This window comes from Anopheles maculipalpis, chromosome 3RL (assembly GCF_943734695.1).
Source record: "Anopheles maculipalpis chromosome 3RL, idAnoMacuDA_375_x, whole genome shotgun sequence".
Classification (NCBI taxonomy): domain Eukaryota; kingdom Metazoa; phylum Arthropoda; class Insecta; order Diptera; family Culicidae; genus Anopheles; species Anopheles maculipalpis.
In genome coordinates, this window is record NC_064872.1 from 76937026 (window position 1) to 78066638 (window position 1129613).

At 42.4% G+C, this 1129613-nt stretch overlaps 45 protein-coding genes across 61 annotated transcripts; 19 read left to right on the forward strand and 26 right to left on the reverse strand.

Moving 5' to 3' along the window:
- Positions 1-6481: 6481 nt before the first annotated feature.
- LOC126561868 (uncharacterized) lies at positions 6482-13740 on the forward strand. Its single transcript, XM_050218219.1, has 6 exons — positions 6482-6588; positions 10847-10949; positions 11656-11886; positions 12060-12910; positions 13085-13309; positions 13403-13740. Exons 1-6 carry the CDS (start codon positions 6483-6485, stop codon positions 13735-13737), a joined length of 1851 nt encoding a protein of 616 aa, XP_050074176.1. The 5' UTR covers position 6482; the 3' UTR covers positions 13738-13740.
- A 900-nt stretch (positions 13741-14640) lies between these two features.
- Positions 14641-27751, reverse strand: LOC126563587 (uncharacterized). Its single transcript, XM_050220233.1, has 8 exons — positions 27688-27751; positions 19931-20050; positions 18000-18160; positions 17673-17863; positions 16427-16465; positions 15183-16353; positions 14875-15114; positions 14641-14807 (listed from the first exon to the last, which is right to left on the reverse strand). The coding sequence occupies exons 2-8, from the start codon at positions 20040-20042 to the stop codon at positions 14673-14675; spliced, it is 2049 nt and encodes a 682-aa protein (XP_050076190.1). The 5' UTR covers positions 20043-20050; positions 27688-27751; the 3' UTR covers positions 14641-14672.
- An 11229-nt stretch (positions 27752-38980) lies between these two features.
- On the forward strand, positions 38981-374472 carry LOC126562107 (slit homolog 1 protein). Of its 4 annotated transcripts, none has more exons than XM_050218527.1 (9): positions 38981-39054; positions 43484-43925; positions 44875-45097; positions 45186-45322; positions 45437-45589; positions 45672-45852; positions 46198-46337; positions 49269-49580; positions 374458-374472. In XM_050218527.1, exons 2-8 carry the CDS (start codon positions 43553-43555, stop codon positions 49559-49561), a joined length of 1500 nt encoding a protein of 499 aa, XP_050074484.1. In that variant the 5' UTR covers positions 38981-39054; positions 43484-43552; the 3' UTR covers positions 49562-49580; positions 374458-374472. The 4 variants fall into 4 exon arrangements, with proteins under 4 accessions (XP_050074484.1, XP_050074485.1, XP_050074487.1 ...); XM_050218528.1 differs by lacking the exon at positions 374458-374472 and adding an exon at positions 315667-315677; XM_050218530.1 differs by lacking the exon at positions 374458-374472 and adding an exon at positions 163331-163340 and having other exon boundaries at positions 49269-49586.
- Positions 55698-56373, reverse strand: LOC126561013 (troponin C, isoallergen Bla g 6.0101-like). The gene is made up of 4 exons (XM_050216962.1): positions 56337-56373; positions 56005-56271; positions 55803-55934; positions 55698-55726 (listed from the first exon to the last, which is right to left on the reverse strand). Exons 1-4 carry the CDS (start codon positions 56371-56373, stop codon positions 55698-55700), a joined length of 465 nt encoding a protein of 154 aa, XP_050072919.1.
- LOC126563205 (troponin C, isoallergen Bla g 6.0101-like) lies at positions 57275-58005 on the reverse strand. Its single transcript, XM_050219832.1, has 4 exons — positions 57969-58005; positions 57615-57881; positions 57395-57526; positions 57275-57318 (listed from the first exon to the last, which is right to left on the reverse strand). The coding sequence occupies exons 1-4, from the start codon at positions 58003-58005 to the stop codon at positions 57290-57292; spliced, it is 465 nt and encodes a 154-aa protein (XP_050075789.1). The 3' UTR covers positions 57275-57289.
- Positions 59312-62625, forward strand: LOC126563562 (uncharacterized). The gene is made up of 6 exons (XM_050220208.1): positions 59312-59371; positions 59455-59589; positions 59650-59815; positions 59879-61796; positions 61885-61978; positions 62228-62625. The coding sequence occupies exons 1-6, from the start codon at positions 59313-59315 to the stop codon at positions 62589-62591; spliced, it is 2736 nt and encodes a 911-aa protein (XP_050076165.1). The 5' UTR covers position 59312; the 3' UTR covers positions 62592-62625.
- Positions 66301-75283, forward strand: LOC126563109 (troponin C, isoallergen Bla g 6.0101-like). Of its 3 annotated transcripts, none has more exons than XM_050219728.1 (4): positions 66301-66427; positions 68789-68816; positions 74722-75117; positions 75190-75283. In XM_050219728.1, exons 1-4 carry the CDS (start codon positions 66416-66418, stop codon positions 75222-75224), a joined length of 471 nt encoding a protein of 156 aa, XP_050075685.1. In that variant the 5' UTR covers positions 66301-66415; the 3' UTR covers positions 75225-75283. The 3 variants fall into 3 exon arrangements, with proteins under 3 accessions (XP_050075685.1, XP_050075686.1, XP_050075684.1); XM_050219729.1 differs by lacking the exon at positions 66301-66427 and adding an exon at positions 67052-67113; XM_050219727.1 differs by lacking the exon at positions 66301-66427 and adding an exon at positions 67488-67583.
- LOC126561014 (troponin C, isoallergen Bla g 6.0101-like) lies at positions 82997-85984 on the forward strand. Its single transcript, XM_050216963.1, has 6 exons — positions 82997-83038; positions 83391-83418; positions 83678-83944; positions 85258-85389; positions 85518-85538; positions 85968-85984. Exons 1-6 carry the CDS (start codon positions 82997-82999, stop codon positions 85982-85984), a joined length of 507 nt encoding a protein of 168 aa, XP_050072920.1.
- Positions 113004-113728, forward strand: LOC126563151 (uncharacterized). The gene is made up of 3 exons (XM_050219776.1): positions 113004-113210; positions 113299-113529; positions 113606-113728. Exons 1-3 carry the CDS (start codon positions 113039-113041, stop codon positions 113716-113718), a joined length of 516 nt encoding a protein of 171 aa, XP_050075733.1. The 5' UTR covers positions 113004-113038; the 3' UTR covers positions 113719-113728.
- LOC126561700 (uncharacterized) lies at positions 135073-214885 on the forward strand. 3 transcript variants are annotated; one of them, XM_050218006.1, is made up of 10 exons: positions 135076-135187; positions 198931-199342; positions 199419-199703; positions 199776-200251; positions 202245-202429; positions 205057-205252; positions 205345-205538; positions 214304-214322; positions 214393-214623; positions 214692-214885. In XM_050218006.1, the coding sequence occupies exons 3-10, from the start codon at positions 199522-199524 to the stop codon at positions 214838-214840; spliced, it is 1632 nt and encodes a 543-aa protein (XP_050073963.1). In that variant the 5' UTR covers positions 135076-135187; positions 198931-199342; positions 199419-199521; the 3' UTR covers positions 214841-214885. The 3 variants fall into 3 exon arrangements, with proteins under 3 accessions (XP_050073961.1, XP_050073962.1, XP_050073963.1); XM_050218004.1 differs by lacking the exons at positions 205057-205252; positions 205345-205538 and adding an exon at positions 210012-210207 and having other exon boundaries at positions 135073-135187; positions 214110-214322; XM_050218005.1 differs by lacking the exons at positions 214304-214322; positions 214393-214623; positions 214692-214885 and adding exons at positions 205626-205856; positions 205962-206136 and having other exon boundaries at positions 135073-135187; positions 205345-205557.
- Positions 217373-218433, forward strand: LOC126562585 (INO80 complex subunit B). Its single transcript, XM_050219133.1, has 2 exons — positions 217373-217409; positions 217472-218433. The coding sequence occupies exons 1-2, from the start codon at positions 217373-217375 to the stop codon at positions 218425-218427; spliced, it is 993 nt and encodes a 330-aa protein (XP_050075090.1). The 3' UTR covers positions 218428-218433.
- Positions 218474-219317, reverse strand: LOC126561016 (dynein regulatory complex protein 8-like). The gene is given in 5 exon segments (XM_050216964.1): positions 218474-218485; positions 218647-218857; positions 218927-219050; positions 219111-219282; positions 219285-219317. Coding segments are annotated over 5 exon segments (552 nt in total).
- LOC126562722 (BTB/POZ domain-containing adapter for CUL3-mediated RhoA degradation protein 3) lies at positions 219843-220968 on the forward strand. The gene is made up of 2 exons (XM_050219290.1): positions 219843-220114; positions 220189-220968. Exons 1-2 carry the CDS (start codon positions 219949-219951, stop codon positions 220902-220904), a joined length of 882 nt encoding a protein of 293 aa, XP_050075247.1. The 5' UTR covers positions 219843-219948; the 3' UTR covers positions 220905-220968.
- Positions 221497-222050, reverse strand: LOC126563290 (intraflagellar transport protein 20 homolog). Its single transcript, XM_050219920.1, has 3 exons — positions 221926-222050; positions 221697-221851; positions 221497-221633 (listed from the first exon to the last, which is right to left on the reverse strand). The coding sequence occupies exons 1-3, from the start codon at positions 222047-222049 to the stop codon at positions 221517-221519; spliced, it is 396 nt and encodes a 131-aa protein (XP_050075877.1). The 5' UTR covers position 222050; the 3' UTR covers positions 221497-221516.
- LOC126561678 (probable protein phosphatase CG10417) lies at positions 223733-226605 on the reverse strand. Its single transcript, XM_050217972.1, has 6 exons — positions 226495-226605; positions 225016-226307; positions 224769-224950; positions 224447-224628; positions 224180-224377; positions 223733-224110 (listed from the first exon to the last, which is right to left on the reverse strand). Exons 1-6 carry the CDS (start codon positions 226603-226605, stop codon positions 223733-223735), a joined length of 2343 nt encoding a protein of 780 aa, XP_050073929.1.
- LOC126562986 (cilia- and flagella-associated protein 299-like) lies at positions 231651-232679 on the reverse strand. Its single transcript, XM_050219593.1, has 3 exons — positions 232540-232679; positions 232329-232482; positions 231651-232043 (listed from the first exon to the last, which is right to left on the reverse strand). The coding sequence occupies exons 1-3, from the start codon at positions 232677-232679 to the stop codon at positions 231651-231653; spliced, it is 687 nt and encodes a 228-aa protein (XP_050075550.1).
- LOC126562430 (heparan sulfate glucosamine 3-O-sulfotransferase 5) lies at positions 249191-266675 on the forward strand. Its single transcript, XM_050218942.1, has 7 exons — positions 249191-249379; positions 257473-257647; positions 257736-257867; positions 257950-258165; positions 260801-260964; positions 262661-262854; positions 266452-266675. Exons 1-7 carry the CDS (start codon positions 249315-249317, stop codon positions 266673-266675), a joined length of 1170 nt encoding a protein of 389 aa, XP_050074899.1. The 5' UTR covers positions 249191-249314.
- On the reverse strand, positions 289409-359510 carry LOC126561718 (BMP-binding endothelial regulator protein). The gene is made up of 7 exons (XM_050218025.1): positions 359470-359510; positions 330343-330572; positions 325451-325527; positions 310177-310276; positions 309912-310088; positions 291060-291496; positions 289409-290704 (listed from the first exon to the last, which is right to left on the reverse strand). Exons 2-7 carry the CDS (start codon positions 330443-330445, stop codon positions 289409-289411), a joined length of 2190 nt encoding a protein of 729 aa, XP_050073982.1. The 5' UTR covers positions 330446-330572; positions 359470-359510.
- Positions 373561-375463, forward strand: LOC126561017 (odorant receptor 4-like; the record flags this gene model as incomplete). The annotated part of the gene is made up of 7 exons (XM_050216965.1): positions 373561-373944; positions 374039-374317; positions 374376-374545; positions 374604-374700; positions 375001-375102; positions 375182-375337; positions 375404-375463. Coding segments are annotated over 7 exons (1248 nt in total), but the record flags the coding sequence as incomplete, so codon positions are not given.
- Positions 375464-378311: 2848 nt separating this feature from the next.
- Positions 378312-381444, forward strand: LOC126561570 (protein PTHB1). The gene is made up of 6 exons (XM_050217801.1): positions 378312-378660; positions 378721-379194; positions 379265-379398; positions 379468-380594; positions 380655-380830; positions 380898-381444. Exons 1-6 carry the CDS (start codon positions 378320-378322, stop codon positions 381442-381444), a joined length of 2799 nt encoding a protein of 932 aa, XP_050073758.1. The 5' UTR covers positions 378312-378319.
- A 2008-nt stretch (positions 381445-383452) lies between these two features.
- On the reverse strand, positions 383453-406870 carry LOC126563478 (helicase domino). The gene is made up of 16 exons (XM_050220123.1): positions 406666-406870; positions 405522-405631; positions 404437-405437; positions 403941-404112; positions 403614-403848; positions 400847-402231; positions 399744-400732; positions 399282-399468; positions 398587-398723; positions 398331-398517; positions 396399-397949; positions 394818-395753; positions 394040-394264; positions 387792-387827; positions 384279-387539; positions 383453-384214 (listed from the first exon to the last, which is right to left on the reverse strand). Exons 2-16 carry the CDS (start codon positions 405618-405620, stop codon positions 383453-383455), a joined length of 11163 nt encoding a protein of 3720 aa, XP_050076080.1. The 5' UTR covers positions 405621-405631; positions 406666-406870.
- A 909-nt stretch (positions 406871-407779) lies between these two features.
- On the forward strand, positions 407780-408811 carry LOC126562571 (DNA repair protein RAD51 homolog 4). The gene has a single exon (XM_050219120.1). It carries the CDS (start codon positions 407780-407782, stop codon positions 408779-408781), a length of 1002 nt encoding a protein of 333 aa, XP_050075077.1. The 3' UTR covers positions 408782-408811.
- A 164-nt stretch (positions 408812-408975) lies between these two features.
- LOC126563692 (zinc finger CCCH domain-containing protein 6) lies at positions 408976-409655 on the reverse strand. The gene is made up of 2 exons (XM_050220335.1): positions 409509-409655; positions 408976-409444 (listed from the first exon to the last, which is right to left on the reverse strand). Exons 1-2 carry the CDS (start codon positions 409640-409642, stop codon positions 408976-408978), a joined length of 603 nt encoding a protein of 200 aa, XP_050076292.1. The 5' UTR covers positions 409643-409655.
- Positions 409656-410729: 1074 nt separating this feature from the next.
- On the forward strand, positions 410730-411905 carry LOC126561018 (deoxyribonuclease TATDN1). The gene is made up of 4 exons (XM_050216966.1): positions 410730-410778; positions 410837-411016; positions 411099-411696; positions 411797-411905. Exons 1-4 carry the CDS (start codon positions 410730-410732, stop codon positions 411903-411905), a joined length of 936 nt encoding a protein of 311 aa, XP_050072923.1.
- Positions 411906-412094: 189 nt separating this feature from the next.
- LOC126563114 (protein SGT1 homolog) lies at positions 412095-412731 on the reverse strand. The gene is made up of 2 exons (XM_050219735.1): positions 412366-412731; positions 412095-412287 (listed from the first exon to the last, which is right to left on the reverse strand). Exons 1-2 carry the CDS (start codon positions 412720-412722, stop codon positions 412099-412101), a joined length of 546 nt encoding a protein of 181 aa, XP_050075692.1. The 5' UTR covers positions 412723-412731; the 3' UTR covers positions 412095-412098.
- Positions 412732-413865: 1134 nt separating this feature from the next.
- LOC126562700 (deubiquitinase OTUD6B) lies at positions 413866-414768 on the reverse strand. Its single transcript, XM_050219267.1, has one exon. It carries the CDS (start codon positions 414766-414768, stop codon positions 413866-413868), a length of 903 nt encoding a protein of 300 aa, XP_050075224.1.
- A 1388-nt stretch (positions 414769-416156) lies between these two features.
- Positions 416157-418538, forward strand: LOC126562893 (ras-related protein RabJ). The gene is made up of 5 exons (XM_050219492.1): positions 416157-416199; positions 417550-417677; positions 417759-418046; positions 418132-418255; positions 418327-418538. The coding sequence occupies exons 1-5, from the start codon at positions 416157-416159 to the stop codon at positions 418470-418472; spliced, it is 729 nt and encodes a 242-aa protein (XP_050075449.1). The 3' UTR covers positions 418473-418538.
- On the reverse strand, positions 417170-677241 carry LOC126561019 (chymotrypsin-2-like). The gene is made up of 4 exons (XM_050216968.1): positions 677190-677241; positions 676558-677120; positions 676305-676479; positions 417170-417183 (listed from the first exon to the last, which is right to left on the reverse strand). Exons 1-3 carry the CDS (start codon positions 677239-677241, stop codon positions 676330-676332), a joined length of 765 nt encoding a protein of 254 aa, XP_050072925.1. The 3' UTR covers positions 417170-417183; positions 676305-676329.
- LOC126563536 (uncharacterized) lies at positions 420117-427254 on the forward strand. Its single transcript, XM_050220182.1, has 9 exons — positions 420117-420193; positions 420263-420382; positions 420456-420604; positions 420925-422099; positions 422563-423784; positions 426114-426316; positions 426542-426754; positions 426924-427094; positions 427159-427254. Exons 1-9 carry the CDS (start codon positions 420117-420119, stop codon positions 427243-427245), a joined length of 3417 nt encoding a protein of 1138 aa, XP_050076139.1. The 3' UTR covers positions 427246-427254.
- Positions 514796-561628, reverse strand: LOC126561322 (uncharacterized). Its single transcript, XM_050217397.1, has 13 exons — positions 560135-561628; positions 553311-553618; positions 542773-542944; positions 536119-536254; positions 534823-534966; positions 534516-534716; positions 531292-531360; positions 529051-529160; positions 528397-528611; positions 525157-525295; positions 520598-520703; positions 518826-518985; positions 514796-516814 (listed from the first exon to the last, which is right to left on the reverse strand). The coding sequence occupies exons 1-13, from the start codon at positions 561607-561609 to the stop codon at positions 514809-514811; spliced, it is 5241 nt and encodes a 1746-aa protein (XP_050073354.1). The 5' UTR covers positions 561610-561628; the 3' UTR covers positions 514796-514808.
- LOC126563348 (uncharacterized) lies at positions 639367-639953 on the reverse strand. The gene is made up of 3 exons (XM_050219984.1): positions 639844-639953; positions 639678-639752; positions 639367-639568 (listed from the first exon to the last, which is right to left on the reverse strand). Exons 1-3 carry the CDS (start codon positions 639910-639912, stop codon positions 639377-639379), a joined length of 336 nt encoding a protein of 111 aa, XP_050075941.1. The 5' UTR covers positions 639913-639953; the 3' UTR covers positions 639367-639376.
- On the reverse strand, positions 662065-662592 carry LOC126563210 (uncharacterized). Its single transcript, XM_050219837.1, has 2 exons — positions 662320-662592; positions 662065-662253 (listed from the first exon to the last, which is right to left on the reverse strand). Exons 1-2 carry the CDS (start codon positions 662590-662592, stop codon positions 662065-662067), a joined length of 462 nt encoding a protein of 153 aa, XP_050075794.1.
- LOC126563173 (UPF0389 protein CG9231) lies at positions 663218-664055 on the forward strand. The gene is made up of 3 exons (XM_050219797.1): positions 663218-663222; positions 663483-663755; positions 663823-664055. The coding sequence occupies exons 2-3, from the start codon at positions 663484-663486 to the stop codon at positions 664046-664048; spliced, it is 498 nt and encodes a 165-aa protein (XP_050075754.1). The 5' UTR covers positions 663218-663222; position 663483; the 3' UTR covers positions 664049-664055.
- Positions 664238-666533, reverse strand: LOC126561737 (uncharacterized). Its single transcript, XM_050218046.1, has 3 exons — positions 666394-666533; positions 665750-666320; positions 664238-665685 (listed from the first exon to the last, which is right to left on the reverse strand). The coding sequence occupies exons 1-3, from the start codon at positions 666523-666525 to the stop codon at positions 664238-664240; spliced, it is 2151 nt and encodes a 716-aa protein (XP_050074003.1). The 5' UTR covers positions 666526-666533.
- LOC126563499 (E3 ubiquitin-protein ligase listerin) lies at positions 667071-676188 on the forward strand. The gene is made up of 13 exons (XM_050220144.1): positions 667071-667107; positions 667258-667856; positions 667925-669275; positions 670421-671545; positions 671620-671892; positions 672263-672489; positions 672559-672742; positions 672820-673000; positions 673071-673153; positions 673216-673692; positions 673757-673871; positions 675454-675857; positions 675923-676188. The coding sequence occupies exons 1-13, from the start codon at positions 667075-667077 to the stop codon at positions 676148-676150; spliced, it is 5280 nt and encodes a 1759-aa protein (XP_050076101.1). The 5' UTR covers positions 667071-667074; the 3' UTR covers positions 676151-676188.
- A 474-nt stretch (positions 677242-677715) lies between the features above and the next one.
- Positions 677716-678499, reverse strand: LOC126562926 (chymotrypsin-2-like). The gene is made up of 2 exons (XM_050219527.1): positions 677939-678499; positions 677716-677865 (listed from the first exon to the last, which is right to left on the reverse strand). The coding sequence occupies exons 1-2, from the start codon at positions 678494-678496 to the stop codon at positions 677716-677718; spliced, it is 708 nt and encodes a 235-aa protein (XP_050075484.1). The 5' UTR covers positions 678497-678499.
- A 919-nt stretch (positions 678500-679418) lies between these two features.
- Positions 679419-681218, reverse strand: LOC126561977 (apyrase-like). Its single transcript, XM_050218373.1, has 3 exons — positions 680862-681218; positions 679938-680787; positions 679419-679870 (listed from the first exon to the last, which is right to left on the reverse strand). Exons 1-3 carry the CDS (start codon positions 681216-681218, stop codon positions 679419-679421), a joined length of 1659 nt encoding a protein of 552 aa, XP_050074330.1.
- Positions 681219-682038: 820 nt separating this feature from the next.
- On the reverse strand, positions 682039-683851 carry LOC126561020 (apyrase-like). Its single transcript, XM_050216969.1, has 3 exons — positions 683492-683851; positions 682572-683421; positions 682039-682501 (listed from the first exon to the last, which is right to left on the reverse strand). The coding sequence occupies exons 1-3, from the start codon at positions 683849-683851 to the stop codon at positions 682047-682049; spliced, it is 1665 nt and encodes a 554-aa protein (XP_050072926.1). The 3' UTR covers positions 682039-682046.
- Positions 683852-684286: 435 nt separating this feature from the next.
- LOC126562371 (dnaJ homolog subfamily C member 22) lies at positions 684287-685759 on the reverse strand. The gene is made up of 3 exons (XM_050218847.1): positions 685196-685759; positions 684846-685050; positions 684287-684770 (listed from the first exon to the last, which is right to left on the reverse strand). Exons 1-3 carry the CDS (start codon positions 685746-685748, stop codon positions 684293-684295), a joined length of 1236 nt encoding a protein of 411 aa, XP_050074804.1. The 5' UTR covers positions 685749-685759; the 3' UTR covers positions 684287-684292.
- A 5424-nt stretch (positions 685760-691183) lies between these two features.
- Positions 691184-740394, reverse strand: LOC126561501 (kazrin). 4 transcript variants are annotated; one of them, XM_050217682.1, is made up of 14 exons: positions 740350-740394; positions 731423-731587; positions 728293-728791; positions 727972-728190; positions 727406-727894; positions 727171-727311; positions 727004-727091; positions 726381-726938; positions 726126-726289; positions 725889-726050; positions 725559-725703; positions 706258-706372; positions 692330-692353; positions 691184-691624 (listed from the first exon to the last, which is right to left on the reverse strand). In XM_050217682.1, exons 1-14 carry the CDS (start codon positions 740380-740382, stop codon positions 691184-691186), a joined length of 3243 nt encoding a protein of 1080 aa, XP_050073639.1. In that variant the 5' UTR covers positions 740383-740394. The 4 variants fall into 4 exon arrangements, with proteins under 4 accessions (XP_050073639.1, XP_050073640.1, XP_050073642.1 ...); XM_050217683.1 differs by lacking the exons at positions 691184-691624; positions 692330-692353 and adding an exon at positions 703991-704127; XM_050217685.1 differs by lacking the exons at positions 691184-691624; positions 692330-692353; positions 706258-706372 and adding an exon at positions 724783-724875 and having other exon boundaries at positions 727171-727299.
- Positions 740395-790202: 49808 nt separating this feature from the next.
- On the reverse strand, positions 790203-799175 carry LOC126561882 (5-hydroxytryptamine receptor-like). Its single transcript, XM_050218243.1, has 8 exons — positions 798936-799175; positions 797037-797276; positions 795936-796069; positions 794556-794665; positions 794291-794480; positions 794087-794224; positions 793678-793875; positions 790203-790946 (listed from the first exon to the last, which is right to left on the reverse strand). The coding sequence occupies exons 1-8, from the start codon at positions 799000-799002 to the stop codon at positions 790203-790205; spliced, it is 1821 nt and encodes a 606-aa protein (XP_050074200.1). The 5' UTR covers positions 799003-799175.
- An 82252-nt stretch (positions 799176-881427) lies between these two features.
- Positions 881428-911284, forward strand: LOC126561387 (RING finger protein nhl-1). 2 transcript variants are annotated; one of them, XM_050217497.1, is made up of 10 exons: positions 881428-881572; positions 883575-883710; positions 883819-885275; positions 886954-887708; positions 887798-888037; positions 888492-889208; positions 889283-889442; positions 890828-890968; positions 891699-891775; positions 911071-911284. In XM_050217497.1, the coding sequence occupies exons 1-10, from the start codon at positions 881438-881440 to the stop codon at positions 911282-911284; spliced, it is 4032 nt and encodes a 1343-aa protein (XP_050073454.1). In that variant the 5' UTR covers positions 881428-881437. The 2 variants fall into 2 exon arrangements, with proteins under 2 accessions (XP_050073454.1, XP_050073455.1); XM_050217498.1 differs by lacking the exon at positions 886954-887708 and having other exon boundaries at positions 887778-888037.
- Positions 911285-916123: 4839 nt separating this feature from the next.
- On the reverse strand, positions 916124-927697 carry LOC126562341 (elongation of very long chain fatty acids protein 7-like). The gene is made up of 6 exons (XM_050218813.1): positions 927555-927697; positions 918620-918810; positions 918460-918540; positions 918227-918389; positions 917486-917613; positions 916124-916684 (listed from the first exon to the last, which is right to left on the reverse strand). The coding sequence occupies exons 1-6, from the start codon at positions 927694-927696 to the stop codon at positions 916124-916126; spliced, it is 1266 nt and encodes a 421-aa protein (XP_050074770.1). The 5' UTR covers position 927697.
- Positions 927698-950267: 22570 nt separating this feature from the next.
- Positions 950268-1075634, reverse strand: LOC126561272 (uncharacterized). 6 transcript variants are annotated; one of them, XM_050217244.1, is made up of 19 exons: positions 1075495-1075634; positions 1052174-1053262; positions 980747-980838; positions 963023-963090; positions 958474-958826; positions 958116-958399; positions 956983-958002; positions 955754-956914; positions 955419-955688; positions 954443-955353; positions 954031-954371; positions 952924-953073; positions 951926-951993; positions 951694-951866; positions 951415-951623; positions 950910-951339; positions 950768-950842; positions 950633-950660; positions 950268-950505 (listed from the first exon to the last, which is right to left on the reverse strand). In XM_050217244.1, exons 1-19 carry the CDS (start codon positions 1075532-1075534, stop codon positions 950383-950385), a joined length of 6885 nt encoding a protein of 2294 aa, XP_050073201.1. In that variant the 5' UTR covers positions 1075535-1075634; the 3' UTR covers positions 950268-950382. The 6 variants fall into 6 exon arrangements, with proteins under 6 accessions (XP_050073201.1, XP_050073200.1, XP_050073205.1 ...); XM_050217243.1 differs by having other exon boundaries at positions 958116-958411; XM_050217248.1 differs by lacking the exon at positions 950633-950660.
- A 48326-nt stretch (positions 1075635-1123960) lies between these two features.
- On the reverse strand, positions 1123961-1125617 carry LOC126562284 (AP-2 complex subunit mu). The gene is made up of 5 exons (XM_050218744.1): positions 1125428-1125617; positions 1125182-1125344; positions 1124383-1125112; positions 1124165-1124303; positions 1123961-1124087 (listed from the first exon to the last, which is right to left on the reverse strand). The coding sequence occupies exons 1-5, from the start codon at positions 1125602-1125604 to the stop codon at positions 1123980-1123982; spliced, it is 1317 nt and encodes a 438-aa protein (XP_050074701.1). The 5' UTR covers positions 1125605-1125617; the 3' UTR covers positions 1123961-1123979.
- Between the last annotated feature and the right edge of the window lie 3996 nt (positions 1125618-1129613).

Genomic DNA, 1129613 nt, shown 5'->3' on the forward strand with positions numbered 1-1129613 from the left:
GCATTAGCAACTTCAATCGAGCAGTTCGAAATATTGACTTGATTTAAGCCTCTAAGGATTCTTGCCTACAACATACGCTCCATTTTGATAGTCAGCAGGAATAGCTCATTTTTGCAAGCGGACAACTTGAACTTGCATTCACTAACCGAATGATCAATTTTGTCTGAAGTTTACACACACACACAAAAAACGATGACCTCTCTTTAAGCTTCGATCAGCAGTTCCTGCCATCCTTTAAAAACTCTGCTCTAACGCCTCCGCCAAACGCCAAACGTCCTTCACATCGTAAAGCCGACACATTCTTGGAAATTATGTAAAACGACCATCACCACACTTTCCCGCCAATGGAAAAAATACAGCAGCATGCCCCTGCGGTCGGGCGTTGGTAGCAACAGCAGCATCATCCGTTCCACGCTAGAGCGTTGGCGTATACGTGTGTGAGCCACGGTTGCTTCCGTTGGTGTTGCGTTTTTGCGTGGTCACCCACCGGGTTCAAGATCACTTTGGAAGTAGTCTTTCACAAGCGTGCCGGCCGCATGACGCTACGACGCGCGTCCAATGACTCCTTGCGCCGGTTTCGTGGACGGCGTTTTTTTTTTTTTTTGTTGTGTATGTAAACGGGTGACTTCATGCGACGACTTCGCTCACGCCATTGGAACGCGGCACGGCCGCGTTGACGATTTGCGTCGGAAAATCTTCTTCCATTTGTTTGGTATTTGCCATCCCTAAATCCTTCGCATAGAAAACAAGCGATTGTCCATGGTCCGGTGTCATGGTTGGTGAGTGTTGCCTCGCCTTATTTCATTTAATTCTGTTTTTGTTCGCACCAAACCGTGCTCGGCTGCCCGGTCTAAACCGTCGATGATTGATACATCAAGCTCCATGGATGACCGTTTTGTGGGAACTATTTTTAGTGCTTTTCGGTAATTGTCTGTCACTTGGGCGGTGTTCAGGGTATCATTAGTTGGTCGAGTAGTTGGCGGGTTTTACTTTTCCCGCGAGTAGGAAGTTGTGATTTCATTTCGGCTTTTCGCAATTGAATCGTTTTAGCGGCTGGTTGCCTCACGAGAGTAGGTAATATATTAAGTAAAGCACCCATGCGAGATGGGGAATGCACAGCAAAAACGCTGCAGCGGAATAAAAACGGAAGAAGGATATTAATTTTGTACCGGGTCAGGAATTGGCAAATAATCGAAGAGGGGAAAGAAACGACAGAAAACCCATGGGAAAGGTGTTAGAAAATGTGGATAGCAAATATTTGCAAGCTCAAGAACATTTTCCTTCGCACATTTACACACATACACACGAGCAGAGCTGATGTGGGAGTAGTATAGCCATAAAAATAGGCATCATTTTATTTTCGGCCATCTACATTCGCATGTGTTCTTTGGCCAGGTCTGCATTAGGATGGGTCGGGTGGACTCTCGTTTGCTGTTTCCTTGAGCGGGTGGTAGTGTATTCAGCAATCCATATCCTCGCCCATTACGCGGCAAACGTGGTGTGAAGGTAGATTTCCCCTTTGACAATGAACTTGAGCCGTTTCGGAGGGTGTCAAACGCACTAGGCACAACGGCACGTAACGCGATCGTGGTGAAGATGAAGATGCGTTGGACAGGCGTTGATGATGATGATGAACCCCCAACCCCTCAACCCGTCAGATTGCTTTGCACCTACCCCACAGAAGACTTGTTAAAAAATCTTAAATGAAAGACACATGGTAAGATGGTTCTGGTTTGAATTAAAGTAGCTCGATGCGCAGAAACATTATTGGACGCTAAAATGATCATTAGAGTGTGTTCGTTCGAAGATTCGTCCGGCTCGAATAGAGTTTATGTGGTGTGTAAAATGTGCTGGCTGTTGAGTCGCAGTCGAAGATAACTAATTGGTTTGAGACATAAAATGATCTTAAAATATATTTAAAAAAAAGTATAAAAGAGGAAAACCATCGATTAGAGAACACGAGATATAACGAGCATTATTAAGTCAAATAAGGTAAACATCATGAGGGTTTAGAAAATGAAGAAAAACTATAAGGTATCTTCAGAAAGAAACTTGGTTTCATCTAAAACAGAAATAAAAAAGAAAGATACAAAAAGAACAGTTTCAAATAATAAAAATTTAAACAAGAAATGATACCATCTAAAACGATATCGATAAATTTGATATCTACTACAAAATTATTTTTTTGAATTTTCAAAAAGCTAATGGTTCGTAATAAAAAAGAACAATATACAGAGGTACGAGGAAAGAAAAATAATAACAAAAAGTAAAAAAAGATGGAACATTTACACTGAAAATAAAGCAATTGGAACCAGTACATGATTACTATTTTCATTAATTAGTTTTAACAAACTGCAGTCAGTGTGAGCTGAAAGCCGGTATATTCTCGTTAGATAACTAATAAAATAAAATTAAAATCTTTTATATTACATAACACCTATCAAGGCCCTTTTATTCAGAGAAAAGACATAATTATTGGTTCATACAATTATTCATCACCATTCCAGTCATTAAACCCGCCTCAATGATTTGCCCACAATGTGGCAGAATGCTGCTAATTTTATTATTTATTTGTAAGGTGTTCAAAATGGTTCTTGTGCCGACATTTATAAATGACATTCGCATACCTTAACGAACTTGTTCACAACTCGGTGCTGTCAGGATAAATAATCAAATGCAGCCGCAAATAACTGACAGCATCGGTAACCACACCGCGACCGCTTTGATGCCCGCGATTTCGTCATGTGTTGAAAAATGTGTGTCCCGTTTTGATCGGGACAAATTAATGCGGGACGAAGAATAGATTTTCCAACGGAAATTTCACCAACAACGCGGTGCGTATTGTACAAAGGGTTGGGCACTCTTGGCTACATAGTAGTGGGGCCGACTCCGATCAGTTGCTAACCCGAATGAACGAAACAGCTCGTAAAAATATAACAGTTCTTGAAAACCGATAAGCGCCGGCAGAGGGTAAACATTTGGATGGACGAGCTTTGTGCGATTGGATTTGTGTGTACAGCGGCGAATAAAATGCTGATATTCAAGCGTGCTTCAATCCGATCGGTTGTATTGTTGTGCATTTTGGGGCTATTTTTAATATATTTCTGCTTAGTATGATTTTAAGCGTTCGCTTGAAACAGCTGAGCAGTTCTCGAAGAAAGGAATGTTTTATGCTGCATGTGAGCCTGTTGTATTCACCATCAGCTGTATATTGTTGCTGTCTTGTTAAAAGAAAGCTTTTCTGTGAACCTACCGTTAGAATTGTGCTACTTTAAGGTTCACTTGCGTTCAACGGACGAGGAGAAGGATTTGAAGAAGTGTAGAAGTGCCTACATATTGTGTATTAGTATCAATCAAAAGACGTTCGTCCAGTGAACGACGTTCCCGGGAAAATAAGGCTAATTACTTGCGAGTTTATCATACTCCTAACACGCAGCAATAGACATTACCATCAACACTTTAAGATGAAAGACAGGTCAGAAAAATGGAAAGTGGGCATGATGTGTGCTATTAATAAAACATATTAATAAGGCACAGATGCAGCCAGGTACCAGCGACAACCTTCTAAGCGACCCCGTGCTTCGCAGGATGATCTCAAGCCCGCGAGGTACTACAAGTCCGTTTGCCACCGAACACGCACCGGCAAAGGTTTCCCTTGTGGCAAATATTTTTAGTATCGGTGGCCTCGCGCTAACAAGAACAATGTAAAATGTCGCTTTAATAATAGCGCAGCGTAAGAATTAAAACTTGTGCCGACGGGTTGCGGGTCGCCAAAATCGTGCAAAAACGTGCTGCCCCGCAGAGAGCGGACAGATCGAGGCATTGCGGAAATTGGCCTTACGGGGTTGTTGATGGCGTCTTCGCAACAGGCCGAGCGTAGCGGTTATATAATTGCAACGGGCAGCAGCGAGCCGAGCCAGTAAATTTATCGGTCAAAGGCTTTGACGCACTCAACCAGATAGGTCACTTTTCCGTCCTTAGCGTTTTTTGAGAAAGATGGTTGATCGTTTAGTAATCTTTTTTATTTATCGTCTAGATTTGTTTGACTTTGAAGCATTGTAAACATTGTGAAATAAATTAGGTTTTCACAGCACGAATTGTCAATCTAGAACTTGAACTTTCAATGAAATTATTAGCATGTACTAGTCTAAACGTTCAGTTTAAACACACAATAACCAACCTTACTTTCGCGATAAAATACTTACAATCATCCAATGTTAGATTGGTTGTAGTAATCACAATTTAAGTTAAAATAATAGAAAGATAACTATACAAGAACAAGGACAATGAATCATTGAATAAAATTACAACAGCAAAAATCAAATTTGTTATTATATATCATACGGCCTCGAGCGATTATGTTCAGTTGAAAATAAACAAATAATGATTCATTTTATTTTGTAATTTTTACTTCTTGAATGTAAATGGATAAGTTTACTTACTACAACAAAATAAATAGAGGATATATTCCTTCTGAACTCTTCAAATTGTTGTACATTTCGTAATAAGCTTCTTTGGGGTGGTGCGGTGATAAAATTTGTAGTACGCTGGTATTTCCTACGAGGGACCCGTATATCGAAACCCATCTGGAACGGTTCTACTGGATGCACAGATAAGCAGACCGTATATAGTTATAGAAGACCCTTTTAAGAAGGATCACTCAATGAATAATATCATATAACCAAATTTTATTTTTTACAAGCACAATATAAACCCAATCCCTTAATATAAAGTACTCTAAACAACACCCAAAGAAAACAAAAACATCGTAAGCCCATTAATTACGAACCCGCTCGTTCGTCTGGTAGCTTTTTCAACGTATTTTTTTGGCAACTTTCTGCAACTTATATAACACCGGTAGCACCACGAACGAGGATGCACCCATCGCAACGCTTGTCGCTTTCTCCCGCCGCGTGGCACATTGTCATTGGGAATAACGTTGATATTTCATACACATTGTACCATGCTGCATCTCAGCGGACGTTAAACGTTAAAGGGCACCCGGTAAACCTGTTGCACAGAAACGATTATCGGGAAGGTTCGAAATTGCAATGCAGTGTGGTGGTAGCGTATGCAGAACCATACCGTAAACCACGAAGGAATGCAACCGCGCAACTGGGCCTACCCCATTTTCCACTTCCTGGGTGGTGTGGTGAACCATTACCGGACAGCTGTTTTGATTTTATTTTGCTTAACGCAGCAACAGAAAAATATAATGAAACGAAAAAACAGCGCCCAATACGTGTGACGAAGGCAAGGGCAATCCAGTTAAAGTAAACGTCGAATAGTAAACCATAACTTCGAGTTTTTTATTTGTAAGGAAGAAAAGAAGAGTGAAAATAGGCTGCAATAAATCATGCCACAATGTGCTGACAAAATATTGACGCATCCACAGGCACAGCCTTATGTTTGTGGACTTTTGTACGTACCCCGGCAGCACCTTAAATCAAACAATAGCTTTAGTCAACACATCAAACATGTACACCAGCTGGAAATCATTTTAAATTGGCGTGCAAAATGTGCACCACCAATGAGAAAACAGCAGTGCACAATTAACAGTATGGTGTTCGAATTTGATCTAAGACCACCATTGATCGGTGGAGATATATAAACAACACTACAGAGAGGGTAAACAAAACAGATATGCAACCACACGACATTGCATTACGCAATGGAACATTGCTGCACATTGGTTCGATCATTACAGTCATCAGCATTATGTGGCCGTACCACGTGCGTTTGTAAGTGTGTAAGGTGTGTAGTCCTTAGGTTGAAGGGTCGTTCGGCTTTAATGAAGCAACCATCATTCCCACCATCGAATTTTGTATGGATCGTGGTTGTGAGATGTGCAAAAAAAAAAACCAACACTCAAGCAACGCTGGAGAAATTACACCGGCATCGAGATGCATGCGAGATGCAACACACCGCCTGCACACTGCATTCGACTGGTTTTGATTGTTGTCTTTCATTTCTGGTTTCTGTTGCCTTTTGTCCACATCTCGCTGGTGTCGGCGTCTTGCTTGTGTGGTGAGCTGTACACAACGGTGGAAGATTTCGTTGGCCAGACGGTTATGTTCCATGCATTCGCTGTCGACGGGTGACTTGCGGTACGGTCGATCGGTCAGTGGGTTTTCAGTCGCGTTTGGAACACCTCCAGCGTATGGTGTTGGTGTCGGAACGGTGTGACTCAGTAGGGAAAAGGAAAATGCAAACAGCAGTAGGCGCAAAAGTGGCAAAAAGAATAGATACAGTTTGGATGTGTATCCAAGAAACAAAATAACAATAACAGCATTTTGTTGTTTCGAGCAACAATTCGTGCGTGTGAAGTTTTTTGTGATTGTTTATTTTGTTCGTTTTTTTTTTTGTGGTTTAAAATTTTACGAACTTCCTCATCGCAACACGATCGTGATCTGTTCGCTGTGCCTTGGTGTATGAGAGTAGGTGTGTACGGGGTGTAGATTCTAGTAGAGGCACGGTAAACGATGAAAACATTGCAGCTGATTGTTTTGATTGTGCAGCGAGTTTTGATTACGGCCGGCGTGTTTTTGACCGCCGTCGTTGTGATCCACTTTACCGCTATCGATCCAAGTGAGTATGAGAGATGTGCGGTGCTGACAGTGTGAGGACGCGTGGTGAAAATGAAGGGAGTAATATGAGCGCTTTGCGATGTTTTTTCTATGATAGGGAATTGTGAACAGTGCTTAAGTTCCTCGCATGAATATTACTTGTTTAGATAGCTTTACCTTTTTTAAATTAAAGAGATTAAAATACGAATGGTTGTGAACAGTTGCCTAAGGTTATGTGGTATGGCATGTGATGCCTCATATACTAAAGAGTCAGATTGAATACCTTCTTTACTATGGGAATAAGAGAAAGGGGGTTTTCATTCAAGATACTCTAATATGAGATGAGATAATCAGAACGTATGAAATAAACGGTGTTTGAGAGTCCACAATTACTTGCCAGAATCCCAATGTCATGTTCCACACTGTTAGTACTGTTAAAATTTGCTTCTTCAGGCTTTAATAACTTTAATCTCTCTGGCCATCTGACCAAGATCGTTTCACCTTCACCCCTAATGTTAGAGAGATCCCATCTGATATCCCTAGCGAGAGAGCTCTAGTACAAGGCTATTCGTTATTCACCTGACTCATGCCCAGACACGTTATCCGGATAATCAACCCTTACATATCTAGTCTTTTAAATATATAAAGCATCAAACGACACTCTGACACGAACTTATTAGCGGACCTCCAATTGTGTCCGCATTTCCATTGTTATTTTTAGCGCTACTTATTCATATTCATCTCAACTCTTCTTAATCAAACATTAAACTGATGCTTGATGAAATTACATCACATTTCAGTTAGCGAATGACCACCGGTTCCCATAAGACAAGGAACAAATATCCGTGTTTGTTTGTACGTTTTTGTTAATGCTTTGTCTGATGCAGCAGCGTCCCTTGCTCGGCTTAAAAATAATTTCCAATAAAAACTTTTAATTGCTAAGAATTTTTGGCTAATTCCCGCATGGGAATCGTCAAGTACCGTGCCGGCCAAATTTCTCGCCAGTGCACATCCAAAACGACCTAGCCATAAATATTATAACTCAACCAGATTTGACACCTTGTCTGCTTGCTAGACGCTCAGCTAATATGCATCGTGTGGCGGGAAAATTGTGCGGTTCAAAGCTTATGGGTTTAAAAGCAAAATGGACTTGTGTCTACCCTAGCCGTGCTCAAATGCGTGTAACAAAAGTGTACGTAAGGAAGAAAACCAATAAAACAAACATACTTATGGTAGAGATTATGACAATATCCTTTGAGAGCAGTTGATAATGTCCACATCGGGGTAGGGTCATAAAAATTCGACTAGAATTTGCTACGGACCGCGTACAAAGCAAAAAAGTCTTTGTTTTGTTGTTTTTTTTCCTTTCCTCCGGTTGGCTTTCTGAAGCAGCTGGTTGGCAACGATATAGCAGTAAGGAAATGTGCAACACGGTAGACAGAATTTTACAACCAAAAAAGAAACACATCCCCTACGGCGCATTAGAAAGTGAAACAAGCGACAACTCTTATTTTTCAATTGAGTAATTTACGATGTGGAAGAAATCGTTACCTTCGCTCGTTATGGTTACCAGTTTCTGTGCAAAAAGCGGCGAATAAATATGGGCAAGATACCAAAATCCTTTCAAGAGCACTACGTCCAACAGTGCAGATCGTATCAAAAGTTTTAAATCCGCAGATGAAATGAAGGCCGTTAGCCAAAATTCAGTTTCGTCACGATTTATTCTTTGCACGTATCCTCGTATCCCGTACACTTCTTGAATTATGTTTTCTTCGAATGCTTAAAAATATCATTAAATGTGGTGAAAATTCGATTCCCCCGTTCGGTGACCCTGCGCTTCCGTTCGTTCCCCCGCACCACACCACAAGCATGGAAAACCATTACGCTTTGTCAGCTTTTTAAGCTGTGAACGATGGGTACGATGGATGTTGGATGCGATGCTGAGGACGGATCATCCTCACACAACATCGTCTTCCACCTACGAAACCCAAACCAGGGGCAGAAAACACAATACATACAGCCGTGCGATCGTGGTCTGTGCGACGGATAAAGTCAACCCCGAAAAATCCTCACCAGGTCGCGAGTCTTGGTACGATATCGTGACAGCGTTCACAACTACGGCTCGGTGTGTCCAAGCCGGGGAGGACATCTATTTTTGGGGTGTCTACCCCCAAGTTCCAACCGATCAAAACGCCTTCGTGGTCGACGTCGTCGTCGGTAGGTTAAAAATCGTTTGCTTGACCGGTGGAAAATCAGCGTGCGAGACGCGCACGGTGCAAATGGTAATAAGTGTCAGGAAAATTTATTTAGCCCGGCTTCTACCCTGACATGCCATCGGGAACGGGAAGCACACAAACGATCTTGCAGTGGGTCGGGTCCGGTACAAGCAACATGCCTATTCTTTCTGCTAATGACGACGGATCAGCCCGGTCGGATGGGAAGCAAACAAGCAAAAGAAAAAATACCAAAGAACGCGCACCCTGGGAGGGCTACCCAGCTGCTCGAGATCCGGACATAACCGCTGTACGGCACTAAGTCGCTGGCTCGGGGAATCTTTTTGTCTACCTTTTTCTTCTTTCGCTTCACAACCAAATGCTCACACGCACTCACCGGAAGCGTTAGAAGTAGAGACCATTTGTCCGGCGACCTTTATTGCTACAGGGAGAAGATGGGAGTACGGGGGTGCTTTAGATAGGGGATTAATTGTTTAGTAAGACGCGGTTTACTTTTAGAGTGTTTCAAGTTTTTCACGTAGTGGTGTCACTAATCGAAATGAGCAGTCAGAGTTTTTCTATCCTCGTCAGATCTCAAATAATTCGAAAGAGTTTGAGCTTGAGTAGCACGATTATAAAGTGCGCTGTCGACGGCATGTTCAGTGTGTTATATTTCACATTGAACATGCTTTTTGAATCACAGACAATCAGCAGAAGAATATTTTATGATTTGACTTCGCAATGCCATATCTATTAATGTTCAGTTCTAGAACTAAAATTCCCTGGTTCTGCTATTAATAATACAGATTATTACTGTAAATTTTTTATTTTAAATCCTTTTCAATTAGGTATTCATAGTAGCAATGCGGAAAATAAGTTGCCTATATTAAACTGAATCTGATTTTTTGCCGCTCATCGTGTTTGTTTAACACGGCATGGAGAGGAATAACTTGTCCATGTATGAAACACTAAACGTTAAACGTTTAGTACTCATAGGAAAACTATGACTGTTTGTTTTACTTTGTTTGAGCAGGGAAACAAACAAGTACAGCGTGTACGAAAGGACATTTGAAATAAAAACAATCTCGTCGTAGTATAATAATTGTAACAAACGTCACTCGGATCCTTGCACGTGACCTGCACGCTTTCGCCATACTCTCGCCAAATGCGTCATTCGATTTAAAGTTCACCCTTTTTTTGAAATATGTGTTACTTTTATTCAAACGACGCTTTAAGCTACCTTGAAAACGTTTAAAGACGTTTTCATTTTTTCCCCCGAGCAACATCCTGTGAAACAACAATCAATTAGCGTTAGCTAACCGTGGCGGTACAAAGTGTAAAGTTAAATTGCATTTGGTACGCGACAATTCATCGTACCATAAAGGTTAGGGTTTATGGCGCTGTCCTTCGCGGTGACAGCGCAGACAGCGGGTGGACCGGATTTACGCCAGCAATGTCTAATTAGCTCGAAATTATGTCCACCTGTAGGACAAGGGGTTTTTTTTTACCAGTCGGGGCTACCAGGAGGAAACATTTACCGGCCCTTTGCGTCGAAGCTGATTATGCTAGTGGTAAAGGGGATTGTTTTATTTAATTATAAATGGTGATAATGATCGTGTGAACATTTTTGTGGTGGTTTTAAAGGTGAAACTCATCATAAAACTTATTATTTTCTTTCAAATAATTGAAAATTCTTCCCTTTGTTACATCGGATTGGAGAAAAAATATGGTCTTTAGAACACACACTAAAAGGAACAAACTTGAATGGATCAGATATCCGTGTTTGAAAACCGAACCCAAACGAAAGACATGCTCAGATCGAAACTGCTGAGATGCAGCTAGAGTGGAGTGAAAAGAGACACAGTATTTTTACAACAAGTCAATTTCGAGTCGACACGTTCGTTCATCGTTGACAAAAGAAAACAAAAACCCAGACAACTACGTTAAAGGGTCACACACAACGGGTTTCGAGGAATATGTTAATTTCAAGATTAACTTTGAGCTTTAAATGTGACCCAAGAAAATTGTGCATCTTCTTCTATTGCTCGTTGCTGTTTCACATTTCAGAGGAACGTGCTATTTCGTGCGATCGAGTTTGCAATCGAGCCGACTGGCCACGGATCTGTCGGTTCGAGCTGGTGGTGGAAAAACGCACCTTTCGCCCTGGCAGGTACGTTATGAAATGTTTCCCCGAGAGGAATTAATCAGCATCATCTTTGGCTCATAAATCTATATTTACTTGGGCCGGACTGCTGCGTAAGCTAGGGATGAATGGTAGAATTTGAGAAAAAAACATTTCAAAAATAGTATTTGGTACTTCATTGAATAAAGAAAAATTCACATAGAAAATGTTTTGATTCTTAGTTTCTTTCTTTATAAAATAGTAATATTAATACACATTTCTATAATCAATACACATTTTCTATTTTTAATTGTATAACATTGTTAGTCCCATTGCTGTTAAGCTTCAAATTTATTTAATATTGCTAAGAAAACAATCACGTAACAAAATTGATTACAACGGGTTACAATCCATCACCTTGCGCCTGAAAATAGTACACCGAAAGCAATTTAAATTACTACACCCGTTTATTTTGAAATATTGACAAATATATCTCACGCGGGCGGCTTTAAAAGACTTGCGTTCATCACATTCACGTCGAGGCGCACATAAATCGTCCCACTTGTCATCAGAAGGTTTAGCGAACGATTCCTATTTTTTCTTCGTACCGACACCACCGAACTATCCGTTCCTAAATTCTCGCTTTAATGAACCCTTTTTTATACACCTTTAGAAGTTCAACTTATCTAGCACCCTTGGGGATGGGTTCTGACTAAGCAAGTCTAGCTTGTGTACTCCAATACTTTTTTCGCAGCGCTTCAGTCACGGGCAACGTGTCGTTAGCCGCTGGTTGGAAGTCCTCCGAGTCGCCCATCATCGCCCACTACTACACCGTCAACGGACGGTACGTAGGTCCCACGCTGACCGTGTGCGAAAATGACTTCCTGGTGGTGGATGTCGAGAATCGGATCCCTGGCGAGAGCGTCTCGCTGCACTGGACGGGTCAGAGTCAGCGCCGCACGCTCTTCATGGATGGAGTACCGATGTGAGTGGGGAAAAGATAAATCACGCATTCCCAAGGTCTCGATCGATAGGGTAACGTGGTTGCAGAGAATACTTCAATATGTTGATTAATTCGCTGCAAGCAGCGCAATCTCACATGAAGGGAAGGTTAGAAATAATTTATAATTTATAAGCAATTAATCACATTCATTCCAGGATAACGCAATGTCCCATTGCCAGCTTCACACGGTTCCAGTATCGATTCCAGGCAGATCAAGCGGGCACCCATCTTTATCATGGCTACACCGGAACGGAACGTACCCAAGGACTTCTTGGAGCGTTTGTAGTTCGTTCCGTACAAGAGCAAAAGCTTTCGCCCGTTCTTAGACTCCTTACAGAAGAGACGGTTTGGCTAGTTACCGAACTAAACGGAATGCTTGCAGTCAATGGACAACGAAGCTGGCGACAGGCTTATTCCCCAAACGGAACAGAAAGCGATTCAAACCTCCGCATAAGGCTCGTCTATGCGGTAGGTCACTGTCAGCATTGGCTCGAGCTGGAAGACCACGACCTGCAGGTTCTGACACTCGACGGCAATGGTTTGGAACATGATTCAATGTCTCCTGTTGATCGTATCCTGCTGCACGATGGTGTCCGGATGGACTTAACGTTCATCCGGCGAGTCCCGGTGGAGGTTCACAATATTAAGCGAGATTATGAAATTCGGTTTGCCCCGCTAGAGACCTACCGGGATGGCTGTGAGCGTGCGATATTTCACCTTCAGTACGACTCCCTGCTGCACGGTCATTGGGAACATCGGTCACACATCCCGAGCGTGAGTGCGGACGACGCTGAAAGTATTAAATATAATTTAATCGCATCCCCTGTACTGCGTCCACCGAGCAAAGCATTAGACCTGGTTGGAAATGTCTGCGGAGGGATGGTTCTGTGCCCGCAGGATTTGCCCGGCGCTCGGGAACACTTTCCAAAGGATCTTGCGTCGTACGACAGGCGGCTCGAGCTTACGATCAACAAACGGGTGCTAGACGGAGTAGGACCCTTCGGAGGTACTGTATACACTGCGAACCGAAGCGCATCCAAACTGCGATGCGCTCAGATGAGATAATAATAATTATTCGAAACCGGCCCGGTACGCGTTTTACGTTTTCTTCTTCTCAAATGTCGTTTTTGTTGTTTTACGCTTGGCTTTCTCTCTGTTTCTTCTCCTCCCTATCCTACAGATCCGACCCACGAGACGGTGCACTCTGTGAACGGGTTCACCTTTGCCTTTCCGTCCGTGCTGATGCTACGCGAGCCAGCCAACGATGAGCTGCGGGCACACACTTGCGGAGGCCACCGCCGGACGCTGCCAAGAAGCTGTCACCCGCTGACGGCCCGATGCGAGTGTGTGCACGTCGAGCACATCGAAGCAGGTCATCGAGTGGAAATGGTCCTAATTAATGCCGGTAAGTCCGCCCCGGTTCTCAGCGCGTGGATCCTCACCCAGGCTGAGCGGCTCGTAAAACCCTTTTTCACCTCCGTTTCCCGTTCGTGCCCAGATGCTGCGGACGATTACGTGTATCACCTTCACGGACAGAGTGTGTTCATTGTGGGGATGGCCACCGGACATCGGACCGAGCCGGAGAGGGTAGTGCGAAACCTGACGACACCTCCTCAGCGAGACACAATCATTGTGCGGCGAGACTCGATCGTTGTGGTGCGGTTTGTTGCCAAAAATGCTGGACTGTGGTTGCTGCGAGATATTGGGTCACCGTCGTGGTCCCGTGGGTTGGATGTGGTGTTGAATGTCGGGTCGCACCAGCCAAATTTTGACATTCCGAGCAATTTTCCTTCCTGTAGACATTTTGTAGGTCCTAGGTACTTTTTAGTGTGAAGGTTATGTGTGATACTAAGAAAAAAATGGTACAATAAAATGATGAACACAGTTTACATCACAAAAGAAAAGAAGAGGTAGAATTGTTTTTAATTGGAGGGATCAAAATTCTCGCTTGAATACTTAAAAATGGAAAGAACGAATTTTGAAACTTACAAGCTTCATGAGCGTCTTGCTGTTTGCCTAACTTTGGGCGCATTCGTATGTTTTGATCGTTGGTGAGGAAAATATCTCACCATAGTGATTAAACTAACTGTGAATCAATTATAAAATTGCTTTAAAATCACTAACAGGGATTAATTATTGGATCAGATTATCCTAAGTTGGTAGAAATAGATTTAAATTTGATTATTACAGGAGCTTTATATGGAATGCAACTTTTTTCAATAAAGATACAGCTCAGAGTGAGTTAAGACCGTTTCCTCTCAATCATCTCCTCCGTGATTAACAAGTCACTCACTATGAGTAAGCAAATTAATTTACTAAAGTTGATTAAAAAACGAATTAAAGTAATTGCGCTTGTCAGTTTTAAAGCTGCTTCAGAGGATTGAAATCAATACACAATTTTATAATATTGAATCCACTCGTTCATTTTGCTACAAAATACAATCATAGCGATCAAAGTTTGCCAACATTTTCTCTGCCTGTAAGCTCTTTAGATTAATGCCTCCGTCAGTTCGGGTTTGTATATTGGTTTTCGCTTTATTAGTTCACTAGAATTAAAACAGTAAGGGGGTGTATAAACGGTGTAGTAATAGTCATTGCTGCGTCGTAGCATAACAGGCATATATAATATCGTTAGATTGGCACATTACTCTTGGCACATTACGTGCGCGTTGTCTCTTGATCCGGTCGCACGCACTGATGACAATTGTTATTATTCCATATTTAAGGTTAAAACATTAAGAAACACATTGCTGCCAGTTCCTTCCAGACTACATGATGGAGCATGGCATCGCACAACACAGCGGAAGACAGACGGGCACAACAGCAGCACCGGATTTGCTGGAACTCTTCGATTTACTTTCCGCCTCGTATTTATACATTCCGCTAGCCTTTGCATATTCGCCCTGAGAATAAAAAATTTGAATTGTGTTAGAAGGACACTTCTAGACTGTCCATTAGTCGGTCAAATACCTGTGATCTCCATCCACTAGCTTCCATCTCCTTCTTCGCAAACATCTCATGCCCTGGAGGGTAGTAAACCGGTGGACCTGCAATATTCTTCGATGCCAGCTGATTCGAGGTCAACTTTTGATCCACTGTGTCATCAATCGGTTTCGGGCCATTTCCATTCTTTTCAGGCGATGATCTTCTTGGGCCTGTACCACTGTCGGTTTGTGATGAAACCTTCGACTGGTAAATGATTTGACCATCCTGCAATAGTAAGGAGAAAATCGGTTGGAGGATCGGTTTTGTAAGGATTACTAAAATATATAGCATACCTCTCCAAATGTGGCCATTAGATCATCCAGCCGCCGGGGAGGATTTCCATCGATGTCATTTCGATCGATCCCGTCCGTTGGGAAAGGTTGCAACAGTGGTTCCCGTTCGGCCGGTGGAGGATACAGATTGCGGGTCGCATTAGTCATGGTAGAGCTATACTTGTACGTCACCGTTGTTGGTGGCGGAACTCCTCCCGGACCTCCGGGCTGTGGATACAGATTGTCCGACACAGGAACAGGCGATCCATACCGATTGTTTGTGTTGGTGCGCTCCTCACGGTAAACGTAAGTAGTGTTATTGCCTGGTGGATATCCCGGTTCCTGCACTGTGTACTTCACGGGCTGACCGTCAGGACCTCCGGTCGGTGGAGGAGCTTCGATCGCACGGAAATTACCCGGATAACCTGGTTCGACCGGTTGATCTGGATAGTAGTTCGTGGTCGAATGCTTCGTATCCTTCTTGTAGTAGATGGTTTTGGCCGTGTTCGGTGGCAACGGATGGTTGAGAATCGTGGACACCGGGTACTCCTGCACGTTGTTGCTTGTGTTGAAGGTTTCGTTCTTCACTAGCACCGTCTTGGTACCGGGGTTCACATGCTGCGACGGATGCTCCGGATAACCCGGAGCTGGCAGAGTGTTTGTGGTCTGATTAACTGCTTGATTGGTGTACGAGATGGTCTGATTCAGTGTACCACCGGGTGCGCTGTCCGGTGGCAGCTCGTACGTGTACGTACGCACCGTTGTGGTGACTTTCGTGTTTGGACGGGGCAAGATGTCGTCAGACAGGGGAATACTGTGTAGCACGTTGGCAGCGTCATCAACACGGACGGTCTCATTGTAACGTACGTTCCGTGGGGCCAAATCCGAACTCGGCGAGATGGTACGTGTTTCGGTGTAATACTCCTCCGAGCGTGCCGGTGTCATGGAGCGTTGCGGTGTGGCCGACCGGTTAATGCCACCGTAGATGCCGGAGCTGTCGGAACCGTACGAAACATTCTTCACCGTCGTGGACGTATGGTTCTCGTACGGTGGGCTACGGTGACGTGATCGTGATTGACGCACTTCGTAGCTGTTTGGTGAATCGAACACCAGCTCTCGGTTTACGGGCTGCTGCTTGCCACCGGCACTGCTGTACGTGGTGGTGGTTTTGATGATCTTCGTACCGGGTTCGCTGTAATCGATAGCACAGTTTGAAGTTGTTCGCAATTGATTAAGAAGAAATTGTAGCATCTATGAATACTTACTGTAATCCAGAATCAATACCATCACGATTCAATGTTCTGCTACCTGGAAATATGCAATGATAAATACAGGTTCATTAAATTTAATGAGTGAAAGTGAATCATTGTGTGAAATTCGCAAAACAGTCAGAGCTACATTGTGCTCCAGTTTTTGTGTAAGTTTTTCCTTTCTTTTATCGTATTGGTTAGAAACTGTTTAACGAATACAATACGTATATTCAGCGAAACTCTCTTTCTACAAATAATTCACCATATAATTGATGTTTAATTTATAATTTTTTCCTGAACTTTAAATTCATTAAAACAACCCACAATTCCAATTTCAATTCCTTTTATGGTTCCCTTTTTTACGTTCCATTTCAAATGCCAGTTCTCCGTGATGCGCGAGACACTAGCGTTTCTAATAAAAAAGGGAAAATCATTGTGGCAGGCATCAATTTGTATGGCAATTGTAAATGTCCCATATATTTCGGTAAAGAATTAAGAAATGGTCGCCGGTTTTCACTTCTTCGCGTTCCAATCATATGAACGTCAACAACCAGGCTTCTCCATTGGTTTAAGTAAAAACATTAAAAAAATAATATTTTCCACCAAATGGCAGCTGTCAACTGATTGAATCTGACACACATGTGTAATATTGTTTACTTTCCTTCACAAAATAATCGTGTAAAACAAAACAAGCCCAATTAAATTGTATAAAATCATTTCGACCCATCATCGTCGTGTTGGTGTCGTCCCTTACAAAAAGGACCGATGACCCAGTTTGGACACCCAGAATCAGAACGCGAGCGTGGCAAAGGTTTCTGTATCGTATATTGTGCTAATTTTAACTTAATTTTCAGCTGACATTGTGCTACTTTCCGTGCACCGGCATTGTCGATACGGTAGAACACACGGCTAGTCAATACCACCAGCCACAGTCAATACTTGGTGCTCCACTACACGCTCTATTTCTATCTCTTTCACTCCGTCTGCTCCTCCACCAACGCAGTAAGATGATTTTAGTTTTACGGAGAAACTTCCCCCCCGCCTCCCCCCTATCTCCTTCCTCCCCCTTGCACCCAAAAGGCCGCCCACTGTCTTGAGCGCGAAACGTCATTATGATTAATCACGCCGTGAACGTCTCTGCACAAAAGGTGTGCTGGCTGGTGTAGCTTTTTATTTTTAGCTTTTAGCCGCCATCGCCAGTTTGTTTGTTTGGCGACGGTTTTTCGATGGCGCATCTCGCAAAACAGTAACGCCTTGCTACTTACTTCGATCGAGCGATGAGTCGCGCTCACGTTCAAGATCATTCAGAAGCGTGTCGAGCTGATTAATGTTGCGCTGGTACACCTCGCTAACAGACTGATCCGTCCGTCCGCCGGATCCTGCCGGTGCAAGTGTGCTGCCACCGCTCGATTTGTACTCGTACTTGGCCGTCTTGTACACCTTCCGTTCGTTCTAGATGTGAGTCATCCGCATGTTGAGTGAGCAGAAAGAAACCGAAAAAGCGAAAAACAATTAAATTTCTCAAATAAACAACCGGTTGAGAAGTGAGATTCGTGTATCCTGCATCGGAAGGACACCAGCCACGTACCGTTGTGATGGAGGGGCTGACAGATCTTTCGCGGGCAACCGTTGTGACATTGGCCGGCTGCAAATACTGCACCTCGCGCGTCGACGAGTAATTGGTGATGGGTTGACCTAGTGAGCTTCCCGGGCGGGAAACGCTTGCCTGGAGGTCCTCCAGGAGATTATCTGCCCTCGTGGTAGTCAGTGGATGGAGAGCAAAAAAAAGGAAAAGGAAAAGAAAAGCGAGAATCGGATGAAACGATGATAAATAAATATTTAAGCAAGAGCTTAACCGGATAAGAAATGGCGATTTGTTCATGAAAGCATGGGGTGGGAATGAGCACGGCACGTTTTGCGGGAATCGTTTGAAGATTTAATAAATGAAAAAAGTTTGTTCGCCTGCTCGTTAGCTGAAGTAGTAAGAAAAATACAAAAAAAAGGAACGTGGTGCAGCTAAGAAGGATTGCTCGAGAAGCAACGGAGACCTAACCAGATTTAAGACACTGATTATTAATTCTAATTAGTGATTTCTCGGCGCTGCTGAGGTGCATAATGAGAAAGGCGTGCTTTTATCCGCTCTATTTCTTGGGGTAAAATTTCAATAAATTAATTGAAATCATTAATACAGAAGTTGTTTTAGTGCAATATTATACTACGCGCTTAATTATGAGCTTGCGCTTTAAGTAGAAAGAAATTAAAGCGGCTTTTTTAAATTAAAAACGATGTCTTCACTACGAGTTTTTTATATATCCGTCATTTGACCTCTACTTGCTCTTAAACAAACAAAGGCGTGCTTTTCGGACCAGAAGAACAGCTGGAAAACAATGTGATACTTCACGTCAACTGGAGCATCTACAATCCTTTTCTTCATGCCAACTGGAGTAATTTCCAACAGCTGGCTCATGGTGTTATTTTTACTTCCAATCTGTTGAATGGAAATTCAAGTTTTTCATTTGCTTTCGCATCCTTTTACTCTAATGTTCATTTCAATATTCCTAAGAGGTTTTAATGCGCTTTTGTAAAACATAAAATATTTTTGAATATTCGTGTCGATTGGGAATATTAATTATTCATCGTTCTTGCATACCAAATATGTTCAATTTTCACTCCTTTTTTGAAATTCATTCAGCAATGAGCAACGGAAATGGCATTCGGTTGGTTCTTGTGCCCGAAGAAATCGAAATAATTATTACGTGATGAATTTTCTAATATCATGCATGAAAGAAGATGATTGCTTTTCAAACTGTGCAGCCATGTAAAGGGAGCTTTCTTTCCCATTATGGATTAATGCCGGTAGTAACCGGCTACAATTGAGAATCCGGAAATGGTCAGTTGCCAGGATAGATTTGTGGGAAAGACGAATATTTTGTACAGACTCTAAGCCAGTGTTTGGTAGCTTGGTTCATTTGAAAATATTTTATTTTATTTAATTTTTAAAGATTTGTCGGAAATTAACAGGCTTGTAGTGATGTTTTGCTTTAATTCATCCCAACGAACGAGTTGCATTTTTTGTTAAATTATTGTTACAGGCCAAATGAACAGTATTATTAACATAAAGCAGATATTTAAACAAGCATCCTTAGATCCTTCCTCAGATTGCCAATCCCTGCTTTGAACAATGGCACAAACGGTGGAGGATTGCAGCTTAACAGCTCACCGTCATATGCATGCAATTGCAAATGCATCATACCTTCTTCTATTGTCCATGGAGTTAGAAGGTATTGTGCAGAGAGAAAATTGCTTGCAGCTGTTGAAGTGCATGCATGACCGTACACGGTAGTGATTAGAGTTTTGCAAAATGATAACTGTTTACAGAAGCTCCTTGCGCTAGTAAAATTGTAATTTCATCCTAGGTGAAATGAGGATTAATAAAGAAAGATAACGATATGGAAGTGTAAAATACCGTGCGCATCATCATAAAACGTTTCAGTGGAAACATAAACGTCACTAACTTACCCAATCTATTATCGAACTGATGGCCGTGCGTTGTGGGTGTAAGTGACCGGGACGGTGACATGACGCGTACCGAGGACGAATACTCTTCCCGTCGTTGCTCCCTGGTCGTCATGGTAAGCGCTGAAGAACGAAATGGACGAGAAATGCTTCGTTATAAAATTATTTATACTTGCGAATGCGAAGCAAAGTGCGGATCAAATCAAACGAAATGAGACGGAACGAACAGTTCCGTTTAATATTGGAAATTCCCAACCGTTCGGTGATTGCATTCTGTTCGTTTCACGCATTGTCCTTGCTTGGTGCAGGATTCAGACGATGATGCTGAATGTACGTTGTGCAATACGGTGCCGTGATTTGCCATAGTCATAAATCGCCTGAGCCATAAGGTACTAACCGATGCTGTCAGGTCGCATCTGCTAATGAGATCACCGTCGTTGCAAGGCTCGGTGGATCAGAAATCGACCACAGTCAACCGCATCGCACAGTTTACAAGTGCCGAAGAAGGAATGAAAAACAAAAACCTGTTACCATCATGGCTCGACCCTGGGATTTGCTACGCGAGTGAGCCCGTTAACGGTGCACTCCTTTTACAGCAGCGAAAATGAAATCGTCGTTCCAAGGAAACCCGGAACTAGCCACACAGTGTCCAGTCGTTCAAATCAATGAGACAGCCGGATGGACGGGCTGCATTCATCCAGCAAGCGTGGCGGAAATAGACAACTCGGTGCTCTGTCACGCGAGTTTGATAGCGCATGAAAGGTGGGACAGCAGAGGAAAAAAAAAACGCGCCGAATCGAAGTCGGGCACGGTTATTGCCTTCAGCATCGTGAAAAGCCATGAGCGGTCCATAAATGGGTACCGACGATGGTCATGAAATGTATCTCTCGTCGAGAAGCAACGAGAGCGCGAAAGAGAGACAGATAAGAAACAAAACAAAACGTGGGGATAGCTTTAGCAGCAAAGTTGAAGGTTAGGGCAGGTTTTCGAGTGCTGCTTGGGTTTCTTCTTTAAGTCACTCGGCCAACAATATGTGCGTGTGTGGGTTTTCGCAATTCCGTTCTGTACCCCAGTTCCGGATGTTTGATGGAATTTCTTCACTTCTACAGCATCCGGTGCTTTGGTTCGGTGCCTACGAGTTGAACTTAACAGAATTTGGGGCTTGATAAACAAAATTCCACTTTTGGAAGTGTGAAAATGATGTTTGGTGATCGGAAAGGCGTGTAAATAGAATAGCTCCATTTCTTCGAAACGACAATATTCTTGGTGGCAGTGTGTGCTGAAACGTCTACAAGAGCAATTCCACCTACACACTTCCGCCGGAATTGAGCCGCTGGAGGAGTCGTCAGTTCGTCATAAACAATCGTGCTGCTGATGTCATAGATAGTGTGTTACGTCAGCCAGATTTCCAGCTAAGGGTATTTGTCGTTAAATTTAAAAACATAGAATTCACGATTCATTTAGGTGGAGGAGTAGAATATCGACGACATCGGTTGTGCTTTGAACAATATTTATTTTATAGTCTGTTTAAATGTTCTATGGATTAACAACCAATAGTTAAATCAAACATGATATTCAGTGCGTTTCTGGTATTCTATTGTTCTGGAATAGTTATTCGATGATTTTAAAATAACATCCTTAAAAACGAATTAAAGACTGCCTGCCATATTATTTTTTATTTATTTCCAATATGACAGCTCTTTGCCGTACTGACCGTACTGACCGTGTCTGCCTTAATATAAAATGAAAAGTAAACTTTTCAGAAATAATTAGTGCTTTCATTCAAAACAATATCTTAACAAAAATATAATAAATTTCATTTCAATGTTAAAAAATGTAGCAGCTGCTTGGAAAATCTAAAGGATTAAAAATCTAACCAAACCAAACCATAGCCCTGATTCACGATCTACGATTTCGAACGCTGGAGAAAACTTCCTCACAGGATAATGCAATATAAAATATAATGGTAATAATATTATTCAAATCAAAATCATTTACGATTTTTCCTTCAGCCCCAGGTAACTCGATTTTGTTCCAAGAACATCGGAGCTAACAAGTTTTCATGGAAAATAAGTTTTTTTGCACTTCATCTCGTTCAACGATATTGAAGGGCTCTTTGAAGTATAAAAGGTGCTGTTATTCCAATACAAATAAAAGCACATTTTATACCTCAAACAGCTCGCATCGAGTGCTCGCTTTAAGGAACACGTACCAACCATGACCACAAGATCCTTTCTCGCGTTATTAATTTGAATAATCGGTCGGTTTGGTTTGGTGAATGCAATGGGGTAATATTTCAACTAGCCACCAGCTATTTTACCAGTTAGTGGTTAGTATCTGTTGGCATCAGTTCGGCGAGGTTAGCACATCGAAACGATCTCGTGAACCCATAGCCGTGCCGTACTACTCACCAACCCATATCGGCCTACAGCAACAAGTGACCTTCCGGCGCCGATGGCCATCGCGCGGTGACATCATCAAGTGTCAATTGGCACCCCCGCAAATATAAAAACCGAAAGCGTTACACTACACACTCTCGCGAGCAATAAGTCTGAGCTATCTATCGTCTCATCCCACATGCATTAAAAAAAAAGCAACATGCGAAACAGACGCCATATCTTCTCGATCGATCACGATGGAGAAGGTTTTTTTCTGGGGCAAAATTTAAAGGGCGTATGTTTTCGCATTCGCTAACACACTGCTTCTCTGCTGTCCACGATCTTAAACGATGTGGCTAAGAAGGGTTTGCATTTATTGCGCACTGCAGCCCCAGTGCGTTGGCGATGGCATCGTACGTGGTAGGAAAACTTGTTCTGGTCGCCTTATAAAATTGGACACGAGACAACGGATCCAACCTGCTTTGCGTATGTTACTGCCTCGCCAGTACTTTTTCCTTCTCGTGTAGTAACGTCCGGTCTTGCTCGGTTCGCTAGGAAAGGTTCGTTAACGCGTGGAACACATGTTTATTTGCTTTGAAACACGGGAAGCATCTTCGCGTTTGCCTTGCACGTTAGCAAACGCCGGTCCAAAACGCATACGATATTTGTCGAACGCGTTGTTTGGGTCGTGATCTAACGAAACACGCACACGGCAGGGCGAAGCTGAAGAGAAGAGGCTGCTGGGCTGTTTGGTATGCAGCACCATGGTAAGAAGACGAGAGAATTGATTTTGTGCAGTGTGGTTTAACCCTTGCGTGAATAGGGGAATCATCATAAAATAAGAAAAAAACTGAAAGGGCATAATTTGGACGAAAAATAAAATCATACAAAAAAGCCAACATAAAAAGATTAAAGAAAATTACAGGCAATTCAAAATCAATACAAAATATCATTGAATTGAATAAAGCATTCAAAATTAAGGAGAAGGTAATATTTGTAAAATAAAATGTATTAAAACAATTACATATTTTTTGTTATTTCCGTTTACTATATAAAAAGTAGAATAAAACTCCAAAACAAAATAAAACAATCGTTGAAACAAATAAAAGTAGAGACACAATTCATCAAACGAAATCATAGATTTTATTATCTCGAAAAAAAATTGAATAAATTAAATTAATCAAATGAAAACATTATTGTAAAATAATTAACACACATTAGAAGTGCCTCAATTTATAAAACTCATAAACATAAACTCCATAAACATTATGAAACGTAAGCAAATTCATCAATCCTGCTAGTTGTTTGCTCTATTACCCGACACTGGCTCAAATTTCACAGTACGTGCCATAACAAGCATGGTACCTGTTAATGAAATTATTATTGCTCCAAAGCCAACTCACCCAGCCACGGTTACCGACTACTCATACACCATCAGGAACCGCATACACACATACACCCCTCATGGATCATATGGCCCTGAGACCGGCCGGGGTTTGGTGTTTTGTTTGTGTGCAGTGGGTTGCCCATGGCTCACGCCTGACGTTCTCTGCCGCGCTTCGATCGGGAGAATCGGACGGTATTTTTGGACTACCGAGACACGGCGGACGCGCTCATATGGTCGGAAATTCCTTAAAATCTCGTAAACAATCCATCCGACCGGGGTTGGACCGGTGCACGATGGAAGCTGAACTGGGAAAAAGTCAAATTTTCATCGCTAAAATTAGAAACTCGCCCAAACACGGTCGGAAAATTCGATCACCAGCAACACAAAACACAGCCACTCGATCGAAAAATGGGGTAACCCGTGGAGCAGGGTTTTGCTGTCCGAATGCAAATAAGTGCCGAGCGGAAGGTGAGTAAATGACCTTTTTTTCCTCGCCTCGCAAGAATGAAGCTGTTAGCTACCAGTTGCGGGACGGTTGACTAAAATTGGCAAACAGCAACAACAACAGTAGTCGTTCAAAAGTCACCGGAAGTTGTGCCGGATGGTATGAGCAAGCTTTTTGACGGAGAAGATGCTTTTAACTCCTCGTCCTCGTCAGCCAGTTCAAAGACACCATTGCGTCTATCAACGTGCCCGAGGCTCGAAAGGCAAACGATTGTACGGTTGCGTACGAGGTTGATTATTGACTTAACCGCAGGGAAAGGCCAGCACAGGGCACGGGGATGGGGGAGATATTCAGCGACGCAAAGCCGGCTGGCGCCTTTGAGAGTTCCTTCGCTTTGATTGTTGGTTGCAACCTTGTCTCCAGTGCAGTGTGGATTGTAGGGCCACACATACTGTTCGTGGTGTAGTAAGGCGTTCTTATGCAACGTTTAATCGATGCACAAGCTAATCCCACGCATTTTGTGGGCTGGAGTACTATGGAGCGAGAAAGATAGAGAGGCAGTCAAAACGAACTGCGGCCAAGTTGTTTGAGATTTATTGAGGATTGATTTCGACCCCAAATGCAATAAGGGTTTTAAGTGGTTTTTGATTGGTTTTTTGAGGGATACTTAAGAGAGAAACCGGGTTGGTTTGAACTCTTGTGCCTGAACATACTTTTTTTATGACAGTTAAATTGCTTAAGCAACTGTTTATTCGAAATAATAATTTAAGGATCCCTCTTTGAATTTTGTTTTAAAGAAGCAGTGTAAAATGTTGAATTGTAAATCAAACCTCTTTAAGCGTTAATCCTAACAAAATATAAAATAACAATCTAGGCGACCAACCGTGAATCTACAAACAAAAAAACAGCCCAGCCCGGATAATGACCACAAACCGGTAATCTAGTGAAATCGAACTCTACCCACGCATCGCCACATCACAGCACACACGGCGCTACATTCCGTTGCTGCTTACGCCGGTTACTTTGTACCTTCCGAAAATGTCGGTCAACCCCGAGAGTACCAAAGGTTGGAGCACTGCGTGGAAGTGGAGCAAGCGCACAAAACGTCAAAGAACTAATACCCACAACCGCAAACTAATCCATCGAACCCAACGGTTGCAGTCGCTTGTCTGGTGCAGTAAAATTGCACCGAACGTATGCACCGAATCTCCGCGCGAACTAGCAGCAGCCGCTTCTCGCACCCATACAGAGAAAAAACGAGCGACAAGCGAGCTCACCAAAGTCTACATTGTGATCGTATTCATTCTTGCTCCCTTCGCAACCTTTGCGTCATCTCGCTCAACTTCCCTTGACTGTGAACAACATAAACATTTAATTAAACACAAGTGCACTTTGTGCAACAGTGTACCAGTGTGTGCGAGAATATGTCTTGAAGACCGTTCGGAGCGTTCAAATCCGCAAAAGCTTACTAGAAATGGTTTTTACTCCTACAGTTTCTCTCACGTTGTTTGGATCCACTATTCAACCCGATTTACTATGGACGGATCGAAGCTCGTATAATAAAATCGTTGACAGGAGCGCCATATTGTTGTGGATCGCGTGGGACCCTCGACGCACCAAAGTGTGGTCATCCTCTCGGCAGTGTGGAAAGATTATTCACGTGCATAAAAATAACGACCAAAGGTGTTATGAAATCATCCGGCTAATTTGAAGTTTCTTACACGCATTTATCTGCTTGTGTGTTTGGGTGTAAGGGAAGAGATGTCATCCCAGACAAAGAGATAAAGGACAGACGAGACATACTTTTGTTTGTAACAACTGTCGCTTGAGTATCGTATCATGTTTCAACGCGGTAAGGAGAAAATAGAGATTCAGTCTGCTAAGCATCCGCAGTCGTTTTGTTTTTTTTTTGTGTAAATACGTATAATTGTCGTGGGTTTAACTGGGAAGCCTGAGGTGATGCAGGAGACGGATTTATGACCGGAAACTGTATCCTACGGTGAGTTCGCTAAATGACACCCATGAGACCCACGGTACTGGGACAGTACTGTTGTGGTTTATTGTTCATAAATAGTTGCGATAGAGTTTGTGATTTCTGTTACACAGTCCGTTTTGCCTGGTGGTTGAAAATTTAATGCTCAACGTTCACGATTTTATCTCACCAGTTTAAATAGCTCATTTCGTACTTTCGAGATAGTTAAACTTGTAACGGGGGTTTTATGCGAAAATTGACAGATAAGGCAAAATCCTCAACACGTATGGTATCGATGGTTGAACCTGGTCCTGTCTGACAGATAGAACGGTTTCCATATCGTCAGTTTATTTTCACGAAGCATACGGCACAATATTCTAGAACAATCAAAAAAATTGTCGCATCAACTGAAATTCTCAGTATTATGCTGCCACACCGAAACTTTAAGTCTGTCTCCTGAACCCAGTCTCAGAACGATTTCGACAATGGTACATCGTCTCTTGCATATTATTCTTTCATTTTAACTTGTCCACAGACATCACCGTGGTGACGATTTCTGCGAACCGGTTTTTGGCTTCAATTTGAATACTAATGTTTGCCCAACCACAACAAGAATGTGGCTCTTTGGTCAACAATTTTTGGCATTTGGTCGCATATGGTACATCGCCAAAGGTGGTTTTGTCACCCAAGATCCCACACTTAGCACGACTACATATGCAAATATGCATTATTCTGATGGACTTTAACATTGTGTTGACAATTCACGATCAATTTGGAGCTACTGTGAGTGTCTGTTTCACTTAAAGTGATGTTGTGCTGTTTGTAATTGTAATTTAATAACTTTCGTCGAACAGCTTGCTATTATCTGTTGAGAATGGGATTTTTCAGGGTCATTCCCTGAGTATGGAGTGTAAGAGCCAAGTGGCACTAATCACTCTTGGTGCTCTTGCCCAGTTCAGTACAGTAAGTCGTCTCTGACGATCGACAGCCGTGTCAGCGATAATTGATAACCAATTCTGGAAGAATTGAGTGGAAAGACGGAGACGAGAGCATAAGAGAGATAGAGGGATGCGATCATCGGTTTTACGAAGATCTTTGAAAGAACCGTACTGTAAATAGGGAATGTTTGTGACGATCACGTTGAGATGAGGTGTAAACCAAATCTAACCAAAAAGGTGGACACATTCGATGAATAACTTATGGCGTTTAAATGTTCTACGATGACATCAAGTGAATTTTTGTTAGAGCTTTACTCTTAAATATTGCTTCGTTTCCTCATACAGGTAGCAAGAAACTTTGATGGCGAAATTCTTTTCAAAATCCATTTCTAACAATTCACGCAGCGCAATTCAACGATCCCCAACGTTTGTCACGTTTTGTTCCAAACAAGGCCGACTGTAGAAGCAGATTAAACTTTTGGCACACATTAAACATTCAGTCCACCATTTCGTCCACCGCAGCGTTGAGCGTTTCCTTTCCTTGTGTGCACACGCAGTCCCACGGCCCGCACATACTGGTTCTTCACACTGGTTTCCTACGCACTGGTTTCCACTACACTTGTTCACCTTTCGGAATTACCTTTTTCGGGATATGCGGAACGGAAAACAACTCAAGACGGAACCGCAAAAAAAAAAACAACAACTGCAACGAAACGCGATTATGAACCAAATAGATGCGCGACGACGCACGTCCACAAAGTCAGGACCGCTTGAATGTACGCACCGACTCAAACTGACGGGCAGCGATCGCGTCGGTGCGTCGGTTGCCGTCGTGCTGAGCATGTGCGCGCCCGTATTCCCCCCACATACACAGGAACAGGTCGCAGCATCGGCCGCCGGCGTTGCTTGTGCCGGTGGTGTGCGTGAATCCGTCGCGGATTGCTTTGCATTCAGGGGTTTGTACGGCTCTTTCGCTTCGCGTACGGATCGACTGTAGATCAGGCGCGGAAACGCGCGTGGTTGATCGGATGATGGTGCGTAGAGGAGCAAGGGGAATGAATTTCTCGCACTTACACTAACACCTAGCTATGTTGGTATGGTATGTTTTGAAACGGATTGAAGATCGCTTAGCTGGCTTGGGGGTGAGTTTGTAACTTGTATGCAATGTTGCGTTGTACGCTGGGTGGACTTGGGTAAAAGAAAATATGGGGTGAATGATGGGGTGTCTTTGCTGGTGAGAACTATCCATTAGGATGATTTGAAATAATATTTTCTGTACATTAATTTCAAATAAAATGCTATTCTTTGACATCTCTTTCTGCTTTGAAAACTTTTATTCAAGATGCCAATATGATTTTTGGGCAATGGCAAATTTAGGCTTATTCTTTTAATAAATCGTCTTAATAGGTTTATATGAGTGAAACTAAATCAATACCAGCTAAGAAAAGTTGTCTTAGCTACAGCAAAGAGGGTTTTAATATTATTTTTAACAATGCAATAAGTTGCATTTATTGTCAAATGTTTGTTTGAATTAATTTTACATTTTTTGTGTGCACGGAATAAAGGAAGGAAGATGGAATAAATACCTTATCATGATTGTCCGTTAATGAAGTCATCTCAAACGGCGCTGACAAGACGGCATTAAGCCGTCATATTTAAAAACTTTTTTTTTTCAAAAACAAATAGGCATTTATAATAAGAAAAAATACTGTACTTTTTTGTGTATTGATAAGAGACCTATTACCTTAGCACATAGCATAATATTGAAAAAAAAAAACTTAACTACTTCAACATTAAAGAAGCTAGCTTTCTGGTACGTATTAACTGGAATGTAGCTGAAAATTTTTGTTGGTTGCAAAAATTACCAACGCAATGGATACCGGCATCTCGGTGCATCCATCTCAAGCTTTCACTACATCTCCATCATTATCACACATACGTCCTGCTGATACGGTATGAAGCAAATCGCAAATATCAACATGTCATGCTGAGCAGAGGAAAAAATCACACACAAACACCTACACGAACGCTCCGATGTGTTTGCGATGTTAGAGCATAATGAAGTTGCATCGTAAAATGGGGTCATACGATACTGACGACATTCGCAGCAGGAGAAATGGGCTTGAAAATTGCCAAAGATTTTTGAGCAGATTCATGCTCAAAGACACAGGTGGTATAGGTGTTGGTGTCAGAGTAGAAAAAAAAAATAAAAAGGCACACCCATCGTTTTCCATTCATGCCCATCGTTACTCATCGTCAGAACAGAACCGAAGGCAGTGGTCCGGAAAATGGGTTCCACGCTGCAAAGGTTGTATCAAGTGGGATGGTGTGTGGGGTACGACGTCCCATGTATCACCCCGATTTGCTAACCCATGTGTTACCTGTGTGTTGTTTGAGTGTGTGAGGAATAATATCGTTTGTATTTTGGCCTGACCGTGAGACCGTGGGGATTTAAATCAAGGCAAAAGGATACTTGGATTCATTTCCACCTGGTGGGTGTGTGCGTATTTTTCCTTTTATCTTCTTTATTGCATTAAATATTAAACCAAAGTGAGTGCAGTTTACCCAACCGAGAAGAGTGACGAGACGCTCGAGTTTTTCCGTCCCGATTCATGATAATAATTTTCGCATCCTTGGAAAACCCTTTGCGTGTGTTGCGGCACGTTCATTCACGCCATCGAAAAGGTTTGAAGAAGCCGTAACGCCCGGAAGCAATGCAAAGCTGAGTAACGCACCGGAGCGTCCGTTCGCTTCGAGACGTGCCGTGCTGTGTCTGCTTGGTGGAAAATCGGTTTCCCTAACCTTGCGTTCCACCCTCCTCAACTCTCCCAGATAAAAATAGGATAACCATAACGACAGGACTGCTCTCACACACACCTGCTGTCAGCAAGTCTGTATTTGTGTGCCATGTGGTGAGAGCAGGATGCCTGTTAAAGGACGCTCCTCCATGCGAGGGCGCTGAGTCACCCTGTGTCGGCACCATTGTGCGCACGAATGACACTCACCTTTAAAAAAAAAGCGGTACTCAGGGTTCGTCAACAAGTTGAGCACCACTTGTTGGTGTCCTTTTTACGATACCCAACACCAACACACCGTCAAAAGAGCGAAACCCCCCCCCCCCCCCCCATTCACAGTTACCAGACAGGCGTGGTAGCTCACCGTTACAGCACAAAGAATCCGAATGACCAATTCATGGGGAGGAAAAGCTATTACGCTCTACGCATAAGCTGTTGTGCGTCGTCTCGTCGCTGTCACCGTTCGTTCGCTCGTTTCGCAACTGGTGGAACTCACCGGCCACGGCTTATCGGGCGCTGAACGCACGTTTTGTGGCTGACTCTCGCGGCTCAGTCGAGTGAGTACAGTGCTACCGTGTGGACGTTTACTACCCTCGGAGCACTTTCGGGTGAGCGTTGGGGCGGTTTTTTTTTTTTGTTGTTGGTGGATTTAAAACCAAGAAAAGAGTCACTAGAGGCGGGCAAAGTATTTGTGAACGCCGGGCGTGAATAGGTGAAAAGGGCAAGCAGCGTTTGGTAGAACTGTGAAAATTCATTCACTCGCTGGCACAGGGACACGGCTTTAGAGGTTACAATTTGCGAGTGATATATTGCAACGTTAGCGTCCTGTGTTAGCGGTGATACTGTGCGTGTTTATGATTGTGTGTGTGTGTGTGTGTGGGGAGTGGGGCTTGTGTTTTTGTGCCTGTTTTGCATAATTTGTGCCGTACCGACGACTACGGGCCAAGCATTAATTGAATTGGTTTTGAAGTTGGCTGTGGAAATGGAAAATGGAGGAATATAAAAGCGCGACTGTTTGTGTTGGTGAAGATGACTCAAACCAGTGAATGGAAGTCAAAACGATATCAATAAAATCCCTCATTATGAGGGGAGAAGTGAAATAAAGTTACACTGGTAAATTAACAACAAGGACACAGCGAGTGTCTAGCGAATTCTCGTAATATTGGAACGTTTTCCTTATTTCTGGAGAGCCCTGTGTGCTAATTAAATTCTATTCTTCTCGCGAGTAGAACGGTTGAAGCTGGTTGCGAAAGGTTGCTGATTAATTATACCAACTCTGGCAAATATTGTATAGAGAAGCTAAAGGAAGTGGTGTGTAAAAATTCAATATTTATTATAGCCCTAAGCAACAAATATGCATTGTTTTGTACGAGTTCTTTACCCCTCAAAACCCCTGTGCAAAAACGTGTATAGAATGCGTTATTAAGAAAAATGGAAGCGTCAGCCCTGAGGGAAGATACTATGTATAGTATAAGTGAATTTTCTATAAGCCAGTTTCCCAGTGAAAGGATACGCTTCACGCTTTTGAGTGTGTTTGTGTGCGATTTTTTTGTGTAATGGTGGTGATGTGATATGTGCAAAAAATAAAACCCGCTTACCTTGTTTGCTATCCCACCCAACACCTTCCTGACGGGTTGTGTTCTACGGTATCTGTGTTCGTTTGTGTGCGTGCGTTTCTGTGTGTATATGGTTTTCTGAATACAATTACGACCCATCCCCAAGGGTCAGTCATCGAAGCTGAGCACAGTGCTTATAGTAGGAAACCATGCTGGAAAAGGATGGGCATGGATTCAGGGTGACTCTTTCCCCATTATCGCACCTACCCCCCCCCCCCCCCCTAGCAGTTCCTCACCCAGCAAATTGAAAGTGAAGCACCACACAGACGATAGTGATGATGATGGTGGACGGCCCGGCTCAGTAGGGCTGGAAGTGAATGATGAACTGTAATGAGGAATAATTCGGATGAATTGATGTTTCGTTATTTTTCTATTACCTTCTCGTTTTCGCGAACCACACACACACACACTTGAGCCGGTCACGGCTTCGGTCGCGTACTGATAGGAGCAGAATATCAATTTTGACGAGCTGCAGCATATTGCGATATTGTTGGGTTGAAAGGCAAAAAATGGCACGGTTACGTTAGCGATAATAGCATCAGTTCGCGTTGGTGCTGGGCATTATGCATGTGGCTTTGTGTTGAGGGAATGATGTGCAAAAATAGAAGCGCAAAATAGAAATATAGTATTGTGATTTTGCTATTCAATTAATTAGCAAACAATAGCAGTAAACAGTAAGGTAGAGCTTGCCACGTTTGTTTGTGAAAACATTTATTTTCTATGCAATAAAATCGAGCTGTTTTGTACTATTAGCCTGCTTTAGAATCGTTGCTGTGCTTTCTGAATGATGTTTTGGTTTTCCTGATAATGAGTATTGATACGAGGATAGCTTCATTTTAAAGCTTGAAATACAATTACAATCAGCTTGGTTTTTGACTAAAATTATACCATATTTAGCAGTGCCGCCCATCGCGATATCAATTGAGTGGGAGGAATAATGTGCAAATTGGCAGAAATTATTAGATGACCTGAGATGGTTATTTATTAATATAATAATGCAAAATTTGTCTTATAACATTCGCTTCAATCTAATTCACAGTACATTTGATGAGTAAACCCAAAGATGGTATGAGTAATATCCGTATGCGTTATCAAACACCATGCGCCTCCATTTACGATGAGGATACTAATTACTCTGCTGAAAGCAACTTTATAAAGACATTTTTTGCGATAAAAATTACCGTGAAACAAACAAAAACTATAACGCAAACAAAAGCAAAAGAAAACTTACTTTTACGTGGAAACACGACGCTAAATGAAGCCCTTATTTTACTCCCATTAGAAGCATAAGATGGAGTCGATTCATACCGAACAAACTCATCAGAAATTAAGTGAAAGTCTGTATCTATTTGGCCTATTCATCGTCACATACATTATCTTAAATCTATTTCACTTCATCACACTGCAGCAAGAAACGTGCTACATGGGCTACTTTTTGATTACTTTTTATAGGGGCCAAAGGTCTGAGAGCGCCTTGAACCCTGCCGGAACACGAAGCTTGCACCACACGTGTTCCATAACACTCATTACCGGAAGCATCAACGTTCAAACTGTTGATTGAGTTAGTGAAAGAGACAGGCAAAACAAAAACGACCGAAAACTTTCAGTACATTTGCGCTCCTTAAGCTCCGTGCACAATGTCTTCCGTTTCCTGGGGGTAAACAAATTGTTCTGGCCTGCCGACAAAAGTTGTACCAGTCGTTTAGCTATACTATTTCGTGGAAACAAATTTCCACCCTCATTGACACGTTCGGCGTAAGGGAAAAAGTTTTCGGCCGTTTTGTCTAGGTGGTCCAGTCCAGTGGTGGTTGTGAGTTTATCGATTACGACAATTCTTGGACGGTGCTTGCCACTGCGTTGCTTTATCGTCCCAACTTGCCGTCTGAAGCCTACTTCCGTTTTATGATGTACCGGAACATAATAAAGTACAAGCCTCGGACATCCAAGTCCTGTCACGCGGCTCGTAGCGTACAACCATTACCAGCCAGTACCGGACAAGGGCAACACGCATAAACAATTTACCCACCCACGTTTCCCGCCCCTGCAAAATATCCTCCAGTCGAATGGATGGAGAAGATACCGCCCGTGTTGCGTACCAGTTGAAAAGCGTAAAACATACGACAAGAAAAAGCAAATGGATCCGATTACTTCCGGTGAGGTTTTTCCCGGCATGGTCCGGTGAAGGTCATTTTCTTTGGAGGGATGGTTTGGTGGCGAATGAAAGAAATCACCACCACCGGTCAATGACAGAAAAGCGCCGAAAAAAAAGGAAAACTTCACCTTTACCAACCTGAACACATCTTCTAGAGAATTTGACTTTCCTTCCTTTTTTTTGCAGAACGCAGAGGCGTGTTATGACTCTCGGGCACATGGCACAACCTCACCAATGTGGCAATGAAAATCTAAACAACGAATAAAAAAAAGACACCCTCGTTCGTTTGTGTTTTGCCGGTTTTGTCCCTCTTTTTTTCTCTTTTCATGATGTTTTTGTTTCGAACGTGTGCGACTGAGAACCACTCTTGTCTGTCACTGGGACCGTTTCGTTCACCACTCTCGGCTGTGCGAGAGACACTTTGAAGCCCAGACAGACGGGCCAGCGCTGGACCGTAACAATGACGGTGGCATAGCATTATAGGGGCGGCATATTTGAGGATGTGTTTAGCTACCGCCATGACGAAATTACGGGTACGGTGGGAGATTTGAAGGGTGAACAATAAGAAGTGATTTGCTGTGAGTGGCAACGGGTCAAAATGGTTTCATGAACAGGGCTTTTTTTCTTTTTGTCTGTTGTTTGCGAAATGACGACTTGTCCTGTTAAGGGAGTTGCGAGAAAAGATAAAAAATGCAAAAGCGAGCTGTATTATTCATGGAAAAAGTGCTCTACGGTGGAAAGTTAGACTGAACCTCGTAAATTACATATGCAAGCGAAAAGTGATACCACAAGACACACTTGGGAAAAGGTCCTTTGTGTCTGCAATGAGTAAAGAGGAGAAAAAATGCAGCAAGAGATTATGCGAAACGAGAAAATATACTCAAAAATGGATTATGGGGCTTGAAGATTTATATTTTTTATTATTTAAATAATGGAAGATAGATTGCCAAAAATGTGTTCATTTAACGGAATAAACAGATTCTGAGTCAAGTTTTTTGGGCATTTACTACTCAAAAACACACTCTTCTACAGAAAATGGTCGTCTTTTATTATCACTGACAACGAAGGATTGGATAAGTTACTGAGTTTCTAGGAAGTTGAAACGAATAAGAATGAAGGCTGTGGACTTTTGAGCAGTAGATAAAAGCATTGAAAGCGACAGCATTGCGTGGATAGATGGATATATGGATGTAGATTCAAAAGACGCTATCATATTTCATCTGGTCAAACAAATTATTCAGATGAAACTCAAGTTTCCTTAGAAATTTTCATTTCGGTAATAAATCATTAATTTTCAAAAAGAAGAGTGTAACTTCCCATACACGTGACGTTTAATTATGTTCATAAATTTTGTTACGAACTGTGTTAGGCATGATAATTCAAATTATTGTTCCTTCTACAACAGTGTTTTAGCTATTTATGGCACGGTACCGTAAGAATCTTCCTTTTCTTCTTGACTTAACGACCTTCTAGGTCATCTCGGTCATCAAATGGCTTACTAGGTTCATTGAAAATACGTATTTGCATGGTCAGTCCTCACTACGGGGGAACAAACAGGGTGAGATTCAAACTGCGTCCTACCGTGCGAAGACCGGTACGTCATATAAAACGAGTCGAATGACGATTACAATAATTATAACCTATGGTACACATTATTAACTTATGAAAACTTTTATTCTTCCGTTACATGATCAATCAGCAAAATTCTGCTAACTGTTTGGTTAGGCCTTACAACCATACAAATGAACATGACACTTAATCACACCATTTACACTGTCATCAACTTTCTTCGATGCACACATACGCTCGAATGCTCGAATTACTGACTTACACATGTTGCATGATTACGGAGCAAGCTAATTGGATGCTCCTTCACAAAATACAACGCATCATGCCACTTTGCTGCACTATCGTACAGTCACATCGTTGGATAGAATTTCAATTTCTAGCAAATGTCGGAAACATCCTTCCCTGCGATGGACCGAGAGCGTTCGATCCGCCCTGCTACCTTCCAGGAGCTCCTATTTTTCCACTCTTGCTTCTTTCGTATTCTTCCTCTTTACTGTGGATACTCTCTCCACCACCTTTGATGACTGTTTTATCGATCGTGTGTTCGTACCTCAGATAGTCTGGGTGTGGTTTTGCCAGATGTCTTCCAGTGTGACAAAATCGGCTTTCAAACGCTAACGTTTGGAGCGATTCCGTATTAAAATCGCTCCCAGCTCAAGCACCAAAGTGTGTGTTCCCGCATTCGTAGCACTAACAGTGGCAATTATGGTAGGCAGCCGACGGTTCAAACAAGCCCGGGGAGATCTGTTTGCATGTGGTTGAGTTGCGGTCTTCATTGTTAAACAAATTCATCTGCTCGCAACTCAAATTGAATTTGTCGCCAACGATAATGATACCGGCAGGTTGCGCGTGCTGCTAGGGGTGCGGTGAGATGAGACACTGGGAGCAAAAACCGTTGATACGCGCCCCGCTTGAGAAAAGCCAAACCGGTAGAGTATATTCTTAGTTCGGGTTCAAGAATTTTGTTCCACTCCAGCTCGTGGTGGTGGGCTGTAGCCAAATAGACGACTTCTGAGACTTCTCCGACGTTCAAACGATGGGAGAATACACCATCATGCACGAGCGTTGATTTGATACTTCCTGCTTAGCGATTGAGCGCTAGCTTGGGATTCGGTCTGTAGGGGACTGGAATAAGGGAGAGGGAAGGGAGGATAGTGCACGGGTGTTTGCGTGGTCCGTTGATTAATTCGATCGTCACCAAAGCAGCAGTATTGACGGTGATGGCGTCGTGGCAAAAAAGCGATTCCTTGCCGAGCTGCTCCGGTCTGCTCCCGGTAGACTCCGTTTTGTTAATTGCGCTGAGAACGCAACCGCGATGAGCTGTACTCGTTGTAGACTTCCGTGTTTTGGTGCTTTTGTTTAGCCGATGGTGACAGTTTGAGTGTAAAATTTGCCAGGGTCACCTTGACTGGCGCACTTATTGTTTAGGTTGCAGACGCATCCCAATAGGGCTGAAATGGAGCATTTTAATCAAAACTGAGCATTGACGAACGAGCGGGGCACAAATGGCACTTTACACCAAGCGGAGAAAAGAAATTCAATCAATTTCCGGTAGAAGAGCATTTCCATCGGTTTGATCCAAGCGACTCGACGTGGTAGTAAAGTTTCCTCGTTTATCTTCTCCTTTGTGCACATGCAGTCGGTGTACGATAAAAGCCATCTACAAGTGAACAGGTCACACACTTCCGCTGTATCAGAACGTCAATCGAATTCCATCCGACAGCATAGTTTCCATCCACAACGACATAAAGTGCGCAGGATGAGGAAAATTATTGTGGCAAACCTTTCTCCGGGACCGAATGCCACCAAACAAAGCGAAAACCGGTAACGTGAGCTGAGCGTTGAGTGCTAGGATGGGGAGTCACCCTTAGCCTGTCACGACGGCACCAATCGATGGTGATAGTATTTGTTCGAATCTACATTGTCGTTTCATCGGTTCCGTTCTGGCAGCGCAGGTGACGAGTTTGGGTTGTTCGTGCTGTAAAATGTTGGAACGCTTCGTTGCTATCGATGTTGCCCTTCCAGGAAGACACGGTAAGATAACTTGGTTGGTTTTTCTTTTCATGCCACCCTCAGGGTGACATTTTGTTTCATTCGATTGCCGTTCGCTCAGCTGTGGTCTGGGCTGTTTGTGCCTATGGAATGTATTGCCTTTGATTGATAGGGGAAACCGGTGGCTTTAATGTTATGGTTAAAGTAATAGAATATTTGCTCTGATAAACTGGCACGCGTTTCTAACTTTAATAATAAAAATGATGCTTCAGAAAGTTGGGTTTAGATAAAGGGAGTTGGTAATATCACTTAGCAAAACAAATATATTTCCCAGCAGCTTTCTTGTGGATTTTATGAAGGATAGGTCTCTTGAAATATGAATTTTAATACTAACTGACATTGGAAGTAGATGCTACCAGTGAAACCACTCTGACAATTTTTCGACGAATGCTGTGCAAAACATTTTATTTAAAATTAATTCGTCTCAAGTTTACGAAACATGAATGATTACGCGATGAGTATGGTTTCACTGGTAAGGTTCTACTTCACGGTGTATTTTTGTGAATGATTTTCTTATCACATTCTATGATAAGTTTTATTAAATACAGCCCAAAAGTTTGCATTTTATTTTTCATTTGTAAATCGTTGCATCTGTTCAAAAGGATGATGATTATTTTAAAAATCAATACATAAATACCATCTGAATTCATGGTGCGTCAAATTGACATTAAGTTTTTTAACTCTAAACTTACGTAACCTAATCCAATCTGTCATTGCTACAATTATCAACGTCATTCTAATAAACTACTTTTGTTTGCTAACTCATACAAAAAAAAAACTACAAAGCTTTAATTTTTATTTCGCAATCGTATTAACCTTTCGAGCCATCCAGTAAACAGAGACATCCAGTAAGAGAGACATCGAATCAAACTTCAATCAATCAATCCGACAGTCGGAAGTATATTTGCTGCAAATTGATATCCTCGTCGTGGGTTCACATTTCGCACATTGCACAAATAGTGAGCTGCCGCGAAAGCTCCCCTTCGTAGCTAGGTTGCACACAAAAATTGGATTAATGAAATCATGCTCCACGTGTACCTACCATCCTTCAGGCCACGAAACCTAATCCATTGTTGGTTTCTTAATTTCTTTCCTGTCTCGTACCGCAACACCGCAACAACTGCGAAAGTGATACCTTCGTCTACAGGTCTGGTCCTTTAGGGTAGTCGATGGAACAGTGCAAGGTAGAACATTTTCACATCGATAAATCCATAAACTGTGCATACAAATCGAACTGTAAGGAAAATACTGCGCACACCCTGATAGTTGACATCGTTCGTGTTCCGTAAGCTTTAAGCCCCTAGCCCGAATCTGCTTGAGGACTGCTTTAGGCTAAGCTAATGAGATTCTATTGCTGATAATGGTGTGCGTTTTGGGCTGTGCTTCTCCGTGTGTTGGGTGGACATTTCACTATTTTGGTACCTTTTTCCACAAACAGGCAGCCGTGTGTGCGTGTGTGAGTGTGTGTGAGTGTGGTGTGTGAAGTGGCAAGCGGTTGGATAAGCGTACGGTGGCACTAAGTTCGGCCCACTGAGCCGGTGTCGTGTTGAGCAAGTGTTTGTGGTGTTGGCAGTGTGATTTCTTGCAATTATCCGCCAAATCCGCACAAAATATTTAGAAATTAGAAAACAAGTGATATTATTCGTATGTGATTTGTGTGCAATTTGCTGGTAAGAAGTGGTTTATATGCGCGGCCAGTGATTGTGTGATTGTTGACGGTAGTGAACCAACCGCGAGGCAATACCCACAGCTCCTTACCGGCATGATATAGGGGCTATGGGACGGGCAGCAATAAGTGCGAATATTTCACCAAAAAATTATTGGTAAGTGCTCCCAGCTGCGGTGACCTTTTTTTCTTTTAAAATTTGATTTTCTTAAATGTTTCTCCACTTATCGCAATAACCTGCCTACCAACCTGAGCCTGCATGATGTTGGTCGTGGTGGTGATTTCCTTCGAAGCGTCATGGGCTCCTTTTACAGCTGAGCGAGTAATAATTCATGCATAAGAATCGTTCGCCACCATCTTTTCTGCACGATTGAGCACGAAAAGCGAGCTACGGTGAGCTACAGCCTGCTTGCTACAACAGTCTGCTAAACGATCGATATTCTTGCTTCTTGCTTTTGTCGCAATCGAACGTTTATTTTGCTTTCGAAGTAATTGGAATCGAGCCCATGGGAATGTGTTTTCATGCTTGCTCGCTTTCACTCGGCAAGCTCCCAAAAGCGTTCGGAAATTTAGCAAAGCTTCATCTCTTTAACCACGCAGCAATGTTAATGTACATGGGTCGAATATTTATAGAGTCATAAAAAAGCCCCCAACCTAAATACCAAATCGATACGGTAAGACTTCAAGTCAATCGCAAACAATGTTATCCGTACATTCTCTTTTTTATTGACAGGAGAAGGTCGGATTGGCACTGTCAGCTTGACTTCAGGCCGGAACGAGCCTGAACGACCGATTTCGGGAATCGGTCGGGAGCGTTTGTCACCCTGCGTTCGTGTTTTGTTGACGCATACGTCTCATTACTGGTGACGTTTAATCAGACTAATGCGTTTTTAGAGCTAAATAAATTGTGTTATGCTCATGTTGGTTTTTTCTTGTTGTGCTTGTAGCAGCTTTAAATTTAAACAAATCCAACGTACAACTGTTTATCTCCTAGACAAGAGCTTATGGAATGTTTAGATGAATGATGAAAATTTTGAGAATTCACTTCCACCGAAGCTTGTTGTTGATTCTGCAATGTAAATAAAAGTTAATCGAGTGATATCGACGTGATCTAGAGTAGGATTGAATGAATTACAAGATATAAAATGTAAGAAACATAATCCAATCAAGGTCAGTATCGAACCGCACGTATTACACTCAGAAGACGTCAGGAAAATATCCTAATGTGTATCACGTGTGACTGAACTCGCTAGGAGCTTCCATCAGGATTTATACTTCTTTCCATATCATGCTTCAGACAATCTGACACCTGTCATAACCACATACGGCTGCAGATATTGGCTCATGAATAATGCATTCATAGATTTTCTGTGAGCTTTATAGTCTGTCAAAGAGTTAGATTCGAGCTAAGCGTAGTGGTCGTCTGAGCAAAGAAGTATTGTTTTACAAATCAAAAGAAAGGGAGATGGCAATGTAAAGCCTGTTTGGGTTTGTAAAATTAATGCTGTAAAGGCCATTCTTGATTTACAAACGCACAACGCACAACAAAACGGATCATCCACAGACAGTGGAAAAAGCCTACTACAAAATAAGGCAAAGATAATGGCAAAGACCTGTGTTAGTATCGACCTTAATCGGGTCGTCCCCGGAACATCAAGCGCTTTGACCATCAAGAGCAGGAGCAGCAGCAGTAGGGTGGCCATGCCTTCCCGCTCGGAATGGACAAAAATCGATAAAATCTTTTGCCGGTTCGGGGTCTAATTTTAGCTCCACAGGATTCCGGATACACGGCTCGCATAGGTCTGGCACATTTACATACGAACCCGAAGCGAAGCAAACGCTGGTAAGAGATCGCCGTTACACCATTACATCACACCCCACTCGCCCCATTCCGTTAGCCGGTGTCATCAACTCGCATCAGCATGATGCCTGGCTTCTTGAGCATGTAAGGTGGAGAATCGGGAGAGGCTAAGATAAATAACAAAATGCTGCGTATGAATAATGCATGACCCTTGAGGCCCACTATCGGTTCACCATGTGCGATGCTTTGTGTGGCAATGCAGCGCCATTTTGCACCCTCGCTCGTTCGTTCGTTTCTGGGTTTCAATCATTGAGCTGCTAGAAGAACTTGCGCAGGTATTTATGCCGTGTAATTCATACTTCCCAACCCCGTAAATCATTTATTTTGATTTGAACAGGAACCTGGCGAGGCGGGGGAACGAAGGTTGACATCGGGGGCGGTGAAAATGTGTAGTAAATATCCCACTCAATTAAAAGCTGTTTCTGTTGCACGAATGTAGGTGGGGCACGGTATGCTTATCGGTCATCATCTAGCTTACTGAAGCGCTTTTGAACAGATCATTATCGTTTTGATCATGTAATGTATATTTGTTTCAACGTTTAGTTGAATCCACTTTCGAGGTTAAAGACCTCGACGGCTTTCAATTGCTTAGGACATAACAATCTCCTATTTTAGGTACAGGTGAGGAAAACATAAACAGTATAAAAGTAACGTAAACTGGAAAACTAAGGCGGTATGGGTGTCAAAGCGAACCTAAATGAGATTTGATACGGTACAATTCTTTTCAATGGTGTTTCTGAAGGTTTTTTTCCTAAAAAATCAATCCCAAACCGACCTTAGCTATCCCAAGGAATACAAGAAAATAAAATAATTCCCAAAATTGTTCCACCAGAACGTGATGATCCATAATATGTTGAGGGATGAGCAGGTTTTTGCAAAACATTGGCTTCTTTAAACGAGTGAGTAAACTGCTTTATTGGAAAATAAGGATGCTACAAAATAGAGCAGCATTGTATCACATTTTTTCGACGTTAAGAGCTCCAGTTTTCCATCCTGCATTACATGTGGTAATTGCCAAGCACGGCAAATTTAGGTCAACCTTTAATTAGCGTAGCGTAATTGAATTTTAAATGAACTGTTCCGTTGTGTTGTAAAAAAGCAATTTGTTTCGATATCTTACGTTGTGAGCGATAGGGAAGAGTGGATTGATTATCTTACAAGGATTACACAGGTTTTTCTTCATTTCTTTATAAAGCCTTCGAGCATTGCACAGGGAAAGAAGTACTGGGCGTCTCCATTGGTCGAAATTTGTGACCGATTGGGCATTCCGATTTATTTTTCACGAATAATTTATGTTCATTCACAATTTAGTGTATTCCATTGATTTTAAATGTTTCAAACAATTCAAAACCCCAATTCAATATGCAAATTTATAATTAAAAAACCTTTGCTTAAGGACTATTGTCATTCCCACTACTAGCGCATTCACTGCACATTATCGCATTGAGTTAATTTATAACCTGTAATTTTGAGTAAAGTCATTAATTTCAATGACTATAAAAGAAGGTACATTTCAATGTGCCACACACAAACCCGTACGCTACATAAATTACGCCATAAAATTACGTTCGCGTGCTAACACCGTCCCCTTATGGAGTTTGGTCTTTGACGGACTTTAGCAGTTATTCTACGGATAACAAATTACTTTATTGTAAAGCACGCAACGCACATTATCATACCGGTACGCTACAGAGATATGCGGTCAAGCTTCATGGACGAGTGAGTGAATACGAAAGGAAAGGATAATCAGATAACTGCGTCATAATCATGCATTATCTTCCATTGTTTTGATCTTTAGCCTGATATGCAGCGGGATCAAGCTGCAGCGGATAAATGGTTTTTTGAATTGAAATGGAATGAAACACAAAGGAGTGGTAAATAAATGGGTGCCAGGTAGCAGTGTTTCATGCGCTTCATAAGATGCTTATCAATTGTGAGTGAGTTATTGAGCTCATAAAGAAACTTATCACACAGTGTTCATCTTAGTTTCTTTTACTGCAAACGAAATTTTAACTAGAATTTATATTATAGAACATAACACTCGATGAACTTTGAACATATGTTCCTTTTCATTAAACGTATTTTAGTAAAAACTCTGGTTCAACTATTTGAGACTGTTACTAGTTCAAGGGATTTAAAAATAAGTTGTCGTCGAAGTCGAAGTCATACTGAAGCCAATTTCATATTCACCGGTAGCTTAAAATACACAAAATACAGTCAAATGGCGAAAATCACCACGAAGCCACGAAAGGAAAATACCAATTTCCAGCAGGAAACCACCGCGGGGCTTGCCAATAATCGTATGCAAAGAAATATGAAATATTCATATGTAATATATGCACGATTCTGGCCCCAAATGTGCTGATGCTACAGGTGTACCATACATTCGGAAGGAGCTTCGCTTTATCACCAAGGATTAGGGCACACTGTAGCATCTGACATGGTATCTCGAGTGTCAGTTAGAGGGAAAAAAACGATTTCAGGGGGCAAATGGGAGTTGAAAATTGAGATTGACGATATGATCAGATTTGATGCGATTCCAGCCATCATTGTAATGATGATTGGCTTCCGTTGTCACGCATAAATAATTTGCATTTCCCTTACATTTGTGCCAACAAAAAAAAATGAACCTTATACAATTAAGCCCAATAAATACAGATTCCCATGCTTGTGATTTGATTTTCATACCAATGTGTTGCTGTTTTCTCTCTCATTCCCTCACCAGATGCAGTCATAGTCAACGTGTTGAGACGAAGGAAGAAAAAAGTGTAGTGACAGAGACGGCGGCGGGAAGATGCCGTCACGGAATGCCCTATGGATGTGGATAAAGCTCCTCGGGCTGGCACTGGCGGTGCTGGACCACGCGTCAGTGACGGCACAATCGAACTCACCGCAAACATGCCCACCGGGTAGCGACATTAGCCCGTGCGTCTGCCAGGTAAAGAAGAACGGGCTGGACATCCTGTGCGAGGCAACGGACGTACAGCACATCACAAAGGCGATGAGTGCGCTGAAGGGTAAGAGCCCGATCATCTTCTACCTGAAGCTGCGTCACAACAATCTACCGAAGCTGCAGGGTTTCGTGTTTCTGGCGCTTGACATTCGGCACCTTACCATTCACAACAGCAGTCTCGCCACCATCGAGGAAACGTCGCTCAGCTCGCTAGGTAAGTGTGTGTGTGCGTGAGATCCTCCTGGGGGCGACCTAGGGAATATCTCGTACTGGACGTGTTGTCATGTCTGAAAGCTATGAAAACGCGATTCGAGTTCGAATGGCATCCTTGTCAAACGAGGCAAGCAATAGCGAAGTTCAACTTCACCAATAAAAGGAAATGGGATGAGAAATCACGACGTTGCAGCGCACGTAACGCAATGGAAGGCTTTTAACATTTTACGACAGGGTCTTTTGCTATTCCTGGAATAATATTTTCATCCATCGTTCCCCAAATTAAGAGGCAAATTGTGGAAGTGTGGCGATGGCGGTTCGCAACTTGCGAAATGAAGAAAATGAAATTATTCATCCTTGTAATGCAACGGTATCGTTTGCGTGTCTTTCGACAGCAAAGAAATGGTCGCAGTCTGGGAATGGCTATAAAAACATTACGATTGTTTTCGACGAAGAAGCTTTTACGGCTCCAAGACAAACCCGCACGGGAAATGTTTATGGCGCACATTGTGGAAGATTTTTGGCTGCTTAAATATAGAACATTAACGAAAGATTACTCGCTATAAAATCTCCTTCTTATTAGGATAATATTTAAATACCATCAGGTATTGGAAAATACAGGAATTGTACACCAATTATAACAATTACTTGTTATAATTTTTTTGCAGCAGTGCTTCTAAAATTTGACATGACTGTTTGTAAAAATAATACACCTCTGTATTAGTTCAGGCTCTTCACAGACCGTAATTATAAATTTAAATAGTTATTAAGTTACCATCAATCAACCAATCCCTTCCTTCCGGATAAAAAATATTCTACACCACCACACTATGTATCATTATTTTCTTCGTATGAAAGCTCCATTATAAATTGAGGTTTGATTAAAATTCCCTAACGCAACATTCGTCGTAATTTATATGTTAATTAAAACACGCCTCTCTTCCTTACAGGACGTGGACTTACCCAGCTCGATGTGTCCCAAAATCAACTGATGAGCGTACCGTCGAGTGCGCTCAAGAATCTTCACTATCTGCTGATTCTGAACCTGAACCACAACCGCATCTCCCAGATCCACAACCGAGCATTTGAAGGACTGGATACGCTCGAGATTCTTACCATCTACGAGAATAAGCTTACATTCATCGAACCGGACGCGTTCCGTGGATTAGACAAGTGAGAACTGGACGAAATTCTCAACTGCGATTCGTTAGATTGTTATTGTGTAACGCTTGTATTCCTTCCCGGATAACACTATTTCTAGGAAGCTGAAACGGTTAAATCTGGGTGGAAATGATCTTACCTCCGTACCTCAAAAAGCTCTCTCGATGTTGGATAATCTACGGAAGCTCGAACTTCAGGAGAACCGCATCAAAACAATCAAGGAGGGAGACTTTGAAGGTAAGGAAGACGCTTGCTATCGTCGAAAGTAAATCTTTGCTCCTGGGCGATTAAGAGACCCGGACGTATTTTGGTATAACTAATCAAAACGACTCCTCTCGCGCTACGCACCAGGTCTGGAGAATCTGGATTCCTTGATTTTGGCCCACAATCAGCTTACGGAAGTTCCGGCCAGGGTGTTCTTTCATCTTACGCTACTGAACTCACTCGAGCTGGAGGGTAACTCTATCTCGTACATCGCGAAGGAAGCGTTCGAAGGATTGGAAGGTAAGCGGACTGGCCGGGCGGTGGTAATCAGCAAACTTACGACCAGCGTTTTCGTATCCTAACGGTATGATTTCATCGTCAGAAAACCTACAATATCTTCGCCTTGGGGACAATAATATCCACATCATCCCGAGTGAAGCGTTGCGCCCTCTGCACCGTCTACGGCACCTAGACCTACGCTCTAACAACATCTCCGTTATCAGTGAGGACGCATTCGTGGGTTTTGGCGATTCGATAACCTTTTTAAATCTTCAGAAAAACGAGTAAGTATTGCCACTGGGTGTATTGGTAAAGGAAGCAGACCAGACAAGCCTCCCTTTTATCTACCAGATAGTACAAACACGCCCACAGTGAAAAGTTAGCTCAGAAAAACGCTACGAGATAACGAAATCCCCATACTGTAAGATGTTCGCTCGGCAACCTACGTACAAAAGTCCTTGGAAACACTTCGACACTAATTAATGGACCCACCGATGGTTGTGGCTTTGTTTTGTGACTGAACCAAGAGGAGCGTTTTCTACGAAACTCTACCCTCACTATGTTTGTTTACGTCCTTACGTTATGCTCTTGCCTTTTCATTTTTGTATCGTACGCTCTCGTTATCCTAGCATCAAGGTTCTGCCGGCGCTCGTGTTCGAAAATCTCAACTCCCTCGAGACGCTCAGCATTCAGAACAACAAGCTAACGCGCATACCGGAGGAGGTGATGGAGCCGATCATGGACTCGCTGCGTGTCGTTGACATAATGGGTAAGTGAACGGTACATGAGGTCAATTTTCCTATTTTCTCGTAAGCGAAGGATGGGTTTACGGTAACTTACAACTGGAGGCTATCGGTACATCACAACGGTAGGGTCGATATTCGCACTTCGTCTAGGATGAAATGACTTTCACAATTACTCTCCACTGTCAGGTGGGCAGAAAACCATTTTATTCCGTAAACGGAGAGAGGAATCTTTAATTTATGTTCCCTTTCAGTGTTACGAGACGGTCAACCTTGAGCCGTGGTGAGCGTGGGAGTGCATTGGGTCGGGGAATAAAATGTGAAAGCATGATGATTAGAATCTAAACGAGGGTTATTAAAGCCCTTTTATTTGTCCCTACATTCTTTGAATAGGACTCCATTAGTCGTAACGAATTTATTGAAGCTGCAAATAAGTATTTTAACTGCTGTGTGAATTTATATACTTACATTTTCAAGAGCACTTTGAAACGCATAACTTAACATAATTTACTACCCTCGGTAAGTGTTTACTGTATTTGACTGTATAAAAAATGTCAGACATTGAAGTGATTACTTTAAAACTGAATATTGCTTTATTTGCGTTGGCAATTAGATGATTGAGATGATGAAAAAATAGAGTTTTTCGGATCCTGTTTATTTAAATCAACCACGTTTTTGATAACGATTTTTTTAACACTGTGTTGTGTAGAATTGAATCAATCCTAGTTAAGACAAAAACAAATTTGGACTTTGTAAACATTAATGATTTAATAAGAGATGATAGTGCTCTAAATACTCTCTGTTGCTTTCACTACATTGGAAAACAACAAACTGGCAGAAATTGTAGAAAAAAATACAAACAATAGCATACTTTTAGGCGTGTCGATGATATGGGATTACTGAAAAAAGAACATGGAATCAAATGATGTTTGGATCTGAGCGGGCCGATGGTAAGTCAAAAACGGCATCGGTCTCGACACGATAGGGCCAGGGTTCAATTCTCATCCGGGCCGTTCCTCCGTACTGATGGCTGACTATGCAACCTGATCTAGTGGTATCAGCAAGTCTATTAAGCCATTAGATGGCCGGCGTGACCCATAAGGTCGTTAAGCCAAGAAGGTTCATCCTGAAGAAAATTGAATCAATAAAAATAATTAGGAAGGAAAATTCAAAAGCAAGCAAAACTTTGATATATTTTACAACTTTAAAACTAAAAAAAAAAAACCAATCCTTTATCTGTTCATCATGAAAAAAAAAAAACGACCAGAACAACGGACAAAAACACAAAGAAACTCTGTGCAAAAAACTATCTGCCGGTGTTGGTAACTGACACTCGATTCGTGTGAAAAGTTTTCCATCGGTTCCGGCACGAACGAGGTCACCCGTTCGCATGGTCGTTAAGGAAGCAGCCTGATATCGTTTCGCTTCCGGTGACAACTCGATCAACTTCACCGAGTGTGTGTGGTGTGAAGAAAAGAGAATGAAATATGTGGTCTTTTGTCTCTTTCTGATCTGCCAACCAACCAACCGTTTGGTTAGCTCGAGCATCAAGAGCTGAACGTAGGGCAAACTTTTGTCCACAACCGGCGCATCCAACACGCAGAACGTAATGGCTTCCAAGACGACCGGATGCTGAAAACGACCATTTTCATGCGCGTTGCAAATTGCGTGCTCTCCGGTATCGGAGATGGAAGCGTTCCACCATCTTCCACCGTACCTGTCCATTGGTTTGAATAAATGAAGATCAATCGGAGGACATTTTATTTTCCTCCAAGGAGATGCCACCAGCTAGGCCCAGGCCTGTTGCTTCATATGGGTCTCTCGTAGCTCTTAATTTATCTCTCGGGTGGATTTCATTTTGGAAACCATAAAAAAGCCTTCTCACAGTAAGGATGAAGCCTTGCAGGAGGAAAAACTGAAGATGGGCATGCAGTTACGGTAATGAAAAAATATCGTGATGCGTGATGGAAGAAAATAATCCAACCATCCTGTTGTTTGATTTGATGGTTGATATCCGATTTTATATCCATCCAATTTTTGGACCAACGGCATGAAAAATCCTGCCGCAAGGGAATCGGAACGTAACGTCCCGGTGTGTCGATCGATACGAATTATCGACAGCCACTTAGCACACCATCAACGAATGAGGAAACAAAATTGGTTTCCAACCATTTGCCGGAGGGAAAAGTTTGATTCCGGCGTGGCATTCTACGACATCAACAGAATAGAAATGAGTTGAGCTGGTAATGCTCGAGCTCGAACTTTAAGCACGCAAAACAAAGTAAAGAAATAAGAACCAGCCAACCAGAGCAAAGTAAATGAGGAAAAAATAAATAAATCTTAACAGTTCTTCGGAAGCTCGGTTCGGCGAGTGTGGACATGTGTGTTCATGCTTGCTCCCAGGTGTTTATGATTCATTGATTATTCCCTTGCTTGCAATAAAACCTTCCAGGAAGGGGATAAAGTCTCGGAAAGGATATAAAACAATGCTTTGTTCCATATACATTTGTTTGGTTGAGGACGATCCTCTGTGTGGATCTAGGAAGAGCTAGGAGAAGGGCGAATAGAAAGAAAACTATTAATTACAAGAGAAAAAGCTTTGTTTTTTATGAAATCAAAACATTAGGAATATTTTCCGCCGTATTTTTGCGGTGCATATTTTTCTTGATAAATAACGCATGATTTTTATTTCAATTACGCAAATAAAAATCTACTTGATCGATTTACCGTTCGGAAAAAAAACTCCTTAAGTACGGCATTTAACTTAATTCTCACATTCAATTGCGCCGATCCCGTTTCCAATCAGCCTTGATAGGATGCAATATTGGAAAGCTTAAATTACAATCCTACCACCAACAAGCATCGATTATCCTTAACGTTTTTTTTTTTTGTTGCTTTTCCTTCTACTCGGCTTGTGGCTTTCGCTTCTTTCCCTTTATTTTTCCTATTTTATTCAGATAATCCACTGATCTGCTCGTGCGAGCTCGTCTGGTTCCCGAACCTGCTGCGGGAGCTGAAAAACCGGGACGACGAGATGACTCAAAAGAAGCGCCCGATGTGCACGATGCAGAACGAACACCGGGAGTACTACGTCCAGAACATGCCGCTGGAACGGATGAACTGTGTCGGCAAGAAGTACCACACGTCGTCACTCAGCGGCAACGGTGCGCCGGGCAAGGATACGCTGCTGCCCACGCTCGTTGCACTCGTGACCGGAAGCGCACTGATTGCTTACGGCAGGCTGCTCTAGATGGTGTGTGAGTGTGTGTGTCTGAGTGGGTGAGTAGGTAGGGGATGCTACTATATTGGGGTGGAAAAAGGGGTTGGGAAATTTTGTGAAGCAAAAGAGCACATTTCTTTCAGTACATTCGAGGAGGAACAAAAAAACGGAAGAAAATTCAAATCGTGTAGCGTAGGATAAGAAAAATAAGCTTGGAGAAGAAACATGAAAAAGAGGGGAATGAATGGTTGAACGGTACTGGCAAACAATACTGGTGGAAACAATGGAAACAAATACAAATGTCACTTTGATTTTCTACACTTGCTTTTTGCTGATTTGCGATCGGAAACAAACACATCGCATAACTTTTCTTGTATGGCCCCGGTAACAAAAAGGGAATCCCAATGCGGGACTTGGTTCTACCGGAAAAAAGCGGGAGTGTATCCAACGGTGAAAGCAAAAAAAAAACATACAAACAAACAAAAACAAACAAGAAATCACATTACCAAAGAGTCTTTCAATGAAGTAAACTATGCATACGTTTCCGGAAAGCGCTCCTTTTTCCTGTCGATCTGATCGCTCGAGTTAAGGAAATGCTTCCGGGAAGGGAAAAAAATGGTGTTTAGCTTCCAGGGCAGAAAAAGAGCATATTAAAAAAACCGGTACGTAGCATGTGTGCGTTTGTGTTTGCATACCAAAATCACGCATTCACAGAAAAAAAAAACAAATCATCCTGCTTCAAAGGTTTGAGTTTTTCTGTTATATAGTTTTGAATCAAAAAATAGAGAATGACAATGTTTGTGAAAATTTCTTTCCTTGGCATAGGGCTATTGCATGTAGAATTTAAGAGTAACTTTAAGTGCTGCACCATTCATCTTATTCATCGTGTGCCACCTTTTTATAGAATTTAGGGGGAAAAATCGCCGACATGCAAATCAGGTTAGGCAGCCGGAGCGTAGAAGATAGAGATTGGTCACTTTAAGGCACGTTCGACACACGCTCGAGTACACCGTCCAAGTGTTCACCGAACGAACCGTGGACCGTTGCCTAGTGTCAGGTGCAACGGTCCTCGTTTCGTGCACTGGACGGCTATTGAAATTTCCTTTACGTTTTTCTTATTGCATCCTTTCATTAAGCGATAGGATAGCATCCATACACCACGCAAACAAACAAATACATTCGTTTTCGATCAACCAAACATATCTGCAGCGCAAAAGATAAGTGTAGTTAAACCTATTTACATGTTAAATGGTGTATTTTACACCTTCAAACGGCTTCTATGTGTGTTTAGGGAAGCACCATACAGATCTATTTACAAAAGCACGACTGCTTCATTGACAGAAAGCACCTAATGGCAATGAAGCAGAGAAAGAAATTACCGACAAACATATCAATGTATGAATTTAAGCACTTACACTTAAGAACGTTTGCATTTTACCTATATACACGTATACGCATATAATTGCAGCCTCCCAAGAAGTATAATATACACCTACATTTAAAAGTAAAAAATCATATATATATATTGCACCACTTAAATGTGAAGCTACTAAATGCGATAAGACAACAAAAAGCAAACAAAAAAAAAAACACCTAACCTTAAAAAATGAAACATATCAGATGAAGAATTTAATTATTTGCATCTGCAAAAAAAAAAAACATACTCGTTGCAAACTAAATGTCTATATTTAATAACAATTATTGAAGCAAATGAAAAGATAAACACAAGTTGGATTATAATATTATAAACAAAACAAAACATATCAAAAAACCAGTATTCCAAAACATAAGAGCATTAAAAGACGCATAAGATACCGGTTAGATAAGGGGGAAGAAAAATGGAGGAAAATGAAGCGATACAATCATGTTGTTACATTTTGATACATTTTTGTCTATACATCTACGTCAGTGAAATGATAGCACGATCCCAGCTTTACACAAGAAAACAAAACAGAAAATCCTTACACGGTTTCTTCCTGCTGATGCTCCCGCTATCCAGAAACATATCAGAAACAGAGGCGACGCTAGAGTAAGTCCATACGTAAGACCCACACCCTTGGAGGAAAATGGAAAAGGGCCCGTAAATATTTATACGCCCACTTTTGGTCCCGTACTGTCAAAGCGATAAGCGTTAAAAGAAAACGTATTACATGATACATAAAGTGCATATCAATCTTTTTGTTTCTCTAAACGTCCCATATTCTCATACAAGAACTTTTCCCAATATTCCTCCGGTAAAGGTGTTGATACAATCAACTGTGGCCGGTTGTTGTGTGACATTTTATTTTCTACCATCCTTCAAGACGATTGGGAAAATAGCACTTAGTAAAATGATCACATACACAAACATATCCAAACATATCATTAGATGGTAAGCACATTCATCACGTCCTTCATGTCCTGTTTTCTCTCCATCTTCCCTGCAAGTTGTTCTTTCCCACGTTTCTCTTAGCGTGGGGAGAGTGGGACAATGGTGGGACGGTAAACGATAAGAATTTAATTGTAAGTGTAAATCAAAATGCTACGCTATGCCCAGCAGAACACGAAAGTCCACATGTACCCTACGCTCTATCTTGTGCTAGTTGTATGTAAAAGTGTATGTAAAAGTCCCACAATGGGTAACTTTTTTCTTTCCGATCGATGTCAATTAATGCTACAGATTAAATTGCAATCAAACAAGGGCCAACAAAATGGCAACGCATTGCACACCCGACACACATCAACAGGCACGTCAAAGACACGTTCCGGTGCACAGTCGATGTCTGTCTCCCAGCAATCATTAGCAAAACACACTTTAACAAAAGCAGCGGAAAAGGCTTCTTCCTCACAATTTCGCACAATCATTAACGCACGCGTTTCGGTGTATTTTGCCTGCTCGGAAAACTGTTGCTACAAATAGACATGTACGAGAGAAGAGTACAGAAAAGGGTCAGGAAAACAATCTAGCTATTTTTTCTCCCGAATGTTACACTAAAGCATCAAGGTGTGGTTTAATGGTTAGGATATGTAATCCGTTCTTTTCCTTCTTGCAAGTGTTATGATGCTTCAACGAAGCAGAGCTGTTAGGTGATCAGCAAGAAACGATTTGCATTATTTAATACATTCTTATAAATATGCATAAACACACACACACAAAGCAAAACTAACTAAGTCCGTCAACTAAGAAGGATGCTCCAAGCATCCTTTCTTTTTCTTCCAACTTTACGCTTTGGAAGCTAGGTAAGATTGGCTCTCGAATAAGGATTACTTCTTCGTTATGAGGAAGAATCAGGAAACTTGCTTGTTTCATTGCATTTTGAAGCAGCTTCCATCTAGAATTCAATAGTAAACGATGATGCTAGCTTTTCTGGATATAGTTTTTTTTAAATATTGTAAAGAGGCTAAAAGTCTCATGTTCACTGGTTTAATTGCATGTTCTCATCTGGATATTAAACACTTACACATTAAACAGAAAAGCAAAACACTCAACAGAACGAGCCCAGTGATATGAATGTTTCACTCAAATTCCAACGACATTCGATGTTTCTTGTTGTGAGTATGTGTGTAAGTTATTGCATTTTTGTGCGTGTGTGTTTGAATGTTTGAACCCTTCATTTTCCCGTCCCACGTGCTAGTGGAAGAAAAAAAAAATCTTGCAAAACACATGCAAAATGGGATCGTACTTTACGCAAACGAAGCGTTCTGATCTGATCTTACGTGTCATTTCAATCACTCTCTGTATCGGTGTTCTTGTTGCTCGCAACGCGGAGGCAGCTAACGTGGAAGGAAGATAGGAGGAGAAGAAGAAGATAAAGAAGTTACATTTTTGCACATACACAGATATTTTTTTATCAGTATGATCGCAAGCACCATAATTGTTAATCACGCATAGGCAACAGTCAAATCGATCATCTCAATCATGACTCTCACAGCTGTGTCAATATGTGAAACAATTAAAACCGAAGGAAGAATTTCTACTTCTTGCAATGAACAACAAAAACTCATACTCAAACTTCAATTCAAACCCGCAGATGCATTAACGTGGTACTGCGGAGGAAGACAATTTACTGTTACTCTAATTGTTCGTTTATTGAAGATATGAAATGCTTGTTGTTACTGAATCAAATTTTCTCAAGTTCTCGTGAAAATATAAGATTAAAAGATTGAAACCAGATTTTCAGAAGAAAAGAAACCCCAAGAATCTCGCTAAAATAAGTACACAAACCAATCAAAACAGAACAAGCACCCGATAGTCTCATGGGAATGCAATGAAGCAGTAAAGGACACACCCGAAAACAGTAGTACGAAACGGTCAAACCACCTGTAATGTACGCATAAATACTAGAGAGAAAAATTAAAAACAGGCAAACAAAAACCAAATCAACCCTCGGCAAACCATCTTTGAGCTAGTAGAGTAGACAACTGAAACCACTCCAGCAAATAGTGAGCATCAATAGCAAAACCAGTAGAGAATATGTAGATTCTGCAGCCTAGGAGCAACCCGTGCCGGCTTGGAAACCCGTTCCGTGGTATACAAGGGCGGGCAGGTTGTCGAAAATGGAGTTATATTTGTATTTGCAGGAATGAAGTGCTGGCAGACCTACCATCGTACATCAACGGCACGTTCAAAGATACAGCAGTCTAGAGTATGGCAGGAAGTGCATGTAGAGGTTAGCTAATATCGATGCAAATGAATGCATACTGTATTATGCATCCGATGGAAGTGAGATTGTGCGACTAGCCTTCAGAAGGAAGGAAGAGAAAGTGAGAGACAGACAGACAGACAGATAGACAGAGAAAGAAAGAGGGGAACGATATTGAAAAGAATGTTGATGAAAGGATAGAAGAACGAGTAAGAGATCGAAGAAAGATGAGCCGTAAATGCGATGCTAATAAAGAAATTTTCCCCGATTTGATTCGGAAAGCCAAAATATGTTGTTTGTTTATTTGATGATGCTTCTGATGACGCTTTTTGCAAACAAAGGTAAGTAAATAGAACGATGTTACATAAAGTACGAATGGTTTAAAACTGTTGAAGTAATAGATTTCAATGTTCCCTGTTTAAGAAGTGCGCCTAAATATATGCAAATATATTTTCCTCTTTGGTGCCACAACGTGGAGTGGTCTTGGTCTATCGTTGCATTACATTGCGCTGAATATGTAAAGCTTTTCTTTCAGTTAACAAACAACTCACGTTGTGTTAATGTAAATTTATTTTTCACTTTGTCTTTTATCTCGGAATGATTACTTTTACAAGGCTATTTAATATTTGATCGAAGAAGTACGAAGTATCATAAACCATGTTCTTGCCACACACAATAGTCTTATGTGTATGTAGTGATTTGACTCAAACTTTTGAGTTGATATCTGTGTGTGAATCAAGATCATATCATTGAAAAGAAAATAGTTCTCAGGTTCTTAGTACACCATTTCGCCGGTTTTTGTTTTCAATTACAGCCTTCCAGTCCGAAACCGATGTGTTGTTTTCCGCTTATTCATTGGGACCTGTGAAAAGAATTCATACAATACAGATAAAAAAGGTGTTTCAATTCCACTCCCACTCAAGCGACAGGCGAACCCTATTCCCGACTCGGAACTAGGCACCATCCGTTTTATTCGTGTTGTGCGGATTGGCTGCGTTGATGTTGACCCCGACGATGCATCTGCCAGCTTCGTGTGTCATTTCCGCGTTTGTTGCTTCTGCTTGCTGTCCGTCGTGCATTTTGCTGTGATACCATTTTGAAAAGAAAGTGCAAAAGAAAGCTTACTGAACTAAGCGCTCGAGATGCATCGAGAGTGAACAATATAGAGTCCGTACTAGCTGTGAGACAAAAGCTACAGGAAGGAAACAAACACAGCACACGAGACGGCAACAGGTCACAGCAACAGGGGACAAAACATAGCTGACACGTTTGGACACGTCTACACGAGAACATTTGCAACATGGAAATGACACTTCCGCTCCGTAGCAGGGCGTGGGAGCAAGGAAAAGTACAGTGGAATAATCAAAGCGATACACCAACTCATGGCAACGATAGGTGCACACGTACAGTACATACAATCACCCATACAGTTCGCATTTGCATCGGATTTTGTACTATAATTACCCCAGTGTCCTTTTCCTTACCTTGCACCACGGTTATGCACCGCTCGGTCTTTCCGTACGACCACAACCAATACCATTCTCTTATTCACCTGTCATAACCTCCATGAATTCTGCAAACGAGATGAAAAATGGGTTGTTAGTTAGAGGGTGCTCTTCACCGTTGCATCATTAGCTACCGTCCATTACCTTCAAAGTCAACCGTGCCCGACCCATCCGCATCAATCTCGTCCACGATGTCATCCAGTTCGTTTTCCGGCACTGCACCGTCCAGCTCGCGGAGGATCTGCTTGAAGGAGTTTACCGGAATGAAACCCGTACCTAGCGTAGCGGAACAAACGAAACGAGGTTAATTAGCTAGTCGTCCGAGTCGTTCCCCTTGGACTCTTACCGTCCTTATCGTACAGCATGAAGACTTCACGCAGTTCGGCCCTCAGCACATCGTAGTCCTCCTCCGGCTCGACGTAATTCGAAGCCAGCTCGATAAACTCTTCGAACTCGATCTGACCCGACTCGTCCTCGTCGTAGTCTTCCATGACCTCCTTCAGCTCCTCCTCGGACAGCGCGTACCCTAGCAGTTCCATGATCGTACCGATCACTTCCAGCGAGATGCTGCCCTTCTTCTCAATGTCAAACGCATCGAAGGCATCCTTCAGGACTAAGGCAATAAACTCACAAGCACATCACAAAGCTATCCTTTTAATCCATTACTAAGCTACTTACTTTTCATTTGATCCTTGCTCAATTCAGTCTTTTCCATTTTGTTTGTTTTTTTTTTTTAGAAGAACTTTTACCAACGAGCAGAAAGGGAACAGAGACGCTAAGTTTCTTTGATCACACTCACAACACTGACCGTGACCGTGGTGTGATGGTTGTCCTTTTTAAAAACGAATTTCACCAGTACCCCCGAAAACTATTACAACCGTTTGCGGGCTAAAAGCTGTGATAGGTTGCGATTTGATTGATCTATTTCGATGGCTGCAGCCAGCAATAAACCGATCAGACAGTAAACAGTATTGATCGTTTCGATGACACGCGCTGTAGCGTAATATGACGTCACTATCGGCAGTCGATTAAGTAGACCACATGAGTACACGATAAACACAAGGAAGTGGCGAACGACAAGCGGTGAATGTACTGTGCTGTGGAATGCGGTTTGCATACTTTCACTCGAACTCGGGGCAAAGGGCGAATGATCGCATATGGCGATCGTGATTCAATCACACACCGATGCTCTTCTTTCACATGGAAGGTTGCCAAAAGGTGGTTTGAACATTTTTTATGTAAAGGGTTTTACATCTCTCATAAGCAAAATGTAAAGACTAGTACTAATGCTATAAATCGGTTTAAGCATAGGAATTTAGTAATTCAAACGAAAAATTATTTAATCACACATTTTTATTGTGTTCCTTGCAACTTTGATAGAACAAACATAAATACATTTTCCGATAAGAGTTCCCTGAATATAAGTGTGTTTGCGATAAGATAAATAAATATCACATGCCCGATGAGGCTCAGTGTAGTTATCGAGAGAAATGTTTTATGTGATTATATTCTCGACAACGAATACATTTCCTTATACATTTGTGGTGGTGTACAGTGCGGGCGTAAGCTCCAGGCCATAAGTTCCAACATTTGATACGAGAGTACATGAGTCGTTGAACATTTAATTTTCTTTATTCACCAGTCATGACCTCCATGAATTCTGCGAAGAAAAAGAGAGAATTAAATGAAAATGTTATCAAATATCACATCACATCCACAGTTTAGTGATTGCCTACCTTCGAAGTCAACCGTTCCGGAACCATCGGCATCAATTTCATCGATAATATCATCCAACTCATTCTCCGGCACAGCACCATCCAACTCTTGCAGAATCTTTTTGAACACATCGACTGGAATAAAGCCCGTACCTGAAAAAAAAAGAAATAAAGATACGACCAAACGTTCCATTTTCATACGATTCTCATATTCTCCTGCAGACACAAACATTCCACTTACCATTCTTGTCGTACATCATAAACACTTCCCGAAGCTCGGCCCGTAACGCATCGTAGTCCTCTTCCGGTTCCACAAAGTTTGACGCCAGTTCTAAAAACTCATCGAACTCAATCTGACCCGACTCGTCCACATCGTACTCTTCCATTACCTCCGTCAACTCTTCCTCGGTGAGCGTGTGGCCGAGCAGTTCCAGAATCGTACCAACCACCTCCACCGAGATGCTACCCTTCTTCTCGATGTCGAAAGCCTCAAAGGCTTCCTTCAGGACTGCGAAGCGGAAATGTTTTGGTAAATAAAATCGTTCATAATTCTTCGTTGAAAAGGTTGTGATGCAATTTTCAGACGAAAACTTACTTTTCATTTGATCTTTGCTCAATTCGGACTTATTCATCTTGATGTGACTGTGGACGAACGATCACTTTAAAAAAAAACTTAACAACAATTTTAACAATAACGTCCCGTTGGAATGGTCTCCGTGGAAAGACTAACCGTGACCGACACTAGGACTGGCCCTTTTTGTAAATGGCAGCCGCATCTAAAGGGTTGAACTGGTTACAATCGTTTGCGAAACTACAGCTTGTGGGTTGCGGGTTGGCTTCTCTATTTTGAGGCAATTTTGTCGATGATCCCACAATGTATACACAATGTGATCAATTCAGTTCGACGGTGTAGTGTACAGTGTGTCTATTATGTGGCCGACTGCCTTTAATTAAGATTGCAAGCTATTGATGAAATGCATGTTTTGCACCATCATTGGTACTTGATTCTTGTCTACTTGAACTCATCAACAGATACAATTAAAGTATAAAATATAAACATTTTTTTAAAATAAATTCCCCTGAAAAGTCTCCTAAAAGATTAAGTCCCATGAAGCCCTTATCGTAATAATTTCTTATATTCAACAAAATTTTATTTAAACATTCAAATGCAACGCAACCAGAAGCACTATCATCGATGTCGGTTAAGGTATCTGATTTGAAAATTGTTAAGCGCCTGACATTATGCAACGTAATGTTCAAACTCAAATTTCGTTCGTTACAGGGTTTTTCGAAGTAATCCTGCTAACATAACAGCGAAGCGATAAGCTCTAGTGCTGATTGAATGAGTTACAGCCCTTTACGCACTATCTATTCATACGGTGTTGATATATCTAATTAAACAAATTTCACCTCTCGAAACCATTTCATCTGCCCTCACCGAGCCACACGTTTATCTAACGTTGCACATGTCAACACCCCAGAGCGTTTTATCCACAAGGAAATCATCATATCCGTGTCGATATCAAGCGCAATTGTGTGTCAAATGCGTTGCAAACAAACGTCCACATTTTCGTTTTCCTCCCTTTCAATGTCACACGTGGAGGGAGACAAATAGGAACCGGAACACGGGACGCTCGTTGAAAAGCTATTTGCTTGCCTGATTGCAATGCATGCTCCTCAATTTGATTAGATGATTATATCCTCACACACGCTTTTCCCTCGCCGAGTTCGCATTGGTCCAATCCAATTCCGTTTCAACAACGGGCCAAATGGTGTGTCACCGATAACGGAGCACTAATGAGTGTCGATGAGCTTTTGCACAGACATGGGCAGTGTCAGTGACAATTTGGCACCCGGAAGTGCTGCTTCTGGAAAAACAGGAGACAGAGTTCAGCGTACAGTGAAAGTCATTTAGTACATTTAAGTGCAGTAGTGCAGTATGAAGGGTAGAGTGAAAATTACCAGCTCGAATCGGCCTCACATTCGGCCAAGCAAAAGGTTAGCAGCAATGGAGTTTAATTTCAATCGCAAATTGTGACGATTAGTATGATTGGTTGTGTTCTTGTTTTGTGCTTCTTTAGCAGCTGCCATCCAACGCTCGATTGGAACCGGAATCGAAATGGTTGTCTGGCCGTGTTGTTTTGTGTCGTATGCTTTTCCATACTGATGTGTCTCGGGTTGGCAGACATTTTTACCAAGGTGGATGAAAATAAAGTGTAAGTTTGGTATAACTTGCTTATTGAACTGTGTTTTCAAGTTATTGAGTCCTTCTACAGCAACTCGACAATAGTCACTACACCACGGCCAGGAAAAGTGTTTCCCCTGTTAGTTGTGGATGCTTACGAAGATGCTGTGAAGTGCAAAATGATTTCGCAATGTTTTTTCGAATGCTCTGATGTGCATGTGATAAATATATCAGTGGAAGTGCAAGAGTTGGCCAAGGTGAGCCCTTAAATTGTACAGAATTTCACCAACGATTTTATTTGATATAATACTCCCATACAGGCCTACTCTTGCTCTTCCTTCGGTCTCAACGTGCTAGCCCTGAAGACATCCGACGACGTCCTGAGAAGAAATTGGTTACAGCTGGATGTTGATCTGGAAGTTGCTTCACTACTGTTGATTAACTCCAACATTGCCACGATCGAACCGGAATCGTTCGATGTTGGTTCAATGTTTGGTATGACCGTACTCACCCTACAATCGCTCCAGCTTGATCATCTTCCAACGGGAATTTTCCTGGGTCTCCAGAGCTTGAAGGAGCTGAACCTACTCAATCTACCTCTACGCCGCATAGACCCGTACGTACTGAGCCCGATGAAGTACTCGCTGACGCGACTAATCATCGAAAGCAGCCTGGATTCGATCGGGCCACAAAATCTGACCGGATCGGCAACGCTCCCACGGCTGGAAATACTTTCACTGGAGTACAACCATTTCGACGACACGATTCGGCAGGGCACTTTCGCTAATCTGCCATCACTGACGAGCTTGTACCTGCGCAGTTCACACATTACGTGGTTCGATGTGGGAGTTTTCCATAACATATGCAGCACGGTGAAGCAGATACATCTGATTGGCAATAAGCTGACCGTTATCGAGCCAGGCACGTTCGACTGTTTGCGAGGCACGGAGGCAAAGATATATCTGAAAGATAATCCATGGTTGTGTGACTGTTCGCAGCAGTACCTGCAAGAGCTGCTGCTAAACACTAACCTCGTGCTGGATCAACCTGTGTGCGAGAGTCCGATCGAGCTGAAGGGGATGCTTGTACGAAATGTGGAGCTTTGCCCATCACCAACAGTGTCTATTATACCTTCTGGCGAGATAACGACAACTATGGAGCCTGCTACGACCGATGCTCCAAGTGAAGTTCAAACAACACCGGAGGATACGTCAACGAGTGCCATAACAACGACTACAGAGTCTACGACTATGGAGGAAACGACGGAGATGGACACCAGCAGTACTGACGATGAAAATTCTTCGCTAGATGAAACTACTACAACTTTTTTTACCTCTGATACTTCAGCTGATACCACGATCGATACTACTACAGAATATATCACCGTTTCTACAACAGATTATACCACCCCTATGGAGACAACTTCCACTCCTTTCGATACGGATACTACACCAATAGTAACAGAACCAACTCAACCTACTACTACTACTACTGCTGAACCTTCTACCGAAACTACCACAGAATTGACAACCCTAAGTACTACTACTGAAAGTACTACAACGGATAGTACTACTTTGAGCAGTACACTCTCCTTTACCAATGAGCAAAGTACATCATCCGACAGTACCACGATATCGGACACTAGCAGTACACCAACATCGACCCTCCCAATGTCAACAGCTCCTCCCAACTCTGTACAGCTCCAGTGTGAAAGTACTGCCAATCCGATAGCTGCCGAAGTGATAGCGGAAAAGACAAAGCATCGGTTGGTGAGATCCACCGATTCCAGTACGATTGGTCTAAATGTAGCACCTCGCACCAAACTGTTTACCATCTCCGAAGCGCAGGAAGGTGTCGTGGAGCTTCTCTTCGATAAAACAACGTACGGTGCGGTGCTCTGGTTCCACGATACCTCCACACTAGCGTCCGTGTTTTCCACCAACGTTGAGAGTGCCGCTCACTGCCAAACGCTCAGCAGTCAGAAGCTTCGTATCGTCAACTTGATACCGGACAAGAACTACATATTCTGCGCGTTTAGTCTGCACGAGATGATGGTGTCACCGTTCAACTGTTTACCTTACAGGTTGCTGCCAGTGTACGGACAGCGTGCCTGGATGGTGGAGGATCAGAAAATCATGATGATAAGCATCATCATCTCGTCGATACTGGTGGCACTGCTGACGGGAGTGTTGGTCACATACTGTTTCTTCAAAAGCATGTCCCTGTACCAGTCGAACCGTGAGTATGCGTGGGGAGGTGTCTGGTGGAATGGAGTTGTAATGGTGCAGGAATGTTGCCACTTTTGAAGGGTTCTCTTTTGTTGTAGATTCCAAAACCTCGGTACTGCCGGTTGAGAACAATACCGTGAAAAATACGTACATGTCACCGATGCCACCAAAGAAGCCTTTGACACCGGAACGGTAAGTTTATATTTTCCAGGAAATCTTGGATTTTTTCAGGACTAAGAATTCAACATACTTACAAAATAATTTGACCCCTTGCAACAAGTTAAGTTTCACAAGTTTCCCAACCAAGCGAAACAGGGAAAATAACTCACAAATGAAGCTTCTGGTAGACGATCCAATTAGGCAAAATTTAATTTTGGACTTCCATGATACTCTGACCAAACTTTCCGTTAAGTTCTTACTATTACTATCCCCTTCACGCAGGCCAAACATCAAGCGAAGCGTGTCAGACACGAGCATCGAAAGTGGTCGCAGCTACGTGTCCGCCGTTGTGCCCACGACCCAGTTCCAGTACATATCCTGGAAGATGGAGAACCGTTCCCGACCTTCGCTGGAGTTCTATCCGAACGAGCCGCCACCGCCACCCCTGCCCCCTCATCCGAGTAAACGTTTGAAGAAACAAAAGTCTGAGATCAAAATAAACTTTCCCTCCCAGCAGCAGCAGCATCAGCAGGGAATCTACGACGAACCGGCCGGGACGAGCTATATGGGACGTAGCGCTGGTACGCTACATCAGTCACTCCGTAGCAATCGACACCGGGCGTCCTATGGTGGTGCGATCCACTGAGCGTTTCCCCGTGACCACTTACCAAAAATTGCCTGCACAAGTGCATGTGCATGTATGTATTTATGTATGTGTGTATGTGTTTCTGTGCACCATGAATAAATGATTTGAATAAGGCAGACAGGTAGTCTGAGCTGGTATCTGGGGTGGTGGTAAAATGGTTCGAATGCATTTATTCCCCAAGGAGTAAGAGAGCCGAAAACTTTACCCAAACTGCATTAGTTAAGTTAAGCGAGATGGCCGTTTGGTTGGTTGGTCGAAGAAGTTACGAGTCGGTAACGAAATATTGAACGGATGACGTTACCCTTTCCAATCGAATGACCCATCTCGAATGCTTACTGTATGAGCGACTCTTTAAAGTACACCATCCACAGCTTTATAGTGGCTTATGAGACTACCGTCCCCCTTCCGATCGGCATCGTCTTCTTCACACTGTCATCATGCAGCATATGGACTGTCCGTACAACGAAGCGTGGCAACAGACAGTAACAGTTTTCCCGCCTACCATCGGTCCTTGGGCATCACGTTTGTTAACCGGTTATAAATGCTTTTTGCAGCTTACAATACCGCCGACAGGTCAGAACAAAAGGTTTCGCTTGTGCCGGCTGCGTTCGGTATGCTCGGTGTTGGTTTCACATATTTTTAGACCTAGCTGGCAGGCCGCAACTTTCGGCTAGCTACCTAGCATGGAATGTATATCTGTGTCTCTCGGCCGAGACAGCCGAGCGCAAGTGATGACAGATAGACGCGTTGGCGTTAGTCAAGGCTTGACCCTAGGGAAGCGTTTAGACGAGAAAAAAAAAACAAATATTCTGTACTTGAAAATCGTTTTCCATCTCACATAGCTGTTCACCGATAGTTTTTCCGGAAGGATGTGGACCGATTCGTTGAGCTTGTTTTGTTTTCGTTTCATTGTTTTAAGTAAGGCAAAAATAATTTACGTTCATTGGGCTGATAATGCTTAAGAATAAGGAATTTTATTGAAATATTTTTAGAGGCCAATATTATTTTTCATTTTCAACAGTACAAAACTGTAAAGTTTAATTATAAACAAATAAATAAAATTAACTTCCTGAAAATGAAATAAGAAAATTTAAATTCACAAATTGATACAGTACATATATTTTTAATCTACTTTATACTCAGTTTCGAATTTTCCGCAAACAATGAACTACGAAACAGCAAATCAAATCAATGCTTCCCTTTGGGAACTCCTTTCCTGCTCTGCGTCCCCACCACCAATATGCAACAAGTGATGCATTTTAATTGGCCAGATATCAACTGGAATTTGGTGTATGCAATCCCCTCCACTCTGCCACACACTTCCTTCATCCATACACCAACAGAGAAATCAATTAAGCGAGCACATATGCACTTCACCTTTGTTCGTGGGCACGAACGCACGGAATTCAAATTATGATAACGTACCGAGCATAATGGTGGGAGAGCCATAATTTCATCAAACATCAACAATTAATCGATTGAAAGGGTAGTGTTTTTGCGCAAGCATTGAATTGGATTGTAGTTTTAATGCACGATTAAAATTTTTACCGTCAATTAATAATGAAGAGAGCACAACGGAATCAATTCTATGTATGCAGTATGTGCAGTTGATGCATACAGTGGCCACGTCGTAAGCTCGATGATAAATGAGTCTATTTATGATATTTGGAAAGAAGGATGTGAAATAAAATTGTTTATTTTTACTTCACTTCATAAATCCATTGATTCCGTTTCATGAGGACACATTTATAATCCTTTATAATTGTTATATGTTTTGAATGGTCAGATAAAGTAGAAAATAGATCAAACGATACACCATTTTCGTGTTGTGAAACATGAAAAATAGATCAACCTTTGGCAACAGATTTATGATCGTGTCGAATATCCTCACACAGCAACAAACAAACACAATGTAAAGCGTGCTGCCAGATCATCAAAATAGACACAATGCTAAACAGCGAGGACCCAAGATTGGAAAACAGCTCTATTATTGCGGCCAAACTCGTGGGAAGCGACAAGCAGCGCTATGAGTATGAACAGGCAAAGAGAACAGCGGAATGCCAAACAGATGATCTTTGCGTGGATTGTACGAGAAAGCAGTAGCAGCAGCAGCAGCAGTAATAGTACCGCGTACATTCTTCGAAATAACCGATAAAACCATATCTTCTTGCATACGAGCTAACAAGCAGAGTGTGAAGAATGTTACAGCGTTTCAGAAAATCAGAAAACGGTAGGAAAATGATTCTAAATGGATTCATCTCGCTACCCCTTCGGGTGAAGATCACCAACACAAACACTTTCGAATGTGGTGGGGCGAAAATATGGGGGGAAATTTCGGGCGATTAAGAAGATTGCCGATGGAAATTTCCTATCTGGTGAGAAAACTCATTCACAGTTTCAGCGATACGGTATGCGGCTCTTGATTGCTGCTGTGTGGGTTCAAATCAATCCTCCTAAGCGTTTAGAAGTTAAACTGCATTTTTTTTGTAAAATTTTGTTTTTCATCACACAAATAATATAAATAAATTAAACAAAAATTTATTCAAAATTCGTTAAAACAACATAGATATCCTTTCTTTCGTATTTTTCCCTCGATTTATTTTTTCTCTGTTATTCCTAGTTGGTCAGTATGCACAAAATGGGCTGTTGAGGGCGCTACACCTGTGCTCAAATTTTCTATGAAACAAATGTTAAAACAGCAAATATTATTATCGACAAATACACAGGAATAGCTATAGGAAATGCCATGCAACTAAGTTGAACTTATCTTTGTACCATGTTCAATGATTGACATTAAAACAAGACAGCATAATAATAAAATAATAATGTGTAATACAAATGATTTTTCTAGTCAAACTTTTATTTTATACTTTTCTTTCAAGTCACACTTTTTGTTGAATTTACAAAGGTATTTTATTGTTAAAAAATTATTTGAATATTTTAACTCAAACATGAATTTTATACTCGAAATTAAAAATACTGTCGATACTTTTTTCATACCTTGGTACGTTATAATTTATCTAAATATTGAAAATAATAGTTTTCAAATTTATAACTAGGTTTAAACCTCTTAGATGAGATTCGATATATGGGACAGCCGAGTAAATTAAATCAAATTCATGCTTATCAATTCACTGACTGTTCAAATGCAATACCGTTCTGCTGATTTAATCCAAAAGTATCATCTTCCCGCACTACCAATAGTGAGAACGTCCAATGAGGAACGAAACATTGTAGCAGCTCCCAAAGAAAGCCGCCCCGACAAAAACCACAGCCGTTTACTAATTGCTTGCGAGGGTGTTCTCCGGCGAAGAGACGCACATAAACACGCATAGTAAACGCACACACGTTTCCTCATCACAATGTTGTTGTTTCCGAAAAAAGGGGAAGTAAAGTATGTCTTATCCACAACCACACACCAACACATAGCCGCATACCGTCCCTTTCGACCAAGCGATTGTAAGCGATTGGATTTGGGGATTATTATCAGCATCGGACGGGTGCGAAAGTAGAATAAAAATAAACGTTTTTCACGCTTTTCATAGAAGAAGGAGTGAATTTACTGTAAAATTTGACGACTACTCCTCCTCTATCTTTACTTCGTCCAGCGTGCGCTACTCGCACACATTGCCACATGTGTGAACCATTATAACGATACAGCATCGATACGGGTCGGTTAGCAGTCAGCACCAACTCCGCTGGGGTCACATTTCATTCTACCGAGATCCGCAGAATCGGGCAACCACTTCCGGGCAGCACGCACTAGTTGCCTCTAGCTTTCACTCGTACCACCACCACGTGTAACTACCACCAACCGCTCCAACATGTCGGTCGTTGTAAGTATTTTGCGTCTGGATCGGTTCCAACAAAGTTGAACTCTGGCAACTGTTGTGTAAAACTGGGGGCAAAAAAAAAATCAACCTGGGGGAAAATTCGCACCTCCTGGTTAGTGATGTGATGCTCATCTTTAGCCCGCTTGGGCAACGTTCCAAGTTAAAGCCTCCCTTCGTTTGCTGCGCTTTACCTGATTCAAGACAAGAGTTTCTGGTGACGGCTGACGCTCGGAAGCAACTATAAAATATAGTGCAGTTGTACATATTAATAAAGCAAAACTGCGTCTAGCCATGGTTCGCAGCCGGCGCTCCGTGTCTAGACCATCTCCTCATGCATTGCAGTGGTTGTTAATGCACCATCGCACCAACAAGTGAAGGCAAGGCCATACAGAAAGGGTTAGAAATATTATAGTACCTTGTACTGCACGTTTCCCAAGCATTTCGCACATCGCCATTGTGCATCGTTTTTGCCCCGACGTTGTCTCCTATTGCTCTGGACCTCTTCTTTAAAACCGGGTTCCCCAAAAAAGCGTTCGGTTGGTCAATAGCTGCACCCGTGATAGTTGCAGTTTTCTGCATGCATCGCAGTTGCATCCTATAACGGTTGGTCGCCAGTTACAGATCGACTCACGGCAGTCTTACGGTGAAGAACGCGCAGTGAACAACGGCAAGTGTAGTGCACCGAGATGGTTAGTAAAGGTGTTGCGAAACTGCAAAAGAACCCCATTGCATGACACGGCTTGACAATCGTTCTGAGAGGTTCTGTGAGTAGCATTTTGCCAAAAAAGATGTTTGCAACATTCTTTTGACCATGGCACACCATGAATGATTGCAATCAAGCAAGCACCAGCGAAGGGTGGAGAAGGAAGAGGAGCATCCCGTTTTCATCCTCCCTCATCGGGTGGGAAAAACGGAACCTGGGAGCGTGTTTCGGGTTTGTTTGCACGTAATGTTAGGCCGAAAGTTAAAGCGGAAGGCTCGCGGGGTGGAAAAGAACAAAGTGTCCCGATCGGGTGAAAAAAAAAAGCAAAACTACTACAGTGTTCTCCGGTTTGGACCTGGACAGACGATGGTGCTACGAACCGTCAGTGTGGTGTTGTTATTGTGCCAGTGGTGCCTTTTGCCGTGTGATGCTCAATCGTTTTTTCGACGCTCAGCGGTTCGTTTTTATTGGCAAGCGTATCGCGAAGGGACCATCGGTGAAATTCGAAGCTCAATTATTGTCAGACAGCGGGGGGGGGGGGGGGGGGGGCTTATGGAATTCTAAGTAGCGTGCTCCAAACCAACAGGAAACGGGAAATATGCCTCCGAATGCGTTTTCAAATTGAAAACGTTCAAATTGGGCCAGAAATTTGTTTTCATTCACATCCAGCAGTTGAAGTTGGGCATGGTTGTAAGAGAACGATGAGTTCAGCTTATAATTTTTGGAGCATGTCTTGTGTGCAGTATTTTCGCGCCTTCTCATGTTTACTGTTTTGTTTTGGAGTGACATAACAAAAAAAAATTATTTTTGAGGTCGCACCAAACCGAAAGAATTTTTAAACAATTGTCTTGCCTTGATGCAACCGTCTATGAGGCGTTTAATTTACCTAATGGATTTAAAGTGCCTTTTCGCTCATTTTGGCAGCTGTTTCGTTTCAATCGCAAAGCCAAACAACCCGTTTTTACCAGCTGTATCGTATCACTTAGCCATTTCCTAACCATCGCCCAACGACCACCATCAATATGCTAGATTTAACGGAAATTCAAACTCCCTAAGCTCCGTCAATTCATCCACTTTACGAGTGACCTGTCATATTTGTATCGTCAGCAGCAACCATTCCACCCTGCAGCAAGCGCTGCACGCTGAAAATGTTGGCCACACTAACCAAACGTGCTGGGTTTTCCTCAGAACAGAAGAAATAAACGTAGAAATGACGGAAAACTACCAACTGCCCGTAAGGAATACGAATGAGAAGTTTCAGCACACAGGGTAGCAGCGTGTACCGCAATGTACAGCTAGCAATTCACCGGATCAAAGGCCCAGAACACGTCCGTCTATTTATAAAATTCTCTGTACAGTAACAGTACGCTGCTGGTTGCTGGGCTGGTTCGGACAAATCCTATCAAGTGTCTTGAATATTGAAGGAGGCGCACAAGATTTCCCCTTTCATCTTCTGCTACAACTTTTCCTTGCAACATTACTTCCTCGGGGAAGTTGATGTAGCCTTAAAGTCTTTGGGGTGAATCGATAGAGAATTGTATCAAGAAAAGATACTTCAATAGGAAAGACAATATTTAGCCTAACTTCCAGAAAACGTTAGTTAACCTTCTCGAATGATTTTCTAATGCATTTCTTTCCCGTTTCTTTGCTCTCTTTTGCAGGATGATCTTGACAAAGCTCAGCTGGAACGTAAGTATTACAAAGCGATTTAAAATGGTTTGAAAATCGCCAAGTGCATCACGTGCAGTGCTGTCTCTTTTGCTCTCTCTATAAACTTATTTCAATCAAAAATCGTTTGAAAGATTTCCAATTAGCCAATGATAAGCTACAGTATTTAGAGTACGAGAAGATTTGATTGCAAATAATCCGTACGAAAGAGAATATTTAAGAAGTTGTTCATATTACATCGGAACAGATACCCCATGTTTGTCAGTATGGTCAAGGCTAATACAACTAAGATCCTTACAAAATTTGAAAGGGTTATCACAGGGCTGCTATGTTATCAATACGGCATACGTTAATAAATGAAGGAGCAATTTGAAGACTACTGCGCACAAGCTCTTTCAGTAAAATAGAATAATGAGGTCTCACAATTGGCTTCACTTTAAAATCTTCTTCCTCATTCAGGCTGAGTGAAAAATCACCCCACAATAACAAACCCTTAAAATGATCTGGGGGTAATGGAAAATTGCCCTTTTTTGAAAATGGTGCACAAATTACAAAACTTGGCTTTCCTTATGCAAAAGCATTGCACTGACCGATGCATATAATTATTGCAACCAGCATCAAAGCAATTTGCTAATGATTGAACAATAATTACAGCCTACCATACATTTCCCCTCTGTCCACCTCAACCGTCCCCCCTTCCCTTACCCGCCAACTTCTTCAACAATCGAAAGTTGTTTGCCAAATTCCAATTTCGGTCACTTTCACGACAACCCGAAAACCCGATAATGCGACGATCACACACGTATGTCTGCACTCACATTTTTCCCTTTCGTTCGCGCTTTTCGGACGGTCTTTTGGTCTGAATGTCGCTTTAATTGTCGGTTGTTCATCGATTCGCAAAGTTGTGTCTTCCGCTGTTGTTTGTTTTTTTTGCAGTTCAGTCTTTGTTTCTGTTGCTTGTCTCCTGTATGTTTTTGTTTTATATTGTCTGTTTGTTTGATTTGTTGTGCGCGGCCGTTGCGCACATTAATTGCCACCGCACCATTAATCCCTATCATCGGTCGGCTTCCTTTCGATTGTTTGATCCATTTTGATTCCGTTTTTTTTTCATTTTGTACGTTGATGTTATGTAAAGTGTTGCCAGGGGTGCGTGGAACAGGTGCTACTTTATCACGACAATAAGCGACGAAGGATGGGATGGTGGAGGAACCGAAGCTGGAAAGGTCCTTTCACCAACTGAAGGTTTGGTAGTCAATTTTGCGGCAGTTAAAACAAAGCACTGAAAGGTGGTATGACAAGCGACAGGAACGACATGACCTAGGACTATAGGGGTTGTCACTAAGCTCGCCGGCTAAACAGTTGGGCTTGGTCTGTTTGGCTGTGTATGTGTAAAGCGGTGGGAAACGAAGCTGAAATTAAAACTAGACAACTTATTCCGTTACACACCCACTGTAAGAGCACGCATGTCCCCTCAGGGGGTGGAGCGCGAGATCGAGAGTGAAAGAGAGACGGAAAAGGTTGTAATCATTCCCAAAAAAAAAAAATCCCCCGGCTCATTCCGGCACACTCGGCTACCGATTTGCCGTTCCGATTGGCGTCTAAGACGTTATGGTACGTATTGCTGTCACACGGCAGAAAAAGATCCTTGAACATTTTGAGGTTGGCCGAGTGGCGAATGCCCGGTAGAGACCTACTGGGCTTACAGTTTCTAACCGGAGGATTATGCCAATTTTGTGCCTGGAGAGATAGACCTAAAAGGCTTTCACTTTCACCAGAAAAGAGGTATGATGAATTGATCCTATTTCCGAGCTGGGTGACGTCAGTCGCCAGATACGATTACGAACTACCTGTATATGGAATTTGCGAGTGAAATGAGATCATATTCACAGTGCCAGTCGTCGCAGGAATTAAAACGACTGTCAATTTCCATACGTCACGACCACCAAGCAGTAGGTGATGACAGATGCGATTTTAATTGCCACCGTGAAGCAAATTATCACTTACCAGAGTAGCATTCCTTGGAGATGACTTTAGAAGAATTCTAGCTTCTACAGGTGTTAACAGCGATCTAATTAATCTTTCCATTAGCGTCCATCACAACGCCAATGTCATCAACCAATCACACCAATAATGCCTTTTAACGATACGAAATATCTCACCCTGCCAGGCAGCCAGGCACGGTTGACGTTACAGAAGCCAGAAAAGAGAGGCAGACCCATTTCTAATCTGCTTAATAGATTTGTTTTACAAGCTTATACGGAACTTACGGGCAGGAGAAGCAGCAGGCCGTGAGACGTTGTTTAGCTTCGGGGCAGGCTCGTTACAGTTTGTGGTGAGGCTTTGCCAAGGTCACTCACAACCGTTCCTAGTGCCTAGCTCTGTCGGTGAAGATTATTACAATTCTAGCACAAATCAATAAAATCAATTATTCACAATTTTACGATCCAATTATTATCCATTCTTGCAAATGAGGTATCGTTACCGAGTACCGGTGGGAATATTGGCGTTTGAAAAATGTATAAAAAGTTGCAATTTCTTGCAAAAACTGCGAGAAATGTCCCCCAAAAGGTATCATGCTGGTACTCAAGGGCACGATATCGTGCAATGGGTAGAACATTTATTTGCACCCACCTTCCTGCTGGGTTTTATGTTCTTGTTATATTAATTTTGTTCTGTTTTTGCATGTTTTTTTCGCGCTCATTTCGCAGTGTGAAACTTAGCACGCTACTTAGAATTTTGAATACTTTCAGCCGCCTAGCCGCCTAACTCTCACACCGGAGGAAAAAGAGCATTCAAGCTTCTTGTCAAAATCATCATTTGGATGGAAAGAAACAGTCACACACGCGCGCAAACCAGTTGAACAACTTCACCCCACAGTAATTGAGAGCAATCGGTTTTTGGTCGGTACGTCGGCATTAGCACACATGACTTAAAAAATCGCCCATTGAAATGGTTATAAACGTCCACCTTGCAGCGATCAGCAGAAAGCTGCAAGTGCGTCTGCATAGATTATGATCTCGTTAATAATCCTCCCGTTAGCATCGCGAAGTGGTAGTCGGATCTGGAGCAATTCGTGTTTGCGTCATCCACTCCAAACGTCCACCAGGCCAAGATCGTCCCCATTTGACTGGTACGATCGGTGGGCATCGTTGCTTTCGTAGACCGCAGTTTGTGTGTCGTATTTATAGTCGAAGCGTACGTAGCCAATTAGGTTAACTTCATTCTGCGGTGAAGAGTGCATTCGATCCAAACACTGAGCGATCGCTTCGATCATCGTGATAGAGCAATACAGACAGGAAACGGAGCATTCTAAGCTAGACGGGGTGGAGTAATTATTGCTACCATTGGGCCTTAAAAATAGACGACCCTAGACAGCTGGTTGGGAAAATAAATCACGCTAGGTCGCGGTCGAACAGGATCGCTCAAAGTAAAAAAAACGAAGGAAAAACGTGAAAAGAAAACAAGAGTTCTTTGAAAAAAAAAAAGCAACTCTACTTGCTCATGGGTTGGGAAAACGAAGGGAAGCAAGACGGTGGATTGAGTCGTTGATGGGTTTGTTTTTAAAATATATTTCTTCTATTGCTCGCCTTGTTTTTTTTTTTACTTTTTAATGCTGACGAATAATTTAAACGTCGCTGCCAATCAATTAGCGGCTCATTAGGTGGGGTTTGTTTTTATTTTCGCTCCAAATTTGCAAAAAAAACCGAACCGTGCGAGTGACGGGCTCGTGGATGAATGTGTTGATGGACTCGTTGTTAAATCAATTACAGCATGGATCACATACATCACGATCAGCAAAAAAACTGGCTTAAAATCGTTCATCAAATGTTGCTTTTAGATCAAACTTATCTGTAACGAATCTAGTCGATTCTAGCATGCGTTTGATAAACTAAATTTTATTTTAATTTTCTTTATTTATTTGTGTAAAGCAATAAATCTTACCTTCTTGCATTAGTGCTACTGGTGGGGAATCGAAATTCCATTTCCAGTAAGCTACAAAAATGCGCACAACCACATACATCACCACCTCGGCACGCCCTGAGTGTTGGCAAGCAATCGCGATAACCGTGAACTTGAATTATGGGGTTGCTGTAAAAAAATTAAAGCAGCTTTACCTCACGCCCCGATCCTTTCGCTACCCTTTATAGACTGTAGAGGTGTAATGGGACAACAACTTCACCGATATAAAACCCCCAAAACTGAAATCATCTCTCTGGAACGTGTTTCCGTTTTTGTGAACCATAATAATCTGATAAGCGCCTACCCCCAAAAAACACACGCACTCGAAATTGCATCGCAAATGCATCTACTGGCGTACTTTCAGATACGTGCCAGGGTGCAGTGTGTCCCAACCTGCTGCCACAAATGTCAATGAATGCTCCCAATGTGCGCGTGTGTGTGTGTGTGTGTGTGTGGATACAGGTGGGATGAATTTATGAGGCTCGGTCGCCTAGGCGACTTGATGGATATGTGCACCTGAACTTCACGTTTCGCACAAGGCGCGTAGTCGTTACGGGGTAGTGCCGTTTGTGCAGTATGCTGCATGATAATCAATGAAACGTGCGCTTGGCGCGAATTGTACATGACGAAGGTGCATCATGGTTCGAATATTGTGAATGCAGCTGGTTCAGGGAGAAAGGTTGCCACGGATTTAGCAATTAATGCTAAATTGAAACAGTATTTTACTGCCTGTTTTTTGCTACTGTTTTGTTGCCTATTTCCTTTCCGTATTCAACAATGTTTCATTAATTCATGAGAAACGTCAGGAACCTAGCAGTGATGTGCTGAATTTTATTTATTATGATAATGTTTTGTTGAGTCTAAGCAATGAATTGAATATTTTTGCTACATTACTTAACAAAAAAGCTTACTGTTAAAATATGTTTTAGTTAACTGATTCTCAAAACCAAAAAACCATTTTCCCGAAAACCGTTTAAAAGTAACGTTCCACTTATCACGCATCGCATAGAAACACCGCTCCCCAAATAATGAGTCCCATGGGCAATGTTACGGTTTTTGTGTTTCTCAACGAGAAAAGACACACATAAACGAGACGACGCCACCCTAAGCACGTAATAGAATAATTTCATTTTAATTCACGTATGTTCGCTTCCAGCCTACAAGCTCCTGACTACATAAAATCTCAGCCTGTGCGCTTTGGTCGTTTTGTATGCGAAAATTTAGCTTCCGTCAAAGGCGTAATTGTGCCCCGTTTAAACAGTAAAACGTATGCACGCACATACACCTACAAACAAAAAAGATGGGCTGCATGTTTGGATGATGATGAGGGAAATAAATTTCACAATTTCAACACATTACGGTTTTCATCTAAAATAAGCAGCACGGTGCACCAAGAGCGCTGCAGTTAGGCAAATGGCAGCTTCGTACATGTAGGTGGTTGGTATGGATGTACTGCCGTTTGTTGCATTACAGTAGTGCCGTAGTAAATGGGGATGATGCGACTGAGTTTTACGAGTCTAGCCGATGTTCATTCATTAATAAACATACCGTAGTGCCGAAACGAACTGTGAAACGATCGTGCAGACGGATGCTCGTGAAAAAAAAAACACGTGCCAAGGAAATTCTCTCAACAAGGCTTGAGGGAGACAGCGGATGCAAGCACTTGCATTTGCGTTAGGCCAAGAGATGCACCGGTTTGTCTACGATGAGAAGCGGCTACAATGCTGCAGCTGCATTGAAGAGAGTTGATGATGTACTAAAAATACGTCCGTTAGCGTTAGCGTCCGTTAGCAGCGTTGTTTAGTGGTGAAATTCATCGTCTCACTGCAACGTATGCACTCACTAATAGACGGATTGAGCATGAGAGACCCGTGACTGCGCGTGCGTTTTGACGATTCGTTAAGTTTGTTACGCTTCCAGCCAGACGATTGCAGCTTTTAATCGAATGTCTTCTTCCCGCTTCCAGTGCTCCGCAATGCATTCAACGCATTCGATCAGGAGAAGAAGGGATGCATCGGCACGCAGATGGTCGGTACGATCCTCAGCATGTTGGGCCACCAGCTCGACGATAAGATGCTGAAGGAAATTATCGATGAGGTCGACGCTGACGGTTCCGGCGAGCTGGAGTTCGAGGAGTTCGTCACCCTCGCCGCCCGGTTCATGGTTGAGGAGGATGCCGAAGCCATGCAGCAGGAGCTGAAGGAAGCCTTCCGTCTGTACGACAAGGAGGGTAACGGCTACATCACCACCCAGGTGCTGCGCGAGATCCTGAAGGAGCTGGACGACAACCTGACCAATGAGGATCTGGACATGATGATCGAGGAAATCGATTCTGACGGTTCCGGCACCGTGGACTTCGATGGTAAGTGGCTTAGCAATTGCTCCATCAGTATTCGGGTATTTGCTAATCGTTTCGATGTCTTTCTTTCCACAGAATTCATGGAAGTCATGACTGGTGGTGATGATTAAGATGCATCCATAAAATTTAAAGTAATACCAAAAACAGAAAAGCGTTAAAAAAAACTCCTTCAACACCATTTCTTCGTTAAGTTTCCTCTTCTTCATACGTACGTGTCATCGATGTCATCGGCACACACGCGCACACACACTCCTCTGCGTGACTCTACGCTAACGCTCGGGGCGCTACTCTTCCACACCGTTGTATCTTCTACCATCTGATTTGCGATCTGCTTGAAGGAGGAGAACAGGAACCGGACCGGTAGCGGACTGGAAACTTCAGGGAAAATAAGGAACCGTACCATCGCCGCTTCCTTATCGTTGCTACAAAATAGTTGTTCAAAGTGTTACATTCTATCCGTTCCGTATATTCCGTGTGTGGTTGCCAATGGGCGGCGGCTGCCTTTTTCCTGTGGTGTTCCTTCCGTTACCAACGGTTCTTGTGTGCGTTGGTGGTCTTAGAAAGCTTAGATGTATTACCAAAACACCAACACCGTGTGTTGCGGTACGGTTGAGGATGTTGCTGTTGATCTTTATATTGTAAGCAAGAGCGCTAAATAAACAACAATTGTGGAACCCTTCTGAAGGGTTGCCGCAGATAAACAACCGATTATGGGGATTTTACGCTTTTGCCTTCGATGACGTTTTTGAGCTTCATGACGATGTTTTGAGCTTCAGGAATCGGGGATAAGAGTTAAATGATGAAATGGTAAATGATTAAAGAGCATAAACATGGAAGAGGTACGAAATCAGTAACTTTCTACAGAACAAAGATGAAAGAAAACACGACGACTTATGACGTGCTTAATCTCATTGCGTTATTCACATAAAACAGGTGTAATTTCATTGATTTATAAGTGAATTTTATAATTTTTTTTTAAGACGGTCCAGTGCCGTATTAAATTTTATAAGTATTTATAAGTTATCGCCGAATTTTCCACGTCAATGCTGTTGTTTCCCGCAATAACTTGACGGGGGGTGAAGGGATCGGGTTGGGGCGTTCGGCAAAAATGTGGACGGCCTCAAGACGCATCCAACGGTATGCTGTACGCCAGGATCAGACCAAGAGTGACCGAGTTATCGTCGATTTTCCACGGGAATTCTGTTGCTTTCCGCAATAACTTGGCGGGGAGTGGAGGGATCGGGTTGGAGCGTTCGGCAAAAATGTGGACGGCCTCAAGACGCATCCAACGGTATGCTGGACGCCAGGATCGGACCAAGAGTGACCGAATTATCGTCGATTTTCCATGGAAATGCTGTTGTTTTCCGCAATAACTTAGCGGAGAGTGGAGGGATCGGACTGGGGTGTTGGGCAAAAATGTGGGCGGCCTCAAGACGCATTCAACGGTGTGCCGGACGCCAGGATCGGACCATGAATGAGCGAGTTATCAACGATTTTCCACGGGAATGATACTGGCAAATTCCCACCTCCTCCGCCCTACCACCAATGGTTTTGAAAATCCCACTTCCTTTAATATTCAAAACCACTTTTTGGAGGTCTTTTTAAAAGATATTTCAAGAAAGAAAGAAAAATGAGAGGAAATAATTAAAAATTGAAGACCACTCTTAAAACGGGACGGAAAAATATTTGTCATGACGGAAAGAAATTATTTTCCGACCACTTTTTAAATTTCCATTTGCTACCTCCTCGCCTGGTATGCTCTCCTGTTACGCCTGGTCGGATTTTGCCGCATCGAAATCCATAAAAATCTGACACGAAAATCCGACCAGGCGATTGGTTATAACAGGAGAGCATGAATTCGAGGAGGTAATTTGGGCCGGTCCGAAAATACCAAATTTAGTTTTAATTTTCGAAATCCAAGTTAAAGTTGAGTTGGAAATTTTAAGTTTGGAATTCCACTTTTAATTTTGCCTTGGGATTTTAAAACTGATTGTGGATTTTAAGTTTGGACTCGGAAATTTTCGGCCGACACGAGCTACCAGTCGCTCCTGGTCGGATTTTTGTGCCAAATTTTTGCGGATTTCGATGCGGCGAAATCCGACCAGGAATAACAGGAGAGCATACCAGACGAGGAGGTAGGAAATGGAAATTTAAAAAGTGGTCAGAAAATTAATTTCTTTCCGTCATGACAAATAATTATTCTGGTCAGTTTAAGAGCATTTTCCCAATCTTATGGTATTCATTCTTATTTATGTTTCTTTATTTAAATATGTTTTTTAAAAACCTGCACAACGTGTTTTTAAATATCACAGGGAACTAAGGGAGATTTTCCATAAACTCCCGGAAAATTCCGCCACCAGCATTCCCGTGGATCGACGATAACACGAGAACTCGGTCGGGAGCGGTTTCATCGACAAACTGAACCGAGCCCCCTGACTTCATAGACTAGATTCGTACTGCTCTGGCGGGGATGGAAGTTTGGTGTGATTTACCTACATATCTAAGACGAAAGGGGTTCTTTAGCCGGCCAGGTCTCCCTGGCGACCGTCAACTCCACCCATAGGTTAACCCGCCACTTGGTGTACCAAATCAAACGGCCAATACGTGCGTAAATTGCGTACGCCAGAAAAAAAAAACTCTTCGGAAGAAAATGCTTTGATATGCAGGTTGCATACTTTTAGGCCTTATTGGTAAAATTAAATAAAAAAAACTATGCTCGACTGAGAAAGCTAAGGCGGTTATCAAATCTTCTCATTTTACGTGGAAATAAATCGATCGAAGCAAACAACATGGTAAATATATTGATAAAAACCAAAACTAATCCACCAAAACTCCCCACGGTCATACCCAATGCATTCTCAAGATACATTCTTCTATCCAAATACATTTCAGGACACTGCAACCGACAAATCATTCTAAATATTCCTTCCACTACAATGTTTATCATATTGCATTTTGACAGCCTCCCAACCCAACCCCAAACCCAAACCCCTTTGGTACTATTCTGACGTGAGATATAAATAATTCAAACATCTTAATTAATGTTGCCCCAGTCCGGTAAGGTCGCACAGCCATAACGTGAGCAAACAGTAGCATTAATCAGTACGGTCTAGCAAGAAAAACTAGATTGTACCATTTCGCGTGCACTCGGTGACCTTTCGAGTTATTTCACACATTACTCACCGAGACATCGAAACTGCATGCCAAACCGGTGTTCCACATTTTCATCACACTCACACACACACAACCACCCGAAACGTTGTCGCATGCAAAAGCAGTACATTTTAAACTATGCCAAAAAGAGGAAATTGAAAAATGCCTCAAGGATATGTATGCTTTCTAGGTAAGATTCGCTTTTTGGTTTAGAACAGTTTAAAGACTAGAGTCAAACTAACTAGGAAAAGTTAAAGTTTTTCCTAAGCAAGCTAGAACAGTGTGTGCCTCACTCTTGGTTGAATCTCCCCCGAAAGATTTAGGTCAATTGGAAGTCTAGTTGTTGAGCGCAGAAGACACATCAAGCTTAGCAGGGAGAAAAGAAGTTTATCTTCTCCACTTGTTGTGCTGCTTGAGGCATGTTTCAGTCATGAGCTTTCGCTTGCTTCATTTGCTGAGCGCTTTAGCATAGAGGACAAGTTGGAGCAGATGCGTACGTTGTAGGAGCTACAGTACTTGAAAAAGAAAGGAACCAAAAGCCATGATATTGGGCTTTCCCAATTGACGTAACTTCGTTTGTTCCTCTCTAGCTTGCCAGGAGCTCACCTACAACCGAGAACGCTTTTATAAAATAATAAAGTTCATTACCATTCGAAACACATAGCACTGTCTGTATGTGTGGGTGCGTTTTCCGCGTGTTCCGTTAACTTTCCCAAAAGGAACCTCAATTTGCACCCTGCATCGTGAACACACACTGCTGGCAACAGGAATATTTATTTTTGCCCGTTTCCCTTTAAAAATGCGATCATATTAGCAGCGTAAACTGTATGGGAAAAATGTATTTTCTCCGTTACAAAACATACTTTCCCATGCACGTAACGGTCCTCGCGGGAGGAAAAAAAAAAATACACAAACAAAATCACCCGGAAAAAAAGGCATCAGGCTGTGAGCAGAACAACGAGCTTTTACCGTAAGGCTAGCAGAAGGATACACGCAGAATGTGATGGTTGGTAGAAAGTTGTTTTTTGTGTTCTCGGTGTTTTTTCGTTGTCTTCCTGCTGTTCTTTTAAAATAGTGCCAGGAGCTTTATACGCGCGGAAAAGAAAAAAAAAAACATTTTTGTCGACTCGGATGGGAGAAAATGTGGCGAGTAAAACATGGACTCTTTGTTCTGCGTGCGCTTTCGCTTTACCAGTTGCCTGTCTGGGGTTTTGCTTGAAACGTGAGTAGAATTTTGAAGCGCTAGTGGAATGTTTTTTTAGTATTTGAATTGATGAAATCCTTGCAAATACGGTGAAAGCGTCAAAACCATCGATAACACATGAAATAAGTTTAGTAAATAATTACTTTTGATGTATTTTAATGCTTGAGGACGCAAGGACGTATTGTTATTTTCATTTTGGACAAGCAATTTTTTTTTCAAAATGTCTGGGAAATCATCTCAATTATTAAAGCTAGCTTATTGTGAAGAATAATTGTAAACAAATTTGTTATGCACAACAACTTTCACAAAGTTCACAATTAAAGATCAAAAGCAACCCTCCGCAGTGTATGTAAAACTTCTGAAAATGTCTAGAATTAAAACACCGATTAATCTCTTGGCGAAAAACTTATCCAGTGTCCAGTGTATGGAGTACAATGCATTGCTTGGGCAGACATGCAGTTAGTGTACGTTGGGACACCGGTAAGCCTTTTCGGAAGCTACCCCAAATTCCGTGTAGCACTGCTCCATTACCTTTATCCTTTTTCATAGCGGCTAAAGTTGGTTGTGTTTGGTTTAATCTCTGTTTTAACAACTTTTACGTTTGCTTTTTTCCCCAGTGCTCGCCAAAGTGTCTGTAACAGGTATTTAAGTTAAAGCTTTATGTAGTTATCTTTTTTCCATGGATGCTTTTAATATTCCTTTTCAACTTCCTTTCATCATGATTAACTGTGCTATGCTATCGATCGTAGCATTAAAAATTCCTTCAAATACCTTCACCATTATTACGTTTCACGTCTCTGGGAAAATATATTTATTCAAGCAGCTGAATCTTCCATAGCCAAGTCACAACCGGTGCTACTACTGTTACTGTTTCCCGTTGAAACATTGATGTACCCCAGGGGCCTTCCTGCTATTAGTAACCCAATCAGAGCACCGAACGCAAGCAGAAACTTTTGCGGATCGATTTGATTTATGTGCAGACGTTACTAGCCGCACGGACCACACCCGGGGTTAAAGGAACGAGAATTAGGAACGTTTTCCTCAAGCTCAAAGTCTATTGAGCACGAACCCTAATCCGGAGTAGGATTACGTGGGGAAAAAAGAAAATCGCGTAAGGTAAGCCAACTGTCCGCAAACGGAGACGGTGTTATGGACAGATGAATGGATGTTTATGCTCACGCGCTAAGCTGATTGGAATTATGGGTAAGAACGGATGGTGATTTGAGCGTTATGATATGATATCACTATTCTCGTGGGGCTTAAGAACACTGAGACATTGAAAAATAGAGCAAAAATAACATAACTTCGTAAACCTATTGCATACAAAATACAAATGTTTATTAAATTAAACTTATGCGGGTTTCGTGTTCTTTCTACGAAGTTGCTCACCAGGTACTATAACCGTTGGGCAGTAACGACAGGCAGCCGATGGGCCATTCTCATGACATGAGAGGCCCATCGGAGCCTGGCGAGTCTAATGGTGCAACATTAGCATTTTCTTCTCTAATGCAGCAAAGAAGGTTTCATCAACCACGCGAAAATTCTATTACTAAGAGCGTTTATGAGTACCAGGACGATTAAGTTTTTATTTTTCAATTCCTTTGCTCTTTGTATAGAGTATTTGTTCTAAAGTTTTACCAAATTTCATCGGTCTACCTCCCAAAGCACACACATTTATTTCCGTACCTGTTTCCTGAGGTCAATCCTATCCTTTTCTTCCCAATCTTCCCTGGTTTCATCGAAACTAGTTTGCGACACAATTTATTTTATTTCGTTCTGTATCGTAGGAAAATATCTCGGCTATTTGCACCAGATTTTACGAGTTTTGTATCGGCTGGGGTCAGGTGTGGTTTGCGATGAGGCAAACAAGATAGGCAGTTCATTACGGACGTAATGATCACGCGGGCCAAAATCATTGGCGATAAACCCCTTCCATCATTCCACCATCTGGCGCTGGGCAAACCTGCATAGCTGGCACGGTCGTTAGACAGCCGTCCCGTGCCGTCCCGACCGGTGACCGGGAAAGGAATGCGAAAATTCTATTTATTATATTTAAATTTAATGATTAATGCTGAAGACGTGTGCGGTGCACGTTTCGGTAGCGCAGAGATTCATGATTCCGTCGTCTTTTGGGACGGAACGGGAACGAAGCATCGTGTGGACAAAATTTAGTGCAAGAAAATTATATCTTTTTAAAGGCAGGAAGTGTTTGAACAATAAAATAAAAAATAAACAAAAAGAAAGGCTGGACAAGAGAACCAAACTTTTCAAATAATAAAGAATTAAATTAAATAAATTTACACAATGAATAACGATGACAATACGGCAACACAACTCCAAACTTCATAATTAATAATTTATAAAGAATACATTCAAAATAAATGTAACAGTTTTACCAACAAATACCATGGTTCACTGACATAATGTTATCGGCAAAGTTGGCAACTAAAATGCGTCACCAAAATATATAGTCAAAAAAAAAGGCATCATGCTCCGGTTAAACCAATCAGCAAAAGCCAACACACCGATCGTTACGCCATCCACGAAAACGAGCAGCGAAGACTTCCCGTGCAAGAATTTTCCTCATTCGATAGATTGAATCCATCGTCCCATCGTCGGGCATGTTCTTTGCGCCGAACTGCACGCGCTCTTCCCAATCATTTTGGGCCAACTCGAAACCGGGTGTTGATTGCAAGCGTCGCGAATCGCCAGGTGTGAGCTGTGTCGATCGATCAAGGTGCTGTGTTTTTTGAGGGAGAGCGAAAGGAAGCAAAGAAAATCGTACATCAACCAGTATGGTGCACTAATTACACTAAGGCACGGGTTTGTGTTTTGTAAAATAATTGACAGGATATACGCTTAAAACGTGATCGTGGTGGCTCGCTTTTTTCTCTCTCTTTCATGGTGTGATGTGCTTCATTACAACACAATAAATCGAATCCGTGCGTCACTTTCACCGTCCGGATCGTGGCGTTACCGGTGCGTGAGGTCGTTGATTGTGCGTGAGGTTCGACCTTGTGAGAAAAACACTAGCCGGCACTCTCCTGTTTCGTGGCGAAAAAGTGGTGGCAAATGGGGATGGATGGTGTGCACAATGCCATCCGCTGGTGATCGGTTCTAGCCGATTGCAATTCATCTCACGTCACGTACTGCTGCTGGGGTTGCAGTGGTGAAAAACTGAACCACCGAAGCTGACAGGTGAAAGTGCGTATCACGCATCAGCGACTGCATTCGATTGTAATCGATCGTACAGTGGCACATAGTGGGTTTTCGACCGGCACTTCCCGCTACGATTGCGCCACCCTTAAGATGCACCGGTGAGGACGCATTGGGAAGCAGTTCGTATCTCGGTTTCTCTAAGGTTGCATTAGACGATTCGGCGTGCACCATTTAATTTCGGTAATTTGCGTTTCATTTGCGTTCGCGTGCTCGTGTGCTTCGGGTGTGATTTGTTGTTTTTCGTTTGTCAGTTGGAGTTGGTAGTGTTTTTTTCCAACCCGCCCAGCTAAAATAATGTCGGACACAATGTCGGATGCGGGCGAAAGTACGGGATCGGGCACCGGAAAGGTAGGTTGAGGTGCCGATTGTTAATGGGTGATTTACCAGTCTGGACGGGACGGGCTTTGGGTTTTTCTCGCTCTGTGTGCGCCAGTGCAAAATTTTTACCCTTGGTCGATTCGCAAATTTTCCGCACTCCAGACGGTTGCATTTCTTCATCACTTTCTTTGTCTCTCTTTCTCTTTTTCTCGTTTCATTTGCTCTTTCTCATTCTGCGTGGTTAATTACTTAATGGCGATTGTTTTGCCCCGGGGGGTTGGATGCCTAATTTTCACACTTCCCATTCCGGCGGTGGACATTATCGTGGTGCGGTGAATTTGGGCTTTTAATTCGATATGATACACTCTCACCCGGCGTACAGCAGGAGCTGAGCAAAGACCAGTTGAAAGGTGAGGCGGGGAAAACTGCCTGAGGGGGGCCGTTTTGGGGTGAAAAAACCAACAAAATTAATTCCAATCTTCAATTGACTGGGTAAATTGGAAAGTGGGCCTGGTTCGGTGATTGAATGTGTTTCTTTCTATTTTTATTACGCACCTTACGGTGTGGCGTTTTGTGCAAATAAATCTCACATCGAATAATCGAACCCGATATGGCACGATGGGTTTTCGGTCTGGTTTTTTCATGCCGGATTTTGCCGCAAATTTGCAGTGTTGCGCGATGCGTTCAATGCGTTTGATAAGGAGAAAACGGGCAGCATCTCGACGGACGTAGTCGGTACCATCCTGGAGCTGCTCGGCCACAAACTGTCCGAGGAGGAGCTAGAGGATGTGATCGAAGAGTACGACGAGGATGAGTCGGGTCAGCTGGAGTTTGATGAGTTTGTGGCGCTCGCTTCGAACTACGTCGAGCCTGAGGAGGATTACGATGCACTGCGAAAGGAGCTGCGCGAGGTGTTCATGATGTACGACAAGGACGGTAAGTTTGTTGCGTGCAGTTTGTGATTGATTCTTAAGAAATGTTTTGCAAAGCTTGAAGTTGCTAACAAGACCAGGTGCACTTCAGTGTATCCTGGGTGAAAAAAGAGTTGTTTTATGTTACGTTCGTTCGTTCTTCGAATCCTACGTTGGTTCTCTCTTAGTTCGTAACGAGCTGTACTGCGTTGCATATTTTGAGTGCAAACTCCACATAGCACCGTTGACGGTTGTGCGACGAAGGATTGCAATCGATGTCAGCTTATTTTTAGCTTATCGCCAAGAGCCAACAGATTGGATGAGGTGTTTTTGCAGTTCACAGACAGCGATTGGGAAGATGTTTTCGATAGCAAAGAAAACATCTCTTTACTTGTAGCAATCTTTTTTTTTTTTCAATTCTAACAGTGTTCGTTAATTTGATTTTTCTGAAAGTGAAACGGCTCGCAAAAAAATGTACAATAAATGAGTGCCAAGATGCTGCCCAGATTGTTCTGTCATGTTTGTGTCATGCGAACAGCTGAGGAGTAAATTGATAATAGATTGGATTGAACAAATAATAGAAAGTTGCTTGTTGGCTACAGATTGAGCCATACTTTGATATAATTTTGACAGTAAATTCATAATCTATTATAAGAAATTGATTGTAAAATTCAATAATACAGATATTGACCATGGATTCATGGTCAGTTTTACAAACTAACATCCTTTATGTGTACACAAGACTTTAAAGCATTGAACAAGTATTTTATTTACCTCAAAGTACAGACAAATATCAAACGATTTGTGTGTTTGCAATGAGGCCAGTTCAACATTTTTATGTAGAAGCTCAGCTTGACCAAATAACACCCAAAAATGATTGCTAAAAAGTAGATTGATTCATTTTTTCATAGTCCCAATCGAATGCCTTTGATTATTTTATTCGAAACATGAAAGCACTAATTATTACAAAGGCGACAAGTGCATTTTTATAACATAAAATAATTACAATTCATTTGAAATTTAAACTCTGATTTTTTTATATTTTATTTAAAGATTTTTTGATGTTGTTATGCAGTGTTTAGTTTAATTCTTTTTTACTTAAAACATTTGATTACTTGCTCAACTGTCAATAGATTTGCCATAAATACATTTATTGAAAAAGGCTTATGATTGTCTTTGCTAAGAAAATATTATCTTTACGATGTTTTGTATGCTGTTGAAAACTCGTTTTACTTATATTTGCGTAGTTTCAATGATTCAATTATGGATTTGTCTCAAATCGTTCAATAATTTAATTTAATTTTCTTTTCGAAAATCATTCTAAATATCCCACGAAAGCCAAGGGATACCTGCCGGTTGAAGAATTCAAAGCCATCCTCCGAGAACTGGATGGTGCAGTGCCAGAGGAAGAACTTGACGACATTGTGGACGAAATCGATGCCGACGGTTCTGGTACAGTAGACTTTGAAGGTAAGACTTTATTTTTCACGCTTTTTTTTTTCAATTTTTTTAAATGCATTCCAAATTTAATATTTATTCAAACTATTTATGCTCACCGTCAAACAACGAATGCAATCCTTCAACCCAAAAAAACACAGAGTTTATGGAAGTCATGACAGGTAAGACCACAGTAGCACCAGTACAAAGCAAATGTTACACAAATTGTAGTGTTAGATGCACTTGTTGTACCGCAACCATATGCTACAGCATGTTACTAATTACCGAGTGCAACTTGGAAGAAGTGAGCAAAGCCATATTGCTGCAGCTATCCATACAATTCCATTCCATGCGACCTGCACTACTAACTCGTGCTCTTGCAAGAAGTGTGCCCTCTTTCTTGTGGGTTCTTACTGCGAGTTCGCATAATTAACTTCGTCCTTTGTGCCGTGTGCAATTCCCTAGCAAATGTGATCCTTCCCAACACATTCTTAGCTCTTCTGTGTCTGTGTGTGTATTTTTGCTGTGTTTTTGTAGCGGATTTGCTTTCATAGAATATATGCGCTAATATGCTTTCCTGGTAAACCTTCGCTCTTCCCCGTGCCTTTTAGCTGACTACTACGCGTAAAAACATACCCGCACCAGGGTAGCTTGCTTATGTGGGATCTGACGTGGATGTACTAATCCAGCAAAACGGAGTACTGATGACGCACACTCCCATTCACGTGCCAGGCAGCTGGGAGGGAGATTCTGCACCGCTTGAGTACTTTTGCAAACAATCATCCACCATTTAGATGACTGCAGTTTTGCTTGAAGACGCTTGCAGTCAGATAGAAGGAACAGTACTAGCACAGATGATAGCAGCAAAAGACTAGATAATTAGAAAAACAAACCCAGAATGAGAGAGAAATAGACTTTGGAGTGGTCTCGCTTATGCCCGATGCTACCATTCAACCTGAATCATCATTTGGCACCGGATAGACGAGTACTCAGCCACTATTGCTTCATATTCACTCACCTTAAGCCCTTCCCATACACCTGCTTCACGATTTCATCCTGCTTGCATATGATGATAGTTAGGATGGCTACTATAACAGAACTGAAAATAAATATTTCATGTTTTTAGGATAAGTGTAAGCTGGTTTTGTCTCGACACGAAGTTGGAAGGAAAACGATGAAAGGGATGCCTGTCTGCCCGGCATCAGAATATCATGCGTAATTTGTTTTCACAGCTAAAAACAAACCTACATCAACTTGCGGCTACTTTTCTGATGGCACTACTCTTCAACAAGGACAAGAATTCACACACACCTGCACCCATATACCCGCACCTGCCCTTGTGTACACTCACATACATTCAGACAATGGGAAATTCTACGTACCGAAATGTTCCGCCATTTGCCATTCGGTAAATGGGCGCCGGAAACTGTTGAGAGCTTCCGTGGAACGGGTGGAAGCAGAAAACTTAGCAACAGAACCATAATATATTCAGCCGTAGTTGGATTAATGGAGTGCAGTTTCTTTTCTGTTTGGCGTTACATTCGAACTGGTTGTGAGAAACTGTAAGAAGCAAGGAACAAATCGTACCACCGGTTTGCCCCCCCGGTTTTGGAGATGGTTTTGAGAGAACGGTTCCGAAGTGCCGTGTGGTGGAATTGCTTTTCTTTTGTGTGTTTGTAATTTATTCTTCAATCCACCAAATGCTCGCAGAACGCACGAAGACAGGCGCCAGGTAAGTTGATTTAAGGGCCGATTTGTTTGAGCACGGGATAAGATCGTTAGTGTTTAGCGTGTCTTTGTGTAACCTCTTTACGGGCAAGTATTTTGAGAAGTGAAATGAATTATTTAATCTTGGAAAATATTTTTAGACGATACTGATGGTATCCTTTATTAAATAAATAAATTTAAAAACCTGATGACCTACAAGTTTGTTAAACTACAAACGAGAATGCAGAAATAACTTTCAAAATCATCAAAGAATCATCAAACTTTGACTAAATAATCAATAACTTCTCCGTAATATTAGGACGATCACATTTCCCATCGTCAATCAAATAAATAATCCACCGTAAATTGTCACACTATACTGTCAAATCAACTAGCTCGTCTATTCATAAGACGAATCTTCTTCTGCGCCAATTAAATGCCCATGACACAGCGCGGCTTGTGCTGGTTTAATCCCAAACGCTTTCGGAGAAACATTTGAAACCTCCCCAAGTCAACATGTCATATGATTTGGAGCAAACCCATCTACCACCGAACGAGCGATACGTTCGTGCAAGCCCACAGGGCTGCTGTAACGTGGACTTCAACATCTTTTGGCACATCGTTTTTTTTTCGCTACATCATCGTGCCGATCGTGCGCTACCAACTTGCAGCTGACCCCATTGTCAGTTCGAGGAAAGCTTACCGCTTTCCTCACCTATGAAACCACGCCGTCTTGCCGGCTCCAGCACTGGTGCCCTTATTTTAGCACACGAGCATATATGCAACCGCCTGCGTTGCTTCTGCGTGTCTCAGCTGGATGATGCGTGAAATGGGTTTCGAATTCGTCTGAGCCGAGGGTGTGGACCTTGCGCTCCCAGGACGTTACATTCGACGGTGCGCTCATAATGAAGCGATGAGGAATGCACACATGCTCACCGGTATTGAGCAATAAAGCTTGCAATTCTCTCGTTCGGAGCTTTGTGCCGCCTGGTAATGTAATTTTCGCTCGAAGACGTCTGCCTAAACACGTCGGTGTCGACGGAATGGGAAATTGATTAGCGAATATTTTACAAGGTAACCTAGGACGATCAAAAATCGATGACGGTTCGGTGAGCGCTCGTGTGCGATTAGGATGCAAATAGTGACAACCCGTTACCAGCCCGCGCTGCTTTGGGTTGAGCACGCGAAAGTAAGTGGGAGAAAAAGGGGTGGAAAGACGGAACGAGTGTGTGACAGGGCTGTTGAAAATTTGCAATTGACAGCAAATAAACAGCATAACGGTGTAATTAATGTTGCCAGCATCGCGTTGCGCTATGAGTTTTCTTGTCACGCGGTCACGGTTCGGGGGAGTACGATGAGCTTTGCAGACAGGTGTAAAGCACTTGGTGGCTCAGGTAACCCACACCGTGTCACCGAAAGCCGTCCCTAATCCGTCGTCTATCGGTTGTGCGTGCGAGTGGCTAGTCGCTGCGTTCAAGGACCATCGGTGCCGGCATCGATCGAATTTCCATATTTCCATGCGTGCGCTTAGGGTTGAATCTGTAGCCAATTAATCAAATAAATTCGAGCCATTTGGGTGCACCACGGATGGGGCTTGGCCTCATGGGTACGTACGGTCGTCCATATCCGCTTTCCCAGCGATGGACGGTAGCTATAATCTTACCCTCGTTATGCATACGATCTAGATTTTGTAGAACCGAAATTTACATACTGTTTTAGGGGAGCAGTTTTAACCGAGGACGGTATTACTGCCCACGCACATACAGACACGGTCACGGGGCCCTTTAACAAAGAAAAATATATATTTTGGATTCATGTTGCGATATTATGTGCGTACATTTCAGACAAATGTTGCTCTTTTTGAAAAAGGGGTAATTTAAAAGTCAAGCAGAAAACTTAAAAAATAGCAGAAAATAATTTAACACATCGAAAAAAATGCAATTTAAACTACTTAAAAGAGTAAGGGATTCATTAAAATTAGGGATGATTAGAAATATCTAAAAAAATGACTTAAACCAATTTAAATGACTTAAAATGGTAAGGGATTATCTTATTAAAAACTAAAAATATAATATCCCTTCGAAATTGCATCGGAATCTCCTCATCCGGCATCAACAAACACCGATGTCACATTGCACACACCCGCACACCTGTTTCCAATGCAATTGCAATTATTAAACAAAAGATTCTTCAGCTGCATTGAGATACATTGTGCCCGATTCCCATCGGCGATGCACATTTTCCCCTAAACAATAACAACAGCTTGAGAAAAAAAACGGGGTTTCCTATTATTTTAACCCAATGTTGCAGTGCACGATGCATTGCAGAGCAATGGCGTATGGCAGCACCATCCAAACGAATGCAATCGAACAAAACAAACACGAACGAAGCGAATGTGCAACACATTTATTGTTTACCAATGATGAAGATGCAAATGAAAAGATATCTTTTGGCGTGTAGCTGTTGTTTGCTTTAAAGTAAAATGAAGCAAAACCTGCATTTTCTCATCAAAACTGTCATCAGTGGATTGTTTGTGTTTTGCTTTACCCTTGATAGGGGAGCAACGCATCGTTCACGCGGAATAATGATACGTTTGTATGACAGCTCGGCGAGATTTTGCAGCATCGCAGCACAATGGTCCCGTATTAAAATTGACTGCAAAATTGTATGTTCGTGAATGCGGGGGAAAACGTGAAGGCTTTTGTGGTTATGGCAAATGAGCGTGAAGTTGCCAAAAATGATCCAATTTCCGTAACTATCGAATCGTAGCAAAGGACAGATTGCATCAACTTTCAGCTGGTAAGAAATCAATGCTGCCATATTGGCAAATCAATATTAAACCGCTTAAAGTGGCATGTATTTGAATTTCTATAGCTCGAAGGTATCCTTTACTCACTCAAATATAATAAAAAAATAACATTCAAAAAAGCAAACCAACAATAAATTTTCCAAATCATCTCTTCCTCGAACACATCCTCGGGTCATATATTATACTTCCCTCTAACAGGCTCGCCCTCTCTGCTTAACAACATTTACTAATCATTCCAAACATTGTCTGGTGCTTCCACCTGGAAACAAGCAAAAAAAACGATAAAATACATTCTAATCTCCCCGTTGGTTTGCTTCCAACAAAAAAACCGTTTTGGATCCGTTCTACGCTACACTCGTTCTCCCATGAGATGCCGTTCCAATAAAACTCCGGTCCCGGAAGTGGTCCACACGAACACGGAATTCAACTTTCGGCTAATGTAACCAAGCGCAGACCGGATTCCGGCGTGGAAGGGGTTGATGTGTAAATTTCGATCCCGGCTTGTACCGCCTGCCTACCCCTTGCTGTGAGGCGAGCGTTACGGCAATTAAGCTATCACTGGCAGTTCTCTCGGCGATGGTGGTCTGCACGTATTTACCACATTTTAGTGTTGTTTTCTTTTACCGGGCAGGTTTAGTGTTGGGTTTACTTTCCACCCCGAAAAACACACACAAGTCCGCGCACAGGTGAGTGCTCAAGCGTGTGCACAGCGTCGTCAATAAATCATCATTGTCCAATCGTAAGATTAAGCGTCTCAACATGGCCCTCAAAAATATACTCCAGAGGCGGGAGACTGGCTGCTCCAAATCAACATCATATGATCATGGACATCACGGTAGCTGAAACTACGAATGAGTAAATGGTTGTCGTCCAGACACATTGATTAGACGTAGTTCGTCGATGTTACCGACTAGAGACGCTGGAACCAGGACTCGAAGATTACAGCTGCTTGAAGTCATAGACTATTTGGAAGGGTAACACACACTTCACCGGTATTGCATAAGAAATTGTGTGGGCGTTGTTTTTTTTCTCTCTCTTCTTTCTCTTTACTTTACCACAGCGGCACACCATGAATGAAAGCTGTGGAGTTGAATGACAGCTAACTAAGTGCCGCTACCGATCTCCCAGCTTCTGATGGACTACCCCAAAGGACACGATTGCGACCCTTTTTGGGGTTGAAGTACGGTGAAAAATGAAGTCATTCGCCGATTCGGAAGAGAGAGGGCTGGACATGGTCAATGTTGTCGAGCATCAGAAAGAAAGACATGAAAGCGAAAGTGTTGGTTTCGTTGTTTTGTACCGTGCGATCGATCCCGTTTGCAATCAATTGTGTCGCGATCAATGGGCTTGGGAAATTAATTTCCAATTATATGTGCGTGTTGTGTTGTGTAGAATTCATTTTTGCATTCGACAGTTTGATTAATTTTTCGTTTACGACTATTTTGTCGCATGCCTGAAAAAATAAAGATTGATTTATTCCGGAAAGTTTTGGACGTTGGGATAACAAAGTGTTCCCAACTGTTTGCATGCGACAGCGAAATTCGATTAATTTGTTTTCTTTAGTATTTTTGTGTCATTTTTTCACTTTTGCTTTTCGCATTCCTTTTCCTCAATTTCTTTAAAGTTTGGCATTTTGATTTATGTTTCAAACCATTATCTTTATTTTACTGATGGATGAGCTTAGTCATTTCAGAATCTTTATTTTTTTTCCCACACTTTATGTCTTAAGAATATTTTTCAGGAGTACCAGTCTGTTCACTGCACGATCGGGTATCGAATCCCGTCCAGGACGTTTCTCTGTAAGCAGGATCGACTAGCCAACTACTGGTGTAATCAAGGAAAAGAAATTAAAAAATATCGCAAACCTAGACCTCGTGGAGTTTTGGTATTACAAAAGGCTAAGAAAAGAAGAAAGAGAACATAAAGAATAATAAGAAAGTGAAAAACAGCTTAAAAAGACTTAAATGGTCGTCATTGCTATGATAACCATTTATACACCAAAAACGTGTATAAAAATTTGAAAATTTGGTCAAAATTTAAATTATTATGAGAAAATTTCCTTTGAGACTTAACATCGTTTTGGCTTCCTTTAACTCACGCCGGTTTATGAATGGGTTATTCAAGTTTTAGATACTACATAAATGAACGTCCTTTCGTATAAAAACAGTCTCTGTCGCTCTAACACAGGACCATCCCGACGTAGCTGATTAACTGAAAAAGTTAATAAAATTATCATTAAAACCTTTGATTTTATAGTCGATTGATAGTTAGTTATAAGTATTAAACATAAAAACCTTTCAAAAACAAAAAAAACTTCTATAACTATAAATTACCTCAACTCTAGGCGACCTTTAGATTCTAGTCGACGATCTTATTTATGGATACTGAAAACCCCCCAACAAACAATCGCACAAAACATCTGACGAGTCACTTGCTAACCAATCGTAACAATATTTTAACAACAATCTCTAATCTCTGCCGTTGCACAATAGTAAACATCAATAAAAACAACCCTCCCATTTTGCTCCATTTTGCTCCGTTTACTACAGACATCATTTTATATCGTTTCGTAGTTTTCGCAATGAACAACACCACCCAAAAATTGACACATAACTTAAAGTAACACTAAAACGTTTCCCATTTAAACCTCCAACCGTTTGACCGTTTCATTCCACCATTTTGGGACGCATCCCGTACGACCGGCAAACAAATTTGTGACCCGACCAGTCGTCACCTCCGGTGTCAACCATTAATACTGAACTTACTTTGTCTCATTAAAACATTGTCCTATCAAACGAGCGAAAGCAAAAATTCGTCTGCGAGTGCCATACCATTCGTTGGCCAGGTTTAGTATGCTGAACCTGCTCGTTTATTTTGAAATTTAATACCCTCATAGTTTTATTCCAATGTTGAGCTCCGGCCATCTCGGTTCACTGTTTCGGACGAGAGAAGTAAACCAAAAAAGAAACAAAAAAACATTTCACCTTATTGCTCGATTTCTTCACTTTATGAACACGCGTCTATGGTACCTGATACAGTGAGATGTGTGTGAGTGCGTATGTGTGTGTGAGCCATTGGTCAAACAAATCTATCCAAGCGCAGCTTATAATTTTCCCGTCGTGCTGTATGTCGCGCGCGCGCGCGCTCGCAAAATCTCCAAACGCCTCCGTCACGGAGTCAAAAACTGGAGGCGAGCTAGGAAAAATCACCCGACAGGCGTTAAGACCTGTCCACTCCAACGGCACTCGTTTCCGGCCCCGTGCAGATATACGTCCCTCCCAAACGCACCACCACCCGTCCTGCCCCACCAAAACGGGACGTGAGTGTCATGTGCAGCACGGTACAGCATCGAAACGAGACAAACAAGACCATCAAACCGTCAACCAGAAGGTTGTCGTGCCGTGGCATGGGGAGAAACTGTCCATTGCTGATTTTCTCCATTGCAAATAGGGTGGACATTGGCGAAGCGGAAGGGACAGATGAGGAGGGACAGCAAAGAGGAGCTTAAAAAACAAACCCATCTCATTCAATGTACACCACAACCATCGCTTACACCAGTTTGACCGTACTGACAGGTTACGAGCAGCGAAATGGACGTTATGGAAGCGAACAAGCGAACCACAACAAGTGCACGAAGTGAGCTGAGAAAGGTGAAAAATTATGAGCCAATAAAAGTGGAATGAAAATTTAAAATCAAATAAACAGAGAAAGCATTGTTGAATTGATTTCATTAAAAACGACGAACCGAACTAGAAACGGCCCGAGCGTACAAAGTAGACCTTGTCTGCCACCGTCCGTCTAACAACTGAACAAATGGCCAAAGAAAGCCTCTCTCAAAATCCCCCGAAGATCGATGGCCGTTGATGGCGAGCTGTCGTCAGGGGCAAACCCGGCAGGCCGACGTTTAGCCGGAAGTTTTCACTCAAAGCTATGGCCGAGTGGTTGGAAATTTTGTGCACATTTGTCGCATCGGTAATTGCGGGCGAGCGGCCGACCGATCGTGTTACCCTCACGGTTCACCGATCAGCCAGGCGTTTGGGAAAAGTGTGCAGTACGCTCGATAAAAAAAAAAGTGCACATAAAACGGTGCACCTCGAGGGTCTCGAGCCGATGTCAGGCTGAAGGCCTATGTTTCGTCAATGGCAGGACGGACGACGATCGTACAGCAGCGCTGTGTCAGTGTGAGCTGAGTGCACTGATTCGATTAAAACAACCCGATAAGATTATTTTGCGGGGAAAGCACGACGCGTTTCGAGGGAGGAAAGGAGGTCGGAGTAATATTCAGCGCAGCGGGCAAATGATTTGCGACCAGCACTTGCCGCTGACAGTTAGTGCCGATCGATGTCAGGCGCTGATTTCGATGCACCCGCGAAGAGATGATGGATCGTACTTGGTTTGATGGCGAAGTAAAAGGAGGGTTTTTGAAACGTGAGGTTTCGTGTGGGTTATTTGTGAAGGGATTGGTGCTGAAAAATTTATAAAGAAGGTTTTTATAATTTGTGATGGCTGAAGGTAATCTGGGACCTTTGTTTATAATTTTAAAAAAATGTGTAGAAAGACGCTGTCCGGAGTTGCAACGCATCTTGTTCATTTGAGATTAGTTAGTGGATGTTATATTGTTTTATTTTAAAATTCATTATGGTTGCCGATTCTCACATACTTTTCCCCTGTAGTCTTTAATTTTTTCGCGTCAATAATCCATCTTTAATGACAATTATTTGGTGTGAATTAGTAGATTTTTTTCACGGTAGTAAGATGAACGAGGCAAAGACCAAACTAATGGTGGCAGCATCAGCGGCCCTACTAAAAAATCTGGAAGTACGTGATCTGGAAGGGTGATGTACGGATAGGTGACCGCAAATTTGAATTCGTCCACAACTTCATCTATCACGGGTCAAAAGTCAGCACCGAAAATAGCATAGCATTACCTCAAAAAATCTGTCGCGACGGTCGAAACTGGGACTGTATCGTACCTTTATGGTCGCAGTACTCACATACGCATGGACCCTGTCCAAAACAGACGAAGCCCGCTTAGCAGCGTTCGAGAGGAAGATGCTCAGAAGGATCGTTGGCCCCGTATGCGTGGAAGGACGATAGCCGCTACAACGACGAGCTGTATGAACTGTATGATGACCTCACCGTCATGTAGCGAATTAGGCTCGCCAGGCTCCGATGGGCTGGCCATGTTATACGCATGGCACCGGACCACCCAGCTCAGATAGTCTTTTTAGGCCGTCCACACGGACAGAGGAGGCGTGGTAGGGCCAGATTGAGGTTGGAGGATGGCGTGGAATCATCCATCATCAAGGCCGGAATAACGGATTGGCGGAAGGCGGCGCGGGACCGTGAACGGTTCCGGATTCGGCTGTGGTAGGCCAAGACCGCAAAGCGGTTGTAGCGCCGAATAAATAAGTAAATAAGTAAGATGAACATTGGATTGAAATGTAAAATGTGGTATTCGATTATTCATATTTTCTTTATTTATTTATTTTATATATTATTACGGTCCAGTGCCGTATTGTCAAACATATTTTCTTTAATTAATTGTAAAAAAATGTCTGAGGATCGTTGATTTTGTTGTCTTACACTGTATCCAACTTGATTAATCGTCATATTCATATCAAATAAATTGCAAATTGCATTCAAAATCATCGTCGTTTGTGTCATTGGTTCATTAGCAAAATGTGAGATAGATCTAAATTTAGTCCTTAAAGGGTAGCTTATACTTCATTATCTACCTGAAGCTAAAAAGTTTACTTAATTAATGGTGCGTAAATAGTTTCAAAAATAGTCTTATTAACCGATTCCAAAAGATAATTGAATGATTTTTGCCCACTTTTAATTTCAAAGCGAACTTGGAAATTGTAAACTTTTATAAAGCTCTTGCGAATAATTACGAACAATGCAATAATATTCGCCTATTGAAAACTGATTTGGATTTGGATCAATATGGAATGTTCACCGTTTAAATACCTCACGCCCAATTGACCAGTTGTTCTACAGTCGAACGTGTCAAATTAACAGCATACCATGCAAAACCAAACAACAACATTTTTGGCATTTAACATCCAACTTTTCGAGGACAACATGCACCATCGCGAAGAGAAGCTGTGAAACCAAGTGAAACCCCATATCCCATAAAAGCTAACCAGTTAAATTCCAACTGAAATGCTGTTGTTAGCTCACTTCCGATAAAGCCGAGACCAGGACACCATCGAGATAAATTTGACAGATCTCTTCACGCTTGGTCATAAAAAAGCACAGATTAACACACAGGCGATAGCAATAGTTTCCGGGTTTGATGATGGGTCGATTGTCTCCTCCGTATTTGTGATTGCTTTTTGCACGTTGTACACATAAAATGAAGCTATAAAACTCGTGTCCTAACCATGTGCATGAATATCTGGTTGAATCGTGTTTGTTGTGAGAGATAGAATCAACAGACTTTCAAACGACTTTCTGTTTAAAATTCTACTTTTATGACTATCACTACGCTTAATGTCAAAGTTTAAGGTTGCATTTTTTGAGAGCATATTTTTCCTTCCCTAGAATTCTAGAATAAAAAACAAAGGAATGAATTTGAATGGCGAAAAAATCTTTATTTCATATTGGTTCCCACCCAACTCAGGGACTAGTTGATTCGATTGAGCAAAATTGCAATCACCTGTCGCCGGAAATGAATGCAAATAAAAACAGGCGTCCGTAAACCAAATAAAGAGCAAACATTCCACCACTGAAAACAAAACAAACATTCGCTCACACAGACAAACCTGACGATGCAGTTAGGTTCTGCGTCGAACGAAACGCAATCACCAAACAAATTGCCGACGCGACGCTACGAGCTACGAGCTGTGAAGCCCCATTAGCTGGACACAACCCGTCAATACATGCAAACACAAGCCGCGATACACCATTTCAAAAAATGCTTCAATTTATGGGTCCACCCGTGCTTGTGCAGACCGTAACATCGGAGGGGAGTGTGGTTGATTAACTTCGCTCTAGCTTGCCCTCATCCTGCCGCGACGGAAAGCGTCACGTAGGTAACGCCGGTCAAGATTTTAATCTAAATCTCTAGAATCAATTCCCGCCTAGCCGGGTTAGATTCAGGCCGCCTCCAAACGAACCACCTTCGTGCAGTGGTTTAAATTTCATCCCTCCAAACCCAGTGGCCACTGTCTAGAAGGGAAGGTGGAGGAGAAGGAAGGGTTGGAAAAAGTGGTCTCTTTTGCGACGTATGCGAAGCCGATTTCGCCATCACCAATCCAGTGCAAACCATTTGCGGCCATTTGTTCGGTCTGGCTATTAATTGAATAACTGGAAGCCACCACCGTACGTCCTCCACAGTGCTATTCTGCAGAAGCACTTCCACCGATGTGTGTCGTCAGTCACCACCGGGCCCAACCTCGCTAGCCCTCCATCCCATCCCTGCCCGTGTACAGCGGACACCCCGTAATCATCGGCACCACAAACGCCGCTAATCGTTTGCGTTGTTAAGTCTTAACGAAACGAAGCTTTCAAGCTTTGCGAGAAAATGAATCGAGCGAAAATAATGAACCATACCGACCGGCCGGGTACGCTTTCGAAAGGGACGAACGACCAAGACACGCCGACCAACAACCGTGTGGCAAATATTTCTTTACATATGGCTGACTTTAACCTACTTCCGAAACAACGGGCTTCGACAAAAAGGGGACGTGAACTTACAAGAAGTCTGATGATCGCCTCCTAGGGGCCACTAGGGTACTGGGACATGGGACATTGCGTAATCAGTGTGTCGCCGGGTCTAAGGGAACGGTCGTAGAATCGGTACCAGACCGCATTTGGCGCATAAAAAATTGCCAAAAACACCATTTGACGGGAATCAATTAAAATAAAAATCCCCAAAAAGACCTCCCCAGTCCCAATGTGGCCCATAATGGGTTCAAATTGGTTGGCACATTATTTTCTGTGCAGTTTCAAATTTCTCTCCCAACTCTCCGGACACCCAACACGGCGCACAAAAGTCACAAATCATCCGAGAATTTGGCAAGCAATCGAATGCTGTCGATACCAGTCGTGCTGCAGCGTTCAAACTGGGTCAGATTAATGTATTACTGTTTTTATTTTTTCAACCTCCATCCACAGCTGGTGCTCCCAGTACGCTGTAGAACGCCGGCGACAAACGTTTGGGTGTCGAAACGGGCCAGACCACCTGATGCCCTCCCGAATCGTGATACGTCTCTCACATAAAGATAGGAGGAACCGTCTGTGCAGAGGGAAAAAGAAACAAAAAGAATGTGTCATAAATTTTGCCCAAAAACTCACAAGTTCATGTCGATTTCATGGTCAGCTCGCACGATTAACCTGATCGGTTCGAATCCAAGTGGAAGGAATCGTGCACCGTGCAGCCTGTGGCTACGGCTGAGCGCACATTCCCAACATGAGCAGTTACAACTCCTACAACAAACGGCCGCGACCCGATCTTGATGCCCGTCGAGGCAGTCGAAACGATCCTAACGCATTAAAGATTGTGCAATGCTTCGACTAAGCGTTCGAGCGTTCGTTGGGGGTCTTTTTTGACAGGAGAAAAGAAATTGGCTATTTTTAAAGTAAGCTTGTTTAAGCTGAACAATAGTGTGTTTAAATACTTCTTTAAGATGTCATTGGACAATACTTGGATTCGAACGCATCGAGAGCTTCGAGAGTTTTATAAGTTAATTTTACAGGAAAATACATTGTACTATTAGTTACTAAGTTAATTATTCAGTCTTGAAGACGCAAGTCTGAAGTCCTTTCCTTTTACGGACCAAAAATTTGGCCCACAAGACCTCTAATGGGAAGTTCCTGGTACTAGGCGATTAATACTGTGCCTCATTTACGAGTTCCCTTATATGGAATGAAGCCATCGTAACCATAGTTGGCAGCCTAATACACCCTCCATTAATTCCGCTACTGGATCAATAGGAAAAATTATTACCAAAGCTGTGTGTTGTTGTCTCCAAATCTAGAACCAGCAAGAAAACAACCCGGCAATGATCACAATTTTTGTTAACCTGTTCTTTTTTCCAGCAAATTACAAATGATCCCAGAACTACCGAGACCGAGCATATCACTAATTACCTTTGGCAGCCCAAGCAGCAACAAACACGAAAGGAAGCCGAGACAAGATACAACATCAAATGCTTGCATCCCCTGCAGCAAGCCAACACATGTAACATGGTTTAAAAATGTACTATAAACTGCCTCAAAGCTTTTTTTATCGTTCATGCCCTTCTAAAGCGATTTCGTTTCAACTTAAAGCATCATTAGAGTGTCCTTGTGATAAGATTCGTTTTAAAGCGATTTTTGCTCACCGTTAATCAGTAAACGATTTTCGTGTTTTTGTTGCCGATTGTTCCCCAAAAATTGCTTTAGGCGGTCCGTGTTAAAATGCACTGTTTTTGTTCGTTTCAGGATAGCGTTACTTCATCCAACTTGGCAAGGTCAAACGCAGCCAAACCCATGCCATTGCTTGCTTCCAACTGAGCATCACCTGGGCTATAGGGGAACGATGGTGTACCTACGGGGGAGATTTTTGAATTCACCGGAATGTTATGATTTATGAGAACGTGATAAATGAAGCCGCATCGTACGTCCACGCCTGGTCAAGAACTTCACGAAGGACACTTGCGCTGTCTGCCCGCTTTGGGAGCGGTCCGTCATTTCAATTTGCCTATCAAAACACAATCCATTTGACGATATTTTTTTCCCTCTGACGCTTAAGAATGGCTTCAAACAAGGCTGGGCAATGTGAAACGATATCAAGATCTCTAGAAAAAAAGAACAGTCTCCAACGGTTAACACTTTTGTCGAAAGGGAGTCTTATTGATGAGAACGAAAAAAAAAAAACACAAACTCTTTATTCAAAGCGTTCACTTTCGATCCATAATGTACACTGATGTTGCAGGTGTACAACAGCGCTCCTACTTAATGAGATTAGAGCTCTTAAGGTTCCAGCTGCTGCAAGTAAGCAAGGGGGAGGGGGGGGGGCGAGGTTTTGCATGAAATTAAATTCAACCCACCTTCGCAGTGCTGGAACTGGAATGGGAAGATTCTTAAGATTAATGGCTAATTGCGATGAATGGTTTCGTTTGACACTGACCGTTGGCTGCTCCCTGCTTCGAACGAGCATAAAGTTACGAGCAAGTGCCTGATGACCATTCCTAGACCGACGACGATAACCATCAATCGGGCGGCAGCGTTTTGGATTCGTTTTATGATCGGACACTCACTCACGAAACACTAAGGGTGGCCCTCCAAATAAAGCCGAAAGGGTCAATTTAGTTCGCTGCAAAATATTGACGCCACGCCGTGTGCTTGAAACAAACAAAACAAAATCATGAAAAAAAAGACAACCAATTTTCAAGGCTCCATTTGCTGACCTTCATCCTCTCCCCGGATCAGTCTCTAGCGCGTTTCCACACCCAGTTCGTGACGCGATCCGCGTAAGAGGAACCGCCTGAAGCGCTCTTGGTTCGGAGTTTCACACGATACTCACATTTGCGAGGGCGTTCAGTTTCTAGTTCGAAAGCTTACCGACCGACTCCGATGGATGGATGGTTGGCTGCAGTGACAAAATTAATAACATCCGTCACTTTAGCCTCGTCTCGTTTGATGGCCAGTGGCCATCGATTGAGCCTTTTGTTTTATGTTGTTTTTTTTGTGTGTGGCTTGTTTTCTTTTCGGGCCTGTCGAAACGAGCCAATTCAAGTGTTTGAAATAATCCTTTCTAAATCCAATCGTTTCCACCCATTTGTTCTGAAACGCAAATGATTTGATTTGCTGTTGCCTGCGTTCGTTTTGCTCAGGTTTGTTTGGGAGATTGATATTGTACGTAATGCGATGCTACTCTTAATCGTCTTATCGTGAAATAGAAATCACCAAGTGCTAGGTGATTGATGGTACGCAGCAGGTGTTGTACGGGCTGTAGATAGCAATCTTTATACTAAATGGTGTGAAAATTGGCAATAGAAATATAACCATAATGAATAATTATTGCTTAAAGCAGGAAGTTTATTGCAAAAACACGTTTAAAAAAGCGTATGCGTTTCTCTCAAGCTTGAACAATATTTAATTTGTTGCTGAATGATATTGTTTTACAGGATTATTTAAGTGTTAATCACTTCTATCAACGGATTATTTTATTTTAAGCTTCAACTAAAGAAGATTTTGTTTTTTCACGATTTGCCTTAAATTTTGCATTTTTATTTTATAATTAAGTTTTCTTCTTCTTCTTCACCTTCTTCTTCTTTTTGACTTCACGGCATACTGCACTCATCAATACCACGTAAGTTGGATAGTAAATTCTCTAGAAGAGGAAACAGTTCGAATGGAATTGAATTCCGGTTCTGTCGTGTGGAGATTTTCGCTGCTGTCGCTTCACTAGCTGATTAACCATAATGTAAATTACAAGCAACGTATTTTTAAATCAATTCAAATAGTCTCAATACAGAAACTGAATAAAAAACCGGGCTAATGCATAGAATAAGGAGGAAATGCCTTATCAATATGTGAAAAGCTATTCAACACAAGCGGTGTTGACAATACGGCACTGAACCGTAATAATCAATTGTAAATAAAATAAATAAATAAATAAATATTATTCGTAATTTATTTTGAATCCTGTGCAACAGCCAGGCCGTATTGCTCACTATTGTTAATATGATTACAATGAAAATGTTAATGTTCTATATTATTGAGTTTTGCATTTTTCTTTAAAAACACGTGTTCGTACAAGCCTACTAAAATAATTTCGGGGCTGTATGTGCCTGCAATTATTTTATATTTAATTTTTAAGCTACTTCACTTCACATTGAAACTTATATCATGTGCAGACAGCTCATTCTCTCACTATTCAAGTGGTTCTTACGCCGAGGGTGCGAAATGTATAAATAAGTCACGAAAAATTGTTATTACAATAAAAAAAACTCTTTTCTTCACTCGTTACGTATCATAACATCTTCACGAGCCTCATGAGAAGTTAACTGTTTTTATTTTATTTCTTCGTTTATTTTTTTTTTTTTCCACATGATTACTTCCATCAAATCTTCCTAATAAAAAAAAGCACACAACCCCACACACAATTTTTTCACAACCCCACACACAATTTCTATTGCACACAGACGGTTCATAAATCAATAAAAGCACTGTGAAACGAAGAGAAAAAATTGAACACCTGCATCAGAGAGATTATGCCACCGGTTGGCCACCGTGCTGCACAAACCTTTGCTACTCCCCACAGACAATGGAGCCACTGTGTCTGCTCTCCTTCAGGCGGTAAGATCGACGGCGCGAACCTCGCTACGACCGGGAACTTCTTGCGCTTCGGTCACGCAAGATTACGCAGCAAACGGCATGTGCGCTTGCACGGATTCCGTCACTCGCTCATGTTTGCTCTCTTTCTCGCACTCCTATTTGCTCTCTTTCTCTCTCGTTGATGCACTTTCGATCTTGTCCCGGGCTCGTGGCTGGCTAAAGAGGTTATGGAATTCCGATTATGCTTTAGAATGCAGCTTCGCAAGTGCACAATGTACACACAAAACACGCTGCAGATTTGCACTGCATTGTAACTGCGTTTTTCTACCCCCCCCCCCCCCCCCCCCCCCTTGCTAGCTCCAGCATCTAGCGTTGGCAGGCGGAGTACTAGTGAAAAGATTAATTATTCAAATTTACCAATTAAAAGGCAAAAGTAAATTAAAAGTCGTTCCATTTTGCCCATTTCATCTCGTTACCATCTCGTGCAGCACTTGGTTTGCTAGCGCGCGCCAGTTTGTTAGTTCAACTTCATTAAGGGTGGAAGATTGATGAACGGTTTGTGTCTCGGCTAAAAGGTGGAGCTGTTTGTGCGGTTAGGTTTTGGCCGTTTCATCATTAGCTGCAGCACGGGCACGTTTCCTCTTGCAACAACGCGAACCGCCACGGTGTTTGTGCGTGCGTTGGCCACTTGATTGGCTGCCGCACTAGATCATGCATTGTCGACTACTGTCAGTGGTGCTGTCAAGAAAGTCAGCGCTCCGTCCGAACATCGAGCAGCGCGTCGTACACGGCACCATCAATCACGATTCGGCGATGCAACGATGCATTTCTATCGATAAACCTATCGTTGACGTTGAAAGACCACCAACCAATATGTCCGAAGTTGGAGCTCCTTAGGATGGAGCGCCCGGAGCGCATGATCAGCTGTACCGAATCGCGTTCGTTCTCCATTTCTCCCCCACAAGCCCATTAAAGAGTTAGGCTCAATCAACGACTCATTAAAAGATTGAGTGTAAATTTACAAGTCAAAAAAAAAAAACTGTTGTATGGTTGCTGAATCCTTACACACAAAGCACACATTCCGTTCTTTGGCGGGAAGTGTTTCAAACGATGCATGCTGTCATGCTTCGTCTCTGTTGTCACATCACCACAGCAGCTCGTCGTTTATGTGGTGGCATGCTCGCATGCATTATGTAAGTTAAATTGTTCAAAACTCAACCCTCCCGCGTCGTGTCCTACTCTTCCTCCCCGACGCGTTCAGACAATCAGTGTGGCAGCTAATAGGTTTCGCCACACGGTGAAATGTGAAGCTTTTTGATACATCTGCAGGCACCGCTGCAGAGGGTGGAGAGTATATCGTTTTCTTCGCTTTCGTTTCAACCGTACAATTGGAACAGCTTGCGGGCCCGAAGTTTGACGGCTCTCGTTAGTGGCGGCCTTTTTCGAGATAATTTTAGAGGACGTTTGCGTCCTGGCGGCTACCGTCAGAGCGCCCTGGATGTTATCTGATATGGTATGTTCCTTGCGTTGTGTGTATGTGTCTGTCTTTGTTCGTGTGTACGGTAGCAAAGTGCAGCAGAAAAGACAATGTTTCAATGACTAATGGCTGTTAAAATTGTTCGCCCGGATCGTGATATGAACCAATTTCTCTAAAGAACAGCAAACTGACTTGAAATGTCTTCAAATTTGTACTCAGAAGTTAGAATTGAAGATTGTGTATTGAATTTTTTTTTTTTTTTTGCTTCAAAGCTACGATTTATTTTAAAAGGTCAATTCTCTAACAGATTGGTCACTCTCTTTAATAAAATTTTAAAGGGTTTTCATAAATCGTTACGCTAATCTTACAAATAAAATTTAATATTAAAGGACCTCCAGAACCGCGTCGATAGTAGCGCAAGTCTTTAAAATGCAGGACCGAATTTCATACCCATCCGGATCGTTCCCTCGTAGTGACTGACTGCTTTCAATTGCGTGGTATCAGTAAGTTTAAAATGTCAGTATATGACCAGAATAACCCTAAAGGTCCTTCAACTAAAATGAATATCGTATAAGTAAAAAATCATTCATTAATCTCGTTTAATTATTGACTGACTTGTTATACAGCTCGGGCTGGCCCGATGGGTTCTTCACAAGAACAGGGATTAAAATGCCATCCAGACCGTTCCTCCCAAATTAGGACTGGCTTTTCAGCTACGTGCTAACAATAAGTTTAAAAAGCCTTTCGATGTCCGGTGTGACCGTGCAGGACGTTTAGCCAGAAAGAAGAAGACTATCTTACTCCGGATGTAATCATGTCCAGGGCCAGAGTAAGTCAGTATATAAGCCAGGCAAACACTTCTTAAGCAATTCGAATTTCTATATCGAGCAATATTGGCATATATTCTGATAGCATATTAAAGAACCATAATATTTGTTGTTGAAATGGATAGGGTGGATAGAGGTGTTAAACAAAAAAAAAAAAACAGCCACGAATCAATATTATGTAAAACAAATATTTGCAAAACAATCGAACACGACAAACTTATTGTAAAGTACTACACCTTCCAAGCATGCTCCTTTTTTGATCGTTTTACCAACTCTAAGCTGATCGCTTATCTCTCCGTCACACATTCCGTAAGCGAACCATCCTTAAGCAACGTGCCTAACTCCCTGCGTAATCCTTCGAACGGCACACGGTACATAGCCAACGACAGTAAGTCAATGATCACGTCAAATATGTTTGTGCAAAAATGTTCACATGACAATGCTTTCTCCTCTCGCGTCGTGTATCTCGCGTGATCAAGATTATGCCGTGCGATAGGGCGTGCATGAACCGAAAAGAAAAGGCAAACAGCAAACCCTTGTCGCTGGTCACAACAGACAGCTCTAATTCATTTCATTCGATTTTTTCACTACAAAATTATGCCACGTGGCGGCAAAATTTCACCTCGTCCCATTACAAACACGCACGCGGTTTTTGCGGTTCGATCCTGACTTACACTTCTAGCTCGCAGCGTGTAAGATTGCATCGCCCGGTAAGTGTCCCATTTCGAGGGCTGGAATATTCGTACCACGAGCGCGTGTTAGACTTCATCTTAGCAGCGATTGTCCGCCATTCAGTGAGCCAAATTGGAGTCGAATGAAAAAAAAAAAAGACTGCACACAAACATAATCACACAGGCGCATGAAGCTGACATTCGATTATACAACCTGGCACAATTGAAACGCACATAATTATAAGCCACCAGTGTGGCGCACACCGGTTGCTCGGTTTTTTATTGGAAGTTGAACAAAGTTGTGCACATTAATTCGTATGACATGTGTTACCCCTTGTATGTCACGGGTTATCCCTTCCCTTGGTAAACTTCTTCCAATCCCAGCCCTAGACGCAGATGCACTCAGTCCACACATAATGGTGGCACAGTTTTCGCATAACTCTGCATTCCGCGACCATCCCGCGATCATGTTGGACATCTAGGGTGAAGCTGAGGGACTGAGTGCTTCTACACAGATGCTTGCACACACACACACACACACACACACACACACACACACACACACACACACACACACACACACATATACCGTCAGAGCAACGAATTTAACCTACGGCGACATGGTGACCAGGCGGCTAGAAACGATGTCACTTCATTTTTGCCTCACGACACTGTCGCATCGAGGCCCCACGAACACGAACTCCGTGCGGTAAAAGTCCATGCCGTTCGGTTTTGTCTTCGCTAGCTGTGGCCAAAGAGTAGCTTTGCTCTAAAATAATGGGTCAGACATCGTTCAGATAAATGGAACTCGCTTCGCAGGGCTCGAGAAACGTTTGACGCCGGCGGTACCTTCGTAGCGGGCCTACTTATCATACACCCCATGTTCATCACAGGGCTAGCAAACGGGCCGACTTTATTAGCCTGCAAACCGAATTTCTGTCCGATGACAGATCAATTACCCAATGTGAGGCTTGGTGAACGTGGAAAGTCGCCCGGACACGCAAAGTACGCGTGGTGGGGTGGTTCAGTTTTTCCTGGCCCCGGTCGGCGTACGAGACTAGAAATCTTATCGACTTCTAGCGACCGTGGTTGTTTGTACTGTGGACGGAACCGAACTGTATAACCTTTTTCCTGCCTGCCACCACCAGATGAAGGGGCGTTACACGAGTTCCACAAGTTCAGCTATGACACACGATGACAGCGGTGACGGTGGCACAATTCGATTCCTGGCATCGAAGAAAACGGGGTGCCTACGTGTAGTGGTGGAGAAATTAGTGGAAGACCTTTCGAAAAAACAAACAGACCTTACGCACGATGATATTCGATACTGTTCTATTAACGGCGCTGTTGGCGCAGATTGGTAGGGCTTGAGGAGGGTCGTTTACCACACACCATATGAAGGAGACCCTTTTCGATGTTGGCAGCGTGTCACTGTGGTTGATGTCGTCATAGATGCATGACACGAAACATAAGATTTTCTCTTTTAATTGCTTATTAGCAGTTGTCACTGCTGAAACATTATTGTTGGTTCAATAAATCATCATGCTATATTTTAGAAAATTGGAAATAAGTTTTTCTGTTCTTACTCTACACAAATTATATCGCGAACTAGAGGCAGAACAATCCTTATTGCTTCTGCCGACTTCATTACGTGATGAAGAGATATTTATGGCGAATGAGAACAGTGTAAATGAGTGAAGGTATACAAAGAAATCACACAGAGCACATCGGGAGGGTCAGTGCAGATCAAGAGAAAGACTGAAATACAAGCTTCATTGAGCAATTGTGTGACGAGTTTTCAACGTTTCTAGGCCCTAGGTGCAACATCTGAATTAAGGGAAATGATCACGGAGGTATTTACGAAACACGAGCCTGGGCAAGGATCTGCTCAACACGATCAATGTGAATTCTTCCTGTAGGAAAACAAACATCTGAACATTATTCCAGTCTCGACCAAGAGAGGTTGTTTTTTAAGCCCTTCAAGGCGCGTTATAACGGCGGAATCGACATGAGAGCGAAAGGTGAGTACACAGTCATGCCAGACTTCGATGTTCTTGAAAACTAAACCTCGAGATACTTATGAATGAGTGAGACACTTGGGAAATATTATGGGTTACGGACATAAAATAAGGAAATTACAGTCACACCAGGAAGAGAAACGATATAACATTAGTTGTAGAGATTCAAGCTGAAGAGGATAAGAGAACTGTTGAGACCCAAATCAGATAGTTTTAGAATCAACCGAGCAGTATCAACTTTTGATGAATCGTCCAAAACAATACTCTGCGTACAACTTCATTCTAAAACAAGTAGAAAAACAAAAAACATAACGCGTCATTTATTTTTCTTCTGTAATGTTTTACTTCCATTTGTCCACAGTTTTTACCCCCGCGAAAGCCCAAAGAACGGTACTTGCGATTGAACTTAGCCGGAGCCGAAATTGCTTTACCATGTAAACGCGTGTTGCTCGAGCAATCGGATATATCGTGCAACACGTCGCGTTATTGCTTTTGGCATCCACCGAGCATGTAAGCTCGTTTGGTGCGGATGGATGGATGGATGGAACGGATGGGCGCACGTGGTGTAAATGTGTGTACCGACAAGTATGTGGTGCTGCTACACATCAAATGAAATTGGTTTCCTCGAAGCAGAGCTGTAAACATTGCTCTAATCTAAATCCAATCGTTTCCCCGGTTCAGGATTTTAATTAAGATAAATAATAACACTTTTTACAGCACACAAATAGAATGTGCTATTCGCTTCCGTCAGAATTCTAGTACTTACCGTCGATCATTGAACAGGAGCAGCTAAATAAAGTTTACTTTTAACGTGGTCATGAAGCATATTAAGAGATTCTTTAGTTGGCAATTAAATCGTGCCCAAGTGCTTTTTGTTGGATAGCTTTGGGTTGGGTAAGTACCTTCTTTTCCAATGCGCCAAAAGATTAGCATTTTATCGAAAACTTGTTATGATCTCTTCTAAAAGAACGTGTACGCCCAATCATAGCACAGGATGATTAAGAACTATTGGAAATCAACCAGTCACGCTTTGTCTCCTTACAAATTCGATTCGTATTAGCCAGCAAGTTTCATAAAATTGAATCTTTGAATGTCAAAATCTGTTTGATTCACGTCGTACAGCCGCACACATTTCGTCACAATTACCTTCGCTTGACAGTCGAAGTTCCCTGCCGACTTCATTAACTGTCACGATTCTCATATTCACACCATAAAAAAGGGCGGAAGGAGATAGGCACCGTGAACGTTCTCACCGTCTATCACGCGCCCAAATTACAAGCTGATTATTGGCGGGCCCTAAAAAAAAATCATCACCATCGATCGACGGTTCGGCTACAAATCGATGGACCACCGCCATCGACGGGCGGAGGCGCGTGCGCCCTCGCAGGGTCATTGCCTTAATTAAGCCGATCCGTCGCCGTATATCACGTACGCTAATGGAACTTTTATTGGCACGTCGTCGAAAGGGTGTGCTGTGCCGGGTGGGGCCGCCTATCCGTCCGTCAATCCCGAGGTAGATTGCACCCAAGCAACAACTGCAGCACGATCGTCGGGTGCTGACCACAAGTATGCGCCACAGTATAGCTACGCCCGTGTACTACCCCGCAGCCTGTGTGGATGTTTGCATTCGAATTCTCGACGAACCGTAACAGTACCACCGTAAGATAGCTTAGTGGGCTGTGTCGGTACCATACTTTGTACCGAAAAGGGTGATCGTTTCCCGCCCCGCCCAACACGGTAGCCACACGGACACTTCCTACCTAATCGGTGCGCTTGTTGACTTAAAGTTATTTGTTGGCCTTTTTGTATGGTTTTCGAAATTTGCTCGCAAGAATTTTTGACCAATGCGGCAACGCATTCGAGAAACACCATACGGGGCACGGACCCCGGACATGGGACACCGGGTAGAATGTGGCCCGTAGAAGTGTGTGGCACACGCGCGTTTAATCCACATCCGCAGTGTGGTGTGGCACGCGTACCGAGCATTTGTTGTTCGTGGTTATGTGCGTATGAAGGGAAATTATGATCAATGGACTGAAAAATGGAGTGTAGAACGGGCTTGTGGCGATTCTTGCCGTCGTCGTTCGTGCAATCGAAAATCAATTTTATGACAAGGTTGAGGTAGAATTAGAAAGTGTGATTTGATTAGATCGTGCAATGTGTTGCACTGAGTGGCAACTGTTTCCGCTGCCACACAGGGTGGTGTGTAACGGATACGTTTATTTCGTTTTTTGTGTGGCATAATGGATAAACGTTAACAAGATTGACCCAATCTTATTAGCAAATGATAACGTAACAGAAAGTAAGTTTAAGCAACAAGAAAAATTATAAACTATGCTGCTTGTCTTCAGTGATCAAAAGACTCTCGTTAAGATTAAAATAATTCAGAAAGATTTTAGTAGAAATTCTAGCAGAGAATTGAATAAAAAATATTTCTACTGTTAGTTTGGTTTGAGTAAAAAGCTCAAATCTATCTTATCGCAGGTCATGGCTTAATCAGGTATAATGGTACTGCGCCAATTCTTCCTTGGACAGTTATCTTGTAAGGCATGATAGATTAAATTAATAAACAATAACAAAATAAATAAGAAAAATTATCCGAACAATCTAATCAAATCACAATATTTGTATCTTTGATTTCTTGGTCGTATTATAAAATTGTAATAAAGTAATGCTTTTAAATAGAAAATCCCAATGTGTAGTTACACATTGGGATTTTCAAATCCCAGTGGATATCCCATTTTTCAAATCCCAATGTGTTCTTCGAGAGAATAGATAGAATCTTGTCGAATAATCTGAAGAAAACCTTTAAAAAAATTATGTAATGTTATTATAAGTGAAAACTGGCTATCAACAGCGTGGTACCAAAAAGTAAAGTAAGTCATTCGATGGACCGGGGTGACTTAGTAGATCATACAATTATCAAGCAGTTCTTCAAGGGTGCTGTTGGAAAAAACAAGCAGTTTTTAAAACAAAATATAAAGAGTTAAATTTTAAAATTAATCAAACGGAACGTTATCTTCATAATATGTTTCGTGTTATTTTTAGCATAACCACCCTTCTTTTGCTAGTTGTAAACACCAGAAAGAGAAGGAAAGAAATCCACCCTTTAAAAGAAATTTCTACAAAACTAAACCTTCAGAATCAATAAATATCTTTCACGCGTGACCTAGTCCACTAATGCGGTACCGTGCTGCATCAGATACCAGCACATATTATACGCACACACACACAAACGCATCAAAAGGAACCGTTTTCAGCCACCCTTTTTCATCGCTTTTTATAAAGTTTTCAAGTGCACCCTGCAGTGCGTTCCGGTCTCGATATCGATATCATCCGATCGAACGCTAACTGTCTTGCGTCCTTACAGGCGGCACTCCGCTGGTCTCCAACAGAAAACGGTAGACGGCCCAAGTGACCTTAACATACCGAGCGCCACATCCCACCCTTTCCTTCGCCAGTCCACCCACCACCCCATTCGACCCACTTGCCATGCATCATTGACCATTCGGCGAAGATCCGGAACAGACGTGCGACCACTGCAGGTACATCACCAACTGCTTTGACGACTGGCCCTACTGGCAGGCCCAGACTGCCGTGCTACTAATATGTCTCGCATGGTTGATAGCTTACGTGCTTCTGCTTTTCTTTTACCCGGTTTGATGTTTTTCCTCCCTTCGTTGGCGCTGGTTGGAGCAGTTTTCCGAACGGTTATTCTTCTTCAAACCGATTACCGATCAACCCGATCGAACCGGCAAGCACCCGGTGAATGATCGTTGCAAAATCGAACATTGTCTCTATCATTGGCGGCGGCCGACGTGTAACGGAGTATGTAATCAGTGCTTTATTATGTCACGAATTTGCTTACTCTTCGTTTTGCGTGCTACACATTGGATAAGAGAGACAGTTTGTGTGTGTTCCAATTTCTCTCCAGCTCGAGGAAAGAATGTAGGAAAAATTTTGATTAATCTAAAACACCCCTAAATGGAGGACGAGGACAGTCAGTGGTTCCATTTTGGGCAGCGTTGAGCATCGCAGCGACTGTGTGTGTGTGTGTGCGTGCGTAAGCGAAAGTCATAACGATTTGCAAATCAGCTCGCCCAACCGATCGATCGTCAGCGGGCAGTTTTTATGGGTATAACCGTGGCGTGGAATGTGCCACCGATCGTTACATTGTGAATTGAACCAGGAACAGCTCGGCCAAAAAAAAAACACGCTCTGATCACTTGAGCAATATAAGGCTGCGAAACGATAGAGATACCTTCACTTGTGGTTCACATTTTCAGCAGCAACCCTAATGTCTCTATATCGAAGACAATAGTCATTAGTATGAAGCAATAAATCACATAAAAGTGTAGATTTTTAATATAATATATAGAGAGAGCAAAAAAAACTCCCCCTAGACGTCAAACCTCCAGAACAAACAACGTAAAAATATGAAACCGACAATGTGTGACTAATCACTTTAATAACATCTATGAATGGTTTCGAAAAAAATGACAACTCCTCTCAGGGAGACCCCCAAACTTCATTATAACATCAACAATTAGAGCGGGCTAGTGGGCCAGCCAGCCCTGCCTGGAGGTAGTCATGAGTGACTCGTACTTGACCGGCCGAGATCGTAAATCAATCGCGCCAAGGAGCGGCCATTCATGTGTCAACCTTCCAAAAAAAAAAAATACATCCAAAGGTTTGAATATGGGGCGAATTCTTTCTCGTTTCTTCCCTTTTATTATTTTTGGGGTGTGCATCCATGTGGCCGTACGTTCTTGGGTGGTGCGTCGTAAATCATACATCGATAGGTGTACTGGCTCGATTGACTGCTAAATTGAAGCCATGAATTCATCCCAACAGCATTGAACCTGTCACGGAGCCTGTCCGCTAGTTGGTTTTAAGGTGTGCGATATGAGGTGGCTGCATCTTTTTCTTCGTTTTCTCTGTCGCAGTAGTCGCAGTCCAATTAAACTACTTCATTATCAATCACTATGTGCCAAAGTTTGATCGCATCTTTTGATTACGACCCTTAAAGGCTGGTGTGAGATAATCTTGGAGAGAGAGAAAGAGAAAAAAAACACACACACACACACATACTGCAAAACACCCAAACGTAGCGATCTCTTATGCCAAACTTAATGGTTTGTTTCGGTGGCCAAGTGTCGTAAAATGTTGGATAGATTCCGTTTTGTCGTTTTATGGCTGCATTAGGAGCGTGGTCACACTCTTACCGCGTGTGCTAAACTAGTTTAAGTGATTGTCCTCCTATTCCGGTAGATCCAGTTGAATGTTGAAGTCGTAAAAACTAATTTCTCGCAACGGGATTGTGGCGTGATTTTACGACCAGACCAACTGTACGATGCATCATTGCGCAATTGCGCCCGAAATTTGTCATTCGCAGTATGATGCCAAATTTAGATGCACTTTCTATTAACATTTACTTTCTCGATTTAGATTTGCATACACAAAATGCAAATTGGTTGCAGTTTTCAGTGAAAGCCCGAAAAGAAATTTATTGAAATTTCTGCTCAGTGATTTTTGATGACAGTTTTGTTTGAAGTTTGTAACATCGGGTTTGTAACAACTATTGTAACATCGGGAATTCCCTTTATTTTTTCCAAAACAATAACATTTCTTGATTTGATTTGATTTGTTTTCGCTCTCGCTCAGAGTGACGTAAAATCAATGTAATTTTGCACAAATCTCTCTCGCGTACACTAGCAATGTGTTTAGTCTGACTCAACACCCAGTGTTCCGTCAACAAACCACAGCTTCAAATTGATAAGCTCGCTCGCTCGGACCGTATGATAACCTCACAATCAAACTCCGCTTGGCACGTTTTACCGCGATGCTGGTCATCGTAATAATAAAAAAATACTGCAAAACCCCAATCAGTCCCCATCAGAATGCGGCCCTTGCAAGTTCCGACCTGGGTGCACATTTCGTACGAGGAGAAAAAGCTAATCGCGTACCTGGCCGGTGCCGGTACGACGGTTTGCAGCCTGTACCTGCTCACTATGGCCGGCCGTTCGTTAAGCTTTTCCGATCAAAGCAGTCCCTGCTTTTCCGAGAACAGTGGTGAGCGTGAAGTAAAATAAATTGAGCTTTTTTTCTGCCTTAACTGCACGAAGAAAACTAAAAATTTTATTAACTTTTCATTTTGCAGCGTACAACCTGGAAATTACTCTCGTTGTGATACTGTCGATCATTTATCTCGTCATCGGTGGAGCCTTTTTCTGGGGCATTTGGCGCGAAAAGGCAAAATATTTGCTACCGTTTCTGTGCTTTCTGGTAGCAGCGACGGGCTTTCTTGGCCATGCACACATCGATTGGATGCTGTTCGAGGCGGGCACGGGCGAGAGACAGTTTGGCATCTTTGCCTTCATCTTTGCCACGCGTGAGTGTAGATTGGCCAGCGGTGTACCATACAGCTGTTTATGAATTCTTTCGTTTCGTTTTTGTTTACATTTCAGTGGTTCTCACATTTGCTAGCACAATCATTCTGCTGCTGTACCGTGAAATGAACTCCGGCAAACATACGAAAAAGGGTAGCTTTGAAGTGTTTTATAATGATGAAAAATATTAATTTCAAACGTTAAAGTGATGATGGTGCTTTTTGAAAAATTCAATTGTTTAAAAAGCAAAACAAAAGTCAAAAGTGCATGAAAGTGAAACTTGTATCGTATTAGTATTAAAACTGTGTTTTTATAGTATAAGTGTTTAGTGAAAATGAAGTATAAAAAAGTGTTACGAGCCTTATTAGTGACTGTTTTTGTTTGGATCCAACTAGGTGGTTCAAGAACTTAGTGAGAGTTTTAGCTATGATGGAGAGCTAAAGCTTTGGAATCTTCTAGTACAATAACCTTCAATTGACTTCCTCCATCATCACAATCAAATGGAGTAGCTGCAAAGAGTCATCGGAATCCTGATGATAAAATCTACTCAGCTTAGTACAGTCCGAACTACCTTTACTAAAAAATCGGATAAACATAGCTCTTGGGAAGAAACGTCTGCTAGATGCTCCAGACCTACAAACTAGAAAACTTCAGCATCATATCACACACATTATGGGCTTTGCTTTCGGAGCGGAGCGAAGGAAGAAGGTTACTATGGTTGGGGAGTGTGCTGAGCTCCACCAGGCAGCAAGACCTCTTAAAGCAACCCGTTCTGCTTAAAGCGTACCGAAGTATGCTGGCAGGATCAAGCCGGTCTTGCCAGAGATCAGTTGCTGCCGTGGGTGGAGGAATTCCACCCCTGGATCGCCATTCTCGGTAACGGTGACCTAGTCATGTCCAAAACAGTGAGCCAAAAAAAGGCCAAAAAGAAAACAACGTTTAAAAACTGCATTAAGTTCGCTACAGTCAGATGTATGAATCAGGATTTATCTCATAAAAGCTTAATTTTAAAGCGATCACACTTCGACAACCGCTCGAGCTCCTGTAATAAAGTACCTCAATCACTCGTCTACAAGTTTTTTACTCAGAAAAGCATGATCTAATTAAATTTCAAACCCCGTCCAAATGTGTCTATAAATTTACTATGTTTGCTGTTTGTACCAAATCCCTTCATAAAGGTAATAACAGTAAACAGTTAATTTTCTTACGCTTCAAACTATTCCTTTCGTTCCTTTCTCTACATGCATAACAACATACAAACATACTGTACATACTGAGTGAGCTACTTGTACGCCTAAGATACCTTACCACCTACCTAACGGAACGCTCTCACTCTTGAGGCGATCGAGCAAAACGTGCGTTTCCATTCTGCCAACACTAATTAAAGCTTTAGCATTTTTTTTCCACTTTTCGTTCGACAAACGCACGACTTCACCCAGCGAGACACCTTCGGGGCGCACTTTCGGGACATTCCCACCCACCCAGCTGCAAACGTAGTAAAAATTTGTGTGAGCAAGGCAGTGAAGTCTTTCTGTTTCTAATTGCCAATAAACGATCTCGCTCGAAAAGCTTTATCCGCTGTGTTGGTGGTGCTAATAACCGTTCTCACCGATTTGCTTCTAGCGTGCATGTTTACAATCACACCGCCAGCACCGGGCGGACAGGATGCCGATACGCCGAGCGCGAGGTTCGGTCCGTAATTAGCCACAGGTTTCGGCAAACGGCAGATCATATTAATGACAGTTTTTTTTTTTTTTTTTTTTTGTAGCCGCTGCTGCTTTTTCCAAGATGCAAACACGCACGTTACACTGCACATATGGCAGGTGCAAAATCTATACTAAAAAGCAATAAAAACACCATTACTTCACAAATCGTGCACTCAGCGAAAAAGCTCATTTATGTACGGCTTTTATGTAGTCCGTAAAGGTTCCTTTTGCTAATTTCTGCAATGATCGTAACCACCTGATAATGGCCTCTCAACCATCTACGACACCTTCATTTACACTGTGCATAAAGAGATTCAATCACCTATTGCAGCATATCTTCAATTCTCGATCGCTCGCAGACGCTAGTCGTGAGGGCGAAATTTTCCAACGCATGATCGATTGAACTCCAATATTCTGTATCGAACCGGTGCACAGTTCGATCGCGCTTTGTGCTTGCTTTGCCAACCTCCCGTCAATGCTTGCGCTTTGATTAAACTCACGATTTTGAGCAGCGAACAAAAACCTGGGTAGGAAAAATGGTGCGTCGCGCGGCCGATTTCCAAATCGGTTCACCACGGCACGAATGAATTATTTTCAGATCGAAATGCAGACACTGGACGGAACGTTCGGTTCGAGTGATGCGGAAAATAAAAATAAAAATCTAACCACCTACCTCTGGGCAGGTGGTCAAAGACGTTAATTTTCGCCTTAAAGGCAATCGTTGTTTGTCGTTAAACAAATCGGCAACTGCGGAGCCAACACTGCGGCCCACTCAAATGCCACACTTGTCGTTCTGCGGCAGTGTGCAACACACACAAAAAAGTTGAACCAGAAACAAGACACCAACCCTCCAAAACTGCCAAGAAGTCAGCGGAACTGAACCGACCTTGCATTCCGCACAACCAAACCGGACCAGGCCGAAGTGAAGGTATTGGTCCGGACCGTGCTAGACTCGATGCAACACGCACCCTCGCGCTCCGTCGCCGAGCAATTCCGTGTGTTAGGCTGCAAGGGGGACACCCTGGCCATTTTCCAGCCGTCCACCTTCCCTTCGCTCTCCTCAGGGACATCCCCTTGATATGAGTCTTTTTTTTTCGTAACGGAGCACGGTCAAACATTGAATGGATGCGTGCTTTTCCTTCAACGGATTTCGTTTTCTTCACCGTTTTCTGTTTTCCTCACTGATGAAGCACCGCTTTATGTTTCACGGCTGGTTTCGGGTGAAATTCCCTTGCTTGAGGTTTTGATCTGATGGAAATGATTATGTTTCTGTCTCAACAGCTTAATTTCCAGCTCAAAATTCCAAATTTAATTTAACATATTTTATAACATCCGCCTTCCGATGCACTGGGCCTCGGTTTTGCTTAAGTGGGTTGAGTTGCTTCAGCCGCGATTGTGCGCGCGTGTGTGTGGTAATATTCTGCACGCATATTATGTAGGAACATTCCCGTCCCGCCTTCCGAAAGCATAACACGCCGGCCAGACAACTGAAGGGGGTATCGTTTTTCTTTTACGTAAACTATGCGGTGCGGAAAAGAGGAAAATCACATTTAAAGGGTTAGTGTTCGTGCGTTTGATAGGTAGTGATATGGGGAGGTTTATTCATTTATATCGTGTCTATTGAATTAAGAATGTTACGAAAAATGTACCATACTGAGCAGCAATATGTGGTAATAAATTAATATGAACCGAATGAAGGAAAAGTTCCATTTTACTGTGAGCATTTTCAACGAGTATGGTAATAAATTTATGTTTTTGGTGTAAAAGAATTGAACGCCATGTCCGGCCAGGCAAACTATTGAAATAGATGTTGTTTTTTATCATCATGACGCACAGGCTGTATTTCTTAAATAGCAACATCTATTTTAGTCAGAAATTCAAAGGTAATTACTCGGTTAGAAGCATTAAAGTACAATAATATCTATGGACGGTTGGTGGTCCAGTGGCGTAAGCATGAGCGGCGCCGATCTTCAAACGGCAGGACCGGGGCTCAAGTCCCATCCGGACCGTAGTGGGGACTGACTATCCAAGTATGTGCTAACCGTAAGTCTAGCAAGCCATTCAATATACCGGTTTGTTTCGTTAAGGCAAGAAGATAATTGGATATAAAACAACAATTATAGGATGAGATCTCAAGCATCATACAAGTTTTACAATTTTGTTGTTGAAAATATTAACAAATCATCAATCTTAAAAAGAGAGGCGAAAACCTCTAATAATCGAAAAGAGACTCCTCTATAAATAAACTCAAGAAATAATCGATCTCAAAAACTAAACTACATTTCAAGTTTTCATACTTTTGCAGAACTACTCACAGAACAAAACACGTGGATCGTTGCAAATGGAACTCGTTTCATCAATTGGGTTAATTTCAAACGACACCATTTATCACCAGCTACCCCAATGAAAAGCAATGCTTCGACTAAAGCCTTTGTGTTCGTGGCGAAACAGCTCATCAGCGATAGTAGAACAATTCTGCACTGATACACCCAATTCTGGAACGGACCGAATGGTATTTCGCCTACTGTTTCGCCTTTAATTTAGACGAGCTTATCGTGTGCCGTGCAGCTGTTCCACATTCGACCTGCAAACACCCGGCCACTGGCGGCACGCCATCAATGCACAACTCAAACAATACGTACGAAATGGCGACATGTTCCATAGACGAGCAAATGTTGCAAATCTACAGCTACACTTCTCACGCCACATCGCTCCATTCATTCTAAACGACCTCTTCCCACCCCTTTAAAGAAACACCCAGCCAAACAATGCATCTGTGGTGGTGGAGCTGGGGGGTAGGGTTCACCCAATAGTGCCCGAGCACGAGCACTAGATCTTATATGACGAGTATGAACATATGTTTTCCATCTGAGAACGGAGTAGAAAAAAAAACGTGTCGCTGATTAGATTAATCTCAGCTCACGACATCACCTTAATTAGAGTAATCATGGGCTACCGGTACTATGGGCGCCATTTTTGTTGTCTTTCGTTTCCTTTGGCCCTACAAAGACGCCTGTTCGCCTGCTAACAAGAGCGCTAACACCGTACACCTGCAGCTCGATGCACTCGCAAGCGGATAGCAGCTGTGTTGTCAGTTTTTTGCACTATCAGTGACAACGGTGCTACGAGCTACGGGTAGGCTCTGTGTAGCACACGAACGATGATAGTCAGGGTCATCGTAGACCGCAAGAAATTTCATTCAAAGCAAAACACACCACAGCCGTTACACATTTGAAGATATCGCTCCCTTTCACTCGATAAGTAGCAAAAGCCGCAGTAGCAAAAGAAGCGAGACACGCAAATGGCTTTACAATCGACGTATGATCGCTGCTCGCTTTTCTTATGAAACGTCGTTAAAAACGCGTCGTACACAAATTACTTTCGCCGGCAGCCCCTTATTGTGCGGGCTTTATTGTGATATCCGATCCGTCATCCGGTGGCCGTCGTCACGGCACTGACCAATTGCATAAGATTACCACCGTCCGGATGTAGGCCTCCGGTTTCTCACGAAGTTTTAAGCGTTTTCCCGCATACGTACAACACACACACACACAGCAGGGACAACATTGTTTCGCTGGTCGGCTGCGGGGTTGGTCCATTTGCTGCTTAGTACATGCGTCCGGGAGCGAGATGATTGTTGTCAGGCACAGGCTCGTTTTTGGAAGTTGCTAATCTGTTTGCCAATTATGACCGTGACATGATGCAGCCGATCAAAAGAAATCCGTATTGAACGTGTGATGTGAAAGAGGGCCGTGAAAATCTGGGCACATTTTTTTTTTTTTGCAATATGAACATATGATTGTTGTCTATAGGGCTGAGACGATTGATTGGCTTCCGTCATGATGGATACAAATCGTCCAAAATGGATTACAGAAAATTTCCATCAATATGATGCATGTTCAATGTGGTGCTTTGTTATAATTACTGTGGTATTAAAACTTCTAGATCGCAACAGAAAATGCTCCAGCAGCACGATAGAATACTTCTACCGACTGGTAGCCATGAAGGTCACAAATGATTAGAACACCTGAACCCGAACACCCAACGACCGGGGTTGAACTTCCTTTCTCTACCGTAATCGATTAAAATCCAGCCAACACCATTAATTTAAGCAGCCATGATTAAATTGACTACCTCTTGGTCCAGCAGGCAGGTGGTATTCAAATGATATCCGCTCAAACAAACAGACGCCCAAAAGCAAAAGGACACAACAACTTCGATCGGATGGCGATAAAGATCTTTAGTGAAATAGCGACACCCCATGATCATTTATGGTTTGTAAGAAATCATCCGAATTCAAACACTGAGTACTCCTTTATTTCCACTAGGTTGACTCAATCTTGCTCCAAACCTTTTACAGCCCTTTCACACCAGAAACCCTTTGCAAACGATCGGGCGCGATCCATCAGTTCGTCACTAATTGATTTGTCACGCATCGCGATCAAGTGATATCGATTAAACTTAGTAGACAAACGAACATCGTCAGGGCTACGGTTAGTAATATAAGGCTCACTTTGAGATGGTGCTTTTGATGTTCATCTGTCAAACAGACAGACAGCACCATCAGCACACACATACAAACTTCACAAAACGATTTGTGTACGACGCGAGTGAAGCAATGAAGACATCTCGCTCGATCGAATTTGGTATGCTGCAAGCGATAAAATCTCCCTGTATTAGGTATGCTTGCTACACATTTTGTGTGTTTTGGTGAGCATTTTTTTATGGGCAATTAAAAATTGATACGCTAAAATCGTTTGGAGAAGACTGTCGAAAGTGGTTTTGTTTACATTGGCTTCGAACATTTGTTTTTCCATTTATGAGATTGATTATCGCTGGTTTTTTTTTTTGATCTCAGCTTTGTCACAGGAAAACGACGGGCACAAAAGGCATCATTTTCTATGTTTGCTACATAACTAATTGGATACTATCAAAAGAAGTATTTCGTTAATCAATTAAGTTTGCCCTTTTTAATTATCCAAAATAAAATATCTTCAAATGACTTGCCAAGATGATGAGCCCACACAAACGAAAACCCTTTAATCCCGTTTATAAACTCAACAAAGTGGCACACCATAAAACCGGAAACGTGGGTTTAATGAGCAAACATTGGTTATGACATTTCTTCTCTGTGCACCTATACTTCCCCAGACGTGCCCATGATGACTTCCACGTCCTATAATTGGACATTTCGAACTGTCTAGTCAGCACAATCACCGTGTCCTGGATCGTCCACTGGAAGGGGTTCCATTCGCCCTATGACAAGGAAAGCAACCATTTGCCGGAAGGAACAGCTGTCAGACCCTCGTCTCATTATGCCAAACCGTACGTAAATTTTCGCATACAAAAGGAGCTATCTAACGTTTGATTTTTGCTACAGGGGTGACCTTACGGGAATAGTAAAAACTTCCCGGAAAGATGTATGACATCGTTTTTTTGGGAAGGAAAATATTGCGTTGCTTGTCTTTAGACAACACCGTCTCGTTCCGAACGAATCTGTCAAAATGCTGTACACCCAGACGCTGTTGACGTTAAGATAAACGATTTAGAAGGCTTTACTAACGGTACCCAGAAGACTTCTATCAACTTTGCACGCCCTTCCGGGAGTTGCTTTGTACGCAATTATAACAAGAAAAAAAACCTCCTCACACACAACTTCTCAGCTTCAACAACTGTACCGCGACTGAGCGTATTAATCATAATTGAAGTCTCACGTCTCATCGGAGACGCTTAAAGCTCACCCGAGCCTAGCGATGAAGAGCTAACCTACACGGGCGTTCTTTGTCCTCGGCCGAGGTCGAGGTGTGGTCCACGGCAAACACGACAGTGATCATAATCGCGTGAGATTCTACCGCCGCCACACCAATATAGCCGACCGGATCGAAATGTCAAGAGATCGGAACGTTCCCGGTCTCTATTACGTACGCCCCTTTCAATTTTCTGCCAATTCAACGAGCAACTGAGGCGGAAGTCGTCGGGAGCTACTCAGGTGGCACGAAACAATCGGAGCACCTGCTTTTAACAATGAAAAGCACCAATCAAAAAAGAGAACAGCATTATATCTAGAAGCACTTTTCGGCACGCTGATGGATGTTGGCAACCTGGTGAGTGAGGGTTGCTCTGTGGTTTCGCCAAATTAATTCTGAATTCTTGCTTTGATTGCTGTGCTGAGCACAATCTACTGTTTGGATACGGAATTCGGTAGTTTTATTTTTTAAACGCAATAAAAAACCTGGGTCCTATCTACCTATCTACATGCATGCTCATAAACATACTCAGGGACAATGCCAAGAGATTGCGAAAGTCAATGTCAGAATGTGTCGGTACCTCGGATATTTTCCAGTCGTCAAGCAACTGTAGTGTGGCGAGGGAAGTTTGTGGAATTAATTTTACGCTCGTTCTCTATCAGCTCTCGAGACTCCTTTTCGAACATTGTTCGAGATCTCGTGAATGTGTTTCTGTTTTCTCACAACCCCACTAGGATCAGGAGTGACTCATGAGAAATTGTTGTGCAAGAAATACTTGCTGCCTGCATCTTGGGTTTTGCTGGTCAGAGATAAACAACCACTCGACATCCTAATCTCGATAGTGTTAGACATAAACACTTGTGAAAGAAATGTAGATTCTGAGAATCAGTTTCAGATAAAAATGCCTGCTGAAGGCCTGGCGAGTTGTGTCCCCACGCCAAACAATTTCATCATTCGTCATAATCCCTCAAAACATGGCACTAGCTACGGTGCAGTTCTCACAACACGAACACCATAGCCACACATCGCGGTTGGCGCAACCCTACCAAAACCCCAGCACCTTAGTCGGCCTTCAACAGTTTGGAGGCAATTATGGTGCTCTGGTGTGACAACTTTTACCGAAAAAAACCACACCATCATCATTCCCCAAAAACAAAACAAGCCCACTCGAGAGCACAATAGAGAGATAAGTGCAGAGAGAGAGAGAGAGAGAGAGAGAGAGAGAGAGAGAAGGATCTGTTGGCGATCCGATAAAAGGAAGTGTATCGCGTTGATGTTGCGGGATCTCGAAATCATGGTCTCTGCATTTGTCGTACAGTCGTAAATAAGATCGTCAGGACAGGACCCCAACACCCGGGGAACTCGTTTCCATGACTGATAATCATGCCACCGACAAGGCCACCTCGTGCGCTGTGACAGGTGTTGCAGGATGCAAAAGTCGAAACACCCCGGATAAGTGCTCGAAGTTGCTGTAACACCACCAAGCGTGGCTGGGAGGAGGTTTCAACTTTCAAAATCAACCAAACACCCAAAAACGCCTCGAACCCCCCCTCCATTTCGGTAGCTGGACGATTGAGGGTCCTCCACGGGAGAGCAAAAAAAACCCTGGTGCGTATTCCGGTGCACCAGCGATCAACCACCGTGAGGGCTCGGTTTTACGGGCACGAGGGCTTAAGAGTACGGGCCAGCAATGTCAACAAGTCGTTGCAGTGGGCCGGTCAACATTACCACCGCCCTATTAGGACCACTGCTAGATATCCTGCGACTGTGCCGTACGCAACCGAAGACCTGTCCGAACGGTACTTGCCCGGATTTACCGCCGATCGTCGTCGTCGAACGGCAAAACGGCATTCTTGACCGCTTGACTGACTGTTTACTGGCACGCAATGAACATTAAGGTTCGTTTTAGAGCATTTTAATAACCTGAAATCGGAGCCAATCTTGTGCTTGACGACACACCGACCTTGTCCGTGATAGGCAGAGATTGGAGATTGAGAAGAAACAGTAAAGAAGAAAAAAAAAGACATACGTTTTCAAAGCGCTGGGTTAATTTGATGTAATCGATGATTAAAGTTGAATATGGATGCATGGGATGAAATGTTCGCCACCAATCAATCTCAAACTTGACAGCAAGCGGTGAATGTGTTTTCGTCGAAGAATGTTAAGCGATACTTCCTTATCGCAGCTGTTTTTGTTGGGTTTTTTTTTTCTTGTATTCCCGTTCTAAAACAATTTGTTGGGCTTAGGTTGGGCAACCCTCGATAGGTGGATAGATTGAAAATTATGACTAGAAGTATATTAGACGCAGTGTCGCGAAGCAACTTCCCTGCCATAGTTGCCTGTAATTGCAGAGGTTTAATGAAAATTATTAGTATTAATTACACGAAATGTAATTGTTTCAAGAGATGTTGTGAGATAACAAGAAACTGTCAGCGTTGACGGCACGTAAAGGATTGACAGAAGTAAAAGAATCTAGCACATTAGGTTGGGCCTTCTATATCGATCGACGAACACAGTTGTCAAGTTCTCTGCTATTTTTACATCTTCATGTCATATTACAGAACCTAGGATCAAATCCTATCCGTATTCGTTTCTCCTTAATGAGCACTGACTCCTCATTATGCCATAAGATGGCCGGTGTGACCTAACCGAAGTCGTTTAGTGGAGAAAACAATGTTTTATTGTTTTCAAGGATATTTTGAAGAATCTGGAACCATGGACGACTGTACCAATGGATTCAAGGACAGATAGATACGTCAAATATGTCTACGAAATTTCTATGAAGGGTTGTTATCAAGCCTCCAAATATTTTAAACCATTAATTATTTAAAAACACAGCAAATTTTCATACTGTTTTTATGTTCTGCCGTGTTTTATCAATGCGAGCCTTTACCTAAAAATTTAACTGATATTTAACCGAAATTGTTACCCTACCTTATGTATTTATTGTAATGAGGAAGACAAATTTGCTCCTCACCATAAATAACTCTGCTTTTTTTTTAGACTAAGCGATGGGAAAATATGACAAATTTCTGCTTCACCTCACAAAAACAGACAAACGTATAATTGGTTTGAGTATGCTTGTACTTCCTCTATCTTTTCCCAAACATCCAATAAATTCTATACCATTCCTTCTCGCGCCGTACGAGCTGTGCCCGTCTTTACTACGCAGTTTCATTTCATAATTCATGCACCTTTTACAGACCCGAGAACAAGCGCACAATTAGCAGCAATTTCCACGCAATGCACAAACCGGAGCGGGAGATAATTTATTATTTACACGTAGCAAAACATCAACCAGTCGCAAAAGTATCGTAGCGGGCGCGAGCGCTCGCGTATTCCGCGTTTCAGCGGCAATGCCGAAAAACCAAATGCATCTACCTTTCTCGTAACTGCATAACTCTTAAACACAGCACTCATAAACCCAAGCTCTACCTCCACCACTTCTTCTGGACGTGACTGAGGGGGCGAAAACGGGCGTAAAAATTCCGAGGGCACTCCATAAAGTTAATTATGCCACCCAAACCCCTGACGCACCCACCCTCCCCGGGGGCCTGATCCTTGTACGCACCAAAGTGAGAGTAATTATTTATTCAGAACGTTTCTGTGTCTTGTACACGGATGGCAAAAAAAAGGAGCCCGGCGTACAATACGAGACGCCCGCAGTATTTAGCCAAACCTCAGCCGTGGCTCGATAATTACGAGCGGTGATTTTAAACTCCAACTAAGAGGGAATGGTTCAGCACACGATAATACCTTCAGCAAATACGAAACACAAAGAAGCAAAAAGTATGTAGTCCTGGTTGCCTGCTCTATATCGATCAGTGCAAGCAATCGAACTCGCGATTCAATCGGAACCCGTACGTATTGTCCGAATACAAAACGGATATTGTAGTTCGAAACAGACAAGCCAACGAAATGGACAACAATGTCTGTCTGTTTGCTTTCGCACGGTAAGCAAAGGATCAATTGTGATTAATTGCTTCACTGATCGAAACGTGTCCTTAAGCGAGCGTAATGAGGGTGGCGTAGTATTCACGAAATACCCCCGGGGTCGGAGCTGGGTGCGCGAAAAAACGTTCACCGATTGACGCATAATACGAGCTGGAAATGAGTCATTTTTTTAAAACTTCAATTACTGTAGTACGGAGACAAGGCAAAGAGGAATAGCGCGGCAAAATGGAGGGCTGGAAAAGGTGGAAGACTATTAGCAAATTCATGTCCCAATCAAAAGGTCATTTGAAAAACATAATTAAACGTTAGCTATTTTGCCTCAAAATTCTAGCTGGAATGGGTAATCGAAATTAACTTCACGCCGTCCTGTATGAACGAATCGTTTACTCACACTGGAATGTTAAGGTCCTTGCTCATTGCCAATACTTCAAAATACACGCTCGCATATGATTTGCATTCGCTCGCCCACCGGACAAAACCAAGCCAATCAGAACTGTGACCACCCATCGTGAATCATGCCGTGATACAGTTATCGCGCCAAAACACTGCGCCCACTGTCGATCAGATCTGACCGGTACAAATCGCTCTAAAATCGAATGCGCCAATTCCTTTGCCAGCTACCCCATGAGCGTACATTGTTCTAGGTGCTAGACAGGTAGACCTTTAACCATGCGGTCGCCACCCCGATGACGTAGTCGTCGACCCCTTAGGCTGCCCGAAAGCAACAATGTAATGGTTTGCTCGTACCGTGAGTTTCCTGTGTGTGAACAACAACACTCCAACACACAGACTCTGTTTCCTCGAAGGTTAACAGCCCTCGACGGTTGTTGGAAGGTCAGCTTAATAATCGATGCTTTACTCCCGCATTCGAAGAATTGCAAACTACCACCCCGTTAGGAGGGGCGCAAGAGACTTTTGTTCACGTCTTAGGTCGGGAATGCTAATCAGTAGCCAGTTATCAGCCGCCAAACCATCGACCAATCGACACATTCAACAGAAAGAGGTGTGTGTGTGTGTTAGATATTAATAAAATCACAACTGGGGCATACGTTCAATCGATGGTAACGTGCAAAAAGAATTCCATTCACAAATCATACCAACGCGGAGCGAACACTAGCCGACCAAGCCCGGCGAGAATGCACGCAAATCTAAATTGTACTTAAATCGTAATATTAATTTTCGATCGATCGATCGATCCGGCATGATCCGTCCGCCCATACTCCTCATGCTGCCTTTAAACGAAGGTGTGCTACGGGTATGTACGTTGCTTTGCGAACCACATCCGATCTGCAAGGGAATTGATTGAAGACTACGTGCAAGGGTGCACCAAACTGTTTGCCCGGCCAAAGAAAAGAGCAATAACAACAAAACAGAACACAAAATGCCCACAGTGTTCAACATTAATGCTCATAGCTGAGGTCACCGATCCACTTATCATCGTACGCAGAGGTTGGTTTGTGCGAGTGATCGTTGAGTGACGGTAGTTTAATCTACTGTCGAAGGATAAGCAATTAAGGCGTCTGAACACTGAACGAACGAACGGTGAGCATAGTATTCTGACGGCAGAGTGCGTGGTCCGGGCTGAATTCACTTGCATGTCTTGCAACGGACAGCATGTGCGTTTTATAATATATTCTAAAAGACATTCGATAAAAATTCATGTGATAGAATAAAGTGTCAACTTTTAAACCCTTCGATCAAAAATATTCGAACAATCGCTAAGATAATGATCGTAGAGTAACGATTAAAGACACTGAAGCTGTGCAGTTAGTAAAGTTTGAAATAAAAATATTTAGAGAGATTTTCCAAAAGTATAATAATGCCAAAGTGTAACAGAAAATGACAAATGACATGAATTAACATGAAAGTATATAATTATCAAAACTATGACAAGCAAGAATTAAGACAACAAATAAGCGCTCAAGATAATTTGAAGAGATCAACAAAATTACTGAAATATCAAAATAGTTACACATAAGCAACCACACACATTTGTAAACGAAAAGAAAGAGATTTAAATAAGAGCAAAGCTCTAATCGTCACGAAAACCGAAAAGGTTGCAACAAAAAAAAGTAAAATAAAAATTAATAAACTTATGAAAACTGAATAAATGTAACTACAACAGTAAACAAAAGAGTAAACAGTAAATAAAAAGGTGTAAAATAAATACCTACAAAAGCTTTTTCATCGTAGTATTTCCCACTAAGGGTTGATTTCACCTAGAAAACAAGTTCATTACGTACCGCATTTTTCGCCTGCCATAACTTCTAGACAATTGCGTCAAGCTTCTCTGGGTCAACTGGCGCTAGCTTGACCCAGGTGTCACCCTAACATCACCAAGGCGATAAGAGTGGTTACGCAGATTGAAAGTGGCTATAACCTCCTAGAAACACTCTCCATCCAACAACCGTTCCCAGCATCAGATCAGCAAGATGAGGTTACGGCAGTCACGATCAACGCAAACGCATTTACAAGCCCCAAAACGCACCGTGCATCTTAACCCCATACGCCATCATTTGGAGTGTGCGTGTGTGTGTGTCCATTTCTAGGGCACCCAACCCAGCAGTGCGCACCACTCGGTAAGTAGTGATCGTAACGTACATTTTATGTTGCAAATAGTTTCCTTTTTTCCCTCCTGCTACCACACTCTACACGCTACCCAGTGTAAGTGTTTACAGGAGAAAGAGGAGCAAAATAACAGCAAACACACATAACAAGGCCACAAGGCCACACCGTCGAGCATCAAGGTCGAGCAGTTATCTAAAAAAAATGCGGGAGGTGTGACAAGAAAAGTGTCGATCGCGTATTTATGCGATCTTATGCGCAAACTCCGGTGGATTGGATAGGCTTTGGAAGGTCGGCCTGGTAGGAGACATAGATGAAATGCTAATTCACCCGATATGACAGACGGCCGCACTATATTCGATCGGGCCAATCACGCACTCGACTGGCGGATTAACCGTTTCCTTTTGTAGTGCCGCACACCACAAAAGTCACTGCCACTGACAAAATTCCATTTCTGTGGGAGCGTGTTGCGATTGGCGATCGGGGGCAATACTGTTCGATAATAAATGATTATCCGTATTAATGCGGACGACTGATCACATTTGGTCACACTGGTAATAGTTAAAGTGTGGAATGGAAGCGAGTGATAAATGTGTCTGATTATAGGACGTATCATATGTCAAACGATTTCGTACGTCAAAAGATTAGAGCAAGTAACAAGTGGTGCAACTGTGGGTTGTTAAAGATTCTTATTTGTGGATTTGTGGCTTCGATAGTCGATAGATTTTCAAAGACAGTAGGAGAAAATAATCATCAACTTTCATAACAATCATTTTGGAAGTATGTATTTTTTTCAAAGAAATTGATGACTAAAATATTAATATTAAAAACATAATAAGACTATGTTGAAACTACTACTTTGTTAAAATATTATCTCTCAGCACAGCAACAAATTCATGTTGTAAGTATGTGCGAAATTCTTAAAATTATCCCAAACAAATACGATCCTCTCAGAAAATTGGTTCGCGTATTGAAATTCCTCAAATCACTAACATCCTGCTCAGTTTCGCTGTTGATCCATAAAGAAATAAACCTCTTACTACCAGCGCCCAGCCTGACGGCCCTCCGTATGCTAATGGCAAATTTTAATTACACCCAAGGTATGCTACCATGCTAAGCTACCCAGCCCGATTACAAGCTTCCCTTGCCGGCTGTACCAGCATTGCCCCCAGACACAATTTCCTTATTGGGGCGTTATTAATTATTGACTTTTATTCCTCGCCTTCCTTGTACCTTTATCCTCGTCATCCAGCTCGTCAAGTGGCGCGATAAACCCAAACTACATAAAAGATGTCAGATATCGAAATGATTGATTTCGTCGTACAGGTGGCGCGTTTGTGGGTCGCCCGGGGAGCGATTTAAGAAGCCGGATAACGATCTATATCGGGTCCGGTTAGCTGATAATCCTTGTTGAAACGGATCTCATCGGTAACGGTTCTAGGCTGCTTCTAATAATAGCTCCACCGAAATGCTCACATTCGGACAACGCAAAATCTCCACATTCCATCCATCAGTCAATTGACATCTGAAGTGAGAACAAAAAGCCTCTACCCAAATGAGCCCCGTACGGTGGACGCTTTTCAAAGGTTTTTTTTTTCCTTTTGTTCATTCCCCACCGGCATCGTCGTCGGGGTGCGCCCATCAGTGGCCAGTGACATGCGCTCCAAATACGTCATTCCGGGGCCACGCCACGCTGCAGGCGGATACGCAGTTCGTCCACCCGGGTGTTCCCTTCACCGGTCGCTAGCAACCAGGACCAGCATAATTAGTGCCGTACCGGCGCAAAAAGGCATCATAAAAGAATCACAGCCATGCTGAGCTTAAGCGGTGACCGAGGAAGAAGAATAGGAAGGAGACAAATGAAAAGAAACCTACGAATCCATTTTATTCGCACTCAGCACACGTCCTTCCCCCATTCCCGGGACGCTACACCGCCATGCTTCCTCCGAGATCTGGAGTAGTGTTCTGATATTCGCACGCCCGGTGACCGCGATCGAGAGTAGCCTTGAGAGTGGCCGAAAACCGAAAACTGGACAAAAAAAAAAAAAAAACCATCGTCGAAAGCGAAAGCCACAGCGTTGCGACGTACAGATGGCAAAAATTGGGAAGCAAAAAAATCCACCGATCCGCCTATCCTGCTATGCCATGTGCGCACCATGCCAAAGCATTCAAGTGGTTGACCAATGGCGTGCGCAAGGTTGGTGTACTATTCGCGACAAGGTGTGTGACTTACTACGGCTTAAGTCGGTACCGGTCGGTCTGAGGTCAACGTTGCGACGGCCCGTTGAGGTTAAAAATAATGAATTAAACTATCGGAACGATACTGCTGTCATGGGGGCGAACGGGAGGAACGATTTTTTTTACTAATGGGAACTTTGTAACGAATTAGATTTCTAAATAATTTTTACTCTCCATAAGGAAATAGATGCTTAATTGAGGGGAAAAATGATTCCATTTTCGATAAAAGCATGGCGTGATTAGGTTTCAAATGTGAGCGATAACTCATTTCATGCAATAACATAATAATTTAATATAATACAAATGCTTACTTATTTTAAACTAAAGAAGATTTTAAACTAAAATTTTTATGTGAAGAGATCTAAAAATTATATAATTTTCATTCGTTAATCTTGTATCTTTTGAAAAATCTGTAGCATTTTCCTGTATCTAGTCTAAACCTATAAAAAATTAACTAAACAATTCGTCAAAATCGCCCAAGTCAATGAACGGGATGTAATAGAAAACAATCAAACTGAACAAAAAACCGAAACAAAAAACCGAAAATTCAACGAATTCGTTTCTCAAATCACGAAACTATAACTACGCCGGCGGGAAATGATTTGCGCAAGTCTCTAAAAAGCTCTCCTAAAACCAGAAAGCAAAGTGGAACGCTCCGCTCAGTCGATCATGATTTATTAGAATTTAATTAAGCTCCATGTTCATGGGTGGGGTCTGCGTCCTAGTATTAAATTAAACTCATTTTTTAATGTTCCGTGAGTGTGCTTATGTGTGTACTTTTTCTTCATTTCTTCTTGCTCCGATTCGCTTCTTGTTCCGCACAATTGATCGAATAGCTTGAATCAAACTTCTCAATAAAAGTAAATCTAATGCCGAACGAAACGGAACTGCAATATCGACTTTATTGGGGGCGGCGCTTCAGGGTTCTTTTTGTTACCAGCTTAAGAAGTAGAACGAAAGCGTCCGTTACAAGATTGCTCTCATTTTATTTATATTTAAAAAATCCCTTTTGCGAGGGTGTACATTATTCCGACCAAGCTGTCTATCTGGGAAGCCATAAAATTGTTCGTTTCATTCCAGGATATGACTAATTAAGGTCACCTCCAGAGTACATTCGCCAGCAAGTCCGTACAAACCGGATTTCGAGTGCTTGATTCCTTCTGGACAAGGGAGCTCCAGCCGATGGCGAAGGTCTCCCCCAAACAAAGGGCTGAGAATCGAGCTGCCTGCCACGATGCCTTTATATTCGTCACGATCGGTCGATTCCGGTCACATACCGTGGACTCTCTCGTTCGACGCAAGATTATGTAAATAGGAGCTGACCGCCTGCATTCTTGTCCACCGCCGTCTGTATCGATGCTATCCTTTCCACGGCAAGATTACGCGTCATGCAAAACAGAGCCACCATGTCATATTTTATCGCTTAAGGTTCACAATTAAATATACAATTCAATTCGCTAAATTTCACGTTCAAAATTGCAGCTTACCCGGACCAACGGGACCGGGTTCAGATTTTGACCAGATAAGACGCATGTCCGTTTGACACTTTCCAAATACGCCCGCCACAGCTTTATCATTGCGAACCGATCGGTACACGGGTCAGCCGTACGCTGTACATATGTTTCGGTGCTGGAAACACAATACTTCAACCGTCCAAACAATCTACCGAATCGGACAGGCGCCACAATTTTCGACCAACGTGCGCGGTATGGACGCTGATCGTAGGATGTAATAAAAAATCGCAGCACTGCTGACTTCGCAGCAATGACGGGCAATCCATCGCGCCCAAATGGACCATTTCCGTCTGAACTGGAGCCAACCCGGACGGTGTCACCGAACACGGGTGGAAGTTTTAATTTCGGGTGTGTATTTGTGTATACGCTATGATGATTTATGCACTTATTGAGGTTGCATGAGAAAATGGTTCGATGGTAAGATGCAACGAAATGGGTTCCGAATGGTGCTGGTGGACTATAATTAACGCTGTCGCCGAGGTTTGGGCTATTGAGCAATTTGAAGGCAGCTTAATTTCCCGGGGCGAGCTGTTTGAAAACTTGGCTATTTTTGCAAGTTTTTGATTAATGTAAGAAAATTTGTTATTGGGATTGGTGAGTTTAATTAAAGGCGTTTTTATTTGGTTGAAAATTTTGTTAAGAATACTACAGATAAGTTGACTGCAAACCCTCAAAAGGGATTAATACGATCGTCTTAAGAAAAAAACAAACAAACAATAAAACATTCGTAATGCATTTGAAAAAACAGGCTGAACATTTCAGGTTCCAAATGCACCATTTATCATCTCGTATTCTGACTACGATATAGACCATTTTTTGACAAAACTCATGGCCAAAAACAAATATCGCTTAGGTAATCATCACTCGTAAATTTTTCAGCTTCATAGCAAGAAGGAATTGATTAATATAAATTATGTTTTATTTGCCAAAATTATAGGATTGGTAAGGCGAACCTTGTTTGACTGATGTCTTAAGCTAACGAACAAATGCACTAAACGGAAGGGACAAAATGTTTCAATTCTTCATGCGATTACGCTATCCACTCCCTGGAGGACGGTTTACCGATCAGTGGTCAACGTTTACTCGTTAACTACATAATGTCACAGCTTGAGAGCTTCATCAGTTTATTTACAGTAGCTGGCACGCAAAAATTGAAAGAACTTAGTACTATAGTTGGTCCGCATCGTCTGCTCAATCCTCGTCTTTTAAAAAATGGAGATATTGTCAAACTTCGACTCGATATGATCGGGAAAATGTCTATAAGATACTGGAACATCTGGAGATGGGAAAGTCTATAGATAGGAAGCATCGATCTGAACGTTCAACTGTTTTAAGCGACCAGAGCATTCAACAGAAATTGTCACGTCTTCTTTTTTTTCGAGCTGGCGGCTCAGTAGTCGATCGTTGATTTAAAGTATTAGGAGCCTCATAAAAGTTGCCACCTCTAAAACGTACCCCAAGCAAAACGAAGTATTAACACCGTTCAGTCGAGCGATCCCAGGAAAAATGTTATGCACATGGGTCTTGAAAAATTATATATTTTTTAGAGAAATTTCTTCCTTTTTCGTTTCACAATGCATTTAAAAATGTCAATGTTTACGCTAGTGAACATGGTAAATTGACAAAAAATCTGCTTAATCATTGAGAGTCGTCAACAACATTCTGCTTCATTTAGCCAACATGGTAAAATAATCATTACGCACCTTGTTTATGTATATGCAATCTGCTGGTTTGTACTATTTTATTCATTTCTTAGCGTGTGTTTAAAAAGCATGCAGTTCATTTCATTTATCGCAATACACCCATTCAATAACGGTTGGCAATGCTTGATTTAAAAGCATTTACTTGCAAACCACATCCGATAACAACCAAAAAAAAAAACCCGCACCAAGCAACAAGTTTACTTAAAATTGCATCATCACATAATCAACCCACCAAATATCTGTCAATGCTGCAAGAGTTCTGAGCAGTTTCGGGTGGACAATTTCATCATTCTGCCGACTCGTTTTGGGACGTACCACACCGCAACATTTACACAAGCGCCGCCGACAGCCGGACCACAAAGCCATATCGCGTTTGCCATGTGCACCTGAGAGATCGCGAGAGTCAAGCGCGAACCAAACCTTCTAGACCTGGTACGCGACTCCAGGGCAAGCAGCAGACGCAAAAAAGGGCTCGAACGCTCGTACGGGATTCGTACACAGCGCAAACACGTGAACAGCGCAGTTGGCAAGAACGAGCACACGAACGCGTTACGGTGAGAAAGAAACAACAAGCGCACAGGGGGAAAAAATCACTTTCAATCTCGTTCACCGTACCGTATACGCATGGGGGCAGCCCATACTCACACAAACACACCGAAGGAAAACCGGCTGGCGGGTAGAAAGCTCGATCAGCTGCCACGGTGGTGGGGTCAGCGATCGTGGGCTCGAGTTTGAGCGATCCCTTCTCTCACGGGACACTGGGAGTGAATTCTGTGGGTTGTAACGATGCTGTGGGCTCTTGAAAAGCCGAAAGCTTTATTGGAAGCTCTCTCACTCTCACGATACTGCCAACGCTAAGTTACTTCCTAACGGCATCCCTTCCAGATGAATGAGCTTGTGAACCGAACAAAAGACTTCAACGCACGAGAGCGTACGAAGCGACGAACCCCTGTGTTTTCCGCAAGGCACTCAGCACTTTTATGATGATCGTGATCTCTCGGAGCGAAAAAAGCTCTACGTGAGTTACTTTTATGCTGGAATAGTACGAAGTTTCCTTTAATGCATTTTAATATTTTAATTCGTTTAATCATATTTTAATTTGTAGTAAGAGATGACGCGTGATGCAAAATATTATCATTTAATTTAAAACCTCAATCAAGCGATAGATCTTCTCAAATCTTCTCAAACTATTGCCACCAATTTAAATTTACATACATACACCAATTTTTACAAACGATTACTATTTGTTTTAAAGCATGAAACAAAAATCATACACCACGATTGACTTACTTTTCCGGTTCACCCATTGGCAGCTTTTTTTCTTGTTCCGCTTCGGGTTTTGTTTCTTTGTACCACCCTTCCCGCGGGGTCTAGAGGTCTAGACCGTCACTCCCTCCCACTCCCCCGTAGCCGGCCCGGACAGTTTCGGAGTGGGTGAAAGAAATTGAAAGATTACCGTTCCTTCAATATGCGCCAACCGGCTCAGTTAGCTTTCATTGCCTAGCGGACCGTCGGTGTGTGCGCACACGCATCGCATTAAATAAAAAAAATCAAGACCAATACACACGCACACCTCCGTTACCCCTACTTCCAGCGAAACTTCAGCACCGAAAAGCGAAAGCCCCATACGCGACTATCCGCGCGATCGTGCGATCGTGGCGTGTACGGGCTCGTGCGAAAGGTGACTAGCGAGCGTTCGCGAATTATTTTGCGCAGTTCCACTCGATCCGTTCGCCCGAGCAGTGGTGTGGTGTCCTTCTGACGTGTCCCCGAAAACCCACCCGTTACCGGTACGGAAGTGGTGTATACACGCGCGCGCAGGAGTTATTGCACAGTTTGCCGAGTGTGGTTTCAAGTTTGGGAGTTTTGGGAGTAAGTTTTCCTAAGTGGTTCAATTTTTTCACCGTGAGTGCGTTGTGAATGTCGTTGGCGTGCAGTGCGTAAAGTGCTCGAAGGCGTAGCCTACGGGAGCAGTGACAACAACAACAACAAAAAAGTTCGCATTCTGGTGTGCATAGGAAAGCAGGAATTTCCTCGATTTAAGTGAACGAATCTGAATTTTCTCTTCCGTGTTCGGGAAAAGCGGTTAGTGCAAGTTTTGTGCAGCAATCGGTAAAAATGGCCATAGACTGGCGAAATCGTGTGAACATATTATCCCTCGGGATACTGCTGGTGGTTGCTCTGGCGGCGGAAGGCGTACGTGTACAGCAACACACATCCAGAAGATTCAAAGGTGAGCCATCGAAGCTGTTGCTGGTATCTACTGCCCCGGTAAAAAACACCCTACGACAACTACAACAGTGTTGCTAGTACAGTGTTTTTTTGTGTGTGCCATGAGCCTGAAAACTACACAAATAAGTAATACGAAACAATACATTCTCGCTCGGCGGTGTATGCAATGATACGATAAAATGTGACACCTTCAACTTCTCCTCGCCCAAAGGTCACCAAACCGCGGGGTGTCGCGAGAACTTTAAGTAAAGTCGCCGGAAAGTTCACCAACTTCAGTTCAAAACCACGAGCGTGAACCTCTAACCCAGTGCACGGCTTTGCATGGTGCCAGCTCGTGCAAGTCGTGGGCTGGGCCAGCTTGGCTGTTGAGTTCTACCACGAAACCGTACACAAGGGTCTGCAGCTCGGTATGGCGCTTATGCAATTTTCCAGCCATACCAGAAGCAGCTCCCAACTCTCCCACCACCTGCAGAACGGTCGGGAGCATAAAAATGTGGGTTATGTGTGTCCCATTAGCGCCCCAACGGTGCGACGGATGTGTTGTTTTATTTTTCGCTCTCTTTCTACCTTCCTTTTCCTGTACGCTTTATCTCGCGACCCAATAAAATCGGCCTCCGTGCAAGAGTGGCGTACACCGAGCGGATCCACGATCGTAGCGATTCTGTGCGCAATTAAAGGGGTGCCACTACACAGTACGTCCTGTGTTTGTTCCTTGCAGCGATTCCTATGCTCGGTACACCTTTTTCGCATCTGGGAAGTAAGGTGGCAGCTCGCCACCTTCCATCGGGGCACCATTCGGGGTGTATGCGGTGCTAAACATAACCGAAAGCTATGGAACCATAAGGTCGCACCATATCTGGACAGTGTTCAGGAGCTTTGTTTTTTAGTTGTTGTAGTCTTCTGTCTGCTGTGGTTCTCCTTTGCATTGATTCAAGGTGTAGCCACCGGAACTGATGCACCGAGGAGCGAAAAAACGGGGACAGAAGTTAGGGTAGGGGTGTACCCTGTAGACGACCGAAGCATTTTTTTGTTTCGAAAGGAAACACTGAATAGAACGAACTAAATTGCTGACATTAAATTTTCTGGACAACTTTATCGAGCTAAACGAACCCCGTAGGGGTCGGAATGGGCTTGGGTGCTTGGGTGATAAAAAATGGTGTATTTTTTCCATGCAAGAAAATGGTTGGGCGTTGGGAAATGATTACTTTTGCAGTTTTGCACCATCGAAACTAAGTTTAAAGTCAGCTATAATTGTATTTTTCGAATTTCGTTTTGAAATACAAACGAAATAATTGTTTGGGTTCAATCAGACTATTGTCCTAATTTTATTTATTGCTTGATTTTCCCTTTCCAATGGGGTAAATCTAGCTCAGTCGGAATTTAAACTTGAGTAAGCCATTTTTGTGGGTTTCAGTTGTTTCCAATGAAATTTATTACTGTATGACAGGAAGTCTTTTCTATTGCGGCAGTTTGAAATAAAGCAAATCAACATGAGAAAATGGTTCTTAACCCTGGCATTATTCAGCAGCATTATTGAACGGTAATTTTTTCTTTAAGTTATAAAATCTTCTTTGCGTCATACTGAAAACAAATAAATAAATATTAAAATCTGCTTGCTTTTCTCAAAATCATACTACATTCGGTTTTTAGTGATGTTCTGCCAGTCACTAGTTATGAATTGAAGTAGCGTAATATTGAAAAACTAAAAGTTTAGTTCTAAAAATCATTCGCAACGGATAGACTATCGTGGGACCTACGATTTTAGGAAGGATTTTTAGATGTGTAGCTTCATCATCAAACTATTTCTAAACATTCTAGCCCATCCTTTAGAAATTGTTTCAAAAAGCTCTTGTTACAACTTTCAAATACATTTTCACAGAAATCTGGCGTCCTCCGCAACCATGTTCAGCTGTTCACTTCCATCTCAGTCCATCAACGATCGCAGAGCTTCAATCGAAAATCTCCCAACACTCGTGCTCTTGTTTACCATCCACTACAGCAGCGTATGCCGTAGAGGGTGTGTGAGTGTGTAAATGAATTTTTCGAAAACAACATCAACTTTGTGCGTCTAGGGATCCATTTTTGGAAAATTCCCTGCCATACAAACTGCCATCAGCTCACGTTTCAATTTTATTTGCGCACAGAAACGATTTTCAAAGCAAGCGAGCATTCCCGGCAAAAACAACTTCATAATTTTCCGTGAAAATGTGCCCTTTTTAGCACTGTGTTTGTTGAGTGTGTGTGTGCGATGATGTTAGTGTCTTCCTTGTGCCAAGATGATAAAAATTACTTCAAATCGTAAAAAAGTAAAGTCAATAACAGTGAGACAATTTGAGCGAAATGTTTGTCTCCCGTTTTGCTAGATCAATATTTTCACACAATTACATCGACATCCCGACGATTGACGGCTACGTAAACATCTGCTCGATGTCGTAATGTGGTGTAAAACCAGCTTCTCCATTTCCCCAAACATAGGTGGTTTCCCTGTCCGGTTCAATATCTGTTTTTCTGTGATGGTGCTGAAATTATTTCACTCGTTTGCGGAAACGAAGGAGACACACACACACATGTCTCATAACAATTGACATCTATCCCATTTCACTTTCATTTTTCTCTGTTTTCCGGCCGATTCGGTACAGGTGATTTTCAAAAAGCCGACCGATCAACAATTATAGATGTTGGAACAAATTGTTTGCGCGTTGTTGACTAGGGGTAGCCCTGTCATTTTCTGTCCATTGATGGTGGTGATGCAGTAAACAATACAGCGACTGAACGGGGATGATTGGTGGGGGGGGGGGGTGTTTTTCTTGCTTTCTTTCGCTTTTTTTTGCTACATATTTACACCATCGTTCGTTCGATTCATGTGCTCCGCATTCGGCACACACATTAGCATTCCGGTCCCAGCGTCCACTTAAACGCCCGCCGTACAACGTACGTGTGACAGATGTTTTTTGCTCTTTCATTTTGCTTGGGAGGTTTTTGAACTTCCGCGGAACCTAACGAAAAATTCCCGCGAAATGTGCAATGTTGATTTTACCGCCAAATGCGTTTGCACACATATTTTACGTATTTTGGACAGCTAGCAAACGTGTAGCGAATCGGCAATCGGTTTCGTTTGATTTGAACGGAATCGAACCGGCCCTTTTGTCGATAGCTTTGTGTGTGGCTTCCTCGGTTTAGGCTGTGGCTACCACCAGCAGCGCTTTAGCCCATAACTCTGTACCGGCTGTACAGATTTATCGATCAACAAGCGCTTTTCCAAACGGCAAACAGTGCAAAAAGCATCGGAATCAATGAATGGCGTATGGCGAAGGAAAACTCTGCTGTTCATTTCTTTCCTCTTTCACTGTTAAGAGGGAGAAAAAGGGCTACCACAATACAGCGAACTTTCTGCACGGAAGCCAGACAGCTGGCTTGTACAGCCAGAGTAACAAAGCATGCAAGAAAGGAACGCGAATCCAACCGGGCATGGCAGTGCAAGAAAAATGACAAACTTTATTAATCCATTTGTTTCCATCCCGGTGGTGGCCGGGTGGTCCTGTTCGTATCGGTCCTTGCCAGACGGACAATTCACTTACTCGAGCACAGCTTCTTGTACTTGCGATGCTGTGTGTGTTGGTTTGGCTAACAAATGAAGACATTATGGGAGTATTTTACTGCACTCCAAGTTTGCTCCTTTTGTGCGCCTTTCCGTGAGCAATTACGGTGACAGTTCACGTTGGTTTTTTTAAGTTAGCAAGCAAGAAGTGGCTTTTTCTAACGCTTTTTTTCACGCAAAAAACAAGAAACAATTTCAAATTGAACTCTCCATTTTATTTAGCCACTAAAAACACACACAAGTGCAAGCTTTAAGCTACAACGTAAGGCGAACGCGGGTCAGCCAATAGTGACCACAAAATGTGTCCAGCGAAGCGATTAGAACTTCGCTTAAAGTGTTTCTTCATGGCACACTGGTGGGCCACTACTGCTGCGGTGCAAGCCATAATTTTACGACCATTGCTAACGTTTGGCCAACCTTGCCGTGCTTCCTTCTTAAAGCCGTTGAAGTTTATTGCCGAGCGAACGGTCTTCAGCGAAGCGGGAGCTAAAAACAAACGGCTAACACCGTAAATGCAACGACTCGCACGCTGGCTGCCTGAGAAGGTAGTGGGTTTGAGCAGAATAAAAGAAAAAATAGCTGAAACAACAAACCCTATCGAACAATCGAAAGGCGTCCACGATTGAGCTTTAAGCTTAAATAGGCAGCAACGGCGGCAGCTGGTGCTACGCCACAATTATACGCCATATAATAAAATAATAAAATGTCGTGACATAGAACGCCTTCGAGTGTCCCTCCCGTTCTTCTACTACCTACACCCTTTCTCGTGATGGCCAAAACGGTACCGGTCGATGGTTACGGTTTTATTTTTTATTGATCCGTTTTCTGCCACCAGCTTGGCTGGCTGCTGTGTGGTGATGGTGCTTGACTGCTCACGATCAATACCACTCCGAGTACGATCTGACATCCCTGGCAAAAACCGAAGCGCGAGGTTTTTCGCACTGTTGTGATCCGGTAGTCGTCACCGATCGACCGACCACCGTATGACCTCACGTTTGCTTGCTTGTAGCTCATTTGTTGTGGATCTATCGGATTGGTTAAGCCATAAGATTCCCTGCAATGCTGGACGCAGCATGAAAGGAGGAATTCGCGCCTGTCAACAGGTACCACCAGCCACCAGCTAGCACCGTCAGCTTTAGGGCCCAGGGTGCAATCAACGGCACAGTTAGTGGATTAGTGTGCAACATTACATAGCTAAAACGCTTCGACCCTTTTTTTTGCAACCACAGAGCATGTCCCCGGCGGTACCATATCGGTATGTCCGCCCCTAACCCACACTGGGACCGTGGGAGAACCGACCAAGAACACCTGGTGTTGTAGCAGCCCTTACATTAGCCCACTAGAATGGAGGCAAAATCGCACCGTGATTACAAGCTCCAGAGTAACTGGATCGGAATCTGGGCCACTGGGCTCCAGTAAAAGGAAATGGATCACCAGAACAACAGCTAGACATCTGTCAAATGAGGTCCGATCGGTCAAGTTCTGCAGGCCGTGTAGCAGCGTGATTGTAATTTAATTATTAAGAAAATAATAATGCAGCTCGGTAGTCCCTCGCCCTCTTAATCCTTTTCCGTGTTGTCCAGAACTAACTAACAGCTAAGCGATTTATTGTGCATATGCTTAGTCGCTACGATACAGATGCCGGAGTCAATTTATATGTCGTTAGGGGATATTACCGTTTCGGGGTGGGGATTCCCGTTTGCCCTGCCGGGTGGTCAATTTGCGAAAAGGGTCATAATAATTTGCATGATATGAGCCCATTGTGAACGGTTTTGCAGAGACGGACTGGTGGTTTTATGCTAAATTAACGAGGGGCGAGCGTACTGAAGGAAATTGATCCACTTAAGAAAGGGACTTTATTGGAGGTTGTTTAGTGCCATCAAAAACAAGGAAAAATGGCCTTTTTTAGTGGGAATTATTAGTCTGTAGTTAATCCTTACGTACGGTTTTTTTATTGCGTGTACTATTTTATAATTAATAACAAAGACTAGCGCATATTAATCTTTTACTGTTGTTTTCTTTCATTCCAGGTAATTTAAAGCACAACTCTAAAGATGCTAGAAAAGCAAGACTACTTCGAAATAAGTTGTGATACTTTTCCTTTCATCATGCGAAGCTTCAAATCCAGCTATTTTTCGCTCGACGTACCACGAAAACTCGTAAGATTTTTCACGGAACCTACGACATAATCTCATTAAACATTCCAATGCGATAAACGTGAGCTCGCTTAAACCATTTTCAAACCATTCCATCCATTCTTTACCCCTGAGGTAATACCCAGCCTCTCAAATACACACACATCAACACACAGTGTGCAACAGGCAAGGGAAACAGTTTTCCAAACCATCCCCTCGGGGAAATCTCGATGCAGGCAAAAGCTCTTTCACCAAACGAACCGTTTCGTTTACGGACATTCCGGAAGGCTGAAATTCCATCCGCTAGCTTCCATAATTGGAAGTCCGGAAGATCCCTATGTGCATCGACCAACCATCGTCAGCTGTTTCGCATCGCACGGACCCATGTTTCTACAGATAAACGGCACCGTTTCGCAACCCTCTCTTACTACACCGCCTGCCTGACTAATCACCGTTGATATGACGATGGTTCTGAACGGTATTCGAGACGTTTGTGCGGAATTTATCCTCAACCATCACGGTTGCGCACGGTGGTGCAATGCAACCCGGCAAAGATGCGTTAAATATGACAGACGGTACGGTTATAATTCTTGCGGGTGAAAAGTGAAAAGCGATGGAAAATTGTTGCAACATACCGTCCCGCTGCGAAAACCGTACGTATGCTTATGGTGGGCCCGAATAGCGCAAAAGCGCTGGGAGCCGTAGACATTTCTTACGGTGAGAGTTATTGTTACGATGTCGTCTCGTACGGAGAATAAGTTATTACGATGCAAAGTATGCATCGTTATCGATTATTTCATGGTAGTTAATGTTGAGATTGTTTCTTGAAGACCGTTTATCATAGATGATCATACGAACATACTTTCAAAAATAAGAAAAAAGAAAAAGTTTGCTTCAGATTAAAAATGCGATTCAAAAAAAGTGCGTAAGAATCATTGAGCTTCAGCATTAAATTCCGCATGCACTCACCATTGACGCGAAAGACCCAATTTCAAATTGACAGCATACATGCTCCACCCCACTACAGTATGAATGATTAGATTCGACTACAATCATTTATCAACAAACACACAGCTTGCTGTTGATTTTTACCTATTAGTCACGCCATAATTTGTTGATCTCTCGCAAACATCTTCTTTCTGTTTGCAAAACTCTTTCTCCGCGATCTGGCTGCTGCTTCTGCGTTCGTTCGAAATCATCTCATGAATATGCATATTGGATGACACCGCATACACAACACCACCGCGGCAAAACGGAACGAAGCATTGTTTGCCTATTTTTCAAGTCGGCCTGTGCGTGAGTGAGGCTTTCATTCGGTTGTATTTTTCCGCACCCGCTCGTCCACACACCTAACTGCACATGACGAACAAGCTGGTGTGCTTTTCCCTTTTTACGCATCGATCGACACTAATGAGGATAAAATCAATAGCGATTTAATGAGCGTGTCTACATTGATAAATAGATGGGTCAGAGAAAAGAGCGAGGGAAAAAGTCCAAGAACTTGGAACAGAAAGTACACTCACAGTCATCCAGGAATGTAAGCGGCTAAAAAGTTAAAATTATTAACACTCTACTCTTCATGCTAGGTGCGTCCGGTCATTAATAAAATACGGTTTTCTTCCTCCACCTTTTGCAAGCTTGAAGACATCAGATCAATTCGCTCTCAATCTCTTACTTTCGTACGAGTTTCTCCAGTTTCGAAGTTTTCTGTTACTTTTCCCAGTAAAAATCCCAAATCAATAACGGTGCTTCCGCACCGAGAAACCTGTCCATTCCTTGCTCTTAAAGCAGCACAACTGTACCCAGCACACACAACAAAAAATCCATGTTTCTTCAATAAAAATTAAACAGACATTCACACTGCGATAGGAGATTGCAGATCGTTCACGATGAATAAGTTCATCAACTCACCACCATCATCGATTGATCCTCCGTTACTCGGGAGGCATGTTCTGGGCACTAGCGGCACCCGAATACAAACTGGTTTTCCAGATGGCGAGCGGAAAAACGTCAAAATATGGAACAGACACCGACGGAACTGTCGGACCAGTCAAAACGTTAATTGTGTCAGTGGGACTTCTCGCCCGGTTCTGCGTGTCGGTCGGCTCATGTTGACGACACATTGCCTGCTTTTGGAGCTCGTACGCTGGACGATGATGCCATTGCCTGTTGCTATAGCTAACATTCGACTCGTACACGGCTACAGCAGGCGCGAGGAATTTATTTCATTTGGACATTCTGGTTCGTGAAACCGGCATTATTGAGTTAGGTCAGGTCTAGCATTCTCCGGTCTTCAACGTTTGATTTTCCTAGTGGAACGTTCTAAAGCGTGATCGTGGTGGCTGACGTTCACAACGCAACTCAGAACCACCAAATCAGAACCCTAACCAACCTATCGTGTCTATCATTTTTACGCGTCAAATGCACACTCTTCATTTCGGAAATGGAATCACGCCAGATTGGAGCTTGAAAATCGTGACAGATTGTACGGAGGTGGACATTGGCTTTTTTCCCTTTTTCTCTGTGGCATCTGACAGGTGTCAAATTCTTGCGGCACGCAGCCAGGAACATTTCACGCTGTGTAAGCTGGATCCGTTTGTCTTGTTTTCGATCGCTACGGGTCGCCAGAAAAACCGGAACACAACGGCACATGGCCCAGTTTGACTCAGGGTACGGAAAAACGTTGTGCACGTTGAACTTGACCGGTTTTGCCGCTACAGTTGCAAACATGCAAAACCGTACAATTTCAACATACCCTTGCACGTAGTACAGTACAACGGCAATCAAGAATCGGGACATCTGAATTAACTAGTTTCACTAGGTTTGCACTGCTTCCCGCACAGGGACTCTTACATTGTGCTACAAAGTAGTAGCATTGTCTACTAACGTTAGATCAGTAGTAAACAAAGGCGTGTTCCTAGAATGATATAGGATGTGGAAGTTGACATTGGAATGTGAACTTTGTGGAGTTGCATTTGATTTACTGCCAACTGGTCCAGTCTTTCATGTTAACACTCAATTAGCCTTCGGCAGCAGCATGACTCTTAGCTCCCAGGCCTTCTGCCCTCCAATAAAAAATGGAGCGTATTGAAGAACTGATTGCTTAACGCTTACTGCAGTGCCGGCTGATTAAGTCATCTTTTCCAATTGTTTCGAGCCAACAATCACACCGCACCATAAATCAGTAGACTCGGCCCAAAATTGCGCTTCGTCTTCTGCTTTCTTTCTGCTCGCTATCTCTTACCTTACGATTTTTGCTAGTCACCGAGACGAAACTGTGTGCCCTGACGTGCGCACACGTATGGCGAATTGTGAACATAAAACTCCGTTTGCAACCGATTTTTCTAGGCCAACCGATTTATGAAGCTTTCCCTCACATACTATCCACAATCATAACCGACTGTCCGAAGGCTGCGCCGTGCAATGTAGCGACCGCGACAGACGAGGCAACATATCACCCCCCAAAACCCGGGCACACGCAAAACAAATTGGCAGTGTTGTTTTCCTTGTGGTAAACCAGTTCTCCTGCCCATTGAACGGTCATTAAAAAGGTAGCTCCAGTTTTATCATTCCGATAGGTTAGTTTCGCGGCTGATTATCTCCTTTTTTATCTGGTACCGAATATTTTAAGCTTCCATTTTTTTGGGAAGGAACTTATGAATAGGCATAACGCGGTCTGAAGGTTGTCTAAATAGAAAATAAATTGTCTAGAGGGATTTTACTTAGGTATAATGTAATCTTTACTATCGGTGAGAGCGCCAAACGAATGTCAGGTCGCTTAATTGCTACCCTCTGGGCGTTAGTGCGCACGGGTGGAAAGAAAACAAACAACCCTCACCGAACAGTTTTTCGACCATTTATTAGATTACGCGCGTTGTAAAACATGCTTTCGGAACTGAAAAAGAAGCAAAAAGGCAAAAAGAAGAAACAAATGGCTAGCGGTAAGTGAAACTAGGCACTCCGGTTCCGCATCGATTCCTGATTTCTGTCCATACGACAACGCCTTTCCAAACGCGTTCCAAAACTAGATCTCCGAGTCTCGAGTAGCTGTTGCAGTGGCAATATCCGGCTGGACAGACTGGAACTATGCTTCATGGTTGACCACCAACAGTGCTCCAAGCTCGGCACTTGGCAAATGCTATCGTTAGCCACAATCGGTAATTGACCACATCCGACGCATATTTGCCTAGGTCGGTGTGTTGGTCTGGATCCCTCTCTCTATCTCTCTCCCTTGAGAGCAATTTAATCAATACTAGCGTACAACTAACCGCTTGTATGATGTTTGCGATAGTAGTGCGCAAAAAGGTCATTTGATATGGGTCGAGAGAAGAAAAACAGAATTTAATACAAAGAATGGGAATTTATTCTACGAGATGTCTTACAACTAGGCTGAAGTGATCAGAAGGATTCATAAAATGTTATGGCATGAGATCATTATTCTATTTATAGTAAATTCTTCCTTGTAACCGGGGTTACCGCGCTCAAATCTCCTCTGGATCATTCCCCATAGTGTGGACTGATCAGGGACTGGTATCAACGAGTCTAGCAAGCCACTCGATGGCTGACGGTGGGACCTAGTAGTCTTCCTCGCCTGTTCCTCGAAAAATTTCCTCGAAAAAAACTCTCTAAGCGTATTATTTTGAGATTCTTGGTATGCTAGTCAGTTATCCTGTATTACTTGAATATTTTGCGAATCATTAAACAATTTTAACAACATCCAGTACACCTCCTGTAACAATATCGTGCATTCGTATAAAAAAAAGAATTGAAGAATGAAAATTTTCAACAAAAATTAACAACTCTTCTTTGTAAGTTGAGCTGCAACTTATATTTTTCTAAAACATCAGTGTTGAAAAATCGCATCGCGAATTAAACACAACAACCTGCTAAATACTGTCATTACAGACGAAAAGACAAGCATTACGCGTCCTAATTGCTAATAGGTTACAGTCCATAGCTTTTGGTCAAATAAAGGTGAAACATCGGTGTGCCAACAGTTCAGTGTGACTTTTGTTTTCAATTTCAGTTTCCGCCGCACACTGTTATTAAATGATCTAGACATATTAAACATGCTTTTACCAGCTTTTAAATTGCTTAATTTGCTCGTTTCAATTGAGCCCGGACAACCTTCGGCTGCCATTAGGGTGTTGCAAAATTTCGCCTTACACACATTACTTCAAATCAACACCAAAGACACATTAAGAACGCTGCGAGTGAAAAGCAAAAACAAAAATCCATACAGCAAGCTAAATTCGTACGGTCGAAAAAGTGTCTTCACCTGCTTGCAGTCACCTGGACACGTAACATAGCAGCATGAAAAGAAAAAAAGATCAGAATGTGAAGAAAACAAAAAATACTACGACGTCTGATTAGCCAATAAAAATCTCTCGTGTAATAAATTTCTCTTCGTCGGTAACTTTTAATTGCTCTTAACACCTCCGTGCCCCATTAGCAGGCACCCACACGGGTGCCCGGTACAAATCGGTCTCTCTAGTTGCGGCAGTTGCAATCAGCCACTGCCCAAAAACTACCATCATAATCAGTCCGACCCGTAGGAGTCGTTATAAAATGTTTTTTCCCCCCGAAAAAAAGCTCCAAAAAGCGTTCAGTTTTGCATAACTCACGAATGGATGCATTTCCCGTGGTAACTCCCATTAGCCGCGAGACACGAAGCATTTGAGCATAAATCGATTAAACTTCATTACTTCTTCATGGGCAAAGAGAAATAGAGAGAGAGAGAGAGAGAGAGAGAGAGAGAGAGAGAACGAGAGAGAGAAGCGTACTGTAACACGCTGCCCGAAATGGGCCAAATTAACGTGAGTTTATTGGTTTTTATGGTGTGAAATTTACGAACCATTTCACAGCGGCAGGTCCTAACACCTAACGCATTCAATGTGTGTTCAAGTGAAATTTCGTATGATTAGATTTTGGTTTTTATTCGTTCCCGTGCCTCGCAAAACATGCAAAGCAGCTTAATAGCTTTTCTTAACCCTAGGAAGAGGAACAAAAGTGTGTTATGAAATATTTCACCTAACTTTATGCAAGCCCATAAAAGGACGCCTTTACCCACTCGAGCACGGCTAAATGCTTACAGTTTACGATTAAATCAAATCTAATGTGTTCCGAAGGGGTTTGCGTGCTAGCAGCAGCCACGTTTTTAAATGCTAACACGAAGCCAAGTTTTACTGTCCGTAGCTTTGTGACCAACAGCCCAAAAGGGTCTACACCCTTTGAAGCTGTTTCGGTGTAGCTGTGCTATTGATATGTCTCGCCGTATCTGTTCGATTACGGCATCGTGCTCTCGTGGTAAGATTAACAGGATACAGCACACTCACCGCACGGAGAAGGGTCGCATAGGGACAACTTTCACGCTCCAGCTGCTGCCACGCTTTGTTTACCGCATATTGAGGGCAACCTTGAACCAGATACGCGTCGGAACCTGACTGACCATTTTTGCTTCGAATGGTTTTGCTTTACTGTGCGCGGACTTGTAATCAACTACCAGCTCTGGTTCAGCACCTTCGGGTGCGAATCGAAAGTGAACCAAAAGCCATTCCTTAACATGCAGTGATTGCGCCACACCAGGACACAGCGGTCGCTAGAATTGCATCCTAGATCTCTAGAGAACGAACACACAGCACAGGTTGTTTGGTTGACATCGGTAAAAACAAGGAAATTGCTTGCTGATGCTGAGCCGTGAGCAAACTAAACACGGATCTGTCGATCTATTTTTGCGATCGAAACAAGCGATCTACACTACACATCTCCCTATACACACATACACGTTAGCAATAAAGTGGAGGTTGCAGGGGTTAGCATAGAACGCCAGGTTTCTGCACGACTTCTCGTGTGTCCTCCAAAGGCCACGCTGGGAATTCCATCCAGCGACCTGAATGGTTGGAATCTGTGCAAAAGGGAACTAACATGCCTGCAGGGATTCGGTTTCCTTAACGGTTTGCAGTCCGTGTCGCACCATTTTGCAACCGGTTGCACAATCTAATTTAAATTCAATAACTATTTCGCAATGGCTGCGAAACAAACTCGCAACGCCGCGGTACCTTACCACCTGCAGCACCGTGCGTCAGCTGTTTGTCTGTTCGGCAACATCAGGAGGTTCACCTTTTGGGGTTTGAACAAGCGATTTTTGCAAAAACGAAAATGACACCGCAATAAAAAAAGGCACTCAAACATTGCAAACGATCCTTTGGTAGCGATTGAATTACCTTTAGAGGGCGAAATAGACATAAAAACGACCTATAATAAAGCGCCACCAAAGTGCTGATGCTTGTTTGACATCGTTTATGTGCTTTTTTGTGATCGTTGTCAACGCAAGCATATTTGCTTATGAATTAATACATGCGTTACAACCAGGATCAAAAAAAAACTTTGTTGTTTTACTTATTTACATACTTTAAAATTTAAATAAACGTTTGTAAAGCAACGACGTTTAATGAACTTCTGTAATGCATAAGAATGTCCTCGCACACCCGTATCTGTTATAAAGCTTCGCATAATTCGGAAAAATAAATCACGAGCCACACTCACGAGATGCTTACCTTCAAGGACTTTGCGTGGCTACGACTTACTGCCTTAATGCAATTTTCCGCTAATCGTAAAATCGTTTTCACACAGGAATCTGTCTCATTGCTTTGCTAAAAGCAGTTCCGTAGTTCAAGGTAGCTTTGATAAAGCTTTCCGTTGTTCTACATTGGAGTGGCTCGAGATTCTAGCAAACCTTACCATGCCTGGTTTGAACTGCGCCACTAGCAGTATTTTATCGCTAGTGTAAAAATTGCAAAACAGAAGCATAAAACCATTAAACAGACAGTTTTGTTAATCCTACACGAACGTCTAACAGCATCATCAACCACATCGGGCTACTTCTCGCCTTCCGATTCGTACGCTCATTTCACTCACATTGAGTTTATTTAAATGATGATTATTACGATTATTACGAGGCAAGCTTCGGAACAGCTGGCAGCAGTTCTCTAGGGGGCGTTCGAGACCGTCGCTTACCGTGAGCACGCGAAAAGCCAAAGCTCACACTGTCCATGCTGGCACTGACAGCAGTAGCAGCAGTGGAAGATTAAACGCTGCTTGTCCATGTCTGCCCTCTCAGTTTAGCTGCATAATCGACATTATGGTAGAATTTGCACGTCCAATATGCCAACCCAGCCCACGGTACGGCCCAGTGAATGCTGACCATGAGTGTGAGGTGTTTGGAAGAGCTAGGGGAAGGATGGTGGAGGAAAAGAACGAGAGAGCATAAATATTTATTAATGCAACTACCCGCAATCGTGCGTCGGGTTACCGCTTAGCACAACAAGCACACACACACACAGAAACTCCCATTCTAATAGGCCGTCTAACTGCCGGCTTGGCCTAGGTTAGGGAATCGGAAGGTTAATTGCCGGGTTTTAAGCTCAACCCCAACGCCGTCGTACCACGTGTATGTCGGTACGGTCCAGCATCACGAGAAACTGGCTGGGATTTCGTGGCCTCCAGACATGAAAACGAACGGTTCCTGCTAATGGTCGCCCAACTGCACAGCTTTCGATCGAGTTTTGGGGTTTGTGGTTAAATAATTTCACCAATGGCCTCCCGGCGTTAACGTTTCGGTTTATGGATCGTTTGTCCAACCGGACATCCAGGTCACTGAGTCACAATTCCGACTTTACCCACGGTTCCCCCGCCCGTGGTCGAGTTTGATGACGAGTTGTTGATGGCAAATGTCGGCGGTGATAGGCATCTAAGCACACTTTGGAAGTACTTTGGAAGCTATCACGCCATCAATCTGTAGACAACCGTCCCCAACTAGCCTCCCGGTTGGACTAGGAAAAGGGAGACACCCACGTTAGGGCTTTAACAATCGGGTCATACCAATGCCCCAAAACCCGACGCTTTGGGATGTACCAAAAGCCGAGGGTACTCGTGTCATTGATCCGTGGGATGTGTGGCGGGTATACGCGCAGGTGACGCGCGGTAATGTCGAAAAGGCTTACCAAGTCTGCTTTCGCTCTCCCTGACAACTAAACTAAACCACCACGCACTTGAGGATGGCGGCTTCGGTGTAGTGGTCGCAAACGACAAACGACAACCCAAATGCAAGCTGGGGTGCATTGCCGTAGAAGGGCCTTTCCCGCAATGCTTGCTATCGGGTGGGCGTACCAAATTTATTGCACACGATTGCAAGCGAGCGTGAGTGAATTTCGAGTCGAGTTCTGGATTATAGTGTTAGCGGTAAAAAATGGACCAGATGGAAGTGACAGATTTAAGGTTCCTTGAACTCGGTAAACGCTGTGATTGGACATAGAATGTATAGCTTAATATTCTACTGTAAATTGCTGGAAATGTCATCAATAATGAATTCTAGCAACTTTGCCCTCCAAAAGGCCCTATTCAATCGCCAACTGTTCAGGTTAAGAGGTTCCGAAACGTCACGAACGCTTCCGAACACTCAGTGCAACAATAAACAGTTGTCAACGGTGTGACATAACACAGCGCACGGTTCATTGAGCTTGAAGTTTGTCCCGAAAAGAATACTTTCGCTTTCTGTGCGTCACTCAGTGGACACCCACCCCAAAAACGAGCCCGGTACAGTCATCGTGCTGTGCTGCGCTTGTTAGGAACTCATCGAGCGGAACTGACCGAATTTTAGAGCTACAATCCGGGTGTGGGACGTGTCTTTATTGATTCGTTGACTACTTTTACGTTCTTCTACATCTTGATGCTCATTCCCAGAGCCATACGCTTTTTATATATTTTTCTATATATCTTTGAGGTTTGCTTTCGCCCTGTCGTACGACTCAATTCGACACACAGTTTTTAATATTTCTTTTCTGTTTTCTTCCCATTTCAGGTATGATATCCGGCCGGCACTTTTAACTTAAATTACACGCAGCGTACATAAGTTCCGTCCCACGCACGTGGTTTTGTGTAAGCAAAAGAAAACCACTCTCTACGCACCGCATAAAAACGGAGGAAGTGGAAGTAAACTTCCAACAAATTGTTTCCACAAAAGTTTAAAATAACTTCGGGCACTTTTGCGCTTGTTTTTCGCGGGACAGGATTTTTTCTGTTTGCTTGAAGTTTGAAATGACTCAAAATTTCAATCAAAACTTTTTTTTACCTTTGTTTTCAGGCACAGCTCTTTGAGTAGGCCTATACGTCCCATTTTTTGTTTTCAAAGAGGATAAATTTACCCGCACACAACCCATCACAGAGGTTAATGTATTTTTGGGTATATTTTACTAGCGTATGAGGTTTTGATTCATTTTAATGCAAACAGCTATGATGTGCAATTTGCCCTCATATGGCAAAACATCACGTACTATGTGATTCAAACCAACCAACCATGAGCGGCTCCATTTTCGGGCCGGTAATAAAGATTCAAGTTTCCGTTAAGTAAATAATACCTGTTCAACTCCTTCAACTGGAGCAACAGTAAGTGGGCACGAATTCCTTCGATTTCTGTACCAGACCCTTGATAAAAAACTGGCCTCACAATCACACAAGGTTTCCCCTTCTTACAACAGTAGGAGCTAATGCTTTCCACCGTTGCCAAGTTATCATACCTTGCATTCGAAAGTAAGCCTTTTTTCGGCTATCAACCAGCAAGACATACCCGACAGACCGTTGTCGATCGGTGCAAGGACACCCGCCAAAGAAAGACCCACTGGTACGAGTGAGTGAGTGAGAGCCAAGTGAGCTCATTTTACTCCTGCCGAATCAACCGAAAGTGTAACATTCGAAGGGAATGCTCTAGGTCCAGAACAAACCACACCGATCCGCTGTGTTTCGTGCATGGCAAGAGGTCAACGGAATCGAGACCGGGGTGTTTCGTGTTTGCGTAACAATTGCGCAACTAAATGAGTGCAAATTTTTACACCATAATATCTGGCTCGAGACGAGGGTTTTCAGTTTAACCGTTTGTCCGCCACGTGGTCACGTTTCGGTCAGGTCGGCCACGCTTTTTGATGTGTGCGGGCGAGGTGAAGAACAGTTGGTAATGGTGGCGAAGGCAACAGGCAACACGATATTGAATGTAGGCCGTCCAGCAGTGCAGCTTCAACTTCATTAGCGAACTTCAATACCTTTTTCGGCCAATCGGGGAACGCGTGCTGGAGGGATCCTTCTTCTTGGGTTCTTTAGGCGAGACTTCCAACATTACTGTGTAGCTCTCGTTCTACTGGTACGGACGCGATGTTTATGCCCGATCCGTTTCAAATGTCAAATGATCGTACAAGGAAGCTACCAATTCTTCCGGTCATTATTGGCAGCAGCAGCAGCAGCAGCAGCAGCAGAACCTGCCGAAGCAATAAGAAAACTTGAGCTAATGAGCAGCCTTTTAATGTCACGGAGATGACGCGGAACCACGGCACGGGGGAACTTTCACTTTTCTTCTCACAAAATTTCGTGTGCAAAGCGTGTTTAAAATACCGTCCGATTACATCATTCGCTCTGCACCGAAAAATGCTATGCCAAAGCAACATAAGCATCTCGCTATAAACTGGCGCGAGCATAAACTATACTCCCCGTACAGATGCGTTTGCTACGTTCCGGACTGTTGCTATTAAAAGAAAAAAAAGCTGTCCGCTTCCTCACCAACTTCTGGGAAAACTTTTTTTCCTTCCCAACGCACCGAAAGGAAGGAAATTTGGTCGGATCCTTCCAAATCGGCATCATAATCAACCATCGCAGCTTGCATCGGGTATGATCACACAAGATCGGAATCGGAGGAATGTTTTGGAGCATGGTAGCGCAGCAGAAGGCTGCAAATCTCCCCTGAAACACTTATACTCAAGTCAATAAAGCTTTCTTCTCAGCTAGCAATGCAACCCGGTCCAGCCCCACCTACACAACCCACCGGACCGTGAAATCGCTTCGTTAGTGAATTTATTTAAAACAATGTTCAACCGCTGCTCCGGTTTTTCTCGGGACACACATCACCGAACACCGAAATGCAGATCGCAAGAGGATGTGTCGGATGGTTTCCTGCAGAAAACCTGCTCGGTGCCAGTGGTGAAACGACGGAAGAAGAATGTGGAGAAGAATTTCGAGTGAAATTCGATTAAGTTTTCTCCGTGTTTTTCCCCACCCTTCAGTGTGGGTCGGTGGTAGGTGGTAACCTCTTCCAAAAGAGAGAACTTAATTAACCCACCAACGAACCGCAAAACGACCCGCTGTGCTTGCTGACAGGAAACCGAGCGCTTTGCAACGCGGAACGTTACCGAACGATGTATTTATTATGCCGGTTTGAAATTCTGTGAGGTGAATGTATTTCGGGAAAGGGCGCACTTAAAAATCGCTTCCTTCTCGCACCCGTAATGTATGCTGCATAATTCATGGATCAACACTACTGTTATGCCTTTTGCTAATGATGAAGACAGCATGATGAAGTTGCATCATATAACTTTACCCTTTGAAACCGTTATCTAAAAGGTGATTTGGTGGTATATTTTGGGAGGTGGACTTAATTGAGCCGAACTCAACACCCCTTATTAACTAATCTGTCACATTGATCAGCACATCGATCTGTTGCATATAAGGCACTGCAATTTACGCAGTGAGTCTCGCTTATAAGCAGTCATATTAAGTTTTCGGCAATAGTACATAGAGCTGCGATATTTAAATTCCATTCTAGGTCTAGAAACAGTTGTTCGGAATCATTGAACTAAGTTAAGAAGAGTTTGTTTTTTTAATCTCCAAAGATCTACGAGATTCCCCAAGATTGAGTTAGTAGAGTTGTTCAGTAGACTTCTGCTTATGTCTTTAAAAAATCTTGATTCTTGACACTTCTTTACACCATTCCAAAAGCAATTTTAAATTTAAAGCAATTTATGCTTATAGCACAAGCTTTAAAGCACAAGCTTTTAAAGCTCAAGCCATCTTTCATACCAGCGGAAAACTCAACACCTTCACAGCTCCCACAAGCTGGACAAAATAAATTATATCTTAGCGTGTTCATGTGCGCGCGGTGCGAGAGTAAAACGGCTGCTAAATAGCTTTTTAATCGCTGTCAACTGCATAATGGTGACATTCGATTTATGGCCAGCAAGCGAAGCTGTAGCTACTCGTGGTGGGTAAGGTTAACTTATTGAAGTTTCTCTTAAACGTTTTAACTAGTCATTCGGCAGGCTACGGTGGCAAAAGCCTCATAGAACGGTAGCTCGATTCGATTAATGATCCATTCAAGAACGAATGCAACTGGATAGCTTCTTGGCAACGTTGGATAAAGTCTCCAAGTCTGTTGGCTTTTATGGGTCAACCGATTCTCAGATTGGTTCCCGTGTATTGCTCTCGTGTGCTGTTGTTTTTTTTTTTTTTTTACCGCCGGAAATGCGCCCGCAAACTCTCACGCCGTTTCGAGCACGCGAATTTAAGATCAAGCCTTCAGTGTCCAAACAAGTACGACACGTAATGGAGAAGATAATTACTTCATTTCAACACCATGGACAAAGCTTTCAGTAACGGTGGTGAGATTGTTCTTCGCGTTCTTTTCAGTTTTCAGGGCGATCGGAGCCACTCAATGGCATCCGAAGACCTCTACAGATGCAGAATTGTATTTGGTCTAAATGCATAGCAACAGATGCGAGACGCTCGATAAGAATTCCGAATGGTTCCGCCGAAAAGATTCCAGTGTTCTTTTTTTTCACAGCATCCACAGACAGACATCTGTTTCGCGATGGTAAGGCCTGGAATTGGGGTGTGTGTGTGTGTGTGTTTGTGGCATTGAAAATAACGGATCTGTTCGAGGCAACCGAAACACTTGAGACGGAAAAGAAAAATGAAAGTACTTGATTTGTATGTTTCCCGCGATTCGTATGTTGATGGTCAATGGCTCCAGCACATACACACAACACACCAGAAGGCAAAAACCGACCCCATCAACGTACAAATGTGTGCTCAGATTGCACAGCCACAGCACCTGAAGGCTAGTGACCGCAGCCAAAGCACACCAAGCCTGCATAGAACTGCGCTCGAGCGACATGCGCAGCTTGGGATTGCGATTTGCGGGTCCATTAACGTCCAAACCAAATGGTGCTGTAAGGCGACAGGGGAACCGGTTTTTATGGCTGAAGTTCAGCGCCATATTCGTAGAATTAGTTCAGCACGATTCGGTACCACCAGGCACCACCAGGACCAATGTAACGTGCGGAACGGGTAGATTGACTGTGGGCTTTTAATTGGTACGTAATGTCCGCTACGAATGGTGACGACGATGGTGATGATGATGATGATGATGACGAGGATGATGATGTCCCCATACACCAATTGTCCAATTCGATCGAGCCTGCTCTAACAACCAACGTTCAATGCGGCCCATTCGATTCTACGTTTATCAATTAATTGGATATAACGAATCGCGAATGCCCAACGGCACATTGACCACGGGACACGTGAACCAACAGGGTGGAACAATAGTGCAGCCAGCGCTGCCAGCGGATGCTATAAATTATTGAACCTTCTTTGTTGGCATGCAGTAGCGAATGGGAGAGGAAGAAATAAAAACAAACACCCATAAACCCCAGCAGGAGACAATTTCTAAATCCGGCATCGGATGGCATTCAAACGGTTCATTTGACAAGAACAATCACTGCCGCGCCGCGTGTCCGCCGTCATTCACTCGTAACGCTGTGCAGAATTGCGTTTCCTCGCGCGGAATTGTTTATACAGCGTGGACGTGTGTACAGAGAGGCTAGATAATTATAGCAAGTTCCGCAACACCTACTGCAGTTTAAGCTTTTATCTTATAACACGATCACGATGTTTTAAAAACGCTCACAGGTGGCCCACCGTATTGGGAAGGTCTTTTGGGTGACTTCCTTTCCTAGGTGTTTTGCACTCATATTTGCCACCATAACCTTCAGCTTGCCGGGCTTGTGCGAATTCAGGAACTGGGTGGACATTCGCCGTCGCCATCACCTTGAATGTCTAGCTTGGAGTTCACCGCACAGGTGTGGTTTTGATTGGTCCCATGCAAAAACATCACTCAACCGAAACGGTTCAACCGTTCATTGCTAAAACAAGAATTCGATCTGGTTTTAATTCAACCATTCACTCGGATAGGCATTTGCCATTTCCGCCTGCTTGCGATTGTAGCTAGTAAAAAACACAAATTCTTCCACCATGCTTTGAAAATAATAAAATGCTTAAAACCCTTAATCCAACTGAATCGAAAGGCACCTCAAGCGCGATTAAATAACTCTTCTTGGCGCTACCTTCGTACCGATCTTCTCGAGACGCTTGGAGCACCGATACCTGTCATGAACCCTAATCAGCCAAACCAAAACCCCACTTACATTCCATCCTGTTGCTGAGATAAACATACGGGGCAGTGTATCTCTCTTTTCGCTTTCAGACACACAAAAATCCCCGAAAATCTTGCATATACCTTTGCCGAAACCTATCAGAAGTGCCAATCCCACCGAAAATATGCCTTCCGGGCTGACGAGGTTAAACCGACCGGCGAAAGGCCCTCTTTCTCCGCAAGCCTTTTTATGTTTTATTTATGAGCCGTAATTGGGTAACGATGTGCAGTCAAATCAATCGCTCGCCTCTTGTTTGTGGCTCATTGGCATAATGGAACAGAAGAAGAAAAAGAAAAATCGATCCTCTGTGTTGAAATTGTTGCAAAGCAACCAGAATTCGGCCCAGAAAAGGACGTTGAAGTTGACCAAAGCTTCCGCGCGTCGATCGTCAGTTTGATTTATTGCGCAATCCTAAAGTCTGTATGTCTTTCTAATGTAAGAAAAAGGTGAAAAAGCAAGATGGAACTAACAGAAAACTGTATCATCCAGGTATTTCGAAGCCGAGGCCTTCCCCATACACATGGAAGCTAATATTATGCTGTCGATCAGTCGTCGATCAACTGTATTCGAGTGCGGCCGCGTAATGAGCAGGAGGTAACCTGCCAATCTTGATGTGAGTTTGGAGTCGACAATGCCTCCAACACTCTGGGACGCGGGGATCCCACGATGCGGGGGAGGGTTAGGTTTTTTGTTGTGGTAGCATCTGATGTGTGAGGGTACAAACCCGTAGGGTCTTTATTTAGGTCAGGCGGCACGATATATGGTGTTTGGTGGCAAGTGTACGGTTGTGGCGCATTTGATGGCGCAATAGTGGATTCTTCTCACATGATCCTTCTGCCTCGCTCGAATGTAATGGTCCACTTGTAACAATCTGCTCGATCACTATTTCTCATTCCTCTATCGAGGAAACGCGCGACCTGATGGAATCATTCCAAGTTTACGCTCTGCTGGAAACACAGCGTCACCTCCACACTCGGTAGGAATTAATTTTATGGCCAAAGTCAGTGCTGCAGTGCCCTCGTGCGGCATTGACATCGCTCGAGGGCTTCCACGAAAAGGTGGACCGTTCGCTGAACGTGACATGCGGTTGTGTCTTACAGTTGGCAGGTTGCAGAGCATATAGTGAGACACCCATCTAAAAGCGGGTTTTGCAAATAATTGGCAACAAAACTGGGACTAAAGAAAAAAAAAAGATCAAACCCTTGCCCTCAGAGCGCAAGTCGACTGCACGATGAGAATTGATTGATTTTTATCGGTTTGCCCCGGGTCGCGACCTGACCGCACCGAACGAATAATCATGCGCCAGGCACCTGTCGGACACACAACCCTTCCGACCCTTCACACTCACACACACACATCCCCACTAGAGCTGTGGTGTGATTTTGCGAAATCGATTTTTACTTATTATTTTAACACCCTTCAGGCAACCAATAGGGTGGCAATCTGCGCAGGCTTTCGGTTTAGCAGATCATTTCAAATGATCGTGCCAAAATTGGGCTTGACGTACGTCAAACTTCCATTCCCGTTGGTGCATGGCCTACACACACACACGCACGCGATACATTATGAGTTGCAATTCGATGAATGAATCCAGCATCCATCCAGTGTCTGACAGCGTTCGGCATACCGTAAAGGTGCGCCACGAAGGTGCGTGTTGTGCATCCCCAAATGCGGAATCGATCTGGAGGGTTTTGTGCACACTTTTGGCATACCACCTTACATAACGCGTCTGGGCTGGTTGGGCGCTCCGTAGGGACAGGGCAACACTTTCACCGGATCGGATCTGTTCACCAATCGGTCATCATCTTTCGCACGGTGCAAGAAGTAGAGCAAAGCACAGGATCCGTGTTTTTGGTGTTTATTTGGGCAACAGAAGAAGAAAGCCCTCAGCAAAACAATTCCGTTTGCTTTTGCTGGGTTTTTTTCTCTCTCAATTTAACCTTACCGAACCCATTAATTGAGGTACGCATGCAGGAGGGCTATTGTTTTAACAATATTCATGTCAATCTGTTCCTTTTTTTCTCATTCCGGTTTCGTTTCTTGTACAGTTTGCACCACCGCGGTTTTACAGGTTTCATAGTTTGGCGAAAGGTTTTTCGCATTTAAAAATTAAAAGTTTCTTCATTTCTTACTTTCACGTCATCAAATATGTAGTGAAAATTATTCACTCAAGCGTTTCCCCCATTTTTCAGAGCTCCTTTTTTTCCATTTCTTTTATTCATTGGTGTTATGTAAATATAAATAAAAAGGTGGATCCACATTTTACTCTAAACTCTACTAAGAAAGCACCTTTCATTTCATTACTCGCGCCCGCATCCGTTTGCTACAGTCACAAAAAGGGCGCACACTTCAAATGTGCGGCCGGACCTGACATAAATATTGATGATAATAATTTGGAAGCAAAAGGAATACATTTTCATTCACTTTTCCACGTGGAGTGAGGGAGGTGGAATGTTTAATTTTTTTATTATTTGATCAATATTCCATCTGCCAAACTGGGCACACGTGCGTGACTCCCGAAGCCGAAGCGAATTAATCATCATCATGCTTTCGGTACGTCAGTGTAGAGTTACCCTTCAAAATGATAGGTTACGACCGTATACCTCCCATCCAGTGTGTATCATCTTTCACTAGGTCGAAAGGAAAATCATATTTGAGGCAGATGAAGGTTTATCGACACCTTTTCCTTTGAGGGAACTACTTATTTTCGAATTATCATGTCAACCTTTCAAAGTCGCGCAGGTCAGAGTAATGCTCACAGGGCAGTAATTTGCCAGGGCAAAAAGGATATGGTTAGAATTGTTTCCTCAGAAGAAATAATTTTTAAAAGTCTTTTCCCCTGTGATATCATAAAATTCAAGCGAAAATCTTTAAAGAGTCAGAGCCCAGCAATTTTAGCCCGAAAGCAGATGAATATTGATCTATAAAATTTCTAAAACACTCCAATCGACCATAATACAAGAGTGTCGAACAATAACGATCGTTAACGTTTGATGTTCCGTTTGCAGCGAGGCAAACGCAAGAAAAAAGGTCACTCAAAATGGATCATCAAGCATCCAGAGAAATGGCCATCAAAGGAACATTACAATAAGGGCATTCCCCAATGGAAAACAGTCAGCATCGGAGTAACTGCACGTTATGCCGGTACGAAACGATTTCAAATTCCATCCCGAGCCATTTTTACCACTCGAGATGATCTTAATACGTTCTAAACGATGGGCGAACGTGGGTGAACGAAGCTCCACGTTTTTTTTTCTCGTCCAGCAAGCGCCATTTTCTTGCCAGCAAAGCCCCGCAACACAGCAAAAGGGTCAGCGATAGCCTGCGGGAAGCCACACGGCTCGTCGTCGCGTTAATGGACGACAACAACGGCTTGCGGTACAAAAACCGCACTCTCAAAACCATTGCACCATTGTTTTCATCGCCCAGATGAAAGACGGGGGCAACATTTTAGTGCCCGCTTTGGTAGGTGGGTGGACCGAACAGGACCGCAATGGCTGAAGCAATAGGCAAACGATTTATTACGGTTTTTATTTCGTTTTAATCGTACCAACAATCGAAAGTGGTATGGTTTCTGGCTGGATCAGGTGCTCGTAGTGCGGCTTACCAGAAAGGCTGACACACACACACACCCGTTGTTGGCGTAAATGACCGAACATAAACATTGTGCCCGTGTACTTACTTTCCTCTCTTGGTGGGCAGATTATTGTGCGGGAGGGCCAAGACACACGAGACGCGCACAGTTTCGATTGAATGACCGGGGCCGGCGGTCGAGTATGTCACCCTTCCTAACGGGGAGGGTTCGATTGTGTGTTTGAATCGTGCTCGAAAACCAGCCTTTAAGCTGCTAGTGCTTCAAACGTACCGAAGAAAGGTAATAGTTGTTGGCGTGTGGTACAGAACTTGTTGTTGTGGTTCCATTGTCACCACCCTTGCTGAGGAGGAGGGAGGGGGGGAGGTGGGGGGCCCTCATGAGTTACGTAATGCCGGGCTCAGCACACTGCACAGGACAATTTGAACCTTGTTTGAAGCTGATTTCATGTCGCAGCTTTTCTCTTTGCAGCTAAGCCGGTTGGAACAATGTGCGACAGAAAACAAAACTAGGCCAACGCTAAATTCCACATGTCACCGAGTTTATGATTGTAAATGATTTAATGGTATCAACCTTCCTCGTGACCGCACGGGTTTTTTTTTTTTGCTGCATCGCGATAGATAATGCAATAGCAGGGTGCAATCTTATCTTAAGTGAGATGTGCTACAATTGTTACGTGAATTGGTTTTATATTTAATTGATGAATATATATGGAGGAAGCTACAATGAATGGCATTGGGACTTCATATCTAGAACTACCTCATTCGTAAGCTAGAAGCTTTTCGTAACTCCTTATTCTTTATGGCAATTTATAAACCATATCAATGTAAATTATGGTGTGTCGTTTCGGTGATTTGATCAAAGTTTTTCATTCCAAAATTTTAATTTTATTTTTGCCGCTAATCAATAGTATTGTGTGATGTGCAAAAAATTATGAAATGTGAGCAGTATTTTCGTAAATAAAATATTTTTTATTTATTTTTAAATCAAACATAATTTGTCAATGAGTGTGTTTAACCAAATTATCATCGCAAGGATAATAAACGCTCAATTAAAATTAAAACTTTTTAATTTACCCGCGATCGAGTATTATGCTTTAATACAGGGACTTTACTTATTCCAATAAAGAATGAAGCCCTGAAAGTTGTGTCGTACTTTAAATAGCCTTTCCCAACATTTCCTCTTCATAACTATGATGTATGCCGGTTTATTGTTGCGGACCATCTCAACTTGGGGCGTATTTTTCGTTAGATAAAAATCATAATTCACCCCTAAAAGCTTCACAGCTAATTGGGCCATAATCGGGTGCAATTGGTTTCAGATAGATTTTTCTCACAAACAACAAACAATAAACCACCTGCGTTAGTTGTTTTTTCACCACGACACACCGTCAAAAGCCCAATTATGAACTTTACGTCCGTCTCCCATACACACTCGCTTCTCCATGGCCCATTCTGCTCTGGTTAGTGGGAAAAAAGATACGAAAACTATTATACAATTACATACGATACGCAACCAAAATGTAACCTCTGTGTGTGTGCGTGTGATTTGCACGGGATTAGATTAGGCAGGAAAATCAAATCACAGCTCATCATGCTCACGCGAACGCCACCCTCATTCATAATCAAGCGGAGCTTGGCTTTTCCGTCAACGAAATTCAACAAGAAAGAAAGCCTAAATAAAGCAAAACAACAACACACCTGAAGGGATTTTCTACTAAAAGTACACATTTTGTCCCAGCGCTCCAGTTTTTTTTCTTTTCAATAATGAGACAGCACGCGACACGTGACGTTGGGTAGTTTTCAAATGTCATGTCACCGAGTCATTGTGCGATTTCACATATCAGTACGGACGTCCTTCACCGAAGCATAGGTTGTAAGTAAAGCAATAAAAAAAACAGCTAAGCAAGACTGGGTATATGTTACGTTTTGTAGACCATCATTCAAAAGGCTTGGGACTTGGGATGCAAACGGCCCGAAGAGAACGACTCTTTGGACACACAAGTTCACAGAAAACCAAACAGAGATGCGTTTTGATGGAGTGGTTTAGCCTAAAGTCAATATTAGCATACGATTTCACCGATTGTTAAACACATTTGCACAGGAAAACCAGAATCGCAGGTGCGAAAACTAGGACGGTAGGCGTTTTTAAGCTAGAAAAACTAGCACTAGTTTGCAGTAATAAAAACTTATACTCGTCCACTAGATTACGATCGCGTGCCAAAGCATCTTGCAGTCACCTGCTAAAACACGCTACTAAGTAAACATATTTCATTTCTAACGATCCGAGCGTTAAGAGAGCGCTTTAAACTACCTTATCTTAATCGATTTCCTGCCATTAAGGAGGACCTATTTTACTTTCACTAGCCACCAGCAACATATCCTTCCAATCGCGATAAGAGGATCAACGGGGAGGGGAAAAAAAACAAATCAATTTAATTACATCACCTTCATGCCTCCTGGCGCTAACATTTGTCTTGCTTCTCGGCTAATTAATGGCTACCTCCCGCAAGTTTGGCAGATTAAAGTGTAGGCCTGCTGCTTAGAAAGTGGTCTTTATTTTACCCAAAAAATAAAAAATCAAAAAACCGGGACCACCCAGTCCGGGGTGCTACAGATACATAAATTATACACCGTGCGAGGGAAAAGAATAGGGTAGCAAACTGAGTCCATTAATGAACTCCCGAATTTTTCAGTTTGAGTTGTAACATCCGCACAAACAAAGTTAATACACTCCCCTCACCGCAAAGGGAGGAACTCAAAACAGATTACCCTAAGCGGGAAAGAAGGCATCCTTTTAGGTTTCGTTTAAACAAATAATTGATTCACCGACCCGATTGTAGTTCTTCAAAAGCTTATTTTAATGCTCTATTCCTTAATCCTAGAGGTGGTTTATTGCTGCAATTCCACCAGAAAAATAAGCTCTCTGTGCGTTACTCGCTAGAGCTTGGTGTGTTCATCTCTGTGTTTGTGCATGATTGTGATGATGGATTATGCTTGAATTTTAATTAAAGTTAACTCCCTCGACAAACGATTTTTCAATCCACAAAAACAACCCGAACTGGCACAGAGTAAAACGCCGAAAAAGAAATAAATTCTCCAGTGACCTTCTGTTTTACGTTTCATGCGGGAACGCGGGGAATCCTGGAAACAAAAACACGGGAGAAAGGATTTCTGGACCGTATATCCTGAGTTGTGGCGATGAAATTACCACCGTGCAGTCAAAATTTTGAAACAGCAACCAACCAAAAAGAAGAAAAGCGAAAGTATGACCCAGCGCTGGGGACTTTTTTACATAACTTGTTGAACCAGTTATTTTTCGTTCGTGGTTTTAATGCACGTTCGTCGGTGCTGCCGGTAGGTCTTTGTAGCATACCCTTTCCAGCGTGGTTCTTATCCACGTCGTGTGTCCCTTCTGATATTTTTAACAGTGTAAGTGCGCCCAGGCTTTGCAAGTGACCAGTGAGTGGCTTTTTTCATGCGATGTGCACAAGAACCATACACAACAGAAGAAGAAGGAAAAAAAGTGCAACTGAATTTATAGTGTTGTAAAAGCTAACTATAAATAAATGGAGAAGGAGACGCAAAAACATGACTCCATTTATGCAAGGTACTAGCCCGAAAGTCTCAAGCCCTCGGTTCCACCATTCACCAAATCTCTTGAAAGTTATGCTAGGCATCAGGGACAGAACCAGAGTATGTGCTTGCAGGAAAGCAGGCAAAACCTTTGAACCTCGGATAGAATAGTGGCTTGATGGTCGACTGATAGCTGGACGGTCCTTTTCTGCTGCCTTACAAAGTCACACACAGTCACAGTTATGAGGTAGATTTTTTGTGGTTTTCACAGATTTAAAGCTAAGTACTGTGATCGAAATTACTTTTCATCAAGTAAAAGTATGGTGTGGTCTTACGTGCATGTTCCATACGAGATGCTTTCCGCCTGTTAATGGAGATTTTGTGGAGTGTAAAATTAAAACAAAAATAATTGTATTTTTCAACCACACATCAAAGCAAGACATTTTTTTTCCTTTTTTATCACTTATTCCCCGCAATTGATTTATTGTAAAAAGATAAGCGAAAAAGGAAAAATTAATATTTACACGAATAAATTCCCTTCACACCGTAAGATGGTTATCGTGATGGACATTCGCATTATTTAAGCTAAAATTGCTTCTTCAAACTGTAAGCGATGTAACAATCGGTTACACGAAACTGTGGTGAAAGTACCGTTGAATAATTTTACAAAAAAAACCTCGTAAAACAGTCGACCAACTGAAACCCCGTTGGATGTGGGATTACGTTCACGCGGTATAGTTTGGCTTCAGAAACCGCGAACTTGTGATATTGCATAAGTATTACCATGCCTTTCGCCGGAACAGTTTTGGAACACATCTTGTCAAGACCAATCAGCATCAACAGTCTGATTTACGCTAATCCACGAGACTTTATTTGACTTGTGGAGGAGCACACGTTATTGAAAAATAACGATAACAGTATCGGGATCGTTACAGCCATATGACTCTTTTTCGGTCGCATTTCAAGTTTTTGCGAAAGCTAATGGATTCCTTAAAGCTTGCAGAAATCAATTCAGACTATTTTGTCACACTGTCAATCCCCCTAAGCCATCATTAGCATTGAATCGGCACCGGGCGATTTTGCAAAGCGCAGTGTTTTACTTGTTTGCCTATAAACTAAGCCAAAGCCAAGCCTCGGGCTATCCAGTTAGAGCCAGCTTTCCAGCTTTATTTACATCGTTACGCAAAGTTCGATAACAAAAGGTTAACTATATAGCTAACAAGCACAAAAAACCACACACAAAATCTGGTCACTGTAAATATCATTTGACGAACGGAAACACCACTATTCCGCCCTTTTACACGCTATCATGATTAATTGGTACAATTTAACACTCAATACGGAAAGTTTTCACTCGTTAGCAGGCGCGGACCACGTTGCATCACAGCCATGTTAACGATTGTTCGATTGAAGTTGACGCGTATCCCGCCGTCAGTTAGCCGTCTCTGGTTCCGGCGGGTCATTAGTTAAAGAAAGGGTTTTGTGACCCTGGTTTAAGGTTTGGTGCTGGAGGAAAGCGGAAATAAAGTCCGCCAAAGCAACCGAATAAAACCTCCGCTCTTTTTTGGATACCAAGCATCGGGACCAGGAAACCCTAGCGGTTCCGATTGAATAAAACTACAAATTATTCAGCGACCGATCGCGACATCGGTCACCTATTGTTTGTTCCAACATTTCCGATACACTTTAGCGTCCACGGAGCAGTGATTATCGGCCGAGAGTTGCTGGATTTTTCTTACTGAAAACATCTTCTCATACTCTCATAAATCTTTCATTCAGAAAGATAGATCGTGTTATTTGTACTACTGCTTTTCCTTACTCGCCTTAGGTAGATACGACCCCTGAGGTAGCTCACGACAGAGGCTACAGACATGGATGGTATCACTTTATTTCATCCGGATGTATTTCCGGATTAAACGATCTGCCACGGTTCTCCGCATTTTCTAGTTTTCCCAGCGGCACTCCGCTGCATGGTATTTACTTTTTGTTCAGGGATTTTGAATTATATTGTTTGGAGCATAATTGAAAATAGATTAAATTTCTCCACCATCCGCCGGATGGACGGACGGATGCCGTGTTGTGGAATTGGACGTGTGACAAGCGTGGGACGTTTATTGTTGTCATTAGCTTGATAATTGAATCGGTAACACTAACGGACAGAAATGGCTTTCAGTTGGAAGTGATAAAAGGAATGAAACTCTTTCAATGGAACGAAGGCATTATAATTAATCCAGTAGTAATTTATGTTAAGCAAAAGCTGATTTTTTTTCTTTTTTTAAACCAGTTTTTACATGTTTTTCAATTTGCAATTTTTTATTATAAATAATATCAATAATTTACACACCTTTTACATGCTCAACTTTTAATAATTTTTTTTATTCTTTATTTTACATTACAGGTAAGCAACAAAGACCACAACTGCTCTTAGGCCATTGAGAGCTTTCTAGAAACAATCCCGTTCATAGTCACCCAATAGTCCGTAAGTTTTCAAAAAATTTCTCTTCTGCAATGCATGCGTTTCTGCACCAGCCGAAAATGATCTTGAAAACTCGCAAAGCCACATTAACATGCCATTCTGAAGCGAGGTGTCTTTGACTTCTTACATCACCCGTTTGCACCGCAAGTCATACGCAAATAGTTTTCACAATTCGTTACTACTTTTTTTGGCAAGAGAAAGTCGCATAAACCATTGCCAACGCCCCTGCGGACGAGGCGAGCTTGTGGAAAGTAAGATCTCGGATAGCTGGTGCTCAAGAAGGAAAGTGAAAAACTTTTGCAATTTTCATACCATTCACCATTCCGAAATTCCCACCGGATACACTGACCGTCCACTGAGACTGACTGCTGGCGTCTCTTCAGTGAAGGACACAGGCCACATTTCCATAATAATTTCCTACGCGAATAACCGTGACGAAAAGGCTGAAGACGGCACCAGGGTTGTGGCAAAGAACGTGGAACTAGTACGTCTAGCAACAAGTTACGCCGGGCAAGTGTTGGCTCCATTTGTGAACCATTCCTCCTTTTCTTAACTCAACGTTGAATAGACGGGACTGGGAAGTTTAGTTCACTTACGTTTTTACTTCTACAGAACCCGTTAAAGAAAGAAATTCTAACAGCTGCTTCGTACCTTCAGTGACCTAGTTTTTCAAACTTACGCTCATAATACACACACCTACACCCACACAAAATCACACTAATTCAATTGCATCGTAATTAATACGCAACCATCGCTCGGGAAACTGGTGTTCGGTATGAAAAACCACCATGCAAGAAACCCTTTCAAGCCTTTGCTGTAGCCGCGAGGAATGAAAAAAACCTGAGAATGGTTTACACACGTTAATGGGCTCGTGTTTTCAATAAACCCTACAGTCTTTCCACCACAGATTGGCCAGTTTTAGCATGCCGAGCGCGAAGCCCATTCAATGCAGTTACTTCACCGAAAGAAGGTACCATTCTCGTTAGCATAGCGTCGGGATATTGTTTACTTGCGGTTGTACGGTAGTTTGCCACCATCGTTCTCGAGACGGCGAGGCACTTTTCACCGCAAGCCTAGAGGCTTGTTTAGTGCCAGGTGCAATTGCGATACGCAAACACACATAGACGCGCCTCCAGGCTAAATACGATAAGGTGGTGTTATAATGAAGTTAGCTCTCTTTTTCACGAATGTTTTCACACTTGCTGCCCGGAAGGCGTCAGATTTGTGGTTTTTATGTTGTAGGCAACAGGCGAACACGTGAAACGAAACCGCTATCCAAGACTGTTTTGCTCATTCCACTCATTTGCCTCAAACGCGGTGCATGCGGATGATTGTTGCTACGCACAGCTTCTTTCTACCAACGATGAAAACAACATTCGCACGGCTAGGTTGAATCTTTGGCAGCCGCCCAAACCACGCTCAAGCCAGCTGGACTTTCTGGGCCACTTTTCTGACCACTCGCCCGCAAGTTGAAGTTGAAGTTCCAAGCTTATTGCCCATAATTACATTAAACTGATACGAGCAATCCGTAACGGCGATGTGCATAATTAAGATAACCAGATTGGGGCATGGTTTCCTCCGCCCAAATCTTGTACCACCGATTGATACAAAATTCGATGACCTCCGGATTTGGCGAGCTCCGGTTTGGGAGTGGTAATCATTTGAAAACATGATTTAGCAATGGGAAAGTTTTCCCACATCATCCCGTGGACGACGTCACCTACTTCACACATTCACAGCTTGATCGAAATGAATCATACATCCTCCAAACGGGCGGTATGTGTGACTCATGTCCAGCCGAAACCCTGACAGCATTAAGAGAATGTCACACCACGGTTTTGTGACGAGCGCCCGGAGAGAAACCTGAGATTCCTTCAAGTGCATCCGTGCTCTGAATATCTGTTAATTATTGATTAGTCTCCCCGCTCTCAGCATTATGCAAAGCATCGCCCAAACGGCCAGCGGAACAGGACCGTTCCGTAATTACCACCGTGCACACTGCGAGGATCGCCCAAGGCAACTGGGAGGCGAAAACACTTTCTTTCTGCAACTAATGAGATGAGAAAGTTTTATAATTTTCAAAGTCTCGCAACCGGTCGTCGCTCCTCAGTGCAAAAACGAAACGGCTCTGTTGATGGTTTGCTGCATAATTTTCCATTTCCCAACACAACCACACTCCTGCTCCTCAGCGAGCTGTGTTGACCCTGTAGATGCCAACAGCACTCCGGAAAATAGTACCACCAGTGCAGCAGCGGAGACGATGATGTCACATGCATTGCCACTTAAACCGTCATTCGGAACTGTGTCCGGCCTGGCGGTGTGATGATCGCACCAAACAGGTAGGGGAAAGAGACTTGCACAGATTTTCAGACCGATTGACTGGTGCATGTTGACTTAGCCAACGAGGTAAAAGTAGAAACGATGGTCACCACCAATGGGGAAAACTCGCCAAACTTGATCTTCAGCTTAAGCGATGCTGTGTTTGCTGGTTCGCGATGCGGGCACGTGGAGGGAAATGCCTGCATCCGCAACGACATGTACTATGGTGGTCAGCGATTATGGCACTTCCAATTCCTAACCAACACCTGCCATAGGATGGTTGTAAAAAGTAAATTATCACGATGCTTAACACGCGGAGGAGAAACTCTCTGCCCGTCTGTTGTCTCTGCAGATTACTACTCTAGGCATTGCCCGTTAGGAAAACGCACCCAGCGCCCAATTACGACTAAGTCTTGGGGCGGCTTTTTTTTCTGCTTACGTAAACTATCTTGATACGTATTTTATCGGCACGACCCGTAGGTACCGGTGTAAGGGACGGAAATTACTTCGAGCAAATTGTGATTTGTGCTCCCCGGAGACCCGACCCATGAGATGACCTTCGTCGGTTTTGCAAAGCAACCTCTCACCCTGGGCAGCAACAAAAAACAGTTCAACCTCAACAACAGCATTCAAGGTTAAGTTCACACCTCGCAACTGGGTAGAGTGAACCATTTTGCAGTAAATAAGCTCAAACACTGCATTACATTCTCAATTACCCGAATTTGAGAGTTTCCTTCCAAGAGTTACAAACGGATTCACGAACACAAACTACTGCTATTGTTGCCATTGACTTTGAGCTTCATTTGAGTCAGGGCAAATGGCATCAGCGTTTGGTTTCACCATTTTGTTTTTTTTTTTACTATTTTTAGCAATGCTTTTTCCATGCCACAAGTTTCATGAACTTCAATTGCAGCCGTTCCATTTACGCGCTGAAATGCGCGAACATAAGGACAAAGCAGAAGAGAGGCTTGAAATAAAAGCATTTTCTGCCAGCTTCAACTACTTCACCGCTGCTGCCTGGCAGTTATCGGTGCGGTCAATCGATAGACGCCAAATCGATAGTATTACCGTGTGCATCAAGACGCGGACACCATTCGTATATCGGAAAAGAGGCCAATTTTCTAGCCACTCGCCGAAACGACTAATCAACAAAAGTGCAATCCCGATCACCCCAACGATTGTTGCGCCGTCTGTCTAGCACACCGTGCTGACCTTAACAGCGGTGCCCGAAGAGAACGGGTGTGCGAGTTCTCGGTGTACCGGTGCCCATGGTCAACTGTATTGGAAGCACCTTCACCCTGGCTATCTGGCGGCTAAAACGCTTGTCAACCGTGCGCTGGACACGTTTTAAAACCCATCAAAAGCGATCAACCAAACGTTACAGCTGTCAGATCTGCAAAGGGGGCTGACATATCTCTGGCTCTGGCGTGCAACCGCCACCGAAAGTCAAAGTTAATGAGGTGCGAGACACCAATCGGGTGGCTTAACGCGCGGCTAAGAGATCTACATTCCATCAGGTGATGCCGTGTAGTACAGTGATTGAACACTGTCCGGCCTTAAGGTCGCTAATTGGTACGGATTTGAATTGGGAGATTGGCTTGCGATGATAGTGTTCGAATCCGAAAAAAAAACGCTAAACTCTGTTTCTGTGGAGTTCATTTTGGCAAAGTAATTGACATCACGCAAGCGGACGCAAGCTGTCCGATGAATGATTAGATGTATAAGGGGTCCGCAATTGGTACAACGATCTATCGCATCTATCGGACAGAAATCTTAAATGCCTTAAATGGTTGGGATTATTACCAAGCCTCAGCTTCGACGATTTTTATCTCGGTCTTTACCTTCGGGACGTTGATCAATAGGGTATGTCATTTTGCTGGAACTCTGTCTATCCATGGTCTGCACATGGGTTAAACCTATTTTCCACAATGCTTTACAAACAAATAATAATCCCTTGCATTTGCCTACAAGCAACCATTATTATTGCTTCCAGGTGTTAACATTGCTACTTTCTTCCGTAGATTTTATGTGACGACTTCTTGTTCGGTAGCTTTATTAGACGTACCGTTACCATCGTTCGTACCGTGGCTCAAGTACAACCGGGGGAACCTGGGGTGAGCGTCAGAAAACCGAACCCTCCAAAGGTGCATAAACATCACTCAGCCTGTAATTTATCTTCCACTCGACGGAACCTCATCCGGATCGCAAGATTAGACGGCCAACGAAACAACCAATGTGAGGTGCAGTTTACGGACCCATCAAAACCCCATCATCAATGGCGATAAAGTTGAAGTGCTTACAGCTAAGCGAGTAAAAAAAAACACTGTACAGACACACGCGCGAAATGCCCAACAAGGGATCGATACTGGGTCCGCTGTACACCGAAGTCAGCTTTAAGCAAGACGCCCGGCACCAAGATCCAAGATATCGGGCGGTTTGGACGGTTCACCTCCATCGTGATATCGATCGGGAGAAATTTCGCTACCGTTGTTGGTACCGGACGTAACCGGTTCCACCACAGCCAACGGACAACACCATTAAACTAACATGCTAATCTTATCAATTTTCCACTCCCGATCTTCGCCCATAGTGAGGCGATTTGCTGCTCTTGAGTTTGCTCTTGCTACCCCTTCTGGAAGGCTTTTTTGTGCACACTGACACTACTGTGCAATGCATACGAACAATCCCACACAAATGGATGAGGTGAATAAGAACCGTATGGACAGTATGCTATCAGCGAAAAGTACGCACCTTCACCGAGGGCTCGTGGTGGGTGGATACACTAGTCACCCTCGCCAGCTACAGGAGGACAGGAGGACTGTAGCGACTAGCGAGACTCGAGGGTTTTGAATAACTTCATTAGACGGGAGTGGTGTGCTGGTATGCAAATTGTACAGAAAATGTATCTGACCAACGCAGACAACCCTTTTGGCAAACAGGAGAAGGGTTCCGAAGCCCTCGGACGTAGGTAGAAACATGACCGAAAACACAATTGGTCATAATGAACCTTAGACTTATTCCAATTATGGATAGCATGCGGGGAGTTGTCAACGATGCTGTTTTCCGATCGATCGAAAAATCTCTCTGTGGTTTGTTCTCTCTTCGGTGAAGATTGTTTTGCAACAAATTTCCATATCGATCGTTAGGGGACAGCTTTATGCAATATTGACTGTAAGAGAAAATCAAAGCCACATTAACTGAATGCATAAATAGATCTATGCTTATTCAAAAAAACCCCCCCGCATGCCTAAGTGCAACGCTCTACGCAACATAGTAAACAAACATTCGGTTGACGTTTGACACGCGTTTGACAGTTTACTAACAAAACGTCACATTCATTACAGTTAGCACTACAAAATGTTTCACTATAACCTGTTTCTCACCGCCAACTTGACCCAATATGCCTTTTCGGACGAGAAACACGCCAAAAAAGAAAGCAAAACATTGGCTGATAAGATCTGCTACAGATATTACTTTTCCTTCATCAAACGAAGCGAACTCAATTAAGTCACCGTCACACTACCTCGCTAGCTAACACGTGGCCCAGAAGTGTTCTTTTGCCTCCCTTCTGAGAGCTTTTTTTTCACCCTGTTTCGCTTCCTGAAACCGTGCAACTGTTGTTGCTACCTTTCTTTTACCCTCGCAACGAAATCAATCTTCATCAACACGGTCATCCCGGCACCGATGGGTATGAAAGCTTCTCCATGTTCCGAAGCGACGGTCGTATGTATTTCTTCGCTTGGCACTTTTTTTCACGCGTTCCATGGCATGGCGCGCTCGCAACCTTCGCAAACGGTGACTCGGCTGATCCAGCCAACAGGCCGGGCAAGCAGCAGGGGACGCATTACAGCATGGCCCTGCTGCTAGAGTTGTTAGCAGCTGCTGCTGCTGCTGGTGCTGCTGCTGAGGACCATGATGTGGCTTTGGGTTGACGTTTTGGGTCGGACAAAATGATACAACTGTTGATATTATTTCGATAGCAAAACATCCCGACCAGCAAGCCAACCGATGGGTAAGCAACAGGGCACGAAGATCAATGGGAAAGATTGATGGCCTGGTGTTTGTGTGTGTGAGATTCAGGAGCGAACGCCACACGCAACAGTGTACCCATTTCCTCGGGACAAAATACAAAAATTCATTTCCCAGCACGGGGGAGCTTTTTGGCCTTTTGTTTACATTCTTCATCGTTTCCCAACGGGTTGGTATGGATTGGGAATTTTTGTTTGTGCGGTACAGCCGCAACTGTAGCGATTGCTTTCTTTTTTATTTCAAATCGATGCGTTTGATCGACGTGGTTTCGCTTTCGCTCGCCCGAAAGCAGATGTTTTGTTTCGAGCATTTTTAGTTTTACATGCCGTCCCCGTACAATCGAACCATTGGAGCATTTTTCCCGCTGGAAAATGCATCGAACGGTTTTGTTGTGCTAAATGCAACTCAAAACCACGTTCGGTCTGGACATGCTTTCGCTCTCATTGGAACAAATTTATGCACGCTTCTGCTGCATCGGGCCTTCGGACAGCTCATGGTAATTAACACGCGAGCGGGAAGGTTGTGTGAGCGGAAGGTCGGCTGCTATACACCTCCGGCACGGCAAAGGGCTAATGGAGAAGGTGTTAGGGATGCCGCATTTGCTGCGATGCGGTGATTGCTGTGGATGGAAAAATAGGTGTCAAACGATTGAGAGGTGATTATGTATCGTTGGGTTTCTTCTCCTTTTTTCCTCTCACCTTTTGTCAAGTGTACTCAATCATTGGAAATGAACAGCCTGAAGCATATTGTTGATCGCTCGGCCAATCACCTGTTGAGGTATGATTCATAGGCCTTTTTTTGCGATAATTTATGGCAAAGTGTAACCCGATGTAATTGGAGCTGCATTTGGATTTAATCTTTTCGGGCACGCTAGCTATCTATTTTAAAGTTCACAAAGTGTTTTATGAAATGGTTTTTAATATATTAGCTAGCCAAGAATTGAATGCCAACAAGCTACAGTAAATTGCGTACAGAAATAGGAAATGTGTTTTTCTTTCATTTGCTCAGGAATACAGCTAAAGCAGTATAAATATATTAATTTGAAATTTATTTTTAAATAATATTTTTTGCAGTTTAACAACAGGTAGTTTGAAACGTTTAAAATATAGTAAGAATTTATTGATAAAAAAAAACTATTGCTTATATCAATTATCAGGGTTTTAAATACCAAAATAACAGGTTGATAAAAACATTAAGGAACCTTCCATAAACTGCTCGAATGTCTCTCCATTAAAAGGAAACGATCGTTAGAAAACGAACCTAGGGAAATTCAAAGGATTAACACACGGAAAACAATTAACAGTGATGGCAATTTTATGCCCTGTATCCTATCAATTCAATATGATTTATTACTGTGTAAAGAAATATTTCTCTCCATACGACTCCACGGCTTCCAAAACGCACCACTTTCTTCACAAACTTTCTTTCGCATCGTTTCACGTCACGGGAAAATTGGAACCGCAAAACCAAATTGACCAATTGTCTCCGTTTCAAGCAATAACACTAAATGACCCGAACGAAAAAATAAATAACCCACACTCCAGCCAGCGTACAAACTCGCACGCCGTTAAATATATCAGTTAAACTTTAATGCCACAATTGTGCTCGAGAAAGTTACTTACACCCGTGTGGTTTTTCGCCTTTCCAGCATTGGGCGACGAAACGACTTTAGCCCGAGTAAAGGCTCCATTCAAACACATGGCTTTTCTGCCGTTCGGTGGAACGAAACGAGTGCCAAAAAATGGCCTGGTGCGTACCATGGACGCGGAATTGAGTTACTTTACCACGAAAAGTAATTTTTCATGATGACGCACACACTTAGTTACTAAATAACACACACAAAAAAGCAAAACAAGAGCATATTGAAACGATGGTTAAGCCGGAGGTTCTGCATTTTCCCATATTGAATATCCCATTTTTCTAGCGGAGTGAAAACCTTTCCACCATAGATACTCATCATCCACTTTTCATGGTCGGGAACAGGGTTATTACATTCTCTTTCCGATGTTATCGCTAGTTGAATTTTCTTTCTCTCTCCCTTGCTCCGCTTTATTGTTCTTGTGGGAGTACAACATGGCTTTTCGCCGAATGACAGGATAATGTCGAGAGGCCGCATTTTTTCCGCCTCGCCACCGTACGCAATTCACTTTACCACTTAATCTGTCACGCTTGTAAAGACGGGTACGCACATCTCCTCATAAACCCGTTCGCATTTTCTAAAAGAAAATTTCGAAATTGCAACACTGAAACCACGTTTAGCTGACACTCGTAGGAGGTCTTAGATAACTACCTTCACCGGGGACGATAACTTCTTCTTCAGCTGATATTTCTTTTTTCCATTTGCACCTGCTGGAAATTATGAATCAAACGAAACCCCCGTTGGAACTGGGTCAACGGGGGTCGATTGGGCAAAACGTTCCTTCCATCGACATCGACCGGGGGACCCACTAATCAGTCAACCAATGTTAGTGTCTATCGCATGTACATGTTGACAAGTGGGGCTCTCTAGAGACCTGTCCGTGCCGGGCTTGCGTCCTCGAAAGGAAAGTGAAGGTGAAGAAAACGCACCTCGCTGAAACCATTAGCCAGACGTTCATAGAAAACTCACACTTGTACGCATACACACCTCTATTTTTCGTGGTGGTATGATTTACATTTTGATCGAAGTCGATTAGTGCCACCGGAGCCACCGGGTTCGACCGTTTCGCGCAATTAAAACTTTTACCCGCCGAGTTGGCCCCTTGGTTTGCATGTGTGCGTGTGTGTGTGTATGCGAGGCTTGTCTTTCCAACGAGGCTGTAATTGAAAGCATAAACACCACCACCTGTGTGGCATTTGTGTGACATTCCACAAGTGCCGATGGGTGAAGGGTAAAATACAAGAAACTGTTTTTGTGAATGAGTTTGCCGCTTGATGAAGCTTTAGCGATTCCAGCTCCTGGGGTTGATCCTTGTACTACAAATCGCTTTACTTTCATTTCTTAAGACAATTATAATTTAAAGAATTTAATATACTACAGTGAGAATTATACTACAGTAAGAGGGAATTATTTTTAGCATGAACTCAAGAAATAAAACTGAACAAGAGCAGAGGTTTTGAAAAACCGTACGTTAAAAAGTAACATATAAAATAAGAAAACTCAAAACACAAATACAAAACAACTCAATCGATCCAATAATATACATAAGAAACCAACATAAAATCAAAACTAAAAATAATGTTTTCAAAAGAATCCTAAATAAAAATGATAAGTCAGATAAGATAACAAAATTGTGCACAACATCGAACAATGAAACACAGTATTAAAGGAAAATCGAGATAGATATAAATAAAGAGGGAGAGGGAGAGACTCTGAGATATGTTATTTATTTCAATGGCTTGTCAAACATTTCATACAAACAATAACCACGCGTACTGGAAAGAGCGTTCCATTTTTCCACCCCGTTCGTTTTCTGCGCGATCGCATTCTTGAGCCAAGCCTCCGTGCGTGCGTGCCTAGCGTGCATGAATGAATCAGATGATGCAAGCCTCCATTTTGTCTTGTACAAATCAATGAACACTTACCTCGATTGTGGTGCAATCGTTTGCGGTGGTGCACCAGCCTTTTTGCCCACTTGTTTATTTGTTCTTCAAGCGAGCAGCTAAACAAACTACCAACCGATCCAGTTCAACATTAAAACAAAACCAGCAACATATAAAAACATTTTGTGCAACTTGTGAGCAGCGCTGTTTGGTTTTAGTGTTTGTCCTCCTTCTCGCGGCACGTGGAATTTATCTGACCGCATGTATGGGGCCCCGGGTGGTAAAAGTTTTCGCACAGACACACGCTTTACAGACGTAGCAAAGCGTAGCCATCTCTTCGTGACTGTACGATTTATTTCAATCACGTTTCGATTCACGTCAATTGATCGATGCGCGAACCGATGGACATCGGTGAATGGGCTGGGGAAAAGAAAAACTGCATTCACTGCGTCTGCGTTTGACCCGGCTAGCTTTGGGTTCGGGTTCGGTAGATGAATGCAGCCGAGCAAAAGGGTAAAATGAGAGTAAAAAACCTTTCGTTTTAAAGCTTCAAAAATCAGTAATTGCGTTAATGTTGTTGGAAAAATAAAACATAAGGGTTTTTCTTTAGCTTACCCTACTTTATTTCTATTTTAAAGATCGCAGCAGTTTTTCGTGAGAAAATAAGTTACCTGAAATCGTACGTATTTTCCATTACATCAAACGCCGCTTTTCACAATCACTCAAAAAAAAACAAAATACCTTTCTTTCTGAAGCACAACAAGAATTACATCAGTGAAATGGATCCCCAGCATTTGCTCAACCATCACAGGGCACAGAGCATTGTCGAGCTAATTGCAGCACAGCCGGTTTTGTCACGATTCATCAAGCCCTCATCGATTGGAAGTCGTGGCTTTTGCGGGCCGATTACTTCGAGGGCTTGCTCATTTTGGGCCCATTTTTTTGTTTGCTCATTTTGGGTTAAAACGGGGAAAAAGGGCTTGTTGGGAAATCTTCCTTCTCCGATTTTAACTTCCAACCCGAAAGACAAGAAAAACAAAAGACCAATCCGATTGCACAAACCAGAGCCTCGTGCTTTCCTCGTTAGCCAGCGTATATCCTCCGGAGAAAATGCTAACTTCGAGGATTACCGAATGCAACGTGATCGGAAAGTCTGAAGCAAGATTTCTCGCTTCGAGCGCCCTCTCTTTCTCTCTCTCTTTCTCTCTCTCTGTCTCTCTCTCTCTCTCACTCCATGTGTTTTCCTTTTTTACTTCCCACAAGAGAAAAAGGGGCTTTCGCTGTGTGTTGTTTTAAGCGCAGGAAAAGCTCAACGCGGGAAAACCGCCCTTTCACCGGTCACGGTCACGAAGCGAGCTGAGCCGGAATCGTATTAAAATGCAGATTTTTCCTCCCGGTTCGTTCCGTGTGAACGCCACCAGCTGGGGCACGTTTTCATTAGATTTACTATGTGGACAGAGTTTTAATGGGATCCTTCGCGCTGGGAATCGCTGGGCGGGAGTGTATAGAATGCTTACGACATTTTCACGGACAGCAGTAAATGAAAAAAAAAAATGGAAAGTGAAATAGACTTCCATTTCACAAAGAAATTAGGGCAAAGATGAGGCAGGTTACGTGTGAAGTTTTGCTTGTTTTGTTCTTCTTTTGTTGTCCGATTGAAGGATTGTACTTAATTATTTCATTTGGACTGTAAATCATTTGCGTGTGGTTTTGATAACAGATGTTGCTCTTGGTTTTTGACTAAAAGATTTTTGCGTTGGAGCTGAGATTGAATTCATGTAGTATCTTCTTACTATCAAGAATTTTGTTTTTTTTTAGACATGCCCTATCAAAACTAAAAACTTTTAAGACTTAAGCTTCTTAGTCTTATATGTTGGCTAGATGAACATCGCTTACTATTGAAAGAGACATTCGAAAGATCGCCTTGAGACACTCGTGCGGCTTTTTCTTAACTCTGCAAGGCTATTTCATATTTGGATTGGAGTTCATGTTTTTTTTTAAATCCCAACTAAGATCTTAGTGTTTCCACCAAAATTTGCTCTTAATGATAAGAAACCTCACGTATATTTTGATATACAAAGCATATCTCCAAAAAATAAAGGATGGATTCGAACCCCTCAAATTAATTTCCTTCAATTTTCAAAAACCCCCAGAAATTCTCGATATTAATTACCCTTGTTTAAACAGGCGTAAAACGATTCAACACGCATTACATGATAAACACACATTATGGACACACTATTTTTGACGATGATAAATGATATCCAATCGCAACCATCTGCAAACAGCGTATCGATTATGAAATGGCGTCAAACAAAAGTTCCTCCATCGCTTGTCAGCTTCCCCGGCAGGTTCCACACAAACAAGCACGCTCTAATCAACCTTCCATCAGCCTCCCGATAAAAACCTTAACCCTATCCACCCCACCCAAGCCGGCTCTGGTTGGACGAAGCTTAACGAGAAACTTTCCCTTTCGTTCGGATTCCCGCTGGAATCGTGTTCAACCTTACCTCATTCGACACACGAGTGACACCCGGCGCAATTGGTGGAAGCAAAACAAAACACTCTCCAGCCCAGACCGTCATCATTTTCCACCAGATTATGGTGGAATTAAAATCGCTTTCACGACAAATTACTGCCGGACGTTTGTGTCCTTGAGCTGGTGTTGTATAAATACCAGCTTTCCTGCTTCCGATCCGGTTCCGGCAATCCGGAGAATTGCTGGAGGAAATTGCCCTTACAACCATTTCGCTCTATTTAACTTTGAAAAATTGTCGAAAAAAAGAAATAAATCTGTATCGCAATGGTCTCAAAAGGGCTGAATCGTGTAGCTGGTGCACCGTACATTCAAAGCTCACACCGCTAATCGGCGGTCTTTCCGAATGCTCCGGGCGTTTGATTAATCAGATCACTTCCTGTCACGAGGGAATGCCACCTAACCGGGCAACAAACCAAACATGCACACACGGATTATTATTACGGGGTGCAACAAAGCCTGTGCCATAGGTGATTAGTTCACGCTTTTCACTGCTAGGCCCTGTCATTCCTGTGAGACCTCCTGCCAAGCACCTGCCTAATGATTTCACCGGAATTCATGTCCACCCCGAATTCGTGCCCGGATTCGAACACGAGCGCGTGGCTACTCCCGGCCCCGTTTAGCGTCCGACACCCACCGTCGTGACCAGCGTCATGACCAGCGTCATGACCCCTCGGGGAATGATTACGGCTGCCCTCCCGTGGAAGTGATTTATAATTACGTTATTGTTTGGTAAACAAACAGCAGAACAAAGAAGCGAAAAAGGCCCGCCGTGCAAGGCGTGGTCAAGCAATGGTGGGAAATGTACGTGTGCTCGTCTACCACTAAACCATTTCCTGGTACCGAAACAACACGAAGCGTTACTTTAAATGTAGCTTTTTTTTTTTTTTGTTTGGAGAAGGAATGCAGAAGTGAGACAAAACTTACAACCGACATCACTCCGCATACCGGATGCCTTGCTTCTTGAGCCATAAGGTACATCTTCGCTGACTGGCGCAATGCGAAAAGTGAAAAAGAAACTGTCCTGTTTCTGCGAGCTGTCCACTTTTTGTTGATTGATTTATGTGCCAATGCGGTGCCAGCATATCCTGGCTCGAACCACGGTCAGCGAGCGAATGAGATCGTGTAATAGCATTACGATGCTTTTCTTCTACAATCTTGCCCTTGACCATAGCAAGATAAATTCGTTTTTTTTTTCGCATCTAATTTTGTTCTCCTTGTTTCTGTTTTTCTACTTCCAGGTAAGATAAATAAATCTTCAGATCAAGTTTGGAAACTCATTGAAACTGCGCGGGCAAGTACGGAACGACCTATCTGTCTCTCTTGACCTGATTCTTTCCCGATGGTCTTCCGGGTAACGAAATTAATGAATAAATTAGATCTGCTTTTTATATATTTCATTTAAAGCCGACTTAAGCGTATGTTATGCTAACAAATCTTGCTGGATTGTTGGCTAAAAATTTTTTTTCTTCAAGGTATCTCGAGGTATTGCATATCAGTAAAAAAAACATTTTTTTCGAAATTATCCCACTGAAGTTGTGAAATTTTCAGCAGTTTTAGAAATTTATCAGAGCAGTGATATCATTTATTTGAAGTTGTAAGATGTAAGCACGCCAACTGAGCCATTCCTCATGATGAAATGTTTAGGTCAAATGTCTGTTGAGAGATCTTTGCGAAAAGGTACTTCATAAAAGCAGATTTCAGTAAATCGTTCGCAATTTATCACCCTGTCTATGCTAATCTAAAATTTGAAATCCTTAGTCAGTAATTAAAAATTCTCATATCACGTTAAGTGACACATCATAATTTATTACATCCTATTGAATGGCCTATCTCCAAGTCCCTGAAAGTAGTTACGCTAAAGCCTCAGCGCATGCTAAAACCAAAGGCCTTTAATTATATCTCGTGTCAATGACACATTCTTAAACATGGTCATAATTCTTCTAAACCTCATTTTCGTGTCCATTTCTTGCGAACCTCGGTCCCCACGCAAGATCAATATCGGTGCAATAAACATGACACATGCATCACTGCCTCAAAATCAACAACCGTTCAACACTTTGCGACACATTCCTTTGCCGCCACGGTGAAATGTTCATTGCCTTTCTTCAGCTTATATCACTAAAAAGTAGGGATAACCGACAGTGCAAAAACAAACATTGCTCCAGCTCGAACCTTGTCTAGAGCTTTCGAACCGAAATGCAATGACATGCTGCAACAACCCTTGCAGCCTGTTGACAGGTGATAATCAACATGTTACGTTCGATTAAAATAGGCACCATTTTCCGTGGGAGTGAGTCGAAATTTATGGACCTAGCGACCAGTGGGTCCCAACGAGCCGGCTTACTCACACAATTCAATAATTTCGGAATGATACCTGGGGAAAAGAATTTTCCCTTTCACTACCGTGACGTGAACCCACTGGCACTGATGCTAACGGTTGGTTAATAAAGTTTAATTGATAGATAAATTTCTGCCCGTTTTCGGTACAGGTTTATCATTTCCCAATCACTCACACACACATCACAACACATACAACACTCACATCAATTGAGTCGACCCATTTGGCGGTGACGTTGGTCGGTGGAAAGGTGGACGTGGACGATTTCTCGTCACCTTAAGTGTTGCTCTAGTTACGATTTCGTGTGCACCACACTTTTCGAAACACGGACAGCTACTGCACACGATCGTGGCATCTTGTAACACCTCAATTACACCTTCGTCCGGCTGTGCGAGAAGTCGTTTGGAAACAGAGACGCCCCAGCAACCACCAGAGCCCCCAAAGTCTTCTATTTCGGTGAGCTGACACGAAAATGTCACCAGACTGGAATGCGCATATGTGCACCGCGTGTGTGTATGACTTTTTGTTCATATGTCATGCGGTTGTGTTTGATTAATTAAAATGTCTGCATCTAATGAGAATTGGCTCAATTAGTGCGACGTGACTCCTTTTCGCGCGGTTGGCATGTTGTGAAAGCGTCTGCGCCGAACGCATTTGCCTTTAAGCTACGTCGGCTTCTGCTAACTAGAACAACATGCAGGCGGCAGCCATTATGAAGTTTGCCAAAGTGGTTTGACAAAATGGCATTCTCTGCTAATCATTCGATGCAGTTTCCTGATGACGGACGCGTTTAAAGCTCACAACGGAACGGTTTTGAAATGATCGTTTCCATAACTTTTTTTTCCAAAATGGAAGCATTTTTGGAAAAAAAACGACCGAATGAATGAGACTTGCTTGCACGCTAGCCACTAAAACGCCATAATTTGCTGACCAGTTTTGCGCTACGTGCGTGCAACACAACGGTTAAAAAGTGACGCCAAAAAGGTAAAGGAAAATAAACAACACCAAAGCTACAATTTATCTTAACCTTGCCCAAATCAATCGAAACAACAAGCGTTCACGCCATACAATATGCGCCGGTGCGAAAGTTTCCGCTCTGCACACGGTTCCAAACGAGCAACTTAATTGGTTTCCAATTGCAGTCGTCCGATTGCTTTATTTGTCCGCACTTTATTATTAAAACCAAACGACAAACACGCACTCACATTCCTACACAAACTGCACATTTACGCCCTTAGCTAAGGTCATTTTGACTTTCGAGAGTTTGCTCAGGCTGGTGTTTAATAAATGTACAAAGAACCATTTAACTTTTATGCCTTCATTAGCTTACACCACGGAGTAAACCGTCCGTAGAATACTTCAGTAAACACAAAATTACATGCTTAGTACGGTATGTCTTCATGGCATGGCAGGAGAATAGAATGCTATTTGCACGCAAAAATTGACCAGGAAAAATGGTCTATCTTGTGCACGTTTTTGTGTGCGTTTGTGGGAATAAGTATTGCCAAGCACGAAAGCACGACGCTTGACGCTTGGGCGATGGGCAATTTTCCCCCGAACGATTATTGAGCTCTAAATTGACCCACTTCGATGGTTCATAGCTGGCAATATACATTGTACTAATCGATCAGTAATTAGAATACGGGTCTCCCTACCTCTGGTCCTCTTGCTGCTCCTTTCATCTTCATTCCTCAAATGAAAGGGAAAAACAAGAGTGCGACCCATTTGCACACTGATAGAGTGTTTAAAGTGCTCGTGATCGTGAGGGAGAGTTAATTTTCAACATATTAAGACCACCCCATTCTCCACATACCGGTTCCCGCACCAACGGTAACCATTACCGGTTTGATGTACGTCCTTTTATTTTTGTTACGTCATAATATTGACTGAATGGTGGAGTTGTTTAGGAATTGTAACGCCTAGAATCAATTATTGCGTTATGCGTTTTTAAGAGCTATGATCATGAGTCAGCTCGTGATGCGAGAATGGGAAAATAGGGCGACTCTGGGAACCACCCCGGGGAAACGGAACCGGTCCTGTTACGCCCTTGCGATTTGCATGTACGATTCCCTTTCATTTCGGTAAGGTCTTAGCAACCAACCAAGGGCGGACCTAACGCTTCAAGGTCGTCCTCCCGACGAATGGAAAGCATTCAACGCATTCCTTAATTGATACCGTGGTTCTATGTTTATTCTTGTTGTTTGTGCACCACAACGTTTCATTATAATTATTCTGCCTTCCGGCCTATGGGGGTGTCACAGGCGATCGATGTGTCAACTGTGCGTTCCATCGCGCGGAGACTTCCAACTTCATAAAACTTGCCGACAAACCCGGTTGGTCATTTAAGATTCAGATTTCGTCAGAGGTGCCAAGCAGAGGAAACGCAACATTGCTGCAATGCGGTCTAGAATAGTGTCCTACCAGACAGTAGGACCACGTCACGTTGTCACGAACGACCAAACAATCTCCTGAATGTCAGTGTCGTGAAATCCCACCATTAGTGTGCGCCTAGCAAACCACTCTCCGTTTAGCACACGAAAAAGAATGTTGATAGGACGCCTATTCTGTGTTTATGTGTCCACCTGAAAGCGGATAAGCTGGTCCCCGCATGGAGTGGAGACTCTAACACATTCCTCACATATCAAGCTGTCGGAACTTCGGCTCGATTAGTTCGAGAAAAATTGCCACAACATTGCTTGCCGTTAATGAGACTTTTCATCCGCTGTTAGCTGTATTAATTTCCTCCTAAATACACTTACTACCTCACCCTAACCGTCTCTATCCGTTACGATCCATACGGCGTTACATTATTTCGCGTTACATTAATAAGCTCAATTTTTTCCATCGACTTTCTTACGGACGCTTGCATCACGCCGGTGCATAATGTAACCATGGTGTAATTGTCCCATAATGTCTAGCCAGACAAAAACTTCTGCACAACATCGCATCCCGGGCACATCTGGCACATCTGGCTCATCTGGTCGACCACCTATTGGGAACGTAACTTCGCGATGGAACTAAAACATCCTTCCTACATCATCGTTTCGTACGATCGATTCGATCAACTATACTAGCAAAAACTAAATTGGACGAAACAAAAAAAAAACAACAACCACACATACATATACCATCAACGTCAATCATGGTCTTCGGCTAGTGTGATTGGTTTCATGTTCCAAACCCTTGTCGTTGCTTGTCTCGGAACCGGCCATCCGGTTGACGATTGCATTCGTCACTACAAAACGGAACGGTTTGTGTGTGCCTGAGTGTGTGTGTCGGTGAGGGTTTTTTTCCCGCTACTTCAACTGCATGCTGTACCGGGATGTAATTAGTAAAGACCAAAATTGTAAAGGACATTTTGAGAGTCATTTTTTCCGACTCCAGTTGCTGAACGATTGCACATTTGGACGGTGGTTGCTGGTGATTCGAAAGATACGAGACAAGGACTTGTAGCTACACCATGTTCGGGGGATTCATGCCGGCTTTTTATGCCATGTTTGGGACATTTTATTTTCAAGTTTGCTTTTACCGTTAATTAACCGTTGCCGAGGGAAGTACAAGCAATTCCAGCTGGCATAATAGGATGTTCACATTGATTCCAAAACGAAATGGTAAAATGTTGAAAAAATGGTTTGCCTATTGCTGATTAATAATGGAGAAGAGAGAAGTTATGATTAGTGCATTCATGCTGTAGTAATTGTGTAGTAAGCTAAAAGGCCAATTAGAATCTCCAACTAGTTTAAAGAATAGTTTTTAGTAGCTCAATGCAGTTTACTGAGGCGATTAATGCAAAAAAAAACCTCCCCAAATGAAAACAAGAGTTCAAAATATAATTGCACTAAGCTCATGTGAAGCTTTGCTATAATAATTGTATTCTACGACATACACAACGAAAAAATCGATATGAACTGCACAGTCTTAAAAACAGCAAAATAAAATTGTTAAATAGTTGCTTTATAAATGTTCATAAATAATTCAGAAGGAACAGCCGAGCATAATTTCGGTAAATTGTAGCCATAATGACTGTAATCATTGATATAAACGGACTATAAACTCTAATGTAATCACAGGAAAATATGTTTCAAATTTGAAAATTGCGTTCCGTTTAAAAGTGCAATTTAAAGAAAACCGTGTTTGCCTCACTTTAAATAAATCAGCTTTTAAAAGGTCATTCCCGGTAGCTAGGACACAAACTCACACGCTCACATACACTTTCCTGTCCTTAAAAAATGAAACTGAAAATTGCTTCTTTCTTTAATTCTCGGAACACCCTCCATAATCCGATCCGGTGCATAAAAGTGTTACCCAGTGCACACATTCGCACGATCGATCACACCTAGGAAAAAGTCGTGCAATTATTTAGTGCCACCAGTGTGTCTCCCTACCTCCTTTTTCTGCAACTCTAAACAGCCTTCGTGGGCGAAAGCAGGCAGGAAAATGAAAGTCCCATCCCGCCCAATGAAAATCTATGCAAAAAATCAACCCAAAACGCTGCAAACCACCATAGGCACGCACAAATCGCGTGCTTAGTAGGAAGAAAATTCACCGAATGGGTGTGTTGGGGAAGCGGTGTGAGCGGTGTGCATAAAAATAAGGCCACCCATTATGGGTGGCTTCACGAAGGTGATTGAGAGGTGGGTGGCGGGGTCGGTGGGCACCGGTCGGCTGCAAATGAGCTGCATAGAAAGCATTAAACGAGTTGCATGCGTGTGCTGCTGAGTGCGCAACCTTATGAAAATTTTGTTTGTTTTTTTCTTTCGCCCTCTCTGTCTCTCTGTATCCCTCTCTCTCTCTTGCACTCTTGCTGTACGTGCGCAAATTTTTACGTACAACGAGGAAGATCATGTGAAGCAACGCCACAGCATGAGCACACCGCTTCACACCAACCTAGAGAGCTATATGTACATCTACACCCCGAAACAACATTGAAAACGAATTTTGCATTGAAATCGTTAATTCAAGGTGTAGGTCAGTGAAACAACATCGCCCGGCCGAAGAGAGCCTTAAAAGCCGTGAAGGTAACGCGCACCCCACGCGCCCATTTGCGGATACGCAATGTTCGATACGCTTTTTCCCTGGCTTATTTTTCCTCCACTGTTCGGGCGTGCTACGGATTTTCGCTTCATGTGCATCGTTTACTACTTAGAGTGCAAAAACTTAGGGACGATCATACGGAATGAAGCAGAAGAAAAGCACAAACTCACTGCCACAAACTGTGATTCGATTGCTTTCGCTGTCGAAAAGGGCGATAGGTTTCTACCAAGCCAATAGATAGTGCGGAACATAAGCGGCAAAAGCGAAAACGTATATCGAAATCGAAACGTGCAAATGAACTGTTTAACGCAAAAAAACAAAACACCAGCAACAGGCAAATATCACACGGTTCATGGTTAAGGCTGAAATGGATCGCTTTTGATGGTGGACGATTACCGACTGCTCGGCGTTGGCTGGCTGGGTTTACGTTTGCCAGTCAGCTGGCTAATTGATGATGGTGCCACCCGCTATGGTACACCGAGCCTGGCCGTGGAGGAGGATGCGAAATCTCGATGCTTTCTTTTCGCGACCAGCACGCCTTAATCTGATCATTTAGCCGATAATTGAATGAGTTATGTTAGATCCTCTGGCAAACTTTTTCTACTGTCATAGTTTGTTGACTTGGTTTTTGTTGATCCAGTTTAAGTGGCGAATATTTAACTTGAACAACTGAATTTAACTTGAAATAAACTGAAAACTACATAAATATCATGTGTGAAGAACTTCTTTCACGTTTCAGCACGATAATACAATTGGAAACTATTAAAATAAACCAAAAGTAATCATGATGAAAAAGATCAAAAATATGAGCAATTTAACCATAGGTTAATACTGAAATAAGAAAAAAAGAAAAAGACGAAAGAAAAATTTAACAACTCTCCAAAACAAAAGAGGAACGCCATTTATCTTACCTCAAAAAAGAAAGAATGAGCTGCGCAAAAAAACATAAGAAAGAAAGACGAAAAAATAAGAAAAAAACATGGGAAACGCGAAGAGTCATGGGAAATACTATTGAATTTCAAACGACGGTAAAAGTTTGCTTTATCGGAAGAGACATAAAAGCTCTAAATATATAAATTTAGCAACAAACTAGAGTAACATGGGGTAATCTGGAATGGGCTTGAATTTGAATAAAAGATAAGATAATATTATTAACCTAAACCTAAAAAATTATCTAAAAATAAAATGCAAAAGTCAGCATTCGACTTGAAATTGAGACTCAAAAAATGAAAGCTACATTGTAGTGATTACAAAAACGAACATCAGATTCATCCTTCTCACCCCGCACAAGCGGTCAAAGTTTAAAGCCTTTTAATTTTCGTTTGACCCTCCAATCATTCCGCTTCACTTACTTTCATCAAATCAGCAAAATAAATTATTTCCATTTTTATCTTCCTTTTTTGCGCATTTTTTCTAATTTATCCATCCTCAAACCACATCTATTTAAGCTGCAAAAATAATTGATTTTCCCACCGTTGGTAATGGGTTTACTAAAGCTTCCGCACAGACAAAAAAGAACACAAACGGCACCAACAACTGACCGTTCCGTAACACACATAAACACTGTCAATCAATCGGGTTCGAAACAAATGTGCTGCAATTAGTCAGCGACGCCTCTCATCCGGACAAGCAGATGAGTGATTGAAAATTTCCGCATTTTCACCCTCCGGTAGAGAATGATACGGCTTCCCGCATCTTCCCGCTTCTTCAGTCCATACCAAAGGGTTTCAACTTCATAACAAATCATCACCATTCCCACATAGACCTCGCGGTCCGTTTTGTAGCGAGTCCGCTTCCATACGGTACGAGAGCACCCGTACTATTCTCGCTGTCACTCATCACCGATCGGATACGGTTTTGTCAAGAAGGGATGGATGCGGTTCCAGCTGACGGTGATGATTCGCCTTCGTTACAGACGCGAGCGAAAGGGAAACCACTTATCGTGTCCATCATTCCACTATTACTCATCTTAAGTACCTCCGTATCGCTTCACTCGGTCAACCCCGGACCGGAGTCTCGGGCAATAACACAGCCACTACAGGGCAGTTGTGATTTATCAATTATACTCCGATTTACAGTCGGTCGAGAATGTCATTCGCCAGCCGGTGCAGGAAATAGTGTGCAAGCCCAGTGCGTACATATAATGCATATCAATCGTGTGTGCCACCACACGATTAGTCGAGTCACAGCCGCTACAATTCAATTAACAGACCGACCGGTTTGACCGTGGTAGACAGCGCGTAGCTCGGTCCCTTTGAAACGTGGGAGATACCGTCAAACGTGTAACGAATTCCTGATGTGCGTGTTTATTGCAGTTCAATGATTGCATTGATTGATTGTGCTGTAGAACGATCGGTTTGACGATCTTGATCTCTCAAAAATGTCAAACACTTACTCAGAACTAGCAGATCTTTCGAGATCGAGGTACGTTAGAACAGTCCTATTACAGAGGATAAAAATCGCATTCAAACATCACCGTCTTGCAGAAAATAAAAAGAAATTTTATTATTTTTCTATCCAAAACCCATACAATATCCTCTTCGTTTTTTTTAATACAATAGAAGCTATAATTATGGCACGAGTTGAAAAGTTACGCTCCTTTTTGCACTAATTAGTGACTCCCACTGTACGAACGTATTATGCTGAGCCCATGTAGTGGCCTCATTTTCACAACACAGACGAATGGAGTCAACACCTTTGTTTTGAAGCTGTCCCAAATGTTCCGTCGGGTGTCCACCGATGATTTGCACCCTTACAAACAACACATAAGTAGCTTAAGCGTAAAGCGTGCGGTAATTGTGTGCATTTTGCATTTATGGGTAGCAGCAAATGCAATGCTCAGTCAAATGTTTTGGGTCGACAGAAATCATAGCAAGAGGTGAAACAACAATAATCGGCGCCACCGTTGTTGCGTTGGTAACAGGCATGGGTTAATAATGGCTCCCCAAAAGACACACTTTGCGCCAATATGACGAAACACAACCTTTTTTTTCTGCACGGTTATATTTTGACGGTCGACAAAGGTTTGTGATTTTTTACTATGGATGCAAAAACGCTTTGTCTGGATTGTGTTTTTCGATGGAGTGAAGGTTCATGACCACATTTGTGAACAATTTTTTTTATTCAAAGATGCCTACAAATAATTAATACAAAAGCATTCAATTACAACAAAAATAACAAACGTTTTTACTATACAATTAATTTCAAAATCTAACTTCAGCTTCCTTCCCATAATCGTTAGAAACATGTCAAACAACCGTTGATAGATACATTAATTCCTCACAACGGAAACAACAGACTCAATATATTATACAAACACATAAAATTCGACGCCTTTTTTTCACGCAACCAACTAGCAACTATGAAAATCTAATTTTACACCCATTTTTCTATTTCTTCTTCCAGGTGAGAAAAACACGTTCGATCGGTTCCGGTACCGGCAACAAAGCGACCCACCACCAAAGAAGCCGCCAAAGAAATACGCATAAATTATTCTACCTTGCCAACCCTGGCCCGGTAAACGATAAATCATCATTAAGCTTCGTGTAATGTGGTTTAAAGATTGCATAAACATGTCCACAGGGAGGAAAATATTCTTCCCATAAAAAAAATGATATGTGTGAGAAACGATTCGGTTCGGAGTGATTAAAATCTGTAATGAGTTGCAGTAGCAGTTTTATGACCGTGAATCTTTATCATGTTTGCTGAAGGTGATGAAAATTCTACTCTCAACACGTGTCTGCGGCATTTGTTTTGATTATTCTTGCTTGCTTTGGTAGATGCTATGAAAATAATTCTGATTTTATAGGAAGTTTTGGAAGAACGTGTCCTTCAATGTTAAATAAATTCGGTAAGAATTAACGGTAATGCAGTATGTATGAGCACAAGATTTTGTGAAAACCCATCCGGTATGTGTTGTTCAGCTGCTACTGCTACAGTGATTAACATTTACACACATCAGGCTGTACATGTAACACATACGTAATGTAAAGCCGCTGCTTAGTGCATCATTACTTCCTCATCAAGGTTTCTTTCTTGCCTCGAGGAAAAACCTCTACGCTTCCATTTTATTAGCAAGAGGCTTATGATAATCATACATGAAATACGAAAACTCCCATTAGGCTCAGCTCGTTTGATGTATACAATCTTCAACTACAGTGTGAAAAAAAACAAACAGATAGTGGATAAAAATCACAGTGATTCAAAAACGTTTTTAGTAATATTTTTTATCATAATTTACAATCTATATATTTGCATTAAAAGCGAATTTCCGATAAACATTAATTACCCTTATTAAATGACACTAAAACTAGCAACACCCTTAGCATGCCCCACAGTGTTACACCAATTCGTGGCGCGCACATGCACACAAACACACACACACACACACACGTTCGCTAGTATATCAGTCGTGCCAACCTATCTGGGTAAATGGAGCCAATGGAAAAAGAAAGGGGCAAAAACCAACCTCCGATTTCAAAATTCCACGCTAAGTAGGTAATTATGCACACTCGTTAAACTGGCGCAACATATTCACATACACACACACACACACACACACACTGTTTGCTCCAGTTCTGTATGATTTTTTACACACATAAAAACACGAAAGCACATTAGCATTATGTGCAGTGGGCAAAAGGTTGCATTTACGACGCAACCGTCGCCGGGAATAGTTGTTTGGGAAGAAAGAAATACATTCACACACAGCCGCACCGCAAAAAATGATTTTTTCTTCCCCTGTTAGAGCAACAAGCTACGATATGAGTAAATAAAATGTTAACAAGTCTACAGGCCCCAAAAAAGTATGCATTTGTTTATATGTTTTCATCTAAAATCATACAAAAACCGGCTTAAAGACAGTGCACCAAGCGCTACTAATTGACAGCTACTAACACATCTGGCGAAAAAAAAACGATCAACTACTCCCTTGGGAACGGAATGTCAACAGACACAATGAATTTTATTTGATTTTTTGTTGTCTTTATCCATATACAAACCTTGGAATGTTTTTGCATATGCGAATTCACCTTTTGTAGGCCGCACACTATTGTACACTGCAGGAGGTAGGGCCACTATGAACACGCAATTTAATTACATCAATCATCGCCATCGGATTTTATCCCTTGTTAGGTCTCTGTTGATAGAAAGATCAGTAGAATAGAATACTGTTCGCCCGCACCCACGAAGACTGTATATCGATAGCAAGCAATTTAATAAAAAGCAATGCAACAATACCCCAAAGAGTAGCTGATCGAGTGCACAAATGAACATATGTTTAATGATGATTTGATTACCCTCTAGTGGGAATCATATCGTGTGGGACTTTTAGGTTTCAGTTTATCGTTAGTTTGATTGAGTGAAAGAATTAAAAAAAAAAGGTATTTCAGGTTCTTTTGTATGCATTTTAGTGTAAATAATATTAGAAATGAAATTTCTCTTGACGTCTCTTGAGTTTGACGAAAAGGATGAATATTGAGAGATTCATAGCCGTAAGCTTGCACTAATAAATGTTGAGAAAAATCTTGGGACGCCGGTCTTCACACGGCAGGACCGATGTTCCATCCAGATCGATTCCTCTTAGTGAGGACTGACTATCCAACTACGTGGTATTGGCAAGTTTAGTAAACCATTCGATTGCCGGCTTGACCTTAGATATCATTAAGCCAAGTAGAAGAAGAAGAAGTGACGAATATTTCCATACTGGAATATAATTTGAATTAAAATTGAAGATACAATTCTTTTTTAAGGGTGTTGTGCTGAATGATATGAATATTTTAAAATTAACAAAAGCATATACTTATTATAGGACAGAATAAATAATTTTGACCAGGTTCTTCTAGAAAAATTTGTTTTTATTTCAAATAGCTGATTTCATTTGATCATCTGATTTATTCAGCTTTATTATTGTCGAACAGCATTTAATAATATTTTAGATGCATCTTCATTACAGGCCCTAATATTATACTGCCACTGTTATTCAACACAACCTAATGATCCTAATATCAGCTCGATCTAAAAAATTATAGCAAGATTAACTAGCTAAAAACTGCCCCAAACACACCCAATAACAATAAATCTCAATTCATATCAATCAATGCCGTAAACCGTCAACGTTTCATATTACAATACCTGGTCATGGCATACATTACCACGGGAATATTGTTAAATTCTTCACTCCACATTTAATGATGCAATTTCGACATTGATCGAAAATGATCACATACACGGTTTGCAATCGAAAACACCATTCCCCGTCAGGCATCGCATCACAAATAAATTTAATTTTCCAACCGAGGATTTTCCAATTTTCACAAACAACAAAACACACTGCACCCGCGAAACGATACGTACCAATTTTACTCGCTGCGCATCTGTCTCGTACCCCCTTTTTTTGGATGAGCATGAGAAGGTGGAACGCATTCGGTTCGTGTGCTATGTATGTATGTGTGGAAATTCGTGGAAAATCACTACCCCACCTCTAGAGATCCTTTGTGAAGGACTTGATTTTGCATGGTATCGACCGGCCAGAAATACCAATTACATTCAGCATTTCGGTTGGCAGGGAGCGGCGTATTGTGGCAATATTTTTGATGGCACGCCGAGGGTCACCCGACACATCTCATAACTCTCCACCGGCAGTTTGCTGCTCATCACGGTTGAGTCCTAGTTTCGGTGTTGCCGTTTTTTTTTTTTGCTGTCTTTTCTCTTGATTCATTTATTTGCGGTCGGCGTTTGGGGTTATGATTGAATGGTGCTATTTCTGCGAATCGCTCAATTCGATACGTACGCTGATCCATTTTCCATCCATTGCCACCCTCAATTTTAGCTCGGAATGGAATGTGAGCGAAAAAGAAGACCACAGCATCCAGCATCAAATAACGAACAGTTTTTTGGCAAATCTTCGCTCATCGATGGATGAAGCGTAAGTCACTGTTATTCAACATTCGATCGGGTGTTTACCTTACGCTTGAAATGCGTTCAGCTTCAGCGTCTCTGGCCGCTGCCTGCCGGCTCTAAGCATCAAATGTAGATCGAAATTTAATTACGTTTCAATCGAAATTTCATTAATTATTACAAGTACCTGAGCTGTGGCGCGTTTGGTTGCAAAAAAAAACCAATATTGTAATGGCCACACCGAACTTCAAATCTCATTAATTAAGCACAAGCACTCAGCACAGGTACGGGGCGTGGTGAGTAATTTTGCAAATGCAAAAGCAATTGGATTTCAATTTTACAACCCAACGAGGAAGGTCATTATTTTATTCGTTTTAAGTGTACTCTTACACTTAATCCGCTCTAACACAGGCTCGCTCTCGAAACCCTTTTTCTACTCCGGTCGGTAACAATGTGTGCAAATTGTTGTGATCGGTTTCTGTTAACTACTTCCCGGTTACAATTTACATAACACATAACGATCGACTCTCAAAGGTTCTTTCTCTCGCTCTCACTCAGTGTGGTGCGATCTATAGAAAACGATCCACTTTTTCTGTTATTGCAACGGTGAGAAGAAAAGCGAAATTCTTCCTCAAACACGATCCCGACTACTCAATCACTCTCAATTAAGAGCCCACTTGCACCCGGTCGACCTCATGACCCTGTAGCACCAGCCAGCGAAACCGGGAAGCGGTCTAAGACTCGTGCGCCCGCCCTCTTCCCACTAGATGTATCGATACATCCCATCGAGCTCTAATTAGACGACACCTTCCCCCGAAGACTTCGTTTTCCGGTGCAGCTGATCGCGCAAAAGTGATCGAGTGCACTTCGGACACCTTCATTCGGCGAATGTATGTATGGCGAACGGCAAAGTCGCTCGGCTCAGTTCGAACCCCTCAATCAAACCCGTACTACAAACGTGTCATGGAATTGATTTACGTTTGACAGGCCTACACTACTTCCTACAGTTGGCGCCCTTGCCGATAGTGAAACTGATGGGAATGCAAAAAAAAGCGGTTATAAATGAATACGCGATACGAGAAGGAAGTTTTGCTGGTGGTGCGAGTTGACGACAACGGAGGGATATTCCACAATCGTCCGGTCTCTGTCATAAAGCAGGGCACGAAGGGGTGATTGTACCCTCCACTATGGACATGTAAACACACACACACACAGAAAAAGATATATTTCATTTTCAATTCGCGGTGCTTTTTTTTCATGTATTCTATTCACCTCTCGGCGTGCGCATAATTTAAAGTGCTAACGCCTGCGCCAGTAGGCTGCCCACCCTATTGGGCGCCTTCCTTTACATAAAGAGCTTCCACTGCAATTTGCCTTTTGCAGCTGACGGAATTCAATTTATGACCTCAAATTGGATCATTTCCAATTGCGAACGGTATCAATTACGATACTGCCTGCTGTTATTTGACTTCCCATTCCGAACCACTTCGTTTGGAAGAAGCAAATCGGGCCCGAAGAAAGAACAAATAATAATGACAAAAGTGCTGCAAATTGCATTAAAGCTCTCTTTAACATGAGAAAAACACACATCCGGAAATGACCCAATGAAAAGTAAAAAAAAGAAGCAGCAAACATTTGAAGTTCCGAACCTCCGTTTTGGTCAATTTGGTGTTGGGATGGGAAAATTCGAAGAATAAAAGGAAACAAGCGCATCACATAATCAGCTGACCCTTTCCAGTGTGCTTGTGCGTTTGTGTGTGTGTGTTTGTTGCGATGACGAAGCAATGCACTTGGCAGTTGCACTTCGCGGTACACCGGCTGGCCAATTAAATCAATTTCCTGTAATTACCCGTCCGATTACTTCACCTCATCGAACTGGTTGATCCGCGCGGACACGGTACGGTACAGCCCGGTGTGGAATGTGATATTTCTGTTGATGCCGGCCACCCGATCTCACCCTTTCACACTCGCACCCTCCCGTTACTACCGTCCATACCCGTCCGTTTGCAGTAATGCTGTGTTACCTGTGGTGTAGAAATTGTGCTAACCGGATCGGTTTTTGTTCGCCTCGGTAAGCATTTGGTGACGATCGCCAAACATGCCGCATGCGTTGCAACTTTTCGCATGCATCGGTGCATCCTGCTGACGGTTCGTTAGTGAGAGTGGATCGATTTCACTTAAAAGACTTCACCACCCTCTTAACGGTTGAGGCGTTTAATTTTCAACTGCTGGTTTTACTGTTTTGTCCATTTAACTAGCTAAACATGAAGCTTTTTTTCTGTGCTCGATGTGCGTGTTGTGTTAGTGTTGGTGTAATTATACAGATAATTCTTGCATGTAAACACACAATATCTTTGGCGTTATACACATCACAGTTAAAAGTCATTTGCTCATATTAACTGTAGGCTAATATTTTCGAAATACAAAGCGAAAACACTTGTCAAACAATTTTAAAATTTAAAGAACAATACTCCTAAACGAAACACATCAAATATTCATCGATAATCTTCTTCTAAGGCTAAGGCTTCTGTTTTATTTCTTGGGAGAGTTAGAGGATTTTCTCAAAACCATCTGAACTATTTAATTCCTCTTTTTTCCTTAACATAACGACCTACTAGGTCGCGCTGGTCATCGGATAGCTTAATTAAATTAAGCAACATTTTGTACCGTGATTAGTCCACGGTTTTTAAAGCTTTTTCCGGAGGTTTACGGTGTTACAAGCAAGGCTTCTAAACCATTATACTAACATACTGTCGCATTGTTAAATCAGAGCAAAATATAAGTCAATTTGGGAAATTTTGAAGAAATTCTGACAAGTTGTACCTGTTCTGGAGGATCTCATTCAGTTTAAATTCTGTAAAAAGCTTTAAAAGCAATGTGGACCTTTCTGAAAAATAGTAGAGTAAGTTGATAGTTTTGTGGGTTTCACTGATTCGAAGAATCGTCACAATAATATTTCTATGATAAAATAAAAATTATTCATGAATTATCGATCAGGAAAATAAATGAGAGGTTCTACTAACTTGAATTCTCTAGAATTCCCAACAATTATATGCCACCATTTTTTATTCAAAAAACATTTATTCACATTTTGTAAAACCTATTCGGAATCGATGCATAAACACCCGCCAGTCCTCACCAAAGTCATCCTTACCGCTCCAAACATCATCACGCTACACAGCCATTCGCAAGTTGGCACATTTGTGGCCGTCACGCACACGGGGCATTTAACGAGCCATTGGGGGTTGCATTTATGTTAAACAAACTTCCTTCCGTGCCGATGCAAAATGTCGTAAATCAACAATACCACCAAACGCCAGTCCCCGACCCGATAGTCTCTTGCAGCTAGCTAAATGGGTAGTCGAAATGAACGAAAACTTTGGATCATTGACGGAAAATATTGCAAGCGTTGAAATACGTTTTATATCATAAGTTTACGGAAGAGGTTACAGAGCTGTACAAACTTTTGATGTAATTCAGGAAACTAAAGCTCGGTAATAACTATTTCGTTTCGAAGTTTTCCCAAAACCCCGTCAATTTATCTTCCGCTCAGGATTATGTCTCAAAAATCAATCTCAGCCCAACTTTTGCACAGTCCCTATTTGTGGCGGTGGTCCATTGTATCGGGTTCCTGTCCGCTTTTTACCCTGCTGTACCGGTACGGAATGGCACGGAAGAGTTATAAAGTTGAAGGGACCGGTTTGATGAAATATCTGCCCAAAAGTTGCATCTGTTGCACTGCCGGAAACCTGACGTCAATTGCAGTGCTGCAGGTGAAATATTGATCCGGGATCCTGGGACGGATGGAAAATAACCGACCAACTATGTACGTGCCTTGGTGATGTTGTTAGCGTGCAAAGGCCATCGTTCGGAACACTAGGTGAAGAATTGCTCTATATCTGGCGAAGTACATTTCGTGAGTACAGTGAGCACAATATATGCAAATGGATGAACTTCTCTAACGATTGGTCGTATCTGTGAGTTATGCTCCTTTCCCACTTCTTCCGGCCACAGTTGTGCATAACAGAGAGTTGCTAGCAGATGGGTTTTCCCTTTTTTTTTTCTCTGTAGTTCTTCAGCCCTTCAACTCTGTAGTCCCGAAAACTGCAAAACGGATCGTTAGCATAAATTATATCGTCCAGCTGTGAATATGACTTGGCAAACTGCACAAAAAAAAATGGATAACCCAAACAACCGCTCACGAATCGACGCGAAGGTGTCAACATCCAACAAGTAGCATACACTCACACAGCAGGGACAACCAAGTCCTAGCCGTAAGTCGTCACACATTGTGCAATTTATTTTGCGGCAATGACACAACCACAACCGCACCAAAACGCCTACGTTGCGTGATGAAGGTCAGGCTAGTAGTCGATGAAAACATTCGCTCAGCAATCGGGTGGTTGCCCTTATTCCGTCACAGAACGTTTTGAAATTTCATCAATTCCAAACCCCGACCAGTGGACCAATCTAACATTCTCTAACTGCTCGCCGACCCAAAATGGCACGCCCCAGAGCCAGCTTCGAGAGGAAGCTATTTCAATGGCAAACATTGACATTTTCCAACGTGCAGGTAACGGCACCCGTTGGTTGGTCTCGATTTCCTCAATCGCATCGCAGGGGGAGATATTCAAGCGTACCTCGATACGCGTACGCCAACACCTAAACCATTTTAGTACGTTCCGGGCGTAGCCGGGTTGGTGGGTTTCGGTGAGTACAAAGTATAATTTATCGTCCTTTACCCGGCTCCCTGAAACCCGGCTGTGCCCGTAATCGAATCGAGATACGCGCGCAACTTTTACGGTTACTGCCAGATTTGTTCTGTTTGTGTGTGTGTGTGTGTGTGTGGCTGATTTTGTTGTTATTTTTTTCCCTATGCTTCTAACCGTTGGACGATGTCGGGTGGGAAAATTCGCTCAAACGATGTCCATTGATTGGATGAAAAATGAATCCATCCAGCACCAAATCCGTACCGATCGTTACTGCTGACCTTTCGATCTCGGCAGTTCCGTTGCCGTTTTTTTTCGGGGGCTTTGCCATTGGATGTTCTCACACAGGGAATGAATTACTTTAATAGGAGTTCAGGTTTTCGTATGGTCAGCACGATTGTTCGTGACTGTTCTGCCTTAAATGCCTGATAATGCCTTAAATATCAGATCTAGACAGAGATGTGTTCGGGATAAAATATTTGTAATTGTTTGCTTATTTGACTTTATCGTTGAAGACCATTGGAATAATGCTAATTGATAATTAAGGATTGATATAAATAATGAAAATAATTGTAAGGCAGTAAAAGCTAAAAATATTTAAATTAATCGTAAATCAGTGCAAGCAATAACGACAAGTCGACTGAATAAACCTATAACGAATATCTCTACACTCTAAGCATTTGATGAATTGCGTAAAACTCCATTGTATGTATAAAATAAAACAATGACTTCGACTACAAACTCCTTTTTCTGCAACAAGCAATCAAAGAATATTGCTTAATCCATCTACCAGGAAGTTGCGTGCTGCAATTCATGCATTCAATTCTGGTTTGCCTAAGAAAATACATAGAAAAACAACACCGAACACAGGAGGATTTCGCAATGTCAAGGCCTTATGGCACCTTCTCACCACTCAGCAGCTCGTGATGAATGGCCCAGACGAAGCGAATGGCACTCCCAGACAAAATGTCAATTTCAATCGCTGCTGCCCCATCTTCCCGTGCATGGGAAGACACACGGGCTACACACGCTGCAAGCAAACAAACAAACAAAACGATGAACGAAAAAAAAAGCACCACCATCAAATAAATAAGAGGTGCTGTTGTAGGTAATTTCTACAACATATGGCGAATGTTGCATTCCCGCTGCATATGCAGCTCGTTGTTATGCAGATAGTCTAAATGGGCTGGATTTGTTTCCAATTCAGCAGTGTATTAGGGTGGGAATTCGCTGCCACTAGCAGTAGTAGCAGCACACTGTGCTACTTCATCCGACTGCAAACGACCAGGTTATGCATACGGATTGCAGTGACGAGTGTGCTTTTAGGATGCTAAGACACGTGGGAACACACACACGTCTCACAGCATGCCAAACAAAACCAACAGCGCGGGTGCACATGTATATCGTGGGATGCACTTTCAATGCGGGCATACAACATATTGATCAATAAATTCACATGCACGACTCGGCACGACTCATGGTGTGAAAGGCAAATCGGGGTGGCTTTGTGTTGTGAACAAGAGGGTCTTTTAGAGCCGCGTTCGCACTGCTGCACACCGTGTGCCGCAATAGAGCGAGAGTAAGAAAAAAAAAACATGTGACATCGCGGAAATCGGTCTTGAACAGAGGACAGCTAACTTATGCATTCATATTCCCATTTCCATTTCCAGATGAATCCTTCGGACATGATCAAACGCCAGCTTCCTCGTGGTGGAGCTCACACCTTACCGAACCACCGAGCAAGAACTTCTACCAGGCGACACACGGACTGCTGCAGACACACCCATCCGTACCGAGCCTGAAGCCGGTAGCCAGTCCAGCAGCACTGCCGCTAAGCTCCGGAACCCGCAAAGCACCGACGGTATCTTCGGCCGCCCTTAACAGTGGCTTTCCGTCCATTGCCAACCCGAACCCACGGTCGCCGTTTCGTCATCTGGACTTTAGCACCAGTGCGACGGCCGAACTTCGGCGCAATCCCAGTCTCTCGGCCCCGGACGAGTGTGCGCGTGCCTGTCGCGAGGGAGAACCACCAAGGATTTGCTACTACCACTTCACCGTTGAGTACTACACCGTACTTGGAGCGTAAGTAGCTAAACACCGCCCGACAGCGAATCAATCCAACATGACCGAAACAATATTTTTGCTTTTTTTTCTGCAGAGCCTGCCAGGTTTGCACACCGAACGCTACCAACACCGTCTGGAGCCACTGTCAGTGCGTTCTGGCCGATGGTGTCGAGCGTGGTATCCTCACCGTGAACCGTATGATCCCCGGACCGTCCATTCAGGTGTGCGAGAACGATCGCGTTGTGATCGACGTCGAGAACCACATGGAGGGTATGGAGTTGACCATTCACTGGCACGGTATCTGGCAGCGTGGCACACAGTACTACGATGGTGTACCATTCGTCACACAGTGTCCGATTCAGCAGGGCAACACCTTCCGGTAAGCAACGCAGCGAAGGTCTCTCAATACGCAAATCCATAACCAATCCAATTCCTTCTCTTCACCAACCAGTTACCAATGGACAGGAAACGCGGGAACACACTTCTGGCACGCACATACCGGTCTGCAGAAACTGGACGGTCTATACGGCAGCATCGTCGTCCGCCAGCCACCGTCGCGCGATCCCAACTCACACCTGTACGATTTCGATCTAACCACGCACATTATGCTGGTGAGCGACTGGCTGCACGAAGACGCCGCTGAGCGTTATCCGGGCCGTTTGGCTGTTAACACCGGTCAGGATCCCGAGTCGCTGCTGATCAACGGTAAGGGACAGTTCCGGGATCCAAACACCGGCTTCATGACCAACACGCCGCTGGAAATCTTTACCATCACGCCGGGACGTCGGTATCGTTTCCGCATGATCAACGCCTTCGCCTCGGTCTGTCCGGCTCAGGTTACTATTGAGGGACACGCACTCACGGTCATCGCTACCGATGGTGAGCCGGTACATCCGGTGCAGGTCAACACCATCATCTCGTTCTCAGGTAAGTAATTCGTTGTGGTTGAAGAATTCTATCGATTCAGTGGATTAGTACGGCTTGAATATTTGAAGGAATTAATTGATTGTTCTGTGTACTTAAAAACATATAGTAGTACAACCGCTCAACAGATGGCGCTAGTAATCAGGATAGTAAATCGTTGTATTCCTACTCTCAATAGATAACGCATAGAATGTAGCTAGTATGAAAAGTTTACTTGTCATTTGCATTTTGAAGCAAGCTTTGCTCTTTGCTGACCCAAACACTGCCCCAACCAATTTAATCTAATGACTCGTGCGTAAAAACAATATCCTCTAAAGTTTCACGGGCATGTTTTTCTTGACTAATTGAGTTTTGCCATCCTCGACGTGTCGCGTTCACATTAAAATTCACGCCAATACTACGAACAATGACTGGCGGCTTCACTGGTCATTTTGTTTGTAATCAATTACCGTGCCGCACCCATGTTTGTGCGAATTTCCCTTCCCTAGTGACCGACCAGCTCCAAAACCATCTCCGTATCTCCCAAAGGCAAAGGGCAGTAGGTCATGGGGCGTTTCATTAGTAGCCACTTCCGCGTTATACGTTCGACCAAGCTTGGGCACTTTTCTTTTCACTACAACGAGGCACAATGTTTCGGAACCCCGCTTTGTGCACGGCAAGATGGTTTGGCGAGTGCGTGCTTTGGGTAATCAATACTCACTTCAACGAGCTTGAAGATGGAAGGGTCTTGAAAATGTACTATGGAAAAAAAACATCAGCTCACTGTCAAGGTTGATAGGCAATGCTGGGAACTAGATGTGACCTTTACCGACCATACCAAATTACGGCGTGCCAAAGTGGGTGCGTTAAGATTGGTCATACGGAACGCTATGATACTTGATATTTGGTCGTTACCTTTTTTTTTTTTTTGTTCTTCCTAATGTCTATATAGCGAGTCACGAATTTTAGACAAATTGCCCGACCGTAGAAATCAATTCGTACCGAATAAATGAACCCATGCCGCTGTGTGTCTTGAATGCGAATCAATCTTATGCATTCATTCATCCATTCCACGCAACAGCACAATACGAAGCGTTTAGATGCACTTTGGTGCATTAGAAACTTTACCCCATGAACACACACGCATAGGTGGAGAAAAGAAGGGAAACTTACGAAGCGGTCACAAGTCTTTTCACTCCAATGTACTGAGCACCCGCACTGGAAAAACTAAACCACCGATGCAAGGTCTCATTGGCATGCACAGCGAGGTGCTCGTAACCGGACCAAGGATGCCAGGGCGTCCGGTGTGAAGGAGTGTGTCTTCTTGCCAGCTTTGGCCAACCATGTCCGGTTCGTTTGATGTATCGTGTGGTGCCGGCAGCGTGCCAAGTAGTTCCAGCAGCTAGTGTTATCTTATTGCAGACGGAAGAGAAATTATTTCTATTACGAGTGCAACAAACCGGCGCACGCCTCCATCGTCTTCCATCCTGCACACCTCCGGCCCAAACCGGACCTGTAAGCGGTTGTCTGGGAAAGTTTTTGATCTCGGATTGTTTTACCGAGAGCGTCTGCAATCACAAACAAGTATCCTTGTTGAAATTTTATTGGATTACGAGACGAAAGTCTTGGAAAGGTCGATGAGTAAGAGCAGTGCGACCAGCAATCTACTGTGACGCAATGTAATCCAAAGGCAATACATAGCTTTACCAACGATAGCTAGAGGTATAGATGAGTGCCCAGGAATTCTAGGTTAGTTTTTTGTGACGTATTTACGTATTTTACTACTAATCAGCAATGCTCACCGGTAGTAAGCATTTCAATCTTAATGATTTTTAATGACTTCCCGAAATCTCAATAAGAGTAAGTTAATTATCGTATTTTATTGGTCCTAGAAATGTGGTATAAGCTATCTAAAATTTCCCACAAAAATCTAAAATCATCAGACAGACCTCAGCAAGCAACTCCATTACTCCAACGAGTCCATTACTAATTGTTTACGGTCGATTGTGCTTCACAGGAGAACGTTACGATTTCGTCATCACCGCTGACCAGCCGGTCGGTGCGTACTGGATCCAGCTGCGAGGACTCGGCGAATGCGGTATCAAGCGTGCCCAACAGCTGGCCATCCTTCGGTATGCTCGTGGACCGTACCAACCAGCCTCGCCACCACCAACGTACGATGTCGGTCTTCCTCAGGGCGTTGTAAGTAGCCACCAACTCACCCACCACATCATCATCAATCACCATAAAACCCGCCATCTCCGATTCGGGTCTCAACATCATATCTCCACTATCCGTGGTCCTACTGGGACATATCACACCAAACTATCAGGAAGATATCATCCCATCATCCATTTCACTTCGCTTTCTCACTTTCTCCATACACGTGTGTCGCATTTGTGTGTGTGCGTGCGTTTTTATGGTTTTATTGTACTCCTTTTCACTTCCATCTTAACGCTTCCTTCAAATACAGCAACAAGATATTGCTCCTTCGGACGCCATTTCAAATAGGGAAAAAGCCTCACGGAAAGGCTTGACCTTTTGTGTCTTTTTTCTTCTGTAAATATTTCACTGTTTGTACAGTGCTGAGCATGAGTTTGCTTAGCATACCACACCCATTTACCCATCCTGCCGCCCAGTGCCACTGGCGTACTTTGTATATGTGTTCCACACACACACACACACACATACGCGCGCGAACTCTTGCTTGTCCTTCCACTTGACTTTGATATTCGCAGTCGTCCATCCATTTTCCATCTTCCGGTTCACATTCCCGTGCGTTTGTGTTTTGTAAATGTTTTATCACACGACCCGCTTTATTTTCCTTTATTTTCCCCATGTTTATACTGTCTGCTCTATACTTGTCCTTCTTTTATTTATCCTTTTGGGGGATCCTTTTCTCTATTTGCGCGAGTTCCTGCACAGTCTTCTGCGTACAAAAAAAAACAAGAGGCTTTCATCCCGCCAGGCGGACTTTTATTGCAATGATCAATCGTAGGCTCATCTAAAGTGGTTGTAAATAATCCTTTACCACTTAAAATGTCCCTTTTGGGGAATATCCGTGGATGTCTGACGCTCTGAAGAGCTACGGTTTGTTGTTGTTGTGTATATGATATTTAGAAAATCTTTCCCAATGTATAGATATATCTCATTCCTTTCTTACAAGATCCACAAGAGCACAATTTTGTACAAAAGTATCACTATGTTTTATATTACTTGTTTAATAGATTTTTTTCTCTGTGCGATATTGTAATATATTGTCTTATAAATATTCTTTCTTGTACAAAGATTTAATATTTTTCTTTATGGGTAAACATTATACTCATTCTTTACCATTATTAGCAGCAGATTAACAGCAAAGCATATTGGATACATCAAGCAAACTGCTTGAAAAATACTTTATCCTCTTTTGACATAAAACACGACAGGGTTTCAGAAAAGTTCGTGCAGGAAACCTATTAAATTCGACCGAAAGTGTCCGATTTTTGAAGCTATGTCTACGGACAAAACATCCCACGATAGTCAATGAGCGTACGCACGCTAAACGTAGTGGTAAGTGATTGTGAATTAATTATTAACTGTTGTCGACCACACTCGATGTTTGGTGTCGAATTTTATCAAAAGTTCCCCAGAGGTCTCGCGATTAATTTGCTTTTATCCCGTGCCCAGGATCAAACGATAGCTATCGGCACGGTAAGGTTGTGCGCTGGTGCAAAAAAAAAACGAAATGAAACCCATCCTACAGATATGCACTCGACCAGGCGGAAAGTCAAACAACTTGACCCTGTTCAGTACCCTGTAGCAATCTTTGTATGGTAGTTCTCAGAAGTAAATAATGAAACCGACCAGCTGTAATGGATGAGGCCTAGCCAAAGAACAATGCAGAAACGGGTGTTCTAAGTGGTGTCCGGTCGACAGCTAATTAATCGGAGCTGTTGTTCAAGCGGTCGCGAACGAAACTTATCGGGTGAGGTTCCTTTTGGCAAGGACCTCGCTCACACGACTGGTCGTTCATTGTTCTATGCATGTGAAACGAACCCCGCTCGTAGATAAATGGCCATTCTTCCGCTTATTAAAGGTGATAGACCTGAAAAAAGGGACGGAACGTTTGTGGTGCTGTGTCCTTATTGCACAGTAAAATGACAGAGACCCAGACGGTTATATCCTTTAATCCAGAACACCCAAACAGATCCTTCCCGGAAGCGATAGTGGTGTGGAAATTTCCGACCATATTTATTATAGACTTTGTGTGGTTCGTTTCTTTTGGATTATACAAACTTTACGCGCTTAAGCGAGACCATTATCCTTGTGAAGTCCATTGTGGGGTTTGGATTAGAGTTTCGCTTGACATGCACACAGAAAGAAACTTTCTGTTGTTCTATATGATTTTTTGCTTCACTCTTTGGGTGACGTCCCCTATAAGGACTCATATGTGAGTTGTGATTTCCGTACTAAACTGAAAAAGGAATAAGAACTTCGGACGCACCATATCCGGAGCTATGTCTACAGTACTTCAATATTTATTGGCGTTCCCATTTATCTTTGCTTGATCGATTTTTCTTGTCATTTATCGTCGTTGTCGTCGTCGTCGCCTTCTTCCACAAAACATTGACCCTTGTCACTCATGAAAAACCCCCGTTTCAATCCCCGATCCATATCTTAATCGATTGGCTTTTCTCTTCCTCATCTATGTTCAAACAAAACAAAAAATCTCAAATCAAATCTGACACAAATCTCAACCACAATCTTGCAACACACTCGCAAAATGAAACAAAAAAAAACTCCGTACGCAATCCCCAAACCATCAACCTGTCAACGATGTCGGGCAGGTCATGAATCCGCTCGACGCTCAGTGCAACGTCCAGCGGGACGATGCCATCTGTGTCAGCCAGCTGAAGAACGCGAAGGAGATCGACCGTGCGCTGCTGCAGGAAAAACCGGACGTCAAGATTTTCCTCCCATTCCGCTTCTATCTTTACCGCCCGGAGGAACTCTTCCAGCCGAACACATACAACCGTTTCTTGGGTGAGGCACTGTTTCGAAGGATTGTTTTCTGCAAACCGGAGCTATTTCCTAATGTCTTTTTTTGTTGCTTCTCCTCTACTTTCGTTGCACAGTCGCCCCTACCGGAGATCATGTCATTTCGCTGATTGACGAGATTTCGTATCTGTCCGCACCGGCCCCACTGCTGTCACAGTTCGACGACATCAATCCGGAGCAGTTCTGTAACGGTGATAACCGACCGGCTGACTGTGGTGCAAACTGCATGTGCACGCACAAGGTCGACATTCCGCTGAATGCCATCGTGGAGGTCGTTCTTGTCGATGAAGGTATGGTAGCTTGGTACAAAGTAGATGTGGTTCAGTTTTTATTAATCCAAAATCTTTCTCCCATGCAGTCCAACAACCGAATCTGAGCCATCCGTTCCATCTGCACGGTTACGCGTACAACGTGATCGGTATCGGCCGCTCACCGGACTCGAACGTCAAGAAGATCAACTTGAAGCACGCGCTCGACCTCGATCGGCGCGGTCTGCTCCACAGGCAGTACAATCTGCCACCGCTCAAGGACACCATTGCCGTACCGAACAACGGCTACGTCGTGCTGCGATTCCGTGCCGACAATCCAGGTAAGGAGCTCGATGATTAATTTTCCCACAAAATTCTCCTGACCATGCTCTAACTCGATTTTTCGTTTTATCTTCCGCGGGGGGAAAAAAACTACAAACAAACAGGATTCTGGCTGTTCCACTGTCACTTCCTGTTCCACATCGTGATAGGAATGAACCTGATCCTGCAGGTCGGCACGCTTGCCGATCTTCCACCGGTGCCACCGAACTTCCCCACGTGCGGTGATCATTTACCACCGATCAACTGAGGCGTCGATCACCCATTTCTGTCCGCTGCAGTGGATGGCTCACAGCACTCCCCTTGCTAAGCAGGACATGAAAGGCAAACCATACAACACCACACCACAGGGAAACATCATATCAAGTTATCGAACGAGAGAGAAAAAATGTTTTTAATTCGCTTTTACGAGAAGCGTGCGATGAAGGTTGGCGAGCAACAGCACTGTTTCGTCAACCATTTCGCATACGATCGCTACATTTACTGCCCTTTTTAATCGTTTTATATCGTTTATCGTCTACTTGCTTTCGGTTACGTTCTCTACGCAACGACGCGTCAGACACGGTGGCCAATCATTTCCTCTCCTTTTGGTTTGTTTTGTCTCCAAAAAAAAGGCATCATCTATTCTTGAGCTTAAAACACACACACCCGGGAAGTGGACATTTCCTACCCAACTTCCAATGAGAATACTCTACTGCTGCTGAGCGTAATTTAAACGAACCCCACTCAGCGACAGTTTTACCGTTTAATTATTATATCCTTCTTATTTTTCTGAAGTACTTTCGATGTATAACCGTTGTGTACCGAAGCGTAATATTGCCGCGACGGTTGCGACACTTCACGTACGAGTTTTATTTTTCATGTTGTAATTTATAGCGCAAAGCTTCCAGTGTTTAAGTAAATTAATTGTAGATAGGGACTAGGGAGAGAAGATGAGCGAGTTAGAAGCGAGGGCGCTCGTTAACTTCCACTCCAATCGGGAACAATCGGGCGGGATGAACAAACGACGGTGGGAGTACACGGTGCGAAACGAGAGGGGAAAATGGGCCGCCGTAGAGGGTTAATGCTGTTTTGGAATTTGTTTTTGAATTGATTGCATTTTGGAAAATATTGAGTGATCGATTCAGTACATTGATTCGGAATCGATTAAAAAATGTCACACAAGCACAAATATTCAAACAGTCCACGAGGATACAGGGGAAAAGCACAAAGTGAAACAAAAACGGTTTGATTTACCAATTCTCTTTTCCTACCACATTTCTTTGCTTGTTTAGTTTTCATATTCTATGTGTTTATGTATTTTTATTTTATTGCTACTTATTTTAGTTTCTCTTTTTCCTTTCTGTTTTTATTTGTGTTTGCTTCTTTCTTACTTTTGCTATATTTTCTTCTATGATTTTCCTTCTTGGTTTAGTAAATGAAACTTTGTTTCTCTTTGTGTTTTATACCTCCTCATCATAACTACACGTATCAAAACAATACGCATCAATAACATCAGTCAATTACGGCTAGAAGAAAAAAAAAGAGCAACATACTCCTCATCATCAGCCCTTCTCGTACGCGAAGAATAGTTTGTAAATATTTGATAACAAAATACTCAGCGGTTCGGGGACGCGATACATTGTGGCGATTTTTCTTGGTCGGACCACAACCAACAAACCAACCAACCCGAGATGGGCATCGTTCCGTCATCTATCAAAACTATCACAACTACCCTTTATCATCTCCACCACCTCCCTAACCGAGTGGCGGGAGAGAATGTTTAACAACATTACATTGTAAATACTCATAGCTCACAGCTGCCAGAGGACACGATATATCACTACCCTTTCTCACACATATATACATCACTCACGCGAAAAAACAAAGTCTATACCTCTCTATCCAGTTTACCAGTGTAATATAAATCATCATTTTCGTGCGTTGTACAGTCCCCCGCAACGCAATCATTTGCTCCGTTGTGTTTGCAAATTTTTGTTTTTTCTTGATTCATTTTGTTCGCCTTCCCTATCGCATTTCGCAGCACAAAACACTCGAACCACAGATTAATGAGATTTACCAGTGCAGCCGGAAGTGTATGATTTAAATGACGACCTTACCTAATAATGCAAAAGTTCAAACACAATCCCGCCAAACGACCCGATTGTGCAAAACGTAAATGAGCGCGAGCGTAAACCAGCTAAGCATAGCATCTGCCACTATTAAAGAAAAGTTTAATTTTTGTAAAAAATAGTTGTACATATTTTGTGTTGTGTTTGTTTTTTTTACTTCCTTTTAGTGTTTAAGTTTAAGTTTTTTTGTATATTTTTCCCCCTTTTCTAGTGTTTAAGTGTACATTTATCTTTTATTTTTTGTGCTTTTCCTTTTTTCCTTTAAGCTTTCTTACAAGTCTTTCGACTTTTTTGCAGTACTCTTTATTTTCACCTATTTTTCCTACCGCTAATCGTACAAGTTTTCCGTACATTTTTTAAAGAAACTGTAACACAAACGAAGGATGAAAGCTCGCAATAGTTAGTTTCACTTTCAGTTTTATAAAATTTTAAATTTCCCCCAACGACGACCCATCCTCAATTTTCTTCTCTTCTTACCTGTTTAACAACAAAACAACGATAAGAAAAGTAGCAAACGAACCACAAGGCTTCAAACTTTTGCTCCAAACTGTCCCGTGCCTTGCACACAGCTTCAAGCAGGCACCAACAACAACAACAAAAAATGCCTGAGAGTAAAACTCACCGGTTTAGGTTGTCGTGTTTAAAGTTTTGTTTTGGTTTCGCTCCGTCTTTTCTTTTTTCGGATGCATCCGCTTTTCGCACTCACGGTGGCGCACACTTTAGCACTTTACAGCACCAATGAACAGCGGCAGGTAAGTGGTAGAGCGAAAATAAAATGATAACACGGCACGGCAAGCAGCAAAGTGAGAAGAAAATCAATAATTAAAGCTCAACAAGGGAAAAACGAAAATGGGGGAATTTTAATTAAATATACACGAAATGCTAAAACCGGTGCAGCTCGATGTTGAAAAAGAAGGAAAAAAAGCACACCGCTCCCAGAGTTCCCACCAATCCGGCTCATTATCGTACCGTTAAGCTTTAGAATGGAGCGGATGGGAATCCATTAAGGTACTACTTTTTTATCTGTGCTTTGTGCGGGTGAGTGGCCACTTCCGAAAAAAGGTGAAACATCATACTACGGATACGACCAAGTTCCCGAGGGCGTGCCTATAAAGAGTTAAATTTAGTACACCTTTACTCCCTCGAGGAGATACCAAGTTCAAAATATAAAAATAAAGTGTTGCAAGGTGTGAGAGAACTTTTTTTTGCTGCTGCTGCTGCACAAGAAGAGCAACAATTAAGAATTTCACCTTTAACGATAACGACCGACTTTCGTGTGCATGCCACGGCACAATGGCAAAACATTTTGCGTGTTTCGATATTTACGACAGACAAACAAATTAAAACTGTAATCACAGACAACAGACAGACTTCGAAATACAGTTCTCAAATACTGACGGGGTGAACGGCGAAAACAAAAACACAGACTGTGCTGTCTTGGCACTTTTTAAGCAAAACGACCAACACACAACAATGCTGAAAGTTTTACTTGGAGACATATGTCTCGGAAAGTGAAGCTCACGCCACCAACAGAACCAAAGAGCCAACGAAGTAAAAGCTTGGAGTTTTTCCTTTCTGTTGTATGTATCATTTTAAAACAACTTAAACAAGTTAAATGAATTTTTTCCATCCTTTTTCTTTGTAAATTTTCTTTGTAGTTTAATGTAAAATATGTGTATTTTATTGTTAGATTATGTTTACTTTTTCTTTCCACTATTTACATTGTATATATTTTGTTTTATATAACTGAGTTAGTTAGCTCAATCTCTAAAATCTCTAAAAATTACCCATCCAATGCACTGTACCGATACTTTCACAATTTATTCACGCGGCCCTCATTCTAGCACTACAATAATTAGCCGGTTAAGTTCCTTCCAAACAACTCCCTTTTATTTTCTACTATCATCAGCCCCTTTTTGGTAACTTTTCCGCACACTGAGCACCTGGCCCTCGGTACCAGCGTTCGGGGTCATCAAATCACGAGCCAACAACCGGCAACACGCCGACCGTACGCCATCAAACATTGACTTAATTTCCCATTCACAGGTTCTTAATCCGCTCGATGCGGTCTGCAACGTGCCCCGGCCGGATGCGGTTTGTGTGAGCAATCTGCGAAACGCAAAGAAAGCGGACAAGGCAGTACTATCCGAGCGGCCCGATGTTAAGATTTTCCTACCGTTCCGGTTTTACTTTTACCGCGTCGAGGAACTGTTCACACCGAACACGTACAACAAATTTTTGGGTAAGTTTCATGCCGGCATTGCTGGTGCTTGCTACTTGTGGGACCATCCGGCGAAAGGTATCGCTTGAAAATTGGTTAAAAAGAAAAACAAACATTTGAGAGCTTTTTTTTATAAGGGATTTTTGTATGATCGGTTCCTCTAACCACTCCAACAAATGCAGGTCCCGGGCTTTTTTTTTGTATTCACTCACATTGAACTTTGCGCTTATCAGCAAGACGGCAAGGGCAAGTAGAAGTAAAAAGCGAGAGCTTTTTGACGCTACATGAAACTCCCTTCCGAAAGCCATTTATGTAAAGGCTTCCTGTCCTGAGAGTGACAGAGTAAAAGAATAACATATGCATGTCAGTGCATTAAACCAAAATTCCCATTTTAAAATGGAACCAACGAAAAAGAAACCGACATAAAGTGCAGCGTACATACGTAGATATGAACTATTTTCACTTCCAAATGAATGAGTAATGCTCGTACAACTCTATTCAGGTGGTTTACTACACACACACGTGTCCTGGTGGTGTCCTTGCGATAAGAAAGTCAGAGTTATTCTGGGATTCAAATGCTTCGGAAGCGTTCACAATCAATTGTCAACCGTGTTCATTTTTGTGTCAAAAAATATTCGCATTTTTAAACTAATATACTCAGAATCGGTTATTTTTATTCTTTGGTTTTTGTATCAATAATAGGGTAATGTAAACAAAGTTCTTTAGCTTTCAACTGTTACAAAATTACTCAGTTTCATTGTTACTGGCTTATCCTTGCTGATCAAAAATGACTTAGAATAACTGCTTATTCTTGGCTTAACGACGTCTAAGGCCACGCCGGTCATCAAAATGGCTTACTAAACTTTATTTGTAGATTTAAAGTATAAATTATGACGTCTTTCGCTCATATTTCTGACTTACCGAATGCCTCAACCGGTTAGCAGGTTTGAGCTACTGCAGGCCATTAAAGTCATCTCAATTAAGGGCAGATTCGCTGCTGATGAGTAAGGTTATTATAGTACAGAAAGCTTTAGTAGCTCTTCCATTATCTTTCTACACTTACAACAGCTCAAATACAGCGCTAGTTGTGCTCCTGCTTGTATCTTAATGCCTAGAGGGTAAATTTAGCGTGTAATGTTCAAAATATCTCAATAATCTACAATATTATCGGTATCGATTTTCGAACCCAAAGAGGTAAAATTATGGACGATTTTAAAGATACAATTACTTCTCTGTATATTAGTCGTTTATGAATCGTTTATGAATGAAAAATGAAATTGAGGTATTAATCCTCAAATATGCAGTTTCTTCGATATTCACCTTCAATAACAAACGTTTTGTTAGTAACATTCATGCTCAATCGAGTCTACTGAAGTGTGCATATCTAGTGTTTTAACGATCGACAGCGAGAACTAACCCTTCCAAAACGATCGAAACCAACCATAACTCTACATTGTAATTGCAAAACAACTAAAAATCCTTCACCGTACCCGTGCAGGCCAAAGTGCTAAAAATATCCCCGGTTCAATGTTTCGTATTACGATGTGCATCAGCCGGTTGTACCATGTAAGGACCTCTTCCATTTTCACAGGATAATGCCATTTTCTCCTTGCCTTGGCAGGCATGCATCCTTCCTAGTTTGTGTGTGTGTATGCCTACCTTGCTTTTGCCAGCCTTTTTTTTCTCGCAAATACAAAAGTAAAAACCTATGTAGCCTGACCACTGAAAGCCTTTCGCTGCCTTTGGCCGGGCGAAAGAAACCGGGAGCAAAAATAGACATCAACCGGCATCCGTCCCGTGTTGCACTTCCCGATCCGTGATAGAGCAAAAAGGTTGCAGCACAATTGTTGCCCTGGTGGGAACGATATGAGCTGTGGACGTGAGACGGCTGAACGTAAACGAAAAGCAAACTTACCGCCCGTCTGTTCATGCAGCAGGTTGACAGGTGCAAACTACCAACGTCGGCGTGGTACATTGCTGTGTATCATTCCCGGTTCCCGGTGAGAGTCAAGCCGATGGTACGGGAAATGAAGGAAAATATCACCTTCCTTTCTTTCACGTACCTAAATACGATACCGTACGATGGAAATACGAATGCACATCCGTTTCAGCCATCTGCACATCCTCCACGCTGCACAGGTTGTTCAGTTTTATGATCGCAACTAGCACTAACGTACAGCAACAGGAATATTACCAATCCAGCGGTTAGATGTGAGTGTGTTCCTATATATATGTACGTGGAAGTATTCCGAGACTCTGTTCTATTTTCAAACGTACATTTATGAGGAAACGTTAGGGAGTTTGCTTTAGTCTTTGGTCCCTTTTTCCCTTGCAGAGGGTTGTCAGCATATTCCCAGGAGTAGATGAGACAATGAAAAATCAAAGATAAAACTTTACTTAATGAACAGCTTCTATCTGGTGCTGACGAGCAGGATAATTTAGTATGATTTCCTTCACGGCTTGTGAAAGCTTTTCCACGTCGATGTGTCCAAAAGTTTTCATTGTATGTTGTTTGCATTAGACTGCGACTGTTACCAACCTAGTATATATAATTCACATAAGCTAACTCCTTCATAACTCCTTTATCGACCTGTGAAAGTGGTCTTGTCACTCTAGCTCTGTTATGACCACTCTTTCTGGCGTATGTCAAATCTGCAATTTTTATCGCTGACCTTCGTTGACAAAGCTAGGCATACATGTAGGCTTGTGCTGTTCATGGTTTTCACAAATTCTAGTACTCCGCAATTTAAAATAGTAATTTGAAGGACTAGCAATACGGTCATCCCGTAAAATATGAAGGACTAACCATTATCAGTTCATACACAAATTTTAGTCAACTTATCGTTACACAAACACCATGCTTGGGGTAATAATACTGTCGACGCCATATCCTAAGGGCGATCCCTAAGGAAGAAGCAAACATAGTAGGAATAGTACAGCACTGAGGGAAAAGGGTGAGGAGGTGTTGGTTAAGACGAGTTGAGTATTATACGACGTAATGGAACATATAGCGAACATAATGGAACATATAGTGGTTTCAAAGAAAGAAGAGAAGGAACAAATAACTCCGAGGACAGCATGCAGGCAATGAAGCGGGACTGCGTGTGCCAATGGCTAGATCTGATTTCACTCGAACAGAGCATACGACAGCGGGGCGTACACATAACAGGGCACAGGAGCAGTGTAGCAGAGCATGTACAAATCTACCCACAGCCAGACGAGTAAACCCCGTCTAAACCCTCTCCATTCTCAGCATAGCGGCAGCTCCGCATGGTCTAAGATAAGTGCACGAAACAGTACAAAGGCTTCGAATAAAGAAGGACTCGGATTTCAAAGGCCATTATGGTAATGAAACTCAGTGATCTATTTGAGGTATTAACGACAAAGTCAGGTCACATGTTTGTTGGACGACAATTAATCGTCTAACCAAACGCCTAAATCTTTCACGAAGGCCATTCTGTTTATTTCACACTACATACAGGGAGTAGTTCCACACCAACTAACCATTTGACTATCGAAAAGGGAAACCATTTTGAAGGGCATAACAACAATCCATTACACACTCAACAAACAGAGAATTTTTCAAGACGATTTTGCACAGTCTTTAATTCGGAAGAGAATCGGAATAAATATTGTTATGCCTTCAGCAAATCAACAATGTACATCAATGGGGAGGACATTGAAACAGTCATTCACGAATAAAATAGATAAAATGGGGCTTAACACACTCCCATGTGGTACGACAGACAAGCCCATGAATGGTGACGAGAGTGTTAGAAGATTCTTGTTAATGCTGAAATAGAAATTTAGATTAACGTTTAGTGAGGATTGAAATTAAGATTGGCTCCATCGTCGCTACTGAAAACTACTACTCTTCTGAAAACCAGCAGTTCACGAAACTCTAACTCATTCTCTTTCCATAGTTGCACCCGGTGGAGATCATTTAATTTCACTCATCGATGAAATCTCGTACGTATCGCCACCGTCCCCAATGCTGTCGCAGATCCAAGACATCCCACCGGAGCAGTTCTGTAACGGTGATAACCGCCCGCCAGACTGTGGTCCGAACTGCATGTGCACGCACAAGGTCGACATCCCGCTCAATGCCATCGTGGAGGTAGTGCTCGTAGATGAAGGTATGGCTTTTCCTGCGGAATTAAAATTCCCTTCTGACAAAAAAAGCTAACGACCTCACCTCTCTCACAGTACAACAAGAAAACCTGAGCCATCCGTTCCATCTGCACGGTCACGCATTCCACGTGATCGGTATGGGCCGCTCGCCCGACAGTACCGTGAAGAAGATTAACTTGCGCCACACGCTCGACCTGGATCGACGAGGTTTGCTGAACCGACAGTTTAACCTGCCACCGCTCAAGGACACGATCGCCGTCCCGAACAATGGTTACGTGGTACTACGATTCCGGGCAGATAATCCCGGTAAGACATCCTCCTCCTTCTGTCGTCTTCCTTTGCTTACTAAAGTCATACTTTCCATCTTTCTACAGGATATTGGCTGTTCCATTGCCACTTCCAGTTCCACATAGTGATCGGTATGAATCTGGTAGTGCACATCGGTACGCACGCTGATCTTCCCCCAGTGCCACCGAACTTCCCGCGATGTGGCAACCATATACCTCCTATAAAGTTTAACTAGTAGCCAATAGATAGTACACACACCATCCTGTGAAGACTCGTGTCCCTAATTACTATGAACGTTCCAACCTTTCCTACGTTCCCACCACCATCACCACCACCAACACGTACCATACCGACTGCCTCCTCCTCGTCCTTAACGCAAATTCTGCCTAGGAGCTTGCAAGTCATCTTTACCGTAGATTGCTCCTCATCGTACCGATTAAGGACTGTTCATTAAGATAAGGACAACGAAACGAACCGTTCGCAGTGTATGTGCGTGTATGTGTATGAGAGCGTGTGTGTGTGTGTGTGTGCGTGTGCGTGCCCATGTGTCTGCGTTTTGTGCTCAGAGAGATCGGATCAGTGTTCCAGCCTGGTGGCCACGGTGGTAGAGCCATTCCTTGCCACACAGTGCGATTAATTAGGATAAATGTACTCTATTGTTAGTATCCCTTTTGCCGGAATGGTCTAGTGTAGATGCCTTTGCTCATATCCGTCAAACAAAGCAATGCGAAAAGAAAAAAATCGTGTAGCGATCTAGTTAGGGGGTTCGGGGGTTCCGGGAGCATATTTGATGCAACCGTCATCCCCACGCCACCATCTTGTTCTGCTCCCTTTACTTTGCTTCAGTTGAATGGAATCGAACTCGCTAGGTAATGCTCACCTGTTGACTAGCTATTAGCACCGTGAAACGAATCAGTTTTTGTGATTTTATTCATTTCTATCGCCAGCATTTCCTATCCTTTCAAGCGGTTCACTGCGCCACTTCCAACCAACATTCACCACCAAAGAAACCGCACGTTAACGTTCCCCATTTTCCGCAGTAAGAAACCTTTTTGCTTCACCTCGCGCCTCAGTGGTGCTAAATTCACGTGCTCAATTTAAGCTGGATAAAATATACCACCCCGGGCCATATTTCACGTTTTGGTTTAGCAAGCGTCTAACGGCGCCTGAGCCTTTACATTTCACACCCCTAACCAACAAAGGGATCAGATTTTACCGACTCAACTTTCGGTCGGAGGACACTTTTGCTGCGGAAGATGTGCTGAAGATGTGTCCCAAACCTTCCACCAACTTTGCGCAGTACTAATATCTGGGTTGTATATTTATGCTTTTGACTTTTCCCCTTGGTTGCGCGAGGGATGTACTTGTGCGGTTTGTGTAGTTTCGCAGATATTGTGTTTTTTTTTTTTGTTGTTGCCTTTATTTCCTCCTCTTCGGTATTGCTTATTCGGTTACCGCGTGAAACCAGATCGACGACAAGCGGACTAACATAACGTAAATATATAACATCCGATGCAAAAATACTGTACCCGCACTATCGTAGCATAAGAATTGTGAGACGGAAATGCAAGAGAAAAACAGAGAGACAGACTCGAAAGAAAAAAGTAAACCAAGTTCAGCCAATAAATAACAATAATAAAACAGTGAGATAAGAATAATACCGGTGTTTTCGTTACTGTTTCCAAATGGGGGAGGAAATTGTATGGGGATCATCCGGCTAACTGTTTTTTTTTTTATTTGAAATTGTTTTTTATGGTTTCTTTTAACTTCGAAAAGTATTTATTCCCATTTTGGCTTTGCAACGTGCCCTACAATGCGTGGCATCCACAGCTTTATTGTACGACGTAAGCATTAAAAAGCGCCTTGCATGATAAAATTAAACTATAAAATATACTATGACCAATCAAATTGCATTGTTTTCTTAAATTAATTATAAAATTAAGGACAAAACCCCATTCTTTACCTCGCCATCTTGCAGGACCTTCGTCAACACTTCAGCCATAAATGTCAAACAATAGTTTTTTTTACCTTTTCTCTGTTAAAAGGTCACCTGTTCAATCAATCCTTCTCTGACTTTGACCATGCAATTATTTGATGGATTTTTTTTTCCTGTTAAAATTGACCTAGAAAATTATGATCGAACGGTACTGGGGGCACACTTAAGTTAGCTACTTGGGATCACCCCAGAATCGCTCAAAAGCTCCTTTTTTCCAGCGCTCGCTTCGAGTAGATGATAATACCACTTTGCGATCTTTGTGATACTTTCAAATGCATATGGCAACTATTGAGAAGCTTGTAAACGCATTGGTCAACGGCTTTCCTGGAGAAAATGAAACGGAATGGGACGTTCTTTTCATTGATTTGAACCTCAACTCTATAAACTTCCCTTCTCTGGAAATGCATGAAAAATCAGGACATTTTTGTCGCTTTTTCAAAGCATACATTATAACACTCTGAAATTTACAAACGTACGAGTTATTTCGCTCCCATGTCCTCTCAAACTGTTCTAGTACCAGGCGTCTCCATTTGATTGAAAAATATAATATATTTTTACATTTCCCTGTAGCATTCCATAATTTGCTCTTCTTGCGTTATAGCATCTTGCATTATTTTATAGCAACTGCTGAGCTGAAGCGTTTTTTGTGTTGAATCTTTTTCACCGGGCCAGAGACTGACATCTTGACAGTTTACCTTCATCCGTAAACAACACTTGTGTATAAATAAACAAATTATTCCTCTGCCACGGCGAGCAGCTTCACTAAATAAAATGGGTAAAAGAAGAGATAATAATGCTGATAAAGATGGTAAGTAGTGCTATTAAATGGCTCCTAAACCTCAACCCTAAATTTAACTTTCCGAATTCAAGGCGGCGCTGCACCAGAACCGTCCCACAAGAAACACAAAAAGCACAAGAAACACAAAAAGGCTCGCACAGAACCGGAACCAACGTACGAGCTAGTAGAAGAGCAGCAAACCCTCGACGAGACCATAGAAGTGGTTGAAGAAATCGAGTACATGGAGGCAGACCCAGAACCGGAAATAGTTTCAGAAGTTGAGACAGAGCTGCAAACAACCTTCGACGCTAGCGTTTCCCAGATCGACCTGCTGAACGAATCGCAACTGGCCCAGCAGCAAAAGGCACTTTCGCCCGGCAAATCACTTGCCGCTATGAACAAAGCACAGAAAAAGAGCCGCAAAAGAGGGCGAGACAGTGGAACATCCAGCGAGGAGGAACGTTGGCTTGACGCCATTGAGTCCGGCAAGCTGGAAGAAGTGGATGATGAGCTGAAGAAGATTAAGCCAAAAGATCCCAAACTCATGACCGCCCGGCAGCGTGCAATGTACGAGCGTGGTTCGGACAAAGAGCCGGCACCGGGATCAGAGCTCTTGATGTCGCTACCGACCGGTTACAAGGAAAAAGTAATGACTGAAGAAGCAATACAAAAGGCTCAGCTAAAATCGCAAAAGCGCAAACAAATGGCTGACGAAAAGCGAGAAAAGGACAAGAAGAAAACGATGGAGCGATTGCTGAAAAAGCAAGACTCGAAATCGGTGAAAGCGATCAAGAACCGTCCAATTAAAGAGAAAGTACCGATGATAACGTACGTTAATGGTGTTGATGGGGCAACGATATCTTTACCGCCGGAAGTCGATTTTCCCTTGGCAAAACAAGCTCCCCGAGATCCACCGAAACCTACGCTGTGTGCTATCCCGAACTGCAACAACATAAAGCGGTACAACTGTTCGAGAACGAACATACCGTTGTGTAGTTTCGAATGCTACAAGGCGAATAAGGAATCAATAAAGAAAATCCTCTTCTGAAGAAAAGGTGAAGGCCATCTAAATTTGCAAATTTATTTTGCTTCCGCTAGAAATCAACCTGTGGCAAGAAAGGAAAGGGATAAAAGGTTCATCAGCGATTGTTTCGATTACGCAGCGTATCGGCAAGTGCATAGATAGAATCGGGAGGTTCGTGCTAGGATTTAAAGGATGAGCAGGTAATTGATTGGAATAATGTTTGGACATTAAGTGAGTTCTTACCAGCAGTTGGTTTAGGTACAGTTCGTATGCAATTTTATCCGTTGCCATATCAACTGCAACTGCCATCATTTCTTCTAGCTCCTCCACCGTAAACGGTTCGCCTTCCTCTGTGATTAGTTTGGTCATGTACTCCTTGTCGACGAATCCCTTTCCTTCCTGATCGAGCACACGGAACGCTTTGAGTAGCTTTTCCGGTGGCGCTGGTTCCATTCTTGAGGAATCAATGCATGAAAATGCGATTTAGGAACTATTCACACATACAGCAATCGATAATGCTTACTTATGCTCGGCTATTAACTGGCTAACGTACGGTAGAAATTTGGACAGATGCACAGTACCGTTGGAATCCTCAAATTCTGTGGCTGATATCACTTCGTTTACGTCTGCTTCCGTTGGGACACATCCTGGAGAAATTAGATACGCCGTTTCATTTACTGATTGAATGTAATATTGTCACAAAATACCTAGAAAGCGCAAGATGGTTCCAATCTCACGCACGTCCACCGTTTTATTCCCATGATGATCGAAAATCAGGAACGCATCGGCAATTCTTTTCTCCAGTTCATTTGCAGGATTGATATCTAAGGGATGAAATGCAAATAGGGATAAATTAGACACTAGAAAATGGCAATTTTGTGCAGATACTTGCCTGAATAATCAAAATCAGTCATGTTATTTCCTCAGCGACAAAAACAATATTGAACAAACAGTTTATGAGCGCTGCTTCCACGTTGCTATAGCAACATGGAAAGTTTGAATTATAAAATTGAAGGTGCTACCAAAACTTATTTTATCATTTGTAAAAAGGGAGAAGCACTTTCTGTAAAGGCACTGTAAAGGTATCGTTTTATTCATATCACAAATTAATTTAAAGCAGCGAATAAAATCCATTTTCCGTTTTTGAAAAGCAAACCATACCGTGAAACGCTTCATGAAGTATTTTATGTCACGAAACGTTTCCAAAGCGTTTACCTGTCAAAGGCACAATTTGACATGTTGTATTCTGTAAACTCAATCAAAATACACATTTGCCCCTCGGTTATTTACAATTAATCAACCAAATTATCTGTCTGTTGTGCCGTTTCTCATAAATCTGTGTGTGTTGTGCTCGGTTCCCCTACAGCAGCTAGTTGGGTTGGCCTTGTGGACCGCCCAAGTCGAACGGAAACGTACACCAAAAAGCTACACTACGTAGTCCGTTCCGTCGGAGGTCGGCAGTACCGTGAAGTGGGTTTCCCTGGTGCGTACAGTACGTACGCAAAGCATCCGGACAAGATTGAGCCCGACGGAGCAGCGTCCAGGATGTCGGGTGATCAGAAAACCCTCATCAAGGGCAATCCATCCCAGTACGTTAAGTTGAACGTAGGCGGCTGCCTGCACTACACCACAATCGGAACACTCTGCAAGCAGGACACGATGCTACGAGCCATGTTCAGCGGACGGCTGGAAGTGCTCACAGATTCGGAAGGTACTGTGTACCGTACCGGGAATTACTTTCATTATCACACACACCCACTTACGCACATCCCTTTCTTCCTTCAGGTTGGATTTTGATCGATCGCTGTGGCACACACTTTGGTACGATACTAAACTTTCTTCGTGACGGAAGCGTAGCATTACCGGAAACGACCAAAGCGATCGCCGAACTGCTGGCCGAATCTAAGTACTACTGCATCCAGGAGCTGGTCGAGGCGTGTGAGAAAGTGCTCGCTAAGAAGGAACGCGAATCGGAACCGATCTGTCGCGTGCCGTTGATAACCTCGCAAAAGGAGGAGCAATACCTGATCAGCACAGCGACGAAACCAGTGGTAAAGCTGCTGATCAATCGGCACAACAACAAATACTCGTATACGAACACGTCCGATGATAATCTGCTCAAAAACATTGAGCTGTTCGATAAGCTGTCCCTACGCTTCAGTGGGCGTGTGTTCTTCATTAAGGATGTGATCGGTTCGAGCGAAATCTGCTGCTGGTCGTTTTACGGCAATGGCAAGAAGGTGGCAGAAGTGTGCTGCACCTCGATCGTGTACGCTACCGACAAGAAGCACACCAAGGTTGAGTTTCCGGAGGCGCGGATTTTCGAAGAAACGCTAAACATACTGCTGTACGAGAACAAAAACGCGCCGGATCAGGAGTTGATGCAGGCGACCTCGTTGCGTGGAGCCGTTGGAGGGATCAGCTCATACACGAGCGACGAGGAGGAGGAGCGGACCGGTTTGGCTAGGTTACGCTCAAACAAACAGAACAATCCTACATGATTCACACATCAGCTAGTGCTGAAGAGGAAGCTGTTGCCAAAGAGGAACTAGCACCGCCCACTAGTAGACAGTGGCCGTAACTCACAGCGGGTTGTGGGTCGTTTGTTCTGGCCTTTTCGGCGGTCACATTCGATCGTGTAACCAACCAACGGTTTGATTGATTCCAGTGTGAGTGAAGAGTCCACGTACGGTGTGTTTGTGCGATGTTGTGTGTATGTGTGTGAACAATGGAACAAATGGAATAGCTATGGGATGTAATTTACGATAATCTAGTACCAATTAAGACGTTTCGTGTAATCGCGTTTTGTCCACCAAGAGTCGGTAACTTCAACCCTAGACAGTGTATCTTAGCTTATCTTCCCTTCAGTCTGAAAGCAATCCAACACCAAAGGAAGATAGAGAAAGCGATAGGAGTGATAGCAATCAAAGACGGCTCCCAATAATCACCCATAAACTGTGTTTAACTGAACGGGAAACAATACATAAATTAAATATTCGTATCAAACTAGAACTTAACTAAACTACATAGTAAAACAGGAAAAGATAATAAATAATTTTACATTCTACACACATTAGCCTTCTTTGTCTTTCTTCTTCTGCTTCTGGTTCTGCTTATTGATTCTGATAGAAATTATCGATCATTTCCTGTTGTTCCGACTCGATGCGCTGTAGATATTGGTACTCTATCTTTAATTTGTCCAGCTCAACCATTTTTTCGATTATTTCACTCTGCAACGAAAATCAGAACCAATGGAGTAGCTTATAAAGGAGGCAAAGTGACCTAACAAATACCTGAATCTGCTGCTGTTCCGATTCACGTTGCTTGGAGAAAGTTTTCAGCATGTTCTGTACACCGACCGCACGCATCTTTTCCTGGTCCACTTCGGCCGCAAACACCTCGACAATGTTCGCAAACTGGTCAATGATTCGACGAAAATCAGTCAGTTCTGGAAAGGAAGATTTTCGCAGAAAGACTCAATTTCGCAGCTTTGTACTGGATCTGCCGCCATCGAGGACTTACTCTCGGCAAACCGTTCACACTCATCCTTCAGTTCGTTCGTTTCGTTGGCAACTTCCGGATCGATCACACGCAACGTGTACAGATCGTCGATGTACAAACCGGACTTTCCAAATTCTTCACTCATTTTGAACGCGATAAAAAAAAGAATTTGTTTTCGAAAGAAAAATTCCACCTAGCTGACCGTATATAGGCAAATGTTTGTTTGCACTGTTGCCATGGAAACCAGAGCCGTCAGTGAAATGCACCAGTGGAAGCGTGTTTGTACTGAGCATATTGCCGGCATTACCATATCTTGGAGAGTTGCTTTTGATAAACAAATTGTGGGATTAAGTCTCTTCTACGATATCTGTTGTTTACGGTCTAAATTATATGTGTAGGAATGGATTCTGTCTTTGTCCGACTTCCGTTCCCAACTATATTACTTCCTGGTTTTGTCCACCGTCAGGATATTCATGAAGATTAGGATATCTTAAGAAGGTAGGATTCCCAATCGATCTTCACTGGATCTTTCACTGTCAAGCTAACAGTTAGTTTGCCTTTGTCCTCAATCGTAGGCTGGTCATATCATGAGAATGACACCTGACGACCCAGATTCTCTGCAAACGCTTGATCGGCTATATTTCTTAAAAAATATCCAATACGATGTCATAATTACATTGAATGGTTCATTTATTTCAACAACGGCATATGTTGCATGTACTCCTCGTGTCGTTTCCCCATCTAATTTTTCGCTCTGCCGACGTGCTTCCCACGAATAGAGTGCCGTCTACAAATTTCAACCCAAAATGAAGTTGGGTCGGCGGGGGAGGTGTTGTTTCACGTTTCACATCGATTGATCGCTAAAAAAACACATCCTCTAGGTTACACATGGTTTAATGTTTGCACCAGAATGTATGGAGTTATGGGTCCTTACTAGCTTTTCTAGCTTGTTTTAGTGTTCAGTTACGCCTTACAGTGTTACTCTACCTTCTCTCTTTCTTCATCAATTTACAATCAACCACAAATATAGACGACGAGAAAACAGCATTAATCATTTAGTTCGGTTTTTGCGGGATTGGAATTTTGCATGCTCTGGCAATGGAAACGAAATCACCGAGCCGCTCGCCATTCAAGTAAAGATGAACCTATTTCTTATTGTTGTGAATTGCTGCTTCAATAACGACTGTATTGATTCTGAGCGAAGCTTTTTTGTTACCTTGCCTCGTTTAGCTAACCGCTCCCTGGCGCTTGTGTAACAGGTGTTTGTGTGTTTTGATAAATTAAAAGAAAGTTAGCGAAACTACAAACTAACACACACCCTGATTTTCCCTTTTTTGTATTCAGCCCATGCTGGTGGCTGTTCTCCTGTTTGCTTCTTCGGCAGGAAATACTGACACAACTGACATCAGGTTCGAAAATGTAAAGAAACAAGTAATGCCTAAGCTGGAAGATTTTTTCCTTCTGTGGCCTCTACTATTTCGCGAAAGACGAACGAGTTTCAGCTGGGCTTTGTTTTTCGTTTGATTTTTTTTCCTTCTTCTTTATATGTTTATATGGACCAATTTGGTTGTTATCCTAACGACGCAACCGTTCGTCGTTTAGGGCTTCTTCTGCGTTCTCTTCTTCTATTTTACTTCTTTAAAAAAAGGAGATGATGGGTGTATGTAAATGAATTGCGAAATTTCTATATACTAAACAGACCATTCATTACGCCCAACAAAAATCCCCCAGGAAAATGTGGAGACTGTTTTCTGTTCGGTTTTGTTTTTTTCTTTCTTTACTCGACCATAAATCCAACGTCCAAACTTTGAGTTGGTTCCTAAAGCGTTCACGTCGAGGATGAAGCAGCTTCCGAGCTGGCAGCAGCCTCGTCCGCAATCGAAGCGACTGCTGCGGCCGCCTCGGTTTCTTCGGTGGTCGCATCTGCTTCCTTACCAGCGGACACTATCCCATTACTGCTGTCGGTCGGTTCCGTGGTGGAAGAAGCGTCATCAGCACTCGCCGCATCAGTTTTAGCTTTTTTCGTTGCGGACGATACTGCGTCCACGTCGCTATCATCGACAGTGCCGGCTGCCGAGTTCGATGCGGTACGCTTCCGTGAAGCTGCACCGGTAAAGTTCGGCTTAAATTGAACGATTATGGCCGTCATGTTGTCGCAGCCGGTACCGTCGCCTCGCGTGTGTGGTGCTAGACAAACGTCGAATAACTAACATGGAAGGAGGGGAAATTTCAATTTCTATTTCACATCCGCCAAGGGGAAAGGTTTTGAAATTACCTCTTCGCAAATTTTTGACAACTTCATGCCCGGTTTGTGGATTCGTTCCTGTACGAACTGGACAACCTGCTCACTGGTCATAAAGTTCCAGATACCGTCACAAGCCAGCACCATAAAATCGTCTTCCGGGCCAATCGTGATCTTCTCAACGTCTGGAAGGGCCGATATCATCTGTGCCTCAGGTGGGAGCGATTTGTTCTGTAAGCGAAAGCAATTATTGTTTAGTAGTCGAAGCAGCACCTAGGCGTGCAGTGATAGATATTGTACCATTTTGTAACCATGGTCTCCGATAGCTCGTGAAAGATTCAATCCTCCATTGACACGACCGTCCAGCGTTACACGTCCGCCAGCTTTCTCAATCCGTTCATATTCGATCGTATCTTCCGGTTTGTGATCGAAGCTCATATCTTTCGCCTTTCCATTTCGGCATACGACACACCGAGAATCACCTATAAGAAAAAGAAGGTATAGTCCGTTTTAGTTGCAGATATCTAGTATGCAAAGGCAAAGTAAACGATAGCAATTTCGCACAGATGAATTGCGATTTGACAGTTAACATTGAGTCACAGTCGTAGTATTCCATACTTACCAGCATTAGCTACGTAGAGTTCTTTACCGTGCAGCAATGCAACCACCGCCGTACATCCACTATCCTTTCCTGGTTCGTCGGTAATGGCTTTCATAAACTCGGCGTCCTCCTCGTTTATATAATCGCCCAAATCAGCATACTCGTCAGGCTCTTCCTCCTCCTCTTCAGCACTACCTTCCTCACTGTGTAAATCAAAACGGTTAGTATACCCTTCAACTTCAATTTCCTGCAATTATTCGACACTTACCCATACGCATCCTCTTCACCCTCGTCTGTGGTGGAAGTATCATCGGTCGGTTCCTCAGCGTGAGGGAATTCTTCATCCGAGTCACTATCATCGTCATCGTCCGTATCATCCATAGACATCGAAACATCTGCCGCTGATGGACCATTTTTCGGGACTGGCCTTGGCGAGGTAGTTGAGCTGCTATGTACCTTGGCCGTGGCAGGGGACACACTTTTGGATCCTCCAACACTACCACCACTATCGCAGCTGCCCGACCCAGCAACACCATTCTCCTGACCCACCGAACTAGATGACGACGACGAGGATACGGCACCGGACGAGCCCACCTTACCAACGTCACCGTTCAGCTTGCTTCCCTGCTGTTTGTTACTGTCCGACGAAGAGCTGTCCGGCGCACAATTGTCCTTGCCGGTAGCTCGCGCACCGCCCGGTGCTGCTGCCGCATCATCACCCGCGTCTTCCGCCTTGACTGCGACATTACCGGCAGTATCGCTGATCTCATCGCTTTGATCTGCTGTCTTCTTTGCACTGCTTGCCGGTGCATCCGACTCACTCTTGCCGGGTGAAGCTTTTACGGTGGACGAAGAAGATGACGATGGTTCCGGCTGTGGTGTGGCTTCCTTCACACGTTCCACCGTTTTGTTGCTTGAACTGCTGCTGACTGTCGAATCAGCCGCATCCGGTACTCCAGCTTCATCCTTCGCTACAACCGGTTTTCTGTCCTCGTCAACCTCAGCAGCTGGATCCGCTTCCGCATCGGAATCAGTATCACCACCTTCAGCCGTATCGGGTTTTTTCGTGCTAGTTCCTGGCCCGGACGCATCAGCGGCGGCAGCTCGCCGTTTACCTTTCAAATACGGTGATATCGGTTTGGAGCAATTGCCCTCTTTAATGGCCTGCACGCGCTGAATCGTCCCATCGACCGATTTGCCATCTTTCCGATATTTCTGTAACACCTCGTTCAGCGGCATTACCGCTTCCTTGCACAGGTCCTCCACATTATCATCCTCCTCCTCTTCCTCCTCTTCGTCCGCTTCGTCCTCATCGTTCGTTTTGTTGGAAAGCAACTTTAGCTCCTCGATAACCTTCTCCTTTAGCAGCGTCGCGTCCAGCCCGAGGAACGCATCCTTCAATGCTTTTTCAAAGTTTTGTTGTGTGTACGCTTCGACTGTTTTGAGAAAGGCGGGCAGATGCAGGCTGCAGTATCGGGCCACCTCGGCACCACCATGCCCATCGTACACGGCGAAGAACGAGCTTTTGTAATCGAAACTCAGGATGCAGTTATGCGCATCCTGCGGACAAGAAAAAGAATGAACAAATTTTAGTTGCGTCTCTGGGACGAAGAGTAAACCGACACCTCCATCATCCGCTGGATGATGAATCCCACGCGTGCCGCGTCGCGTCAGCACATTTTTGCTTCGTGTAACGTGAACAAACGTGACCGACGGAACGCAGCCCTTGCAAAACAACGGTACGTACCTCCTGGCTGATGCGCCAGCCCTGCATGGAACTGGACCCCACAGCCATGAATTCGTTGGATTCATCACTCGAATCCTTCACCGTCAGTGGTTCGGAAAGGTAGGCGCCCATTGTGTAGCTGCTCACCGCCTACTGTTGTTGCCACCGTAAGAAAAAAAACACCCCTCGACAGATGCGTGCGAGTATCTGTGTGTGGTATGTATGCGTAGACTGCAACTTATCAAAAAAACACTCGAGAGCGCGCCCCTCTGGTATGTGTTTGCGTACGGCGTTTGCAAACCACAAGCCGGTTTTGATTGTTATTTTTCGCCAGCACGCGCCACAAAAAGATTGCTGTCACACAGACACGACAAACACATTGAAGAAGAAAAAATAAGCGCAACAACGGCTCGCTACCCCGCACCCCTACTGCTGCCGACGGATGCACACAAGCACACACACACTTCCACCCCTATCACCTCACAAACGCGGGTGTCGTAGTTTCCGATATGCTACGAACGCACAATCTACCGGAACGCCGGCAATTCTTAAGAGATTTCCGTCAGAACGAAGAAAAGTGTGCTGGGTCGAATTATACACAACGCTAGCTCGCTGCAGCGAAAACCCGTACACTACAAACACACATACATACACCCGCCCGGTCGAGGCGTTGGTACGGCTGCTTTTACCGATCGGTGTCCGGAATAAACAAGAATCGAAACGATATTTTGCCTTCCCTTCGCAGGCGTGCGATGCGTCGCCCCGTTACGCGGCTTCCGATGCAAGACGGATCACTTTAGAGCAAGGTGTGCCCGACAACATTCGCGATTCTGTTCAGCCAAAACGCGGACCACACTTCCCGGCAATTTTTGCAGCTTGCTTTTCACACACTCGCGCACCGACGCATGTCATCGGGCAAAAAACACTCGCAGTTTGACGCATCGGCCAGAAAACGGACGAAGGGACGTTGGCTGTAGCTGAAGCCAGGCTTACCTTGCGGCACAGATATCGATCAATGGACAATGCAACTGGTAGTTTGGGGAAACATGAACGCTACGAAATTGTTGCAAGAATAAATTAACAATTATTAGCAAGCAAAACGCGTTAAAATTGGCTTGTTTGTTATATGTGCGGGAGGTTAGCTCACACAGTGCGGCGTTTGACAGCTGTGGGTTTGACGTTTACAGCTCAAACGCTGTGACGCCCTTCGAACCCTTCGGTGCAGAAAGCATTACATGACGTAGTAATAAGGCTATCTCGAGTCATTTACCAAAAAAAAAATTGTTTGGTAAACCATGCAAAAAAATTCGTACGATGGATCAGCGCCACTAGCGTGAAGTTCCGATTTTTCTATGTTTCGGTCATAATTTGCCATGGGATTTGACAGATACCCTAAGCGCCGGTCTCCATACTGCTGAACCGGAGTTCAAATCCTATTTAAATCGTTCACCCGTAGTGAGGATTTGGCTATCCAACTACGTGGTATCAGCAAGTCTAGTAGGCCATTAGATGGCTGGCGTGACTTAGAAGGGTCGTTAAGTAAAAAAAAAAAAACGGTTACGTTTTTATTGCTTTTTAACCTTTTCTTTAATTAAAAGAGATTTCAATACCGGCATCTATATAATTTTGACCACCAGACCGCCCTTGAGTAGTAACGCGTGTAATTTTGTATCGATTGCTATAACATTCATCGACGAATCACACACAAAAAAAACTAAGAAAATTCCTAAGAAACCTGAGATTTAAGAAGAATAACATTCCCAAACTCGTTATCAATATTCCTCTTGTTGTTAATGTTGTATGGAACCATAAGTTTATTTTTATCGCTCTCAGAGCGGCATCATTTAACCAAGAGTAGCTTCATAAAGATTGCTTATCAACGACAATGCTGTTTCAATCCGGAACAAAGTTGGAATAGAGCATGGTAAAAATAGGCTGTCCATGGATCTGTTAGAATTGATGCAAGACACAAGCGTGTGTTACTCGACACCAATAATGTGAAAGACACCAGCATGTGACTTACTTTCTAGGACTGTGTCATACAGGCAACACACGCTGATGTCTTCCATTGATTCTAACAGGTTATGGGCCCAGTACCCAGCAAGTGAAGTGTGTGAAATAGTGAAAATGGCAAAATCAAAGCATAATTCTTTGGTGCCGGTGCTCGATGGCACAAATTACGCTGCGTGGAATATTCGTGTGTTGGCGACCCTGGAAGAGCAAGATCTCGCGACGAGTGCATCACGGAAGAATCTCCTAACGAAGAAAAACACAGTCATGAAGATTCGGTGGTAAAATCTCGTGATAAAATAAAAGTGGCAAAAGTGAAGAAAGACAAAAAGTGCTAAACGTTATTGCTGACTGGCGAACAAATTATACATACGCAATTTTGCAAATCGGTCCACGCTTGCTTCGGTGTACTACAGAAAATGTGTAGCAAAACGATTGCATGTGGCTGGAGAGTTGAACGTTTTGAAGCATGAAAATGAAACATATGCTTTTTGTTACTAGATACGCTACTATTAGAACACTCATTATAGGAATACGGCCTAGCCGACATTACGAAATAAAAAAAAATAACACTCACGACAATAGCAGAGCGTTAAGCCACACAAGAAACATACGCTGGTGTCTTCCATTAATTCTAACGGTAACTACTGCCCTATCCACCCACTAATACTCACTAATCTCATCCCACTTATCTAAGCTTTATTAATTCCGCCTGATATCCCACCAAAGTGCAATGAATCTGGCCAATATCTCCTATGGAATGACTTGGCTTACCTCTTTTCTTCTTATTTATGTACACTTATGTACGACCAGAGCGCTGGCCAGAGTTTCATGATCGCACGCTTCCCATGCCATGTGGCGAAACAGTTAATCTAATTTTTTGGCCAATTTATTTCATCGTTACACAACCGTATCTTGCAGCTCCCGCTCACACACACACATATTGTTATCGGTTGTTGGTGGTGCTTGGCAATGCTTTTCCGCGGTTTTACCTTCCGAAATGGGTGGCTCTATCTCACTGTGGAGTATTTTTGGTTTTGCCTATTTTGTTACCTCTATCTTCAGTTCCATTTCTCAAACGATACGAAAAACGAAACTTAGTACCTCTACCAAACGTATTGTAAATAAGCGAGCGACACACTTATCCTTTCCGTGCATGCAAACCAACCAAAAATCTCTCCCCAAGCTCATAAACCAACGGGACGAAGGAAATCCCGAAGCATTCATCGAATAAAATTTTTCACCTTCCTCGATCGCGATGGTGACCTTCTTTCCATCGTAAAAGTAAAAATACTAAACAATGTGTGAACGCACCAGTAAAACTGTTTGCGAAATGATTTAGCAACTGGTTTCGAGAAAAGCTTCTCGATTCTCACCGCACTTTGGTTTATGAATCCCTAGAGTTTGGGTGAGGGAAAAAGGAGATTGTGCAACACAATAAACGATACTATCGTGTCCTTTCCGGATAAACCAATATCAGGTTAAGCTGTAAATTACAGTATGGCACGACACGATTGGGCTGATGAAAGCTCTCCCACCAAGAACGAAACATCCTCCCAACAAGAACAAAAACCCGTAACGAAATGGCATAATGGCGTTGTGACGTCATAAACGTTTCTGTGAAACGCGTGGAGACTGAGTAAATTCACGATTACGATGCTGGGTTACGCTGCTTGCGGATGCGTGGGCATGGCTGGAAGCTTTTATGAATGCCACCAACGCATCCCACAAAAAAAACCCAAAGCTAGGGAACCTTTTTGTTGGAGAATTTGCTTATCACAGCGTAGATGGCAGGATAATGGCAGATGGGGTGGGAACGGAGACGCGAATGAATGAACGTGAACGGTTCTGCACGTCTAGGTGTATTTTGTGCGCCCACACAATGAGGTTCTCCTGCCGACAGCCCCATTTCCGACTGCCCGGCAGCTTATGTCTCAAAATAGCCAGCATCCTATCGTGCCGCGTAGAGGAATCGTTGAAGCAGAGCGACGATTTCGTCGAGGATTTGCACTGATTAGCCTGCTCAAGATTAGTCCGCACATCAGAGAAACCCCCAAAACACACATCAAACAGAGAAACCATGGTTCGTTTGTGGTAAATTTTAATTAGCAGTACGATTGCAAAGATGCTTTTTTCGCTGAAAAGACATGACCTTGCACACGTCGCCACGAACGCACCTGTTTCCTGTCCTCCATGTTGTAGATCCTGTTGCTTTATTCCCGCATAGTATAAAGGCGCTCTTCCTCATACTACAACACTATTATCACGCACACAGGCACACGACACAACCACGCTAGGGGAGTGCATCGCGTGTGCATATAACGACAAAACAAGGCCAAACGTTTCCCAGGGTCGCAGCGCTTAGAACGTCATTGGTTTTCGGCCCTTGTTTGTAGTTCGTATCGCTAGCAAAACGAAACGGAGGGTTCGTGGGGGTTGAAGTGGTTGGCCGTGTTGGTTTGAAACAAGTGTGCCCCTTACGATGCTAAATGTGAGCCCCGGGTTGATGACGTTCGGGATAGTAATCGTAAATTTACGCTTCAACTCAACGCAAACTACGAACGACAACGACCGGTAGCTCGGTCGGTGGGATCGCTTGCACAGGATAAAGCGAGTACAACCGTTGTATATGCCACTCCATTCCAGACACACACACACACAGAGAAGCATCGAGTGTGCGAAAAATGGCACCAGAAATGCATTCTCTTCCCGCGCACGGAAACCAACGGATACCACAATATCGTACCTGCTTTATTCCCCTAAGCTCACAAAAGTTCGTAACGAGAGGGAGATCCCTAGCATCCAGTTCAGTGTGTTTTATTCCGCGCTTTTTGGTGCATTTTCCAGCTTTAGGGATACTTTATAATGTTGGTGAAGTAAGCGTGTGGTCGTAAGCGAACGATGAGAGAACGATGTTGGAGAAAAACGCGTTCGTTAGCAAAGGCGCAAGCGTTGGAAAGACATTTATCGCCGTCTCGTATGGCGCGATGGAAAGTGATTCATTTTTGATTCATTCAGCAACAACAAAAAATACAACAAATAGTATACATACACAAGTGAAAGCGTCACGGCGCCGTACAACCAGGACGCCCTTGACAAGCGAAGAATCCTTGACGGTACCCAGAAATCGTATTGATTCGCGTACCCTGTTTCGGCGGTTTTGGCGATTAGTAGTTCTTCCGCACAACATGATCGTACAGTACGACCTGTTCGTATAGGTCACTAGCAATCTGAATTCGGCTCGTATTGGTGCCGTAAAAGTTTGCCATCGGATCCGGCAGGATATCCTTGCGATCGTACATATTGCGGAAGATGATGCCCCGGAGCGGATCGCAAAGGATCTGATAGTTGCGCGAGTTGTTCTTTCTGCTGCGACCAGTTTTTGCGTTGTAGTACAGCAGATCTACCGGTGTTGGGTAGAGAATGTTTTCGCCTGAAAAGATAGCTTTCCAGTTGATTGAGTACTGCTGGTCCTGATGCACACGGCGCAGCGCTTCCTCGTAGTCGATGTAGCCGGAGATTTCCGTATTTTTCTTCATGAAGCGCATATAAATTATGGTCTAGGGAGATGGAAGATTCAGAATTAAATATGTATGTACATGAAGGGCTACATTAGGTGCGGCTCGGTGGTATTGATGAAAGCGGTGCTGGTCTACAAACGACAGGACCGGGGTTCAAATCCCATTAGGACCGTCCCCCCGTAGTGAGGACTGACTAACCAACTACGTGGTATCGGCAAGTCTAGTAACCCATTTCGATGGCCGGCTCTACCTTAGAGGTCGTTAAGTCAAGAATAAGAAGAAGAATGTACATGAACAAATTATGATATTGTTGAGAGCAATTACCGACATGAGCCCCAACCGATTGGGACGTTCGCGTTTGGCAAGCTCTTGCAGAAATGGATCCTCCGGTGTAATGTTTCGGCTGAAGAGTGTGTTCGGATCTTTCGTCACTTCAAGAAACGTTCTTTGTGCTTCAAAAACTTCCTTAGTAAGTGCCCTAGAGATAGGGGGGAAATGTTAATCGTTCAAATTGGAAAATTCTACCCATGCGTACCTGTAGCCCGTACGGTAGAGACTGATTAAATTTTCTCGATCACCGAAATATTGGAGACTCTTGCCATCGACAAGTGAGTTGAGATAGTCCTCGTAGGTGCTGAACTCCAAAAGGCGGAGATCCTGCTCCGTTAGCTTCATGCTTCGGCCGGTGTTGCAAGACAAATAATTTGTTGTCTACCTGTGTGTGCTTTGATTTAGGTGGATTGTTTGTTGAGTGTTGAGTTGTTTGTTTGAACAAATGTGGTCATGTATGTATTTTTAAGCACAAACATGTACAAATTTGACAACGTATGGTTCGATCTAAAAAATAATGTTTTAGAAGTACAAAATGAAATGCAGTGATTTACGTATGCCGACTGCAATTGCATGCTTTTACAACAGTAGGTACAAATGATGAGGCGGCTCCATTGAGTCAAATATAAAACTTTTATCATAATGTCACACGCATTTGAGGGACTGTGACTAATAATGAGGAATCTTAATCTATTCTTCTTAACCCTTTTCAACAAAGCTTATTTCACTTAGCTTCTTGTTTGCCATAATTGTGTTCTTTACCTCAGCCTTGCTTAGCGGGTTGCAGTTAGAATAGGGTTTGATAATGGTTTTGTCGCGTGAAAGTTCGACGCAAAAGTGACTGCAGAAATTTTAAACTTATTGATGTATTTTTTAAAACTTATTCAAAAGCATTCAAATGATATTTTTACACCGTCGAATGCAATTGAAAATTGGTGTCTTTCAATCTGTAGTTACAAATGATCAGGCGTCTCCATTATGTTTGTTTTGTATAAGAAACTTTTCCATTCCCCAAAATGTTATTTTAAAGATATTTTTTATAGATCAAATAGTTAACTAACAGTTTGAAATAAATCCAAATGTGCTAAACAATTACCCACACAGCTCACCATAAATGATAAGCTAACAAACGAAACCGAATATGGATGGGAAAGTTCAACAAATGAATCATGAATCATGACAGCAAAACCCATATGTATCCGGCACTCGAAACGCCTTAACCTTCGCTTTCTCACCCCACTCGCACGTCATCATCCTGGTGTGGTAAGGTTTCATTGTCACCAATACAGAGCCACCCAAAAACGGCCTACCGAAAAAAGAAAACATGGCATTATCACATTACACGCGCACAGGCACAACCCTAAACAGAAGCAAAACAACACAGCGCAGAGTATCAAACGCCCGCCAAAATCAATCCCTTTCCTGGAAGCGTGCTTTGCGCATTTTTTGGTGGTACCGCTCAAGAGCGCGGGTTCATCTCACCCAATAATGTTTTCCAGCCCAGTCAGTTCATTGCGGGTTGTGTGGTGAGCAAACCATTGTTCTGGACTAGCGTGTCCCCGATCATCAATTACGGTGGTGTGAGAGAGACAGTGTGAGCAAAGAGAAAAGGAAAGTGTGTAGTGGTATTGGAACGTTGATCTGCAGAGCGAAGAAAAGTAACCAGAGCTTATTCCCTAGCTTAGGTGTGTATGTTGTTAGAGAGGAAAAGCTTTTCCCGAGAGGGAGAGAGTAAAAGAGAAAGAGATCAAAGAGAGTAGAAAACCTGGCACCTATGTATTGGAGGGCTGGTTTGCTGGGAAGCTCCAGCGTGTATATTAAACACCTTCCAGTTGGTGGCGTCGCTCAGAATCGGATGAACACTGGCACTGGCAGGACGACGGCGCGTGTGTCCGGTGCCCTAACGTGCGTGGTGGTCGTGAAACGTAGCTCACGGGAGAAGAAAGGTATCAAGAAAATTAAAAAAAAAAGGAGAAAAGCAGACAAACAAAGGCAAACGGAAAAACAAAACAACAACACACGCTCTCGCTCTTCCTGTATTGCAAGGAACGCAAACACACTGGTAATGGATCCGGGGTAAGACAGTGGGGCGGGCGACGACTCGTTGTGGTTGGCATTTGGTGAAGCAGTCCAGTGGTGGTAGTGATATTGTTACATAAAAAAGTAACTCAAAGCAATAACAGCAATGCTCCCAACGCCCGTCGGGTCGTGGTCGAGGCCAGACACAGAGCTCAGCGCCAAAAGTGTTGTCCAAGTGTGTAGGGAATGAGTGGATTGGAGGAGGTGATGTTTTTTCCCCAGGATTTTACGCGCTGCATCCACGGCTTGTCTTGGCACGAAATATAAATGTCCAAAATCATCCGTGACCCAGCTCGAAGTGAAGAAAATCTGCGAACAGGAAGTTGCTGCGGTCGAGAAGCGGAGTAGGCCATGATTGTTCGTTGTGATTGCGCTGCTGCTGCTTCTAGGATGACGTTTTCGAAGGTGTTCCTTCCTGTGCTGCTCCATGCAGTAGGATTGCTCTGAAACAGGCGGCAGTGATTGTTGGTAGGATTGCGAAGGATCGAGGAAAAAAATGGTCCCGTGTGAGCGAAAAAAAAATGGTCCAAATTGTATGTGTGTTATCCCGAGATGATTCTGTTTTTGTGCAATAAAAAGCGCCCACAGCGCTTTTCTTAAAGCACAGTACACGGAGGGAAAAATCGACCGAGCGAGTGAGTGGAACACGCCGACCAAGAGAGCGAGCGAACCATAGATCGGGTGAGCACTGTTGTGAGCCAGATCCTTGCTAGGTATACTACAAAGGTCCCTCGTCTGCTTTTGCCCACCTACCCACCGCCCCGTGTGTGTAATCCTTCCCTTGACGTGGGCAACCCGTGGCACATCTTGGTGGACGCGGGTCTCCGATTTGTCGAATCTTCCCGGTGGAGGTCGCACAAAAGTCGTCCTCAACGTCGTTCTCATCGTTGTGGCGTCGACGTGTTGAATTGAGAGTGTGCGTACGACCAAGCACGCGCGCGCGTGTATGTGTTTCCGTGTTTCATGACAAGTGTTTTTGGGAGCACTGTTTCTTGTGCATTCGTTCGCCTTTAAGGTGAAACCATTCATGTGGAACCACACAGAGCTAACGATACAGCACGGAGCGGTGCAGGATGTACCGGAAGCAGGTATAACGTTGACCGTGAACCACGCGGAACCGTGGGTTGATGAGAAGTGATCCAAAAAGTGACAATTCGTTAGTGAAGGCAAGCTGTCATCGGGAGGAAACTGATTCGATGTGAACAGGTCAATCAGGTGTATGTGACGTAGAAGCGAAACGGGGAGAAACAAATATAAAGCTTTTATTGTGTGCGTGTGCTAGAAGGGCAGCAGTGTACAGCTTGGAGTGGGTGAGATGAATCCACTCACTAAAGGGGAGAGCTGGAAAAGCCACGAAACAAATCTGATAAAAAAGTGTTAAAAGTGCTTACAGAAGTGATTAAGGGTTAACCCTAAAAAAGTGTTAAATAATGATGCTTTGTTATAAGGATCGAAACAAAACAAAAAGACGTGGCGGATGCCTCTATTTTCACCTTATCTATCTCACTGTACGCTAACTCTTCCGTGGTCTCTATAAAGTGGTATCAGCAGGGTGTTAATTACTATCAGTTATTATAGTGTAAGATAAACGTAAGAGAAAGATGTATTTAAATCGAATTGAGTCGAAGGCGCCTTTTTAGACAAACCTGTCGAAAATGGGTGACCAGCTGTCAAGCCGTGGCGTAATCAAAAGTCCCAAAAGAATGACGGACTAGTTTATCGAAGGTAATTGATGCTTGCTATTATATTTCTAATTTATTCTACGTACGAAAATTACGAAAATAAAGCTGTAAAAAGACTGCCTTCTACCAAAAGGAAATGAACAACAACGAAAATGGAAAAGCTTTTCCGTTTCCTTTTGATTCGCTTCGGCTTTTTGTGTGTGTGTGTGTGTGCCAGAATAGAAATGTCAAAAAGGGACCGACTGCAGGAAACACTGATAACGAATGGGCTTCTGTTTTCTACCGTTTTTCTGTGTGCAGCATGACCCGGCGAAAGAAGTAGTGTCAGCAATAGTTAACAGGGCAACGGTGAAGCCTTTTCCGATCCGGTCTAGTTGCGTGCCTAAATCAGGTTGTCCTCCCCCCCCCCCCCTCCCTCCCTCCCTAAACACAACCGAATGGGTTGTGGATTAACAGACGCCTGCATGGTCGCGTGCGTCCTTTATTTCTCACTAGTCTCAGGCGTACCGTTTCGTGTTACGTGCTTATGTGTGCGAAGTGCGCTTGTAGGGATGAGAAGAATCGAACTCACACACACGTACACGGTGGCTCTTGATTCATTTTATGGTACAAATGGCACCAAGCTTATTCATTTCCACTTTGGCATGGGTCGGATCGGTTCCTTGAAGATGCGATCCCACGGAGAATGAGCAGTGTTTGTGTCCATGTACTTGGGTAGTAGCGTTCGAGTAGTATTTGAACCGTTTGCCCACAAAAAAATGCATCGCGCTTAGAAAAGGAAATCAAACAAGCGATTAACGATAAACAGTTTAAAGGAAAAGGTGACTTATGGTGAAGCAATAAAAATGTCTAAAAGTGTCTCCATTTAATTTATTTATTGAATATTTTTAGAAATATTGCTTGAAGTTTACAGCTTTCAGCTAGTTGTAAAATTTGATTGTATGCATTTTTGATTGCTTTATTTCTTAATCTTTTTTTCGTACTGTGGACATTATGTTCGAGTTTATCTTGCTTACCTATCTTATCTATGTTTATCTCCCAATAATCTGTTTGCCATCAACACCTATTTTCATATATTGTTTCTGTTCCATTTTATTTAAAATTACAATCACTTTTAATATAGATGCTTTTTAATGTACCAAAATTTTTATGTTTCATGGATATCGGGCAGCCTGGGTGAACTTTTTAAACCATCAATTAAAATAAGTGTACAATGCATTGTGTTTGAATGACCTAGCCAAATTTAAATTATTATTGAGGAATTAAATAATCTAGAAGGCAACCTTTGACACAATAAAATTAAATAAAAACACAGGAAAAAGACGAAGTCAGTCCTAAACCTACCATAATTTAAAAAAAATCAGGTTAATTAATTAAAAAGCAGATAATATTTTATCGATTCATACATCCAATTACGCAGAAAGGCTACGTGTTCTACTTCTAAACATGTATTAAAATGTTCATTTACAGTTTCTGGAAAAATTTAACCAATTTGTATACAGGATACTGGTTTCTATCGATTGTTCAATAATAAAGATCTTAACAATTATGTTTTGGCTGGCTGAACACATTTGCTAAAGCCGTGCACTCAATATCCTGTTAGCTTTGCAAATTTTGAAATGCAAAAATGGTGAGTTTTGCATAAGAGTATTTATCTTCATTAGATTAAATTGAATGCTTTGAATGTAAACTCTTTTGATTACTTGTAAAAATATACGTCGCTTGGAAAATTTCGAAGGCAGTAGGTCAAAGCATGTGTGAAGTCAGTAAAAACTAAATCGCCATACTTTGTAAAATAATTTATAAGTGTTATTATTTGCTCAAGCTTGTCTGATTATAGTACAATCAACATGATACTTATGGTACAACCAACGAAGTTTGACATCAGAAAATCTAGTAGAAAAAATAATATTAACTTAAAGTAATATTAATTACAAACCTCATTTTTCTATGAATTATTTTAACTGAACAAATTGAAGGACAAAACATACTCAAGACAAAACTCAAGACAAAACATACTTTGCTCAAGAAAATTATTTTTCTCCTATTTGTTTAATAATTATTTCACCTCCAGTGCTTCCTGGGCACATCTTAAGTACCAAGCTTTAGTTTAGCCTAAAACATATCCACAAAACTGATGCTCCGACGAGCTTTCTCCCATTGTGCTTGCGCGCTGATTCCTTCAACTTCACTAACCGAACAACCGCAGATTGCTTGTGTGTGTGTGCGCGCGAGGCGTATTGTGCAGATAGGCGGACATGCGAGCATGCAGGAGAGTGTGAGAGAGTTCGCACATACAAGCGGGGTGTGAGTGGGTGGTTGGTTTTTCATACCATCCTCCCTTCACTCGAGAAGTTCTCACGCTTCCTTCCTACGCTCTGTGGAACGGCGACGGTGGACAAATTTATGTATGTGTGTGTGTTGTTTCCGCTGGCGCTGCGTTGTTTTACTCTTCATTCCCACGGTAGAGCAGAACGCATTTCGACTTCTTGCTTCGGCCCTTTTTCCCACTCCTCTCACCCACCAAGGGTCTCGCCCAACCCCTCCACCTTTGTTGTTGTTTCCCGCATCCGTACGGTCGTCGGCCGGTCGATGCTCGACAGTGTTGGAGTGTGAAGTTCGCTCGTCGTTTGTCCTTGCCAGGCATCCCCGGCGATGCTAGTAATCGGTTCGGCATCCGGCACGTTAAGCTTCCGTTCGAGCGCGAGCTCGTACGCGGTTTCGGACCAGCGGGCCGGGTAGGATAGGGAGGAAATATTCGATCGCACCGAGACAAGAAGTACGTTCGGGTAAACTGATTGCACCGGGTGTGGGTGTGCGCGTGTTTGTGTGTGACAGGCGTGAATCCTTTGTTTGTTTGCTGCACGATAGCGCAACGGAAATAGCGGGTGGGACTGGGAAAAGGGGAATAGAAATAGCACGAATCGTTACGGATTGGAACAATCCATTTTGTCGGGTTTGTAGAAGGTGTGAAAAAATAATAATCAGCAGTTAGGTGATGGAAAAAAACAAGACGAATAAAAAAAAATCCAAGGCAATCACACAAAAAGGACATTATCCATGAATGGTGCAGAAGATGAAAATGTGTGTGAGTGTGTGAGTTCCCGGCATCCGTGTTTTCTCGATCTATTTGGGAAAAGATCAGGCAAAAAAAAAAACGATGAAAATATATTTTGCGTTCCGCGTGCGGGAAGATACGGTACAATTTTTAGCTTTCGATAACATTACCTTGTGCCGACGCTCTAGGGAGTGCTTGCCGATGTGCTTCTGTTACCGTGTAAGTGTAAGAAGTAACCTTCACGCTTAAGCGATTACAGTCGGATTGGGATTAGCGGGAAAGCTTGGGTAGGGTTAGCGCTGGATGGTCGGGTGGGTGAGTCGGTTTAAGCTGACAAGATGAAGCTGCTGCCAGTGGGGAGCGTAAAACCATGCTCACACTTGTAGCATACGTGGTTTATCGTTAGCTAGCACGATGATGAATGTACACACGTCTTTTCCTTGAGGTTTGACCCAGTTTCACGCACCGCTTTCAGCGGCAAAAGCAGCAAAAGGGCTAGTAACTAGTTTGTTTGGTTTATAGTTAAAGGGACGGGAGGCAATAAAATACTCCACACATACACAGCTGTACTGTTTAATTAGACACATACACAGACACATGCACAGTACAAGCAATCAAGATAATTGTCTAATGTTGGGTTTGGGAGGAAAAGAATTTCTTTTATTTTTTTTCCCGCTGACGGCTGTAGTGATTGATGTCTCATAAAGTAGTCATCATTCAATTTCAGTCTTGTGCTTGTTTCTGAGATTAAAAAACACAGTTTTAAATGAGATCCTTCCAATTGAACGTATTGAAAAGGTGAAAGGAAAATGGTTCACTTACAGCAATTCTAAGCACAATACTAGCGTTTAAAGCATAAACGCGGCTCGAAGCAGCACAATCCGGGACAAGCCCAAGGCTGAGAACTGTTAGGGTTTTGCTGTGAATTTGGCTAGACAAGGCCGGAACGTTCTTATCGAATAAAAAATAGAATTTCTAATTTTTCAAGGCGAGAATTTGTAGTCCACTAGCCAGAAATTATAAGAGCTTCTGAAGGAAATTTCAATACAAATGGTGGACTTTGGTTTTACTTCTTCAAGGATTGCTATGATGGATTTTGAATGAATTTTAAAATTATTACCATTGTACATACTCGTAGAAAATTTGATAAGTTCTTATTGTTTGGCATCAACCACTCTCGAGGCGATAAAGACCAGCGTTTTTATTAGACCATTCTACCATCCCGTGGAAGTTTCCTTAAAAATAGCCATCTTGAGAAGAATATAATGGGACTATGGCGGTTCGATGTCGGAGGCAGCAGGATTGCCAGTCTTCAAACGGCAGGTCCTGGGTTCAAATTCCATCCGAACCGTTCTCCCCAAGGAAAGATTATAAAAATCCTAGAGATCCGAGAACCTAGAGATTAAACCCAGTTTAAGGATTCTTTGAACACTTTTAAATCCATCCAAATAAACGCAAAGATAATAATGATAAAAAACTTCTGAAATTTTACATTATTCATAATAATTCAGACTACAACTCATAATTCATTTTATGTAAACCATTTTCTCGTCCAAAGCTACCAAGATGCAACAGGAAAGTAGAAAATTTGCTCCACACAAAATGATTCCCATTCGTTCCATTATGTTGCCGCCGTTAATAAGCATATGTTTCGTGAACGTTCAACGGGTGAGATGAATTGATAGCTGTCATAAATAAATTGTTGCATTTTATCGTCCATTTGACGCTCTGCTCGTGTTGCATGCACCCGTCACTCACACACGCCCCTCCCCATATTGGTTCATATTGTTGCGAAAGCGTTGCTGCGCCCGATAACAAAGAAATGCAATGCAATTGTGCCCATTTTTCACAAGGTGGCATCAACTGCCGAGCAGAAAGGCGAACGATGGTGCGGGCGATTGGGCTGTGTGGTTGTTTTGCCGTTGCACCAGCACTAACTATGCAACTGCTGCTGAGGTACAGCTGGGGTTCCGATGGGGAGTGTGCGATTTGTTGAGTATCGGCTCCGTGAAGCGAATGTGAAATTGATCGTTATTTGTTTTCAGTATGATAAATAGCATCCTTTTGTATACCGAACACAACCGTACATTAATTATTCATGCGAAGTTTTATACATATTTGTGATACGCTGTTTAAATATGTTCGCTGTAAAAAAAGGTCGATCTCGAGTCTCATTGCTTCGTTTTGTTTTTGTTTGTAGCGATACAAAATCAATACCACATCGTTTGGAGATTGTTTTGTTTTTCCTGCACTCACCAGTCACCAGTTCCAGTCACCAGTCACCGGCAGCAACTGGGCGTAAAAAATCATAACGACATGATTGCATCGATTATTTGCCATTCGCACTTTGATTTGGTTTCGGTCCCCGTAGAAAATCATCAGCTTTTTTATGCCTACCCTTTAAACATGCGTCCTCTTGGCGCCCTTCAAAGGAACATTCTGCTGCTTTCAAAGCTTATAAGCGTGCCTTAGGCATAAACAAGAAGCAGAGTTAAATAAAAAAAAAGAACTTATCCATCAGACCTGCTGGCAGAGAATGGAACAAAAAAGCAAGGGATAAATACACATGGTTTACAATTGAAATATAAAAGAAGCTTTGTAATGATAACTCTTTTTATTTCGAGCGTGTGCTTTTCTTTACCAATCTTGAGCATCGGAGTCGACTATGTCCATCGTTTGACTTCCGTAAATGATTGTTAAATGGTACGTAAGTAAGAGAGAGAGAGAGACAGAAACTAATACCAACCAACTGCACAAACGTTTGTTTGCTAACCTAACTCATCCAATGACGGAAAACTCGAACCTTTACTGATTTTTGTTCCACAATCGAGTAATGGAGCAACTTTAACCTTCACACGGTAATGTTCCATTGTCCGACCGCTCGGAACATCATGGTCCAATAAAATAGCTTCACGTTTTATGGTCGTTTCTTATCTCAAAACTCAACTCGAGTGCCTGACCGGCAATGTCACCTATCTACTTGTTTGACACTTCACAATAGCTGTGTGCATTCGTAGCTCGATGCAAAAGGGAAGTCAAGCAAAAAAAAAAAAAAAAGAACCATTTCCCGCCTTCCTTTGCCCTCAAAAGCAGCTCCACACGAAAGGAAGTGTATTTGAAATGGTTCAAAATGGACACTGAGTATGTCCTCCTATCTTTCCCTACGTTGAATAGAAGCGGTTAAGCGAATTGTTCGTCATATTGGTGTGTTCACGTTCGCAGTGGACGGACGGGAAAATTGAGACCGAGTACCGTCTCGACGATGGAGGCGCATGGTGGCGCAGCGCAAGCAAAGCAGTTGACAGTTCACCTCTTTAGAAGCGAGCGTTTGAATGGGTTTCCAAGCGATAAAATGACCATACTATCCTTGCTGGATAGAGGGATGGGCATACTGGATATAGGAATGGAAAAAACAAACGACGCGATAGATGCTTTTGTATCATGTCCATTAAATTCACGTTGGACATGATAACGTTCGAGAAAATGGATAAAATTCTTTGTACAAAAAATCACGTTTTTACCCTTACATGAAATGCAATTGCAATAACTGTGCAGTTTCTTATTGTATTTCGCTATTAAATATTGTCAAAAGAACGCAAACTTTTTTGCATGCCTTTTTGATATAATCTTTTAGCTGAATAATCGTGCATTATGTTTGCACAGTTAATTTAGCAATCAATAAACGTTTGACACGAAGGTTAACTTTCAAGCTGGGGAAAAAATATACCAAAAATGCAATTTCTTACGCACACAACATTTTGATTGACTCTCTAGCCACGAGTCGTTCTTTTTTTTTTGCCGGTTGCCTTCAGCAACGTCAATCTCCACTCATCAGTTCGCTTTTCATGTTCCAAACGTTCCAATGTCAATATCAACTGGCGCACTGCAGATGATACCAAATGCCATTTCGCGTGCCCTTTTCCGGATGTGCATCGCAAACGGCACAGATGCACATCGTGCAGCGAGAGGTTGCCGATGATGATGGTACAGCTGCTGGTAATAATTAATAAACCTGACCAACCACACATGCAAGCCTTGTGATATTCGTTTTGCCTGTCTGGTTGATCGGTTAGAACCGTGCCAGCACATCAAACAAATCCGGAACGAAGTTCAATGTTGACATCAATTTTCGAGCAGTTAGGGTAAGGGATTCGAAAAGACGATTCCAGGCGAGTTCTAAAGAATATTTGATCATATGGCGTGCATGAGTATGCATTCTAACGCTCTATTAAGAACGGAGTAAACGCTTACAGGTGAGCTAGATATATGGCGAACATTAGGATCAATTTAATTTCACGTGTAAGTGGTCTAACTCTATCTTTTCGCAGGAAGCCTTTCGGAAATCTTCGAAGTTAATATTTCCTTAAAATTCTAAGAAATTTATTGATTCACCTCAGACCAAAAATGAGTAGAAACAGGAGGGGTCATGGAGGGGTTGAGAGGAGCAGGTGCAAGATTTGTCTGATGCTATTTGTGGAAATTGGTTTCCCTTCACTCATTTGATACGGTCGATTGCATGGCAACAGGATGAGGCACTAACAAATCCTTTGAGCCACCGATATGATCCTTACTAATTTATGTTAAGACCACCGGGAATCGCTCTACCGGATTGAATACTCACGCTCACGTTCCAAACAGCCAGCCCGTTTGGACCCGTACAAATGGCTTAGGTCAACTTTTACTCGATTTATATTCGATGCCAGCACGCTTTCGATTCGATCACATCCTCATCCACTCTCGCTCCACACTCTGCATTAGCAGAAAACGTACGCACACACGGAAGCAGATCCCTCATTTTGTCCCTCCTCCAACCCGCACTCATTTTCTACTCCAGTTGGTATGTTCTTAGAGTTACCTTAAGCCGTCGGTGTTTTTTTTTTGCTGAGTTTCTTGCTTTTCTGTTGTCAGTCTCGGGCCGTCTCCGCACACGATAACAAGTCGGTCGACCGGAAGGGCAAAAGCTTAATTTAATTAATTAGGTTTTTCTGTTCCAGGCTGGAGTTTGGGTGCCGGCCCTGCTTTGTTACCATCCTGCTGCACGCTCGAAAGACGGATGAATGCTCTCGATCTCGGGGTAAAGGGATGATTGCTAAAAGCTCGTCGCTTAAAGTGGGATATTCATCAGAGGGAGTCTCTGTTTTTTTGTGGGAGAGAGTTGGAGTTGAGTTCTTTTGTTGTCAAGATGAGCAAGAAATGTTCATGGTGCAAAGTGCAAAAGTCTATCCTTTTCTTGTGTGTGAATGTATGGTGGAGATTTTCATTTTATAAACCATCGATACTTGAGGAACCGATACTTGGCAAACTGGGGCTGAATCGCTAGCACCACAAAAAAAAAAACTTGCGGAAACTCCGATACCGACCTTTAACATGCTTAACGTTTAATGGCTACGTGAATCGAGTTCCCAATGAGCAGAGTCGTGCAAAACTTGTGCAAAACGTCTCCTTAGCATTAGCCTATGTGTGTGGGTGGGTGGAGGGATACATGTGATTTAAGATTGGCAGAACGAGAAAGAGCGAACGAACCAAGAAACATCAATTGATTTTGGTTTATTTCGTGCTCTGCCTTTACCAGCAGCGCGTTTATTGATTAACTGATCGCAGGACTTGGATCGTGGATAAATGAACGAGGTATTGCGAGGAAAAAAAAATATCCAACGGAGGTACTAAACTTTTCCTCCTACTCTGCGAGCTTCTTTCGTTAACCTTTTCTTCTCCATTCGTACGAGACGATTGGTTTCCGCCGGACCGAAAATCCCACGTACTGCAAGCTGGTACCAGCGTTTTGGGCATTCTTCTCCTTTACGTTTTACGACTTCAACGTGTTCCAACTAATTAGTGCGCTTTTTCACTAGCCATGTGGCTTTCCGTGGGCTAACTATGCTTCCGCACGTACACACACCACACGTGAGTTTGTGTGCGTGTATCCTTTATGGAATATTCGTGTGCCAACCCGGTTGTTCTGTTTCGTGTTTTTTTTTTGCTGCGCCTTAAAGGTGTCTTGTTGCGGGTGACGAACAAGAAAATGTCGTTTCCCACACAACGCTCGTGGCGCCACACTGCGACTGTGAGCATAAAAGGGGAGGAAGGATATTTTTCTATTTTGGCAAAATGGGCAACAACATCGAAAAGTCACATGGATCGCTTGCTCCATCGGCACAGTGGTACATCGCATCGTACAAGAGAAATGTTGTACTACTGCAGTCTACGTTGGAAGTGACGCAAAAATTGCCAAACATTTTGTTCAGCACATAAATAATTTGTACGGAGGAATGAGCAAATAAATTTAAGTAAAAGAATTTTTTTTTTGCTGTAAAGGTATAAGATTTTGAAATCGAATTATTATTTTAGTTGTTACAGAAAACATAATAAACATCCGCTTAAAGATAAAATAAGTTGCATGAAACTGTAACTACATCATGACGTTTCCTTCCGCATGCAACCTACATCAGAAAGCATTAAACGATTCTTTAAACTTATTTAAACTGGCTAAATTCCCGAACACCTACACCGAACCTTTGTGAAACATTTTCACCCACAGGCGACAAATTACATATGGCGAAGGTACACAAAACTACTGGAACATTGCGAACAAACCCGTGTGTTCGTTTCGACACAGAACGTGCTTTCGCTGCCCAGTTAAAAGCCCTCCAGGCGCAAAAGCTTCTCTTTGATAGTGGGTGAACAATTTTTGAGCTATTTCTCGCAATGGGGGAAAATCCTGAAAAGCTGGGAGTCAAGGAAACGAACCCGCAGTATTTGGCCACGATCCAGTCATGTCTTTTATGTCATGTTTTTTTTTTTTTTACTTCCTTTCCAACATCTCAACCGATTCGCACGCGGTGTTGAACAGTAAAAAGCCAGATTGGCCAGCACTAGTGGGTGGTAGCAAGATAAAAAGCAGACAGCAAAAGCCCTACACATTCCAGCACCATCAGTGGGAGATCACTTCCCGGTGTGGCGATAAAATCGTCATCCCTTTCGTTTCTTTTTTTTTAATCCAAAGCATGATTCTGTTCCGAAAGCTGCACCAAACACTCAGACGCTGGGACACGCTGGGCTGTGATGCTATTTTTGTGCCACAAACCCACGTACCACCATCTCTGTCGGGACGGAATATGCGTTTGTGGCTTTATTGGCTGTTTTTTTTTTTTCTATCCCTGTTATCCGAAACGTGAATTCTTAGCACCAGGCGTCGATCACAGTCAATCGAGCAGCGACCGTAAATCAAATCATATCTTAATTGAATATTTCACCTCAAACATTTTTCAGCTTTCGATCGCACCGGGCAATGTGGTGCTAGAAACGGGGTGTTTGAAAGCATTCTTTTGCAGATATTGGAAACCGTATGGGGTAGAGGTGAAGAAATTGCGTGGGAATCGAATATGTGGGATTATTTTATAAGATGAAGTGTTGATACATCATTTAAAGTACATAGCTTTGGTTAAGCTGTTTGATTATTGAAATTTTTAAAGGAAATATTTGAGAGTCAACGCTATCTTGGTTTTGGCTCATTGATTAAAGTAGATAAGCCATTTTAACAATAATTATTACATACTTAAAGGCTTTTGTACTTAGGGTACTTGTATGCTGCTTAACGGTGCATCTGGCCTAAATCATAATCATCCAGATGCATCGTAATTCTTAGATTTGTTACTGTAGGATGAAGATTTATTTCTTTTGGCCAACAATGTACAACTGTTTGCCTAAAATAAGTGTTTTTCTATTCCGACTGTAGTTAATGTTTAATCCATGTTTTTGCTCCAATAAATTTTTGCTGTAATTCTTAACTTCAAGCCAGACAACAGTACTTGCATAAGAAGTGCCAAGTCTATCGCTTTCGACACATAAAATCAATTGATTACAAACTTAGCACTCAATAATTGCAACAAAAAATCTTCCTGGTTACAATTTCCTGTAAAATGTGTCCCAAAGTAACACAAAACTTCTATTCACTTTGCAATGGTTCATTCGATTAAGCCTACGATTAAAACAAAGTGTACACAAAGAAAACAAAGCGCAAGAAAAAACAGGTCATTGTATTAAAAAGTAGAGCAACAGCAACAACCAAAAAAAAAAAAAAAACGACTCATCCGACGTGACCGCCCATTTCGGGAACCGGTTGAAACAAAATGGATATTAATTGTCTCAAATTAGGCAAAAAGTGTAATTTACATTATCATAATTGTACAGGGTGAAGTGGCCCGTGCATTTTCCCGATAAGTCTCGGTTGATCTCGCCTGTCCGCTCCCATTGCCAAAGCGCGGAAAGCTTGATAGCTTGATGTATACTGACCTTCCCCTCCTCCCCCCCCCCCCCCCCCTACATCATACTATTAAACCCACTTCTCTACCCCCAACGATTTCCAAGGCCATCGCGTCATGATGCGCGGCAATTCGTACCGTATTTATTTTTCCTCCCTTTCACCTTTTTTTCCCCCCAACGCAACGCGGGTCACTCTTCAAAGGCGTGGTTCGGTTGACACGCTCAGTTACTGCAGGCCTGCCTTGGCAGTAGCAGAGCACAAGGACCTTCTGCATTTGCATTTTCCTTTGGCGTAGCGGGGTGTCAGAAGAAAGAAATAAATGTCATTTACCGTTAATTACACTCCACGTTTTTCCTGCTGCTGCTTCGCCAGCTTGTTTGTCCTGGTGCCGGGACGTGTTTGCCATCGGGTGTCGTGTAAAGTGCTGGTAGCTTTTGTATTATTTACCAGACGCTTGCCTAGCGTTAACATTCACCCGGCGTAATTTGGTTGGAAATTTCGGTTTTCCTTACGGGGTAAATAGTACATTTGTACGATTTCGTTTGTCCCTTGCGTACCGGTGAGCCATCCGCAACTTTTGGGGTAGGTCTTGCTGCTGCTGCTGCTGCAACATTGGAATCCATAACACTGTCGATTGTGCATTGTACTGAAATAGAGCGACAATAGAGAGGTAGTTTTGGAGAAGTAAACCTTGGAGAAGCGTGTTCCGGGTATTTTTTTGGTGGTGGGTTGTAACGTCCGATTTTAATTCTATACTATCGTACCCATACTTACTGACAAACTCATTTACTGGACGATGAATAGGAAAGAGTTGCAGTGAAGGTTGAGGGAACCGAGAAGGGTGACACGATGCCCTTAATGACACCGCATTTAAATGAGCTTCCGTTGAAAATGTTATCAAATAGAGATGGTCAACGAGGCGAGTCGCACCAGTACGATACGTACCACTAGGTCCAGGTGCGGTTTGCAGTAAATTTGCTTCACTACTTATTTCCGACCGTGGAGTGGTTTAACGCTGCCGTACTTTGTACTTCATTTCCAAAGCAAGATAGAAAAGATGAACTCGTTCTGGTTTATCTCTCTGTAAATTACGGTTTTTGTTTGTTTTTCACTAGAGTTCACTGGGATAGTGAATTTAAATATTTTATGTTCTCCCGTTTTGTAACATTCTCTCTGCCTCTGCTAAACAGTAACACATTTTTTCCTCTCTTTTCCTTTCAGATGGTGATATCTTCAACGATACATATCATGTAGAGAAGTCTGAATGAAGTGAACGGAGTCTTTAAACCCTGCAACATCATCGTAACAATGCATATCAGCAATTGCCTCGTGTAGTGTACCAGTGCTGCACAATTATTTATCAGTAGTGAGCAATGGTTTTTAGTTTTTGATAAGAAGAAGTGTACCGACAGCTTTACAAATACTAGTATAAGTGGCTCAACATTCGACAAAGCGTAAAGCTGCATTGTTTCAAATGTGCCCATCACATACATATCAATTAGCGAACGAAACGTGCCAGTGTGAGAAATTATTTTTACGTGCAACCGATTGTGTGTGTGTGTGTGTAGTTTCTTGTGACTGTATGTAACCAACGTGACGTGGAAAGGTGTGAATGTCCATTTTATCGATACGTGCTTAAGAGCAAACCGAAACGATATAGCAGTGAAGCATCAACCACCAAAACACCAAACACCGGGAGAAGAACAATTTTGGAAGGGTTTTCCGGTTTTTGCACCCATCCCGCGAGGCTGCCCCTGCCAGACCCGCACTGCACCGAATGCACAACTGCAGCAGATGGCACTATTGGAAACGGAAATAATAGAAGATCGATTTTGCTGTCACCGGTTGCCCGGCTGCTCGGTGCCGTCACCGTTCGCGCACCGTTCGCACCATCACCGATGCCCACGAAACGACGCGGTGATCAATTGAGGGATTGTTCCGTTACATTACCATTGGATATTCTGTAAGTGTGCGCTCCGCTACACCCTGTACGGATGTAGCTTTATAACTCAATATTCGATTCATTAGTTTGATACATCCCGGGCACTGGTGGTGAGCCGGTGCAGCAGCACGGATACGGTTTATTGAACATACACATACAGACACACACACACCGGAGATGAATGTTGACCGTGGGTGGCTCATATCGAGCTGATCGAAATATCCGGCTAGAATAATAGATCAATTTGGCTAGCGTACTTGGCAACATAGCTCAACACGTGTATCGATTACGTGATGGTGATGAGTAACGATTGTGGCGCTGAATAGTGCCTTGATTTTTATTCTGCAATTTTAAATGGAAAAATAAGATGACGATACGAATAATTTAGCGTTTGACAGTAGACAGTTGTTTATCGCTCAATTGTAGAATAAATCTGTTTTTGTATTTTTTTTTCGAACGTTTTTTTTTTTCAATAGACATGATAACACGCTTTTTCAAAAATAGTTTTTTTTAGTAGATAGTATTTAATTACTTCGTGTAGAACCATCATTCAAATAGACAGAAAAAAGGAAACTCCCTCATCTTTCTTTTTTTTTGGCATTTGATCTTGATCTAAGGTTGGTCTGTCCTATTCAGCTTCGCTTGAATAAATTTGACACCTAACTGCATTGTAAGTTTTGCGTTCTTGGAGAAGGTTCGGATGGGGTTTGATACCCGTTTCTACACTTTCAAAATCTCTTGTCGCATGCAAATTGTATTGAAACATGCGTTGCATTTTTTCGGGAGTCTATAGACAAGAAAAATAAAATTTCCATTGAAAATAAAAAAATTGTGTCGTGCAGATTGGACCAACTTTTAAGTTGTTTATGGATGAAGAGTGTTCCATAAAGCATCTATGCATTAACTTCTTTCCGTCGGGAATATACCTCTTGTACAACTATCGTCCAAATGCATTCCAAATATGGTGGATGGTGAAGACTTAAACCTAGTTTGGGTGTTGGGGGAGCGTAATCCAGCACAGTTATGATTTTCTTGGGTAAACACACTGTCACAAGTTTAGATTTGTGTTGGCGGTCATTGATGTGCATGAATACCCAATAGAGTGTAAGATATTACGTGCCAGAATTGAGCGGTGCATTTTATTCATATTAATAATCTATTTTTCTAGAGCAGTACCTTCAGCAAAGTATGAAGGCGGTCCGGTGGTAGTTGCGATACACATCTTCACAAGCCAAGGCCGAGGTTCAAATCGTATCCGGACCGGTTTCCCTGTTGTGATGACTGGCAAGTTTAGCAAACAAATCCACAAAACTATCAGAATTTGGCACCACAGAGTACGTGGAATGTACATATGTGGAATTACTTAACACATTTCTATCTACCATTTTACTCTGAAAAACTGGAAACTTTAAAAGCATTCGCCTTTGTATGATAACCCGATAACTTCACGCTAACTGCTCCACAAGTCATGCACATCGGCTGAGTGCAATTGATGACGCCACCGGCTGATAATGCATACGAAAAGAAGATAGCAATCAATACGCCCATCACATGACTCGGCTAGTAGTAGCACTCCGATGACTGTATTGTACCGTAGCACACCGTAGCAGTGGCAAGGGCATCGAACGAAAGCATCGCTTAATATTCACACCCACCGGCACACTGGTGCGACGCTGGTGTGATGATTCGAACGAACCTGTCCATACCTGTGCACCTCCCAATTCGTCCCTTTCTGCTTCACCATTCACCGGGAGGTTTGTTTGGGAGATTGTTCTTTGAAGCATCTTCACTCTTCCGTAACTCACACATGCAGCTTTCGTGTCAGGAAATTGAAATCACGAAATGATAATGGAATTAGGATGCCGAATAATTTACAATGGGCTGATGGAGATCGAGCAAAATCGGAAAATCAATACCTCTCAACATGGGGGGTGGATTGGGGAAAAACCCGGCGTTAGGGTGACAAGGAAAGAGACAGCTTGGCCGTACGATGAAGGTGTTTGTGTAGCTGTGTTTAAATGCAGCTGTATGTGTACGTGTGTACATACATAAGGATTGTCAGAATGTCGACAAACCAGAGACATGACATGATATCGAGTGCTGCCGGTGAGGAGAGTGCTTTTCATGAGAAGATTGATGTTTTCCGACGAACGAAGCTCTCAATTTAATTAGTTGCTGTGTGGCGGCTGCATTCCACGAATGCCCACATCTCTTGCGGCCTGTTTTCGTGGGGTTTCCGTTTGCAGGAAGATACAGTTTGTTTTTGACGCTGGTGACACGGTAGCAATTGTGCTGCGGTAGTAATATTGTGTGGATTGTGTTTCACCTTGCAATGGTTTTGAAAAATGTATTTGTCTCCGTGTTTAACGAATGGTAAATTTGAATCGAGCTCATGTAGGATAAGTCAACCTATGATGGTTCGGTCCAAAAAATGTCTGTTAAGGAATGAGAAAGAAGTTGTAGTGGCCTATTTATCCAATAATTCTAAGCCCTTTAAGTTGAGCGTCAGAAAAAAAACTATTCAAATACTTATTTTTCCTGTGTTTTCCTTACTATTCCTATGAATCGTCTTGATTTGTCTTTTCTTTTTAAATCACTTAAAACCACTCGATCTCACCCATTCCTCTCCATCAACAACAATGGTATCCGTGCGGTTACCGACCCACTTCCTAACAGGCCCGTTAATCAACAGCTGTCAGAACAAATTCACCATTTAAAAGTTTCCTGCCAATTGTAGCTGTTCGGTGTGGCGAAGAGTGTTGGGAAGCCGTACGTTAAAGTTTAAACCTTGACTGAATGCAACAATTTCATACTCGTTGCGTTCTGGTTCCCCATAAATACATGCACATACACATCGAAAGGATTTTCCTCCCGTTCGAAAAACCATCGAGGGTTGAGAGGTGCAAAAAAAAGGGGCAGGAAATGAATATCGAAAAGCAAATCTTTACAGGTGCAGCAACATGTGGATTGACCTCGTTTTTCTTTCCCAATGCTAAAATGCTTACCTTTTAACTATTTTATAGCGGAAGAGTTGTTGTAGTGTTTATGCTGTGCAAGGGGTTGGTTTTGAATATTTTGGCCGAGGGTTGAACCAAATGCACGCACACACAAGGAGTTTCGAAGCAGTTGGTGGTTACAAGTATGGTTTAGCCTAATGGGGCAAGTGTACGGTGCACTTGCATCCGGAAGTTGTCATGTTTGTATTCATGCACTCATGCACCTTCGGTTTACTGGCGTGAGATACCCTTTTTCCACGCAAAAGGAGTGCAATAGGGAGTGCCGGGGGTGAGTTTCTGGTTTGCATTGATTTCGTACTTAGAACACGTGCCGGAGAGTTCCCGGAACTAGGAAGCTTTTCTTGAAAGTCCTTTCAATGTTTTCTACGCAGGAGGTTTCTTTTTGTCTTTGCTTCCTTTTTTGTGTTACACGACAAACAGGCTTGTCTTTGGAGTAATTGGCCCATAGCAAAATTCGTCACTGCATACAACAATGTTTTTCTTGTTGTAGTGGACCCATTAAACGGCTATAGTAATTAAATTCCCACCTCACCATCATCCCTCTTTGCTGGATGGCGCTGAATGTGGTTAAAAGTCAAGCTAGCTGGAGGGTGTCCTCATAGTTTTACCACATGATTTTTTCTTCAGCCAACACAAATGCATACCTGTAAACAAGGCACTGGAACACTGTCTGTGTGGAAGGACTATGCATTATTTGCATATGAATGTAGTAATAATCAGTAGCATGTGATTGCAGGGTCGTGCCATGGGAAGGATATTCGAACTGACCGACCTGAACCTTGACGATGCAACACTAAGAGAACCTTTTCTACCATATTCGTTTACGCTTACGGCACTATACCAGGGACACCCACTTCCGTTAATTTAGCCATATTAGCAGCTACTTTCTTGGCAGCTTCAAAATCCCACCTTAGCAGCAGCTTTCAGCTTTTTCTCCTCGGCGAAAGCGGACCGAGCTATTCTATTGAGGCTGTAAACTGACTTCCGGGCGTAACGAGTTTACGAGCGATGTAAAACGCCCATTAAGTAACCAGCAGCTCGACTTTACGGTACAGTGCACCGGTGACCAGCGGCACCGCCATAAATCGTAGCAGCTGAAGTTACTGTTGTAACGATACCGGTTCGATACGTTCGGTGTGGTTTAATGCGGTGTGCTCTGCTCCACGGTGGATAAATAGACTGTTTTTAGTGTGAAAGCAAAAAAAAAACAAGTAGAAACAGGTCAATGAAGAACACATTACCACATTACCTTGCCGCCAGAAATCGAATCCGTATCATTTGATTGACCTTCATTAAATACGTTCCACGTGTGTGTTTGCGTAAGCTTTGACACTATGGGACAGTTGGGAACACATTCAGTTCTGATGATTGCATCATTTTTTAACTTGCGCAAACACTATACGATTTTTTTTAGTGCGTTGTGTAGTGTATGTAACCATTTTGTTAATTTTTTTTTTATATTCAGCATTAACTGTCGTGTACTATGAAGCATATTATATTTTTGTATTATTTTACAAAGAAAATATCACTCATATTAGTAGGAAGATACTTTCTTTTCAGAGCCGAGTGTGGACACGTTTTTAAGTACGTGCTTAGCTGAAGTACTGGGCGCCTCCATCCTTAAATAATGTTTGCTAAAAATGTCCAACGCTCCCAGGCCTGAATTACGCTGAATAAGGGTTCACTAGAAGTAAACTGTTTGTTACAAGAATATTAGGAACGAAAAATTTTAATATGATCCACTAAGTCTGGTTTCAGCTTTCAACGAATGCATAGAAAAACACTGATGAAATGAAATAAATTATGCATTAACTTCTATGAGTCTTGTTTATGGCTCTTGTCAATCGCCCAAACTCATCATGATGTTGTAATCCTGTATGTACAGCCAATGTTTTTCATTTAAGCAATAAAACCATGCCGTCCCTTAAAAGATAAAAAGCATTTTTGACCACCAGCACGCCAGTGTTCAATGGTTCGATACATTCGCTTCAATCAAACTCTCCACCTCTGAGCTGATAATTAAATTATAGATGATCGTAACGTTCTGCACGATGCGTAGTTTTGTTTTTGTTACTGTTTGCTTCGTTACATTGAACCACCACTTTCTTCGATTCGGAGATTAGCTCCATAAAATCCTATTGCCATTGTTACATTGCACGTTTCGGGTATGGTGGAAAACCACCACTCTTGCCCTTTCTCGTGTAAAAGGGTGGCCAGTAAGAGAGGGTAGAAGAGAATCCCCTAAACCATCGATGGCTTCAACCATCGTAGCTCGTCGCAAGAGTAGAGGCTAGAATTTCGTAAATACGTAATGAATTAGTTATTGATCGATATTGTTTTGATATTTTTCCCAAGCCGGAAACCGTCAAAAGGTCTTCCAGCACAACGAGGCTCGACAAATGGCATTGAAACAAGCAATCCCTATCAAACCCGTTTCGGTCCTTCGACCCTGGAGAAACAATAGAAATACATTCGCACACAAAAGAGACACACATACACTCTTCACCCGATAATGAGGGTGTTTTGTGCGATGGTTCTCTTATCGATGAGGAGCATATCCATTTGTTTTTGGGAAGTGTGCTATAAAATTAAACCACAGGGACAGGGACACAGATAAGGAATGGGAAAATCATTGTCCCTTTTGGTTGCCTTCTAAAAGCTAAAGCAAGTCAAAGAATTATGAATTGATTTAGGACACATGCGTGACAATCAATTACTGATGTGTTTCCCGTTCAGGTAGTAGCATAGAAGATGAAAAGTGATTCTCTAGATTTACGATTTCTAGGAATTGGATACCTTTTTATCTGTCATTTTATAGACCTCCAGAGGATTTGTTGAGTGCAAAAAAGATGAACTTTGCCTAAAGGAATCTATAGAAAATGTTACCGGTGCTAGTATTTCCTATAGAAATAGAAATGCTGGAAAACCTAAAGCGACTTTTGAGGGTTTAAATTTTATCAAACACGACATCGTTTTATGGAAATCTGACTTGCATCACGTCACTTACAGCACAAGATAAAAATTTAGTATTTCTCTGGCGTGTCGTATGTTTCTATTGTTCACATGCAAAATTAAGTGAAGCATATGTTTAAAGCTTGAAGAGAGACCTGCTTTAATATATATTCCTCAAGCGCCACTGATGCCTGTCGCGTATTCCTTCTGATCTCCTAAAATCACATTTTTCTTGCTATGCTCGCCCGTCTGTCAATGCTTTCAAAACGAACAGGCACACACGTTACTGTCAACAGGTGATTGCTTGGGCAACAAAAAATGGCCACCAGAAATGCAAAAAAAAAAAAAAACATCCGTATACAAAATGACCACATAAAATGGAGACGGTCGTGCAGACCCATTTGGTTTCTCGTAAATCAAATTAAGGGTTTGTTTTTCTCCGAATTGATCGATATTGCATGTTATGATTTGTGACGAATGGAAAGAATGGTTTTGATTTGTACAAGAAAACGAAACGAACCTTGTGTGGAAATGTTGGATGTTTTCTCCCCCCCATCTCGAAGCGTTGTTCTGTTATGACTCTATGGTGATACTATTTTTAAAGGTATCGCCCTAGCTTACTCTTAGGTACGATAAATCGCTCTCGTGAACAAAGCTGCTCGTTCAAGCGTGCGCTTGACGGCATATTGGGGACCAGCCGCTTGACTTCTTGACGATTTCCTAATGGATCTTATTGCTTCCCAGAAACATATATATGAGCTACGACTAACTTGGAAATCGGAGTATTTTTACCGTCCTTAGAAAAAGAAAACTAAGCTCACACGAACGCGAACTGGTCAGTGATAGAACCATTGATGAAATCGTTGCGATAATGAGTGTGATTATATTCGGAAACTAAACAAATGTCTTATTTATTAAAGACATGCTTAATCCATCACTCAAAATCGACTCGACGAAAAATAAACGGAGGATTATAATTATATCTTTCATTTTCGCTGTAAATAATTGTTTTATCTCCGCACGCCAAATTTATACCCAGGCAAAATGAGAGAAGAACTTTTGTGTGTTCACCTTTCAATGACAAGCATATCCTGTGCATATCTTCTAAAGGAAAATGCGCATAAAAAAAACCCCTCCCGTGGCAGCGTATACACGTTCGCTAATAAACGCTAATGGCGGCTCGAACGATTCCGTCAGGCGAAGGATTTTATGGTCGCTTCCGGTCACGGAATTGTTGCACCGGGCGCGATTCCTGAGACGATGGGGCTGGGTTCTCGAGTGTGCCGGAAAAGGGGGGGTGGGGGGGGGGGGGGCCACCAATTAAAGACAATGTTCTGGCCAGATAAATTTTACTCTCTCAGTACGCTCATTTGCTTTTGGAAGAGGAATGGGGGTTAGAACATTTCGGAGCTTTTCTTTTCTACCGCTGTCGTTAAGCGAAATCTTTTGCACTTGAAACTCGACGGGCATGGTTGGGGTGAACGATAAGCGAATCGTTATTCATATTCCTGGAACCGGAAAGGGTGGACTGTTGCAAGCGGGTCAGAAAAGGTTTTGAAGGCACGGAAAATATAATTGCCTGTAAATTCGAAGAAAAAAACGGGCTTAAAAGGAAAGTACACCCAGGAAATGCTTTTCTTTGAATTTTGCCGTTAAGGTTAGTACAATTATTTGCAAGAAAAGGATTTTTTGCATAGCAATATTTTTCCCAGAATTCTAATGAGAAATTTATACTCCTTAGTTGAACTGTAAAATGAAGCAGAACTGTTGAATGATTCTGTATCATAATTTAAATGAATTTGTGAAAAATATTTTCCTTGAAACTTTTATTACAATTAACTTTAAATGTTTCCCAAAGTTTTCCAGCGAAGCTGGGCTGGTTCAAAGTTGTCACTTGTGGCAAATATTATTTTCCAGCAGAGTGACAAAATTCGTAGAACAACCTTTGTGTTTTTCAATCGCAAGAAATTCATCAACACGAAATATCGAATCGAAATATCGTTGCGGCTTTTTACCGGAACTGTTTAGTTACATTGAAATTGATTCTATTCGCAGTGTGATACTTATCAATAACCATTGCTGAACCATGTACCATTACTTCAATTGTTTCTAATCGTTCTCTCTCTTTTTTTCTCACCCTTACAGATGGTTACCCAAAGCGGCTATGAGGCCCTTCGGGCCAGATCCTTCACACTCCGATTGCGTCCTCGTTGTAGGCGTATCGAGGCCTAAACTGGCAGCGCTCTTTCTTTCGGTGATGCTGCTATCGCTCTTTCTAACGTTTCACATCCTGTACGATAGTGCGGTGTACAGCATACAGGTATGTTCACTAAACAAACGGGACCCTTTAAATAGATTTTACCGACACCAGACAACCGACATCCGAATCCATTCCTTTCTTCTTTCAGGCGGCCACTGCTATTTCGGAGAATAAAATAGCCATACTGACAAATCACATACCCAATCCACCGGTTATCAATCAGCCTGTCGTGTTTCCGAACCGAATACACTTTCCCAAAACTAGCCGTAGGTTACCACAAGTAAGTGCAGTGAGCGTTTAATTATGTGTTTTGCTGGGCAAATTAATTTTCTCCCCCGTTTTCCCATCCGTTCATCGTGCAGTGTTTAATAATAGGAGTGAGAAAATGTGGCACACGCGCCCTGCTCGAGATGCTGTACTTGCATCCAAGGATACAGAAGGCCGCCGGCGAGGTGCATTTTTTCGATCGCGACGAAAACTACCTGAGGGGGCTCGAATGGTACCGGAAGAAGATGCCACACTCCTTCCGTGGCCAGATAACGATCGAGAAGAGCCCCAGCTATTTCGTGACACCAGAGGTAAAAGCACATTTCACTTTTGCAACCAGCTCCATGTGTTTCACACTGCATATGTTCAGCCAACAGCGTCATGAATGCGATGAGGAGAAAGAGCGTAAGAATAATTATATCATCATCGTCCTGAGTGCACGAGCCGTGCGCGCTCGTCACACAAAAGCAAACTGTCGTAAAATTAATGAAGCATCTGTTTATATTTGCATTTTTATTCACCGACCGGTTGGTGGCTTTGGTGACGAGGCCGTGAAATGATGATTGGTCGCAAGGCGATGCGTTCTCGTATGGAGACTTGATTGCCCTTGGAGAAATAGTGTGGAAAAAATGCGTTATCAACACTATTTACTTTGCTTTTTCTAGGAAAACAATTTAATCATCGCATCTTTTTCCAGTGGTTCAGGCACAAGCCTAGTAGCATGATAAGCCAATCTAATTATTTGATACAGAAATAGAATTTTCGTTGCTCAAGCTTTCAGAAAATTTCTTAACAATTTTTCAATTTAATATTCTTTTACACGAAACTACACCACTTTTTGAAATTAACTTCAATACCAATCCAGTAGATAAAATCAAGCAAAGTACATCATCAAAGTTTTTCGGTATGTAGGGCGCTTTGTTAGACAGTTCGTAAAGCGTGCCAAATAAATGTATCCACTTATTTATTGAAAGCAACAAATGTCCTTCGCCCTTCGTACCAGACACCCGTACACGTCCAAATGATATTACTACTACTATTGCTACTACTGCTACTACTGCTACTGGAGTGACAAGGTCAATTGTGCTTATATTTATTTGTTGGCCGGAGGTTGTAGTAAACCGTCCCAAGGCTGCTCCAATTGCTTCGTCCCATTAACTGTTCCCACGTACTACTATCTCCTTGGTAGAAAAGAAAATAATTTATTTTACCAAAAGCTTGCGTCTTGCCTTTTCCACTACTCCTCAATAACCCTTATCAATCGTGAGCTCTTGCACATTTTTGGTAACTGTATTTGAAGCACCACAAGCGTGTTTGAAGCAACAGCAACAAAAATCCAAGACAAAAAACCTATCCGAACATCACGAGCTGTCGAAAATTTGCAGTAAACAACATAAATAACATTATTTCGCAGCTGTGTGCCGCTAAATGAGCCACGACAGGGGCACGAAATCCTGGGGCTAAGAGCACTGCCTCGTGTAGACCAAACTGTGTCAGCTGAAAAGGTGGTGTGACAGCTAACGAACGACACAGACACAGCCACATTCTAGAATGAGCACGAGCGTACGATAGTTACACTCTTACAACAAGCAGAATGGCAAAAACTTTGCTAAAAAAGGGGACCAGCGAGGTGGCCAACGCTGATTCGGTTGCTACTTTGTCCCAAACTTGAAGCTGTCTTTTTCTTCTTCTTCTTTTACTACCAACTCCATTTCCAGAATCCCGAACCGGGGCACACGATTGCCGAACTTGCATTGACGTGCAACGGTAAACCACAAACACGCTCGTACACATACAATGTGGTACGAAATGCTATTGCAAAAGTGAAAACTTTCATCCACCCCGAAAAGACCCCGAATCTTTTCGAAGGGTTCGGTTTAGGGCAAGGCCAAGGGATGTCATCGAAGGAAAGAAGAAAAAAATTGTGTGCACTTGTACCGTACCGCAACACTGAATAATGGTTTTGCCCAGTCCAGCTCTGGTGGACTGTAGCAGTAAATGAATCAATTTCAAGTGACAAGGTTTAGCGTGAGAAAGTGAGATTACAATCACACACACATACACACACAGCCTCACACCCCAGAAAACCCACAGTTACTCTATTCGACGGTTCGATGGTGCAGGAACTTCGCAAAGGACATTCGTTTGACCTAGGTCGTTGAAGTTGAAGCGAAACGATCGATCGTCCGCCCGGTTTGTTCTTTCTCTTCTTGGTGGAAGTGACAAGCTGAAAGTGGTCTGTGGACAGTGCTTAAGCGCTTTCGCTGGTGGGTCAGAATTCCTTCGGACGAGTGTACGCTATCTCCGGGAATGGGTGCAAATTGCAATAGAGCGGAGTTGGTCTTTTAATGCTATTTTTGTCCGTGCTCTGAAGATACAAATTATGGAAATGATAAAGAAAAACACATTCAGTCATGCCAATGAACCACACTTTTTGGTAGTGTTACATTTCGTTGCTCTCTATCATGTAACATAAACAGTGCTACCTTTAAATTCCGCTACAACTTGGGGTGAAAATAGGAGCAAAAGTGAAGGATTTTTTGAGCTACAAAACTTTTTTGATTAAAAATTTAAGCCCTCCAATCGCTAAGCTAGCATTTAGATAAGTGCTTATATGATTTGAAAAGTGGATAATTGTTTTTAACTAAAAAGCAAACGGAATGGAAAGATTTGCTTTTAGCAAAATATGGAAGGATGTTTCAATTTTGAATTCTCCAATAAACATTTGATTGCCTACTTTGAGGCGCTCATTTATTTGACATGTTTTATGATTCTCTGACGCAGTTTACTATCTATTTTCGAAATTTTTGTTTTAATTTCGTTTGTTCTTCGTTTGTTTGAAAACGTACATTTACTACACATTTTATATCTATTGATCCTTCCTGGTTTTCACGTTTCTTATTATCCGATGCTTAATCATCTGTTGCTCCTGTCCATATCCTGTAGGTTCCGGAACGAGTCCGAGCGATGAATGCGTCCATCAAGCTGCTTCTAATTGTAAGGGAACCCGTAACGAGAGCAATATCCGATTACACACAGCTTCGAAGTCACGCGGCGACGGCAACACTACCCCAGCAACAGAGTCTATCGTCAACTTCTCCTCTGTCGAGGTATGTAATATTGATTTAAGAAAATTATACAGCACAGATAATTCCGGAGGGTGCACGATCCTTCTGTGTACCTGAGAATAACGTTACAATATATGCAGAATGTCCTGTTTGCACAGACTTTAGCTACAGACAACCTGTAGTGGTGATTTATTTTGTTTGATGCAGTTTATCTTCTCCAACATTTAAATTTACGCTCACGCTTAGCTCAATTTCTTTTTCACTTAAACTTTTCTAATATGTTTCCAATAAGTCATCCAAAAACCACAACTCTTACCCTTCGCGTCCACTAGATTTAATACAAAAACCTTCCCACGCTGAGCATCACCCACGCAAACTTCAACTTCAGTTTCCGGGAATTTTCCCAACCCACGAACACATTTGTAACCTGTTGTGGTGACAACAGCAATACCCTCAAAATCGACAGCATTCACTTCGCCATTTCTTATCCGAAGTACAATAAAACATACAGCGCACAGCTCGCGTTGATTCCGCTGGTATGTTGCTGTTGTTGCTTGTTCTTGCTGTGGTTTTGCTTCATCGTGCAACCATGCCAAGGGGCGTGTGTGAGGTGCGCAAACCAACCCGGTAGACAAATATCTAACAACATATAAACAAGCACACACGCCGGTCTGTTGGATCCGCTTTTGTTCGAGTTCGCGTGTCAAGCTTCGGATTACTTCCAAGAAGCTTCAAGAACCCGATGGCAACGAATACGACGAGCGCCCTGCCACTTCTAGAAGATTGGGGAAAGCTAAGGAAGTGAAGTGTGCCTCATCCATTGCAACTGACAATTTTTCTAATCGACTCTGGCTCGACTGAGCCTGACATGCTTCCGCAAGCGTTGTAATCGCAGGCACCGCAGCATCGTAAGGAAAAGTTGTAAATTCGTAACCAAAAAATACCCTTCAGCAGCAGCAAAAATGAACAAACAAATATTTAGCGGCATTTTGCACACGAAACCCTCAATATCTCACTACACTTCATTGCTGTGTGTTGTGAAAATGTAAAGTGAGCAAAGTTTCAGCAGAAAATAAACATACCACCGTTGCAATGTGTACGTCGGCGTTAACACTTCAAAGGAAATCCAGCCTGAAACACGCTCCAGTCCAAACGGCATTGAAAAACCGTGAGGACAGTTTGCCGAGCGTAATGATCATTAAAAAGATGAATGTTTGAATGTCGCCCTGAAGGCCTAACGATGGCTCTTCAATTTTCGCTTATACCAATCATCTTGCTCTACCCGCCCCCGGGTGCCTTTTGCGTTACGGGAACCGGGATTTGTCTAAAAAAGCTGAATGCAAACGGAAAAGTCACTAATCATCGGTCTCACGTGGGTCTAATTTGTTGGTAATTTTGTTTTAATTTTTGTTGCCAACTTACTTCTTTCCACCGAGCGCAGGACAACCGCCAGCACGGACCTGTCTGCTGGTCTAAATTTTTGTTTTGCTTCCCCACGCACTTTCCCGACCATCGATTCTTCTTCTCCTTTGCCGGCTCGATGGCTTTGAATGATGGTAAACTTTTTTAATGCGAACTTTTGTGACTTTTCTTTTCTCTTTTTTCGTATTATTATTTCTTACTTTTACTGATGTTATCTCGTGCTTTCCCGTTTTTTCGTGCTTTCATTCTTATTGCTTCGGACGGCGATGCTTCTCCATGTGGTGTTGGCCCTTCGGGAATGGATCGTTTTGGGCAGGTCGTTTGAGGAGTTGGCCATCCTGCCGAACGGAACGGTCAACGAGGCGTACCGACCGTTGGCCATCTCGCAGTATCACGTGCACGTGCACCGTTGGTTGGAGGTGTTCCCCCGCGAGCAATTACTGGTCGTCAACGGTGACCAGCTTATCGACGATCCGGTTTCGCAGCTGCGCCGCATTGAGGATTTTTTAGGTAAGTGGTGTTTTAATTGCGACAGCGATATTAATTGCATTGCACTTTCGTTGTTTGGGAACGGTGGTTGAAAAGGCTGTGGGTAGTGTTTTTAAAGGCAGAAAGTTTCATCGTTTCATTAACGTTGTATTTAATTCTTGCTGGAATATGTTTCAGTTTGATTGGAAAAACAAATACATAGGAGAGCTGTTATTTATACCACTAGATTTCAACGTCAATTATGACTTAGATAATGTATAAATCTGCTGCTTAACTTCAACCGTGTATTGAACTATTATAAAATAAATATAAAGAAGTATAACCAACAACCATTATAGAGAACAATTGTGGCGTCCATGTTGTTATCTATAATAGCACTAACAGCAACGATTGGTCGTGCCCATTTTGTGCACCTCATTATCAGATACCATAAAACACACCAAGGCTCCAGTGGCATTTAAAATGAGAACTGTAATGCGTTCACATTCAGTTCAATTACAAGTACGAGCGTCTAATTCTTCGGATGGATTGTAATCATGTTTTAATTAACCCGCCCAACGCCCAGCAGCTTTGCAGGTGTTTCTCAGCACGGTTGGCCTCGGCCTCGGTTGCATTCGACGCCCAACCAGGAACCGATGAGCAATCAATCATTTGCTACCGATGCCGCTCGGAGGCATCAGTCATTTAAAATCCATCAAAAAAAGTACAAAAAAAACTTCTACCAGCCGCAGCCCCCCTCCCACCACCTCCCTCCCTACGATTATTGATTATGTTTCTGCTACTTGCCCTCTCACACTTACGTAGCGTGTACTGTTTGCTGTGCGGAGGGAATCATTTCCTGCCAACATCACTTCCTTACCGATCGAGCTTCTGGGCTGCGTTCATTTGAAAGCAAAAGAACAGTGCGAAGAACACTAACACAAAAAGCGCCGAACCGAGCTACTATGTGGTGAGCGAACGCTTGCAAACGGCAGCCTGATGGAAGCGTTTTTCAATTTTCCTAACCAATGAACGAAAACAATCACTCTTTGTTTGTGCACTTCAGCGCGATGGAAAGTGGTGGGTGCAGGATAATGCTCGGGATGCTTCAGCTGGGTGCTCCACCCGGTTGTAACCATCCTGAGGAAAGCGCCGTGGGAATGTGAGGAGCTAGGGGAACCAGGGGAGCTTGACAGTCGGAGTGAAACGGAACAAGAATGCCAACAGACCTGCCATCTTCAGTAATTAGAAAACTTTTGGCCCGACAGCATTTGGCGGTTATTTGTCGGGTGAATGCTCATTTGTAATTGCAATTTATTCTACAAACATGTCACCACAGTACACGCACGCTGTCGCCCATTGATGGGTGACAGCGGTCGGGATGTGAATAATAAAGCTAACCAAAATTGCTACTCTCATTAGGTGCAAGAACGCAAGGAAGAAAGCTATGTTTGATAATCGTTTCCTTCTGCAACACAGAGAAAGTGTGAAATGAGTGAAAGTTGCAATAAAAACAATAATTAAAGCAACGTATTCTGCATACACACTGCGTCCAGTGCTCCTATGTATGCAACTAATTTCTTCGGAAAGTTTATTGGAAAAAGCTACTATTGATCATTTTCATGATCTTGGACTGATCTTTCAAGTACACCAGCTTCATAGCTGAAATGTATGAAGATTTATGTGTTTAAATTTAGATGTTGAAGTCTTGAAGGGCCGACGGCGGCTCTGTGGTGTAAACGTAGTGAGGACTGAACGTAGTGGTGACCTTAGAGGTCGTTAAGCCAAGAAGAAGCTTTGAAAAGCGTTCTAGAATAGGCAGCCCAAACTTCAAGTCATTTTGTACAAATGGGACACCGGATTTCATGTACAATCGACCTTCGGAGAAAGCATCTAAAACTACTCTAATATGATAAGACCAATTGCACCATCAAAATTTAGTCGAATACAATGTGTATTCCAGCAAAGGGAAGATAATAATGCCTGTAAAAGCTATACAAACTGTATGCAAAGTACTTATTCAACAAGCGATTAAGTAGGTCGAAATTCAAAATGAAAATTGATGTACGCCAACCTTCCGCAACCACCAAACCATTGCTAACGATCTGTGCAGATAATCTTCACACGGCTACGCCTAAATCGTACCGAGATTAGGGACCGAGTAAGTGATTAAGTCGCATAGATCAAAGCAGACTCAAGGGATCGTTGATTTATTTCATTCGCATTAGCAACCGATTTCTCCCAGGCAGCGGCGCACCTACGCCACATCGTTTGACATTTCAATTTTATTGATTTTCCACTGCTCCAATGGCATACGGGCTGGGTATGACATTTGCACTTCCTCATCCTCCCACGTGTGTACAGGTGCATTGCCTGGGCAGTCACTCGAAAGAGCATCTGGTGGGCGGCAATATTTTTACAACGGGCCGAAGGATAATTAACAGATTCTAGAGCATGATAGTACGGTACAACAATCCATATCCGAATGTTTAATAATTCGATGCGTAGTCGATTGGACTCCAGATAGGTTCGCCCTCTTACCCATTCGCTCGTTTACAACTACCGTGTGCGTTGAATAATGAAACTTATCACATTATCTGAACCGGAGAAGGAGGATGTTATGTTCGGGGAAGCATTTGTTATGGTCATTTCATTAATAGATTACACAAGCACAAGCACAACATTTTTTTTTCGACGTATCAAAAGCTACTACCGACCAAAGGGCGCACTTTATCCGATTTCCGTTCGTCAAGTGAAAATGTGGGTCAACAAGTTTTGCCAACGAAACCGAAGCGTACGTAGTAAAAGTCACATAAAAGAGGGAGAGATAGTGAGTTTAATCGAAAGGGAAAATAATTGTGACAAACCTTTTTGGGTTTGCCCTGGTTTGAAGTGGAATCACTCGAACGATCTCACAAATATAACGATGACGGAAAGGTTCGGGACACTTTGCTGCTTCCTTCCTTCCTAATTGACGTTCGTTTTACTTTGCGACTTTTCGAACATAGCAAATCTTCAATTATTTCTCAAAAAGAGATGTCATCAACATTAAGAAACAATTCGTGATGGAAAATAAGCAATGTTTCCGTTTCTAGGAGCTACACAGCTAGCAGTGGCGGTAAAACAGTAAGCTGTTTTTAATAATTCCATCATCACTCGCATCGTTGGGCGAATTGAAAGCATATGTCCGTCCGTTTTGCAACATTGTCTCTAATTAAGTCACGATCCTTTCCATCCCTGGTGTAGGTTGAAGAAGCCTACAAACAAACTATGCTTTTGCAGGAAATCATACTTAACCTACTTTCCCAACTAGCGTTGAGAGGTTTTGAGAGATTTTTCGTAAAATTTTCCACCCTTTTTTTTACCCAGTGCACTGAAAGTGTTTGGATGTGTTGTTTACGTAGGTAGGTGGAAAAGTTTTAATTCCAAGCGTGCAACGTGTGCGAACGAGTGTACGAGGGCGGTGTGCATTCGTTCGTACAATGTACAGTGGTAGTTACTGTGCATTAGTTTACGGTTGGTTTGCACACTTACTTGCGGGGGCATACGGGCACCGGATACGGGTTGGATCTCATTTTTATTTTCATCTCATTTCCTGCTCTTTCTCTCTCTCTCTCCCTTTACCCATCTACTCACCAGGCATCGAGCCACGGATCGGTAGCAATAACTTCTACTTCAACGAAACGAAAGGCTTCTACTGTCTGCGAAACGAGACGGGCGACAAATGTTTACGGGAGACGAAAGGCCGGAAGCACCCACGCGTCGATCCGGTCGTGATATCGAAGTTGCGTAAGTTCTTCGTTGAACACAATCAAAAATTCTACGAACTCGTCGGCGAAGACCTCGGTTGGCCGGAAGAGTAAAACGGACGGGGAGACGGAGGTAGCGGTTGCGGAGCTGTGGAGCGGCCAGATTGCAACGCGGTAGCGGTTTGGAAAAAAAAAACAATCGGATACTGTAGCAAAACAACCATCGACAAGCTGCTGCAAGCTGTAGTAATGCGGTTGGTGGATGGAATAGTGCATACTCACACAAACAAGCCCATACATACACACACGCACACAAGAACATATACAAAACACAACTAACCAAGTGAGACTGATCGAAAGGAAGAAAATGGGGGAAGGTAGTGGAAATGGAAAACAAGCAAAAGGTAATATGGCGCCAAGGTGAGTATACATGTACGCCGGAGCGTTAAAAACTTTGCGGCCAATTTACTTCGAGTTTTGTAGCTATTGCGCAACCAGAATCGGAAGTAGATGCACCGTGGATGCGTCAGAAAATAGAAGCAACAACAAACAAAAAACCAAACCCATCCCCATATGATGGAGATCGGCGTTTGGGCGGCCGTTATCGTTATTTGTTGCTTTGCTCGGTTTGATAGGTTTATTAGCGGGTTGTTTCACGCAGCACCGGAAACGAGACAAACCGTGGTACCGTGTACGGGTGTGAAATTCTTTGCACGTATGAAATCATATATTAGATAGGAATCAATTAAAATCGCTTATGGTGCAAACTGTGTGCAATGGCGTGCAGGAGTTTATGAGACACAGGAAGAATTTCTAGTTTTGTTGGCGTGACTTGTTTTTTTTTTTTTTTTGTTTAAGCTCTTCAGTTATTGCATTTTTCCTTACTTTATTAGATAGAAAGCTATAGAAAGCGTTGAAAGCTTGAAAGTACATTTTATCTTTTCCAAAAATGTTGAAACTCTTCATCTTCTAACATGGCGAGTATGAATAACGTTTATTTTAAACTCTCTCTTTAGTTGTGCACATCTTCAAAGATTTTTTAAGCTTTTTGAAACAAACTGATTCTTGTTCTCGGTCGTTTCAGAAGGATAAACATGTTATTTCCGAACCATTTAAAGATCTCCGTCAACAGACCGTTCGCTAACAAAACAACCAAGAGGCCTTTGTCCAGTTTTATCCCAGAGCGTTTCTGTACATCATAAGGTTACTGTCTGTGTGGATAGGTCCAGCAAACATATGTATTTGAGCTCCCCGTTTTATACTATAAATATTCTTCCCGATTACATCTCCCCACTATTCCACCTCGTCAAACCTCATGTCCAACCAGAGCTGCACCAGGGAAAATGTAAAGAAATATTTCATGAGTCCCAATTTCATCCCACCTTCTTGCCGCAAACTTCTGCAAAGCAGAATGAGGTGGCACGATCCTGGCGTATGTAACCCGCTCCGTCTGGTGCCACTTGTTTCGCTCCATTTCCGGCCACCATTCCTGCTTGGTCCGTTGCAGTGCAGTTGGGACCGCTTGATAGTGCTACATTTAAGTTGAAAATAATCGGTCGTTCGCCGGGACAAATTGTGCTGAAATGTGCTCGAGCTCGCCTGCTTGCACAAGAATTCGCTTGCTCTTGTCTGGATCGTGTGGCGGGATGCATCTTAGCCCGCCACACATAAGGGCCAGCCCATCCCCAAAACACAGGAACCCCGTGTGAACCGCGACATGTGCTGCCCTGTGGAAACGTGCTCGAACAAGATGTCGGGCGCTTTCCCGCTTTCCCGAGTGCCAGTGTGCCGGGATAGGGACGGGTCCAGAAACAGTCTGATTTTGGGTGAGTTAGATAGACCAGGGCCGGTCGGAAGATGGTGCATTGGACGAATCCGAAAATCTGAGTTCATTGCAAAAGTCCATTCGATGGTGAATCGCCAACGTTAGGGAGCACACATACAGAGAAGCTTACTATGCATAGCTATGCATCATTCCGGCCCCATCTATCCACTTTTTCCCTTTAAACGCAACCCACCCGATAGGGAAAAATCCCTCAGATTGCTTGCTGTATGAATTGGTAAAGGATTAAGTTTACCCCTTTCCCGAAAAATTCATCCAGGTCACACGTGTATGAGCGTAGCAGTACGTGACTTTTCACCGCATGTCCGCGCGCGCACACCAGACGCAGACAAGCGTGCGGAGAGGATTGTGGCGGCAAACAAACGGAAAATGCTCGTACGTTCACTTTGCTAGCCGCTTTCTAGCATATTTCTATCGAAAGCGCCAAAGGTGAGGAAAAAGCTGACGATGGAAAGAGGCGATGTGGTAGGTTGTTTTTTTTTTCCTCCGTACGTCAGAACTTACCCCACGTGGTGAGATGATAATACAAGCGAGAAAAGAGTGTGAAACAAGATGGAGAAAAAATATTGGTCGTTAGGATCAAGAAGAATATGCTCAAATTTGTTGAAAAAAAATACAAAAAAGCTCTCTCGATCAGCAAAACAAAACAAAAAAAAGAAAAGGGTGGATGGCCGCTTCTCTGCTGCGGGTGCCAAGCACATTCTGATCACGAGGCAAAACAGAAAAACGGTCCACAATGAAATCGAAAAAACGCACACCTATTTTTGGTGACTTTTCGATTTGCGGCCAATCGAGAACCTGTGTGCGTGTGTTTGTGTATATTGGTTTATGTTAGCTTCGAGGTGAAAATCGAATCGTTTGCGCGACGCAGACACACACTTGTACTATTAGCAAACATGGTTTCCTCTTGATGATTGACATTTTGAGATGAACAAAAAAAAACGTTGCGTCGTCGATGTACACTACGGGCTAGACACTTCTAGATGCGCTCATTTCTCGTCGGATGAGCAAGATTTGAGCATCGTGTCAACTTTCGAATATCTCGTTTTTTTTTCTTGGTTGTATAAATTAATCTGCACCATACAGAGGACCATGCGTCTCCATTGCTTACGGACAGAGCGTCTGGCGTTGTGAGGGAAGGGCTAGATGACGAAACCGAAACTGATGAGCAATCCAATTTTCAGGGTGAAGCTTTCGGTGCACTCGGTCAGTGGAGTATGGAGTGGGCACAGCTGCCGGTCGCTGCGAGATATGGGATTAATGAAACCTACCAGGCGTCTCCATCGTCGCTGGTGCTCGATATGCTTTGAGCGCGAAAGCCAATTCGTTAGCATTGTTGACATATTTTTGCATCTGACAGCAGTGCAACATGAGGTTGAGGATTATGTTTATTTGTTTGTCTTTTGTGCTGCATTTTCGTCGGTGTGTGAGTTTTGGTTTGTCAATTTCGACACATCGATTTGTGCTCTAACGAAATGTTCTAAAACTAAAATTTTGCTTGCATTTTAAAGTTATTGCAAGAGCTAATTTAGATTTTATTTAAATTTCTTTTTATTCTACCTTCCCACTTTCCCAGGTATCGAGAATGTGACAAGTTCAAAGAGAAAACGCTCAAGATTTTCCCCGACTTGCGTTCCTGCTATCTTGTGGTCAGATTCTCGAAGCGAAGGAAAATGAATTCCTGCTTCCACTACAATCAATATTCCACGAAAAACACCTTCAGATCTCATCGTGAGTAGCCTTATCGTCCGCCGCTTCCGACACTGCTGAACGTGTACGTGCATAATAATCTTCAATTCCTGGTTTTGTGCCACACAGTCTTCACACTCTTTGCGCCAGCTCGACCACAGTAACCCACCTGCCGCGGGTAATGAAAAATCCATTACAACGAATAAACTTACCCACGACCGGTGTATGGTGCCTGCTAGCTGCAAGCTCTTGAATTTACATCCTCGAAAAGGTCATTTCAGTTGTGTCCTCCAAACCCGTCCCGAAAACTGGGGTCGGGTGGCCTTCAAGCATTCGAGCACAGCACAGCGTTCGTTGGAATCGCGTGCACCATGTTGCGATAAGTTGACCGTCAGTCGTCGGTCGATTCCACCGCGGGCCGTGGAGTATCGCGGTACGGGTTTCTTCTGTTTTATTCCGGGAAGTGATTGAAATCGGTACAAAATTGTTGCATCACGCCAACGCTACCATTGGCGGATGGACACTAGGAAAGGTTCGGTTCGGTATCGCCGTGAACGTGAACAGTTTAAATTGCAGCCGAGGGAAAAACGATGATAACACAATGAAACCATCGTACTGGGAAGAGTATCACGTCTTACCGAGGGTTTGCATCAACCTTTTTGCTTGGTGTCTTCCTTCAGTTTTTTTGTTCCTTGGCTGCTTCGATAAGACTCACTCGCAAAGGGTCATTTTTATCGTCTGCCAAAAATGCTCCAAACAATCAAGTCGTGTTGGTCAAGTAGGAGCAACTCGAATATGAAAAGAAAAAGCATAAAAAACCATGTACCCTAGAACACGGATAGGTAGCACTTCACAAAGTCACTCTTTACCGAACTTTTGGTTCCCATCCCGGCCTCCTTTGTCAAATGTTTCGGCTCTTCTCTTTTGCCTGATGCTACTTCTCCGGGTGCGCCTCTATTCCCATCTAACCCGAGCCGTGTAACCGAGTGTATGGGTGTGTGTATGTATATGTCACACACCTACCACCAAAAAAAAAACCCCATCCATCGGTCCCGGAATTCACTGAACGCGACAAGAAGGAGAACAAAGATAGCCCCATGGTTTGGCTAACGGGAAAAGTTTCCTGTTTGGAAATCAAATAATTAGAACCATTTGCATAATGTGCCCCAATGGGGTACAGCAGATGGGTGCGGGAATATAGCGTCCCCAATGGTGATGGGGTGAAGCTGAATACAGTCACCAAATATACAGCCTAGATGGCGAACAGGCAGGAAAGCAGGGGAGGTGAGGTTTCGACATCGATCGGATCGCAGCTCGTGTTGCTTTCACCTCTTGTCCGTTGAGTGGTTGATAGGATGCTTTACTGGTTTCGGTTTCTTTCTTCCGATATCACCGATCTCAAGTGGGTCCCTTGTTGGGGCTATATCTTGATATGGGGAAAAAGGATATATTCACCAGCTTATTTGGGGTTTTGAGTGAAAATACATTATAGAACGGATATTAAGATAGAAGTTGAAGCGGTTTTTTTTTGCTAGGAATATTTTAGTACATTGCCTGCTGTTTCTTGATGCGATTTTGTAGTTATAAAAGCCAGTTAAAAAATACTACTTTCATTTTATCATGAGTTAGAGAGATAACGTTAAAATATGTTGATGATAAGGCTCAAAAAGTATTATGAATGGGATTAGCTCTTTAAAACTCATGTGTATTTGTTTTGGATTCAATAGTCGGTTTTTTACCATATTACAGATTGCTTATTCACTTTGCTCAAGAAAAATGAAATAATCTGTCTGAACGCATCTAAAAGAACTGCTCGAGCGTAAAATTCCGACATAAACCCCGATTGTTTGATCACAAATGACGCTGGAATGCAACGACAAGTGCTTTTATGAAATTAAAACCATTCACGTGTTTATTTTTAGGCTTCAGTTTGACGTCTCTCCGCCCTATTGTCAACATCGACATCTTTGTGGGATGAATTGATGAATTTGATCCACTTACTCGAAGCGCATACATAAATAATGTAAAATACTTTTCACTTCTACCAATTGCAATCTACACGAAGAAAGTGCTGGAAGATTGAGCATATTGCAGCGTATTCATGATTTGTAACATCGATGCCAACAGCCTTCCTCGAATCTTTTATCTGGAGCAGTTGACTTAGTGGAAAAGTATCGTTTCTGGTCAAAGTAAAGCAACTGTATTTTTGGACTTCGTCTAATTTCGAAACTAAGTTTATCAGCACCACTGTTCAATCGCTGAACGGTTGTTTTCAGAACTGCTTTGAGTCTTGTTATCTAATGTGTTTTATCGATCTCAGCGCTATCTCTAAAATCTTGGAGTGACCAGGTGGATAGGGTACTTGGTGAAATGTCCCTATCGCTAATTATCTCAGCTTTCCAGTGTTGGTTACAAACACTATGCTCACTGTAAATTGAGGTTACGTAGAAGATTAACTTATAAACTCAAAAACTATACATTAACCACACTACACCATCCAAAGGCCAACATTCAACTGTCAGTGCAACCGTCGGTTACGGATTATAGTTCCGCTTGAACAAAAGACACTTTTGCATTTTCCACGTCCAAACAGAATAGTCTTTCCTGTTCGTTCCATTCATCCGCCTGCTCCAGACACTTCAACAGATGACATTTACAACAAAAAAAAAAGGACATTCAGATATATCCGACCGGGGATGGGTGTCTCGGGTACTGACGGTAATTCTGCTACGTCCGGGTGTACCGATCAGGAGCTAACGTTTGTTGGCTGGGTTCTGGGGTTTTTCTATTTTATTTTTCTATCCACCCCTTTATCCCCATCGCTTTCCCCAGTGGGCCACTGTACCGACACTCGTTTACGCTTTAATCTGCTTAACTCGGCTCAAGCTTTTCCACCCTCACCGTGATGCGTCATAACTGTCACGTGTTCCGTTTTGCAAGCAACACGGATTGTACGGGACATACTGTCACGGCTTTGGCTGTTTGGTTTTTTGTGTTGTGTTTGCCTTTTTTTAACTGTTTTCCTCCTACATACCGTGGGAAAGCTTTTCCCTTTGCTTGCTGTTTGTTGCTCAAGTATCCGTCCCTATTTTCATGCGATTCGGTATTTTCTAGTGGGTGGTTTATGTCGAGCAGCCAGTTTGCTCGCGCTGGCAAATAAAAGGGTTAAACTTGCATGCGGAAGAAAGTGCGGAACAGTAACGGTAAAGTAAAGAGCGTATAAAAGTAAAGGTTCCGTGCTTGATGGTTTGATTTATTTGAAAATTGCCGGAAGATGCGTACAGCTTTGCATACATTCTGGCGCAAACAATCTCTAACAGACGGTCTGATAATAAAAAACATGGATTAGAGAAGAGTTGTTAGACGGTGTCAGATCGCGGTGTTTTTTTAAACTTTAAATGAAAGTACTTACATTCGTGTCACTCACACAGTAATGCCCCAACGTAATACTGTCAATGTGTCCATCAGAACCGCGCCGAAATTAGCAAACCCGTTGGGGTTGCCAAAGCCTTACGCTCTTATCATACGCCTGTCCTGCTTCTTCCCAATCATTCTACCCTGTCAAATCCCACTTTGCGTGACCGTTACGACACGTGTGTCCCTCTGCTAGGGGTCATAAAATATGGCCCGACCGTCAACGGGGGAACGGGAAAAAAAAACCCCACACCAACAAGCCAACAATTTATGGTACAATTTTAAACCTCACTCGCACACTAGTGTGTATGTGTGTCATTGTGTGCGTGGTGTATCTGCGTGAAACAAAAAGCCCTCCCCGAATCGACCGAAGGACACTGTTGCACCAGCAACAGCACTAGCACACGCGGCAGGGCACAGAATCGGAGGCAGCAGGGGCAACTTCTCGGTTCTCGCGATACGCGATGACAAAAGAAGTGCAGAAGATTAATGCTGGAAATATTTTATCATTTCATTTCGAAACCATTTTCGTGTGCGGCCGTTACGGATGGTGGTAGACAAAAGGCACATGCTCCAATTTTATGTGCCCGTAGCGAGGCGAGTGGATTTGTTCTTGGTGATGAATAATTTTTACATCGTCCTTGGCTATGTGTCGGGACGGATGCAAATTGGGAAATTGAGAAGCGTGAGGAAAGATTTTTAAACGAAATTTTCCGGGTTTTTTCTTTTTTTTACTGTCTATTTTGCTCCGATATCCGTTTCCTCTATCATGCTACCGTAAACCGTATGTAAATGCATGCTTTCAGGGCACAGTACTGTCTCCCTTTTCGGTGGATGAACGGAAGCGTGTAGCAATATAATTTAGAGACAACCGATGGTGTCCCGCACGGTTTACGGAAAAAGCCACCGAACCGTAATCGAAATAAAGTATTGAAGGCATGATTCATGTTCCCTGCACGGCACGCCAAACTCGCGTATGGCGCGTACTGCCCAGCCAGGGGATATGGGATAATCGTACGCGAATGGGGAAAATTATTTATGATACCAAAATCCGATTTTATCGATACATGTTCACCACAATGGGCGACTAGATAAATGGATGCAAAAATATAATAATGAGAAATATTAACTACAGTTTTTTTCCAAAACTCTCACAACGTAGAGGGAGAATGGAAAAAGCTTCCAAAATTCTAAACCCTCCAAAAGCTCCGGTCTAATCCCTTCAAAGCAGGAGAAAACGCATCACATAATCCACATAATTACTGCAAAACAATTCACCAAACGAGAATCGTTTGCCTGTGTACCTTCGGATGCTGTGATTCGATTTCGATAGGGAAGCTTAAGCTATAAACTGCGCTTGCTCGTGTGCATCACCGGTGCAATCCGCTCTGGGAGGGTGAGTTTTAAGTGGTGAATGCTGTAGCCAAGTAAATCTTGTTGCTCCTCTGCCTGCATCGCGCCTCCACTCGTTTTTTTTTTTACATGCCGTACAATGAACTCACCCTGCTAGGATCGGGATTTGGATGCGGAAAAGCTTTCAGCTATCACATTTTCCAGGTCAGTACCGGGTTCCTCGTTGTGTGGTGAACTTACCTTTTGTTCGCGTATGGTAAAATGATGGCCTAGATTTTTTTTTGTTGTTGTACGCTGTTGCTTCAATGTTCAAAAGCTGGTTTCTGGCATTACGGCACCAGTCAGCAAAAGGTACGGGGCTCCAAAAGGAAACCCGACAAGCGTGCAGGATAATGGATGCGGTGTGTTCTAATGTGAAATAAATTGCCGGTACGAGTGTGCTTTTCACTAGCGTGCGTTTTTTCCCGCCCCAGGTAGCACATTAAGCGCATATTACAACTAGCTTCTGAAGTGGTTTAGTTTTGCTGGTTTGGTGACCTTTTTTTGGGAGTTTTCTGGTAGTTTAAGTAAATCTATTTTTGGTAATATTTCAACCTAGCTTTATGCAACAGGTAATCAATCATGTTACACGCACGTAATTGAGTCGATACGAGCTTGAAACTGGGGAAGAGAGAAAGCTATCATTAGCGTAATACGAGTGTGTGTATCATTAGCATTTGCTCAAAAGAACGGTTCAAAGATCAGCGTGTTTCACCGTTCAAACGGAAACAATCATTTTCCACAACCCATTGTGAGAAGAAGTGTTTTATGGAAAATAATATTCCACCCTTCGGTAACGGTAGGAGCGTGGAGCGAATTTCCTAACGAGATCACTTGCGATCGATCGATTAAAGTGAATCCAACGTTTTGTTTGATTTCCCACTGTTCGCTGGTACTGAAATGGTGGGTTTGAAGTAGTGCTACACTTATTAAAATAAACAAATAAACGGAACGCAATCCGAATCGATAATGATTCTGGTGTTCGCTTTCCTTTCTTCTCTCTCTCTCTCTCTCTCTCTCTCTGTTGTGTTGGATGTTGGAATTTTCCTTGTTTTACCCTGCAATGTCTTGCTTCCACACTCCAGATGCTTATCAAATGTGTGTAACCCGGCACACAATCCCACGATTTTTGATCATTCCACACACCAACCAACCGAGGACCGACTCGGCAACTCAATTTATTTTATTTTCTTGGCTGGTTTCCACCCAACCATTTACCGGAAGTACCGTTCTCCAGCAGCTACGTGACGCGAAACTTCTTGATGCACCATCCCATCATGCCGATCCTTCCCCGTTCCTTTAAGACCGGAAGGGACATGCAGCCGTGTGGAGCAAGGAGAGGGGGGGGGGGGGGGGCAAAATGGATGTCAATATTTGCATGGCCCTCTTCATATCGATGTTTGTTTTTAGTTTGTTTCTTGGTTGTTGTTATTTCTTTTACTTTGCAATGTTGAAACACCATTGCCCGGTGCCGAGCTTGAGTTTTGCGCCGTTTCCGATCAGATCTTATCCAAAACAGAGTTTCTAACCATTTTTTTTTTTTGGTTCACGATGTTGAAGCGCCCGTTACATCGGTTGGAGTGTGGGTATGTGTGTCTGTTCGGCCTGGCAGCGGGCACGATGTCGCTGTGATGTGATGTGATGTAATTTCCGGATAAGGGAACTTTCCAATTATCGAAAACTTATTCCAAAAACCGACAGCCGCATACAAGTTTGTGCGAGGAGGTTTGTTTGGTTGAGAGGATCGGTTCGGGTGTGGAATGGATCGAGCAATGAATGCTAATTTTATGTTCAAGTTCAAGTGGTGCCTCTTTTTTCTAGGGCAGAGGGTACGGTGAGCCGCACCCGTACAAAACCCACCCGCAGCAATGCCAAGAACCCTTGGTTTTTGAAATGGAATTCGGCATCAAAGTCAAAATTGGAAGGTAATAATGATTAAACTAATTATCTTAAAACTAAATTATGGCACAGTGCAAAGCCGGGCCAGCAAGGGATAATGAAATGATTTGATTGCGTTTTCTGCATAATTTTGAAGCATATTTTATGTTTTGTTAGCAAATTAGTTATAATTTGACCTGTCACAGTTTCAATTAAACCATGCAGCAATTATTTTTCGAACACAAAACTCTCGAAATAGTGGAATCGCAGTTCTTTGGATGCAACTTCCATTTATTTTGTTAAAAAAAAACTATTTAGTTCACCAAACAAGCTTTTCTGGCAGCGTGTTTAAATGCAATTATATTAGATTTTACTTTTAACTTTCTGTGCCTTTTTTTCTACACTCTGTTGTGGTATTTTATAGAAAAATAACCTTTTTTGTACGTGTTTGCTATTAAAAATGATTGACTTTTAATTGGTTTACCCGTGTTCCTTTAATCAGGGTTCTTGAGATAACAGTTTTAAGGTACAACTGAACACCTTCTCAAGTGCTATGCACCTCTCAAGACGAAGTGGATTATATACAGGTAGAATTGGACAGTAAAAAATCCATTTCAAAGAACCTTAGCACGAAGGAGCAAGGGTCTAAATATTGCTGCTCAGATTGGCCTGCACCTTGAAATATGTCGAAAAAGTGCGAAGGAATCAGTTTGACGTTGAACTTGGTTGCATTTTGGACCTGTTTAGATAATCCTGCATGCTTTAATTTAATCAATTTACTAGTGGTTTTGTTACTAAAACTTTAGAAGTACACCAATGCTAAGAGCCCTTAATTAAATAGTAGTTAAATTACGAATCCAAGTTTTATATTAATATCCTTCAATTTTCTCTAATTGCTATCGAAAATAATATCATATCACTAGATAAAAGCTTTTCAAACCAGCAGGAAGTGGCAGTTGGAAACATCTTTCTACTACATACCGAATTAAATAGGGTCCATTTCTTTAATCGACAACCGAATCTAGGCGAATATTTGTCAATGTTGCTCGTTAAAATCAAGTGGTTGTTCTGCTTTTGCTAAAACACATCAAGCAAAAACTTCTTATAGACTGTTTGGATCACCGGAAAAGAAAAACAAAGAAAAACACACACACTCCATACACCCTGGGGACAGTAAATATATCCAAAGTAACGACTGGTTCTTACGGAACTTGCTGAACTTCTCCCGGAAACAGTACCAGATTAATATCCTTCCCAAAACCGTCAAAACCACACTCCAAACGTTGTCGTTTGTTAGCTCCAGGGCAGGTGCTTTAATTTTCGGGAGCCCATTTTCCGCCCCTTTCTTTCCCTCTCTTTGCAGGGCACAAAAAACACGTTAAAGGATAACGAACCGACCGACAAAACAACCAGCCAGCCAATATGAAATGGTTGAAATGGTGAACGATTAACTTTCGCAGCACAATAATTTTCCCAATACCGCTCTCGAACCCGGCATTTCTTATCTGCCCGTAGACTGTGACCGGGTGAAGGGGATGGACCGGGGGAAGGGGACGAAACGCACGCCCAAAGCTCAGACAAGAAACACGTTACTTGGATAAAACCCGTTTGGCCTTCCTTCGTCCGCGATTTCCACTGCCTCTGGCTGGTAGCGATTTCCACCAGTGCTTCTGGAGCACTTCGAGGACGGAAGCGACCGTCGAAAAGTTTTTGGCGGGAAATGCGGAAACTTTGCACATATTTCGCCTGCCGACAGTATCGTAAATAATTTATAACCTTCTCTTCAATACACACTTGCACAAACCCGTAAACCCAAGCACGGGTGGCCAGCGATGCGGGTTGCGGCCTGCATCGGTAGAAAAACAATGGAAACGTCAAAACAACGTTCCAAATCGACCTTACCCAGGAATCGACGTTCGCTACTGGTTGCTTCGTCCTTGGACAGTAACGCAGGCATGATGAGGGTGTCTGTGGGAGTCAGAAGATAGGGATAGGGAACATATTTTATTTCCCAACCTGCCCTCCCATCCCTGTTCGAACTGTTCGAAATATTTGTAGTGGAAATGACCCTCACAAAAACACACAAAACCTGGTAGCAAAATTCATCGCTTCCAAACGAATTGGATTTGATAGTTGCTTGCGTTGGTGTTGCGTTGGGAAGGAAAAAGAGGGGTCGAGAGAGGGAGAGACACGCTTTAAAGGCAATTGAAATTTAATCTTCAAAATTTTCCCTTAACAAACACCCCATGGGGGGAAGGGACTTTAATTTTTCCGTTCCGTTTGTGCTGCCCGCTTTTAAAGACGCTGTCCGCCAGGAAGCATTCCCTTTGTTTTCCAAAAGCTTACGAACGAAATCATGATCACGTTTCGATGGCGGCATGGCATCGCCGGGAACAAAAGCCGAACTGGCAACCAATAAACATGGAAAGTGGAAAGAGCAAAAACGGAACTATTTCACCCAAAAAAAAAACCCCCCCGGAAAAGATCCTGCCTATCGATGATCGTAAAAACGAACAACGAATGGGAGTTTTTGTGTTTGGGTTCTTATTTCGTTTACCACCTCCCAGCTGCAGGTTTGACTGAATGTTGGTAGTTCCAGTTCAGACGTTCTGGGTTTTTTTTCTCCTCCTATTTCCACCAGTCGATGGATGTTTACGTGATGTAACAAGAAAAACAAACCATCGCTGCGAACGATTGGAAAATCGGCTGGTATAATGTGCGCTAGTTTAGTTTCCAGGGTGGTGGCAACAAGGTGTAGGGGACAGTATTGGGGTAGCAAAATACTATGTCCGTGAAAAGTTTTCCCAAAACACACCCAAATGAAGGGTTCCTTCATTGGCCAGCAAATGGGGAGGAGAAAAGCACCAAAAATTCAAACGCGCACCATACAGACTTGAAATCGGATGTTTTTTTTTTTCACCATATTTTTGCTGCTGTTTTGTTTCGTTAGCGATGCGTTTTCATGGGCCAAAGCTTGCGTTATGCTTTTCCACATTTTCAAAAAAGGTAATATTCCCGCTCGTACGCTCCTGGTGGCCTAATGGTAGTAAGGTCAGCCATTGGGTCTCACCCTAAACTAACAGTTTTGTTGTTTTTTTGCGGATATTGGGACAGGATTGTTTTTCTTGAGCAGAATACTTTTAAAAACAATGCACGGTAGCATATGGATTGTGGCCCTGATAAGTGGAGAAGCGAGCGAGAGAGATGTTTGTAAGGTTCAAGTAACACAAACGATCATGAAACTTTCAAAAACAACCGGCCATATTATTTTGAAAGCGCTCAAGTAAGCAAACCGGCTGAACGGATACTAAGAGATCTCATTTGGGGGTGTTTTTTTTTCGTAGACTCAATGTTTTGTTTATCTCAACTTTAAGAAAATATTCCAGATATGAAAGATCGATGCTCGAGCGATATACAATTGGGATGTTTGTGTTTTTTGTTGGTAAAGGTATTAATTATGATTTTAAATTTTATTTATTTATTGAACGGAACGTTGAGCACTATCCATTGATAAGATGTGAAAGTTTTCTCTGTTAAGTTCTCTACAGAAAGAAACAATTTAAACTAATATTGGAATAATGTGGTGTTGCTATACAAATATTACTGACTTGAGTTTCTGATTGCCTACAATTAGGCGTATTGTGGTGTAATTGGTCCGTTGAGATTTTTCAAACAAATGGTTTATTAAACAATTCGATAACATTTAATTCATGAAATGAATAAAAATATATTAAAATTATTTACTTCCCGAAACTTCTTTAGCTGCATCTCGTTCGAACTTTCCTATCAAGATGTACTCGTACGTTTCTCCCCAAAACAAACAAAACCGACGAGGCTCACGTTTGTTTAAATTTTCAAACACCGCAATTTCACACCATTTAATCTTATCAATGTATTTTAAAAAACCTCTCCTCCCTTTAAAGTAACTTGGGTATAGGCAGAAAACTAGAACAAATCAAATCTTCTTCACCTGTAAAATCCTGTTTCGCGGAAATTCACTTACCATGGTCCGCCGGGAATGCGAACTGTCTCAGAGGTGGGAATTCGCAACAAAAAATACCATACCAAAGTGGGAAAAGTGTCCGAAACAACAAGTGTTAGATCCCATCCAGGTTCGTCCTCTGCGTAGAAACAGGTGTAGCTTCCCAATGGAGGATTAGTTGAGGTTTTTTGCTTCTCTCGAGCCGATAGTTAGTGATTGAATTGGGGGAAGAAAATAGGATTTTGTCTTCTCCTCCATATTTTCGTCTTGGAAGAAGATGGTGTTTTCTCTATAAATAAAAACACTGGAGCAAACTATTGCACGATTTATCAAATTTATGGTAACTCCCCTACAGGTCCAATGTGGGTTATTAAGCCGTTCGTTTGGGTTCGTTTGGCTCACTCAGAAGGTCACTAACTTCATCAAGATTGTATCAGAATAAAGTGTCCCACCATCCATCAGCAAAAGAGGAAAGGTGACAATTTCCCAAGATTACCTGTTCTTCTAAGAGGAAATAAAAAAGATACCAATGCAAACCAAACCGGCATCCTTCCGGCACAAAAAAAATGCCTTCACGTGTGTCTCATCTTATCTTTCTCGCCTTTGAAGTTACAAACGAATGTAACAAAATCAGTAAAATCAACATCTCAACAGATAGAGGGACGAAGGGAAGTGAGATAAAATAAGATGGAAGCAAAAACACAACACAAGAATGAAATGAAAAATGCATCCAACATCTAACGGCCTTTAAATCAAACAAGGGAGCCTCTTGCATGGCGTTTGAAGTCACACAAATTGGCCCGTGACTCCGCCCATGGACCGTTCCACATTTTACCTCACTCAATTACTCCATTACCTTCGCTAGCATTACGACGCACTGGCAACACTTGAGAGCATTGCTTCCGTGCGAGGGATAACCTAGGCGTGGAAGAGATCCTTTAACGTATCTTTCTTTAACAGGATGCTGTCATTACTCATCGCACGCAGCACTTTTTTGTTGTTGCCCTTATTCCCCTCTTAGCGAAGATATTGGTCCTTGCAGGCATTATTTTATTAAATTGAATAAAGTTGATTTCTGCCTTCTGTTAACGCTATTCCGTTTTCTCATAATTTCCGGCGTCATTGTGCACCTATCGAACAAAACCTTCTAACATTTAAATTGAACTTTAAGCGTACTTGTAGGACATTGCATTGGAAAATTGTTACAGATAAATAGCGAGCAAAACAGAAAGAATTGAATAGGAAAACAAGTAATTGATTCTGAATTTAGTTATGTTTGTCTTTTGTTGAAATTCTTTTCCCACTTCTTACAGCAAGGACGTACTCTAGCTACCCTAATGTTTGTGTATTCTAATGACATAAAGGCGTAGGTAACAAGGAAACAAAATACACAAACATAAAACACACGAGAAGAAAAACAGAAACCACACTGCTTGGTTGTTCGTCGGCAAACATGTGAGCAATAGCAATTTTGATCGTGTAAGTAGTAGCGTTGTACTTGTAAGCCATTGACATATCATAATAGGAGATGTAAACGAAATGAGCTAAGATTAGAGGAGAAAATAACGCTAAGTAAATCGGTGTCCGTTCGCGGTACGTTCAGGGCGAATGGCAAATACTAAATGGATTTCAAAGCTCTGCTGTACACCAGCTGGCTGATTGTTTTGTAAGTGTAAGTCGATAGCCGTAAGCTTAACGCGTTTCACGTTCAAATTGATAAAAAAAACTAAGCTTTTAAGCCTGTGTTTTCCAGTTTGGTATGATTTTAGCTAATCACGTGCTACCAATCACAGCTGTGTTTAGTTCGATTATTAATAGCTTGCCATTTATTTCCGCACAGTTCGAATCCTTATTCTCCGAGCACAGTAGTTTTGAATGTTGAGATTGAGTTGATACAATTCGTTGAATTTCTCTCTTCTGCTCTGACTCTGTCTGCTTGGGATTCACAATCACAGCAGCTCTTCCTACGCTAGAACGAATCCCAGCGGTATGGAAAATTAAAAAGAAAGAAGCGATGTAATCAGAGTTCCTACAAATGAATATTGTTAGCATTTAAGTCAGGTTTAAAGGCGCGATTGTGCTTTATTCTCCTTTTTTTCCCCTCAAAATAGCTTCATAGAAACGCATTTACACCTATTTATGGTTACGAAGTTTAGCAAACAATCTTAACTATATTTTAAACTATATTCCATCGTCGCCAAAGAGATGCAATTTAATTATTCCAAATTGCATGCAATCAACCGAGTCTTAAGAAAGAGAAATGGGTTTATTTTTATATATTTTGAAGATCAAAATGCCCAGCTAACAATTAGTTTAATAAATTTTCACTCACGCAAACCATTACGCCGGCTTATTGGGAAAAGAAAGAGAAGCAAACGAAATGAGACAGTTTCCTTGCTAAACACAAAAAAAAAAACAAACAGATAAGCGCTATTTTTGGATGTTGTAATTAAAATGGAAAATGGTAATTCACTTTTCAATATTTCCTACCCTTTCATGTACTACTACTACTTATACTATTAGCGAACGATCCATATAAAACTGTGACAGAAACCAATTTAGGCATAGGCGAACAAAACACATTGAAACAAAAAAAAGAAGAAAAAAACTACAAACAAATTGGCAACAAAATTCAATGCCAGAAACATTCCCTCCCCGAAAAAAAAACTACTTTACATTATTGCTAAGAAACATCGCTTTAGATCGTTCGAAATTCAGACAACGTTCAGATGATGAAATTTACTTGATTTGGACTTGGATTTGGAGTCTCACACAAAACATATCAAAGGGAATACTAAAACCCCCGGGCAAAGTGATACTTCTGAATTATCGAACACGAAACGATGCAACAGAAAATGTTCTTCGATAGAAGTCAAATCTGAAGTCTTCTATCTGAATAAAGATTAAAACAAAAAGGAAACGAAAACATATCATGAAAAGAAAACCAAAAACCAAACTAACAAAACTAACAGACATATCAAAACGAAGCAGTAGAACAAAAACCGAATGATGTAGCTTTCTATAAAGAAGAAACAAATGGAGAAAACAATGTGAGAAAAATTAAGAAAACATGAAGCGATAAATGTATATACACATAGTATTCTAACGGAAGCGTACGATATTTGTGTCGTGTTTAAGCAGTTTTAAGCAGATCATCGTGTTCGGGTACGGATAGGCTTTGTTAAGCTAGTCGATGTATTTAATAAGTGAAGAAAACAAAAAAAAACTTAGTGTAAGAAATTTATTTTCGCGCCCCAGATTAGTAGGGTATGGGTGCATTAAAAAAAAAAGAATGCAACACAAAAGCGGATCAGTAGTTAGAAGTTCAAACTGAAAAGGAAAAGGGAAAGAAATAAGGCAAAAAAATGGAAGTGGGTAAGAGATAGGAAAAATGAAAATGTTAAATGTTTTGTTGAAATAAGCGAGAGAAAATTTTAATAGAAAAAAACCACAACACAAGAAAACGACTAAATGACAAGGACAGTTAAAAATCACACTTGAATTAGTTATGCAATGTATCATTTTCTCCAACAAAATACAAAAATTTAAAAAAGGAGTAGAAAAAATTATTGAAAGTGAAAACAAACACACACATATCCAACAGTTTCAGTTAAGAAAAATGTGATGAGAACACAGTTTTGTGCATTAAGTGATTGAATTCATATTCATATTGAATATATTGTATATTAGGGCCAAAGCAGTGCATTTTTGCGTTAGTGAACATGATTGGAAAACTGGACATTGTTCGCAAAAAAAAAAAATTATAACCCTAAGCGTACTCTGGTGCTGAGTACTATAGTAAGCAACCAAAACAACAAATAGTGACGTCATTAAGAAGCAAACAAAATTGAAAACATTAAGAAAAGCATGTAAAAATGGCAACAAACCAAACGACACACCGTTGTGTTTCAGTTCAGCAATAAAGAGCCAGTTTTAGTCCGACGCTAGGAATTTAATGACCGTAACCAATAAGACGCAATGAAAAAGCAATGAATAGCACAATTATTAAAACAAATCTAAATCGAATCTTAACCAGCAAACGAAATGATGGAAAAATATTTAAGTTTCACTGCAGTGTTACCGAACTTTGTTGGGTTATGCGTTACGTTAAATAGCATGGATAGCATTCTCAAAAAGGCAAGCCAACGATTGTATAAAAATTATTTATAAAACAAAAATGCTCTAACATGGAAAAGAATGTAAAGAAAAATGGCAGTTATGTTATTCGACATCACACACAGGAAACAGTATATTGTAAAAACAAAAGTTATCATTTAAATTATTGAATTAATAACCCTTAAAAACGTGTTGTGCTGAAAACCAAAACGTGAAGCGTTTCTAATCAGATTTTAAGCGTTTTCTGTTGGTTCGTCTCATCGCTAACCGTTGCCAGCCGATGTGGTAACGATGGTAACGAAGTACTTGTTCAATCACTTGTTACAATCATCACAACTACCAGTAAAAAGAGGCAAAAAATTGCTGTGTTTTTCTTTTAAATATCTTAAAATGTATCCACTTACCTATTTGCTTGTATGTGTTTTTGATAGACCTGTAATAATGGGTAAATTATGTAATCACCAAAAGAGACGTTTCCGATTTATTTGTATTTTAATGTGTTTAAAAGGCAGTGCAAAAGTTTTTAAAACACTTGAGACTATTTAACGAGAAGTTGTTTGCGTTCAGATATGTAACTAATGTTGCTTTAATGTAAAGAGTTTAAACCAGAACGAGGACGAAAACAGATTATCATCAAACAAGAAATCAAACACAAAGTGAAGCTACCATACGAACACTACCGAGCGGAAAGGAAAGAAAAAAGAAATATTTCGATTTCTGACTGGGCTATTCTTTGTCACTTCAAAATTTATTATCGTTGAATGAAATGATGGATGAAAAAATTGAACAAAAACCGAAACTATCTTGACACTCGTATGATTTGCTGTTTGCTAGCTACGTGCTAACATCCATAAGGATAAACCAAACCCATCTAACATATGCAAAAAAGGACACTTTTAAAAACCCACGCCAGCCATGTACAGCACATGAAAACAGTGAAATGTAAAATACTACACGCATTCATTTATTCCTTCTGTCTCGATCACGTACGAACCTATGAAGAAGAAGAAAAAAAACATAAATGTATCCGACCGACCGGGGAAACAATAGGAACACTTCAAACCAAACCAGCTCATACCAAAAACGAAAAGGAAACACACATACATATCTCATATCTCGTCTTCGTAGTTATGTAAAGCATACTAAACTAAACTGCTAAACACTGGCCACCAGCGGGTGTTGATGAATGGGGTCAGGAAAATTGAACGGAATGAATACAATCGCAAAATGGGGAACGAGAGGAAAACAATGAAATAAAATAAGTCATTAAAAGATTGAAACATTGAGAAGAGTATGCGATTTATTTCTTGGATGACAATAATCTTGGAATTTTAAATTCAATTTATACTTTTCTGCTCACTTATTTAATTATCTCGCTTTTTTGCGCTTAACAGCTTGCTGTTAGTTGCTCAAACCATCAATTCCAAAAAGAGAATTTTTTACCATTAAATTGCATACCTTTTGGAGCAAACTATCTTGCTGTTCAAGATGGAAAATAAATTGCATACAATCCGGCGCTGATGTTACGACTGCGACTGCGATGAATAATAGTACAAACATTGACATAGAGATGGCGCTTTTAAATACAGGGGTTTCAAACAGCACCTGCTACTTCCGTTAAATTATGTTTCAACATGATTTTTTTTCCATATTCTTACATTCCTTTACGTGCGAAGTATAAATCATGTGTAAAGCTGACTTTGAGTTAAGCAGTAACACGATATACGTGGATTTCTCTCGTCCCCATTATCCATAATATAGTCGTACTGTAATTAATAAAATATACGACTAAAATGTGATATTTTCTTTCTTCTTGAACGACCACTACAATTCATTTAAACCATTTGTTTGTAGCTTGTTTTTTCACATACATTGTATTTTATTTCTGTTGGTCATTTTCACTCACATCACACACACACACATACCCACTCTCACAGGTCCTTTTCTTTGTCGAAGGAGCTCGGTTTTACTTGACCGCCCTCACGCCCAAAATGTACCATCTCCAGGGAACAAAATTCCTGGTTTTGGAAATTATAAAACAAACTAATAGAAAATGTTAAAAAAATACCAAAACAAAAAGTACCGAATCAACGGTTTTGGCGCATTTGCAGCAGCGCGTGTCACATTCCTTCTCTCTCTCACACGCACAAACACACGCACTATGCTTCTCATGATTAATTTAGCTTCTATAGAACTTCGAGTTTGCACAATAAATTAGATTTACTTAAAAACGTTATCATCATTGCTTCCTGCACTCAAAAACGATCACTTAGAGCACGGGATTCCTTTGCTTATGTTATTTGTTCCGTGTTTTGCATGCGTGTGTGGGTGTTGTATGTATTTGTGGGTGCGTTAAGTAGTGTGCGCTATCTCTACACACCACTAACCACTCGTAGCTTGTATGTATGAATGTATGCGTTGGTATGTGTGTAGGAACCATTAGAGATACATTAAAACAAACCATCCGTCCTTAGCTGGCTGTAAAAAGTGCGCTTTGTTTTCCTTCATTTTCCCCTATCCTGTTCCTTTTCCATTTCCTCTTTCTTCCCGTCATCATATTACACAACGTTCGTTTCCTAGTTCGTATCGGTTTTGAGTAACTTTTTTTTGTTTTCTTGTAATATTCAATTTTACATCACCGCCTCACTTTTTTGTTCTACTTTTCCCCATTCACTCAATTCGATTCAGTTTTTTGCATCTTTTCTGCCTTGTTGGCTTTCACTTTCATTTCCCCATTGTTTTGCTTTGTTCAATTTCATTTAACTAATATTCACTCACGAGATCACATTTTGCGCTCCTATTTATTTATTTAACTTGCTTGTATGTTGTTGTTTTGTTTACTGCTTTTCGCTACGCTAATTCAATTTTCATCTTAAGTAAACACACAGGCACACAAGATTTTCACCTCAATTGTGTCAGCTTAACATTTCTGTTTCATTAATCGTTTTACCAACCTTAGTTCCATTGCCCTCATTCTCTTTTCTCCTTTTTCTTTCCTCTTTCCATTCACTATTAACACTTTCCTTATCCGCTACCTACAGCAAAACAGTTTAGTATCATTATTTCACTGGAGAGTTTCTTATTTGTTGCGTTTTGTTTCTGTTGCTGGTGTGGCATTTTAACTAACTTTCACGTTGTATCTTAACTACTCTTCCTACGTCCCCTTCTTCCGTCAGCAATTCTCCAATACGTACGAATTTATAAAAAATAAAAGATTTTTCACTGAAAGAGGAGTTTGGGTATCATCATAGTCGGATAAGTGTGTGATTTGCAAAAGATGGAATGTTGAGAATTTTCGTTTCTGCATGCGTATTCATTCGAGTTGGCAGAAAAAAAAATAATGAAAGTAAAGTCCACTTTTCGGCACCAGTATAAACTTCCGGTCTATTGCGGGAGACTAAACAACGGTCCACCACTAGCGCGGGTAAGAGATAAACAAACCTTACCAGTAATCATAAACATTAGCAAAAATCATAGAAAACAATCAATCAATCCGGTGCCTCTTTAGCTCATTTTTGCAGCCCTCATCTCATCGGTACTGGAAGAATTGCTGGTGGAAGGATGAACTCATCCGTCCGTCCGTCCGTTTAACACGATTAAGAAGGAAAATAAATACTGATGAATGTCACAAATAGAAGTACTCATGAATCGTATTAGGTAGGTTCTTCAAAAATCACCTACCGTACTCATTACATGATGGATAAAGGTTTTACATACTACGAAAATAAAATTACTAAACTAACGTGCGATTCGAAACAAAATTACTAAGTAAAAAAAATCACTCTCTCACCTATTGTAACCGAAGGGCAAAAAAAAAATCATACCGTACAGCAGGTGTAAGATGGGAGGGAGAGCTGTGTGAAGTACGGCAAAATCGATCTTCGTTAAGGCTTCATGCTAGTAACTAAATTTGCTTACAATACAAAACAATTTTTTATGAGGAAAGTGAGGAAAATAAAAAAAACGACCTCTTCTTTTTCCTCCTTTAAAAAGCTTAAAGGAAGGAGCTTTCTGTGAGCTGTTTCCCGCGTACATCCCCTAAACGTCGTCACCTTTTCCACTTCTCTATTCCATCCATACATTCATTCGTCGGACGAAGGTCTCTCCTTGCGATCCGTTAAGTGAGATTATTCATATTTTGCAGATTCATCGTTTCCTTACTGGGTGATGATGGTGGTTGCCTCCGTTTAGTGGGAAGGCAAGAAAGAAGTGATCTGAAGCTCACGCACACAATCCTCTCGATAAGTCCTGCGGTAACTAATATGTACAACGTAATGGCGCTACTCTTACTGGGCGTGATTGCTACGTCCTGCTAACCTAAGCCTAGCTACTAAAACTATCTTAAACGAAATACAACACAAGCGAGAGTTTGCTTCTAAAGATAGATAGAGAGAGAGAGACAGAGAGAGAGAGAATTAGAGTTGGAGGTAAACTGGGAAGGGATAGGAGCTGGTAGAAGAAAGGGCGTTACATGGCGAGTTGATGAGTGGGACACTTCGCATCCAGGCGATGTGACAACAAGGGTACAAGGATTTAACGCTGTAGTGGCGGTGGTGTCCGACGGCTACCACTGGTCGGTCGCACAGGGATGTTGTTTTTCTCCTTTTGCTGCTGTTGTTGTTGCTGCTGCTGCTGCTGCTGTTGCTTCCTGTACAGTGGATGATGTAGTAGCTTGTGATGCTTCCGATCCAGTGACAGTGGTAGCAACTTATCCAGTTCCTGCTTGGGTTGTTCGAGTAGCAGCTTCGGTCGCCTAACCCGCTTCGGATGTCGCCGGATGTTGTTGTGCTGAGTCGCAGTACCGGCAACGATAGCGTTTGGTTCGTGTACTGCCGAACGACTCCTCGCCATCGGTATCATTCCCGAAGCATTTCGACTGCATCCGGTCAGGGTACGCCAGTCCGGCAAAGGAACACCCTGCCGGACACACTCGTGTGCGTACGCTGCCATACTGTCACAGTAGCACTGCCGGTGCGGACACTCGCACATGTCAAACTTACACGACTCGAAGTAGTTGTCCGGATTGAGCAGCGAATTACACCGACCGAACACTTCCGGCGTACGGAGCGCTTTGCACAGTGGGACAAACTTCTTTGACTTGCACTGTGGATGGCGTGCGGCTAGCTCCTTCTTGCGCTGCCGTGTACACGCCTTAGGACCTCCGACGGCCCACGATCGTGCAAAGCGCCGTACGTTGTGCGTCATGTTTAGCCCGGCACGGGTAAACAGATCATCCCGGAAGATACTGTTGTAGTTGCCGCACAGTCCACACAGCTTGCTCTTGTAGGCGGTCGGTACCTGTACCTGGATAAAGTTGTGCCCATCCCAGGACAACTTCACACCGAGTGCCGTCTCCACGATCACCTCCGTACCGTCACCGTTCCGATAGATGTCCAGCGTATTATTTAACCGGTAAGGAGGTTCCACCCGTGTTCCGTTCACTTTCACCCGCATCCTGTGTCCCAAGTTGACCTTTACACCTTCCAGCTTTAGTGTGACCGTTTTCGTCCAGGACGAGTACTTGGTGAGCCGTGCATCGTTCGTGACCCGTATCGAGAACGTGTGTCCGACACAGTCCGCCGTCAGCTGGTACTTGCAAGAGCCCTGAAAGCTGTAAAAGTTCCCATCGAACGTTTTGTAGTGTGGATCACCGAACACGGTACAGACGGCAGGACTTTCGACACACCGGGGACAGCATTCACCGGCCGTGGTGAGGAGCGTTTCGTTGGGACCACACTTTTTCTTCGGGCACTGGATGTTTGCGCAGCGAACTTCGCCCGCCCGGCACTCGCAGGAGGTACACGCGTTTAGGCTCCAGGTTTCGTTGTTCTGGATGGAAATGGAAGGGAGGAATATAACATTTTGAAGTTAAAAATCGCGATCCTTGACAGCTTTCAGATACTTAAAATGTAGCACCTTCTATGAGTACTAAAAATTGAAGGAACACTTATTAATATTGAATATATTTATTTTCGTACAAGAACTAATGTATTCTTTGTAAAAATCTTGTAAGAGCAACAACTAATATGCAGGGACGAAGTTTCGGAGTAGATCACAGGATTAGACGCTTTGATAGTAAACATGAAAACAAATAAATTTACTTAAGGAACTATGGATCGATCGTTCAATCGATCTCAGTTAAATGTTGAACAGGAGCACTACACCTCTACACTCATATGCTTACCTGATAAACCTTTCCCGCTGCAACACATGTACTCCGGAACTCAGCCGGCATCGGACACGATGGACAACACTCTCCCGGCTCCCGTTGTTGATCCTCCAGCGCACACTCCAGTATCGGACAGGTGCTCTTCTCGCACACGGACGTCCCATTCTGGCAGGTGCAGTTCGAACACTGGTCACCGTGGTACGGTTTGCCCGGGAAGTGTACCGCCTTGCCAATGATGCACATCGGTGATCCAAGATGAATCTCTTCCCGCCGCTCGATGCACCGCGGACAACATTCGCCCGGCGCTCGGATTTGCTTAGACAGCGGACACTGCAACACCGGACAGGAACGCTTGGTGCAGGTTAGCTTGTGGCCGGTGCACGTACACTTCACGCACGGGTCTTCGCTGAGTGTTGCCTCACCGAACACTTTCTGCCCGTTCAGCCGGCAGCCTGCGAAGTAGATCGGGCGAGACACAAAGAAACGGAACATGAAATACGATTCTCCACTCAGGCACACACAGAGAGACGCACACGAGCTATGGCGGAGACGACCTACAGCAAAGCCGGACCTTGCATGAGTGCGTGTCACCAGCATCAGCAGAAAGGTCACCGAAGGGAAGCTGCAAAAAGGGAAGACGAAAGCCGTCCCCTGCCAAAACCTCCACGAGATCCGCCATGGCGCACAAGTTCAATGTCACACACATTGAATTGAATCAGAAAATATGCTAAACATCTTACCCGAACCCGATTCGCGTCTAAAGATCGCGTAGGCGTTACAAGAGACACACATACAGCAAACCTTCCACCCCCCCCCCCCCCCCTCCCCCCCCCTCACGACCGAGACATGGCCTGATCTCTACGAGACGAGCACAGAGTTAATCAATCTTCATCTAATTTAAATCGATTTTATAATCGACGCCGGTGGCGCACTCGTGAGCAGCGGTACCGCCTAGTGCAATGTTATGGCCTCGGGGTGTCGCGTTGACAGATTTGGTCAAGGTAATGGAGGCGATTCCGGGTTGGAATTTCGTTGAGCACACACGCATACCGGGGGTTGACATTTTGTCTCGAAGCAGGAAGTTGTGCTGTGTACCATAATATTCGTTCAACCTACACATCTTGCCTCACGACAGTGTAACGGTGGCCCCGTCTGGCACAAGGGACGGAACCATTTGGAGAAAGCAATCACGTAAAGAATGTGTTCGAATTGGGTTGTTTGGCAGGAACTTCCAAGGTACCGAAACTGGTTCCTCCTAAGCAAGCTTCCTTCTAGGCTACAGAGAAGTCGAGCGTCCACTTCAAGAGATTATGTCGCCCTCAAGATCACGACATTTTCTGTTCAGCGCTACAATGTTGCCGATCGGTGTGTTTCGCGATCGACTAGCAAGCCCAGTAGCCTCCGACAACGCTGACTCAACGGATTAAGGTCGGATTGGGTTCTCCAAGTTTCCTCTCTACTGACATGCGAACAAGGAAGAACCGCTCCACGGTTCAAAAAGGTTCAAAGACACATCTACACACGCTCTATCGCTATCTCCTTGCTTGCAGCAGAGTTTGAGCTTCTTGAGGAAGCAACGTAACTGCTACCTACAGCAGCGTAAAGAAGAACCAACGGTCTCCGATACACGCAAATACCTCCACCGGCATTGACTTCATTCTGATAAATGAAGGAATTAAACAAAGTGAATTTGGGGAGTTGAGAAAATCGCCAAAAAATTGCACAAGAAATTCTCTACGCGTGTGGCAAAGCGTACCGAACCAGACAACGGTGTGCAGTTGGGGTTTGGCATGTTTAAGGTGCGCTTAGCCGTATTCTTTCTTAAATTTCAACCCCATCCTCCTCCCCCCCTTTTTTCCGACCCAGGCCAGCTTGCCCAATTCCCGTTGGGTCAACCTTTTTCGGTATTTTATTGACTGCTTAAAACAATAGAGACAAAAACAAGCACTGACTCGGTCGGTCGGTGGTGGAGGCATTTCACCGACTTTACACAGCCACAGCCCTCGTACGTACACAGCCCGGTGAACAAGTCCCGACCAGCAACCCGAGCAACCTGTCGAACCTTCCGACACTGACTGTTGGGAAGCGTGTGGAGGCTTTGCGGAGGTAGTGCAGGACGATGTCGTGAGTAACGCATCAGCGGACCACCGACAGCGAGACTGCGGATTTTGTTCTGTCCCTTGCCGCCTAGCCGTGCCCTCCGCACGAGAACACACGCAGTACCATTTTATGGAAAAGGAAGGCCCAACTACCCCACCCAAGCAACCGGTAGAGGGCCAACCTGTCAGCCCGTTTCCATTCGACAAGCCGCCGGAGAGTTTGGCCGGGCAAAACGGTTGGTCTCCACTTGCAAACGGCAACCGGAACGGACACCATACACCCTTGAGGTTTTTTTTTGTCTCATGATGATCAAGAAACAGAAACAAAAGCAACACACAGGGTGGAAAGAAAACGGTTAGTTACATGCTTTTCAAAAACGGTTTTGTGTTTTTCTCGTATTTTCTTCCTGTCCCGCTCATTCCACTCCACTGGGATGGGGGCGCTTTATTTTATTGTGTGCCCCACCAACGTAACTTCCCCATCATCTTCGGGATGCCTTCTGGTGGGGAGCTCTATTGCCGTGCCCTTTTTTCCCCCCGATGGTGTGTGGTGTGGAGAGCATGCATGCATCCATTCCATCCATTCCGGGACCTTAATGGTTTGGGCAAAAAGGGAACAGATTTTTACTTTATATCTTAATTGCATGTTTCACGTTCCATGAGCCGCGCTGGGAAGCTGACGCGGCCAAGAACAAGGTGAACGCCGAGTTGACCAGCCTCACAATGGGCGAATGACTTCCCAGGAGATCCCAGGTAACGTAACGACCTACCATCGCTGCCGTGGTTCGCCCGCTCGGTCAGCCTAACGATAATCCAAGGGTGGTACAGAATGGGTACAAGCTTTTACGCGATGGTTCTTTCTCACTGTTCGATTGCGATGATATCAAGTGGGATTGGGACGATGAGTACCAATTTCCGAGCGGGAATGGTTTAGCTGCGATTCATCGATCGGATTCGAACCTTTTTTTTACAATGTATTGATAAGATCGTTTCTTTAGCGCTGAGCTGAGGAAAACAAGGCGTGTTTGATTGTTTGACGGTGAAAGGAAGTTGTTAGGCACTTATTTAAGGGTATTAAAGTTTTTGTTTCAGAAGAAAGTTTAATTAATTAAAAGGGTTTTTTTATTAACTTTATGAAGTATAAAGTAATTTATGAACTGATTCGTAAAATGTTTAATGAACTATATTTTTTAAATATTTCAATATAATAATTTCTTGTTACTATCTTGTTACCACGTAGTTGGTGGGCAGTCCTCACTACGGGTGAACGATCCGGATGGGATTTTAATTCCGGTCCTTTCATGTGAAGACCGGTACCACTATCCTTTCTACCGTCAGACCGCTCCAAATATTTATTAAAAATGTTTAACGTTTGGGTCGGATATCCTCCACAACATTGAAAATTGAACGTGGTGTAACTTTTAATTAAAAAGCTTATCAAATATTGCTTAACGATCAAATAAAATGAACAATGTAACGAAATATAAATAGACATAAGTAGAACAACAAGTTCCATGAAGAAGTAGCAGTAGAAAATAAAAATAAGCATGTAACATTTAAAGAATTGGCTGTATTACCACGTCTTTTAAAATACAAATCCTCAACATTGTTTAGAAAAGAAAATTGTGTGAGGGCTTACATTAAAAGCTCGTTGAAGTGTAGTGTGTCATCAGTAAAAATCACCAAACAATAAAGAATGTGGATAATAAAATCCACTAAGAATCACCGAAAATCCGCTATAATTCGTCAAATTAAGGTAAACATCTTCTTCCACCTAACAAGAGTCCTTAAAAAACTCTCCCATGCCTCTGTTTTCTCCTGCACATTTCAACAGCCATCAGTTGACGACTCTATTTGTGTTTGCGCTTCACACGAATGAAAAAAAAACTCCTTCCTTCCCACTAATCTACTTAGCGAGCTCTCGCTCCCCCTCTCAGCCAGGAAAAAAGGAAACAAACCGCGGGTAAGCAAAAGCAAAACAAATAAAATAAAATGTAATAACACCCTCCGGGATCTGCTTAACCAACTCACCACACAAACCGGCAAGCCGGCAAAGACGGCCTCATCTTCGCTGCGTCCGATCGCCCCGGGGACCATCTTTCCTCCTGTGTTGGCGCTGCTAATGCCGACTTTTCCACGACCGCACACAGCGCAACAACAGCCGGGTGATCGGGAATTTGCCTGATCTGCGACAGTCTGCCGCGGTATGCAAACAATCTCCGACCGAACGCTCCCACCTTCCAAAACAAAACCCCCACCGAAACGGTCATTGATTTGATATTCTGATTAAATATTAAAAATAACAAAATAAATCCCAAAACACAACACCAACCCAGCGCGAGTTTCTGGGTGGTGGTTTTCAACAAGGCGCATACCTTGGTTGGGTAAAAATCAATTCGACGAACCTTAAGCACCGGCACGCACAGCAAAGTGCTGAATTTGGAGACGTAAAGCATGGGGGTGAGATGGTTTTGATTAAAGCAATCGAAGAATTATATTAGCGAATGATAAATTTTTCAATCGACTTAAAAGATCAATTTTGATGGGTGGATTGCTTTTAAACAAAAATGAACGATCGTCTCACTAGAAAAGTGTAGTTGAATCAGAAGCAAACAACATTCTTCATCCTGGACCGTACAATCGTTTACGATACGTTAATTTTTATTAGAAGCTGGCTCTACTTCGAGGAGGATCATGTATTGCACAGGTGAAGGAGCACAAAAATTGCTAACCAAGTTTAAAGGTCGTCCAATCGGATTGTGATTTACCAAACTTGAAACTCCTTCCCTAAACAAAACACTTAAAACGAGCTGACTGCCACAACATTAGAATTCTTTAGCGGTGAAGAATGTCTGCAAAAGGTGGACTCTACCGTACTTTACCATTCCCATTCCCGTGCATTTGACCGCGTGTACCCGCGGGTGGATATATTCGATTTTTATCGCTTTTATGGAGATGTTTATCATAAATTAGCCCATCCTCGGCGAGCCTCGGCGCGAGAGGATTGGCATCCCATTTGGCAAAGCTATTTGTGCGAATTAACTTGCCCCGTTTGGCGCGAGCCCGCGCGAGAGAAGGCCGATTATCAAAACAAAAAATTAATTCACAAACAGTGTAGAAGTTAAAACATAATCATAAAATACCCACCTCCCCAAACGGTTTGGGGTGGTTTTGAAGGTATGAAGGCCGGAAGAAAACTCACACTTACACACACACACTGATGACACTTGCGCCGAGAATGTGTTTTCGTAAGAGTGATAAATCTTTACACGCCTCATGGCTGGTATGCTCATATCCACGTGCGTTTTGTCACTCACTGGGGAGCGATGATACCTACAACACACTCCTCCTCCCCCGCCTCCCCTCTCCTCATCCCCTTAAAACCCTTGCACGTGTCCCGTCCGACGATCGCGACTGATTTGTTTGGCATATTTTGCAATAATTTTCACCACCATGGACACTGTCGTCTGTTTATTAAAATATTGCATCTGGCACGCGCGCTCGCGCGCTCTCACACTCTCAAATCTGGCCAGAAGTAGAAGTAGCTGTAGCAGTAGTAGTAGTAGCCATCTTTAAATCATCTAGCCTGTAGCGCGAAAAAGACTCGCGGAACTGGATCGGTGCCGATATCCCCGGGAATGTGGAATGTGGTTTGGTGCTGTAGTCTTCTTCTTGAAAGCGCGCACGTTTGCATTCACCCTCCCCAAAGCTCATGCCGGAACGTCTCTACCGGGGCAGGGGTTGTTTTGGTGATTGTTTTCTTCATCATCGGCACACACACACACGGCGAAGCAGTATCATCGCTCTCGGAGTGGTCGGGAAGCTCGTTAACGATAAAATATTATCACTCGACGTCGTCTTCACTCCCCCCACAATACCACCCACTCGCCCCCAAACATACGCTAATCGGGTTGAAAGATGTCGTGAGCAAATGTCGAAACGAAATACGGTCTCATTCCCTTTTCCATTCCGGGGTCGTGAGTTTTTCCTCTCACGAGCGCGAATTCCATTCTCCCCACTAGCATCGTCAAAAATTTCGAACCTCTTCTGTCTGTCTGGCTGGTGGTTTTTTTTATGTTCTATTAAATGTTTACTTTACTTCTCGGACCTCGGATCTCGGTGACTGGTAACAACCGGTCACAACCGGCATTTTTTTTTTTTTTTTCAACAACCGTTCGGCTGACCCCGCGTGTGCGCATAGCAACAGGATCCGAGCGAAGCGATGAAAATGTCACCATCCGCTCCTGGAAAACGTGCGTACGTGTGAGTGGCTACGGACCACGGAAAGCAGCAGAAGCAGCAGCAGCACCTGAACCGAAATTTGTTCTTAATTTATGTGCCAAAATTTATCATTCCCACTACTACTCTATTGGGTTGAACTCCTCTGACCAGTGGTTGGCCGTATGTGCGTGTGTATATGTTGGTGTTTTGGAAACGATAAGCTGGAATACTAATAAACACAAAGCAAACAACCAAAAACACCAAACAGCACCCAAAAGACTAAAACAGCTGAAAACACTTTCGCTCTATCAGGCGATGAGGCGACGGGCAGAAAATGTCATTGCTGGCATGGTGTGGCCACGACCGCTTGCCCGGCCGGCCTGGAGACGATAGAACACATAACGAAAAAGCTGTGATCACGCTGCAGGCGAAAAATTCTTTCAACCAATAATGATCGCCAAGGAAAACAAAACGAGCGTGAAAGCAGAACTGGACAAGTGATAATTCTTTGCTGCATTTGTTCTTTAATGTTTATTTTCTCATCTCATAACCATCAGGGATCATACGGAAGGCCAACTTGAAGGGGCCAGCAAAAGGGTAGGCGGTAGGTGAAAATTAGTTTCGTGACTTATTATGCATCGCTTAAAACAGCTTGTTCGCTTTCCATCCCTAAAACTCGTACCCGTAGCCCTCGTGCTCCTCGTTGCTAGAGTGCGTACTGCTGCCAAAATCGTAAGGCAGCAAATTGCAACACCAGATAAATTAATCTCTGTCGCATCTTGCGTCGACTGTGTTGGAAGGGTAGCGGACTGAAACGTTTGCTGATGTTGGCAAAAATGCTGACCAAAACATCACATCAGTATGGGCGCGCGTGTGCTTCATAAAGTCGATCACCAGCTGCTGCCGTACGATACAATGTTCCGGAGCACAGTTGCATTGTATTTTGCAATAAGGATCGTTGAACCCCTTTCGTTTTGTTTGGTGCAGCAAAAACGAGAGTGCAATCACGTTCAGATTTGCAGTTTTATGTTGTCGTAGGTCTCCTACCAATGGGGACGGATGACACAACCGATTCAAAATTAATGTTTAGTTGTTTTGCTGGAGGAAGTAAAAATAAATCATAATGCTACAAAAATAACTTATGACCAATTGTTTCCAACAACGTTGGCCGTACTCGAGAGGAACAGTTTGTGAATAAAAATGTTTGGCGCAATGATGTTAAAGGCTCTACAACACATGGGCTGATATGTGGTGTCAAAACTTCATCTTTAGTACTACGATTTCAAAATGTTGGAATGTCAAATTTTCTGAGGAATTAAATAGCTTTCGTTTTCTTTGGAAGAACACATCATAAAACTCCATTTTAAAATTTTTAAAATTTAGATTTTTTCGCGATGGAAGCCAAAAGTAATGGTGGCACATTGGAGGCTTCTATTAACTGCCGATTCCCGCATCATTTACACTGTTTGAAGGAAGACCACGAGGTAATGTTCGGAATACAATACAATACAGCCAATTAAACAAATTCCACTTCTGTAGTGAAATGCTCTTTACCCCAAGCCTTCACGGGACCCCAAGCATTGCCCTTGCAGTTCATTTATAGCCCCAGTATTCATATACAGCCTTGATACTTTGTCCAATACTGTCAAAAACCATGAGGAACCTTGGAGGAAATAATTTTGCAGATGCAAAGTAAGCCTCCATATTGTTCACTTACTTAATCTACCCAAGTTTCTGGTGAGCTTATCAAATCGCTAGATCGTCAACAAACCATCAACATACTATCTATTCTGCCAAAATAAGCGTTCTTTATCATTAAAGTGAAGAATGTTGAAAGTTATCTAATGCCAGTATTTACTAGCAATTGCACATTTCAACACTGCACAAGCAATACAAACCATACGCAAACCAAAATGTAACGACACCGTCTAAGACGATGTCAAACCACCTAAACAAGCTTCCCCGCTTGGGTGCGTACCTTTATCACAGTGCCTCGGCCCTCATCGCACACTCAAAAGCTCAGCTGCACCTGAGCGGGCCACCCTTAGCGCAAGTGTGCGGTAATTCGGGTTCAGCAAACATCAAATCAGAAAACCCCCCGACCGGTTCGGCCTCATTAAAAGCGTATAAATTATAAATTCATAATTCGCCCGCCCGCTCCTCCCTCATACGCTCATTCCAGCCGCTCGACAGAGCTGGTCGTGGTAGGTGGTACGTTTAGGTTCGGTGTGAAGCTATCGTGGTCGTCATGCATGGCCAGCCAGCCAGTCCGGAGACGAAGCGCACATACACACAAACACACGCACATGCTTGTGCCCTCGGAAAGCGGAAAGGGAGCAAAACTCCTACGGCTTATCACCCGGCACAAACCGCTCGAGTCCGTTGCAGTCGCGCAGTCTGACATCGAAGCCGTGATCTTTGACGATATACCGTAGGCTAACGGGTGGTTTGGCGAGTGGAGGAAATCGTCCCCATCACCATCCACTTCGCATTTCGTCAAGTGGAAAGATAACGCGCTGCCACAGTGTTGGCCGTTTGCCCGTCAGATGTCAAGTTAAATTAGCGTTCCGGGCTGCGGAGCGTTTGTTTTGCTCTTTCGCCTTCCAGCTTCCAAGCGAAGATTGCGTGAAGGATTTTCAAACTATCAGGAGACTGTTTCGGAGGAGAAAATGAGGGCGGTGGGCTAAAGACAACGAGTGTGTGTTTGTGTGTGTGTGTGTGTGTGTATGTGCCGGGATTCCACAGCGTCCGGTACGAGAATTAACGACGAGCACCTCTCTAAATGTCTTCTCCGGAATGCGTAATGGGATTTCTCACTCGGCCAACGATCACGGTCGACAACGATCGTGGCATGGATCGGCGACATTTTCAGTCCTTTCCAAACAGCCGCCGCAAAGGAGAGCTTTTCCGAATGGATTTCAATAAATTTCACAAAAAAGATCAACATGTTCATCAAGCTTTATGAGCAGCCAGGTCGGTAATGTGTTATTTTGTAGCCTTGCCTCTATCCCTCTCCCGCTGGGGTTTCTTTGTTTCGCTTGCTTATTCATGCTGTCACAGGTTGCGAAAACAGACGGTAATATCGCGTTGCCGGCAAATCATGGACTTATGGTTTCGCGCCAAAACCGGATCGTTTATCGGTTTCGAAATGACCGCAAATTCGCTGTTAAAAATCGGCATTGGTGGTCTCATGTGCAGGCCGGATTGAGACAAAGCGACAGAGGGAGAGATGATTTGGTTCGGTGAAGACACCACCAACCCTGACCATGCTTGAGATGTTTAACCGTTTATTGACTGGAATGTACATTTTTTCCCCATGTCTCTTTTATACCAAAAAACGAAGATTTCTCAGTTGCATTTTTTTATGCTTCAATTCGATGAATGCTTCGAAAAGAGGGCCACAAAAAAGCGCCTTATTTCGGAAGTTATAAACATTAAGGCTGTGAGGATTAAAACCCACCAAACGGCCGATATTTGTTAGGTTCGACGGAAAATTAATCAATCTCGTAAGACGGACACAATATTTGTTTTGTTACGTCGCTGTCGTTGTCCATGGGCAAGCTACACTGCGGCGAATACCAGAAGCTACAGAAACTCCACCAAAACAAATTAATATCATCGGATTAAAAGCGCTAAACATGAAAAACCGCAACGTTTTGAAAGAGTGAAAAAAATAGCACGATCCAAAAAAAAACAAACAAAACACATAAAATGAACAAAAACCCATATCGGCACCACAAGCGAACTGGGCGCAGAAAAGTTTCAACCTCGTTCGGATGGGGAAAAACGGAAGCAAAACGGGAAGAAACGCGATCTCGTCCCGTTGCCACAAGGTATTTGCATTCATTAAGGGAAAACAAATGATGGGCCCAAGCTGCCACGTTCCCCGCTAATGGATCGCGACCACAGCAGCTCTTGCCGGGCGGCAGTAAATAATGATAAAGCTCCAATAAATCGGGTAATTTGTATTCAATTTAGATTGAGCGTGAATCCTTCAAAAACTTCCTTCTTCCATCGTACAACGCGAAAAACTTGCATCTTGCATGCCGTAAAAGGGATTGCAAGACGGTACATGGACAGAGAGAGAGACCAAGAGCCGATAGAAGATCGAGGTTGGGGTCGAAGAGTATTTGTCGGCTTGCGCATCGTTAATCCTGCTGCCAATATGAATTCGATAAGTTCAAGTCTCGAAGTGATTCCGGACGGTGTAATAAATGATAATCCGCCCATTGGTTGATGGGTGAAGGAGTGTGTGCTTCGGGTATTCCCCGGGAATGCAGTTTGATGCAACTTGAAGCGAATTCCGATGCTATTATTCGATGTAACCATAAATGGCATTTTTTTTATTGGGATGCAGTTTTACGGTCTTAAATTATCGTTTCATCGAACCGTTGCTAAGGATATGCAGTGAAGAGTTATAAAAACGTAACATTTTAGAGTCTTTAGTACTTTTTATTGATCTTCAACACATTGTAATTACTATAAAGATTGAAAAATGTTTTTATAAGGTTAAATGTTAGTAAATTCAATCGAAAATCTAAACAATTCAATCTACCAATATCGACAATATTACATCAAATTCTGCTTGCAAACATCCCAAATTAGAGGCCTAAAACATTAAAGGAAATGAAGAGCTCCACAATTTAATATAATTACAACAAAATTTGATTACCCGTGTCAAAGACTGCTTAGGTCAAAAGCACCGAAAATGCTGCACAAAATATACAATCGAAATTAGTTAATGACTTCTTCAACGACGAAGCACAAACCCCACAAGAACGCGCCACTTAAGACCACACGCCGTAAAGTGGCCTTTTCGGCTGTTTCTACCGATTCTTCATTCTAAGCGCCATCTCTTTCACACACACTCCTCATGCATTTGTTTTATGGCTCCATAATTTTCTCCATAATCAAACAATCACTTCATCGAGGCCGGATTCATTTTCCAAAATGATTCATCGTCGGCCACGTCCTACGCTCCACTATAACAAGCAACACAGAAGGGAGTAAAACCGAAGCTCCGTAAAATCGCTTCGTGTCGGCTAGCCGGTGGTACGAAAGGATATGGTGGACTTGCAAGAAAAACCGACGCCCGTTCCGGTACCAAATCAAATGGACCATCCCAAGCCACTGAGGAAACTGTGGGACACATGGAAGGAAACAAACTCATCAAAATGTCGATGATGCCACCAGAAAACGGCCCTTCTGATGCTCGGTTTGCCTCAATCGGTTTGTTATTAACATTTCCTATGGCCGTGCCGCGACGAGCAATAATTTGGCCTCCTTTGTACTCTTGTCCAGTTTCGCCCGTTCCCCAAAACCTTCTTCTTCCTTCTGTGGCGAAGGGTAGAAAGATGAGCGCACCCCAAAAACCCATTTCCAGCAGATGCTCCATTGAGACGCACGACGGCCCACCAAATGAGGCTGACCTCGGGGCCCGGTGTTATTTATAAGATGTTTGTTTTCTTCCGGACGGTTTTGGTTTTATTTCGTTGCGGTTGGTATTTGCCGTTGCCCTTCAAACCTTCGGTCGAGTTCATCCACATTTTCGCAAATCCCTTTTTGAATTCTGACAAGAGTGGTCGACAATCTGTCCATCACGAATAGTAGTCACAATATTACGATAGACATCGGCCAAAAAGGAAGAAACAACTCAACAGAGACCTACATATCGGTACAAAACTGAGGCAAACTTTAACGGCCAAAACACAACATTAGGACCTCGAACGATCGCATACCTTAATGTTTTCGTTGGGATCGTTCGATCCCCGATGACTGATTGCCGGCGCACTGCTACTTGCCGAAACTAAAAGCCCACCAGCTGTATAAAAAAAACGGCCAAAAAGGGTCGCCCAAGAACGAAGCATCCAAAACGGATCGACCGACCAGCCAATTTTGGACCGCCCAGGATGACGCAGAGGATGGGCTCGGGATCAGGGCGCATAATCATGCGCCGGATGGTTGATTTGCCGCACGACCGACCGATTATTACATGGTGTGTTTATTTGCTTTGGCGGTTGCGTAGCGGGGTGTCCTCGGTTGATCCTTCACCGTCAATTTTCCGTCGATTGCATTAATCAGATCCTTATTTTGTTCGGTGAGCCGCGCTCGGAATAGCGCCGCTCCCGGCAGGCGGGCAAACAAATCAGCCCCATCATTCTCATCATCATTACGCGGGCGCGATGCTGCTGCTCAAAGCCAGCAAATCCCTGGTGAGCTCCACTTACTGATCGTTATGATCCAATTATGGTTGGTGCGTTTATTTCAATTAAAATCAAGACGGAACCACCTTCCCGATTGGGTAGAATTTGCACTAGAGCTAATCGAGTTCGGTTTGGAAGAATATAGAGATATGAGAAGCGAAGTCGCACAGAAATCCCCAAAGAAAAAAAAACAACGCGATATTCACACGTCGTGGCAATTACTACAGCGGTGGTAACGTTAACACGGCACATAAACTAGCATTAGGTAATATGGTGCCAAAACGCGAAGGCTGTTGTCCGGGCACATTCGATGATGATTTCCATATTTGTCCCTAAGGTGTTTATTACACGTATCGGAATTCCGGATTTAACATCGAATTATTGTTTTCGCTTCATCAGCCTCATCGAGCCCCGGGTAGGAAAGGAAGGAGTACGAGCGAAAAAGGGGGTGTGAGCGCATAAATTAGCAAGCGGAATTCCTACGCCAAGGTCGCCAAAATCCATCACCTTTTACGAGACACTCCACGCCCGCCTCAGACAATTCCAAACCAACTCTTTCTCAAATATCTTAATATTGCGCCGGTGATGATGATGATTACTTGATCGGCGTGTGGCTCGCGCGCTTACCAGCGCGTTGTGGGAGCTTTCCCCGCACAGATTTCATTTCTACCTGTCAGAAGCGAAATGTTAGACGATAAATCAAACCGTTCCTCCCAAAAAGGCTAGCATTCTACATTCGGTTGACGGTGGAATTAAATCATCAAGCTCGCAGTTGCAAACTGAACGATCACTTTCGGATGAGCGTAATCGAGCTTGTTGGAATGGAATTTTATTCTCGCATGGAAGGAAAAATTCCACGCGACCGGTAAGAACGCTCGCTGGCATCATCACCATACCCTACCGTGAGATCACGAGTCACGAATCTATCAACTCAGGTAATCGATTGCGATGAAAACCGACCAAAACGATTAGTTATTGCAGATCGCCCTGCTGATGTCCGGGCCAGAGAACATATCGGTACACGGCCGCGAGTGGATCGTCCGCTGATCGTACCTGTCGACAATAAATAAATCGATAAATAAATGTCAAAACGGTTAGCAGGAATCTATCCCACAGCTTTCGCCTAACCGTTTTCTCGGTAAGCTGCTCTCGTCGAATCAATAAGTGCGGCCCCCTACCGGAACCGGGACACAGGGTGTGAGGTGTCCTAGAAGCAATACGATGCAACAATGCGGTGAGAAACGAAACTCACCGGCGATGCCTTCCCGGGCGACGTGCGACCAACGATGGCGATGGGAAGGTGATCACCACAAAGAAGAGCCGAATCGTATATTAATGCGCTTGTTAATTATAGATTAAGCATATAATTAAGATCTCGTTCGGAAGATAAAAATCAATTCCAAGAACGGGAGATGTAGAACGGTTTTGTAGAGCAAAATGGCTCGCACGTTCACTTTGCTCAATCGATGAACGCGTTAGGGGCCCCGAACGGGGACAAAATTTCTTGGTGGAGGACCGGATGGCTTCCATTCCATCGTCCGGTGCAGCTGCCTTGCATCGGAGCTTTCAACTACATCTTGGGTAGACCTCTCCAAATGACACATCGCCTAAAGCTAGAACTCGACGGGAGGTCGCCCCGAAGGAATGTCCGTTCAGGGAGTTTTTGTTCGAAGCGAAGCCACACGAAGTAATCATAGTCAAATTAGCCTGACAGCTGGATAAAGACAGCGAGCAGCTACAAATAGCTAGACACAATGGAAGGAGATAAAGAAACACGAATAAAAATAGCGTTCACCACTAGAATTGAGATAGCAAAGATGAGCGAAGGACTCGGACTTGGTAGATGGCAAGAGCAAACAATGTCGATACACGGTAAATCTTACAGTGTCGAAGAATTGGAACACCCAAAAATACATCGGCAGATACAATCAGAATGAAAATTAATGAATAAAACAAGCAAGACGTAGAACCCACACCCTGCAACAATCCCGGCACTTCATTGTCGGTTTCCTTCTTGGGGATGTTCTTTCTTTTGCAGATCTCTTTCTAACCTTCACCTCCTAAACAAGGAATTAACCGCTCGTTGAACATGATCGTTGACAGTCCCGTCTGGGTGTGCACTATTCGCTAGACCGTGTGGTGTGCGACATGACAAATTGGGGTCTGGGTTGGAGTCGAGGCCGAGAGAAATCACCAGGAAACGTACCCATTCTTTCCTATCTTAATTTAGGGTTTCCTCGATCATCAGCTCCAGTAAGCTCATCGTTTCCGAAGTTCACAAAGAAGAGGGAGAATTGACGAATCAATTTTGGTATGTCTCTCACTTAGAATTCCTTACGATGGGTTCCGGCGCGTGAAGGACGCCATCAGTTCAAGCGCCATGACTTCATGCACGGGTGCGTCTGGGTGGCAGCCACAATGCATACGAAGGCGTTTGGGGGTTTGTTTTTTTCGTCTGTAGTTATTTGTTACTAGACAAATGGTTGACAAATTGGAATCATGAGGGTTGAGGGGTTTTTTTTTTTTTGCACGTATTGCGAAACCACAGTGCCTCGTGACATTTCGCAAAAGGGTCAGTAATTGTTAACCTGTGGTTGGAGAGTAAAATAAAATAAAGATACAAGGCATTCCACTAAAACTTCCCTATTGGTTGCATTTTTTTTTTATAACCACAATTATTAACTGCAACGTGATCATCGACAACAAGCACTTGGATTTTGAACAAGTACGATGAGAAGCAAACGAGAAGCTTCGCTTCTTCTCCTTACGAGAAGCAAACGGGATCCTTAATTTATGCAGTCAAACCCAATCATCTCCATTTGCAGTCGATTTAACGACTTATTCGTGAATCCGCTCATAATACCACCAGCATTATGGCGGTAGTTTCGTTTAGACGTCTTAGAACTCGCCTCTTTGCTTAGATATTCGTTGATAGCTGTTGACTTGGTGCGAGACCCGCATTTTTTCACTCACAAACTTCAAACACATTTATCTGATAGCTGCATACACACGCCATAATAACCTGCAATGCCGATAGCTATGGTAAACTATACCTAGCCAGTTGTTCCGCAGCTTGAACCTTTTTATTGAACCCCGCATGGCAGACACAACGGTAAGAATTATCTATTGCTAGGCTGCAACAAAGAGCAACAGTAATCCTTCCAAAATTCTCAACATGAACAGGATAAAATTGCTATCAATGCGATGTGCAAATTATTGAACAACATTTAAGCTTCAATTTAAGCTAAAAAACTTAAAGAGGAAGCGATCCCCAAGCATTCTCCAGTTCACCAAAACACTCCACACTGTGCAGTTCGCAATAGGAAATATTTTATCGCGAAAGATATTTCTTATGTAAATACGACATTTTTATGGCGCGATCTCAAAGGCAACGAGCGCTATCGTAAATTTTACCATCTTATTACTCGAGCACCGACCTAATACACACACACAGTCGCTCACATCCCTTCCGAAGAGTCCTATCAATGGACGAACGAGAAGAGCCGCGGTAGAGCGGCCAAGAGTTTGTTAATGGTTTGGATGGCCGCGGAAAGCGAACGAGTTTGTGTGATTGGAAGAGTGCCGGCTGAAATTGGATGATTACGATAAAATGTACACCCAAAGAGATGGAGTCTAGCCTTAGGTTGCCTCGGAAAGGGAAGGGAAGGGAAGGGTTAGAAGAAGGTGTAACGATGAAGGAACTTGTTCAGCCCCACAGATAGATGAGGACCAGGATCTTTCCTTTAATCAATTGCAGCATCCTTTAACCAGCGTTCTAATACGCGATGTTAGTCTTCCCTTAAGAACTATAAGCAAACTAAGAAGGAAACTAAATCACAAGAAACTTCCATCACCATATCACGATCCGGTACATGATCGCCGTTTCGAGTGAACCGGCGATACGTTGGCACTGGTGCAGAAGGTGTTGATTTAATTTATCACAAATCGATCTCTTGCTCACCTCCGCCAAGGTGATCAAATAAAACATATTCTCACGCACGCACGTCTCTCGCCATCCCAGAGCGACCGTTTTGCTCGATCGATGTATTAGCATAGTAAGTGTGGATAATTACTTCTTCGAACAAGTGCGAGCAGGAATAATTATCTAGAGCTCACACCTCCCATTCTGCTCTACCGCCATCTACTCAGTGGACGCCATGTAATAGAACGTTGCAGCGTGTGTTTCTTTTTAAATTATTTTAATTTATAGTCCGTCGTGTAATGGCCACTCTTCAACGAAGCAATAAATTACCGTATTATAGAGAGTAGTCTCACACACACACACACACACACACACACACACAGCATCGTGGAAGGGTTTTGCATTTCGATCTTATCGGAATGGTCAATGGTTTGGTTGCCTTGCAAAATGGATTTGTAAAGTGGTAAAGTTCAGGATTTATTAAACGCCGCGACGGTGGTGTATCTACGACTGACATTTTGAAAGACGACTGAAATTTGCATTGAATCAAACAGAGGAAGCACTTTATTTATCGATCATGGTGAGTTTGACTCATTACTGGACCTTTGATCCGTATTGAAGCAATAAAAGACAGTGTAGTACAACGTAAAACAATTTTACTACAAAATAAACCAAGAAATGAAGTGTTTTTAACTATTAAAAATAGTTTTTACTCAGTAACACAAAATCCCGGATGGCACAAAGCTTCCGAGTCGTACCATTAGATGCGTAAGCACGACCCACACGTGCTTTTAATCATCAGCCAGCACAGCTCGCACAAAGCCAACCCGCCGAAGAAAGCAATATTGCAAAGGCCTTCAGCCGTCATCGGAGGAAAAGATGATGCCGCATGACGATTGAATCTTCTTCCCCTTTCTATCTTGCCTTCTTTCTGCTACGCTGCTTAATCATCACCCAAGGGCAGAGTACCGGCAGGCAGCACAGCAACACGGCTCGTGATGCACCGTTTGTAAAACAATGATGCTGTTGGTAGGTTAGTAGCAACGCTCGGGACCACCCAACGTGTTGTGGTGAACATTGGAAAGAAAGAAAGAAAAAACACATATTATCAACATAAAAACATACACTGTCTACTAATACCGATACCGTTCGCTTTCGTCCGAAATGCCGTCGCTTTCGCGCCGTCGGCTTCGTGTTGGCACGGAAGTGGCCCTCGGGATGATGACCTTATGCGAACCACCTAGATCTGGTGGCACACCGGTACCGATCGGTGAACTCGAAACCTCATGGGAGAATAGTTTTAGTTTGCTAATTTTGCTCCAGACCCAAACCTTGCGGAGTGGGTTTCGGATGAGTAATTTTGCTACTTCATAAATCTTGTTCGGCGATCCGAGCAGAACGGGCCTCCCAAACCAAGCCAACAAGTCTACGCCAGGGTCATAAAATCGAAAGCCTCTTTTCCGTGGGATTATAACCCACACACACCGAATGGCCGTTTAACGAAAATGCCATCCTACTGACACTGAGCGGCAGGGGAGAGATGGGCATGGGAATCGTACCGGACATCAATCATCAAATGGTCCCGGTGCTGTTCCCATCTGGTACAGTTTAAGAGCGAGTAAAAGGGAACACCGGCTGATTACGGCAGGCCTGGGTCAATAAATCATTGACTCGTGACGGGGATCCAGAGAGCGTTCCCGGTTTGGGATGCCAAGCGGCTCAAACATTCCAGAACGATTGCGTTTGTTCCTGCTCATCAAACTTCAAGATCAAAAGACGATTCGATGGAATTAGTGTCCCAAGACGCCCAATGCCAGGTGTTTTCGTCGGAGTTCTCTGATAGAATTTGAGAGGGAAAGAACTTTTAACTAATGCTTTTATGTTTTTTCCCCTTTTCCTATACTTTCTACACACTTTTCCAACGAGTTTTGTGGTCCCATCGTAACCCTTGAACATGCCTGATCCGAGGGAGGCGCTAAGAACGTGAAACTCCATTCCCCTGCCCGACATTTCTCGCCCATTTCTCTGTGTTCTGGTGGCGCTAGCGTATGCTTATTATCGGTTCTCACCACCAGCGCGCAGCTGGACATTGTATGTGCGCTTCCCCGTTGGGATTAGCCGGGAGAATCCATCAGCAACCCTTTTAACCAAAACCCGACCGGTTAATATGATTATAATGGAGCTTGCGGTGCGTATCGGACGGATATACGACCAGCGCACGGTAATGAGTAATGCGCGCTACATGACCACCCAACGTTAGGAAAATGTGTCTAAAAATTGATTCCCAACCACATGCCCAGCAGCACCCAGCGCGTTCATGACCTTGGCGTTGCGCTGCTGGACGTTGAAGAGGGGCTACAATAATAAGAATAAAAAAAACCACACTCTTGCCTAGAGAAAAAGGGGAAATTTGCAAACTCACCTAGACAGGTCGGACAGCACTGGCCTTTGCGTGGTGGGCTTGGATCTGAACACGGTGAGTAACATTTCATCTCCGAGCGTGTTACCACACCGGAAACGCATTTGTAGTGCATGCAGGGATCTTCCGGATCGGTCCACTCGGTACCACTGTCGATGTATCGGCCTTCGTATAAACATCCTGTCAGGGCAAGCAAAAACAAAAAGCCGCACATCCATTAGCACTTCTTTTTTTTCTGTGTGCTTACTGTTGCGTTTTCATTACTCACCGATACACTTGTCGCAACATTCGTCGGGACCTTTCTTTTTGTAGAAGTAGCAATCATCCACCGCTGGGCAGCTTTCCGAATCACACTCCACGAAACCGTTCTGTTGGGAGAAAAAAAATGGGAAGAAAGTACCAAAGATTTAGTTATCATGACGGAACATACATTCAAATTACAGGAAATCACAACTCCATAAGGCAGAGGGTAGGAAAGCAACATTTGCCATACTTGTTTCCTACGAAACCCGAAAAACACATTTCCTTGAGCAACATTTTTTATTGCTGGCGACAGCTTGCAGAGTAACAATGCGTCGAAAGATCCTAGCGCGTGATATTACTGCCAGGCAGAGACATCCAGGAAAATTGGAGCGCCAGCAGCAGTCACGAGGCTGCAGCACGTATGCAAGTGCATTTCCTTTTCCCGTGTCTAGTTGGGTTAAAGGAAATGCTAGACACATTGGCACACTTTCAACGCCTGACTTTGGACGCTGTGGAGCAACTTTTCTTTCTCACATGTGACAAGACCCGGATGGAGATTCCGGTACCAGATGGGAGCCCTCTCTATCTAGCGAGCGAATGCTGCAGTATAATCAATTGGACATGGCCATGATTACAAATCCGTAAATCATCCATTCGTTTACCGCTTACGTTACATGCTTGTATGGGATGTAATGTGTTGTAAGAGAAGGTTTTCTTTGGAATGGAGTTTGGAACAAACTGCGCTTGATTAAATTTCCTTGGAAAAACTACTGTCATCAAATCTCAAAGCTTTCATAATCATTTGGAAGCTTATTGGTGCATACAATTGTTGAGGGGTTTTTTTACTCCATTTAAATGTATTATCCAATACCACATTTGTCCCAAAAACAAGCAAAAATTTCCAAGCCTTTCCTACAACAGCCAATTGTTTCATATCTTTCAGCAGTTCTGAGTTCTACACCGAATATTTGATTGAATCTGGTGCTTTATGGATTAGCTTTACGACTTTCCCGTCATTAAGCATTATCACTGGAGTAAGAACTGCTAAGGACTTCACGACCAAACGCTGTCCTAGAAGACAAAACTGGATCAAGAGGCATTAACGCAAAACTCTTTCATTCTACTTTTATAGTTTTGATCAAATTAAATTTTAACTTCAATTCACGAACGACTTTCAAATAAGAAGGAAAAGACAACATTTGTTTTTACGAATTCTAAACAGAACAATGTGTATTCTGTGTTCTAGGCCGCCTCTATCGGCGCACTATCCTTTGAAGCCTTTTGCGTAAAAAAAGGGTCGCCAGCGTAATAAAATGCTCCTCCTTCTGCTTTTCCTTCTCCTAGAACATAACAAAATTGCTCCCACACGGCGGCCAGCGAGCGATTGTCATTCCGCACGCATTTCGATCGTAATTGCAAAACACTTTTGCCAGAACTGGCCGTCGCCGTCCGATAGAACACAGCATTGTTATTGGGCCGGCAGGCATAAGGCTTTTCGCTTCCAGACAGACCATGGCGCACTCTTTTACATTGGGATAGTTGACGCTTCCAGCCATTCCTTTTGCGTTTCTTTCTCCTCCCTCTCCCAATGTACGATTATTTCAACCTCACTGAGCTCAGTGATACGGGGATGCGTCTTTAATCGTTCAGAAATGCTAAGAAAAAAGGGTTCTAACGTTGCTATACAGTGATTGTGCCTGTATTCTCGGCACGCGCATTTCCACTGTCCAAAAGCTCCCATGCTCGCTTCCACCAACTTTGCGAAACCATAAACCAAGCCACACAAAGAACGATCCCTTCATTCAAGGGCGCCTTTACATCGTTCCCGCGCATTTTGTTTTCAATCACATCGGAAGAATTAAATTATGCTCTTGACTTTGGTTCTTGACCGCTGCGCGTGCTAGTGGCGGCGATAATGAACCGTAAAATTGCAGCCAGCCCTTAAGCGAGCCAACGGCAAAGTGGTGCTTATCCAAAGGCAGGAAGAAAACGAACCCAACCACGCAAATCGCGAATCGGAAGTTTCCATTAAAACAAACGCATAATGTTCGCCGAGCTGATAAGATCCCGGTCCGAACCGGTTCAGCATATAAACTTGACCGTCGGTTGGTTGTGGCGGTCGATTCTTTATTTCTGTGTTTCATTCAAGCTTTAATTCAAGCATTATTTTTAACGGCGCTATCCAACTGCAAGAGATATGTGAGTGGTGCAGCAGAGGCGGAAAAAAAAACACAAACCCATCCAAGACAATGGATGTGGTGGTGCAAATGTGCGCGTAAAGTGTGGCGCCATTTTTGCTGCTCGGTCCACTTTAGTTGCAAACATACTCGAGACGTGATGGTGTGCGTTATCATGCGTTATTTGCAAAATCGGGTGGGTTTCATTATGTATGCAAAACTAGCGGATGGTTTGACCAACTCCAAAAAGGGACGACAGATAAAAGCTGTGCAGCATCGGAGCTCACGCTCGCAATACATTGTGTGTGTGTAAGTAAGTGAAAAGCTATAATAAAATCAATTACAGAACAGAAGGGAAAGAATGTGAAATAAACCCATCAACGAATGTTTTATTAAACAAACTTCCCGTGAAGCTTAATTTTCTAATCACAACAAGACGACTTTTTAGCACTATCGATTACCCGTTCCAACCGATCGATCGCTGGAGCTCGGGTTTGCGTGGAAACCGCAATCAAGTGTTTAATTTTCTGTAATTGCAAAATTTATGAGAATCAAAACAACAGCGGCACCGCCAATATAGCGCGGTGTTTAGTAATTTATACTATTCTTTTTTCCGCCCTTTTCTTTTCCTTCAGTCAGCTACCCGAAGGGCTACCGTTATGATTAGTTAGTTACCGGTAGAAGCAATTACGGGCGGCTTTAATTACACAAACAACACTGTACTGTGTGCTGCCGGTTAAGTGGTGCACTGTGTTTTTAATGCAAAACCAAAATAGCGAAACCTTCACTTGCACACTTCCACGGCTTTTAATCCGAGCGGAAGAACCGCGTACGCTCTATTAGGGTGACGCCATGACGGTGGACCGAGCGCCATTGCGGGGTATCTATTAAGCCGTCACTTTAAGCTACGCTTAATCGTACATGTATATCATCATCATCATCATCATCATCATCATCATCATCATCATCATCATCATGATCGTCGGTATGATCGACACCGCCAACGCCACCACGATACAATCGTCGTTCGCATCAATAACATCATCATTATCATTATCGTCAACAGCATCGGAAGGATGCAATGCAACCCACTTGCCGTTTCCCTTCGTAGCTTCCACCAACTGCACCGAAACGTAACCCTTCCACCCTCGATTCAATATCGCGCCCATTAATAATATTATCAACGTTCATCGGCGACTGTCGTCGTCAACGGGTCGGTAAAAAGAAGTTCGTCGTCACTACCGGCACCAGAGTCACCGCAGTGTTTGTAGGTGACGAGCGACAGACAGCCCAGCCGACGTCGGTAGATTAGCGAAACTGTTTTCCCCTGATTCCCTTCACTTTCAGTGCACTCCCAAATGCACACACACACACGCACACATACGATTACATTTGACGCCGGGGCCAACGATTAACGTGGTGCTACCGTGCGAAACTAATCGTGTCGTCGCCGTTTGCCACGGAAACTGTACATTAGCGTCATTCCGATGCAGATCATATATCGTACAGTTGACGGGGAGGAAAACCCGACCAGAGGGACGGAAGTGCGAGCTAAGTACTTGTCTCAACCTATCTCGTTGGATTGCTATCTTTGCCATCTCATTACATCCACGGGGATGGGAGACATAAAGCAAAGGAGGAGGGGAAAAAAATCGCGGGACAAAAATAAAACTAAACAGCTGGATGTTAACAAAAAAGAGCATTCCACAATCATTCCATCAGTCTGTATCATTCCGGTAATGGAACTTGCTTGCAAATCGTCGATCGCCACCAACATCAGCTATTATTGAAGTGGAGCTTTTCAAAATGGAACTACTCCGTTACCTATACTGACCCACCCCGGTCTCCTGAATGACGGTGCATGAAACAATTGGACGACGTTCTAGGCACATTAAATACAGCTCAACCATTTTCTCTCTCCGCACCTTTCAGTCCCACGGAATGGAGGGGAAAAGGGGAGTTTATGGGAGGTATGGAATTACCCTTTGCCTCTTCTCTGCTTTGCCCTCCGTTTTGAGCGGGAAGCACATGTGTGCGGGTGGCGCCAAGCCGTGATACTGAACACACATCTACGGATACCGAGGGAAATCCATAATCGGATCGAATGTGACGCGTTAGTAATGCATCGAAGCAAAAATGGCGGGTATAATACAAGTACCGATGCTAAGCACAAAACTAAACAGTAGTGGACAAATATTTTATTACCCATGTTAATATAAAAATATTTATTTTATTTCAAGTATGACGGCTTGCGCCGTATTGTCATTAATTTCTAAATAATTGTAATAAAAAATTATATGTTACATCTAGATTATCAGAGACAGGCTTACTTTTACAGCAGCTTACTGAATTCTCATTCTTATAAATTGGAAAAGTTATACAAAGGTTTGTGTATGAAATCTAAAGCATATTCCGTTCAAGAAATTAAACCAAAAAATCAGATGCAATGTTCACCATTTGCTTAGCAATTAGCATTTCTTATTACGCTTTCATTGATTAAAGCGTAATAATAAAGAAACTGAGGACGCTACACAATGGAAAATGGTCTTCTCTAAATCAGATCAGATCAGAAAGATTCTTATTACATTTTTTTTTCATTACAATATTACAAACTGAAGCAAGTGTCCTGTGTCAAACTCGTTCCTATTAGGCAGCTTCTAGCAATACCAGAAAAAAAACATGCGCCCAACTGCAACCAATCAAGTAATTCTGCTCCCACAAGCCTTTATTAAAAACTCAACTCATTCAATCATACACATACACAGTCCAGGTCTGATTGGCATCCCTGGAATTAAATATGTTAATTGATCGCACGTTCCACGAAAGTAACTACCGAAAGCGCGAGCCATTTTCCACCCTCCAAGACGTTTCGGCCTGCCTCACTGCAACAGTGTTACGGAGTACGAAGGGTTTAAACAGACAGAAAAAAAAAGAAGGCAGAGGTACAAATTATACACCTCGCTCACGTAACTCATCTGCGGACCATCAAATGCAACATTGCAACCACGTACAGTGTGATGTGTGCACACGCCAGCATCGCGTTTGCGAGCGCCAGGCCAATGCAAAAACAGCAACAATAACAAAACTAAAAGACACCAACAAACCGATAGAATATTCATTACCATTCGAAACGTTTATTGATTGAAAGCGACATTTGACGATGTGCAATTCAATTTCCACTTAGCACACACTAATGTTAATCTAACTGGTATGAAATGGTAAAGACGTACCGCATGCTAAAATGCATCCATGCTGGTAGGAGGGGAGGAGCAATATTTCATATTTCTTCGCTAAACGACGTGTTATTACCTATCTAACCTTGTTGTCAGCCAAGATAGTAGTGGAAGAAAAATTATCGTTCGATTTATCTGTTTCTAGCTGTAGCTCTTGCTAGCACTAAACTAAATTTGAATGCTTCGTTCTACGAAACGATACAAAGAAGAGCATGTATTCATCTACGATAAATACACTTAATGCTGTCGTAAATATTGTGCGGGGAAATATAACACGTACCCACGTAAAAGAACAATCTCTGGATGCATTGGAAAGCTTTATTTTTTCTCAGTACAAAACCATTAACCGAAAGGATCACTTAAAACGATTTCTGGATAAAGGTCTTCTACTTTTGGACTTTCTTCTCTTCCACGCTAACGCCCATGGAGCAGAACGCTTCGGGACATTCGGGGAAAGGGAACAAAAACCATCGTTAAGTGTTTTGCCATCGAGAAAAACCTCAGCAATTCGGTTAGTGCTTTCGGGGAACACTTTACTTGCCATTCGTCCAAAACTTGCGGGCGAAGACGTTATTTATGTGCTGTAAAATGGATTTAAATTTTCAACCCCAAGCATTGTGCTTGCCACACTCTAAGGGGAGCTTTTGTCCTTCAGGCTTCTTACGTTAACAGCACACACACACACACGCACTTGTTCCAGAGAAAGTCACAAGACAGAACAACCGGCAAAGAATCTACTGCCCCGCTCGGTAGTTTGAGCTACCAACTACAAAGGGCCGTTTGGAGACCACCACTTTATGCATCCGGTTTTCCCTTTTGCCGAAAGCGAAAAAAGTGCACTACCGCAGTGGCAAAGTGGCAAGTGCAACCAACATATCAAACTACGAGCCCGGTTGGCCGTACCATTGCCGGCACCAACAGCAACGTTCCATTCGATGCGCTCCGCTGAGCATTGACCCAGATGGAAGCGGCATGATTTATGCCTTGGACCTATACACTGAATGTTCACATCCGGTCCGGCATCGTGCATCCGGTTGCAATGCTCAATGTGGCCTTCTTGGGAGGCTTGTTTCGTATTCGGGGTTTCCCAGTACAAGGCATGGAAATTGCCGCTTTTCGGAGTCTGTCAATATAATAGTCTCGAAGGATCGCTGGTTGGAGTTGAAATTGTGGCCCATTTTCGGATTGGAAAATATTTTTAAGTAAATTTATTTCATGCTATACTCCACAGCGACGTGGAATGACGTCGAAACGATAGGAACGAGAGGGACATTTTATTTGCTACTCTTCCTTGAAATGTACCATGCGTCTCCACTGAGTAAAAAGAAAGACTCTAAAGGACACTAAAAGGGATAGACATTTCATGTTTTTTTTTTTTTATTTATTTTATTAAAAATTTTGGCCAAGCGATAAATGTTCCTATTTTTAATGTTTTTTATGCTTTACTGAAATTTTGAGTTTTATTTTTAACTACTTTTAGAGTTTTCAGTATTTTAGAATATTTTCTCGTTAATTTTAATCAATTAAGATTAGAAGAGATGTTCTACTTCAACCATGTATTATTTAAATTGTTAATTGCATTGCTTTTAGATTTTTATTAAATTAAAATATTTTCATTTCCTGATCGAAAGTAACGCACATACAAAACACAACACCTGCACAATATCTACCAACCACTAAACGTGACGCCAATGCCGCTTCCGTCAGTTTGCAATCAGGCGGCAATGCAACTGAATGCAACCGTATCTGCATGCTCAACATTCCCGCTCGCTACTAGCTTCGCTTCCCACACCACCAACAGCCATAAGCGACAATGCCACACGGAATCCATTTGTCGGCGTACAGCAGGGTGTTTCAAGTGCGGCACCAGACGTCTAGCCTGACGTCTGTGGCATTCTTTCCGGCTCTAACACCAGCGCACCACTGTCCACTGTCTCATATTCCACGGGGGTGGATACCTCACCTTCCTCTCGCTGGTACACACCAACGCAAGCACATTCGCAGCGCAATCAAGCCGCAACAAACGATTGCCTACACGGGGAGCTAAATGTCAGGTCAAGCGGTGTGCGCCATTTCTCTGCGGACAATTTAATTATGATGGCAAAAAGGCAAGCTGAGCTGAGCAGCAACAAAAACTTTAGCCTCCAGCCTCCTGGTGGTGGTGCTGGTGGTTTCGCTAAATTGCAGGTGCCAATGATGGGCCACTAAAGTGTCTCGTAATTTTATAAGGGTGCTGGCATTTCGCGTCGAAGGTGTGCTTCCAGCGTTAAAAAACCCATTCCCCTGCGGGCGTCGGGGCCACACTACCGCCATTTAATAATAATAGGATTGATCGGACGATTGGAATTACTGCTCGGTCTGACGTTTCTGGGAAGTCTCGGACTGAGCGTGTGTTTCAGCGCTCTGATTAAACCGCTCTGTGTGACAGTTGATAATGTATCGTTTGTGGGTCTTCAGAGCCACATCAGTTATGCTGACGATTTCCACCGAAAAACATCAGACATCTAATAAGAGTTTCGTCCGAACTTTACCATATATTAGAACAACCATCCCCAAAAACCTTCGTAACCCTCCGGAAACGGAACCACGACCGACAAAAAAAGGAAAGTTTCTTCACAATGTCTAAAAATAATGCACATAGAAACATATAAGCTCCTAAACAACCTCATCAGCTGTAGCTGTGTGGAATCTGTACAACGTTCCGTCGCTATCGTGTCGTTTTTCCCTCTTCATATCTAGCCATCTCGAGCACAAGGCCACTTACGGCCCGTTTAAGCCGGCAAAAGAAGTGAGACCGGATCTTGGAAAGGCCCCGAGACGATACCCCTCTGTCAACCTTAGGCTTCACCAGCTTCACTACCTATTTTGCCCTTGCAAAGACGTTTCTTTTTCGCTCCACTCGCTCCAAACTATCCACATATGTGTATGTATGTGTGTGTGTGAGTCTGGGTATGTATTAGTATTTATGCTGCCTTCCCTTTCTTCGAGTTCGCTTCCTCCCGCTTCCAGTGCTTTACAGACGGGTAGAAATATAACTCGGCGGGCTGCTGAAATCATGATATGCAAATGACTTTCTACGAAATTTATTTATTTTCATACAATATTCATCAACGTCAATCATTAATCGTTACGTCGGGCTATCGTCTCGAGGCCGTGTACATGCATCATACGTGTACACGGCTTCAGCATAACCAACCCCTCCCCCCCCCTTTCTCACTTCCACTGTCTTCTTCCCTCTTTACCAAGCAACACAATCGCTTCACGATCTCCACACGCATTTAATGGTGACATTTTGGGAGCTCTTGTTCGATGATGCTTTGCGGAGTGAGGGAACGAGGTTTATGAGTAAATGGTAATCGAACGGGGCCAAAAAGGACACACACACACACACACACACATTAAGAGCAAGTTACGGAATGTTGCTCGAAGCGAGTGTTCAAAATTTTGTCCAAAATTCGTCCAACATATTTTTGGGAGAGGGGACCACATAATGCCAAGTACGAAAAAAAAATACAAGAGTAAATGAATAACAATTGCAACCCCTTCGAATTGCATAGTGTTAAGGAAGGTTTTTCTTAACTCCTCCTTTGAGGTGAATTGTAGATATTCGATGACTTCTCATCAAGGTTGCGTTTTGCTTCATATTGATCTACAGTTGCACAAATGTAAATATTTTATTGAGCCGCTCGTGTTTTACAACTTCTTGCTACAGCTTTAAATCTTTAGTAAGAGTTATTCACGTTCACAGTATTTAAATTGTTACAATAACAATGCAACAAATGAAAGGAAAGCCATCAAAACACAACCGCCCCGATGCCATGATTTAACGAGACCAGCCCGGGAACGTGCAGTGCTTGCGAAGTGAAAAGGAATGTTGCCCTCACTTATCAGTGGCCAGCAGCCCGCAACGCAACCTTCACCGCCGTACACGATCAGCAAGAAAGAGTCGCGAAGCAGTATGAACCAAAAAAAAACACGCGTAACACACTCACATTCGACAACAAAACCGAAGGGAAACCGACGAAAAATTCGATGACCCACATTCGGGACGCTTTTGAACCGCCCAACCTACGGGCATAAACCCTGCCGTTTCTGGGGATGAAATTTGCGTTTTGTAGGCTAGAACGGACGCGATTGGAAGAATGGCAATAGCGAGATGAGGATTTCGATCAAAACCCAAAACAACTGGGCGCACAGGTGGCTGGTACGAGCAAAGAGAAGCAACAGAAAAAATGTTTAAACTGTACGAAAAATGTAGCGTTAACCGGCTTAAGTTACAGGATAGTTACAGGGAGACAAACATTAAATCAACAAACAAACTGATCGTACGTTTCGCATAATCGTGCTAACCATGTTTCGAGCAAAGCTGGGAGGAAAGATGAAGTAGAAACTCGTTCAACATCACAACATCTTTATTTTGCAACATTTGTCCTGAGCACTGAATCGACCATTTCAAATCGCCTTCCATTGCCACAAAACTGTTTCGTTTAACGTGCAAAATTACCGCTAGCCGGCTGGGTACAGCTTCAACTATCGGGCGAATATAGGCGAAACGGTTAGCACAAGATGCAATTTGAACCATCCGATATAAATCTCCATATGCAGTAGATGAAAGGGAGATGGGCTTTAACGACCCACAAACATTCCTCCTGCTGGACACCCTAAGCTTCGCCGTAAAAAGCTGCTTCGAGCAGGAACTCTTGCATGCCTTTCGCATGTGCACCACTAACACCACCACCAACATTCACTCATCCAACCGCACAGCGAAGAGGGCGCAGGGGGGAAGGTGAGGAAGGGTTGTGTTATTTTCTCCCCCTAAATAAAAAGAAGAGGGGAACAAAAACGGCCACAGCCACAACCCCACAAAAAAACCACGGAATGGCATGAAGTGCGCGAACGGCCTTTATCGACCTTGTTCATTGTATAATAACACTCGGCCATATTTTTATGTGTTTCTCTTTTTGCTGCTTCTCACAACCGCCCACCGTCCACCCAGCCAACCCACCTTTACCGCCCTGCATTATGTACCCGCATTATGGACCGGTTTTTCTTTGCACTATGTGCAGCGTGGTTGTCGTAGGGGACCTTAACATGTTGACTCCAGCCACCCCGTGGGGACCCCGTACGCTCTCTTCCGTCTCGTTCGCACACGCACAGTGTTTGTTTCGCTTCTTCTGTGTTGTTTCATCTCGTACCGTCTCTTAACCCCGTCTACTGTCTACTAAATACTGGGGGCCAAAACCTTTCTCTTGCCGGTGGAGATTCCGAACGCGCACCTGTTCGCGGATTCGAGCTACGTATTTTTTATCATGAATTTTTTAGCCTTTTTTTTGTACTATATGTATCCCCCCGGGTGTAACTCGCCCGACTAGCGATGGTAGACGCATTCCACGTTCGAGAGGACAACAGAACAACCAACACCAACGACTGATCTTTATCGTAGCCGACCGAACATTGCATTATCAGCTTTGTGCGATCCTCTCGCGCTGCGGATCAGCGCTAATTTGCGGATTATTCGATTACGTTCCAACGGGCGGGACGGCTCAGGTAAAACCTAGTTTGCATTTTCGTTTCGATCGACGGATCGATAGTCGCGAGATGCGACCTGTCAAACGACATCTCCCCACATCGAAAAGCGGATCGTAAACCTTATCGCCTTTATAGGATCATGAACGCGCGCGCCCGCCCCGTACGCCTGTTTGTCAAACCTACCGAAGGGGGTTTGGGAAGATGGATTCCTTCGCCAAACCGGTGACATTTTGTGATGCGTGTCCCAGGTGTGCTGTCAGGCTAGGAAGTCTCCGCCATAAAACACTGGTAGCGGATATCGGGTCGGTATTGTTGGGGTAGATTTCGAGCGTGATTCGAAACAATTCCACCATCCGAATAAACATAAATAAATAAATAAAACCTATCCGAAACGATCATCATCTGCATGCCGGTGTGATTCTCCATTTGAGAGATGGGGAGGGGGGGGGGAGCCAGGAGGGACTGAAAGATATATTTAAAAAAAACCTAGACATACATACAAAACACCTGTGCTTCGTAGCTCGCGAAGTGTATTTTCAAGAGCAGCATCACACATGTTGAAGCTGAGCCGCAGGTGGATTGCGGATGTTTTTCATCCCATCGCTCAATCCCCTTGACACACACGGACACACTTCTCTCTGCACACACACACACATACAGGTTTGATCCTTAACGATCACCTAGAGCTATACAGAGCGAGAGAAAGCACGACGGCTTAATTCCCGTTTGTAAAACACCCCTTGGTAGGGTGGAGGACGTACATTTTCGACGAAGCAAAACAAAAACACACACACACACAGGAGAAAAACATTCGCTAGCACAACATACTAAAGTACTTCGTTGCGTTGCCACATTCTTGAATTTCTGTTTTCGCCAACCGGCATAACCGTACCTTCGACGATGTTGCTGTGACCGGAGCATACCACAACCCAAGAATGGTTAGCTCCTTCGCCAAATCCGGCTTTACAAAACTCCTACCACCACAGAGGGGCCACATACTCAGAGAGAGAGAGAGAGAGAGAGAGAGAGAGAGAGAGAGAGAGAGAGCGACGCACGAACGCGACGCACACCAGGGCAGGAAGTGAGTAAGGGCGATCCGGGTGCGAAACACGCACGACAAGAGCGGGACGTATCACATCAGCACGCACGCGGAACATTCCATCCGATGAATACTAATATTGTGTTTAATGTATGCAAAGATTTTAATTCCCTCACACGCCTGTGGGTGGAAGGAGGGGAGACTGTACGACAGGAAGGGAACGTGGGGGTGATTTGCGGACAGTACGATAAAAAGGAACAGTTCTATCCACGGATCGCACCCTCGCATCTGGTTGGCAAACAGCTGGCCCGGAACAATCCTCCATCCGATCGTCGATCTTTAGTCACATGATCTAACGAACGCGGGTGAAACCGGTGGCAAAGCCAAGCTCATTTCGCCATTTCTTTCTGAGGAGTGTTTTTTTTTTTGCCGTTGTTGTTCGGCCAGCAGCTGATGCTTTCGCGGCAGGAGGTATGGTCCGTCGAGTGTTTTCTGTGCACCGACCGTATCAAGATGGAGCTACCGAACGTAAGCGAACGGCCAAAGTCGTGTGTTCTGGCACGATGGCTGCAGAAAGAAATACATCCATCGAAGCTGCTAAGCACTTTGAACAAGGTGGATGGAAAGGAGCAACGGATGAAGTGGGTGGAACGAAGAATCTTTTATGCTTGATTTCCGATCAAGAATTTACACGAGACATCTAGTAAATGCAGCCTCGCCAATGTCTCACAGACTCTAAAGGCCGGGCTACATTGATCGTACTCGCAAGCGTAATTTTTATATTCACTAGCGCATCTGGCGGCGACCAGCGCAAGCTAGATGTGGGTATAATTTAAGTGCCAAAATTATTCATGCTTGGTGTCTCATCAATTTTCGACCAGGCTGTCTGTATGCCGTAAAGGCCGGGCTACATTGATCGTACTCCTGAGTGTAATTTTTGTGAACGCATACGCCATCTAGCGGCGGCGGGTCGAAGCTAGAGGCTGGTATAATTTATCTGTCAAAAAGCGTTTTGGGTCGAGGAGCCTATAATTTTGATCACAAACCAGTAAACAAACAGCTCGGTGAGTATGTTCGATATTTTGTCGTGTATGTTTTTTTGAAAATATGTGGTAATTTAACATACATATTGTATTTCTAGCCATGGAACAAGCAGGAAGCAGTGGACGCAATGAAAAAATAGTAAGTACAACTGTTTTTAACGAAAATTGTGTGTGTGTGTGTGTGAACTGTTGTCTGTGAATCGCCGGCTCGGCTCGGGGCCGCAATTGAGCTGAACATTTTATTGAAAAATGTAGTGTTTGTAGGTTTCACAAGTGCTTAAATAATTTGTTGTAGGGTTTGTCCATCTATTTCATCATTTAAACTACATTGCAGAGTGTGTGAAACTGGTTGTTCGTTTTGGTATTGTAGCGGTTTTTAGTATAGAGCGAGTTTTTTTATTCATGAGGAACGGCTTTGTCATATTGCTTGGTAGAACTTTTTTTTTTATAAAATTGTAAGCAAAATTTACCGGCCTATTTGTATACATTTAATATAAAAATAGCACGTGTTACGGCATACAGACAGCCTGGTCGAAAATTGATGAGACACCAAGCATGAATAATTTTGGCACTTAAATTATACCCACATCTAGCTTGCGCTGGTCGCCGCCAGATGCGCTAGTGAATATAAAAATTACGCTTGCGAGTACGATCAATGTAGCCCGGCCTTTAAACGTGTGCATTCAAAATGTCAAGTGATCGTTGTTAAGATCCGATAAAATCACCGTTCAAGCCGGTAAAGAATATTCGGCATTATTGATACACAGTGCGGAGGGAGCAGCATCAAAGGACGAAATTTTCTCTCGACTCTCATTCATACTTACTTCACCTTGAACTATCGCTGGAGAATAATTATCATTGATCGTATTTCTCTGGAGTTTTTGGCAATATGAGGGTTTTTTTACCATATATTCTGCTTTATAATACATCATCGGGCTACCCTGTTCTAGTCTAGTAACCCATTAGGTAGCCTGCGTGACCAAGAAGATCGTTAAGCCAAGAAAAAGCAGAAGAATGTAGCATGTTCAAGAACCCTCAGAAATCTTTTAAACTGAAGTTATCGGGCAATAGATGATCTTTCATGTTAGACGATCCGACTAAGCTTCCCAAGCGCCAGAACCAATCCTTTTTGCTTCGCCTACAGATCGACCATCAAACAACGCAGTTCGTCATCACCAACAGGTATAGCAGGGTTTGTTTTTTGCCCAAGATCAACAACGTGGTTCCCCGGCACAGAAGGGTACGGGTACGCCGCTTACTACCGCCCAGTGTGTGTGTTAGCTTTTCATTTAGGTTATTTGTACGACACAAGTGGCAAAACGGAAAAAGTTAATACACTACCAGTTGGTTGGTTTTGTTGGCTTCCGTCTTCCACGTCTGGTATTGTTTACCGTTCCTCTCCCGGTACTTGGGAGCTGTGTCTCAGACTTTTTTTCCTCTTCTACCGTTGCCGTTAGTGTACCTGTTGCTTTGTCTTCATTTTCATTTGTCAATAAGAAGCCGACACCGTCGTCGACAAACGCCACCGTGGAGGGTCTCCGGGAACACCGATAGAAATAACAAACCGAAGGTAGATGGCGCCCGGCGAGCTCTACCTCCGAGATGGACCGCGGTGGGTCGATCGTCGATTCGATGCAACGGTTGTGCAGTGGTAAACATTGGTTTTTGGGAGGGAAGGAAGGGCGAAGGTGAGCGAGAAGAAGAACCCCGAGCAAACAAAATCAACAAACCCAAAGCGAATGTTGCAAGCTCCGACTCGAACGGTCATCACTCAACCATCATCATCCGGCCATCAGCAGGTACGATGCGATGGCAGCGTTTCCACACACGAGTCACACGAGGACCTTTTGTGTATTCTCACCATCATGCATTATCAATGAAATGATGAAAAAAGGTCTCGTGAAGGACCACTAACTGGCCCAATCATTAAAACGCATTGGCGCCGATTGATCCGTTCGAAATTGAGTACCAGCAGGAGCTGGCGTCAGCAAACATCCTTTTGCACGTCCCGCGTGTCAAAGAAGAGTCCTTTTTTTCCTTCCTTTCTACCTGTGCCACAACCTGCCCATGGGCCGATTCTGTTCTTAAGCTAATAAAAACACAGCAGGATAAAAACAATACCATTTGACAAGGTTCGAACAACACGCCCAGGGTTTCCACTTGACTTTAACCAAAAATTAACAAGAAATCCCTTTGCCAACTGGAACGAATTTGAACAAAATTGTCTGCCTGGCTCGTAAACTTAGACATCAAGCATCGGTGCGCGGTGCAGACTTACCTTGCAGATACACTTGAAGCAGGGCATGTTGATTCGGAACTCCTCGCCCTCGTTTGTGCACGGTTGCCGGTATCCAGCTGCGAAAGAAAAGAGCAAGCGAAGAATTTAGACAATGGAAACCATCCCTTTGGAAGCTTTGGAACGTAGGGAGGAAAAAATCTTTCTCAATCAAACAAACGCGTAACGCAAAGAAAAACGCTTTTTTTAATGGACGAACTCCAGCTTCATTCATCACTAAGGGTAGGTCAATAACGAAAAATAGCATCAAAAAACCGACACCGGCCTGTGAATTATCATCAATATTCACTTTACAATTTACACGAAAATTACCGACATTAGAGACTCATTGTTAGTTGTGAGCACGAGGACACAGTCTGCAAATGCCGGCCCACACGAAACCGACCATCTTACAAAGTGTAATGCAACATTAGACGAGTGAACATTTAGCACGTTAACACCGGGAGCAACCAATTTGCCGCACCCGGTTCGTACATTGCTCGCTGTAATCCTTAACAGTACTAACCAAAGTAAGCGGTGCCCATATTTACCTATTTTCCCAAGTGGGAATTGTTACACAGTGTAGTAGCAGCACTTGCTTAAGATGCCGCAAGATGACCAGTACGGCAATGTCCACTTCAAACGGAACCGCGAATTCTAGTTCACTGCGCCCGACAACGCATTAGTTAGCATGTTTTGGTCCCACCATAGCAGATCGATTTGCATCGGAATCGCCCATCCGAACCATGAAATCATCACCGCTTTTGCGAGGCGCGTCTCTTCGACGAGGTACGACCGGACAAAACCCATGGGGTGGCGTGCGTAAACAAACAAAAAAAAAACAACCACTTGAAATTGAATCAAGCGCGCTGTCACCGATTTAGCTGGAGCATAGATCCGAGTCGCGGGTGGGCCGGGCCGGGAAGAGTCACGAAACCAAAATAAAGAAACACACCAAAAATCCGTCCAAACCAATTCCCTGGTCAATCCTCCCGCTGGTTGGGGATGTTGTCGAGACCATTTGTCAACTTCTTGGTGCCGTTGGCGCACAACACTTTCCGCTGACGGGCTGTCATGAATTTGTTTCTTTTTGCTTGGTGCCAGAGCACGCTCGCACACACACACACACAGCCCACTTTCTTGCTTCCTTCCGTTTTAAAGGTGGGCGATCCCTCCCAAATCTCACCTGACTCCTGAACAGCAGAAAAAAAAACACGGTCCGGATGATGATATTTCGGTCCGAAAATAAATCAATGTATTTATTTTTAATTCTCCGCGGTAGATATTTTTAGCACGGTGATACAGTGAGTTTCGTTTCCGTTTTGGGGCGGCCCTAGCTTTCTGACGTTAGGGATGGGGGTTTGGGGTGCTTCTTTTTTTTGCTTTACTTCATTTGCAATTTTTTAATTTTCGGTCGTTACATGGAGCGGTGCGTCCACGCAATTACCGTACGAGCTGTGTATTGGGGGTAGTTTCAAGTATCTTACGGAACACACGTCACCGGGTTTGATTTCACCACCGAAAAAAATAACTCTCCTCCCTGCCGTGGAGATCCCCTTGCGTTGGCATTCCAGGAGGAGGCAATAACCACTCCCAAAGACAGTTCGTTTATCCGTTTGCCTATTGTCTACTGACGTCACGACGTTCGTCACATCTTCCAAAACGCGGGCGCTTCAGCTTGCAAGAAAGGGACGCGAGTCCACCGGTCCCGGGCTGTTTGCGATCGTGTCTACGTTTGCAACGTACGTGTGTACGAGATATTCACCACCCGGATCGTGTGTGGACATACCTTTACGCGATAGCGAGAGCAAACAAGATTATCCTCCTTCGGATCCTCTATGGTGGGACAAAGGTGGTATCGATGGAGAAGGAACAACGGCCTGGGGTTTACCAGAGACATGTGCACATATTTGCGATTCACACTTTGGGCCGACCGTACGGATATCTAATACGGTCGGAAGTCGGAACGCCGCTGATAAGCAGACTTGGCTCCGTCCAAGCTTCAGCGACAGAGCGACATGTGCCTCTCTGCAACAAAGTGCAGCTGAATGAAGATGAATGAAGCCAGCAACCCGAAGAAAGATTCTGCCCGATTCCGGTTCCGGTGACGCCAACGCGCCCTCGGCGCCCGGCCCCATCCTTCCGCTCGTTCGCCGTGTGTCAATACCACACCTACAAAGCGCCGTGTTTACCCGTTCGGTCCACATCGTCCAACCGAACCAGTGAACGGTACAAGCGGTTTCGGAGTAAATAATGCCCCTGCGTGTTCCTTCTTCACCTTCCCCCCCCCCCCCCCCCCCCGGCATAACCCAGCTGTGCGCGTGTGTGGTGGGCGAATGCGTCCTCAACGTCGCACCCGCGGAGGGAAAGGTTTGTGGCAAATAGTAACAACAATAAACCGGCGGTGCGTGAAATACGGCGCAGCACGGTGACTCACGAGATGACGTTTGAAAAAAAAAAAAAGAAAAACAGCGTGCGGGTTCATCATCATCACCGGCGTCACCATCAATGCCGACAAAAAAAGCGGCCAGCGGCATTTTGGCAAATATTTACATCCTCTTCGACCATGTTCACTGTGTAGTGTGTTATGCTTCCCATCTTCTGCTTCTATCGCTTCCAATGGCTTAGGAAGCGTTTAGAACGCTCGCTTGTTTTTCCCACACTCGGTGACGAACCACATCCAAAGAACCAGGGCAACCAACCAACCAAGAAGCACCGACTGTAAGAGTCGTTTCGGGCGGAAGTTTGCATCTGCCGGTCGAGTGTCAACGGTCACGTTTATTGTTACGAGTAATCGTCCGGATGAGACGATTCCGCCCTAGTTGGATATCAGCGCCATCTGGGGAAAAGATTACAAAGCTCCACATTAACAAGACACCGAGAGTAACAGAAGATCGGACACTACGATAGCAAGTACAGCTCGATCGTCCGCTGAAAATCGTGATAGTGGTGCATCTTACCCCTCGAGTTGGGCAAAGTGCAGATTTTTGTTGTTTTTTTGCGCCCATGTACTGTCACCAACGCTCCAACACTTTAACCATCGCAACTTGGCTCTTGGCAAAGGGGATACTGAATTACTGATAGTTGGCCGATAAGCATCGAACGACACCATACAGAAAGGGTGCAACATCATCATACTAGTACACCACCGACCCACCTTACTATCTCAACGTCCGATCTGAGATGTTCTTTCTCTTTGTTTTTCCCTCCATCTCAGGGAAAACACCTCAGTTAATTGCCATGTTTCACAGTTCATCTGCTGTAGAAACCAACACAAAAAAAAACATCCTCCCTGAGGGTTAAACGATGGGACAAGAAACTTGGTTTTGGATAACGGAACGAGTTTGCGAGACGTTCATGTTTCTGCTCGGTTCGGCTACAACAAACGGTTACAACTACGGCCATTAAAAGCAACTACCCATCGTCACCTACCATCTTATCACCAACGATTAACCAACTTTACAGCGAGCTACGTGAATTTAGCGTTGCTGGCAAGGGAGACAAACAGGCATCGTCGTCGTTCCGAGCCGTACCGTCGCCAGTAGTCGTTGACGAGATGAGTTCGCCCCAACAGGCGCATCAGCAAATGCTGCGAAAGGAAATACCCTAGAACAGCACGTACACGATCGTCGTGCACGTCGGATGTACTCCGCGATAATATGCTTTGGATAAGGGGCACTACAAAGTACACTCTTCGCTACATGGTTTTCTAGTAAGAGTTGAAGGGAGCCTGCTAGAGAAGATCATTTACATGTAGAACGCAGAGGATCCTAACAGGTGTATGAGAACTTACATCCAGAAAACACGGATAACATCTATCAAACTCCAACCTGCGCTAAATTCCGATACAGTACGTTTGTCTAAAAACGTTCACCAGGAACTACTGCTGCGCTTGTTTGTTCAACCTTTTTTATTTCTCTCCAATATTTTGTCTTAATCCTCCGGTACAGGTGTATTCGCGACAGCTGACAGCCAAAAATATTCACATTAAACCTCCCTCCAAAAACCACTCCAAACGAAAAACCACATTCTTCAGCCGAGCGATGCAACCTGTCCCGAACTTTTGCAAGAATCTCATCCGGGACGAGTTTTTTTTTTCTTGTCTTTTTCGATTTATTCCCCCAGTTCATGTACCTTTTTTGTGACTTCCTTTTCGTTGCCTTTGTTCACCATCGCAAGATTCGCGGTGCAATCGTGCCTTGTCGCCATGATAGAAAGGAGACATGCAATCGTACACCCCGAACCTAACTGCACCCCAGCACGGGACGCGTCCACCCGATGGCAACATCAGCAGCAAAAAGGGATCCTGTTTAAGTTTGTGTCCGTTTTCCTACCCCGAACCCGGTGCATTGTGATCAAAGTTTATCGCTGAAGGCTTATGTTTCGTTTGCTGTTTCTTCGGGACCCAGGAGGAGAGCCCTGAGCCCTGTCGTCAACTAGCACGGCAGACAACAGACCAACACTGTTGACGGGTTCAATTTCAAACCTCCTCTCTCCTCAAACCATGAACCTTCTCCCGGAAACGTATTTGCAGAGGTTGTCACCGTACGCTCCGTAACCAGCGTTTACCGTGGGGACTGTGGTCATTAGGGGGTTTTATTTATATTTTCAGACAACTTGTTTTTTGGATTTTGTTATTGCTATTATCATTTACTTTCATGTATAGATGAACGGTACGGTTGCATGTAAGTGAAAGGAATGTAATGCACGAATTGACCTTCTTTTTTGTGCCAGTATTCATTTCCGCACCCTTTTGCGTACGTAACGGGTTGCGTCTTGATGGGGCGGAAATTATTGTCAACTGAACCAGTGGACCAGCGGAGAAACTATTGTTAAAAAGGACAGATACGGACAACTCAACAAAATCAGAAAAACAAATACAGATTGCAACTTACCCAAAGAGGCACTGGCTGTGGCTTGTCGCATCGAGATCGCGAGGATCACCGCCGCGCCTAGCAGGATGCGGCTGGTTCGGGTGGACGCTTGTGCAGGATACATGTTTGCAGTGCGTTTTCCCGTTTTCGCTCCGCTGGTGGAAGTATTCGTTTGCGCCCGTTACACGGCTGGTGTGCCGTGTCACGCTGAAAATTAAAAGCCCGTTGTTGTTCCGTCGTCACACACTGCACTGTACGAAGAGACCGAGAAAGAGAGAAAAGAGATGGAAAAGAGAAATTGAAAAACCAACAGAGCCGAATAATTATTAGTTCACCTGAGCACCGGTTGATGGTGTTTCGGGGTTTGTGCGCTATTTCATTAATTAGCGGAAGTGCCACACGAAACGGTTACAGTACGTATCCTACATACACTCTTAGCACCGCACAATCCCAAAAGAATCCACAAGAACGCAGCACAGCATCTTTACCCATCTCGAGCAAACAAACAACAACAAAAAAAAAACCTAAAAACAATTACATAAATCTGACTTTTCATCGCCGTCAATGAAGATTGAACACGTTGAAGTGGCCAGCGAGGTTCGGCAGCATCAGAAGTACCATCGATGCGCACCCTTCTCCTCTAGAGCTCCTGCTCAATAGGCAGCAGCAGTGGAATTCAAAACAAACCCTCCAAAAAAAAAAAAAAATACATCCAACCCCTACTCTGAAGTGGCCAAAATTCACCCAGCTCAGCCGTCGAGTATCGTTTGCCGGCTGGCGCGACAGCCGGGTTTCCCCGTTTCGCGTTGAGATTCACCGGATGTCAGCACACTGTGTCGTGGTGTCGAGTAGCAGCATTTTCTAGAGATTTTTCGGACGCAAATAATCCAAAAACGTTCCAGGATGAGTTCTTGAAACGGGTTCGCTGTCTTCGTAAATCCCGGTACCACTACTTCAGTGCTGTTGATTCTACCAAATTTGTGCTATGCTTTATTTCCGCTTCCATGCTCACTTCTAACGGGGTGTCTTTCATTACCTTCTCGAGCGAACAGCATGGATGATTAATAGGAATATTTTCTGCGGCATCATATCTCAACCGAAACGGACGAACTGTTGAGCCACAAGGCGAGCTTGTGATAAGGGACAACATGTGAACTATTGACATATCAGTGTCAAGGCGTCAATAAACTGGGCTTAATGGAAGAAACAAACCACACACCGTTTTCTGCAAACGGTCGTCTTATGCAACGGCATTGACATGATCGCCAATGGTGGTGTGGTGTGTAAGTACGCACTAAAACCCTTCCAATTGAAATGTAACCTAAGCTGCTCCGAGTGCGCGTTCCTTATTCTCGAAAGTATCCTCAGGTCTTTGGAGGAAACACCTGTTTTGCGCAGCACTTGCTTCAACGACTTCATTCCATTACGCCTGAATGGTAAAATCAATCAAACGTCTTGTCACCAGACCAAGGGCCACAGATCAAGGATAAGAGATCGCGCTCGATCACTTGAGTACCTGAGTGGTTTAAGCTTTTTTTCTTATTTTTTATCGGTACACACCTCACAAACATAGCATTGTAAATAGGGTTTACAGTATTGCTATATCCTTTTTACTGTTAAATCATGCTGAAGATGTTTTATTGAGCTACAAAAATTGTCACTTAGACATTTAACCCATCAGGCACCATTAGACCCGGGGACAATTAGCAGCTAGTGTGTTGTCTTTTTCTTAACTGCTAATAACCTCACTTACATAATCCATGCGCACATTACCAATCCGACCAATCATCCCTATCAGCACCCCGTGGTGGAGGTGACTTCTGCATTGCCGCAAGGTGAATTGTATGCATCTTACCCGCACGGAAAACTCCAAACACACTCGAGTCGGGCGCACTGAAAGAAACGATTAGTAGTAGCGTTCCCCACAACCCGAACCCCAGTGCCAACGGTGTACGACCCCGTAGGGTGCCGACACACACCGGGCCTATGGGAAAAGAAATCTTGTTTCACTTGAAATTTATTACAGCGCGCCTGTGTGTATATGTATGCGTGTTTGATGAAGAAACCCGCGCGTGATCCCTTCTCCAATCGTTCCGTTCTGACGATCTGCAGGCAAATCAAGCCGGCCAGCAAGCGAACTAACAATTCCACGTTCACACGTTTTTCCACCAGTGCGTCAGACTCCACCAACACCTCTTGACTAAACGTAAAAAAAAAAAAACAGCAGCGAAAATCGCGCACTGGTGTTGGTTTCCCTCTGTCGTCACATTCTTCCCTTCTCACCAATGATGACCAATAAATCGTAGATGATTAGAGTAGCGAGAGTCACGCCGAGGGCAAGAGGGGAAGGTGGGGAGGTCGGTGGAGAAGTTAGGTCAAGAAAATCTAAAACCCTCGACCCCTCGAGCGGTGTTCCAATAATCAAATCAATTACCGTTCGCAGGTTAAAATACACCGACCGGTTACCGATTCACGTGATTGCTTAACTAAAGGCTACAGAAAGATCCGGGAGCAAGAGAGGCGATTCGATGCGGTTAGACACGGGCGCCTCGGATAGACAACATGAAAATCATTCTTTTTAACCTCCTTATAAGACAGGTGACTCTCGGGCCACCACATAACCAACAGAAGAATGTCTATAAGATCCGATCCGAACGGGAGAAGTGTGTAGAACCCGAAAGCTGCCAACAATTTCATCAAGACAAAAGGAACGTTCTGAATGGCCAAATTAAGTCTTGATTGCCAGCTTGCCGCGGCTCAATTTCTTTTCGAGCGCAAGCTTAAGTTTCCCTCTCTTCCTGTCCCGGATGATCAGTGCAAATAAAAATGCCTCTCCAAGCACGCACTATCCATCGCTCGCTTCGTAGCGCAACCGGTAAGCGTGGGAGCCTAAGAACCACATTTTCAATCACCAGAATGTAGCCCCACCATGTTCCGGGTTCGAGCGAGGCATCCGAACTGGAGTTCTCTGGTTCTTTGTGTAGCAGCGCTCTGCACCTCTCTCACTCGCTCTTTCTCATTTTGTATTAACTAAAGCAAAGTCATATTATAGTAAATAACTATCCCGTAAAGCGGTGTGTCTCGTTCAAACCCACCGCCACAGAGGGGCGAGCGCGGGTGCGCGGTGCAGATTAGATCGTTTTAAGGCGATCTTGTGTTTCGACCACCATTACCAACCCGGAGGCGCACAAAGAACAGTGCGCGTGTGCAAAACCCAAGACCTGGGACGACGGGATCCCCCGCTCTCTCGCTCTCTGATGTAGTAAAAGCGCATCGTAGACTAAACACCATTTCAGATAAGTGGCCCCAACTGGTGGGTAATTACAAGCAAAATATCGGCAAACGCGGGTCCCGGACGACTCTTCTTGCCGTGAAGCAACAACGAGCGAGGGAGAACGATGTTTAAGGCACTATTTTGCAGGGATGGCACGATTGTTGCCAGTGCTGCAGCGTGTGCCACAGCCGTCTGTGACCACTGACCATGGTTATGTGGAGATTGCACGGATCGGTTAATGTCCTTTTGCTTTAGGGAGGTGAGGCTTTGCATGAGACCGTATGCAGTAGAGTGTAAATGGAACGTAAAGTATTTCAATATGGTGGAAGTTCTCGGTAAGTAACACGCTGTTGGTTCAATAATACCATCGACACCGACTGACGACATCGCCTGTCTTAGAAAATTCTTCGAATGTCTCCTGTTAGCACCTCACGTCATGGCGTGCGACTAACTCACGTTCACACTTCTCGTAAGACTTGAGGAATTTTGCACATGCCCATGAACTCATGATTCAAAAAAATTGAAATGAATTAGATTTTTATGAAGTTATTACAGAAGAAAAGTCTAACATAACTTACAATTTTTCTAAGGATCGTCAAACGGACAGATTGTTCGTTTGTTAGAGTAATTTTCCTTAATCAATTACCAGGATTAAGCGTGTAACATGTATCGTTTTTTCCCACTCCTCCAACGCAGCTCAAACAAGTCGTTTAGATTTCTTAATCCACCCCAAATAACAAATAACAATACATTTGACTTCCTAGCAGCTGCCCGCCTAAGCAACGTACGCACAGTTTATCTTCTAGCCCGAAGAAAGAATGTCTTACCACACCACCGCCCATGGAATGCCCCTGGACCACGAGAAACATGTGCAACGAGCAGAAAACATATTACCAATAGTGGCCAGTAGTAGCAATAAAAATAACAATTAGCATTAAAATCTCAGCATCAAACCATACCGTAGCTCGAACCAACCAGCACCGTCACCCTTCCCGCTCAACCGGCCGTGCTTTTCGGGTGGTCGTTAATTAAGACATTAAATGCGAACGAGTGTGCATGCATAAATGTAGCTCGTCTCTGAAGCATCATCTTAATTGCCGTTTTGGTTGAACCGGTCGCTCCCCACTTGATGCACACCAAACCTCCCGAAACAGGCTGTCTGCGCACGGGGAGATATTTTATGCTCCCTCCGTACTAAGATGCGCTGAAGCAAAAGGTTTCCCCTGGCAAAATGCTAGGCTTGCCCTGGCTACGAGTCTTGCAGTCTGTCCTGTTTCGCGGGCAATGCTACAACATCAGCCCGTCAGACCGTACTCCCCCTTACTCTACGGGCTGTGGACGCATTAGCGTTTTTGATAAGTTTGTATGCCATCTTTCCTACCGGCATTCCCGAACAAACTATCCCTACTCATGCCCATTGGTGTTCCCATGGCTGCTGAGCGCAGCCCAGCGCAAAAGGGCATCGTAGCTTCTTTGACCGCTTTGACGAAGTCATCGAACGGGGCACGTTTATCATGTACAGAAGTGTACATTTTTCATACACAGACAGCATTTTTGTAACGATCTGCCCAAGAAGAAAGAGAGGGAGAGGAAGGGAGAAAAAGACAAAAATGAAGGGAGAAAATGGCGTTTTGCTTTTGCTCATCGCATTATTTCCTTTCCGATGAACAACTGTTTGTTTTCATGGTACTTTTTCTTGAGGGGATTGTTTTAAGATGCTAGCTCGAGGGTGTACTTCATTTGACATCAATTGTTAGAATAGTTTCTGATCAATCATCATCAGAACGGATGACTTGCAATAATACACATTCCGGAGGATGGAATGTAAGCATTTTTTTTTAAATTTCTTTATCTTTACTGATTGTTTTTCCAACTTTGTTTCTTGGAAGACGGAAAATATGACATCAAAACGAATTCTGTATATTAAGTTTACTAAAAATTTTTTGACAAAAGAAATGCTAATATTGTAAAAACAAGTTTTTAAAAAAATTCGTACGATTTCACAAACAGTTTAATTCTTTTGATGACAGCACGTAATCCAGCTGTGTGCTTCATGGACATTAATGGCTCTTAAATCATTTACATTGCTTATACGTCATATGTGTTAAGCATGGCCGTCCTCCGGTGCTGTATCTTACCGATTAGCAAACTTTTTTTTGAAGTAGCGTTGCCGAAACCTCCCAGAGACTCTGTTTCGCGCACGCAACCTATCAGTTTGCATTAAAATTCAGATAAAACACTACCATTTCGGTGACTACGTGTGTGCGTGTGTGCATGTTTTCGCATCGGTTTTACATCATGCTTGTGTCGTCTCGTATCGCAGATGAAAAGATATCCTCCAACCCTCGCACCCTTCCCCCCCCCCCCTTCCCCCCTACACCTCACCCCGCTTGCTAGCTATCAGGAAATATCAAATCGAATCATAACTTATGCCAGTTCATTTTACGATACCACCGAATAGCGTAGCGCGTGAAATAAATATAAGCAAGCGCGCACGCATCGTGACACCGAGGACGAATAGTGTTTTGCGCGCTTCCCGCGAGAGAGCGAAAAAAAGAAGGGGGAGAAACCGCGGCCACCGCTCGCAACCGTTGCCCCGTAAATCAACTCTGTGCTGCTCACCGCAGTGGACCGCGTTAGACATCACGCCTAAGTTCACCGTAGCCACCCGTCCCGGGGTTGCCGGTAAGCGTTAACGAACCTCGCGCGGATAATCTGTGGATGATATTTAGCGTACCATCTGTGCCAGCTACTGCCGTACGCGGCTTTGGGGTCGTAAAAGGGTCGCATTCCCATCGGTATACAGACGACACGACGTCACAGCGCAGAAACGGAGAAGGATCATTCATCATCATGGTTGCGAATCATCCGCCCGTGCCCGTGTCCGTTGGAAGGCAGGCAGAACCCGGCACGCCGAAACGCACCGTAACACCTGACCGTGCGAATCATCGCGGCGAGAGACACCGGTCACATCCACACATGCTGCTCACCACACACACACACGCATTTGCCGGTAGAAATTATGAGGAAGTAAATATTTATACACCTGTTAATTATTCCATGTCGCACCAGAGAACCTCCCCGTTGTCTGAACCGTGCCACCAGGGTCCGGTCCTTCGCAACACGTTTCGTAGAGCGGCAAGAATGGTGTGCTGGATGAAGCAAACTACTGGCGAATGCAGTAGACAGTGCGTAGCCTGGTCGAGGTCAGAACCGTGGGGACTGTGTAACTGCGAGCCGTCGTCTTTGCCGTCGCAACGGGGTCACAGCATCAGCAGCACCAGCGGTAAGGAAGGTGTTTGTTGATGCAGCTTCCAAAAAGGCAACAAGAAACACACACGCAAGAAAAGTACTCTTCAGAACCTCATCCCCCAAAAAAAAAAAAAAAACCGCAACACAGAATCGTCAAGAGCGGATGTGACGGTTAGGCGCGCTGTGTAGCCGCACAACTCAAGAAGGTCAATGTTTATTTGGAGAACCTAGAAACGTTGGGGATGCTCACCAAAAGATAGCGGCCTCACGCGTACATGTGTTTAGAATGGCAACACATTCGGACGGTTGCTGCTGCTGCTGCTAATTCGCAACAACTGCGAGGGATCTCAAACGGCAGGAGTTCGACTGCATGCCAGCTTTACACCCAGCCAGTCATCCTATCTAATTTGCTTGCGTTTAATTAGGTACCAAAAGAGTTGGCCACCGTTGCAACATGTGGAGTGGCTGTGGAAGTTTGTTGAATGCTACAAGGCGGCAGACGAGCTACATCCGTGTTTGAAGAGAATGTTCATTTGCGTAGCATGAACGGCTGCGTGTGTCTGTGTTTTTGGCTATCTTTCTTGGGTGTCGTCAGTCGTCATTAAATCGACGGAACATTCATGTACATACCCGTCTTCCGGTCGAGACGGGCAGTTGTCCTGTGGTTTGGTAAACCATAAACAGCTTCGCTGCGCACTATCGACACTTTAATGGATGGAGTTTAAGAGTCAAAATTATGTACCGTGGCTTTAGCGGTAATAAATCCTAGCTTGAGAACTTTTTTTCTTCACTCTCAGACAACTCTGTCTATCGGATTTTTATCAGTGTCGCTCAGCGTGCACTACTTGTTCTGTCCGGAACCAAATGTACTAAAAACTTTTGTCCATAATCGACTCCAACCAAAATGGATGGTGAAACTTTTAGTATCCATTTTGCTGCATCATCTCTATCTTGCACTCCTGCTCTGATAAACGACCCGTCTGAGGTAGTCTGCTAGGGTCAACGAACTGGCCATTTCGGGCTGTTTGGCTATGGGGGCTAACCTCAAAAAATCCTATCAATATGTGTCACCGTTCGTTAATGGCGCACGATGGACAGGCAACCCAGAGATAGATCGAGAGCGTGAATCCTAAAAGCACACACAGACTAAAAGTGTAGAGACAAAAAAAACCCCTAACTAACCAATACCGAAAGAAATGCTCATAAATTGCTTTCAACGTGCATTTGCCCGTTCCATAAATTACTGACTTCTGGCTGCAAAACGCTTCCACACACATTGCCCACCGAAATGGCTCCAGTACAAAGTAACCCACCAGCATCGTAAATTGAATTGTACGTAACAGAGCCTTCGATTCTCTGGCACAGCGGCTCCAGTAGTGTCCGGGGAGCTTTTTTCCACGCTTTGTAGCACACTATCTTAACATTATTTATGGAGCACCAATAAAAAAAAACACACAAATACGCTCTCCCTAGACCACCTCCTTGAAGGTATAGCGCTTTTTACGTACCCACGTTGACACGTTGACTACATTTTTTGTTTTTTGCGTGATCGATCTGCCGCACATATCTGTTGGCATGTTTAGAAACAATGCTACTTTGTGGACAGTATCACTAAGAGCATGCGAGGTGTACATAGATCACTTACTTTGTAGTTCGTCCGTTGCCGTTGGTCAAAGCACTTGGGGTGGGCAGGGCTGGAATTCAATACAGTCTGTTACCATAGCTTCCGACCACCAATCAAATTCGATCCGCTACACCGGAGGAGAGTGGAGACGTGGACATTTGTAGTGTTTCATCGAACCGCAGACGCGCACCTAAGCGCATAGTCTGGCTGGAACTGCTGGAATTGGTTTACAATATCCTCGGCTACCGTTGCTACCGGGAGTAGTTGCAAACCAAAGCATCCGTGGTCGTCTCTGTTCACCAAGAAAACCACAAAACCGGTGATACGGTTGATATGGCCAGCCGAAAGGCAATGAGCAGAAGGTGAACCACGATACACAGCTACGCACTTCGATTGGTCACGATTACTTCTCCCAGCCACAGCCAAGAACGTCTCGCATGCTTGCGACCACCGTAATTACAAAGTAAAACATCCCCAGTTTGCGATGCCGCTAATGGACGACTGGTAACCCGATGACGGGGGATGCTGATCTTTACAATAGCCACTCACTCCTCTGCAACACCGCTTCATTAGCCAGCATTAGCCGGAGGTCAAGTGCCCAGGAACGTTACCTAGTTACCGAAAAACCTCATTGACCTTTGGCGAGAGCACCACAGCTTCTCCATCGGTTTGGACTCCAGATTGGACCAGAAGCTCCTGCCATTGCCCCATGGCTATTTGACTAGCGGTGTTTATTTTAGTTACTGCCTAATGGTATCAGATTAATACCTTACGGCCGTAGAAGAACACGGCCACAATACACATTGTGTGCGTATGTGAGCGGGTGGGTGGGTGGCTGGTTGCTTATCCGCAACAAAGTCTGCATCGCGGCAGTTCTGCTCGTTTTCTGCTTCGCTTCATTGCTCCCACCACGCCAGGTAATTGTATTTTTCTTGTTTTAGCCCCATCTATGTACCCTTCCCTCCAATTTCATCTTTCCCTCCCTCCCCCTCCCCTCCGAAGGTTATCGCGTATTGGAACCGTGCACTTGTTTGTGTGTAACCAGTTGCAACGGCCCTGGCGTTAGAACTTTTGGGTGGGGAGCGGGGAGCCGCAAATTCAATTTTTGCCCGTTTGCCCATCTGCATAGTGTAAATGTTTAGATAAATGGAAAATTATCTAATGCTCGACCGAGCCACGGTACATTGTGTTTGTGTGTGTATATGTTTCGCATTTGTTGTACAGCAAAGGAAACACTAGCCTTGTTGGGTTTGTTGGGTGAGTTTGTACTTTTGCTTTCTTTCTGGAGATCGCCACAGCGATATCGGGTACGGTTCGTGCGGCAAACATAGAGAACATTGCAGAGGATGCTTCTCGTGCGATATATTATTCGATTTGGGGATTCCTTTATTAGGACACAATGTACAAGCGTAGATATCACGAAGGTTTTGTTCACTTGAGCTCAAATCTGCATTGCCACAATCTACACCAGACGAGACAAAGTAACGTATTCTTATCTTTTTCTACTTTTACAAATTTATAACTGGATGACGTTTAATTTGCGATAGACTAGAATTAGATTGTCCTTTCGCACAAAATATGGAAACTCCACATAATGCACACACATAATGCTGTATTTACATCATAACGCTAATTTGATGGGAAACCTATTACAAACTTTTTGAGATTTCTGGAAATCATCAAGGATTTTCCGAGAGTTTAGACTTTCCCAGTAAATTGCACACTTTTGTTTTGCCCAGCTACTACTCTTCATAGATAATCTGCCTGCCCTTCACCAAGAAATAGTAGGATTTTCTTCCCGAAATCGTGTCAAAAGACACACATCCTCCACATTCCCGGAACAATCGATCGACACCCAGGCCCAGGTTTTACGAAACATACAAGCGGTGCGTTACCGTCGTAATGCGGAACTTTCTCACGTGTAAACAGCATCAAACCGGCAGCCCATTACACGCCACGCTTGCTACACACCAGGGTGTCCGAAATGGAGACGCCTCAGACGACGGCACCCTCGCTCACTGTCGAAGGGAAGGGAATATCCCGGGCGGAACTTTTGTAAATCACTTCTAATTGCTTGTTTACACCATTAAATTAGTAGTGCATTAGTGAAGTCCACCCGTACGGTTGGGCAGGAGTCATGTTGCGGAGAGGATTATCCACACGTACACTCAGCACACGGAAAATGCGATCTGTGTTGCATTCGAAGTATTCAAGTGTCTTCTTTATACCTTGCCCCTGCCATCACATAAAATGCAATTTGTAGACTCTCTCTCCCTCTCTCTTCCGATGGGTTTTTTTTTTGTTCATGCCGGAGAAATAATTATCACACTTTATAAAACGCAATAGCAAAACCGGCACGCATGGTGCACCATGCGCCCGCTTGTTGAAACAGGTGAACGAAACAGGTGAGAACATACAGAAGGGAGACAGAGAACTATAGAGAGAGAGAGAGAGAGAGAGAGAGAGAGAGAGGGATACAATCCGAATACATTATACCGCGTAGTTGTTGAGGGAAATTTATCGAGTAAATAAACCGTACACACACAACAGAGGGAACAAAAAAAAACAACCCCCGAACGATCGACGAGATGTGTTTCACATCAGCCATCGGACAGTCGAAAGTGAGATCAACTACTTTATGCGGTTGGACCTAACGTTTCATGGACTGTGGCAAGTGCACCACAGGAAAGGCCGGCCTGTAAGCCGTACCGTCACAAGAGGCCCGGAGAGGTTTACACAGTTGATTTCAATCTCTGGTGTACCTTTTGATCGTTTGCTCTCGTTCACTTTTATCATACTGCTGGCACAAGATCTAACCGAAACGCTCCGCTACAGCACAGGCAATTGATCAATCGACGATTGTACTAACCGGCTGTCCCGGATTCACCCTTTCCCGAGTGCCGTGGCAAAAGTGATTGAACAAATTTTTCACCACCCGCGGTCGGCAACACTTGCAACTGCAACTGGGGAAGTGATCGTCGGAGGCCTGGGATCGTTGTATCAATTTACCCTTTTTTTTTCGATCGCTTGAGGCTTCGTACTTCAGACACTCACACGCGAACACACGCAAACACTCTGCTTTACCTCGAACTCTCCTTGAGCAGTCAATCTAGCGGTGTTGCGCCGGCAAGTTCGGCTGCATTGCAGGCTGAGGTTCCGAAAGTGGATAGAGAAGTAGATAAAATAGTTAACGCTTTACGTTATGTAAAATGGATTGCATTATGTGCCCTTTTACTGCAGCTTTTGATGTATGGCTAAACTATTTGCCAGCAAAGTCATTTGAGTCTAATGTTCAAGCTTACACGAACTGTCATAAAATGGCACAACTTCAAATTATGAGTACGGACTTAAAGCTCGTGCAAAATGGAAACTTATTCAGCAGAAAAATGAACTCATAAAACTCAATGATCATCATCTTGTGGCTGTGTCATTGCAGCTAAACACCGATCAACCACTTAATCAACAACCGAGAAACGGATCGACCGTTTCTATGATTTTGGGATGCTAAACTCGCCAGCTCAACCTTACGTACATCGACGTTAGGCGCAAGATCTTCCCGCCCCAACCAAAGATAACACTTTGGCGCAAAACGTTGGCGGCGTCGGCGTCTCACTTCAAACGCAATTAGTGTTATTTATTTTCTCTAGATCAGTTACTAATTTATCCTTCCTCGGGCAGCCAACAAAACCAGACCAGCCGTAGCGCATCAGCGCTATCGTCTGCGGCGCGCTCCAACCTCCAAGTCGTCGCTAACCATCGCGTACGACGCCAGCATAGTTGCACCGGTTTCGATTCTCACAGTGAAGGTGGATCCCCTTTAACCTACGCCATACAGTGGGACAGGGATTGTTTACGATGCTTTACGTGAAGCGACGTACTAAACTGTGGACCGCGATGAACCTCACTGGCTGATGCACAATCATGGTGAGCCGCTGATCAAGGCCACCTGATCGAACACAACGCAACCGATGATCGTATTGCACTCGGTTACGTTATCGTTTGAACGGCTGCAAGCTGCTCGGTGTGTTTATGCGTTTTTTTTCTGCTTTAAATTTATGCTCGCCACTAAACCAATTTACTATCCTGATTTTGACGTATGAAAGAGCTAAAATCAAACAGACGTGTACACACACACACCCATGGTCCTCTCCATACAACTGCTGAACGGAAAAGGGGATTAGCGTTTACTGCTTATTTAGTACCTCATCACCGCCGTTGGAAGATTGAGCATTCATAAATTTCTATCCGACTCCATTCGACTTCCGACGGCCGGCATTTTGAAAAACGATAATTACCATTAAGTGTGGAAAAATTTATTAACTACCGAAGACGCTGTCTTAATTATTGGCCGATTAACGATATATACCACGCTGCTTTTGGTTCCGTGGATGCAATCCTCAATCCATTCGAAGTACGTTGGGAATAATTTGACAAGACACGGTTGACTATCAAGGATGAGAGTGGTGCAAGGACATATAAAAAATCTTTTTGATCAATTCATAAAGATTTACTATAAAGATAAATATTAAAAGAGCTTATTTCGCATAGAAATTCCATTAAGCAGATACCCAACAAGTCTGCACAGGAATGAACGTGGTCGAATGTCTTGACTTTTAATGCTAGCATTGATTTACTTTTTACACGACCAACGAAGTAAACAGGCAGAAGAACAAACAGATTATGTTTCAGTTTAATTGCACTATGACGCATATGCTTCCCTGATAAGCGAACGGGAAACACTCAGCACAATTCAAGCGCCAGTAACAGTACACCGGAGGTGTATGTTTTCGACTTGTTGACAAGCGCTAATCCGGATTTATGCAACCGGCCTGCCAATTAATCAACAAGTTTATAAACCTGACACGATAAGCCAGGACCGCCTAATCATATTTCCAGTGGCACATGCTAATGTCCTTCAAAGGTACGAAGAGCTGTGAAGAGGTTCCAACTTACCAAACTAATTTACAAAATTCGTGACAACATCTAGACTGTCTACTCAATCAATATGATTCAGCTCTATTCGAGTGCAATTGATCGTATATTTGATCGTGATATGTGAGCACTCGGTAGCTCGTTTCTTTGCAGTATGTGTTCGATAGTTTCGTTGCTAAGAACTTGACAACCAATAGATCTCTGCTCGGTAACTACCCATCGCAATTGGCAAACCGATCACGTACAGGCCCGGTTCTAGCACCAATCGGTTTTGGGCACGTTTTCGGCATCGATGCAAGCTTTCAAGCGCTGTGTGGTCAGGTGACGAAGCTTAACCGGTCCCCTTCTGACGAACAATGAAGCGATAAAAATTCAAACGGTTTCCGTCGCACGAAACCATCGGCTTTAGGTCGGCGGGTGACACTTGGTGGTTCCAACCGTGATCGATCACCGTGGGACCAGCACGCTAAACGATCGATGGTTTTGGGCGATCGTGTTGTTCGCAATTTCACTACACACTAATCACACGTCGAAACCCCCCCCCCCACCCCCCTGGGAATTGCGTTCCCAGTTCGCGTTCCTGATTAATGAGTATTATTTACAAATTCTTTTGCTCCACGTTTCTATCGCCCTTCATGCCCATAGTCTTGCTACTTTACTTGTGCCAGATTATTATTGAGCAAAGAATACGATTGCTCATCATCTTGCAGGCAGGGAAATTCATTCATGTACGCGTATGTTGTTTGATTTTGTTTCACATGTTTTCATTTGTTTGCCTTATTGATGTTGTGGCTTTTTGTTGCTTCATTTTTTTCCTTTTCCGCAATAGCTGCGATTAACCTTTCACCCCGTAATCCTCCGACAAAGGAATCACCCTCAGCTCCAGTTTCAAACTCTCGATCATTCTAACCGTTGCCAGGCGTGCTACGAAACAAACGTCGATGCCGAACTCGTACCCAAAATCAGCTGTGCTAATCGGTGACGGTGGCGTATGGATGCAATTATGCTCCCGTCGCGTAACGAACGCACACGGCGGACGCAAGGCAATGCGGAGACGCCAACAAAGCCGAGCCAGTCTGGTGCGTGCGATCCGGTAACATTTGCTGCGGTGTGGTGTAATTTGGTACCGGTTGGACCGATCAAGTTTACGGATGTGACATGCTGAAAAAGTGCACCGATCAGCTGGAGCTGGACTAGCTGGCGGTGAGGAAGTAATCGGAACTAGCACACGAGGACGCCCAATCTGGTGCAAAATACGGATGCTTCTATCGGCATACATTCAACGACTGCCTTCTAATCTGGTTAGTATGGGTATGTTTACTAACGATTTCTTTGATGTTTTCTCATATCATTTACTAATACGGGCACGATAAACCTTTCAAAATAATTTTCTTAAGCATCATGCACGTTTTCTGGAGTTTAGGCGTGAAGTTCCGCAGGTTTGGACCTTTACCAATTGAAAGGTAATTTGAGCAACGCAACCATTTTACGACACCATTTCTCTTGCAACCCTTATTGCTATTCTTCTTTTGTTATTCGAAAAGAAAAAACTCTCGTTGGCACAATTATGTGCGCGTGCAAAATCTACTGGACACTAACAGAAGTGAGGCAGGGTTCTAAAAGGCTCACCAATTCGTAATTTGAATCCACCGGGCGGATAGAGTTTCCTGTAGCGACGAATTCTTGGTCCACTTTTCTTGTTGCTCTTGAGCGCCACCAATTTCGGGACAGCCGAATAATCATCCATCCGCGTCAGGGAGTTCCTCCGAGTCAGCACAATTTTGCTCGTGTCGCAAGCGAAAACTGATGCCTGCCGGTGTTTACTACCGGAACTGATGGACGTTTCTGATGCCTACGTCACAAGTTTTTTTTTTTTCAGGGCTACATTTTTTTCCCCCAAAATAAACGATGTACATATGGATCCATGATGTACATACGAGTTGCGTTGAGCGATTACAACATTGGGGAAGGACTTCCCCGTGCAGCAAATGATTACTGATGAGATAGGATGAGTGCACATGATTTACGGTTCGTAGGCAAGAACAACAAATTGGGCTCCAAAGCGTCCACTGACAAACGATGATGATAAACGAGCGCAATATAACTTTTAAATTGGTCCTAGCAAATCTTGTCCTGGTGAGTTGCTATAAAAATAGAACCGTTTTCCTAAGAAATCGTTTTCCAACGAGTGGCCCACGCGATACATCAATAGTTGGGTCCAATCTTGCTGCATCATCATTTGGAACAGTAGCAGCATCGAGCTCAAAGTTGGCTTCCAATGGCTTGCCCAGGTTCTAGCATCATCCTTAATCTAGCGCACGTCATAACAAGGCAAATAGTTGCAGACGTAGTAGACCAGCGAAATCTTTAAAAACTTAGACAGCTTGGAGACGTTGTGGGACTGTTCTTGAAACAATTCAAACTTCCTCTTCTTACGCTCAAATAACACACGGCTGTGGCGGACGTATAGCAAGAAGAAAAAGTGTAACTGTGTGTGCTCAGGAGAATTGTAAAAACGGAGCATAAATAAAACCAAGACACAATAATAACAAACACCAACACACACCAAAAAAAAAAAAACCAGCAAATCCTCCAGATGCACTATTTGCCCGAATTCGGCCGACGAATGCCAGCAGACAGTTGTTTAAACTTTAGCTTGGCTTTAAATTCTTTCTTTCCAATTTTTGCCCCATTGCCACGGTGGTTCGCGCGCTTAACGTGACATCATTTGTGGCCATGGCGGCATCTAACCGCGTAACGCCACTGGCGGCAGACGATTTTGGTTTAGATTTCCTAATCCAGCCCGCGAGTTTCACACACTCACCCCGGGCCCACCGTTCCGGGTTCCAGATCCGGATCCGTCCGATTGTCAAAACAAAGCTTCAATTCCGTCCCTAGTGCAGATTTTTTTTTCCTGTTCGTCTAGTTGTTGATGTTTCTTGCTTGCTTGGTTGGTTGGTGTTAATACTAAATACCGGCGAAGATGAAACCACGAGCCGGGCAAAAGTTCTCCAACTGGATTCGGTCGGGACTCACGTTTGGCGCCAGGCGCCAGCTCAACCAGCGTGACAGCTTTTAAGTGCCGAACGGCTTTCCGCACGGCTCCCCATGGGAGGTGCAGCCCCAGTCGCCCATCCCATTAGGGGAGTTGGGTGACAGATTCTACCCCTCATCGTGCTAATAAGGGGTTATATAAATTCTCCCTCCGAAATGCTATCGGGGTGTATCGGGGAGTATCCTCTTTCATGAACAGTTGTTGCATTCAGCCATGCTTCCCTGAACGACGTGTGGTGCTATCGTCACACATACACATACATTTTGTCTAAAATCGTCTGGGCAACTCGCTTACAAAGTTGCAAGATCTTTAACCGGGCTCGACAGATTATTTTGAACAGATGCATGCAAATTCAACTGATTGACTGACCGTGAATCATCCTCTGTGACAATCGAATCAATTCGATTAAATAAACAAAACATGAGAAAAATTACAAACAGAGCAAAAATCCAGATCCAAGATGATCGCAGGCTGATTGTTGTAAAAGGCCCAACCGTCAAATACAGAGCGCATGCAGCACGAAGAGTTAGGAGGTGCAACACTCATCCCTCTACAATACGAGCTGCGATGAAAATCAAAGCACACAAAACGCACGGTGACACATGAGTAAATAAACAAACAAACTGAGCGATCGAGAGCGAACAGACGGTTGCTGCAGTGTGCCGGTGTGGATGATGCGGATACGATTAGGAGGTGCTAACAGAAACCAGGAGTAGAACCACCACTCTTGCAGCGCTTGCACACCCTGCAGTCCCTTTTCGTTAATGGTTATGGTGAATCAATTCGATTGAAAGCCAGTCCACCGGACTGGTACAACGAACTGGCAAACTTGTAGCCAGCCAGCGTAGGACGGATCTTAGCCGAACTCGCCGTCGTCCGTCGATCGAGTGAGCTCGATGTTCACTCCAGCAATCGAGAGATGGCGCTAATTAACAATGAAATAGTTTCAATTAATGGACGGGCGAGAAACAGGGCCACGACGAATCACGACCGCCGTCCTTGGGTCAGATCGTGAACCGAACGGGCCTATCTGTACCGGGCTGCTGTGTGCGATGCTGCTACCGATCGGGATGGTTCCTTCCTTCCTTTTGCCAGTTTTCGGTTGGTGGTGTGATGGTAAATCATCATAAACGGATCCATTGCGTAAAGTGATATGACACATTAGTGGTGTGAAAGGTAGAATGGGAACACATTGTTTAGGACATGTGTGTGTGTAATGCTACCTATAAATTTGCCCATTATATTCTTCTTACAGCTATGATTGCTTTAAAATTGCGCTAAATAAATGAAAAAGTGCTCTTGCTATAAAATTATAGCTCTGTTCTGCAAGAGCCAGTGGATATCATTTTTAGAGAGTTGGACCATGCGAAGCTCTTTTTCTAGTATAATAATTCTAGTAGTAGTTTTTCTAGTGAAAGTAGTATTGATATTATACATAAATAAGACATAATTATCACAAGACAATCGCACACCTTGAAGCAGAAATATTTTCGTTGTTCAAAAAATAACACTCACTTTAAAAGAAGAAATCAACTAATTCCCTAAACACACAACGAAACAACATGAATAAACATGCCACCCTTTGGCCACACGATGCACAACGGCACAAACAACTCCGAATTAAAATGCTAAAGCAAGACAACAAGAAATGAAAAGCCTCTCGAAAACGAAATCCTCCTTCAACGGGCTAACATCATCTACCCAATTCCCCCCTAAGCCCCCCCCCCCCCACGAACCACCCTTTTTCTCCTGCCTTTCCCCTGTTTCCAATATCCAGCATCCAAACCCTTTTAGCCCGTTGCACGAAGCCTTCATCAGCACGCTGGTCACTTTACTAATTTGATTAGAACATCTTTGTACGCACTGGGCGTAGTTGCTGGTGATGCCCGTTGCTGCTCATCGCCGAAATTGACCGGTTTGCTCGGTGAAGAGTGCGGCTCCACTTAGCAACTCGTGGCACGTTTTTCACGTTCACGCCACCGTAGCTGAACGTCCGACCCCATCGTGCTGGCCGAAGGCAGGGAGAAGAAAGCAATGTTCCGCACGGTCCCACAAGAATTCCCGTTCGCGCGTTTCTATTTAATCCTTTGCTCTGTTTGTAGAATAACACATTAGATCTCACTGGGACATTTTTACTGTTTTCTACGAAATTCGTATCGTCACGGGTTTGCTAGAAAATGAAATTATTTCGGCAAGAGAAAAATGGTGGCCAGATTTATTCTTTCCTCCAGAGTGTTCCTTACGACACAAAGTGATTGGTAAAAAAAGACCGTCTGGTTCATGTGGGTTTATTTTAAATTTAATTTGCTTGTTGATTTATGATAAAAATGAAGCTTTTTTTAAAGAATTTTACCTTTTTTTTTGTGCAAGCTGCTCAGAAAAATCGTAAATAAATTTAATATTCGTCTATAAATATATTCATAAAAGAGTCGAAGGAGGAAATTAGTACAAATCAAACAGCTGGAAACTCTAAACCATGTTCTAGAAGCTTGAATACTATGAATTCAGCTGTATTCAAACCCTCTTCTGTTTGCATGATAAGGACCCCTCACGCAACATCCAACCTCCATTTTGTGTCGTGTAATTCTTAAGCTTACCACCGACACAGAGAGCTCCATGAAAACAGCTGTTTTAGAAGATCTCACAAAAGCACAATCGCGCTACACCACCAAACGGCTCTGAACGAATCTGACCGTGTGTCTTCGCCTTCTTGCTGCTCCGCAACAATACGAAAAATGGCATTAAATGTGCGATAACGTTAGCTGCCCGAATCGCCCGGTGACGGCGGTGGTTTAATTTATACCATTTTGATAGTGCAAACGACACATCAAAATTAAGAAAGCAAAAGAAAAAAAAAACATCTGACCTTATTGTATGGTTCGAAATTCCACTTACAAGAACAAAAAAAAAACCGCATGATTGCGGTAAGGAAATCACTCCCGTCCCAGTCCCACCGCGAGTGAATCGCATCAAGAAGCACAAACAATTTGTTCAACATGGACTAAATTGATTGTTTCAATATTTCATCTGCCCGGTTTCCCGCCGCATCACCTACATACACGCCCTTTCCCCCTGGTAAAGTACCTGATACGGTGAAGATTTCCTGCCCAGGCACTAGGGAGCGGATCACAACGCACAGCAGTCCCGTCATCAAAACTGATCAAAGTAGAGTGTACGATCCCGTTCAACCGGTCAATGATTGGATTGTGAAATTGGGTAAGGGTAACAAAACGGCCGTGTTGATTACAGCGGCAATGTAAATAAATACCGGGCGGCCCTTTTTTCGGTGGCGGCCCAAAGCCCCATCGATGAGCTGGCAGTGTGTGGTGTTATCAATTTCGCATGACCTCCCTATTGCAGTCATCAACCACAAACGAACCAAAAAAAAAAAAGCCGTCGGTCATTGTTGACGGCGCTACCATCGGGCGGAAGAAGATATTTCGAGCACGAATCCAAATCGCTACATTCAAATACCCTCAATCGTGCGACAATGAGCGTGTGTGTGTGTGTGTGTGGGGGGGGGGGGAGGGGGGTGACGATGAAGGTACTGATCGGTTTCTTTTTCTCCTACTTCTGGTCTTCTTGTGCTAGAAGTGCTCCTTCGGCATTGGCCCGACGGGGTTTGCGTACGCAGCAACGCGCAACAGCCACGATTCTTCGAAAGAGGGTGGAGCACTTGCTAGCCTACGATGGGCGGGAGCCAGAAGTCCTTTTAAGGGGCTCTTGAAGGGCTCTGCCATGTGCCAATCGGTTGGCTTGCAGTGCCAGCAATCGTTGCCGTGTGCCGTTCGTTTGTGGGTCTTGCAGTCTGCCAACGATTGGAAATTGAGAAATCGGTTGCAGATTGAGGTATGAATCCTTCGAGATGTACGCCTAAAACAAACATTGCTTCTAGAGCACAACACAGAGTACCTTGCACACGGGAAAAGGATTTAAAACGGAGCAACAGTGTCTCTTTTGGCCAGGTAAGATAACGTAAGACAGCATACATGCCTAAGACTCAGGGTGAGTCTTGGCATAGCAGGCAAATCTATACGCTATATGTTACCTGTACCAACAGGCTACACACACCCTTGTACCCTTCGAGATGCTTCCTCTATGTTCAATTAGCGTATAACACCTTCAAATCAATGAAGCTCGCCCGCAGGGGAATTCTACCAATTTATGACAGAGACAGAATTCCACCTGACATGACATGTGCTCCCGGCGGTATGCATGTTTCCTAATGGATCCTCCACTTGTTCCCAGCTATGATTAGCCTTGTAAAAGTAACCTTTTTTTCGAGGACTTACCTTGTTGCTGTTGACGACAAGAAACACCAACACGGGTACAGATGCTGAGATCGTTCCGGTAGACTACAGATGCTTCTCGGCAATGCAAAAACCGATCACCTGCAGCCAACCGGCGGCTACTTGATAGAGAAATCGAGTATCGATAACTTACTGCACTACACTAAACACTATTGTGCACACAGAGCCACAATCACACAAATACCCTCTCGCATACATACACATGTACACACGCGTGCACAGAATTCACCGCCACAATATCACACATACACACCACTACCACTACCTAGCCTCACCGCGGGTGCAGACAGCACACAAATCATCCCCAATTTCACTTCCAAACAACGCGATGCCGAACCTACTGGAGTTGGAACAGTGAAACCAAACAAAATTTTTAAAAAAATGTGCATGAAGAAACAACGTTAAATGTGTGAAGCGTTTCTACAGTGATCAAATCGCAACTCGCAAACCAATTGCCCGATCATGCCCGTTGAGGCTGCAGATGATGTTGTCCTAACAGGGGGGGAAAGTGTGGGGATTGGTAAGTGGCGGAGTGCGAGATCCAGGGCAGAATCAATCAAAATTACGGCAACCGGACGGATTCGGGCTGTCAATAAACGTCACTCTTCATTAAAGCGAACCGGGCGAAAAGATTGGCCAGTTAGGCGTACCAACAAGTTCAGTTCCCTGAAGGATCTCCAGCAGCAACAACAACGAGGACAGGTTAGCGCTAGCCGCTAGCGTCGATGAGCGATAGGAAAAATCGGTTCAATTACTTCCTAGCAACAAAAAGAGCGTTTTTCTTCGTGCAGCTTCGTTTGCAGTGATTCGATTGGTTTGATCGTCACAATCACACACACACACACACACACACGCACTCGGACTCGCATACAAAACACAAACACTGGATGTAACTCACGCAACACTTAAGGCGCCAAGACGAATTCGAAACCGCGATCACGTGTGTGTGATTGTGAAAGGGTGGAAAAAGTAACACCCCAACCAGCCACCCGGTCTGGGCTGGATATTTTGGGGGGTGATGGAGCAGAAGGAAGCAGAGAGGGAAAGAGGAGTGTGGTGTGACAAGTTGAGGAAGACCTAGAGGGCTTACGGGTCGATTGGCGCGAACAGGTCTGTGCGTACTATTGCGTGCAACGTTCGACATTAGCGCTTCAGATGGGAGATGCGGGACACTATTTGTTGTTGCTTTTAATTTTTATTTATTTCTTTTTTTTGGAAATCCCTCGCTTCGGGAAACGCTTCTGTTGTACACTGGGACTTTACTAATCCAAACTCGCTACATATCCTTAATATGTTAATGCATACCGTGCGAAAGGAAATGCGAAACCACTACTCTGCCATCGCGCGGTACGTTGATTTCGGGGGGTTTTTCACTCGACACGCGTAAGTTTTCCACAGCGAGCAAGCTTTTTTTTCTTCTGCCGCTGGTTGAGCAAAAACTTGCTGTTTTGCGCGTCGTTTCGTTTATCGCGCGGCACGAATGTATCGTGCTTATACACAATAAATAGTTACAGATCGGCGCGGTTTACAAGCACGGTGCGGTCGTGTCCGCTGTGATGAAGAGATAAATTCAAAATGAATGGTAGAATCACACCGCACCGAACGAGGAAACCGTTTCCGAAGGGAAACGTGTTTCGAGCAGCTCTCACAGAGTGCTCACGCCGAGCGCTTGCACCGCGTGGATTCGAGCAGTTTACTCTCACGCACGCTCGTGGCTCTCTCGCACGAAGGTACCATTCGGCGCGAAAAGGGTTTTGTTTGAAAAAAAATGTGGTCATTTACATATGTTAAGAAATTAAATCGTACTACAAATGCTTGAAGTTGAAAAAAATAATTGAAACAAAAAATTTTAGGTAAAAATTCAATCCCTCTTTGAAAAAGGAAATTCTCTCAATTATGCCAGTTTTTAATTCTTCCTTTTGCTGTTTATACTGATTTCAAGTGAATTAATTCCCATTACACACGATACGTCAAAGAAAGCAATGTACAAAAATAAAATTAAACATTGAACTTGATTGGCGATTGGCGCCAACATTCCAAACCGCTGAGCTGAGAGGAAGCAGCCAAACAAAATTAGCATCTGGTAATGGAACGAACGGTCAGTCTCGCGACCGATATCGTCTCATCTGCTCAAACGATCATCAAACGGGCAAACAAGATCAAGCATGCCATCGTTGCCTTTAGCCCGTTTGATGGATCAGCAGCACAACAAAACTGCAACACCCTATCACCCTCACCGGCCCCATATGACATGACACATGCTCCGAATTCGTGGAAAAATATCCACCACCTCAGCCCACCAGCAAGATCGAACTGAAGTCACCGATAGTAGAGAGGATGACGCCGCGCATCAGGCAAAGTCAAAGGCAGAGCAATATGCTGGATCACCGCATGAAATATTGTCCTACTGCTGAGAGTGTGGCGCACTTTAATCGGTGAATCATCTGTAACGTGCCGGTTCGAGAGGGTTCACGAAAAAAAAAAAACTCCACGTGCAGGCAAAGGCGTGGTAGGCAACAAGCAAAAGATATTACAAGAATGACTCACAGCAAGGAGTGCGTGTAAATGGGGGAAAATTAAAAAATAAAACGCTTAGTGTTCCAAATTTTCTCTAATACTAAAATGAGTTTTTTTTTGTCTATAAAACAGAGAAAATATTAGCTAAGGTCTTGCTCTTCTGCAGGGGTTTCCAAACAATGCAACCAATTAAGCCTGCTAGAACCGTTTTTTGTAACCTTTATTCATAAATAACGGCTTGGCTTTACTACTATTTTAAGTAAAATTATGAAGAACCGATTGATGAAAAGTGAAAGAAAAAGCTCTAAAAAGGTTAGGAAATTCAGCCACAGATTCGAACGAAACAAAAACAAATCTAAAACTACATCTTAAAATTTCAAACAAAGACTGTTTTGTCGTAGTTATTTTGACTATTGGTTGTCTTTTCCATATCCAAGAACGTTTCTAAATTATTTGTTGAAACACTCCATTCTGATGCAATACTAAATTGAAGGAATAATAGCTATGAACTTATTATGCGTTTTTTTTTATTCATTTGTATTTGTATAATCTTGCTGTCGAAGGAAATCATTTCATTTCACAATAGTTTTAAGATGGATTGTAAGAAGGAAAGAATGAATAATTGCTTCAAATATGAACTACATTATCTACTTTTTCTTTCATTAGGACAGTCAATTTTATATCAAGTGTAGATTAGCTCGAATATTATTTATCTCTTTGCTTGCACCCTGTCACAGAAAAGCTAGAAGACCCCTGCCCCACTATCAGAACGTAAACGTTTAGATGATGAAATAGTATTTTCTCCTTGCAAAAGAAACACGCAATCGTTTAATAACGCAAAAGGCACACGTTGCCTGCAGAGATAAACACGATAGCGATGAGCGCATGGACGCTACCAACCTTAATCCAATTTTTTTCTGTCTATCACGCTCCATGTTTTGAAATTACCGAATTAAAAAGGGAAAATCGGCCAGCACGTATTGTAATTAGAAAATACGATTTCCGTATTCATCGTAACATACAACAATCTTCTAAACAAATCACTTTAATCGATTCTTACCGATAATCTTATCTCACTTATTTGGATTACACTCGTACGGATGTTTTGAATAAACATTTACCTATAAAGCTCCCGTTCGTTCGAAAGCGCCCGACATGCATCATTTTAATAGTTTTGCCCCCGTGAAGGACACCGTTTAATTGGTTAACGTAGCCCGTTGTAAAACGTCAGAATAAAAACAAACAAGCAGGCCACCAACGGGAAAGCAAAGGTTCCCCCGTTCAGTCACCAACGTATTACTTGTACATCCTTTACAGCTTCTACAGGTCGCTCTTACACCAGCGCAAGACATTCCGCACTTCGTGTGCTCGGGATTATCAAAAGCCTCTTACAGTTGTGCAGTGTAATGTTTGTAACGGTGACAACAACACCCTCGATGGGACACAAACAATAATGGTGACCCGTGGAGACCTCGCTCGCTGCTCTATCAGCCATAGTCAGCCGGTTTGATTATCGTACACAGCGACCTCAGCGTAGCTCAGAGCTCCCCGCGGCTGCTGGATGCTACAAAAGGGATGCTGCAATCGGTGGTTCGCAGTTGCAACCGGCCGCGCACACTGCACAGAGTTCGATGGCTGATTACAAAACAAAAAAGGTTCAATAAAGTGTGCCCGCCGGTGACTGTTTGTCTTGTGCGGAATCGGAGACGCGTGCAGGCAATAATTGCATCGCCGTATGCGCGCTTGCACCGCTAGACAGATGCGTAATTGCAAGCGGACTTTCCTACGGGAGCTCACAGCAAAAAGGTAAATAAATAGTAAAATATCGTTCTTGTCTCATTAGCACTGGGCCGGCTGTGGTGCAAAGATTTGGGCCTTGGTTTCCCGGTTTTAGCGAGCGGGGTTTTGTTGTCCCAGGTGTCCCCGGGAAACAAAGATGCGCGAAACATGTTTGAAGAACAAACACGCTTCAAGTAGGTCGCTAATATATGACCAGCTCACTCACTGCTCACACGCCCCGAAACCGGTACGTTTTATTTTGGTAGCGAGCAGTTATTATGAAGTCCTTCCGAATAAATAAGCTCACGTGTTAACAGTAAAGTATCGTGCTCTCGGCACGGTGGGTTGCAAGCAAGCAGCCAAACGGTGTAATAATTTATCCAGATTTGCAACATTTCTTCACACGCCAGCAAGCATTATTTGTTTAACCTATCCCACGAGTCGTTGTTTCCTGCTGCATGTGGTGTGGAAATTTTGATTGATACTGGCGACGAAGGACTTCAAACGGTGTAACGATAAACAATGCCTTATGCTGCACATTTCTTGTTCCCTGGTCGGTTTGTCACTGGTGAACATATTCCACCTGACGTCTGGTACATATTTTCTACACCTACTTGAAAAACAATCCAACGGGGTGCCTTGTTTTAGGCAAATGATGGAACATAACATGGCTTATTTCACTCACAGTTCTGTATTAATAAAAAAGCGTTACATCTTTCTATGCATTTAATTTTAATTTAAAATTACCGGATTTCTGAATTCTCTGCAAAGAAAGCAATGTTAAGCTTTTATTACATTACACTGTTTTATGATTAACTCATAAAAAACCTCCATTACATGTTTGTTGAACTCAAAGAATAGTTCTGTTTAATTTAATGCATTACAAAAAGGGAAAACAAGTCATAACGACTGCTTTCAGTCACTTTAGGCACCGAACATGAGTCGAGTTGTATTCGCCTTCCACTGGCTCTCGTGGGTTGGTTGGACAAGTGAACAATAAATTTCACCCTATACAGTGCACCACAGGACAATCAACTCTGGCGAGTATTTTAAGATAAGCGAGTAATAATCATGAATTTAAGTAAATGGTTATTAAATGCTGATTAAATGGCTAGCAAAGATGTTAATAATTAATATATTCTTAATATATAGATTTTAAAAAAATTGATTGCAATATAATATTGTAGTTTTTCTGGTTCAATATACAATTTTTAGGCAGTTTTCGGTCAGTCTTTTGGATAAGAATGGCTTAATTTTAAACGTTATTGTGGGCTACAAATCCAGCAATAAAATTAAAAATCAGCAACGTTACGATGAGGATTTCTTTAGATTAAAAATAGACATGGAAAAAATCCGTCCCCTACTGTAATTATCCCCTGAACATGTAAGCTACCCGAAAGTCTACAACGGCATGCGTCTTATGATATTTTACATTTGTCTACCGGTACTGTTTTTGACCCCTTTTTCGTTCTCCATAAACCTTCTCTCTCTCTCTCCTTCTTTCTCGATGTAAAGCGATCGCCAACGATAACCAACAAGGAAACCCGTTGAGGAGGTGCTAATTTATTTATCTTACTCCTATCCAAATAACCCATAATTGCGAACCGATCGCAATCCGATCACAATCTCCACGTTCCGAACGGCAATGCCTGTAGGGACAGGACAGCAAACGAAGGCTTTCACAACGCCCACAGTACCTGTGCGGCAGTACAGAAAATTCCCCCGCGGTGGGGTGCAAATGCTTACAGTGAATCTATTTCTTTCAACCATTCCATGTGTACGCTTCAGCTCCAAACCAGTGCGGGATTGCGATTTTCTAATCGGAAACGCAGCGAAAGCCACACTGGAATGGCCCCATCTCCACAGGTCTATTAACCGAGCCGTAATGACACTGAATCACGCTAATTTCAAATTAACAATTTAATGTACACATGTACCTACACATTCTTGCGCCCAGTGCGCCGTCTCGCTAGTTAAGATGCAAAGGATATACCGGGTCGGTGCCGCTACGTATGCAACCCGCGAGCGCCTCACGATACTCCCTAGAGAGACATAATGGTGGCAATGTTTAGCGTAAACGTATCGACGAAAAACGAGCGCAATAAATAAATAACTGAATCGATGCACACACGTTTATCATTTCCATCACGTCACACAGCGCGTCTGCGGTCTCCGTAAGGGCCAGCCGAGTGTGGATTGATTATGTCCATTGTGATGGTTTGGCAGGGTGCATCATTTCACTGTCAATTTTTCGGGTTTGGATGTTGATGTTGATTCGTGGCTGGGATAATAAATACAATCATTTTGCGATCCCCCTGCTGACAGTGTCCAGACCGGTTAAACGGTCCAACTTGCATTTATTATCCTTTGCCAAATCATCAATTATGGTATGGTTGGTTGTTTTCTTGCGCACATGTCTATCGAGTTTGTGTGTTTAATTTATTAGCTGCTTTTTTGTATTTATTATTATTTTATTTCAAATAAAAAAAAGCTTTTTCTTATTCTACGTAAATTCTACACACATTTTTCCACCAGCTGGTGTCGTTTTTCATCCCCGAAACGCATGCGAACGGTAACAAACGAGTGCACATACGAGCACAATTCCATCTTCCTTAAAAGTACATCCAAGCGCCAGCGCGCTTCCTTTTATAAGGAAGCGAACCATGGCTCGCGCCACAAACCTGCAATTGCAATTGTTGCAGTGCACCACATCACCCCGTAGCTCCGATTCCAGGGCGGGTGAGCGCGTGCTATGAACCACCCATTCAAGCTGACGTGTCCGCTCTCAACGCAGCAAACCGCTGCAGACACCGCTCCAAAAAAGGCTAATCGTTTTAAAATTCAACAACTCACCTGACCGTGGAACCCTTGCTGTGGGGGAGGGGGGGGGGGGGACTCCTAGTTCTCTCCCGCTAACTCGTGCACGTGCGACACTTGCACGAATCCTTACCGAATTACAACGCATCTTGTCAGCATGCGTTCTCCGGATGCTGGATGGAAAGATTCTTGAACGAACGAACCAGAAGAAGTGGATGCAGCAAAAGAACGATCCTCACCACCTTTCCAGTGGTGGTGCAGCTGACCGTGTCGACCGAACCGGGCCGGTATGTCTGCCAGTTCCCGAATTGGGCAAAATATACAGACACTAGAGAGAAGGGGGCTATGGAGAAGGACGGAGCGGTAGTGGACCGTTGGGAGATTCACTGTAGAGACCGTTTTCTTTGGTCCAATCGGAACAATTTGCCCATTTGTGATGAAGCGCCACGGCTACAAATATGGTATCGAGACATGGCGACGGGTGTAATCTTGTGGCATTGTTTTTGTTAGCTTTAATTTCTCTCATTTCCATCAAACTAAGTCCCGAACATCCGTTGGATGTCGTGAAACATGTTGCTCATATGTTGTGTTAATTATGTTTTGTAAATGACTAATTGTGCTAGTCGTTTGGAAGGATTTTTATCTTGATTCGAACTTAAATTGTGTAGAAAACAGGAAATGCTTCGAAATAAAGTCAACTTGGATGGTGGATGATTGGTTACTGTTATATTTAACTATTTAGTTGTGGTCTATTTATGTCAAGTCAGAAATTATTAGCTGTAATGGAGCCGGCCCAACTATGGATGTATTCATGTCTAGAACGCTAGCAATGATCCAAGGACCATTCTTCAAGCGCAATTATTCAGTATTTTCTCGACAATCGTCAGAAGGGAACTCGATCAGGACTAACATCTAACAGGGCAATGATTGCTAGTATTTATAATTAACTCTGACCTCTGTACGAATAATTTGGCATTAAAATTTAGCGTTCTTTCACCCAAAAAAACCCTGTGAATGAGATCTGATCATAAAAATATGTGGTATCAGCAAGTCTCGTTTAGGGGCGGCCCGGTGGAGCAGGCGATAGATTCGACGGTCTCCATACGGCAGGGTCTGGACTCAATTCCCATCCGGACCATTCCCCCGTAGTGAGGACTGACTTTCCAAATACGTAGTATCAGACAGTCTAGCAAGCCATTCGATGGCTGACGTGTCCTTAAAAGGGTCGTTAAGCCAAGAAGAAGAATTGTGTGATTGTACGATCAAAAAGGAAGAAGAAATAGGTGACCAGTAGTACTAGGATTATTACATTTCTTTGACCCTCACCCTCATCCTCACGAAAGACTGTTTGGTACTCAAAATAGAATATCCTAATTTGACCAATATATTTTGAAGTCAATTCAAACGATTACTTACTACACTTATAAAATTTCTAATATAATCTCATATGACATACGAAATATTCAACAAACGATGGGCGTACAGTTAAAAATGCTTAAAAAATTACATTTTGACCTACTCTACAGTCAATAGCAATTTTATAAAAAAATATTTATCAGCAAAATATTTAAAAAAAACACACACTTACCACTAAACACGATGACAGTGATGACATTAGACGGTTGATCTTCACGTTGATCATTCACCGTCCATTGATCCATCATCAGGGTGATGCAGACGCTTCAGTGCCAATCGTTTGAAACATCTTTACCATTACCACAGCACCAATCGAACAACACAGCAACATGCCACGATGTAAAAACCGGGTAACAAAATCACTCAGTAATGTCCACCTTGCGGTAACGCTGCTCCACACTCCAATTCCTGTACCATTCTGGAGAAGAGGGTCAATCTGGTCAGGCGAGAAAAGTCGAAGGAATTCCGGCTACGAACCACCGTGCGCAGTTCTTCGATCTTCATCGGTGTCACATTAGCAAGCTGAGCACGCGCCACAGCCGATATCCCCGAGGACCCGGTGACAGATGGAATAAACGGGCCAGGCAGGAGCACACTACACTTTGATCAGAATGTAACGCCAGAGACGGGTGGAGCACGAGTGAACAGCTGAAACAAGCACCATCTCGGGAGAAATTCGATGCGAAGCGAGATAGGGAGAGCGATAGTTGGAGCTCGATCGCCAACAGTACAGCATCAGTACGGCAGCATCTTGCCCGCACACGAGAGACGTTCCAGTTTTGTGGAGCGCTGAGTTATAGGTTTTGTTTGCTCGCCGATCAGTGTGTTTGTTTTTTGTTCCACTCGTTGGAGTCTTCCACGTGCCAAAAGTTTGAGGATATCAGAACCTTTGTTTTTATTTGTGGATCTTTGCAGAGCGAAGACGATACATCTTCTACGATTGGTAGAATCCTTCGAAAAAATGCACATCACACAAACACAAGAACGAGGCACGCTTGATCACGATCGCCTAACCATCTGCTACCGCGGCTACTGTCATCTGTGCGTTCAACCACCACCACCAAATACACTGCCACTGGTTGCTGCGCTTCATACTTCCTCCCGGAGTTGAGATTGACCGACGTGCTGGATGCTGCGTTTCGCTACTGCCGATGAACACCAACACACCGTACCGTATGACTTCTTCGGGATGGGACGCATCCATCCGTCCGGCTGCTGTCATTTGATCGGCTTCGCCTCCCATTGCCCGTTCGCCAACCACTTGATGCCATGCGTTACCATGGCAATCGTTTGACAGCAAGCAACAGGCACGCTTGATCAATGTGCACATTTTCAATTGCGACATTCCGCCCGCTTCCTTCACGCGTGCTGCCTCTGGCGCAAACAACCAGGCCGGTGAGCACTTGGATGCTGTCGCTTCCACTGCACTTCCCAACCCACTCCGCGACGAAGTTTGCACAAGGAAGCGGACAGATGAACGCTTTCGAAACATGATTTATAGTGTTTGAGGTTTGTCTCCCCGTTTTTTTTTTTTCTTCGCATCCGTTGGATTGCTGTTCTTGCATCCATCACCCGATCAATTTGCTGCAACCCATCCGTCCGTTCGTTTCCTTTCCCCGGCCGGGAAGGCACGAGCGCGCTTGTGTATGTGTTTGTTGATTTTGCACATGATGCAGCAGATTGCAGTTTCGCCACGTTTTACGAACGTTTGATGAATCCTAATTTTTACCTATTCCCCCGCTCCTGCATCCTCTCATAATAGTACCAAACTCCTCTGAACCAGCGGATCGTGTTTAGTTGTCCTTATTAAGTCCTAAAGGGCACATGATTCACATTCACAAACATATAATTAAGATGGTTCAAAAAAAAAAAGCTATTCAACTCATTGCTTTGTTTTTGTGGATCTAAAACTACTAAACAATAACTCCCCTAACCGAGCTAGTAATTTAATACGATATCATTCTAGCTAAATCGAGCAGTACATCTTGGCATATGTAAATGTGATAAAAGAAATCCCCCAATAGTGCAGAGGGAGCACATGAATAATGCGAATTGATGCGTTGTGGGCATTCCCACTGAGCTTGAACTTGGCATGAGTACGTGCATGATGGGTCAGGGTAGAACAGTTTGGCAGAGATTCAACTAGTATTCTTCGTTCGGGATTGCTTTATCTGCATACGATGACGTCCATCGAAAACATCTTCATTTCCAATTTGTATGTACGTTTTTTTTTTCTATTTTCATGTGTATTTAAGGTCGTAAGGATCATCTTTTGGACACAGCAATCACAACTGAAACAAAGGAAACGAAAATTAAAACTAGTCATTTTTTTGTGGTTGGTTTGTAAACAATAACTCTGATATGGAAGCTTGCACAGGAAGTTCCAATCGTAAGATCAGCCTGGGACTCACATGCGAACTACTGCGAAGATGAAAAATAGCCCTAGATTTCACACCGACCCTTTGAAGGTATATCATAACCCTTATACCAACAATAAAGTCTCATAAAACCATATAAATAAAACTTTATGAAGATTTTTTCCACCGTGAAAAAGAAACTCTATAAATATTTAGGGCGTATTGTGGTATTCTGAAAGGTGTGAATTAGTGTTTGCCTCCGGTGGAAGGGCAGTTTAAAGTGGCTTACAAACAAAGGGCTCCGGTTGCCACCCGGTTCTTAGCGCTAGTTATGAGCATTATAAACTTCTCCGCTATAGCTGACTAGCTTCAAGGCCACATTGGAGGTTGATTCCTTTCTTGCTTTTTTTTATTTCTTTTTTTTCTTCTGACCCACAATATAACCTTGAAACGTATCGAAAGAATATTCAACTCTCGTTTTTGATGCGTTTTTTTTTTCTATATCCGATTAGGGCATCACGGCCACGTACCAAGAAGCATCTCGTGAATAGTCTATTTTATCTGCTAAGTTACGGCTCTCCAGTATGCGTGTTATTGTCACGTCTCCTGTCGTTGGAAAGTAGCTCCTTTCTATTCACAGGGACTCGTAACTTTTTCCGTGATCATCGTGAACAGCACAAACGTGGCCATGGTAATGGTGTTCAATCTATTTCTTCTCTCCCTGCAGCTACAGCAACATTTGCTTGCTCCCCATCTTAGACCGCGTGGATGCATGGTACCACGTTGAATTAGCAGACGAAAAAAAAGCAAACAAAAGTTCTTTTTGCCGTCTTTCCGGCGAACGCGGCGAAGGCTGAGAGTGCAGCTGCACACTCTCAACACGAGCAAGTCAAGTGCGCGTCGTGCTCCAGTTGTCGGATTGACGTTATTTAGTGTCGCTTGAACTGGTTCCAGTTTGCAGCGCACAACGATGGAGAAGAATAAATGGCACACCATTTGGGTGTGAAAAATGCCATTGAATTTAGTGTCTGTTTGACAACTTATTCTCATCCGTAAGAGGAAGAGGTAAGTGGGAAATCAAATGTCCACCCCCTACCAACGACAAGTAGTGGTTCATTACCATCCGAACGATAGCCAATATAAACATTACGGTCCACCGGCCAACCCCTTGAAGGTTATCGGTCATTTTTTTTCCAGCAGCAGTCGCTTCAACCCGATCATATGTGTAGATTACATCTCAATACAGAATACGCTTCTGTTACACACATTCCATTCCGGCATGGTACAGCGATGATTAGATAAGCGATGTTGCAAAAATAAATCCACTTTTGTAGCTGAAACAAACCTGGAGACACATATATAAACCATCTGAACCTGGGGTCGCACGTCAGTGCCATTGCGTGTGGCCGCATTAAGGACGGATAGATCGGAAACCGTTTAAGCCTACACACTGTCTCCCGTCGGGCTCGTACATCTATCTGGACATGAGTGGCGGTGTCTGAGGACTTTTTTTTTACTCCTCCATCTGGGCCGTCCGTCTTGCGCTTTTGTGCACCGTCACCGTCAATTCGCCGTGGCTCCGTGGCTGTAGGCGGTCTGCATGAGCAAAAATCAAAGTGACCTGCCACTGCCAGAAGTCAGCCAGCCAGCGGGGAGTCGCTGGTTATCTTGTACTGGGGGTTCTGACTGCTTACACGACTGTCGAAGGGTTGCATGAAGGTGTCTCTTGTCTTTGCTCGCTTCTGTCGGTCACGCGGAATAGAAATGAACGGTGGGATGCAAATAAGAGTTTTTCATCGATTTTTAAATATAAATAACTTTTTAAACAATTCTTTAACATCTTTATAGAGCCTTTAATCATGTCAATTTGTACCATAATATAAAAAATTATCTTTCCTCCAATTATCCATTTAGAAAAAACTCCAATTATGACATGTTCCAGTTAGCGTTACAGTGTGCCGGCACGAATTCGTCCTCCATACGTTGAATTATGAGCTTATATGTCTCAACCTCCATTCCTCCATCGCTCGCGGCAGCTGCAGTACACAGGTATACAATCAACATGGAGATCACGAGCCACACAGTTCGAGACAACCCCGCCGGACCCGTACGACAACGGGGGCGGTCCAAGAAAATATCAATTAAATAAAAGGAAAAATTATGAACACAATAAATTAGATATTCTCACATCGATTATACATTCAAATGTCAATTAAATGCAATTACGCGACGAGACGTATTCATGTTATCTGCCAATGTATGCTCAGCCCGTTGATCAGGAGCCAGGTAGCCCAATACGGCCTAAACGCAACCTTCGCTTTTCCCCTTGCTCTAACACCGAAGAATCCTGTTGTGTCGAGGCGAACGGGGAACGTGAGAGCTCCCACCGTGGTGTTGACCAAAGTGCATACACGAACAGCGCCGAGTGCAAAGATGCAAAGCGTGCCGCACCCCGTATGCCTGCTGTCACAGCAGCGTAGGGCCGCCGCTTTTTTTTTTTTTGCTGCCCAACCAACTTGGGCACGTTTTGGTCGGATGAACCGATCATCTAATAATGGGCTGAAGATGAATTTGAATGTACAGCCGCACCTGCACACACACAAACAGGCATACAAACAGCCGCGGATATGGAGAAAAATTGCTTGTGCATTGTGCCGCGGTGCAGTATGTGCACCGAACACGATCGATCACGAACTGGTGTGGAGAGTGCAAGATCGACTAAATGTCACCGTCACTGCATGCCATGAGGACATCATGGAACGCTACACAATGGCGACGCTGATCATCATCGTCTTTCCGTACCGGCTCGTTAAAATTGGCCAACAAACGGGCGAATAATGTTGGCGGGATAATCTGTGACACTGTTGGTGATAATTTTTAATTGAACTGCCATTATGATTCGCTGCGGGCAAATTGGAAGATGGCTGTCGTGGTATTATGTTGATGTAAGAAGTTGCGTATGATTTAATGCTTTTCGTTCCTCTATACAAGTAATATTACCAAATAAATGAAGTCTGTTTCTGTCTCCTTGAGAGGGCCTCTCTATTCTCCGAAAAATCTCATTTAGTTTTGTCTTAAGGAACCACTAAATTTACAAAATACTAACAAAACATACAAACAAAACTTCTAGTCCTAATGCTTATATAAATCTATGGGATCTTCACAAAAACAATCAAGCAAAGACTATAAGCCATGCGTCTTCTAATCTAAAACTAAATAGTGTGCATAGGTTTCCTTATTCTTCTTGGCTTAACGACTTTCTAAGTTCAGGCCGGCCATCAAATGGCTTTCTAGACTGCCGATACTACGTAGTTGGATGGTCAGTCCTCACTACGGGGGAACGGTACGGATGGGATTTGAATCCAGGTCCTGCCCTTTGAAGACCGGCGTCGCTGTCGCCTACACCACCAGGCCGCCCCAGTGTTTATTTGTTGCCGATTGTTGGCCTACATTAAGCTAAGATAAAGAAGCTTTGACTGAATTCGAAGAAATTCCAATACTAGTTTAAGCAGATAAACCCACCACAGCCTCGTAATCTCGATCGTTCAGACATTATTATGTACGGACGACTCTTGACATCATTCCTTCAAGTCTCTCATATGCAACAGATATGTTACTAAAGTCTTCACTAATGTTCAACACTTACAATCTTTGCTTTTGTAAAATAAACTAAATAAATCTTCCAAAATTATCAAATCTCTAGAAAAACTCCTATTTTGTTAGCTGTAAAAGAAGTTTTAGAGCCCCATATCTCTCTGAATTCTCTGCGCAATGATGGATGTTTAATTATTTTATATTATTACGGCTTACCGCCGTATTGCCATCAGCCGTAGTGGCAATGATGGATTACTATACACAAATTAAAGTGATCAGAGTCGAAGACCAAGAGTATCAAAACTAGCAAATTTTTTCTAACAATGTTTTAAGCGATCCATATTATAAGAATTATGCTGAAAGGATCAAAAACGATTCTCTCTGATGTACTACAGACCCTTAGGAATGAGTACAAACGCCCAGTGAACTGGTCCAACGAGTGGTCATAAACAAACCTAGAACAGGTTCCTCAGAAATCGTTAATAAGGCAAGTTTTCAAGGATATTGCTATGCATCAGCAAAGACACATATCCTTGAACAATTACAATAACAACCAAATGAACATACTTCAAAAAACATTCCTACGTATGTAACAAAATTGAAAGTGAGTACAAATATCGAGCAGGTGTAATTTGGTGTAACCGTCATTGATTATGCAATTTATGCATTTTTCTCTTCCCCCTCCTGTTCAGCTATTCATTATCATTTTATACATGAAATCCATTTAACCTTCCGACACTTATTGCTACTCACTTTACATCCCGCCACACTGTCGTACGGTGAGCAGTGTAATCACTCAATCGTCCAGCGCTTGATTACCACACGCGGCTGAACCGTTTCAATTATTCAAGCACATAATTCAAGCTTGCAATAACCTTGCCCGTGTGTGTCTAATGCTTCAGCAGTACAAAACCTTCGTTCGATGTACATGAAACCATTCCGTCATAATGGAGTATCATAGCAAATTGCGCTCAAAGACCACTGTTAGAACCCGCAGCCGTCGCGTACTGACGACACCGACCAGAGGTGTAAACGAAATTTTAATCATTCTGCTCAATGAAACCGTGTTGTTTACGTTACTTGCCATGGTTTACCCATCATACTGGCGCAAAAACATTGGTTTTTATTTTCTAACCTTACCGTTTTACCTGTGGCCGGCCTCATCAACGTTCCAGCCGGCAGGTTTTTCGTGCTACCAACTTCAACCACTCGATTGCCACTCCATTAATTATCCCATCCCGTACTCGCTCGCAACCTCATTGTGGCAAAAAAAAAACCCTTTAGCTAGCTGCGCGCTCTGCCGGTGGACCCGGCGGTTAAAGAACAAAAGCGAAACAAAACCAATTTATGTTGACCACGTGAGTGTCATATCAATCCAAAGCGGGCGGATTTTGTGCCCAGCAAAGGCCACAAATCGCAACACGTTCCGCCTGTCGACGGGGCAGCAAATCAAACACTCCGTACCGAGTGGCCCCAGGAAAAAGGGGGGGTGGAAATCAAGAGGAGGCGAGGTAAGGGAATCATTTTTATGCTCCGCATTCTTCCCGTACTGGCGGTACTGGGCCGAAGGATGTTTTTCTCTTTTTTTTTTGTAGGTTTCTGTGTAATAGCATATGGCCTCGTGTACGTATGATTGGTGGCGCGAGCAGTTGGGAATAATTTATTTCATGCGCAGTAAATGTGATTGATTTAAATATGAAGATGTATACTAAACTCGTGGCTACTATAAAAGGAGGGAGAGGGTGGAGAAAGAACAAAAAAATCAAACCCTCACATCAAATACTGCCCGCTTTGTGGTTTTGTTGGAAGGGAAATGTTCGTACGGAATTATAATTTAACCGAATTTAAAAAAAAAAACCCAACCCGTATGCAGATGAACAGAAGCGGGTTCGAACGGTTGCAGTGGCACCGGCGGAATTAAGCATATTTAGTATGCTGATCAGTCGATCGATTATTAATCCAATATTAAATTAGAGTCGCACGCTTTCACAATCAAGCTGCTGAGTGGGAAGCAAGGAAAAACGAATGAAATATGGAAGAGAAACTGCAAGTACGGCGGGAGGCACTAAGGGTATTTAGAAACTGTGAAATTATTTGAAAATTGTGAACGAGTTTTTCAAATGTTTAATTTTTATATTCGTAAGACAATGTGTTTATCAATTAAGTTAAATTTAAAAGCAATGGATTTACATAATTCCAACATTTTTATTAGTGTTGGAAACAGATGGGCTGGTGGCCCAACCGTTCAGGATGGATCCGGAGAGGCTTCATGAATAATTATGGATCGGATGATTGTTAGGATTTGGATCATACACCCACCTTCCTTTTCCTTTCTTTTTTAATGATTTTTTTTCCTTTCCAGTTGATTTTCTTAATACATTTCTCATTCAATTCATTCAATTCATTTCTAAATACAATTCTAAATCTTCTACTATTGGCACTGTTTTCTCATTTGCTAGTATTTGTTCAATATTTTATTGCTTCTTTAATAACTTCTTTTTCCCCTCTTTATTATTTTTCTTTGTTATTTTTCTTGTTTCTTAGTTTTTTTAATAATGTAATAATTAGTTAATCAATTTATTAATTAATTAATACTAATTAACAGCTCTTTTGTAATACACAATTCGCACAATTCATCCTAATTTCCATTCTCTATGTTGTAATATTAAAATTGCCCTACCATTCACCTTAATTCCTATAAATCATACCCTTGATTAAGCCACTTTAATTGCAATAACTAGCAGTACAACCAGTTTCCGAAAGCTGCCCCATTTTCATTGCTTAATTTGCACACAATCGTAAAAATTAAATTAACGTTATAAATATGTAACACACTCCCCACCGCATCTTGTCCCCAGGAACCAATCACACACACACGCACGCAAAACAAAATACGCTTAAAAGGTAAGCACAGCGTTAGATAAGGCTTCAATGATACTTTGAATATGTATTACCAATTAGTTTTATGATGCACTGAATCGAACTACCCCGAGCTATCGGTGAGATAGTTGTAGATGGAAATGTACTGCGCCCCGTGAGCAAGGGGAACAGTTCAACATCATTTCAAGCGATTGATTTACGGCCCAGTGCACCATTTGGACGGTGCAATTTCCGGTGTCCCACCCAAACCGCACCTCACCACCCGGATGCCATCTTGCCCAAGCCTTCACGTCTTCGAATGTGTCTTTTTAATTAAATGTTCCCGTTTTGCATACACTGCTCGTGCTCCGGGTGAGAGAGAGAGAGAGCGAGGGAGCAAAAACTGTCGTAAAATGCCTAAGCACGGATAAACAACACGCTTGATGCACTTCCACGCGAATGCGCACCGCTACAAGACTGGCATCGTTATCCAAGGGACGTGCATTCGAAGCGACATTCAAAACAAGTGGTTTCAAACGGGTAAAAGGGAGTTATGAGTTATGATCTGATCTGGAAATTTTACATTCTACTACCAGGCTGCGAACAAGTAATTGGATGGGTTGTGGACGCGAATTGTTTACAGCCGAACAATCGGAACACTGGCGCACACTCGGCCCATTAGTGTAGCATGTTCTAGAGGGGGCTTGCTTACGCTTTTAAAATTCTCCCCGTCGGCCACACGCGACATTGTAGAGAGCTCGTATGTTTCCCAAACGTGTCTCAGGTTAGCAAAAAAAAAAAAATCAGCTACTGCATAACGGTCATCGGAAACCAAAAATCTTCATTCTGCTACAATTTCCTTATCGAGTACAATCAAAGAAACTGTCTGAAGGTGCGAATTTATCAACTGTTTCATCGGGAAGGTGTTTGGGATTTTTTGTTGCCGCCGGTCCATTCACGGTTGATTACGGATGGCATGCGGATGACGGCATGGTTCTGGCATTTCGGTAACGGTTCGCTTATCATGCCGGTTAAAATTAATATTGTGAAGTGCTCGATTTCGCTGTGTGTGCTGCGGCGAATCAGTTTTTTTGTTTGTTTTGTTTTACTGTGAAACAGCGATTGATAAGACATTCCCGGCCCAATAAAGCGGGGCAGTTATGTCATTAGACAAAGTGTCATTAATTAGAAGTCTAGGCGTGGAATTTCCTCGGTCGTCAAAGGAACTCCGATGCAATTTAAATACGTCAATTGAACCTTTATTTACATTTACCTTATGAATATTGCTTGCATAAAAATGTGAGAAAAATAAAATTTGATCCAAACACCTCATTCAGTGAGCTTGCAACCTTCGATGCTATCAATGTCTCGCAACAAGAAAACAAAACAAAAAACCACAATAAACACCCGCACCCGGGATTAAGATAAGCCTAAATAAGGATATGATTTTGATTAAACGCTCCAAGACCTTCACCCCCATCGGAATGTCTCCTTCTGAAACATTTCGTAACCAGCACCTCCCACCGGCAGGCTAGCCTTTTTTTTCGCCAGCCAGGTTGACGACATCAGTCTGGTATTTTGGAAGACAAACAGTTGCGACAGTAGCCTCAGGTCAGGATCGATATCACTCAACCAGAAGTGCTGTGCACCTTGCTACTTTGAACAGTTCCGACCGACTTCCACCGCTTTTGATAAGGAACTACACCAGCTCTCTCTCAACACCCTACCCCCCCCCCCCCCAACCATTCAAGAAGGGCTTCTTTAATTAGCGCTTGTATCGGTTTTTGCTGGTGATGGAATTTGTTTTCTCGGAATGAATTTTACCTTTCCCAGCAACACCACTGCTTGGAATGTGACAGTAATAGCTTGTTTTACAACAAACACCTGTCCCCGGCATTTACGGGTGTTGTTACGGCACAATGCAGCCCCCGGTCGAAACGTGGCAATAATTTGCAATGATAAATCAGTTTTTATTCACTTTTCCAGGTGAATGGACGATGTTTTATTAGCGTATTACATGGCCATTGATAAGAAAGCGTCCGTTTTTTTGCTGGGCGTTCGGTTCAAATCGATGGTGAAATGGGAGAACTCGGTCGTGGCCCGAGAGGGAGACGGGTTTTTCCATGCCAATCGATCAATAATGAATTGTAGAAGTTGCGGCTATTGGGAAAGTACCAAAGAAATAGAAACAAATCGGCAAACAATTTGTTGGGAACAAATAGAAAATTGTTTTTTAATTTTTTTGATACCAAAAACGAGAATCCATTTTATAAACATTTTTTGGTTAATTAGAAATGTCATCAACTCTGTAAGTTTCTGCGAAAGATAAGGAAAAAGAAGCTTATTAGAAGCTGTTTAAAATTTCCCGAAACATGGAGGCCGCGCAATTTAATATTAACAGCCAATTGAAGCACCATTTATTTGCTAGCACAAAATTAATTACCAACGCGAAGTAAGTACAATACAAGTACGAATATTGTTTGCTTAAAAAGCGACTTATTAAAGAGTTTACAGGACTAGTGAATTCCTCGAAATAATCTCTCCACTAATTCTGTCAAATATATCAATTTTTTTACAAGAGTAAAAAATTAAATAATAGCAAATTCAACCTTGTCCACATTTCTTACGATTTCCCGATTGCATAAGATTACACCGTGAACATACAGCCCAAAAGGAAAATCATGACCTTGAAGGAATGTGCTTTGTCGAGGGAAAATACCACCTCAGATAAACCAGTGCGATCGTTGGCAAAGTGTATGTGTGTGTGTGTTGTGCGTTTTTGCATCTAACATAAATCAGAGTAATGTAAGCCAGGACGTTTCAGGACAATACCTACTTTAACGCTTGTCAACAGATTTCTGCCCTTTATCCGCGTCGAAAGATGAGGACTTATTTTATTGAATATTGCTAGAGGATTGCTATACAGGATTGACTTTCAAGTGCAATGCCGCATTCAAACAATTCTCTTTCAAGCTCCCCTTTACTTCATATCTCCGACCAGAATCGAAACCGGTGGAATCTCTGTGACGTGCTTCCCGATCGCTCCGGTGTCTGATTAGATAGCGCAACAGTCCAAAACTCGTGACTTGGACGATTGAGTCTGTGACGAAAGCCACCCACTGTGCAGATTGGAGCTGGTGCAGGTGGGAGAGATGGCAATAATGATAGCAGGATGGTGAATAGTTTTCCTCTTGGTCATTCAATGTTTTGCTTGATTGAACCCTTTGTCGCGGCCCGATAAGCTGTCGTCTATTTTCCTCCAGAATAACAACAGCTGATAGAGCAGAATAGGATTTTGTTGATACTTTTTTGCGCAATGTTATGTACCTTGTGCATGGTATGTGAGTCAAGGTTGTTTTCCCTTGGTTCTCCCTGTAACGAAACTTGTCGATTCTTGTTCCTGCCTTTTGGTGATTACAGCGTGTTGATTACGTTTGTGCAATGCACCAGCGTTGGTTAGGTTATCGAGACGTGATATACTTAATCTAAACGTATCTGATTGCTTAACTGTCCCCATAAACCGTCTTGAGCAGAGTAAAATAGGAAGTAAACCAGGAAACCTTCAAAATCTAATACATTTAGTTACCACATAGCTTATGGATTACAGGACATCAGTAGTTCAGGCAAGAAGTACATTACAAACATTATGAAATTTGCCACTCATGGTCTGAAAAAAATAGTAAACAAACGCACAAACAATAAAACCTTTGGTAACACGTAATACACGAAACAAATATCTGATTCACTAATCGTTTTCCGATAAGAACTTCACTAGAAATACGTTATTATTCCGGCCGGACATATATTGCATCACTGCTGCATGTCCAAAAGCACGTGCATAAGCAACATCCGGTAAGCGCCAACATAACGCCAGCATGAATAAACACGGACGACCTCCCCACACCCATTGGCCCACTCCCGTTTTCGACCCCTCTACCAACATTCGGGGCAAGTAATTTTCCGATAAGATAAGGCTGAGCTGTGTCGTGCGCCAGCCGCGTCGTGCAAAATTTGCTTGCGATATTGCACGTGCTACGATTAGATCGGTGCACGTCGTATCTTCTGCTGACTAAAATAAAGGGTACGGCTCCAGCCGGCTCCACCGACAAACTGGTATGTTCCTGAGAATTCACGTACAATCATGGCGCTTGGAATGTTGACGTGTATTTAGACGGTTATTGATAATATGTATCGATCGAGGGGGGAGAGTCGGTAAGCCAGGTGAAACATGAAATGCTATTCTAAAAAAGCAAAATGACTCACCGTGATCGTAAAACGCCTGGATGCAGATAATGGTGATGCCCATGATGTTGGTGTTTTTGAGCATTTCTTCAAAGGTAAGATGCACCCGGTAATCCACTTCCGATGGTCTACCAGTCTCGAAGTTTGATACTGCTTTGATACATCCAAGTGCTTTGCTTTACTCTCTTCTTTTAAAACAGACTTTCTGGTATTGATTTTTCCCGCATGATAGTTCGAAGCAGTTCGTTCAATTGTATCCATAGTTCATAAATTCCATTGATAATTAATAGACATGAATGCTTCCCAACAGATTGATTTTTTGCACCGTCATACAAAAAAATCGTTAATACAGTTACCTTTAATTAGATGTCTCGATCAAGGATCGATGTTCTAAATAAACAGTAAAATTTTAATGAGTTGTGAGGAAGCATACAACTTACGCAATAAATCAAAGAGCCGGAAATAAATTAATAAAACCTCCAGTAAACCAAGTTCTAGATCGGTAACCAGAAATTGTAACACATTGCTAATTAACAGAAATTTCACTGACTTCAATATGCAGCTGCAATAAATATTTTTATATTGTTGTTATCATTGAGAACAACCTATAAGATGCGAGACTCGTAAAAATTATTTACTATACCACTTTTTTACTGATTATGCATTTCTCATGGTAACAAAATAGAAAAAGGCTCATTAAATACGTTTCTTTCTTTTTTGAATTAAAATGCTTTCCTCGAAATAAATCAACTCAAAAGATATATCGACGAAACTGCTTAAAGCTTACATGCTGCTTATGATGGCAAACTAAAGAAGCAATTTTAGGTATGTATGCCATCTACCGTCTCGCCTACTTATTGTTCTACTATTGCCCTAGTTTTCCATCGGATAAATAAATTGTCCCCAACATGAAAATCGAGTAAAAAACTAAACGTAATGACAAACTTAAAGTAGTAAAGACGGCTAGCAAGCTGCACAATAATAAACGGCAATTTAATCGTTCATTGGACCTATCGATCGTTACTACGAGACGTTTGCAACTATTAATTGAGACGCTTAATAATGGGTTGTGGTTTTAACGATTGACGATACAAACAGTTTGACCTGGCCACTTGATTAATTTTAGACTGTTCTAACCCGGTTTGTTCGCTTAAATATTTATTAAAATCAGAAACCATTAAGGATAGCCGAGGAAACTTTTGTAACGCAATAAACCATTCGCGTGTGATAAACCATCGAAACAACATTGCCAGATGCGCCTGACCTTTGAGGAAACGCTCAAAAACACCAACATTATGCTGCTGATGATGGGCATTCCGCCCTGTGAGGAACCGTATCCGGACGGTGTGTTGGCTGCGATACGGCGAAATGTGGCATTTATTGCTTCCTTTCTATTGCTGGCCTACACGACGTTTGGTGAACTGATCTACCTGCTGCAGATGTTCGAACGAGAGGTGAATTTTCTTGAGGTGACATTTCAAGCGCCATGCATTGGATACTGCATCATCGGTGTACTGAAGATGATAATACTGGCCGGGAGACGAAACACCATTGCTGAGCTGATAGCAATGTTTCGCACCAAGTGGAAGCAAGCGGTAACGGTTCATAGAACGTTAGAAAGGATCGTAATTAATGGTTAAACTCATGGTGGTGATATCTACACGGTTGAAACATTTTTTTTTTTCACAGATCATTCATGGCAAGCACTGGAAGGTGTGCGAGGACACAATGAAACCAGCCATCAGAGTCACGTCCGTAACGGCAATGGTAAACGTGGTGATGGGAATATCCTTCACCGTGCTACCGATAGCGGAAATGATGTACCACCATCACTACACCGGTAGCTGGAACCGACAGCTAGCCTTCAACATCTGGTGGCCATTCGATGTGCTGTCGGGGGCCAAGTACTTCTGGTTCATCTATCCACTGTACGTGGTGATTGGATTTACGGGCATAATTATTCATATGGTAAGTTTAGCAGACGCGTATCATGATTGCTCTCTTGACGCCAAATCTATTTCAAAAGGCATTCGATTGTCTGTTCTGCATACTGGCCGCCCATTTGTGTATGCATTTTCGCATCCTGCAGTACAATCTCGCCCATGCAGTGGTGGAAGAAGAAGAGCTGCAAGAGGTCATTAATTGCAGTATTTCTCGTCTGCAGAGGGCGGTTGCTAGTCATCAGGATTTGATTGAGTAATAGTTGGAACACTATTTTCAAAAACTCACCAATGATAAGAACTCCCTTATACAGGTGTAGCGTATTCATGCAGAACGTGTTTGGTAATGCGTTGTTTATCAACTTCTTGGGTAGCTCCATCATTATCTGCATCCAGGCGTTTATGATCACGGTAAGTTACCAATATAGTAATAATTCAGTTTCCATGAGTTGAGAGACGGTGATCAGGATGCATCCATCTCCAGCAACATTGAACGCACTCTTATCTTATCGGGAAATCATTTGACCCAAAAGTTGAGCTCGTTGAAGAAGGGAAAATAGGACGGGAGTTGACGTTTATCGGATGTTGATCGGCACGTGCATTTTCGCACAAGGTGGTGACGCAATGCATCGAGCAGCTCTGGAGTGAATCGAATATTTCTGTTAAAATTATGAACATTTCTTTGTTTTGTGTTTGTTTGTTTGTTTGCAGACTGTTAGTGGCTATACCCTTGTTAAGTTTATACTGTTTATATTATGCTTTTTGATCGAGCTACTGATGCTGTGTGCTTACGGTGAAGACATTGTGCAATCGGTAATAAAAAATAGCGAATGCAAATTATAGAACCCTTTTCATAACAATTTATCTTATTTTATGTTCTTCTGTATGCAAGAGTGAAGCAATAACAAACGCAGCTTACGGTTGTCAATGGTACGAGGAGTCAAAACCATTTCACCAAACTGTGCTACAAATCATACACCGAAGCCAACAACCCGTTCTGTTGACTGCCTGGAAAATCTGGCCAATTCAAATGAGTACTTTTAGTAGGGTCAGTATATATTAAAGTACAGTAAAGCAAGTCGAAATAAATTGAATTATAATAATTTAATATTAGATTTTGCAGGCTTCCTGGTCTTATTTTACTCTGCTGAAGACGGTTTACGGGAACAGTTAAGCAATCAGATACGTTTAGATTAAGTATATCACGTCTCGATAACCTAACCAACGCTGGTGCATTGCACAAACGTAATCAACACGCTGTAATCACCAAAAGGCAGGAACAAGAATCGACAAGTTTCGTTACAGGGAGAACCAAGGGAAAACAACCTTGACTCACATACCATGCACAAGGTACATATCATTGCGCAAAAAAGTATCAACAAAATCCTATTCTGCTCTATCAGCTGTTGATATTCTGGAGGAAAATAGACGACCGCTTATCGGGCCGCGACAAAGGGTTCAATCAAGCAAAACATTGAATGACCAAGAGGAAAACTATTCACCATCCTGCTATCATTATTGCCATCTCTTCCACCTGCACCAGCTCCAACCTGCACAGTGAGTGGCTTTCGTCACAGACTCAATCGTCCAAGTCACGAGTTTTGGACTGTGGCGCTATCTAATCAGACACCGGAGCGATCGGGAAGCACGTCACAGAGATTCCACCGGTTTCGATTCTGGTTGGAGATATGAAGTAATGGGGAGCTTGAGATCTCCCACAGCAAATGCTTATCTAGCAAACACCTCCCCGACAATTCGCATCCCTATGTAGAACGTCATACATTTTCCGTTGGGACGATGTATTCTTATGCAATCGGAATATTGTTAGGTACTTGCTAACTTATCAGATGCTGCAAACGCTTCACGATCTTAACCTACCAGCCAACAACTGGATCGTTCGGTGTCATTCTCATTACGTGACCCACCCAAACACCAGGTGAATCTAATAAGCAGAGAAATTCGTCAGTATTGTACAGAGTTTGTCTAATAAAAGATCAACTATTATTGAATGTTGTCTGTTAAATTGCCCATATTTTACTGTAGTATTATGAGTATTACAGCATATTTAAGCATTTTTCGATCTATGAAAGTATTATTACAATATGCATTCTTCATTAAATACCAAAATACCATGCCTCGTCTGTCATTTACCTGTTGGAAGTACAATGCCACCAACGCAATATCCGCGTAATTTATGCCCCACAATAGCTACGATGCACTTGTTTGGCACACACACACCCACTGCAATGTAATGCATTTTCACGGGAAGGTACACACCGAAGCGTTAGGGCCACGGGGGACACATTAATCATACTGGCTGCTGTTACAGTTTTCGAATTTTTCACGTGGGCTGCCGACATACGACATACAAGAGGTGGTGTGTTTGGATGCGAATTCGGAAGAGTTTAGTGTGTGATGTTTGTTCTTTCCCACTTCATGCTTGATCCTCGCGCACTCGTTGCACTCACCGGCACGTGTTCCTTCTATCAGTTTGAGTTTGATTATTTATGGGAATAATTACAGCACTCGGTGCGCCGTGTCTCTTGTGTTCCACAATCGAGGATCGTAAGCACATCGAAATTGTACTTACAGTGGGATATAGGATAATCGTAATACAGACGGGTGGTACGGTAAAGAAGCAGTGTACGTGCACAAGAATGCACTAAATCATCGTTACATAGTTCCTTCTGTCGGTCCAATTTTGATCCGAAAAAAACACACACTCGTAAAAGACGCTACGGAAAAACCCATACCCCGCCATGACGCAGTTTCCACGTAGCTAATAGTGTTTTGTGTCTCATTTTTCCAATCGCCCCGCGCCAAATATTTACTCCGGCCGACACTCCACTCGCTCGCGCCTGATCACGGTGCGTGATTTGTGAATCGCAAGTGTGTCACGAGCCGCATAAATCATCTTGCCGTGAGCGCTAAGATCCGGTTACGGACGATCTACAGCACCACGACAAATGGGAGCAAAATTTTTCATTCCCAACGGCTAATACAAAACGGCTATCGTTTTTTTTTTGTACGATTTTTTGATTAAGGACGAAAAAAAAGGATACAACAAAAATATGCAAACCAAATATCAAATGCAGTGTCGGCCTGGTCAGCTGGTTGTAATAAAATTTCCCAACCAAGCTTCAGATCAAAACCATCCGAAAAAAAAAACGACACACTCACACGAATGACCTTTTTCATCATCAAAATCCCCACACGGAAGCGGTAGATTTATGGCGCTAAAGTATTTATTGGAATTCAATTTCCTTCTTCCACCTGCATCGCGAGAGTCCTTCCCTTCTGTTTTCCGAGCAATACTCTATTTCTGTTCCTGTGGCTGGAGACCTCCCACACGGCAAGAGTGTTGTGTGTTTATATGGCCGGGGGATAGAAATTGATACAGTCCGTTATCGATGCTCTGACGCATTCGAAGCACATTTAAATATAGAGCTACACGCTATCAACTCAGCCGCGACATATTAATATTTACGCATGCATCACACCACGACGATGGTTGAGATAAAAATCGAAACGTCCTCTCGGTGAGGATTTATGATGTTAATTACATTAGTCTGTTTGGTAAGCCCGTTCAGCAGGGAGTGAGTTGAGGGCGATTGATTTAAAGTAGTGTAATGGGTCTTACGATTCTCTCGGATCATCTGTGAGTCGCGAGTCCAGAAATGTCCAACGAGACCTAATCCTAGTTACCACGTATTCGCTTTGAACTCTCTACTCATAAACTTACTTGCTCTGATGGTTCCTAAAGAACCCGTCCAATCTCGGTAATCCTAGCAAAATCATGTCTGCAGCAGATAGAATTTGAAATGGAAATATTTCAAACAGCAAACAAATTTTTCAAACGCCTACTATTTCTTTCAAAAAAAAATTATCCTGTCGTCGTGCTCACCATGGCAACGGCAGCGAACAAACAATTACGTCGCTACCAAAACAACACCTGATGGCTAAACCTGGCAGGGTGTGCAAAACAGCATTATCACGATACTGTTGCTGGTTCTAGTTCGGTTCAATCGTCATGTCGCTGTTCACGGTACGGAATTGGTGGAAAACGCAATGTCCTACCATTGAACCAGCGTACGATTCCTTCTCGTTGCATTGTGCCCGGTTGTGCATCGAGGAGGGCGAGAAGGATAGCCTAGTGGTTGGATCCCATTCCGGACAGCTATGCATCTACCGTCCGTCCGGAGGGACTGCAAGTCTGCCCGACCTTGATGCAGAGGACGCGGTTGAAGAGCAGCAGAAGCAAGGCTCTACCATCAGCGAACCGTTTGAGAATGTGTTTCAACATGCGGATGTGATTCTGGAGGTGCAGCTAGCGTTACCGGTGCTGGGTATTAGCAGTGGAAAGTTTACTACGTAGGTATTACCTTCGCCTGCTTTGTCGTCCGTCGTTACAGAGGTATACAAACATTTCAGGACAAACAAAACCGATCCCCGTCTTCAGCTGGCCGTGCTACATCCAACGAAACTTTGCATCTTTCAAATAGTAACAGTAGACGGGCTAGCGGATCATGGAGACCATACGCGGCTCGTCACCCTCTATGACCATCCGCTCTCCAAACCAGCCTTCTCCATGTGCCACGGCCCGTTCGGTGAGGTAAAAGGGCGGGATTTCCTGTGCGTGCAGCATTTGGACGGTTCATTGCGATTCTTCGAGCAGGATGGTATCAGCTACGAACGTACGCTGGGCACCGATCGGCACATTCCTGCGCCGATGCACTATCTGCCACGGGTCGATTGTTTCGTCACGGTTGCACCGAGCTGGGTGTTGGAATGCTACCGCTATCAGGATGTTGCCGAAGCGCTGGAATCTTTACGCCGGCACGATCCGATCTGGTCGCTGTGTGTTGGAGAGTATGCGCTCGATCTGCAGGTGCATCAAATTTCCAAGTGCGTACGATTACTGCTTAACACACCTGAGAGGGGACCTTCTTATCATCGACTATCCGTCTGTTTTCAGCACGGAATCTGTCATAGTGATGTTGGGCGAAAATAATTTGCTGTGCGTGTCGGACACCGGTAAGGTACGTTTTATTAAAAAGCTGGACTACTCGCCGATCTGTTTCCATTCGTTCGTTACCGGATGGTACTGGGGTACGTATCGAGAGACATTCTTCTTTACCAACGTACTAATACTTTGTCAATGTATATTGATATCCACAGAGCCCGGAGCCAGATTGATGCTTGCGGTTGTATCTGAAAGTGGTTCCTTGCTGCTGTACGAAAGTGATCAAATTATCTGGTCTGCTCAGCTCGGCGACGTTCCAGTGGCAATTAGTCGTGCCAATGTAACCGGACTCCCAGGTGCTCTAGTAACGTTAGGCGCTACAGGCGCTCTCACGATCGGATATCTCGGTTCCGATCCGCAATTATTCCGTGTGCCAGCTCTCAACCTAGCACCATTTGAAATCGCTCGCTGTCAGAAGGAACTGCTAGAATTGGAACGAGAAATTCGCACCGGAGTAGATCCGAGCGACGCAAGCATTGCAAACGCGGCCGCTGAAAGGGACGTCAAGCTGTACCTCAACACTGGTGAGGAAACGGTTGCCTGCACCCATGCGACAAACATTCCGCCGGGAGTGGTAATTGAAATGTGCCAACTAAGTATGACGGTACAGGTGGAACCGAAGCTCGAAGTCTTGCAGCTTACCGTCACCACCGACCAAGCGATCGGATGCTCTAAGGATGCATTTCTTTTTCGTGATGTAGAAGCACGAAGTACGGAACGGTTTGACGTGTGGCTGTATCCGAAAGAAGCCATCGTACCAGCTACGCGCACCGTAACCGTGTACTGTTCCTACACCAACAAACAGGGCATTACAAGGGTGGTACAGAAAGCGATTCTACTCCCGCTGAAGCTATTGCTCAAACCGTGTCAAGCATCGAAGGAAGCCCAACACAAACTAACCCTGTCAGTCGTTACGGCGCAACAGAACCATTTGGGACAACTATTTCCCGAATTTTCCTCCGATGGCAGCAGTGCCAGCGCAATCGGTGTACAACCAATTGGCGGTGGAGATGGACGTAAAGTTACGATAGTGGCGGCCAAAAACACAAATCGTTTTCGTATTCAATCGGATGATCTTGGTATGATTGCTCTTGTATTGGAATGTCTCATAGAACGGCTACAGGGACGGGAAATCGTTGGACAACCAGCTGAATTGGATGGAGTGTCCCGTAGGGAATCCTCCAAGGTTCTGGTAACCATCAACGGAATTCCTTCGATCAGTGGACTAATGAGAGCTTTACAAATGCATTGTGAATTACGAAAAGCTGTTAAGCAACTAGAGGTATAGTTGTAAATCCTTCGAAAGAGAACGACTCCAGAATACTTCTATTATTTTTTACAGACCGAACTTGAGGTTACCACTGGCCAGATGCGCTTGTTCGAGCGTCGGTTCGTCGTCAAGCTGCAGGAGCGTTCCTTGCGTGCCCTCGATGGAATATTGATGCTTCTCAAACGCAACCACAGCTCGGTAGCTAAGGTTTGTCAACAATTAAAACTCATGCGTCAAAGGATGAAGCTGTAAGTTTCCAAGGGCAAGCAAGTTATTGGCCATTTTCTATCAACGATACCACTTTCCTTCTTCCAGAGCTCAGATTGAGCTGGCAGCCATTTTGCGCCTATTTCACCTCTGCTACACGCATACGGCCAACGCACCCAGTACGAAACATTTCGATCATCTCACAGGACTCTTGATGCACTCCGTAATCGATAGCACGGAACAAAGCTACGAGGAGATGCTACTTCCCGTTGTACGGTTTTTGGATCAAACGGGTCCGCTGAAAAACACCAGCGAACAGCAGGACACATTCGATGAAGCTTTCTTTTACAACGCCAAACAAAACGAACGAGCCGATGTGGATGTTACCATCCACAGTGAATTGTTGCAGAACCAGCTGCAGCGTTTTCTCGGGCGAGTAAATGATCGTTTCGGTAGCACAGTCAAGCCATCCGGTAGTGGTAGTGGACGGAACAGTGTTGACTTTGAGGATCAACCACTACCGGAAGCTCATAATGAAGACGCAGAGGATGAAGAGGAAGAAGCTAATCGGATCGATGGATCGGAATTTGCAAAACTCGGTTCTACCGCTAGCGAATGGGTTAATTACGAGAAGATGTCCGATCTACCGTTGTAATCAGATATGTTTTTCTTTACTGGTAAAGGAGTGCCGCTTTGAAAAGTTAATTTCTTTTTCTAGTTTTGTATTTATTTTCGCTTCACTCGCCCCTCCACAACTTTCCCCCCTGTTCCCTTTATCTCACACCACCCTGACCTGCGATACGATACTCTCTGTCTAGGTTTATTATAATATAGGTTATCCACTATCTATCTCTCTCTTTTTTCACAATCTTTTGCGTGTGGAGAGAGTGATGATAATGGTATATCTTTCGTTATTTATTTCCTTCCGTCCCTTTGCTCCGATTTATTTTCTATTAATACTTTACGACATATTACACCTATATGAACCTATATTATCCCTTGTGTATGTGTATTTTTTCCATGCAAAAGTGCGTAGCGATGCGATTAGAGTGTGCGTGTGTGTCATCTGTTTGTCATAACTATGGCGCGATAAATAAAGAGCAGTATTTCTAAAACCGACACACATCCGACTTAAACATAGCTCGTTTTTTTTTTACATTGTACAATTTAAAAACCAAAGAAACCTCAAACCGATACTACTTACATCAAATTTATTACAATGCGAACAGAACAGTGTAAGAAGAAGAGATAAAGAGAAAAAGAGAGAAGGAAACTATACGTGAGATAAGTATTACACAAATGAACACAAATTGATTCACCATCCTTACCGGGATTTTAAGGAAAAGCGCATACTGCTTTCCATCTAAGAGTAGCCATTTTTTTTTTTGTTAACAACACATAGTAAGAGCAACAAAGAACGTGTCTTTGCTGTTTTTCGTTGTAGCAGCCAGCAGCTGTTGTCCTTTCTGCGGCATTATCTCTGCTAGTAATAATGGAGGGTTGGTGCCTACCTGCCTGTATCTTTTTGCCTCACTTGCTTTATAAAGGGTTTTGGTTTTGTAGGAGAACGGGTTTTCTATTTAATTATGACAAGATTCATGTTTAGCGTTTGCTTGTTGTTGCTGTTTTAATTCCTTCTTTTTTTCTTTAAACGTTACCTATTTACAAACCTTATCTAAATGGTTTACAAAACACAGATTGAAAATAAAGCTTATGCAGGCTCAATCGAAGTAAAAACAAGTGAAAATACGTAAAAAGGAACATTATCCTGACAGTTCTGCATGATGGTATAGGATTTTAACGAGTCCGCGTTTAATTTGGATCTGGGTACAAGAAATGTCCTTCACAAATTCGTTTATACTTGAAGCGCACAACGCAGGGACTTATTGCCAAAAAAAGGACATACATCTCAGTATAGAAGAACCTGGCATTTACGTGAAGTTCAGTTCCGGAATATAGCAATCTATCTACTCTTTCCCTCGAGCTAATATTTATAAGCCTGTTTTGAGAGCTAATTTAACAATTTTTTTATTATTTTGCTTTTTTTACCACATGTTACCATAATGCCGGGTAATACAATGGTTGTTTACAATAATTCAAGATACAAAGATCCAACATGCATATTTTTTTCCCGTCACTTATTTAAGAAATTGTTCAAAGCAAGGTGTTTGAGTTATTCAACACATTCAACGATCCAAAACAAACAAATGAACAAAATAAGAAAAATATTTGTCAAAAAGAACGAGAAAACAATTTACACTGCGAAAAATTGACCAATTTCACGATGTGAAAGTAGTAGTAGATGGGAAACGAAACACTCTACGTAGGAATGATTAATGATTGCAGTGAAATGCAACTGTACCAAGCAAGAATGGCTGTCTCGCGGCGACAGCCATCAGTTTTTACGACGAATGAACTTGATCCGTTTCCTACTGTTTTTATCTTTTTTTTTTTTTTGCTATATTAAAATCGTAACGATTTTACTTGCTTTTACAGACGCCTGCTCGCCATTTTGTTTTCCTATTATTCATTTTACATACTGTATTAAGCCATAATCGCACATTATTTTTCGTGCTTCCCTCTAGGACCAATACCAAATAACCCTCCATGATAATGTTAGTTCTTAAAGCAAGCCATAGCGCTTTAACGGTTGCGTAGTGCGACTATTTCGCAACATTCGGTGACTGCTTCTTCTTGATCATACTCACCTGTGGTGATTGCTGTCCAGGTTGTGTGGCGTTTGTGGCACCACCACTTCCGACAGCCGCTGAACTCACCACTACTGCCGCAGACGATACTTGTGTGGTACCGACGGATGTAGCAGCTCCAGGGGCAGACGCACCACTGGCCGACGTTGACACGGTAGTGCCGCCATCGACTGCAACCGTTGCTGCCTGCACTATTCCTGTGCTGCTGGTGGTAATGTGTTGCCCTACCGTTTGTTGTGTACCCGGTTGCTGTTGCAGCGTCAGTACTTGCTGTCCCGTAGAACTTACTTGCGTGACTGTGCTTGGCTGGGATTGTACTGGTCCGTTGCCGGTTCCACTGTTGTTACCAACGCTGCTCCCCGAAGCTGTTCCACCCGATTGGTTCGGATCGGAAGTGGCACCACTAGTCACCACCTGCGATACGTTCGCAGACGATGTTACGGTCGTACCAACTACCTGCTGTTGTGGCTGTTGTTGCAATTGTTGCGGCTGCTGAACCGTTACCGCCACCAGTGAGCCTCCGGGTGTCGTTTGCAAACGTACCGGGCTGGCGTTGGATCGTGCCGATTGTTGACTTTGTATGGCGTTCAGAATTACTTGCTGTTGCTGAGCGGATGTAGTACCGCCCGATACCTTAATCGTACCGATATTCTGACCCGGTACATGCATTCGTATGTTACCGGCCGCAATAGCTGCAGCGGATGATGCTGATACAACCTGCAGAAGATCATTTTGAAAATTAATATTTATGTTCGCGCGTCCACTCTCTCATTTCATGTACCTGTATCGCCTGTCGATTGGATTGCTGCGACACGGAAACTGGAATCATTCGACTAACGCCGGTTTTGCCGAGCACTATCTGTCCACCGCCCTGCTGCGTGTGGTGTATGACGTGCTGCACCTTCTGCATGGTCATCGTCGTACCGGAAGCGATATTTTTCGAACCCTGCAGAAACAGCTGCGTTGGCTGCCCTCCCACCTTCCCGGCAACGTGCGTAATTTGTGCCATTTTCCCGGCTCCTCCCTTGCGTTGCTGCTGAGCCAGCACCTGTTGCTGTATGTGTAGCTGCCGAACCTGACTCTGGTTGCCAATCGTTTTCAGCTGGCCCGGTTTTACGTGGGACAGTGTCATACCGGTAGCGGCCACCGTGCCGCTTGATGTTTTTACCAGCGTTGCAATTTGCTGCCCGCCGGATGTTCCCGCCTGCTGCACCTGGAGGTTCGCTTGGGCGAAGATTTGTGCCTGCGGTATGATCTGTTTGTTGTGCTGTTGTTGCTGGTGTTGTTGCTGTTGCTGCTGCTGTTGCTGGCTTATAATTTGACGCTTCATTATCAGCTGCATATCGTTCTCCGTTACCGGCCGTGTGATCATATGCTTCGTTCCGAGCTGCTTGATGTACTGCATACGAGGCTGACCCTGGATCATTTGCACCGTGGCGATAGTGCTTCCGGTACCGGTCGCAACGGCTGTCGGCGTTTGGGACACAATAGTTCCACCGGCAGCCGAAACAACCTGCGTCACGGCATTCCCTCCCGTTACCGTCGTTACGCCCGCTACCTTTTGTACCACGGCACCAGTACCGCCAGCGCTGCCAACCGTTGGTCCGCCGGCACCAACACCAGCCTGCCCGACCGTACCCGTCTGGATGATGTTACCCTGAATGATGGCCGGACTCACGATCGTAGGCTGACCAGCAGCAGTTTGCAGTACGGTGGCCGTTGCGCCACCGGTAGTAGCGACCTGTGTTGCCGTTCCCGGATGCAAAACTTTCAGCTGCTGCCGAATGGGCTGCTGGCGGTAGAATTGTATCTGCGGTGTGTTTACCGGCTTGCCAGCGCTCGTTACCGTACCGACGGAGATGGATTTTGCCACCACGCCGGACACTTGCTGTGCACCGGCCATCGACAGGCGTAGCTGGGCGGTTTGTAGCTGTGTAGCACCACCGAGGCTGCTAACGCTGACCACGGTTGGACTCTGCGATCCGGAACGCTGATGTAGTACGACTTCCTGCAGTGTGCCGGTGGGAGCCACTATACGCTGGGCGCGTAACGCTGACGTTGTTAGGGTGGTGATTTGTGTTGGCTGCATTGTGGCACTGCTGGCCGCACCACCGGTCGTTGTCATTACGCTACCGAGCTGTGCCACCGAAACGACCTGCGGAATCGATTGACCGCCGGAAACCTGACTCACGAGAGAGGAGGATTGTGATGCTTGCGTTATCGTTGCGGTCCCACCAGCCTGTAGCAATTGTTGCGAAGATGAGGGCTGATGAATTGATACGATTTGTGGCTGAGCGGATAGTTGGACCGAATTTACGCCGGACATCGTAGTGACTGGTGTGGTCAGCACAACTGACACCTGCTGAGGTTGCCCGGATTGACCGGACTGCTGTGCGTTGTTGGTCTGCTGTGCCGCTACCTGAGCTAGCTGCTGCGACAGCAGATTCTGACTCGCCGGACTGGCAACAATCGCTTTGACGATCTGTTGTGTTTGTTGCTGCTGCTGACTCGGACTCGCACAGATGTTTACAACCCCTGGTTGGGCAGCACGACCTGCCTGAACGATGGTGGCCACGGTAGGGGTAGCATTCGTTGATACACCACACACAACGATTGTCGCTTGCTGTAAGCCTTGTCCGGCCATAGTCGTTATTTGCTGACCTTGCACAGCCACTTGCTGCTGTTGAGAAATAGCGTGTGCTTGGAGTTGCAGCTGCTGCTGGAGTATATGCTGGGCAGCAGGGCTTGCAACTGTGACCGCCTGGACAGTTGCTGCCGATGGTTGCTGCTGAGCGGGTTGTTGTTGTTGCGTTTGTACAACAACGGGAGAAGACTGCTGCTGCTGACTCGTAGCAATCTGTTGTTGCACACCTACCAATGATGCAGTTCCGACCTGTTGTTGTTGCTGTTGCTGAATCGTAGTCACCACAGTTGTTTGCGGTACGACATTGCCAGCAGCCACCTGTTGCTGCTGCTGCTGCTGCTGCTGCTGAGCTTGTTGTTGCTGTTGCTGCTGCTGCTGTTGTTGTTGTTCCTGAGCTGCGGTAAGTTTGTGCTTTTCCTTCAGGAACCGCTCGGCACGACGCGTCGCAATTTCGACTGGCGTCAGTGGCGTATCGTACCCGGTAATGCCATGCTTTACTAGCACAAGCGCATGTTTCGGATTTTTCAACGCTACCGGTACGGTGTTCGAGAGTGACGACTTTCCTTGCGTTGGTTTTTTCGCAAACGCCGTCCGGATGTTGTCGAACTTTTGGCGCATCAACTTAATGAACGAACCGTTTGCATCGTTCGTGTACAGCTGCCCGGTACGCATCGAACGTATCTGTTTCGTTGGTGACGAGCCTGACGGTGGTAACGGAGGCGATGTTGATCCTCCACCACTAGTTGTCGTCGGTGAAGATTGCTTCTGTGGATTTTTGTTCTTTTTCTGCTTCTTCGGACTTTCCAGTAGTTTGCCTTCCTCGCGCGGCATTATGACGGACTCGTACCGATAGCGGCACTGTTTCGGTAGGCGATAGGTGCGCGACGTTTGGTTTACAATGTCCGCCACCAGATCCCAGTTTGGTACGTGACCGGGTGAGATGAGCATCAGGTTCAGTGGTAAACCTTGCAGATTCTGTACCACGTTCAGGATGGCCATATCTTCGTACACCGTCCACTCGGGTATTCCGCCCTCCGGTTCGATGGGTGGTTTCATGGGTATGGTGGTCGGTTTTAGCGCCAGCATCGGTGGGAATGGTTTAACGATGCCCTTGTACCGTTGTAGCTTGTACTCTTTGCGCAGTTTCGCCATCTGCGGCGTGGGCCGATCAAACAGAGAGCGCGGTGCGTAGTACGTATCTTCGCGACGTATTTTCGGTGGTCGACGTCCATCGGGATAGAAGCCAGCCTCCGAACGGCTACGTTTGTAATCCTTCTTTACGTACACGGCTGGAAGTTCGGCTTCGGGAATAATGTCCGACGTGTCGTACAGAAACGTTAGCGAATGATCGACGTACAGATCGTTATCGTCTTGTGGAGGCGTTGGTGGGCACCACATCTGTGAGGTTACAAATTTCGATGGAACAGTAATTTTTTATTAGCAAATGTTACAATTCTCAATTGTTTTACTGTTCCGTACTAGATTTAGCTTTAATTATAATGACATGTAAGAAGGATCATTTGAGATCGTAATGATATCATTGTGTATGTTTCGTTCTTTGTATTCGAAGGCAAAACAATCTAATTAAAGCTAGTAATCTATCAAACGGGAATACGTAAAACAATATGGATAAGATATTCTGGTACTCACCGGCATCTTCTCCATCGTGTTATCCGATATCCATATCTAGAGAGCATTTCCGCGGTTCACATACACACACATTGGAAGAGCGCGATAGAGAGATTGGTACGAGAGAGAATAGAGAGAGGAAAAGAGAGAGAGAGAGAGAGAGGGAGGAGAAAAGAGAGATATTACAAAACCGTACAATTATTTTGTTAATTTTCGTTTGCCAAACACAACGCGTCTCGCTACTGAAACGATCAGATTTCCACCGTAATCGATCAGTATCGGTCGTGTGCTGCTACTGTAAGCCTCTGCGCTGACTAACAATTCTTGTCTTTGTTTTAATCAATTTCTGATGCTTTCGAAACTAACCCTATTGTAATAAATGGTGTAGTGGTTCTTTTTTTACCTATGTTACCTATGGTTCATGTTTTCCTATAACCGAAAGAGATCGCACACTTACTTTAGATTCGTCCGTCTAAAGAAGAACCTATATATTTTTTTTCAATCTTTCTAAACATGGGAATTTTTGTTTCTGTCCTGCTTGTGTTTTGGTACGACTCTGTGTGCTGTCTGCCACGTTCACATTATTCTGGCTGATTTGCTTGGACTACTTTGCTTTCATAATGTATTAACATTTACCGTAAAAAATTGCAATATATGGCCGGTTCTACTGTTGCTTGGCCTCCATTTTAAAATATTATGCATGCAGGAGGTTTCGCGATCTTTTCGATTTGCTTCACTATTCAAGTACTTCTTCATTCGAATGCATCAGAAATTACAAGAAAAAATTAACAAAATAAATCATCCCCTTGCTGTTTGTTGAGTTGCCTGAACAATAATACGTTTTTGCTTATGTGTACGTTCGCAACAAAATGGTAAAAGATTTGCGCGATTTTTTCTTCTACTTTTTGCCATTTTCATGCCATTCAAGAGTGACCCAAGTCTTAAGTTTGTCCGAAAATATAAACTTTTGTTTACGTGCACATTAAACTACAAAAGAAAGACTCGTAAGTTTAACCAGTTTGTGTTTCCTTATTTTTGGTGCCATCAAAATAAAAGAACTTCCAGATCCGGTGATGCAAGCGTACAGACAGTACAGGATCGGTTCTATCGATTGTTTTGCTTTTTTGTTAAAGCGCGATTGGAAGTGAGAATTTTGTATGGGTCATTTTAATACCGGTATCACAAATGTAAAAGAATTATCAAGAACGTACAATAAACAGCAAGTTATGGTTTTGGATTTTTATCTCGTTCTTATTACTATTCTAAATATTCTCTCTGTATCTCTCTTTCTCTCTCTTGCTCTCCATCGATCTCTGTTTTATTGCCTCGTTTTAATTCATTTTCAATTTTGCGCTTCTTTTTTATGTGTGTGTTTTGCTTTTTTTTAAGTATTAATTGCTGCTCTAGATACAAGGATACTGATACCACCACCGAGCATCACGTGCGTTCTCGTGATCACACGCGATAAGTTTGCATGTTCTTTTCAACTTTTCTTTCTAGTATTGCTGTGCCATACAATGGGTATCATATCCTTTTAGGCATCGACGTACCCGTTTACGCTCTTTAACCAACTGTAACACGGTTGGGCGCTGTGTTTCCTCTTTTTTGTGACACCAAAAACTTATCACATTCATAAACGTACTAGATAACAAAAAAGGGCCTCTCACCCCGTAACACGGGAGCCATTTTGTTTAATTCCATTTTATGTTTCCATCGCAATCACTTTTATCGTTATTACTTAAAATACATTGGAATGAATTCATCAACTCAGCATTTACTCAGCAAGGACAATTGTTTATTCTATTAATTTTTTCTCGCAAAAACGCAATGCGCTTGACGACATTTGCGTATATATGCTTTCCTCTCATTTCTATATTGCATTGTGTGATTTTTTTGTTTGTGTGTTTTTTTTTTTCGGTCGAGCATATTTTCCCTGGGATATTTTGTTATTTTTGTTAATAGTTTTGTTGTTACTTTCTTTTTTGTTCATCGTTTTGTAGCCTGCATACTGCCCGGTTGTGTTTTCCGTTTATAATACACACAATGAACATGTTTTGTTTGTTTTTTTCTAATGGCCACTTTTTACTATTGTTCTCCGACTGTATTTAATTTAAAGTCAACGTAAGGTCAGTTTATTTCAACTGATGTATATATACGCATATGCTACAATCTGATTTGTTCTGGGCAAAAATTGGCTGTGTATGTGTTGATCGTTATAGGCGACAAAAGAATACATGTTAATTTAATATTATCATCCTTTGTACATGATATTTAAACTGCAAAACAAACAAATAATCTCAAATCTGTTCTAATAAAGACGTCCGAGAGGTATAAGAGAAGAGGCGAATGTAACTCAGTGTTACATTCGCCAGGCTTAAAATCTCTCTCAAGAAAAAAAAAACAAACAAAAAAGTCCGGGAGGTGTAGTGCCAACACACATATTGTTTAGTGTTAGGGGTTTCATTTTGAATGAATAATTGGTGAACTGTTACTTGCACTGTTACTCTATCAAAGTAATTATTATCTGATCGTTCATGTCGGGGCGGATTATGCTCTTAGTTTTTGTTATGTATACATTTTCTAGAGTTGGGCATACGGCAACAGGTTCAGATAGTTCGGCGTGTGTGTGTATGTGTGTCGATGTAGGGATAAAATATTCATAGAGAGGTATTGATCTGTATCGTTTCGTTTAGATAGGAATTACTATGCGTTTAGGCGGCTGTACACGGTAGAAATAATCTCGTGATCGTTTCTTACTCCTATAGATATATTTACAATATATAAAGTATGCACTGTCAATACCTTCTACAAATATTTAGACGAAGATTTCCAACCTTCCAACACAAGCCATACCAGGGGTATATTACCACCGCCATGTAACGGTTATTTTTGAATAATTTCAATTTTTTTCCTCACAAAACCCATGAAAAAGAAATGTTACATTTCAAAACTATCTTCCCCCGGGCATAAACATATGGGCCGTGCATGTGAAGAAAAAAAAAGAGTTGCGTACAAAAAACGCATACACGCCAAATGGTATTTTGATCGACGTTTCTCCCCCCTATTCGTAAAAACATGACGGAAACCGTACAATGATCAAAACTTCCGATTTTAAAGACTATGCGGGATGATATAGAAAGAATAACTATGATGATAGAAATAAATAAACGCGAGTGGTCGTCGACTGCCCAATGTACATTAGTAAAATGCTATCACAATTAAACGATACACCACAGCAACACGCTAACCTATCTAGTGCAACATTTCGATAATGAGACTGAGGGTACTGCAGACAGATCGAGAGAAAGAGGAAGAGAGAGCGAATTTTAGGTCCTCACCCGGTGGAACAGTTTGTGTGTGTGTGTGGGTATGTGGATAATAATTACTAGACTTGGCTTATTCAAGGGAGCATTGGAGGGAGAGCATTGCTTTTAAATTTGAGGGAAATTAAGTGTGACGAACCCAACAAGGAACAACTTGCCTTCCTCATCTATTGAACTCTAATATAGCTGTGCAAGAAGTAGGGCATAATCCTTGAAGGCCTTATGTTTTCATCCTATGAGTAAAATGTAGACGCAAATCCAATCGACGAAACTAAACCATCCTCAAAAATTATAGGAAATAGGTTTTTTTAAAACATGGTAAAACATACATAATACATATTCTAAAAAATAATTACACATTTGCTATAATGATCGTCTTTGTCATACCAGTCTAGCTTACAAAAGATTGATGTAAAGTTATACCAAAATGTTTACAATCAGCCAGTGTGTCAGACAATGGTAGCAGAAGAGCGTGCGCGCGCAAGCAGTGGTTGTCAAAACATATGAAAAAATCTTCAAATACATGTGTGATGTTTTTGAAATCGAAAAATAAAAATAAATACAACCCAAAAATAAAAACAACTCCCACGGTTATGGAGAGGGTATGGAAGCTGAAGTAAGGAATAAATTCCATTCCCAATACAACTTAACAGCATAATGCATCCTCCACCATCAAACTTCACCATTTGCTAGAGGATCGATTCCTCCGTGCGATTCACAAGATACGAGACGATCGTCCACTGTCTCAGAATGATCCTCAGTTTTACTGGTGGCAGCAGAAACAGATCGGGTGGGCTTTTTCTCCACACTATTCGAAACGGAAGGATCACCACTGACATGATTGCGTGTGGAGGAAGATTCATGCAGTTTGTCGTCTACGACGTCCTCCACCTTGCTGCGACTGGTTCCTTTCACTAGCCAACCATCTAGCGTACGATTATTGGCCTGTTGATCCTTGGACACTACCCTGCTAGGAGATGCCGCGCCAGCTTTTGACAATCGCCTTGACAATTTACGAAACATGGCATTTGTCGGTGTTGGCGTTCGGAAACCATCGCTCACATTCATTACATTGGCGTCCGCACTCTTCAACAAGTCATTTACAACGACTTTTAAATTTTTCACCACATTAATACCACTGATGTCGCTAGTAACACCTTTAGTAGTATAACCTGCAGCGCGCTGTTGGTTAGTATTACTATCAGCCAAGTCAAAGCTGTGATTAGAAGCAAGGTTGCTACCAACGTTCGCTTTACTGTTAGAATCGTCCGACAGTTTCAAACTATCATCAGCGTCAGATGACGGTGATTGTTTTTTGTCGCAACTGGAGCCTTCACTTTCGTCCGTAACGTGATTTGACTGCTGTTGGGAAGGTAGCGGTGTTTTCGATCTATTGTTACGCTTATAAACCGGCAATATGGGACTTTCATCCAACGTCCACAGATTAATCTGAACCGTGCCACGCGAACGTGTTCGTGGAGTCGCCTTTTCATTCGATTCGTCCACGCTGTCGGACGTTTCATCGAGTGTAGGATCGCCGACGGAAGAATTCATTGGCGACGTCTGAATTGTGTTTGGAGTTTTACTCCTGCTGCTATCACGAGATCGTGGACCGCCCCGTGAAGTTGGTCTCGACTGTTCCTTGACAGTATGTCCACCAACAGCTGTAGCTAGAGCCACGTCTTCGTCCTGAGCCGCAATAATGCCCGACGACGATGATGTCGTGCCAGCAGAATTAGTGTAGTAACAGCTATTCATTTGGTTCGAATCGGAATCTGGTGCATCATTCGAATCTACCATTACATCCAGACTGCACTCACTATCAAACTCATCAAGCGATTTCAACAAAGTCGTCGTTGACGTCACCGCTTCATTTCCACGATCGCGCTGTTGTTGCTGCTCAGAGGTCGTACGAATTTCACCAGTGTTCGCCGAGGAACCAACGACGACATTCGATCGATCTACAACAACAGAGCTTGGAACTTGCGAAGTACGCGAGAGCTTTGGTCGTGCATTGCTGGTAGCATTCACTTTTGACGTCTGTCTATGATTATTATTACTACCCTTTTGTATGGTAGCCACCAGCACAGCCCTTGCTGCTACAGACGAACGTCTAGGTAGACGTCTTATCGCAATGGCGGGAGAAGTGTCATCCTCTTTGCCCGACCTCATCTGATTCACACTTCTGACAGAAACGTCCGGCTTCTTCTGCGGAGACTCAATCTTTAACGGATCTATCGCGTCTTCATCTGTACGATATTCTTCTGTGTCGTCCGAATTGGATCCATTTTCTTTAAGAAGTGGATCTTCTTCCTCTTCCTGAACACTTTCATTGGAGCTCTCTTCTGGCTCGAGTTCGTCTACTGCAGTAGACAAATCTCTTGCAACGCTTCTTCTAGCAAGTTTTCTGTTGGAAGCACCATCGGCGGCTGTGAAGGCGTTTCTCGAACTACCCTTCATATGACGCAAATTAGGTGCCTTACTGTTACCACCAACAATGGTTGGAGGATGCTTTCGTTTGCCCAATAAGCTACCGCTGATACTAGATTTGTTATTAGCTGCACTCTCTTGTTTAGTCATTATTACTCCAACCCCAAACCCCGATTGATGCTTCTTCTGCAATTGCTGTTTTGCAGATGAAAACATCACCCTCCTGCTGTTGTTTGTGGTTAAATGTTGCCCACCCTTGTCGCCTCTACCACTACCACCACCAACACTTTTGTCTCCCACGAACTTCGTTTTTGATGACACAGTATGGCTTCCTGTGCTGTTGGTCGTCCTCGTCGTTTTCAGTGTCCGTCTGTCATTGTTAGTCCGTGTCTTGAGTGTCGTTGTATTCACCACCCTTGACGCTGACGTAAGGTCATTGCAGCGCAGTTTGCGCAGTTTCTTCCTACTGCTAATACCACCCCTTTTAACTCTATTACTAGGATGAGTGTTATTAACCTGATTTTTGGCATCCTCCCGGGAGAAGGTCAGCAGGTCGGCACGTTCTTCGGCTTCGCGCTTCCGTGCCGCTTCCTCGTTGCGCCGCTGCTCCGCCAAACGGTTCGCCTCCCAGTCACGTTTCTTTTGCTCCATCTCTTGCTCTACCGCTTTCAACTGCACCGCAGTCCAGGTACCTTCAGTGTCCTCCACAAAACGCATAGCGTAGCGTTCGACAGGACTCAACTTTAACGGACAGGGATAAAGAAAAATCAATATTAGCACATTGGATTATATTTTGCAGACCAATTTCTAAGAAGAAATCTCTTAGAAATTGATAACAGAGTCTATGATGATTTCAGTCATTTAAAAAACACAGAAAAATTTTCCACAACACGATATATACATTTACACAGTTGTTGTACAGCTCTACAAAGCAGAATCATACTTTCGAAAAATAACAGCCATTTACGGCTTACAGTGTCTTGTTAATTGCTCGAAGATTTAAAAGACAACGGTTAAAAAATAACAAGTTCATTCAATGAAATCATCATAACGAACATAATTGTTTTTTTTTTTAATAAGCACAACATGTATGTATGAGAACTAAGATGGCACACGGCTAAGTGTTATTAAAAGCCCAGTGCTGTCTGGAACGTCATTGGAATATTTTATACCAACTAGCAACAATGACATGAGCCATCAAAGGCCCAAATCTCCAATCCATAAGGACCAGATCCACTTTGCCATTGTTGGAAGAACATGTGTCAACAATGCAATTCGTAACTGTTTTGCTTACCTGTTTAATAAGATTCTGCACTTCCTTTTCGGCTTTACTCAACTCTGGCTCCTTGCCATCCGCATCCGCACCGACCGCCATTTTGTCCTCATCGATCGGTATGTTCTCGTCGAACTCGTCCAGATCGGCTGACGCTTCGGCTTTAGCGAATTTGGCCGCCTGCACGTCCTGATCATCTTCCGCTGCGGCCAGTGCCGATTCAAATACATTTATCGCCGATTTGCTGTTATCAACCTCACCGCCTGTAGCAACGACAGCAGCAGCAGCCGATGGTAACGCTGCTGTCGAAGCTGGAGCAGCCGCCAAGCTAGTATTCAACCGATCTTTCCTCTCCCGATCACGATCTAACACTTCGGCAAGCCGTGCCGCTGCATCCGGTTCCGCATTATCCACCGTGAACAGGTCCTGAATGGTGGTGGAGCTCTTGAAGTAAGCGGTGGTAAAGTTGCCTCCCTCGATCGCCAGATCGCCGAGCAACCGTTTCTGATTCGCTTTCCTTAAAATATTTTCTTCGATCGTCTTTTCGCTAATCAACCGGTAAATGTGGACATCGCGCGTCTGCCCAATCCGATGGCAACGATCCTGGGCCTGTGCGTCCATTGTGGGATTCCAGTCCGAGTCGTAAAATATCACAGTATCAGCGCCGGTCAAATTAATGCCAACACCACCGGACCGGGTGGACAGAATGAAGGCAAACATGCGCCGATCGTTGTTGAAGCGTTCCATCAGCACCTGCCGCTGTTCCACCTTGGTTGTACCGTCCAGCCGCAAGTAAATGTGTCCGTGATAGTTTAAAAACGCTTCCAGCACGTCCAGCATACGGGTCATTTGCGTGAAGATAAGCACACGATGACCTTCCGATTTTAGCTTCTTCAGCAAGCGATCCAGCGTCTGAAGCTTGCCACAATCGTACTGTATTAAACGGGGGTCCGGAAACTGAAACAAGCGAGAGTAAGTGCGAATAAGAACGGGATTGTAAAGCAGGTTGGCTAGATTGTCAAGTAGTTTTTGACAAATAATGTTGCATCACGACAAAAGTTGCACAGGATAAGTTCCTGATAAAACCATTACAATGATGCTCGTACGTGTAGCCGCGTGTATGCCTGTTCCATTAATTTCCTACCACACGGGCAGGAAAATTGACGTATATGACGTGGAATGCAATGTTAAAAAATGTTCTAGCTCTTTTGCAAAAATCGTTTTGAAAATATTATCAGAACGATTGATTTAAAGAGCGGGCTCGGATTACAAGGCAAAGGTTAGGCTGCATGCAGACAACGGCGGCCTTCAGGCAGAGAGGGTGGTCTCTGCGGTCGGAGGAAAGTATGGCAATCAGACCCAAGGATTTATGGGACTTGAAGGAAACGGAAATCAGCTAACGCACTCACAGAAAAGTAAATTTTGAGGCCGTCAGCATTGAGCTGATGACCATAAATAGGGAGGAAACACACATAGTCATTGACAAACAAACAACTCGCCTGAGGAACACCGGAGGTGTCTACAATGTAGTCGGAAAACCACGAAAATGATCACCTCTAGATGTTTTTGAGGGACCAGGTCAAAATGTGTTGTTTTGCTCACCTGGGTACTCATGGCAGATATGATAGGATGCAACAGCTGGATGGCTGGCTGGATCTGCTGCGCCATCGTTGCCTCCCACTGTTGTTCGGCATTCAGCTTGGAGGGATGCGGATGCGACACTTGCAATTGCGGAGTCGGAGCACACACAGCAGGTACAAAGAGGACAAAGTTTGAGATCATCGCACGCAGCTCATCCGCCCGCTGGTCAATGGTTTTGATCGCTTCGGACAGACACCAGCTAGCCGCACTATGCGTCACTGCCCGCTGCCGTGTGTAGTACAAACCGGCAACGCCGAACGGTATCAGCTCATCGGACCGCTGTTTAAACTCTTCCTCGATCAGTGCACACAACGATTCGCGCAAATCTTTACCGTAAATTGGTGCCGCATCGCAACGCTTTGCATTGATGCGTCCCAGCAGCTCTAGCACCTCCTTACGGCGCTCTTTGCGCGTTTCCTCGATACACGCCAAATAGAACTCGGTCCGTTGCTGTTCGTCCGTGTCCGTTGTTTCGAAGGATCCGGATCTACTCGTGTCGTTCTCACCACGTTTCAAGAAACATGAACTGTGCTTGAGTCGCTTCATTATCGTTGCCGCCAGCGTGGATGAGATCTGCGTCTGTTGACCAACATTTTGTACCATTCGACTGCTAACGTTTGCTGCTGTTGCGGGTGCTGCTGCTGGTGTGGAGATGGCATTCACTGGTCCCTTCATCTGCAACGTTGCTGCTATTCGCTGCGTTGCCGTCGGCGACGGCACCACACTAATTCCCGTCGATGATGAAGAGGGTCGATGAAAAATGGTTGTCTGGTGGCTTCCAGCAATCGCCGGTTGCAGTCGTCCGGTTATGATGTACGATTGTGCCGTAGAATTCGTGCCTAATACACCAGACGCCACCTGAGGAATGATCTGCACCACTTGACCGGTGTTTAATCGGTTCTGCTGTTGTTGCTGAGGAATGGCGCCGATTCCACCGGTCACCGACATGACACTACCACCAATATCACTACGTTTACGTAAAATTAAACCGGGCGACATGCTTCTGCTGCTTATTCCACTATTACCGGCAGAATCTATTGCTGTGCCGGATGACGACGCCGCTGATCCCGCCGCACCCATCATCATCATGACCGTCGACGACGATGCCATTCGCTTTCTAATTTCCAACACGCGCGAGTGAACTCCTCCCGTACCACCGATGAGTGATGATTTCTTATCTAATGATGCTTCATGATTTACAACAAGCGGAACGAATTTCGTCCCTTCAGTCTTCATTGCTGGACTGGTACCGACGCGCACACCCGTACTGGCACTAACGCCGGCCCGCGGACGACCACCGCTACCAACCGATTCCTGCACGCGCACGTCCGGTATGCGCACGTGCAACCGTAGCTTCCCGGTCGGGCAGCGGGGCGGTGTCATGGGCGTGGAGTCGATCTCTTCGATCAAACGTTTCGGCATGCAAAGGTGCTGCATCCGGTGGGCTACGTACGCGGGCAGTAACAGTTCCAGTTGAATTAAAACTAAATTTAAGGAAGACAGATCAATTTGCTGCAATAAGGAAAAAGAAAAAAAAACAAAAATTAATCAATAACCTGCTTAGGGCTTATGATGCTTCGCCCAAGGAACCCAAACATAAAATTCATGACAGTTTTCATGTTCGTAAAACGCAACCTAAAAGAAGCGCGCATGTGGAAAGTTCATAGTATTATGATACATGAATCTGAATCAGATTCACCAAAAACTAGTCAAAACGCAACTACAGGATTCGAGAAATAGTGTTACGATTTTTGGCCGATAGGCTTACGATTTAGAATTGGCTTTCCTAGCTTGATTTCGATCGGGCTTCCTTTACGTTGCGTTTTACGAATTTGAAACCATCCTATAAGTTAAGTTATGGAGAACTTGTTTATGTTTATGTAAATAACTTACAGTGAACGGATCGTAGTTGAACATATTGTACACGAGGGAGGCCGTCTTGAAGCTTATACCCTCCATGCGAAAGGGTGATATCGTCGGTCGTTCCTCGAACATGTTTGGATGGTTGCACACTTTTCGTAGCTGCATTAGCACGTTGATAACGCTCAGTAGATTGCCCGAGGCTAGCGTTTCTCTCGTCCTGCGAACATACATTGGTCAAGCAATAAGTAATAAGGAAATTTACGACCACCCACAATACAACACTCACTTGGCTCGACTCATAAAGTCATCGTAGAGAAAACGCTGTCGCTTGGATAATCGGCACATAATCACATGTTCGTACTTCTGTGGCATCTGTTTTTCCACTTCCGATTTCAACCTCCGCAATAAAAATGGTCGCAGAACCTAGAGAACGTAACAGAATCAAAACCGTCCATTATAAATCATACATTCACCATAACGCTTGTATAAACGGATTAAGGAAGTATTATTTTAAAACTTAATTACTATGTAACATTATGATTATTCACCACCATAAACCCTTGTATAAACGACACACACACAACCAACCAACCGCGAATAAAAAAAAAAGAAAGCACCACAAAAAAAAACAATTATGCCGTATTGTGAATGTGGTTATCCCATCCGAAAATGAACACACACACACACACCCAGAGTCAGAAGTAAGTATTTTTAATGTAAAATCCCAAAAACCATTTTTCACGTCCACTTCCACATGTAACAATGTGTATTAATACACACACTTCACCAAACAAAACTAACAAGACACACACACACACGCACATAAACACATGATTTCCTATTTCCAAAAAAGGTTTTCTTTTAATTGCTTCATAAAAAGGTGGACAGCAGAAAAGCCGACAGTAATCATAATAATGACTGTCGCACAGCATCATGGATGCGTAAATAATCATAATATTACATTACGTACAGGGTACAGACCTTGTGAAGGCGCTTGATAATCGTTTCATTGTAATCGGAATTGCCTTCAATCATGCCGGCCATCGGATTCGAGAACCATTCCTTGAATTCGCGATGCGATTGAAATACGTGCGGCATCAGAAAGTGCATCAACGACCACAGTTCCATCAAATTGTTCTGCAACGGTGTGCCGGTGAGTAGTAATCGTCTAGAGGGGAAAAGGAAGGAAATAGAGAAATATATTAATAACAGTGTCCTGGTACATTAAAAAGGCAGATTTTTTTCCAAGCGAATGAATAATGGGATCAGACAAATGCCTCGTATGGAGTCATCTAAATAATGGAAAAGTTTCTCTAGAACAGAGTAACAGCTCCAATCAGATTGTAAAACGTAAACTTTTTATCATCACATAACACAAAACCAGGGAAAAGGAAAAACGGTGTTCCACTAATGGAAAACGTAAATGTCATTTCGCATACTCACTGTTCAGTTTGAAAGTTTAGCAACAGTTGCCAGCGTTGAGATTTGAAATTTTTTATGTTTTGCGCCTCGTCCAGGATGAGATACTTCCACTTTTTCCGCCGAAAGCTTTGATGATCCTGGATGACCAGCTTGTACGACGTGATACACACATGAAACGCGTTCACCTTCGTCCAGCCGGTACGCTTCAGTTTCCGCTCTTTCGGTGTACCGTAGTAGGTGAGTATTTTAAACCCCGGGCACCACTTTTTAAATTCCATCTCCCAGTTGAGCATTACCGACGAGGGTACAATGATCAGATGAGGACCCCAGTTACCCTTCACGCAAGCCAGATGGGCGAGCAACGAGATCGTCTGTATCGTCTTACCCAAACCCATCTCATCCGCAAGTATACCGTTCAGCTTGCGATCGTGCATCGTCACGAGCCAATCCAGCCCGATATGCTGATACTCCCGGAGCGAATGTTTCAGCAGGATGGGAATTGGGGTTACCACGCTAGTAGACGAAAGTGTGTTACCCTTCGGTTGAATACTTTCCGCGATGGCGGCAGCATCGTTCAGCATATCGTCTTTTTCACTTTGACTTTTGCTGGGAACTGCTCCCGAAGCTGCCCCCGATCCGGAGTTAGTGTCTCCAGCTTCATCGTCGAGTAGATTTTTCAAACCGAAAGAATCTTCGGCATCCATCGCATCTTCACTTGCATCCGTTTCTTCCTCACTGATGTCATCATCGGAACCTGTCAGACCTTCGCTATTGTCGTCAGAATCAGCATCAGCATCATCATCATCATCATCGCTATCGTCCGATGGTGATGAATCGGAGGACATCGGTTGGCTTCGAGTTCTTCTCCGTTTTCGATCCCTTGCTGATAAATTTTGCTGGACCACCGCATCGTCCTCATCCGAATCGATATCCATTTTTTCGCCGCCCGCAGAAGGAACGTTTTTGTTGTACTTCGCCATTAATTCCTCAATGCTCATCTCATTGTCAGCCTATAGTTGGATTGTGGAAGAAGAAGGAGATATTATTTTAAAGTTTTTTTTATTATATACAAGGGCCATTGCAAGAAAATCGTCTATCTTTTATGCAAGCCAGTAACAACTTACATTCAGTTCATCGATTTCCTTCTTATGATCCTGATTCCGTTCGCTCTTTTCCTGTTCCCGTATCGTGTCCTCGCAATCGGTACTATCTTCATCGGCACTAAAATCCTTATCACCTTCCTCGTCGTCATCGCCAGCAGCGGCACTTTTACCATCCTCCCCCTCATCATTGTCGGACAGCACGATTTTGTCTCGATTTTCCAAATAATCTTTCGGCAAATTCTTTAGAAAATCGTCCAAATCCATTTCGGACTCTTTCTGTAGCGCGGCCACCTCGTCCTTAATGCGATCCTCTGCCCCCGCTGCTTCGGCTTCCGCTTTCGCAATCGTTTCCTCGTCATCTCCGGAACTTTCCGCCTCCGGACAAAATTCATCATCCGAAGCCGTCAGAAGCCCACCACCGCGCCGTGGCGAAGAAATGCGGGACGAATTTAAGCTTTCCGCTTTACTACCTGCGGCGACCGCCAACGTACCAGCGGGCGTCTTGTTCATGCCTTCGACCAACTGTTGCGAATACTTTTCCGTCTGATCGACGATAAAGCTTAGCTGCTGATCGAGCGCCTTCTTGCGCTTCTCGTCCAGCTTCGTCTGATGCTTGTAGTCGACCAGCTTTTCCGCATTCGCCCAAAACGTTTTGATTTCCTTCGCAACGAACGCGGCTATCCGCCGCAGCTGCAATTCCTGCGCTTTCTCCGCACGCTGAGCCGCTAGTGCCTTGTCCTGGAAGTGTTTCTGCACCATGCGGGCGCACTTGCGCGCACACGCTTTCTTCCATTTCCGTTCCTGGGCAAAATCGGCCGACAGCCACACCATTTCCTCCAGCAAATAATCCCAGTGGGCTTTCGGCCGTGCCGGTTCTTGCACCTTTGGTAAGCGTTTTTCCGTCCAGAGGCCTTCCTTCTGCAGTTCCTGCACGCGCTGCATAACGAACACCTCCTGTCGTGCTTTGTTGGTGTACGGTTCGGTACCTGAGCCATTGCTATTGCTAGCGGGATTTGTTCCTCCTGCTGCACCACCAAGTTGTTGACCTTCCGCCACCAGCGCCAGCGCTCCAGGAGTGGTGGTTCCGTTCCCCAGGCCAGGCCCATTTTGATGAATGTTGCCAACATTTCTGGAGGATGAGCCGGCAGCACTTGCTCCAGTAGAGCTGCTGTTACGCGTGCTTGGGACGGTAATACTTCCTCCTCGAGTGTTAGGCAGGTTCGGCCCATTCGTTCCACAGCTAATTCCATGCGGTGACGCATTTCCACCCTCAAGCAGCAGCTCACTCTTGATCATGTGCCCACTGACGGCGACGGATCCAGCAATTTGCTTTTTCCGATCAATAGTGGACGTTGCTGCGGGCGTAATCCCAATTCCAATCCTGTCCGGAATAATCGGCGTACCACCTTAAGCAGAAAATTAAAAGAAAAGGAATTATTTTTAACCGAGTAACACATTCAAATTTCCACATAATCAAAGAGAAAATGTAATCCAAACTAGCAACTAAAACATTGCATCACCATTGAGGTGAAACTTTCCCGAAAGGGTTTTGTTCAATAAATCATTACAAAATAGCCATCTTTATCGTTTCGAAACGATACTAAAGAGATTTATTTACCATCGCAAAGCTTCAAGGTACACATCAAAGATTCTAATATTTAAAGCTATCAATAAGTAAACGTAAAAAAATAAGTTATTAAGTCTTGAACAAACATGAGAGTTCATTGAAAACGTTGCGACTGAAGAATACATGCGTACCTAACTTAAAATGACATACTATCGAACACATTCCGATTCGCTGCACAGCATAACAGCCAAAGAGAGTAAAATCAAAATCATAAAACATACATAAACACATTCCTGCAAATGAATTGTAATAAAGCAAAACCAAAATACAATCTTCCAGTCGCATATTTAAGAGCTTGTGTGCAGCGCTATCATCATCAGCAGCATGCCAGCGACGTATATCATACCAAAGATGGCACAACAATTTATGTAACAAAAAAAATTACATCAATAACCATATGGCACTACCATGATCTTTCGCTTGTGGGTACATAACAAAAAATTAAACTAAGCACTAGTAAAACAATGTTACGACAATGTTAAGAAATAACAATCACAAAACAGAGCTATTCGTTACGATTGATAAAGAAAGGATTTGGAAAACAAGAGGGGAACGCTCTCTCTCTACCTGGCACCAGAAGTTGCGAGGAGTTCCCAAGTGCGGATGGTACACTAATTTGCCCAAATACCATCCCATGGCGACCACCCTGCGGTCTACCGGGCACATGTCCTACAATCCCGCGAGGGTATTTTTGAGAAGATAACGTTTGTGTGTGTGTGTGTGTGTGTTTGTGGTTTTATCAAGAACGGCCGGGCCGGTTAAGGATAAGGTAAAGGAAAATGAACGAGAGTGAAAGGGAGAGAAAAGAACGAGAAACAACATATGAAAATAAATTGTTTTGAAGTTAAACCTGCTAAGGATTTATAGCCTAACAACCATCAAGGTGTCATTTCAAAGTTTGGCAATATTTCAACGCTGAATTGGTAACACAACCCGTTCTAAGGTAATATAATTTGCACTTGACCGAAATAGTATAAATTAGATATACTTTGATGAATTAAAAAAAAACTGTACATCATTACATCGATGTAAGTTAATCAAGGACAGAAATATGTTTTCAAGGTACAGAAAAGTGGTTTTTGAAGACTCATTTTAAGCGTGTATTTATCTGTCCCTGAAAGCGTTTTGAACATAAAGCATTATGCGCGCATAAAACTTTACCTTGCTGACTAAGTTGTGCCACAGCTGCCGGCAGAGTAGTCGAAACGGCAACAGGCGTTGCGCCCACACCGGGTATTTTAATTTCCGCTCCCTGTGGTAAACCTGTAGTCGCGGTATCATCGCCGCTACCATTATTACCACTCACCACTACTGGCGTCCCACTAACACTGCCAATAGTGTTGCAGATGCTGCCACTGGATGTAGTAGAAATTGCGCTGAGCGAACGATTTGACGACTGCTGCAAGAAACAAAACTTCACATTAGAAACCATCATCTCAAACTCAATTTGCAGCAACAGACGGACAATCGACGTCGGCTAATGCTTACCTGCTTCAATGCTTCTCCGGCCTCTTCCAGATTGCTAGACAACGGTTCCAGCTTGTACGAGCGAACGAAGTTGGTGAATGCGGGTGTCGGTGGCTTCTTTCTCCATACGGGATATTCCATCATATTGCCTCCAGTTTGAAGAAAAAACAATTCTGCTACGTGTTCATTGTATCTGGAAATAATTGCGTGTTATAATTAAGTATATTACACGTTGTTTAAAACATCGCAAATTCTTGATAACATTTGCTGACATTTGCTAACATTTTACGTTGTGTTACACAAGTGTCCTGTCTTCATGTTAGGTCTAACATATTTTTGTAGAATTTGACAAGCAAATGGCCAGCGAAAGTTCATGGCACCTTCGCCAATTGCGTTAGAGTAGTTGGTTAATTTCAAATCAATTGAAGTACCGGACATTCCCAATTGAAATTATACATGCTAAATACAGAATGAAAGAAATGAAGGACAAACATTCATATGAATATAAATCACTTACCTTTCTTTGATACTTCGCAATCGCATGTACTTTTGTTCAAGAATCAGTTTCTTGAGCGCGCTGATGTCATGCTCCGGTTCCGTCTCTAGCTTGATGCGCTTTTTCGAAACCGTAACCGAACCAACAAGTGTCGATGCTGCGGGCGCACCAGCAACAGGCAGCACCGTTTGTCCACCAGCTGCAGCAACCGACGGCGAGTAGGATGATGCAGTGTTTGTTTTAGTATACGATTTCCCAACTCCACTCGTTCCAACCACCACTATGCCCTCACTAGCTGTTCCCACAACTTCCGTCACACTACCCGCACCCGGACCACCCTCGATTGCTCTCTTTTCCGCAACAACAAACGTACTTTCGTCGCCGGGAGCTTCACTTACACCACCACCAACACCACCACCACTATTACTTTCACTTTCGCGTTGCTGCGTTCCTGGCAACACCACTACACCAACACCACCCTCAACACCGGTGAGGGTTGTTCCCCCTCCTCGTCCTCTTCCTCCGCCGCCTTCACTTTCCGCGAAACCACTTCCTGTTCGTTCACCGACCGGCGTCGTACTGGTAATGTTAGCATTATGGGTCTCAATACTGCCACCACTGGCATTATTCGCTGCCGTGCCACTGCTAGCACTAATAATATTTTGCTGATGCTGTTGGTGCTGTTGTGGGGTATGAGAAGGTGCCGATGACAACTGTTGACCACTAGATGCATCTGTTACTACTGCGATATTTACGTTGCTGTTACTAGGACACGGCTGGTTAGTTGGCGACTGTTGCTGCGGTAAACCTTTGTGAGGTGACGACAATGACGATGACGACGTCGGTGTTCCGGCAGGCTGCATTTGCTGACCCTGCTGTTGTTGATCCCGCTGCTGCTGTTGCTGCTGCTGGTGGTGGTGCGGTTGTTGCTGTTGTTGTTGAGACTGTTCCAGTTGCTGCTGTTGGTCTTCATTTAACGAGCGAGACATTGGTATAGTGGAATCGAGCGTGCCAGTAACTAACTGTAAGGGGGAAAATTAGCCATAAAAACGAGATAATTATTCATTAGCATTGGATGTTGAATTACAAATCGCTCCTTGCTTTACCTGGACAGTATTACTAGTGGTTGATGTCTTTCGATAAATCCCAGCAGGAAGGGCCAGGTTTCGACCACGTTGCCCTCCCGCCGTATCGCCTTCATTCATTTTTTATACATCTGTGTTAGGAAGTAATTCAAAGGAGAGAAATAAAAAACATTAGTAATGATATTTAATTCTAAAGATACGATGGATACGACACAAATAAATTATTAAATCAGACAAATGCCTCGATTGTAATCTTGTTAACATATCCGTCTTTCCAGAATGGAACTACGGACCGTTCATTACAAAAGTTAAGTAGAATGTTTCATCATGTAAAGTTTCCCGATTTTTACGCTTCTCGCAGACTTCGTCGCTGTCGCTGGCGTTTTTTTAACAAACATTAACGAGCGCGCTTCGGCAATAGCCCTTCCTCTAACAATTATTTTTTCTTAACTCTGTTGTAAACAAATCATAATGCCAACTACACTCTTCGCCCAGCACCCATTTAAAAAACACAAGCCAAAAAGCCGCTCGACGAGGCAGCAGCTGTCAAACTTTTCAACGCGCCACATTTTCTCTCTCTACTGCTCATCTTACAAACCCACAACCAAGCAAGTGCGGCCGTCTCAAAAGGCGGGCAGCAGAGCCAGGCGGTAGAATGATGAAAGAAGTCAAAATCATTCCACACACTTGCGTTTTTTTTTTTGCGCTCTCCCTGGCAAACTCTAATCTGCCTCCGTCCGAATGGCGGATGCGACACGATGATGCTGAGCTTTCTTCTCATCCCGGCGCTAACGAACCACACACCACTCTCTTTCACCACCCATCGACCATTCTCTTTCGCACGAAATACGAGAACAGATGCCATCCATATTCACCGGTATCGAAAGAAACTATTTTCGAATAAATTATTTTTCCCATCGGCGCAAATAAGCATTTTGCACTTTTTTTTCTCCTGACTATGCCCTTTACCCCGTGTGTCGCATAATCGTATCGCAAACGCCATCGGGAGAGCCGCAAGTGTGCCGAACGTGAAAAGGAAAAAAACCCCAGCTGCGCCGCCATCTTGCTTTTCGAAGCGATTCTCTTTTTCGGGCGAGTCCGCCCGGGCTACTTGGGTGCACAAGCGTACGGAAAACGCGTTGGCCCCCGTTCCCATAGTGCGTACCTCAACTGGAAGGCAATTTCGATCCCGAGCGGAATATTAATGCACTCATTCTATGTTTGCACCAGCACACAACGCACTATACCGTATCGCCGCATTCGGAAAAACGCACAATTTCGCACTTTTCTTTGTTCTGGTGAGGCAGAAACTAATTTTCTTCTCACACTCTCCGACTGTGCGAAAGCAACGCGACGGCAGAAAATGAATGCTTCTTCTGCTTTTCTGCTTTACCGGAAAAGGTAGCGATGGGTAACGCTTTGCATCGGAGCTATCGTTCCTGTCATGATCGGCTAAGGTCGCTAGTTCAATACTTTATTAAGATTTGAAGGACCGTAATATCGAAATTCGTTTGATAACTTGTCGAAATAATACATTCAAATAAGAAAACACTCCTATTCGGATAGGAAAATGTAAAATTAACAAAGGTGTAAATCAATTCAAATGCCCCCTAGGCAAAGATTCATTTCCATCCGAGAATGCAATGTATCCGGTCCATATCCGTTTTGCGAAAATTATCGTTTTTGAGTTTAAAAAAATAAAATAATTTTCCAATTTCTTTCATTATTACAAACTTTCAATCTTTTTATTTAATATTTCTGGAACAGAAGTGTTGTAGATTAGGGGATATACTCGGTAAATATTAAGGTGAAAAGATAAATTTACCGATCACTGGCCCAAATGACTGGAGGAAAAATGAAACAATCAATGAAAACATTCAAATTTACTCAAATTAAATTCCACAATCTATTAAATTAATGCACTAAAGTAGATTATTGTAACCAACTGTGGATGTAAAGTTGGGATTGTACTATACCACAATTAGTATCATAAATTACGGACACGTGTAGTCGTTGCATTCATATTTCAAATGTATGCACATATACCAGGCATCCTGGATCGATTGATTCACCAACCAAAGCTAAACTCATTAAACTCCACCAATTCATCACCCATCTGTTGGATTCTTGGAATAATGATCATCTTCTAAATGCCCGTTCATTCATTCAATCAAGCTTTCTGGTTTTGTTGTTTTGATTCATTTGACGCCTGGCACGATATCACAAACGCGATCACCAAAACAACAAATCCATCTAACATTCGTCCGTTTGCTGGCTAGATGGCCGCTACACAGTTAACTGCCGACTTGCATCCTCTCCTCACAGAGTACGTGATTAAAAAGTTGCAAAAGAATCGTCTCACTACGGTGTACAGCTTTGTTAAGGTGGAAGCAGAACAATTGATAAAAATAACCAATCTTCCCGCCGAAAGTATTGTACTGGTGAAAAATCAACTAATCGAACGGTTTGCTGGTCAGTATCGGAATGCACAGTTGCACACAGTTCAAGCTTCCGTTCCGTTCGCTACGGGAATATTGCCGATCGATGGATTACTACAAGGAGGACTCATTCCGGGACATATTTACGAGTTTTGTGGAAAATCTGGTACCGGAAAAACGTTACTTTGTATGACGATCGCTACGAGCGTCGCAATGCTTCAACGCAGCTCAGTATACTACATCGACACAAAGTGTGATTTTTCGGGCAGAAAGATACAGCAAATACTGGACAAGGGTCAGCGTAAGCTTACGGAGCAAGAGCTGGGCCACACTATGGCTAGGATTAGGGTGGAACGAATATTTTCTCCCGAGCTGCTGGTACAGGTAGTGGAAGAGTTAGCCACCGGAAAGTACCATCAGCAGGACACTCATCTAAAGCTGCTCGTAATTGATTCCCTGCCATCGCTTTGGTATCTGTTTCAAGATTCTAGCAGCAGCATCGAACCTTTAGGCCTGCTGACAAAGCTTATCTGCTCACTGCGCAAGCTAGCCACGCAGCAGAACGTCGCGGTGGTGTTGGTTAATTTGGCCGTTCGAATGGTTGATGGAATGGCAGGTAGCAGCACCATCGAGAGTAAACGGAAACTATGCCCAAACGGAAACTACCCAGCGCTAGGACGATACTGGGAAAGTGCACCCGGCACAAGGCTATTGCTGGAACGGGATGACGATGAAGAACCACTGGCCGACTCGATCACTCGCTCAGTTCGGGTGTGGAAAAGCAATTACCTACGTACGGGTGAAAGAACGATCGTTCGGATGACGGATGCGGGCGTTCGGTAAAGACGGGCGATTGTTGGTGAAGGAAAAAATAAAAAAAACTGTGTGTGTGTGTCTATTTCTAAGCTCCGCTGGGACTGTAAATAAAATTGCACCTCTCTAGCTAATATATCTTACACAAGCGCTAAAAGCAATACGCATTCCCGAACCTTCCGCTCTATCATATGGACCGTATCCTGGCAATGGGTACATCCGGATTATTTAAGCATCCCGTATTTTTCCTTGTGATACATCTTTAGCACCTTCTTTGGCGGTACCAGCTCCCGGCTTAAACCGGGACGCTTTTTCCTATCCGGTGGAAACGGTTTCTTCACCATCGTTACCGCTTCCGGCTCGGTTGCCGTCGACCTGCTTTCCTGCTCATTTTCACTCCCAGCTTCCGTCGGCAACTCTTTGCGCAGTATCAAATCGGAATCGTGTGCAAAGTTACATTTGCTACCGAACCGGCACCGTCCCTTCTTGTAGCTCCAGCACACTTTTCGCTTCTGTTCGGCTGCAATCGCTTCTGGATCGACCATCTTAACGTGCTTTTCCAGGCTGGCAAGTTTCGCTTCTTCCGCCTCACGGAACGGATTGCTAAATACGCTGCCCGGGATGATGCGACTCGATCCGGACTGTAGCATCGAGCGGGCACTGGGCAACGGTGGTACGGATTGGTCATGATTTCTGCAATAATCAGCGGTAGAAATTATGTTTTGTTGGGCATTTTTCAAGCAACAAAACCGCTTACAAATCATACGTTTGCTGTTTAAAGTTGGATTTCGGTGGTAGGTTTGTGGGTTTTTCAGTATTACTACTAGCGTCCGATGAATCGGATGAGGAAGATTCTTCACTATCGCCATAATCTGCTACCAGTGAAAACATCTCGCAAGGTGTGTCATTTACGGGCACGGCAGAGGAAAATGCAGGCGGGAAAATCCGCACGAATTCTGCGTTGCTTTGTTGTGCTGGTTTACTTTTTACGTAAGCAGCGCGAGCGTCCCGCGTTGATATTCTTTTTATTGCGATTTTTATTGTGTTTTATTTAGGGCTTTAATTACAAACAAAACACAATTTGTTTTGATTCCGCCACCTGACAGCTTACAGCGTTACGCAAGACCGGTGTAAAACTTAACGTTTTGAGTAACGCTTGCGATTTAATGAATTTAGCAGGCGCTAAACGGAAAACGTTACAGATGATAGTTTTTTTTAATTCATGTACAACGGCCAGGCCATATTGCTAACAGATGCTATTTTCTTTGTAATACAAATTGTGGTTGCTTATTAGGTTGAAAACACCAGTGAGGAAGATTAAATTAAGTATAATTTGTTACACAGGAATTGTTTGATCATTAATTAGCACATTGGAAAAAGTTTTTGGTCATACTTTAAACTTAACAGCCAATGACCGCCTACCTGACTAAGTTTTGCACATTAATTCCTCCATATCTTTTGAAAGGGAAGTCGTACATACTTGAAATTTATAGAATGCCGAGACCAATTAATTTTATTAATTAGCATATTTCGGATTGTAAAGCTTGTTTCCTTTGCTCTCGTCGCATTTGCTTGAAATTTTCATTAAAGGTGCCTAACGAATAAAAAACAGTTCTTGGCTAACGAATTACAATTATTTGAGAATTGAAAAAAACTGGTCCTCTGTACAAAACTGGCTTTGGAAGCGATTTTTCGCTTCCAAAGCTGAAAACTCATATTTCTACTTGTTTGACTTAATCATAGTTTTTCTTTGAAAATCGGTAATCTTTGTGCTGTAAAACTTATTTATTTGCTTAAATCAGCCGTAAAAGTTTTTGCAAATGCAATGCAAATACCGCCAGCTGATCAAAAGATATTTGCTTTGAAATCCGGAAAATACGGTACTACAGTTCATTGTACAGCTGCTATCCCACTGTTCGCCCGTAAACTTGACAAATTGTAAACGCGTGTTTGTACACAAAAAGCACACAAATTCTGTATGAAACGATTGCTAGCGCGAACAATTAGCAGCATGATGAAGTTTATCGGTAAGAATAATTGTATTAGCAACATTTCCTTTAGTATTTTACTTAATCAACGTTTAAGACATCGGTGCCAACTTGACCGACCCAATGTACCAAGGAATCTACAATGGATCGTCCAAACATGAGCCCGATCTGTCCCAAGTGCTTGAACGTAGTTGGGCCGGCGGATTAGACAAAATAATAGTGACAGTGGGAACACTTTCCGACTGCGAAGCAACGTTTAACATCCTCGAGAACGATGGTAAGATTTTGTTTGAATGCTTTTGTTTTAATCTCGTGCTTCATTATCCCCTTTTTTCGCTGGCATCTCATCCTAACTCAAGAAAGGCTGTTCGCCACGGTAGGCTGTCATCCGACAAGGTGCGGTGAGTTCCTAGCCGATCCCGAGACGTACTTTGCATCCCTTTGCAGACAGATAGAGGAGCACCGCGACAGAGTGGTTGCGATTGGGGAATGTGGTCTCGATTACGATCGTTTACATTTCTGCGAGAAAGAGGTCCAGCAGAAGTACTTTGAGAAGCAGCTAGAATTGGCCGCCAAATATGAGCTACCGCTATTTCTTCACTGTCGCAACGCACATGACGATTTTACGGAAATATTGGCACGAAATATGGACCGTTTGCCCAAGCGGGGCGTAGTACACACGTTTGATGGTACGCTGGAGGCAGCAAAAGCGCTGATAGTGAATGGTTTCTACATCGGCCTCAATGGTTGTTCGCTGAAGACGGAAGACAATCTTACCGTTGCGGCACAAATACCGGACGAATGGATTATGGTGGAAACGGACAGTCCATGGTGTGAGATACGACCGTCCCATGCCGGTTCGAAGCACGTGAAGACCAAATATCCTACGGTGAAAAAGAAGGAAAAGTGGGAACCAAGTTCGCTCATTGCCGGTCGATGCGAACCCGTCATGATAAGGTGTGTGTGATGGTGTTTCGGTACTTTTTTTTTTCTTTCCCCATAGAAACTCCTGATTATTTTCTTCAATTTTCAATCTTTGTTTTTGTTCTATTTCTAGCCAAGTACTTGAAGTGCTAGCAAGCATTAAAGGTAAGCCAATGGTCGAGCTTGCCGATCAGTACTATCGAAACACAGTGAAAATTTTCTTCCCGAAGGAAGTGGTGTAACGGATTAGAGCGATAATTTCGTATTCGTCCACCTTCCTGGCGACCCATTACATCGAAGATATTAATTACAATATGAGCGAACACTTCAAACTAAACAAAATCGTGAAACAATCAAACGTGAGAAAGATGCTTATCTGTTTGCTCGATGAAGCGCGATGAAAGAAAGGTTTGCTGCATCCGAGATGGCAGGACTTTAGTTCCACTTCTTAAACTCACACCCATCCGGTGGACTAACTTGTACCGTTTTTGAACCAACTTCGTCCCAGTTGGTGCTTAGCACTGTGCCACCAGACTCGTAGTACGACTTCATCATCGCCTTCCGGGTGTCCTCGTTGGCGTCGGCGAAAATCTTTCGAAACAGCGCATTCACGTCGTCCTTCGTCTAAAATTAGCGACGAACAACCCAAGAGACGTTAAACAATGCGGAACACAAACAATGCGCCCAACAAAGCCAGCTTACCTCATCCTCATTTTCAATTTCCTTCGAGATTTTGTCCCAATCGCACAGCTTCTTCGCAGTGGTGGATGTTGGCCGTGGCTCTTCCGTTGATTGCTTCCGTTCCAGGGCTTCCCAACGCTGACCGATCATTTTGGCTAGCTTTATTTCTACCTTGCTCGGTGATGCTTTGTGTGAACTTTGCTCAACATTGATCGGATTCCACAGGTTCAGTGCGATCGGTTCAATACCGTCCGCTTGCAGGGTGAGTGCGTTTTGTTCCAGCTGGACGGTGTAGTTCTTTTCGGTCGCATTCTTCAACAAAACCGTCACCGTGACGGCCGTGTCTGTTTGATACCAATCGTATTTTACCTTTGCCATCTGTGTCTGTCTCTGCTTATTTGAGGATGCGTACCGTGAATGCACACTTGGAAGCTTAGAAGAATATACTGCACTAACCACCTACGTGAATAGGATCTTGCAAGCAATTTGTTCGAACAGCTGCTACGAAATAAGGGAATGGTTTTGTATTTTCTAGAATCTGTATATTTTTTTCTCTTCTCTCTCGCTGTGCAATTTGCACAATGACAGCACCGTTTATTTGTGTTGTTTGACTGACAGTTGAACGATAAGTTTTTCTTCACAATAGCATCCTTTGATAGCACTGAAAACTTCGAGAATGTTTTCCTTGAATTTCCTTTTCAAGGGAAAATGCATACAAAGCCAATAGATGACGATGAAGATTTTTGTATGAAATATCACAAGAGATGTTTTTAACGATTAATCACCCTATTCGCATAATGTTCTTGTATGGATGATTCGCGTTCAAAACTGTTCAGCCAGCGGACCGTTTTATAAAAGTTTTTAAAATGGGTAAAATTGTGATGATTTTTTGAGTATTGGAGCAAGAGTGCCAACCGTACGGGGCAAGACGGCCATCTAGATAATATCTTCAAAAATTATTTAAAAATGGAGTATCAAATCTGGCGGACCATTCCTATATTCCAGGGGAAAGTTTGGTTCACCAATTCCTTTTCTTTTGGCTATCTAACAATAGTTTCATAACGATCAGAAACTAAGTTCCTCCCTTGTATTGGATATGCCCAAATAGGATATGGGCTTTTAGTTTTATTGGTGAAGCTTCATGATCTAAAGCGGTTCGTGTCACGGAAGTGCTCCTGTCCATCAAGTATCTTGCTGCCGATTCCATTCTAGCCTGTGACCACCCTTTAGAGGGACATATTCTTCTTTTATTTAAACTCCATCCTGCTTTCCTCTGAACTACGAATATGATTCTAGGATTCAATCCCAGATCGGATCGAGCGGGATGTTAATTCCAATCAAGGAATGAGATCTCGTATTTGTGAACAACAATTTTTATGCATTTTACAGCTCAACTCTCATTAAATTCAATTCAAAGAATCCTACTGGGGGCTGGGGAGAATTGGAAAAAATTAAATAGGAATACACGATCATTCGAATTCGACACCTTTATTATGTATTTTATCAAGCAATAGATCCATTTTAATCATCCTCCTCTTCGACCGATTGTGGCGGTTTCGTCGAATTGTAATGCTCTCCTAGCCGATACATATGCCGATGGTATGTTAGGATCAGCTTCCGTTCGGCGCTCTCTTCCTCCCCGTGTACGGTCGCCGGACCGGTAGCCTGTATAACCTCGATAGGACACTTGAGACTGGTCGACAGGGCTTTGATTTCGATCTCACCACCCCAAGCTTTAGTGGCCCGTACCTGATGACAGTACTTGTCGAACTCTTCCGCACTGAGCATATCTCCCGTGTCCGGATTGCTCATGTAACAGATCATAACGTCCCGATTAGCTTCTATGTAGTCCGCCGCCATACTACGCAGCTCCGGCACACTGTACGAACCGATCCCTAGCTGGGTAAGCTGATGGTTGATCGCATTGTACAGACAGTCTCCATCCGCCGGTACCGAATGAGCAAGCAGGTCACGTTTGATAAGAATCTCGTTGATACGATTGCTTTCCAAGATCCGGGGCGAACTTTTCTGTAGCAGCGCTTGCTCCTCCTTGATTTGAGCATCACGTTCCCGATTGTCCTGAGCTTTTTTGTCCCTTCTGCGCTGGGCCTTCGATACGCGAGGTTCTTCCTTTTCGGAAGCTTCGGGTTTCGATTCTTCCACTGGCTCACTACCATTACTAGTGACAGGCTGGCCGGATGACGATTCGTTTGTGTCCGATAGGTTGAGACGGTTTAGCTCCTCTGCATGCCGTTGCTCAATTTCAAGCTCCAGATTTGCAATCTCCTCCAGGATTTCTTTCTTTTTCTTTTTGTCCACTTTGAGCTTCTTCATCGATTGTATTTTACACTGTAGTTCCTTCTTCTCCTTCCGGTGACGGGCCATCACCTCCTCCCGGTCCGTTTCTGGCAGTGAATCGCTCATTTTTTGTAAGGTCTTTGGGGACCCAGCAACCGCAAAAGCGAGAATGTAGCGTTGATAAAAATGGTTTTGATTGCTCGTACAAACCGGCTACCACGGTTAAGCTAGGGAATCCGTTCCGCATGCAAGGGGTGACCCTGAGACATGATTCACTAATTCGACATGATCAACAAATTCGATTTTTGCATAGCATTACCTAGCAAGAAAGGGTAACGATTTCAGGAGACTTTATATAGCGTTTTTTGCAACAATAATACTATCAGAAAAGGTATTGTTTGGAGCACAGCTGGGAGAGGAAATCTTCACAATTTGACATCATGCGTGTTGTGCGTGTGTGGTTTGACAGTTAACGCGTGAAAAAAGGAGCTGTCCCAGTAGAAATGATTTTTGCTAAAATACATTGTTTTCATTGTAAGAGGAGAAGTGAAAATAATAGCAAACATTCCAGATTTTTTAATTATATCCAGAAGAATGTTTTCGAAATTACAAATTCAATCGAAAGAACCATTTTTTTCTCTATCTTCCCCGCTCGCTTTAAACTGATCGTTTATCTGTCAAGCGCAATCGTTCCTTTGTTTACAATCGCGTCCGAACCAGCAGAAGCAGCAACGGTTGTCAACAGAGAAGGATTTTCCAACACACTGACCCACAAGAAGGAAAGCGGAACGTGTCTCCCCCCTAGCGAAAAGAAACGGTGTTACAGAAGAAAGATTTACAAAGGCTTAAGAACTAGTTTAAAATTACAAATTACAAAATTTTACGGTACTCCGTCGTACGCGTGAAATCGTCCAGATCATCGGTACTACGTCGTGGTGTTCGTTTTTGTGTTCCCGTTGTGTGGTGCTCTCGGAAAAACGAAGTGCAAATTTGTCGTCCGAATGTGGCCCCGCGTACGCTATGAGTGAAAGGTGCCGTCGTTTGGCAAGCGACCGTAAAAAAGCACCCGCAACAACGGAAAAACTACCGAACGGTTCCATTAGGCGGAAACGATTGAAGGAGCACCGTGAAATAACAACAAAAACGACAGCAACAACGGTGCTTCGAGCTGGCACGGTGGATGTTGCATGGCGAAACATTGTGTACTCCTGCCTTGCTCGTCGTGACGTCGTGCTTCGATGTAACTAATCTGGATGCTGTGGGAAACTGTACTCACGAAAAGGAAAAAAGAAAAACAGCCGTGCATCATTAGTTCGGTTCGTTAGCACCTTATCCCTTTAGCCAGCCGGTGCATACGGGGGCAAGAGAAAAGTGTAATTAAATTATCCGTCTAACGGTGTCGTTGCATGGTACGTGCATGTGCACGCACGTTCATCCGTGGAGAAGAACATATAGGGGGATACGGCAAAACAAGTTAGAGCCGGTGTGCAGGAGGACCCATCCGTGTCGTCAGCATGAAAGGGATCGAAGCCAAAATTGTCGTACTCGGGTCGCAAGGTGAGAGGATATTTGATATTTCCAAAGAACTGATGGAACTGTGGCAAACATACAGTTAGATACGCACATACACACGCTGACCTTCACCTTGAGCGATGCTTACTTCGTCGTGTGGAATGTGCGTGTGTGTGGCAAACTTTCGATTCGACGATCGCGCATCGTCTACTATGCTTTTGAAGCTAAAACCACCCATGAGCAGTACAGCAAGTCGTTGACGAACATCGGTTCCTTGGATCGAACTTTCGCTTTCATGAAGATTCCATGCCCAGAACCAGACACTTGGGCTGGGCTGGGACAAGATAAGCGTGCGAGCAGCCACCAGCATAGGCATTTTTTTTTCTTTCTCGGGTTTTACCGCAACGTTCCACATTTCTTTAATTTTTGCTCCATTTTCCTTACACGCTCCCTTGGCTGGTTCAATAATTTTGCTCCCCCTCACTCCCCGCATCTGTGCACTTGTGTACTGCAAATAATTTTGTACCGGCATGGGGATTAGGTTTCGGATTTTGTTATTCATCAGCGGCATGGGTACCTCCACCGTGACCGTGCTTATCAGTGCAGAAAGTGCTGGATACGATGTGCAGCCGGTTGCCGTGTAAGAAGAGGTGGCGTGTGTGTGTGTGTGTGACCACTGTTTTGCAGAAACCGATTTTACTCCCTTTGCGTTGGTTTCCTCTTGCATCTCGTATTGAATATCGGTACGTTGAATTGTTTCCCTTGCCACTTTTCGTTGCCCATGCCTGCCTAGCTTATCTAGGGAGTTCCCTTAATCCGTTATCTTAATGCTATGATAAGCAGTGCTTTTTTTAAAGCACTTTCCAAAAAATGGTAATTATTGAAGGGTTAAAATCAAACACGCATAATCATCATCTTATTTGGCACATAAACAACATCCGGGTGTACACGTTTTCATAATAAAATTAGATTCTTAACTTAAGGCCTCGAGCCACGGGAAATTTCAAACCCTTTGAAATCGATGCGAAACTGAAGAAATCTCGAATTTACGATGTCAAAGCGAGAAAATTTCACAAACACTCACGAGTACATGTAATTTTGAGTTTGAAATCCCTTCGTGGCCCGGAGCCTTTAATATCATGTCGTACAAACTGGAGATGTTATTTTGGAAGACAAATAATGCAAACCATCCGTCGTTATCAACCTTATCAATCCATGGGTTTATTGCTCGGGGAAGATTGCATCTTGCGTTGAAAAAAAGAGCGATGAGAATAGGGAGATCTAAGTAGTCGGTGAATGTTGGAATGTGCATCTGTGTCTACTGTGTTGCATGTACTGTTTTGCGTAAAATATTTGAGTTTTTGTATATTAACAATCTTTCTTATCCATCCGCAGGTGTTGGCAAAACGAGCCTGGTCGTACGATATGTTTCGAACGTGTACACAAAGGAAGTATCCCCCACGATCGGGGCATCATTCTTCACCTGTAAGGTCAATTTAGAAGACAACAAAGTAAAGATGCAGGTATTAATAGCGCTGCCATGTCCGGTTTTAAGGTAGACTTCTTTTATTGATTAATTTTAATCTTCCTCTAAAACTCGACAGGTATGGGATACGGCGGGACAGGAACGATTCAAAGCGATGGCCCCGCTGTACTATCGCAATGCAAACGCTGCCCTGCTGGTGTTCGATCTCACGCAGTACAATTCCTTCAACGAAATCAAAGGCTGGGTACAGGAGCTGCAACGGAATGTGCAGGAACCGATGGTACTGTCTCTCGTAGGCAACAAGCTCGACCTGGAAGCGAAACGTGCCGTCTCCCGGGAAGAAGCGATGCTGTATGCGAACTCGATCGGTGGCAACTACTTCGAAACCTCTGCCTTACACGATCAGGTAAACGCCATACCTTCGACGGGAGGTCTAATTGAAAAATTATCTTATCATTACTGATGTTTTTTTTGTATGGTTTTGGTTGCAGGGTATCGAGCAAGTGTTCATATCGATAGCGGTAGGATTAATAAAACTTTCCGGCAAAGACGTATGCTCATCTCTCAAGCGATACGAATCGAACGATTCCCTCGTACTGTCCGGTTATTCGACACGTAAGCCACTCACTCACACCCCATATGCGCATTGCGGTACAATCGTTCGCTAAAACATGGCTTCTTTTCAGGAGTAAACGGTGTCGTACAGATGGGCATTCCGGTAGAAAATGACAGTATATTAAGTGACGGTATGGGCCGGCTGGAAACGCCTTCCTGGAGCCGAGACCACATAGCGCACGGTGACGAGCAGCGGGTCGGCTGGTGCTGCTATTAGAATACTGAATTAGGACAACTGGACAAATTTATTGGACAAGTATTCGCTTCGGTTCTCAATTGCTCCTACTTTCCTAACGAGGGAACAAAAATCACCGAAACACAGACAGCCACGTGTGCGGCCCTTACCCCTAAGACGGATCCGAGAAAAGGGTTGATTTCGAGAGATTTGTGATAGCTTTTTATATTTATATATATATATATATACAAACCACACACACACATACATATACACACACCAACCAAGAAGCTGAGATGACGAATAAGAAGGAATGGGGGATTATGATGATGACTCAAACGCTTTGTAAACTGTTTGTTAGAAATCGGAAAACTATTTCACTCGCTATCCTACTCCTTCGACAGCAATTCGTGATAAGAAATTAATGCTGCTGCAAAGCAATGATGTCACACGCCGCGGCAAGGGGTTCCGCTTATCGTTAAAGACTTGGTCAATATTGCCCTGCTAACGGGAGACGGGGATTTTGTTTTTCGTTCCGACATGTGGCAGGCCGTTCCCTGCAAACTAAAGAAGACTTCAAGCAATACGGACTAGGACTGTGTAGGCATAATGGCTTTAGTTGACCCATCCACAAATGGTGAAATGGTGAAATGGTGAAATGGTATTGATGCCGAATGATATCGTTCGGTAGGAATGATTTGTTTGCTGCAAGCTTAAGCAACCGCCAATAACGTGACCACACATAAATAGATGATCTCTTCCAGGAGCGCACGCGCGATTTAACGTTCGAACTGTCGCTGTCTGCGGGAAGCGACAATGGGATTCGAATCCAATTGGAATACACCGATTTATACATATATTGATAGAGAGAAAGAGAGCATAAATACATACACATACACACGCTCAATGCGGAAATGCGCTCATATCTATTTATTTAGTCAAAAGTCAATTACATATTTTCAATCACCATTTTCACCGATTGTTGATCATGCTTGCATTTTCGATCATATTATCCAGTTTTGTGGCTCGTTGATAGGTTTACTTTCTGTGTTTTTTTTAAATAAACTATTTACGAAAAACTGTATGAAAAGAGACATTTTGAATGAAATTGAATGAATTTGATTGAATGAATTTTGAATTTGTTGGTATGGAAAGAAATTTGCTAAATGTTCCTACTTGCAACACTTTAAAACCAATCTCTACGCTTATCTGGTTTGTTTTGAGCTAATTTTCATCATTTCAAAAAGACGTTAATCACATGTTACAACCCTTTTTTGTTTGTAAAACTGCACAAAGAGCGTAGCAATGTAAAACAAAGAGTTTAGTTTATTCATAGCGTCGAGATGGTAAACATGATGCAAGCAAAATATGCGCTGTCAGCTGTTTTGCCTGTGTGTGACAGTGTGTTAGTGACATCGTGCTGTTTAGTTGATGCCGCGATATGCTTGCCACCTGTTGCTATGACAACCATCGACTCGTTGATGGTTTTGAGGGGAACGACAGCAACATGTCAACGGCGTAGCAAGGGCAAATATGGGATGCGTACGTGTGTGGCTTCGCTTTGTAAACAACGGAACAGTGCGCGTTCATATTGTTGTGTGCCGAACTGAATTGCCATTTTAGTGCTGGTGCTGGATAAATTGCCACTTAAAATACGCCTTTACGTGTAAGGGAAGCGCTCTAGTGATGGAAGTTAATGCGGGCAATTGTGGCGAGCGGAACGGTGGTAAAGTGAGCTTTAAATTCAATTCCTCCAAAGATGGGTAAGCTTTATCGTACTGTTTAGTGGTGGATCATTTCCTATGCTTAATCTTTCGCTTGCTACTTACCAGTGTGCTGCTTCATCTTCATCATACCGTCCGGAATCAGACCGATGGAACCGTACTGCGAATACGGTTTACTGCCGCAGGATTTAGTGCGAACAACGAACGATTGATTGCGGCAGATCATAGGTTAGTAATCAGGAGCGCCTATTTTTCCTGGCAAACAACCTGGCTCATAGATTCGTTTTCCGTCCATCCGTAGGGACAATATATTTGTGTTTGATTTGATTATTCAGCGTTTCTGGATGCTTTCGGAACGGCTCAAAAGGATAACGATCATCGAAGGACTTACTGGCGCGAACCGCGTGGCCCTAGGAAATAAGGAAGGAATGGTGTTTATTGTTGATTTGGGTAGGGAACTATATTAGCCATTCGCTTCTATGGATATTTTGTAGCATGACATATAAACCATTAGCATATTCCCACCATCCACCAGCTATCCCTTAATGTTCCATATCACTCCATCAATGCTATGATGTATGTGGCAAAGCTCCGATGCCATCGATCTGCTCTCTGCGATTCCTTTATACATCCCCATTCGTGTGCTCCTTCTTCGTCCATTCCTAAACATCCCTTCCGACCGTGTTCGTCTCCGATCCTTGTATAATTCCTTCTGCCTCTGTATAAATTTAATTTCAATTCATTTTTATATAATTATTTACTTATTACAGATGCAAATAATTGCGTCCATAAGCTTAATGCCGTCCCGGGAAGGATCATCCATCTGACAAGCTCACCCATAGCTGATGTACTGAAAACTAACAAATCCCAACCGAAACCGTACACCAGCTCTCCGGATGATGCGCTGGAACGATACGATCGTCGCTATCTGTTAGCAGCATCGCAGGACAGTGTAAAACTCTATTCGCTCGACGATTACTCAGAACTATCACGCATTAGTTACGGTGTGGCATCGAATAATTCATTCCGTCCGAACAACTGGCATTGGCTCGGCAGCAACCAGGGCTCATCGCTGATTACCTTCAGCACTTGTGGGATTATTCGTGTGTACCGGATAAACTTTAAGCTTGCCAAAGAGTTAAACGTCACACGCCTTATCGAGCTATATCATAAGAACGCACCGGCTCAAACGATCACATTCGAGCGGCATCGATCCGGCCCGATGGAGCAGGATAATGTCGAGCTTACCGTGAAGCGTCTTACCGAAGGATCAGTTGCGCCCGGAAGGCACATTACCACCGCCCAGCCTACCGGCGACGGTCAATATTACGCTGTGCTGTACGGGAACAGTACCGTCGCCTTTCTGGCGCTCGATTCGTGGCTCATCTGTCGGGTAGTTTCATTTTCCAATTTGTTTATCACACACTTTGCATTCGTTCCGTACGACCACAGTGCCAGCGATACCGCCGGTCGTGTACGGTGGCCAACCACGGTTGCCTGTGCGCTTACCGTACGTACCGCTGACAATGATTTAATGCTGCTAAAATTCGGTAGCAACGGTACCGGCAATAATCCGCCCTTTCTTCAACCACTAACGAATCGGCCCGAACATAATTGCTATAAATTTCGCGTCGCTCCCAACGGGCGGATGCTTGCCAATGTTCTCAGCAGTGGTGAGGTGTTGCTACACAACCTTCTGGAATTAGCGCAGCGGGATGACAGTTCCGAGGCGCTTGCAATCGGCCGGAAAGAGCATGCCAAAAGATCGCGTGCAATTTACGGTGGAAGGTCCAGCGGGCTGTTACATCGGCCCGGTAGTACGTCGTCTACCGGTAATAGCAGTAGTAGCCGCAGCACAGTGGCCGTATGCGGTGTGCACCGGAATGCAACGTCCGGTGTGCGTAAAGTGAAGCTTGACCAGCAAATAAGTGCCCTGCACGTGCAGGTGAGTTTGTTTGATATAGCGTTTTAAGGTTCCCTTCCCTCACCAGGTCCAGCCCTCCATCGTCGGATGTACAGTACGAGAAATTCCTATAAGCGCATGTATAATGTTCTTTTTGGAGCAATATATGTAAATCCTCAGAATGTTATATGAAAGGTATTCAAATAACAAAATTATTGCACCAAAAGTTGTCCATTGTTAATGTACACAAATTTGTACGAAAGCATGACAATAAAAACAAACGTAAGCAATGATAATCAAATAAGTAGAATGAATATAATTTCGTTTCCTTCAAAATATCTAGGCAAATGTGTGTGCGCTTATAAGAATTTCTCTTACTGTATGGATATTTAAACCAAAATTTATTTTGCATCTAATTACGCGACCGGTCGACCACCAGCACCATCTCCGTACACATTTTGATAGGGATTTTCTATTTGGTTTTCCGATTTTGTTGTTTTTACAGCTATCGAAAACACTTCCGAAGGACCGATTGCTACCGATACTGAAGGAGTACGGTGAATATCCGGCCAAATATCGTACCACCATTTGGCGCACGCTGCAAGAGCTGCCGGGCGATGCGGAAAGCTTCAGCCGTTTGCTACAGCGTGGCCTCCATCCGTGTGTGGCCAGCTATGAGCATCGTTTTGCCGGGTACGATCAGCGTACCGTGCGTAATCTAAAGAAAACCGTTTCCTGCCTAGCGCACTGGTGTCCCGTGTTTGGGCTTATCGATTACATTCCCAGCTTTGTGCTACCGTTTGCCCGCCAGCAGCCAACGGATGCGCTTGGTCTGTTCGAAACCGTCGCCACCGTGCTGGTGAATCAGTGTCAGCTGTGGTTCGAATTTGCCCCACTGGACCCATTCAACTACCTGGCGATGGTGGAGAACGTGCTGGCCGAGTGTGAACCACGGTTGATGGTCTTCTATCGCAAGCACAATGTTGCGGCGCGAACGTACGTGCTGCCGCTGATGGAGACGGCATTTGCACGGTGCTGCAGCGATGACCAATGGCTGGCCCTGTGGGACCACGTGCTCTCGAACGAGGCGTACTTTCTAGTGTTTCTCATCGCCGCCTACAGCAGCATCCATCGGGGCGCACTAATGGCTGCGAATGGCACGGCGGCGGTAGACAAATTTTTCTTTCCCCAGTCATGCTCGCTCGACGTACGACGGTTGGTGCGCCGTGCGCACGAGCTAATGGAACGATGCTCGGACAAACACCATCCAAGGAATTACTTTAAATCCTTCATACGCCTTAGCACCGCAAATAGGTCGGACGTTGAAGCGGGCCATGAGAAAGCGTACCGTCGTGTGGAACAACATCACGATGGGTGGCCACCGATGGCGACGGTTGCGAATTCGAGAGTTTTTCCTAATGCAGCTAATAATGCTATTGATTTCACGTCACTCAGCAGTAATTCATCAACGGTTCGAACGCCATCGGTTGCATCGGGCGAAGGCGAATTGCGCAATGCGTCGGAAAAAGGATCCACCCGGACGTACGTAAGTTTTTGTAACTTTCCCAAAAAGCTGACCGAAGTCCGGTGCACAGAAACAAGCGCACTGCAAGCGGAACAGCGCCGACTGGAGGCGAAAATTATCGAACTGGAAAAGCTGGAACACAACCTGCAGGACCGTATGGTGAACAACTTGATACGCCAAGAGCACGAGCAGCGTGTGCAGGGTAAGTGAAACGGGACCAGGTGAGAATGGGGACCAGGTGAGAATGGCCGCGTGTATATCTCAAGTTAGTGTTTGGGGTGAGAAGAACGGGTAACTATTGTCAGGGAGGATGGCAATCCTTTTATGTCGTGATATTGCGGGGTACGGCGTGGTAGTTCGGTACGGCTCAAAAGCAATCAAGCTTAGCTGACCAGAACTGAAGGATAGAGTGGGTTGGTGCCACTCAACTAGTTTCGGTGAGGGGGTAGTTGTATAGTGGGAGCAGAATTTGTTTTTAATCGTATTAAAGTCAACCGAATCGGTTACTCGATTTCCATTGTTGTCCGTTCGATGGATGCGCTAGGGAAGACATAAGAGGCTTACCGTGATGTTTGCTTTCATATGCTCTGCCAGCGTCCATAAAGCATGGGAGCTATACTTTTTTATTTAGGGTGTTGTTGGACAGAAGTCTATTTTTTCCTGCAGTGGTTACGGTACGTCTATCGTTGTGGAAAATCTGTTGTGATGAATAATGGAGTGTTTCTGGTCTTTTATTATTGTAGTTGCTCGTCAACTGAATACGTGTTTTTTAAAGCGGTTTAAGAGGATGCATAGATTCTATAAAAATGGTCCCCGGTTATTCAATCCTTTTAAAGTTGTAGATTTTGAAGAAAGAAAACTTTTTTTTAAACTGGATGCTATCAAATAATGGATACTTATTTGTTTAGTCACAATGTACGTCTTACGATTAAACACTGCAAGGTTTTATGGAGCTTATTGATCTCTACCCCCCTCATTTGCATCAGGTGATGGAGTGAGTTGCTCAATCGTAATAAGTAATTTATAATTGATTCCATCAGTTTTGTAGCCCGAAGGGTTTCGTCTGCTTAATGTTTCTAACTAAAGTCGGATGAACCTTGCCGGAGGATATTTATTTGAAGCTTCCAAAAGTGTTTAATGTGACCTTTCCCGATGGATTTCTTTGACGAACAACAAATATAGTTGCTGTTCTGGCCAATAATACATTTGGTAGCTTACTAGCTTCATGAACGAGCTACAAATTGAGTTCAAATCTAGCTTCGGATGATTTCACATGTATTGAATCTCGTATTCACCCTATTTGGTAAAGCATCATCTGCAGATCTAGGATTCCTATTTCTAACTTCCCTTTGGAATTGATCCTTCAAAGTTTGGATTTGTCTTTCGCTGGATTTTTCCTAAATTATGGTGTAAAAGCTACTTACTATGGACAAACGTCACCTCAACTCTGCCAATCTCTGGCCAATTGATTTTGATAATGCTCACTGTGAATTTTAGCAGTGGTTTCCGCTTTTTAGCAATAAAGGGAATAAGAGATCTTGGCAGTCAATTACGCCAACTGATCCCCATGGGCCGTATCTCATACACAAAAGGATTGATAAAGCAAAACTTTTTACTAAAGAAAGGTTTTGATTTTCGTGGTTGCTGGTTTCGTTAGCTTTAATTAACTATTTGAATACTTCCGTCCTGTTGCATACGGGATCCGCATGGGATGTGATGTGTGTGCATTGTTTAAATTAACTTTACTCTTAAGCCTAGCAGATATGAGTGAGGTAAAAATATTATACTAAAATATTTTTTTGATAAAACAAATTTGAACGAATTTCAAAGTACATTTAGCAGCCAGCTATAAGCATCATACATCCACTACTACGTCAATCTTCCACATAATTTAAACCAACATGTATTTAGCCTTCTCCAAATTCAAATCTGTATTCTACGTAATGTGAACCGGGTCGTTCCGTTGATAAAACAAAGTACTTCAGTAATGGCTCCAATTGAGTTTAAGCACGTGTTCCTTGTTCTTCTAACCAGAAGGTAGATGCATGTCTAGTTATTGTGGATCTAGGATTCCCTTTACCACCTTCCCAATCTCTGTCATACTCCGGCTGCTATCAATGAATTGTCATGCACATGCTTTTTTGTCGTAATGCATAACGTCTGTTTGTCTTGAGCATACGGTTCCTTATAGAATCATCAAATATGTATTTTGCTACTTCGGAATTCTTGGCACAGCATGTCGGAACTATGACAAGATTCTTGCATTCCACTGAATTAGTAATAGGATCAGGCATCCAATCGGCACAAACACATGCACACACACACACGTATTGCCTTCGGATTCTTTTTCTTTAGGTACGATTAGTTTGTTTTGGGTGACTGCTTGCTTAGAACGCTTTGGCGTATTTGTCCCCTTCGCCGTTACGATGTTCAATATGACGAAGGACTGTTTGGTGATGATGATACTTCCGTCACGAGGAATTGCCTCCTCAGTACGTTCGTTAACGTCCACGCTGTTCGTATTATTGCAGAAGTGGAGCGCAATCTGGAGGAAGCAATCGCCCGCGAGGAGCAGCGGGTTGAAATGCAGCGGAAATTATTGCTCCTGCACCGGAAGCAGCTGCGCGAGCGAGAGAACGAACTTTCGCTCGACGTGCACAATGCCAAGCTCATCAGCGACGCCACCGTACGGGAGCGCGAGCTTGATGCGCTGTTGAAAAAGTTTGAGCGTGAGGTATGTGAAGAACGAGCGCCCCAAAAACACCGAATAACGAATTTGCTTTAAAATTGAATTTACGTTCATTTCCCTGCGTTTCTATGCGTTCCATTCGCCCGTCCAACCAATCCGCCGTATGGGGATGCGTTTCAAATTTTGCTGATTCCGTACGTCCCGGTTTGGATGAGGGGGAAAAAACTTTTCCCTGCGCTGCGCTTCGTTAATGCGCCCACAATCCCTTAGCGACAACGGGAAGAGACCGATCTACTGTTCGCGGAGGAGGACATCAAACTGAAGGAGCTAGAACTATTGGCACGGTACAGCAGCGGTCCGGCAGTCGGGACGGCCGTGTCCAGGGAAACTACTTCCGATGAACGTCCGCTCGATCAGCGGTACCAGGTGGCGCTGGAACAGTTGGCAGTGCAGAAGCTAAAACTTTACGACGAAATTGATCGGGTAAGTAGTGTTATAACGGGTGTGCTTTTCAAACACACGGCACCCGTAAGTGGTTTGACCCCTTAAGAGATTATGCTACCGATCGGTTAGTGTGTGGAAAGTTTTCTTTCCCTCAGTGCTACCCGTAAAGCGTGATAAAGTTTTAATTGGTGTGACACAATGTTCGCAGACATACTCATCACTGGGAATGCCCTCGGGAGTCAATGAGTATACGTACCGTACGGTATCGGAGCTACGCAAGGTAGCGTCGAGCTGCGAGCGCTATCCGGCTAGGAAGCAACCCATCCAACATCCAGCCGAACGTCAACCAGTACTGATGGATGGTAATTCCACGAGTCAGGTAACTTCGAATATCGAACTAGGAGCAACGAAACTGTGTAATGTCGCTGTGGTTATGGTTTCAGGAGTACGGAGATACGATACGGCGAATGGAGGAGCAGGTGAAGATATTACACCGATTGAAAAATGGCATGGAACGGAAAGGAGTTTGAAGAATTGAGTGAACGGGTTTGAGGCGTCTTAGGTGTTTTGGTTTTGTGAATGTTTTTACGAAGAATAAATAAACTTCTGCAAAATTTTGAATGAATTTTGTGTTTTCAGTTCATTTGTACTCAGCTACGGGGACCAAAACAATCAACTACAACACATAATACAACAACTTCGCTGGAACAATTTGATTGACCATAAAGTGCATCCATAAGCTTATGAGGAATACTTCAGAAATTGGGTTCGTCATAAGAGAAAAATGATATACTGTACAGAAGATTTTGAGAAATAGAGAAAATATTGTACAAAACACTATCAGTTGGAATCAACCGTGTTCAAGCTTCAGGCAGTGATCCATTAGAAGAGATTTGGATTATGGCAAATTGTGGTAAAAAACAGATGATGCGTACCGTTGTGGTTATTATGGTTGATGAGACTTGATGGTGGAACAGGCAAGAACTAGTAGGAACATGATTTCTTCGAAGTTAAGCATCGATGGTCTCATCGAGAATTGGATGTCTGGAGAACTATCTACCACAAGAAAGCAAAATAAGATTATTATCCACCCAGGAATCTGCCCAGAGTGTCTGAAAGATCCGGTGAAAAAGAGAAATTCTTACGAAATCAACGCCAGAGTACTGGGAGAGTGTCCTGTAGTACGTCCCTGAGAAGATGTACACGGTGAAGAAGGATATGATTTAATCTGCCCTCAGATAACAACTCTAGGGCGGAGTAATTCGTTCAGGGTAAACATTTGACCGAAGCATTCGTTTTGTAATGCGTTTTTGGAAAATCTATAATCAGAGAACTTATTACAATCCTTTACCAACGTTAGAATGTGTTGAAGTGAAATCCATCTCACACACCGAACACTCGAAGAAGGCTCGATTATTCAGATATTATCCTTTGTGTCAGTGTCAAGCGAAGAAGGATGAGGTCGGGAGGTTAAATTTGGAATCTGCCAAGAATGCTTTAGAGATCATCGAATTAGAGAAATAATTTAAAGCACCTCAACTGAAGAAACTTTTCCTATAATTTTCTGTTCAAAGTGCATTGCAGCTTCAGCTTCAGCTTGTTGTTTGTTGTTGGAAAGAAGCTTTCATCTAACTGTGTTTTTTTTGCTTGTTTGGCTGTCCATCGAAGAATTTTTCTTGTATGGCCAATATTTGTACGTAGTAAAACTAGGAGCATTTGTTCCATCGGTTGCACACACACACACACACACGGACGCTACAACAATACCATTCGCCCAGTGTATGACATAGTATGTGTGGCTGTTTATCCCGGATGCACATTACTTCCGCCCATGTGATGTGATCATTTGTGCTGCCAGAAGTGTGTAAAAAAATTATGCGCTCGATGAAAAATGCAGTGCACTTCCAGACAAAATGGCTTGCCGCGCGTGGCCAAAGTATTGTGTTGCTCATATTTTATCCCATTTCTTCGCTTGCTCGTGACAATCCGGACCCAAATCTCGGGAACCGTAGCTTACGGTCGTGGTGCGAGTAGATACAGGAAAATGTGGAGATCATCCCACAATAAAGATTTATTGCAATACCGGGCACCAATTGGCACGGCAAAGAGTAGAAGCGTAGAAGAAAGAAGAAAAAAAAAGAGGTAAACTGCAACTGCAGGTTCTGGGTTGCACATACTTGCATTCTTGGTTCCTGCGCAAACGATCAGTATGACCTTTCGGTTCGAGGGAAGCTTGAGGTTTATGTTTTTGCGGGCTATCTGTGTGCGCTCTAACCTAACTTTTGTATGACGACGAGGAAAACGAAAGCGGGGAAGGTCCTTCTGGAGCATAAAGGCGGGGAGTGTAGAGGTGACATATCCCATTTGCTGCACCGAGCGATACTATTCTTTTTAACTTTACTTCCAACCGGTACCAGCTGGATGTTACTTTTACATTCTTTTTCTTGAACTTTCAACTTTGCTTCCGCTGGTTGCCAGTATTGCCCTGGCGAAGAAATAAATCCGTGCACTCGATTCATTTTCTTGCTCCCATCCCCGGCTGGTGGTGGTAAAAGGTTTGAAATATTTGCATCACACATTTTGGCTCATGATTTATATTGCTTCTAAGGAAAAGGCTAAAGCGCCAACACCTCTGTTCCAGCGACCTGAAACAACCTGACCTGGACTGGCAAAAAAAACCCCCAAAAAAAAAAGAAGGAGAGTTCTTTTCTGCGCCAGATATCTCCATATGGTGCTGTATTAGAAGTGCCGGGCGAAGAATTACGGTCCGATAACAATTTAACAATGGGCACGTATTTTCAGCCCCAATTGTCCTTCTAAGTGCAGTGTCATCCGCTGCAAGCAGCTATGCTTAAGCAGCTTTTTTTTCTGCTACGGTGCTATCACAATTTATATCTAACAAACCAGAGCTCTGTCATTTACCGGAAGTGTAGCGCACGTTAGCTTTTTGGCGCAGTGTTCAACGGTTTCAGCGGCGCAAAATATTCAAAACGTGTTGCTGATGATGGTGAAAATGATTACCATCAATCTGCTGGATGGCTGGCGACATGCGGCACACCGTTTGGATGGATGATGATATTTTATGCATTCTGTCAATGTTTCCATGTGCAGCAAAACATCAACCATTGCATCCATCGAGCCCGCCCACATCCTCTGGCCAGCGTGCCAACCATTTGCGCAGCCATATTACGGCAAGGTTGTGATTATTTGAACTTCAATCACGTAATTTAATAACCTTGTCAGGGCAGTAGTGTAAGGTGTACCGGAGGGGGCAGATGTTGATGCATGTCTGTGCTGCTCTCGTTTTCCCCGTCGGTGGAGCATGATTTATGGTGTGGAAACGAGTCTTTTTGCCCATTGGCCGTACAGTGAAACAAATAGTGCTGAAGCTTTCACAGATCCAGCAAGAAGTTGAGCAAATTAGGACGGATGCAATGAGGACGGGGCGTTTTTTTTTTACTGGCAGTATGGCTGTATGGTTGTTTTTTTATGTCAAATGGTGAGCATTTTATAAATAGCTGATCAAGTTTTCTTTTTTTGTAGGTAATTTATCTTACACCTGGGATTTTTTTTTAGTAAAAATGCCCTGGAAGGATTAGAAGCTACACACGTTGCTTATAAATATTTACTTTGAGCTTCGTTTTTGCTTCTTCTTGGCTTAACGAGACCTTAACTTTGTCACGCCGATCATCGAGTATTCACTCACTCACTGAATGTTTCAGCTGAGATTTAAATCCCGATCCTGTCCTGTGAAGACTGATTCAACGAAGACAACAATTAATAGAAAGACAGTAGGAGAACCGTGGAACCAAGGTTTTAAGGACAGGATCTAATATTTGTTTACACAAAAAAAGAGCTGAGCTTAGTTCGCTTGGATAGCAGTGATCATGCAAGTAGCAAAAACTTGCCAGGAGAGATGTTTCATGTAATCATTGAAAAGGAAAAGATTTTTCCTTATGGTAGTGACTGTTAAACTTCTGTTAAAATATCTGGGAAGTATCATACCAACGAATCCAATCCAAATTCCACTCCTCTTAGGACCTCCGAGAGAATAAATCTGCAACTGCATCCTTCCTATTATCAATTACGATTGACCACAGTGCTCGTTACATATGTGCAACAAGAAATTAAAAACAATTCAAATCTGTAATAAAAGAAGTTTCTTCTGGGCTTGACGACCTTCTTCTAAGACCATGTCACTACGGGAAACGATTGGAACACTTGTTCTGCGAGTCAGTGTGGAGACTGACTACGTTCTCACATTTACAGAAAGACCGCCTCTAGCTTAGATTGACTTACAACTTACAAAAACTTGTTCAACATTTTAGAAAATATTTTTGGAAGTATCCAATTATAATTTATAATTCTCTTCTTTTTCTGGTTCTATCCCTTGAAAATCGTTTATTGGTCAACCTTAGAAGAGAGTTGTCAAGCTCATAGCGGCCAACGTTATCAACGTATGATACGTTGTTGAAAATGCAAGGAAATGAGATGGATGATAGCCACTCATAAGTCCCATCGAAAATGATAACGAAGCAGCTGCCAATCGGATGATTATACATGTACAAAGATAAGAGCTGCGTTCACTGGGCTGCCCGGCACACCATCATTCGACCGATGAAGAAAATTTGCTTGCGGCACACACATACAGCCAAACCGATTGTACGCTCCATTATGGCACTTCACTTCGGTCGTCCGACTTGATACCGGAAGGATGTGCGAGAAGACACTGCTGCACACGTAATAAAAATTCATTGCCACTCTCACTAGCTGATTAATGCAATAAAAGCCATGCATAATGAATGAAGCACCTGACAGGCGAGTATCGGAAACGAGTTGGGTGGAGGTATCATGTTTTCGGCTCCAGGCAGCAGACAGCTTTACTTGCCATCATCATCGCCATCATCGCTATCATCATTTGCAATTCCGTTGCTGAATGGTCCGTTCCATACTATCGAGTGATGGCGAGTGTAAAGCGAAAAGAAAACACACACACACATATGAGTAAAGGAAAAAAGAAGATTTTGTCCACCCGATAAGCGGATTGCCAATCGAACGAAACGTTGCCCGAAAGGCAAGATAAGTATGTTCGGTTGCACTGGTTCGACTGCACTGGTGATAAAGCAAATGGGCATAAGCTTCTTACAGTCACCACTGGCCGTGGGATGTGTGTATTTCGACCAAACGAGGTCAAAAAAAAAAAGAAGAACGGATCCAACTTTTCTGCATCCGGATGCAGATGCTGTGCCACTCAGCGCCCGGAAGGTGCTTTCATTACACCGAACTCTGGATAATCGATTTTTGGGATGAATTTTACAGGATCGTGCAGCACTGGACCGTCGATGAAGTGTGGTTTTTTGCGAGTGCGGATGACCGATGGCTGTCCCGGTGATGATCTACCGATAGGCTTAGATTTGCTGGTGATTTTCCACACACATGTCATAATGCAAACGCATCACCATTCCCACATTTGAATTACCCTAGAAACAGCATTATTCTAAAGAGGTTCGGTTCTCACGAACCATTTGAACCAAATCTGCTTACCATACATTTTCAGTAACATTCAGTCATAAATCGATGGCACCATACTGCGTGCATCGTCCGGCAATCCTATGCTAGCAGGAAGGTCATATTACAGACCTCCACGCCTGTACCATACTCTGCCGTGGGAGCGCAACCGCTTTATGTATACGTTGCATTCCTTTATTTACAGTTCAAGTACATATCAATCACTAATACCCAAACGCAGTCCAGGCGTCTCCTTCTTATATTTTACATTCTTACTTTGTAGAATTGTGTAGACTTAAGTTAGCTTTAAACCTTTCTGAATAAAGTCAAACATTCAATAATCGAGAGTCGAAGTGGAAGGTCTATGATTTTACGGTGATGACACGACCAACATACACAGCGATTACATGGCGATTACATGGCGACCGTGACAGTCGAGCTTTGCGTTAGTGAATTTTATTGATACAAACCAAGAACAGTGATAAGTGATAGTGAAAAAATCGACAAGATGGGAAAAACTCAGTCGAAAAAAGTGCAACTATCTGGAGACCCTCAGGTTCAGATTCTCAATCAGCTTGAGATCCATGAAGAGATCCAAACCCAACACGAGCTGAAACTGAATATTATCCTGGCGTTGGTGGCAATTCACTTGCTAATCACGCTCTACAGGCTCTACAAAGAGAACACAAGAAGACAAGCAGTAAAAGCAGCTAAATCAGTTGCTGATTTCACGAACGCGTGACAAGCAATTTTGAAAAATGAACCCTCACCTTGGAAAAAGAACATTCCACCTGAACAGTGCAGTGACGAAACGAATCAAAACAATTTAACTTGAGTGATTACTCATAATGGGAAACAGTACACCTGAACAGTGCAATAAGGAACGAAGTGCTGCTGTGCCGTAGGACGGAAGGAAAATAAGTGCAAAATAAACAAGAATAACAAAAATATCAACTGCAGACAGAGGACCGGCAAGCGGGATTTGGATTTGGATGAACTGGCAAACCGCCGAGCAACAACGTAGCAACATCAAACCTGTGACGATGAAACCCGTGTGACGATACCCATGACGAGGAATATACCTAAATCATAGCAGCAACACGCCGAGCAACAACGTAGCAACACCAAACCTGTGACGATGAAACCCGTGTGACGATACCCATACCCATGACGAGGAAAATACCTAAGTAAGTGACAAACTAGTTCATAAGTGAAAAGTGTGGAAAAAGGGCTGAACGTGTCAACCTTTAATTCATTTGCCCAATAATTTCAATTATCTACGGAGTGGTTCATCTATCCTTGTTTTATTTGATTTAGAATTAATTTTTATTCGAATTAGATTTTTTTTAAATGATAGAATTAATCGAGGAAGATGTCCAAACATTAATAAAACTTCATAGTAATCTAAAGAAATCTATTAATAAAAGATTTAGGACAGAAACCTTACAAGCTAAATTGCATTATGTAGAAACTCTTTACAAAGACATTGAACATAATTTGATTGAAAAGGAAACACAAATCCCGGAGAGTAGGTTAAAATTTTTTATTAAAGCCTCGCGTGAGACATTTTACGAAATTAAGCAAATTATTAATCAAAAGTTGCAAGAAAATTTACAAACTGAAACAAAACGTAGTACAGTAATCATGACACCCCCAATCGTCCCTCCAGCAGCAGCAGCTGGACCCAAAACGTTCGATATAAAAACAGCAACTGCGCTGATTCAAAAATATGATGGCTCGCCTTCCGAGCTTGATACATTTGTCGACTCTGTCAGTTTGCTTTCAGATTTAACCGAGCAGGAACACATAGCAACAGCTATTAAATTCGTAAAAACCAGACTGAGTGGTAAGGCACGATCCGCTTTACCACCCAATCCTCAAACATTAGCTGAAATTACAAATGCCATTAAACAGGCATGTAAAAGTGTGGAAACACCTGAGTCAGTATTGGCCAAAATGAAAGCCACTAAAAACAAAGGGGATCAACAAAAATTTTGTGAGGAAGTTGAAACACTCTCGCAAAAACTATCTACATTATACATTGACAATGAGATCCCACCTAATGTAGCTAATAAAATGGCTACCAAGGCTGGTGTGGATACACTGATTAACGGTGTATCCAATACCGAATTGAAAATTATTTTGAGAGCTAACGAATTCGACTCAATTCAAAAAGCTATTCAAAAAATTAATGAATCGCAATCTGAACAGCCCCAAGTATATAGCATCCAATCGAGAGGACGTGGTAGAGGAAATAACTCTCAAACTTCCAATTTTTCGCACAACAGATCATATCCAAACAATGATTTAAATCGTCCTTATCGAAGTTATTACCAAAATCAAAACAGACGTGGGAACGGAAGAGGACATAATAATTTTCGAGGTAGTTTCCGAGGAACCTACCAAAACAGAGGGAGGAATTCTTATCCTTCAAATAATTCTAACCAACACAGAACTGGACATGGGCATAATGTTTTTTACGCTCAAGCGGAAAACTGCCCAGTCCCCCAGCAAATGGTAGTTGGGGGAATTGTTTCGAATCAACCACAAACCACGCAAATGCAACCGAATCCATAGCAGAACACGCACCAGTGTGTAACGTTCAACAGAAGATAAGCAAAACTTGTTACAGCATTAACACAAATTGTACGAATTTTATAATAATTAACCTTGGATTTTCAAGCTCAGAGTGTACGTTATTAGTCGATTCTGGAGCTGAGCTTTCTATTTTTAAATTTAATCGAATCAACCAATCCCCATTTATAAACGGAAATGAAAAATGTACTATTACTGGCATAAATAATTCACCAGTAGAGACACTGGGCTCTACTGTAACAAAAATATTTCTTCCGAACAATGTCGAAGTCGATCACAAATTTCAGTTGGTCGACTCTACTATCCCGATCCCAACAGATGGTATTTTAGGGCGAGATTTTTTAACAAAATATCGTTGCGTAATTAATTACGATACATGGCTTTTATCAGGAGTTTTCAACTCTGAAGAAATTCATATCCCGATTGAAGATAATTTGAATGGTGAATTCGTTCTACCACCCCGATGTGAGGTGTTAAAACAAATTCATTATGACGAATTATCAGAAGATCAGGTACTAATTTCGAATGAAATTAGCCCTGGCGTTTTTTGTGCTAATACCGTGATAAATAACAATAATAAATTGACAAAACTTATCAACACAACTGAAAATTTTGTAAGAATCAACAAAAACTTTCCTAAAACACTTATTCCTTTGAAAAATTACGATTGTTATTCCTTTGATCCAGCCAATGTCGATGATCGGACGAAAAAATTACTTTCTAAAATAAAAACTGATCACATACCACCTGATTATAAACAGAAACTTACAGATCTCTGTTTAAAATACAATGCCGTGTTTGCTTTAAAAGGTGATACCCTAACTTGCAATAATTTTTACAAACAATCCATTAATTTGAATGACAGTAATCCAGCTTACATTAAAAACTACAGGATTCCTGAAGTTCAGAGAAATGAAATTAGTAAACAAGTAGAAAACATGCTGAAAAATGAAATTATCAGACCTTCAGTCTCACCGTATAATTCCCCACTTCTATTAGTTCCGAAAAAATCTTCCACCGATAATAAAAAATGGCGCCTAGTAGTTGATTTTAGGCAACTGAACAAGAAAATAGTTGCCGACAAATTTCCTTTACCCAGGATTGATGACATATTAGATCAATTGGGTAGAGCTAAATATTTTTCTACTCTCGATCTGATGTCTGGATTCCACCAGATTGAGTTAGAAGAAAATTCTAAGAAATTCACCGCCTTCTCCACAGCAAATGGTCACTATGAATTTAATCGGTTACCGTTCGGTTTAAATATTTCTCCGAACAGTTTCCAGCGAATGATGACCATTGCACTCAGTGGATTATCACCTGAGTGTGCTTTTCTTTATATCGATGACATCATCGTCATCGGATGCTCTGTAAAACACCATTTACAAAATTTGGAAAACGTTTTTAAGAAACTTCAACATTTCAATCTAAAGCTGAATCTTGATAAATGCAATTTTTTCTGCGCTGATGTTATCTTCATGGTATCATGGTATCTTACCTGATAAATCCAAACATAAAACTATCATTAATTATCCTACACCCAAAAATGCTGACGATGTCAGAAGATTTGTTGCCTTCTGCAACTATTATCGAAGATTCATCCCGTATTTTTCAGAAATTGCATCCCCGTTAAACGCTCTATTAAAGAAAAACACCAAATTCATTTGGAGTGAAGAATGCAATAATGCATTTTCAACACTCAAAGACAAATTGATATCCCCACAAATACTTAAATTTGCTGACTTCAACAAAAAGTTTATTTTATGCACTGACGCGTCGAAAAACGCATGCGGTGCAGTTCTGTCGCAACCATACGGAAATATCGACTTACCGATTGCGTATGCGAGTAGGACACTCACCAAAGGAGAGAGAAACAAGTCCACAATTGAGCAAGAGCTAACAGCGATTCACTGGGCTATAACATATTTTCGACCATACCTTTACGGCAGACGATTCACGGTCAGAACAAATCATCGTCCGCTAGTATACTTATTTTCGATAAAAGACCCCGCATCAAAACTAACAAGGATGAGAACTGATTTAGAAGAATTTCAATTTGATATCGAGTACGTGAAAGGAAAAGAAAATGTCGGGCCTGACGCCTTATCACGCATCGTTATCGACTCAGAAAAACTTTCAAACATTCTCGCTTTACCAGTCCAAACGAGGTCCATGACAAAACCAACAACGAGTATAGAAAACCAGATGTCTAAGCCTAACGAGACTGATCACCTCAAGGCGTATGACTCTATTAATAACATCGATGCATTTAATTTGCCAAAATTGATGTTCACAATCCTGAACAATGACTTATACGTAAATATCATGACAAAAAATGTGAAAAAGGTACTTGCTCAAGCGCAATTTCCTTATGCATTGAAACGTTTTGATTTGAAAAAATATATACGTATGATAAATGAAATGGCCATAAATCTAAAAATACAAAAATTAGCAATTGCAAATAACAACATTATATTTTCGCTGGTAGATAAACAATTGTTCAAAACAATTTGTAACGAAATATCAAAATATGTCGACATAATATTTTACAATCCAGCACAAATTATTACATGCAAAAACGAAATCAATAAAATTATCTCAGAAAACCACGATACCCCTTCGGGAGGACACGTAGGTACATCGAGACTGTTGAAAAAATTAAGAAGTTCATTTTATTGGACTAACATGAAAACAACTATTAACAATTATGTTAAAAATTGTGACAAATGTAAACAAAACAAACATACGCTAAAAACTAAAGAAGCGTTTATTGAAACAACGACACCAGTTCAACCATTTGACGTCGTGTCCATCGACACGATTGGACCTTTTACGAAATCCATAAGTGGAAATCGTTATGCATTGACTGCACAATGCGATCTAACTAAATTTATAATAATAGTACCAATTATCGATAAGCAAGCTAAGACACTTGCAAAAGCATTTGTTGAAAATTGCATTCTTGTGCATGGTTGTCCCTTACAGATAAAATCTGATATGGGAACCGAGTACAAGAATGAAATATTTCACAATATATGTAAATTCTTAGCTATAGAACAAAAATTTTCCACCGCTTACCATCCTGAAACTATTGGTAGCCTGGAAAGAAACCACCGAAGTCTGAATGAATACTTACGGCAATTTATAAACGAACAGCAAGATGACTGGGACACATGGCTACCATACTACGTTTTCAGTTACAATACAACCCCACACTCTACACATCAGTACTCACCATTCGAGTTAATATTTGGCAAGAAAGCTAACATACCACAGTCTATTCAAAATTGTAGTAATTTAGATCCAATTTACGATTATGACTCTTATTTCACTGAATTAAAATTCAAGATCCAATCATCTGTAAAGAATACTAGAGAATTACTTGAAAAATCAAAAGTCAACAGAATCAATAAACAGCTTATAGAAACAAACCCTATTGATATCTCTGAAGGAGAAACCGTTTGGTTAAAAAAGGAAAACAGGAGAAAGCTAGATAAAGTTTATGTAGGACCATTCGAAATTCTTGAAATAGACCACCCAAACGTAATAATAAAAAATAAAATCAATAATGAAATCCAAAAGGTTCATAAAAATAGATTAATGAAATAGTTCCATTGCATGAACATAATATAAATGAATATAAACATTACTAAATATTGCAATAATACATTTATAAAACAAACATAAAACAATTGTAAAGGCGTCTGGACCACGCACATCTTGGAATGACTTCATTATATTACGTCATTCTCCTTAAAAGGGGAGGTGTCATAATGCAAACGCATCACCATTCCCACATTTGAATTACCCTAGAAACAGCATTATTCTAAAGAGGTTCGGTTCTCACGAACCATTTGAACCAAATCTGCTTACCATACATTTTCAGTAACATTCAGTCATAAATCGATGGCACCATACTGCGTGCATCGTCCGGCAATCCTATGCTAGCAGGAAGGTCATATTACAGACCTCCACGCCTGTACCATACTCTGCCGTGGGAGCGCAACCGCTTTATGTATACGTTGCATTCCTTTATTTACAGTTCAAGTACATATCAATCACTAATACCCAAACGCAGTCCAGGCGTCTCCTTCTTATATTTTACATTCTTACTTTGTAGAATTGTGTAGACTTAAGTTAGCTTTAAACCTTTCTGAATAAAGTCAAACATTCAATAATCGAGAGTCGAAGTGGAAGGTCTATGATTTTACGGTGATGACACGACCAACATACACAGCGATTACATGGCGATTACACACAGAGAGAGAGAAAAAAAAAACATATGATACGTTTGGCGTAGACTCATGTTCCTGGCCCTAATTATGGATGTTAAAAAGCGTATCGACGTACCGTGACGCCAATCAGAATTGGAGTGTTGAAGGTTGATAAAAGCTTTAGTAGGAGTTCGTTAGAAGTGAAAGTGTTCAAAAGGGGAACTCACGGACGGAATGTATAATTAATAGAGACAGGAGTGGTTCGTATATAGTTTAAATTAAGCAATTTTAGTTTAGACTCAACCAATTATATCAAGGACACTCTCGACGGGTTTTCCAAAAAAAATAATTCAAAGTTAGATTACTAACGTTTTTTGTCGCATCCTTTATGCTCTTATTTGAAGCACCCAAAAGCCGATCTAGAAATGGGTCAAATTGCGTGGAGAAGAGCTATTCAGCTTAATGTGGTTAGTTTGAAAGCGACATCAACATTATCGTCGGTACTGCTTGCGCCAGCAGCACACTTAATATCTTCTCGCACTGTACAACTCGCGACTGCATCGACACAAATGCACATTAACATTAGCCCAAGTGGCACAACATGGCAAAGCAGTATGCAAATGCCGTTGTAACCGCACCGAACCAGTTACTAGTAGATCCCGTCCCGAAGGAAACTATTGCCGTTTCGCTAATCCCTGTTCCTTCATCGCACTTGTTTGCACCATTTTACCGCTGTCCTAAACTTACTCCATTCTTGCGTTGTCAGCACCCGCAGCTGACCCGTACACCGAGCCCCACTCACCGTGGTCCAAGATACAGCACGCGCGCTAATCACTGCCACATTATCGTTGGATTTATGACAACATTTTGTAATGGCAATCGTCAATTTATATGCAAAACACGACCCGGGCGATGTCTATATCGTGTGTGCTGGGCGCGGCTAAGATGGCCGAGCGGTTCGATGCGAATGCACGGCGAACGATACAATTCAGCTGTGGTGTGGGAAGCCCACTGAGGAGGGAAATGAGGACACAATTTTTATGCAAAAGAAAAAAGTGGAATGGAATGAATTCGCTTGCGGTTCATAGTGTGGACGATGGAATCATGTCTCTATTTGCCCGGTGCCACGATTCATACCGCAGGGGAATGTTAGGGAATATAATGTACAATGACTGGCAGTGGCACAATGCTTTTGCCTTTCAGATGTTGCAATTTCATATTTTCCCTTTGCTGGGAGGAGCTGTTCGGTGTAGTATTTTGGGGCACAGTTAATTGAAAGGAAACAGAATGTGGGGTAAGACGGTTGCAGTCAGTTTATGTTGCGCTTTGGGAGTTTACTTTGCAAAAGTTGATTGTCCCACTGTTGGTGGTTTGGTTGGGTCTTCATATCAATGAAGACGTAATCATGTTATTTACAGTGCGCTAAACTTTATTGAAAGTAGCTCATATAGACGTGAGTGTACATTACTGATTTAAATGAATGAAAATTGGTGTTAATGATTCGGTATTCGCAAATTATTGAACTATGGAAGTACTGTATTCAATTTTAAGCATGATGAACTAATGATTTCGGTTTTAAAATTGCAATTAAAAGAACATGGTTTTGAACTGGCTATCGACATCAGGTTTGGTTACTTAATAAAATTGAAGTACTGAAATCAGTATAATTGTGTAATTTTTTATCATAAATCTTTTTCTCTAGCGAAGTATGTTGCTTAATTACGGAAATCTAGTTTCATTTTATTCTTTTGCTTAATCTTATGGAACAAACAACGCAAACTCATAAAAAAGTATATATAAATTAACTTTATGAGAATTTTTAGTTTTTTTTAATTTACTTATATTATTTTAGTACGTCTTACCGTCGTATTGTCCTTTTTTCAATTTTGTTGTAAAAAATATTTTCTAAATACAGTAGTGATCATTCTGAATGGAAAAAAACCTGTAGTTCTTAAAGGGTCATATTATTACTTTTTACTAGGCTTAACGATCTTCCATAGGTCACGCTAGCTATCGAATGGCTTACTAGACTTGCCGATACCACGTAGTAAGATAGTCAAGCCCTCACTATGGGTGTATGGTCCGGATGGGATTTGAACCCCAGTCCTGTCGTTCGAAGACTTTGCTATTTATACACCTTAGGAAACCCTTAGGGAATGTTTGTATAGAAAAACACAAAAAGTTACGGGTTTTTAGGAAAGCCTGGTGTTTATTCGTTTTTCCACCTAAAAAGAGAAAAATCTTACGCGCTTGGCCCATTTATATCCTTGCCCTTCTCACTTTCATTTCACTTTCTTCTCCTGAATTTCTCTTTCACCGACAATTCCTACGACACGTATTCCGACATTCTGTGCAGTGACAGCGGCTGTCGGCGTAAACAAGATTTGTTTACAACACATTATTTATTTATTTATTTATTTATATATTTATTTACAATTGATTATGACGGTCCAGTGCCGTATTGTCAACACCGCTTGTGTTGAATAGATTTTATGAACATATTGAAAAGGCATTTCCTTCTTATTCTTTGCCTTATCCCGGGTATAGTCGGTATGTTTACAACACTTTTCTATGTATAAAATTGTATAACCTTGAACAATATTTTTTTATGAAACTTCGACTTTAAGAATTTTATTTTATCTTAGAAAAACAATATTTCTGAATTTTCCTTATAATCCCATTCGGCGTTATGTAGCAGTCGATTGATTTTGCTACTATTCAGTGCCTTTTGCCTTTGTAATAATTTAGTGAAAAATAGTGAACAGCTAAGCTGGTGTATTTTTATTCTCATGGTTCAACAAGAGCGATCAATTGTCTATCATGATATAACATTTCAGTAATCAGTAGTTTACCATTTTGAAACAAACAAACTGAGCGTAGTAAGGACTTTTTTTTTGCTTAATTACAAATCCATTACTAACATTTTCCTATAGTCACCTGTTGCAATATGAATAAACAAAAGTATTAACTTTGTAATTAAAATAGAGCCCGAGGGGAATATTTCAGGTACACAATTATTCCTAAAACTTCTTTCCGCTTACAGAATGCTACCAAGTGTGATTACTTTCTAGCTAGCACGTTTTCAACTTTGAGCACAGAAAGAAAAATGTATTTAATGCCAGAAAGCAAAACCTTTTTTTTCGTTCCTTCGACGGGTCACTAATTGAGTCCTGTGCAAAACTGCATTGCTTGCATTACCTGGTGGCTTTTTTAAATTTTTTTGTTTGCAAAAATGTTCTCCACTCTTTTCTTTTGCCACTGCTTCTCATTTGCATTTGCGTTCGATCGCAATCGATCGACCGTCCCGGTGGTGGTTGTGAAACGATAAAGTTTGACCGGCACACAACACGTGCTGTGCACGGTAGCGTATGGTTACGACCTCCTAAACCTAAAGTTTGCCTAATTATGTGCGATTTACTCTAAAACTTGTTGGTCAATTAATCAACCCATCGTGGAAGCCAGGAGGGACACGGGAAAAAAAGGAAGAAAGGATCAACAAATTAAGCTTCGGCTTCGTTACGATATACCGGGTGCCTGGTGAATGGAACCATTTTTGCAGTGCACAGCGTGCAGTGCAGTGTACGCTTTCCGTCCCATCACGCACCTTGTCGTGAAGAAAGCACACATATACATGCACGGAAATACACAGTGAAAGAAAAGGTGCATGGGAACATGGGGCAAAAAGAATGTAAGACAAATTTACCATAAATCACAAGTTGACCTACGGTGGCTTGTGGGCAACCGGCTAGTTAGCGGATAGTTTTTTCCCCTCCCATGAAGCTTCCACCTAAGCGACTGAAAATGGGGGAGAAAAAAAATCCTCTGAAAAGCTAAACTTTGCACTGCTGTCCGTTTTTTTTTTTTGGTTCTCGATTCCTTCCTCTCTCGAAAGTTCGTTAGTATTTTCGGGTGCATTCAGCTGGCCATTTAATTATGAGTGATAAAATCCCACCGGTTAGGTGAGGGGTGGGTGATGCAGTGCCAGATTCGCTTGTGTAGGTATATGCATGTGGGTGCTCTTTTTCCTTTCCTTCGCCGATGTACTTTTGCTTAAATCAGAATTACTCTCGAGTGTTTGCTGCTGCTGCTACTGCTGCTGCTACTCAAGGGATGCAGTAGTAGTTAAACTTTCTGAACAAACGTTGATTCCGGAAGTGAGCAGCGCAGCAGTTTGCAGCCCGATTGCAGCGTAAAAAGAGTGTGAGTTGCATAGGAGAGGAAAAAAGACGCAGCCAACATTCTCCTGGGGTATAAGACCTACGCGGGTGAACCTTTTTTGCGTTGGATTGAGGTTTCCTTTTTTTTGCATTAATATATCCGTGTAAGTAAGTGTAACAAAAAGCGAAAACGTGACTCAATGTTGGTGATAGCGTAATGGTTGATTAGCGTGCGGAAGCTTAAGAGCGCTTGCAAATATGATACTTTTACATTCATAAGCAAATAATGACTATTAGTGTGTTCACTGGAGCAATTAATTTTAATTAAAGGAACTTTTTTCTGTGCAGCTTCTTATAGCTGTCTTACATTTTATTTCCTTAGCAAACACTTTTGTTTCTCATATAAATGACCGTTCTTATCGAATAAAAAAAGTTGTATCTGTTAAAATATAAATAATACAAATGACTAGGCGTCTCCATCGCGATTGCAACGCCCAGTTATTCATTGCCTATAGAATGGAGACGCCCAGTGAATTGTAGAATAGAATTTGCTATGTTCCAGGAAATCTATTACAACCAGCTGAAATCTCTAAACATACCTGAATTTGCGCTTTTACATCATGTTTTCCGCGCTGTTAAATAACCACCGTAACAATTGTCGAGCTTTCGAGCGAGTTTTATCACACATTACTATAATAGGGTTTCAAGGGTATTGGCAGCAGAACTTTACCATGCTATCCCATTAGCCAGCGAATAAACCATCCATAGTGCTGAAGTTTTGGAAATGAATTTTATTCTTCTACTTACTGTGCAGCTTGCCACCAAAGGAAGGCTTACTGCTTTCGGTTGAATTCTGCGTAGGAGAACACCAGAAGCTCCACGTCCGGTGTAATAACCATCATGTAACCGGCAGCAAACGGTAACCAAACTTTCTCAAATGTAGCGCAAGCATAAAACACATGAACATGTCTGATCCTCCAACCGTCCAACAGCTTCCTGTCGTCGCGGCATACGTCGAGTACAGAGCGTACACGTACGGTTTCCTCTCTTGAAAGCGGTAAATTTTTTTTATGTGATTTAATTTACCGAAGGAAAGAGAGACAGAGAGAGACAGAGAGAGAGAGAGAGAGAGAGAGAGAGAGAGAGAGAGAGAATAACTTTTTCAACACGCATCCCTGGAAACCGAGTTTTTGTATGGATCGAGAGAATGAAAAGTGTTGAAATCATGATAGTAACAAGAATGATGCTGATGATGATGATCATCTTCATCATCATCCTGCCATCGGGGTGCACTTTGCACGGTACGGTATCAAAAAGCAATTAAATTCCCAGCAAAATAATTATTTTCCGACATGTGTGTTCGATACATTCGTATTTCGAGAGCACCTGCTAACGTATGACGGTTGAACAGGGTGTTTTATGCTTTACAACCCGATCAGCACTTTGTAAACTGAGATCAAGTTGCATTTGAATCGGTCTGGTACCCGGCGTTTAAAAGAAATATCAGACTTTTTGCAAATAAATGCGCAAGTTGACTTGTTAGTTGATCGTTTGAAGCTAGGGAATGGATGGTGTATGAACTATAAAATTATCTACATGAAATTGTAAGGCAATTTTCTTACAATAACAGAGCTTCTGTTTTGGCTTATAAGAGGAAAATGCTTTTTTACAATGTTTCTTTTTTTCGTACTCGTATTAATTAAAAACTCTTTTCAATCCTGATGGATCATGTGGGCTGTTGATGAAGCACTTTGAAGAACGTTCGCCCACTCAATGCATAACACAAACGAATCGGATCCTCGCAAACGTGATGTAACATTCATTAAGATTTTAATGATCGTTTATTCGGTGTTTTTTTAACAAAGAAACTTTTTTCGCAGAATTTTTTTATCGCAATATTTTTTGAAATGATGCTGCACTGGGTATAATTGCTTCGTGAGAAAAGTGTGGGAAGGAAAAAAAAACGGTAAAATAAATAGTAGTAAGTATGCAGAACAATGTTTAAAATAACACATCGCATTATGATGTGCTGCTTCTCGTCCCAGAAGCAGGTACGATTTAATTGAAGATGAAACCAAGAACAAATAAGCTGAAAGTTTTCCCCGTAATGGATTCATCCAGCCGTAGTGATGAATTTGTGTGCTGCCTGCAGACAAGATCAAACGCACCGTTTCGACGGATCGTCAGTAAAATTGAATTCCAATACGAGCGTTTTTCCCCCTCTGGCACGCTATAGATCCATCGAACCATACCTATCTCCTGCCGGGCGATTTCTTTCTTTACTTTGTGGCTATGTGCCAGCTTGTTGTGCGAATGCGTGTGAGCCCGCCCCGTGGAGAGGTGACAGGACATACCGTCGAGCCGTATTTCATCGAGGAATTTTTCATTACATCGAGTACCGATGCCGAGTACTCGATGATTGTCATCCACTGCCAAGCGATAGGTCATGGCATTAACACCACCAGCGACGGTCGGTCGAGATTTGATTTGATTGGAAACAAATGAGGTAGGAATAAAAAGCGTTAATAAAATCAGAATGTGGTGAATATTTTAGCAAGGGCCAATGATCAACGAACGATACACGTTCCCGGAACGTGGGACTGTCTGGGCGATCTTTTGACGGAGACAATATTACTCATTATGCTAATGTCGAAACTCATTATGCGGAGTGGGATTATTAGAAAGGTTTCTAATGAATGGAGGAATTTTGGGCGATTAATTAGTTTTTAAAAGTCAGTCTTTATTACAAACCGTTCGAACATTTCAGTTTGTCGCTTGATGAACGCTCTCAGCTGTGTTTATCGAAGGAAGAATAAGTTTAAATAATGTTTCGAAAACAGCCTTTTTTCTAAATATAGAAATTAAAGTATAATTCAAGTATATTGTCTGAAAAGTGGTTTAAATTTTGGATTTTTAAACTAGATAATAAATGAAAGGTAGCAACTTGAACGATTTAATTCCGATGCATTTACACCTGACACACTGAACTGTTAGGAGATTTACTATGAAAGGTATACATTGAACGAGTGCTATTATATCCAAAAATATGTGACATTTATCTTTAAAAATACGTGGTCGTATCTCAATGACGCAACTTCTTTATGTAGTAGAAAGTTTTCAATGCTAACTATTCTGATATGTGAGACTGATATTTGTTGCTAAGAGAGCTTCTCAGAAATATGTTTGACCAGTTGGAATTTAACTAGATCCATTCAGCAAATTGCAAGAGGTCAGCTTATTTTAAGTGTCGTTTTAGGGTCCCATGTGATTAATACTTGTCATGTAGGTAGGAATGTTTGATGAATTGGTGGCATGAATGCACGAAGAATAACTACATAGTACACTGTAGGCACTGTTTAATAAATAATCATTAACAGTAAATGGTATCAACCAATCGTTCGTATGACTGACTAACTGAGAGACTGAATTAACCATTGTGCGATGAATTGCAACTGAATTGCTTCATCGTATCAAGGCATTCGATGACAATTCGATTACGTGATAAACACAATTGTAGTAAATTCTAACAATGGCCGAAACATTTTTCTGGAAAATTGAACTAACAGCGCCTCACTCACTCAACAACTCATCGTTGGTTGCCTTATGTCATGCTCGGTTACAAGTGCTGATGGTTGGTGGTGTTGATGACTACTTTCTTTGTCCTTATCTGGGCGTGATACGGTTACGAGTCTTGACTGAAATAAAACAAACTCAACCATTCATTTGCTTGCGTACAGTGTTCTCCAAGCAGCCCAGCAGTTGGCAGTTTATGTTGGACCAGGTCTGCATGGATTTCAAAAAATGCTCTATGAACTCTATCTCGTAGCTACCAGACTGAAACCGCTTTTCTCGAGGCCAGACTGAATCCGCCGAAAACCACATATGACAAAAAAGCAACGGTGGAGAAGGGAATCAGGATTGGAAGAATAATCAAGATGAAAAGGGTCTCTAGTAGCCGAGAGTTCTCTAATTTCGGTGCCTGATCGCCATCCTATGAACTGGTTGCACACACCAAGATGGCTCTGACAGTTTTGAAACCTACGCATCGTAGAATCCTTCGTCTGAGCCAGATATATTAGCTATAAGTTGAGAATTTCGGATATCCGATGGCACTTCAAAAGGCAGAATTGGTTGTTGAATCCCGTTCGATCTGTCTGACGCAGACAGAAAGAGCAAAAGGTTAACTTCGTCAGGCAGCCAAACCTGGATCCCACGGAAGTAGGTAGATCGTGTAACAGGAGAGCTTTCGTTCAATAGATGCGTTCGGATAGGCGCTAAGTCGTTCGGTTCCAAACCACGCTAGCAAACTCAAGTATCAAACGAACTATGCTGCTGTAAACGGCTTCGAAACACATGAAGTTTCTGAGATCTCTAGACAAACGCCGCACAAATCCTGTCGCGATCCACAACTGTTGGTTTGCAGGCATTCTTGAAGCTAGTCGCTAATACTTGAAAGATCTCCGCTGCAATAGAGCCAATTAGGGTCGACTGGCGAATGGCGAATTATGCGAATTCCTAACAAACAGTACACCGACATTTCATATAACATAATGCTGTAAAAAGAAAACAAAGAAAGCATATCACAATTGTACCATCTACCAGCCCACTTTATCGTGCCCTTTCCAACTGAGGCCTTGTTTTACAAGCGTGTAATTGAAAATTTGCTTAACCTTTTTGCTTGCAATTACCTGTGCAATCTATCAGCCTGCGTACCTGCTTTTCATCTGCTTTTACGCGAACCTGTACACGTGTTTACTTATCGCCAACGATGCCAGGGGTGACAATTCCACACCTCCTCCCTACCCTCCCCCAAGCAGCAACACTTTCCTTTCTTTTGCCAGAGCATGTTATGCAAATGCGTTCGCTCCGGCCGTCGTACTTTACACTTTGTGTTTTGTGTTGCTGCAAAGAGTGTGGACCTACTTTTGCTTAACCTATTGCCGGGCGTGTATGAGCACGCCGCATTGGAAGATGCGATGTGAACAGCAGTGAAGGAGTTAAATTTGTTTGTGTTTGGCAAGTTTTACGACGATACATTTGCACTGTATTTATGCAATCGTGCTTTCTACACTTCGGGGCACATTCCATCCTACTGCTGCTGGTACGATGAGCTGGTCGCAGTCAAGAGTGCACAAAACCGTTTATGAACATAAATACATGTACACGAAACAAAAACAATCCAGTTGCGGGGGGAGTGTGTGTGTATGTGTGTGTGTTGTTTATTTTTATTTTCTGCTCCTTCGGGAAGGAGAATTTACTTGCGCTTTTTTGCAGCGTTAAAGCAAAGAATCCTGATGTCGTTGAATCGTTGGTTTTTGCACGTATCAAACAGGGTTCCAATAGGAGCAGTACATGCGTTTTCGTATCCCACGCAAAGGATGTTGAGCTGAGCTGCTGCTGGTTATGCTCTCAAACACATTTAATTAATTTTTTTCTCGCTTCTATGCAAACTAAATATTTACCAAACAGTGTTGATCACCGTGTTGTTTATCGTAGTAGCAAAGCTGTACGGTGCAGGATGTGACTATGGGGAGTGAACTGTCGGAGTGAGGTTTAATTATCTCATTTGCAATAGAACAGTCTATGGGAGGAGTCTATATACATGCGATACACTCATACAATAATTGTGTGCTTCCGGTGCGTTACTTCCGGCGCGTGGTTAACATAAAGCACTCACACGTGTAGCCATTTTGTCTGGTGTAATTTCCGTTGGGAGGAAATCTAAATTTTACCCCAACACCACTTAACTATGCTTGTCTGGCCAAACTCGTCCTTGGTGTCCGTACTGAAGGTTACTTTGGTTAATCAGCTACAGGCAGTAAACAGTATAGGGCACCTGTGTCAGCTGGATTTAGAAAGGGATCTTCTGTGATGCCTCGCACGTTGATCCTTCGAGCAGTTCGGGTTCTTACGGTTCTCATTCGAAGCAAACGATAGGGTTCATGCGTATCTAGCCAAAGCGCTCGAATGTGCTGTGGTGATTGGGAAGATTTGCGTGTAGCAAATAAATACTATTCCGATTCAATATCGGCACCACGCTGCTGATGACACAGGATTAGCAAAGAACATGACGAGACTGGCAAATAAATGTTCATTTCTTCCGTAAACAGTGAGCGCTTTTGCAACAATGTTACGGTCAGCTGGCCAAGAGGATGTACATCCTGCAATTATGTGCAATTGGATTAGGATTGGTAATTGGAACGGTGGCGATGCTGGCAGTGCATCACTTTACAATCGACTACTTTATCGTTATTATAGCCGTTGCTACAATCTGTTACAAGAGCCCCGGCGGTGCATTAAGCATGTGCTCGGAAGCGTGTCAGCGCGCCTCCGGGTGTAACTATTGTTTTCACTTAGCGCGAGCATCTTGATTGAATAGTTCAATTAGAAAAACACGGTAAACCCGTGCGATGGTGTTAATTTATTCCATTTTGTGAACGTGATTCAAAACAAATACGTGACAGTGTGTGAAGTTGACGAATGGCGATGGACGACTGCATTTTACGGTTCGTAAATCAAAGCACATAAACATGCACACACCGCTCAGTGGCAGTGTTTACTAACAGCAGTTATTGCCAGTGTCAGTGCCAGTGCCAATCAATCCGATGTGCTTAAAGTACTGTTAGAAGAAAAATCAATAAAAGCACTTTAGAATGTGCTTCTTGGAATGCTTTGTGGACAGTATCGTGCAGGTTTGATTATTTCTAAGAAGAGAAGGACAACATCTGTTTTGTACTGCACTGGTTCAATATCTCGCTGAAGAGGTGATCATGAACTATCCTATCTAGAATGATGACCCAGAAAGGTAGAGATAACCTTTTAGTAGGAATGTGTGGCATTTCGAGAAAAACATTTGAGCAAATTTTGTTTCAAATTTTTCAGATATTTAAACCAACTGAAATAATGCCATAAGGTGAGCATAATACTTTTGTACTTTCAGGGTGAATTGCAATGCACTTTCTTCAGTATTAAATAATTCACAAATATTTCCATCAAACACCTTTAATCTTAAAACCTTAACCCTGATCTTAAAACCTTAAAACTGATGAACCAAAATTGTGATGTAAATAGTCAAAAGCAGTTAAGCGCTCACCAAAAGAACCACTGTTTTTCGACTCTAATCAGTTCCTCAATACAGCTGCGCATTAATGAAAAATGCTTTCTCCAATAAATTTCGTAGGCAACGTCCCCAGTTTTGGACTTCATCATATCATTAAACCAAATCTTGTCTTTATCTCCTGCTGCTTACGTCTTGCTGCTGACATGTAAGTTTAGTGAAGTTTTCGTGCCGCCTACTTATGCAGCCGTCCATCTGGAATTCACTGTGTAGTGTACTAGCCTTCGTATTAAGGATGGTCCTCTTAGTCGGCATAAGGATTTCAGAGGTTAAGAATAAGAAGGGATTAAAGATGACTTACGTTTAATCTACGCAGCCTTATTTGCTTCAAAGACGGACAGAAACTTGAAGCATATCTTTTCATCTGACTTATTCGACTAGAAAGCCTGATGAGGTCGGTTCATTCGCTTGAGTAACTCCCTATCTTATGTCATTTGAGTTCGTTAAACTATAATAGGTATTAATAAATTCTTTTACATCAAATTGTTACACTCTCTTTCATATAATACAGACGCCAGCGACAGAAATAAGAAAGGTTTACCTCTGTTTCACTGTATAGCAGTTAAAAAACAAGAAATTTTCACCCATTCTTGGATCGTAGGTCTGGTACGGTGCGGAGATCATGTGGGATTTATTTTTCATCCAAAATCACCAATCGTGTAAATGTCACAGCAAAAAGAAACCATTTCTTACACTGGCATTTGTTGTTGTTACTTGCGAATTCCAACAGAGGCTTCGGTTGACATGGTCTTGTCGATTTATCTTGTCGATCCGTCGAGTGAAATGGGCTAGCGGGACGAGATGTGTTTTTTGTTTTGCTGTTGTTCCTACTTTGTTTTGTTCTGGCAGAATAGTGGTAGTGAGTGAAAAGCAAATGGATCCCGGTTCCCGGCACCGTTTGATTGATCTAGCCTTAATGGATCCATCCCCAGCGAGAACAGCTGTGGGAGATGATGCAGCGTGAACGATGCTTCGTGTACACAATATCTTAATCAAAAGAGGTAGCCCGCTGCGCAAGCCGTTACGATCCTCGGTGGAGTGGAGTGAAATGCATTCTTCGATTTGCGAATCGGCTGAGGGTGGTTGGTTTCACGGTTCATAGACAATCGCGCCAACCATTTGTACGGCAATTAATTGCATCAATTTCCTTAAAACGCGGTAAGGGGAAAGTACTTTTGCCTATTGTGCCAATATCTTTATTGCGTCTTATGGGGTTGCAGGGGGTCTAATAATGAACTCTTAGCTGCTACCGCAGCTGGTTCCGTTCCGTCAATCGTTACGACTTTTTTATCCCTGTTTAAGGCTTGTTCCTGTGCGTGCGTGCGGCCCATCGACTGCAATTGGTAGATTGATGGAGCTGATTGGAAAATTGAAAAGTCTGTAGCAACTGTCAGCCCCAGCGGGAGCTGTCTGTACCATCTTTTACCAAGGTTGCAGAAGAAAAATGTATCGTCTTTAGATCCGTGCAGATGCACCGATTGGTAGTGTTGGTGGTGTTTGGTATGGTATTGCATCCGAGATTCGTGGCTGGCAAAGGATTGAACATCGTGAGATGCTCCCGTACCAGGCCCGATCGGCAAGGAAGCGCAGACCAGCGTTTCAATTCCGGCACGGCACATAATGGTCCTGATGGCCTTCGGGAACATCGCTTTCCCTTTCCGCGTGTTTCGCCCTGCTTACCCTGCTCTGCGCAACCCCTTTTAATCCAAAACCGGAAAGTCCATCGGAAACAATGGGAAATTTATCTCCGCTTCCGCAACAACACAACGCCCGGGCAAAACGAGATTTACTGTCTGAGATTAATCCAAGAGGAAATTCAATTTCTTTTGGCCCCATACTCGCAGGTTTCTGCTAGTTTGCTGCTGGGTTTGCTGCTGCGGGGATATGGATACGTGGGAAAATACAGCTGACGGTGCACCGTCAGCAGGGTTTGCGGATCGGGACAGCTGGAATAGATTGTGCACGGGCCAAATCCGGAAGACGCTCGTTACGATGCGTCTTCCTGCTTAATGGGGAGTGGAAGGAGTTTTGGAATGGGAAGACAATCTTCCCCCATTCCCATTTACAAGCATATGGGCCAATAATGGAAGGTGCCCTTGGGAGGTGCCACGATGGAACCTTACCGAGTAACACCAACCCACCATGGTGTCTATCTCCTACAGGCTGGGTGTGTATGTCTATTTGTTATATCGGATGTTATGCGGAGTTGCACAAAGTTTCCCAACGGAGGCTCCCCCACCTGCCATTGCTGCTAGCAGAACGTGCACGAGACAGCGATTGATACTTATTCTTCGGGAGATTTGCCTGTTTTGGCGGAACGAGCTGATGGGTTGGGACCAGCTCGTGGGTTAAATACATTTTATCGCAAATGGTTCGAGCGATAGAATGTCGGGTAATCAATGAAGTTTGTGTAATATGCTGGAGTTGAAATACTTATAGTTAAATGATTTCAATTGCAATATTCAGTGCATGCTGAATAAAGCAAAATTACTTTAAATTTTCTTTTTATAACGCCAGAAGCATGGTTTTGGGTATGCAATTTATCTCCAGATATTTCCAGGTCCAGGAGTTTTATCTTAATTGATGCTAAATGGATAAAGATTCTTTAAGGACAGTAGGCTCTATGTACTCATCTATGAGATTATATTTAATATCGTGTATCGATATAAACTATGAAAATTATAATTTTGATTATTGTTTTCGTTGTATTTTTTTATGTTTTCTATATTTGTTTTTATTTATTAATTAATGTATTAATTTATTATTTATTATCATTTACGGCTAAAGAGTATAAAAGGCTCTCAAGTTGTACGGGATTCATCTCAAGCAAGCTTGTGTGAAAAATCACGGTAGATTGTGACCATAAATGCCATATTGCGTAGGACATAAAAATATTATTTAAATAAATCTTTATTAAAATAAGGAAAGTTTTTTGAAATTATTCTTAAGTGTCGCAAAAGCTAGCTTATGTATAAGACTAATTTCATTTCACTTATTTATTTCATCATTTACACGAGATAGTTCATACTGTAATCGAAATAATTCTATAGTGAGCCATATTTTTTTATTTCAATGGCTCAATATACGGAAAAAATGATATTTAAACATGATTTGAGTAGAAAGTTGATTGAATTACTAGAATTTTATTGAAACTAGTTAAAATAAGATTTTTTTTGGATTTTATAAACCAATAGTTTTAATATTTTCAATATGTCCTACTCAGCTATGTTCACAAACGACTGTGGAGCTTGCATGTGAGTTTGCTGCGTGCAACTTGAGGGCCTATATTAGTAGGGGCTAAAGCCCTTTTACTTCTTCACTTACTTACTTGCTTGCATTTCAAATAATGCAGTTCCCAGCAATGTCCAACATAATTTTATTAGGGATTAACATTCTTGCACGTGCTTAAATTTGCCTTCGCTTTGGGTTTTTCAAATTCACCGACATAAACCAGTCACAAAAGCTCTTGCTTACTAATTACATTTACCTTGTCCGTTTTTCGATTAGAGGTGCAACTAAGGGACACCGTTCTTGAGCAAACGAGTGCAACTAGTTAATAATGCATTCCGAAAGTGGTGCTATTCCTGAAACGATCTATCGGCCATTTTCAAAACGCCAAATATGATTTCCTTATTTTTAGCTATTTTCGAAAAAGTGCATCGTTCACGGTAAGCTTTCCGTGAGCTCGCTTTCCATTTTTTTGTGTGAACTATTCGATTAGGCGCTTATATTTCGCTTCCCGCTTCGTATGCATCCATGACAGCGGAAGCGTCAACGGTAGCAGTCAATTCTGTGCCATGGATTGAGATATTGAAAAATGGTGCAGCGATTGTTATTTGCCACCACCAGCTGGGGACTCGCTGGGAACGTGGTGAAAATTACATTACACCAGTAACCGGGTTAGCGCTGAAAAATGAGCAACAACCACCGTTCGGCACCGGTGTTTCAATGGTCAGTGTGGCGAGGGGGGGGAGGGGCAGGAAACGGGAGGTTGGTTTTGAACTAACTCGGATTGGGTTTATCGAATTAGATCTCGTTTTATAATATTCTTTGTTCAGCTGGCTACATCCAGCCATCCAGATGGATTAGGTATCCGTTTCGATAATCTGCTTAAGTCTGACATGCCGTGATCGGCAACGTGAAAGCCAGCCGTTTTTATGATCGGGAGGCACACAAAAGCGGTATGATTTTCGCATGGCCAAGCAATCCTTTGTAATTCGAATATGGGTTCACTACCAGTCGAGGGGTAAAAACACAAATGGAGTCCTCCCTTACGTTGTTTTCTCGCAAATAAATACACACCAGCCCGAGGTGTGAGTAAAATTTAATACAAAATCGATCAATTAATTGATCGTAAATGAGCGATAATGAGCAATTAAATAATTTTATCTCGCTCCCAAACGACAAGGGGAAGCTTGATTGACTGTTAATAAAGTGATTTATTATCCATTTAAAGTCGTACATATCTGCACCCGCGTGTGTTACGATGTTTGCACAGTCAGGTGATGTGGGGCGGGTTAATTTATTTAAACACCCATACTATTTCCATTATTTCATCCCAGTGAATGAACTTATGAAAATTGTGAACTTTTGTGCTTTTTTCTCTTTTTTGCTGTTTTACCCTTAATACTATCCGTAGATAAAGCAACTACATTAACAATTGTTCAATGATATTGTCTCGTTTCGTCGTATGTGTACGTGTGGTTTACCCATTCGAACATTTACTGTGATTTTTATGCTGCTTTATTAGCACATAAACTTTATCAGATTCCTTTTCCGTACAATCCCGCAACCGGGAGAGCAGAATGGAAACCTTTTATTTCCCGTTGCTTTATCGCGCTTTAATATTATGGCAGCTTTTATGATATATTCTTTCGATTGTGCTGCTGCACAATGGGATGGCTTTTGGTAAAAAAGAAGAAAAATTGTAACTGTCACCGAAACGCCAATCCCTGACCTCTGCCAGTAATGAGGTCAGTTCAATAAATTTAAATTCTAGCTAAACTACCTCACCCGTACATTACACTCCACGCCACTGTACTCGGTGTACGGCAGTGTACAGAAAATACGACAGTGGTCAAACCGCAAACAGGGAAGCAAAATGGAGGAAAGGAAACAAAAGCACCAGAAGTAAAAAGTAATATTTGTCCCGTATAAAAACAATTTACGACATAACTTTCCGCATGCTCTCACGATGTGTTTTTAGTTTCTCTTTTGTTCCGCACCAAAAATAAAAAGGGGTATTCAGTGATGCCGGGGGTTAATGCTTTCGAAGGATGGAACTTACACCGGGACAGCGCGCGCTACAGCATAACTTTGCACCCACATGGGCAGCGCACACTCTTTTCCATCACCTTACACCACTCCACCGAACACATGTGAGACCACTGACGGTTGACAAACATTATCGGGGATGAAATGCGTTGCCCATAAACGCAAGTCAAGCGGACAAAATTCTCCCGCTCAAAGTGTGTTGAAGCTAAAGTGAACGATTAGGGGTTAGTGGCGGAAACACGCGGTTGCATAAATCGGTCCCCTCACCGGGCAAGGGGGGGGGGGAGGGAGGGGATATACAGGGGATCGGGAATGGGGAACCATCGTGACATCCTTTTTCATAATCTTGTCCTTCCCGCCGTCAGTTCGATTCGATGTTTTAGCCATGTTGGGCATTTATGGTTTCGTGCGCGTTATGTCGCTGCTCAACGAACCGGAAGATGCGGGTACCGGAAACGAAGCTTAATCGTACCGAACCACTGCCCGTGCCCGTATGTGTGTGCGGTCAAGTTGATGTTTTGGGTCGACTTTACGGTGGAAAAACTTTGGCAACCAAACGGACTTCGAAAGATGTTGCCCCGATATGGAAGGATGTGGGGTTTTGGGGGTGTAAGTTTCCCATCCAAGCTCCGTTGTATCAGCATCCGCATACCATGTGTTGCACCGGATTGGAGGTAATTTTAATATTAGCCCTTTTTCCGGAGCGAAGAGTTTTGGCTTCGGTCCAGCACGATTTTCGAGTCGATGCACATGGTATGCCGGATGTGATTGCAGTAAGTTTAGTGCGACAGAAGTTTCCTGTTTTTAACTTGGCCGTGCCGTTGTTACGAATCGAAGCCATGCCCGAAAGCCGGACGGAAACAACATCCTTAAAATAGCTAGTTTGGTGCAGGATGGTGGGGAAAGTTTTGTCACAATGTAGTTGCCTACAGCTCGTTACTTGGCTCGTTAACCTTGCCAGCCTTCGGCAAATTCCATCCCACCCAATGACCGTGTTGACAGCGCAAAGGTTCAAACAGGTTCGCAGTAATCTAAATTAAGGACCAATCGAACAAACCGATGCACTTTTTGTATTGTGCTTATTGTGTTGCACCAAATGGGATTATAATAATACGTTACACGGACCCGCTTACGCCCGCGCGTTTTCCGCCCCCAAAGGGAAAATCGATTCGTTCGCATGACGGGGCGATTTTATGCACGATTTAGCGTCGATTAAAATTTTAGACCAACTCATTAGATCACTCCCGGGGCTGGTCCCGTCCCGTTGATTTGAGCTGGTGCATTTACCGATGCAATTAATCTATTCATTGCTGCGTAAAGTTCAGCTAAGTTCAGCTCGGTGTTTGTGTTTGGCTGTGACCGGAAGGTTAGATTAGAGAATCGTTTCGTACGCCAAATTATACACCCGATGAGCAGGAGTGTGTGGAATTAGCAGCAAGTCAATTAAGCTAATGTCGCTTTCATTCGTCTGTGATGGTCTGTGATGCATAAAATAACGAATTTATTATGGCCGGTTTGTGACAGTGAAAGTGTTTTTGTCTCTATAATTTGCATTAATTGTATCGATCAATTATTTGGGGGGATAACTTATATTAAATGCTTATTTTAAATAAGGATGCATTGCGATAACATTTGATCATTTTCAGTCATTGTATCTTCAATTTCTATTTGGTCATATTATCCTTCTGTTCTGTTTCAAAAATTATGTCTTGAGTGTACCATTTCACGCACTTTTCTATATCTTCTCTTGAGTATTTGTTGCAATTTATTGACTAAATTTTCTGTACCTAAACTACGACCATGTTGTCCCGTAGGAAATCACGCATGATTCATGTGTAATAAAAGCCTATCAAAGAATGCTTAATTGGTTTGCCAAAAAGGCCGAAAACAAACCCTTATCGCTTACGACGAATAGGTGTTGATTAAATACCGGTAAAAGCCATTTCAGCCTTTGTTCTTCACCTACGCAATGGCCATGTTTGCACTTTTTCGTATATGGACTAAATTTTTGGAGTGGTTCTAATTTATTACGGCTACTTTCCCAAGTGTCTGGATAATACTGTTTCTTTTGCTTCTTTAACCTTCGACAGCCAAGCAGATTGGCGCTAGGCAAAGGACAAAATTTTATTTGATCAAATGGCTTTGATCGATTGATGATTATAAATCCCTTTTTATCAGAAATAGCCAATTCTAACAGCTCATTCATAGGTAAAACTTCATTGGCAACGTTAATAAGAAAACGGCTCTACTTAATAGCATCCCAAAATTTTGAATTGTATAAAAAGCGCTAAAAACATTTTGATTCTCAGTTTCTTATCGTCCCTTACGTGTGACATCGTGTGAAACGAGGTTGATGATTTTAACCCTCACAGCGGTACGCTTTGCGCTTGAAACATCGGTGACAAGGGACCAGTTTTCTCATTACATACTTCCGCCCATCCAGTGGCTAACATAATCCTTTCTCTGCCAATACTTGACCCTGTACGTGTGTAAGTGTGTGATACGGTTTTTTTTCTCTTCTAATTTTATCCAACCGTCCAATATTTTTGGTACAACTAAACTACACTCGACGCATACCGTCGGACCGTTCGGGGTTCTAACCCACGGGCCCCAAAAACTACTGGCCGTTTGTGCAAAACTGTTGACAGTGATTTATTGCTAATGAAGTTGGAGAGAGCTGCAGGCACCGCTTCCCATAAGCTTGGTTGTGCGAACGGTATAGATACAACATGCAACTCCGATTACACCTGTCGTTTGTAGAGGAAAAGGTTCCCCCGCGGGAGGGACACATAGCTTTTCTGGAGTCAGCGAACGATCACACCGAAATTGCCACTGGCCAGTAGTGGGTTCAGTTTTCAAATGGAAGGTAAGTGAAATGGCAAAAAAAGGGAAACAGAAAATTCTCTCACACGCTTCTGGACAGTGACGGTGTAGGGGGTGATCGGATTTTCCTGTCGCACTGAGTCCCCCATTTCAAATTGCGCTCAGATACAGCAGCCGACCGTCAACGGTTTTGGCCGTGTCTTGTACGACACACCAACGACCGGCCTGTCTATGCCTGCCCGGCAGCTCATCCGGCCATTACAGCAAAGTGTTTCCGTTTCGTAACGGTCCATAGCGAATGCCGGGTAAGCTGGCTATTGCAATCTCCCGTAGCTAGCACCTGGCCTGGGACATTTGGCGTTCTGAAGTGCTGACAGTACATGGGCGCAAGCACGAATTACAAATTTCAGGTGCTTCTAAAGCGACTGATGCCCGCGCTGAGCGGACATCCAAAGGGGTTAGCTAAATGATAAAAGAAGCAGCAAAATGAATCCCTGCACGCCGACCAGTAATCGCGATCGTAATGTTTGTGCTGTAAGTGTGACCTCCCACCTAAAATGCGACGGAGTTGCAGCGTGTCTTTCAAAAGGGGGCTCAAGATGTCATTTGGAGCAGGCCTAGCATACCTTACTGGATGGGGGATGAAACACCAGTCCCAGCTCCAGTAATTTGATCACTTTCGGTGAACGGAAACAGTTAGGCCTGCTTCCTGCGCCAATGCCCCATCCATTCATGTCCCATATGAATTATTCTCTCCCTAAAACGACCCATTTTTCCGGGAGTACAAATTGAATTTCGCGTACCGAATGCGTAATTGGTTGCGATTCGCGGGACCGGTTTCCGTTTGGCACCCTCGGATACCTGGCCATTGGCATAAAACACACACCCAAGCGCGCGTTGTTTGCAAATTGGATTGCAGTTCAAATTTCATGGCGTGTGTTTGATTTTCCTTCGGAATGGATAATATTAGCTTTTACACACACTTGCATACGTATATTACCCGGGCTGTGAATAGTCGTCTGCCGCAAGAAGTCATGATCGGTAGCATTTGTTCAAAGATTGTGTTGCGAGGCACTTCAGATCAATTCGACTTGTTAGAGTTTCCAAATAACATAAACGGCAGATCACATCATGCATTTTGTTCCCTGTTAAGTGTAGTACAAATTCAAACAATCCGTGCTTTGTATGTTTGAATTTTCACAACGTGTTGCCAAACACGTCAGAAGGCAACGAAATTCGACACCAAAATACCAGCTCGATACACACGCTTCGAACCCAAAACAGAGCTATTTGTATCCTTCGCTAACTACTTTGTTACGATTCCGCATGCCGATTGGGAGTAGAAAAGCGACCTTTCAACGTGCGATACCGATGAAATCAAAACTAATGTGCCATGATCGGAAATTCAATAAGAGACCTCGGCTTTCTGCCATTGTGTGCACCCCTTACCCTAAACACCGCGTCAAACTATCCCACGCCGTTAGCCTCACAGTAGCAAATCGCCTGCGGCATACACACCGTGGTAACCGATCCGGTATGTAGGGATTGCTACCGATACGCCCGATAGGGCTAATTGATGCGTTGGTTTAACCGGGAAATTACGATTACATCATTTAATTTCGAATTTAATCATTGAATTGAGAAATTTGATTCGATTGGGCTAAATGTTTAGCCTGTGGTGTAATGCGATACGCGCGTAGGGTTAGATTGCAAACAAAGAAAAAGCTCATTGACGTTGATGCTTTATGAGATTTAATTACAAAAAATAAAGAATAAAGCGGATAGCGCAGTTAGGTAAGGGATCTTTAGGGCATTGGATTAGCGTATACGCCGAGCAAGTCTTGTTGGTGAGATTGGGATGAGATTCATATGAATGTTAACAAACACTGATTTGGCCAGATGTACAGTACAGATATGCCGTTCCAAACTTTATCTTTTTGGGGTCAAATTTGGTGCGCTCAAAATCCATATCCTTACTCTAAGGTAATTACATTGGGCATATACACTTGGGGAAACATGTTTCTTTGGTATCTCTTGCAAGGGTCAATGGTAATCTTACAGAAATTGAATTTTTTAAGAATTTTCCAGTCGTCCGTTCGCATGACCTTTTTTTTTTGTTGTCAACGTCCTGTTTTCCTCCCAGTTTAGTTCTGTTTGTCGTAAAGCTATGAATTGCGGGCGTGGATGTTTATTTTTAAGAGGATGATAAGCGAGATTGTAAGACTAATTGAAACCAGAACAGTATTGGGCACAACTGCCGTTTATATAATGTCTTTGTTTTACAGTTATTTATTAAATTTTTATGCCTTTTTAAGGTATATGAAATGTTCGATATGTGGGTAAATTTTTACTGAAATGCTTTCTCCGCAGGAACTGTAATTTTAGTCTTAATTTGCGTTATATTTATGTATTTTATTTTGAAAAAAATATCCAAATCCATCATAAAGCCACCATGAATGTAAGCATGAACATCATAGCTTTAATGTATCCACCAAAAGCTCATAAAATTTCCCACGCTTACCAACCCAACAGCAAAATACCACGATTAAAGTGCAAACGTGTGCAAGTTAATTTAATTACATCACATCGGATGCAGAGCTGCAGCCCTATGCGTGTGTGTGTATGTGTGACAGGAATAAATTTGCATTCCCAATGGCGCTGAGGTGGCAGCGGAAGGGATCTGTCCACTGTCTTTGGCAGTTGGCATATTTGTGATGCCACTAGCGAGCTGCAAAGGTAATTCCTACACTCGTTACACCCTCAGTCATACACACACGCACCTGATCATGGAAAGGTATGCAACGTGATAAACGATTCCACTCTCATTTGTCACCACTTCCGCGATGCCGTGAGAAAATCGCTATCACGCGCGGGCACTACTGCTACCATTCACACCAAGGTCCTTTCCACATTTTGTACCGTTGGCGGCCCCGGCCACATACCGAGCGCCAGGCACATGTTTTCAACTTACCTAAGTCATGATTAATGGCAGCGGGATGACAGCTATGACGAGGGTGAGAGATTTCAATTTTAACACCGTTATACAACACACATAAACACACACACACGTACGCAACAGAGTGCCATAGTTGGTCGGTTTTCCTTTTGATTTGCCGGTTTGGCTTAGCTGGCGTTTGGCTTGTCTTTTCTTGTAGGTAACGCCGGGTCAAAGCAAATGCCCGCACTCCCTATCATTGACAGTGGTGATTTGGAGGTGTCAGCACGGATAATGTCGGTGCGGTTTTTGGGCGGCCGAGTTGATTTGAGTTTGATGTTCTCCTTTCCCGAGCCCCCCCCCCCCCCCCAGCAAATGGTTCTGTCCTCACGGGAGACGGCTCCCGACGATAAGGAATATCCCAATGTTTGATCAATGGTCGCCGGGTTTGTGTGGTGTGTTGGCTGTGCGTGACGAAATGGCGTTATTATTCGGTGCCAAACTCATTGTGGCGAGCAAGTTTTGACAGCAATTTCGACTTCCGGTAGTGGCACACTGGCGGTTGACTGACAAAGCGGATAGATTACACGGATCGATGAGTAGTGGTGGTGGTTTGGTAGTTTTGGATGATGTCAATGAAATGTTACTGCTGGTGGTGATTTGTTCTTTGAATGTTATCTTATTGTGGTACAGTATTGGTTTGATTAATGTATAGTAATCATAAAATAAAAGCAAGGGAAAGAAAAAGAAAATCTAGGCAAATTTTGCTTACGCTGGATTGAACTTAAATTTTATTTGGAAATTGTTGATTTCCCAAACAAAAAATATTATTTTTAAGACTTATCAATGTTAAGACTACACTACACTAATAAAATAACAATTTGTTAACATTTTTGAAGCTTTATATTAGCAATACAGAACATCATAGCTACACTATAATTTCGGCAGTTAACAAACAAAATCTTGCATCGTCCACCATCCAGAACGCTCTCTCCCTCTTCAAGAGTTCCCGTTGTGGGCGAAAGGTTCTCACGATAAAACGCCTGGTAATTTGTTTGTATTGTGATTTTCGATGTGCCGCAAAGACTTTTCCCATCCCTGGACGATGGTCCAGGAAAACCGGGCAGCTAGATGGCTGTCAGTTCGTTTGGCAGACAAGCTGGTTAGCGTGTCAAGCAGTCAGTCAACGTTTCAAGATGCTTCAGTGTCTTGAACTCCCTTGAAGGATCTCGCCACTTGGGGTTAGGTTTACGGGCACTCGAACGCTGACGATCCAGCGAAGAAGTGTCCGAAAGCGGGCAGTATCAGTATCCGGAATAGTTAGTACGTCGGTCAAACTCAACGTCCCCTTTGGATGCGCTTTCTTTTGTGCGTAGTGGTTTTGCTAAACCGCCCGCACCGGGTCCGGTCGCACAAGAGCCCTAAGACATTGCAGATAATGAGGACTGGTGAAGATAAGTACAGGGTGTTAGGGGGTACGGGAATCGTTATGGTAAAATTTGGCTCGTTCGTCGTCGAAGAAAGCAACGGCAAATCTTTTCCTATTCCCGGGCGGAGGCGTTCTTCCGTTTTTGGGGCTAAGTATCATCTTGCCTACTTTTTTTTTTGGTTCGTTCGTTGCTTTTCATTGCTTTTCGGTACAGAGTCCACCTCCGCACAAGATCTGTTGTGGTAATTGGATTTGCATTTGACAGTATGCTCTTCAATAGACGCCCGCGTTTGTTTTCTGACCGTAGCGTGGCGGGAGAACCTTTATCCTGCGCTCACTGTGTTGTGTTGTTCGCATCAATTTGGCGTTTTAATGAGGTATGCAGTGCTGCAAATGAGATGCCACAAAACGGTGGGCCAAAATTGGTAGCGGAGGCGTGTACGCGTATACTTTGCTGGTGGATAATTTTCTACGAAATCTGGCGGTGAACGTTTATAACGAAAGGAAAAAAAAGAAACAAAAAGAAAATAGCTCCAGAAAGACAGTTTAAAACCGTCAGACGTTTAACGCTGTTCCGTAATATGAATAATTGATTTGATTATTTAATCCACAGAAGAAGAAAAAAGGCCCAACAAAACATCCTAGAACATTACTGCAGGTTTTACGTTGAATTTTGTTGTTAGACAGTTAGAAGCATTGCATCAAACCATATATCTGTTCAGCCCCACGGGAAAAGATTGTCCTAAATAGGGCCTAAGGCAATAAGATTTAATTTACTCCACCCCAGCAACACATCCGTCAGAATAGATGAGGAATTTATTTACGACCTTTTTTTGTTGCTTTTTTTTTAAATGAAAATTGAATTTTATCACTCAAGATGAAGTTGGTTAGAAAAGTACCTTCAACGTGCTTGTGCACTTACTTTATGTGCAAAGGGAGAGTTGGAGATGCCCACCACGATGTGGGAAAGCAGGTTTTCTGACACTTTACATCAGCAGTATTCATGGCACTGAAAATCAAGTGTTCCCGAAAGGGAATGCAATATTCCTTGCCTGTGAGATGGGCAACACAATTTAATGCACGGTTGATTTTAAGGTATCATTGAATACAGGATGACCGATTTGGGTACAAGGAAATTGTTTTCTATAATTAACAAAAATTAAGTCCAACAAGCTTTTAAGTGAAAGCTATTTGTTGACTATAAAGCAAAGATCCCTTACTGAACTTTTTCTTTTTGGCTTTACGACCTACTACGTCACGTCAGCCATCGAATAACTTTCTAGACTTGATGATGCCACGCGGTTGGATAATCAGTCCTTGCTACAAGGGAACACTCCGTACAGGATGGTCCGTATGTCGCCAACCGGATTCTATAGCGGGTTTTATCGAGCAAAGACCCACGCCGCCTCGATCAACGGTTAACGTTTTTAGTTTGATTCAAATCCTTGAAATGAATTATTTTTTTCCATCTGAATTATGAGAAATATCATACATGCATGTGTTTGTGCCAACTTTATCTACATGCTTTAGTTTAAATCTCCCGTCTATGTTGCATATTGCTAGGAATAGCGTTTTCAATTATGGATATTAGTTGTGTTATGTTATTTATATATTGAATCATATCAACTCATGATTTCAGCTTTAAGGACCTCATATAAAATGTAATTATTTTTAGTGAAATTTGACGAACCATCCGCAGCCGAACCGTTGCTATTCGGATGCGTCTGTCTGTTCGACTGTTCAGACGACGCTCTGGGGTGTAGTTTCATGTGATTAATGAAGCGATATTGGCCATAGGATAAATGAACTGCGCGGTGCGAAAGCGGTCCGTAGCATCTGCTCACTAGCCGGCCTTTCCAATTTAACCTTCGTCTTCGCCGATTGCGGTCAAAGCCAGCATTCTTAGCTCTACGGTACAGAACCATCCCGAAATTTGTAAGACGTGGCCCGTTTACTGACCGTTTGATATTTTCAGACATGCTGTTGTAACTGACAGGGAGCCCTACGGGAGGTTAGCTTTGCGATTTGCTTTCTCGTTTTCTTTTTCTTGTTTGTATTTTAAGCATGGTCCCAAAAATATCTAACCACCAAACAGCAGGGTATGATGATGAGGATGATAGGAGATGCTGTAAGCTAAAAAATAAGGCATTCAGCCATTCTTGAAGATGGAAGTGAAATTTGTTTCGCTTTAGCAGTAACGCTTTAAATATTTAATGTCCACAGTTGCTTTACCCCTTTCCGTTGGACGGGCCTGCTTATCGATGAACAGATCGGTTTGTTTTGGTTGCAAGAACTGCTGTGAGCCTTTTCGAAAGAAACACTGGTAATGGTAAGTGTTGTGATGACATGGGACACCTGCCAAAGTTTGTCAGCAAAAGCCCTCGAGATACAGCTTGCTGCTCGTAGATGAAGTAATGGTCGGATCGGATAGTGCTTTTCCTGTTTCTACCTTTTCATTTGCATGCCACACAATGGAGGGAAGGAAGCGAAAGGAAAACTATGGCCTGGAACGGATATCTTGCGCTCGTTGGATTCCTTAGTTCGGGATTGTTTTCTAAGCTCCAAGCGACAAGCCGGATCCAGGGTGAAGGTAAGCCGACAGCAACAGTCTGACTGGAACACAGTTTTGATTTTGATGCTTTATCAACTGAGAAATTGAGTTTTCAGCTTTCGGAGAAAGGTGCCGTCCGGCCAGCACCAGCTGGTGTTCTTGAGAAAGGTTTCGTTTCGGTGGGTCAATCGGCATCAATTATTGTGGGACGGCAAGACAAATTTTGTGAATGATGTCACAATATGGCCTGGCCGCGTGTGGGACCGGCTGTCTAGTGCCTACGTTTCCAAGAAGGTAGACCTCAGTTAAGATTCTCCAATTGAGGGAACAGTGGTGAGTGAGTTGCTCAAAATAGCCAACCAACGGCCCAGCCGGGAAGGTTTCGTCTGGTTCGTGTCCGGGCCGGTCTGGTGGCGCTGATCGGATGGGCCAATTTCACGGCTAGCGAAATGGAACATCGGAAGCTCATGATGTAAAAGGGTTCAGGGTAAACGAACCGTCCAGTGCCTGCGTCAATCGGCATTTCGAAAATTGAGTGTTGTTTTAGATTAGTTTATGTTTACAAATTAGACTAGCATTTGTAGCAGGTTTAGTGTGGAGAGGATCTGTCAATCGGTTCATACACGGTCGGTCACGGCGACAAGGACAGAAAGTCAAATTCGGCTTGTTTAGGCTAATGTGATGGATTTCGAAATAACATAATATTATCAATAGAGCTTTGTATGAGCCTTGGAGCAGATGTTGTGTGTAAGTAAAAAAATAAAGTTTTGAAATCCTTACGTATCAAAGTGACTTGAGCTAGAGGGTTTAGGAAAGCCTTCGGACTTGACTGAAATAAAAAGCAAACAACCGCGCCTGCAAAAACTTCAAAAAGAAAAGAGATTGAATCGCTTCCAGGTTGTGGAAAGCGATCTAAGAAATTAGCCTACGTCCGTTCGTGTTCTCGGAATTGGATCTTTTGCTCCTGCGGATAACCTTTTTATGTTTGATGTTTAATGCTAGATTTTGGAAACAGTCGATATTGACTAACCGTGCATTGTGGCTGTTTGAAGTTTGAAAAAAGTTTTGGTTTGTCTTACGAAAGGGACGTTGGTGCGAAGGAGCGCATAATATGAGTTCAAAAAGTACATTTATTGTATTTTGAATTTTCTAAGTCTTTATATTTACTGTATGTAAATTATAACGCTTTCGGATGTTTAACAAGATTTGTTACTGTTAAGGCAGCTTGATGATCTGTAAATAGATGGCTCGGGAAGCTCAACTTCTTTACCGAACAGAAAAAGATCGTTACAAAGAAAAAAAGATGGAGAATGATCTTTTGAGTAAAGACTGAGTGATTTAGTTAAATATTGAGTCCTTGCTATAGTGACTATTGAAACTATTCTTACATGTTTATTCTAATTGGCTTCTTGTAATAAGGCAAGGCAATAAAATGTAAAAAAAAAACTCAATCTTTCAATCGTAAATTTGAAACTTCACTTGTTTGTAAAGCATATTTCTCTTTAGAGAACGATGATTTACTTCCTAAACTACTAGGAAAACAAATTGTGTGAGCTAAAAGAATTGCTCTCAAGCATTACGAACAATATATCCAACTAGACTCCTAGAAAACTGTTTGTATGATTTTAAGCAATTCTTAACAATAACGCAAATTCCTTTCAATAAATACACTCCCATCTTAATTGCTCGTTACACTAATTGTGCCGTGGGCGGACACCAGCTACACCATTAATGTATTCCCACCTCCACCAACGTGTTTGTTGATTAAATTCTCGATTCCTAGCAACAGTGAAACTTTTTCTTTTGATGTAAGTCGCTGAAAGCTAAGGATTAGCAAACGTCCAGCATCCCAAAACTTTCGACCAGTTGCCGTTAATTGCCCCTGGTTAGGTAGCTATCACAGTAACATTCCGTTCTCTTACTCTATACCAGGAAGCTCTCCATTATATCATCTAACTCCTCGTTTCGGTGCGATGATTATATCCGAAATCAGCGTTGGTTAGTGCTTTGTGTGCAGCTGGGTTGTGGGGTTTTGTTTGATTTAGGAGGAAATGGAAATTTCACTTCACGAAGATACTGCACAACGCCCGAGCGGGGCCAGTGATTTGTGCCTGTAAGTGGGCTGTAAGCGATGTTGCCGGTGCTTCTGCTCTCCCTGAGGGAACTTAAAGGAATTGTTCGTTGACTGACAAGTAATGGATTGAGCACCCGGTCTTCCGACATCGACAAACGAGTTGTGAAAGGAAGCAAATCTGACCTGTTTGGAAGTCGATCAAAGCACGCAAGGGAATGGAAATTTGACGAAAGTATGCCTTAGCAGCGCGTTTACCAATTCTCGTCGTAGGATGGTTTTGATAATTACGAATCCATTACGATGCAGGCAAAGTAGCGCTTTGTTGAAGCGATGAACGCACGCTCCACCGGTCATAAACGGTCACCGTGCTTTGAGATCTCGGAAGTACGCACACCGACACAGAGAAGCCCACCTGCCGCGTGTGTCGAAAGCTTAGGGGCGCTTTGGTCGTCGTATTGCGACCGTACACTTTCCACTGAAGATCAACCTGTCGTGGTCGGGAATACGGCATCCAGAACGACGATAAGTGCAACAAGGCACTGCTACCCCAGAAACAGGAACTTTACCAGATTATCCTTTCACTGGAAGCGAAACATTCGGCACGGTGTTGCCGAATGTTTCATTTTGCAAGCTTTGTGCTAACGAACTTTTTTTGTGTTGCTTCTGGTGGCATCTACAGCATATCTACGTTAAATGTCCAAAAACGTTACACGTCAGCCAAAACGCAGCCGAACGCTGAAGGTAAATTCCTTCGGGAATCCTTTCCGGGAAGAAAAGGAAGCAGCTCGGGGTATGGTTTGCAACAATTCCAACTTAACAGCTGGAACCGGCGCAACTGTGGAAACACACACAGACACACACCGTTCGGTACGTTCGCTTTTCACTGGGAACAGGCGAAGTGCAACGATGGAAAGCTCGCCCGGTACGTGTAATGAATGCAACGATGCAACCCATCCAATGGCATTAAACAAATGGCTCATTAGAAGCTTCTACCTTTTCGCTTGTACCGGAATAACTAAACGCCCGTGCTACGGGTGGTACGGTTTTGTGCCCGGCACTGGTAAGATGTTGCCAAGTTTTGGTGATGATTTTGCGACGGACTCGAAATGGAGGGAATTCAACGGAAGATAATTAGAAAACACACGCACTCGCTGGGGTGGGGCTGGTTTCAAATAATGGGGTTTTAGAGATTTTGCCTGGATAAATATCTTATGCATGTGGCAGGACAGAGTTTGGCTAACAGTGTTACAATCTTTCCTATGGATGTGGATGATAATCTTAATTCCATTTTGCAGATGTTGTGAAAGCAGCAGATAATACGGCGTAATGTTTGTTAATGTGATATGATGCTTAAGGGATTGAAATGGGAGTATTTCAACTTTAAATCATGCTTGAAATAGTACAACTTGCCTTTAACTTGTGTTAATGATCAAGGTTATTTAATAAAAAGCTTTACAAAAAAATACAATTTAAAAAATAAAACAATTTAATTTTAAAAAGAAATTTCCTGCTGCGTGCTGAATAGAAATTAAAATTTGAAAATTATTCATTGAAAGATAATAAATCAAATACTCTGAAGGTTAATCTGCAATACTAAAGGTAAGAAAAGCACATAAACTCGTTACAATAGACTTGTTTATTAGTTCGGTGGTTAGAAAGGCGTGATGTCTATCAAACACTAGACGTCGTTGTTGATGATTAAGACAGGCCACAATTCCACGCACTCCTGATTGGTAATTGCACCAAAAGGGAATTCAATGCTTCGAAGCTTTATTCATTCCTAATTGCCTCATTGAAGGGCTACAAAAATCAACCCGGAATAACTATCTGAATACTAAAAACTCAGCAAAACAAACAAGGAAAAAAGCGTGCACACACATTCCACCAAAAGATATCAGCTACAACGATCATAAACTGTAATCTCTTTCCTTTCCTTTCGAAGCTTTGTCCTTAAGCTGTCACAGCTAGAGCGATGTCTTGTGGTTGGAACAATCGAATTTGTACTAAGCAACGGCAAAGCAATGCAGAATTTGTACGGGTAACATCCTTCGTTCGACGTACTACGCGACAGTGCAACAGTTATGTGAAAGGGTCAGCCGAGATCCTTCCACGCAAACAGCCACCCGTAATTCCATACACGGTGCTAATGAGTTTGTATGATTAGAGCACCTTCCGGTTGGTGTAGATGGTGCACCGTACGCTAACGCTTTTGGGAAGATCCGCCAACAATTCGATTGTTTCGTTTGACTGGTTTTCCCCATTGAGAGTGTGCTCGTCGCTCTGTTTGTTACTGGTAATTGTGCAAATATCTACCTTCGCACTGCACCTTCTACCTGCGGACACTCTAGCTTACTACTTACTGCCGGAGATGCAATTTCATCATTTTGCTTGGCACGGATCGATGGCGGACAATCTAATATAACGACAAACTGTTATCCTTTGTCTGTTTGTTGGTTGTCTCTCCCCAAGGAAGAACTGACACAATCAAAATAATATCGAGACACAGACAAGCTCAGGTTGTTGTGCGAATGATACAACAATTTGTTTTGGATGATTGGTAAGCTATTTTTTAAATTGAATTGCAATTCTGAATCGGGGTAATCTATTGTATTAAGAAATGAGAGAAACTAGTGGAAACCATTGAGCACTACTTTTATCAAACTGCGCAGAATAGTTTAATAGTAGTAGTAGAATAGTTTAGAAAAAGGGTAGTTACAGCTTTCTACAATTTTGAGACTAAGTTTATTTGTTGTATTACAAAATATTTTTCAAATGACACGAAAAACTTCTTTTCGTGATCTTGTTCCTCTTTTTCGGGGCCTGATGAGGGTTGATCCCGTAAAGATAACATGTCCAGGACTCCGATCTGCAGTCCTCCTTTGCTGGTCTCCGAAAGGATTCCACTCCAGGACTCATCTCGAACGAACTCGTTGTGGTCCTCTACGCCTTGTACCGCACAACGTGTCTTTTAGGAGCACTTTTCGGATGGAACATGAGTTCCACGCTCAGGCATCCTCATCACGTGCCCAATCATCGTATCCTTACTTCTTTGACTACCGTCAGCATCGCCAAACAGCTCAGCTAGCTCGAGGTCCATTCGAGAATGGCGGGTGCATTGGTGTCCTCCATCAGCATAGGCAGGGACACTAACCCGTAGAGGACCACTACCAGACGTATCACTGTGCGATGTATTGTGCATTTCATGTGTTCTTGCAGTCTCTCTCACCTAGAGAACGTCATCGTCATCTGATGATCGGCATCCGAGTCGGGCTCTATCACGGTCAGAGTCGTCGGTAAGCAGGCAATTTGTCTTCGTCGCTTTGATGCTCAATCCAATGCTATTAGCTACGCGTTTTAGTCGCGTGTACGCCTCGCACACCGCCACAGATATCCGTCCGATGTCCGAACATTGGAAGAAAGAAAAGAAAGCGAATCTTTCTACTTATTATGTCAAAGGAACGTTTTTCTTTCCATCGTTTTAGAAGTAATAAATTAATTTATTGCCCCAATTTGCCGATCATTTGATACGGTTCAATTATAAAGAAGCAAAATAAACTAAAACGGTTGGGGTAGGTCAACTCAAGAGCCAAACAAACAAACCAAAATAGCGCTCCCGAACTAAAAATGCACTCGCTTGAAGCAATTGGATTAGTACGGTTCTATCTAACAAAAACACAAACACACACAAATGTCCCATGGACCGTTGCACACCATAAGCCACAGTCGTTAAAGTGAAAATTGCATTGATTTTGAAAAAAAGACACACATGACACGCTTTGCTGGCAACGCCATGCGGTTTTTCATTATTCCATTTCCCACCCAAATTTTGGCCCTTTCTATTGCTAGTGCTTCTCATAGGCAAACCGGCACACCGGCCAGCCAACGGACCGTAGCCGATCCCTAGACCACGCCGGCATGTTACGGTGACGCTGAAAACCACCAATGGAAGGGAAAGAAATTTTCGTTCAGTACACCTAGTTTCACGGTTTGTTGGTTGGCAGATTTTTCCGGGAACCCGGAGCGTCCAGTGCAGCGCATTTGGTTTCGTGCAAAGTACGTTGCCGATGCAATATGGGGACGGCTATTGGAGTACTCTTTCTAGTTGATTTTTTCTTCTGCTTTGCAGAAAAGAGCTACCGTTGGATTATGGTTCGTAAGGGCAGTTTTCATTTCCGGACCAGTTCATCTCGGTGACGGATTGTCGGTGCTGGGTCGGTGTTTGATTAAAACAAACAGAACTGGTACAGTGGATTAGTTGGGATGGTTGCGTTGAGGTGAAGCAGTGGTACGAGTGTGGAAGGAGCAGGAGGGAATTAAGTGGTATTTTCTTTGAACCGACACGAAGCATCCGACCATGCATAAAGTACGCGATTTGTCGACTGCCACTGGACATGAAACGCAAATATGATGATCCTTTGATTTTCTGTACTTTAATAGAATTTGAGTGCCACAAAAACCAAACGCCCACTTATAATTCATAGAATCGGACTCATCGGACTACGTATGGCACTGACCTTGATCTGCAGTAAGACTTAAGCTGGCGAGCTATTACCTCATTTGCATTTACATGCGTTTCTTTGGGCACGTTGGCAGGCCGCTGGCTGGCCACCGGTAAGCAAGCGTTACACGTCAACTCAAAAAGAGATTGATACGATTTACGAACGGCACTGGCCACTATCGTACGGTAGGTAGGAAGGCACGCTCTATGCTTTGTAAGGCAGGACCGTTTCCAGATACAAATTATGCTAATTTATGTAGCGCTGTGTGCTTTAGCAGCACTTCGTTGAGTGGACAAAGCTAGCCGGAAGTGGGAGAGACAGTAGTTGCACAGTGAAAAACAGCAGAAGCTGCTACTTGTGTGTTATGCAAATTTTTGCATATCACTGGCATTGTTGCATCCCCGGTGCGTCACAACACGGTTATGCTTGCAATGGTTTTGTGCGAAGTGTTTCGCAGTCCAGCGGTTTAAGTCGAGCACATAAATTATCGAACATATCTGGCCGGTGTGTAAATGCCGATCTGGTTCGTGAGCGCTTTACTTAATACCAGGGATTTTTTTTCTGGTTGTTGCTGCAGTAGTAAAATGCATTTTATGCGCGGTGCAAGTCTGGAAGTGTGTTCGTAATTACATTTTACACGTGCTCTTGATGCTACACGTTTTGTTACATTGTGGTAAGCGGTAGGGATAATTGGGAGATGACATTTGTACTTGATTATTTAAAGCATTGTGTAGGGAATGAGTTAGCTTTTTTCCCTTTGTGGCGTTTTGTACTATAAATAATTTTATTAATGTTAAATATTATCTTTAGTATGTTAGAGACCATCCTCTAATCCAAATCCTTACGTAGGCATAATTGGTTTGAGGTTCTCTTGTACAGAAGAAACTTACCAAACGATCGAGCTGGCAGTACAAATGCTTGGGTTGGGGATTTGCTAAGCAAAAACTGGCCCCACAGACAGCTGATGATGCTGACTCATGTACGGCTCTGAGACTAGGACTTGGTACAAAATTGGCGAAATCCTCTAGGTCGTGATCGAGAAGATGTGCAGCAGGTATGTATGTAGGCCGGCTACACAAATAAAAAAGGGTTGTTAGGGCCAGATTGAGTTGAAGCAATGGCGTTGATGTGTCGAAACGAAACGAAATAAAACATACCACTCAAACAACACTTTTGCAGCAAATTAGTAACTTTTCATATATTCTTACCCATCCCTACACAGTTGATTTAATATATGAGAACGAACCCGTTATCGAACGCCACATAAATAACTGCGGGTGACGTGTCTTTCTCGATGTTGATTCAATTATTTATTGTGTTTGTTTCGGTGCATGTATCCAACACCCGCTCTTCAGGTATGCAGGTGAAGCGAGCGAGTGATGTATGATTTAATCGGTTCAATTACTTTGGCATTTCCGATCAGACTCAGATACTGTATAGAATTGCAAGCAATGGAAATGCAAAAACTGATTGAATGATTGATTCATCGAAATGGTAATTCGATTCTGATGAAAATATTCACTTGACCTCCGATTTATGATGTGAAACGATGGTTAATGCCTACAGCGTATTGCATACGAATTCATTTATTGTCTGCACTTTATACTAATGAATGTTATTATTTTTAATTGATAGAAATCTAAATATGGTAGGTGCGTACCAGAAAAAAGGTTATTGTACAACCAACATAAAAATGAAGAAAAAAGAAATGAAATAAATTGAAATTAAATTATTTGATTGCAAAGTACTGACGCGAACAAAACAATGAAACACTCTGGAATATTTCAATTGCGCAGGTGTTTAGATATAGAAAATACCGCTTATGACCTGCTGCTAACCACACAAAGCAGTTATGATAATAACAAGCACTTTAAAAATATTTGGCAACACATTTTACCGATTAAGTAATTAGTTCTTCAATTTTATGCAAACTTGAGTTTGGAATAGCCTGTTTAAATACAAAATTATGCAACATGTAGCATATTGCGAGCGTTTAATTAATTATGTTGAACATAATTACACAATTAATGATCAGCGTTTTAGGATCTGCTTCACCGCACATGTGTAGGTGAGGAGTACTGTAAGCTTTCATAGCTTGAAACAGCCATGATTACGCTAAGAAAGTAGAAAGAAACAGATAGTGTAGATACGCACTGTGTGATCAGTGTAGAAAGGAACAGATACGGGGCATAAACTTTAAATTGGGCGCACATAATTATGCCACCATCAGCTGGTAGTTGATTGCGAATGAGCTTAGGCACTTTTCAAAACGGCACACATCGAGTTTTCATTGTGGCCGGTAAAGTTTGCCACCAGTCAGGATGACTCTCGTCGGTTGAGCACAGTACAGATTTGATTTCTAACATCTTGGTTATATTTAGGGAGACGTGTTCACCGTGTAGTGTTGCCGGCTTAAAGTTTGCTGTTCTTAGAAAAGTTTGAATTGAGAAATGTCACTGCTGAAGTAGTACAGCAGCAGCAACGTCATTGTTTATGACACATTTCCCACAGACGTGCACTGCATGCACAACAGTAGACACGCTAGAAAGTTGGAAAAGTGCTTGACTCCAACCAAGTTTATTGGCGACGTGTTCTGATACGACAGTAGAAACTCAAAATAAAATAGATGTTTATTTTAAATTTTATGGGGCGAGCGGACAAGCTATCGATTATTTTATTCATTATATTTTCTTTATAATAGAAAAATGATTTCTTCTGTTTCTTCTTGATGTGACGACCCTTCTATAAGACACATCGGTCATTGAATGTCTTACTATAGACTTGCTGATACCACGTAGTTCTAAAGTCAATCCACACTTCAGTAGAACGATTCGGATGAAATTCGACACACGGTCCTGCCTTGCGAAAAACGGTGCCGATGTCGCCTTACCACCCGCCTTTGATGATAAATGATTTATCATCTTAATGAACTACCCTGTAGTGCACATATGAACCAAATTTTAAAAGCTCAGAAATCCTCTAATGTAGTTCTTTGAGCGTTGTTTAAAATTCTGAGGATTACCTACACAATTCTACAAATTTTGTAAAGCTTACTGCTGATCTGCTTTTTCGTGCATCCTTGGCACTTCGTGTCTGTGGCACATACAACCTTTCTTAGAACCAAAATCACTTCATTTTACAAATTTATCCCTCGGATCAAGTCAGGAAAAGCTATGTTCGGAGCTTAATTTTTCGATCACTTTTCGTTACTCGTTTCGTTTGTCTTGTGGTTTTATTTTACAATACGAATTCTTTCCTACCCTTACTTTTAGGAAGCTCACATGTCTGGGTGCGAATTTTCCCAATCTTACCATCTCAAATCAACGCGCCTGACAAGCGTAACGGAGGATCATATTACCAAAAAAGTTTATAAGCACTCGATCACCCTACCTACTGCCTATCACATATGTTAGCAACGATTTTATCCAATGTTCAAAATGTGGTTCATTTGGCACATATAGCCCGAAAAGAATAATGTCATTGTCTTGCTCATGTAAATGGGAAAATACAAACAAAAGAAAAGATTGTAATTTAAATGCAAATAAGCTGGGTGAAAACGCGATGGTTCATCATTCTATCCGTTTCCGGGGGGATTGAGCGCGTTAATGTGCCACTCGCGACCGGGCAACCTATAAATACGCGGTCTTATGCTATGTATTGCAAACGGTGACATTCGATTATCGTAAATTCTTGCGTAAGACCGCGCTATCCTATTCGTAAACATGCAAAATCTATGTGGTAAAAGATTTTCCACACGGAACCATGTTGGTTGACTGTTTCAGTCTTCCAAGGTGTAGTAAAACAATGGGGAAATAGGTACTAAAAATAATGTAAATTATGATTGCTTAGTGAGAATAAAAAGACAATACATTTGGCAATCATGCTGTATAACAATAATTTTTATGAAAAAATAATTATAGCGAGGTTAATCCTGAAAGCACGTCCTGAAAGCTTTCTTTAACGTTATTGTTATTAATATTTTTCATGATTATATTCAGCTTTTATTTGCTATTTTCTTCTACGCTTATCTGCTTTCGAAAGTAATTTTTTACTTAACAAACTCTACAATAAAGTCGGTCTACAGCTTCTGGTATTTTACCTTTCATTCCCTTAACTAGCTTGACCCTTTGATCGTGCAGGTCACTATTATTGCTTCCTTTAATATTCTTTTTTCGGCCTTAGCTTGCTAGTGTCACCTTTGGATAGATGAACGAATAAGAATTTTCCTTGGCCTCTTCGTACACGCGTGGCGTGGCAATGGCGATGGTGAAGGTCGTTTGATGAAAGCAACCCGATAGCGAGATGTTTATAGGCAAACGGGCAATGGTGCTTTGTCCCAGAGGCGTGATAGAATTTGTTTTTCTCTTTTATCCGAGAGTGAACAAAGAAGGAAAGAGGACAGAAAATGAAAAGGGATCATTTACTTGCTTGCTTACACTTGGTCGCCTTGACAGGCAGACCGGGATGGGAGCGAGATTGGGTTGTTTGGTTTACTAGAATGTGCTGGTGAATCTTTATATCCACCAGCTTTTCCGATAGCCCATCATATCTTTCGAGCTCTATTAAGGGATATAAACGCGGTACTTTTTAGGTAACTAAACTGTAATTGAAAAGCTATCGGAAAGCATCACGTTGTGCGGTAGATTTTTCTTTGAGACTCTCTTGTAAGTTGTGTGGAAATAGTAACACCATTACTTGAAGGAAGAAATAAAGTTTAATTTTTAAGCTAAAATATTCAGAAAGACATAAAAATTTGCAAAACAGCTCACACTATTTCAATGAAGTTTTTAAGCTCAACTTTGCAACACGGAAGTCTGCGCACTTGTTTCCGGTGCTACAGGTTCTTTCTTGGCACGCTATAATCTTTACCAAACGAGCGGCTGTTGACCATCTTACTTGCAGCCCAAAAGCAATCCCTTACGCTTTCTTGGTATGCTGCATAATCTATTCAAACTGCTCTTAGCTTTGTTGCTTTTGGTACCAACAACACTTCCAGCAACGACTTCTTCACACCAAGATACATGTGGCTTTAGTTTTTGGAACCACCAAGTTCTAGCCGGAAAGTGGAAAAGAATTTCCCGAATATTAACACTAATTAACATCGTTTCGTGGCTGTATCTAGAGGATGAACTTTTTCCCCAATTTTGCTGCGTTCTGTGGCTGAAAGGCCGTTTGGAGTATTGGGTGTGCGGTGGCAGAAATGGTAGTAATGAAACGCGACTTAAGAATACTATTTCACTTGGCACACGTTCGCGTGGCTAATGTATTGTGGTGCGGGATTTCCACGAACTTTAAGGCTCGCAAATGGCTTATTAGGTGCTGGATATGTGATTATAATGATGATGACTTCATGAGTACAATTTCTTGGTGCTGCGAGGGGCGTGAGTAAGTTTTATTTTAGCGTTATTTGAAGATAATTGAAGCACATTAAGACCTAACGTACATGTTTATTCGTTAACAAAATCATTTTTATTTGTCTTTCTTCCTTAATACCTGCCTAGCTAGAATTGTAGATGCTAGCCCTGAAATACACGTCATGCTCGCTTGATATATCAAGAAAATCGACCATGTGTGTGTCCGTCAATCGGACCTCATATGGGCGGTATCTGTTTGCTGTCATAATATTTCATTTCACCGGTGATCATTTTTCATTCGACGTTCATCTCTGGCACCATGGTGGCTTGTTGCCGAACTGTTACACTTTCACTCCGCAAAAAAAGCCTTTAGATTTCCATTGTCCGGAGGATCGTCTTCCATCTGGGCGCTACAGCTCGGGGCTCATTGTAACTATCGGTTGATTAATGGTACCGTTACCGTGCGGGAAGTCGATGTGATTTTCTTGTCGGTGAGAGTGTGTGTTTTTATGGTGCTGTGCCTATAACACAACAATAGGGAAGCGCACAGCTGCAGTTAAGCTGTGTGGAACACGTGAAACAATTTTTCGGCAGATTTCTTCATCTGTTTTATTTGACGATTTTTTTTTTTGCAAAGGGAAAGGTTTTGATGGGACGGAATTGATTAAAGCTTGTTGCTGTCTCAGTGACCGTGCGGGTTGCGGGCAAAGAAGTGGCAGTGAGGTTTTGTGTGATGTTTCAAATCTTCATTTTACCCGCACGATGTGTTTCTTCTAGTTATTAATTCTGGAAGCGGTTGTCAGTTACACTTCTTGGAATCGAAAGGCTTTTTTGCGGCTTGCGTGAATTTATTACGTTAAATTCTAGTTGAAAGTTACGAACACAAAATGATTTCGAAAAAAAAAACATTTCTCTGATGAAAATAATATTTAAAAACTTAAGTCATAGTCGTCTTTCTAGTCTGTGAAAAAAGCATATCGTTCCGGATCAATACTGTTATTGTTTTGCGTATTGGTGGATGTGTGTATTAGTGGATCTTAAAAACATAAACAGTAATGAGATCATGTTAATTGATAAAAAAATGGAATAACTTACGCAAGTACAGATTATAAACTTAACATCCAGACATTTTATTTTATAAAACTGTAATCAAAAAAAAAAAATTAAACAAAGCAAAGGTTTGATTGCATCGGTTACATCTGGTACTACCGTTATACAAATACTTTTGTTTGTAATAATAATTAACTTAAACCGAAGCATACACGGAATAAGGTGTCCTGTCATGGTTTGAAGGAGGAAATGAGAAGTCATTTGAAAGAAATTTTTTGAAAGAAGTCAAAGATGTGAAAGAAATTTTTGTCGATAAATTAGTTTAATGTAATACGGCCAGTCAAGCACAAAAAAAATCATAGTTTACTGACTAGAGATTAAGCCATGTAAGTAGGTTGAGAAATATGTTAACAAGTAGACTTATGTAGTAGATTTGGTAACTTGTGATTTATGAAAGTTTTAAAGCACAGTTTAAATTTTTTTTTTTGCAACACAATACTGTCGGGAACATGGATGAAGTTTTGAAGTCAAAAAACAACCGAAACCGCTCACTTCTAACATTGTTCTCATCGACATTAAACCCTGAAACGATCCCAACTTGTTTGAATTGCTATCCCAAACGCAAGGGTAAGCATTTTGTAAGCAATCATTGCTCTAAAATTAACAAATCAAACAAAATCATCCATTTTGACTAATGTTGCTCCTCCTGTGTACCGCTTGTTGCTGACGCCCGGCCACATCCGGTAAATACTAAACGTAAACCAATTTCGATTACAAATAGAGCGACTATTTGGTTTCGTTCGTAGGTGTAGGAAGCAGCACAGCAGAAGCAACAGCAGTAGTAGTAGTGGTCGTGGTAGTAATCCGCATTTTTCATTAATTTTCCCCGTTGATTGATGATGATGTCCGCATCGAGCGCGGGAGAAGACGAACGCTATGCAAAGAAAAAAAGCGAACGCGATCTTCCATCGCGCGGATACATTTTTCATCGTTTCATAATCATTATATTAGAACATAATCTGCTGTCACTGTCACACTGACACGTTTTAGCCATGGGTGTGGAAGGTCAATGGGTGGGAGGCGGTAGGCGGTGGGATGATTCGTTTGACGATCGATTTAACTTTTGGGTGGAAGAAAATTCAAAGAAGCTTGCCGAACAGTGTGTGAGGCTGAAAATAAGAAGTATTCGATTATTGTTAAACAATTAATCAAACTTTACCGGTTGATGCTTATGCTCACTGGATCGTGAAGGTTTGTTTAATGGGAGTTTTGTAAATGTTGAGCAAGATTCAAAATTGTAGTTATAGCTGCATTTATGTGTTTCACCTAATTGCATAAATTTAGGCTGAAGCTGTGTTAATTTTTCCAATGTGGCACATTAATTGCTTCACAAAATTCAACTATACTGTTTAGCTATTTTCTGCCGGGTTTACATTTCACAGCCACTAAAACATTTCACTGTTGGTATTTTACTTCGAACGCTGTCATTATTTTTTAATCAAATTTCCGAATCGCGCGGTTCGAGCACGGCCAATCGACGATCGTGAATTGTATTTGTAATTCAAATTTAATGTCATTTCCAATAAAGGCTGCGTACATTTTTGCAGAAGCAATACGCTACACTATTTCATTAGAATTGGTCGTTTGTCGATAACAACAAATTAATAAATTTTGTGAAAACGATGTGTCAACGCGACCATTTTGTTTTCCGAAATGGCGATACGTCAGGCAGATGCACTGAGCAAAATAGATTGAATGCTTTTAATAACATAAAAAACATACACACACGTACCGATTGTTGGATAATATTTAATCAAATGCATCTTAAACCCCAAACACATTCGTCACCAATTTCCTCCGCATTGGATCACAGACAATCGATAGCGTTAGGGGTATCGGGAATCTATGATTAACAAAATGACACAAAGGGAGACAGAGAGAGAGAGAGAGAGAGAGATAGAGAGAGAGTGAGAGGAAAAGTGTGTGGCACGTTCAAATCAGATGAAAATTATCATACACTCCGTATACGGTAGTTGGCAAACGGATTCGCATTTTAATTATAGGCTGCATACGAAAATAATTATTCATAGCATCGCATCGATAGCGCGCACATACGCACCCGCTCACCCGCTGGAAATTTAATCAATCGAATGCAAACGATGTGTTGCTAGGGTGGTGGTAATTGGGAACACAAGCCGCCCAGTTTTGCGATCCACCGGGAAGCTGGCAAAATCCAGCAGCTTTTTTTTGTGGGTGTTACTTTTGCTCGCTTATTAAAATGGAAATTTATGTTCAACAATGGAATTGACATAATTTTTGAAATAAAAACATATTATAAACGGCTGTCATAGAGAAGCGGCACGCAGTGAGCAGATATGGGTTGGTTTATTTTTACATCGTTTACTGCTATTTTTGATGATTGCAACAATGTGCGTGGGAATAAAAGAGGTTTTACAATTGAGTAACGATTATTGAGTGTAAATAAACATGCATTTATTGTTTTGGAAGGAATACTTTTTTTCTGTGATTTGTTTATATATGCACGCAACGAATGCATGCATTAGTGCGTTTTGCCATGTTTATCTTACTCCCCAAACGATGCAGTTTCATTAAGCAGGTGCAAAAAATCTCTCCCCTGCAAGATGCGGTGATGCGGTACAAATGCTAATCTTTTAGCTAGATTGTTCCCATTTTCTCGACAAACATTGGAACGATGGCTTGAGTTAGTTCACTTCAGTTGGCAGCAACGGTTTGAATAGCTGCAGTCTTCCTCTGCAAGGATTCAAACAAGCTAAACAATGCTGAAGCAACCGAACGGATCTGCATGGTACGCAGCCAGCAGATAGCGCATTCGTTCACGGGCTGCCGATGTTCCAATCAGCAGAAGCAGGTTGTTTGAACAGGTAGCTTAAGAAATTTGAACATAAATAGAATAAGTTATCCCTAAAAATGTTCCCCGCAGGCCGCCATGCCGAGGCATTATATCTAAGACGCCAAGCGACGTGAACGTGTGGAACGGTTTCTCAAAACGATATTTCCAACGTAATCCGCATTGCGCGCGCGAAGGCTTTCCATTGCCAAAGTCGACCAATTTCCTGTGCGCCAGTAAAGCAGGCAAAACTCCCTTCCTCCCTATTCCTTCCTGCGCGCTTCCAGCGCTTCCCGAAGTATGTGTGCCGGATCGCGGAAATGTGGAGATTGGCTTCTAAGCAGGACAAATTGGTGCTTTGGAACGGTACTCGGTCTCGTTTGTAAACCCGGCAAAATCCGGATTTTCACCAGCAAAATGATGAAAGGAGCTGAAGCGTAAGCGCGTACAGAACTTCCAATCCAAACCGCTGGCTGGCAAAAATGTCCACCACCGAGCCGTGGTAGTGTGCGCGTGGCCATGAAGGCATCACCACCATCATCGTCAAAGACAAACTTTTCCAATTCTTCAAAATGGTGTGCTCAACACCCGCCCCCACTCGACGCACACGCCACGTTTTTCCCAACAAGTGGCATCTCCAGTGGGAAAATGATGACAAATCGATCGAGAGATTACCGACGGCTTTCATGCGCTGGGAGAAGCGGGCCTGAGGAGGAAGGAACTGGTTCGGGGTGGGGATAAGGTTTGCCGGGGGTTTCTAGCATTTTGTCTCGAAAGAAGAAAAGTAAGAAAAATCTCAGCTCAGAAGTCAAGCAACAGTGTCCCCTCCAGGTGTTTTCCAACGGTTGCAGAAATCGTTTGACTTTTGTGATTCGGGCTTACGGAACGCGTTTTTGCAGCACTTCAACGGTCGTTGGCTTAAGTGTGGGTCAAGTGCGGTAGGTTGTCGAGCAGCAGTTTCCAGTGTATAAAGCATTTAGAGTGCAGCTTTTCGATGGCATTTCTTGCTGGGCTTCCGCTGCCATGATCTTGTTCGTCCCGTAGCATTCACAGAAGGACAGCCTGCTGTGAACTGTTACGCTAAAGTCGCATCAAAAGTCGTTTGGGGTGTCGGTGTGGGATTCGGTGGAAACTGTTTCGTTGGTGAGTGATAAATTTATTTCATGCCTGGCAACAATCCTTGATGCCAATAGTAGCTTCTCAGTCTGCCGGACTTAACATTTTTATGTTTCATTTCAGTCAAAGCTATTGAGATAGCCAACGAACTGTCGAGTTGAACGACAAATTAGGGCAATGGAAATATAATTTCTCTCCGATGGAGAAATAGTAAAATAGCAAAGTGTACAAAACATTTCTAACCACTTCCACTTTGCTGGTCAAGTGCAGTATGGCTCAAGAGTTTTGGGTGCGGCATCTCACTGGGCAGAAGTTGGTTAAAATTGACAAAATTTTGTGTACGTTTTTGCAGCACTTGTTTATTTGTGTATTTATTTCTACACAGCACTGCTCATTACAGTAAATAGTAAGGTAAGTGAAAGATATCTTTTGGCACAATCCAGCACAAAGATTGATAAAAACAGAGACAGCTTATCAGGGCTTTATCTTCATTTCACCAGGGTTGCAAGAAGACCTAAACCAAGCCGGTTGCCGGAAAGTTGCATCTACACATCGACGCTACAACCTCAGACGATTAAAACTAATATATTGTGAGAATAGAAATAGAAGATGAACATCTTAATTTGAAAGACAAACAACAATTAAAGTTTGGTACTCATCCGATGACATTTTATGTAGTTATCCTACATGCTACAGGACCTAGTGCGGCACATGCTTTGAGCATACCATCCATAACACCTTAGCAAGTGCTGTCAGTAAATAAAGTGAGCTAATATATGAAACAATTGCAACTCGTTCTGCACTGAATGTTGTGATCTTGATATGAAGGAATTGCCATCCCTACGACTGAGTTGCTTTATTCGTCGCTTATCGATGCAGCTCGTCTAAAACTATAGGTACGCTGGTATCTGGGCTGGTATGTTCTAAATCCCCATCCCAATATGTGACTGTTGCTTCACTCACTGGAGGGAAGTGTACAGCCAACACACAATAGCTACACTGCCAAATTCACTGATGGTGCCCCATTCTAAGCATAGGGCCACATTTCATCCCGGGCGCATAGCTAGCTCGAGGCCGCATACCGTACAGCACAATCTTTATTGTGTTACGATGTGATAATCCAGCGTCTTTTGCCGGATTTAATGTTCGTGCAAAACTGGCAAGCTGGGTTGCTTGTTGTGTCTGCTGGTAAGAAGCGGTACCGGTACCGGTACCAGATGAAGATACTGCCGCCCAACCCACATGGCTACCGTCCACGATACAAGAATGGCAACTGAACTGGATCTGTGATTTATGACGATGAATAATCTACGGCCTGAAGGCGTTCCGTCTGGGCAATGGGGAAGGCGTTCGGCCGGACAAAAAGTCATTTTCTCGATCGACTTACCGAACCGAGTCGATGCGAGTTTCGGCTTTCGTGTGCGTATCGGGATGGAAAATCCAATCGCAGTGTCCAACCGATCCATCCACCAGTAGCCGTATCTTGACGGTGTGAAAGCAATCCTTTCACGAAGCAAACCGGCGTCGAGAACATGGTGTTTCTTTTCGTTTAATGGACCCCACGGACTAGTGCGTCGGAACCGTTGGGGAATTTTGTAGCTTTGTGTGGGAGAGATTATCTTCATAAGAGGCAGGAAAAAGAGGACAAAAGAAAAGCAAGTGCTGAAAAAGAAAAACCAATCGTGAGGATAAAAAAGTCGTGTTTCAATGTTGCATCGTCATATGGCTTAACGAATGTTGGAAGGATCAGTGCAGCTAAGATGTGAAGCTGGATGGGCGCTATATGTAGTCGTTATTGTTATCAATAGTTCATGGTGTAGCCAGGGTGAAGAAGCTGGTAGAACATCTAGGAAAATATGACTGCGAAGACATACTCCAAGATTAGATCAACTACAATTTCTTCTGCGCTTTATCGAATGGTTAGTAGAAATGTATACAAATGATTTAGTATTAGGTCTGTGGAGCTACGGCACGATCTTGATTGTAACAGAGCTTTACACAGTGTGTATCATAATTATATGAGCACTTGGTTTTGGGAATGAAACAATTTTTAATAAAATTTTCAAATAGATTTCTTACGCCTGAAAGTAGGCTCAGTGTTACTGGCACCCAACGAATAACATTAAAATTCGAACTTATTTAGCCTGGTATAATAAATTGGAAACATTTATTTCTTCAGCGAATCAGTCTCGTTTGGTGGATTGCGAATGACAAATGCTTCACCATTGTCTTGCACTAATGTTCGACAAATGCGACCAGAACCGGAAACGAAACGTTATCGAGGGGGTGACACTTTGATTGGTACATTTTTTCTTTCAACTCCAACCTCGTTGTTTACTTAAGCTTTCCAGATGTAGGGGGTGTGTTTGTCCCTCCATTTTGCATCACTTTGCTCAACTGTCAAACTCCCTATGCAGCACTTTTTCGCATTTCCTTTACAGTACGCTTTCGGTTAAAAAATAAAACTCCAAACCCAAGAGACCAGCATAATTCACCGGGGATATATTTGAGGCATACCATTCGCCAAATGCATTAATCACGTTGATTCATGGCACCGACGGTGTGATGAATGTGGTCGATGTAAATACATTAGTTAGAGCTCATTACCTTCCGGCGGTGGTGGAGTCGTCTGTTAAGCTTTCGGTGCGCTGTACTACGAAGGTATTCCTTTAAGAAATCGGTGATCATGCAGAACTATGGGAGTCTATCGATGAGAACGCTTATGTAGAAGCAGTCACTAATTATGAATCCTGCTGCGAGCAGCTGTGCTGCTGCACAGTACAATGAACATTATCAACTGTCGCGACGGTTTGGTTCGGGCGCACGAACGAATCGTGCGGGTGAATTATAAATTAGTGAACGGATTGACATGAGTTATGGTCGGCGGATTATTACTTTGTTGGCGCCTGATTAACGAAATTGCAACGACCGGGTTAAAGGCATTATGCTGCCAGTTGGTGTTGGATGATAGGATAACTGATTTACGGCATGATTCTGGTTGTTATCTTCTGGAGGGCTTGAGTGGTTGAAAAGAGTGCGCTGTTGTTTTTTAATATCTTGTTCAATAGCAGCTTTGTCTTTAATGATTATTTTTGTCTTTGTGCAGAATCAGAATAAAATTCCATACTGATACCATCGATGATATTAATAATCAACAAATTTCTGTCCTAGTGAGAAATTTAAGAGTTTTTTCTTTAAGGAGCTATCGTTTCATCTTCTGTTTTGGCTCTACAACCTAGTGTGGTCTTGGTCTGCCATTATTTTGCTTGTACTTTATCACTGTCACTCGTAGCAAGATAGTCAGTCCGGGAGGTGGTTCGATAACCGATCCTTCCTTGTGAAGATCGATGCCTTTAACGTCTTGATAGGCGAATCGTTCCACTGCTAATTCCCTATTTATATAACCTGTAAGACTGTTTAACGTTTAGTGTGATGTCTGTAACTAAATAAGTTTTCTTATAATCAACCTCTAACTTTACAGTAACACACATTGACTCAAATGGAATTATTTTCGTCAGATCACTTCCCCCGTGTGTCAGTAGTCATCGAAAATCTGACAGTAACCAGAGGATAAAACCCGCCATATAGGTCATGTGGGTCTTAGTTTACTGATATTCTTCATGATGAAAAATTAAAAATTTTCCCAATTTTTTTACTTAACGCTAATAGTGAAAGCTGTATAAAAAAATGGCCAAAATAATATGTTCAATCAATTCGTTTATCTGAAAATGGAGGTTGAACTGATATCATATTGAAAAAAGTTTTGCAGGCTTTTTTTAAAAATCAAACAGCATAACTTCCAAACCCCTTAGGCGGACGAAACATAAAACCAAGGCAGGAACATGTTTTAACATCCTTTAGGCCATGCCATATTATTTATAGGCTTGTACCATTTGAAGTTTATGCTTATGTGCTAAACAACGTGAAGGATCAAATCAAACTTACCATAAACTCCTGTCATCAAATGCACCATATGGACCGCATGTGCGTGGACGGCGATGGCTGTGTTTGACCACATACTTCAGGGGAAATTTCAAATTCTTATGAGCAGTTGTTTTCTTTTTATTTCAGGAATAGCTTCACTCTTTCCATCGGCATTTTGCACAGGACGTAACTAAACGCAATCGCCTCGTGTTGGAAAACAGTTGGTGACAGATTGAACGGATGATGATCATCAAACTGGTCGAGGGGAAAATAATATCGCCGTTACTATCACACCGAAGGGTGACACTTTGATTGCTGCGAAGAAACGTGATACTGGATGGAGATCGATCGTATGCGTTGGATGTAAAAATTGTGAAAAGATATAAAACTGATTATGAAGCAGACGGGAAAGTAAATATGAAAACAGTTTTCATACCATAAAACAAAGAAAATACGACTGAAGGGGCTTGTTTCAAATCAAAAAGAAAAGCAAACATGATTACAAAGCAATTACAATACAGAAAATCAAACAAATGAAGCAAACGCTTTGATTTGCCAAACATCGTTCTAGTCGTGGTCACTGGCAAATTGGAAAATCAGCGTACCATTATTCCAGTCGGTTTTTCGAGCTAACCCAAACCCTTTCGGTACGACAAAAAACCCCGAACCCGACGGCAACTCCAAGGGAACAAAAACCCCGATGAGCCACGTAACGGTGGGCGAGTTAATTAAAAACGTAAATTGGGTCTCGATAAAGTTAAGAGAAAAGATCGACTGCCACCAAAGCCCCTTTTCGGTTTCGGATGCGTCTTTTTCCGGCCGGCCAAAGGAAGTGGCCATATTTTATCATCCCCTTAGCGTTCGTTTCACTGTAGTAAAGCGTTCCGATCGTACGGGCTACGCGCGCCAAATTAGGCCCGAGTATCCGGCGGGATGTGCTCACCTTCCGGCGGTTCGTTCAAGCGTAGCTAATTTAATTTTCACCAACGGATTTCCTCCAACAAGCCAGCAGGGAGGTACGTCAAGGTTTTGGTAAATTCGCCGCGGTGGGATCGTGTCGTAAAGTATCGCTTACCTGCTCATTAAATCCAGTAATGAACCCAGTGCTCGGAACCAATGCAAGCAAGCAACTGGCAGACAGTTGCGTGATCCAACTTGCTTCGGCATCAAGGGGTTTAACAATGCGGAAAAGACAATCATTTCGATTTCGGAACAGGCAACGCATTTGTTTTTGTCAGTTTTATGTTGCGTTTCGGAGACTGGGTTGGAACAAAACGAATCGCTAATGTCTTTTGAAGAGGTCTCGCTGTTTTTTGTTTGTTTTGTAAGAAGGGTTTTTATTGGACGGTGAAATTATCCATGAACGTCTTTTTAAAACGATTCAAAAGTTCTAAAGGTGACCGGAAAAGGGAAAATATAAAAATAACGTCACGGTTTTGTTTGATGAACGAAATAAGAAATTAGGCATAATGGTATGGTTCTCTTTGTAGAATAAAAAATAAGCAATTGGAAATAACTGCATTGTTGTAGGATTTTATTGATTTGGAATATTTTTTTTATTTATAATTAATTATGAAGGTGATTTGGACTATGGCCGTAGTCTTTTTTCTATTTGATTAAAAGCTACTAAAAATATTTCGTTTTTTGTCGATATTTTGTTTCTTTTATACACTATAAATTATTCAATTATGTAATTTTACAACCGTTTTAATACTAAGAAAGATTCTTTTCTACATTAATAGTGTGTACATCGAAATAAATTGCATCCATTTAGGAGTAATGTTCGATATGCACTACATTTCTAGTTTCTTTGCACAGTAAAAGGATCAGGTCTTCAAATCATATTTATTCGCTTTACAAATATTCTCCTAAAGAATAGCAATAAAAAGCCAAAATCGCACAACAATGAATAATTTGTATTCTTATAAAGCTTTAATTTGCAATATGCTACGAGCATCATATTTCTTATCCACCTCCAAGCAACAATAAACACAATACAACAACAACAACAACAAAAGCCAAGAAAATATCAACACGATTCATGGCAAAGAGATGAAATATTACAAAACTGGGCACAGTATCGTCCATCGTCGAGCACCACTTGCCGAACGTTGAAAGGTCAATTATCTTAACCTTGGTGCAATTTAGAGGCTAATTTGAGCTCATCGGCATGCTAAAGCTACCGAACCAGGTTGCCTCGAGTTACCTTGATGCTTCCACCTACAGCCGGCCAACGGAGGGCGAAGCAAAAAGGATAGGAAGTCAAACACAAAAGGCTACAACCGTCCCCGAACACAATGGAGCTCGTCCCGTTAGAGTGCTCTGCCATCTATCTTCCGCAACTGTGGGGGTTTGTGAAAAAGATTCGTGAAGCTTCCTTGTGTGAAGCTCTGGTGGTTCTCCCCTGTATCGAGGCCGGTTCGGAGGGCGTACCCGAGGCTCATCCCGAGAAGCAGTGGCAAAATGATGGTAATTGGTGGCGAACAGCGAGCAAGTTTTGGGCCGTGATTTAGATGGGTTGTCAGAATGTTAAATTTCCCGATGTACCATTGTGCTGGCGAAAAAGGCTTTTTTCGCGCGCGCGTCCTCGTTGTCGTCGAGGCAACAATCACGTGCCGTTCGGTACGATGGTGTCTGTCTCTCTCTCGGTGTGTGTGTGTGTGCCTTAGTTTTGCGACTACAAGGGTGCTGTAGTTGGGACGATGCTGAAGCATCTGGCGATGAAAGCTCTGGTGGATGAAATTGAATTTATTTCTCGTTACATTACATCACTACAGCTTTATCCTGGGCGCGCCAATTCGTGGTCCAATACGCGAAAAAGGATGCCAATAGCAGAACAGGGTAGGCAAATCCGGACGGAGTCCGTCGCTATCAGTTCGGAGAATTCGTAGTTGGGAAAAACTTTCCAACCCGAAGCGTTCGTCCTGTGCGATTGTTGCACGCGCGAAAAGTTGCGCTACACTGACTGGGTGACTGTTTTCTGGTAACTTCTGCAGTTTCTGTTGTGTCTGTTGTGTCTGTTGTGTTTCCGATTTTTCTTATTTGATTTTTGTAACGGCTGAACGGTAGAAACAAAACCAGACGTGCACGAAACACCAAAACTCGTGATGCAGAGTGGGAGAAAAATGGGAAAAGGAAAAACAAACCCTCGGAATGCAAGCGGAGAAGAAATCGGATGTGGTAAGCTCGTGGCGTTCGGTGGTATTAGAAATCAATCAATCCCAACCCTACGGATTGGCCGGACACCGAAAAGTACCCCGGAACCGTGTCGGGATCGTCAAACGCCCTCGGGATTAGTTTCGTCTACTGTATCGCCTTTGTAGGGAGACAGTGGCTCGGGTGTGGAATGGTAAATCCATTTGCGTCGAAATGGTCCACCCTTGGATGGGTGGACTACCGACTATGGGAGCGCCGTAATGGATGCCCAAACTGATCTACTAGGACTAAACAGCAACAGAGAAACTTTGCAAGGTGGTGTTGTGTTAATAAAAATGCGAACCGTATCGTGGGATAAAAGAGCACAACGACAAAAAAAGTCAGTTCCATTCTGACCGAGGAAACGTGAACGATGGATTGTGGACCTGTTTGGTGAAAAAAGTTTACTTCCCATGCTTTCACTTGCGGGCCGTTTTTTTTTTTGAAAGGCAAATGTAAGTATGGTTATTTTAGTACAAAAGAAAAAGCTTGTTTTTTGCATCGAAATAGAACGCTCATATCAATCGATCTTCCATTTTGGCAGCCATTCCAAATCTCACGCATTTTTTTCGCACTCCCATTACATTGGATCATGTTTATTTTATGCAGCACCGCTGTTTCTCTTAATGGTCATTACTTTTGGTGCTTATTTCAGCTCGAGTAATTGGTGTTGAGAGTAACAATTAAGTTTGATCTTTCTGTTTAGCACGTGCTATTGATAGGTCCTTGGGGATGAATGGAAGATTGGGGATATGGTGTGAGTGAATTACGAACTTTAACGCCTGAAAGTATGCCATCGTTTGCAACAGTTTAGGCTGTGCTTGAGCCAAGTGAGTGTCGAACGCGAGAAAATTGTATTGGGTAGTAAACCTTCGCTGAATCTAGATCATAATATTAAAGATTTGCAAGAGATGAATCACATTTTTGGGATTGAATACTTGAGATTGGAAATTTATTTCCTTTCCGCTTAAGAATATTTTATTATTAAGCAGCAGATCGTCCCAAAAAACCAGACCTCACCTTCCCAACACCAATATCAACAATCGTGCACGCGGGGAACAAAAGTTTTTCGATTAATGTTGAAACTTTCAAGCGTACCGTCGCATATCGAAGGCTTACCGTATCTTGTCCCTTCGCGATTTATAGATTCACAATCACGTGCAGAAGGATGGATACAGTAACCGTTGCCAGCAAGCAGGATCGTCGACCGGAGGTCGCACATTTCCACATCGGAAACCCAAGTCCGACGATGATGCTGATGATGATGATTCCGATGTCCAAAGTAAGTCAACTTTTAACTTCAACTTTTATGTCGTTGGGTAATCGAAGGGAGAGTTTTTTTTCTTATTGTTGGTTGAGCTTTCTGTGACAAAGCAAATAGCCGGAATTGTTTGCCAGTTGGTTTTTTTGTTGTTGTTCTGCTGTTGTTTTCACCCACCGATGAGGTGGAAAATGACCGGAACAACTGGGTTTGGTAATTTGGTGGAAAAGTTTTTGACACTAATTCATAGACAGGGGAAAATCAAAGAAAGAGAGAGGAAGGGAGAAAGAGAGAGAGAGAGAAAGAGAGGGAGAGCGAGAAACTAGAAGCTAGAAAAGGCTAGGGTGTATTTGGTTGTTTAGGATTTATCATTGAGTTGAGCACTTTTGTTTGCAGTCCACGTGCTCTCAAGTGGTGTTGCGAAACTTTTTGAAAGGTTTTGGGGAAGAAAACTTTTTGCACTCAACATTGTGTGGTGTGGGTTGCAATTTAGTATATAAAAATGGGGGAAGCAAATCGAGCAGATACGAATCGAAACGTCTAGTACCACGATATGTACCAGTTATTGTTTTGACAGCTGTCAACAGTCAAATTAAATAGAGCCTTTTTTGAACCGCTACGGAATATCTTTGAAGGATACCGTCCGTTTTCTGACAAGCAAGAACAAAAGCACAACTTAAAACCTTTTGTCATATTACTTTCAACCCACGCAAACTGTTCCGATTTGGGTAAGGATAGTGCTAAAAGTGAGCAAAACCATAAAGCTAAAACTCTTTCTTATGCCGCCTTGGGGATGACTTGTAATCAATTTTCTTATCGGTACGGTAGTCACCCTAGCGTGGAAAGTTTGTCGAAAAAGGGTTAAGGATTTTTGTTGAGTGATTTGCAAATCCCACCGGAGTCCTGGCGGGCAAGCTCTTTCCCTGGAAGATGATTGTGTTCGTTGTATCTCCTTGGACCCAACGGTTATCCCAAACTGGATGTATGGAAAGTTATAGTGTTTTGATGTTATTGTTTCTTTTCTTGCTTAAAAGGTTGTTACTTATTTCATTAGGAACCTTTGGTAACTGTTTACTACCCACTTCTTGGGAGCAAAAGTTTGGCTAGGGACAATCCTTTTCCGTTCGGAAACTTTAGGTACAACTTTTTCAACCCTGATACACCGTGTCAACCCATCCTGATTATTGGCAATGAAATATTACAACCAGCATAGAACAAAGGAGGAAAAGCGTTTTCATTTTGGGAAGCAAACAAGCAAAAAAAAAGGAGAACCCAACTTCTCGCAACACACTGAAGACAATGTAGCAGCTTTATTAAAGTGCGCTTTCATCAAGTTCATTTAGAGCAGAAGACAAATCGCTTCAGTTTGGTTTTCTGTGGTGCTGTCTGTGTGTATATTGAACATAGATGCATCCGACAGTCATAAATTCAAACTCAACAGAATGGATCCTTTCTCACAGGCACACACACACACACAGACATATACATGGACCAACGAAACAGACATGTTTCGGTGCAGGCGAAAGTAAATACGCCGAGTAGAGATTAACAACTGCAGCTTACCGTAAATGAGTTATGAGTTGACTTCCTGTGCACGGTAAAGCACACAGTGTATGAAGCAGGCCCCGGGTTTGCCGGTGATTTGAAGCGCGCTGCTTTTTATCAACACGGTCACATACGATGATTAATGGTGGCTGATGGACATGGTAACGCTTTTCATTGCCAGCGCACGCTCAGCTTCGAGCAACTTGGACAGCTGGATCCGGGAGGATAGCGCACATTGTGACAATTTATCTTGTCACTCGCCATAAAGCCATTGAGCTATGAAGATTTGCGTGGAACCTAAGGTGGAAATAAGCAGCGGCAACAAAAATCGAGAGCAAAAAATTTAATTTCATTCCAATACACGGAAGCAATATTGATTTTGTGAACGTGGCAAGATGGTACAGGACGATTGTTTAAGGTTTGTAACATCCGCACTGGGTTGGTAATTTGCCGTGTTGGTTTGTGCGTATCCAGAGGACGTTAATATCTTTCCTATTGTTGGCTGGTCGGATAATTATTTCCGGAATAGTAAACTTTTGTTTTCCCTGGTGAGCAAATTCATTCATGCGGCCAGGTGGTAAGGCTGTTTCTTTCGATGTTACTCATTACACATTCCGTCCATGTCACTGGAGGTGTGCCGGATGCTACGAATCTGGAGTACGATGTTACTGAGTGCAATGTGAAAGTTGTGGAATATATTATTTCGAAATATGAACGCTTGGTTTGAATGCGAGATAATTAAATGAGTATTAAAGCATACACAAGGAATAATAAGGAGCAGTTCGACAGTTAGGTGTAAAAATGAATAGCTTAAAAGGTTCTTTGTGTGTTAATAGGGATTGTTTCAAGAACCAGAATTATTTGTTGACTCAACAGAGTCAAATTCGACATTAAGATTTTTGAATGTTGGCAATGATTAATGTTCTTCATGCAGCAATATTTTTCCCATGAGAGTAATAATGCAAGATAGTCGAATGGTACGAATGGGTCACCCATTCACAAGATGCAAACGCCATTGAAAATGTGACCTCAATAGAATTTTTTCATAAGAAGCTACTCTTTGGAAGGGTGAAACGCTCCTAATGGAGTTTTATACCCGTTGATAGCTTGTGAAACTCTGCTTGTTCAGTTATCAACAAATATTTTGTAAAATTTTGAATTAAATTTGACTCCAAAAAAATATCGAGTTACGCTGTGAAGCTACTCTACAGACTACATAGACTAAAAAAAATATTAATATCTCATTACTTTTCGATTTCTTCTCCATTAACAAACGCGCTGCCTAACTTCGTCTACTGAATGAGCTTTGTAATGCTTCAGCGTTACTCCGTTTTAGTCATGATAAGGAATAAAATATTATTCATTTTATTAACCTTCCAAAGTTATGCTGATCCGCTTTCAGCATCCCAAACGAGCGTACGTAACGAGGAAGTAAAACCAGGAAAAGAAAATCGGCACATTCAAAAAGAAACTTTTCTTTGCCCTTCCTTTGCATCACATCCGTGCCGGAGTTTCATGTTTACCGTTTTTACTTCGTCTTTGAATTATGAAACAGCAAAATGCCAAAGGAACAAAAAAAAAAAAACAGCACAGAAAAGAAGTGCTTTCAAGGGCCAGCATCGACAAAATTCGAAAACAGAGATGAGAAAAAAGAAGGAAACGAACCAAGGGTTTGCAATCCTTTTGCGGGGAAACTTATTATTCTTTTGCTGTATTATTGTTGGCGTGCAAGTGGACGCAAAAGGCAAGTGAGAAAATGATCATATTTTAATGCAATGGAGTGGTGGAAACGAGTAAATCGTGAAGGTGCTTTTGAAGAGAAATAAAAAAGGAAGAAAAATAATAAAACAGAGTCGTAAAAAGTAGGAAAAAAATGAAAAATGATGAAGAACCCAACCTTTCGGTGTATTGTTGTCCGGGTGCTGACTGCAAGCTGGCCGTTGTTAGCATGTTTTTGCACTGACCATTGATTTATTTAGATTTTATGCTTTTGGACCAACATACAAACAGCATACATCCTTGAACTGGGTGTGTATGCAACGGCGATTGAAATATAAATGAGCCATATGATTGCAGAAGGAACGTGTTCGATAAGGGTGTTGGGGATACGATGGAGTGAAGAAAATGGTAATGTGTTTCCTCGAGTTACCACTTACTACATCGTTACAACAGTGACGAATGATCGCATACACGGTATCGATTGGTTTTGTTGGTAGGCAAAGGAAATGATAAAATGAGAAAATAAATGATATATCTTAAAATTCACGTCATAGGCAGATTAAGTTCTCACACGGGCATAATTGATACAACAAACATATGTTAAGTTTATAAATTAATTATGGGTGATAAAGACAGTCACATAGAAATAAAACAAGTTAGGGAATCGGTCTTGCCGTCATTACGAAATACAAAAAAAAGAAATAAAATAAGTAGAAAAGCTTGTGATCCATCACACAACACGAGCAATGAAAATAAATTTTACATTTAATATATACAAGAGAGTTCAACAATTTGCTTGGATGGCAATGAAAAGTCAAACGAGAAATCACTTGCTTGAACCTATTGGATCACGCCGAAAATTCTTCAATCAGTTTCAATTGCCAGTTTTTTTTTACAAAGTTTAGATACAAATCAAAGATAGTTAAAGTAAGAAGCCTTTCCTTATAAGGATCTCGGTTATTTGCGTAAGTCAGGTATTAATATATTGCTTTAAATTACTATTGATTATTGAAAAATTAATGCTTTACTCGAGGAATAGTTGAGTATTTGTGTGGAATTTGAAGACTAAATGTGCTCCTGCAAGTTCAAAATCATGCAACACCTATACTTCTGCAACACCAGAGACAATATTGAGGGAAATGAAGGTAACAAGTATAGAAAAAAGTTTCATTGTGAAATTATTAGCTTATTACGTGGAACTTACTTATATTTAACTTCTTCTCAGCAACAAGAAAGTTTAAATTCATTTGGATGATTAACTTCCTCGATAACTCTCTTCCACAAAAACGCTCAAACTAAACCGTTCCTAGGCAGTGCTTATCTAAAAATAAAGCCTTTTCTCTGAAAGGAACTTTGCTCGAAATCACTCTTATCGCACCATGAACAGCTTTTCGCGGGAGGGCTTAATTTATTCAGACGCACCATCACAGTACAATCAGTCAAAACGGCTGCTAAGTTAGTATGCTTCGTTGCCATTCGCGTCAAATTGTGTCCAAAGTGATTCTATGCAAATAACACGGAGAAAAAGTATTTCAACGCTCACCTGAAAGCTGCTCGAGGAAAGACTTATTTTCAGTTTAGAAATATCTCCAACCAGACCTGACGGGTAGGATGGGCGCGTTAGATTCACTACGTTACTAACCGTGATCGCTTCACCGTACCAGGTCGGTGATTGATGGTATCTGCAACAGTTGTGCACTTTACCTTTCATTTAGCACCACAGATACCGGTAACGACATACATTCGATTTTATAGCACCGACGCAGCACCACAGTGCAGTCAGCCGCTAAAGCAACAGGCTCAAACAATATGGCCACAAACCAACCAAACCGATCGATCGGCGGCGTTAGCTGGGCTTGGGTGGATGCAACCGTTTTTTGGACATTTGGGCGGTTATAAAACTGGCGTATCAATAGCGCCACTGGTGGTGGATGTATCGTACTGCAATTTAGTGCCCAACGCGCTGGGAGTGATGATGGTGCAGGACTTTTACGACAGAACTGCTCGCGCCGTTCTGCTGTGCTGTGTGTTTGGGTGTAGTCGAGAGTACGGCCGTTTGCAGTATTGGAACTTTACGACTTGTGATGGGTTTGTGATAGCGGGAACGGTAATCTAAAGTGCAAACTAGCGTTTAGATTATCCTTGCGGTGGCGTTTGTGCAATATTTTACACTGTTCTGCTACGGAGTAAAGCGTTTCAATGTATTCTGATCTATTGCCAATTTGAAGGTGTAGAATATGGCCAGATTGTTTTGTTGCAATTCAGCTATTGCCAGAGCCAGGATGACTGTGTGATTTAATTAGCGTTTAGACTTTTTATTCTCATTTATAGAAAACGAAATTTGCTTTGACCTTGCCGCAAGGGATAAGATGTAAAAATTTTCCTCCTTTTAAAGAAGGTTTAATAAAAAATGCATTGGGTTTTAACTAATTGCCTTTCCATTGCAAATGCGTTGCTAATAAAATAAACGATCCGGAACTCTAAATGTCATTTCGGTGCGCGAGATCTAATCAGACCCACAAAATAACTGAATCCCGAGCACAGTAAGGACAGTTCAAAACAGAAGCTCACTAAAAAAGAAAATGACAGAAAGGAAAAATGGTTCCTTTCGGTTTGCCACCCAAGGTACGGCATGATAACGCTTCATCCCGTTTCCGCTGTGATTGTTTACTCGTCAGGGTAGCAAAAAATCTGATTGAGACATGCCGATAAATAAACGGTTTAGCTGATGCTTGTTGTTTTTTTTTTGGTTGTTGCTTCCCCTCAAGGTACAGTGTAAATTACGATCGAAATGCTTTACATCCGTGCACAAATCACCGGTGCGTTTCGCTTTTGGGACCGGCTTTTTGTCTCCCAGTACCTCAATCAAGATGGTTGATCGTAGATTTTGTTTTTTACGCTTGCGATTTGTTTTAAACATCATTCAGCTCTGCTTTATCGTCGTTTCCTCGTTCTTGTGGGTCAGATTTTAGCAGTCAATGGCACCTCCCCGACCCGAGCGAGCGGTTAAACTGAGCCCAAAAAACCATAAAAATACGATGCGATTGCTATGCGAAATTGATGACGGCGGTTGGGAAGTCTTCGTCAGGCAGGCAGAATCTTAAGGGTGGTCACAAGCTGTCACATGGCCGGCTCGGATCCTTTTTCTTGTTGGTCACTAATTTATTGGTCGTAAGACACAGGCGTCCCTTCCTTTGTTCACCCTCAGAAAACTCCCACCGTCATTTCGCTGCTTCTTGACCAAACCACCCCTTCGATGTCGTATGCCCCTACAGGTCAGTAGTGATGTTGTTTATTGGTGGGTTTTGTCCTCGTTGAAGTAGCCATTCGTTTTCGAGTCACGGGTTGGGGCAGACTGCCGAACAGCCTTTACATGGTGCGATACACTTGAGGCGACCTTTCCCGGGGCGATTTTATTGACCACCGGGACAATCTTTTGGTTCGTTATTTTTCGTATACCGTTGAGGATCGCACGTCGAATCGGTTTTGTGGCAGCCAGCACCGGAAAAAACCGCAACGAACGAGTACGAATCGAGTGACCGGTACGGGTAAAACCTGAAACCTGGGGGTAAATGGGTATGGTTGGAAGGAAATTAGCTTCCTTTCGTCTGTCGGCAATCTGATACGCTTTCAATCTGGAAATGATTTGTCGTTCGGTTCGGCTATGTTTACACTCTGTTGAACATGGTACGAAAATTTGACACGTTGTTGCCCGTGCCGAAATGTTCGGAGAACATTCATTGCTAAAGAAAAGAAAAAAACGTGTACCTGATGCCATCTTTTACGCGTGTAGATTTGTCAGAGTTTTACTACATGTTAAACAGTATAGATGATCTTTTGAAAATGGTTTCATCCTACTTACCGAGGGCACATTAATTAGGATCAACTATAAAACGCTTGCATGTGCTGTTCTGACTGAGAGGAAAATTATACATCAAATCACTAAATACGCTTACGTTTATAAGGCTTCAGAGGTTACCAGGAACGTAAGGTAGACCATGAAAACAATGAGGTACGTCATGGCTTGTAACTATCGAATTGCGTAGTCAATAAGTAAAGCAAAAGATAATCGTCACATACAAACTTTCGTACGTATATGACCTTACAAGGTTTATTTGAAGTATTTGTTGCTTTCGTTGCTTGATCGAACCCACATATGGATAGTCAGTACCGTGTCCTATACTGCACGGGTAAAGGATGCGATTTGATCTTGATCGATGATAGTGGAAGTCTACGTCAAGAAGAAAGATTTATCTAATCCCTCTTCAACATTACACTAACGCGTGTAACATGGTACACAATAGTCCTGAGATTTTTTATTTTTTTGCTAAAATGGCTTTTTGTTAGCTCCTTTAGGTTAGAGATGTTTACTCTCTTAGACTCTATCTCTTCTTGGCGTAAGGACCTTCTCGATCACGCCGGTCATCGGTCATGGTATACTAGACTTACCAATACCTCACCTACGGGGGGATGATCCTGATGGAATTTGAACCCCGGTTCTGCCGTGTAAAAAACGACGCCGTTGTCACTTACACTCCGGCACATACAAAACTTTAAAATGGCAGAAGCAAGGCCGTTAGAAGAAGAAGGACGATTGTTCTAAGTTTATACGAAATGAAAATAAATCCTGAAATTTTTATTTTTATTTAATTATAATTAATTATGACGGTCCAGTGCCGTATTGTTAGAAATCCTGAAATTCTGGGATAAATAATGAGTCAATTTAAATAAATGAAGCTTCATCATTTAAATAGTTACTAAAAAAATTCACAAAAGAACAACAATTTTTCTTAACAGCACCTCACCCTTAATAAACGCCATCAGTATCGATCTATCCCTAGAGTAAGGCATAATAAAGACATCCTTCATAAAGACTGATGAATATATTTACCCTATTACCTATTTGTGTATCCTAAACACGTACGTCGATAAGGAAAAAATCGAAGCAACATCCACCCTGCACAAAAATAAAGCTTTTTTTTTCCAGAGCAGCAAGAAGAGGACGGTCACCATTGCTTTGGTTTGCAATTTATCAAACTTTGCCAGCCAACCTGGGCGATTGTTGGTTGTGCGAGAAATGAAATCTACCTTGCATAATTCAATACAGCGGCGTAATAATTCAAAATAATGTAACGAATGAAGCCACATTATCCCCAATGATTTGTCACACCGTGTGCTGGGTTGCAAGGTAACTTACAGGCTCACGTCAAGCTGACCGGAACGTTCCGACCCGTCCCTGAAAAGGGAAAGCCATTTGACATTAGCTGGCACTGGTGAAGTGGGGGAAGGTTTCGCCATTCTGGACACTATTGATCCCGATTCTAGCAGGTGCTCCCGAAGGCTGCTGTTGGAGCCGGAGCTTTACAAAACTGACCCGTAGGATCTCCTTTTATCCGGGACGATGGTTACGGAATAAGGTATAAGAATTCACGGTTCAATGGCCGCCCTGTTAGCTATCTCGCGGTGGATCGTACTCTGCCTAAAGATGGGAAGATTTTTTTTTTACTTTTGCCACTCAAGAAAATAGACTTGAGATACTAAAGAGACACAGCCTGTCTTTTGACGTGAACAACCATGACAAAAGAAATAGAAGATCATTTATTTTCACGCATCGTCAAAACCTGGTCCCTTTAAGGGCTGGAGGCGATGGTACTGAGTTCGTCTTAAAGTTCGACTCCACGCGCAAACGTTTTCCGGTGTGCAATTTATTATGGGCGGTGTCCATTTATACGATGATGATGCCTTGCTTAACAGAAATGGGCGCTGTAAATCATTTAACCTTGACCTTCCGATTATCTGTGTTTGATGGACGTTTCTACTGTATGCGCAGTTAAAAAAGCATTATCATTTGTTTCAAACGCACGTTAGAAAATCTCATTTAAGTGAGGTTATAAACAATGTGCTAATGCCAGAACAGCTTTTGATAACATCGGCTAACGATGGTTGAAAGTATGCACCACCAGGGTTAGGGTTTTTGGCGTTGAGATTTGTATAATGTATTTATGGTGTAAAAGATAAATCCAACACCGAAATATAGGCAATAAGATTACAAATTAGCTAGCAGAAAACTTCACTCCTGATGACGAGGCTAGTAAAATTTGATGTCCCGAAAATTGGAAAGGAGGGGGCATTAAACAATACAGACTACCAGAAAAGGAAGCCGCTGAATTCAATTAGACGGGGTTTTCGCATGTCAAAAGTTTGTCGTTTTCGCAAAAGGCAGAGACCGATCAGACACATGCTTCTAATGTGTACAAATAGGCCGGTCCCGACTAATACCCGACTTTCCTGTGCTGGGATCGTTTATAATTTTTTATACATTTTCTTTGATTGTGAGTTTAAACCAAGACAAGCAAACTGTTGGGTGTTACTGTACGGGTGACACTAATTGCGTTCAGTTCACGCTTTGGTCGGGTTTCGTTTGTTGGTTGATTTGTTTTAACTTTATTAAGCATTTATATTTGCTTCTGTTGTGATCTACGCTTGTTTTCTCATGAAGCAGCAGACGGTCTTTAAAATCGATTATCTCAAGTCTTCTACGCTACGATCCACTCAGACTACCACGGGTGTAATATGACGTTAATGTTGTGATTAAAATCAGATAATGTTTGCCAAACTCCCGAATTCCTCCGAGAACTTCCTCTCTGTTACTTTTATTTCTCACACACCAAGGTATGAGATTACAGCGTTTTTGTGCTACACGTGGCATGCCATAAGTTGATCCACCGTGGAACGGAGTGCGGTTTCCCCAGGTCGAGGGGATAACCAATATCCTGCCTGTCAGCGGGTCTGTCGTTGGGATTTTGGGATGGATTAATGGCGTTGGTTTTTTTGTGTCGCTCTCTTTTTTTTTGTCTGTTGGCGATCGGGACCATCAAGATAGACAAATGTTGGAAGGGACATGGTATACGAAAGCGAAAACAAGACGAAAGCCATTTCACACTCACATATGCAACCATGCCTGATTGAATGTTATTTACATGCAAATCAGGAAATTAATGTAAGCTTCAGTCGGTTCGATGTGTACTATGTCCTGCATCTGTGTGTTTTTCTCATCCCTTCATTCCAATCATAGCTAATCGATCGTAGCTTTCGGAGCAATGGCGTTGACACTAGTCAGCGTCTGTCTCATTGAAACCCAAAGAGAAAGAGTCAAATGTACGAAAATGCTAATGTTTCCTTATCCTCATCATCATCTGTCAGCTGGGATTCAAGTGTGAAAGATAAAAGTAGTCAGTGCCAAAGGCAGTTCAAAGCAAAATGGAAGTAAAACATTACGCCCGTAGGAGGTGTCAAGCTAATGAAATGTAAATGTTTCGGCACTTCAAGAACTAAAAGCCTGGCCTTGCATTTGCTTGGCTAATGAAGCTTTTGCTCTGGTCGTGTAGTTTGGCAGATTGTTTTTGTGTGTGTTTTTCGAATATGGTAAATAGTAATGTTGAATGGTTGAGTAAACGGAAGAAAAAATGTCTGAACGAAAGGTCATCTTGAGGGGGTAAGGTTGAACTTTTCGGAAAATCAGACGCCGGGTAAATATTGTTTGTCGACAGATATTATGTGGGTCGATAGCAAAGTATTCAGCGCACTTTGTTTTGCTACGCAATTTTTACTTGTTGTGGGTAAGTTATGCAATATTTGCGTTGTGGGTTTCTCTTTACAATAGGTGTTTTGTTGCTATACCATACGGAAAAAATACTTGTATTCATCTTGTCTTGAAATTACTAAATCCGAAGGGCAACAAACCGTTATTGTTTCGGTTGTAAACATTTTTGAGAGACAGAGGTTTTATTTCCAAAACAAAAAGTATGGATTTGAGATCATACGCAGCTTGATTCTCGTGTGCTCTTTAAGCTTCCCATATTTATTGAGGAATTTTAATATTACTCTCCTCAAAAGTCCTCCCAGTATCAACACTAAAGATCTTACACATTCTACTACCGTTCAAAGGGCTTGATATTTTGAGGTCAAAGCACATACCCTAGGGTGTCTTCCTGCAGTGTATCAGAATCACAAAACCTTAAAATGCTTCGCCATCTTAATGATTAGCTTAATTTCTGTATCACATGACTTAAACAACACCTTCTTTTACCAACGGATCCCTTGTCTGACCAAAGATCTCGACTGGCCAATGTTTTTTGCTACTTTCTTAATTTTTTAAAGAAAATCATTCGTTCATCAGACATATCATCTGGTTTCAAATGCATTATTCAGGACAGCATCAACACCTCACCAGGATTATTCAGGTTTCCAGCCCAAAATCATGACGATCAAGATCTTTCCCGTGTATGAGCTATGAGCTCATCCTTTGACCAGTTTATGAGGCCCTCACTGCGATGAAAAATAACTCTACGCGTGTACCAAAGATTCTTTTGGCACCAAAATTTATTACATGATTTCGTTCTCGAAGCTTTTCTTTCTGACATCTTCTGACATCTAAAGTATGGTATTACAAAACTTCATCTGAAAAATGGACCTTTTTGCAAATTGCGGTTAGGTTTTAAAGATGTCGACTCTGACATACAACGGAAGAGATTTGATCAGCCAAAAGCTCGTTTTTGCCTATAGTTAATACTGAGAACCTTTACTCGTGAAAAAAAACAAAAACAACCACCATTGTTAATGACAGTATAATACCTCATCAGTAATCCTTTGCGATTACAAAGGCGAAATAAATTACCATTATTGATTTTTGCGTTGTTGAACATCGTAAAATGTTATTCTTTCCAAACATCATCCTCTTGCAAATGGGTTCCATTGAATAATAAAATTGGTTAGCGTGAAAAATTAGCTTCGCTTTCCGTTCGCTGAAGAACCAGAATCCAGGTGGGAGGTAGCAAAATATTGTAAAATTCCTTTTCAGAAAATTTTGCGGCAAAATCAATCGGCTCTGCGTAAATCGTTTCCTGAAAAATGGTTTCCCTCTTTTCCATGTTTGTATTGGTTGAATTTTGCAGTACAAGAGAATTACATTACCAGTTGAATTCGCCTCCTCCTCAATTGCCTTCCTTTCCTGCCGTTTGATGTTGTAATACTCCCAGGCTGTTGAAAAGTTTGCTTGCAAAACACAGTCAAATTGTAGCAAACGCTATTAACATTCATTCGCTCGTTTGGCTAACCTCATCAAATGTCGAACGGTTGTGATTTGGTGAAAGTGTACAGCTTTTTTCCTGCATCTTTTGTTGTTGTAACTTTCGTTTTTCCTTTTACGCTGCAAAGCGCCGGTAAAGGAAACCGTTTCGCTGGGTGATGCATAATCACGTTTTCACCTAGATGGCTGATAACACTGTAGGCAATGACAACGAAGTTTTCAGGCACTTTTCGTAGCAACCCAGCTAGGCTTGAACTCGTACACTACACTTGGGCTCTTGCTGAAGAAATTTTTGTTAGACCTTTTCTTTGTTGTTGCTGACCACCGCCAGAAAAATCAACATGTCGATTTTTGGCCATCTGCCTGTTTACTTCATTGTACGCTTGACGCAGTTTTGTAATTTCTTTCGAATTTTTCTAACTTTCTTCACTTTCAGTTGAAGCCGGAGTTCTTAATATGCAGACAATTGATGAATACGATTGTGTTGTGTTCCGGGGGAAATTTCACTTTTTTTTGTTGTTGAAAACCAAATCACCCTCACTTTGTGCTTGCATTGATGTACGCAGGGCGGACGTGTGTTTTCTTAACAAACACAGCGAGAGTTTAAAGTGAACGTGAAGCGCGCGGTGTGTTGGGAGCTGAGTTCAACACGGGCGAAAGTTCAACGGCCATCGTCATGATTGGAAAAGCTCCCAAATCAAATCTCCCAAGTTAAAGCGAGTTTAGGGTAGGGGAAATGGGAAGGAAGAATAAAAAGTAAAACATCGAGTAAATAAAGTTACAGAGGAGAAAAAAAATATATAAAACGTACAAAAATTCATTAAATCGCCTAGCTGAAACGAGTGGTACATTTGCCTTGTTGTCGTCTGGAGTAAAAAAAAAAGTGAAATCCTAATATCACAGTTATGATATAATACAATGTACATCAAAGGGTGAAGCCACTCCAAACAAGATTCCAATACGGCGTGTGGATCCAAACGGATCAAACACGCCTTGCGGGCATTGAACGTGGTCGTGCGTCTTCTTTAACGAACGTTCGAAAACGAAATTCCAACACACAGTTTTCTCTGTATTTATATGTGTGTACGTGTGTTTATATGTTTGGTATGCTGGTAGAGTAAATAACAATTTGAAAGCAAACCAAACACACATACACAAAACACATTATCCTCGCAAACAAATTACTTGTACGCTGCTGGCTTGCTTCATTGCTTTTTCAAAGCTTTCGCATCGCCGCGCTTCATCGTTTGCTGGGGTTAAAAATGAAAGCAGCAAGAAACTTTGAGTGAAACACAGTAATCTGTTGGACTTATTTTTGCTCACTGATTATTGTTATTTATCTAGGCGAGAGAGAGAAAAATGGATAACAGCTTATAAAGAGCCGAAAGATCGATTGGCTTGCAGTGAGGGAGTTTGGGCCGATCCCTGCTGCCGGATCGGAAGGCTTTCGGAATTGATTGGCATTTGTCGATCCCTTGGCGGTTGCCGGTTTACCATACGCACGCATACACAACGAGTGGTTTGCAAGTGGTGCGGTGGTAAGTAAGTAAAATCCGATTGGGTTTTCTTGGAAGGGCTGCCTACCGGTTTAGTGGCACTTTCGCACTCCAAAAAAGCAATCAAAGAAATAATGCGTTAAGTAATAATTGAATTGCAGATATTGTTGTTACAAGATTGACAGGAGCAGTGAATGGTTTTGGGGGGAGGCAAAAAGTATTGATCCACCGTGTACAGGTGATTAAAATAATATGTTGAAATTAAGACTAGCAGACCAGAGACTAGGGTCTAGGGAAAAGATTTCCTTTAAAAAGTACCAAGCAAGATATACAATCCAGGACGAATTTCCAATTTCTGGCAGAACCTTTGAGCGCCACCAGGCTAATGAATTCACACGAAAGAACAATCTGCAAACAAACCGTGCGGCACGGTAGTCCAAAAGTTTGTCTCCCCCAGCCTAACGAAGTGTAAACGGTCGCCCGGAATCGTTTTTGGTGCGGTGTAAACTTTTCCTCCAAGGATCCTTCTCGATTCAGGTGGTAGCTTTCTTTCCCGTAGCAAAGATTCCATCCCCGGTGGGAATCGAACAGTCTATTGGCGGCAGTTATGTGCCAAAGTGTCAAAAACTCGCATCCCGTGGTGTGCCACCACATCATGTTTGTTGCCATCGGTCTGTTCACCAAATGGTGACACAAAGCGGGTCACCATCATCAGCACCACGGGGAGCGCTAATCAACGGTGAGTGGAGCGTCTGTTGTTGTTGGCCCAGGTAGAAGCTAAGCAAGATGGTGGAGAGTGGAGCAGTAAACGATTCACTCACGCGATGGTTTTCCCATACTGGTTTTTGGGGCCATGTTTTTTGTCAGCAACACACATCTGGCCACATCAAATCAGGTCGGTTGGAAAACATGAGTTCTTTTCCGGATATTTTCGCTTAGAACAGTGTGTCGTTCTGTTCTGCACGGGACGAAAATAGGGTAGTTTATGTGTTAAGTTTGTTCATAAAAGTTTTCTTCTCAAGATTGTGTTTCCTTCAGCGGAAAAGGTAGAGACAGCACATTTGCAAACGAAGAAAGATGAAATTTAAAGCATTTTGAAATGTCGAGGAATAAATATAAGTTTTCTAGAATTTATGCTGAAAACTCGTCACAAAAACAATGCATGAATCAAACGGCAAATGTATTTACTAGAGTTTTTGAAAATTTGATGTTTAAAAACTTTTTTTTTTACAAAAAACTAAGTTAATATTTTCTTTTATTTAAACTTAGTTTAGTTAATTTTTTTCTTATTACTTGTTTCTTAAGAACCATAAACATATTGCATCATAAGGAGCATACTTTTTTGTTCCATCCAATGTTCCTAACCTTCATCGTATAATTAAGCAAAAAATGACCGTCGGATGTTATTTAACGCAAAAATATTTATGGGAAACTTCAATTGCTCATTCCCCTCGCTTTCTACAATCACATGCTAAGGGTTACAACATAAACAAGCTTTCAGATCCCCCAATGAATCCTCCATTTAGTACGGGGTTGACTTTATCAGTCGCTACTGTATCAACCCGTATAACAAGCGGCAAAAGTCAAGTCCATAATTTCTTACCCCAATTTTTAGGACAAAAGGAACGAACGAAAGTTCGTTTCTGCAGGAGCGCTTGCTTGAGTTAGGCTTTAGCGTACATACTTTCAATACTATCCAACGCATATCGACGACCGACATCTTCTTCCGGGTAGTCCCATACTCCAGTGAAATGGAATATCTGTGTGGCGAAATACATATATCTACGCATGCTGATCCTTTTACTTAGAAAAAAATAAACGAGTGGGACTTCCAGGACAATTTCATTCCAGGAAAGCTATTTGTGTCGGCTACAGGAAACTACGGGAGGGATGTAGTTTTTGAATATTAAGGCATAAACTTTATGTAGCTAGCTTATGGTTAAGAGTGTGACAGTTCAAACAGAAGGCGAGAGTGGGTAGATTTAATTTTAGGGAACAGTCTTAATGTTGTTCAACATCGTTGCTATCGTTAGAAATTGAGAAGGAAAAATGATAACTCTCCCCACTTTTACATCGCTAGCTTGTGATCAGGAGTACAATGCGTTCAGTTGAATTACCGCATTTAATTACTGAAACTATAAGCTCTCGCTCAATGAAATTCATTAAAAGATAAAACTTCGCTAGCCGACGAAGTAGAATTGGAGCAAACATAAAAAAATATAAACGTATCGTATGAATTGGGATTCTGTTTGGCGGGAATTCCGCAACATCTCGAGTGCAAAACACATCCCGATCGATAATTGAATGGAAACCATTTCCTTCCATAAAGTCTTCCGGTTTCCATCCCACAAAAATATAATTGCAATATTTCCGGCAGAGCAAAGGATGCGGTATGGATCTACTCGGTGAGGGATGGATTACATTACAGCGTGATAAGCAAGCTAAATTAATAAAGGTAATTATATTAGCTCTGCCTGGCAGCAGGACAAGATCCCAGGAAGTATGAGCTGAGCGATAGGAAATACGTTTCCAAGGAAGACGGTTAGAAACAAGATGGTACCCGTGTTCTCGATAGTAGAGCCACATCACATGATAAGAATGACAAAAAGCGACAAAGGTACGAGAGATGAGGATCTCTGGTTGACTTTTTCCAAATGTTCTCATCCTCTCCAACGAGAGTGCGTTTCCGGCTTCCGGAGGTGGTGTATCAGATTGTCATTCATTTAATTTTTACGACTGGAAAATCATGACCCAAATTATCGCACTGAATCAGTTTCGCCCTCATCTGGGACGCTGAAAATGAAAACCCTGGCGAGGGTTCTGGAGAATTTCTGGAGCAAATGTTATGCGTTTGCACGTACCTTGTTTTAGGTCGTTACATTTGAGGGAGATGAATATAATGTTTCGAGGGTGTTGGCAGTTTGATTCCATTACGGTTAAAGCACTTCGAAGGGTCTATGCGAAATTAAATGGTTGCAAATAAGCGGATATATTTGGTAAATTCCATTCCTTTCTGACACTTCGCTCCTGCGGTGACCTCTTGCCTGTAAGCAGTGATGCACGGCATCATACATCAGAGCGTTTTTGACTCATTCCCTGAGCAAACAACGCTCTACCTACCCAGCCAGACCGCCCGGTCTAATGCGATAGGAAACACGTGAGCTTAAAAGTCACGACCAGGGTGTGTGTACTGTGACGCGTGTGCACAGTAAGTCTGTCAGCAAAGTTAAATCACTGTAAAGCTGATGGTAAATATCAGTGAGCTGTCGTACGTCTCAACCGTACAGGCAGTGTTATGCCGTTACTTTCGAGAATTCCCGTTTTTTATGCACGATACTGCTGCTGCTGCTGCTGCTGCTAAAACGAAGGCAAGTGTCATCATCACTGGCATCAGTCGCCGGCTGAGTGGTGATGGCACAGTTTTGTAAGCTAAAAATAATTTAACAGCATTTCGGGAGAGCTTAGGGTGTGTACGTGTGTGAACTGAGTGAGAGACACTCAGTAAAAAAATCAGTTCATGTGAGAAAGATTAGACCCAGCTTCTTCGAAAGGAGCTGGGTTTTGGTTGGTAAACCATTCAATTTCATCTTTGTTGCCTTCTACATTTTTCGTTTATCGTTTTTAAAGTTTGCGATGAGTGAGTGTTTGCAGGTGAAAATAGATTTAAAAATATTTTAGAAGACAGAAGCTTGTGCTTTAGTTAAGTCGTTGGTCAGAGAGATGTTTTCTTTTATCCGTGTGTTAAGTTAAGCAACAACAAAAAATGCAGAAGACAATGCAATTGGATTTTTTTCTTTTTCTTGGCTTATCGACCTTCTCGGTAGCGCGAGCCTTCTAATTACTTACCAGATTTGATAATGCCACGTAGTTGGATAGTCAGTTCTCATTGCGAGGGAATGGTCCGGATGGGATTTGAACCCAAGTTCAGTAAACCGGTGAAAGAAACCGAGGATTTCTCTTAGAACGCATAAATTAAAACAATGGTCGATCCATAGCTTATAACCTCAATTAAGTCTCATCATTGTTTTGCTAAGAACATATGGATATGAAGACTTGTTTCTGTTACGAGCCCAACTGCATCCATGAAAAGCTTAACGAATTTTTGATTTGATAGGAGAAAGATCCTTTGTTTGGCTTCTCGCCTCTATCGAATTTTGCGACAAACAACAACACACCACCTTCTGTCATAGCAAACAATCGATGAAAATGTTACATATTGATGTTGCTGGTGAAATTTGCATACACCTGCAGCATGATACACCAAATGCGTGTTATTTAATCCCTTTTGTGTCACCGTACGGGGAAATTTCAACTCAATGCAAAACAGTACAATTGTAAACTGAGCATCCCTGAAGCAATTCTCTGTTTTGCCTCCCCAGAACGAAATCTCCACTACATTGCTATTGCAGCAGTGCGCTGTTCATTCTGGTGGAGCCCACATCATAAAGTTGAAATATTAAAACTCATTACACTCTCCTTCTCTCATTCCAATCGTGTTTGATGCAGCCATCGGACGCACAGTCAACCGGTACGTGAATGGAAGGATATGAATGTATCATTAAGTCAAAAATTATTCATCACAAAAGCTCTTTGTTGTGTTGTGCCAAATCGTTCATGCTTCGGTGTCGCATTCTGTGTGTGTTTTTATTTCTTTGGGCGGCCATTTGGTCTGTTTGAAATGAATGTAATATGTAATATGCATGCAGCATGATGAAGGTTGTTATTATCATCAATCACTTTATAATGCTGTCAGGTTAGCAGGTTTTCCATGAACAGGACTTCATTAACTGGCTCCGCTGTAGAGCAATGGCTAAGGTTAACTAAAAATAACACGGGCAGTAACGTTGGAAATTAAAAAAAAACTGACCAAAAAATAAATAGAAGCTAAGAACGATAACGCGAGTTAGTTTTTGTTCTGACAGATATTTTAGGAAAACATGTTGAGTTGTGGAAGAAAAAAATTTAAACGCAATATTGACTGATTATTCGCTGAAAACGAAATAATGAGTGAAATGAACAAAAAGGAATGCAAAATCCGAGCTCTTGGAACATTTAATAGAGCATTAACGATGTTGAAAAAGAAAATGCGATTAAACTGTTACAAAGTGTAGGAAGATTCTTGCGAAAGACATTCTTAAACACGACTACATTACTAATGAAGTCATTCTACACTGATGATATACATAAAAGACTGGTGAAATGTCGTCTCGAATCGGTAGTTTCAGAGTTTTGTTGAACACAAAACTGACTTTGCGCATTTTAAGCACAGCCGCATGGACAAGAAATGGCTACAAGTGGAAAAGAATTACTAGGATAAATCATAAAATAAATCAAAACTATTCGATCCGATTGTCGAGCAAAGCTCGTTTCAGAGAATGGTTTAATCGCTTATTCATGCTGATACATAGTTTATCACATTAGAGAAATGGCTATTATGGAAATTAGTTATGAAGACCCTAATTGACATTACCAAGATCATTTATACAAGATTTTCTCAAGTTTTCTGTCCTTAAAATAACTTATGCTCATAAAAAGGGAACAAAAATCAAAGCAGCAAAATGAGCCAAAGCAGCATTCGTTTTCTTATAGACTGATAAAATTTGATTTTTATTGAATGTTTTAGCTTCACGCCATCGTCACATCCGCTCGTGAACGGAATGGAAACTTTCTCCCTTTCCACTAATGCTGGACCTTAGTTTCCGTTACAATTTTAACAGTAGCAGTTAAGATAATCGTAATCGCTAATCTTTTGTTCCTTCTGTCGGTTAGCACATACGGCGCGTCGTTTCGGGCTTAGCCTCCTAAGCCCCTAATCTGTTCGATATAATATACATCATACTTATTAGCATCTGTTTTCCATAGTAGCATCATTATGCTGGATTTTAAATAATCTTTTGTGTGTGTTGACTATTTTGTTTTCGCTGTACAAAACACGAGCTCATTCCGAGACTCGTTTTGTCTCCCACTTTATAGTTCGCTCGGAATGGATGAAGGGGTTAAACTGTACAGATTGATGTAGATTGCTTACGAGCTCGCTGCTGTGCCAGCGTTATGCGCTAGCGTTCGAAGTAACATTACGTATAAATCTCTTCCCTTAGTACACTATCTCACTGTCAATGCTTCATGTTGCGGCGTTGCGTTGGGATACGAATTTGTAAGTGGGTAGGTTCGCACCGCAGGTTGCTTACGTCTACCTTAAACGAATTTCCAATCTACACCTAGACGGCCGTATGCCCCTTGTTGGGGGCGCTGTGTACGAGTTTTGATTTGAATCCGTTGCTCCTTAGTCTAGCATAATGCATTGGCCTTTTCTCTGTTTATCTAAGCAAAACGGAACAATAACACGACCTTTGATTAACAAATTTACGTCGGGAATGGGTAACGTTAACAAAACACAAACCGTCTACAAAACCACAACCAATGTTTGCTTGTTCGGATTTATATCTGCTTTATACATCTCGTTTCGCTTTGCTATTTTAAAACGGTAGTAAAATACGAACAAACGCGTCTGTTTCAAAAATAGTGCTTGATCTAACTGGTTGGGTGGATCGAACGGTGCCACTCGGGTTGCGGTGGATGTAAGAACAAAGAGCCAAAAATTTAACAACGTTTCTGTTCTGTACAGATTTTGTACAACTTGTACAACCATGCTGATTTATCGCTTGCTTACAAATATAGCAACCAGATGATACAGAATCTGCTATCTGCTCTCCGCTCAATAAATCTCGATAAGTATTCGTAACGATAAGAAGCGATCTGTAGTATTTGTTTGTACAGGCGTTGCAATAAATCTAACCTACACGCTAGTAAAGTTTAGAGATATGTTTGATTAAAAACATAGCAAATTTGTAATGGAATGCTAACTAGCGATCAATCTGTATGGTGCAAGCTAGTAGAACAATATCACTCAAATTGTGTCCACACGAATCAAACTGTCCATTGGCGAGAAATGGCTATCATCTTCCATCTTCTCTCCACAAGCTACGCTACGTTAACGTTTCCTAAGGGGCTCTCTTAGAGAACGTATTTGTCTTTGCATCTTCATAAATACTATAACGCCTGCCTTGGGAAGCTGGGAGGTGATAACTTTATAAGACAGCATGTCGTAAGTTGCTCGAAAAAGAGTTTCAGTCACTTACCTATTTTAAGACCGAGGGTTTGATTCGGTGGAGCATTTGATGTGCTTTTTTCTGGAAGGATTGAAAAAAGGAACAGTCTTTGTGTTGCAACGGAGTAGAATGTGTTTGACGTGTAACGTTTCGTTGTGTTTGTAAGTGTGGTAAAAAACTGAACGAATCCGAGGTGCAGAATGGATCAATAAACTGTTTTTGGTCTATTAAAGGACACCATGTGGACAGAAAAACAAAATTGTCTACAAAATTTACGATAAAAGAAGTTTTCTGATATATAAATCATTCAGTCACTCATCGCTGCACACTTAAGCATAATTGTTGCATATTCAATCCTGCCCATCGCTATCAACCGAACTGTTTATTTACATTTCGCTTCAACAATGTAACACAATAAATAAAACCTACACACATGGGATGGGTATTGACAAATCATCAAGCAATAACTTATCGAATATGTAGATGAGCAGTTTGCATGCGGTAAAACTCTGGAATGTATTCTTTTTCCCCAAAATAAAAGTCACATACGAATACAAATGGGCAGATAGATAACAAGTATCGAAGGTAAACATCGCCATAAGTGAATGATGATATTTCGTGCGTAAATCTCATTGGGCCCTGATTATGCCCTTTTGTCGTTTGAAAATATTGATGGATGAGTATTTGATGCTTCCATATCGTGCCTCCATTGGATGAAATCGAAACGTGCATGGATATTTATGTGGGTTTTGGTAATGTTCTTGGTACGGTTAATCTTTTCAACAGGTACTTCAGCCGGTTCGTTTTTTTTTTGGCTCCTTTGTTTGTCGAACAATGCGTTTCGGTTTGGAGGGTCGTGTGTGTTTTTCTAGTGCATGAGGAGTACGGTCCTGTTGCTATGGAAAATGTGTCCTCCACGTGATACTATGGCAAAAAGGTTATAGTTGAAAATGGTACTTAACAAAACATTGGATTTCAAGAGCTACCAGGCGCCTCCACTATCGCCCAGCAAAGGACTAGGCGTCTCCATTGATTTGAATGAGCAGATGGAAGAGCACGATGCGGTATCCCACGCAGCGTGGAACAAACCCCGCAAGGAGAATGTTTTGCAATATTATCATTCCGAGGACTTTCCTCTGCGACCGAAGAAAGCACAGATGATCTGTTTATTGCGTGTATACTACATTTTCCACCGGTACATCATCACAGGCTTTATCAGCAACGTCGTTCCTATATCGTATCGCATTGGCTTACACATTCAACCCAAGATCAAACACATTCTTAACCTTTTCTCCTTAGGGGGTAAAACTGCGGTTGCAATGTGGAAGCATGTAGGCACAGCACAGCACAATGTTTACAGTCTAGTGCCCTCGAGGGGTTACGGAGGTCAGCGCAAAAGAAAGTCAACCTGAAACGTACATGTCAATGTTCACGCTCCCTGCACAATAAAATTTATATGAAGGAAAAATATGTTGATTTCATGTGGATTTGTAGAAATTTGATTAAACAACACGTTGTTGCAGCGCTTTAAACACGAGGACTTTGTGTTTGTTTAAAGAGCTTCAAATTTTGAGCAATCATGTTCGTTGTATCAATGATAACTTTCAACCCCCGTGTAAAGTGCTCCAGTATCATATTGTTTGTGCACTTGAATCAGCACAATAAAAGAAAGAGAGGTCTAATAAAACCATTGCTTTTATTAGGCTTCTGTTGGCTAGAGGGTATGAAAGCATTAAGAAGCGATTGCTTGCGCACGGAATGAAGATTCTTTGATTTCATAAATATTCCAAATAATGGAGTGCGTCATACAATCGTACGATTCCCTCTCCTCCCGGGGTGACATTTCGAAATGACAACAAGGGTGTCATATCTCAGGCCGGGTAGCTGGTGTCTCCTGCCCTTTACCCACGGGAGCACGTTTATGAGCGGAGAGTGCGCACGTAAAGGAAATTGGAAATAATGTAATACATTGTGGGAACCGGGATGACCGGGAGGGGTGCGTGCGCCGGTGGCAGAAAACAAATGTCGAAACAATTGTATGCCAATACGAAACAGCTTTTCGACGCCGTTGCTGCTGGTGGGGGATGGTGATAAAATCGAGTGAAAAAGTATCGTTGGGTACGTGTTGCGCTGCACTGTACCGTTCATAAATTGATTTTACGACCTGGACCAAGCGGTGATAGGGGATGATTACCACTGATAAGCCTGTTGTCGATAAAATGGGAACGAGAGTGCGTGAGAAATATGACACAACAGTGCATTGTTTGTTTTAATTATGCAAAGGAGTGGAGCTTCTAGGGAAGGTGAGGGAATGATGTTGCTGTACGAAAGCAAAGTCATTGGGGTAGAGCACGGAACTTTAATTCGTTGATGTTATCAGGGACATAATCACGATTCATTTGACATTGGATCGTATAAGAATTTACCGGACATAAAGAATGATTTGAGTACAGATAAGCTGTCAGCAAAACAAATGAAAAAAAGGTAAATTGTCGATCCCAAAAACACCATCGTAAACCGTTTCCATCGCTGTACCAAAGCTACTGGGCGCCTCCATCGAGTTTAAACATAAAAATTTCGAAATAATAACACAAAGACACATCATAAACCAACAGAAAAACTGAAAGTGAAAGATGAAGCCACACACGATCTGCTTTATATTTTATATCCAATGTGCAAAAACAGTACCGAGAAATCGCCACTAATCGTACCACATTGAACTCGACATGTACGGGATATAAAACAGAGAGACGAAAATGACACACAACCATGCTTGATGACAGGTTTACCGACAGTTTGCGACTTTTATCGCAACCGATATCATGCTCCAATCTGCCCACTCTAGAAGGAAATGGGGATCAAGAAAAAGAAACGAGGGAAAATTTCCCACACGATGCCACGAAACGTGAGTAAAACAGAAAATAGAGAAAAAAGAGAAAAAAAAACTGTCCTCATGGTGTGTTGCTGTTAGCGATACAATTCTATATCGATTCGACCTAAAGTGGTTTGATTGTGTTGTTTTAGTTTGTTCTGTTTCGTAGTGTGTGTTTCGTACTTTGAGTGTTTTTCTGTTTGTGTGTGCGTGTTCGAGTGTTTCCGCACATCTATTCGAACGAAATAGATACGCTACACCATGGTCGTCTGTACGTGTTGCATCATTTACATTTTCCTACGATCAATTTCTAGCAAACTCATACCGACACCTCTTCGGTGTACTTGGAACGATCATTCAAATCGATAACGAGACGCTTATCGGGCGATTTCTTCTTCTTTCCACTTCCTCCCCCACCACTAGAGCTACCCACCTCGGCACTCCCGCTCGCTCCGCTACCGGCCTCTCCGCCGGCACCCTCACCGGCACCGGACGTTTCCGGCGTGTTGGCACTATTGTTCGTACTGTTACTGTTTCGACTGCTTCTGTTGCTGCTGTTCTTGTTGTTGACACGCTTATTACTAACACTGCTTCTACTACTGTTACAGCTACTGTTACTACTGCTACTGCTACTATTGCATTTACTATTGATTGCTTCATCCACTCCCGGACTACTGACCACCGTGGGTTCCGTCACCCTGCCACGGTTTACCGTGAGTGCATCGCGTGGTTCCGTGGTGCCGGCCGCGCTTTCGGCACACTCGTCGTCACTGTCGGCCTGCCGCGTCGTTGGTCGGATGCGCCCATGATTCACCGCACTTCGTGACCGATTTTCAATTTCGAGATTCTGCAGCGCGGTCGTGAGTGCGTTCCGCATGAGAAAGTGCTCTTTCAAGCTATCTATCCTACTGCTGTTGTTGGCGTACAATTTGTTAAACTTTTCTAAATTCACCGACCGGATCGTGGCCTCGTCGGTGGCGGGTGTTAGCTGGGCTAGGGTACCGGCCACCCCACTACCGACCGACGATCGTTCCACGGGCGGCACCGTTTGTGTGGCCTGATTATCTACACTATCACCGGCACTGAACGTTTGCTTGTGTCGCTGCTGATACGGTTGCTGTGCGGCCTGTTGGTGTTGTGGATGATGCTGTTGCTGGTAGTGGTGGTGCTGATGTAGCAGATTATCACAAGATTCGAAAGCTTTTGTGCTGAACTCACCACACTCGCTGGTGCTAGAGGCACGCTGATGATGATGCTGTTGAGGATGCGATGGGAGATGACGATGCTGTGAGTTCTGTTGCTGCTTCCGGTGTTCCCCGAGCGCACTGTTGGCGGTGTTTGGTTCATCATACCCCAACTCACCACTCCCACCACCACCCGTACCACCCTCACTGCCACCGACAACAAACTGACAGTTCAGCACCAGCTCGGAGGTGTGTTGTTTGGCTTTATGCAATGGGACCGCACCACCCATCACCACACCGTCCGCGTCCGGTTTCCGGCGACCGGTAACAGTACTCACGGAACCGGGACCGGATTTGTCGTTCACTCCACTTATCTTACAATTACAATTAACCGCACCGCCTGCACTAGTCAGCTGCACGGCACTGGTGGAATTATTTATCACACTATCATTACGCCGATGTTGCTGTTGCTGCTGCCGCTGTCGATTGTTGGCGGTTCGGGTGGTGGAGCAGCAGCTGCAACTGCAGCAGCAATTATTATTCCGTCCCCCGACCCCCTCCAACTCCATCGAACGTGACAACCCATCCCGACCGGCGTACAGTTCCTCGTCACCCGTACCACTGCACATGCACTGCAGCTGCTGGTGGTCCAGCCGGAAGACACTGCCGTCGATTGAGCGAGCCTCCTGTTTGTGGCGTTCTCGTTGCACTTCTTGTGCGCTCTCCACCTCGTCCGTGATGGTGATGCGTGTCTGCGGAGGCATTGGACCGATCGATCCATTTCCGGATGCAGTCGTCACCGACCCGTTCGGGATCGTTGCCGTCGTGTTGGTGTTGGTGCTCTTGTCCAACCGTACGATAGCAGTTGGAGTAGCGGCCGAAACACCCGTCGCACCCGATGCCATCGATAAGCCATCGGATGCACCCGTCATACCGGCGCTCTGGATGGCTTTCAGTGGGCTCGGTGCACCGATGGCAGGCGGCGGACGAAGCGAGGTGGTACGGCAAGCTTCCATCAGACTTGCGACGGTCAGGATTGCGGCACCACGTTGGGGGATCCGTTCGTACAGTCGTTGAAGTTGGGTGTAGAGAAGTTTGAGCTCTTCCAGTGCTTCCGTTTCCGTAAGACGGCCTTCATTGGCTGGAAATTTTGGGAGAAAAATGTCTATGAAATTTGATACAGTGGGAAGAAGGGAGACTAAACAACAATCTTATCTATTCATCTAACCATAAGGATGTGCTAAAAAGGTGAAGTTGATTGAATTGCTTTGATATGGGTAATGTAATGTTGAATCAGAAAAGATTTGGATCTGCAGCATCCATTTAACTGGAGAGAACAGATAGGATATTAAGTTAAACCCACCTATGATAACTTTGATCGTTACTTGATGATTATCAATGCTTGTTTTTGTGTAATCAGGTACAGATAGCTACAGCCAAAATAAGCGATCAGTGATTCATCTGAATATATCTTCATGGGGAATGTAATAATCACAAATTGGGAAGACGAAATCTTGTTTGTTTGGATAAAATTTACCACATACAAATAATTCACGCTACTTCCACTGAATAAACGATGCTATTTTTCATACGTGCTAATCAATTTCAGCACAAGCTCATATTCGCATCACCAACTCCATCTTCATCGTTTATATGTCGTACACTATGGCACAAAAGCGTCACCCACTCGGTATCATGTGCCCAACGATAATGAAAATGGCTGATCGATCATTCAGGCCCTCCAACGTTCACATCTCCCAAGCCATAAACCAGCATAGTGCAGAATGTGATAACGATAATTCATTTCCAAAGGATGTGTCTTAGAGGTGGTCCAATTCCAGTGCCCATTCCCGTACCATTACTGCATTCATCATTGGCATCTGTGAAGAAGATGCAGGAGGTTGTGGGAAAGAGAGCGGCAGGCTCCATATCGATGGCTATGTGTAAAAGGGCACTTGATCACTGCCAGGAAAGATAGAAACCGGGTCAAAGTATAATTTCTCCTTGGCATCAAGGCAATCGCCGGGATAATTCCAGGGTATGGGGGTGTGGGGGAGCGGGTCGACTCTATTCCTTTGTTCCGTACACACTGTGCACAGTGTGCAACAATCTTTTGCCGAAAAGTGATTTATCGAAATTTGCCTCAAGCTTGTATGTAATTGGTTTGGTCCGTTATTTGCACTGCCAAAGCTATCAAGTGGTGCCTGCAGTTGTCCGAATCTGGAGTCCGGGTTACACTTCAGTGTATAACAGAGTGAACGAGAGGACAACAGCAACCAGAAAACGAGAAGAAAGAAAAAAAAATTTGCTCGGGCGTACAAATATGTGAAAGGGAAAAGTGCTCTCATTGCATCGTTCGATGTGCAAAACGACGCAAAAGGACGCAATTTGGTTTTCCGATTTTCAACCATTCCATCGACCAATGCTCACATGCTGTCCCCTTTCACTTTCTACATCCGAACAACTCTTTATCTAGTTCGTTTTGTTCAAAAACCTGGGTACAAGCATCTCGCCCGTAGCGCTCCTTGACAAATGGGAGCGTCGAGTTTTCAACTGCATTGGGTATTTTCTCTTTCCGGAACACCCCCGGTCAAGCTATCACCTATCGTCCCTCCCTTCTATCGAGGCCGAGATGTCAAACAGTTTTCCAAATTGAATTTAATGAAACGAAAACAATCTGGTATTCTGGGTTAGCGTCGAGAGGCCGGACATGAGATGTAAAAGGTTCTGTTCTGTCATTTTTAACACTCGGGCTGCATGTGGCAAAGAACGGGGTTACCCGTGTGGCAGGAAAGCTGTACTAACAACACCGTAACTGTAGATAGTTAGGGTTGCAGTTTTCCGAATGCATCTTTACGAGAAAAAACGCACTTTTCATGTTCTAAGAAGAGACGTGTATGCTCTTTTTTTTTTGGGCACGCTCGCAATGACTCCTATTACAGGTAGTACGATCTTAGTTGTTCGTTTTAATTCTAGATAAATATCCTTTTGCAAGATTAGACATCAAACGGCGTGAGTTTGCTTTGACATTTGGCCCGTATGTTGAACGTTTTATTCGATAAATTCTGCTTTTGAACTCTGAAAAAGAATGGGGGAAAAACGCAGGAACACAAAACTACTAACGACACAAACACAAACAGATTTATACTGACCCATGTTCGCTCCAAGCTGAGCGGTAGACGTCGTGACGCTGCTAGCGTTTGCGAATGTTCGTCCGTGCGAGCGGCTAATAAATTTGGCACCGGATGGTTTGATACCGAGCCCGGTCGGATCGTCCTGATGTTTGCCACCGCCCCGGAACACTAGGTACACCTGCGACGAGAGATTAGAGCGGGGTAAAGAGGTTGAGTAATCATGAGCGACATACCGAAGTGATTGGTGTTGAGATAAGGGGGTGACCAGCGAGGACAAATGCTTTGCGAGTTCGATGGAAGCAGCAATTGAGGAGCGATATTTACACGAAATCGAATTTGACAGATTTGGTTTGCTTGAAGAGACCTAGAGCATTTGTGATGCCCTATGTCGAGAGTCTTGTTGGGCTACGGATGAATGGTTTCATCCCGGAAAGTGCTCCATCGTAGGTGTACAGCTTACCAAAAAGCACTAACCGATAACCGGAGAAAGTTGTTATAAGAAAAGACTTACAGTGTCTGGGGTGAAAGGTGAGCAAGGATTTATCGAGAAAAAGCTATCGATAAAGCTGTTACTGTGAACGTTGCAGCTTATGTAGATGCTTCCCCTGCGGGGAGTACAGTGACATTCGGCAATGTTTAGCAAGCTATAAAATTAGAACGCAAAGAGTGCACACACTTCAGGGCGCCATTTTCGCTCAGACTATTGACATCAAATTATTCAACTCGAGCTATTTCACAATCGTAATGCAAACAACTTTCCGTCGACTAATCCTGGGAGAAGATAATTTCGTCTCTGCTCGTTTCCCAACTCACGGGATTTCTAAGGAAAGCTGTCTCGAATTGTCGTCAGAAAGCATCGTCAAACGGATGATTGTTGATGATTTAAGTTTAATAAAATACTTCCTGGAAATTGCCCAACCGCACTTGACGGACACACGGAAGGTGGTAACCAAGGGCAACCCCAAAACGAAACTAAGAAAAAGGGGGAAAAAAATCGTGTCCTTATCTGCGGTGGCTGGAGGCGCAAAGTGGCGACAAACTTCGTCGTGTGTACTTTTCATTTAGAGCGATGGGTTTTATTTACCGGATCGCTATCGTAGAAGTGGTTCATTATCCCTTTTTTCCTTTAGTTTTGTTTTTCCTTTCGATACTGTCCCAGGGTCTCCCAGCCACGACTGTGGCAACACGATTTCGTCGCTTGGATGGAGTTGGATAGAAATGCTCAAAACATACATACAGCAAAAACAAAAAGCGATCCGAAAAAAAAGCAAAATAAGATTGGTTGAATTTTAAGCGGTCGCTTTTCTTCACCTACACCGGCTTTCATCGCACAAGTGCGATCGACACAAAACGACCCAAAGAACGTGTGCTTGTGGCTGGCTGGTTTCTTTGTGGGATCCTCTTTGCTGGTTTTTGGTTGGTTTTGTTTTCGGGTTTCAAGAGCAATAGCCCGTAAGAGCCCTTTGACAGAGACTTGGGACACATGAGGGGAAAAGCAAGGAAGCAAGCGGCTAACGATTGTTTGTCTTAACGAACGGATACATTCGTTTTCCACTTTTTTTTTCGGGGGCCCGGTACCGGCTACCGAAAGGTACCACTTACACGTGCAAAGAAAAGCAATCAAGCACTCTCGACAAAATGAGAAGTGGAAAGCATGGATCAGTGCCGGTAAACGAAAGCAAAACGGGGACCACGAGATTACGAAACTCATAAAACTGACGGGGGAAACAGCAGGGGAGGCGGGGGAGGCGATCGTTTCGGGAGGGGAACGGGTGTGTCTTTTGTTTTACCTTGCTGCCAAAAATCAAAGCCAACAGTAGCGTGACCGTGAGCTGCGTGTGACAGAAAAATATGATGTACAATAAATCGGGATTAGCCGGCGACTGCAGGAACAACCTAAAACGAGAGAAAAGAGAGAACGTGATAAGTAGAGCAGTGTAAAGAAATGAGCCAGCCCCCAATGGAAGCAATTTTGCAGATTGTTGGTTGAAAAACGAGGAAGCTTTTTGTTTGTGATAAACCGAGGAGAAAGTAAAGAAAGAAAGATTTGTCTACATATACCGACACGGTAGTGTGCTGCAAAAAAAAACTGCATCAGTTTAGAAAGAAAGATAAAAAGAAAACTTAAGACATAGCTAGAAGAAGAGTTAAAATGGTTAGCACTTCGGGCAAAATAGTTGCGTTCTGCTGAAGAATCGTCAAGTTCACTATAATGACCATCAACACTATCGTCTGGAGAATGAGGATATAAAAAAGGGAAAATCCTCGCTCTTCACAGCAAGGATAACGTTCGTCTAAATATCTTCTAAATAAATGATAGTTTTTGTCCTACGTCGTGAAGACAAAGGAAGTGTGGGATGAAGCGTATGCTCCATGGTGAAAATGGCGGCTATGAACTGTTGTCTGATGCTAAAGCTAGAGAAATAGAATGAATATTTTATGCTACTCTAAAGCAAAATTTTCTTATTCTTATTTAGAAGTTAAATCTGCTCTGGGTCTGCTCTATGTATGTTACTTGTACTAATATTATTTTAAATAATAAATAAATGGTTTATTATTATTTCGTACGCATAAAAATAGTTTTAAATAATTATTTAATCAATATTTGTCAGCCCAGATACCGTAATTATTACTAAATGATATTATCCACACAATAATTTTTCATCGAACGCAATCGTGAGGAAGTACTTCTCTAGTTGAAAGATTTGCCCAACGTGCTGTGTATGTCTTTTCTGTCCCACGTTCCTATCATTTAAGAACATCTTGTGTTATTATTTTTCCTTTATTTTTGTAGTAATCTTTTGCAATTTGTAATCCTGCTCTGGTTTCTGCTATTGGGGGCATTATCTCGGCTAGAGCCGTTGGAAAGTGTGCTGTGAAAAGTGACATCGTTTGATTCCACCGGGAAGTGTGCCAGGAAGTTTTTTTCCCGCCATCTTCACAGCTCCCTCAGTGACAACCTAGGACAATCTTGTGCTCCATGCAGTGAAAAGAATCAACAGTCAACAGTCGTGTTTTGCATAGTTTATGTCACAGGAGGTCTTGCGACCTTCGCCTATCATTTGATGGTTCGAGGCGTAAGAACAAACGTCTTAATACGCTTAAAAAAAAAACGACCACATTTGACCGCCGAATGAGATGATGTGGTCGTGTTAGACACCCGTCAGCTCTTGTGACTTGTTCCACTATATCTGCCAGCAGGCGGAAGAAGAAAAAACAAGGCGGCAGGGAAAGAGCGATTTATTATCCGTGGTGATTCCGTGTTTCTTCCGTTTCTTGTGGTTCGCTTTTCTCTTGTCACACTTCGGACCATCTCGCCCCGCCCAGGGGGAGTCCTTGGGACTGCGAGCTTGATTTATTTTACACCATGCTTTGTTTCTTTCTGTTGCTGCAGCCAGCTGATTTTTTACTGATGCTTTTTGGGATCGTTTTGTTTTTTTTTTCTTCTTCAGTCAGTGGATACAGACATGGTACATTTTCCGTCTTTCCATTTAGTGTGGAACAGTATTTCATCTCATCCTGCGGATGAGTGGGCATTTGAGTGTTTTTACGTTCCTCTATTTTTGTTGTTTTTTTTTTGTTTGCTTTCCTCCACTACCGCTACATCATCCTTTCCACGTTTCGTTAAGGAAAACAGTAGCAAAAGCTAGCAGGCTTCAAGAGGTGAAATGTTCAAGAAACAGAGCAGTCCTTGGAAGCGGGACATGACCAGAAAATGAAATCTATTTATTTTGGACCGGCCATGAAGAAGGCAACCCGGTCGCCATTCCTGCGGGTTTGGTTGCGTTAAAAGATGGATTGTGTGGAGTGCTGGTTGTGGTGGTACCAGTGCGGTCGTCTTACGTCAAACCCGGTGATGCATGAACCTTTTCTCGAGTAGACTGATAATAGTCGGTCATGCGGTTTCTTCTGATCAGCTCGGCGAAGCTGCATCCTAGTGGATGATATGGCGATGGGCTGGTTCCGACAAGATACATTCTATTTTGAAGAAGCATTTTATAATGAGTTCAAAGCAAGCTTTTAGCACATAGGAGATGATTTACTGGAGCACTTTGCGGTTACTTCATAGCAAGTTAAACATTATTTTTGACAGTTTGTATGCAAACTGAATGAAGATCAATCTCATTCTTAGTTTAAAATGCCGTGAGTTATTTGGAATAGAAGGGTATCAAACCATGAAACAGAAACGTATCAATCAAAGTTAGATCCAATTTGTATATAGCCAGATTAAGTATTAATTGAAAATATATATACACTCAATGCACAACAACTATCGTACAATAGACAAGACCTTTACAGCGGTTTTACGTAATAAAAAAAAAATAAATAAATAAATGCTTGCTGATGACCCGAAAATTTCACTCGCTTCATACCTCCCGTCTGGTTAACCTTAAAAGAGATGAATGACGGTATAGAAGGCCAAAGCAGTAGAAACAGTTATTTTCTCCTGAGCCATAAATACTTGCTTGCCTTGAATATCAATGATGGCGCTTATTTGCATATTGGCAGGATGCTTCCGTGAAATGGGCAGTAGTCGAAAAAAAAAGTCCCGGGGACGAAGAGATAAGTATCCCGGTGGGATCGTCTGGATGGAGATGGAGAGCGGAAAAGCGCATGGTCGCGGTGGTCAAGAATGAACATTAAAAATCCATCATGCAAAGGATGGATCGATGGGGGAGGTGCAGCACCATACCAGCACAGTTTTCCAATCCATAAATCCAACACGTGCCGCAATCGATAAGTTTACGAGTGTGTGTGTTCTCGACGAGTCGACGACGACGAGGCTGATGGCTGATAACAAAAAGATCAATGCTTTAAAACAAAATCTACATCCAACGTTTTCGATCATGTGATGATGGATTTTCTATTGGTCTACCCACGAGCTGGACGGGACGGTGATCCATACCAACTACAAGTTAAGCACCGACAATATTCAAATCTAACTTCGGAATGCATTAAAGAACGTGCTGCTCGGTGGGCTGAGGATGGGTAGGAACGAACGAGCGCAGACAAATGACTTTACCAGTTCTGGTGTACAGTTTCATTTGTAGCAATCTGTTTCCCGTGCACTGCAGTACGGGATATCATTCGATGGCAAAGAAAAGCGATGAATATATGGGAGGTTGAAGCAGGAAATGGAGTTTCGAGTACGTCGAACATCGTTCTGCTCATCCAGACACTTTATGAACAGAGTGAAAATGAACCATTTAGTCAGTAACAAGTTGTACTACATACACACACAAGGAATGACTCCGGAACATCGAAAGTCAAAGCGCATGAAAAAAAAAACAAAAACCTTCTCCCCACAGTCAAGCGGGCTCAATGACAAGTGAGGTGTTTAAGGATAATAATTTCCATATTAAAATATTCATTTGCTTCCGACCGATGAACAACCATACTTTTGCAGTCAGTCTATGACGAGCGCAGTATCGATTATGGAGCCCACCCACATCCGGGATGGCCAGGCGATGTTTCCCGAACTGGAAACACAGAATGTATAATTAATCTTCACAAAATCGTTTCATTTGCGATTATGTCTTGTTATGGTAGGAAGTGAAAAAAAAAAAAGATGCAGTAGGAAGCAGTTTAATTTATTCATCCAAATTGGTCAACTGTGTGCGTGCATGTGTGATCTGCTGCGAAGGAAGGAACACATGGCACGGAATGACCCGATGTCCGCAAATTAATATTCAATCGAGATACCCTGAGGGTGGTGTTTTTACTGTACGTGGGTATTATTTGTCTGTACGGCAGTGGGCGGATTGTATTTTTCCTGTGGTAGATCATTCTTATGCAGTATCAGTAAATGTGTGTTCTTTTGGTTAAATAAATCCGGATGTTCTTCATTAGTAAGAGTAAATGTATTTCGAGCAGAAAATTATACTTTTTTATATTTTTGTAGATCGACCAGCCCGTTTTGCTGGGCAGAAAATTCTATTCATGAATGTTAGGGCTGGATCGCTTTGCCTTTTGATTGGTTAATATTGATATTTCTATTTTTTGTTGAACTGTTTCATATTTTAGTTTTAGAGTTTGTTTTGTATTCGGTTTGTTTATTTCATTTGACTATCCTTGTATTTATTTTACATTTTTTATTATTTATCCTCAAAGCACTGTTTCATTTACAGCCTTTTTTCAGCTTTTTGTACACCCTTTATCGGAACCTCATCAAAAACCATTGTAAAAATAATAAAAAAGTAATAAATAAATAAACAATAAAACCAAAACCAACCAGAAAAAAGGCTTTAGTCAAACAGTAGTGAAACTCAGCACAAAAAACACATGCATCATCTGCCGGGAGAGCGGAACCACAGCGGCGAAACAAACATTCATTAAGGACGATACTCACATTGACACATTCAGGAAGCAGGTCAGTAGAAATTCGTTGTAGATCGCCATCGATATGAAGCGGCTTTCGTTGAACTCGGACGGTGCCTTCCGCACCATGATGCAGAGCCGTACGCCCCAGGCCAAAAACAGAACCTCCACTGCACGCACGCCCAACGGACAGACATTGTTGGTAGTTTAGCGGGATGATGATGGTTTTTGTGGTCATGTTTTCCAAAGGACCCGAACGTACATCGTAGCATCCGGAAGTAAACACGCGTCGTGTGTGTGTGTGTGTGTGTGTGTGTGTGTGTGTGTGTGTGTGTGTGTGTGTGTGTGTGTGTGTGTGTGTGTGTGTGTGTGTGTGTGTGTGTGTGTGTGTGTGTGTGTGTGTGTGTGTGTGTGTGTGTGTGCATGTATGTTTCCAGGGGAGGAAAAGATAGCGTGAAAAGGAAAAGGAGATAGAAAGTTAGCGTTAGTTCGGGTTTCCTTTTTTTTTTGTTGCTGCTGCTTCACGGACGTATAATATACAATTTACAACAAAGTGCAGAGTATGCTTTATGATGCGGACATGGATGCAGTACCGAGTAACTGTGCAGACCGGTACCGCTTTACCTCCGGGTTCTGTAGCGTAAACACATTCCTTTTCCGGACTGGTGTGTGGGTTTGTGTGTATATATTTGATAAAATATACACGTTACAATTTAATAAACAAAACAAAGTACAAGAAGTAAAAAAAACCCGTATTTTACACAAAAAAGCACACATTCTTTGTTGTTTTATGAAAGCATGAATCGGAACGAGGTTGGCTAGCGTATAAATCTCTTCAACCTGTTTGAAAACCTGCATAGAGATTCACCCCTAAAGATAGTGTAGTGAAGCGAGTTGAAATAAACTTTCAAAAACTGTTTTCTTTTTCTGCTGCTGCAAGTTTCAAACAGATTCTACTGCAGATTGTTTCTTCGAAACTTTGATACAATTTATGAAAGCTGAACTCGATCCTTGAAGAAGCTTTGCTGCTTTATGTTATTCAGTTTAATTTTTTTTTGTGCTTGCTTTCTGCTAGACTCGCTACTCTATTTCCAAAGACCCCTTTCAACGACGGGATAGCTTTTTCATTGCGCGTCGCGTCGTGCCGTACAGGTGTGTGTCGTACTGTGAGCGCTTGCCTGCCGACAGATTTACAGCAGGGCTTGCAAGCCAGCGCCGCGTGCAATATGCAGCCCCGTGTTTGACAATATGTGCGCCTGCCAGACCGGGAAAGTTCAATAACGTAAGCGCAACTTTTACACGCTATGAACAAGTGGATAAAGAACAGAACAGGCAGTGCATGGTGGCTTTCTGCTACACGTGCCAGTAATTCAAGCCGTAACATGCTGCTTTCGAAAGAATTCCTTCCTTTTTTCTTGCTGAGCTGCTGTAAGATAAGTAGAAGTAGTAGTAGCACTAACAGAAGCAATGGTTTGTGTTGCTGTTTTGGAGCAATTCGTTTTTGAACGGCAGTAAAAGCGAAAACAAGTGGCGGAAAAATAATGATCACTTTTACAAAGTGTGTCACAGAACCGAAGGAGTCTAGCGGCGTACACACGCCAGGTAAGGCCAATAAATATCCTGCCTAGGTGTGAAGATTTATGTAGTCGGTTTGCTTGCATGGCTCGGTAATGGCTAGTGTTAATAGCTGTGTTTTCAAATTATACAGTGGCAGTGGGCAGCGGAGAAAAATGGCTACACTTTGCAGATGAAAAGAAAAACATGTTCTTTTGGGTGAAGATACTTTGCTTTTAATTTACGTAAGAACAATTTTTTGGTATAAGTGAATTTTGAGGATATCATTTTAAGGAATTTGTGAAGCTTTTTTCCATGATGTATCACCGTTGCAGAGAAAACTGATAGATACAACGGATGATGGAACTTGAAGAGGATTAAAGAATTAACATAAAACAAATAAGGTTTTGGCTAATATTGCTTAATTAACACGAGAACTTCTAGGTTTTCGACGCTTGCAACTGTGCCACGACAAGTTAAAACGATGAACTTTATCTTTGATAGAAGAAATTTTGCTTGATAGTTGCTTATAACCTTTTTGAATCAACCCATCAAAGAGAACAAGATGATAAAAACTGTTGCGTTGCAACCTTGTAGAATCAGATTGTTACTTATGAAACTATTATCGATATTTTTGGCTTATTTTTCTTCTTCTTGGTCTGCTCAGGATTGTGCACGTCCCGTTGACATGGCCAGGTCTCCAATCAGTTTCCAGGAAGCTCGATTTAGGGCTATAGTACTCCATCCACCGCTGCATCCGATCTGCGACAGGTTAGATTCCACTTGATCCAGCCAACGAGCTCGCTGTGCTCCTCTACGCCTCGTGCCGGATGGGTCGCTTTACAATGCGCCTTCGGACGTTGTTGTTCAAAGCTACGATCGTACCAAGGTAGCAGAACTCCTCTACCACCTCGAGATGTTCGTCGTCAACTGATACTCTGCTTTCGAGTCGGGCTCTATTCTGTTCTATTGGCCTATTGGCATACCGCTTTTGGCTTATTGTATTATGGAATAGAAGTTAAATTGTATTCTATTTGCTATTGAAGTTTACCTGTTTTATGAAAATGTTATACCAAAACACGCCCTCCATCGTATCAGTCATAATCACTGGTCAATGTGGAATTGTCCATGACGCATCATTAAATAATTTCATAGAAATGAACATCCTTTTGAATGTTTAAATTTATGCGTCAAAATTGGCAGAAACGTCGACTAATTAAAAAAATGTAGTTGGTGTGTAAGGGACCAGTGTTAATATCTATACAACCGGCCTTAAAGACACAAAAAACACTTAATTTTGCCAATATTATAATTGTAGGATACGATAACAAACACGACTGGAATCCCAATCAGTCATTATTATCCACTTATAATAATTGAGAGTGCAAAAAACGGAAAACACTTCATGCTCATTCGCACCCTTCAAATTAATCCTATCTTTTGCTTCTTAATTATGAGCATCTGTTTTTTTTTGCTTCACAAATCCGCAAATGACCTACTTAAGCATGCATCCGGCAGCAGCAACTAATGTAACGGAGTAAAAAACAAAACCCTGGATACCCACTGCTAACACTTCCATCGGCTTGAAGCCAATTAAACGGGCCAGAACATTTTAATTAATCCCTCAACCGTTAAGTTGACTTGCTCTGCTTGGGGTTTTTTTTTTGTTGCTGTTGTCTTCCCCCGCTTAACAATATCTTCACGGCAGGATACTTACTCGACGTGAAGGTATGATCCCACCAGTCCGTTTTGCACAGGAACGCCTTCAAGTTGTCCGCAGTTCGGCCAACGATCACTACCGGCGGCGCAACCAACGTCCGGACCAGGAGCGCAATCCCAACGAAACCGCACAGCACGCCCAACCGTTTCAGCAGGTACGCATCGGTAATTTTGACCGCTTTCGCCGAACGGACGCGAAAAATTACCGATATTCTGCGGAGAGTAAAGAGTGAACAAGAAATAGAGACAAAGAAAGAAAATTATAACAAAATCTGCCATGTTCAACCTTTCCGTTTTTTTTTCTTTAGAATGTTTACTTGTTAAGACAATTTATTTTTTGTTAGGATTTGATTTCTTCTTTTTTACAATCATCAACAAATCCTTGAGGTTTGATGCTTTTCCTTCTCTAGCTTTGGGTTAAGGGATTCTTTTTCTAAGGGACGGCAACCATCGCATTGGAACGTATTATTTACTTTCTATGTGTTTTCCTGGAGGATTAAATACAAGGCCAGTTGTGGAGGTTGTGATTGTGTCGCGGCCAGTTGCTATGCACAGCTACCATAGCTACACACTCGAAAGTAAGTTAATTGTGATTTGGCCAGTAGAATAAAGTGTTTGCGAAGCAGCCTACCGTCCGAAATGGAGTACTTACCGCCAGGTTTTCAGCATCAATGCTCCGTAAGTTAGGGAAAAGCCAATTTCCCGCAACCAAATGCGGGCGGTGCAGGAGTAGAGCGATGGTGGCGGATACATCACAACCGACTGCCGAATGTCGTTTACCATTTCCGCGAATAAATCCCGTACCATGGTTGTTTTCATTTGTTGTTCATGTAAAGAGAAAATCGAGACGGAAAGGAAAAATTAAGATTGCTTATCTTTAAATCAAAAACACAACACGTAAAGGTGTAGAAAAGGCTGGGCTGTTTTCTTAAATAGAATCGCTGTTTTTCTAAAACTGCTTGTTTCTTACTTTGCCGTGTCAGACCTCTCTCACGCTACTCTTTTCGAGAATTCCATTTGCACAGCAGTTAGTTATGTAAATGAACGTAATTAGTGATTCTGTCGGCGTTCGAATGAAGTTAAAATTAGATTTTGTTTTTGCTTTTCGTCTGCTGTACTACGTATCGGTGCGAACCTTGCTGTTGACGGTCTTACGCCTTGTGTACCGCGGTGTGAGGCAACAACAGACATAACAGCAAAGCTCACAAAACGTCATGGGTGGGTCGATGGTAGTTTTTAAATTCGCTTTTCCCTATTCGCTTCGCCCACTTTTCCATCATTTTGTGGTGGATGAAACGAAAGCGAATTGAAGGAAATTATGTTTATGCCGCAGAGCCGCACACGAACGGGCAGATACGACAACGCTACTGCGTGATTCTGTGGTACAACATTATCACCAAGAGGGTACGCTGACTGTTGGAAACTATGTGCAGCGAGCATTGATTTACGCTGAATTGTTTATGGCGATGAGAGATGGACGGTAGCTTAGTGTCTGGACATTGTCGCGTCCTCGGATCGTCGGAGAAGTTGTCGAGGATACAGATTGTGCTTCCGAATGAGCGGACAAATTTGTGTTTTAAAAAATAGTTAGTCTGATGCATTTCCATGCGCGAGAGATTTTGCTGCCAACTAGAATCAGATTTTATGGACAAATTCATTCTTGCTGAGACCAACTCAAAATTAGTGTTCGTTAAAAACTTGGCAATAAAAAATGTTAATAAGTAGGGGTTACTTTAACCAACTCTAAATTTCATAAACATATCATCCATTAAAGGCTATATTTTTTGTTTATTTAAAAGTGTTATCAATCGTAACACCATCAATATATGGCCTAGAATGTCGTTTTGTCAAGAAGAATAAGCTATTATGCCATCAGTAGTTTATCATGGCTACACTCTCATGTTATTAATGATTTTTTTTTTACTCATAAAGGACGGCCAGGTCGTATTGCTTATGTTATTAATGATTAACTTTAAATGAATTGATTGAATGGATTTGATTCTGATTCAAAAAGCCTCAAAATCAAAAAGACTCAAAAAGCAATTTATTTATTTCAGTATTTATTGGACAGCATTTATTGTACTGTCGATTTTAATTATCGATTTTTTAAAAATTATTTATCAATTATTATGTGAGGCAGCAGTCGCCTTATTGTCTTAAAAAGCGAGTTATGATATAAAAAGTGAATATTTGCAAATCTATTTAATAGCTGAGAAGCTACAGCAGGGTTATTTATATTATTTCAGGCTTCAAATTATTTTGGGAAGCAAAAACATTCGCTATTAAAATCAGCTTAAACATTTTTGCATTACACTTTAATTGCAAATTAATAGCTGCCATCGAAGTTAAATGATTATTTTCTTTTCGTAGCAGAAGGTAAAATCGAAACCTGCCGAACGTTGAAAAATGTTTCGCACCCTCAAAACGAGGATGAGCTGGGAAAAAAAACATTCATTCGAAATGGAATTAAATAAAGATATCTTATTTCAAATGGTACCGCTCGAAACACAAGCGAATACCGAAAGCGGACGGTAGCCAAAAAAGAGGCAAAGCGTGGTCGAGAAAATGGGAAACCATTTAAACAAAAAAAGCGAGTACGCCATTTGTAATGTAATGAAACGAAAGATTAATGTATGTATTCCTTTGGAAAGGGTTGCCTGACCCTTTGCCATTTTTTTCTCCGTACTGAACCATGAAAACGAGGTGGAAGCGTGTGAAATGAAGCAATTAGCGAAAATAAAAACATCAAAAACAGGAAACATTCAATGGATATTTGAGTATGTGTATGTGGGTAACATCAGGCTTGTGTTTTGTGTGGCAGCAGCCCCCGTCTGAGAGGGAGCAAATGAAAAAGAAAGAAAATAAAATTGGCACACTGGATGCGAATACTTACCGTACAATAAATGCAAAATGCACCCAATGCAATTACACGTAGCAGCGCTGGACTTGCCGCCCGCACAACCTGTAATGGAAAGTGGCAAAAAGGAAAAAAAATAGTGTTAAAGTGTTTTTTGGTTTTCCTTTTTTTTTTAGCTGGCAGTTAGCCGAACTAGGTTACCCCAGCGAAAACAGGAAAAAAGCCCTATCAAAAACTGGCGCAATTTAATTTGGTGCAAAGTCCGAGCAAATAATTGTATGAATTGAATTTCCACTCGCTGATAAGAGGGAGAGAAAGAGACAAAGCTCGTAATAGTGAGAAGTAGACGATGCTCATGCAAAACGAGAAGAAAAACCTCGTAAAAAACGGTACATCATCAAAGAAAAGCATGGAGCAGCCTTCATGTGCAGGATTTTTACCGCTTATCGCAGCGTTGGACAGATGCCCAGAATTCCAGAGACAGTTTTTTTCATTCATATTTATTTTATTATGAGGTTTGCGTAGATTTAAAGGCTTGTAGCTTACGGTAACCGTCAGAAAACAATGTCAAAAAAAAGCCAGTACGGTAGTTTTTTAGATATAAAACCATAAAAACCGTATATTTTTAGAGTAAATGGAACAGTAAAAGCTTTAACAAATTTTAAAGCTCTCACCTTTAATCCCTAACTGGGGGTTATTGACACTTTCAAGTGGTTCAATTATACTCTCGCACCGTTGCTCATGACAGCACCGCAATCTTGTTACATTTTTAAACCATCCAATCAGTCACTGACACCACGCACCTACCCGATGAGGGCAGTATGATCTTCTGCACCTCTGCTACAAAAACATATTTGCACTGCAAAATAAATTAATGAAGCGTCGTTCGGCATGGCGTGATTCGTGAGTGATGTAATGGAAAACAGTATGGGCGAAAAAAACAAAGCCAAAACCCAAACTGCTGACTTGCTTCATCGGTTGCATCGGCACGCATAAAGATCGTTTGTGATTTAATTATGCAGCGTTGTCGGTTGGTAGAGCTTCAACAAAAAAAAAGTCAGCACGATCTGGTAATGTATAGTGTGAGGACACAAAAAAAAAGTAATTTACATTTCCGCGTTATGCGTGAGGATATCCTTCATTGTGATTGTCAGGTGCTGCAGCACCCATACGTACGAATACGCAGCATCCGTCCGGTGCAGCTCGAACCGCAACGTTCGATGAGTTGAATCCGTGCTCCCGGCACAGCACGACAATTCATTGGTTTGACCACATCCCGTGGTGTGAACATATGTAGATGGGTTTGTTTTATGTTTGTCTTTTCGTTTTTTTGTTGCTGCTTGTTTGTTTGCGGTGGAAAAAATAATCATATCCAACCTACACAGGACTGCATTGTGCGTACTGTTGTCAGAGCAATTTCAGTGCAAATTGAATGATGGAAAACCAACTGTACGCGACACTGGCTTAGCACCACGTTGTGTTGTGAAGCATTATCATTGTCGATCGGTGCATGGAACGCGCAAGAAGTGTAGGAGTTAATCAGAATTGTGCTACGTGAAGGAAAACATAGGGAATTGATAACTAGAACGATGTTTGTTAACAGAACAGCAATGTGAAACTCTTGATGACATTCGTGCCAACATGCCCTTTGGAGAATGAAAGCCCAGTTGGTTGTTTTTTTTTTAATATAATAGTATATAAAATTTCTATCACTTGATGTATCATCCAGAATATCCAGGAATTTTTGTTATTGCTTTTCATTACATTTCTGGTCTTGTCTCTAGGTTTCTGGGTGGTTTACACATATTTTTATTGCATCCCAAGGGTATAAAATAGTTTTCCAATCAAATTACAGTTTTTTTCGAAACAGCATCTGTTTTTAGGAACTACAAAAACTCGACCAGATGAGCAAAAAAGATGTTGTGTGATTTGAATTCAAAAACTTAAATCATTAGTCTTTTTTCTTATTTTCATCTATTTAAACCCTGTAGCATGCTTGTTCTACATCTTAACAATATTTTATTAACACAGACATTTATTTACCTCAGGGAAACAAACAATTCTTCATACCATAATTTCAGACAGACAATTCATTAAACTCAAGTGACCTCTCAACAACCTGTGCGACAAACATCGACCGGTGCGCGAGTGCAAACAGTGGTAAGCAAAATAAATAACTTTATGCATATCGAATCATAACAATCAGATAGAATAATTGACGAATAATGTCCTGCACATTTTAAGCAGATTCAGATCAGTACAACAATAAGGACACAACACAAGAGGCAGCTATCGATTACATTTTGGGCGTACGTAAACACGCTTGAGCAAAATGCAATAACGAACAAGAAAAACCACGAAGGAACATTTTTCGGTTGCTAAAAGCGAGCAAAAACTATTGTAAGAATTGAGTATAAATAAAGTTGACATCTCAGTCACAGTGAGCTGTCTAGAGGAACTGTTTAGAGAGAAGGTACCACAAGCTAAACCTTGCGTTCAATTCTTTCTACAGGTTTGAGTGTCCTTCTACCCAAGGTAAGGCTTCAAACCTCTAACATGTCCGTAAGGGCCTTCTGAATGTCCAAAGTCACCTGGTCGACTTGCACTTCCGATGAGCATTGAATGTCCCCCCACCCAAGGTAAGGCCACGACGTCTCCAACGATCCAATAAGGAAGATTCTCATCTAGATTCTTTAGACTGCCTAGCCTGGACTGCCTTTTCACCAAACTCCTTCCTTACATCACGACCCATAATTTATTATTAAGCAAGGCATGAAATTCCTTCAAGCAACAAAACTTGTAAACAACGAACTTGCAAAATTTTTCTTACATACATGCAGACGCATGTATCGCATCGTTTAATAATTTGTTAAAAACTAGGAGGTTGAAAGTTTGTGAAAAGCCTAACATGTTATGGGTTATGGAAAACGCTGTCAATAATCTATTTGGTCAATACTACAATCGGTCAAATAATAACTTTTAACCAACACGTTGCCACTAGTTTTGTTATGCTGCCTGCAATTAATTGATTAAAAGTGTGTTTCATTCAACCAAAGCAAACATGTTGCTTTTTCTGACGGAGCCCTCGATAAAACTTGTTTTAAATTAAAATTATTAAACTCATGCTACAACGGCCACGCTAAGCCAGGATATTTTTTCATCCCACGTACGGCACCCAGCCCGGCCATCGGTAACGAAATGAAAAATAAACAAGCATTCTAAATGCAAACCTTCCGCTTCGTTGTCGTTGCGTTCCTCACCTTTACTTGCTGATACTTGAAGGTAAACACAGCCGCCGGTGGTAGCAACCCGATGACGGCACAGGCCAGCACCAGGATGGACGTACGCATCGGCCAGTTCAGTGCGGCCACGCACGGCGATGCATCCTCGCAGAAGTCACACCCTTCGGCGCACGGTAAACACTCGTACGAGTTCGCGATGCTGTAGGTGCTGTACTCGTTCTGACAGTGTAGAAAAGGGAAAATAACAGCAAAAAATTGTTATGAGTAACACACCCACCCACGAAAGCTTTCTGTCAATCATTGGCTTGTGTGATGCGACTCGTACCAGCATTAGTTTTTCGTACTCTTCCTCCAACGTGCTGCCGTTGAAGTACTTCTGCTCGATCGTCGTGTCGGGAAAATAGTATCCCTTCCGGCAGATGCACCGATAGGAACCGCGACGAAACCCGAGCCCGGGAATCGGCGTGCACTGTAAAAAAAGGGACAGAGAAAAGATGAGTTTATGTATAAAAATAAGGCTTTTTTGTTTCGGAAAACAAATACTAAGAGCGTCAAAAAAAATTTAAAGCAAAAACGGTTTTACCAACGGCCTCTAATAAAGTCTAAAAATAATACATAAACAAACGATGTACAATCGAAAAGGCTCTAAATTCGTGGAAATGCAGCGAATGCTAGCGGTTACAAGGTTTTACGTTTTACGGGGAAAAAAAGTTACTTTTAAAGTGCCGCGAAAAAGCCCTATACCAACACAACATTGAAACAGCATTAAATTAATTAAAACTAATGAAAGCAATGAAAATTTATCGCCTTCAAGTTCTATTTTCCCTCGTGTGCTTCTATCCATTCGCGAGAAAACGACCCAGTAAGAATTAAAATGAAAGAAAAACAACAAAAAAAGCTCAAACTAAGTTCCCAAGCGCTGAGAGGTGTATCCACATCGGCCAGCTTTAATGGGACGCCATAACTCAACCGAGAGCCCTCTTGCCCTCTGTGGAACGGTATTTACGTATGGTGGGATTTTTTTTTGCTTCTTTGCGTTGTTTGCTTACATGATTCGCACGTCTGTGTGCACCGGAACAAATGTCTACAGTTGTGGACGAATATAAATACAGACTCAAGAATAAAGAACGAAGAAGCTTTTTCTTGCTTACGAACAACGCTTACGCGTTGTTCGTAACAACGCTTACGCAACAGAGCTTTGGCGTTCTTTTGTACAAGGGTGATGTTTGAAAAGGAAGAAATCGTTGTTTTTTTTGTTGTTGTTGGTATATTGCCTTTATTGCCCTTCCACATCCATCCCATTGAAACACCATTTTAACGTGATTTTCACGTTCGCACATGGGGTTAGTTTGACCGTGTTGAGGTAAGATAGAGCATGATTGTTGTGAGCGAATATTTGGATACAAAATTATAGCAAAATAAAAAAAAAGACGCCCCATCCCTTTCCTTTTATTTGTATCTAGACGGAGGTCGAATGTGAACGGGGACGGTGTTTGAAAATTTTATTACACAAAGTCTACAAAAGTACCATAGAGCAGTGTAACTAAGCGAAAGGAATCGAAAAGAAGTGCTGGAAAATGTACTAAACAAACAGGCGCACTTTGGCGAAAAAGGAACTTACCTCCGTCGTCCGCTGTTTGCATTTGTCCGTGCCGGCGAAAATGTTCAGTGGCTGGGGTGCCCCAGATGGGGAGTTCTTCTGCGGACACTGATCAATGTCGACGCGCCTTAAATCGATATCGATGCCAGATGTGCCTCTGTGAGGAATAAGTGGAAATGGTTGCATGAGCAAATGGTACTCCTGGTGGTGAGCGGTTTGCGGTTTATGACTAGCCGCTACCAGCATACAGTGGCCCTAGTTGATGGCCATTATCTCCTTAGAACGGCTATGGGTGGACGAGTTCAACGAAACGGTGTATTTGTAATAAATTTCAATTTTGCGAATCAAGAGTCTCATGACTAAAAGCCTTTCTTCTTTTTCTTCTTCTTCTTCTTCTTCTTCTTCTTGGGTCAGCGAACCTACTAGGTGATGCCAGCCATGGATTGGCTTATTAAGCCCGTTAATACCACGTAGTTGGATAGCCTGCCCTCACTACGAAAGAACGGTCAGAAAGGGAAAACAAAACCCATCCCCGGCATAAATATGTTATCTCGTTCGGATCTGCCCGAATTCATGTATCCTTACTCTAATGTCCTTGCAAGAACAGCTTTTGATGATAATCTTTCCCAGCAGTTTTACACCATCAAGCTAATCCATCTTGCAATGCCCGGCACACCTCGCGTTGAACTGCCCACACCATCTCCAATTTCTATTTCCCAACCAAGCCAAGGGCTGGTGCGATTTGCAAATTTGCCAAATGACTCCTGACAACCGCAGCCGCTGCCCCAGTGCGGCCTGACTTAATAAATAGCGAATCAGTACGACATACACTCCGATCAACGCAGCATTTTCGACGAAAAGCCACATTCCCACGCGCGCACAGGGCAAAACAAAACACTCACACAGAAAAAAAAGGAAGAATAACACCGGGTTTGTCCAGCCCACGGTTCATGGACAGCGGCATAAGTCAACATCACAATCAGCTCCACTCGCACCGATCCTAGCGGGCCGTCTGTCGAATGGCGAAAGTTTAATCTGATGAAAGCAAAACAATCGATAAGCGGCCCCCTGTGTTGAAGGGACACAAGACGTTTCGCAACGGGTGGTTCCGCGAGCTCAGGAAGGGATTCGTATAATCGGATGTGACGACCACGAGCGAAGTGGGGATGCGATGCGAAAAGTGAATCGGAAAGTAATCCTATTAAGTTGTCGCTCATTGATTTTTAATTGAACATGAAATGGACCGACATTTCGTGGAGTGTGTTTTGTGCGTGTGTGTGTGTGGGAGGGAACACTTCTTTACGAAGTGAATTGTCTATCGGTTGTACATGACGGTAGCCTGTAAACACAAACTTCATCATCGTGTTAGCAGTTGAGAGTAGGATTTTTATCCGATCGTACGAGATTGGTAATAAGTGAAAGTAATCTTAAGGCATAAGGATCTGCCCTTGAATACAGCTGCCAGAGAAATGAGGTTTGCTTTGCCAAAAATCTGTCTGGGATCGTTTAGTGTATGGTTTTCAGCCAGTTGGAGCATTCCTCATAGTTCCATATAGCTGCTCCTTGTCCATTGGTATCCGCAATCGGTTTACCACGTTCAATCCGGTTTGCTAGTTTAGTGATGATATATTTAGCATTATAAGTTTGTTCCGTCACTTCATGTTCCATTTTCTTATAAGAATTCCGACATCTACTTGATGCCATGAAGACGAACAGTTTTCAAAGAGGGCAAACTTTTCCACTATTCCATGGAATTCCCGAAACTGCTTGGTATTGTGTTGTGGTTGGCTTTCGTGAAGCTCGTAACCAATTGTTAAGAGTTTCCGCAACTTTAATGGATGCTTTTGGGAGCATCCGGAGCTCTACAGCGACTGAATGTTTAATGAATCATTAAGAAACTCTTGATCAATATAGGTTAATGTAATTTACCTACCATCGAACTCGTTTTGCGCCGGTTTGATTCATGATTTTGCCCACAATACCGGTGTCTGAAAAGTTTTTCAGCCAAAGTTAGCAACGCTAACCAGGGTATAAAGAAAGAGAAACCTATGCCCTTTCAAGTATATTCAAACTCCAGCAATGATTCTAGTAACTGATAAACAGAACCATTGTACACAAAATGGCCGATTAATCATTTCTTCCTGGTAGGCCGAGTTTAAGAATTATCAAAACCGCAAAAAGGCACAATTGCAATTCAAAACGAGACAGGCGGAAGCAATCGTTTTCTTTCTATTCGCTATTTGTGTGGAGCTGCTTCACACTTCGTTTCACTCACTATTAATTACCGTCAGATAATTAATCTCGTTGCCATTCCAGGCGCTGGGTCGTTGCTTGTTTTCTAGCAGGTGAAATTCTCCGCACCACGAAAACCGGAAGATTGTAGGCTATCGATAAGCGCGTTGATTAATATTGCAGGAACCGATCGGAGTTTTCCGAATGAAGCTCAGCCCGCAAGGTAGAGGAAATATCGTTTGAACACCCTCTATCGAACGGCGTACACGCGTTCGCACAGGGTAAAAGATGTCCAACCGTTGTCGGCAGTGGTTCAATCGGGCCTCAAACCACCAAAAAACCACGTCTTTGTGGGAGCACTTTGAGCTAAATCGCATTTGGAAACGGGTAATAGGATTTATCGTGCGCGCTTGTGTAAGAATTCCAGATAAGCTGATTACCATCTCCCATATCTGCTGGTGTTGGAAGCGGAAGCTTTTGGAAATTGGTATCTCATTGTGTTGTTAATTATGGGATTGTCCAACAACAAAGCCGGGACGAGTAGAACACGAAACAATGAAGTGAGTGATGAATCGAATCGGAAAGGATGGCGTTTATCAGTGTTTGACAAATGCTACAGTAAACATTGGGAATGAAGACAAAACCGCATTCAGGCAGCCCTCCTTCACCATTAGTTTGAAGTGATTTGAAGAGCTAGTGCGTAGTGTTGTAACACTAGCAGCCAAGTTTCATCCCAGCCAATTAATCGTGCTGTGGTTTGTGATCCGAACATTTTGCCGGGCCTAAAAATCCAGACACCGAATGTGGACAATTTAGTAAATCACTCTTCTCACCTCAACGACTTCGCAACAAAGTGGCAGTTTTGGCGATAAAAAAACCCCGGATCCCCTAAGTCCCTAAAGGGACGCTTGCTAAAAGTTTTCGTCCATCACAAGATATTGGACACTGGACAAGGAGGAAAAAAGTTCTCCACGATTTATGGACCACTGATGTAACGATGAGTGATTTACGGTACTTGACGGATCGTGTCACGTTTTTTGGTAAGGGACATAAGTCCGCCCAGAAAGGGAACAAACTTTCGCCGAACCACGAGAAAGAATCTTTCCAGAAACCACTCACCGAAAAATTCGGACATTAACGTTGCTGACCGGTTGTGAGCTATCGACACGAGACTTTTGCAACAAGTCGATCAAACGCTGCCTGCCCGGGTAGCGGCAACCGGCAGTGGTGGCATTGTGGAACGTCCATCTACCGAAATTACCGCAATCAATTTTCACTTGCTCGTTCTGGTTCGTGAGGCACCATGCACGTTGTAGGTAGCAGGTTGTTGCTTTGCTAGCTTTGGGAGACGGTCATCTATCGAAAGACATTCCCTGAGACAAGGCTTCGTTTAGCCAAATTTTGCGCCTGAATCCGGGACAGGAGATCGCTTTTTATTTCTGCCCGAGATCAAGCCCCCGTTGTGCCAGATGAAGATGGAAGACCGAAACCGAGAAGCTCATTCAATCAAATCCCATTACGGGGTTTTGCACGTCCCTTTTTGAGGTTTGGGTGATTCGTTGGGTCGGCGATTTAGAGCGAGTGTGACCACACTGCTTGAGACCGAAACCGAATAGCCAGCAAATGTCGCCACGAAGAAGCAGAGTTTTTTTTTCGTTTCTGTTTCGTTCCCTTCGGATAACAACGCTCATTGGGAGCGTTTTTTTGGTCTCACATTTTTCATGGTCGATGTGCTGTGTCTATTGCCACCTGCCTATAATTTCCTGGCGCACGAGTTCGGGATCGCTATCGCTGCCACAGCAACATTGGGTGCGATGCCGGAACAGTAAACTTTCCCGTTCGCTGGAATCCGATTGTCTGTAAAGTCGGGCTAGTGATGCGGGCGCACGGTTGTGTGCTTGCATGGAGTTGCTCGTGCAACATGATCCCTTTCGGGATTTTTGCGTCAGAGTCTCCCTATTGTCTAGTGCTTCCTTTCACAACCACGACATCGAGTTGTGGCTCGCATCCTTTTCCGGCGATTGAAGCATGGTGGCGATTTTTCTTCGACTGGGCCATAAACCCAAACCGTATGCCTCAAATTGGACCCATTGGGACGTCCAGCTAAGCCTTACCGAATGCGCTCCAAACGATACAACGCAGCACACACACACACACACACACACACACACACACACACACACACACACACACACACACACACACACACACACACACACACACACACACACACACACACACACACACACACACACACACACACACACACACACACACACATCCGACCGCCAATGCATTGTGTGAAGCCCGGAGAATGTGAACAAATATTTCTACGAAAGCAGGCTAAACATAGCGGTCGAGAACTTGCGGTCTAACCGTGCCCGGGAAGCGTTTGTATTATTGTGTTCCGTTGTTATGTCCGCCCGCTGCAAATGGTGAACGATATCCCTCCGATATCCTGTCATCGAGCGTTCCTTCGGGGTAGTATGGCTTTTGTTAGCGATGGCCATTCTCTTTTCTATTAGTGGGAGGTTATACAATTCGTGCCATGTTTTTTTTCTTCTCTGTGTTCTTCTGTTGCTCATCTCCAATGTGCTAGTGTGTGTCTATGTGTGTGAGTGTGTGCACCGTCTTTCTACACCGTTCGCTCATTGGCAGGATTCTAGGAAAATTGAAAGCTCGGCAATTATTTGCAACCCTCAGCTCTATTAATAATGGGGATGTCGACAAGGGACTCGATCGTTCAAATAGACACACACATACGCCCTGCCTTCCCATCGGCACGGAATCGGCACGTGTCCGAGTGGAACGGTATGTTTCAACCAGTCGCTAATCGTTTCGCTTTTCGAACTTCGCAGCAAAAACCCGCAGGAACCCCCAGTATCATGAGCAGATAATCGAGCGTGCAGCTTTTCATTTGCCATCGCGCTTGTTCGTTCGTTTCGCTTACCCCCCTCAATGCCCTTGATGCCATTGTCGAGCGGGATTATAATTATGTGATAGGAAGTGCAGGCTTTTGTTAGGTTAGCGGTCAAAGAAAAAGTGCTTTGTGTTGTGTGCACATTTGCACGTTTTGTCCCAGTCCCACGTTTGTAGTATGAAGTGCAAAACCAAATAAAGAAAAGCGTACAATTATTGGTCCTGCTATTGAACCTTTAAATAGCACCAGCTCGTTATGAAATGCTCGGACTGTACAAATTCCATTCGCTGAGTTATAGCGCTTGTTTGGTTGATATGAACCGTGAAGTTATTTTTTGAACTTCTTTGTTAACATTTCAATCAAATGGCATTTTTGTCTTGGTGCCACGTTCGTGTTGAAAGAAAATCAGTACGAAAAAATCTTTTCAAAAAATGGGTTTTCAAATAAAGTCCATAAAATGGTTTTAGCAGAGTAAATCATAAGTTATCAATGTACAGAACAAACAATTGTGATTTCGACGTTTTCCGTTGAATGCTTTTTGACATAAATCAATAAAAATTAGTAAATCACAAGCTTTCTCATCTGTGTGCATCAAAAAAAGTCGATATAAGATAAAATTCCATTTATTATTTTAACATGAATAATAAAAAATGTATATTTTTATCACAATTTGGTGTGAAATTACTGGTGCGGAGCCACAATAGCAATATATCTAGCCCTTGTCGCCTGCATATAAGCACACATTACAGTCGATCAATCACAAATCCATTATAAATTAGGGATAAACTTAGTCAAAAAGCTCGCTTCAAATATATTTAAACGCCTTTCATGTGATTATGTTAGCAAATAAAAAATATTCAACATTAAAAAGCATTTAAACAAAGTTCTGAATACAAAACAAAACAGGGTTAGCAATCCTAGGCGCTAAGTGACTTAATTATTCCTTGGAAAAGCCCCGAAAGTCTCTACGGAAGTTGCACGAACACCACATCTAACGAACACTTGTTTCCGTTCGGTTCGGTTTGCATGCTCATTCTTACAAAGAAGTCAGAGATTGGATTGTCATTGGAATATTAGTATTTCAAACAATCTTTCCCTATGCTGCTAGAATGATTGACAAGCGGAGCAGTAAATAGAATAGATATTTATGTTTACAAATATTTAACAATTCTCAGTACTGGTTCAAACAGATTTAAGTACCAATTTTACCGTGAAGTTGTCATCTAGAAATTGTAAACATTTATCATTAATTTGTCGCTGAGTATAAGAAATCGTGAAACTTTTTTCTAAGTAAACTATTTTTGCAATCAACATGACCGAACGACAAATTGTTTATTTGAAATAAGACAAAAAATACACATCCCGAAGAATGTGCCCAACCCAACCAGCACACCCTTGACTAATGTTTTCACCGTTCGTAATTAATTCTCATTCCGTGTGTACACCGTTGCCGTTGTTAAGGAAATATTGTACTTAAAAACACAGCGAAAAAAAGATAAGCACATAAACAGGCACCGACTTACTTGAAAAAGTACGTCCCATTTTCGTACCCAAAGAAGGGTACCGTGTACGTCAGCATCCAGATATTGCCACCTCCGCAATCGTAGTACGGTTTCGACCAGCGGCCATCCTCGTACTTTACCGATAGTATTTCGTCCGCCTGTCGCTCGGTGTTGTTGGTGTAGACGTGAAAAGCTGTTCCCGTGTTGTCATGGTACGGTACGAATGGAAAGCATGAAAGAGAGAGAGAGAGAGAGAGAGAGAGAGAGAGAGCAAAAGCACGTTTCAAGAAAATTAATATTAAATGTTTTGCTGGGAAAAATTAAAACGCACCAGGAAGCTATTTATTTATTTTCATTGCTTTGGTTGGTTATAGTATATTTTTGCAGTTCTTTCTTGGACACAACCTCTCCCCGAACTGGGGCTTGATTTGGCGTGCGTTGATGGAAATGGTGCTGGAAGCAATCAAGCGAAAAGCTTGAGCCCATTCGAGTGGATATCTGTGGACAGCAATCCATTTTCTTGAAAGGTTTTCTTGCAAAAAACAGGTTTCATAACTTTTTTTTTAGCAAAGAAAAAATATCCATTGATAGGTATGCAACATTACTCTAATACAGTTACATCTAAAAATAAAATATATTCACGCCAGAAATGCATTACTGCACCATTTAAACGCCCTTTTGAAGCAACAACTTTGAAGTCTTTCGCTCAAGAAAGATCAAGTTGACTTGAAAAACAAATAAAAATAGGAAAAAACGACACCGTCCACAAAACAGGACAAATGCTGCAGCTACAGAGGAAGGAAAAAAACAAAGACAAAGTTTCAAATGAGAAACTTTCACTTCGTCACTTTTCACCACAGTAACGCATTCGGCAAAGAAGTGCCCAAGACATTTCACCAAAAGCATTTCCCCAGCTGCCCATGTAAAAAGGGGAGTACAACGCTCTGGTACAACAGTTTCGCGAAAGTTTCGAAGATTTATTGCGACACTCCTGGGCAAGAGCAGTTGAACTTTACTCGGAAGGTCAGCAAGCAAGCGTCCCCAGCAAGCAAGAGGGAAATTAATCAAACGCGAAAAGACAAGCCGTTTGATACTTCCTGTGTGTGTGTTTTTATTTTCAAAAAAAATAGTGGCCATTTCTCAAAACTGCGTAGCTGCAGTTGAGCTTTTACTAGTAGAAACTCGGTGTGTGTGTCCACACCGTGACTCCAACCAACCGTGGGACATTAAAGGGAGTAAAACAGAAAAAGACACACGCACCCTGCTCAATACCTTAACGATTTCATCGAAACCATTACCGGTGGCCATGGCGAACACAACTTATCCAATTTGTGGTCGAATCTCGCGTGGATTCGGGTATTTGTAGTTTATTTTGTTTTGTTTTTTCGCTTCGCTCTGCTCTTTGTGCGCTACCTAATCAACCGAAAAACCTCCTGATGATTCGGGAAAAAAGTTTCAATTTTCTTCGAATATTCCCCTGACAGAAGGGGGAAAAAATTGCGTCCGGATGGAGCTATCCCAGCTGTGGATGAGGTTGAGGCGAAACAAAAGCAAAGTAAATTTGATATTGTTTTGCTTTTATGCTTTATTCTTTATTTTTATTTTGGAAGTTTCTCAATATGACTTCAATCGGTATATTTGTCACATTTGTGTCAGCGTTGGAATCACTTCCATTGGCTAGATACTGGATATAAGTCAGTCACAGTTGTCACAGCAATTTGCTGAGTGTATAATCATGTAAAATGTTAGTAAGCGAGCAAGATGAAACCATCACCCGCTAACCGAGGTGGAAAAATTGAATGGAAAAGAAATAAAGTGGGGGTCCGTCGATGCGTTTGGATTTTCGGAAGAATGGCTGTTTGAAGAAACAGAAAACAGATAAGTACCACGATCTGTCTTTTCTATATTTAGGTACGAGTACCCCAGTTTTTGAGGAATTCATAAATTCAACGTAAAAGAAATCCACTTGGCCACATTTACACATATTTACTACGCTCGTGAACCGAGGCTCGTCGTAGTATGGTTTCTTGGAAACAGAAAAGAACGAAAAAGCGAAAAAAAGGGAGGCATTTTTAAATTATTCCTTCCCAAGAAGGCAAAGCTCCTCCTAATGCTGTCAATATGCGCGATGGATAGAACATGATAAGGGTGCTGGCAAACAGATATTACACACCAATTTACCGGTGCTACTTCCGTTGTAATCCGCAGCATTATACTGTCACACTCCGGTTCAGGTTTTTTTTATGAATCGTTGACATCTGAGCTGAATGTCATAATCACTGCCACAAGGCTCTAGGCGGTGCTGGTACACGTCTAATTTCAGCCAGCAAAATTGTAAGCACACATGTACGGCAATGGTGTTTGCAAACGTAAGTTAAATGCTTTTTTTATGAATATTATGCTAATCATTACCGACCGTGTCAACACCGAGAAGGATGTGTTGGGTTTCACGAGAAAAAAAAAGCTTCAGGGGGAAAAAACGATTCCTTGTCTCCTTATGCTAAATGCTTGAAGAGCAAGTTCTTGAATTGTGATTTTTTTCTTTTGGAACGTTTGTTTGTGTTTTTATTTTAATATTTTAAAGTCACAAACACGTCGCTCGTTCTTGTTTCATTCACACACGCAGCTATTCTTAATTTTTAACTTCGGTGATGGGTAAGGTAAGTGGCGTAAGACTTCGCATAGACGTTGTTTCTGGTCTGACCGAATTGATGATGAAATTCCTTCGAAAAATCTACAACAACCAAGAGGAAGGTACTTGTTTGTTGCGAATGTGAACCGGCGAGTGAGGCACTTCGGCCATTATGAAGTACTGGACCGTTGTGATGAAGCCCTATGTTTCTGATTCGTCAAATTGAAAAGAAGTGTACAGTGCCATGTACACGGTACACCAAAAGCTATTTCTCCTGGTCCGTTTCGGGTCCTTTCGTATATATTCCTTTGGTCCAGTACGTTTCTTTTTTTTAAGTTTTTTTTTCAGAATCCGTTTTTACGGATTCTGGTTCCCTTGCTCAAGAAAACGGGTGCCCGGCCTATTTTTTCCGGGAAGCTTATCTGGGTTTAAAACGAAACAAGCGAGTGTTGGTTGAAAATTTTCTACACACTTTTTTCTCCCGAAAAGCTCACATTGCATCGAGAAAACTGGCTCGTCGGCCAAACGCTACCAAACAACACCGCTGCCTGTTGATAGTGAGGTTGATGATGTTTGAAAGGTTTTTGGCAAAATATGTTTGTTGACAGTGCTGGTTCGTACGCTTCGGGCACAGATTAGATTGTAGAATGTGTAGCAGACGGTGAGCGAAAACACGGCAAACAGGGTAGTAGCAGGGTGAGTGAATTTGACGTATCCGAACCATGTTATCAATGCGTGCGGCTGTCTCACCTTACCAACCAGCTTCCACCATCGAAATGCTCGACCGGTAAGCCGAGCTCCGCACGGAAAGTAAGTTATAATAATCATCTTCAGTGCTGTGCTCGACTTTGACAGGGGATCAGAGTGATACGATGAGACACCACCATCGTACACACCATCATAACGTATGCGACAGTAGACAGGACATTACATCACGTTAAAGAGCAGATGACGCGTCACCGTTCAACCGTGCCGGTCCGTGAAGCAGCGGAACGGAAGCAAGGATCATGTTAAAGGGCGTGCGTGCTTTTTTTGGGGTTTGTGCTGAGATCTTCTGTTTGACATTTGCTCCAAATTGTGTGTCCTCTGTGCGTGTGTGCGAGCTGGCAAGCGACACGACCGACTGACATGGCCGGATTTTTGGTTTAGGATTTCTCGTTCACCATTCCCGTCTAATGATGCATTCTGCCACTTAGCTTGTGAGACATGAAGTTTGTCTACTCATGTTACGCACCGGCATACTCGTTGCTCGTTGGAGAAGAAAATGATTTCTTTAGTTGAGCGTTTTAGTTGGAAAATAGGTAAGCAAAAAGCATAGCATTTGAGATAAAATTATTAGAAATCATGTTGCCCATGTCGTTGTTAAAGGAGGCCTGGCCCTTCATATTGCTTTGTTTGTTAAGAACGAAGAGATTATTTTGTGAAGGGCATACACACCGGTTTACAGATTCTACCTGAAGCGGTACAGTTACAGATTTTTACTTCTTGACTATCTCAATTTTACTCAAAGTACGCAATCTAAACTGGCAGTAAACGAGCTTTGATTACTTCCAAAATCAGACTAGCATCGGTCGCAAAAGTTTGTTTACGAAAGAATCTCTAAAGGTTGCAAAAACCGCACCCTTCGAACTATAAAAGAATGAAATGGTTTGCACCACACGCGAGCACTTCATTTTCTGATTGGTTCAATATAGCGAAAAATAAAAACTTTGTTTGCCAGTGCAAGTGTCTTTCGGTGTGTCCTGCAAACGCTTAACAGCTTACTTCACAGGCGGAATGAAAGCAACAGTGGGCACAGATCAAAAAACAAAAGCAAGCGCTATTTATGCCGCGTTGGTTGATTCTTTTTTCGCTAGATTGTGTGTGTATTTTTTTTGCTTTCCTCGGTCACCTTTTACTCTCTCACCAGTAACCGTTTGGGGCTGTATGCCAGCGCAAAAATGAAACCAATTTCGTGCTACGATCAGGCCAATGAATTGGAACACGTGTCCAATTTGGAGGGACAGTTAGGATAATGGTCAAACACAAACCATCACACAAAAGATGTGAAAATTCCCCGAATGAAAGGCGATTTTTTTCTTGGATCGTTACTGTAACTGGCGTGTAAGAGGGGAAAAAACTAGAGGCAGAAATTTGGCAAATGTGATCGAGTTTAACACAACCGGTAAAGGTTTTTTTATTCTTGGAAGAACATAATTGAACAATTTTGAGAAAACAACACAGCCCTGAAATGTTATATTTTTTAAATGATCTGAAAGTTTCATAATAATTGACGATTATGAGCTCAAATTATGTACAACATATTATACTGAAATAAACTCAACTGATCTAACACATTTGCACTGGTAAGTGTTAGATATTTGAACTATAAGAAACGTTATACAATATTACTAACAGAATATATTATATTATTGGGGAGGCACGGTGGTATGGACGACATCAGCACTAAGGACTGACTATCCAACTACGTGCTCTCGGTAAGTCTAGTAAGCCATTTCGATGGCTGGGAAAAACATATTATAAGATAAGCCAAGAAAAACATAATATAACTCTAAGACATAAAAATGGTACAATCCATTACATCATGAACTACAATCGTCAAAATAACCTTTTTGACAAATTTTCCATAGTTCTAAGCTGACCGCAAAATGCTTGTCTAAATCGAATATCTGTTTTGGCAACCGCAATGCAAACGTTAGAATAAAAGCTTTCGTAAAGTTTCATGTTCTCTCCGCTGTTTAATGTACAATCATTTTGACAACCATTGAACTCATGCTTCGCTTTTGAGAGCTTTTGTCAAACGATAGACCATGGTGAATAAGCCTTTAATTTAACTTATTCTAGTACTGTAGCTACTTCTACTGCTATAGTTGCTACTACAACTATGACCATCAGTCATAATTCTACCACCACTCTTACAGCTACTAATTTTACTATTAACCCTAGAGTACCTCATCGCTTATTCTGCATTTCTAGCAAACAAGCCACATTTCAAAAAGTTACAAATTCATCGTTTGCTGCCAAAAACACACGAACACGAGAAAACTTTGCCAAACAAATTAATATCAATGGGAGCTTGTTAGAGTGAAACTAATTGATTGCTAGAGCACAAGGCATCCAGTAATTGCGCAGTTTTTTTTTGCCGCAACGTCCCCGTTGTAATGTGTAGGAGAAATATGTTGTCGTTAAATTTGCTACAATTAATTATTTTAATTCCTTCTAAATCCTTGCCTCACCTCACGGGAATATAACGTGAGGTTGGAACGATAAATGAAGAAGCTTTGCCAAGATGGTGGTTCTTCACAAGATTTGTCAACTGAGAGTCAATTCGCACAGGCTTATCTTTTATTTGCAGTCTCTCGACGTGAATGAAGTCGTTTTTTTTGCGCGCTGTTCCAAGACTTGGCACGCATTCTGTAAAGAGTTGGAGTCAGTCGGTGCTATTAGCATGCTCGAGAATTTTCATACTCCAAAACTGACTTCAATTACCCATCCCGGGGTACAAAAAGTGGGTAAAACATTAAATGTGGCATTAGTGAAATTAGCTGCCGTATGCCACCATTGTGCAGGCTGGGAGCCTCAAAAGGAAAAGCAAGCAAGCTGAAGCCGTAAGTAAAATTCGGTTAAAAACAACACGAAAGCATACTGAATGTTCTTCCGGCACGCGATACGTGTACTTGATTGGTGCCTGCGGTATTCAACCTCTGTGGAAGGATGTGATTTGGAATGTCTATCCGCAACAGGACACAGCACACACCAACATAAACGAATAAAAAAAAACCTTCAAAAGCTATAGTTTATACCTATCGGGAGAAATGAAACCAAAAATCAGCAAACCAAACTTGCAACTCACGTATCCAAATCTGTTCGATGCGGAAAAACTTCATGCATCCCTTCGGGGTCGTGAAGAAAATGGCGCTTTCCTGTCAGTCGATGGCAAACCCCGTCGGTGTCCCGGATATTTTTTTTTTTGTTATTATGTTGCCCTTTTGCAAAACCGGGACCGTTTAAATCGCTTCCCGTGTACACGCCGGAAACCGTATTATGACGCGTTTGTATTGAATATTTTATCTTCTTTGAGTTTTTCGGCAAGTTATGGGCGATTTTGTTACTGCGGTATAAAGTCGATCGCACAGGAACGATAAATCCGGCCCAGTAACGTAGAGGGAAAGCACATCCTGAGCCACGGGAAGGGAGATGGGAGATTATTTTATGTGTGGTGCCTTTCAGTAGATTCAAAGCTTAAACGGTGCTAGGACTGAGTGTTCGTTTACTAAAGGTGAAAGAAAAACGAAGACTTTTCCAAAAAACTGCAATGCACTATTTAGTGCGGTTATGCTGGTTTGTGTTAGTCATATGGGCAAGGGCTAGAAATGAAAAATACTTTTAGTTGGAGTGTAAATTGTGAGCAGTGGGATTTAAAGTAATTCAAAGATTTAAAGAGGCGTTGGTGGTGTAGGCGCTAGTCTTCAAATGACGGGAACCGAGGTTCAAATCCCATCTGGTCCGTCCTCCAGTAGTGAGGACTGACTAACCAAATACGTAATATCGACAAGTCTAGTAAGCCATTTCGATGCCCGGCATGACCTTGGAAGTCGTTAAGCCAAGGAGAAGAAAGGATTTAAAGTAGAGTTATTATTGATAAATGAGCCTTAAAATACAATAAAACACTAGCTTACAATTATTTAAAAGAAAATATCTTGCCTACCATTTACGAAACATTCATTTTATTTATTGATCTTGCAATCCGTTTTTATGTGTAACGAATTTCACACTCTCAACAAACTCGAAACGTTCGACGAGCGATCTATCCTTACAACCAAACGGGATTGTTTTGCATCGCGAACATGCCACGCATTAATAAAAATCGAAACTTCCCATTCGTCCCAACCCAGCTCCAGGAATAGTTAATAGATTCCACAAAATGATTGATGGTGGTACGGATACCGAATGCTGCTCGTGAATATTCATTCACACAATCAGTCTACGTGCTGCGAGGAAGATCCATTCCACCTACCGGAAAGCCATCTCTGTCCGGCGGTAATGGCGTTTTTTTTTTTTCGGTTGCCTGTGACGCAAAAGCGGTCGGAAAAGTTTGATGAAAAACAAAAACATTCGAACGAATCGATTTTGAAGCGCGTATCAGAACGGAGGGCTTGATATGGGAAGGAAAAGGAGTCAAAACAGGACATCGGTACCATCATCCAATTTACTGCCCCACTTGTGAGCGGGAACATAAAAAGCGGAATTTGCAACGCAAAGACAAGGGACGCTTGGTAGGAACAAAAAAGGACAAGGAAAAGTTACAAATTCTTGTTCCGGGTTGCCATGAAGGAGGATAAAACTCACAAAAGTACCCTTCAAGATTTCCCCCCCCTCTTCCTAGTAGCAACAGCATCATCATCGTCGTCATCATCATCGACAACATCGTCAGCATTGACTTGATTTCGTAAGCAGCCCCTTCGAGTGCCTTTTTCAAGCATAATGAGTTAATGGGAAACTTAGTGGAGCTTTTGAGGTTTAGGACCACACGCCTTTTTTCCGTTAGTTTTTTCGCCTCCTGCCCTCTCCCCTTCTCCTTCCCCTCATTATTCTATTTCTATAGGTTCCTATACCTTCATCCGGAATACGATCGGACCAAAGGTTCGTCATCTCTTGACTGATACCGGTGGTATAATCAATTTCAGCTGACTTGCGGTTTTGTGGTCCGAGCAGCGTGTTGAGTTTCTTCAAGAGTTGGTGGGCAATATATTTAAAGTAAAAGTGAAAGGAAGTTCGGAGGAGCTGGTGTCTTACGCGGGAAGAAATCTTTTTTCCGACTTGCCGAGTTTTTCGTTGCTTTTATACCTTTTCTTCAACGCGTTCCATAAGCATCAAATGGAACGGAAAAGACTTAAAAATTCATCGAAGTCATCGTGCGCCCAGCAAGCCGTCAACAAGTCAACACATATTAAGATGCCTCTCTGCAAACAGAACAAAAAACACGGTATCAATTTAACCGAAACCGAAGAATACAAGAGCGATCCGTTTAATGGAAACCCATCACCAGACACAACCGTTGCCGGGCTTGTTTCGGGCTGCGGATTAGAACGTTTAGCGTTATTGACAATGAAAAGCGCTTTTTTTTGCTTCCTTGCTTGCCAACCGTCTGTTGGAAATGCGATCAAGCGATAGGAAATGGAGGGCAAAACACGATTAGTGTCGTGTTTCCAGCTGTCACGGATGGCTAAAGAACAACGAATCGAACATTGGGTCGCCCCAACCGCTCACTGATTAATCACCCTTCCTGCTGGGGCTTTGTCAGGGATCGATGGCGTTGCTTAATTAGTCTGAACTGTTTTGATGAGTAAAAGCTTAAAAAAAGGAAACGAGCCTACTTACTAGTGCATGCGTGTATGTGTGTGGAGCTGATTGATTTACAAACAAGTGTCATTATCCAGAAGCTGTCAAAGGGTGCTTCAGTTAAACATGCTGATTCAGCACTCTTTTACAACCGGATAACGACCGGCAAGCTCTAAAGGAAGCAAACACATTCAAGCACATAGGCTGAAGGACTCTTCTTTGGAACGGGCACGGGCGCACGGGCTTTTTTTTCTCCCTAGTAATTCCACACAGGCTTTACATTGAGCGTTCGTTATTACTTGTGCGATGTAACGCACTGTCGCTTGCAGTGGCTGGGAAGTGTGAGTGTACTTTTATATTTTAAAACTCCCATTACTTAGGAAGATCGCTTTGCTGTACTTCAACGTTTATCTGTGCTGGAGATTTCTCTTTTTTTATTATCTCGGATGACGAACCATATAAAGCTGACGTGAATTCAGATGGTAAAGTGGAAAAGCAAAACAAATGCTCGAGTGGCAGGTAAATAGCGGATAAATGAAGCACTGTCGGAAACAGCTGCGAATGCTATATTCGCTTCTTTTAGGCGAACATAAACGTGCAATTTTATTGAAATAGAGTCGTGCATCGTTTTGCTTATTAGCTTTACGAATATCTGAATAAATTCTAAGGAATCTTGAAGAACACAATTTAGTGGATAGTTTTCATTGATATAAGATGGATAGTCAAATAAAATCATAGCTGAAGTCAGCAAATTTTTTCAAGTCCCCTTTTGTGAGACGATCTCCTATAAAGAATTATTTTGTTAAGTACACACCAGTAAAGCACTGGGAAGAAATACCAGTTTGCTATAAAAAAAAAACCCTGACAGTTTTCTTCAACTTTGCCGATCTGTCCAACATAACAAAGGGAACGAAAAAAACAACTTTTCCACAGTAAAACCATCTTACTTTCACCCATTTAACCTCTCCTCTTGATACTCAAAATTACTACTACAGTAAGGCAGTACTGGTTGGTGTGGCGTCCTTGAGCTGGTAATTATTTTCGTTTTTCTTTGTGCATTGTGCGGTTATATCAGAAATGTGGAAATAACTTGAGTTTCCTAGTTTCGAAATTGAATAAAGCACAAACTGATGAAGAAAAATGAGTTACCATCAGGCGCAACGAAAATACACGACCTTCTAGCGAACTTCGTCTAGCGCCAAGTAACCAGCAACAGCATTATTGTCTTGAACGGGGGCCGAGTGGACCATAAGTAGATGGAGAATGTTTTTCTATCCAGAAATAGCTTACAAACAATGAACAGTGAGCAAGCAAACAGACCTCGCTGCGGTGAGGAGTTTTGCAAAAAAAGCTCTTGTGTGGAGCTTGGGATGTCCACCGCCACCATCACCAACATAAAATCATCGTGGACAAAGGTTTTGTTGTATTTTTTCCCTATCTTATCTTCACCACGAAATCCTAAGTAAAACTAGCTTCCGTATCAACCGCGCATACAACGTGCCCACAGGGGTGCCATAAAGCTAGTAAGCCTCCAACAAGACCTGTGCAACGAAATGGTAAGCGTAGAAAAAAGAAATATACTTACATTTAATATACTGCTCGTTGCGCGCGATGACCTTCTCGGCGTTTTTCCTTGCCAGAAAGAACCACTCCGACGTGTTGCCCAAGTAATGATACTCGAGTGCCAAATCCTTTACGAGCGAGGCGCCCTGATCGGGCAGCGGAAGACGGTACGCGAACGGGCAGAACAGACCGCGCTTGGCCGGATGCTGGTTCCAGTCGAAACAGTTTCCGGCAGCAAAAATATCATCGTCAAACTCGACCATCGACAGGACGGACGCGTGCAACAGGTGCTCGGACGCTTGTACGTCCGCGGATGAGAACTTGAATATTCTGCCGGCGGGTAAAGGTGGCACATCCGGTGGTACATGAAACGAGAGAGCGAGAAAATGGAGGAGAAAGAAACTTGAGTGTAAAAGAACATCTAATTAACTTTTGTGTCAGTTGGTTGTTGGCACCGGCACGATTGAGGCAGTGGATTTGTCTTGGTTTAAGAGTTTGTTCTATCCGGGCATGGTGTCCAATCGTTTAGAACAGTGTTTAAAGTTGAATAAAACCGTAGAGAAAGAGTGTTGCCGTAAAGCTGCTTAACGATGGTTCTGCAATTTTTAGTATCTGTTTATGTCGTTTCTTAATAGAATAAATTATAACAGATTTGATGCTCACGATGCTTTTTAGATTAACCATCATTTATTTATTAACCATCATTTATTTATATTTATTTACATTTGATTATTCCGGTCCAGTGCCGTATTGTTAGATTAACCATCATGCTCTATTAATTAATATTCAGGATTATTGGGTCTCTTCATTTCAGTAATTCAAAGTCACTCGACGAAAATAAATAAATGAATAAATAAGTAATAAAATTTCCATTTCTTTATCAGGAGCGTACAAAACAACAGCCCACCAATGCTAAACACCTCTTCAAACAAGCATCACAAGTTCACCTGAACTGTCGACGAGCGGTAGCTTGTTTAAGGATAATGGGCAACATCTTCAAATCAAGACAAATTGACAAATATTTCACCACAAAACTGCCCACTAGCGTCAAGCGGAGCGACAAGCGATGCGAGCAATCCCGCACGGCCTTCACAAAGTTGGTCAAATTAGAAGAAATGTGCTGTGTAATATTTTCCCAAAACCGTTCGCACCGGGGGCTGGTTTTGTGTTTTTTTTTAGTCCCAAAAAACCACACAAAAACAACCTTCCAGCAGGGGGTCGTCTCCGGTGCTGGAGCGCTCGAAAGTAATGTACCGCCATCGAAACTTTATCCTTCGTGATGTAACTTCGGCGTCGGTTGTGGTGCGATTTGGTGAGCAGAAACGGGAGCTACAGAGGCAGGACGGAAAGTGTTTCCATCAATCCAGGTCCGAGGCCAACCTATTCATTATGCCGGCAAACAAGAACCCACTATTAGCAGCGCTGCCCGGGAGTTGGAAAGGCATCGTACGGCAGCCTAAGGATTGGAAGGAAACATCCCCGTGATAGGTCCATCCCGATATGACGCGGATATACCTTTTCTCGTCCGTCCCGATAGCCATCTTCGATGATTGATTACCGTATACTTAGCGAATCAATTTGCAACACTCGAGGCGTTTAATCACTCCCGCCTCCTGCCCGGGCGGTTTTTCAATCTCAAAACGGCGCCTCGTCGGCCTCCTGCATGCGGGGTCCCAACATCTTCACATCATTTTGACGGCACCATCCGTTGAAAATGTGGTTGCCGGTGTGCCGGAAAATTAGTCGAAACCATTAGTGGTCGGACGGGAAGGTAACGACTCCGGACGGTCGAGATTTTCATCTGTTCCGCAATCCGCTCGCAAAACGTTCTCGAACGCACGCAGCATGTTGCCACTTGATGGATCAACCTTTTTTGTTTTGTGTGTCCCAAACACGTGACACAATGAGATCGTGCACATGACGGTCGACGGTCGGAGAGGGAAGGGGTACGAAAGGAAAATCCGGGCTTCCCACAAGACGACGGTCATCATCGTGTGGCATACATATTCTTCTCGGAACACGTCGTCACTCCTGCTAGCCAGCGCTGTCAACGAAGTTAAGAGTGTTCGGAAACAATGGCTGCTTCTGGCGGCTGCTGGGGGGAGGGGACAAGGAAGATTGTGTTGAATACTTCATTAGTAATCCGATTAATTCTATTTTTTTGGATTCGGTGTGGTTTGAGGGTAAGCTATTTCGCCGAAAAAAGCTTTTACTTTGGAGTGTTTCCTTTTCCAACCCGATAACAATGTGGTTCAGTCGCGTGACAGAGGGCTTTTGAATAAACAATGTGTGTGAACCACAAAACAACTTACTGCATTTTCCAACTTTTTAAGCCTGTTTGTTAAATGTGGCTGTATACTTTCCAACAGAATCCTTTGCAATACTGCGATTAGTGCAGGGTTTTTTTAAATTTTTTTTAGAACAGAATGGGACTAGTTTCTTCTCAGAAAGGAAGACAGCGAACCTTGTTGGTTTAAAACCAAAATTCCCATCATTAATTGGGACAGTTGTTAAAGAGCTTCCCACTAGCTCGTAGGATAAGGTCATAGACATGAATGCATTATGTTGCTGTTTTTTGCAACGTCAGGCACGAAAATCCCTTCATCGGTTTAAAGCGATGGATTATCTAAATAAAGTATGGAAGCATGTGTAAAATGTTTCTATTTATTATTTTGCTGGTTTTCACTATCTGTATACAAATTATCTCTACATTTTCTACCATCCTCCTCGATGGGTGTCCCACCCTTTAATTGGTTTGTTGGCAAACAAACCGTACATGATAGTACGCCAATAACAATAACTACCTGGTCCAGGGGAACAACTACTCGATAAATTACTGTCCTGTACCCGCGTCATACAGTTTACCGACCACGCACGACAACTAGCAATGGTAATGTAAACTCGTTTTGATTTAATTCAAATAACCTTCTTCAAACAATCGCTTTTAACTAAACATCCACACAGAGGCTGAGGTTAAAGCTCTGGTTGCATTGTTCTGCCGTGCCTTCAGTGTACGATAAATCAGTCCTCCATTGTGTACAAACAACGTGGACCATGTAGTGCATTATGATGCACTGTGGAAAAATGGATCCGGGAATGCTACGGCTAGTGTACACAAACACACAGGGTAGGTAAAGTATAACCAGGATGCTACAGTGGGCAGAAGAAACGGTCGGGTTTGGCCTTCAGTACACAGCACGCTTCCACTTGTAACAATGATGGTGTAAGCTGTTTTGTTGATATTATGAGCAGGTCCTTAGTTTTCGCTAAACTCCACAGGGAGTGAGCTCCCAGGAAAGTCGGTACACCGTCACTGGCTGCCCGGTTTGCTAATGCAGGAAAAGTAGCGTATGATGATGTCCTGACTTGTCCGGGCTTCTCGAGAAATCGTTCATACACTGGGGAGCGTAAATAGGCAAAAAAAAAAAAAAAACTCTTGCTTTCCTAGCATTGGAATTGTCATGAATGGAGATCACTCTTGTGCTGTGGAATTGAAGTTGAATAGAGCCTGGCCCAACGCTTATTATTTGAAGTGCTTCATAGTCTCCAAACCCAACGGCAATAAAGAAGGGTACAAACTGGTTGTACACGCATACGAATGTACTGTTTTTAATAATAGGCTGCAGCGGTACTGAGCTCAACCAGAAACGGCCAAATATACTTTGGTTTGGGGTATACATCTTTGCGGTCTAGCCCTTACTGAAGGCAGCTTCCTTTAATTTTGCTATTTTCATTTTGGCTTATTGCAATCCTCTCTATATTGTGATGTTAGGCGCCACTTTTATAAGAAGTAGAATTTATCCATATGTAGAAGTTATTTTCCAAAATCGAGCAGTTTTTCGAGCAGTTACTAAGATTGAACCAGCTAATGAAAAGTTAGTGTCTTTCTTGTGCTTTGTATTAAATTAGTTTCCAAAGCAATTTCCCAACAATTGATGCAGCTCAGTTCCATTTGAGTGGCTCCTGATATCCCACTAGACCTGCTATCTTTACCAGCTATCGTACAGAACAGTTCGAAACGCATTCACTAGCAGTGATTTAAATGGCGTCAATTAACACAAATGTAAATCACAGCATTATTTAAATCGATACACACCCTTCCGTATCGTATGAACAAAGTCATCAGGTCTGTTGAACCTTTCCAATCCGGCACGCGGCACTACAATTTGTATTTCAATTAAATCCTTAGTACCCGTTGGTGGTGGTACACCTTCTCTTCCGTTGGTGTACCCATTGTTCACACCTAACATAACATTCTACATTGAACCTCATGTTTCCTGAGATGTATGGCCTGGGTTTGGGATGTGGTTACGATCCTTACCTTTTCCCTGAACCCCATCATCCCCAACGAATACTTGAACACCTACACGCACAGTTCACAGTCCGGTTAGCAAAGCGTTTTTCCCTTACGGGGAAAAAACAAAACCATGTCCTTACCAATCTCAAGATCGAACCAAATGTACCTAGTACGTACCTATTCCTTGGCTACACGCGCACACTACCATTAACCGCACACAGGATACATGAAAACGCATGAGTGGTTTGCCGTGGAACCCATCATTCATTGCCCGGAACCAAATTAGTTTCCAGATAGGCACGAGTGGGCTCGATTGACTGCTCTTCGCAACTCAAACAAATGCCGTTCCCCTCCCGCCTTTCGGAAGAAAATTGAACACGAAATCCAATCATCGATACCGACAAGCATTTGTTGCTGTGTGTACTTCCTTGCTTTTTCGGGAACGGTCTCCACCAGGCACCGGGGGATGGCATCGCACACGTTATGGAGAGTATCCGAAATTAATTAATGGAAGCACTCACAACCAATTAACGTCAGGTGGAATAGCAATTTACCGTTTCTTAACCTAATGCTGCTAAGGTCTGGCGGTTAGGTCTGATGTGCTCCGCTCATTAGAAGCGAGCAAGCTTTGCGAGCTTTCGATGTCGTTGCGTTAAATGGTGTAAGGCGTTTTGCGGGGAGAGGCAGTGTGAGCAACAAATGTTGAACGTTGCGCCAAGTATCAAGTTCTTTCCTCTTACATACACAAACACATGACATAAAAAAACTTGCCTGATACAAACAGGCGTTAGAAGTATGGTTTTTTGATTACAGTAACGAATGTAGCACAAGCGATTTGTTTGGCTGTTTTTCTTGATTTTTTTTTCTGTGTAACAGAAAAAGGTTTCATGCCGGGTAAAATTTTCATAAGCTGCAATAGGCCAACTTTACATACATTGTTTTGTTTTGCTTAAAATAACATTAAAGAATTTTCGCGTTTTGATTTTCTTTAATGTTGTTTATAAGACAGCAGGAAAATCGCGCCAAACGTACGATCTTCTTTAGAAAGCGGCGTTTTCCTGCTACTTTCTGTTCGATACAGAAGTAATGATTCTCTTCTAGAGATCAATTCTTCGCAACACTTCATTCACGGTTTCGTTTCCCATGGTGCAGTGGAGCGTACGGTCCGGGGATGGAAGCACACGAAATGGAAGAAATCAATGGTGACGGTTCGCCATTTTCGGTTTCCAGTGCTCAGGCCAGATTAAACGGCACTTGACTTTGGGTGGGCAGGGGCGGGGGAATCGGAGGTACACCGATCTTCTTATGCCTTTATTTGCTGGTCGTGCTTGAACGGTTTGCCAATGGAGTGATGCTTCTGTGTTGCGTACTTTCGAGTGAGTCTGCACTTTGTTCTGTGGCACAATGTGTCTGCTGGCGGTGCTGGCAAAGCGAAATCGATTATTATGCTCACTCATGGCGTCGTAGACGATGGCAAGGAGCCACACACACACACACACACACACACACACACACACACACACAACAGTGCGTTAGGGCGAAGTGATCGAATGTGACATATTAGCAGGGCACGAGGTAAAATCGAATTTCTTCCATCTCTGTCTCATGAAATATGGTAAGTGAATCGTGTGTGTATTTATACGCGCCTGCAGTGAAGAGAGAAAGTAATAGAAACACTCACACACACACACACACGGCACCAAAAACCACCTACCGGTATTTTCTGGGCAAAGTAAATTATTTCTCGTTTTGAGCGATGGGAAAATCATTTAGGAAGAGCTATTATTTCAAGTAAGCTGCTTAGCGCGCTAGAGGTGAAATAAATTTTACACCAAAACACACTCTCGGAACCGCCGGCAAAATTATGTGGGATGTGATCAATTAGGTACTGAGTGATGGCAAACGCATTTTGCAACCTGCGATGCCATCAATCAGTAACAACTAATAAACTTCCTATTCGAAATAACGTTATTAAAATGGGCAGGAGCATGTCAGCAAGGGCCTTAAACAGTGGCGTCACTCTTTTCGACAATAGCAGCGTGTCACAACACAGACTGATAAAGTTTTAATGAAGTCTGTTGTGCTGTTCTTGTAACCTGTCCATGCTTTAACATCACCATTTCACTGTGGCGAACTCCAATCGGCACTGTATCAACAGAGCCTCTATTACAAATACCAACCCGATCCAATCAAATCTCATCGTGTACATGTGGAAAATTGTAAAAAATACGTACCAAAACAAAGAAGACACAAATAAGAAATTTCATGTACACCTCGGTTGGGATTAACCTTGGAAAACCAATCATTTTGGTCTTGTTCACACTCATACCGACCTCTACATATCAAATTGAGTGAACCGTACAGAACACTGTATGTGTGACAGGTAGCTCAATCACAGTTCGGTCCACTGTTTGCTTGAAGGCAAATTTTACAGCATCGCAGCTCGAGCACATTCGGTTCCGGGGCGCACTCTAAACATCCCCACCAACCAGCAAGGAGTTAAAAAACGCGTAAAAATCAACCATAAATAAACCAACGGTCTCACTTACCTGGTCAGCATGTTCGCCCGGTTGACGGCAATTTCCGCCTCGACGCGAAACCGGTCCTGCGCGTACCGGTCGACGACGCCCTCGCCGAGATTGAGCGCCGTCCCGGCAGTACAGTTCGCCCCGAGCAGATGCTGGCTCTCGACGATCTGCAGAAACTGTGTCACCACGTCCCGGCCCTTCATCAGGTTGCGCCGATTGTTGCGGCTCGTTTCGTCCAGCTCGCTCAGATCACTCTCCTCCATGTGGAAAACATTGTTAATGTCCACGTCCGATCCGTCCAGCTCGAATGCCGCCGTTGCCTCCTCCTCCTCGTCGATCGCGTCCTCCATTTCGGCATCCTGTAGCAGCGGATCATCGTCCTGTGGCGCATCGATGCTGGGCGGATGTTCGTTCGTGTCAGGCTCTTCCTCGTCTTCGTCCAGCGTACGTACCTCCCCGTGCTCTAACGCCTCTCGACCGTGGTTACCCATGTCAACGGCCGCCGGCATGTCATTAGGATAATCCTCTCCGTTCGGCACAATCCTTGACCCCGGGTTCCAGCCGTTCGGTGAACCGTTCGCATGTATCTCGCTTGCCGAACCGTCAACCCGCGACTGTCTGGGCCGGTCGTGTGGCGTAGTTACGCCTGTTAGCGGGGGGTTTACCGTTCGTGGAATCGCGTCTAACGAGATTAGTCGTTGATTGGATGCGGACACTTGAGCGCTTTCGCTCAACGTACGCTGGACACTTTTAGCAATTTCATCTACCCATGGCAACGACTTGACGCCGTTGCGACCGGACACGGTGGACGTCGGGATGCTCGTCGTCCAGTACGATTGCTCTTCCGCGCGATTGCTAACACGGCTGTCAATCGTTGTGCCGGGCGACTGTTTCCTACCGTCCGGCTTGGTGTGCTTTGCTGCACCGCCACGGAATGGGACGAGTTCGATTTTCACTTCGTCCAGGTTGTTGTGCGATTTCAGGTACTCGAGCCCCTTGTCGACCGTGCGGCGAATGTTTTCCATTATTTCCTTCTTGATAAGCTTCCTTTCCCGCCCGGTAGTGGCAGTCGCTAGTGATCCCGGTTCCGCCTCGATCGGTCCACCGGTACGGACGGCACTGCCACTAGCACTGAAGCGCAAGTTATCGAAATCGCTTAGCTCAATCATGCGCTCGAGCTCTTCCGACTCATCAAATCGTATCGTGAGCGTGCTTCCGGTAGCACCGTTCGTCAGCGGTGGTTCTTTCACCGGTACGGGCTGTGTTTCCTCGCTGCCACTACCCGAACCGCTGCCGGATCCACTGCCGCCCGCATCATAGTCTAGCAGCGTAAAGTTGTCGAACACTTGCAAGCCCCACCGGATGTGGTCCTTCTCGCTCGAGTGACGCACCCGCGACCGGCCATGGCGAATGATTAAGTACTCCGAGCTGGAACTGCAGCAATTAGCCGCGAAGCACGCCAGGGACAGGAGCACGAAATGGTACTGACGTAACATTGTTAAAAGCTTCACCAGCGATGCTGCTTTGCCGGTGCTTTTCCTGCTGCTACACTGCTTATCCACCTTTCCTGCTCATCGGCATCGATTGGGGCGGTTTTGAGCAGCACGATCCACTGGACATAAGTATCGGGAGCAAATGGCGGATGCAACGTAATGAAGCTGTGCGCGGTGAATTAACCAGACACAGGGTGTGTTGTTTCAAGCAGCTTGTACCGCACCTTTAGCATAATGTTCACAACCCATTGCGCGTGTACGCCGGGCATACATAATGCTGGGCTGGGAAAGCGTGAATGGAGAGCGCTTAAATGTATGTATATGCAAACGAGCCCACCGGGAGTGATTTGCTGTTGATTCTGTAAATTGTTTTATCACCCCGAAGGCACCAACGTTGGCTGCATCTTCTGCTGTGTTGCTTACTGGCTATCGCAGATGAACATTAAGAATAGTCCACTCCGGATCGCCATGATGCGTATCGTTAAGTATCGCTTCGGTTGCAATCAATAAATCCAAATGCTTCGTGTGGATTTTACTTTTGATTGAATGATTTGTACTCTTTTGCGCGGAACTGTGATCGATAAACGTGAAAAGAAAATTTGTCAGCTGTTGCCTCTATCGCGTACGAGGCACGTTTTGTTTGTGTTGGTATCGTTGAATGCGATTAGATCGTTTACGGCTGAGATGCCGTAAACGGTAGAGCAGCGTTCCCTTGATGAATATTACCTGTAAATCAGAAGAAAAAATAGGAAAATTGTTAAGAAATGTGTAAGGAATAGATGGACGTTTGAAGATAACTATTTACTTGCAAGAAGCCAAAGTCGTTCCTCCCACGAAAACCATTTCATTTATCATCTCGTATATATTATATGATTCCCATTTCGTTGTGTCGTTTATCAGATTGGAAAACTTTTTTCTCTCCATTTTCCTGCTCCCTCTCCAGCCAGCCACACTCCAACGCGAACGAACTTTGCAATCGTTCGTACGGAAATTCAATCAATTTGCCAGCTGTGCACTTTTAGGGAACAATTTTCTTTTCGATGACATCCCATCTCGAACGCGGTGACGAGAACTTCCCGTTTGAAAGGGACGGATCGATTTGCTCACTTAATAATGGAGATTGAAGCATGCAAGACTTTTCAAATATGAGAACTTGCTTGCCGCTTTCCAATACGTATTACTAAAAATGATAAAGTGCTTGTGTGCAACGGTGCAACCCCAGCGAATGGTCTTTCAAGTTTCCGGAGCAATTCAAACAGCGAAATGATGTTATTTCCATCTGGTTGCACTCCGTAACTGGCGGCTAAATTCGTGCTTATTACACAGCCAACCAGGAATGGCTTACGGGTTTGAATACATATACAGTGCTGGAACACACTAACCGCGGCTACGGTATTTTCTGCCCTGTCAGGAACTGTCAGTTTTGTTACACCATTTCTCTGAACGAATCTGTTTTCCGGTTAAAGGCAGACCGGATTTTCCACCATATTACTCAGCGGCATCATTTGACGTATCAATTTTAAAACCTATAATCATTGTGGAATGGTTTAGCATTTCACGGTAAGGCTTAGATTGTATAGTACACTCAGCTGGAAGTGAAGCTTTTTGAGCATGAAAAGGCATGCGGTATGAGAAATGAGTGGTTTGTGTTCCATTTCGATGGAACGAGCGAGATGCGCGGTCTAAGGAACGGGCGAGAATGGCGGGCTGAGGAAGGAGAGAGAGGTGCGGGGTGAGGAGCGAACGGAAGGCTGTCCGAGTGGCATCTGTTTTGGCGACAATTGTCTGGAACGGCGGCACCCGCAATTGTTGTTCGATCTCATCGACACCGGCCAGAATTCCGCGAAACCCACCGTAGAATGCAAGCGGGCGGCTTGTGTGGTCGGACGGACCAGAGAAGCGAGGCAAGCGAGTTGCGGCTGTTCGCCGGACCACGTTAAGGGGGAACAGAGAGGGAATGAAGAGATAAGGAGAGAGTGAGAGAAGAGAGGGAATTATGAAATTTATTTGTGACCGAGTGGAGTGGGTCAGTCTGATGAAAACCGCGAAGGAGTTAAGTCGCAACCAATAAAGTTGTGCGTACAGGATTACCGTGTTCAGTACATTGCGTTAGGTTATCCGCTGAGACACATTGGTCCTTCGAACTTCGGATATTGACCCTTTGTGCTTTGGATATCGGTAAAAATCGCGTCATCATGACTCGAACGCCTCGGACGTCTCGCACTCCAACCGTAAAGCCGGCGCCACAACCCGGTTGGGTGGATGTAATTGTTGCTGTAAGGCCGCATGTGCACATGCGTGACCTTGCGTATGGCGAATTGATTCGCATAAGGGACAACATTGTGCAGGCGAAGGAAGAGGGAAATGCGCTGACCGCGGTACAGTGCAAAGTGTTCGGGAAGAAGGCAGATAGTGCTTTAGAAGAACACAACAAACATTATGGTGAGATCATAAAACATGACGAAAGTGAAGTGCATGACGACAAGTTTAAGGAGACAGTGAAATTGCATGAGGAGGTGATGATGGAAATAGAAAGTGCATCTGAAGCCCTTGCGGCACAGTCCATTTCACCAAAAGCATTGATACCTGCTCCTAGCGTTTCGTCAGTGATTGTGAATGCTCCGCTTCCTCGGCCAATACCTTCGTTCAGTGGCAAGTATGAGGAGTGGGCGCGGTTTAAAACAATATTCAAAGATATTGTTGACAAAAGTAGTGAAGATTCGCGTATCAAGTTGTATCATCTTGAAAAGGCCTTGAGTGGTGAGGCTGCCAAGGTAATAGATGAGAAAACAATAAACGACGGTAATTATGAACGTGCGTGGCAACTGTTATCCGAACGTTATGATAACAAACGGCGTATGGTAGACTTACATATTAGTGGACTTTTGAATTTGAAAAAAGTGAATGAGGAAAGTTATGTAGGTTTGCGCGGTTTGGTTGAATCGGTTGAAAGTCACGTGGAAAATCTAAAGTATTTAGGTGAAAACTTTACCGGTCTGTCGTGTGCGATGGTGATACATTTGATAGCGAATGCGTTAGATATTGAAACAAAGAAACTATGGGAAGCGAGTGTCCCTAGAAACGAACTTCCTTGTTATGAAAAAACCTTGTGCTTCCTAAAAGAAAGAGTGTCGGTTCTAGAAAGGTGCCAAGGAAATGTTGCAGCGGGGCAAAGGGGACGTTTTGTTTCGAAAGGGCCCAGCTCAAGTGGTGTTACGCCTATGAGATCGAATGCAGCTACAACCGTGTGCAGTGTAGTTGTGTGTGAATTGTGTAAGGGTGCCCATGAAACGTTCAAGTGCTCTGAGCTGATGCGACTGCATGGAAAGGATCGGGAAAGTTTTATTAGATCGAAGCGTCTTTGCTTAATTTGCCTAAAACCGGGACATTGGCGAAATCGTTGCAAATCGCATTTGAAATGTAACAGGTGCCACAGACCACACAACACGGTATTGCATTGGGACAACGGTCCAGAACCGGTTTCAAGGGAACCCGAACAAGTGAGCGCGAGCCAGCATGTGAACAATACCGATGCGGCGGGAAGTATTGTTCTCTTGCAAACCGTCTTGCTTTACGCGGAATTACCAAACAAAGAGGTGTTGTTGTGTCGTGCGATGTTGGACAGTGGATCGCAAATCAGTTGTGTGACTGAAGCGCTTGCAACGAAATTAGGCGTAAATTTGGTAAACGTGAACGTACCGGTTAAGGGGATTGGCAACGTTGAATCTTCGGTGAAGAAAAAGTGTACTTTTACAGTGAAATCTCGGTGTAGTGATTTTGCTATGGACGTGACATGTTTTGTGTATCGTGAAATAACAGGTAGAATACCTTCTGTGTATTTCGATACGTCGAAGTGGAATTTGCCTGATAAATCGATGTTGGCCGATCCATATTTCAACAATCCAAGTTGTGTAGACATTTTATTGGGAATGGATTGTCTTTCGGAAATAATGGCATCTGGTTCAGTGAAATTGGCGAAAACACTTCCCATGATGACGGACACTCATTTCGGATGGGTGATAGGTGGACGTGTTGCGGAAATACACAAAGAGCGTGAGGTGTACACAAATGTTGTGACAAAAGAAAATTTGGAAACAATAGTGCAAAGGTTTTGGGAAGTTGAAGATGTGACAAGTGAGCGTTCCGTGAAGGTGGAAGACGAGATATGTGAAGAGCATTTTGTGAAGACACATTATCGTGAATCCAGTGGCAGGTATGTTGTGCAGTTGCCTTTAAGGGAATCGATAAGCCAATTGTGTTGTTCGCGAAGTGTAGCGCTGCGTAGGTTTTATTTGTTGGAAACAAAACTGTTGAAAAATCCATCGTTACGTGAACAATATCAAGCGTTTATGAGTGAATACGAGGAGTTAGGGCATTGTAGAGTGGTTGATGAAAGTGAGGACGATGGCTCCGTGAAAAGGTGGTATCTGCCGCATCATGCTGTATTGAACCCGGCCAAGAACACTACCAAGTGCCGTGTGGTGTTCGATGCTTCGGCGAAGGTAAACGGCTTGTCTTTGAACGACGTTATGATGACCGGCCCTAAGGTACAACACGACTTACTTTCCATCAAGCTGCGTTTTAGAATGCCTCGATATGTGGTAAGTGCCGATATATCTAAAATGTTTCGACAGATAAAGGTGGATCCCTGCGACAGCCCGCTACAACGAGTATTCTGGAGAGCTTCGCCGAATGAACAACTGCGTGTGCTTGAGCTTACCACGGTGACCTACGGAACGGCAGCAGCACCTTTTCTAGCAACGCGAACGTTGTTGCAGCTAGCGAGAGATGAACGAGAAGGTTTTCCCTTAGCCAGTCGCATTATTGAAGAGAATTTTTATGTCGACGATGGATTGTTTGGGGCAAATGATATCGAGACTGTCCATGCTGCACAAGTGCAACTCATTGAGGTGTTTAGAAAGGCGGGTATGACACTTCATAAATGGTCAGCGAATGATGAAAGGCTTTTGGAATCGATACCATTTGAAGATCGGGATGCTCTAACAAAAATCGGCGATTGTGAAGCTAACGAAATCATCAAAACGTTAGGTTTGATGTGGAATCCGATGAATGATGAATTTATATTTTTGACAAAGGTACCGTCTAAGGGCAGAACACCTACCAAACGAGAGGTTCTGTCTGCCATTGCAAAAATATTTGACCCATTGGGGCTTATTTCTCCAGTGGTTGTGTTGGCAAAGATTTTGATGCAAAAGCTATGGTTAGCAAGGTTGGACTGGGATGATCAAATTTCTGAGCCGTTGATAGAAGAATGGGATAATTTTTTGGAAGCATTGCCAACAGAAAATCAAGTTCGAATTCCTCGACATGTAGTAAGTACAAATGCAGTTTCATTAGAGATCCATGGATTTGCGGATGCTTCTTTGAAGGCATATGGAGCCTGCGTCTATATAAGATCAATAGAGAGGAATGGTGAAGCGCAATTGAGATTAGTGATCAGCAAATCTCGGGTTGCCCCTTTATCGAACGTGACAATTCCTAGAATGGAACTGCTTGCAGCTTCATTGCTTTGTCGTCTAGTGAAAAAAGTACTGGAAGCATTAAAGGATTTTAATTTCGAAACGATTAACTTGTGGTCGGATAGCCAAATAGTTCTGGCATGGTTGAAAAAGCCGATAGAGTGCCTGAATGTTTTTGTACGAAATCGTGTAGCCGAGATCAACGAGAACCGAGCATTCATTTGGCGTTATGTTCGGACACATCAAAACCCTGCGGATGTTATATCAAGGGGTCAATCGGCGTCGCTACTGGTTTCAAATGAGATGTGGTGGAATGGTCCGGAGTTTTTACGTACTTGTGAGATACCAAATGTTTGCATCGATGAACTAAATGATGATGAAATTCCGGAATTGCGCAACGAGGTTATCTGCAATGTTATCGTACCGCTGAAAGTTCTCCCAATTTTGGAGAAATATGAATCCTTTAGAAAGACACAAAGAATACTTGCCTACATCGTGCGGTTCAAACAAAACACAAAGCGTCGCAAGGGCGAACGCATTAATGATCCAAACCCTACTATTCCCGAATTGCGAGAATCGATGCGTTGGATCATTAGAGCAATTCAGCATCAGGATCTACCGGAAGTAGTTTCGGCCGTAAAAAATAGCAAACCGTTGCAACGTTATCAAGACCTTAACCTTTTTTTGGATGGTGAGTTACTGCGGGTAGGAGGTCGTATAAGACATGCAAATCTGGCTTTTGGAAACAAGCATCAACTTCTTCTTCCAAATCGAAATGTGATTACACATCGTTTAATTGCAACAATTCATCGTGAAAATTTGCACGTCGGGCCATCTGGAGTGATTGCGATTCTTCGTCAGCAATTTTGGGTTGTCAATGCGCGATCAACGGTTCGAATGGTTCTGCATAAATGCATTACCTGTTTCCGAAGCAAGCCAACTACTTTGGAACAACAGATGGGTGATTTTCCTAGCTACCGTGTAACAGCTGCTCCTACCTTTCAACGAGTTGGGCTTGACTTTGCTGGGCCAATTATGCTGAAATCCGGTATACGTCGTGTTGCGGCAATAAAGGGATACATATGTGTATTCGTGTGTATGGTGACTAAGGCGATCCATTTGGAAGCAGTGGAGGACTTATCAACTGGTGCCTTTCTCTCAGCTTTGAGACGATTTGTATCAAGAAGAGGAATACCTGAAGAAATCTTCAGTGATAATGCGACAAATTTTGTCGGAGCAAAAAATGAACTACGAGAGCTGTATGAGATGTTTAGGAAGGAGGCGACAGGCCAAGGCATTTTCCAGTATTGCCAAGAAAAGGAGATCGTATGGAAAATGATACCCCCTGGTGCCCCTCACTTTGGAGGAATCTGGGAGGCAGGGGTCAAGAGTGTTAAGAGTGTACTGAAGAAGATTTATAAATCTGCATCTCTAACAATAACTGATTTTAGCACGCTTCTATGCCAAATTGAAGCCATCTTAAACTCAAGGCCATTGTATGCTCACTCAAATGATCCTAACGATTTGGAATGCCTTACTCCAGCTCATTTTACAATTGATCGTCCCTTGATTGGAGTTGCAGAACCATCCTATTTAGATATGCCTGAAGGTCGCTTGAATAAATGGCAGAGAATCCAACAACTGCGGCAGCAATTCTGGAATAGATGGCAAAGGGAGTATTTGTGCGAACTGCAAACTAGATACAAGTGGACCAAAATAAAGGACAACGTAAAGGAGGGAGCATTGGTTCTAATAAAGGAGGATAATACGCCCCCGCAATTGTGGAAGCTGGGACGCATTGCAAGGGTGTTCCCGGGCGAGGACGGATTGATCCGGGTAGTGGATGTGAAGACAAGGAGTGGTGAGTTTAAACGTCCTGTTCATAAATTAGCTCTTCTTCCAGTTATAGATCCGTAGCATCAACCTGGCCGGGAGGATGTTCCATTTCGATGGAACGAGCGAGATGCGCGGTCTAAGGAACGGGCGAGAATGGCGGGCTGAGGAAGGAGAGAGAGGTGCGGGGTGAGGAGCGAACGGAAGGCTGTCCGAGTGGCATCTGTTTTGGCGACAATTGTCTGGAACGGCGGCACCCGCAATTGTTGTTCGATCTCATCGACACCGGCCAGAATTCCGCGAAACCCACCGTAGAATGCAAGCGGGCGGCTTGTGTGGTCGGACGGACCAGAGAAGCGAGGCAAGCGAGTTGCGGCTGTTCGCCGGACCACGTTAAGGGGGAACAGAGAGGGAATGAAGAGATAAGGAGAGAGTGAGAGAAGAGAGGGAATTATGAAATTTATTTGTGACCGAGTGGAGTGGGTCAGTCTGATGAAAACCGCGAAGGAGTTAAGTCGCAACCAATAAAGTTGTGCGTACAGGATTACCGTGTTCAGTACATTGCGTTAGGTTATCCGCTGAGATATCACAGTTTGTTTGCAGGAATTATAGTAATTTGTCGTGAATTGGTGGTCGGAGAAGCGCTTGCTGGAGTGAGGCGTATGATTATATATTTTGTACGAAATACATTGCTGAACGTTTGTTGTTACGTTTGTTTATGAGTATTTATTTGAAATGAATCATTTGCACCATAATAATAATCATCAAAAATTATTCTTCATTCAGTTGCTGTTAACATAAGCATATTTTAAATCGACAACCCTATTCCCATAGTGGAAAATAGCTGATGTTGACAGGAAATAATAATTACCTATTATAAACCCAGCCTTGCAACGATCTTCGTGTACCACATCCTAGCTAAATGCAGAAACTAATGGTGTGCTACTTTTCTATCATCTGCAGCAAATTGTGGCAATACCGTTTTTATACAGTGTTTGAACATCGTGAATACGGAATCATCGAAGACGTCGTCTGGCAGTGGGCAAACAGCCAACCGGGATCGTCTTTCTGTGTCTGGCTACCTACTGGAGCAACCTCATTGATTGCAGTGTAAATAAAAATAGGATTATTGGAAATGAAATGGGAGACCTCCACGTTCGGCTCCAAACAGATGCCACTCGACATTCGAATCGGGACAGCTTGCAATCCACTTTCGGCTGTGTTTTTTCTCCTCACACACTTTTATCGTGCCTGTTTTCGTTTTTGTCGAATATTTTTCATCCACTTTCTAGGCGAAGCATTTGTTTCCTTTTTTTTCGACGTGGGCCAACCAACGGAATGAGGACACAGTTAGCTAGGTATCAGGCAGACGTTCACAATTGCTTCTGCCCATTGCAAGTGCATCATAATCGGGGTAGACAGTATCGAACGTAAGCAAAACCATAGTAAAGCTTCTCGGTGACCAGCCTTCCGATTCGTCGCCATCCAGGTTTTCACTCTCCCTCCAACAGTACATAACCCGTTTGGGACAGTAGCAAAAGCAATAAAAAAAGTACCAGAAACTAGCCCAGGAAGTAATAATAGGAAAATCGATTTTCCTTCCACTTGTGTTCGTCCTTCGGTGGGGTTTTGCGGGTTGAAGTGCTTTCCAAACAGCAGTCAGGGCCATCTTTATCTCGACCCGTTTCTAGGGAGTGCACGAAAAAAAAAACTAAACTAAATCAGGAAGGAAAATGAAAGAAAGATACGAAAGAAAGGAATTGGAATTAGCGTTGAAGGAAAATCCAATTGAAGTAGCAATTACATGGGCACTAGTATCAGCTAGCTTTCACTTACTGCCCATTAGCGATATTGGAGGAAAAGAATGGGGAAATAAAATCGAACAGTGAAACCATCGATACAAGTACACTCACATTGAGGAGACAAAACTATACCCATATCATGCTAAGCGGATGTGAAATTGATCATATCATTTTTAAAGCTTTGGATTGGATCACATCAGGCTAGACAGACGCATGACTTATTTTGTTAATCTTTAGTGTTTTTGTAAATTATGTTGTTTTTCTTATTATGTTAATGATTTCTTTAAAAGGTGCTATTTTTATAACTTTTATTACAGTAAATAATTAATCCGAGCAAGTCTGTGATAAGACAAAAAATAGGGAGGAAAATCCCCGTCAATCTCCTTTATATACGCATTCATCACGCTTGCGCCTTTAAGTCCACAGCGCATGTCATACTTTCAAAAATTAAATAAAGATTTGCATGGAACAAAACGATTCACAATTAAATTACTTGATTTTTTTAGCTGTTTTTATCATTAAAAAACTTCCATCTTGATTCTTCTTCTTCATTTTATTGGCTTAATGAGCTTCTAGATCACGCCTAATAGCTTACTAGACTTGTTGAAACCACGGTGTTGGATAGTCAGTTCTCACTGCGGGGGAACGAGCCGGATGGGATTTGAGCTGCGGTCCTGCCGTGTGAATTTTGATGCCGTTGTCGTATCACCATCGGGCCGAATTTTTTTTAAATATTTTTTATTTCGTTATGTAGTACTACTCCTATAAATCAAGTATTAGAGCAAAAATGCAAATTAAAAATTGCTTCCTTCCTTAACGAAGCACTGGGCGCCTCCATCACTTTTATCAAGCACTGGGCGTTACCCTCGACAAATATGAATTGCGTAAAAAGACAACAGTTTCTACGATTATGTTTGGAAAAAATATGTATTTTTTATAGTTTAAAGTGAACAGTAACAATGTAGTTGCTATTACTTTTGAAAATCAGACGAAACTTTGGCCATTAAAAATCACACCTGAAATAACCCAAAAGCTTGCAATTTAGATAACTTTATGCTATAAACCATACACTATGATTTTTATTTCAGAACTTACGCTATTTGATGCTTAAAATTACCAAGTTTCCTTGGCAATGAAAATGGCTTCCTTTAATGAAATACTTAGTGATCAAGGACTGACTTTCGCAGCTCGATATTGCGTTTGCTTTGCGATACGCTTTTATGATTTTTTAGATGCAAATTGGGTTAAAAAGATTTACCCTGTCATTGAATGCAGTTGAGTTGGACACATCATTTTCAACCAAATTAAACGTTATATTACAATCTGAGGTACAAAATAGTTGTCTGGTCGTTGTCGAACATAACATCAACATTAATTAACAACGGGACCATGCTTGTTCAGTGTTTTCAGCGATATCATTCTTATTAAAGACCTTGATCCTTACAAGCAGAACCTTGTGACCTTGACCAACACACAAGCAACACACGTGTGAGCAAGTATGAACCGGCTTAACCGCGCTATGTTGTGCCAGTTATGAAATTAATTTCCTTCGTTCGTGTGGTCCACGAGACGCACCGCCCGAAATGATGAAGTTTTATGGTAATGAGGTACCAAGACTCGAAAGGACATCCGGTCCGGTGTTGTCGCACCGTAGCACATTACGATGCCGGCCAGCGGCGCAAGTACGACCGAGGGCCGGCCCGTAATGATGAACTCATAATGAGCTACAGGGGAAACATCGGGAACCATTGCTTTTCTTTACTCTGCCTCGTTTTCCTCATCTCTGAAACACGCCGTTATAAGCCATCTCGGGACCAATACATACACACACATAGACACCATGGACGGGATCGTTTGATAACTGGCTGGAGCGAAAGTTTAGTTTCATTAAATTTTAATTATCTTTGCTTCGTTCTTTTCGCATTCTTTACTGAGCGTTCGTTATTGGGAACGGTTCGACTGCTCAGCAGGGTTCTGGAGGGTTCTGGGTGAAAATCCGAGAAGGATGAGAAAAAATGAACCCAGCAAAGATGGTAAAAAACGAACAAAATATCTATCGACTTAAGCGAAAAACAATTTACTTGTACGGCAAGCAAACGCATTCTGACGGTACGGCAAGCGGGCGAAATTTTTTTTTCTCCCGTTACTCCTGTTTTGGCTCTTGAAAAGGTTCATTGGTTTTCTTTTCGATCTTGCAGCCCTTTCCGGAGCGAAAAAGTTGCAAACGAATTTGATACCGTGTGACTTTCCCGGGCGATCTCGGGAAACGGGATGAAATTAATCTTTGCCAGAAATTAGCGCAAGTGGACCAAAAAACCAAAGAACCAAAAAAAAAAAACTAGAAAGCTAAAATGCCATCCTGAAATGCCACCACCCCGTTCAAAGTGGAACAACGTTTGCATTGCCGATTAGCTGCGGTAAAAGAGAAATGAGGGAAGAATCGAAATACTTGCCAAGGTCGGCCCGAGTTCACCGAACAGATTTGCCCACGAGTTACCAGTGTGGCTGACATTTGTGTGTAAGTTTGCAAACGACCCGTCGTGGTGGGGTTTTTTGGGAATGTAGATGGTAGAAAATTAATAAACATTTTCCTCAAAAGCATCACTTTTCCATTTTCTTGATCGCCCCCCCCCCCCCCCTCCGTTTGCACCCAAGATTAACTTCCAAAAGTCTAGCTACAGACTTCGGTCTGACAGATTGAGCTCAAGCTCCCTTCGTATTCCCAGTCGCTCGACTAGATCCGAATCGTGTACGCAGCAGTGCTCGATGCTCTCTTTCCCGTTACGGTGAAAGATAGCGAAACGCTGACGAAGCAATACCGCGTATTTGTACATAGCGTGATTTAGCGCAGGAGTTTTCGTGGAAGTTGTCACGCAGATAGCTGAACTTCCGGTTTGACAGGTTCTGCCGTACGGGAAAAGCTACTCAAACTACAGTACGGCAGTGTACTGTGTAAATAGAGTTTGTCGTACAAACAGACACGCGCACACATGCTATGGAGGGGTTAGCTTTGCTCCGAAACTCCGGTACTGTTTGGGATGGAGTGGCTCGAAGCGAGAAAGATGGCTTTTGGAACCGGTCTCGGACGGTTCGTTTTTGTTTACGCTATACCCGGAACGACCGTGATCCGGAGCCACTGAATAATAGTATTCGTTTTGCGATTTGTTGCGTTGTTTATACCGCGCGCATGTGGTTTGGCGCTTGCTTCCGTCGAACACAACGTTCAACCGTACCATCGACCCTAGTCTGGAGATTATTCGTGGTGGTGATGGTCGTCGTCGTACCAACACGGGAACGTGACAAACATCATATTAAAATAACGTTTTCATTCGGGATCAAACACACGCTACAGAAACCACCGTTTTCATGCTGATGAAGCTAATTTCCGAATGGATCCGAATGGAGAAACACATGCACAAGATCTTGTTTACTGATGTTATGAATAGCTTTTCCTGTGAGATTGTTGAATGATTAGCGGAACGTATGATAGCGGTGAAAGCATGCCGGCATACCGTTTGTAGTTTTGGATGGCTTACAGAACTTGGCAACTGAGTCTGAGATTAAAATATTTTAATTAATGCTTTATACGGGCTGAATGCGCAAATGGATGAAAATCTGATTTCGAACTAAAAATAGTTTTTCGTCTTGCATTTTTTCGAGCAATATGTTCGTGTTGCCTTTGACCTAATCTAGAATCTAGATTTTTCCTCATCCCTACGTTAAATTACATTTTCACGAGTATGTTTTTGGATTGAAATCCAATGAAAAAATATTTAAAAAGCTTAAACTTCTTTTTAAAGCTCAAGGAAATTATAAAATTAGTTAGTGGTTGCTACTGTTGCTGTTAAATAGTAACTTATAAAAAGATTTGCTGCATCATCCCTGCCATCGATAGAACAGATACTTTCTCCCTTTGAAGAGAGCACCCTTTGCTATGTTCTGGGGGCATTTGTCCAACAGTCCTATGACCAAACAGCTTATTTTAAGGAAATCCGACTCTGTCATAGCTTTTTTAAAGTTCGGGGTCCCAAACATCTGCCTAGTTTACTAATACTATGATCGCCATATGTACTGTGCGTAATTCAAACGTATTCGAAACCTTAACGTATTCAAAACCTCGCTACTTCAATCACTCATAGTGATCTGCTAAGAAAATTTGACATTTCTTGGAATGATTCGCTACAATTTCACTTTATATAACATTTACATGACCTTGCCCTCGTCTCAAAATACATTTTGTTGCTCATTACTTATGTATGAATATACAGTCACGTAGTTTTAGGGGTCAATCAAATGGGATAAAAATGCATTTGATTGCTTGTCAAATGTAACATATTCATGACAAGACACGATGCCCATAAAATGTCCAACAGCAAATACTGAGTTCAGTAGCTTGTGCAGAGATGGAATGCGTTAAAGAACTGCAGAATAAACGCTAGAAGAAGCAGAAGGATATCAACAAAATTGCGTTACGAGTTAAAGGCCTGCCAGTTTTTTGCAGTCTTCCACAGCAAATCGACCCGGTAGGAAAATCATGAGCGTTTGCTGACGTAACTGTAGGGGTAAAGAGACACAATAAAACATAATCTCGTACATCCCGTCACGTATGTCCCTTCAACAAATGACCCCCAAGGGGACGTATTGCATGCGCTCCTAACAATGTGTACTATTGTACCACTACCGGTACACACACACACACGCACAATGAAACACAAGGTAAATTCTTATCCTTTGTCTGGTCGGATTGCGTTGGCGGATAGAGTGAATATGAAAAAAAAATGAAAGAAAAAACTGTCCACACCAGAGCAGCTTTATTACAAAAGCTGTTACGCGCTGGTGTAAAATGGACTTTCGTTTCGTTTTCGGTAAAAGACAAGCGTTTCCCACGCTTTACCGGTTGCCGTCGGTTTGATTCATCATCTTTTGTGAATGCGAATCTCAAAAAACGGTGCTAGAGACACGAAACAACCCAGGCAAGAATGATAAGGAGTTGGACGGTTACAAGGAAAAAATGGAAAAGCTTCTTGACTTCTTTTCATTTAATGTGCGTCTCGTGAAGCTATAAAATATTCACGCAATATACTAAACTGGCACCGGTGAAAACGAGGACCAGAGAACCCCCCGGGGAGGAAGGAACGGAAACGGAGGAAAAAATGAAATCAACCTTCAACCAAGCTGTCTGCAGACACACGAGCGTGGGAAAGCGTCTTGTTTCGGTGCTTTTTTTTGTGCCTTGTGCCTCTGCACGTGTGGTTCGGCTTCGTATACATACTGAACTCACACACACTGAGAGTGAGAGCTTCCAAAAATGCCAAAGTTTTATTCAATCGACTAAACTCATTAGACACCGTTTGCAAGCAACTTTGAATGATGTCGTTAATTAAATTATGTCAATTTATGTTGATTCATTTCGTTGTCTTTTATAGCCACACACTTTAAAAAGCCGGCTTGTGCTGGTGGTTACGACTGAGTCGTGTGTAGGAGGAAACGAAAAGGAACAGCACGAAGCTAAAGTGTGCTTGTAGCAAAAGGTGTGCTTCCTACTCGAACTCGGAACTCCTTTTTTTGTGTGGAATATGTTGAATTGTAAAACTTATTTGACACCTTTAACATTCATTTATTTGAAAGGTTTTTCGGGTTGACACACAAGTTCAAGGCTTTTCAGTTTAATGTTAAAAACAGTTGATTGAATTGAAGATGCATGAAAAAAATCAGCAAGAAAACTGTTATCTTACATGAAACAACTCATTGACCACGTCAGTTAGGTGTGAGGAATGTTTCGAGCAGCGAATCTTGATCATGTCCCGTAAAATGTTTCCCACCAGTTCGTGTGTGTGTGTATATAACATACGAAAGTCAACTTATAACACGCACACACACATGCACTCCCACTACTACATGGTTCTCCTAAACGTGCCTAATTCGCTCGATTACGAAACTTATCCATCACATCGACGTTTCACGATGAACGCTCAATAACGTCCATTACTGGCAGGAACGCCACACGGAACGTTACGAAAATGGCGTCTTGTGATAATGAAGTCAACCCACTTTTACTTCCATACCACCCATTGTAATGTGTGCCTTACGGGCAAACAGGCGCCATATCATAAAACAACTGACGATGAACCTAGCGAGACTCGACGCTTTTAATAAGTAAACCAGCTAATTTAAGTTTCCAATTGAATTCGCTTGTGTGTATTAACCGTGTTTGAGCGAGTTTAAGTACGTGAAAATTGGTCGTCGAAGAAGGTGACCTTTATCAACCAAAGAATTTAAAGCTTTTGGACGTTTTACACTCAGCTGTACAGCATTTTGTGAAAGTTGTAAAAGTATCTGACCATTCAGGAAACACAAACACGTAGCTAAAGACTTATTGTCATAACAAGCGTCCAGAAAATAATGTTAACATAAGATGGAGAATTTACTCGAAATTTTCCCTTAAACAATTTATCAAACAATTCGTTCCATGAATTTCTATTTCATCCAACAGAATGATAGCGAATCTTGTGGGTCATAATATCCAAAGAACGCTACCTTTTAGTTTGATAGCATTATTTTCACCTTCATTCGAATGGAATGATAATAATGTTTCTTGGCTCAAGGCTGCGATGGGCAGCGATACTGAGCGCCGTTAATAACTGTTGGACCTGCACCTTGAATGCCAGTTTCATCACTCAATTTAACATGAGCTTACAGAGACTAGCGAGGAAAGTGTGGTAGAATATAATGAAATATTTACACGTTAAGTATAGCTCCCAGCAAAATTGGGGTGAGAATAAAACAAAGCGAACGTTTCTAATGCAGCTAATTGCTTCCAGGAAGGTAGAACATGGGATGGAATATTATTAAGCGAAATACAAGTGAAAACTGCTTTGTTTTTTAGGTTTTTTTTTGAATGCAATTTTCAAAGAAATTAGAAAAAGAGATCGTATTTTCTATTTAATCTCTAATGACAACGGTTTAGGATAATAAATATTAAAAATGCCAGAAATAATTTCTTTTAGAATATGTTTCACATTCATCGATTGTATTTAGTTTGCCAAAATATTGATTATTTATATCATTGATAATGCTTAATGCGTAACTTCATCTTAAGTAAGATAACAAATACAAACTATATTAGGGGCAATCCAACATTTTCTTTAACATAGATTTTTTAGTGCTTTTTAAATAACAATACTTCACAGTCAAAGGATTCATATGAATAATGAAAAAAATAATGAATTGAAAGGCTCCTAATTTTATAAGCATCGCCATTTACATTTTAAAAAATAACATACCATGAATGTTATAATGTTACAATTCGCAAACAGCTTATTTCGTTTGCAACACAAGCCAATGGTAGCTTCTAATAGATCTGATTTGAATATCACAATATCTCGACAACATTGTCCTGACATGCTCAAAACAAAACAAAAAGCTCTGTTGCTCAAAAGCATCTTCTGCACGGAAACATTTTTCAAAAGGCAAATATTCTGGGGTAACATAAACATTTAAATTTCCCAAACCATCCCATGCGTACCCGTTTTACGATGGTAACCATCTCGATACGACAAACCGCCCGGATCGTCCATATCGCAATAGACCTGTGTGATGTGCTGTTACTGGTAGGGCATGTACCGGAAAGCCTCATGCTTGTACCAACCCTGCACACCCCCCCCCCCCTCCTCAAGCAACCCAAACTCTATCCATCACTACTATGGGAAACGATAAGCAGCGAGTGTCAAAAGTGTGCCGGTTTTGCAATCGATAAGGAAAATGTCCGGGTTGCAAACGGAGGCTTTAGGTGTCCTCTAACCTTGGAAACGTCGGAAGAAAGTAGGAAGCGGAAAAGGAGCGTTCGAAAGAGCTTCAGATTAGTGTGAAACATGCATGCAAATGGGCCCAAAATTGAAATATCTTCGTACAGGATGTGCAAGCTGTCACGCATCAAACCGTGCTGATCGATACGGTGAAAGCGGCCGGCAGTAGCGAAATGTCAGCACCAGTACGGTACACTGTGGTTCTGTGTGTGGTGAGTGTATTTTTTACACCCCATCCGACGATGATCACAGCGATGAGAGCAAATCCCTGACAAGGAATAATTTTCAACACGTGTTTTCTTTTTATTCTTCCTATGACACTTTACTGCTGGGTGTCAGTGATCTGAATTGCAAAAGAAGATGTACGATACTGCTCAGTAGCGCACGGAAAAGCGATAAAAGATGTGAATTTGTCTACTAGAAGGGAACGTTTTCTTCGGGTATGAATAAAACACACAAACACAAGTTAAAAAAAGAAAAGGCTTTCGCAAATATTCAGCCGTTCTCCATAAGAAAAGGCACGTGGTTTTGCGATTGGCTAGATAGGAGAATTGTTAGATGAGGCTAGTAAAAAGATTTCAGTTTACAAATAATATCGTGATACAAAATATCATGCGACTTTGTAGTAGATAGTTCAAAATATATGTAAAGAAAAAGCATTTGCACTTTTGCTTTTAACTCCAATTTTTTATTTTTCTACAAAAAAAAATTGCCATGGAAATAGAAATAATGCTCTACGACTAGCTCAAATCGATCAACTTCCGATGGTGCGTTCCATCTGAAGCTCGGATCGCAACGCATTCCACAGTGGGTAACAATATAGGAAAAAGTAAGTAAACCATCGTGCTAAGGATATAAAACCGAATTTGAACCTTTACCGATCGGCACGTGATTTTATTTTTATTATTCAATGGTGAACGATCCGTCACATACGAAACCATCGCACATTCACTAAGTTTCCCTTTTTTTCTATTCCCGTAGCCCTGCCATGAAACGTATCGGAAAATGTTAGATTTTTGTTGAAATGATGCTTACAACTGCGTTCAAAAGGATACATGTTTTTCCTGTGCTTTTTTCCCAGTACTCGCTTCCCCCGGAAACGCATCAGATGATTTGTCACGTGAACGATATGTTGTGCGCGAAAGAAAAAAAAAAAACGTTACGGATGAAATCGGCAGTAAATGGAATCAAAGCATTTCCTCGAATTTTCCTGGAATTAGCTTTATGCAGCAGGCTCACTACAAAGGATTTTGAGCTTTGGAAAAGCTTACAAACAGAGGCCTAGCTAAGCAAAAAAAAAACCCAGCTTACCTTATCGTCAGGCAGACTTTAGTTTATTTATCGAAAGTTTACACTTCCCGGATAGATTTTCAGCTTCGGTTCGTGCCGATTGTGCAAGTGAGAAGGGCAAAACAAAATCTACTATAGAAAGAAAACCAGAAAAAAATACACTGTGCGAATGAATGTTTACCGAATGAAATTGATTTCTGTGCCGCTTCCTTTCGATGTCATCGATTCTTTACCAAATGCATTCGAACGCTGAGTACACACATGGGAGGGAAAGAGAAAATGAAAGAAAAACAAGCTGCTTCTCCCAGCTATATTACTGTGATTTCAAGCCGTCCAACAAAGGGCGTGGGTTAGTGAATGTGGAACTAAAAATCAACATTTCCTTTTGACTGTGCAAACCCACCGGCACTAACACAAACCTCTCCCACACACACGCACACAGGTTACCATGGTTGACTCATGGTCCGGGGCCGTTTATTTGAATGAAAGTCTGATTGAACAAGATGACGCTCCGAGCGTATGTGAACCGGACCGATTTATCCAAATCCACTCTCTCGGCCTCGGCCTCGGTGTTTGGTGTTCCCCCCTTATTCAACCCACCCACCATTACGCTCTGTATGATAATCCCAAAGATTTGGTTTTTGGCCTTCGGAGGTTCGGATTGACCTTTTCCTAGCTTTGCGTGGTTGTAAATGTTATTTACTCACAGAATTAGAGAAGAAGAATGGGACGGTGAGGCTGCCGATGCCGATCGATCCTTTTTTTTTTTGAATAACATATTGATTGGAGAATATGATCGGGTTTGGAAAGTGATGACGTTTCGTAATGATAGTGTTTTGAGTTGATTATTGTTTCTGGGAGATTTGGATAAATAATTGTCAAAGCTAGTGTTAACTAACTTTGAACAAAATTGATTTTGTGTTTTGAAAAGAGTTTTGAAAAAAAAAAAGATAAAAAACATGCAAGCGAAAATGTTTATTTTTTTTATAATTAATTATGACGGTCCAGTGCCGTATTGTCAACACTGTTTTTGTTGAATATATTCTATAATCATATTGATAAAGCATTTCCTCCTTATTCTTTGCCTTATCCCGGGCATTCTCGGTTAATTCGAAAATGTTTATTTGTTGGAAATTTCACCCATAAAAAAATAAGTTAACAGATTGCAAACAAAATATTATTTTATATGAATACAACCTCCTGTTCTTCCAACCAAAGTTTGTGCTCTGATTAACATCCAAAGCTGTTAAAGTGATACGTGAAATCATTTACATAGCTGGTCGTATGCATTCATCTTTCTTGGAACGTGAGAACTCATTGACGATTAAATCGTTCTCCTTCACACAATCATAACCCTTTTGAGCCTCATTTCCAAAATTGAGTTGATCTTCGTTTGTGTTGCACGTACGTGAAACATGATCACAAACGAGGAAAAATGAGTATTTAATAAGCACAATACAACGTATTGAAGCATGGTGGAAAGCAAAAGCAATTAAAAAATTATCCATCGCGAATGGAGCACAACTTATTGATCAGTGAGCTAAAGGGTTTCAGAAATTTAGTTAAAATAGCACATTTTTTAATAAAAAAATGGCAGTGGTTTATAATTAGTTTGTTTTTAATAAGTTATAATTTTTTTTGTTTTAAGTTGTAAATGTAAATATTTAAATTTGTTGTTGATAATATCGCATTGGGTCGTAGTCACGGGATTTTATAAAACTTTTTGAACTAACATTTTCAAACCAACGTCAAAAATACTTTGCTTCATTACTACAATAAATTGTGGGCGAACCTTCATTTAAAAGCAATATCTGAAACTGTTTAACATTAAAAATGCCAATCTCATTGGCAATGCTCTTTGCATGGCCAACAGGATCAATAGCACTCCGTCCCAACTGTATCGTACACTTGTGCCTTCCACAGAAAATGCTACACAGTTCGCCCTTTTGTCCCCACTGACAACGATAGTTTAAAATCAGAATCCACCGTCCAACCGTTACACGCGCAAATGAAACGAAGGAACGTTAACGGGACTAAATTATGAACCGTAAACACGAACCAACCCTTGTCCAGGGTGAGGCTTTGCCAGCATTAGTGCCGAGGAAAATTGACGACAGTCTCGATCCTGTCACAATCACCAGCACCACTACCATGCATCGACCTCCTTAACATTGTAAACCGATGGAAAGTACAGGATGGAAAGCACGAGCACCATTTCCTTGTTCCCGTCGATATCGGGCGTTCGAATGGTGTTTGCTGTAGGGTTTCACCCGGCAGCAAGGACACAATAACCAACGAGTTGTTTATTTACATTTTAAATTTTTTTACCCTGTGGGCCGTGCTTCCTATGGTACGGTATTTGTGCTGTCCTATAATTGGGGCTTATTATACATTTCCTGGGAGCATTGTTGAAGGTCTGATGAAAATAATGGTACACTAATTGTTGACAATATTTGCTTAACGGAAAATTATGACCAGAAACGGCTAAAGTGTTTGAAAAGGAAACATGTAAACATTGCTTATTAATTCCTTTGTTGAAACAGGTCAGTATTGAAAGTAATCGGTCTATTATTTAACCTTTTTATGTATTTAGTAAGGCTTATTATGTGCGCTTAATCATTTGACTTTTATATTATTATAATTGAACCTCTCGCCAAAAGAGCCAAATTTTTATCTTTGTATTTACCTAAGACCTATTATTAACGATTGCATTTAAACAAACACACAAAACTGGCAAAAACAAAACAAATTGCAACACAAAATACAGCATTGATTCGCATGTACAAGATTGCTTATCGCTGGCGAACGACGTTTGTTAGCCACGAGTGCCACATGCATACTTTAAAGGCCGGCAGCAAAAGCAAACGCAGTCGGTGAAAATGCTAATTGTGTTGGTTCTGGTTGGCTTCTCCGTTCACGTATCATTCGGCATGTAAATTCGACAGCTAGCAGCCGCTTTGCATTGTAATGTCGTGCAGCTGGAAAATGGTGTAACGCGTCCAAAATTTGACTTGCTAAATGATGCATAACGATTGTGCCAACATCGGTCGGTCGTCATTTTGCGTTGGCGATGGTTCGCACACAATCGCACACACAGGCATACATTTCGTACATTACATTTACGCCGAGCTGCGTTCAACGAAAGGAGTTACCCAACTTTTTGCCCATTGTGTGGTATGGATGAAACGAATGAAAAAGCGTTTGGCCGTACCAGGTACCATGCGCCTCCATTTGGTCGAGAAGAAAATGAAGCTGAAAGTGAAAAAGCTTTAGAATGTGTAGAATGTGGATTGTTCTAAAATTACTTGCATTCTTAAATAAATCTGAATAAATTAATAACAAAAATCATAACTTATAGTGTTAAATGATACGTTTATGTTGAGTGGAAGCAATAAAGCTACATTTTTAATTTCCTCACCAGGAGCATAAGGCTTTGGTTAGAAATAATTCTACTTGTTGAACATATTTTTAATTACTATTTACATTTTAAAGGCTTCTCTCCGGTTTGTAAATGTTAAGCAAATTTATAAAAAAAAATTATGAAAGTTATAAAAAATATTGCTCTCATTTGGGAAAGTATTTCGGTATCATCAAACACCATGCTTCTCCATGCGAAACACGCTCAAACGAATGTGAAAGTTTTAGGCCGTAACCACGCACAATAAAACATCAATTTTGACTGTAAAACATTACTTTTCCCAGGTTGTGTTGATAGGCAGAATATTTTGAGGGTATTTGTTCCCGAAAAAATCTTTTAATTTCTGTACTATTCCGGTCAAAGTAAGTATTAATAAGGTCAGAATGTTTTGATGAACAACTAACCAATATTCGTGCATCAACAGCAACCAAATAATGGCCTCAAACAGAAAACTATAATGCCTATATTACTGAGATGATTTTTTTTATCCATAAAGGACGACCGTATTGCTAACTCAAAGAAGTTGAGAGGAAGAAATAGAATTTGTAAGTCCTTTAACTTTGACATGTTGTTAAACGAACTGAAGGGGCTGTATCGCGAACACATAACGAATCAATAATAAAAAATAGAAGAAGAATGAGACTTTGTTTCGAGCAAACTCATAAGCACAGTGAAACAAAAAGAAGCAGTCAAATAAGCGTTACCAAGCGTTACATTTGGATGTTTCGTTGTGGCTTTTTTCGGTTTTCGTGATTTTGCTCGGTTCTATTTGCTTGCTAAAAATAGAAGCCAGAGCAGAAGCATAAGAATAAGAGTTTGGCCAACAATTCGAACAAATAAATAATAATCAAATTAATAGTAGCAAACGGCACCTGTTCCTTAACTTCTATCGATTTTCCACCCACAGCTAAATAGAGCTACAACTTTATGTGTCAAAGTTTAGCTTTAATTCATCGGTCCTTTCGTTTGGCAATATGACGTACAGGGCATTTTTAATAGTTTTCTCTGATTCTCAGTAAAAGCTGCCAGCATACTATCCTGAGTTACGATGGTAACGAAATCGCTTTTGCCCTTCACCGCGAGCATAACCGTAATATTAATGCTAACGTTTATGAAGATTTCATCCCGTTCATTGGACCTGCATACCATCACGTTGCGCCCGCTCTTGTTTAGGGACGCGTTTACCATTCGTTTGGGTTCGTTAGATATCTATGTTTTTATCTTACATTTTTCTTTTCGCTCTCTTCGAGTTCGATAGATTCCTTAACGCCTGCAGTACTGCCACGTAATTGGGCCGTGCTAGAACGAACGAAAGTAACGACACACGGTTCAGACGAGGGGGAAAGTTTTCTTCTTTTAGTGAATAGTGAAACCAGATCTACCATCTGTAGACAGACACTGGGGCTGTATGTCACGTTTTGTACGAAAGCAACGGTTTGATGAACGGCCAACAGACGAACGGCCTCAAGAGACGCTTGAATTGACGCAATTGGAGATGGGCACGATGGGAATGCCAATTGTGCCGTTCAATCAACCTCCAAGGAGGCAGGCTCAAAATGCCTACCTATTCATTCAGAATCGGTGAAGGAAAAGCAAACCTTTTCTTGCATTTTGCTTAAACCATCATCGGTAACAGAAAGGAAAAAGGGGCATTGTTTTGGGGCCTCCGGCTCTCTGGCATTCTTCTTGCCTTCGTAATTACACTTCATTGGAATGCTAATAGTGCAGGACACCAACGAGAAGGACGTCTTCAACTATTATCGGCTTTTCGAATGTCTTGTGTAGGCCCGGAGGCAAGAATTCGATTATAGTAAAGCAAGCGTGCCTTTTTTGTGACTGTCGTCCGGAAAATTGGGACAATTATTTGAGCAAAACGGTCGATGGCTTGTTATAAATTTCTAACCCAAAGAATGGTTTTCTTCTTAGAGTTGGAGTCCTGGCTCAAGGTTCAATGTCCATTCACGTTTGTCCTCCTGACCTAAAAATGACCAAACTCTGAGCTGAGGCCGGTGATAAAAACACTCATTTTGAAAAACAAAATGAAAAAAATGCCTACAAAATGAGAGAAAACAGAAATTGCCTAGGTTGGAACAGGACCGCATCGTAAACCGATACCGATTATGGCTGTCTGTCGTCGAAGGTATTGAAAAATCAATTTATTTTAATGGTGGCTTAAGGCTTCCTTCTTGAGATTTGCACCGTGCCCTCGATAGGAGGGAAGCATTGCTAATGAATCTCGCATTTAATGCAAATGTCGTAATTTTTCAGATTTTACCGTTACCGGTATCTGACTAGAAAAAGGGTCGACCAGTGAGATGAAGAAAAAAAAGCTCCCAAAAAGACAAGTGTTTGCTCTCAGAGGCCAAAGCATCGTTGAACGGTGATACCAAACAACGCCAGACTGTGCAACCACCTTGCCACTTTTACCGTAAGTTGTGCTTTCTTTTGGTGTACTATGTGAACCACGGGACAACTGTTTTGCAACAGCATTCTTAAAGTTGGCCCCTATCAGCAGTGTCTAACCGTAAGCGTGTAGTTTTTTCTCGTTTTTTCTCACAAGCTGATTACGAGCCAACGTTGAGGAAAGCGTAGCTTGAACAGGAATGCAAAAATGAGAGTTTTTAAATTGAACGTGAGTTATTTATTTATTTATAATTAATAATGACGGTCCAGTGCCGTATTGTCAACACCGCTTGTGTTGAAAAAAAAAAAACAAAATTACAATCATATTGATAAGGCATTTCCTCCCTATTATTTGCCTTATCCCGGGCATACTCGGTTGTGGATGGTTGTGGTGATGGTGTTGATGATGCTGATGATGATGATGGTGATGATGATGATGATGATGATGATGATGATGATGATGATGATGATGATGTATTCGTGGATGATGGTCCGGTTCTATTGCGGTGGCTATTGTAATGATGGTGGTTGGTTGCATCCGAATTCCGGCTATTGTGGTGTTGTGGCTGATCTATTGTTGATCATTTTGTTATGGTCTGGACTGTAACGAACAAATAAACATCGTTAAGACAGCATGAACATTTATTTGTCTGCGTACAGTGCTCTCCAGTGCATTCCAGCAATGACATTCCAAGCTCAATCTAGTCAACGTCCAATCAAAGGATGATCGACAAGCTCTATCCCGCAGCAGCGAAAGCGACTACACTACTCCCGAGACTGAGCCCGCCAAACACCCCGAACCCGACGCCAACGCTGTCAAACTCAATGTGCCAAAACTGGACTGGAGTGGAGAACACTGCACTTTCAACAACGCCTGCCTCCCTTTTACGGCAGTGTTGGAATCGCCCTCGAGTGCTGCTGCCCAGTCATCGGATTACCCGTGGCACTACAAAAGATACACTTAAAACATAGACAACACAACATTTAACAAAAAAGGAATGGGGAAATACGAATATGGATTGGAAGGATACTTGGGATGTGGAATCATAGGACAAGACCGTTGTCTCTGGCGAATCGGTGAATGATCCTCATGTAGGAAAGGTCCTTGGTAGCCAACACTTCTCTAATTTCTGTACCCGGTCGTCTGCCGATATTCTCGACTGCGCTCAACAAGGAGGGTCTTGCGGTTTCAAACTCCACGCAAGACCACAGAAGGTGATCCACATCGTGGAATCCGTCACCGCAGCCACATACTTTTGTCTGAGCCAGAGTTATACGCTGTAGATGAGCATTCAACGCAAAATGATTCGACATCAGTCGAGACATCATCCGTATGAACGCCCGGTCCACAGAGAGCCCATCGAACCAAGGCCGCAGGGACACTTGCGGAGAGATCGAGAAAAGAAAACGCCCGAGTTCATCCGCCTCCCACATGCTCTGCCAGCGAGACAGGAAAAGTTGCTGTGGAAAACGAAGGAACTCCTGGGCCGAGATCGGTCGGTCGTAAAAAGCGCCTTCTTGGACGCCTGTTTTGGCCAGTGAGTCTGCCTTCTCATTGCCGGGAATTCCACAATGAGAAGGGACCCAAATTAGCGAGATCCTATACGCCTTATCGAACATTGAGCCAAGCAGTTCAATGATTTTGATGGTGAGGAAATCCTGACTCTTAACAGCCTTCGGAGATCTCAGAGCTTCAATGGCACTAAGGCTATCAGTGAAGATGAAGTACTGGTCCGAAGGTCTCGCTGCTATCATCGATAGTGCGTAAAATATTGCGGCTAGCTCTGCGGTGTAAACACTACATGGCTGCCTCAATTTGAAAGAAGCTTCGGTGAACTCGCTAAAAACACCGAAGCCAGTGCCCTCCTCAGAGGATGATCCATCAGTGTAGTACTGGCTTATTTGGTCTAAATGACCATACTTATTCATGAAAATACCCGGAACTACCCTCGGGCGAAGATCATTAGGTATGGTCTTAATTTCCTCGTGCAATGAGGAATCTGTTATTAAAATGGAACTGTAGTTCTCAGGGAGGGCAGCACGATTTAATGCCTGTGGAGCGCTAGGATGCACTTGTAGGGCAACAAAATCTTCATAAATCTTGAGGATTTTGCTCTTAGAACCTGTCTCTAGAAGCGCTTCAAAATTTTCTATTATCAAGGGATTTGATACTGAACAACGGACTAGAAGGCGAAGCGACAGCATTTCAAAACGTAGTTTGAGCGGCATCACTCCGGTCATCACTTCTAGGGACATGTTGTGTGTAGATTTCATGCTCCCTAGTGCGAGTCTAAGACAGCGGTACTGTAGCCTTTCTAACTTGAGTATCAACGTATTGGATGCCCAATGGAAGCATATGCTTCCATATTCCAATACGGATAGTACCGTTGTCTTATACAATCTCAGGACGTCTGATGGATGTGCGCCCCACCAGAATCCTGTGACTGTCCTTAGAAAGTTGATTCTTTTACTGCATTTTTGCACCAGACGGGTGAAGTGAGTACTCCAGTTTAGCCTAGAATTGAACCATACACCAAGGTATCGAAAATTGTCGGTAATTGATATCTTTTCACCATACAGAAAGACATCAATTTTCGGGTCATATAGCCTTTTCTCCCTGTTTTTTCCCGTATCGCTAAAAGGAGAAAAGACTACCATCTCAGTTTTCGTTGCAGAGAACTTGATACCAAGGTTTTCAGACCACTCGGAAAGATTGTCCAGAGTGGTTTGTAAAGCCAGTTGTATTTCATCGGCGTCTCTGCTTGCAACAGATATAACGCCGTCGTCTGCCAATTGTCTAAGACTGCAGTTTGGCGCTAGACATGAGTCTATCTCACTAACATAAAAGTTATATAACAGTGGGCTCAAGCAGGACCCTTGTGCTAGTCCATGGAAACTGGTCCGTTTTAACTGCACGTGACCATTGTTGAAATTCATAGCTTTTTCCGACAAAAGGTTGAATAACAAGTTATTCAACTTTGGTCCCAGGCCCGCATTTTCTAACTTTTGACTCAGTTTGTATGGAGAAACTGAGTCAAATGCCCCCTGTATGTCAAGGAAGATAGACCCCATGTTCTGCTTGCGTGCACGGGCAAGCTCTATTTCAGTCACCAAAAGCGCTAAACAGTCATTAGTACCCCTGGCTTTACGAAAACCAAACTGAGTACTTGAGAGAAGGTTGTTGGTTTCCAACCATTCTTCTAACCGTAGAAGAATCATCCTTTCAAGGAGTTTCCTCAGACACGAAAGTAATGATATCGGCCGATATGAATCGTGTCTTGATGGCGGTTTGCCAGGCTTCAAAATAGTGACAACTTTCACTTCCCTCCATTCTTGCGGGACGCTGTTGAACTCCAACATATCGTTGAAGATTCTTAACAGACGTTTCTTGCCCATGTCGGGAAGATTTTGCAGCAGTTTGCTGTTGATCTGATCCAGGCCTGGGGAAGAATTTTTGCTTGAAAGGAGAGCAAGCGATAGCTCAACCATAGTGAACGGTGAGTCCATGATAGGGTCACTGCCAGGCGCATTTTGATGAAAGTTCTGCGCAGGAACGAAATCAGGGCAAAGCTTGTGGGCAAATTCATTTAGCCACTCGCCAGAAAAGCTTTCGCTCTCGTTGATGTTGTTGCTGTTTCGCATCCTTCTAGCCATCCTCCAAAGCGAATTAAGTGATGCGGAAGGGTCTAGGTTATTGACGTATCTACGCCAATAACCCTTTTTCTTCGCCTTCAACAGGTTTTTACACGATCTCTCCAGTCCTTTATATTTTTCATATAAAGATCTTGAGCCCGTGTCCCGGAATGCTTTAAACGCCTCCCGCTTCTTGTTAAAAGCCGCTTGACAATCCTTGTCCCACCAAGGAGTGGGAGGTTTTTTGAATGTCCTTGCTTGGTGGGAGCGCCTTGTTTGGGCTTCAAGAGCGCACTTGTTTATAATTGAAACAAGTTTTTCGTACTCCTGTACTGGAGACAAATCTTCCAAGTCAAGAGAAAGCGAAGCGGCTACTAATTCACCGTATCTCGTCCAGTCGATGTTCCTCGTTAAGTCACATTTAACGGGGATTCCACCTCCTGGACATCCTCCCTTGATGTAGGAAATTTCTATCGGCAAGTGATCACTGCCGATAGGGTCCTGGATCACCTTCCAACTAAAATCCAGGGCCATCGCTGATGGACATAGAGACAGGTCCAGTGCACTCGCCCTAGTCTTCGGTGTGTGCATCCTAGTTGCCTCTCCTGAGTTGAGGATTGAAAGCCCAAATCTGTCGCAGATGTCTCGGATAATTGGAGCGCGAATGTCATCCTTATCGCAACCCCAGTCGATTCCATGGGAGTTGAAATCTCCCAGGATCAAAAGTGGTCCAGGCAAGACCGCTGCTAAATTTCCAAGATCCTCTTTGATCTTTTCAATTTTTTCTTTTTCATTGTTGGCTATCGGGGGGATATAAATGGATGCAATTGTCACGTGAAGATCGCCAAGTTTTGCCTTGACTGCGACAGTTTCAATAATATCTTGTCTAGGAGTGGGTATTCTGTTGAAAGCGTGACTCTTTCGAACACCAATTAGTACTCCCCCACCCCTTGTAATGCGATCTTCACGGATTATATTATATCCAGGGAAGGTAAGATTGATTTCTTCCGATAGCCAAGTTTCACAGAGGGCGAACACATCGCAGTTGTGCTCGCCCACTAATGCTTTAAAGGAGTCTAGCTTGCCAAGCAAACTCCTACAGTTCCACTGTAAGATGGTAGCCTTTGGAGGAATTAATCGTCCAATCGGACCATCATGCTTAAGCATGGCCATTGGGCCAGCCACTGTTTGATCATCCCCTTCAGGAAAGGAAGGGCCCAAGTAGCGATCATGTGCAGGTGCTGCGGGAGGTTGAGGGTCATGAGGAGGGACTCTAGGATCTCGGAAAGGGACGGGGTAGGGGTTTTCGGACAACCCCCAATTGGAAAAGCCAAGCTTTCCAGAGGGGCTTCGGTCCGGGGAGATCGCTTTTTCTTGGGCTCCTTCCTGGTAATTTGGGGAGCGGGAATGGGATGTTCAGTATCTCGTTTTTGGACTGGGGTGGAAGCGTTAGCTTTGGCGAGACGCTGTTGTGCCAAGGATTTAGTTTTTGTCCTTAGGACTTTCCTTTGTACCTTTTTATAAGGTACTCTCTTCACCGGTCTCAATGGCACCTGTTCGAGTGCAGTCGGGCTGGACTTGCCATTTGCATCTGTACCCAAAACAGCAAAAGGGTTTGATGCGTTTGCTCCCTTTAGAGCATCGCTGTACGATCCGCGTGCCCTTTCGGATATTGTTTTCGTCTGCTCCTTTTGGAGTTTTCGGTACACGGGGCACAAAGCTACCTCGTGCCACTCGTCCCGGCAATGCGAACATTTTTGGGAGGGAGCTTTGCACTCCTCGGTGGCATGTGCCCCTCTACATTTACCACAGCATGTTTTACGTGTGCAAAACGGTTCAGCGTGTCCAATCTGACTGCACTTGGAACAGGTTGCCACCCTTGGTACGTACGGCCGGTTAATGGGTATCCGGAGGCCTTCTAGAATGAGGGCCTGCGGGAGTACCGTACCCTCAAACGTAACCCGGATTGAGGAGGTCGGGACATATTTTTTTTCTGGCTTGCTTGAAGCATCAAGCTTGAAGAGCTTTTTTGCTTCAAGCACTTTTATCTTGGGCGAGTTTGGGGTTTGAAAAACCCCAAAGCCCAATTGCACCACTTCCTCCTCAGGGTAATCGAAATCCTCGATTACGCCGGAAACCTCAACCAGACTACCGGGAATATAAACTCGGTAGTGCTCCGTATATTCTGGGTCAGCCGCAATGACGTTGGCTTGAGCCCGGTCCTTTGCGGTAACCCTGATCTTGTTTGGGCGCATCCGAAAAACATCGGCAACGCCCGGGTACTTTTTGAATAACGATGCCGCGATCGTCCTTACATCGAGTTGTTTAACTCGCGGCATAAAATATACTATTGGCTTACCCTCCCACGACGGCGGGTAAGCACGCGCTCGGTGTTCTGATAGCGGCTCGTTAGTTGCTACCAGCTGGGCACTCTTTGTCTGCGGGGCACTTTTTGTCACCTGGGCACTCTTTGCCAAAGTGACACTACTACAAGTGGCCTTCGATGTCGAAGGCCTTTCGTCCAAGGCAATTTTTTTTGCCGCTGGTGCAGCCTTGGGACGCCCTGGCTTTCTTTTCACTTCTTTCGAGTGATCATTCTCCCGATCAGAATCGGAAGCATCCTGCTCTACCGCCATGGTAGGGCCGGAGACAACGGAACGGGTAAAGAAAAAGGGTAACACTTACCGTATCACACGATGCACAAATAAATACACACCGACACACACACACACACTAACTTGTAGCAGCGCCGATCAAAGCGATAGCGTTGCGTTGATACGCTTGCTTATCGCTACGATCAGCAGACACACACACTAACACCACAGGAGCACACGTCGATCGCCAGTCGATCGATAGGGATAACGGGACACTCTCCGCACGAATATCGGAGTAAGACGGAGACACCGATAGGTGCGTTACGGGTAATCGCGTTAACTACGCATTCGCACTCGAGAACAATAGCCACTCTCTGCCGTATGCAAAATCGACAATGACGCTTCCGAGCGGAATACGTCCTCTCACTACGGAAGCTGGAGGCAGACTGTGAACGTGAGTTAAATAGTGCAAGAAAACGCAAAAAAGGCGATGTTCAGACGCCAGCGCTGACCAAACGTAGGAAAATGGACGTTCCTGCCATTTGAAGAGGATGAAGCTTTATTGAGAATTGATTGCAATTTATCTTGCAATGCTTTTAACCTTTGACATTTTTGCTTTTCTTTTTTAAGGTGAAGAACTTTAACCGTTTAGTATGAAAGATGCCAGATGCTCTGGTACGTAGTGATTTAAATAGTTTAGTATAAAATGGAGTTCCGATGAGCTTTAAGTGATTCAACAGTTAATAAATTGGATTTGTAGTTTATGATTGCTACGATTAAAGTGTTGAGTAGTCGTTTATGGTTATTTTGTTCATGTAGCTAGAATACAACCGTGATACAAATATAAAAAAAAATAATAAAAAGGTTTTTTTCGAAAATTGTAGTAAAAAAAGTAGCTTTAAAATCTTCCATTACTCAAGCTGGCTTCTACCAAAGTTAGTTCGAGAAGAAAAGCAGAAACTGAAGAAAACAAATTAATTCAATTATGAAATTTTTAGTACAACAACTTAGTCCGGCACTTCTTGGGATGATTTAAAAAATAAAATCTCTCGTTCATCCTTTTCAATTTTCATTCTTTTAATATTTTTTACTTTCATTTATTATGCTCTGAGGTGCCTCTAAGCAATTCTATTGATTATTCACCTAAAAGTAATTGAAGGTTTGGAAGTCAAAAAATTTCAGTCTATGTCTGATCAAAATCCATTCAAAATAGAGGATGGCATTGAACTCAAATTTCGAGGCCATTATCGCAGCATTCTTTACTTCTTATCAAGCATGAAGTAGAAATCAAACAATACAAGGTACTTCAGGCGTTTAAATTGTCGTTTCATATCAAACTGTTTGAATCACGCAATAAATCTCTCTGATTTTGTTACCTTTAATATCTTCAGCGTCACTACTTTGGATGTATTTTGGATGTACAGACGATGAAAAATAGAATCAATGTGCTTTTGTATCTTGGAATGGTAATCGGAATAAAACATTTTCTCCGGCTGGATTATCAAAGATGGCTCACGTTACCGGGTGTACCGGACTTCGGTTAGTCAGTAAATCATTTTCTAAATCTTTGCGCACGTGTCGGATGTTTGAAAAAAGCCCTTCGGATGTAACGGTATTACATCTTTTCTCCCTCCCATTCTTTTCCGGTTTTTCCTACCATGTTCCATCAATACTAGGCCATCGTGCTACGCTTGATCGCAAAGCATCAATTCAGGTTACGTTGGGGTAGGCAACATTGAATTGGGCTAGCAGCAGCTTTCCATCTACATTTCAGTGAAATTCTTCTAGCGTAACACAGCCCATAAATGGATTTTTGCTTGAAAAACGTTTCCCGTCATGAGGAAAGAACCGTTACTCACACCGTGCAACCATTCATGTTGCCTTCTTTTAAGGGGAGTACTTTTTAACGGTTGGTAAACATTTGCTAAAACAATTTCCTTACTGAGTTTTGTTTTTGATGAAGGTTTTACTGGGAGAAAAAAATGACTTCGGTACGGTGCAGAACTACGTAGGATTGATCAAACGAAACAGAATGTCAACTTTAAGCCAACACTGTATTTGTCTAACGCGTTTGGTGCCTGAAAATTTTTGAAGCAACATTTTTCGTGATTCTGAGTTCCAGGAATGACTAATATAATTTGGTCAGCCAATACCCGATTTTTGATACTTTTAAAAACCAAAGCAAAAGGTGTACAGAAAGATTTCCAATGCCTCAATAAAACCGAATTGAACGGATGAGCCAACAAAAAAACGGAAAAGCTTCAAACACATGGCCACGCAAATCAAAGGAAAATGGGATAAAAATGTGACCGGGGGGGAAAAAAATCCTACCGAATAAAAACCAGAAAGATTTCCACTTTCCATCAATCAAACTGGGAACAGCCAAAGGTAGAAGATCAAAGACACGTTCCGTCACGGTAATGGCAGCTTAGGGTAAAGGCAGACAGGCGGATAGGCTTGTTTGATTCTTTCGTCCCACTCAGGGAAAACTTGTGGCCGCAACCGAATGGCTATCGAATGGTCGTGAAGTGCTAACGCAGTACCCTGGGCATCCCGGGCAAAACCACAAAATGTCACGATTGAGAAGTTCGGATCGAATGTGATTGCTCTAAATACCCAGTCGAAGCTGAGTAGGGTTTTTGTTTCTGTGAATGTGAATACTATTGCAGGAGAAACAGAGGGTTTGAGGAAAGGAGAGGTAATATAGAAAGGGAGTAGATGTCAAGATCGGTCAGCGGGAAAATGGACGACCTGTCTATAATCGAAAATAAAAACCCAATCCATGAAACCATGACGTTTGGTGGTGCTTTCCTTCCACTGTCTTCGTCATCGGTCACACTCCCTCGTGTTTTCACTCTTTTTATCCTACTCTCTTGCTTTCTCTCTTTCTCTCTTTTTCTCTCCCAGTTTCCCTCGTTTTTTATTTGTTACACTGTTACACCACAAAATATTGTGATTGATAAATGCCATTTATCCTGCCTTATCCGATAAGAGCTTTTTTACACCCAGTGGTGCTTGGGGTTAATGGGTTTTGAAGCTTTGGAAGTGCAAAAAAAAAGTATCACCACTACCATTAGCATTTTTACATTTAAATATATCAAGTGGATGATAAATTGATCGAATTGAAAGTTAGTTTTTCCTGCTGGCCTACACAGCCATTCTACTTTGATGCTCACTAAGGGTGTAGTAGTAAAAAAGCGTTATTTTTTTCTATTCTTTTCGGTTTACAAAAAAATATTTCTGTATTTTGTATGTTTTTTTCTGTAACACATACTTGTACAAAAACACCCAAACAGATATTTTATGGCTCATGAAAGATTTGTTCCGCCTGCCACTGTTATCTGTTTTCCAGATGTAAAATATCAATAAAATCCATCCTGGAAGCTAGCTTAAAGCTCTTGTGGTTCATGGCTGTGCGAGTACGAGTTTAGCTTTTAAGGGAAGAGCTTCACAAAATTTACATAATCCATAAATTTTATGTCTTTCACATGTGTATGCAAAGTGAAACCAAAGTAGCATAGACAAACAATCCATTTCAAACGTCCCGTTAGCAAGCTAGCAAAAGTCACTACAGCTACGTTCGTATGTAAATTGGGAAGCGAAAGCAAATAAAGAATGAATTACAAAGATCGTAAAAATAGCTCTTTGTTTGTTTCGCTAGCCGGAAGTTGTTTAGTGTTTTAGTTGATTTCAAGATACATAAAAAGATTATCCGAAATGTATTGCAGTGGGCTCACATTAAAATGTTAGTAGAAATAAGTTAACTTCATTTCAGATTCAAATTCGAAGTTTAAAAAAAAAATATGCATAGTAGAACTGATGCAAATTCTGATTATCTGCATCGCAAAATTAATTTAGCAATGGAGTAGATTTCCAGCCCGGTACAGCGAAAATTAATTTAAAATAGAAAATGTCACATAAATTATGTACAAATTTCCAATCAAACTCTTTCCACTTAGTTTGCAATTCTTGCTCTCTGCAACTATGGCATTCATTTCCCGAAATGCTCAAACTGTCAATCATTCCCAGCCTTATTTAACCATCCGAGATGAAGTTTAATTAAGCAACGGTTCCCAAAATGATTAATCGAATACTTTCCTTCCCTCATTGATTCGTGAAGGCCTACTCCAAAGCCAATATAAAACGCAGCAAGTACAGAAGCACCCATTAGCATACCGACAAAACAGCATATTGCTTTAATTGAAGCAATAGCCCTCAAGTACTAGTATTTTGTTTTGCTGTACGTGTGCAGAGCGTTCGAAATCAAGCTGTCTGAAAAACGGTACGATCAAAACCGGAACTGTTCTGCATAATTCCTTTGAACTTACCGCAGCACTGCACACCGGCTCAGGTTGAATGGAATCATGGAAAAAAATGACCAAGGGCAACGGATGGAGCAAGCACCTATTATAAAAAAAACCCACACAAAAGAAAGAGGAGAAAGAGAAAGCAAAACGAAGATCAAATCGTATGATAAAATCCAAACATCAAACCGTGTGGTGTTGCGAAACAGTGAAAACACTGAAAAGGTATGGAAATGGCTATTTTAATACAACCAAATGATCAAAGGTAGCAGCAGCAGCAGCAGCGGTAAACGCTGTTGTCCGTGGCGTCGGTACGAACTTTCTGCTTGAGGCATACCTTGTCTTCCCGTGCCGCCTGTAATGATTATTCCCGCGACTAAGAGGCTAGTAAACCCGCCAGGCACGGAACCCCGCGAAATGTTTTGGGAGCCAATTTCCATTTTTATTGGAAAAAGCGCCTTCGGTGGCATATTTTTTGTTTTCTACCATGCTGGACACACACAGACAGAGACTGCACAATGGCTTTTACCCGGCTTGAGTGTGTTTCCATTGAGTTATTTTTTAGTCAGGGGCAAAAGAAATTATATCATTGCCCTGCCTTTGGGTCAAATTGTTTTTGGTGAATTTAAAACAATTGATTGAATTTTGCTTGTTGGTTGGTCACTCACTTATCTTTCGCCTCTGCTGATTGCCTGCGGAAGCTTTTCCTGCCTTCGCTTGTAGTGTTATGCGGATTGCCTAACTTACGATAAACATGTATTTTTCCCATTCGTTTAGCAACTGTTCCTCTGTAATAATTCGTGTAAATATTCTACCCTAAAGAAACAACTCCACTTGTTATTCGCTAACAGAAAAGTTGGATATTAAGAAACGATTTGTCCATCGCACACTTCGGCTGCCTGCTCGTAACCCTCTCGAAAGCCTCTACAAAGTTATAGAAGCACCTTGCACTTGCCATCACATTGCAGTGCACAGTGCACGAGAGCTCCAGTGGTAGCTCTCATGAGTTTCCTTGACCACTTGATGGCCCTTGCCAGCTCCTGCCTGGTTGAGAAAGGCCAAGAACAATAAATTTATGCCCCAGAATCACGCTTCCTGGCAGGGCACGTTTTCTGCGCATGTGAGACCATTACACCGGACAAACGGCAAACCGGGGAAGTAGTGAGCGAGCTAAGTGCAACTAGCCCGGGAAGTGGCACACACTATCCACCAACGTGCCGCTTAAGACTGGAATGCTCGTTCGGTTCGGGAAATGTCAGCGTAATGGGTTTGCAATTATGCAGCGTTTTTGCCTTTCGCTTCGGCTGTAGCTTTTTTGAGTGTGCGTGTGTTTGTGAGTGGTTGTATCGTATTGCAGTGAAGCCCTTTAGACCTTTAGCATTGTATGTGTATAGGATTGCCTTCATGTCTTTTTTTTTTGCTTCCTAACTCACTGATTACCGTTCAAGAAGTCCTCCGGAAAGGAAGCGATATCATCACGTTTTACCGCGAACGCTGCAGTGCCTTATCTTTTGCACTGACCATCCACTTTGAATGAAAGCTCACCGGTGTGCCCCTACTCACCTGTCAGGCTGTCTGCATACACATAGACCATGGCCTTTAATTAAACTAACCCAACCGGCATCAGACGGCCGCTCCTTGTGTGAGGCAGTAATTGACGGCATAATTGTGTGCCCGGTGCAGCAATAGCAAGATAAAGCCGAGGCAGCCAATTTTGAAGTGCTCTCCGTACAATGTGCGATAAGTGGCCTAAAGGCAGTGTTGAGCATTTGGTACACCATGACGTGGTTTTATTATTTCTGGCGTTTCAAATTAAGATTCAACCAGTTATTTTATATTTCAAATATTTCTATTATATTGCTTATATAGGATAAAAATCAATGCATTCAGTTTATATCGACAAATTCCGTGTGAACGATTTTGAGCCTAACGTAGGAAAATGTTTACTGCAGTTCAAGGTGGTGCTGCCCTTTCTAACCGATCGTGGAACAACTATCGCTGCTTGTATGTGTTATTTCGACGATCTTTGCAGCCGTTTGAATATTTTGCTAGCCAAATATCACCGTCTCGGAATTGTACGATGTTTTTTCTGATTTGTATGCAAACAGTTGTCGGACTAAAAGTCGGAAATTAAGCTCAACAAGGTAATTATGAAATTTGTTAAGATTCCACCTCTGTCCTTCATAGAATATGCAAAAATACATCAAGTTAAAATTCGTTTTCGAACTTCAGTCATCTGCACTCCGTAACGTTTTCCTAAGATTAAAAACGCATTTTGTCACATCAAAAAGCTTTTCCCATCATTTTGACACAGCACAGCGCTTTGATCAGCTCAAAATTTAACATCCATTGCACTACATTTTCCCTCTGAAGCCCTTTCACAGTTCGATGGCTCGATTCGTGCGACAAGCGTACAATATTTACCTCAAACGCTTAGCGTGCGGGACTGACGCTTTATCGAACCATCTGCCTTTCCGTTCCATTCGCTTTCGGGAACAAAATATTGTCAACCAACAATCAAACTGCTCCTGCACCAGGCTGCTTGTGCCGAGTGCTTACTTACTTCAAAAATCAATTGACTTGTTTATCGTGCTGCCACAGGAAAACGCCATCGTCAACCAACGCTTCTTCAAGCGAACTGGGACCAAAAGTGAAGGGATTCGCTGGAACCTTACTCTACACCCGCCAGTTATTTGTTCTTGGTAGCTTGTTTGCTTGCCTGTCTGCTTTCAGCACCCCAATTCCTGGCAAGAAGTTGCCTTTATCGTGTCGAAAATGTGCCACCCGGTGTTGTTGAGTGTGGTGTGAAAAGATGGAACAGGAGAGAAAGAGAAAAAGACAAAACCACAAAAAAAAAAAAAGGAAAATGAGGAAAAACACCTTCTAGTGGAACTTTTGACACAACACCATTCTTCAGCGTATACCGGAAGCCGCTATGATGCCAACGGTAAACTGTACGCTTGACTGAGCACACACAGTAGCGATGCTTTTTTGTTGTTGATGTTGTTGTTTGGTGTCCCATCCCGTCTACTTATACGCCATCAAACATCAATACATTTTTCCTTTACCTGCCATTCAGACGCTTTTCGCTGCAAAAATGGTTACTGACTTGTAAGTTTCCGCATTGACGTGCATTTTACGCGGGAAGCGTCTCCCGATTGTTGAGCGCGTCTTTCGGGTGAAAAATGTCAGTTGCATCAGAGCTCTTGCACGAGTGGCCAATCAAACACTCGAAAATCACACACCACTCCTTCCTGAGTGCTGCTGCACAGTCAAACGATGTTTTTCAATTTCCGTTCCACAGCCCGGTTTTGTGATGTTTCGATAAACGCGCTCGAGAACGAAAAAAAGGGAACATTTAAAAAAAAATCCTCCGCCCACCGTTGACAAGCAACAAGTGTTGGCATTTGACTTTTTCGATCGGTTTCGCTTCCGCTTTCCGAAAGGGAACACAACGTTTTGCAGCGCTTAAAGCTTCGCGACAGGTTAAATTTATTTTCTCGCGCTGTGCAAGCTCGAGGTGAGCGAAACGGGAGAAAACATTGAAGTAAACGAAAGCAATGAGTAGGGTAATTAATTTTCTGTTTTTCTAGGATTAATTTTCCCAGCTTTTATTTGAAAAAGTTTTGAAAAGCACGGAATTTGCAAAGGAATGCTTAGGAAGAGCTTTTTTTATGTTGCTTTTTTCCTCACTCGCAGGCAAGATGTCCTTTTGCTTATTGATGGCGATTTGTAACCTTGCGAGTGAAGCACACAACGAGGAACCAAGAAAAAAAACTACTATGTTGTGCAGGTGTCACATAAATCAAAGCCCCTACGGCACATGGCATTGAATGGCGGATTCACGAAGGCGCTCACGAAGGTTAAGTTTTGACAGTAAAGTGACACGAAAGCTAAGTTCAAATATTTACGAGCACACCCACATACACACAAAAGCACACTTGTTTCCATGCATTGTGTTTGTGAAGTTTGTGAGTGGGAAAAAGGGGTCTCAAATGGTTTTTATTTTCCTGCAACCCCAGAGAAAAAACGTTAGCCCTTTAACATTATTTCTTTTGTTTCTACCGCAAACAAAACCTCCGCGATGTTGTTGGTGTTGCCTTCAAAACAGGCTGCTACAGTGGGTGGCAATATTGACCCATTCCAGCCCGAGATAAACCATGCCAAGTAGCAATCACTTTCAATTTCCCGTTCCAATGTGCCCCCTTTTTTTCTTTATCCTAAAGTGTGTTCCATAATGTTGTAAATTTTTTCCTTCTTTCACATTCCCCACATGTTCCTCACGGCGTGGTGTGGTGTGTGCTGTTATTACGAGAATATTTTTTTAAAAAAATCCCACCTTACAACAGCACCAAACCGATCTGATGGATGATGATGAGGTAGAAAAATTCTTTCCATTCGAAGTTTTACAACACGACGGGTTTGCTGCTGGCCAGGAAGTGCCCAGAGGAAGTGCCATGTACCGCACAAAATCAATGGTGACTTTCTAGGGCACAAACAAACGGGTCTGCGTGTCGTGAGTGGCACATCGGATGGTGGGATGTGGTAACGAAGAAAAGAATTTTTGTATGATTTTCCATGCTCCACCGAACTGAATTAGCGCAGTGAATGCAGTGTCGGAACGGGTGGAATCTACAGGCGTATAAAAAAAAACAGGAATTCCAACCAGATTTTAAACCCACATTGTCATGAAGAAATCCATAACTTGCTGGTTGGTGGAGAAATTTTTCAGCCGATAAGTGGGCCAAGTATTTCATTAAAAAAATCACTCAGAGTTTGATCTGATGAAAATATAATGTGGTTTAGTGTGAAAATATTTTGGATAACTCTTTGTCATCTCCATAGTAAGGAGAGTTTCATGAAGGACAAACCTGAACCTTATTTACTAACAATCCGCTCCAAATCATCCAACGACCCGATCGTTGTTAAACCGCGATTTTACTTTTAAAGATGGCATACGTTTCAATGTGACTTCTATGCCAAAACACTCAATCGATGGAATGAACATGTAATTCATACTAAAATGCTTACCATCTAAGAGTTTTCGTCCACAATGAGACTTCATCGTCCAAGGGGCCTTTGCTGCTAGCAGACCTAGCAGTGATAATATACTTTCTAATCAAAAATGTTCAATCCATCAAGGGTCTTCCTAGTCCTAACATCCACCTTGTCTAAAAGTTCGACTTAAAAATTATTATTTTTTAATGGAGTTGCTTAAATGACAGCCGGAAAATCGAGTTGCAAGTCTGTTCAAAGTTCCTCTAGGAGAAACCATTCAATTTTTTTAAAGGGTCTCAACTACAAAGATAGTTTGTACTGAAAAGAGCAACCTTGTTCAAACCTCATTAACCAAGAGACTTCACAGTCGAAGCGTCCTCATTGTCCTGTAAATCACATTCAACGAGAGATCTTAACATTTGAGGAGCTTCACCTACCAAGGATGTTAGTCTGTCTGCCAGATTTCACCATTATCATGCTTCCAACTCTCCTCAGTATCATTATCATTTGCAATTCGATGAGTTTAGTAAGCATTTATATAACAGGTGTGACTTAATCGAACCTTACCCCAATAAAAATACTTAGTTTTACGACTCCACGTTAAAGAAATTGCTGCGCCTTTCTCATCAAAACAGATTTTATTAAGCTATTATCTGTTTCTTCTAGTAAATTGTGTCTGCCAAATCTCTTTAAAATCTACCAGTTCCATTAAAGAAAAAAATTGATCCACATTAATCCTACTCCATCAGCGCTGACACTCTAAGCTTCTGCCCGTGTTTCGCCCGTATTAAATGACACAGCAGCAAACTCAAATAAAAACACCACGCGAATGCGGCAAACGACACCCACCAAGGGTGTCCATTTGATGTTCGGCAGCTTTACAATATTGACAGCGTCCAGCAGAGGAAAAGAAACGAATGGTGATAGGCAGTGGGAGAAGGTGGAATGGAAAGCCAGCAACATTTATTTTTATTTGCACCGCACGGTTAACCCGTTTAGACAGAAAGTGATTTTTAATTCACTTAAAAGCATTTGGAAAAGTCTTTCCTCTTCCGGGGGTTTTTTTTTTGCAATCGACATCGAATCTCGATTTCGAACCGTAATGGGTTACGTTACAATTTTCCTCCATTGAGAAGGTGGTAGAAGAAGTGGTAGGGAAGAGAAAGGAGAGGTTATTTTATTTTCAAAGTATATCCCTCAAATGGTATCAACGATGATGTTGTTTTGTTTTGCTTTTCGAATCCTTTTTAAAAGGCAAGGATTTGTTTTCGGAATGTATGTGCTGCAAAGTTTCTCGAGCTTAAATTGTTGTATCTTTATGTGTACATTGAGACACAACATGATTTGTTCTACATAATATTATACAATATTCTTAAAAATGAACTATACTTAGCTCTTCATTTTTCAAACATTTTCCATGTATAATTTAATATAATATTTCATCGCTACTAAGCCTGATTGAAAAATTAACCTGTGTCAAAAAGCTTGAATCTTATAAAAGCTTGGGAAGCTCAAGCATTTCAAACATCATTTTTAACGCACATCAAGAAACCCAAATTTATGAGTTGCACTTTAAACTAACTACCCAGTACATCAAAATACTTGGAAAGCTTCTTAAAGATGTCACCGTCCCAGTAACACCAGCACGCTGTCCATTAAACAACCGATCAACACCGGCGATGATGACCTACGACCGTTGGTGCAAAAGTGCTAGCCATGGTTTAAACCACATCTCACACCTTATGCGAAAAACAACCAGAACTATGCCGGCCGCAAACACTCTTACACTCGGGGACTGTGTCGTTGAAACCAGAGAGCTTGTTCACGCTTCATGTGCATGAGGATGGTAGGAAAGTTTCCTCGCTGCAGAGGGTGTGTACATGCATTGAGTTCAGTGTGGTGCTTAGTGGCATTTTCTTGGTAAGAAAGTTTAGTGTTTGAATTTGCCTTTAGCAACAACGGCAGCAACTTTAATACTGGTCCACTGGTCCGCAGGAAAACTAATCCTTCTTACTACGTCCATCTTTCTCCGGTGCTGTTTGGGTATGGTTTTCTTCGAATTCTAATTCGGACCATTGCCGAAAATCATATTCGTAACACGCGTTGGCGTTCTTTAAAGCGCTTGGTTCATTGGCGAACGAAAGCACTTCATCTAATTTATGCTCTACCGTCAGCGAAATTGCTTTATGACGATGGCTCGTAAATTTGCCGCCACTGCCGTGTTGTGCCGGACCACATTGCACGAGCCTCAAGTTTTACTCAAGCAGAACCAGGGATGGGCGTAATAAAATGGGGTGGATACACACTATCAACAAAAAGAACAAAAAAAAAAAGCTGTCTGTTTTACAGTTTCTCCCACACCAAGGCTAGGTTTCGTGGGGTGGGGTTAGCTTTTTCGGTCAACGTACCAGACGTTTCTTAGGGTAGGAAAAACGAAGTCATCGCTTGACTTGGTACTGACGACACGGCAATGATTCATACGCGCCAAAGGAAGGGTTAAATGAACAAGAGAGCGCAGAGCACGTGCCGAGTAAGTTCTTGGAAGGCATTGAACATCCACAACACAAAACAAAAAATAATATAGGACACGTCGTTGCTAGCAAATGACCGCAGCTCGCACCGTAGGATGGTGTGGTCTGCGGTAAGGCAGTCAATAGGGTAAGAGGTAAGCGGGTTGGCTTCATAAATCTTCAATATGTTTGTAAAGAGGAACAATGTACATGAATCTTATGGTCGGGTTTTATGACCATCGGCGTGCGAAAACCTTTGTCGATACTTTCTTGTTTATGATCACTAGCGAACTTTAGTGCGGGTGTTGGGTTGTCGCTCATGGTGATTGGATGTTTTGATAGTAAGTAGTTTTGGTATTTTTAATGATTTGATTTGGAACTTTAAGGTTTTTTTCAAAATTGTTATGGACTATTTTATTCAATTTAAAAGTTAATTTACTTTCTGCCAATGCTTGAATCAAAAAAAAAATTGAATGGAAAATAACTCGAAAAACAAACAATGATTTTAAGAGTTTTAAGTGAATTATATTTGTTGAAATTTAACCTAATAAAATCATTATAATACACATTTCACCAGAGAGTAAAGGTCCGGTGTGGGTAATGGAATTTAGCAACTAGAATAGAATTTTAACAATCCTCCCATCGTGATGCAAGGCCATTGCTTTTACCAATGATTTACGCAAACTGAACACGGAAAAGCTAACGCTTCTGATTTTGAAGGATGTGCTCGTAAGCAGAACCTCCACCAAATCGAACAGCGTACCGATGAAGCTCTAAATCAATATTACGATTCTTCCGCCAGCTTACATGAAATCACAACGCAAACCTACGGAACAGTTTACCCACTCGAAAGCCAGCGTCAGGCTTGCCGAGAACCGGGTGATACTCACAAGCATAGTCACACACATACACACACTTCAAGTACCACAGCCACGTCGAGGTACTTCATCATTGACATCGAACCAGACGGAATTCCGCAACCAGGAAGTCTGCCCTGCACTACACACACTTAGCTGGTACGGGTGGGCTCACGTACACACGTGTGTCTGTGTGTGCACACCGTCACCGATCGAACAAATAGGTACGTCTCGGTAGTGTACAGTCTTTACACACCGAAGCCCGGCCTTGTAACACTCGAAAGGTTTCGAAAAGAAACTCTAGCGAACTGTCGAACCGATCATTCGAAACTGCCATGAACGGGAACGTGGGCTTACAACATGCGTACCGCACAAGAAGGATGGTTCGTATCCGTTTACGGTTGGACGAGTGTGCTTTTTCTTCTTCTTTTGTTGCAATTTGTGTGTTCCGATGGTGTGTGTGAAAGGTGTTTTTTCGTTGCTCAAGTTCTTTCAAACTGACTACTCGTATCTCGTAGACAGTGGCATTGCAGAACGGATTCATTTCCGCTCGACAGGAGCGTTCCCTTTCTCGGTACGGTACCGCACGCAGCACAGAGGGAGTACAGAGGATCAAATGTGAAGAATGAATGCTGTCCGCAGGCGTAGAATGGGATTTGAGTTTCTTCTATCGATGTACTGCTCGGCTAAGGATGAGTCCTTACGAAGTGCTGGATGCGTTTTATGACAATATGGACGTCATTTGGGTTAAGTATTTTGCTGATAGATTCACAATGCAGATGTAGGCTAAAGAGAAACATCTTCACAATTTTGAATGTTTTCCTAAATCGATGTGAATATGTTAATACTACCGACAAAAAGTTCGACATCATGTAGCGCCTAACGGTATACTATATTTTTGCTACGTTTTTGGGCATAGACATCATATGTTGGGCGCATCGCCTAGAGCTCTCTTGATTGTAGAGCTGCTGGTGAATGATCGGATACATCGAATCTAGCGAGTATATTTCCATTAGGGTTTGAATGTTCTTACTTGGTGGCTCAAAAAACTGTGTTGTAATTCCATTACTGCGTGCCAGTATATTCTCATTACTGCGTTGCATCCTTACTTGGATTCTCTACAGTTTCCTTCATCAATAAATCTACATAGAACACAACTTTTACAGCAAAAACCATATGCTATGTAAACCTTGGATAATTTTCTTCTACTTCTTCTTCGTCTTTTTCTTTTTTGGCACTGCAACTTCGTCGAAGACTTGGTCAACCATCTCTGGCTTTACTTGGCTTAATTTAAACCGAAACTTGATTGTCATTCCCGCCTACGGAGAGAGAGTCAGGACGAGATTCGATATTCGGTGCTAGCGTTACATGCCAGGTTAGGCTAAATTGTCCCATACCAGATTGCTCTACTAGTTTTTGTGGTGATATTTTAATTAAAGTAAGTGAAACAAATGTAAATAAAATTTGAATTCATTCAAATCCGTTTTGCTTTATTTAACTTCAATTTTTAAAAAATTCACAAACAAAGACTGTTTTAATGCAGAAAAGGCAATAGAAAAACGTAAAATACTGCTCTCTCCCTCTCTCTCTCTCTCTCTCTCTCTCTCTCTCTATCTCTGTGTCACTATTTGCACTCCTGGAATTGAAAATGAATTTTAGTTCGAACGAGCTCCACTATACATAAGCACACACATACCATCAATTAATATTGGTGTGTGGTACAACACACAACCAGTCCAGTGCGTAGTGAAGTGTCAACCGCTTTAAAATAATTAAGATAACATAAATTGAATAACCACTACCGTGTTTATATTCCCGGTAGTTTGGTTGAGGTTTCCGGCGTAATCGAGGATTTCGATTACCCTGAGGAGGAAGTGGTGCAATTGGGCTTTGGGGTTTTTCAAACCCCAAACTCGCCCAAGATAAAAGTGCTTGAAGCAAAAAAGCTCTTCAAGCTTGATGCTTCAAGCAAGCAAGAAAAAAAGTACATTCCGACTTCCTCAATCAGGGTTACGTTTGAGGGTACGGTACTCCCGCAGGCCCTCATTCTAGAAGGCCTCAGGATACCCATTGACCGGCCGTACGTACCAAGGGTGGCCACTTGTTCAAAGTGCAGTCGGATTGGGCATGCCGATGCGTTTTGCACTCGCAAAACTTCCTGTGGAAAATGCAGAGGGGCACATGCCACCGAGGAGTGCAAAGCTCCCTCCCAAAAATGCTCGCATTGCCGGGACGAGTGGCACGAGGTAGCTTTGTGCCCCGTGTACCGAAAACTCCAAAAGGAGCAGACGAAAACAATATCCGAAAGGGCACGCGGATCGTACAGCGATGCTCTAAAGGGAGCAAACGCATCAAACCCTTTTGCTGTTTTGGGTACAGATGCAAATGGCAAGTCCAGCCCGACTGCACTCGAACAGGTGCCATTGAGACCGGTGAAGAGAGTACCTTATAAAAAGGTACAAAGGAAAGTCCTAAGGACAAAAACTAAATCCTTGGCACAACAGCGTCTCGCCAAAGCTAAAGCTTCCACCCCAGTCCAAAAACGAGATGCTGAACATCCCATTCCCGCTCCCCAAATTGCCAGGAAGGAGCCCAAGAAAAAGCGATCTCCCCGGACCGAAGCCCCTCTGGAAAGCTTGGCTTTTCCAATCGGGGGTTGTCCGAAAACCCCTACCCCGTCCCTTTCCGAGATCCTAGAGTCCCTCCTCATGACCCTCAACCTCCCGCAGCACCTGCACATGATCGCTACTTGGGCCCTTCCTTTCCTGAAGGGGATGATCAAACAGTGGCTGGCCCAATGGCCATGCTTGAGCATGATGGTCCGATTGGACGATTAATTCCTCCAAGGGCTACCATCTTACAGTGGAACTGTAGGAGTTTGCTTGGCAAGCTAGACTCCTTTAAAGCATTAGTGGGCGAGCACAACTGCGATGTGTTCGCCCTCTGTGAAACTTGGCTATCGGAAGAAATTAATCTTACCTTCCCTGGATATAATATAATCCGTGAAGATCGCATTACAAGGGGTGGGGGAGTACTAATTGGTGTTCGAAAGAGTCACGCTTTCAACAGAATACCTACCCCTAGGCAAGAAATTATCGAAAATGTCGCAGTCAAGGCAAAAATTGGCGATCTTCACGTGACAATTGCATCCATTTATATCCCCCCGATAGCCAACAATGAAAAAGAAAAAATTGAAAAGATCAAAGAGGATCTTGGAAATTTAGCAGCGGTCTTGCCTGGACCACTTTTGATCCTGGGAGATTTCAACTCCCATGGAATCGACTGGGGCTGCGATAAGGATGACATTCGCGCTCCAATTATCCGAGACATCTGCGACAGATTTGGGTTTTCAATCCTCAACTCAGGAGAGGCAACTAGGATGCACACACCGAAGAGTAGGGCGAGTGCACTGGACCTGTCTCTATGTCCATCAGCGATGGCCCTGGATTTTAGCTGGAAGGTGATCCAGGACCCTATCGGCAGTGATCACTTGCCGATAGAAATTTCCTACATCAAGGGAGGATGTCCAGGAGGTGGAATCCCCGTTAAATGTGACTTAACGAGGAACATCGACTGGACAAGATACGGTGAATTAGTAGCCGCTTCGCTTTCTCTTGACTTGGAAGATTTGTCTCCAGTTCAGGAGTACGAAAAACTTGTTTCAATTATAAACAAGTGCGCTCTTGAGGCCCAAACAAGGCGTTCCCACCAAGCAAGGACATTCAAAAAACCTCCCACTCCTTGGTGGGACAAGGATTGCCAAGCGGCTTTTAATAAGAAGCGGGAGGCGTTTAAAGCATTCCGGGACACGGGCTCAAGGTCTTTATATGAAAAATATAAAGGACTGGAGAGATCGTGTAAAAACCTGTTGAAGGCGAAGAAAAAGGGTTATTGGCGTAGATACGTCAATAACCTAGACCCTTCCGCATCACTTAATTCGCTTTGGAGGATGGCTAGAAGGATGCGAAACAGCAACAACATCAACGAGAGCGAAAGCTTTTCTGGCGAGTGGCTAAATGAATTTGCCCACAAGCTTTGCCCTGATTTCGTTCCTGCGCAGAACTTTCATCAAAATGCGCCTGGCAGTGACCCTATCATGGACTCACCGTTCACTATGGTTGAGCTATCGCTTGCTCTCCTTTCAAGCAAAAATTCTTCCCCAGGCCTGGATCAGATCAACAGCAAACTGCTGCAAAATCTTCCCGACATGGGCAAGAAACGTCTGTTAAGAATCTTCAACGATATGTTGGAGTTCAACAGCGTCCCGCAAGAATGGAGGGAAGTGAAAGTTGTCACTATTTTGAAGCCTGGCAAACCGCCATCAAGACACGATTCATATCGGCCGATATCATTACTTTCGTGTCTGAGGAAACTCCTTGAAAGGATGATTCTTTTACGGTTAGAAGAATGGTTGGAAACCAACAACCTTCTCTCAAGTACTCAGTTTGGTTTTCGTAAAGCCAGGGGTACTAATGACTGTTTAGCGCTTTTGGTGACTGAAATAGAGCTTGCCCGTGCACGCAAGCAGAACATGGGGTCTATCTTCCTTGACATACAGGGGGCATTTGACTCAGTTTCTCCATACAAACTGAGTCAAAAGTTAGAAAATGCGGGCCTGGGACCAAAGTTGAATAACTTGTTATTCAACCTTTTGTCGGAAAAAGCTATGAATTTCAACAATGGTCACGTGCAGTTAAAACGGACCAGTTTCCATGGACTAGCACAAGGGTCCTGCTTGAGCCCACTGTTATATAACTTTTATGTTAGTGAGATAGACTCTTGTCTAGCGCCAAACTGCAGTCTTAGACAATTGGCAGACGACGGCGTTATATCTGTTGCAAGCAGAGACGCCGACGAAATACAACTGGCTTTACAAACCACTCTGGACAATCTTTCCGAGTGGTCTGAAAACCTTGGTATCAAGTTCTCTGCAACGAAAACTGAGATGGTAGTCTTTTCTCCTTTTAGCGATACGGGAAAAAACAGGGAGAAAAGGCTATATGACCCGAAAATTGATGTCTTTCTGTATGGTGAAAAGATATCAATTACCGACAATTTTCGATACCTTGGTGTATGGTTCAATTCTAGGCTAAACTGGAGTACTCACTTCACCCGTCTGGTGCAAAAATGCAGTAAAAGAATCAACTTTCTAAGGACAGTCACAGGATTCTGGTGGGGCGCACATCCATCAGACGTCCTGAGACTGTATAAGACAACGGTGCTATCCGTATTGGAATATGGAAGCATATGCTTCCATTGGGCATCCAATACGTTGATACTCAAGCTTGAAAGGCTACAGTACCGCTGTCTTAGACTCGCACTAGGGAGCATGAAATCCACACACAACATGTCCCTAGAAGTGATGACCGGAGTGATGCCGCTCAAACTACGTTTTGAAATGCTGTCGCTTCGCCTTCTAGTCCGTTGTTCAGTATCAAATCCCTTGATAATAGAAAATTTTGAAGCGCTTATAGAGACAGGTTCTAAGAGCAAAATCCTCAAGATCTACGAAGATTTTGTTGCCCTACAAGTGCATGCTAGCGCTCCACAGGCATTAAATCGTGCTGCCCTTCCTGAGAACTACAGTTCCATTTTAATAACAGATTCCTCATTGCACGAGGAAATTAAGACCATACCTAATGATCTTCGCCCGAGGGTAATTCCGGGTATTTTCATGGATAAGTATGGTCATTTAGACCAAATAAGCCAGTACTACACTGATGGATCATCCTCTGAGGAGGGCACTGGCTTCGGTGTTTTTAGCGAGTTCACCGAAGCTTTTTTCAAATTGAGGCAGCCATGTAGTGTTTACACCGCAGAGCTAGCCGCAATATTTTACGCACTATCGATGATAGCAGCGAGACCTTCGGATCAGTACTTCATCTTCACTGATAGCCTTAGTGCTATTGAAGCTCTGAGATCTCCGAAGGCTGTTAAGAGTCAGGATTTCCTCACCATAAAAATCATTGAACTGCTTGGCTCAATGTTCGATAAGGCGTATAGGATCTCGCTAATTTGGGTCCCTTCTCATTGTGGAATTCCCGGCAATGAGAAGGCAGACTCACTGGCCAAAACAGGCGTCCAAGAAGGCGCTTTTTACGACCGACCTATCTCGGCCCAGGAGTTCCTTCGTTTCCCACAGCAACTTTTCCTGTCTCGCTGGCAGAGCATGTGGGAGGCGGATGAACTCGGGCGTTTTCTCTTCTCGATCTCTCCGCAAGTGTCCCTGCGGCCTTGGTTCGATGGGCTCTCTGTGGACCGGGCGTTCATACGGATGATGTCTCGACTGATGTCGAATCATTTTGCGTTGAATGCTCATCTACAGCGTATAACTCTGGCTCAGACAAAAGTATGTGGCTGCGGTGACGGATTCCACGATGTGGATCACCTTCTGTGGTCCTGCGTGGAGTTTGAAACCGCAAGACCCTCCTTGTTGAGCGCAGTCGAGAATATCGGCAGACGACCGGGTACAGAAATTAGAGAAGTGTTGGCTACCAAGGACCTTTCCTACATGAGGATCATTCACCGATTCGCCAGAGACAACGGTCTTGTCCTATGATTCCACATCCCAAGTATCCTTCCAATCCATATTCGTATTTCCCCATTCCTTTTTTGTTAAATGTTGTGTTGTCTATGTCTTAAGTGTATTTTATGTAGTGCCACGGGTGATCCGATGACTGGGCAACAGCACTCGAGGGCGATGCCAAAACTGCCGTAAAAGGGAGGCAGGCGTTGTTGAAAGTGCAGTGTTCTCCACTCCAGTCCAGTTTTGGCACATTGAGTTTGACAGCGTTGGCGTCGGGTTCGGGGTGTTTGGCGGGCTCAGTCTCGGGAGTAGTGAAGTCGCTTTCGCTGCTGCGGGATAGAGCTTGTCGATCATCCTTTGATTGGACGTTGACTAGATTGAGCTTGGAATGCCATTGCTGGAATGCACTGGAGAGCACTGTACGCAGACAAATAAATGTTCGTGCTGTCTTAACGATGTTTACTTGTTTGTTACAGTCCAGACCATAACAAAATGATCAACAATAGATCAGCCACAACACCACAATAGCCGGAATCCGGATGCCCATCATTACAATAGACACAGCAATAGTCCCGGACCATCAAAACTCACAACAACCACCACTACATCATCATTTCATCATCATCATCATCATCATCATCATCACCATCACCACAACCATCCACAACCGAGTATGCCCGGGATAAGGCAAAGAATAAGGAGGAAATGCCTTATCAATATGATTGTAATTTTTTTTTTTTCAACACAAGCGGTGTTGACAATACGGCATTGGACCGTCATAATCAATTGTAAATAAAAATAAATAAATAAAATAAATTGAATAACGCATCCTTCACCATCATACACCACCGACCTTCACCTCCACCACAGGCAAGGTAAAGGTTATTTCATCAATTTTAATGCGGACATCAATTAGCTGCCATCACAATGAAAAATTAATTAAAATGCTTGCGGCATAGCTAGGTGGAATATGATGGTTTGCTTGAGGAGTGTTGATTGATCCGATTTTATGTGTGACGGCAGAAGGCGCTAGGTGGTTACTGTTATGTTTTTATTTCATCCTCATTTAACTGCAAAAATAAGTTGCAAAGATTATTTTCGAAAGCGGTAATTTAAAAACAATTTCAGGTTTTTTATTTGTATGCTCAAATTACAGCTGATTGTGATAAAGTTTTTCCGCATCTTCAACTTCATACCCAATTTCGAGGGGCAGCTTGCAGGATATGGCGCATCGCTGAACAATTTAATACCACGGAAATGATAAATTGTGTTTCCCGCTGATGCGCCGGTTTGCATTCGGTGTGATGAAAATGCACTTTTTTCAATCCAACTTTCTGAGAAGCTGCCAAGGCTAGTAACACGGTGAGAGATGATGACGTTGATGATGAAAAACAAATAGTTTTTAAACGGTTTGCTAGCGTGAAACCATCAATTCTGGGTGTGTGTGTGTGTGTCTGTGTCTTCAGCAAAAGCATCGCTGAAGAATGATCCGAACGGTATGCAGAACGTGTGCTTTATATTTTGCTGTCCATCAACGTGGAAAATTCACTGCTTGTTTATGTAGATTTTCATAGCAGTCTTAACGGGAGCTTAGGCAAATAAGCGGATTTGTGTGTGGAAGAATAATTGTTTCCGAAAGATAATCTAAAATGTGTGAGCAGATATGAGATAGTTGTCAACTTGATACATTAGTTATTTCACAGAAATAAGTTACCGGCCATGATTAAAAACTTTAAATAATGAGAGTTCTTTTGATTGCTAAGAATCGAGAAACATGGCAGAAATATTATGCAAACAACATGCAAAGAATTGCATACCTTTAGGCACTAAAACTCAAAAATACTTTTCAATATATTTAGCGTGTTTGTATTACACAGAACACATTCAAATAAATTCTTTTTGCAAAACACATTAATACACTTTATTTTTCTACGTAAAAATAGCTTAGATAAATTGGAATGCAAAATTGCCCACCAATTCCAGGGAGTAGAAATCACTGCTTTGACTGACGGAGCCAATTTTCATACAAAGTTTCTGACATGTACTGGCACGATGAGTAGCGTATCATGTTCATGCTGTTCATTTTTAACCGCAAAATTAAATATTACATCTCAGGTCAATTACAACTGCAAACCCGTGCGATGAAATCTAACCCCCAACAAACAAGCGAAAAGCGATCTGCATGTCTGCACTTGACGCTGATCCAAACATCTCTACTCCTCTTGAACGGTTCGGCAGCAATTGGTATGAATAGTGGCAAAATTTGAACTCATACACCAACACCATTTATTGAAAAAGCAAAAGCAATAAAAGACTGAAATATTACCATTCATCACACATTGAGTGCCGATGTTTAAGGGTAAACGCTTTTTCTGCCTCATACCGTTGCCACCTGGGATAGAATGTTGCTTGCTTCCACTTATTGTTTCACTCATGATTGAATTCCGACAGACAATCTGCTGCTTGTTAGAGCGAAGAGATATACGTTTCAGTGCAACTGCACAAAGTAGCATCATACCGGATGTTGCCGTTCAATTGCATGGAAGCTTACAAGCGATCATCATTCTGCTCGACAACGAGGGAAGTAATTCTTTGTACGATATTCAACGGAACTATTTTATGTGGCTAGGGAGGGTTTTAACAGTGTGTGTGTGTGAGTGAATCCACATGCTACCAGCTGAAACTAAATCAAGATGCAATCGTTTTCTATGTGTTTTTTCAAACCTTTGTGTAGAATTTTTCGAACCAACGATATCTTTCTCGTGGTTCCGGAACGTGTATTGACAATTGGAAGCATAAATGGGTATTTTTAATGGTTCCAGTGTTCAGGAAGAGCAAAATGAGTTCCACTTCAGATCGACAAGATGATGTTGCCGATTATCGAGAATGATGCCAAAAAAGAAGCAACGCTACACAAATGCTGGTGCCAAGTGCGATGCGTTGCAATTGGAATGGCAACATCACATTGTTATCCTTACTGCAGTGCAGCAGTATGCATTTCATTATGATTGGCCCATGATTATAATTGCATATGGAGAAAAAGGGGACTACGTTCTGAAGGAAGGGTAACCAGTGTGTAGCTAGCACTAAAAGTGGAGGTTAGTTAAAATGCAATCTAGTTTATTTTACAACGTACCCAATGAACGGAAAGTGTTGCCGAGGTTTTACGCTAGAAATGATTCGTAGATTCAAAGCCGGGCAAGGGCGCAAGGCAACACAGCACAAACATAATAGTAATATTCTATTTATACCGACGGTGCGACGATACAAGTGAGATAAAGCTTTTGCGCAAATATCTAGCAAACGCTTTGTTTGAACTTTTAATTGCCATCGCCTATTGCCACGTTCGGGAGAAAATCTGCACACTGCCAACACTAGACGAATGGCAATCGTAATAATCATCCGCCAGCTTCAAGAACAAACAACACTATACCTGGGATTTTGAGGGGAAAATTCAATTACATGCACCACAAAAGAAAGCCACCAGTGTTTGCTAGCAAAACGGTACGGGTACGAAGTAATGTGGTTTCGGTAGCATGTGTGCCAACCACAGTTTGCCTGTCTACAGTGTGCTCTACCAGCTGGTAAATGAATTTTTAGTGTAAATTGAGCTCAAATTGGAAATGTGACGACGGGTAGCGAACGTAGCGCGCTACCCACTTCAATTTTCGAGCACATTTCTGGGCAAGTTTTATGTTACTATCAATGCTACCACTATTCGCTATGTGGTAGAGAGCCAGCTGAACATGTTCATCTTATGTGGACGTATAAAACCGTGAAACAAGTGGTAAAAATTTGATACTTTATTTCATTCACACTGAATATGCCCCATTTTGTATGTACGAGAGTTCGGACGAAAATCATCGCCCACTTTCACTGCCCCTGGCTCACGTTTCGCGAAAGAGAGAAGGGAATAAATAGTAAAAATTAGAGCGAAAGAGAGAGGAACTAAATGTGTCTACCAAATGTTCAAAGCTTGAAACGTTTCCTTTATGGGTGACATATGAGACATTTCGAAATGCGTCCGAACCACCCCAAAAGCCTCCAAGGGGGGGCCTTTATGCCAACGTTCGTAGAATTGTCGGCTTGTCTGTTGCACGGCTCTAAAAAGAGATAAAAAATATTTTTGGATGATTTTTTTTGCCCTCGTCTGTTATATCCTTGCGTCCGAATATTCGCGACTATCACCGTGCAAAAGGAAGACATTAAACAGGATACATGTTTGTTCACAGCTCGGTGCTCAACTTTGTGAAAAATAAAAATGCGTTAGTTTTGTCTCTTTTATTTTCTAGTTATCTTGAATCAGAATAGCTTTTTTGCGTTGGTTACAGTCAACAAAAAAAGCTCAATTTGGAAAAGCACGTGACTGCATTCGACGACTGTGAAAATTGAAACGAATGCTTACAATCACACACACACACACACACACACACACACATACGCACAGCGATACTCAGCGTGGAACAACAACAAAAAACCCGACACCGCACGTACACAATCGCAAGATGTGCATTGAAGTAAAATTCAACACCAAAACGGTAATGACACGCTATGGTGAGGAATGCGTCCATGGGTGGTAAGCGCGTACCATTTTTAGCTACATTGCATCAGACAAATCAAATAAAGCATGAAGAAATAGCAAAAATGTCTCCGCACACGCTCTCCATTGTGTTGCTTATCAGCTTTTGAAACGAGGCACAAAATGGAGATGTATGCGGCGGCCACGCCATTGAAACGTTCGCACAACAATACGCTCTTTGCCGGATTGAGATCGAAAACAGAGCAAAGCAGTAGGCCCCAGTGACCAGTAGTGGTTGTGCCAAGCACAAAAGAGCCACACATCTCTCGCCACATCCCAACCGAACACACGTGGCGATGGTTGAGCTACTGGGCGTCTCCACCGAGTGTGAAGTGTACACGGCAGAGGGTTCGAAAGAGCGAGAAAGAAGCAAAAAAAAAAAAAGAAAAAGAAAGACAAAATGCTTGCTAACGATGACCAGCTGAGAGTACGTTTCGTTTCGCAAAAGCGGTCGTTCAAAGTGCACGCGTGCCTGATGTTCGAACTTTGATTTCATATGAATAGCAAGAAAACGAATGCACACAGAACGGGAGCAGCAACAAACAGAAAATAAATTTAAAAAAGCATCTTATGCACACATCTACTTGCGAAGCATAAGAGAGCGCAACCGAAATGTGAAGCGCACGCTTCGAGCCAAACGTGGTTCGTTGCCAGGGCGGGCGAATCCCCGGCGGAGATGGGACTAAATCTAGATGAGATGACAGCAAAACAGCAGCTCGGCAGCTCTAAAGCGACAGCGGAACTGTTGACAGTCGTTCGGGTAGGGCGTGTAGTTATGTGTAGCGCCCTTGCTCTGCTACAGGCAGCGTACGGAAGCAGAAATAAATGGCCAAGCAAATTGACTTTATTATCGTATTCGCGAGATCATTTCCGAGAAGTTTTGCATGGTGGAATGCGCCCATGATTTCTTGTGGGAATTTTCCAACGCAGTACGGAGCTGCTCGTGGCAGCAAAAATGGGGAAAACGCTGGCATAAGTGAAGGTGGCTTTTGTTGTACGTTTTGAGTTATTGTAGAAAAGATTGCTTTTAAAAATTGCCAGACGTAAACATACGAAAGATATTTCGGTTCCTGTCGTTACATCATGAGAGCAGGGAAATGTGCGCAAAATAATTTAAAAAAGCATTTGAAGTTCGCTCTCTTAAAATTTAGAACCAACAAAATAATTGCATTTTTTACGCCCTTCATGTTACTTTCATTGTGAACTACATCCTCAAAAAAGCTTGACACCAGGCTGTTCTGCTTGTGCGAAACGGTTTGTTTTAAACAGATCGCAAAAACAGAAACCCTTATGTAGTTTATAAGACTGTGACGATGTTCACGTCATTTTCACAAAAATCACATGTCAATAGACACTTTTATACAATCTGAATATAAATAAAACAAATCAATTCCTAGAAGTATGATCAATATGAATGTGGATGCACGTGTATAATAATTTCACCATTCAAACGTGTAAACACGTGCGCCTTTTACGGCCACCCGAATGCATCCAATTCCACCCGACAAAGAATGTAAGATGTAATTCCTACACCGTACTGTACGGTACCACACCGTACTGCATACATTCAAGGGGATGGTATCTAATCTATCTGATGCGTCTGATAGCAAGGACCAACGATGTTGGGGTTGTTTGATGCGATCGCAAGATATGAAAACAGGTCGCGTCAGAGCGACCGAGTTGCGAAAGATAGTGCTTGGGTCGGGTGTTTCGGAAGGCAAATTATTTACCCGGTAGCTTTCAACCCCCTTTTGTACCTGAACTGAGCAATGTGCCTTCGCCCGCAAGCAAGCGATGCAAGATGTTTACGTCAAGTGGTAACAATAACAGCGGTACACAACGGTGTGAGCGCCCGCTGAGATCAAAGACGGATGCATAGATGCTTGGGCTGGTCGTGGAAAATTGTTAAAAATATTGTACCTCTGTTTTCTTTGTGTGGCAAAAGGCAAATAAGCAAACATTCTTACCGTGTGTGCTGTATGCTGCTCAAAAGTAACTAGTACGCTATCATAATAAACGGCCACGTGTCTTGTTTGCCCCTTTTTGCTAGCACTACATGAGTAAAGTTGCATGAAGGAGAAATGTACGAATAATTTAGAGGTAACTCCTTTCTTGTGAAGCGTTAGGGGAACGTTCAATTTGAAAAGTAACACTCTTGTGGTGGTGTGTAATTGAATATGGAAAGTATCTTCATAGGTAGAATCTCTAGAATTTTATTAATAAATAAGTTTTTCATTCCTTTTTTTTTTTCTTCTCTTCAACAGGAACATCCTCCAAGAAACTGTACACTGGTTCTGTTTTTGAAACCCGCCTGAAAATAGTGCCAACATGAACATCAGCTTATCCTTGAAAAGCTCATTTTCATATTCAAACTGTCGAACAGCTTTTAACAGGGCGATTTTGGTTCGTTCGACCCTACTCACAACATTTGACAGAGTGCTTCAAAGCTGTCTTCAGCTCTGGTTTACATCTATCGTTCTACCAACCGTTCCCGCACGTTCCTCAAACGTGAAAGAAATCCCATTTTAAACAAGTTATCCGGTAAAGCGAGAGTAAAAAACGACCTCCTTTTGGAGTAAATGTAAGATCAACAACCTACCACAAGTCATGCACGATCATCTTTACAATAAAACAAGCCGGAAGCTTCACCTTTCCTACGCACGGCTGTATCGTGGCCACTGTTTGCCGTTAGTGCTCCCCTATTATTTGTGCCCCGTTTATAACTGTCCGCAAGAAAATGGATCTCATTACTTATGTAGGTAATTCCGTTGAGTATCTCCGGTTTTTGCCGGAAACACAAAATACTTAACTGAGTTTATTGCCATCCTCAACCCTCCCCATGCCGGTGGATCCGGTCGCTGGAAGAACTGAATGCAAAGCTGGAAGCTTTTGATTTCGGAACTGCTTTGTTTTGGTTTTAAGATCCGGCACAACCGACAAGCTGTTCCAAGGAACCGGGCCTGGTGCTGATGCTCCATCTGTGGAAGGCTTGCATCGCGAAAACCCCATCCTCCGGATCCGGATGAAGGTAACATAAACTTTCATTGTTTATAAGAGGTAGCCCGCCACGGATACTTTTGAATCCGTAAGCCAATTTAGCTTGAAGAGTTTTTTTCCCGCTGGTTCTGCATTCGACATTGTTGCACGCTCTATCTTCTTGTGGAGCGTATAAGTTTGATAGTTTATGCCTTGCCAACATTCTTTCTCATCCGCGCTTTATGCTGAAGCTTGTGGGGACGGTTGTAAAATCTAAGAACGGAGTGATTTGCTCTGAAATAGATGCATTGTGTTGTGGAGTTCAGAATTGAATGAATTTATTGCATATTACTCAGAAATAGGAGCACTGAAAGTGATAACTTAGAACAAATTTTTCGATTAGAAATGAGCAATTGTTTGCTGGATTTCTAACTATGTTCACCGTGTGAGCTAAAATAATTGAAAAAGAAGCTTTTACGACAAAATTTCGTTTGCTCTTGATTAGATTGAAACTAATTGGATGAACTACTCATTTGCTATAAGTTATTTTTGAGTATGCTAGATGTGTTCCGCAATCTTAGAGCTTAGATCTTAGATAAAACAAATATTCTAGCCAATAAAGTCATACCCTTTAAAATAAAGCATTTTCTGCAAAATTATTCTCTTTTGTGCGGTTGCTCCAAATACTTTTCCCTGAAACATGCTCATTTGTTTGTTGTTTCGTCAATTGCATAAAGAATTTGCTCTTCTGGTTAATTTAGTCTTCTCCAAAAGCTTCCAAGGATGTCTAAAATTAATTTTCAACATTTGCAATAAGTTGGTACGTACTTACACTTTTTCATGCGTGTTCCATCCTTTCTGGGAAATGCCAAGCATGGGTTTTCATATTCCTGACCTTTGCTACAGGTTTGGGATTATAGTATAATCGAGGGTTTACGCCATTTAGTTTTGTACTGTGTTTAAACAATTTTACAGTTTGACCTTCTCAATCCTCCCAGTTTTTATTTTAGCAGAATTGACAAACCATCTAGCTTAAAACTATGATGTACAATAATGAGGGTACAGTTCACACGGATTGCAAGACATGTCCTTCCAAGAACTACGATAGGACACAATACCACGTATGTGAACTAACTGCGTGTTCTATGTTTTGTCATAAAATTAAAAGATATTAAAATCTCCTAACAAAGTTTTCCTAAAGAAGGAGATTCTGGAATGATGTTGCTCTGTTACTGTAGCATTTCCAAGAAGCTTAAAGGATGCTGACAAAAAGCTTTACTTAATTTAGGATATAAATGATTACTCCTGCTCGATTTCAACATCTTTAACCCTATTTCAATTTGTTCTCATGTTAAATATAATTTATAAACCTTATAAAGCTTCTTGATTTTAATTCTTCAAAGGGGCATCAAACTTCTATTGGAATATGCGTGATTATGATAACCCGTCATTCTTTAAACAATAAAAAAAATAAATATAAAAAAACAGACTGGACGTAAACCAAATGGTTTTTATCCAAAAGTGTTGAGAAATTTGTAACATTATTTTTAAAAAATGGCGTTAACCAGTCATATTTATAAATGAATGAAAATAACGTTTGTAGAAATATGGTCAGGCTACCACTCATGAATAAAATAAACATAAATATTCATCAGAAAAATACACTGTTTCATTAATACCATAGTCAATCTTCTTACATATTTACCGTAGTAAAAACATTAGTTTAATTTGTGTAATGTCACTAGCATACGCTTAAGTCCCATCTAGAGAACAAAACCAAATGGCAGCCTTACCAAAACAAACATATTTCCGCAGAAAGCAAAAAGGATACACAGTGTCAGAAAGCTATTTTGCTGTGGTGTACGTGCAGCGCAAGCGTACGCGATTAAGGATGATACAAGCGAACCGTGAGTGAATCAATTTCTCCGGTGTGGTTTTTAATCCAATATAAGCATTCCGCCCGGCACGCGTCAACAAACGGCCACCTCGGTGTTGAGGCGTACGGTTCATAATTTATCCGATTTACACCAAAACATCCTCAGGGATAGTGGCCGATCACCACCACCACATCACACCTCGAGGAAAGCCGCAGCATCACACGCACGCAACAGTACTACTCATTTCATTAAAATTCAAACAGATTACGGCATCCCAAAAGTGATCAGGCGTAACGCGTCGACACGAATGTCAAGCGAAGCCCTTCCACCAAACCGTCCGACGCTCACCAAACATGAGCATGACGGCCTGTAAGCGCAGACAATGAGGAAAGTTTTGGCCTTACATGGCCTAACTCGTTCCGACGGGCAGGACACGCTTACTCAGACAGCCTTTCCAACACAAGACAGGAACGTGACTCACATGACAAGCGGTTTGTACTTTCCTACCACACACACACATACGCACAGTTCTTCAACACGCTTCAACGAGTATATGAGCTCGAAGCGGGCGAAATATGTCGACACTTGAACGTTTCGTACCACGGTCACCCAGAAACTTGGACGGAAAGTTCAGCGCTCTTCGTAAATGAATCAAAAAAGGGCTAAAACTAACACCGCACACATGTGTGTATGTGTGTGTGTGTGTCGCCAATTCTAATGGAAGCGCCCGATAAGAGCGAATCTGTCCAGGATAGGCCGGGCAACTTTGTCATCGAGGATGGATAGGATAATGAAGAAAAGATGGTTGAAGATTTTCGCATCCAGCTCACAGCACAGTTGTGGTTAACCCCAGACAGACATGTGTGTATGTAGCCGGGTGCTAAACTTTGTCACGAATTGCACGTCCGCACGCACGTGTACCAAGCCGGGCCGAGTGATGCTTGAAAAGTTGCGACAGAGTTTCCTTCGAGAGGCTGTCGAATGCTGGTGAGACGGCCAAGATCCCCTTTCCCGGGCTCTAAAAGATAATCCAAAGCTGCTACGTCTGCGGGACATTGCTCCGAAGTATCTCCGATATGTTTCGAGTGGCCCCTATAGTGATAGTAACCGCTCCACTTGACATCCCATTCCAGAGTTGCAGCAAGCAGTTCCCATCGGTCATAGGACATAGCCGCACGACGCTGGGAAGCCCATTGAAGAGATCACAGAAATCACGGATCACATCAGGATCACGGTCGCGTGCACAGCAAACTAATAAATTGCATCCTTGAGCGCCATGAGCGGATAAGGCCCCAGTTCGTGACTGGGGAACCGAGCGGATCTGCTGGAAGCTGTCAACAGCTTCTTGCACAGTTCAACAAATGCTTTATAGATTGTGTGGCCGTCGTTGGAGAGGGTGGACCAAGGCCGGCTGGACGTACTTACGACCATGACAAAATTATGAAATCGTTAAACTAAATTAAAGTTACGACCGCTCGTCATAGCTGGCCACTTAAAAGTTGTGATAAAGCACCGTAAAGTATGGAGAAAGATGAGTACCCACTAATACCACTGAATGGCTCGATTCGTGCTGAGATGCGGCAGAGAAGAAGTACTTCGGTCCCGAGTTTGGGTCTCAGGTGTATCGTAATCGCCGTGGTAAACGTTCACTCACCCGCGGACGAAAGTGAAGTTGATGAATGTTTGCCAGTAAGCAGCCAGAAACGGCAGGCAGGAACGAGGAATCGTGGATGGACACATACCCGTACACATAGAGAATCATTTACGTTTTAATGGGCGACAGGATACAACGTATGGTTTTTCGCTCAAGTTTCACTTCACGTCGAAATGAAAAGCTCGTACGATGTCATCATCGTAATCTTCAGCCGCGCACGGTGAAATGAAAGTCATTAAAGTTGGTCCAGCTTTAGCACATACGCCAGCACATAGGGTGGAAAAAGGTTATGTGGAATAGGTATGGGATTTCAGTTTGCGAGAGTCCGTACATTGTCGGTTTTAATGAAAAATGTATTATCATCTGCTGGGCTGCATGGTCGTGCGAGTGCCTAGCACAGCTTTTATGTGCGGTGAGGTGAGTTTAGTGACATTAGCGTTGCAGCCCGATGAAAAATAACATCAGTGAGCTGAGCTGTGTTGTAATTCAAACGGCGCAGGGGAAGAGATTAAAATGGGGTCAGAGATTTTTATGACCGCAAAACACAGCGGCGTGCAGTTGGGGTGAAGAATTTGTTGTAGAGCTATGCATTTGAAATTGTAATGTAATGCAGCAGTGGTATGAATAGTACGTACCGGATTGATGCGGTTAGTAAAAGAAATTCGGAAAGGTAGAGAGAGAGGGAGAGAGAGAGAGAGAGAGAGAGAGAGAGAGAGAGAGAGAGCAGTAAATAGCAGCCACTTTGATACGTAGCTCATCGCTAATCCTGCATTCGAGGAAAACTCCCGCCAGCTCGTCAAAAAAAAGTTATAAATGTCTTACAGGACAGTTGATAAAAGTTTGCAGAAAGTGTCCAACCGACTTTTGTTTCGTTGCTAAGTTTTTGAAATTGTTACTAGCTTTAAATAGCTTTCGGCTGCCGTAGTTGCCTGTCATGGTGGTCTGTACCGAGTATATGTCGTGAAGGACGTTGGATAAGATAGAAACATCTTACGAGGAAATAATGGATGGATTTTTTTTGAAAAATGGCAGTAAATATGATTTCTGGTTCTGCGATTACTGCAAATTATCAGATTCATTTCAAATTTGTGACTATTTAAGTAAAACTTGTTTTTTTTTTTAAGTTCCAAAAGGAATAGGAATAGGGCCTTAAACCCCATCCAGTCAAACTTTGTACGATTTCCAGACGACTTGGCTTCGAGGGACGCCAGTATAACACTTATGCACTTCTTGGGAATAATGCAGTTACAAAAATCAAATCATACAACAGCACTGTGCGGCTCAATATCTTCCTTTTCTTTGCTTAATGGCTTACTAGATCACGACTGACATAAAATGGCTTGCTAGACTTGCTGCATGTAGTAGGATAGTCAGTCCCGATGGGATTTAAACCGAGGTTTATCCGTTGTGAGGAATTACTATCCAACTACATGTTATCGTCTACACGGAGTCTTGCTAACCCGTTTGATGGACTAACATATCGTTATACCCAGAAGAAAGAAAGAATGAGAGAGAGAGAGAAAAAGGGGCTAGAGAGACTTGATTCGCAAAAAAACTTATGTGCGATAAAGCTTGATTTCTGGGGAAGAAATTCGTGCTAATGGAGTTTTGTTCTAATCCTCGTGATGATTATAATTAGAGCATTGAGTCTTAGTTATGCTCTTAGAATCATCATTTCGGATCTCACTTTAACTGGAATCATAATTTCCAACAAAGATTGACTCCTGATTACATTCAGCTCCGAATGTACTGGATGGCAGCAAAAAATTATCTGTTTTGTTGACATAAAATTATAAAAATTCCGTTATCAAAGTACATCAAGTACAAAGCCTAAAATCGGTGCATTTTAGCACCAAAACCATACGCTGCTATTATCGAACGTTTATGATTTAAGTCATTCTATTAAAAATTCATGTTTGATATCACTGAAGCCACTCAAGGCACGAGTATTGCAATATTCATTTAATGCGATTATTCCTTAAGCTGCAGGATAAACCAAAGTAAAAGCACAATCCTAATGCATTCTGTGCTTTGCATTTAAAAAAAAAGCACACGTTAAGCACCTTTGCATAAGCGCGGTTTCTCCACATTCCTCTTCCGCGTTCCGATTCCGCCGCACTCCTTCAAACTGTCTCCCATACGATGCTTTGTAACGTGTTTGCCAAAAACTTTCAGCATGAGCGCAAATTTGAATATTGCGTGACTTTCGACTATGTTGTTCGTGGCACTTTACCGGAACGGTCGCGGTTCGTTTGATTGAACGTCAGCGGTAGCTACTTTCATCTCCCTTGTCTCCTCCATTTCCTTCCTGTCCCTTCCAATCGGGATTGTTTCCAAAGAATCGTACTGCGAAGTGTTTGTATGTTAGTGTGTGTGTGTTTTTTTGTTTTTTTTTTTATTGTACTATATCCTCCCGATGGTGGAAGTGAATTCCCGCGGGAAAATTTTCCAGTCAATGTGTGTGAAGCCGATAGGTTGTCGACTTACACGCGGATGTTGGATGGTTGTGTAACGGATGGTGGCAAATCATTCACATCACTAAATTAGTCATGTTTATTAATGCGGCTTATGAATATGCTGAACTGTTAATGCGCTTGTTCGTTTGCTGGACTGAATGCGAAACCAGGTGAGGGGGGAGGGGTTTCACTAATGGAACATGAGTGTAAGAGTAATGTAAATGCAAATAGGTAAGGGAAATTGTATTTGAATGAAACAAAAGCTAATATCCATGTAAGTGGAGTAATATTCAAATTCGCTATAAAACAACCATTATGCTTATGCGGTGGAAAGTTAAAAGTGATGAATACAGAATTAAGTGTTTCCATTACAGACAGCACTCTCGCAATCAATCAATCGATCATTGCAAAATAGCATTGAATAATATTTTTTTTTATTTTGGATGGATCAAAGAACATTTAAAGTCTCCTTACAGCAAAAAAAGCTCCCAAAAATGGAAGCAAAAGTCACAATTTTATACAAACAAAATTCAAGCGTTGTCGCATTTGAATAGTTTTTAGTTGAAAATATAGAGCTTTAATGATTATGCTTTTCTAATGAAAAATAAAATAATGTTACAGTAGATAGCACAACCAAACTGCTTCCTGAAACCTCTTTTGGGTGTTCTACAATGGTTTAAAAATAGTTATTGATTGTTCAAGCATTCAAACAAGTTTTAGCTTATGTTTTATTGTACACTTTACTGAGTGAAGTGAAGTACTGGGCGCCTCCTTTTTCTTCCTAAATTGTTCCTAAACCTCTGGATGTCTTGTCCAAAAATTACTGGCTCTCCTAAACTTATGTTGCCGGATAGTCAGCCATGCCTACGGGGAGGTGGCATGAGATGCCTCGGATGCCTTGTGAAGATTAGCGTCGTTGCCACCTCGGCAACCGAACCACCGAAGCCATTTCAACAGATTAAAAAGTCATACCAATTCACCAAATTGTGATGCCCGAACAACTTCGTAAATCGACTCAAAATAGGACCTATTGGATTTTATATAATATCTAAAAAAAAGAAAATTAAGTTCACTTCTACCATTAAGAAAAATAGATAATTGCACAAAAATAATCTTTAAATATTTGAAATTGCTGCATACAAACCAGCAAATAAACTTGTTTATGGTACAACTTCAATAATCTTAATCATACAATTTATTTGCTTTCTTAAATAATCTACCAACAATGGCTGATCAAGTTAGTGTTCCAACTGGAGTAATCATACATCCCAGAAGCTGCGAATAATATTTCGTGTGTGTATGAATCTATTTAAAGTAGCCAACTACATCTTTTTAGCTCTTTACTGACAAATCTCACCAATAAGTCTTACAATCAACATGCTTTAAAGAGCAAATTAAATTACCCTACTGAACCTACCGGTACGGAGTTCATTTGTAATGTGTTTAACACAAAGAACAGAGTGTGAAACATGCAAATTTACATGGTTATCTCATCTCAGAACAAATCTCGAACTGCATCAGCATAGTGATCCTTCGAGATGGTTCTGATGGACGGATTAAGGTTCTCGGCAGCAATACAAGTTTGCCAGGAATAGACAGACTAAGACTAATCTCCCAAATCACTCTACTCACATCTAGTGAAAGACATTTCTCTAGTGACGCTCGCACACACGCACACACTTGAAGGATTAGATTTACGTTTCAGAAACATACATTTCTAAACCATAGTTGAAACCATCCGCTTAACCACCCACCCCGTGTCGTACAGTATTGTCGAGTCGTATAGATCGTGATTGATTCGGTACGAGGCAAAACAGTTTATCCAAATGCTGCAAGACTTTTGTGTTGGGCAAGCTACTTAATGCTTAGTGCACCATCGAATCTGTGCCTCAATTATGAGTCGAGTGCTAGGTAGAATCTTCAATCTAGTATGGACGGGATAGTCTAGTATGAGACGAGCTCCAAAATACAATGTACCCAGTTTTGCAAGAAACGGTATACAACAATACAAAATCATTCAGCTTCACAAATAGAATGGAAGCGCAAGAGCACTTTCCACTTATCCCACCTGAGATTAGCAAAAACAAGCAAGTGAAATCCGAATCCCTTCGCCAAAGCTCCGACAGTGCATCGCAGAAAAGTAGAAAGACTTTATCGCAACCGAAACTTTATCGGCTTCTGGTTCGACGGTTGTGTTGGTTTCTGTTGCGGATAGCTTGGTTCAAAAATACGAAATATTTTCCAAAACCCCTTTGCCAGCTTCCTTGAGGGTGCTTTCCCGCTCCTCCCTCGTTCGCAAAGTACCCCTCGAGGGAAGCGAAGAAACTTTTCACTGCGGTTTCTACGCAACGTACAAGATACGGACGAAATGGGGGAAAAAAAATATGCCCGGAAATGGAACGTTAGCAGCCGCTCAACTACACCAAACAATGGGAAAACAATGCAACAACCACCGGGGAACGCTACCAAAAGGTAAAGCTACTTGGGCGACTTAAGTTTGACAGGCGGTTGCAACTTTGCAACTGACTTCTCCACTTCTTCCCCCGAGGGTGATACGGTTGGCGATCTTTTGTAGCTTCTTTTGTTCCGCGCAACTCTTCATTGGAGCACCGACCGAAGTGTTATGAATAATGGCACCGTGCAGTAAAGGTACAGGTAAATAATTGTATGGATGCTTTCGTATTGTTCATCAATCATGGCATCTTCTGAGTGTGTTGGGATGTAAATTGAACCATTTACAGTGGGTTGATACTGTAAATTGCTGTTGATTTATGATTCGGATTAAATTTCAGCTAGTAACCATCTGCTTCTAAACGTTGCTTGTTTACAGCTTTCAAACTTCATAACATAAAAAAGTATTTTCTCGCTGTACTAAGGTCTACAAAAAAGTGACACTCCTCACTGTCGCTTCCCCACATTCGCTGAATTTATTGTCTGCGATAAAGTTTTCGTTTCCACCCACCCACAAGTTGCTCATCATTCGAATCGATACATTTATCACCACTTAACTAGCTTATCGGTGAACAAATAATCATAAACTGTCACCATCGTTTCACCATTCGATTTTTCCATCCATTCTACCCACCGGGTGATGCAGGTGTGATGGTGTTTAGTGTCAACAATTTACTGTGCACGGTTTATGACACACGCCGCCTTTAATGAGCAAACAGTGGACCGAAGTATATTGGTGCATGAAAAACACACACAGAGTATAAAACATTAAACGATCATTTTATGCTACAAAACAACGAAACCATCATAAAAAAGGTGGCTTTAGTGCTGGGTGCATGCAAAATATGCGAGATAATATAAATCAAGTGTGTATCGTTTAATTACGATTTGTTGTTTAAATCCACTAAACCCAGCTAAGTAACACCTGCGCTGTGTTTGGGCAAATAAAAGCAATACTATATGCTTTGCGAAGGGTGTACAAAAAACCACCATATCATAAGCACCACCTGAATCCTAGCTAGCGAATACAAAAAAAAAAATATTACAATGTTAGCCACCCAGCCAAACATTCCCAATAGATTCCCTCGACCAGCAATCTGCCGGGGTTTGGGTTTGAAAATTGAGCATTCATTTGTGCCCACTTTTATTCTCGTCCTTATGCTCAATTCTATTTCAATTTGTAGGTGTGTGTGTGTGCGTTTTTTTTCTATCAATGTATGTATGTGTAAACAGTGCTGGCATAATCCGTAGCGCAAATTTATGGCCACTTGCAGGCAGGACCGTAATGTACGTATGCCCAGCCGGCCGGACCATTTCTGGTATCTTCTATTTATTGCTCTCAGGTGCGTTTTGTCCAAATCCGTGGACCCAGCTCATAGTGGGTGTCTGTGTGAAAACCAGGACGAAGGTTCACGGGTTTTTGCCAGTAAATATTTAACGATCGCTCTTGGGCTGGAACAAAATACAAAAAAAAAAAAAACGCTCGAGCGCTCGGTAGACACCATCGGCACAGAGCACAGTGCCGAAGGTGCACCAAAATGAGAGCTTATGATTGTGAAGATGGGAATGCGAAGAGATTTCAATTTTCCAGAACCAAAGCAAAAGACGCACACACAAACGATTCGTTGCTCAGCCGTTCTATGGAAGGTTGAATTGAATAAGATGGAAGTAAAATTAAAACAAAAAAGGAAGACAATGAAAAATTCTGTGAAACAAAACGCAGGCAGGCAAGCCTGCGATGCGATGAGGTTTGGATGCCTATGGTTCGTTTAGCTTCACTTACATTACGCATCCGGATCGATCCGTGCAGGTGAAGCGGGGTGGCGTGTCTCAATAAACACTGGCAGGCGGTACTGTCGGCGACATACGACGTTAACAGCTTTTACATGTCACTTGTTTGATTAACCATCACCCAACCACCATGGTGTAGGTCGCGTTGAAAGTTGCGCTCCGTTGTTATATGCTTTTATTACTTCGTACAACACTCACTTACCACATCAAGGGGGGGAAAATCCAACACGTTGGGAGTCTATTGTTTACGATTTTTTTTTGTAATTTATAAAAGCGTTTTACTTGGCATTTGACACACTTTAGTTTGCCCGCTATTGATAAAAGAGTCACTGAAAGAAATTTAATTTTTCGTTTAATTTTACTACACTCGCATCACTGTGCAATGAAGGATCCTGATCACGGTAACAGATTTGTTGTAACACTACTATTCACTCTTTATTAAACTGTACCATTTTTTCGCATTTTCAGAATCTGGTCAATGTTACATCCACTTATCTACACAAAACAGTCACCCGGAGTAAAGTGTAACTGACGCAAATGGATACGCAAACCGACCCGAAACTATATTTCATCGCCTTATCCCATCACTCATAAGGGATCAGAATTAAATTATATTTCCCTTACCCCGCGCTGTTCGCAAGATTGGGCCACACGAAGCACAAGCTTTAAGACTGTGCTTCGCTTCGCATTGCATAAAAAAAATAAAAGAAATCTCTACACGGAATGATGGGCTGATAGATGATTCAATTTGCTATGCACCGCACACTGGGCGTCTCCACCGAAAGGTTTCCAGCGGGAAGCACCAAAACACTGAAATAAAATCAAATTCTACTATCCGCCACAGTGCAGCACGGTTATGGAAGGGACGTGCAAACATTTCGTTTCCCGTTTGCCATCTCCCGTTCTTGCATGCCTCTTGCCCAGCATGCCCTGGTGCGGCGATGTAATAAGACTTGGTACACAATGGAAAACGATTTTCAATGGAGCGCTGTAAAAAGGGAAGAAAAATCTAATCTTCACAAACCATCCGATCGTAAAAGGTCGTAAGTCGTCACCAGTACCACCGGACACATATACATACACACACACACACACACTTGTTACATTCACACATACACACTCGCTCGCTTCACACAAACAATAGAGCACACACCATGCCAGACACAGGCGCGGAACTTTTTATACTTCTGCTCAGCTTTTCCGCTACCGGGATATTCAACAATTCGAGAGGATATTGTACGCGCACACACACACAAACTTATACATGCACACTTGTTTGTATGTGAACTTGATTTGTCCTTTTTTTGCCCATGATGGGGACATTGTGCACATTCAACACTTTCCATGCCGGTCGGTCTCAACAATCAGCGCAGCCCTTTTCCGGAAGTTTTACTTTTCTTCCTGTGCTCGGGTCTGGTTAGGATAAATCGATTGATTCGCTCGTCCTTGGGTAAATAGGCGTCCTCTGCCTCTTCGAAGCGGGAAAGCAAACTGTCACAGGGATCACGTTAAATCAACACCACTTACACTCACAACTTAGTAATGATAGATTTTCACCATCGCTGTTCCGTCTACACCGTCAGCAATATCATTATGCGGGTCGAACGAGCTTCGTTACATATTCCGAGCGTTTAGATTACAAATAGTGGCCGTAAAAGATAAAACACAATTTTCCAAAAATTTTCTTCTTCGGGAGGAAATAAATCTCCAAGCCATGTCAGCCTTACAGCCCCAAAGCCCTGGATCTTTACACGGTGGGGTCGAATGGTTGTAGTAACGGGATTGAGTGTATGTTTTTTTGTTGTTTTTTTTTTTTACCGGAAAGAATACCGCCGGTCGCGATCACGTCCTAACGTGCCGAGATTCACCGAGATACTAAACCGTACGGCACCGTACCATCCGGATGCGAAGCATCCAGCTCGGATGCTTTAAAGCTTCACCCGAAGCAATATCCTTCGCGTGAGCTACCGACGGTAACGCTTCGTAACGCTTTTGGCAGCCGAACGGTGAGCACGTGTCGCGCTCATCCCGTGAGTGACGGCACGCGATGTGCTGTTGCTATTTTTAACGTTCGTTCCAGTCCAGCTTTGGTAGCAGGGCCCTTTTTAAGGGTAACCAAACAATTGCAAGGTGGAACAGTTTACGGTGAGTGACGCGAAAGAAAGTGTAAGTGAAACAGCTGTGCCGGGAATGGAGCGCACGTTGTCCGTTTTGTAGAAGGTTTTGTATTAACGATCCATCCCATTTTCAGCTCTGGAAGAATCGGGAAAAGAACGGACCGAAAAAAAAAAACAACTCAAGAATGAACTTGATTACCGTTGCAATCGTTCAGTAAATAGGCATTAAACCATACTCATGGTGAACCAAATTTGTGACAAATGGGTGACGCCTGTTCATGTTTAGTATTTCATTAACATTTGCTAAAAAACAAGAAAGAAACCAATCGCTTCTATTCAGTGCAAGTGAAAAGGAAGTATTGAGAGTCAAGAAAAAAAAACAGTCCGATACTTAAAATCAAGCACCGAACATCAAGAACGTTACCATCAATCTGATCCGCGGTCACTAGACAAGTCAGTCGATCGTTAATTTGCTTCATTAAGCTTTATGCGTTGCTACTGCATATTTACACAGCCACCAGCAGTACTCAGGCAGCCGCCCACCCACCCAGGGCAGCAATTGGTAAGAGCTACTGTTTAATGCTTGCTACCGATGGTAGCGCTCGTTCGTTGGTTTTAATGCAAAGATTTACTACCGCTTGATCAATAAAATATGTTTACTATGCTGCAGCTTCCGAATAGGAGCAGTCTGTCGTAAAGGGTGCGCAAATTGTCGTAGCGTCTGCATCCTTAATGAGCCAGATTGAGGAATGTAGGTCAGAAAGTTTTGTTGGATGAAGGTTTGGTTACGCAGGAGTATTCTTTAATTTTTATTTGTTTTATTTGTTTCCCAGCGGAGTGGTAGGGTATGTGACGTTCTACACAGCTGTTGCAGAATATTTAATCGAGTCTTATGCAGTGTTTGTCGTTGTGTGGTGAATGGGCTTTTTCTGGTTCTTGACTGTTTGATCTTCAGGCAAAAAGAGGGAGTGAGTGACTGTTAACTGATCAAGACAAAGACAATATAATATATAACAAACCAAAACGAAGGACCTACTTTCGTATGAGAAGAGGACATAGTCTAGACCAGAATTGCACGGTTTAGATGAGCGTTCAATGCACAATGTTTCCACGTTAGTCGGTCAAAAGATCAGTGAGAATTCCCGCTCTACTAAAAGCCCATCGAACTATTCCTCCAGTGAAAATTTTGGAAGGAGAAGGAGGAGTCTCTCTAATGCGTAATCTTTTTACAAGCTGTGCTGGTAAGACAGGGTAGGTGGTTTAGAGATCGAAAGTATTTTTGACCTTATTGAGATAGGTTTTGGCCAGTGAGCCTGCCTTTTCATTGCCTAGAATTTCACAATCAGAAGAGACCCAAATTAGCATATTATAGCATATCCTGAAAGTGTGGTTAAAGCAGTTCAATGATTGTTGTGGTAAGAAAATCTGATTCTGAGCTTCCTTCGGAGGTATTAGCGCTTCAATATTACTGAGGTTATCTGTAAATCAGTCAATACTAATCCGGAGGTTTTACTGCGCGATCATGAATAGTGCGTAAAAGATTGAGGTTAGGTACAAACAGTACACGACCGCCATTTAAAAAACAAGCTTCGGTAGACTCCCTAAAAACGCTGAAGGCAATGCCCTTTCACACATTATGGTCCTTCAATATAATCATTGGTTGTGGAACTAGTTTATTAATTACAAATTGCTTTTGTTTCCTAGTGTTGTTAAAAATTCTTTTTAAATAAAAAAGTTTTTAGTTGATTTATTATAATATTCGAAAACTAAGGGGTAATTGTTTGCTTAGGCTTCAATAAAGCAGAGTAATTAGCTAAAATTAAGATGGAGTAATGGTGTTAATACGGTGTTAAACAGAACGGGAGGGATAATGTACTTTTAGACGATGGCGCTCAACCTATGAGCGGTGTAGATAAATTCATGTGGCAAATTATATGATAATACTATTTGATTACAAATATAATTCAAAGAGAAAATAGGTAGAATAATAAAAAAGAAAATGGAAGCATAAAAACGAACTTCTTATCGTTAATTTTCAGAAAAAAATCGCTTAAGTAGTTTACCTTTCTTACAATTTCTAAAAAAAAAAAAAATATTTCATTTCAATCTATAAATGAAACCCTATTCTGCTTTAACGTGATAAATACGCTCTTATGCTCTTTTAAATCGCTTTTCATGATTCGTGTTACATTACAGATTTTCAGAAAACATTTTAATCTAGGCTATGAATTCTCCGTAAAACACTTAATGCTCTACCAATCGAAAGTCACGCTTTATTTAACCTTCGCAAAACTCATCAGCAACTATTTCTAATCATCCTGTTGCTCCATCTCCACCCGCCAGCAGTCAATCTATTCAACTTCGATACTCACCACGCAGTAACAAACAAAGGTTAATCGGAGCTGACCATGTACCGGTCTATTGACTCGCTGTATCCTATTATTTGATAACTTTCTACTTAAACGAACCCCCTTTTCCCTAATGAAGTGATACACCGTTGCACGGCTAGCGTGTGCTTTCGTATGAAATCAGGTGTATTAATTGATTTGCGCGTACCATTTCTTAACGCATGTGTAGCCTTTTCGATGCCAACAAAAATGAGCGTAATGTCGTTACGGTGCAGTAATGCAAGACCAGGCATTGTGTTCCAAGCGAGCGCAGGATATTAAGCCATTGTAGCATCGGTATGAAATTGATACCGGCGTAACCTTTGAATAGGGTGCATTGTTAACAGCCAATTGAACGAAGTTCTAGTGAATTAAGTCAAATTCGAGTTCAACATCAAATGAGCATTAAGCTTGTTTTCTATTTAATGTTGAAATGAAATTTTTCGTTTCGAAATCAGATGGTGGATTAGTCCTTACGATTGAGAAACTATGTCGATGGAAATTGTCAGTCAGTCTTGCCTTGTGAAAACGTGCGCCGCTATATACAGGACAAGAGCACATGCAAGCTTCCAACCCCTGACTTTTAATATTATTTAGCACATCTTTTATGCTTTTTTTTACTCACATACTCAACATAACAATCTAGCAAAAAATATCAGCCAACACCCTACCAGTCCGTTCGATGCATTAGAATTACTTATCAGTAATTAAACAACAAAAATTAATCACATTTGCAACTAAACCAACCTGTCGTCACGCACACAACTACACCCGGCTCCATGATCCATGAATCTGTTCCATGATGTGCTTGTTCCGCCATTGTATTTTGGTTATACCCAGAAAGTGAGCATTGTTGTAATTCGCAAAAGCTTCGAAGCCACCTGAAACGGTTTTGAGAACTTTCGAAATTTAATTAAACCGCATCATATTTTATCCGGCCGGAACAACGAAAACTTTACTACACCTTTTTTGGCGATTTTTGTTTCCCTCTCTCGGTCTCTCTCTCTCTCTCAAAATCTGCCAGAGGGTAAAAGTAGCCCTAGGTATCCAATTGCCCCGCACGCGTTGTACCCATTACTGAAACGCATTGAGCCAAGTCGAGCTTCCACTCATGGAAAGTTTCCAAATTCAGGTGCACTTGCAGTGTTCACCGTTGAATTACCGTTGGGTGCTGCTACTACTACTGCTACTAGTATGTGTGTGTGTGTGTTTTTTTTTCTGTTTTGTTCATTTAAACGAGACGCCACTCACCTATTCACTACCACCCTTGCCAGCTGCCCTTTCCGTGGCAACTAGAAATTGGTGAGGTATGCTGGGCGAATAGTTTTGAATTACACCAGTACAATCGAATGTTGGAATGGAATCGTGCTTTGTGCTTGGAGCCGGCCAGAATATTCACTGGCAATGGCCGTTTTTGTTTTACCTACCTTTTCACTTTGCTTTGTTGTTGAAGTATATTTGTCGTTTTTTGTGTGTTTTTTTACACCTTTGCCTGGTGCCAACTACTGGCGCTCCACTGTTTCGCGTCAACGGTGGTGGATTTTCAATTGGTTCGGTGGTTTTTCAGGAAGCAACACAACTCTCGCTAACGATACTAACGGGATGAAAATGAAAGGAACTAAAAACAATAACACGTGTGTGTTATCACACATACACACACACACACATCCACTTAAAGCAAAAACTAAATGGTACCGAACGGTGAAGTGAAATAGTTTACCATTATTGAATAGCAACTTGTTGGTTTTCGGTGAACTGATGCGATGATCAGGGAGCGGCCTGATGGGTTTAATGTGCAAAAACAAAAAAACGTGAAAATGAAACATCAATGTCATGCATAACGGAAAATGTTATTTATTGGTTTGTTTGCATTTCCCGGAATGGGATATGGCTTAATTATTGTATGATTTATATCTGGACGCAGATATTGTACGCTCACACCAGTAATTGTGATGCTTTGTGTGTTAAAATTTTGACGAACACTTCAATGGGATATGATTGTACGTTGCATATCACTGATCGGTAGTGATTGACTATTCAATTGCATGGAGCTTAGCGTCAGCGAACAACTCACAGCCATGTTGGCGAAATAAATAATTGTTTCGCTATTAAACACCGAAAATTTTATTTCAATTAAAGAGATTATTTACTTTCTATATTACTTTCGATTTTCTAACTGTTCGAAACATTTTTTGATATTCGAAATTAGATTTTCATTTAGTAATATCGATTTAGAAAAAGAAGTTATTCATATTACAGATATAGTTAAGCATCATAGGCATACACCACACACGAACGTAAAGCAGCAATGGATTGGATTGGATTGATGATCAATGGGCAATCGTACCTACTGCATCCTTCACCGTCTGCTGAGATCCATAAATATTCGAGACCACACGAAATGTGAGATATGTCGCACACTGATTCGCCCTGAGTCTTCTATTTTTTGTTTCGTTTGACAATTGGCAAGCTTTTTAGTGTACGTTCATTATTTAAAAACAATTTCACCTAGCCTACCCTGCGTAACCGCGGAATATTCCCACAAGGGACTGATTCTATGGCTAAACGATGCGTTGCTTTGGGCCTTGACGTCGTATTTTGGCACACAATCTGCAGTACGTCTGCTTCCTTTTCTGTTTCCTCATTCAACGGTCCAAAGAAGCTCGCGATCTGCCCTGTAAATAATGGGAACGGCGTCTATCGCAGCCTGCCGTATCCACCTCCGTACTAATTCCCCATCAGATGGTAGCGCCCGACTGCTGCGTGAGGGTATGGGAGCCTCTGCATGGTTCGCCGCCTGCCGGATCTGCTCATCGCGAGCGACTAAAGCTGCTGGAACGTGGGCTGCTAGACGAGTACTAGCCCGTCCGTTCGACCTGAAACGTGCGCGTCGATTCTACTGCTTCGGGTAAGGCAGGATTAGTCCTCGCGTTAAGTAAAGCTTTGTGCTAGCGCCGATCTGGACCCTCCAGTAGCTGCAACGGATCCCTCGACTCGCAGCCCACCAGCTCCTGTCGGATGTCTTCGAACACTGGACACTCAAACATCACGTGGGCCACACTGACTTGATCACTCCCTCACACCGCGGGCATTCCGGAGACGGAGCTAACTTACGCGAGTGCAGGTACTCCCGGAAGAAAGACGGTGATCTTCTAAGGCCACGAGTCTAGGCGTTCGAGCGACTCACCCTCAACCGTCTTTGGCGGTGTGTTCAAGCATGTAGTGTCAAGGAGGTGAACCACGAGGTGAACCGTTCATCCTGGTGGTAGCAAAGACAGGTAGAATACGATGGCTAGGACGTTTTATGAAGATACCGGATTCTTGGCTCGAATGCACCAGGCTTATGATCGAAATCTATCAAACGAGACTAAACTTATTCGCACATATCATGGCTTTGAATGTTAATTTGAGTTTTTAAAATATGTGATAGTTAAGTATTAAACATTTAAAAAACCACTAATAAATGTTTGATAACTTTAAAACCAATCAGTACCGCAAACTAGAGGAAATCTTCTGCCGAGCTTATGTTGAACTTTGATCTAACCCAACGTCCATAAACCTCACGCTACATGCTGACTCCAGCGATTATGCAGACTCATACAGATTTTTTTTTCATTATATTTGTGTGGTAAGTTGAGTGGCAAGCTTCCATGGGAGAATACCAAGAAAAGTTCATCTGATATTTATAAGAAAATTTATGTGTTCCAATATTTTACAAACTACAACCAAATAATTTGTGCTCGATCATAAAACACTCGTTAAATATTATTACAATCCAATCTAAGAACCAAAAGAACCATTCTTCAAAGCAAAAGTGAACAAAGGATTCAAAGTAGTTTCTTTTATTTACTGCCAGACTGCCCATTTGCATGAACACAATCCAAAAGGAAATTTGTTCAAATTATTCAAAACCATTACACTGTCTGGAACTTCTCATCCCAAATTTCATGTAAAATTGTTTTCGTAGATCGTCATGGCAAATGCATACACTTATTCCGGTAGCTTGTGATGTTTGAACTAAAAGCATCCCTACCCTGCAGCACCAGTTGAGCGCCATTTTACATACCGAAAACAACAGCAATCACAAACAATACAGATAAACTCTACGGCGAGTGTACACATTTGTTGACGAATAAAGTACACCGGAAGCAAAACGCAACAATAGTACGCCATTTAAACTACCATCAACCCTCGGTGCAAGTGCAACCAATTGCATGTGAGTGTTGGTGTGCACTTGTGCATTTATTTATGTGCCTTTTGACGCACTCCTTCACAACACAACAACAGCCTTCTCTTCCCGAGCATCAAACCACGACAAAGAGTGCAGAAAATGGTAGCATGTTGCATTCGACGGACTCTTTCGCTTACAGCACATTTCCGCTATTTTGTTTGTTTACCATCTCGGATGCAGACACTAACAATGGAGTGGCTTTTCTTCAGGAGGAAAGAATTGCACATTAAATAGAAAGAAACCTACGTTACGCTTTTCTTTCGCGTTTTGTTGACTTTCCAATGCAGTCTTGGTAAGGTGAGTTAGGCAGCCCTCACCTCCTCCAGCAAGTTCATCGTAATGACATGTCAATGAACTTTATATACTGCTTTTTAAACACACGCTCACGCGTACCGAACGACGTGTTGTGTATGACTTAATTTAATTCTGCTTTTTTTCTTACATTTTATGTTTGCAACAGTGGTTTGGCACGGCACGAAATCCGATGCAGTTCGATGCACCCTTCCGGGGTGAAACCAACACTAAGCTGTGGGTGGGGCAAACCACAAAGTGTTGGTTTTTCATTCTCTCCCGTCGCGCTTCAGTCCCCATACCCGCCAGCGACAAATTTTTCTACCAATTGCACGACCTTCGGCCATCATTACATCCGAAACGATCAAAACATTAGCTCTGCAGAGCGAGCAGAATAGAGAGAGCGAGAGAGAGCGAGATTGAGAGAGTGAGAAAAAAAACCGTCACGAGGTTAATGGTTCGATGCACTTGATGCAATTCCTTGTATGTAGTGCAATGGTTGCTTATGGGGCTGCTGATGGCTAATAGGTAGAAAAGCAAAATAAACTACCACCTGATCGAGTGATGCATTTGGCTTGGGTTGCATTTTACGCGGTATGCAAGTAAAACTGCATAGCTGAAGTTGTCCGGGAACGGTAATGCACTTCGAGTGGGGAGTTTCTTTTGTGCGCTAGAAACCATTCCTTTGGAAGCACTTAGTATAACATTTTAGAGCACGTTTTTCACAGTCTTTTAGGTACCGATGGATGAAAATAACCTATACTTAGATGGGAGTAAATCTTTTCCTGCTGTATTTCAAAAGAAGTTTCTATTTTTAATTCCGGCATCGGTTGATCCAGCTCATAAGCTCACCTTTTCAACCCTAGCTGACGCTTAATTGGAAACTCTTGGTTCAAGAACATTCTGGTGATGAAGTGTTTAGCACATCAATAACCTTCCGTTGACGCACGTGTACTCGTGGTTGATTGTATTCTCTCGTTCATCCCACAAGGTGAACCCCATTGCACTGTAATTAAGCGTCGAATCTTCGAATCAAAACTTCCCATCCACTGTGTTCTGTTGTTTGGTGTACCGCGAAGATTGCCACTTATAAAACGCAACACCTTGACATATTTGGCACGAAGATAGAAACACACAAGAGCAATCAGATGATAAGGCGGATTTTATTTACGCTACGCAAGCAATTTTTCCATTAAAGTCGCCTTCGTTTGGTGAATAAAATCAAGACGCACTCAGAACGCAATTGCCCATCCGAAGAACCCTCGCGATCGATCACAGAACTTAGTTTTACAGTATTTACAATTACGCCAGTAATAATAACAATTACGTTCAATCAGCCAAATCTCACCATGTGCGTGCATTACGGTTGCTTCTTCTGCTCCAACCGAAACCACTGCAATGCAATTAAGCGGCGTCAGTCGTATGCAAAAACCCGAACGCACAACACACCAGCTGGAGGCAAGTTTAGCTTTTTTTGTTTTTGTTTTGCTGTTGCTTCCTGGAGCTTTTAGTTCTTCTCGTCCGCTTTCTTCTTCTTTCCTTCGTCGGTCTCGTTCTCCTCATCGTCCACGTTGACGTTTATGTTGCGCACGTTGCTGGTGGACCGTGCCCGGAAGTAGCTGCCGGAACCGGCTTGCTGCAAATTTCCGGCAATGCTCTGCACCAGATCGTTAACGGCCTTCAACGTTTGGATTGGGATCTGTTCCGTGGGGGGGGGGGGGAGAGAGAGAGAGATAGAGAGAGAGAGGGAAGATTAGTGCGGGGTGATAAGACACATTGCAGGCATACTTGACACCGAAAAAACTTACGTTGAATATGTTGTCCAGTATGCTCGACCGGGGAAGGTTGATGTTTGCACTCTGATTGACAACTTTACCGTCAGCCTAGGAACAATAGGAAGAAGCAAGACAAAGTTTTAGCCATTTTGCATGCGTGCGTGTGAGCGAATGTGGTTCACGATTTCCGGATGCTTACCGACTCGTCCCCTTCGATGGCGGGACGGGCGCTGCAGGGTGTGATGGTGAGCAATGCAAACAGCACCATCGCGACGGCTCCAAATCGAATGCACTGGCTGGAGATGAGCTGGAAGGTACGGGAAGGAAGGAAAGAAAGAAGTTTAATTTAATCAAATTATTTGATGAATTTGTTGGGCCATCTAAATGCCTTAAGGTACCCGCCAACGATTGCGATAACAGTCATGCAAACGTGGTTTTGAAAGCAGTTGTTGCGTACAACTGAGGCAAAACACAAAACTCTTACGAAATTGGACAAACTGTTTGCATTAGATCGTTCCCGAAGCGTTCGTAGCTGTTGGCAATGCTGCTAGGTTGTATGAATATTTGTTTACTTAGTTTTTTAAATGATAAATTAGATTTTATTATTTGAAATAGAACATCAAGTTTCAGGGATACTTCTAATGCAAAAGGTTATGCATATTTTTAATGAAAGGAGGCAATTTCCACATCACGGACGCCGTGATTCGATCGGCACACTGTTCAAAATTAGCTATAAACTATTTAAAAACGCAACATTCGAATGGCTCTCTAAGGCTGTTAGGCTTATGATTCTTAAGCGGCCTTAACTAAACGTGAAAATTAATTTTTGTAGCATTTTTTTCATACTAAAACGTCTTAAAAAAGGTTTAACGTTCGGGAATAATTTCTGAACATAACAAGAATATTCCCTTAACATTTAAAAATATGATGATTTTCGCTGATGGCGAAAATCAGGTCCGTTTTCGCGGCCCTACCCCGCGAAACTGTCTCCAGGGCTTGTTCCCAGTTCCGGAGACGGGTGGAGGGCTTAACAGGAGCCGAGGGCGGATATTTTGAATAAAATGAATAAAATACAAGGTAAGCTACTATTTCTATAACAAAAAAAAATTTCCCCGATGATTAATTTTGCCATAATTTTTTTTTTCTTTCTCCGTAGGTGACTGTCAAAATTATCCCGACCGCCCTGTATGTGCCAAGCTTAAAAAATATCAATAAAAATATTATTAATTTATTTTGTCAAATGCCTTTATCATCAAGCTGGATGTAATACTTGTTACAGTCTACAAACACCTTAACATGCTTCTGTATCTTAAATAACGTTTCACTATTTGTTTTACAAACTGCAACTAACTCAGAAGGTACAAAGCGCCTAAGAACGATTTCGTTTGGATTATCACATTGAACAGATTTCCCTGCACCTTCCGGAAACATCTTCACACAATCATCCACCACAAGGTTACGTGACTGGCACCATTTAGCAGCATTAATTGACTGGAGCGGTAGCCTTGAGATGAAAAAAATTAAATGATGCTGAACGTACACAACATTTTTCCAAGCATCCACCGCTTCTTGAATGCTTTTCACCAATATGACAATCCCAACAGTGGACGATAGTGGTAATTTTTTCCGGCCAATTGGCTTCCCGTATCCGAGACCCTCCCCCAACACGCTCAGCTAAATTCGTGTCATTTTGGAAAATTAATTTTCCACTACTGCTGCTTCCCACCCCGGCCTCCTGCCCAAGTGAAGAGAGATGAATGAATCGTAAAAAAAGTTTCCACATCGGTCAACCATTTCATGGCCAGTGCCACCATCACCACCAGGACAGTGCGGTGTGGTTGAGAGTTTTATTTTGCTCCCGTTTGACGATTCTACCGAAACGACACAAAATCTCGGGCCTGCCCTGCCGGCAACAACCGGGCAACCGCAACCCGCACACAAGGATGGATAAAGCACGCTGTTTGGAAAAGTTTCACCGACATCCAGCGAGGTGAATTGTGTCTCGTGCTTTAATTTTACCGCTTCCCATCCATTAACCACGAACCGGTGCAGCCGGAAGTGAACAGTGGTGACGTCGAAAATTCATTTTTCGAGTGCATAGGACAATTTGCAAAACTGTAAATGGGAAGCAAGCGTTGCGACAAGGGTAGCCGGTACACACTCAATCGAGAGTCGGTTGCAGCACGGAATATTTGTGCCACTTAATGGTGAGCCGCTTGGGTGAAAACCTTATTTAATTAATTGCAGCGAGAGATACTGATAAGCGGTGTGTGTGTATGTGAGCGCATTTGTGCTTTGGTCAGTCAGACTTCAAACGTAAGGATAATACATTTATGTTTGTGCTTTCCCCGTCAGCCACTGTTTTGGTTGAGAAATTCCAACCGAAGTACATTTCTCGTGAATATTAACCACCATGAGTTGAGAATGTGTTTGCAACGAAATGTGGTTGCAGGCTTGAACGAAATTAAGTTCTTTTACAAGCGGACAGCAGGCAAACTGGACGGAATCAGAATACATTACGTGCGACAGAAGAAATGCTTGCATCAATAAACATTTGCAAGGAAATTACAGCAACGCGCTGGTATTTATTTGCTGAACGTGTTATGCATTCTGAACCGAATGTTGCACAAGGCTTAATTAGCTCTGAAAAAGCTGAAATGTTTTATCTTTCAATAACACCATTGGTGCCACAGTTTTTTTTTGTGAATTTATGGTTTTATGTACGGTGTTTATGGTAAAAATGACAAAATAAACCTTTCACCGTTACCGCTTGATTTAGCTCACTGTTCTTTAATGAATTCCAACAACATCTAACGCCCCTAAACGCGGTTACGTTACGTCGTGATACATCAAACATTCGCGCCACTAGCCATCATGGGACAGCTCATTTAATACCATTTACCCGAAACGATCCTCATACGACCGTCACTGAGTAGCCACCTGCAACTCCGACCTCGACAGCAATCAAGCGCAAGAAAAATGCCACAAAATGCCATTTCGGTTCGGTGTTTTTATATTTGCGTAACACCTTCCACACGTTTCATTAGGTCTAAATAAGGCCCGGCATCGAGAGACAACCAGCGGGCATTGACTTTTTTACCCATGCAACTGGATCATGACCTAGTTAGGAGATTAAATCAACAATCTTTCAAGATGTGATCACTATAATCAATCTAACAAGCCTAGCAAATAATATGATTGATTCAACCCAAATATTCATTTCACTCAGAACACTCTAATCGAATCTTCGAAGAACCATACAAACGCAAACACAATCACAACCGATGTTTGCACTCACTTTTGCTTTGTTGGCCATGTTTTTCTTTTCACAAGATTCAATTCGCACGCCAAAAAGCACTCGTTAAACACTAGACTTCAACGCAACGCCAAGTGAGGAGCAGAAGAAATTCGGACACGATCGATCGGACACTTCCTCTAAGGCACACACACGTTTGCGCCTGCGTTTGGGAATACTGCGTGCGACTGGTTCGGCGACGGGTAGCGTACTGAGCGACTGTGCGTGGCTGAGCGAACGTTAAATTTTAGCCCTGTTTGATCTCTTGCTCTTGTCTGTGGCCTGGCCCGTCCGGTCTGCCGGTCTGTCTGCGTTCGTATGGAGGGAAGGGATGTTAAGCGTCACTGCGAAGTACGCAAAGAAAATCGTGTGATGTATGAACGTCTGCATGACGATGGTTGATCATGCAAAGCGTATGTTGCAGCGACACAGTTCGTGGAAGTTTCATTGGTACAAGAAATTAATCAATTTGTTTGAAGATCATTCATTTACTTTTTGTTTTATTTACGTAAAATAAAATATTGTTATTTAGTCTTTAATGTTGAATGTTAAACTTTTGTGTTTCTTTTCTTGATTTCAAAAATTTTATTTTTTGCTTTTTGTAATATTTTACTTCAGCAATTTAGTTTTTGCTCAAATCAATAAGAATTTTGAATAAAATTTTTAAATACTCTGTCTAACCAAGTACTTGATAACATAAAGTTTTTGTTTCAACGCACATTTGCACTTAAAAAAAATTCATAGATATCATTGAAAAAGTGAAGACTAAACTTACGTTCTTCCATGCACAGATGTACCTATCTTATGTGCCTTCGCTGTACGAATACGCTGGAAGGTTGCACTTGCAGTAAACGGTTCACTGATTCAACGCCACCCAGCGCTGCACACTGCCCACTTACTGACCGGCAGCACAGAAAGTGAGAGTGAGAGCTTTGTAAGGTCGACGAAACAAGACGAAGCAACAAAAAAAAATCTATATGTTCACAGTGTACCACCATGAACCGTTCTGTATGCTGCTTGTTGCAATCCCACCCAACACCAGCACCAGCAGCCCCATTTCTTGCAGTTCATTGTGAGCTTAAAACTCGCCCCAAAACGGGTTATGTGCTAGCAGCGATAAAAACCCATCTGCGAGGACTGGGGGGCTCCTGTGCGCATGAAAGGGCTTCACAAGCTGAGTTAATTAACCGGCTTCTACGGTGCTTCATAGTTGACCGGTTGGTAAGACAACCCCTCATGTCGGACGTACGCAGTGCAAGTTAAGGAAATCCTTTGTGGTCTTGCTAGTCTTGGCAGTGGTAGAACTGGTAGAGGAAAGAATAAAACTTGTACGAATTTAGGTATTTAAATCGCGAAACCTTGAGTCTGGGAGCGCGATAAAGCATTACCTTCACTTTGTGTGAGTGTGTTTTTATGGAAAACACAGTAATGTACTAATGTCGTGGTCAGCAGCGTTATTCCGTTGCCAGTAACCAAGCTTAAAACCGTCCACTAATCGAATGTATAATCTAAACCATCACATCTCTTTTGTCCCTATTATTTTTTTCTCACCATCACTCCACGCTTTAATGACAGTTAGACAAAACCAACCCATCATAAACTGCCCATCATGGTACAACATAAAAGTGCGTGCATGAATTGCATTTCACATGCCGTGACACGATTCTCACGAAAACTGTGGATGATGAGTGCGATTAGATGGTGCGTTCGATGTGTGTTTACACACGGTACGGTTAATATACAGTAACGAGAAAGGTCAGGGTGTTTGACTGTGTGTAAGAGTGCCCGGGAGAGCAGGTGATTAAAGCACACATGTTTTCGTATGTATTACAATACGCCCTTGCCCTTTTGGATGAGATTAAAAAGGGAGAGGCAACAGAAAAAAGAATTTAAAATTTAATTTTCCCTAACTTAAATTGTGCTGTAACTACCAGTTTTCGGGTTGCAATTAGGTTAGTCGGTAGCATCATGAAAGCGAACTTAGATATGCAACTTGACACTCTGCACGAAAAGAGCTCCATTTTTTTTTTGTAATAACACCAAATGCACGGTACTCTAAAAGAGCAGTTTCTAATCAATTTTACCAGTCACGCAAACTAGCAGCAAACGCTTATTAAAATGCTATTACTTCAGCGCTTGGTGTTAATTAGTGAACGATCCTTCGCGTATGTTTCCGATGCATGGTGAGCGTGTGCTTTTGTGTTGTCGCGTGTCACTTTCGCCACATTCCCGTATCGTGCAAACATTCAATCAAGCGAACAGTTCAGGAAGTGTTTTAAATAGATTTTTTTTTTGTTTTGTTTCAAAGTAATGGATCATAACTATAGCGTTTGCTGGCTTTTCTTTCGTACTGTGTGTATGAATTAAAAAGTATTAAATAAAGGGGTAAGACAAAACAAAGGAGGAAATAGAGTAATACAGACGGGTTGATTTTTTTCCATTTTTTTTTTGCCTATTATTATGCTTATCAGTTGAACAACGTAGTATTTGGGTGGCCCGAGGAAGGACAGAAGAACTCAGTTAAAGCTTCGAAAGCTCTGCGTTTGTCATCATGATTTTTATGAGACTCTTTGAACGACAAGATCTCTTAGTAGACTTTTACTTAGTAGAAGTAGACTAGACGCAGTAGAAGCATGAAAACGTCGAGGTCATTCTCTTACTAAGAAGTAAGAGAATCACTAAAAGATTTGAACGGTGTGTCTTTTGGAAGCTGGTTTTCGTTCAAATGCTCGTGGTCCAAACATTGGTTGCAATATTTTTGGTGCTTCGATAGTGAAAATGTGTTTCTGATTTTTTGTGTGATCGTTTGGCACCTTCCTCTTCTCCTTTTGCTCAATGCAGTTCCTAATATACTTTCATGCCAGTCATCTAATAGCTTAGGAAATTTATTGATAATTATTGCCAAGTAATAAGAATTTTTCTTCTCTTTGGCTTAACGCCAAACCCTACATACTGTAAGGTCATGTCAGCCGCTTAATTTTAAGCTAATGGAGCCCATCGGTAGTCAAGAACCATTTTCAGTGAGGCCTATTTGATGCCAAAGTATCTTACTAAGCGAGAATCCAATAGCAAAGAAGCACCTTAGCTAACTAAGTATTTTGGCGGACGAGTTCTCTTGGTAGAAGAGGTACCATTTGTCAGCGAGACGACGAACAGACGACAAAGAACCATAGTAGATAATATCCAATAGTTCATGGGGCTCTTTGAACATAAAATATTTAAAAAATTCCACAAATTATTCAACACAACGTCGTCATTATATTTAATCACATCCTTAATTGTTTCCACATCAATTGACAAAAGTGTATGGCTTAATTATCCTACCATTATTTGCATTGTTTAACATTGACGACATCAATATCCCTACGTCATAACATGACACGGTAAGTAACGTTAAATTTGATGTTCTCTACGCATGAACCACAGCGCTGGTTAAAATAACTGCGAGACACTGTACAGTCGTTCCGGCGTACCCATACAACCACAATTTAATCCCCCGGTCGGCAGGTCAGTTGGTCGATGAAACTGTTGAATCAATCTCGGCTGTCCAAACGGCCACGAAGCGGCCACGTCCCGCAATGTTTTATGAACCCCCAACAGTTGGCTGCAATCGACCGCAGCTGCAACCGTTAATGCGTGTGTCCCGAGACACATGAACCGAGACCGGTCGACACATTCGCTAACCGGGCTCACGACCGTGGTGGTGTAGGTTAGGTTTTGCATGGTCAAAACAGTGGTTTAACAGGTCGGTCCAGCAAGCAGTTCGACTCCTTGCAAGCGACTCTCGCTCACTCACGCCAATTTATCTCATGCCGGTCTTGTAGGAAGAGGGCGGCAGGTTGCGCTACGCGCTGTACGATGACATGCTCCGTAACAGTGGAACCTAATTAGCGGGTGGACTCACCTTTCGACTACTAATTTCCCGAAACAAACGCAAACACCGCATCGTCACCCTGTCCTCGTGCTGCTACTGCTGACCGTTGGCACACTAATCCTATTTCATCGTTATTTCTTCCTCGTCACCCTAACCGTGGTAGCAGTAGGGTAGAGCAGAGTCGTTAGGGTTGGGGCGAGTTGGTTAACGTTGTTATCAGATTATCTCGATTAAATTCTCCACCTTTCGGCGGCCGAGTGTTTGGGTGCCGGTACGCGTCCATGTCACGGACGAGGTCGGATCCCTGTCGCACGCAATTACCGTGTATCAAAGCGGACAGACAAAGCCGGGACGGTTCGAAAACCACCAGGACAGCGTAACAGGCAAACGATGTTTGACTTGACGGTGCGAAGCCAAGCGTTTGCGTAGCTAGTAATTCTTGAGGTAGAATAAGACTCAAGACTCAAGAGACTTGCAGAATTGGTTGTGATTAAGATATTGCTAATATTAGAATAACGAATTACTTTTCTAGGCAATTATGAATACAAGCGTTAGCGAAATATTCAAATGATTATTCCATTGCGTTTATTCTTCATCGGATTCTACCCTCTGCAGTTGCGTGTCTAAGTTGCAAAGCAAATAATCAAAAAGCGATTATAATAACAAGCAGCTAATTAGCTTAATTAATTCTTTACCATCAAAGACCATAAACGGTACAAGAAAAACTAAAATAAACAACATTAAACACCGTCGCCCCAGTTTTTGTGCGATCAAAACGGAAGGCGTAAAATAAATTAAGCCTCCACAAAAAGTAGTCTGCAGAATTAGCTTTCCGGAAAGGAAGGTAAAATGGGCATAAAAACCGATTTCCATTTCGGACGTTCAGTTTGCCTTTTTGCCGGAAATGAAGAGGTGTGAGTAAAACTGTGATACGTATTTGTTTTTGTTATAAAAAGGGCAACATGGAGATTTGATGGACTGCGAGCCTGCCCACACTAAAAGGAAGTAGAAATTAGTTTGTAAGGAAGTTATGTTGTCAGTACTAGTTTTTAAGAATAACTTTCGTTGCGAGGATCTTCTTCTTGGCTTAACGAGCTCTAAAGTCACGCCGGCCATCGAATGGCTTACTAGAATTGTCGATATCATGTAGTTGGATAGTCAGTCCTCACTACGGGGGCACGGTCCGGAAGGATTAGAACCCCGGTCCTGCCGTTTGAAGACCGGCGCCGCTGTCGCCTACACCACCGAGCTGCAGGCGATTGAGCTTGAATAAAAAATTATTCATCTGAGATCATACAGGTTACAATGAGCGCGAACGATTTATTGACTACGACGTGCATCTTGTTGAGTACGAGCTGGTAAGGGTCCTCAAATTTTCAAAGAACCTGTCCTCTAAGGTCAGCAGATTCGACGTGATAGGGTCCTTTGCGGGAGTAATACCTCGCATATTTCGTGATCGCATTTTATAGAGGATCCTTTAAAATCCTAGTACGATGTTCTGATCAATTAATTCCTTATTCCTAATCGTCCAACTTTGCAATAGCGTATGCAATAAACAAAACGACAAAATGATCGATTTTTCATGCGACTACGCTGTCCTCTAGTGATCATTCCGCCGGTCAGTGGTCAATGTATAATAGTTGACAATATAATTTAAGAATTTGAGAGCTATTTCAGTTTAGTTATATTGAAAAAAACTACACGGTATAGTTTGTGCTATAGTTCGTATAGTAGTAGCGGAAGCCTGGATTTGGTCGTCTGAACATTTTAAGCGACAGGAGCATTCAACACAAACTGTGGTTCACAATCAGTGTAAAGAAAGTCATGTCCATTCGCCTGTATTTCAAGACTACCAGACACGAGAGACGAGAACGAGACTTAAGGTACAAGGAGCCTCCCAAAAGTTATCGACTTCCAGGTACTTGCAAAGTTCCAAATGCCACAAAGATTTCGAAAGAGGTTTCGTCAAAGATTCGAAGCGAACGCTGGAAAACATAAAGCATATGGAGATCCTGGGACACACTGGGAGATCCCAACCATTTTCCCTAGAATTATTGTACACGAAAAATGGCGAAAACATTAAATACATCGATTATCCTGTTGTTATATTTGTAATTTCAATTTATTTTTCATTTTGCTAAGCATGTCCTTTAATATGTGTTGAAGGCTCTTCTAGCCTAGGAGAGTATTTCCTTTTTCTTAAATCAAGCTTATATGAAACACTATACACACCACCATTTATAAGAATCGTTCAATATTCTCCTTTACTCTCACCAGTCTGCCTTTCTATCCACCAACGCCAGCGAAACCATTCGTCACTATAAATAGCGCGAAAGTAAGCACAATCCTTCCCGGGCGGAAGGCAAAAATAAACAGGCTCGGAACCATAATTTCATCATAACATTATCGTGTCCCGCTGCTTTTTTGCGGCACACAAACAAAACCTATAAAACCGCGAAACCCGCAGTGAAGCTAAAGCACGGCACGATACATCAACTAACGCTTACCAGCATGCAGCCGGCAGGCTGTTCCGGCCAATAAAATCACTCCATTCATATCTCGCCCGTTTGGTGGCCAATCCAACGGGTGACAGGCGGGATTTGTGCGTAAGCTCAAAAAGCTTTCCACAAAAAAGTCAAACCGCGAAGGTTTTGTTCGCCTCAAAAACCGGACCGAAAAGAATCACTTGACAAACACATTCGCACCCGGCTCACGCACGCCGATGGTAATAAGCGGGTTGGAGCACCGGGGGGATGATTGAAAACTGAGCTTTCCCGGGTGATATAATTCGATAACTACCCGCAAGCCGGTTGGTTTGCTTTTCCCGCTCTGTTCTTGCTGTGTGTGCGTGGGGTTTATTTTATTTTTTTATTCATCCAGCTCCAACAGCTTGCTAACACTCGCTTAACACCAACTGACGCAAAATGGTTCGACCGCGATGGCTTTTCAGTGCAATAAAAATGATTTGTCTCTCGAAATTCGATAATTCGTTCGACCAGCCATCGGGAGTGTAAGGCGCAACGTGCGTGCTAACAGCGTGAGCCATTTCATCGCCAATTTTCCCGAAGGATACGGTCCGGTGCGTCTTGTTTGTTTCCGAGGGGTGCACGCTGTGTGTAGTGTTATGCAAAAGACCGACGAAACATCGGAGGCCAACACACGGTCGAGTACGAGATCCCGAGAATAAACTGCACGAATGGTATACCAATACTGGCGAATGCAAATAGAAAAAAGAACATCCAACAAAACCCCAAATCCTTTCCAATGTTTCATCATCTTGTGGCAGCTTTTTCCAATAGGATCGGTAGCAAAAAAAAAAATGGCAAAAAATGGCTCGCCCCGAAACGTACCGCCATGAATTACCGCCGCTGGTCTTTACGCAAAGTGGTGACAATAAAATAATAAAATACATAAAACGGAATCACCACACTACACAGCCCACGCACGAATGGGCTGCCAAATGGTAAACGGGGGGCTCGTAATGGGATTTTTTGCTTGCTTTAGGTTTTTTCTACAGTTTGATCCTCATAAGGCAATGATACATCGGGTTTGCTGGTGCTGTGAGGAAGCTTCCTTTTTTCAATTCAATGTTCTATTTGCATACTACCGACTGCACGCTGCTTGTCAATTTTGCGGTGCGTGAGTGTGTGAAAATTGAGAAAATGGTAATATTGGGCGCAATAGACACGTGGCTCTATGTTTCCCGTTTGGATTTTATTTGAATTTTACATAAATTGACAGTTTAATGGATATCGATAGTTTAAGATGAATTAACGGCGAGCATAATTTACTCTGCATCCCCACTGTGCGTATGTTTTATTTGCAAAGCGTTTATTTTATGATCATATTTTGGAAGAATGCAAATATTTTCTCCTTTTATCCACTTTTTTAAGGTATGATTTGTGCGATTAATTCACAACATTTGTTGTTGATGCATTAATTTGACATGAGTGGCACTAAAGTAAAGGCGTTAAATAAACCAAACTTATAATCGTAAACTTATATCGTTTACTTTAATAGCACATCCAAGTGAATTTTTGATCAATCTTTGTGGGAATGATTCACCCGGAATAATATTATACGGATGACTTGTGTACAATTTTTCACTTCGTTAAACAGTGTACAACATTAGTTTTGAGGGTTTCAAAAAAAAAAAACAAAACAAAACAGCAAAAGATTTTTAAGTCCCAGGACGTGTGTTTTCGAGTAGAGTTTCTTTCAGTATCAAATTATAAAGAAAAAGGCTCCGAAAACCCTTCTTTTAAGCTTGTCACATGCGCTTTGTACGCTTTAAAACTGATCATTTTTGTTTTCTACGCAAAAATAAATCACAATAAACACTTGGTGTTAGCAAACATAGTCCTATAGTTTACAAGCAATCGAAGTGGATTGTCATCACGTGCTCCTGCGATCGTTTCCAACCGGCTTTGGTTACCTTTTGCATATCTGCACCGGCAAACTGCACAGTTAACTCGTGGCTCACTTTCCTGCTCCACAAGCACAGGCGAGTGCATTGGCGTCTTCCGTTAGTATGATCCAGGACGACCTATCGAGAACTACGATGAGGCAAGATTTTCTGGACAGTGTGCACTGGGATTTTGCTGCTTACGTTATTGCCCAAAGATACGATCTACCTTAGGAGCAGAGCTCCTCTATCAACTCGAGATCGTAGCCGTCAACTGATACTCTGCTTCCGAGATGGGCTCTATCATAGCCAGAGCCTCTGGCAAGCAGTGGTTTGAATGTACTGATATCGAAGTTCGAGACAGGATTAATTGAACGAAAATGCGAAACGCTGAGACCGGTGGCTTTTTTAATTTAAACAAACTTCCTTTTTTTCTTAATTCTCAATAATTCATTTAACCTTGTACTTCCTTCCTCGAATTAAAACAACCTCCTATGACATGAAAACCAGCTCACTCAATTAATCAAATTAGTGACTAAAATGTAGTATAAATCTTTAGAATTGATTCAACATTCAAAGATCATAAACGAGTTTTATTGTTCTAAGGTTTGATATTTTGTAATAGCTTTTTGATTATCGGTTCCTCCTGACCATCTTCGGCTTTCGATCTCCCTTTCACTCCCTATCTCTCTACTAATACACAAACAATAAAACCGCCATTTAAATCCCTCCACACAACTTCCAAAATCTTTCCTTAAGCTCTAATTGTGCCTGTCACAACCGCACCATAAGCATAAGCTTTTTATGACCCATTTGGGCAAGTTTTAATCACACACGAACACAACTCAACCCGTCCAGCCTTAGAACCGTGCTGCGGATAGGAAAATCAAACGTTCTACCTACACAAAACCGTTGTGCCATAGAAATGGCACAACAGCTTCTTCAAGCGATGATGAAGCATTAATAACCCATTGTGGCAATCTGTTTTCTGGCAGTACGTCTTCCACAGCATCCCATCGACACTATGCTGTCTGTGTAGCTAAAGTTTCGTAGCTGAAAATGGTAAGTTATAGCTACCCGACCTATTCCGAGAAATGAGATGTAAAATGGTATGTTTTTTAGTACGTTATCAGGGATCATTTATGCTAGCATTTAACGTCATTTCTGCAGCAAAAACATGATAACCAACAATGGAAGCATTACAATTGCACGAGCTATTAACCTCTGCTGTCCATTCGTTTCCAGTTCCACACTTGAAAACATAACCTTTCGTCTCGAAACAACTCCAAAACTCTCGGACCTGGCATTGCACAGCATCCAGCACGGCTTACCTAGAAGCAGGGAATAATTTAATTTATAACACCCTTACACGGCTACTCATCTATCCTGCCAGTGCCAACTGCCATCCTCAATGTGTATCTCTCGCTCTCTAAAACCTCGATCCAATTCGATGGTGGTAACCATTTTAGAGCTAACCGGCAGTGAGCCTGTATGGCAATAAATTTTCAATATTTACAATCAAAACTACACTCGTTCGGACGGACACGTATCCTGTTTGCCTAAGACCATGGGTAAAATAAAAAGGGAGAAACAGGGCACGGAAAATGGTTTTTGAATCATTTCCACCGCAATGAAACAATAGGCTTCGAAAGGCCGGAAAACCCAGAGGTGTATCCCTTTCCATCGTCTAATTCGAACCATTTGTTGCTGGCGAAAAAGCAGGAATTGCGGGCAAGCCTCTTTGTTATTTGAACCACCGAGAGGTACAGCGAGAACGATGGGCCAGAACGAGGCCGAGAGATAATAGATGTTTGTAACCACAATAAAATGGTTAACAATGGCAAAACTGCGTGCACCATTTTATCGTATTACATATGACTGGGTTTATCTGCTCAAACTGATCAAAACCGATAAGTAAAGCAGTTTTGCAAATGTTTAAATGGGCAATTGTTCCTTTTTTTGGTTCTGTTTATCCTTCTGGCAGCGGTTGAAGGTAGAACTTGTAGCTAATGGGCATGTAAATACGTCCTACAATCTGTGTGCTTGTATTTGCACCAGTTTATCACTTGCACGAGAAATTAGCTCTAACCTTTCTGGCTGGCGTTTAGATCTTGTGGGCATGGACAAGGGAGTTAAAGCTGTTCAGTGCTCGGCTGTGGGTAAATTGGAAGATGATGAACTGATAAGGTTTCTCGAGTTGAAAGAGCATTCTGGTAGGTTTCAGTGCTCGGAATCGGTATTTATAGTTTGAGAGGTGGTTAATGGAGGAATGCTTTTATTACGAGATATTTATAGAGATTTCACCACAGTCAAAATTTGTAGATTTGTAAAAATATTTCTTTGATTGTTTGTGGTCTTTATGGAAGACCACATGGACATCCATTTTTTCATCCGAATATGAATCTTGAAGGCATACGATAATGTTTATCGGAATGATGCTTATTTAATTAAATAAGAAAGTTTAACGAATTTTAGTAAAATTCAAATTAGTGTCAATATTGTCAAAATTATAAAAAAAATTTTACAACGCTGATAAGACAAATGGTAATCATTAAAAAATCGTTAAAACTAACAGAAAATAATGGATGGATTCTTGCAACAAGACGAGACTAAAAAAAGAAAGAAGGAATCTGAAACAGAAATAAAAGACATTAACAACATCGATAAAATTAGATAAAAATTGTCACAGAACCATAATACATGAACAATATACCGCAAGAAAATTTAGAGAAGTACCATTTTACTGAACATGTTTCAGTCATGTCTTTGGACATGTCGGTCACCCTTACTTTTCCCCATACATATGAGCCAAGCAGAGGCTCATTTACCCGTACTGGTGTCTAAGGTACGACTAGATACTCAATTTGCACCTTGTGACAGTGTTTAGAACACGTTTCTATACATTTTTCATTTTTGTGTCACGACACCATACCCTCTTACTATAAAAATAAAACTAGGCTTACAAAATTATAGAGAAAAACACAGCAAATCAAAAGCTTTATAAAATTATTTACGATTATTTTACTGAAAAGTAGATCAAACTAATTTATAAGGAAATAAATACCCAAACATCTATCTAAAGAAATTAACAGTAATAATAAAATGAAGAAAAAATATTTCAAAACAAAGGATTCATCTTTTAGAACCATCTAATCAAGCAATATTTATCGATGAGAGGTTAACGTTTGTACAAAATTATGTTAAGTCAAACTAACTTATTAAAAAAAATGTTGAGTTAAAACTAAGCCAAATTTTTTAAAAGTGATTTTAATGATTTTTTTGCAACTAAATTCATTCAGTTTTCCTCCTGGTTCTCTCTTTAGTGAACAAAGAAAACAGTGTAATGTTTATGTATTAATTCATCTCCTTTATTTTTTGTGACTTTTTTATGACTCCATATTTTATCACCAAACCACCTCCAGTAATAGCCACTTTCGTTCTAAACACATTTACCCAGAATAACAACAACGGCTTTGTGGAATAATTACAGCCTGCGACACGTTTTAATTGCGTTTAAAAATTGATCCTAAACACCATCGGACACTAGCGTTTTATTATTTAGGCAACACAACTGCTTCGTCGACCAAGTTTGCACTCGAAAATGCATCCCAACTCCCAGGGAAACCCCGCTAAAGAAAACAAAAAGGTCGGAAACATTTGTGCATTTCTACAAAGCCATTCTCTAATGCTCCCCCCGGTACCTGGTATCATCTACTAACGGACTGCAAAGGAATTATTTATCTGCACAATCCCGAGCAGTTGGTTTGCTAGTGGCAGACAGCAAAAGCGTTGCGGCTTAGTTTGCTACCATTGTGTGTGTGTGTGACTCTGTGTAGGTTCGGGCATTATTACTGCATGGAATATTTCTCCTCCTATTGCATATTTCCTCCCTTTTGCAGACCGGTTGGAATGAAATTAATTCCAGCTCATCCTGCCATCTACGTGGATACGCTTCGGGGTTTTGATATGTTTGCACCTTCCCAGGAATGTTGCGGGAGGTTGAAGAATAAAAGAATGAATTTTGATGACTAGTGCCACAGCGCCCGATGTAAGCTTCGCTGACCTTCCCTCCGTGTGTTCATTACGGTAGGATGAAGATTTGAAGGTCTGATAAACCTAGACCCGTGTACCGCAAAAACTCGGAGCTACGGTACTGTCAACTACTCCTGGTACATCTCACTATCATCAGCACGACCGAGCGAAAGGAAGAGAGGCGTACAGTGTCCGTGCATTGCCCGATGGACATAGGGTTTATGACATATTTTATTGGAAAAACGGTTTTTGGCACACACACACACACCGAGCACCACAAACAATCTGACGAGGGAAATATTTTTCTTCTAGCTGCTCCATCGCTCATGGTTCAAGCAGATCCCTCCTCCCCAACCCACTGTCCATCTTCATCCCTTCAACTATCACTCCTACTCCCCCCCCCCCCCCCCCCTTCCCAATGCATGTTCCATTTATCTCTGCGAGTCAAAAAGCTACGGATGAATTCTGACACCACGCTCGGCATTGTCCTGGGGAACTCGTAGTACTCCTATTCCTGGTGCCCCTTTTGTTATCTCTGCGGTAGGTGAATTTTAATGAACGATAGCATGGTAATCCCTCTTTTATGATTTATTTATGGCTGCAATTTGGAAACGATGTACTATCTACTCCATCTACCCCCAAACGTCGCCCATGTACGGACGATGGAACCGGCTTGGACGCGTTACCACAGGCAATGTCGTCTCTCTGCTCAACGATTGTTCAGTTTTTGATCAGCGGCAGTGTAATGGATGGTACCGGTCAGTCGGAGCATTTGTGAAACGCAAAAAAAGACCACAACCCCATCCCCCATCCCCCAACACCGTAAAGGGTTGCGCACTTGAGTCCGATTCAGGTGGTGCGACCTATTCCAGAAATATCGTATGCGTGTGTGTTTGTATTTTTGGGTCCTTTTTTGCTGTTGTTGGGGGGATTGTAGTTCTAAAAATGAATTGTTCCATTGTGATCAAAGTCGAATGTAGGTTGTGCGGAATTTGGACGAGTGAAGGATAACGGGAAGATTACACAGTTTTATGAGGCCATTGCAGAAAAAACCGACAACCAAAAAAGGATCTAACAAAGTAGTTAAGTGCCTGTTAAGTTGTGTAAGGGACATACGTTGATCTTGTTAGATGTTTTAAGGATAGTAACTGCTTTGGGGCATGCTTCGTAGCAAGATATGATAAAAAAAGGAATGTAGGCTGGTACTCGCCTTGATAATTCGTCGTTTAATTAATGCTTTCTGTGAATTGTGAACATCTCCGTCAGGAAGGTTTGAACTTTTGGTTTGGAGACCAAAACGTGAATTAAAAGTGATAACTAACCTTCAAACGGAACTTATTCAGAATATATTCTCCTTTTTTTAAAAGTATTTTTATACTTACTTGTATTAAGGAGCCTTCCAATTCGCTTTTTGACTTGTCTGAATGTATTGGTTGTCTATTTTACGCTGGTTCTTGAATGTTGTTACCCAATATTCAAGCTTAACGCATGTGAGAAAAGTAGAAGAATGGTTTTAAGAGAGCCCTGTTCTGCATTCCACATTCTGCATGCAGAATTAAACGATCGCATCGATCTCACAAACGTGTCGTTTGTAATTGACGGAAGTTTCCCGTCTAGGTGTGACTAGAAGCGGGCCGAGCTTCAAATCCCACCTGTACTGTTTCTCCGTATTGAGGAATGATTATCGAAACACGAGGATTCAGTGACAGTTCATATAATAAAAAGCAGTCAGCAGGAAGGACATAGTGGACACCCTGGAAAAACAGCAAATTAGATGCAGGCTTAGGACATTTTCTTGCGACACTCCAATGGTTGTTAGCAAGAAAGATTCAGAACCAACATGGTCGAAGCTAACACAAACACGAGCGAAGAGACAAGAAAGAAAAACCCAAAACACCAAGTCGGAGCGGAGTGAGGACGACCTTCAAATAGGGCTTGAAATTGAATTTTGCTATGTTTATGCTATATATGCTTTTTATTCAAATGTATTTGAAAACGATCCGAGAAAATTCCTATCCTTGCTGTGTCTAACAGGCATTCAGTTATCTAACCTATAAAACTTAATAAGAATATAGGGTGGATGAGTTGTTTCCCCTGTTGGGCAATTGGCCCTGTTTGGCAAACTAACCGACAGGTTACGAAGGAAATAAAGTCATTAAAAAAACTTACATGAAATTAATGCCCAAATATTCACTACAACCACCAGGCGTTTCCATTCTCCAGAAACCTTTGTTTGTAAGAATGCGGTAACTTTTCTATCAAATAGATACGACAAGTGGTCGTTTCTAATGATATGCCAAGTACGCTTCAACACAACCACGGTATCGTGTTTGTTTATTTGAGTGTAAAATTCGCGAAACACTACCTTAACTTTATCTTTATCTCTAGCGAACACTTTCACCCACTTTCCTACAACATTTCCTAGTATTGCATGTTAGAGTCACATTATAAAGTCTGCTGCCAAGAAGCCTCTCGACACCATCCAAAAACCATTGAAGGTATCAGCGTAGCGAATTTCTAGAACTAAAACTATGTAACAGTAGAAAATGGTGCTTGAACTTTACGCTGAGTTAATGATTTTGTCGGAATTTTTGCCGGAACACCAGACTGGAGCTAGATTGGTGAAGGTTTTTGGGTTCACAAATTGATTGACGCACCGAGTACAGGCTGAGCTGCGCTTAAAGGCTGTGAAACAATTCCGAAAGAATGTCAATCACAGATTGATACATTTATTTATTTTGTTTAAAGCAATATTAGTAAGTTACTAACCGAAGATCTGTTTTCGCTATTCCAACAGATGGAAAAGATTTTTTGAACAATTTTCTAATTTGATTCTCTGCTTATTTCGAAAGCAGTGCATGAATTTAGGCGCTGAAGCATTAATCAGATAGCTTCGAAATAGCCGAAAAACGCCCGGAAGCGTTTTAAAGATGTATCGAACTTTTTTAATATAAACTTTTCCGATTCACAGCCTCGTTCTTTTGGTGGGTCCTAACCCATAAAAAAAAGGTTACGACTGACGAACATGTTACTTGTTGTAATGTTCTCCTGACAAGCATGTTCCCCCCACGTCAGCACACCCAGAATGCTGTTGGCGCGAATACGGATGTAGTACTACTCCCATTCATTGCTTCGAGATCGATATCAAACAGTGTGGAAGGAAATTTCCCGAAAACAATACTTAAGTTTGTCAAAGATCATCCCTTCCGGGAGTGACACAGTTTGAAAAGTCGCTTAAAAACCATATTGTTAAACTTTTATCATAACCCCTGTTCCTTTATGTTCCCGAATGAAGTCACACACTCTCACGGATCATTAACGAAGATGCTAAAATCACATGGGAATCTATCGTACGCTGTCAATGCTGGAGAAGCAGCACGTAAAGCGCAGCGCACTCCATCTACAGGTTACCAGCAAGATATTAAAGCCAAAAACCAACCAAGAAAAAGTGAACTCCCCAGTAGACTGAAATTAATTAGAATGTAGAACTTTCAATCGAATTGGTCCCCGCCGTCTTCTTGTGTTATCGGCATTCAAAGCAAGGATTCTAATGCGTACTGCCAGCTGAACACGTGTTTTGCTGTGGTTACAATCTTCTCAGCTACTATAGCTACTACTGCAACAACGAATGATTGAAATTGATGATCGAAATAACCATTTGCGTTGAGCACAAATGCAGCAGAGTAATGAAAGAAGTAATGAGAACGAGGTTCACAATCCCCACCGTAAGACAATGGGCCTGATACGTGCATGGACGGTGTTCGCTTTCCTTGTGCACCTTTTTCTGCGCAGTGACTTAGTTAATAATGGACGATTGCATTAGCAAGAAGCACCAATTAATTAATTGTTACTGGAAAAAGGGGTGTCGAGACCAGACAACGAGTTATTAGAATAAGGAATAAATTTGTTGCGGAGTTCCTCTATGAAGTAGTTTAAGCTACTGAATGGTTTGTTTTAATGACAAAAAAGTGAATATGCTCTTTGGAGTTTTTCATAATGAATTTTCTTACGTTCTAGCGTAGATGTCAGATAGAGCAATTATTCTGACGGTGACCAAAGCCTGAAGAATCAAATAGTTGATAGGCGATTTAAGGCTCCATCAGGCTGCATCAGGTGGACTCAAACTTGCCGGATGTCGAATATAGGCATGGGTGAAGGGTTCGATTCTATCTGGATCGTATTTCTGGAAACGTATTGCACTCCTGACCATGCTCAACCTTGTGCAGACTAAGGAAAAAAGAGGAAATAAATTGGAAAAATGTCTTCAGTTTCATCGTTGGTGAAATGCCAAAAAAAAAAAAACAAAAAATATTATAACTTATTCTTTTACTTGCTTATCAGGCAATGCCCTCGCTTTATTCTCTTTTCTTGTTGATCTTCTGAAAACGAGTTTAAAAAAATCAATCAATTTTAATGGATACACTTAAGAAGAAAGAAATTTAGGTAGAACTAATAGCGGTAAAGGCTTTCCACTTTGCCGATGATGTATCGGCAACAGTTATGCAGTTAACTTCTCCAAAAACAAACTCCAAAGCCTTACTGAATGTTGTAAGGCTTTTTGTATTGCGTATTGCCTACATTTTGGCGTATGAAATTAGTATGAATTTTGATCATTTTTATCATCCTTTAAAAACAAAATTCTTTTCTGTATTTCAGCTATTAGTTCTATTCAATTAGAATTTATGGCAAAAAAACTACAACAAACGAAATACCTTAACATTGCTATATCTCTCACTATTTCAAGTTCAAATTAATTCTACCCTGGTGCGTTTCAACTCCATACTTTTTGCTGCTCAATCCTTCATTTACAAACCAAACACCCACTACATCACGTACACGTGCCATATGGTGGCGTGTCTGGTGCCGGGCGTAAACGGGCTCCAGAACAGCCCACAAAGGCCTGTTCCGAAAATCTATTAACGATCAAAAACCCTAACTACCGGTTTGCATTCTGGTAATGGTTACACTTCGTCAGCTACAGGCCGAGTGTGGACCACAGACCAGTGGCCCCCAGAAGGAACCTAGCAGCGCGTGTTGGGGAGATTGTGGTGTAGTATATCTGTGCCATTCTTCTTCTCATCCGTCTTTCTTTTTTTTTTTGGTTACATGCTTCCAAACCAAACACCCATTCCGTGACACAATTTGTAGCATGCTGATGGTGCGTCGTATCGTTCCGAGGCTGGGATCGCCACAGTGCGTCGAGCAAGAAAGTCTATTACCCGAAGAAGACACCAACGAGATGTGTTGGGCCGCTGCAATGGGACTTGATAGTATGGAAAGCACCGCCATAAACCATGCACTTGAAACTATCCACTGTAGCCAAGCATCATCGTCCAAGTCCCGGTCGGGTGCTTCAGAAGGGGCGTTAGCAAGACACAAAAAACCGAGCCGTACACGCACACAAGCCTGCGGCCTCCAACCCTTACATAATGCATGGCTTTTACTGCTGCATGGAGTCGCATATTTTCTCCGGCGTTCAGCGCAAACCATTCAGCAAGCGGATGCCAACACACCAATACGCACTGTTGGTTCGGTTGCGATTCATTCGTTGCGATGCGTGCTGTGGTAGACGGGAATGTTCATTTGTAGCTAACGAGTACTGCAGAATCGTATCAGTGCAGCTAAAAAAAATACGGGAAATAAAATCGTTTGTTTTTCCAAATAAATTTGATTTTCGTTTTTATTTATCTAGGATTTTCAATTCAATTTACTTTTTCGCTGTTTTTTTACTTTTCAACTTTTTTATCCGTCCACTTTAATTACTCTTTTTTATTCTTCTGTCTGTTGTTTGTGATTTAAATTTGTACCAAACACAGTTTTTTCTACGTCATTTTTCACAAAAAATGAAGTATATTTTTCTCTAATTTTTTTATAAATTTTACAAACTTTTACAACTTTAGCTCTTCAGTATTTCAAATCTAATACCCATACTTAGTATAATTTGAATCATAATTCCTATCCTTTATTTAACTTTCAGTATTATTACCACTGCTTCCGCCCATACAACTCCACCATCCAACGTACTAATAACGTGTTGTGAGTTCCATTTACTTAACATTTATTCCCTTCAACTCGTATCCTGTCGCTGGTCTGACCATCTGGTAGATTTGAATGACACGCAGCAAAACATTCTCACAGATGGGAAAGTTTTTGTATCCAGGGCGCTATTTTATCTGCTGCCGGCGACAGGATCACGTCGTATTTCGCAGGCGTCGCCATTAGACATTGTTGCTGATAGTCTGCCGTTGCTACTGCTTACTGTGTGAGCGTATCCTTCTTGCATGATGTTACCAACAGGACGCTTCTATCACAATTCATTTTCAAACCGAATGGAACGTGAATTTCGTCCCTTCTGTACAAACGTTTTTGGGTGTCATTTCCTCCCAAAAACGCGCACATATTTATATATCGAATCTACTTGGACCGTAACATTCCATCATCGGTCACCCGCTTCGGTTACAATGATTGGATGATAGATGAGGATAGTTTTAGTTTAACTGGAAGTCTTAGGTATCTGACGCATTCGTTAGTTAGTGGTAACATATTCCGTGGATTTACTGTTTACGAGCCACACGTAAGGAGGTCTTGTGTTCTAGAGTAAGGTTATTCTACGATCAGAATACATATTACAAAGCTTCCTACTAGTATACATTTCTCAGCAGAAATTAGCTACACAACCCATTTACTATCTCTGCAGCAGGAATAGCCCTAATAGTAAAATTTATTATTTATACACCATTCAAACCGTTGCACGTGTAGCTAATGAACGCAATTTCTCATCAGCAAAGGCTTAGGTGGGTCATTCTGCTTCGAATTACTTCTCCCGTTTCTTCTTGACCGGAGGTGTATCGGTAAGCTTCTCGGTCCCATCATACAGCCCTGCCCGGATGAACCTTTTAGCAGCAGGTTTGTCTAGTTGGGGACGTTTGGTTAGATTGTCGTGTACCGTCTCTAATCGTTTCATCGCTTCCCGCACCCGGTCGAGATCCGATTTAATGTCATCCTGTAGGGAAGGAGTATAATGGCTTGTTAGCGGATGTGGGTCGCGCAACATGGAATTTCCACTTACCATGACCGTATTGGGGCGACCTAGCAGTTTCTCGTGCATCCAGAATAGTGCATTCACACAGAACGCACATAGCGAATCGAACCGAATCTTTTCTTCCAACGTAAAGTTGGCGTATTGCTCGTACTCACGGTTCACCTTCGCTAGTGTTTGCTGGATCTGGTCGATGGCTTGCATGAGGTTTTCGTTGTTGCGGATAAACACGAGGTCGCCTTGCAGAACGCCATATTCGGACACCGTATGCTGTTCAGCGTCGGTATCTAATTTATCCACCATTTTTAAAGACTAGAACAGCAGACCAGTAGCAGATGTTGTAGTTAAGCTTGGTTTGAAAATAAAGTTAATTTAAAAACGGTTTTGGACACTTTTTTCACAGTTTTGCGCGATTAAATTCGGGTACCGCAAGCGAAAAAAGTAAACAAACACATTGCCGGTGGTAGTTGTCAAATTTACCTGAAGCGTTTATTGAGGCGTCGGTGTGTTAACTCAAGCGTCATTATTTTAGAATTGTTAAAATATCAACAAAATCATGGAATTAAAAAAAAGTAATTTTCTTTAATATCCTATTTCGTGTTCAAATCGTGCAATAAGTTTACAAAGATCATGTGCCCTATTTGGAAGGAAAATCACAATTGTAAGCAACTTTGCAAGTGTGTACAGCACACTGACAGCTCTCAGCTGTTTGTTGGTGTTTTTGTTGCTGTGGCGGATTGTTTATTGGTGGGGGAAGTGATTCCCAGCGTTTGATATCATTTTTCCTCCCGCAATAAATAGCGCATCAGGACGAAAATCCTGATTATTTATTAAAAGTAAGTGTACCTGAAACTGCATGTGCCAAACCGTTCACAAGCAACAGACAGATTTGATCGAAAATAACGCTAAATTACGCTGTGAATTTCATTTCGCGTAAGTGCTTGTATTGTGTAATCTTGTTGTGCTCGCTTTTAGTGATGTTTATCTTTTTTTTATGTTGAAAAATAATAAATTTATCTCATTCTAAATTACTTGGATTCTATGCTACCTATCAATTCGTATTACAAAGTGTGCAAAATCTATGTTGCATTCCAACTTTAGCAATCTCTGTCTCTCTCTCTACAAACACCGGGACCGGTTTTTCTGATCTGTTGCTCTCCTCTACTTTCTCTTTCTTTTCCCTTTACGCATAGGATGAATTACTTACGCACAGCATGCGAAATTGCACGTACATCGGCTGGTGTAACACGTTCGGTGACGCTGCCAAGATCACGTAGCACAACCGCTCGGACGCTCTGTTCTCAGATCGATCAAAAGCCACAGCAACCGAAAGCTGCTACGGCGGGATCAGGTGGCAATGGATCGACCATCAGCACACATACTCACTCACCGAATGCGCTGGAGAAGCGTATGCTGGTGTTTGCGAAACGCTACAAAAGCATCGAGGAAGTTCCTAACTTTGTCAGGTAAGTCCAGCCGCGGTTGATGTGCCATTTCATTACTACTTTATCATTTTACATTTACTCTTCCCAGCCAAGAAAAGATGGAACGTGTACGCAATCAGGTGCGAATCAAGATCGCCAACTACATGATGATTGCGACCGCGATAGGATGCATCGTGATGGTGATCAGCGGCAAGAAGGCACAGGAGCGTGGTGAATCGGTCGCCAAGATGAACCTCGACTGGCACAAGGAGTACAACGAGAAGGCACGCGCCGAGGACGAGGCAGCGGTGGCCGTTGAATCGAAGAAAAAATAAGCTTCCCAAAAGAGGATGTCCGCAACGAAATGTTTAAAGTGTGAATTTTTAGGCCATAGAAACAAGGTTAAATCCATCGTGTAAATACACAATTCAAAGCCACAAGAAAAGGATTTTTTGACGGTTTGTCTGCACCACAAGAAGGAAGGTTGCAGGTTTATTCTAACATACTTGGGACAATGTTCTCGTCTAGTAGAGTGTAATCGTTTCCACGTTGTACCACTGGCTAGGATCACGTGCAGTTTTGCTCGTTTTACGTTCTAACATGCGCCGCAGCGATGGTGCTAGTGTTTGCAGCTCTCTCAACAATCCAACATGCCTGTTGACAATGTCCAGCATCCGCTGCAACTGTTCGCGCACGGTATCTTCCGTCGAAAGTATAAACTGCTGGTAGTGAGAATCGAGCAGCACCATAATCCATCCAACCACCTGCTCATCGCTATCGAACGTATCTCCATTGTGGAGCGTTTCGCTCAAGGTTGCCATCGGATCGAGTAGTAGATCCTCGAGATGTTGCATCAGTACCGTAACGATGCTAAAATCTAGCTCCTTCCGGATGTACTGAGTCATCGGTTTGCGGTTGAAGCTACAGGAAAGTACCACATTTAGCAGATCGCGATGCGACGGATGGTTGGCCTGTGCTGTAACGATGATGTCTTGATTTGGTAGTTCCGATTCCAGTTTTTTTGGAACTTCAACGATTTCCGGTCGTTCCGAAGATTCTTCATCGTACGCTGGCACGGGTAAAGATAACGCGTACTTTAACGCTTTAACGATGGTTCGTTCCGAGATGACTGAGTATCGTTTGAGACACTTGGCAAGGTCCTCGGTAAGTTTTCCGTCTACTAGCACCGGCACGATTCGGTCAGTAATTTCCACCTCTGAGTAACCGCAACGTTCGAGCTCTTCTAGAATGATTTCAAATTTTTCACTCAAAATTAACGGTCCCAGCGAGTAGTCTGCATTGTTGAACAGCTTTATCTGCACCGTATCCTCAGGCAGCCAGTCACATTCAATCACATTCACTGCCATTGATTGACGATAAGCCGCACGAAGTGCTTCATCAAACTCATCAGCACTGTACAACCGTTTCAAGCCAGGCACGTTTGTAATCGTTTCCTCATCTTCCTCGTCGCTTTTGCTGCTCTCATCAAACAAACCACATTGCTTTGCCTTTTCGGTCAAACTTTCGCTAAACGAGTATGTGTCCAAAAATTCACACTCCTCGTTTATGCTTTCGTCATCGACCGTGTTCGTTAGATCGAACGTTGCCTGGCTGCCAATCATGTCCGACAGTTGCTTCTTGCTTATTTTAAACGGCACCACCGCAAGCATCTGCCCGAAGGCGAGTAGAATGTTGCTTTCCACCACCCAGAAGCGGGACGACACAAAGTACACCTTGAAGAATTGTTTCGCTTGAAACACTTTGAACTGTACGTTGAAAAGGACCAAAATCGCGCCGTCCTGATTTTTGTTGTTTGCATAGAACGCAACGTAGTCTTTGCCGATGCAGGTCATCGAAAGTGGTTGCTTCACGTTGAGCGTTTGTACCATTTCGATAAAATTGCCAACACCCTCCTCACGCTTAGGCGATTGGCCGAGGGAGAGCTGCAGGTTGAAGATCCGACTGTCAGACCCTGGAAAGAAAAAATAATATGTTTAGTAAAACAGAAAGATAACCAGCAAACTGTCGCTAAGTACAAATGGTTAGAAGTGAAGGTCCATCGCTTCCATCCACGATACAACTGCTGGCGAGCTTGATATCATCGCCGATCCTCTGCAATGCTATCTTTTCGAACCCTTTCTGAAGCTTTAAATCGGAAGGATTGAGCAGTGCATAGTTGAGCTCGAGCGAACCGTCGTCCTCCTTCCGCACAAAGTACGTCAACAGCGGTGTTCCATTATCCAGCACCAGTACTTGCACGTCACGGATTGTGTGCGTTTTGGTATCGACGTTCACGGCAGCCATTCTTTCATCGTTCACATTCGCTTTGTTTTGCTTTCTTGTTTCCAGTGCACTCTCGAGCGATTCACAGCTCCCATCGGCGTAAAGTAGTAGTGTTTGGCCGTTTGCAAGTGAGAACAGATCAAGGACGGAACGATACAGCTTCACCTTCTTTACCGTGTTGATATCGTTCTGATCTTGACTCCAGCACCGTATGTATTTCCCACCGAAAACACCCACGTAGCGTTCGGAACGAAAATCGTACACCACCTTGCTGCTGAGCCGGTCGAGTACGGTCCAGCTACGGATTTGTCGCTGATTACTCAGCTAAAAATTGAAAAAAAAAAAAGAATCAGAAACACCGGTCAAGCGGCCAGTTACAGAGCGACGTAAAACTCACCTTCACCACCAGTATGATATTTCTACCAAGCGTGTTGATAACACAGCCAGGATCAACATCCCGAGACAAGCCAAGAAAGTCGTCAACATTGTTAATGGGACACAGATTATAATAAGCGAGTAATTTTGCCATTTCGGAGAGATTTTGTTTAGCCAAGCAACACTAACCAGGGAGAAGGAAAACAACGTGCTTTTTGTTTGTGGTTCTGCAGTGTGACAGATTGTTTGACAGATGCCTCGAGCACGCAATGAAAACATGTCAAAAATTTGACACAAAATCTCGAGGCCAGCTAGCAGAGCGTCGAACAGCGCTGTTCCGTGCTCCGAAAGCAGGCAAGATAGGTGCAAATTTAGCGAAATTACGAATTATTTAGTGTTAATGGTGCTTTGCGGAATAATATACTGTTCGATTGGGACATTGGACTGAGAAAATAGTTAAAAAATAGGTGGTGTTTTTGCTTTGGTTTGCACCGCTATCGGCGCCGTAGTAGTGTTTGACAGGTGTGTGTGTGTGCAGGTATCGCGTTGGAATCATATCTCAGTGGCAAGTTGGCCAAGATTAATCGTGTGATCCAACGGGAGCCATAAATATAGCTGCAGTCAGTTCTGCCCCCCGAACCTCTCTCATTCTCCGCATAGTGCACTGTTTACTATTGCATAAAAGTTGCAATACTCCCTCAAAATGGGCGGGAAGCGTACGAAAGGTAACACCAAGGTAAGTGGCACTCGCTCGTCTCCCTGGCTTTGTCCCTGGTCCCGGTTGACGTGTACAGTGCAGTAGGGATCACTATCGCTATGGCAGCAATGAATCAATTTCACCATTCGCGTTAATCGATTTTCCGTTGGGAATGTTGCTTCCCGGTAGCCTTCGAGCAGTGGCCGCAGTGCGGAACTGCTCGGTACATCCGTACCGACGCTGTTCGGGTTTGCCGCACTGGACAGCACGAGCATGCCGGTTGTGCCCGGGTTTGTACAAATCGACGCCAATCACAGCGTCGACGAGATGGACCCGAACCTGGATGATACGCTGCAGATAGTGTTGCGCAAGATGCTGAAGAAAGATCCAACCACCAAGAAGAAAGCGTTGGTCGAGTTTACCGAGCTAATGAGCACGGTTGAGCTGGAAGTGGTGAAGGCGGTACTGCCCTTTTGGCCCCGGCTGTTTGTCAATCTGTCGACCGATGCCGAGCACCGGGTACGCGAAGCAACGCAGCAGGCACAGGCGGCAATCGTGGCCAGAGCCGGGAAGGAAATTGCTCCCTTCTTGAAGCAGCTTGCTCCGGCCTGGATTTCTTCGCAGTACGATACGTATGGGCCTGCCGCTAGTGCGGCGTTAAATTCGTTCAACAGTGCATTCCCTCCTGCCAAGGTGAGCGATGTGTTTGTGTTTTGTGAGAACGAAATACTGGAGTACTACACGAAAAATCTAACCGTCCACACGGCCATCACGTTAAGCAATCCGAAGTGAGTGTACATGATTATTGGGTGTCCTGCCTTTGTTAAATCGATGCCTTCAATTGTTCCCGTTTCAGATCACATACGCCGGAAGAGTGTGAAAACAAGTACCAGCGTGTACTGATATCCAGCTTGCGAGGGTATGCCCTCTACCTTGGCCGAATTCCTCCCGAAACACTAAAGAAATCAGTCGAAAAGAATGCAAAGCTGCTCGAGAGTCCTAAATTCTGGACGTATCACAAGCATAAAACGTCCGCCATTCGAGCTGCTTGGTTTGAGGCCATTTCCGCACTGTTGCAGTACGCTCCGTTTCTGGTGGAACAGCACCAAGCACAGATAACGACGAGCGTGTTCCAATTTCTGGACGAAACCGATCCAACGGTCGTGACGCACGTCTGGAGCTCGATTGTGCTAATCCAGGCCAATCTGACGGGCTGGCACACCCATCTCAACTTCGACAAAGCCGTCTTTCCAAAGCTCTGGAAACTGCTGAAGAGTGGCGGTGCAGGTAATGCTGCCTGCGTCTATCCCCACATGCTTCCACTGGTTTCAGGATTTACGCGCGAAGTACTCGGCGAAGAACGGTTAGCCAAATTTTACAATCTTTTCTTCGAAAGTATGAACGAAGGTTTGCAGGCAGTACAATCGAGCCGTTCGGATGTTACCGCCATTTCGCAGGCATATTACGAAGCCTTCCAGTATGTGGTATTGCAAGCGTTGCGCGATGAAACCATGCCCGAGGCAGCACGTGAAGATTTCTGCATGAATCTGCTCGATCAACATCTTATCGGAGTGATTGCGTGGTGTATTACAAGTGAAGCTGCCCAAGGAAAGTATGTGTTTCAGAGTATGGCCAACTTGCTCGATCACTGGTGCCAACACAGTGCCACCCATCAGCTGTACGTCGTATTGCTCGAAACGTTCTGGGAGCGTTTGTATGGGGTCGTGAAGGAAAGCGTCCACTGCAAGGATAATGCGGCTAGTATCACCGACTCACACATAGAGCTGGTACAGAACTTACGTCGAACGTCACACAAGCGGGTGAAATTTGCGGTCGAAAATCCAAGCACGGATGCTGTGGACGGTGCGTCCTGTCCGCTTACTACCGGTGATCATGCGAATCGGTTCGAGAATCAATTGCAGTTGCTCGTCTATCGAATATGTCAGCTGTACATTGCCAAGATCAGTGTCGATCGCGATGAAGGATACACAATGCAGCTGGTGTATCTTGTACGGGCTTTCCAGTGTCGGGAACTGTTTGTGTTTTTGGCTCACGATAGTGAAAACATCAAGTGTCTGTTCGATACGTTTGCTCGGTGGTTGCAGGATGTCAAGCTGCAGTCTGAATACGTCGTTGAGCTGATCATGATCCTGTACAAATATCTCAGTGCAGAGGAACGGTTAGCGCTGCTGAACAAATGGATAAAGGTAAGCAAATAAAAAAAAAAAATCCATCAACCTACTATATTCCCAACACGGGACATGGTTCATGTCGATTTATGTCGCGCCAAAACTGGACAATTTATTGCATAGGCAAAGCATTGCAGAAGAATCTATCAACCTTTTAGCATTGCGTGTTTTGTGCTTTGACATTCCCGAGTTCCCGATTGTACAAGGAATGTCTTTCGCCAAAATGCAGAGGCATACACATTTATGGCTGGTTTGTTTAGGTTAAAGTTCCCCTCTCGCACGCTAAACCGTGTCTCATTCGGTACATGCAATCCCTTTTTATCGGTGGCATGCGATGACACGGTGCTCAAGAATAACAATTCTTTTCCACGCAAAAGGGAAACCTTCGTTTCGCATTGTTTGTCGGGCAGATTAAAGTTTTGCTTGAAGTGCCGCGAACGATGCCCTTTTAAAGCGGGTGTCTCTGTTCGGTGTTATTTCTGTTGCCATTAGTGACCTTTCAAAGGGAGTCTTCAAGTCGTGCAGTATATTTGGCTGCCGTTTAAACAATGGTTGCATTAGGCTGCATTTACGCTTTGCGTTTGAATTAAAGGAGAAGGGAAAATATGTTGTAGTTTGTTTTATCTTTAAGAGTAAATAGTTTGAATCGCATAAATATTGACTAACTTAGCATTAATATATGTAAGAGCAAGGGTATTTTTTTCTTATTACACAGCAAATGATTGGTTTTTATTAATAGTTTATATGTTTAAAAATCGTCGAAACCAGCATCACAAGCGTGTTTTTTTTTAAATTTCGTTCTAATATGACGTCTCTTTTCCGTATGGTCAGCATTGCAAGGCATATTATCCAAAGAAATTCCTTACAGTAGCAAGGAAGTATAGGTAATTCAAACTACATCTAAAGTCAGTTTCAGGTCTTAGTTAAATGTTCTCGTTTTGAAATTATGTTTGAAATTAAATTTACACGTTAAATTTATACAATTGATTCAGAAAAAAATATCAAAAACTTAGTTAAAACTTCCTCAGCTGATAAAAACTATGATTGATCCTTTGATAATAGGCTTTTTTCGCTCTTGAAGTATGTTTTGCATTCTTCAGTTGTATGTTTTTATTCGTAATAACTGTTTAATAACATTTTTGTCGTTTTATTTTTTTTTGCAGATGTCGAACAAAACCGTACAAAGCTGGATCATCCTCCGTGCACTCAGCCATCCACTGTGTCAAGAACCGAACATAAAGGTGTTCCTTGCACAGCCTGAAGTATCCAGCAATATTATAGAATGTGCTGTTGGTGTCGCAAACGGTAATACGAAAGAAAATATGATCCTGCTGCAAAAATGTTTCTTCGTCGCGAGCAACGGCGAAATACTGATCGATCCGGAAACATGTAGGAAAATTATCGAAACCGTCACAAACCCAGTACAGGACGCATCTAAGAAGGATCTGCACGATGGATGTATAAGCTTCCTCGCCCAAATCATGCCCGTCATTTGTAGTGACTCGAGGCTGACCGAACTGCACCGTACGCTGTTTTGTACGCTGTTCGATTTTACCGTACACAACGTAGTTAGTGCCGAGCTGTCGGAGGATACACTGTGGGAAGCAACAACGGCTTGGCAGGATGCCCTGTCCGGGGAAGACATTGAGCTCGACGACACTCTTGTCGCACGATGCATGAGTACGATTGACGATCGTTTGTGCACGCTGGTTGGCGCTGAGGATGGAACAGACGTACTGATGTTGCTGGAGAAATTAACAAAAATTACCGCCAAACTGATTGCTTGTGCCACCGAGTCGAACAAACACGACAAACCGAAACGTTACCAACAAATCAATGTGATGTTGAAGCAACTGTTCCAAAATCGAATGTCCGAAGTAAGCGACCAAACGGAAGAGCTTGCGCGTTTGGCAGAGTATATCGAGCTGCTCCAGGGACGGCTTACTACAAAGCAACTGAAGTTAAACACTTCGCCAACACTGTCCAGGGAGCAGTTTGTTGTAAGTATGAAGAATGCACTGATACGAGCACTCTGTTCGGTGGATATTGTGTTGAAGTTATCATGCAAAGCGAAACTTAAACCAACGTCAACAAAGAGCGAAAATACTGAAAAAATGGACGTTGATGAACCGCCTGCCAATGACGATATGGATGTGTGCGAGAGCAATGAGGATGAAAATGAAGAGCTGTGGATACTGCACACGTGGTCGGAGTTGATCTACGAGAAGGTACTGTCTGTGATATACTTGGCCACCGTTGGAGATACGGTGCTGTACAACACGGAACAGGTAAGCATCTGCGTGCATTAGCCCGTTGGATGAATTATTAAAAAAATAATTCTCTTTGTATGTTGTTTCATTAGCTTGAATCCGTTGTTGAATGTTTAATACTCGCGGTGCAAGAGAAGCTATCGCTGCTGCTTAGAAACGTGAGATCCGAAGAAACATCGAATATCAAGCAGAAACTGTTTGCCTTGGCGAATCAACACGGTATGCTGTGGGCAAAGTGTCTGAACACGCTGCTAGTGATCGATCAGTACGCGGATGGGGAAAATGGACCCGTTTTATTATACGAGGACGCTTCAACCGTAGCTTACAACAGTGAGGAGCTCGTGGCGTACATTAACATCGTGCAGGTTAGTTGGCTTATTTTGATTTGCAAAAAATACTTCAACTAAGCATACTAGCGATGAGTCATCGGGATCGGAACTACCTGGTTCCAATTTCGTGTTCAGAATCGGTTCTGATCTGGTGAACTGGTTTCGGAACCATTTCAAAGAAATGATTCCGATATCTAGAGGCGTTTAAAAAGTCGAAACCGATTCCGATTCCGGAACCAACTGAAACTCCTAAGCCGATTTTGTAGCCGATTCTGATTCCGGATACTATTCTGTCAGAAAACGATCCTACTATCCGGAAATGTTTGGATCGCTTGGGAATCGATTCCGATCAAAACAAAATTTGTCCATCACTAATTCATACGAATACGCTTCTGTTATTTTGCAGTGTTTGAGCGCCAAAATGAAACCCAAGTGTCTTCCGATCAGTCCAAATTTGTTCGAAAACTATTTCGACCTGATGGTTAAGCTTGCGTCCGCACGCTGTCTGATAGAGAACCATTTTTCCACCAACTACAACGAATCAAACGATAGGAAAATCATAGGCAATTGTTTAATTGTACTGCACGAGCTCATTACTAGACAAACGACCAATAAGATGTTGCTTTATAGTTGGTATGTAAATCTGTTGCATTTTTGCTTGGTTGCTTTATTAAAGTTACGATTGCTTACTATACTCTTCAGTGATCTTGCCCAAGCCGAGGAAAACAAGATCTTTCTCGATGTGGAGGTGGCTAACGTGCTAACGGTGGTGTTGCACCATTTTCCATCCGAGTTGAACATCCCGAAGTGGGATTTCATCCGCATTGCGCTAAGTTCGTGGACGCTTTCCGTCTCCAAAAGCTTCCTGCACTATCGAACTCACAATGTAAGGCTGTTAGTGTTAACGTCTGAATATTTTGCATTGAGATTATTTTATTTGATTCCCATGTTGTTTACCCGCAGATATCGCTCTTCATAGCTGCTCTGTTTAGATTGTTTAGTGGATTGATGCAGTGCTTTGCCGTCGAGAGAAAACGCTCCACCGAACTGTTGACGAATGTGATCGAAGAGTGGGACAATGTGTTCGCTAAGGATGTAAATCTGGTACTGCTAAAGGCATTTATTGGAATTGTTAATGCGTTAGGTAAGGAATATTTTTAAAATATGTTGATATTATAATGAGACTTGTGCAATACGTTTGATTGTGATTGCAGATTGTCAACGAAAATCGGATGAATATTTTATTGAAAGCATCTGCTCGTACGTAGAAGTAGTTGACTTTAACCACGTATTTAAGGTGAGCATAGAAATTTTCAATTTCCCCTTCAATCCTTTAATAAGTCCTCGTCCGTTAATCAGGCAAATAAAGTGGACTCCAAAACATCTCTAGACGATCTGATATCGTTTGCGCTCACAAACATTCGCCACTGGAATAAGCGAGTCCGGTACGCGGCAACTGCAATGCTGAAAGCGCTATCGATAGGACTCGTGGGGCGCGACCAGGAACAACTGCTTAAGCGTTCCGAATCCACCGATCAACAGCAGCAACAGACCGGAGAAGAACCGGAGGACAATTGGCACCTTTTGCAGCGCTTCAAACTCCAGCTGGATGAATATCACGATTTGCTAGCCGATTTTGTAACCGATTTCCACTACAAACCGGCAGACGTGGAAGCGACGCAGTCTTCAGCAGAGTGTGAAAAGCAACAGAAAATAAGATCGCACTGTCTGTCGTATCTGTTGCTGTGGGACTGTATTCTCGGTATCTGTGCCAAAGCGTCATCGGAGTTGCGATCCATTTACACTTCGTGGATCGCGCGCTATGAATTTGAAGAAGTAAGTTGTTGGCTACGTCTGTCTGTTCAGTTTGGATTTATTATTAATTTATGTCATTTTACAGCTTCTCCTGCCAGTGCTCTTCAAGCTGATGCCACCAGAAATACTGCGTAATCCGGATTCCTGTGCCGTTTACGGGCAGGCGATGTTTTCCAACTTGGAGTGGAATCAGATTAAAAGTAAGTTGGATTCAGCTATGTTTGCTGTGTTTTCTCTTCCTCTTGCTTATCTGATGCCGGCTCCACATTTTCTTCATCCGTCTCATCGTTTGGAATATTTTCTATAACCCTGATTTGATCATCGTCCAGGTCCTCTAATGTTTGTTCGTCACTCGGAACACTATGGTCTGTTGCAGTATTTGCATTCGCTACGTCACTAGTATCCCCATTAAAAATTGATTTTTCTCTATCTGTATCCAACTCTAGCGTTGGGACTTCTTCCTCCTTTGCATTTTTGTCGTCACTTTCTATGCACAAACTGTTGCGCCGTTCACTTATGCCCTTCTCCACATTAAGGACCGCTTCATCCAGACAGTCGTATACAAGTTCCAGCGAGAGGATGCTTAGCGGATCCAGTTTAGAGTCAATAATGACTTCCTCCTCACTCACCGGTAGCTCAAAAACGCTCGAATTGACCGAAACGAATGATTCCGACTTTCGCACGTACGAGAAAGATTTTTGCTTGTCGAACGTTAATCCAGTTTGTTCCATCATTTTCCACACCCAGTATCCAACTTTTTGAGAAAACTCGACGTAGAAATCGTCGATTACATCGTGATTTGTTGCGATATCTTCACTGTTTCCAGCGGGAATAGTTATGTCTAAAAAGCGACAAATGCAACGAAGAACTACTCGTGAAATTCGTTCCGCTTCTTCCGTTAACGGTACGGGATCTGGGGAGAGATAGAAATCTCTAAGCATGTTTGATAATCTTTCCATGGATGATCTAAGCATTTGAATTTCCCAATAGTGGATCTTGTGAAGTAATTTCCGTTCCTGCTTCGCCATATGCCGCCGCCACATTGCATCATCCGAACGTTGCTGTTTGGCATATCCGATCGATTCTATGATCGTTACAAAAGGTTTCGGTTCCAAAAGGTTTTGCAGATTTTGCTTTTGCTTTGCAGTTAGTTTCGTCCAATACCGTTCCAGTGTGGTCTTCACGTGGTACGTTCCAGGTCGCGCTAATATTTTAATGCGATTCGTTGCCGAGGATAGTTTGTGTTTGATGTAATATGGTCTCTTTTGTGGTATCTATGCAAGTGAGAAAAAGTAATATTTAAAAATGGAGTTGGACTTTGGTACAAGTACGAGTAAATGCTTACCACTTCTTTGGGTCGCGCAATAAAATCAATGTGATCCTCCGGTTTCAAAACATCCCGATCCAGCACAAAGTTACCGCTGTGTTGACATTTTTGGAATTTAGGTGGACTTGGATACACTAATTTGGCAACAGCAGGCACAACGCATCGTTTTTCGGACCTTTTTTGTTGCGCTTTTAATTTTTTACTGGCCAATCGCTCCCTCGCACCTTTCCGCAGCTCTGCCTCGAGCGATGGAACTGTATCCAATGCGGGAAGTGCATGAGGAAATAGTTCGTAGCAGGTGGATTTATGCTGGATGGTACAATAATTTTCCATTTTCGATTAAACCAAAAGGTGGCTTCCAGAACAAGCCGTATCTGCCCAACTTTCTCCAACAATTTCTAAACAATGACTACTATGAATTTAATTATGGAAACCTTTTTATCTCCTCCTACTAGATCCGAGCACAAAACTCGAACGATACGCTTGTCATCTGTACGCGCAGACGCTGCGCCACCTGCCCGTCATCTTGCGCCGGTGGTTCAACGGATTAAACCATCGCTATTCAACGATTGTCAGCAAAATAACGGCCAACTCGGTGTCCAGTTTGCTGTGCCAGGAAGAGTTTCAGGCACTTATCGATCGCAAGGATCGGCAGGATAATATGCAGATCAAGGTGCATTCCGCTCTGCGACAGGTGATGGCCGTTTATTCGATCGACGAAGCAAAGATTGAGCTACACATTACACTACCTAGCAACTTTCCGCTCGGTGCGGTAACGGTGGAAGGTGGAAAGCAGATCGGAGGTCGGCTGCAGTCGCGGCAGGTCGTGATGCAACTATCGATCTTTTTGACGCATCAGGTAATGTTCAAAAAGGTCCGTACTGTACGGTTTGGTGTTAAGTTAGATTATCCCCCTCTTTCTAGAACGGATCTATTAACGACGGATTATCGCTGTGGAAGCGCAATTTGGATCGGAAGTTTGAGGGTGTTGAGGAGTGCTATGTATGTTACAGCGTTATCCATCAAGACACCTGCCAGCTGCCAAAGTTGTCCTGCAAAACGTGCAAGAAAAAGTTCCACGGCCCATGCTTGTACCGGTGGTTTAGCACGAGCAACAAATCGACATGCCCTATTTGTCGACATATTTTCTAAGGGGTGTACTGCTTACTAGAAAGGTAGAGATGCACAAACGGCAAGCTCGACATGCTGCGGATGTATTGTTAACAGCTATAAGTAGAATCACACACAATCACACAATCACACATACCGATACACTGAAGAGTAATCAAAATCGATCCGTAAAAACGAAACGAATGTTATTGCACTGTTGTCTATGAATTATTGGCCATTGTCGTTCGAATCCAATCGTGATAATATGACACGCGGGCAAAACCATCCGGAAAACCTTTGGCGCATGGGACGGCAAAGTTAGCGACACCCACAACCTTACCTTCGAAAGCAAGCGGTCCACCAGAATCACCCTAAAAGGAGAACGAAATGATTCATAAGTAAAGGGGGAGCTAAAACTGTGTACAAAAAAAATCGGTCACACAACTTACAAAACATACACCTTCTCCTTCCTTCGTTAGTGTACACACGTGTCCAATGTCGACTACATCGTCCTCGAGCAGACGCTTACATTCCTCGTACGGTACGTACTTCAATTCAATCGTTTGAAGGTTGTTAGGAACTGGTCCGATCGTAGACAGCAATCCCCAGCCAGTCATCCTAAGCGTTGCATTTTCCGGTAGTTCGCGTTCGGAGTACGGGATGGGTTGTACGAAATCGCTGTACTCTAGTGTCGTGTTTAACTTTACCAGTGCAATATCGTTGTGGAATTTCGGTGTGTTGTACCGACTGTGCGTGAAGAACTGTTCCACCCCGTAACGTTGACCACCAGCGTTGAGCTGCGTTGTGCCCACCAGAACCTTCATCAGCTTTGGTGACGAAAATTGAACACAGTGAGCAGCGGTGAGTACCCACTGTCGGTCAACGATGGCGCCACCACACGAATGTCCGAACAATCCTTGGAGAGAAACCTGGTACGGAAAGGAACCTGGGGCAGCATCGGAACCACCAACAACTCGACGGTTGGCATCATCGAGTTCGGGCGTAAAATGGGCTGAAAGATAAAGGATTTATGCTTCAGTTGGAAGAGTTATTGGAAAAATGGGCAGCATTCTAGTCTTACCTGAGCTGATACACAAAGCGGCGCAAAGAGTGAAAATCTGGATGGACCTCATGATGGGAGCTTCAACAGAACCGGTAAGTAACTAATGACTTCATGGCAGTGCCCTTTTATATTTATATCATTGTTTGAAGTATTACGGAATCACCGCACCAAATGCACAGTGTCTAGGAGACAGTAGATTGTTAATCTGCTTTTCCTCACTTAGGGACAGCGTAGACTTTGTCGGGATTAAGATTCGGAAACAGCTCCATAGAGCCGTTACAGGTTAAGAGGCTGTCATCGTTCCAATGATGAGGTATTATTGACAAGGGGACTGATCGAGATATTGCTCAAGGGTCCAGACAATGACTAATTTTTCTAATCCCATGAGATTTTGCTGACTGCAAGCTAAACAAGTTACTTAAGTCTTCATTCAAACTCCTTGTACAACTTCCGATAGGTAATGGACGAGAATTATCGTACAACCTCCTGGGGATGGTAGAAAGTCTTTATTGGTTTAAACTAAAGCTATAAACGATAGCTAAGTTTACGAGTTATTAGCCATCGTTGTTCGAATCCAATCGTGATAGTATGACACTCTGGCATACGCATCCGGAAAGCCCTTGGCGCACGGTACACCAAAGTTCACCACACCAACAAGCTTTCCTTCATACACAAGAGGCCCGCCCGAATCGCCCTGAAACAAGTGGAATAGATTGCCTCATCAACGAGCGCCACTAAGCATTAGGCTTAAAGCACCAGCTACTTACGTTACATGCACCCTCTCCCTTCTTCGTCAATGTGCAGACATGTCCAATGTCCACATTCGGGCTGTTGTCGTGTAGACGCTTACATTCCTCGTACGGCACGTAATTCAAATCAATCGTTTGAAGATTATTAGGGATCGATCCGATCGCTGATAGCCGTCCCCAGCCAGTCAGTCTTAATGTGGCATTTTCCGGAAGTTCCCGTTCGGAGTAAACAATTGGCTGTACAAGATCGTTGTACTGCAGTGTCGATTTTAGCTTCACCAGTGCGATATCATTGTGGAATGCTGGAATGCTGTAGCGACTGTGGATGAAAAACTTTTCCACACCGTACCGTTGACCACCGGAATTGAGCTTGTTGGTGCCTACAAGCACCTTGAGTAACTTTGGGCTCGTCGTTTGAACGCAGTGAGCAGCTGTAAGTATCCAGTCTCGGTCAATGATGGAACCACCGCACGAATGTCCAAATAGTCCTTGGAGAGAAACCTGGTAAGGAGCCGAACCGGGAGCAGCATCGGTACCACCTACAACTCGGTTGTTCGTGTCATCATCCTCCGGCATTGGATGGGCTGTTAAGAATGGTTTATTTCTTAGGCATTAGAGATGTCAGTAAAGTTCAATGTTATTCTTACCGGAAATTATACACAATACTGCACACAGTGTGAATATCTGGCAGGATCTCATGGTGAAGGGTTCAACACAAACGGCAAGGTACTGATGCGTTGGAGTAAACGTCCATTGATATTTATACTCATTTCCTTAGCCGCCTGAAGTATTGCGAACGCATAACACACGTCGAATGTAGGACACTTTCGCATTCTCGATTGATAGCGAAGATAGTAGTTCTGTAATCTTCCTCCTCCCGACACGGATTTATTCTACAAGGATCAAGCATCGAAAAACAATTCCATAATTGCTGGGTCATTGCAGTTCAAGAGGGGTTCGCCTTCTTCATAGGGGAGCACTCATGGAGGACAGCAGCACTTAACGGAGGTTGGATCCAGCTCAAGCTAAAGATCAATCTACTATCTATGCTTGCCATCCACTATGACACACTGAACTGATCATAATTATTTACCCCACTTCACAACTTGTTATCAACAGTCTCGTCTTATCCATTTGTAAAGGATCGGAACCATTTTTTCCAGTCTACCGTAAGTGTGATAAGAAGTTATACGATGTTCACGGAGTGCGTCAACGGCGGAAAAGATTCTCATTCATACGCGTGGCCACCACGGGCGTGCGATAAATCATCCTATCGTCAATCAATCGTGATGAATTGAGTTATTTATTTCGGATGCCGATAAGCTTGTTTTCGTTTGTGATTGAACGAGTTCGACTGAGGCTGAGAAAGGAACGTATGAATTAAACGGTTAAGGATTATTAGATGCGACACAGATAGAGGTTTTTGATCAGATGACTGTATTTCAGATGTACTAGTGCATGATAATGTGATTCTATAAAATGTATCTACTATTGCTGATTACGTTAAAACCGTAATCCTCCCATCCACACCCTGCAATACAGGCGACCGTTCTCGGACGTATCGCTCGAACGCATCAATATCGACCGGTCCATTCACTTTCCTTTGACCATACCGTTGGAACATCGTAAATCCATCGCCACCATCAGCCAAAAACGAGTTCGTTATAACACGATACTTGCGGAACGGTTCGACCGGTTCGTACTTGGGCACGTCACACGCATGACACAGTACATCCAGCGCCAGCACACGCTCACCGATCGGATTGGTAACGTTGTACAGTACGCGAAGTCCGGACACTTGCAGCATATTGGCTCCATTAAATCGATCCTCATCCCAGGACTTTTCCACACTGTACTCCATCAGCTCAATTAGATGATCGCCGCGCATATCGAAGCAGACGAGCGCATTCTCGAACGGCAACACCTCGATCAGATTTTTGAAGGCAAGATCTGTAAGATCAGGAAGGAAGCAATATTAGCAAACGTGTCCTTCGTTGACGATCGTTTCCGTACTCACCTCCGCGGAACAGACCAACACGAATACCACCGACTGCCAGTACCGCGACTGATGCGTACGTCCACTGATCAGGTTGAGCAAGCGGCACAAACGCAGCCACCATGGAGTCTGCTATGAGACTTCCCAGGTTACATTCACCGAAACCACAGGTGGCCTTCTGAAGATCAACTCCCGTAGCACCAATCCGCCGATTCCCGATTTCATCCACAGCAACCTTCCACGGTATCAGCGCTTGAGCGACGGCTGGATCCGGCACGACATCATTACTCAGATAGATTGGATTGCCTTCCCAGCGCTGAATGATGCCTTGCTGGTCAAAGTACAGGATGATATCGCCCACTAGCTTCGTGTAGGCGGACGCTTGGACGATCAGCACCCGATGCCCGCTCGGTTGCGATACGACGGTCGGATATTCAGATACCGGATTCATTGGAATGGTAGGATGATCCCCAGTGTACAGAAATGAGTGTGAATGACCGCCAACGATAATGTCCACCAGTGGACCTACATTAGCCGCTATCGTACGATCAACATCGATTCCGCAGTGCGATAGAACGATGATAATGTCACAGCCGAGATCGGTTAGGTGTTCCGCTTCGGCTCGGATCGTTTCTACCTCATCCTCGAATATTAAATCTCCCGTGTTGGCGATCGTGTCGGTCGTGCTAAGTATTACTCCGATCACACCAATCCGGCGTCCACCACGCTCCAGAACGAGACTTTTGTTGAACTGGTTAAAATCCGGTTCTTTGCTGTTATCCACATTCACCAGCAGGACGGGGGATTGGATCGTCTCCAGAAACGGCACTACACCTTCCACACCATTATCAAACTCATGGTTCCCGATGGTCTACAACAGGAAGATAAGAGAACGCGTTTAAGAGCTAGCACCGTACATCACACACCGAATCCCGCAAAACCCACCATCGCATCTGCCGGAAGCATATTCAGGAAGGTGGACGTTGCATTCCAGCGGTGAATGTTGTACCAGAGCGTACCCTGGAAGTTATCGCCTGCATTGAGATAGATTGGATTGGGCCGTTCGGCAAGCAGCTGCTTCAGGACCGTCACCGTTCGTGCGTAACCACCGATACACTTCTCACCACCGGATGAATCACACGTGACACTGGCCTCATTGACCTCCTCGAAACGTGCGTGAAAATCATTGATGTGCACGATGGACAGTGGAAAGAGATTCTCCTGTCCGCTAGCGAACACTAACAGTTTGGCAAAAAGGCAAACGACCGTCAAACGTGGGAAGGAATTATGACTGTGCACCATTTTTTTTGCGTAGTGAGCAAGCGCGAGCGCGGTCTGTTTTGTGTGCTCACTGTGCAAAATCTGCCGCGAAACTGGGAAGTTCCCAAGCGAATGGAGCTCCGAAGATTCCGCCTCCAAATCGATTTCATTCGTATGCCCTTCATTACCACTACCAAATCAATTCCATCACCTCGACCACAACAGCAGTGAGTAGAGGGAGTAGACCACGAGTAAGCCTTGCAAACCCGATCAGTAAGGTGAAGCGATAATGCTGTGCTGTGTGTACCGCCGGATGCGGAGGGGGACCATATACAATTCCGGCTCTCGGGTTTCTCCGTTGCAAGCTTTTTCGTTGGCTGAATTTGCTTCCCACGTTTTAAATTTCAGGTTTGATCGTTTGAATGATAAAATTGTAATACAAGTTGGGGTGACATGATGTGTGTTAAATTGGGTATTTCAATATTTTTTACTCTTTCTAAAATAAAATAAAAAGCAGAATAAGTCAGAAAGACATTGTGGGCATCATCATCATCAACATCAGTTGGTTTGGTAGAAGATAACGTCGATTGTCTTCAATTTGTTCGGTGAAGGGTTTTTAGCAGATAAGATACTGAGCTTGCCGCTCAGCCCAGACATCATGACATTCGTATCATCTTGAGAGAAGAGAAGAGAGTCTTCAAGATAATGGAGGATTATAAACTTCAATCACACTAAACAGATGTAGCAAACGTGGGACACATTCGCATAGTCATCCTTCTATCACGAATATAGAAACACCTCAAGCACGTGAGTTTAGAGTACAGGCAATTGCTTTTTTATTTTCCGCTTTTCGTGTTTTAAATGGCAATTTTAGGTGAATATTTGAATACGTTCCTCAAGCACGGGAGCAACGGGTGATCGGGCCTTCACGTATTCCTCGAAGGCCTGTACATCATCGACCGGAGCAACGACCTTATTCGTTCCGTATCTTGGGAATATCTCGAATCCATCGCCACCATCGGCTAGGTACGATACGGTGATCACACGATACATCTTAAACATTTCTACCGGCGCGTAACTTGGTTCGGAACAATCCTGACAAAGCGCTTCGACTGAAAGAACTCGATATCCAATCGGGTTAGTGACATTGTATCGGACGCGCAAACCGGAAACGTGCATCAGATTCTTTGCGTTGAACCGATGCTCATCCCAAGACAGCTCGGCTCCATGTTCCAGCAGCCCGACCAACTGATCGCCTCGCAGATCATAACAGATGAGTTGATTCTCGAACGGTAGCACTTCGATTAGATGTTTGAAGGAGATATCTGATGGAAATTAAGTTACTGTTAGAAGATGTTCTAGTCCAGTTTGTGTGTTATATCGCAATACACCTACCTCCAGGAACTAGACTCTGACGAATACGACCAATGGCGATCGCTGCGATCGATGCGTACGTCCAATGGCCCTCTTCCGCCAGCGGTACAAACGCTTCCACCATCGAATCGGCAATCAAATTTCCCAAAACACACTCACCAAAGTTGCACGGTGGCTTCAACAGATCTACCGCCGTCGAGCCGATCGTACGCTGGCCCACCACATCAATGGCCGCCTTCCACGGTACGATCGCTTCCATTATTTCCGCATCCGGAACGATTTCGTTCGACAGATAAATTGGATTACCTTCCCATTTCTGGACGATTCCCTGCTCATCGAAGTACAGCACAATGTCACCGACCAATCTCGTGTAGGCCGACGCCTGTACGATCAACACCCGATGTCCGTCGGCTTGCGTGACCACGGTCGGATACTCGGAGGCGGGTGCCATAGGAATCTTATCGTTCTGTCCCGTGTACAGAAAACTGTGCGAATGTCCACCAACAATAATGTCCACGTTTGAGCCCGCATTCGCCGCGATGATATGATCCACATCGAGACCACAGTGCGAGAGAACGATCACAATGTCTACACCTTCGGCTGCAAGACGATCCGCTTCCTTGCGTACCGTTTCTGCTTCGTCCTCGAACAGTAGTGCTCCCGTGTCCGCCATGTTGTACGTGGTGCGCAGAATTACTCCGATGAGACCAATTTTTCGTCCCGCACGCTCCAGCACCATCGATGGGCGGAACTTGCTGAAGGAAGGTTCTTTCGAGTTGTCTACGTTTACTAGCAGAACAGGCGATTTGAGAGCTTCCAAGAATGGGACCACACCAGCAATTCCATCATCAAACTCATGGTTACCAACAGTCTAACGGAAGAAAGTGAAAGTTCGTTGAATACTGCTCTCCCAAGGATAGTTACGAACCGATGTAACTTACCACAGCATCCGCTGGGAGTAGATTGAGGAAGAACGCTGTCGCATTCCAACGGTGTATATTGTACCAAAGCGTACCCTGGAAGTTATCGCCTATGTTCAGGTAGACCGGATTCGTACGAGACTGGAGCAATTGTTTCACGATCGTAACCGTTCGGGCGTACCCTCCAAGACACTGATTGGCAGCCTCTTCACTTTTCGGATCACAGGTCACACTGGCCGTATCAATTTCCTCCCAATGCGCATGGATATCGTTGATGTGTATGATCGAAAGTGGAAACAAGTTATCGGTGGCTGTGCTGGCGGATGTCAGCAAAGCAATCCCTAAGAGGACCAAAAACTGAAGGTGCCGCTTCGCAACCATTGCTATTCGGTTCGAGTGCCTGTGAAGTAATGATTGGTGTGGTAAAAACGTGCCTGCGAAGGTACCTGCATGAAGAGGCTCATAATGCGGAATGGGTAAGAGAAGATAGCGTGAAGGAGGAACCTGGTGGCTCGAGAAGAATAATTTGCAATTTGCCTTTCTTCTTCATCGGACACATCTGTCCGATAAGGTTTCGGAGATAATAATGCCTGATGTCAGTAATTCAATTTCACGAGGAAATTAGATCTGTTATCGATCTGTTATCAGCCCTCTTCCATTACACAACTCAAAAAGAAATCCATCGGGCTTAGGTAGTAAATAATTAAATATTTTATTCATTGTCAGTCAAACTACGGGTACTGATCTGCATACAGTAAGTTCGGTTTTCGAAACTCCTCCGAAACTATGTACATAATCCACTTTCTGTCTTATCCAACCGCACTAAAGTTCGTCCGATTTCTTATTCCGCTGGCGGCGCTTCCTGCGCGTTTTGCTCAACACCTCGCACGCCTGCTGTATCTCCATGAACCGTTCTTCCGCGGCGCGCCGTTTGCTCTCGTCCTTCACCTTGTCCGGGTGCGATTCCTTCGACAGGTTGCGGCACAGTGTGTTGATTTCGTTCTGCGAAGCGGTCGCACTGATGCCCAACACCTTGTACGCGTTCTGCTCACCGTCCGCATCCATCGAGTCGATGATTTGTTTCCAAACCTCCGCCCAACCGTGATGCTTCGCAAACTGTACCGTATCGTAAAGCGTTTGCTTCAGATCCGTCCACCAGGGTGATTTGAGGAAGTTGTACAAAGCTTCGTGTACCGGCACCTCGTCACCCTCGCTGTCCGTGATTGTGCCATTGAAGTAAACAAAGCAACCCCACAGGGAAAGGTAGATCACTGCCGCTGCGGTTAACGTGGCTAGTCGTCTGTAATGAAGGGAATTGTGTTGTTTGTTTGAGTTAAGTAACTGGTTGAGTATCTTGTAATGCTTCCTACTTTACCTGGTAAGACGCTTTTTCTTCGGAACTTCCAGATTCCATTTCTTGGAGAAGTGGTCGAACGCCAGCGCACAACAGAATGCCATCGTCGTGAACCAGTAACTCTCGTCCATGATGAAGTATCGCGAAAGGTAGGAACCATACGATGCTACCAGACAATGCCAAAAGACACCCTTCTCGCGTCCCATATTACCCACCGTCCAGACACCTGTTGGATAGGTAAAACAGTTTGTTCACTTAGAAATTCTCCTTCAACCTGAACATTTGTATTTGGTATTACAGCTCAAAGATCAAAAAGGGATCAAAAAGCGGCAAAACCTAGTACCGAGTTAACCTCAGGAATAGCTACCTACCTAGAGCAACTCCAAAAGGGATCAGCCAATGCAGAAAGCCCCAATCGACACCGAAAAATACCGCCTGCGGTATCGCAATCATGATCATCTGACCCCACCAGTAACCGATCATGATCGCCAGCAGGAAACGCCAGGTAGAAAATGGTGGTTTCCGGTTCGTGCGTAGCTTGGCGTTAAATTCCTCCACAAAGCGCGGATCCTCGTTGGCATCCCGCACCATGGACGGTATCTGCAGTACTTCTGCGATCCAACCGATGCCGAAATATCCGAGCGTACTCCACCACAGGAATGCACGGCGATCCTGGCGCAGATAGAAATGGTGAACACCAAACACACCACCAAACAGCCATAGGATGTAGGCCGTTAGGATGGATTTACGCTCCTGTGCGTCGCCCTCTTGTGATGGTTGCCATTTCAGTGTCGCCCTCTTGGTGGACGATTGTTTCTCTTCCTTACTGTTACGGCGATGCTTTGTTTTGTCTTTAGGCACCTCCTTGCCGTTGCTGGTGGGTTCCGCTGTTGCCACCGGGGAGGGGGACAGCTTTTCGCCCATGTTCGTTTGCTGGGGCTGCAAGAGTATAGCATTGTGAAAAGGGGTTTAGGGAGAGTGTTGATTTTTGGCAGGAAAGTGTCCCTATCAAGTTGAAGCCAAATTGCCATATTATCTGGAACATACATTTCACTTTATTGTAATTGCTTCAAATACTATTTGAAGAGCAGGCTTACATCAGAATTAATATCTGGAAATCAGCATTACAGACTACATCCACAAATAGTTATGCACAACTTCTTTTCACACTGCATTGTACACTAGGCCACCGGCCTACTTTCTTTCTAGCAAAATACTGTATTCGTTTGAATCATGTCTAGAAAACTCCCCAAGGTACACGTCAGTGTTCCAATGGTCAAGCCGCAGTAGTTTGCGAACAATGCACGTGCGTAAATATTATCACAGATGTGTTGGGGTAGTTGCGGTTGCGTTCAGCTTGATAAGCACAATTTTCTCTTTTTTGCTACTAAAAAGAAACGTTTTGTGTGTCGAATCTGATAGGTTCGCCGTCGCTACAGTAGATGTAGATGATCCTAAGGGTTCCTCAGGTTATTTTACTCAAAAATCGTCTTTATCACCGTCGTGTTCCAAATAGCTTTAGATTTGCAGCAAATGAGCACAGCTACAACGCACCGTGTTAGGAATTCACAACTTTCACTGGAGAAGGGGCACGAAAAAACCGTTTTAAACACGCGCGCATCCAAAGTATGTCACCACGAATGTTTGCCCGGTGCCAAGAACAACACGCTTTCAAAGTGATTTTGCTTCCTTCATCGGTTGTAATATTCCAACAATGCGCTATGGGCCGTAAGTTTTATTTTAAAATACCTTTTTCTCCACACAGTAAACTTAACCTTCTCTGCTGTAACACTCCACACCGAATCCATTATTTTCAAACCTGAACCGTAACGAGAGATAATTTCTTTGCAAACGGCGTTTTGTTTTCTGTTCGCTTCTTTTACGTTCTTAGCATCCGGCCAGTGCATATTTCTACCCGAGCGATTCAGATGATGATGATGATGATGACGACAGTCGGCTGTATTCGGCCCGTACATCAGCAGCCCACAAAGCAATAACATTCACCCAGATGAAACCCTCCTATTTCGTCTTATGCTTCAGTGCGATGATTCTCTGCAAGCCACAGGTATGCGGCAAGCCGGACGGAAGAAAGTCCCGTTACATGCGGCCACAAGACGACGCTCACGCATTCGTGTTCGTTTGCCAAGAAAGCAGCATACTCTCTTGCCGTTCAACGATCGAATTTTTTTTTATTTTCCTTCATGAAGGTAGTTAGCTTAAGCTCACTCGTTTTATGCTTACCTTTTTGGTCGTTTCGTGTTTTTGTATACTTAAAATAACACACAAAATGCAGTTTCTGCAAACTTTGTTCGACTGCATGTAACGAACGACGAATGCACGGAGCAACGTGTGTTGCTTGTAACGACGGCCTCTGGTTACTCTGCTCTGATCAGCACTGAGATGAAAATGTGTGCCCGTGCGCGAACGGCACCTTGAGAGAGAGAGAGAGAGAGAGAGTGTGTCTTGACCTATGGTAAGCTCGCGTAAGCCGAGCGCGGTGGAGTGGTAGAGAGCATAAAAGTGAGCATACACGTGGTTCATACTGATGGCTAAAAGATCATAAAACACGAAATAAATTTTGACTTTGGTTGTGATGTACTTCAGAGGAAAAAAAATATTTTTTTTAAATTTTAATCTAATTGTAAAATATTTAAGTAAATAGGAAAAAAAGAAAGCAACAAACTGTTCGTCACAATCAGAAGACAGCAACAAACAAAACTGCAAAACAAAGCAATGAAAATCAAATTGAAATGATTAATGAAACTACGATGTCAAACATGTTATACCTTAGTTTATACAGTTTTTTGCAATATTTTACAAAGTGTTATCGTTGACGGTAGGGTTAAGTAACTGAGCTCGACACAATGGATGTGAGAGAGAAAACAGTTACTTTAGTTGTGAATTATATAGAAACATAAAGGAAATATTTTGCATTTAAAGATGTGTAAAAATTGTTCTTTTTTTGGTTTGAGTTGCATTCCCGAAATCGTATTTATTTAAGGCCGGGCTACATTGATCGTACTCCTGAGTGTAATTTTTGTGAACGCATACGCCATCTAGCGGCGGCGGGTCGAAGCTAGAGGCTGGTATAATTTATCTGTCAAAAAGCGTTTTGGGTCGAGGAGCCTATAATTTTGATCACAAACCAGTAAACAAACAGCTCGGTGAGTATGTTCGATATTTTGTCGTGTATGTTTTTTTGAAAATATGTGGTAATTTAACATACATATTGTATTTCTAGCCATGGAACAAGCAGGAAGCAGTGGACGCAATGAAAAAATAGTAAGTACAACTGTTTTTAACGAAAATTGTGTGTGTGTGTGTGTGAACTGTTGTCTGTGAATCGCCGGCTCGGCTCGGGGCCGCAATTGAGCTGAACATTTTATTGAAAAATGTAGTGTTTGTAGGTTTCACAAGTGCTTAAATAATTTGTTGTAGGGTTTGTCCATCTATTTCATCATTTAAACTACATTGCAGAGTGTGTGAAACTGGTTGTTCGTTTTGGTATTGTAGCGGTTTTTAGTATAGAGCGAGTTTTTTTATTCATGAGGAACGGCTTTGTCATATTGCTTGGTAGAACTTTTTTTTTTATAAAATTGTAAGCAAAATTTACCGGCCTATTTGTATACATTTAATATAAAAATAGCACGTGTTACGGCATACAGACAGCCTGGTCGAAAATTGATGAGACACCAAGCATGAATAATTTTGGCACTTAAATTATACCCACATCTAGCTTGCGCTGGTCGCCGCCAGATGCGCTAGTGAATATAAAAATTACGCTTGCGAGTACGATCAATGTAGCCCGGCCTTTATATTCAAAAGAAAATATTCCTCACACATTGCTCTGCTGGCATCACTGCTGGTGCTAGCAACGTTCTCGCTATCGACCGCCAGATGGCAGTAGCGAGCGTTCATCATTTCGCATCAGAAAACAAATGATAAACGTGTTTAAAAACGTATTTTTACTATATTTTAGCATAAGATTGATGTTTTCTTTTACGTTTAGAAATGAAAGTATATTTATTATATTTGCAAGTCATAATATGAACATGTCTCTTTCCTTTATTCCTATTCATATTTTTGGATATTATTTGCAAAAAACTATAACTGGGGTTATCGACGTTCTGCGCGTTCTAAATTCCAGAAACTTACTAGCTTTTATTGAACAGCTATAATGAATTAAAAAAAAATAAAAATAAAACTGTTTCTTTCCATTCAAATTAATCCCGTAACACAAAGAAGCTCATTATTTTACTTTCAACCTGCTTTTATTTGCAATTTTGTTTCGTACTGGTTTTGGGTTTGGTTAAGAAAGAGTGTGTACTGATTTTATTAGTGACGATAAGTGAATTTATATAAGACTACAAAATATATGGTTCTCAATAAATACAGCAACGTTTTTTGTCGCACCATTTTTGCTTCTTCTTCTGCACTTTCTCGACTTTGAATACTTGCTTCACGTTTGAATACTTGCTTACTAATTACTAAATCATTTTTCTTCTTTTTGTTGTTGAGCCCATTAAATTCATACTTAGTCTAGCCGCGTTTTCCTTCACATTATTCCTACCGGAGAAGATATATTTGTTTTTACGCTCACACGTATGACGATGCATTAAATTTGAATACCACTTAAGATATCATCGCCAAAATTTTGTTTTCTTCTGTATTTTTTCCCTCTTGAATTTCCTTTCTATCTGTCTGCTTAGTGTTGATTATCTCGCTCGCTTACTACACTTGTGAGGACCGTATCGTACGATAGCTAAAGGTGAGCAAAAAGTGCTATACCCTAATCTAGATGTCTTTTGATTCTTCGAAATTGAGTTCCACTATCGATCATCACCATCTATCCCGAGAAAAATAATCCACGAGCATAAAAGCATTAGTCCATCGTCCATCCAGCACCTGTCAGCAGCTGAATGATATGTTGAGTAGCGTTATGTGTGTTTACCACATTAGGTAAAAACACACTTAACCTTGTGTCACTTTCCGCTACAGGTAATGATGATTACGAACGCATTAGCTTACAAATGGATGGAGCTGTCTATCGATAAAAATTGCACTAAAAAAAAAAAAAAAAGGAATACGGAGCGCTGGAAATCACGTACATGCTAACGATTGCAAAATGATAAATGATTTAATTATGGAGCTCATAAATAAAACGCTTCGATTGGAATGAAGTAACATATGGAAAGGCATGCGTTAGGATTAAATTAAATTTGAAAAGTTAAACTAATGCGGGGTAAAGCTAAATGTTTGTGTTTATCGTTACTAATTCGATTGCACACTGCCGGCCATCCAGAATGGCAACTGAACCAGCACCAGTTTGATGAAAAAAAAAATAGTAAGAGACACGGAGATACACTCACTGCCACAAACCAATTGCTTGTTATCGATCCGGATTCCATCGGATATCGTTAACGAAATCTGCACTTCGAAGCATGAGCCAACCGCAAATCGATTCGAACGCAGTAAATTCAAATTAACGCACGCTGCTCTAATTAGTGCTGCAGCTTATTAATGGGAGGGTGGATGAAGTGTAGGAACGTAACGTCGGAAGTCGGTTAAGCTTCACATACACTTCCAGAAGCTTCCGGGCTAGGATCCGATCATATGTCGAGGGGCGTGGAATGTTTATAATTGGTTACAAAATTGCTTCATCGAAATAATTGGTTCATCTCTGATCGCTGTGGGATGTGCCAAAAATAAGGATCATCAATAAATTCTCATAATTAGTATTACTATCTACTCCTGTATGCGATATAACAGAAAAAAGATATTCCCAACAAATAATAAATAATGAAATAAAATAATATACTAAACTATCACTACAATAGCATTGCAATTGTCAACTCCCTCCTGGGTGTTGCGTCGGGAAGTCTCCCTTCCAGTAGATCATAAAGTTAGCACCCCGTATGGGAGGTGTTTTGAGGAAGCCATCACCAAACTTCGGACCAGCGGGTGCGTTGACAAACGTTGATGGGTTTGTGGTAAACCGCGAAAGCTGCACCGGAATTTGGGTACCCAGTAGTTACAAAAGTCGTCCTCTCATCACTTCATGCTCGCCAAAAAACCACGAATCCTTTTGCCTCTTTTTACCCTCACCCTTTGGTTTGTCGATTGCGGCAAAGAGGTTTTGCATGTGTGGTCAATTTTCAATCGAGTTTTCGGTGACTTACATCCCACACCACTGCACAAACGCCCCACGGAGATGTTTCTGATTTTTGGCGTCTAACCGGATAAGAGTTCTTAAAAATTAAACAACTCAACCTTTAAATACGAAATTATGATAAAAACAAGGCATTAAAGTTATCGAACTAAACGAAAAGCTTTAAACCATTTGCACCACTCGATCCGTCCTATCCGACGGGTCCTACGGAAGGAATCTCAATATCGCTAATGCTTTTCACCCGGCGATGTTGCGCATACTTTGGCAGTGTTGCATGCCCACTGTCCATCGGCGGTGCACTGACACGATTGTTGGCGTTGGCTCGTTCCAGCGCTAGGCCCGATCCCGTTGGCATCGATTCGATCGAACGAATTCCTACGGATGCGGCGGACCCACCGCCCGGGATCGGTGGCGGTGCGGATGTCGGTGGTGGCAGGTGGTGGAAGAATGCCGGATGGCTTTGGAGTGAACCGACCGTGGCATAGATACCGCCCTCGCTGCTGCTAAACGATGGTGTCGGTGAGGTTGAACTGTAGACGCTGTTCTTGTCGGAACCGGCACCACTTCCTCCGCCATTGCTGCCCCGTGGTTTGTAGTTCGAGCTCATCCGGAAGGCTTTAGTTAGTGAACCCTGTGTGGAAGAGAAATTTTTGTAAACAAAGCGGTTCTTTCAGCAATGATATTAAGGAGTTGAAATATGGTAAGGAAAAAAATGTGAAAAATTTATCTAGTTCTTCTAAAAGGCCAATAAAACACTTATCAACTGCCTAAAAGTATGCAAAACGGGGGAAAAAACATTCGTGTTTTCATGCATCTAAATTCAGTGTCATATTGTTGTACCTACTTCTTATTTTATATTAATTTCGAGAAATCTAGTTAAAGACAAATTAGTTAGATTGAACAGATTGCAATGAAATGTTTTCCAAACTATCAGCAACAAATTTGATTCTTTTTTCTCAAATTCTGCTGCACGCAATCAAAGATCTTGTCAAGTTTTTCACACTGCGGCAAAACTTGCCTAACTTTTCTGCCCAGTTCATTACAACAATTAAATTTACAACTTTGCCTAATGACGACGATGGCATCCAAATGGCAAACTTCCTTCCTGTTCTGACTTGTTCACCCAATTTTTACTTCCCTGGAATTTAACTGTAGTGCAGTTGAAATGCATCGTCTTTGCCTATTTCTTATGTTTGCCGATGAAAGTTTACCCACAATATTGGTCGGGGCAGGTGATGGTTCCATCTTCTAGCTAACAAGGGAGCTTTGAGATTCCACCGAAGTGGACAAAACATGAAAGACCACCTTGGGATATTTGTTGCATTGGTTACTGTACCTGTGATCCTTTCCAGGCGGCAAACTGTTGTGTGCAGTCGAGTGGTTTTGTATGTTCGAGTTTTGAGTCCAATTGTGAGTCCGTCGTCCGGCGATGGGATAGAGGTTTGACGAGGGAAATGCATGCATGGACGACATTTCCGGATCGTTAGTGTACCGGACGAGAGAAGAGCAGAGCGAAGAGGACAGGGTATAAATTACGTTGTTGAAAAAGAAATCATAACAGGAGGAATGAGGTTTTCTAAGATAGTGCAAATAGCAGACGCTGAGTTGCATTTATGATTTAGTGTTGACTGCAGGCAGTGTGCTTGACTGATTAGGTTAAGTGAAGGTTACAAAAAAGTAAGGGAATTAATTTTAGGCAGCTACAAAAAAAAAAAAATGCTGAAGCTGAATTATTGTCGTATGATAAAATACAAATAGAATACTTATTAAACTAACTCTTTATTTAAAGCTTATTTTCAAAAAACCGATGCCAGAACCAAAAAAAAAAAGAAGGAATTAAATTAAGTTATTGAAATTTACAATAAAACTAGTTTAAGTATTTTTTCGATACCACAAATGTTTCACCGTGCATATTTGCTAACAAAATTTAAAGATTTAGCTAAAAATTTCAAATGAGTAAAACAAGGTAAACTACCAAGGAATTTATTTATTGAATTAATAAATGCATTATAAATACGGCAGCGAGGCATAATACGTGACAGAGAGTTATTAGATGACTAGCATGATTAAAGAAAGGCACAATTATTCAACAGGATTCTCGAAATTAAACGCACGGTATCATGGTATCCAACCATAATCCTGATATTTGGATACAAACAGCGAAATGTCTCGAACAACTTATTATTTTTAAATATTCTTAAAGTTATCATGACTGCTAATGTAATTAGTTTTATCCGTCGCTTGCTAAACATATGATTTACGCCTTTTGTCCAAGTGTATTGTGCCAGTAAAACGGCTTACCTTCGGGTGAAGTCTAAACACGCCTAAAAGTATGCAATTACCATCACATCTTGCGAATGGAAAATCAACAAGGCAGCAGGGATTGGATACCTTCACGTTCCACCCCTTCTTTCGCTGACACTAAACACTAAAACAGGCCCCTTCCTTTTAGCAGTGTTCTCTTTACTACAACTAAGTAATAAACTTTACCTCATAAGCAGTAGATAGAAGCAATGTTTAAACTGACTCATTACTTATCTACCTTTTAGGCGATGTGTATTTGCATTTACTTCCAGTATGCATCGTCCGCCTGTGGCTATATTTATAGAAAAATCCTTCATTGTACTGCAACTCATCAGCTGTTCTTCTGGGAAAACCTTCCCGAACGGCGGGCATAACCGAACCACTTTTGGTTTGCTAGTTTCACGACGCTAAGACGCAACATAATGGGAAAATCACGTTCCTCAAGTGTTTACCGTTTGTATTTACGGCTGCTCTTCCCGCTCCTTCCGCTACCCCCTGCCGTATTCGTATCATTTCTTCTTTTGGTACAAAATGTGTCCTTGCACCGTGTCATCTTTGTCGTGCTTTTTCCCTCTCGCTTGTTAGGCTAGTTGAAAAATGGTTCACCCAATAAGTAAGAGAATGACGTTGGAAGCATTATTGGAGGGTAGAAACGGTTCGTGTACAGCGACAATAAAGACGCGCCACACATCCCCATAAACCCTCGGGGAAGGACATTTTAATGCCACGTGCTGCAACACGAAGCTCATTTGCACACGTACCAACCTGCGCAACGAAAGGGAGAAATTTTATGTATTTTCATCGTATTTTGCTTTTACGAGACAACGGCACGATACGGTGCAGTGCACGAGTTGAGTGTTTTAATCATACGCTGGAAGGTGTGACCGGAAGCTGGGCACAGATAAGGGTGTGTTGTGAACATTAAAAAAAAAACCTTAACGAGCCGTTACCGATGCGCCGGTGCTGAGGTGCATAAAATTTAATTTGGTAATTCCCATTTTTCTGCGTCACGGATTGTTTCGGTCATTGGGTGGTGTATCGGAAAGAGCATGTCTTATCAAAGATTGAAAAACACTGGCCACAGTTTTGCATAAAGAAAGCATCAATAAAGTCCTCATTGATGACCGCAAATGTGTCTTCGTAATGTACATAAGATGAACAGACGTTAATGTTGTGTTTTGTATAGCGTCGAACACCCAGCGCACCGGTCCTGTCATGTACATCCTTAGGACCTGACCGCAGATCGGTCCAGCTAGCCGAAACCGCAGCAGCTTCTGAAGCTGCACAAGAACGACTGTGTATATGTGTGTGTGTATACGATGATGAAGAGAACAACACTTGTTCCATCGTAATGGGATGCAAATTATCTATTCGAGAGTAGTGATAAAGAACAAACGATTCTGAGAGGCTTGAGCCAACGAACACGGATCGGAGCTGAGGGAAACGATGCTGGGGAGGATACAAATGTCAAAAGGACACCGACACCATCGGTTGGAACTCATTATGCAAAGCAGATTCGATTCCAGTTGATTGATTGGCCGCTTTTGATCTAATGATGTTTCATGTTTCACGCTAGACGGTGCCGCACATGATGCGAATAAGAATCGAATATCAACAATATTCGCTATGGAGTTAGAAGATAATAAAGAGACATAGAATCGTGATATTATTTTTCTCAAGAAGAGCTATTAACACGCTTGAACGTTTGACCTTGCCTTTCGTGGAACTTTACTTACATCAAAGGTTTATTAACTGCCACAATGAACTGCAGCAAGCGTCTGCTCACTTTGCATGAAAAGATGCTGTGATTAACTGTTCTACTATTGGTTTCATACGAACCGAACGTCCTGACTAATCTAATTCAACCCCACCAGGCTAAGCACTCACTTGCACTTCTCATACCATAACCCCGGGCCCAAGCCAATAACTGATGGGCAATTCATGGTAAACCAACTCCAAGCCATCTAGCAACGATAACCACGATGTCTGATGGAAAATGCCCTGCACTCCTCTCATGCGCTCGATGCTTAATAGAACTGACAGATGCAGTTCTGTCGTTATGCCATAGTAAAACCTTTCCTGCCCGGAGGCATCCCTAAACAACCAACCATCAATTGCATATTCATGCAATACGGATCGGTTAAGGTTGCTGGTCCAGTGTGTCTTACAAACCGAAAGGCTTAAATAGGAAAAGCTAAACCTGGTGCTAGAAACCGGGCTGTGGCCTTCGTTCGGTAACTGTGGAAGGAGTTCCGGCGGTTAGCTTTAACGATACCGAACTGTCATTCAATTGGAGCACTGGAGCACAAGATTAGGTGGCTGAGGTTACTTTAAAGTAGTACCGGATTTCATATAGAGACATTGCCTCCATCCGGGGACTTTGTTTGTATATTTCGAGAATGGTGTTTGCTTACCTTTCGGAAAGGTTTCTCCGAAACGGTTCCTAAATGGATAAGCACGTATGAGTTTTTGTGAGTTTGCACTATATGGAATGGAACGTAATATTACAAGGTTTTATTATTAAAATTAGCTGGAGAAGTTTCTATGAAAAATCCTTTCATTTCGTTACTTATACACCGTTCGACAAAAATTAAGCAAGCTAATTAATAAAGTTTGAATATTCATTATTGCTTACTTGTTCAGTAGCTTTATAATCTTAGAAGGGAAATGTTCTAAGTTTTTCATGGTTATAAGATGTGTGTATATTAGTCTGACAATATTATGTAGACTTCTATGCCAAAGGGGCCAGTCTACACACGACAGGAACGAAGCATAAAATCCGTTCGTCTTGCTCCCTTGCAGTGGCGTCAGTTTTTCCAACTATGGCCGGCGTCACCGAGTGGGTTGTTAAGATAAGAAGACCAAGAAGAATTTTATGTAATTTTAACTACTAATTTAATGATAATTTAAATTTGTGATTGGACAAATAGCGTGTGATCAATAAGAAAAGAAATCAAATCAATCGACAAAAATATAGTCTTTTATTCAACGTAGAGCAGGTCGAATATAAGACTTTACGTTCAAACAACATAATTCTTGTCTTCTCTAATAAGAATTGAATGTGGTGAAAACGTCCTTAATATGTGGTTTACACTCTACGAGCTTTGCTGTTGCTTAGCTTTAATGTTGAAAAAATTTTCTACTACAAACAACGCATAAAAAGGAAACTAAGTCTTAAAAACAGTCTGATCTTACCTTAACATTCTTAAACAGACAAATTTCTTAACAAAACAGAACCAACAAAAATACAAAAAAAACTTGCAGCAGAAGTAGACAAAAGAGTTTCTGAGAGAACAATATAAGTTGAGACCAAAAAAAAAAAAAAAACAAAAATGACAAAAGAGCAAAATTATGAACTAAGAATGAAATATTTGGTAAACAAGGTAAATTCCTAAATTCAGTGTAATATTACGTAAAAATCATGTAAAATGACGGCAGACTAAACGACTAAAGATTCTTAACAAAAATTCATTCACCGTCTATTGACGTTGACAAACACTCTCCTCTGCCTTACCCTTGAATTATGTTTTAACTATGCAATGGTCTGCAAAACAATTTCTATTTTCCATCAGCTCATGCCATAACGAGTTTAAACAGGAGCAATTCATAATAATCGTATTTATGTTTCGGATGAGCTTTTACAACATCGTTTCAATACTACGACACCGCAGCGTTAAATTTAAGACGCCAATCAGCCTTGCTGAGGCTAAACCTCGCATGCATTAAACCCGGAAACTGTAAAGAAGCTAGTAAAACAAAAGGTAATGAAACCGTTTATTAGCGGCAACAATGATTTTACCCCAGCGTACTGGCACATTCCCATTATGATTATGGAAAACGTTGGAGCGAAAAAATCGGAAATAAACTGAAGCTAAACCCGTAATTCGTACCACTTTTTGTTGGACCATGCTCGTTAGCACCTCCGTTTTTAAGCATCGTACCACGGTGATGCCAGAATACAATCAGTAAAAACGGGAATCGATTATGGCTTGGTGATGGAAGTGTGTGCTGCTTGGCAAAGTGGGCCAGTAAAAATGGTTTCACATTTTATTGCCACCAATTATAAGGAGTCTTTATGTTGCAGTGTTCAGTTATGATATCCTTTTTTTTATCACGAGCAAGCCAATTATGGCATGTGGTTTAGAGAGAATAGCAAAAAATCAACAAAAACAAAATTAACAGTTCAGGGAGAAATACTTGTTGTGTCTTCTATCTACCAGCTCCAAGAATTAAAAAAAAATATTTTAATAAAATGAAGCATTCTTGTTACGCATCCATTGCTGTTGGGTGTACCAAACACATCATCAATTATGTTTTCCTCGTAACCACTCTAATAAATGTACGCTTCAAGCTCCAAGTACCATCCAATGCATAGTTTTGCCCCGAGGCCAATTAAACGATTCCAATGTCACTTTCAGTTACTCGTCGGGTGTATGTGTGTGTGTGTTTGCGTATGTGTATTCAATGCATAAATCATCTAACTACTGCACTGCTGCCGGCGAATCCTTGGGCGATGCATGCAGGATGCACATTATTAGGTTGTGTGTTGCAACACACACAAACGGTCAAGTCGTAAATTATGATGCGCACTAACGTACGCCCATGATGACCGTAAACGCAGGAACCGAAAGCGACCTGACCCGACGTCGGAATTTCGATCGATATAAGCTTTTGAAATTTGGTTCCAGTACACTCTGATGAATAGTAGTTATGGTAGAAAATATATTAACATCGCAGCTGAGTAAGAGTTAGGTTCTCCAGCACAGGGCAGATGAGCACAATTGGACGTTTAATTGGAAAAGTTGCCCGTACAGTCTGCGGTGTTACGGGCAACATATGAGATTTTAAAGGTAGTGTTTGGAAGCTAAGCTCCCACTACGGACATTGTTTTCATTTTAGAACAGTGTGTTTAATTATATGAATTTGTCTAAGTTGACATTATGTTTTAGAAGAAAAAACAATCCAAAATGTGCCAATTTTCAAATTGTGATAAAAGCAGTTGAACATGAAAAATTAAATAAAAAATCGAATTAAACATTAAAATATCGATTGCATGCTTTATTATAAAAACTGTGTTCGTAGTAATGTAAAGCACTCTGGAGAAGTAAAGAATAAATATTAGCTGAAAACCAACTAAAAATGCTATTGACTTCCGTGCATTGGAAAACATGTTAACGGTTCTACGGTTCGACTGGCCACGGTACGATGACAATACATTTCTGGAGATGAAAACCTGTTACCATCCTTTCACTTCATCTGTCAAACGTTGGCACCGGCACCGTGAGACACAGACGAGACAATTTTTCCCACAAGCACACAAACACGTTCCCGACATTGATTTGACAGTGTTGTTCGATAAAAGGGAGGCGTGTCAGTTGACACACAAAAGCATCCACGAAGCTTAAGCTTTTTTCTTTCTTGATCTCTTAGAAAGTATTTGAAAGAATACAGGCAAAACGATTGAAAGACCTGGCCAAACTGGAAAACACCATAATGGTGTCCCTTTTTTATCTGCTGGGAATGCTTTGTCTGCCTATCTTGTTCGATCAATCGATCGATTGTTGCAAACGAGTGTGGTAGGAAGATGTGCTTTTACTGAAAATGGCTTCCATTTTTGTGGATTTCCTGTGCTTGATTCGTTTTCTTTTTTTTTATTTGCGATGAGGACACACTCAAGGACACCAGCAGGCATGGCTGGGGCTGTAATCGTGCAAATGGGTTTACTTTTCACTTGGATCGTTGCTCAATACGATGGGAACTTTTGAGACGTTGACATACACACACACACACATCCACTGGTACAAAGGTAGCAATCAGGCAAAGATTTACAACTTTCAAAACGTCACCTAGAGGGGCAACGCTTGTAACGCAGTCTCTGTTCCAAGTTTTGTGTTTGAGTTCATTGAAAGCTTTACTCTTTATCAACTTCCGTCCACTCCGGCAGTGAGACGTTTCCACCGTTTGGAAGTTGCGTTTCATCATCGTTTGTGCCACTTTTTTACTAGACTGCAGGCTGTTTGAGGTTCGAGTTCTTTGAAGCCTGGTAAAAAAAATCTTTTTGATGTGTGGTCCTGTTTCGAGCAAAATAAATCGATACTGTTCGAATGGTAACGTATGCTGGTACGTAAATATGCAATGTGTGTCTTTGCATTTGCTTTGTTGGAATTTTAAACAGAAACAAATAAACGTTTTCCTATTAACTCAACATCATCATCGAGAACCAATACCTAAGGCATTGAGTATTGATGAAGTGATGTTTTATTTGCTTGTGCTACCCTGACACACAATGGACTTGTTCCGGTCATAATAACTACAAGTCTTTTTAAAACTATCTTTGAAAATTACATTGGCAGGTAGGGATAATAAATTTAAGCATTAGATTTACTATTATATCCTTCAGTTTTTGGATTTTTATGTTTAGTTTATCTTCATCATTTTGTATTTTTAATGATACAAAGGAAGCGATTTTTGATTGACCTTATCATATGATACTAAACAAAAATGTCCAATTGTGGAGGAAAGCAAAATCTCCAACAAGAAAGCTTTTTACTTGAATAGATTTGATTATAAAATTAGTTAGAGTAGAATAAATTTATCAAATATTATTGTTCCATTCCCAATTCGAACGTAATCCCGCTGATTCTTACGCAACCAAGCTCCAAGAAACATCCATCCACAAGACAATTTTTTCCATTTTCCATTTTCCATGCTTAAAAATGTGTCGCAGTTGGTCTCCTCAGTTTGAACCTTCAGCTGCGAGCATTAAGGATTACTTCAAAAAAAATTCTGCCTAAACAACATTCATCCATATTAAATTTCCAATCGACTGTTCACGCTTGAACCATCGTGCAACGACCCCCAAGCAATCATTTGGCAGAAGGACAAACGCTGCACGATGCATAGCTTTAGCACAGTAGCATTTATTTCCTGGACGCTTATCAGTCCATCGTCCCATACGTGTCTGCGAATGATACCACCGGCAACTCACAGCCCAACAATAACGGACTCTCAGTACGTAAGTACAGGAAAACTGCAGGCAGTACTCGGTTCATGTGCATCCTAAGTGCAGTATCTGACTTTTCCCGTAACCCACAGTGCAGCATTCGACAGAACTGGAAATGATTCCGTTCAATGCCGTGTGTTCAGATCGGTTTTGCAGGGAAAAAACTGGAACAACAGAAGCTTTTTTTTCTCTCTCTCTCTCTCTCTCTCTCTCTCTCTCTCGTTCAAATACATCAGTAATAGTAAGTCAGTAAAAGCGAAAAGTGGAACAGTGTGCATTGCAATGGAAAGTATCAGCAAGATTACGAGTGTGTCGTTCCGAGCTTTTTTCGGAGTTGTGTGTCGATGCACACCATCGATAGTTTTTTGCTTCTCAGAGTTGGTGGCTGTTCCCCCGAATGGGAAAAGCTTTTGTAAAAGTTGGCTGCTTATGAATTTTGAAACAGTTTGCATATGTTTTTGTACCAAGAAAAGAGCGATTTTGGTGATTAATTTTGTACCTGTATTTGAGTTATTTTTGTGTGTTAGGCTTTCCATTTTCAGCGATATAGAAAAATTGATTTTTGTTTTCTACCATCAACCATGCTGGAATGCTTTCATGTGAATTTTCATTCCGATTTCCTGATGTATAAAATAATGTTTAGAAAAGAGCCTTTTAATTCTAATAATAAAGAAACATTTCTGCTCTATAATGAAAGGAAAAGCCTCAATTAATCATCGTCCAACATCCCCGAAACAAATTTCCAAACAACCCTGCTTTAATTAATATTACTCTGACGTTCCAATAAAGTCCTGCGTGAAAGTGCAGAGCAAATACGTTTTTTCTTTGTGTTGGAAATATTTTGGAATACAGTTTTTTTGCACCCTCCAATAGTTACCATTACGGAAAGGTTCGGCTTTATCACTACATCCCAGGTGCTTTGCTCTGAAGCATTTTTGCATGTGTTCCATATTTCAACTAAAGAGGCACAGCATGCCCTCAATTCGTGCACTTTCGAGCGGTTTAGGATAGGCTTTGGTTGTTGGATGTTGCTGTTACCTTTCCTTTGCTCGGTTCCGATTTTCCCTCATCCCGAGGATCGCTAGCTTTTCCCGGTTTTAATGTGAATTTACATACATCCCCGTTCGGCTCGATCGGTGAAAGAATGGAAGAAAAAAAGAAACATTTTCCACGTAGGAAAATTATGTACGGATGAATGATTTGTGCATGGGAAAGCGTACGAGCAGAGACTTTTCCCTGCTCTGGTGTGGTGTGTGTGCGCGCGCGGGAAATGAAACAGGATCAGGACACCCTTCGCCCTTTCCCCAGCCCACCCGGTGCTCGAGGTGCCCGGAGGTGAATATTTTAAGAAAAGGTGTAGCTCATCTAAAATTTACATAGCATGTCAAAACAAACAGCAAGTCACATAAATACAAATGCTGCAGAAATGTTATCTCTCTCAGTTTTTCCGGCTCTTCTTCCGCGCCTCCGTTTCCGCTTCTCTGCTTACTTTTCGGGGCTGGGACACCGTGCGGTAAACATCGCACGTACCGGAAGTGCCGTGCTGGGAGCGAGGCCTACCATTTGGAAAGGGCAGGATGTAGTTGTTGATCCGGTTCGCGCCCGTGAATGTGAACCACTCGGATGGATGGATGGATGGACGGTTTGGATGGCTTTCACGTCAACGTTTCCAAACCGGCTGGTGGGGCGGGAGGCGTCTGAAGTATGAAAAAACATACATACACGTGGAAAAGGCAAACATGCAGTGCAGCCCTCGTTCACCACGGTCGCATATGGCGCACGGAGGACGTACACCTGACACCGGTGTCGTGCCAATGACGGTAGATCAACGTCGAAAGCCGCACCCGTACCGTGTCTGTATGCAAGGTACTTGACGGTTGGGTCGTTTCGGTGTCGGTTTCAGCAAAAGAAAGGCGAAGCAAACGTGCTGGAAAGGACAACGATACTTTTCCGGAGCTTTTAATGTTTCCTTTACTCTCGTGGCTCCATTTAAAGACGTTAAGTAATAGTGGAGGTGGTGTACGAGATACGTTAGAGTAGTTTTTCCACGGAAGGAATAACGTTGCAGAGAAAATGATGAAGCAAAACAGCTGGAAAAAAAAAAAACAGGGTGACTTCCCATGCCCTGGCAGAAAAAGCAGGGTACACAACATCATCGATGCCCACATTTTTCGTGAAAAACAGTTTTCGATTTTTCGACAGCAACATCATCTTGAAAGAGAATTATGAAGTTAGCAGATGGTTCGGAACGAGCGATCCTATACGACGATTGTATGAAGTGGTTTATTTGCCTTTCTCAGGTAAATTTGTCAAACCCTGACTTTGGCATAGATTTGGTAAGATGCTTGTGTGCAAAGGCCATTTTAAAGCTCTAAAGATAGAAATTTAAGCATCATTGTACAAACATTATTAATCAATACTTTCAGTATTTAGTTAACTATTTTTTGAGGACCCAATAAAGATTTTCTCTTCATATTAAAATTATTTCGGAACTTTCACTAAAATTTTGTAACGCTTCATTGCCTTAAATGTAGTCGAAAATACCTAATTGAAGCAGCACTTGACGACCGATTCGACAAGGACTTCTCAGGCCGTCCATAATGATCGTGGCAGCAATCTCAAATTAGAATTTGGTAATATTCTAAATTGTAGATGAATCTTCTTCTTTGGCTCTACAGACTCGCAAAGCCTTTTCTGGCTTTTCTTGATTCGTACTATGATAATGAGTACGGCGTACGGGATTGTACTTCCTCGACCGCATATGGTCGAATAGAAGAAACTTTTCCAAAATTTACAAACTCTTCTTAGCACCGTACGAGAGAAAGAAGGTCAATGGATGTTTAGCTTCGAATGTTTGGAACGAATTCATCACAATGACGTGCTATGGGAATTGTAAGACAATCTTCTTCGTTTTGGCTTAACGACCAAACAGGACACGCCGGCCATCGAATGGCTTACTAGACTTAACGATACCAAGTAGCTGGATAGGCAATCCTCACTATCGTGGGAATGGTCTGGTTTGTAGAATCAGACTTGGTAACTTCCGGAGGGCTGGTCGCGTCATGAGAATGGCACCGAATGACCCAGCCCAAGAGGGGAGCCATGGTAGATCAAACTGAGATGAAAGGATGGCCTCGATGCGTCCACCAGATATTCCAGAAAATGGGGCTGGCAGACGGCAGACTAGAGCATATATCGAAGAACCAAAACGGTATCGAGAGCTTCAGCATTTAGCCAAGTCAATGAGTTAAGCCCCGTACAGTACAATCTTATATGATTATTCTCCAATATTCTCCATGCAATTACCCGTTTTGCTTGCAAAAACACATACTCATTTTTACACATTTTCCTCGAAAAAGCGTCCCGAATAATTCTTTCATACTATGAAAAATACAGCAAACGTTCAAGAAAAGATTAAAGGAACACGTTTTAGAATCTCTCGAAAACCTTTGCCATCACTCGACATGGTTTAAACCATAGCACGAAGCATGATTCACGAAACCATCATCTGTTGCACATGCAGTGAAACACATTTTTCATTCCGTTATTGATCCATCTAACGCGTACACAAACTCGCATACTCGTAATACTACTTCACCCGTGCTTTGTTACGAAACCTGACGGCAATGCGAAAACTCAAACCGGGCTGCGCCTAGGTTGCGCCTCATGTCCTCCACTACCAACTGGCTGTCCGTACGGGTCGACACGGGTGCTCGGTTCGGTTGGCTTTCCATCGTCTTCGTCCTGTGCTAGCCGGGCGTAACCGTGGTTTAAGTTCATGCGCACGCAGTAGCTCTGAAAGCAAGTCATCAGCGGGTCAACAACAACTGCTTGGACATTATCGTGCTACGGGTGGTACGGTTTTGGGAGGTTTAGTAGTGGAGACCTTTCGGGTTTCGGGACGGGCATCCGAACAGCACAGATTAACAAAAGCTTTGGGAGTTGATGAGTGGAGACGAATGGACGAAAATGTTCCTCATTTTGGGTGGATTAACTTGATGGATTAGACCTTTGTGCAATGAACCGTAGTTTGGTAAAAAAAGGGAAACGAAAGGGTTACCACCGAGCGCAATGATTTTCTTTCCCTGCGAGGGAACATTTGCTATCTGCTGGTGGATTTTATCGTCGTATGTGATTAGCCTGTGCAAAGGGTTGATGAGCGGTACCAGCGTTCCATTAAATATTCTCCTTATTGTACCGAAAAGCCTTCTTGGAGAGTTTTCGTTTAACTGCTGTTTAGAAGAGCGTTTTTTTATCTTATTTCCCTCGCAACTTTATGTCCAAGCAATACGAGCATTGCAGAAAAGTCATTCCCTTTCAACACATACCATCACCAGCACGTGACACGTGACTTTGATTTGCCCGACAAAAGCGGGAACAGAGTACAAACGCTATGCATTTGGGTGTTATAAAATTGGCTGACACGTGGTTTGACATTCTTTCAGCCCGGCACCCGCGCGGGCGTGTGGCTACGATGTGCAAAGTGGTGGAATTCAATTTCTCTCGCATAAATCGTGTGCGCCAACCTTTCCCGAGCGAAGTGACGGTGTCTTCACTCCGGAAGCATTCCTCGCACGAGTGCAACGTTATGCTTGAGTGCGAGCAGGAAGAGGTTTTCCCCCCTCACCGTTACGAAGTAAAACGGAACCAAAAAAAAAAAACAAATCCTTTGAAAGTGAACGAGAGCAGAAGGAAAAAATCGGCACACCGAACCCGGTGGTGGTGTAATCCTGCCCGGTCGGAAATGGAAAACGGCACGGTAAGGTTGTTCCGCGAGCTTTCATGAATACCCGATTTATGATGCAAAGCTAAGCCGCTTTTTCTTTGGGTGGTGAAGTAACGCGTTGGGGAGAAAGTACGACGGTGGGGTGTCGATGGAATTGCGAACCGATTATCGAGACCGGATGGTGTTAAACGTATTTCATAAGCCATTCTGATGGGATTATTTGACACAATTTTGCAATAAATTTTATAAGCAATTTGGTTAGGTGTGAGTGTTTTTGCTCTTGAAAGATGCACTGGGAGGAGTATAAAAATGCTACTTTAGTGATATTGAAATTTGTACATTGTTTGTGGTGCTAGTTTGTATTTCAGTTTTGAGCAAGTATCAGAATATTGAATGATAAAATTAAAAATCCTCGTACAAGTTTTCTTAGAGTTTTGCTATGCATTATTTACAAAAAGAACAGTCAACTCGTTTTATGCATAAACAAAGCATGAAATTATTCAAATGCACACAAAAAAAAAAAAAACACTTGCCACATTCCGAGCACGCAAAACAAAGTGCTAAGTTTTGCATCACAATTCAAGCATTCCTGCACTTCATTAAACAGCAAATCCGATACAAATAACTGGCAAAACCCTAGCTGTCACACCTGAGCGAGTGGAACAATTGGATGTGGCACGTTTCGCTCAATTACGTTCAATTTCGAAACGGTTGAATGGTTGTACGTGTGTTTGTGTGTGTGCAAATGGGACACAATCACAACCTGCAACATGTTTGCAAAACCGGGAATGTGCAGCTTGCATTTCATTCATGCATGCTTTACTTTTCGCTCTTAGGGGCAGCTTTCAAGCTTTTGTAATTCAGTTTTGTTCGCAGCTAAAATGGCATCCCGTTGGGTTCTAATGTATCATTTGCCAGGGGATAGTGTAACCATTCGTTCAATGGGGAACACATAAAAGCGATCAATTAGGTACGCAAAGTGCCTTGTAACGCGGTAAATCGATTAATAAATCAATGCTTTTAACTTGTTCGTGAGCAGTATGGAATCATTTCGTGTGGCATCATACAACCTAAAGGAATTAAAATGTTATATATTTCTATACATATGTTATAGTTTATACAAGGTAAAATACAAATAAAACTTGAATAAAAAGCATGCAAATATGGCACGGGACTAATCGGGTATAGAATGAGATGGATTAAAATAAATAAATAAACAGACAATACTCACGCGCAAACTGCCCGTATTACGTCGATCGCAGCCCGTTCCGGCCATCATGCTGATTCCACTCGCGATGGGTATTACCGTACCACCGCCCGTCCGTATCCCTTGGCCCATGGTCGTTCTAGTAGGGTGTCGTTTATTGTGTGCGAATGTGTTTCGTTCGTTTTTGGCCATTTTCCATTTCCCGACGTTCGCCATTTTCCGGTGTGCGTAAGTGTTTTTCGTGTTTACATTTATTGTGTTGTTGTTGTGTTGATGCAGAATGTAGTTGTTGTTGATGGTTGACGGTTGTGGATCGGTTTGCAAACAGCAGACGCCCCATTTGGTTGTGTGTGTGATATCCGTTGCATGTTGTGTTGTTGGCATGTGTGTTCGCATCGTGTGGTGCCCCAATGTAAGCGAAACGAGTTCGAGTTAAGGAGAGGTATTTTGTTGTTTTTTTTTGTTTATGTGGTTTGTTTGTGTGTGAGATACATATTTTAGTTGCGTACAGTGCACACGCCATTGTAACGGTTGGTTCGAGAATTGTTCCATAAACAACAATGCAATGCCACAATAAAACACGACCAAAGATTGGCGAACCACAATTAGGAAGAACGCGTGTGTGCATGTGGGTGTGTATGGTTGAGACAGAGCAAATGAGAGCATGGGAAACAGAGAGAAAAGAGAGAGAGAGAAAGAGAAAAAGAGAGAAAGAAGAAAAAAGAGAAAGTGAACAAAGAAAAGAAAAAAGCAGATATATGGAAGAAACCATTACACATCGATCGACAAAAACATATTCTATTTGCAAAACTGGTTCGAAAAAGAGGAGGGTTCAAAAATGATTGAGCAGAGCAACAGTTAAAGGTGGAACAAAGGTGAGAAACTTATGTGATTTCATCTACCTTGGGGTATGTACAGCAGGAGAAGCAAATAAAAAAAAATAGGAAAAAAGGAAATTTTGAACGCTTAGAAAAATGGGTAAACATTCCGAACATATTACACAACCTTTGCGAGATAGGAAAGCGATAAGATGTGCTAGAAATTTGAGTCTTAAACGGACTTGAACGGCAAAGGACAATAATTAGAGGGTGAAGTTAGAGGGACGTCAATAGATCAGTTAAATAACGTTAGTAATAAGAATATTAATTCATCATATTCTGCCTGCATGAGTTTTTGCTTAATAATGCCTGAAAGTATGCAAAGAATATTTACCTGGTGAATAATTCATTTTATAAAGGTTTCTATACTTTACACGAATTAATATTATTAATTCTATTTCAACTCCTTTTGCCCGTTCTTGCTAAATGAAAAAAATTAGTTTCATTTATAAATTCTTTGTAGAAGACAACGATCCACTGAGTATATTGAGCAGTATTTAGTTTCGAGCAGTTTAGTATTTAGTTGAGGCGTTTTTCAAAATTGTTCTGATATTCAAACAGTAATTCAAATATAGTAAGTCATCTTGTGTTGACGTCATGTCGATAGCCATCATATATTTACATCCTATTACTGCATTTGAACGCAACACCAAGAAGTATTATGCATAGTAAACAAGTAAACAGCCTCATCCAGCAGCAAACCTTTGGAGCATGAATAAACCAAATTAAAAACCTAATACTGTGATATAATGTAAAGATATACAAACAAAGCACGCAAGAACCGGCAGAAAAAAGGAATGCACTTATTTACATTCCTTGTTAGCAAATTGGAAAAAGGACAAGTTTGCAATACGAAGACTAAACTTGAAACGAAAGGCAGCTATGCATATGGTAAAAGAATGCAATGGAGCGGGTAACATGGTAGTATGGAAAGAAGCGCATACATTCGACAAAATGGATGTAAAAGAATGTGAAGAAAGTAATGTATCCTAGGGCACTACAAGCACTGAGCTGCAGTTACTGGTGGCATTTAATCTCCCGGGTGGATAATGGCGCATAAGAGGCACGGACTGCAAGGTTTCTTGCAGGGTGAAAGCACTGCATTTGCTGAATGATATTCGATAGAGATCTGGCATGTTGTGACTGCACGTTTATAATCCTTTTCCAGCTTTAGAGAAGATGATTATGTTAACGTAGATGAAATACGTTTTGAAAACGCAATGGTTCTCCGAGTTGATGTTTTTCAATTGATACTTAATGCGATTTATTTCATTCTTTGCAGAAAAAGGTTTGATAAGGAGTAAAAGGATTTCTTTCGCTTAACAGCTTATTTGTTGTGGACAGCAACGCTCTATTTACCAGAAAGAATTATTTACTGTTCATTTATTTATATTATTCGACATCAAACATGATTCATGAATGTCTAGTTATTAACCAATAAATAACTTTCACATTTCAAACGAATCGCAAAACGTTCCAGCACATTATGCTCGATAAACGGGTACACTTTGGTAGAATTCATATTTCCCGCTTCCGGCTAAATCGGGCGACTCAGGATGCAAAATGATCCATTTGGACGTTTTCGTATTTGTACTGTTCCGTGTAAGCCCCACTAGTGCCATTGGGATCATTTGGACCATGGATGATTTTTCCTTTGATCCGCTTCAAATGGGGCTACCGTATACGCCCGTACCGTATGAAACGTTCGCACTGTAAACAAGCATCGAAAGCATATTGCAGTGCAGCTGATCCAGATCATGTCCGGTCACGTACTGTGCCTATATTGGTGAAATGGAAAAGGTGCTCAAAGGTTTCCGTCCAAGGTACACTGCCAATAAACTGCATCCAACCCATTCATACTGTGCACATTGGGCTCTTGGAGGGATGGAACCAAAAACAAATTTATGTTTTTAAATTATTATAAGTGTTTCGGTTAAAAATATTTGTTATAAAAGTTATAACTATGAAACATCGAGTGAATTTTTCTATTTATTTAAAATCTCTTCTAAACAACTTTAAATCTCTGTATCATTTGCAACGAAAGTAGCATAAGATTTTCACTTTAGAATTCATGAGATTCTACTCCTTCAACAGGTTCCAAAGACCGTTCTCAAAATTCACTTAAGTGTAATGGTTTTACTTCTTTCAGATGAAGCAATTAACTGTTCCAAAGGGGAATTTATTCACTGAAAAACGGCCAAAGCGTAATACTCATCCAATGAATATTAAAAGACCACACATTTATGCTCAAATGGGGCCAAAAAAGTGAGTTTGAATATATGACAACATAATAAAAGAATCTGTTTTTACTTGTGTTTTTACTTGTGACTAGACTCTTACAGCCATTGAAATTGTTATTTTGTTTTCCAAAAAACTGATTTTCTTTAAATGTTTTTGCTCATTTAACTGTCCACTAAATTTATTAAACAATGGTAAATACGGTTAAAATTAATTTACTTTTCGGTTTTTATTAAAATACTGACAGAACTTCCTGGCTATATTGCTCTTTAATTTTTGTATAACTGGTAAAAATACATAACTTCATGACCAACAAAACGGAATTTTATTCCGACATTAGTTTGAAAATGTCCACTGTGCTGTGGTTTGCAGTCTCGGGCACGAACGGTGCACCTTAATATGTTAGGTGCACAAAAACAAAACAAAGTGATTTGTTGAGTAAACACATGTATTCAAAACACTCAGAGTATGAGCGATGTATTTCGGTGTCCATTATTAGAATAAACAGACATGGGTCACTGAAAGTATTTGCGCTCTTTCCACTTCGATAGTGTTTTATGCACGTCAGTGCACAATATTACAGAAAATAAAAACCCGAAATTTTGAAAAATGAACCAAGAGAATAATTTCTTAGATTATTCTCAATGGTTATTCTACTGGTTATTCTCAATCATTAATCTTCCTGTCACATGTCGAATAAAGCTATTCAACATAACATGTTTGAACATTATGCCTTCATCGCTCGCACACGCCAACCGATGCTTTCCTTCAGTAATAATTTATTTCCTTATAACTTTTATTATCAAATTGCATTTCCGTTTTTGACACTTTCAACACGCATCGTGCACGAGAACACGAACACGTTTCGGTTGTAGCTCTCCAGCCGCATAGTCTACGACTTTAAACGATAACGCACAACGTGCTCGTTTATTATCTGCCACTATAAATTATGCACGAAGGAATAGTCATGCCAGACGGCATGTACCGCCAAACCGCCCAGAGAACCAGCCAAAGGTCAGACCAGTATTTCGGCTTCTCACGAAACAGGTGACATAACGGTCTTGCTGTCTGCACACGATTATGTCCCGTGAGGTTCGATCGAGAGCTGCCAGCAGCAGTAGTAGGTAGGTAAGAAAAAATAAAATTTCTCACTTTTATTGCTTTCAAGACATGAACCAGCCTGAGAAATTGAACACATGAGGGAAAGGTTTTATATTTTCCTGCGCACTGCAAGCAAAACTTTTTGTAGCAGCTTTTCTTTGTGCTTCCAAAAAGAGGCGGGTTTTTTTATGGTCTATCAATGAGAAAGTAAAAACTTTCCAGCGAAGGATGTTGGCGTAGGTTAGCGTGGATTATGATTTACTGGTGAAGGCAAGCTACGGGGATAGCCTGTGCATGACCCTCACAAACCAGTCAGCTTCGATTAATGCTAGGTCACAAGGACGTCCTTAAAAGAAGGGTGAATGTCTCGGGGCGTCTGAAGAACCCAAAAAAAAAAAAAACGAAATCCCCCACATAATTTCTCTTCTTGGGAGTAGCGTACGAAATAAGATGGTAACTTATGCAACCGAAAGAGCGTGGACGAGTTTTGGTTCGCCTTTCCACACCAGTGAAAAGTTTCGCCGAAAGGATGCGAACCAAAAGCTATGGCTTGCGCGATTTATGACCTTATACGACCCGTGGGTGCTTCTCACTCGCTGTCTTAGGGCTGGCGTTTTTTTTTTTTTTTTTGTTGCTTTAAGATGGAAAAGACAGTCCATTTGGTTTTGCTGAAACGACGCTGCTCTAGCGAAGCATTTGGACCCGATTTATGGAAAGCTTCTCGGTACTTGTGCGGCAGGTTTGGAGCACATAACTCAAGCAGCCCTCATTCGTCACTCGGGCCCGAGCGTCTACAAAATGTCTACAAAAAAAGGGAAAACATTACGTATTTGCAGCACAGAAAGCGTCTAAAATTCCATTACAGATCGCTATCGTTCTCGGGGGAACCATTTAAGGGTAAGGCTTAACCCTCAAAACTGTTAACGCCAAAGACTCGACCCGTCTGTGCCAGTTCATTTCGAGCAGTAGTGGACAATTTTCGCGCGAGAAACATTTAAATTCCAACACGCCATCCGCCGTTGGATGGAGCAAAAAGCGGGCCACATTTGGTGCAAGTTTTCTGCGACCAAACTGCAAACGCTAGGGTTAACTGAACGAGATGTCTTAAGGAAGAAAGCGGTACACAGTCCACCGAATCCGCCGGTAATTTGTTGACGAGAGCGTAAAAGCGCAAGCGAATGATAATAAAACTTCATCCATCCAATTTGCCTGAGCGCCAGTTTGCAGTGACAGACCCCATAAACTCTAAAACACTGTATGTGCATTTATTCTCCGTGGTTTGTTTTTCTTCCAAGAGTGAAAAGATGATTTTAAAAGCGCTTCCTTTTTTTGTTCACTTTCGCTTAAGATGTTGCAAAAGTTCGTTTCATTGCCTTAGGAAAGCCTTCTGTTTGATGTACAAACCCAAGAAGAAAGATCCTTTCCACTTTATAGTAAAAACCATTAAACAAAACGCCTGGTCGGTGGGTGTCTTCAGTCGCGGGTGTGACATGCGATAAATTTAAACGACTTCCCGGACTCCCCAGTACGATAATAAATCGTTACACCGGATTATCACTCGGTTGTAATCTAACTTTAACTCGATTCTGTGTGTGTGTGTGTGTGTACCAGGGATTCTTCTGACATATTCCGTCAAGAAACATGACGCCTATAGCCATAGTTAGCATTAAACATTAAAGAACCGCTTGCTTGACCTACGAAAACCTGTTGTGGCCCGGACTCGTGTGGGTGGTGATGGTGATTGTTGATCGTTGAACTTTGTCCCGCGTTCAAGAAGGTGGATGACAAGAATCAACAAGACCTTTCCAGCTCGTTCCGACCTTTTGACGTTTTCGAAGGGCATCGGCCTCGGTCCCCGATGACACTCGTGCGGGCAATGCAATTAATTTATTCAATCAAAAGTTTGTGAATGCTGAAACGCTCGGGAACATATGTTTGAGAGAGTGGTCGCTTCAAAGAAAGTTTGTGGCAAAGTGTAATTTTCGTCTCTTATTAGTTGATCGAATTCTGGTTATGATACTCGAGATGAGATAAGCTTTGCCACCCGTCCACTCATGCTTATCCTCTGAATTGAGATTTTAAAATTGGATCTTTAATCTCTTTTCACGCGGGTATCCGCAGAATTCATAAAGCACTCATTGCGTTGTTATTAATAACATAATTTAAATTATACAAAACGAGGCATCCATTACATGTAATTGTGCCAGGTTGTATCGTATAAATTCCATTCAGAAAATGTAATTATCTCCTTTGTTTGCCATTCTTAACCAACGTTAGCTCATGCCCGCTCTCATTACACCGTTGCACTATGGTCGTTTTTAGAAAGTAATGGTTAGGAAATTAACGTTAGTATATTCCACTAAAATCACGAGAATCATTTTAGGAAACAAAAACAAAAGGGTAAAACTCTTTGTTAATTATGATTTTAGGTAAAAATCATCATCGTTATCATTAGAAAATATCAATTTTTTTAAATCGATCGTAAAAGCCCAAAATATTTTTTGATTAAAAGGCTTTGATTTTGAATTCATGTGAAAGTGTTTCGGGATATATTTCAAAATTTGATTGCAATGTTTTTCACTGAAAATAGTGTCTCAAATTCTTCGAAACATGTGTCAGATCATGAAGCGCTGGGCGTCTCCATTGTGAGCCTCGAACATTTTAATTTTTGGTTCGAAGAACAAATAGTGCCTTTTTTAAGTATCAATTTTTAATTCATTTATATTCATTTGTTAACCGAGTATGCCAAGGATAAGGCAAAGAATAAGGAGGAAATGCTTTATCAATATGATTATAAAATCTATTCAACACAAGCGGTGTTGACAATACGGCACTGGACCGTCATAAATAATTAAAAATAAATAAATAAATATATTCATTTGTATTAAGCGAAAAAAGGTAAATATATTACAGTTTTCAGTAAGCTTTTATAAAGCGTTCTTCCATCATTCCTTCCTTTCGTGTTATTTATTAAAAAAATATTTCTTGTATGTTGAAAAAAAAAACAGGAAAAAAATGTATCCTGCTTTTTCTTTCACGTTGCCCACCGTGCGTTGGCGAGATAAAAACATTAAGCTTCTCGGTTATATCGGAGATTACGAAACCTTGTCTCGTAAAAGCGTTAAAGAAAAATGAGCCTAAAATCACGGTTTGAGTCGCACGGAGTGGCTCTTCTACACCATCAACAATGTTCCCGGCAGAGATAAAGCAGCTTTACGCAACGTACCACAACGGTGGAAACCACACCACAGGAAAAGAAAAGCACAAAATGGATTCTGTTACTCATTGTTGGTGGTGTTGTGGTGCTGTTGTGACTATCTTCCTGCTATTTTTGGCACGCTCCAGCCACCATAGCTTTTGATTGCCCCGGCGTACGTCATTAGCACGCTTTGGGAGCGAGAGCAGTTGAGTGCTTTTTCGCATGAAGATCAAAATTTCTTCCAGCACTGGTGGGAAATCGTGAAAAGCTTTTTTTGGGGATTGTTTTATTTGTTTTTTTGTGGGAACGTTTTGCGTTTCCCACCACGGTGTGCGACCATTGATCTTGGACGGCGGATACCGAAGCATCCGGTTATGGCATGCAACGTGTGGTTATTATTAAATTTGTTAGCGGAAAGTGTTGTGCTTTTCGGAGTGATATTGAAGTTCCGGTGAGTGAGTAAAAGATGAGCGATACATGAAACAGCCAGAGCTCGACAGAACCGACTGGCCGATTGATCGGTTGATTTGTGTAAGTTTAATTTAGCAAAGAGAGAGAGCTGGACATGGTTTAGTTTATGTTAAACAACTTGAAGCATTTTCCATACCATGTTGTTCTTCATACCATCAACAAATATTTACTTCTATAGCGTGATGCGAACAAACCTAATTCAATTGATATCAACGGCCAACTTTAAATGATTATTTAAGTTAATTTCAGAACAGTCTCGGCGCACCCGCAGAAGCCTCTTTACATGTGTAACAACACCCGGGGAGGAAAATTAATGTAATTCGTGTCCATTCACCTGTGGTCGTGAAGCAAACGGAGGACGACCATCATATCGGCCGGAGCATCGACGTCGGTGTGCAAATTTCATTAGCTACTCACTCGAGCAGATTTCAACTAGCCCACGAACGATCGATCACGAATGGATAACCCTCTAACCTGCCCATTGTTGGGTACAAGATGGCAGCATCCGGATGCTGGACCCAGGGGATGCTGGACCCAGCCGAGTCAGGGAAAAAGCAATCGAAAATGGCAATTTTCATGTGCAGTGAACGAATTTAATGAGCTAATAATAAACGAACTAATCAACCTCGACGGACCATATCCGGTTTGATGGAAGTTTGCTTCGGCGAGAGGTGTAAGGCAGGCGTTGGAACTCGAGCCCCAGTCAATAACTACGATATGAAAAATATGCACATCAACAAAAGGTGAACCGTAGGACCGTACTGGGCGAAAAGAATTCTAAAACCGGTTGAAGGTCCTTGGGATGGACGTGGTGGCGCAATTATCGTACGTTTGTCCGTTCGGTGGAAATGAAAAATACCAAACCGTTTGCTTGACCCGCCTCCCGGTTACTCTAGGGACGGATCGAAAAGTGACCGCTTACATAAAGGATGAGTTTGGCGTGTGTAATTTTATGAATGGGACATGAATTAATTTTCCGTAAGCTGTAGTGCCGAACGTGCCGTAGTTTGGAATATAATCACAGTGCAATTTAGTGTGCACAAAGGTTGATATTATGTTGTATGCACTTTACAATCCAACCTTCAGACATGTGCAATATGCCTCCCGTTGATTTTATTATGAATGTTAGAAGCAAATGAAGGGCTGTTGAACAGGTGTGTTTTCGTCGATGGAGAATGGAGGTTTTTCCATCCTATCACACCACGTCACATGCAGAAATACCAGTCTGTCGGCCCGCCCGTGTAGCAACGACCGGTTGAATAATGCAATAGAGATGGTGATTTTCATCAAACTCGTAGACAGGCTCGCCATTGACAGTCGTAGCCTCCGTACGATTTGACTGTCGGTTTTATTACATGATTCGAATCAGGAAACCGTTTCGGTTGGAAAGATTGCATTTTTGAGTTTGTGGAATTTTTGCAGCTGACAGAACTGGCACCGTTAAACGGGTTTTAAGTAAGATGGACTTTGGAAATGGTTATGGTAATGTTATGTTGAAAATTATGTACAATGAAACGTATCCTTTTTTTGCACTCTATAATGCAGTTTGTGTGCCAATAGGTGCACATTAACCAGCATTCGTTGAATACTTTGATGAAGTACTGGGCGTCTCCATTAATAATTATGGGGTCTATAATGATTTGATAATGTAAATTTTAGCCACTTTTTGACAAACATTTCGGTCAACGTAAAAAAGCTCAACCGAAACAGGGTAAATTCATACCAAAAAGTTTGAAATTTGATGAAATTTTAAGAATCAACATTTGTCTTTTATTCAATATTTCTTTGAATGTTGGCACTTAAACGTTTAATAAAGATAACGATTAAAAAAAAATAACTAGCTGAAGAAGTATATCGTTCCTGAGGAAAAGATTTTTATAGTTTTTTTTTATCCATGATTTTGTCATCTCTTATATGATATAGTATAAATCGCACTATTCATTAACCAAAATCCTTCGATCCTTCGAAACACAAAGAAATGATCCCAAATAATAAATTGTTTATGACAAACATCTCGTACAAACCCGACGCACAACAGCTTGAACTGCCCGGGTTTGAAAAAATGAACGACCACAAACCGATAACCGTTCAATTACGTTAAACTCGGAGATTAATGAAAAATGCACCACAGCCACACAGTGGCGCTTGGTAGAAAAAATTAATTTTCCCTCCGACACCGTTCGATAGCAATCGCTAGCGTGTCAATCATGCATCAAATATGCAACGTGCCTCCGGGAACACACGTGAGAATGTGCCGCAAAACATTATTGAATGGTTCCATAAACCCACCCTGATTAATTATCATCGGCCATCAGTGAAACGACACGGGCATAATTTTTCCGAAGGGTTGTTTGCTGCTTTTTTGTTGGGCTTCGTTTTTTTTTTAATCGGTACAACCAGTTAACTGCTGGCAAGCCAAATGTTGCACAATGTTACGTTGCTTCCTGTGATGAAGGCACGTGTACAAAGTAGCATGTTTACGTCCAAAACGGACGTCTGTTGTATTTTTAATGCTCAGCAACAGCTCTTCAGAGACGCGCGAGTTACAGAGTGGGACGAAAAGCATAAGCAGCAGATATCGTTATCGGTCTTAAAAGGGGTTAAGGGTTGTTTCTCGTTATTTCTCATCATCATGGCTGTGATGCTTCTGTGTAGTTTGAAACTATGTTTGCGTTCCACTACCAGGTACCATTTCACTAGTAATAGCAACTGTTAGTTGCTTTCGTTGATTTCATTCCAAAAGTGTGATGTCAGCATGAGGGATAAGAGTCAGAAAAAAGATCCTAGAATCTGGTGCCATTCACCGGGCACGCTCATTAATTACTGAAGCAAAAACGGGTCTGCTGGTGCGTTGGTATTAAATTTATAACAACCGTCCATTACACCATTCAAATGGCATTACTAGAGGGAAAGAAAAAACGGGTTTTCCCACTATCTGTCACATTGCGGCACTAAGCGCTGCTTACACGGGTGCCACACTGTACGTCCAACCTGCTAAGGCGCTGTATATCAGTCCTAAAGGGAGAAAATGCTTCATATTATCTCTTTATTCCTCACATACACCTTGGCAGGTTCCATACTGCAAAGCCCACCGCTGCCAGGTAAATGGACAAACCGTCCCATCAACACCTGCGCAGCAAGCACACAAACACATTGGTTGGGACCGTGGGACACCCGTGCCCATCAAAATGAAGAGCTGACGGGCGGGTAAAGCAATTACCAGCTGACAGACGACGATGCTGGTTAGCTGTGACAGTGCCATCGTCGTCATTCATTGCCACACCTTGACGAAAATGTTCATCCCGGTCTGGTTCAACAGCATCCGTGGGGCCCTTTTTGGGGGGAGACATTTTAGCCGGAAGCAGGAAAACTAAAAGCCTCCCGGCTTAGGCGAGCCGTGTGCCTGGGCAGGTGTTTCGATTCACAACCGTTTGCCATTGCTTCCAAGTGACCCGTAATGCCTTTAGTGGGTTTTACAGTTCGTTGCTCGCTTAATATCAGAAGTGGCATCCAACTTCACCGAGTGCCCATGATTCGTTGGGGTAGGAAAGGAAAGCAAACAAGATTCAGCAAACTTTCTTGAACCGCGCTTCAAAACTGTACTACAATGTGTATAAGTTTGGAAGTTGTGTTTCGCAATTTTACGAAATATTTTTGTAAATTGTAACATTTAATTTCTAAAAGATTAATGAAAGAACAGAGACTAAAAATATATTGCCAATGAGAAGTGAATCGGACAAAAATAAGAGCTCTTGTAAAACACAGTGAAAAAAGCACCATAAAAAGCACACATACACAAAAAGATACAAGCACAGGACATAAATCATATCAGTGCAGCTAAACAGTTAAAACGAACGACATCGAAACACCAATGGAATTGGAACACCAATCGAACGAACCTGTCGCACCTAGTTGGTTTAGTTTATGTTAAACAACTTGAAGCATTTTCCATACCATGTTGTTCTTCATACCATCAACAAATATTTACTTCTATAGCGTGATGCGAACAAACCTAATTCAATTGATATCAACGGCCAACTTTAAATGATTATTTAAGTTAATTTCAGAACAGTCTCGGCGCACCCGCAGAAGCCTCTTTACATGTGTAACAACACCCGGGGAGGAAAATTAATGTAATTCGTGTCCATTCACCTGTGGTCGTGAAGCAAACGGAGGACGACCATCATATCGGCCGGAGCATCGACGTCGGTGTGCAAATTTCATTAGCTACTCACTCGAGCAGATTTCAACTAGCCCACGAACGATCGATCACGAATGGATAACCCTCTAACCTGCCCATTGTTGGGCACAAGATGGCAGCATCCGGATGCTGGACCCAGGGGATGCTGGACCCAGCCGAGTCAGGGAAAAAGCAATCGAAAATGGCAATTTTCATGTGCAGTGAACGAATTTAATGAGCTAATAATAAACGAACTAATCAACCTCGACGGACCATATCCGGTTTGATGGAAGTTTGCTTCGGCGAGAGGTGTAAGGCAGGCGTTGGAACTCGAGCCCCAGTCAATAACTACGATATGAAAAATATGCACATCAACAAAAGGTGAACCGTAGGACCGTACTGGGCGAAAAGAATTCTAAAACCGGTTGAAGGTCCTTGGGATGGACGTGGTGGCGCAATTATCGTACGTTTGTCCGTTCGGTGGAAATGAAAAATACCAAACCGTTTGCTTGACCCGCCTCCCGGTTACTCTAGGGACGGATCGAAAAGTGACCGCTTACATAAAGGATGAGTTTGGCGTGTGTAATTTTATGAATGGGACATGAATTAATTTTCCGTAAGCTGTAGTGCCGAACGTGCCGTAGTTTGGAATATAATCACAGTGCAATTTAGTGTGCACAAAGGTTGATATTATGTTGTATGCACTTTACAATCCAACCTTCAGACATGTGCAATATGCCTCCCGTTGATTTTATTATGAATGTTAGAAGCAAATGAAGGGCTGTTGAACAGGTGTGTTTTCGTCGATGGAGAATGGAGGTTTTTCCATCCTATCACACCACGTCACATGCAGAAATACCAGTCTGTCGGCCCGCCCGTGTAGCAACGACCGGTTGAATAATGCAATAGAGATGGTGATTTTCATCAAACTCGTAGACAGGCTCGCCATTGACAGTCGTAGCCTCCGTACGATTTGACTGTCGGTTTTATTACATGATTCGAATCAGGAAACCGTTTCGGTTGGAAAGATTGCATTTTTGAGTTTGTGGAATTTTTGCAGCTGACAGAACTGGCACCGTTAAACGGGTTTTAAGTAAGATGGACTTTGGAAATGGTTATGGTAATGTTATGTTGAAAATTATGTACAATGAAACGTATCCTTTTTTTGCACTCTATAATGCAGTTTGTGTGCCAATAGGTGCACATTAACCAGCATTCGTTGAATACTTTGATGAAGTACTGGGCGTCTCCATTAATAATTATGGGGTCTATAATGATTTGATAATGTAAATTTTAGCCACTTTTTGACAAACATTTCGGTCAACGTAAAAAAGCTCAACCGAAACAGGGTAAATTCATACCAAAAAGTTTGAAATTTGATGAAATTTTAAGAATCAACATTTGTCTTTTATTCAATATTTCTTTGAATGTTGGCACTTAAACGTTTAATAAAGATAACGATTAAAAAAAAATAACTAGCTGAAGAAGTATATCGTTCCTGAGGAAAAGATTTTTATAGTTTTTTTTTATCCATGATTTTGTCATCTCTTATATGATATAGTATAAATCGCACTATTCATTAACCAAAATCCTTCGATCCTTCGAAACACAAAGAAATGATCCCAAATAATAAATTGTTTATGACAAACATCTCGTACAAACCCGACGCACAACAGCTTGAACTGCCCGGGTTTGAAAAAATGAACGACCACAAACCGATAACCGTTCAATTACGTTAAACTCGGAGATTAATGAAAAATGCACCACAGCCACACAGTGGCGCTTGGTAGAAAAAATTAATTTTCCCTCCGACACCGTTCGATAGCAATCGCTAGCGTGTCAATCATGCATCAAATATGCAACGTGCCTCCGGGAACACACGTGAGAATGTGCCGCAAAACATTATTGAATGGTTCCATAAACCCACCCTGATTAATTATCATCGGCCATCAGTGAAACGACACGGGCATAATTTTTCCGAAGGGTTGTTTGCTGCTTTTTTGTTGGGCTTCGTTTTTTTTTTAATCGGTACAACCAGTTAACTGCTGGCAAGCCAAATGTTGCACAATGTTACGTTGCTTCCTGTGATGAAGGCACGTGTACAAAGTAGCATGTTTACGTCCAAAACGGACGTCTGTTGTATTTTTAATGCTCAGCAACAGCTCTTCAGAGACGCGCGAGTTACAGAGTGGGACGAAAAGCATAAGCAGCAGATATCGTTATCGGTCTTAAAAGGGGTTAAGGGTTGTTTCTCGTTATTTCTCATCATCATGGCTGTGATGCTTCTGTGTAGTTTGAAACTATGTTTGCGTTCCACTACCAGGTACCATTTCACTAGTAATAGCAACTGTTAGTTGCTTTCGTTGATTTCATTCCAAAAGTGTGATGTCAGCATGAGGGATAAGAGTCAGAAAAAAGATCCTAGAATCTGGTGCCATTCACCGGGCACGCTCATTAATTACTGAAGCAAAAACGGGTCTGCTGGTGCGTTGGTATTAAATTTATAACAACCGTCCATTACACCATTCAAATGGCATTACTAGAGGGAAAGAAAAAACGGGTTTTCCCACTATCTGTCACATTGCGGCACTAAGCGCTGCTTACACGGGTGCCACACTGTACGTCCAACCTGCTAAGGCGCTGTATATCAGTCCTAAAGGGAGAAAATGCTTCATATTATCTCTTTATTCCTCACATACACCTTGGCAGGTTCCATACTGCAAAGCCCACCGCTGCCAGGTAAATGGACAAACCGTCCCATCAACACCTGCGCAGCAAGCACACAAACACATTGGTTGGGACCGTGGGACACCCGTGCCCATCAAAATGAAGAGCTGACGGGCGGGTAAAGCAATTACCAGCTGACAGACGACGATGCTGGTTAGCTGTGACAGTGCCATCGTCGTCATTCATTGCCACACCTTGACGAAAATGTTCATCCCGGTCTGGTTCAACAGCATCCGTGGGGCCCTTTTTGGGGGGAGACATTTTAGCCGGAAGCAGGAAAACTAAAAGCCTCCCGGCTTAGGCGAGCCGTGTGCCTGGGCAGGTGTTTCGATTCACAACCGTTTGCCATTGCTTCCAAGTGACCCGTAATGCCTTTAGTGGGTTTTACAGTTCGTTGCTCGCTTAATATCAGAAGTGGCATCCAACTTCACCGAGTGCCCATGATTCGTTGGGGTAGGAAAGGAAAGCAAACAAGATTCAGCAAACTTTCTTGAACCGCGCTTCAAAACTGTACTACAATGTGTATAAGTTTGGAAGTTGTGTTTCGCAATTTTACGAAATATTTTTGTAAATTGTAACATTTAATTTCTAAAAGATTAATGAAAGAACAGAGACTAAAAATATATTGCCAATGAGAAGTGAATCGGACAAAAATAAGAGCTCTTGTAAAACACAGTGAAAAAAGCACCATAAAAAGCACACATACACAAAAAGATACAAGCACAGGACATAAATCATATCAGTGCAGCTAAACAGTTAAAACGAACGACATCGAAACACCAATGGAATTGGAACACCAATCGAACGAACCTGTCGCACCTGGACGGGATGGAAACATTTCTTCGGGGAGGAAAACTCATCCCCTCACACAGGTTGAGGGTGGAAAGAATAAAAAAAGATAAGAAACACCAACTCGCTGTCCAAAAATAACTTTGAAACGAGCGTATCGCACCGTACAGAAAAGAAACTAATACTTTATTATCTCAATCTCATCTTGTTTGTATGTTTTACTTCTTCGTTTTTGTCTTTTAGCTGGCCAGCGCTGACTGCTGAAAGGGTTTTTTTCTCCAAGGTTTTCTTTTTCCTGCCGTCCCTTCCCGTTCGCATAAATAATTCCGTTCTTCGTTAACAGCCTTTAGCCTTTTGTTGGGTTTTGATTTCGGCGCTTCTGTAACTATTTCGACTAAGTTTAAAAAGAATCTGGGGTGCACAGTGGTAGAGTGGTTGTTTTGAGTTTGGATGGTTGCAAAATCCTATTTTGCGAACGGTTTTGATTTAGAGTTTTTGATTTTCTCGTTTTTTTGTGTCTGTTTGATGCCTTTAATTGGTTCCAGTTGAAGGTGTCTAGTGTGAGTTATGATTAGAGTGGGATTATTAACACTTTTGCAAGTGCAAGATTCATTTTTATTCCTGAAATCTTGCTTTTTTCTCTACAAGGTCCCAAAAAGAGTTGTCCAATTTTCCAAAATAGATTTTCCTATATTGTGCTTGACTTGTTCGTAAAAACTGCTTTATTAAATGACAATTTTTTAATACTAAAAATGACAAAGATTGTAACGGATTTGTACATATTTATTAGAAGTTAGAACTGGTAAGACTTGGCATATACAAAAGTCCAAGGAAATGCTTTTGGGGCAACATTTTTTGTGCTTAGAGCTGCTGCTTAGAGCTCCTTTTCTTGCTCAAGTAAAGGCAGCAGTGAGGTGCAATTACTAAAATCATAGTCAAGGTCTTTGGTACAGCTGTACTTTGTTGCGATTACTATTTTGTCCTTCAAGACATACGATGAAAACAACAGCTAGATTTGTCCCTACGATTTTCTTTAAATTAAAAATTAATAACAAAGAGAAACTGATGAGACTGAGCTGTCTCTTATTATGGAACCATAGCAGTAGGTTTACAGAGTAACTACTAGAGCTTCAAGAAGTAGAAGTTGAAGAAGATTTGAGTTTGAAGAAATTTTTTATTTAGTCGGGTTGTCATATAGTGGAGTACTGTCGTGTGAAGATCGGTGCTGCTGTCGCAAGCACCACTGGGATGCCCTATCAATGGAGCTATAACTTAAAAATCTTTAGATCGATTCCAATGCTGTATTCGTAAAAATTGTTCTTAAACTGTGTTAGCTGCAGCCGTAGAAATAATTATCCATCGTATCGGTTGCTTAGAAAATGCACAAGGATTATTTTGGGCTAAACATCTCTTCTTGGCTCTACGAACTACTAGGTCACGCTGGCAGCCATCGAAGGGGTTACTAGACTTATTCATATTACGTAGTTGGAAAGTCAGACCTTAAATCGCGAAAACGGTCCAGTTGGTGTTTGAACCATGATCCGGTCGTGTGAAGACCGGCACCTGTACATTCTAAATGAACTTAACAGAACATCCTGTACCTTCATTTTCATATCTTAATACAACCTTTTTAAAATCTACTCCAAAACGTCTGGCAAAGGGGTCTGCAGACATTAAAAAATGTTGGAACCACCAAAGAAAAATTCTTCAGAAATAAAAATGAATCTATACACGACACGAAGTGTTATGCAGCCATGTAATTTAAACCCACAAATCCCGTTGTGTGTTGGTGTGGTCGTTACTGTGGTCTTTAACTGGTTCAGTTCCATCTGCTTCCGGTACTTGAAAACTTACAGATTTGTTTTACTTTAAAAATAAAACGATAGGCTTATTTAATGGTGCTGGTATCATTTTGATTTTTTTTTGAATCGGCAACATTGACATCCGTTGGATTATTGTTGTTTCTTACTCGACGTAGCAAGCTTTATGAGCTTTACGGTTGGTATGGGATATAGTTTGGTTTTGTTTGTTTAAATTTTATTACATAGAAAACGTTCGTACTTACACAACATAGGTGTGCGTTTTGTATGTTTGCTGCATCTGTATGTGCTCGTTCGTTCGTGTGAATAATTTCTTTATTTGGCGTTTGTTTGGTTTCCTTTTTTAATTAAATACTTCTTTGTTTTGTATAACCGCGTATCGCGTTTTGACTATTATTCGATTCTCGCCTTCGCATATTCACTAGCCTAATTTTGGGTCAAAAGCTTGTCGGGTTTATAAAATAATCCGCCCTTATTTCCCTTAGCTAGAACCAAACAAAACAACAAGAAAACATGCCACTGACAGTGGCTTTAAAACACATCGCTTCTATCCGAGAACGAGAGTGCCCGAGAAGCACGATGAGTTGGGTGAAAAAAATTAACAAACAAACGAAGGAACGCTTACAGTAGATATTTTAAAGCCTTTCACTGCAATGCCAGGCGGACACGCATACACATCTTACAAATATAGCCTTTTGTTTTACTTTGTGAGTGTGTGTGTATTTGCCCAACTAACGCACATAAAGACAGCTATAGACACAGTTTTTCTTTCTCTGCGTGTGATCGCAAAGTTTTCCCAAGCTCCGATCTCACACGCCACGCTCCCATGGCGGTAGCAAGTGGAGCAGGGCCTTGGAGATGGAAGCGAACGGCGACACTAATGATTATTATTGTTCTAGCAGGGGTCCTTCTAAGTTAGCTCTCGCGTTACTCTGATGCAAGCTGACTAAGGGGCTTGTTCTCTCACTCACAATGAGTGTGACAAGGGGGCGGTAGGAAGATGAAAACTGGTCGCGTGTCGGTCGCGATACTTTCACTAATAACGTTGTGCGTCGTTTTTACTCGTCGCAACAACCTATCCCGAGGCCGGGGCCAAGTCATTTCGCTAACATTCCCGGCGTGTGGCCGGCCTGTTTTGTACGATACGTAGTAATTTATCTAATCGAGCCTTTGTGCAGTGTGGAAGATGCTCGCGAATTGTCCATGGGATATTCTTCCATTTGGCAGAAGATCACGTACCTATAGATGCACGTTGGCACGGTGATATGAGAGCAGCCGGGATTAGGTTGGAATGTATCATCCCAATCCCGACACCATAAGGCCCGAAAAATGTCCAGACAAAGTGTGAATCGGGTTTTATAAAATTTTAACAGACCGGACCGATGTATTGGGTTCGATGGGATGCGGTTTACGTCCAGTTTTTGCCCCCAAAGTAGTACCACAAGCACCCGGAAAAAAACATTGTTTTTAAAGCAGGGAACGAAAAGTTGTGAGTGAGTGAGTAGTATGTGTTAGAATGTGTACGTGTTTGGGTATTTTTTTTTAAATTTAATGTTATTACGATACACGAGTGGGAAGAAAATGGGAAAGAGAAGAAGAGAGAAACATTTGAGATAAGACGAAAATGTTGGGGTTTTCCGAGAAAAACAAAAAAAAAAACTGGCACAACGACATCAAAGATGGAAACGGTCTCAGTATGAGAGGACAGAATGGAAGCGAGAATTTTGTGAGTAATGGTTTCTTTTTTCTAGTTTTGGGTGGTGAGCGATGAAAAACGGGATGAACGAAAATGAACATGAACAGGAAACGTGACTATGAACAGGGTTTCGAAGTCTTCAATCTTCAATGCGCGATTGAGGAGCAACAAGAGGCTAGGAAACGTGTGTGCCCGGAAATGTCCGGCAGGGTTGGTGAGCGCTTACCTTGCCGGCAGAATGAGAGCCTCAAATTCAGTCGCTAGATGGCGGCGGATGATATTTTTCGACGGCGGTATACCAAGAGCTGTTGCCATCGTGTCACCGGAGAAGGAAGGCTCCAGCACAACCAGTCCCCCATGAACGCCACTGTCTGTTGGAGATGGAGAAGATGATTTGATAGCAAACAATAATTGAAAAGAATTCTGGTCGCTTTAAACGGAAATTGAGTTTTTACATCACGTGGGATGCATGTGTAGAGTTCGTACACCTTTGCTTAAAGGAAATAGATCATTTGAAACCTACAATCATCGCACCCGTACTGTGTTGGATACATACCTTTCAAATTATCCGCATACTCGCCCAAATCAATCGAGCGTGCCCAGCGGATGAAGCGTTGATTGGTCCACACGATCGGATCGGTGTCTACGTTTTCCGACTGTAGGCGCCGCATTGCAATCGCTTGCCGGTCGTACTTCATGATGCGCAGTACATGAATGCCTGGAGAGTTTGGAGGGGAGAAAAAAACACATCATCTCACCTTGTGACCGTGGTCGTGCGGGATTCCCTACTCACCGTGCACTATGCTCGCCTGATGGAACTTCCTCGTAACGCCCAGATATTTCTCCAGCTCCTTCTTTGACAGCGTGTCCAGCATGCGGGCATCCACGAGCGAGTGCATGAACGATTCCGCATACTGTGGCAATCCAATGTCTGGCAACCATTCCGACGCTACCCAGCTGCAGATGCCCCGCCAGTGGAAAGAAAGATGGCGTCAAATAGTTTCCGTCCGGTATGCCACATCGCCGCGAACGACGGATGTCTACTTACGTGTGGCCCAACTGTCCGATAGTGGGGTAGCGCACTAGCTCCGGCCGGCGCTGTTCCTCGATGGCAAGCCGAAGCTTTTTCCTGTGCATTGGGTGTGACGTTCCGAGGCCGGTTTCCAGCTCCGCATCGCTCAGTTCAAGCAGTACCTTACCGCTCTTTACGTTCTCCGCACAGCGGCCACTGTACTGTGGCATGCCGAGCGCTACCTCCAGCCAGGCGAGCACTTGCGAAGCTCTCCAGCGTTCCATTGGCATGGAGGAAGCTTCCCGCAGTAGTCGTAACTTTTCCGCATAACCTTCCTCGGTCAGCGGACTCCACTGGAAGTCTGTCGCTTCGGTGTCGATCGGGGCATTCTTGTTGCGGTTACGGCTGCGGGCAAACACGCGCGATATACTGCCCCACGTTCCACCCCGACCGGTACGGCCCGTTAGGCCCGTGTTTTGCGCTTTCCCGGTAGCAGACACGGCTCCCGCTGATTGTTGCTGCTGCAGTCTTCGGGCGAACGTTTGGTTTTCATTGTCCACGGGCGAGCCTAACTGTTCCACGGATCTGTAAGAGCTAACGGGTAGAGTATTAGTGTTGCTGGGATAGGAAATTAGACATCTTGCTTTGTCTTAAGCTACCTAGACAGGGCTGCACTATCTACAGACCTCGAGTAGGCTCCCGCGTTCAGTGGCGATAGGGTAGGACTTCGCTCTTTGGGCGTTCCATCTGGAAAAAAGTTTCATGAGAAAAAGTTTTTTTTTATAAAATAGTATTCAAACGTAGTTGTGGGCCTTTGTTAGCTTACATTGGTACACATTATGATGACTGGAGACTAGTGACACACTATCAGAATCCACCTGTATACAAGGTCCATTCTCGCATGGACCATCGCTTAGATTCAGATCACCGGCTGCACTCTCCCGATCGCTACTCCCTGTAACAAAGTCTAGTTTTGGTAAGGCAACAATCGTCTACGACCCATCCTACCCCCCCCCCCCTCCTCCCCTCCATCCTAAGTCCACAAACGGTAAGAAACCTACCTCTCACACCCGAATCGGCACTGCAAGAACCACGGTCGCCGGGTGTCCCACTGATGTTGCTATACCCAACACCAGGTGTAGTAGCCGGTGCTGCCGCATTATGCGCCATCAGTCCCGAGGGTGGTGTTAGCGGGGCCGCCGAAACCAGACTCTCCTGGTCCGACATACAGCCCGACAGTTGACGGCGGGCTTCCTGTAGCTGTTCCTGCGTCCGCTGCAGCTGCATGTCCCGTGCATTAAGCTGTGCGGCCAGCGCAATTGATCGTTCGGCTTCGTCCCGGGCGTGCTTTAACAGGGACCATCTTTCTCGCTCTCGTTCCGTGTTTTGTTTGGCAGAGTTGGATTCGGACTCACGTATTCGCTGCTCGTAGTTGCGGATAAAGTTGCGCAGCTCCTGTTCCTTCTCCTGCAGCGAGGAGCAGAGCTGTTTCACTTGGGAAAGCAGATCGTTTTTATCGGCGCGAAGTTTCTTCCGTTCGAGCTTTAAACCTGATGAGATGAAAGGAACGACATATTTCTCAACTCAAGAGTCATATTTGCAAGAGCAATCAAATTAAAGGTCTTACTCTGAATCAGCTCCTTCGATATTCGTAGCTCATTCTCGAGCTTCTCCATCCGGTTGCTGCTATCCTCGGCCGAGTGCACGTCGAAACTGTTGCTTTGCGAAAGCAGATCAATTCCACCGACCGCACCATCGGGTGAGTTTTCTAGCAGTTTTTTCAACCGCGTAATCTCCGCCGACAATCGCTCGTTTTCCAGTCGTATTTTGGTCGTTTGTGGTGATTCTGATCGATTCGAGAGAACGAAACAAAAAGCAAACCGAACAGGGAAGAAACGATTATTGGCAAAGATAGTTTGGCTGGAAACATAATTTACCATCAACGTACCTAGATCGCTAACACCGTTCTTGAAGAGATTATCGCCATCGCCGGTGAGTATTGGACTGCTTTGCTTTTGCTGCTGGCCGAGGTTGGCCTTGTCCTGTGTGCTACCACTACTACCGGAGGACGAAGGATTTGGGCCACCCGGTTCGCCAGCAGTTCCGTTTGCTGTCGCTGCCATCGCTTCGCCGGAGGAAGACGATGAGCTGGACAGTGGCTGTGGGTTCGATTGTCGTTGTCCGCTGGGCGTGATGTTGGAATTGTTGCCGCTAGCGCTGGTACCGGGCTCGGGAGCCGCCGCTGAGGACTGGTGGTCCGTACCGATTCCGGGCGTACTTCCGAAAGAAGTGGCCGGTGCGGATGTGGGCGTACCACGTTCGGGTATTTCGAATGGTTTGGTCGGTTTGGCATTGTCCAGTGATAGGATCGGTCGGAATGGACGGCCACCATTGCTGGTCGTGCTCGGTGCTCCGGTTTTATCGGCTGTATCCAGTGAACGTGTTTTCTGTGAAGCGGTAGAAGCATAGAAATGGGGCGAATTTATGTAACGGAACATTTTTCTTAATTTTATGCTATGGTCAGTTCTATTCATAGTTAGATGGTTGGCCTTTTCCCGTTTATTTATAGAGGGTTTGAGTTTTTAAAACTACATTCGCCTCTCTAGATGGTTGGCCGATATGTCGCATTCATTTTAGAATTTTTTGGTGTTCTGTTATGCAGACTTTTACTTAATTTGATGATAAATTAATTTACAAAATCTTTTTTAAATTATCCTCCACACTTCAGATGCAATTTTGTTGTATTTGCGTTACGAATAGAGAACAAGCACTAACAATCCCCAATATAAACGAGCTGCCAGTACATACAAAGCTAGGTGCAAATGAGTAAATACGCAACTAGACGAACAAATTAAAGGATGCTTTTGCTGCAAAAGTGTTCGAGGTCACAATCGCCCAACGACCAACAATGCCAATGCATTCCTACCCTAGTCTCGTCGTTATCGTCAATCAAATCAGCCACACGAGAAGAGCGCACAAAAAAACAAACCACGGGAAAACAATTTCCTGCCTTTCAAAGCATCTTCACTGTTCGGGCACCGGTGCAGCAACAAGGGTGCAACGTTGGGCTGCATCGCTGGCACAAATAATAGCCCGTCCGGACAGGATAGCGGCTGACTGTGACAGCAGTTTAATTTATATGTAAATTTTATCAATTGAAGTTAGTTGGCTGTGGATATTGTACTACTCGGGAACAACGGGACAAGCCATTCCACGGCATGCGGCGACGAAAGCACGAAAAGCTCAAGCTCAATGCTTCCGTAAGGACACTCGGCTAAAATCTCGGAGAATCGGATAATGAGCAAAGCATCGATATCGGGTTTGCAAAATGTGTTAGTGAAGTGGGCCCGGGTACGAGGGCGGAGAAACCCGGTGGAAGCTCCCGGAGGTCCATTTTCGTTGATGACAATTTTCCACCAAGCTGAAGCAGCGCACCAACCGATGGCGTTGGCTTTTCCCTGTGTAGGGCAGAGCACTTTGCTATTTGCAGCGCAGTGTTTGGTCTTGTTTTTCTAGGTTAATGTGCCCGTCGACAGCAGTTCGCGCGATTGGATAAATCTCAGACTCATGGCAGTGGTCGTGGCGGTGGTTGGGGATGCTCGTTGGCCAATCATTCCACTGTACATTCCGGAAAATGGTTTGGCTGGGATAAGAGAAGCACCGATTGGATGGTCTTTAGGTTTGATGCGTGCGATAAGCGACGCAACAAATAAACGTTCCAAATTAGCATTAATTGCTCGTTGGCTGTGAATTTCGGAGGATTCTTCCGATCGAGGTGGAAGTCCCACGAACGTCCGGACAACAATGGGCTGTAAATTAAATCGTTTGATGTTATAGGATCATTTCGATCGTGCCGATCGATGTAAAGGTCGTGTTTGCTTGGGACGGCTGTTTGGGATAGCGTGGCCGCTGATGTGTCAACGTGCGCCGGTAATGGCCCGGGATTTTGCGGATGAATTTGTTTGGAAAATTCATTTGATTGAAACGTATTTGGATACGTTGATTTACATTTATGGTGTAAACTTAAGAGAGCTGGGTTTGGGAATTGAAAACTAAACTACTATCAGGTAGTAATAAATATTTGTTTATTGTTATCCTGACTTCAACAAACATTTCAATCATTAGTTCTTGTTTTAAGACTTTGAACCTTAAAGCAGTTGTTTGGAAGAGTCTCAGGCAGTTTGTTGAATTCTTAATTTTAAATTTTCCATCAGGATCTGGGCTATAAAATTTTTTTTACACACTCTCTGGAAACATTCACTAATAGTGATTTAACAATGATAATCTACATCGTCAGTATTGAGTGAAACAAATCGAAGGTCGTATCTTTGCCATTCGAAACCCCTCAACGGGAATTGCCCTTTCGGTAATGAATGTAATTGCATTTTCTCCTCTTTGCTAAACCATCCCTTTGGCTCTATCGAAATTCGCTTTCAAAGCGCATTGGCATTGAATCACAACTACCCGTTCAAACCCGTAGCTTAACTACATCAACTAATGAACGTTAGGTCATCCGCGAGCAATTCTGAAATATAGACAGAAACATCGATGAACGATTTATTCCGACATGTTTCGGAAGGCAATACTATCATGTGCGTCTAGAACCAGACAGTTAGGATAGAACCCGAAGGTATTCAGCCGACGAGGCAACCAAACATCCGGGACAACAACGACCACCGACAATGATGAAGTTGTTCGTGACGGATGATGGTGGAGATGATGCTAATGTCGTTAGGCTCTCGTCGTCTATTGCTGTGCTCAGACTGAAAGACCCAGGATGAACGACATTGAGATTTTGTGCGAAATTAGTGGTTCTGTGGCAGTGGCAGTGAATCTGAAGCATCCCGAAAAAAGGGGACATTGATATGATAACGAGATTGTTAGATGGAGAGAAATGTTTGGAAGTAGTACTCTAGAACCCCTTGTGGTGGTGGCTGTTAGTTGGCTTGAGTTAAAGTTGATTAAAGTTTGATTTAATTCGAACCTGAATTTAAATTGAAAGGAATGCGGGTATTTTCCGATCTCGTAACAAATAATCACGTATGAGTTGTAGGTAGATATCCATCAAGCATACTTACCGATTCAGCGAGCTGCTTGAGCGATGCGTTGATTTTGTCCGGATTGCGTGGTGGCGGCTCGGGCGGTTCCGATGCGGCGGCCATTGTGACGGTGCCGGCCGTGCCGTTCAGCTGCATTCCAACCAAGCGCAGCAAAGAGTTCACTGTGTCATCGTTGATGGCAGTCTGGAAGAGATTCGCGAAAGGGAATCAGTATCGCTGAAAGTTCACGACATCGTATAGCGTATGTAGTAGGAGCAGAACGTTCGTTCAATATAGCCGTGCAGCAAACAAGAACGGAAGTGGCTATAACTGACACAACGATGACGCACCGAGTAATAGTACGGATTCTAAAAGCAACATTCCCAAGCTCACCTAAAGAGAATGTATTCATGTATTCAGGTATGTAGAGAGAAAGGAAGATAGACAAGGAATGAGTCATTTTGTTCGTAATAAATAGGAAAAGAGCATGTTTCTGGGAATTTCTATATCACAATAAGTATTGATTAAACGATCAAGAAATGTACTTCGAACAACTTAAATCAAAATAAAATCACAATGTATGTAATGCTTTGAATGGTTGAGGTTGGAGTTCGAGTTGTGTGGAGTGATTTGTTAATTTTAATTGTTTACGGTCGTACAAGTGAATTTTATTATTACAGCTTAGAGTAAGATTTAAGGTAAAAGTGAATAGCTATGCAAAACAACTGTTGCGATTTATTCAATTACACAAACATTATGTAACGTACCCAGACGTGAAGTTGCGCGAACAAAACTAAAACAATTTAACATTAACTTCACCGCTGCAAACAGACCAATTGCTACCATTACGCTGTTAGGTGTAATGAGATTCATCACGTGTCGTGAGTAAAAAAGTTTGAATTGTTCCCTTTGTGTTGCCGTTGCTCTAATTAAAGTAATATTCATATCACTGTTTGCCTTCGTGGCACCAGTCTTTTACGAGTCACCGTATTATTAAACATTACACATGCGCTTCACTGCAGACATGTCACATACGTTCAGCCATTGTATGATAAAACTTCAGGAAAGTTTTACATTACGGTTCGTTGCTGTCTGTACCACTTGCTCGTGTCTAGTTGCACACGAGAAGGGAGAATTTCCTGGGCAAATGACAGCCATTCTGACGGGGAAAGTTAGTCTGCTCGTAACTATTGAGCGGAACTACAACTGTTGCTCAACTGGGTCGATTCGATTCGTGCTGACGATGCAATAGGCTTCCAATTGGAACAAGTAATGGAGGGAGATTGTGCTCCGGCAAGTAACCAACGCATACAGACGAGGGTAGAAAGTTTTCCCTTAGCCAAACAATAGCTGACATGAGGTACAGAATAGAAGCTCGAAAAAACCCCTTCGTCTGGATGCTGCCAACTTGTTTGCTCTCCGAATCGATTCTAATTAAGACATAAGATACGGATCCGTCACCTGAAGACAGCAAAGCAAAAGCAGGCTCGTTTCACTCCAGAACTTCTTGACGGCTTCTGTTGCACTGTGCAAATGCATGAGTTATGGGAGTGGCCAACTGAAAAAATAAAGGCACAGCAGAAATGGTGTGCAAGGAATTTTTATTAGTTTCCGAGCTTACACCCACTTCTCGCTTGATTTTTTTTATTGTAGTATTTTTATGCGCCATGAGTATGATCATCGGCTTTTCTTTTTTGGGCACGCTTGCATATACGCCCAGTGGGGTGAGTTTTAATTTAAGCAAATTCCTAGCAACTTTGGGCGGATATGAGCGAATAATTTATTTGCGCGACCAAGTGAAGCGAGCTTGCCGAGAGCGTTCAACGTACATATTCCATATTAGCGTAGAATCCGTTGCTTTTGTATTTCCTGCATGTGCTTTGGTGAATTTGTGCAAAATATTTTTGCTACTGATTTTCGGACAGCCATTGTTATTTTGCTTGCACCGGGAAGGAAGCCATAAAACGTAGTTATAATTTAATGCAAAGCAATTAAAAGCTCGCATGAATGAGCTGTTTGATGTTGAGGAGGCTAAGATATTAAAATAAGGTTGATGGTGTTTTTGTTGAACGTTATAGCTTAGCTTGAATCTATATTTTTATTCTTTAGGTGGGTGGAATTTGATCAGTGGGATAAGCACGATTTCAACAAAGTGATAGTAGGTGTCTAAGCTTTAAATGAACGTTATGAGAGAATATTTTAATTTTATTCCAATATTACGGCTCATTTTCTTGTTACATTTTCTTGTTACAATTCATTTAAAGGAGTTGCGATAGCTTAATTGCTCTCTATAATACGTTATAGCAGTCCGTGTGCCCAAAATAGGTAGTTAAATATTGAAATTTTGATATATATTTTAAGACGTAATTTAATTCAAAAATTAAAACCTTAACATACTTGGTTTTTTATCAAGAAAACTACGAAGTTAAACCATGTAATTGTACTTTGTTGTATTGTACTGTCAAAATTAAATATAAATAAAAAATTGTGCTTTGTAAATCAGCATTTTTTTTTTTTGGGTTTTAACAACTTGTTTTGATTTACAGATTTTCATGGTTCAATACTAAAGTTTCTTATTGTTGAATTTTTTGTAAAAAAAATAGTAATATTTATGAGTACAGGATTCAACTTTTGTACTTATAGCTTAAGGTTCAAGATTGTAAACATTATAATAAAATTTTGTATTCGATTTATCACATGTTAACATGTTTTAGAATGTTTTAAAAGAAATTCTCAACTATTTTCATGTTTTTATTAATTTAAGATTAAATAAACTTAAAGCTGACAATTTTACATACAACTTTAAAGTATGTTTAGTCTTTAGTATAATTAACACAGTTTGGCATAGCTGCGATCGAACGGAGGAATAACTCAAAATTTTCAGCTTATTCCATAGAAAACTTAGGCACAAGGCTATCTTTTCCGGAGAGATCTTTTCCGGATCCTTTTTCCTGAGCGAAGAAGCATATTTTATATTTTTTAATGGAAATGTTTCAAGGCATGAGTAGTTGAAAAACTTTTCTTTAAAAAACCACCCATTCAACAGCTCATAAAGAAAGGCTTTCACTAAGTGCTTTCCCACAAGAAAAAAAAAAAACTCGTAGAAGCAAACCCTAATCACGTGTAACAATCGCTGTGCATTGCAAGAAACGTTTAATAGAATGTTTAAATTCTACCAGCGCTACCATCGTGCAGATTCTTTTCTTCGACCTACAGCCATAAAAAAAATATCCCACCGTCGACTGTGCCCACACAAGACTCGTGTCTATGTACTTGTGCGGGTGTATGTTTGGATTGTAGTGGATACCCTTCATGAAAAACGATACGTGTACTTGATGTGACCCCGTTTCGCGCTTTACAGCAGAAAAGGATCATTTCGCCGAGATGCCGCACGGAACGCCCGACGGGAAGGAAGATTGATGGCGAAAGTCTTCCACTTGCTGTCCCATTTGCTTACGAATAGCCCTTGTACGACCGCAATCCCACGGTTACGGTTTACATCAAACTGCCATTTTAGTGAAGGTTTTCCTTCAAGTGCTTGCCCTGCATGGGTAGAGTCTTCTTCCATCGTTACACCGCCGTGTCATTGATTTATGCTGGCGTTTGGGCCTCATGGGCGAAGGTTCGGTGGCAGACAGTCATTGGATTGTGGGCATCATAAATCAGCATCGCTTTTCAAGGGGTTTCTTCGCTCATTCGAGCGAATGAAATGTGAGATTTTGGGTGAAAATTTTATAGTTAAATAATTATATTAGGGTAAAGTTGAGGTACCGCTATTCGCGAAACATGTCTCCGATTGTCATTTTCCTATTTTGGCTTTTGTTATAATCACGTATCGTACAAACGTATACTCGAATCTTACTGGGCATTTCTTTTTCGTTTTCCCTTGCCTTCGAGACCTGCTCGAAGCTGCGGAAAACTCAGCCACAGCACACCCTACCTCGTACAATATGGTTTGTTGGGCTTATTGGCTGGAGAGTTCGTCTAAACTCTCGTGGGAGTCGGCCGGAAGATTGAAATGGGTTTTGTGTTTTCCTCTTTTTCTAAGAAAAAATGGAAGAAAAATGAGAAGAAATAAAGAAATATACCGTGAAGCAAAATTCGAGAAAACAGATCGTTGAACAAACCAAACGATGATGCTGGTCGAACATTTATTGGGTGTTCGTGCGTTGAATGCGTAAGCATTTTTCCAGCCCCCTTCGTAACGAATGACCATCATTGAAGAGGGGACGAAATCGGGATAGCGCGTGTTAGGAAACATTCCAGCCACTTCCGGCACAAATCGATAAGTCAAATGATCGGACCAGTGCAAAGGCACGTGACCTATGAGCTCTACCTGGACATAACGGTGTAGCGTAACACTACGGTACACGGTTGAATAAATAATTCGGTGTGTTGCAAATAAAATGTTTCTGAAGGTTGCAATACGGAAAAGTTTTGCAACAGTTTCTCGTTTTTTGATGAAAATGGATTGCAACGTCATGGTGAGCGGAGGGCGTTTGCCCTTATCTGGTGGGTGGGCTAAGTGGATAAACTGCCGGAGTAAAGAGTTTTATGAAGATGTATCGATCGAACAAAAGCTGTTTGGGAATGTTCAAAAATGTGTTTCTTTGTAGTTTCTAAGTTTGACACAGGTAGAAGATTTATCTTTAAGAAATTGTCTTCAAACTTTAATCAACAAGCAAGTGAGTGGTTGTTGGTCATACTTTTTCGTAACTTGTTGTACAAATTAGATTTATTGGTGATGAAGTTCATCCAGCATCAGTAGAAAAAGACAAAACAAATATACATGTTGTTCCTCGTGGATAATCGTATCCGGAAGTTTTCGTTCAAATGCAGCTGGGAAAAGTGTTTTGACACATCTGAAAAAAAAAAACACAAACACAAAACCTTCATCAAAACTTCATATTATCCTGTCGAAGATATTTTCATGATTCTTTTTTGCCTTTTCCTGTTTTCAACTTGTTCGCAAAGTTTAAAAAACAAGCAACGTCACATAAAATGACAAATTCAAAAAGGAATACACACAAAAGGGGCTCACAATTCCGGATGCTTTTCTTGACTCAAAGAGAGATACACAAATAAACCTTGGGAAACAAAACAACTAACAGAAAGATGAGCAAGATGGATTTTCGATCTGTTTGTTATAGCAACAAACTAGAAACTAGGAAAGAAAGGAGGGCTGTAACAATTGGGGAAGGACTGATTGATTGTCAGGTTCATGTTTATTTCTCCGGGGTTTTCCCGGCAAGGATATTGGGCGCATTTTGTTGGAGAGTGTTTTTCTTTTCACTTACTTATGTGACATCCTTTGTTCTTCGTTTTTTACGTTTAACGAAGTTTAAGACAGAATTCACATTCCGGAATGAAGATCTTAATTTATTTATAGCTCGTTTGCCGGTCATTAATAGCATGAATAATTCCACTCATATTTTAATCGATTAATCGACAGAAAGATGTCCTCTTTGTAAGAAAAAGAGCAAAAACAAATCCAAAAGCTCCAAAATAGAACCGTCAATCAAAACCGAATCCATGGCTGGCGGCTCGACTGACAACGGCAACCGGGACACAACATTTGGGTCAACATAGACGCGCCCAGCCGACGACGGTTCGATTTGTCAAGATTTATTTTCCGCAGAAGATTTCCTCTTGTGCCAGTGTTGCCATTACACAACGTAAGCCTTCACACACACACAAACGCATTCAAACACATACAGCCACAGGGTACATGTCCTGTGTTCCTATGGTGAAATCCATCACCGTGCCAAACGGCTTGATTTGGGATCTGAATTATATTTTTTTTTTCATCATTTTCTCCTTCTCTTTGGTCTATTTTTTCCCAACAAGCTTAACCGTTGACGTATCGACAGATACGTTTCACATTACGCTTTCCCTCCCAACCATTACTCCGATCGATATAAATCTGATCAAATTGAACCGGCTGGCGCGAGCGTGTACGTGGTGTCCAACGAAGCGTTCTGGTTGCCCACTCAGCCGGCGATTGCTGGATTGTTGTTGTGTGAGGTGAGCTCTGAACGAAAAAGCAACCGACGGTAGAGGATAAGGAAAAAACAACCCTCTGTTTCAAACTCAACCAGGACACCGAAAAGGATTCTACGCCCGTGTAAGGCTAACACCATTGTTTGCTGAACGGGTGGTGTTGTTTTTACCGGGTTGTTGTTCGGGATGCCTTGGCCGTAGGGGTTTGTTTGTGTGATGAAAGGCACAAATCTTAGCCCCTAAGCAGTACACTTGAGGGTGTAAACATGGTGACGGAGGCACGTACTCGCGCAAAGAATACAAAAAGGAAGCGTTCGTTTCCTGGGAAGCGGTATTTGTGCGTGTGAATGAGTGACCAGGTTCGGGGTTTCCTATCTTAATATCCACTCCATCATAGGGCGACGTATAGTCCACCGGGCACATTTCCCTCAGGTGTCACTCGACCGAAGCATTGTTCGTTTGCAGTGTCTGTTTTCTTTGGTCGAGTGTTTTTGCAGCAGCGATCCCGAATTGAGCAGGACAACAGGTGGAATTCATCTTAGTGGTGAGCTTTCGTAACAACAGTTTCTCGTTAACCTTTTTGTTTAGCGCGCGAGGGACAGAGTTTTCTTCGGTTCATTGTATCTTTTAAGCACTAATATTAGTTCTATTACGGAACACAATCCCAACCTCACGAACAACGAACCCGCCGTTCGATTGTTGTAAAGCCTGTAAGGAAAAGTTTAACCAAAAAGCTGCTGCCGCTGCTGCTACCACATCAACACAAGCTGTCGTTTCATCCCTGGAATCTGGAATCCTGCGTGTGGGCGAGAAAAACTTTTACGATAAATCCTCACACTTTACAATCAACACCGATGCTGTTGGGTTTTGTTGTTGCCAGCGGTAGCAGCAGCTTTTCATCTCGTTCGTTGTATTTTTGTACGGGCTTAGCATTTTTTCCCCTTGTCGCAATTGAAAAACAACTAAACAATCATCATCCGGTGTACGGAGAAACTTCTAGTTTGGCCAAGGATTTGTAAAGGATTTTCCGTCTGATGGCTTTTTTTTTTATAACCAAACGCCTCCAGCCGGGCGAGGTTTTTTTATGGACGGTGCAGAAAACTCAATTGTTCAGATTAATGATTAAAATTGTGTTTTTGTGTTGCGTTAAGAGTTGAGTAAATTTTGAGAGATAAAAAAGGGGCAAGATTATCTGTTGTTGAAATAATATTGAATCATTCGCTTAGACGCTTATGGGTGTAGGAAGTGTGTGCGTGTAAGGAATGTTTGGGAAGAAATAAGTCTTGCATGTTGTAAACGTAAGTGGTAAAAAAATTAATACTCTTACAACACTAGCTTTTAGATGAAATTTTGAATAGTATAATTTTGATTCTCTGCTCTACGCTAGATGTAATTTTTTCAAACCAAGCCGAAACATTGAGCCACAATACAGCCATATCCGAAATGGTTGGCAGCAGCGTAAAAACGGCACGGTAACGTTTGTTCCATCGTTTTACTGCTGCTACCAATCAAATAAGATGTGGAATAATAATTTTCATATCTAAAGCACATTGCACCATCTAACTAATTAGGCCGAACGACATAATGTTACTACAGAAAAGCGAGTTAAGTAGATAATAAGGTTAAACAAGAACAAGATCATAGGGAATAAATGTTGCACAAATCTACCGAAATTATTGCCCAAAAAACACAGAGCGAAATAGAGAGAAAGAGAAAGAAACACAGCAAACCACCAGGGTAGAAATGCTTAAACAGATTAAAATAGATTAGACAAAAAAGATTGAATAAACACAAAAAGGCAAGTCGACATTGCTTCCTGGTCACAGAACAGAACTTTTGATTTTGAGTGTTGAAGTTTTTTTCGGCGTTTCAGTAGATTTGAGCCACAGTCAGACGAAAAAAAAAAAAACGCAAAAAGCAATCAAAAATTAATTGGTGATAAACGAACGGAAGAAAATCAACAAGGATTAAGTGTGGAGAAAGTAAGAGAGAGTGAGAGAGCGAACGGAATTGGTTTGGAGCACTTGCACCGCTTGGGATTGCAAGCCGAACCAAAAATCAATGCAAAACGAAACATGAGTGGAAAAACAGAAACAGGAAGGAAAGCATAACAAACATTGAACTGAAAACTAGGAACACTCCAAGGTTGTGCACGGGTGGAAGAACCGGGAAAGCGTAGGCAAAACGATAGCAAGCCAATTAAAAGTGGGAAAATGGATGAAATTGATTCAATTCGAGGGATGAAGCCTTGCTGAGCTGTGTCGCGCTAGCTGGAGGGGGCGGGAAACCGTTATCTAGCCGAACCAACTTTCCGAGAGCTTTTCGGGATCTGGCAAGCAATTGAAGTTGCTAAGCTCGTTTATTTTTGTTTGCATTGGGTTGGGGGAGGTAAAATTGCAATAAGAGCTTATGGAAATTGGAGGATAACAGGTTAGTTAACAACAACGAACGAACTTAGTTCTTCTTTTTTGTGATAAGTCAACTAGGTATTAGAAAGGATTCAGTATGAAGTTGACCAGAAGGGAAATTACAATTCTATTGCTGTGGAATTGTAATTAATAGAAGAGAAGCATATTTAACTAATCATAAAAATGAATTGTTGAAGACTAACAAAAAGGAGTATTCTCGGCCAGCGAGTGGGATATGGCCACCTGTCACGATAGATGGCACGCAGAAGCATAAAAACAACAAAACCTAACCTCAACTTTCAAAGTGTTGAGCTAGTCATGGGCAACATCCAGCGCACAGTGAAGGGACCACTAACGTGGGACGACTAAAGCAGGTTGGAAAGGTGTAAATACGAAGAATACGGAAAGAAAAAGTGGAAGAAAACAGACGGTACAAGGAACGAACCACACAACAACGGCAGCTACACGGCAGCGAACTAGGCGAACACGATCGCAAGAAAACGAACATAACAAAAAAAATTACGAAAGTTGTTGTTTGGATTAAAGTTTTGTAAAAACCTTCTCAAATATCCGGTGAAACTCTCCCAGCATCGAACGGTCGTGTGGGGTGATACGCGGGTCGAGGGTGATTCTTGGTGCTTTTTTTTTGTACTCGGGAAGAAAAAAACGAAAAGCTAGAAGCAATCCGTTTGATCGTTCACCGACGGAACTCAATTATCGGTCGACTTCTTCGCCTGCGCCTGGCAGGGTTGGTTGGTTTGGTTGGCTGTTGGGCGTCCCATTCAGCTCGTTCTTTCACACCCACCGGTTCCTAAGGTCGCTGGAGTTGCTTTGCGTCACGATGAATTGGCACCTCTGGCTTTGATGAGGGTGTGTAGCAGGAAAAGTAGCGGGCGGAACGAGAAAGGGAGGTATGAAAAAGGACACACACACACACGCACACAGAGAGCTTAATCCATTGACCGGTGTGACTTTTTCTTTCCGGACCGGGGGACGATTAATCTTTGGAAGCACTTTGCTACGAAGATCACGCCGGAAGATGATCGATTTTTGGGGATGCGAACGTATGCGAGGATACTACATGATGGGTTAGTGCGCGGTAAGCAAAATTGAGCAAAGTTTTAACACTTCAGGGAGAAACCGGAAGAGAGAGATGTGTTTTTCGTTGGAAGTTGTTTTCGGATACTTTTGCAACACATCAGAACGTTGTGTCCAAATTTCGACACTGCACAGTGGAATATGATATGACACCAAAACCAAACTGGGTAGGGTAGGCTCTGGGGGTTGATAAAATAATGAGAAAACGATACAGGCACGCCACAGCACTATTTCTGATAGAAGGATGCAAAATTTACGATTCTGATCCCCATTTTCCAAAAAGCAGGGACAATCAGGCTGGGAGCAGGCAATCGGGCGCTTGAGCGTTGATTGAAGTGAAGTTAAATAACAGAACCGACACCTCACACCTGGAACAAGCAAGGAAATCTTGCTTACGTACCTTTCAGTAGACGGTTGGATGGAATGGCCAAATATATAAACCCTTCAATTCCACACCGGTACACACAGTATTGATTGAATTGGATTTTCTCGGACTGTCACAGCAATGGAGCCTGGTGTATTTGTCCGCAAGCTGTCGTATCGTTCGTTTCTGAAAAATGTCAATTGAACGGTAAAAGAAGAAAGAGAAATTAATAATTTGATAGTAAACTTTTGGACAGTTCTGCTAGAAGAATATCCTTAAAGTACGAACATAACAACCCCCTACAGCGTTGTATAATTGGCTGCTACTTTTGCAACTATTTTTAACGCCCTTAAGGAAGAGTTATTTCTTCTCCGTTTGCTTTATTGAGAAACTTCCAAGCTATCAAACCCCTAGAATTTTTGGGCCATCATAAACAACAAAGGATTGATGTACTGTTACGCTCTGCTAAAGGTTTTGTAGTGGTGATGCGTGTCTACACCAACAAAAGCAGCAGCGTTGTGTGAGCTTACAAAATTCTGTAGTTCAGCTTGCGCAGTTTATGGTGACGCCATAAAAAACTACGTCAATCGTTTTTTCTCCTTCCTCTATAGAGGGTCATAATAAGCGGTTGGCTTGTGGGTGAGTGGCATTGTTCACCCGGTTAATGTATTGCACCAATTAAAGTGGATGATTTGCTTGCGATTCTGATTACATTGCGTAAAACTAAGTTTTTCGAGGCATATAAAACAAATGGATGGCAATTCCTATTTGCTCTGCAGTGGTGAAATAAGTCTTATGCTTGTAAAAAAAATCTCTTTCGATTCAGATAAGTAAGATTAGGTTTAAATTTCTATTCGGTTTTTCCTAGAAACTAGAAAAAAGTTCTAGTTTTGAGTGTCTTCTTTCTATTCACTAGATTAGCAAGATTACTAAGATAGTTTTAATATCGCAGCTCTGAAAAATTCTCAATCAGAAAAATACTCAAAGCACATTAAATTGTGTTTCATCCAGCACGAAATAAGCTTAAATCATTGGCAATAAAACATCATAAAATATCAAACGCTCAGCTACAGTCCTGGCATCTTTCTTTAGCCGTTATTTAAGTGGAAGCACATCAGCAGCATGGTAGACTGCAAAATGAGTTCCTTTCCGTTTTAATTGCTCTATCACAGCTTCCTTCCAGATGGATGGCACCATCCCAGCATCAACAGATAAAACAACCGATGCCAACTAGGACACTGGATCAACAAAACCAGCAAGACAAAGACCTGCAAAAACTGACTCATCTCACAACCAGCTGGTAACGATGGTGATGAGCTGATCCAGATAATGAGAAGAAAAAACTAGTCAAATAATTTTTCTTCTCACTACTCCCTTACTCCAGGGTCATCACGCTAATCCACTTCGTATCGATTAGCCATCCCCCAACTTCTTTTGAGTGAAGCAGCAAATACAACAGTCATCGAGGACTGGGCGAATTGCTTTACCCACCGTACCCACACATCGAATGCGGGATGGCGTGCGCATTGGAAAAAGTTTTTCCTTCCCAAGCAGTAAGCCTCAGCAAGCAAGGGATTTCTTGAATGAAAAACGAGAAGCAAAATGCAGCGCAAAACTAATCCTTGAAGCAGCTTTATTTTTTAGCATGAAAAACGACTGTGTATGGCAGTAAGTGGTGGCAGAAATTGTTGCATGCCAACAGAGAAAAACGAGTAGTAGAGTGGTGAACTAAAGCACAGGATATAGTTTGATAAATTATTGAGATGAGTTGAAGCTGTTCCAAAGGATTTGAGAAAATGATTCCAACCTAACGAGGATCTAGTTAGGAGCTTATTCATTTCAATGAACGTTATTTGAAAATAATTAAATTTGAATGCTTTAACGCATTATGATAATAATTTTATTTACAATAAGACTCTTAACCCAATAAGACTAGCTTGTGTTCGAAACGCTAACTGGGCCGTTGTACCTTTTTCACACTATCGTACGGTTTTGCTACAATGCTTTAAGTGGTGTAGCCTTTCAAAAGGCCACCAACCCTGCTCAAAACCGAAAGCAACACGCACAAACACGTCTCAAGAGCAAATAGGAACCTTTCAGGCGCATGTAGGCGCTTTGGCTTACGAAAACTCGGGACTCGGGACCGACCGAGGAGGCAACCGAGATCTGTATTTAGTAACTCGTTAATTGTGAAAAATGGTTGGCAGTGGCGTGAATTTGTTTATAGTGCAGGACATTCACTCACACTTGCACAGCTGTTCCTCTTGGGGCTTAGAGGAAACAATGCAGGAAGTAGAAACCCTATGGTTTTTATTGCCTACATTCTTGGTGCTTTGTTCCTTTTGTGGTGTTTCTTCTCCTGTCCTATCGTGTACTTTTCTGTACGTTACACACTTCTTTTATTTAACACTTTAACTATCGTTTTTTGCTTGGAACTGTCCTCAGGAGGAACAAAAAGGTAAGCTTTTAATTGGTTGCAATTAGTGTGCTACAAAGAGCGGCAGAATATGAGTTTTGATAAGAGCTGTTGGGATGTTTTCACCTCAGAGTTGCAGTGTTGACCTACATCCGGGGAAATTTAGCTTCAGAATGGAAAACTTAAAGCAGCAAATCTGGTGTTTTATCATCCGAAGTAAACCATGAACTCCACCATGGATTAACCTTCGTACTAGCTACGGACAAACTAGCAGGTCAGTGCTATAATTCCGGTTTAACTTCCAAAAATAGAGCAGCATTATTGCGCAACAATCATTTGAAGCACGCCGGGCTTAGGGTGTAGCTATATTTATAAAGGCTCTCTTCTTATCGCATCAACACACCAAACCAAAAACGTTCTGGTGAAGCTTTCGGCCAATGATCAAACCGCAGCATCCACCGAGGGAAACGCAATACGGACGGATAATTAAGGATGTTAATGCGAATGTTAATCTACGGCACAGAAGAGTTCCCCGCGTTCCGAGTCCGAATGGTGAAGAGTTCATGTGTGTGAGGGCATGAACAGCCTCTCACACATATACTTAACGGACGAAGTAGAGTAGATTCTCGTGTATAATGGCGTCGGAAAAACATGCTCGTTAAAGATGGTGATGGAACTGGATGAAGGAATGGGGGTTTCGGGACGATGGGCGACGTCGTCGAGAGACATTACGACATAATCAGAGTATCACTAAACGAGCACTGTAGGCGTATCAAGAGGTGGAAAGGCATTTTTATTGGATTATTATAATATTTGGAGTGAGAGAATCTGTGGTTTATAGAGCAAGATTTCAGTAAATATGCAACGAATGCGTTTGATCCTGAAGAGGCATCAAATAATAGCTTAGGATAAGTAGATATAGTAGACAAACTATTCTTTAAAAGTTATACAATGTTAGGAAGTTTTCGTAATAATTCTTCAGAGCATTAATCGTTTCTGTACCGTACCAGAAAAACGGAATGAAATAAACCAAATCGTTTCTGCTTTCGGTAAGGTGCCACAAAAGCAGGAACCATCAATTACCGAAAAGGTAAGGGCGTTTAAAATTACCATTTTTCCCTTTTTCTGGCATTCCCAAAGCCTTTACCTGAAACTTTACCGAGAAATATGGCAAACACTTCCGCGATTGGTGTGTTGTTGCTCGTGGTTTAGTCTAGCAGAAACCCTTGAACAACTCTCACACGGCTTGCAAGTGTTTGTAAGCTTTGGTTGGTACGTGCTAATGGGGGTTGGTTTGTCTTAAATGGCACCCGCCGCACTGGCGATGGTTACAGTTTGGGGTAGTCACCAACGCTTTAAAGTGGTTCTTAGTTTTGGATAGTTTTTTGCTGTTCGGCGTCATTCTTTAGCCTAGCTTCCACACCCGGTAACATTCCGGAATTCTAACGGGAGTTATTGGTTTTTTGGTTTTAACGCCAGCGTCAGTGGGTGGGAGTTGAAGTTTTTAGCGTCGCTGCTGGAAGGAAGTGGTAATTTTAATGTGTATGTGCCCGTGTAACAGGAAAAAGGTGCCATGAATACAAATCGTGCCCGCTTTGGGTGTGTGAGAGCTGCCAGAATAGGAAAGTAATTGCAGCCGAGTAATGTTCTTGGCAGGGAGAGGTGATAGCTGGCAAGGTGATTTTGCATATGGTTAAAGACATTATAACTTCTTTGGAAAGTAACGAAGCTGTTTTACCATCACTGGTATGCCGTTAGTTTAGCTGTATGGAGAGAATAATTGTAATTGGTGGTGGTTTTATTTATCGTTATGCTCGGGAAATATTTACACACTTGAAGGTGGGTTTTGTTTCTGTTTTTAAAGTAGTTTTATTTGCGATGGTTACGCAGATTTAGAGTATTATTTTGAGATTTTATTCAAATAATTTAACATTTGAAAATGTTTTTCCTGCATTTACTGTTGCCTTCTGCACCACAATGAAATCAATAAAAGCGTTAAACATATTATTACATTTATCATTATACTTCAATCATCCAAGCTGCCGATTTACAACAGGTTATAACGCTTTAATGATTATTTTAAGAATATTATTTACACCTTCCATTTGGTTTCAACTTTCAAACCTCGTAATTATGGCTATTAGCTACAGCATGTAATGCCATCGCGCAGCACATCAAAAGAAAAAGCTTATTTAAAATCCTCATAGCACATTCCACAGTGATTCTGCTATTTTATCCGCGTGGTTCCCATTTCGAAAAACCCCAACCAACTCTCGTAACGATCCGAGCTTCATTAGCAAACGCTCGGTGAACCATTTTCTCTTCCCAGCTTTCGATGCTCACATTTTGCACGCTTTTGATGTCGTCTCCTGTTTTGCAAAATCCAACACCCAAATAACCCGCGCGCACACACGCGCGTGAGGGTATGTGTGAGTGTGTGTGTGTGTGTTCGCAGAAAATAAAATGTTCCTAAGCCTTGCTCATGTTAGAAAATGTACCGTGAGTCAGGATAAGCATCATCGACCGACCGTGTTGATTGGAGCGGGATGTAGTAATGACAGAAGCTTCATTTTGTTACATCTGTTCCTAGCGAACGGTGACAGCGCAATCCTAACGGCCGTTACATTTGAAAAGGCTTGTATTTGTGAGTGTCGCTTTTTTTGCCTTCCCCATCTTTACCCTGCAAACTAATACTACAGAATTGGAATACTAATGATGGCGGAAGCTTACCAAAATTGAATGCTTTTACAACACGCTCCACGCGGGATCTGTTCGCGCTTTTGAATGTTTGGTAAATTCAGGCAGACACTTTCATACTCCCCGGTGTGGCTTTCATATTTTAATTGCTTAACCAAACAATGGTTGACGGAGGGGATTTTCAATGGTAAATACTTTCGCACGGAACGCGTCGAGAACGTGTCGTCGTTTGCAAACCCCGTGAAGAATCGTTAAAGAACGTCGTTTTCGTCGTCGGCATTCAGGACGGGCATTAAGAAACATCGCAAAATGATGATGTTTTGAGTGAGAGTGGGTGAAAATCAAAACCCCCGAAACGTAACGGCTGTTTGATCGTAATGGCAAAGAGACAAGAAAGAAAAAAAAAGAACATCCCAACACAACGATTACACACAATCCGAGCCTTTTTTTTCAACTGGCTGTAGGCGTTACTCTGTGTTAGCCTATGAAACCAAAACTTATCGTGATGTTAATATGCGGACGGTGAAAATCTGTGCGGTTTTTTGCTCACGAGTGGGTGGAATGGTTTTATGGTAATAAAATCCTACACTGAGAAAACCAGCCACTCAGTTTGGCGCTCATCTAAGCGCACGAACACAGCAGCCACTTTTGTGTACGCAAAACCGTGGTGCCCTTTTCCTTTTATGGGCAGCTTTGTTTGGATTTGAGTTTTTACATCGCACGTCAAGCGTAGCATCTTTGCAGAACTGGAGGAGCGAAATCAGTTTTACGCGTTCGCTCCAAAGGCGCCCTCCCGTGTGATCTTTTCTTCTCCAGTCTCTTTTTTACTTCCTCTCAATCGAAAACCGTGGTTTGCGGTTAGCTTATTCAAGGACTTCTTTTCCGGTCACTCAAAGACTGGCCTATTGACGAGGGGTTTATAATTCCATCGTTGCGAAAAATTCAACGAAAACTGCGATTGTTGGCCGTTTTTCTTCCGGTTAAAGTGACCGAGTTCAAGATAGCATCTTGGAAATGTCTTTCGCCTTCAGTGGTACGTCACCCATCCCGAAGAGAGTGTGGTGCGGTCGGTTAAATTTTCCTTTGTACGGCATTTTTCTCTCGGAAATCATTCCGGTTTTCGGAAATGCTAGCAACGGAACCAGGTTTGTACAATTCTATGAAAACTCATTTGAATAATCCTAAATTTATGACAATAACGTAAAGCGGCAATGGGATGAGATGGGTGGGTATGGAAAGCTTTAAAAAGAAAAGTTTCGAGTTAACACGCTTTTCATTTAAGCTTAGAGGAATGTTGTTCATAGGAAACGTTGAATTAACATTGGACTTTTCACCTTTGTTTACTAAAAAGAAAGGGAATGTTGATTTTCTATGAATTTAAAATTCAACATTCATTCTTCAATAATGATAAACCCTTTTTTATTTTGTAATTACGCCCAAATCGTATTTGTGTTTCACAATCAATGGGTGGTAACAATAAGTTACTGTAAGTATAGAATCATATAGAAGCTTATCGTATCGTGAAAGGCAGTAGGGTAAGGGATCTTTATTTTCTAAAAATGTAAAAATGAGGCAACAGAGCTTCGGTCTAAGAAATAAACCTGCTGAATCACTCATAAAAACGTTTAAAGTGAGTCGTGAATTGTTGTAAGTTCTTTGTGGAGCTATCATCTTATTAGCAAATTGTTTGTCTCTTGTGCAGAATTTATGACATTAAATGCATTATTGTTCTGCATTTCAATCCTTTTTCCTCTTTTGAAAAATATCCTTTTGTATTTTAAAATACTATTATTTTAATATAAATTTCGATTTAGTTAAAAAATCAATACTGTTTATTATTTTTCCTAGTAAACTCTTATAACCATTACTTCAAACCAAAATCATTTGCTTGATTGAACATTTAAAAGTGAAAAATGGAATAAAATTTCCACAAGATTAATTGCAACCCCTCCTCATTAGCATGCTTTCTAGGCTGAAGCTTATCAAACAGAGCAAATAATGATGTCTGTTTGATGTTAAGCTTTTGCCGGATGAAGTTAAAAAAGACGAAACGGAACTGAAAGGAAGCTACAGCAACGCTCCCAAATCAGCATTGCAGATGTAGTTGTAATGCAAAGTAAAACAAAAAAGGGAAAGAAAATATACTTTGGGATTAAATCATCAGTTGGTTGGGTGGGTGAGGGAACGAAAAGCAACAAAAAAAGAGCAAGAGAAAAAAGGCAATCCTTGGCAATGACGGTAGAAAAAATGAAAACCTCCAACTTTGCTGCCCATTCTTCCTTCTGTTTGGAACCTTTCGGTTCCATTGCATAGTGAAAAATATGAAGCAGAAAGAAGAGCAGAACAAAAAGGGAACCGTTTCAGCCGGGATGTTGCGTCCGGGATGGTGAAAACCCCTCATAAGTAATAAAAACCACCTGAGTTCAATTAATGGAAAAGTAATCTTACTTTCCATGATGGTTGCGGTGGTTTATTTTCTACTATGTTGTGCCTGTTAGCTTGGCCGAGAAAGAGCTCCTACCAGTCAGTAACAGCAGGCACACATTGGCAGTAATAACCTGTTCGGGACCTGTTCAGCAGTGTGCCGGGGACCCAGAAGTACAGAAAAAGGTTTCCATCGAGTTCGATTGAAAAATGGGACGATCTTTTTTTTTCCAACCACTTCCCAAAGCAGTCATATCGACGATCGACCAGTGGTAGTTGAGATGCTTTCGTACCGAATGACCATCGTGCTGGGGAATGAAAAATAAGGCTAAACTGTTGAAACGTGAAAAGGAAAAGTGTGTCACGCGACGGTAAACTCGAATTTTTGGGGTAAAGTTTTTTCCCATCCAATGACCGATAATGCAGTTGGCCAACGAAACGGTGGTGTAGGACGGTCGTTTTACTGAAAGGTTTTCGCTGAAAAGTTTTCCTTTTGCACGGTTTGGAAAAAGGTATCGGGAAATATCGAACCGTACGCCCACTGGCTGTCGATTGGTGGCAATGTGCGTGGTAAGGGGAAAAAGCTCGTGAATGTTCACTGTCAGCTCTAATTCGCGCACAATGGCTTGCCATTAAAAGCTTCGATACGTTCATTTGTTTTGTGCTGATTTTTGTGTGGGTATGTGTGGGCTGTGTTGTGAAAGTTGTTTGTGTATTGTTGGAATAAGGAAACAGTTTCCGTAGAAATGCTTTTATTGACATAGCATGAGATGACACATGAAGTAATATACTGTTTGCCTGTGTATAGTTCTTACATTTATAGCAATTCCGTAAGTTATAAGAAAAAATAAGATTGTTTCGTTACGCTACCATAAAAATATCTTCAAAATTTCAAAACAGTCACACTGTGCTATCATACACAAAATGTATAATGGAATGCTGTTGCCTAAAGTAAGCAAAACAGCCTCCAAGCATTAGGCGTCTCCAGCGATGCTGCTACCCTCGAGCAAAATGTTTTCCTGTGGCAAAAGTGTGTGCGCTGGAAAAAATCGATCCATTCTCATACCCTAAACTCAGCATGTTTCTCGCCTGCCTATCGCACCGTGCTCGTGGTATGAATGAGCAAGTTTGTTTTTATGGTTTTTAGCATCATTCCGTACCATCCCGTGCTGTGCTGTTGTTGGTGGGCTGGGCAACAGCATTCTCCATCCCTCTAACGCCGAACAAGGATCGATCCAGCTTCTTCTGTTCGGCTACCGTGTATTGGTACGTGCCACACAACACTGCTTCAGCGAAATGCTTGTAAGTGTGTGTTTGTGTAAGTGTAGAAACCAAAAACTGTTGCACATGGCCGCTACAGATACACGGATGGGCAGCATTAATCCGGGCTGACCATAACTTCAGCGGAGGGATAATGTTTAGCCGATGAAATTAAACTTTCACGGAGCTGTGCACATAAACATGGGTTACATTTTTAATTACGATTGTTACAGTGAAATGTGTATCGTTCTTTCTTCTCCCAAATGTACTTGGTAGAACGAGCAAGCGAGTGGGAAATTTAAATACTGTTAATTTTACTGCTTTGTGTAAATGATGCAGAAGAACAAAGATCAATAAAAGCAATATTTTGAAAATGGAAGAAAAAAAAACTGGTTTTCTGATTGTTTCTAGTGCTGATCGAAGGGGAAACGGTCGGCCTAGAGTTGGGTGATTTTAGGGGTTCAACCTAAAATTCTATATTTCGGAATATAGAATTTTAGGTTTTTGGCTATATACCTGGAAGTGTTAATAACGCATTCTGATTCTATTTATCACAATAACTGCTACATATATCAGAATTTACAACTGAGAGCAGTAGACTTCCTTTTAAATTATATTGCTTTTAATGAATGTTTTGATGAAAACAAGTATGAATTTGATATTTCATAACTTCAAAGCACATCAAACAGTTCATTTTACACGCTCTGTCAGTACCTCTTTATAAGACTCTAGATTTGTAGACACTGTATGATGTTTGAAACTTCGGGTTGGTGTTTAGTTGCTCGGAAAAGGGCAGTTTTTTTTTTCTAAAGATGGTTAAGTCGCAGAATTTACAGTGCTGTACAAGCTTTTGTTCATTCGTAGATAAACTTCACCTACATAAAAAGCACATGCGCACCGGAGGCTAATATTTTGACACTCCATACGATTGTACCAGGTGTGATATAAAATGTGCACTAGCTGCATACAATCAGGCGCTTCCGCAAGCGCCATACATTAGCAGGATTATTAGCATCAGAGAGTTCACAGCAGTAACAAAAAGGAAGAATCATCATCGGTTTTTGCTAGTTCACTATCCAACCCATATTTCATTGCACCGTGACTTAGTGGCCGCTCTTTCCGTATTAACCGGATTCGAACATTTCTTTGAGTTCCGGCTTTTAGAGCGAACAGCGAAGGCGTAGCTGTGGCCGAACTGGACGTTTTCGCTTGATGGGAACGTTCCTAAACCTAACACAATTATCTCGACAGTGCAATCTTAATGTAATTGTACTTTATACATTCGCCAATAGCTGGGAAGCTCGCAACGAACGAATAGAGCTTGTTATTCAGACATCGAGCATAAGCAAGACCACCCTTAGTTCTACGCGTTTGGTAGAATTCACCTTCAGTTCTCGTAGCATCATATTTCTTTCACCATTCCCTCGCACTTGCATACATTTATATATTCTGCCATCGTGGCATTAACTCGTCACTTTAGTTGTGTTGCAGGCAGGTTTTGGGTACGTTCGTAGGATGTTCTCGTTCGAAAGCCACGACTTTGTTCTACCCGGGCAAGGTTTTGCACCGTTTGTGGTCGGTAGATTCCGTTACCAGGCTACCTGTTCACTGTGCATAAATGCAGCACCAGGACGCCGGTACAAAGTAGCCTTAAAAGGTGAGACTTAGCTAGTCTTGCTCTTGAAAGCATGCATTTGAAGGTTTCAGCGTTCGGTGGCTTCTGTTCATAGGAAACCTGAAAACCAGCGCCACATGGCGCCATGCCTGCAAGGCGTACGTTGCGTTGCATCAAAAGTCGAACGGCAGTGACATGCAAGGCTGGCAGCGAAACTTATGCACTTTGGTAAGGCTGAATTTATGCTGCTACCAGCGTTCGGAAAAGGTAGAACGTAAATAATAGGTGAGGCCATTGCTGGCAATGAGCTTATGAAATATGAAACCCAGAAAAGCTTGGTTTTTAGTGCTTCGTTTGAATGTTTACGATTAGACGTATAAAAGCAGCACATGTGGCATGCGTTGCGATGACTAGCTTGCCACGGGTTTTAAGTTATGTTGATTTTTAATTGGCCTGATTAATTGCAGCATATAAAGAGTTCTAAAGCTTTCATCACAGCGTGGTTTTCAACGTTTCTGTCAATTTTGCATGATTTTTGTAACGTAAAACCCCCAGAATTGTTTTCCTTCATTTCCTTTTTAAACCACCCTTAACTAAGACGCAAGTAATTAACTGTAAGACAATCGCTTCTGGGGTATAGCCATTCTCGGGAATGGCTAATGCGTACACCGGATAACGTTCAATTTTCTAAGTCTATGCACTCAATTTAGCTCCTCAGCTCCTCAGTTGGGAGCTTCAGTGTATGTTTCCCCCACGCTCGTTTCTTTTATTTAGTCCGTACTCATCCTCACCACTATCCTCTGCAAGGTTAAGTTCTTGTTGCACTGGAATGGGAAGGATAAACTCCGTCATGCTCAAGGTTAAGCTTCATTTGGTAGGTTGTGTTGGTCGGCGTTTCCTTCTGCTGGGCTAATGCTATCACATTACTCACACCCCAAATCCCCATTCGACATCGGCAAGAGAGACATGATTCTTTTCGGCATTTCGTGAACCACACCTGGATGAGCGGAATAAAGCACCTGCATGCGTGTGTGTAGCGTGTGCGTTGAAACGACCAGCCAAAGGAAGAAAATTCCAAAATAAAAACGGTGGAAAGAGAATCAGCCGGTTCCGCTTGACCAACCAGATGATGGATGTTTTCTGACGGAAGGATAATTGAATATTCTAGTCCGCCATGTTTCGATTTGATTGCGCTGTGTGATTTAGTTTTTTTCTGCTTTTTATTTCCTTCCTGTCTTTATGAAAAAAGCGTACAGAAACAGATCAGACCCGGAGCAATGTAGTTGATAAGAAACGTTGTAAAAAAAGAAGAAAAACATGAAACGGAGAAGGTTTTCCTTTTTTAAGGCCTAACTGAATAAGAAATTCAAAGGTAATGGCGGTTGGGAAGGAAACAACGAGAAAAATCACGTGAAATTGCTCTGCCGAAACGCGCACTGCTGTTGCCGCTTCATTAGCACTGACAGAGCGCACAAGCCAACCATCGTTGAGCACTTTAGAATGCTCCCAAAAGTGAGTGTTGGGAATCTCCTCGGGCAGGATGAAGTGTGGAATACAAAAATCGATATCATGTTTACTGAAGCTTCCGTGCGTGCTGGCAGCATAAGTGACTACAAGATGAGTATTTGATGGTGTTCAAAGCAGTCAAATTGTTTTACTTAAGGGAAGTGGTGTTGTATTACTTAGTTAGAAGAAGCTTTAGTCAGTAATATTATCGATTGCATACAGCATACGTAATGGTAAAAGTTTTGCTGAACAACCCGTAGGCATTAAGTATTATAAGTTTACAACATTTTTAAGTTTTTTTCAACAATAACATAGCTAATTCTAGTTGGTACGGTTCCGATACGATTTGAACTCCGGTTCTGCTTTGTGGAGACCGCTATTGCGATGATCGTGTGACCGCCTCAATGATAAAACCAACGAAACAAAAATTGGTGTTATACATGGCCACAAAGTATTCATCAACATCACCTTAATCCCTATTGTCTTGAAAACGAAGGCGACCGACCGTTTAAAACTATTCTGGACAAGTGCCGATAATTGTCTCAAACAGGAAAGACTTTTTTAAACATTTTCTGTGTTGTCCAAGATAACCTTCACAGTGTGGATGGAAGAGCTGATCCTTGGAGCATCACGATAAAGCCATTTAATATTAAACTCTCGATGAGTCTTTGCTTGTTTCTAATTCGATTCGATTCGAAAATTGCTTTGCAACTCGTTCGTTTGGAAGAATCGGGGCTCAAATCCCATCCGCGAGGACTGAATATCAAACTACGTGGTGTCGACAAATCTAGTGAGTCATTGACCTAGTAAGGCCTTTAAGCCAGGAAGAAAATATTTTTTAAAATATGGAATAAATTTACAGTTCTGGCAGCTTAGCGAATTACCGCTCATCGACACGAATTAGTTCTTAAGAAAGAAAGGGTGTAAAGCTAACTTCACACGACCTATTAAAATCTATAAGCCACGCAATGCACACCGTTTGGTTTGCCCGATAATGATGCATGATCATGATCAACAAGAAGTTCAGCTGATGCACAGTTGAACCGTTTAAATATCACACTTCCTTCGTCACTTTTTATTCCTCTAATTCAATTTGAATAAACCGAAGCGTCCATAAAGTGTGTCTACAGTGCATTTAGGTGTGTTCAGCTGCTTTTCCTAATAAGCATTGAGCATACTTAATCAGTTCATATTTTTATTTATTTTTCTTCTGCGTGCTATGTCTGTTGCATCGGGTGCATTGTCCGCGTGCCGAGACTATCCAAAAGGTACGATTGCCCACACCGTCTGCGATGGTGATGATACCGACGACGTGTTTCCTTTAGCCGTGCTCAATTAAGCCTCGTAGCTACGGATTTGGTCAAGTGCCATCAGCACGAATAGAACAAGTTCTTCCTTTCGCATTGGCAGAGTTCCTCGCGTTCCTGAAGCGCAAAGTGACCGCTGGTAGTATTGGGTGATGAGGGATTGTGGCAGCACCGTACACCGAAGCATTATTGTACAATCAAATCAAATTACGGAACACGATTATGAGTGAGAGAGTCGCGCTGGTCGTTGGTTGATGATGGGATGAAATCAGCGTCGCTTTCGCTATTCCCGATTGGGTCGGTTGTATGGGGTTGAACGGTGGAATAAAAGTAGGATGTCTACCGCAGCCACATTCATTCACGCTCCAATTCTCTAACCTCCATGTCATTGCTGACACTGTACGACGGGGGTACACGCAACCAGGAGCAACGCCATTCTACGTTGCATTTTGCTGCAGTTGATGCTAGTGTTGTACAGCAGGAGAGATAAGACACGGGCCTCTGATACGAACGTCATCGCAAACCATGAACGGTTGTCGTGACAAATTGAGACTGGAGCGAGATGAACTATTCGGTAAGAGTGAAACACAGCGTAGCTACAAAACTATGACCGCCTCGAGTTGCGTTGTCAGTACGACGAATGCGAACACAAATCTTGTTTGGTTTATGGATTTCACTCGCTCGTACCAATCTCGGTAGTGGGTGCATATTTGTGCTGTTGTGATAAATTGCATTCCATTCGCATGGTTTATGGCGCAACTCAACCAAAAGTTGTGAAGAAGTTTGTACGATAATAAAATAAAATCAGCAAAACATCACCGACGGAAACATGAATCTAAAAACCATGGGAGTTTTGTGTGTGTGTGTGTAGTGATATGACCATGGCCGAGTTATCCGGTTAAGGGACTGTTGGGTTAGGTATTGAGTAAATAAGATAGCCTAGATATTGTCCTAGTCGTTACCATGCGAAACGTGACAAAGCCGTAACATCAGTGAGCGGCCTTCGCCCTTCCTGCTGTGGTGGTGAAATTTCTGACAACTCAAACAACCATGACGAATAAGCGGATGTTTATTTGTCATGCTTATCGCCGTTTTGCATTGTGAAAAAGTGAGTTTAAGCTGCTATGGCGATCAAAAAAGAAGTTGTTCGAATAACATTAAACTTTTTTCAAATTTAAATTAGTGTTTATATTTGAAAATCCGACGTTAAAACTCATTATTTACAATTCTGTTTAGATTAATAATTCCAGTAAACAGTCATGCCTCAGCCGAGCTAATCCCGAAGCCTTTGGTAATAAAATGTTTGCATATAATTTCATTATATCCTCGGCTTTTTTTTGCACACCTCATAAACACGACGCTTAACAACGGAAGAAAACACAGTCGGCAGTAAAGTTAATCCAATGAAGCTCATTTTAAACGTTCATAAAACGGAATCTATAATTGAGCCTTTAAATGGTTGGATCGTTATGCTGCTGCTGGTGCCACAAAGAAAAGACTGAGCTTGTGCAAACTGACCAAAAAGTTAATGTTTTCCTCAAGAAAGAATTAACAAAACAACAACCACTTACGTTCGGGATCATTTGTGATCCATTTGATGCTACTTAAACACTTAATCATGCTCGTTTTTTTTTTTTGCTATCAAATTGAACAACAAATAAATGCCTATGAGAAGGTTCCTCAAATCCTCTCGTGTGCTCTAAATATAAGAGCAATTGAAGCTAAGTGATGGTTAGTTTTAGGTATTCTTACTTCATTTTTTTTTCTTATGTCAAACTGGGTTCCAAGAACCAAGTATAGAGAAACTCTATAGCCGAAAGCACAATTGAAGTGACACAGTCGTCTTGAAATAGAATCTAGTGCTACACATCCGGTCTTCAAAAAACGCAACGCGTTGCGATTGGTTGCTTCCGTGTGCTGTGCGGGAAGGTTTGGTTTGTTTACGGTTAGCCGGGGAGACAGAATGGGCAGCGGTTTAATATGCTTATTGCAAGGTGAACGATGCTGTATGACTACTGGAACCGGGATGTCTTAGAATTCCTACAATAGATACTTCAATAGATCTGCTGTTTGCATTTGTGACACTTAAGTGACTTATTTTTTGGAATTAAATTTGAGCTATTGTTGAGCTTGTCAGGTTTAATGTGAGCTAGCTTCGACAGGTCTTGAAATTCCTCGTCATTTTGTTACTTGATTTACAACGAAAAGCTCCAAGAAAATTATAGATGGTCTAGTTGTGTTTAAAATGGTCCAATGACTAGAATAAAAGAGTTTAAACAATACAAATATCATTTCAACTTTACTATAAACTATTCATCAGAATGAAGCGAACTGTTGGAAGACGTAAAACAAACATTAATTTCAATTTTTCCATCAACTTGTGCTTCATATTTCAAAATTGTTCAATACACATAAACCCCTCAATCTATTGTACCCGCGAGGGTTCATTTCCCCCACAGGTCAACTGGTACATCGTTGTACTCAGCCACCCGGAGAATGTCATCCTTCCGAGCCGTGCACCAGAATGTTCGTAGTTTATGGTGCAGGATCATTGAGCCATAAAGAATGCGCTTTCATAAACCACAAACTTCACGCAAGCGCCTTCCCCAGTCGGCAATATGTGCAAACCGGAGTGCATCGATTGGGAAGTGTTTGGCGGGTTTTGGGTTGACAAATAAGGCCCGAGAGGGGTGTAAGAAACTGGCCCCGGGCAACTGTACTGACGTCGTAATGAAATGTTTGCGAATGTGTGAGAGCAAAATTTTTATTTAGTAGATGAAAATTTAAACGCATGTGACATCATTCACTGTAGGAAACAAGTCATTGAAAGGTTAGAGAGGTTTCTTCAATTCGTTCGTCCCACGATACGGAGCTTCGTAGTGTTGGGTGCACTAACAAAAATGCATTATTGCCAACGAATAAAGGTAATTGAACCTACACAATCAGCAGAGCTAGAAAAGACGGAGGGACTCAACAAACAGGTCCATCGAGGGTGAAAGTTGTTCGACATTTCAACCTCCCTTTCCGCCTGAAAATACAGTGAGGCAACACGGTCAGCACGCGTCTTCTATTTTGCACCGCACACCGACACCCTCTGTTTGTGGTGTTGTTGTTTGTGGGCTGGAGGGTTTGTTACGGTAGCTAATAAAATGATAATCAGTGTACCACCCCTACACCAATACCGTTGGCCGCATGATTGTTGGCCGGGAAGAAGCCGGCACTATGGTGGCGGTGGTTGAGCGCGTGACAGCGTGTGGGTGTTGTTGTTTTACTTTTTTCTTGGATTATTATATTTTCCTTTGTGAATAAAAAGGGTCAAAACCATTGGGCAAGCTGTTGGAAAAACTTGTCAGAAGGAACAGTTGTTCACTTCATGGTAAAGGAACTTTTCTCGAACTTGTGTTCTTGCTGTTTTAGTCAGCTTGAAAATTGAAAAACACTTTTAAGGACTGCCCTTTTTTACAGCCTTATTTTGAAAAAGCCAAATTTTTAAATTGAAATAGATTTTTATGAGTAAAACAATAAGCGACATTTTATTGAAATTTATTTTTAATCTAAATTGAAATATGAAAGCAAGAAATAAAAGCAAGTTAACCGAATCATTAGACAATCGAAAAGATTGTTTTTACTAAAATTCAATAAACTGAATCTAAATTGAAAATTACTCATCAAGTATTTGGTTGGAAAAGAAGATTATATTTGCAAAAAAAAAAAAAAGGTTATGGTTTTATTTCTGTTTATCAATACTGACCATTTCGAGTCAATTACTTGCTTCGTACGGCTCAATTGTGAACAGTATGGTTCTAAATTTATTGTGTGGCCGTTAGGAAGCAACTCTTAATAAATTATCTCCCTCAATCCCACCCAATAATACACAGTAGAACATTTTTGGCCATTAGTCCTGATTTGGTCACCGCTTAAGCTGTTTAATGGTACCCATTTCTCACACCAACTTTGAATATTTCTGTGATTTTGAGAACAATTTCGATGAAGGGCTTGCATGTTCGAGCAGCAACTTTAAAACAAAAATGCTTGAACGCCAAAGCCCGAATTGCTCGTAATTAGCTAATAAAATATCGAAACCTTAAATATTACAAGTAATTTTAGCCACCTGATTTACATTTAAACCACAAAAATGTAAAATATACTAAATTTTCTCTTTGAAGACTTCCGTTTTTAACGTGTTGTATCTGACAAATGAATGGACCAACAAACAAACAGAATAGTCAACTTTTACAAGAAGGCAAGAAAGTACGAGAGCAGAAGAAAATCGAATTTGAAAATTGCAAAAATAAATACATACATTCTCATAATAAAGGAGAAGAGAGTAAAGCGTAGAGGTAAAAAACGGAGGATGAAAAACAAGTATGTTGGATTAATCCTTTAAAGCGGTTGGGTATTGATTCGTATCAACAAAGCATAAGGTTTTATGCAGATTAAAGACCAAATTAAAACTTCGTTCCTGAGCTATTGTCACTATCAATCGTCCTTCCAACGGAACACTTCCAAGGCTATCAGGCAATTAAAAGATGATATCGATCTCAACCTTAAGTGAAAATATGAACACCCACAAAAACGGGTCAGCACGGGCCACAGTTGCAATAAAAGAAAACTTTGCATTTTATGAATAAATTCCATTCTGGGTTTTGTTCAACAACGGGAAATAAACAATTTTCCTCATAACTAAAACTTCCTCCTGGTTGCCATTGGGTTGCGTGTCTAGCGCTAGTTTAGTGGAGCCTTACCTCGTTAACAATTTTTCCCGTAAATGGCTTCCCCAGTTGTGGGAACAGCAAATGCTGGAATGGAAAGGGGCTGCTGTAGGCTTGTGGCTCGTTTTGTCTCCCTTTCGTTTATGTTTGGTGTTTCTTTGTTGGGCTGATTTCCTGAACGCGAACAAGAACCTTTGGAAGAATATTTTTGTGAGGCTTATGGTGATTCACACTACACTTCACACTGTGTCACACAAACACACACAATCCACCACTGATTGAAATCACTAGCGTGCTGGCTTTAGGGAATAAAAAAATACACACACACACGTCATGGACAGGATGAAAGAAAATGCTCACTGATTTTTTAAAAAACCCAACGCCATTCACCAAGCACTGTACACAACAAAGGTGGTTTTTAGAATTTATCACAATTTATGCACTGTCGCTGTTTCGCAGAATCATTCGTGGTGAGGATGAAAGCCGTATAAAAATTGTTTAACAAAAAAAATTACCTACACGCACACACTCACATCCCTACAATGCACAATGCGCACGCACGGGATATAATAGACATACACGCACACACATTGGTTCGGATGCTTGGTACACTACAGTACACGAAGGGATGAAAACTTTTGAGCCACTAATCTCACACAATAGTGAGATTAAACTTTAAAACAAATAGTGCATTCTTATTCCATGCTCACAACATCTCCCATTAATCGTAATAACAGAAAAAGGATTGGCAGAGAAATTTATAAAAACTAATGCATTTTTTATCGTTGAAAAACTATATAAATAAAATGAAGCAAAACCGAAACTAAACAAAACAATGCTTAACAAATCTTTTCCCATTTGTATAAAGTTATTAACAAGCGATTGCACATCCGTTTTAAATAAATTTGCCACTATTGTGGTTGAGTACTAAAACAGCATCATAACAAAATGTTTTGTTTCATTTTCTTCCCTTTTTTTAACATCGAAAGCAACACATAGCACTCGGTATGTTGTGCACACCCACATGAAACAATATCACCACAAAACCACTGCTGCCGCCATCAACACTGGTAAACCCTTTTTGCACACTAACACTACCAGCTCAGTGCAAAATCCGCGAGCTACTGCGCGAGGAATGAATGGAAAAGTGGCAGCAATACACACTCTCACACGCACACGCACACACACACACATAGCTCACACATACGCACCTTCGATGCGGAAAATCGAGGACTCATTACAAACTGTTGAGGAGGAGGACACGGGTGCGCCACCCGGATAACTCCGGAAAGGATTTTTCTCTTGCACTTTCAATGCAATGTGACTGTGTGTGTGTACTAGTATTTGTCTAAAAACTGCACTTCCAATGCTTCCACTGCTTACCGGAATTTAATTTTCACACAAACGCAAACACCCCCGCACTAGAAAAACACACACACGCACACAATATTACACCAGCGAAGCGGATTCTATTCCGGTATGGGGTAAAACAAACTCTTCGATCCGAGCTCGTGCACGATAAGAACGGAACTGAGCACCCGAGCGAGCAATGGCCACTTCGCAAAACGCAGGCAGCCCGACGGAAAAGGATTCCAACCACGCAACACACACACACAAACACGCACGACCGTTCGCACGCACGGGAAACGTTGCGCAAACGTTACGTCTCTCGGATGGTTTTGAATTTACGTTTTGCGCGCTCTCCCATTTTCTCACTTTCTCTCACGGTATCTCGCGTGGTGTGGCGCTCCCGGTTTGGAATTCTTTATCACGATTGAATTCGTTTGCCATTCTGTTCACCCCACTAGGGTGGGTGGGTGAATGGATTTGTATAGTAGGAAAATGTGGGAAGGAACTAGCATCATCATTTCATCGGTCACATGAATATTTAAATTAAAAACGTTTTTATAATATCAATTTTAAAATATTTTGTTTAACTGTTACAGAACGATGAAATGATGTAGTAAAAAACAACCTCTACGATGTGAAATAATTAACCTTATTTCAACAGTGAAAAACATCAAATCATGCAACGAAATTAAAATGTATGGCAAGTAAATAAAATACAATAAATCAACCATTCACTAACCGTTGAAGGGAGGACTTATTGGTTCCTAAATATAATTTAAAAACATGTTTTAGGCCATGAATTAAGGGTATATAAGTGTATTAAAGAAGTGTCTTGGGTATTACACTCCGTGAGATAATGATTACCAACTGAACGATAGCTTCATTGGAATATTCTGAGCGCAGTTATGCCTTTATGTTCACACATTTTCACACTCTCATTGAGCCTTGTCTTGATTTAATAGTTTCCTGTATATAAAATACCATCCATCATTCCATATTGAACAGTTTTGAAAATATTTTCATCCTTTTTAAAACCATTTCATATTTATTTTGTTATGTTTTATGTTTTATTTACGATAAATTAGCTTAACTAACTGTTTTATATCATGATTTATAACATGTTTCTGCGGCAGGAAAGCATCCTTCGATGTATTCTACCTACTCAACGTTCCATAGTGTCACTGTTGTGACTGTCCCTCAAAGCGTTTAGCTTGCAGTTTCTTTCAAATCACTTTACTGACATTCTCTCGTTCTCTCTCTTTCTCTCTCTCTCTCTTCTCTCTATTTATTTTCTATTCTACATACTCAGTCTCAGCTGCGGATGTCATTGTTTGGAATCAGCGCACCCGACAGCAGGTGAATGTTGGATGCCATCCCCCAAAATTGTTAATGGTTCCGACGCACTATCGCGAGGCCATGCGCATGTGCCGCCTGTCCCTTCAAATACGACTCTCATTCTCGCACTCCTACTCTCTTTCCTCCACTTTCCCTTTGGTTCCATTAAGTGAACGTCAAACGGGGCCCAATGTTTGCTGCTTCTGACAACTAGCGAACCACGAACCTTATCAGTTCAGGTTGCACGCTAGCTGATGGGTTCGTAACTGCTTCCCTCGTCAGCCGGGAGTACAAGGGCGCATAGCTGGTGGATGACTCATCGAGGACGGCAAACTGTCAACAGTGATTTAGTGAAGCCGTATGCAAAACAATGTTTGAAAACAGATAGTATATAAATTAAATTTTGGGAACTTTTTTGGATTAGTCGCTGCAATGAGAAATTGAATATTTTCGTATTAAAAATTACAAAATGTTATTTAAAATTTTCGACGGTTGAAACAAATAAGCAAATATTTTTTTATACCTGTGAATATGACACTGAAACCTCTGAATGAATTTAAGCCTTCAAAATTCGCTTAAAACTGGCGCATTTTTAACATGAAACGCCTCGTTGTCGGATGCCTCTGTGAAAGTGTGCAACATGTAAAACGCACCGTGGTACGAAGGTCGATTGCGTCACATGAAATGCAACCCCACGCCGAACTGAAACGCATGAGACGCTCACTTCCTTCGCTTTGCAACCCTCCAGAAACAAAATAACAAAAAAAAAAAACAACTTGGCACGTTTCCTCCCTCAACGAGTCGGCAAAGGGCATGCGCCGCCACACGATAAGGCAGGTCTCGGACATTTCTCGAGACGTCGACACAGTGGGTATTGATTTCCGTCCGTTTTATGTTTCCGCTCGTCGTCGTCGTCGTCGTCATCGTCATTCTCCATCATCATCGTCGTAGTCATCGTGATAGTTTGACACAATTTCTGTTGTTTCTGATGAGTGGGAGAGAATCGCACAAAGCGACACAAACATGCACTGTCCTAAGACATCGCTTGCAGAGAGAGGGTGTATCTGTGTTTGATAACGGAACTTACTTCCGATACAGCAAAGGCATGAACCGAAAGTGCGTCGTCTGACGTGTTGAACAATCGAACATTATGTAGGATGATGTTATTGTTTACATCACTTATCGCTTGCTGGCAAAAGATTCAATAGGTTATATAGGCCATTTGAGACAAAGCTGTGGTTTTGTACAGATTTTGGTATCTTTTTTGGCTGAAGTGTTATGTAGTAACGGAATTTAGCAACTGGTTAATTATTTATCTGTTTATAATCAAGTTTAATTTAATAGATTTTTTATGTGTGCTGTGTTTACTGTTTTCGTTGTCACACATTCATTTAGTTTATTAAGTTGATTTCATCAAAAGTATGATTCTAATAATAATTTTCATTTGTAGAAACGGTGAACGGAAACTGATCGACTAAACATTTAAAAATATTAAAAATCCATCCTGCCTTCCTTTAAAACCATCCTGGCAAATCTTAACTTTGTTGATCAAATTTTTAAAATAAAAAATGCTTTTATATTTGCTAATTTTTGATAGGTTAAACTTACATTTGATTTCTATTGCCAAGCCGATCACATGGTGAAATATTTCACTCTTGGTCGTATACAAGCTTGTGCACAATGAAAGTTTTCACAGTGGTGAAATATATGTGGTGAATTATCGTAATGGAGAACATGCTTGTTTTGGATTGAATATTTCAAAATAAACGTAAAAATGTACAATTTCCCTAAAATAAACATCTTCAAATAAGTAGACCTTTTTGGAAATGACCCTCAAATGTTTAGCTAGGAATAGGCTCAAACATAAGCTACTCAAATGGAGCGAGGGACAATCTAGAACTACAAACATGTGTGACAAGCAAGACAACCCGTGCATGATTACTATTATAGTAATAATACAAATAACATGAATGAAGTTTTGTCTCTTTTTCTGATCGTATCAATTCTTCTAAACCACTAGACTTTAAAACTCTTTGATATTAAAACATTGATAATGATCTAACTATAACTTTGATTTTTCGTTAGCTGAATTCAAATATCAAAGTTTATTGGTCATACTTTCTCCACTGTTTATGCTTATTACAAACATTTCACACCATTGTCAACAGTTGCCGCGTTAGCAGCTTTGATGTAGTCACGTGAGGATCGGCAGTATTCAAATTCTCGTACAATAGCTAGCCATCACCCTTGCGTAAAGAGTTTAATGAGCCCCAATTGTCCACTGAAGTGCCACTACACGTACATTTTATCCTTTCCATCTCCCAGGTAGTGCTGTTGCTTCACTCGGGTGTGCACTAATTTACGATTCCATTCAAGCGTCTCGCTATCAGTCCAGCTACATGCTTAGAATAAGCTACTTGTCTTCGGATTGCACTACACAAGGCCTACGAAGAAGCACTAACGATTATGGCAACGTGCGTACGGTCAATATGAATATACCACCGGCACGTGAGTCTAGACGACGGGGTTGTTTGGGTGATTTTTTTGGTTGCTGTGGAGGAATATTTCCACCCCGGTATGGTTGTGGTCGTAATAGGCCCGCGAGGTATAGGAAGAGATTATAATCCATTAAGCGTTTAATCACGGAGCAGTGGTTCATTCGTGCCCACATATTCGCGTACGGTCAAACTAGTGGGTTGGGCAGCATGGCCCCTGTTCTGCTCTTCCGACCATCTAGTTGAGCCGAAGATATAGCAGAGGCCATACATTACGGAGCAATGAAGCCGCTGGGAGGAAGGAGGAAATCACCACCAGCAACAACGACCAACGCGTAGCACGGTAAACCGATGAATATTCACTGCCACTTCATTACGTATTCTGATCGCGGCCACACACTTCAGCTTGAAGAAGTAAACATTTAGCCTTAGCTGCGTGCAATTTATTACAGTGACACTATCTCTTACCAGTAGTGTGGGCTGGTGGTCACGCCGGTCAGGGACAGACAAAGCTGGGAAGGAAAGTTTTGCGGCAAAAATCTGCAATTAGAGTTTTCCGCGTCGGCAACGACTTGGGCACTGGCTTTATCGTTATTGGATTAGGTAAATAATTATGTTATGCTGTGGGATGGCGTGGAAAAAGCAACGCTTTTTGCTTCGTTTTGATATGAAATGTGCCATTAAATTGGAATTTTTCTTTTATGTTTTGAAGCACAGATATCAAAAGAAAAGCAGTGGATAAAATGGCATAAAAATAAGTGCAAATGGCGGCTAAATATTTAAGTTTCTACGTATAATACTGATCAAGGATACTTTTAATACGGAGCGCAATACATATCAGCTTTTCATGTCCTTGAATTCGGACGAAAATATGTTATACGACGACTGTTAATCGAAAGACTTTCGGATGCTTAAGAACAAGGCAATAGAAGAGTTACAGAGTATCATCATGCCAACGGATCTTTGTGTACTTGTTGGTGCACCATCTTTGTGAAGTTTCGACAGTATTGTCATATCTCTGGAATGATTCACCCGAGACAACGGTGTTATTCTATGATTCTACTATCTCATTATCCTTCTGAAACTCATGCCTTACTCCGTCGATATGACTTGAAGATTTAGAAGAACATAGAAAATAGGCTAAGACTCTCATGTAGGTAGGAAGACGAAGAATCGTGTGCCCTCAGTCTACTCTATTTGTACCCTGATCGAGACTTTGGAGCACAGGTTTGTGCTCTAGGGAGGTCTGAATAGAGTGCCCAGATTTCCTTCTTCTTGAGGGAGTAATGAATACGATCCTTGGATCATTCAGATGTCAACGTTAAACTTACCTTGTTTCTTTCTGTACTCAGAATAAAAGCAACGCCTTTTCTGTGTCTTTATTCAATGTTTGTTTATTTGTTTGTTCGTTTGTTTGTTTATTGGTTTGTAAGTTGTTTTGTCTACTTGTTGATTTATTTCATTACTTGTTTGAGTGTTTTGTTTGTTTGTTTGTTTGTTTGTTTCTTTCTTTCTATAGTATATGTTTGCTTGTTTCTTTTTCGTCTGATCGTTTCTATAGTACGTACGTCTGGTTCGGTTTAAACACATATGCATCTTAACAATATAATCAATAACCTTTAACAAATTCACAATCCTTAGTTTTTGTTTTGTTTTGTTTTGCTTTCTGTGTTACACGTGTTTGTTAGTTTTTTGTTTGTTTGTTTTTTGTTCCTCCTTCTTTAACTCGGTGTTACTTATCGTATTTCTATTTGCGTCGCTTTTTTTTTAAGTACATTTTGATTAGTTTTTACGTTGTTGTTTTGGCGCCCATCTTTCGACTTAGTGCTTATTATTTCACTATTTTGGCTAGCTTGTTTTGATCGATTGTTTCTGTTTTGTTTATCCTTTTCCTACCACCTTTTCGCCTCTCGCTCGACAACGACAACAATTGTGTTTGTGTTTGGGTGTGCTTCCAATTGATGTAAGCTATGATGAATTTGGCAACGGTGCTGCTGCCCATGCTTCACACTCTCAATTCGCTTCTTTTGTTTCGAACAAATCGAAAGTACGAACCGACATCGATTGAGCTACGATCTTCTCGTTGGTCTTGTGTAACATATTCCCACTATTTGTCCGGTGCTAATTCAATTCATCGGCATGCAAGAGGATTTTTATGCATTACTTTAAAATATGATACACACTTACACACGATCCCAATCCTCTCTCTCTCTCTCTCTTCGGTGTAGCTTAACAATTTAACCAACCTAACCTAGCGGGAGGGATTACTATCGATCCGTTCAGCTTGTTCGGTTTTCTGTTGTCCTTCAAACGATTCTATTTACACACCGAACGCATCATAGGCGAAAGTAGTATTGGTGGAACGGTTTGATCCACCCCACTAGATGCTTAACAGACACACCAACACACATACGATGTACGATTATTTACACAGTTTCCAAACCAATTTGGCTAAATTTATGCTACATCTCTTCACCATACTTTCATTCACTCATTGTTCTATACCGATGTATATTAACCTATGCACAATTTAATGTTCTATTCAAATATATACTTATATTCAACCACCTGCACCGTTTTGTGTTCATTAAGCGATTATCTTTTGTGCTGGCTTTTATTTTAATAACATCATTTGGCATGTTTACATTTACTCTTCGTACGAGTTTTTGTGTTTTGTGTCGCTGCACACCTTGAATGCGCTCCCGTTTCACAGCTTACCCGGGAACAGTTTGCCCCAACTGGGACGCTGTGTCACAGTGGTGAACGCGCATTCTTACCCTAAAACATCCCGCATCGTTCGTTTGTGTTTGTTTTATAGCATTTGGTTTTGATAATGTACATAAATGTTGACCTTGCTTGCTAGTCCTCGGTATCCGCAGGCTTTCAGACATCTCTTTATAAGTACGTATGATTAAACTTTTCCTCACTATGGTGTATGTGTCTATGTGTGTATATATTCATATCAGTTGAGTTCTCTATAGACACATTCAAATCCCATTTTGCAGCTTTGTTTTGTCAAGTCTCCATAACAACCATTAAAATAAGTCTTAATGCTAAACGTGTTTGTTTGTTTTATATACTCCTATAGCGTCTAGAGTCCTTCTTGCTCCATTTTTCTGTCTACCTAATTCCTACTTACTAAACTCTCGGTGGCATTTGCTGAGTGGTTACGGGTTGAATTCGCTGTTTCGATTTGTTTTTCTCCTGTTAGTTTATCTTATGCACAATCAAAAATTTACACGATAATATTTATGCGCTTTTAGTTGTAATTCTTTGATACAGTTAGATGTACAAGTAGCTCATAACAAATTGGTTTTGCGTTCTGGTTTGGGTTGTCTAGCGCCTAAGAACACGTGGTCTTACTGATAAGTCCTCGAATGTTTGCTGACATTGTTTGCAAACATTAGCTCGATTAATCACGCTTAAAATACGTGATTAATCACGATGTTCTTAAATAGTATTTCACACTTACACTATACATACACACACACGCATATATTGCCACATGCATTCGTCGTCTCGCCCCATAAATATTCCCCATAAGTAGTGTAGTGTAGTCCAGACAATAACTTAACCCCGTATTTTAAGGATTAGTTGCTATCGGGTTGTCAACCAAAATTTCACCCAACACATCATGTGTGCCGATGTGTTGTTTTACACTAATTAATGGGTGAAATCGTTACCAACGTTTATAGATAAATACAATCCTTAGCCCCAAAAGAGGAGCATCGAAACCAAACACGAATCTCCGGTAAACACACGCAGACACACGATCGGCAGATGCCTATATCCGGTTCCTGTGACGTGTAAGAGCAAGGTATCGCATGTCACTTTCAACCAGCTTCAAACCTCACTTCACAAGCACTACTAAACGAATCACCAACCCAAAAAAAACCCTCACCGAAACCTGCCATGGAGCACACGCAGCAATGGATTAACGGGAACAGCGTTCCCTTTTACGCCCACAATTACTGCGCCGTTTGGGAGTGCGTTTTGTTGCTGGCCTTTCTTAGCGCAGTTTAAGAAAGGACACAAGAAAACGTACCGGATATCTACCGCCCCCTCACACGCTTTTCCTTCCACTCTTCCCTCTACCGTGGTCTTTTCTCTTGCGTTTATTACGCTCCCGCTAATAATCATTATTTTTAACGATTAGTCATACTATTTGGGCTGTGCTTTGGTACCATTGTTTCCATTCGTCCTTTCAACGCTTCCGGATGTGAAGAAAAGGCGAAGAGATGCGGAGAGAAATGAGCGGAGAGAGAAAGAGTGTGTGTGTGTTAAGCTTTTGTGCTTTTGTTCAGCTTCCTAGCGAGCGAGAAAGCCCTCAACAGTGCATTGGTATGAGTGCGTGAGGAGGCACAAACCTATTTTCGCCTATTTGTGCGTGATACGTGCGCAATTAGCAGGGTAAGTGGGAAACCGGAGATGGGTATGACGATGGGAGAGTGAAAGAGTCCAGCAAGACAATGCAAGAACCTTGGAATTTTGGGAGGCTGTAAGATGAGGAACAAAAATGTCACCAGGTCTGTACTGTAGTTTTGGGGTTTGCTTTTGATGAGCGAAGGTTTCTGTAATGGTGGCGGCTAAAGTTCTTATCCATTTGTCTTTAGTACCACTGCAACCACCGGGGGGTCGTAAAGATTTATTTTGCTTTAGTGCTTTTAGGTAAAATAATTGAGTTGTTGCGTGTGTTGAAAAGGAAGGAAATAATGTCATATTTTCATGGAAAACTGTAACTGTCTATAAAGTCTTAAATAATGCTCCGTGTAAGAAGATATTTTACTCAATTAATTTATTCCCCACTTCAGTGGGGTACTGTTGAAACAAGAAAATGCTTGTCACCAGCGTCTCACTAAGCCAAACCCAAACGAGCGTAATGAGTGTCTTGTCCAGGCATTTCAAGGGCAGGAATGCCAAGTTTCTCATGCTGCTTTTCCGTGCTAGAAGCACCTAACACTGCTACTGAATGGATAATTTCCGGTTGCCTGTCGAAGCAATGTCACCGTCACCGATGCTGCCGGTACGGAATGGTGAACCTTATTAGGTGAAAATTTCTGTCCCTTCCTTTTGCCCGTACTCTACCGAAGTTATGTTTTAGGAAGTGGGTGGGGGGGGGGGGAGTAAGAGGAGAGGGGGAGATAACATTCCATTGACAACATCATCCTCCAAATTGACAAACCATTTCAGTGGAATTGGAAATGGCACGTGTAATAAATGGTAGTTAGGTAAAAAAAAATCCAGGAATTACTCGGCAATGGTGTAATGCTTTTAATGAAGGGTAAAAATGGTTGTTTGACTTACGAAGAAGTTATTTCTATGAACCGACAATTGCTAAATTGGACAAGGTAAACTGCTTTCTATTGATGTACAAATTTTGAGTGCAAAGAAAATGTGATCTTTCAGTGCTTTCGAAGGAAAAGTTGAGGCGAATTTAAATATGAAAGGAACTAAAGGTCGAATTTGGATTTGGACCAGTGTTACCTCTTTAGGTTTCTTATTAACATAAAACGTTGTTATTTCCATTTACAGCAACATACTTTGTATAAAAAAAACATACTGTTTTTGAAATCAATTTTGCATCATGAATATTGTAACATGTAAATTATATTGAAAAGCCATTTCAATGTGTATGAAAATGAAAAATCTTGAGAAAACACAAATTTGCCAAGAAAAGGGTTTACCAAACTTTTCCAATTCCTTCAGGAGCGTAAGATTACGCAAAACGAACAAACTTTTACCAAACCTTGAAACTCTATCCGTAACGACAAAGATTCACAATACGTTAAGGGATTAGTCGGGTCGTATGTGTATGCAAATCCCTCACAAAGTGTTTTTTTTTGCATTCACAGACACACTGATACCCCTGGTCTGGTTTGAATGAATTTAAAAAAACTTTTAAAAAGAAATCGGGTGTCAATACTTGGAGCAAAAGGTTGTGCAAGGATCTTAATAAGGCAATCTACTAACATGAACTATCATATTTTCCAGATTTCCCTTTTGAGACAAAATGGAACCCAATAAGCAAATTTGTGCGGTGCCCTCGAAAAAGGACAGCATTTCCTACCGAAGAAAATCAGTTTTGAACGAGAGCAATAAAAACGGAAAAAGAATATCATTCCCTTTATGTACCCTGCTGAACAATCACCGTTGGCCACAAAGTTAATTTAATTTTGTATCTCTACTTTGTGTCAATACAACTGGCAGAGAGAGGGAAGAAGGGTTGGAGCATGTTTAAAAATTTAATAATTAAAAACAAGGAAGAGCATAACGAGCAGGAAGCTTTCGACGTGGTTTCTTCCCTTTTTTTATTATTGAAGCTTGTTTTTTTTTTGAGCGCCAAACCGCAACGCTTAGTTTGCAATGATAGGAAAATTTAATTACTTCTTGGAAATACATGAAAAACAAGTCGCCTGAAATAGAATCTTTTGCTCGGAAGAGGGGAAAAAAACCTATTTTATTAACAACAAAAGAAAAACCACTCGGCAAGAAGCCTCAATTTACAGCTCACTGTCGCGAGAAGCAGCACGATGTAATTCGATGTGTATTTTAAGGACAGAAAGGATTCTCAACTGGCAGCGGTACTCTTTTTTCTTCCAAAGATTATACTCGGTACTTGCGTATGAAACCTCCCCCCACCCTCCCTCTCTCCTGTCCTCCACGTTGTACCCCCTTCTTTGCTACAACTTAGTTAGCTCTGGCAGCTTTGCTAACTGTTTCCACTTTGGCCATACGGAGGACACCATTAGATGTGTCAACAGTGCGCGCTAATTAAACGCATAGCGATGTGTCTCGTTTTCCATTAACAGAAGCAAAAATAAAGTATAAAGCAAAGCAACAAGAAACGAACGGGCTAAAAGGATTGTAATCTAATTGTTTCAGCCATGTCTTGCCCTGCCTAGGTGGCGCTCAGTAACGAGAGCAAAGCCCCATCCTTGACTTGCCAACGGAATTGAAGCATTACATCAAACGAACCAAAGTTTTTGGGCGAGTTTTTTGCCTGCGGCCGGTTCTTGCGCTCAATATCATACACATCGACAACAATTTTCACCGCAACCCAACATCCATTTTTGGGGCTGAAATAAAAGCGAACGAACGAATTGGGGCCTCAAAACCGTCGAAAGTCCGTCAAAACTTTCGGTCAAAAATTAGCCCATAACAACGTAATCATCGTCTGTATAAGGTCTCTTAAATGGAAGACGAAGGAGGGAGGTGCAAAAATGGATGAGGTTGAGGATGGTCGAAAAAAGGGTTTTTTTTTGCTTGCAAGAAAGAAGCACATTTGCAAATCACTTTACTGCACGGACGGCAAAAAAGAAGCTACCGAAAGGGAACGAAGCGTAGAGCATAAAAATCGATCTTTTCGCGGTTTGGCACCCACTAGCTAGGGTTTCCTACCGGGTATCCTTCTGCGAAACGAGCCAAAATACCCCCTTCACAGAGGAAGAGTCATCACGCCCTTCCGAGCAGACCCTTACCGAACGAACTGAGCACACTGCATGCCTTCGTTCAAATCAATCGTCCAAATCGTCAACCGTCGCATTGTGATGTTTCCCATTTGCGAAGGAATGAAAGGCAAAAGGCAAATGAAAAAGAAGAAAAAAACCCAATAGAAAATGGGAAAAATAATAAACCCTTTTTTTCCATTACCATTACCCATGAACACAGCGAACAGCAGGAAGGATCGAGGGTATGAGTCCTTTTTTCCTTGCTGGCTTATTCTTCCATGATTGGAGCACGCGCTGCTCGCACATTATTTTGTGCGCGAGTTCGATTTTATTGTTTCGTGGTGGTACTGCGAGAGGGCAGGAAGAAGATTCCCGACACAGTGGACGATGCATTCGGGAAGCCTTTTTACGAAAAGGCATATTATGATATCGGGAATCGAAATCGTTTGCGGAAGGGTAAAGGCACCGAACCGAAAACAACAACAGTAGAAGCAACAAAGCCGTATCACGATCGCCTCGTTTCGAGACGGCCCATCAATCTCTCATCAACTTTGATACGCACGTAGATTCGCTTATCGATATCAGACCATCCCTTCAGACTTGTGGAGCTCGTCAACAATCGGTTCAGTGTCAGCGGGAAAGGTAAAAAAAGAAGGGAACAAAAAACCAGAAGGTTGGCGGACAAAATAAGAAACCGGAACGTCAATGTCATCCGCTCCCGTTACTCTCGTCTCGGGAAAGGAGTGGTACAGTCGTTATAGGAAGTGTCGTTTGTTTGACAGTGTTTGCGTCGAAGAGAAAATGAGCAAAAAAGTCCGAGGAAAACTCTTAAGATCCCATTCAACTTACGGTGCGATATGAGCAGAAGGATGTGTTTTCTATAGTTTTGTTATTGTCGTTGTTAGACACTGAAGAAGATAGGAAAACCATAATAACATCTTTTTCTTTCTTCAATGTGTCTTGGTGAATGTGTCATTAAAGAAAATTAATTAAATTTGAAACATGCTCAAACTTTAAATGAATACAGGCGAGGTTCTAAGTATTGGTTTGGAAATTAAACTGTTGGAAAAAATTTATTATAGGAGCGCAATGTATAGTTTAGCAGTGTTCGTTTTGAACTATAATTTCACGATTAAACTACAAAATTGCTGAAAATGTAATGATAGTTTTCTAGCTTCACATTCAGCTACGATGGTATTAGACGAAGTATTAGGCGCCTCCATGAGTTGATCAAATGCTAGGAAGTTTGAAAAAGACGAGTTGACGGTATTATGTGTTCTATATGAAAATATGTCTTTCAAAAGTACATGAAACAAATAAGAGTGTCTCACGTGTTTGAAGGTGGAAATTCCATTTTAAAGCACAGTTTGACTATAAACGTCTATTACTCTGACCGTACCTAAGTGTTGCAAATAATGTTAGCATCTTTTAGAAAAGAAACAAAATTGAAATAATGTTAGCATCTTTTAGAAAACAAACCAAAGAAACCAAATGTATTATTCACTCAAGCCCAACGATTGTCCAACATTTCTCCGAAATGTTACTATCTGTTTCGTTGAGGGTTTCTCATGTACCGCAATTTAAGACATATTTTAGCCCTTTTTGTGACATATTCCTTGATCGGGTTTTTTTTTCTTCAGTTGTCTTTCATGGCAAACAGGGATAGAGTCGCAAGGTAGAAGCATCATTGAAATACCGATCCGCATAAACGGTCGACCGATACTTCACCGACATTGAACTGTGATGGGTTTTGCTGTATTCGAAAGGATGGTGAAAAAAGCCCTGGAAACGATACACATACTGCCTTGCCAGAGAGCCAAGGAGAAGCAACAAAAAACACAAATGGTTGATTGATTGCTTTTGAAACGGTACACTCCAAATCCACTTGCCCTGTGGAAGAGGAAAAACTCTCCTGCACGAGACGCTGAAAATCCGAAGCCTTTAAAGAAAGGAAAAGCATGTTAGCAAGGAAGGGGTGGGGGAGGGGGGTCCCAAATGTCGGGAGCAGTTTTTTTCTTGCATCGTTTCCGTTGCGCTACTGGCGACAGTAGACAGCCCCCGCTCCTGGCAGCTAATCTAATCAGTAAATAGCAGGCAAGATACCCTATAGTGTCACATAATCCTCATCAGGGCTGCTGTTGTTGTTGCTCGGTAGGTTTTGCTTAGCGAACCCAAGACGTCGGTCAGCCGACGTACGGGGCACAGTAGCCCAGTAAGGGGTTTACCCAGAAAGAAAGACAGAAAGATGCTAATTTTAGTTGATTAGCTCCCACCGGAGGGCCGGGCGCAAAAACACCCACCAGGGGCAGACTGGTCCGTCTATGGGCTGCTAATTTAAGGCGCTTCCTGCGTGGAAATGAGCCATCCAACCTACGTCATTCGATTGCGCCCGAAATTAGTAATGCTAATGGAAGCGCAGGCCGGGTTCGGTTAAAATTCAATCAGGAATTCCCAAAACCGTGTTCCGCCCTCGGGACATCCGCCAAGGCGTGGAACAGGGGTCGCTTTGTGGCGAATGCAATGGGTGGTTTCGGTGCTGTACGGCAAATATGTCACTTTTAATCGATTACTGGAAAGGGACTACCCGAACGGCTGCTGGGCGTTTTGATTGAGGAAGAAGAAGAGCGACCGGGACAGCTATGGGCAAAAAAAAAAAAACGCTCCTCCATGCTTTGTTTGCGCTATGAAGCAACATGCCCGATCGGTGGCGACAGGTGGCAGAAGGATTTATTGAAAGCTTGCCAGCAGAAAGCTAGCTGGATGGATGATGCGATTGTAATAGGCTTTTACATCATTCCGTGCGCTAATGAGCAAAATTAAATGCTTTGTACTTGTGCGCCCGGTAAACCCCTGATCGGGTTGCTTGCAGCGATTAAAATTCCATTTCATAGGAACGGCTAATGTCATTGCGATGAAAGCGACGTACGTCAATAGGGAAGAATGTTGAGTGGAAATTCGAGAAAAAAGCGGTTCTGGACTGCACGTGAATAACGAGTGTTCCTCTTGAAAACTAAACCAAAGCTCTTTTAGAAGAACCCATAAGCAGTGTAATGTAGTTTGTGTTAAGATTAGTAAGCTTCTATATTACACAACGGCTCAGAGCGTGGCACAACGGCAAGGGCAATATATTCCATTGTTAAACGGTCTTGTCGGTCAGCGGACGAGCAATGAAAACTTTATTGAAACTCAACAATAATGGTTGAAAACGCTACAAAAAACTGCTTTACCCCGAAACGGTTTGTATATCCTGATCGAGCTATTGAATTGTATTGTGTAAAAATTCTGCACATTGAACTACTACGGATTCCAAAGCAAAATAGTCGCAATAGAGCTGTATGCAGTTGCAAAGAATAAGCCCACAGAAACAAGCGCTAGACATTGAGACTAGACACACCATTAATCTTCAACACGATAATGCGATAACTTTAATGCCATAAAATCGACACAATAAAAAGTTTTACAATCTCACATGGGTCACTTTGTGGCCTTGTCAACACGAAGTGGAATCCATCATCTGCTCATTCTTACTTCACAACTTTAATTTGTTGAAGTTCAAATGAGAAGTTTTTGATATTGAAGGGAATTATTTCATATCTTTCACATATGTTTGCGGTGCGCTTTGTTTGCAGGTGCAAGACTGTAATAAAAGTTCATAAGACACAAGAGGTTAGATCTTTCTACCGTGCTGGCAATGGGCTGTACAGAACATGCCAATTTATGTGGTTAATGATAAAAGTAAACGTGCTAAGCCCGAACAATGCAGAATTAAACATGAGCGCTAAATCAGATAAAACGTTTCGTTTTATTTCCTTTAAAGCGCATTTTCTTGCTGGCGTATTCCAACGGGTGATTCACAGTTGTGGGCCAACCACTGACAAACCCTCGTTGGCAAATGGCGCTAGGCAATAAAAGCTTAGTAGCTTATAAAATGATAATTTATTCACTGGATAGTATAATGGACGTTAAGGAAATGGCCTAAAGGCAGCAACCGGAAGCAAGAGATCACTAGACTATACATTGCTCGCGGTTACAAAAATTATGTTACCGTTATCCGAATTTTTCCTTCGTAATCGAAGTGCACAAGACGAAGTAAAGAATAAAAAAAACCATCAAGCCAGGGCATCAAACGCGCGATGAAACATGAAGAATAATATCAAAGGCAATGCAATATAAAAATAAATTGCACCACAGCGGTCGGTCAGCTGGAGGTTGTGGGCTGTGTGTGTATGTGTGGCTTTAAAAATTCGGTTTTATCCCGGTACCCCATGCTCGGGTCGCGAAGTCTATTGGGCGGAAGGCAAATTCTCCACGCGAGCTTAAGGCGGTCGCTAAAGGAATCAGATTTAAGAAACAAACCATCCCCAAAGCTTGTGCGCCACGCTTTGCTTTGCTACGTGTAGAAAGGGGCGAGCGAGCATACACACACACACACACACACACACACACACACATACAAACACATCAGGGTGGAGAATTATGTCCGTACATATATAATCATACGAGCGTGAAGCTTATGCTGTAAATGATGATTGAAAGCAGGCGCTTTTCCTGTGTGCACGTGTGTGTGTGCGTGTTTGCATGTAAGCTTTATCCAAAGTTGATCCTTTTTCGCTTAGTTCCTCGTGTTGTTCCCAAGCTTGCGTAAAGGTGGCCGCCAACCCATCGTAAAGCTAAATGGCGAATCATCTCGGTGCTCGTGAGTGAAGATAGATTTTCAAAATCACACACAAACACGCACACTATCGGGGAATCGTCTTCGTTGAGGTTGAGTTCTGGATTACGCTTTTGCCGTGAATTACGGGCACAATTCTATTAAACCGAAGGTGAAGCATGAGGCTATCAGGCATTGGGGAGTATCGCTCGTGTATCGTTCCCTTTTTTCTTCGTTTTGGTTTTTTTTCACCCATCAGTTTTGCTAGAAGGTAAGAAGCAAAAAAAAAAATAGTGGCAAAATGACATGCGTCTTAGCGTGCACAGAAAAAAATCTCTCCTACCACCACCACGAGGGAAGGATGTTGACTGCGGACAAAGATAAGCTGCTGGTTGAATGGGAACGTAACGAACACCGAATCCATCAAGACGCTCAAGGGCAATACGCTTTCAAAGAGGTACAAATTTAAACCTTTTTTTTTGTCGCTGCTCCGTACGAGAAATACAGAAGAAAAAAACCCGCACTCAAGGCTCTAGGCTTACCCGTACCCGTGTAAGTGTGCGTGTTTGTGTGGGCTGAAAACATTTGCCTTAAGGCGCGCAGAAACAGGATAAAAAATTGCGTACGTGTGCGGGTTTGGGGAGGATTCGCTCGGTTTCATAATGCATGATGGGTGGATATGAAAATATCCTGCAAAGGCAGCAATGGCAACAAAGCAACCCGTGTCCATCTAGCGAAGCAGGTTTTACATGCTATTACAAATGTAAGATCGCTCCAAACATGGAACATGATTGAGGGCTCAGGTTATGATTACGATGTAACGGGCCGGCCGAAAATAATCGTTACAAACCATCGTTCAGAACACGAAACGGAGCATCGTTAAGTTTTTCTTCAGATTGATGATTTATTTTCTAAAAGCTTTTAACTTTGAGAGGCTTTTTCGATTTTTCCAAAAGCTTAAGTAAGTGTATTCCAGGGTACAAAAAGTGTATAAATCAATCCGGAGTGTGATTAAAAATGTGTGCATAGCTGATCCATTCTCCATTCGCAGAAAAGAAAAGAAAAAACCGCTTACATACACACAATAAGGAAGTCGTATGGGTCGTATAGGATCAGCAACATCCCTCAAATTCACTTAGGATACTGCTTTAAAATTGAATTTTCTCCGCATACCGATACCGTAAAGTCATCGAACACGTGAAACGAAATCTTGAGTAAACTGAAGGTCACTTACGAACCAAGGCGAGTGCTGAAACACCCAAGTGTGACAATAATGCCAATAATGGAGTATATAGCATCGAATGAAGAGGAAATGGGACAAAAAGAGTACAAAAACGAATGAAGAATACGACAGACCGTTCCCAAAAGGTGCAAAAGCTCATAATGGTGTGGTTGATATAGATGACAATGTACTATGGGTGCTGAGGAACCAATGTAGAAACATTGGCAATACAATGTAGAAACATACAATAATAATTATTTTATTTGCACCGTAATTCATGAGCAATGTTGATTTTTGATGACCTAATTTGTTAAAATACTTTTACAAATTTTAGGATAAATAAGTACCGATGCGAGTAGAAATTCCCACAGTTTTGTAACTAAAAACACTTTTCATGAGCTTTTGAGGAGAAAATTTATACTTTTTAGGAGTTTTTTAAAGAATTTACTGCCTATAGTTCACAATAAATTGTTTTCAAAATTACGATCTATGTTAGAGTCTATATAATATGGCGTGCATTATAGTGTAGAATCACTGAGAAGCCATGAATTGTTGGACATTGTCGGCAGACCCTTTTCGAGAATAAATGAATAATTGTCGAACATGAGAAAATGTTTGGTTTCAGAGTCGTTCGGTCTAAACGGATGCATTAATTGAATACAACTGAGAAGAATAAATGTAAGTTTGAAACTGAATTTTGAAATAACAATGAGTTGAGTGCCCACTGTGCGATGTTGCCTACAATTGGTTGGGTAGGACCGTCACGAAAGCTGGAAAAGCCTGGTATTTGTAGGGAAGCGTGTAAGGATAATAGCGAATGCGACAATCTTACTCACAGGATATGCTTGATTTTTTCTTCTTCTGCGTGCGTGTGTGTGTGTGTGTTTATTGTCCCTTCATCATCATCCCACCGTGGAGCTCAGTACGGTCGGGATGGTGAAGGGTGGAGAGACTGTGAGGATTTCACGGTTCCGTAGCGGTATCCTGACGACCGCATCAGGACCGCGTCGTTTTTTTCTTTTTTACAGTGAGACATAATATTATACTCAACTTACCAAGGTGGAATGCACTTCGGGCATTCAACGATCCTAACTTCAATGCTCCTCTTTTCTATGGCCTTGGCTTTGCCGGAAGCACATCTTCACGGATGGTGAGTGTTTTTTTTTTTTTCACTGAAACTTTGTGCCTCTGCATGGATACATGTGTGTGTGTGTATGAACATAGAAAAAAACCATTCCCCAAGTAAGAACATGTGGACAATAATTGAGTTATGCGTACACCATGGATACATAAATCCCTTCGCTCAGGCTCAGGCCAGGGAACAAGTAAAGATGAACCACGGCAAAGATGGAAAGAAAAAAAGGAAAAACAACAACACCCGGGGAACACAGTGCGTCCTCCATCCATTTGTTGCCAGCCCAGCTCACCTTTTTCTATAGCGCAATTTGTCGCATTTTCGTAGATCGCTTCTTCGCTGTGCGCTGGAGGACGTTGCTGGCAAACGAGGACGATGGCATCTTTACATCATCATTACTACGTCTTCTCTAGCGTCGTTTTCTCTGTCGCCCGTTTTCGACTATGGTATCTCGCCGCCTCTTGCTATGGCAACGAGTTCCCGGCTCCGGTTTCTCCGTCTGGGGTGGTGGGGTGTACGGGTGTTGGGCCAACGATTTCCGTTTCATTATGGTCGTGGGCGAAAATTATAGCACTGCCGTTGTTCGTCGATTCGGCTTTCAAACTGATCGGCACGATTGAATGAATGATGACAATCGCTTGGGAAACGTTGGGGCCAACACGAGCAGTAGCTTCCTGTGGAAGAAAATGGATGGAAAGCGAAGGAAATGGAAACATTTTCAGTGAGATGTTAATTAAAATTGGAAGGCGTGCTTTGCATGCGATTGTCAACCAGCTCAATTGGTCGATTCGGCAGTGGGTTGCTTCGTAGCGGGAGTTGCATCAAATTTTCAACACGTTACAGCAAGTGAATGACACACAGACAGGTGGATGATTCGTTTGGTGGAAGATTCAGCTTCAAAAGGGTGAATTTCCGGGGGTTTCCGCTTGAAGGAGAATATTCGTTCGGGATGAAGGATAGCAATGGATTGATGAAAGACAGCAATGGATTTTTAAAGGTTTCAGTGCAAGGTAAAATGCTCAGCTAACATTAATTACATGATAAAAGGAGGCTCATTCTACGAAGAAAAAAGGTAAGTCAAATTTATGATCTGTTGACTCAAACTGTTTAAAAAAAAAATTGGCGAACGAAAATTGTATTTCTTAAGTGGTAAGTTACTGAAAACACTACAGAACACCCAAACTGTTGAAATTCAGTAATAAGTTGATGAGGAACAGCGTCGAAATTACTGTTTAGATCCTTAATATTCGGAGTAAGGGCCTCTATTGCCTATGGCAAAGAAAATTCCGGAAAAGACCGACATTTTTAACAAAAAGTATTGACGGGTTCTTACATCAAACAGTCATGTATGTAGCTGTAGAATCTCGCTAAGATTTGGTGATTGATGACACTCGTCAAAAATACATTTTTGAATGGGAATATATCGCTTATAGAATGATTCAGTAGCAACTTATTTTTGTTGGTTAATCTCTCTTAGAGGTCGATTTCCAATTATTCTACGTAGGAATATGAGCAAAGAAGAAAGGAAAACTGACCGTCACGACCTCGTTATAGCTGCTTTCTACAGAAATTTTTAATCACTGCTGCTAAAATTTCGATATTTTACAACAACTGGGATCCAAACCGCAATAGGCCATAGGCTAAAGTGAATTGCTGCTAAAATTGTATGAATATTATATCCATTTCAATCGTGAAGTAGTTTTCGGAAAATTGCTAAACAAATTAAGCTGAATCAGGATCACTTAAACTATTCTGCTCGTATTTCTTATGCACGAACAATCCCCCTTTAAACTGTCTCCGATTAGCAATCATTACCTTCCACTACCAAAATTATCCTCCACAATAGCAACATCAACAACTAAAGATTACACAATTTGGTAGCTTGCGCTCTAAGAAAATCCTCCAAGCAAAACGGTCGTCGAGTTTTCATTTTAGCAAAATTATCCATCGCTGCCCTTCGTACGGTCCCGTCCCTGTTGTGCTGCAGGTAAAAAGCTTACCGTGTGCGCACCCAGTCCGTTAAGCACAACAATGAGCGGAAACATTTTGCAACAGCGATAGTGCACGATTTGGCAGGTTTTGGAAAAGTTCGGCCAAAGTTCATTACGACATGTTTATCGTGAAAGAGGAGCAAAAAAAAAAAAATTGCAGAAAAAAGTGTAATTCCAGGTAGCAAAATGCTTTTCTTTCCTACGAAGCATCCCCACCGAACTATTCAGCAAGTGCTTTAGCAGCAAGAAGCAGCACGACCTGGAAAGTCACCTTTTCTTCCATCCTTGAGGAAGGTTCCGTTGCTATAAATAGGCGCTATAGTCGGATACTGGCAGCAAACGATTGCAGAAAGGTGAAACACAACGGTCCGCATTATCGTGATGGTACTGGCCGTATCAGATTGTTGAAGTTTTATACCGATGGCCGCACGGATCGGATGAAAGCACATTTATGCCCATTTTCTTGCCCATTTTCACGTGCGCAGTTGCTTGTCTGCCGGCCGCGTGAAGCGCAAGTCGTGAAGCGTTAATTAATAGACCATTTGACCCCAGTGGGAAAGGACCTGACCTCTGGTTGCACTCATTTCACTGCCATTGTGCACGAGCTTACCCTTGCATTGGAACATTCCGTCCGCTTAACTTTTAACTGTTACAAAAATGTTTAGCGAAAAGAAAAAAAAACATTGAAATAGAAATATTCACTCAAAAGAATACTTTCGGCGTACGATGCGAGCAAAGAGTATGGGACTGTGAGGGAAATTGTTGCCACGACACTAGAAAATGCGAGACATGTATTGTACCCTTTCCCAAGAACAAGTAAGCGTGTGAGTAATGTTGAAGGGCGGAACCTACCACACGCATTTCGCATTTTCAGAACTCTGCTTTGTTGTCACGTTTGAAGGTAAATTGCATAAATGGTTACAAGAATAAATTCTCCCTTGAACGCTGTTCCGTGCGTTATTTTTTCCAGCGCCATTAGTAAAGCTAGAAAAGGATGTCAAAATTCAATTGTCCAAAAATTGCTCCTCAAGTTCATCATGACAGATTTAAGAAAAAAAAAAACAATTCCGGTGCCAAGGTTGGTTTTCAATTAAATTTTCCTGATTTTTTTCGTTCAACGGGGAAGTTTTCAATCTCTCATTCTCTCTCACACATATATATCTCAGGTAACATATTACTCGCAAGCGTTTGGCGTTTGAACATAATGTTGGTTTTAAATTAAATTGTACATTTATTTCGTTATTTTTTTACGAGCTTGGTGGTTTGAAATTGTGGGTATAGTTGAGTGTGAGATTTTTGCAGTTTTATAAACAAAGAAAATGGGAAGCAAAATTATAACACGGTTTGCAAACAAACTACGCGTCTGGTCTGGAAACATTAAAAACAAAGCCAAAAACTCCAATCATACGGCATAATTAAAATGTAACGCATGTTGTTATCCCATACGGTATTCGGGCAATTCATCATAGTGTAGATTGCAACATTGCGCACTGTTGTTGATCCCTTTGAATGGAATGTAATACGTGTTCAACAGTTGATTGATCTGCAAAAGATTTTTTAAACGAATCAAATCAAATCATCAAATTGGTAATTTTCATAGTGTTGCTATTATACACCCAACAATTTTTTGCTGAATCGTTAATTACCTTGCTCGTGTTGATGAATGATGGATGAGTGACCTTCACACTCTTGGATTTCAGGTGCAAAATTCAAGACTTTTGTGGTGCAAAATATCAACTGAAAGACGTTTTTCAATAATTTCCCCATTGCCATTTTAACACAGCCGAGGCTAGATCACATTCTACCTGCAGTTATGCCTTACGGTATTCCAATAATTCATCAGCGCCGATAAATGGTAATTTGGCGTTATCGAAGTGAACTAACCAGATTTCAAATCATTTATGAACATTTCTGGGAAAAAGTAGGGTTAGTTCGATTATAATATTCGATGGTTTGAACTATAAAATCAAAGCTTCTCCGGGTATTTATGCGATGAAACAATTACAAACAGTAGCAGTGCTTCATCACTGAGACAAGTGACAAAGTCCAGGAATACCCACAAAAAATTTATTTTATTTATTTATTTATAATTAATTATGACGGTCCAGTGCCGTATTGTTCACACCGCTTGTGTTGAAAAAAAAAAAACAATTATATTGATAAGGCATTTCCTCCTTATTCTTTGCCTTATCCCGGGCATACTCGGCTGTACCCACAAAAAAATTAACTTAGTCATAAAATGTTGGAGAAATTGCCACAGTTTGATGTGCTCTGTTTAAATGTTACTGTTTGTCTTTCACAACAGAGCCTAGATTTGCTTTCAACTATGCTAATAAATGTCGGAATACCTGTGCTAGTTTTCACCATGCAATATTTTTTATCTGAAGTATGTTATACAGCTGAGACACGTAAGCGTTGACGATAATTATCTCTTAGTTTTGATAAAAGTTTGGTGAACTATGGAACCGAGATCACCATAAAAAATGTTAGCTCAAAGGCGTTAGGGATTTCTCTAATTTATGCCCTTGCTCAGTAGGAGCTCGACCGATTCCTTTTCTCGATTTCTCCACAAGTGTCCCTGAGGCCTTGGTTCAATCGGTTCTACGTATACCAGACATTCATATGAATGATGTACTCGATGACTGACCTGATGGAGTCTGAACGGACACGGCTGAAATGCTTTGAGTACACACTTTCGTGAAGTCTTTTGGAATTTTGGTTGCGTGCGATGGCTCTAGTTCTCCCCTTAAGTTGAGATCTTTAAGGAGATGTTCGTAACATGCGAGCTCTTATCCGTAATTGCCTCTACCACATATATATTGCAAAGATTCTTGAGTAAGAAAGCGAGAAAGGGCGTTTTTGTGTGTGTGTGTGTGTGTGTGTGTGTGTGTGTGTGTGTGTGTGTGTGTGTGTGTGTGTGTGTGTGTGTGTGTGTGTGTGTGTGTGTGTGTGTGTGTGTGTGTGTGTGTGTGTGTGTGTGTGTGTGTGTGTGTGTGTGTGTGTGTGTGTGTGTGTGTGTGTGTGTGTGTGTGTGTGTGTGTGTGTGTGTGTGTGTGTGTGTGTGTGTGTGTGTGTGTGTGTGTGTGTGTGTGTGTGTGTGTGTGTGTGTGTGTGTGTGTGTGTGTGTGTGTGTGTGTGTGTGTGTGTGTGTGTGTGTGTGTGTGTGTGTGTGTGTGTGTGTGTGTGTGTGTGTGTGTGTGTGTGTGTGTGTGTGTGTGTGTGTGTGTGTGTGTGTGTGTGTGTGTGTGTGTGTGTGTGTGTGTGTGTGTGTGTGTTTCCTTGAAGAACTCAGGGAACTCCCTGTAGCTCGTTAAACCTGCATCCCCTACATCCTGATTGCATTTCCTATTTTTCAAAGTAATCCTTAAGTTCCAGTTTCATAAATATCTCACAAGACCGTGCATAGTACATAATCAGCTTACGAGTTCGGGTGGTGCATTTGCCAACCAACCGAAAACTTGTGAACATTACACCGGTAATGGTTTGCAGCAGTGCACACATTTGCTTGTTATATGCACTTCTCTCGAAAACTTTGCCATGTTTTCCAAGTAAATCCCTGGTCTGTTGTGTTCCGGTGGAAAGTGCGAACCAAACTTTGCACAACTTCATTTTTCCTGACTGCCAAGATGCTTTATTTCCCGAGTTTACCATATCCAGCCCAGAATGGTACCATCGTCAATCACACGCTGACCGTGAATGAAGGTCCTCACATTGACTTGTCCAGTAACAGACACACTGACCTCGCAACAGCGATTGTGAACCATTGTGAGTGGCCGGAGCGGAGCAGTAAATCGGATATGAAAAGTCAAACACGCTCCCGAGTGGCGGGAAGTGGACTGCTTTTTGGAGTTCAGTAATTTTTTTTTTTTTTGAGAAGCAGCATATCTTCTTCAAGTTAAGCGTGTCGGTGTTTGTATGGGTATGGTACCGCAGCCCTGACATTTGACCAGCACGGAAAGTTTGTCCCATTTCCCATCGATTTTTTTTTCTACCCGCCTCGGACTAGCGTTGAAAGCAAACATGGCGTGTGTATGTATGCGTTTATCGCCGGTCTCGTTCATCGGTAATAGAATTGGCAAATATTGAACCACATAGCGCTGTTTTTTTTTCCTCCGTTCGTTGTTGCTTCTCCGTTGATTCCATTGAAATTTTCGTATGTAAGTGACTTCTGGAGGGCAGCACTGGATAAAGCTCTACACTTGACATACGGGGAACGAAAGTGCACATAACGATGTGTCAAGCTTTGGGAAAACTAAAGCAACTATTTTTTGAGCTTCTTTTTATCGTAAAACACGGCACAAAACACACCCCTGTGTACATAATCTCGTGTGCCGCTGCACTGAAGGCGCTGTACGTGATCAGTACGAGATCGTTGTTTGCTAGGCCATTTGCAACGAGGGCGGCAAAGAAAATTACGCCCTAACGGATTTGTCAGTTGCCAGTCAAGCCAAGGTTTATTTTACTCAGAAAATATCCATTTTTGTACGGGCGAAAGGGTGGACGGAATGTTGCAAAAGGAACCGAGAACGAAATTGTTCGCCAATATTTGCGGTGCTCACGAGTGCTCGTAAGTGTTGGGTGAGGTGAGATGTGTATCCATTCGGAAGCAGTGAACGTGAACGGTGCATTAAGAGGAGTGATGCTTTTGGGAGTTGATCGGCAATAGTGGAGATGGAACGAATGAAGTTAAACAGAGCGTGCAAGATGCGTTTGATTTATTGAAACTGTAATCATTCAGTTTTTGAAGATATCGGTGAGTTTTTTGGCTGCCAAGGTAAATAAAACAGATGCTAATTACAAGTGTAAAAATGCATTTCCCGAAATGACTTCTTTCAACTCAACCAAATAGATTTGTATTTTTGTTAGCTTTGCAAAAGTACTGTAGCAGACTTTATCAAAGCAGTTCTTTTCTCGATTCATAATTTCAGCATCAGTTTTGCTTGTTTCCTTGTGTTGAATTTCCTACTTCCTTGCGATTTAACGTGATCAACTGTGTTAAACCAGATTTTAATGGCTGCTACAATGAGCGATACCATGGTCTAGTGAACTTAAATTCGACCTAATAGGCTAATGGGGATCCGATCTCACAATTACCGTCTATTTTGCTACAACTAGACATCTTTGTACTACCCGTTTCTATCGCATCAGCGTTCCTCAATGCTTGAAGCACAAATCATCATAAATTATATTGAATTATCATTTGTCAGCAATCAAAAACATAACCCACCATCACATGCACCCATTTTACAGCAAAATCTATCAATCTAAGATGTCAAAATGAAATTCAATCATGCTTCTCTTGCGCCGCCAAACCCCCGCAAAGCTCGGCCGGGGTACGGAACCCGCAAAACTCGATCCACGAACTGATCTCCGTCCCGCTCTGTTGCTTGTTCCTGCTCGGCAATTGGTTTCATTTGCATCTTCCCTTGCCATTGTTTTCCATCTTGCAGCACAGAAATAATGCGAAATCATGTGGAAAAAAGGCAATCATCAACGGCAGTGGGGAATGGGGCTACAAAAGGGGGACGTAACATCACGATGACATCATTCCCCAAGGATGCGCCCATTGTGGCAAAAATTGTTGTCGCCATGGATTGACAGGAGAAAAAGGGACACGGGCAGGACAAGTTACCAGGAGCATGAGCGAAATGAATCGAATCAATTTTCTCACCCGCAAGGCACAATGCTGTCGAGATTCCGCTTGCTGCTGCTGTTGATGTACGGTGGGAGAAACATTCGTCAGCCCGGTACAATTTCTTCTCCGGCGAGATTGATTCTTTAGTTTCCAGTTTCCATTTTCTTACGGCTGGGTCGAATTTCCCTTGAGGAGATGGTGGAGAATGAACCTGGGAGATCGACCCGGTACGATAGCGCTGGAATTCAATTCAATCATGAAATTTACTAATTTCCCCCAGATGAAATCGAATGATAATGAATTATAACAGTTTCCTGGTAGGATACGCAACAGGAAACGAAGCAGTGGAAACCAGGAAAAGCTGAGAGTGGAACGAATTCATGTCTGGCTGCAGTTTGCAGGTCGTTACGGGCGGCCTAGAGTGGCAGCAAATCGTCATGTCCATTCGGAAGGTAGCATTCGGAAGGCAATATCGTTTTGAATAGCTTGCTCCGGGCATCGTCGGTGGCATTCTTTCAGAACCATCCTTCCGTGTCCTTTGTGTTTGTGAAAAAAAAAACATCCTTTCGTTCGTTTTCGATCCGAGATGACTCTGGGACATCCGGAGCGAGATGTGAACGAACGAGAAGTGAAGGAGTAGGTTTTGTAAAGGCTTTTTTTTCGCTCTCTCCAGCCCATCGACAAAGCTAGGCCTCGTTTTACTTGCAGCATGTTCTTCTTCCAATTTTCCAACCAGTCAGATGCTGTGGAATCTGATTTCAGCCATGCCTAACGCTCCAGTCCTTCAGTTTCTCGGCTAGCACTTCCGTTCGTGGCAAATCTTTTGCCTTCTGGCGTTCTATCAACTGTCCATCGGTTCTGCAGCAGCAGAACACGACCCCGAGATCCCGAGAACGAGTCAACAATCTTACACCGAACATCGAACGACGACGGTCAGGAGAGATTTCTGGACTGGTGTAATTAATTTTTTGCCCTCCGGGCCATGGAATGAAAAAGCAGTCCCGGCGCCCTTTTCTGACCTTGCGGTGCGAGGAAGGAAGGGTGCTTGGAGTAAGGAGGCCGGAGATCGTGTTTAGGACCGGTTTTATGAGCTACTAATCAGGGGCCACCAGTTTACGTCCGATGGTGACCCGCTGAGAGTTAATGAGCGATTGCTCGTGATGGGTTGAACCCTGTCGTCGGTGCTCCGAGATTCCGGAAGGAATTTGATGCTGTTTGAAAGCTTTTTTTTCCTTGTTTCTGTTTGTTTTTTCGTGCGTCTTTATGTTTGTTTTTTTTTTTCTCTCTCTATTGAGCACGAGAAGTTCTGTGTGTTTTAATGTGAAGAGCGATTAATTTTGCAATCTGAGCTCTTGTCAAGAGTGGTTGAGATTTTGCAGCAGCGGAATAAAAAGGTTTTATCTTTCGTTTGCGAAAGGTCAATTGTGGAATCGAACAGTTATCGTGTTTTAACTTTAACTTTTACTTTACTTCCATACAAACGGAAAACTCGGTCATTTTGCCAGGCAAAAAATGTGAATATTGTTTTTAATTGAATAAAAAATATATTTTTTTAAATAGAATATGGTGAGAAGAATAACATTCAAGGAACATAAAGAAGCATGGGTCAAACGTATGCTTAGCAATAATTAATAATAATCCAGAAATCTTTTTTCACGCAATCGGTAAAAAAAAGATGTAAAAGGAAGGAAGGAGAAAAAGTGAAAATAACCTCCCATTGGAAACCAATCTGTGGTTCCAGTTCAAGCAAATCGAACCACATGCCAATCGGTGATCATTATAAATTGGACCCTGAACACGGTTCATTAACTTTTGGGATACTAATCGTAATGGTCAATTACTTTCTATCCTATTTTCCTATTTTCTTCCACTATTTGTCAGGAAGAAACAGAGGACTTCTTGAAACAAGAGGAGTTGTTAAAAAGATTAAACTTTTAATCAGTTCTTTTGTTGAATTTAGGCAATCTCAGAAAATCGAGACCTTTCCATGTCATATCTTCAATTTATTTATTTTTTCAGAAGTTTTTGGGCAAAAGAGGATTTATTTGTTTTTAGCTATCAATGCATTTTTTAAAGTTTTTCTCTGATTTTTTTTAATGCTTTTGTTATCATCCTTCGTATTTCTGTTTTTTTAATTGATTTGGAAAATGTCTGAGAAATTCTATCATGTCCTTAGAAGAAATGGAACTCCAAGATGTTTCACTAGGGATAACCAATACTTCTCTTTAACTTATCTTATACTGGGCTGGGATCAAATCTCTACTCGAGCTCATTAATCCGCTGAAACAATTTTATATTTCTTTGCATTTCCATATAATTTACTATAAAATGGCAATGAAATGTGAAGCCTAGAAGGACATAAAACACCAGAAGATAACAGTTTCTGGTATAAGATTATAATTAAAAAGTTTTATTTGCATAAAACCTAAAAAAAACATCTTATGGTAGCTTAATAGTTCAAAATTTACACTCGAGCCAGAATTTTTTTTACAAATATTGATGATGTGGCTGCTTTTCTCCTTATTTGCCCATCTTCTCTTAGTCATCATAATCATCTACTTTGGCGCTAATACGTTGAACAATCTTGATCTTCAACAGACTTCCTGTTACCCTACCCCTTATAATCACTCTTGCGTACGAGGAGACGGTCTAGACTCTTTTGCCACTCTCGTCACATACTTCTACTATAGCTCCCTTAAAAAAAAATCATAAAAATCTATGACCAACAGATACGAACATCCTTTCCAAATGCCAATTAGAGAATATTTAATTATATAAGGCATGGAACCGTGATGGGCATGGCCACGTAGTCGACTTACAAGGTAACATATTTTTCTTTACTTAGGACAAGTTTTCTCTTTTTGGCTGAACGATTCCACAGTATTGATAAAGTGGTACAATTAAGGTACAATTAAGTTAACTTAAAAACATTAAGCTACTCAGTTGAAGTACCAGCAACATTGAGCTCAAATACCAGCTTATTTCTTTTCACGAGCATTCTCCATTTTCACAAATCACCATATGTCAAATCTTTCACACAAAAATCGTTTCTAAAATGCGCTTTTTTCCTTTAAAGTGAAACCGCTCGTATTTGAAACCTTATTAGAACTTCAACATGTTCCACCTTATTCTAAGGGTGCTATTTTTGGCACAAAGATTCGTTCAAACATAGAAGGTTTGCACAAGAAACCTTACGAACTACATGAACTTTGCGAAAGAACATTTAATTTTCCGTGATTTTCGATAGGCTGAACGGCAGAACGATGTTGATCAATAATCAGACTTTTGCTGCTGTAAACCAAATTTTTTCACACGCACACAAACACACTGTAAGCCAGCAATATTCATCATTTGATTATTTACATTTTTTTTATTATAGAGCCATGTCACTAGAAGAATTCCATCAGTAAAATTTATGTGAATAACAAAATAAACAGCTTAAAAAATGTTTACAGAAGCTTAACGCAACAAGTGAAATACGATTGAAAGGCAAAAATCCGATTTTGTTGCTAATTGCATTCCGCAAAGGTTCAAACCGCACCAACAAAACTGCTTCCATCTCTCGACGAATCCCTCCCTCCGCATACCTTCACTAACGATTATGGCCGACTACAAAGCATTGCCAACTTCTACCGTCCTAGGTGCTCGTTAAATTGCGTGTTTGTCGAATTGAAGCATACTTACCACCGTTTTCTCCCTCTTTCTCTCTCTTTCTCTCTCCCTCTCTGCACATCTCTCATGTCGCGAGCTTTAGAGTTTTCCACGCCTGTAGTTGGTGGACCGATGGCTACCGAACAGGATCCGCTTGAAGGCCTGCCGGAACTCGGGACTGAAGATGGTGTAGATGACGGGATTGAGCGTGGAGTTAAAGTAGCCGAGCCAGAGGAACAGCGACGAAACCGTATCGTTGATCGTGCAGCTCTCGCACAGCGGCAGCAGCAGCGCGGTCAGAAAGAACGGCAACCAGCACACCACGAACGCACCCGTGATGATGGCCAGCGTTTTGGCCGCCTTGCGTTCCCGCTTTGCCTCGAGCGTTTCCTTCCGCTTGGACACTTGGGCGTGCGGGTTCGGGGTGCTGGAGATGTTGAGCGTGGAACCACCGCCTCCACCGACCGGTGTCGTCAGCAGATTTCCACCCACGGTGGGCGGTTGTTTCGCCACGGCTGACTGTTGATTGTGATGATGATGATGCTGTTGATGGAGCTGGTGGTGCTGTGCTGGGTCCTGAGCGGCCCGGGGCGATTGGGGCAGATGATGGTGGGATGGCAGCAGCGGTGAGGTGGCCAGCTGGTTCGGTTGGATCGGACAGATGGACACGGGCAGGGTGCCACCGTTTCCACTGGGGCTTGGAGTTTTGCCGGCGGGCGGATCGTTCGTTCGAGGGTTGTTATTGTTCGATTCCGAACCGGTGGCCGCTTGCGCTAACTGCTGGTGCGTGACCTCGTACGACACTGTCGGTATTTGATTGTTGCCCACCGGTGTGTTGTTGCCCTGTGTGCGAAACGAGAAGAACTCAATAAAGTGAACGGATTGATCGTCAGCACAACGAGTGAAGCAAGCAAACTGGAGCAAGCGAGAAATCACGACCCAAACGAAGGACCGCTTGGGATGGACAGTTCGCCCAGCGAATTTGTGCATCACTTTTGAAAGAGGTTTTGCATAAACAGTGTAGAAATTTCCGCAACTCAAGAGACACTTCATTCCAACGGCTTGACTCGACTAATGGTAAATTGTGCAAGCGATTTTGTGGATATTGTATGCTGGCCTCTACCCCACTGCTGGGAGTTTGGGAACCCCCTGGGAACCCTGGAACCTCCCACTTGAAAATACTTGCAACGTACTTGTGTAAGTTCGATTAAGAGGCAATCGAAATCGAATCAACCATCGATGCAACCGGATGCTACGTGAATTGACTACAAATCGTACCGATTGAAAAGGAAGTTTCATGGTAATGGGACAAGCTTGCAATTGAAATGTAGTGAGCTTGATAAAATAACACTAGAAACTTAATTTACGCCTGTAATGAATTGTTAGCATTGCTGGGAAATGTTGCATCTCGATAGTGTGCATTAAAATGAAGGGTTGAAATATTTTCAGGTGCATATATTGAACACTTTGCGATATTGCTCAAAGGTACGGTTCAAGAGAAAAATACTGCTCTGTAAATAATAAACGACATGGAAAAATCGTTACACACTTTACATACCAAAACTGGTCGATCAGGTCCTTCTCATAGTAAAAAATATTACAATTAAACAAATCTGTTACGTTATGTTATTTACTTTAACGCACTTAAAAAACTTCAAATATAAATGAATATTGTTATTGATGGCTTGGTTAACTTCGTGGCAATGGCACCCCTCTCGCTCTCGCCAGCAAGAAAACAAAAAAAATGACGCAGAGTCATAACAATTTCTCTAATTAACCAAATTATAGTATCAAAGTGTTAAATTTCATTACTATCTAGAAAAAAGGAAATAAAAATCAATCCAAATTGAATTTATTACTTTAAAAACAAATGAAAAAACCAATTTTGATTATTATTTATACTTCGTTTAGAAGTTAATTATTTTCTACCTACGAAAAGACAAATCTTCATTTCTTAATTGTATCGGTAGCTAATTAAAACAAACTTGGAATAACTTGGTGGGAGGTGCAGGAATCGAAATAAGGTGTTCCACAAAAATATGTGCGACTCAAAGACACTTTCAACGATGTACATACATATATCCAACATAATTTTGTGGAACACCCTAACCCAAACCCTCCACCTTTTGCTTAGTAATTCCACAAAAAAACCCTTTTTCGCAGTTTTTCCGCAATACCTGGATGGTGGTTGAAGGGATCAAGGTGGAATCCTCGACTAAAAGATGCGTGGCCTCAAGACGCATCCAACGGTATGCCGGACGTCAGGATCGGACCAAGAGTGACCGAGTTATCGCCGATTTTCCATGGGAATGTTGTTTTTTTCCACAATAACTTGGCGGGGGATGGATGGATCAGGTTGGGGTCTTCGGCAAAAATGTGGGCGGCTTCAAGGCGCATCCAACGGTATGCCGGACGTCAGGATCGGACCATGAACGAGCGAGTTATCACCGATATTGTTGGATGCGTCTACAATTCGCGCATCTTTTTGTGGAACACCTCATCCAGATTCTTCCACCCCTTTCCTAGTCATTCAACGAAAAAAGAGTTTGCTGTGAAAAATCGGCAATAACTCGTTCAGTTTTGGTCCCATTAGAGCGTGCTGCATATCGTAGGATCTGTCTGTGGGCCGCGCTTCTTTTTCCAATTCAATTTCTTTGCAATAGTTGTCTTATCTTTGTCTTGTCTTAACAATCGGAATGTGATAGAGTGCCCCAATTTCCGCTCTGCTTAGGGTACCAGAAAGACTTAATCCTTCACTGGGCGGAACGGTACTGATCCGGATGGAACTGATGAGATATGCTTTGCGTTGTAACCCTAATCTTTGACAAAAATGCACCTGTTGTCTGCATATAAATACTCCAGTACATAAAAAAGCAGACCTATACTGAGGTCAAGGCTTGCAAGTTAATTTGGGTTAAGTAATCTGGGTTTAGAACCGGTGACAATTTTCCGTACGACAAGACTTATACCAAATTTCATCCAGACTTCAACCACGTACCAACTATATGACCGTCATTACTAAAGAGGTCCTTGCTAAGCAATGCAAATTGCGAAAAGTCGTACTCAAAACATGAAGAGACGTTTAAAGCAAACCTTTTTTCCTCGTCAAATTTCCAGTTTATGATCAAACTTTTCAAGTGCATCATAACGGACGAAACGATATTTGCATACAGCATTCGAACAAGAAACAAAAGCAAAAAAATCCTCCCAGCCCACATTTCTTGATTGTTATATTTTTGAAGTATTCACCGAACAAAGAATAACCACTCGGTGGATGAAGCCGATAATACCGACCAATTACTCGGCGCCCATACTTTTGCTACTTTGCATAGTAGTTTTTCCCCAGTACGTCGGCCGGCTCTACAGCTACTGAAGTGTGCGGCTGCAACCAGCGAGCCCGGTTCACTCACTGCATTCGAGCCACCCAGCGTGAAGCGCCGGATGACGAAGTTGTTGGGAAATCTTTCCCCACTCGTGCTTAACGTGAAGTGCTGTTAGTTTTGTCACCTCAAATGAAGTGGCTTGTTGAATTTTAATGATTCAAACTCGGCTTGCCCTTTGCGCTTACACCTACCTCATCGCCGCTGAACGTCGTTTCGAGCCCTTTCCGATCTGCCGCATTCGTGCTGTCCTCCGTGTCCTCCACGGTGTTGACCGTGTTGGTCGAGTTGCCCTCTACCAGCCCGAGCGACGACACGGCCGATTTGGTGGGATTGGTGAACTTTTTCTTCAGGTGAAATCGTATCTTCGACTTGGGCTTTGGTGTTTCCTCCTATGCCAATTGGGTTTTGGGTTTATTATAATCGACAAAAGATTAGATAATTACGAACATAAACACACACATATCAAGCCCCGAAAAAAAAAGAGAATAACAGAAGGAAAGGCACACCGACGGTTATTCAGCTATTCGGAAATCCGATTATATTCTTCGCTTGTTCCGTTCGAAGATGCATTGATTTTGCCTTTGCCTTCCCGTTGCCTACCTGATTGCTACTGTTGGGCGTAGCGGGTATTTTGGGCCCTCGTCGATGTATCCGCCGCCGGGCAGTTTGATAAATTTTCCAATACAGCACTAGGATAACAAAGAGAGGAACGTAAAACGTACAGCACGTAGCAAACACCTGCAGAAGGAGAGCAGCCAACAGTGAGTAAATAATGAACTATTGCGGTGTGTGTGCTTCACCTACCTGGTACGCAATGTTTTGCGAAACCATGCACTTTTGCTGTTCTATTCGTTGTAGGTACTCTGGATCCTTCCAGCCAAACTGGGGCGCCAGAGACACGATGACGGACGCGAACCAAACGAGAAAGATCATCGTAAAGACACGTCGGCTAGTGCGGGAGTGTATGTAGTCGATGTTAGTCACAGCCCAGTACCTGCGAAATGATGATTTGGAAACAAATGTGATTGTTATTACGTTCTAGAACTGTGTTAGCCTTATCAGTACCTACCTATCGGTTGCTATGGCTACTAGATGAAGGATGGATGCAGTGCAACAAAGCACATCGCACGACGTCCAAATATCACACAACTCTGGACCAAGTATCCAACCGCGACTTATCTGTAGGCGATCGGAAAATTTCACCACACAGCAAATTAGCTGGTAATTTACTCTAATAAATATATTTTAGGACGCCTTAGGGTATGCAATGCGCTGGATAAATTTTAATATGGTCTATTTTTTGTTTTGCATCAATATTTTCATTTCTAGACAAATATTTGGTTTATGTTGTTGATGCAATATCTATGACTATCTATGATTTTTCGACATTAGTGAGTTCTATGATGATCTTAGTTAGTTGCTCTTGCAGGTATTTTGACGAAAAAATTCTCTTAGTTCTCCATACAAACTATTAGCCATAAAGGCGAAAAACGGTTTGAAATTAATGTTCAAAATTCGTCAAGAAAAAGCCATAAATTAGCATTAGCCTGACGCTTGTCAACGATAAACGAGAAGTGTATGTTTTCAATCTAATTTTTTTGTTTTCTTTATTTTTTCCCTGATAATTTGGCATTTCAGGCAAGATCTGTGTATTACTTCATTATCCTTTATTATTTTGAGCTTTTATGCAAAGTTATAGTTATATTAAGGGGTGACCTGGTGGTCTTCAAACAGCAGACCCGGGGATCAAATCCCATCTGGATCGTCCCTCCCAAGTGACCTTAGAAGGTCGTTAAACCAAGAAGAAGTATATTATTACAATTTTGTAATTAATATTATCTTCTATTTCTTCTTTTTGTTGCCTGTTAGATAGTCTAATGGGGAGGCGATCCGGAAAGGATCCAGTCTCTGGTCCAACCGCATGAAGAATAGCGCCAATATCAAATATTAAATCGCTGATCGAAATTTTTGTTCGTTTTGGGGTGTGTTGCGTATTTTTCAATTATAGTTGTTCGTTATTCGTCATTTGATGTTGTTTTCTTTAGTCTTGTTTCGTTTCGTTTTCTATTAATTCTTTTCCCAAAACATTATATGTATGTATGTGCTATTGGCTTAGCAACTTTTGATTTAAATTTGTATTTTGTTTTGTTTACTTTTATTTTCCATTTCGCTCCATGGCCAAAGTTATGCATCTATTTGTCAAAGCTCACGTTTCCCCGTAATCCTGTAACCACAATCAAATAAAAACAAACGATTCGAAACTTTTCACTAGTTTTCCCGCGAAGCAAAATGGCAAATTTCTTATCTTCTACCTAAATGCATTTAAATGCTTGCAATCTTTGCCAAGAAGAATACAATTGCTTCTTAGCGCTACCGTCGAAAGGAGTCGCTAGCAACGATGGGCGAGAGAGAAAGAGGATGAAGCAATTAGTGTGCTGCGAATAATTACCTCGTACACGGCGCCGAGCGGCATCACCAGACACGCCACGAACAGATCGGCGACGGCCAACGATGCGACCAGATAATTAGCTACATTTTGTAAATTACGCTCTAAAATGATGGCGGCTATTACAAAAACGTTTCCTGTCGGGGGGAAAAAATGGACAGGCAAAAGGGTGAGAGAGAGAAAGAGAGAGAGAGAGAAAAAAAAGATAAAGAAGAACGTTAGCAGTACAGGTACAAATTGGACGATAAAGTTGACGAAGGAAACTTAAACGTTTGGCGTCAAAACCTTGCAAAGGTAAGTAACAAGTTCGTGGGTGTGTGTTTGCTCTTTTATTTTTGGAAAATTGGATGAAACTGGTTTATGGTAAGCAGCGGGTATGCGTCATATCAGTGGAAAATGCAATTAAATGTGCAAGGTGATTGTTTTTTGGAAATGCTGGAAGAAGTTAATTGGAGCTGGTTTACAGCACACAATTACATCTGTTAAAAGAACTTAATTTGATAAAACAGCTACCGTTTAAGCATTTAAACGGCATAAAGTATGTATCTCTTGCATTGCGTGTCATGTTCTTAAACCGAACGAACAGGAAAATGTTGCTGATTATTCATGAAAACAAAGTGCACAATTTGTAAAGTAGCTTAATGAATTATATAATGTCGACCACAGTTAAGCAAAAAGCATTAAACAGACAATTCCAGCTCGTTACGTTAACGGCATTTGCTCGAGTGCATAATGCATGACTCACTTGGAACGCATTGACATATGATATGCTCTCAAATAGTCATTAAAATATTCATCTAACCATGCATCTGCAGCCGAATTCAAGCAAAACCGGGACAGCAAAAAAAAAAACCCACACACACATCCACTGAGTAGCTTTAACCAAACGGACAAAACAAACGGCACTTCAGGGCACTGATCCGTCCGTACATGCACGGGAATATATGGGTGGGATAAAACATTCACCGAGCGAGCCGATTTATGACCGGACGCAATGTTGATCCGTTTCATTTTTAATCATCCTCTGCCTGCTGCTGGTCAACTGTGGTGGTGGTGGTGGTGACGCATTTGGTTTCATTTATCCTGGCACGGTAAATGGCTTACCTATCACGGTGACTAAAATCATCAGTCCGAGAACGAGCGAGGTGATCGCCATCTTGATCACGTCGGCCAGCGGTTCGTCGGCGGTACCGTTGAGGTTGGTCGGAACCAGCCCGAGGTCGGTGGTGTTGGCGAACGCATTTGCCGACTCGTTGAAGAACGTCTCATTACCGATGCTGGCGACGTCGGCACTCAGGTACGAATCGGGACTACCGCTGTCGATGAATATATAATCATACACGTCTGCCAGCCGCACAACGGGACCAATGGACGGAAGTCAGCAACGGTTGAGATGATGATGATGATGGCGGCGGGGACAATTTGCCAGCAGACCGAGCAGCACCGGAAACCATCCAGATGGATGGTGAGAAAACGAGTTTGTTCGGTTGGTTCGGTTGATGGGAGGTGAAGGCATATAACGAAAGAGTGGAAGGAAAACGAGTTCCGGTTAGGACCATCACTCATAGATCAGATGGTATGCTGCATGATGCTGCATGATTATTGGGCTTGATGTAGCTAGTAGGATGACACATATTAAGGATTACGTGCAAAATAAACTTTGGTAAGAGTATTCGGTAGGTTCAACGTAAGCGTAAGAACACATTTTTGTTTATTTTTGGGTTGATATACCTGTAAGAAATATTGCAAATTTTAATTAAATGATCATAATATCATAATTGAAAAAATCACCAAATAATACCCGGTATATCCTGAGGGGGTTTTTGATGCTCTTTTGTGGTTTTGATAATGTTTGAAAAAATCTTGAATTCGATCCAAATTTTTGCACGGTTTCACAAACATTTTAGTTTTATCATGAGTTTTAATAATTTTACGATAAACTGAAGAATGTTTGGAAAACCAAAATTTAGTTACCAATCAAAACGCTGAAGAACAGCTCAAAAATTCTAGTTTATTTCGTAAACTAGTTTATGAAACATAATACCGACCATTACAAATAAGAAACACCCTGTTGGATTTTGAGTTAACATTAATATTTCGAACCTGAATTCAAATAAGAAAACACATATGAATTAGAAGGAACTAAACCATAGGATATAGATAAAACTACTTGACTAATTTGGACTGCATGAAATGAACTGCTGGAACTACAAGAATGAACTTTGTAATGAATTATGTAATGAACTACGGGACAAACGAATACAGAGTTGCAAACAGACCGGCGATTAATGTGCACTCTTCTCAAATGAAAAGTTCTTTCCCGAATCTAGCAAACGACTCAGTTACAATGCCTTTAGTAATTAGCTTATTGTTTGGTTAGTTTTTATCCATTTTTATTCTGAAGTTTGTGAAAACTTTTCTTCTCAAGAAATGTGCCTATATGAGGCATTTTATGTTATAAGTATCCAAGCAGTTAATAGTTAAAATAATAAATTATAATAATACTTTATTATCAATTCCATCATATGATCGAACCCAAGAACAAGATTGATTTTAGAAAAATCAAAATAAAACAAAAAGGGCACAAGAGAAAATTGTTTAATATGGCGAAGAGCTTTTATTTTTATCTCCAAGCAAATGAAAAGACAAAAACAGAAAAAAATAGAAATGAAATGTCCACACAACCCTTCGAATGCTAGCTGAAATTGGACTTGAACGTACAAGAGTATGATGTAACCATACAAAACTGTCATTGCAAAAGATGATTACACATTCAAACAATCCCCTGTCCGTGACCGGTGGCCTGCAGGACCCTCCCTAACGGTGCACATTCCTTCACGCTCCACGGACGGCACAAAAGGGTACAAAAACCCCAAAGACGAACGAAACGATAAGCACGGTATCGGTGGTCCGGAAACGATATCGGATGCCTTGCCTTGACAGTCCCCTCCCTTCCGAAAATCCCATTCCTTTACAACGTCCATTACAAATTCATTAACATACCGTTCGCCTTGGAGAGGGCGGTCGCCAGACTTGGGGGCCGGGGTGGTGGAGCTTTATGGAAATCCATTTCTAGTTAATGGTGCGCGGAATGACACCGACCGCTTGACTACTATAAGGCGCTTCCAGTAGCGTCTGCCATCGGGTAGCGTTCCAAACGCGCGCTGCCTACGAGCACCCGCCGGCCGATCGACGGCGAATGCACTTGCTATCGGTTGGATCGGTGTCGGTGGCTCATCGGTGAAACCTGCAAGCGAATTTAATGAAAACGTATTAGACGTGATGGTTATTGGATGGGCATCGCTATTATAGGGAGGATGGTTGATAAAGTTAAAAATATTACTCGTTCTTATGTGGACAGTGTTTAATAAGTGCTTAATTAAATGCTCTTGCATGTAGAAGGAATGTTTGGGATGGGTTCCTCATATTTAATAGATATTCAAAAGAGATTCAATAGAAATTGTCTCTAAGAAACGTGAAAATCAACTTAATTTGTTAAACTTATCTAACAAATTTTTCGAGCTTCCACATTTATTTCTTCAGAATCTAGATCGAGTCAAGACTTATTTCCCAGCTCTTTTCCTTACCAAGCGTTTATAGTGTTTCCATACATTTTTAAACAGATCATGATTACAGGTAGCGATCTCATTTCCTCGTCGTAAGTCATCCGTAAAGAAATTCTGCAGTGCGTCGATGAAGTTACCCAATAAATCATTCCCAGTTACAGCCCACATATACAAGGCACTTTAAGGAAAAAAAGCACAAAACAAGACGAAAAAATACAGTACATTGCGAGAATGAAGTGCCTTTCATCTTCATCATCTGCCGGAACTAACTTTACCGGGCGCGTCTTCCACCGTATCGCATCAACTTTGTTGCGCACTGCATAAAGTGTGCGAAAGTTTTTTTTTCCGCCTCCGTTTTTTCTCACTCACTTCCAATAGACGTGAAATACGCTCCAGCAGCCAAGAGAATAATGGTTAACGCAGTGAAGAACTCATCTGTGCGAAAGGGTTTCTTGTGGGCGGCAAAGCATTCGGTAATGCATCACACAGACCATACCCATGAACACACATATTTTCTTCCACGTCCGTGCTGGCCTTTTGTGTAGGGGTAATTTTAACCAGGTAGCCTGCTTTCACGTTCAATCATAACTTTCGTGTACCGCGATAAGGGAGCGCTTCCGCATTTGCCGAAACGTTACGGTTGAAGCATCGTACCGCCGGATGGAGGAGCCTGGTATTTCACACATACGATCACAATGGAGCGGCTTGGTCCTTCACTCGCAATCCACTCTTCGCCGGTGGAGCGAAGCTGGTTGCCGGCTCGTACCATTTATCATGCCGGATTCGAGGAAAATCATACACACCGTATAAAGCTTACCGATTGAGTATGCACCCGGTTTGTGCTTGAGTGTGTCAACCACTTGAAACACCTGGAATTATGCGCCTCGTGCATCTTTAAAAGCATGGCACGGCCGTCCCTTTCTACTTGATTTCCCTGCGGATGGTGTGGTTAGTTATTTTATCGCGTCCTGTTTTGGGGTGCAAAAGTGTTTCCCCGATCGTTCAGCGCTGCATAAAAAATTAAACTCCCGCACCGCTAGCACGAATGACCAGCTGCAGCAGGGAAGCAACCGGCTTGACGGCAATTCGTCTATTGAATAAAAACTAAACCAAGGGAAAAGAAATAAAACAGTAAAACTTTCACTTCGGTCGTTCTCAGTGAAGCATCGCCTTTGTTTGTCCTTCTTGGCTTCCGGAGCAACATAATCACACACACACACACACACCACTGCCATGCTGGTGGGGTTTTTTTTTCTTTCATCACTGCGCTAGTTCATCAGTGCCAGTAACTCGTTTTTCTGCAGCATCCTACCAAACCGGTGGTACGATAATTTATTGGAAAAGTTTCTAATTTCCCAAGGTACGGGAAGTCGATGTGCTCGATTCAGTAGCGCCGGTTCTCGCTGTTGCTTGGGTTGTGTTGCTGCTTTTCTTGTAAATCAGGTCTCTTACAAGCTGTAGGATAGGTTCGGGGATGAAGGATTTTCCGAGGAAAATCATCGTTTTCACACACAACTAGAAAATGGTATTTGGAGAGAACGCTAAACTGAAAGATACTTTTTAAATTGCTTCGATGAAGGATACATTTGCAAGCCCGAAAATTCTCTAGAGAACAGTTGAAACAGTTGATGACTTCACGACATGCCAGGGTGGACTGTAAACTGTGTGGTAAAGTAGGTTTTATTTACTTATTTTCGGGTATCCATTGAGCATTAAAATGTGGCAAATTGTTGTTTAAGAACAATTACTTTCTTGAGTGAATGATTCAAACTACTACGAACTGTATTCATTTCTAAGACAAATATGAGTTTAGATATTCATAATCTTGAAAGAATATTCCCCAGTTGTCGATCCGAAATTTTTCTTCATTTACAACACTCCAACCAAAGGAAGACACTATGGCTACAACATCATCAACCGAGCCCACTTGGGATCATTTGAAAATCTTTCAGACTAGTTGACAGACAGACAGACTGCTGAAAAAAGACCTATTTTATTTGGGTTGTGATCAATGTGAGACTTGTAGTCTACTACTTTATATCACTTATCATAGTGAAAACACGATTTTCTATCACACAGAAAATTTAAAGAAAGATTGCTACAACACTCACACCAAAATGCCATTTGGTGCAGTTCAAGCTTTAAAACTGCATCGCTTAAAAGAGGTCACCCTCATTTGGAGCATTGACGAGTTGCCGGTGTGCTAATGGAAACGAGGTTGCGCTCCGTCTCCTTCTGAGTGATTAAATTTGTGCAGCGGGAGAAAATTAAATCAGATAGATGAAGTTTCAACGCTGTTAGCAAATACATTAGCCAGCGCTTCCAGGCTCCCTGCACTCACTCAGGTACCGACAAACAAAAAACAAAAAAAAAGGAAGAAGCACACAACGAAAGCCAAGCGAACGTACGAGCTTTCGTTTGGAGTGTACTCGCCTTAAAACTCGCCCGCTTGGGACACCGGGCTCATCCCACGGCTTCGGGTTGATTCGGTTTGGCGTCGTTGTTCCAACAACTATGCCAATGGTTGCATAAAAATTATCCTCTTAAAGCTTCTCCACGACTCCCCTCCCCTTTAAGCCTCCCTCTTCCCTCCCCCGGGAAAAGTTGAATCCTCCAGCCCGCCCCATGATGATGATGGCATGATGACGGCGCACTTACAACGAGCGTTGACGGAAACGAACTGTGAAAAAGCGAAGCGGCATAGCGAAGGATAATTTACCTTCCACGAATGATGCTCGTTTTATATACATTTTTGTACGCTTTTTTTGTGTCATTCGCTTCCCAGAACTTCCTTTTCGTCCCTTTAGTTCTGGCTCCCTCCCGTTTTGCTCGCGCCTTCCCTCTACGGTTTGTCACACACACACACAAATCAAGCAAGCACTCACGTCACGCTGTGGTGCTTCCGTTCCGGTGGGGGCATTATTTACGGCAGAAAACAGATAAAGTCATGGCCCCGGTTTCGCAACGTCGTACATCCGTCATTCTGGTCAAGATAATCATGAGGCCGCCCGTAACGCCGTTGTCGTGGGCCGTCTGTTTGGAGCCAGGCATTATGCCCAGCTCCCATCGGTGTGCGTATTGTGCCCTCTCACCAACACAAACAACAGTCACACAGCCACACAATACACACATTCGAGGTGAACGTACACACGGTACAGTCAAGCGACAAGTGAAGAAACCGATTCGATGGATTGATGGAAGTAGCAGCATCGGTGAAGGAGAACATTTAACGCTTCATATCATGCTTATCCGAAACAACAAATACGAACGGCAGTCTGCAGTCTTTTATGCTTCGGCGTGCCGACAATGCTGCAGCGACATGGGAACCGATTACTTACATTCGGATGGGTTGTAAAATTACACGACGATTAGCATATTTCCGCACAAATGCATGCGCATTTGAAGAATGGCTAATTAGCTACAATACAGAAGCAGTCGCAAATCTTTTGGGATGAAACCAGCATCGTTTTTGTCTCAAGAATTGTTGATTGAAACATTGGGTACGAAAAAAAAAATTTCAGTTTTTAAGTGTATCAGTTTTTTAGGATAACTTGTTTGGTTTATTTTATTAAATTCTCTAATCAACTGGCCGTTCTTATTTATAAAATTGTTTAAATTTTTTAATATTTTGATTTTGCCATTGGTATTTTAGATATATTTTTAAAATTATTTATATTTCAAATACCATTAGGCCGCCCCATGGATAGAAGATTTTTATAATGCTTCTATCAAACTGTGCCATGTTTACAGACAGTGGAAGCATCGAAGGTACGAAAAATCGAGCTTTAAAAAAATCAACCACGTCTAAATATGATGATCACTGACAAAAAGATTAAAGTGTGGGTAAAATTACATACTGTTAACCTATTAATGTTTTTCAAATCTTGTAATTCATCAAGCATAATCCGTCGCAAATGCCATTCTTTGTGTGCGATACACAGTCATGTTTGCTTAGACGATGCATCAATTAGCCTGAGAAGGATTATAAATGTGCCGACGTGTTGGTGGAAAATTGTCCATTTCAGATTAGCTTCACTATTGCACTTGTTTTGCTTATTTAATCTCCAAGGGAATACTTCCAAACAGGCGCCCTTATTTCCCCACTGTGGGCAAAGTGACAGGATTGATTGCTAGCCCGAAAACCCCCAATTTTACGCCTATCTTAGTAGCGGGAAATGGGAAAAGCTTCGAGGTGATTTCGATGGAGTTGACTTCCTTCCGTTTGGATAAACGAAAGCATTCATTAAACCTTCCCCATTCGCACACATTCATCATCCAATACACACACACAAACACTTGTCCACACGCGTCGGTCATTTTGCGTGTTTAAGCAGCATATTAATAGGCGGTGAAAAGCTTCTTAGGAAAACCGCTTTACCACCCCAGCTACGAAGGCTGCTCGGTCCTCACCCCATGAAAACCGGAAGTGTTTACTTTGGGGCCTAAAATCTTCACCTTGATTTCTACCGCACCGAGCCAGAGCCCATGGTGAAGGCGATTGTTTGCTCGCTTGGGACGGAGAAAAGCAAGCAGTGGTGCCCGACGGGGGCCACCAGCACTCCAAGAAGTGAAATAATTCTTCGAAAACCACACAGGTCAGTACCGGTGCTCATTATCATCAGAGCAGCAGCACTTTAATATATGTGAGGAAATAAATAAATATCAAATGAGCCGAAACGGTTTCACGAGGGTTCCGCCCGTAGCCGGAGCAGACCGGGAAGATAAAGCGTTATAAATTATAGAGCGGCCGAGAAACCTTGGGCAACCGATTCGGAGCCGTGATTCGGTCGCTTTCCGTACACTGCCCCGAGGGGTTGCCTCCGGGGAGTTGCTGTAGCGCCGACGATCGATTTGCTACGCTGTTGTTGATGATGGGTGGTTTTGTTGTCTTCGAATTGCGATTACGGTATACGGTCAGCCAAGATGGGCCGTACCACAGTATCAATCGTCAACGATCATGTCGTCCGGGACGCTGGGATGTGGGAACCGTGCACGAAAGGAGAAAAAAGCTCACTGTTTCATGTGGCCATGTCTTGTCCATGTTTGCCTGTTTAATGCATTATGGATGAAGGGACGACCATCGGCATCATTTTCCAGCGGCATCATGCGCTACTTGGAAGCTGCCGGTCTCGGGCCGTTTCTTCCCGAAAAGACAAAGCATCACTGTCGGAGCTTAAGGAACCGAACGATTATGTAAGCGGCGGTCCTTATGCTCAAGCCTCCATCCACTAAACGAGGGCAGGGAAAGGAGATTGGTTTCCATTACAATTAAAGTTGTTGCTTCGCCCGTTCGTACCACTGTCGTTTACACAGTGTATTTGTGTGTGTGTGTTGGGTGTGAAGTCAAGAAGCGGCTAGAAAGTTTCAGCTGCAGGGTGTTACGCTTGTGTGAGTGCACCACGCTTCTCAGACGCTACACAAATTATGCAACCACACCACACAAGGCAAGTGTGGCAAGGATTGTGTCAATTTTCGCACACAAAGCTCACATCACTCGATGTCGCTTTTTGCATAATTCAACAACTTTGAGCTGGGTAAGCTCCGGGAGTCGTTACTGCTTCCCTGTAAAGGGATAGAAAATTATATTATGCGTTGCTGGAGGGTGTTGAGATTGGCACCGAACTTGAAAGCAATTGATTGAGAGATGGCAGTGTAATCGGTTGTTTAATTTGCAAGGTTTATCGACAATGGAACAGGTTTGACATTATAAGAGGTTAATTGTAATGAAATGATTTGGCTTTTAACCCATGGGAGAGGGTGAGGGAGGAGGGAGAGTTAAATAAATAATTGTATTGTTTGATGGCCTCAAGAATATCAACAATGAAGTGGGAATTAAGAGCATATTTTGAATTTATTTTGTGGTAAACCAATTTGCCGTAGTTTCGTTAATGTGGAGTGATAGAATGATGTGTTGAAATTATCCTGTCACACGTTTAATTTTGGATCTACTCTTCAAGTTTGACAGTGCCACCGTTGGCAAAAATATGACCAAAACATTGAAAGAACTCATTTTAAAGACGATTCCCATTTTGAACTGCTACCTCGAGCTCAGAAAGAAGCAAAATTTATTGCCTGAGATTGATTGAAGGTTGTTTTGAATTCGAAGATTTATTTATTTATTTTATATAATCCGTTGTTTTGTGTTTAATTTTCAGTTTTATTTTCACAAAAAAAAACGGCCTGGCCAAATCGCAGCTTAAATTTTAGTTATCATGAAGAAAGTTAAGGAACTAAGGTGAAAATTGTGTTCATATTTGCAGCTATAACCTCGAGATCAGAGCTAAAGTTCCCAAAGAGACAGCCATTTGGCGTTTGACATTAAAAAGTTTCAAATGACTTATTAAGCTAGTCATGAATCGTCGCTAGTGAGACAAAACCTAACGAAGCACCTTGGACTCGTCTCTTATTTTTTGGACGATCGTCTTGATTTGGAACTTAATACTCAGTTTAAAATTCCCTCCTTGGTTCAGAAATATTTAAATAAATGCTAACTGTAAATGTCACAGTTCTATTGCGAAACAAAGCTCAGCACACATAATTATCAACATAAACCGAAATAAGGATAACATCGTTAGACAGTCGTTAGATGAACACATTTTGACAATAATTACCCTCATGCCAATACCCAACGTGATAAAAACGATCGGAGAATATGTTGTGACGCCCAAAGAATGTCTCCAAAAGAAGATGTAACGAGTGTCCTCACCCTGTACAAGTATTCACCGTCCACGTGCCCCATTAGCACCAAACCAACCAAAGGCATCGTGATTGAGCGCTGTGACACACTCAGCGGTGCTTACTTCTGCAAGTGTTCGGTAACACCCTCGGGTGCTCTTAATGACCGTGTAGGAGCCTGTCACTGGTCACGGTAGCTGTCTGCAATCAAACTTTGGGTCACCCGCTTAAGCACCGATCCATTTTCTCACCTTTGCACATTAATTTGTACCATTGCCATTTGCCGGCTGGCGTTACAGCACGCCTTCTTGGCCAGCTTTCTTCATCTCGCCGTCAGCTGCCTTCATTTCACCTATTTTTCTCAGCCCTCACAGCAGCACAAATCCAAAGAAAAGGCATAACCAGAACTAATTTGGTAGCCGTCAGTCGCAATCGCCGAGCGGAGCGAAATAGCACCTTCAAGAGCCCATGGTTCGCCGCTTTACGGTACGACGGCACCAGCCAGTGGTTGAATTTTTCTGTGCTCGGATGAAAGTGAAGGTTTCTTTGCTGGTGGTAAAAGCGTACGAGGATGTGCAGTACGTCCGGGCGGGTTGGTAAAAATGGTTACTTCTTCATAACGAACCCGGTTCAAGTGTTTTTCTGACGTGGCAAAATGAAAGTAAAAAACTGTCGAACCCCTTCAACGACAGGCCAAATAATGAAGGGGTGGATTGAAGTGCAAATGTTACTGAATGTCGGGATCGATCTTTTTGCTGGCATCGTGCAATATACACCGGTACCGCTTCCGGGCGTGAGTTTGAAACAAGCGATTCAGAGTAGCAAACAAGCGATGCGGTGAGTGTGCTGCAAAAACGAACGCACACAACCTTTGGCCGCAGGCAGAGAAAAGGGAAAGCACCAAATGGAAAATAGTCACGTCTTGTATTGCTAAGCATTCTTGGCTTTAGCCGTGAGGATGTTGCTTTACACGCACAGATCGTATCGATACATGCGGGATGTCGGTGGTTGGATTGAAACAAAAGCGCACTGTAACGTGCCCGGGATGTAAGCTGATTGATGCATTGTTTGTAAATTTCTGGGTGAGTTTTAAGATTATGTATGCATACATTAGTAATGTACACGCATTACAGGCATGTTGACTATTTTGTGCCGTTGGTAATGAATGAGTTAACTACATAACCTGCTTGAGTAATCAAATATTTGCTTAATGACTTTCATACTAACTCTAGTGCTGTGAGTGAGGATTGTAGTGTTATACATTGTTATTGCATTGTAGATCCAGTATGTCCCGTAACAAGAAGGACATGTTTTTCAAATCTATAAATAAATTATTTATTGAACAATACGGCACTGGACCGTCATAATTAAATATAAATAAATAAAACAAAATAAATAAATTATTTAAAAAAAAACTTTTTTCCAGCAATAAACCTAATTCTCCTCGTTCCCTACGCCAGCTGAGCTGACGGTGTAAACTCGGTAATCGGAAGACCAATTGTTTTGTTGAATAATTCATTAACTCGGCACAGAAGTACATTCCTCATCGAAACACAACCATACAGGCTGCATGCTTTTGCCATTTGTAGCCTCAAAGACCCTTGTCATACAACAAAAAAAAAGCTCTACCACCAGCATTCAAGACCCATCGTCCCAACGAGTGTAATGATAAATCCAGCACCATTACTGGGAGCAGACTAGAACCGGCGAGCTACAGACATTTTCTGTGCTGACATATTGAGAATGTCAGTGAGATAAACTGCATGAGTTTTCACAATAAAGCACACCGTGAATCGGGATAAAGAGCAAAAGTTAAATAAAGAGCAGAAAAACAGCATCGTGCTAAAAAAAGAGTTCTAATGGAGGAAGCCAGCTAAAACAACAAAGACTGAAAAAAATCCAATTTAAGATTAGATTATTTTGATAATAAGTGGCTTATCAAATTTGGTTGTTTTGGATAGAAATCGATCAAACCCGGTGCAGTGCAGTGGGAGTGGAATAATTGTTAAATTATTTATGATATTTCGAACAGCAACCCATCCATTCGTAACGATCCTAATGAAGTTGTTTTGCAGCATAATGTAAAATGACACCGATGATTAACTAATTCGTACAACGAGCTCGCTCGCTCGTCGCAAATTTTGTAAACCATCGGTGGGTAGCAGGTGTTTCGTGTAATGCGCTTCATTATCACCAATTTAGTGCACTGCAACGATGCATTTCCTCTGCCATACCTCACTATGCTGAGCACTTTTACCCATATCCGATCTATTAGCCTTCTGTCTGGTCCATCGCAAGCGGGATTTTCGAATATTTGTACGCTTCGAAGAGTGGGAACATCCGTTTTGCTCAAACCCACCTTTTATATGGTGCCATCGGGACTAATTGGTTGAATAAAGGAAAAAAATGACAATATATTGGAACTAGTGAATGATGCTTTGTTTTACAGAGCCACGAAATAATTTGGGAATACTTTTATTGCAGTAATTTTATTTACACTAACAATTAGTTGATGAAAGAAACACTTGGTGAACGAATAGAACAATTTCCGAAGCAACGCTTGAAGCTTTTATACTTTTATCGTATAATATGTAAAATGTATTGCAACACACACACACACCAACGTACACAACTCGACATCGTTGTCAAACAATCTCCCATGGCGATAACCATACCCTGTCAGAGTGCCAGCAGCAACGATCGATATCGCCACTGCTGGTTGTCTGTGTGTCTGCACGGGAATTAATTTGCTTGCGGTCAGACTTCTCGTTAAACCAAGCACTAAAACACTGGTCAAACTACCTCAACTGAGTACCTTTCTCGTCGCTCCAAAAAACTGGTCACTTGTAACGAAATATCTTTCTCCCCTACCTCCTACTGAGTCCCACCGGAAAGGTCCGAACAGGAGCAAAGAGAGAAAGCGAACGAACTGCCAGTATCAAACTACCTTTAACAAACAAAGTTAGTAGCCCGTAGCCAGATGATCGAAACCGTTGAATGGGAACGCCAACGACAACTCTCCACAAGCACAATGGGCCCGCACACCAGCGACGACTGCTTCTGGTAAGCCTTTGGCATTGACCATACTCCACTTGGAAGGAGCGTTTTGGGGGTAAAAGTCTTGAGCGAAAACCAAAACTAATCAGCACACCCGGCACCGAGATCGGGTCGCTATTGCATGTTAATTGAATTTTGCAGCCTTACAGCCACTATCTCGATGCTTCGGAGGAGTACAGTTTGGGTTAGTTTTTCGTTACCATTTGATTATGATTTGTTGAGGAAATAGCAATTATGTAGAAGGTCCTACGACAGGTCACATGCTGAATGGCTACTTTAAAGCGATAATTTAAACGGTGTGTTATTGTAAGGCGGTTTCATGGTCTTGGAAGTTTGATCATTTAGATTAGATTTTATTACCGTGCGTTTTTATGCTATTTTGATTATTTTTATGCTTCTTCGCTATAAATCTGCTGTTAGTAATATTTGATTTCGACGGTTCTCCGCCATTTTTATTTATTTATTTGTGTTTCATTTATAATTTATAATTTTCAAAACAATTCTTCACATTGAAAGAAGATTTTGTTACGAAAGTGCACTTACGTTGGTTTAAGTTTCATTTGTCAAAGTAAGAGCCTAAAAACTGAACCCTTCAAATGCCAAAGTTTCATAGAAACGAAAAAGCTTTTGCAGGAACACATTTAAACAACTTTCTCTTCACATTGAACAACCCGTGAGCGGCAGTTGTCCCGCCTAAAACGACATTGCACGTATTTTCCGTACTTTCCTGCGTGTTGGTTTTTGCTTTCGGATACTTTTGAAGGACAAGCGTACCATCGGAACTTTCCAATAATCATATCATGTACAGCAACACTTAACCATTCATCAAACACCAATGTATCCCTGGCCCGTCAATGTTTCTTCCGGCGTCGATTCACATGTACGAGCCTCTGATCCCTGGGCGGGCTGGCGAGCACACCGATCCGAGGCCAGATGCTGATGGTGCGTTCGGTTGCGGCAGTGCCTAAATTAAGAGCAAATGAACCCCCATTGAACATGAGTCGGCCCCATCGCAATGTTCGCTAATGAGCCAATGTGAGGGTGACAAGCGACAACGACTAACGTACACGATTCAATAGTCACTCCCGGCTTGGGTTGGGTGGGATGAGTATTTACTTTATCTGACCCTTTTTTGGGATGTCAGGTTGAATCTCTCCAACTTCCAGCTCGATGCCCTTGTTTGGTGAGGATGATTGAACGGATTTGCGTCTCGGCGAAACTTTTGTTTTGGATGCTAGAATTACTGATATGGGAAAGTTTGTTTCACTCTTCTTTCGAGGTGCTGTACAAAACAGTTCGTGCCGCGTAATGGAAATAGTGTGTTTGGGATAGAAATTGAACCTGTATAGCCAATTTGCATTGATCCATTTGGGTGATTAGCGTTCCTTTGTAGAGGGTCCAGATGATCGTAGTGATGCGAAGATCCGGTTCGTATTTTATAGAAATGATTCGTAACTAGTTCGCTGGAAGCAATGTGTGATTAGAACGATAAAGGATCTACCAATCCACTGGACATGTTTTATAATTTGTGCAAAAAGTAGTAAACATCAGGTATCTGATTATAATAATGGATTTTTTCCCATGTGACTGTCGTTGATGGTGAGCTTATTATCGGCCACATTAAGCACAAGATGATGTGTAAAGTCATTAAACGAGTCGTTTAAGGCTTTAGAGTAAAAACAACAACATACAGACAGTTTACCGTGAAACGTAATAGCTGCGGCTACTGTAACTCTTTCTAACAAGGCTACAATCATAAAAGCGGCCCATTAAAACAACGTTAAGAATGAATCGCACCCCTTACAAATGAGTTTATCCAACAGCCAACTGCGTCACATCAAGCACAATACGAGTTGCAAATGAATTCAAGCCAAGAGCTTCGCTCTACTCAGTACACCAAAGGAAAACTCACTAACAACACGTTTATGACCCCTCGTACGCAAAGCCGAGAGATGGCACATCCGCACAACGGGTGTAATAGACAGTTGACACTGTTGCCATTTTTCGTGTCGCTAGCGGATGCAAGTGTATTGAGTTACGGTAATTAAACTTCCATCTGAGCTCATCTCTTGATGCTAATTAAAACACACGGAAAAACACCGGGCAGCGCTGGTTTGGATGGGAAAAACCACGACATTTGATAGGTACTCTTCGTGCTGCTGAAAGCAGTCTTGAAAAGCAGTGCCAGGAAAAGCTTCCCATCTTGTGTGGGTAGAGCTTTAGTAAGGTTGCTCCATATAAAACGGTTGAAAAGTTATAATAAATGTAGTAGAACAACAGCTAAACATTTCTTAAGCTTTAAAGGCTCTATCTCATGCTGAGGCGACAATTCAAGCTAAATTATTTTCAAGTTTTTCTAATGTTTTGCCAATCTAGATGTGAGTGGATTTGATAGATGAAACAAACGTTGAGTGCTATCGTGGGAACTAAAACTAAAACTTAAAGCTGGCTAATAGATTAATTAAAATTGACAAATAAAATCCATGTTATCTGGCAACAGTGACGGGCAGTTATTATTTTAAAAGGCGAATGCATATGGCAAGCTTAAAAGATTTCGCAATTGAATTATAATATACACTTGTAGATAAAATCTATATCTTATTATCATTATCAGGCGCTACAACAGCTTTGCGGTCTTAGCCTGCCGTAGCAGAAAGCCGGAACCGCTCACGGTCTCACGCCGTCATCCGCCAATCTGTTATCCCAGGCTTGATGGCGGATGATTCTACGGCATCCTCCCACCTCAATGTGGGCCTACCTCCTCTGTCTGTGTGGATAGTCTAAAAGTACTTTCTGAGCTTGGTCGTCCGGAGCCAACAACAACATGGCCAGCCCATCGGAGCAAAATCCATATCTAAGCATGCTAAAGCATACTACAATTACAAATTCAAAAGCAATCAACGATTATAATACAATCACTACATATTTTATTGATGGAATTGGAGTAAAACTATATGAATTTTGAATTCGTTTTAATTGATGAACTACTTTCTAGATGAGAAAATTGTTAAAAACTAAATGATCAATTGGGCAGCTTCAACGATAGTTGAATTTTGCAGCTTAAAGTTCTAGTGGAGCTGAGAAAATAACTAAATATAATGAGTTTCTTCTTGAATCCAACAAATTTAGGTTGATAATCTCTACAAATGGACTTTTGCAAGCATGTGAATGAGGAAAACAATGGTAGAAAATGATTAATACTATAAAAATGGTAAAAAAAAGTCTACAAATGAATCGATAAAGGTCATGTTCAACATGTTCAACCGAAAGCAATATAACCTGTATTACAATTTCACTGCTCCCAACTCCATTGTCAACCATAATAAAACGCAATACAATGGACTACCTACAACGGAGTAACGGACATGGGGTTCTTTCCGGTACACAGAACCATCGCAACGACTTGCCAAACTCCGTAACATCCTCATCAGAACGTGGTAGAAAATTGCGACCCCGTTACTTAATGTGGCAAGCATGGACAGGCCACAGTACGCAAAAGTTAGAGAATTGTAAAATGGTACAAAAAAAAAATCGTGTCAAAAAAACACGCACAAATACACACACATAGTAGAATGTCTTTGAAAGAAACCGTTTTGCAAGTTTGCTACCCTGTACGTGCGTTCAACGTCCTCAGTGTTAAGAGTAGCAAGCTTCTTTTTTTTTTCTGCACGGTCCAGAATGACTTGTCATTTGTTTCGGATGAGCTACGGGCCGGAAGTACCTTGGCTGCCGTTGCCACTGGAGGGAGGATTGATGATTTTATCTTTCTTTCATATTTTCACTTGCCACCACGCTTCACGGTTGCCGACTCTGCTCCAGCCGGTTTGTCCCTTTTGTATCTCTTTGCCAGCAGTCACTTGCCTCCATTTGCCAGTGGCTTGGTTGGTTACGTCTCATTTTTAATAATCCTTTCTCCAGCATAATCTGTCGCATCGTACATCACCGTACCGGACTCACTCGTACTTCTGCTTTGTACTGGCAAAAATGCTCTTTAATATAATTTAATATATGCATAAGCATTTCAAGGGTTGAAAAGGAAGAAGCTGTGATAAGTGGAGCGTGGAGCGTTATATATTAAAGCTTTGGAATTGTTCCATAACGAGAGCACGTAGCTTTGTATTGTGTTTGGGAAAGCGATAAGGGTTGAAGGTCATTCTTTCTTTGTAAATGTTTTTCATGCTTCCTGCTGCAGGTGACGTTGTATAGATTCGTATTGAAACGTTATAAAAGCAGAAATAAAAACCAAAAAAAAAAAACATTTTCACAAATTATGCAGTATGCATAATTTGGCACATTTAACTGTCTTCTACCGAAATAAATCAACCATGTAATGAACAAAGTTCCTGCGCACAGGAGATTACAATTTCCTCGCCAAAATTGGTTGCAAATCAAGCCAGCCCATTTCTAAGAATTTCCCTTTCATTACGAATAATCCTTTGAAGCCTTTCGAATTTCATTTCGACAGATTGGATAGCATTGCTGTTTCTACTGTTGTTGCTGGTTCGACGGGTTACATATTTCAGTTCGATAAATGTTCACGAGTGATCTGAACCACATATGCAAGGATAAAATACAATTCAGTTAATCCACTCTTCTGATGTGATGTGGATTTCCAGGAATTTTGTTGGAAATAGCTCTGAAGCTACGCTACTACAAGGTTAGCGAGTTTTCCGTTAATTTATTCACAGAATTACCAATACCTATAAATGATGTGAATGTACCGTCAACACTTGTTGAGGAATAATGTGAAAAAAGGTATAGTTTTAGGTAAAAATTCATTTAAGAAGTGGTTTGCTGATTTTTTTTAAATTAGAGATTATTGAATCGAAAATATTATGTTTTCTTATACTCAATTAGTAATGGAGTTGAAAAAAAAATACAATACAGCACGAATGATTGTGATAAAAACAAATAAAAATGTGAAAAAATACGCTTTTAAAGTATGATTAAAAACGAAAACATTTAATCTCACTGCTAAATGTCGTGCCCATCTGTCACAGACCAGCAGGGGATATAAAAAAATGTCCATCCTTCCGAGCACTACACTTGCCACGGTTGAATACCTCACGGTAGTCCTAGCATGCACACGCACATTTACCGTCGTGCGGAGGTGAGATAAAGTTTTTAATTGGACTTTTATTCCGATCCGTTCACCATTCGGAGCGGGCTTCAACACTGCCCGCAGCGCTGCAGGATGTGCAGGATTACGCTAAGTCAGAGCACTTCTAAACTGTACCGCTGACTATATACTTTCTTTTTCTCTCTTTCTTTCTCTGTCAGGTTGTATTCTTTTCTTTAATAAAACCTGGTAGTGAGTGAGTTAGTGAGGTTCTCGTTGAATGATTTAAAAATTCTTTAGGCGTTATTGGTCAAAAGTAATATTTTTCAGTTCAGTTTTCCCAAATGTAGAAGAAAATATGTCTAAGATAAGACTTAAAAACAATAATTATATTTTTTTAAATGTGCAAGTCTTTAAGCTTTGTTGCTATTTGTTCTATTGCTATGCTAAGTTAAGGATTGTTTAATCACAACGTCTCTTCGTTCGTTCACATTTTTTGCCTAACTGACTGCATATCACCACATCACGGGTTAAGTTTCTTTTTTTTGCGATGCCCATTCACTCAAAACGTACCATCACTTCTGTGAGCATGGTAATTTGACCGGAGAAAGCAATTACAGCTACGCCCTTCGCTGAAGAAGTTGTACCGATTTGAGCCGACAGGAAATTGTCCAGTAAAATGCAATAAAAAACGGCCCCAGCGTCAGAGACTAACCCGAACTAAACTGTGTATGGAATGTTACACCGAGTGGCCACCGCGCTACTACTGCCTCTCTGCCGGATGGAACTTACTATGACTTCAACTTCAACTGGATACGCAAGCGAGCGAGTCCAGCGTTTCACTTACGTCGTTTTTTGTTTTGTTCATGTTTTTTTTTTTTGTACAGTTTTTTCCTCCGCTTTTGACTGCCTTGTCCGCGTTGGTACGGTGCCAAGATGTTTTTCTTTGTTTCAATTATCCACAGCAGGATGGTTTGTGTTCCACAGCCGGTGTGTGCGCTCCTGTTGCGGTTTTATCCTTGAGTTGATGTTGTTGTTTTTCCCACTTCCGCCACTTCTGCGTTTGTGGCGATGTAAATGGCCACCAGCATGCAAGCGAGAGTCGATTTGAGGCTTCCGAAAACCAAACAATCTTTTCGTACCCATGTCGCCGTTGGTGTGTGTGTGTTTTTTTGTGTTCGATTGTGAGGGCGGTCGTAAAGAATGAGCCAAGAAAAATTAGCCCAGCCACTCAGCTCACCCGAGCGCTGCCTTTTGTGATGGCTAAAAGAAAGCGGTAGCATACGAGCGGGTTGTAGTGAGTGGTTTTGGCTGGGGTTTTTTTTTTCATCATTCTCTTTTCACATTTTATCTTAACGTTGAAGTTTTGTTTTTGGCTCACCACCGTATTTAATGTGCAGCTTGTTGAGGATGCTTTTTATCTGTCTGGTAGTGTCTGTGTCTGAGCAGTAAACAATGGTGAGTTGTGTTTTGATAGAAATAAATTATTTTAATCCTGCTTAAATAATCGACATGATGCCGCTAATGTAGCGGAAAAGAAGAAAGCCTTTTACCCGTTGGCCTTCACCACTTCAACTACTACACCGCGTCGACGCACGTCGAACCAGGCTCAGGCTGTTGAATAATGTATGGTACAAATTGTGCGAGAGTTCATTATTTTGTCCAGCTGCTGGTTATTAATTACAGCCCCGTACACTGTGGCACAGCAATTCGTTAGGCGTGATGCGCAATGATTAAGCGCGTGCCACGGGACGGTTGGTGGTGGGTTAATTAAAGCGAACGTATTATTAATTATTATTTACTTTTAGGGCAATGTTTTTTGGGAGGAAGGTGGTGGTGTTTTTTTTCAGAGGTTTCAAATGCACGGTCAGATGTACATTAAATTTAATACTAAATGTTATTTTTAGATCACAAGCAAAGCTTTGTGTAAAGAAATATCTATTTTAATCAATTTAGGGCGGTATTACGATCCACGGATTACGTGGACCAATGCTGTAAAATTAAAGATAAATACGGATTACTTTTCAAACGTTGGCAAATAATTATTTGTTTTTGTATTTGAATTTATTTCACACTATTTCAAGAGGTCAAGGGGAATTAAGTAGACTAAAAGATGAGGAATGAAGACGAGCACGGAAAGTGGCTGGGAAGAGGGAAAAGTCAAATAGATCTGAGGAAGAATGAAAGGCACGAAAAGTGCGCAACAAAGGATCATTCGCACCTGTCACTGTGCGCCGTGTTGCGACGGCCAGAAGAGGACGATGGCGCAGACTATAGACAGGAGCATAAAAAATGATAGGAGATAGCAAGAGAGGGTCGTCGACGAAGATTAGGAGAAGGAATTGAAGCGATGAATCGGGGCAAGGCACGAAAGCGACGCGTTTCTAAAGGCAATAGACCCAGCAGCCGACGGATACGAAGTCAGAGCTGAGCCAGTACCTCCAAACACTATGCGCATAGCAAACCGTGTGAAGGTTCTCTGGACCCTCAACTCGAGACGCGGCTCTGATGGTAGTAGGCGACAAAATTACTGAGACATACTTCAGCGTCAAGCGCACCAACGAGCAATGAAGAGCGCAAAGGCACCCGAGATCGCGGAAATCTTAAGCCAAACGACGTTGCATTCCGAAAGTATTGCTAGCCCTAGAGTTATGTTTATGACAATCCATAAGTCAACATAAAATTGCAGGTAACAAAACGAATAAAAAAAAGTGTTAAAAGTTGAGTCACAGCAATCAATGTATTTTCTTGATTGATAGTTTTAAACTAGAACAGCCTAAAAACACACCAAGGAAAAGCTTTAATTAACACAAATCAACACTTTCTTCCTTTTCCTTTTGCTCATCGTAATCATCGATACACACAGATGTGCAACGTATGTGTTACAGAAATGCGACTTTTTGCCATTTATTGCCAAACACGGAAAGTCACGTACGAAGCGGAACTCAAGCAACGAACATTCGCTGAGAAAAGCAATAAAGTTGGCGATACGAAAACCAAAAAGAAAAACAAGATGCACCCTTTCCACAAGCTTTTGGCAATCTATGTAGTAAGCCAACCACAGTCTGGACATTAATGTTCGTTTTCCAAATTGGCCAGCCCGATGCTACCAGCTGCCTACACGGAAAATCAATGCTTCATTCGTACGTTCCATCATCACCGGAAAACTGCTGAACGGTGGTGAAAACTCGAGGCTCCCGAAACGCTTTTCGAAGCAGCAGTTTTGATTTTTCCCCCGAGAGATGTTTTAGATGATGTTTTTAATTACAAAAGCATGGCAAGCATTCTCGGTTGCTTGGTGTGCAGAATTTACTGATCATTATTTACAAACTTACAAGCACGTGACTCTTTCTGGCATCATTTCATCTTCTTGCGGGCAAATGATTAAAAAAAATTGTAAAAAATGTTTTCACCCGCTTAAGTTTTGCCTTCCATGCAACTCAATATCAGCCAGGGTTCTATCGATAGAGCGGTAATGCGATGGGAAGGATTCGGTGTGATAATATTTTGTGTCAATATTTATCGGCACGGGGCATTTCGGGAGTGCCCTGCCATGGTTCGGCAAACGGTGGTCAAAAATAGGACCCACTCGCCGAATGGATATGCCTACGATCGGTGGCTGCAGTGTACAGATAAGAGGCTTAGGCGTGGAGCGCTAGACCTTGCTGTGAGCTTGGTGTGCAAGGGGTAAAAAGGCTTTTGCAAAGTGTGTCCATAATTCTGTTGGAGTGAAATATAGCATCACGTACCATCGCGGGGATGGAAGGATGAATTGCCCTCATGCTTCGGTGGTCATGGTTGTGCCGGCAAAGGAATTTTTACTGTGCTTAAGAAGATTCTGACGAGAGCTGTGGTCGTTTTTTGGAATGTTTCTTTGACGTTTTGCTTGAAATTTGGCTTTGAAATACAGTAAGTAATGAATTATTCAACGTTCAATCTCATTCTAATAAAAATAGTTTAGATCATCAAACCACATAAAGAATTATGAAAAATACGAGTGAAATTATTTCGACTAGGCGCCTCCATTTCTAATGTGACAATTACTGTGTTTTCTTCAACGACAAGCAGTAACAGTATCGATGCAACAAAAAGCAACAGTAACTACGTCAGTCTTGGAAACAGCCAACGAGAAAGAGGGACGATCCAAATACATTACCGACAGCACTCCAAACAAAGGAAGTTTGGAACAACTTCAACAACACAAAAACAATAACAAGAATAAATTAATAACGGTACTTGCGTATTTTTAACAACTCTTTCATTCCGTACGCTTACCGTACTGCAATAAATGCTTGTTATTGTGAACAGTAACTATATTTTAAAATATTTGGCTTTTTTTATAACAGAACGATCGCCTTACAAGTAAATTATCAGCATCATCAAGTGTATAGTATAGTGAAACAAGTCAAATAAAACAGAGTTCTTGCGGTCAAAACCGAAACCTTTTAAGGTTTAAAAAGACAATAGATTTCATTATTTTTTTATTCATTTATTTATTTTTTTATTTATTACACAATTTCTTGTTGCAAACACATAGGCACACACATATCTATTCTACTATCATTTCTACTCCAACGACTGCTTCGATTATCGCTCGAATCGAACGCATCCAAAAGGCCGTTTTGCGATCTGCAAATGCCTACGACTACCATATGATGCTCTTCCACCTTATTTGACGCGTTGTCAACTATTAGCTCTGGAAACTCTTGAGACACGCCGATCTCATGCCCAAGCCTATTTCATTGCTTTCCTACTCCTTAAAAATTTTGATGTTTCTCCGACTCCTGTCCTCTATTGGGTTTTAAGTACCCAATTGCGCTCACGCCCTCTCATTTTTGTAGAAGCTTGCTGTACGGCAATAGGTGCCTGTGATTCGTTCTTGCGTGCCATTCGTTCCTTCAACAATAATTATGCTCTGTATAGGCTTAAATCTAGCCTTTCTTCAACATATTTTCGTTCACGCCTCCTTTTTCCAGCTTCCTCATGGAAGCTGGAGTCCATTTCCAAGTTTTTCCATTTCCATTTTTCCATTTCCATTGGGCCTCCGTTTTTCCTGTCTACTCCCAATCCTTACGTTTAGTTTTGAAATATTAGAATTTAGTTAAACCAATGGTGGGCAATTCTTAATAAACAATACAACAATAAAACATGCATTTAAAATGGAAAATCTGAAAATGTCATTGGCAAACACAAATTTATGTAGCATTTAAAATAATTTATTTACAATTGAATATGACGTTCCAGTGCCGTATTGTAGCATTTCAAAATAAGTTAAACAATTTTATTGGATTAATGCACTGAGTGTGAGCGCAATAATTTAACATTTAATTCATTCAATAGTCTATTCTTTAGGTCTTATTATCAATACCTTATGAGTAGATGCGGTCTATCTAAAGTACAGTCTTTCAACATCTGATTTGTATTCAAAAGCTCTATTCGATTGACCGTACAGTTTGCGTAGCTGTGTGTTGCTGCCCGAGCATGTCTCACTGAATCAATGATGCAAAGCTACTTCCTTTCTTTATTAACAAACAAACAACAAAACATCCGGCCTTCCACTTCAACGCTTAAGTGTTCAATGTAAAAAGGCACAGAGCTGCGAGGAAAAATAGGAAAGCAAAACAATATCGTAAGCCATTCCATTTTTCCATTTTCTTTCAAGCGATAAGAGATCGTTCCGTCCTTTTCCCATCCACCATTCACCACCAGCAACGTGGGTAAAGACGTGTGCTGATTAGTTTCCCATTATACCAATCAGCACTGGCGCGTCCTAGTCGTCCTAGGATAAAATGGGGCCAATAAGCAGGAGCATGGAGCGAAAGTGTATGCAAAGAAAACCAACAACAAACAACCGAAGTGACGAGGGGACTGTATGGCCACGCAATGAATCATTCTGTTTGATGAAGCGGTAAAGTATGTGTGCTGAAACACGTACACCACACATACACACACACACACAAGCATGCGCCAATGGACGAATGAAAAATATTACACTACCAAAAGAAAAAACGAGGAAGTAAAAGCGCTAAAAACGGTAATCGGGAAAATGGCACTGAGCAAATGCTTGACGTTAACGAGGGAAAACAAAACCAATACGGAAACGGCTTCGACACGGGCCGCCGTCCATACCCGAAGCCCCAAGATACAAAAGGCGCTGGCAAAACTAACTCTAACCGCGAGAGTTCCGTTCCGTTTCGGAGCTTTCCACGAGCTGTGCGAGGAATTTCGTTAGTGGAGTGCCTTTCTGACCGAGAAACAATGGGCGTCTCGCCCATACTGGTTTGGTGGTGGTTGGCAGTGGTTGAAGTGAGGTTTGCAAAGTTTCCAAGCGGCTGGAAGTTGTGGGAAGCACATTTAAAACCGTAACCATAACAAAAACATCCCACAAGTACCGCACGCCACTACGGAGAAAAGTGATTCCTTGGGCGAGAGGCGAAAAGGAAAGCGAAAAACTGCACACATAGAGCATTGGCCGGTCGATTCGGTGGATTGCAAATAATGCTTGACATGAAAGTAAAATAAGCAAAGGAACGTGGGGTCCATGGGTGTGGATGGAATGCGAGCATCGTAAATCAAGGACGCAACATGCTAGGGCAATATCGCCACTACTCACACTCACACCTCCCTTATCGATCAACCCTACATATGGACCAATGGACAGATTTTGTTTCCCATTCACCCGTCACGATACATTTGTTTGATCCTATTATAAGCAGTAAAGTATTTATTACTGGAACCAAACCGATTAGTGCTACGAGCGTGTGACGCAGAGGAATTATGCGACAGAAATAGCAGAGAGAGAGAGAGAGAGAGAGAGAGAGAGAGAGAGAGAGAGAGGGGGGGGGGGGAGAGAGCTTGCGATATCTTTTCATGGAAATTAAATGTTTGTTGCTTTACGTTTCCCATGTTTCTTCCAGTGCTGGCTGATCCGTTTCTACCCTTTTCCAAAAACGTTGCGTTTTGGGTACTTTGTTTTTGGTATCGATTCTTTCGGCTCAGTTGTTGTGTTTTGCAGCAAGGGCTGTGCCCTTCCGGTGACTTCTTTTCTAATGCATCACACAGAACTGCTTCCACGAACACTTTAACAAACATTATTTTATCACCGTTTTATATGGACAAAAATTTATCGCATTTATTCTCAAAAAATCGCAAAAATTGTCAAAAAAGCTTTCTGTCTTTTCGGTCACAATCCTCACTGTTCAAACCAGTTTAAAATGGCCTGCGACCAGCGAAGAATTTTGCCTTGAAACGCTTGTTTTCGATTTTTTTTTAGTACAGTAATTTGCAGTCTTTCAATGGCAGAGCTTTGATCTTAAAGCCGGCTATTTTTGCGTTAAAATATTGTGTCTCGTTTTGTTTAAAATATGGACTAGTTGAGCTCCAACCTTTTTTATTACAGAAAATACTTTTTTCGTTTTTTCATAGAGGATTTGAAACTCTGAGACTACATTTGCCTCTAGAACGAACAAAGTTGCGCGCACAACAAAGCGCTCAATTCCATTGTTTAAAGGTGGTGTCGTAGTTTTACTTTTGTTTTGAGCATTTTGATTGACTTGTCACATGAATAGCTGTAAAGCATAAAACTCGACATCCAATTTCTTCACCAACGAATAAAAACATAACTATTTTTTAAGTTGCAATTGCACCAAAACAAACGGAAGCTTCCAATCACGACGATAATAATACTCAATTTGATAGTACACAGCGCACAATGTGCGGAACCTGCGCCAATGTACGATATTCGTTTCACGTACGAATCAACCCTCGGCTCGGCTGTTGTTATATTGTAAACAAGATCATTTTACTTATCGCACCGTACGCCGACGGTACCAGCTACGGACCCAGCTTCAGTTTACCGAAGGAAATTGCAATTTCTAAAGCTCCCCAGCTGTACGATTCCTTCCTGTACCATGGATCGTCAATGGAATCCTTCCCAAAAGCACGTACCCACAATTTTGATGCACAGGTCTATTCCGCTCCCGGCACGTTCGACACGTGCATCCCAAACGATGATGATGATGATGATGATGCCGGGAAGAATACGGCACAAGCCCAACGTACCAACGAAGTGCATCATCGCCAAGATCTGGCTATCAAGGGTTGGTTTGCTGATGGTAAAGCTGCTTGTCAAAAATGGCTGCAGAAAATCCTATTACGCGCCCCATACGATCCTTGCACATTATTTGCATCAGGAGGCAACGATTGGAGCCTGCTGGTAATCCTTCGTTTTTTTTTTTTTTTTTTCGGGACAAGTCTCCAGTGCCGTGTGATGCTGTTTGATTTTTACCCAAAGCAAACACATCACACAGGACGGTTTCTCGTTCACGAGCATTGTGATACAGTATCCTGTACGGCGAAAACCGGGCGCAAGCTTCCACTGCGCTTATTAGATTTTCTCTCGACGCGCTCATCATTCGTATGCGATTTCTCGTGTTTGCCCGTCACATTCCCAGAAGCGGAAAACTAATAATTTCTTCCATTTTCAAGCATCGAAGGAGCGCCAAACCGCTTAGCAAACGCTGGGGAAATGTTAATGAACAATCACAATTGCAAACACACGCACTCGTGCTACTTGTGCAGTCGAATATTGGCAGTGAAACAATTTAAGCCCGATTACAGTCGATTATGATTCCGGGCACGGTTCTACCCCGAAGACGATCTGGAACAATGCACCTCCTAACGATGATTGCATCCGGGGAAAAGCAAATAGAAGCTATTCCGATTATCATCCCACCAGCAAACGGCCTAGCCGAAAGGAGCTCATTTCATCGTCCCTTTCATGGTTCCCTGATGACGTTATCTTCGTGAAGCAGTTGAAGAATTGATTAAAATGCCGTCATTCACCTTCTTCGGCAAGCGTTGGTAGATGGTTTCATTCGGGATGATTTCAAGATAAGGGACTTTGTTTGGCATTATAGTGCAGTTGAGTTGAGTTCTGTCGAGCAAACATATGATTGCAATATTGTATGCTTAACGAGGTTAAGGCTAACCAATTTGTTGGTCTTGAAATGGACTGCATTGGATGATTTTCGATAGTTTCACTTGAAGAAGCTTTTCACCGCAATGGGTTACATCAACTAGATTTGTTTCATAATTGCAGAAAAATCAGTAGCAATTCGACCAGGCCATCAAGACAAAAAACAAAACCATGACAGAAAAGTGTTCATACATGAATCCCATGAAGGCCTCCCCGGCTAGAGAACTCTTTTCATCTTAGATGGGTAAATCCCACCAAACATCTATCCCCAAGAAAGGAGTACGAACCACTTCTATGAGGATTTACAAGGAGTCCAGTTTGTTAATGGCACTCCTCCCGGATAATCATGCGATAACTCGCTCAGTTTCAATCCGCTCAGGGCAAGCAGCAAACCATTGGATGCGTCTTTGAGTCACGCATCATTATGTAGAACACACACAAAATTACCTTTTCGCAGTTTTTTTTCCACAATCATTGGGCAAAGGATGGTGGGATCGGGTTGGAATGCTATGCAAAAAGATGTGTGGCCTCAAGACGCATCCAACGGTATGCTGGACGCCAGGATCGGACCAGGAATAAGCGAGCTATCGCCGATTTTCCGAGGAAATGCTACTGGCAGATTCCCCCCCCCCCCCCAAATCAACAAGGTTTTGAAAAATCCCCTTTGTTCTCTTTAATATTCAAAACCATGTTTTGGAAGTCTTTTTAAAAGATATTTCAAGAAAGAAACAAAAACTAGAGGAAATAATATAAAATTGAAGGATACTCTTAAACCGGGACGGAAAAATATTTGTCGAGATGAAAAGAAATAAAATTTTCCGATCCTTTTTTTAATTACCTTTAATTAAATTTTCCGATCATTTTTTAAATTTCCATTTGCTACCTCCTCGCCTGGTATGCTCTCCTGTTACTCCTGGTCGGATTTTGCCGCATCGAAATCCGCAAAAATCTTGTACAAAAATCCGCCCAGAAACGACTTGTAGTAACAGGAGAACATGACTTCGAAGAGGTAGCTCGGGCCGGTCAAGAAATTCCAAATTCAAACTTAAAATCCAAAATCAGTTTTAAAATCCCGATGCAAAATTTAAAGTTGAATTCCAAACTTAAAATTTCCAACTCATTTTTAACGTGGTTTTGAATATTAAAGGGAGCCAAGTGGTATTTTCCAAACCATTGGTGGTAGGGCGGAGGAGGTGGGAATCTGCCAGAAGCATTCCCGTGGAAAATCGGTGATTACTCGGTCACTTTTGGTCCGATCCCGGCGTCCGGCATACAGTTGGATGTGCCTTGAGGCCACGCATCTTTTTGCCGAAGACTTCAACCCGATCCATCCACCTCCCGCCAAGATATTGTGGAAAACAACAGCATTCCCATGGAAAATCGGCGATAACTCCCTCACTCTTGGTCCGATCCCGGCGTCCGGCATACAGTTGGATGCGCCTTGAGGCCACGCATCCCGATCCTCACTCTTGGTGCGATCCCGGCGTCCGGCATACAGTTGGATGCGCCTTGAGGCCACGCATCCCGATCCTCGACCCGATCTTTCCACCCACCGCCAAGTTATCGTGGAAAACAACAGCGTTCCCACTCTTGGTCCGATCCCGGCGTCCGGCATACCGTTGGATGCGTCTTGAGGCCACGCATCTTTTTGCCGAAGACCCCAACCCGATCCCTCCACCCCCCGGTCCAACGGTCTGGCATACCGTTGGATGCGCCTTGAGGCCACGCATCTTTTTGCCGAAGACCCCAACTCGATCCCTCCACCCCCCGCCAAGATATCGTGGAAAACAACAGCATTCCCATGGAAAATCGGCGATAACTCGCTCATTCATGGTCCGGTCCTGGCGTCCGGCATACCGTTGGATGCGCCTTGAGGCCACGCATCTTTTTGCCGAAGACCGCAACCCGATCCCTCCACCCCCCGCCAAGATATTGTGGAAAACAACAGCATTCCCATGGAAAATCGGCGATAACTCGGTCACTCTCGGTCCGATCCTGGCGTCCGGCATACAGTTGGATGCACCTTGAAGTCACGCATCTTTTTGCCGAAGACCCCAACCCGATCCCTCCACCCCCCGCCAAGATATCGTGGAAAACAACAGCATTCCCATGGAAAATCGGCGATAACTCCCTCACTCTTGGTCCGATCCCGGCGTCCGGCATACAGTTGGATGCGCCTTGAGGCCACGCATATTTTTGCCGAAGACTTCAACTCGATCCATCCACCCACCACCAACCAGATATACTGTATAAGAGCACAGTAGTTGTTTTGATGATTGCTTTTTATATTTTACCAGCAAACCATAATGGGGTATCTGTTGAAGATACTGTATAATCGGGTTATTTTTGTTACCAAAGCATTAGCGGTGCAAATGTTCATTCAAGAACACTAGTGGTAGCAAAGTCAAGGAAGAAGAATAAGACACAGATGTAAACAAACCCAACATCACAATCAACATATTTGGTAGCTTAGTTCTCTCAGAAGGCAGATTTTCTCTTCTCACATGTTTGTTTATTAGCAGATATTGTGCAAATATTTTATTACAACTAAGCAAACAACTGAAAATGTCGAAATAGTGGTTGAATCTCTTTTATCTTACCGTTTTAGAGAACGCAGCTTCTTTCAAGCTTATAAAAATTAAACAATTTGCCCATTGTGCAGGAAAATCCATTATTTCGTTTATAATTTTCGACCCACTAAACGAAAGGTAAACTGTTGTCCTTTACTCTGCTGCTTCCCACGATAGAACATTTATAACACAATTAACAACGATGACAGCGGACACAAACGCGCCTGTCCCCAAAAACTAACACGGTAAAGCTTTTTGCAAATCTGACGAAAAGAGAACAATATCGCTTTGAATCACGCCGCTAGTGCTTGCGGCTACAGGTTGCTGTTCTCATTATTTTCTTCACCGTGAAATCCCGTTTGCAACAATGCAAGCGCAGACACAGAGAGAGAGAGGGAGAGAGTGAGAGAGAACAAAAGCCAGGGTACCCCTGGCGAAGGATTCTGCTTGTTCAAAAGCTTTCCCATTATTGTGCGCATAATGACGCACGGCTGTTAAATTTGTAAAACATTCATCGCTTGTACCAACCTTTCCTGCAAATGCCGACCCCGATTTAGTAAAACTCACCCCCGTAGCAAAAAGGAAAAACGGCAAAGCATTTACAGCGAGAAAATGTGAGAAATAAAAATGGTAAACGTAGGAGAATAAAAACTGTAGAGTAAAAAGTTGCAACGAATTATTTTGCCCGCTTGATTCACAACCTTCGGGCGTGTCAAGTGGGAGGCAGCCCAGCAAAGATAAACCCGCCCGACCACAGTGGTGAATCGAGAGGTCAAAGAGAGTGCTCTGCACAGAAAATGGGAACGAGAAGACCACTGTGCAATAAAGCAACAAAAAAAACATAAGGGAAGAAAATACAAAAAGTAAACACAGCACCAAACAACCTTCAACCAGAAAGAAAAACAGCACGGGATGTATGAAGCAAATGAAGGAAACTTTACCAAAATAAGATACTTCGCGTTGCACCAGCAGGAAGGCGTATTCCTTCCATCGTAAAACAGTTTCCCACACACACACACATACATACAGGCCAAACCAAAAAAAGGGGAAACAGCTTCCCAAACAACATTTAAGCAAAAAGTAACTAAATTTTTTTTCTACCAATCTACTCTGGTCTGGTGCCGGTGCTGTTGCTGGTACTACTGGCCCGGAGGTCTTTCCAACCGTGGAGGTTTGTTGTTTTCGCTCGCTCTTTGGAACGCTTTACCATCAATCTATTCGCCCGGTTCGCCTGGTCCATCGTGGTGTGACGGGTATCCTGGCCCCGGCATGGTAATTGTTTGCGGTTGTAATAATTTAATTTCGCCTAACTCTTATTTATGAATGGTGTGGATTTTCATGTATATTTTTATGCGTAAAGTTAGGTCGGATTGGCCACAAAACCAGTGGCATGTGCTCGGTGAAAGCTTTCGGGTGAATTTTTATCGTTCACATAAAGCATTGAAAACGCCGCTTACACTGCAAAAAACAACCCCCCTAACCTATAGTTTGGAACGTCACTTTTGTGCCTTTTGTTTAGGTTTTTTGAGGAGAACAAATGGCACGGGAATGTGTTTGTTTTTAGTACATTTTTTTTTAAAACGAGAGTTTAGGAAGATTACATGTTGTTGGCTTTAATCGATGTTTATGAGCTTTCTACGTTCGGCAAAGTATGCCATAATCCGGAACGATAAGTTCCGGATCGAAGAATACTGCCACCACCATTTACGAACCCCTGTTTGGATTATACATTTTAGCACCCAGCAGCCCACACATTAGCGACCCCTTTCGAATGTTTACAAATCCAACGGTGCATATCTCAGGAGGCGAGTGACATGGAAGGTTTGGTAGGGGAAGGAAAAAAATATGGAAACTCCTAAGTGTTCAATAGTGCCATCGGGAGTTGGGCAGCTTTCGATCATGGAAGGAGCCAAATGCCCCCTTTCCGAAAGAATGAGACTTTATGTAATGACCCAAAGTGCCCCGCTGGTTTGTTTCGTTGCCGTTGTTGATATAGCTGTTGTCGTAATCCGCCGGTTAAGGTTGAGTGCTGCTGTTTTTTTCGTCTTCTTCTCTATCTATCTATCTATCGGTTCTTGGCCACTAAAATGCCACCCTCAGGTTTGCACCTCACTGTGGGGTGTTGCGATCGAATTGTGAATGATAACGATGATGGTTTTTAAGGCTGAGAAGCTTTTACGCAGCAGGGTAGCTTTTCCCACCGTGAAAAAGACTTGTGCTAAATTCCCTCAAATGGGTTGCTTGAATGGGGCTGTTTTTGTGTTTTTAAAATGTCTTAAAATGTATCTCAAGAAAACTGTTGCCATTCCTAATGGGTATTTGCAGCAGGAGAAGCGAAGAGAGCTACACTTTTTATTCAAATTGGTGATAACGTGTTGTTTTTTTTGTTGTGTCTTTATAGTAATAAATGGCATATAATTCACGTAACAAAATGCTTTAAATCACAATCAGTACGATGTAATCAGATAAATTAACTTTTTTTTGTTGAACTTTATCTTAGAACGTGTACACCTCATGTTGAAAACGATTGTGACTTGACTTGTGTGACTTGTGAAAAATTGACCACAGAGAATGTCTCGATGACCCAGTCCATAATTTCTTTGGTCTATTTACACAGCCCGTATTAAAACCGAAGAGACGTAGTCGATCCAAGGCGAGCACTTCTACAGCAAATGGCTGGTCAGGCCATGATCTGTAGACGAAGTTAGTATGTTGAAAGAAAAGATCTAAATCTTGTTAGTAAATTAAAACAAAAATCAAATCTTCGGTGGTTGAAGTGTTTCCCAAACCACAGAACTGACCAATCCAGCGACAAGTATAAACAAGCCAAAAAAAACCAGAACGACCTTACTTTGGAGCCAAATAAGATTATAATGATAGCTTGTGTATGTTTCTACACGGTGGTTTGCAAACGAATTATTATCACCAATTGAAAACCTCATTTAGATCGTAATTCAAAGCACGAGCAAGACAGTTATGAGAAACAACAAGGATCTCTGTCAGCATTTAGACAGCCACTTTTATTTCTTGACGTGACTAGGCTCGCTGCGGTAAGCCGTAATAATATAAGAAAAATATGATCTCGTTGTATAAACGTTCAATGAGAGGCATAAAGAATTTTGAGATTGATTTTCTTCTGCTTAGTGAACGATCTACTTGAGCCTGCCGGTCATCTGATTGCTTTCTAGACTTGACAATACCACGTAGTTGGATAGATTTTTCTCACTACAGGGGAACGATCCGGATAGGATTGGAACCTCGGAAAGGATTAGATTAGAAGCGAGTTTGTCATAGTTTATTAACAAAAAAACTTCGGAGTTAACGATGAGAATACTCATCGCAAATATTTTCAGACTCGGAAAATAGACATTGCGAATACAATCAATTCTAGGTTGTTGAGTTTATTGACTTTGTAGCTCATCGTGGCAAGTCAATTTCACGCTTTGCCAAGCCATGCTTAGTAAAGAATTGTGAATTCAAGTCAAGGTTGTTTTATTTCAGGAGTCTTCCATACTAACAGTGAACTAAACTGCTGTATTACTGTTGTATTCATATAATGTAAGAACTCAGAGCACAGCAGTACCTTACTAATCCTACTGTAAGAATTCAATACTTGGTAGACTAAGAGGATGTTACTTTTATAGAGAGCAAACTATGCACCATGAGCATTCACACGCACTTGTTCAGGATTTAATGAATACTTTGCGCGCACATAGCAAGCCTACCAGTAACAAAAACGCACACTAGTGGGAGTAGCATGCCGAAGTTTAATCGGATAATCGTACAGCCCAAATTGTAAACATTTTGCCGTACTTTCTAAAGCTGCTCAAGCTGCAAAAACTTTCACTGTAACGGGTGCAGCAAACGGTGCCGCTACACTTTTCATTTGCATAAAGCATAAAAACATTCCAGCTGAACTAATCACCAACACAAAACAATAGCCCTTACGCTTCTCCCCATGAGCCTTCGCCCGGTGGCGCCGTTGTCGTACGCTGTGTGCATGGTAAAATGGATGTGCTGGCATGAGTGAAAATGTTCACCCGGAGAAAGTTTATTTGTGCAGCTTCCACTTGAAGCACAACATAATTCGAACCCAGTACCTACTCGACACCTGAAAATTCAATTCACCACTCACGGCTGGTGCGACGAGGAAGGACGAAAGGGCGTGATGGAAGGAATCCTTTCGCTAAAGTTTTACCTTATTCGCTTTGTTAAGTTTGGATTTTTTGTTTGCGTCTCTTTACTATGTGTTTCTGTCACTTTCGTGCGCTGGGACCTCATTTATAGGGCTGCATCCTGGATTTAATTGCTTTTAGCGACCCGTAAGTTGGGTCATTGTGTCTGTATGTAAGTTAGGACGAATAAGTTGAGCGGCAAAAGATTACCCAAAATTTCACAACGCCCCTTTTCATCTCGCGCACCCTGGCTGTGCCGGTGTTGTTGGCTGGTTGGCTTGCTTTTTACGGTGCAAAAATGCTTCTGGGCAATTTTTATGCTCACCTTCCTCGGCTTCACTGTGCGTTACTTTGTTTGTGGGATTTCACGTGATGTGAAAAAGATTTTTCTCTCTACCTTTTGCTACACTTGCCTCTCGGTGTTGTCGAGCAGCGGGGGTCATGTTTCATGGTCCGGTACTATCAAGCTCGAGAAAACGATCCGTAATGAATTTACGAGCGGATAATTTTGTGCAGGTTGTCAGTCATCGTTCTACGGAAAAGGTAGATTCCCCTATTGAGTGGAATATTGAGACAACAAAAAATGAAACAGCCTCGGCAGGGTAATGCAAGCGTTACGCTGTAAAAGCGCCGGTAGAGGTTGGCACGCTAAATTCCAATTACGCAATACGGTTGCAATGGTCTTATGCGTATTAAAATTATAATTCAAGGGATTCGAAGGTATAAGAGCTTGGGCAATAATTAACCGTTTCACCATTTTGCGGTATAAAAGGTTTTTTCACGGCCCCCTAAAAATGAACTGAAAGGGAGGCAGAGCACATTTGGTGAAGCTATCTAGCGAAAATAAAACTTATTATTATAGACATAACTAAATCATTTGCCAAGAGATTTCAAAAATATTGAAAATGATACATAAAATAATGATTCATCATATAAAAATTTATCATGAAATGCATCGTTTGGTTGTGACAGTTTAATATTCTTGTCGCATTTATAATGCCATTACTGTTTAAAACAAGGCATTTAAAAATGTTCCGAAGAAAATTTAAGTGCTCCATACTATTTTTGAACTGGTAATGTTACAGATAAATTATCGAGTTGAATTATTAACATAATATTCAAGATAAAGCACATGATTAAAGCTTATAGCAATTTTTGAATGGTTTGTACTAACAATACGACACTGTACCGTCATAATTGTAAATAAATCAAATTTTCCTTTAAAAATGGACACGCTTGGTGCCTGTTTCGTAAATCGGCGTTTTCATTTTACTAGCCACAGTGCAAGAAAACACAATCTACCGCTAAGTGCCATAATGTCACCATTAAACTCACATAAATAAAACATTCATAAATATTTGCTTCTAGGACCAGCTTTTGTTGCAAGTGAGGCATTTTACTTCGACGCAGCAAGAAACGGTACGATGTAATCGAAACATAACAAATCATCACTCACTTGGACCGTGTTTGCCCAGCAGCAGTACCAAATCGAATCACTCCACTTAATATCGCGCCAATATGTCATTTGCTTATTTACCCCTTGTAATCGGGTAAATAAATCAATCTCTTTATAGATTCGATTACGCTTGCAGGCACTGCTTTCAAAACAAATGGCCGATACAAAACAGCCAATCGATGCGGGGTGTCATGTTTCATCGCTGCGAGGAGTAACGCGGATAGAAGAAGAGGAGAGAGAAAAAAAACAATGCCTCCCCTTTACCACCGGTTAACTATAAATCTTGCTCCCGTTTCCAATATGCACTAAATTACGATCTAAATAAACTTAGCCCGGGTGACGAAATAATTTTCTACCGTTTGTTGATGTGCCGTTTGCACTACCGATTGTGTGAAAATGGCCATTTGCTTTATATGAACGAGGAATGCCGATTTGGGAAACCGGACGATCGAGTTCGGCCGAAAACCGATTTACGATGTTTTGTTAGGTGTTTCAAACCCCCGATGTGTGCCGATTCTTTTCCTGAGCCGTTTCTGTGAGATTCTAGGTATCTTCTAAATTGAAGTTCTGGAATGAAGGATGAAAAAACAAACGCACGGAAACGTGGTTTCTTCGCAACCGAGACTCGCTGACAGCTCCATACGACCGCCTCGCAGCAAGTAGCCGGAGGGAAATTGAATTATAAATAAATAAATCATAAATTGTCTGCTCGTTTGCAGAGCTTTTCTTGATGCCGCTGATTCGATCTTTGGCTGGGTAACTTTTATTTTTCGGCCCGTGCGCCCGTCCAAGAAAATCACCACCCAATCGCCCAACGACGAAGAGGCGATTTTGTTTTTTTTTTTATTTCATATGACATACACTTACGCATCCGGATGAACAAACGTACTCCAAAATGGTCCTCATAAACATGACATGTTTCTTTTTCCCCCTTTGTACTCCTTTGTTTTTGCCTTTTCCTTTTTTTGCTCGAAGAAAAGTGCCGAAATGGAGATGCCCGGTGCGGCGTAAACATCAAAACCAAAACGTACGCTCGGTTCGACCGTTGCCGCTGCAATAAATTCAATGTTTATTTTTGCAAAAGTATGACTACTTCTGGTGGTAAACTTGGGCCACCGGACCGGAAGCAGCGGGTCCGCCACACGTGCGCGGAACATGTTTCCGCACTGCAACCAGAACTGAAGGAAGGGCGTGTGCTGCCCTGGATGCTGCTGCCCTTGTCGGTCGGTCCAGCTCGTTAACCGTTGTTTACGTTGATGAGCAAAGATGGAAAAGTTTACAGCGCTCGATGCAATCTTACGGACGACATGCTGCCTGCCCGTGCGAGAACGATCGGACGGCTACACTGAGATAAACCATGTCTCTTACCGTTGGCGAGGGGCAGAGTTGGTAGATCGATGTGAGAGAGAGGTCATGCAGGTCGCATGTGTGGGACCCTGGTGTGGGTATGGTGAGTATATGGTAAGATTTATTTGCCTTCGGTCAATTTCGCAAGCGATACAATGTTGCAGCCAATGATCGAAGCGGCTGATGTTTCTGAAGATTGTGCACGTGATTGGCTGATTTTTTTTGTTGGTTTTGTTGAAAGGCAGACTCAGTTTTCCGTGATTTATTTAGCCTCTTAGCTCACACGTCCATACTGTCGTTTCTAACAGCTTGTATGAGGAAATGCAATTAAAGAACCGATGCGCTTTTCAAGTGATTCAAGCAAGTGATCCTTAGTAGAATCTGTTCTTATAATGTTATTCTACAATACATAAAAAATCTAGTAAAAATCAAAAGATTCTTTAATAATTTTACTTACGTTGAAAGAAAATTGAACTACACAAAATTTATTAGCTAAAATGTAATGAATAAATCGTTAAAATCGTTGCAAATGCTCTCTGCAAAACAAATTTGTAATATAAAAAGCAGTAAACAATTAAATCTCACAATCCAATTCCAAACGTTTCAGAATACACGCCTTGCATATCGTTCGTCAAATTGCTGGTATTTCCTCACCCCAGGAAAGTAAAACTGCATTTCCCAATCCGCCAACAGCTTTCTGCTCGTTGTACAATCATTTAGATTGGCAGCACAGTGCGCACCTCGTTTAGGGTGTGGACATTTAGGCACCTTATTGGAGCGAACCAGTTAGGGAAGGCCAACGGAAAAGAAGAAAAATGTGGCACCATCAATCCCGGTGCCTGATGTCGCACGGTGACTGTCAATCTTGTTGTGCTTTCGTGCCCTTTCGTCGCACACACCGCTCTCCACCTTTCACTAACGCTGTTCGACAGCCTGTGTGATGGATGACGTTAAGCATAATGGAAATTAATGATGCGCACAGACGCTTCACTCATACCGGGAAGGAACCAACGGTAGGACTACGCATACTAAACGATTGGAAACTATTGCGTAAACGTTGCTCGCGACGCTTATTGACGCATCAAATGGTGAAACATTACTCGAAATCCGACCAGCAGCAGAGGGTTGTGAAAAATGGCAAAATAATTGAGCTACCGTTGCATTGGGGTGAGATGATGAGAGAGCGAGAGAGAATAACGGTGGTGCTGCTGTAGAATACTGTTTACCACCTACTTACAAATGTCTTGAGTGCTGATGGTAAGCGTGTTGGGATGGTACTTCAATTTTACCACAACCATTGAGCTTGTAAAACATTTCTGGAATTCAAAATGCATTAGCTCAGTGTCAGTTTTCATTCAGGTTTAGCAGTCGTGTAAGAGCCAATGCGTGCGCTTTGAAGAACGCAATGTCAAGTAGTACTTAAGCTTTGTTTTTTGCAAACATTTGCACCCTTTTTTAACTTCAAAGTGTACAATAATTGAGGGTTGGAAAATGCTTTTTGTCTGATTTGTCTGATTTTGTCTGAACTGTTTGTTTTCATTTGGAGCATGGTTTATTATAAATAATGTCTTATAACTGATTGCAATATAATAACATATTTCTGACATATTCATATTCTGGATATATTCTGGATCAAATCACATCGAATGTTATTAAAAAATAATTGAGTCACAAGCATTAACTTTCTTTTTTTACCACAAATTGTTGCTTGAAAATCTAGAGAAAATTTTATAAAATAAATAAATGATCTTTCATTCATATAAAACGAATCAACACAAAAAAAAATTCAATACCACGTCTCAGTAAGCAGAATGCAACTAGAACACGAACTGCATCTATCCCCTTTGCACGTCAACCCTCATGCACATCAATGACTTAATCGTTATTTTTCCCATCATTACTTACACACTTTGTTGCCATCGTTTTGTATCGCTCGGGATGAATCGATCCGATCCGTGCCACAACTTCCCCGGCATCTCCCGATCCGCACCAATTTCGCTTCATTCGAAAACATATTCTAATCAGCTCAGAAATATTTACAACACACTCGAGCGAACCTCGGTGGCTTGATATATGCACCACTTGATGATGGCCATTTCGTTTTGCCCACAACCATCTAGCTTCATTTGATATCTACTGCTGTATGTGCATGTGTGTACTAGTGTGTCCCAAGGCGTTCTGTTAACTGCAAATGATGGATATCCGCTGGCCTGCCAGCTAGAAGAAAGTGTGAAGAGCGCCCGGAAAAGCACTTTTACTCTCTCGTCCGCGCGCGGTGCCCGATGTGGCTGAAGCTCGGTGCCCAGCGAACCAGTTCAACCGAGCCCGTAAGAAGTGGCTTTCGCAAAAAGGGGGGTATGTATTCCTTTCATCTTTTCAGCCTGAATGGGATCTGTAGCGACAGTGCAGAAGTGCCCTCTTCAAACACCGTTGGCATATGAGCAAGCGCCGAGTTTGTTCGTGTCATTCGAGAATGATGTTTTGTGTGCTGTGCGCTAGGAGAAAATTAATCCTTTGCTTAACGGGTTTGGTGCTGGCAGTCGCTTGTAGCCCTCCGCCATCGCTGCCTCAGCTACCTCATCCCGGTGCAGATTGTATGTAAAACTTTGAGCAGAAAGTTGCAGAAAACCGGATGATGTAACCGTAAACGAGTTGATCGATAAGTTCAAAGTAATTATGAAAGTAAGATTCATCGGGAATGTTTGTGCTGCTAACGTTTATTTCCAATGATTATAGCTACAAAGCGACTGTTTTATCGTATTTCAATTCGTTGTTTCATTAGGTTTCCAAACACATATTGTGACCAATTCAACCGTGTTAGTCTGATTCAAGATTAAGTCCTATGTATTTGAAAAAAGCAGGAAAAATTTACCTGAATGGAGTGAATATAACTAACACAAGAATATTTATAGCGTAGAGCAATTTTGATTTCCGAATCAGTTTGTCCAACTGATGTCGAAACAATAAATGTTAAACTTTTGATTTAAAATCATGTGTATTACTTAAGTACATTTCGATTCCTCGTTTGTTATATTTAATTCGTGGTGATTCCTAAAAAAAAAAACAATAACGATTTTCTCTTTAGGCTTTCCAACCATTTAATGTTGGATTCCTGACCTTAGAATATTTACTTTTAAATAGTTAAACACTTGGCAAAGAGTTTAATACCAATGAAAAAGAGTCACCTGGCTTAAACTTTGCAGAATTGATTTGCAACCATTGTTTGATGAGACAGCTCAATTCCAATCTTGCGGGAGCTTTCAGTTGAATTTAAGCGCTAAAAGCTTTGTCTTCAAAACACTGCTTACTGTCTAATCACCGAAAGTACCAACCATCTCTCATCTGGTTCAGTTCTTCCGCAAAAAGAAAAGAAAATAAATCACTCTCCGCATACAAACAGCAGCACCAATCACAACTTTATCGCCACCGACAGAGCTCGTCCAGCTGGGTAAGCCCAGGGTGCGTGTTACCTTTTGAGCTTGCTCTGGCCAGCATCTGCCGGCCAGTTTCCGGTCCAATGGTTCAATCTCGTCCGAAACGAAAGGACGGTAATGTAAATAATACACCCTTGGCCCTACAGACTCGCGCCCGCAGACTGCCAGAACTGTTAGAACTTTTCCCACGCGAAACGCGCCATCGTCGCCGCGAAGTCCACAAACTGTACACATGGACGCATAAAAATGAAAGTAATAAATAAATTTTACGACAAAATAAAACTGGCACAGCCGACCCGCTGGCACTGGCACTGGAACCGGCAGTTTCCATGTGCCAGATTTATCTTTCTGCAGTGGGCAAAAAAAGGCAACAGAAACGCACTGAAACCGTTTAAAATATTCCACACACACATTCACATAAACTTACACATTCATGCACGTGCCACGACCTACGGTTTGGTTGAATCACGCACATCCGCTTAACATGTGACACTGCCCAATCCCATCTGCCCTCTCCCAGGGAAAGCGATTAGTTCGTGCCGATGCGTCCGTTAAAACCTTCATCATCGGTTTGCTGGGTCGGTCTACATACGCACACACACACACAAACAAACGGGCTGCCGTATTAAATGTCACACACACTTCACACGTCGCTTGAGTTCTGCCAAGAAGCCAGTGATGGTTGCTGACGTTCGGTAAACGATGATGGCGCTTTTCGTTGAGCGTCCGCTAGTGCAAAAGTTGGCTCGTTTCACCGTTCTGCACGGTACGGCCCAACAATCATTCATCATCGGCAGCAAATGTGTGTGAGGATGGCTAACTGTTTAGCGTTAGTCATGTCCGGTTCGGTTTTCACCATTGGCAAAAATGGAAATGGCCCCCTACTGCTCCAGCATCTCCAGCAAAAACGCACCTTTTATTTTGGTCTCAAAATGGAACGCATCGGGAACGGGCTGCCCCGCTGGGAAAGGCTATAAAAATCTGATCCCAGTCGACGAGGATATGCGCTTTTAAGACCCTGTTAGGGCTCAACATTGACGTCTTTTCCCGGTCGAGGCTGATGGTGAAGATTTTTGGGTACAAAACGGGGGCTCCGATAGTGCTTTTTCTGACAACGGTACTCTAAATGCATCCTGCCGCAAACCACCTAACCCGTGCCCGGGCCTTGTTGGTTTCCAGCGGCATGAGTTTAAGGATGATTCACATTCACCCCGTGTAGGGATGGGCCGGATTTTGAAGGTGGTCGGCTGATTTTTGGGTCGAGAAAAGCAGACAAGTGGCTTTAAAAGACGATAAGAGGCTGCTGTTACGGCTGTTTCGACGCTGTCAGGCGCAGATTTAGAGAATGGCTTTGTTTTCTGAACTCGTACGCCTCGGAAAATTTGACCTCCGAAAAGTGAACTGACTTTTGATTGACCTTTTATGCTGAGGCGGCGGTATGGGTCAGGCTTCAGATAAGGTCTGTGAGTTTATAGTGTGGCAATGTTGATATAATAGGAAACATTGAAAGTTGACAGTGATACATCTGTTTCAGGAATTTTCTAGTTTAAAAACAGGAAAAATCTTGAATTTAGTGGATTTTACCCCACAATACTTTCTAGTTACGCTTCTAGCATACCGTATTTTATATATGGTGAGGATTCAATGGAGCTAATTGCTACCCTAAGCCAATTTTTGAGGAGTGTTTTTCCCTTGAATGTCCCAATTTTAGGGTAATTTTTGTTTTTGATTTTCTCATACAATTCTAAGAAGCAGATTCATCAAATTCAATTCATTATTGAAGAGCATACTGGTTCATATAAGGCAAGGCAATTGAAAATTTACCATAAATTACTTCAGATCAGATTTAATGTGATTCTACAAATTTCTAAGTATTTTTTGGAATCCTGAACATGACTCTCAAAACCTTCTGGAAACGATTGTGTGCAAGAATGTCCCATGGTAGAAGAGGCTTCTCAAATGATTAAAAACATTCTTGGTAAGACTAAGCAAGGGCGCTGAACGATTTTTGACAATTAAATTCTTAGGTAAATGTTCTTTAACAAATGATTTTTCTTTGTCTGCTTCTAGACCTGTGAACAGAGGTTTATTGGACGATGTAAAATACGCGTTGTGAAACGAGAAAACCATGACAGGAACCTTGGAAAAATAGTTTCGCTTCGTTAATGAGGTTACATCGACGATGAGATCCCGGAACAATAGAGTCCTTGCGGTTTCTCTCGTAGTAAATTATAAGTACAACATGAATATATTATATCCAAGTAATTATAAAACGATTAACAGTCATTTCAAACAAAAACCGTATAAATTTGATTACTGGTCACGATTTACAATTGAAAAATTAAAGCATCAACCCTTATAAGTGATCAATCACACAAAACCACCATTCCCTTCTAAACCGGAAAGCAATCAGGCACACTCATGCAACAAACCCAATCGTTTTGCCCATTCTGCTTCCTCAAAAGAAAGAAATGCATCTGGTTTTTGGTTGCACAACCGGCACACCAAAATCGACAAGTAATGTGATGGGTAAAATTGATGCATTGTACATCAGTCACTCATCCATTACTTCGCACACTGGTAAACACCCTTGAGCCTGCAACACCCCGACACACTTTTGGCAGTCGTCCAAAATCCCATACCGACGCACAGAGTGGCCCCGTTTTTGCCGAAAGTCATCGAGAGTAAGCTGCCTCGGGCAGGTGGGTATAAGCGGTGGATAAAATATCCATCAATGAATTGTTTGATCAAAGTGTAGTTTCATCGGAACCATCCCGACGGTCACAGCTGGTGCCCGGGTGGATACTGACCGAACCGCATCGTGACTCCGTCGGATTACAGTAAAAGATGAACGAGCTGCTGTGGTGAAATTCATACCACCTTCCAAAACAACAAAACACAAATGCACTATCGATGGTGTATGTGTGTACATGTGTGTTTGTGTATGTGTGCGTTCGCTAACCACCCATCTGGCATCCCGGTGTAGAGGGAAAAAGGGGAAGAAAGGACAGCGAACAGGAAAATCAATCTCCCACCCGATCGGACCTGGACATCTACTTTCCGAACGATACTCCCTTCTTACTCTCCAACCTCTCACCGTTAAGCCTACACCCATCGAGGGCCCACCGCTTCTCCTTCGTACCGGCATGCAAGCAACAAAATGTGAATGTTATTAACATAATTGATTAAATTTAATCCACGTCGGCGCCCGAAATTGGAAACGATCCGAATAGCCCGAAACGCTGCTATTCAGTTTTCGAAGCACTGAAACGGGGTAAAGCTGGGTGAATGGGAAGGGTTGGCTCCGGGTAGAAGGGCCGAATACAGAAGTGGCTGGTCTGAGGTTTGAGCTGATGCCGCATTTTTAGCCTCTTAAAAAGGCAAACCCATACCGGACAGCTTTCGGAGCTTGGCGGCCGTCCGAGAGACAGTTGGGTTTGTTGGCTTCGTTTCGTTTTGTGTTGAAATCCATGCAAAAATATCAATCTTGAAAAAGAAAAACGAACACCCACAACACCCTCGCACAACAGTTTATCTCGTGGTTGTCGGTCTTATCATGAAGTTTTCTCATTTTACCCTTTTGTGTTCGCATGTGAAAAATGCCACCAGAAAAAGCAAGAAGCATGTGAAATTTATCACACACACTCTTGCCCTTTCTCATCATATTCCTATCAACTTCACAATTGTAACGCACATCGTAACGCTTTCCACCTATCAACATCATAACCTTTCCACGAAGAGAGAGAGAGAGAGAGAGAGAGAGAGAGAGAGAGAGAAAGGCGGGAGAGAGTGATGAAAACTGTACACGGATTCTTATCTACCTTGATGCGGGTGATGGTGTTCGAGATTCGCACCCGCGGTTCGGTACGCCATTTTATTTTAAGTGAAAGCGTATGTGCGCGTAAAACCGTACGTGCGTACGGCCAACGCGCCAAACACAAAACCGAGCCATGCGATCATCGCGATGATGATGATGATAAAAATGAAGCCAGTCAGGATCAGTGCGCCTGTCGAGTGAAAGCGTCCAATGAATAATTCATTTCCATTCATGAGGCAAGCAGCACACACACACAAACCCGAAAAACCCATTCAGCCACACCAAGTGGCCGGGAGGATGTGTATTGTAGTCATATAAATAAACAGACACACACACACACACACACACACACACACACACACACACACAAAACAGTCTCCAAGCATAAACACACAAAAGTTCGGGCCAAAACACCAGCTTTCAGCGCAGTGCAAAGTCAAACCAGCCCATCAGCCCCGAGCGTGTCCATGGTGTGGGCACAGCGATGGATCGTTAATGGTGGAAAAACGACCACCGAGCATCGCGCAGTGCCACCAATCATCCAACAACCAAAAAAACAGAAGAAAAAAAAAGAGTGGTGGCTGAATGTGTTACGAAGCGCTGACTTTCTGCAAAAGCTTGCCCGTGTCCTTGCCCTGACGAACTGTCGATTTGCTATGATAATTTCTTTCCCCGGTTTTACTATGCGAGTGCTATTGTTCACGCAACGGCCGGCGAGAGGCGTGGAGGCGGGTTGACCCCCGGCAAGGGAAGCGGGATGAGGTTAGATCTGCCATAGAAAAACATCACAGCGGGTGATAATTCCCCAGCAGCCGCATTAGTGCAATTGTTTCCACGCGTTTCGTGCTACGGTGCTGCGACTTGTTAAGCTTTCTACTTCTTTGTCGTTACTTTTTTTCTGGTCAAACAACGAATATCATTACCGAAAGATTAGGAATGCTTTCCCACACCCACCAAGGTGTGGAAGGGCAGGGAGCGGGGTGAAAAGACCAGTGGTTGCCTCCTCTGCAAACAAACAAATAAAGGACCAAAAATCGCTACAGTTCCATAGTCGCCTCCATCCGTCTCCCCGGACATGAATATTCGCGGCACAACTCCAGCGTGAGAGTTGCTTTGCTTTGGATTATGGAATTCGTTTTAAAAATTACCCACCCAGACACCAACCCAGATACACACACACACACTTACAATCCAGTGCGATGCCGCGGTTGGGCTTCCGTTGTAAAACGAGGATGAAAAATGACGAATCCTTCATTGCGAATCCACGCCGTAGGGTTGCGGCCCTTTAAACGAACGGACAAAAGATTTGCCAAAAGCTTAACTTTCCTTTTCGAAGATCTTACCATTCGGTAGAATCCATCTGCAAGGCAAACGCGTGCGCACACACATACACACACAGCCACTCGCTCGTTTGTGCCTGTCGACAAATATACCACCGATGCCGAGAGGGCTGGTTGAGAAACTTCCCGCACCTTACCCGTTTGGCGGGTACCGACGAACCGACGGTTTTCGGTTGGATCTTTTCTGGTTTTGCGTGGGAGCGTTTGGATAATGCCGGGAATCAGCTTAACGAAATCAACGGTCTCATTAGCGTGAATCTCCTAGCATGTTCTCTCGCTCGCTCTCTCTCTCTCTCTCTACCGTTCCTGCGAGAGCAGGCGCGGTGGTGGTGGTTATCGGAGCAGGGATTGTCGCCGAAGGGCTTAAGTGTAATAGGCACCTCAAATAGGATTGGGGAACGAGTTTGCCCAGCGCCGAGCACAGTTCGAGCACACGGTACAAGTTTTAATGGAAACATATCAAACCTAAACTAGGTGCCACGGGTGTTTTGGGTTATTAAATTCGGGAAAGTGCATGGCGGTCGTTGTGTTGCGTACAGTGGGTAAGCCCTGAGTAAAGCTGGTGGTGCTAATAGAGGACGCTTCTTCGAGCTGGCGCATTATTACTGGATGGGGTGTTCAGTTTGACGCATTAATGAAGTTCACTTTACCCGACCGCAACTGCGCTTTGTTGAATTTGCAAATGGGCGTGTGGTTTCAAGTTCGATGTAAACTGCATTTTTTGATAGAGGGAAGTTTAATAAACGTTAAATGAAAATAAAATTTCAAAAAACAACATGTAGCAAACCTTGTTTTTGTGTCCTTTCTAGGTGCAAAGAAAATGAGGAAAAAAGATTGTCGAGGGAAGACTGCAAACATTCGATAATTTCTGCAACTCATACCACTGCAATTGTTGCTGTCCGTCAATCCACCATGAATAGCCGAAACATACTTGTTCCTAGTTTACTTAATGAAGAACAAAATGAGCTTTATTTTGCTGGCACGTCACTTAGCCAAGAAGAGAGAAATTGTTTTAGGGTTATGAGTTCAAAAAATAATGATAATGTTTTAGGTTTTTTCCTAAAAAAGTGCTGACTTTTTACGCCATGTAAAGCTGTTTCTTCAATTGCTTCCCTTCAAGATTCTACTCTAAAAATAAACCATTAAGATCGTACTCCATCTACAATGCTGTGTAACGTTACATTCGCTCAACTACCCAGTGAGCGCTATACGCTGGCAATTTTCCTTAGAATTCATACAATGTCTTGTTTGTTGTAGCTTGTCACTTTCCGATGGGGATTAATCAAGAGCAACAAAACACTGTTGACTCTTCAGTTATTGGAATTGAAGTGTAAACATTCCCGTAGCTAACTTCATCCTAAACAATGATGCGTTAAGATGTGTAGTGCAGTGTGAGCATAGGAGAAAACTCATCCATTTTGCTTATGAAAAGTTTACTTTCTAGCAATTCATTTGAAGCATCCTAAAGAGGTTTATGAAGCTCATTCGTGAAGTGATTGAGGTTGAGTAGTAAAATGTTTACTGCCTTCCTGTACTGCTGCTGTCCAACCGATGAGTGGCCGAAGATACAAGAACAATGTCCGATACAGAATCGTTTGAAAACATTTGACTGGCAGCAGATGAAAGCAGCATTATTAAATGCCAATTCAAAGAAGCCACACTGGCATATTGTTGGAATGTAAACTATCGTAACAAGATTATGATTTTACTTTTACAACTCACCTCAAACACCACTTCCCGCTCTAAATGCACGACTCTCAACACGCTCAACCATTCAGTTTCACATTCTTGCAATAAAATCCACTCGTCGACGCGAGTTGTTCAAGCACAGCACGACTCCCCCAAATGACTCCGATAAACTGGCCGAAAAGAAGCAGCAAAAATTGGAAAAGTCCCTGAAAAAGCTGCTCATTTCCGTTTGATAATGCACATCATGTATCTTTCACGTGAGCAAAATACACGATTTCCGGCCAGTTTGCTATGGGGGAAAACAACAACAAACCGTAAGTCCGACGCCCCGAAACCTTGATAGTTGACAAATCCACGGGACTTCCGGGGAATCGTACGGGTTTGGAGGCTGTTTGCTGGTCAAACCTCACAGGGCCCAACCCCTTTTAGATGCGACATGCGGGTGCTGATAGAGGCGGAAGGTCGAAAAGCCACTTGCTGGAAAATCGTCCTCAGCTTTTACAATCCCACATCTGATCTCATCACGCACGCTACCATCTCACCGTACGTCCATTTCCGGCCATCAGCAACAGTAAGTGTGTGTCATTTTTCTTTCACCACGAAACGCTGCTTTGGCCATTATTGATGACGATGTTGGAAGGAGAATAGGGAAAGCATACCAAAGAAAACATGAAGCACATCGTTATCGTGCAGGGGACACAATGGTCGCAGAAATGGTCGTACAAATAAGATTAATGAAATAATGTAGGACATGTAAGTCTTCATAAAAAAATTATAGAAACATTGTTCGACAAATTTTAAAATAAAAAATTATTGTAAAAGTTACAAAATGTATTACTGGCACTGCTTTCAACTGGATTTTTCAAATGACAAATAATTTTAAAAACTTTCCTTTTACCTCAGCCTCAGCAGAGAAATTTTTTTTTCTCTTTAGAATAAACTTATTCTCGATCAATAAAACGCTCCCAACCGATACACCAGGAAAGGGTCTATAGCAGCAAAAATTGCACACACCAACTGACTGGTTCGCTCGTATCCTTTTACGTGTTCAATCGGACGTTTCGCCCCGGAGATCAGCCATCGCAACACAACGAGCAAAGGTAAATCGAGCAGAAACGAAAGAACCTTCCATTTACTGTCTCACATACACAGGCACATTACACACCCATACACACAGTCCGATCCGATCGGGAGTGTTTGTCCCAGTCGTGGCATCCTTTCCCGAAACAGCCCGGCAACCATTTACCGGTGGTCCGTGAATGAACGAACCGGAACGATCCTATCAATCTCAATATGTTGATCGGCTTAGAATAAATTGACCGTGTGCCAGATTAGAGGACGTCACCGAAGGAGACGGTGTGTCGAGGACGGACAGTATCGTCTTTCAGTCCGCTGCCCAGCAAACCGATTCTCGAACCGAGCCTGCCTGTTGTTGTGCGGAAATGAATCGAACGCTAGCTAGCGAAGAAGGATTCAAGGCCTGTACGAATCAGAATTGCAAACTTCAATATCCTTATCCTTTTGCTAAGTGTGTTGTTCCCTGTTTCGCTCTCATTCTTTCTCTCTCACACACACTCACTTCAACTCGAATGCGCGAAAACGTTGTCCACCCGGGTTAACGCTGCGATTGGAAGGTAGCATCGGTAACAAATTGCTGCTCTACATCACCGCCACCGCAATCGATAATTCAACCAGTGGGTTAGTAAAAGAGCTAGAAAGAACAGAAAAAAAGCACACACAAAAAAAACACCGAGCACTATCAAACGAAATTTTGTTTGCCAATTGACCCCTGCTTCAACATTAATTTGCGGGCGCGCAATCGCGCAGACCATCAACACAGATTCAAAATCCGTTGGCAGCACTATCAATCCTGGGCCGGAATTGTTTTAGGTAGTGCGATACTGTGATTGAGAATTATGTTGCAATCACGCCACATCAAACGCCCAGTCTCTGACACATGATTGCCATCAAACGCTACCGAAACTGTTGCTATGTGTTGCGAAATTCAATGCATAATGGCGTGATTATGCATCGAGCATTGTTTTGATGCCCGTGCGTTTTGTGAAGGGGCGTCGATCGATGCGCACGGTGCATCATTACATAATTCAATTTAATCGTGACCGATGCATACCATCGTTCCCGTGCGCGGTGTGCATCGAAACGCACGTTAATGAGCCGACAGTAGTGAATAATGGGTTTGGATGGAGCAATTGCATTAGAATGGTTGTTTGATGTAAGGGTCCTTTTTTTTCGTTCACCCTCTGTTGGAGGAAATGCTCACTGTAGTGGGACAAAAATACATTCGAGGGGTGGGAAAACTATTGCTTTCTGTTCTGTATCAGTGCGATAATTGTAAACTTTCATTAGCATTGTGTTTGATGCTGACTTTAATCAAATAAAGGTTTTATGTTTATTTATGTTCGCGTGATTGGAGGTAAAAGTCACGCATGGTCAGTTATTTAGGATAATTTTTTTGATTTCTGACTATTTGCCAAAGAGGGTTTGTCCATTCGGCATTGTTTGTCGATCAGGTGCATTTTATTTGTAATGATTTTAATTTACAGCTTGCATACCCAAAAATCTGTTCCATTTGTACGTTTTAGGTAGAGCGATTTACTTTGTTCGAGTTTGCGTTTGATTGTGCGATAAAATTATGTAGTAAATTTATTTGCTGTTTTATCTACCGCACGATAAAACATTTTTAAAAGGCGTTGAAACAGTCATCATAAGAAAATATATCTTTAAATCGCCTGTAAGGATACACATACCTTTCCCTAGCCCCAACCTCGTTGGCCAACTTGCTTTCTTTCCCTGTTTGTACAACAGATGTCTTTAACACAAGAAAAAAAAAAAAGTTTACTGATGTCGCACACGCAAGATGTTGCCAATAGTGCCTGTCTGCTTAATTATTTAACATCCCACCATCGGATGCTCCACTATAAAGCATTTCCCACGCTATGTCCCATACGCTTTCGTACAACGCATCGCAACGGATGTTTCAAATCGGTACGGACGATGAAGCTAGGCATCTCTTCTTGCATTATCTGATACCAAGCTCCCTGGTGTCAAATGTGTGGCATGTTAAATATTCATCAGTGTGCCCCGCGACCCGACACCAATGCCACAAGCATCACATGCATGTGTCTGTACCGGTGAAAACGGTGGACCAGTGAGGTGGTAAAGGGGTATACGATGACGAGCAAAGACCAAGAAAATGTGCATCTGTACTGATGGGCATGTGTAGTCACGCGGGAAACACAACACCACTGGAAAATGGCATCCCATCACGATCACGGAGCAACTGACTTGAGAAGCATTCCCTTAAGAAAAGTCTGTGAAAAGATTCCACATAAACGCACTTTATAGATGATGCATTTATGGGATAGAAGTGTTGGAATGAAACAAAATAAAAGAAACAATTTATGATCCATCGTTACAATGTCAAGTCGCAAGTGGAAGTAACTAAGTCTCGCAGTTATTATTGCTGCCATGTGTTGCTCATGCGTTCAGATGAAAATAGATTTTGAAGATATTAAAATGTTGCAGTAATTAAAAGGAAATGAAATAAAACGATAAAAATAGGTTTTCTGGAATTGTTTTAAGAAAATTTATGGTATCTTTCGCTGCTTCTGCGTGTGATGGCATGAAAGACCAGGCACCTCCATCGATATTTTATGATGTTAAAATTTGTGTGTTATTACAAACCAACTATTGAAAAATAATGCATTTTTTACCATAATTTAAAATAAATCGCAATCCTTCTTCAGTTTCTTTTGTAGTCATAATATCTGAATTGCTTTATAAACAAAACAAAACAAAACCTTCCTTTCAACAGTTAAACAAAATACTTCACTACTAAACGACATCCCTTTCAAAGTTCTAAGAACATTCTAAACAATGGTGCACAATCACATCGTGCTAACCATACCAAAACAATTGTCCCGCGAACGATGAATACCTCACCGGCAAGCTGAAAGGACGCAGGCATTTCATAACACTTGAGCCACTGCTCACAGCCGGCTACATCGTCTGATCTTTTCGAGCATCGCTGGATTCGCGCTGAGCCGTGCCAAAGTCCGGAAGTTGTCAGGAAATCAAGTCAAAAGAGTGAAAGAAAACCGAAACTCAAACCCAACCAAATCTATGGCAGAAAGTAAAGAAACAGCCCAACAGTCGGTGAAGCACTCACACTGCTAAACGCTCCTTCGCCTAGCACTGCAAGAAGCCTAGTGTGCAAGAAGTGGCAGCTGGTGGCACAAAGTGTAGCCGACCAGTCAACCAGTTCAAAACTGGAAGGAAATTGGGTGAAAGTGAAAGATGAAAAACAGGACTGAACCAAAAGGGTGAAGGTGAGCATGGTAATAATGGGAAACAGGTTGTTACCAGCGTGGATCAATTGGGTGCGCCAACCAAAATATCTGTGACACAATGTTGGAGAATTTGTAATTTTCTTCTAAAATAACTAATGTGACTGAAAATTAAAAAAGAAACATTAAATAGCTCATTCATTCACTTACAGCTTATTTAATCTATTATTCATACGTATGAAACGTCATACGAGTATGATGAAATGATAAAAACTTATGAAAAACAAAGGCGAAAAGGGAACGAGTTACGAGTAGGCAATCTAAGCTTCACAAAGCTCAACAGTTTGTAAACCATTTCGAGCTGCTTTCGTTTCAGGGCTGAGTGCACTTGACACTTGTCAGGAAGCCCTCACAATGACTGGTGCGCACCGGCAGAAAAATTGTTCCTTCATCGCACTGATCCTTGCCTATTCTCATCGTTCAGAGTGCAAAAAAAAGGATGTGCTTTGAAGTTGGCATGACCTACAATTCCCTTGTGCCAGTGTAATGATATGCAGATTGTACTAGATCCCTTCATACTGTAATAGAAAAAAAAGACCTAACAGAACTTCCATGAGAAGGTACTCGATAGAAGCCCAGACGATAGAACAGACCTTCACCGGACTTTTCCTTGGGGCAGATTAATCGATGTGCGGTCAATCGTGCACATCAGTGCGGAGTGCAGTGCGGCATGATAAGAAACCCGGTGACGGCAGTGGAAATGAGCAGTCCCGATAAGCCCAGGCTTTTGGGGTGATAAGAGATCAGCCCAAGCTTCTGGTGAAATATTCTCATTTTCCGCTCGACTGACACCGTTTCCCTACGGGTAGGAGTTTGTTTAACGATTTACGATGGGCATTGTGTCTGTGCGGGAGCTTGATGGCCGGACCAGACTATGCCGTTCAAGATAACCTTTTGAACGAACCAGCAAAGCTGGCATTATAAGAATGCTACAATTAAAGCTTCGAGTTGTAAATTTTCTCTACGGAATTTGTGTGTTTCTTTTTCCCGTGGTGCACATTGTAAACCGCTACAGACAATCGGAAACAACTTGACGAATGAAGGACGAATGAATGGAGCGTTTGGTAGCCGTGTGGCGGAAGGAGTTGATTAGGGAATGTATTATTCGTACCGAGCACCGGAGAAGGATTCCGTAAATTTCGGAATGTCAACAAGTTCCGGGAAGACACGTATCGGGAAGCAGGATGTGAGTGTCATGTGCAGCAAACAATGCAAGGATTTTACACGAGAATTCATTCGCAGGATCAGAGTGTAAAGAGTGTCAACATGTGTTTAGGTCATACCATTGTTTGACGCTTGCAAGATTCAGATAGTACATTATTGTCATCTGAATTGTTTTGCACAATGTAAAATGTGAAAGATCTAAATCCTAGAAGCTTTAGAGGTTATTTAGTTTGGTTGAGGAATTCTTAGAAATAGGCTATGCTAACAAATTTCAGTACTATTTCTATCTTACTTAAGTAATGTTAATCGACCAAGACGAACGCAATGATGTAAACAAAGAAGTAATTTAATTTTGAAGACGGATTTGTGTAAGGTTTTTAGTAAGGCAGTTAGTAAATATAGACTTTGTGTCATGCAGTCAAGAGGAGGTTTTATAAGATTTTGTATCGGATGCTTTCCAAAACTTTCTTTGAGAATTCATCCAATTGGTGAACTAAAGTCTTCATCAATGTTGTGTAAATGAAACTTTCTCTTTCATTTTATCTTTAACTGGAGTAAAACCATACTTTTTGCATGATTAGTTTGACAGTAGAACTTACAGCAAAACCAACAAAACCACAAAACACCTTCATTCTATCCCGTTTATCAAAATTAAACAGCGAAAATCATCCCAAGCACTCTTAGGAGACCCTGTCCTCCAAATAGGGCCGAGGGTCTATGATGTCCTGGTACACTAAAATACTCCCGTGTATACAGACAATCATCAAAAGGTCAAACTCTTCTCAAAAACCTCACACGACTCTGCTTAATTACCGAACCCATATACTGGAAACCTTTTCCATCCGGGAAGGGAACACCATCGGAGCACCATCGCAAAAAGGGCAAAACACTCATCAATCAACAGATGAACGAGTGTGACGTGAATAAACTGGCAAAGCAAACCCACAACTCAGCTGTTGTGTTTCTGATATCACTGTTGTTGCCGTACCCTTTTATGCTAAAAAACCACCAGCCAGCGCTGCAAAACTTCCAACTGACACAGATCATATATCAATCGCGTGCACGCCCGATCGATCAATCGGCTCTGCGTCACGTTCCCAAGCCAGTGCACGTTGGTGCCGTACGCAGCTCGGCTCCATCTCATTGCGGTTTAATTGTTTGCGCGCTCTCTCTCGCTCTCCTTCACCCTGAATCTGAATCTCCGCAATTGAATGTTCGTAAAGACTGTATGCAAAGTCTGTATCCGCCATTCGATAGCGTTACGGTTCAATGGCGAAATGTGGTTTTAATGGTGAATCGAAGAAAACGGGCTGAGCTAGCAGTGCTCGCTGCTGGGAAGTGGAATTGTCGTCGTCGACCTAGAATTTCAAGTCGTAAACTTGTGTTACTCGTAGATGTGAAAATCGAGACGCCAAGGTTTCTTTAGTTGTGTTTTTCTTTCTTTCTTTCTTTCAAGAGATTGTTTAAAACTTAATGAAACAGCTTACCTTGACAACGGCTACCTCGGTCTAAAAGTGATGATAGTTTGACGTGTGAAGAATGCTCGCTACACCGGAACAGATCCCGACGCTGACGGCACTATTAACTTTTTTTTGCGGAAGAAACTTTTGCACCAACCGAGTACGTGCCGTTTGGACGCGTGAACAAACTGCTGCTGCTGCTGCTGATGCTGCAACTGCCGTGAACGTCTGTCAACCCAGGGCTCGCAAATCGTATATTATCGTCGTTAGCACGTCGAGCACGGAGTGTCGCGTATCACACCCCTTTTTTCCCTACTCCTTCCCGTGACACACATACACCCACCTACACAAACACACACACATTTTCACATATACACGCACACACGCATGAAATTAAACACTTTTTCACTCACGCACGGCACTTGCTACAGCTCCAGTGTGTGTTTTTCTTGCAGTGACAGAAGCGTTGAGGGCTGAGGGCTGTCTGGAGAAAAGCTAAAAAAACTCACCGTGATCAGGACCATAAACACTCACATACGCACAACCCATATTGAATACAAAATAAAAAAAAAAACCAAGGAAATAAAATAATACACACACACACGCACGCACTTCATGCAAAACGGTCTGACATACCGGCCTCAACCGGAAGTACCGTGTATCCTGATCCCCAACAATGACCAACAAACACCAAGTGAGAGCGATACCAGCACGACATCCGGACATCCGGAAGGATCCGATCTTGGGACAATTTTTGGGAGGAGAGTCGGCGAAAAAGTTGCGAAAAAAGCACTGAAACAAAACATGCCACCGGCAAATGTCACGGTCAGGATCATGGATGGCAACACACATACACACATGAAGGCCTGAGGATTCTACTACGTCACGTGCGTTCCTCTTTTTTTGTTATTTGGTTTTTTTCTCCTTCTTTTTATCGTTTTGGCTGAAGGAATCAACCGTGTCGTTAAGAAACTCGTTTCTTCGTAGCAATAGAGCTGATGGCACTTTTTTTTAGCTGAGTTAGTTCCGCCCTTCAAGTTGTACTTGGTGGAGATTGGTAAAGCTTCACATTGGTACCGTTTGCCAGGTTTCAACCGGAGATTGCGGTTTAGAATACCCAAAGAAACAAAAAAAAAAAAGGTTCAAAAAATAACAGCGCGTGTGTGCAAGCGTACCGTGAAGCACAACAGATGATCAAAAACTCGCTAAGAATCGTCGACTTGAAGTTGCCGAAAGCTTCCATGTCTGGTGGGGTGAAGAGCGCGCGACTCCACTTTATTCGTCTTTAAAAGTTGTGTTATCCTACTACAAGAGCGTCTACACGAGATATCTACCCTGCCTATTCGCGTTTGACACACGCACGTTCACCACTGTGTCGTTGGGATTTTCCTTTCGCGTACTTTAAACACTTTACACTTGGTTTACGCACGCAAGGAAAATCTTGGGCGCTGTCACCCGCAACGAAAGTGAAACAGAACGATGAAAGGACACGCGTGAATGGGACACAATCAGCAGCAGTTTGGTGTGTGTGAAGAATTTCGGGCAGTGTGGTTACCGGTTGCTTCTTGGTCCGCAGGGACGACTCGCTACAACGTACTTTTTCGAACGTAAACAACACGCTGACACTCTCCAACACACACACACACTCTCTCTTGCTTTCTCTCCCCTTGTTCGGGCAGGTGTAAACTGTCCATTTTTTTCTTTTATTTGTAGAAATTCACGTAAATTGCAGACGGTACAAATTCCGTACCGCTTGAAGTCGAAGTCACTATGTGATCACCGTATACGTTAAGGTCACACTGACCCAGCTGTCTGGTGATGTCACATAACTTTACACACACGCACGCTCTCACACATCCACACTTATCACACAAAGTGTATCACTTGCTATACGCCCTTTTCTGCCTTCTTGCTGCCCTACCAATTCCATGCCACGCTGCTCTGGCCACCGTGAAAGTACCGTGGAAAATTGGGAAAAGAAACAACTCCGCTCAAAAGCACCGCGAAGTCGATTGCACAGAAGCTTACCGCTGGTTCGTATTCGTTTCCTCGGGGAAGCTACCGAACGCACCGAACTGAGCTGACAAACTGACGCACGAGCATCCCAGCGCGTATCCACCGGAAGGAATTCCACGGTGTGTTTTTGCCACTCGCTCTCTGGTGCGCTCTCGAGCTTTCGTCGATTCTGTGCTCGGAGAACACGAAGCATGGACGGCGATGATGGCGATGATGATGAGCACGATGATGCTGAGGATGTACCGTGAGAGCCACCATCATCCATCATCACCTGCTCACTGGGGCTGAGTGAGATGAACTCACCAGGCATTTCATCGTCGTTGGAGCCTTTTCAAGCTGGTGGCTAAACAAAAGGAAGGAAGGGAAGCATGATGAGTAGCATGAAAAAGTGAGAGTGAAAATGGACCATTGGCAAACAATTTAACGTGTTCGGTTTTGTTTTTGTTGTGTGCTTGTCTCGGTTCATGCATTTCTCTCAGGCAATACAGGCTATCCTCCGGTGGAGAGTGAATGTGATGAGCTTAGACAAACAAGAATAGCAATGGAATTTGGCGAGCAACAATTTTATGTTGCTTGAGCAATGGCATGCAGTTTGGGTGCTGGTGTGCATTGTGTTTGCAGAGAAAAACACCCGAGCGGGAGCTGTATTAACCGAACTTCCGGATGACTTTGACCATGAGTGCTACTGAAATTGATAGTTTTATTTTTCCCCTAGCAATCGATGCTTGCCGTTGATCACAAGAGAGCAGCAGACCCACCAGGAGGATTGGAAAAAACATTTTTTCAAAGGTGGTTTAATTTAATTAACGTTTCACATTCGATAAAACTATAATATAAAACACGTTGACAACGACATGCTAAGTTATTTTTTAATGATGATAATCGTAGCCAAGGTATCGAGACAATTTTCGATGACTAAATTGAGGGCAGTTTGGAATAATCGTTACAAAATACTCTCACTCAACAATGAAACATGCCGAGGGTATGGTAGATAACAAGGAACATGCCTTGTTAAATTTATGTACATTTTAATACAATACAGCAGTTAGCCGTCACATTTATAAATAAATTAAAAATAGCTATAACTAAACATACTTTTCTTTACTATACGTACTAATTTGCTTACGGATTAACAGCAACAATATAAAAGTTGCCAAAACCGGTATAAAATCCTCAACATTTATTGCCAAATGGATGTGCATTTTTCGTGTTTGTGGAATGTAGAAAGATTGCGTCTACTCGACACATTGTTCACCAACAAAACATACGAAAGGCCATGGAGCATAGTTGGGAAAACGTCATCCAACATGCCCGACATTTGGTGACGCTGCACCGTGTCTGAGACCTCTACTTGGCGCAAAAAGTCCGTCGATAGACGTTCCAATGTCTGCCTTCGATTTTATGTTTAAACTGCTACTTATAGGAAGATTTAAACATCTTCGACAAATAAATTCCGTGCTGAAGGCCAGCATCTTTCAAAAAATTTAATACAGTGGCGGTCTTGGAGATGAGGCTCCAAGCTCAAGAGATGCCCTGAATTCACAAAGAACCCTTCCTGGTGCTGACCAATACCAGGATTCGGTGGAAGAAATCGCATCTATGGTTTTGCTCTGTATGAGATGTTTGGCATTAGACATTGCGTCAAAATTATGTTGCCCGACTGCAGTAAAATATTATTTGGTAAAATGTAGAGCAATAATATTTCTTACAATAGGGTTTTCAAAGTAAAGTGCACCTTTCCTCAATAAGAAATATATATATATTCTAGCTTTATGTGCTCAGATTCAAACGTTTTAGTTTCCACCAGCAGCAAACCTATCCAGTAACAAGCATCGCATCTGCTAAAAGAATGACGTTGACGCCACCCTAGCTTGCAACAAGCTAGTCCCATCAAACACTAATTAAGGTCACTAATCATTCCTCGTTTGCCCATAATGGTCCATTTGCGAGTAAATAGCGTACCATTAGATACACCAGATTGAAGGCTACCCTCTGCTACTTCGTCTTCCGGCACTGGGTCCAGAAGCAACGGAAAATGACTCGTCGTGGGGTTAAGATTCATTCTCGTTCTACCAATCTATTTTCTCTCTCTCTCTCTCTCTCTCTCTGTGGGTGGTGCATCAAACTAAAGATATGTACCTTATTAAACCAGTTAAACGATTCCGGTAGTATGTGCAATGTAATTTCAGCATCGTAATGGTACAGCTCAGAACGACTAAATGATGGATGGAAAGACAGTACCAAACTTCTCTGCCCAGCCCAGTGTGGTTACTTCACACATCAGTCACATCTTTGCAGCTGCAGCAGTGTTGATATTGATTGCTTATCAACATACCACACAAAGTATGTACTGTACAGCTGACGAAGCGTCTTGAGATGTTTGTTTGTCAGCTAAATAAATGACCTCTTTGGTAGAAGTTGTATCGCTTCTCCTAGAGCGAATCTTATTTCTTGACTTCATTTTCTCGATTAAAGACGAGTGTGGGAAGGTGGTGAAATTCTGATGCCATCGTCAAAGCCATCCTCACTAATTAACCCTTTTCCAGTGCGTGTGCGTGTGTGTGTGTGTGTTCTGATCGTGACCTGCTGACAGGATGGAAAGCGTAGCCTATATTGAACGTAGCGAAACACGCACAAGCCATCGACATGACGTTGTGAGCAGCAATGACACCGTATACAACACATCAAACTAGTAACTGCCCATATCGAAGGGTTCCCACCGCAGCCCAGTGTATCATACATCCTGCCCCTTTTTCTCATCATCACCATCATCGCCATCATCACCGTCAGCGGTAGTCTCAACAGATTGCAGATTCAAGGTCTTGTAAAGTTAGCCTCTCCGTCGCTATACAACCCGACCACACAGGCTCTCGCCGCCGTGAGTCCACTATTGAGGGTCAGGTGCTATAACCAAGTGTTGCACCGTAGCCGAACCAGTGCCAGATGGTAGCAGCATCATACATTTACGGTTCGCCCAGTCCATTCGTCGCCCTTCTGGCGGTGGAAATCACATTCGGAACGCATGCGTTCTCGCTAATGGTGAGTAACTCACGCTCATTAATTGACACCGACGTCTCAGCTCACGGGCGTGTTGGTGAGATGAGAGCTGTTCGCTTCACCAGATGAGATGGGCGTGATGCTGTGCGACGTATTGATGTGAGACGATCTTGAAATGATTGTAGCATTGATTTGCAAACACGATTTGGCCTGCGATACGTTATTGATTGAACAAACAACATTGATTATGAAGTGGTTGTTTAAAAAAAATGTACACATTCAAAGTCCTACAACCGTCTTAATACTGTTACTATTTAAGTTAAAAAATCTCAGATTTATTCCAAGAGAAATGAACATATTTGGTATTAACCAAAAGCAAATATTTCAGATATTTTCAGGAGTGTGATGACTGAGGATAAAGCAGTGTTGGTTAGGAATGCCAGTCCAATTATGCGTAAGCTTTAGCTCAATGAGGCAAGAATTGGTAGCCAAAGCTCTCTAAAGTCATAAAAAAGAAGAAAAATTCGGGAGAAAATAATAAAAAAAACTTGTCAAAGGAATTACTTGCCAAAAAGAAAATTTACTGAAACAAGCTTAAAACAAACATCTAAATAACAATTTAAAAAACCTTCTCTGAAAGCGTTATAATCGTGAAACAAAACAAGAACAAATTTAGGTACATCTAACGTTTTTTTTTATTGCTCTAGAATTATTTGAATTTATGTATTGTTATTTACATTGGTTGAGCCAAAAAAAGAAACGTTACGCTCCCTCCTTCAGACGGATCGAGACATATAAAAAGCAACAATTCGACATGAGACATAAGCCGGTGGCACGTTGGTGGCAAGATTGAATATTTTTAAGCAAATGTTTTTCCACCACCACCTTCCAACGCCCCGGTTTCATTCTCGGAAGAGTCTCGTGTCCATGTAATCGTGTCCTCCGATCCGTAAGCCAATCTGTATCGTTTAATTTTGTAGGCAAGATCAAACAGGATCGTGTATTGTGGGGGGAAAGGTAAGCAGGAAGGTTCGGAACAGCGGTTTTGCCTAGGCTAGGTCAATCCTGCTAATGGTATGTCAACATTTGCTTGTATGCTTGTGTCCTGCCTTCCATTCCTGCCTTTACTTATTCCGCCCGTTCCACTCACACAGACATAAACACACATTCACAAATCATCCGAAACAGAATGTTTCGTTACGGCTGACCAGAGACACCGATCAAAACCGAGCAGTATGGATTGCAGGGGTTTGCTGCGGCAAGGTGACATGATCCCTGCTGCTATGCTACTCGGCGGGGCCGAGCATGCAAACTCAATGGCAGAACGATTAAGACGATAGAAAAGGAAGCAAATGACAAAACCTCAACACGAGCGAGCAGTAACGCGATAGAGGAATTGATGATAAACGGAACGAAAAACAAGAACCCGGGGAGAGGAAAAACACTAAGCCGTTGTGTTTCAAGGTTGTCGGATTTCACTCGAAATCACATTCCCTCCCCAAAAGCAACAGATTCTACGCCCACAATGTATCATACACGCACACACACACACACATACACGCATACACGTGCAATCATACAGGGTCAGTAAAAATATTTTCCTACAATCCAAACAAAAAAAAAAAAAAGGCCAATAGCTTCTTTGTCGCGCTTTATGTCCTTTTTGTTTGCTACATGATTCTGCCGCTGGGCACTAATATACATCGGAACGTGAAAGGAAGGAAAATAACAACACCCACAAACCACCCCTTTTCCTGTTTATCCAAACCCCGCCCGGTACCCGGTCGGTCCGGTTGAGGCGGTCGATGTGGGGTTTGAAATCAATTTATCAAAATTAAACCGTGCGGGCGTCATTCGCAATCAACGTTTCACATTCGGTTTAAAAAATTTCGCTAATAAACAACGCACCAGACGCTAGCAGGGAAGCCGCTAATGGGTCAGGAGGCAAAGTAACGTTGAATAATGGAAAGAATGTACGGTGAAGGTGTATCGTTGCCATTGGCAAAAGGTGGCGAATGCCAATGCCACGAAATGTTTTACCGGCTGACTGGTGTGACGTACGGTAGGAAGTAACATTTCTGATTGAAATGTTATTTTTAGTAAATTATAAATGCGGCTTCTGGATGCAATCTTTGCCGTGTGTCGTGCGTAATCATCAAGAGTAATGAAGGTGTAAAGAATGTGTCTGATGATCAAGGGGTTTTTGGCTCTCTTTGGTTTGTGTTGGTAGTGTGATGTTGTAGCAAAGAAGCAGGTGTATCGAATGTTCGCTTACAGCACTTTGAGATTAGAAAATGATGCCACTGTAGAATGAAAGACGGTGGAAAGTGGAAACGAACTGAGATTGGTTTTGAGAAGTGATTTTTAGTCAAAATTTAAGATGAATGTTGACATGATTTGGTATGATTTTGTGGTTTGTTAGTAAAATAATTGTATTACTTTGAGAATGATTTTAAGATAATTTTACGAATGGTTTTATCTTTTCAAATATCATTCCAAACGAGTTTCATCATAAGGTTAAATTAGCATCGTACTAATTGGAGTCCGGTAGATAGACTACGATATGATGCTACAGTGAATTATGTTATAGACTGAAGGTCAGGAATCACATAGATTTAGCGGTCTCTACGAGTTAAAAAGGGCTGAATTCGGGAGATTCAAATGTAAAGAAACAGAGAGAGAGAGAGAGAGAGAGATAGAGAGAGAGAGAGAGATAGAGAGAGAGAGAGAGAGAGAAAAGTTGGAACACATTTAAACGTTTTATAGTTACTGCAAAGGGGCCGATCCTCACGCGGCACGACGGAACTGGGTTCAAATTCTAAACGAACCGTTCCGGCGTAGTGAAGATAAACTACGTGATATCAATAAGTCTAGTAAACAATTCGATGGGCCGGGAGGTGGATGAATCTGGTTGAGGTCTTCGACATAAAGATGCGTAGTGTCAAGACGCATCTAACGGTATTCCGGACGCCAAGATCGGACAACAAGTGACCGAGTTATCGCCGATTTTCCATGGAAATGCTGTTGTTTTCCGCAATAACATGGCGGGGGGTGGATGGATCGGGTTGGAGTTTTCAGCAAAAAGTTGCGTGGCTTCAAAACGCATCCAACGGTACGCCGGACGCCAGGGTCGGACAAGAAATGAGCGACCATTTTTTAAATTTCCATTTGCTACCTCCTCGCCTGGTATGCTCTCCTGTTACTCCTGGTCGGATATTGCCGCATCGAAATCCACAAAAATCTGGCACAAAAATCCGCCCAGAAACGACTTGTAGTAACAGGAGAACATGACTTCGAAGAGGTAGCTCAGGCCGGCCAAAAACTTCCAAATCCAAACTTAAAATCCACAATCAGTTTTAAAATCCCAAGGCAAAATTAAAAGTTGAATTCCAAACTTAAAATTTGCAACTCAACTTTAACTTGGATTTCGAAAATTAAAACTGTATTTGGAATTTTTGGCCGGCCCGAGCTACCTCCTCGAAGTCATGTTCTCCTGTTATAACCAGTCGCACCAGGTCCGATTTTTGTGCCAGATTTTTGTGGATTTGGATGCGGCAAAATCCGACCAGAAGCAACAGGAGAGCATACCAAGCGAGGAGGTAGCAAATGGAAATTTAAAAAGTGGTAGGAAAATAATTTCTTTCCATCACGACAAATTGTTTATATTATTTATATTTTATATTATTTGCTCTCCATTTTGTTTCATTCTTGAAAAATCTTTTAAAAAGACCTCCAAAACGTGGTTTTGAATATTAAAGGGAGCTGAGTGAGTTTTTTCAAAGCCTTGTCGGTAAGGTGGGGGGTGGGGGGGGGGGGGGAATCTGCCAGCAGCATTCCCTTGGAAAATCGGCGATAACTCGCTCATTCTTGGTTCGATGCTGGCGTCCGGCATACCGTTGGATGCGTCTTGAAGTCACGCACATCTTTTTGCCGATCTTCCCAACCCGATCCCTACATTCCCCGGCCAGTAATTGTGAAAAAATATATTTTTGTGGAATAGCTGGGCGGGGGCTTGATACAAAAATTTTAAATAAAAAAAAAATCCAACGGTAATCCGTAGTAGGCGTAGTGTTACTAAAGTTAAAATAAAAAATAAGAAATTTAAGGATTTTATAACCAAAATTATTTTTACCCATCGATTCAAACGGTGTAGTTTTTCTTGCAAAATCATAAGATAAATAATTGATGTATGAGATTAAATCGATGCGAATAGTAAACTCTCGCGAATCTTTCCTTATTACAGCAAAGTGACTGTATGAACTGCATTTGTTTAGTTCAGAATGTTTTATTTCCTTGTTAGTTTATAATGCAAAACATTATTTAAATTAAACGTCTTATTCGATTTATTTGCACTTCTTATCATCTTTTTTTGTTTCAAACATAACTTTAGTAGAGTCTGTAAAATATCTTTGGCACACTATCTAAAATATATATGTAAAATATATTTGGCTCGAAAGAAATGCTTTTATCCACCATAGCACACACACGACGCATCTTCCACGGCTTAAGTACAATTGCGGTTCTCTCGTCTTGTGGAACGGAAAAGCAAAAACCCTATTGCTTCCCCTTTCATCTCCTTTTTTTTTCTCGCCACCGCACACCCTATCTGTCAAACACCCGTGGCAATATTACATCACTTGCGTTGCTTGCGCGCGGAACACCAACTACTAGCGGGTGCACAATCAGTCACGAAGGTGCTTGAACGACGCAAGAAAACCAGCCCATCCCTTTCCTCCCCCCTCCTCCCCCCGCCTGAAGGGGCGTTAGGATGGTCGGAACGATGGTGGTGCTTACACATTTACCGTGTGTCGCCCGTCTGACGGCCTGAACCGTGTCAATGAGTTAGCCCGGGCGAGCAGTAAAAGCCGTGATGGGGAGTACCGTTTCCAGCCCCCCCCCCCCCCCCCCTCATCCGTCAGTACACACACCAGCATACACGCCTGTAGAGTGTGAAGACGAACCAGATTTTTGGCCATGCGGCAATGCCGCCTGGCGAATGAGAATTTGTGACGTTCGTGTGAGTAATACGTGCGCTTAAACCATATTCAATGCCATTGCGTACCGATGACGGTGATGATGATACGCGATGATGATGACAATGAATCTCTTACCTCGATTGTAACGGTAGATGGTTTTTTTGGGAAGGTTTTTCTTTTTTCCCACTGGTTTTTTTTTTCTTTTGGGGTTTTATTCGGTTTAAGGTCGTAATTTTACGGCAAAAATTCGCTACACAACAATCAAAAAGGCATTAAAATGATTGATGTGGTCTTAGGGGAGCGAGATTTGCTTGTCTCCTTTTGCTAATGCACTGTACACATCGCAAGTGTATTCGAGTGTTGAAAATGATTTCCTTGTTTCATAAAAAAACGGGTTAAATATTTATTTAATTTATTTATGTTGAGTATGACGGTTTGCACCGTACTGTCAGTAATATATTTAGTTAAAGTAAATTAATCAACCCATAACCCCAATGTCCCAAAAATAAATCCTTTACGATGGTCTGCAACTGCAACGCTACTGCCTTTTAGTTTGGTACCGACCCGACGCACAAACCACCAGTTCAGGCAGGTTCGCCGATTCTGTTCGCTCTGCTGTGCAACGAAATCAAATTTGACTCGACAGCTCGACAAACTGCTCCGTCCAACGTTCAATAGAACGGCGAAAAAATGTGCGTACATACGGCCCCCACGTTGTTGCCGACCTGTCACCACAAAATTAGGACCACCGGTGGTGCCAACGCTTGGATGTTTGATTCTTTTATTTTGGCCGATGCTCTTATATTTTTGCCTTTTATCTCTCTCTATCTCTCTCACTCTTTCTTTCGTTTAACCAGGTTTCACCAACCCACCTATGGTCAACGAACGTGCGCGTGTATGTTGCCTCGATTAGATTTCCACCGCAAACGCTCTCTCTAAACCAATGCGCTTAATCTCTCACCATGGTCAACGGACGTACAAACCGTTCCTTACGGCAGGTTTGTTTGCGCAGCCTACTTGCGCAAACGCCGGCTGCCGGTCGCCCGCACCCGGATGGCCATTTTGGCCGTCAGTCGAACGACGGCAGGCCTTCGGGCCCGTTCCTTCGCGATCCGTGCGTAGAGTAATACAATTTAAAATTATATTCCTTTTTCAGTTGTGTGTGAAACGTTTATTATCTTACAAGGAAAACTTAATTGCAACAAAAAAAGATCCACAAATCATACCAACTCCTCTCTTAACACACGAAGCAAAACATGAAAGTGTGAAGTGTGACTCTTTTATCTGTTGACGGTGAAAATATGATGAAAGGGTGTTTGGTGTCAGTTTTACCTTGATGCATGGTGTGTGATGCTGTACCATCATAATCATTTAGCACGTGTAATGTGGCCACATAAATTGTACGCTTTTCGTGTGTTTTATTTTGTTTTTTTCGGAAAGAAATTCACGGTGAAGTGTTTGTGGTGAAATGTGCTGCAAAATTGTTCTTCAAGTGACCGTTTCGTATGAAGAAAGCGAAAAAGTAGGAGAGAGAGAAGAGATCAAGTTAAAAAAAACACAAAAAAAAAAAAAACAAAAAGCGAAAACGTTTTCTGGAGCACATCTTAAACAAACGAAAAACCAAACCCTTCTACCCGGTATTGCTTTTTTTTTACCGTGGAACCACTTTCAACGAAGGATGGCGACGGTGTAATGGAAGTGATGAGTGGAAATGCGTTACGTTTTTTTCCTTTTCTATTTTTCATGATATTCTTTTCTTCCTCCTTTTGTTTCCTTGTGTGCATTTTAAAGGTGCATCAACGTGCACCTTGGGGTTTTGTGGATGGCCAGGTGTGCGAAAGCATCGTCGTGAATAAAGTGTGTGAAAATAAAGTGATAGAGAGTGTGAGCTTGTGGAAGTGTGGAATTAGAACGAGAGGTGTGTTTGTGCATAAAGTGAAAAAAGAAACCCCGGAGAAACATCTACCACCGCCAGGGAAGGGTCCTTTCGCTTCTTTCGATTTGCCCGTGGGTGTGCGCGCAACCGAGCGACACTCACGGAGCTGTGTCATCCCGCCAGTTTCTACAACAACCCGCGAGCACAAGTGTAGAAGTGAGTATTATCATTAGTAGGAGGGATTTAAATTTTAACTTTCATTTTAATTTCTTTAAGAGTGTTTCTTTGAATTAAAAACGAATATGTCTCTTGCGGCTCAACAATTTTTGTAATCGAAAAGCGCATGCTAAACGGAAGTGTTTCGATACTGATGAGTTACACATGCCATAAACACTTACAGGTTCCGAGAATCGGATTCCATCCAAATGCTAAAACTCTCCGATTTTCGTCTTATTTTCGGACCGCCAAAAACGCGTAGCATTAAACTTTCTAACAGCAATAAAACAAAGCAAAGCAAGGAAATGTCGCGCCACTTGGGACGGAAAACCGAAACCGAGCCCGAGTGACATCGACTAATCGCTTGCTGTTTAACCCATTTGTTCCTCGGACAGTCTTTAAACTTAACCAACAAAAAAAAAAAGCCCCATCGACCGCTGTATTTCTAATCTGGGTTGAAAGTGTGTGGGCAACGGAAATACAAGAAGAATGAAACAAAAGGCAAAACATCGAGAACGTAGGCGAACATAAAGTTGCTGTTTTACTTTCGTCTGGGTACCGGGTGGTTGTTGGGAAGGGTGTTCAAAGTGGGTCGCATGTGGGTTGATTTTTAATTTCGTCCTCGCATCCGGTACGGTGACCAATCGGGAAGATAATGTAGATTTCTCGCGCTACCAGCTTATGAAAAGTAAAGGGTCGTGGTTGATAAGACCCTGCTATTTTTCCGCTTTTCGATGGGTATGAACGTTCAATTTGAAGGGATAATCGGATCGATTTATATCTGTTTTCAAAGAGACAGAAGAAAAGTTACAGACTAAGTACTTAATACTTAGGAATGATATTTTTTGAGCCATTACCGCCAAGCTGCTTAGCATTCTATTTGAGTACGCAAACATTAAGCTGGTTCTTCTTTCTTGAATGAACAGACTCACAAAAAAAGTTTAATTTTGATCGAGGTACAATTTGGAAGTAAATCGCTATATTGTTATGCTTTTTTTGATAAACAATTTTTCATCCACTCCTGCTTGCTCCCTTGAATTATGAATGCATATGATCCTTAGGACTTTTTATTCGCTCTGTTGGAACGACCTAGTTGTAAATTTTCCTTAAAAGAATAAATAATTGAGCAGCATAAAGACAACATATTTTAAAGTTAAAACAATAGGCTTTCTCTTTCATATGGCATGTAGTAAGGGATTGTTCAACTGTGCTTGTATTCATGACGAAAAAAGACACACACCATGCACAAAAACAAAATAATTATTTCGTTACGGAACAGTGCACTGCCTCACAAAAAAATATTTGCATAATAAAATAGCTTACGATGGATTACTTTTCTACATATGTCACAAGGATTTCAACATTTATCTTACAATAATTTTTATTCAAAGTGCAGTACTGTACTACCTCTTTATAATTGTCTCTTCCCTATCAAATTGATCACGAAGCTTTTTGCTTTCTTTGACCAAAGTTAAGTGACTGCATTTTTTATTCATAAGCAAATCTAAACTGAAAGCATACCGAACATTTTAGTAGGATTTCAAAATATTTGCCTTAAAAAGAACATGTGTTAAACAGCCTGTCGTTATTTATCATTACAAAGAGGAACTATGGATGGTGGTTAAGAGGAGTTGCTTAGATTCTGCATTTTAAAATATGAAAAAAAAATTTCCTATCTAATGCTACTTAAAAATCTCAGAAACCAATGTTTTATGCATCATAATGGTACAGTCAGTGTTCTTTAAGAAAGATAGCAACCAATTTATGGAGTTTTTATTTTTTTTCTTCAAGGACCACCACACTGCACTGCTTAAAACTAATTTAAAAACAAAATATAATACCCATTGGTTGGAAAACAATTCCGTCTCCAAACCTTCTTCCGTAATGAAATTATCTCCCGGGGGAGCTAGGACGTGAATTTCACAATAAAATTCAACAGAAAAGTATTTCTTAAAACATAAAGGATTGTTTTACTGTTCCTTTCTCCTCCACAAAAAGTTTTCTTAATTTAAAGGCAAGGTTAAAAGACGCATAAATTATGTTTAAAAAATCAAAACTTTTTTTTTTAATTTCTTAACACATTTCACTATCGTTCAGCGCCCGATGTGCAGTGTTGGTGAATTTTTCGGTGAAGGTAAATTTGTTGTTCTGTCATTGCGCCTCTTCACTACGATACTTTATTTTTAGCCGAACCGTGTCTGATTCATTTTTCAACGGCATTTGCTTGCTCGCTTCGCATGGTGTATTGATGTCATTGTGCGTGGGAAACATGTGGTTTAAACAATGTACACCCTATTGAACTGTTTGCTTGATTTCATTCATTAAATTTGCTTCAATAATACTTTTTAAAGTTTCTTGCATTGACCGTTTAACGTTTACTAATTAATTGTCGATTTAAGCGTTATGTTACTATCTCATGCACAGCCCCTTCGTATGCGTTCGTGTTTGTGAGCCAAACTACCTAACTTCCTTTGCTTTTACCTCAATGCCAGCCACTTGATTTTAATCCCTACTCTGTGTTGCGACGATTGCGGAGGTGCTACACGATTACGGAAGAGCTCGTGCACGAAGAGATTTATTTTTATCCCGCTCCGTACCTGCGCAAGCACACCCCGTTGGTCGAAGGACTGCGACCACCACGAGAATGTGCTTGTGTGCAAGCGAAAACACTGCCCCTACCTTTGCTACCTACACCTTCAGTCACAAATCCACATCCCGATCGGATAGTAGCGATTTGGTAGATAAATCGAGCGATGCGCAACAGAAAAATTCCATTCGTATGATTTTGCTCACCGCAAGAATGCGAAACAGTTACAAAGAATGGATAAGAAAATGGAGAAGTAAATCGTTCATCCATCCATTTTATTCACCACAGCATAATGATTCCCATCAACCGCTCATCATTATTGAGTGCAGTAACAATGTTGGACTCACGAGGACAAGGACGGTCACAAAAACCAGTCCATAACTCACACTAGAGGCAGTTACTGTTGGTAGAAAGTGTAAAAAATTGAATTCTGTGATGAAGCTATACAACTTTAATTATGAATAGTAACTGGGCACATAATCATACCCTCATGTACCCGCTGTCCGGTGAATTAAAGTGTAAGATGAATAGACGCCAAAATATTGCACAAATTGATGCCCTCGTGAGTGATGGTTGTAGCAAGCAAAAAATGTTACTACATGTCACATCACAAGGCTGATTGCCGTTGATTGGCAGCTTTCGTTCAATTTTCTACACACCCAAATACACAGACACACACATACAGTGCGCGACAGTGCTTTCCTTTCTACTATATTTGTTTGCGTAATGCTTTGCAAATAATAGCGTTACTCACTTGTAACGCGTGCTCGCGCGTAATTGGCCATGAAATGCAAACCATGAGTGGATGTCTCATCGAGTTGGTGAATTCGCAAAGCTTCCACCATCCATCTCCATACCTTGTACCTTCTCACAAATTTCCCTGCGTTCTGCTGCTGCTACATCGCCTGATGGCAATCATCTTCAGCTCATTGGGAATTGATTGACGAAGAAGCAAAGCAGCAACTAGAAACTAGGTGGGTGGATGGCGTGCAGCCCTCTACACTACCCCAAAATCATCGGAATCAGCATGAACGATTCAGTTGATGGCGACAGAAAAAAAAGAAAATGGCGTAGTGTATAGTATTTGTCACTCGCTGGTGGTGATGGTCGCTTTTTATCGTCTTCGAGCGCATTTCATTTGTCCATAACCGCTATTGGTTGTCTTTATTGGGTGTAGGTTTCTTTTTTCCGCTTTGGCGTAGTTTTACTATTTAGTTTATTTTACAGTTTTACTGTCCCGTGGTTTACTTACTATTGAAGAGAAGAGATTATGGAGAAGAAAAACTTTCCAACCACAACAAAACAGGCGAGAATATCGATGCTGCTTGCGAGGGAATGAAAATGACAGGTTGTGTGGTTATGCGGTTCTGTTTTGTAAGTTTTAAAATACTGTTTTGTGGTTTGGATCCTCAAAAACAACACGCAATTGCTAGAATCGATTTGTTTTACACTACCTTTCACAACTGTCACAATCATACAGCCAGTGTGATTTTTTTCTTCTTCTCTTAAGTTAAGAAAGTACGCTAAGATCTGCAGTGTATCCCTCATAGATGCAACAGGACACGAGCAGACCGCCATCAAAACACTGCAAAAACATAAAATGAATCAAAACCAAATGGCCTCTCATCACTCCACAAACGCAATCGTCACACGGTCATGAAAATTCGATCAACCAAAGTTAGAGCTCCGATACGGAACGATCCAAGTTTCACCCATCAAACTCATGATGATCATCGGAAGAGGCTAGAATCGTTTGCTCGATTCAATTTGTTCACTTTGGTATTTTCAATTGAACCACCAATCTCATGAATAGGCTGTCATTATGATGTCAGAATGGTGCGGAAGTTATGACAAGAAATGGTCGAAAGATTTATTATTGTACACGACCGAATGTGGGTGGGTTGATGGAGGTCGAAGATGTTTACGAGACTACCGAGCTTTAGGAAAAGTAAAATCAAGCTATCTGATTTTTATGGCACGATTGTCATTCACGATAGCTTTATTTTTATGGGAGATTTGTCAGAATGCACGGCTGCCGATGTCTGGAAGAAACTTTATTGTTGTTTGAAGATTGGTCACCGATGCTAAGCTAGGCAAATACGTCTATTGGCCGTATATCGTACTCGTGTTCCATTATCAAATCAATCGATTTTGGGTGTTGAACGTGAATGATTAATAGATTGTGTAATTGCTTGCAGATGGCTTTGTGAACAGTACAAGTGATTTTAATCAGTTGAAGGATATTACCTAGAGATAAAGATCAATTATTGGCTGTGAATTTAAGTTTTATATTGTTCGTGGAATGTTAAAAGAACAAGCGTTAAAAACCAGCCAACGTTTTCTGTACTTCATCAACCACGTCGTTATTATAATACCCTCTATCATATATTGCTCAATTGTTACAGAAACTGATCACACCTTCGATCGATTTAGCATTCATCAGTTTGATTTGCACCAAAACGAATGTTTCCATTGTGAATTGCAAAAATATTAAAAAGAAATGTAAATATCTTTCCACTTTATCCACCAAAAACTCTACCCGTTTTTCTAAGTGCTAAAATTGTTCCTTCGCCTCCGTGTACGTGCGCCTACAGTGTAGACTATTTGCACAGCACACCCAACCTGTTGCGCCTGTACAGTAGGCAATCCACGGTACACCAGTACTGCCGAAGATAGCACTGAAGGTTATTTTTCGTAGAATATAATCAAGTGTCACCGGGGCGGGGTTAGCGCGTGAGCGTGTGGTGGAGGCTCTGGGAGGAAAAATGCAAGCACAAGTCAAGCTTCCTTCCTTTTCGTCTAACGCACTGACATCATACTTTTGGCGGCAGTAGCAGCTCGAAAACCGATACGCGCGCACGATGGAGACGCCTGGTGATTGATAGCGATTCGGCGATGCGTATCGAACTCGCACGATTCCCGGACGGTGAAAGATGTCCTGACGGTGGTGTTGGTGGTTTTCACGGTGATAAAACCCGATTACACCTCCAGCCAACGGTACCAGTCACCCATTTATCACAAACCTTTTTTTTTCTTTTGCCCTTTCTCTGACTTCTACTCTCACAATTCGCAAATTTTATACCAAAGTGTTCGCGTTTTATTTGGTGTTTTTTTTTGTAGTTGTTGTTGTTCTGTTTCCTGTCTTTTTCTTCTTCTTGCGTTGCAGTACGTGCTGTCGGTTTTGTGCGTATCGTTCAATTGAAATTGATCGCATTCGAAGCGAATCTTTTCGATGAGGATGGGAAAAATGGGCGTACGACAAGCTTTTTTTTTTGTTTTGGCTGACGATGAACTCCCTATCGATTGCATACCCATAAATTTGCTCGCCTGACTGAGGACCATCAGCGCCGTGTTTTATTTGAGGAGATAATGGGTACGGGGTACACAGAAGGTGGCAAACATGGAAGAAGCAACCATGAAATAAAATTTACTTCCCACCACGAATCGTTCGTGTGGCGGTTAGCCTGTGACAAGCGAACCACCACCGCACGAAAGGTCACATTCCTGCAGGCAAAACGTGGCGCTCGTGTCAAATTGTCAAACCTCCTAAAGCAGAAGTTCGATTCGCAATAATGGCAGGTCCATTCGTTTCGCTTCCCAGCGCTCCTTTTGCAAATCCGGTGACAGATAATCGATTCAATTCATCTTCTTAATTGTTGTTGTTATCATTTTTACGGTTGTGGTTCGATTCAGTTAGGCTTCGTTGGCCACCGTTTGCCATTGCAGAGGGGTTTAGTTAAGGGATGAATAAAAAAGTATCCCAAACAAAGGCGCGCTACCATCGGGTGAGAAAATCAATACATACACAGCGTGCGTGCGTGTGTGTGTGTGTGACATTGGAGGGAATAAGATTGAATAGGTGTGCAGCTGGATTTAGTGCGACTATAGACAAACAGACACTAACGACACCTGACCATCGCCGTACCACTCGATGCACGCCACTAAACTCGATGTTCTAGGCTGCCTTTTTGCCATTTACATATGTATGGACTAAAAGCTAGCTTTTGAATGTGACATCAATTTATTTTATCGATGGTTTCCGGTTTTGCAAAGGCAGATACGGTTATAAAAACGGCGTAAGCGGGGTAAAAAAGCAACGCAGCACAAAAGATATGACACTGGACAATCATCTGGGTGTGAGTGTGTGTCCTTCAAGTAGTCGAACATCGCAACCAGCTTCGCATCCGTGCCTGAGGTTTACGTTAACGTGTGTGAGAGTGTTCGATACAGACACCCGTACAATCAAATACACACACATACGCACACATGAGCAAATGCATCAACCTCTGGTGTAAAAGGCCATAATCGAATTCCATCACTGTCCATCGTGGAAAAGTTGACAGGGTGGAGAATGAGAAGAAGGAAAGAGTGTGACAGGAAGTGCGTAAATGCGTACATACGCCTTTACAGCACGGTTCCCTCATAGTGTCCTTGTGTCCTTGTGCGTCCATTATGCCAACGCTATTCCCGGAGCCGTAGAGTGTCGGATGGAGCATAAAGCAAGCATAACAAAAGAGCGCAAGAAAGAAAGAAAATAACACATAATAAAATGTTCACCCACTTTCAGTCCTAGTGCGAAAAAAAAAAACGCTTTAACCACTCATGGGTAACTTAATACGGAGGTTTTCGAGCAATATTGTTACGGCAGACCTTAAAGGAACAGGGACGCGAGTGTGCCAGTTAAACAAATAAACACACAAACGCCATGTTCGGCAGTACGTCACGAAATGACACATTTCGACACACACACACTCACCACGGTGGCCGTCCTGTCAACCAATCCTTTTTGTTGTTTTGTTTTTGGGGAAAATTATTTTTCAGGAAAACACTCTCCCGCACAGCTACATTCAAACAAAGGGAGTAGAAGGATGGATGGTTGAACTTTACCGGGCTGGTAGTGCCACACTAGCTTTCCCATCTCGCTATCTATTGTTGCTGTTCACACCACCTGGGAGAACAATTAACCACACGTACACTGTGTTCCGCTCGATCGGTTGACCAGAGCGGAATGTTTTCCCCATGTCCATACCGAGAATTAATACCACTCGGGGATAATAATATTGTTGTAATGTCCCTTTCAACAGAGGCGTGCTCGTAGCACATATTACATCAAACGATGGAATTGATTGAAAGTTACATGGGACACATTGGGCGAACCACGATAAGGCCGGGTTTCACGAGCTTTAATTTTTGTGTAGTAATTGTATGCAATATGTTGATATTACCCACAATTTGAAGTGATGAGGTGTAGACATGTAATCGTTCACAATTTGACGATCTGAAGGTGATGTAAAGTAATAGAAACCCACATGATTTACGCACAATAAGTGAGTATTGCCCTTCTGAGTTTTAGTTGTTAAGCGTGATGAAGGAATCCAGCAACACACTTATGCTTATGCAAGAAAATAATTAGAAAACATCCTTCAACTGCAAAATTATTTTGGCCACTGCTTCGAAAAGAAAGGAGAAAAAGTAATCTTAGAAAGCTTCTGAAGTCGTCTCTTTTGATACAATGTGGCGAATGTTTAACCTGACCAGCGATCATGTTTTCTCCCAGATACTGCTGGATAAATTCATTAACTTATGTTGCTGAGCCGGGCCTCGTTGCATTCAACAGATTTAGAAGATACCTTCGACTCAGCCTTTCAAGACCGTAGGACGCCTCCGTTTTGAATGGAATAATTTTGACTATTTCAAAAGCTTTAGGATGCCTTCGATATAAGTTCTTCAATCTGAAGATATGAGATGGAACACTTTTTTTCAAGTTTTTACCAGCTCGAGTCGAGTTTTAACGAGTTGAATAGTTTTTTTTAGCTTTAAATATGTGTAGGAAAAAATCTTTTTGCCAAAAATGGTTCTGAAATTCCTTACAAATATCCAAATGTAGTTTTATTACCGTTTATTACCGGTAATGTATATATTACATTATACATTGAAAAAGTACGACGTGTTGTTATGAACTACGTTATTTTTTATGGACAACCATCTCGAATATTTTAAAAATCAACTGATTAAGCTGCTTCTTTGATGCATGATTTATTTGCAAGTAGAAAGTTGTGTTTTAAATAAGATCATTAAACTTATTTTATTATTTTCAATCAAATCAATTTTACGATAGCTACAATTCAAACAAACCAGTTTGCATTTATTAAAAATATTTCCTGTGTTTTAAACTCAACTAAATGTCACATTTGTACAATTCAACGCTTAAAAAAGATTACTGCCTCATCCATTACCAAACATGCCCTTCAATGTTTGCTGTAAAAATCAAATTAAACATAACACCTTAAACATTTTTCAGCACCATTTTACTACACCCAATTGTTTCAGCGATTTATCGTACGAATATTGCAAAACTTTTGCCCCGCTTGCGGCGTTACTGTCCCCCAAAGAAACGTCAATAACATAACTTTACGATCGGTTCCATAATTACGTCGCTTACACGAGACAATTGTTCCTGCGAATCCGTTTAATCCCACTGGTGCAAAGTTTGTGTCCGTAGAGACATATTAAATGCGTCTGCCGCTAGCGTAGCTTCGGCTTACACACTTACACTTACACTTACACACAAAAAAATAATAATTTTCACTCACACTTAAACACACAGAAAAGCACTGAAATGGAATGCATCGAAATGTGCAAAGTTTGCCATTTTATTTGCACGCAAAGAAACATCTCCATTAAACGGTCTTTTTTGTTGTTGCCTTGGAACAAATTCATACAACACCCAGTAGATGAAATGAAGGTTTGTTTCCGAAGGTAAAGAAGAAAGATTCACGCAGAAGCTAAGCAACTACTAATGCATATTGTATGCTGCGAATTGCACCAGAAAATATTTTAAATTTTAAAGCTTGCAAAGTGATGTGCAAAACATCAAAGCTCTCATTCGCGAACGGAATGAGCTCTGTTTGAAGCGAAAGCTTTTTAAGATGAAAAGGTACCGGTATGGAAGTAAGTGTTAGTGTCACTGTTGTTTAACATTGAACGCGTGAGAGCGAACCACGCAATGGAAAGAAGGAAAATGTTGCATTTAATGTGAAGAAAGTTTAACAATTAAATGAAAACTTCAAGAGCTTCTCAAGATTCAGGCTCTATCCGTGATAGTACAAGACTCTATCAGTTAAGTACAATTTTGTTTTTAATTTAATGTGATTAAAAGTAGACAAATTTTACTCGCTCCATGCGAGACTTGAATCAGATTTGTTACTTGTTGTACGCACTTTAGAATTTGTCTCACGCACTTCGAGAGATTTTTCTTCTCATTCTGTCACACTTCCGATGGCGGTGATGGACCGGCCGATCGATCCACCGTATACTCTCGTTTTCAAACACGGAACACATACGTGCACTGCACAAAAATAGAGAATTTTTTCTGTGCCTTCCTTCCACATCTCGATTCTGCCCTTCTAGTAACCGTTTGACGTAGCCAGAACGCAACCTGACGCTTTATCAATCAACTTCAGTTGGCATACGAAGGGATGTACCATCCCATCCCGACCACCATCGAGACAAATCGAACGCAATCCGTTTCGGTGCAGAAGAAACACCCACCCACCAAACTCCCCAATTGGTAAACCCAACGGCCCAACGGCACTAACGAACACACGAAACGAAAATAGCACAGTGCAAGGAAGAAGCAAGATTCCCGGTCACCCGGTCGCTACCGATGTTGACTGGCAGAAAAACAAAGTCATAAATTTTTATCGTCATAAATAATAATGTATCACATTTCGCAGACCGAGCGCTGCGAGTTGGCTTAGAGAAGGCGTGCACGCGGTGGAAAACGCATTTGTGGAGTGAAGATGAAACGGATACGAATGCTGTGTGAGAATGCAATACACAAAAAAATAAAACTCTCTTACACACTCACACAAGCAAAGCAAACAAGATGGCATTTGAACTGTGCGTGTGCCATGTGTGCGTACAGAAGAGAAAATAAAAAGAGAAAATTCAAACCTTCAGCGCTGAACGAACGACAGGAAAATTGGAACTTTTTGCTTCCAACTTCTCATCAAAACCCGGCGTCTGTCAAATTTCATTGAAACTCCATCAGGAGCGAGTATTGAACAGCATCCCTCTGTCCGGCGTCCTGACAGCGATAGTGGTTCGATCGGTTTAGCGGTGTCTGTTTGTGGAAAAGCGTTTCCCCTATTGGCCGCAGTGGCACAGTCCTTCGAGTGGCACAGCATGGTCGAAGTGTGTTGCCTTCCGTTCGGACGTTTGGCGCTTTTTATTCCTTCTAGTTTTTGTTTTATATTACTTTTTACACCTGCTTTATCCCACAGCTTATGGCAAAGCACTGACACGGACGATGGCAGCTTGGAAAGTCGATTCGATTTAATTACAATATGGTGTAAGGGCAAAGAGAAAGAGTGAATGTGAAACGATGTAGAAGTGGTTGGGTCATAATAATGTTCAGAGTTTATGTGTTGGAAATTTGGAACATGTCAAAGAAAGGCTTCATAAAGTATGAAGGAATTCATAAGCTTATGGGAAGAAATTTTTAAAGATTCCTATAGGCAATAAGATGTTTGGCTAACTATCTTGATGAAGATGGAAGAGAAGCACCTACACTGTAGCCATCCAATCGTTTGGATTACGTCCAAAACTGACGAATCCTTTGTAGCTCGCATTTGGCAGTTGACAGTGGAGAACCTGTTTCAAAGAGGAGATCTACGAGCTAAGTAGACTCGCTAGGCTACATCAGCCCACGGATGATAAATTTATGTCATGAGAATGGCACCGTAAGACGCAGCCCAGAGCGTCTTTTTGCGCCATCCACATGGAGTGATGCAAGGCTAATGGATTGGCAGTATTAAGATTTTGTGTTGCCATTTTAAACATAAAAACCAACGGCTGATAAGAACTAACAGAACGACAGCAAATGATGCGTGAAAACAATAATCAATTAATAAAACCATATTTATCACAAACCTTATCAACTTTGCCTCATCATTTCGACGTTTCAAATCAACGTCATTGTAATAAAAATAATACACCATAAATGACAAACAAAAACTAAGCGCAACAAGCACATCCTATCCAGTGAAACACACACGCACCCGATACAGTAGCACCCATCATTTCGAAAGACTAATGATGCAGAATGAGTCATCGTTTGATGAAAGTTTTCGGATCGGAAAACCGGCCAACATCTTCCCAGCGTCAGGCTGGTAGTTAGTACATGGCAACCTAGCCTAGCCCATTCAAGCGCCCGAGTGAAGTGAATCGCACAACTTTGATCATTGTTTTTTTCCCGTTCAACTTCACCACCGAAGGAAGTTAATTCGTTTGGTCAATTATAAAAAGTACCTACTCATTTCTAGCGTTTATCCCGATATCTTCCCGGCCCTTCCCCGTGCGCACCCGCTAAAGAGGCAAAACTTGCTTGATCAGTGCTTTTGTCGTTGTTTTTCTTGCGCCCGAGACATTTAGCTTCATTTGGCGTCGAAAAACTCTATTCAAAAGTTTGATGGCGTGCTTTTGGTTTGGAGAGCGAAACGGAAGCTGGCTGGGATGCTTTAATATTATGTTGGAAAAGCAATTCAATAACAAGTGATGAAAACAAAAGCGCTCACGTTTGCGGTAACGAGTTGTGGTGGATGATCATGAGCGATACACCCCGCTTGCCTGGGTTTGCCTGCTGATGAGAGGAAAACGGTTCGGATCAATTCTATTGAAAACTCATTGCTGTCTAGCGATATCGCGATTCAATGTGGTAGGTGGGTGTGAACTTTGATTAATATTGTCATAATATGAAAACTGGGCGACGAAAGTGCCAAGATAAAATGAGACGGATTATGGAAGGTTAGCACTTGAGCAACAAATATAAATCAGTCAAACACTTAGCATTATGTCAAGCAATCACAATATGATACACAAATTGAAAACCAAACTTTCTCAGGTTTGTTGTTTAAACACAGTCTAAATGCTCTAATTTCTCCAGTAACTAATGTATACCTGAGAACTGATATTAAAGTTTAATTTCAAAATTTAAGTTTTTTCCAAAAAAACTGTCCCATTCGAGTATTTTTTAGATATTTTGTTTGAATTTCCATGTGTTAAACGATATAATGGATTGATATTAAACAAAATATGTTGATGGCATCTTTTGCTGCCTACAACCTGGCACAAGATTTGATCGATAGTCGTAACGAATGTTGCAAAAAAAATCAATAATTTCGAAGAAATATGATTGGTTTCGATATGACAATACTGATATTGCTGGATTTGATGGATATTTTGTGGTTGGAGGGATGGATAGACTAGGTATTATTTTTAAGTATAATATTTGATCACAACACCTATGCAACCACATTTATTTGACAAACATATGTGCATGATCTTATTATATTTTGACAAAATTTACTTGAGAAATTTAACGGCGGAGGCTGTGTTCATTTGAAAACCCGTAGCTCAAAAAATACAAATTTAACAAAATAATACTCATGTAACAGTATTTCATTCATTATCTCTAGAGCTACAATTCATATCATTAAACGTCACTTATGCGCCGTTTGATGTGCTCTGGGAAAACGATTTCCTTTGAACTACGCGAGTCCCGAGTACGGAAACCCATCGTCAAGCGATGGGCGAGCCGTGGCTTCCGTTTAGCTTGTGACGTGAATGTGATATTTTTATTTCATATACATCCTCGAACGCGTCTATCTCCTGCACTCATTTGCTTGGTGATGGACACAAGAGTAGGCGTCGTAGTTCTCTCATCCAACCTGATGGTTCAGCATCGCACACGGAACGGTGTTGCATCTGAATAAATATCGAATAGCAAAAACGCTCGACCATTACCGTAGTGACTGACCTAGTTCTTGTCACAGATGCATCAAAAGAAGAAGGAAGAGAGAAAATGGAACCGGAATCTTCACGAGATCAATATCAGAAAACTCTTAAGAGAAAGAATAGGATGATTTGAAACTTCCGTACGTCACACGTCCTACGACGATCTATTGTTACTAGCAGGGTAGCGTTACCGGTGCGTTACCCTATAGTACCGCTTTACGAGATTTTTTTTTTTTGGTAGGGAAAAACATCTCATCATCAGTAAATACAGGAATGGATCACGTCACAAGTGGAATGCTACCGATACCATCACACGCTTGCCGAAGAGGTGTAGTAGTGGTCTGTCCAAAAATCGTATCTAATAATAACCTCAAAGAAAGAGAGCGAAAAGTTCGAATAACTCAACTCGATGTCTTAATGCCGGTGACGGTTGTGTGTGTGTGTGTGTGCTTCTCCAAATGAGCACGCATCCAACCCGACTGCCACGAGTGCAATTCGTACAGATACTATTTATAGTTCCGCAAACGAATTTCTGTCCTGCATGGGGGAAGAAACTACCACGCGCATCATCATCCGGTACCTGAAATTCCCGTGTGACGCACAGAACGATCTCGGTCTCTAGTGGGTCCGTGTTGTCCTAGGTGTGGGCCACCATCGCCAGCGCGACTAGTCGAGTCCAAACGCAGCGATGGAGATGAATCTTTTCTCTCTCATTTCGGGATTGCTTCTCTCGTCTGGGCATACCACTAACACCAAGTGAATGATCGGGATTCGTGGATGTGGGAGTTAAGTGATCTGGTTGTGCTGCCTTGATCGTGCGAAACGCTTATGCTCCGAGGCAGCCATTTTAGTTCGTCTATTGGAGTGCGCACACGGCTGGTCGTCTGCAGTCGATTTCTCTCCGTCCGCCAATGCTAACGTCAATCGTTGAAATAGTGTGTTAAGAATCGAAACCACACAGTAAAGCAGTGTAGTGAAAATTGCAAAAATTACAAACATACGAACCGGAAGTGTTAGTTTCAGTCGGGAAAAAATCTCATCCGAAAACAAACGAAATACAAGTACGTTGCCTGGTAACATCGAGGAATGCATCGACATTAGGCGAAGAATTTGGTGTGCTTTTGAGGGTGTTTTTTTGCAGAGCGTAGTGCTGCTGGCAGGCCGCACAAAGTAGTTTAAAGTACAAAAGGAAAAGCAAAAAGGGGAAAAAACGACTCATACTGTAAGGCTGCAAAAGAAAGCTATGTTGCTTGCTGGTTAATGTGCTTAATGGGAAATTACTTGGTGTGCTGTGTTGCTAATCGTTTGCTTCCTGGCTTACGTGTATGTATGCGAAAAACTTCATCTTCTTGCCTTTTTTGTTCCTTTGCTAAGATTAGGCAACCAGTGGGCTGACTTTAATGAAAAATTTACCACCGCATGTCCCACTTTTCGGTTACCTGCGATGAGCTAAAGCAGAAGTCTTTCGGTGCAAATTCTTACTAGTGTTACTGTGTGCGTGTGTATGTGTACTCGCGTGTACGTAGCACGCAAGAAGTTATATCGCTCGAACCTGGCGGTCGGTGTGTCTCAGTGAAGTTTAAACTGCAACGAGTGGGTGCATTGCTCGGCCACCATCTACCCGGTCGAGGCGATTCACTTAATGCAATCAGCAACGGGTCCCTTCCGACACCCCGTGGTGTTAGCCACGTCATACACACACACACAACTCACATACACCTTGTTTCCTACGGTACGGCACTCGACACTGTTCTACGTTCTGTGTGCCAACCAGAGAACTTTCTGCGAAAAGATAACCCTCGGGGATCGTGTTGTTTACCCGCCTTGGCTTGTCTTGAAGCCTTAGAAGATGCTGTACCTACCGCACGGCTTTCGCCCGGTTGGTTTGAGCAACTATTTCCACCGCGAGCATGTTGTGTGAGTGAAGGTGTGAACGGTTAAGTGCCGGTGTCATTTCGGAGGGAACTCGTCGCTGTCGTGCGACGTATGCGAGGTGTGTTGGGCAGGTGTTTGAGGTTTACTTCTTGCCTTACAGATACACAAGAAAAAGGTGACACTAGACGACGTACAGTAAACGGTGGATGGATGATTGGTGATTTATTTGCAAACGTGACTAATGATTGTATCCCGGTGCTATAAATAGTTCCGGCAGTCATGGCGTAGTGGTAACGTGCGACCGTTTTACCCGTGGTAAGCAAGTATTGTGTATTTTTGACATGATGGCTGTGTTTTGGGTGACGTTGAGTGACGATCATCTGTGCCAACAAGGCAGCCGGTAGGGAACACTTTCGAATCGATGTTTTCAAGCATGGTCGAGAAGTGAAGGTCAAAATTCATACAAACTTTTTTGTTACTTGGAGGGTTATTATAATTTTACTTGCCTCAATTCAGACTATCGTTAGCTCTAACTTCCTAAATTGTGTGTTGAAAACTATTGGCAAAGATTCTTCTAAAAATATTGCCCTCATATTGATACTTTTCTTTTGTACAACATAGTTTTGGTCATCTTTTTATATTTTTCATAACTTAAATGTATAGATCGAGTCGCTTACTTCTGTTGGAAAAATAGAAAAAAGATTGTTATGCCATTAAAATAGCTAAGACAATAATAAACTAAAGAATCAATAAAACTGGCTGGCTAGAAGACGAGATGACTAGATTTAAGAATCTCATACAACATTTTAAAATTGTAAAAGCTATGATTGATTTTCTACAGATCTGCTTACAGATGGAGGCGCCTAGTGCTTTATTAAATGGACACAGTCTGGTAAAATTTCCTTTACATTCATAACTGTTGTCAAAGATATAAAGGAAATTAAGCAAGAATTACCATTTATAAACAAATAAACTTTCTGATTTTATTCCTCAAAATTGTTGAAAATTATTTAAATTTCAACAAAGGGCAATAGTAATTGTTTCATTGAAGAATGCGGGGAATAATAATGATTTCCTGGTAGAATAACAAGCATAAAAGCGTATCTTCGATAAAACGAAATTAAACCAATAAGTATGAAAAAAGTTTTTATGTACAGAGTAGCCTCATAGTGCCGTGCTGGCAATGACATGTCAACATTGTCATCACACGAACGAAATCATTTTCGCAGTCGGGTTTCCCAGCTATATTTCAATAATCCTTCACCTGTTTCCGCTGACATTATTTACCAGAGTGTGTTTGAAGAGTGAAGAAGAAAAAAAAACAGACACACAAGTCCTTGACACCTCAAACCACACATTACCTTGAACCTAATCGTTCTTTTAACAAAACACACGCGTCTCGTTTGCTGTCTGGGTCTCGATGGCGAGTAGTTCAAAGACCCCGCCCCGAAGTGCTAGTATCCGGTTTGAAGGACTTTTGTTAGCCCAAAATTAGAATGGGACAATTGTAAAGCAGCTCACGTTTTGCTCCACTTTTTCCGCTAAAGAATAGCAAAACGATCTTGAATGTACACTTGTGACGCAAATCGGGCACGAAATGGAGGAAAATTGACATTCGTTAAAGGCAGTTTTTATGGCAACCACGAGCAGCTTACGTGCACACCAGTGAAACAGAGTGCGTTCCGTGGTGGAAACAAATCGTAAACTGCTTTTTCATTGCCATACTCTCAACTCTATTCCACCCCGCCTTCCTCATGCAGCGTACCTAATGGATTGGAATTGGAAAATCGCTTACCACTCTGACCGTGAACAGCATTGATCTCATCGGTGAATTATTTATAGAAAAAGACAGATGCGTGTCGAATTCGAGCTGATTGGGCTGAAGTTTTTTCGAGATCTGTAGCGCAAAACAGTGCGCGCCATAATACGAGCTGCAGTTTTGGAGTTCATTTTTGACATGTAAAAAATAATTGGATCCTTCTAGAAAACTTGTTGTAAAATAATAGATCTTTTCCAACTGGCAACGCTTCTCTGCATGCAGCAGAATATGTAAAACCTTTCACATCGTGCCAAACCCAATTCCAGGCACGCATTCCATTTAAAATGCAGACACGGAAAATGTGCAGCTGCGACTACTTCCGATTGCATATTTTGCATACATCTGTCGACCAAAAAAAAAAAAAAAAAACACGATGCAAAGCAAAAAAAGGAAAACCCCAAAGCTAGAACAACCACACACAGACGGTGCAGTGGTATCGAAGACGAAGACGGAAGGTAATGGAAAAGAAATCTGCAGCACCTTCCCGTTTGCCCGGCACAGTAAAGGGTTCGCGGTTCACACACGGTACACGGTGATGATGCAGCAGCATGTGGATGCTTGCAAACTGCAGCTGAACTCGGCCCGAGTTTTGCAGCTGCACATGACAAAGCTAATAATCATGTCAGTAGCTGTACCAGTACTTGGTAACTTTTCCCAACCCATTTTTCCACCTTCACCGCGTGCGCCATTGTGCTGCCAAGCTGCTTCCAAAATGGGATGTGAAACAAAAGAAGTGCATCCCGGCGGGGGCCGACATCGCCGTGCCTGGTGGTTGGTTTTACAAGTTTTACTTCATTCAATTTGAAAATTGAATCAAGTACCATGTTTGATGGAACCACTTCATGATTTGTTGCATGCATATTATGGGGCAGAGTTTTTGGTTTGCTCACGGGTTGTATGCGGGAAATTTCCTATCTTTAAGAATAGCAAACATTTTCTTAGATTGAATCGGAAAATAAGAATAAAATATTTCTGCTAATGAAAAATAATTTTACATTTACATACTTCAAGAATAAAAAACATCCGTAATGTTTTTTCTTGCTACCAATATTATACCACCCCATTTATCACGATTAATGACGTCCACTGATGCAAATAAACTCTTACCAGAAACCGAAAGCAAAACAACTTCATCAAAAAAATCCTCCGCATTTCCTGATTTATCCGGCGTCATTGGCGGCTACTGCTCTGGCTAGCAGCTCGATGCCTGTCGTCAGTGCTATATTTGTATTAAGGATTTGTGTGCTAAAGATTTTCCGGACGAATGAATGAATATGGATGACCGTGGGTGGATGAAAAACGATTCAAATGAAAAACAAAAAATGGGAAGAAATCGAAACACATTTTCTTGGACGTTGTTGTTTTGTTTCGCCCGGTTGCTTTGCGAAATGTTGTTGGTTTTAGCTTTATTTTTCTACTCATTCAGAAGGATGTCCCCGGACAGGCCGAAATGGTAAACCGTTGGGGATGGTGGTGGATGGACTTTTGGGTAAATTTTTGACTTTTTTATGAATGAAGAAAATTTTACGATTTTAAATGTAGAATGTTGGAAGAAAATTTCGTTTTTAAATAAGTTACCTCGTTTCTTGCACAAATAAAGCGCTTTCTAAGAGTGTCACATAAAAATTAGAAAAATGATAATCTGTTTGCCTTGATTCACTTGAATGCGAATGAATTAAGAAGGTTTTTTGAAATCTTTTATGGTAGATTTTTGGAAAACGGATCACAAAAATTGTTTTGTAAACATCGGAATAAAAACCTTGTTATTGATCTAAAAACGAATACATTCATTAAATGGTCTACTTTTCGATGAAGTTTTCTTCTTCAAGCATGCACACGCCACACCTTGATCAGCGAGAAAAATTTCCATCTCATCAATGGAGAATCGATGTACAGAAACTTTTTCTCACCCCTGAGTAGATTATCATCAAGTGGTTTTCCCACGTTTTTTGTCTATTTTCCCTCTAACACTAAATTGAATATAAGTATGCATGAGTGTTTTATAATGCACAGTGTTTCTCGTGCACTCCCAACGTCGTGTATGTGTGTGTGTGTTTGTGTGCCAGTTTTTGCTTTCCCACATGCACGGTTACCTATTTATAAACTTTCGACTCTTTCGCCCGTACCAACCCGAATCGTTCACAGCACTCCTAACGCAGCTTCTTTTGCCTTTCCTATCTCTTGCAGTGAAAAATGGAGCAATTTGAGCAACTACTCACGTGTTGCGTGTGTCTCGATCGATACCGCAACCCGAAGCTGCTACCATGCCAGCATTCGTTCTGCATGGAACCGTGCATGGACGGTCTGATCGACTACGTCAAGCGACAGGTAAGTGAGCCGGTACTTCCGTACCGTGTGGCAAGGCGCTTCTTCATCATTCTGGCCAGCTGTTCCATTTGCTGGCGCTCTGCCCAGCATTGTGTAGGGAAAGATTTTGAAGTGTGATAAACGAAACAATAAAGCGAACTTCCTTTATGCTAACGAGGAACCGGGCGCTGATACTCTCCGTGCAGGGGTTCTCTACGGGTGGACTAGAATGAAGTAATGGAATGTTCAATAGCACTCGATTTAAACACTTGGTTTGTGTGTGTGTATGTATGTTCTTCTTTTGTGCACACCATTGCCATTTTGAGTTATTAAATAGCATCCGCTCTCAAGCGGGACACAACTATTGATTTGAAGCAAATGCATGCGATAACTGATAAAGAATATCGAATAAAATGCGAACAAATGTCGAACGATGCATTTGCCGGAATCACCAGTCAACGGCATGCATTTGCCAGACTTCACACTTTCTTTCAAAGCTGTATGTTATACCTACAAAAGAACTATAAAAAAAAAGGGCAAACGAACGAAACATGGTACCATCTTCAATGCAAACCGATGCAATATTTTCCCTTCGGGGGATGGCTGCCACACAAGAGTGTTGGAATCCAATTTCAGTCTCAATGCATCTGTCGGCACCAGACACACTTCTCGTCCTTGCTTGCGATACACTCAAGTACATGTGTGTAAGCGTGTGGGGGGAAATTTCTCACACTACAAACCACAACGGGACACCCCAGTCAGCTGACGGTGGAACTCCCTGCGGCCCAAAGGGCAGGAAATAAAATATGAAACCCAATATCGAACACTCGGTGGACAATATTTTGTGGACTATCGAAGCCATTCAGAAACCAGCGTAACTTCTTCTGGAAATTTGTCCCCCTTTTCTTGGGCGATGTGCTTTCGGAACGGAAGATTTACACAGAAAATCAATTCCTGAACATGTTTTGCGTTATACGGGAGGTCATTGTGACACGTATGTGAAGTGCTTGCTTTGTGCCCGTATATGAATAGAATTTCATCCCTGTTTGATTCAAGGTAATGGACGGTAGTTATAGGTTTATCAATTTCAACCCGTAAAATTACTGCAACGAGCGATACTTTTTACAATTTTACTCTATGCTTCTGAATGATTCGATTTCTAGATATGTCTTTGAAATGATCTCAATTAAATGATGAGTCAATAGCTTCAAGGCACAGATAATTGAAGTATTGGAGTATGTCTTAAATTTATCAGTTTTGACTTTAATGTTCAGTGGATTTCTTTTTTTAACAAACGTTACGTTCATAGTTAGCAGCATAAGATGGTTTTACAATGAAAACAATGATCACAAACACTATACAGCAGATAGAACACAAAAGAGTATAGAATTTTACTATAGTATTCTGGATTCGTTCGTTCACATACTTAAGACTTCATAACTTGAGTTGCTGATGATTATCCATTCTTCAAGGTATAAATTATCTTTTGAAAGCTACTTCTGACATTTGAAGTATTAATGCATTGCGTTTGCGTTTACAATCATTTCGCAAACAAGGTTTGATTTTGTGCATCAGGTTAATGAAGAATTTATTTATTTATAATTAATAATGACGGTCCAGTGCCGTATTGTATGAAGAATTTACAAACATAAATTATATGGCTTTGTAACGAGAACAACAAATTTATTGTTCCTTTATCGCCTCGTTTGTAATTTCCGATTTTGTGTGTTGAAAATAAAAAAAAGTGTTTTTGCTTAAAGCAATGTCTCGAACCGTACCATAAACCATCACACACTATAGTTTACACCTACGATGGATACGATAAAATGTGTTGTTAAAAAGAAATTGAGCTCATCTAACCCGTAACGCAATGACGAAGGAAGGAAGCTAACTGTTTACCCATTTTCTACCCATTAGGCACGTCGTCGTTAAGCGACAATGTTTACTGCTAGCGCTTTCTGTTGTTTGCAAAACTATAATTAAATTTCTTCTTTCCGACATCGTTCCTCCTTTGCTTCCACAGGTCAAGTGTCCAGAATGTCGTGCCGAGCATCGGATACCGTACCAGGGTGTACAGGGCTTCCCAACCAACGTCACCCTGCAACGGTTTCTCGAGCTGCACATCGAAATCACTGGCGAACTGCCAGACCCAACGTCCGGTAAGTGTTTTCTTTTTTCCTCGCCCCCGACTTGCCGTGACTTGCACCGTCAACAGATGTAGTAATGGAACGAGTGGCTCTTCTTCTCCATCCTCTCCACTACCACAGGTCAGGTGATGGAACGGTGCAACGTATGCTCGGAAAAGGCATACTGTGCGCTGTGTGTGCACTGCGACAAGAAGATCTGTGCGGACTGTAAGGGTGCGCACATGGACATACTGCGACGTGAGATCAGTCGCATCAACAACCAGATCCGGCGTGGATTGCACCGTTTGAAGGAGGTGTTGTCGGTGGTGGAAAAGAATGCCTCCAATTTGCAAAACAACTGCACGAGCGTGTCGGAGGAAATTGACGAAATCTATCGCCGATTGCAGAAGGCGCTCAAGGATCGTACCGATCATCTGCGCCACGAGATGGACAAGTATATGTCGACCGAGCTGAAGAATGTGGTCGCGCTCAAGGAAAACCTTGAGCTGGAGATCGCAAACATTCAGAGCAATGCGGACCTGGCCGAGAAGTACATGAACGATTCGGTCGAATGGGACGACTGCGAGCTGATGGACACGAAGGAAATCTTTCTGCGCACGGTTGATTTTATCCGTAACTTTGACTGCGAAACGATGGACTACAGTCGGAAGGTGCGCTTCATCATGAACATCGATCCGAACAAGCTGATCAACGAGGTGTCATCGTACGGTGATCTGAACCTACCGAACCATGGTGGGGCAGCTACTAGCCAAAGTCAGGGCATGCTGCAGCCACCGCCCGGTCCGGGTCTGATGCGTTCGAAGAGCGATCACCGGCTGGCAGCACAGTTCCGTCAGCAGCAGGAAGCGCAGCCCTGGAATGCGGACGAGGAACCGCTGCTCGGCGGGCGCAAGTTTGGTGAGCGGCCACCGAAACCTGTAACACAGGAGCGTGATCGTTATGGAGGTGAATCGCGCTACGGACGTGGTACGACCGATTACGACTACGATGACGATACGACCTCGTCCAGCCGTACCGGTAAGGGCCGGTTCCGGTCTCGCTTTGCACGCTCCCACCAGCTGGACAATGACTCGGACAACGAATCTAAGACGAACACCAAGTCGGCGGCCGAGCTGGAGAAGGAACGGAACAAGGTCACCAGTACGGAAGATTGCGCCAAGGGTCCGCTCAGTGGTATCTTCCGTCTGATGGATTCGCCGCGCGTTATGAAACGTCTGCAGGACCAGGAAAAGGGCAAGAAGGAAAAGAAAGCGTCTCCCGCTACGACACCAACCCTGAACAAACCCTCACCGTTGGGTGTGAAGCCCAAGACCGGTCAACCGACTGCTGCTGCCCGTCAACTGTCCGAGGACGATGAGATCGCAAAGATCAAGCGTCAGAACAAGGGTGCATCTGGTTCGAACACGACGACCCAGACGACGGGAGTTACCGCTCAACCGGCCCCGGAACCGGAACGACCAGCGGCTGACCGGGTGTCAGCATTGAAGGCAGGCCGTACCGCAACTCCAACGTCAGCCGGTAGCGATGACAGCGATAGTCCAACGTCACCGGCCCGTCGCTCATCGCCCCACGTCGAGGTGAGATCCGATGAAGAGTAAACGCGCTCCCTTAGGAGAGATTCTTCCATTATAGTGAGACAGGCAGGCCATCCCAGGACTTGAGACCCCATCCAGCTTTGCAGCGCCCGTGCGCCCGAGCTTCGCCTCTTCTTTGTCTTTCCTCTTTCCCAACAACAAATACACACAAACATCACACTTGACCACCAGCACACTTGCTCCCGGGAGAAGATTAGGTCGAGATTGTACAATTTTGGAGATATCTCTGTAGTATGGGCGCGCACTATTCTAAGACATTAACGTGTAGAGAAGTATACTATTAAGTATACTATTATTAGTTAACCTCACTGGATGAGGAACGCGAGCATGTATTATTAGCAACTAGAAAATGTGTCTACACAGTACCTTACCTTACCTACCTGCCTACACGAAAACCCACCTCTGGTCAATACGCGATAAATTGAAAAGCCAACGACGATTTGCGGCACAATTACTTCTTCCACGTCAGAAACTACGAGCTCACACATAGACACAACCACACGTGAATTTGCATCCCGGAAACGTTAGATTAACTTCGAACAACCACAACGAAAAGAACCGCACTGGAATTCATTAGGCCATCGGCTTGTGGTCGCTGCATCTAGTAGCCAGTGAGCGTTCGGTTGGGCTCATGTATTTACAAACATGTGTGCAAAACCACTGGCACGAAACGAATCCACCGAGGGCAACAACAGCTTGCACACCAACAGCAGAAAACCAACAAAGAATCCACTTCCGGGTCGATGGCCACTAGAAACACCCGTAGTCCCATGGTCGCCGTGAACGTGAATAAACCTAGCCGTAAAATAAACATCGAACACAACCAAACTCTAAACACACACTAGCTGTTCACTGATCACTCTAGACCACAAACGCTAGCTAGAAGTCAATGGTTACTTGATGCCCAACACTGTTGCCAAACGCGCAAACAGTTCAAGCGGAATGTTGTTGGGTGGCCGTCAACAGTTGTGGTCACAAATGCGTTTACATTTCGCGGAAAGCAGATGCAACGGTGATGACAACGGGAAGCACTTGTGACGGTTGGTGTTTCCTATTGGTCCTAAAAAAACACACACACATATGCACATGACAAAAAAAAAAACCATTCAAAGGTCTCATCTATGCTGGTCTGGACAAAGGGAGATTTTTGTTGTTTTGTATCCCGCGAGCGCTGTCTCTTTTTTTCATGTTTTTTTCTCTCTCGTTTAGTTTATCATTTTCCGGATTAATTTGTTAACAAATATCTGCATAAAACATCACAGCATCATGCACCGTACTGACACTTTAATTTGGATTAAAATTGAATATGGTTAGCTGATCATTCTAGTAGGACTTTGCAGATTAAACCTTCACTCCACCAACAACACATCATACCTATAACACGCTTTGAGGAACTGCAATCAATCCACAAACTAGTCTCATTTCCGGAAACTCTCGGAAGCCCTGTACCCTGCCTGGGAAAGTCATTCGAACCTCACACGAAACCTTATGATTCGATCCGCTCCAAAAACCTTTCGCCAACATCGGTCATTCAACGCTCATAATCCATGTTTGTGTTTTCTTTCTCTTCTTTACCCTCTTTCCCAACATGATTACGATTCGACAATGTATGCTCTCCCCTCCGCATCTTTCACCACTTCATACGCTCCTACATCATCAGGCCGATAGTGATCAAGATGATACGGAATCGAACCGTCGCAATTCGCGACAATCGTCCGTCGGCAGCAAGACGGCAACGGGTGCAGCACAGAAGAAACCGGTGACCCGTTCCGCTAGCAGTGAATCTAACTCGTCCAGCGAAAGCTCGAGCGCGTCCCCTGTTCCACCGTCCACGCGCACCACCACCGAACCGGAAGTGAAACCCAAAACCATCCTCAAGAACGCGAACGAGAACGCCCAGCGTAACGGTACCGCTAGCCCAACCAGCACCGAAACGGCCAAAAAACCGTTCCAGAGCCGTTTCCTGCCCCAGACGCAGGCCGCGCCGGAAAAGAAGGAAGAATCGGAAAGCAGCTCCGAGGAGGAAACATCCTCGGAAGAGGAATCCGAAGAGGAGGAAGAGGAAGAGGAGGAGAAGCCAGCGGCAACACCGGCACCAAGTGCTGCCCGGTCTTCACCGGTCACCACGGCCAGCTCGGTGTCATCGCGCTCGCACGATACGCACACACCGAGCAGTCCACTGCTTGGGCGTGTGTCGCGCCAGGACTCGTCCGAGAACTCGCGCAAGAGCTCGCGTGATGAGTTGCGTACGTCCAGTGGGTACTCGAGCCCGACAAGCTACCGTAGCCAGAACCACTACGAGCGAGACGAAAGCCCCAAGTATGGGTCGTCCAGCACCGGGTCGTCGGCATTGCGCTCACGCACCACTAGCCATGCGGCCGAACCGGAGGACAACAAATATGGCAGCGGTTCTGGGTAAACTGTTTGCTTTCTGCTTGCACCGTGTGCGACTAGCTTTTTCGCTTTCTTCGTTCTTTTTTGTAGGACACGTTCCATTCTTTCAGATATACGAGCCGGTTCCTGAACAAGAGCAAAAGCACCGCGGTGGTAGCACCGGAGGACGAGGCAACGGATGATTCGGACAGCCGGTACGGTGCTGGTGGACGTAGCAGATTTACCGCGCTGCAGGACCGCAGGAATCGGTTGGCCCGCAGCCGTTCGTCACACAATTTTGGTAATGATGATGAGGAGGATGAGCCCGTATCACCGACGACCAATTCGCCGTCAGCCTATTTGGCTTCGAGGTAGGTACATAATCGGCTATTTCTAAGCCATTCCAGGTTTTTGTAGCAAGGTAATGTTTGAATGTGACCTTTGAGAAGCGATTTGGAAGCATACGAGGTACCGATAGTTTGCTCAAGACAACAGATCAACAGAACTGATTAACATTTCAATTCAAAACGATCGCAGGACTAACTTTGGTCCAATATATCTGTTACGATTGCCTTGAGTAAGTCGTTTAGAAATCTTCCTCAGTTCAAAATTTACCTACATTCATAAAACTGATGCTTCGCACGAGCTACTTACTTTGGAAAACAAGTACACTAAGCACAACACTGCGCCATCTTCGCCAATCGAGCAAATTTCCAAATGTAAACAGTAGCTATTTTTGACATCTTTCTGGAGCTTGCTCCAAGGTAAACACGCCACTGTTTACGCGACACTGATTGCGTTTCCGTTCGTTCGTTCGTTACCCAGGTACGGAGCATCGTCCTCGCTTGCCTCCCAACCAGCTGACCTGTCCCGCAGCCGTTCGACACACGCGCTCAAGTCGCGCGAACCGTCGCCGGAACGGAACAGTAGTGCCGCCGGTGGCGATAAGGACGGGGCCGCACTCAGCTCGTGGGCCCGATACCTCAAAAACAAGTACGGCAATCGAACGACCAAAGACTCGAAGGATACACCCAGCTCGTCCAGCCTTTCGTCGGGCGTCGGTTCATCCTCGCTCTCGTCGCCCTCGTCGTCCTCGTCCGCGTCCAGTGCGTCAGCTTCGGCTGCCGCCCGACGACTCAGCCTCGGTTTGCCATTGCGCCAGACCGATCTACTCAGCTCGGACGATGATTCAAAAAACGGGGTAGGCTCCCCTACCTCTCCTACGGCAGCAGCGGCAGTAGCCGGTATACCCGGGGCAGCAGGTATGTCCCCTAGGACGCAGTACCTGCAGAAGCGCCGACAGCTGTTCCAGATAGGAGGTCGGGGGAGCGAACCAGGTTCCTTCACGTGGCCGCGCGGTATCGCCGTCGGCCCGGACAACAGTATCGTCGTGGCGGACTCGTCCAACCATCGCGTGCAGGTGTTCGACTCCAACGGCATCTTCGTCAAGGAGTTCGGCCAGTACGGTAACGGGGATGGGGAGTTTGACTGTTTGGCCGGTGTTGCGGTTAACCGTATCGGTCAGTTCATCATAGCCGACAGGTAAGGTTTCGGTGGAATTGACTGGTGGCGAATGGAAGCGGAACTTAAACTGTACCTCCCTCTCTCCGGCACAGATACAACCATCGGATTCAGGTGCTTGATCCGGCCGGTCGTTTTCTACGATCGTTCGGCTCGCAGGGCACCACCGATGGAAAATTCAACTATCCCTGGGGCATCACTACCGATGCGCTAGGGTTCATCTACGTTTGCGATAAGGAAAATCATAGAATTCAGGTAAGATAGTACAAAGTGGTGCATGCAGTTTAAAGCAAATTGAAACATTTTTTCAACAATTCAACTTAAAATAATTCAAGCTAACCCATCGAAAGAGTGTACAGCAGGTCGATCCTTATAGTGGAACAGTGGAAGCACTGATTTAAAGAAATAGTAATTAGAACAACTTTTCCAAAAATTAAATTGTGTAAGCCCCGTTCAAATTTGAATGAAACGAAGTGCTGATATTTACAAACAATTCGACTCTTTTTTTAATTTTTCTCTTTGAACAGGCGAGCTCGACAAGCTCGAGAAAAATTTCAATGCTGGTTTTAAAATTCTTCAGTCGAGTGAAAATCTCCCTTAGCTGAATGCTAGTTAGGGTCCACTGTATGATTTTATAGATCCATTAGAAGCTTGCAGTATTACTGTATCCATTTTAAAATTCCACTGAATTCAATTTTTTTTCTAAAGTTCATATTGCTTCCAACCGCTATTCTATACTTGTTTAGCTTGAGGCTGAATAACAGCATCAGATTTCAACTTAAGAAAGAAGAATACATCATTATCATTACATTGTCTGGAAGATATGGTCAACACGATCTTCACAGAATCCGATCATTTTAAAGTCCATGTCACCCAGACTTGAAAGTAATTTTCATCAGGTCCTCTCGGCTACACCAGTAGAACTACGAAATAATTAATTCCTAAGCATTTGTGATAAACTTCAGTCGCACATAAGGTTCATGTAGCTTTGTCGAGCAACGCTGGCCAGGTGTCCATTATATCTGCTCCATTTTCTCTATAATAAGGAGTTGTTTTAATGCAAAATCGACTACAGCTAGGAGCTTTAACTTTAACTTACATCCAAAGTTGTACCTCAAAGTTAAAGTTTATGGTAGAAACTTTTCTTCAAGTATCCTTCTTACACTTGTAGTTGAGCAAACGCCGATGGTCCGATGGAGGAGGCAAGCGAGTCTACACAATATTAAGTCTTTTTATTTAAAGCGTACGTTATTCTTCTCCTTCGTTTCGCTCAAAACGCAAAGGTAACCAATGTGAAATAGCATAGGGAAAGCTAGCGATTTGAAATGTCTAATCAAGTTGACAATCGTATTATCGTCTCGGCATTTCACTTCCCTTGTAAAATACACCGTTGCAGAACGAGCAAACATTTGCCAGGTTGAAACCTTATTGTAACTTTATTACGTTCCAACTAAACCGGAACTACAAATGCCTCCTTCCCAGCTGGTAATCAATTGAGCACAGTGACCCAATTTCAGTTACAGTTCCGTAAAGCAGATGGTTTTTGTTTGCCTAAAACGACATGCAAGCAAAAGCCTACCAAACCAACTGAACTTACGAGTCTTCGCTCTCTTCCCCACTTTTCTCTGTTTCTTTTGCAGGTATTCCAATCCGATGGATCATTTATTGGCAAGTTTGGCACCTGCGGCAAGGAAAAGGGTCAGCTCGAACATCCACACTACATCGCCGTCTCAAACACGAACCGCGTCATCGTGTCCGACTCCAACAACCACCGGGTGCAGGTATGTATGCAAGAGGCGGCAGGATGCAGGTCCTGTAGGAACCGTTACCGTTTTCCCAATGCTGAGATACATCCAGCCACTGTTCCCATACTGATTAGCATTCCGAAACAGCAACGGCCCGGCGCAAAGAATTGTCCACCCGACCGGAAGACCCTTGTCAGCCCAGGGTTTCCACCATCACACAGACGATCGTAATCCACACAGAACCGGAAGCGAGCGGTCATGTAATATGTAATTTCCGGTGTTGGTTCTGCGGAAGTTTCCTTTGGTTTTTCCGTTCATGTAGCTTTTTTTTTTTTTGGCTCACTCGTTTGCTCGTGAACACCTGCTATTTCCACCGATACCACTTGCCAGGGCACAGTTACCGAGCCGGTTTTTTTTTTCATGAATTCAATCTCTTTTCCAGTTTTTTGCAAGTTTCAGCGCTGCACAGGCTCCCATCCACACCCGTGCATGGGTGTGGGAACGGTGAATCTGCTCATTTGAATTTCCGGCCACTGACAGCTGCCCGTCAGTGACCTGTATGTGTGTTTCCTTGCCCATCGAAAAACGGACGCAAGGGCGCAGGAGGGAAGCCAAAAAATTAATTCAACTGTTCACTGCGTTTCCTCTTTTTTGTTGCTCCAAAAGGCATCGGTAGCCTTGGTTAGATCACTTGGGTTTCTGCTTGCGCTGTCGTGTGTTTCATTTTTTTATCTATTTAATTCCTTTTTATTCATTTTTTTAACAGATTTTTGACGTCAACGGACGCGTCCTGACGACGTTCGGTGGCGAAGGCTCCGAGGAAGGTCAATTTAAATTCCCAAGGTAAGTTCCAACGATCCAACCGGTCGGTAGACCCTGTTTCGGTACGTCGTAGCGTATTATTTTTCCCCCCTCCCCTCATATCAACATCCGCGCCCTGTATATGACCTTCCGTAGCTGCCATTCTGAGGCACGTTCTTGTGCGATAGTTTGCATACGGTCCCGTTTCCGATGGTTGTGTTTCGTGAGAGGGGGAAATTGAAGCTTTTTTTTGTGCAAGACCTGGCCTGGCTTCCTTTCCGACAGCGTCCATCGCTGTATAGGGCTGTCGGAAGAAGTTAAACCTTGGCGGAAGTGAAACGCGAGAAACGTTCGTGGCACGTCAAAAGTGATAACGGAAACTATCTGTGAAACTACCTGCTGTCTTCGAGATGCTCGAGATAATTCGGATATTTTTCCTCCCAGTCTACCCAGGGGTCCGCTGCTGGATGCTTATACTTGAGCAGCGCGCTAAAATGAAGCTTAGTAACGAATTGTTCGGTTTCAATGTTGAGGATGTGATCAGTCAGGTGGAATGCTTTTCTATCTTTAGCTATATTTATTTTGACATTGAGCATGATCTCATTAGGATCTCCTTTTGTTTGCTGTAAATCCATTCATAAACCTTGGTTGCGATACTATGCCATTATGCAGTGCGCAATGCAGTGTTCCGTTAAATGGTGCTCTTTTACATTTTCTTTTTTTCCCGGTTCCGGTTCATTTTTCACATTTTTAGCACAGCAAATGAACGAATTTTGCTGTAAGTATATTTTAATTACTATGGTGGACAGTTACCTCTTCGCAATTTATTTGGTGGTGGGAAATAGTATGGTTGGAGAAATTTTGCTGCTCGTTATCGTGCGCTTAATCTTGGTGGCGTTGGGCCAAATGTGCCTTTTTATGAACGGTTATTATTCAACAAATTCTATAATGCCACTCTACAATCGTAGTGAGGGTTATAAGATAGAATTTTTTTATTTAATTCAGTTGTAGACTAAACTTAAGGATTGTTTGAATATTGTTATTGTGCGAAAATGAAGCCAAAAAATATATTTGATCCCTTAAAAGAAAAGCTCAATGCATCAAAAAAATGTAAAAACTAGAAGCATAGAAGCATTTTCCAAACCATTCAATAATTTTTTAAAAATTTCCAAACGATAAACTTATCAAACACACAAACGTAATTTCACCAGTTCCAATATTATCGTATCATATGCCGTTCGCCATTTCGCATCCAAACATCATGTCTCATACTGCGACAATCTTACACGCCAGGCTGACAATCTCCGTACGCAATTCATGCGGAAAAGAACAACCCGGCACAAACATTGACAACCTTTCAAACGCTTACAGTGCAACAACACCTAGCAGCAACAGAAGAAAAAACTCTCTCAATCACCTAGAGGCTAACAAAAAAAAAAACGAATGTATAAAAATTCCTCCTCCAGTTGGTCTGAAGTTTCCGAATAAGGCGATGTATCGTATCCGACCGATACATCGCTGTGCCGTATGTTTGTTTCCCACTGGGTGGAAAACTGTCAAACGTTTACCGTTGAGGGAGATGCCAAACGGTTGCTGCCTATTCCTGCGCTTGTGAGCGGAATGGCAAAACGAAATCGAACCGTTCCATAGAAATGGCTACGGGTGAGCTCCTGCACACCGACCTTGGGTGAAAATGATGGAAAGCTCCCGGAAGTAGAGATGGCAGTTGTGAAATAAAACAGAAACAACAACGAGCTAGTTTCACGACGGCACCCATCCAGGTTAGCCCATCACTCATAACCGAGATGTGTGATGATGGATGGCGACAAAGCGCTCCGGAGTCACACCGAAGTACTGCTGGAGTAGCTTTTTCCCGTTCCCGACCGAAGCGCAGCCGAAACAAAGGTCATAAGAGATGTGTGTTTGTGTGCGTAGGTTCGAGTGATGTGGAAAACAACAAGCCACTTGAATGCTCTCAAAATTGGTAGCAAGAAGGCACACAGAGACGATAGGGATAGGGACGTACCTGTGAGGTAGACACGCATTGTGCAGACCAGATCATCATAAAGATCACTCGAATCGGTGGAAATTCATCGATGAGAGGATTTATTTTCCATTGCATTTGCTTGTTGTTATTTGTTCGTGGTCCGATTGTGTAGTGTGATGGTTATGAAGCGTTGATGAATGTGGTTGTGTTTAATGCTTGTTCATGGATTGTCGATTTTACTGTGTTTATCCAGCAGATGTGAGTGAAGAATTTTATTCATGTAGTGAATATTCCGTTCAAATACTTTTCAGTATCATATTCGCAACGATACGTCTTAATAATAACTTTTTATTATTTTATGTTCAGAGTTGTCAACAAGTGGTAGGACGCACAGGACAAATAGAATTGAAACCATAATATTAAGAAGACCTGCCGGCAACAGCAGACCAGAACCTCTTGAGTTTGAAGTGTCAAAAACGAAGAAGAAAAATCATATTAGAAGCTCAAGTATTTAAAGCTTATTTTTAAACCCATTGAAATCCTTTGTCCGCTCGACCGAACAACTAATTGACCATTAAATTTGGGCACATTGAAAGCCGCTCAAGAGCGAATTTCCATCCGCCCCAACAACATATTTATAAATCAGTACCCCTCAGCCCTACTTTGTATGAGTATACTTCCTTTTCGTTTCAATTTGCTCGTTTCCGTTACCAACATTACTTTAAGTTTCCGAACCACATAATGGCCAACCTTCCCAGCAATGGGCTGAAACAGGTTTACCGTATCACGATACATTTGCATAACAATGCCACCATGTATGTACATGCAGAATGTTTGTTGATAATTTTCCGATTATCATTACAAGCTGTCCGCTTATGAAGAAGTAATGTCAATATGATGGTGGAAAGGAAACGCCATACGACAATGCTCGGATTCTCTCGCAGCTATGATGATGGGCGGCGATATGTTTCTATGCATTCCCGCCTGTTAGGGCCAGGCTGAACCCGGAGGCTAAAAAATATAACAACAATACACCCAACACACGACGACGGCATGAGATGGCAGACAAGCGGACAGCAATCAATAAATTTGCAATAAATTGACTAGCCTCGGGATCGGTTGTGCTTGGTTATTGTTCCGTCTCCATTTTATTTTGGTACTGGTAAATGCTCGTATTTGGTTTGGTTTGTTTTTTTTTTTCAATCTGTATATGTTTATTGCATGTGTTTAAAATTACTCTGAAAATTATGAAAACTATCAATAAATGTCGTGTTGAAGTTAAGAAATTAATCATATGTGAGCACACAAGCACAAATTGATTTTCATAAACAAATTTCCAGCTTTACACATTTGCCAGTTAATTTCATTTTTTCCAATGCTTCCTACACTGGAAAGCTTTTTCTGTGATTGTTTAAACACAAACAGCAAACACGACTGTGGATATTTTTCCCCCACAACTGGCAGTTGGATTGATCCAGTCGAGTTGGGGTGGAAAACAAAAAGAAACGAAGAAAATTGATCCATCTAGGTGATCTCCATTGCTATTTCTTGTATGCCTGCCAGACAAAAAGGGGGAAAACTTTTTCCCTTTTCCACATTATGCAGCTGCTTCGATCTATCCCGATACCGGGTATGCGGATACGTTGGACGTGTTGTTGGCCGTTTGGTTGATTGGGTTGGGTTGGTTTGATGTGGCGAGTGGTTTGTTTTGTAAGTGGAAATAATATCAAACTCGGAGGGTTTTTCCAACCGATGGCGTGTGTGTGTGTGTGCCAGGGAAAGGAAAGAAAACAGAGCGAACAAGTTGTGCTATCATTTCTAAAGGGAAAATAACGTAAAAGTAAAATCTATCACCTGGATGGAAACGATGTGGCTTTTTTCTTCTGCTTCTGCTTAATGGTAGGTGTACTTGTCTATCTTCATTTAGCATTTGTTACAAGGGGTCTTTGTTTTGTTGTTTTTTAAGCGTACACGGCGATCGAGCTTTCAGAATCGATCGATATCAATCAGCAAATGAAACGCAATGGGCCGCTGATGTTATTATTCGTACAAGTTTAATCGTTTAAAATAATCATTGGATGATTTGTCAAATTACACAGAAAATTTGTGGTTTACAAGAAGAAAACTTAAACAAGTACAATACATTGAATAAAATAATAACAAGTTCACATACTCTTTTCTAAACACACTATGAGATTTTATTCAGCACTAAATTGATTTGGTGAATAATATTTTCTGAGTTGTTTTTGGTTTCACACAAAGAAATGCCATAATTGTATGTTAAAAAAATGAATTCATTGCATAAGAAAGCTTAAGAATGTATTGCTGAGGTTGGTGTTTGTTTTTTCTTTATTTATTTCATGATCCATAATTTTATTGTTTTATTGATCAGTAAAAACTCATGTGTGTATAGGCTTGAATGCCAAAAGAAGCACAATGTGTTGGCAAGAATAAAAAATAATTTTTCATCAATTTTTAATAATCTAACAAACAGAACTTTTGATGAAATCTTTGAAAATTTTTTTGAGTTCAGTATCAAAACAAGTTTAACGCACAATCAAAACAAATGACAGGAATCTATTGTTTTCAAGAAGCATCAATTCTGGAACGCTCGTAAACTTTTGATACAAATTTTAATGGTTAATTACGCACATTTGTTGATCGAGATTTACTGAAAAATGATTTTAGGAAATGGATTATTTTATCGCAAGAGCACTAAAACTCCTATCATGAATAAGAGATATTAGGTTTCTAAATAAAATATAATTTACTTGAAACAAAAAGACCTCATGCACCTACAAGAGCTCCTTGACAAATTCGCCAGATATTTAATGCTAAACACTAACGTCCTTCAACCTTTTTCTGTGGATGCAGAATTAATTTTAGTTGTTTACTTTTTGTTCGAATGAGTTATACGCACAAAAGATCTAAAGGACTAAAGGAACGCTTCCCTTTGTTGTACCCATACCTTGAAGTGAAAATTTCCGCCAAAATCCGTGTTGCTTTCCGTTGTGATTGCGGCGGAGATTTTGTTCACCTACTTATTTGTCCATTTCACACGCGCATCTCAACGGACCAGTTAAATCATGGCACGTATACTGTTGCCGAGGGTCGGAGTTAAAGCTAGAAGCTTCCAGCCTTGTGGCTGGAGCAGCTATCCCGTGCCCGCGTCCACTGTTTGGATCAGGCTGGATGTGTGTGTGTGTGTTTTTTTTTAATTCTAGATTTTATTTTCAACCCCTTTGGTAGGGTAATCCCTCCTGTTCTCTGTCACTTTTCGCTTTATTTCTATTTCTCTTGTCCAAAACCAACATCTCTTCACAGGGTAGTATGTTCCTCTGGCTAAATGGTATCACGTACGCGTGGCACTGTCGGGGAGGCTTTTGATTTATGAAACGAGTATCTCATGGGAAACTGCCAAACAAGGCCCTGCCCCGTTGGGAGTCGGCCGTAACCTTTCACCGGGTAGGCTTTCGCTTCACATCGGAACCTGGTAGGAAAATAAAATTGATGCCTATGCCACCACCCGTCCACTGAGGCGCTTCCGCGTCCCACGAGAATGGTGGCAGCCATCGTGGTCGCGCGCGAGATGGTTTATTAAGACACTCCCTGACGGATGCCGACGGGTGCTGTGTCTTGCCGGCAGAGTAAAGTTTAGAACCATGCCTCATGTAGAGTTGCATCGTGCGTATCCTCTCCCTCACGACCATGTGTTTATCATATTCTTTATCTTCCCCCTAACACGAGCACACACACACACGTTGGGAATGCTCCATTTGTGGGCTAAATCGTGTGTGAAAGTTTCGCGCAATGTATTATTTAGCGGCAACGGCCAGCCACGATCCCACGAACCATTGCTTAGCGTGGGGAAAGTTTTTTGACATATTAACTTGGCAAGTATCTTGTGCACTCATTAAGGGAAGACCTCCCATTCTCGCTATCTTTGCTGGAGAGTTGTTAGCGCGCGGTGGCCAGCAGCGAGTTTTGAGGCAGCGGGTCGGAGCTGTGTATGGTTTGGAGTTAATTTTCAGCTGTTGGAAAGTTTTAAACACTGAAATGTTGTATTTTTCGCGTGCAATTTGTTGAAGGGAAAGGAAAGTTTTCACAAACGTGTAAGCAGGGCTTGGGCAAGATTAAGCCATAACGCCATTTGCGTCTGACAGCGTGGATGAGTGATGTGAGATAAGAAAATGAGAACGAAATCGAATAAAACATTTCTATTTCTCCCTCCAAAGCGGGAAATTACAGGACGTGGCAATTGCATCAACCTAGAAAATATCGTTTGTGATTGAAATTATGACAAATGTTGACGAGCTTTTCAATTTTCAAACCTCGTCCTGTCGAGTGGGTGGGTGAAAAAGTTTTGGATAGCTTAAGTTTTAGGTTTTAATTATTTTTAGTTAAATTGGGTTATAATTTAGCAAAAGGCTACCAAAAAAAGTTTTTTTATTAGTTAACAAAGTAGTTTACTATAATTTATTTAAGTACTTAATACAGGTCAATTATGAAACTTTTTTGATTCATTGTTTGAATCGCATGCTTTGTCCATTCTATGGCTCTTGAGGGCAGTTTGACACTGTTAAAAATCGAAGACGAGTTGATTACGAGTTGGTGTTGACACAACATTCAACACAAAAACAATTTATAAAATTACAATAAACTATCTATCCGATGCTTCAATAATTGTCATGAGAATTCATGACCATAATCTTCATTTTTTGTCAAACTTGTGCCATTCTCCAGTTATACAGATAAACATACCCAAACAGTGTAAACTACGACAACGTATAAATCCCAAAAAGCCACTAATTCATAGAATTACTGATGAAATTAGTCACTATAAGCCTCATGCTTTTCATAGCACAAAGCAGTCATAAACTTAATGGATTCCGATGAATTCTTTCAATTACAATTACACTCAATAATTCATGCAGTTCCTATAATATACTACTGAAACTCTGAACCAGTACAATTCTGCTAAACTTCTTGAATTCCACGGTGTGAGAAACTCACTTGTCTACCTAATAAAACCTCAAACCGATTCACCTTTGTAATGGTCATTCTCGTGCAAGCTCTTATTTGCCGAAAGGGATTCCCTGGCAAACCATTCCCAGGATGGTCCGATTACAATCACATAAAATAACATTAATTTAGTTAGCATCACACACATACTCATACACATGTACCCTTATTCCACCTAGAATATGCCACACAAGCTCCCTTCAGGGCAGCCGAGTGGTGACATTTTATCACGAACGGTGCCAAAAATGAGATTCTCCCACACCAACCAACCTGGCACAGCATGGAAGGAAGGTCTAATCCCAAGACACTCGGACACAAACCGCCCTCCGTTGGGAGGAAACGATCCAGGCAGTGCCAGGAAGATGGGCGAGCGAGGAACGGGCAGGGCAGGATTAAAATGAAAATGTTGTACCACCGTACGATAAATGTTTTGCTTCCGGGAGGTTGGCCATACCGGCCAACCGGTGCACGAAGGCAAAGTCAGTGGGAATGCAGTGCCGTGTACGAGTTTGGGAAATAGGATTTGGTCTCGGTGTGAATCCAATTCTCATGCCGTTGCATACCGAGAGTCCCAATAGTCTCGCCGTGCTGGCATTCCGCCGTGTCCTGAAGCTCCGGTCAAATGCTGGTTTCCTGTCTGGAATTCTGTGTCCATTTTTTTTCTTTCTTCAATTCTATGACCATGATGATTGCACCAACCCTTAAGATATTGCCTGCGTGTGTGTGTGTGTGTGTGTGTGTGTGTGTGTGTTTCTGGTTACTGTCAAGAGTCCCGGTGGTCTCCTGGTATGATCCCGAACCATTCGTGGAACATTTTAAAAGGCAACACATAAAAATGTATCCAGCGATCAAAGCAAGGTCATAGCGGTGAACGAATTCGAGAAACTCTAGGACGTGACGAAATCACGCAAATTGTTCTTACGTGCCACCGGGCAACACTTTTCGAATTCAACTAGTGGCAACAGTGGGAAACTAGCGTCAGGTAACGCAGGAACACGGTAATGTCAAAAAGTCAGCCAGTCTGTCGTCGTCATGCTCATCACCGTCATTGTCACCCGGCGGGAAAATGTACACCGTACATCAAAGGCGTGTCGGAATTCGGATCTCAACCCTGTGCGAAAGGCAGTGTTGCATTTAAGCAGCTTCGGGGTTTTGTCGTTTAGCGAACAGATACGTTTCTGGCACAATTTCTCAAATGGAAAATGTGTGTGTGTGTGTGTGTGTGTGTGTGTGTGTGTGTGTGTGTGTGTGTGTGTGTGTGTGTGTGTGTGTGTGTGTGTGTGTGTGTGTGTGTGTGTGTGTGTGTGTGTGTGTGTGTGTGTGTGTGTGTGTGTGTGTGTGTGTGTGTGTGTGTGTGTGTGTGTGTGTGTGTGTGTGTGTGTGTGTGTGTGTGTGTGTGTGTGTGTGTGTGTGTGTGTGTGTGTGTGTGTGTGTGTGTGTGTGTGTGTGTGTGTGTGTGTGTGTGTGTGTGTGTGTGTGTGTGTGTGTGTGTGTGTGTGTGTGTGTGTGTGTGTGTGTGTGTGTGTGTGTGTGTGTGTGTGTGTGTGTGTGTGTGTGTGTGTGTGTGTGTGTGTGTGTGTGTGTGTGTGTGTGTGTGTGTGTGTGTGTGTGTGTGTGTGTGTGTGTGTGTGTGTGTGTGTGTGTGTGTGTGTGTGTGTGTGTGTGTGTGTGTGTGTGTGTGTGTGTGCAAGTGAATTATGCTCTTGTCCATGTACTGCCACGTGTACCGGATGTCTGACTCTGTGTCAATGTTATTCCATGCTAAGCTTTATGTCTCTTGCGGTGGTGAGAGGAAAACTTGCACTCATCTTCCCGGGCGAGTAAAGCATAAACCACCAGCATATGAGAGCCGTTCCGAGGTGAATATGTGGTTCGTTCGATTACACGCGACGATGATGCTGCAGCACCTTAATTTAACGATCTGCCAGCCAACCTTCTCCTGTTTTATCTCATCAATTTTGAGCTTCAATTAGTGGCCGTTATAAACATGTGCCCGGGAACGATGAATACCTGGTTAATGTCGTTTAAGCAAGATAATGGTTTCGAAGCTAATGAACAAGTCCGGGGGAGGTTTGTGCGATGGTTGGATGCATTTCTGTAACCATCAGGTTTACCAAGAAGATAGCTATTTTAACCAGATTGTTCTACTTGTAATTTGCACCGAAAGGCAAACGACAATGTGGACAATACCGATTATCGGGCAGATAGTTTAGATTGTATCGGTTCAACGAGCTAGTGCCGGTAGAGGTGGCACTTGTTAGCCATCGTTTGTTTTGCACACTGTATTGCTCACAACTGAAGCAGTGATCTGAATTTATTTGTCATAATAACAGCCCCTTTTGCATCGCAATAAGCCTTAAAACAAAATGTAGTATTGCAAAGACTCAATTAAAGATGTTTGTACCCACTGAAACAAATCAGATAGAGAAATTCAGTATTATTAGGTTCCAATGAAGCCTCTTATGGCACAATGACTTTGGAACCAAGATGACTAAATATTTCTCTTGTTAAGGTACACGTTAGTTAAAATTACGCAGCCAGGTCAGTTGTAAAATGCGCCATTCGTTGTAAATATTGCTAATAAATATAATAGGAACCAGATTTATTCATTCTGCAAGCGGCTCTTCTATCGAGACTCTATGAAAGACTGATCATTTTCGTAAGACAGTTATCGATCAAACCAGATTGTGAGCGTAAATGAAAACAAGGAAAAATAAATGATAAGAAAACGGCTCAAGGTTAGACATTACTAGCAGGCAAAGTTCAAATAGAAACAATTATAAGATTCGTTCATGCCTCGTTTGAAGATTGATAAAGCAAACAAAACATTCAAATGGTTTTTTATTCAAACTAAATGGCCTTACCGTGTTGCTAATGGTGATGGTTTTGTACAAACCAACTTTAATCGTACAACATATCCTAACATACATACTTTAACCAGTTCATACAGTCAAAATAATTGTTCACTAATGAAAATTGGTTTCAACTGATTTTAAATTAATTTTAAACCCGACTGTTAGAACACATCACAACAGTCACAATAATGTTGCAACCTCGGCACCATTGCGATCACGTGAGCTTAAAAGAAACATTTATTATTAAAACCATTCAGCTTCGACGAGCAACTTTACACCACCTCCACTCGCACTTGGTGCCTCATGCACACAAACATCGACTTCCAGGTATTCCTGATCCTCCTCAAACTTCCAACCATAAGCACGCACATCGTGGATTGCTGTCAGCTGCATGTCAATCAACTGCCTGCCCGCTGCCCGAACCGCAGAACCTGGCGAACCTGACACAAACTGACACAAAAAACAAAAAAAAAACTCGTTGTTGCCATTCATCCCCATCCGCCCGCTTGCCGACCGGCATGGATCGGCATGGATGGTTCGGGTTGGGTTGGGAAAATTGTCAAGCGCCAGGAATCAACGTTCCTGCTCACTGAACCTTTCGCTTTCTCAGCCATATCCGCCTCCATTGTCGGTCATGTTTACACCCGGAAGTGTGCCTTAATGCGACGGGTGTGTTATGTGTGATTGGATGATTTATTTTTTTTATGGTGGACCGAAACTTTGCCTTCAACGTGTGTCACCATTTCACAAGTCACTGTCGCAAAAAAGCACGAACGGTACCTAAAGTACAGAGCCGGTGTACTCGTTTAGTATTGTTCATAAATTAAACAAACGCAATGCTGTTTTTTTCTCTCTCTTTCCGAGGAGATTTATGGCTTCACATCTTGTTAACGACGTCACCTCCGAGCACCTGGTACGAAAGATAATCTTCCTGATAGGTATGGGGTTTTGATCCTAGGTCACACTCCATCATTGCCACAATCACTCACCAATCTGTAAAGATAATACAAACAAGCATCAGAAAGGGTTCTCGCACGCCGAAGGGTTAGCAGGTTCGACGAATCGACCGACTAGGCTAATACCAACACCACGGGCATCTGGTAAATTAGTTCCGGGAAGAGTATGCTCCCCGTAGCGCTCTCGGCTTCGCTACCAGATGAATGCTGTCATACCTCCAAGGACCTCCTTTCTTGGAATAAGGTTTTTGGGCCCACTGGCACATTCGATTACAAGCAACCATTCGCAAACTATGTCGTTGCTATCATGTTTCATTGATTGGTACGCAGCAAGTTATTTTAATTGCGTTTATTTTGGTTTGCCATTTCGGTTCGAATCACTGTTGACTTCGCTGTCGATAGGTTACTGTCGGGTTTCAATGCGTTGACGGAACGGAAAACTTTCCGAGGAGTGATTGAGTTTGGGCAGCACATTTTTCATCCCAGAATAATTAAAAGCAATCAATCCGTCCCAGCTGTTTGCCTGATTGAAGCAACGGAATGGTTTCAAAATAGTTACGGTAGGACTTTGTCCGAGTCAACTTTAGAAATGGGACACTTTTGTCAACAATTTTCGGCAAACGAAACTGGTTGTGTTGATGTTCGTGTTTGTTGTTGTGAGCTTTGACGTATGCTGATTCGAATTTGTTTGAAGCCAGTTTTCTGTATGGTAAATTTATCAATAAAACTGGGTATTTTTAAGGTCATGAAAAAAGATCTTACGGAACGAATTCATTTAAAGCAAATACGCATACGCCAGCTTATATAATATCTCCAACGAAAATGAAAGAGCTAAGTATCTGAACCTTTTAACTTCAAGTACTTCACACGAACGATCCTAGATGATTTGCTACGGGTTGTCTATTTTTCAGCTAAACTTTTCAAATTGCCTTCACTCCAAAACACCCTATTCCCCTTTTTGCGGAGACCATGAAACGATGTGTCGATACGGGGAAATAATATGATACGGATTGAAGCCCATGCTCTGCTAATGCTAGTGCTTGACCGCACATGCGGTACGCCGCAAAGGAAATGCAGGAAAAGGGTATGTTTTGGTAGGAATTTCGGGGAATCCCTTTTCCGGGTGAGGTTTGGCAAAAGTTTTGGAATACGGGTAAGTAACGATGGGTGTGTTTGGTTGTAGTTGATTGTTGGCTGAACACCTTCTCTGAAAGCAATATCTAGGTTCAATGCCGGTGTCATGCATGGTTTTGCAAGGATAAAAGAGGTCAATAGAGCCAGCTAGTTAGGGTCGTTTCTTACATAGAGTTTGTAGTCTTTACACCTGGTCTATGCTCTTGATTGAGAGTATCACATTTAAAGCTTCTTAGACATTATTTACACCTAAAACAAACGGCGGGTGGAACGAAAAAAAAGCATTGAAAACCATTTGCTTCTAAAAGGACCTAGGACGCATATTTCCATTACAACATTTTTCACATATTTCGTCAAAGCCCATCAATCTCACTCCTTCAAAGCAGGAAAGAAACTCGCAAAGAGCTATTTTTATTGAAACATTCCTGCCATCCATACATCCAGCACACACGGATCCTCGCACCATATCTGGCATCAGCTGTTGGGGTGGGGGGTGCCGTTTGTTTATTAATTTTCCGCTAAATTACAACACATGTCCTTCCAAAGCTGTCCTTCCTTTACTTTTTCTTCGTAATCGTGACCTCGTTTTTGCCCAGTGATAGGAGGAAGAGATAACATAAAAAGAAGAACTTTTGTCACCCGCTACATTCGCGACGTGTGCCCTTCGAGTGTCCTTAGAGTTCGGCAACATAATCCGGATCCGACTTCCAGAAACGCCAAGGACACTCATCGCATCGTTCGTTCTCGGTAGCAGACTATGGCCGCACAAGAAAACGGGGCAATGGTGGAAGAAAAACGATAAACAATAGCACAAGACGCCTAGAAACTACGATCCAGCTGTGGGGATGGTGGACGGGAAACTCTCTCATGAAGGTGCCATAGGCCAATGGAATCTCATTAGGCGAGGGAAAAACTTTGCCGCAAGCAAATGGGAAAAAAACAAACAAAAAATCGCAGCGCACCAAAAACGGTTGGCAGATCGATCATTTCAGCATTCCAATTATTTACGATTTCGTCGGCCCACGAAACGAAACATGGAACCGATTTATGCTGTGAAGTGGGTGGAAGAAATAGAAGGTCAGCATAAGTTCAGCATAAGTTGAAATATAGGGGGGTTTGCGCGCATCTGTGCGAAACTTTGTTTGCTATGTTTGGTTTGTTTATGTATTTGTGCAATGTTTGTCGTTTGATGGGTTCGATCCGTTCGGCTGGTCAAGGTACCTAAATGTCGATTTTTGATGGATTGCTTTTGAAAAGCCTAGAATGTTGCGCTGTTCTTGCCAAACAATTCGTGATCTTCACAGAGTGGAGATTGGGCTGAGTAAAAAGTTGGAACTGTATCATTATGATGACTGTAGTCACGTTTGTTCGATGATGAGAAACTTGGCTTTCTGTTGCTGGAAAAATTAGCTTGAAATCTGTATGAAATGCTGAGACGAATATAGTTTCATCAATTGTCTTCGATCGGCGATGAGACAGGTTTTACTGTCAAACAAAGTAAAAATTCATACAACTATTTAACATTTTTAGTTTAACAATAACTTGAACTTGACTTCAATTAATTATTTAAATTCAGTAATGCGCGATTCTCAGAGTCCGCTGACTCAAAAAGTTTATTAATTCACATTAACTTGACCCTATTATTCCTCGTCTTTCCTCGAACGATAATTCAATATTTCTCAATAAATAGAGAGCCCCCATTGAAAACTTATCATATCTTAATGAAGTAATCAAACTTTGGCCGAGGAGGAAAAACAGAAAGCTAAACAAAACTTCGTGACTATTCCGATTACTATTCTTCGTCGCACTGCATCACTGTTCATCGATGCAATTGATCCTGCAATATCCTTTGCACAGCAAAACCAGCACCATCTCTCCCGTGCACAAAGCAACGAACAACGTGCCCTTCGGTAAACTTTAATTACAATTTACAGGCCTGGAACCTGATGACAGGCCGCAGTGAATTGCATGCGAAATCTAATTGCTGACTCGAGAAAACACCACCGCCCAAGCATCAACTGATCTCTTACCCGCAGTTGGTGCTTGGCGGTGTTGGGAGGCGTTACAGCACCGGTCAGATCATCGTTTGCGACAGCCCGGTTCTTGCGCCCATCATCGTGACCGCCGGCTGAGCAAATTATAGTTCCGGGAAAGTTTTACAATTACGCCCGCATCGAGTTATGCCGTTCGAAGTACGACGACAAGCTGAAATCGTACCGTGTACATCGTACCAAATGATGCAAGTTTTAAGAACCGTCCGGACAGGGTGAGATACGGCCTGGTTCTTCTCCAAAACCTCCGGGTGAGGGTGGAACCGTGAGTTCTACCAAACTGCTGACAGTCTGTACAGTTTCGTACCGGTGACTTTTGCCCGTTTGCCACTGCCGCGTGTGGCAAACTTACCCACAGAATCCTTGGCGCCGACCAGCATCAGGTCGCCAAAATGAATGATTTATTAAATTTCGGGAATAATTTGATCCATCTCTTATTCCATTTCGGATTGTCGAAGATCAAAGCTAGCGAGCCGCATAGCGAACCGTACTTGCCGGTGCTTCCATTTTCCTAGCTTAGCGTTAAGGTTGGCGGAATAGAACAGGCACCAAAAAAAAAAAAAAAAAATGACAGAAATAAGCATTTTTAGGAAACGACGTGGCAGCAGTCCGTCACGAATCAATATTGGATAAAAACTCGCACACACACATACGCGCGTTCACACGCTCAAGATGGTTCCAGCTTCCATTTCAATGAGCCCTCGTCCCATTGCGAGCACTTTGATTGGCATCCTATCGCGTGTTCGAGAGGGCGCTCGAGCATCTAGGAACGGGAAGTATAAATCGGTTTTTCGTGGAAAATAAGCACAAAATGTACGCATGAATTTGTTCCAACGTCATGATGTTCGAGCGAGCGCATTTCCATTGCTCTTGTGCGGCGCTATTGTGGTACAGTTACAGGCGCGCAAGCCACGTTACCATACGATATGCAATAGCAAGACAATAGGCGTGTGAGAAGAAGAAAAAAAACAACCCTGACACATTACCGGAACTGAATGACGAATGCAGATGAAACACACCGTATAAAGTAGCGAACGGTTCGCGATACGTTGCTGGTGGAAACGCTCAAACGAAGCGTGAATCTATGCATAACTGTACAGAGAATTGTGTGTTAAGCTTTGGTGGAGGTGTTAAAGCGTGTTAGATTGTGTTCTTGTAAGTTAAATTTTCTTCAATTTACTTTGTGTGTAACAACGTTTCAATTTCATTCAAAATTGTTTAGCACAACATGCCCAAAGGCTTTGACAATACGACGGAGAGCCGTTGTATTCAAATATAAATAAATAAAATGCCTGCAGACTTCGTTTGCAAACTTTTCACTATCAATATCGTATTGTCGTGTGATGTATTGTTATGATCAATATTTATAGTACAAAAAAAAAAAAACTACTAAAAAATGTAGGATGATGTTGGACCAATTTGGACCGTTCCTCCGTAGTGAGTACTGACAATCCTCTTACGTGGTATCGGTAGTCCAGTAAGCCATTTGATGTCCAGCATTACCCTAGAAGGACGTTAAACCAAGAAGAAGATGGTTAATTCCAATTTGAATACTGCAAAGTGCTAGCGAGATTGACGTGAATGTAAGGCACTCAAGTCGAGTGGCATAGGATCGTGCGTTAATATTTAGGAATAAATTTTAACCACACATTTTACAATGTTACGAAACCATCCACGACCTTTTGATCAGCTAAATAAATGTTATACAAAAGTACTTAAACAAAACTTCTCATCCGTTTGCAAGTCCTCGTAGCTCTAATTACAGGCAAACACTGTATTAGAATGATATAATTTTTCTTTAGCAAAGTAAACAAATTTATCAAATATCATACTCCAAATTGCTTTCTTGAGCCACACTGCAAGATACTCAAATATTGTTCAACAGATAACAATTCTCAAAAGATACTTCAAATTGGTTTTATAAAGCTTTTACAGCGCCAAAAATTCTATTCACTGATCTCCTAAAAATTGTTTTCCGAAAGAATGGGACAAACTTTTTTTGAACACAATTTTTATTAATTTCCAATATGTAGGCATTTTGCCGTATGGTCAACATTGTATGTGTGAACAAATAAAACATTTTACTATGCAGTTTCTCCTTGGATTTTGCCTTTTCCCGGGCATACTCGGTTACGGAATCGAAGTGTTAGTCGCATTATTTTCTTCTCTTTTTCACTCATCCTGAAATGAACTTATTCTGCAAATTTTGGCTTTCCATGACTGAATTTTACTCAGTATGGGGAGACGATCCGGACAGGATTTGAAATCTGGCCCAACCTTGTGAATAGTTAACGGACTGCATCATTTACATTAAAATATGTGAACGAGTTGAAAAATAATTAGAAGGTTTTGAAGCAATGCCTTACATTGATCTGAATTAAAATTTAGACTTAAAAGATTAAATTTTAATTAGTCCAAAAAATTATTGGATCTCTTATTGGATGGAATGATTATGATGATGAGCAAAAAAATATGAAACATAAAATTCTAACTAAAATGACTGTTTGTGTGGAATTGTGAGGAAATTTGTGTGGAATTGAACTAAAGGCTCTGAAACAAAAATTGCAGCAAAAACTCAGAAAATGTGTTATCTCACGTAAGGTCGTTGTACGGTTAGCATGAAACAATGGCTTTTAACAAATCCTTAGCTATAAAATACTACAAAAAGCCGATTAAAATTAAATCCTCCTTTATTTCAAAGTCAAGTAAAAGAGTATTTAAAAATAGCACTAAAATTGTAAAGAAAATAATCTTTAAATTCTCGGAAAAAAATTATCGCCAATCCAAAGGAAAAAGTCCACAATTTCCAGTTCCAGTTTTCCCCCGCAAGAACTGTTCGTGGAAAAACGCTTCAACGAAATTACTTCTCGCATGGTTCAGCCGCACTACCATTGTCGGATGACAGATTACATCTGCATGTTGCCCCGACCGAAGAAAAAGCGGAAGTGTTTTCCTCTGTAGTTTTTCGTTTTCACACCCCAAACGGTCTCCCGTAAACACGAGTTCGTTATTTACGTTTCCCGGTCTTGTGAGGCAGCTCGATGTGTTGCACCGAACAGTTGGGTTTCTCCGTGCCACTGCCAAAAACTGTCTGCGAAAGCCAAGCTAGCAACAACAACAAAAAACGAAATAAGTGAAATGATTGATGATTGTCATTGGCGTTTAATTTCGTTAAACGTGTTCCATGCGCGTGCGGTTGGTTTTTCGTCCATCATCCGTAGCCTCGCTCGGAAAGCACTGTCGGGTGCATGTAGCAAAATGAAATGACTTCCCACACAGGCGCATTGTAACATAAATTCAATTCAATCAAAAAACAAGTGGACGGAATGAAATCACACGCCGCCCGGGGGGCGTTGGCGTATGCCGGGAGATAGAAGATCTGAGCAGAAGAATCTGTAAGCAAACGAGCAAGCAAGAATGGAACTTATAACAATGAGCAATTTTTGGAAATACTACACCAAATAACGCCACGTGCTGGTGTCAATGAGGAGTCACACACACACACACACACTCACACACACTTTCACAAATACATCGAAGCATCGTGTCTCAGATTCTTCGAATTACATCGGTTGAAAGCCGATGCTTTCCTTACGGTCAATTTGACCCTACATTGGCAATGTTTTTTTTTTGTCCTACGCTTTTCCCGTTGCGTTTTCCGCCTTCGCCCGGTACCTGGCTGCTATTTACAATGCAAAACGGTACGCGCGGTACATGATATGGCGACGCACACGATAAGCCACCCAGTCAGCCACCCAAACCAGCGGGCCAAGCCCTGAGCCTGATCCAATTTGCGTGGTAATTGAATTTTGCTTTTTGAAATTATTTCCTCACTTTAATTTACACAATGTTATCGAGCCACGGCGTCGACGGCACGATGCCCCGGGCGGGCGGCACTGGAGGAATTTGTGGGAGCACAATTTCACTGTTTTCCAAGGCGGAGGCTACCACGCCGAACGTATCGCTTGCCGGAAGGCGCAAAAGAAGGCGAGCGACGGCAAACGCGTAAGCCCTTTCTGCGTGTTTCTTTGTCATTGAAGCTTGGTCCTTTGATTGACACTAATCCAATGATGAAGCTATCGAAGGGCAGATTGGTCATCTTCTGCGAACTTGAGGCGGTTAGTGTCATTGAGATTTTTCTTATCAGCGATGATGTTGGGAAGACGTTGGTGAAGAGAACCGGGAGGAGGGAATGGATTGTGAATCAGGGAAAAGTCAGGGAGAGTTTATTACACTTTGTTGATGTTTTGTATTTTAGATGGCTTAGAGCAAACAAATTCTTTAAGACCGAAGCACAATGATTTATGGCTTCCTTGCTATCGGTGTACCATCGAATTGCTTTGCATGACGTTCGGTAGGCTTTTGTGGGCTGTCGGGATGATAAGAACGGGAAGTGAATTTTGAGCACTGACAGTTTATAGTTTTATGAGATAACGAGTTCACCCGTTAGCTTTTAACTAAACAAATTTTCAACACTTTACTGTTCAGTTGTTTTCAATATGTGTAAAAGTTTGGTGTTAGCTTCGTCTTCTTGGCTGAACGATCTCTAAGGTCACGCCGGCCATCGAGTTATCAGATGGCTTACTAGACTTGCCGATACCACGATTTTGACCCCGGTCAATTGAATTGGACTGGTCGTCCCGCACCAACCGGGTCGGACACATCCTTAAGCGACCCTGAGCGATTCGGGTCGTATTCTCAATTCCAACGAGTTCGGGTCGACCCGCGGGTGCAGCAAATAAAATGTCCATTCGAGCAGTTAGTTCGAACCGATCCGTGGGTTAACCTGTGGGTGTAATGACTGAGTGGGTCGACCAGTATGTGCAGCAAGCATATGCGAGTTAGACCTGTTGGTTCAGGTCGTCCCTTGGGCTCGGGTCTACTTGTAGGCGTAATAAGTTCAGGATGATCATATGTATGCCTTGCTACACCTAGTGCTCGATTCGAGTTCGTTGTCCCCACTGGTCGCACTCGATTCTTAACGGAACGAATCCAACTCCGGATCGATCCATAAAAAGAGACGTAGGACATGATCGTCAATAACAATTTTTTTTTTCATGGCTGAAATTCGCATCATAAATCAAGTTGAGTTTAATAGTACTGAACCTAAATTTGACAGATATAATTAAAGCCTCCATGTGCTTGATTTTTCATTCGGTCGGATTCGGTCATTCATTGCCTAAATATTCACCTTTTAGCTCATAACAATTAAAAACAATTTTATAGGTTTTGTTCACCGAAAACGTTGAAATAAATTTCCCTTTCTACCACCTCACCTCATGCACCTATTTACTATGTTTCTTTATCCTTCTTAAACGATCTCTTTCCCCAGGGGTGTTGCGGTTGACGATCAGGGTTACATCTGTGTAGCTGACTCGGGCAACAACCGCATCCAGATCTTCCACCCGGACGGTAGCTTCCTGCGCGCGTTCGGTTCCTGGGGTTCGGGCGATGCGGAGTTCAAGGGACTCGAGGGCGTTGCGATCATGTCAAACGGCAACATCCTGGTGTGCGATCGCGAGAATCATCGTGTGCAAGTGTTTTAGATGCAGCTGTTGGAGGTAATATCGGTGAAGGTCAACAGAATCCTTGCTCAACGCTCAATGGTAATACGTATCTCGGTTGTCTTCCCTTTCAAAGAATTTCCATGGAAATTTGAACAACAGCGGCACACGGTTCATCGATGGAATGACGGTTATGTTACTCTAGAGAAGCGATATTCCTAGATCATTAGAAGATGTGCCAAAAACCTATCATTAAATACAAAGCAGAATTATTACCGATTTCTTTCACCCAAGATGCCCTACAAACCTTTGCAAAGGGCCCGATATATAACGAATCCGTTTTTTCAATACATCAAATACAAACAAACATGGAAGATGAATGTAATACGCCCCAATCGCTCGCTAGTTTGTAATGAAAGCAGGCGACATTAGTGTAATGTGGGTGCGTGTGTTAGTGTGTTTGGTGTGAAATGCTGTACCGCTCACACCGCCAACTGGGTGCATGATGGGTGTGCCTTAACATTACTGCATTGCCTTTTTGCTAGATAGTTAGATGGAATAAAAGTTTTTTTTTTTCTTTTGTCTGGAGTTTTCATTGCGACCACGTGTACACAGTTTCATTTGCAATCGAACCAATCGAAAGAAAGAACAAACGAAACGCCAGTGTTGAAAAGTTTGATCAGCAGCTGCGCCCAGCACATTCAATCACAATCCACATCCGAAATTCAATATTGCAACCGGGATAAACGGGAGCGCACTTTTGGTTTCTCGTGGTTGCAATTTGCAATACTGGCCGCAAGCAATGTTTGTGCTAGGATTACTTTCAGCGTGCTTATGTACGATTTCTGCACTGCCACAGTATAAGCGGTTTATATTGGATTTTTCGAGTTGACCACAGTGTTTTGAGGTTTTTTGGGGATGCGTGTCTATGTGTGTGTGTATGGGAAATCGCGAGAAAATGCAATATGATCGGATTGCCAGTAAAAATGCAATTACAAATAAAACTCACAAATGTTTGTGAGTGGAAATTTCCCATGAAATGGTTTATTGGTTCAACATTCCATTTAACGTTCATTCATTTTAAATGTCCATGTTTCAGTGCGGCGTTCTTATGTTATGCACAACATGCAATACTATTTGTGACTTTCGTCCCTAGCTTCCGTCTTGATATCACAAAGAGTTTGATTTAAACCAGAAGCAAAACTATCTGAATAAAACTCCATCCAATCACATCCACTTTTGCACATCACAGTCAAATGTACCCGCTGCACCATTTTAATTTATTCTCTGCTATTCCTCACAACATCCTCACGAACCCGCTCCTGTGCCTAATGCTTGGTGGGCGAGGTAGAACCGACAACTTAATCAGCTAAACTGTAGCTTGATCTGGGTCCTACCTGCAGCTTTCTCGGTCAGCTTTCGTGAGGCGTTTTGTTCGATGGCAAGTAACAGCGCACGAATGACATCGTTTGAAAGCTGCAAGGCAAAATGGCAACATTTACCGGCCCAACAAACTCGGTGCATTTTTTTTTTCATTCTTAAATGGAATAAAATTCTAGCCAATGCGTCCATGGGAAAGCATGTTTAATTTTGAAAAGTGCAACATTCCAGGAATTCAATTCAAGCGCCACAATGGTGCCTTCCCGAAAATTGTATTTCGTGCCGGTTACCGGTGTACAGCAATCTGGTGAATACCGAAGCCAGAATGCGTTCCGTTTGCGCTGCGAGTGCCGGAAAATTTGGTTGAAACTCGACCGTGCACACACACACACACACACATGCACACCTATCCATTACCCCATGGATTGCCTCTCAGTTTTGGTTGACTTTTGACGTTGCCAAAGCTTCCTTTGTAGATTATCGTGCAAGCGGAAAAACCTGTCACGAAATTCGTTCGTTTGCGCATTTGTTTGGTTTCGGCTTCGTGCTGTTTGTTGAGACGTTTCTGTGGCTAATAGAAATAACGGCACAGATCAAATGGGTGGTATACATTTTCTAGCAAGCGTGCAGGTTGGTTGTACGTTCGGCCACATTTTAATCACACCCATGCCGTGTGTCGAATTGCATAGCGACTATTCCCGATTGATAAAATTGCCTTCATAACCACACTGCTAAGGGATTTTTCAATACAAATTCGTAGTATTGGCTGTTTGCTTTTACGAACATCAGATTGCATAGTATCAGGGGCATTCGTTGTATGGCTCTCTCGTCAAAACTACATTTTTTGAGGATATTCGTTTCTTTTTGTGATATTTGAAATTGAAGTGAAAAGCATTAAATTGTATAAGATATTTATAAAACATGATTAAACCTATTCTATAATTAAACATTAGCATTAAAGTAACAATGCTTATTGTTTCTAAATAAGTTTTGTTAAAAAAGTTTGATTCAGCTATTGAATGGAACGATAGTTGAGTCAGAAATTTTTACAACAGTCTCTACTTTGCCATTCAAATCGATTTTTTATTCAAACTTTATTTAACCCAAACAAGCTTTATTATATCAGCAAAAACAATTAATTTTCGACATTTCATATCATGCAGGAGCTTTTAAAATTGTATCTATAGAAAATGGGAACCATACATAGATACGCGTTTATTACATTTTCATTTGGACCCAATTGAAAGATATTCACTTGCTGCTGATTATGAACACTAGCAAGTTCATTTGCTATCTTGCAGAACACGTACAAGAGCAGCGAGTAAGAAGTGTTGCTCGTTCGAATCTTCTGAGCAAACAGTGAAGCATTCAGCAAACAGCATTCATCAAGTGTGCATAAATTGATCGCGGCACAAATCAATTGCAGTAAATTATGATTGCACTCAAGTGCGCTGCAAAGGCTACGATTAACGAGCCTGTACTTACTTGTTCTGTGTACATTGAACCATTTTTATTCCTGTTCGCTTTTCTCGGGGGATTTTTTTTTTTTGCAAAAAAAAGGGCAAAGAATGGGTAGAAAACACGTCCTGGAATTTGTGCTTCTTTACAGTGGATTGGATGTAACGTTCTTTTTGCATGTTCCGAGCATCTTTACATCATCGATCGGGAACGAAAGGAACCATCAGAAGGACTACTGTAACCTAGTTTTGTATTTGAGTAATATTTAAAGAAAGGCTTTATTCACTTACGTGAGAATTACGCTATCATCATAATTACATGTTTAAAAAATTCCCTAGCTCCTCAAAGCTTCCTATTGAAAATACCGAAAACTGCTTGAAAATATGTTGAATGTATGTTCTCACTCAAATAAAACTAATAGCCACTTTCCGTTCGCATTCTTCTTGTACGGTGAAGCTGTGTATTGATGCTGTCCATCAGCGAACGGTGCCGGGAAAGCTGCAGTTGGCTGCACAGCGAACAATCGACTCGAGCTTTGCATCGTTCTTTTCGCTGCTGGAAAACTAACTTACACAAAGGATGATGATTTGATAGGATGGGATGGACCCACGAGACACGGATGAAATTGAGCGAACCGAGCAATGGTGCCGCAATTGTACTGCAATTGCATCGAATGCAACCAACATCTTTACTCCACATTCTGATGGTATAAAGTGCTGGTTTGCGTCGCCATTAGCGATTGGTTCACGGTATGAATAAGGTTCACCACAACGAAACAATGCAAACAAAAAAATGTTTTCCTCGTTGTTCTTTCAGATTTGCTTTTTTTCCTAACTCTTTGTGAAAAGTTTGTAAAAATTGGTAAAATAGCGTAGGAACAGAAGTAAAGTTAACAGATAAAACTAAAAAAACAAACTTCTAAAACGGAAAACTCAACGTAAATCATTGGTAAAAAGTGTGGAAAAGTTTGCTGAATGAAGGAAAACCCTTTTTCCACACATCGACCATTGAAGCGAACAGTGCCTTACAGCACATTGCCGTTGCGTATAGAGGAACAGGAAAAGCTTCAGAATGGATGAGAAAAATTCGAAACACAGCTTATAGAGATGGAAGAGATGGGTTATAAATTGCGCTCCGCTTTCGCTACTTCATTCTTCAGCAGCTGATTGAACGAGGGTGGTGTGGAAGGGTTTTGTAATGGTTGGACAATAAGCACATAAAACACTTCAGACTAGACGCTTCTCTTCTGCTGTTTCCGTTTTTGTATGTGTGTGTGTGTGTGTGAGCGTGCGATGAATGCATCGTCCATTTGCACTGACGACGGCGACGGCGACTACGATCGACTGCCAGTTTAAGCATGATTGGTATTTTGAAGTGGTAAGCAGAGGACCAGAATGACAGTGGGAAAAGCATTGCCTTCGAGTGAAATGCAAAATTATCCAGTCGATCGCAATTTTCTCAACCACGGAAAACCTAGTTGAAGCCGCTGATGAAAAGCCTTTTTTCTCTCGTAAGAACGTACCACACAAGTGGTACAAGAACGTGACGCGGTTCGTTAAGATGTGTTACTACTTCATTTTGTGTCTTCAGCTTTCTCTCTCGCGCACACACACACACACACACTCACAAAAATATTACATGTTCACTTAAATCCTAAGTTACTGCATCCTTCGATTCGTACGAATTTTGACCGTACGAGGGCGTACCGTAGAAGGAACGACGACGTACCCTCTTAAGTCCTGCAAATGGCTCCACTACTTAGATACATTTTTACTTTTCCTTTTTTCCCTTTTGCTATACTTTACACTGCTAAGGTATTGCAATTGTGCCGCCGTAAGGTCGACGCAACGCGACTCAACCTGTGCTGCCTGTACTGACTACTGACTAACTCAGTGATCTATCTCCTAGGTCATCGAACCTAGCTATCGATGTGGTCCGTTTCTTTTGTTATCTGTTTTAAAAGAAAATGCGACTCAAACATACATAAATTCACACGCACTTATACAAAGCTTAAACACATACATACATTCATACAGACACGATTCATCCGCTTGCCAGTTCCACGGTTTTCGTTGGCCCCGTCCAGGATTCCTCGCCCGCTTCGCTTACCACTATCCGTTGCCTCAGTCCAGTTGTGTCCTGTTGGTGTTGTTGCACCATCTCCACGGTCACATCCTCCACGTTACTGCTGGTTACTTCACCTGCTAGCTCACCTTCCTTCACGTCCATCGGTGACTCTTCCAATGGTTTTTTCTCCGACTCCAGCACCGTCCTGCTGTCGTTGTTGTTTATGTCTTCCAGTGGAGAGATTTCTGGGCCTTCCTTAAGTGTGTGACTGATTTGTTCCGCTTCTACAGGAGATGCTTCTACGGGCGAGAGTTCTTGGACACCGGACACTTTCTTCGTCAGTTCGATTGCTGCGTTTGCTTCGGCACTGGCCTTGGCCGATTTCGATTTGCGCTTGTAGCTTTCGATGTAGAAGTTCATGAAGAGTGCCAGAAAGATGGATGCGTTGATCAGCAGTAGGGTGGTGATGAACCGCGGGAATGGGCAACCGGTTGCGAGGGCATTGATACAGTGCGCGATACAAATAACAAATTGAATCTAGAAGGAGAAAAGGGATTGGATTTAATCAGAAGAAGAGTTATTATAATTATACTTTTATGTTGAGTACTAAATAAAGTAAAATAAAATTAGGTTATTTCACATCAAGATATCCAAGAACGATTGTTTCACACCACAAATACAAAATAGGGAACTGGTTTATAAAATTCTTTTGCCTTTGATATGGCAATGAACCCAAGCGAACGCAAATGAATAGGTTTACCTTACAACATAGATCGTTCTCGCAATTATGTTTTAAAGCAACATTGCTCATGAGCTCATCAATAATAGCATAAAGCTACTGATAGGATATTAGTTTCACAAACAAACGTTTAAACACTTTTAAACAATATCAACGAATATCTCGCATGACGTAAACAATATTCAAAATCAATTAAAATTATGTTTAAACTGACTGCCTCTCAGTGGCAAACCAAGTCATTAAGTATCTCCCTAACACAGATGTAACTTCCTTGATTACCCTAAACAGAATAGGTCTCTCTCCGGGGAATTTTATAACGCGCTAATAAACTCCTGGTACTAAAACACTTCTATAGCGTTTTGCAGGCTGAAAGTCCGTTCCAGTATCAAGCAAACAAAAGTAGCAATCAAAAAGAAAAAAAAAACGAATCAAAACGAGCGCATTAAATCTTTTATCCTACCAATCAAGCAATCAACAGCTAATTCTCTTTAACAAAAAAGGGTGGTAGCTAATGCTCCAACCATCCTTGAGTCATAAATTTTCTTCTTCCTCTCTCTCTCTCTCGTTCTATCTCTCGGTAATCACAATACGATACTTACAATTTGAACTTCAGTCATGTATTTTTTCCACCAAATATCCCGATAGCCCATCGCTGACAGCATGTAGTAGAAGTACATCAGCACGTGTACGAAGTTGTTAATCACGTTCGGCAGCGTCGCATTACCACCTGTAAACGCAAGCGAAGAAACCAGAAAGAAAGATTAATGTACTATTACGGAATTATGGGGACGGGAAAGCACACAGGTGAATGGTGCGAGGTGTGCACTACAAATCAGGATTCCATTTTTTCATACTACACAAAAGAAACCATTTCCAGCCCAATGCGATAGCGATTACTGCCACCACAGCGACACAATTGCTCACAGATGGCGCTGCGATCGGGTGAAAGGTTGCTGAAGAAAACGATTGCTTTTGGACAACCGATAAAAACGCGCAATACTGGTGGTTTGATTTCGTTGCACACATTTCGCCACCAATTTTCCATCCCATCACCCCCTCCGCACATTTGCGGTGCTCCTAGTGTTAAATCGTGCGTAACGGAATATTTTCAATTATTCAATTGACAGGAATAATAAATAATGTTACAGCCGAACGCCATCATCTTTCACCTGCTCGTTTTTTTTTTGCTTTACCCTTGGCGCAGGAATTTTGGCTCCGGAAATTGTGTGTACACACTTTTTTTTCTGTCTCCATTCCTGGTTCTTTGCTGATTACACGACCACCTGCCAGCGCTACTGAAGGGCACAGAGCGAAGATAAACGCGTCACCCGTTTACTTACCGGCAATGAATTTTGTCAATATCCACGCCTCGATCGGTGTCAGCGAATGATGATAGACGTGCAGGTCGGTAATTTGGGACTGTTTCTTGCGTAGCACGAAGAACACGGTGTCAGCAAACTCGGACAGCTTCGAGAGATAGTACACGTAGCAGAGGTTGAACATCTGTGAAGATTTGTTAACCGGTTTAGGAAAATGTTCTATTTTCGTTCGCTTTCGCACAACTTTTACTTACTCTTCGCGAGAGGGGGCTATCGCTGTAGTCCACCGTCTGGCATGTTAGACTGTAACCCCTCACCCAACCAGCCATCAGGTGCTACGAAAAATGGTAGAAAATATTCCCAGCTCAGCTTAAAGATTTCACAAAGCGATGAATCGTTTTAGGATGCTCTTACCTCGTAGAACATGTAGCCACTGAGGAGCACCTGAAACAGGTTGTAGAAGATGATCACTCGTCGCAAGTCCATCGGCTTCCGGTCGCGCATGTACATCGGACCGATCAGGAGAACCCACAAGAGGTAGCAGATGATCATGCCAAGCGTCGGCAGTGGATTGTCCATGAAGGGTAGCTGTTTCGCGCGGGGATCTGAAGCGAATTGGGTGAGAAAAGAAGATATCCGTGTTATTTTGTGAGAAAAGGAATATTTTAAGGAGATTAATACATCCCTAGACCAACCCAAAAGGCCCACATGGCCTCAAAAGCATCTTTAAGACATTTTAAAAATATATTTTCTGATTCCCATAGCTAATGTTGCTTTGTGTTGCGCCTAAGAATAGACGAACAAAACTCAACAAATCTTTTCGATTTAAAAGTATGCACTTTTTTAAATTCATCGCTTGACTCGAAGGCTTGTTCGTTTAGTGAACCTTTACAAATCCAACACGCGCTGCCACCAATGAGCAGTTGATCTTCACACCAGACGCAGCTGTTGATCCAAGCCGATTGGACCTTCACCTAACTTCACCTCATCATTAATCATTCCCCTTTTTATTCACCGCGGCCGTCGGGCAGACCTAGAGCGCAGCCAGAGACCATCAACTTTATGACCCTTTTTTCCTCCTTCCCATCCACAATCCCGCCTCTTCTTGTCTCTCGAATATACTAACCAGCAATGAGTTCCACCAGCGCACGCCACCAGTGAGCAATCAGCGACGGGATGGAGCTTCCTCGAAAGTAGCCATCCATCGTGAGCAGTACCTCCGATTTGATCATATCAACCGGACTGTCTAGCTCAACCGAAGACGCAACCATGTGCGTCAGTGTAGCCATATTGTTTGCTGGCCACTAAAAACGGTCACTCCGAAACAAGCACTCAAAACACTATTACAACCACTGTGTCTGCCGGATCATACACTTCCTAACGCTTGCAGCCAGAACGATGCACTGGATCCTTGCCTCAGTGCGTAAGAAGTTATTATAGCAAACGTTCAAAACATACCCGAAAAACTTCTCTTTACCACCTCCATTAGAACGAGAGCTTAACCCTTCCACCCACAAAACGTTCTACCGATCATCACCACGGAAAACCCGGCCGGAACGCATTGCGTAATCGACACCGGCATCGACACGCAATGGAAAATCGTCCATCTCTTGCTTGCTTCCCTTGCTCTAGATATTCGACCAAAAACAAACAGAGACGAAGGCCCTGACTGACTGGCTTTTGGAAGCTTTCGCAAGCTTTCTACCCTTGCGCTTGTGCCGTGCTTGAACTTGGGGCCTAAAATGCAGCACATGCAGCTCAAGTGCATTTCGCACCCTGAAGAAGGGGGGTTACATTTAACTTCATTATCACGAATCAGTGGGCATGCATTCGGTGGCCGGTCGAGCGGAAAATAGAAAACATAAACCACTAGCCGGCTTCTGAGGACGATTCCGGTTGAACACACACGACACAACGCTTAAGCTCAAGAATGAAAACGAGTACGTTTATGGTAATCGGCCAACTTTAAGAACGTCCCCCAATCTACGCTACTGCTAGAATGTGAAACCCGCTGCACAACGGGCAACTATTTCGTAACAGTGTGCTTTAGTGGACGTTTGGTTGTTCGGTCGTAAAGTGTTTCTTGCACCAGCGCGTAGAAATAAAGTTTGAATTGGTACGCTTGAGGTGATTTATGATCTGTCGGTGTGGATGGGAATGTTTGTGTTTTACAGTGTACAATTGAACAGCAATTAATTATTGTGTTATAAAACGGATTAAGATCATTTATCTGCTTCTGCGCGCTTTCGTTGTAAAGTGGGTTCTTAACCGAGTTTTAAATCATTTATTAAACATGTGTTTAAAGTGCAATTGACGTGTTGTGTTTGGGGGCAGCCCGGTGGTCAACGGCAGGACCGGAAATTAAATCGTACCCATTCCGTTCTTCCGTAGCAAAGACAACTATTCAACTATTCAACCACCTGGTATCAATAAGTCCAGTGAGCCATTAGACGGCCGGATAATGATCTACTTGGTCATGTCAAGAAGTAAAAAAAGAAGAAGAAATACTGAGTTGATCGTTGGACAGTTTATCGGTGAATCGGCAGGAGCCGCGTTAAACGGTCATTCGGCAGAATCAGTGACAAATTCGTTATCATTCTTTTTCCGTGAAGCTACATTCTGATAAAGCAGTGAAGACAAATTTTGTTAGCCATCATGTAGCCGATTAATCATAACAGTCGGTAAATTCAGAAAAGACAAATGTTTACAAAATCCATTTGAAACGATGAACGGTAGGACGATTATTTCGATTAGCCTTTGGAGTATCCTAATGAATTAACTTAAGCGTAAACCTGATGAAACACTTTCTTGATAGTGACATGGAAATCAAAATCGGTAGAGCCTCTTAATTATTTGCATTGCAACATAAACTTACACACAGTCCAGAGAATCATTCTTTCAATGTAGTTCTACATTGTGCACACTAAGTCTCTAATTATGCTTATGTGTATTTGGGTTTAATTGATCAATCGATATTATGAATTGATTCTGAATTTTTGTCGCTATTTTTAATAAACACTATTACCTATAACTTTAGTTACTTTTCGTCCCACATTTCATGTGTCTTTTTGTAAACAGATTAATTTATTATATCCAAATTATTGTTGAACAAAACTTTAACAAGTTAAGACAAGTTTATAGAACATGTTTTTAACCAGCAATGTGCTTTATAAAATCATGAATATCATAAGGTCGCGTGCAGAAATCAGATTACATTACATTTTTTGACGAAATCTTTCAAAGATCATACTTATTGTAGAAAATATAAAAAGAGTCGAAATAAAAATTATTTTAAAAGTTATCTACATCAAAGCGTGTATTTAGAGAACGACTATGTTCTTTTTTTACTTAATTTTTACTATTGGTAGTTTACTTTCCAAAACAATTTATATTCCTGATTGCTTTTTCTTTCTGATGCTTCAGAAAGTTCGTGCTAACGTACCTCGTTTTAAACATGTGCATTCAGCCAGTTACCGGGGCAGTGAACGTCCTACTCTGTCAAGAAAATTACCGTTTTGCATCTAGGTCTCTATAGAATTAATATAAAATTCTCGGAAATCTGACGAGCAATTTATTGCGTGTTAGAAGAATTTAATCTACGATTAATTGTAGGGTACATGCCCGATAATTAAACAATCAAAACCACGAATTACTGTGTCCGGTAGTGCTGCTCTTAATAACAAAACATTGCCGCAAACTAAACTTAAAAGGCATGATTTTAATTAAAAGAATTTATTTTTTAAACCGACATTTTTCGATCTCCAAATTACGAGTTGATCTAAAACTACAAATTTATTTATATAACGTCAGCAAAGCATCCCATATAAACTGAATCCACCTGTTCTGCGTCCACTAGTCGTCATGTTTGCATCCCGTTCGTACCAACCCGTCAATCAGGAAATGATCGATAGTATAGCGCCAAGCACCGCAAACAACCACGTGCTCGTACGCATTTACCACACATCGGCCCAACTACCCCGGAGGCTCAAGTACCGCATCTAATCAACGTCACACACATCCAAGCAAGGAGTAATCGGAATCATACCGTAATTGACCCACCACCCAGAGTACGGGTGGTAATGATCATGAAACTGAGAGTGTACAGCATGCATTAAAAGCCACGATTCCTTCCTACCTCGTGGCACACCGCAAAGCACAAACAAAAAAACCGGATTGTGGGTAAGTATGTGTTTGCTAGTACGCCGGCTTCAATTTCAAGTGCAAGCTCATCGACAGTACCAATGGTTCACGCCTGTACAGGTGCAAGCATACCGATTTGTGGAGCTTTTGCAATTGTCCACAGATCGGTTGGTAGCTGAGAGGGGTTTTTTTCTTCTTCTGTTTGCGTGTGTCCAATACAATACATACACATTAACCCACACAAAAAAATCCCCAAAGTCGCACCACTATTTGAAACGATCGTAACCGTTCGATTTGAAAAGATCAATTTTACTTTCATTCATTCACTCGCGCGTAGGAATGTTTTCTTTTTCGCCCTGCTCGCTTCACTCCGTCCCATTATGCTGGCCACACAGAGGAAAGAGTACGAAAGCGAGAGTGAACGCAAGCCAAACGGTATCGCCCGCGGCAATACGTCGGTTTGCGCCGTTGCGCAATTTAATCGACGCATGAGAGACGAAAGATTCCAACGCGCGTAGCAGCGACGAACGGTCGACCGCACTGCACTGCGCAACAACGCGACGGTCATGAACAAATTATGCTTTGAATCTTTCTCGAACCACTCGCCAAATTGCGCACAAGCTTCAAGTGCAAGCCCAAGTGCATGCACGGTAGTGAAGGTCAGTACCAGCTGGACAGCATCCAAAAGGGTCCTCGATAGGTTCAAGGCATCGTAACTGTACCCCGTTCATTGCACACGCACTACTACGATTGTATTGTACGATTTGGCTGCTCAAGACGTGTCTGGCACGTTGTGATAATTGCACAATAGTAATTTGTTGAGATAGGTATTTGCCTATACCGGTGTTCCTTTCTTGAGGGGCCAATTCTTTCTGCTTTACTTGCCACAAGATTTGGTGGGAACTTTGTTATGACGTGGGGCACCGTTCGATTACGTCCGCCCGTTTTTTGGGTTGTCTAATCGAGATCACGTTCCAGCCTGCACGCTGCTGCTGTTAGTTTGATGGGGATAACTTGTTGCTTTTGCAGGGATTTGGGTTTTGCTTGAGGTGTTCTTTTAGTTCTTTTTTTATTGTGTGACAATTACTGGTTGCAGCGAATGCTTTGTCTGTAGTTTTTTTTTTTTTTTGCGATACCACCTACAGGTTTTATACGATATCCTTTGTTTTACGGGGTGGGTTGCTCGCTAGCCCTAACTGGAACGTATCCAGAGAAAGTGAACGAGTTTGTGTGGTTTTTGCTCCTGCTTAAAGTAGGTGAAAAGTCGATTAGGTTTATTAGCACTGTGCGTCAAATGGTGACATAAAACCATTTGGTATCAAACATAAGAGATTATGCAATTAGCGATGTATAAGCAGTATTCAAGAGCACGAGAAAACCTTTTTGAAATTACATATGCTTAAAACAGACTTTGGTTGATTGTTTTAGTTTAGGAAATTATAAAATAAAACTTTTTTGACAAATTAAGCGGCATTAAATATGTCATAGTACAATGGCTACGGCAAATAAAGCTTCAAGTTTCGACGGATGAAACGTATACAAAGCGAGACATCATTATCATAAGTTCAATGGCAACGCATGTTTCGATGTGCCAGACAGTTTGTGCCGTTACGTATAGCATCACCAAGACCCCTCTGCCACCCTAACGATAATTCTCATTGGGAAGGCAAACATGATGAAACTGTAAAGGCTTCTTCAGCGCCAAGACGGATGTGAATGTTTGAAGAAAGAAAAAACGTTAATGTTTAAACATTTCTGAAAAGGATGTTTAATTATTGAGAACGAAGGCCATTCGCTTGATCGCTCGGCTAAAAGTGTGAACGTTAGTTTTTCCCAATCGTGGGAATAATATTCAAATAGTATAAACAAAAAAGATAAACTAGTGTTCGAATTACGACACAACGTTCAAGGGAGAACAGCCCATTTGTTGCCGATGCTACCATACACACACACACACAAATGTTGGAACCAGCACGCCCTTATCTGGTTTGTGGCTGGCTGCTGTCCGACCTACAATAGGCTGGTTGTCCTTGTTTTTGGGACATCTAAGCGCAATCATGCAACCAAACCTTATTTTAAATTTCTGCTTCGTAAGGGAAGATGTCCAATATTTTGGTGTCCCTTTCGATTCGGTCGCTCGTGGCAACCGGTTTGGTAGATGGACGTGATTTCTGGGCCTTTGTTATCGATCTGCTTTGTAGCATATTATGCATATTTGCATCAGTTGCATTTTATGTTTGCTTACATCATTTTTTTGTCTTGCTCACTATTTCTCCTGCTGTTTGCAATCAAACGTAGAAAAAAAAAACATACACACACACAGACCCGAACCAAACCACCGTGGTGTGCCCTTTTTTCCTATTCCGTTGCATTTTGTGTGCCTTTTTTTGTGCGTGTTTATTGTTGCCGAGACGGTTGCTGCTTTTCGACGAAGGCAACACAGTTAAATCTGCCTGCCGGTGCAACTTTAACACAGTCCACCCTCTCAAATAAGCTAGCAGCAGCAACATCGATCGACACAATTGGTTGCCTGCTTGTTGTGTTGCTGCCTTTTCTGTCGTAGGCAAAAGGAAAAACAAATTATAAAAACACATCTCCACGCACCGACTAGACGACTCAACCACAGGACTCTCCACTTCAGCTTCGATCTGCCGCGAGTCTAAGCTAAGCGATGTATTCCAACAAAAAAGCCATGGTGCTGTAACGCACTGTTCGAACTCGCAATACCCGGCCCAGTTTCCATCACGCAATGGGTTAGCCCAGGGTGCAACGAACACGCGAAGACGCATACCGACGCATAGCTGCGGCTGCGAACAGCCGAGATGGAAAGAGCGGGTCGAAAGGAATTGATTTTCTTTTCTGGGTGAAGGTCGACCTCGTGAGATAACACGTCAAATTGTGCGTTGGAAGCGGACGACAACGACTCTCGCTGTGGCGTTCCATCGGCGGCAGGTGGTGTGATCGGCCGTCTTGATCGCTTCCTGGTGTGGCCTGCTGTCGGTAATAAATGGCCGTTTAATCGAACGCTTTAGTCTGGTGAGTGCAATATGTGGATCGATGACTGTAAGCCCTTAGGTGGGGTTGACTCTCATGCCAAAGATTATTGGATCGTCTTCCATGCATATATCGTTGCATCAGTGCAGTCTGAATATGATCACAAATGCAGGAAAATTATAACGTTTTATTTTTAAGAAAGTGTCAAATCAGTTCTCTGTATTCCGTTACATAAGCTTAACATAATCCGTAGCTTCGGTTAAAAATTTCCAACCAAATTTATTATTTTGCAAAATTTATAAATATTTTCATCCAACCAAAACCCTTGAATTTTTCTTATTTGTTCTTTAATTGTTGACATTACAGTATAAAGCCATCATAATATAAATAAATGAATCAATAGCATCGAATTTTTGGTTTCTTAATCCGAATATTTTTACTTGAAATTTTGAAAGTAATTTTCTTGCTTTCAATTGTTCAAAATTCACTATTTCATAAAAAATACACAGACAAAGGAACAGTACTTCAATCTTATTGATTTTTTTGTATCAACAATGTTTATTAAAAATGTAAAAAAATTAACATATTTTTTATAAGTTTTGAAAATTTTTAAGACAAATAGCTATTTATGGTTTTTCATGTTCGTTTAGCAGACAATTTAGCAAAACAAATCATTAAACAAATCCATTTTTTCTAGAAATAGTGAAAAGTTCACACATGAATGTGTGAAAAAATCGAAAAACTGTTTAGCAATGCTAAGAAAACAAATGACATACTCATTAACAAGCGAACCAACTCACAGATAAGATCTATACGTCATAGTTATATGAGCATGAGCACTTCATCTGCATCATGGTTGCAAAAACAAGAAACTTCCTCTACATGACGATAATGTCCGGACCAGTTGCAAATGGTTTCATCACAATGGCAAACAATCTTCACGACCGTAACCTTCCGCCTTCCAAGCAGGAAGCACTCTGTGACAATCTTCACGATCGGACGATCTTTGCCCTGGCAAAACAAACGCTGATCTCCCACAATCATCATCACCATCCTGCTCGGTGTGCTGACTCACATGCGATGGCTCGAAGAGACAGAGACGCTTACACGCATCGCTACGCCGCGGAAGGTCTTGCGTGAAAAAAGAATCCGGTGCTGGGCGTTCTGCGTACCAAAGTACCCCACAAATTGACCTCTAGTGTTGGTTGTGTTTTACGGTTTCTAATCACAATTTTTGTTTAACTCACCCACCCGATTCACAATCACCGTTCCGTCTAACATCAGCATAATATGAAGGAAAGGAGGTTTGGGAGGGAGGTTCGGAAGGGTTGGTAGACCTTGTAAGTTGGCGGTGGATGTTTGGTTTTGGTAGCTTAAGGCATGTAGTTTAGATTTCCGTGTCCGTTTATTGGATCATGGTTGAACATAGGCGATTCGCCCATGCCGAGGACGTCGATTTTCGATACATTTTCACCACGGACGTCCGCGAATGCCTGTGGTGGTTGTTGTATTTGGGTCAGTTTTAGCCAATGGCAAGGATATTTTGGAAACGGTCCTTGAAAGATATAAGTGTGTCAAAAACTGCCCTGGAGAAGTCTACAAAAGCGAGGAAAAGCGAGCAAACTAGTAGCAAAACACATCTGCCCAGGAATGTTGAAGCTAAACCAGTGTCTTTTACAATATTAGGCATAGCTGAATTTATGCCTGTTGCCCATTCCTTCTCTACAGGGAACTCCACGCCAATAATCTTCCCCTGTTTTGAGCAGAAATCGTAAAACTGGTTCCCTAAACTGGTACATTTGGAGCTCTATTTTTTCACCAAACAACGTTCACGCGATCACTGCATTCTGTCAAATTCATTTTTGAGAAACATCTAAATTTTTTAAAATTATGAATTAAGCTGTGGATTCTGCTTGTACTCCTTTCTAACCGCACTCTCTGCTATTTTAGTGCACCAGTACTCCCATCACCAATCAACGAAGCAGTGAAAAACATCGACAGCTGACAACCTTCATCAACCCTTCCGATCGACTCGAGTCACTATAATTTGCTAACCCTAATGTGCCCTCAACACTCGGCACCCTTCTTCGGCCGGTTGGCTGACCGTACCGCTGTTGCAGCAGAACACCGAATGTTCAATCCGCGGAGAAGCAAGGTCGGTTGATAATTACGCTACGGCTCGATGCAAATGTACGGCATCGGCTTGGTGACTTACCAGCGATCAGCTCCTCCACGATCAACCAGTAGCGATCGATGAGGCCGGTCCAGTTGCGCTCACTGTTGTACTCGTCCACCGCCATCCGAAAGACGAACGACGTGCCGGAGTAAAAGTCGGTAAAGTTGTCCGCGACACTCATGGCTGGTGTGTACTGTTGTCGCTCACAGCTTCCGTTGGACACGCAAAGATGATGTGATGTGTGTGTGTGCGACGTGGCACTTGTTAGCTTTTGTTGGGAAATTTGTTCCTCAAGTATCCGATTCACTTGTAGCCGTTAAGGAACCTCGGAATGCTTCCAAGGGATTTTCTAACGGATGAAGTGCCGAACGGTTTTGTTGATCACATTAAAGGTAGCTCACAGGGAATCTTTCGCTAGACCTGAACTATTCGAAATGGGGAGGTTAGACACACGCACACGCCTAGGACACGTTACGCCTAGGAAGCGTTCCAGACGACGATGGAAGCCCGTATCTTGCTTAACACATGCGTTGACCTAGATTTTGTCTAATAAAATCCATCCCATTTTGCATCGGCCAAGCTGGACATCATTTCGCGTTTTCTACGAAACAGATTAAGCGACCACACACACACACGCTCAGGGGTACCAAAAACACCATACACAATCATGCACGCACTGTTATCCGATTTTCCTTATTTTGCTAGTTGGAACCGAAATTAAGAACAACCGACCGATGGCCACACATGCTTGGACGGTACCGAGCAAAAATTCAGCAACTTCGCGCGACACACACGACCGTCCGACACGACCAAACACCAGCAACTGACCGTACCGAACTTTCAGTGACTCCTTTCGGTGGTGGGTTCACCCCAAAATCGCTTGGCTCACTTGTCACAGCTTGGAAAAATTTGGGCAGCCCCTCTCGCCACATCCCCCCACACACACATACACACAAACCGGCCACACACAAGCGGATGCGGTAACAGCGCTAGACGATCTTGCGACAGATGGGTGTACGATCGATGGTTGATGCTGCTACGACTGCTGCTTCGAAGAGATTCCTTCGGACTCGCACACTACCCACCGCCCAACGGTAACGCTGGTACAATGTGACAAAATACAAAGCTTTCGCGAGTCTTTCAATCCCGTCCCACCCCTTCCACCTTGCGTTCCTTGGTGAGCGAACGAGCTCGCGCGCGCGCGCGCACACACACGCACCAAGAGCGTGCGTTAGCCAAACGCGCCGATGATCTTCGAGTCGATGAAATGCCGAGATGCGAAAGCTCGCTCGAAGATCAATGGAATTTCGTTGTGCGCGTGTGGTTGTGTACGAGATTTGAGGGAGGGAAAGAGCTATGCGGTTAGATCAAGGGGCAAGTTTCGATCAAGTTCAGCAGTGTCCTTCGCAGGGGGACGGTAGAGATCGTAACAGTAGTGGTGTTAGTAGCAGTAGTAGGGAAGCCGATTGTTGCGGTATAACAGTGTGGTCAATCATTAGGCAACCAGGCTGAACACACCACACTGAAACGGTATGCTGATCATTCCCTTGCTCGTTCGTCCCCCTGCGCCCCGTTACCAACTAATGTTCGGTCGCCCTATCGCCCTATCAAGCGCTGATGATGGTGAAATGTGATAAGTGCTTGGAAGCAACCTGATTGTACGATTTCAAAGTGTGAAATGTAGCTTTACGATTAAATATTTAATGACTATCATTTAAAAAGCCTCAGGACATAATTAGTGTATGAAAAATATTTATTTTGCACTTTAAAAATATTTGTTTTAGGCTGTTTTAAAGCTTTAAGCTCAAATAAACATAGAATTTTCAAGAAACCATGAGAAAAAATCTAAAAATGTATAAATATTGAATTTTTAGTATTGAATAAGCAAGCTAGGCTCAAGCTAATTTTGTTTTATGTTTTGCCTGTTTCGAAAGGAATTACCATCATGTCCCCAAAACTATTTCACAATAAAAACGACGTATTTCGATATTATGCTCAGCTCAAATTGTGCTTTGTTCTACACACTTATCATTCCACCCTGTTCATGCTAATAAAACGATAACGCACCGGTTCCACCTGCGGAAACTTGAAAAATTCTCCCTTATGTACCATTAGTTGTTTCGATCGATCAAGATCGCAAAGGTTTGCAATCATTTTCCTGTACGATCAGCACATTTGCTCTTGCAGCAAATTATTTTGTTTTACCTTCCCATACAAAACAGAAAAGTTCACATTCTGGATCGCATGCAAGCGAAATGAATGTGTCAACAAAACAATCGCCCAAACTAGGGCACGATTGTTCGGGTCGGGACACGGGCGGCAACATTCCGAACGCTGCACCAACGTTGTTGACCCGGGTGAGTGGAAAACACAAACATACCCCACGCGATCGTATGACAACGGGAACACAGCGGCCGAATGTGGCGTTTCGTTAAATCCACTAGGTCAGCATTTTTATTGGTCACAAATCCATCCAAAGGGGCTTCTTTGCGAAGGGTAGCACATCCCATACGCAGGGCAGTGCACATGGAAAGTCATTAATGGGTAAGGAAATTAACATTAGCAGTATTTCGAAAAACAAAACATCGTCTGCCAGACGCTCATTAAAAGATCGCTCGCCCAAGAACGATTCTTGGATGTTCCGGTGCTCTCTTCCGTGTCGAAATACCGGTAATGTTCGGCGAGATTAATTAAGCCTCCGACGCTCCCGATTTGTCTCGCTAAGTTTCGATTCGATTCGTACTAAAAGTGCGTTTTTTTTGCTCCATCACGCTGATGGGGAAGGATGATGAGGTTGACGTCAGTTGTGTGCGCATCAAATGAGTTGGGTTTTCCGGATGGTTTCGATAGAGTTGGTGTTGAGATGTTGAGTTGAATCGAAAACTAATCGTAAGGATGCCATTGACCGGTGTACCTTTTGTCGATTGTTGGCTATGGTTACAAGGGAAGACTATTTTGGGAATGAGTAACTTAAAGAATGGATTAAAATATACGCACCAGAAGTAATACCGACCGTCAAATCGATAGGCAAATCGAATGAATGGATGGTGTTTGCCTAAAAAAATGATGAGGGATATGTAGCTGTTTGAGTGGTCTTTTTCATAGTTTCGGTCGATTAATTTTACCTTTTAAGCCAAACCTACTACAATCGATAACAGTCAAAGAGGTTGTTTTTTGGGTTGTTCTTGTAAAATCTATTTTTGGTACCTTCATGGTACCTTCATGATCAATCGCAATTGATTGGCAATCAATCTGTTAAACAGATTGATGTTCTGTGGATGCTCAATTTTAAACATATTTTTTTTTTTAGCAAGGAATCGATAGATTGCTTGGCAACGCAGAAGCTAAATTCGTCCTCTTCAAAGCTTGATAGTCATCGGCAGTTGTGTGCTGAAACTTTTGTCATTTAAAAGGCAAGAAAATGTTGGTATTAGCAACAGCAACGTGAAACCCATCTTTAAGTCATTCGGATATGAAAGACTCTAGCGAAGATCAAAGCAAATCTCACTGCCACTGTCCGAAGGAGCGGCAATCTCGAAGGCAAGTGCATTAGATTGCCATAAGTTGGCTGCAAAATCTTTACGTCTTGGCGTCTTGCCGTTTCTCTTCGATCGACCGATTATACTAGACCAAAGGGATGCATTTAATGATCATGCAAGGGTTTAACGATAGAAATTGGAATTTCATACTTAACACGGTAGCAAGGAATAGTTATGAGCCTGTTTGTTCCAAAAAACTCCACTGTCCACTATCGATCTAAAATTGATTTTAAAACCTTCATCAGCAGTGGTCTCCATTTTACCTTTATACCATGATAATAAGTACCTCTTACGAACTGCTGTAACGGACACTACCAAGCACATCTGAATTTAGATACGAACGGATCTATTCAGCTCTAAATGGGTATCTGAACAGTCTTAAATTTTCAATTCTTCATGATTATTGCTGTCTGAGATCGATGCCGCGACACTAGCTTCACCTTTCAGAGCCACATACACAAGGTCGAAAAGAATTTTCTCCAAAGCCCAAACATTCTTCTTTTTCGCGGTATGTCCTTCAAACCCCGTGGCGGTCACGCTACAGCCTTAAAAAGGCGGGTGCATGCTCGATCGGATAAAAATGCCTTCTGACACTCTAAAACAATCGATTGCACAATCTCACTCTCCCTCCCGGGGAGGGCCAATCATGTCCAACTCCCCCTTGCACCCAATAATATCACCATCCACATGCTTCTGAAGTTTGAAGCATCGAATCCTAAAGCGCTGCTAAAGTTTCTAGTCTAGATCCATGTAAGCGTGCCCGATTAGGGCGAGTTATAGATTTTAACCTGTCCTTTTCGAGTGGACTGTATTAGGAGAAAAAAAAGGAGGAATTTCGGAGCAAAAGGAGAACACGTCCGTTCGCTCAGTTCACTACTTGATTTCTATGTATTTCCATGTATGTGTGACATTACTGTTCGTTGCCCAAAACCATTCCCAAAAAACATACCGTTGACACATTATGCCCAGATAGCATAACATCCTCCCCGGCGTTGACACATTATGCCCAGGTGGCATAACATCCTCCCCGGCGTTGAAATAGTATTTCAACTATCAATTTCGTCTAACGGCAGCAAGCAGACTTCTGTAACTGCGCGTTTGAACTCCGCTCCATTCGCCGTTCTAACGGTAACGACACGTGTCACACCGTCGTCTCCGGGGTGTGCAGCTACTATCCTTGCAAGCGGCCAGTGTAGTGGTGGTGTATTCTGGTCTGCTAGTAGTACAAGCGATCCCACCTTGATCTCCTTCCGCTTCAGCCATTTCGACCGATTTTGGAGTTCCGGCAAGTACTCGGCAGTCCACCGTCTCCAGAAGTGTTGCAACATAGATTGCACCAACTGCCATCGTGAGAGACGGTTCTCCTTTAGGATGGAGTAGTCGGGTTCTGGAACAGCTTGCATCTCTCGGCCTATCAGGAAATGTGCCGGGGTGATTGCGGTGTAGTCGGATGGATCGTCTGAGCTCGGTACTAAGGGTCGAGAATTTAGTACCCCTTCTATTTGTGTAAGGGTCGTGTAGAGCTCCTAGTAGGAAAGTTTTCTGTCACCAACAATACGTTTCATGTGGTGCTTAACCTGCTTCACACCAGCCTCCCAGATACCGCCAAAGTGCGGACTTCGCGGTGGTATGAACGACCAGTCAATACCGTTGTCGGCACAATAGTTGATGATCTTCTTCGTGGTGCACTCTTTCTTGAACATAAGCCAAAGCTCGTGCAGCTCCGTTTTGGCTCCGACAAAGTTGGTTGCATTGTCAGATCGTATCGATTTCGGGTACCCTCGTCGACTGGTAAACCGCCGCAAGCTTGCAAGGAACGCGTCTGTCGTCAAGTCCGAGACCAATTCCAAGTGTATGGCTCGAGTCTGCAGGCATACGAACAGGCACACATAGGCTTTTGTGATCTGCGGCTTGCGAGAGGTCGATGACTTGATGGAGAAAGGACCTGCATAGTCTACACCGGTATCCGAAAAAACGGGGGCTGGCTGGACACGATACGATGGTAAATCACCCATCATTTGCGTTGTCTTAAACGGGTTCGCCTTGAAACAGACGATGCATTTTCGTGTCACCTTACGGATAGTGCTCTTCACGTTCAACGGCCAGTACCGTTGACGTACAACTGCAAGCAGGCCTCTTTGCCCGATGTGCAAGTTGTTAATGTGTAACTGACGAACAAGTGCCTCGGTGACAGGATGCTTAGCCGGCAACAGCATCTGATGCCGACTATCATAGGGTATGATGGCTCGCTTGATTCTTCCACCAACTCGTATGATACCATCATCTGGATCCAAAAACGCCTTTAGTCCATTGAGTCGACAATTTGTATTCGAATCGTCCATTAGAGCGAGGATTTCTTGTTGAAAGGCCTCTCGCTGAACCATTCGTATAATTACGTGTGTCGCTGTACGTAATTCTGTTGCTGTGAGTTGACCTTTTATCACCTCCCCTTTGCGTGACTTGATAAACCTAGCGAGACGCACCACGTAAGCCATACTCCTAACCATTTTCGTGAAACTTCCCAACTTCTCAAAGATTGGGAAACGCTCAACAGGAACAGTAGTGGCCAACGCCACTCCAGCTCGCATTTCCGGCAGCTCGTTGTCCGGAATTTCCGTATAGTCCGCCTTCTTGACGATGGGTTGTAGTGGCCGAGGCTGCCACCACATCGTAGACTTCATCAATTTCTTCGGTGTGACTCCACGTGAAATCAAATCGGCCGGATTATCGTAAGTGGAAATATAATGCCAAAGGAAAGATAGGCTGAGTTGTTGGATTTCACTTACCCGATTTGATACGTACGTTTGCAACAGGTCAGGGGACTTCTTGAGCCAACACAACACGATTTTTGAATCGCTCCAGAGATGAACAGATTCAAATCCAAGCTCCGTAGCGTCCAGGAACTTCACAACCATTCTAGCAAGTAACAATGCCGCCATCAGTTCAGCTCGAGGGGTCGTGAGGGCCTTCTGCTTCGGATTCCGTTTCTTCGGTAGGATTCGAGATTTGCTGCAGATCAATTGCATCTTGGGCTCCTCATTCGAGAAAGAACCCTGCACGTACAAACAGGCACCATAAGCTTGATCAGATGCGTCGGCGAACCCTTGCAGTTCTAGCTTGAGCACATTCTTCCAGGAAATCCATCTCGGAACTTGAACTTCCCTCAGCGCTGTCATCTCAGTTCGGAAATTTCGCCACTTCTCATTAACTTCGGTAGGAACTGTGTCATCCCAATCTATCCGAAGTTCGCCGACTTCACGTAAAATCAGCTTCGCGTAGGTGATAACTGGCCCAAAAAATCCAAGCGGGTCGAAAATCTTGGCCAGTTGACTCAGGAGCCTTCGCCGAGTCATTTCTTGTGAGTGGTCGAAATCAGGAACAGACACCGAAAACCAATCCTCAAGCGGATTCCATGTAACACCCAAAGTCTTCACTGTCGTGTTGGAGGTGTTGTCTGTAACTTCGAAAGAAGTTCCTCTAAGTTCTTCTGCTACTCCTGCAACGATATCAGGATGATTAGCACACCATTTATGAGCACTGAAACAAGCATTCTTTAGCAGTTTTGTCAAATCTCGTTGAAGTTGGCATGCCTCAGCAAGTGTATCAGCTCCAGTTAACGTATCGTCCATGTATGTTCCCTTGTTAACTACTTCGGCAGCCCTCGGGAGCTCGCCCTGATGATCGTTAGCTGCCTGCTTAAGCGCCATGGTTGCTTGGAACGGGGAAGGTCCCAATCCATAGGTAACAGTGAGCAGCTCTTGTACTGTTAGTGGATCGTTCCGGTTGTACCTCCAAAAGATTCGCTGGTACCTCGTGTCTTCCGGATGGACCCTCACCTGACGAAACATCTTCGGAATGTCCAGTGTGAAAACGTACTGGAACCCTCTAAAACGAAGAAGAATTGCAGTGAGATCGTTTTGGACTGTTGGTCCAGTCATTAAAACGTCGTTGATGGATACACCCGTCGACGTCTTTGCTGATCCATCAAACACGACTCGTAGTTTAGTTGTAGTGCTCGAAGGTCTCAGCACGCAGTGGTGAGGTAGATAGAACACCGACCCTGGGTCCTCGTTTGGTGCTTCCACAATCTCACGCATGTGTCCTAGTTGCTCGTACTCTCGGATGAACTGTGAGTACTGTTCCTTCAGGTCGGGCTGCCTTTCGAGTTTTCGCTCCAGCGCCAGAAATCGTCGCAGTGCCATTTCACGCGAGTCGCCAAGCTCGCGTTTCCGTTCGTTGAAAGGGTGTCGGACCACATACCGACCCTCCTTCGTTCGCTCGTGTGTGCGTTGAAAATGTTCCAAACACACCTCGTCGTCCGCCTTCGGAGAAGGGCGGAGCTCGTCGCAGGATTCTACCTTGTAGAAGTTCTTCAGTAGTTCCGTAAGCGGCTCATCATCCGTAGTGTTGCAAAGTGTACGTGCAATGATAGTCGTGTCGCTCCTAATCACACCGCCAGCAATCCAACCTAGTTTCGTATTTTGCAGCACAAGTCGATTGGAACCAAGATCGCATCGGCCATCTTGCATTAGATCCCAGAACGATTCAGCGCCAATTAACATATCGACAGGTCCTCTTCTGTTGAAGGTAGGGTCGGCCAGCACCTGTTCGCTCGAGATGGGCCACTGTGATATATCAAAAGACTTGGACGGAAGCTCACCAGTAATTCGTGGGATCACTAAGAATTCAATTTCCGCTACGATGTCACCAGCACGAGACCTAATCGTTGTGTGCAGTTTACGGCTTAAACGGGTTTTGTTACCGTTCAAACTATTAGCTATGACGTCAGTGGATTCCATTCTCAAAGAAAGAAGATTAGCAAAGCGTTCAGTAACAAAATTCATTTGTGAAGCCGAATCCAGAATCGCTCGGCACGGGTAAGGAGTATTACGCAAACCGTCTACTAATACCACTGCGGTCGAGAGAACAGTTTGTCTCTCAGGATACATTTCCTTGGTGCATAGAGTTGTCGGTGGTTCAGCAGGCAAGTTTGGATTCTCTGCTAACGCTGTTGGCGCTACACGATCGGGAACATGGCTTGAACGATCTTCATGGAGTAAGCTATGATGCTTCTTGCCGCATCGACGGCAAGAACCTGACCGACATGTGCGGATGCGATGACCATTCGACAGGCAGTTGAAGCAAGCGCCAGATCTTTTCACAACGTCAATCCTTTCGCTAACACTCTTACTCTTAAAACGTTCGCAGTTTCTAAGTTCATGAACCTCACTGCACACTGTACATTTCGCTTGCTGATTGGAATCGCTAACAACCAATGTTTTTGTCACTGTTTTTGGTTTAATAGATTCCGTCGATGATTTCACGCCTATGTCGACCATCTCGGAAATTCTGCACTGTTCTTCCAAAAACTCTACTAATGCGGCGTACGATGAGCACACGTTCTTCTTTTGCTTCGTTTCCCAAGCAACCTGTAACTTCTTGTCCATCTTTCCTGTTATGAGCTTCACTAACATTTGTTCACCAAGACCTTCAACCAAAAGGCTATGATGCTTCAATGCATCAACATTCTTGTTGCAAGTATCGATCACCTTACGCAGATTAGCACCGTTATCTCGACTAAACTTTGTTAAGCCAAAAAGATTGTCAATGTGTTTTTCTATGACCACACGTTTGTCCTCATACCGTTGCGCAAGGATCTTCCATGCGGCTTCATAGTCGTTGTTGTTCACTAACACTTCGTCAATGATACCTGCTGCCTTTCCGACAAGACTGTTCCGGAGATGGAACAGTTTCAGCGCGGGTTCCTCATGCTTGTATCGGTTCATCACAGCGGTGAACATTGCTTTAAATGCGTACCACTTCTCGTATGAACCATCGAATGTTGGTAAGGGAACATTTAACGGTGGCAGATAAGGCGAAAATTCATGCGAGGTCGATGGCACAACTGAAAGAGTTGCTTCACGTTTGGGCACGGCATCAAAACACATACTTAATTTCAACGAAACTTCGTTGAACTTTCTCTCAAAATCGATGTACAGATTGTTCTGCTGTTCGTCTTCTTCTTTTGAGAGGGACAGTTCGTAGATTTTGCTTTGAATTTCGTTGCACTCATTGTACATGTTTGCCAAAGCCTTTTCTTGGAGCTGTAGGAAGCGCACATTTTTTACGTTGGCATTCGGTTGCCCATCACTATCACATAAGGATGCACACACACGACTAAGCTTGTTGCGCACTCCCTCTCGCTGCTTCACCAAAGCTTGTAGTTGGGCCTCCATTTTGTTGGAAACCTTCTTCACTTCTTGCTGTTGCGACTGTGTTGGTATTGTTGAAGGAGTCGTACGTTTTATCGGTGATCGTTTCACTTTCTTTGACCGAGTAAACGGTGATTGCATTGTCTTTACATTCACACACCTTCACTTGTGCCGGTCCGCCATTTGCTTTTGGCAAACCCACGCCACGCCAATCACACGTGGTTTTCGCGAATGTTTCAATGTTCTGTTATTGAGCGGATTACCTTCGATCAGCAGAATGCCTTTATCGAGAGGAATGCTGGCGAATCACACTTTCCGAATCACGGTGCTTTGTTTTCCGGATAGTGCTACTCTGTTTGCATAGTAGCAACGCACTGTCACGTCACTAAGATCCGATCGCGGATCTTCCTTAGTCAAGTGGAAAGCCTTGTAGCAGTTTCCAACGCATCACACTTTCCGGATCACGGTACTTTGTTTTCCGGCTAGTGCTACTCCTTCACAGTAGCGACGCACTGTCACGCCGCTAACACCCGATCGCGGATGTTCCATACACCGATAACACGCGAAACACTACACTGGTTTTCGCATCCGGTTCCGTAGGACCACAATGTCCTTTTCGAGTGGACTGTATTAGGAGAAAAAAAAGGAGGAATTTCGGAGCAAAAGGAGAACACGTCCGTTCGCTCAGTTCACTACTTGATTTCTATGTATTTCCATGTATGTGTGACATTACTGTTCGTTGCCCAAAACCATTCCCAAAAAACATACCGTTGACACATTATGCCCAGATAGCATAACATCCTCCCCGGCGTTGACACATTATGCCCAGGTGGCATAACATAACCTATTTGTGTTTTTCAAACCTATATCCGAAGGTTTCCGTTACGATGCGTTAGATCGGCTGGTTCAATGAAATCGAAGTTCCATCTATCCGTTGATGGCATCTGGGCAAGGGCGCGTCCATCGTACGCAGCGTCGAGAGTGAATACATCGCATCACTAATTAATATTTATAGCGTCTGTTTCGGTACCGATTTGGTGGGCCGAGCGGTGCAAGGTGCAAGGTTTTCTGTCTCGGCCGACCAGGGGCAAAGTGCAGCCGATTGCTACAGCGAACGGTTTTGGGGCGTGATGCGAGTACGGAGTCCATCTCGTCAAGGTAAGACCCAAGGAAGTGGAGCCATTTTCATCAAGAGTGATTGGGCGTTCGGTGGGGTGATGCGATCAAGTCAGCGCTTTTTGAAAGATAATCTGTAAAAATAGCGCTCTTCAGTGATTTTTCTTAACTATCACTATCAATTTTATATTCGAATTATCAATATCACTGTCAGCATGAAAATTCTACGAAACGTCCATAAAACCCACCATAAAGAGCCATAAAACAATTATTCCGATCAAACGACAAGCGTCGTGCCTGGAGTCAGCCAACCAATTCGGACAATTGCAGCAATAAAGTGTAGATTACGATCAATGTGTGCTCAAATAAATCGTTCGATTTTCCAGACCGTTGATTGTCGGAAAGATCGAGTTATTTCTACAAAACGAAGCAAAACTTTGCTTTTAGTGCGCCTGAAGATCAACATCGTATTTTAGAATAAAGTAAGAAGAAAATAAATTAAGTATTTTTATGTGAATAGATAATTGTTTTCAACGGAAGTGGCAACTAAAACTAAAAGTTCGAACGGGACTCTAAACGACCTTGCATCAAACTGTAACCTTTTCCTGCAGTATCTTGATACGGAACTCGCTTAACCAAATATCGTTCGGCAGGAGGGTGTTTCATCAACCTAAACTAAACGGTTTCGGATCGGCAGAACATCATCATCTTTCCAATACGAACGGGAATAACCTGTTTTGCTTCGACGATAGCGTTGCGTGTGGGATGAATTCGTTTTCTTCGGGCGTATGTCCGGCCTTCAAGCGAGCAGAAGACCGGCAACGTTATCATATGGCAACGAGGAAGTGTGTCCGATAGTTTATACTAAATCCTTAATATTTATATTTACGGGGTTGGCAAACTATTTCAATGCTGAATACTTAAACAAGTTTGCAGAGGAAATGTACAAAAAACTAGTCAAAACACGAGACAAGCGGCACCTTGTTTATTGGTTTCCGTTATTGAGTTCCGTTGATATATTTTTACTGCTTGGTGTGTCATTTGAATGATTTTGTAGATCTTAAAGCATATAATATTTGTTGCGAGTTTGATTTTTAAGAATTAATCAACAGTAAACTTGGTTTTTTAAAACAGGAGGTGTGATGCGCAACATGGGTTGTGAATTCATATTGACCTTCGTGTTCAATTTTTGGATGTTCTAGAAGCTTTAAAGGCTAAAGTTTGATTCTAACTGGTGTATTGGTAAAATTTGGCACTCATCCGGTTCCATCCTGGATTTTTTCATTTTAGTGTGAGGAAAAGAGGTGAGTTTGGGAAATTTTTTAATCTCCCAAGGAAGGTATCAGCACTAAGCAAGACTAGAAATATCTAACGATCAGCGGAGTAATCGACAGCCAAAGTCGTCGAAAGCTAACTCATAACAGGGACTTCTTAAAAAGTACTCCGTACTAGGAGCTCACGATTTCACCGATCCTCCATGCCTGAACGCTCTGGTTTGTTCGTTGACCAGGTTTTGCATTACTGGAATACAGCTAAGAACCCTAAACCTCCTTTTTACGGTTCGCATTGAAAGTATTGAGCGATTTCAGAGATCTTACACGAGGTTTACTACTATAAGGACCATATTTACCGAGAAAATTCGTAGTCGAAGAGGTCTCATCGTCCAATTCTTGTCCTTGTCCACATTCTATCGGGTTCTATCATCAAAAAGACTCCGAAAGGGCTTTGTTTTCCGCTGCTTCATTCGTTATTTTGGTTACAATAATTATTGGCCCAGGCTTTCTCTACCCTCTAGCCTCTAGCCTTCTTGGTTCTTGATGTTCATATACTTACGACACTAATGATCGTTTAATTGTATTAATTAGTTACACGATTTGATTACGCACACGCTGCGTAGAATACGAATATAATTGACGAATAAAACGAATTTAATACTTTGTTTGTTTCTTTCGTTTGGCTTCTTTTGGCACAACCATACCAATTAAAATACACAACTTCATTTTTAAAGTGTTTTTATTTTTGAAATTGTTAAAATTGTTGTAATGTTCTTTCATTTTTTGTTTGTTGTTGCTTGTCGCTCTCTCATTTTGTGTCTTTGCCCTACCCGCTTTTACTTCTTATAATTGTTTTCCTGTTCTAATTGTAATTTGTGTGTTAATGCTTTTTTTTGCGATTTTAGTTTTCGCTCGCCTCTTCGATTTTATCTTCTTTTTTTCTCATCTCTCTGTATTGTTATATTCTTCCACTGGAAATATAGCCAGCCTACTCACAAATAAAACAGAATTTATCCATGTAGGATCGCCCAACTTGGCCCAAATTCACGAGCAACCTCAAGTCAATGTAAGGATAGTTGCTCTAATCGAGCAGCAGTAAATGATAAAGCCCACTAAAACGCGCCTTCCTTCTTCCTTTCGGCAGAAGGTACCGGAGAGGGTAAAGGTTGCAGAGAAGCACGCATGAATCTGGAAGGAATTGGGTTTGGAAGGGGAGAGAGGGGTTGGAAGGGGTGGGAAGAGATTTAGAGGGGATTTTGAAGTATATTACAAAGTTGGAAAATGGCTGACTTACGAACAGTCGAAGAAACAATGTAACTTTCTTCATCTACACCGAATGATGTTTCGACGTTTCATAAATGGTTTTAAGTTTTCCTCTCTGTTCCGCTGTTGTGTAAATGAAATTAGGAAAGGATAGTAATGTATATGCATGCAAGAGGTTGTGTTTTTTTAAATTCTTTATACAAACTGCATCTTTTTTCTTCATTCAAGCTTGTTCTTTCGCTACCTTCGACACGTTGTTGCATTGGTAATTGCGCACGTAGTGTTTCAATTTTAAACTGTCCTTTTTTTCTCTTCTCATTGCACCGGTTCGTTCTCGAGAGACATTCAAGGATATGCTTTTCAGTCCTGGAGTTGTGTGTGTGTAGAAGTTTTTCTTTTGCTTTGTGTTTAGGTTGTACAATTTTGTTCGCATTCCACTTCTTTTCTTGCAGTAGTTTTGGCCGTGCCTTGCTTAATGCAGCTTCATTTAACGGTTTGCTTTTTTGCTGTAAGTTTGATTTATTGCGTGTTTTATGCATGTTTTGGGTGCATTATATCATATTTACAGTACGTTTTCTTCTAACAGTCAAAAGAAACAGAGGAAAATCCACCTTAGGTGCTTAATAAAGTCATTTTTTAGAAACGTTAACTAACACAAAAGAAGAGCTTCTAGAGAAAGAAAAATCATACATTGTTTGCTTCCTTTTAGTGAACTGTTTTAAAGCGTTTTGTTTATTGTTCCTCAAACAAGAAGAAGCGAGATTTTTTCTCCATCTTTTTTGTTTTGTTTTTCGCTATCTTCGTGTTTTAGTATTCTTTTGTGAGCAAACTATAATTTAAACCAGCCGTTATTAAACCCATGGTATGAAATAGAATAAAAATGCATTCACAAACTATTTCTAAACTAAACTAAACTAACTTTCAACCACTCCGACTTGCCGATTTGATGTGACTTTATTATTTTTGTTGGTGTTTTATATTCATTTATGATATCCGTCTCTTCTTTCTTTGCACATGTTTTGGATGATTTTACCCATTAGTTTCATGTGCATAAATTTATAGTTTGAAAGTAGCTTGCCATTTGCTATTCCCTTCTAGCATTTTCTTTTAAATGGTGCAGTTTGATGATTCAACGGTGCTTTGGTGCATTTAACACGGTTAAATGTTACTTTCTCTCTCTCTCTCTCTCGTGGTCATCATCGCAATTATGTTCCCTTCCCTAAATAACCGATCACGCTCTTCCGCTTCCGATCCGAATGCGAATTTTGGATGCATTATTGCCTCAAACGTTTGAATGCTTTTTCTTTTTTTGTTTCTGTACTCTCTTAGTTTTACTTTCTTCTTGAATCTGTTTAAACTTTTCCCAACTTTAACACATTTTTTTTGCAAAGGTTGATAGTAGAAGTTTTATTCATCTTTGCTCGCTGATATCCCTTACATGCTACTTCTTCTGTCTCATTTTTTCATGAAAATGTTTCTGCAAATCAATCACCCTTGAAGCTAGTTGAAAATTGCTGCAGGAAATATGCCTTATACTATGCAGCTTACAATACTCCGGTGCATAGAATTTTAGTATAAGATTAAGTGTTGCGCTGGCGCCAAAGTTTGAAAACGGGTTTTAAAGCTATAGTTTCGCTTTTCTTTAATCTTACACGAGTTGCAGGTTGTTGGTTGTTATTATCATTAGTAGAAGGAAAGTGAAAAAACAGTCTAGCTAAATTGTTTGAACAAGAACACGAGAACAGTTGTTTGTTTATTTTTCGTTTGCTATATTAAAGAGAGAGGGCGTACGTACGGAGGGCCACTAAACCGACGTCTGCTAGCTACTTGTAAAGCAAAACCCTCGAAGCAGCTAGCACAAATAACCCAAACGCTCACAACCGAAATACGCATCGAGAGACGCCTCGCAATCGTTCCTAGTTGGTGAACGGTTTAAGCGAGTCCCATCGCTTGCTTCACTAGATATCGTCTGGCTTACTCATCTTTACTTCCCGGTATGATCGATCGATCGTTCAATATGGGAAAATTTGGGGGAAAAGTGCGGGAAGAAAACACTATCAGACTTTTCTCAAAATTCTCTCCGGTGATTGCTGCGTTGATAGACGATAATGGAAAAGGAAAGGGGGCCTAGGGCATGTGTGCAGAGTGTGCAGATGGCCTCCTATGGCCACATGGCAGCAGTGTTGGCGTTACGTTTTTGGCGATTTTAAGCGTAAACATGCAAACGATAACTCGCGAATCTTGCCCGTTTTGCTTCGACAAGGACTTTTGTGTACGTGCATTAGGAAGTAGAGTTTATCCAAATTATTGCTGTACATGCTCACTTTCTAGATCCTTACACCGACTATGCATCTGCCTCTTACTTGTGTGTGTGTGTGTGTGTGAAAAGAGACGAGAAATCGAAAGCAAGAAAGATGCATCTGCATCACCAAAAACACTACCGCACAAAGAACAGTATGATTAAAGAGAGAAACTTTGCTTTATTATTCAACTTGTTTGCTTTGTTTGTCTGTTTTCATTGTTTTCACTTTCACTCGTTCGTGAGACACATGTGTCACTTCTAAACTTGATTTGTCACAGGAGATGCTTCTTTTTTATAAGTATCTTTATTTTATTTACTTGTTTTGTTTGTTTTTCTTGTTTGTTTTGTTTTGTTTTTATTGGTGTTTCTTACTTAACAATTTACTTTACTCACCCTTTATCGCGTGTCTAGTGCAATCGTTCGTAAAACAGTTTTGCTTGCATTGGAGAAACTTGTCAAACAACTTGTTATCGTTACCATTCGCGTAGAATTGTGGAAATTGATTTATATGATTAATTTTAGTAGCGCTGATTTTTTATCTTCTTTTCACTTTCAGTTTTCTTGTTTGCTTTCTTCTTTTTTTTCTAGCGACTCATCTCACCGTGTATCTGAGCTGTGAGCTGTGTGTTTTAAAAATATGTTAAAGCTTGCTTGTTATGTTTAATTATCTTCTTTTGTTTAACATTACTTATACAAGTGTTTTTTTGTGGTTAGTTTTTCTGTCTTCTTTTTCCATCTTCGTTCTATCAGCCAACTTTTTTGCCTTTGTTTGCTGCAGTTTTTCGTTTTTTGCATAGTGTGTGATGTGTTTTATCGTTTGCTCAACTCTTTCCTTTTATTATTCTCACTTTTCGTCGTTCTTGTTCCTTGCATTTCGATTTCCGATTTAGAAAATTCTTTCATCCATTTTTCATTCTTCAACCTTTCTTAGTATTTTTTTTTTTTGCATTCGATCAGGAGTGGTAATTGGATTCTTCCTTGTTTCCATTTCCTTTCGGTGTGTATAGTGTTTTAGTTAAAGGTTAGGTTCTTCGCTTTGACTGATAAGTATGTGCGTTACGAAAGTGAACTAGCTTCAAGTAGTAATAACACCCATTTCGTTCACTAATCTCATCTCGTAAGTAACCGAATTACTCGCAATGCAGGAGCAGTGCGTTACTAAATCACTCTATCCTTTCACCCTTTTCTTTAGCTAAGTACTCGCTATCGCTCTGTGTTTGGAACAAGGGTGAAACAAGGTGTAGAGAAGCTGTGAGGTGTGTTATGGTAATTGTTTAGGCGTGTTTTTATGAGTGTGTGCCTATTTGCCTCAGAAAATTGGCCCTTCCCTATCAAGTTCTCCTCTTTTTACCAACTTACATAGCATAGAACAGATTAAGGTAAGAGAGTGAAAGATTCAAATAGTTAGAGGGCAACGTGAAACTTGAAAAGCGGACGTCCAATTTTGAGAATAAAAATGGATAAGGGAAAGTCCGCCACGGGTCACTCATCAAACCTCTCGAAAGCTCTATTCTCTACGGGCAATAAAAGCTACACGCTGTACTGTCTCTATATACCGGTTCGATCACGTGCTGCTAAGGAAAGAGTCGGAATGAAAGAACACGTTCTTGGGTAGATTGTTGGTTGAGGCGTTCGCTCTCTCCATGTAATGGCTGTTCCTATCGAGCGTGTGCTTTATAGGGTGTTTGTTACAAAGTTTTGTTACTTATTGTGTTAGCAAATGTACCACTGCGGTAGAAGTAGATTGCTGATTGCTTATGGCATCCTCCTCATCCTATTATCTCTTGCAAAGAGTAAACAAGAGTGATAGAGAAGTAAGTGTTACAAGGACGCGAAAGAGAGAGCGAGAGTTTGAGTAGTAACTATAGTGTGTAAGTGTTCAAACCCCAATAGCTCATCACTGAACACTACGGTTAGCTTTAAGTTAACTAGCTGATTTTTGCTGTATAAAAATATACTTATGTACTTATAAACGTAGCCGTCCGACGTTTCTCTGTCCTCTGCGAGATTTAGTAACGCTTTTTGACCGTCTTCCCTTGCCCAGTAACGGTTCCACTACTAGTGTATGCTTTTTAGGTGTGTTTTTGTTTTTCTCTACCACTACAAGAAGAAAGAAGAAATCGAATATCACTAGAAACTTCTTTGCTTTTAATTTGCATTTTGTATCTATTGGAAAATCGCACCAAATTTTGTCTCTCTGCAAGAATCACACTAAAAAGGGGCTCTCGTCTACGCAAGAAGTCGGAAAAATGTGGTATTTTAGCCTGCCTTGATCTCTTGTCCTTGCCTTGATCCTTACTTGTCCACTACTTGTTGAGACCTAGCTAGATAAATTCTTCAATAGATCACTCTAGTGTTTGCACCATCTTAGATAATGTGCATCTGTGTGTGTGTGTGTGTATTTGAGAAAAAGTGTGTTTAATACGTTTTTTTTGTCTGTATCCTTCTAATAGAGCCTGATGAAGGAGAATAGAGGTGCCTTGTTGAACAGGTTGAACGTTTGTAAAGGGGGAAGTAAGAAACAGGTGCTGTTGTGTTATGGAAAAGTACTGTGAACCTTCAAATACTTCCACAATCCCATACACACACATACACAACCGTTATTATCTTCATTCAACTTGCTTTTTCACGTGCTCACTTAAAGCCATTCGATCCTCTTCATTCTTCCTTTTTATTTTTATATTTTAGCAATAGAAATTGTATTTTCCACGCTTACCGGAACTTTGCGAACTGTTTTATTTTCATTCTTCTTGTTTGTTTATGTATTGATTGTGGGAATTTGTGAATCTTCCCATTGGACGTATTTCGTTTGTTGTTTTCTTTCTTTTTTTTCTGTAACTTTTGCCTCATCATCATCATCATCATTACTACGTTGACCGGATCAAAACTTTCAATTTTCCCTGATATGATACATCTCTATCTGTCTCTCACTGCCGTATGCCGAAATAGTAAGAAAAATTATTTAATTATTTAAGTGCAACTTAAAACACACACCTGCATAAACCACAAGAGAGTGATAAAATTTGTTATCAGTCGCTCCGAAGGTAAAACGTAACTCCAATTTTACGATCAAGCCTGTTGTTGCCTTGGCAATTCACTACCTTCATGGCTTCCTACCCTCTTTTTGGACCATTTTTTGGTTGCTTGTACATTATTCACCCAGACGCCGCTCTGTCTCGTCTGTCACGCCTCGGTAGCAGCAAGCGTTACGTAAGTGTAACGCGCGCACCTAATACAGTTACCTCCTAATTAAAAGGAAGGATTTTCCTGGCCTGCTCGCCACCAACCAGATCTGACTTTGAACCATTTCTTCTCGTGTGAAAATGAATCCCACACGTATGTATAGGTGTGCTCAAAAGTGAAAACACGTGCGACCTATTGCGGCGCTGAAGTGTAACGCCGTGATTTTTCCTAGTTTTTTCGCAGATTCAGCTTGATATGATGCGACATTTTTTTGTTGTTGTCTTGACAATCGCTAGAAGGACACAGCAAAATGGTTGAGCAAAATCGATTTCATCGATTGTGTTTATCGCTTAGGATGTACAAAGAAAAAATTCGCGACTTCTTCATTCCGCGTTGCAACGAACTGGAAGCTCACGGCTTCAAAAAACAGAACAAGTTTAATATGGATGTGTGTTTAAGTTGCTTGTTTAAAGCTGTGCACCGTTTTTAGACAGTTTATTGCTGTAATGAATGGAACAGTTTTTCGCTACACTTGGAAAGTGTGCTTCTTGCTGAAGATCGAAGACGTATTATTGCATTTTGTAACGACCAAAACAACGAAACAAGCAAGTTCATTAAATAGATGAACAAAACAATAAGCGAATACATTCGTCCTTTCACGTCACCTCTTGTTTTACCGATTTTATCCACTCTTAGTTCCTTATTTTAGACTTAGGATTACCACTTCAACTTGGTTATCTGTTTTTTATTTTCTCTTTTCCTCTTTTATCGACCTCATTTGTCTCGTTTGTGCTGTAATGTTAATTGATTTTCAAAAACACAAACACTTCAAAAACTCAGCAAAACAAAAATTGCACTTCTTTTTCTTTCTTTTGTTTTAAAAACACTTGAAACAGAACTATTGCGATCAGCGTTTAAATCAATTCCACTTATTTTTGTTTCCTTTTCTTTCTGCGTTAATTTATGTTTTTTCTTGCCTTCCTCACCTCTAATTACCTTTTCTTTCTTTTATTTGGTTACGTTTTCTTAACACTAGCGCTATCCTATTTGTGTTTTTTTTTTCTTCATATTTATAAGTGTGTGGTTCTGCTGCTTTATTTCAGTTTTTGCTCTTCTTAAATGAGTTAATGCATTAAAGATTGATGTTAGTTATAAGTGTTTAGTACGCACTGTGTATGTTTTTTGTTTTGTTTTAATTCTTTACTTTACATGTATTTTCCTCACTTTTTTGTTTTTTGTTTTTGTTGGTTCATAACGCTATTCTACTTGCAAGAAAGAATGTAAAGAATGCTTAAACCGTACCTATCATTTGTCATCTATCAATTTTCTAGTGTTTTGCTGTTTTTGTGTATGTGTTTTTTTATGTTTAGCTTTGTCGTTTTTCTTTCTTATGCGAATGGAGAAAAATTTTAAACTGGAACTCGTCTTTAACTTCACCCTTGCGCTTAAACCGTAAGGTAAGTAGCTATGCATGTATCTATGTATGTATGTATGTATATATATAGCTCTAATCGCTCTTCTGTCAAATATATATGTACTTTTGCATTGAAATATATACAACGATGTACGAATGTGTTGCAATCGACGAGTTTTTTTTTCACTCAGCCACGATTAGCCTTAGTGATGTATATAATTTATACCCCGATTAAAGTTTAGTAATCGAGCCACGATTTTTGGAAAGTCGAAAGATGCGCGCGCTCGCGCTTGATAGTGCAAAATGGCAAGTAGCTGAGAGTGTAAATGGTTTTTTTAAGTTCAAAATTTTGTCACAATCCTTTGCTGTTGTTCTTTACTTTGCATGAAGCCTTTTTTCCCACCCCGGGCAGCTACTACCAAGAGCTGTTTGTTTGCTTATTTACCAAACTGATCAGTACTTGTTGCATGTCAAAGTGCATCCCTTTTTTTTTTTTTGTTCTCCCAGCATATGCCCTCTCTACAAACTGATCATCAGCTTAATCAGGTATTGTTGTTTTGCTTCTTTTTTTTTTGCTTTATTAATTTATCTTATGCTTTGATTTGATTTCGACCGCAGTTTTGTGTTTTATCCTTTGCTTTGCGTTGTTGTGTGATGTTTTAGATAGATTTGTAGTTTTACTCCTTGAAAGTCATAAGATGGACGCACACAGTGTCACCCTTTGAGAGACGAAAAAACGTTTGCTTGCTGCTTGCTCCTACCGGCTGGCGTCTTCACAGGTTGTAACAGTTTTTTTTTTACAGTGCCTAAACGCTTGAAAGAGATGGTTTTGAATGGCGGCGTGTGATTAGATTACGGCTGCTGTACCTTATCCTTCCGAAACGTTGTAAAAAAGAGATAAATAGTTAGCTTGTATATGTATATATGTATATGTCACTTTATATATATGTCTATATAGGTAGCTTCGATCGCTTTCGGTTTTTGTTGTTGTTTAACTTCTATCATCCCTAACCTTAACCTGGGTTTGAAGACTAATGACCAAGTTTATGTCGCCATATTGTACACGAACCAAACACGCACACACGCACAAACATGCTCTAAACTTTATGCAAGCCATATTTTTTTCAAGTGCGTGCGTGTTGAATTCTTGCTTAAGATCTATTCTCTAGCATCAATTTAACAAAAAGTTAACAATTAAATAGAAAATCACTGTGTTTATCGTTACCGTTACCAAATCCGGTCGAACGTTTTCGTTTATGTACAAAATCTTCCCCAAACGCTTTTCCCCATTTGCAGAGCTACACAAATGGAGGAAAAGGTAAACCCGCTACTTGTATGTATGTAATGTAGGTTCCTTTTTTGGGTTTTTGATCGCAAGGTGATAAATAGATGTAGCTATGCGCTCTCTGTTTAAATCACTACAAGTTTTCTAGCTGTAAAAAGTTTCATCGGTTAAATAATAAAACAAGAACTGTAACAACTGTTTTAAGCGCCTGTACACATTCCTCTCCCCAGTCGTCCGTACTCCAGGCTGAAGGATTCGATCTATTTACAAAGCCCTCCTTCCAACCACAATTGACCAGCGTATGACACCTCCATTTGTCAACTATAAATATTCCCTTCTACACTATTTTGTACAGCATTGGGTTTCGGTAGCGATAGAGTTTCTCATTCTCGTTTCATCGTTGAAAATAATTTTTGCTCCGCTTTTGTAACTTCTTCGTACATGCATTGCCAACAACACCGTAAGAAATAATACTCGCACGCACACCATCTAACAATACTCGGCGTTGGATGAGCATGGGTACACGTATTGATTTTCGTTTAAAAAAAGGGGGTGCTTTAAATCACATTTCTTATCAGCTTATTTCATCGTGCTGATGCTCGTTTTGCTAACGTATGTGTACATTTTTTCCTAACGATTTTCACACATTTCTCTCCTCTTACAACACGGTTTGAGACATTAGTTTACTAGAATTTTTCTACTAAAATTTCAGGTATCAGATTAAACGCACCGCTCCTTCGTAAACACCGTCCACTTGTTGCTATTAAATATACATTATTATTTTCCTATGCTTAATAACACTTTTCCCAATGTAGTTTGGTTTTTCGTTCATTTCATTCCACGCTACAGTCGCAAATGTCTCTCAACGCATGGCTAGCGCCACCTAGCGCATTGTTGCTGAAACATTTCGCACTCGAAGCGTTACGAGTGTGAAACATTTCACCTTCGCCGAAGGCGACAATGCTGAACTAATCACAAAAGCAACGCAATGCTGGGACGGTTTTTATCAGTTTCTTTTTTGCTGTAGCTACAATACATTTAAACATAACAACAAACGTTAACGCATTCGTGTGACTTATTAGTGTAAAGAAAAGATAAAACGAATTTTCACTACACAAATAACGGACTACAATATGCACCAACCGATCCTAACCGATAAAACAAATACCGAATGCGATGTAAGCTACTGTAAGTAACGCGTACAGTCTAGCTGCAGTGATGCTGCCAGCGCGAACAGTGTGCCTTTCGAGTGACGCCAACCGTGCGGTTGCAGCCTGCTTCAGTTCACCTTGGACCGTTGGTAGGCTGTCCCTCGGGCTGTTCGTGACACTGCAAGCTTTGGAGGTACTCCACCCTGCGTAGGTGGACCAGCCTCTCTTTTTCGGCTCGTTCTCTCTGTAGCCTGTTGATGCGAAGAGAGACCGAACAAGAGTTATTGATTGCGTTTTGAAACAAAATTAATTAAAAATAGGTTATTAAAAACGAAAAGAAGATAATAAAGGAACAAACGTTACGGATGAATATCTCACCAAGTTAGTCATTTGCTCATCCCATGTACTGATAGCAAGCGTTTAGATGAACAAATTATGTGTTAGTTGCATTACTTTCGAATCTTTTTCGATAGTTCTGAGCGTTAAAAAAATGAATTTCCAAACAATACTTACTTGTTCTTCGATTGTCTCATAAACTGCTGTATCTTTCTAGCGGCCTGATTTTGTGTTCGTTGCGAATAGGTTCGTCTGCAAAACATAACAACAACCATAGAAAATAAAGCTTGCTTTAAGCAAAATTCAATTCCAAACTCACTTCAAGGGACCGGACGGGCTTGGCTCCTTCGAGCCGGAACCGCCCTGCTGATTGTTCTGCTGTTGCTGCTGAGGCGATTGTTGCTGCTTCTGCTCGTTGCGGAAGTTTTGGTAGTACGTTTCAAGACATTGGGCCGAAGCCTTATCCTCCTCGCTACTCGTCACCGGTTGCTGCTGTTGCTGGGCGGTTTGTGCTTTCTTGAACCGCTTGTTCTCACAGTACGATCGGTAACCGTTCTGGATGACGAGTGCGGCCTGCGTCATCTGGCGATAGTACGCGTACTGTTTATACCGTCGATAGTAGTTCTGTATTACGACGGCTGCCGAACGCTCTTTATCCTGTTCCTCCATGCGGCTTTTGCGACCCTTGTAGGAACGGTAAGCTTTTTGGATACATTTGGCTGCTTCGTACAGCTCACGTTGTTCGCGATCTAACGGACGAAGAAAAGAACGCTGAATTCAAAGTACTACAGAAAGGCGTGTAGGGAGCCACAACGATATCGTACCGTTTAGTTTAAGGTTAGAAAAATCCGCCTCAAACGGTCGCACCGTACCGGTGGAGGACTGTAGAAACTCGGTAAAATCCTGCGTCGTTGGTGGCGGACTTGGCGATCCGACGGGATGATCTTGGGGTATGGAATAGCTGGCAGGAGACTGTAGCGGACCAGACGAGGCCGGACTGAGACTAGAGCAGGGTGTACCGACATCATGATAACTGGCACAAGGAAATAGGAGATTGAAATTATTGGGAAGCCGCTAGAGACATACAACATTCCTTCTCTTACCGGTAGTTGTGATCGCTAAACTCAAAGTTAAACTCTTGATCAAACTGCGACGAAGGAAGCGAATCGAGCAACGGCTCCATGAAGGTGTCGTTCAATATACCCATCCCGGACGTGTCCTCGTTCAGTGAATCTGGCAGCGGACTACCAAGGTACATAGTTTCTTCCGATTCGTTCTGTAAGAAATTCTCTTTAAGAAATGTTTTTGTTCAACAGCACCTCGACAAAGACTCACCTTGATACGCTCGGGCATGGCGGCTATAATCTGTTCGGCTAGTGTTAGCACCTTCGCATCGGAATCCCCTGTGAATTATCGAAGGCCAAAAAGGCAGTACACGGTCAGTATTCATTGCTTCACATTTTCAAAAAACAATTAACTAATAAATAATCTCTAACATCACATCACGACACATACGGTACGGTAACATTCCGCTACTAAGCGCAAGCAAAAGCGATATTGTGAAGTAAAAGAATAAGCATCACAAGGTGCAACAGACTTACCTGGACTTTCACAAGAAAAGAAGTATAAAGATACTACCAAAGTGTATAAATACCTTACACGTGAGTACTGTATTATGCTTGGTTTGTTATCTGTGTATATACCCATAGTATAGCGAATCTTGGAAATTGTAGTTTACAAGAACCCCCAAATAATAAAAAAACATTGGTAAAGAGTGTAGGAGACGTGAAAGAGTTTTTTTTTTTATTCTCCAAAGTATTTGAATTAATTATCAAATATCAAGACAACGAAATAAACTAAAGTAAGATGGAATAAATTGTCTGTTTTAAAGGAAAGCAAAACAATTAAAAATGATAAAAGTTTTGTAATCCAAAAGTGACTGTAATTTTCACGTCAAGAGTTTCAGTGGAATGTAATCTAACCATAGAGAGCACTAAAAGGTACACAAAAAATTTGAAAATATTGTTAAACATCAAGACTAAAACAAAATAAAAATAATTCAAAACAATATAACAAAAAATCTATAACTAAAACACATCTAAAACACACACGCGCGCGCCACACTGAGAGGGATAGATAAATAGAAGGAAACAGAGAGAGAGTGAGATACTAAAACTAAACAATAAAGTAAGAAAAAAAAACAAAAAACCATTACACCCAGTGAATACAAGAGGGCACAAATCGAGAACAAACTAAACACGACAAACAAACAAACGAACGAACGAATAAAACATAAACTGCTAAAACCGACTTAGCGACGACAGTGAACTGACCTACGGCGTTCGGCACAGTACCGGCACCATTCCCACCGGTGCCACCCTGACCCAGATCCATACTGTCCGGCAGCTGATGGTGACAGTCGTCCTCCTGCAGTGAGTCAGCATCCTCGCACATCGGGCTGCTTTCCGTAGCCGAAACCTCACCTGTACGATCGAGACGGGCGCGCGCATATTCGTGGGTAGATCGCATCGTGGATTAAATAGGGTGAACGTGTAGTTCAAACGGTCGTTTTGACGAAAGGCAAATTAAAAAGTGGACGAAAAAGAATACACAAAAAATGGCAATCAAACTAGAAACGTAAAAAGGAACGATTTTGTCAGAGCATAAGTGTGAGAAAAAACGATCGAAGGATTCGATAGGCAAAAGACAAATCGAACAGTCAGCGACTGAACGACAAAGCGCGCACAGAACAAACAGGACAACGGTCGGATGTGTTGGTTTTTGGGCTGTGCAGTACCATTATGTCGTAAACCCTGCAACAGACTCACTATTGGGAAGATATGCTACTAGCGAATGAAGAGCGAACGAGTAAATTGGAGAAGAAAACAAAACCAGCCGAAAACACGGACATGACATCATTCTTTAGAGGTAAATAAAGAAAAGCTTCAACAACTTGTAAACAGATATTGTCTACTAATACAACCAAGTACTACGGTAAAAAAGTATGTTTAGTAATGTTGGAAAATATAAAAGCTATGCTGAAGAAATCACATGTTAGCGGTGATTTAGCTCTAGTGAATGAAAAGCAAATTTGAAGGAAACGTTTAAATTCTGGACAAAAAGAAACGTGTTAAAGTAGCAATGCAACGAAGCCAATCCTATACTACCTATGTGATGTGTTTTGATGTGTGTGTGTATAATAGTAGATCTATGGTAGGACTGCTGAATTAGTTTACTGTTCGAGGCAATTCATTGAATCAATAACAATATTGAGTTGCTGAGTGCGCCAAAAATGCTCCAAAAATGGCAAAACGAATTGAGCAAACTTAATCCATCCTTATTTGGCGCACGGGGCTAAGCCCGATTAAGGATCAAACAATTGGAAGATGAACATAGTGGAAGGAATATAATGATTTCCGGTAGCAAACAGCAGTACTCACACAGTGCAAAGTCCATTTTACGCAATGGCGACAGTAGCGATACATTGCTTGACAACTGCGACGGTGACTCCGTCGTACGTTCGCTCAGCGAAAGCGAGAAACTGTCCGTCTCTCGATCACCTCCGGTCGTGCTGGAAGGGGTGCCGGGTTGATTCTTACCGCTCGGCTGTCCACCACCCGAAGCAAGCGGCAGTGACATACTACGATCCATACGGTTCGTGCGCTGGCCAGCATCACGGAACGTTTTTCCCGTACGGCCAAGCGCCACGGAACGGTTGTCCATGTTGATGCCACTATCGATTGACGAACGCTTGGAAAGCCGTGCACCGGGAGGACTTTGGCTGGAAAAGTTAGCGAGAAAAACACTTGAATAAGAACAAAATTCTCGGATCGCTGGTTCAGTTACACCAACCTTGAATAAACAGCACCAGGACGCAAGAAAACTCCATCGTGACTACGATTGCTGTCCGAATTAGGTGACAGCGCGTTCGAGAGCATCGGATTAGAGTTGGTATTCTCCAGCCCGTAGTGTGTCCCACCAGACTGCGAACCGGTCGATGAGCAGGAACCCTTCATCTCACTGTACGGCGACAGGGCGTTTGGCGAGAGGGACGGATTAAAAGCCGCCACCAAGCCAAAATTATCGTTGCTACAGCTATCACCACCCGTACCGTGCAAACCCTCTCCGTAGCTGAAGATTTGATTCAGGTTTAGAAAGTTGTGCATCGTACCGGACGCATCGGTCGTGAGCGAATGCATATCAGGTCCGCTGTTGGAGTGCATATTGTTATTACCGTCCGTCGCTTTACAATCGGCGCCGGTGCTACTGCTATTGCTGCCGGAGCTGCTGTTGCTACTGTTACTACTGCTACTATTGCTTTCGTTCAGATTGCTAAGAAGATCGGTACCGGAGTATCGACTGCCCCTCGGGGCGTTTGAAGCTGTCGTGCCGGACCCATCCGGTCCGTTGGACGTTTGGGCGGGCGAAGCAGCCGGCGAAGAGGCGCTGGAAGAATGGACCGAGCAGCTCGTTGGCAATGTGTTTGGCGAAGCGGAGGAAGCGGAGATCGTGCTGGAAGAAGCCGTCGTAGAAGACGAGATGGAGGCAAGCGTCGGGATGGAAGCACTTGTTGGTGTGCGCTGCTGGATGTGTAATCGTTCCTTTTCCTGCCGTTCGAGTTCACGCGCCAGCTCACTATGACCATATTCGCGGGCCACCTCGACCGGGCTCTTCTGCGCGTGGTTGCGAACGTTCAGAGCGTTCTGGTTCCACTTGTACAGTATGATGGCCGTCTCGGTGTGTCCTCGAGCGCAGGCAAGTGTCTAAAAATCGTGCGAGAAATGATCATATGTGTCCTTAAAGTTTTATAAACACAGTGGAAACTTACCAGCGGCGTGTAACCGTCCTTATCTTGACTAAGAGCATCGATTTCGGCCTCCAGGATGACATTCGAGTTCTCTGCCTTCCAGGTGAGCATCGTACGTACCAACTTAGCATAGCCGAGAGCCGCTGCCAGATGGAGTAGCGTCATACCCTGATGCTTATCAATAAACGGTCCTGGAGTGACGGAACGCCACATTTTCGCTGTCAGTGTCTCGCAGTAGTTTACCAACCGATCCTCAAAGTTGTTCTGCTTAAACAGCAGTGTATCTTCGGGCTGGAAACGGAAAGCCCAAATTACTTTACCGAAGTCACCAATAACGTCAAACCTCCACAACTTACCAACTCGCCCGGTTCGACCTTTATCTGAAGCTTCTCGTCGATCGATTCGAGCCGATTGAGCAGGTTAAACTTGTACAGCATATCGTTACCGTTACCCTCACACTTTGTCTCGAACTTTGGCGGAGATTTGTACTCAAAGTTGACCGCATTGGATATCACAAAACCATCACAGGCGACCTGCAGCGTCACGACACCGACCTCATGCGCCGGACAGTAGCATCGCAGCACACCGTCCTGCACGAGCGTTGTCGGCACCGGGAACGAATCGAATAATACTGTATAGGCGGAGCTGGCACTCCACGGTCCCGTTACCAGCACCTTGATGCCACCCTCCGGATAGGCCCATTCGGGACTAAAGTCCGTAATGGTGGACGAGTTCGATATCGGTTGAGATGGTTGTGGTTGTTGCTGCTGTTGCTCGTTCTGTACGTGATGTTTGTACTGTCCAAGCTCACTACCACTATCACCCGCGAGATCTCCCCCACCGGTAGCAGTATCATCCGTACCGTCATCCGTACCATCACGCAAGAACTCATTCTTCGCATCCAGCTCCAACTCCGGGAACTCCACCAGCATGTCGAAAGCGTCCAAATTTACAAACACATCATCATCCACCGTACCATGGTTATCGCCACAGTTCTCGATGAAGTCCATCGGATTGATCTCACCATTCATGGCATCATCCGTTGGCGTACTATCGTGCCCAGGAACGTGGCCACCAAGTGGCATATTAGCGCTAAGCGTTTTCTGAATATCCTCCTGAGACAGATCGAGCGTTTCGTTGAAGAATGGCAGATTGTCGTGGTGATGATGAGCTGGACCACTGTTCTCCATGCTCTGCACCGGACTCGCCATCGGGGTGTGTTCCTGATACCCAAAGATACTGTCGAACGATTGCTTCTCGGAGGTTCCGCCCGTTGTGGTAGACGACGGTGAACTACTCGAAGGCTGTGATGACTGTCTTGTTTGGTGATGCGTTAGGGAAGGAACCGGTGAAGATGATGCGTCCATCATTTCTTGTTTCGCAATCGCACTGGAGGATGATTCCGTTTTGATAGACCCATCGGTGTCCTTGTCGTTCGTTTTCTGGTGCTGCGATTGGCACACGTACGATTGTTGTTGGCCGTTTAAAATCAACAAACTACCAGGGGCTCTAAGGTTCTGGAACCAGAAACCAAAGACTTCCATTAGATTTAAAACAAAAACCTAACTCAAAAATCGATACAAACCTGACCCAAACTTAGCACCAACGGAGGGGTCGATGTCGCTACCGATGCACCGTTACCATTAATCGAAATTCGATTATGATGAACCGTACCCTGACCACCTTGATTTCCATTCCCATTCGACATCACGCTCGACCCACTCGAATCACCACAGATTCCATCCGCACCGGACCGCTGATTCGCACCGTGTCCATTCGATGGCCGATTGGTTTGACCGGTGGTTCCGATCATTGATATATGATTCTCGTTGCTGCCGTTTAGATTGATGTCGCGCGCATCGCGAGCTCCCCCAGGTACGCCGTTCACTGTGTTGGACCGATCCGGGCCCGTTCCGGTGCCGTTGCCATTCGATGGTGTCACTTGACTGTTGGAGTGGCCAATGGCGGTTAATTGATTGCTACCGACATTACTGCCACTGGTGTTACTGGTGTTGTTGTTGTTGTTGATGGTGTTGCTGCTGTTGCTGCTACTGCTGCTGCTGGACGAATTACTGTTACCGTTCATCGTAAGCGTATGTTGCTGTTGTGCATGAGGATGCCCATGATGTGCATGAGAGTGCACACTAGGGAGCTGTTGCTGGGGATGGTGATGTGGATGTTGCTGCTGTTGGTGGTGTTGCTGCTGTTGCTGCTGATGCTGATTGCTTGTGATAATCATGGCCGACCGATGTCCTCCGAGATGATTGCCTTGCGAGCTGCCGCCAATGCCGTTTGTAATGTGACTACTGACACTTGTTAATTGTGAGCTAGTGTTACTGCCGCTCAGCGAAACCAGAGCGGATGGGTTTTGATTGCCGGGCCTAATTGAATTCTGACCGGTGAGGCTCTGCGCCGAGGTAGGAATGACTTGGAAGTGTATCGACGAGTCGAGCGTCTTCGGTGTGATGGCGCGTGCCCCATTCGGATCGAGGATAGTGTGCTGGGGATGTTGCTGTTGCGGTTGTTGCTGCTGCTGCTGCTGTTGCTGCTGCTGTTCAACTCGCCCTGTTGCCATCCTTCGATTATCCAACCATCGGGGATACATCTACAGAATAAGGGGATGAAACAACCGAGTGCATGTTATAATGCTCGAATTTAATTGAGATTTTGTGGCAAGCGACAATTGTCACCCGAGCCACCCTCCCTCACAAAACCTACCCTAGAACCGATCAGCACGTTCGGAGCCGTACCACCACCATGTCCGTCCGTCCGTTTGCCCAACTCCTGCACGCTCTTTGCCGCACTGATGCGGCGCATCGGATGTGAACATGACTTCCCATCGGCACAGTTCGCATCGGGGCAACCACACTCGAGCTGCTTCACCAGGGCCGTCTGACGTGCCATCCGTTGCTTCTCCATCAGCTGGCTGACGATCGCTTCCACCGTTTCGGCCGTCGAGATTTCAATCTCGTTCGCCGTGTCCGGTTCGTCCTCGCTGAAAACTGTGGGAAAAACTAACACGCACCATCAGTGAAGGCAGTTACTGCTTTAACGGTTTGCGCTTTGCTTTACTTACACATTGGCTTTAGCTGGCTGACCAGCTCTTCCTTTGTCCACTCCTTCTTATCGCCCCACAGGGCCAGATTCGGTGTGATGACTGCCATCTTGTTATCGTCCGGATAGGGAACGTTCAGATAGTGCACCAGCACAATGTCCGGGTTTTGCAGCAGCCAGTAGCAGCGTCTGTGGAAAGTTGGCAGGATGGCCGAATGGACGTAGCAACCGTAGATGCATTCGGTACCCTGCACCTTCAGCTTCATGTGGTCTTCGCGGGTCGTTTTGCCATCCTTGCGCTTTTTCCAGCAGTATCCATCACGTCGGTAGCGTACCTTTTTCCTAGAGTATAACAGCATCGATCCGCTTTTTGGTCTGAAAAGATAAGTTAGCAGATTGCATGCATCTTTTAGTTTAAAGTCACGCTTTTAACATATATATTTTCTTTGAAATAATCAGTCACATTTTTTTTAAATTCAATAAAACAAAATATAAAAAGGTTATTTTTCATTCTTCACCGTTTACGATACTATGGACAATACGACGGAGATTCGTGATACTAAAATATAAATAAAAATTTACGATATAAGCGATAAGCGATAGGCTTATGCTAACAAAATTAATAAACTCGAACTAAAAACCACCTCCCGCTATTTTCAATAAGCCCCTTTCCCATTCAAATTGATGCGACCCAATTCCAGGTGACTTCATTCCCAAGCCTCTTCCCCTTTCGCCCTGCCACACCCTTCGCTATTGAAAACCCAATTGGTTCCGGTAGAATGGCTCCTTAAGAGACCAGCACCACCCAAATCGGTCGCACAGAGCGTGGGGACGGTAAAAGAAACGGATCGTTACCGTCGAATGAAATTTAATGACCCGTTTTAATTTCCATTGCTGCTCCAAACGGCAAGCCACATGCTTCTCTGGCACGTGGCGATGATAATCCTTAACGTGCCTGCTTCCCGTGCCTCCCCGGTATGCTGGCGGAACAGTGAAACCCTCATGCGTAAAGTTCGAAGGTATCGCAGGTCTTACACGGGAAAGACAGTCACCGAGAGCAAGGAGGGTTTGTGGTTAGTAAGGCACGTTCCTTCACCTGTGGGTGTAGTAAAAATGTGAAAATTGGACACAAACCCTCTTTACGGAGGGGCGGAGTCGATTGGATGTGTTATTAAATTTAATTATATTGACATCAGCCTTTTACCGGCAAAACAGGGCGATGATATTTGATGCTCGGATTAGTGTGAGTCCCATTTACCGGGAACAATCTTTTCGGTAACTATTATCGAAGCGGTCGAAATCGCATCCGTTGGGGTCAGCAGCTCGACATAATGACATAATTATCAATTACTTTTTACAGGTGCTCAAGTATCAATTACAAAGGTGTTACCATTTTCGAAACAGTTATCACTTAAATGAAAACGGATCACGGATCGCAGGTAAACGTAGCAATTAAGGAGGGAGTGTAGAAAAAATCTGCCGATCATAAACTTTTCCTCATAAAGATCCATGTGTCTTGATAGAAACCGTGTTTCTAAGGCATGTTTATGAGGTTTAATTCTTCCGGGACAAATAGGTCTCACACACTTCTTCAGTGACTAGCTGCCGTAGCGGTTGTTTAAACGCTCTTCAATCGCCCATACGGAAAGCGGCAACTGGCTACTATAATTACACCCCTATGGGAAGCCTTCCGTTTAATTACTTCTTCAGCCAACTACTATCTTCATCTACTAGCGCCACTGTTAATCTACCCCGGCGCGTGTGCTAGTGATGGGCGGAAAGTGTTGTGCCATTTTTCAGCAAGACGTAGAGCCTCGCTTTACACGCAAAACTAGACGCATACATTAGGTAGGTGGCACACTACTAACTAGCTTAACCCAATTTATTTGTCAACCGATGTGAAAAAGCCAACTAGCTTTATCAGTGATGCTAATAAATTTCCGATCCCACACCTACAAGCATCACATGCCGGCCGTCTATAGGTTTTGCATGGGGTTCTTAGCACGCCGGAGCGTAAGCCACCAGCCACTTTCTGGGGGGGGGGGAAGTGCCTGGAAGCGAATAATTAACTTCTCACATATTTTTCCCAACCAAACAACCACCAACGTTCATATGTACGAACGTACGTACGCGAACGTTCAAGAACAAACGCACCCGCGGAACACCAGCGCGACAGTTTATTTGCGACTGGCAAAAGAAGCCACCGACGTGTGGCCTGGGGTGTGCGTTTAGGCATAGTTTTCCTCGGCTTGTGAGGTTATGCTGGTACCAGACGCATGGAGGAAAGCCCCTCACACTCACCGAGGAAGCGAGGATTTCTAAACGCGCCAAAGGATATAAATTACCTTTTAGCAATGCACTTTCCTATCCCTAAACACACACACAAAATCACACACACCTCGCAACCTAACTTGGGCGAAGCGAACACTCGGTGCTGGAAGTGCTGGAATGCGTTTGAAACTTTCCCTACGCTTGCGAATCCTTAATTAATTCGCGCGAAAAGTGCATATTGGTCGTTCGCGAACCTGTGGACGACGATGGTGTTTCGGTTCGTGTGCTGCTAGCCGGTATACTGAACATGTGAAAGCTCGTGGTTTCACGTTCGCTAAAGGCTTTCAAAGGACGTACGGGCTGCATTCCGCTTTTGAGTAATTGTTGCCGGCCAATCATTCTCGAGAATGGCTGTTTGTTGATTGTTGAATGGAAAACCTGTAGATTGTGTGTGTCTAGGAACAGTTTAATAAATTGGTAAGGAAGTTTATGAGCGTCAATGAAGGTGAAATTCGAACGAGTATTGTCGATTAACCATTTAAAGTACACAGGCAAAATACCTTCTTTTGGTTTCGATTCTAATGTTAAATTTTATTATAACAATATTTGTGCTTTTTTATGTAATGAATTCAATTTGCATTTATGAAATATGCTACTAGGTTTCCGACTATAACGAGTTAATTTTTTTATTCATGCGTACAAGTGAAAAACAGTAATAAGAACGAAAGTTACGCATTTTTTTGTAACGGTCTGCTAATTTCAACCCACATAACCTAACATTTATTCCGATTGTTCTTAATAGCATCCTGTAAATAATGTATTTATCAGTCTCTCATATATGATTAACAAGGCTTGCTCAATTTTGTATTTTAAAAACAAAAACCTTGTAATAGAAGTAACGAAAAACTTGCAATACCTCTTATCAAACTTAAAATGCATGATCTTGATTACGGATTCAAGCTCATGTAACGTGTTGAAACGAAAAGTCGATAAGTTTTTCTGCCGATTTTACATCATCTAAATCCCACTCACCCACCATTCATAACATTGACTTATGAAGAGCCACATTAAAGTCAACAGAAAACAGATCTACCGCTGCCACAAGCCGCAATAATGAAGGAAACCTTATCGGTCAACGAAAAACTAGGTCGCCACCCCTTTTACACAGTCAACTAAATCCCTTTGCCGTTTCGATTGGTCAAACCGAAAAATGACCACGTCCAACAGTACCAACGTGTAAGCCTACGTCAGCTGTAAAAAAGGGACCGTGCAATAAATTTGCGAGCTAATGCAAACACCCAATAAACCATTCGATACCATTTTGGGGGATGAACTCGTGGGCAAATGTGTGCTTTTTGGGGCAACGTTTATTTACACCTCATCACGAACGATAAGGCAGCAACACGGTGTCACACAACAACGCCAACAACTCACATGAAATTCATCGTAGTCGTGATACCGGGCTTTGGGAAATAAAATGTTTAAAATTACATCACACAATAATCATAAATAGGTATCTCCACGAGGGTGCTGGGAGCTGGCACGTGATGGGTGATAATATGCTTCTTAAACCCGAACCCCACGATGTCACTGCGAGAGGATAAACGTGCGATTTTGTGCAAACACACTCTCACGATTCCCCCCGAGAGCATTTTGATCCTGTTCGTCCTGCCCTGCTGGATGCTGCTTGATGTTGAGAGGTGTGATAAAATTAAATTAATATCTGTTTGGTGGGAATAAATCTTCCCATGAGAGTCCGAAAACAGGAAAAAAAAACACGAACAAACTCTCCTCGGGACTCAGAACAAGATGTCCCAAGATGATGAGTGAGTCGTTTATTGTGCCACCTGTCTAGTGGTGCTTTTTGCAACTAGCGTGTCCTTGCGTGTTGATCTTTTTTTTTACGGTCTTGGTAAGAAAATCATCATAAACCGTTTACCATGTTTCGCGACACAAAACGTAAAAAGCGTAAAAGATGAGCCGGCTTCATCGGGTGTTCATCAGAAGCACGACGGCACAGGTGTTGGCTGGTACAAATTTATGAATATCCTTCTTTATGCTTTTCCCAAGGGTACACGAATCCCCAAAAAAATATACTCCCACTGACAGAGGGAAGAACAAGTCGCGACATATTCTTTAGCCGAGCTGGGACGGTTGCTTTTTGACGACATGGGGGTAAGAACCATGTCTCGCTCGGTTTATTATTAATTTGTTCATGCTTTTATGCATTTTGAAGGTTGAACGTGGAAAATGAGTGCTTCGCTTGGCTTAGGTTTGGGTAGACAGCTTTAAAAACTTACCTCGTTTTGACTTCCTTCGACTGCCATTCGGAATGTTTATCGAAGCTGATTAGGATGGCCGCAATTTCCTGAAAAGGATAAGAAACATAAATCTTTAGTAAAGCCTTTTGTATGAGTAAATATAAAATAAATCTCTTGGATCGAAGCACAACAGATACATTATTAAATTTTGAGTGGATGGACTGTATTGGATAGCGTTTACGCGGAGAATCTGTTATAATTACAATGCAATATGCATTTGTACTGCTTGAGGTGCTGTTCACCATTCTTTTTTAAGGGACGACCTGGCCGTATGGCTATCGTTTTTTATAAAAAAATCAACAATTACTATAAAACCAAGTAGTAATAAAATAAAATATTTATTTATTTATTTTAAGTATGACGGCTCGTAGCCGTAATGTCAACGTCGTGTGAGGCATACTCGGTTAATCGATAAAAAATATTTAATGTACTTTCAATCAATATTTCCATCGCACGTATGGATCGGTTCGTCTCATGATGAAGCATTCAATTTACTCTGAAACCACGCTTCATCCACGATCAAACTAAGCAGCACCGTAAAAACACATCTGCGAAACATTCAATTTTGTGAAAAGTTTCCAACTTCCATCCCACCGGCATCCGTTAACCGCTCATCAAAAGCGGAAGCTCCCCCGTACGGTGCTCGGGAACCCTTAGATCCGGCCACCCACACACCAAAGGAAAATGCTTACCACGCAGGTACAGTACAGCTTTTACCGGGTGTTGGAGCATATCTCGCAAAAACACCTACTGCCATCCTGCTCCGACAGTATGGATACAAAAAAGCATCCACCCCCCTCCGGCAAGTAGCGCCGGAGTGGGAAGATGGGATATCGCACATAAAATACACATTTTCTCACGCTACACCCGCGCTCAACATCTCAACAACATCCACCCCAACACCCTAATTGGGAGATGTTTTATTTTGTTGCTTTTCTAGCCATCACGTCCCTGATCGCCTCAGCCCCTTGGCTTGGGGGCGATAAAGACGAGACGATGAACACGTCCCAGTTTGCCCGGGAAACGACTATGTTCGTCGTCCGTTTTGTCGTTATCAAACATTCTCCATCGTCTCCACAGTTCGGTCGTCTCGTTTCGTCGGTCGCTGTCAGCCGTTTTTCCCACGATAGCTGCTCTTTTTCGGCTCGCTGGAAAACATTCCTACTCCTATCTCGTTCACGGCTATCCCATTCGCTCCCACGTTATCTATATGCAGCCTTCGTAGGTACTTTTTTTCTGCTGTCACAATCAGGCCCGAAATGCCTCCTGCTCACGCTCGGTTTTTCTTCGGCGTTTTTCCACCAACCAAAGCGTAGTAGCTGTGAAAGCTTTTCCGAAGCTCTTGTTGGTGTTTTTTTCTTTTTTTTGCGCTCGATCAGCTCGTCCGGATCACCTTACCCGCAGAAAGCCTTATCTTTGCATTCTTTTCGTGCTCTAGGCGACCTTAGTTTCCCTGGAAGGCGTATGCTTTTCTTCCATTTCGTTCGCTTCGTTCGCGCTCGTTTATCTAATTATCTCGGCTAGCTTTCGATTATGCCCGAACGGCCGTACCGGTGAGCTGAGGTTAAATTTATGCATTCCATCCCTTTGCTTTCGTCGTTCGGTTTTCTAGTATCCGGAAGGAACAGAAAGAAAACCTTGGGAAAAAACTATTGCGCGAGTTTCCTGCATTTTCCAGCTCACTGCACGTTGATGGGCGTGGGAAGCATCGTACCGAAACCGACCGATAAGACCGTTTTGGCCTGGGGTGTGTGCTTGTGCGCCTAACGAATCGATGAAGGTGGTGCACAGTTACTGATTCGTACTTCTTTATCGCGATAGAAACAGCAAAAAAAAAGCCTCCCAGTTAAGGACACCTTTGTGTGCAATTTTGGGCCCACCGGAAAAAGCCCACCGAAAAGGCCAAACTAGCAAATGGAATAAATTTAATGCTAGTACTTGCAAGCACTAGTAAGTCTACTCGGAAGATGTACTTCTAGTGATATGCCTTTTTCACACAAAGAAAATGGGTGTGTAACCTTTGAGTTTGTTGGCCTAGTTCCGACAGGCAATCCGAGGCCAACTTTCCCTCTGCCAAAACTCCACAATTCCGGGAAACCGAGCGACGCTTGCGGATGCACACGCTCTAGACTATGTAAGCATGAAATTCAATCTTATGCTTCCCGAAACGACCGAATGGAGAATGTAAGCGAGAAATTCTTGCAATTTCTTGCCCACCGCTTGTTGCTGTTGCGCGCCATCGAGCTAATGAGATGCAAACGACAATCTTTCTTCGCAAAAGCGAAGTAATGTGTTCCCAGCCAATGAACCAATGCAAATGTGGTTGTCGAGGTCTGGTAGTTTGAACATTTCTGCGAGAACGTGTTGCAACGATTGCAATCGGATAAATTGAATGCTTGGAGCATGTTGTTTTCGTTTCGCAAAACTTCCTTATTAACTTTCGCAAGCGTGCGAGACCGTTTATCCTGCAGGAAAAGATGTGCTTAGATGTGTTTTTTTTTCTTTAACAAAGTTTTGTAAACATTACGACCGGTGCCGCCTTGTCGTGTGTTACAATCGGATAAGTATGTAAATGGCACTTGAGCAGAGTAGTTTAATTTAATTTTCTCACATGAGAAAAGGGAGACAGCAAGGTTGGAATGCTTTGCATGGGAATAAAGAATCTCTTGAATGGGATGTAATGATTGGGGACATTTGCAAAAGAATTTATTTTTATACTTTGTATGAAGAAAATGGTGAAGAGTTGTTTTCTTTAAGAGGGTTATCTTCAAAATGCAAGAAATTTAGCATGAAAAGGAAAATTTTTCAGGAAATGCCTTGTGAAGTTCATCACAATTCGACAAAATAATTCTTTTTTTTTTTCAATAACCAAATAATTGAACTTTCTTCAAAAAGAAACTGATATTGAATATAATCTACGACAAAATCGCAGTAGCAAGTATTGCCTATCCGGATACTATGTATCAATAAGTCTAGTAATAATTTGCACGGCTGACATATTCTAGAAGATTATTAAGCCAGGTAGACTAGAAATATGCTATATTTCTATATCTTGATTCAGATGAACGTATGAGGCGATAGTGGTACCGATCTTCACACGACAAGACCGAAGTTCAAATTCCAGTCGGCCCGTTACCCCGTAGTAAGGACTGAAACCTGCTTCGATTCTCGCTGGCAAATAAGAAAAGATTTTAAAGAAAACCGACCAGCAGCTCTTTATTTGAATGATTCTTATAGGCTTGATGACCTTCTTAGAGCACGCCGGTCATCGTATGATTTACTAGCCTTATTGATACCATGTGGATGGATTGTAAGACCTCACTAAGGAGGGCCGGAACAGATGGGATTTGAACCCCGGTTCTGCCATGTGAAAACCGGCTCCACTGTTGCCTCTAACTCCAGACTGCCCAGTACCCTTTTCGAATGATACATCCACTTTATATTAAGTATAAGAAGCAGGACAAATGGAGAAGAAAGGCATCAGTAGCTTAAGTATTTTCTATTGCGAAAAAACTCAAACAGTTTGAGATGAATTTTTCGATGATTTTAGAAAAATGTTCTAAAATGATCAGCCTGTGAAGTCTGGCTAAGGTTGGGCCGTACGGGAATTTAAAAAATACTTACGAAAGTTAACTAAACAAATACAAAAAAGTTGAGTAAAAGTACAGTTAAGAACAGTACAGCCAATGTGCATCAAATTAAACTATTCCAATCACATACACTTCGATTACACTACCAAAAGTGTACAGTAAGACGTATCCTTACTGTCTCCGGTTACTACGCTGCCGATCATTTTCTTCAGCAAACTCAAACATAATCCGCCAGCCGTCCCAAAAGAACCGCACACTTTGAAGAACAATAAAATAACACTAATATAAATCATGTAATCGTTTGCTATTGAACGTGAATGGAAAGCAAGCTGACCGTTTACAAACCACCGGTTCGGTTCTCTATTGGCATCAACAAATTCTTGTGCACCCTTTTTCCTTTCTCCCGGAGCGAAAGCAAACCCACCCACCCCTAGGTACCACGGGAACGATGCATAAAACCTGTACGACAAATAATAATAGCCATACAACAGCCATAACAATTTGGCTCCCCGAGAGAAATAAACTGAGGCCCACATCTTCATCCTGATGCACCTTCAGTGGTGCGTAGAGTAAGAGGATGAAGGTAGTTTCCTACGATTTCGCTAGCCCACTGTCTGTCTGGCGTCGATAGAATTCGCACCGATACGGCATGCTTCATCCATTCTTCTAGCCTGGAGAAGAATTGCCAGTTCCTGACTGGGGTTCTGGCTGGAGCTCGCACATAATAACACACTGAATGATGTCCTATAAAATTTAATGTATGATTATATTAAAACCGTATTATTGTTTTTATGGATTTTATAAATCTGATAAAGAGCGCACCCATTCGGTAGGTAAGCCGATAGACGGGAAACGGCAAGAACCATTCTCATTTTCCAACCCATTCACCAGAACCGACTGGAGACCATTTGGCGAATTTTCCACACCGTTCAACGCTCGGTCGTACCCGGAAACTGGGCAAAGTGTCTTGTAAATGTGAACGGCTCGAGAAAAAGCGATTCCGGCATTTTATTTCCCAACGTTTCGGGTGTGTTTGCACACGGCCGCTCGCATGGCGTGGCAGAGCAAACGCTTCAGGCAAATATTTTATGTGCTTCGTGTGATTAAAGAGTGCGAGACAAAAATCAATCGAGATAAATGAATATCTTGCAATGGGTTTCAGTTTTTCTTTGCTTTTTGGTTCGAAACGTTAGATAAATGTTCTACAAGAAAATTTGGTTTTTTTTTTCTTTGCTCTACTTTTCGGAACCGAATGCTGTGTTCCAACAAAAGAAGCGAATCGAGCACGACCCACAAGAACGATTTGACGATGCACTTTTGATCGGTATAAAAAAGAATTCAATTGCAAATGCACCAAATCATCGCTAGGCTCGGTTGAATTTTAATGCACGACGTGCAGAATTCTTCAAACTTGGCTCTTTTTTGCTCATCCTCCCTTTAGAAGGTTCTAGAATAAGACATCATCTAGAGTGGCCTGATTTTGTCATTTGCACTTCTAATTCCGTCCACGAATAGGCATGAATTTCAATGTGATGTTTGAGCAGGAAAAAAAATGGAGCGTGACTTTTTCTAGTCCTCAAAAAAAAACAAAGTGTGATGAAATTTTTAATATTCAATCAGATTAAATTGAATCAATTCCTCACGATCAGCATTATCAAACGAACCGCTTAGATTTAGCGACATGAATTTATTTACTCTACCTCAACCTATCCGAAACAACAAAACACACTTTCACGGTGGTAAGGCTTATCGGAAAGGGCAGAAACACACTTAAGCTTACGACCGTTTGTTTGGTCATTCATAAAATCGTGCCGGCGTGCATTATTGCATGGCAACCTAATTATCACTTATCGGCAAATAATCGCAACGAAATTATGTAAATTCTACAACCACGCATTTCTCAAACCAACCACCAATTTGTACCCACCGATAAAATGAGCATTCGCATTCCGCCGGGACTCGATAAAGTAGCTCCGCGTCGGTGTGGTGCCCGCACCAGCCAAAGCCCAACCGTTTCAATGTTTGCTCCCTTACACGTACGTACAGTACACCTTTCACTTTGGCGGCTTATCGAAATCAATTTAATCACTTTATCCAAGATCAGCAACTGGTCCAAACGCAAAGCCCCGGCCAAGGGACCAACCTGGCTTGATTGGTCCGTGTTTGGCCATTTCTTCTTCCGCCACGATAATTATCGCAAAAGCCCATAAAAATTACAACCATTGCACTAAGCCTTCCTGCCGTGCGTTGGAGTCATTCTGTACGCGTGTACGCGTGTGTTGCTTTCTATACTCTCACTGACCCCCACCGATCAAAAAGGGGAAAGGTTTTTGTTTTGTTTGGTGGCTTTAAAGAAACAAAACGAAGAATAGAAGCCTAATTTGTTTTTTTTTTGTGTTGAGCCAAAAATACCAAAACTAGACCTTTACTTCCACCCAATAGGGTCTGATTTTTCCTTGAACTTTCTTTAAATAAAGCGTCCATCTGGGAGCCAGTTTGCCTTACCTTCTTTGATCGAAACTGTAGCAAAAAAGTAGCAAAACCGGCCGTAAAATTCGACCAATCTCCGATACACACCGTACGCCCAGCAAACCCAGCCTGGTGGAGTGATTAATTTTTCCTGTTTTCCGTTTTACTTCCCAGCTTTCCGGCTTGACGCCTTATTCGGGTGGGTGTGAGTGTTTCGAATGTATGTACGCGTGCCTTTAGACGTCCCGTAGGCCTGTTTCTATCGGTCGTCAGTGTTTTGGACGTTGGCGTTGGCGGCTAGTCGGCCTGCTAATCGGCACTAATTTATGACCATTTATCGTGATTCGCGGCCGAATACTTCCGTCAGAACAGATTTGCCTCAGGATGTCTTAATAAATTAATGAAACCGAGAGGAAGTGAGAGGCCTGTACCTTACAGCGAAGGATTAGGAAACGGGAGTGTTTTACAATTGGGTCGATCCGTTTTGAAATCCAATTTTTAAAAACAAAGGTATTTTTAATACATTGTTGTTAAGGAAAAGATAATAACAAAAAAATTATAGAAATTGACCCAAAAGACCTCACTTTCGAACTCCAGATAATTAAAAAAAAATCATTTATTTACCCATAATTTCTGTCTGAAAGGCTTGAAGTTACGCATGGCTTAACAAATTAATATAGCAAAATATATAAAAATATATAAAAAAAATGGAACGATGGGGGAAAAATGAAAAATTAAAATCAAAGGAAGAGTAAAAGTGAATTTAAGCCAAGGAAATCAGCAATGGCATATCAACTCCTCGAGGTTGTAGTGCCATGGTAAATTAACATTTAATAAAAGGCTTCAGATAACTTATTTTTTTAACAAATACTTCAAAATAAGCACCCATTAGGTTTTATTAACAAAACTATATTATTTCCAACAATTTCTTCCAATGTTTTCGGTTACTTTTTCTATAATGCTTGTAAAATTAAATCACTTGGTCTCCGCTTTGGTAAAAAACATGAATTTGAAATGAAATATTTCACAGCATTTGTGTGTATCTAAAGAAGCAGCAGCTAGTAGCAGTAATAAAAACTATATCTATTCGCCACATGCAAGTTTGTTGCTTGCTGTGACGACATCAAGTCGTATAAATTTCATCTCGGTAAAGTCCTTTCCGTCCCACCCGTCTGACGATAGCTTCGCTATACCAGTCTGAAGATAGCCGGGAGAGAAGCGCCAAAAAAAGCATCCCTTTCGTCTAACAAGGTACTGTGAGAAACATTGAAGTCACAGGAAAAAAGGCTAAATGTGCTTCAAAAACACCACAACAAAAACCGATTCCTAACAGCTCACATTCACGGATTCAACCTATGGAGTGTTTGGTACTGAAACAAGCCACATATTCATACCGAAAAAGAAAAACACCCATAACATCCTCAGCGACGTGAAAATGAAACCCGACACAAAAATTGGAGAATGTTTTTGCTTCACACTCGGGCAAGATAAAGCGAACGAATGGCACAGAAACGTTCCTACTGCCTGGTGGTAGCCTACCCGAGACATGGGAAAAAAAGAAGCTAAACTCACTCCCGGAAGGATAGGAATGGTCAGAATCCCGTGCCAAGACCACTGACCTGTAGGATGCACTTGTTCCATGGGTGGCAGGAAGCGACCACGGTGCTGACATATCTTGTCGCCAAATCTAACCCCTTCTCATACGAAGCGAATAAGCCTGTTCGCGTTCGTGTGCATATCCACCGCGGCCCGACTGTGAAACGATCGTACGGGGATGGCTCCACTCCGTCAGAACATGGGGCGAAGCGTACACCAGCCCAAAAAAGGGACAAACTTTATTTATTACATAATGAGAATTTTGATAAAAATCAAGTTGCACATCCGGCTAGCACGTTGTAAATTTTCCAACCAACCGGGCGGTATCCTGTTCCGCTTTGTGCTACACCGTTCCTGCTGAGGGCATTGCTTTTGTTTGCTTTTGTTTGTCTTCGCTTCACACTTCGCCTTTTTTTTGCGTTGTTGTTGTTGCGTCCTTTAACTACACGCCTGATCCGTTCCGGGAGAGTCTGCTAACGATGGTTGAATAACTTCAGCCTTGATCTCGACCCAGCACTAGAAGAGATTTACCGATAGATGGGGAAAAACTACATCCTTGGTCAGGCAGCACAGCCTCACAGACGCTCTCAATTTTTTACCCAAGCGTACGTAAACGGGTGTACCGAGAACGCGCCGTACAGTTCATAAATTTTGCATCGGACCATTGAGGTCAATTATGAGCCAAGCGAGCGATAAATTATTACAAAACAATGATACGTGTTCATTAAACGTTCATTATCAACACCGGTCGGGGAGCGTACCAGTTCATTGGTGGCACATTTTGTCCATTGTTTTCGAGACGTTCAACATGAAAGTAATGCACACAGTCAAAAGTAAGTTTTAGGAGAGAGTAAGAGATTATGTAATAAACATTGAAGTATGAAAATAACGTGGTTGTGAGCTAATCGTTTGGAAAAGAATCATGAAATAAAATTGTACAAATAATATACCACTTAAAAAAGATAGACAAAACTTGAGAATATTTAAAATGCGTATTGAATCGATTCTGAATTGATGCGAATCAGTCTCTTAATTTAGAAGAAGAAGTGCCAAACAAAACAATCGTATTTAAAAAATACTTCGTTGTCAAGCTATTAAAGAAATAGAAGATGTTTCAACAACCCTAATAGATGTAAGGCCATACAATTCCTTACAAAGGCAGGTGACAAAAGCTAAAGCTACACAGGCACATAGAAGTCAATTTGCTCTCCATATACTTGAAACGATTAACTTACGAGCTGTAAAGCAAATTACAACCCCCATCTCCCAGGTTTGCATTCCAAGGAACTGGATGCAAATTCTTAACCTTCCTTTTGTCCTCCTCAAATCCCTTTTAAATGTCCCAAAGCGATGGCTATTATGACCTACACCTACATAAATGCGTTGTACAAGTCCTTTTTACAAAATGTCTACCATTCCCCTGCCTAACTTTCCCACACACTAATCCTGCTAATCCAGCAGTCGTTCTGTCGTGCTCGAAGACACTTGCAATGGCCTTGCTTTATCCGTCTTGTACATCATGTACAGTGTGTGTTGTACATTTGTACCTCCTTGCACCCTCCTTACCCGGCAGTCCTTTAATATTCTTGGCCCTGGTGTGCGCCCGAGTAGGTGAAATTTATTTTAATGTGTCCCCGTATTTATATCCATTTTCCTAGATTATTTTTCGCTGCGCTCCGATCCGACTGCTCGGGGACGGGTTCTTTTCACGAGCCCATGAGAATCCATGGCCTTGATGACAGCAAGAAATGAATCGTCCCAAACATAACCGTAGCAAAGCGTCGTGCGATATGCTGCTGTTTCCATTATATCGAGCGGTCAGACAAACACTGGACGATAACTGGACGAACAGTCTAAGTTACCCCGGTTCCTATTCTAGAACCACCACCGTGTGAGAACGTGTGTGTGTGTATGCATTTGTCCTGAAGACTGAACGAAGCAAATAAAGCACCTCACGTCGTCCATAAAAATCGGCCCTTTTCCGAGTGGACATTATGTTAGTGGCCCACACAAATGGCCCGATGGAAAATCGCCTCCCCGTGTGTTTTTCCTATCGCTGCCGAGTGCGAGGTCAGTCCTAGCATTGCTCCCGCCACCGTACCAGATTGTCACAGTGACCGGCGAGGGGCGGGGACTGCATGTGAGTGGCTGACCATAAATTAAGACATAATTCACCTCACTCGACCTAAGAAAGAGAAGAGAGTGATTTTTTTTCTTTTTGCTTTTGCAATTCTTTCTGTTCTGATATTCGTTCCATTTCGTTTGGCAGCGAAATGGGAACTCGCGCGCAACAACAAGCGACGCCAGCTAAAAATTGCAAATAAATGTCCATCTGAAACACAACGACCGAAATAAGATAAGATAGTCGCACACAACACACAAACCGTGGAACTGGGAAGCAGAAACAAAATCTTAAAGAAAGCGTTCTCGCAGCACCGAAGAACAAAAAATCCTAAAAACTGGGTAGCCAATAATTCATTCGGGTGTTTACGAAGTTGAACCAGAAATCACTTAATGTATGTTTCAAAACGACGTCGAGAGCGACGAATTTTGACCACTTGCTTGTGAAAGAATCCACGAAAAAATGGGATACTAAATGTATGAAGCACTCGTAGGGAAAGAGGAAAAAACACGAAAAATTCGAAGCGGGAGTGAAGCGGAGATAAAATTAACCTCTCTTTTATTTGGTGCAAATTTATGGAGCTTCTGTCGCCTTGAGAATAAGCTTTTTCTCTCTCTCTCGTTCCTAATATTTTTCTGTCTCGCGTATGTCCGTTTTTGAGGAGCTTTTTTGGATGTCTGGAAGGCGTTGTATCTTCAAGAAGCTAGGAAGTAGTGCACATTCGTTGCCTTTTATCTGATCGTAAAGGAGATTCTTTCATCCAGCGAACGAGGATTCCTGCACCGACCACAACATCAGTGTCCAGACATGCACGTGTCTCGTTCCTCATATCTTGTCGTGAAATCCTTTGTTTGACTATCTGAATTTCTGAGCCCCGAAAACAAACTCTCTTTTTTTGTGGGTTTTTTTGTTGTGACTAGCCAATAGTTTACTCATGCTTTTGCTTATGTGCACTAAATTATTTACGCTGGCAAAGAACCCAGGAAAAAAATATTCAAACTTCATCCAGCCTTGTCTTTAAAAATTGGATACTCATTTTTTTTAAACCCATTTCACCCATCAAACGAGTGGTTTCGCTCCCAAACTGAACACCAAAACACAAACACACTCCAAACTGAACACTCCACAGCATCAAAAGAAAAACTTTAACAGACAACCACCAAAACAACTCGGAAGTTTAGAACTGTGGCAACACAGCAACTAAACGTGAGTTTGCTCACTGGCTTTTCTTGCCGAGTGAGCGAGGGAGTCCAAACATACTATCATAAACAGTACGTGATCATTCAATTTTCCACTTCATACCCTTTTCTTGTGAGACTTCCGGTAAAATAAGGACCGAAGAATGACGGTTTCAAAGGCAGAAGGTGTATTGGAAATAAAAGTATGTTTAGCCATGAAACGCTCTTTCGAAAAACCACACAATCATATCCACTTTACTCATACACTGTTATACGACTCTTTTCACATGCTTTCTCTCCTCTGTTTCATTCCTTTTTATCCAAGATGAGGAATGGATTTCTCCTTTAGCATTAGCTGCCTTTTTATATCTCTAGCCTCCCGTGCAGTGCGTTCGGTGTATTTGTGTTTTCCCCCCCTTTTTTTACCACTCGCGTACCGCTCGTGGTCACCGTGGTTGCACATATTTTACCGAATTTTATGCCCCAGGACTGTACGCCATGAAAGCAACGAAGGAGTAAGAAAAAACCATTTCAATTTCGTGTATTTTTACGATCAAATTAGAATAACTTAATTCGGAACTAAACTTTCACCGTTCCACGTTTCAATCCAACGGGGCGTGCTGGTAGTGATGTTGGGTAAGGAAACGAGGACCACGCGGCCTGCACTCTTTTTCCTCGACGGAAATATGTTTCCTTTTTATGTGATCATTCGCATACCCATGCCCACACACATACACACAATATAGACTCTGAACCGAAAAAATGGAGGCGCATGGTTGATTACCTTATCTTGTTTCATCTTTTTTCGCTTCCTTTCTCTCTCCTTTTCTCTCTATCTAGCGCTGCTCTTACTGTCTTCTTTTTCTGGTTTCCTCAGTTGCGTCTCATCGTTCCATCACATGCAGCTTCAACAGCCTACTTGCTACGTTCCTTAGCTCCCCTTCCAATGTAAGATCTCCATCAGAACCGTGTATGCTCGTCTGTCCGGGATGGGCGCCCTCGTCATATCAAAATTGGACATACATCGGGGGCCATATGTACGCGACTTCCTGAGCAGTGAATTTCTCGCTTTCTGGTTGCTCAAGCTTATTTGCATGCCATTCGCGTCACTGTGTACGCTATATCTCGTGAGTTTTGGCCTATGCTCGACCGCACGAGACCACCGGAAGAGGTGTGTGTGTGTGTGTTTCGATCGTGCTGTTTGAAGTTGGCAGGTATTACATCAAACCCTACGTAGTTGGAGACAAATGGAGGATTAAACCGTAGACAGCAAGCCGAAGCAGCAGTAACGTTAACTATCACATTTCGAATTTAGTCGATGTGACTGGTGCCTGGCAGATGCACATTTTTCCTGTGAGAATGTTTTCGGTTTCGATGAGGAACCGAAGTGCGTACTGCACATCAAAAAACAATTGTTTTCAAAAAAAGGGTTTACTTTACATTGGACTTATTTGTAAAGTATAAAAATATTTGTAACTTTTATGTACTATAAATGCTTTTTTCACGAATAATGAGATATGATTTTTATAACAAATATGATAACGCTTTTGGCTAACGTATGTACAACACGTTGCTTTTGTTTTGTTTCAACAGTGCATCTCTCTTCATAACACGCCTGTAAGCCAACTTTAAGTACGGTAACATGGCACACGCACACACGCTTGATGTTGTGCAGCCAAGAAACAGCAACTCTCTTCAGGGACCGATGATGAATATGAGATCATTTAGCGTAACATGCACTTGGCGCTAACACAACGGTGAAGGTTCATTTCGTTGAGTGAAGTAAGCCTCGCATATCGTAACCACCAACCGACAACCACTCCCCCAGACCGACCGAGCATGAGCGAGACTTTATACGCGTACGGGTAAAGCGCTCGTAAAGTTATGCGCTTTGAATAGATGCGGCTGCTTATCGTGATGAAAGTCCTGGGACCGGAAACCTAATTGGACTCGAGAAGCAACCGCGTAGCAAGTGAGACGTTAGTTTGTATCACAATCGGCTACCAACACCATAACAGCTTGAGGTTTTTAGCTCATCATGCATGAACCTACAGCTCGCTCCCAGGTAGGGAATCCTCATCCCGTTGGACTGCTCTATCCCGTTCCTATCTGAACGGTCAAAGAAACGACCACATAACAATCTAAACATACGGTCACATCCTGCTTTACTATAAGCTTCCCAGCGTTCCCAGTGTTGTTGCAAAAAAAAAAAAACAACCTTCACGGACTCCAAAGTTTGTGAGCTCGGAAAATCGGAACGATGGCACTACCTCGTCCAGCGCATAACCACAACAACCCTTCGGACAACTTTCACCCGTAACCTTTCACACTTCGGACGTGCCGTTCAGTACCCTGAAGGCATGGGCTGGATTTAGTTGGTTGAGATTATCCGCTTTCCACACGGCCATTGCTTTCCCTTGCCGGAAAACCCTAACCAAACAAGGATCATCCTTTCAGTGACCAAGCTAAAGCACAAAAAAAAAGACATCAGAACCCTTCTCCAAACAAACCGTCCAACTGTCATTAAAATCACATTCCTATTGCTCAACTGGTGTCTCGTAAGTGCCTTCAAGTGCGAAATTAACTGCACCTTCAGCCAGTGTCCGTCTGTGCCCGTTGCCCGTTGTGAAAGGTGAGCCGGAAAATGTCGCGTACCGTTGGCCACCGTTACCGTTATTTATGGTGTGTAAATTTTAATTAGCAAAGGTGTTTAGTAGTGCTGCCACTTTGACACAGCTCAGTGCCGGGGCAAATGAATATGTTACTGCTAAAAGATGGCACACTGAAACCAAGCAGACCAAGTTGGACTTCAAACCATTTATGTGTTTGTGAAGAAAACAAGGAAATACAAATAATATCACATAATGCTATTGCTTGAAAACCTTGTCCTTAAGAACAGATCATAAAACAACACTGTTTGTATCAAAAACAATATGCTATAAGGTATGATGAGCGCATTTAATGACTAAATTCACACACAATAAAAAGAGCGGTTGAATTGCAATTTAGAAAAGAAAAAAAGCCTTATTCAGCAAACTTTGAGCACTAAGTGCTAGCAGCGATTATAAAGCTTCAAATCCGATCACCAACTTTGTCATCTACCAATCGACAAAGCTGTAAACGATGCTCTTACACATCGAAAAAGGTTTCTCCCGCACCAAGGAATACACTTATTTCGAAGGTCATACGTCCCGAGCACTCCGTTGGCTTCAAGCCATTTCGACCCGGGAATTGCTTTCTTTCTCCTTGCGTATGGCCGTACGGGATTATGTTTATCGTTTGGCGTTTGTGGTTTAAACACAAGGAGTTGGTCCGGGAAATCCGCTATCGATGAATCTTTGCCACCATCAAACGAACGACGAATAACTTTCTCTAGAGCCCCATGTATGCAAAACAACAGTGAGAGTTATGGGAACTTTCGCCTCGTTCCCGGAAGCTGAACCACATTTTTCAACGACTTCACCCGAGGTTCCGCTAACCCAAGGTTTTGGTGACTGTTGCACGAGCGAGTTGTTGGTCCTTCCCCGTTCGGGACGGTAAAAATCATATGCATCGATGCAAGCGCTGTATGCCGTCTTGGGAGGCTGAAACCATACAACAAGAACGGTTTATTATGGCACTGTACGTTCTTTTTTTATTTTCTTTCTATACTCCAGGGGAAGACAAAATATTTATCGATGCCTGTCTGGTGTTGGTTTACTCTGGGTGACCCTGGCCCATGGATGCTGTGGTCGAGCGATTTTCTATTGTTCCTTCCTAGGGCACTAAATCGAACCGATCGAAACTGGGAGTACAGTAAGGCGAGGAAAGGTATACGAATCTTGGGACACAATGGATAAATGTGGTCAGGTCTTTTTATTTGTTTCTCTAGCAACATATTTTCCTGCCTTCCCGATGGGACAAACATTGATCTCTTATTCAAGGGTTGTAAAATGAAAAATTCTTCCATCCGTGAGACGTTTATGACGCCGTCTGGAAGATAATGTGACTCGTTTGGCTGTTTTGATATTGATCTAGGCATTGTCAAGCTTCCTGCATACCTTTAAGCTCACTTGCATTAAGGTTTAATATTCGGTTGTTGCCTGAATGCAGTAGAACTATGGAACAGCAACAATTTCCATAGTTGTATTTAAATAAAATGTTGATAAAAATAAATAAAAGTATATTATCATTATTAAGGAATTGCTACGCGATACCCATTTCCAAACACATTAACATCCCAAAGCTTGACCAACAAAACACCAACGCATTTGTAAACCCAAAGTCCAAAAGCCTTCAGAACCCCTTTTCCAAAACCTAATGAAACGCACGGCCTAAATGAGGTTATAAAATATGAATTTTATCACCACCGGGAAAGCGGAAGCTCAGCGGAACTTCTCCCCGGAAGCCCTCAAGGCACCCAGCGCGAACAGTACGACTACGCTGGACGAATGCTACGATGGACACAAAATTAAACCACACATCATCATCTCCCCATGGGAACGGGCCAACGCCAATACCTGCCCCAGTACCAAGCCATCTTGACCGGTGTTCGCGTGCCTGACAGTGGTTGCATAAGTGCGAACCAGCATTTCGCCGGACCCAAACACGGCTGACTGAGTGTTCCCGTCGGGATGGTCGGGCAACACTAGCATGGTCATTCATTGCAGCCAGCTACACACCTCGTTACCGGACAAGGGGGACACTTATTATTGGCAGGATTGTCTATCGGACCACGCTCAATTCACTGTCTAAACAGTTGGAAAACAGGAACCCTTCACCGTTTCCCCACAGTCCTCCTAAACAGTTCTAGCTGTCGGCTAGTAATCCTTTGGCAAGAGTTTATTATTGCTCGCGTACACACATTTTCCGCCTCGGCTCGCGCAAATAAGCCACCCCCTCCAAGCCTTCCCACCAGGCACGGCCGAGCACGTGGGATGAGTTTCAAATTTTGAGGTTTCGTTTATGTTTCTCGCACCTTTTTTCCACTCTTTCCAACCCTTTCCGGTAACCCTGTGTTCGAGTGGGTGGAACGGCTTTGGAGTTCCCCAGATATAAAATCAACAACCCTCTTCAGGCAAAGAGTTCTCTACCGTAGGTTGTATTTTGGTTGAGAGTAGCTAGGAGGTGATTTTCCACCCAACCGCGAAACACCAAACGACCCCCAAAGGCTATTTACTTCGGCCTACCTCCAGACTCCCAGTGCGATGTGGACATGCATCGGAGCACATTTCGGCGCTGGCTAGAATAGTTGGTTGCTTCTGTTTTCTGCTCATCAGTACACCAGAATGCAAGGGCTGCACATGTTCGTTCGTTTCGTTGTAGATACAATGACGACTAAAATATTTGAATTATACAGATTCAGGTGACAGCATAAAGTATATGTCAGTTTCATAGATTCGTGAAAAATCCAAACATGAATAATTTTTGTTCAACATTACTTCACTTTGTAGAAGATAAAATTGGGTTTAAAAATCTAGGACTTACAATCCTTTCTTAGTTTTCTTGAAAAACGGTCCTTCTGTATTATCTTAATTTGACTTCTGAAAAACAATAAAACGAAACACTGTAAAAGCAAATATTCTGTTTGTTACTGTCGCTGTGCATCGATCGAACGTTGCCTGAAATCGGCTTTGAACCATGCCACGTTCAACCTTTGCCCGCTTAACCATTCTCAGCTCCGGCACCAATGTGCGTTCGAGTGCAAACTACATTGTACATAAAAACTGAGCGACGCTGAGCTGGTGCACCCAGCAAGACGTCAGAAGTTTGCCCGTCTCCCTACATTGCCTATTGCAACGGAAAAAGGGTGGCTCACCGCCTCAAATGTGCCCTCCAGTCAGCCTGTCACTTATGCTGACGTCGTACAACAATCTTTCGGTACGGCAAACCACCGAACTAAGGAACTCAAGTACGTGAACATAAGCGAAATCATTGAGGAAAATGGCAAATAATACCGACTTCCACACGGGCCAGCTAGGAGCGAAAGGATAACAGGGACACATACACGCACACACACCCAGTGGTGTGTGCGAAAGCAAAGGATACAAAGTTAACAATTCCACCTTTGATTCGAAACCAATTTCAGTTTTCGGAAGATGTCTGTACGGGACCGTCGGGTTCTTTTCGTTTCGTATTTGCACATTATTTTACAAAAGTTTGGGAAACCATAACTCATGATGCAAGGCAAAACGAGGCAGTAAAATAATGCCGATCACGGCCCAAAACCCCGAGGTTTGTTTTTATTTTCGTTTTCGACAACACACCAACGGCATCTAGCAGTGTGTGTAATCCAATAAAGCGAGTGTATATAAAACAATTCAATCGAAAATATTAAACACCTTCAGGCTGCCGCTTTATCGACCACACGACGTTCCACACGGCTGTGGCCAGGAAGGTAAACAATGTGCGGGAAAAGCGAAAGGAGCGCAACCACACTTAGTTACTTGAGGGTGGGTTGGGAAAGTTTTGAAGATTTTTTTTTTTTATTTTTAAAGAGCAGCAGTTGTGCTTTAGTTGCATTTTTTTTTTTTTTTTTTGGTACGGATTGAGGAGCAATAGTAAATGGGTTAAATAGCTTTTTAACGCCACATTTTTTTTAGCATGATTTTTAAATTATACTTAGGATAAAAATAAACTAAAATGTCCAGACGGAAAAATAAGAACAATAAACACAGCATTTTTAGTTGACAACTCGGAAAATCTGTCGATAAGATCTGTGCAGTTTGGAAAAGACTAGAAGCCTTTCGTCTGTCGTTCGCTTACTTACCTCATTGGTATTCCACCGGTGTCGTTGGGTTGGGAAATGGTCTGCCCGGGGTAAACTCTCCAAATTATCCGGAAGTTTGATCGGTTCACCATCTGAAATGGAAAGCATCCGATAGTAGCCGGATCGGAAAAATAGAGGGAAAAGAATTTAAGATAAAATGCTCTGATTAAGATAGAATTAAAGGGTGCAATTCCCATTTTATTTAAGGGTAATTTAATGTTTGTAAGAAATTGAAGTTTTCTTTCAAATTTTGTGCCGGTTTTAACAATGAAGTATGTTAACAAAATAAAGTATGTTAAGTTAAATCTCATAGAAAAGTCGTGCGCATCGGATGCAATTAATATCCGCGTCGGATACAATTAATAATCAACGTTATCAGGGAGTTACATCAAGTGGAATCACATTCATTTCAATGCAATCCTTCGCAACCTTACAATAATAAAATAATTTGCCTTCAACTTTTATGATACGATCAAATTTCCTGCTCATTCTGACACCTCTCCAGAGCGCAAAATGATGTATCACTTTGAAAGGCCCACCAGCACAGTAAAAACAACAAAACGAACCAAAACGAATGACAACATAACACACAATTTCAAACCATTCGAACGTCCACTGCCAAAACACGTGTCCATGTACATTTTCCCTCCCTAGCCCGCTCATTATACTTCCCGTTGCGTATTCACCTGTCCATTACGGGCACTATTCGCATTGGCACACTTTCACCGCACGCCCAGAACGCGTCACTGATAATGGGGAAGCGATAAAGGGAAATATGTTTCCGGCCCAAAGCCCAACGCGCGTTTGTGCCTCGGCAACCGGGTGAACTATTAGTTTCATGCTCGTTAGAAGCAATCGCTGCTCATTGAAAAGGAAAGGCGCAAACTGAACGGTCTAACCATAGTTTTCCTTCGTTACAGCTACTAAGGCGCACACTGCAAACGCACACAAACGCGGCTTTTCCTAACGAGGCTAATCCTCGGATCGTTAACAAATTTCCTTCCGCTTTACCGTGGTGAAATGTTTCCGGCCGTTTGGGATGGCTTTTCGCTATCGCTACAGACCGATAGAAGCGATACGCTCTAAATGGAAAACAGAAGGAAAGCGTTCGAAATTGAACGCAAAACGAACAACAATCTTAATTCGTTTTATCAATAACATAATTTTATTTTAACACTTCGTTTTCATTTCCTTAAGAAGCATTCGTTTTTTGGGGGGACGAAACTTATTCAAGAAACACCTTGAGTGTGATTGATGTGCTGCTTATAAACGTTCTGCACGTAACCTATTTAAGAAAGTATTGTACAGTATCACGCATCTAATCACCGCATGTCAACCTGTGTCACTGTGTCAACACTCCAGCCCTTCCAGGTGACTTAGGTGAAGCCCAAACCATAATCGACGTCAATCAGACCCGCAATGAAACGGTTTCATAATTGATTATGATGTGAGCTAGTGGAACTCGTTCTAGGTCTGTTAGGTCGTAAAGGGTTTCAAGGTAGAAAGAGGATGCAGAAAGTTGCTATGTTATGAAATTCTCCGTAGATGTAAACCGATACCTATGCAAATGAGTGCAAATAAATGCTTAAGCTAGGTAGGTTTCGACCCACGACACCGGGCCGTGGGCGGCCAGATGGTGTAGGCGACAGCGGCGCCGATCTTCAAACGGCAGGACCGTGGTTCAAATCCCATCCGGACTGTCTCCCAGTAGTGAGGATTGACTAACGAACTACGTGGTATCGGCAATCTAGTAAGCCATTTCGATGGCCGGCATGACCTTAGAGGTCGTTAAGCTAAGAAGAAGGTAGGTTTCGAACGCGGTAAATTTGACGGATGGTGAGACTGTTCGAGGTCAATGATTAATGGCAACTATCATCAACTAACATTCTTCACACGTCAGAATCGGGGTTCAAATATCATTCGGACCGTTACCTCATAGTGAGAACTGACTATCCAACTACGTGGTTATCCGCGATTTTAGTAAACCATTCCAAAGCTGGTGTGGCATAGGAGGTCCTTGAGTCAAAAAGAAGAATAAATGCAACGTTTTTAACATAAAGCATTCGAGCGTTTTTCATACTTCCCCAACGAATAAACTTTCTCAACATTCTTCCACTTGAAGGAATTTAATTGAAAGGATCAATTTCACTGTCTTTTCCAGCACGTGCCAAGACTTACTGAAACGGATTTTGCTACTCCTGCCCCAAAAACTATCCCCTTCTGCTCCTGCTTTTCCTACAAACCGATTTACCAATATTGCCGACAATCACAAACAGTTGTAGTTGATGCTGTAATTGTTGTGACAGACGCCCGAGCGGCGATAAAACTTTGTCGTCGAATAGCTGAACTTGCCAATACTGGCAAACGGATGAAAACACGGAAGCTGCTAAGCTAGTGGACGGATAAACGGACGACGCAAAGCGTTAACTTATCACAAACACTTCCAGGCATACCAGGCATGTAACGATGCTTTCGGGCTGGTAACGGCAAAGAGCAACAACAACAACAAAAATCCTTTACACATTTTTAGTTAAATGAGCACAATTTAAACGACCACAAGAAGCACCGTGAAAACAGCACCGGAAAATGAAAAGAGTTTGTTTGAGAAAAGTTTTTCTACCGCTAGAAAAAAAAAAAACTTAAACCCGACCGATTCTGCTACTGTGGTGGGTGTGACCAGTTTTTAAACTCGCTTTACGAAGGCAATGAACGTTTACAATCTTCCCACTGCCACCACTGTCGGGTCATGTTTGAACAACCTTTGGCACTTCCTTTTTTTCTCGTTCTCTCTTTCCCTCTCGACCTATGTTACCAACCTCCCATGACCAGGTCCCCCAGGGGCACATTTCATCCGATTGGCCGCGAAACGTTCGCGCAAGCTGAAAGATGACAAATTGATGGTCCCAACGAGAGTCACACTCCGAAGCGAATATGCCACCGGTTTCGAGTGCCATTCAAAAACCCGAGCGAACATACATTTTTAATGCATCGACACCGAGGTGTGGGAACATTAGGTCGTGGTGTGGTTTTAAAATGTCGAAACTTCTGGCAGCGTTGGGACTTTTGCTCGCGGTGGCTAGCTGAGCAGAGTGTCGTTCTGGGGGTTTTCTTTCTTGTTTCTTCGCCTGTCTAACTCTTAGTCGATGAAAAAGGGTTAAGATGGTGACTTAATCCCGTGCTACTTGCTGAGGTTTTTTTCTGTTTTTACCCCTTTAACTGAATAACTGTCTTTTAATCTTCAACTTGTCCATCTGGTGGCTCATCTGTTGTACTGCAGACACAAGTGGTAGAGTTTCGAAGAACTGGAGCTCGCTTTTGTTGCTTCCTTAGCCTTGTCCTTCGTGTCGAGCAGTGTCGATATCTTTTGCCTAAAGAAAACGAAAATCCTTCTCCACTCTCCGACAAAACAGGTGCAAACAAAGTACACGTCAAGCAAAACATTACAAATTAGCCAGAAAACCTTATTATTATTTCATAATGAGCGGAGCACAATAGCAGTCACTACCAAAAAAAGCGGAACTAAAAATGAAACAAAAAACCAAACCACGGAGTGTTGATTTTCGCGTGCTAAATTCTTGGCCGGTGTAAAATTTTCTTTCCACACTTCGTGTCACACTATTAAGGGTTTTTCCTTTTTTTGCCGAGTTTACTTTTGTTACCTTTTTCTGAAAAAAAGCACCGAGATGCTTTGTTTTCTTTTTGGTGTGATCTTCCTCTTTTTTCTTTCTTGATTTTGCAACCCCTTGCTGGCGATGGTGGCACAGTAACGAACCGTATCCATAACCGGAGCGAATTAAAAACGACAAATGAAATGGTTTGCCTCCTATTAGCGCGAGAGCATGTTTACACAACATTAGCACCCGAAACCGCCACCGGAAAAGGTGGCCCGGGCGACCGGTGCTGGTCGATGGCGAAGATAGTACAACCTCCTCTTCCCTCGAAGCAGACCACTTTCGAGAGACCAGTTTAGTTAAGGCGTGAAATATGGCGGCTACTTTCGGTCACGAAACGGCACCGAACTCGATCGTGTTGGTCATTTGCATTGTGTGTGCGATTTTTGGTTTTTTCTTTGCTGAAAGTCATTTCTGTATTTGAAGAATCATTTGACAATTTTTCTATGATTTATAGTAATTATTGTATGTGATTTTCTCGATAGTTACTATGCTCTTAATTAAGTACTTTTGCGACATGAATTTAAAATACATTTATGAATGTGTGTCGTGTTAAAATGTATAACTAAAAATATCTTATAGGATCACTAAGTACCTGAGAAAGCGAACATATACAAATCGTCCCCTTCTCATTAGCATCCATCGTCCAACAAAACAGTATTTATCGCCCCGAATTAGGACCGCTTTATATTTTCTTATTAAATGCAAGCCTCCAGAACAACGCGACCACTTCCCGCACTGGGAGCCGATTCCTTTACACATAATGGGCCAACAAGTTCGCAACATATGAGTGCTGCTCCCAGCATACGTGTAAAGCTTATGCACGATCCTGGCAACCAACTTCCAGTACGAAGCCAAGATAAAGCAACAGCAAAAACAAAACGACACACCAACTGCACAACGATTGCATCCGGCACCCCGTACACCAACGCCAAGCGAAGGGACCAAAGTACGGAAGCATAAATTCCACCCACTCGGCTGTGGCTTACGAGTGCCAACCATATGGCTTACAATGGGAATGGGCGCGTACGAAACAGCAGTTTCCAGTACGAAAGACAACATTCGCGAATACTGGAGAGAACAAAAAAGACCGTTTTTTTTCGACATCACTGTTTCTATTTCTTCTATTTAGCTTTATGAAGCTTCACACGGATGTACTTTGGTAGAAAGTCTCTCGTTTAAAGGCAGACTTTATTGCAAACAAAACGCTTTAATGTCAAACGAATGCATGTGTTTGGGTGAAGTTCGTGTCGCAATTTGTATGGCGGCATGCAGCTTTATTCCCAGTGGAAAAGCATATGGTAAGAGAACGTTACTTCTATGCTCATACAGTGCACGTAACCGTTGAGTGTAACAATCTAAGGTTTCTGTGGAGGGCAATTTTTTTTTTTTTTTGAACTTTCTAAGCGGTAAAAACTCGATGTGCAACATATGGATATACACAGAAATTTTGCCCAAAGCACACACAAAGGCAAATTTGAATGAGGAATATTTTGATAAAAATAAGGTTAATCAAAAAGATTTCACTAGTTCCCTAGTTCACTAGCTCTTCATCGCATGAAAAAAGGACCCTTAAGTATGATTAAAGTAAAATCTTAAACACTTTCAAACTCGCATTCCACCTTCGTTTACCAATACCGACCATTGCTACATATGCAATCGAACCAAAAGCCTCAAGCAGCGACTGCAAGGACTTAGCATGTCGCACTGCATGGGAACGACCCTCGCACTTTATACATTTCCGAGCAGTAACAGAACGTCCTCACAGCACACGCTCTCACACATCGCGTACGGTGTCAGTGTTGGCGGGAATTTGTAGATTGGTTTCGGAACCCATCCGTTTGCCAGACTCGAGACTGCCGCTTGCCTGAGGGGAAATACCGAAACAATGTAACACACGAGCCTCACACGACTCTGAGGGGTTCAAAAAAAGGGGTTGAACAGACGGGGTACCAGAATTTACTAGTTCTAATTCCCATAATCGTAAAATATACACACTTGAGCGGAATAAATAATACCATCAGTGAGAGCGAGTGAAAGAGAGCAAGCACGAGAGTCAGTTGATCCTGTCAACGAGCCTACCGAACTAACAAATCGCCGTTACGAAATCAAACGCGATTTTCTCTCCTTGCTCTTAGGGCAGCGAGACACACTTGGAGCGAAATTATTATTCGATCCATTATTCGAACCAGCTTTCTAATAAGGGGCTGACCATACGAATGAAGCGGCCAAAACCAAACGGCATGCACACTCCGAATGTCTGATGCGCGGAAACTCGTGCCGGATCCGGCGACACGGATGGCATTAGACTTGTAAATCTCTCACGCGCCGCTACAAAAGTCGTCGATTTACAGGCTTTGCTGGAGCTGCTTTCTGTGTTCCACTTTTTCCTCAGGAAAATGGGTAAATTAAATCCGAACACTCGAAGACCTTGTACGAAAAATCTTTGGCTGATTGAACGAACCAACTAACCCTGGCCCGAAATGTGTCAGAGGGTTGCAATGAATTCTAAATTGAAACTAACTTACAACACAATTACAGCACTCATTCGCCATTCGAAAGGCCGGTAAGGAAAAGGTTCATTCGACTTTGACGATACGATCGCATACGCTGAATGCGAAAGCAGAATGAATGAAGATTGATTGAAAAAATGGTGTCCCTTTTTGCAGCCTTTTGCTGGTTTTGTGCAAGGCCTAACAACACCCGCAAGAGGAGGAAAACGGGCGGTTGATGATGTGCGATATGAATTCGGTCGTCGTACGTGCAAGTTGGGACGCTCATAACAAACAACGCACTGCTAGTTTACGAAGGAATCGTGACACGACTGACGGGTTGGGTACTAGTTTCCGGAGTGAACAGTAGCGTTTAATCCAAGCCAAGATTACGTACTCCAACCTCGATGCGGGAACTCATCCGGTAAATGGATGCTCGAAAACTGGGCTGAAATAAAATCTTAAACCATACTTGGACAGTGGATGAGTTTCGTTTTGGCACGGAATTCAAATTGGTTACCCAACGTATGGTGACGGCTCTTTTGACTCTATAAAATTAGCTACTGATAGGCTACCTCCGTCCCAAAGCCATCATCCGACATTATCCATTTCGCGGACATATGCATTATCCTGATGAAGCAGTGCTTCAAATCCACCACAAACCAACCCACCGGACCATCGAAAACAAGCAAGAAAAGTTTGAAATTATTTCTAGTACATGAAAACAAGCGATAAAATGGAATTTTACGGTTGGTCTGCCTCACATAGTCTCACTCTCGCGCTTTCCGTAGTCCTCGGCAAATGTTTTGCCACCACAATTAGCGAGTTTTTATTGACAGTCAAAGTACAGCCTTTTACTGCTAGACGACCGGTCCGGCCATATTCTGGGTGTTCATATTTCTTCCCCCATTTAGCGGAGGAATTCGTCCAGTGCTTTTGGTTTGGCATTTATTACGACCCACATTTTGCATGCCACAGATATGACGCGGGCGTTTATGGATCGTTTAAAACTTATGTTGCCCCGGTATGGGCATGGCCGGTGGGAAGGGGGCACAGAAACAGATAAATGAAGAATAAAATGGGATAGCAACATGAACAGTAAACATGATCATAAAACACCAAACGGTTGGAAAGTGCCTGGAATAGCACTGGCAGCATGGCAGCGCGCTGATTGTAGTAGTTCAAGTTTTATTTGTTTTTCTTCTGCACGCGTATCGTAACCTTCTACCGATTTTGCGTGTCTTTTGTTTATGTTTGTTTTGTTGTTATATTAATTTATTATATTGGTATTTGTTTAATCTTGCTTGCTCATTTCATTTTTCCTTATTTCTTCTTTATGTGCTTTTTCTGCTTTTGAAATGTAAATATTTAGATTAAAAAGTTAAAAATTTCAGAAACTTTACTGAAATCGTTATTTGTTTTGCTATATATTTTGTCAATAAGTTTAAAGCTTAAAATAGATTCCATTTTGATTGTAGATTTTAAAGTCAATTATATTAAGCATATTTTGTTTAAATTTGTCTTTAATTTTTCAGAATAATGTCCTTTTTTCCAGAGCTTTGTTTGTTACTTCGTATGTTATTTTCAAATTTTTTTATTACTATTACTTCTCTGTTGTTTGTTGATAGTTTTCTATTTCATATCTTTCTACGTGTATGTTTTTATTATGTTTTTAGTGTTGTTAGACAGAAAATTTACTTATTTCTTACTTATTTCTATACAAGATCCATTTTCATTTTCAATTGACCCCCTACATTTTTTTTATTATTCTTTTGCTTACGTTTCCCTATTGCACTGCTTTTGTACTCGCTTGTTTCAGCCTGTACAAGTCTTGATAGTCATTTTTTAATGTTCTCAAACTTCAATAAAAGACAAAACTATTAAAAAATCAACATATTGCCTCACAAACTATACTTCATCCAGCATTCAACAAGTACACCATTAGAGAAGACAATGAAATGATTGTTAAAATTCAGCAAACAGTTACAAAACCATCGTTTTGTAAAAAAAATCTACCCTTAAACTCAACTGCCTATTAAAATTAAAGAGAACACACAAAAAACCACCAATAAGGAAGTACAAATCTCGATTGTCAAATCTAGCGCGTGCTAACCTACTATGCCTCCGCTAAACTCTCCTCTAACAAGGTACACGAAAAACGTGTTAAAAACTAATAAGACACATTTAATCCACCACAAAAGCAAGAACAAAAACTCCCCTCATGCCTCAACCCTGCACCAATTCGTGCCTGCCAGATTAATGGCTTTCGATTGTGAACTTTTTACGACTTGATTCTAATTTTATTGCCCGAAATTATGGTTGCCCTACCACCCGGGTTTGCTGCCGGGTGTGCACTTTCCTTTCGGCTCCACTCAGTTCAGCAGTACATCATCCAAGCAAACATAAGTATGGTTTCGGGATTTTAGTTTTGCAGTGGCACGGCAACAAATCAGCTAACAATTCAAGACGCGTGATTTGCAGGGTGTAAAAATGTGTGTCATGTTGCTGTTTCTATATTCGCCCCCTACATCAATTCCTACATGCGTCGCTTCAACATTCATTGACACTCAGAACCGATTTTCCCACCCAAAGTATCACTCAATCCTCCTGAACCGCTGAATGAAACATAAAGCAAGGAAGCTTAAGCAGATTTGGAGAGCGGCGAATGATTAAAAGCGCTAGACAAGCCTCGTAACGACAAATCGGAAAATCGTGACCGGGAGCATTAAATTTATTAATTTTCATCCTTGTTGGATGAGTCCTTCCCTAGCTGAATTATGCTCCATTCGGTTGGGGTTGACTTTAGAGATCCTTTTTCTTTGTATCCGATCCGGTTTGCCCGATGCGTGGTTGAATGGTTGGGAGCCGTTTGTCAAACCGATGGCGTCATTAAGTTGTTTTCCGTCGTAGCACCAGCAACCATTTGCAGCGCACAACGCGTGCTTGTCTCTCACGGTCACACCGTAATCGTCGAGCCAAACGATGAATTGGCCCAATCCGGCCGTGTGCGTGAAGCGCTTCCAATTTTTACATTTATTGCCCTCACTGTAGTTGCATGCAGAAGAAGGAACGTAAATCTCACCACACGATGAGTGATTGACTTAAGAGCCAAGGTCTTTGGGAGCAACGGATCCATCACCATTTTTTTTTTGTTTTGTTTTTGTTAAGTGCCTCACGTGCCTATCTTAAAGACTCGCTAGTTACTTCAACGCTCCAGCGAAAGCTTATCCAACGCACACGACCTGAAGGGAAACGAAAAGGTACTAAAATAGTGCGAACTACAGATAGGAGGGTTTTTCCCGTTGAGTAGGCATCATTAATTAAGGTCATTTAGAGTGCAGAGAAAAAAAAAACACCTCTAATAGAACCCTCGAGTATCTGATTTCTTCGTCCAGAATAGTAGCTGGACCGCTTCGAGACAGTTTTCTTGTGAATGGGTGGGAAATAAAATCGCCCCATCGGACACCCAACAGGCCTGTTTTCTCTACCACCAAGAGAAAGACAGAGAGGCTTTTCATTTGGAAAATAAAAGAAGCTAAAACTAAAAATGGACCCACATACACTATACACGTACATATAAAAACAGAGGACAGCCCTGTTCTACCGTTGTGCACCACATGCTTTCTCCTGCTCGATGGTTTCATTCCACCCGTTAAAGCACCACGGTCAACTATAACAGATTACTGTTCTGCATGTAAGAAATGCCATAATTTATAGGCGATGATTTATGCCACTCGCGGTCGTAAATCCGACTTTTCGCCCTTCATCCGATACTCCACATCCCCCAAAGCCGAATGAAACGAGCGCCACCGAAAAGAGCTCGCGTAAAATTAGGAAGCGCCTTTACGAGCGGTCTCGCCTCGCTTCCCTCCACCGTGCGTCCGGTTTTGTTCCGGTACGCCGTACTCACGACGCACTGTTTGTGAAGTAGCGACGGGTCCAAGGGTCGTAAAATTGTGGGCATTGGTACCGAAAATAAACCCAGCGGAAGGTCAATTTTGTACCGACTTTTAATTGATAAGACATCGTAAAATAATTGAATTAGAGCACGAGCGGTAACGATGGGTAGCGCAGAGGGAGTGATATGGATCAATCACGCAACGAGAGAGGAAAAAGTCTGTTAAGATTTGATTGCACTTTTTAAATTGATTTGAATAATCAGTTAGATTTGTTTTGAAGAAAGTCTTACATTTGTTGAATTTTTAGTGTGGTTAAAAAGATTCCAATTCAATTTTTTTTAGAGAGATTTTGTTTTTATAAGATAAATAATAAAACTTTACGTCGATTCCATACATATTTTCCACTTTCTTCCTGTTGCATTACATTATTTACAGGAAAGACATTTGCTCCATTTCTAGATGGATCTATTAGCTGTGAAATAAGTTTTACAGGTGGAACTTTGGGGTGATCCGATCGTCAGTCAGCAGTGGCGCCTTTACGCACTCGACAGGACAAGAACCTATCATTTGATGGCCGGCGTGACCTAGAAGGTCGGGTCGAAAACCCTTCTACAAGGGCAACCTTCATATCTTAAAGGTAAGATACGAATACACATCTGTTGTTTAGGTTGCGTGCGCGCACTTTTATTCTTTGTTGCCGACTCACTTCTAGCCAAAGTGAGTCGGCAGAAAGAAGCTCGCGTTTCTTTCGCCTGACAGATCAGCGCTGCCAACCAAGCAGACGATTATCCGTCACATATTGACAGGCAGGGCTATCCGACATCACACAATCTACTAGAGTCAAATCCAACAGAGGCTTCCATTTTCAGGTAATGCTACAATGCCTGACGTTTTTTAACCTGACATCTCTACTTTATGAGCTATTGAAATCATTCCATGCTCTTATGTGTACACTTCGTATGAGTGTACACACAAGACCACACTTTTCCCTGTTGCTTTCAAACTTTAAATTCATGACGCTGACAATGTGCTACAGCAAAACTTCACGAAAAGCAAACCCACCGGAAAATAAACTGTTTGCTCTTCACCCATCATTAGCAACCAATCATTAGCACCCCGTAACCGGCCACATTCCAATAATCACTTCCACCAGCTCACTATTCTATCATTTCCATCGTCTTTACATCGAAACTGAACCGCAAATCTGAACCGATCGGACCGAAAACATGACGCCATGCGTTTTCATGCATGCAGGGCCACTTCATCAAGTCGGGGCTACTAATTTTCCCTAACCAAACAAAGAAAAGCTACCAACGGCCAACCCCGCTAGCCTACCCGCAGCCATTGGCTTTCGATCTTGATCACCGCCTCTCCGTTGGTGCACTGTTTGGTGTTTGGTGTTTCGTGCTGCCACCGAAACAAGGGAGAATCGTCCCGTCCCAATGCCGTGCCGTACGAGCATTTGCACTCCGGCAGTCTTCGGGGGCAACTGGCAGGCAGGTTGAATCTGCCAGGCTTTAAAACTTGCATGCTAAAATTCTATAATAAACAATTTTAATTTGTATACATTATCATATTCAAATAAAAATGCTATTAACTTCCCGGGTTTGGCCGTGGGGCCGTACTTTGTTTCCCCCGCTCACGCTGGCAGTTCGTGTTCGTGTGAGGCTCCTTCCAGAGTTTTTTTTTCTTCTGGTTTTTCCTCTCGCTTTCTCTCTCGCTCGCTCGCACATGCACTCCCCGGGGAGAGCTTGTTGAAATGGTGGGTGAAATTTAAGTTCATCTTCTGCAAAACGTATTCGAGGTTGCAAAAGTTGTGGATAGTTCTCATCGTATTCGCATGACCACGGCAAGAAAAATAAACTGAGTAAAAAACTCCTTTTTAATGATAAAAGTTGAATTTGCCATTATTTCTATTCGAAAATGTTGTGTTGTTTTTGGCAAGTTGGAAAGCAAATGTAAGCACGTTTTATCCATGATCAGTTGAAAATGTGCTGAAGGTTTGCTTCACAGGTACCAAATCAACTACTGAAAGTAACTTTTTTTCTGCCACTCGGTAGCCATTTTTTCTCATAACCAACACCCACGCAAGGGTGACGATTGGGGAAGTTATGTGGAAGTTGATGGCTATAGTTTTGCACTTCCGGTTTTGTCATTCAAATGGTTTCCCTAGGTCGCGGCAGGAAAAAAAATTAAAATAATAAAAAAACACCTCTGTTGCGCAAGGACGTAGGACCTTTCAAAGCCGTCGCTTTGACACGGCGTAATTGATGGTAGTTTAATGCTAATTAAGTTATCAGCGCATGCCACCACTTGGCCGGTGGCAAATTTTTAACACTTTTTATTTCAACGCCCGTCCCCCGACGAGTGCCAGAGTTTGGTGCGTGTACAGTGACTTAGTGGGATGGGTATGGACCATCGATTTTTTATTTTTTTGTACTAAATTTCCATCACCTTTCTGCTGTCCCGTGTTGCGCCTAATGTGTGTCACGCTCGTCTATTGATATGTGTATTCATTTCCACGAGGCAAAACACCATGCCATTTCTCGGTTTACATAAATTTAATTCCCATTCCGACTTTAATTGGCCAGTGTGTGTGTGCTTTGGCAAAGGTAATGATTTGATTTGTTTTTATAATAAATTCAACAATTAATCCACCGATCGTTTATAACAATTTAAATTCCGCCAATAATTTATACAATTTTGTTTCTATCACACAAAACGGACCCGATGGGAACGAAACGTAAATTAAAAAAACGGACTGGAAAATGACTCTAAAGCGCACTTTGTACGGTTTGTTTCCAGTCGGTCCATCACTTATTATTCGGCTCACGGGATAAATCTGACGAAATGGTGAGCAGGAAGTCCATTAACACACATTTTCCTTCTGTTTATGTTTTCCTTTTCCCTGCTTTTGCACTTCAAATTGGCCGCCGCTCGTGCTTGCACTTTGTTAATTGAATATTTTTAGGATGAATACTTTAATTTAACGAAACATGGGATTGTTTTTCGATTCATTTTTTTCCAACGCTTTAGCGAGGACATATGCAGCTGCTCAACAGGATGCATTTAGTGTGGAAAAATTGGTTCCGTTTTCGCTGTGGACTTCGCCGGGGCGGGCTTGGGTATTATTCAATATCAATTTATCCCCATTTTCCAATTTATTCATGACCATTTTTAAAGCTATCGCGATGTTATTCTTCTTGGTTTCCCTACCCCATCTTTACTTTGGTCCTTTTCATACAGCACACTTTTCGCCATTTTATGCTCACCGTACAACCATTTTGCACATTATTTTCCTGTTGGCATCCAGCATCAGCCATCTATTCCGGTACTGTTCTGAACAATTTATCCTCTCATGGCTGGCATGTCGCGAACGTGCATATTAATGCTACTTTAATATGAAATTATACGGCCACCGTATCATTTACTTTAATTACAGAATAATTAAATTGTGGCCAAAACGGGTGCTTATTACTCGCGCCTGACATGCAGGGCTTTCGGCTCCCGAGCCGAAACTTGTGCACAACAACAAAAAAACAACAACAATCGTTCCACAGCCAAACCTGGTTTGGTGTTCGTTTCACGTACCATACGGTACGCAAACCATCAACAACAGCACGAATGCGAACGCGCTTTTGTTGCATCCGGAAGCGGACACAAATTTGAGGTACCAACGGAATCAAAAACACGACCGAAAAAAAAATAATGACTGCAAGAAACATGCTGTTGCAAGGGTGGGAAAATGGGGATTTGCATTCGTTCGGAAAATTCGCGCGGAAATGCAAACGCCGGGACCGGGCCAAGGATCGAGATTCAGAGATAAGTGTTAACTGTTCCGCGTGTCCGCTGTTAACGCACAGTAATGGGTGACGGGAGGTGAAAGAAGCAGGAGGGGAGAGGTGGTAGGCTTTTGGAGGCTCATTTTGGGCTAGCCTTATGGCTGGATGAGATTTTCAATTTAAATTTATGAATTGTTTTAATAAGCCACAGCGAACGGAATGTTTGGGATTTCGGGCTGCTCTGGAGTAAACAGCGTTTGTGTGGCACTCTGTTGGTGAGAGTTATTTCAATGTATAACTTGTACAATTTAAACACAAAACAAATTTACAAAAATTGGTAAAACGAACGATCGTTTCAATATAAAAGATATATTCGAAACAATTCCAAAAATAAAAAGACCTTCTTCTGAATCGTATTGATTTGCTTTGCGTTGAATTTCAATTCATTGCATCCATTGCCAAGACTCAAACACAAAAGAACGAGCTACACAATCAGAAGAAAAACTATGAAAGTGATGGATCAGAGAAGGAATAGCTAGAAGGTCAGGTTGAACAAAAAAGGTTGAATTTAAGGATGAAATATAGGATTAGGAATTTTTTTTGCGATGTGAACAAGTGCTCTATTGTTTTATTCGTGATGATGTGTACTCTCAAAGTGACATCAAATCACACATTCAAGCGTTGAAGAATATTTTAAATAATATGGATATTGCTTCACAAAACAGACCATTAGCTTGCCGTCTATAAGATTAGCCTTAATATGAGTAGCTAAAGACACTTGTAAAAACATCTTTCTGGAGGAAACTTCCCTTTAATATTACTTCATCGAGCTACAGATGTTTTGGGGGAAAATCTTAATCAGAAAACTATATTCTATTCACTTCAGACACAGGGACAATTAATTGTAGAAAGTCAGATAAACCTTTGCAAATGCAAAAAATTGCGACAGCCATGTGTAAGGTCTTAACTAACGGCCTCAAGACTTCTTGGGAAAAGGTGACAGTATTGTTGTAGTATGGATGATAAATGTAGGATCCTAGCATATTATAACCTTTCTCAAACCACTTCATACCGAACGTACCAAAACTCAAAATTCGGAAAAAACATCAAAACATTCGCAATACACATGAGAAGTTCAACAGGAGAACTGGTAGACTGTACCAAAGGAAAGCTAATGCTCCATTTCCTGGCCTATCGATCATCAATTTTCCCCTAAAAGAAAACTAAATTTAGTAGCCTTCTTCAACCTCCAACAATCCTCCCTAGACCGAACATTTCATGGGTACCAATTTTTGAAGGAAATGCTCGTCGTTCCAGGTTCGGGTAAGGAAATGTACGCTTAACTGTTATTTATTTATACCGAAATGTAAACACAAGCTCAAATTTTCCGGTGGAACAACACAAAAACCCTACACCATTCCTACTAGCAATGACTCGTAAACCCGTCTCCAAGCAGACGAATCACACAGACGACTCGGTTCGGGGGATTCACCTTTCGACTAAATAATTCAAATTTGATTATGGTCATAATTACGGCGCTGGAATGGGTAAATGGTGGAGGAATGCAGATTGCTGCCGGGAGGAGAAAGGAAACACCACCCCCCCAAACATAAGCTGTTGCGGGTCGATTCTAGCAAGAATGGAACCGATTTGCTTGACGCCGAATTGAAGTTGCCTTCAGCCCGTTTCCTTTCTACAATTTTTTATTTCTTTAGGTTTTGTTCCTTGAGGCTTGTTGGATAATTGAATTTAAATCGTTTACCAAGCAAAACGCCCGATGGCCGCCCGACGATAAACGACGGTTTGCATTTTTCACAACCGAACCGAGATGCACTTGATAAATCACATCCACCGTAAAAGGACGACGTCCAACACGTTGCTGACAGGAACGGAGCAAGGTATGAGCCGCCAGAGGCGGAGGATGAAAAATGGTGTGCAATTTATTTTATTTCGGGCGAGCTTCCACTTGCGCAACATTGACCGGATGGAATGGGCTTTTTGACAATTGGCAGCATGTCGTTGACAGTTTGAAATCACGGCAAATGATAAACAACACACCTGCCGAACCCGCGTGTGACAAGGGCATTGGAGCGGCTCGATGATAAGGGTATTTGATCGATTAGAGGTTGACAACGGCAAGCAGCACAGGCAAACTTCTTGTCCTGTTGAGTTAAACGATCATTTGTATCATAATATTTCGTTGTTTTCTTCAGGTAGAAACTACACCAGTGTGAAGAGCAATCAATTATTGGCGATAGACGATTTGCAAAATAAAAAAAAATCCACCCACTACATAGGCTGTGTGTACAATTTAATATGCCAAATTTTAAGTGGCTCCAAAAGGTGTCTTAAATGCTACATTAATTTCTCATATAAGACCCACATGCATTGCATAAATTTGCAATAAATTACCCAAACTAACCTTTCCAGAACGGCTCCTTCGAAAAATATGCTCAGGAGCCCTCCCTCCTCGCACTCAACTAAATGCAAACCCCGAAAAGCCTTGCCAATCGATTCTCGCTTCATCTGACAACGTCCACCGACCGTGTACCGTACGACGTCACCCCGGACAGAGACGATGTGTGAAAAATATTTTAAACGTGCACTCAAATTATAGAAAATAAATCATAAGCCTTTCACCCCCCCAAAAACCCGATCTGTGCCGGACAGGGTTTGGGTGTACCGTTTTTGCTAAGCCGTTTTTTTCCACCCCCAAAAGCCTAACACTCAACGGCAAAACGGTGCATTCTAAGCACTCATCGTGCGAGAAGGATTCTAATGTCGAAATCAACAAAAGTGGTCCTCCGAAAGAAGAGTGTCGAGCCGGGCTTTACGGGTCGATTGCATTCGTTCCCGTTTCCTGATGCACTTTCCGCGCGGTTTGAGATTATTTTTCGGCCTGTATTCGATCGATGGATGTCTGCACCTGATAGGGGAAAATGTTCTTCTATCACCACCCACTTTACCACGCTCACGCACGTCACGCATCACGCCCTCCGGGTGTATGAAAAATTGTCTAAAAATATGTATTTTGTCTAAAGGAAAAGCATACGCGCGCGCGTCAGTCAATCGTCAATCGATTTGTCTAGTTTAGCCTTTCTGCACCGGTTGAGGTCCTATTATTCGCATCCCTGGAGGTATTCACGCACCTTCGCACAATGTGCCGTGACCCAGAGCGAATGACCATTGCAATTCCGCGATGAAATATAGTGGAGTGAGCAGAAGAAGCAAAAAAAAATAGACAAACATTTCAACTCACTGTTTCATTGCGTTTGACAAGTTTGAAGAAATTGCCATGTTCTTTTCCGTTCCGTTTGGATCGTTTTATTTATAGCTTGGCATACAAATCATCCTTTCAAACTTTCATTTCTATTCCTTATTCACTCCAGGTCCTGGTCGTGATTGGATGTGCAGGGAAAGAATTGCTCCATAGCTCGATAACAGTCCTCAATTCTTTTTGAAATATTTTTTCTGTGATTTATGAACTTTCTTTGCTAGTCAAAATATTTCTATTTATTATCCACGCACTGACTTCGGTGAATTTATAACCAGCAATAATTTCCAGTTAATGAATAATTTCTAGTTATAACGCAATTTTTCGTCTGCTTAGAGAGCCTCTTCTTGGCTGACAGAACCAAGCAACGAAACGCATTAAATTCCAGTTCATATTTTATGTACAAAGCTGCCGGAAACAATGCGCCATACAGTCAAACATATTAATAATTATTGGTGGAACGGTAGTATATCTAATTCACAATAAAACTGTTTCGCATCAGATGGCTATGCCTGGAATAATGATCCTTGCAATGACTCTAGCATTAATGTATCAATTTCCAAATCAACACACCTACAATCGTATTCATGCATAGCAATGGGACGGCTAACCAAGTTGTATGCAAAAATTTGTGGTACATATTCACGCGATATGGTTTATGTTATCATCACGCAGCCCGGCAGCAAACCCTCGACGATCGCGTTGTGTGATCGAAGTTACTGCATCAACGCATAAACATCCGAAAAACGAAAGTTTCATTACAATTCAATCGAATCGAAAGGTACAGCGGTAAACCAGCCGTGGCCAGGGTACACCTTCTTTATTAGTGCGAGTGTCATTAATGGTGACGTTTTGTGCACAACCTTTGATGGCCGGTTCAAAACTCCTAGGTTTTTTGTTATGCTTCCCTTTCGAAAGGGATACGTACATAAAGTAACATAATAAAAATCTAATGCCGAACGATCATGAGCATAAAACTAGAACCTTAGACGAATGTGTTATTCATGCCAATCATCTATATGCCATTAATAGGAAAAAACAAACGGGCGAGAAAACCGCAATCGTTTCGAAGAGTGAAAGTGGAAATAAAACGAGTGACAGCGATTCACAAATCACACCCACCATCATCGCCTTTCCCTTTTATGATTGTCGGTAGCCGGTAATTTAAAGGCAAAAAAAAACACAATGATCCATAAAAAAGAAACCCCTAACGATTATGGCCCAGTGAGAGCGTATGATTTTCTCTCACCTTCGTTTTACTTCTTCGGTGCAAGAATTCAGTTCATCCACGCGACTGCAACTGCCCGCACTCTACGGTTTGTCCTTTCTTTCGAATGGTTTATATGCTCGTTTTTTGTTCTGGGAGTTTAATTTTTGCACCCGACCACCAAAGGAACACTGTCCGATGACAGTTTCAATTATCTGAACAATTAATTTGCTGTCGTAAACATAAAAAAGAAATTATGTTTATTTTATGCTACGGTAATGTAGTGTACCTTTCTTTACGTTTCATTACTTGCTCCGCTTTCAAAGCGTAGGGTACAGGGAGAAAGGAAGGAGGACGGGAAATAACTCGGTTGGTATTGCTACTATCGCACAGGAGTGAGTCTTTAACGAAGTACCACGCTTTATAGGTTTATATGATAGTTAAACCAAATGAGCCTTAAATTAATTTGATGATCAAGTTGAACAATCGGTATGAAACATATTTCTTTAGCAAATACAGGCTTTTATGGCATGTACATGCGAACAGCATTTTCTGTTTCGATAAGATCGGCTTTCGTGTGATTGTGGCTTTCATTTCAAACCGTTCGTTCTATTTTGACAGTTCCATTAAGTCTGATAAATTGCTTCCACAAAAACGATCAGCTAAGCTTAATCGGTGATTGACAAAAAGGTGAACGGTGAGTCTAGAGTAATTTACTGATGGGTGATAGTTTTTAGTAAGGACGTCAACGCAATGCGCACCTCAACAGGCTCAAACAAAAAGAACGCTGCACGATTCTTCTTCTTCTCCTTGGCTTAACGAACTTGTAAGACTCGCCGGTCATCGAATGTCTTACTAGACTACTAGAAGATTCCACGAAGTTGAAAAGTTAGTCCTCACTATCCTGCACGAATACACGAAAACCACTACAGCAACAAACAGTCAACAAATATTAAAAAAATGATGTTGCAAGTTGCAAAACGAGCTGTAAAATGCTGAATTCTTATAATAAGAAACAAACGAATTTATCACATTATAACAAGATGATCAACAAGACCTACTCCTACATGACGACCATAATCAAATTCAAGCCATAGTGTAAGATTAGTGTGCCCATTGTAGGTTAAGCATGCTAGCAACGAATTCCCAGCTAAGAAATATGAATAAAATTATATCGAATGCAGATAAAACATGTTTTCCCGTACGTAACAACAATCACACAGCAACAATTAATCATCGTTGCTGCTGACGGAAGCTTGCTCAAAAGCCTGTTGTCCTCGTTGGAAAAGAAAACACTACACAAACTACAAGAAACATGGAACATGTTCAACAATCTTCAAATCAACTATTTCTAGCCGATCCATCCATCAGTGTTATCCATCCATCAGTGCCGGTAGAAAGTGTTGTTCGAAACCCGGGAAAGCATAATCACTCACCATTTCATCATTAGCGAGCCGTAAACTCCTTCTGGCCAGGTACAACGAACAGTTGCGAAACATGTTTTCACCAACTGTTAATTTATTGGTGCCAAATACAAGACACCTTTTGCATGACTTCTCAAAACCTAACTCTATCCGTAAGCAAACAGTAGTGACCGTCTTAGTAGCGTCCTTCAACCATAGCAAAACAACACCCAACTCAACACGGGTGTGTAATCAAATGCAAGGATCTATAATTTATTTCTTCCCAAATATGCTATCCCCACCGGAAACTCCCTTTGGGCCACGATTAGTGCTTCTTCTTCGGGAAAGCCAAAAACACACAAAATGGTCTTTCTTCTATCATGTTTGTTTAAGGTCTTTTGCTACCTTTTTTTGTTTTTGTTTCCTGCCTACCAACAAAAAAACACTCGCCAGTGAAAGATTTTTGGCGGTCCCCTTCCATTAGCTTTCGGTGGATATTTGCCATAATTTGCCACCACCGACTTCCTTGCGGAAGTTTGACCAACCCATCCAAACTGGCCTCTTCCGGGCAAACCTCCCCGAAACTGGTTTCTAATGATATCTATTTAACATAATGTTTAGAAACGTTTTATTCATGAACCGCGTTTTGGGGGTCTACCGGTTGAAATTTTGGCGTCTCACGGGCTCAGGTTCCCTGGGTTTCCTTGCTCACTGCCGGGATCCTTTGTCCATAGAGTATTCGGTAGTAGTTTTTTGTGCTGTTGTTTTTTTCTTTAACACCGAAATGACCACTACATTTTTTATTCCGTTCGGCCTACCCTGACAAATCGCAACCACTTTCCGTGTACTGGTTGCTTCGTTTTACTCTTTGCGCCACCGCCACCGACACTACTGGTGAAATGCAATTATTCTGCAATTTGACAGACCTGTCCCAGTGAGCGCGAAATGCTTTTCTAAGGACGTTGGTTTCATTGAAGGAAACGGAGCAAAGTAAAGTTGTGAAAAAAAGACACACAATAGCAACCGAAAATGTAGCTCGCGTTCAACTCTCTCTCTCTATACATCACACCCGAAAAACTGAAAACGTTTAAAAAACGCGAATCGAGAATTTCAATTTTGGGCTTCCGTGCTTCCGGCCTTCGAATTCACTTATTTGACCACCGTAACTTCCCTAAAACGAGACCATAAATTTCTTAACTTTAGTTGTGAGCTCTCTCCTGCCGTCCTGTGCCATCGATATGCATCCTCTACTGTTTTGTTGTATTTTTTTTTTGGGTCTTTTTTGTTTGCTTCATTTTCTTAGCCCTTTTGATTTTCTCGCGATTCGTGATATTTACTATTTGATCGTGTTTTTTTTTCCTCATTTCCGTATTTTCTATTCATTTTATCCATGGTCTTTCGTTGGTTTCTTTTTATTGCACGCCCGGTTTCTGTCCCTTTCAATTGCTTCCTTTCGCGGGCAGGAATATCTATCACTTCCGGAATGCTCCTGGCAGACCTCGGTTTCGAGTGATGCAGCTTGCGTGAACCGTTCGGTCCAATTATTTTGATTTATCCACAAATAAATCCACCACAAGACTCTCGAGATATTTATTTGCTGTGTAAAATTGTTTTTGTTGATAAACAGGGAACTGTAAAGCATTTTAAATGAAGTACCTTACAGACCAAGGAATAGTATTTTTGAAGGAATTAAATTATTGTCTGACAATACGGCACTGGACCGTAATCATCAAATGTGAATAAAAATAAATAAATTATTGTCCATGCAAAATGTTTCTAAACAATATTTAAACTCTTTTTTTCTTGAATGTTTTACCGAAAACCACTTTGCCCCGCCTTTGTTGAAACACTCTTTTTGACGTACTATTTTTCTACTGTAATTATCCTAAAGATAGTATTTACATTTGCATAACCTCCACTTGTTGAAAATAATTCATCCCCTCACCGTCTATTTCCCACCACAGGAGTAAAGAAAAAACATGTTGCAATAAAAACACACGGAAGTTCCACCTAAAAACTAGACGAGAAAAACGATTACCGAAAGAAAAGCCGAAAATGAAAGCAATAATCCAAACCGGTAAGTAAAGTCAAAGCGGTATGCAAATTAACCACCGAAAATTTTCACAAACAAAGCATACCGCGCGAAAAACTGGACTAAACCAAATATATATACACACACACAGAACACTACACGAAGTCTTTCATCGGCCGTAAACTATGCCCCGTGAAGGAGGTGTGGATGAGACCCTTGGGCGTGCGTTTTGTCCACCTAGACTTGCTGCTGTCGTACGGCTTTCGCTGCTCCGGTAGAGAAAGCACCAATTTATATCCTCGATATTCGACATTTTGTTCATTCTTTATTCCTGTGAACCCTTTTTCTGTTTCGCGTTCTTTTTTCTGTTTGTGGTGTTGTGAGCCACAGGGTTCGACGGGCTCTCCCCAAAACACCAAAAAAACGCTACTTCCTGGAACGTGGTCATTCTTAACGGCTTAAGGTTGTGTGAGTTTGTTTCTTTCTCTCTTATTTGATCCCCATTTCAGCAACAACAACAACAACAACAACAGTCAACAGTCGTTGCTTACAGAGGGGTACGAGGAAGGAGAATTTTGTTCCATTCTTTTATGCGCCAGAGGTCACTTGTTTCCCTGTTTTGTTGAAGGCAACCCTCAATTTCCGGAAGGCATCTTTCGGTCTTCCGAACGGATACAACGGGTGCGCGAATGCAAATAAACAAAGGTGCTAAGCTAACGGGGTTGACCGGAAAGTGAAGTTTACACCACCCAAAAAAAGCGACCACTCTTCGGTGCCCTCGGCCCACCGGCTTTGTAGTAACAAGGTGGGAAAAATGTCCTGTTTCACTGAGAAGCGAAGTGAGAAAAAAGACAGCTTTTTGGAAGGAGTTCACACCTTCAAGCCTTGGAAGAACCGACCCATACACAGCAACAACTCACGACAGAGATACTTCACCGTAAGTCCCAGTACGAACCGTACTTCACATGAAGTTGAATATTTATTCAAAAGGTCATACTTCCGCTTTTCACACGGACCAACGCACGAACACTTGGAGCGTGGAGGAGGGGAGTAGGAATCAGTATCAGCTCGGATTTTTTTTTCGTTCGCCCGCTTTAGATCGTTTGTTTGTAGATGACCTTACAGGTTAGGCGGTTTATTGTTGTCCACCTTGCCTGTGCAATAGACATCGACGAAAACCAGGAATTCTTTCCTCAGTTCGAATATGCGTGTCAGCTATTTGCTTTGAACAATGGTTTGAATTTTTTATTTTCAATTTTTCTTCGTACCCACCGGAAACGGGGTAAGTGTTTACAGCCTTTGAAAGAAATGTGCTGCCCAGGTTCAACGATACACGTTGTAAAAACAACACCAAAAAAAAATCACAACTTGAAACCCTTTTTTTTGTTAACCCCTTCTTCCTTTAGTGTCAACGTGTCCTATCTGTTTTTTGCTGACCGCTGTAACAATCCCACCCAACGGTAGGGCGAAGGGCCAAGTGCATATTTATTGGCACCGAATGTCGTTGCGTCCCGGTTGTGTCCTTTGCCTCCGAAATGGATATAAAAGGATAACGGGGTAGCATATTTTTCCTTTTCATTTGCATGTCATTTAGCAATCGTTCTTCAGCGTACGTCGTCGTTTGCATCGGGTCATCCTTTGGTTGGTGGGTTGTCCTGCTTTTTTATTCGAAAGGATGCCACTCACACACACACACAGAGGCACAGGCACAACATGCTCCTGTACACCTGGTTGTCGTGCGTGCAAAAGGGTGCAAATTAGCATGCAGCACAGCAAGTGAGCGACACTTGAGCGGAAAGTGGCACTCGATTGTCAAGTGCTTGATGTGTTCTACATGACTTTTTATGGTTATAAATTGAGTGTTATTACTCTCCTGTCCACGTGAAAAACGCACATGAGGGAAGAGCTAAACATGCACACTGATTACTACTTGCGCTAACTACTGTTTAGATACTCATCCAGGAGAGCTGTCCTGTAGGAGAGACACGTACCTGAAGGCGAAAGAGAAAAATAAATATATAATTGTTAGAAAAATGTATCATTTTGTAAAATTCGTATTCAAATTGAATATATTTGATATACTTTTAAGCATCTATTACATAAAAAAATTCAATAATAATAATCAATAAAAAATTATTCGTTACTCGAAACTCGGTTCAATTTTGCCGGCATTGCAGTTTAGTAAAATGCGAACCAATTTATATGTTTAAAAACCAATTTATGTAATTTGTATATCCAAGAACAAGCTTCCACATAGATTTTTAAACAAATTGAGTTGTTATTTAAAAATACTTAAACCCAAAAACAAACCAAAGTGACCTCGGTTCTGCTGCGCATAGGAGTAGCAAATCAAATTTATCACCTAAAATGGCCTCAAATAGATAGGAGAGATTAATTTATAGCCTAGGCAATAATTTTTCAAATCACACCATCGGTTAACCACCGCAAAGGTGAAGCGCGTAGACCACGAACCACCCGGATCCAGCTACCAGCTGACTCTGGAATAGGATTTTTTTCTAGAATTTGCCAACCATACCGTAATCCTGCGGTGTTAGGAGTATTGGCATCGAGTACGGTTTTGTTTTTTTTTTTTAAAGCACAGCACAATAGAAAGGGTTACTTAACGGCGTAACAACAAAAAACCAAATCAAATCCTTCGAATAACAAGCACACTACAGGTGCCATGTTGCAGGCTTTAGTTTTATTTTCACTTGCACTTGTACACAGGAGCGTAGGGTTTTCCACGTTCGATTGGATTCAAATTATCCATCGATAGAGCAACCATTAGAATGGTACACCATGTCACCCCTTTCGCGCAGGGTACGCGGCAGGTGACACCTTCAATAAAATGTATCAACACGGAGTTTCCCTCCAGCCCACTCCTTCTTACTTTTTTCCCACACCAAAACGCGATCGGTTGCAATCAGAAGCACAATCAGGTGCGGATCCTCAGCAACACTCGGAAGGAAAAAATAAAAATAAAACGAGCGCCCTGAACATGCTGCACCCGAGCTTCGGAAAGGTTAAAACGCAAATAAATAATCAAACGAGCCTCCGGAATTGCTTTCCGATAAATTGGCTTTTTCTCGTTATAAATATTCTACACGCGCGAGTCACGCTGCACACACGATGGGAGGGGCAAGTGGGCCTGCTTTTCGTGGGCTGCGCTCGACAAGTGCAGCACCAGGAGCGGCCGGCCCAATTTCCCCCCGCACCTAGCTAGATGTGGCGAACAAATTCCCCAAAAAGCCACCCCAAAACCAAGGACGACTCGACAAGGGTGCATCGATTCACCAGTCCTGTGGCTGGCGACAAAGTTGGCAAAGGCGTTGCACCGTAGCTCGGGCACGATCGTTTGCTCGATGCTGTTGCGTGGGTCACACACAAACGAGTGGAAATTAATCATTTTCATAATTCAATGCTGATTACATCTATTCATTTTAATAACTCATCCCGTGCTCCGTGCACGACGAGTCTGCGAACACCGACCACACATTATTTGCAGCACCTATCCCCGGCTAAACGTACACCGGGAGTGTTTGGATCCTGGACGAACCAAAACATGGCCATGCGTGACACACACACTCACACGAGTGCCATGTTGGTCAATGTTTGTTTATTTGCTGAACGAAACCGGGTTGTTGCCGTGCGTTCGTTTTTAGTATATTTTTTCCTGTGCTTCATTCTACCTTCGTATACAGCTCGTGTGGCGAATGCGTGCATGCCATAGCATGGGCCCATGATTCTAGTCCATAAATTTACTTCCTTCCGGACGTTGCGTTCAGATGTCGAAGCGTCGACGTACTGCCGGACGATGTGGCCTTCCCTAGCCAGGTTTGCCAGGAAACTTTTCACCACCGCGTTCGACATCAATTTTATTGTTACCGATTATGATTTATTAAGCTATCAAGGCATCGTCGTCACTTGATTCGGGACGGCAGACTGACCAATCCCTTGCTCGGTATATGAGCAGCTGAACGATGTATATTTTAAACTCATTTTATAGCAACTGGGGTTGCCCGAGCATCGTGTTAATATTGTACCATAAACGGGAAAACGAATGGAAACGATTCCGGTTTCGGGTGAGGTGAAAAAACAGCGTGGTCACTCTGATAATGAAGAAACTTCTCAAGCTCGTCTGATAACTCATTTCCCGAATGAAGTTTGCAATTTAGAAGCTAATAAGGACGTTCCAGGTTACTACACCTGGGACTAGTTAGCTAGGCGAGTTGCTCTTATCGGGATCATTTTCAGAGAGAAATAGTTTATACAGGGATAGACATTTTTTTATTTAACATTGTCTATTCAGAAAGTATAATTTATAGCGGAAATTGTCACTCAATCATCTTGTAGTAAAAATTTTGTGACACGGTTTGAGGTAAAAAAGCTTCATTATGTCAAGTCCCAGGACACTTACTGTTCGGCAAGTGACGGTGAAGCTTTGGTCCATAAATAATGCTCCAAATTTATAGCCATCAACGAATTGGAGTGTGTATGATCCCAAGAGATTAATTAGGAGATAATAGGTTTCATGTTGATTATGCGTATTTTAAATTAAAATAGGGCTCTCCAAAGCGTTCTTCTCACTCTTTACTTTGCTGTGTAAAATGCTTAAACTCTTTATTGACGAGTCAAAAATTTTTTATTCTTAACAGCGTCCACCGTTGCCTTACGAGATGGCCTGACCTGATATTGCCTTCAAAATTGAATATATCATAAAAATCATTTAGATTTTTCTATCCAAAGACTACACTTTCAGTACAACAATCATCATGTAGTTGATTCCTTCAGTAAATTGTTGCATTTGCACCTGCAAAACACAGCAATCCCACCCACACGTTCTTCTTTCTTTTGCATTTTAAAGTTCCAAAGCAATTCGTAACAAGTAAGACATAATCGATAAGCACATTTCGCTCGAGAGAAATTCTATTTTGACACCACAGCAGGAGTAAAATACAAAGAAAAGCACCAAAACATAACAACAATATTGAATAAATTACATTTCACATGAAAATGAAGGGTGAAAAGATTGACTAAAGAGAAAACGAAATAACAATGTGAACAATTGAAGACGCTCGGTGGCAAAATCGTTTGAAATCAACCAGTTTGAAGGTTAGGTGGCTTTTTTCCTATTTCGGGTTTTTTTTTTTCTCCCAGACGATTTTTCATGTTTCATTTCTTCGTCAAAACATTGTTCACTCATCGTTCAACTATGTGCAGGCCACTTTTGCTAAGAAGGCACCATGCAAAAACACAACAAAAATCATAATAATGTATGACAAAAAAAAGCGAGTTACATCGTCGCTCGAAAACTGCTTCAACCAGCTCGAGCTTGTAATGAAATCACAGGGCAAATTTTCGTCCAAAATGTTTTTTTCCCCAGGCATAGGGATTTTAATGGAGGGAGAGAGAGAGATAGCGAGCCAGCACGGGAAACACAGGGAGAAGAAGAAAAAGCACACACACACACGCATTCCCCGACGTGGAATGTTATCGGTTTGGGTAAAAAGGGGAAAATTATGCACAGCCACTTTAGCTGTAAGAGCGTGTTCTTTGGCTCCGTTTATTTTGTTTTGTTTCTTGGTTCAATTTTTTTGCCCTCCTGCTGGTGCCAACCCAAGTGCGAGGGCATGAACCAGTGTCACGCTTGCAGTGTCACGGAGCCATTCCTGATTTGTTCAATTGTCGGAAACGGTTGACGGGTGTGGTTTTGCGGGGGAAATTGGAAGGAACGTAAATAGTCACACATCAATTTTTCGAAACGTCTTATTTATGCAATTCCAATTTACCCTCCATTCGCAAGCAGTCTGTTCACGCAACGGGCGCGTGTGGAACGGAGCGTGAGAAGACACGAAGAAAAATTTCTTCCACAGTGAACGGACGGAAAATTCATTCCTCTTCGATATGATTCGATATTCAATTTCGATATAATTTTTGTTTGCCAAAATAGAATTGCTTCAAAAATGTATCCAAAAAAGTATTTAAAGTATACGCTTTGGCCGGAAGACGACACACGAAAGGCACGCACAATCGATCGTTCATTAGGTGCAACAAGAGAAAGGAAAATTTGCTAAAGATAGCACAGCTCGAGTTCAACTTCTGTCATTTGGCCACATTTAGCTTAGCTTCGTAGACAGAAGGCTCAAACGAATGCAATGAGCCACCACCACTTGCTCCACTGGCCTTATGGTTTCGCCGGTCGATTTCTACTCGGCCGGCTGCTCGGTAAATGGTAACACATTTGCCTAATGTAATTATTTCCACTGCCAGATCACTATTTTCTTTACCATTTGTCGTTCCTCCACCAGACCTGGCAGTGTTTTAATTAAACATTTACCTGAGAGAATGAGAGGGAAAGATAGTCCACAATGCTACGTTGTTATAGTTTAGGCAATATTTTAACCTTTTCATATTTTTATTAGTAAAAGTTATGTCAAAACCAATTTTTCTTATTTATTTTGTTGAGCGTGAATTATCCTAAACATTATTATTGTTTTACAATTGCAAAACGTCTCCCTTTTTTCTGCTTTCTATTTTCTGCTCTAAACCAACTTATAATAGGGATAAGAGAACCCCTAAAATTACCTCACAATTCTCCTCCATTCTCCCCGATCCACTGTGGACACCATTTCATACTAGCAGACAGACATGCAGACATGTTAACATGCTGTTAACAAATTACATTTATGAAATTAATTACTTTTTATCAAGATGGAAGTATGGACCGGTCGGCAACCAAAGCCGGCTTCCACGTCCCATTCCACGTTCGGCGTTGGCGTTATAGTAATGGGCGAAAAACCTTATAGTTCGCTTCGGGATAATGCGCCGGCACACCAAACGTTTGCTTTGGGTGATTTCTACTTTCCAAAAACAAAAATGGTGGGAAGTAGGGAATTGAAAAGGCTCCTCCAGTAGCGCTTTGCAGAAGCCTTTTAAAGCCACGTGACTTCAAAATAAAAGAAAATGAACTACAAAAAAAATCCCCGATGGAAACTACATCTAGTAATGGCTCTGTTGTAATGTATGAGGTTTTTAGGTAGAGATTTATGGCGATGCACTGCATCATTATATGTGGAGGAATGTTTATCTTGACGAATGTACGTTGTTTGGTGGGTAGGTTAGAGCAAACAGAAACAACCAAACGCACCAACTATTCGTCGCTATTAGATATGCTGTCCGTCCGTCTAGCATGAAAATGAGGAACAAATCACCCTCTTCAACTTTACAAATTAAAAACCAACTTGGCTATCGCGTCCAGTTTTATGAAGGAAAACTAGTCTCATTTCGTTTCCAAAATGTTGACTCGAGCCTTCCGGTCTGATCTTACTCCATTTCTCACAACTACTGCCGCAGCAAGTGGAGCGTTTTTTTATTGCTTCTTCCGTTCCCTGTCTCGTAAGCATTGCATTGCATCCCAAGTGGCAAAGGTGTTACTTGCGAAATAAAACCATCTCTTCCGCTTGATGAAATCCAACCGTGAACCCTGTTGACAGCGAATTTGCCTTTTATCCCCCCCCCCCCCCCCCCTCCCAAGAAATCGTTGAGAAGCCAGTTTAACGACCGCACAGGCGACGTACCTTATGGTTGAAGAATGGAGAGCGCCAAAAAAATGGCATCCGTCACGTGCTCTCCAGCGGAAAGTGGATATTTCACAAAAATATAAACCTACTTACGGTGGCGGTAGTTTTATTGCGTTCACTTTTATATTTACGACCAGTGGAAAGACGTTCCTGTAACCTGGGGGTCGGTACCGCTTGAGCCGAACTCTTCCGGGCCGTTCGTTGGTTGGAAGGTTAGCACCGGTAGCAACAGTGTTCCGCAACAATCGATACGTCACCCAAGAGAAAGCTTCGAAGGAAGCATCTAGCGAGACGACTTAGACATCGATTACATTTACAAAATGCAAAATAAAGCGCTGAGGGGCGAAGGTAAAAGGATTTCAAGTTGAAAACCTTTATCTCCGCAAGCTTTAAGTGTCATTTCCTTTGCGGAGCTGCGAGAGTATGGAAACGATTTTTAATATCGATTGGATGGTCGTCGGCATCCGACTAAGCTTCTCGCTTTACTAATACTTATTTAAATAGAAGTAGTAGAAAATCTACTTGTGGAGGACAACGTACACCCTCGACACGAAACCGTACAGCACAAGACACACGGTTACGGAGGAATAAGCGGAAATAGCACAACTTTCAAGCACCGGTGACATTTATTGGTTGCATATGTGTCGACGGGTTAGTAACGGGCCAATTCCGGCCATTCATGACTCTTCGTCATGTACGCTGGTCGTACGGTACGGTGTCGGGTACGGTCAGCACTTCGAATCTAAGAATAAATGCAATCGGAACGATCGTTCATTTTAGCAGAATGTCTGCTAGGCACCGCTAGTAAGGCATGTAACTTTTAGACGGTGGTCGTCTCTCTTAGATAGGTAATAGGGGGAAACCACATTCGGTTGGCAATACCGGTAGACTGGTAACGGAACGCTTTTATGTTCTACGCTGGGAAAACCGAAAATCAGTTCTGGCAGTTGTACTACTGCTAGCTTCACTTGTGTCGACTGTGATCGTGCTGAATGGCAAATACTATCATTATATGAACCTCACATTCCCAGCTCATCAAACATTCAGTGCGGGGCGAATAGGTTGTCTAGCATCTGAGAAGTAACTAAGACACTTGCACTACGTAAGCGAAAAAATATGTTTGGTCCTGGTACAATTTTAAAATCACAAGCAACTGCCCCGACCAGCGTACAAGAATGAAACATTTTGTACTAGCGACCCAGTTACGTATGTGGCGAGTTCTTATAATGCACTTGAGTTAAATGTTTACTGATCAACTCTACTCGTTGTTTCAGATAGCACTGTTGATGAATCTCCCAAATATATTGTTGCTATTTATGAATATTTTTTAACGTTTCAGCCTTGTTTTCTCTTCATATTATAAAATCTATAGCTAAAATTCGAGTGTATGTTGTAGAAAGAGTTTTTAAAATGATACAAAACTCTAGTGATGTTTTCAAAACATATAAGAGCGTTATTTAAGCAATAAGTAGCAAACAACGAAAACAAAAAACTAGTTTTTCATCACAAATAAATACCAATTTCACGTTAACTCTTCCTAAAATAAAAGGAAAGAAAACATGTCGAAGGAAAGCAACTCAAAAAACAACATTTCACAAACTAGTTACACTTGTTCGGTTCGCTGAAAACTCGGTTACCGAGCTAAAACTTGGTCCAACTTTAAACACGCACTCACAAAAAATTAATCCCAGTGGCGTGCTGATTTAACTGTCCAAGTCTGACTCGCATTCATTACTTTACAAATTGCTATTTTTCATCAATCCTCACCTTTAAAAAAAACTGTGCCACTGATGCGAGTTAGTGTGGAAAGGAAGCAAGAAAATAGAACGAGTTGTGCAACAAAGTTTGCTTTTCGCAAGAAAGAGATGCGAAGAAATGTAAACTGATCCTTCCATACTCACACATATACACACTGTTGAGTGAGTTGTGAAAAATTTAAGTTTTCCCTACTAGCAGCAAAATTCGCACTGAATGCCAAGGATTATGATGGGTGAACGAAAAATCGAACCGGAAAAACTGTACCAACGAAATAAAAAACGGAAAGTAGCCTTTTAGTCAAGGAATACGAAAAGAAAAGCGACGGTTGACTTTTCACTTACAACCGATCCGCTTAATACCGTAGCTCGTTACAAAGGAAAACACACGTACCCGGGCAGCGAAGCAGGAAGGCACCCGTGTCCAAAGTTCCAGGCCGAACGAATTCAACTTTCCGTTTCTTTGGACTTTTTTCTATGGGAAAGTTTTTCCTCAACTACTACTACCACCATTTCCCCTACTTTTAATATTCCTACGTGCAGATTGTTTGTTCTTTCGCTTTCCTTTCCAAATCTTTTTTTATTATTTCTCTTTTTTTATTCCTGATTCCATTCAATATTCAACATTCGGTAAACGAACTGTTTCTACTATTTGGCGAAGGCAAAGGTTTTGGAACAATCACATGTAATTGATTGTTTGACTTGTTCGAGCAGTTGGTTTAACGTTGAACTGTACTTGAACAGAAACATTTGCACAGCCATAATGACACAGTGTCCTGCACAAGTAGGTTAGGATGATTTAAGAGGATTTCTGTTGTCTTTTTGAGCAAAGCAAATTGACTCACAGTACTAGCTAACCGTCGCTAGTTCTTTTCTATTCAGAGTAGAATCCTGACAGCTTTGGGATATTTATATATATTCGACTATTAATATAGTAGAATTTAGTTCCAACTACTTGGTATCGGAGAGTGTAAGCAAGCCATGCGATGGCCAGCTTGACCTAGAAGCTCGTTAAGCCAAGAAGATGATTAGCATAAGGCACAAATATTCATTCTAGATCACTCAGTTTACTCAGTAGCTGAGCATCAGTTCTGTCGGATTAAATTTTAAACTCGATAACCACATCGATTCAGATCAATGCACTAATCAATCGATGCAGAGATACACACTGAAGGTATTTTTTTAAAAGTCTACCAACACTAAGGGGTATTAACAGACCCGAGCATTAATGATGTTTGGATAATATCGGCGAAATTTAAAAAGATCAGGAGTATTTCTTACTCTTAAAATTAGTCGTTAGACACTTGAAGCTCAACTTGGAATAGTTTGAGTAATCTTCTGTAATAAAGACACCCAGAGTTCCCAACAACTCCATCGTTTAATATTCGAAATTTCCAAGGCAACCACAATGGACTCCTGTTTCGCCATCACCGCTCAATACCCATACACGTTACACTACTTACTTGCATTCAGTGGCATACTGGAGGTCATGTTGAGGCCGTGCAACCGCGGATGGCCCGCATGCATGCCGAGGTAGTGCCGCGTCAGCATATGGTGCGGATGGGGCGGGTGTGCATGTGCGGCGGCCGGATGATGCGCTTGCGACTGTTGCGGGTGCATCGTATGCATCGAAGGTAACGGTGGAGGTATCGGTGGTTGATGGTGGCCAGCGGATTGGCCACCCTGCTGCTGTTGTGGATGGTGGGAATGGGAGGACATTTGGGCACCGGCTTGTTGCTGCTGCTGATGCTGATGCTGCTGCTGCTGCTGCTGTTGCTGTTGTTGCAGACTGTTCATTGTGGGACCACCGTGGGCCGGTTGCGGCGGATAGAGCATACCGTGCCCGGCCAGCGGATGATACATCCCGGGCCGGGCTTGGTGATGCGGCGGTAGATGCCTAAAGCCGGCCATCATGGAAACCGGTGCGTGGTCCAGCTTTCCGGTGTTTTTGGGGTATCGTGATCAGGTGTCAAACTCCGACGTATCTCAGGCGAAACCGCAGTCACCAGAATTGTGTGAGGTCACTGTTTTGCGCTAGCAAAGTTTTATGTTTTCAATAAATGTATTTTACTCTTCATTTTGGCAAGCAGTTTAATTAAGCTTTTAAGTAGCTTCTTTAATATTCACAACACCAGTGTCACGGCGCTATTTGTTGTTAGCTTGTCACGTTTATGTTCACAACAAGCTCGTAATTGAATTTCGTCACCACTCAATAGCTCGGTTAACCACCAGGTGGCACATTAATCCTCTACGCACAAAAACCCGTACACACATTCACCCAACAACCAGTACGGTCAATAAATCAAGCATTTTTTAATGATTCACTCAACTCATACTACCCAGCTGGAGGTTTTTTTTTTTTCATGTGCTGCTCTACGTTCCCGCAACGAGGCGGGTGCAGACTTTTTTTTCTATTAGTGTCACGTACGCACACTCACACACACTTGATTGGATAATGTAGCACGATTATCATTAATATTACTTTACTATTGTTATTAATATATATGAACGCTGTTCATCCATTTGCATTCGCGCGCGTACGCATAAATTACCCGCACATTGTCTTCGGATAATATCATTATGTTAAATGTACATGAAGGTTGACTGACTGAGTGAGCCTTTTTCAAACATTTTTTTGCCTTGCTCACCCGTTCTGTGCTTATAATTATGTTATTATGTCGACCCAACCGGTCAAATGTAGTGTGCTTTTGTGTGTGTGTGTGTGCAGGGGAGCCGGAAACTGGTGGACGCAATTCCGAACCGTGACACGCGCGTGTGACACTAAGCCGGCACGTGATGTTCGTTTGTACAGTGAACGAACAAGCTTCCTTCGCTTCGAACGAATTTGCGTGACGGGTGCTTTAAGTGCAAATGAATTTATTTTTTTTTCGCTTATCAGAAACTTCTTTCAATGAATCGTAGTTGATAAGTTGAGATACTTTTCTATTCCCATACTTGTTATACCACTTTTCATATTTTTATCCATCGATTCACAACGTTGATTCAATCCTTTCGATCCAACTACTAATTGCACGACACTCAGTTCACTTACTCACTTACTCACTTGCTCACATATCATTCACTACACTCACTTGCTACCAGCTCTCTTCTCACGCGCTGATGTAGCACTCAGTTGATGATTTATAATTGTTTTTAACGTTTATCGCTCAATCTTACATAATCTAAAATGGAAGTACGTTTAATTGCTGTCGGTTTACGTAGTTTTTTTTTTTTGTTCTGTTCCCGTTTTGCTGCTTTCTTGTCCATTAGCACCAGCAAAAGCCTGTCGGATGGCAATCGGTTTCCCAGTCCTAGTGCTACCGGTGCTAATGGGTTATGTCGTTGGTCGTTCGTATACGCTTCCAAACCTTCACCCATCCTCTTGCTGGCTCCAAAGTGGCTAAGGATCGATCACGAAAGGCTTCACAAACAGTGAGCCAAGCAAATGGCAATTCAACCCACCAACTCCCGGAACCTAAATCGGTCAGGATATTTAATTACAAGTCATGCAAAGGACCGTCGTCGCACGTGAACTAACGTCGCCATTTGTCGTCGTTTGATGCCGGCAATCGGCACACAACGAACACACACACATAAACAGACAAACACACGCTGGTGAACAAGATGATGGTTTCAAGGTTTCTTCTAAGCGCGTCGAAGCGCGGCTTCGATAAACCGGATAAGATAATGTCCGCTCCTAGGTTGAAGCTTTGAATCCGGTTAAATCTAATCTCGTCACTGGTGCCTGGTCGTTCCGATTCCGATAGGAAATATGATATATGGTGCTCGGATTGAGATAACTCTGTCTAAACGTTGTTGGATGGCAGGGCAGGGCATGAATGGTTGTTTGAAAAAAATCGATCGAAATCATATTTTTGCCACGTGCTGCTCGTGTCAACGATAATGCTTATTGCTATCAGCTCATTGTGTTGCGTTTCTATTTTGTGTTTAATGCTGGAAAATTTGTTTTTGATTTTGTCGATTGTTGTGATCTTACCATTATGGAAATATGAAACTTTTTGTTACACAATAAAAACAATTAAAAAAGCTACATTCCAAAAATTTTCAAGTTAAAAGACTTTTTCATATAAAAATCTCCTAACGCAAACTTTTACGCTGAGATATAGTATTCCCAGCTCGTAAACCATTAAACCACCAAACAAACACTCCAATTACCCTCAAACATCACGTACCACAAACTTTTTCCCGGTCAAATTTCATAAATATCTAAACTCTCAGCAGTCATATACAACCTCATTATGACCACGGCACGCACCACTCGAAGGCAAAGTTCGTGGCTCACCCCATGCAAAACACCCAAGTAATCTTCACACCCTTTTTATTGAGCTGCCCTCCTCCCCCCCCCCCCCCCCACCGAGCGAATTTATCACTGGTTTTAAATTTATAATCAACGTTCGGCTGACCAATTCGATTTACACGTGAGTAAATCGCGCTTAAACCGGGCAGATAAAGTATGGCTTTTTATATTCGTTTTTTGCTTTGTAACAAACCGTACACTGCAAAACCTTAACCAAACTCAAGAATACATTCAACGATCTCCCCCCCTTTACTGTTGTCACGTAATAGCCTTTAATATTTTTTTTTAACTATGTATTTTATTTCATTTACGCATGATGTTGTTTTATATCGCTCCATACGCACAGTCGCTACAGATATCGCGAAACGCAAAAAAATTGGCCAGTGACGGAAAAGCAGATGATCCTTGTGTATTTTAACAAGCTTTTCGTACTTTTTGCTTTTTCTTTACAGCCCCGTATGATGTGCCTTTTCCCACCGAACCAGTGTGGAAAATTTAGCACCAATCAACCAACCCCTTTTCCTTATTAACCGAAAAAATTGCTTAAAATCGTAACACGCATTTATTACTGTACAGTTTATTGTTATTAATATTATCTCCCTCTCTCTCTTTTTATGTTTTATTTGTTGTTTGACTTTATTTTTATTATGTTCCGCTTCGTACTTCATGCTCTCTACCACTTTTACTGCCATTTTTCAATGACTTTGATTTTCCTCCAAACACCTGCTGCTGCAACAACTGCCTTCCCGAATTTCCCGAGTATTCCAAAGGCTCACCGTTTCATGTGGTGCTACTCTCGTCATTTTATTTTATTTTCGCAGTGGTAATGTCGAGTTGTAAAATCATATATACACACACACACACGCGTGCAAACACATGGGACGGGAAAAATAAAATTTCCAAACATTACACGCACTGTACAGTTTGTCTCGGTAAAATATCTCATTGGTCAAGAGCCACATAAATTCAGCAGCGATATGAATTAACAAGCAGCGGTATTAGAAAAGAAACTTTTCATGCATTTCCTGTCAAGATTTGTTCCAAAAATCCTTTTTCCAAAAATAATCCACGCGTTGTGTGCTATTCTATTATCGTACGAAGCATCTTGCATCGTGCACCATCGTGTAATCACTGAGAAAAGAAGTGTAAAAACAAGGCTACATGACCCACGCTGATGTATTATCACCCAGTTTGCTGCAAGAGCATCATCATCAGCTTCATCATCACTTCACACTTTCCTTGTCTCTTTCGCCACTAGGATGAACTCAACCTCGAGGTTTTATTATCATCTATTTTATTTTATTCATCCATTTTTCATACTGTCTCTTCCTTACACTCGCTTCAATTTTTATGAGCGTTCAAATTTTATTACTCTATTTACACGCTTTCTACGACACTGGACAGTGGCGTACTTTCTCGGACAGGAAAACGTTCAAAAGGAAACACACAAGCAAACACAAATGACCATTTTGAACACCCTCAACACAGGGAGACTTGTGTGAATCAAATGCGCCATTGAAAACGAACCCCACTGCCAATCGACAGTACCCGTACAAAACAAAGAAAAAAAACAAAACGGACGAAAGAAACCGATATTGCCGAGTTTTATTTCATGTTTGACTTTCGATTTCTATCGATGAGCGAGGAATTTTGTGCCTTGCTGGCTCGGCACGAAAATCGAATTCATTTGCAACCCGACCCATATTTAAAGGATGGAGACAGTTTTTATGTTTACGATGCCACTACTAGTAGACACCATCACCATTCGGGTTTCAGCCACCATATGGTACCGTGCCGCGTTTCAGCTGCAAGTGTGAAAACCCTTTTTTCCCCGGCGTTCAAATCCGAGTCCAGGGGAAGAAATTTTCCTTCACACAGGAGGGTTTTGGTTTCGGACTTAACACTACTGTTTTCGTTTTCGTAAACCATTCGATAGACGTCTCACATAAAGTGCTGTGGTTTACGGCAAAAGAAGTGACCCAAAACAACACTAAATCTTGTTTTTATCTGTCCAATCGAGAGGATTTTTTCTCACACTTTCGCCTCGATGCTTTTGATTCACTATGCTTAAGGCATTGGGCGATGGTTTTTTTTTGTCATTGATTTTTGAATGTTGTTTTCTAAACACTATCAAAGTATTGACACCAAGATTTGCAATTTGCATCACTATTTTCCAATCTGTTTGTTCACATCGGCACAATAAAATGGTATCGCATTATTGGCCTAATTAATTTACGGCTTATCATTTCCACACCTAACACAAATAAACGGCAAGATTCGTATGAATGACCTTTTCCTTTTGCACTGGCACCACAGTCACATTCAAGTCATTCGCTAGAGAAGTGGACTAGATCGCCAAAAATGAAACAAAACCATACCGCAACGAAACGCGACGACAGCGCAAAAATCACTGCACGCCGAAAATCTGATTACAACTGTAGCGACCCCATCGCGGTTAGCCAGAGGAGCATCAGACGATTACGATTACATTGACGTGTGGATGAGGATGTGCACAGTGTGGTGCAAAATATGTTTGCTAAGAGCATGTAGAAGTTCTCACAAAAAGGATTTCTATGCTTTAAAAGTTATTTTTCCTCGGATATTTATTTTACAATAAAATCTTTTAAACTAATTAATTTTAACCTAAAAACAATCAAAAATTATGCTTCCAACTTCCATCACTGTAATTCACGAAACGGCCGTGTACTATAAACCCGTATCGCCAACCTCACGGTGATGTGTTTGTCGCTTCCCAGCACTGGCTCTCTTATCTGTCTTATCGTTCCGTGTATCTAGCTTAAATCCCAAACCTCATCGCAAACCTCACCACCAGCGTGTTACACGACAAAACAAACGATGCGCTCCTTCATGTTGACCATTTTCCGGGTCTTGGTGAGCGAGTTCCATGTCCCTTTTCACTCCCCAATCTTTAGAGCGATTGGCCAGGTTTACTAACTTCCGATACGATTGAAGCAAAACGAAAAACAAATCCAACTCTAAACATACACAAAAAAAAACACCAATAATCGGTTTTCGTAGGATTTTTTAGACATCGCGTGCGATCGTTGCATTGGGCGGTGGGGTTTACAATTAAGAACACAAATGGCTTCGGAATAAAGCTAATCATTGCCGACCTGAGGTTACGAAAGTTTATCAGGTTTAATTTAATTTTGATTAGTTTTTACTGTCATAATGTTTTGGCATTATTCTTTTCTTGTTACTGTTGCTTCTCATTTGCTCACCACAACAAGATAACACAATTCGGTAATTGAAGCAAACACCTTGAACCCGCACGCGTTTGCGGCTAAAAGATAAGTTTTTAGCGCCAACATTACAGATATGAAAATTGCTTCATATTTTAATGTGCCGCACAATGTATCATACGTTGGTTTAAAATAGATTTCAGTTTTTTTCCGGCCAGGATTCAGATCCACCGGTTGAGTTCACACTATCTGTTGATAAACAGTGTTGACATGAGGTAACAAATTGTGTCAAATATGAATAACAAATGGTACATGTAGTTTATATCGGGCTGAAGAAAATTGGAAGGGAAACATACGGCGGCCGCTAAAGCAATTTGAATGTTTTACTTTACGGCGTAGAATACGATGGCAGCATAGTGCTTTAACTAGTGTACCCAAGGTCAGCAGATGTTGCGCTTATAATTTGGTTTTTATTTGGATAAACAATATTTTATTTTGACAGTTCAGTTAAATATTAAATACATTTTGAAAACTACTTAAAATATTCAATTCGTTTTCAATATTTCAAAAACACATCCTCGTGCGATAGCGTCATGGAAAAAGTGCTTTCGTTTCTTTTTGTTTCAACCATTTCACTCTGAAAACCCAAATTCCTTTTACCAACCATTACTCATCATCGTTGACTGGCTCGTAATGCGTACCATAGCGCACGTACGAATAATAATTCCCCGTTAAGCATCAGGTACAAAGCTCGAGATAAGCATTACAAGCCCTTGTGACTGTTGTGTTGTTAAACAATGCTTCAAGCATCACCACCCACCGCTCTACCACTGGACGATCAGCAAATAGGTAGTAGTGATTCAGCTCTCAGCCTTCCCGAACGACCTTTCGATTCGGAAGACCGCTCCAAAAAAACCGCGCATGAAAATGCAACCGAAAAAGCCAAGTGCACTCCATTACGCAACAATTTGGTCGAGCAACATAATCTGCTTGTGCTTTATTTCATAACTCATCACGTTCTCCACGCGTGGTTCCTCTTGTTTGCGCGGAGAAACGGAAAAACACACACGTATCGCAAGTAGTTAAGCGGAGAAGAGAAAATAATGCCCAAAAAGGATGCGATATCGGAAGGACATACGTGTTCTTCTTTAAAGCAAAACCATTCGTACCAGTGCTTTACGAAGCGAATGAGAGAGAAGGAGAGAGAGAGAGCACAATGATAAATATTTATCAACAACTATTTTGATTCATGCACTGAGCTCGTATGATAAATGTCACTTGGCAATAAGTACCTCAAATAATGGCCATCATTTATCAACAAACCCTGGAAGCCTGGAGATTTTCATGTCGGTTTGTTGTGGGATTTTAGTTTCGTTTCTTTTTCCCCTGTGTTTGTGTGTACGCGCGTATTTTTCCTCAATTTTTTTTCCTTCGCAATTGTCCAACAGCAGTAGTTTAAGTAACTGAAACTGCCCAGAACGAAAAATCGAATTTATCCGGCGATATTATAAGCCCATTTCGATAAATACAGACATGTGTCATAGATCGAAAGCAATTTTTTCACGGTAAAAAAAAGGATAACGTTACAGCAGGAAAAAGCTGCTAGTGCTAGTGATTGGCTTTTCCCGGTGAAACATCCACAAACACGGATGAAGAAACAACGCTTTATTGAAAAACTTTTTTGATCTATGTGTGTCGAAACCAACGAACAACGACGTCGACTGTACCGGTAAGCGACGGAACAATATGGTCCATTAACATATCCGTGCACGCTGTGGGGTCGGTGATGCTGCCCATCAGCATCATCTTCGGTCTGTCGGTCGGAGCCGAAAAACAGAGAGAAAGTGAAATGGCAGCAATCAATTGTCACCCAGCCCATCTGGTGTTTGGTCGCGCACGGAACGTCCGGTACGCCCTTGGAAAAGCGTTGAGCATGCGGTAGACGTCTCGGGAAGCCGAGAAACGATGGGAAATGTTTTGGTTCAACAGCACCGTCTCATCATTCTCACCCTAGACGAGGGTCATCATCGTTATCGGTATTATCAACACCCACTCACCTAAAGCAGGGAGCAAACGTTTATCGGTGGACTGGGGCACGATAACAGACGCTGCGAGACGCTACTTGTTGGACCGATGAACGATCCCTTGGTGAATATTGTACGATATAAATGGCAGTCAATTTGTCACATCAGTGGCTTGCCTGACGTTGCTGATTTTGGTGTGAACTATCGAGGAAAATGTGACGTTTTGAGAACGGAAATTTGTGCCGGGAAAGTGGCTGCGTGACTGTCTTGTACCAATGTGAAGGCTTTTTGGTAGAGTCTTGGAATGTTTACCTTGATGAAATAAATTTTATGGACCAATGATATTAGTTTCCTGATTACTCATCCTATTTATGATAAATCAAAATTGATGATTAGGCTATACAATTCATTGATGACCAATAATACACTTCCTTTGGAAATGAAAAATTCTAGGATCGAGGATTAATATTATGCTAAGCAAAATAAACAGCTTTTGTAAAAGTCTTGCTTGTTTTCTATTCAATCACAAGCTAGAGAGTGTTATGCGGGATTTGGAGGAGGAAGCTTCTGAGATCATTTTCTACAAGACATTCCAAATCTTGACATACGCTGCTGAAATAGACAACTTTGTTTTGGGATTCGCCTACGCAGCAGAAGCTTGCGAAAAAAATCGAACAGCCACCACTAAACCTCAGAAGTTTCTCACCAACACTGATTTACCCGAGAGTGTTGTACAGATAGGTGATCGTACCCTTGAAATCGTATAAAACATACCATAGATGGGGTCAAAAGCGAGCACCTGTTAGCCGCATTTGAGAGGAAAATGCTCAGAAAGATATTTGGCCCCGCATATGTGGAAGTAACATCGAAGTCAGCTGATACAATGATCAGTTCTACGAGCTGTATGGTGAATGCTAAATCGTGCAGTGAAGTAGATCGTTCAGGTTCCAATGGATCGGTTCTGTCATCAGAATAGCATCGGATGAACCAGTCCGTAAAATTTTAAGTCTTTCGCGTGGATAGAGGAGTCGTGGTAGACCCTACCGGAGATGGTGTGGAAAAATTGTAGAACAAAATTGACTTATAAGACGCGTTAAAAACATCCTACTCCAAAAAGATCTTTTTAACTGCCTTCGCAATACGTTAGTAGTCAATGTAAGAAAATCTTTTGAGTTGAAGAAAAGTTCACAACTTGAAGGACAAATTTGATACTACTGCTTCAATCTAAAACATTAACACAAATTTATTTCCATAACCTCGTTTGACGCTTCATCTACCATCACACATTCGTCCACAAAGTCCTCAATATGTCACGCATTAGAATCGACGGTTTCGAATACCAAAACGCGATACAGAGCAAAACCGATTCGAGGACGTACTGTGTCATACATCCAAAAATGCACCCAAATGCAAGAGAAAAAGACCAACCAAACAAAGTTTCCAGCACATGTTTCAACCACGAAAATGTGCAAATGTGACGCATGTTTTAGCCAACCCAACGCAAGTCAACCACCGATTCGCGGACCACCGATTGTCGGGACTATCATACAGGTTTCAATCAATGTGCCCAACTGTATGCCACGTGGCCACGTCCTCGTGTATAGCGACTGATTCGACATCAGCCGACATGTCTGACTATGGTTTGGAAAATGAAAAAAGCAACATCTATCAACAGCTGTTAGGTCTAGCACCACTAGAAGTTCCTCGGCTGGAAAAGCGAGGTTGTCATATCGAAAGTATTGAGTTTAACATGCATTTTAACTAGCATTGCTTTACATGTGATTATGATTTGGTGTCACATAACCCACCACACGTTTGACCTGTTTTCTGCTCAACTGTATGACTTATTTCCATCGAGGCACACAATTTGACTGTTTAATATTAATCGCTTTTGCGATTTCTATTCTTTTTTTTTTTGCTAGATTTGTGTTTCAATGGCAAACAATAATCAGGTGATGGTGGTGGACGTGTGTTATGTTAGAATCCTCCTCGCCTATCTCCTCTCCTCTTTCCTCCCTTCATTCTCATTTTCTAATTTCATCCCACACACTCACTAGCCCCTAAGCGTTCGATTCTCTATTCAACAACTTCCCCCAAAAATCTACCTATTATTGGCACCACCAATCAACGTGGCCATATTTTCGTGGCGATACAACTTTTGACGTTAGTCGGTTCCTCCACCCGTACCTTGCCGGCTGGTCACGAGGTAAAGGGTAGCATGTGCAACACAAAAAAACTGCCATACGTCGTTGGCCATCAGGCCATCAGGGACGGCATCGGGACATCAGTAGCTATGTGAGCTTTTCCCCCAAACACACTAACCAATCTGGCACCACGGCCAGAACACGACACAGAATTGACACTCAAACACACATACACATACACAACACAGTCGGTTGTCCGGGTTTACCCCATTGTGCATTTCGTTGTGCATCCGTGCATTTCTCAACACCTTTAGCGGGCGCCTATATATTTCCCGATCCCCCTTTTGATAGCCATTGATATGTCAACACATGTCGGTGTTCGCTACATTTCCGGCCGACACCTCGCACCGCCATCTAGCGGTGCGTTTAGCAATCAAATCATTCCGTCCTCTCCCCGAGAAACAGACGCTACCCGGGCGCTCAAATACGAATGCAGCTACCAACACACAAAAAAAAAAACCATTTATAGTATGTGAACCATTCCATGTCCATATTGTCCATATCGTGCCATGTCTTACGGAGCTATATTTTATTGCTTTTATTTTTCTAACAATTTCAAACGCCAAATCTTGCTTGCCAATGGTGGAATTAAAAAGTATGCCTGAGCGTGTGTGTGTTTTCGCTGTGCATATCCGTACAGCCAACATCGATCAAATCCTCAAACCCCGTTAAACCGATTGGGATATCGCCAAAAACTCCGGTTTACCCCACATTCAACTTTCGTGTGCATCTTATCGAGCGCCTTCGATTTTACGCCTTCCACTGACGTTCGATAAAGTAGATTGCAACTACGGTGCAAGGAGGAGGGAGTGCGAATTTGTTTTCCTCAATCAAAAAACGCACATCCAGCCATGATGGAATATTCGAATGCAAAATCCCCAAAACACGGAAACCACTCAATCGAAGATTTGTTTAAATTTAAAAAGCGCACACACACACACACACACATAGGAAAGTAAAAAAAATAACGCCCCGAAACAAATAAACAAATGCAAACGGGTAGCACGCACCTCGCGTCCCAAAGAAGGTCTCTGGGTAGACTGCTGACTGGGTCAGTGTATAAACACATGCCCAGCACCGTACGCCACTTCTTAACCCACGGCAAAAGGCAAAAGCAAATGGGTTTTTTGAAATCGAAAGGAGCATTGCTTTGGCCAGGTTGTCGGTTGTGAGTGACGATAGTGAGAAATTAAATTATATTTATAACAGTCGTGCGTGCCTGGTGCTGACCTAGTGCGCTGGGGAGTGAGAAGTTCGATTGTTGGTTTTCGCGAAACGTTCAGTGTGCTTGGTTTGGTAGGGGAAATAGGCTTGTGAATGCTTCTTTTTTTCCACTGGCCATGATCGAATCGAGAAGCTAACTGAACCTGAGGAGACGTAGGTCACGGCACCGAAATCGACATTGCATTCGGTCGATGAAATTTGAGTTGAATTTAGTTTAATTCGATATGTTGAAGTATATCAAAACATCAAGAAATTTTTATATAATTTATTTTAAACAATATAAACTTATGAAAAACAATTTAATTTTGTTTATCTATGTAAAACTTTTATTTTTCTACTACAAAGTTTCATAAATCAACAGCAAATTAACATAAATAAATGCCTACTGCCAAACTAGAAAAGTATTCAAATTGATGTTCTCAATGTTGTTTACTTTGTTGCTCTTCAAACATAATAATCAATTTCCCTTGATGATTTTAAAACATATTTTTTAATTCCTTCCATTAAAAACATTGCCAAACCAGCTGGATTGCCACAAAGCACAACACTTTTAATAGAATTATGCACAAAATATCAAATCATCGAAAAATCACCGTCACAAATTCTCCATACAAAATAAAAACACAGTCTTCTCCTAATCCCGCTTTTCAAATATTGAAGTACATTTTTCTTTCCGCATAGAAAACAAGCGTTCCGATACCACGGTCCATTTATCGGTAATAATAAATTCTAAATGCCTCCATGGGTCTCACACACACTCTGCGTCCCATCCGCTCTGCCCTTTCGTGCTATGATAATCTCATTCCATCGTGGGAAATCTGTTAAAATCCGACAAAAACCACAAATCACCAGCTAATCTACATAGAATAAATAAACAATTTTCTAATTTTCCACCCCGAACCTTCTCCAACACACTACGCTTCCCATCTATCGACGCTTAGAATCACTTGCCTCCCGAGGGCGAGCATGGCCAAGGGTAGATGAAGTGAAAAATTTATTTTAATAGCAAATTTTCTTCCACCCTTCACACGTTACGTCCGCCCCTTTTGGGTGAAACTCCTAACAAACTCGGTGCTTTATCAGTATTTGTTTGAATGTTTAACACCGAAATATACCTTTCCTCCACTACTTCCCCGTCCTACCGCCCTATTCAATCAACAAAGCCTATTGCATAAATCGTTTACATTCCACCCGGTGCGATCCGTTCTCTTTTTGCGATTCCTATAATGCTCCCAACATATGCTATTGCGTTCAAGGGATTCATGATGTTCCGAGCGACTGCGACTCCATCCCCGGTAACGTTCCCCGCGATCCCCGGCCGGGCCTCGAAACCAAACACGACGCACAACTACCTACCCAGTTATGGCTGGCCACTTAACTGGATTCTCGATTGCCGTTCCCACAATCGACCCTGATGCATGCCTACCACTGGTGGGAAAAGGGTTCTGGAGTGCGAGTATGTTTGGAAAATTTGGAAAATCCTCCCAAATAATATGTAAATATAAATCACTGAATTGTTTAGCACCAAAGTGTCTCGCAGCTAACAAGCAGTTGCACAGCACACGGGCCTTCAGTTGCGATTCCCTCCCGAAAAACGTTTTCATCGTACGGATGGAGGCGCCTAGTGAATCGAGGCGCTTGCTGGATGGAGACGAACAGTGGATGGAGGCGCCCAGTATCCCACGAATCATTGCAATCTATCTCAATGATAGAGATACACAAATTGAGTGTGGGATCGTTGCATGGTATATGTTGTTTGATGTGTACTGATGAGATGTTGGAAATAGTACTAGTTTTACTTATTTAGTTTTGATCATTACGACTCGCCACATTATTTTACTAATGGATGGGTTTTATTAAAAAATAAAACATTTAAGAGATTTTCCACGCGTAAAGAATTGATTGAAAACATCAAATAAAAGTCAAAATTATCATCTAAAATTGAAAAACTATCAAAAACTTTACATGCAATCCATTCTCAATTCAAAGATAACATCGTATGAATAAGTGAAACACTCTCCACTCATCACACTCAACATTAAACCTCGTTCTCGAACCACGTAGCCAAATGCCAACAGTAAACAGCTAGACCATACGGGTCTCCAATTACACTGCCTCCTCCCAAAACACGATCAGAGCAGGAATCTACTAGATAAATATTTCTCCTCAAACCCCTGCTAAATTCAATTTCAATTTAAATATTCCGAATTTGATTCCACTCTCGTTTGTCGATGCAATACAGCGTGTGGTACGAACGTCACAGTGGATATTCACTGACCAGAGAGGCCTCTGTATGGGTATACCATATGTTTGCACGTGCATACGCCTGTACAGGTCAGAACAAGGTTGCAGAAGGGTGTGATAAATAGAGCCCATTTTAATGGCGCGAAACAAATCATCAGCCCCTCTGTTCTTTGGGTTGTGTGTGCTGTTGATGAAGGAGACTACGTGTGTATACACATTTGACAAACTATTTAATTTGGCAACTATCGAAATTTCGGTTCGAAGCTGAAGCACACACACACATACACACAAGACACGCTCTCACACAACACTAGTCAGGCAGTCAGTCAAGCAACACCATGTCACCGAATTCCATTGATGTGATTTTGGAAGCATACCGGACGAAAAAAAAGCTCCTGTATCATATGTTTGCACCAAAAACTAAATATTTTAAAACGCATACTCCCTTGACAGTATACATTCTAGCAATTAGTTTCTCGTTTACTCTCGCCCCACTGCACCTTCTCGGGTGTAATCATCATACCGGGAATGATTCACAAATCGTCCATTTCCAGCAAAGAGACGTAGCTCCACGAAATGATAAATTGGATCAATTGTTGTGCATGGGAATGTGTTGATAGATTTTCCCCCTGGTGTTTGTTCACCCCGAAGCCCGTAAAACCCTACTATCTCCACCGAACCGATGCACACACGCATGCAACATACTCGATTTCATTGACTTTCCTGCCACCCTAGGTTCGACGGTTTGAGGGTTTTTCTGCACCCTGCACGGAAATTATGTTACCGGATCGGATGATTTGGGAAAATTGTTTGCGGTAGAAATAAATTTGTGTGAATATTAGGCGCGCGTAGATCGATGGTACCGAACATTTGGTTGATTCTTTTATCAATGCAAATGGGTAAACCAATCAATTTCGGGTTAGGATGATGATCTAACCTGACCGACTAATGAGTCCGTTGTGGGTGGAAGCATTGATGCTCGTAAGCGAACCACGTTTTGGGTTAGTTTTTCACGATATTGATAAGATATTGTTTCTGGACGAACATTTTGGATTATTGATCAACTTCCATTTATCAATGTGTAGAAAGTTTTCGTAAACAAATGTTTTAAAAGTATCTGTAATCTGCTAGTCTAATCTCTAGTCTAGTAAGCAATACGGTCTGACCGTAATTTCAAAATGAACAGAAAAAAATTTCTAGTCTAAACTTCACAGCAATCCAATACCTAAGTTTCAAGAACAACTATAAAATAAGACAAACAATCCGAAAAAGAGACACAGTTTACAATCAACTACGTGATATTAACTATAGGTAAAAGCCACAAGCTTTTATCAAGCAACAGTAAACATTTTCCTGCTCTTAGCGCAGATTTAAGTCTCCAAAGGTCCTAGATGATTGGATTTTTATCTATTTCAACCTTGGTAAATCAGAATCCCTCCGCAATTAACCTGCCTAAACCAGCTCAGAAGTAATCAGAACAATCTCCTAATTTGTATACGAACGACCAACGTATCAATTTTTCTATGTACTGAAATTTTCCTTCACACTTACAACCATGTGTATAAGATGGCTTTTTACCGTTTCAAGATGAAATTCAAACACTTTCACACTGATAAATACGCATCGTTTGTTCTTCTACTTGGTGACATTTTCTTTCTAAGTGGTACACTTTCTAGTTGGTGTTTTTATCACCATTTAGCCCCAATAATACTGACGTTGCTTTTTCTTCTCGCTTGCGTACTTGCACAAACGATCAGCTTCTTGGTAACTCTCCCATACAAAGTTATCGAGTGATTGCATTCAAATTTATACGGTTTAATTTTGTATGCGTTCTATACACCTTCCCTCCTTCCTTCTAGCTTAAGGGCTCATTAGCGACAGCGAGTTTACACGACATTCAAACGTGGAAAATCAATGTAACCACATTTAGAGCACGGAAATGCACCGAAGTTCTACTATTTTGCACGACACCAACTTTACACACACACTTAAGAACACGACACAGAGACACACACACGCACGGAAACGAAACACGGATCGAATCGAACCAAAGGGTCTCTCTCTCACTCGGTAACTAACCAAATACATCGAGATATTTAAAGATCTTTCCACTACGGTAAGCTAGTATTTGGTTAATGGTGCCGCTTGCTTAACGCACATAGTATCTTTATCCTTTGCACATCGATCTATCTTCACGGGAGCTTTTGGAGCTACAGTTAGAGGTCACTGCGGCCAAAGAATTGCTCCATATTTTTTCCCCGACCTCACCAAGATACAAATTCAAGGCCAGAACACAGGTGCCCTTCGCATATGCAATAATTTTCGATTTCATACACCTTCTCTGGGCATTATTTCGGCACAGTTTCAGGGTGCTCTTCTTAAAGACCCTTCCGGCTGCGCTGTCCATCCCAGGGACCCAAGATAAAGGGTGGTTTGTACCAGAGGATTTACTGCCTCCCTCAGGACATTTACAGCGTTAAGCACATGAACACACACGCGATCAGCACACGGGCACTAGACGACGATGTACACGTACACAAAAACACACGGACACACGGACACACAGACACAGACAGAGAGAGAGAGAGAGAGTGAGAGAGAGCAGGAGAGTGAGAGAGAGTGTGTGGTGTGTGTATGGATAGAGACGCGAGGAGAAAAACTAAGGGTGGGCGAACACACGGCGTACGCTCCAGGCGTTCAATAGCTTCCTATCCCGGCGGAAGGATAAACGGCACTGAAAGTAACGGGTTGGCCCACCGTTGGCAAAAGCCCAGTTTCTCGCCAGCCCGAGCATTCCGATCCCGAAATTCCGGTAGCTAGGCGAGTGAAGTCACGCAAGACTCGTGTTTTGTGGAAAATACCTGGTAAGGGGGTGAGTTAGGTTAGCCGATTACAGTCGTGAAAAAGAAACAAATGATGTTTTAGGGTATTTTACGAACAACTTTCATACATCCGAGCGAGACAACCGTATGAAGGAAAAGCTAGCAAACGGTCGGCTGTGTATCCTTCCATTAAGGATAATTGCATACCCCTCGGAAGCAACAATAATGTAGGATAGAGAGAGATGACCCCAGGGTTCATCCAATTGAAGTCTCCATTTGTCTAAAGGTGCGAGTGAGCACACCATTTCAAGCTTCACCATGTGGAAAACCGTGCTTCCGAAAGCGATTTCGGCCAGCCAAAAAGGAAAACGAAGCATTCAGCTGTTTTGTTGTGGTTTTTCCCGTTTTTCCGAATCGGTACATTCGTGCACGCTCGGAATGTTTGTCCATTTCGTCGATAACACCGTTCGGTTCCCTATTCGGAATGTATCCTTTCGTCGATTTTTTTTTCGAGCACCATTATCCTTGCAAAACACGTTCGTTCAAGCGGTTGTGTGCAAGCTTTGAATGGAAAATCGAGCAAAGTTGCACGCAACCGCGTGAAAATACATCGACTTGGATAGTCGAGTAGAAGAAATACGAATCGTTGGAAGGACGAAGCTGGCCCGGTGTAGAATGGTGGAGATTTACGTGACGACACAGGCAACGAAAGCACCGCTGCCAAGTCGTGTGCCAAGAAACGTATTGGCATTTTCCCGTACTTTTCTTATGGTTGAGGGCTGAATGACATGTGTGGTTTGAGATAGAAAAACAAATGATACCAGTTTTCACATGATTTTTTTTAAATAACAGCACAGCTGTAAAGTAGCTTTGAAAAAAAAATAGCTTGATGCCTTACTCGTTTATAATGTGAACTTTTCTTGATGCATTCTTGAAGATGTCAGAACAGTCACGAATTTAATGTGGTCTTAAATCTTGAAGTATTTTTTGATACCTGATTGTTTGTAAAATTTTTGTTTTCAGAAATTTTGTTAATACGGTACAATGCTTTCTATTGACCTAGTATCAAACAAAATTAAATGTCAAGTTCAACTTCACAGTTGAGTTACAGAATAAATCGTTCAGGAGGTTGATCGTTCTCTTAATTCCTCTTCCGATCGTTGACAATCATCTTATTCTTTTTGAAACAATTTGAATAAAGCAATTTCTTAAAAACATTGAAAACTGAATTGAAAACATGTACCCTATTATTGTACCTAAATTTATTCTTAGCTTGAGTGACATCGATATTCGATTTTTTTTCCCCTTTACTTATCTTCACGACAGACTAAGTCACGCCAGCCATCGAATTTTTGGCCTCTTTTTCTTCTTGGATCAAAGATCTGCTAGGTCACGCTAGTCGTAGTAGGATAGTCACTCCTGGTTGGAAATAGATTCCTCTCTTTTTTCCTTGCTCTACATCGTCAAGAGGATGTAGTCGGCTAAAAGTAACCTTCCTGTCTTTGACAGCTTACCTTGAAAATCAATTTCTACAAACGAATAGAATACTAACATAACCTTTTCTTCCATATCACGACAGACTGTCCTTTATCCATAGCAGGATAGTCTGTCACCAGTAATATTCCAAAATGTAAGCTTTGTATGTTACATAGTCTCACAGATAGGCCAATTTTTAAAAATATAAGACCAAATAAATAAACTAAATCCTCATTTAAAAAAAAAAAACATCATTCTTAAAGCGACATATGAAACAATTCAAGCTTCAAATATATGAGTCAGTTTTGAGCATTCCAATTATGGGTAAAACGAACAAATTATTAAGCTTTAGATAGGCAACGAAAGCATTTTTTTTTCACACAACTGTAAAATCATCTGCAATTAAATATGATCAATGTAAATGATTTCTACTCTTCTCTCCTACCACTCAACCATCCCCTCCGCTCTTCGAGAGATGTCATCAAAAGATTGTCCACGAAAATCCTCATCATCTTTTCAAGCCGATCCATTATTCACGATAAGCTCCCAGCTAAAGCTGTACCCATCAGACTCGCATCCGCTTGATCGAATAATCCCTACCGGCTTCCGGGTGTCAGCTTTCCAACTCTCTAGCTCCAACATGTCCAACATCTCCCGAATCCAATCAATGACAGTAACAGTGCCAAGCAGACCAATTGGCACCTTCAGTTTCACGATTCATCATTCGTGTCACTCAATTAGCCAGTAATCCGGTTTTCCGGCAACAAAACCAACGCACGTTCCCCCATTCCTGCTCTCCGGACACAGCCAGACCAGTCGATAAACCACTGAAATAAGTAAACTTTGTCGCTCTTAAGCTCCACAACCTACACCCTCCACAGCCCGAATCCGAGACCAAAAAGTAGATACTTTATGACATGGAATTACCACACAAGCTTGAGTGTAGAACGGGGAACGATGGCAACAGGGCAATGGGATGCAGACAGTATTAATGTTCCCATGGTGTCGAAGGTGTTTCCTCTGTGTTGTTTCAACGTCAGGTCCCTTTCCCACATCTTATTCCCATCGTAATAAATTATCAATGATTTCGTCCCGTCGTTCCACTCGTGCCGCTCACGGGGAGCACCGAAGTTGGCGCGACGGATTCCAATTTCGATCATAAATCATAAGCACAGGTACGGGCTGCACAAGACGGTTGTCCGTGGGGTGGGAGCAACGGTGCAAAGTTTGTTAGTGGAGCAATTTCCTCGAATTATCCCTTCATCAGTGTGCGATAATTTGATTATTGTTGCAGAGATTTACGCGAATCGGCTGTCGAATCGAATCACGGCGGTTCGGTGGGAATGTGATTTGCAAATGCGACTGCATACTCACTGCTGGCTGCAGTTGATGCGATTTTGATTTTTATTTCCATGCGAACGATGCTTACCGTATGCATAAATCAAGCTTCCGAGAAACAGGTTCAATTGCAAGCTTTACTCGTCTGCATATCTTCTTAATGCTCACACAAAGTGCACAAAGTAAAAGATAAAAATAAACAGCATCAAATGAGCAACACAATACAGTCAGCTTCATTATAAATCATCGTATAATTCAAACTTTGATTGATGGATTGATTGGCAAACGGTTTGCGAATGGAATTTACAAGTAGCAGCTCATCGCATACTTCCCGAAAACTTGTTGAAATTATAATGAAAGCAAAAAAGAACCGAAAACCATTCACGTACCACCAACCCGCGCACCAACCGGCTCATGATGATATGAATTTTATTACAAAATTTCCAACAAGCCTCATTATTTCAACTTGCTCAACCGTAGACTGGAAGCCAAGCCAGAAAAACGAGACACGCTTCGAACGTTTCGCATCGAAAGTTTATATCAACCGTCGTGAAAATTGAGCCAACCCTCGGCTGACCGCTCAAACCCGAGAGTATGCTAATAATGAGACGCACCGTGGCTTTTCGAGGAAGTTTTCCGCCCCAAAACGTGGCTTGGACAGTGTACTGGATGGGAAAAACTTTCGACCACAATATACACTAAATTATTTGTTTGGCTTATTTTAAAAGCCTCATTTCCACCTCCTTCCGCTCTCTGGTGCGCTTCTCTCCCCGTTTCTTGCTATAAAACTTCATAACGGCAAAGCTCGACGGGCACGGGCAGGATTCTATCTACCAGTGGCGTCTACTTGCTTCGAGGAACACACACACACATACACACAAACAAACCTCAACAAACGCATATTCACGAGACGGATGCCATCGTTCTTCCGGTTTGAATGGTTGAAATAAATTAAATTTGTTGCTTCTCTACCCAGACTGCACCCTACATCTACTCAGTTCAGAACTCAAAAACTCCGAATAGCAACAATCGTCTGGCTTCACCAAAACACACGAAAAACCGCTACTCCGTCCTGAAACTGGAACGCCAAGACACGGTGGCCCAAAATAATCTCGTGTAAAACGAGCTAATAATAAGGCTGAGGGATGTTAATTGAAACCGCGGTTCAGTTGCAGACCTTCAGGTCGCTGCAAACTTTCCTCGCCGATGCCACCGCTGACTGATTTGTTGTTGCTCGCTCGCAGTTGACTTTCTGCCAACCCCAGTCCTACCGAATGGGTGAGTTTTTCGGAACCAGACACCGTCACCGCTGGTTGCTGGCATGCTTTGGCTGGCGTGTGACAGTTTTTGAACATCTTTCACCACTAGTCACACACAGAGAAACTTACTACTGCACCTAGCCAACTTTAAGCAACCGGCTCAGTTTAGTTTTCTAAACCTCGAAAACCTGCCACCAACAAACATTTGTGTCAGCGAAACTCGCGACGTTTTTCATTTCCGGCTCGGATGATCCCCGGTCCTGTGTATAATTCGTGACAAACAGCCAAACACTTGTCACCCGCAGAACGGGCAACCGTGAGTCAACGGAGCCAAAAATTGTTGCTATCAAAAAGGCACCGAAATTTGTCCACACTGGGGTAGCAAAACCTTGAAAGTTTGTGTGGTGCAGTTTATGGTAGCTTATCAAAACCGTGATCGTTTTGCTAGATAGATAAGTCTAGTGGTACAGCTCTTGCGGAAGATAATTACAATCGGACATTTATGGGAGGTATGCGCGTTACTTTCAATGGTGCGGGTAACATGTGCCTTCTGTTTCTTGGTATGGAATCTGGTTAGAATATGATGGCCTTTGCCTTTACAGGCCATTTGGATGAATTTTACATCGCGTTTAAGAAAGTAAAAGATTCTTAATTGAATCTTGCCTCAGATTTTTGCAAAAGTATTTCTTGACAATGTATTAGGTGATGCAATCTGTAAAAAATTTGCCCTAAACTCTTTCCAAGCCAGCTTGGAACTGGTGATTCTGTCATGTGTCAATATTGACCAAATTTTAACTTGAATTATTAAAACCGCTTCAGTTCAATCTTGGCCTTCTCCAACATATCGCTTGATATCGCTGACGATCTAGTGCCGTCGTGTGCCAATCCAGATCCCTGGGGTTCTGGCAGACGCATTAATGCCACCACTCTATGATAACCTGGGCCTACCACGACTCCTATGTCAATGTGGACAGCCTAGTAAGAATTTTCTAGCTGGGTCGTCTGGTGGCTTTCCCATGACGGCACCATCCCACTAGACCAAGCCTTATTTGCTGCACGATTGTACGTTCACTCTACAGCTCGTAAAGCTCTCTTCTCTCAAAAATGTAAGAGATAATTAACTACTTGATGAGCTGTGATGTAATATAACAAAATATGTGTCCAGGAACAGTAACAGTAAAACCAGCATTTTCTTTATGTATTTTAGAACCACGAAATATTTTATTCCTGTCTAAAATTTTAATTCAATGATTGCTTGATACTAATTCTCCCATTTTTTAAAGACTAAGACAAATGTTTTTTATAGCCTTTCTCCGACTCCGCCTAAAGATAGGCAAAGTGCTTAAATAGATTGTAGAACTTTTACTGTCTCAAACAGGACTGTTTAATTAACAACTAAGTAATATCATTGGTCAACCAATTCCACACCTTATTTGTGTGTCCCAAAGAATTTGTTTTTCTTAGTGTTTTACAAATCTGACAATGGATCGTATTTATTGCTAAAGAAACATGATTAAAGTTCTTATCTTGCTAAGACCTATAACAAAACCTGCCTAATGTGACATGTTTTATTCTTTCGTCTATATAACACTATTCATTCCTACTTCTTACCATTATCGTTACACATCCCACTTCAAAGAGATAAATGACAACATACTTGACTTTTTCTTTATTCTTCACAACCTGCCGCATGTTAGTCAGAGACTTGCCCCGTATTATTCTACACCTCGCACAAAATCCACGCTCTGTGTCACTCTCCTTATCTCCTGCGGTGTTAATGCCGAGCATCAAACGTAATGAATTCGTATTGCTTCGACGTTAATGGTGGCACATATTTTGTAGCCCGGACACTACCGTCCATTACTGTATAGAAGGCAGCGTCGGGGTGTATGTGGATGTAGCTGATTTTTATGAGTACAAGATTTGACGGCTTTTACGAGTGGTAGATTCCCAACCGTGAACAGCAGGCACCGTACGTTACTTCACGCGAACGACCATTTGTTTGCCGGTCCGTGTGCATTATTTCATTTGTCACACGTGCGTTTTGAAGTAAGGAAAGCCCCGCGAAAAGGGGCGAGTTAGAAGCAAGCAGCAAATATTACACCTCTGTACAAACAGTCAGTTTTTCTGCTTGACAGCACAAGAGGGGGGGGGGGTTCATTCCCGCGCAGCATAATTCTTTTATGATATCAAATTAAACGCCACCAACTCGTAACGGGTGCGTCCGCACGCAGCCACACTCACACACTATCCGGGCTCGTTTGCAACGACCACTCGGGGACAAATTTTAATGGACGTAATGTCACTAACAAGGTCATTATATCTTTTCAACGAATCCCCAGCTCGTAATTCTTCATGGTTTGGTAGTGAAAAGCACGAGTTTTTAGTTTTTTCGCTTAGTTTATTCATCAAGTTTGATGGTTTTATTGCCATCTCTGTTAATATTTAACGACCCAAGAACTGCTGAAAAATTCTAATCGTAAGGACATTACATTTTTCTTCACGTTTTGTACCTTTGCTACAACTTTGCTTAGATTTTCACCCCAACAACACAGACTACAGATTATAAAACATACTCCGATCCCTTATCTAATATCAACAAAACATTGGCGCCACAGATTGCAAACCTCAGTGCGCCTCAGAAACTCATCCATTATTCCCACCTTTTAACCTCTTTTTTACTGGTGGATTGGGCTGGTGCCTGCCCAAATCAAGCAAAACAACGGAGATAACCAACAAACCAACACTACCTCAATGAGCAAATGCTTTATCATACCTCCTGCAACTGTTACTTTTGGGCTTATGAAATATTTACTACCATCAACATAAAAATTAGATGTGCGAAAGATCGACACGAAAACGTACCCCAGCAACAACAACAAAAAACACTCACACAAAATGGATGAGTGGATTGAAGTTTGCGGGTGAAACAAAAAATCGTTAGCCCAAAATCGCGAGATTGCGGTCAGCGCAATCCGTCCTATAACCGCCGGGCGTCGAAAGTGGCCTCCGTTGGCTAATTTATTTGCCGGTAATGGTTCCGGTTATAATAAACGACCGACAATTAGTGGTAAAATGTAGAAAGCCACGCGCGGCGGTCGAGTTTTGTCTTCCGCCTACCTGAATTTTGAAAAAAAGGGTTAACCCGCCCGTTGTTCTACTGTGGGGTTTTGGTATCCCAATAGTCCAAAATGTAATAAAAATCATACGACACAGGCAGCAGCAACAACAACAACAACAACAAAAAACTCCCTACACAAATAGCTCAGCCCCAATGATCAATGATTTAGTACGCAGTGACTATTTAGCAGGCAATCCGAACATTTTTCTACCCTCAATCCCTCGTTGTGATTTGGATCCGATAGGAGTTGAAAATTAATTTGTTTGTTACCTGACACTAGCCGTGATAACGTGACTAAACCCCTTTGTTTCGGGAGCAGGAAATGGTCGATCGGTCCGTGATTAATTGGTATGAAATGTTCTGGCAGGCATTAGGTGATTAAATTGTATCAGATTGAACGATAATGTACGCTATTTTAATGACTGTTAGCCAACTGTATTGAAAATGGCAGCTTGACCGAAATGAATAGTTTTACTCTTATCTCGTTAAATAAATAACAGTTGGTACAAAAATATTTTATTAAAATTGTATGTTAGGAATTTTGATAATTACCTACCTGTTTCAGTGCATCGTTTAATTTTGGTGGAAATGTTAATTAAAAAACGGACTCACCTGAAATGAGAAAGAGATAGAAATTAATCATATGTATCAGAAGGAAACGGGTTAAATGAAAATGTATAAATAATTTAGAAAATGTGTACAATGGATAACTTTAGCGAGAGAAAAGGAAAACAGAAGAAAAATGTTGCTGTTAAACGCGATTTTGTTGGCTTTAAATTTTTCAAGATTAAATCCTTTCTATCGCAATATCTTGTCATAATAATGGATTGACAACACTTATTCTCCTCATCATCTTTTTGCATTTGGAAATACTGTGCCTTAACAAAAATTTATTTCTTCATCATTACGGCCTTATGACAATTTTTAACATTTCTATGTACGAGCGAGAGTTCATACTCGTTCAGAAAGTGGCGTACCGGTGGAATAAAGCGATGTTGGCACCCGTCTTCACACATCATGACCGGGATTTGTATCACATCCGGATCGTTCTCCCGTGGTGAGGACTAACTATCCTACTGAGCGGTATCATCGAGTCTAGTAAGCCATTCAATGACGTAAAAGGTCGTTAAGTAATATAATTGAAAACTTAAGATTGCTAAGACAGCCAGGCTGCTGTATCGGAATAAAAAAGTTTAGATTTTCCCAGGAAATATTTTTCCAGTTATAAGCGGTAACAGTAATTTCAAAAACAGAAATGAGGGTTTATATATTGATGAAAATGATCGTTCTACGATTTTTAATTTCACCGAATTTAAATACGAACTTTAAATTTCACCAGTTCCGAAAGCTCAACTTTCATCATTCCCTAATATCTTCCAACCGATTCCATCTCCTACATGAACAAGCGGCCTGGCAAGCGTTAAAGTGCAATCAATTCGATAACATCCGGCATTTGCTTTCCCTTAGCCCGGCACGGTTAACCTTCGCACGAGAAAGCGACCCTTTCTCGGAAGCAAAAAGAAAACAACCACCTCGTCAACTCACCGTCATCGAGCGTACGACCGGGTAGTACGATATTCATGAGAGCATATTTATCCACCTTCTACCCCCACTGCCCTTCCCAACCAATATCCCGTTCCAAACTCCGTTATCACAAATCATATTTTGCTGTCTTTCAAGTCGTCGCCTGCGTACATGGTCCTACTACCCACACTTGCTCCGGCCCAGAACCATCCAGAACAAACAACAACGGCATACTGAGCAGCAACAAAAAATGTAAGAAAGGACTTCAAGTCACTCCTCTATTACCAAACACAAAATGGTCCCAAACTTGGGAGAATCATCAGTAGCATATGTTTTGGCGTGCCAGCTATAAAACGACAAACAGTCTACGGGTGGAGAAAGGTCGAAAGTTTTCGCTCCCGAGAAGAAACTAGAGTCGTAAACTTTTGAAACTGATAAAATAAATTTGCTTCCTTCCGGAAGCGCGTACCCCCGGTACGGCGGGTCGGTTCAGCTTTGATGAACGTTCAATCGTACGCCGGAAGCGTACCATATTTTTTGACAACGTCAACGTGTTTTTATGGCATCATAGAATAACGTCTTGCAACCTTAACCTCCGAGAATCAATCTCGGTTGTAACGCAATCAATACGCATTATGCTTGAGATGCAATACACGAAAGAACAATCGAGCACGAAATTTGCTATGCTTGCTATTTTATTAACTTAAAATGATTTTTCTAAATATATTTTTGTAAAACAAATATTTTCAAGTTTTACTATTTTTACGACATTTTTAGACCAAAGGTAGCAAGTGTCATAATTGTGTCTTCCGCACACAAATTATCTTAATGATGTTTCACGAAATTAACCACATAAAATGCAAATCTCCCCACTCATGCTTTTACTTGAGCACACACAATTCCCCACGCCCAAATCGCCTGCTTCCAGAGCAGATAAAAGTGGATAAACATTTTCATAGAATCCCCATAAAAACAGGTCAACCACCATAAGAAATGCGAAAAGCAAACTTCAAGAAGACAATTCATTTTATTGCACGACATCCTCCAAACGGAAGCGAAATTCCTCCCACCGTCCTCCTCCCTCCCGCCCCGTACAGTTGACTGAAAAGTTTTGTGTCAATATTCTTTCCACACTTCCGGCACGCGTACGCGCCTTTTGCGGTGGGTTTCTAAGCGAAAGAAAAACCTATCGACAAACAGAGGGGCCCTTTGAAGAGGGCCGCTTTCCTTTTCCAATCGAATGCCATTATTAACAGACGCGTTAACACATAAAGTTTATCATCATTGTCTGGCACTGGTCACAAAACAAAACGCCTAACTTTTTATCAAGTTATTAAAAGGTTTCCGGTTCGTGGTTCGCGTTGGATGTGGGCATTTTCTTTTCGGGACGCAAGCATTGGGCACGATGACATAAAGGATAGACTTTATGACTTTATCGGAAGCGTTGTGTTTTTGTGTGCTTTTGTGTACGGTCGAGGGTCCGGTTGAATTTAACACCCATTTTAACGAGCTTGTTGACAGCAAAGATAATTTAAAATGCACTCTGCGTTCGTAAATATTTGACTCGTACATACAAGCCATGACGATTGGGGGAAAAAATAGGAAATATGAATGTAAATTTCTATTAAATGTATTTTATTCCTTGCATATGTTGAAGCGGATGGGTGTCCTAACAGAAACAAAAATAGTACTTTGAAAGACCGTGTTTCGAATTCTGTCCGAACCGCTCCCACGTAGGGCTGACTAACTGACGAAACTAAAAATTAAGTCATAGAAAATCATGAAAAACTGGTCAACCTGGCAGAACTTCACGAAGTTTTAGTGCCAAAGTAGAAGAAAAGGATGCAAACATTCCCTTTTTCCGAAGGACTTCTAAACTTAACCAGATAATCCGGCAGAAAAGTCCAATCTCAACTATTTCCGTCGTAAAACTTTTAACCCACAAAACAATTTACCAAACCATTGTTTACGTACTCTAATCCGGAAGAAAAACACAAAAGCTCAACTCGTTTCATTTCCAATTTTATGGATTTTCGATTGATGTGCACTTCACTTTAACAACCTTATCCTTGCACAGTTTGGTCCATCGACTGCCATTCGGATAAATCGGTAAGCTACATGTTGTTCACTCAAAATGATTCCTTTCGAGATAAAAGATGAAAGAAAGCTTCCACATGAAACGAACCTAAAAAACTTTACTTCGGAAAACTAACAAAACTGCAGTTCAATAGTGTTTTTAGATGAAATTGAAAAATTCTTTCGCCAAACCCTTAAATCTATCCGTTGCTGTGAATGAGATAAAAGAGGAACTAGATTTTTTTCCCCCAAAACACTTGTAAAACATACGCGAAGTTAGCTTCAAACACATCAAACATGATCATACACAAAATCACAGAAGTCAGCTTGCAACTGTTCAAAATTGAAAAAAAAATCAACATTAGTATGCTCTTGTTGTCTGAAACTAGTTCAACTGAAACATTATTTGATTGAGTAGCAGATCAAAAATGTTAAAAGTTTAAAAAGAATGGAAGAAAAACGATCCCAAAATGTACTTCAAATATAAAGAAGCTTTGAGCCAATATTAATAAAGAAGCTGAGTGTGAATCAGCCAGGATTTTTTTCTATAAACCATTTTTATGACTTTTTATTCTAGGTTCAGCTTGTCTGTAAATAAAAACATAATGCTGGATACACAGTAATGTCTACATATAATCAGTCGTAGTAAGATTGGATACCTATTAAGACTGTTAAGGCGTTTAATACGCATCATTAGAGCAAAGTTAATCCGTCTCTAAAAATTTCTGAAAAGAATGTAAATTAGATCTAAAATAAGTTCTATTCTTACGATAGGAAATAACAAGAAAATCCAATTACTCCTTATTAAAATTGTTGTTCAGTTTTCCTATCCGAATTACAAAGAATATTTTTCGATCATGGGCTATCACATTCCATAGGAAATTCGCCAATTCGCGAGAAGGAAATTGCATGCTACTTCCAAGGTAATGTGATTTTACACTGCAAGATTTTTCTTAACATCGCACAAGTAATCATTTCTTTTAAACTTTTTAGAGTATATTCAGCTTCAGCTCGATTTACCTTTTCAGGCCGGGGTCCAGACGCAGCCACTCCGTTTGCATGAAGGCAGATATGCTTCTGCAAGAAGCTAACCTTGATCAATTTTTGAAATTTGAACCGATTTTGAATGCGCTTTCCGCATTGAACACAACGCTTTAAATTATTACAATAAGCAAAAGCTAATTCCAGAGTGTCTGTTGAAGTTTTATAGATGTTAAATTAAATCGCATGGTTTTGTATGAATTCTGCTTGCTCCGCTGACACCAACCGAATAACCTCACTCTTTATAACCCGTTCCGTGCCTTAGGTTCTCGAAATCAACAGGCAAACATTTATCTTTCAAAATTTAATCAACGAGATTTACACTTCTCAAAATAATTACCCAGCGTCAAGACGCAATTGCCTCCCGAAAGTTCTTCTGCCTTACAAGACCTTCCATTTAACCTGTCCGATCGATACTGTATCCCATCGAGATAATCTTACATGCTAAGCCTCTTCCGGCTAAGTTTCATTGCCAACAACCCTTCCAGTATTTGAAGCAAGATTAACCAACACCATCTACGAGCAATAACGGAAGCAGCCCTCAAGCCGAACAAAAGAGGAAAAACGAAACAGCACACAAACAGACATAAAACAGCTTCCGAATGTCCGCTCCATTTCAGCGACGAGAGCAAGTAACACCAACCCACACCGCTGTCCTTCCCTGCTCAACGGGTGCGCGGGATGATTTCCACGGTGAATGGAAAACTCATCACTCATTGCGGAAACATTCGCGCCAGCATCGCAACAAGCCTTCGTATCAGTGGCCATAAATCAAAATAAAGCCCGAAAGCTCCGGTGAACAAAAACAAACCCACCCAAGCCATCCCACTCGTTACACTCCATCTTGCTGAAAATCTATTTTCCGTCACGGTCCATCTCTTGGGAGGTTTTGTTTAGGCGCCCACCAGTACCACCACCGCCGCCACCACAAGGCAGCGGAGTCATTTTTGTTGGCCAAACAGCCGGCGGCACGCGGCATTCTTCGAGCAAATTGAATGACCATCACCCACAGCACACCAACTCCTAGGGCGAAAGGAGAAAAGGGCGAAAGCACTCTGAAGCTTGGGAAGAGGGGGGGGGGGGGGGAGGGAGTTTTCCCAGCATTTTGGTTGCCCATTTTCTTTCACCGAAAAAAAAGGCGGACAGATTCGTTGGTTTCTCGCTTCGTTTCCCATCATCCTTTCCGTTTATTCCATTCAATTTCGTTAAGCACCGTCATCATGTCGCGGCCTTTTTTTCCCCCGTCGTAATCGGTAGGGTAGCGGGAGCACCGTACATTCGTTTTCCATAAAAGATAAATGCCTCGCTGTGTCCGGTGAAATTGAACGTCTCAAGGTTGTGGCCAGGGGAAGGCGCAAGGTGAACGAGTGATGTAAAATTGGTAAAAGCGTCTCATTCCTTCACCGGGTGCTTTGTTGGAAAGCCGAACGAGAGCGATAGGAAGTCGTTGAAGGGCAAACTGTTAGCAAACGCGCGAACCGATGTCTTCTTTTCTTCCGTTCACAAGTTGATAATTTAATTAACAACGATTTACACGGAACACGGCAAACGAAATATCCATCCCATTGTCGGGCGTCCCCCGTGCGTCCATGGGGCTTATCCGTCCGTGGCTGGTGAACGATTCAAATAGCGTAAAGACCCGTGGGAAGGTACGAAGAAAACTAATAACATTTTTCCTTTCCATGTTTTTTTTCTCCCCAGTAGCTTTTTCCATTTTTATTCGTCTCCTATCGGGAAGAACACGAATTATCTGAAGCACCGTCAGCATAGGTCTTCCTCGTCAGGCCTACGTTAGGTCGACTGGCTTAAGTAATTAGTGTCCTCGAGATGAGACTTGAATTTTAATTTATCTCGCCACACCCATTGCACCATGCTTGCTTCCTCTGCTTCATTTTCTCAGGGAGGAATGTAATGGTTTTCCACTCGGCCGATTTCTATTTTTATAAACAGTTTCCAGTGCCCAATGAAGTGTCAGGGGATCGGAAAACGATGGTCAGGACTTTAAGCGACGAAAACGGCAAAAAATCGCACCACAATGTGAAGGTTACTGAAGGAAACGTTGAGCAGCTTAAGACGAGATTTTACAGATACATCTAGCTATTTAGAGAGTTTTTGAAAGTATGACTTACTGAAGTACATTTTTTTTCTATGCTTTGTTTAACTTTAGTTAAAGCTTTACTGGTTAGTCTTTGCGACTTTGAGTCAACATATTTTATTCCTCTTTTCGGTCAATTCTAAACATTTTCTTTGATTTTTATAATTTATAACAACATTTATAACAGATATTTAGAAGATTCACCTTTACAAGTCATTATTTTTTTAAAAAATAAATCATCCATCAACAAAGCAAACATATTTGAGCAAAATATGAATTACAAATGTTTTCCAGTTAACGAGGGAAAGTATCACGATCGTAGCAGCTTTTCTTTCGCCTCTCTGTCGTATTAATCTGAATACGCCATTGAAGTTGCACGGAGACTATCTGGAGTACCTGTGAAGCCGGTTCAAGTGCGCTAGACATTCCTGGAAACAGGACGATTGATGAGAAAATTATCACGAATCGTCTGCCAAGCACTTGCCAGGATTGTAATCGTTAATCCTGATAGGACCCGGTTCTTCGAAAGACACACTCTTAGCTATCGGCTATTTACTCTGACAATACTCTTCAGGACCTCGTTCAGCTTCATGAAACCTCATAAAACCGAATATTTGTGTTGCAGAAGCAAAAAAAAACACACACACACAAACCATTTAAATTTTCAACCACAACACAATGCCTCAATAGCGTACGACAATGTCAATGGAAATTGGATCCTTGTTACGCCTTTTTACCTTTGCAAAAACTCATAATTATCGACGCTACACACTCATTCCATTCCCAGGGTGCTTGTAAGACGGTTCATCTCTCATCATTAAGCGCAAACTTGGCCGTAAAATTCGGCCATTATTTCTTCGTTCGTCGTGTGCTCGTGCTGACGCTCGTTAATGAGCAGCTGGGGAGCGAACCGCTTTAAAACGACATTTTCACCTGCACCACCTGATAATTGATAAATGATCCCTCCACGGCTTGCATGTTCTTCCAACCCTCAACTCAAGAGGACTTCTGGTTTTGCAACTTTTGCTTGCGCTGATGGATGGATTTCTACCGAAAAGGGAAGGGATAATAAAAAACAAATCTCAACCCCAGCTACTCCTACGCCCAAGCTTCAAGCAGAAGCAAACGGTGTGGCATCCCGTCGAAAATGGTTCGCCCACGTCAAGATGATGCTTGCACAAAATTAATCCACTCTCGAGCCGTGGAGACCGAACGAACAAAAGTGTAAAGCTAATTAGTCTTTAATGGGTGAAGTAATGTCATAAGCTTCGTCCGTTTGTTCGCGCTTTTGTCGTGAGATGAGATGGTTTTACTTGTATCTTTGTGCCGCTGGTTGACTTCTCTGTGCACTTGGGTGTGTCTTTTTATCTGTTGGTTGTTTTTTACCCCCAACCCAGCTGAATAACTTGTTTTCCTTCCATGATTCTCTTCTTAGCCGCTCGCTTGATGAGCCGTAACGGTTCATATTTCTTTCCCCCAAATGTCCTCGAGCGTCCAGAGCAATACAAAGGTAGAAAGCGAGTTTTCTGCCACTTACGTCCACTCGTAGGGACAAAAGTGGCAGCCCGGACTTGCAGTGCGAAGAAAATGACAAAATCCCCGATAATGAAGGCGTTCGGTGCGATGAAGCAAACCTGATGACGATTGCCATCGGACCTGACCCGTACGGCGGAATTGCATCATCATCACCATCATCGTCGTCGTCGGGCATCCATCTAACCGGTTAGCTTTTTAGCTCAATGCTGCCTGATCTTATCCAACCTTTTCTTTACTTGTAAACATCAGCTCGTCACTGGAAAACATATCTTCCTACCTTACATTCCGCGCCACTAACACTCTTAAACCAGAAACTTCACACAGCGTATCGTTTTCAGTCAAAGAAAAATTGAAAAAAGCGAACTCCGAGATAAGGAAGGCGAACTGAAAGTGTAGACGTAACATCACAAATTGGCTAGAAAAGTTTGTCCCCCAAACCTTCCAACCCGCGAACAATGCAGGGAGCAAGCACGTCAAAGGATGAAAAGGTTTAAATTGCTCCATTGTCAGTGAATGTCTTCATGTAACTCATTTCCTCCCTGGATGGGCAAGCGTTTTCGAAAGCAACCATAATGGCCAGCAGTAGAGCGAGCACATTCCGTGCTCGTGGTGCTGCGGATGCGAAGGTCATTTTCTCACCCACAATGGTCCCACCCGGGTGAGATGAGTGATGACGGAGCGACGGCTGACAGATAAGTGACGAAAGGTCCTTGTCAGGAAATGCCGGTTACAGCAACCGGTTTGTGTTGCTTGCCGTTTACTCCTCATCCAAGAGGGATCGCTCCCATTTTCCTCTGACCTTTGGACTTCTGATTCATCCCAAGGATGGGTCAACGGCGGCACAAGCGCAGATGATGATCGCAAATTAACTGCAGGTCAACTGTTGACGAGTGGGGTCCGGTTCGGTGCTCGGTTACAACCAGAAGAACGATATCCTTTCTTCCAAAATACCCGGTGCACACCGCAATAGGGCAGCGTAAGGTCTAGGGGTACATTTCACAGATTTGTTATGGAGAGATTTACACGCACCGCCACACACTGCTAAGCACGCTCATCGTGAGGACTCGGTGGAGTTTGTGGAGATTATGTTGACAAGAAATTAAGACTTGATAGAGCTATGTTGAGTAATTTTGGCGAAAGGTCACCGGAGGTTGGCAACGTTTTGCTTGTTTGAGTGATGTGTTAAAAATTATGGTTCGTAAAGGGTTTATTTTCATATGTCTCTAAACAGGAATTTCTTATTACAATGAGGTTATTACAATGAGGAGCATCAAATACGAAAACGAAGCTATAGAAAAAGGAACGCATTCTGTTATTAAGTTATTGGGAGGCTCCCAACCATCCTCCCTATGATTTAATAATTTATCAAACGGTTGTGTTACAAGAACACTAAAAAAATTTGATAATTTAATATATAGATGCTTTCTACATAAGTAAAACATTTTGATGATGATGTATAGATCATAATAATTTTTTTACAATTTTTTATAAATTACTGCCCTTTTCAATTCCCCATTTTTTCAATCAAATTTAAACCACAGAATACGTGATCAATGCCTAATAAATATTGAAACACAAACCACATCAATTAGCAAACGAAGAGCTAAAGATCGTAGAGAAAGAGTAAGCTAAACCAAAACCGAAAAAAAAACTAATACAACCACAATGTGTACACAACACTCATTGGTTCCATCGCATCATGCCGAACCCGATACTCTGGGACTGGGAAAATAGAAGCGAACGAAATTCGATTAACTATTGATTGGCAACCGGAAGCCCGAACGGCCGCAGTCTCGCCAAATTGAATCCTTGCCCTCGAGGCCAAACACCGATCCCGGTCACACGTCATGCAACTGCTGTAGGCTGCAGGTTGGGTCGGCCAGAGAAAGAGTATAAGAATTTTCCCCGAACCCGAAAGCAATTCAACAACAGCCACCACACACTGATCGCTTGTGCTAATTATTTCTTTATTTAGACAAGTTAATTCATTAGCACGCCAAATTGGTATCGGGAGAGAAAAAAACTGTCCCGGGAAAGGAGGTATACCGTTGACACTGTCTGCCCTTGAACGTGTGTGCCGGAAGCGCGAAAAGCAAGACCAACTACACACCAAAAAAACTCTCACATACCAAAACAGGAAGAGAAAGAACAAAAAGTACGATGGTGAAAAGGAAGTGATAAAACCAATTGACTAACTGGAACAGGCCTGCCCAGGTCTCGTTCGTTCGGCAATCGAAGGCAACAACCAGAACCAGGCGTACCCTGCACGGTGTGCAATGTGGTTCACCCGAACGCTGATGGTGTCGATAATGACACCAACGATGATGAAGATTATTGCGCTGGTGGTATTGATGGTGTCCATTTGGTTTGGTTTTTGCGGCGGACCGATATGATGAAAGAAGACCAGAGTGGAAAGAAAAAAAAAACTGCTGTGAAGGTCGACCCTTGGTCCGACGCCTGGTGCCAATACGGGCACTGGCTTCTTTCGGCAGGCGAGTATTAGTAATTCAATTTCTTTCCTTCTGCCATGCTTATGGGCTTCGCTCTAAAATTGATAAAGTAGGATTTTCTGACCATACGTGAGAAGGCTACCAAAGGAACAGTGACTCACGCTCAACAAGGGTTGGTGTCAGATGTGGGTGGAAAGAAAAACGGAAAACAAATGTCGTGGGAAACAAATCCTCCTAGCAACGAACCGAAGTCAGCATAACTATTTGTATGTATTGTGAATGAAACAATGTAAATTTTAGAAATGAAGAGAATAATTATTTGAAGTTTTTATTTTACCCTTTTTAAGATCTAATTATAGTATGATTTCTGTACAACTCACCAATCACTTTTTTCGTAAATAATCTTAAAAAATTGCGACAAACAATACACAATCGCAAAAAAAAATATTTCGATGAAATACCAATTATATCTTCAAACATTAACAACAGCTATTTGAAAAACATCTTTTCGTACGATCCAATATAACTTCTTTACTTGCTTTTCTCTCTCTCTCTCTCTCCCTCGCTCCCTCTCACTCTCTCTTTCTTTCTCTCTCCCTTCTCTTTTTCTATCTCTTTCCCTATCCTGTCCGGTATTAGTTATTCACCACAGGCAATCAATACTAGCTCGCAACGATAGTTTCTGCAAGCGCAGCACCACTAACTTCGAAAAGAGAAACAAAAACTGCTGACTACTCACAATACACCACTTGTACACCGCCCAACGTTCCAAGTTTTCCTTGGTGGATATGTTTCACATTCCAAACCAAAGCATCTACCAGCAGCGGCACGGATACGGAAACATGGAAACCACCTAGCTGGTTGGTTGGCAGCACAATATTCGATTGTACAATATTTTGATGGCACCCTACTCTCGGTGGTATCGGCACAAAGCCCTGAACCGTACCGTACGATAGTGGGACGTCCTTTGCCAAGTGGTTGCAATTGAACTTTGCACTTGCACTTGCTTGCTGAGCCTGACAAATTGTGTCCCTTGCTTACGGTTCGCTTCATCGCCCTTCCAGTGGATTCCCTTGGAAGAAAAGCTATCGCCGGCGCTCAAGATGTTTCTTGGTGATGATTTTATTTAATAATATTTGTCCTTTTCACCGGGCCGGAAAGGACAGCTGAAAATGAACGATGAGTCTTTTGTTGCGACGAACAGATTGGTGTTGTAAATAGCGAAGGGTTTTGATATTTTGTACGTGGACAAGCGAAGTACTAAGCTGCCAAGTAGACAGTTTTTCATATTGTTAGTTCCATTACAAAAAATAGCAATAAAATTATAATCCAATAAACAAGACATGGAATTTATTTTGAGCGGCAGGGCATGCAATAATACAAGTGAAAATAATTAAACAAGAATGAAATAAATCTTAAGAATTTACTCGAATTGTGGAGACATGTTCAAGTCAAAAAAAATTCTTGCAAAACTAGGTAAACTACCATTCTATTCCAATTTTACGTTTAATTTGAGTTTATAACAGTAACAGTAACATTATTCATATGAATTTATTAACAGTAAAAACAAACTAGATTCCGGCGAAGAACACCGTTTTTTGGAGCTTTTTTCTCCATTTGTAGTAACAACAATAACGCATAGAACGGCGTACAGGAAAAACTAGTAACTTTTCTATGGTCATTATTATGAAGGAGACATTCTAAAATTTTCACTATTTTGTCACTTAAAAGAATCAGTCATATAAAAAATAAATTTAATCGAAATTCCTTTTTGACAACGTTTTCAAAATATCATTATTATCCTTTCTCTTCAAAACATCCTTAACTTTACAGACTCATTTGTCCCCACGTCTACCCAGCCCATTCGCCGTTGTTGTATGTTTATTCACTTTACATGCAAAAGCGTCACAAGACACTAACTTTCTTCCAAGGCTACCCATTATTCCCTTCAACCATTCTACCATTTTCCTCTTTGATTCATGCTAAAAAACGACGATATTTTTTATTTCGGTACTACGCTTCAACCCCTCCGGGCAGCCTTTTTTTATTTTGACATACCACACCAACCAGGAAGTTGATAAATATCGTGTCGAAAAGCCTGTTCCTTGTTGATCAATCGTTCGCGCACTTGCCGCCAAACACAACAAGGAACCAACCCACCCATGTTTGCTCACACCACACCGATCGCTGTCTCGTTATACTCATTATCGGGCTCTCAAAGGCCGAACAGTTCTATAATTTGTTTTTGCGAAGAGCGTTGTTTGAGCGTCTGGAAGCGTAACGTAAACGATGAATTAAACGCTGCTCGAACCGTTTGTTGCGAGAAGTACAAAAAGGAACGATTTGGTTCAATTTATTCGGCAACCTTTACGCCTCATTTTTGCCATTCCAATCTCTCTCCACGACTATCGAACGAATGTACCGAAGTGTACCAAAGAATCACTTCCTTAACAGCAGGATTTTTTTCCTGCCGCTTTCAACGTTGCGACAGAAATAGTGAACAGCATGAGGTGGAAGCAATTGTGATCGAATATTTTTCTTCCATTTATTGTATTTGGACGTCTGGTTAGTGAAACCTTAGGTATTTCCGTTCCCACAACAGCCTAGGTGGCACAAAATGGAGCGTTAAAGGATTCATTTTCTCCATTTCGCACTCTTTCTTCGTTGATTGTATTTGATGTATTGCTGGATTCTTTTTTCTCTCCTACTATTTTCGTATCGTTTACTTGCATAAAACAGAGCTAGTGAGTGGTGGGAGGGAGTGGGTTGAATTAATTCGGTTGTTTTTCCTTGAATTTGCTTACAAAAGAAAACGAAATCAATTTCATTTCTTTCTTCCGTAACACTGCCATACGCCCCATTATCGGGCGCCAAGGGTGGGTGGCAAAAACGGGTGAGAAAATTCGATATTATCCATTCACCGGAACCAGCCGGCAGGGAAGCAAGAACAAACAAACAGAAGAAAAACATAACAGTTGTATCCTGCCGAGAGTCCCGCCAGATAAATACGTTTGGACGAAAGTAAAAAAAAAAAAAAACAAATCCCCACACACACACAATCCAAATCGGCACGTCACGCGAGTGCAATTTGGTGATTTATGTTTCTTTGCTGTATTGTTTTCCACCGTCGCTGGCTGGTGCTGCCGGTTCATAATTTATGAGGTGTTTGACTTGCAGCACCAAAGTTCACAGCACCGAAAGCATTGATTACGTTTCGGGAGATCGTAATGATGACCGACACCGGTGGCAAATGCCTGGCCTGTGAAGTACGGTCGGTGGGAGACATTTCTCTTATCCGGCCTTTTGCGCGATCAATACGCTTTTGGGTGAATTATTAATGTGCAATGAGTTTGAAGGTAGTGTTGGTAGACGGCAAATATTAAATCCACCCGTTGGGCTGTACAAATGCGACATGTTTTAATGCGATGATAGCGTTTTAAAAAGAAAAACAATCATATTTCTTCCCGTTAACTGGCAAAGGACATTTTAAATACGTTAGTGCACCTGTCCGATCACATTAATTTATTACAGGTGTCTTCAAGTGAGCAAATAATTCTATTGAAAAAAACTATTTTGATTGATGATAACTTCTCAAAAAGTTTTCAGCCAAGAGTTTAATATTGGTAAAATTGAATTATTCCAACCGAAAGTTTATTAGATGATGTTATAGAACTAACAAAAAAAACAGGAAAGCCTTTTTTAAGCTGCGCACGAGAATATCGTGTAGACAAGATACCAAAGACAGTGAGCCATGTGAAGGATAAGACTTCATTTTGATTTCTAACCATGTCTCATAGTATTTTTGAAATTTATTTCACTCCAAGATTACGGCTCAAAGCTTATTAGTAATTAGATTATTTATTGCTGTGTCCTTTAAACAAAATTAGAAAATTTAAAAATAACATGTTCATCCATGATTTGTGCTTGAAATTTTCCATATACTGTTGAAAAAATAAAGTACGACTTTATTTCTTCAACAGTCTTCTTCTCTGGTTCTACCAACTTCATAGGTTCTGCCACTGCAGTCATAGGTCCTTTCATCCAGACATTAAGTTATCAGTAGCTAAATATTAGATACTAAGAGCTGAATTTAGTCCTGCGTATGATAGGATCAGTAGTTCATGATGCACATCAGCACACACCAGCACACCATCAGCAATTATGTATCCCAAGATTTCTACTTAAATGCCCATATGCAGCGGTAAAACCGGAGGCGAACGTCATGAGAATGACACAATAAATACATTTCTCACAAGGAGATCTTCTCTAAGCCTCTCCATCGTAAGAATCTGAATCTACTTCTACATGTTTAGAATCCCAATCAATATGATAACAACCAAAATATATGCAATCAAAGTTTTTTTTAAAAACTACTCACCTGTACCCAGCGGCATATTGTTCGTCTTGTGCACGACCTTCGCTACCGTGACTGGTTCCTTTTTCTCCTCCGCCTCCTCCTGTACACGTCTGGCAATCGCTCCACCAACACCACTCCCTCCACCGACCGGAGCAGCGGTCACCGTAACGACTGTTGTTGTTGGCGTCGAAATCGGTTTCACCTTAGCGAGCGTAGCACCACCGGCCGTTGACACCGAGATACCACCCGATCCGGCAGCGGAAGCCGCAACCACCGTACTCCCCGCCGTTGCAACCGGCCCTGCCGTGGTGGCATTCCGGATCACCAGTATCGATTGTGATTTATCGAGGCGCTTAAGCGTGCGCAACAGTATCGGACCTTCGGTGCCATTTTTGCTCAATCGTTGCTGTAGAAAGATCGGACCGCCGGTACTGCCGGCGGCGGAAGATGAACCCACCTCCAGCGTTGTACCCTTCTTGAGGGCATCTGATTGTAGCAAAATTGTACTACCACCACCACCGACACCACTTATACCCTCCAGCGTACCACTCTTGATGGCTGGCTGGAAAAGGATCGTACTCGCTCCACCAGTGCCAGCTGCTGCCGCCTCGGAGAGTGTTTTGGTAGTGTGAGCCTTCGTAATAGTTGCACCGGCACCGGTCGTTGTTAGGCGCTGGTGCTGCAGAAAGATCGGTTTATCTTCATCACTTAACAGGCTGAGCAGTTCGTGCGTGTTTTGCAGAATGATTTGACCATTTTCGGAGCGTGAGCCACGCACTAGGATGATGTTACTGTGCTGCTGCTGTTGTTGCTGCTGAGAGGTGGCCACGGTAACGGTGGCAGGACTCTGGCTGGTCGTAACGATCTGCGAATGAGCGATCTGTAGCGCATGGGTTTGCAGTGCACGGGATGCTTCGGCCGAGATGGTAACGCCCGACTTTTCCAGCCCGCTTAGGAGCGTGGCACCGCTGGTTGTTACCATGGTGGAGGCGTTCGATACCATCGTAGCCGCCCCGGAAGCCGCCACCACCGATTTACCACCCAGCTGTTGCTGCTCATTGCCACCGTTCGTTGCACCGGCAGTTGCATTGCCCTCCTCGGCCGTTGGACCTGGGAAAGTATAGAAATTAAGAGAGAAAATATGCCTTTAATCATTTACTCTGTTCAACTAAAAGTTAAAATATAAATATTTTGAATGAAAAATAAATAAAATACAAAACTGAATTCCTTTTAAATTAGTGACTTTAAACGAACTAAAATAACCCTTTGACTTCTTATACAATTTTCACCTTTTGAAGCAGGAAACCATACCATCTCAACTACCGTAAACGAGTTCATTCGATTATGGAATCGAAATAGTTTTCCCTTGCTGTGCATCTTTCCCTTCTACAAGCAGCGCATGGAACTAAAGCAACAAAAAAACACATCCTAAACGGAAGAACAGGGTGTGCTTCTGTTTCGGATATCTCGGTGCCGTTTAAGCGATACGAAATATAGCCACACCGGCGGTAATTAATTTCACTCCGGAATGGAACATTTAACTAATTTCGATCATTTACAAATGGCTCGCAGGGCTATAAAACTTCCCAAAACTAGCTGCCCACCTCCGGTTCCATCCGGTTGACCATCTAATGTGTTTGCACACATCCCGTCCGACGAGCATGGTAGTGCTAAGGATCAATTTAATAGCTAGCATGCGAGTCGGAAATACACTCGCCATTCGCCCATTTGCTGGGCCACCGTGCCAGCATCCTTATTTGAGAGCTATCCGTGAGAACCTGGTCGAAACGTTGTTGGTGCATCCCCAAAATGGCGAGTTGTAAAATCAGTTAGCATCGATAAACTTCCGGCTGTGTGTCTATGTGTCTGGCAGGTACGAGCCTGATGGACGAGTGAAGCGAATGTTCGGTTTCTTCTGGTAGTGAGAGCGTGTGTGTTTGTGTGTGTGTGCCTTGACACGCTATCAAAACCGGCAAGTGCACCCGGTTTTGGGAAGGAGGAATAGCACCTAATGGTTTCCCAAACAAACTATCACCTCGTCGTCCATGCACCAGAACGGAGCCATTCCCCAAATCAGTAGCCCGTCAAACCGCTGTGAAAGTAAATAAACGATACAAACAACCAATAAATATCGTTCCCAGTGAACGGTTCCACCTAGAGGGCAGGGAATTCCGATCGGGAAAATTAACATCCAGTGAAAGTTTTCGGTAAGGGTTGGTGCAACATTAAGTTGTCGTGTGGAGGCTAGTACAGAATATTTTAAATTTGGTACAAATTATTTAAACATTTTAAATTCAAAGAGCGATTTATGTTTTCAGAGTCAATGTATCGATATTTTTCAGTAATAGTCATTACTAGGTAGTTATTGTAAAACCAGTTAGATAAAATTTAACCGAAAGGAATGGATTATTTAGTAAAAATGATAAGAATTGATTTTAAAGGCAGCCGAGACGATTAAAATCTCTCCCGGGTCGTTCCTCCGTAATGAGGCTAGACTAGACCTTCGTTAAGAAGAAAAATACATTTTAATTTCATATAATTAAAAATTCCACGAAAACTCCACCGTGAAAAATTAATAATAATAAAATGAATAAATAACCGAGTATGCCCGGGATAAGGCAAAGAATAAGGAGGAAATGCCTTATCAATATAATTGTTTTTTTTTTTTTTTTCAACACAAGTGGTGTTGACAATACGGCACTGGACCGTCATATTCAATTGTAAATAAATAAATAAGTAAATAAAATGAATAATGTTGCATTGAAAATGAAAGTTTCAAAATTTCAAAACCTTTTTGTACACTCTTTGAAACCAAATTTTCAAGCTTATACTTAAGGGAAACCCCTAATTTAACGTTGGTCATACATTTATGAACTAAAAGTCTGTTCTTCTCGTGCCACACTTCATTATTTTACCCCGAGGACAGTAATCTGTTCATGGTCACACGCATACACTCACAAATGCACAATGCTTTGCAACCAGCAAAAAGTCATTAGTACCCATTCCAACGGTCACCACTAGCACGAGGAAAACCCCATGCAACATCACACTACTTCATTCGAAAATTTACGTCACGATACCGATCGCATCTTAACGATGAACCATAGACATGGAACCGCATCAGCCGATTCGTGTATCGCTTTCCACCGTTCAAACGATAGCTTCGAGGGTGGAAAGATTCGATCCAATTCCCTTGGAAGTGTCGTCCAGGGGCTAGAACTCTCGAGCACGACTCGATAAGAGGCGGTAAGTCACTTATTAAAAATAAGACATTCCTTTGCAGATCACGTACACCTTATTCCCGGGATAGGCCCCTGTGTCACTCGTTGCCCGTCCTTTCCTCCATCGGTGCTTCCGATAAACGTGCATAGTTTTCCTTAGTGGAAAAACGCAAACCGAAGCGTACGTCCTGTCGAAATAAGCAGCTCGCCGAGGACAAAGCCTAAGGCTCGTCTAACATCATCTCAAGGGTTATAATTAAAACTTTGTGTCCGTTTGCCCTTCCGCCAGCATTCTTCGATTGCTGCCCCTCTTCCATCAGGAAAGCTACTTCATTTGTCCTCTGCTCTAGTTTGATACTCACCCTACTTGTCGAGTCCGCGAGTTGCATACATTCGCAACGCAAATGAGCTTCAGCATTGGCTTTACCGACCCTCAAGCAATACTCCTTGCTCTGACGGTGGCTGTCGTTTGTTATTCTATTTCTTTTTTCCGACGGACTTAGCTCCACACTTCCTTCCCCCCATAATCCGGTACCAATTTCTATTCGACAACTTCCAGAGCTCAGCGTTTCGGTTAAGCAAAGCCGTAGGCAATCATCACGAATATGATAATTGAATCTAAGAACTGTGAGTTGCTGGCCCGCGTGCCGGGTCTCCAATTTCGGGGAAACCGTTCCACTTGTCTCGTCGGTTCGCAATCGATGTGCTCGAGTTCCAATTTGCCAACTTCCGCCTCGAGTAGAGGAAGTCGATTTTGGGGGTTCCGGGATTAAATAAAAATCGGGAAAAAGACTCGACTAACCCTGCCGTTTGTGTGGGTACTGCCTGGTTTTGTATCGTCGAAAAACTGGCCCTTTTTTTTTTCTTCCATTCTCGTTGTACCGTTGTCCGGAAGAACTGCGAGTTTTGCTAGCCAACTTTCACACAAAATCCGACCACCGATTTGTTCCCACCGGTGGAACGGAGTGTGTACGTGCTTTCGCATAGTGAATGTTATGCAAAACGGCAAACTAAAACCCGAAGCAAACAGATACGACATTCGTAAAGGACAGTAGTGGCGCGGTACAGTACTGGATCTTGCAAAGGAAGGACTAATAGCAGAAAGAAGTAAACGTAGCAGTTTGTTTCTGTTTCAATTGTGACGGCTAAACTTTCGGTAATTATTTTGCTAGAAAAATACGGCTTGACGCAGAAAACAGGTTCTCGCTAAAATTGATCTTTAGCTTTTTGCCTGCCCTCTTCTTGGGATGATAGAGTTTTGTCTCGCCTGTTTTTTTCGGGTCATTTCCACACGTCTGCCAACATCATTTTCCCGGAAACATCCAGCAAAGTAAACAACCGTCACCAGTGACGTGGCATGTAGTACTTCTCCCCAGCAGTAGTTTGTAGTGGCAGTAGTTAACTCGCTCGTAAACTTTGTCTAAAATCAACCGAGATGAATGGATAATGACGACAGATGTCGTTGACTCGTTCGAGGAAATGGTTCAACAATTCCAGACCAAACGTGAAACGGAACGGTTGGGGCACGAAACAAGATAAAATAAAAAAAACCCCTAAAGCAATAAAGAAAGGAAACAGTGTTTTCACGCGCACTGTACATCCCCAGTTAACCAGTGCCGGTGGTTGACAGTGGGGAAGCTACACGAGAAACAGGTTACTGCCTTAAGCGTTCTTGCTTTACAAACTAGTGTAAACCCGTATAGTAAAGTTATGGGTGGAAAATTAAATTCCGTCGCGGTGTACTGTTCGCTGAGTTATAGTGGTGTTTTAAGTTTTTTATTGGTTTGTTTTAGATTGAAACTTGTGCGGTTTTTCGCTCTGTTTTGCAATGTTAAATTACAAAAGCAATTGCACACAATTCGGTGCTGTAGATTTTTACTTGCGATACTGTGAGCCTAAATAAAAATTGAAAGAGAAGGTGAAACATGGTTGACAAATGTTTGTTTAAGAAGAGTAAATTAAATGAGATTCGTAACGATATCTCAACGAATCTGTAAATAATCTGACACGTCAAAACAGATAATTAATACAAACTAGATGATAGTACAAGTCAAGAACATATAAATCTGAAATTTTCAACCCATAACAATTGATCGACTCTTACTAAAACTGTGCAAGAAAACCTTGAATTTCCATACAGGCACAACAAGACAAGGCAAAACATTTAAATCATCCGGCCTAAAATTCCGTTCTCACTCCTTGAGCAAAACGGAAACACAACTTCCAAACCGTAACTTCCCTTGCACCAACACAAGACAACAGAGGACTGACACTCCAAAAACCATAGGTGCCATAAAAATATTTAATAAAGGGCCATCGCGAACTTTGCTTACGGCGTTTTATCGTTTCCTGTCTGTTTCCCGTTAAGCTTTTCCTTCTTGCACTCTGATATTATCTTTGTTGCTCTTCTTGCAACGGACTCCTCTTCGATACATAATACCTACCACCAAAAAAAAACGAGCACTTTGCATGGTCATGGCTGAATGTGCGGTTTAATGGTCGTAAGGATTGTTGGAATGTTTCGTATGTGATCGCAACGGAGAGGATGTGGAAAAATATTACACAAGTCCCACTAAGTTGAGCAGTTCCACAGCATTCGAAGCAATTTGGGATGGTTTTTTTTAGATTACGTGACCTTCCTGTACACAAAGCTGGTAATAACAGGTGTCACGAGAGTGAATTTCCAGGTTACAGACCAATGTAAGCATATAAGCAGAGGGTAGATAAATATCACTAGAGGAATATATGAGACAGTCCGCGTGGATGGGTCGCATTGTTCTTCACACGACTGCAGGACTGAGTATCGAATCCCGTGCAGACTCTACGCGTACGTAGAAGACTGAGTATCTAGTTAGGGATGAAATAAAATCAAGGAAGCCAGAAATATCAGAACCTGACCTGGCAAGGCTGTAGAACCAAAGAAGACGATGAAAATATACATTGAAAATGTTTTTATGCAAAAGTATCAGACCAGTTAATACCTACAACTGTAGTCATAAGAAACTATTAGGTACGAAAGAATATCTAAGAAAAACATTGTCACGTAAAAAGTTATAATCAAATTTATTATTTACTTTTAATTATAAGCCACATTTATTACTTGGCTTCAGATTGAGTTGTATTCCAGAGTATGATGATTTACAAGGTTTTTTTTACCTGAAACTTGTGTTGAATTCTGTTCACAACCAAGGGCATCATACTCATGCAAAACAAAAATTAGGTTAGCTTCTATTTTCCATGTAATTTGTTTAATTTTTTCTGGAATTTTTATGAGGTTTTTTAATGATTAAGTTTTCACTTGCTGAAACATTTTTCAGTCCAAAATTGTCTAGACAGAAAATCCCAAAAATGAAACATTTTTATATTAAAATTTTGATAAATTGACAACAACTTAACTACAATTGTTGCTTGTTAACAATTTGTAACCTTAGGAAAGAAGCGCAACTCCAGTAAATTCAATAACGTTGCAACCACAATCCATTCCATTATTAATTAAACAATCCAATTACATTCAACTATCTCCCTAAACTATTTTTCACTCCCAAACAACAACCACATCCTCAAACTGTTTCAGAACAAATGCACTTCATCGAAAAAAGTAAAAGAAACCTTCTGTAGCAATAAATGTATTAATATGAAATTAAGCGCATAAATTACGTCCACATTGATTTATGCAGTACCGCTTGATGCTAAAAATTCACCACCAGCAAACTGACTGCTTAGCCGTGGCTGGTCAAAAGGTAAGAAAATGGGACAGTAACACAACAGTAGCAATAAAGTGAAAAATAACGGAAAAACAAACAGACAAAACACACACACACAGACACCGTCCGAGCCCGAAAAGGTCCCACAACCAGTGCACTTGCCAGTCGCGCGCGCGCTCGCTACTAATTATGACTTTGTGTGGTTTACTTTGCTCAATCCTCACACATCCCAGGCTCATCTCCGGCCGAGTGCCGGCAGTCGGTTAGTTGCCACCCTACTTTAAACACCACCAGCGCTGCAAGGAAATGTTGGACTGTAAGCAAATGACAACACCCAGCAAAAAGGGAACGCTGGATCCAGGTCCGCCAAGCGACATGTTTGCTGCTCAATATTGAATCGAGCTGCGACGAAGAAGCGCTCTAACCACCAGCACTAAAGCGAAGGATTTTCCACAAACCTGAACAATAGCTTGAAGCAGTTCACCCAAGCCTGTGACCACCACGGCCATGTGGCGTGGTGGATCTGTGAAACGGAAGCGAGCAGCTCTTATTGTTCCATCCATTGAGATGGTTAACATCAAACGGGAATGCCTTTTTGCATGCAAAAGACCATGTGAGAAGAGTGAACAACAGCAAAAAAAAAGCCCCCAAAACAAGGACACTTTGTCCTGTTCCAGCCATTCGGCTACTGTCTCCCCGAAACCTAGCGAAACATTCAGCTCCGTGTTGTATCTGTTACAGGAATATCGAAAAGCCAACCACTTCAAATCCAGCACAATAAACCGAAGAAGAAAAAAACATCCACTCACACAACTGACCGTTCTGCTTTGGAGCGTTGTCTGTGAGTTCATCCGAGGGACAATAGGGCTGCATTCGGGATGTCCGGTTTATAACCACGACCATGACCAGTCCCTAAAACGTAAGGGAAATGGTACTTTCCCTATCTTTCTCTTGCTGGTTTGGTCAATGTTAAATGTCGTCACTGCACGGCCTGGCTTTCTCTGGGTGGTGATAAATGGAACGGTGGTTTGTTATTTTATTAATTTGCTGAAAGGCGCATGAAACCACAAATGGCCCTGGTTTGCAATTGTTGCCTTCTCGTTCTACGTTTCATCTTCGTTGGACATGTGTCGAGTGGATTTTTGGTTTGTTTTATCTCTTCCTAAGAAAACCTATAAAATTTTCTGCACATTTTTGTTCAAATTAATTTAACATTTGATTTGTTTAATTTTACAACACACTCAAACAAAACGGAACGGACAAAGTGAACAAAAAAACTTAGTGAAAGTTAAGTAGGGGCATAAAAATGATTCACATTTTTCCCTTTTACTTTATTCATTCCTAATTGCCTCATTGAAGGGCTACAAAAATCAACCCGGAATAACTATCTGAATACTAAACATCAGCAAAACAAACAAGGAAAAAAGCGTGCACACACATTCCACCAAAAGATATCAGCTACAACGATCATAAACTGTAATCTCTTTCCATAATTGAGTCACATTAAAAAACTCTTAACGGTCAAGCGCACCACGTTCTTCACGTTCGATAAGCCCGGGACGCCAGATCTGTACGCACCAATAGGGTGTGCAGAAATTTATGGCTGACCATTGGCTAATAAATAGAATGCACCATAAATAACCTGAACGGCCACCGTGGAGTGACCGTTGAAGCAGGGAGTGTGGTGAGGAGCATAATAACAAAAAAGGAGCTAAGGGACACTAGCCGGTAGTATACGTGCTGGTTGAAAATTGAGATGGTGGCATTTACGAGATGGCTAATAGAAATTTTATTCCTATTGCTTAATAGAAAACAGTTGAAGTGAATGGAACGGCTGGGAAGGGTTGAATATAAAATTAACTTATTTTTACAAGATGTTTTTACGTAATTACTCAATGAAAATGTGATTTTTCTGTCTTTGGCACTGCAGCCTCAAAATGACTTCAAATGACCATTCACAGAAAGTCGTCAAAGTTATATTTTTTTTACAAACTTTTTTTTAAATGACTTCCAAGCTTTCATCTATTTGGTAAATTAACCATTTCTACTATTCTCATTTGAGTGATTTAACAAATGAAACATATATAATCCGCCATACACTAAAACCAAAAACGTGTCCAAATATTCAAACGCATTCAGCGCGAATGCGCTTATCCTTATCACTGTCGCTTATTAAGTCAAAGATCGGTTTCAGGAAGTCAAAGATCGGTTTAACTCGACAAACCGGCCATTCCCATTACCAATATTCCTTCATCACTGCATTTTTATCAAACAACATCCATGCTCCTTCCCTTTTTCCCTGTATTTCCCTGCATGCAACTTCCCTTCGCTTGTGCTTAAGATCTCGAAGTCATATCCCAATTAGGTTCTCACGTTACGAGCAGAATGATCCTTTCTTCAGCGGGCAAATTTGCGTTTAAAAACTCTCAGCATCTACTTCACTATGTTCCTTCTTCTTTTTGTGTTCGTGTGTTCTTCTTCTTTATCTTTATATTCATGTTAGTTATTAAGTCACTTTAATACAGTAATTTTAAGACTTTAATGCAGACGTATAACCGCACTAGAAGCTAGATCTCCAAAAAAGATTTAAAAAATGAAATAAATTAACAAAACATGTGATGAACACATCCAGTTCTTCTGCTTCTTCTTATTGAATTAAAGACCTACTAGGTCGTGCTAGCCATCAAATTGCTTACTTAGTCCTCACTCTGAGGAATGGTCCGGATGGGAGTTGATCCCTGGTCCTGTCATGTAAAGACCTGCGTCACAGTCCGCTAACCGCTCTAGATCAAGTATTCAATTTATATAAAAAATACACCAATAATTGCACAGTCACCACCAGCAAAGAAATTAATACTTAAAAGAAAGTCAGTTCTTTTCCTTAAGGTATATCCCTGAGAGGCCTGCGGTTAATAGCGTTCTTGACTTGATTGTACTCCTGAAACCGATCTAATCATAAATCTGTCTAGTGTTCGAGGAGACGATCCTGATGAGATTCAATAACCATTTCTTCCTTGTAATGGTTGAACGAGTTAAATTTATTATGTGTTACATTACGATATAATTTTTTTTTTGTATAATAATTATTTTTTAGTTTGCAAAAGACATTAGTACACACGTCTGCAACCGATTGGTTTAACTAAATAAATTCTCTTTAATCTTCCAACATATTCTATTAAATCAACCCTTACGGGATTAATATTTCATTCAAATAAATACTTTATACTCGATACATTTTAATTCATTTGTTTCTACCACTACGTACGTGCGTACGTACAAAACAAGACTTCCCCTTTCGAACAAAGATATCATCACCGAAACGATTCACCCTGACAAGAACCCTAAATGTTTGCGAAACCCCAACGCGAAGCTTAGATAAATCTCAAACCCTTTACACCACTGCCGGGGAGAAACTGTTCCGTTTACCCCCGTTGCTAAGATTGCTTTGTTTACGAGCATCCGCGAAACCAGCTGAACCGAATTACATATTTCACTAACGATCCCTTTTGTGCTGAACACCAGCGTGTATCGCCAACCCGCAAAACGCCACCGGGAAGTAGGTTCCATGTTGGTAGATTTGAAATTATTAGCTGCCGTATTTCTTACTTTACACGCACACGCATTTAATCGCACAAATCCTGGTGTTGGGCACCCAGCGGCTGTACGTTTGAATCGTCGTACGGAAGAATGGAATGCCAAAATCCTAGCCGACTGTGCATCCGAGCGTACGATGAAACCGATCCCAGTGATTTTTGAACGGTGACAACTAATACGGGGGAAGAAAATCCATCTCAAAATTTCACACCCATCCACACCGCAGGAACGTGCGTGGAAGTTGTGTGGTGGATTGTCCCTCGAGGCACAGGAAAGACACACCATCTTGTCCGCTTGATCCTGACACTTGAACAAACACACTCATGCACACATCATAGCTCACGACGACACGACGACGCAAAGACAACAACATTAGCTTGGATTCGCACTTGTCACCGGTTTTTCTGTGTCTCAGCAATCTCCCCTCTTACCGATTCGCACTGATTCAGTAACTTTGCGGAAAAGTTAATAAAAAATTAACAACTACTCCGGGCGGAGGGATGCCGGTCCGCAATCCAACTACCACGGTAGCCAACGCACACACAGTCAGTAACGGCAGTGCATACATTAGGGACCGAACCACACTGGTATCGTTCGCGCTTGACAAAATTATCTACTTTCCGGGCAAAAGTTTTCTCCTCAACAGTTTCCGTCAAACGTCGGTTTTGCTGGAAACCTCACACTTGACGGTGCGGAGGTTTTTTTTTTCCACGGAAAACCACACCTCGCGTCTAATAAGTTGACACGTTCTGAAGCCGTTCTGGTGCTATCGCGGTCTCGGCGAGGAAGGTAGAAAGTGCCACACCGTTTTTATGGGATTTGTTTTAAAAAACCTGTGTCTGGCTGGCTGTGTTGTTGCGCGAGTGGGCGAAAGAGGATTTATTCGCTTGCCAGCAGAGTGGTGATGGCAATTGCTGTTAATGTTATCAGTGAAACATGATGAAAGATTCTGATACTACTTATTTATTTCCTCTTGTTTTCCGTTACTCTTGTTGGCTGCAGCCGTAAACTTGAGCGTGGGAAAACCTTTCATTTCGTTCATTTTCATGTTTTTGTTTTATATTTTTCTCCTCTAAATATGTGTTTTGTTGTGTTTTGTGTCTATTTATTTTGAGAATTTTATTCCTAATGATGTTTCGCTAGTTTGAAACACTCAGCAAAATTTGATAAACGACTAAACTTGATTAGAATTTGTTCCTTCATTTGTAAAACTTTGCTACAGAGTTTTAGAGACTAGTTTTCAATGTCAACCGCATTTTTCACCATCCTATGAATTTTTCTTTTCTTTGTAGATAATTTTGCATGATGTCAAATCATTTTTAAACACTGCCAAACCGAGCAGAAATCTATAATCTTCATCACCTAAGCCTGAAATATGGCTAACCCAGCTCTAAAGTACAATCTGCTCTGCCCACTTACAACCGCATTAACATGTTTACCAATTTGTTACACCCATGCGTCCCAAAAAGCGACAACTACTTAAAAAGTAACAAATGTTCAACTCATCAAGATAATCTCTACAAACGCCAACCAGAGCACCAGCAACACCACCAACGAGTTTCCTCACCCGCCGCCATGAAACATGCAATGGGAAAATTGAAATCGCATACCCAAAATATATGCAATCCCCCAGCCCATTACCTCTGAAAATGGTCCACCCTTGACCTCGGTTTACGCTCCGTGGGTACAGTGTAGGGTCAGCAAAAATGGAGCAATAAAATGTTAAACATACTCCTGGCATCATGTACGCTCCACAGGGGAGAAAGTACCATTTCTGCCGGTGGTCGCTTTGCGTTTGTGGGGCGCCGGGTTGGACACGGTGGAACAAACACCCACCCGCTGACAGACGATCCGTACCACAGTTGGCACCCACAAAACCGTCACCGTCCCAGGCGTAAACTAACACGGGCAGCAACCACACCACCGCCGCTTTACAGTGCTTTAACTATTTTCAATAAAATACTCATTTTTACAACCCACCTTATGCTACACGGCACCAAACCACCGGTAAATGCCACCTTTCGGGCCACCGAGCCTTTCACCCACCCCTCCAAAACCATCTTCTTCGCACAATAGTGACGATGGTGAGAGCCGAACCGCTTCTGGCATGCTTCGGACAGATTAATCTTGTTCAGAAACAGATTTGCTTCAGGTAAATTGAAAATTTGCGGTGCAATAAAGTCGGCAAGTAATGGGTTCCTTTCACGCGCCTCTTTCAACCGTGGAGCGACTGGAGCGTGGTGGTTGTCTCGAGTTGATGTCTGTGTTCGCTTGTATCGTGTTTTCTATGATTTAAATTGTATTTTTATACAATAACTGTTGTATGGAATAAATATTATGATATTTTTGCGATGGATAGTTTAATTCTGCTACTGCTTCATTGCTTAATGACCCTTAGGACACGCCTGCCATCGAATCGCTTACTAGACTTGCCGATACCACGTAGTTGAATATTCAATCCTCACTATGGAATTTGAACCCCGGTCCTGTCGTTTGAAGACCTTCGCCGATGTCGTCTGCACCATCAAGCCGCACTGATTATAAAACAACCCAATAACTAACAAAATTGTTGATCTGCCAGTTGGCCAGCTTCAACAGTATTTGTGACATTACTTTGTCACTAAAATTTTTGGTAAACAGGAATCCCACGAGCTCAAACGATCCAAAGTCAAACAACATCAAACAAACAAGTCAGGGACGGTCTGGTGGTGGTTTACTTCGAATGAACAAAGGCCAACTTTGAAGAGCTTTTTCGAGCAGTTTCAGCCATTGAAAATTATGCTTAGAATTTTAAATCGATGTGGTTCTTTAAAAGAATTACTCATTGCCCAGAACGACGGCTATTTTGAGATTTTGAGTCAAATTGTCAACTTTAAAATATATTTTTAAATCTTGTATCAACAAAAAAACAGAAAGAAAACATAGCTTAATACATTATAAACAAACAGCGTGCGTTCCAGCTTTAAACCGCTGTGCTTCCTTCAGTCAAACGGTGAATGTATCGTCACTGATGTTTCTTCAAGCGCTGAAAACATAATTCCGAGAAATTCCTTTCATTATTTAAAGACAAAACAATTCAACCCCTTATCACACCCACATCATAAGCGATAATCGGCCAGCTCATCAATCCCCATCACTTTATTGCTTGCGTACGCATTCACACCCTCAACCAACGTACCGACGGGTTCGGCTCAAAAGATTAGCTGCACCAAATGAAACTCTAACCGATCCTTAATTCTCGGAAGCAATTCACACGACACGCCAACTCAAGATAAGCTTCCCAACTTCCCTTCTATGGGCTTGAGCTTCCCCTGGGGTGTGAAAAACAATCCATCGGTGGTAGCTCGATTCAACTGCCCGAGTGTCAAGCATGCCAAACGGAGCGTATTATGTTCCAATAATTATTCATCATCATTAGTGCATTAATTGATTGATGCCCTCGGACCCCTCGAGGGTGTGCAATGCAAGCGAATTGCACTTGCCAACTACACAAGAACACACGGGCACAAACCTAGCAATCGAATGGACACCGTTCACAGTTTCTAGCTTTGCGTGACTTGAAAGTGTTATGGGTGCGTGTGTGTGTGTGTGGATGTGTGAGTACTTGAATGTTTGCAGTAATTGTGCCAATTGGAAGCGCAACTAACACGGTGGAACGTCTTCGCGGCATCCAGCATTTCCCGGTACGGAAGCAACCCCAAAAACCACAAACCTGTCGTGAGTGAAACCGATTCCGTGCAATTACCTACCGATGATTTATGGCAGCCAAACGAAAAGCCCAACACAGCGCACCAAGAACTTGGCCAAACGAAGTCATCACCCGGAAACGCACCCTCGGCCCCCGTCCTGCCTGCCTCCTATTGCCTCCACGGTACGCCGTGGGAGAAAATCGAACCTTTCGCGCTGCTTACGGAAAGCAGGGCCCACGGTTCACACAACGGCCCGATAACGAGAGGCGCAAATATGCCAATTGGAAAATGGAACGATAAATAATACAGCCATAAGTACCTGTTGTTGTTTATGTGCTTCGACGTTATTTGTCTTCAGGCTCACCGTTTGCTCGCGCGCACACACACACACCCACCCAACGCCATCCCTTCCGTCCTACGGGAGCTCCGTTCGAACGGGAGCTTCCGCTTCCGGTACAACGATCCGAAAGTTGCTCACATTTCCGGTACCTTTCACCCGGCGATTGTTTCTTCCATATCCTTTCTTCCGCCGGCCTCAAGGGTGGTGCTTAGGATTTTGATTCCTTTCAAGGATCGGACAACCAGACAGCTCTGAAGGGGATTTAGATCGGTGGGTGCAGTCCGGGCAGTAGGCAACGGCACGAGGCACGGCTTACCATTATTGGCAAAACCCGGTAATCGCACACCCTTCAGCCTTCAGGCTTCCCGTAAAGGATACTGGGCTCGTGTTACAACAGCTCGTGGCTACTGGACTCCGTAGCGAAATCGCTCCACGAAATACGTGGATGATTGCGATCTGCTTCTTCCATTTGCTTGTCTTGCCCCAACTTCTACGATGTAGGCGTAATTTTACGCGTGCAACCGTACCACAACACGGACTGCTCCAGCGATGACAACGGTTCTGGGGGAAATTGGAATTTGTGCGTATGTGTGTGTGTGTGTGTGCTACTGTCGAACTGAGCCGTATGCATAAATAAATTAAATCAAACTCAGGCGCTCAACCAGGCCACATCCCAGATAAAACCTGGGAAGATAGATGTCGGGCTCGTAATAAATCAATATCAGGGCGAATGGGGGTACGGTACCGCGGCGGTGTGTCATCGGTAGTGTGGTTAAGTGATTTATCATTTGTTGAATCGGTTCAATTTATGTACATATTTCACCATTTTCAAACGGCAGTTCGCAGTTGCCGGAGATTTTACGCTTTCTTTGCAGTTTGTGCGAAGGTTATGGTTGTGACCTTCGCTCAAGGTTGTTACGGGAGGGAACGAGATTTTCATCGGGCTATAAATAACTGGAGTTTTAATCGAGTTTTGAAGCAAAACAAACTGTATGAGGATAGATAATTATTGATAATATATTTTTGATAGAACTTTAAGAGAGAAGAAAAGAGAGAGAATATCCTGATAACTCCAATGTTATCTATTCTGGAGTTTATTTAAACTGAACTATCTCTACCTGTGAATATCATAAACTATGTTTAAGGTTTTGAGTACATTTTTGGTTATGCTGACATATCTAGCACAACTTCTCTTAATAAATATTCTTATCATTAAATGACATGTCTGCGAGATCTTCCTTTTCAAATTTTGTCAAGCTAATCCATACATAAAAACGTTTTACTAAATGTATATTCTTCACGTAGCATTAGTACATAAACTATAACGTACACCAACTCCTTAAGGCATAAAAAATAATCCCATACTCTACTTATAAAGCTGATCATGATACCTCTAGTCAATAAATCGTTAGTAATCCTGTATGCCAATCATCGACACCATCAAACTCACCAACGACTGCTCATTACAACAGATCCTTTCCATAGCAATCCTCAACTTCTGCCGTCTGCCAGCAGCGATCCGAAAGCTCCACCATCCCCACTCAGCGCCATATAACCGATCAAAGCCGTCCCTGTTGCATTACAGCAACATACCAAAACCCATATAGCATACCACATCGTATTTCGACTCACCACCCACCTCACCCACCCCCTACTTCTTGACTATCCTAAGAGCCGTGCAACAACAGCAACACCGAAAATATCCCACAAGGCCAGAAAAGCCCACGGGAACTCAAAAAGCCTTCACCACCCGAGCACGCCATGAAAGGACCAGAAGCGGGTGGCCGGAAGCAAACACACCATCAAAGTGCATAATAAATCATGCCCAAAAACCCAAAACTCACACCATACCTTCTCGCGCTTCGTTCGATACTCGGCCGGTGGAGAATATTCGACATTTCACCCAATTCCTTGAAGTTGGAGCACCGGGGAAACTACCGACCGGGAGCAAACCTGACTCGAAACAGCTCGCCGTCCGGTCGACTATTTGCTTTACTGGAGAGGTGTGGGTGAACTGTGTATTCGTTCCTGCGAGCCGTGCTACCCGTTGGCCGCTTTCCAAATGAATCAATACCGAGGTGTTCGATAGAATCCATCCACTGGTGATTCCTGAAATCGACCAAAATGGATCTGCAAAACTGCTGTCGCAAAAAAACCCCGATAGAGCGACGGGTAAGGGCAAGCAAGAGCGGACTCGGAAATCAAGTGTTACAACATTTACAACATCCTGTTTCAAAGCGCCTCCTAGGTCCCACACAGCCCTACCGTAGTAGTCCACTCGATTGGTGCCCGGCTAAACACACACTGATACCAGCGGCAGGAGTGTTGAATCGACATGCTTACCAGCGCATGGTTTTGGGATTCCAGGCAATGATGTTCCATTTCGGCGACGTCTGCGAATAAACTCCCCTGCCGGGAAAAGCGGAGACCGATTCCAGGCCCGCTTTTCGACATTGGAATCGGAAATTCCAATTCCAATTGAACTTTAGCGCTGGAATGCAGCGTTGGTGTCGCATCGTTGGGAGTTCAGGCTAGGTTATGGTTGGTGTAGTTGGAGGTTTTTTTTTCGCGTTGTGTCAAGAGTCTTTTCAATCCAAGTGGGGTGCAATTTCCCATCGGAACATACCTGGGCCCGCAAGTGTTCGTGATGCGGTGTGATAGAAGAAGTAAACGGAAATGGCTTCTTGTAACAGACATTTTTCATGCAGTTGAAAAGTGTCTCAAATTGGTACGGTAAATCGCTTTTTAAAAGCTCATTTTCTTACTTAATATAAACTTTAGAGCATGGCATTTAAATTCTGATATGTTGCCGATTATTCGTTGCTCTAGACAGTTTGGAAGAATAGCTTATTAGTTTTTGTATTATTGCAGGAAAGGCCCATCTGCAGAAAGAAGTATAGTGTCCTCTTAGTGTATAAATTTTCTTTTGCTTCCCTCTAATCTATCACAACGTGTGATCCGATGGCCAAGGAAAAAGCGGAGCCAATCTTCACATGGCAGGAGCGGAGATCTTGTCCGATCCAGACTTGATTCCCCACATGTTGACTGGTTCCCCATAGTTGATGGTAGACCAAAAACTCTTAATGCTCTAGAATAGTAATAGCAACAAGATTCTACCCCAACTATAAAGGAACACAAACAAAAGATAAAAGAAAAACACTTGACCCCTAGTGTTACTTTTGCTTGCTATAATTTCCTCTTTCAGCTGCAAGAATCACCAAGATACAATTTGAAAACCATCTATTTTAAAAATGAAAACTACTACCAAATTATTTCACCGTACATAGCGCCTTATTTAAGTTTTTCATAAATTCGCATTAAACAAACATAAAAAAACGAATTCCTGGTAGAAAATCTCGAAAATCCTCACCTCTGGACGACTTCACCCTTACCGGTCCCTACAAAAGTCAACTTACTGTGTTACTGTTTACGAAAAACGAATTTCCTAGTGTTCATTACGATGATGTACGATGCATGACAGGGAGTCATTTATAAGGGCAGGAAACACACAACCCACTCCATCGCGATTTCTTGCTGTTTCTGGTTGAAAGAAAGCAGTTGGGAGTAGTTCGTTTTTCTCACCTAACGCTAAACTCCTTACCCAGTCTACTAACAGCCCTGATGGATAGCATCATGGCACGAGCCCTGACGTTGTTAGCTGGATGGGATAGGAAGTGCGAACAACGGAAAGACATATGTAATACGGTATAAAATTAGCTACATGATATACGATGGCAAACAAAGGGATTGAAAAGTTTGTTTTTGTTCGTACAACCCCCAGTGATACAGCGAAACTAAATAAAAGCTATGCTGAGCTTCAAAATGGAAATTAAACAAAAATCAACTTCAGCTGGTTCTCTTCAAATTATAGCAATAACTTTACGACCCTCCCCCTTCCCAGGCTGCCATATCAAACAATCTGGCAACGGTCACGAACTTGTATTGCTTTCCCAGCACCGCAGTTCCGTTTCCGTTGTTCCATTTAATGGACAGGAAAAAAAAACATAACCTATCAGCTGGCTTTGATCTTCAACATTCACTATTTCACACTCCATTACAGCACCATGAGCAGTGTACGTATATGCTTGTATATGAGGGCAAGTAATTTGAGCGATTTTGTGCTGCTTTTTTTTGCACAAAAGTGAACAGTGCTTTCCAGCACAGTTGTATTTCCCCAAAAACTGTGGCAGCACCGCTGAAAAGCACAGCCAAAGCCACGCTTCAAACGCAACCAAACGGACGAGATTTACGGATATTTTTATCATCCGAATTCCACTTCAGAAAATTAACTTCTTTTATGAGGCTCTTAAAAAAATGGCGTTACATGTTCGGCGAGAAGAAAACGCTTCCGGGAAGGACAAAAGCCAAAGATAATCTGTGTGTGCGAGTGTGCGAGTAAGCAAGTCTTGGGTGAAGAAACGCAGGAGCAAGAACCAAGTCGGCGAGGAACGCTTGGTACGAAAAAGGAAAAGATGGAAAACTTTACTAATCCGGTGGGGGATAACGTGGCTGAGGGCTTTACCATCATCCACAAGCTGATACTAATACCCGAAAAGGAGAAAAACGAAGTTGCTAACAACTGCGATTGAGAGAATGAGAAGGTATGCCGTCTAGATGTTCCCTGCAGCTTTTCCAGACAATTCCGGTGATATTGTTTCTGGGGCGAGGAAGAATAATACGGACAAAGTGTAAAGTGCAAAAAGCCCTAACATTTCCACTGGATTCCTTTACACTTTTTAAGGGTTTTTTTTGAAGAAGGATTTTTGCAATCTTCCTGCTCCCTTTAATGATCCCGTTTTCGTACCTACTGCCATGACTTACTCTCCTTAATTTCCTATTCCAAATCAGTAAGAAATCTATAACATCATATCTTATACCGTGCGTTATTCTTGCACCCATCAGTGGGCATAACATACACACAAGTATAAAGGCTTCTTGTCGGTATTGCAAAAGTCATCATTTCTCTGACAGACGACCCAGCGAAATATATAGAGTCTAGACTCAAGCATCCTGATGGTTGTCGTATCGTTCTAGTTAAGCGGTCCTTTTTTGTCTTCACGTCTAATGGAGCTCAGACGAGCATCGAATGAGGTTTTCCTTTCAAACAATAGAAATGCACCCACCCATAGACACAAATACACACACACACAGCCACATAGACACACGTTTGCAAACACTCAACTCCATTGCTCCTTCCCTCGCAATTGATACACCCCAACAGGGGCGAACGAAAACGATTGTCGTCGTTATCATGGACTTTTTCTTCGACATCAAGACATCTCCTTCGTCGTTTCTTCTGTACGACGACTGGCGTACTTCCCAGGAACACCACAAATCGTTGAGCTATTTTCCTATGCACACCAACACACGCACGCACACATCGATCAACACACTGAGTCGGGAGAGTAATGAATCGTGGAGTGAGGTGAGATTAAACGGCCAATATGCCATCCGGATCACGAATGCTCTTCCGGGATGCTCGTTTAACGGACTAATCGCAAACGTCAACTTGGGGACCGGGAATACGATCGCTGTTCCTCGCTATCCACCTCGTTGGCATTAAATTGGGCGTAAGTAATAGAATCAATCGTTCTCGATGAATCCTTACCGGCGGGGAACAGTACCAGTAAACGAAAACGCTCACGCATCGATGAGTTATTGTGGTTTGAAGTAGCAAGGAGCGAGAATTCCTGTAATGTATCAAACTTTTAAACTTTTTATTAAAGTAAATTATGCTTCAATGTTTCATAATAACATGCAATCATGTTTAAAGTAAAACTGATAGTTATTATTACAAATAATTGATATTACCACCAAGCAGGACGAAATAAAATGATAAAAAGTATCTTAGTCCAACCAAACAACAGTTCTATTTTAATTATTTTCTTCCTACAAAAATCGATTTATGACTTTTTCTTAAAGAGGGTGACCCTGATAGGGCGTTTTGCAACGTATGCAATTGCATTTACCATTCTCTCCATCTTTGGCTCATTCTCCCTCACACAAACATATACGTACAGAGCAAACAAACGGCCCAACTTTTTCGGCAAAATTAGATTGCTTTTGGTGAAACAAAAAAACAAAACCCACCCCCACCCAAGCAGCATAATAAGCAACTTTGAATAAGTTCCTCCATTTCCTACTTGGTTGTTGTTGTTTCCCGCGGAAATGCCTTAAGCTGTGTGTTTCCCTCTTTGTTTTTTGTTCTGCACAGCACTAACTACAACTAATGACAATTGTTTTGCATTTTCTATCATTTTTCATTCGCCTTTCTCCTTTTTTCGCTTTCATCCCACACTTAAATGGGGTTTCTTCAAGTTTTTCACCATCCACCAAACCCAACACCAAACGGGTTTCATTTCGCACAGCTTTTATTGTTTTATTTTAGCACTTTTGCCTGCACTTTCCCGTTGGTTCGCATCGCCATGCGCTCGGTTTGGCCGTTTAATATTTTTAAGCTGTTTCGTGCCATTCGGGACAGATCGTGTACGGTAGGGAAGGCGCAGAAGAAGGCAGCTAAAATCGTGTGCCGCCCGTGTGGGTGCATCCAACCCACTTTTGTAAGTAATTTACGATGCATTTACCACACGCCAGGGATAGACGATACGCAGGGTGGGTTGGAAAATATTGCGGAAAACGGCCGGGGAAGGTAGTAACATTTGTGTGAGCATTACATCGTGCCCGTACGTGCAAATGCGGTACACGTGTGGGTTTCTTTTTTTTTTTTTTTTTTTGGAGGGCTAAGAACAACAGCAACATCGCGGGCACATTCTGTTTACTTAAACCTCCACAAGATGTCTACAACCGTGAGGTGTACGTGAGCAAACAAGGTTAGTGGAAAAGTTTCACTAGGTAGCAGCAAAACTTTGCAAGCATGTTTGCAGATTACGAGCGAGCCACTTTAATAAATAAAACTAACAACAAAACACGCAAAAACTTGGTGCAAACGAATCTTTGCAAGCTCTATTAGCATTTGAAGGAGAAATGAAAATGTTTACTGTATTATTTTCTGTTCTATTTATCTTTGCAAATAATCCATGACAAGACTTGCAAGCATCTTCTTAAAATTTTATAAATCATTAATGAAATAATGAAACATTATACTTCCGCTGTAGTTATTCCAGCTATTTTTGTTCTGTTTTGAACATTAAAATTCTCTTCTTTTGCTCCTTTGGCTGTAGTACATGGAGAAGTATTGAGCATTTGTTGGTGGCTTCTGCTTGCCGGAGGCTCTGATCGTGATAGAGCCCTAGTGGGAAGCAGCGTGTTAGTCGACGGCGACAACCTCGAGGTAGTGGAGGAGTTCTGCTATCTTGGGACTGTCGTAACTTCGGATAACGATGTCAGCAGCGAAATCCAGAGACGCATTGTTCAGGGGAAACGTGCGTACTACGGCCTTCACCGTCTGCTGAGATCCAGAAGACTTCGAGACCCAACTAAATGTGAGATGGTCGATGGTCCTGTATGGCCACGAGTCTTCGAGTGTGGAGAAGAAGGATGAACCACGAGCTTGCTGAGCTATACGGTAGCAAAGACCGGCAGGATACGATGGCTCATTCCCCTCCAAGAAGGTGTTCGTCAGCGAGCCCCAGTTCGACACAAGGCATCGGGGAGCCCAGCGAATTTGTTGGATCAGATGAAGGGAGACCTGTCGGAGATCGGGTTCCTACATGGATGGGAAGCTGCAACCAGGGAGTTTCCTGGAGATCTATTGTTGACCGAGGCATGTCACGACGACGTGCCCTTTCAAAGAGCAGACCAACATGAGTGAGTTAGTGAGTGCTGGTTTTCTTGCGCTTAAATTCTGTCCGTAGTCAGGTACCCCTACTTACGGGCAGGCGATCTAGATGGAATTCGAAATCCGGTCCTGTCGTGAGAATGCCAGTGCCGCAAATTAAATCCGGTGCTCCCCGAGAAGTAGATTTCTTCTTGGCTTAAAGACCTCTAAGGTCACGCTAGCCGGCCATCTAATGGCTTACTAGAATGCCGATACCACTTAATTGGATAGTCAGTCCTCACTACGGGGGGACGATCCGGATGAGATTTGATCCCAGGTTCTGCCGTATGAAGACCGCTGTCGCCTGCACCACTTTGCCGCCCCTGGGGAGTAGCAGACTAGTTGGGAAAAATAACTCAAAAATCATCACAATCCCAATTCATCTGCTCTAAATTTTGGCATAGGAAATTGGCATTCATTTTGTTAACCACAAACCATTACACACACAGTCACATAATCAAGCACATAATAATCAATGAAATTTGTTGCCCATAACGGCTGGTCATTTGTTAAACATTCCTGCATGCCACAACACCACTCCGGTCCTGTCTCACCGCCAGGTCTAATTATAAACAACACCTCATCACAAAATAGCACCCACCAAACACACCGGAGATTGATGGTGGAAAGTATAAACAAGCACAAATCAACCGCCCCGAACAGAGCCGCAAATGTTGCTCCACAAATCTGGCACAAATGGTCGTAAAATATCTCGACCATAATACATTCGTAAACAGTTTACTGGATTTTTGCCTTTTGCCTGGGAAATGGAATTAACGCACACTGCTCTTGCTACAGCGAGTTGTTTACGTGGTGTTTATATCGAGTCGGTTTGATTTAGGATGTCCATTGTCCGACGGTATTCTCTGAGGCTTGGAAATTTTACGTGTCATGGAAATGAGTTCGCTGGTTCCAAGAAAAATAGCAATTTACTGGTACGAAGTGAAAGTGATTGGAAACTGGTTTTGTAACAGTAATTCGATGAATTTGATAATAATGCTAGTGGTGAATACTTACGTATCTGAAGACTTAGACAGTACACAGCTTGTGACGTCATCGCTGGACGCCAGACGTTCTTCTACTTGATTGACGGATGTTGGAGCAAATTGACATTCATCTTCTTGCACTGATTATTTGTAGATCAGCGTGTGGCTTGTTGATTTCGCTGTAAATAAAGCGTGGAAGATGGAAACCAATTAATCTAAATTCTTTCCCAAATGTTTCGTTTTGGAGATCATCTTAACTCTCTTTTAGTTTGGTTCGGCGTTGATTTGTCTGAGAATTATCGCCCTGTGAAGACATTTGAAAATAAACATGATTTCCTTCCTCAACGAAGTATTCACATTAAAACGGCAAATGCAGAACCCTAGTAAGCTAGCGTGATTTAATTCAACATTTTTTGTTGTTGCCTAAAACCCACGAAAAGTATAAAAACGATCCAAATAAATTACGTAACAGAATATTAAAAATTATATGGTCGAAATTTCATTTTCTAAATAGCATGCAACATAATTCCACCTTCCAATTTCCTAGAACGCATTACCATAATAATTTAGATTATATACCACCCACCATCTGTACCACTTTATCTTCCGCTTGTGCGTGCGTTTACACACGTCTCCATTGCACAATCCTTTACTCTTTAGCCGGTAACAGTACGCTAAAAGGGCCTACCCTCACAGAAAAGTCTCAGCCCCTCTCCGATGCTTCCCACCGGAGGAACAAAAGGTTTTAAAATTGCTCCCGTAAGCCATTTCCTTGTCCTTTCCGTACCCTTTTTTTTGGCGTCGGTTCCGTTGATACCTTTCCCGCAAGAGATCTTTTATTGGTTTAACCTTCATTTTTCTGCCAGCCAACCCGACGATCTTTGACCAGCAACAAGAAAGTTCATTGTCTTGACAATGAAGAGCGTCGGTTGGTCGGACAAAAAAAGAAACACAAAACCACCCTCAATTCTTTTTGATAAAACGATAACCCGAAAAGGTAACATTTTCCTTTCTTATTCATTGCTCTATTGAAAGGCTGCGTTCTGTGTGTAGGAGATGGGGAGACGTGGGAAAGGCAAAAAGTCCCGACATGTACCATCATTTATAGGAGACCTTTTTCTCTGATATGATTACTAAAAAGCAGCAGCAGCACACAGACAAAAAATGGCCGAACGTGCAAGGAACTCTTTTCGTCCGAAAGCAGGCAGCAGTGATTGTAAGTACATATGCTCCACTGTTAGAGTACAACGAAAAACATAATCCAACATTCATTCCATTATGTTGGTAGAGCGATGAATCGCTCTCTCGTCAAGTGCTTTTCTTTTACCCAGCAAAATCCTCAGAAAAAGGGACAACTCTCTCGCGCCTCCCCAAAAACCCACCGCAAATCATATTCCATCACCTCCCTCGATTGTACGATTGTAACTTGCTCAACTTTCGCGATGTTCAACAAATGCATGAATAATAAATAACTTAAAAGATCATCATTATAACTGCCGGAAACCGTCGGGAGACAGATAGAGGTTCGATGAAGGCAAAAACTGCGGCTGCCAACAAACACACGGTAAGCAAATCAAACCGGTCGGAAACCGCTGGGCGCTGGTGAGGTGGGGCCGAGACCGAAGAAAAGGAAAACCTCTCCCCCATTCCACGTTCGTCCCATTTTCCCAGCAAGACGGGGTAAGCTTTCTAACTTTGCTAACGCGTTTTGGGCATAAATTTGCTTTTCTATCTTTTTTTTTCTTTACTCTCCATTTTAACTTTTCTTATTGTAGTACCGACGAAAGCTCCATAGATGAACGACGATGGAATCCAGCTGTGACGATGAAAGGCAACCGTTTTGATGACACAGACCACAGTTCGGAGACGTGTTTCGCGAACAGATCGGTGCAAAAGGTGCAAACGTGATCACACAATCCACCTAGGCCGAATTCCGAATGATTGATCACAGAGCGAACGTGTAACGAACGGTAAATTTCTTTTGCAAGGGAAGAAAAGTTTTTAATTGATTCAATTTTAAGGTTGAAATGATTCGAGCTAAAGCTTGGCACATGAAATTTAATTATGGCGTAAATTAAATGATCACACTGTGTTTTGAAAAACCAATAAAACCACTTTTGAAGTCTTATTTTAATAATAAACTAATTTAATTTCCGTTTGTTTCCAAACTATATTCAAATAATGATAGCATGATAAACAGCAATTGCATTGAGCTTTCTTTTGTATTTCTCCAAGAATGAATGAATTTCCACTTAAAGTTCTCTCTGCAGTAAATCTTGCCCCTAGACTTACTCCAAGCATGCCAACACATTTAGTCGGGAAAATATTACTCGCCAAAAATTTCCAGACAACCGTTACGACCATTTAATGTAAATCATTAATCAAAAAAACTTGTTTGCACACGCACACAGAGACGTACATTTTCACCTTGACTCTTCAAAAAATACCAAATCTAGCCCGCACCCATCCGACACATCTCCAATCAGTAAAAGCAAAACAATCGAATGCTACAATCATCGTGCTGCCGTAAGAAACGTAGCTCACTCACTCTCATCCACTCTAGCTCGGCCAACCGTCATCGATTCGCTTTTCAGCCAGCCGCTTTGGTACAAGCCCGGCACGATACGAAAAAAAAAATTGGTCAATAAAGTGGAACAGAAACTCTAGTGCCAAGGGATGAGTAACACACACACACACATTCATTCATCTTCAGCTTCCCACTTGATGGAAAGCTGCTTTTTTCGAAAACACTGATGCTAGCGAAGAAATCAAGCTTGTGTCAGCAGTGGGAGTCTTAAAAAAAACTAAGCGCTCACGAAGAAGAAATCATATTTCTTCGCCCTGCCGTGCAAGCAAACGATGATATCTCCAATCAGCAGGAAACGGTTTTCCCCGCGCCACGCCAGCTCGGGGAATCGCTCATCGGTTGACAACGTGAACCATCGTGCGTACCGAAGGCAACCCTCCGTCTGCTTGTCAGTGTGTCTGTGAGTGTGTAAGTAAGTGTATCCAAAAACCCTGGAACCTGGAGAAGAAGGTTGAAAAAAACTAACACCCCCTCCCTTCCCACCCCACGCTGTAAAACCACCCCCAGCCCATTTTTCCATTCTTCAGGATGCAGCAGATTTCCATTCTCATTCGCGCACAACAGAAGAACTTTGTCGAATAACTTTTCAACTTTGTCATAAATTTGGAACCAAACGAGGCTTCCTCTCGCGCTTCACGACAAGGATTTGTACGGGGAGAGACTCCCTACTCCTTCTTATCCTTACTTCCCCCCCCCCCCCCCCCCCCCCCCCCCCGAAGCTCATAAGAATGATTAACGGCCCTTACAAACCGTGCCCTTGTAAGTTGGTTTTGTTTCGGAAAAGTCTCCGGGCATGCAAAAGAGAATGCCCGCCCGAAGTCGTACGGCGAATGCACAGGGTTTTTTCGGTATTAGGTAAGTAACAAAAACCGTTTCCCCGGCAAAGAACTGTTACCGTAAGATGGGATGGATGGCTAAGAGATAAGTGGAAGAAGTGTAAGAACATGAAAGAGTGCCTTTTTAGTTTTACAACGGAGGTGTTTTGGACGGGTGGGCTGCTGGCCCGTACAGCTACGAGTCATTTATTTTCATGTGAAAACAAAATGCAGGATAATGGAATAGAAAAATCTTTCTCTTTTTAAACCTGTTTAAGCTAATTAGTAATTAATCGAGTTTAGTTCGTTTAACTCTGATTCGTCTCAGATTGGGCGCAGCATAAGCAAGAGCAATGAATTTAAACAAATAGATAAAAAATGTGTCCTTTATTAATACAGTGATGACCAACACAATAAGACAACTATCTTTATAAATTTTAAAGCAGCTGGTTTTCATAATTATTAAGAGTATAACCTTGACTACAACAACACGGAAAAACTTGGAAATCGGTAAATATTGAAGAAAAACATCATATGAGTTTCCATTTTGAAAATTGTTTCATTAACTGCGTTAATGCGTTAAACAATTTAAATATTATTGTGAAAAAATCCTAATTGTTTTTTGTGCCATCGTAAAAAGAGCGATTCTCTAGTTATTTGCAAGCACTTTATGGCGAATTTTGTTTCTAATATTTCTAATACTTTTTCTAATTGACTCAACGACCGCCGATTTCGCTGGACATTTAACAGTTTACTAGACTTGAAGTTGATTGCTGTTACCACGTAGCCTTTTTTCAAGTATGGTTTTTCTAGAATCCTACTTAATTTTTTCCTTATCTCATCACATATTTTTCCGATTCTGATAATCCCACGCCTCAACCTTCCCCTTGCGAAGATTATTCTTTGGGCAGCCACAAAGAGAAGGTTCTCTCTTACAAGAGCATCACTAGTATCTTGCCATTCCGCGTCTGCCACCTAAGGTGGGATTTGAACCTTAGTTCTACCGTATGAAGACCTGTCGCTTGTACCACCTGGCCGATTTATTTAAATAACAGTTCTCTTTACCAAGAAGCTCAAAAGTAATTTTCCTTCTTCAAGATATTTGTATTACACTTTAAACTTTCATAAAATTCAATATGGGTATCACTACAACTAAACAAAGCTTCAAATACCGGCCCCCATACCGCCGCATACTCCTCTTACGCTTTAGGCTCATTACCGAAAAAAACCGACCATACCACATTCTCATCCCAAAAATCTATCTACTCTTGGTTCGTTTACCGAAGTTTTCGGCGAAAGCTTTGACAAATGAATAGAGAATGTAGGTTAAACAGACTCATCCAACCCTAGCTCATCAACAACCATCCATTCCCGCTTCCCTAGCCGGTGGCTGTGGCTAACCGTTAATTCATGAGCTATTTGCCGCGAGTTTCACTGTAACTCGATTCCTTCATGCGGTGTAGATCGAGCACATTCTATGTGCCTCAAGTCTTACGATATTAGCTAACGTCGTGGCCTTTAACACATTAGCCGACACACAGTCTCAGTGAGTGAGGGAGGGCGGAGTTTAGGATGATGAAAAGGGTCGAACCGAAGAGGGTTCAGTGCCGGAATTCACTCTGACGGTGGAAGATTTATGAGCTCGTGCAACAGGATATCTTCATAAGTGCGCTTATGCTTCTCCGGCGCCCCCCTTTTTGCCCCTTTTCGCCATAGACACAAACAAGAGCGCGTTTTATCTCTCGCTCTCACCATGCAAAAGGAATCTACACAAACCACTTCCTGGTCCGGCGAAAGGAGAAAACCCAACGAGGGCGAAAGACGATGCCTGCAAACAGTGTCGTTTACGTCAGCGCATAATCGTTGCAACCGTCAAGGACGTTCGAGAAGCTTGCAAACCTTCTCAACGGCTAAACGACAGGCACGGTGGCAGGTAGCTTTCATATGCAAATCTGCCCCGACTCGTAGCAAAAAGGCAAACTGCATGCATCAAAGCACCATCCGCAGTCGGTCCGACAGCAAGTGCGATAGAGTGACGCGCGAAAGAAACAACTTCATGTCTCCCATTTAACCTCCCTTACTGCAGCCCGGCAGCAAAAGGTGTCGAAAGTTTTCCATCAATCTTCGACCGCACCGGGATGGAAGGTCGCGACATGCGAGCTCACCGAGATTTATGAGATTTGTGACTAAACTTTCAAATCCAACGTCAGCCTGCACTCGGCAGCGCACCCGTAGATGACGTGGCGTATGGTGAGAATCCCGTTCCCGGTTACAAGATTTCACCCCCGTTCCTGATGAGCTTACTGACGCTGCAGGGCGCAGCACTACGGTTTGATGAGAAGTTCCGACCCAAAAATGTATGCTTTTCCTTCCCATTACATTTGCATGACTTAGCCGAGTACTTCTGTAGGTGTTACACGTTGATGCAACTGACTTAATCCGATAGTGATTCACGTTGGACGGAATTGCTTATGCAAGCAGGCTTGTGTATGTTTTCTTCTTGAATTTTTTAAGATAATGAAGTGTTTAAATGCCCTTCAGTGAGTCAATTTTTGTTTTCTTGGAGTTAAACATGAAATTAGCATATTTCTCCAAACGCAGTTACTTCCAGTGATTAAAAAATATTGAATAAAAAACCTAGAGAGAACGAGAAATTGTAGATTAACTCCATAAATCTCCCTATCCGCTTTATTCATCATTTTGTCACAGGTTCTAGTTACCCTAAGTTACCCAAAATCAAATAGTATCTCTGAACATCACATTTTGATCAGAATCTCTCTTCGTCGATCGCAAAACTTATAGGTAATAGTGGAAAATATTGCGATATTTTTTTCTAGTTCCTTTAAAAGGTAGCATGGACTTGGTTTGTCGTTAAATTTTACATCCTTGATAATCCTTTTCTTGAATAAATATGTCATTTTCAGCTTAAGTCTAGTGAACTTACTTCATATACTTCATATTGTTTCCGTCCTATACTTTTCCTATTTATTCAACCTTTAATCAACCATAGAAATTGTTTTCTTTTTATTTCAGTCATCAGCATGAACACGAGTAAAAAAGTATATCTGAAAGAAACCCTGATCCTTCAACGTGCGAAAAATATTGATGACTGTACAGAAGCCTACCGTAACATATAGGCACAAAGCTCATCAGCTGTGTTTATCACGTTCCATATTTCCCAGACACGAACTGATACAATCAATTGGCAGGAACTCACAGACAAATGATAAACTTCATCCGTACATGAAAGACGACAAACACCCAAAAAACGTATCTCACATGACTAACTTCACCTTCACAATGTACAGCTACCATGTCCTTCAGACGCCTTTTACTTCCGATGAACATAAACGGATACCATCACTCAATAGCTCGATAACTACCGACCAATCACTTACCTATACCAACGCTACGTTAGCTGGGTATGGGTCACTGTCGGCATGAGCGCGCTCGGTGAAGCCAGCAGCGTGGAACGAATGTTCGGGACAGATATTTGATTATGTTATTAAGTGAACAAATATTCCTTCGAAACGATGCCCTCGTAACGATGTCCTTTCCCGAGAACATTTCCACATCGTTTTTTTCCTCGTTGTCGTTGTTGTTGACAAACTGGGTAAACGCAATTTTCTCTCACTTCTTGTTACTATTGATTTGTCTTCGTTGCTTTTTTTTTTTTGTTCTGTCAGTTTGACGACAACATGCATGGGAGTTCTGCGTACCGGGAGAGAGATTAAGCACGCATTTGCCAATTGATGAAAATCCTGTCAACATACAAACACGCGTACAAGAATAAGACTGCTGCAACATGCGATTTAATACACTGACAAGAGGCTCTATTTTCAACACTACGCCATTGTGCGAATGTGTGTTCTGTTTTTTTTTCCAAAGAGGAGAAACTTTACCAACAGTTTTTGTGCACGCATTTTGGACAGTGCAAGCAAAACAATCTCCCTGCTGCCCTCTGCGTTTGATGGGGTGGAGAAGAAAACTTTTGCCCGTAGTTCAAGAGCTTGGACACAAGTTTTCTGTCATTCAGGGCGGTACACACAGGCAAAGACAAATTAACTTTGAATCGGCAAGCATCCGGAAGGGCCTGAACGTCTCGCCTCGTCGGTCGTAAAATCGAATCAAGGAGCGAACCATCCCATTGAAGTGCGTTACCAGTAATGTCCTACGGCGTTTCAAAGTGATGGTACGAGAGTAGCGAAAGGAACAGGAGAAAGCAGCAAGCGAAACCTACCGGCAGACGGAGAGAAGAGGACCATCTTACTGACAGTATCAATTTTCGGTCAAGCATTGCGTAAACGAAACATCCACGCGATAAGGACACCCGAAATAGCGACGTCAATCCCAACGTCAAATTCGCTGGCCTGGAGGGCCGGTTAGCTGCCCGGGAAAACTCGCTTCATGTTCTCTTTCTTTCCCTTTATCTCCTTCTATGCTACCTCTGTCTATAGGAGGCATACCGCTTTCTGCAAGTTTCTTTGTCCAGCTTTACTTTTATGTTGTCCTCCAGTAGCCTTTTTCTTCTATTTTCGATCCGCACTCGGATGCTTCGGGGCATCCTCCGGAAAACGCACGATTTGGGACGGAAATGTCAATGTGTCTTCTTAAGCAAGTCTTGACGGTAAGGCTTCTTCTACACGCTCACCAAAAACGACCAAAAACCCTACCACTTCGGCACATGAATGGGAATAGAATTATCGATTCCATTTGCCGGGTGGAACACACAGACTATGTGGCAGTGAAGCCGATTCCAATCGAAGCACGTACCCAGGAAGGAACCGTTGGATAAGCTCGCAAAAACCGAATTACCATCAGCTTGTAGCAATGAAGATTTAAGCGCTTCGATTATTTTGAGACACGGATGGCACTTGATCAAAATCTACACCTAGCACGGTCCGTGTCCTCTGATCGGGGCTATCGATTCCGGCCTGTTCTCGAAACCGTACCAAAATCTTAATGAAACTTCAAGAGCAACGAATTGAAAGGTGGAAAGGTAGGATTGTGAAAGATACCGTCATGATAGCAATCGGTCTTGCCGAGTACGGATTTCGAAGCCTTGTAAATTGGTCGATGGATTAACAGATTAGAGGCATACTTGCAGATTGGGACATAAATTTTGATGGAAAATTTTGCCTCTAATTCTGCTTAATAATGGGATTTATAGGTTTTCTGATGGTAAAGGTGACAAAAGCTGTTAATGACATCTATTAACAGTTAAATAAGCCAAGAGAATTGATAGTAAGAAAAACAGTTTCAAGGAAAACTTTATTTTTATTTATTAAATGTTCTCAGAAATAGCGGTGGTCCATAAAATACCTCATGAATAATCTATTTCGAAAATGATTAAAAGTAAATAAAACACTGTGATGCAATAAACACATTTTTTAACACAATATACCATCATAAAATTAAATAAACTGCAGTAAACAATGAAAACTCAATTATCCAGGTTTAAAACTAAATATTTACAACACTACCACAAAAGATTTACTACACAAAATAGACAAACACAAGCCAAAGCGACCAACGAACACCGCACAAAACATACTTGGGTTCTAAATGTCATTAAACCACGCTCGAAGTATTTATTTTTAAACCACTCAAGTTCTTAGACATCTTTGTCGATCTACACCAAGCAACTAACCAACCTCTTGTACGACCGACGATACAATTAAAATAAATTTCCTCCCCATCCAGAAGACGCCGGAACTAGGACGTTGTTTCGCTCCGGCTGAGAAAACACAGATTGTCCTTCGCGGCGTAATTTAAACGCTTCGTAGTGCGCTGCACGCAACACAACAAAGCCGTCTAACCTTGCCGCCATCCGTGACACGCCACCATGCCTTGGATGGCGCATGGATGCACGGCGACGAAAACGTTCTTACCGGAGTTCCATGCCACCAGTTCTTAAACACCTTTCCTACACGGCAAATGCAGTCCAGCCACTCTCCTCCATTGCGAGATAGATTCATTTCGATCGCCCGAAACCGTAACATACTCTCACATACAGGCACTAAACAGGGCGCTAAGCTTTCCACCGCCAGGTGGCATGGCACGCAAAACCGACTTTTGCTATAAACATAGTCAACCAGGCTCCGTCACAAAACGGATCCACCCGGCACTTCCACTACAACACGGCACGCGCTGTAAGTGAACCGTTTTGCCAATAATTTTGTACCGCTTGCTAAACTGATCCCAGGCCGGTGCCCGGAAGGAGCGATATACCACCACACGCTGCACACGAAGGTGCAATAATGCACAACAATAACAGAACAAACCGTGAAGCTGAAGGAAGCGAGGGCGAACGGAACGGTTGAGGGATCCGGGGCAAAACACCGAAGCTAAAATCTGTTCCGCTATTTGCATAAACAACTTCAATATTAATTATGGCGAATTTATTGCTAATTTAAGTCCCAACCTTCGACTACCGAGCGGTACAGCGTGTTGCCCGTGTGTTGCAAGCCGTACGCCGCCCGTTATTACACGATTTGATACAACGCTCTTGCTAGGAACGGCACACACTCTGTACGGTATGATCTTGTGGAGCGTGTGGCGCGCAAGAGCGTGGAATATCGAAGGTAGATACAGCTATGCAGATTGTGTGTATGCGACATTAGAGAGTCATTTTGATAATATAAGTTTATTCAGCTCTTTTACTAAAATTTTTCCCCTAAAGCTCCACACAAACAGCATTGATTTATTCACAACTGTGGGAGTTTTGATGGACAAATCTTCATCCCCTGCAAAGTAGTTTCAAAAGTGTTATGAACGATTCGATAAAAGTATTTTATCAGGCTTATTTCTTTAAAGAATATTCAACAGCTCATCATCATCATTAAAGAGAGTTAAATTGATTTATAAGCAACCTCAACCGTTCATAATTTCGCATCAGCGACCCACATGAGCACTATAAAATTAAATTGTGAATATTTATTCAGCAGGTAATCGAGCAACCGTTCCATCTATGTACAAATACACTCTCAACTGCACTCTTTAATAAGCAAATTAACTAAGCTCATTACCTTGCTCATGCTCGGCTGCACGAACGAAGAGATCTAATTAATGTCACACCTCACATGCAGAAAGCGCCTACCCTTGCCGGTGTGGGTATCATGAGCCGTAGCAAAGCGTTTAATTTATTTAACACTTTAACCACTCGTTGCCCATTAACGATTTATCTTCCCTCTTGCTGAGCAGTCATTTGTGCCTGTGTGTGTTGGTGGCGTTTTTTTTTTCTCTCCTCTCGACTGGTGCAAACGGTTTCAGAACCTTCCAATTTGGAGTATCAACACTTGTACCTAGCGTGTCACCACATGCTTCAAAAGATCGTGCTGTGAGCCACGGTACGTCACCTTCAAAGGTCCCACTCGACCTGGGCTGGCTGACAAGGACTCGGGCTGTAACATTGAAGTTCCACTTATGTACCTGCGCCCGGGAATAAACTCACGAAAACTTTCAAAGTGACGTGTCACCGGCCAAAGGACTGCTGGATCCATAGTGCCGAGTCGAGTGAGTCGCTGCTAAACATGATCCCTCCCACTCGACGACACGACACGAAACCGTACAACCAAGCGTACGTTCAAAGGAGTTGGTGATACGGTACACAATCTTCACCGGATTGTGTGTCAATGTTAGAGACCCCCGCATTAGCTGTCACTTCTTGCGAGCGTCTTCATTTTGTGTTTCACACCGTACAGCACTTTATAATGTGCTGGTGTGTGTGTGTGTGCATAAAGGGAGAGAACGATCAAAGGACATTAGTGCTTGAGCAACGCGAAACACACACACGCGCGCGCCAACACACATACATCTGCCCCTTAACTCAGCTCTACTTATGTTTCTTACTGATACTTTACACCCGACCCGGGATCTGCTCGGAACGTACGGATGGTATCTTGAGACGCTACGGGCGGGTGAACGTGAACCACTGCGAACATGCCCGACCGTGTGTTGCTGCCACACGCGACAAATAACATCATAAACACCGTCGACGACAATGATGACGATGTTGCCGTGTTCGGATGTCGTGTGGATCCTGCTGGCAGGAGCACCACATCGAACCGGACCGTACGAATAATCGGGACTGGTACGAAAGTTAGGCAACACCCGCATCATCCTAGTGTAAAATTATGAATTTACAAAGATGACAGCGGAACACTACATTGCATTGTGAAGTGGTAAATTGAGATCGGAAACTGTGTTACATGAGCGCTTCCTATCAATGGAAGCAGCCTAAAAGGTGTCTTTATAGCTGTAATTAATCATTGTGTGATTGTTATTGTTTAATAATTCTTCTTGAATCATTGACCTGTGAGGTCATGCTAGCTGTGTAAAAGCCTTCTAAAGGTTCTCTATCTCATAAATTTCATCTATGTCGTTCAAGAAGCCTCTTCCCAAGAAATTCTCCCAAGGAGCCCATTCCAAGGAGCCTCCTTCAAGGAATATATTCTAAGAAGCCTCTTCGAAGGAGCCTATAGCCCCTTCCAAGGAGCCTATTTCAAGAATCTTCAAAAAAATAGCCTCTTCCAAGGGACCTCTTCCAAGGAGCCTCTTCCAAGGGGCCTTTTCCAAGGGGCCTCTTCCAAGGAGCCTCTTCCAAGGAGCCTCTTTCAAGGAGTCTCTGCCAAGGGACCTATCCCAAGGTGCCGTTTCCAAGGAGCCCCTTCCAAGGAGCCTATTTCAAGAATCTTCAAAAAAAAAATAGCCTCTTCCAAGGGACCTCTTCCGAGGAGCCTCTTCCAAGAGGCCTTCCAAGGAGCCTATTCCAAGGAGCCTCTTCCAAGGAGCCTCTGCAAAGGGACCTATCCCAAGGTGCCTTTTCCAAGGAGCCCCTTCCAAGGAGCCCCTTCCAAGGAGCCTATTTCAAGAATCTTCAAAAAAATAGCCTCTTCCAAGGGACCTCTTCCAAGGAGCCTCTTCCACGGGACCTCTTCCAACGAGCCTCTTTCAAGGAGTCTCTTCCAAGGGACCTATCAAAAGGTGCCTTTTCCATAGAGCCCCTTCCAAGGAGCCTATTTCAAGAATCTTCATAAAAATAGCCTCTTCTAAGGGAACTCTTCCAAGGTGCCTCATCCAAAGGGACAATTAAAGAAGGCAGATTGCTGACGCGGAAAGCTCCTTCGGTGAGGAAATCTATCTATGCAATTCTAGATAGATTTAAACCCTAGTTTTTTCACATTGATTTTAACTCATAGCATCTGCATATTGATCACGCACTAAAGCACAACTAACGTGGAAGCACATCGCTTATTAAAACACCCCTACAACATTGCATTAAATCACTCAGTGCGGTTATCATGCACTACTAACTGTACTAACCATAAAACAGGCACATTTACACCACCATCAACACCTCACTATTGTGCGAATCATTGTATATCGTAACCACCACACATATTACATTTTTTTAAATTACACGGGAATTAAAAAGAAACATGAATAGCATTAATACCATACCCTCGCACACGTTTTTGTCTACTGCGTTCATACGTCATGCGGAATGGATTGGAAAATCGAACCAAAGCCGCATAACCGCGCTCCAACTGCAAGCATTATAATGATCAAAACAGTTAGTGCGCCGTTAAATGATACTAACAATCAGGCAGCTCCCTGTACCCTTTTGTGATCGGGCGGTGAAACCATTATTGCCCTAAAAATAGTTTCCCTCTTCGCACACAAACAACCTCACCCCGATCGAACGCACGTGCACGCACAAACAAGAAAAAAATCACAACCACGCTTCAATGCGGGCTTTCAGAAGAAGGAACAACAACGGCAGAGAGCCTTCGATTGGAAATGAAACTGAAACCAACACGATTCGCATGCCTGGTTGGAATTTCATTGCCAAAATTGTTTCCCCCTGCGTGAAAACGATTGACGATAACTTGACGTGTTTGAGGAACATTTCTGAACCGTCGAATGTTTTAACGGTTGGGTAAGGTACACTGGGGACGTTTTTTAACTGCCATTCCATGGTTGCGATGTTGAGATGGTTAAGTGAAAATCCATGCTCACTAAAGGAATGCAAGGCAGGAAAAACTGGCATAAATATTTAAGCGATGAGTTATGAAATTTTGTAATGCTATGTGACAGTTTCCCCATTCCCACGAGCTTTAATATATACTTTCTGCACCTGAACACGTGAACTTTATGAAAAAAAATTAATCCCTTTAAGCTATGCTATCAAATAAAACATATTTTTGTCAACTAGTACTCATTTTCAATCCTTTAACTTACATGCATTACAACTGTTTATGTTATATTTGCTCCAAAGACATACCTATCAACCTCCGCAAAAGCTTCGACATAATTGCGAAACAGCGCTTTGATCGGTTAATTAAATGAGCCACGCAATGAAATTGTCACATGTAACGGTAAAGCCCACGGCAATCAAGGCCATGTTTCATCGCCGTAAAGCGCCAGCACTGGAACCTGGCAACGGTCAATTGATTTATGCGCGCTGCATATGGCCCAGCATAAAATGTAACACATTACAGGAGACAGCACCAACAGCGTATCGAACGACAACATGGAATCACCATCATCATAATCACCGTCATCGGTGTGTCATATCGAACGCAAAATGTGCTCTGGCTTCGGTCGTTCCTACGTCAACAGCAACGTCATTTCGTAAGCCAATGTCCCCCTCGTTTATCCTATCCACAGACACACATACACACACACACACGCATACACATGTCACAATCGTTTCACCCTAATCGCTAACTACATCAACCCGCCAATGGTAGTTCGCGCCAGTCAAAGATCCACCAGGCGGTCAACAATTATCCCAAAGAGAGTGATAATTACGCTTACAAGCACTAGCACGCACGCCAAATGGTCCCATCCAGCCACCAGCCGGTTTCCCCGCCTCGGTGTAAGCTTCATCCCCTGGCCAGCGTTCAAAAGGATTTGATTCTACAGGACGACCACTGGTAATGGTTGCACGGCGTGCGATAGTAAACGAAAGCTCACCGATGCCACCGGGCATGCAAGAGCCCGGTACATAATTTCTCGACAACAGTCCCTACAATCTGCCCTCCGCGTCTCTTGGCACCCGAAGCGGGACACGCTTCCGAGGTGAACTTAATTTCCGAATCCCAGAAACACGAAAGCGTAGCATGTGGGTGGGGACGCTTCTGGGGACAGTGGTGTTGCAGCGTGGTTTCCGTGACCCGGGGACACGTACCAGGAGCTATATTGCAAACAGCAGCATGCAGTTATGCAATGTTTACTGTTACGCTTGCCCGCTAGCTGCATCCTGAAACGCTTCTGCATACCGACATGCATGTGCCGACATTGCTGGCCCGAAATGGAGGCGCCCAGTAGCGCACGAAATTTCGAACGGTAAGGGCAACAAAACAAAAAACCAAATGATCAACTGCTGCTTTAAATGCAGTTGAGTTAAAAATTCACTCACTTTTTTTTGCGCTCATGTACGTGTAGCCTATGTTGATGGAAAAGCAAAGATAATAACCAAAAATTAACGTTCATTAATGCGATTTTTATGCTTTTTATTCCTCTTTTCTCTTTATGCTTCACTCTATGCTTTAAAACGGAAAATTCCTATTTTTTTACATTTTTAAAACATATTTTAACCCACTTCTCATTTGCAGTGAGTATCTGTTAATAAACGAATTTGGTACAACTCGCCAAAGAATGCACCACATACGTATGTCATGAATCCGGCCCATGTCACATCCACAACCATTTTTGTTGCATTCTTTTCGCAAATGTTAAGTGGTGGTAAAACATCTGCCCTCATGCATAATGTTGCCTTATAAAATCGCAACATTTTTCTCCTGTTTTCCTTTCCAAACACTCACTCCCTCTCCCAGTGAGAGAGTCAATTTCATATGACCTCGAAAAGTTAATCGGGACACACAGGGCGAGATAGGAACGTTTGGGTGCTGTTCAAGCTAATGAAAAATTCATACCCTAGCAAGACACGCAAAAGACGAATGAACTATGATTCTGGTTTAAAAGCTTCCGGCCTTCGGGGAGTTAAATATTTAATCCTAGCTGACTGGAAATGCAACACAAAACAATATCACAAAAAAAAACTACAATAACAACAACGTGTGGAGTGACGAAACGGTGGATGTGATGATGAATAAGTAATGCTTCTTGAAAGCTCACCTTTTCTTTCGATGTCTCGTTAAATGGGAAATTAAAACATTGATGTGTTTTCATGCAACAGTTTACACTGAATTAGGTTTGAAACAAATTTGCACGACTCTAGCTGGTACGCAATTCCAATCTGTAATGCTACATCGAAACTTGATGTTTGTTCGATGTTTGTCCCTTATTATCGACAAAAAAGGACATCGTCATAGCTGGCATCTTAATCTTCTGATGCTGTCATGCTGGCTTACCCTTGTTTCATTTGCAACGCTGTTGCGGAAATGTAGCTAAAACGAATGACAAGCAACAATTGCTGCGTGATAAACTAATCCATGCGTTAGTCAGCATTTTAAGGTTCATGCCACATACAGAAAGTGCAAAAAAAAAACGGCTTTCTACCGTCCCATAAATGTTTAATGTACCTGAAGGGCCACCGAAAGGTATTAACGAAAAACAATTCTATCAACCCGTGTTATGTACGCAGGTGACCCTAACCTTAAACTCCACCACAACCCCGTAGTGGAAGTGAAACTCGAACGCATGCTAATGAGGCACCTGTACAACATGCAAACTACAAACACACAAAACCCGCACCCTTCTACCAATCGACAGCCGATCACAATCCACAGTCACCCACACATGCACACGCAGTCTGTCGACAGCAGTGCAAAATTGCAATAAATGGGAAAAACTTTTCTCCTCCGAAAAACTGCAAACTGAGCTTCCGACATGTAAACCGGCGCTAATCGACCCATAATAAACCGCAATGTAAAGCAAACACGTTCGCAAGTATGCAAATAAACTCCTACCGAACGCTCCACGCCGTACGTGCTCTCCTCCGCAAAAGGGATGGCCATTGTGCTCGTGATAAAGAGAACACGGCCAAGGTGCCCTAGAACATGCTGCTCTCCCATCCAGCGGGGTTGGAAAGGTGGGGAAAACCCCCCCGAATGAGTGGTACTGTCGAACGTCGACAGTGCGATGCAACTGAAACTTGAAATCGTGCACACCAGTTAAGCACGCACGCTGCAAACGGGTGCAATTCAATTATTGTCACAAATTGCATCCTAATCCACAATAACGAGCCACATTAACACAGCTGTTATCTTTCGAGGGTTTTATCTCCCTCTTTTACTCTCTCGCTCTCTCGCTCCACTGTTTTGCCTGTTTTGTTTTTGGGCAGAAACGAAAAGGTCAACAACAGTCTGATCTGTGATTTTATTACCGGATTTAATACCCGGAATATATAATCAGCATGCCTACGAACAATAAAATTCACCGAACGATCGAATAAATTCGATAAAATCATACGAGCTTTGTACAGGAGGTTTTCGGTTGAGGTCGAACAACGAAAAATACGAATTATGCTTTCCGGCTGTTTTATTGCTTTTTCGCTCTTTTTCGAACAAGCTTTTGAGGAACAATTTTAAATTTTAACTTTTGTATTGCATAAAAATGTATAAATGTGTTTCTAGTTTAACCAACAGTTCCAAAAATTTAAATCTTCCCTTATTTTGGTCGAAATACTCATACATTTGTGATGCTTATCGAAGCACGATTATTCCATCCCACCGCAAGAAGCTATAAATATATATAATTACTCTCACTCAAACACACACACACACACACATCTCGAAGCAAATAAATTACCCTTCAATCGTGTTGCCTTCTAGTTGCCGTACACTTACCCAACAAACTGTGACAAATTTCAATATAATACACATAATTTCTCCCAAACCCAACGCTACCGCACGCCTCGTACGCACTTTATTATGATTAGTGTTTTCCGAATCGATTAAAAGCGATAAAACTGCAATAGTGGCAAATTTGCAGAAAACATTTCATAACCCTTTCGCCCGTTCACCGGCCACCATTTGCCGGGTGTGCTGTTGCGCTGTTTGGTGTGCTGTTGCGGACCATCGAGATAGCAAAACTTTCCATTCGCTATCGAATGGGACACACTTACCCTTATTTGTTTAACGATATCGCTGGTCACCTACACACACACACACATACGAGCACACATTTATATACTTATGAAAAACGTTTTATGAGCCGAATCGAGCCTTTGCAAATTGGTTAGTACCCGTAGCACAGAAGCAAGGACCAAGGATGCAAGTAGGAAAGGAAGTGAAAACCTAATCATCGGTCAGTTGCATTCACCCGGGGTGCCCTTTTCTTGTGCGCTCCAAGTAACCTGCTGGGAGGGGGTGGTAGTAGAATGGGCATGCAATCGTTGACGTAATACCAACGATAAGCGACCCCTCGAGCCGATAAGCCCCCTAGCCGGTGAGCGAGAAGTGTAATGGTGAACCGACCGATAAGTAGACCCACAATACATTTGAAGTTCATCGATAGCTGGTGAACCGGGGGCAGCGGGAAAGGTTGATAAGAGTGCTAACAATGCACTCTGATAAGATGTGTGTGGGTGTATGTGCCACACGGGGGAATCGAATGGATTGTTTGCAATCTGAAAGTTTGAAGCCGGTGTGCTTGCTGTAAAGCGTATCGATTGAATTGAGTAGCAAACATGGTGAACGTAATTGGATAGGAATTTTTCAATCAGCACCATGAGGTTACGGTGGTTTTGTGAGTTACGATACGGTACGTTGTGTTGATAGTTTTCAATTCTCCCAAGGCAAATATGTTACTTCCGGGGGTTGGATGAAGATGTGTTATTTATTTCCTAGAAACATGTCGTTTTCACTTTGAAATAAGAATGCTTGTGTGACATTTCTAGCATTGCCATCATCAAAAATATTTTCTTTTTTTGAAGACCAACACCGTTGTCACCTCTTAAAACCCTAATTTATAAATAAAAGTGTTTATTTGATAAAAATAATTAAATTAATTATAACGCAATATTAAAGATAGATTAAAACCTGTTAAAGTAAAATTAATAGTAATTATAGAAATAATTTTAAACATAAATTAAACCACTTTTTTATCGTAATATGAGTATGTGACAAATCAAAATACAACTCGAAAAATATTTAACACGAGTCGAGAGTTCCATCCTTTTGCTGGTTCTTTCATTCAAAAAACTTTCACGTGTAGGTAAAGGGCAAACTTGACCTTCAACACCGTTGTATGATTAAGATTTAAACACAAATAATCCCATCGACCGAGTTCATGGGCAACGGCGCAGTGATACAAAAATTTTTCCATTGCCCTCTGCCATTTGCCCAGCGAACAAATCCTAACCACTCAAAGGGAATAGAGCCATCGCAAGGGCTCTAGTTCAAGATGCTATCAAGCTTCTTGCCTTTAATAGCTTACTCGGCCTTAATCTGCTTTTGCTATTGTAAGTAGAATGCTCTCCATGATACCCTGACGCCTAACGCCAACGCCTTGCTCCTTTGCTCACCCTATTTACAAATGCAAGAAGTGCTTCATTTCGTTTGACTTGCCTTCGCCCCCCCCCCCCCCCCCCCCCCGCATCTAGTTTGGCCTCACTCGCCCAATTTAAACTATCCATAAAAGCGGCTGAAGTGTGCTCTTGTTGGAGGACTTGATGAAACTTTAAATAAGTTCCTCGATTGTGGGCAGAAGCAACGTGTCACCGTTCCAGCCGTTCGCATCGAACCTCCACCGTTACGCGCGATGAAAAGTGGTAACCCCGAACGAGTTCGTACGAGTTGCACCATCAGCGTCGATCCCTCCTAGATTCGAAGCGTGCCTTTCCCCGAAGCCAAACACGGCGAGCACCACCACCACTACGATTCTTCGGCAATGAAAACAATTACAATAAATTACCATTAAATGAATCGCATGTAACGGCGATATTTATGGTGCTCAGCAAACGGAAACCGGGAAAACGCTTCCCGGGAAAAGCGTACGACCGTACCAAGCGTGCCAGGTATAATGGAAGAGAGTGTGTTTGTGTGTGTGTGTGTGTGTGTGTAACGGGGGTGTGCAATGTATTACGCTGATCCTCGATATCGTGGTAGAGTGGAATTTTGCGTCACCACCGAAATGAACTTCCCCGTTGCCATTTTCCATCGTTGGCCGGTGTCTACACTATTTGGGAAGCTTTGGGGAATCTCGCGTCACTGCCATATGAACACGGACAATTCATAAAATGAATGCTAAGAATAACAATTGGCTTCACTATCACGGTGAACGGTTGGGGAAGGATAGTGTGACAGACACAGACAGACATCGAGGAGGGGGGGGCGAAGCTTATGAACGCACACATCGTAATATTGCGGATTACCGAACCCATCCCTTCGGCAGCCCAGTCACAAGCGCAGGAAAGAAAAGTGCACGTTCTGGTGAATTGATTTTCCTATCCGGTTTCATTGTCCAGCGATGGATTCGAGCGAGCAGATTTATGCGCCCGATGAAGAGGAAAAGCGTGACACTGAAAAAACATGCAACAGGGGTGAGGTGGGAATGGGGAGCTTGGGGAGCGTACGCTGAAGAGCTGAAATGAACAGCTGCAAATCCTATCGAGCAAGTAGCAGGATTCGGTGAGTGTTAATAAAATGGAACAATATTTATTTTCAATTAGACATGACAAAACGGTTTCGCCGAACCGATGCAGGACGGAGGGAGTTGCTGTGGAGTTGTTTCCCTATGGGTCACCCATGGGGGAAATACAATGGTGTAACGATGTTTTGTCACAGAAGATGAGATGATTTCAGAACTTAATTAATAGTAAAGTAGATGAAAGTTCGCACTATTGGATCGCTAATGTACAAACCATGAGAATCCGAAAAATGTTTTATTACTCATGGAAATATTAAAGAAATAAATTGAATCAAAGAAACACATTTTTTTTAATCTGTTAACTCTGGTGAATTCCACTTCAAAAATGAGTAAATTTAATTTTGCTAAGAATACTCATTCAAGTAAAATTTAGGATATATTTTATTGTTTAATTTTATTGTTCAAATCTCAGCCGGACCGTCCCCATGTCATGACTGACTATCCAACTACGTGGTTATCGGCAAGCCTAGTGATCCATTCAATGGTCAGCGTGACCTTAGAGGTCGTCAAGCCATGAAGAAGAAGAAGAAGCAAAAAACTCACAAGCTTACACCCACACTCGACTGAAACGCGAGGCCGATAGGATTGAGTTGAGGTGCAATACAACAAAAAAAGTTCCTGTTTGTCGTACCTTTTTTGAGCTACAACCGTGATAGAATCCGTCTCGCAAGAGGAGAAGTTCTGCTAACTTGGTAAGATCGTCTTCGGGACCCTGAGATTCGTGTTAACGGGTCGTTTTAAACTAACCTCCCTCTCCCGATCATTTCTAAATTGTTGCCGACTACATGCCTGCATAGGACCTTAAATGTCGCCCTACCTGTCTACATTTTGGACTTCGATGATGATGGACCCCGATGTTTATTCCGTCAAGGACATCCAAACCAGGTCCAGGCAACAGAACTACTGATAAAGCTGCAATTAAGCAAGGAAACCAGAACACCAAGATCGCTTGAAGGATCTTCTACACCTTGAAGACTAACTAAGGGCTCATAAGACTGCTTGTGGCCATTTTTGCAATTTATAAGGATTAAGGAAGGTTTCAATATTGAAATGCAATACCAGCTAATAGTATGAAACAATTTTAACAATCTCACCAGTATAGTGATGTTTTCCTATTTTATAGCACTCACGAAAACGCTAACGATTCGCTACATTAATTTTTACCATTAAACGATCACGGTATTAATCCTCCTCATCTCAGATCAAACTCCTATTCCCGTCAAAACCAGGAATGGCTTTATTATCACCAAACTCCTCATTCTCCATCAATTAAAACTCATTTACCCCAAATCCACTGGCAATAATGTTTGCCGATTTTCGATTTCTAGCTTAAAGACACCCGCATAAACACAAATCTCATGCTGAGTTAAAAGAACTTTTTGCTAACGATTCCCTTACACCGTCGCACGCCACAACTCCATTCGATGGAACCCCCTCACACGCGTAATAGGACACCCATTTGCGCTAGATAAAACATTTTCACCCCTTCTACGTGGTTGGTAAACCAACAACCAGCCAAAAACCCGCACACACAAAACCCATCTTCCCGCAAAAGGAATTGTCGCTTCGACGGCGGTACGAAAAGTCTTACTTTTCGTCGGCTTAACATCTCTTCCGCTCGATTGGTTGAAAATCGAGGATTACGTGACTACTTCCTCAAGCCTTTGCAGGCCTTCGTAGTTGGTATGAAATTTGAGAAGAAAAAAAAACATCCATCCCCCCCTCCCCTCAACGCTGCTTTCGCCCCCGTATGTTACGTTTCGGAAATTATACGCTTTCAAGGGTCGCAACGTGCCTTTACGCTTTGCAAACCACCCAACACTCCACCCTGCTCCCACGTTACACCTGGCCCTGTATCTTCCTCCTTTCGCGCGCCAATACTCTACACACACACAACATATCATTACAAAAGAAAGTTGACAATTTTGCTGACTGCCAACTTTTCCAAAATACAGTTCGGAGTTTCCTGGTTCGCTGTACGCAGCGCAACCCCGTAGCGATAGCTTATCGTGTATCGATGGCTAAACTTTCCCAGAAACGGCAACCAAATCCATATGATTTTGCGGCAAAAGACAAAACCACGGGATGGGAAATCATCGTGTTTTAATCCCGCTACACACGGGCTACCGGCTTACAGGGACGGAACTATTTTCTTAGCCCAATTTCCTTCGAGCGTTTCACCAACCGGAACCGTATCGAATCGAAAACCTTGCTGCCAGCTTCTTACTACACTATTATCATAGACGGGGAAAAATTGCTCTATCTTCTGTGTTTTGCTAAAAAAATATCAAAAACGCACAACACAATCCGGTAAGCGCCTATAGAAAAACGCACACTCACAAACATGGGTTCGATTATTTAGAATATAGCCACATAAGCTTTGCCACACCAGTGCCGTCAAATAATAAACTGGTTTAAAGGGCTTTTCTTTTCGGCTGCTACCGGCACAAGATGTACTCTCTAGCAGCGCACCAAACCTTCCCAGCAAAGCATTTATGTTCCTCGGTATAGCTCCCTCGGTGGGGAGCACGGGCAGGGGTTCGATTTTGTTAGATTAAATTATTAGTCTCGCTCGAGCAGCTCTCTTCGTGCAAAAGCAGCTAGATGTGGTGGATGATTTTCATGCCTGGCTACCTGCAAAAAAGCACCGAGCGGCTAGCAAAACTATCGATAAATTCACATTTCGGCAGCTCCCCGGATAGCTGGGGATGCGTGCGTGGGGTTTAGAAAATTTAGAGAAAAGATAAACCAATTCACGTTTAGTGTGAGCGTACGAAGCCGACCGGCACTATCAAATGAGTGGAACCGAAAGAAGAAGCCGTAGACAGTCGGTTGCTAGAAGCTTGATTTGTTTTATTGGTTCACGCATAATCTGCCGGCGTGTGAAGCATTGGCAGGATTTGGCAGCTACGGTAAAGCAATAAATTTTAAAAAGTTTCGTACCTTATGAATTTCTTTATTGTTGCAGCATAAATATTGGGACTTTCGGGGCTAGAAAGATGGAAAATGAAGCATTGAAAATGTTTCTAAAAAACATGCTAAAATAATCATTTTTGATACGTACTGTATTCTTTACAATAGACAACAATTTATCACAATTCTACCGGTTCCTTTCATTAACATCATTAAACTTGCTTACTGCTTTTACAAAAAAAAAATAAGCAAAAACATGTTTTAAATACGATCGTTTTGTAAATTTGATTAAATACAAAGTCAAGTTTTATTAAATACAACAGAACTTGCAATATTGATTGTAAACTAATCTAAACCCGTGATGAATTGAAAGAAAAATCTCAAGTCATTTAAAATATGGGCTGGGAAAGATTAATTTCAGTGCGCATTAAACTAAACTAAACAGTTCAGTCCAGAGTGAATGCACGATGAATAAAAAAGAACTGTTTTCTTTACACACAAATTGTTTAATCAAACTAAAGTTATTACAAAGTTCTTACTAAAGTAATAATTTCTATCAAATGCGTAACAAGTAATAGGACGTGCTCTGAGCCAAGCAATTTCCTCAAAAATTAAATACTTATTTTCCTTATTTAGCTCTAAATATAGCAAACTTTTTAAAGAACTATTCTTGAAGCATGTGTACTATTCAATTTCTATTCCGTTTTAAAGCTATGAGCTTGATATTCAGACAGTTTTTAGCTTGGAATGTCTTGTTTCATTGAAAGCCTTCTTGGCTCTACGAACTATTAGGTAATGCCAGCCATCGTATGGCTCACTAGGGTTGCCGATAACACGTAGTTGGATAGTCATTCCTCACCATGTGGCGACGGTACAGAAGGGATTTGAGCCCCGGTCCTAAATGAAGTATATTAGTTAAATCTTGGAGACAGTTTTCCGATGTTTTTCATAACAAACAAAAATATTTAAAAATACAATACAATACAATACACTTGTAATGTCTACCTACAGCAAATAGCATGACCGCCGAATCAAATAAATTCCTATGAACAGGAAAAACACCAACTTCTTCTCCCAAAATGTAGGTTAAGCCGTTACCTTCACCTGTCAGGTATAAAAAATCTGTTTACATGAACGCTCATTTGTGTTCCAATTTAATGCTCGATCGTTTCGCATCTCATTCCACTTCTTCTTCGCTTTTCTTATCGTCCCGAGCATAACGCATACGGTAGAACGAACCAAAAGTAACACAAAGCACGCAGTAACCGGGTCCAAAATACAACCGAAACCAGACGGTTGGCGCATTGTTTTGCACATAAATTTACTTCCGACAGGCTCGTTTGGGCTTTTGGCTGCAACCAAAACCATCTGTGTTCCGAACTAGCTTACACGCTAAAGGTCAGTCTGTCAGTAAAGTGAAGGGAGAAAGCAAGAAAATAACCCATTTCAAGGGGGGGCACAGATAACGGCAAAAACACGTAGAGAAAAGACTCAATCTGCCTGGGTTTTGGTTAATCGAGTACCCACACAAATATTGTGGGTTACAGTGTAAAAGGGGGTTTTTTTTGGGAAACATATGGATCAGTGCAGTGATGGGATGGAAACCCAAGTGGTGTGATAAACTTGTCCCATCAACTGTTCAAGCTTTCTAAATTCACATGCGTTGAGGCATTTTTTTTTCTTACTTCTTTTTTTTTAAGTAACAACCACCAAAAACAATCACACGTACACGGACCCTCGCGCTCGCACCACGTGCTTCGTCTGTATCGATGTAGTACAGTACCGAAACCCGAACAGCCAACAAGCAAACGAGTCGAACAATAATCACGATTTGGTGTTCCACAAACTGATGTAGCTTGTGCCACTACTTTTTTTTTTTGTGGGTTTTTTCGCTACTTCTGCTGCTTCCACTTGTTCAAAATGGTGTGAAAATCAGCGTTTCACACCGTCGAACACACGAAACCAGCTTCCCAGCAGCGCTGTCCCGGCGCGAGAAAGGAAACATGATATCGATCCCACTGTACGCAGTGATGTCCTTCTCCCATACACGAAAGCACACTCACTCACACACACGCTATCCAAGCACTTTATCTTTGCTTGCACATCGTTTCGCGCAAATGGTGAAAGGTACGCAACGAGCATTGGACAGGAGGACCGTAAAAAAAAGCCGGAAACATCAAATCAATACGACCAATTTACAGCTTGCTGCTCATCCTTCAACAGCAGACACACACAGATGGAGCGTTGTGTTGGTGAACGGTGCGAAAAGAGCACGCGAAAGCGCAAATGATCACAATCGATTTGGGGGTCACCGAATCGATGTATCTGGCCAATTGTATTGGCTGTATCGAATGGCACGCAGAAACGGAAAAATCGAACGAATGTTCCGATGGCCTGTTGTTTGATTAAAAGTGCTGAGGGCCAAATGTTTAGTGGTTAAAAAAATGAAGCTAAAACAAGAGTATGCACATGTATGTTTAAACTTTAAGATTGCGTATAGAAAAACTGAATTGTTTTAGGTAAATTTCAAATAAAAGGACACTTCACATATTCACGTATGTCACTACAACTCAAAATTTTGCCTCATAAATATAGAGAAAAGGATGATTTTTTAAATGTTTCTACGCCTCTTCGAAGCCTCTGAAGTTTGGGGGCCTGTAGTTAGCTCTAAATGCACAAATAACCTCCCATTTTTAATGTGAATAAATTTAATGTGATAAGATTTTCAACTAATTCCAATTTCCACTTCGCTTAGGGCTTCCAAGGACATATCTGCCACTGAATATAAATATTGTTCAATAGTTCAGTGCGATAGGATCCACCCGGTGATAGAGATGACAGAGCAGCCGGTCTTCAAACGGCAGGACTGAGGTTCAAATCCCATTCGGAAGGTTCCTTCTTAGTGAGAACTGGACTATACAACTACTTATAATCTGCAAGTCTAGTGTGCCATTAGAAGCCAAAGAAGATTTCAGCGAGAATTTCATGCAATAGCTTTCCAAAATCCGGTCTTGACGAAGAGCAACATAAAGTGCATCTAAAATTTTGGATATTCGGTAGGTTTTCTATGATAATATCTCAAAAATCGAAAACATCGATTCCCGGCCCGTAACCAACAGATAAAATCATGTCAAGACTTCTCGAAGTTGTAGAACCAAACGAAAAAGAATGCTACTATACGATATGAATTGTTTTATGCTTCATTATATTTTTTTAACCATTTTGCTCATCTCCACACTGTGCATAAAATTATTTTCACATGAAAAAAAAATTAAATAAATTTAAAAACACATTCCTCCATCTGTTCTAGCAAACAAAACATAACCGCACAACAAATACACCATTTCCAATCCCTCACAAATCTGGTGCCGAAAAAATACAGACACTCACCGTACTCGACTAATCGTTCGTGACGTGAAATCATGTCCCACCCTGTCTGACTTCCAGATACCGACCAACAAATCACAGATTTCCCGTTTTATTAACTTTACCATGTCATCCATCATCCGGGACCGATCCGGTTCGGGTTGAGCGATAAAAAGGGACGACTACGGGAGTATTCGCTTCACATGTAGCGTGAAGAAATTCCCCTCAAACAAGTGCCAAAGAAAAGCTGCTGTTGTTGTTGCTCTCCTACAACTAACAAGAAAAGTGAAAGGGAAGATGTTGTACGGTACGTATTGTTCCACCAGCAAACTAATTGTTTCCCGATGCTTCGTTATCTGTCCGGATAGGACTTGCTGCTGAGAAGAGTTTCCATTGTTTCGGTTGTTGTCGAGCATAAAAAGAAACTACGATACCAAAGCAGGAAACATCCGTAAGCTAGGCTGTAAGTCAAACTTCCGAAACAACACGATCCAGTGAGGAAATAGCACATAAAGGAGAAACGGCAAGAGATCGAGCGCTGATGCACATCGCCACTAAACCACTTGACAGCAAAGGGAACAGGCGAAACATTAAGCCTCGTACCCGACACCTTGGCGAGCAGTGCGAAAATGAAACGTCGAACGAACCGATCCTTTTTCCACTCAACACCCTACCCCACCCCCCCCCCCCCTTTCCGGGTCCCAGTAGCCGGCCCGGCAACGGTAGGAAGGTCCATTCTTCCGTGTCGGATTTTCCGGAGCGAAAACAAACAAGCACCAGCCGGACCGAACTGACGGAACCAACAATCCAGAAATCCAGCCCACCAACCGAAAACACGGACGACGCACGTGTGCATTTTATGTACACTGGCGCTATGTGTGTGTGTGTATTTGTGCGTGTCTGTGTACGTGCATACAGTAGCAAGCATTCGGGACAGATGCCAGGTTTCTGCCTCCTTGCAGTCCCACACGAGGCTTTCCCGTTTCAACCATAAATAAAGGACCACGTTTTATGTATGTGCGTCTTTTCGGGAGAACGTTCTGTACTCGGCGGCGTTTGCCCTTCTCCTCACCCCCTCCATTTGGACGATGTGCATGTGCAAATAATTATGATGACGCACGGTTGAGGATTTATGTGTGTGCCAAACCCCCACAGAAACGTACACACAGCCACACAGCCTACACAAGGAGTAGCTGGACACGTTCCGGGTGAGGCTTTCCGAAATGCGTATACTGTAGCTGAAAATATATATAGTGTGACCTGTTTTAGTGCCGTTTGGTCAGCGCGCTTAATTGGATTGAATAGTTGCGGTAATGGTGAAACGAAAGTACTCCAAAAGATGCAACGAAAGTACTCCAAAAGAAATCTTGTTTGTTGTGTATGAAAGTCTGTCAAAAACTCACAGCATTTTGACAGAAATTCAAGTAATGTGCTGCACTTGGAACCTCGTCTATCTCCAGCTTGAAAAAAGGGCCTTGTAAAAGACAATACCAAACGCATTTGTCTGGTGATGTCTGTACAATCTGCTCAGAACAAACATGCCACTAAAAAAAAAATAAAAAAAAATTAAAAATGTTTCGAATTAATCTTCTTCTTCTTGGCCTGAATACTGTTCGTTGTGTTGATATTGGCGATGAATTGCAGGGCCTCTCCTTCAACCCTCTGTCACGTTGGAAAATCTACGGATCCCAGTTGTTAAAAGTCCCGTAGAATGCCAGAACAAAAGGGAAAACCAGCCACTCCTAACACGGAGAACAGACGCTAGTTATCTCTTTTAGTTCGATTAAGCCGTATGATCCATCCTTCCGAAGGAATTCGGTTTTCCCGTACACCCAAGCTCAGACATTTGGAGAAATATGTTACCATTTTGTACGCCGTGAAAGTATTGAGTCGGAAAATAGTATCGAGAGCCTATAATGTCCTTCAAGAGGAGTTGAATCCATAGCCATATCTGTGCTTAGAAGCAGTATATTGTAAGAAATAAGTCATTGAATGTCTTAATGCAAGACTATTTGGGAGAACTGAGGTTTTTCCGAGACAACTTTTCCCTGGTACAATGATCCAGAACACATGAATAGATTGCATGTGATTGGAGAACAATTGTTTCAACTTTTTAGAAAGTTCCTCCTCATGCTAATATTGATGTTTTCCGCTGGTTTATCATCAACTCATTTGATTTATTTATTTGTTGATCGAATATAAATTAGTAGCCATATTTGTAACAAAATGGTTTGATTGAAGCAATTGAAGCAGCTCATAAAGAAACGAAGCAGGAAGAGTAAAAATGCTTGAAATTTTGGTAAAAGAATACCCCCGAAAGAATTCTCTAGCATCTTTAATCCTCTTTGCCGGATAGACGAAGTGGGAATCGATGCCCGGTGCTGCCGTGTGACAAACCGTAACAATTACCTTACGGTCAGCTACTGTTAAATCATTTGTTTAATTGTCCTTTTTAAAAGCTCTTCTAGCAACGCCTCTTAATTCACAAAAAACTGTACAATTTCTTGAGAAATTTTAATTAAATAATTGATGAAAATTACCGTTATGTACTAATATAATTTTGCAACGCCTTATTCCAAACGCTTTTCAACTGTCGTCTGTCGCCATTTTCGTTTCGCATATTCCCCGTTTCGTACGGTTTCGATATTACGGTCACACTCGTCGGTCAGTCGGCTTTACCGCACTTTTAGCTTTTTGCTCACCCTTTCCTCACCCATCCCTTCACACACACACACACACACATACCAACACCCTCACCAAACCGCGTTACCCAACGGGTCCCGAAGCAGGACAGATGAAATGGTGGTCAATCGAAAATAGTTCCCCATGGAATTGACCATCCTTCGGAGGCCTTTCGGAAGCGGTCGTTAAAACCGGAAAACAGACCCCCCCTAGAGGGCGAGACAGAGATAGAGAGAGAGAGAGACTGAAATCATCAAGCAGGGAGAATACGAGAGAAAGAGAAAAGCAAATGGTGAATGTTGCACCTCGCACTTTCCCCATTTCCTTTCCGACCGAACCCGTGTCAACCACCAAAAACTGGGTGGATTAAAAGACAAACGGAAAATGGCATAATAAAACCCCTGGCTAATATGTGTGTGTATGTGAGTTAGTGTGTTTATGTTTCGAAGTATTCGCAATCGGAAATTGCACACGGCACTGTCGATAGGAAGTTGTATGTCGGTGTGTGTGTGTGTGTGTGTGTGTGTGTGTGTGTGTGTGTGTGTGAGTTTGTGAATGTGGGAGAGAAAAAGAAAAGGTGTGCCTAACACTTTCTCCCCCTCTTCTACATCTTTGCCCACACAACTTCGTTGTTTGCCTCGACATTTCGGAACTGAAGTGACTCCACATCAGCCAGGGTGCCTTTTGCTGCGCGCTTTCCTACCCCTCGGCGCTGCTGTTTATAATGCTAATAAAGTTTTGCTTAATTTCCGTGTAGGTCAAGGCTGTACCGAGCCGACCGCCTAGGTCCGCCCTTAAAGCCTCCCTCCATGCTCATGCTTTCGTCAGCAGTTTTATAGATATTTTCGGTCGGTAGCTCAGCACAATTGCCGTGTGCTGGTAGACGGCTGGGCGATGTGGGAGCGGTTTAGAAACCGAACACTAAAGCGATGAAATGCAAAGGCACAGCAAGCGGGCAAGAGAACAGCGAATGGTCGTAAATTCTACTCCCGGCTCGTCCATCACTGTACCACCACGGTAAGGTGCGTACCACTGGTGGATTGGACCGAATGAAGTGGGGTTAGTTTTAGGTACGAAGCGGTAGAAAAAAACCTATCGATTTTCACGTAGCACTTGTGTGCTGTTTCATTTTCATGCCATCAGCACGAGGGTTTGAAGTGGAACCTGGGGGCTTGGGTAGAAAAACTTTTTAATACACCAACTCCAAAATTGGAGCACACTTTAATTTGATAGTCAAACGGCATTCGGTAAGTTTGGATAGTTCGTTTCGTTTCCGTTTTTTTATTTTTTTTTTTATTGTTGATTTCTTCCGTGTACTAAGGGCTCGAAACTGTGTCCCGCTTGTGTTTGTATGTATGTGTGTTGAGTTTTTATTTTCGTTGAACCTGTCCGTTAAGGCTACATTTGGCAAAACCCTGCCTCAAGCTGCTTGCACGAACCATTTGAGCTATATTTTTGCTTGCAGAATATAGCTCAAATGGTGAACACGTTAGATTTTTTGTTTGTTTCTCTCTAATTTTCTCTGCCTCCCGTTTTGCAAACTCCCCTGAGACTAAAAACCTAACACTGAATGGGGGCCAAGGGCCAACAAAAAAAAGTGAAGTTTGTTGAGCAGGTTTCCCTCTTTCTGTTAGCCATAATTTATTCGCTGTCACTCTGTCACGCTTTGCCAAAACGAGTGGCCGGTGCGGGTTTGCTTTGTTTTTCTTTCTTTTTCTTGGGAAAAAGTTTTATCAAAACGAAATTGACCAAAATTGCATCAAATAGAGCAGCCACTTGATTTGCAATCGGAGCTGCTGTTTTAGTCTCTCTGTCTTTTATTTTCTTATAAGCCAAGAGGGGTAGATATGAGTGGAAGATAGGGTTGGATATGTTTTCATGTCTTCTAGGCAAGATGAAGGAGCATTTCGAAGATGCATGTTAAAACGTTATTTTGATATTTTTAAAAAATAATAAGGCAGCAAATTCAGGTCTTGTTGTTCAAGACTCATGAAAGTAAACTAGTTTCATGTGTAATAGGTATTTTGAATTTATTTTATAATGTTTGCAAAAGATAGAAAACAATATAAAACAATATTAAACATCTGAAAATTGTGCTTCCATATTTTGCCATAATTTAAAAAGGCAATCACCCTTTTCTTTCTTCCTGTCCGTTTCATAACAAGCACCACGTTAGTACACGTTCCGAAAACAAAATTAATCAATTTCAAGATCAATTATTTTCCCCCATAAAACAACTTCATCATTAACCTCGGCCCACACGATCCTCAAAAACCTAACGAGTTAACTACCCAAGAGACTGAAGCGCCGTTTTTCGCTTCCTCCCGGTATAACTTATTATTTAACACCAGCAATAAAAGGAAGCGAAGAAGAAAAACGAGTCTGCAATAACGACACTACGGCCGACTTCGGAGTGGATAAATTGTTCTTTGTAGGATCGTGTGCAGGGGAACTTTGTCTTATTTGCATTTTATTTATGACTTTAAATTATTCACCAGCCGTTTCCATCCGCCACCAGGCGGCTCCATCTACCACCGGGCGGCTCCCCATCAGCATTCAACCGTTCGCAAGCACGTGCTGCACATGGTGCCTGATAATGAACGATCTCGCAGCAAACTTGACAGTACAGGAAGCTACTCAAACAATCCTCAAAAAGCTCTGAGCGGTACGCACCGATGAGGCAAACGCGTCGTAGGCGTTTGGCCCAGATCTTCACAGCGAGGTCGGTGAAGAATACACCGAAAATAGGAACAAAAAACAAACACTACACGCTAGCGTTCCACTGTTATAAGGCAAAATGACACATAAACAGTCGGCGACGGGTGAAATGGTTTCGAAAAAGCGAACTTCACCGCATTCCGTAGTATTCTTGTTCGCCATTATACTTTCATGGTGTTTCTTTTTTTGTTTTGCTCTCCCGGTGCATTCTTCAGCGCGTAAAAGATGTTTCATCACGTGGAAGAAAGGATATAGTACACCGGCAAACAACGGTTTCTTAATCGAAAAGTCCTGTACAGCTGTTCACTGCGGTGTCGTTTACATCAAGCCCACTCAAACCCGAACAAAGGAGCCAGTAAGAGGCGGCCGTATGCAAAAGATCGTTTCCTTGCGCTTTGTTGGGGAGTGCTTTTTTCCAATTTTATGTACGTATCTGCGCTTTCTGTATCATTTTTTCTTCACTCTTCTTCACATTGTACGATGCTCGGCAAAAAAAAAACCACATATGCTCTGGCATTTTATCACCTACAACACGTATCAAAAACCATAGCAGCGATGGAACGGAAAACAAAACCACTTTCCTCTTTATTTAACACCTCCAAAGCCTTTTTTTCTTTGGTTGTTTTGTTGTCACTGTAACCGAAACGCCGCGGTTTTGTATTAGACAGACGATGGCCTATAGAGAAAAAAATATAATCATAAAAAAGGCGCACACACACACACAGAAAACATTCCCCATTTTACCAGTGTAGAGTGCGCTCGAGAAATCAATCACGAAGCCTCGAGGCCCCGTTTGGTTCCGAAGCGAAACATCATTTCTCCCATGAGTGGCATTTCACGTGTTGCCGCGTACAGTACAACCTTGCCACGGCCTACACTCCAACTCCATGCCGCTATTGCGCTCAAGTCCTTAGACAACCTGGCCTTCTGGTTGACAGAAGTCGTCATTATTTATTAGCTTCCCCATCGTGTTCGCGTGCTTTACTTCTGTCTCTCTCTCTCACTCTTTCACACATTCGCTCGCTACTTGCCTGCTATTTCGAAACATGTGCGATACAAAAACCACCCCCTCTCAACCATCATCACACCCACATGAATGGGTATCAATGCTCTACCAGCTCTCAGCCCGAGTGTGTCTGGGAACCCTATTTCAGCCACTAAATCAGTATAGACGCTGCCCGGAGTTAAGCCTCAACACGAAGCATATCGATCCGATCACGTTGGTGTATGGTTGTTCGTATGTGTGTGTGTGTGTGTGTGTGTGTGTGTGAGTGAGAGAGAGAGAGAGAGCTCACTCACTGAGCTCTCTTTAAAAGTGAGCGAGTGACAAATGAGTGCTCGAAAGCGCCAAATCCAAATAACCACTCACGGAACTCTCAACCCCCGTTCAGCTCAGTACAGTATCGCGATAAAGCTTTGTTTATTTGTTTTTCCGACAGTTTCAACCTGCTGCTACACAAATGCACCAATACACATACACACACAATCAGTCAATCGTTCAAAAAAATTTGTGTAAAATCGAGATTCGATGAGCACCTCACAACGGCGAAATGCCAATACACACGATGACGGTGCGAAATGGGAAACAAATGAGAACCGGAATACGACCGTGAGGATATAAAATGAGAAGCATGCGAACACACACGCACATCAAATACGCACAGCCAAAAGAAGATAAAACGAGGCAATACGATGCTTGGAATGTACCAGGCAAGGCAAAACAAGCGTTTCACTTATCATCAAACTGGGAGCTGCACGTACCGAGAAGAAAATTATTCAATGAAACACGATCGATGTTTTTAGAACAGGAAGCATACACGCACAAACTCCCATCTCCACAGCTTCCCCTAGCTGGCTTCCCCGAGCAAAAAAAAAAAGGAAATTCTTTATGGGTTTCTTCCACCCAGACTAATGGAGACGCATGGTGCTTGATTCCAATTTCGGGTCATTGGAAATTTTAATAGCTTTCAGTGGGAAATGGAGAACCATTAAAGTGAGTTTAGCGTAGGCCACAAACAAGAAACAACAACAGCATCCGAAAAACAACTTTCTACCGTAAAATTCGCTTCTGAAACAGCATTCCCACAGCGGCGGCCTCATCCGAGCACATCGAAAAGCATTGGCATTGGATAACGCACACACACAAAAAAATCGTACTCGATTGGACTTGGAGAGTTTATTTGTTTGTCGTTAGGCACGAATTACCGATCGATGATGGTGGCAATTTAAATTAAACAGCTTCCATGATGGTCTGTATTTTTTGTTGTTGTGTCCCTCCTTGTTAGTTCAATCACTTTTTCGTTCGCGTCTGGTGACGCTTCCGGCCGGTTTCTGTTTTGCAGCATATAAGCAACCGGATTACCGCTGTTTCACATTTATTACAAACGAGCTTTTGATCAAGTGGCGAACGCAGCTGGTGGATTATTATCAAAAATCGGCTCGATTAGCTCGTAGAGAGGGAGGCAAGCGGGTGTAAAGCTACCATAAATACCCATTTAGAGGTAATTAACTGTTCGATAATGGATTACCATTATTCACCATTGGAAGAGGAGGGTATTAAAGGGGATTGAATTTTTCGGCTTTAGATAATTGGGTCTAAACGTGTGTTAAGAAATGAATTTAAATGACGTAAAACATTTCCAGTTGTTTGTACTTGTATTTTTAACTTACGTAAAGTAATCAAAATAATAATCTTATATCGATCAATATTTTTTAAAAACAATCGGAAAGTAAGGAGCAGAAACATTTTCCATTGAATCGTAAAATAAAAACTTTGCTCGTGTCCGTCATCTCGTCCATCTTATTTCCATCACGCAAGTCTAAAACTTTGCCTTGACTAACTTCGTTAACAATCCTTGTTTTAAATCTACAATAAAATACATAAAGCCAGCCCATATCCCTCGCATAAATAATCAATTGCTTCTCGGGGCTTGCTTCAGGCTAGGAAGTACTCGATGAAAATCCATAAAAAAAACACAAAAATATTCAAAGCCAAAACCATATCTTGGTCCGCCAGTGAAGAAGTCGTGCCAGCGCTACCCATTATGCGTGACCTTGAAACATCCCATGTTGCTGGGCTGTGAAAGTGAACCAACGAAGAAGGCGCGCCATTTCGATAGCACACAACCATCGGGTACGCTGGGCAAGAGAAGCCATTTCCCGTGTAGAGTGAACTCGCTCGTACGCTCGCACTCGTTTCTGCATCATAATCTTCTTAATAAATAGCGGATCTGTTACAACAATTTAAACATTCTTCGCATTGCTTGCCGTAATCGCCCGGCAGCATTAAACGAGATACGAGTGGAAAGAGAGCCGAAAGCGAGAGAGAGAGGGAGAGGGAGACGAGTTCGACAAGCGAGACAAGCGAGGCAACGAACTCATTGGTCCGCAAAATAAATGGCCAGAAAGTGCCAGAAGCGTTTCAACCGTGCTACAGTGACTGGAATTTACAAACCTATCGACCAGGGTGGAAAGAATTCGGAGACAATTGCTACGACAAGGGACATGCCGTAAGGTGGTTTTCCCTGCTTCAAACCTCGTCCAGCGACCATTGCCATGCCTTCGCTGGAATGCGTTTATAGTGTCACCCAAAATTGCCGCCAAGAATGGGGTTTTTTGGGGCCGTATGTTGTGTTGTGGGTACGCTTTTCAAGAGCACACACTTCGCGGTTCACAAAAGGCAAATTTTGTGTCCTCCCTGCCACCCCAAAAAAACCTTGTTTTGCATACACGGACGCTACAGTGTTAGTGCAGCCGATAGATAGCCCCACAGTGCCACTACGGCTCGTTGCTTTTTCACGGTGGGTGAACGTTTCCAACAACGACAAAAAACACTCTTCGGTGTGGAGCTGGCAGAGCGCTTTCCTCTAGAGACGAAAAACGATGAACGGTGCCCACCGGGCATACGGAAAACTCGAAAAGACAACCGCTATATACGCCCCAGCCTGGGAAAACCCCAATTTTAGCTCTGAGCGTGTTGCCTCTTTGTGTAGATGTTGTCTTGCTGTTCCCCATCGAGCCTACCAATCGCTGTGAAATTGTGGCTAGAGGATCCAAAAGCTCCCAAAGGGAATAATGGGGTGGGAAAAATGAAAAGAAAATAAGAAACCGTAGCTAGGGAAAAGAAATAAAAACAAAACACGACTCTAAATTGCACACGTTTGCCGAAGCGAAAGGCTCACTTGTTGGGAAAAAGCACACAAACAGCTAGAGAGACAGAACGAACCGACAGGAGGAACCCCGTTCCCGATTTCAAATCGAACCGTGCGAGAAACCCATGACGATCGGTTGATGATGATTCTGTTTCTACTCTCTTTTTTCGTGTTGCTTTTGTTTGCCTAAGGTGACACCAAGCGATAATAAACGCTTCCTTCGAATGGAACAAGAAGGACGCACTGCTCAGCTTTCCGTGAGGCCAATGTCAACCGTCTGCGAACGAAAGGCGCTACTGGTCGATCTCGACCCACACGCACTCACACACTCAACGTTATATTCTTTCCCTTAGAGGCTTAAAGGACACTTTCCTGTACCGTGGAAAACATACACTGTGAGACTGTATGTGTTTTCCCATTTTTACGATCGCATGTTGCGTTGCCTCTAAAGATGGGCTGAATTTAGTTTCATTTTTTGACGGCACACCATCATCGGCATTGTTCGAAAGTTTCGAAAAAACAGACGGCCAGCGTCTCTAAGCGTGCTGATAATGTTCGTGATGGTGGAGGGATGTCCTTGGTGTAAAGTTTTTCTATAGTGAAACACCTAATTTCTTTCCGCCCAGCAAAGGGCGATGGGTATGTCTGTGTGTTTGCCTCTCTTTTAAGTTACGAACCGTCTCCCGTTGGCTTTCCTTTTTCCGCACAATTTTTCTTCCCACACCCACACTAATGATGTCTGCATCTGTTTGGCCATTGATTTGCATAGACCAGTGAACAAAAGAAAACGGAAGCCACAACGAAAAAAACAGCAGCAGCAAGATGGTCGATAAGATTTGGCTTTTAAAATATTCCAATCGTTTCGATCCTTTTTGGATCGTTGCGTTTTATCTTTCTTTGCTGTATCGATACAACAAAATAATCAACCTTTGTTGAGGATTTCCAACACCCAATTAATTTTAATTTGATACAACAGCTGAGAAAGGCTGCATGTCAGGGAAAGTATTTTTTATCATTTGTCTTTTCTGTATTTGTTTTCTTAATTGAACCGTTTAAAAAGAAAATGTTTGCGCAAAAATATCGATTTAACAAAACTTTTTTTAAATTTTACTTAAAAAATGATTGACTCTTTTTGAGATCAACACTCAAGATTGTCCTCCCTAAACGGTCCTCTAAATTCTGTTTTTTACAAAACTATCCTCATTCTTATGGCAGCTCAGCTCAACAGCACATTTGACCACCCATCGGAACGCTTTCGAAATGGCGCGTCCGGAAAATTAGACACAACTGTCACTAAAATGGAAAACGTGCCCCATGCTCATCTCCCAGAGGTATTCGCCCGGCACGTCTGCTGACTGCCTGTGTCTTGCTAGCCTTTTACTAGCGCAACCGCCAGTAGCTTCACAACCATGTACGATCATAAAATGGTAGCCTATCTGACCATAAGCCACAGACGAGGGCCACGAGACCAAAAGCTAGCCGCCTTTCTATTGCCAAAGGCATAACGCTCGCAAAAACCCACCCCAGCTCCCTCATCGGTCAAGCTTCCGTTCGCTTTCGCTGAAGATGAAGCATTCGTTTCAAACGGGGTTTTGTCCCCATCGAAAACTGTACCCGTGATGCTAGGACGATCTCATTCGAATAAATTGAGCACATTTCTTCAAACTGCACATGGCGCTCGGTTGAAGTGTAATAAGCCTAGCGATTTTGGCTTGTTTTTTCTCTCTCTTTCTCTAGCCGGAACATAAACGATTTTCCAAAAATCTTCTCGAACTATGCGTCGAAAGTCCTGGCTAGTGTGAAACGTGAAACACCAGGCGTCCGCTTCGGGTACGGTCCAAACACCAGGCGTCCGCTTTCGGTACGGTGATGTTCCATTTTACACATTATCTGCATGAATAAACACCATCTGTGGTGTAACTTTCACAAGTGGTGAAATGTTCAGTTCATTCAACACATTGTATCGTATCTTATGATGTGAGCGCGCTTGAAGATAATACAAATTTAAACTAAAATGCATTCACACTATTTCTATGAAAAGGGTTTTAAATTAAGCTTTGAGCTCTACAGTAAAAGCACAAAATAAATCGTCGTTGATTTTAGTCTCTTTTTTGCTGCTGTCGTACACAACAATGCGCAAAAAGAAAATTCCTTTAAGCGTGTTTATAAAATACTGATTTGGAACGGTGCCAACGAACATGTTTCTCTCGCCCTGACAAATTGCTGAATATTTCCAAATAAAATACAAAAAACGGTAGTTATCTAAACACACCAAAAAAAAAAATCTTAATTCCGTTAAATAATGCTTTATAATGTTCCCACCAAAATCAAAACGGTTTCTGAGACAGATTATAAAAATTAAACTCCTTCAGTAAAAAAAAAAAAAAAAAACTACCACAGTACGTTGCACAAACACACGATTGCTCTACGATGCATATTTAGCTGTTTTCATAAATCAACCTATCCACGCACAGGACAAAGATTTCACCCACCGTACACTACAAACTGCAAACTCGGCACAACAACGCCCGATGCGATTTTCCGATTGTTGTTGCGTTTCAGCAGTTTTTTTTTTGCCGTCTCCCGGCTCGAAAAAAGCAGTGGAAAAACTTTAATGTACAAAGTATAAACATTGCTACCAAACACTGGCCCACTGGTGCACGGAATTGAGGTCACGCACTCATACTCAGAAGACCAACGTTTTGAATAATATCCGAAACAAAACACACCACAAAAAAGGGTTTTTTTCCTACTTTAATGTTTTGTTACTATGCATAGCGAAAACCCATGTTCATGCTCGCTCTTATAATATTATTTCTCCGCTTGTGTTTAATTTTCTTTTCTCTAGCGTTTTTTTTTTTTTTTTTTGTTTTCTCATTTTAGTCGATGATTTTGCAACTTTTGGCTAACTGCATTTTCATGATCCACGTATAAAGTGCGCCTGGGACAGTGAACCAGACATTTGGTGTACTTGTACGCGTGTGTGTGTGTGTGTGTGTGTGTGTGTGTTTGTTCGTGTGAACGAGAGGCAAAGAGAATTGCTAACACCTGCCCCGAAATGCCAATGGCGCTATAGAACCGGACTAAGAATAGAAAAATGGTCCCACACTCATGCTTACCGGCACCCTCTTTCTTAACCTCCCTGGCACCAGGAGTAACGCACAAAAGGGTATCGCAACAATTGCCGCACCGGCCATACGTATCGAGAAGCCGATCAGACATTTGAACATGCACGTTTTTTGTGTTTTTTTCACAGTCAAAGACGGACGGAATCATCGTCGAATAAAAATGAGCAGCATTTCAAACAGCAAAAAACAATGGGAGGCCTTTTTCTCGGTATTGGGTGGAATGGCTTTGGCTTTGTTTTCGTTCGGGTCCCTGCTATCACTTTCTTTCTTCAATTTAATATCTTTCCCACGTGTTTGCTTTGCGCAGCGTACGAAACCCTTAAACGATGAATGGGTTTAATAAAATTAGTTTGTTTCTTTTTATTATTTCATTGCTTCTTCCGGGATTTCGCAATCAATTGCTTCCCCTTTCAAGGTCATAAAAAATATTTTTAATATATTTATTCTACATCCTGCAGCACCTCCAGCAACCTCCGTTAAGGGTTAAACAAAGGAAAAACTATGAAATTGTAGCGCATTTTTGGCATGAGATCGCAAAGCGAATGAAAACAACGCGTGGCTAAATTTACGACGACAAACGACGGCACAGGAGCAGACACAGGCATTAGCAGTGGAAGAAACACGGCAGTGTAGCAACAGCGGCAAGCCGAGATCATAACAAACAGCCGCCCACATTGGAATGGGTTTCGGAGCGAGTGTGTTTGAGTGTGGGTTTTGATACGGGCAGAATGCGGCATATCGCCGACCAAGCGGTGAGAAAAATAAATAAAACAAAACGTACGCTTTCATACGTAAAATGCACGACAGAAAGAATGAGAAGGAAAGCGATAAAATTTGTGCAAAGGGACCAACAACAAAATGGTCTTAAAGCGTTGCTCAACCGTACGTGAATGTACGTGGAGATAGGTAGGAAAAAAACATTTTCCCCGCTCAGTTAAAGCGAGAAGGACATAATCTTTTATTAATTGTGACTTAATCCGCATCCTGACACTCGATTCTTACTCTCGCTTAGCTTCTCGGTACGAAAAAGTGAGCAACACATTTGTGCCCTTTTCGGGGGTGGTCTTTGATAGAGTTCAACAACAGCTGTAACGTGCAGCACTACACAGTAGCTACTGCTTAGGAAAACAATTGCAAAAAACTGGGTGTCTCGAGTCGCGAGAAAAAGCACTAATAACGATACGTAACCAAACAAGGGAAAAAAGCCAAGATAGCACAAGGTTCACCGAAAACAAATGCGAACACATACCAAGATAACACGAGGCACGCAAAGTGTGAAACAAAGTGAGCTTTTCCCTTCGAACTCGTTAGAGGTAGAGGGAAAAGTTGAAAAAAAGGACCCACTGCCCTGTGTAGCGAGTCTATCGACGTCGATAAAAAGTTTATCATAAAACCGTACGAAACTACTGCTGGAAAGATGCAGGCAAGATAATAAGCGTGAGTATTTCGGTGTGCGTATTCACATGCGGAAGGTATGGAATTAATAGAGAAAAATGGAAAACACAAACATTAAACGGGTATCATGCTTCGTGAAGGTGCCTGGCGAAAAAAATAGAAAACTAAACAGCAAAACTCCGTTAATGTTAAGAAAGCTTTCGGACCAAAACGAAACGAAACTAAAACTCAGGACGTCAGCTGGTGGTTGTTGTTTCGCAAGCGTGTTGTCAGTGTTATATACTCCCTTTTTTTCTGTCCGGTATGAGCTTGTTTATGGCCCACACAACGCAACGGTACGGAAACCGTTGAACTTCATCGAAACCATCTTGAAACGATTATTTGACGTCTTCGCCGCTTCGAGCTCCATAGACGTTTCATGGCCACTGGCACACCCGGTGTGCACCCGGGTTTTATGATTGTGATTGGGTGTGCTGTCTAGGTCGCATTGCGTGCGAAAAGTCTCTCTCTCTCTCACTGTGATAGACAAGCACCCTTTACCAAAATGCCCAAAAATGATCGAGTTTTGAAAAATAAAAAAATAAAGGACCAATGAATTACAAACCAATTATAAAAAGGGTGCCTCAATGTCATTCGATGCTAATAATTGGAAAACGGGTAAATGGGGCTGTTTAGAGCACAAAAGTGCAGCTCGTAACATGGGAGGAAATTTGAATTTTCCTACAAAAATAAAACAAAACCAACGCATGCCTTGATAGCGCACATTTAGAGCAGACTTTATGGAGACTTTAACAAAACAAAAAACATGCTGATAAAACCTTGCTTGCTGAAATAAAAATAAAACCTCAAGCTTATCGTAGCGAACCTATCAACAGCCCCTTGCAATGAAGGAAAACCTATAAAATCAACCCTTTTCGTTGTAATTTCCCGATTTTGTCCTAAACCATTTTCCCAACACCCCCATCCGATGGAAACGTTTCCGAAAATGAATTCTGATTTTTTATTTTTTTTTGCTTTTACTTGCCCGGATTTCTTCGGAGTTTTTTTAAGCTTTCGCGTATATTTTTGTTTTAGGCTTAAGGTATTTTAAAAGTTTCTCATATTTTTTAATTTTCATCTCATGTTTTAGATTTTCTTTTATTTTCTTTCAACTTTTTCTTGTATATTGTTGCTCACTTTTTGTTTAATTTGTTGTAATGCTTTCCAAAAAAAAAACAATATTTTCTTCATGAGGAGGTCCTAGTAAGTCAAAAAGAATAAAATTTCCTGCCTTGTGTAAAAACCCGCGATTTTTATTTCTTTCATCAACTTGGAAGACAATTCCATCTTTCTTTGTTGTGTCGAACAAACTTTTAGCATTTGTTTAGCAAATAATTGTATGAAATTGTTTCTTCAAAGACACAAGTTGTTTAAACTAATAATTAAATACTAAAAAATATTTAGGAAAGCGTCAAAACTCCTTGAGTAAATCCTATAATTTAAAACCTTCCGAAAACAAATAAAGCTTTTCTCACGCTTGAGAGTGTTTTAAGTGAAACACATTGAAAAAAAATCTTCATTCAGAATTTTCTCCTCTGCTATTAATCTTTCATTTTTTCCAGTCATTGTATTCCGTTGCTTTTACGGTTTCTTCCGATTGTTGGTGGGTTTTTAATTTTCCCAGTTTTCTCATTTCAAAACGAGATTCTTGCCCCAAAACCCATTTCAACGATGAATACAAAAAAAAAGCAAACCCTCTTGTTGATTCTTTATCCGCTCTTGATGTTGATATGAAGCACTCACCTGCTAGCATGAAGTTTGGTTGTAGTAGTTGCTGGTTTTTTTCTAATGGTAGTAGTACGAAGTAGTAGTGCGAACTGTTGTTGTTTGAAATTTTCACTTTTAATTCACTTGGATTTCTGTTAAATCTTAAAAGTCCAAGGATAATATTGACGTTTTACAATCGGAACTGAGAGGAGGGCGACACACATGTGCGAACCACCTCTTTCCCTTTCACGGCAACTCCACCAATTCAACACATACACGTGCTGACACACTCGAGACAGGGATGCAAACAACAAAAAAAACCGATACACTCACACAACACACTGCCCACACTGGAGCTCCACTTACGGTTGTCACTGTAGTGGTGGATGTATGTGTTTTGCTCTCCGTTGCTTTTTCACCTACAAACACACACACACACGAGCGCGTTATACACTGGATCAGCTTTATTATATTGACTTTAACTTAATTTACAACTTTTCATTCAAAAACCTTCTATTATGCTTCCCGCCATCTCCATCCCCTCTTTTTTTCTACTCACTACCCTACCCACTTGTGGGTTGAGCGTAACCGTTGGGGGGGTTTGTTTCCATTTAAGGGATAATAAATTTTCATTTCCCTTCAGCATCACCCATGCTTTATCAAGCGGGTCACGCACTCTCAGCTGCACCCTGCTTCACCTGGGGTTGTCGTCAAACCAGCAAGCCACGCTTCACTTTTACACTCACACAGCACTCAAGCAGGGAAATTTCGATACGCTTTCCGAAGCTCACTCACGGCTCACCGGAATGAGGTAAGGGGGGGTTGGGGGGGTGGCAGTATGGAGGAAAGGGAGGATTGAGGCTGTACAACAACGATCGACCGGTTAAGAAGCCAGTGGTAGGAAGGTTTAGGACATGATGGAAAGTAAGGAAGAGAAATTAGATTCGAGCCAAGCGAAATACATACACACACACTTGTCCACACAACTTCTGCAACAGGAAATTGTGGCGCCGATCTGGTTCTTTCTACTGTAGACTACTTATACGTCTGTGTGTGTGTGTGTGTGCGTCTGTGTGTGAAAATGAAAAGCGGTAAGCTTCTCACTTCCCTGAGCACAATCGTGAGCTTGTAACTCGTGTCACTCACACCCACGTGGATGGTCCCCAGAAACTGGGAAGCTCACTCACGAGTTTCGCATACACACACACACACTTTTCTCTCACGCTCTCTCTCTATTTTTTTCTCCCTTTATCGAAGCTCGTGAAAAACAGGCCTACTAAGCCTACCCAGGTGGTGAGCGCAAGGTTAAGCGTTGAATAAGGATAGAAACACAAGGAAACAAAGGACACACGGGTAAGCGCTGCACGTGTGAAAAGGATGCCCTGCAGCAACGGGTTGGTAGGTGCTGGGGAGAGGGGGCAAACACGCTCTACCCTCACAAGAGTGAAAAGGAACGATCAATACAAGGCGAGCGAGAAGCCCGATACATATTCGGTGTACCCGTACCACGGTGGGGTTTGAAGTCGAAGCGTACGGCAGAAGGAAAAGCGAAAAGAAAAAACTGGGCCTCCGAATTTTGCACTTCAGCTTTAGCTAACCTCGCAACCACACTCCTGTCTAGGTTGATTCTTGACGGTATGTTTTACTATAAGCACACAGTCACTTGGTCACCAAACTGATGGACCTTGCGGATCGAATACGTCTCAAAAGCGCTTCCAACAGCACGATTTTTTGCTTTCAGCTTTTGCTGTGGTTATTAGTCGTAGCACCAAAAACAAACGCACCTCCGCACCGAGAGCTACACGGCACTATCCCGCGACACGGGTTTGGGAAAAGCTTTTTGCGTGGAAAAAACGCGTCCGTTCTCAAGCCCGCCGAGGGGCGCACGGGTGCTCGTCTGAAAATCGCGTCTAGCCCGCGAACGTACACGAGACCGAACTGGCGAACCGAAGCGTATCCGAATGAATGGATGGAACCCCCTGACGGTGTGCACGCATTTCACGCACTCACGCACTTTTCCTTTTCCCTTGCTTCGTGAAAGGAAGTTGAGAGACAGACCGACTCAGAGAGACAGATTGAACGAGAGCACCACCACAGGAGGTCCTCCTAAGGAATTAAACTACACTACATCCCACAGCCATAAACAAGACGTGTTGGGTGAGATTCTACAAGATTACACCTTTGCTTTTTATTCCTTTCGTTTCGTCAATCACTGGTCACACAGCACCCCAACGGTTGGTCAATCAATAAAAACAAAACAATCCAAAAATAGGTCCCAAGGAATCCAGGAAAGGACAAACGACCGTACACGAAACCGTTCCCCGTACGGTGTACACTCAATAGCAGGGAGACCTTATTCTCAAACACACACACACACACACACACACACACACACACACACACACACACACACACACACACACACACACACACACACACACACACACACACACACACACACACACACACACACACACACACACACACACACACACACACACACACACACACACGCACACACGCACACATACGCACGCGGGCACTCGTCAAATCGGAGTGGGAGAGCATCAACAGAGTCACACATCAGCGGGAGTCCTTACCAGGGAGTGCTAGTTACTGTTTTATTCATATGCATTTTGCTTCCCTTGCGAAGGTGCCGTCAGATGTTGTCAGAAGTTCAACGCACACACGTTGCACCTGTCGCGACAAAGGATAATCACGGAAGCGAACAAAAAGCTGGCGACAGAATCGTTTATTATTCTTGGAAATGACTTGAATCTCACGTGTACATACACACAGACGGCCGAGTTCCAGCTGAGGGGCTCACAGTACAAAACAGGGTGCTCAGCTGGTGCTCCTTAAGGCTGGAGCACCATCAGCGCCATCGCTGTATAGCAACCATTTGTAGGCTTGTGCTCATTCTTCTTTATCTTTCTCTCTCTCTCTTTCTCTTTTAATCTGACACACAATATCTCTTTCTATCTGAAGCTCAATAAAAGGGATTTTTCCAACGATAAACATACGAAACAAAAGCAAAATGAGGTAACCAAAACACAGTAGAAATGATTATTGAATTAGTCTGGAATAAATTGATCACACCTAACACCACACTACCAACCGAAATCAACGCTGGTGCGAAAACAGAAAATACGCGAACCCTCCACTCGCACTCGATGGAGACGCCAAACTGCCGTCACTCACCGTGCAAAAGTGACAGCTCTCTCATCTTGCGCTCGCCAATCCCAACTCACCCCCAACCACTAAATCCCCCCCCCCCCCCCCCCCGTGTTTTTGAGTTCTTCTCATACCAATGATGAGACTCACAAAGCCTGCTACAGGCGCGCGAGTTACGTTCTCCCGTGAATCCTTCTCATCGACCGATTGTGAGCGTTTCGTTCACCACTCACACACACCAACGGAGGCGCCTGGTGGTGGATAATTTGTTTCGACTGTGCCAGTTTGACGGGTTACCGTACCCGATCGCACACTCCACTAACCGAGTTTTTCGCACTTTTTTCTTGTTAACTCAGATGTTAGTGCTCGCCCCTTCTCACTCTCGCTTTCTCACCGTGTGCTAGTCAGCTCACGCTACTACTAACACCATTTGTTCCGATATACACGCACACTGCTGGTAAGCAACCCGGAACAATTCTCAAGTGGGACTTATTCCCTGCCTTAACCACTCGTAACTGTGACGTTTGTGGCGTTATATCGCTTATTATTAGATTCACACCTATCGGTAGGGCCGATTGTTCCATCTCCCCCTTCGCAATCGCACACACCGTGCGTAACTCGTCAGGCCTGCCGTTCCCACACACCCGCCAACAGTAAACAAACCTTTTGCGAGCATTAGGGTAACACTCTGTCAGGCAAACCTTTTTTGCAACGCACCCACGACGAGCTATCCACCCGCCCGGGGGATGGAGGAAATAAAACAGGGAACGCACAGATGTAAACAGTACGCGTTTAATGATTGAACAAACCCCCACGGGTGGCCGGAACCGAAACGGTACGTGTGCGCGTAATCCAAACACTGAGATAAAACAAAACGGTCGATACGCGTTGGCTCCGACACAGCGACAAACTGACAGCTGGCCCAACCAATACACCGGTGCACACATTTCACGTTGGCCCAGTCTGTGTAGTGCCAACCGTTGGCCTATTACTACTTCTTGCTGAATGTGTGTGAGAGCGAGAGAGCGAGGGTGAGTAGCGTGAGTAGATGAAGGAGTTATACACCTTCTCATTACTATACACAAATCTTCCCACAGTGAGGAGATCTAATTCGTACATACGGGTAAAACTTACATTAAAAAAAATCGAAAATTATTACAAAAATATGTAATTCAAAAATTCTAGCTATAAACAACACTTTCTTTCAAAAGCATAAACACAATTACACCTTTCACTTCCACTTTCATCGATTTTTACTCTTTCTTTTGTTTTCAACAACTAAGTTTATCATCTTAATAGTTTACGCAATAATATTATTTATGCCATATTTTTTTCATATGCTTATCAACTGTGTTTTTGTGTGTATTTTCATGATGTTCACCGTTTTCACTCGAATATAGTATGTATATATGCCTGTGTTGCATTCGTTATTAGTATGCGTTACTGTTTTCTTCGCTTCGAACTCGATAGTTTGTTGCAGTTGGTAATATGTTTGCTTTTCTTTTTTTAATGCGGATTTGATTTAAGATTTGAGTGTTATGCTTACAATATTGTTAGTAATTCAGACGAAGCCGAAACGGAGTTGCACTGCCAATAATGTATAGTGTCATTACAATTCATACCTTCCTCGTACGTTTGCGCAATTACAAATTTAACAAATCTAAACACGTGCTACTCCTAGGCGAATGGAATTGAACAACAACAAAAAAAAACGCATCACCATTTAGAAATGATTGTGAGTGTGTGAGAGAGTTCGTTCGCAGCGGGGCGCTGTAACTTAATTTCAGCTATTGATGAGTTTACTAAACTTGGAATTCCAATCATTTGGGTTAGCACATTTGCGGGAAAAGGAATAATTTTCTACCTAACCAAGGAATCATCATTTTTACTACTAGTCATATTGAACCAGAAAAGAAATCTAATATACCTTCAAATGATGAATATACTTATGCATGAGATATATTTTTCTTCTAATACTCATCGATAGTATTGCAGCCAAAATGATCAAAGTGATGAATAAATCCGGAACGTCTAATACAAAATCAAATCATTCTACTACGTTCAATCCTGCATTGCATTGGAATGGATGGCGAAACGCGGGGTGGTTTGGAAGGGTGAACGGGGTTACATATATACAGAAGCAATAAATTCGGCACACACCATTTAATGCCTACGCTGTCACTTCATACACGGAATCTAACTAACTTCCTTTGCGTCTTGTCTTGCGTCACCTACCGGCCACTAGTTAGTTTTCTCTTTTCGTCCTGGACCTTATCCTGTGGCACACGTACCGGTTGTGTATGCTTTTTATTTGCCTTTTCACTGTTTGAATGTCTGTACCATTGTATCTGGTGCTCCTCCAGCGGCTCCCTACGCGTCTACGCAAATCAACCAGTCAAGAGATTCGTCCGCAACATGTGTATGTGTATGTGCGCTCGCGCAATGTATAATAGCGTATAGCGTTTTGTTCAGCGCAACTCGCAGTGCGAGGAGTTGGATTTTGGCGGGTTCTTCTTAAAGGACTTCCCGCTTCGATTTATATATGTATAAGCAGGTCCGCGAAGAAGAACGCTCTCTAGATTAGCTTAGGGAATTATGCTTTCTATGCATATTATAGATTTTACGCTTCTAAGGATACGCCTACACACGCGCGTATGTGTCGAGTATGCACATTGGATTCGATAATAACACGGATAACTTGCTACAGGTGCACCTCTCCGTACAACTAGTAACATACGCATTTTATTCATGTTCCCAGCAGTGATGACCACACGCGTTGCTGCTGTGCTGGTACATCATTTTCATATATAGGTAGATCGTTCTGCCGATTCAATTTTGAAAACAAAACCACTCTCTAATCGCACAGTAAACCAAACAAAACAAAACAGTATGTGTGTGTGTGTGTGTGTGAAATCAAATATATAATTTTTTTCTACAACAAAAAATGACTGCGTCGTTATCATTTTGCTACTACATTGTCTAGAAGAAAACAGCCAAGTTATGGGGCATTGAAAACGAAAGATAGAGATAGAGAGAAGGGCAGAGAACAAGACGATACTACACGGTACGACTGTGTAGTACGCAGCTGTACCTTAATAATGCTTAACTTTCCGATACGGGGTTTACACGAAACAATTACAATTACAATAATAGCAGAGCTACACCCAAGAGTAGTACAACAGAACCGTCAGAATCGCATCAAGCGCGCTCCTGCGTGTGTCTTAGCAACGCGTTTCGTACAGTCCGCTGCGACCGATGTAACGCACCCATTTGATCACATCATGGTCGGAGTAGTTCAGTTTCGGTTCGAATACCTTTAAGTAGCGGACCTAAATGGGAGAGGATAATAATAGGATAATAAGTTCAGATTCAAAATTATTAGTGTCGCGCCTTCCTTGTAACCTACCTTGAAACCGGATGGTGCGAAAGGAACCTCAAAGTTCATCGAGATCGGTGGTCGAGTCCATTTCTTTTTGGTATCCGTTTCGAGCAGTTCTATTTCGGCCGACAATTGCGTTTCCTTCATTCCAGCCATACGTTTGATTCTAATTTTGGGAAAATAAAAAAATTATTTTAATGTTGCAAACACACTGAAAACCCTCAACTGAGAGCGCATCAACTTACTTCCATACGATCGCATTTTCCGACGCCTTGTACTTCGCTTTGCCCTTCAAACAGATCAGCTGCACACCGGACGTGTTCAGTGGCGTCGGTATCTTCACCTCAATCTTCTGTCCCAGCAACGATGGTTTAAAGTTTGACTTTAGCACCACCTTTACCTCCATCTTGGTTCGGCCCACCTCCCGCACCAACGGAATCACCCGGAATGGCAGCGAAATGTCCTTCGTCGTCCGGTAGCGCATCAGCTCAAACTCACCGTCCGGCGGTATGAAGCTGATCGAGTGTTCCGTCTCAAACTTGCTCAGCTTCACACACTGATGGAACTGGCAATCGTCTATCACGACCACCGGTTTGCCCGACCGGGACGCTTCATTGTCCGCATTGCCCGAAATGCCGCTGCGACCCTTCGCCTCCATTACGATCTTATCGTTGATGCCAAATTTGCACTCGGGCATACCGGACAGGTACGACTTCATCACCACCTTACCGGCAACATGCGCCGACAGTACCTGGCCCTGCGGGCTCATCAGCAGATTCACGTACTCGAGCACATCGAGGAACAGCTCGTTCCGGCGATACTTGATGCCTTCCCGGCGCCATCCGATCTGGCCGGTAACCTGCGACGTTATCTGAGCCTGCTCTTCCTTCGTCGCCGTCTTGATGCCCTGCTGCGTGATGAACGTTTTCAGCACGCCCGTATCCGAGTTTTGAGGATAGCCAAAGTCGAGAATTTCTATGTGTGGGAAGAATAATCAGAAGTGAGATAAAAGCGCAGGCTACTGAGCATTACGCAGCAACATACCATCCAACAGTTCGTAGATGAGTACGAAATTGTTCTTGATGTTTTCCTCGGAAATCTTGCCAAAGTACGACTGCATTACGTCGATAATTTTCAGCAAAAACTCAAACACCATGGCCGCGTTCACATTCTGCTTCGTGACGGCCGCTAGCCAGATGTTTGCCCGCTAGAACACGCACCACACGAAACGAAACGATTATTTAATTTGATTTAATGGGTGACAGACAGCCCGCTCCTGCAGCTGCTTACCTTGATATGGAAAAAGCTCGTACGGGCAATGTTGGTTACCGGCGAGCGGACCTGCTGCCGGGCGTGGATCACATTCACTCGGAACGCATCGACCGCGTTCCGACCGATGTCGTCGCGATACACGCGGGAGATCAGAACCTCTCCCTTATGATTATACACGAACAGTCCGCCAATCATGTTGATGCGGGTGCTGCTGCTACTGCTGTCGTCTTGTTGGTCCCAATGCAATGATGATGCACTTGGCCAGTCCGTCCACTTCCTTTAATCGTGTTCGTTCCCTTCGTAACGCACACAATCAGCCACTGTTTCCGTCCGTGTGGCGGATAAAGGCGCTGGCTGATTTATATTGTATTCCCCGAACCTTCCTTTCCTTCCTTCCTTTGCCAGAAAGTCAGGCCACACCGCACACACACCCGTTCTGGTGCGCCTTGCTTATCAATCTTCTCTATCCGGGGGGAGACGAGTCGCACGCTGGAAGAACAAGAAATAACGAGATATGCTTAACGCCCACTTTGCATACGCGGCCGCTATGACGAAGGCGCCCTATCGTTGAGTGGGGGCAACAATACTACTACTTTCCAGAGCTGTCTTCTTCTATTCAATCGTTTTTCGGTTTAACGTTAATCGTAAGTGATAAGAGAGTGTGGTTTATGTTCGCAACATCGCATAGCACTGGATAACCTTTTGATATTACATGTACTAGGCGGAGAAGGGGCGGCAGGGCTGCTACAAGAACGATAATCAATAAGCTTCACTAGCAAGAAAAAAGTCGTCCGTGACGATGTGGTGCCAACAACCATTTTATCTATTCACGCATCACTCGTCTCGTCGCATCAACACATTCCTTTCCTTTGGCACAATTGAATCAATTACAGGGCGACGGCTTTTGGGAATCACGTACACTTGTCCCGTTCCGCTGGAGGGAAGCCCATTTAAAAATGTCTTCCAACACGGCGATGTTCCACCTCGCCCGGGACTTCTTCGCCCAAGCCACACAGCTCACGATCGCCACAAATACCGCACTTTCAAACCCACTTCCACACCGTGTTCGCTTACCTTTATAACACATCCACTCGCACCTTATATTAATCCATTTTCTTCGCACAATTTGCCCCACAAAACATTATCACCGCAAACGCTAGAGAGGAGGAAAATTTTTGTAATCTTTTTTCTTTTCCTCTTTCGACCACCAAATGACACAACCAAAAATTTCTTCCCTGCTTGACAGTGGCACCGTAGGTCGACTTTGTCGCCATACAGCCTGCTGTCAAGTCGTGCCGGATTTCAACCCTTCAACCCGACACGATACACTGGTCGGTAAATCCGGGGCGATGTACCAGCTGTCAAAACGGCTTCAGCAAGAAGAACAAGCAAAGAACTGCAGGGTAGAACATTTTTAATCGTACGCCTACTTTCTTCAATTGCTTGGTAGAAGTTTCTTTCGTTTTTGGTTCACAGTTCGGTTCACGGTTTATCCTCCCCGCCTCGCCCGCAAAAACGGGCTCCGACGACGGTCAGTGTCTGCTTGCATTTGCTGTGTCCGTGCATTAGATGCGCTTTTGTGGTTCCCCCGCGTACGCGCCCCCCCCTGAACTCTCGCCGCAGTGTTTCCGTTCTGTTCTGTGTAATCATCCCGGGACCGTCGTCCTTTTCCCCGCACACAAAACACGGCTCGAATTCGTTCGTTCGGCCACAGCAAACCGGATTCTGTGTACATGTTAGCTGGCTGGTGTTGGGCGGAGAAGAGGTGCAAGAAAAAAGCTTCCACCGGATGCGTTTAATTTGAGCGTGTTCTGTTCGATAATCATCTCTAGTTTTTTGCGAAAAGATAGGCACCGTGCTGTCTTGTGCGGAATCAAGTTTGTAGATATTACTGTACGGCGTCTGTGTGTACAAATGAAAATCATTTCAAGTTAGTTTTAATCAAATTTAGCAGTGAATAATAGAGAGAGTGTGAGAGAGTAGTGAGAGAAGCAACACATCCACATACACACACAAAAACGCCCATGTGTGACCATCGCTAGCCGCAAGTGGTTTATGCCTCTTTGTGCATCTAGCGGTGCATTTTTCGCCTGGTACACCCACTCGGCTACCTGTTCGATCGACGGGCCGGGAGTACCGGTAAGCAAGGGAGACAACAACCACCGTCCTGAAGCACGTTCCTGTTCCGTCTGTAGTAGTAGCGGTAGCGTGCAAGTGCATCAAAGCATCCAAGTGTGCATGTGCCTCTCGTGTGCAGGATTTGGTGCGCTTTTCGAAGGGTAGCTGAAGAAGGGGCGCTTACTTGAATCCGGTGCAGCATAGCAAGCCGTGATTTTATCCAGATTTGCAAAAGTGTGCGTGTGTGTATGTGCTTTATACCGACAAACGCTCGCAGCATCCGTCCGTCCGTCCATCCGTCAATTACCGCAAACAACAAACGTCCCATCATATCCCTGTGACGGTGAAGATTCGAGGAGAAAAAGGATCTGTTTACATACGTCGTTCAACCGGAAAAGTCAATAAAAAAGGTAAGTTTATTTTTCATAAAATGTGTCCCTTCAAAATTAACGGATGCTGTTTTACGCTTCGATCGCAAAGGGCATTTTTCTAGGGAAACCCGTCAAAGGGAAGTGAACAGAAATGTAATTATCTACACTACGGTCGAAGTAGGATGTTCTCATGAGGTAGACATTGGATTAAAATGTATTTTTCGGATTAGAAAAGCATGGTTATTGATTAGAAATATGCATAATATTGCTTTATTTCATACAATAAGTTCCAAAAGTCACTTATGAGGTGTAGCATTTGACAGCAAATTCACAATTTATTTTTGTAATTCGAAAGTCTGTAACTAGATTACATCTATAACTTCCGGTAGATCAGCATCAACAGGTCCAATGGCATGGCACATAACTGCGCCAGTTTTCACACGATAGGGCCGGGTGTCGACACAAGACATATTCAATTATTTCAAAAAGATTTTTTAAATTTATTTTTAGTCTTTGAGACCTAATTCGCCTCTAAATTCAAGAAGTAAGCCTCAGCTACAGCTGAAATAATTCGAAAAAATGAACACTCAATACTCTTATTTCGGTAGATTATGTAAATTTAAAGCTGAATTTTCTTTTTTGAAAAATAAGATTCAAACAATTAGTAAATGCATCACACATTACATAATATTTTATGCGAAAACGGTTACAAAAAACCTGCATATCCCATTATTTCGGCTACGGAACGTTCTCCCATTGACCTTAGCTGGAAAACTCCCGCAAAGGTGGATTAATTTAGCGAAAAACTCCTAAACTTCTGCCCAGTAAAGTGTGAGCACACGAACAGCATCCCATTTTCAGGTCTACCCTTCGGGGGAAGGGGAGGCCTAAATCCTGGGTCGATGTTGCCGGTGGGTGGAGTTGAAACATGACATCCACTGGTCAAGAGATGGTTGATAAATGGATGACCAGCACTGACCGGGGTTGTGATGTGATGCGCACCAAACACGCATCGCTTACACGCGGTCGCGTACAATATTTTGTCTTCTTCTTATTACCCACCCTTTTGGGTGGTTCCTCTTCCTTACATAGCAACCCCTCGGCCCCTCCCTCCCGCATGAAAAGAAAAAAAAAGATGATCACGTTAGAAAGGAACGGAAGAGATGAATTATACACCGTGCGCTGTATCGTGTTAAGATGGAAGGGATAACGCACAACACATAGACACATACTTTACCTCCCCTGGGCCAGCTGTTGATGCGAAGAAAAGGACGCACAAAAATAGATTTTTGCCAAATGAACGGATTTGGTTTTTTCCTCGTCCATTTCCCTCTTATAACGCCAATCCTTCGAGCCGAGCACCACCGAGAAATTTGCTTATGACATGGCGGGAAGCGGCAGGATGATGGCTAAGAGGATGTTGTGTAGCTGAACGGATCCTCCCCGCAAGTATCGTACCACCCAGCGTGGGAGCGATTGAATGGAGACTGAACCAGTGAGCGAGTGAGGATGCACCCGGGGTCTGTAGTGTGGTGGAGCCGATACTGTGGTCCACCTGCCACTTACAATACTGCTCATTCACAACGGGCTGCGAACGGAGGCGAGACCTTCTTTCCGCAAAGGTTTTTATTGAAGCACACCCCAGATAAGGGTTATTTACGACTGTAAACAAAACGATAGAGGAAATGGGGTATTGTTGCGAGTAGATTAGTTGA

Bases quoted from the DNA above. Each gene is read 5' to 3' on its own strand.
- LOC126562986 (XM_050219593.1), bottom strand. From the start codon at position 232,679: ATGAAGCTAACGGAGCAGGATCTCCGCCTTTTGGAGTTCAGCACCTAC. The intron at 232,483-232,539 runs GTACGCATGGGT...CCCTATCTCTAG, and splicing joins CTCTACCGTACGGGCTACAG to GGCACTTACTAAGGAAGTTT. The intron at 232,044-232,328 runs GTAATTGCTCTC...CCATCTCCCTAG, and splicing joins ATCGGTTGGGGCTCATGTCG to ACCATAATTTATATGCGCTT.
- LOC126563348 (XM_050219984.1), bottom strand. From the start codon at position 639,912: ATGGTGCTGTTTGCATTGCTCACCATCACACCCTGCAGCGCCCGTCCC. The intron at 639,753-639,843 runs GTAAGCATCCGG...TATTGTTCCTAG, and splicing joins CCATCGAAGGGGACGAGTCG to GCTGACGGTAAAGTTGTCAA. The intron at 639,569-639,677 runs GTAAGTTTTTTC...CCCACGGAACAG, and splicing joins TACTGGACAACATATTCAAC to ATCCCAATCCAAACGTTGAA.
- LOC126562893 (XM_050219492.1), top strand. From the start codon at position 416,157: ATGAAAGGGATCGAAGCCAAAATTGTCGTACTCGGGTCGCAAG. The intron at 416,200-417,549 runs GTGAGAGGATAT...ATCCATCCGCAG, and splicing joins TGTCGTACTCGGGTCGCAAG to GTGTTGGCAAAACGAGCCTG. The intron at 417,678-417,758 runs GTATTAATAGCG...AAAACTCGACAG, and splicing joins ACAACAAAGTAAAGATGCAG to GTATGGGATACGGCGGGACA.
- LOC126563114 (XM_050219735.1), bottom strand. From the start codon at position 412,722: ATGGCAAAGGTAAAATACGATTGGTATCAAACAGACACGGCCGTCACG. The intron at 412,288-412,365 runs GTAAGCTGGCTT...CGCTAATTTTAG, and splicing joins AAATTGAAAATGAGGATGAG to ACGAAGGACGACGTGAATGC.
- LOC126562430 (XM_050218942.1), top strand. From the start codon at position 249,315: ATGCCCACGAAACGACGCGGTGATCAATTGAGGGATTGTTCCGTTACA. The intron at 258,166-260,800 runs GTAAAAGCACAT...CATATCCTGTAG, and splicing joins GCTATTTCGTGACACCAGAG to GTTCCGGAACGAGTCCGAGC. The intron at 260,965-262,660 runs GTATGTAATATT...CGTTTTGGGCAG, and splicing joins TCAACTTCTCCTCTGTCGAG to GTCGTTTGAGGAGTTGGCCA.
- LOC126563499 (XM_050220144.1), top strand. From the start codon at position 667,075: ATGGGCGGGAAGCGTACGAAAGGTAACACCAAG. The intron at 672,743-672,819 runs GTAAGGCTGTTA...GTTTACCCGCAG, and splicing joins TGCACTATCGAACTCACAAT to ATATCGCTCTTCATAGCTGC. The intron at 673,154-673,215 runs GTGAGCATAGAA...TCCGTTAATCAG, and splicing joins ACTTTAACCACGTATTTAAG to GCAAATAAAGTGGACTCCAA.
- LOC126563478 (XM_050220123.1), bottom strand. From the start codon at position 405,620: ATGAATGAAGGCGATACGGCGGGAGGGCAACGTGGTCGAAACCTGGCC. The intron at 394,265-394,817 runs GTAAGCAAAACA...TGTCCGTTAAAG, and splicing joins TGCAGAATCTTATTAAACAG to TTGAGTCCTGTCGAACGCTA. The intron at 384,215-384,278 runs GTACATGAAATG...GATCTTCTGCAG, and splicing joins CCAATCGACAGGCGATACAG to GTTGTATCAGCATCATCCGC.
- LOC126561272 (XM_050217243.1), bottom strand. From the start codon at position 1,075,534: ATGACGTCACAAGCTGTGTACTGTCTAAGTCTTCAGATAC. The intron at 955,689-955,753 runs GTAAGTTGTGGA...TTCCGTTTCCAG, and splicing joins AGGTCGAACCGGGCGAGTTG to CCCGAAGATACACTGCTGTT. The intron at 955,354-955,418 runs GTAAGTTTCCAC...CACGATTTTTAG, and splicing joins AGGACGGTTACACGCCGCTG to ACACTTGCCTGCGCTCGAGG.
- LOC126563290 (XM_050219920.1), bottom strand. From the start codon at position 222,049: ATGAGTGAAGAATTTGGAAAGTCCGGTTTGTACATCGACGATCTGTAC. The intron at 221,852-221,925 runs GTAAGTCCTCGA...CTTCCTTTCCAG, and splicing joins GTGTGAACGGTTTGCCGAGA to AACTGACTGATTTTCGTCGA. The intron at 221,634-221,696 runs GTATTTGTTAGG...TTTTCGTTGCAG, and splicing joins CGGAACAGCAGCAGATTCAG to AGTGAAATAATCGAAAAAAT.
- LOC126562926 (XM_050219527.1), bottom strand. From the start codon at position 678,496: ATGCCGGAGGATGATGACACGAACAACCGAGTTGTAGGTGGTACCGAT. The intron at 677,866-677,938 runs GTAAGTAGCTGG...CACTTGTTTCAG, and splicing joins AGGGAGAGGGTGCATGTAAC to GGCGATTCGGGCGGGCCTCT.
- LOC126563109 (XM_050219727.1), top strand. From the start codon at position 67,494: ATGGTGCTACGAACCGTCAGTGTGGTGTTGTTATTGTGCCAGTGGTGC. The intron at 67,584-68,788 runs GTTCGTTTTTAT...TCTCTTTTGCAG, and splicing joins CGTTTTTTCGACGCTCAGCG to GATGATCTTGACAAAGCTCA. The intron at 75,118-75,189 runs GTAAGTGGCTTA...TTCTTTCCACAG, and splicing joins CGGCACCGTGGACTTCGATG to AATTCATGGAAGTCATGACT.
- LOC126561020 (XM_050216969.1), bottom strand. From the start codon at position 683,851: ATGGTTGCGAAGCGGCACCTTCAGTTTTTGGTCCTCTTAGGGATTGCT. The intron at 683,422-683,491 runs GTAAGTTACATC...TTCTTCCGTTAG, and splicing joins TACTCCCAGCGGATGCTGTG to ACTGTTGGTAACCATGAGTT. The intron at 682,502-682,571 runs GTAGGTGTATTG...AATTTCCATCAG, and splicing joins TCAGAGTCTAGTTCCTGGAG to ATATCTCCTTCAAACATCTA.
- LOC126561387 (XM_050217497.1), top strand. From the start codon at position 881,438: ATGGAGCAATTTGAGCAACTACTCACGTGTTGCGTGTGTCTCGATCGA. The intron at 881,573-883,574 runs GTAAGTGAGCCG...TTGCTTCCACAG, and splicing joins TCGACTACGTCAAGCGACAG to GTCAAGTGTCCAGAATGTCG. The intron at 887,709-887,797 runs GTAAACTGTTTG...CCATTCTTTCAG, and splicing joins AAATATGGCAGCGGTTCTGG to ATATACGAGCCGGTTCCTGA.
- LOC126563173 (XM_050219797.1), top strand. From the start codon at position 663,484: ATGAATTACTTACGCACAGCATGCGAAATTGCACGTACATCGGCTGGT. The intron at 663,756-663,822 runs GTAAGTCCAGCC...TACTCTTCCCAG, and splicing joins GAAGTTCCTAACTTTGTCAG to CCAAGAAAAGATGGAACGTG.
- LOC126561570 (XM_050217801.1), top strand. From the start codon at position 378,320: ATGTCGCTGTTCACGGTACGGAATTGGTGGAAAACGCAATGTCCTACC. The intron at 378,661-378,720 runs GTAGGTATTACC...CAAACATTTCAG, and splicing joins AGCAGTGGAAAGTTTACTAC to GACAAACAAAACCGATCCCC. The intron at 379,399-379,467 runs GTACGTATCGAG...TGATATCCACAG, and splicing joins CGTTACCGGATGGTACTGGG to AGCCCGGAGCCAGATTGATG.
- LOC126562700 (XM_050219267.1), bottom strand. From the start codon at position 414,768: ATGAGCGATTCACTGCCAGAAACGGACCGGGAGGAGGTGATGGCCCGT.
- LOC126561718 (XM_050218025.1), bottom strand. From the start codon at position 330,445: ATGTATCCTGCACAAGCGTCCACCCGAACCAGCCGCATCCTGCTAGGC. The intron at 291,497-309,911 runs GTGAGTTTGCAA...TCTACTTCGCAG, and splicing joins GTGCTGTCCGACCTGTCTAG to GCTGCCGGCTGAACGGGCAG. The intron at 290,705-291,059 runs GTAAGCATATGA...ATTTCCATCCAG, and splicing joins CAGCGGGAAAGGTTTATCAG to AACAACGAAACCTGGAGCCT.
- LOC126563151 (XM_050219776.1), top strand. From the start codon at position 113,039: ATGCGGCCCTTGCAAGTTCCGACCTGGGTGCACATTTCGTACGAGGAG. The intron at 113,211-113,298 runs GTGAGCGTGAAG...TTCATTTTGCAG, and splicing joins CTGCTTTTCCGAGAACAGTG to CGTACAACCTGGAAATTACT. The intron at 113,530-113,605 runs GTGAGTGTAGAT...TTTACATTTCAG, and splicing joins TGCCTTCATCTTTGCCACGC to TGGTTCTCACATTTGCTAGC.
- LOC126562585 (XM_050219133.1), top strand. From the start codon at position 217,373: ATGGGTAAAAGAAGAGATAATAATGCTGATAAAGATG. The intron at 217,410-217,471 runs GTAAGTAGTGCT...TCCGAATTCAAG, and splicing joins TAATAATGCTGATAAAGATG to GCGGCGCTGCACCAGAACCG.
- LOC126561322 (XM_050217397.1), bottom strand. From the start codon at position 561,609: ATGTTACGTCAGTACCATTTCGTGCTCCTGTCCCTGGCGTGCTTCGCG. The intron at 542,945-553,310 runs GTAAGTATATTT...ACACGGGAACAG, and splicing joins CAACGAGCAGTATATTAAAT to CTTTTCACGTCTACACCAAC. The intron at 520,704-525,156 runs GTGAGTATCGTC...CTCTCGTTTTAG, and splicing joins TGCTTCCTGAATGTGTCAAT to GTTGTTCCTGCAGTCGCCGG.
- LOC126561882 (XM_050218243.1), bottom strand. From the start codon at position 799,002: ATGGATTTCCATAAAGCTCCACCACCCCGGCCCCCAAGTCTGGCGACC. The intron at 794,481-794,555 runs GTAGGTACTGAT...ATCATTTCGCAG, and splicing joins GTAGCCATAGCAACCGATAG to GTACTGGGCTGTGACTAACA. The intron at 793,876-794,086 runs GTAGGCAACGGG...CAATTGGCATAG, and splicing joins CGCCCAACAGTAGCAATCAG to GAGGAAACACCAAAGCCCAA.
- LOC126561013 (XM_050216962.1), bottom strand. From the start codon at position 56,373: ATGGAAAAGACTGAATTGAGCAAGGATCAAATGAAAA. The intron at 56,272-56,336 runs GTAAGTAGCTTA...TTATTGCCTTAG, and splicing joins GAGCAAGGATCAAATGAAAA to TCCTGAAGGATGCCTTCGAT. The intron at 55,727-55,802 runs GTAATGGACGGT...TCTCGTTTGCAG, and splicing joins GGGCACGGTTGACTTTGAAG to AATTCATGGAGGTTATGACA.
- LOC126561700 (XM_050218004.1), top strand. From the start codon at position 135,073: ATGGCCATAGACTGGCGAAATCGTGTGAACATATTATCCCTCGGGATA. The intron at 210,208-214,109 runs GTAAGTTTCATG...CTCTTTCCATAG, and splicing joins CACGTACAACAAATTTTTGG to TTGCACCCGGTGGAGATCAT. The intron at 214,323-214,392 runs GTATGGCTTTTC...CCTCTCTCACAG, and splicing joins GGTAGTGCTCGTAGATGAAG to TACAACAAGAAAACCTGAGC.
- LOC126562284 (XM_050218744.1), bottom strand. From the start codon at position 1,125,604: ATGATTGGCGGACTGTTCGTGTATAATCATAAGGGAGAGGTTCTGATC. The intron at 1,125,113-1,125,181 runs GTATGTTGCTGC...TCCCACACATAG, and splicing joins CATCTACGAACTGTTGGATG to AAATTCTCGACTTTGGCTAT. The intron at 1,124,304-1,124,382 runs GTAAGTTGATGC...TCCCAAAATTAG, and splicing joins GAAAATGCGATCGTATGGAA to AATCAAACGTATGGCTGGAA.
- LOC126562341 (XM_050218813.1), bottom strand. From the start codon at position 927,696: ATGAGTGTCGCGGACAACTTTACCGACTTTTACTCCGGCACGTCGTTC. The intron at 917,614-918,226 runs GTAAGTAAACGG...TTGCGTTTACAG, and splicing joins ATTGACAAAATTCATTGCCG to GTGGTAATGCGACGCTGCCG. The intron at 916,685-917,485 runs GTAAGTATCGTA...TTCTCCTTCTAG, and splicing joins ACATGACTGAAGTTCAAATT to ATTCAATTTGTTATTTGTAT.
- LOC126561019 (XM_050216968.1), bottom strand. From the start codon at position 677,241: ATGAGGTCCATCCAGATTTTCACTCTTTGCGCCGCTTTGTGTATCAGC. The intron at 677,121-677,189 runs GTAAGACTAGAA...TTTATCTTTCAG, and splicing joins CGCTTTGTGTATCAGCTCAG to CCCATTTTACGCCCGAACTC. The intron at 676,480-676,557 runs GTAAGTTGTGTG...TTCTCCTTTTAG, and splicing joins AAGGAGAAGGTGTATGTTTT to GGTGATTCTGGTGGACCGCT.
- LOC126563587 (XM_050220233.1), bottom strand. From the start codon at position 20,042: ATGACGACCAGGGAGCAACGACGGGAAGAGTATTCGTCCTCGGTACGC. The intron at 16,354-16,426 runs GTAAGTATTCAT...TATCGATTACAG, and splicing joins GGTATTGATTCTGGATTACA to CGAACCCGGTACGAAGATCA. The intron at 14,808-14,874 runs GTATTTGACCGA...TTTTATTCTCAG, and splicing joins CTAGTGGATGGAGATCACAG to GGCGAATATGCAAAGGCTAG.
- LOC126563692 (XM_050220335.1), bottom strand. From the start codon at position 409,642: ATGTTTTCACTGGTAGCAGATTATGGCGATAGTGAAGAATCTTCCTCA. The intron at 409,445-409,508 runs GTAAGCGGTTTT...TGATTATTGCAG, and splicing joins AAACAGCAAACGTATGATTT to AAATCATGACCAATCCGTAC.
- LOC126561977 (XM_050218373.1), bottom strand. From the start codon at position 681,218: ATGGTGCACAGTCATAATTCCTTCCCACGTTTGACGGTCGTTTGCCTT. The intron at 680,788-680,861 runs GTGGGTTTTGCG...TTCCTGTTGTAG, and splicing joins TGCTTCCGGCAGATGCGATG to ACCATCGGGAACCATGAGTT. The intron at 679,871-679,937 runs GTGAGTACGGAA...CTGATCTTACAG, and splicing joins TGTTGGTCTGTTCCGCGGAG to ATCTTGCCTTCAAAAATCTG.
- LOC126562107 (XM_050218527.1), top strand. From the start codon at position 43,553: ATGCCGTCACGGAATGCCCTATGGATGTGGATAAAGCTCCTCGGGCTG. The intron at 45,323-45,436 runs GTAAGGAAGACG...GCTACGCACCAG, and splicing joins CAAGGAGGGAGACTTTGAAG to GTCTGGAGAATCTGGATTCC. The intron at 46,338-49,268 runs GTAAGTGAACGG...TATTTTATTCAG, and splicing joins GCGTGTCGTTGACATAATGG to ATAATCCACTGATCTGCTCG.
- LOC126563210 (XM_050219837.1), bottom strand. From the start codon at position 662,592: ATGGTGGATAAATTAGATACCGACGCTGAACAGCATACGGTGTCCGAA. The intron at 662,254-662,319 runs GTAAGTGGAAAT...CCTTCCCTACAG, and splicing joins GTCGCCCCAATACGGTCATG to GATGACATTAAATCGGATCT.
- LOC126561014 (XM_050216963.1), top strand. From the start codon at position 82,997: ATGTCGGATGCGGGCGAAAGTACGGGATCGGGCACCGGAAAG. The intron at 83,039-83,390 runs GTAGGTTGAGGT...CCCGGCGTACAG, and splicing joins CGGGATCGGGCACCGGAAAG to CAGGAGCTGAGCAAAGACCA. The intron at 83,419-83,677 runs GTGAGGCGGGGA...GCAAATTTGCAG, and splicing joins GAGCAAAGACCAGTTGAAAG to TGTTGCGCGATGCGTTCAAT.
- LOC126561868 (XM_050218219.1), top strand. From the start codon at position 6,483: ATGAAAACATTGCAGCTGATTGTTTTGATTGTGCAGCGAGTTTTGATT. The intron at 10,950-11,655 runs GTACGTTATGAA...CTTTTTTCGCAG, and splicing joins CGCACCTTTCGCCCTGGCAG to CGCTTCAGTCACGGGCAACG. The intron at 13,310-13,402 runs GTAAGTCCGCCC...GTTCGTGCCCAG, and splicing joins AATGGTCCTAATTAATGCCG to ATGCTGCGGACGATTACGTG.
- LOC126561737 (XM_050218046.1), bottom strand. From the start codon at position 666,525: ATGGCAAAATTACTCGCTTATTATAATCTGTGTCCCATTAACAATGTT. The intron at 666,321-666,393 runs GTGAGTTTTACG...TTCAATTTTTAG, and splicing joins ATATCATACTGGTGGTGAAG to CTGAGTAATCAGCGACAAAT. The intron at 665,686-665,749 runs GTACTTAGCGAC...TTTTCTTTCCAG, and splicing joins ACCTTCACTTCTAACCATTT to GGTCTGACAGTCGGATCTTC.
- LOC126562722 (XM_050219290.1), top strand. From the start codon at position 219,949: ATGTCGGGTGATCAGAAAACCCTCATCAAGGGCAATCCATCCCAGTAC. The intron at 220,115-220,188 runs GTACTGTGTACC...TTCTTCCTTCAG, and splicing joins AGTGCTCACAGATTCGGAAG to GTTGGATTTTGATCGATCGC.
- LOC126563536 (XM_050220182.1), top strand. From the start codon at position 420,117: ATGGAAGTTAATGCGGGCAATTGTGGCGAGCGGAACGGTGGTAAAGTG. The intron at 420,383-420,455 runs GTTAGTAATCAG...GTCCATCCGTAG, and splicing joins TTGATTGCGGCAGATCATAG to GGACAATATATTTGTGTTTG. The intron at 426,755-426,923 runs GTAAGTAGTGTT...CAATGTTCGCAG, and splicing joins TTTACGACGAAATTGATCGG to ACATACTCATCACTGGGAAT.
- LOC126563562 (XM_050220208.1), top strand. From the start codon at position 59,313: ATGAAGGGTAGAGTGAAAATTACCAGCTCGAATCGGCCTCACATTCGG. The intron at 59,590-59,649 runs GTAAGTTTGGTA...GTCCTTCTACAG, and splicing joins AAGGTGGATGAAAATAAAGT to CAACTCGACAATAGTCACTA. The intron at 61,797-61,884 runs GTGAGTATGCGT...CTTTTGTTGTAG, and splicing joins GTCCCTGTACCAGTCGAACC to ATTCCAAAACCTCGGTACTG.
- LOC126562571 (XM_050219120.1), top strand. From the start codon at position 407,780: ATGGCCGCTACACAGTTAACTGCCGACTTGCATCCTCTCCTCACAGAG.
- LOC126561501 (XM_050217682.1), bottom strand. From the start codon at position 740,382: ATGCTGGGAGAGTTTCACCGGATATTTGAGAAG. The intron at 727,312-727,405 runs GTAGGTTTCTTA...TACCAAAACTAG, and splicing joins TGCCGATTCGGGTGTGAGAG to ACTTTGTTACAGGGAGTAGC. The intron at 725,704-725,888 runs GTATGTATCCAA...CATCTCCAACAG, and splicing joins GTATGCGGATAATTTGAAAG to ACAGTGGCGTTCATGGGGGA.
- LOC126563205 (XM_050219832.1), bottom strand. From the start codon at position 58,005: ATGAATAAGTCCGAATTGAGCAAAGATCAAATGAAAA. The intron at 57,527-57,614 runs GTAAGTGGAATG...TTTTTTTTTCAG, and splicing joins TATGATGTACGACAAGAATG to GTACGGGCTTTATTCCAGTC. The intron at 57,319-57,394 runs GTAGGCAATCAC...TTTTCTTCGCAG, and splicing joins CGGAACGGTTGACTTCGAAG to AATTCATGGAGGTCATGACT.
- LOC126561018 (XM_050216966.1), top strand. From the start codon at position 410,730: ATGAAACGATTGCTAGCGCGAACAATTAGCAGCATGATGAAGTTTATC. The intron at 410,779-410,836 runs GTAAGAATAATT...TCAACGTTTAAG, and splicing joins CAGCATGATGAAGTTTATCG to ACATCGGTGCCAACTTGACC. The intron at 411,017-411,098 runs GTAAGATTTTGT...TCCTAACTCAAG, and splicing joins TAACATCCTCGAGAACGATG to AAAGGCTGTTCGCCACGGTA.
- LOC126562371 (XM_050218847.1), bottom strand. From the start codon at position 685,748: ATGGGCGAAAAGCTGTCCCCCTCCCCGGTGGCAACAGCGGAACCCACC. The intron at 685,051-685,195 runs GTAGGTAGCTAT...CCTATCCAACAG, and splicing joins CCCTTTTGGAGTTGCTCTAG to GTGTCTGGACGGTGGGTAAT. The intron at 684,771-684,845 runs GTAAAGTAGGAA...CCTTCATTACAG, and splicing joins AAGAAAAAGCGTCTTACCAG to ACGACTAGCCACGTTAACCG.
- LOC126561678 (XM_050217972.1), bottom strand. From the start codon at position 226,605: ATGGGCGCCTACCTTTCCGAACCACTGACGGTGAAGGATTCGAGTGAT. The intron at 224,629-224,768 runs GTAAGTATGGAA...TTTTTCTTATAG, and splicing joins ACTCTACGTAGCTAATGCTG to GTGATTCTCGGTGTGTCGTA. The intron at 224,378-224,446 runs GTACAATATCTA...TTTCGCTTACAG, and splicing joins GAGACCATGGTTACAAAATG to AACAAATCGCTCCCACCTGA.